At 39.8% G+C, this 1,153,433-nt stretch overlaps 6 protein-coding genes, 3 long non-coding RNA genes, 5 other non-coding genes and 4 pseudogenes across 28 annotated transcripts; 11 read left to right on the top strand and 7 right to left on the bottom strand.

Moving 5' to 3' along the window:
- Positions 1-68,008: 68,008 nt before the first annotated feature.
- Positions 68,009-68,330, top strand: Rpl36a-ps11 (ribosomal protein L36A, pseudogene 11; annotated as a pseudogene).
- Positions 68,331-75,053: 6,723 nt separating this feature from the next.
- Tiparp (TCDD-inducible poly(ADP-ribose) polymerase) lies at positions 75,054-101,699 on the bottom strand. Of its 2 annotated transcripts, none has more exons than NM_001107679.3 (6): positions 101,486-101,699; positions 97,872-98,832; positions 83,733-83,901; positions 82,377-82,537; positions 77,375-77,650; positions 75,054-77,068 (listed from the first exon to the last, which is right to left on the bottom strand). In NM_001107679.3, exons 2-6 carry the CDS (start codon positions 98,789-98,791, stop codon positions 76,621-76,623), a joined length of 1,974 nt encoding a protein of 657 aa, NP_001101149.2. In that variant the 5' UTR covers positions 98,792-98,832; positions 101,486-101,699; the 3' UTR covers positions 75,054-76,620. The 2 variants fall into 2 exon arrangements, with proteins under 2 accessions (NP_001101149.2, XP_038958213.1); XM_039102285.2 differs by lacking the exon at positions 101,486-101,699 and adding an exon at positions 100,999-101,451 and having other exon boundaries at positions 75,058-77,068.
- LOC102554278 (uncharacterized) lies at positions 100,441-205,880 on the top strand. Of its 10 annotated transcripts, none has more exons than XR_005500990.2 (7): positions 100,442-100,999; positions 105,724-105,899; positions 141,592-141,716; positions 148,687-148,808; positions 148,968-149,140; positions 162,345-162,543; positions 163,749-167,941. It is a non-coding gene; the product is annotated as an uncharacterized LOC102554278 (long non-coding RNA). The 10 variants fall into 10 exon arrangements; XR_010063821.1 differs by having other exon boundaries at positions 163,668-167,941; XR_010063820.1 differs by having other exon boundaries at positions 100,443-100,999; positions 162,345-167,941.
- On the bottom strand, positions 103,868-103,959 carry LOC120101210 (U6 spliceosomal RNA; annotated as a pseudogene).
- A 24,425-nt stretch (positions 205,881-230,305) lies between the features above and the next one.
- Ssr3 (signal sequence receptor subunit 3) lies at positions 230,306-250,367 on the top strand. The gene is given in 5 exon segments (NM_031120.3): positions 230,306-230,460; positions 231,442-231,568; positions 241,857-241,955; positions 246,840-246,971; positions 247,943-250,367. Coding segments are annotated over 5 exon segments (558 nt in total). The 5' UTR covers positions 230,306-230,327; the 3' UTR covers positions 248,010-250,367.
- A 1,464-nt stretch (positions 250,368-251,831) lies between these two features.
- On the bottom strand, positions 251,832-718,493 carry Kcnab1 (potassium voltage-gated channel subfamily A regulatory beta subunit 1). Of its 4 annotated transcripts, none has more exons than NM_017303.3 (14): positions 550,040-550,917; positions 366,742-366,785; positions 339,440-339,477; positions 336,115-336,194; positions 334,255-334,299; positions 331,754-331,798; positions 329,768-329,811; positions 304,775-304,861; positions 268,342-268,427; positions 267,773-267,893; positions 266,600-266,694; positions 259,533-259,653; positions 256,490-256,578; positions 251,832-253,554 (listed from the first exon to the last, which is right to left on the bottom strand). In NM_017303.3, exons 1-14 carry the CDS (start codon positions 550,258-550,260, stop codon positions 253,465-253,467), a joined length of 1,206 nt encoding a protein of 401 aa, NP_058999.1. In that variant the 5' UTR covers positions 550,261-550,917; the 3' UTR covers positions 251,832-253,464. The 4 variants fall into 4 exon arrangements, with proteins under 4 accessions (NP_058999.1, XP_017446287.1, XP_038958053.1 ...); XM_017590798.3 differs by lacking the exon at positions 550,040-550,917 and adding an exon at positions 718,048-718,493 and having other exon boundaries at positions 251,837-253,554; XM_039102125.2 differs by lacking the exon at positions 550,040-550,917 and adding an exon at positions 690,739-691,223 and having other exon boundaries at positions 251,837-253,554.
- Positions 275,974-304,595, bottom strand: LOC120100836 (uncharacterized). Its single transcript, XR_005500988.2, has 2 exons — positions 299,381-304,595; positions 275,974-299,007 (listed from the first exon to the last, which is right to left on the bottom strand). It is a non-coding gene; the product is annotated as an uncharacterized LOC120100836 (long non-coding RNA).
- On the top strand, positions 304,857-317,394 carry LOC134485622 (uncharacterized). The gene is made up of 2 exons (XR_010063824.1): positions 304,857-307,616; positions 315,493-317,394. It is a non-coding gene; the product is annotated as an uncharacterized LOC134485622 (long non-coding RNA).
- LOC120101165 (U6 spliceosomal RNA) lies at positions 455,666-455,768 on the top strand. The gene has a single exon (XR_005501562.1). It is a non-coding gene; the product is annotated as a U6 spliceosomal RNA (small nuclear RNA).
- Vom2r-ps74 (vomeronasal 2 receptor, pseudogene 74) lies at positions 763,143-764,035 on the bottom strand (annotated as a pseudogene).
- LOC120101291 (small nucleolar RNA SNORA17) lies at positions 767,485-767,615 on the top strand. Its single transcript, XR_005501666.1, has one exon. It is a non-coding gene; the product is annotated as a small nucleolar RNA SNORA17 (small nucleolar RNA).
- A 13,076-nt stretch (positions 767,616-780,691) lies between these two features.
- Positions 780,692-780,822, top strand: LOC120101314 (small nucleolar RNA SNORA17). The gene has a single exon (XR_005501686.1). It is a non-coding gene; the product is annotated as a small nucleolar RNA SNORA17 (small nucleolar RNA).
- A 48,729-nt stretch (positions 780,823-829,551) lies between these two features.
- Positions 829,552-829,680, top strand: LOC120101228 (small nucleolar RNA SNORD22). Its single transcript, XR_005501612.1, has one exon. It is a non-coding gene; the product is annotated as a small nucleolar RNA SNORD22 (small nucleolar RNA).
- A 22,531-nt stretch (positions 829,681-852,211) lies between these two features.
- Positions 852,212-852,340, top strand: LOC120101227 (small nucleolar RNA SNORD22). The gene has a single exon (XR_005501611.1). It is a non-coding gene; the product is annotated as a small nucleolar RNA SNORD22 (small nucleolar RNA).
- A 12,720-nt stretch (positions 852,341-865,060) lies between these two features.
- On the top strand, positions 865,061-900,808 carry Vom2r47 (vomeronasal 2 receptor, 47). Of its 2 annotated transcripts, XM_006232462.3 has the most exons (6): positions 865,061-865,296; positions 870,340-870,631; positions 873,246-874,106; positions 880,905-881,135; positions 899,096-899,219; positions 899,474-900,808. In XM_006232462.3, exons 1-6 carry the CDS (start codon positions 865,061-865,063, stop codon positions 900,454-900,456), a joined length of 2,727 nt encoding a protein of 908 aa, XP_006232524.2. In that variant the 3' UTR covers positions 900,457-900,808. The 2 variants fall into 2 exon arrangements, with proteins under 2 accessions (XP_006232524.2, NP_001092976.1); NM_001099506.1 differs by lacking the exon at positions 865,061-865,296 and having other exon boundaries at positions 870,356-870,631; positions 899,474-900,456.
- LOC691049 (hypothetical protein) lies at positions 908,102-908,644 on the top strand (annotated as a pseudogene).
- Positions 945,673-1,040,484, bottom strand: Tgap1l10 (GTPase activating protein testicular GAP1 like 10). Its single transcript, XM_063282810.1, has 41 exons — positions 1,040,324-1,040,484; positions 1,038,291-1,038,464; positions 1,035,279-1,035,428; positions 1,033,888-1,033,929; positions 1,033,209-1,033,290; positions 1,028,728-1,028,805; positions 1,027,069-1,027,132; positions 1,024,095-1,024,271; positions 1,021,797-1,021,975; positions 1,021,221-1,021,382; positions 1,020,152-1,020,261; positions 1,019,578-1,019,767; positions 1,017,921-1,018,179; positions 1,016,844-1,016,983; positions 1,015,451-1,015,609; positions 1,014,484-1,014,593; positions 1,012,370-1,012,556; positions 1,007,706-1,007,943; positions 1,001,607-1,001,746; positions 1,000,264-1,000,422; positions 998,472-998,581; positions 997,192-997,378; positions 995,537-995,717; positions 980,139-980,292; positions 977,133-977,282; positions 975,742-975,783; positions 975,059-975,140; positions 970,558-970,635; positions 968,898-968,961; positions 966,256-966,432; positions 961,970-962,148; positions 961,395-961,556; positions 960,326-960,435; positions 959,747-959,936; positions 958,084-958,342; positions 955,924-956,063; positions 954,589-954,747; positions 952,807-952,916; positions 951,531-951,717; positions 947,979-948,213; positions 945,673-945,916 (listed from the first exon to the last, which is right to left on the bottom strand). Exons 2-40 carry the CDS (start codon positions 1,038,428-1,038,430, stop codon positions 948,016-948,018), a joined length of 5,685 nt encoding a protein of 1,894 aa, XP_063138880.1. The 5' UTR covers positions 1,038,431-1,038,464; positions 1,040,324-1,040,484; the 3' UTR covers positions 945,673-945,916; positions 947,979-948,015.
- Positions 1,040,485-1,051,312: 10,828 nt separating this feature from the next.
- LOC134478905 (uncharacterized) lies at positions 1,051,313-1,142,808 on the bottom strand. The gene is given in 42 exon segments (XM_063282809.1): positions 1,051,313-1,051,572; positions 1,053,648-1,053,882; positions 1,055,357-1,055,543; positions 1,056,637-1,056,746; positions 1,058,429-1,058,587; positions 1,059,772-1,059,911; positions 1,065,854-1,066,091; positions 1,070,317-1,070,503; positions 1,072,430-1,072,539; positions 1,073,397-1,073,555; positions 1,074,791-1,074,930; positions 1,075,868-1,076,126; positions 1,077,525-1,077,714; positions 1,078,099-1,078,208; positions 1,079,168-1,079,329; positions 1,079,744-1,079,922; positions 1,082,050-1,082,226; positions 1,085,032-1,085,095; positions 1,086,691-1,086,768; positions 1,091,163-1,091,244; positions 1,091,840-1,091,881; positions 1,093,231-1,093,380; positions 1,096,266-1,096,438; positions 1,103,435-1,103,493; positions 1,111,535-1,111,769; positions 1,113,260-1,113,446; positions 1,114,518-1,114,627; positions 1,116,303-1,116,440; positions 1,117,620-1,117,759; positions 1,121,537-1,121,795; positions 1,123,202-1,123,391; positions 1,123,781-1,123,890; positions 1,124,849-1,125,010; positions 1,125,425-1,125,603; positions 1,125,982-1,126,164; positions 1,129,059-1,129,122; positions 1,131,130-1,131,207; positions 1,135,556-1,135,637; positions 1,136,210-1,136,251; positions 1,137,583-1,137,732; positions 1,140,601-1,140,774; positions 1,142,623-1,142,808. Coding segments are annotated over 40 exon segments (5,802 nt in total). The 5' UTR covers positions 1,140,741-1,140,774; positions 1,142,623-1,142,808; the 3' UTR covers positions 1,051,313-1,051,572; positions 1,053,648-1,053,684.
- Between the last annotated feature and the right edge of the window lie 10,625 nt (positions 1,142,809-1,153,433).

Raw genomic sequence — 1,153,433 nt, 5'->3', positions numbered from 1 at the left:
AGCATGGAGCGTATACTGGCGGAGCACGCCTGAGAGTTGTTGGTGTTCCCGACACAAAAACAAAGTGAATTAATACTTTTTGACTGTGGTATGCACGCACAATGGAATACTGTTAAACCGTTACAAACTAGCAAGCAGCAAGTTCTATTATTTGGAACAGCACGGGTAAACCTGTGAGTGATTATGTTAAGTGACACTAAGCCAGGCACAGAGGTGATTATGTTAAGTGACACTAAGCCAGGCACAGAGGGACAAGTTCCATATGATCTCACTTTAGATGCAGAGTCTTAAAGAGTTGAACGTGTTGAAATAGAGAGTAGATGCTGATTTCCAGACTCCGGCAGGGGAATGGTGTGCACAGTGACAGCCGGCAGAAAACAAAATACAAGTCTCCTAGGCTCTAGGAAGATGGCTGAGAGATCTGGGAAGTTTTGGTCCCTCTCCCCAGACCGTACACATGCACACAATGTCAGATTTACATGGTTTAGGGCCCCGAGGGTGGGGTGACATGGATCAGTTGATAGAATGCTTGCCTCAGCACCTAGTGAGCACTAAGCCTCAGTACCACATTAAACAGATATGACAGGAGAAGCCCATAATGTGCACTCCAGAAGTGGAGGCAGTCACCCTGGCTGCCTGGGACCTCGTCTGAAAAGAAAAGAAGAAATGTAAGCTTTTTAACATCTTCTGAGGCCATCTACGGATCCTAGGCTTACAACTTCTAAATCGGGGAAAAGACTGCAGACTTTAGGACCAGGTCAATCTGGCTTTGAATTCTAGTAATACCTCATGATATTATTTCTTCTCTGGCCTTTTATTAGGAGGTAGGTGACCTTGGAGCTGGAGATGTGGCTCTGTTGCTAGAGTCCTTGCCTAGTATATGTGGGATTTGTATAAGGCCCTGGGTTAGGTCCCAAGCATGGATGAGAACATAACAAAGCTAACCTAGAAAGCTGCCCTTTATTTTCTACCGAAACTTTTCTTTGTGGGTCAAGTTCTTAAACTCCGCCCCAGTTCTACAGGTTGGCGGCTGAGACACAAACAGGGGTTTTGCTTTTCCATCAAGCCATCACCTTTTAAACAAGATGGCCAAGGATAGTGTTTGAAGTGTCCAGGGTAAGATTCTAAGAACCGAGAACAGACCTGGGCACTCTTGAAGAGATGCTCTGTAATGTGCACGTACATTTTCCTGCCACTTGAAAACAAATCTCCAAATGTATGTAGATTGCTTTCTGTTGGGAAATGCTGTTTCTGCCTATCTCCAGGAGGAAGGAACATGCAAACTTTTAGATAAAAGCGCTCTTAAATGAATACCATAGCAAAGAAGCTAAATGCCGCATTCCCGATTTGTCCTTCCAGTGTAAAACTCCGGAATAACTCACCATCTAAGTCACACAGTTAAAGGCGGAGTGACTTACCAGCTTCCAGGAGGTGATGGCAAGGCATCTCTGTCATAATTTACAGTCTCCTCTTTCTACGGACAAAAACAAGTTATGTATGGTATTTATGTACATCTGTGTAGCTGGGCGTTTTCCAAACGCCTCTTGAAGAACATTATACAGGAAATTGATGCCACAGGGCAAGTATTCATTCTCTTCATCCTCTCTCACAAACACAAGTACAGACTCACTGTGGCTAGACTGACTTCCTGCAGTGTGCTGTTGCTTATTCGATTTTACACTAGAAGCAAGGGGTGGTGGGGGGTGTGTGTGGAGACAATAGATTCTCTGTTTCAATTTAGAGCATTCTGAAAAGACTCGGGGATGCATAAACAAATCGGCTCCCCTCGTGAGAGCAGCGAGGTATAGAATATGTTTCAGAAAAAAAAAATCACAGAACTCTCAGGCTAATGATTGCTCTTCATGCCTATTGATAGAAGTCCGTTTCTGTCACGGTAGACACAGACAGTATGTGCTCTCACTTTTAAATGGGAAAGGCTGCATGCTTTTGCCTCTGCAGTCTTGTGTGGAAGGAGAGTGTTTCTCTGTAATTAGTAGCAGTAGTCTTTGGTTAGTGGCCTCCTCCTCATCCACTTCTAATGCCTTTCTTCATCAGCCAACCAGATCCTTTATCTGGGACCCATGAGGTTATGGAAAAAGCAAATCTCCAGCCTGCAGCGTCAAACGTGGCTTAGGTCAAATGACTGCATGCGTTTCACTCTAGGCCTCACTCAGTTCCAGTCTGCAAGCTGTCGGGTGACTTTGGCATCACCTTCATCTAGATAAGAAACTAGTCTCTCATCAGTCTCAAACAGTCACCTCAAGTAATCCTGAACCCTTCCCTTCCCTTCAGCAAACTTGACTGAGTGCTGAATCCTGCCTACCCATGCCACATTCAGGCACTTCGAGAGCATCGGGTGTGTATTCAACCAAGAGGCCATGTTATTTCGGCCTTTCTGGTCAGCAAGGCACAGACACATAATCGGGTTATTGCAGGAGATAGGAACTTTTGAAGGGGTCGAGGAAAGCTGTAAGACTACAGAAATGCTTTGTGACTAGCTCAGGTTCCTAGAGAGCTACAAGAGGCAGCATGCTGCAGCAGCTTCTCAAGCCCCGGTGAAAGGAGTTCTGCTCATCTGGTCCTCTGGCCATCACCTCAGATTTGTTTATTTAACCTTGCTCCAAAGAATCCACTATGTTATTATTGCGATTCAGCTGCTCTCTAGCTCCATTTATTTTCCTTCCTCTCCCAACTTTCCCCCAGTTCGTGGTAGCATTGCGTTTTTGTACAGTTTGCCTCTGGCTCTGTTGCTCTCTGCCTGTAGCCTAACTTTTGTAAATCTATTCAAAAGGTCCAAGAAAGATGATATATTTCTGCCTACCATCCCCTCCCCAGGTGTGAGCATCTGTCTGGGGCTAAGTTGAGATCTGTGATTGTTCCTGAGATCTTAGAATCGAGCTAATTCCTAGCTTAGCCACAGCTCTAAGAGCATGATCCTTGAAAGATCCCTGAAACTCTGAAAAGTCCACCTGGGCGCTTTTCCTTTTCAGCAGTCGTGTCTCCTTGCTCAAAAATCAAAAACAAAAAGTGAACGTGACCTAGCTAGCACAGAGTGACAGGTCAGCCGGCATACGGTATACTCAGTGGTGACTTAGAAACAGAAAACATGAGAGAGCCGGAATGCCAAGTTCAAAGAGCAGCATGTGAAAACCAAGGCTGCAGAACTGACTAAGCCACGGAGAACATTACCTCATTTATCAAGAACTGGAAAGATTGTTATGTGCTCCAAGCGTATTTAAGGATAAGATGGTCTGGCAAACAATGGTGGTTCACAGAAAGAAGAACTCAAGTGCTGGAAAGGATGTCGTGGGCTACATATCCTAGTCTTTCAATTCATACTGAAAAATGTCCACTGAAGAGAACTGACCAATTTGCATAAGCAGTAGGAGATCCCGGACTTGTAGACAATGACAAGTATTACCAACTAGTACCTTTAGCTCCATAAAAAAAAAAATTATCTAAAGACAGAAGCGACATCATCCATGCTCAGAGAACTCTACTGGTTATCAGTAAACACTGTCAAAGGAAAAATCACAAAAGTGGGACAGAAAAATTGGAGTGGCCACACAAAACATTTTGTGTTTTCTATATATGGACAGGATACAGTGAGATATAACAGGAAAAACATCTAAGACTCCATCTCATTCGTCTCATCAAGCAGCTGTATTTGCTCATCACCCCTCCTGACCTAAGGTTTCAACGATCCGAAGAAAAGGTAGGCCAGAGGGCTATGTAGATTCCTTGTCCACAGGGTTTCTAGCCCTGGGAGAGACAGTGCCTATCTTTTAGGGTCAAGTTTAGTAGTCCATGAGGACCTGGTCAACTGAGTACTGTTCAACTGTATTAAGAATTAATAGCTCAGTCATTAACATACTTACTTTGAAAGTATGAGAACCTAAATTTGTTCTCAAGTGAAAGAAAAAAAAACTAAGAAAGGCTAGGTGTGGTGGTGTGTGCTTGTAATCCCAGAGCTCTTCGAGTTCTTTCTCTGATTCCTTCAACGGGGGTCCTATTCTCAGTTCAGTGGTTTGCTGCTGGCATTCGCCTCTGTATTTGCTGTATTCTGGCTGTGTCTCTCAGGAGCGATCTACATCCGGCTCCTGTCGGTCTGCACTTCTTTGCTTCATCCATCTTGTCTAATTGGGTGGCTGTATATGTATGGGCCACATGTGGGGCAGGCTCTGAATGGGTGTTCCTTCTGTGTCTGTTTTAATCTTTGCCTCTCTATTCCCTGCCAAGGGTATTCTTGTTCCCCTTTTAAAAAAGGAGTGAAGCATTCACATTTGCACAACAAGATTTCTTTTTTTGTCTCTGATGTGGGGAAGTTTCAAGAATAGAGGGCAAGCATAAGGGGAAGAGGAGATAACTGGGATTGGGGTGCATGATGTGGAGTTCACAAAAAACTAGTACTTTTTTTTTAAGTATTGAGAGTGGCATTATAGTATGTTCTCTTAGTCTTAAACTCTGACGGAAGTATAATTGAAAACAGACTACTAGTATACAAAAAGAAGGGTCTCCTGGTTGAAAGTCAAGCTCTTAGACAGCCAGTAAACCTGTAGGCCACCTGCGGGTCCACTGTAGATGGAGAGAGCCTAACAACTTCAGGGGATGTTGTTCTCACTGAGCCTTTGTGGGCAGGGCTCTCTGGAGCCATGGAGTGTACAAGTTGCCAAGTGCCCCCAGGAGCCCAAGCAAAGGAGTAGTCAGGTAATGTTAGCTGATGCTTCAGAGCACCATCTTCCTCAGAAGTCTGCTCCGGTCCTAGTGCTGATGCAACTCAGAACAACACGCTATTTAAAATAGGGAACAGATGCAAATATTACCTCAATTATGTATAGAAAATACTTTTATTTAAAATTACCATCACATCCAGCTGAAGTCAGCATCTGTGGGACACACCATGATACAGTGCAGCTTCCACAACAAAAACTGTCTGGACCTAAGTGTCAACTTCAGTGTAGGAACTAGTGGTGTGAGCTTTGAGGATGCTACCACCACGGTGTGTCTGTTGCCTCATTGAAAAAATGAGGACAAGAGCACCTCACCAAAGGGTTTCGATGAGAACTTGATGTGTCATAATTTAAAGTGCCTACAGCAGCACCTGACACATCGTAAGTACCAAAACACACTTATTATTGATATGTAATAAGTTTAAAAATTTAAAATAAAACAAAACACCATAATTTGGGTGGCTTATAAATAACAAACATTGCTAGCTCTGCTTATGGCCCACACTCTGCCATGTTCCTGACTTCATAATATTCTGCCTCGTGCCTAAGGCAATGGAGCCCGGTGATCATGGCCTTACACTTGAGGTTCGCACTTTGTTGTGTTGTGGGGAGGAGGGGAGGAGCTCCATATGACATCAAGCCCTGTCTGTCTTCCTCATTCTATGCAGCTAAAGGCTCGAGAGCTCTGTGTGCAAACGCAAGTCCACCACTGTCACCCATCGAACTTGAATATAGACTGCACCAGTGACTCTTCAGGGAACTTCAACGCTACGGACTAAGCCATGGAGCACACGGCTGTGAACTAAGGTTATGCCATTGGTCCCTTTTACTCTGAGGCTTCTAGATTCTTAGACTGAGTAGCTGCTGGCTTTCATGGCCCTCCTCCACTCTATAGATGACCATTGTAGGTCTATTAATTTAGAAATTGGCAGCCATTTTGGGAAGTCAGCCTTAGCTTCACTTTTATGATCCCATGTGTGAAAGAAAACATGTACTACTTATCTTTATAAGTCTGCCTTGTTTCTCTTGACGTAATGATCTCCCATTCCATCCATTTTCCTGTAAATCATTTTTCTAAATGATTTGGGATAAACTAAATCCATTAAACATAGATATCTATCAAACATGGATATGTGAGTATATCTATTAAGCACAGGTATATAAGTGGGTCTCTTAAACATGAGTATATACAAATAACTATTAAATGTGGGTACGTAAGTGCAACTATTAAATATAGGGTTTTTTTTTTTTTTCGGAGCTGGGGACCGAACCCAGGGCCTTGCGCTTGCTAGGCAAGCGCTCTACCACTGAGCTAAATCCCCAACCCCAAATATAGGTATTTAAGTGTATACATTAAGTGATTTTCCCCCCGTCGGGCACATGCCCACAACTGGTACAAAGAGACCACAAAAGTAAAGTTTCTTATTGCTTCTTTTACAGACTTTCTTTTTTTATTATTAAATATTTATTTATTTATTTATTTATTTATTATGTATATGGCCTTTTTCTGTAGATAAGTATGTTTTTCAGAAGAGGGAATTAGATCTCATAGTACTCCAGATATAGACAGTTATGAACTGCCATGTGGGTGCTGGGAATTGATCCCAGTACTTCTGGAAGAGCAGCCAGTACTCTTACCTCTGAGCCATTTCCATGCAACTATGCATAAGAAATATACTTACTCCTCTGGCCTCAGTAACTTTCCACCTGTGAGCTCCCATGAGGGAATGCAGACATTGTTAGCCCCAGTTTTCACAACTCCAAATCTATTTGATAAGATCTTGTTTTTCCTATTATGCTCCATTCACATTTGATTGATACTCCTTAGAAATCAGTCAGTAAGCCTGTCTGTACTCAGTCATGGAGGTCTGTTATATTAAATGGATGGCTGCCATTTTCATTGTCAGCGTGTCCTAGGCAGGACAGCAGACTGAGAAAGAAGAGCGCAAGGACCTGAATCAGAGTTATATGCTGACTTCTTCCTAGATTGACTGCTTCTTCTTTATCTTTTTTTTTTTATTTTTTAATCCTTCTTTATCTTGGTGTATTATACTAACACAGTGATTCACAGCTATGAGCTAAACAAAGCTGGAATCCAGTAAGCTGCAAGAATATGGAGAAGGTCTGGATTTAGTCCGAGGAGTGACTGGAGAAATGGAAGAATTGTTTGGAGACGTGAGCATAGTTAAGCCAAAGGCATGGCTGACAATTTCGGGCAGGCAGGTAAACTGAGAATTCAAGAGTAAGACATTACCTGTATATTTACCGTCAGGCCCAGTGATGCTGCCTTTAGATATGCCTCAGTTACAGTTGCGTAAGTTTAAAGTGATGCTCATATGAAATTATCCATTGTATTAGATATTCATTTGTAATGACAGAAACAATCCTCACTCATCAAAAGGAACGTGGTTACATTTATTAATTATAAATAATTACAAGTAAACATTTACAAGTAAATATGGTATATCCATGTGATGGAATTGTATGAAACTAGGAAAATGGCATGTCTATAAATGAAACATCACTGGCATATATACTATTAGGAGAAATGGAGACCAGGCACTACATACAGTGTATTGCATTATTTATAAAAGAGAAAATAAAGAGAAGCATGATTAGTTGCTTTTATTTTCTTAAATAAAACTACTCTGGGAAAATAATAAATAAAAGACAAAAAAGTGATTTCTTAGAGTCTGGAAGTCTGAGGCCAGAGTATGAATGTGGTTGAGTTCTGTGAGGGCTTAGCTCTCTGGGCCTTTCTCATTGGGCCTCTAGTCACATCTGTGGGAGGCCTTGCCGGTCGATACTATCACAGTTAGACTTGTGTGTCAGCATTTGGGCTTAGAGGGACATAAACATCCAAGCCATTGCCTGTCATCTGTAATGCAGGCCATTGTATTTGTTGTCATTGGTTTTTGTTTATCCGGCTAACTAAAACGAATAGTAATTAAAACCAAGAGAAAAATCATGTACTTACTGTTTGGCTTTTCATTCTCTAAGACAGGTAAGGCATACAATCTCTGATGTAATATGGTCTATTAGAGGGTTAGAAAGGAATCGTTCTTTTTGGTTTTAAAATAAACTCTAGGGCCCGGGGGGAGGGGCAGATACAGCTCAGGTGTGGACACATACACAAGACCCTGGGCTCAGTGCTCAGCAGCCTCCAAGTGAAAGGCACATTATAAAACAGATACAAGTTTAGTGTTTGGAGCATAAGCTGGATGGTCACCGAAGGACGCAAAGGAACACACCCATGTGGGGTTTCATTTCTTCTTTCAAAATCATAAATACGAACTGTTCTCACAAGTTGACAGTGCTTTATTTCACTTTGAGAATATATGAACACAGAGCTGATTTTCTTTAATTTGACTTATTAGAGTGGTAGCCACACAGCCGTACCCGGAAGGATATGCTCACGCCCTAACACAGTACCTTCATTTGTCTTTCTCATTGCTTTCTGCATAAAGCCTATTTACACAACTATTTTTGAATTGTAGTTTAAAATTTTAAGATGTCATTAGACCATAGCCATCTGACCTCTTTCCTTATCATAATGCACGTCCTTCTGAGAGAACTCTTATCTGTTTGGTAAATATTTGTCAAGGGATTCTTAGGTGACGAGCCCTATTGAGGATTCTGGAACAACGATGAACAAGACAGACAAGGCCCTAGCCTTCAAAGACCCTGATTCTAGTCTAGAATAAATACCTAAACCAGCACGTGAGAATAATTTCAGAAGTTTTATGGTGGATGGAACTCTTAGAAGGTCAGGGGAGGTCCCTTCTCTAAAGACATTTGAGCTGAGAGTAGATTAAGGAACAAAAGGCACGCAGTGAACTGAGGGCATCAGGGGTCAGCACATACAATGGCTGCAAGGAGAAAGGAGCTTAGTGTGTTTGAGGAAGCAAAAGGAGGTTGCTGGAGATGGACTCAGTGAGCAAAGGCCCAAGAAGTAGGCAAGAGTCACCTTAGGAGGCTTTTCTTGGACTTTGATTTTATTCTAATTATAGTCAGAGAGATTTGGGAGATTTTAAGCCAAGATGGCACGGGTTCTGCCCTAACTCTTATATAACTCCTAATGAAGAGTGAGTTACAGGGAGGCAAGATCATATGCAGAGACACTACATAGGAGGTAATTCCTGTTTTCAAATCAAATCAAAAAGAGAATCAAATCATGGCTTCGACTCGGACAATGGCAGATGAAATAGACATTAAATGGAAGGATTTTGGAAGTAGCATCTACAATCTGTAAATTGATCATGTACAGAGAATTCATGAATCCAGACTACAGTGATTTACGTCATCATAGTTGTTTGGGTTTTTTTGTTTTGTTTTGTTTTGTTTTGTTTTGTTTTACTGTTATTTATTCATTCTTTTAGTTAGGAAAATAGATACGTGGTGACATTATTTACTTAGTCTGGGAAAGTGTCTTAGTTACTATTCTATTGTCATGAAAGGGATATCATAACCAAGGCAACTTATAAAACAAAGTACTTATAATTTCAGAGAGTGAGTTCATGACCATCAAGACAGAGACCATGGCTGCAGGCAGGAATCCATGATGCTAAAGCAATAGTGGAAAGCTTACATCTGATCTACAAGCAGCAAGCAGAAACTGGGCTTGTCATGGGGTTTTTAAACCTTAAGTCTACCCCACCCCCATAACACACCTTCTCCAAGAAGGCCATATCTCCTAATCCTTCCCAAAACACCAACAAGGGACCAAGCATTCATATATGAGCCTATGGGGCCATTATCATTCGAACTACCACAGAAAGGATCATTATTTAGTGTAGAACTTGAAAAAAAATGCCCATGAAAACTTTGCTATGTCTGCTTGAAGTCTAACTTGGAATGCCAAGTATATCAGAAACACCGTTGGATGTTTTAACTCTGAAAGTCAGAGCAGCTATACCTGTGTATCTCTATACTCGGGGGGTGACTAATGCATAGTAATATTGGAAGCCATAGACTAGAAAACCACAACCCAGAGAGTAAACTGGAGGAGAGAAATAAATAGCTGGTTTATTGGCACTCCTGCTCTTAGAGGTCAGTTAGAGGTGAAAGGACACCTGTAAAAACTGAGGGGTTCCCTTACTAGGTTAGGAGGAAAATAAGACAGCATGATGTTACCAAAGTCCAGAGCACATGCTGATAAGAAAGCAGAAGTCTCCCATCTGCGCTGCAGGCTGTTATCAGGTCAGGAAGGCTAGAGAACAAAGGAAAAGCCGATGAATTTGATAACATCTAGGTTTTGGTGATTTGGTCATGATTGATTACAGTGGTGTTTTAGCAATTACCAGCAGAATGGAGTGGGTTGAAACTCAATGGATTCGTTGCAATTTCAGTAAAAACAAATATATTTTTTACAGGAGGGTTCTAAATTATACATTGAAGAGCAAAAGACAAAAATTTTTTTAAAAAAAGTCAAACTTCAATAATAACAATGGAGTATTTTATTTCGGACATCAAGATACTTATAAGTTACAGAAGGAATGGCATGTGGATGTATGGCCAGGGTACATGGCTGAGCTTTCAATGAAAGGCATGACTGCTTATGACATGGAAAGATTTGGATTCCCACTTCACAACATTCTTAAATACCAGTTCCACAAGGACTGAGAGTGTAAAAGGACAAGTGTTACACTTATCCTCTTTCTGAGAAAATGTCTCACTCTGTAGCCCTGGATGGTCTGGATGCTATATGGGCCAAACTGGCCTTGAATTCAGAGATCTGTCTCCCTCTGCCTCCAAAGTGGTGGGATCAAAGGTGTACCATCATGCTGGACCAATTTTTATACTTTTAGGTGAAAGTTTAATGATGTCAGGATAGGGAAGGGTGCCTCAAATAAGTTATGTAACACCCTAACCATGAAAGACATAAATTTGATTATATCAAAATTAAAAATATCTGTTTCCTAAAAGATACTATCAAGAAACTGAAAACTCAAAGGACAGACTTTGGTTGGAAGAGATGCTTACAACAACTAAAGCTAGCAGGGGATAAGTATCCAGAGTAGCTAATGATCTACGACATCAAAAGGCAAAAGGCTTGATAGGAAAGGCAAAGGTTATACAAAAGGAGTTTTAAATGGCAAACATACATGAAGACACGTTCAACATCTCAGTGATAAAAATGGAAATTAAAATGATTTGGGGTGTCAGCTGGCATGCATTTCATTGATGAAACAATAGTGTTAAGGCGTGCACACTGTCATTTGACATCGTAATGACACTTATTGATTTTGAATGTTTACCTGAATGAGCATACACATGCTACAGTGCACACGTAGGGGATCAGAGGCCAACTCCTGTCAGTTCTTTCCTTCCAATATGTGTGTCCCAAGGACTGAGCTCTGGTCATCAAGTCACCTGGTCACTAAGTTATTTCCCGAGCCAGAGACATAAACTCTTTAAAGTAATTCTGAGAATTCTAATGCACATATTAATTTGGAAAACAATTTAGTATTATCTAATGCAACTGGATAATCGCATAAAGCTCGCTTCAGCGAATTTATCTGTGTTATATACCCTAATAAAATATTCTCCATTTATAACCTCACTTTTATCACAATAAAAGAAATAGCATAGGAATGCAATAATCAGACAAATGAAGTTTAAAATTATAAGATGCTCTTTTTCATGTCATCTCCTAGGAGGTTTGTATTGTCAAGATGAATCAGAAAAGCTCCTTCATAGCCACTAGCTGTCAGAAATTCATTGGAATGGAAGGTGGACACAAGCTTTGTATTCTCTATGAGAAGCACGTGGCAACAGAAGTAGCCAGATGGCATAGGAGAAGAATGGAAGGGTTATATGGTCTGAATCAGTGGTGGGAAGGACAAGCAAGGTTTCCCATGAAGCAAGATGTCTTGACCCATGGCAGAGTGCATCTACTGTTGAGTAAGGGGCATTCTTAGATAGACCAAGGAGAACTGGAGAGAGGAAGTGCAAGTCTGTTCACAGATGCATTGTGTATTCCAGTCTGAGGGTTCTCAAATTGGCTATTGTAAAAACAACGACAAGAACAACCAAACAAACAAACAGAACACAAACGAGAGAAGGGTATTCCTAGACGGAAAGATACTCCTGTGCCTTGGCAGTTAGGGCCCAGACGAGCTAACAGGATCTGAAAACTTTCAATCTCTCAAAAAGAAGATGATGTCTGCCAATATGTTTTCAGAAAGCCCTCAGACAAAGAAGATAAGCGGCCCATGGCCAAAGCACCCGAGATCCAGCGGTTTGTCACTCCACGTGTCCTGCTATACAAACTCTGACAGACTGCTCTGAAGAAAACAGCATACTCAGGAAAACAAGGAGGACACTGCCAAAGAGAATGAAGAGAGCTAAAGAAAAATGGCAGGAACAGAGTACAAGAGATGTAAGCTGTCCTCACTGACAGCTTCTGCTTCTACATCTGAGTCTAGTCAAGCTAAGTCACTAAGAGGAACTAATAGGGGTTTGCAACCCCATAGGAAGAACAACAATACCAACCAACCAATCCCCACCAGAGCTCCCAGGGACTAAACCACCAACCAGTGAGTACACATGGACAGGCCCATGGCTCCAGCCACATATGTGGCAGAGGATGGCATTGCCCAGCATCAATGGGAAGAAAAGCCCTTGGTCTGCTGAAGGCTTGTTTTCCCAATGTAGGGTAATGCCAGGGCATTGAGGTTAGAGAGGTTGGTGGGAATGGGAGCATCCTGATAGAAGCAGGGGGAGGGGGAGGGGCTGTCGGAGAGGGAGTTAAGGGGATAACATTCGAAATGTAAATACATAAAGTATGCAAGAAAAATAAAATTATATAAAAAAGAGGAACAAATAAATCACCAATTTTTGAAAAACAATAATTTTTTATAATGCACTAAGTATACATGAATATAGTATTCATGTACAATACTATACATGTGTACAATAATATAGTTAAAAACAAAATCGAGGCCCATGCACGTACTGCAACAGCAAAGAAAACTAATTAATATGTCATTTAGAAATACCCTGTGTCAGACTCATCTTAGGGGACCACTGAGACACACAGAGAACCTCTTGGGAACAGACAGTTTGCACACACTAGAACTAGGGATTGAACTTTTTGTTCTGAGACTTCATGGCAAACTTCTCAGAAAGTCCTCAGAGGTAGATGCACACAGCCATCCGCCCCATCCCCACCTCTAGGTTTGGTTCTGGTGTTTCTGCTTGGAGCGACCTCTCAACTCCCTTTGTCCTGTGAGACTGGAACTTGCTTATATCCTATGCCATGCTTCTACTCCATGGCTTCTTAGAATGGACCGTCTCCACACTCAGCTTTTAGAGATTTGGGTCAATCTTTTCTCTTTCTCACCAAAAGAAGAAGAAGAAGGAGGAGGAGGAGGAGGAGGAGGAGGAGGAGGAGGAAGAGGAGGAGGAGGAGGAGGAGGAGGAGGAGGAGAAGAAGGAGAAGAAGAAGAAGAAGAAGAAGAAGAAGAAGAAGAAGAAGAAGAAGAAGAAGAAGAAGAAGAAGAAGAAGAAGAAGAAGAAGAAGAAGGAGAGGAAGGAGAGGAAGAGGAGGAGGAGGGGAGGGGAAGGGAAGGGAAGGGAAGGGAAGGGAAGGGAAGGGAAGGAAAGAGAAGAGAAGAGAAGAGAAGAGAAGAGAAGAGAAGAGAAGAGAAGAGAAGAGAAGAGAAAAGAAAAGAAAAACCCAGTTTTTTGAAAATCAGAGCTCTTGCCTTCCGGCCCCAAAGGATTTAAACAACTATTTTGAAATTCAAAACTCCAAGCAATGACCTCTTTGTTCCGTCTGCAGCAGACATTGCTTCTGTAAGACAGACCTTAGATTCCATCTATGCTTATCTCTTGCCAGAGTGAAAAACTTCTGAATTCCTAAAAAGGAAAGACAGATTTTAAAGCAATATCCTGCTTCCCTATAGCAGAGCATGGAATTATGCGCCCTTCGGAGTGCCAGTGCTTCCTAACGGTCCAGCTGCATTCCTCCACAGTTTCCCAATGAATTTTGAGTTCTAGCTACTATTGATTTCCCTACTTAGAATTCCCAAGGGCACCAGCCACTTGGCTGGAGAGCCTCATGTCTGTGTACTTACAGTCCCCTTCTGCCTGAAACATCCTTCCTTTCTGCCTGCCGCCTCACTTTAGGAGACTTCTGTTTCCAACTATACTGTGAGACTTCGGAAGCCATCTGGCTAAGGTAGCCTCCTCTGAGGTCTGAACTACGTTTCTTTGTCTCATTCATTCAGGTTGCTAGAGTCTGGTGACCTCAATCTCTGCCCTTTGTTTACCCAGATCTGGGGTTTGGGCAGCTCTTCCTGAAGTTGCTAACTTTTTTTTCTTTTTTAACCTCAGTGTTCCCATGGTGTCTGGTTAACCAGTGCCTTCTACTAAACTTGGTTGAAATTCTTCCGTGGTTTTTGTTTTACTGACTGATAGCTGTCCTTTGTTTAGACTATCTGGCCCATTCCTTCTCGGCCAAAGCATTTGTTTTTGTGCTTCAGGAGCACCTTGTAGAGGGCTCCTTTGAAGTATCTACATCAGCCTATCATTTCCTTAGATGAGTGTCTAACCACTGTGCTCTCAGCCTCTCAAAGGTACATACAGTTCATGCTCTGTGTCTCTTTATAACACCTGTGATGATCTTAATCAGTCCACAAGTGACCCTTGGACTTCAAGGTGGATTGAGGGATACATGGCTGCGTGGGTAGCCAATGAATAAAGCCTTTCTAATATATATACTCTGCAATAGCTGTATATCGTGGCCTCTAAAGCTTACAATGGCTCCTCTTTGTGGAATAAACACTAAGACCTCTCTAATCTGGCGCCTGCTTATCTTTGTGGTCCCCTCTCCCTTCAGCCCTTGTTGCCCAGTCACTCTGAATGGCTTAAAGCTCTCGCTAAACACTCGGTTCCTTTCTCCTCTTCTTTCTTGAGGAAACCTTTGCTCATATCTGAGTTCCACACTGCCCCATAGCTGCCGAGCTAGCTACTCCTTTATTTCCGTTCTCTCGGAACATCTTAGGTGCAGTAGACAGCAGTGCGTTGCCCTCAGCAACTGGGCTTTTCAGTCTGGCTACAGTGGGCAGCAAAGAACAATGGTATTAGGGGGGCATGTCTAGTCAATGGCCACTAACTTGTGGGGAAGTAGACCCTACCTGGGAGTAAGATTTTCATTTAATGACCCATATCTTCTCTAGGAAGAATTTTCTACTCATGCACATTGTCTGTGTTCAAACTACTACTTTTCTATCTTAATTCTATTTTTAATTATTTTATAAAATAATACATTTCCATAAGGCTTTATTGGCTACTAAGATAGCTTCCAGTTTTCTCTGTTCTAACAAATATGGCAGGTCATTTGTTTTTTAAATAGTGTATTTTCTTCTGAAGGGAGTTTCTTTTCTTTCTCTTCGAAAAAAGTTAAGTGTGAGTTAACTAAAAAAAAAAAAAAACAAAAACAAAAACTTTTTTTTTAAGTTGGTTCTCAGTGATGGGGGACCTAACTCCTCGGAATGATGTGGGCAGAGGGTCATAATCTTTTCAGAAGGCCAAATACATAACCTGAACTATTACCTTAATAACTTACAAATCGAAGTGCCGATGACCGTATCTCTCGGGTCTACACACGGAACTGTCATTGTCTCCAGCTTCTCCTGAGAACACAGAGAAGCCATAGCACAGATGAGCATCTGACCGCGGAGAGCAAGCATGTCTGAGGGATGGGTAAGATCCTGCTGAGGAGCAGGGGCTGGAGGGATACAAATGAAAACTTGAACCAAACTCACTGAAGCCACCCAAAGTTCTCTTCAGTATTTTTATATGGAAACTTCTGAGAAATACAGGAATGTCTTGGTGCGTGGAGCAGAAACAGCACATTGGTGATAATTTCTCTAAAGCTGACATCCCAAAACTGGACATTGTCTCCCTAATTGACCTTTATTTTGTACTTGTGTTTGGGATGTATTTGCAACTATGGTAAGATGTTCAGACCATTTCAATTCCTGTGGTGTTTCCTGACTTCCATAGTTTCAAATATCTATCTATAGGATTTCCATCAATTTAAACAAGAAGTGGGAAGGGAGAGACAGAGACAGAGGAGGGGAGTGTTGTGAGGTGACAAACTCCTCCTGTGTCCTCACGCATCAGTTTAGTAGAAGACATCTGAACTCCTTTATAAATTCCCAGGGCCTTACACGTGTTAGTTCACATTAGCCTCTGGCTTTCCTGAGTTCAAAGAGCACAGCCTAACTGCCCCAGAGATAGAAGGCATTTGCTTTTCACCTTCAATGGTGAAAAACCTACCCACCTACAACTCAGCACTTCGGAGATAGAAGCGGGAAGATCCAGAGTTCAAGGTCTTCCTTTGGTACATAAAGTGTTTAAAACCAGCCTGGGCTACAAAGGAATGTGTCACAGAATGAAAACAAATGATAATAAAAACATTTTTCTCTCACTTTAAGTTAGTATTCAAATTAATAATTTCATGGTGGCATTTTTGTCCACCTGTGTCATTTGTCTTTCTCTCCCTCTCCTGAGGACTTTCTTCATGCTCTTCCTGGCCTCTTCCTTTCCCTAGTGGGCTCCCCTCCTCCTTTCATGTCATATCCATTCCAATACTCTGTTTAAAAAAACAAATTAAGGGTTGGAGAGATGGCTCAGTGGTTAAGAGCACAAGAGCTTGCAGAGGTCCTGAGTTCAAATCCCAGCAACCACGTGGTGGCTCACAACCATCTGTAATGAGATGTGATGCCCTCTTCTGGTGTGTCTGAAGACAGCTACAGGGTACTTATATATAATAATAAATAAATAAATCTTTTTAAAAATTAAAAAAGAAACAAATTAAGAATTTAACTGCTATGACCTCACAGAATCGTTTTTATTTTATTAATTATGATTTGTATATTCTCTGACCTCTAAATCTATGTAGAACCTAAGTTGAACACATTTTATAATCGTTGTTGACATCAAGCTCTGAAATAAATCTCTCAAAAACATGCAAAGGCGACTGAGCTCAGTTGAACTGACCTACAGACCTGACTTTGTCACTGCCAATGACTGCCTTTCTTACAGCTCACTAAGCCTGTTTTTCATTTTTTTATTATTGTTGTTGTTGTTTAAGCCGGAGTCAAGAAATATTTACTTCAAGTAGGGATTCTAGACCTTCACATATGCCTTGGGTTCAGATTGGAGATAATAATAAAAAGACCCCTGCCTCCCAGCTCCTTAAGGTCTACCCACAGTTTAGCAGAAGAAAGGGCTTTCATACCCCCATGCTTCACTTTCTTTCTTCCAGGCCTTCCTCTAAAAGGACGATCTAAAAGAGCATGCAGCTGCTTAAAAACCGTCCCTCTATTTAGAAGTTCTCCTTAGGAGGCAGAGTAAATCTCAAGCCCCTGCCAGGGTTTGGCAGTTAGCATCTTTGCTTTCTGACAGTGTTTTGTGAGGAAGTGATGAGAGTGAAGACTTTATTACTACCGAAAAGGGAGGCAGAAGAGCTAAACTGATGTAACCGCCCCACCAGATGTCTCTGAGGAGAGTGGTGTTCAAAGGTAACAAGTGCTCTTCTCTGCTGGCTCATTGTTTTGAAGGGGAGACAGCGGTCCTTCATCAGAGCAGCCCATATTTGGCCATCTCAGCACTTGCAAAGTGATGTTAGACATCGGAAAATCAAACAGGGATGCTCAGTCAGGGCGGCTGGCCGCTGTCAGGAGAGCGGATCTCTCTTGCACTATTCTTTGCATGAATTCAAGTGGAGAATGTCTCACAGTGTTCAACCGATATGATAAATGACCCAGCAAGTCACGACACAATGCGCTGTATGTCTTGAGTACAAGCTGGGATCTGCCATTTAATTAGAATGCTGCTTAAAACAGGTGTAATGCTTGTTTGTCATAATTGTAACGCAGGTAAAGGAACCGTTTGCCTCCTTGCAATCATGTGCATTCGATTTTATACTCAGTAATGAATTAACTTTCATTCCGAAAACTCTTGCTGGAAGATTCGAATTCACAACTCTTCGTTTTATTTGTGCTTTTCAGTTTAAGATGGAGTCTCAAGATGTTGCCCTGGATGGTCTCCAACTCATATGGGAGCCAGGGATCTTCTGCTTCAGCCTCTCATGGAGCCAGAGTTACAGAGTTACACTGTGTGGTCAGTGGGGCTTCTAATTGAACATCCTAATTCTGGCCGGAACCACCACATTATTTTTAATTGAATAATGTCTACGAATGTCCGAGAAAATTAAAACCGAAACATTATACTGTCAAGTCACTTTCTGACCCTGCAGTCCATTTCCCCCACTGTGGTCTGGCAGAAAGAAAATTACTTAAATAACATCTACTGTTTAAGTAAGAGATTCTTTTTTTTTTTAAGATTATTTATTTTTAATGTATATGAGTACACGGTCACCGTCTTCAGACACACCAGAAGACAGCATAAGATCCCATTACAGATGGTTGTGAGTCACCATGTGGTAGCTGGGAATTGAACTCAGGATCTCTGGAAGAGCAGTCAGTGCTCTTAACCACTGAGTCATCCTCCAGCCCTAAGTAAGAGATTCTTAACTGGAGAGATATAGTCCTGAATGGGGGGGAAAAACTTCCTGATCATGTGATGTCTGTCTATGAAGGAAAGCAGATAAGAAACAAGTAGATAATTGGACAAACTCCCTGTAGATAATTCTACGTTCTAAGAAATCAAATGAGATGACGTGCTAGAGAGTGGCTGGCTAGTGAGAGCATAGCTACTTTAGGGGCCATGAAAGTGACAGAGGCCATTCAAATCCAACTGGGGAAGTGTTTCGCTGATCGGGCGAGCCATGTATTGGGATATAGAATTGAATGTTGAGGTGCAGAGGAGCAGTAGGTTAGAGCTGAAGATAGAACTCAATGATTCTCTGCAGTTCTGTTTTATAGACAATGTCCATGGGACGCCAGACTGGAGATGGGAGGCTGAGAAAAAAAAAGAGTAAAAATGAGTGTGATTGACGTGTAAGTGCATGCAGAGGTGTGGGGGGAGAGGAGAGTGGCAACTAGATGTGGGCTGCGGGACACTGCCGAGTGCAAAGTTCCAGGAGGGTAGGTGAAGTCACTGGAAGTCAAGTTGGAGGGGAGTAGTGGAGGCCAAGCGAATTGTAAAACACACCAGGAAAGGCCTCAAACGAGGTGCAAACATACAGAAAGCTGCAGTTCCTCAGATGCTAACCTTCCGGCACAGTGCATAGGAAGATGAAAATGATTTTATCTGAGTCAGCAAAGACAATGGCCAGGCAAATGAGAACTTGAGTCCATGGGGCATTCATAACAGGCGGCTGTCTCTGCACTGTGGAGGACCTGATTAAGCAGCGGGCAGGGATCAGCAATCGGGCTCTGTGCGGTGTCGGGTGTCTAAATTCTGGAACAGGTTTGGGAGAATGCATATCACACCTGTATTTATTCATTATTTTGAAAGCGTTGTTCAGTAGCATTGAGTCATCTCCTCATGATGTGTAGAACTTGAGGAGGGGCTGGGGGAGTCTTCTGTGCAAGTCTGGAATAGTTCTACTGAGATGTTGGTCTTACTTAGTCAATTAGGAAGCAGACACACATGAGTAGAAAAATCATCCATTCACAAGTGGAAAGGCATTTTCACAAAGAAAATGCCATTACAGATTTCCCTTCTAGTACTCTTTCGGTTTATGTGGGTAATGCATGTATACAGAGGTGTCTCCTGTTTGGGACAGCTGTCATGTTAGCATTTAGATAAGCCAAACAGGCCCCACTCTGGTGGCCTGAGAGGTAGGCTTCGGTTTTAGAGGTGCGTGCAGCTGTCCCAAATCCCAGTCCTACCATTTTTCAGACTGTGTGTTCCCGGACAAGTCAGCGAAGTCCACTTTCATCACCCATTAAACAACAGTGTCCAGCTGGTGGCGGGGCTGAAGAGGACGGACAGTGTCTGGGTGAGCAATGATGAGCCCAGAAGTAGGTTCTCAGTAGAGGTTGATCCCCTCTCTCCTTTCACCTTAGTGGCTTGTAGTAATAAGCCATGGTCCATTACAACTTCCTTGTGATCTTAATTCTGGCCCCAGCCACTACATAGCTTTACTTAAAATGCAGAAGTAGAAACCAAGAGGTTCAACTTTAAGGTCACTCTTCTGAGTCTTTCCGTGAACAGGCAGAGAAAGCTTGAATAATGTCTACGAATGTCTGAGTCTTCTCAACAGCCTCTGCCAGGGGACAACACTCTTTATAGGTCTGGTTAATTTCCTCGGCATTGCTGTGCTGCTAATAACCTCAGAGTTTAAATTCTAAAATATTCATTAAGAACAGAGAAATTGCCTATCAATTACTTGCGAGATTGCCCCGCTGCCTACAGTTCGGAGATTTCTCACAGAGCCACTGACACTTACTTCGTATACCCTACTAATTCAGAGGTAGATATGAAGCCCTTGCTGAGGAGCCAGCAGAGTGGACACTGAAATGGCCATGGTAATCGAGAGTGATGGGACGCAGTCCCTGCACGAACGCTCGCATAGACCAAGGTTATCCAGCTCTTCCCACTAGCAGAGAGGTGACTCTGCTACTGTACTACATTCCCAAGAGGCCTTCTACTCAGACAAAAAGGCAGTGTGCTAACAATTCCGGAACCATCTAAAAATAAGAACTAAAGGAGATCTTTTCCAAGAAAGCTTTCTCTCATGGAAGAATGAGACTCACCTTTGAGTTGAATATTTCAGATTACAAAATAATAGAGGCCTGAATTGCAATATGTTAGCTTCCCATGGAATGAGAAACCCTCCACCTTACTAGAGATGCGAGTGCATCTCAGCATCTGTACTTTCATTGCTTTTCCCTACGAATATTTATCTTGGAGCGCTTACCCATTCTGCATGTGCACAGCATTGTTTCCACTGCTAGTGTTCTTTGTTTATGTGTGTGATGTGTATGTGTGTGTATCACACCCACACACACACACACACACCACACACACACATATATACACACACGCACATGCACATCACACACACACATACACACACAAACACACACGCACATACACACATCACACACACATACACATCACACATCTCACACACACACATACACATCACACATCACACACACACACACACACACACACACACATATACACATGCACATGCCTGAGGCCAGAGATCAGGTTCAGTGTCTTCCTCGGTTTCTGTCCACCTGATATTTTTGAGACAGGACCTTTCACTGAACTTGGAACTGTTGTGGTTTGCCCTGAAGTTATCTGTATTTGATGCTAATTCCACTGCCCCAAGGATAGCTGCTTAGTCACATACTCAGGACTCAGGTGACTTCACCAGAACCTTTTCCTCATTGAATTTGTAAAGTACAGGTGAGAGGCAGGTAGAGGATAGAAGGAGGCCTGTCATTGGAGGAGAAGGAAGGATGGGTGGGAGAGAAGTTTGAAGGAAGAGGAGGAGACTAGATGAGAGAGGAAGAGACGGAGAGAGCAGAGAAGCCGTGGCAGGACAAGATGGCAGGTGATGTTAAGATTCTGCTCTGTGTATTTACAAGTTGTTATTAATGTTCTCAAGGGATGGATGGTACCGGGCTTTGTATGTTTAAGTGGGCAATTATATCTTATCAATTGGATCTAAGATTATTGTGTTGTGTGTTCTTTTATGTGAGGGTTTGAGTGTAGGAAAGTGTGCGGCTGGGATGTGTTTCCACCAAGATATCTAGCAGATATCTTGGGGCACCGAGGTGTAGACCCAGCGGGGTAAAAGACCAACCATACTTTTTTATTTTTATATTTTTACAACAACATGGAACTCATCCATCAGTTTAGTTACACTGCTGACTGACCCACAACACAGGGGACTACCTGTCTCCAGGACCCTAGCACCTGTCTTTTTAACACAAGTTATAGGACACTGAACTGGGGTTTTCATACTTGTGTGGTAGGTACTTTATAAACTGAGCCCTTTCCCTTCAAATTAAAGAGTCTCTGTAGTTCTGGGCTTTTCGGGGGTTAGTTTTTTTCTTTTATACAAATTTTATCATATATATATACATACATATACATATATATACATATATATATATATTATGTGTATTGTGTGTATACCACATGTGTGCCTGGTACCCATGCAAGTCAGAAGAGGGCATCAGATCCCCTGGAACTGGAGTTACAGATAGTTGTGAACTACCATGTGGGTGCTGGGAACTCGGTCCTCTGTAAGGGTAGTCAGTGGTCTTAATTGCTGAGCTATGTCTGGAACCCAATTTTTGTCTCTGATGACATTACTAACTCGATGTTCCGTGCTGTCCATTTCTCCATTAATGTCCTTGATATGTTAGTCAATTGTTTTAAATTCCTTGTCTGGTTATTCCAACATCTAGGTCATATCTAAATCTGGCTTTGGCGGATGCTTTCTATCTTCACAGTGTGTCTTTTCTTGCGTACACCTTGTAATCTCTGGCTAAACACCAGGTACCTGGTTGTACCTGTAACAGTTCTGAGGTAGAGCCGGCCTTCAGTGAGCGTTTCTACTAATCTGACTCACAGTAGAGCTTTGCTCAGAGCTTGTTGTACAAATTCCATTGATTCAGATATTCTAGTGCCCTGGTTTCTGAGTCCTCTTTTAGCTTTGGCTCTCTTTGCCCTTCACAAGTGTGTGGCTCTTACATTTCTTTCGTAACCCATTAAAGGATGGCTGTGAGGTAACAGAGTGTAGGGAAGGGGGAATCCTAGAGTTTTCTGACCCACCCTGAAGTGACCTGTATCCCAAGAGTTTGGCCTTCCAGCTCATCTACAGATAACAGCCAGTGACTTTGAAGATGATCAGATAGAAATTTCCCAAACTGAAACACAAAAGAATAAAGAACTAAAAACTCCAGAACATTTAAAAGATACAGATGGTATCAAAATGGATGAGGCATCTATAACTGGAACACTGGAAGAAAAGACAGAAAATTATGATCACCTATTTGAAATTGCTATTTTCACAGTAAGTGAGGTGTTATCTATTAGACATATAATTTTCAGCATAAAGCCAGTGGTGGCTTTAAAAAGAAGATCACCTTATGTGTGTATCAATTGTATGTATCTGATTGTGGAGTCTCTCATTCCTTTAGTTAGGAAAAGCTTAAAAGATGTTGGGCAGTGAAAGAGTTAAAGGATTATTTCAAGTCAGGGATGAGTAATCTTCCCAGAGTGTGGGGAGTTGAGAGTAAAAGATACAGGAAACAGCAATAATATAAGAATAAAACCACCTCCAGAAAGCAGGCAGATGGCGCGGAGTATTTTTTTACTATAAGATTTGTTTAATGCTGCACATTCCTACATGCCCTCATTAAATGGATATATATTTATCCCAGAGAACACAGTGTGACTGTTAATAGAACTATGACAGATAGTCTTATGTAGTATGAGTCACAGGAGTAGAAAATCATTCATTCACAAGGGTCTCATTCACCGAGAACCGAAACTTTCACAATGTGAGGTGTTTGTGGAATGACTGTGAGTACCACTAGGCCTTTTTTGTAAATTGATTTTTCCTAGCTGAGAATGTCCAGAAGTTGCCTATCAGTCATGTGCTGCTCTGTGACTCACCTAGCCTGACTTACAACATCTACCCAGCACAGTACTCAAGAAGCATTAAGTTCTTGAACATCTGTCATCAGGTCCAGAGGGTTTCAGGAACCCTTGAAACTACTAATGCAATGAACCCCAGCTTTCTGTTTAGCAAGTGGTAGCTTCCAAACAATTGATTAAGCTTCATTCCAAGCATACTTTGGCTTCATTAATTTCGAGCCTGCTTTCTTTCAACCATGTTTAGGAAGATGCTGTTCATTGGATCTTTTCCAAACACCCAATAGAATGACTTCGTGTACAGAAGTTTTAACTGCTGAGCATTAAAGGCTAGAGTCTAAACAGGAGCCCAGGATCTCACAAAGTCTTCTGTTTGCTTGCTGAAGGAACACAGCAGGGAATTTTCTATCTTAAGTGGCTAGGCACACCATGCTTCTGGAATGAGAAGTAAGCCCTAAAGTGTTCACAGCATGGCGCAACTGAATGGTTTCTATCTTCAAGAGATAAACTCGAGAAATTTTGTTTCCCTGGTTTCCAGAAACCTTTACAAGAAAACGTGATGAGGAGAAAAGGCAAGCCAGACAATTCTATAAGGCTTCTCAGGCCAAAGTCCCTTTCAGACATGAAACTGTTGGCAAGGTTCGCCTGTCATCTCACAAGGGAAGGAGACAGTGACAGCCAGAGTCCCTGAAGTGACAACAAAGGGTGGAAAAAGAAATCAGTGTGAAGTCAAATCTTACTTTCTGTCTCAAACTATGCAAGCAGCAGTCCACATAATTCTTGCTGCCACCCACCCCCAACCCTTTAAATACCCAAACTTTGATTTCCTTACCCGATCACGAAGAATCGAAGTGAATAACAGAAAACCTACAGTTCTGAGCATTTATTTTAAAGTACACATTGACTCACGTTATGGAGAGACAAAATAGCATCTGTAAACCTAATTTTAGGTTTTAAAAACATGTTTTAAGTTGTCTTTAATTCCACATAAATGTTAGGGGCTACTTATCTTTTAATACCTTGTAATATTAATTGGGTGGCAACCTTTGACCACTCTTGTGCTGATAAAAGAAGGTGAATTGTCTTACTCCAGAAAAAATAAACCCAAGACAGGCTTGCTAATCTCAGCACCATGGGGTCAGGGACACTTATTAGCCAGCACCTTTCATTTTCAGAAACCAGTTCAATGCCTTTTAGAGAAACTGCAGTGTCTACTCAGAACTGAAGTTCTCCTCTGGTGGAATCTCCTTCCAAGGGCACATAGGATTTTAGGTTATGGTTTCAAATGTGTCTGAGAACTGCTGTCCTCGCACGTTCGGTACTTGCTCTTCTATTGATCTCGCTCCTAAGAGAACCGAAGCCACCACCCTGATGTTGCCTGTGGTGAGATCCACGCAGAAGTGGTCCAATCCTTCCAGGCTCTGAGACACATTCATGTGCAGAGACCCCACTTTGCCTTTCAGTCTCAAGATCAGTTGGTTTATTGGGGTGGTGCTTACATAAAAAAAAAATGAAAGAGAACATCTGAATCTAACAGCTGCATAAAATTTGGACTCGTGTAAACTGGTCTGACATCACACATTGTGCATGTGAGTTCCATGAGTAGTCTGCATATGGAGCTAATACAGTAACATGCAGACAAAGTCCCTGTGGTTTACAGCATGATGAACTCCAGAACTGGGGGAATGAAGCCAGGAAGGTTACAGTACTTACTGAATGCAGCAGGCTTTGGATAATGCCTCATTCTCACTAAGCTACTTGGTTTCACTAGGGAGACACCAGACTCGGCATGACACCAGCAGTCAGCTTTATGCTGGGACTGTTGGTCCGCACGTGTCTGAAGAAGAGGGAGAGAGATCTTAGAGTTGCCTTCCTCCAATGGAAAATGCATTCGGGTGAGTAAAAGGGTTGAAGTAGAATTAAAGCCAGGCTTCTCCTCACAGACAGTGAGGAAAATGCAGGTAGGAGAACACACTGTCTCAATGCAGAGTCCTGGCAAGATCCAGCACTCCTTAGTTGGGGGCTGGAGTTATGCCCAGCCACGGTAGCATTGACCAATCAATAACACTCCACTGACCCACAGCTGTAAACAAGAGTCACACATGCTCTCTTTCTTCCCCTAAAGACAAGGACTACAAGCCTTCACAAATAGCTCTGCGCTGCTCTGTGACTATACATGTGGCCTAGAAAACAAAATATGTCCTTATTTAATTTTTTTCAAAGGAGAACCAAAGCCACTTAAATACCTCTGGGCCAATTAACCACAAACAGGAAGACAGCTTTTGGAAAGTAACCAGCAGCATCCTTCCCTCGGGCTTGAAGGGTCGGGTTGGGTCGCTTTCGCCACGATCACTGGCTCAGATCAAAGAGGACACGGCTGTGATCTAAATAAATTCATGTGATAGATTTACTTCAAGGTCAGTGAACTTTTACATCTCATAAGAGAATTATGACGTAGATCAATCACCTTAGATCACTGAGAGAATTTACCAGGAATTCAAGGCAGGAACCTGGAGGCAGGAATTGAAACAGAGGACATGAACTTCCCGGCTTGTTCTGCCTGTCTTTCGTGGCCTGCTTCCTTATACATAGCCCAGGGCGGCAATGCCTGCAGTGGGCGAGGCCCAACCATTGATCAAGAAAATGCCCCCAGGGGTTGGGGATTTAGCTCAGCGGTAGAGCGCTTGCCCCAGCTCCGAAAAAAAGAAAAAAAAAAAAAAAAAAAAAAAAAAAAAAAAAAAGAAAATGCCCCCAAAGATGGTGGAAATATTTTCTCAAAGTTCCCTCTTTCCATATGATTCTAGTTTACTCCAAGTTGACAAAAAAAAAAAATACAAAAACAACAAAAACAACTAACCAGCATAGTAGGAAAAGAAGAAAAATGTAAAGGAAACAGAAATAGGTAAATTCTCAGAGTATTACTGGAGGTTTTTTAGGGCAAAAGAATGGCCTACCCCATCAAGCTAGACTTGGGTACCCAAACTGATATGCTAATTAAAGAAGCAAGGAATGTGAAGGGAGAGAGAGTCACAGAAAAGGAGGCTTGTTCGATGAGACCACACCGGGAAAAGGAATAAATAAAAGGGGTCAGTGACCCCTGCTCCAGTTCATTTTGGGGATACTAGTGGGAAATTTAGGTTTAAATAGGGGGCAGAAGGGTATGCACAATTAAGCAGCTCGGTCGGGGTCTCATGTCACTTATCATTGACTCATCATGGTCTCAGTTAGATTTAACAAAAGTCCTGCAAGATACTCCAATAAATCATTAAACTATTATGTTTGAAAGAAAGTGACCCCCATAGGCCCATAGGGTATAGCACTATTAGGAGGTGTGGCCTCATTGTGTTGGAGTAGATGTGGCCTTGTTGAAGGAAATGTGTTGCTGTCAGGTGAGCTTGGAGGTCTCCTATGCCCACAGTATGCCCAGTGTGGCTTACAGTCTCTGCTGCCTGTGGATCAAGATGTAGCACTCTCAGCTCCTTCTCCAGCACTGTGTCTGCCTGCATGCTGCCATGCTTCCTGCCATGCCATGCTTCCCATCGTGATGATAATGGACTAAACCTCTGAACCTGTAAGCCAGCCTCAATTAAATATTGTCCTTTATAAGAGTTACGGTGGTCATGGTGTCTCCTCACAGCAATACAAACCCTAAGACAACTGCTAAGCTGCTAACCACAGAGGATGCAGCTTCACTTTAATGGGTAATTGTCCTAATTGTGGGGTCAAGGCATCTGTCCTGCCAGATTTTTGCTCTTCCTAAAATTTAGGGTGACTTAAGAGGGAAGTGAAGAATCACCACTTGTCTCTGTTTTCAGCCAAAGTACAGATTCAAAGCAAAAGCCAAGCCCAGGTTTTCTTTCTGCTTCCAGTTACACTGTGGACCAAGTGAGGGGTCGGTGCTTTTTAGCAGAAGTGGTTTCTAAGTGTTTCAAGGACAGAAAAGTAATAAACAGTGCCCTGTACTATTCCTGAACAAAAGGCATTCAACACTACCTAGCTACCTTATTTTTACTCCCATAGAAACATATCTTCATATTTTTCTTAAAAGAAATCATTGGAAAAAATATAATATGCTATATTTGGTCTTTTGAAACAGTATCTCATGTAGCTCAGACTGACTTCCAACTCCATGTTTGAACTTCTGATCCTCCCATTGCTTCTTCCCAAATTCTGGGATCACGGGCCTGCACCTAGTTTTCATGTTGCTGGGAGGCAAGCCGAGGACCTTGTACACACTAGGTAAACACTCTCCCAAGTGAGTTACATCCTCGGTCCAGTTCATAAACACTTGGACTAAAATATGCCTTCTCCGTGAAAATGAAGACTATGTGAATCGAGATTTAAGTAGGACGGGTGAAAAATCTCCAGTACACTCAAAAGCTAGCTTTAAACTTCCAAGTTCTGATGAACCAATGGCTCTCTGCCATCAGGACAGTCTAGAACAGCAGTTCTCGACCTCAGGGTCCTGACCCCCCACAGGGGTCACATATCACATATTTACATTATGACTCATAACAGCATTTATAAATAGCAGTTATGAGGTAGCAGCGCCATAAATTAAATCAAGCACAGTAGGGTGGAAGGTCACTATGGCATGAGGAAGTATATTGAAGGGTCCCAGCATTAGGAAGGAGGAGAACGTTCTAGAGGTTATTTGTCAAAGAACAGGAAGGGTATGTATGAGAAATTCCCATCTTCTAATCTCCTGGACCCACTGTGGAGCTTAGAGCCACTGTTACTAAAGTCAGAGAGTCTATTTTGGAGCTCTAGGCAGGTTCTAGAACCTTCTCTAATTTCCTGAACTGGAATTAAGCAAACTACACAGTTTTAATGAACTATGTGGCCATATCTACCTGTGCCAGGCACACGGTAGCCCTGCTGCCCACTGTTAGGTTTCCACACACTAAGTATATTTCATGTTTTTTCCACATTCTTTTCCAAACAAGGCAGCCCTGCCAATTTGTCCACAGGGCATTTAATCTCTAAACATCCGTTTCGTTCCTTTTTGCTTGAAAATGCCCCTTGTCACGTTCTCACAGATTGAGCAAGAGCTCTCTTAATGCCTATTAAATGTAAAGAAAAGGAAAGGGGGGAAATCCTGTAAGCTAATCTATATCTTCTTTGGTGATTGCCATCCTATAAGGTTTTCCTTTCTGAACCAGGGAATATAAAATGTCACCATTCTTAGCTGAAGGGGAAGGGGAAAAACAGACACACACACATGCAGGTGGATGGTGTGAAATTTAAGCAGATTTAGGAAAGGACTAATCCGCTCGAGCTCTCCCGGAGATGTGTTTTGACAGTTCTCCAGCAACTTCCTGTTTTGGTTGGCGCACTCCATGTTAATGAACCGGGCAGCAAACTGTAGCCCAAAGCGCACGCGCCTCCCGACTCCCCCCACCCCCACGCTTCTAGTTCAGCCAGTTACTTACTGTTCTGTGGCTCAGTTTCTCCATCTGGCTCTCGGTGGCTGGGGACAATGACACCTAACTCAGTGGGTTACTATTGAGACACCGAAATAATTAATACAGATGTGATTTAGGGAACTGCTGAGGCATGCTACAGGGGGAACTTGTACAAACCATTTAATTCCTGTCTCACCTGTAAAGTGGGGCTCTGAGAGTCCCTCCCTTGTTAAGATGGTCAGAGTCCAATCCCTGTTAAGAAGGTCATTGGATACATTAGCATATGTAAATGCTTAGGATAATTCTTAGCTTTAAATGCTTTCAGTGGTTTCTATGGACCAGATAGTAAAATGCTGCTTATTTTCCAGGTGCTCTTCACTATACAGTAATATAAATACAGATATTCGACACTCGCCATTACTGAGTGCTGTATAAAAGCCCTGAGATCAATATTATATACAAATATAAACTAGGGGGGATGGTTATCAATTCTTCAGAAAGAAGGAGCAGGGTAGTGTTACAGCCCTTCTTCTAACAGCAAACACGATTGTCTTCAACACCATGCAGAATAGCAAAGAAATGTAACCCAGACATAAAGGAATATGTTAAACATGTCTGATTCCAGTACTTGTTCATTCTTGCCCTTGGTAGACAATTTTAGAATTACTAATAAGCATTTAGTATAATAACCAAGTCAATGAGATAATAATAACACAAAGCCAAAATCATTACTGTTATTACTTAAGAAATGACTGTGGGCTACATTTTGGTTCAAATATTTTTAAAGATTTATTTATTTATTTTAGGCATATGAGTACATTGTCACTGTCCCCAGACACACCAGAAGAGGGCATCAGATCCCATTACAGATGGTTGTGAGCCACCATGTGGTTGCTGGGAATTGAACTCAGGACCTCTGGAAGAACAGTCAGTGCTCTTAACCGCTGAGCCATCTCTCCAGCCCGCTCCTTGATTTAGATTTTTTTTTTTAAACAGTCTATTAATTGTTTTTCTTGTTTCTGCTTTAAGGCAGACTCTCACTATGCAGCCCAAATAGCTTTTAAATTGTAATTCTCCTACTTTAGACTTGTGTCTCATTCCCAACTTACTTAACTATTTATTGATTAAAACACAGATGAACTTGTGAATTTTAGTTTATTCTTTGGGATATAATATTATACTTTTATTATTTATTTTGTTGCTCAATTTCTGACTACTCGAAGCTTTTGGGTTGACATATCATGGTATTCTGCTGGCAACCTCGGATGAAGATGTAGAACCCTTAGCTTCTACTGCACCATGCCTGCCTGGATGCTGTCATGCTCCTGCCTCAATGATAATGGACTGAACCTCTGAACCTGTAAGCCAGCCCCAATTAAATGTTGTCCTTATAAGAGTTGCGATTGTCATGGTGTCTGTTCACAGCAGTAAAACCCTAACTAAGACACATATGAAATAAAACATTTTATAACATATTAATATTAATTTTTAAAGAATTTCTTTTACCTTGAAGAAAATTACCAGAAGATTTTCAGATTTATTTTTTAGTTCTACTATCTCAGTCTTAAAATCAGATAGGTCTCTTGCCTAGCAAGCACAAGGCCCTGGGTTCAGTCCTCAGCTCCAAGAAAAAAACAAAAAACAAAAAAAAAAAATCAGATAGGTCTCTAAAAATTCCTGGTTTCTTTAGTTAGTTAATAATATTTAGAAATAAACATACATGAGTGGGAATTAGATACATTCCTTTTCTCTCTAATCCCACTCAGTGGGGGGCTATGATAGGTGGATGATTGATAGATAGATTGAAAGGTTGGTGTGTCGATAGATAGTCATTTGTATACAACTATAAACATATCTTGCTATAACTATCTGAACATGTATCTTAGTCTATTCCTCTGTTACTACATCCCACAGATGGGGTGATCTATAATGAGCTCATGGTTTTATAGAGTCCAGAATCAAAGCCTTTACCCTGTGAGGGTCTTCTTGCTGCATTACAACTTGGCGGAAGAGAGAAAGGTTTATGTAGACAGGTCATGTGCCTCTGTGCATGTGTGCATATGTGTGTGTGTGTGTGCGTGTGTGTGTGCATGTATGTGTGTGTGCACACGCGTGATCACACACATGCACGTGCATGTACATTCTCAGGAACTCACTTCTGAGAGAACAAACCCATTCTTTCTTTTTTTTTTTTATTAACGAGTATTTCTTATTTACATTTCGAGTGTTATTCCCTTTCTGCGCAAATATCCCCCTAATCCCTCCCCTTCCCCTTCTTTATGGGTGTTCCCCTCCCCATCCTCCCCTCATTGCCGCCCTACCCCCAACAATCTAGTTCACTGGGGGTTCAGTCTTAGCAGGACCCAAGGCTTCCCCTTCCACTGGTGCTCTTACTAGGATATTCACTGCTACCTATGAGGTCAGAGTCCAGGGTCAGTCCATGTATAGTCTTTAGGTAGTGGCTTAGTCCCTGGAAGCTCTAGTTGCTTGGCATTGTTGTTCATAAGGGATCTCGAGCCCCTTCAAGCTCTTCCAGTTCTTTCTCTGATTCCTTCAACGGGGGTCCTATTCTCAGTTCAGTGGTTTGCTGCTGGCATTCGCCTCTGTGTTTGCTGTATTCTGGCTGTGTCTCTCAGGAGCGATCTACATCCGGCTCCTGTCGGCCTGCACTTCTTTGCTTCATCCATCTTGTCTAATTGGAGGCTGTATATGTATGGGCCACATGTGGGGCAGGCTCTGAATGGGTGTTCCTTCTGTGTCTGTTTTAATCTTTGCCTCTCTATTCCCTGCCAAGGGTATTCTTTTTCCTCATTTAAAGAAGGAGTGAAGCATTCACATTTTGATCATCCGTCTTGAGTTTCATTTGTTCTAGGCATCTAGGGTAATTCAAGCATTTGGGCTAATAGCCACTTATCAATGAGTGCATACCATGTGTGTTTTTCTGTGATTGGGTTAGCTCACTCAGGATGATATTTTCCAGTTCCAACCATTTGCCTACGAATTTCATAAAGTCATTGTTTTGTTTTTTTTTTAAAGGTTTAATTTATTTTACATATATGAGTACACTGTAGCTGTCGTCGGACACACCAGAAGAGGGCATCAGGTCTCATTACAGATGGTTGTGAGCCACCATGTGGTTGCTGGGAATTGAACTCAGGACCTCTGGAAGAGCAGTCAGTGCTCTTAACCGCTGAGCCATCTCTCCAGCCCCGTCATTGTTTTTGATAGCTGAGTAATATTCCATTGTGTAGATGTACCACATTTTCTGTATCCATTCCTCTGTTGAAGGGCATCTGGGTTCTTTCCAGCTTCTGGCTATTATAAATAAGGCTGCGATGAACATAGTGGAGCACGTGCCTTTTTTATATGTTGGGGCATCTTTTGGGTATATGCCCAAGAGAGGTATAGCTGGATCCTCAGGCAGTTCAATGTCCAATTTTCTGAGGAACCTCCAGACTGATTTCCAGAATGGTTGTACCAGTCTGCAATCCCACCAACAATGGAGGAGTGTTCCTCTTTCTCCGCATCCTCGCCAGCATCTGCTGTCACCTGAGTTTTTGATCTTAGCCATTCTCACTGGTGTGAGGTGAAATCTCAGGGTTGTTTTGATTTGCATTTCCCTTATGTCTAAAGATGTTGAACATTTCTTTAGGTGTTTCTCAGCCATTCGGCATTCCTCAGCTGTGAATTCTTTGTTTAGCTCTGAACTCCATTTTTTAATAGGGTTATTTGTCTCCCTGCGGTCTAACTTCTTGAGTTCTTTGCATATTTTGGATATAAGGCCTCTATCTGTTGTAGGATTGGTAAAGATCTTTTCCCAATCTGTTGGTTGCCGTTTTGTCCTAACCACAGTGTCCTTTGCCTTACAGAAGCTTTGCAGTTTTATGAGATCCCATTTGTTGATTCTTGATCTTAGAGCATAAGCCATTGGTGTTTTGTTCAGGAAATTTTTTCCAGTGCCCATGTGTTCCAGATGCTTCCCTAGTTTTTCTTCTATTAGTTTGAGTGTATCTGGTTTGATGTGGAGGTCCTTGATCCACTTGGACTTAAGCTTTGTACAGGGTGATAAGCATGAATCGATCTGCATTCTTCTACATGTTGACCTCCAGTTGAACCAGCACCATTTGCTGAAAATGCTATTTTTTTTCCATTTGATGGCTTTGGCTCCTTTGTCAAAAATCAAGTGCCCATAGGTGTGTGGGTTCATTTCTGGGTCTTCAATTCTGTTCCATTGGTCTATCTGTCTGTCTGTGTACCAATACCATGCAGTTGAACAAACCCATTCTTGCAACCATGAATTAATCTATGAGTGAGAGCCAAACCTTTATTTCCTAATGATCTCTTAAAAGTACAGCGTCTTAACATTTGCAGTGTGTTCCAACACATGGACTTTGGATGGAACTTTCAAACTGCAGCAATCTCCATTTGAAATTTACTTTTAAAACTGAAAACATGAATCAATATTGATCCCTCTGAAGGGTTTCCCACAGGAGTCGTTCTAAGTTCCTCTGTTTTGTTTTAACCTCTTTTCCAACAGTGAGAAACCTAGCAGCTTTTATCTGTAATACAAACATACTTTTTTAAAAATTCAATCCAAGAGTAGAACTCATGCCAGAATTCCTAACCCTCCCCTTATGTGAAACAGCTCAAGTACAGTGTTTCTGCTCAGGACTTCAGTTTTACACTAAGTCAAGGCAACATTTTCTAAGTTGCCTTGGAAACTTTGGTTGGTTCCTTTCTTCTTGGTCTCTTTCTGTGCGGTTATAATTTTCATTGCTAGTATAGTAAAATGCAATTGTTACAATACAAATCCCAGACTTTTGCTCCGTAAGTTAACCAGTAAACTGTCAATAGTTCGACCTCTAAGACAGTCCACTAGTAAACTTTTGTTATGGAGAGCTATCTTTTGCACTTTGTGGTGTTTAGAAGTAGCATGACTGATCTCTACCCATAAATCTTTATAACACCTCCTACCATCCCTGACCCCCAGTCAGAGCAACTCGAAGAGTTTTTCGATATTGTCAAATGTCTCCTAGTATCATGGTGGCTCTTATTCACAAACAGTGGCCTAACCAAGTCTGTGCATATCACATTCTCCTGTTTTAAGAAGCTTTTTGAGTCTAGTTTTACATTTAGCTTCAGGATCCAAGAGGAAACTTTTTTATTCTCCTTTTGAGACAGGATTTCCTGTAGCTTGGATAGCCTCAAACTCATTATGTAGCTGAGGACAACCTTAAACTTCTTATTCTCCTGCCTCTACTCTCCAGATTCTAAAATTATAAGTGTAAGCCACCATATCTGGCTTATGTAGTGCTTGGAACTAAACCCAGGACATGGTGTATGCTAGGCAAGCACTTGACCATCTGAGTCAGCACCACCCCCAGCTCCATCACAAATTTCGTAGTCAGTGTACAATATAAACTAGGTGTTTGCTTTTGGATTTGTTTTCTTTTGCATGTTGAATGCTATGGTCTGAATGTCTGTGACGAACCCAAAATCCAGATTTTGAAGTCCTAACCTGCAAGGTGATGGTTTTACAGGTAAGTATTGAGAATGATTAGGGCTCTCAATGGACCCTAGGTAATTTCTTGGTCTTCAGCCATGTAGTGAAAAGATGACTGTCAAAAACTGTCACCACATACTAAATCTGCCAGCACCTTGCTCTTCCCAGACTCCAGAACTGTGGCCAGTAAATGTCTGCTGTTTATAAGTCACCTGCTCTACGATACTTTATTAGAGCAGTACAGATGAGCAAAGACATGGGCATTCAGTTGTCCCACCAGCACTACCATGAACATTCAGTTAGCAAAAAAACCAAAGCAATCACCCGAACACACAGACAAGCAAAAGAAACCTTTAAAAAAGCCAGTAATGTCTGCGTGGGTTTATTTTTGCTTTTCCTTTTCTGCTTTATTTTTAATCTATCCTTTATCTATTAATTGCAGCATTACAGTAATGCTTAAAATTGGGTAACATGTGGGACGGTTACTCATGTACTCAGTGGGTAAGAGTGCTTGCCGCTCTTTCAGAAGACTCAAGTTCAGTCCCCAGCACCAATATTGGGCAGCCATCACTTATAACTCTTTTTTTTTTTTTTTTTTTGGTTCGTTTTTTTTTTCCAGAGCTGGGGACCGAACCCAGGGTCTTGCACTTCCTAGGCAAGCGCTCTCCCACTGAGCTAAATCCCCAACCCCTCACTTATAACTCTTACTCCAGGGAATCCAGTGTCCTCTTCTGGCCCCCCAGGCCTATGCGTGTGCACACACACGCGTACACGCGTGCACACACACACACCACTAAATTTTTTTAAATGGGATAACATGAGTTTTTGAGTATTCCTTTTAGTAATGTAATATCCTTTACCTTTATAGATACAAATTTAAACCACCTATCCACAATAGCCATACAAGAAGCTGTTGAGCCTGGTCAGCTGAGTCCAATCCCTGGGATCCTCAGAGCAGACGGGGAGAATTGAATTCAGCAAACTGTCTTCTGACTTCCACATGTGCACGGTAGCACATGTCCGTCCCTCACACACACATATAGATAAATAGAGGAAGTGACAAAAATCTGCTGGAATTGTGCTTGAAATACCCCCGAATCGACACAGCAAACTCAGAAGAATTAAACAGTAACAATACGGAACCTTCTAGTCTACAGACACAGTATCTCTCTCTACTTGGTTGGCTCCTCTTAGGTTTTTTTCTGCAGCGTTCTGTACTTTTCAGGTCCTGGATGCCACATGAGCTTTCCCTAAGCCCCGAGGTGGAGGAGGGTGTGTGTGTGGGTGTGCGAGCATGTACCCGAACACTGTGTTAATGGTACTGTTTTTCAGACTTTGAATTCTAACTGTTCAGTGTTAGTGTATAGGAGTACCTTTGATTGGTGTGAATTGACTGTACCCTGAGACTTTATTAGACTTATTTATCAGTTCTTAGAGCTCTTGCGTAGGTTGCTTGGGATTACTTTATATAGATAGTTATGTTATTTATGATAGTTATGCTATTCGTGTGTAGAGACATTTATTCTATATTTTGTCCTATTATAATGACTTACTAGTATTTCCACGGTAATAGCAGAGCATATCCTTATAATAGTCACCACTTGGGAGAAAAATGTTCAGTCCTTTAACACTGTTTCGTTTGAGCTCTATAAGCTTTTTTTTTTTTTTCCCGTAGGTCAGGTGATTTTTTTAAAAAAAAATTACAAATGCATATGAAATCTTGTCAAGTGCATTTTTTTTCTTTTTCTTTTTCTTTTTCTTCTTTTTTTTTTTTCTCAGAGCTGGGGACCGAACCCAGGGCCTTGCGCTTGCTAGGCAAGCGCTCTACCACTGAGCTAAATCCCCAACCCTTGTCAAGTGCATTTTATACACTTATTTTTATTATTACCATTACTGTAGCTTGAGATGGGGTCTTATGTAGCCCAGGCTGGCCTTGAACTCTGTGTTTGAGAGGGTTGCTTGGATCTTTCTACTACTGTGGTGCCCAGGCTGTTGTCTTTAATTGGCCAACATCCTGCTGTACTTCTGAAGTCGACCAGATTGCCCACTGCTTACATCAGTGCCATGTAGTCATGCTGTGTTATACTTTGCATATTTTATACACTCTGTTTTAACAAGGACTTTTTTCCTATCGATAGCCATGAGGGATATTTGTCTGTAGTTTTCTCTTCTTGTGTTTTTGTCTGGCTTTGCTTTAAAAACCAAATATTGGCGTCAGGAATCCCAGCATTCAGGAGGCAGCAAAAGAAGAATTGTGATTTGGGGGCCAGTGGAGGCTACCCCAATCCGAGGGTAGGGTGGGTTTAGGAGAGGACTGAAGGGGCTGAGCTTGAACTGCTACAATGAAGCAATCCCTCTGCCTTAGCCTTCCAGGTAGCTAGAATTGAACTTGTGTCACCCTATACTCACTTGCCCATCATTAAAATGAGGGCAACGCTAGTCTCAGAATGCACTGTGAAGCTTCCTTCTCTTCTATTTCTGAAACAATTGTGTTAGGTCATTTGGAGCATTTGTTATTAAATGTTTGGTAGAATTCAGAAGGTAAACCATTAACACTACTATATGCTGATGATCTTTTGTATTTTGTTTTTGTTTTTGTTTTGTTTCGCTTTCCTTGGTTTTTTTGTTTTTTGGTAGGGATCTTGTGTACCCTAGGCTGGCTTTGAACTCCTTGTGTAAATCCAAGAAGAACAAAGAAGACTCCTCCTGCCTCCACCTCCCATGTTTAGGACACATCCCCCACTGCACCTGGTTTTCTGAGGCTCTGGTGATTGATCATAGGACTTAAAACATGGTAGGCAAGCACCCCATCAACTGAGTTATACTCTCAGCCCCTGGAAGGCAGTTTTAAAGAGTAAATTAAATTTCTCTCATGAATGTAGGATTTTTCAGGTTATCTATCTGGTTGTTTTTGTTTTGTTTTGTGAGTTTCTATAATTTTAGTCTCTTAAAATGTCCATTTCTTCTAAGTTGTCAAATGTATAAGCATAGAGTCATTCACCATGCATCCATGTATCTGGTTAATGTCTGTGGATAATGAGATGATACTGTTTCCTTTATCTCTGATATTAATAATTATGACCTTTTTCCTTTTATTCTTGGTGAACTTGGTTAGAGGTATAACAATTTTTTTATCAATCTTGTTAATTTTTTTGTTTCAATGATTTTAAAATTTTTTCCATTTCATTGATATTTTAAAAATATTTGTTGTTCTTTCCATCAGCCTTTGTATAGCTTGGATGTACTTGGGGTTTGGTTTTGTTATTTTTCTATTCATCCAAGATGGAAGCTTGGGTCACTGTTTGAAAACCTTCTGACATCCTGGCATGCTAAATTCCTCTCTAAGCGCAACACTGCCTATGTTCCCCAAGTTTTGATACACTGTCTTTTATTTTCTTTTGACCAAAAGTATTTTGAAATATAGCGGTTTAATTTCTAAATAGTTGAATGGTTTTCCAAATAACTTCCTCCTTGTGGTTTCCCTTTAATTCTGGTACTAGAGAATATACCTTGTATGGCTTCTTCCCTTTCAAGTTTGTTGAAAATTATTTTGTACCCAGAACATGGTGTAATGTGATGTTTGTCCCTGTGCGTTTGAAGAAAGATCCTATTTTCCAGTGGTTCTACAACTACCAGTCGATCAGCCACAGAGACTAACTTTGCGCCTCTCCTGTTGGTTGCTGGAACAGGAGTGCTGAGGAGTTAGGATAGTTTTCCAGCTTTGTCTCCCGTCCCACCTCTTCTTTTTTTTTTTTTTTTTTTTTTGTTCTTTTTTTTCCCCGGAGCTGGGGACCGAACCCAGGGCCTTGCGCTTCCTAGGCAAGCGCTCTACCACTGAGCTAAATCCCCAACCCCTGTCCCACCTCTTCTTAGCACACATGAGGAAGCCTGGCTTCCGGGCTCTGCTTGCAACTTTACTGATTGTGGGTTTTCCTTCTTTGTTTCAGAACTGAACCCATCAGTATTATGGTTTTTAAATCCCTCCTAATATTCCTTGTTCTGTAGCCGTCCTGACCTTGCCTTGACTAGTTTTGAATATTACATTTTTTCTTCATCCTTTGACTGGTACCTTCTCAGTGAAAGGGAGTTTATTTCTTCCATCTGTCTTCTTTTTTCGCTTTGCTTCTATTGTTAAGTATTTTTTCTATAAGTTCCTTTTATAGTTTTTTTATTAAGTACTCCCTTGTCTTTTGTGGTTGCTTTTTAAAATACCCTTCCCTAGGGTCAGTATACATTTTTAGCTAATGTTTATCTGCCTTGAAACATTATAGTACTTACTATTGGATAAGAACCCAGCCACAATAAATTCTTAAAAATCCCCCCCCCATTTTATCCTGAGATAGTCCATTTGGACAATAGAATGTCAGGTTTTGCCTTAGAATATGGTATTTTTTTTTCTCTGATTGCTTTCTCACTGCCATGGGTTTTAATGATTTTCAATACTATGCATAGGCATGTACTGTGGTTTGAATATACTCTCCCAAAATCTTGGAAACTTGAAACATGTTTCCCGAAATTCACATGTTAGTGGTATTCAGACGTAGCACCTTTGAGAAGTAATTAAGGCTAGGTAAGGTGGAGAATGCAAAGCCCCATTAAAGGCATTTATAAGGACCAGAAAAGAGGTCTGAAGTAGCATCCTTTCCCTGTCTCATCATGGGATAACTGCTGCCATGTTAAACATCACAAAGCACCACAGTCTTGAATTTCTTCAGATTAGCCAGGTAAATTTCCATTCTTCATAAATTACCCAGCCTCTGGTACTTTGTTATTGCAACAGACAAAGAAGTATGACTCTCTCTCTCTCTCTCTCTCTCTCTCTCTCTCTGTCTCTCTCTCTCTGTGTGTGTGTATGTGTGTGTGTGTGTGTGTGTGTGTGTGTGTGCATTAAGTTACATGACAATCTCATTGTGATTTGTGAGATTCAAGTGCCTGGGAGGCTATGCTGTACCAGTCTTTTGTGTTTCAAACTCAGTAACTACTAATGATTATTTCCATGACTATGTCTATGTCGTAGTAACCACTGAGTCATCTCTCTAGCTCTTCCACTTGTTTATTTATTATATGAGTACACTGACACACCAGAAGAGGACATCAGATCTCATTATAGATAGTTGTGAGCCACCATGTAGTTGCTGGGATTTGAACTCAGGACCTCTGGAAGAGCAGTCAGTGCTCTTAACTGCTGAGCCATCTCTCCAGCCCCTCCCCCTTGACCCTTAAATCTTCTTATCTCGCTGCTGAAATGACCTGCTTGGTCTTGGATATGACCTACATTTTACTCGAGCATATTTTATGAACTAGCTGTACTTAAAATTCTCTGCCATTTCAAATTAGTCTTGTAAGTCTAGTCTTCAACTCCTCACAGAAACATCTGTTGGAATTCTTTACAGTATTTAAAAAGAAAAAAATCCCAGTGAAAAATGAAAGTGCCTGAGTATGGGGTAGAAATCTTTTAAGACATATCGATGAGGGCATAAACTCCTCCCATCATCATTTTCCCAAGCCAGGGGCACTGTGGGCATGGGGAGAGCACATCGGGTATTGCTCCTGACCCTGTTGCTTTCTCATCCCCAGGAGTCCAGGCAGCAGAGCAGCCTCCATTGCTCCAGGTCCAAGCAGACAATCATCCATGAAGTCTTCAGAGCTCCTCCAGCACCAGGCTAGCCCATGACTCCAGACTTGAGAGTACTCTTTGGTGTGAGCCTGGACCCATGGACCACAGTTGCATGCCGACTTCCTAAGCCGCAGCACCAGGGAAGCCCCCCAGATCTAAAACGAGAGCTAGTCCTGCTCAGCAGACTGAGGGCTGAGAGGAGTCTGTACGGCGGCCGCACAGACCCAGGCTCTGCGTGCAGGGCTTCCTCTTCACCAGTCTGACCTCAGGCTTAAGGCCAGTGCCCTAGATCTAGCGTCTGTGGCCGGCCTCCATGAAGACTTGTTTAGCTGCCTCTATGAGCACAGGTGACCCTGGCTGGATTCAGTGACCCTACTACCTGAGATGCCCTAGACACGGGCAACTTTTGGATGACTCCTCTAGACTGAGGCTCCAGACTGATTGGCTCCTACACACTAACGGCACAGGCCTGTTCCTGCAGACTCAAGCTCAAGGCCTATCTGGTGCCAGGCTGACCTCCATGTAGGCAAGGTTCAGGCAAGTTCCTAGGACCCGAGTACCATATCAGTATTCACAGACCGAGGCTTCACAGCCTAAGCACGGCCTGTTACAGTGAGGGCCAGGCTCTAGGCCCCATCCCAGTCATTTAGCCCATATGCTCCACCCAGCCCAGGAGGGGAGCAGTCCCCACCCCCACCCTAGTCCCCTGTTTTTTCTTTACCCAGTAAATAGTGGTCAATATTTGTGTGAACAGGAAGATTCGTTTCAGCTGCCCCGAACAACGAAGTGAGGCAGAAGGCAGCTCTATTCCTTTATTTGTTCTCTTGTTCAATGAAATATCCTGAGCTGCTCTGGTAGGAGAGTCTGTCTCGAATCAAAAATGGTTTGCCCAAATCACAACAGGAAATGGCTCTTGTTACATCCCAGCTTGCGCTGGCTCCTATTGGGCAAGCAGAGCATCCTCTCTGTACTCCTTTAGTTACAGATCCAGCAGGTAGCCGTCCTAAGAGGTCCTGATACCTCACAGGTCTTTGTCTTTGGAATGTCTATTCTGAAAATTGTCTCAAGAAGGATGAGGGTTTTTTTTTTTTTTTTTTTTTTTGGTTTTGATTTTTTGTTTTTTGAAAGGAAAGGCACAGTAAGCTGGAGTCCTGTCTCTAAATGTAGCTAATTTCTATTTAATTGGCCAGTAACTGCATTTAAAATAAACACCAGTTGGTAATCAAAAACAGGAGGATAAAGGCTGAGCAATTGTGTAAGCAAGATAGAATTACTGAGCCAAAACAAAGTTGGAGGGAAGTGCAGAGACATACACTTCAGAGAAAACACCGGAGAGGAGGGACAGACCTCGGAAAGATGGGCAGCGGCTACTACTGTTGGAGGAATGGACCCTAATCACCAACTGATCTCCAGGAAAAAGCATTCATTCCTTTATTAAATAAACAACACCCATATAGGGCAGTTTTAAAACCATCAAGCAAAATGAGCTAGGCACACCCTGGTGTATCCCCAGTGACAGAGAGAGAGATTGCATGGAGGTCCAGAAAATTCTTTGCTCCCCACTTGCTAAGGGCTGGTTGCTGGGTGTATAGGCTTGTAGACAAGTGAGATTACTTCCCTCCAGGGCCAGAATATGCCATGGCAGAGCAGAGAGGGGTATGTTTGTCCTCTGTGCTCTATGTACCACCCAAGATGCACAAATGTGAGCACAGGCCCTTGCCTATGGCTGTTCTGTTTGGCATTGAGAGAAGGGGAGAGGAGAAAGGAAGGGAAGGGTGACAATGTCTTGGGAAGGACACGAGCAAGTTCTTCAACTCAAATCTCCATCATTTTAGGTTACACTCAAAACCCAGAACTTTGTCTGTCCTATCTCTAAAAGGCACACTGTTTGTTTCCTTCCTAATTAGCATAGTTTTCCCCCTTGGACACTAGGGTTAATTTTTTTTCCCCCCACAGACAAAATTCACATCCCTGCTTCCTGTTTGGTTCATTTGGAAACAGTACTTATTCATCAAAGGGACTAAGCCCTGGGAGGTTGAATTCGAAGAGGGTCACAGTAAGTAGGTACTTCTCATCAAATCAGCTGCCCAGGGATGCTAAAGAGCTTTTTAAAAGGGGGAACTAATAAGGCCGTTCAGCATCTACTGGCTTCCAGAGCCTCAGCTAAATTAGTCCTAGCATACAATCACCCTGTAAGGTAAAATAATGATTCCTGGTATTTTGAAAGCAATCAGTGATCCACGAAGAGGGAGTTAATGTCCCCCCAGAACCAAGATTAAAACCGACACATTGAGTGAGATTCCACTCCCTTCCTGTGATCGAAGGCCAGCTTGTTTGTTTCCAAGCAGGACCTTGGGTGAAGCACACTTGGTCTGAGAGTCCCGCAGCCACAGGAACGGCAGGTCCCACTCAGCTGAGTTTGCCAAGCGCAGTCTTTCTCTAAGGTGGAGGGAATGCAGGTTTGGCTGCTGAGGCTGTTGAGGTGTTTGCTAGTTACATATTCTTGTAAGTTGTCAGGAGTCAGCTTTGTCTACACCGCTTTTCCCTCACCGAACACACGCACACGCACACGCGAGCGCGCGCGCCCGAGAGAGAGAGAGAGAGAGAGAGAGAGAGAGAGAGAGAGAGAGAGAGAGAGAGAGAGCCATTCAAACCCCGTGAGGCCTGCCCTGGGCCACCCACACACTGGCACACTTGTGAACATGGAGGCCAGCTCACTCTACATTAGCTGTGGTGTGGATTCTGAGTCACATCGCACAGCCAGAGGAGCGAAAGACTAATTTACATAGACCCCAGTTCTCGAGTCCAAGCTGAAGATTGGTGTTAAGTTTTTCCTTTCAAGTGATTACTCGCCATACAACTGTGGGGAAAGCCTGGGCTATCACCAAGGAAAGCGACCTAATCTAGTGAGTTTGTAGTCCCTGGAAGAACATGGCTTCTTTCTGAGACCATCTCCCAGGAAAAGTAGATGGCTGTGGCCCCAGCCCCAACCCTATCTCATTCTATCCCACCCCTCCCCTCCTTCCTGAAATTTTAATTCAGAAAAGAAAGGAGCACCTCAGTTTCTGTGTATTGGGTGGGAAGTTGTAAAACAGAACACATTCAAAAACAAGGGTACACTGAGCCTGTCCATAGCGGGAACCATCAGCTACTGTGTTTGCTTACATACAGTAGTGTCCGGTCTCTTTTATCCCCCACAGGAAGTGCTTATTCATTCCATTAAAAATGACTGAGTGTTTTATTGACTAAAACCTGGGGGATGGAACTGTACGTAAACATATTTGGAAGGCCAATTTTAGCTGTGTTTATGTCTCGTGGATGGAATCCCTTTTAACGACATATTTTAGAGATGCAGAACAGCTCTGAAATTCAGACACTTGATGAACAACAACCGTAGAAGTGTCACAGCAACATTTGGACACTTTGAAGATGGTAGCAGGGACTTTAGTGGGGAGGCATGAGAGAAGAGATTTTTCCTAATTATGACATTTTAGTAGCTGGGTACAGACTTCAAAAGCCAGCACAGACAGAGTAAAATCATACTGTGGAGCTCCACCAGAAGGATTCAGCTGCCAGCCGTCACGATGTGGAGAGTTTGTCTTTTCATCTCCTAAGTAAAAATATCCCTCGATTCCCCCATTAGTAAGGGAGGGTGGGAACAGGCGTGAACACCGAGCATGCGCTCTGCAGGCGACTCTCCTTACGGACTCCGCGGTGTGATCCAGTGAGAGGTGCCCTCTGCCCAGGGCTCTAACTTCCCAGAGATCAACTTTTCACACAGCGGTCCAGGGAACAAAGGGTCTATTTCATCTGCCTATACCCACAGCCCCCTGGGTGGGGCAGGGGTTGCCATTCCAATGCCCATCACATGGCCTCTGGGGCATAAAAGCTTTTAAATAATTCTGATTTTGAATATCAAATTGACATGAAAAGTGCATTTAAGAAGAATAGGCACGATCCACACAGAAGAGCATGCTCTAGGCAAATAAGTTGGGCGGTCACTTGCTCCCTTACAGTCCTGGCTCTCAGCTTAGGCTGTGTGTGCATTGTGTTGTTTGCTCTAAAATCTTGATACCCTGTAGCATTCAATCAATCGCTGCACACCTCTCTCTCTCTCTCTCTCTCTCTCTCTCTCTCTCTCTCTCTCCTCTCTCTCTCTCATGTGCACGCCCGCGCACGTGTACACACACACACACACACACACACACACACACACACTCAAGAAAGTAGGATTTTGTCAACCTACAGTAATCTAGGCATCAGTATTCTTAAAGCTCTCCAAGTGCAATCAAGACTGTATGGTGGTTTAATACAGAGTTCAAGGCCTCTTTTAGTCTAGCTCCAGACTCTTTGATTTTTTCTTCCCTCATCCTATCTTAGCTTCTCTGAACCTTCCTTGTCAACCTCACAGTCACCAGTGACTCACTCCTGGCTCCTGGATCCAGGAACACTTTGTACACATCTTAACCAGAGCATCTTCTCACATTGCATTAAAGACACAAGCAAATAGGCCAGCCTGTGTGGACCCTTTATGCTGTCTGCAGGAAGCCCGAAGGATATTTGGCGGGGCAAGGGAATCTATTGATTGAATGTGCAAACGAATGAATGTCAGCCTTGCATAGTATTGCTGCCTTACCGTACTGAACCCAGAGTTTTAAAGCCAGCTCCCACTGGGAGATCAGAATCAATAATTTGGAGGTGGGAGGTCTCCACCTTGCCATTCAAGCTTGCTCTATAGATTGGCAGCATGCACATGATATGGAGACTCTTATATGTGCTTGACCTCTCATGCAATTCATATGCAGGTTACAACTTCAGTGATATTTTCCAGTAACTCCTAGAGGACTCCATAGCCAACCAACATTTGGAACCTGGTGTTCTTGGCTTCTGTTGAACACAGTAGACCCTGAGTGGCTGCCTCCAGTTTTTTTATTTCCCTCTTTTCCTAACCTACAAAGCCATTTCTGTTCCTTGCAACCAAAAGCATCCCTTCATATTCTGAACTTTCTACTATTATTCAGTCAGCTAATATTTGAAATCTTTACTAGGTTTTATGCTAATTAAGAGTATCGGATATATTTTCTCTTCTCTTCAGGAGATATATACCGTAAATATCATTCCTAGTTTGGAAGGTGAAGGAAGTGAAGTTTAGAACAACTAAACTGATCCATGCACGACATTAAAACCAGCAGGCATGTAGTAAAGTTTGAACTTGACCCCAGAGTCAGGATCTGTGGTCTATAGGACTCTAAAGCATATGTTCTTACTACTCCACATACTTCTTCATTACAATAGCCTTAGGTGTGTGTTAGAGTAGAAATCTCAGCTCGAATCTGGACAGACCACACCAAGCCAACATGGTTCCACGTGGAAAGGTTTACCAAGAGAAGAAGAGTAGAAAAGGAGAAGAGTAAAGACCAGCCATGAGCACATGGATGGAAGGTGGGAGGGGGATGGGGAGAAAAGGGACAAAGGGGAAGAACAAGAGGCAAGAGAGCAAAAAAGAATGAGGAGGGGGCAAGCAGCCCCTTTTATACTGCCAGGCACATATGGCTGTTACCAGGTAACTGTGGGGGTGGATCTTAGACAGAATGCCAACATTGTGGCTTTATTAGGATCACATTTCTCAAATAGTTGAACAGATCTCCTTCCTAGTCTTAAAAGTACTGAGGTTCCCAAAAAGCTTTCATTTACTTATATTCTGTCTATAGATGGATTAAAATTTGAAAGAGGGAGCTGGAAAGAGGGCTCAGCAGTTAAGAGCACTGACTGCTTTTCCAGAGGATCCTAGTTCAATTCCTAGCACCCACATGATGGTTCACAACCACCTGTAATTCCACTTCCAGGCATTCAATGCCCTCTCTGGTCTCCACAGGCTCTGCATTCATGTGTACATACCCACACACAGACACAGACACAGACACACACACACACACACACACACACACACACACACACACACACAGAGAGAGAGACAGAGAGAGAGACATACACATAATACAAAAACAAAGATAAATAATTTAAAAGTCAAATATTGAAACAGAAGCTTAAGATTCAATTTTCTTTAAGATATCTTTAATTTTATTATTTCATGCTAATGGAAGCAAGATTCTTCATTTAAAAACTGCATTTTCTCAACCAAAATAAAGTAGTGAAAAGAGAGACTTTATGCGTGCCGTGTGTGTGTGTGTGTGTGTGTGTATGTGTGTGTGTGTGTGTGTGTGTGTGTGTGTTGGCATGCAGTAGAAGTGCCTCATGCAGGGTTCCAGTAATATACATTACAAAAGACTCTGCCCAAATAGGCTAAGGCGAATAATTTCTATGGCTTCACCATGGACATTTTTTAATAGATTTGGCAGGGTTTTTTTGACAGTCTCCTTGTTGGGGTTGGGCTGTTTGGTTTTGTTTGTGTCACCAGTGTGTGCCAGTAGGGAACTCTATTAATAGTTTGGTCCTAACTTCCTTGATCTGTGCAAAGGTATTACCATTTTTTCTTAACTCATTGCTATTACATCACCAGTGCATGTGTCAACACAGCCCCAAGCATAAATGGCATTCTAAGGCTCTGCAAATAGTTTTGGTCTAATGGACCACCTCAAATGACCCGGAGCTCTCCTGGGATTTGCAAGGTGACATTCAACAACTGCTGCGGTAGACTGGTCATTTGAGGCTTCTTAAAGAACATACAAACACCCAATGATTTCTGTAGGCTCCCGTACAAGACAGGATTCTGTGTCAGAACACAGCCTGGCTCTGTACTGCAGTCAGTGCCACTTCTGACTCGGTGCTTTCGAAGCTCACCATTGCCAGCAGGCCCTTCAGAAGTCTTCAGGCCCTGAGAGCTTGTGAGGCCTCAGGACGGAGGGGAGGGCACGGGAAATGGCTTTCCCAGGTGTGTGCTGCTTCACAGACATCTTCCCAAAACCAGGAATCCACAACTACCCACGCCGTCCCCCTGTCCAGCACGTTAGGTAATCTAACAAGGTTCCAGGCTGGCACGCACTAGTTACGTGATCTGATTCTATTTATAATACTTAAAATGCTATCGACGAAATCATCTCCACTCAGCTTTTTTTTTCCTTGAGTTGATATTTTTTTTCTTTTTGACACTACTAATAAGAAAAGTTCTGAGGGGGCATGGAGACCCTCTCAAGCTGTCTTCCTCCAAGAGAGCAACTCTGGGCTGTCTTCCTGAGCCAGTCTCCTCTTTCAGAAAAGAACAAGCTCTATGACCTTGAACCAGAACATATGCCTTTATGGCTGGGATTTTCTTTGCTCTTGCTAAATGGAGAAAAATAAAGGTAGTTCGCTTGAATCCCCACGGTGGGAAAAATGCATTCAGCACTTGGATCTTGCTGGGCTCCTCCATGCCATAGACACTGCCCCTTGACTCCCTGTTGTACTGTGGAATTCCCCCTGGCACTACCCGAAGGGTTAAGAAAAACAAAAGCGCGGGGGGGGGGGGGGGGTGCGGATCCCGTCCTCTATTAGCGACAAAGCTTGGGGCTGACTCAAAGTAGAGGAAAGGCTGGTGCGCTGCCTAGTCTGTGTTTACTGAACTGCTCTCTCAGACACTCCCGGAGCAAGACACACATCCCCCTTCATCCACCTGAACTCGCTCTGAGAAATGATGCCTTCTGCTTTGCTACATGGTTTTGAGGAAGAAACAAACACTTTTAAAAAGAAGTTAAAACCTGAATGTGGTGGAGGAGGCCACTCAGATCAGAGAAATGGTTCTAAGTTCTAACCCTCTGCACTTCCCCCACCCCCAACCCCCTTCCCCCCAAATTCTGAACTTAAGATGTTCTTTCCTTCGGAGTCTGTTTTCGTTTTGTTTTGTTCAGTTCTGTTTTTAACAGAAAAACAACTGCATTATAGCTTCCCACCCTCACTTCTGTGGCGGAAGGCGTGGTCATAGCTCCTGGCCTCTTGGCCTCTGAATCTTCAGAGTGAATTTAACTGAGTCTGCTCTCCGGTCCACCGTGCACCGGGATAGGTAAGAGTCAAGAAACTAGACACAGTGGAGTCCACATTTCCCAGGCCTCCAAGCTGTTCGGATCCGAGTGCCACCCCTGGCTCTGCGTGCTTTGGAGCCTTGGTGTGGAGGAATGTGAAGTATTCTGGATACCCAGCCCTGCCCACGCTCAGCCTCTCTGCATCTTTTCACTTTCGCACGGAGTTTTTGATCACTATGTTCACTTTCATTATCATGTTGGAACACCCTTTCCTCCTCAGCACAATGTGGAATGTCTAAGCTGTACCTGAAGGAGAAATAGACCCATACTTAGAGGTAACCTCTGTTCTATCTATGCCGCCACGTGGTCATAAACATGGAAGGGTCCTGTCCCTCCTCTAGACCTCTAGGATGGCTAAATTTTCAGTGATTCACAATTTTGGATTCCTCCGTGTACTGGTGGTTTTGAGACAGCAGTGTATCCCATCCAAGATAGAGAGGCTTTTGTGAACCGCTGGAGCTGATGGCTTCTGGGTCCTTTTCAATCCTAACATTTGTTTTCTCTTTCCCTAAATGTACTTCCTCCTCTGCTCTCAGTAGCTTACCTTTAAACTGCTGAAGCCTCTGTGCCTTCTAGGTGGTCCCATGACTTCAGACCACTCTCCTCTCAAGGCCGAACAAAGTCTGGACGTTCCACACTGTAGAAGAGCTAGGCTGTGTGGTGATTCTAACAATGTCGTCTTTATTTAAAGGGGTGCAGTGGAGGGTCAGAAATCAGGCAGCCAATATCACATAACCACAGGTTGGGTCGGAGGTCATCTGTAGGCAGGCAGAGCGCAACATTCCCTGAGTGCCGTGTCCTACTAGACACACAAAGAGGTTTCTGCTGCCGGGAAAGAGCATTGCTGCCGAAGAGGTGGGGGATAAGACACGTCTAAGAGCGTTCTCGTGACCCACCGACACCCACACCATGAGTACTGAGAACCGATTTAGTTTCCTTCCTACTCCTATGACCACCGTTGACAAGCTCCCACCTTCGCGATGGGCTCCAGTGTTGGAGAATGTCAAGCACTCGGGGAATACAAATATTTACTTGTGTGGAAATATTTTATTGGTGCTGCCCATGAGCAAAGGCCAAAAAATGTGTTTTTTCTACATCCCATGATCTTGTTCTAATTCATACAGTGTAGATTTTTAAGAAAAAAGAGAAAAACAGAAGCAGTGCACACACACACACACACACACACACACACACACACACACACACACGAGGTGGGATGGGGGAACTGGCTGTGTGGTTGTAGAAAAAGAAGACAAATGTGAGTTGTTTGAGGGAAAACAACGTTCAAATGTAGGAGATGCTGAGCGCTCAGCAGGTGTAAATGAACATGAAGCACGACTTTAAAAAGACCCCTCCAATTTAGAAAGTAAACGTCAAGAAGAAGGCTCCATGCGGTGAGGAATTTGAAGTTATGGGCTGGCGAGATGGCTCAGCTGGAAAGGTGCTTGCTGCCAAGCCTAAAAACCTGAGTTCAATACCTGGGACCCACAAGGTAGAAGGAAAGAACCAATTGCCACAGTTGTCCTCTGATCTCCACATGTTAGCCATGGCACTCACTGCACCGCTGTCCCAAATAGATAAATAAATGTAATGAATTTGTTCAGTTAGATAAAAGTATTATTTCCTAGGATGTTTACTCTAGCCAATTGGTGAGGTCCGCCATTTACAACGCAAGCATTAACTTTCATGCCACCACTTGGGAGGCTAAGCCAGGTAGCTCTCTGTGAGGTGGAGGCCGGCTCTACTCTACACACACAGTGAGTTCCAAGCCAGTCAAAGTTAGTGGTGAGAACTCATCTTAAAAAGTCAAATACAAAATAAAATAACAAACCTGTAGCATTAAAAATATTATTGGCCAATAAGGTAAATATTGAAACCATAAATAGGATTTGAGAAAAAATTCTGAATCCTTAAGCCATGATACACACACACACACACACACACACACACACACACATATATATATATATATGTGTGTGTGTGTGTGTGTGTGTGTGTGTATATATATATATATATATATATATATATATGGAGGTTGATCAATATCTGGGAGAATGTGATGACTTCAAATCTTAGGCCAGCTGGTTCTGGTTTATGGAAATTTTCCCTCAAGTTTCATGCCTCACCATAAACAAAATATGACAATTGTGTTTCGTGGCGCTATTGTGTGAAAATGAACAATGTAGAATGTCATATTTCTAACTACAAGATAACCTTTAGTGAAGTGAATGACTATTTCCCATCTTTAAGAATCAGTAGAGGGCCGATGAGATGACTGAGTGGTGAAGTTGGTTGCTGCCAAGATCAATGACCTGAGATTGATTCCTGAAACTCACATGGTGGGATGAGAGAACCAACTTTCAAAAATTGTCCTCTGACCTCCATACTTGTGGTATGTCATGGCACGTGCACCCCTCCCCCAATGCCCACAAATAAATATGTGAAAATTTTTTTCAACGGGCCACTAGGGTTGGGGTGGTCTGTGGGTAAGGGTGTGTGGGTGCACACAACAAATGACTTGTAAAGTCTGGCAAGCCAGGGCTAGGAGATGTCAGTCAGTGGTCGTCTACTTGCATGGCACACAGGAGTCCCTGTGTTAGGTCCCAGAATAACAGACTGGCCAACTGACTGATAAGTCAATGATCTGAGAGTTTTGTAGCTGGTCATTGCTACTTTCTGGGTTCTTCTTTTTCCTATGTTTATCCCCCACCCACCCACCCTCCCATCCCTTGCCCATTTCACCTCCTAGATAGAAGAGAATCAAGGATAGAGGGGAGAGAGGAAGAGAGATGGGTGAATCTGATTTCTTTCCTTTTGTTTCCTCTTTGACCACAGCTACTAACAAGTCACAACAAACTGCCTAAACAACGATCAATCACCCATTCTGTCTCTCTGGGCTCTAGCATTTATATACCCTGGGAAAAGTTCCCAGAATTCCAATTGTAACAAGATTGCAGAAATTATGTGCAGCTGGCAAAACCGTGTCTCAGCTGAAACGTGAGTCAAATCATAGTTAGCTGCCTAGGACAGTCAAAACCAGCCCCCATCTCCCCATACCTGGGATTAAAACAAAAGCACATTTTTATAATAGTTTTGTGCTTTTAAAGAAACCAAAAGTCCAAAACATTTCCTTACATTTCCCGGCTTCTGTCTTAAGCCATTAATTATGTTGGGTATAGCAGGAAATTATAAACAGAGACATTTTCAATGAAACAAGCACTTTTCAGGTCAGAGGCCAAGGTTTCCAGGAGACCTTGCCTGCTCAGTTCTAATCTTCATCAGTTTTGATGGTATATACAGCCTTCCATTTCCTGTGGGAATATAAACAAATCCACATCCCCAACACAAAACTTTCTCTGGCTTTCATTACGATGTTGTGGTGGTTTGAATATTCTTGGTCCATGGGAAGTGACACTATTAGGAAGTGAGGCCATGGAAGGCCATTGGTGAAAGTGCAGCCTCAGATGTAGTTGATGACCCAGGGCTGAAGAGGTCATACAAACAAGTTGAGACTTGGCAATTTGAAGAGAGCCTATGAGAAGCTATTGGTAAAGCCTAGTTGCAGTGGAAGACCCCAGTGTATTGGAGATGCCAGCACCATGGGATGACCATTGTCTTAGTCAGGGTTTCTAGTCCTGCACATCATGACCAAGAAGCAAGTTGGGGAGGAAAGGATTCATCTAGCTTACATTTCCACATTGCTGCTCATCACCAAAGGAAGTCAGGACTGGAACTCAAGCAGGTTAGGAAGCAGGAGCTGATGCAGAGGCCATGGAGGGATGTTACTTAATGGCCTGCTCACCTTGCTTTCTTATAGAACCTGGGAATACAAGCCCAGGGATGGCACTGCCCACAATGGGCCCTCCCACCATTGATCACTAATTCAGAAAATGCCTTACAGCTGGATCTCATGGAGGCATTTCCTCAAGGGAGGCTCCTTTTTCTGTGATAACTCCTGCTTGAGTCAAGTTGACACACAAAACCACCAAGAACAGCAGTAGCAGTGGAGTGGAGTCAACCAGAGTCTAGAGTACTAAAGAGGGCAGAGCTGGAGAAGTGACCCAGCCCTTTGGAGGAGCCCAGAAGATCATGTGTGAAACCAGCTCAAGAGAAAGAATTGTGTTACAATCAACAAAAGTAAAGGAAGTTGAACATCAGACATGGAGATGCAAAGTTTGGCGGTTTCCCAGCTGGTTTTTGGTCTTGCTTTGGTTCAGTATTTCTTCACTATGATGTTTTGGTAATGTATATCCTGTGATGTTGGAAGTATGTGACCTGCTTTTTGATTTTGATTTTATACGGATTACAGTTAAGAAATTGCATAAATCTCAAAAGAGACTTTTTAGCTTCGGACTTTTAACATTATTGAGACTGATATATACTATGTAGACTTTTGAAGTTGCACTAAATGCATTTTGCATTATGTTTTGTCTAGGTATGGCCATCATAGAGTCACATGTTTGAACAAGACTATGGGTGCCAGGGATGGAATGTGGTGGTTTGAATAAGTTTGGCCCATGGAAAGTGACATTATTAGGAGATGTGGCCTTGGTGGAGTAGGTGTGGCCTTGGTGGAGGAAGTGTGTTATTGTGGGAGTGGGCTTTGAGGTCCTATGCTCAAACTTCACCCAGTATGCATGATAGTCTCTTCCTGACTGTCTGCAAAGGACAGTCTCCTTCTGGCTGCTTTTGGATCAAGATGTAGGACAATTAGCTCCTCCTAGAGCATCATGTCTGCCTGGATGCTGATATGCTTCCTACCATGATGATAATGGGCTGAACCTCTAAAACTGTAAGCCAGCCTCAGTGAAATATTGTCTTTTATAAGAGTTGCCTTGGGGCTGGAGAGATAGCTCAGCGGTTAAGAGCATTGGCTCATCTTCTAGAGGTCCTGAGTTTAGTTGGCTCACAACCATCTGTAATGGGATCCAATACCCTCTTCTAGTGTGTCTGAAGACAGCTACAGTGTACTCATATACATAAAATAAATAAATAAATCTTTAAAAAGAAAGTTGCCTTGGTCCTGGTGTTTCTTCATGACAATGGAATCCTAAGACAGATGTTAACACAGCCTTATAGTATATAAGCTGATTTAATTCCACAGTTTTTATATAACCCAGTGTCTCTCCATTGCTGTTGTTCTTTGACTGAAATGGCTTTGTAATTTTTGATGTGTGTCTCCAAGGTTGTTTCCCCACTGTAAGAAATTGCCTTGAATACTCTTTAGAACCTACACTCATTGGTCCAATGGCAACCCATGCCACATCGCCTGCACTTCCCTGGAAGCCAAGACCTTTTTTTCTGGTTTATATTTAGAAAGGCCATTCCTCTTAGAGATGCTTGTTCACAATTTTGTAGCAAATGACCATATTTCCCACAATTAAAGCACCAGGTGTTTTGAGAGTTGTTTGGTCACAGTCTCTTTCAAATAATCATATTTCCCAAAATTGATGTACTAGGCATTTTCAAATTCGAGACCTCTAGCTATACCTTGTCCCATTATATTAACGTAGTATATGTTAGAACCAGTATCAGTTGTATCTCTTTTAATTATCAATAGCTGCTGCCTGTACCTTTAATGGTCTAATAACATTTTTATATTTGGTATTTGCATTTTCAAACTCCAAGGTCTCTATCAACACCCACCTTGCATCAGGGTCTGATCTGATACCACTTTGTTCACAGCTGAGACTAATCTTTGTAAATCAACCAACCAATCAATCAATCAATCAATCAGTCAGTAAAGGCTTCTCCAGAGCCTTGTATAATCTTTGTAAATGAGATAGATACCCCCCATGCTCCTTGACTTTGTCTTAAGCTCTAATAGCCAATAAGAGACATTGTACTATAGCAATGTCATCCAATTGAATTTTATATAACAGAATGCTGCCCTTTACCCAGCAACTGATCCTTTACCCTATTCATTCCCCTCACTCTATTTCACTGTTCAATATTGGTGGCTTCCTCCCTCCACTGTGTTAACCAGCAACTGTGGACCAGCTTCTTGTATAACTGTCAACAGTCCCTTCCAGCCTTGGGGAATAAGTCCATTTTGAGCAGCCCAGTTATTTAGAATTTGTTTCACATAAGACAAGTGCATCCCATATGAAATCATGGCCTCTTTAAAATGCCTAGGATCTATCATTTCCATAGGATACCATCCTATCTCATCATAACCTGTTCCATACCACTGTACAACTACTGGGAAAGCTTGTAGTGATTTTGTAACCCCAGGATGCCACCTCTCTAGCTCTGGGTGCCGCTGGTTTGAGATTGATCCTTTCTTCAAAACTGGCTGTGTCATCAGATTGTCCTCTCACTTTTTTGGCTTCTCTCTGACCTGACCGCCCTCCAGCACAGTTTCCTTCCCTCTTTCTTCCTGCAGGAAATTCCCCCTCTCTTGCTCAGTCACTAGGACTGAGCTTGTGTTCTCTCTTTTCCAGGATGCCTCGATTCCCAAGTGCTTCCATCCCCACTCAAAACCTCCCCAGTTGCACAGCCACTCTCAAACCTTTCAGAAAAGAGGGAGCAGAGTGACCCCATTTGTTTTCCCAGTTCAGCTACGTTTTGTTTCTCAGGCCCTTCCATTTCTACCCACAATTTTTCCAACTGGTCAGCAAGTCTTTCAACCTTTTTTGAAACAAAACATATGAAGAGAGAAGGTAGAGATGGCTGAGAAGAAAAGGAGGGGAAGGGATAGGAGAGAGAGAGTAAAGGAAGAAAGAAAGAAAAACTGAGAGAGAGCTGGCGGTCATCCTTTATAATAGTTGTCTGTCATGTCCAACCTCTGACACAGCAAGACCATGTTTCTAACTACAAAGTTCAAATAGAGACCTGCGCAATTGAGTTTTAAAGGGTCTCGTGTTTTAAGCAAACTTATGATTTTGTCTTAGGCTGCATTCTTAGCTCTCTGAGGCTGCACAGGGGCCACAGGCAGCAGGTTGGATTCACAATCTTCAGAATCCAGAGTTTAAAGAACCTTTATCTTCTTTGTGGGAAATGTTGTGTATAGAAATCTTTCCTCTGCCAGGGAGTAATTTGGCCTATTTAAAGGATGCAGGTGTGTGGCAGCAGATGCCATGGAGAAGTGGGACATATTCAGATGGAGAAGAGATTGCCAAATGCCATGTCCAGGTAACCAATAAAGAGCCATGGCGTTCTTTTTCTCTCCACCAAGTGCTCAAAGGAGCGGGTTTTCAGAGCCGTGTCCTGGGAACTAAACTTGAATAAATTCTTTCTTTTCTATTCTTTAGTGAAAGAAATGTCAGGCCCTTCTATCACCTTGGAATCCTTGCAGCAAGCTTCCCTGGGAAGGGGAGCTGTGGAGTGAGTTGTCCCATTATTCTGAGTCTACAACAGAGAGGAATGTGAGAAAGCAGGTAGGAGAGGAAAGAAGGGCGGCGTCTCTTCATGGGTAGAGTTGCATATGTGGAGACCAGATTTGTTTGGGTAAAGGAGAAACAGGTGGATGCTAACTACCTGCCCTGAGTCACTGTTCTCAGCCTCTTGGCCTCTGCATGGTGTCTGTGTACAAGAGCCAAATGTGCATGTCATTAAGGATAATGACCATGCCGTAGTGTACATGCCAGAGACTGAGCATGACTAGAGATTCATCCTCTTGCATGAATACTGTCCACTATCCACTTTGATCACCTCCATGGCAGTGGTCTGAGCTTAGAGCCCAGTGCCCAGTGCACAGTGCACAGCCTCCCTCTCTGCCCCCAAGCTTCACCCTCAGGGTTTGTTTCCCCAGGCATATTAGACTATCCCTGAGCCAGCATGTGATCTGCAAATGTACCTTGATCTCAAGGAAGTAGCTGGGACTCTTCCCATAATCAGTACAATGGCCTAGAGCCATGGAGCCTGGAATAGCAAGGAAGCAGGCAGCCCCTGCCCACCCTAAGATTCCCAGAACAGGGTGACAGTGTCTAAAAGGCCCAGGAGATAGTCCAGCGCTGGTGTCTGCGTCCCAGCTTTGATGATGCCTTGCTCTCCCTGCCTGCAGTTCTAGCAGCTCACTACACTGCAGAGGAACCACAGGCCTGCCCATGACAGCCAGAACAGAGCAAAATGGGAGGGAGGGGACCCAGTGGAATGAATGAAAGTTCTCTGGTTGTAACATCCCACCCCAGCCCCACCCCAAAAGACATGTTGCAAAGGCCGCTTCACCTCTGCAGTCCCAAGGCTTAGGAGGACGAGGCAGAAGAATTACTGAGTCTGAGGCCACCCTGAGCTAACCTGGGCTACACAGACCATTCCAAGCTAGCCTGGGCTATACTGAGACCCTGGCTCAAACAAAACACCAGAAAGTGGGAAAAGGAAAGGGGGCTGGGGAGAAAGGAAAGAAGGGGAAAATTAAATAAAAAGAAAAGGGGGGAGGGGAGGGGACTGGGGAAGGGAAGGACTTTTCCTTGGCTTCCTTAGCTTCAGTCAAGCTTCTCTCTCCCTTCTACCTCCCTACTGTTGCGTTATGGGAAAAAGGGAAAGGAGCCCCATAGGCCAATAGTTTTCAGCAGGGGTCACTCTTTAAAGAGGCTCCTTCCTAACTGCCCCTGGCCTCTCCTGCCCTGACGGGAAAGGGAACATCTTGCTCTCCTTCCCAGCTGGATGGCTGCCTGGACTGTGGACATGCAATTCTCCCCTGTGCCTTCCCCCAAAGCAAGAAAGACAGCAGCTGGGGCATGGGAAGTGGCAAGAGAAATAGTTGGTCTTTGCTGTCTTGTCAGGATGCATCCAAAGGGCTGCCCATTAGCAGAGGAACCCGGGAGCAAGATGCAGGGCACCACCACTGCTGAAAGCATAAGAGGTCCACTGAGCCAGGGGATGAAGTGTCCTTCTACCCTGAAGCTTCACCCTGTTACAATTATGACATCTGGAAGAATCTCAAAGATGACTGGCCAGAGTAGGACTCTGACTGAGTCATGAGATCTTAGCATGGACAGATTGCAGTTTAGCATCTAAAGAAGCAAGAAGAGTAAAGGAAAAGAGAAAGACATTCACATGGTGTGTGTGGTTGTTACTGATGCTGGGAACAAGTCAAATTGGAGGGTAGCAACCAGACAAGTGGAAGTATTTCATACATATATGCCCCTGAGTCGCCACAAAACAGCAAACAGCTGTATAGTCATAAGCAGTGCGAGGCCTGTGGCGGCTTGGACCAGGTAAGATTCCATACCCTTTTTCCTCCCAGAGGTGCAGGCTTTGCTCCAAGCAATGTATCACATGGAAGATGCCCCTTGCCTGAGACTGACTCAGGCTTGCTCAAGACTTGCTCAGGCTTGTCTGAATGATGGCTAAATTAGTCCACCTAGGGCCTTTGTCTGAGTCCTCAGGGAAGGAAAGACCAAGAGGAAGAATGGAAAGAGCCACCATTTGACAAAACTGTGTGACACTGCCAGGTTAAAGCACTGATCTAAACTAAGCCACATTCATCTTAAGGCTCACTCTTTAGCCCAAAGAACAAACATTTTTCAAGAGGTGACAACAGTGCCCAAAGAGATGACAGTGACACCCAGGAAGGTGATGGCACAGGGTAGGAGGGTCTCATGGCAGGTGAGGGCAATTACTTCTCTTCTGGGAAGCCTCAGAACTGAGATCCTTTAGGACCAAAGCCTAGGAAGAATGTGTCACAGCCTCCTGCTTTCCCGGCAGGGGTAGGGAATGAGATACAAGGGCAGTTTGTCAGTTATCTAATACCAAATTGCTCCCAATTTACTGGCCTAAAAGAACAATAGTTATTTGTTCTCCTGCATGGTCTCTCAGAATGGGGTCAGCTTAACAAGATCATCCTAGGTAGGTATTTTGATGAGGGTGGTACGATGATGTCATCTAGGGGACTAGGGAACAGGTAGTTTGAGGACCCACTTCTCAGGAGAGTCACCCACACTATTCCTGGCCAGCTGGACGGTTGGTGTTGGCTCACATGGGCATGTATTTCTGTTGACTTCCTCTAGGACACGACACAGCTACACATTACCTGCTCACTTGAACTCGTGCTGATTTTAACCGAGCACATACGGATGTGTAGTTCTGGTTTCGGTTGACTTCCTAATCTGCTGGATTAAAAAAGCAAGTGTGTGGGGGATTGGCAGGACTTGGCTGGAGACAGTGACTTGGAGGCCAGCAAATATATCTGGTGATTTGACTTGCTCTTGCTAAGGCTGTGGCTGTGTCCCGGTTGTAGCAGCTGTCAACAGTGACAACGGCTGAGGTGCTCAGCACCTTACAAGCCAAGTCTTGTTCCACCCTGACTCTTTACAGTCAAGTCCTGTTGTTCTCTTCATTTTATAACTGAGAAATTTGGCTCTTCTCTTTTTTTTTTCCCCTCTCTCTCTTTCCCCTTCTGGTCTCTGTTGTCCTCAATAAACCTCTTCCACACTAAAAAACAAAACAAAACAAACAAACAAAAAAAAACTGAAAAATTTGAAGTTTAAGAGTGATGTCCAGTCACTTAGGAAAGAGTCCATGGGCCAATGAGACGGCCCAGCCACTGAGGACGCACAAGCCTGGCAACTGACTTCAATTCTTGGGACTTACTTGTATGCTATGGCATGCACGCCCACACATATTAAAGTGCACATGTACAAGCACACGTGTGCACACACACACACACACACACACACACACTAGTAGCAACAACAACAATTTTTTTTTTAAAGAAAGGGCTTTAGTATATGTCACTATTTAATAAAGCGGGTTAGTTGAGAGCTGTTGATGAATGCTTTCATCCAAAGAAGTTCACGAGGGACTCTTTAGCATTTCAGAGAGTAAGTGGCAAATTCTCATAGAACATCTGCCTTAGGCTGGGCACGGTAGTGCATGCATCTGATCTCAGAACTCAGGAGGCAGAGGCAGGTAGATCGCCATAGGTTTAAAGCTATCTTGGACTACATAGCAAGTTCCAGAGCAGCCAGGGCTACATACAGACCCTGTCTCAAACCAATCAACCAACAAACAAATCCCAAAAGTCTACCTTGTCCTATGAGCAGGCACAACAGCCCAGTAGCTTTGGTGTGCCATCCAGGAAGATTCTGTATTCTAGGCCTCAAAGGTCATCTGGGTGGTTCAGAAGAAGTTGTCTATTGGAACAGCTGTCTCTATGGGATGTTGTCAAAGTCCTGTGGGACTCAGGAGGGATGGTCTGTGACAGAAGGTGACAGCAGCCTCCTCTCAGGGTAATTGTTGATAATGGAACCTGGACACCTCCAAGGTGTGTGCCTGACTCCCACAGTACATTTTTCTCTAGCCAACTAGATGGCCTGGATGGAGAGACGCAGGCCTATGCCTACCTTGGGGTACCGCATGCCGCCACTGCCTCATCTCTGACTCCAGACCATAGAGACACATTCAAAGGAGTCTTTCTCTGAAGGAAAAAAAGAGGCATCATCTTTGGGCTTGAGGTCAGTACGGACCTCGTTTGCTCTCCCTCTGTCCCAGTTTCAATGTTTTCTTAGCCTTGACAAGCAAACAGATGGGGAAACCTTGGTGTGCTTTCTCCCACAGTGATGTTTTAGGAGATCTTTCTGGGTCCCACTCCCTCTCAGTGGGGGTGGCTATGGCACTAGGAAAGATAAATGTCTCTTAAGACTGTCGGGAACTGCTGAGATTATGTACTTTCCACAGACAGGGTATATGTGGTGTGTGTATATACGGCAGGGGACCAGAAGGGGTGTGGGTTCCTCATGTAAGATTTTCACAACCCAACGCATACCTCTCAAGGCCTGAAATGATGCTGAGATCATGTATGCCCCCTTCCAATGTCAGTGTCTCCAAGGAGCTCTGGAACATCACGGTTTTCTGGAATTCAGATCATGATGTGAAATGTTTCAATTTTGACCCTGACAGGCTCTAAGGCACCCATTGTTCTTTCTGGAATTTCATCGTTTTCTTGGAACCTAGACCCACAATGTAAAATGTTTCAGTTTTGACCCTTGGCAACTCTAAGGACTCCTTCATTCTTTCCAGCCTGGGAATGACCTTTGCCTCCATTCAGCCAGCTCTGAGCTGGAAGGAGAAGACGTCTACATATTGCCCTGTGGAAACTAGAACTGGCCTTGGATTCTCATCTTCTCTAGGAATGGAGGGCATGCTGTTATCTTTCAGAAAGACGGCTATTTCAGAGCTTACGGTGTACAAGGAAATTGGAAATCGGTGTTGAGTCCCTGTGCTTTTAAACAATCTTTCCACCATTAGTGACTCCCAGGAGGCAGGTATTCCATGCTCTTAGGACAACAGGAGAAAAGCTATGTGATAGCGAATTCAAAAGGGAGGGCATAGTATTTAGGATCATGCAATATTCCATGCCACCCAGAAGTCATCGTTTGTAAAGACAACACATAAGGCAGGAACCATTGTTCCTGGGAGGATCCTACAAAAATTAAGGAGGCCCAGAATCTCCTGAGGATAGGACTTGGCTTCCTCTACGTTTACCTGTTTGCTCCTCAGCAGACCTGATCTATGTGCTCCTTCACCCCCCTCCACCCTCCACAGCCCCGTCTCCTGCTACAGCAGCATGGGGTTGTTTGAAGTTGGGTTTCCTGTGGGAAGGGCTCTGGGTTCCACTCTTGACTCCAATGGTCACGAAGGTACTCATTTGGCCCCTATGAGTTTCATCTGTAATTGGATGCATTATCCTGTTTTGCTGGGTTTTTGTGAGTTTTAGAAAGCAGTGCATATAAAGGCCTGGCATGGAAAGTATTTTCTAATCTCTCAGTTAATAATAATTATTTTTACTGCTCTTTTTGGGGTTTTACATTTTTATCCTATTTTATTTATTTACTCCTTGAGTCAGGACTTTGCTTTGGACGCCTGGCTAGCCCTGTTACTCATGATATAGCAGGGTAGACTCAATCTTCAGGAAGCCTCTGCTGTATGATTGTCTGCATGGACTGCCACATCTGGCTTAATGATGACTCATAATAGTAAGCCGATAAAGGTGATAATTCTTATACCAGCTGAATTGAATAAAGGAACTACCAAAACATTTCATATGAATGCTCAGAGCCTTTCTGAAAACACTTATCTGCTTTCAAATATATATAAAGTATAAAAAAATAGTAGACTAACACACACACACACACACACACACACACACACACACACATACACACACTGCCTTAACTTTATGTAATTTTGCTCAATTTATTTGAGTGGTGAGGAATGTAATGACTCCTGTGTTGCCCATGTTTTATAATTTTTAAACCTCTTGGGAAATGATGCTATCTTTTACCAGAAAGGGAAAAAGCTTAACGGGAAATTGTAGATAGTGGTGGCTTTTACCCTGTCAACTTGCTGCCTGTTCAGAACTTATGTCATCTCAGTCCTTTAGGTCTGTGTGATATGTCCACAGGCGTGTCCATCGCCTGGACCAGTCAGCTCAGAACAGTTATGAAAACATGTCAATGACATTAGGGTCAACTTGAAGTCCTATAGTGTCCTTCCTTCTTCCTTCCTCCCGCCTTACTTCCCTCTGTCCCTCTGTCCCTCCCTCCCTCCATCCCTCCCTCCTCCCTCCCCTTCTTTCCTATTTCTTTTCTGAGACAGGGTCTCACTCACTATATAGCTTTGGCTGTCCCAGAATTGACTAAGTAGACCAGGCTGGCCTCCAGCTCACAGAGATCCGACCGCTTCTGCCTACCAAATGCGGGAATTAAAGCATTCCCTAATACACCTAGCTGACAGATGTGTTTTCAAAGAGAACAGCACCCGCTGGTGTGAGCCCAGGCTCCATAGAGCAGACAGAGGCCCCACCTGCCTCTTAGCCTCCCAGTGTGCAGGGATCCCTTCCAGTGGGGAAATATGGGGGTGACTGAAATCCTGCAGTTACCCTGAGTGAAAGGGCCTCCCCAGGGGAGCATGGAGGCATTTCACACTTCTTTTCTCCCAGCAGGACTTAGACACCTCAATTAGTTGCCAATCCTCTGTCAGCTAAGGCCTTAAATCTTTAATCTCGCTGAAGAACAAAACAACTCCAGTGAAAAAACTCACCCTCACCACCTCCGTGGGTTTGTTTATTCCTAACAGGACACCGAGTTGAAAACAGATCCTCCTGATAACAATGGCCCTGGTCCCGGCACACAGAATACCTTCCAACCCCTTAGTTAATGATCACTTCTGTTGTTGTTGCTTGGATTTTGTTGTTTCCTTTTGTTTGTTGTTGTTGTTCTCTGTTTTGGAGACAGGACCTCACAGCAGTGTGTGGTTTTGCAGATCTCACCTTTGGAATTTGCCAGGAAGCCTCTGAGAAGATTCCACAGGCAGTCAAGCACCTGGTCACAGGATGCAGTGCACTTGTAACTCGCTCCTCTGGGGCCTTCTAGGAGGGGCGCTTGGTTTCCCAGAGTTGGTCTACTTACTGCAAAACTATGCTAGAGCATTGCCTGTCAGCTGCCTGTCACTTACATTCCCACAGGGTCTCTTGCAGGCCCACTGACACCTCCTAAGAAGTCCATAATGTCTGGAAACATGCCTCAGGCTTTCAAAGCGCTAAGACTTATCTCCAAGGCCTTGCTGTTACTCTTGTTAATTTCCGATCATTGTGGGCACGTGACACCTTAGACCTTCCAGAATTGGGACACCTCACAGGGTTGAGAAGTTTAAAAGACTGCCCAATTTTAACAAACAACTAACTTGTTAATGAGAGGCAGGAGGGTAACAGAAAGAAAGACAGGAATGGTGGACAGTTGGCTGCTAGTCAGAAATTAGCAAGCTGCCCAGCTCCTCGTTGTTGTCAGTGAAACCAAAAACATTTCCTCTAGGATGTCTTGGGGGTGGTTATTGTTGTTTGTGTGTTTTTGAGACTGGGTTTCTAAGCCCCTCACCTTGCACCCCGCACCCCCATCCCCAGGCAGAAGGCCTTGTTTTCAGCATCTCCCTCTCCTATCTCTACCTGAATGCTGGGATTATAGCTGTGAGCCATTGACCATGTTTACACAGCAGTGGAAATGAAAGTAGGGCTTCACCTGAGCCACTGGCTGGACCTCATACCTTTCTTAGAGCATTTCTTCATTCCTCCTGAGACAGGATGTGTTATAAACGGTTTTTGTTTGTTAAATAGGGGGCAAGAAAGATGGCCAAGCAGTCAAGAGTTCTTGTTCCCATACAGGTCCCAGAGTTGAGACCCCAGGGCCCAGGTCATGGCACACAACTATAACTATGGAGCTGTAACTCCAATTTCAGGATCCAACATCCTCTTCTGGCCTTCTCAGGGCCTTGCATATGGCGCGTGCGCGTGCGCACGCACGCGCACACACACACACACACAAGAGTACATCTTAGATTCTTTTCTTATTTAAAAATAATAGTTTTCTGCCAATGTATGAAAAAGTTTTATAATGAGAATATCTGAATTTTTTTTTTTTTGTCACACTTTGCTATGTCAGTCTTCAAGACTCTGTTTGTCCTGCGCTTACACTGGGTTTTCCTATGAATTTTATTAGTATAATGAGACCATGGCTTTCCCTTGTCCTGGCTCTATTCATTATAAATCACCACATCAAAATATCTAGTATTTTCCCAAATGCAGAAAGACATCAGACAGATGGGATGCCTCTCGCTCAGTAGTTGGCAGACAACTATATAAATAAAACCCAGTGCGTCTTCCACTACTGAATGGTACCATAGCAGATACTTTTGTGGGGGTCGTGTGACTTCCACCTGAAGAAACTGGAAAAGTGTCCACAGTTACTGGCTGCTTAGAGCACCTCAGAAAGTAAATGCCTGCCGCAGGAAACGTTTCGTTCCTTCTGAACGAATGAAACCCTGGATAACTGCCCACATTTGCTAGGTGATTCTTCCCTTGAAAAGATTAAAATAAGGAGCGAGAGAAAAGAGCTCCTCTCCCTGGAATGTCTCTCTGGCTTCTCTTAGCCTGTGTGTGCCTTTCTACTGCCCGTGGTTAGTTACATGGTCCTGTGTTTACACATGGGTATCCTGAAAAGGCCGACCAGAGAGTTAGCTGCACCGGGGCTGGCCACCCATCTCAGTGCATTTATTTGTCCTTTCAACTGATAGAGACTTTCCAAACACTGATTCACATGCTTCCCTTGGAGATAGGCACACAATGTCAAATTCCTGCCTGTCGGAGATGAAACAGGCATGGGGTGGCACTTGGGGCGGGGGGCGGGGGGGAGGGGGAGGGGGAGGGGGTAGGTGGTGGTCCAGGGCCACACAGCAAGTATGTTAGTCACAGAGCCCAAAATCATCGGGCTAGGCTCAGTTTCCTCTGATCCCAAGACTAACTGTGCCTTGTCCTCTGGATAGCACAACCTAATGGCTGGTCTCCTAAGCTACGTTGGTACACACTTACTGAAAATATCATTGGCCAAACGCAGTGCCTGAGTTTCCCAAGGACTTTGGTTCTGTGTTGGACTAATTGAGAGCTAGTGATGGAAGCTTCAGAAGGGCAGGGAGTAAAGTGTTTCTTGGCTACTGTACCCCAGCGCCTCCACCTGTGCCTGGTATATACTAGAGACTCAGTAAACACTAGATGAATGGTAAATCTTCGCTCAATTCTGTTCATCAGTGGAACTCACAGCTGAGCCTTGTCTGCCTGACACCCTTTTGAGTCTTCAAGGGCATTGAAAAAGACTTTTGTGTCTGGGTGTGGTGACATACACCCATAATCCCAGCACTTGGGACCATGAGGCAGGAAGATTGCAAGTTCCAGGTCAGCCTGGGCTAAGCAGGGAATCTCTGTCTAGATAAATGAACACTCCACAAATGAAATGGAAAAGAAAACAGGCTTTTGATTGAGCCTCTCTGAAGAGAACACAGCTGACTGCTTCTAGAAGTCTCTATGTGCTACCCATAAGGACTCACACACAAGCACATGGAAACCAGATGCTTAGATCCTGCTCTCTCGGACAGAATAAAGCATCAGACCTCCTGATGACCCCACAGTCTTTGTTTGCTTGTTTGTTTTGACTGTTTGTTTTTAATACAGCTTCATCTCAGGGGTAGCAGTTAGCTAAGGCCAGCTGGCTGCTCATTGGTTCTAGACAGAAAAGTTACATAGGGTACAGCTCTGTCCCCATCTGTGCACTTACAGCACAAGCTGAGCGAAGCACAGATCCCTGTGAGCAGTCCGTCAAGCCTCTAAGTCAGGCTTGGAGACAGCTCCCTGGGTAGAGGGTTTGGTCATGGAAATGGTCTTGGGAGATTCTCTGGAGCTTATCGCAGTACACCAATCCCACTAGGCAGACTGTGCTCCCCTCAATCTTCCCCCTGCACTAATTAAGTTACTTAGGGAGACACTTCTTATTTCCCAAGTAGAATACTAAGGGCAAATAGTTGCATTCATAAATCTTTTAAAAGCTCAGTTTTACTTTGTTTTCTTTGGGGGAATGGGAGTTTCACCCTAGAGGCCAGACTGGCCTACAACTCACAGTAAGCTTCCTTCCTCAGGTTTCAAGAGTGCAATGACAGGCAGGGGCCACTACACGCAGCCACATGCTTGAAAATCCATAAGGAAGTGTGTTGGGGGATCTTAAGTGGGACAGAATTCCGGCATTGCTTCTTTTAAAAATCTAGTACCATTGAGTAACCACAAGTACACAGTCCATTTTTCTTTGAGATAAATGTTATAAAATGCCTGAAAACTATGTTATAAAAAAGTATCTGGAATCGTCCAGATCAGTTTTGGAAATGACATGTTGCCTGTCGAGTGTACCCCGTCTCCGCACTGTATTTTCTTTCCAAGTTTAGAGAAGACACTTGCTCAAGTGCCCAGGTCTGGAGCATCTAGAATTTTCTATCACTCTTCTGGAGAAGGCCTAATCCTTTCTCATTGTTAATGTTGGGGAGTTTCTAGCCAAAGAGCCTGGGCCCTACTAAAAATCATTGACAGACCCAGAGAAGCCCTTTGTAGCCAGCTGCCTCATGTCTGTCCCACACAAGATCACCCAGGGCCACTGCATTCTCTCACAGGCAGTTCACATGGGTCCCCAGGCTGCTGAGGTTAAAGATGGCAAAGGCCACTAAGAAATTCCCATGATCGTAAGCTTGAGCATGAATGCCCAACCAGGAAGGAGCAGTGAGCTGACAGACAAGCGTTAGAAGGACAGGCTATCGTTATGGAGATGACTCTTTGCTGGCTGTTCTTTTCCTTGATTTTCAAATGCAAGACTGACTTGAGAATCTCTCAATAGCAGAGTTTGGAAACAACCATGGAGCTCCTGTGGCTGCTACTCAGCCTCCAGAGCTGCTCTTTAACAGTGCATTACATAACCTTGAGAAAACACTATCACTTCCATTAAAGAACCAGGGAAAGGACCCTGATGGGGATAAATGAGCTTAAGGCTTGGCACTCACGGATAAAAGTCTACATCTAATTTCTACATAAGAAGTGAACGGCAGACCTCCGAGAAACATGTTCTCTGGCAATAAAAAGGAAGTTCCTTTATATATTTAATTAATTAAGATTGAGAAATATTTTCCAGTGGTAAAAGTTAGTTCCTGTCTCCTGTATCTTTCAGGATATGTATAATGTCTGGAATACTTAAATGACATTGTCATGTCTTCCTGGTGCCAGGCCAGGGAATGGGTGATACAACAGTCATTTACTGAAGTTTCCCACATGGCTGAATCCAATTAATTAGGCCTAGCCAAACCTGTCAGCCACACCCAGGACCCAGCTGAATAACCCTTAGGATTCAGGAACACCCCTTCAACAAACACTCAGTTGTTACTACTGGTATTCAGTGAATCACTTCGAATTTTTCCTGACAGAGCTTCCTCAACAGGGCACTCTAGACCAAAGTCAAAAGCCTCTGCTCTAGTGTTCATTTACAAATGTTCTTAACGCTATTTTACAAATGGTAATTTATACTTCACTTTGACCGTAGCCAAGGATAATGCAACTTATTTTTTTAGGCCAAAATCAAAGGACTGGATAGTGTCTTCCAGCCCTATCCGTTTCCCTGAAAGTTGATATAAATCATAATTTTCTCTCCAAAGCCTGTGAACTGTTAGCAGAGTGGGTCCTATGCTTTGTCTTGGAGAGACCTGCAGTATTCCAGAGCAAACTCATGACCTTGGCTATCAAAGGTACTATAAGTACTCTGAGCCTATTGTTTCCACCAAGGCACATTTATTGAATGCCAATTACTACCAGGTACTAGGTGGAAAATAGAGATGCCCACCATTTCTGATCTCCCAGGGTTACCTTCTAGTTGATGGCAGGTAGGGAAAGAAAATGAGAAAGAGAAACAAAGGAACTTCTGATAGCAAGTAATGGTAAAATAACTCAGAGGACTGGTGAGTTGCAGCCCAGTTCTTCAGCCTCGGTGAGACCTTGAGGTAGATCCAAAAAGTGTGGAGGAGCAGCATTTGAGTCAGCCTGATGGTAATATTATATATTCTCACATTCTGTCCTACTTCTCTATTTGATTTATTTATTTTTGAGACAGGGTCTTACTTTATAGCTTGGACTGGCCTAGTTCTCACTACGTAGACCAGGCTAGCCTCAAACTCGCAGAGGTCGGGGCTGAGGATTTAGCTCAGTGGTAGAGCGCTTACCTAGGAAGCGCAAGGCCCTGGGTTCGGTCCCCAGCTCCAAAAAAAGAACCAAAAAAAAAAAAAAAAAACAAAAAACAAAAAACAAAAAAACTCGCAGAGGTCTGCCTGCCTCTGCATCCTGAGTGCTAGGATTAAAAAGGAGCGCGTTACCATGCCCCACTCATACATCTCTATTTTAAAAGCAACTCTACAAAAATATACACACTCAAGAGGAGATGGTTAGGAGGCCATTGTCCCGTTTTGTTTTGTTTTGTTTTTCTTTGGAGAAGGGGAGGTATCTGGAGAGATGCTGACACACGGATTCAATCTCTAAGGCAAGTGATAGTATGTACCCAAACTTAAAATGTTTCATCCTTTGACTCAACAATCAAGTTCTGGGAACTTGGTCTGTCAATATACAACATGCTCAAGAAACTGGTGAAAGATACCACAGCAGTTTGTAGTTGACAGTTCTCGCAACAACCTGGAAGTCCATCAGAGAGAAGTAAGTCATGGAGAATTCATGCAACAGAACGTTTCACAGTCATTACGGAGAATGAAGCTGCACCAATACAAAGGGTGTATTTAATAAATCCCATCATCTGTTCGTCCCTTTCCTTTTCAGTGTGTATTGCTGAGGTGGGGATCACTGCCACCGGTCTCTTGTTTTCATCATTGCAGACGCTTCCGCTGCAAAGATGGTCAACGTACCTAAAACCTGAAGGACTTTCTGTAAGAAATGTGCCAAGCACCAGCCTCACCAAGTGACCCAGTATAAGAAGGGCAAGGATTCCCTGTATGCCCAAGGAAAGCAGCGCTACGACTGAAAGCAGGGTGGCTATGGTGGGCAGACAAAGCTATTTTTTCGAAAGGAGGCCAAAACCACAAAGAAGATTGTGCTCAGGCTTGAATGTGTTGAGCCCAACTGCAGATCCAAGAGGATGCTGGCCATTAAGAGATTGCAAGCATTTTGAAGTAGAAAGTGATAAGCAGAGAAAGGGCCAAGTGATCCAGTTCTAAAACTTGTGTTCTCTGACAGGAAAATACTGAAGCAGGAGAAAAATGACCTGCTAGAGAATAAAGTTATTGTTAATGATAAAATAAATAAATCAATCCCATCATCTCTGAAAATCATATGTATTCATCAATGTGATCCTCAGAAGGACCTTATGGGCTAGAGATAAAGTGTCACCTAAAAGGCTCAAATGTTCGATGCCTGCCTGCCAGCTGACAGGCTTTCAGGATGTGACAGGATCTTGAAGATTTGACCTAATCATTGTTTTAATCTATTGGTGAAGTCATAATTATACTATGAGAAGGTGGACACTGAGGAAGATGGGGCCTGACTGAAGGAAGTGGGCCAGCTGGGAACCTACTTCCTAGGAGAATTTGTTCTGGTGTCTTCCTGTCCTCCTCTCCACTTCCAGATCACAATGAGGCCAGTTAGTTTGCTTTTTCCCACACCTTCCTTCACAATGTTGGGCTTCACTACAGTCCTCCATAGCAACAAATTAAGCTCATTTTGAGCCCAAATCTCCGACACTGTAAACCAAAATAAACTTTTACTGCTTTCAAATTGTCTATGCAAGGTCATCAGTTTGCTTGTTTTGGGCACAGTGAGAAAAATGCCAACTATCTCAGGTATGTAAGAAATTGGTAACAGCTTTTGTCTCTACAAGGAAACTACATATTCTTTTCTGTTTTTCATTCTTGTGCGCATATCTGGCTATTCAGAAAAGATGTTTTAGAAATGGATCGCTGTGTTGGGAATTAGACATCTTTCAATTTGTGTGTATTTATGCCTGGTAGTTCTACCTCGAATGTAAATGTTATAGGTAGGCAAACACTCCTAATCAGTGCTCTAATCACTTGTGGGCTGACCTGGTGATGAACAGTTCTCAGCCAGGGCAGGGTAGAGGGATAAAATATAAGGAATGTTTCAGAACGTTTTCTCTTAGGATGACTGTCCTCCTTAGAAGATGGTAGACTTATCTCTAATTCAGTCAAAGATTTGAAAAGGCTACCCTGACTGGACAGGGAACTGAGAGGGGATGGGGAGTGGGTAGTTTTGAAAGGTATTTGCAGTCTGTCCTTGGGTTCTAAAAACAAACCTCTCCCAGCAGAAATGTCATCCCAGCTCTCACGAGTGCTCAACCTCTGGGACACTGTGTTGATAGACTGGTAAGTAATAGGATGGAAATCAAGTGATTTCAGCTGCCTGTATTCTGAGCTAACCCTGGTTTCCTACAGTACTGTGCCAGGGAAGGTCAGCCAAGAATACTCATGATCTGCTCATCATGAGAAAAGAAAACCTGTCTCATGTTAAATAAAGCATGTCTGCATATGTAAAAGTCTTATTTAAAAGAAAATTTGCCGTCAAGAACCTGAACTAGTTATGGAAATGACGTTCAGACTCTATTTTTAAGATGCATTAAATATGTATCTTCGTGGAGATGTGAGGAATTAATTTGCTTTGGGGCAAAATTTCCATTACTTCTGAAGTGGGTGTGGGAATTCATGCAGGGGCAGAGCTTGGGGAATTGGCAGAGTGGCTGAGGCTGCTGGGAGCAGAACTGCTCATTAGAAAAGGCCACGGGAACACCCCAAGAGCTGCTGCATGTGAAACTGAGTCAGAGAGCACAACCTGATCACGGAGTGCAGAACAACAGAAACTGCCAGTCATGAGCCTGGGACCACAGCTTTGCACTCTCTGTGTGAAACCAAAACGCCTTCAGTCTGCTGATCCTGAAGCTGGGTCAGGATGAAAGGCTTTGAACACTAGCTCAGGAGTCTTACCTCAGCCTCCCCTTGCAGCAGGAACCCTTCAGGGAGAAATCAGGAAGAACCCTCCAGGTGTCAGGCCTATCGTCTGTGCCCACAGAACCTGATCCCAGAGGAGGAACCTATTAAAACATGGGTCAGTACAGAAGGCTGAGCTAACTTCTGGACCAGAATTCTTGGTTCTCATAATGAGGCTTCTGGAAAGGCCTGTTTTTCTGGTCCCTGACAACAAACCCTTTAACATTCTAGGGGAGAGGGACTAGTTGACATAGGGTATGGGCACTAGACAGTGGAAGTGGGGGCAGGAAGAGAAAGGAGGGAGAGACAAGAATGGGGTAAAGGAGGGGAAATAGATTCTAGAACTCATGTGGTAACATCACCGACAAGAACACTTTAGAACCCAAGGCAGCAGATATGTCAGTGTCCTGGGAGGAATTCTGAATTTTTATTTCTCTTCTCTTTTCTGAAGTTCTTTGGAGTTCTTCAGCCTGCAATCAGATGACTTTCTTTGTGACATAAGGTTAAGGCTAAGGTGCTAGTATTAATGATTCAAGCTATTGACTATTTCTTCAATTGTCATAGAATCATAAAGGACCTTAGAAGTCTGTACTACTCGTTTTTCAGGTAGGAAAACTAGCGGCTGGTGACTTGGTTAAAGCTCACAAAATAATGGACTAGAATTCAAGCTGTTTTTCCAACAATGACATTAATTTCTCACTCACAATTCTATCCATGGCTTTGTATGCTCCATTCTCCTGTCCCACAGAGAAAATGTGTTGTTCTCAGGAATGACAGAGGAGACAGCAAAGCTTGTATGTAGGGCCCTGCAGAGCTTAATATGATTAAAGAAAACTTTGTTGCTTTAAGATGGTCTTTTTCTTCAGGTCGGACTGTTCGAATTCAATCTCATGACAATCCCTCTGCCTTAAACTTTCTCAGTGTTGGAATTACAGGTTCGAATTAACATTCTTGGCTTAAAGGAATTAGCAAATAGAGAAATAAAAATTGAACCAAATACGATAAAGGTTGTCTTCAGGGAAGCAATGCCTGCTAAGTACTATCTCATCAGCTAGGATGCCGTCTAGACTCAGTACTCAGTCACTGCAGGTAATACAAGGCACTTAATTAAACTGTCTAAACACATGGCACAATTTGACAATAAGTACTTGCAGTTTACCAGAATTTTCTGGTTTGGCAATTTATCCTGATCAAATGAATGACATTATTGTCACTCTGGCCACCTAGAGGTAAAAACAGAATTCAAAATTTGATGCTGTGCCTTGAATCACTTTATAAAGCACATTTCACAGCAAGGGTGAAACAGCTGATTCTACTGACTTAGGGACCCGTCATCCCTCCTTTCAGTGACACTTGGTGGATATATGTCACCCCAGTCATTATGTGATAGATACATAGCTGCCAATACATGGAATTCTTTATCTAGGAATTCCACAGCCATGGCTGTTTTCTTCCAACAGTTTTGGCTCACTAGACACCCCTAAAAAGGTATTATAGTTTAGGTATGAAGTACAGTTCCCCCTCATCTGATAACACTATTCTGGAAGGTTCCAGAAACTGTAGGAAGTAGGTCATAGCTAGAGGAAGTAGGTCACTGGGAAGGGCATCTTTGGGAAGGTCTCCTTTTCCCCACCCTCAGTTTCCAGCACTCACAGTGGCTCACAACCACCTTTTACTCTAGTTTCAGTGATCTGATGCTCTTCTGACTTCTGCAGGTAGTAGGCATGCTGTGGGGCACATGCATGCAGGCAAAGCACATCCATGTGCTCTTCTGCTTTTCTACTGTGAGTTTATACAAGGCCTTTGTCAGATGAGGCCTCCTGGGTCTTGGGCTACATACACTTTACATTTAGATTACCATGCCTCAGTATTGTATTAACAAGACATCACCCTACCTTAAGATCTTTGGTCACCTATGTAAAGCCCCTTAGCCTAGTAAGTAGCATGGTGACAGGTAACTAAAGCAGACTTGTTACTATTAATGGGGAAAATTTGATTGCATATCATCAACTAGATGCTGTTCTGCTTTACATTATCTAAATCTGCCCACAACCCAGTTACTAAAATCATATGACTTTCCTGAACAGACAGGCTTGTGACTAAGTGGCTGCTGACAAATGGCAGTGATTTAAAACAAAATTGGGTAACAATGATTCACAAAAACCTGCATTCCCACTCATCTAACACAACACATATACACCAACCTTTAAGACCGCAGAAGCTGTAGCTCTAGAAAAATACAGGTATGCTTCTAGAGCCATGGGTAGAAACATGCATTTAGAATGAATCCAGCTACTTTTCTAAGAGGCATTCCATATACCAGGTTCAATCAGCTTAAAAAAATCACTGAGAACAATGCTAGTTAAACTTAAAATTGCTATCTTACAGTTAGCAAGTTTAGAGAGTCGGATTTACGCTCTTGAATGAGAAACTGGGATGCTGGGGGGGACATGCAACTCAGCAGCACAGCACTTGCCTAGCATGCCCATGGGTTGTCAGCACCACAAAACAAAGACTCTAAAAACCTTTGATTGGAACTGACCTTTGTCAAAACTCCATCACTGCTGCTCAAAAACAAACTAATAAGTAAAATGTTTATTTCAGAGTACAATGTCATCATGCCATCAAGTACAGGGTACAGAACTCTTGCCACTTAGCTGTTAAATGTAGTACTTAATTGAACTGGGGAACTATTGCAAGTATAGACCTACCAAACAATCTGATACCAAGGACTTGAAAAGCATTAGAAGGGGTTTAGAGGCTCTTGAACACTTACTTTAATTGAGTCTGTAAGCTACTCAATTAAAATGATTTTAAGATTAAATATAGTTAAGGAGACACAATTAGTTATAAATAAGTTAAATAACCATGTTAATACAGGAGCCTACTAACCCAAATTAAATCGAAATCTAACCCTGCTTGCTTCTGCCCTTTCTTTGCTTGCTTGTAGCCCTATGATTACTCATGGCCCATCACTGAAAGGTCTCGTCTGTACTGTTAGCTGGTCTTATTTTTATGGCTTAAGTCACTCCTTGAGTATTTCTGAGGGGACTTAATGCCTACACAGAACTGTCAGAGAACTCTTTTTCTGAAACTAGCCTTACACAAAGATGTTTGTCAGCAATACTTCTTGAACATATGGTAAATTTTTAGTCAACAACTTTAAACATGGCAGAATTTCATACAGAATCTAACTGCATGTAAAAACCTAATAATTAACATGAAGTACAGAATGGCTAAAAGCTTTCAGAACTCAACTCTGCTCCATTAATTTGCCTGCAAATGAGTAAGCAGGCTGGACAAGTCTGTTTTAAAAAACTTAATACTGTCCTAAGAAAAAAATGTAACTATCCGGCTTTTAACCTTATAAGGAAATAGTATCAGTTATTTATATTTATATAATTTAAAAAAAGTAGAGTCTTAAAGAATATTTCTAGTGTTTAGATTTTTCTGAAGAAGCATTTCAGATGAAAGTACAGCCCAGAGTTAGAGTCCTAGCTACTAGGGAACCTGAGGCCAGAGAATCCAAAACTTAAGGTCATTCTGGACAACTAGTGAGACCCAGATTCAAAACAAAAGATAAAAAGAGAGCTTGCGATACAATCAGTGTTAGAGAGCTGGCTTGCCATATGAAGAGGCCTAGACTCCCTCCCTAGTACTGCACAAACAAAAATAAACAAGCAACAGTAAAAAAGGGTGGATGGTGCTAGGTGCACTGACTCATGCCTGTAATTACTGGACCTGACTGAGACAACAGATCTTCACAGTCTCTAGTCCAGCTGAGGTGCATACTGAGTCCAAAGACTGCCTAGACTACAAAGTGGGACCATGTCTTAAATACTCAACAGCAAAGCAACAAAAAGCCCATTTTCAGATAAGTGTACCAACTATTTAAAAAGTTGTAATTTGTCTGGGACTAGAACTTAATTTCAGGAGAGGTTGAGGCAGGAAGGAGGCCCTGGATTTTGAGGCCAGACTGCTCAAATATATGGGAAAACAAAGTCAAGTTTAAATTTAAATTCTAAGGGATCAAATATGTATAAAGAAAAAACTTTTAGGTCAGGTATGATGGCGCAAGCCTTTAATCCCAGCACTTAGGAGACAGAGGCAGGCAGATCTCTGAGGCCAGCCTGATACACAGTGAGTTCCAGGACAGCCAGCGTCTCTGTCTCTGTCTCTGTCTCTGTCTCTGTCTCTCTCTCTCTCTCTCACACACACACACACACACACACACACACACACACACACACACCTCAAAAAGAAAAAAAAATGCTTTACTAGTACAGTATTATACAATACTGAAATATTTCAAGGAGTTTGTAGACTCATCCCCTAGATGTTTCAACCATATTTTAAATGAAATGATATAAATTATAGTTGTGCTGATAGGAAGAAAGCCACTAAATGCTTTTCAGTATGTTTCAAACCCATAGAACCATTACAAAATTTAGACTGATCTATACATAACAGCTAATTCAGAACATAAATATTACAGGAACTTAAAGTCATTATCATGGTAGTACATACAACAGTCTGAGGTGTTCACATACATTCATCAGGATTTTCATTATGCTGAAGTGTCAAGTTTACAATTCCTTTTTATATTTCCTTCATACAACTGGAGGTAGCATTTTCAACTAGCTGGTTTTCTTTATAGCTATTTGCTGATGTAAGACTTGTCCTTTACTCCCAAATAAATTATCTGTGAATAAAAAGTCATTCTTTCCTTGTGATTTACGGTTCAAAACTAGGTACTGTACTTCCTTCAATTTCCAAGTGGAGGAGGATAAGCAACACATTCTGAACAGATACATTCAGATTCAATCACACTGCCTTCTAACGAATGAACCAAACCAATCATCCCACTCGTGCAGCCCATCAGCCAATCACCCAACACTTACACATCAACTAGTGATGCTGTTTAAATGGAAATAGAACAAAACAGAAGTTTTAAAGAATTAACTTTTATTTTTGCTTAGTTTTATTAAAAAAATAAATATGTCATAAAGCTTTTGTTTCCTTTAGGGAGAAAAAAAGGAACAAGTTCCATAAAATCAAACAAGCAATGGTAACATGTCTAACTTGAAAACGATTGGGGATCACTGGTTTACAAGTTATAACTGAATGAATGATTGCTACAGTTGCCCATTTCCTCCTGCCAATGGCAGCAAACAACAGGATCAACTGGAGCAAAATAAATAACTGTGTGGAAGCCCTGATAAGTGCTTAAACAGACCGATTCACTGAGACATCTGTACAGCTATATCTTGCTTTAAATAACAAAGAAGTTCCTGTAAAGTTTGGGTAAATGAGATAACCACAAACATACAAGGAGAGCTTGGTATCTGAAGGACTTCTGTGGTTTATTTTATCAACAACCACTTTTCACTTTACTCAGGCTTTTGCTTTGCTTACAAGTACTTACTACTGCTCTGAATTGAGGCAACAGAACATTCACCCAACAGTGCTTTTGCTGGGCCAGTGGCACAATTTCCAAGTCTGTGTTTCTATTAAAGTAAGTAGTGTAAGGTACAGAGTCAGCCAAGAAATCTAGTGCATCTGGCAAAGCAGGCATGGGGTGAGCTTGTTGTCTTTAACAATTCAACTCAGCAGATATGGCTAAGAGTCTGTTTTGTGCCAGGCACAGTTCTCAACCTCTCCACTTTGGTTGTAGATGTCTTCTATTATCTAATACCAGCCCAAGGGTAGGTCTGGAATCCCAAAAGAAATACTTTTAACCCTTAAGACTGGCTTTAACCAACCTAGGTGCCCAACTCTGAAACGATGGTAGGCAACAATGAAAGAGGCTGAGTTTTTCATGGCTAATTTTAACACATGTATCACACTTCACAACCAGGGAATTCTGCTGGTGACATTTTTTTCCCCAAATGGGTTCTTTATTATTATTTTACTTCCTCTGAACAGACCCTGAGTTCTCAGGAAAATTCTAGAGGTTTGAGTGGGTGATATATTTCAGTCCTGATCACAGAATGAAAATTTCTTCCCACCTATTAGAATTACACGAATGTATTCTACCCCAAAGTACAATACATAATGCTTTGGATAGGTAATAAGCATGGTAGTATCAGTTCCAGGTGGTTTTATCAATGTTAAGTAAACAGAATCCTCACTTTGCTCGCAGCCTCTATTTGTTTTGACCAAACTTCTACCAGACCCAAGCGACATTTAATTAGGCTAGTCAGTTTTTGATTTTTCTCCAAATACTTCTACTAATATTGCTGCTGACTATATGTACAAGTGTGAATGAAGAATATGCACTTTAGTCTTTTCCACACCAAGTACACTAATAATTAGTAAACAATTAAATAATAAGTGGCCATTTTAAAACCCCTTTTTTTTCTTTTAAAAAATTACTTTCTAGCACTTATTAAAAAATTGGGTCTGAAAAGTATCCAATTTCTGTCATATGCTGTTTCCCTCCCAGCCCCACCCAAACCTGCTACAAATGCTGGATTGAGTTCATATCAAATAACTTAGTAGTACCAAGATTTCAAATGGAAACAGTGTTACTGACTTCTTCATATTGGATAACAAAATAAGGGTAACTCTGGTCATCATTAAAAATGACAAAAATCTGAGGCTCAAAAAAATTATCCACACAAGAGTCATACAAGTCACTGGTGACACTGCCTGGGTTGACCGGAGGGGGCCTTCTCATGCCATGACTGCCCATTGTGTATCTGCCAGTTAACACTTTGGCCAAAAACATGAAATGGACTCCTTTGGAGGACTTCTTAGAAAAGTTATGAGAGTAGCTTGCCTTCTTCGCGAAGTAACTGCCTTGTCCAAACATTGTAGCATGCTTTCCACAGACACGAGGGTCAAAGTTGTGCTTGCAAATTCCATCTACCACATCTTGTGATGTTCCATGAAATAAGTGTCTCTCATTTATTATTCTGTCACGGCCAGACATTTTTCTATTCATATACTCTTTTTTCCTAGTGCAAAAAGTAGACAGGCATTTAGGAGGAAGACATATAGATTATATAAACATAAACAATGCATTCAAACTCCGCTTCATCGTTTCAAGGGTAAAGTTATATTAAGTTATAAAAGTAAAATGCTAAAAATCATGCTATAGTTTGTCATAATTTTAATAATACTATTTATATGTGTATTATGATTATATGTGTACTACTACATGGAAATATAAACATATTAAACTATGCAAGTGTTTACTGTGTGGTATATTTGACAATAGCTATATTAAGAAATACCCTTAAATTTTCATACCCCTGACTCACCTTTTATATTTCTCCCAAAGAAATTGGTTTTGGACTCTCAATATTTGTAAAATTCTGTATTTAAATTCAGGTACAGTTTTATGAAAAAGGTTGTAAATGATTCGATAACTTTTATCCTCTGCAGAAACAGGCACTTGGATGAAGTCCTGAGATGGATGCATATAAACCCATGTTTCAGGGTAAAAGTTTGCTGAAGTTACTCCATCTGGACAGATGATTTGTGATGAAGTTGCTTCAAGAGGCAGAGAAGCCTGAGTGGGAACCCCACCAAGTGTCCTGAAATGGAGAAAAACACTAAGTAAAGCATTCAAAAATTAGTACAGCTCATATTACTTAGTGCTTTGTAGTACTGTCCAATTTTAAACTGAACAGCTTAAATACTTACGTATTAATTTTATTTATTTACTTAAGAAAAGCAAAACATAAACCAAGTGTAGTAGTGCTTAGCTATGATACCAGGGCTCAGGAGAGAGAGGCAAGAGAAATACAACCTCAGCCTAGCCTGGGCAACTTTGTCTCAAAATAACTAAAAAAAGAAAGAAACAAACAAACACTCCATCAAATAAAAACAACAATATTCTTTTAGAGCAAACACATTAGCTTCTTTCTAGCTTCCTTCCTGTGGAGACAACTCTGAAATGTACTGCTTCAGAGCAAATAGTAAGGAGCAATTTTACAAGTGTCTTTACTTCTGAATCCTCCTAGAGTCCTCTTTTGTATATATAGTTTAAAACAGCTTTGTTTCAATGAAACAACAATAATTTGCCTGCTCCATTCAAACTTTGCTGACACTATGCAGAAAAATTAACATCACTATAGAACATGTAGGATAGTAAATAAGGTAGAACAGGTGTTAAATTGGAACTTCTGGGGTTCTATATAAAAAGTAACAAAAATCATGAAGCAGGCATTCACTTTTTAATACTACAATTAAAAAATTAAAAAATTATTCCAATTTTACAATTTTAGATGTGACTAAGATGAAACAAGGGGCCCACTGAGGGTAGGTGGGCTCAAGTAATAAAGTGATGACCTATGATGCTTAATGCACTGGGTTCAAGTTCCAGGCCCCTCCCCCAAATACAGCAAATGCCAGAGGGTGCACAATTTGTTTCATCTTTAAATTCAACTTTGTTACTTTTAAAGATGAATTTATATAAACAATAGGTTTTCTTTTTTCTGCCTGGTTCATATATTTAAATCATACTTTTTAGCTTTCTTTTAAAACAAGGAAAAGGGAAGAAGCAAAGAATAAGGAAATCCTGACCCTGAGACCCAGTTTCAATGTCAGGGTACTGTAACATTCACTCATCAGTACATGGTGGTCACAAGGAAGGAGCAATGTCTGCCAAGTAGATTTGGAAATTGACATTTTCAAAAGAGCTTTGTGACACAGAGGTTATAGTTGTATATGAACATTTGTCTTGTCTCTAAAGAGCATATCCTACCACCACTGTCTTAGTCACCCACTGAACACATACTATATATTTCATAGTGTCACTGTCACATGAACTGCAATATGGCTTGATTATCCCCTCCTCAAATAAACAAACAGTTCAGAGTAGTTAAGGATTTTGTCCTTATACAGCAGATGTATTTTTTTAATCCAGGCCTGCTTCTTTTCATTTCTACATTTCACAACTTACAATAAAATAAAGCTACTAAGTGTAGATACAAGCTGGTTTGTCTGACTTTTATGACAACTACTATTACAAGTATCACTACTACTACATTGGCATTATACATTTAAGAGGTGGTTTACTAAGAAACTAATGCTATGGAAACACAATTGTCTTTTCTAATCCCTGCCAGCTTCATGTAAGCAGCTATGCCTTCAATTCAATGTGCCCCAAAGTCCCTTTGTAAGTGAGTGGATTCAGGACTTAGCAAGTCCTCCCACCAGGAGCAGATTTAAGTAATTCCTCCAACTTTTACAACAAAAGACTCATATTTCTTGTGTTTTGGATCATTTTCCAAGAGCTGACAAATTCCTTTGGACACTTGGCACAGGTATATTTTCCTGTTACAATGGTTGTTTTTCACTGATATGTTTTTCTAAAGAAAAGCTCCACCACTTTAATCAGTCTCAAAAAGTCTTCTTAAAGTGTCATCCCTGTTCTGAGTAAATTACGGAAGAGATTCCAACTTTTAGCCCCCAACTCCTATCCTGCTTTGCAAAGGTAGGCACTAGCCTATCTGTTTTTCCATTATTGTTAGGGTTTGGCATTTCCAACAAAGTAAGATTCTTCCTAAACATTCTGCTGAGATTTATTTGTTATTTACCGGTGACATACAGAATAATGGGTTTCATTATGTTATAGATGTCTATAATGGTCTATCTTACAGGATTCAGAATAACACAGGAAATAAGCCTTTCTGCATTCTATAAAGATGTTCCCATGGCTGGTCTGAGTCTCAAGACTGAATAAAAAGGAAGATGCGAGCATTCTTTGCTTTCTGTTTTCTGACTGCAGATGTAACACGAACAGCCACCTCCCACAGCTTCTATCGTAACTTCCCTGCCACGATCAACTGTACCTTAAACCAAGAGTCACAACAGACTGCTCCTTCCTTACACTTTGCTTTTGTCAGGTATTTTGTTAAAGCAATGAGAAAAGTAAATAATTCACATGTATACCTTTGTACTTTGTTCATCCATTTCTGTTTACTGTCCCTCATCCTCCTTCCAGACTCCCTGTGCCACTTTCATGTCTATCTTACGATATATTGCACGATATATTGCTAAATCTAGATTCTACAGAAGACAAAGCATACAATAACTATCTGTGTGAATCTGGCTTATTTCCTTCAATATGAGCTCCAGGACTATCTACTTCCTTTCAGATGACTTATTTTTTCCTTTCTGGATGAATAAAATCCAGCATACATATAGCACACTTTCTCTATCTGTTGATGGATGATTCTATCTATACCAGTGCAACAATAAATACAAATATGCAGACATTCTAGATTCTATACATGGATAACACCGACTTGCATACATACATACTTTCATCAGGCTAACATTCTAACTTTACTGAAACATATATAAAGGCATGTGTGATGGTGGACTTTTATATTCCATGTCAAAAGCAAGTATGTATGCATGTGTTCTAGGCAATGTTAAAATATATTTTCTGAGAACACTGTTTCTATTCGGCTTATATAATCTCAATAACATACAGCTTATAGTTTTTCAGATTCCAACCTTATTCTCCTTGCTTCCCTTCACCATTTTGAAATGTTTCCTAAACCGATTTCACTACTGAAATAAAAATGGATTAATTTTATCCCTCCAGGGAAAGAGTCAAAGAAACTGTGTTTGGCATTCTTATAACCATGAGATGATTCATGCAATAGATGTCCTTTTAGCTTTGAGATACAGCCCTTCAAGCCCCTTAATTTGGTTTGTTGCTTATCCTACTTCAGCTCAGAATTCTAAAGAACAGGGTCTTTTTTATCAGTATCAGAAAAATTCTTTATACAATGGAATTTGCTGGAAATTTATGACCCACGTCTATTGTTTCCTTTGGTTCTCTGAATTTAATAGTTAAATGGAAAACACAAAACATTTTCTCTAGCTAAGATCATGACCTCTGGAATCTGCTTTTGGAACCAATGCCCTTCCTTCCTATTCCGTATTAGGAAGGAATATCCTATAGTTATAGACCAGAGAGCAGATAGGATGTTGTATTTAACTTTTCTGTCAATTTACTTTGTGCTTTTCACCTTCAAGCCCCTCCCTCTTCTCACTGATTTGCTTATCTCTCATTTTAGCCCTTTATTATCACTGTTTCAAACAGGAAGACTAAAACAATTTAAGTTTTAAGCAAATAATTATTTTCTTTCATTGCAAACTTGCATTCCATAAAAATGTCACTTATGCTTATATTATTTTTATATTTTATACTTTCAAAATGAGTATAAGGTATTTTTTAAAAAGGCATAATCTCTTACAGTATTTCTTTTCACTATTTAAAACTTTTTTCCAACAATGTAGCATTTGAATGAGGATTTTTATCCTTAGAGAGGAGCCACATCTTGCTTCTGTTAGCTCAGCATGCCAAGCTGCTGGTCTCGGTAATGAGTTCTACTGTCTCACCAGGAGGACAGTATGTTCCTAACTACTGGATGGAGACACTAGCTCCAGCTGTGCGAGTGAAATCCTAGCAGTAGCATTTTTATTACTTCTAATTAAAAAAAAAAAAAACAAAACCCTATATACTTGGAAGAAAACACAAGCCAATATAACTTTAAAACTGACCTTATTACAAATTGATTTTGAATTCTAATTCTTTGAGGGATTCTTTTTATTTTCAAGTTTTATGTCCTTGTTTACGATAGGGTCTTCCCCAACTAGTCTGCAATTTGGTATGTATCCCAGGCTGGCTTCAAACTTGAGGCCTTCTACCTTTATCACCTAATGCACCATGATTACAGCCTGAACAACCATGACCAGCAACTTGTTTTTAACAGTCTCATTTCAACCCCAGAACTAAATTCATTAAGAGTTTGCCATGCATGACTTGAAATAAAAATAGCAGAAATATGAAAACAGCATTATACTTTAAGGAACAGAATGGACCAACAGACACTAAGTTTAGTTATCACCTTCAAAACCAAATTCTAATACTGGTATATCTGGCCCTAAAGTAGTCTTGTAAGTTTGAAAACTCTCCTTAAAAGAAGCAAGCTCTGCTTCATTTCAAATACAAGTTACTTTAGTTATATAAATATGTTAACTATATCCCGTTTTTCAGCTCAAATCCGAATAAAAAACTCATGCTTTAGGATTGGGTGAATAGTAGTTAACTGAACTCAATTTCCTTAAGAACTAAATCTAAAGAATGCACAACTTCTCATTTTGGTAATAATAATCAAGATAATAAAAGAATGCACAATTTCACATTTTGGTAATAGTAACAAAGATAATCCCTTTAAATTTGGCATCTAGTAGTGCATGGAAAATAAAATGAAGAATAAAAAACAACTAGATACTTACTGTAAATATGGAATCAGTATGAAACAGGAACGAAAAAGGGGTCTCCGTTTTATTTCTCTCCGGAAGAATGAGTTGTGGAGGATGTAATGGTTGTTCCACATCATAAATCTAACTTCTTTCAGACCCCGAGAGTTGGCTTCTTCAATTAGTCGAACAACAGACTATGGAGAAGAAAACAAGGTAAATGAAAATCAAATTTATATGAAAAAAGTAACTGAAAGCAAAAAATAGTTCACTTCACTGCTAACATCAAAGGAATTTCAATAAATATAGTAAATCAAACTAATTCCTGTATTTAGGATTTCAGAGCCTTACAAGGAGAAAGACACTCCCTGTTCACAAGAGCACGACTATCTATCTGCCTTATGACACATGCGGCTCAGAAGTCCATTCTATCTTCAACCTTAATGATGTTCTAGACACTTTCTTGACTTACATTTGTTAAGGAAAATTTCAGAGAGGAATCAGAAGTTAATAGTACTCAAATATCAAAAGAAACTAAAAACAAAACAAAACAAATAAAACAAACAAACAAAAAATCCAGCCAAGTTCTAAGCCTAAAAACAGTAAAGGCACAGGACAGCCAAGCATTCCATTTAAACTGCCCTTACTCCATTTGGAAGGTAGACACCATCAATTCTTAAATGACAAAATCAGAATATGGTTTAATATTGTCTTTAATTAGGTCATTTTGTTTGGTAATGTCTTAAAAACATACATACTAAAACCTCTTTGTAATTTTACAAATGAAATTAACATATTGACAGATCAGTGGAATGAGAATTAATCTCTAACACTCATTTTCAATGTTTTACTGGATTCAGTTATAAGCAAGGCTTTACAACTGGTAAGTTCTTCTATATCATACCAGTGATGTATGTGCACATGACAAAATTCTAAAGAGATAATTTGCCTAACCATAGCTTAATAAAGAAACATATTCAAACATTTCTACTGTGGACTCAAGAATGATTCCTGTTCCACTTGGCTTCTAAAAATGGTACATTTAACATGATTAGATTTCTATAAGCACAGAAGGCAGATATAGCCAAAAGTCACCCCAGTTCTCATCAAAATTATTATAAAGATGGCACCAAGTCTGTTAAGTACATCATCTCTGTACTGTGAGATTCTGGTCCTTTAGTGGCATTCTATTATGGTCTTCAGATTAATGGAAAGAAATATACTTTTAGAAATATGAAGAGAAAGAAGTTTACCTGTACCAGCAAGACTTTTAAATTTACATCCTTAAGATGTCTGATTATAATATTCAGTTCTGCTTAGTCACTGTTGGAAAGGAAAAAGACCACAGGGAAAAAATGTAAATTTATTTAAAAGAAAAGAACATGTAAATACCTCAGGATACTCTCTCCATCCAAAGTGGTCTCTACAGAAGAATTTCCAAAATGTGTGGTAAATAGAGTTTGTACTACTACAAGGTGGTGTAGACAGCCTTCGTAGTTGGTCAAATTCAGTTGTTTCAAATACAGTCATGGCATTCAAATCTGCCCAAAAGTCTTGACCTCTAGAAAGACCCAAGAAAAAAAGACCTGCTAAATAAAAGTACCTAAATATCTTATTGGGCATTAAGAATATCTAATATAGCCTAATGTAGAATTGTCATAATTTGTTTTATTTGGTATAAAAGAACATTATTGGTTGCCTCCCCAACACACATTTCCTTTTTTTTTTTTTTTTTTTTTCTTTTTTTTTTTCGGAGCTGGGGACCGAACCCAGGGCCTTGACCAACACACATTTCCTAACAGGACCAACATTCCCAGGTTGTGTCCTTATGATATGATTAAAAAATTAGTAACAATAAACCATGACCATCACTGGCTGAAGCCGTCAATAAATATAACCCTAGGTTCTTCTCCCTGGGTAAGATAAGTCAAACACTGGCAATCTATCAGGGAGTCAGTATGAAGATTGAAACTGATAAAAATCAGGCAGAGAACCAAAAAACTTTTTGAAACATGGCTTTTTTTTTTCAGAAGCATCAGGTTACCTGTGCCAATGTAGATATACAATACTACCTGGTGAGGTAGGAAAAAAGATGACAGAAAAACAGCACCAGATGAAGCCAGTGCTACTGTCTGAACAAGCATCAATATTTCATTTCATTGTGTAAATGGGAAAATGTTAAAAAGCAGTTTGAATTATTATGAAGGTTAGCTATGATATTATTTTGTCATTTGTTATCTAGTCTATATTGCTAAATTAAACCTTTACAAACATCTCCATATTAGTCTTTTTCTCTTGAGACAGGATCTCATGCTGTCTAAGGGGCCTTGACTTGTTCTATAACTAAGGGCTACTCATTTCCTACTTTCCTTTCTCAAATGCTGAGATTATATGTGTTGTGCCACCATACTAGTTTATATCTTCATATTGTTGGGAGACAAGTCCACTATAAGGATCAAATTGACTTAAATCATTAATTGACAAAGGATGACCTAAATAAAACATTTCCTCTTTAATGAATCATTAGATCATGTTGAAACATCTAAACTATTAACTTTAAGAAACTAGTAAATGGGGGCTGGAGAGATGGCTCAGCGGTTAAGAGCACCCAACTGCTCTTCCAGAGGTCATGAGTTCAATTCCCAGCAACCACATGGTGGCTCACAACCATCTGTAAAGAGATCTGATGCCCTCTTCTGGTGTGTCTGAAGACAGCTACAGTGTACTTATATATAATAAATAAATAAATTAAAAAAAAAAAAAAAAAGAAACTAGTAAATGCCATTGTTCTCTGCCCTGCACAACTGAAAATTTCCCTAAGAAAATATTTTTTTAAATAAGATAATATAGGTATTTGTAACTAAGCTCCTGAATGTATATTCTCAGTCTTTCCATTCTCAGTGTAGATGTCTATCTAAGGGAGTATCTATAAAGCAGATCAAGTGAGCCTTTATATGTGAAATCAAGGATTAGAACAGATTTCCTTGTTATAAAATAAGATTTTGAGAAAGGTATTCATTATTAGTGATTTGTTAGCTAATCCAACTGTGCTTTTGGTACACTTGTTTCAAGGATTGTAAGTGAGTACTAAAAAACCCTCTCCAGTCAAATGTTTGAAAATTAAACTGGTTACACAAGTTAAACTATTTACTGTAGCTGTTCCTATTCCTATATTCCCTGTAATATACTAAGGACGACACTGTAGTACTATGAAAGAATGACAGAGTATAATTCCAAACCAACGAAGATGCTCTCCTTTTGCATTTATCTAACACCTCTCAAAGCACACACCCCTGGCAAATGCCAAGGAAAATCTATCACTTCTCTCTCCATCCCCATGGCATAATTTATGATCAAGTCCTACTCTTTGGGAAATAAAACAAAGCAAAACTAAAGTCACATACACAATTGAAGATTAAAAAAAAAGAAATAAAATAAAACAAAACAAAACAAAAAAACCACCTCTAACTTGTAAAAACTCCTTTAAAAGTTTCTAAGGATTCCAGAATCCCCAAGTAATTTCTTGTTTAAAAAGAATACTTACTACTAGGATTTGGTCTCAAAACAACATACAAGTTAAATTAAGCATGAAATGGGACTATAATAAAATGCAGTTGAAAAATAACATTTTGGGGAAAAAAATAACATGAACGTAGACGAGAGACTATTAGAGAAAAGTAAAGGTCTGAGAGGGGAGGTTTAAGCAGGACAAGCATTAAGGGATATATTTTCTCCAAGTTCATTATGAAATAATGAAACCCATTTATTCTGTATAATTAGGAACTTTAAAAAAATAAGGGACAAATCGCATTTGGACACTACCTCATTTAAAATTTATAACCAGTAATATTTAATTTAAAAGGAAAAATGTTCATAGGAGATTCTAAAAAAAGGAAAAAAACCCTGAAAATAGAAATCCTTATATGTTTAAGTTCAACTTCATATTAAGTGGCAGAAAGCAATTTTCATGTCACTTTATAAAGGAGAAATTTGATATTATAACTGGGGAGAGCTAGACATCTTTCTCTGAAAGACATTACAAGTTTTTAAACTTTAAGCTCATTTTTCAGCAACTGCTTCTCTCAGTAAGTTAACAAACCCTTTGTCACTCCTGCTTTTTTGCTGTTTAAATTTTATTGAAGACATCACTTCAGCAATTTCTGTATAAGCCTTTCTTACTAAACACACACACACACACACACACACACACACACACACACACACACACACCCCTTTTAATCCAAGAAGCATTTAAGAAAATACTTTACAGCAGTTTAAATATTACAAAATATCAACAAAATGAGCTAAATGCTTTATTCCTTAGAACATCTGAGCAGTTCAAATAGTTGTAGACCTTCTCAACAGTGTATAAGATATGAAGGGCCTGAGTATCATGTACAGGAAATAGAAGAGCAGATGTTAATCCAGGACCTTGGAGGATAGATGATAAAGAGGGAGAAAGCAGACAGGGATGCAGTAAATATAGGATGTGTGAAAACTGAGTAAGAGAAACAAAGCATAAGACTGAGGGGCTAGGGAGGTGTCATGATAAAAGCAGAGATTGATGAGAACCCTACAAGGCATAAGAGTTGAGAGGTGGCCAGAATACAAAGGAGATAGTCACTGTACTGTATAACCTCCTCATTAATCAGAGGGACAAAAACACATCCTGAGAACAGGTTATGGACTTACTACAAGAATAAAATTAGAAACCCTGTTACATGCTTTACTAACAAATATACCATCACACATACTTGTTCAAAGATCCAGATAGAAAACTAACTTGAAATTCTGGAAAAGGACACTATTCTCATAATTTTTAACAATGGTTCTCTTATTTCACAAATATCTCACATACTAATTAAGCCAGCATTTCCAGAAATATCTCACCAATGTATACCAGTACCCACCAATGTATACCAGTACCCACCAATGTATACCAGTACTCCTCACACACTATTTCGTGTGTGTGTGTGTGTGTGTGTGTGTGTGTGTGTGTGTACTAAAAAAGAGGTGGAAGAACAATCAAAACCACTATAGAAATTGGTGTTGAGTAAAATAAAAAATTACTACATTTCTTGCTCAGTTTTCTGTTTATGTATTATGCATTTGGGAACTCAGTATACAATTTAATAGTCTTGGATAATTTTTATTTGAGAGGCAGTTGAAATAGCTCTGGGGCAAAAACAAATGGTGCCAAGCCTGACATCCCCAGGATCCACATGGTAGAAGGAGAGAACTGACTCTAACATGCTGTCCTCTGACCTCCATAATTGTACCATAGCATAAGCCCTTCCCCCATGATACACAAAATAAATTAGATGCAATAAAGTATTTGAAACTATGAAGAAAAAATGACAATTAAAAATAATGTTAAATAGACAACTGACTGTGCTTGGGACATAAGATGAAAAAATCAAAATGCCACAGAAGATTAGTTTTGAGAGAATAACTCATTGCTATAGTGTGAAATGTGACAAAAGGATGGTCTGAGGATGAATAACAATCGAAATGTAAATAAGAAATACCCAAGTTAATAAAGATGGGAAGAAAAAAAAAAAGATGGTCTGAGTATAAGTCAAAAGTAGATGGCCTGGGCAAGGTGTGGTGGGCACACCTTTAGTTCCAGCACTCAGGAGACACAGTACAGAAGTGTCCAAGACACATCAAACAAGGATACACTGTGAGGTCTTGTCTTTAAAAAAATACCAAACAATGACCTGCCATTGCTGATAAAGGTATCAGGAGAGGCAATAAGGATTGCTTCAGAATGTGACATGTGAACTTAGTTACCAGACCACTACAAGGTAGCTTAATATGTGTAGAAGTTAACTAAGTAGGGCATGAGGATACAACGCAAGAAGCACATGCAGTTCATGTGGGAGGTCAGAGTGTATGTGTGTATGTGGGAGGTGATTAGAGATAAGACTGGTCTGGAGAGATTGGCTGGAGCCAGATAAGGAAGAGCTTTGTATGCTGGGTTAAGAGGTTAGGGCTTGATCCTATGGGCAGGATGACTTTCAACACGGCCTAGGGTTGCCTTTGATAAAGTTTACTCCAGTAAAGTGATTTATTTTCAGTAGAGGATGGATAAAGATGAAGGAAGAGTAAAGACTAACATTATTTTGTAATATATTAGCATAATTATTATCTATGTTTAACAATTACATGACAAATGTTGACAGACTATAGAGGCAATAAAAGGGGGCTGCTTTAGAAGTTAGGGTTAGGATCAAACTACATAAAGAACAATTACAGGTGGGTAAGAAAGCACAGAGTCCGTGATGGCCAGGTGTGGTAGAAGGACATACCAGCACTTAGAAGAAAGAGGCAAGAGAGGGTCAAGTCTGAGGACAGTATGCATTACACAGGAAGACTCTTTCAAAGTCCAGAATGTGTCCTTTGTCTCTGTGTTCTTGGATAATGATACCAATAAAAACTATAAGAGACAGAACATGTCTGAGTGGGAAGATGATATAAATAAAAATTAAAAGACTTTAGAAAAGTAAATTAAATATAAACTTTTCTGAACATTGCTCAGTCTTAATGAGATCTGCTAGACTTCGGAACTTTGGCTTTCTGCCTGTTAAAGAGTTAACCAGTCTTTTAATCCCAGTACTTGGGAAGCAGAGACAGGCAAATCTCTTGAGTTTAAGGCCAGCCTGGTCTACAAAGTGAGTTCCAGGACAGCCAGGGCTGTCAAACAAAGAAACCCTGTCTCAAAATACACCATAAATTAAATCTAAAAACAAACCACAAAAAAAGAGTTAAGCAGTTTCCACAAGGGTAAAGACTCACCCTAATCAGCTGAACTGAATATTCATTAGTAGCTCTCTTATATTATCATGTAAAATAAAACATTTTCTTAAACTGAGGGTCATAATGATAGAAGTAAAAGACTGAATGCTGCCTGGAGAGTATGTAGGGATCTCCTAGCTTAAGACAAGCTTGACAGATGGGAATGTTTGCTATTGCTGCTGAAGAAATTTCACAGGGACACAAAACGTAGCCGGTTTTTGATATATGGCTTTGATGTTTCCAGAACTCAGTTATGCTGGAGTATCTGCCAGCTTATGTACTCCCTTCAAGATGTTACAAGAAAATGAGAACCGAATACATGGTGCATAATATACCAATATATTTTGTGAACGTACTATAGTTATTAAACTTGAGAGGACTATGTACTTTATACCTTAAACTATGAGGTTGAACTTTTATGAAAATGAGTTAACATCCTCTTTGTTAAAAGTAAGCTTTCTTCCTTACTTCAAAGTAGATAAAATAAAATGTTTGCACAAATATTGGTTAATTTCAAAGTGAGAGGAGAAGACGGTGAGAGACTGATTCCAAGGTCTTAGTCATACCAGGCAAGCAAGCATCCATCCTACTACTCAGTTACATCTCTGATCTTTTTTTACTCTTTGAGACAGCCTAAGATGTGCTGGCCTTGAACTTGTAGTTCCCCTGCCAGATTACAGACATATAATACCAGGTCTAGGTAACAATTCTTTGAATCTGAGAGTATTTAAAGAGGGCCCATAGTTTTTTTTTTACAATAGAAGCACTATCACTGCCAATTATCATATTCTGTTATTAACTGTGATTTCTGCTATCATTGCCTCAAATAGTAGAGAGCTCCTGGAGAGAAAATAAAACATTTATTTTTCTTTCTTTTTTTTTTCCCCCGGAGCTGGGGACTGAACCCAGGGCCTTGCGCTTGCTAGGCAAGCGCTCTACCACTGAGCTAAATCCCCAACCCCAATAAAACATTTATAAATGCTGAAATTCCATGCAACATCTTTCAACTATTCACTAAACGCTTAAAATTATATACAATTTATATACCCAGATTCCTTTTGTATTTCTTTTTTTTTTTTTTTTGGTTCTTTTTTTTTGGAGCTGGGGACCGAACCCAGGGCCTTGCGCTTCCTAGGTAAGCGCTCTACCACTGAGCTAAATCCCCAGCCCCTCCTTTTGTATTTCAAAGTAGCTACATTACAGACATATTCATAAGACAAATTTCAGAGTTTATACTATTATCTATATGGATCTCAGTAGCTATGGAGAGATTAAAAACAAATGTTAGAGCTGGAGATGTGCTCAGTGGTTAAGAGCATTTGCTGTTCTTGTAGAGGACCTGGGTTTGATTCTGAGCACCCATGTGATGGTTTACAACTATCTGTATGTAACTCTTTCCAAAGGAATCACTTCTAACCTCTTTGGCATCAGGCATACACATGGTGCAATACATGGAGGAAAAATAACCTTTAATGTTGATTATGGACTAAATGTGTCCACTTTTAAAGAGGATGATGTAGCAGAGGCAGGATTACTCAGTAGAACTATTAACACAAAACCAGAATGATAGACATTCTAATGTTTCTAAATATTAAAAATTGTGGGTACGGGTAAGGGTATCTCCCTTTTAAGATATAATGCTTTTAAAAAGTGATCATTAAGCAAAATTTAGCCCATATGCGGAGCTCCCTTGAATGATCCTGGAACATAAGAAACATGTCTGAGAATGTCTGAGAAGGCAGGCAATTTTAAGTGGGACACCACATTTCTCTATATGCCAAACCTCATGCATGATTTTCATGTCAGACATTTAATGTGTAGTCTTGAAGTCTTCCTAGACGAGAACATAGAGGGATGAGACCGGGGAGATGGGAACGGAGACAAAGAGAGGTTGAAAGGAGAAAAGAGAGATAATTAAGTTTCCTAGACGGAAAAAAAATATTTCAAAGAATGTGGAGAACAGAACATGCAGTTAGTAAAGCTTATGCTAACGTTAGGCACCATTATTGTTAACATAGACTGCAGATGAAAGCAAGGAACATATATAATCATTTTCCAATACCATGTGAATAAGCCTAAAATCGCTTGTAAATAAAAAGTAGGGCCGGAGAGATGGCTCAACGGTTAAGAACACGACTGCTGCTCTTCCAGAGGTCCTGAACTCAATTCTCAGCAGCTACATGGTGGCTCAAAACCATCTGTAATGGGATCTGATGCCCTCTTCTGATATGCCTGAAGACAGCTACAGTGTACTCATATAAAGTAAATAGATCTTTTTTTTTTTTTAAAAGCATACTTGTTAAGATCTTATTGTCATTTATTCAGAGAACTGGGATTAAATTTTGTACTCTGAAGATGCCAGAAATGTCACACAGCCTTAATTTTGATCCAAGTTCAATCACATGTCCTGAGACAAGTAGAAGGCAACTCTAAGTGAAATATATTTAACTGTGGCCTAATAAGGAGGTGAAATTTAATTTCTATGAGAACACTTGGAAAAGGAAGCAGTTTAGTTTTTTTTAAAAAAATCATGCTTAGGGGTTAGGGATTTAGCTCAGTGGTAGGGCGCTTGCCTAGCAAGCGCAAGGCCCTGGGTTCAGTCCCCAGCTCCAAAAAAAAAAAAAAAAAAAAGAAAAAAGAAAAAAAAATCATGCTTAAAGTTCTATTTATAGCTTATATTGTCTTAAACTATATAGTTAAAGATTACTGAAATGTGTGAATATTCCCTTTGTTGAGTAAAATATTTTAAACATAGAAGATTCAAAGTGATCAATTAAAAATGTGTGCCATATATGTAAGGTACAAATTAATTCAATTTCTAAAAAATTGAAAATAGAACATACTTCTACATAAATATAAAATGCTTAATAATATATACACGTAAGACATATAAATGATAAAATATCCTTTAAATCACTTTAGAATAATCTCAAATTAGAACTCATTTATACATAAACAAGACACTATAAACATAGAGCATTAATAATGTCTAGAAAAATACAACATAGTAGTTAATTTATTTCTGATTTAATGTTTCAATTACAAATGACTCTTCAAAAATAATTATTCCAAATTTTATTAAGCCTTGTATTTTTTTCCCCAGCTACTCTAAATAACTTTAACTGGTAAATAAGAGAAACAGAAATAGATTCACTGATGGTTGTTTATGTACTGGCGCTAACAATCTAAAGTAAACAAGTGTTAGCAGACTCAAGTTTAATGTATACAAACTAATATTCAGAGAATCTACTACTGACAGCTCCTCATGCAAATTCTTGTGGGAGGGATGAGGAAGTTTTACAGAAAAGATAGTAGGAGGCTTTATACAACACTTCTGATATGACAGTATTTTGCTAATCCAAATTATCAAAAAGTAAATAAGAAAATTTTTTTCTTCCATTCTCCATTCATGAATGTCTTTTATTTTTAAAATTACGATGAGTATTTGGAAGGAAAACCCAGTATTTTTTTTGTCAGTACCTGGAAATAAAAGAGCTAAACCAGGTGACAGTCAGAAACCAAAGACCAACCACAACAGGAAATTATTTAGGGTATTCTGTACCCTTTGCTCTTTGGGAGATGAGCAGATCAGGCTGTAAGCAAGACCCTGAAAGCACATGTATCATTGGGAAGTTCATCCTTGGGTTCCCATCCTTGCCATTCTTTGATGACTGACTAAGCAGTGCTGGTAGAAACTTGGAGCAAAGGACTTATGGCTATTGCAAACAAGAAGAAACAGGGTAAGAATCTCATAAAATGAGAAAAATTTTTCTTAAAAAAAAAAAAATACAGCTAATGTGAGAGAAGTGCTGTTTCAACCAACATAAATAATACAAACTTTTCTTTAATTCTCAGAAGCAACTGCACTAAAGCACAGGACTTGGACTTGCACAAAGAATACAAATTTACTAAACTCTCATACAACTCAGAAATGGAAGATTACAATATACTGTTCACAATTTCTTGTGGTACAAATACTGGACCATGAGAAAGATAGCAGTCACCCTAACCATTCTCACTCTTTTAAAAGCTTATCCTGTGCAACGACCATGCAAGGGTTCTTTACTGGTCAAGTGGGTACTCAAGTTAGTCAACAGAATAAAGCAGAGAGAGACTGAAAAGACAGGCACATTTTATCCTGTGGAACAACAGAGAGGAATGCATAATTAACTTTCTGTGCTTGTCTTAGAAATAACTGGCTAGGTCACAAAGGAAAAATTTGAAGTTTTACATTTGATAACTAGAAGCTTTTTGATTGCATCAATTTCTAAACTTTGGTCTTTCTGATCACAGAATTGGTTATGTTTAGTTAAGCTTGCAATATCTTTTGTACAAATTGATAAAACTATAAAATACAAACTGAGATAAGCTCACTTATTTTACATAAAAATCTAATCTCAAATTTCACACAGTATTTTAAAATCTACCACTTGTAATTTCAAACTCTTTTATTACAAGTTGAGGCTTTCAGTTATTATTTCAGAGGCTGGGCATTCTATTATCTCTCAGATACAAAATTATAAAAGTGAAGCACTGGTTAGTTTTAAGAATTGTGTTTCTTTCAAAATTACCAGTGTCCATTTTAAGTTCACCTTTCACAAAACTGTGCCAGAATCAATTATAATGTAACTCAAAATAAGATTCTTTTTCCTTTGCAAAATGATATACACATGCATGCAGTTTTTTCTGCACAACTCACAAAGACTGGTAATTACTAAAGGTTGCTGATGTAGGTTGAAAGGACTTGACAACCTAATCTAAATACATTCCAGAACCAACCCCAGCAGACAAAGAATGCACAATCTGGTGGTCTCAAATCAGGGGTGGGTGGAATAATAAGAAATTAGCAGGCCACAGAAAACAGTTACAAGTTTACAATGGCTGGATTTTAGTAGCATTTCTTCAATCCTTAATGGTTTATACATGATATAAACTGCTTCACTCTGATAAGCATTCAAATTTGGGATGAGGATCACTAATCAGGAAAATAAAAAATTTACCTTTGCTTTACAATTGAATGAAAACCTTGAAATTCTAGTGTAACAAGAAAAACAAATAGATTTATAGGGAGACAGAAGAGTTAGTCAAAAGTATCTTGTATGCCTGTGTTTTTCTTTACACCTTCATGTCAGTAGTATTTCTTTTTGTGTTCGATAATAATTAAAAGCTTTGAATTCAACTGGATAATAAAATATATTATGTATCATGCAATTATATTCAGGAATTGCCAGAAAGTCTTATGAGCTCCCCCGACCCCCAACTGTCTGAATAGTTAGAAATCTTTGCTTTTTCCAAGGTTCATTTTCATTTACATCAGGAAAAGCCTGACCTCAACCTGAAGCCAGGTGACAGCTGCTTCAGAAGTAACCTACTTATTGATGAAAAGCCAGGAAAGTAAATGAATGACTGCTATTGATTCCCATGATAGCTCTACCCAGACCCACTAACTTCTCTAGATTAGTACAGATAGATGCCAATTAGTTTTATTTCATATGTAAATAGCAGCATAAAGAGGTAGGAAAAAACAAGTCATTGCATGGCTTTATCATAATAGCACAAGGCACCCATTTTGAAAGTCACTTCAAACAACTTCTTGCTTATGGAGCTCTCTCTTTCTCTTACACAGGAATTTTAAAAATAAATTCAAACTCATACAGCTGTGTATATTTAAGAAATACCAGAAAGTCACAAGGCACAGTTAAGTTTCAGCTGTTCTCTGTCCAGTGTTACCAAAAACACATAATAAGTTAGCTCATACACTATCTATCACAGCTGTATAGACCAGAACTAATTTGGCTAATTTAACTATTCTAGTCAAATTCAGTCAGGGGCTTGCTCTAGTGTAGATACTTCACCAAGTCATTATAAATGATAACATAAGCTCTCTATCATTTGTGCATTTCTCTTTGACTTCTTACACAGAGCTGCTTTGAGGTTATCTACTGGCATTATCCCTTGGATAGATTTTTGAAAAGGCTCATAAGAACTATTTCCAATAAAAATTCACAGCAGTCAAGATTATAACAACGTTTTAAGCAAGTAAAATTATATTATCCGTAAATACTAGGCAAACACACATACTAAACTCTGAGCTGTTATATAGCTAATGCCTATAATCACAGCATTTAGTAAATTATGGATTCACTGCCTAGATAGCAAGACCATGTTTCAAAATAAACAACAACAACAAAAAAAAACCCTGAGAAAATCTAACCATGAGTTCATCCCAATCCTCATTCAATGAATTGAGAAAAATAGGAATACTCGTTGATCATAATAATTTCACTAGCAAGTTAGCCCCAAAACCCAGTTTGTGGTTCCCTTCCATTCTGTCTTACTTTGAAATGAATGTAATGTGAAACTAATGGTGATCTTGGTTGCTAAAAAGATTTGCACTGCTTCCAGTTTCAATTATCAACAGCAGTATACCAATTAGCAAGGCTTCTTTGAAGCTGCTTAGTTCTGCCACTCAAAATCACCATCTACTAATGATGAGTATCTATATTGTTAAGAGATTATTTTCTCAATGAAAAATACAACACTTGGTGCTCTTGCTCTTAGTAATTTTTGAAGGCCTGGCCTATATACAAAAGAAGTCTACAAAATCAGATTTGGAGTCCAGACCCATAACTAATTAATTTCCAGTTATGTTGGCAATACACACCTATGATGTACAAAAGCAGGGAATGCAAACAATAGTGTATCCTAAATTAGTTACAATGGATCAAATAAACATTTACCATCCAAATATCATATACGTGTTTTTAGTATATAAGCATCATCTTAACTAAAGAGCTCAAAGGAAACTGTGAAAACGTCTGGTTCAATTTCCTGTCCAATTTCACTCCTGAAGACAAAATAAACAATGCATATCCAATTTTGATTAACTTAGGTGTTAAATCCTCATGGGTGCAAAGGAAAACAAAGAATTCTATCTGCATAGTTAGAAACTATGACCTGTCTCGGCTACAAACCCAGAACTATGAACAATTCTCAAAGTCCACAAAATGATATTATGATATAGTATGTATTGATGACTTAGTCATATAAACTACCCAAAACAAGTAGAACAAACAAATGCCATTCATCCAGTCTTTCTAAAGACTAAGACTGGGTCCAATATGAACGTATACACAGCTGAACACACACTTCCTGGTTATGTGCAATCTGCACAGATAGACCAGCTTTACAGGCCTGACCACAGAGATTAATAGCTTTAGCCAAATAATGTGGTAACCATGTGAACCTGGGCTGCTCCAGCTTGTTTGTGATTCTCTCAGCAAGGCTCAACATGCCGTTATCTGCATCTTGTTGCCAGGAAACACAACATCGGATTGGAATACAAGGAAAATCAGGTTGCAATGACCACAGGTCAACTCCCCGAAAGCCTAATTTTTGACAGTTATTTTCAATCTTATATTTCTTCATGTAGTTCACTGCTATTTTCATTTGTAATTAATAGTTCATATTTCCAGCTATGTTATCACTGCAGGACCACTTAAATTGTAGTAGTAGCAGCAATATCAATTATAATAGTAACTCACTCATACTTTTCCTCTCCTAACTGTCATATAAATATTAGTTTACATCATTAAGACTAATTTAGAAACCAAGCTCCTACTGTAAGTACTTTATAACTAATCCTATAGTTTATGCTAAAGGCTCTAAATTTGTCTACTTTTCAAGCAAAATTATCTTGTGAGATATAAATGCCCACTATGCTACTGACCAAAGAATTTTTGGTCCTTCTGGGACCAAAATGATTGTCTTGCCTTGCTTATGGTAACAAAATGTAATGTATAAGACAATGATTCTGACCAAGTTTATTTCTGACCAAGTCAAACAGAAACTAAATGTACCAAAATGTTCAAGTACTCAGTGAACCGAAATCTGCTTCATAAGTGAAGTGAGAGGAGAGGCTACTGCTCTGAAGTGTTTTGTAATCGGGAGATGGAAGGATTAGAGTGGCTTTGAGAATTCATAAACTTAATTACTTTTGACAGAACAATTAGAATTGCTAGCTCAGGGGCAATTGAGTTTTTTGACAATACCTTATTAAAACTATTTTTAAGAAAAGGGGCCTCTTGCAGAGGTCTAAGGTTCTGTTCTTAGCACCTCGTGGAGGCTCAAAACAGTTTGTAACCATTCCAGGGTATTCAACACCTACTTCAGGCCTCTGCAGCGCCTGGCCTGCAGGTGCACATACATTCGTGCAGGCAGAACACTCATACACATTCCAACACCTTGGAAAATCAAAATAGCATGTCTGTGTATGAATGAAGAATTTCTGAATTATTCATATAAAAAGTGTTTAGTAAAAAAACTCCAAATATTAGTTCCTATATTTAAAAAAAGCAGCTACCCAACACATAAAAGCTTTAAAACTAGATAAATTTAGTATTTAAGGTTTACCATGAATTTTCTTTTAAAGGCAAGGTAATTACAGTTAAAATAGTACTTGATTCATAACACTCAATGTATATACAACTTTCATTCATACACATACTAAACAGAATGACATTTAAATTGTTCAGATCATAAAATGTTCCTTTGTCTGGTTATGTAAAGAGACTACATTAAAATTCAAACACTATGAAAATCAGAATAGCATAAAAGCCATAAAAGAAAAACCAAAACAAAAAAAAACCTGGAACACTACTGAAAAAAACCACCACACCAAACTTTCAGCTTCATTAGCTCATGTAACAGTTTTTAAGTTACTATAATACGTACCCATACTTCATTCTCATTCTATCATTTTCTGGATTACAATAAAATCTTTCCAAGTGCTCCTGAGAATCATTGGAAACACTCTGCCACTTTTGAGTGGTTGTCCTTTTGATCTGCCAATGATAGGGCAATACGGTGTGATGTTTCAAACAATCCCTGCCATAAATGCAAGTGCCTTGCAGAAAGTCCATACAAATTTCAATTCCAGTCTCTTGGTGAGTATGGTACTGTAGCTGGTTTACAAGCTCAAACACAAGGTCAAGGGAAGCTTCCTCACTTTTGTCTTGGAAGAGCTCAGTACTCAACTTGTCACTGGTATCCAAAATGTATTGGATTGTAAAACTATTGTCTTGGAAAGCTCCTGGCACATAATCCATAACTTTATCTATGCAGTCAGGACTTGTAGGAACATCACCTGAAACAGGATGCAAAAGGTCAGTTTGGAAGTGTCCTGTTGTAGAATCTGCTACTGTGCCATTGATGGTTTCTGGTGGAAAACTGTGATCCTGGATTGGAACCACCTGTTCTGGAGCATCAGTAGAAGGATGAGCTTCTGGTAATTGGCCCTCAACATTTGTCCCATCAGGAATCAGGACAGGCATACTGTTTTCTGCTGGTGGGCATGCTGGGTTGATATCCAGAGGTTTTTTCACTATATGTTCATGTAAGCTGCTCTCATCTCCATTTTGGTCTCTGGCTCTAAAAACTCCGTCAAGCGACCCAGATTCTAGCAAAGTATTTAATATTGGCCTTAAGGATCTCAATGTTCCAGTTCCCAATCTTTTCTGTTCCTGCTTTTTCTTAAAACAAGTTTTCAATGGAGTGATCTTCTCAGAAATTCTCATTTGGCATGAAAAGTCATCAGGAGGAGAAGGAGGCTGTACTACACAGTCTGGCTCAGGGTCGGTGGTTTCCATGTCCATGATGTGGATTAGCTCCAATTGCGCCTCAGTATCTACAAATCCTACCAGGAAAGGAAGAAAGGTGATCATTTGAAAAGTGACAACTGAACCCATTCATTCATTAAAACATTTTGTGTTGATCTATGATTAACTATCTGTAATCACTGCTTGCATTATATTTAGCTCCTATGTCTTTTTTTCCCTTTATTACTGAGAAATGAAGACTTGAAAACTATGCTAAAATCTGCATAATAGTAGATAATAGTACATGAGAACGTATCTTTCAATTGTTATGCATTATTTGTGGAATATATATCCCACAATTTGATTTGATAATTGATACACACAGAGGGAGGGAGGGGGGGGAGAGGGAGAGGGAGAGAGAGCGAGCAGGTGCGCAAGCACAAGGCGTGATTCTACTGGGTTATAACTTTATTTTGTAAGGTATAACTGTCATTTCTAAATGATGAAGCAGGGAAACCACATCTCCGCTTAGCGTTGTGGTTCCCTTCACAGTTGTTTATGTATGATCTGTCACATGAGTTTGCAAAAACTAGTTTCTCTGGAAGGAAAGTTCATCAAAAGGATACAACTTTAAAAGTTAAAAAGTGAAATAACTAGTGTGTGTGTGTGTGTGTGTGTGTGTGTGTGTGTGTGTGTGTAGGAATAGACATAGAAGGTTTCAGGTTAATTGTGATACAAGAGAAAGCCAGAAGCCTGCTAATGTTTTTACATTCTGAAAGTTCTAGTATTTAAGTACCGAATGTTAAAGATTTACTTCTAATTTTTTTAAAAAAGATTTTCCTCTAACTGAAGGAATATCAGGACATGACTAATTTCAACAGCCTGCACTCTGCCTTAGAAACTTAACACAGCACGATTATGCAAAGGGTTTTAGTCCTTGCCTTTAGAAAAGTTACATTAACCCATTTTTTAAAAATCAAATGAAAGCATATTATAAACAAAAATACAAATATTAAAAAACAACAATTGTCAGAATCTGAATGAGCTACTAAAAGAAACCAAGAATTTTTTCTTGCAATAACCAGATCCTTTAAAAGGACTGAGATTTCCAGGTATTTACTGAGATTGTTCCAGATGAGAAAAGACAGTGATGAGCAATTAATGGTCTTTTTTCTTGTCTAATTGACTGAAAGAGCTCTTTGATGCAAGAACCTATGATTTAATCAAGTATGCATTAGGGGTCCAGTATGGTACCTAGCACAGTTCACCACTGAGGTTGTCTATATTTTGTGGCTGCATTACTGAAGAAAAGGCGCACATTAGATGCTTTGTTCTTGGTTGAAGGTCAAAACCAAAAATGATAAAAATTTCGTGCTTTAAAAAACAAATATAAAAATCTAGGAGGGATTTATAAGTCTATGTATACAAAAGTGCTTAATAATCAAAACTCAGAAAAACACAAAGCACGGAACAAAGGTGTTAGTCTAAGTACAAAAGATTTTTTTTTCTTTAAAAGAGTTCAGTATGAGCTGGCATTGTTAGGGAAAACCTCACGAAGGAGGGATCTGACATGAGACATAAATAACTGGAAAGCAGCCAAGCCAGGCGTTATTATTCATCATTCGGTGCTTTTGCCTCAAGGCTCAGTTGGCACAGATTGTGGTATTCCCTCTCCGTATCAAACCGGCCTGTGCCTTCCCCTACGCACGCACACCACCCCTCCTCCTATCACACCAATCCAGGCAAAATACTAAAGCAATTTTTATTTATATGTCTGCACACGCACATGCACGCACGCACACACACACTCGCACGCACACAACTTTTCCTCGTACTGCCCTCCACCAAACTCGGAAACTAAACTAGGAAGCAGAGGAGTGCGGAAGCCACCAGTTCCTCAATTAGTTTGCATAACAGAAAAATAAAGATTGGAAGGACGTTTCCTCCGGTCGCCCGCAGCGGGCAACCCAATCGCGCCACCCTTCACCTCGTGACGCCTGGGTCGTCTGGCACTACCGGCTGGTCACACCTTCCATGGAAACCGCCGGCTCCAAACAGCCTGCGGAGAGACGCCCGGGTCCGAGCGACGCCTCCTGCCGGCCGCGGTCTGCGCAGCCACGACCTCCCGCCGCGCCCGTTCCAACGGGCTCCGCACTTCGCCGTGAGGGTGAGCATCCCCGCCCTCACCTTGTCCTCAGGAACCCTGGCGCCCCCTCACTCCCGGCCCACCCTCCTCAGGACCCGACCTCCCCGCAGCCACTCACGGTGAGTCCACAATGAAATTTCCCTCGGCCCTGCCTCCCTCCGAGGACCGTCCAGGAGCTTGCGGGGCCGAGCCGCAACGGGCACTCCGGGTGGCGGGGAAGAGGAAGGGGGACCGGTGCGCACTCAAAGTTAACTCGAACACAGCCTGTAAACTTCTGGGCTGCAGCCCGGAACGCGCGCCGGCCGGAACTCTCCCGCAGCGCCGAGCCCTCCCGCGGGGGCTGCCCGGGCAGTAACCCCCCGAGGGGAGTCGCCGGCGGCCCCGCAAGCGGTGCGGCGCCAGTCCATCTATACACCTGCCCAACTCCGGGCGACCAGAGCTTAACCCAATCCCACCCCGCCACCAACGGACGCGAGCGCATTCGGCTCTCCCGGGCAGTCTATGGATCCGCCGCTGTCCCGGCGGGGACTCGGGGAGGCGAGGCCAGCGCCCGCCATCCCGCTGGGGTCCCTCCACCGCTCGCTGCCCACCCCGAGCCCTTTTACCTCAGGCAAGCTGCCCTCAGAACGCAGCACAGGCGCGGCGTGGAAGGTCCGGCTCTGCGCCAGCGGTCTGAGCCGAGGGCAAGTGCCGGTGTCTAGGGTTCGTGGGCGGCCGACTCGGCGAGCGGGGCACGGGCCATTCCGCGGACTTGGGCGCAGAAAGCCGCAACTGCTCTCCGGGTTCCAGCTCGCTCGCCTGTCAGCTCCAGCTCTGCTTTAAGTGGCTTCCGGTCTCCTCCTCCCGGCCGGCTCGTCTTGGGGGCGGAGCTTCAGCGCTGAGAGGGGGTGGGGTGGGGTGAGGGGGCCGGGCGATCAGTGGGTGCCGGGAAGCGGACCCGCCTCCCGTGCGCGTGCGCCTGACAGAGGGGCGCGCGGCGGCTCTGCGCTCCGGGATTGGGGGGGACGCGTCCACTGGAGAGCGGCTGAGGGTCCGGGAGGGTCGGCCCGTTTGCGAGGGCCCTGTGCGCGCCTGCGAGGAAAGGAGGCGCGTGCGGCGTGGGGCGGGCTCCACCTGCCTGCCGGCGGACGCAGGGTCACTGTGTTCCGCGGACAGCCCAGGCACGCGATGTGAGAGAGGATGTGAGACGGAACGGCCGGTTTCGGTGCGGTTGCCTTTGTTTATCTGCCTCCTTTCAAGACGCTTCCAAGTCCGGAGGGGAAGCGAGTGGCCGCCTCCGCCGCTGCCTCCTCGCGGGGTTGCGGGCCCCGCGCCATACGGGCGGGAAGGCTGCGCCCGCCCCGCCGCCTGTTCTCGGACACCGACTCAGCCTCCGCTAGGGGAAGCCAGTGTTAGGGTTTTGACAATAGAGATGCCTATGCGCGTGTTTTACAGCCCACGGACACCGTAGTGACTAATTCATTTAACAAGTCAGAGCACCTATTACGCGCCGAGCTTGTACTAGGTTTAGAACTACAACCTTCATCACTCAGGCCCCACGCCTGCCCTCGTAGAGACTTAGGGAACCGAGAGTTAACCTCAAAAATATACATGAAACTATCATCTGGATTGTAACTTCATGTATTCAATAGTTTTTTAAAAAGGGAATAAACATTATATTAAATTAGTATAATCTGAATTTCAGAAAAATTAAAAGATGTTATTCCAAAAAAGTGGAATTCTGGAAAAATATGCTAAAAAAGAGGATGTAGTTCCCAAATTTTATGGCACTACTAACCCAGATTAAGGATCACCTAGTAGTATTGTTTCAAATTGCATCAAGTCAAGGCCCTCAAACTAAAGTGGAAAGGTTGGGGCAGAATTCAGAAACAAGAACATAAGCAAAATGAAACTCTAGTTTAAAAAAATTATAAGATTGTAGTATTTCCAACTCTTAAAAATTGTACCAACTTCACCTGCTAACTTAAAATGATTATCAAAAATTTTTGCAAAAACAATGGTTTAAGTTTACAGTTTTATGTTGGGTTGCTTCCAAAGTTGATCCTGGGACACACACTTGCAGCCCTCATGTCTCAGGTCGGACATGCCATATTTGGGTTTAAATTTATCATTTTAGTGCTTATTTCTTGTCTCATCTATTTTGTTTGTTTGCTTTTCTTTCATGCTGTTTTGAAAATTCCATTCTAACAATTTTTATACGTTCTTTATACTTTGAGTAATGTTTCAATTACTGCTATGTACAAATCAGCCCCCCAAACATAGTTATTTAAAACCATAACTGATTTGTTCATGATGCTGGACTCTGCTTAGGAATTTCATCGGGACATAGTACCAGTAGCTCATCTGTATGGCATGATGGCTGGGCTTGGCTAGTCTAACTGAAATCACTTAGAACATGAGGTTGAAGCTAGCTAGTGTCTCAGGCAAAATAAGCAGACAGTAATGTGGAAAAGGCAAAGGTGGAAGCTAAGAATGCTAGAGAAAAAGAAGGCTTCTCCACCTGGCTGATTGAGGCTTCCTCATAAAATGATAATCTGAATTACAAGAGGGGGCATTCCAAGAGAACAAGCCTTAATATATGCAATCAATATGATTACTAATATGTCACTGACCCAAACAAATCACATGACCAAGTTCAACGTCTGGGAAGGATAACATCTTAATTCAATAAAGAGTTGATAATTAGAGGTAGTTTCAGAGCTAGTTTATTCTTTAAATATTGGTTTCTAGAAAACGGAAACTCATACTCTTTAAAAAGTTGGAGATGGAGGGCTGGAGAGATGGCTAAGTCAGTACTTAAGAGCACTTAATGCTGTGTTGGAGGACCTATGTGCAGTTCTCAGAAGCTAACAACGATTTCCAGGGGATCTGATGCCCTCTTCTGACCTCCATGGGTATTAGGCACAAACATGGTACACATACAGACATGTAGGCAAAATATCATACATATAAAATTAAGGACTTTTAAATTTGGAATATGAAACTTTGAAATTATACAATGCTTCATGAATTTTTATGCCATTCTTGCACAGGGCCCATGCTAATCTTTTCTTACTATATATGCTGCTGGTGTGAGCATGAATTCACACACATGACAGGAAGTACCAGACTGCACTCTGAGCTCCCTATCATAACTGACTGGCATTCTGGGCTATTCTAGGAAGGGTAAGATTATATTCCTTGAATGAGAAGAGGGGTGAATGGGGCCATGAAGTTCCTGATGAACTTTTCTCCTTTATTAAAAATATTTGGAGTCTTCTTATTTTTCTTGTCTTGAGGAAGAAGGGTGAAGGGTGAAGCCTGGCTGAAAAATTTATCTCCCTAGATCTTATGCAGTTATGCTTCCTGTAAGGAGACCGTTCCAGAAACTGCTCAATTGCTAGGAAAGCATTGCTTTTCCTAATACCTCACCGCCCTTCTCTTTTGACACATACATAGAAATAGTGTCTCAAAAATAAGAGGGCATAATGTGAGAAACATGAAGCCGGAAGCCATAGGCTGGGGATGCTTGGGAAGAAAGGAGGAGCCTGGGTCACTCATGATATTCTGAAGCTGCTCTGGCAGTCCTGAAATGGCTGCTTCTGTTCCCCAGATAAACCTGAATTTGTCTCCACTTCCACCTAGAATGTGTAGCTGAACATAGATTTAGCTAGTACATAAACTCACAAGTTACCTTCTACTGAATGTTCTTGCTCACGATTTACCAGTGAGATGGTAACTTGACTTAGTGTGTTAGAAGTACACAAAGAGCTGTTGCAAATTACTGTATCAACTCCTATACCATTTCTCCTAAATCCTGATATCTCAAATTACTATTAGAGTAAGAAATATTTATTAAAGGGAATAAGAAGTAGAAGGAAGAAGCAGTATCCAAACTTGATTCTCCCAAAGTCTCATTTTAACATTTTGATGGTCTCTGCCTTTTTTTCCAAGTACTTTTTTACCATTATGACACTAGTGCATATTTATATTATTTTACCTAATGTTGTACTATAAATAGCTTTCCAAGTTAGCACAAGTTAGCAAGGGTGTGGCTAAGTGAGACAACAAATACATATACTGTGGTGAGTAACAAAATATATACCCACAAGAATGGTTCTAAAATACACAGAAGGAAAATTACTTTTAAGTAAGTTGCTGACTATAACATGTTTTGGTTAACTGTTTCTTGGCACGGAACATGTCAATTCACTTTTTAAAAAAATAATAATTACTATTACTGTGTGTGCACAGCACAGTGTGTTTGTGTTGGGAGGTATGTGGGTGCAGACATGGCACGTGTGGGGTCAGTTCTCTCCTCCCACCTTTACATGGATTCTGGGGATCAAACCTATGTCCCCAGAATTTCAATGTGACTGCCATCTCACTGCCCTCAATTCATTTAAAAAAAAATTCAAGTCAGTTGGTTAAATATGAGTAAACATAGAGGGATACATATGGCATCTTAGTGAATGATTTCTAAAACTGGAAGGCATCCATGCGGCTGTGCTATATGTTATATGTTTGTATAGACCTTTTGTGATCATGTATTTTTATAAGCCATTTTTTAAATATGCGTAGAGGATAGAAAATTCTTAACTTCCAAGTATTCTTTTTAGTGCAAATTTTCATGACTCTTGTGTTCTTGATTAACCTCAGCCTATTGTTAGAGTACTCCTAATGCTAACGAATACACTTTAGCATGAGAACCAAGATATCTTTTGTGAAAGTCCAAGTGACTCAAAGAAACTAGTTTTCATTTTCATTAACAGTAAATGTTATCAAATGTCTAAATATCAGTACTCTGTTGCTTTCTGTTATTGCAATTATTCGTAATAGTTAATTTCCCAACATCCTTCTCCAGGAAAGATAATTACTTCTGGTTGCCACAGCACAGAGGAAACAATGACCAGCGTGACTAAGAGAGCTCCGTGAAAGACTTGAGATTTGAAAACCAGCTTTGTCCTTTGGTATCGCTAAGCTGAGATCACAGGAGAACACAGCTACGTGTTCAAATAGTGAACCAGGAGCCCCTTACCTGTGAGTGCTAAGTTCAAACTGTCATGTTTCCTACGCTCTGTGAATAATTAATGACTCAGATAGCTGAAGGTTTTTCCTGAATTCGTTTGGAACTGGACATTTTGAAGTCCTATTTTCCAAAGATGATAGGAGACCATTACCACATTTTTAAAAAACATTTCTTAGTTATAATCACTCTCTCTTGAATCTCACTTATTTTTGCCCCTGCCATAAGTGAGGCAACAAGTACTTATGTCTGGGAAACCAAGGGTAAAGATAAAGACCTAGGGGAAAGTTAAACACAGACTCTAAACACAGTGTGTGTTCAAATGCTTTGGCACGTTCACTCGCTCTTCTGGTTACCTCAGATGTACATCTGTAAATTGCCTGGTTATCTGCTGGCCTTTTAGCTTTTTAGGATTCAGACAGTCTGGTGAGTTCTTCATTCACTCCAGTCGTGGACCTGTTTAGTACTTTTTGCTGCATATGCGGAGAATGCTTTCTAATGTAGTTGGTTTGGGGTCTCTATGGGATGATTCCCCCAGAGAGGTCCCTGGATATTTTCCTGACCTCTTCTTCAATTGATTTAGAATAGCTTTTCAGGTACGTGTTGCTAGGCAGTACTTATGTGACGTACATGAAGATGGCTGCTACCCCCCCCCCCTTTTTTTTTTCAGTTCGTCATAGTGAAACTTTTGAAGCCACTCTTTGTCATTAGGAAAGCCTCCCACCGATTTTCTAGGCCTATTCCTGATCTCTGAGTCAGTCTCGGGACAGGCGGGGAGCTGTCATGGCAGCTCCCTAGGTACTGCTGTTCCAAGAGCTCTTCAACATTTGGAACACTTGAGAGCGGGAAGGAGGTGGGTTAATAAGATAAATAAGAAAACGACTGCATAAACTGTGGTAAGTAACATAATAGATATAAACAGGAACAGTGCTAAAAACCATAGAAGGCAAATTCTGTTATCAGAAGGGAAAATTACCAGCCTTAGACTTTTTGGACTATGTACTAGTAGTATTCCTTAAAACATTCAGAAATTAAGTTACTTCTACTTGAAGTTCATCTAAAGTTGAACAGGATCATAAAACAGGAAGCCTACTTCTAAAAGCTTTATGTCTGTATTTGAATTTCACCTGCAGGGGCCTGTAGAGGCCAGAAAAGGGAGTTGGACCCCCTGGCCTGGAGTTCCAGGTGGGTGTGAACCGCCTTCTGGATGGATGGTGGGAAATAAACCAGGTCCTCTGCAAGAGCAGCCCGAGTTCCTCTGCTGAGCCATCCCTCCAGCCACAGATGTTTAGAAAAGTGAGATCCTCAAATAAAACGAAAGGTCTGAATAAGCATGTACAGGAATAATTAGAATGAACAGCCTTCTACCTGTGGGAATTCATCCCAAGAGTGTAATGAAGGTGTGTGCACGGGTTTGATTACAAAATGAAAAAATTGGGGCTGGAGAGATGGCTCAGTGGTTAAGAGCACTGACTGCTCTTCCAGAGGTCCTGAGTTCAATTCCCAGCAACCACATGGTGGCTCACAACCATCTGTAATGGGATCTGATGCCCTCTTCTGGTGTGTCTGAAGACAGCTACAGTGTACTTATATATAATAAATAAATAAATCTTTAAAAAAAAATTAGTAGGTTTGAGTGGCTCATTTTCATCCAGTTCAGGATCCCACTCTTCATTTTTTTTGGAAATTTTTAGTGTTGTTTATTTCTGAAATTGGCTTCAACCCGTGCACCATCAATCATTCTTTAATATTTTTTGTTTTGTTTTTAATTTTATTTTTCTTGGATATTTTATGTATTTACATTTCAAATATTATCCTTTTTCCCCTCTCCCATATCCCCTCATCCCTCCCCCTGCTTCTATGAAGATGCTCCCACTCCCACTTCAACACCCTGGCATTCCCCTTCCCAGGACCAAGGGCTTTTCCTCCTATTGATGATGAACAGTGCCATCCTCTGCTACATATGTAGCTGGAACTATGGGGCCCATGCATGTGTACTCATTGGTTGGTGGTTTAGTCCTTGGGAGCTCAGAGAGTCTGGTTGGTTGATACTGTTGTTCTTGCTATGGGGTTGCAAACTCCTTCAGCTCCTTTAGTCCTTTCTGTAACTCCTCCATTGGGGCATTTCTGATCTTGTCAGGAGACATAGCAACCACAGCCTAGCATTCTTCGTAAGACTTTTATTTTCTATTTGAGACAGGCTCTAGCCTGTCAAACTCACTGTGCTGTCACTTAAGTGCTAGATTACAGGCATGGGCCACCACACCTTTCTCAAGACTTTTTATGTTTTTCAGTAACAAAATGTAGGGGTAAAGTTTATTGGACCCTGGTCGGCTATGTTACTCGGGCTCTTGTATTTAGCTTAAGTTTTCATTGATGTCCATACTCAGAATTGTGACTTTGGCAGATGAGAGAAAATTGCTCTGATGCCTACCATTTACTTTTCTCTGATTTTCCCACCAGGCAAATAGTGCCTAGCCCACAGGATTTCAACCTGACTGATTTTTGAGAATTACTCAAGCCACTTCACATATGAAGTATATATTATACATCTGTTTTTGATCGTTTCCCAAGGCTAGTCAAATCAGAATTTCTTAGATGAGGCCTGTGCACTGATGGGTACCATATTTGTCTTATCCTCCCTGGATCCTAGCAGAACACATGATATAGATCAGGTAGTCAGTAATGCCATTTATTTATTCAATGCATATTTTTGAGCATCTGCATTCCAGACTTATTTATTAATTTTGCACACCACGCTCTAGATATGTCTAAGTGTTATATGGTACAGAAGAAAACAAATTGCCAATTCATAGCAACACTCTAATTGGGGGAAGCAGGTTGTATTGGAGATGCTGAAAGCTGTAAAAATAAAATATGATAAGGGCAGAACAACCACTTCAGCAAACAAAAGCATGTGAATAATAATTATTCACAGTTACAATGATATAGGTTAAATTAGGACTGTCCTTGATAATCATGAGCTGGAGAGGTGGTTCAGTGGTTAAGAGCACTGGCTGCTCTTCCAGAGGTCCTGAGTTCAGTTCCCAGCAACCACATGGTGGCTCACAACCATCTGTGGTCGTATCTGATGCCCTCTTCTGGTGTGTCTGAAGATAGCTACAGTGTACGCACATAAATTAAATAAAAATTTTAAAAATGTACACTCATACTACATTCCTTTGTAAGTTTTTAGAGAGCTGTGGGAAAGGAAGTAAAATATTAGGGAAAGAAAAGTTATACGGTGAGCAGAAAACACACAAGCAGAAGCCTGAAGAAGATAAGAGGGAAGCAACAGGAACATTAGAGGAAACACTTCCCAGGGAAATAGTGCAGCACGTGTGGACCCTGAGAAGGAGGCAAGCCTGGTATATTAGCAGGAATCCGGGAGCCAGTTTGATTGGAGTAGAATAAACAAGGATACTGCTTAGTTCAGATCTTTAAAACAAAAGTCAATGTAATTTACACTTTAAAAAGAACACTCTGGCTTCTGTGTGGAGAAGAGCTTTTGTAGGATGCAAAGAATGGAAGCAAGATTAGTTAGTAGATGAGAGATTATGGTGGGCTGAACTTAGCATGGTAGCTATTGCTGGTTAGATTCTGGACCCATGCAGAATGGTACTGAGAGCGCTTGCTATTGAATTCGGGATATGAAAGAAATTGAAGACTCAGGAATGTAACCCATTTGTAACTTAAGCAACTAGAAGAACAGGGTTGTCATTTCACTGGGAGGAACGAGCTTTGGGAAACAAGAAGAAGGAAAAGTGTAGACCTGGCTATTGTTATTATACTAGATAACACTTGTAGAGGTGCTAGTAATCAATTAGATAATGAAGTCTAGCAGTTAGGAGAGAAGTTGGAGTTGTTTGCTATTGAAACCAAGAATGTCCTTAACTTCATTTTTCTTTATTTTACTGCATCGATTAGTGTGTGTGTGTGTGTGTGTGTGTGTGTGTGTGTGTGTGTCTGTCTGTCTGTCTGTCTGTCTGTCTGTCGTCTGTCTATGTGCAAAGACCAGAGGGTAACTTTTGGAATTGGCTCTCTGCTTCTACTTTATGAATGAATCCCAGGGATCAAACTCTGGCCATCAAGCTTGGCAGCAAGCAACTTTATCACTGAGTCATTTCCCTGATCTGAAAGTCTGTCTAAGTCTATATAGCAAACACACTTGTTTCTCCATTTGACATTGTTGTGACAAGCCTTTTCCTGGGAAGACACAGCACATACATCTTTTTACCCCACATAGAGAACCCAGGAAAGACCAAAGTCCAATTTGGTGAACCAATGTATTTTATTGGGATAATTTAGAGGAATATAGGTGAGGGGTCACTTAGAGGAGCAGAAATGACTCAAAGACAGCTGCATCACCAAAACCCACCCCAGCATGGGTGACAGCTCACATAAACTGGGAGTCTAGACTACATTCAGCAGCCTGCAGGCAGCTCCGACTGACTGTAGTGTCTTTTCCAGGTGCTTCAGTCTAAAACTCTTCCTGGCAGCTCTGCTGGTTTCTGTTCCTCCTAGGCAGCCAGTGGTGTTCATTTCAGAGAAGGGAGTTTTATTCTCAAACAGCCTTTAAGTAAGGCACTGCTCTCTTGGTTTGTCTACTCATTTTATAACGGATACAATGGGTTTGCTTCTTGGTGAGTACGAAGTTAGTAAGCACAACCAGGAAATAAAAAAGTGAAGACAGTGTTCTTGCAGCCAGTGAGGCGCACACTGGGGATATTTCCCAAAGTAGCTCCTCTCTGAACAAAGCAAGGGTTTTTTGTTTCATTTTGTTCTGTTCTGTTCTGTTTTTAAACAGGAGACACTCACATACATTCTTAGGGAGAAGACTCAGCATCATAGACTCAGTTGGAAGTCATGTGCTTTTAGACATTACATGCTCAAAAAAAAAAGCAGCAGATGGTAATTTTTGGGGGTCGAGCAGAGAATTAAGTATCATAGAAAGCTAAGTTGCTAAGTTTACTTTAATTCACCTAAAAAGGGCTAACTAAGTACAATGACTCAACAGTTTCTCTGATTCCTGGTTTCTCCTGAGGGCCCTACAAAGGGTGGTTTAAGAGGCACACTTAACTGTCAATTAAAGAAAAGAGACAACACCCTCACTCCAGACTTAGGTGATTGTTCTAAATGCTACCTGCTTCCTGCCTAACAATTTCTCCAGCAGAGGCAAACTGCCTTGAGCTAATGTACAGCTCCCATCACCCAGCTGTGACCTGGCAACCCCACACAAGGAAGCCTGCAGAATAAGAAGTGACTTTCAGGATGGTGAAGTGAAACAGGTGACATTCACAATGCTCTTCACAGGCTAAGGAAAACAACTAGCAAAGCCAAGCATACTAAAATGTGAAAAAATAGTACAAACTTATGCAACCTTATAGTAATGTAAGCTAAATATGTCTCTCAAATGAAAACGTACAGTATCAATTTGAATCCCTATTATTTATTGGCTTCTTGCCTATAGACATTAAAGATGCAGCTGTCTCTTATTTCCAAATGTTAAACAGATGGAAATTTAGTGTACCAGTGAAGCCTATACTGAGCCAAAGAAAATATTTGCAACATTATTCAGTGTGGGCATTATTTTGACTTCAGCAAGATTTTATTTTTGTTTTTTGGAGAGTTAGAGCTAATTAGAAGTCAAGATTCTAATTTTTTTCTCCCTCCACATTCAGGGAGTGTATTTACACTGAAACTGATAATCTTTTGGTTTGTAAGTTTTACTGAAGAATAGCGTTTCTTTGGTTAAAAATAACCTCTTGTTGAAATGAAATCTGTGTGACCATAAGAGAGATGGAAACCAAAACTGTTTTTTTTTTTTTTTTTTTTTTTTTTTTTGCTTCAAAGGGAAAAGCCAGGAAATTTTAGCTGCATCGACAGAACACTGGGTACAGACCTACTGGAAATAAGTGGGCTAGTTGTACAAAGTGACCCAGAAAAAAAAACAAAAACACATTGATTGACATAATTTATATTTATTTCACTTTGCCGAATGCCTCTATAAACAGTTTCTGAGCACACGTGTCTGAACAAATGAGACAAACCTCTGCCTTTGTATGGAATAGCATACATTACTCAAAGACACAAATCAACATGTAATTAAGTTTTTAGAAGTGTATTTGTGTGTGTATGTGTGTTTGTGTGAGTGTGTGTGTGTTTGTGTGAGTGTGTGTGTTTGTGTGTGTGTGTGTGTGTGTGTGTGTGTGTTTAAGACTGATGTGTGTGAGCATGGGCATATTGTGAAGGTCAGAGAGCAACTTTTGGAGAGTCAGTTCTTTCTTTCTGTTGTGTGTCCTGTAAATGGAACTCAGGTCATCAGGCTGACCTCGGTGTGTCACAGCTTACACAGCTGTTATTTTACACATTGAGCCGTCTGTCTGACTTTAGACTTACAAATTTTGAACATTGCTTGAGAGCGTTCCACGACTGAGACCATATCTAGACTGGAGAAGTGAGGGAAGATGTGCCTGGTCAAAAACCATGTGAATAAACTCTGATGACTAAATAGCAAATAGGCCAAAGGGCAATGGGTGGGAGTGGTTAATAGTGAGCAAGAGACAAATACAGAAATGACAAGTCGGAATGGTGAAGGTACGGCACACACAAGAGAGCCAGTGTGTCTGGAAACAGAAAATGAAAGGGGTGTGGTGGTGATGGGAGGTGGTTTGGTGGATATACACATTGAGACATAATTAAGGATTATAACACAAAATTAAAGTCAATGTGCTTCAATTAAAATAATGTGGGGTGGCAAGTGGGAGATGGTGGTGCATGCCTTTAATTTTAGGGGGCAGAGGCAGGCAGATCGCTGTGAGTTCGAGGCCAGACTACTCTGCTTCCACTTCCTGGATAGCCAGGGCTACACAAACCCTGTCTCCAAAAAAAGAAAGAAAGGAAGGAAGAAAGAAGGAGAGAGAGAGAGAGAGAGAGAGAGAGAGAGAGAGAGAGAGAGAGAGAGAGAGGTTCTTCCTGAGGACCAGGGTGTGATTCCCAGTACTGCCCTGGTCACTTACAACTGCTTGTATCACCAGCTCCAGAAGCTCTAATACCATCTGTGGCCTCTATGCACAGCAAGCATAGACATGTAGCCAGTACAGCCGTGTGTGTAATATAGTGAAATAATAAGTTCCAAAAATTAAAGAAAGAAAATGGTGTGATCATATTTTATTTTCCAAAGTCAGTCTGTAATCAGGGAGACAACAGTTGTGACAGCATGACTATGATCCCAGTACACAACGGGAGACAGAGGCAGGAGGATTGCCGAAAGTTTTAGGCCAGCTTGGGATACATAACAAGTTCCAGGCCAGGCTAGAACCCTGTCTCAAAAAAGCGGGGGGTTGTGGTGGCAGGGAACTGTTTCACTTTTGGTAATAAAAATTCAGTTTCAGTAATAAATAATTCAGGATAACATTCTTACAAAAAGAAAAGCATAGGATTGGGAGCAAAACTACTTTTTCATTCATTCATTCATTCATTTTGGGACATAGTACTGGTATGTATTACTGGTAAACTGGCTGTGAACTCATAGCCCAGGCTGGCCGTGGACTCACTGGAGTAGGAGGTCCTCCTGCCTCAGTTGTAGGTATTGTGCTCCATCACACGTGGTTCAGACTAAACGGTGTTTTACTTGCTGAGAGGTGACATGACAAGAACGAATCAGAGGGACAGGTCCGGACGAAGTCTACGAGGCATGAGCCCGTTTTGCTCAGAGATGCCCGGGATGCTGAACAGAACTGTGGCGGGACAGGTCACCGGCAAACTGGACGCGGCAAACTGAGCACACTGGGACAGTGTGAGTGACTGTGAAGTAGTGGTGATTTGTTACAAAGTATTTAATTTAAATGAAATCCATAAACATACAAAAATATTCCAAAAGTTGTGGCAAGTACCAAGGGAGAGAGCACACTTCGGGGCTGCTGTTTGCTGGTTGTTTGTTTGTTTCCTTTGAAATGGGGCTCAGGAGTGCATGTACAACCCAGGTTGGCCGCATATTCACCTCCTCTAGTGTCGGTCTCCTAAAGAACCGAGACTGCAGGCATTTACCACCACACCTAGCTGAGAAATGTGGACAGATGAATAGAATTGGAAAGTCATTTGGTTAACTGATAAAGAGCTTACTGGTTGGTTTTAGTAAGGGAAAGGCTAGAGGAGACTCACGATATTAGAGCGTATCTTCTGCCCCGCAAGGACTCCACTAGGGCATCACCAATGAAGTTCCAGGTTCAAAGGCCCGAGCCTTCCGGGGACATTTGTCATTCAAACAACTCATTCAGTGACTTTCAGGCTTGACAGCAAGACCTGGTTCAAAACAAATGCCAACCAAAATATCAACGTGATGCATTGCAAATAGTGGGGTTTCCTATAAAACTGAAAAATATTGGTATAACGAGAGATAAAAATAATGAAATGATTTTAGATTGAAAAGTATTAAAGGCAATGTTTTATCTACATGGTGAATATTTTAAAACATTACAATGATACTCGAGATAACTGGTGAAATAGGTGAAATAATATTATATATGACAGGAATATTAATTCCTTAAGCATAGTAGTTGTAAGAGAATTACTATCATTACTAAGACATAAAAGTTTTGTTTTTGAGACAGGCAGAGTCTCACTATGTAGCCCTGACTGACAGGCGTCAAACTCATAGAGGTGATCTCTCTCTTTTTCTTTCTCTTTCTTGCATTCATAATTCATTTATTTTTATTTTATTGAATTTTGTGGTGTGTGTGTGTGTGTGTGTGTGTGTGTGTGTGTGTGCGCACATGCATGAGCTTTCTCTTTAATTCCTCTATCATCTATTCATCTATGTATTTAGTTATTTGTGTATATGCGAATGTGCATTGTACCACAGCATGTGTATGAGGTCAGAGAACAGCTTGCAAGAGTTGTTACCTTTCCTCCCACCATGCAGGTCCTGAGAGTAGAGCTCAGGTGGTTAGGCTTTGTACCAAGCACCTCGCTCCACTACCTACCTAAATGCCTACCCTTTGCTCTTAAAAGACAGGAGTACATGCAGAAATATTTAGGGGATGAAGAACCATTTTATATAGAGTAAGATCACATGGCTCAGGTATACCCAAACACTTATACATACACAAATAGAGGCAAGCATTCCTCACTTTGAACAACTATAGAAAAGGTACAGTGCTAGGTGTGGCATAGCTACCTGTAACTCCAGGAGTTTGGGAAATAGGGGCAGGAGAATCAGTTTGAAGTCATTATCCGTAGCTACAATGTGAGCTCCAGACCAAACTGCCTCACATGAGATGGCTCGGCTGTAAGGGAGAGCACCAACTCCCACAAGTTGTCCTCTGACTTCCACATGAACAACACAGTATGTATACACACACATACAAACACACACAAACACACAAGTGAAAAAAAAAAGAAAAAAAGACAACTGGGAGCGGGGAATTGGAGATGAATATAGTCAAGAAACATTGTATACATACATGAAAGCATCAAAGAATAATACTATTCTTTAAAACATCATTGTCAAAATATTAACTCATTTATAAATGTAGGAAAATAAAGTAAAACTTTTTGTTTAATGTGGTATACTGTAATTTTAAAAAATTAGTAATGCTGTGCTGGAGAGACGGCTGAGCAGTAAAGAGCACTGGTTACTACTTTTCCAGATGTCCTGGGTTTGATTGCCAACACTTCCCATGTTAGCAACTATCAGTGGATCCAACTGCCTCTTCTGGTCTTCCCAGGCGCCCGGCACACACATGGTGCACAGATATACTTGCAGGCAAAACATCTACACACGTACTTAAAAATTTAAAAATAGAAACATTGAGTACTAAAAATTTTTTTCTTATAGAAAACATAGCAAGTGTAATTTGAACAGCCCTGCTTCTTCTGACCATAAAACTTAACTCAAAATTAGGATTATGACAATTTCTGGGAGCACAAAAAAGATGGGTGACTCATAGGTTAAGTTCTCTTTAAATTTTGAATATTTTGTGTGTGTGTGCACGCACGTATGAATGTTTAGCTTGGGGCTTGCAGCATGGTTGGTTTTCCTAGGCAGATGTGGGCATATGGAGGAGCCAACATGGCGTATCCTTAGATTTCAAAACTGGCTGAAGGGAGAATGTTATTTTTCCTTTTTGTGATAATGAATGTTATAGAATTATCACTCTAAAAAAGATACATTAAAAGTACTAACCATATGCATTTCGCAATGAGACCTTATTTAGAAATAGAGTTACAGGCGTTTGAAATGCATGTAGGTAGTGGAAATGAGGGTATAACATGACTTATTTCTATATGAAGATGGCCACATGCACAGGAGCAGGATGGCGTATGACGATGAAGTTTTGAGTTATGGAGCTGCAAGCAAGAGAAGTCACCAAAGGTTGTCCTATACCACCAGAACCTAGGAAAGGGGGAGAACAGACTCACCTATAGGATTCAGAAGAGGACTGGGCTTGCTAACGCCTTAGTGTGCATTTCTAGTCTCCAGAACTTAGAAAATAGATTTGTATTACTCAAGCCATCAGGTTTGTGGTAGATTGTTAAAGCTTTCCTAGAAGATTAATATAGTGAGATTGACCTATTTCCAAATTTCCTACTTTCTGCCCATGTCCTGCCCTTGTCTCCTCTGTGCTAAACTTATACTCTCTTAGAAACCTTGTGTGAACAAGTGGTTAGCCCAGAAGCAACAACAGAAAAAAAAAAGGAAGGAAGGAAGGAAGGAAGGAAGGAAAGAAAGAAAGAAAGAAAGAAAGGGAGAAAGAAAGGAAGAAAGAAAAGGCTCATTTTCCCCAACATGCTGGAGGAGACCACAATACACATTATCTCTTCCTGATGGTGTGTGACTGGTTTCTGCGTTTGCTGAATTCAGTTCATATGAGAGAAATCATTGCACATGAGATGGGTAACTTATTTGAAGAGGTGTGTGTTAGCTGTTTTTTTTTTTTTAAAATAAACAGAAGCCTATAAGGTATACCTGCACATTGCTCAGAAGAAAGCATTTCCCATAAAGTCTTCATAAAGGTGCCGAGGGACTATATAATGTGTTTCAATTCCCTAGCCCCTCCCAATTTCTCTACTGTTATATAATGTTTCCTTATTTCTCACCTAAAGGAAAGTCTTGGTGCAACAATTGTCCAGAAGACATAGATAGCTCCTGGAAGGATTGACTTCCTAATTCACTTAGCAAACCCTACAGAAAAAAGAGGTGTTGCTCAGGGCAGGAACAAAGGAACAGACCACTGGGCTTTCTGAAGTATTCAATGGTTCCTCAGTCTGACCTGGCAGGGCAATATATACTTTGTAGCTCAGATATATTACTTTGAAAAATTAACCTTTCAGAAAACTCCCAAGAGTTCAGGTTAAGGAATAAAGAGGCTTGAGGACTCTAAAATGAGAATAAAGCAGTTGTTGCCAGTGTAGGAGCATAGGGCTTATGTATGGAAGAGGGGTCATCGCTAAATCTTCTTTTTTATTGCAGTCAGTATGGATTGGAGGATAATAGGGTATGTTTAAAGGATATGTAGACTAGAGATACATATACAGGATTCTAAAGCTTTCTCTTGAGTCTTAATCCAATCTTCTGTAAGATAGCTTTATTTGGATGTTCTGTAGCTAAGAATCTCACCACATTTAGAACTTAGTTCATCCTCCTATCCCATCTCCCTCCACCAATTTTGTCTCCTTTTCTTCACACACACATATACACACATGCACACACACACACACACACAGACACACACACAGACACAGACACACACACAGACACAGACACACACACACACACACACACACACACACACACACACACACACAAGGTCTTCTCTGCTGATGCAAAACGCTCCCTCTCCAATCTGCCTCCATTCTTATATTCCTGAAACTGCCTGGCTGAGGCCTTCCGTGGCCCTGGGGATGCCCCTCCTAAGAGCCACTGTGTTCATTTCTCATCAGCATTCAACTTGCACACTTTGAGCTCATTCTTCTCTGCTCTTAGCTTCTGGTACATGACATATTCTGTTTTCCCTTCTATTTCTTTGTTCCTTCTCTGTTTTCTCATAGTCTCATCTTCATCCAGCCTCCAAAATATGAACTTGTTCTTACATTTCTTTAAATATTGTCAATACGTATTAATAATGTTGTTACTATGTATTAATAAGATGACAGCAGGCGCCAAGGTTCTAAGTATAAATACTAACTTTATGTGGCTGTCTTTTGCTTGCTATCTGTCAAGCATTTGAAACATGACATACCTGACCTTCAGTCAAAGTTTTCTGTGTTTTGTTTTGTTTAGTATTTATTCGCACATGATTGTGTGTGTGTGTGTGTGTGTGTGTGTGTGTGTGTGTATGCGACAGGCATATGCCGCTGTGTGTATTTGGAGGTCACAAGACAACGAGTGAATTGTCAGTTTTCTTCCTCCACCTTACTGAGGATGAAGATGTCTAGCTTCTATGTTTCTCCCTACTACAGGCTCACTGGCTCCAGTGCTTTCTATGGATTCTCTGCCTCTGCCTCCTGGCTGCCTACTTAGCAGTGTGGGGCTATAGATACACGCCACTGCATTTGGCTTGTACATGGGCTCCAGGGATTGGACTCTCCTGGCTTTCATAGCTAGTGCTTTTACCCACTGAGTTGTCTTCCTGGCCCTTTTTGCTTAGTCTTTGAGACTAGCTCACACTGTGGTGCCCAGGTTCTTGACCATCTAGGATATCAGGGGTATGTAACTATGACTGGCTGGTTCAACCAAACTCTTAAGTCACTTCAAGCTTCCCTGCCCGACCTGCTATTCCCAAAGATTTTCAGCTTAGTAAGTGATACTTTAGTTTTTTTCAAGCTAGAAAACTTTCCATTCCCTCACCCTGCACATCCAAAAAGCCTTGTAATTCCTATGGTTTTCTACACCAAATCTCAAATCTCTTTACTCCCCTTAAACCAACGTTACCACTTTGGTGGTAACTTGGATTCTGGCCATTGGTATCCAGACTGATCTCTCAGATGTACTTCTTGGGACTCTATCCCCAAACTCTGCCCCAAAATCTTTGCCAAGAAACAGGTAGAGAGCAGACTGTTAAGAATTTCTTAATGTGCCCACAAGAGCCTAGATTGCATTTTGCTGATCTCTCTCATCTCATCTCATTCTGTTTTCTCCACCCACAGAGCTTCAGCCTGTTGCCCTCTCAGTTTCTGGGACCAGCCCAACTCTTTCCCACCTCAAGACTTTGCATAACAGGTTCCTTTTTCCTTGAACACTCTCTGCCTACTGCTTTATGTGTATTCTCTCTGTTTGATTGCACTTGACATTTGCTACAATGTTTGGCACATAGAAGGCTCTTATAGGAAGTGAATATAGCTGGAACATTTAATAAACAGCCTAATGCTTTGCGAAGAGGACACAGAGGGACTTTATTAGTCAGGATTCTCTAGAGGAACAGAACTATAGAATATATATATATATATATATATTGTGTGTATATACATATTAGAATGAATATATACATTTATATGTTTATATATAGTAATCATATATTCATATGTGTACATATTCTAATAAATCTTATATATGATTACAGACTCTATGGACTGCTAGTCAAACAGGTCTAACTAGTCCAACAATAGCTGTCTACCAATAGAAGGACCGAGAATCTAGTAGTTTGTTCAGTCCATGAGCCTGAATGTCTTAGCTAATATTCAATACATACCAGAATCTCAAAGTAGGCTCTAATACCTGTGAAGGAATGGACTTGCCAGAGAGGCACAGAGTTCAAGATTTCTTCTTCCATGTCCTTTATATAGGCTGCCAACAAAGTGTGGCTCAGATTAGAGGTCCATCTCCTTGACTTAAAAGATAGGGATCAAAGGTAGCCTGACTAAGAGTAGGCCTTTCAATTTCAAATGATTTAATTAAGAAAAATCCACCACAGGGATTTTTACCTATATCCAGCCATTTGGGTTTTAGTTAATTCTGGATGTATTCAAGTGGGAAACCAAGAATAGCCATCAGAGGGACAATCCCCATGAGTCAGAAAATACTCTTTGGAACAACAGAATGATGTTTATATAGACACCTATGACTACTGCTTCTTTTGTCTTAAGAATTCTGCTGTATTCTGTTGCTAGATGATTCAATTCATTATACTTTTTCCAACTCAGTCTCGTGTTTCCAAAACCATTTGTCTGCTAAGCAAACTGCATTCCCTATGGAATAATTAGATTTCTATTTTTAGTCATATATAACACCTAATTAGACATCCATAACCCCTAAGTAGAGAATTGAAATCAACATATGTTGAAAAATGTAAGTCAAACGTAGAGCCAGGTAACAAGCATCATTAGAATTTTCACTGGGCTTCTTCTATATTTAAAACATCGTGGGGCTGGGGATTTAGCTCAGTGGTAGAGCGCTTACCTAGGAAGCGCAAGGCCCTGGGTTCGGTCCCCAGCTCCGAAAAAAAGAACTAAAAAAAAAAAAAAATATCGTACAAACCTACACCCCATATTTTTTCAAAGCTTTAACATACGTATCTTGTAAAGAAAATAATACACAAAATTTACCTTTTTCATGTAAGTCTCACGAACTTTTCATATCTAGTAACTGTAAGTGAATTAGCTTTTGTGGCAGAATAAGTTAGGAAATTATTTTGCCATAGTGGTATTTTGAAAAAAAAATGGTAAGTAGGGTTTTTGTTGTTGTTGTTGATGATGAGACATCCATGTAGCCGGAGCTAACCTTAAACTTGCTGGGAAGCAGGAGATGACCTCAGAATTTCTGATCCTCCTGTTTCTACCTCCAAACCACTGGGATTACAGGCACGCACTCACTTTGCACAATGCTGGGGATAGAACCCAGGATTTGTGCATGCAAGCTAGCACTCCACCAACTTTCTTCTTTCCTGCTCTTTTATTAAGACTTGTAATTGATCTCAGGGTCTACAACACGCTAGACATCAAACTATATCCTCTCTGGGAATAAAACTTTTTTTATTGGCACCGTTGGATAACCTTTTTATCCTGTGTTTATAAGACACTATAACATGACCTACGAGTCAAATCCAACTTCTCCACAGAAATCTCTGTTCTTATTCTGTACTTCTTAAATAATCGTAATCATTTTCAACAGCACACATTCCTGTCAAGAGAAATAGAAATAGGCTGCTGACAGAAATAGAAGTAATTTCTGTCAAGAGAAATAGAAATATATAAATATTTTATGTACATAAAATGAACACTCATTCCTGTACTTATAAATATCTGAAATAAATTAATGGTATTTTTCAGGCTGTTGCTTTGAGAATATTTCCTGAATGCAAATTATTCTGAATAAAGTCCGTGATTCTGTAGAGGTATTCAAAATAAAGAAGCAAATAATGTTACATAAGTTGTAAAGAGGAGGTGTGTTATACAGGTTTTGGGCAACTTAACACTGGAATTCAAGAAATTTCAATTCATAATTTTTCTAATAGGTGCAGAATCTTGTATTTTTATAGCTTTTGTGTGGGAAGCAATTTATTATTTTTTTTTTTTTTTGGTTCTTTTTTTCGGAGCTGGGGACCGAACCCAGGGCCTTGCGCTTCCTAGGTAAGCGCTCTACCACTGAGCTAAATCCCCAGCCCCGGGAAGCAATTTATAATGGAGTTGGTGGCAATTTTATTTTACTGACAAGTTCCTGACAGATCAAGCATTTTGGGTACATAAAATAATCTCAAAATGGTGGATCTAAATTTCACCCACCCGTCAAGATGTTCAAAATCACCCCCATCTTAAACCCTCAGAAGACTTTATAGACAAATAGTTTTCTCCACATTTTTGCCACAGATGGGATGAAACAATTATCCTGACCTTATTACTATTACACAGTGTCTGCAAATCCGTAAAGCAAAGCAGCAGGGTAGTTTTTCTCTATTAAATGCAAATAAAATATTTTACTGTGGAGATATATATATGTGTGTGTGTGTAAGATATGTATTAGTACTTATGCATATATACATATATAACTATTTTGAGATAACTATATGTCAAAGATATATATATATCTTACTACTATACACACACATATATTACTATATAGTAAAATATTTCAATATATCTCAAATATATTTATGTATGTTACCACAGTAAAGATACATATTTACATCATAAAACTTACTAACTAGCTATTTTTAAGAATAATTCAGTGTCACCAGTAACATTTACAATATTGTGCAACCATCACTCTTCCATCAACTGTTTCCAAACCTTTTTTCTCACTCCAGAGAGAAACTCCACGTAAACACAAATCTGTGAATTGGACTTTCCCCTCATTGCTGATCTCTTCTCTCACACCCCGTTCACCTCCAGCTTCTAGCATGGCATTATAGATATAGTATGTACATATATACATTATATTCATGGTATGTACATTATATACATTATATACACGGTGGATGTTTGCTATTTTGTTAGTGAGTAAAGTATTTAATAAATACTTATTTAACATGTTAAAAACTGCGATCATGTTTCTTCCACGGGAAAGATATGAGAGTTGCTCCATGTCCCCACTAACAGTGGTTGTTGCAAGCTTAAATTTTAGCCTGTTGAATGGATATGCTGTGGCTTTAATTCACACTCCCCCGAAGACTAATGTTATTGAGGCTCTCTTACAATGTTTACCATTGTGACAAAATGACTGAAAAAACTATTTAAAGAAGGATGTATTTGGCTCATGTAGGAAAGGATTCAGTCCCCACTTAACTGGCTCCTTACATAGGCAGCCTCTTAGCACTGGGAAGCAGAACATCATGGGGTAATGTCCTGCAGAGCAAATGGCTTATCTAATGGTGGCCATGGAACAGACTGGGACACTGAGATATCAGAGTCAAGCTATAACTCCTTACTTCCCCCAGCCAGGTCTCACTTTCCAATAAATGTCACCATATTATAAACGCATCAGTGAGTTATTATACTGATTAGGTCACAGCTTCCCAGGTCCAGTTATTTCCCCAAAGTTCATCAGGCGGCAAACAAGCCTCCAGCATATGAGTCTTTAGGAGGATACTGGATTCAAACCATAACAGTGTCTTTTCATTTGAATACTGATCACTCAGAGGGGTTGGGGATTTAGCTCAGTGGTAGAGCGCTTGCCTAGGAAGCGCAAGGCCCTGGGTTCGGTCCCCAGCTCCGAAAAAAAGAACCAAAAAAAAAAAAAACTGATCACTCAGATATCTTATTTTATAAAAATCATCTGCTCTGTGTTTTATTGAATTGTTTTATTTTATAATTAAGCTGACTGTGTAGCTGTTTTTAAAAATATGCTATGAGTATGTGTCATGTGCATAATTTGCAAATATTTCCTTCCCACTTTGTGGTTTTTCTGTTTATTTTTTTATATTTCTTTATTTATTTTCTTTTATGTACATTGAACACTGCCGCTCTCTTCAGACACACCAGAAGAGGGCATCGGATCCCATTACAGATGGTTGTGAGCCACCATGTGGGTGCTTGGAATTGAACTCAGGACCTCTGGAAGAGCAGTCAGTGCTCTTAACCACTGAGCCATTTCTCCAGCCCCCTGATTACTTTCTTTTTTTTTTTAATTTATTTAATACTTAATAATAATTCTTTGGTTTCCGGGCAAACATCCCCCTCCCCCCTCCCCTTCCTTATGGGTGTTCCCCTCCCAACCCTCCCCCCATTGCCGCCCTCCCCCCAACAGTCTAGTTTACTGGGGGTTCAGTCTTAGCAGGACCCAGGGCTTCCCCTTCCACTGGTGCTCTTACTAGGAGCATTGCTACCTATGAGGTCAGAGTCCAAGGTCAGTCCATGTATAGTCTTTAGGTAGTGGCTTAGTCCCTGGAAGCTCTGGTTGCTTGGCATTGTTGTACCTATGGGGTCTCGAGCCCCTTCAAGCTCTTCCAGTTCTTTCTCTGATTCCTTCAACGGGGGTCCTATTCTCAGTTCAGTGGTTTGCTGCTGGCATTCGCCTCTGTATTTGCTGTATTCTGGCTGTGTCTCTCAGGAGCGATCTACATCCGGCTCCTGTCGGTCTGCACTTCTTTGCTTCATCCATCTTGTCTAATTGGGTGGCTGTATATGTATGGGCCACATGTGGGGCAGGCTCTGAATGGGTGTTCCTTCTGTGTCTGTTTTAATCTTTGCCTCTCTCTTCCCTGCCAAGGGTATTCTTGTTCCCCTTTTAGAGAAGGAGTGAAGCATTCACATTTTGATCATCTGTCTTGAGTTTCATTTGTTCTAGGCATCTAGGGTAATTCAAGCATTTGGGCTAATAGCCACTTATCAGTGAGTGCATACCATGTATGTCTTTCTGTGATTGGGTTAGCTCACTCAGGATGATATTTTCCAGTTCCAACCATTTGCCTACGAATTTCATAAAGTCATTGTTTTTGATAGCTGAGTAATATTCCATTGTGTAGATGTACCACATTTTCTGTATCCATTCCTCTGTTGAAGGGCATCTGGGTTCTTTCCAGCTTCTGGCTATTATAAATAAGGCTGCGATGAACATAGTGGAGCACGTGTCTTTTTTATATGTTGGGGCATCTTTTGGGTATATGCCTAAGAGAGGTATAGCTGGATCCTCAGGCAGTTCAATGTCCAATTTTCTGAGGAACCTCCAGACTGATTTCCAGAATGGTTGTACCAGTCTGCAATCCCACCAACAATGGAGGAGTGTTCCTCTTTCTCCGCATCCTCGCCAGCATCTGCTGTCACCTGAGTTTTTGATCTTAGCCATTCTCACTGGTGTGAGGTGAAATCTCAGGGTTGTTTTGATTTGCATTTCCCTTATGATTAAAGATGTTGAACATTTCTTTAGGTGTTTCTCAGCCATTCGGCATTCCTCAGCTGTGAATTCTTTGTTTAGCTCTGAACCCCATTTTTTAATAGGGTTATTTGTCTCCCTTCGGTCTAACTTCTTGAGTTCTTTGTATATTTTGGATATAAGGCCTCTATCTGTTGTAGGATTGGTAAAGATCTTTTCCCACCCTGATTACTTTCTTAATCTGCTTAAGAATACACGATTTTCATTTTGATGAAGCTTTAGTAATTTGTCATTTTTTGTTCTAAGGACTCAGTCTATCTCAAGTTTCCTAAGTATCTCCCTGGTTTTCTTATGCAGTTTTTATAATTATAATACTCATTACAGACTTTTATAGATGTTTTATATCAAGTTGAAAAAATTCCCTTCTATTCTTGATTTGTAGAGAAGCTTTATCACAATTGAAATATTTATCAAATACTTTTTTTCTGTATTGACATGATTATTTGGAAAGATTATTCTGTAAATATGGTGAATTACATTGATCAGTGTTTGAATTTCAAATCAACCTTTGTTTCTAAGAAAGACTTCATATACCAACTTCTAAAAGTGTCCCCTGAACAGAATTTAATAATATAGGGTCTGCAGATGAATTTGCACAGTTGTTCATAAGGTACCTTAGTCAGTGGTTTTATTCCTGTAATATCATTATCAGTTTTGATGTTGGAGCAGTTGTTCCATCAAAGAATGGCTTGGGAAATACTTCTCTTCTAGTTTGTGAAGGAGTGTGCGTAGAACTGATACTTTTCTGAAATGTTTAATAAGAGTCACAACTAAAACTATTTGGGCTTAAAGTAAAGCCCAGATAAGGATTTCAACTTTTTAAATAAGTATTAGTAATTCATTTTTTGAGCCAGAGAACTGTCTTATTTAGTAAAAGCTTTTGCTGTGCAACCCTGAAGACACAGGTTCTATCCCCAGGATCCATGTAAAGCAGAGAGAGAGCCCATTCTAGTGTTGTCTTCTCACTTCCTTGTTCAGGTGCATGGAGCGCACACACACCTCCTCCCACCCCATCTCAATATACAGCATTGCCTGGCCTTGAACCTACTAAGTAGTTCAGGCTGGCCTTGAACTCACAGAGATCCATCCACCTGTGTCTGTCTCCTGAGTGCTAGGATTAGAATCATGTGCTACCATGCCTGGAAATAAATAATTTTAAATTTTTTGATTTTTTTCTTTTTCTGTGCCGGTGGCTACTTTTGTTTTATTTTAAGACAAGATCTTGTTGTCTAGACTAGGCTGGTCTTAGGTTGAAACCCTGCTTCAGAACTCCTGAGGGCTGTACTTACTGTGTACAGTAACACATTTGACCAATTTCAATGGATATGAAGCTAATAAGATTTTTTTTTCTTCTAGAGTCAAATTTGATTATTTATGTCTCTTAAGGAATTAATTCTTTTATTTATTTTTACTTACTTCCAAGACACAGCACCACCTAACTATTCATGAATTTAAATTTTAAAAAAATTAAACTTAATTCAAATTAAATTTAAAAATTTGCTCCTATTTCTTGAGACAGGGTCTCATTATGGAGCCCCGAGTGTCCTGGAACTCACTATATAGACCAGGCAGTCTTGAAGTCCGAGAGATTTGTTAGGTCCAAAGTGGTGCCCTAAATAGCAGTGCTGGTGACACGGTCCTGAACAGGAGGACTTTGCCTGGGTAAACAGGAGAGTTACTGAGTAAACAGAGGCCTAAAGGTGGGTTTCTGTTTACCGGGAACCTCACTGAAACCACCAGGAATCTTCCTTAATGCACTCCAAAGCTCATCTCCCATGGACAATGGCATCCAAACAGCCTACCTCAACGCAAAGATCTCACCGTGCTGATGTGTCTAAATGTTTGCTTTTCTACCACTTTGTTCTTCTCATTGCCCACTACCCCCAGAAGCTCACCTTGGCAGTTTGATGCCCAATAAACCTTTCTTTCTAATCATGGAGTAGTGTAGTTCAGTAGTCTCTCTGTGCCCTACCCCCTACTTACAGGAGTCACCTTTGCCTTTCCTCTTGAGTCCTAGGATTAAGATATGTGACTCCATGTTGAGTCATGCTTCTTTTTTGATTCGTACATTATTTAGAAACATGTGATAAAACTTGCAAAATTTCAGTAGTTTTCCAGCTATTTTATTGATTGCTAATTAAATTTCTTACGATCAAAGAATATAATTGAAATAATTTTGATTTTTGAAACTAGTTAAAGGTCCAGAATGAATTCTTCCTGATTTTATGTGTCTTACATACACTAGAGTCTCCTTTTTTTTTTTTCAAAAGTAGTGAAATTTTGAACTGTAATTGTTGATTTGCCTATTTTTCTTTGGAGTTCTTACATTAATTACTTCTTACTGCTGTAATAAAATGTCATGGTCAAAGGCAACCTAAGAAAGAAAAGGTTTCTGTGTCTTACAGATCCTGAGGAAGGATCCTCCCCATTATTGTTGGGGAGGTATGGCAGGAAGAAAGATGGTGGCAGGAAAATGAAAGCATAGACGATGAAGTGGGGTAAGGCCATAGACAAGTTCACTCTTGGTGACTGTGGTGGTTTGAATATGCCTAACCCAGGGAGTGGTACTATTTGGAGGTGTGACCTTGTTGGAGTAGGTGTGGCCTTGTTGGAATAGGTGTGCCACTATTGGGGTGGGCTTTAAGACCCTTGTTCCAGCTGCCTGGAAGTCAGTCTTCTCCTAGCAGGCTTCAGATGAAGGTGTAGAACTCCCAGAGCTGCCTGGATGCTGCCATGTTCTTGCCTTGACGATAATGGACTGAACTTCTGAACCTGTAAGCCAGCCCTAAGTAATTGTTGTTTTCATATAGTTGCTTTGGCCATGGTGTCTGTTCACAGCAGTAAAACCTTAACTAAGGCAGTGCCTTACTTTCACCAGCAACCCTGTCATATAATCTCTTCAAACAGGACCACCAACAGGGGACCAGATGTTTTAGTCCATAAGGTATGGGAGATATTTCTCATACAGTCAGTCCTGTTAAGCTTCATGTCATGGACTTTGATGCTTTGGTACTAGGTGTCATGAAGCATGCTCTGCCTTGGGTGGTTGAAAAATATCTTTAAGGTTTGTTTGAAAAGTGGGAATTTACCTAAAAGTTCCCCAGCTATTGTATGATAAAACCTCACTGGAGTTGCACCCTATTTCATTATTACTATTTATTCAGCAGTAACCTCAAAGAGAATACCTTTTTCCCCCTTTATAGTACTTATGGAACTCTGCTGTTGAAGATGCAGCTCTTACCCACCTGAGTCTAATCACACAGTGCCACTCCGTACAGCCCCTCTTGCAGGAAGTAGGCCTGCTGTGGAACTCATCTCGTTTATTGCCCTCTCTGAGTAGAGACGACACTGTTTGTGTGTGCTCAGTGACTGTCAACAATACTCATACATTTCTCTTAGACTAGGAATCTGTGTTGTAGACTCAGTTGCTCCAAAATGCTCAAAAACAGAAGGGGACATTCACAGGAGTTGAAGGAGGTGTAGTGGTGCATGGATATGGTCAAAATACATCGTATACAAGTATAGAGGATACGTAAAATATTATTTACAAACAATAGAGCAAAGCAGCAACTCTTAGAAGATACCACATAATCATAAATTGTATCTTACTCAAAGGAGAACTTCTTAAAAAGAACATATCCTTTGAAAAAAATACTCGATGACAGGTGGAGTGATGCATGCCTGTAATCCCAGGTAAACCACTCAAATCTCCCTACATCCGTTACAGATGGAAACAAAACCATCAAGAGTGTCTCTGTCCTATTTCTACTGAACATGACTTCTCAGTAGCTCGGTGCTTACACTGGGAACAAAACCTCTCAAAGCTTTTGATCCACTTCCCTCAAGGTTTATCTTACCCATAAGGAAAAGTCGGGATTTATTATAGCAAGATACAAGAGGGAAAAGGAAGCAGTCAAAAATAACATTAGCATGTAGCATTAAGCGCTTACAATACACCTATCGGTCAACAAGACTTACCAGGAGAACAAGCAACCCTGAAACCTGAGGCTTTCTAGCATACAGCAATGGCGGTTTGTTTCTGGCTCATATTACATATCCATTGCTTGCTGGCCTTAACTCTGCATTATTTTTTCCCTCTGGGACTTAAAGTAATGGAGCAATTACTGTCTGGAACATTGCTGGTCATTATGGTGTAGAGAACAAGGCAAACTGTGTACTGGCTCTTAGCTATTCCTTCTCAAAGTGCCATGAATCATTACAACAGGACTTCTATGGTTAAATCAAGTCTTAGCCATACCCACATGAGTGGGATTAAGAACTCTCCCCAAGAAGGGACTTCAAATATAACAGTTGACCCTACCATGTTAGACAAATATTTTCTCCTTGAATGTTCCTAACAGCCAGAAAATAGGCACTATAACTGTTCCATTTTACAGATGTTACCCGGCCCAAGTCAAAGGCTACCAAATGGCGGGGTGGGGGTGGGGGTGGGGGTGGGGGTGGGGACAGATTTAGCTTATCAAACTGGGTACTGCTCTGCTCTAGGCCACAGGAAGAGAAAAGGAGAGTGGAGATGTTTGAAAATGGCAGTAGCATGAGAAACAAAGATGAGAGACATTAAAAAGAATAACAAGTTGCATCCTGTGGCATGGTGCGGCATGGTCAGGCATGGTGATTAAAAGTAATGGTGCAGAGCAGTGTCTCTCTTCTTCCCAGCCCACCTCTTGCCTGCTCATCATGCTCTGTACTGCCCCAAGAAAGCCAGGCATTCCTTCCCCACATGCTAAAGCCCTCAGTCAATCTCTCAGTCTATGTTAACTGACTAACTTGTTTTGTGGAAAGAGAGGAATTACTACACCCATTTAGCCCTGATAATTTACCTAGCAAAGACATTTACCTTGATAATGCCAGACGTGTTATAAAATCCCAACAAATTGGTCACTTTCTGCTGTCTTCTGGGGGTGGGGGGAGGGTTATTTGTACTTTGTGTCTACTTTTAAAAACAAAACCAGTATCTAACACTTTCTGAAGCAATTCTTTGAAAAGGTGGATGTGGCTCATTATAACCTCAACATTGTAGGAAAAGATGGTCTCACTCTGTACCCTGGCTGGCCTGAAACTTGTTATGCAGAGCAGGCTGACCTAGAGCTCACAGAGAGCAGCCTGATTTCCCTCCAAAGTGCTGAGATTAAAAGGCACCACACCAGACTAGTTAATCTTTTCTGATTGTTTTGTTTGTGGCAATACTCTTCTACTTTTAAAATGCCAGTGTTTCTCCTTACAAGGTGTGAAAACACATAACTAGATCATGAAGGTCATGACCCTCCACAAGGTGTGAAAACACATAACTAGATCATGAAGGTCATGACCCTCCGGCCTGTGTTTTCCTGAGAATGGACCCTGAGCTTGTCCCAGCAGCCCAGGAGGATGCTGCAGCTACTGCACAAACCTCTGAGGAAAAAAGATGAGAGGCTGTGGGTGGGGCCCCCAGTCCCTCTTTTAGTAGGTGAAATGAAAATTTCTTTTCTTCCTGGATCCTGGTCATATCCTCCTACCTCTAGATTTGCTATATATTAAGCGTTATAGAAAGGCTTACATAATAAATGCTGTACAAGAAGAGATTGATTAAAAATACAATGTAGCTATTAAAAATTTATGAACACTGAACTAGAGCAATGGCTCAGTCAGGAGCCATCTTCAAAGATGCAGAAGTGCATCTTTGAAAAGTACTTGCTTAGAAAACACGTGGTCCCGGGTTCAGCTACCAGCTCCCACCACAAAGTTAGGTACAGCCACGGACCTGGAATCTCAGCACTACAGAGGTGGGGCTGGATAGGTTCCTGAAAATTGTTAGGCACCCAGTCTAGTCCAGGTTCTGTGAGAGTCTCTGTCTACCAGAAAATATAATTCTTAATAATTCCAGTAATAGGGAACATAATTCTGGAATGACTTTAGTGACAGAATAGGACCACTGCAGTCACCCCCAGTGGCTAGGAAAGACACACATTCAAAAAAGAGTTTGATCCGAAGTGCACACTTACACATACAAACTTATGATTGTAAGCAAGATCTTTTCTTGCTTATTTAGGCTTATTGTGTAGGACAAATGGAATACTTATATAATAAAAGTTTTACCTTTAGACTAAAGAAGAAACAGGACAGAGTGACCCTTTTCTATTCTGTGTCTCATTGGAGGCTTCAAGATTTCTTTCTCAGATCATTAAAATGAAAAACCCCAAGCCATCTTCGGTTTTGGAGAATCATGATGAATATATTATTAGAATCACACTGTGAGCTTCAGTCATCCTTCTTAGGGAAAGGTTTATGTGTAGGTAAGTAAGTGGTCCCTATAGTAATCCTGTAAACTGGGAAATAGCATGGAGAAAAATGCACATCAATCACTGTGGGGGTTTGATTAGGTATGGCCCCCATAGACTTGTATTTGAATGCTTGGCCCACAGGGAATGGCACTATTAGGAGCTATGGCCTTGTCTGAGTGGGTGTGGCCTGTTAGAGGAAGCATGTCACTGTGGGCGTAGGCTTTGAAGTCTCCTGTGCCTAAACTCTGCACAGTGTGGACTCAGAGCTTCCTCCTGGCTTCCTGCAGAAGACAGACTTTTCTTGGCTGCTTTCAGATCAAGATGTAGAACTCATGGCTCCTTCAGCACCAAGTCTGCCTGCACAATGCCATGTTTCCCACCATAATGATGATGGACTAAACCCCTGAAACTGTAAGCCAGCTCCAAGTAAATGTTTGCCTTTATAAGAGTTGCCTTGGTCATGGTGTCTCTTCACAGCCCAAACTAAGACAATTATGGTGTCTTAAGTTTCAAATTATAGAACATTTGCAGGGTGTTTGAAAAGTCAGAAGACATAAGAGAAACTCACATTATAAAATTATAGTATTCATACCTAAGAAACCAAACCTCCTTATTATGTTTGTTTTCAAGTCCACTTCAGATGATGATTAGCTGCGTTTTAGATGGATGGTGTGGTGGTGCACAACCTAATTCCAGCACTGTAGGAAAAAGACAGGCATGCCCTCCAGAGCTACACAGTGAGCGCCTGTTTCAGTCAGTCAGTCAGTCAGTCAGTCAGTCAGTCAGTCAAGCAAGCAAATAAAACAATATAAAACGATGGATTTAAAGGCTAATCTCAAAAAAGATAAAACATAACTTGACTTGTGTTTCCAGGGTTTTGGACATTCTTGTATTTTTTTTTTTTTTTTGGGTTCTTTTTTTTCGGAGCTGGGGACCGAACCCAGGGCCTTGCGCTTCCTAGGTAAGCGCTCTACCACTGAGCTAAATCCCCAGCCCCCATTCTTGTATTTTAATTGTCTTCTTTTTCAGATTAATAATTAGATCCATCCCAATGTATTTAGAGATCTACTGCTAAAAGGGAGGCAGGAGGTTAAAGAAAAAACACTCAGCATATTATTTCAAAATATGACTGAGATACTGTTTAAAACAAAGGTATGCTGTCCGTCCTTACACTATGAACACACTTGGTACTTTATCTTCCTCATCATCGGCAAAAACAGAAAAGATGGATTCATCTTTCCAGGACTTGGAGGAATGGCACAGGGGAGGAGCAGACGAGCCCTGCCCCTTTGCACTGAGAAGGAAGTTTGGTCTTAACATCAGGACCCTAATGAATTAAGGGCTCCCTGATAGATGAGAAGCGGCTGGGGACAGGAAGGGATACTTTGCCCTCCAGTACCTCCTGGAATAGCTTTCTTACTTTTTCCATATTGAGGTTGAGACAAACTTTCCAAGTAGATAGATACTGGGTTTCTTCAAGTAATTACCGGTTTACTTTCAGATGTTTTCCTCCCCTCAGAGGTAATAACTGGCAACTGCAAACACGAGCCGGGGATGAGGAAGGCGAGGAAAAGACCAGAGACGATAATAAAGTTGTCGATTGTGGGAGCCCAGACCAGAAAATATTCTGGCAACTGAACAGAACAGAAACCAAACTAGAGTGTGTATGTTTGTGTTTCTCCTTTTAGATCCTTTCATTCAGGCGCCATCTCCCTGGAGACTGGGGAAATGGTAGGAGTCCCCAGGAGCTCTGGCAGCTCTCTTTGCTGAGCTTCTAGAGAAGAGAGAAATACTAGATAAAGGAAATGCCTGTGGCCGCTTCCCAGGCAGGGGCCAGACTCAGGAGAATAAACGGAGAGATAAGACCCACCCCTGACCTAAATAAACTGGAGACATTTCCAGATGTTTTTCCCTCCCCATACTCTGGACCTCAGGCGACTACCTGGAAAAGACAGCTGCACATCGGTGGCCTCTCTAGTCCTGGCTCAGCTGGGAACCTCACGTGTTCTGTCACCTTGTTTGTAGCCAACCTCAAAGACCCCAGTCTTAAAGGGGGCATTTCCTGGGACACTGGCAGAAGTCCAGACAGTGGCTGGAGAGCTGGCGAGTTCCCCTCACAAGTACTTCAGAGACGCTATGCCCAGGTCTCAAACTCTACCTTTCTCCTTCTAACCATTCTGAAGGCACTGAAGGCAGAGAAGCCCATGTGGGTGAGAAGGCCAACTCCGTTATAACTCTCTCCCATGCCGCTCCTTTTCATCGCCAACGTGAAATAGTCTATCTGCGTTGCTTCTGCGAGCCTATTTATACCACCGCTTCTGAAGAAAGTGTGTTCTCTGTGGGTACAAACAAAATCCTGGTAAATAAACATTGGTAACATAGACCTTTAAGGCCTATTGTAGTTCTGGGAAATGTCACCTGTTTACCAAAGAAACATTTGTTGTGCATCTTGTGCTGAGGTTGGGTACACTGTATGGGTGTTCCGTAAGCTGGATCATCACATCTGGTTCTATGATTTGACATCACAGATTGATAGAGCAGGAAACACTGTTGAACCACAAAGGGAGAACGTTACTGTAATCTCTCCAGTTCTTCTTCTGGGGAACAACACAGAGGAAGCCTAAGTTTGGAGCTAATAGATCTTTAAGTAGCCTTTGTAAGCTTTGCTTGCTATTATTAATATTAAGTCACTATTTTAATAGACTATGGGCCTAGGGAATTTTATTGGTTTCTGGTTTAATGTAATTTCTTTGCTCTGCTTTTGTTATACTTATTTTTGAATTGATTTCTGTTCATGGCTATTGACCTGCTTTTCCTTTTGTGTTATAAAAGTGTATTAGAAAATAAATTATAGTAAAAAGAGAAAGGTCTGTGTTAAGGAAGAAATAGTTATTTGACCAGGAATTCGGGGTTTCCTTTGGTGTGCGCTTAGTCTTGTTACTAAAAGTTCAAGGAGCATTTTATTAGAGTTTGAGAGAAAAACAACAGGCAGGCAAGCTATACGTCTCTGCCATCATCAGGAGAAGATAGATGGATACAAGGAAGAGAGAAAGACATGGCTATAAAGCCAGGGTCCAAACAACAGGCAGATTCAGTGTCAGGCTAGTTTTATGTCCGTTTGACCCAAGCTAGAGTTATCTGGAAGGAGGGAACCTCAATTGAGAAAATGCCTCTGTAAGATCTGACTGTAAGGCGTTTTTTAGAATTACTGATCAATGGGGGAGGGTACAGCCCATTGCACTTGGCTATTCTGGTTCCAAGTCCCTTCTCTGTTTGTTTGTTTTAAGAGTTAAGATATATTTGTTTTATATATGTGAGTACATTCTTGCTCTCTTCAGACACACGAGAAGAAGGCATCCGATCCCATTACAGATGGTCGTGAGCCACTGTGTGGTTGGTTGGAATTGAACTCAGAGCCTCTGAAGGAGCAGTCAGTGCTCTTAACTGTTGAGCCATCTCTCCAGGCCCACTTCCCTGGTTTTTTTTTTTTTTTTTTTTTTTTTGGTTCTTTTTTTCGGAGCTGGGGACCGAACCCAGGGCCTTGCGCTTCCTAGGCAAGCGCTCTACCACTGAGCTAAATCCCCAACCCCTGTTTTTTTTTGTTTTTTGTTTTTTTTTTTAATTACTCTATGTGTTCTATGTGAAGTGGGCTGAATAAACCATAGGGAACAAGTAAGCAGCACCCCTCTATCGCTGCACTAGCTCCTGCCTCCAGGTTCTTGCCCTGTTTCGAGTTCCTGTCCTGGCCTCCTTCAGTGATGGACTACAGCATGGAGGGGTAAGCCCAATAAACCCTTTCCTCCCCAACTTGTCTTTTGGACATGGTATTTCCTTGCAGCAATAGAAACCCTGACTAAGACATTGAGCAATGGAGACTGGCAAGCAGCGGCATGGCGGAAGGGTCAGGTAGGCTTCGGCAACTGTGAAAATGTCTGAGGGGTCATGGAAAGAAATGGTTTATGGAGGATAGGTCTCCTGAGCCTAGGAGTAGGCTAGAAAGCTGAGAGGAATTGTCTGTAAAGCAGCCCTGCCGTGCAGGAGACACATGGCACACTATGATACTCACTATTGTATACACGCAGCCTGCCGTGCAGGAGACACATGGCACACTATGATACTCACTATTGTATACACGAAGCCCACCGTGCAGGAGACACATGGCATACTATGATACTCACTATTATATACACGTAGCCCTGCCGCCACCTGGGTCTGAACAGTGTGGTCTTTCCTTGGGTGTGTTCTGTTTGTCAGAGGACACTCAGGGCAAGAAACCCTTCTTTCTTGTTAGTCTGATGCTGCAGTCCCCAGGCCCCACCCTCCTACCACAGTTGTGACTTCTTACAAACACACAAAAGCAAGACAGTCTGTGGAGCTCGACTTGCTCTTCCATGGTGAACAACTCAAGCCACTTTCCACTTGTAACAGTTTTTATTTTGTCACTAAGATCTATAAACTATAGCAAATAGGTTATTACAGAATTGTCGTCTGTTTGGGTGTAGAGGCAACGGTGACGTTGTTGGAATGTTTCCAAATACTTACTCATGTGTTACAGGCTTCCACAGGCCAGCAGGCACCCGGACCCATTACACTTGGAATAGCTCATTACTAGAAAATGAAAAGAGAGGCAGAGTCAAGTGAATCCAGGGATCATTTCAGACTAGAAGAAGTTGGCCTTGGTCTGACTAAAACCAGGCAGTTCACAGGGCTTTTTACTACTTTTTTTTTTTTTCTTTTTGGAGCTGGGTACCGAACCCAGGGCCTTGCGTTTGCTAGGCAAGCGCTCTACCACTGAGCTAAATCCCCAACCCAACGGGGCTTTTTATTTAATTGATTGGTTGGTTGATTGACTGATTGATTGTGTAACTGGGGATTGAACCCAGAACCTTATGGTAGCTTAGTGTCAAGAAAAAAACATAGCTTTCAACTCAAAGGGTATTAAAGATAGTTTACACTAGAGGCAATTATCTGTCCCAATGATCTGGGAATACAGATGTAGGTTACAACAAATACTGTGGTTCAACATGTGTAACAGTTTCACTTTCTATAGTTATACAACAAAAGATAGTCATACATTAAGTTACTTTTCAAAACATTGCTGGGAACTTCTTGTAGGTAGGCTGTAGCAAGGCAGTGAGGCAGTGTGTTAGGGAGGGCAGGTATTCACTATGGCCTCAGACATTATCTGATGATATTCTTGGGGCTTGGATTGGGAGAAACTCCTGGTCTACTGATACATTCCAAAAGGCTTTTCATGATTATCACAAAGATGTTAATGTTGGAATGAGGGATGAGACAGCTTCATTCAGGGCAAGCTAGTGAAGGCCTCAGACTCAAGGGAACAAAATATCTACACACCAGATGAAACTAGTAGTCAACTCTGAAAACAGAGATTTATAATAAACGCTAAGCAGTCAGTGCTAAGCCCAAGAAACAGAGTCCAGAAACAGAAGTCCAAAGGGCCTCTCATTACAATGTCAGCCAATCTCTAGCCTTCATACTTGGGTCCTAGATCCTCCTGCTTGTAGCTTTGGATGGTGGTCATGATTAGGGGTAGGGTCTAGTGGCTTTTTCTTTAGTGTGCTTTCTCTGAGTCTGCACTCTTTTACCAGGTCCCTTGGTCAATCAGAACCCTCTGTCTGCATTAAAATCAACAACCAGGTTCACCCCAACTATGTGCTTAATTTACATATGGGCAGGACCAAATTGGCACATCCCCCAAAATATAAAAGAAGTTCATCTCCAACGCTTTACCCGGCAACCCATTTTTTGGGGGTGGGGGAGGGGCTTCCTTTTGTGGGGAGCTGCTGCTCTATTTCTCAAAAAACAAACAAACAAACAAAAACAACCCTGCTTGCTAACGCACACTCTGCTGTCCGTGCTCATCCCTTTCAAACAGACAACTAAAAACTCAACTCACCCACAAAACTTGTGATATTAGACATGGTGGTATTCAATGAAGGACTACTAAAACGGCTAAAAACTAACCTGAGATAATTTGACTCCAGATAATTTGTAACTCCTACTGTGCAGTCATAGAGTTCTAATATGTCACCTGGTTTGTAGAATCCTTACCATAGGTGTGGCTCTTTTCTGGACACTTCAGCTCAAACAAGGCAAGGATCACTGAGCTACTCCTCAGTTTTCTTTATACTTTTTAAGAATTTGAAACTGGGTCCCTTTGATTTGTCCAGACTGGCCTGAAACTTATTCTGGCCCTGGCAGGTTATTAACTTGCAATCCTCTTGTCTCAGATCCCTGAGTAGCTGGGACTGCAATCCTGGGCCGCCCGACCTGACTAGTTTTGTTTTTAGTAACCCTTAGATGCTCTTTTGTTTGTCCAACAGAAAGTCCTTGCTAAGTGAAAGGTACAGTACAAAATCCAGAAGGGGGTATGGATGGAAGTGAACAGGGTCAGCGTGATAAAAGATGAGTTAAGAACACACCAAGAAACTTATAACGGAAAATAGAAGAGAGTAAATATTACAAAGCTCTTGTTTGATGGATACCATGAACACCGCTTAAATACAATAGATAGTAGAAACAGTACTTGATCTGTTCCAGTCCCAAGCCACTTCCCTGGTTTTTAATGGCTAAGAATGTGCCCATGATCATGGTGGATGCTAACTCCTTGAATCAAAAAAAAGACTGCAGGATGGTTCATTAGCCAGGAATAACAGTGTCCTCCTGAGAAGGTATTTAACCCAGGCTAACATTGATCATCTGCAAAGTGGAAATTTCTGACTTTTCCTGGGCCCATTGTGAAGACTAGTAGGAGCAGGAGAATCTGTTATTCAGAATTTACAAGTGTAAACTGAGAAGCCTACATTTCTTTAGTTCACTGTTTGCCTGGGTTATCTCGGACTACGACCGGTCCAGTGAACACATTTGTCCGTTTCAACCAAGTAGAAAGTCTCCCTGGCTCTACACTGTGCTTAGAACGCTTCCAGAGTTAACTGGACTTGGGTCTTCTCACAGCCTTGTGCAAAATGAAAGATAAGCCATTGTCCCTGGGAATGGATGCAGGAGCTGGATATGAAAACAAAAGAAACTGCACACACTTTCCAAACTTAAAAGAATTTTCTGTGCATGTCAAAAAGTATTATTTGGGTTATGAACAAGCCAAGCAAAACAGGTAAGATTTTCCTGAAATTTATGATTCACTAAGGGGCATTAAAGTATTTGCATGAAAGGCTTATAAAATTGAGGTTTAACACAAAATAAAAAAAAAAAGTGCTGTTCAATGAAAAAAATTTTGCTCGAAAAGAGTTTACATTCAAGAGGAGAACACTGGAAATAGCAAATTAGTTAGATGTTTACCATGCAGATGTTGACCGCTATAACAGTCATGATGACTTGTCACAACAGAGGGAGTAAAGGGGACCTGGACTGTGAGAATGGGAAAGTTTGTATTTTAATAAGGGGGCTTCTTAAAGCCTTCCTCAGAAGTCACCATTAGGTAAATACACCAAGGAATGGAGAGGGTAAATCGGTGGTGCCTGGGGCATGAGTGAATGGGCAGAAGGAACATCATGTACCATGGAACTGGAGCAGGAGCATGTCTGGTGATTTTGAGATAGGTGAGCACACCGGATAGTTTTCTGTCAACTTGACATGATCTAAAGTCATCTGAGAGGAGGGAACCTCAAATGAGAACATAAGCCTCTGTAAGGTCCAGCTGTAGTACCTTAATTAGCGATCGATGGGGAGGGCCTAGCCCATTGTTGGTGGGTCTACTCCTGGGCTAGTGGTCCTGGGTTCTGTAAGAAAGCAGGCTGAGTAAGTCATGCTGAGCAGTTCAGCAAGCAGCATCCCTTCATGGTCTCTGAATCAGATTCTTGCTCTGTTTGAGTTCCTGTTCTGACTCTCTTCCATGATGAACAGTGATATGGAAGCATACGCCAAATGAAGCCTATAGGAACGCATTTTATTCTCCTGTTGTGATTGTTGTCTAGGGGCTTACAAAAGCCTTTCTCACCCGATTTGCGTGTGTGTGTGTGTGTGTGTGTGTGTGTGTGTGTGTGTGTGTGCATGTTTTATGTGTATATGTATATATGTGTGTGTACATGTGTGTATATACATATGTGCGCAGTGCATGCACGCACGCACACACACACACACACACACCATACAAACACACACACACACGTAAACCTAACTAGGACAGTGAGCATAGGGATAAGGATAGCTCAGCCAAGAGCAACTCTCCTTAGAAAATTGTATCCATCTTCCCTTCTTAGAGTAATGTGGGGTCAGACATATCTTGGTAGGAAAGCTAAATAAAGCTGACTTAAATCAATATTGGGCACGAGCAAGCATCATGAGAGCGAATCTATCCTTGAAGCCATGTGTCAGGAGGGAAAAAAATCCCCGTTTACCATCTCATGCATGCATAGCCTGTGCATATATGCTTAAAAGTATGCGATTTGTGGCTTTCACACGCACAGATCAAAGTTATATAACAGCCCATCTGTCAATCAGCATAAGGATATACACCATTCCCACCCCAGGAAATCAACTCCTCCAGACTGAGCTCATTAAAAGAACCGAAAAAAGAACTCCCAGCTTGAGCCACATGTTTGCTCAAGCCTGTGCTCATTCTGTGGAGTACTCTCGGCTTTTACTCATACTTTTAATAAATCTACACTTTTACTTCTGCTCTGTATGTCTGGTACAGTTTGTTGTTTGAACACAAAGAGCCTGGTCATCTCATCATGGAACACTCTGAAACCCTGTTACTGTAGTAACAGATTCTAGGAACAAAAGACTGTCCTGAGTGATTAAAGTACACTGGGTGAAGGCGAGTTCGGATGCAAGCAGGGTCGTAAAACACAAGGAAGAGCACATAAGCCTCTGGCTTTACGTGGAATAGCTTGTGTAGCCATGCTGGAATTCTGAATAGCAAAGCAACAATATTCTAACATGATTTAAGGGGATCACTCTGAACGTTAGATTAAGAATAGGCTTTGGAGGAAAAAGAGTGAGACCAAAGAGACCATTTAGGAGGCTAATGTTATTGTAGGAGGAGGTAACAGAAGCGAGGAAAAATAGCCAGACTCTACATGTTGAAAACAAAGTTAAGAACATGGACAAAAGAGGAGTGACCGCTGACTCCAACCATCTGTGTGGATTCTTCTCACTCTGTCCCTCATTCTGTGTGAACCTAGAAGTTTTCTGCATCAGGCCTTAGGACACAGGAAGTCCTCAAATAAACATTTCATGGATAAAGAACTAAGCACTTCCTCTTCAAGCAGAAGAGAAGACTTTGAGAGAATTGTTTTGGGGTGAAGATAGAGTTGGAGTTCAGCACTGGACCCATAGATTTACCATAATTCCTTCAGTGCCTAGCAGATGGATTTCAGGAGCTCAGTAAGGGAGGCCCTGCTACACATTTGGGAACCACCAGCGTCCAGAAAGCAGTTAGAGTCACAAGATGAGAAAGAAAGACAAAGGGAAATGAGAAGCGGGTCTACACTAAGCCCCTGTGCTCCTGCAGCATTTGGATGTTTCAGAGATGAAGCCTGGCATGATGGTAGTGACTGTAAGTCCGGTATACAGGAAGCTGGGGGAGGAGGATCAAGGTCAGCCTAGAAGGCGAAGCAAGTGGGCTGCAAAGCAAGAGCTTTCCTCAACAAACAACATCCACCCACCCCCACTTCCCACCCCCACAGATGATACAGAGTTAAAGAATCCTCAAAACCAATGGAGTGATTAGGAACAAGATAGAGACAGGAAAATCAAACATGATGTCCTGGAAGCAGATGTTGGACTCTGTTAGTGCAGCTCATGGACCAAATAAGACAGAATCTAAGAACTAACCGTTGCATTTATCAGTAGAGCAGGGTCCAGAGACTTTGACAGAGCAATTCGAAGAGGGGTAGGGCAGATCTTCTGGGTCACTGCTGTGGGAGCCAGAGAGGGAGAGTGCAAGTTACAGAAAACTCTTCCAGGAGTTTTGCTGTGATGGAAAAGAGGGAGAAGACAGAAGAGTAGAACCAAGACAGATGTGTTGTTTTGATTTTGGAGACTGATGAGGATGGCAGAGGCTGATGGGAAGAATCTGAGACAACTCCATGCAAAGCAAAGGAAGTTTGCTGGTTAGGCAAGCTTGAATGTGCGAAAAGTAAAGATCTAGGCCACAGTCAGAGGAGTTGGCTTTTGCTAATTTTTTTTTTCATAGTAACGAGAAAGCTGAGTTTAGATATACTTGGTTGGTAAGTGGTGGTTGAGTTGGTGGCATTTTGTTAAATTATTTTCTAATTGTTTCTGTTTTATCAGTGAAATAGGAAACAGCTACCAGTCTACCTTGGAGACAGTGGTTTGAAGAGTGAAGAAAGGAGTAGGTAGTATAGGAAAGTAAAATTGGATCATGAGTCTCAAGCAGTAACCTTGAGGGTTTCGACTGTTAATTTGTATCATGCTCTGTGGTTCACAGAATATTAGGTTCTTTGAAGTTAAGTCTACCTGAAGGAAGGGAAGGCAAAAATCATTGGTTCCAATTTAGAGATCAGGGAATTGGCAGTCTAAGAGATGCTACCACTTGCCAAATTTACATAATTGGTGCAACTTGCCCCAAATAGTCTAACACATGCTTAACTTATTTCACTCTGTGCTGCCCAGGAGCTGTCAGTAGTATAAGAACAGAAGATTACTGAGGATTAGACAACAGTGATCTCAGAATGCTTCAGACTACCCAAAAGTGCTAGAAAGGAGACAAGATTTTCAGGTGAAGAACAACAGGAAAGGTATGTTGGATCAGAAGAATTAAAAACTTGTAAGAAATTGTACTAGTAACAGAATTTTTACAATGTTCTCTCTCTCTCTCTCTCTCTCTCTCTCTCTCTCTCTTTCCCTCTCTCCCCCCTCCCTTAATCTCTCTCAGACTTCCAATCTCTAAATTTGAACCAATGATTTTCACCTTTTTAAAAGGTTTTACTTATTGAATGAATGTGAGCACACTGTCACTGTCTTCAGACACACAAGAAGAAGGCATCAGATCCCATTAAAGATGGTTATAAGCCACCATGTGGTTGCTGGGAATTGAACTTGGGACTTTGGCAAGAGCAATCTGTGCTCTTAACCATTGAGCCATCTCTCCAGCCCAACTTCTGCCTTTCAAATTAAGCAGAAATTCCTCAATTTGACAATGGAGAAGAACCGTAACAGGAATGTTTGTAGTGTATAGGCTGACTTCATTGATATAGGAAAGAGAGTGGGGTGGGGATAGGGGTAGAGGCAGGGGCAAGGGCAGGAAGACTAGATATCTAGATTTCTAGCTTATGTTGGATACAGAAGCTCTGAGAATTATAGCACATATCTCTTCATGGCATTAGCTGGCTCTCTCATGCATGTATATACTATACGTATGTATGTATGTATGTATGTATGTATGTATGTATGTCTTGCTATGTACCCTATGCTGATTTTGAACCCATAATCCTTTTGCCTTCACCTCTCAAATGCTGAAACTAGAGGACAGTGCAAGACATCTGGGAAGACAGCTGAAATCTGACATTCCATATAGATGTCTATGAGGCAAAGAAAGGCAATCTAGAGAGAGCACAGGCTGAAAGCAGATATCCATACAGAGATAAGAAGTGAAGATAGGGGAAAGATGGAGGGAGACAGACAGAGGGCTCAAGAGCAACATACTGAGGATATGCATGGAAGAATTGCAGCAACGATCTGAGGTGAATAAAGAAAAATTGTAGTTCCATGCTGGTCAAAGGACAAGACATAGGTGTTCTGTTAGTCAAAGAACTACAAAGAACAAACGACCATGAATCAATGGAAAAGATAGAGGTATTTTCTAGAGATAAAGTCTCCATATTTATTGATTTGCTATTTTTAATTTTTATTACCTTTTTATTTATTATTTTGTGTATGTAGGTACATGTCACTAAGAGCTCAAAGTACAACTATGCGGCAGTCAGTTCTCTTCCACTGTTTGGATCCTGGTCATTGACTCAGTTTGGCTGTTGGCAATTCTACCTGCTGAACCATTTTACCAGCCACAGACTTAACAATGTTTATTTGATATAAAAGTAACTTTTATCTGCCAAATGTTATTGTTGTCTCAGAGGTTTATTGCGGAATAAGCTCTCCCTTTCTAGCTCTTTCTGAACTCTGGCTGGCTGGCTCAACTCAGCTGTTCTGGCTCAAAAACTCCTCTCCAAGCTGACTGAGTCAAACTGGCTTCTCTTGGGTTCTGACTGAATTGCTCTGCTTGGCCTCAAACTAACTCTGGCGATCAATTCTAATCCTCTGGCTCCTTCTCATTCTCTGGCTTGTTTTGTCTTCAACTCCACTCTATCCCTTGAGAAACTGCCTCCCCTCCCATGTGTGTGTGTGTGTGTGTGTGTGTGTGTGTGTGTGTGTGTGTGTTTGTGTGCTGCTGTAAGACCCCTAACCCTCGGTTAGTGGTACTTACTTTGAGTCACCCCTGAATGAGACACCAAGATGCAGATCAATGCAAAAGCAAGAGGTTTATTTTCTGGTGTGTTGGGTCTACCTTTAATTAGTTCTTCAAGGTGAGTGACTAGAAGGTGACCCTGAATGGCTATTACAAGCAATTTTTATACTTCTTAGGGATACAGGTTACAACAGCAAAGTTATGAAAAGCTCGAAGTGAGTCTTAACTATTAGGAGACCCCCTACCCCCAAGCAAGACACAAGAAAGGAGATCAATGAAAACTTGAGAGGTTTATTTTTCAGGTGCATCCAATCAGCCCCTCATGGCAAGTGACTAGAGGGTGACCCCCGAATGGCTATAGCAAGCCATTTTTATACTTTTTAGGGGTACAGATTACATTAGCAAGGTTACAGTTTAAACTTATTGGCTAAGCATATTGATCTTTGAATCTATTGACTAGTAGTAAGCATATGACATGCATTCGAACTCTATCTGGAACCAGAGGGTCAAGTGACTATCGGTCGGTACATTCTGCAGTTTTTCAAGAATGTCCCTGTTCCTCCTGAGAACTGTGGGTGGAGAATGGAACTTGGCCTATCCTTGACCGGAGGCAGGAAGCTGGTACTTGGTCTAATCTTGACCTGAGGTCGTGGGTGTAGGCTGGAGAAAACCCCTAGTGTTCCTCAGTTATAGTTCAAACTTATTGGCTAAGCCTATTAACCTTTAAATCTATTAGATAGCAAGCATCAGTCAGTACATTCTGAGAATTTTCTGCTCAAGAATGTTTCCGTGGGTGGAGAATAGAACTTGGCCTAACCTCGACCAAAGGTGGTTGGGTATAAGGCTGACAAAAGCCCCTAGGGGTGCTTCACTGCTCTCTTAAGTGACCTCTCTTTCCTGTCCTCATGAGGGGTTGTGCATGTTGTAACTCTGACTCATTCTGTCAAATCTTTCTCTGATTCATAACTTTGTCTGCCCCTCAATTAGATGTCATGTCCCAACATGGCTACTTCCTTCTACAAATTGACTTTATCTCTATTGTTTGGGATTAAAGGTGTGTACTAAAGGCATGTTTGTATTCCAGCCAGAGGGATTAAAGGATTAGAAGATCTTTGATGTGATCCCTCACTAGAGTGGGTAGTTGCTTGATTAAAATTCCTCCACAATTCAGAATCTGAACATTATCCTAGCCTATGGACATAGACTAAATGAAGATACTCCTCATGGATCTTTTTTTTCTAGTATAAAACATAAACAACACATGGATATTGTTTGTGGTTAATGCTACAAAGAAAAATAGTTCATGCCAGTGAGTAGAGAATAACAGTAGGGCCCAGAGAGCCTTCTCTGAGATGGTAGCATTTAAATAGATTTAAAGAGGAAATGAGCGGGTTAGACAACTGTCAGGAAGCACATTCCAGGCAGAAAGGAAGCAAGAGCAAGGGTGGGTCTTGCATATCTCCACCGATGTACAATTACCTAGGTTACTGCCTGGAGAGCAAGTGGGCTTGACACTGGGGAGAGACAGGGACCAGACCACAAAAACCATGGCGGGTTACACTGATGTCAGTCTGATTGTGAAGGGCACACAGAGTTTGAAACCAGGCAGAGATACAGTGTTACTGCTGCTGCTTTAGAAGGACCCAGAGGGGGCTGGAGAGGTGGCTCAGAGGTTAAGAGCACTGACTGCTTTTCTAGAGGTCCTGAGTTCAATTCCCAGCAACCACATGGTGGCTTCACAACCATCTGAAATGGGATCCAGTGCCCTCTTCTGGTGTGTGTCTGACAGCTACAGTGTACTCTCATATAAATTAAATTAATCTTTAGAAGGACCCAGAGGCCTTGGAGGAGGAAGCACATCATGAGTAATCAGCCAGCAGGCGGGTCTCTGACTGAATTGAGAGACAGTGATCAGGAGTGGGAGGCATGTAGAAGGAAACAGTGAATGATGCTGGGGGAAATAAAGCTGTCAGAGAGTGAGACTCTGGGGACTCCATGGCAAGAAGAAGAGGTGGACTGTTTCAGGAAAGTATTCGGGGTCATTTAGAGGTGCCTTAATTTCAAATATTTTTTGTTTTGCTCCTGCAGATCCACATGGAATGAATGCTATGGAATGAGTTGTGAATATTGAAAGTGGGTTCTCTTGGGGGAAGAAACCTACTTTTGGGTTTTCAGTTTCTGACAGCAAGTAGGATGTCTGCAATCCTAGGTACATATCTAGAAAGGGCGGCCTCCTGCCTCACACAAAGTGTGGTTCTGTGAATATCACCTCACAGCATCTTCTTCCTCAGCCCCAACTCTGGGTCTGGAGCTGTGGGGTGCCTGCACTTGTTTTGCCTGCATCTTTATCAAGTTAGGTTGTCACACTAGGAAGGCTGGTCCTGCTGGCTACCCAGTCTGCCCAGTGGCATTGAGTCAGCAAGTCCTGCTAGGGTCATGTTAAGTCTCTTCTCACCAATTTCAGGCTCCTTGCTTATCAAGTTGAAGTGATCTTCTCATTTCAGGAGCCAGCTGGAATGACACTGCTTTTCTTTAAACACAAGAGCATCTCTTTCTTCTCATGGCTTTGATTACACTGTTCACTAAATCTTGTACCCGCATCGGTCCATGCCCTTGAAAACCTACCCAACATTCAAGACCCATTTCTAATACCACTCTCTCCACAGAAGTTTCCAGAAAGGTCTCCTCCTCAGAATCCCACTACAGCACACACTCTAGTGGCGTTTGCTAGATCCTGTTGGGGAACCTTGCTAATTAAGTAGACGTCTACTCTGACCAGATAGCTCCTCTGAGCTCAGTGCAAAATGGAAGGACTCCCTTAAGCAGCAGGGCTTCCCCTTCTCTGACCTTGTCTGGGGAACCCAACCCCCAAAACCCTCTACCTAGAGAAGATCAAGTAGTCCTTGGCAGACCTGCAAGTTCAACTTCCTCTCCACTCCTACCCTCCCTCTAATAAGAAGCTGTACACGAATGACTAGAATGCCTCTCCATGCAAAGGAGGCATTCCCAGTATGTTAAACTCTAGCCAAGGAAACCACCCTAAGAACAATCTTCAAAGGTTAATAGATACCCCTGGTTCACCCTGAATAAAGTGTGTGTGTATAAGAGGCCCTCGCCTACCCCCAGCACTCACTGCCAGCCAGACCAAGATCCTGCAGAACCCCATCCATTCCAGACTCCACTTTGTCCTTCCAGCTTAGAGTGCTGGACACCCTGAGAGGGAGGAAGGGAGGAAGTGGAGGACAGGGAACCACAGCTGGATGCCAACATGCATACCACAAGATTCTGTGTTGTGATTAACCTGTGTGCCTATCTGATTCTCTCCTCCCTCCTCCTGGTGCGCTAAACAAGAGCAAAATTCTCTCTCTCTCTCTCTCTTTCTCTCTCTCTCTCTCTCTCTCTCTCTCTCTCTCTCTCTCTCTCTCTCTCTGTATCATCTGGGGTGCTCAGTACAAAACTTTGAACATGCTAGGCAGTTAACAAACACTGAATTGGATTCCCTTCTTAGAAAAAAAAAGACAGAAAGAATTCTGAAGGAAATCTGTGGGAAGAGAGACTTGTAAGCAAGCATTTACAATGTTGGACTGTCCTACAGGGATAAACAGGAGGACGGCCAATGAGATATAAGCACAGTGGGCAGCAAATCACTGGCAGTGAGGAAGGCACTGGCCTAGAGCCAGGACCACAATGTCATTCCTCTACATGAGACCCTGATGCTTAAACCAGGGTCCTCCAGCCAGTAGAAGTTAGGCGTGCTGCACTCTCATTTGGGCCTATTCATATTCCTGTTCAAAGCTCTTCCAGATGCTTTGGGAGCCAGTCAGTTTTACATAGAAGCCGGGTGAGCACAGATCAACTGGCCTACTATATTCTCCAAGCCTCTTCCACCAAGGCAAGCTCTTCTTCTCTCCCCTTAGTTTATTTTGGACCATTTATCACCATGAAATTACCCCAAATCTGTGAACAGTACCTAACTGTCAGAATAAGTTGGTGCATAAATTCCTAATCTCCAAACAGCTATTTCAGCTGTTGGAGGCAAACAAACAAAGAAATCCTCCAAGGACTGATTTTAGCCGTCTGCTTCTAGATGAAGTACAGAATCAGCCTCGCAGGGGTTCAACACCACAGCCCTGGGAAACCTCAGTGGGTTGGGTTGTCAGTGGAGCCGGGATCTGAATTTTATTTTCAGGTGGAGGTTCATTTTAGCTCAAGATGGTCTCAGAACTGCTGTGTACTTAAGGATGACCTTGAACTGCTGTCTTCTGACCTCCCATGTCCTGTCCTAAATTTTAACTCACCTCCTAGTGTTTCCTATACAGTTTAGGACACTGTTGTAATTTCTCCCCTCATCTTGTAACGGACTCTATCTGAGGTGATAACACCTGATCACCTACTTTATGGTGGTAACTCCTGGTATTAATGATAACTGGAATCTTTAAACAGGGTAGTAACATCATTGGATACCTAATACCCTGAGAAGTTGGTGTTATTAGTGAGCCACCCATATTTTATAGAGGAAGGAACATTTCTTCCTCTGGCAAGGGACTTATTTAAGGTCTCACTGTCAATTAACAAACCAGGATTTGTACTTAGATTTCCTGAGTTCTGGTTCTGCCATGTGTTCAATGAAAAGTAAAGATCCCCCCACCCCATCCCCCACCCCACCCTCACCAAATAAGTAATAGTATGTGGGACTGGGTGGGACAGACAGTCTAAGAACAATTCCAGACAGTTCTAGCTTCTTATTGCTTGCTGTTACCTAAAAGAAATGAGGGCTCTACAAAGGCAGGCATTAACATTTTTATCTACAAGGTTTACAAGCTTTATAAAGATTGATTTAAACTATAAAACTTTATTTATAAAAGCACTCAAACAAATAAAATAAGAAAGAACAGGATAATCCAATTGCCCTAAAACCAGACTGTAATAACCCAACTCAACTAATGCAAAAGTATCTATTTATTCAATACCCAGATTCAACAACAATCATTTTACTATATTTGCTTTAGCTGGTGGCTTTCTCCCTCTCCCTCTGCTTCATCATTATCTTGCTGAAGCTTTTCCATTGAACTATTAAATCCCAGACATCATGTCCTCTCCTCCTTCCTACTCCTCGATGTGTCTTGTAAAAACATCTTTGTGTTAAAAGAACATGGCTTTGCAGACAAGACCTCCTTAAGTTACATTTCACTAGGAGCACAGCAGATGTGCCGAGGCACCCTGACCAGTCCGTGGTGAACTCTGGCACCAGATATAGATTTTCAATCATGCTGACTGACAAACACATTTGCGCTCCTGCCCAGCCCTTTGACACAGCCGAGTGTTGATTCAATCCAGTCGCAGTGTACCAGCTGCTGTCCGGGAGACACCTTGTCTGCTTTGACCTGTCAGGAAATGAAGAATGGAAGCAGCTTCTAGATCACAGGTAGGGCTGCTCCTAATCCCTCCTCCACAGTAAGGTGCAGGATATCTATTCCTGCTGCCATAAGTCCGAGGCACACTTGGAAGCCAGGTTTCTAGCATATGCCAGGCATTTTTGGTCATTACTTCGGTAACCCTATGTGTAATATCTGCTTCATGCTAGGGTGGTCACTGGTCACACTATGTGAGGACTCTGAATCTACCTCTACAGAAAGGAGGAGGATGTGAGGGCAGGACTCTCATTGTTCATCAATTCTGTCTTCCCCTGCATGCTGACAACCAACGTACCATACCTGGAAATCATAAGCAAGAGCCGTTTAACTTGGAATTAAACAGGTTTGTCTATAGGTTTTATCCTGTACTGCTTTAGGAAAAGCTATGTGTGCGCCTCCTCTGTCTTCCAGGCCAGCAGCTCTACCTTCCTGCCTATCCTAGCAACACATTCATCGAAGGCTCCAGAAGTTTAGATTGAGACTCTTTTGCATGCTTTCTGCGTACATGTTGCTCAGTATTAGACACCATGATTTTGGTTTAAGTCACCCTCAATGCTGTTTCTGGTAGACTGCAGCATGATAGGAACCTAAAATGCCTTGGGGGAAGCAGCAATAACCAAGCCCTGACACATATTCACACAAACATCTACTACTTTTTACTTTTAATTCAAGAAACAGGTACTTGGCTACTTAGTAGCTATGTGAGGGCCACGGTCTTTGGTTCTGCCACCAACATGCTGATATGTGAGACCTGTTGACTCATCTAATAAACTTCTCATGTTCCTCTTACATGTGGGTGACAGATAATCAGTACTGCAGTTAGTTTCCTGCTCAGAAGGGAACTGATGTCATTTGACCCCCACCTACATGCCCTAAATTGGAAACAAACTACAATTACTATTATCTATCTATGTCCTCATGATCCTGGAACCAATGCTTAAAAACATCAGTGGCTTCATTTATTATTTTTTTTGTGAACAACATTTTGGCTCAGATTCCTGTGTCTGACAAACAGCAGGTTCTGTCTGCTAAGTTTACGTTATTTGAGTTGGAGTGGAGACTGGATGAGGTCAAAGGAGGTGCTTAGGATGCAGAATTAAGGTAGCACTTTCAGAGCATGTAGCTATCAGACTCTACCCTCAGATAGACACGAAAGTGAGCACTTTCTTAATTTTCCCACCTTTGTCTCCAGCAGAGGGTGGCTTGGGGTCAGCTGAGGACAAAATTAATCACCATATGACTCTAGAGTGCTTCATAGCCTGAGTCTGGGAGATTCCAATACAGTACAGTTGGGGTGGGGTTCTGGCACTGCTTTATGTGCCCGTAACCACGCAAACATGCGGCTGGGTTTGGGAGTCATTGGTGTAGAGTTTAGTATATCACATTTGGAAGGTGATTGTTCTAGTGTAGTTTCTGTTGCTGTGATAAAACACTGACCAAAACAAACTTTGGGAAGGGAAGGGTTTTATGTGGCTTAAATGTTGATAGTCCCATCATCAGGAGAACCCACGGCAGGAACTGAAACAGGGACCATGAACAAGTACTGTTCACTGGTTTGCTCCGCTACTTTTTGGGTTTTTTTTTGTGTTTTTTTTTGTGTTTTTTTTTGTTCATTTGTTTTTTTTTTTTTTAAATAAACTTGAGTATTTCTTATATACATTTCGAGTGTTATTCCCTTTCCCGGGTTTCGGGCAAACATCCCCCTCCCCCTTCCCTTCTTTATGGGTGTTCCCCTCTCCATCCTCCCCCCATTGCCGCCCTCCCCCCAACAATCTAGTTCACTGGGGGTTCAGTCTTAGCAGGACCCAGGGCTTCCCCTTCCACTGGTGCTCTTACTAGGATATTCACTGCTACCTATGAGGTCAGAGTCCAGGGTCAGTCCATGTATAGTCTTTAGGTAGTGACTTAGTCCCTGGAAGCTCTGGTTGCTTGGCATTGTTGTTCATATGGGGTCTCGAGCCCCTTCAAGCTCTTCCAGTTCTTTCTCTGATTCCTTCAATGGGGGACCTATTCTCAGTTCAGTGGTTTGCTGCTGGCATTCGCCTCTGTGTTTGCTGTATTCTGGCTGTGTCTCTCAGGAGCGATCTACATCCGGCTCCTGTCGGCCTGCACTTCTTTGCTTCATCCATCTTGTCTAATTGGGTGGCTGTATATGTATGGGCCACATGTGGGGCAGGCTCTGAATGGGTGTTCCTTCTGTGTCTGTTTTAATCTTTGCCTCTCTCTTCCCTGCCAAGGGTATTCTTGTTCCCCTTTTAAAGAAGGAGTGAAGCATTCACATTTTGATCATCCCTCTTGAGTTTCATTTGTTCTAGGCATCTAGGGTAATTCAAGCATTTGGGCTAATAGCCACTTATCAATGAGTGCATACCATGTGTGTTTTTCTGTGATTGGGTTAGCTCACTCAGGATGATATTTTCCAGTTCCAACCATTTGCCTACGAATTTCATAAAGTCATTGTTTTTGATAGCTGAGTAATATTCCATTGTGTAGATGTACCACATTTTCTGTATCCATTCCTCTGTTGAAGGGCATCTGGGTTCTTTCCAGCTTCTGGCTATTATAAATAAGGCTGCAATGAACATAGTGGAGCATGTGTCTTTGTTATATGTTGGGGCATCTTTTGGGTATGTGCCCAAGAGAGGTATAGCTGGATCCTCAGGCAGTTCAATGTCCAATTTTCTGAGGAACCTCCAGACTGATTTCCAGAATGGTTGTACCAGTCTGCAATCCCACCAACAATGGAAGAGTGTTCCTCTTTCTCCGCATCCTCGCCAGCATCTGCTGTCACCTGAGTTTTTGATCTTAGCCATTCTCACTGGTGTGAGGTGAAATCTCAGGGTTGTTTTGATTTGCATTTCCCTTATGACTAAAGATGTTGAACATTTCTTTAGGTGTTTCTCAGCCATTCGGCATTCCTCAGCTGTGAATTCTTTGTTTAGCTCTGAACCCCATTTTTTAATAGGGTTATTTGTCTCCCTGCAGTCTAACTTCTTGAGTTCTTTGTATATTTTGGATATAAGGCCTCTATCTGTTGTAGGATTGGTAAAGATCTTTTCCCAATCTGTTGGTTGCCGTTTTGTCCTAACCACAGTGTCCTTTGCCTTACAGAAGCTTTGCAGTTTTATGAGATCCCATTTGTCGATTCTTGATCTTAGAGCATAAGCCATTGGTGTTTTGTTCAGGAAATTTTTTCCAGTGCCCATGTGTTCCAGATGCTTCCCTAGTTTTTCTTCTATTAGTTTGAGTGTGTCTGGCTTGATGTGGAGGTCCTTGATCCACTTGGACTTAAGCTTTGTACAGGGTGATAAGCATGGATCGATCTGCATTCTTCTACATGTTGCCCTCCAGTTGAACCAGCACCATTTGCTGAAAATGCTATCTTTTTTCCATTGGATGGTTTTGGCTCCTTTGTCAAAAATCAAGTGACCATAGGTGTGTGGGTTCATTTCTGGGTCTTCAATTCTATTCCATTGGTCTATCTGTCTGTCTCTGTACCAATACCATGCAGTTTTTATCACTATTGCTCTGTAATACTGCTTGAGTTCAGGGATAGTGATTCCCCCTGAAGTCCTTTTATTGTTGAGGATAGCTTTAGCTATCCTGGGTTTTTTGTTATTCCAGATGAATTTGCAAATTGTTCTGTCTAACTCTTTGAAGAATTGGATTGGTTTTTTTTTTTTTTTTGGTTCTTTTTTTCAGAGCTGGGGATCGAACCCAGGGCCTTGCGCTTCCTAGGCAAGCGCTCTACCACTGAGCTAAATCCCCAACCCCTGGATTGGTATTTTGATGGGGATTGCATTGAATCTGTAGATCGCTTTTGGCAAAATGGCCATTTTTACTATATTAATCCTGCCAATCCATGAGCATGGGAGATCTTTCCATCTTCTGAGGTCTTCTTCAATTTCCTTCTTCAGTGTCTTGAAGTTCTTATTGTACAGATCTTTTACTTGCTTTGTTAAAGTCACACCGAGGTACTTTATATTATTTGGGTCTATTATGAAGGGTGTCGTTTCCCTAATTTCTTTCTCGGCTTGTTTCTCTTTTGTGTAGAGGAAGGCTACTGATTTATTTGAGTTAATTTTATACCCAGCCACTTTGCTGAAGTTGTTTATCAGCTTTAGTAGTTCTCTGGTGGAACTTTTGGGATCACTTAAATATACTATCATATCATCTGCAAATAGTGATATTTTGACTTCTTCTTTTCCGATCTGTATCCCCTTGCCTCCTTTTGTTGTCTGATTGCTCTGGCTAGAACTTCAAGAACTCTATTGAATAAGTAGGGAGAGAGTGGGCAGCCTTGTCTAGTCCCTGATTTTAGTGGGATTGCTTCAAGTTTCTCTCCATTTAGTTTAATGTTAGCAACTGGTTTGCTGTATATGGCTTTTACTATGTTTAGGTATGGGCCTTGAATTCCTATTCTTTCCAGGACTTTTATCATGAAGGGGTGTTGAATTTTGTCATGCTTTCTCAGCATCTAATGAAATGATCATGTTGTTTTGTTCTTTCAGTTTGTTTATATAATGGATCACGTTGATGGTTTTCCGTATATTAAACCATCCCTGCATGCCTGGGATGAAGCCTACTTGATCATGGTGGATGATTGTTTTGATGTGCTCTTGGATTCAGTTTGCCAGAATTTTATTGAGTATTTTTGCCTCGATATTCATAAGGGAAATTGGTCTGAAGTTCTCTTTCTCTGTTGGGTCTTTGTGTGGTTTAGGTATAAGAGTAATTGTGGCTTCATAGAAGGAATTCGATAGTGCTCCATCTGTTTCAATTTTGTGGAATAGTTTGGATAATATTGGTATGAGGTCTTCTATGAAGGTTTGATAGAATTCTGCACTAAACCCGTCTGGACCTGGGCTCTTTTTGGTTGGGAGACCTTTAATGACTACTTCTATTTCCTTAGGAGTTATGGGGTTGTTTAATTGGTTTATCTGTTCCTGATTTAACTTCGGTACCTGGTATCTGTCTAGGAAATTGTCCATTTCCTGCAGATTTTTTCAATTTTTGTTGAATATAGGCTTTTATAGTAAGATCTGATGATTTTTTGAATTTCCTCTGAATCTGTAGTTATGTCTCCCTTTTCATTTCTGATTTTGTTAATTTGGACACACTCTCTGGGTCCTCTCGTTAGTCTGGCTAAGGGTTTATCTATCTTGTTGATTTTCTCAAAGAACCAACTTTTGGTTCTGTTGATTCTTTCTATGGTCCTTTTTGTTTCTACTTGGTTGATTTCAGCTCTGAGTTTGATTATTTCCTGCCTTCTACTCCTCCTGGGTGTATTTGCTTCTTTTTGTTCTAGAGCTTTTAGGTGTGCTGTCAAGCTGCTGACATATGCTCTTTCCTGTTTCTTTCTGCAGGCACTCAGCGCTATGAGTTTTCCTCTTAGCACAGCTTTCATTGTGTCCCATAAGTTTGAGTATGTTGTACCTTCATTTTCATTAAATTCTAAAAAGTTTTTAATTTCTTTCTTTATTTCTTCCTTGACCAGGTTATCATTGAGTAGAGCATTGTTCAATTTCCACGTATATGTGGGGATTCTTCCCTTATTGTTATTGAAGACCAGTTTTAGGCCGTGGTGGTCTGATAGCACGCATGGGATTATTTCTATCTTTCTGTACCTATTGAGGCCCGGTTTTTTGACCAATTATATGGTCAATTTTGGAGAAAGTACCATGAGGAGCTGAGAAGAAGTTATATCCTTTTGCTTAAGGTAGAATGTTCTATAAATATCTGTTACGTCCATTTGGCTCATGACTTCTCTTAGTCTGTCTACGTCTCTGTTTAGTTTCTGTTTCCATGATCTGTCCATTGATGAGAGTGGGGTGTTGAAATCTCCTACTATTATTGTGTGAGGTGCAATGTGTGTTTTGAGCTTTAGTAAGGTTTCTTTTACGTATGTAGGCGCCCTTGTATTTGTAGGCATAACTCTGCTACTTTTCTTAGAGAGCCCAGGCACACTTGTCTAGGAAAGATACCACCCACAGTAGGCTGGGCCTTCCTACTCCAGTGATCAATTAAGAGAATGTCTCACATACAATCCCACAGACCAGTCTGACCGAGGCAATTCATTAACTGAGGTAGCCTCTTCCCAGGTGACTCCGTTTTGTGTCAAGTTGACAAAACAAAAACAAAAACAAAAAACTACTACCCAGCATAGTAATTCACCATGGATTAGATATTTGAAGATTGAATTCTCTATACAGGATCATATTTACCTGTAAGTAAAAAAAAAAAAAAAAAAAACATGACTATTGACTAATACAGTTAGGGTTTTATTTTCTGAAGTCTGGATGTCCTTCACTGCCGATAACAGTCAAAACTTCCCTATTCTCTCAGGCTTCGTGGTCTTCACGTGACAGCTGTTTCTGGGGTTCATATACCTTCAAGAGCCTCAGAAAGCAGCAGAAGTGCGTGGTCAGCCATCTCTAGTCTCTGCTCCTTTGTATCAAGAATGGGAAAGTCTTGCCACAGCCCCCCTTTTTCCTACATGACCTCTCATAAACCTCACTGACTAAAAAATCACCTGCTGATTGGGAAAACAAGATGCAGGTTCAGTACAGTGGGCTTAGCCTGGTTCTTCTCAGGATGTTATAAGCATCAGGTTCCCTACAGGGCTCATTAAAAGAGATAACTGGGATCCACTCCCTAGACATGCCAATCTAGCAATCCTAGGTTAGGACCCAAGAATTCTTATTATGTGACATTCAAATTATGCGCTGCTACTGGTCTTAGGAAAACAATTTAAAAGCCACTGAGTTCCACTAATGTCTTTCACCAGAGTGGATTGGTAACATCTGGAGAGCATTTTGGGGGGGCAGGGGCCAGGGGGCAGGGATAGGTGGTAAGACAGCCTCATATAGCCCAGGCTGGCCTTGAACTCCTGTGTCTTCCAGCTTACCTCCTAAGTACTTGGGTAACAGATGTGCCACACAGCACCTGGTTTCTGGGGAGGGGGGGGTGGGAGACAGAGACAGAGAGAAGTAAATGTAGAGGCTTAAGGTCAATGTCTTCTATTGTTTTATTTCATTGTTTTAGTTTAAGATGGGGTCTTTTACTGACCCCAGAGCTCACCAGTCTGGCTAGACTGACTAGACTGGCCAGCCAAGAAGCACTATAGGGGCTCCTGTGACTCCTTGCACTAGGATTACAACAATGTGTGCTGGCAATGCAAGGGTGTGTGTGTGTGTGTGTGTGTGTGTGTGTGTGTGTGTGTGTATGTGTGTGTGTATGTGTGACAGTATGTAGACTCTTTCTACATAGCTCTGGCTGTCTTGAACTCACTGTGTAGACCAGGCTGCTCTCAAATTCACTGAGATCCTCTGTGCACCACCATGCCTACTTTCCTTTCTTTTTTAAAGAAAACGCTGGGAATCGGGATCGAATCCAGGTCCTCAAGCTTGCATAGCAAGCACTTAACAGACCAAGCCATCTCCCTAGCCCTGGGTGAGCACTTTTAAAAAGGTACAGATTCCCTGGGTCCTATCACTAGATGTTCTGGTTTAATTCTTTTATGGAGTTCAAGCATCTTATTGTCAAACATGATTTAGGTGTAGCAGGAAATGGGAGCCACTGGTTTCAGCAAACCACGCCCTTTATCCCCTGGGAGCTGGTGTTAGGCCTCTATTAGTAAGAAAAAGAAGGGAAGTAATAGACCCCAGATTCTGATGTGATATCCACACCTGTATGCATTTTTGGAACACTTGGGGATCTATAAGAATTCCCAGATACCCGGTACCTTCCTAGACTACTAATTCACTGTGGATGGCAGTGGGTCACGAATGACAGCTTTCAAAGTGCCCCAGGTGATTCTAAGATACAGACAAGTTTGGAGACCCCTGAGATAAGAGAAGATTGCCATGAAAATGATTACATTTAAAAGCAATTTTCAGGGGGAGGTGTGAAGGAATGTTATTAGGATAGAGAAGAAACCTGGTTTATTGAATTATAGCTTTTCGAGTATGTGAGAAAAATCCAGTAAGAACACTGTTGTCTCCCTGAACTGAAGAACAGCAAGGGGGAAATAGGATCGGTGGGGTCACAGCCCTTGGGTTAGATGCAAAGAAGAATTTCCCAGCTGCAAATTGTTGCAAAGAGATGTGGTGTGGTGGGGACTTAGTTGCACAATCCTGTTACTGAAGAGCTGTGAAAAGAAAAGAAAAGAAAAGAAAAGAAAAGAAAAGAAAAGAGAAGAAAAACCATAGATTTTCATGTGTTTAGAATGTTCTAATGCCATTCTTTATAAAGGCAGAGGTTCATGGAATGACATGTCTAGTTTTCTTTGAAATTTTCCTATTTTACCCCTCATCTCATTTCACATCTCATCTTAAAAGATAGACCTCTGCATTAACAATTCAGAGAAAACATGACCCCTGTCTGCCTATCTACTTGGATGGATAAAATATCTGACAGCTGGTAATAGGTTGAGATGTCTCTAGCACAGACTTCTTAGATCTCTAAAAGGCTATTTTGAGCTTCTAGAGGACACACACTGCCAAATAGAGAGGGGCATTCACATTTAATTTAAATAGGTTTCTGTGTTTGAAATGTTAATACCATATTAACAGTGATTCACCATGCTGTCTGAGCTCTGCAAAACACACACACACACACACACACACACACACACAAACACACACACGGAGCTATTTTCATGCCACATAGGAATAACATGTGCGCTTAAATATAACTGCATTTAAACTGTTTTCCTTTAAGCATGAAAATGATTACTGAAAATAGGACGTGTCCTCTGCATTCTTTCTTACTCTTCTGCAAGGCTGATTATACATTAACCCTGACCATACCCAATCACATTTACCAGTGACATGCACTGGCCCAAGTGCAAGGGTTTCAGCTGCAGAGGAAAAAGTAAAAGGCCATCAGCAGAGAAAATTACATAAGATTTAACCTGTATTAGTAGGTCTTGGGTAGAAGATTACCTGATGGATTTAAAGGCAAGAAAGAATTAGGAGTGTTTCCTATCATCAGTCCGGTGATTGACAAATTTTGCTGCACATCAGAACCATTATGGGGCATCTTAAACAATCTGATGTCCGAATTCTTGTCTATAGCACTTAAACCAGAATGACTGGGTGTGGAAGGCAGGCATCAGTACTTGGTTGTTTTGCTTCTTTGAGGTGGAGTTCAGGCCAGCCTTGAATTTGGAATATTCCTATCTCAGATTACAGTCATGAGCCACCGCCTCCGGCAGCATCAGTAGTTTTTAAAGATCCTCCGTCCTATATGGAGTCAAGTTTGAGAATCACTGTTTTAGTCACCCTATTATGGGATCTAGAATCTCATAGAAAATGCGTGGAAGCTTCTTATGCAAAAGTAAATATATCAACTAAGTAAAATTTTCTCCTTGCTGCATGCTTGGAATCTCAAACCATGACTTGACAATTTTTAAAGTTCATCTGTCAAAAAAGAAATATTAGTGGGCAGTGGCCATAGTCTCGATTCTGACCCAAGGGATTAAATGAAGGCAGTGACCATTCTTACGATTGTTAAGGTGAGAGCAGGTATCTGCTCCACCCTATAGATCCTAGTGTACTGGAATGCAAGCATCACTTTGTACAGTAGCCAGGCAATGAGATAACTTGGAGAAGATTGCAAGGTATGCAAAGCAAGGGGTCAGTTCCTAGCTCTGAGCTTGGTTTTAGACCTATACTGAGTACCCGGACATGTTACTACTGGGTGAGAAAAATAAACCTTTTATCATGGTAACTGAATTTAAGTCTAACAAAACTAATGGTTCTCAAATTTCATTATATATCACAAACACTTGGAGTGAGGAAAGCTGTCTGACTGGACAGCTATCAACCACATGCCTTGTAGCATTGGTGGCCTCCCAGCAGGAGGCCATAACTGCCCCAGGGCTGACAGGAACAGAGGCCAGATGGGAAATACTACTGCTGTCATCAGTTCCTGAGTTCCATGGGGCTGTCCAGAGAAGTCCATAGCAGCTATCCCTCAATGTGGTTAAGGAGAAGCACCAGTCACTGCTCAGTCGCTCCACAGTGTAACAAGCCACCACATAAGTAGTAACCCTCTTTCTCACTATTTTTGGAGAACTTTGGAAGTTCTCCCTTCTGCGTATTCCCTTCTCATGGTGGATTCTAGGTCCCAAGAAACTCCATTCTACTGCTTTATCGTGGGACAATAGGGTGAGCTGGCAATGTGGAGAACAGTTTGGAGGTAGCTTCCCCAGATACCTATAGCAACAGCAGCTAAAAGCACATGAAGAACTCCAGAGTGAGGCTAGGAGCCGACACTATGGAGAGCTGGGTCTACAAAGGGCTGCCTCAGCATGCAAAGGGCTGAGACCACTGAAGGTCAAGGGCTGCAGAGAGACTGCTTAAGAGCTGTGAGAACCAGCCAAAGAACAGTTCTGAAACAAAGAAATAGTTAGAAACGGTGGAGGTTTGGTCTTTTGCTGAACATTGTAATGCCAAGTGTGGGCCCCCAAGACCTGGTTGCCCCAGAGATTCCATGTAAACACAAATGACGCTATGTGACCTTGCCTCTAAGTTATTTCTGATTGGTAAATAAAGATGCCTACAGCCAATAGCTGGGCAGAAGGGACATAGGTGGGGCTCAGGATTCCTGGGCTTGGGGGGAGGAGAACCACAGGTGGGAGAAGTGAATAGAGAAGAAGCCGCCATAGGTTGGTTGAGTCATGAAAACGTGGCCCTGAGGGCTGGCCAATTGGATTTAAGAACAGCCCAGATGAAATATAGTAAGTAATAACTCAGGGTTATCATTAGGAAAGTAGATTCATATAATATAGAGGGTGGGTATCTGCCCAGCTCTTGTGCTGATTAAAGCTTATTGTATAAATATAAAGGTTGTGTGTGTCTTTTATTCAGGAACTAAATGGTCAAAGGCAGGGTAGAAACCCTGGATTGGGATGAAAAGATTTTACAACGGGTTGGGGATTTAGCTCAGTGGTAGAGTGCTTGCCTAGGAAGCGCAAGGCCCTGGGTTCGGTCCCCAGCTCTGGAAAAAAAAAAGTTTTTACAACAAGAAACCTGTTTGTTTTTAGTGAGAGACAGAAAGGTTGTGGATCTGGATGAAAGGAATATAGAGAACTGAAATTAATCACAATAAAATATGCGAGAAGAAAAACTATTTTCAACAAAAGGGAAAAAAGTTGCTAGGTTTGGCTACTAAGGTATTACACTGAGAGCTGAAAGTTCAGCCTCTCTAGGCTCAGAGCTCGTGTGTCAATGGGGGTGGGTGGACTTTTAAGAAGACTTGTACCATTTTGAGTTCTCTGTTTCCTGTCTGGGGTTCAAGCTGTGATATTTTGGCTGTTCTGGTCACCGTGTTTAGCACTTCCCATGATAGTGATAGATCTTATCTCTCTGGAACCAAACAAGCCCTTCCTTCTGTGAGTTTTCACCCTAGCAATAGAACAGTAACTAAGAGAGTGGGATGAGTATAATGGTAAATAAAGACAAGAACAGATGCAGAAAAAACAATAGGAGACCTGGAGCCTGCACGCATCGCTGCTACAGATGCAGTATGACGTGACCATTGGAAAACTTGTCTGGCTGCTCCTTGAAAAGGTGGAGTGATTTCAATACCCGGCAGGTCTCCTAATACATACCAAGAGAAACAAGAACACACAATGTTCACACAAAAATTTGTTCTATTGTTCATAAGTCAGAAATACAGTAGCCAACAACTAAGAATATACTTCAAGTGATGAGTAAGCAATCAAACACTCAACAGCATGAAAAGGGCATGCATATTCATACATAATACACTCAATAGCATGAAAAGGGCATGCATATTCATACATAATACACTCAATAACATGAAAAGGGCATGCATATTCATACATAATACACTCAATAACATGAAAAGGGCATGCATATTCATACATAATACACTCAATAACATGAAAAGGGCATGCATATTCATACATAATACACTCAATAACATGAAAAGGGCATGCATATTCATACATAATACACTCAATAACATGAAAAGGGCATGCATATTCATACATAATACACTCAATAACATGAAAAGGGCATGCATATTCATACATAATACACTCAATAACATGAAAAGGGCATGCATATTCATACCATAATATGATGAAATCTTGAACACATTACGGTGTGTAAGTTGGAAAAGCTGGGTCACAAGCCATGGTATGACATGCGATTCTACTTATATTAAGAGTCCAGAACATAAAACTCCATTGAGACAGAAAGTAGAATGGAACTGAGGGTAAGAGAAAGTGAAATGACTGTAGGAAGAACGCGGTGCAAAAAAAGAAAAAGGTTCTGAAATTATTGATCGTTACACCACTCTTAAATGCCTAAAAAACACTGGATTATGTGTTTTAAATGGTTGAATTTTACAGCATATGAGTTATGACTCGTAATAGTGTTAAGAACAAAACATGGCCTCTCCCCCTCTGGGTAAAAATGAAACAAGAAAGAAAAGTGTACCAAAGCGACATATATAATGGAAAGAGTGTGCAGCACAAAGGCACAGACCACAGGCCTCCATCCCTTTTCATTAACAGCAAAACCTAAAGGGTGAGGGCGCCTTTTCTCATTTGGCAGCCATGATTCTTTCCTTTTGACCTGACAGAGCAGACTGTTCATCTGAAGGGTCCATGACCCCACACAGGTGAAGGCTGCCTTTTTCTGGACTGCTTTGCTGGAAAAAAAAAATCTGATGAAAGTCTGCAGATCCCCAGTCACAGACAGGTCTGTGAAGCACCTCTCATTGAACTTTAGGAAATGCACTGGATATTTCCCGGAGGAACCCTGTAACGGACAGGGGATGGTGTTCTGATTTCCTGTCAGCTGGAGCCTCTGCTGGGCACTGTGTCCTTCCCTTACAGACTGAGGTGTGTATGAGGGAGAACAGAAAATACTCTTCAAGCTATTGCTGCTTGAAATTATCTTAATACCACGACACACAGACAAAACTAGTGCCAATTACAGACTCAATTCAAAACACTATCTGTGCAGAAAGGGAAGAGGCATTTGTTCTAATATATTGATGGAAAAGTTAAGGGTGTGGAGACAGGCAGATCTTTTGAGTTTGAGACCAGCCTGGTCTACAAAGTGAGTTCCGGGACAGCTGGGGCTGCGCAGAGAAACACTGTCTCAAAAGACCAGAAAATAAAAGCTTTATTTTATCATGAATGTGAGTGTATGTAAAGGGCATGTGTATGTATAGGTATAAATAGGGTATGCAGGGTATGTGTATTCAATGCTGCTGTCCCAGGAGGCAAGAGATAGCAGATGCCCTCGGAGATACAAACTATTGTGAGCTATCTGATGTAGGTGGGAACTGAACTCAGGTCCTATGGAAAAGTAGTTATGTGCCCTTAACCACTCAACTATCACTCTAGCCCCCTAATGTCATAGATCTTTTCCATAAATGTTGCAAAGAGTAGATTAAGCTTATACACTCATTAGCTTTATTCACTTTAGTTAACCATTCATACAATTACATCATAAGTAAATTCGGAATGAGTTAACTCACAACACAACTTTACTTGGATTCAGTCTAAAACCTAGGTTTTGAAACACACTTTGCCGAGGTGGTGTGCGGATAGGACCTGGCCTTCTCCTTTACTTGGCTCACTATGTTGCAGCTCTTAAATGGATGGACCGTTTAAATGTTCCTCGATTCTCCACAGACCAAATTTAATCCACTGACTTGACCTTCAAAACATGCAGGAGCCAGTCACAGTCATTGTTATTGGTAAGCCCATTAAAGAAAAATTTCTTTTGTTCTAGGGAATAGAATCTCTCTGGCCTGGGTGGAAACTTAGCATTGCAGTTGGGACAGATAGATTATCTGGCTGAGGGACCACCCTGAGGGAAGCAGGCGCACCTTAAGCTATGCAAAAGAGGTAGGCATTATAATTCATCTTTTGATGAGATAGTATACTTTTCCTTCCCTGAAAGAAGTCCTGCCCTCACACAGACCCTGCAGGCCACCATGAACTTGCTGTGAACTTTGGTGGGTCTGTCCACCTTTCTGAGTGCAACTTTCCTATTTCTGCTTTGATGTTGTTGTTTGAATGTTGGACAAAAACCCAAGGACATTTCTTGACACTTTCGGCTTCCTTACTGTTTTTCTAGAGTCCCTGTCTCAACCATGAGGCAAACTTCCTTGTTGGTAACTCAAAGAGCACAGAGTTCCCCGCTTCTCTTCTCCATTCTTTCTCTTCTTCCCTTCTGTTCTCCACTGTCTTCCTCCTGAGGAGATTTGCAAGGTTTACAGCTGCCCCCCCCCCCAAGGGGGCTTTTCTTTTAGTACTAATAAAACTGACCTGGAGTGTCTGCTAGACACTCTTACATTCTCTTATCAATGAGATTAAGAAGCCCAAGAGGGAGAATCCCAGTTTTCCTGGTGTTATTTGGACAACTAGTCATGGAACAACTCCAAGATAATCTTACTGTCTTAGTGGAGCCGGCCATGGGCCATTTGTATACGACCAAAACTTGTTCTTCCTCCTGTTCTCTCCAGGCACTGGCTGTATGACATGTGGTATAATTAAATTGTCTTTTCCATGTCACTGTTAGCTGCTAAGTAGATGTTTTCAAAAGACACCTTTGCTTCAGGGAAAGACTGCCTCATGTTTTTAAAGGGCCTTTGTCTTAGTTCCTCTTCTATTGCTGTAATAAAAATGTCACAACCAAAAGCAACTTGGGGGAGGGAATAGTTTATTTTAATTTACAGTTTATAATTCATCGCTGAGGAAAGTCAGTTTAGGAACCCAAGGCAGGAACCTAGAGGCAGGAGCCGAAGTAGAGGCCATGGAGGCTGCTTACTGGGCTGCTCCTTATGATTTGCTCAGCCTGCTTCTCTATACAATTTAGGACCACCTGCCCAGGGGCGCCACCAATCATAATGGGTTGGGCCCTCACACATCAATCACTAATCAAGAACGTGCCCTGCAGACTTGTCTACCTGCCAATCTGATGGAGGCACGCTCTCAACAGAGGTTTTACCAATCTGATGGAGGCACGCTCTCAACGGAGGTTTTACCAATCTGATGGAGGCACGCTCTCAACTGAGGTTTTACCAATCTGATGGAGGCACGCTCTCAACGGAGGTTTTACCAATCTGATGGAGGTATGCTCTCAACGGAGGTTTTACCAATCTGATGGAGGTATGCTCTCAACTGAGGTTTTACCAATCTGATGGAGGTATGCTCTCAACGGAGGTTTTACCAATCTGATGGAGGTATGCTCTCAACGGAGGTTTTACCAATCTGATGGAGGTATGCTCTCAACGGAGGTTTTACCAATCTGATGGAGGTATGCTCTCAACGGAGGTTTTACCAATCTGATGGAGGTATGCTCTCAACGGAGGTTTTACCAATCTGATGGAGGTATGCTCTCAACGGAGGTTTTACCAATCTGATGGAGGTATGCTCTCAACGGAGGTTTTACCAATCTGATGGAGGTATGCTCTCAACGGAGGTTTTACCAATCTGATGGAGGTATGCTCTCAACGGAGGTTTTACCAATCTGATGGAGGTATGCTCTCAACGGAGGTTTTACCAATCTGATGGAGGCACGCTCTCAACGGAGGTTTTATCTTTCCAAGTGGTCCGGCTTGTGTCAAGTTGTCAGGAAGCTGACCATCCCAACCTCTAGAGTAGTTAGGTTTTTTTGTTTTGTTTTGTTTTTTGTTTCAGATCAGGCCCTCCAGGGGAAGCAAAAGAAACTGGTCAGAATTGCTGAGTCATTCTGCCCTACCACTTTTAGCTTACCTAGAGTGCAGCCTGGTTATTTGGTATAGTAAATATTCTGCCGTATTTTAAAAATACAGTGTATAAAGTATGACCTCAGCTGAACATGCTCCAGTGCCCTCCTCTCCCCTGGAATGAAGACTCTTTCCTGTATGGTTGTCTGTTTGCTCAGACACACCACTGTGTGCTCACACAATAAACCCTTCATTCATTCTTTGACCTTCTGGCCTTGCACCCACTGAGATGCAAACCCATAGCATCAGGTTACACCAGCTCTCCACCCTGAATTGTCCTGGCAAGAACAAGTTTCAATAAAATTTTACAGAAAGTATCAACAAAAATTTATAAAAAGGATTAATTTATATTTTCAGTGACATTTAAATAGCAACTTGGGTGTTTTAGTCCTTTCATTTATTGGGTTCTTGGCCATTATCTGAAATTTAAGATTAATTTTAAAAAGCCATCATAATTATCTGTGCAAGATTAGCATGTATTGAACTCTTTTTTTACGTTCACTTAGCAATCTCATCAAGGAGAAATATTATTATTCCCATTTTTCTAGATAAGAGAGACTACTTGAGACCTATTTCCCAGGCTACATAGGAAGGAAACAACAACATGAAATTGAACCTAGCTATCTTTGCCTTTTTTGGTAGCAAGTAGCGCTCATATTTCAGTTTCTGGCATGTGAAAGGAGGTAGTGGTGAAAACCGTGTGAATTTGAGGTTAGCACACAGTTTTAGTGTATATTTGCTTCAGGACTCACAAGGTCCCCGTCCCCAACTCCCCCACCCCCTTCTGTTTTTGAGACAGTTTCTCTATGTAGCCTGAGCTGTCCTGCAACTCACTCTGTAAACCACGCTGGTCTCGAACTCAGAGATGTGCCTGTTTTTGCCTCCCAAGTGTTAGGACTAAAGGCATGTGCCACCACTGCCTGGTCATGTGCAAGTTTCTTAACTTCATTTATTTCATCTATGAATTTGGACTCATGGTACCAATGAAGGATAAGTAAGGAGATGGTGTTTAATATTCAGGCTTTAGAAATATGTTTGCTAAGGCCTGGAGGGAGATTCAGAGGTTGAGAGTGGTTGCTAATCTTCTCGTCCAGAGGATCTGGATTTGAGTTCTAGCATCCACGTGCTGGCTCACAACCATCTGTAAGTGCAGTTACAGGGGATATGACATCTGGCCGTTCAGACACTGGACACAGATGCAGTGCACAGAAAAACAGGTAGGCAAACCATCTCTACATATTAAAAATACATATTAAAAGTATAAGATTTGGTAAACATCACTAGAAAAGATTTGAATGAACTTATTAAAACACACACACACACACACACACACACACACACACACACACACACACACTTTCAGAAACAGAATTCAGAGGAGAGTGCATGCCCGTTGCTATGGGGAAGCCAGTAACAGGTATATACTGGGCTTTTCAGAAGCCAACAGACTTGCTCAAGAGAATGCTGTAGGAGTTGGGCAGAGGGGAGCAGCGTTGCAAACCAGTGAGGAGTGAAAATCATATTCTTTTGAAGTTACATTTTGTTCTTACCTCTCACAGGTTGGCTTGCTTATATATCCTCCAACCCTCCAAGTAGACCTTTTTCAGAACTTCATTGAACAAGTACCAGGATACTTGAAACTTCCTGGAATTGATTCATCCCATACATTGTGGTATTTTAGGTGCTAAATGAAAAAAATAAAAAGGCCTCCAACCCTTTTGCTGTAATTCAGACAGGCTTCTTTAGCAATCATAGGTAAGGAAGGGCAGCTGGGCAGTGTTAGGTGTAAGGGAATATTTGAGCCAAAGGCTAGCAGGGCTCATAGGTGAGGCAACAGTTCCAAGACCCTGGTTACCTCTGCAGGGGTCCGAAGGCCTCATGCTTCATGTCCCTACGATCATGTATGTGACCCTGGTATAAGCAGTCATTATTGACTCCTGTTCTTTTCTCTCTAAGGTACCTCAGAACATTGAATATTTTTGTAAAGCAACAATTTCATTGTGGAAGCAGAATTCATCTGGAAAATATTAGAAAAAAATAACTTGACATAAGTTTGCAGGTTGGATATGGCAGAATTCAGAGCATGTGTCTGATAAGGACTCTATCCATGGATTTGATAACTGCTAGACTTTGTGTCTTCTAGTTTATAAACAGTTTCTGATTTTGAGGAGGGTGGGGAAATATGATGTATAAGGTGCCAGGATTAAATGAACCTGTGAATGGTAAAGGCCTTAAAAAAGAGCAGCTTTGGCAAGGTAAAACTCTATTTTCCTGTCCTTCCTTCCTTCCTTCCTCCCTCCCTTCCTTCCTTTCTTTCCTTCTTTCTTTCTCTTTCTATTCCTTCCTTCTTTCTTTCTATTCCTTCTCTTCTTTCTTTTCCTTCTCTCTCTTTCTTTCTTTCTTTCTTTCTTTCTTTCTTTCTTTCTTTCTTTCTTTCTTTCTTTCTTAGTTTTTTTATATTCCCTAAGCTCCAGAACTTAGTATAAGGCCTAGCACCTAGTAAGTGCTACGAATCATTACTAAATGGAGCCAGCATGTGGGACAGATCTGATTGCCTAGGAGCAACAGATCCTTTTGTCTAACAAATAAGATGAATGGATTAGTCCATACAAGTCCTCTGCGGAGAAGAGCTGGTCCGGCAACAGGAAATGGCGCTTTGCTATTAGGCCTGATGACCTGAGTTCAGTCCCTGGGACCCACAGGGTAGAAAAAAACTGATTCTTTCAAATCTTCTGCTAACCTCACACATCATGGGTGTAGGCACACGCACAAGCATAAACACACACACACACACACACACACACACACACACTCCATTAATTAATTAGAGCAATTAATTAAAAATTTCAAAGGCCTTACCAGTCTTTTTTGAATAGAGCTAGTCAGCATCACTACACTATACAGCTAGTTAAGTATGTGTCCAGTTGGACTCAAGCCTTTTAGCATTCTCTAAAATGTAACTGAATTTTCTTCTGATTTGTCATTGGAAAAAACTCCCCAATCTAAAAGTTGTAGGATGAAAAGAGTAATATATTTGAATTCACAAACTAATAATTTCCTTAGGCTATGTATTCCATTAGGTATAATTTGCTTGTTTTTTGAATTCTTAGAGAAATGCAAATTAAACCCATAATGAACTCCTCTATCTGTTAGAATAGCAGTCCACCTCCCATCCCCCAATCTGAAAAGAAAAACGAAAAAGCAAAAACAAGAATTCCCAGTGCAGCAAGGACACAGAATCTTCCACAAGCCCTGAAGGGGACGGAATGTCGTGCAGCCATTTTGGAGATCACACCTACCATACAACCCAACTGTGTTACTTGGCCTTTCATCACCCGAACAAAATTCTTAAGCTAATTTACAAAAAAGAGAAGTTGTACTTCTTTTTTTTTTTTTTTTTTTTTTTTTTTTTTTGTTCTTTTTTTTTTTTTTTTTCGGAGCTGGGGACCGAACCCAGGGCCTTGCGCTTCCTAGGTAAGCGCTCTACCACTGAGCTAAATCCGCAGCCCCCTAGAAGTTGTACTTCTGTTTCTGAGTTTCCAGGTTCTGTTAACTGGCCTGATTGCCTTCAGACCTGTGGTGAGTCAGCAAGGGTGTAGGAGTATGTGGCAGAGAGCAAACTCGGAAAAATAAAGGACATCAAAAACACTGGGCTTCACAGTCCTTTCAAAGACATTCACTCCATGACCTAAAGACCTCCCACAAGGCCCCATTTCCTGAAGTCCCACCATCTCCCAATGGGGCTTGTCAGGAGCATAGCCTTGGGAGGGGGGCTTTGAAGATCAAAACTATAGAACCAGCAATTCCACTTGTGAGCATTTACCCATGGGAATAAAATTGTTTGTGCAAACACTTACTTATATGTGAATGTTTATAGCAGCCTTTCATTATTGACAAAAAACTAGAACTAACTCAGCTGTCCTTCGCTGGTATATAGATAAAAAAAATGTTTGGGATTCTACACAACTGAACATTACTCAGTAACACGTAAGAGTAGAGCCCTGGCACACAGTATCGCTGGCTCTCTCACATGCTTTATTTTACTGAAAGAAGGCATCCAGAAAGCTATATTTTGCATAGTGGAACATTCTGGAAAAACCATCCTGGGAACGGAAAACAGTTGACTGGCTGACAGGAGCTGGAGATAATTAGAGGGACTGAGTGTAAAAGGGCATGGGGAAGGGCTGTTATGGAGATGAATATACTCTACTGAGGTTGGGAGATTGCTTTCCTAACCATATGCACTTGTGAAAATTTATGGAACTTTATTCTAAAAAGAGCTAATTCTTGTAAGTAAAATTACCACAAAAAATATCGAATTTTAAGAATAAAACAAAACAATGACAACAAAATGAAAAGTTGGAAAAGCATTTAAAAGAAGCATTATTTTGTGTGTGTGTGTGTGTGTGTGTGTGTGTGTGAGAGAGAGAGAGAGAGAGAGAGAGAGAGAGAGAGAGAGAGAGAGAGGGTTTAGGGGTTAAGAGTATATAGTCCCAAGTTCTGGGAACTGAACTCATGTGACTGTAACTCTACTTCTGGGATCTGACACGCTCATCTGTCTCTGGATGTGTGCGCGAGCGCGCGGGCACACACACACACACACACACACACTAAAATAAATCTTTTTTTTAACACAGAGAGAGAGAGTGCACGCTACTAGTAGTGTTCATGCATTTGTTCAGCAATTTTACCACTGAAAATCTCAGAAAGCAATAAGCGAAGGGCGGAGAGTAGTTTTCTGTGTGAAGTCTGTCGGCAGCAAACATTATTAAAGGGAGAACAAAGTCTGGAACAACCTACATGTGTGTCTGCACTAAGGTGACCTACATGTGTGTCTGCACTAAGGTGACCTACATGTGTGTCTGCACTAAGGTGATCTACATGTGTGTCTGCACTAAGGTGATCTACATGTGTGTCTGCACTAAGGTGACCTACATGTGTCTGCACTAAGGTAACCTACATGTGTGTCTGCACTAAGGTGATCTACATGTGTGTCTGCACTAAGGTGACCTACATGTGTCTGCACTAAGGTAACCTACATGTGTGTCTGCACTAAGGTGACCTACATGTGTGTCTGCACTAAGGTGACCTACATGTGTGTCTGTACTAAGGTGACCTACATGTGTGTCTGCACTAAGGTGACCTACATGTGTCTGCACTAAGGTGACCTACATGTGTGTCTGCACTAAGGTAACCTACATGTGTGTCTGCACTAAGGTGACCTACATGTGTGTCTGCACTAAGGTGACCTACATGTGTCTGCACTAAGGTGACCTACATGTGTGTCTGCACTAAGGTGACCTACATGTGTGTCTGCACTAAGGTGACCTACATGTGTGTCTGCACTAAGGTGACCTACATGTGTCTGCACTAAGGTGACCTACATGTGTGTCTGCACTAAGGTGACCTACATGTGTCTGCACTAAGGTGACCTACATGTGTCTGCACTAAGGTGATCTACATGTGTGTCTGCACTAAGGTGACCTACATGTGTGTCTGCACTAAGGTGACCTACATGTGTCTGCACTAAGGTGACCTACATGTGTCTGCACTAAGGTGACCTACATGTGTCTGCACTAAGGTGACCTACATGTGTCTGCACTAAGGTGACCTACATGTGTGTCTGCACTAAGGTGACCTACATGTGTGTCTGCACTAAGGTGACCTACATGTGTGTCTGCACTAAGGTGACCTACATGTGTGTCTGCACTAAGGTGACCTACATGTGTGTCTGCACTAAGGTGACCTACATGTGTGTCTGCACTAAGGTGACCTACATGTGTGTCTGCACTAAGGTGATCTACATGTGTGTCTGCACTAAGGTGACCTACATGTGTCTGCACTAAGGTAACCTACATGTGTGTCTGCACTAAGGTGATCTACATGTGTGTCTGCACTAAGGTGACCTACATGTGTCTGCACTAAGGTAACCTACATGTGTGTCTGCACTAAGGTGACCTACATGTGTGTCTGCACTAAGGTGACCTACATGTGTGTCTGTACTAAGGTGACCTACATGTGTGTCTGCACTAAGGTGACCTACATGTGTCTGCACTAAGGTGACCTACATGTGTGTCTGCACTAAGGTAACCTACATGTGTGTCTGCACTAAGGTGACCTACATGTGTGTCTGCACTAAGGTGACCTACATGTGTCTGCACTAAGGTGACCTACATGTGTGTCTGCACTAAGGTGACCTACATGTGTCTGCACTAAGGTGACCTACATGTGTCTGCACTAAGGTGATCTACATGTGTGTCTGCACTAAGGTGACCTACATGTGTGTCTGCACTAAGGTGACCTACATGTGTCTGCACTAAGGTGATCTACATGTGTGTCTGCACTAAGGTGACCTACATGTGTCTGCACTAAGGTGACCTACATGTGTCTGCACTAAGGTGACCTACATGTGTGTCTGCACTAAGGTGACCTACATGTGTGTCTGCACTAAGGTAACCTACATGTGTGTCTGCACTAAGGTGACCTACATGTGTATCTGCACTAAGGTGACCTACATGTGTGTCTGCACTAAGGTGACCTACATGTGTGTCTGCACTAAGGTGACCTACATGTGTGTCTGCACTAAGGTGATCTACATGTGTGTCTGCACTAAGGTGATCTACATGTGTGTCTGCACTAAGGTGACCTACATGTGTCTGCACTAAGGTGACCTACATGTGTCTGCACTAAGGTGATCTACATGTGTGTCTGCACTAAGGTGACCTACATGTGTGTCTGCACTAAGGTGATCTACATGTGTGTCTGCACTAAGGTGACCTACATGTGTCTGCACTAAGGTAACCTACATGTGTGTCTGCACTAAGGTGACCTACATGTGTCTGCACTAAGGTGACCTACATGTGTGTCTGCACTAAGGTGACCTACATGTGTGTCTGCACTAAGGTAACCTACATGTGTGTCTGCACTAAGGTAACCTACATGTGTCTGCACTAAGGTGACCTACATGTGTGTCTGCACTAAGGTGACCTACATGTGTGTCTGCACTAAGGTGACCTACATGTGTCTGCACTAAGGTGACCTACATGTGTCTGCACTAAGGTGACCTACATGTGTGTCTGCACTAAGGTGACCTACATGTGTGTCTGCACTAAGGTGACCTACATGTGTGTCTGCACTAAGGTGACAGTCAGGACAAGTTCAGCTCATTAAGTGGAAGGTAGTATGACTTTGCAAAGTTAGTGAGGATGCTATTTTTGAGGCATTTTTAATAATAGAAAAAGGCTTAGGAATAATGTTGGGTAAAGAGAGGTATAAAAAGTCTATCCTTGGGGCTGGCTCAGGGGATAAGAGCTGTTACTGCTCTTGTAGAGGACCTGGGGTTCAGTTCCTTGCACCCTTGTGGCAGCGCACAAGCGACTGTAGCTTCCATTCTAGGGAACTAGCACCCTCTTCTGGCTTCAGCAGACTCCTGCACTCAGGCTGCAAATAACTCATGCAGGCAAATACACATGCATATTAAATGAATAAATAAGGAAATAAATACATATTTTTAAAAAATATAATCTCACTGTACTGAAGTATTTGATCGTAGAAAGTTTCAAGGCCCGCCGAAATGACTGCATGGTGGAAGGCACTTGGCGCGAAGCCAGGCAGCCTGAGTTCAATCACTGGAAGTCATGATGGAAAGAACCAACTCCAGTAAGTGATCTGCTGTCCTCCATGTGTGTGTCCTGGCACGTGCATACCCCTACAAGTGTCTCCCTTCCGGACACAAATACATGTATGTAAAAATGTCCACCCCCACCTCCTGGGAAAAGAAGTTTTATGAAGACAGTTTACTAACGTTCTGGTCACAATTATCTGTGATTTCTGGCTTTGTTTTCTATTCGTATTCACCTCTCTTTTTCTTAGATATATTTTAAAAAGTGATACTGTGAAAAAGTGAGCTAAGGCTAAGAAAATTCAGTGACTGCTCCATATCATCCCTTTGACTGTCCCACAGCAGTATATAATGATGACCAGCTCTGGAAACGTTGTTTCTGTACACTGTTGCTGTCTTCAGACACACCAGAAGAGGGCCTCAGATCCCACTGCAGATAGTTGTGAGCCACCATGTGGTTGCTGGGAATTGAGCTCAGGACCCCTGGAAGAGCAGACAGGGCTCTTAACCGCTGAGCCATCTCTCGAACTTCAAAGCTTTTTAATATGAAGTTTAAGGTCCTAATATTTCTTTTTATTTGCATGTGCCTGAGTGTATCACTTATATGTGAATGCCCTTGGAGGCCAGAGGGCATCAGATTCCCTGAAACTGTAGGTACCGGTGGTTGTGAGCCTCCTCATGTGGGTGCTGAGCACTGAATTCCTGTCCTTGTAGGAAGAGCAAATGATCTTAACCATCTTCCACTGTGCTATCTCCCAGCCCCAAATTTAAGGCTCTAAAGATGTGCTATCTAGTTGGGTGGTCATTGGCCATACGTGGCCATTTGAGCTGTCCCCACAGAGCCACAGAGCAGGATGACAGTGCAAATACATGCCAGATTTTTAAGATCAAGGAAAGAACAGGTAAAAACATGTTGTTTATCATTTGTATTGATTGCATTCAGAAATAACATGTATAATACATTACAAGGAATGTATTCTTAAGGTTATTTTAGCTTTTCCCCTTTTTACATTGTGCTTACTAGAGAATTTCAAGTTAAATCTGAGCAATAACGCTTTAAAATCTGTTCTCAATCCAGCCTTTGAGCCCTATTTTCTCCTCTGTGTCTGCACGTGAATAAACAGTATGGCCTTTTCCTTCTCCCTTTTCATCCTGCTCTGCTCTGCTCCTTGGGCTGCAGTACCGTTATCCACCTTAGTCCTTGTTAAGTGTTATTCACCATTTGAGCCCAGTGCTCTAATGGTACACTAATCAGGGGTCCTATTCAGCTGCAAGCTAAGGAAACCACATTAAGAATCTCGGCGGAATAGCCATTTCTCCTCCTGTATCCAAAGGTGAGGCAGTGCGGGCAGCAGCTCCCAGGCTCCTCTAATCTCTAACTAGTCTCTTCTCACCCTGCCTCACTGTGTTTGATGTTATAACCGTGTCACAGTCTCAAAATGGCTGCTTCACCTCCAGCCATTAATCTGCAGAGAGGAGAAAGGAAAGTGTTGCCGAGAAAGGGAGGCTGCTTAATGACCAGAAAACAGTTTTGTAGAAAATTTCACAAATTTTCCTTTGAACCTCTTTGGCTTGGATCCTGTCAAATGATGTCCCACTTTACAATAAAGAGGAGAAAATATAGTTCTTCTGGGTTTGCTGTTGTTTTTTGTTTTGTTCTGTTTTGTTTTGCTTCAAGGATGTAGTAGCAAGGCAAAGGGGTTTCTGAGTCATGGCTGTCTACCCTTCTTTGATTTCCTTAGTCAGAACTGATTTCCCTGGATGGTGCTACATATGCACGGAAGGGTGTTACTATTTTTACATTTCCTCTCCTAGCTGCAAAGGGACTTTCTTTCTCCTCCAGGCATCATTTTTCCTTCTGGCAAAGAACACAATAGTTTGGATTTTCTTAATTACTACTGCACTCCAGGTGGCCTCTGGAGCCTTCCCTTTATTTCACACCATGCCTGGATCTGAGGGCTTTGCAGAGGCTCAATATTTAGATGTGTGTGTGTGTGTGTGTGTGTGTGTGTGTGTGTGGCGGGGGGAAGTACTGGTTTCAGTATATATAAGGAAAATAGTGATATAAAAAAAATCAACAAGGACTCAGTTAAATGTCTACAAGTCATAGTTATATCCAACATATTGAATGTCCACCAAACGTTATTATAGACATACTATGGTAAGATCTGGCTTTCATAAATGGACATGATTACACAGAGAACATAATGAAGTAGCAATTACATGAATGACTCCTAGTTTTAGCAGAATTTTTTAGTGCCTCTCTGCATCTTTTCCAAGCAGACTATCACTTTAAATCTTTCGCAGTGCCTGAATTCTAAATTAATAAGCTGGCAAAGCCAGGTCGAAGCTGTTCTGGCCAACGCCCTATGGGTAGAAGTGGGCTGAAGTGGGCTGGTCCTCCTCTCCTCTCACGGCCTCTCTTAGATGTGAGTAAGGAAGGATTTAGCTCTTGTTACTGCAGGCAGCCAAGCCAGTGAAGAAGCAGAGGCCCACATTTTGGTCTACAAAGCAAAGATAGAAGAAAGAAAAATGACCAGGTCTGTGACATCCTTTGAATGTCCTGAGTCAACAATTCTGACATCTTTCCTTCTGGGTGTGCAGTTCTGTGTGCAAAGGAACCTTAGACTGCTCTCTCTTTATGATACATCATACATTCAAGGTGGCTCAGCAGCTAAGAGCTCTCACTGCCGCTCTTTATTCTTTGAAAAAATTTTTTTCATGCAAAACATATTTTGATCACATTTTCCTCCTCACCCAATTTCTCCCAGGTCCTTCCCACTTTCCTTCCCACCCAATTTTATGTTTTTTTTTTTAAAAACCTCTCTCATTCAAAAAACAAAGAAAAACAACACAACAAACACACACCAAACCCCTCCAGACAGACAAACAAACAAACAGACTAACAAAAATGTCCATACAAAGCAAAGCATGACAAAAATACCACTGAACTGGTTTTGTGCTGAACAACTTCTCCTGAGCCTGGGTCCTGCCCTAAAGTTTGATTAATATATCCAGTGAGAGTCCGTTGGAGAAAGCTGATTTTCCCTTTGCAGGAGATGATATCGGCTGCAGATAGTTCTGTGGGTAGGCGTGGGAGCCTGTGTCCACATCCCCTCTCAGGGCTATAGCCCTGTTCAGCTTTAACTTGTGTAAACCTTGTGTGTGCTGTCACAGTCTCTGGGAGTTCGTATGTGCGGCAGTGCTGCTATTGGGAAAATGCTGTTTCCCTGGAGCCATCCATCCCCTCTGACTCTTACAAGTTCTGTGCCTCCTCAGGAGAGCCTTCATAAAGATACACCATTTAGGGCCCGGTGCTCCAAAGTCTTCTCTGTACATTGTTTGGTTGTGGGTCTGTATGTTAACATTACTTACTGTGAGAAGAAGTCTCTCTGATGAGGGCTGAGGGAGGCACTGATCCACAGTACTATGCTATTAGGACCCATTTATTACTATGTCCGGTTGGCAAACTAACAGTGTTGAGGTTTTGCCTAGGCCCATGACCTATCTAGTCTCACATTACTTGCCACTTTTGCAATGTCGAGTAGGGGCTCCCTCTCAAGGAGTGGGTTAAATCCAATTAGAAAGTGGTTGGTTATTCCCATAACACTTCTGCCACTGTTGTACCAGTATAACTTGCAGACAGGTCACTCGGGATCTCAGGGTTTGTCCCTGGGCCAATGTTTATCTTTCTCCTTTGGTAGCCTGAAGACTACCTTCCAGGACTGTGAACACTACTCAGTAAGGGCGAAGCTTCTAGTTAGTCCCTGGCTTGGCTCCTCTGTGTTCAATGACACATGAAAGTGTTGTCTTCTGCAATGGTGCTTTACCATCAGTTTATGGAGAGCAGCGCTTGGCAACCACATGTGATGTTGGGGGTTTTCCATGCGGTTCCTTTGACTAATGACTCAACAAGATGTAACCCATCCAGACACTAAAGATTTTACTTGGTGGCATAAAATGTCTAGTTGGGGTATTGTCTCCTATGTTATTTGGTGACTCTATCGGATTCCTTTCATATATGTATGCATTTTAGGAAGCTTCCTCTGAAGTAGTTTCCATGTGGTTTTTCAAGTGGCCTTTAATGTTAGTTGTTCCTCCCCACATTCCCCCCTTATCCCTTCTCTTCCATCCCCCATCCTATTTAATCATCCTGTTTCAGTTTCCCTTCTGTCTCTCCATCACAGTATGTTCTTCTGTCACCAGCTGTGGACCAAGCACCCAAACACATGAGCCTGACTCAAAGCATGGCATGGCTCTAAAGGCTGGAATTACAAGATCATAAAATCATGCATTTGCAAGTTTTGTTTCTCCTGTGCTCCGCTGTTGGCTTCCTTCCTACTGTGTCTTCATAGGCCTTTCCTTGTGTCGGCCAGTTTTCAGAGGCTCACTGTATGTCCGAATTGCCTTTTCTTGTATGGTACTAGTTTGTAGTTGATTAAGGATCGCTCTAATGGCCTCATTTAAACTCAAATTACTTATTTAAAGGCCCTGACACATCCTGTACTAGGTACTAGGAGAGTAGGCCTTAACTAATGAATTCTGGAGGGAAGCAATTAATCCCCTAATACTTCAAACTGTTACCACAATGATAGCTCTCAGATTATGACCCACAGTTCCCGATTCCAGCTGTGCTTTCTTTATCAAGATGAAAGGAATACTGTCTGTCCTGCAATCTCAGCGTGGGTTACGAGAACTTTCAGCAATAATAAAGCTAGCATTTAGTAGGAAGTGGAGGTGGAGAGTCAGCAGCAGCAGAGCTGGGAGGTAGGAACCAGAGCATTCCAGTGTGACTCAGCTCTGTGAGAACCCAACTCTACAGAGTGGGAACTTTTATTATTCGGAAAATGTAACATCAATCCCATGGTAGACAGAGTTGCTGTTACTAGTAAAACAAAGGACAACAAACACCAGTGAAGATATGGGCAAAGAGGAAGCCTTATTTACCTATCCCCTAGAATGGGAGAAAATGTTTGCAAATCATATGTATGATAAGAAACTAAAGTCTGTCACATTATAAGAAATGACAAGAACAAGGAACCCAATTAAAATAAGGGCAAATTAGTTGAATAGACAATTAGCCAAAGAACCTTAACAAATGATCAACAAAAATGTGAAAATTATGCAAAGTAATATTCACAAGAGAAACACAAATCAAAACCACAATTAGACACCATCCACACCCATTTGGATAATCACTATCCAAAGAACAGAAAATGACTGATCTGTCGCTGACGCTGAAGAATTGTCATCTCTGTTTACTATTGGTAGGAATGTAAAAATGTGTAGCTTTTATGGAAAGCAGTCTGGGGGTTCTTCGAAACATTAAAATGGTACTACCAAGTGATTGGGCTATTTCGCTTCTGGGTGTACATTCAAAAGAACTCAAAGCAAGTCTCAAAGAGATATTTGCATTCACATAGTTGTCACACTAGCCAAGAGGTAGAAGCTACTCAAATGTTCATTGGCAGATGAATGCATAAAGATGTGGCACAGACATACAAAGGATGGGAAGGTGGCTCAAAAGGTAGGAGTGCTTTTTGTGCAAGCTTGACTTTAGTTTCAATCTCTAGCACCCAGGAAAAAGGTAAATATGGCTGTGTGTGCCTGAAACCCCAGAGCTGGGCACAGAAGAGCAGGAGAGCCTGGGCACTTGCTCTCTTGCCAGCCTAGCAAAATTGGTGGGCTTCAGGTTCAGTGAGACGCCTTGCTTTAAAATCTAAAGTGGAGAGGACCAGAGGGAGACACCTGAGGTCCTCCTCTGGCTTCTGTATGTGTGTTCCTGTACAAGTGAATAACTAACACACACACACACACACACACACACACACACACACAGACACCACACACAGACACCACACACACACACACACCACACACACACACACACACACACACACACACACACACACACGTGCGCACGCTCAATTTTAAAACATTTAAAAGTTAAGAGACTTCTATGTTGTTCATGACAATGTTATGCTTTTTTTAAGAAAAGGAAACGTGCCACGTGCTACAGGATGGGTAAACCTTGATTATATTATACTCAGAGGAATAATCGTCACAAAAGGACAGTGCTCAGGTTATGACGATGGCTCAGATGAAGGGGCTACAGTTGACAAAAATCACAGAGGTTGACACTTTACAGGTGGTGGTTAAAGGCTGTCAGGGGTCTATGGCTGGGGAACCCATATTTAGTAGGCATAGCATTTCCCGTTGTCACCGGGTAGGGAGTGGGGGGCTTGTACGTGTGGGACAAACACTCCCCTATTGAGCCTTGTCCAATCCAAGAGTGTCAGTTTTGTAAGATGAAAATTTTAGAAGGATCTTCTGGAAAACAATACATATGTGTGACTGTGCAAATATTGAAATGGGCACTTAAAAATACGTTGCTAAGTCTAATGCTATGTTCTTGACCCCAATACAAATCTTAAAGATTAGATCATGCAACTATGGTACGTTCTGGTTTACAAACACATATATTGTATTACTGGCAGTGCACAATGGAACTGTTAAAATACTACTGAGATTTACTGAGATTATGAAAAGTATTTTCCCTCTGCACTTTTCCCTTAAAGAATTTTAAGTGAAATTAGCAAGTTTATATATTGAATACGAGAACAGTGTCTGTATTAGTGTTCAAATGAAGGGATTGTGCTTTCCCATCAAGCGGGCAGCAGTCAATACTCAAGTGGATGAACTTTGGCAAACTGAGAGCTAGCAGCCGCCCTGGGGCTCCCTCCCCACTGAGCACAGATCCCTTAGTGCAAAGAGAGGCAGCCCTGCTTTTTCTCCGGAGTTGGCATCTTGCCTGCCCTCTCCCTTAGCAGAGTGTAGGCAAAGTTCTTGTGTTTTGTACTTTCTCCCAGCCCGGCAGGGAACAAAGCACGTCCTCCTGTCGCTGTTTTGAAAGCAGAGGCCCTGACCATGCACGGGAAAGTTCAGTCTTGGAACACTGGCTTGAGCAGTGTGCAGCCAAGTCATCCGTTCCGGTCCCCACCGTTTCTAAGCACAGGCAGTGCTGGCTGGTCCTGGCCCGCAGGCCCCTGGCCGTTGTTGAAGTGTTTCATCTCCAGTACGGAACCATTTGAGTTGATTAGAAACATCTCCTTTCCCTCCCATTCCCTGCCCAGAGCATGTACCCTTGACTCTGACAATAGTCTTGGAATTACTGCGTGATCAGCATGTCCCAGCGTCCCAGCCTGGGTGTTTCGTTTTGCTAGCCACTCTGGAAGGAGTTTCAGTGAGGTTGGCTGTGACCGGATCCCTGGCCCAGCACTGCTTCAGAAGGATTTTGCACTTGGCTTAAGTCTAGAACTTTCTGGAATGGTTTAATGATCGTTTTCCACTAATTTTTGCCTCCTACAGTTTTCCTTGTGTAGAGCTGAGGTTGCAACATGTGTCATTACATCCCACAAGGGAATGGTACAGGAAGTAGACCTAAACTACCATAAACCTTCCTTCCAGTCTTCCTTCACAGAAAACTCTAGACTCCACCCTGACAAGCCTGCCCTCAACCCCTGCTGCCAGCAAAGAGGTGTCAGTTAAGAGTCTGACAGGAGCTTGGTGTGGTAGCACACACTTTTAATGCCCCACTGGGGAAGCAGCAGATCTCTGAGTTTGAGGTCTACATATCAAATTCTAGAACAACAAGAACAACACAGTGAGCCCTGTGTCAGGGATCCTGTACAGGACGCTGTAGTTATTCTGTAGGCAAGAGCCCTCAGGAGTGAACTGCACCTCCCCCATCTCCTTGGATCTTGGGGAACCAATGATAACAGAATATCACAATCGAACACTTTTCTTGAATCACAAAGAGCTCTACAGAGTTTGGGAAATATTTGTTTTTTTCAGCTACAAAGGAGGGAGATAGATGAAGACACAGCAGATGAAACCCCTCTGTGGGAAAATATAAGTTCCTGCTTCTGTTCAGTTGTTTGTAGTCTCTTGATTAGACTCAGCATCCACTAATCTCTTTACTCCCATAATTACACAGTTACGGCTTGCCTGTATTAGTCATATGAATTACAGGGTTAATGTCAGATACGTTGTATAAAACTTAAGTATGGATTTGTGAAGTGGAAATTTCTGGCTTCTTTGGAAACTCAGTTGTGTCACGTGATGGTTTTTCTGGAAGCTGCCATGTGGGAAGATGTTTTGCTGAAGCAGATGCTTGAGAGGGCACTTGATGTTTGGAAAGAGTAAAACTAGAACCCAACAGGTGGTGAAAGAATGCTCTTGCATGGTGATACCATGCAGGGCTTTGCTGGTCTTCACTTCATCAAGAGAAATGCACCAAAGAATTTCTTGTGGCAGTCCATCTGATTCTTGTCACTTCCAATGACTCATGCAGATTTGGCGAAGCCTTGTGGTTTCTGCTGGATAGGGCTGCTGCTACTGTTTGGTGTTTGCTATTGGACTGGACTTCTGATATCCTGACAAGGACAATTGGAGTTACCCCAAATAATTACTTCTAAACAGGTCCATAACCCCCTTGTCCTATTAACCTACCCTACCTCTCTGGTCATTGGGCTACAAGGGAAGTTGATGTGTTCAAGAACTCTAAATAAAAAAGGCTTAGAGAAATCTAATCTTACAGATTTGTCTTAAGGTCATTTCGTTTGCTTTTATTGCTGTATGGTGATTAAAAGGAAAGATTGCCTGAAATAATTAGAACAATGGGGAATGGGAAAATAGCTCAGTCTATAATATTTGTTGTGCAATCATGAGTACCTGAGTTCAAATCCCAAGAACCCAAAAAGGCTGGGCATGGTGATGTCGGCATTCCAGGCCAGGGGAAATGGAGATAGGCTGAACCTTAGAGCTTGCTGGCCGGCCAGCCTGACGTAATTGGTTTTAGGTGCTAGTAAGACACTCTGCCTTAAAAATATGGTGGACAGGACAACTACTAAGGAGTAACACCTGAGACTGACCTCTGGCCTCCACACATGCATGAAGGAATGAACACACACACACACACACACACACACACACACACACACACACACACACACACACACACAAACAGAGGGGAGAGCAAATAGAAACTGTTGCTATGGTTGGTTCTGAAGGATTATGTGTAAGGAAAACAGATCCGTATCCACGTGCAGAAGAGATTTGTTTACTTTCACTTTCCTACCTCACTAGAAATTTCACAGGATGAAGTGAGGCAGTTCGAGTGTCAGCTGTTCTGGTTGCCTGCTGCCCAACCTTTTGTTGAAAGAGGAACTTGCCTGCTTTACACAGTATGAGTTAGTTGAGTATAGAGTTAGGCAGCTGAGGTTGACAGTGGTTTAATATATATATATATATATATATATTATATGTATAATATATTATATATATATATATAATTTTGGGAGGGGTACTGCCCCACCCCACTCACACTGGGTCATAGGGGAGTTGTACTAAGGAATAGAGCAAGCCAGTATATTATGGGAAGCAAGCTTTCATAGTAACCAAGGGCTGGGTGACCCTGGCTACTGATATAACTGGCTTGTTTAAATAATTTCATGGGTTTGCAGGGAAATAAAATGCCATTAGGCTGAGGACCATGTAACATGTAGTAGATTCAGTGGATAAGGGATCAAGGCAGAGAGGAGTGCTGTCCAGAGAGCAGGGCCATCTCTAGTAAGGGCACAGAAACTCCCAGTGAGGCTTTTGGGGATTCTGTGGTGCATCTAGACAACAGGGGATATTTTAGACCTTTGCACTATCAATATAAAAGAACAGGGAGCCATGGGTTATAGTCTAGACAGAGCCAAGTCCAAGAGTCACACCATACACACTATTCATCAAAATGGCACAGAAATTACATCAAGAAAGTCTGATCTCAAAGATACAAGTCTCTTGGGATGAATGCCAAGTTCCTAAGGAACCTGATCTTTGTCAAGAAGGTCGTAAAAGGACCTAGGGAGATGGTGCTGTGAGTGAAAGGTTCAGTGTGCAAGCATGAGGAAGAGAGTTTGGATCTCTAGGACCTACATTAAAGCCAAATGGGTTGGGTGGTTGTCTGTAATTCCAGTGCAAGGGGGGTAGAGACAAGGAATCCCCAGAGACAGCTGCTTATCCAGACTCACCAAGGTAGTGCTCCCTGGCTACAAGCGAGAGACCCTGCTTGCCTCAATATCTAAGGTTGGCAGTGATGGAGAAGACAGCTCTCATCAACTTTTCACATGTTTATGAACATATAAGTGTACCCACAAACATCTGAATATATGTGTTTGCAAATTTTTTTTTAAGGCACATAAAGGCCTGGAGGAGACACAAGCCAACAACTCCAAGATCCAAAGTCCCCTGAAGCCTAAGGGCCGTATGTCCAGGATCCCAAAGACTGTCAGCCATTACCTTTAGACATCTTGCCTACGTCTTCTCATCCCAAGCTCAGAACACATGCTCTAGCCTCCGCCACTAAGGGACTTAGATTTGTCCAGGAAAGGGCGAGAGCAAGACTCCATCGGACACCCAAGTTGGGGTGGATTTTTAAGAGAAAATTATTTAAGAGAAAATATTCGGGCTCAGGGTTTTTGAACTTTCAGTTCCGGATCACTTGGCTTTCTGGATTTGGACCTGCTGAGGCAGCATGTTTCGGTGGAAATATATGGCTAAGCAAAACTGCTTGTCCCATTCATGGTGGGAGAGAGTCCTGAGGTGGGGACCAAAGGGTCCCACCAACCCTTTGAATAAAGGTTTGTGATGGACTGAAGACACATTTAGGACCTATCCCTGAAAGTTTCCATCATCTCTCCATGATGTCAAGCTGGGACCAAGTCTTTAACACATGGGCCTTGGGGAAATGTTCAAGCTCCAGGCCGAAGCAGTTCCATGGCAGAGACTCTAGTCTGACAATGTGAAGACAGAAGGATGGGCATGATCACCTGTGCCAATGGGTGCCAATGGGGTTCTCCAAATAGGGTCAATAAACCTGAGGCAGCAAAGGAGGAAAGCCATGGTTTTTGCCTGTAATGACCTTGTTTTCTCTAGGCTGGAGTGAGAATGGGGCTTGGAAGTGTAAGGTGTAATGTGTGGCTCTGACTCTAAGCACAGGAGGAAATCAGAATATAGAGGCAATTAGCTGTATTAATCGAGCCACAAAGATTTCATTAAAAAAATATGTATGTGGAACTTGGCTGCATCATCAAGGGGGGTTTAGATGCAAAACTGGGGTAGCTGGGGAAGAACCAAAATTAAAAACAAGTTCCCACTTATGTTTAAGAGTGTCCAATTTTTTACTAAACATATACTTATTAAAATCAGATCAATATTAATAGTGAACTGTGGGTAGCATGTGGCTGGAGCCTGCTAACCATAGGTGATCTCTAATGTGGATGCAATTTTCAATAAAATGGAGTAACTGGTAATTTTAATTTCAACTTGTAATTTTAATTGCTATAAGCACCTTTAGGTATATAATATATATTATATATTTTAGTATATAATAACTTTAACATTATATCTAGCCATTCATTAATATATAACAACCTTAATATTATATCTATCCATCCATCAATCTATCATCTATCTATCTATCTATCTATCTATCTATCATGTGTCTGTATCTATCCTCTATCTATCATCTATTTATATCTTCCCATCTATCATTTATTTATCTATCTATCTATCATGTGTCTGTATCTATCCTCTATCTATCATCTATTTATATCTTCCCATCTATCATTTATTTATCTATCATCTATCTATCTATCTATCTATCTATCTATCTATCTATCTATCTAACTATCTATCTATCATTCAATCGTCCATCCATCCATCCATCCATCCATCCATCCGCTGATATTAAGAATTAAATGCAGGGTTAACACATTCTAGGAAGACATTTTTCCACAGATCTACAAGGTGGGTTTTTACCTTTTTTTTAGTAGTATTATTATTTTTGAGACGAGATCTTTTTAAGTACATCAAGCTAGTTTTTAATTCATTATAGAGCTTTGACAGACCTCTAACTTGTGATCCTGATCCCTCATTCTCTCCGGTAGCTGGGACTACATTTTAAAATGTACTAGAACCCTGAAGAAAGAGCATCTGAGGATACATCACAGTTCAGTGGCCTAACACTTGCTTAGCACAGTCCTGGGTTCAATCCCTTCTGCTCTACCATTCTCTGCTTAAATACAAAGAAAAAATAAGTGACTTTGGAGGCGCATAATTCCTGGAGGTCATTAGCCGGCTTATTCCCATAGCCCCATCCTACCCAGCTGGCTGGCTTTTCAGGGCTCATCCCCAAACTCTCCTGCTTGGAGCATGCTGAGAGCACCTCCATTTCTGCATTCCGGGAGCACTGGGGCTTGTTCTCTCCTGTGGAGCATTTGGTACTTAATGCTCCAGCCAACTGAGCTACCCAGAGTGTATGGCAGCCACAAAGAGAAAAATGAGCCTCTAAATTACTGAAGGAGCACTATGTTCTTTCCAGAACACGGTGGTCATTTTCCAGTTGTCCAGCATGAGTATGTACCCTTGAAGATATTTATCAGAGACTTGGTTCACCTCTTGTTCTTGGCAACCGCAGAGAAAGATGCCTGCCAGCATGCCCTCAGGTTTGTGCTAATTTTGTATCTCAAATAGCCTCTTCTGACAGTGAGGATAAAAGGGAAGTTCTTAGGCTCCAGGAAATTCACTATGACTTGAATCTTCTTCCTTAGTGAGTTGTTATATGAGAAATACATATCTATATGTATATATTTGTGTTGTTTGTTTGAGACAGGGTCTTTAGCTCTAGGCTGAAATCTAACTCCTTTTGTAGCTAAGGATAACCTTGAACTTCTGACTCTCCGATCTGAACTTCTGGAAGGTCGGGATTACAGGTGCACACCACCACACCCAGCTTATGCAACATTGCACATGGTGCTAAGAATAGAACCCAGGGTTCTATGCATGCGGAGCAAACACTCTATCAACTGACCTACGTTTCTTACCTCATTATTATTTGTTTGTGACACCAAATAGTTTAGCTGGTAAAATATAAAGAGACAAGAAAATGTACCATTTCTTCAGGAATCAACAGTAATAATAGCAAATGAAACAAAAGAAACTTATAGGCATAATTACTCCCAAATGATGGCAGCTAAACCTAAAAGGTCTAAGTTGTTTAAGATTTCTATGTCAAGAAATAAACTTGTCCTAGCATGAGTGGCTGTAGAGATGAGTCTGAAGGGTTCTAGCACAACAAAATTAATAACTTGTGGGCTAACATGCTTAACTATCACACATTAGCCTTTCCGGGAACTGTTTTCAGAATTTAAAGGCAGCTACAACCATTTTGTGATGACTCTCTGGATGGTGACTTGAGTCTCAGGAAATCCTGAACTATACCCTAGATCCATTGGAATAAAATTGTGTAGATCCTAGAAGTGATGATGAGTTTGACTGTCACCCTACTAAGAAAAGAAATATCTAAAGTCTGGTAATGAATCAACAAAGTATATAATGTCCTGGAACATTTGCAGATGCAACATCTCAGGTGTAATCTTTCCAACTAGAGATTACTTGGGAAATGTATTTAAAAATCACAAGACAAATAGACACTTACATGCTAAAGAAATTCTGGGCTCATCTTTGGATTGCAGTTTTCTTTGAATCCATGATTGCTTTTGACCATAATTTGTGCTTAAGCCCACTAAATTCTAAAACAAAGCTTTAGGAGATGTGGACCTTAGAGCGCGCGAGCGCGCGCGCACACACACACATTATAATTAGCAGATTCTCAGCATTGGCATAATGTGGGACTCGAGAGGCCCCTGCATTAGCATCTGGGCATGTTGGTGCCATAGCTTTCTCGCAAAGAAAGCATTTGGTCAGGGACACCCATCAGGCCCACTCCATCTAAGACTAGAAAGTACTTTGGTTTTCAATTTCTCTGTCACTCACAAAACGGTTCTCTGTAGAATGCAAGGCAGCTAGCTCTACAGAAGAATTATATGCACACCACTTGGGGCTTTACTTTGCTTTAGTCAATTGACTTTGCATAACTTTCCTTGTTCTACTGTCAAACTTTTTGCCATTTAATCTGAAAGGAAGGCACTATTTGCTTGGTCTGCAGAACCAGGCTAAAGTGAGTAGAACATTCATATCTGAAACACAATGAAGGTAATGCCAACAACTCGATAATCTAAATAAGTAATATTTTACTATAATCAAGAAGAGCCATGGCTTGTGAGCCAGTTGCCTAGTTTTGTAAATAAAGTTTTATTGGGACCAGGGTGAGAATTAGAGTGAGTCAATGAATAGTGACCTGTCATGCAAGTGTCATTATCTGCACTTTTCTAAGTGTTTTCATTATGCTTTTTAGCAGCAACTTCCTAAAAATAACTGTCCCAAGTTGTCCTAGATGAAGAGCATCAGTTGCTGTCTGCATAAGGTAGATGCCACTCCTTGGTGCTTCTTTCTTTCTCAAGTGTGAGAGCATCATCCTGTTTCTTCATCATCTTAACTCTGCACTCATAGCAGGCTTGAGCCCACAAGTGCTCATTTTTTTTGTTTATTTTTGTTATTATTGCTTTTTAAGATTTATATGTTTTGAAATATTCTTTCTCCCTCCCTTCTAATTATCAGAATAAATCTTACTAGGATGTTTACTTTTTAAACAAATCCACACTTTATCTGGGTTTGAAAGAATAAACAATCTGTATAAAGAGTGTGACCTGTGTCAGTCCCTTAGCCTGGAAGGAGTTCATTTTCTCCATCTGTCAAGTCTGGGACTCCCTCTGTTACACTCTGCCTTCTACTGCATAAGAAAGCACCATGCAATCACCCTTGCAAGCTACAGACTCAGTGTACATTCCACAAGTGAATGTGCACACACATGCATACACACACATATGGACACATGCATATGACACATACATGCACATATGCACACACAGTACACCCACAGCACACACATCACATATCACATATATACTCTATACATACCCCTTGTAAACATACACATACCACAGACACAAACACATGCACACAAACATACAAATATGTACAGAGACACACATATGCACACATGCGTGCCCACATACATACTGAGCTCATATACCACATTCACATACCACACATGTATACAAGCATACAAACATGTACAGTCACCATATAAACACACAGAAACACATGTATACATATGTGAAAATGCACAGATACACATGCATGCACAGATACATATGCATGCACAGAAACACATGCACACACTTACCAAACATGCGTGCACATGTATACTACTAAAATATGCACACATATACACAAATATATGCACACAAATGCACATACACACAGAGAGACATGCATACATACAAGTTCTTATACTCAACACTACACCATACACAAATATATACATACCATACCCATGCATACACACCCATACTCACTTAACACATCACATACAACATGCATACTCACATAACATGCACACTTGCATGTGTTGGTGTGTGCTTACAAACACATACACATTCATATACACTTACCCACACAAATACCAGATATACATGTATACATATCTGCACCACACATATATACACATCATGTATATATACACATACCACATCACATACACATAGTCATTCATACACACATGTGCATGCACACAACAAATACGTATATATATATATACACCCAATACAAATATCACACATGCATACACACAGTACCTATTTAAACACATGTGTGCCACACACCAAGACACATATACACATGTATGTATATATGTACATATACATACACTACACACTCATGCACACATATGCACACACACATATATACATGTGCACATACACCATATACATATACACCCTATACATGCACACAGATGCATGTACACGCACATGCACACAGCATACACATACATACAAACACTCACACATACCTTCCCCACCCTTCCCCTCATATTGACATATTCAGTCTCAAAATCAAAGTGTTAATCTTTTGAAAAGCACTGGCTTTAGGGTAAATCTCCTCATGCATATATTGGCTTGAAAATGGATACTTTGAATATAACATCATACCTAAAGAAGCTATCTTAGTTAGGGTCTTTTTGCTGTGAAGAGATACCATGGCTAAGGCAAATCTGATAAAGAAAAGCATTTAATTGGGGCTGGCTTACAGTTTCCGAGGTTTAGTTCATTATCTGTAGAAGTTTCTGGTTGTGTCATGTGATGCAGACTCACACGTGGTATTTTGCTGAGGCAAGACCTGTGGTGGGGGACATGTAATGTTGGAAAAGAGGATAAATAAGACTCATCAGACAGTGGGAGGACAGTTACATAGCTAACTTTGAAATGGATTCGCTGGACTCAGGGCTTCACCGATCTTCACTTCATTGAGAGAGGCAAGACAGAGAACTTGACCTGGCATCCCTACTGCTCCCACTGACTGGTGCAGACTCGCAGGAGGTCTGGCTGTTTCAGGTGAATCATGCCACTGCTGCTGATTGTGTTTGGTATCCTGGCACTACTGAATGGGACTGCTGGTACCCTGACAATGGAGATTGGAATTGCCTCGAAGAACGACTTCTAAACAGGTCCACATCTTCTTGTCCTGTTTGCCATCTTTTCTCCCACACCTTTGGGAGTGGGCTAGAAGGGAGATTGAAGCATTTGAGAACCCTTATTAAGCAGGTTTTGAAAAACCTAAGCCTACAATTATCATCACGGTGGGAAGCCTGGCAGTGTCCAAGCAGACATGGTGCTGCAGAAGGAGCTGAGAGCTCTAGGTTTTCATCCACAGGCAGCAGAAGAGAACTGTGTTTAACACTGGCCATAGTTTGAACACAGAAGACCTCCAAGCCCATCCCCACAGTGACATACTTCCACCAAGGCCACGCCTACTTCAAGAAAGCCACACCTCCTAACAGTGCCACTCCCTATGGGCCATGCATTCAAAGACATGAGTCTATGGGGCCATACCTATTCAAACTACCACAGATGCCCACATCAGAAAAGAACCCAACTTCCTGATCTTACTCTATGTGTATGTATGAAGTACATAAATAGATGTTCCATAAGTAATTTTGGATTAAAATTGCTTATTGACAGGACCAGTGAGGGGGCTCAGAGGACCAAAGTGCCTGTGGCATAAGCTTGAGGATCTAAGTTTGACTCCCAGAATCCACTTGAAAGTGGAAGGAGGAGGCAGAAAGGCCAAGCATACCACAAGAAAACCCACAGAATGAATAAACCTGGACTCATAAGGGCTCACTGAGATTTAAGCGACTGTCAGGAAGCCTGCATGGGTCTAACCTGGGCTCTCTGCGTATATGTTATAGCTTGGTGGTTTTGTAGGACTCCTAATGGAGGGAATAGGGACTGTTTCTGATGCTTTTGCCTGCTTTTGGGACCCTTGTCCTCTTACTCAGTAGCTTCATTCAGCCTCAACATGAGAGGAGGAGCCTAGTCTTGCAACTTGATGTGCCAAGTTTGATTGATATTCCTGGGAGGCCTGTCACTTTTCTGAGGGAAACAGGAGTGGGTGGGGAGGGAGATGGAGGGACTGGGAGGAGAGGAGGCAGGGGAAGCTGCATTGAGAATGGAGTATTTGCAAGAATAAATTAATAAAAACATTACTTGCTTTAAAAAAAAAAGGGCAGGAGAGAACCAACTCCACAAAGTTCTCCTCCATTCTCCACATGAGCGTCATGACACGTGGACACCCCCACATCATATCACACAATAATAATAAAAATAACGTTTTAAAAGTTACCTATGTTAAATTCCATCTCTAAAATGCTAACCTTTAAACAGGTAAGATTCGTCTTTTAATGTGGAAGCCTGCCTGCATTTCGACCATCTGCTTGAGTGACAGCACTTACTGCATGGAATTGACCTTGTGACCTGCATGCTATTTAGGTCAGCATGGCCAGCGAAGACCTCTTCCTCCTCCCTGCAAATGCTGTGACCAAAAGAAAGAAACCACCACAACAACAGGGGCCGAGGACAGAAAAGTATGAGAAGTTGAGACGGTTGTGGGTTCGAAAAGGCCTGCCTGGGAATCTCAGGTCATCTGAGCCCCCAGAGGTGAAATGGGTTTAAAACGATCAACATTCTGAGTGTGGGAAGGAGGTTCTTCCAGTCACCTTTTCCCCATTTCTTCCTCATGCTGGACATTCACTATGAATTTACAAGTAACTGTAAGAGTATCAAGTCCATAGAAACAGAGGTAGATTTTTTTCCTCAGTTGATTTCTGCCTTGCCCCACCCAGCTCCAGGGCTCCCTCCCTATCGAATGACCTTGACTGGGTTTTCAACACTTGGTTCTGATCACAGTATCTCTTCCCCAGGCCCCTGAGCTTACTGGAGTCCAAACCTCTTCGCTTGTGAGGTAGCCTCAAATCCCACTGTTCATATTTCAGCTTGACAGTCTTCGCCACGATGTTCATTTCATTTCTTTTCTTTTTTTTTTTTTTTTTTTGGTGTGGAGCTCTGATTTGCACAACATGAACAACCATCGGTGTACCTTATGGTTCTGACACACACATAGACCCATATATCACTACACCTGAAACAGTGTGTAACCTCTGCCCCTTCCACACACAAACACACACATTCTCTAAGCTAATTGGCATCATTCTTGGTCCTTGAGCACAGTACCCACCATCCTAAATTTTGCCTGCTCTTAAATGATTTATGAATACAGGTGTACAACTCTGGTCCTTCTTAATATAGGATATTAACCCTCCTCTTTCAATATCGGTACTTGGGGAACTCATCCATGAAATGTATATATTTCGTTCATCATTTACATTGTTCAGTAGCATGCTGCTGGATGAGTGTACCACCACATAGGAGTTGCTTTGTTTTTTCGTAATTTTTCTTACATGACTTTGAATTGAAGAGGGTGTGAATTAAACACACAACAACAACAACAACAACAACAACAGCCAGGAGGCCGTTTCCTGAGGCCTCAAGTGGATGCCTACCTGGTCTAGAGTCTGACCTCAGCAGCCTGGATTGGGAGACAGTTAAGAGGGACACAGAGACAAAGGAAAAAAAATCAGCACTATTTATTTATTTACTGTGAGAAATAAGACCATTATATTCAGGAGTTCACCTGAATTTCACATATTTCTAAAATGCTTCTTTAATATTTATATAGCCTTTCTTTCAAGGAACTGGGAATATATTTAAATAATAAGTTGCCATGGCACCTTGGTAAACAGATTGTTGGATTTAGAAGTGAAGAATTTTGGATGAACGAACTAAAGGTTCCCAAAATGGCTTTGTAAGGAAACACACCAGCTTTAACCTCATCTCTCTGCTTTCTTATTCCTCAAGCTTAGAGGCTGACAGTCTATTGGGCCAGGCTATGGACTCGAGAGCTAGAGGCCTTTGGTGTAAATACGTGCCCTGCCATCACCACTGGACCTCGGGCAAGTTTCAGTGCCCCCTCTGTGCCTCAGCTGTGCCACTTTAGAATGGGATAATAATAGTTAAATTAGCTGGCAGAGGCAGAGTGACCTGAGCAACGCTGTCATATAACAAGCAATTAAGAAGTGCCAGCTGCTAGCATTGTTTTGGGCCCTATAAATTATCACTTTCCTCATTCTCAGAAAATTAGATCACATTTAGGCATTACTAACTATTAAGGCTTCAGCTAAAACTCCAGCATGAAACATTCCTTGTGTTCCTGAGGGACAGAGCATTTCCAGAGGAGAGGCAGAGTTGGTGATTACCACTTATTTTTTTAATTGGTAACAAGGAAGAGACTAGAGAAACCAAAGTAAGTTTTACCTAAAGCATTTCAACATATTGGAATGCTTTAAATACGGATATTGTGTCAGAGGCATTGGTTTGCATCCTTGGCTTTGCAGCTACACCATTAAGAAGCAGAGCATGGAAGACATTGTAGACTTTGGAAGAAGCTGGAGCGGCTTCTACAATGTTGCTAAGGGAAGTTAAGAATCCATGGCTCCTAATTAAGATTAATTCAATGTATCATGCATAAATTGGATCCTAGTGAGAGCAAATGTAGTAAAATAATTAAAAATGAAACTATTTTCTCAGAACAGCAACAACAAACCAAAGGAAACAAAGCAACAACAACAAAACCCCAAAAGCCAGGGAGGCTGTATGCTCGCCGCTCACGTGTTTCTCTTCAGTGGCAGCTGGAGAGCAGAGATGGGAAATCAAAACCAAAACCTTTCATGTGGTTGGCTCAATCTGGGCAGGGCAAATGGGACACCTGTGAGTAACAGAAAAGGAAGTCTCTTCGGGGAATGGAAGATAAGTCACCCAGGGGCAGGGCAGCAAAACCAGCCTGGAAGGAAATGACACATACCAGCGAAGGCTTGCGATTTGAAGTTGGAGTACCGGGAATCAGAATCGTCAAGAATTAGATTCAGGGGGCTGGGGATTTAGCTCAGTGGTTAGAGCGCTTACCTAGGAAGCGCAAGGCCCTGTGTTCGGTCCCCAGCTCCGAAAAAAAGAACCAAAAAAAAAAAAAAAAAAAAAAAAAAGAATTAGATTCAGGAGAGACAAACTGTATTTCAATCACTTATGTCTTTAAGAAGATTCCTCTTTAAGAATAAGAAGTTTAGGGAGACTTCCTGTGAAGGTCAAATCCTAAGAAACTTCCTAGTGAGAGTTTATTTTAAACATGGAGCTAGGAAGTGGATCTTCTGGAGATCATAGTCTGGGCACCCCTCCTTCCTATCCCAAAACCTACCTACAATTGTTTTTGTTTACCCATATTGGGCTGTTTTTGAATTCTAACTTTAAAAAAATGAATGTTCGCTCTTGCTCTTGCCTTCCTGCCCCTGCTGTGTTCTCCCATTCCCCTCCCCCCTCTCCTTCCATGTGCCCATGGCCAGCCTCTACTCCTCTACTCTTTCTCTCTCTGCCTCTATCACCCTAACTCACCTCCCCATTCCCTGAAAAACAAACAAACTAAAAAACCAAACAAAAAAAACCCTCTGTTCTATACTAAAATAAAAAAAGAAATGGATGTTCAAAATAATTCTAATTTCTAGTTGAGTAGCAGTGGCCTCTGTGCATCCAAGAGAGCCCAGGCTGGGTGTGCCCCCAAATCCTGTTATCACAAGCTCTGGGAGATCCCTTAGGGGCTCCCACTTGCCTGTGGTATCTCTTCTTAGTGTGGGTAGTTTTGGGGGTTGGGGTGATTGGACATTTAAAAAGATCTGGTTTTGTATGTTTCAAGGCAGAGGTGGGAATATTGTAGAATCTCCTAGCCAATTCTGAAGCACTGGTCTTTAACTCCTCCCACCTCTAAGCTGGTGCCAGTCACTTCTCATGTTGCTATGGAATTGAAAGTATGCGGTTAATTCCCTCCACTGTGAACTTCTCCAGGGCAGGGGCCAAGCCTAGTCATTACTGCATATCTGGTTCATCACAATGAATAACACGAAGTTGGTGTCTAATAAATATTTATTGAATAAATAAAAGCTCAGATGGTTGGAATGATCCTCACTTCTAACATGAGAAAGAATCTGTTATTTTATAAGGCATAGCTTAGATAAAATCTCTCCTTTCCCTCGTGTCTTATTCATTCTTTTGACCCTTTTGGCTCAGGGTATCTTCGGCTCTAACTACTAGCAACCCCGACAGAAGACTGGTCTAGCAAACTGGACCACCAGTGGTGTCTCCCTCGGCGCTTGAAATGAGTCTCCCAGGGAATGAGCCAAGAGACCTCCAACTAAAGACCAGCTGCACAGTTTGGGAAGTGGAGTGGACACAGCAGATTTGTCGCTTGCACATCCGAGCCATGTGAAGTCTTTAAACGAGGGTACTCCCAGCTCCCACAGGCCCAGTGAGCCAAACTGTGTGAGCCAGCTGCTTTCACTTTGCTGAGAGGAAACTGCTTTTCAGTGTTCCAGTGTACTTACTTGGCCAGATTTCCCCTGGGATGGTAATGAGGACAGTGAACGTTGGCTGTTCACAAACCCTACTTATAAATGAGCGATTCTAAACTCTAGCCTCCAGGGCCAGACAGTCTGAGTGAAGCCTGCTGGGGAAGTCGGCAGGGATAGCTGTCCTCTGGGGCTAGAAACTGCAGCTAAAGCAGGAATCTGCGCCCAGTGTTGCCAGGCCTGGTTTTTCAAGGGATGCCAGACACGCAGATTATATGGGCATTTCCCCGATTAAGCAAAACAAAACAGATCCAACTGAGCAGGCAGATGGAGCCCTAAACCGTTAGGTTTTTTGAAGTCTGCAGTTCAATCAGGTGAAGGAGCCTGGAAGGAGCCTGTCACCCTGTGACTGGCAACAGAACATTCCCATCCCTGTACCCCACACCACGGCTCTCTGAAATGAACCTTTATTCATTTTTTTGGTTGATTTTATTTTGTTGTTTTGTTTTTGTGTTGGCTTTATCCTTAGCTAGAAATTTTGAAAATTTTATGAGAACAAGGACCACATAAAGGTGAAGTAGTTGGTGCACATGTGGAAGTGAACGAGTAGCATTTGCATCCTAATGCCCTTGCAGGCAGCCTGACTCTGTTCTAAATGCTAACATCTGTATGCATGTGACTATGGGTGGGAGCTTATGGACATAAACATGCATGAATGTTTATTTTTTAATCACTGATGATTAGTATCTGCTTTAAGAATATATTTTTGTCCTAGATTGGGTTTGAGTTTTGTATTTTTTTCCCTTCATCATAACCATGGGATAGAAAGCATCCTGTGCCCGGGGTTGCTTTGTTTTGAGTGTGGGGAAATGGGAATCCATTTCAGGCTTTGATCCCTGGACCAGAATATTTTCTGCCTCACACTGAGGTCACAGACAGGACATGGGAATAGAGCACATGCAGAGATCCTGCACCGGCCCACGCAAAGGCCATCTTTCAGGGTTTCTGGCATGACTGCTTTATACATACATTATATATATATTATATATATCATATATATATCATATATTATATTAAAAACTAGACAATACCATTTCTGCTCTGTTGTGTGTCTTGGTGCATGGAGAAGCTGGAGAATTATGCTGCAAAGTTGAACTATTAGTAATTTTGATGTGATTAAAGTGGAATTCCTTTTCTCAAAATTTCTGTGAATAGTGATTAAGTTTAATGTCTATGAAATACCTGGAAGAGGGACTAGAAAAAATGGCTCAGTGGGTTCTGAGCACTTACTGCTCTTAGAGAGGACCAAGAGTTTGGTTCCCAGCATCCAAGTTGGCCACTTACAACTGCCTGTAACTCCAGCTTCAGGGGATCTGACACCCTTTTGTAGCCTCCAGGGACACAGACAAACAGACAGACAGACATAATAAATGACCACTGGAAAAGTACCCTTCTAGAAATCAGAAAAGAACTCAAAAGCTAGTACCTAGTATTACTATCACCTTATACTATTAAGTCAATAGTATACTATTACTTCAAACTACATTTATGATTTAAATATTGATACTATGAGCAAGGCTTGGGCTCAGCAGTGTCAGCATTCCCTGTATGCCTCTTTGAAATGTGGGGACTCAAAGCTGCCCTAGATGTGCTGCATACTGTATTACAGTACCCCTGGTTCTGCACACACCTTGCCACTGTGGAGGGAGACACACTGCTTTACAACTCTATAACATACACTTCGTGCTTATGGCTTTTTATATTTTACAACGCCTCTAAATAGTGAGCCAAAACTTGAATTATTTTGCACTATGGATATAATATTCCATATATCTATGTTCCATCTGCACTCTTATTACTTGATACACATTTTTGAATCATCTTAATTGAGAAAAAAAAGACACTTAGTCGCCTTCTAAAAGTAAGATATGAAGAGATCCATAACTCCAGTTCTAGGAGACTGGAACCCTCTTCTGACCTTTATGTGCTTCAGGCACATATGTGGAACACACACACACACACACACACACACACACACACACACACACAGGCAAAACATTGATAGACATAAAAACAAAAATGAATAAAAATTTTGAAAATAAAAAACTCAATATCATGTGTCTTGTAAATTTTGCCATATCATTCCATTATCATAGAGTTGGACATAAATAAGAAATGGAAGTTTAAAATGTGCCCCTTATAAATCATTAAAGCCATCCTTGGTATCATTGTGGCTCTTTGAGGCCACTCTCTTGAGAAACTCAAATCAAATCAGGTGGTACTGAGTGATTTTGAGAAGTAGAAACGTGAACTGGGGTTGTAGCAGGTGAACCTAGCAGAATGCAGTAATAGAACATTGCTAAGAAAGGCCTCTAGGTCCCACACCCTGGCCTTCAAAATGAAGACTTTTTAATCAGTCTGTGTAATTACTATCTGGCTTTTTAATTTTGACCATGAAGATGGAGTCTACATGATGTCTTTGAAAATGTTTACGAGCCTTAGGTATGTGGCTTTCCTAGCATATACCTGGACCAGTTTCCAGTCTCCCTTTTACCTTTAAGTAAAATAAAACAAAATGTAGGTGTCGTTGCCATGGTGAGCGTGTTGGTAGTCAGAGGGCAGCTTTCAGAGGTTGGCTTCCACCTTTTATGACACTGAGGTGTGTCTCTCGTTTCTGCGGCTGTGCTAATGGTGTGTTCCAGCTGGTTGGACTGAGAGCTTCTGTGTGATTCTCCAGTCTCCGACTTCCCATGTAACAGTGGAAGTCAGGAGACTAGAGATGTGCACCGCTGCTTCTGCTTTCTATGCAGTAGATTCCAGTCAGCAAACTTGGGGCAGCGGCCTTGCTCAGCAAGTGCCTTTTTCACCATAAGCTCTCCTTCCTTCCTTTCTTCCTTTCTTTCTTTCTTCCTTCCTTCCTTCCTTCCTCTCTTTCTTCCTTCCTTCCTTTCTTTCTTTCTTTCTTCCTTTCTTTCTTTCTTTCTTTCTTCCTTTCTTTTTTTCTTTCTATACACCCAGCCACATTTAGTGAACAACCATTGCACTGCCAAACCTTGTGTTTAGCATGGAAAATGGGTTTTGAGGAAGACAATGATGTTACCCTAGCTGGGTCCTGGTCTAGTTAGCTCTTCTAATGCATTGAGATAAGCAGAGTAGAAAGTCACATGGGCAATGACCAAGCATTTCCCAGAACACCATGGAAGTGCAGAGTTAAATATTTGACCCTCCTGTGGGATCTAAGCAAGCCTTTTTTTTTTTTTGACAAGAGGGATTACATTTGAAAAGGCACCGACAAGCCTGTGGACACAAACAGGCGAATCTCCCCGTCTTATTCATAATGTGAAATAGGAAGATGTTTTTCTTATTAGGTCATTTAGAAGATAAACACTAAGGAATGTGTTTATATGTGAGAATCATATGTCTACATATTCAGAGATTTAGAGGGAGGCTGTGACAAGTAATAGATATGATTCTGTGCATTCCTGGTTACATTCCCAAAGGAAACATATGTATATGTCCACACACAAAATTATACACAAGTGTTCATAGTGTTTTATTAATAATAGTCAGAATTGGAAACATTTTCATATGAATGAACAAATAGACTATATTAGGCCTCCACAATGCACCATTATTTGGCAATAAAAAGAAATGAAATGTTAAAGTCAAATGTGATGGTGCCTAGCTGTAATTCCAGTACTGAGAAGGCAGAGGCTGGAGGATTGTTGCAAGTTCCAGGCCAAGCTTGTCTACATAGTGAGTTTTAAGGCCACCCAGGGATACATAGACTCTCTTTCAAAATAAAAAAAAAAACTAGGCAGCAAACAACCACACCCCAAACAAAAGCCAAACATAAACAATAAAAGAAAGGAAATATTACTATATGCTACAATATGGACGAACCTCGAAATGTTAGGTCAAGTGAGTCAGCGACAACAGGTACAATGTTGCATGATTCTATACATGTTAAATGTCTAGAGATTGTAACAGATGTGAAAGCCCGTGGGCTTCTATGAGAGGTTGGGGTGAGGATGAGAGTGTCAGTGGTTACTAGGTTTCTTTTTCTCTACTAAGGAAAATGTTCAAGGTTGGTTCTGATTTCTGTGGAAAATGTCATTAGCCAAAGTACTGGGAAGGAAAGCGTTTATTTCTGCTTCCAGATTATAGTCCATCATCTAAGGAAACCTAGGAAGGAACGTGAGGCAGAAACATCATCTTAGCTAGGGTTACTATTGCTGCGATGAAACCCCATGACCAAGGGAAACTCATGAAGCAAAGGGTTTATTTCATTCACAGTTCTGTATCACAGTTCACTATCAAAAGCAGTGACAGGAACTCAAGTGGGGCAGGAACCTGGAGGCAGGAGCTGATGCAGAGGCCATGGAGGGTTGCTGCTTACTGGCTTGCTCCCTATGACTTGTTCAGCCTGCTTTCTTATAGAACTCAAGACCTCCAGCCCAGGGATGGCACCACCCACATTAATCACTAGTTAGGATAATGCTTTCTGGCTTGCCTACAGGCCAAACTAATGGAGGAATTTCCTCAACTGAGGTTCCCTCCTCTCAGTTGATTTTAGATTGTGACAAGTTGACATAAAATTATACAGCACAAACATGGAGGCAGGAATTAAGCAGAGTCTGTAGGTGACTGCTGCTTGCTGGCTTGTTCATTTGCTTTCTCACATAGTCCATGCCGGTAGGCCAGGGATGGCACTACCCACTGTGGGCTGGGCTTTGCTATAATAATCAACAAAATGATCCATAGACATATCCCAGGCCAGTCTGGTGAAGGTGACTCTTCAGTTGAGGCTCTCTCTTCGCAGTTGTGTTAAGTTGACAACTGTGAATAGTTATCACAAAGATTTCCTGAAACTGGGCTGCATACATAGCTCAGTGGCAGGACACTAACATAAGCATTTACCATATGGGCTACATGTTTGAAATATAGAAATTTTGCTTTGCAATGCATGGAAATAATCAAAGTGTGGGATGGGGAAAGAAGTGTGTCACTTGCCCCAGCACTGCCTTGCACAAAGCCCTGGGGTGTAGAGAAAAGACAGCAAATTAGCAATGGCTAATTGTAATTCTGTAATTTTATGGGATGTGGGTTATATTGCAACAAAGCAACTTCCACACAGCGATGGAGAACAGTTTCAGAGCAGAATCTAGGCATGTTTCCAATTAATAATTCCAATTAATTCTTATAGTACTCAATGAGATAGGTACCATGGCAGGAAGGAATGCCCCAGTTTAAACTAACTGACTTTGGAAGCTCCCAGAGGAAACTACCCAGGCCACACAGCCAGTCGGCTGAACCCCTGGCTCTTGAACGCACACTTAATTTTATCCTGTGCTCTTTTGGTTACGAAACCATTAAGAGCTTTGGTTTTCAGTTTGAGATAAACCTGGGTTTTGATCTTGACCCCGATGCTTCCCAGTCAAGTGATCCTGGGCCAACTACTGAAGTTGGTTTTCTGATACGTCCAGCAGAGATGATTATAGTGCTTAGCTCATGGGATTGGTGTTTTGCACTGGGACTATCTATAGTAAGCTGTTATTAACTATGAAGTTCTTTTATGTCGTGTTATCACTGGGTTGAGAACTGAAAAGCACTATACAAACCAACACAGCAGGCAACCAAGTGCTGTAGCAACTTGAAGAGTCAGCTTATTATTTCTGTAAGGGCGGAATTTTGTTTCCTATATAGAAATGCCCCAGTCAACCAGTGCTCGGGCATGCTACCTCTTATATAATAACACAATTCAAAGTACAAAAAGAGTCAAAGTTTTAAATGAGGATAAAAGTATTTAGCACGTGGGCTCCATGTTTGAAATGTGGGAATTTGGCTTTGCAATGCATGAAAATAAGCTAAGTGTGGGATGGGAAAGAAATGTGTCACTTGCCCAGTACTGGCCTGCCAGGGCAGGGTGACCTCACACGAGAAGAAAAAGGCCAGTCATTTCCAAACTAATCTAATTTTAAATTTTTCGATTTTTCAAGTCTTTGTGTAGAGACATATTTATTCTTTGAAGAAGGAAAAACAAGACAAAACAAAGCCCAGCACCATCAGTGCTAAGGGAAACCATGTCAGTTCTGCTGGCGGATGCCGACTGCTCCCTGCCACTGGAGCTCATTTGGAAGGTAGGGAAGTTAGTCAAAGCCATTGTGGTTCTCTGGCTGCCCGGTGGTTTCTTTGAACACAGTTTGTGACTAGAATTTATTTTTTATGTTTTATTTTGGGCTTGGCACAGATTGCTGGGGTGTGATTCAGCTCCGTCTCTCATCTCTGATTACTTTCCTGCTAACTCAATGAACCTGCTCTGGGGTTTCTATACAGTGGGGAACCCACCACACCATTGGTTTGCCCGATCAGATCATCTTTGATTCCTCCTCTTCTCTCCCACAGCCAGTCGGTGGGAGCCCTCTGTAGGCTTCCTCTGAATTGCCTTTAGTCTCCTTGCTTCTCTTAAATCCTTTACCACAGACCAAGTTGCCTCCTCTATCGCCTGCTGGGGCCAATACCACAGCCTTCTAAATGTTCTCTTGGTTTCTGTCCTGTTCCACACAGCCAGTTCTCCAAAGAGCAACTTGAGGGAGATTTGTTTAAATGGCTAATCATTTCAGTCACCTTCCTAAAGGCTGACTTTAGGTTTTTTAAAAAACAAACAAACAAACAAACAAACAAACAAAAAACAAAACAAAAACCCAAACACAATTAATTAGAAGTTTCTCAAAGGGTCAATGGTTATTAATCATCAGGGAAGATGAAATGGAAGCTACAATGAGATTCTGCTATGCATCACAAAATGGCTCAAGCGTGACCAGTACTATATAGTGTGAGGAAGTGGATGAGCTAGAATTTCTATACGGTGCCAATGGATGGCAATCCATCATGAGTCTGGAAAGTTGGTTAGCAGTATATCTCAGTGTGTTCTTTCTGTCTTAGTCACTGTTTACTGCTGTGAAGACACACCATGACCAAGGAAACATGTAGAAGAAAGCACTTTATTAGGGGCTTGCTTACGGTTTCAGAGGGTAGTCTATGACCATCATGGCGGGGAGCATGGCAGCAGAGAGGAGCTTCAGCTGAGCTTACACCTTTACTATGAGCAGCAGGGAGAGAGAGACCAGGCTGGTGTGGCCTTTTGAAACCTCAAGTGCACTCCAGTCACACCTTCTCCAGCAATGCTACACATCCTAATCCTTCCTAAATAGTTCACTGGAAATTAAGCAAATATATAGGCCTTTGAAGATGATTCCCAGGCAAACCACTGATTAAAAAAAAATCCATACCTAGATAGATACCCAGAGTAGATGGCTCCTTGTATCCATGTGAAGATGTTGAAGTATTTACTGCTGTAGTTGCCAGAATGAATCTTAGGCCTCCCAGGCTTAAAACTGAGGTGAGCTGAAGTCTCATGCAATCACCAGGTTTATTCCAAGCATCAGACCATTTATACTCTGAGGGTTAAGAGGAGTCACCTGAGTGAAGTGTACAATCATAAGGACAAGCCTCCTGGGGCACGGCATGCTTTCCCACAGAGGTATATGCATATCAACAGCTGAAGTAAACTCACTCTTACTCACTACCCCTGGGAGGAGCATGCCAACACATCCCAGAACAATTCTGTATTACGGAGGAGCAGAGGTCGCAGAACTGCTCCATTTTTGGACTGTGTTCCGACCGACACTGAAGAATATTCCCACTCGTCTGGGGGACAGTTGAGTGCTGAAGTGTAGGATCAGCCCTCGGGAGACCCTGGAATCAATGTCTGAGTCGGGTCATGGTCCGTTTTCCTTTGCTTATGCCTAACTACTCTTCGCAGTCTTTTAGGACAAATAATTTCATTTTATTATTTTGTGTATGTGGCTATTTTACCCAAGTGTACATGTATTGTGTGGGTGCAGGGTGCAGGGAGGCTAGAAGAGGGTGTCAGATCTTCTGGGACTGGAGTTACAGACAGTTGTCAGCTGCCGTGTGGGTGGCAGGGATCGAACCTGAGTCCTCTGGGAGAGCAGGCAGTGCTTTTAACAACTGACCTCTTTCATTACTACATTTGGGTCCTTCACAACCTCTTCCACCATTTGAAAATTTGTTATTTCCTTATTACTAAGCGATTTCCTGACCTCCACCTCCACAAATATCAGTCTCATTAGATAGATCAGAGGAGTTTTTTAGTGTTAGTCACTGTACCTGCAGCACTCAGAACATGGCAACCAGAGGATTTAGATACTCGTTACATAAGGTTGGTAGCTCAACAGTAGAGCACTTTTCCAGCATGGGAGGCCCCAGGTTCAATTCCAACCGTGCAAAAACAAAAGTCACAACAAACCACAACCAGGTATTTCTTCTATAAATTGATATTACCTTCAAGTATTTAATGGAAGTTATACATTTGAGTGTTTATAAGTTAGGATGGTGTTCAAAGTATCTCAAATGGAAACACAGTTATCACGGTGCAACTATCTTTCTGGGCAGGTGTATTTACCATTCATCCACAGATTCTTCCTTTATTTACTCCATAAACAAGCAAATACTACAAGCAGAAAATTTATAAGTTAGCAAATAATGTCTAGGGATACCATGAGGGCTGATTGAAAATACAGGAGACAAAACTGTAATGACCGATGGTATCACAAAGCTGGCTAGAGCAGAGAAGGGGTCTTGCTCCCTGTGAGACTGAGAGAGGAGTGTGGAGGGAGTGCAGGCGACTATGGACTAGCAAACGGAAAGAGCTCTGCTGCATGGCTTCTACTGCCGTTAAATCAGAGTCAGGATCACGTGCTGAAGAGGAGAGAGGCACAAATACTCGAGGAAACTGAGGAATCCCACTGTTTACTCACTCTCAGTAATGTAGGGCTCAACTTCCTCAGCATGTGAGCAGCTGCCGGTCCGCCTGGGCTTTCAACTGCAGACCTTGCATTGACAGTTACATTACATTGCAGGCAGTGAGGGGCCCGGGCTTGTAGGCTGTGAATAAACTGTAAGTAGAATGGGAGCCTGGTGGAATCTGAGAGAGGAGAGGAGTGAGTGCCAAGAGTCTTTGCTCTTCATGCCTCTCTCCTCTTCAGCATGGATCCTGCCTCCTGATTTAGAGGCAGTAGAAGCCATCCAGGAGAGCCCTAAACTTTTCCATTTGCTCACCCTTAAAGTCACCTGCACTCCCCGCCTTTCTCAGTCCCACACACAGGATAAGACAGATGGGATAAAGTTGTCGTTACATTGTTAGCGTGCATCATAGATGGCCTTGAACAACAACTGGCAACCATGATGGGTGTGTTTTGTCTGCTTTATGCCATGGCTCTTTCCTTCTTTTCTTCCTTTCCCAGGTCTTTTTGTTCTAGCTCCACCCCCCACACCTTTTTCTTCTCCCTTCTCTTTCTTCTCTCTCTCTCTCTCTCTCTCTCTCTCTCTCTCTCTCTCTCTCTCTCCCACTCCATTCCTCCCTTCTCTCCCTCCCTCTTCCCTCCCTCCTCCCCCTTCCTCCCTTATCCCTCCCTCACTCACCCCTCTCTTACACACGCATGCACACACATGCGCGCGCACGCACACACACACACGCATGCATACACGCATACACATTATCCCTTCTCTGTTCAAATTACATGATCCTAAAGATACCATCAGTGCCAGTATCCTCCTTCCTGAGGATAGAGGCGAGTTCTGACTCTAGATCTCGCACTGGCCAATCCAACGAGCATCATCATCCAGTGAGCTCAAGTCAACCCAGCCCAAAGTCTCTTCTGAAGATTTTTGCAATTTAGGGCTGGCTTACAAAGTCATCCCTCACCTCCACACCAGAGGATGCCTAGCAAAGCCAAATCTCAAGGATGTACAGACCCCACCCTTGCCAGAATCAAACTGTTCTTTTGTTGTTGTTGGTTCTGTGTGGCCCTGGCTGTCCTGGAACTCACTCTGTAGACCAGACTGCCCTCAAACTTAGAGCTCTGCCTGCCTCTGCCTCTCGAGTGCTGGGATTAAAAGCATGCACCCACCACTAGCCAGATAGCCTGGCCTTAACAACTCATGTATACCTGTTTTGGTCTTCATTTCTTTTCTTCCTCTTCCTTGCTTCCTTTGCCCATTCCGGTCATTATGTAATGTTCCCCTGGCTTGAAATGTCTTTTTTACTTAGCCATTAAGATTATTTACAGAATGCCAGATCCTGCGGTTAGAATGTGGTGGCAGAGTGCTCGCCAGCTTCAGCGAATGGTATTAAAAAGACGTGGAGGCGAGAAAGTACACACCATGTTTAAGGATTAACAAATAATCTTATTTGGCTGGAGCTGAGGAAGAGTGGGAACAGAAATAACTACAAACCGATCTCATGGTGCGCTAATGGTGGGGCACACGAAATGAAAAGTGGTACGTGGATTTGTACTGGACACATTGCTTTAAAAAAATAAAAAATAAAAAATAAAAAGGACGGCAACGTGAACTGAATCACAGAGCAGCCATGTGGCAACTCCAGTGTGCTGTTCTCAAAGCAATTAGGTGCTTCAGAAAGAATGAGCACACCTCCAGCCTTCTGCATTATCAGCACAGAACTGAATGTGAAGGAACCATGGGCAGCCATCTCAAGGAAGATGTGAGGATGTGGATAGCTGGCCACAGACAGATTGAGTTGTACACAGTTGTTGAGCCTCGGGTTTATGGGTTTGGTGCAGTGGCTGCAGTGGCTGCAGTGGCTGCAGTGGCTGCAGTGGCTGCAGTGGGTGCTTCTTCCCTATTCCTTTGGCTTTTGGAGAAGAGCTTTCCCTCGTTGGTAGTCCCAGCTTTCACAGGAATATGATCTCTTGTCAAGAATGTACCGCAGTCAATGAGGCAGAGCATCATGAAGAGATTGAAGTGGAAGTGAGTGGCTTTGTGTTTAGAATAGACTAGATCTGAACCAATACTCTGACCTCAATGATAAAGGATGATAAAGGATGCCTCATAAAAGGCCAGAGGCAAATAGTGTGGCTTTGTAACCAGGTACTAGTGAAAGAGGCAGAGGGTGCTTTCTAAGCTTAAAGGTGTTGGAAGAAAAGTTTAAAGGTAGAATGTATTTGACATTAAAAACTACAAATTTCTTTAGATATCGTGTTGCCTGGATCAAATTTGAAATAAACTTAGGAAAAAAAACTGCACTAATATGAAATGCAGTCAATACTTATACAAGCAGCTTATGGAAGAGAAATTAAATTTAAAAAAAGTGGCAGAATAAAATTTCTGAGCAACTACATTAGGTCAGCTTGTGTTGGATCCTTTTCAGACATTCAGCTAAAAGAAACTTACAAGGTGGATAGACTTCTGGTAGACCCAGGGGAAGCTGAGAGTCAGGAGTGTATATGTGAGTTGAGTAAGACATCCCTTCCAGCACCACCTTAGCCAAAGAAATTTCTGAACCTGTTTCCTCTTCCAGACACTTCCGCCATTCTCTGCTGGCCAATACTCGGGGGAATCTGATCCCTTTTAGGGCAGCAGGTAAGTCCCAAGTAGCGTGTGACATGCTCTCCATGTGGGATCCATGGTGTGGTTGCAGTGATTGGTTTAGGATGCACACATGTTAAAGTCCAGCTACTGCAGTGAGAGAAAAATGGTCTCAGGGGCTTTGGGGACATGATTTCTCCTGATTAGAGAGCACCCTGCCCTTTCCTTTTACTTATGGCAAGATCTCAATATGTAGTCGAGAGTGGCTTTTAACTCATTGTATTGTTCAGGGTAGCCTCAAAGTCATAACCCTTCTGCCTGTGACTTCTGAGGGCTGCAATTACATGAACACCTCACCCTGACCTGCAGCTAGTGCCTTTCTTGCCTATTCATGCTTTTGTCACCCAAAAGAGTGATTGACATCTCCCAATTACATAGATTAGTGTAGAACCAAGAGCCCTCAAAAACAAAACAAAACAAAACAAAAACCAACCAACCAAACAAAAAAAACAAAAAAAAAAAAAACAAAAAAAAGTGAAATTCTCATTAAATTCACCACCCCCGACCAAATGGCTTTAAATGAAGGCTTCAGTTTTGGAGAGATGGTACCTTTCTTAGTGTTTAGTCCTGTGAAGACTGGGTATTCCATGCTCACAAAATAGCAGATGAAGACCAATGAAGCATAAGTGAAATTAATTGATTAACTCACATTTCATGGAGAAAGGTTCAGTTCTCTTAGCAAAGAAAGGTGTGAATATTTATTGAGATTGAGGCCCCATTAAAAAAAAACAGTACAGAAACAGAAAAGCTGCTGCTCCCCCCGAATGGAAACAAGCAAAGAGGAGATATTGTGTTAAGTGCAGCTATACTTTTCTGATTTTTGAGAAAATAAACTGCCATCACTTATAATTATTATTACATTTATTTATTTCTTTATCTTGTTGAGGGGGATGACTCTCACAGCTTGTGTATAGAGGTCAGAAAAGACAACTTGCAGGGGTCAGTTCTCTTCTTCCACTATGTGGGTTCTGGGGACCGATCTCATGTCCTCAGGCTTGGCATCCTAAGCATTTTGAATTGCTGAGCTACATTGATGGCCCTGCCACAGCCTTTACATATTTTTGAAATTATTTTTATTTAATATGTATGAATGTTTTGGCTGCATGTGTGTATGTGCACTGCATGATGCATGCCTGATAGGTGAGGAAGCCAGAAAAAAAGTGCTGGGTATTGCGATAAATATTAAATAATCCAGAACCTCTCCGTGGGGCCGCATGGTATTGCAGGGTACTTTTATCTCAGCAGCTTCATGCTGCCCCCAAGTACTCTCTGACCCAGGAGGTGCGCGGGATGTTCCAGCATGGCACCTTGTCACTCTGGTCCCTGGACTTAGTTCCAGCACCCGTGGGGCCATATGGAACTAACCATAATTTATCTCTGTTCAATCTCTCCCGGCGGCTCTCTGCTAGGCTCTCTGGTTCCAGCTACCCGGGTAAGACCAGGGCTCTAGAAGTCCAGCATGGGCTGGCCTATCGTGGCTCCCTGACACAGACTCTGCTCACACTCCCAGCAACTGGCCCCTGGAAGTTGAGGTATAAATTCTCAACTACCCGGTGAAATCCGTATTCAATAAACTGTAATGTACCAATCAGATTTATATGTTAAGTTCTCAATCCGCAAAATGTCTACGTAATAAACTCACAAACAATTGAGAAAGATATAAACTGCCCACCTAGATAAGATAAATTGACCTATAGAAATCCATCCCTTAAGAAATATTCATAAAATCCTGTATCTATGCAGGGGCTGTATGGCGAGGTTTAAGCCTGCCTCCATGTTGCTTCTCCTCTTCCAGGCCTCTCCCTTTCCTTCTAAAACATTGTTCCCACCTCCCTTCCTTCTGGTCCAATGACAGGTCTCCTTTTATCTTGTCTGCCTTCACCTGCAAGATGTCAGCCTATAGTTGGATGTCCTAGAATTGGAGTTTCAGCTTTCATGAGTGGGTGCTGGTAGTTGAACCCTGGTTCTCTGCAAGAGCAGCCAGTGTTCTTAACCACTGAGCAATCTCTCTTGCACCGTTTTAAATCTTTAAAAACATTTTGTTATTTAAGAAATTGTGTGTCTGTGTCTGTGTAAGGTCTGACATGTGTATGTATGAGAAACCTTGAAGCCAGAAAAGGGTGGTGGATTCCCAGGAGCTGGAGGTGCCGGAAGTTGTAAGCTGTACGAGGTAGGTGCTGGGGACTAATTCTGGTCTTCTCCAAGGACAGCAATTGTTCTTCACGGTTGAGGCATCTCTTTAGTCCTTGTCATGGCATTTAAAAAATAAAAGCAGTGGCTATAATTTATCATTTGGGGAAGCTTACTACATGTTGGGCACTAGATAAAGCATGCAGAACGATTTAGCTATGAATCCTGAGAAAATTACGTGATCCTCTTCAGTTCAAAAAGAAAATCCGAAGAACTCTGAGGTCTCACAGATACCAGGGGTGCGTCTCTAAGACCTCCTAACCAAGCACTGATAAGGCAGGAAGGCCTCTAAACACTTGAGACTTTGTTTTTGTTTGCTGGAATTTGGAATTTTATATAAAAAGCATGAATCATTGGGAAACACTTAATCTTAGCCTCCCTCACATCTTATTTTCAGATGAACATTCATTTTGTATTTATCTTGCAAGGGAGCAGGAAGCGCCATGGATTCGTATCGGTACTGAGAGCCTGCTTCCTTCCAGCTGTGGAGCCAGGATTCAGCCCACAGAGACTCTAATGTCTGGGCTCTGAACAGACCAAGAGGACTCAACTTGGAGAGCCATTTTACCAGTTAAAGCAATAGCTTCAAAATGTTCATATTTCTTAACCTTTGAATGAAATATTTTGACAAATTTGTAAAAAGCAGAAGAATAAATATGTTAAGATAACATTGAGAAATTAGAAGCCAATACATATGTTTTACTATAGGGACCTTACTAGTTAGGTTATAAAATGCAACTCCGGAGCTGGTCTTTATGCAACACTGATTATGTGATGCTATGTCAAGTGGGGAAACTGACATATAAAACCATTTATGAAGAAGTCAGGGGGAGGCACACTTAAAAGTTCTAAAAGAAGCAGACTTAAAAATACTAGGCATTGGTTAGAGAAATAGTGCAGAGGGTAAAGGTTCCTGACACTAAACCCGACCAAAGTTCACTTCCTCCACGGTGGAAAGAACCTACTGCTGCAAGATGTCGCTTGACTTCTACATACCCACCATGGCATGAACTCATTTGTACACGTCTGCATACCAATAGATAGGTAATTTAAAATTGTTTCAAATATCAATGGCTTGATGTTGCTATACTGAGTGATTTTTTTCAATTTATGTATATTTGTTGTATTTACATAGTAAATTCACTAATGAGCAGTACTTTTTTTTTTTTCTAATTAAAAGACAATGGTTTATTTTTACCAAGCTCATTCTCTGAGGGACTGGGAAAACCCAGACCAGATGGACCCTTTCCTCTGTGAGCAGAGAGGCACAAGATAATGGTGTGTAATGGGATCAGGTCAGGGAGGCCAGGACACTTGAGATTTCTAGATCTTTTGAATGGGGTGGAAATGACACTTCAAGGTCCGGGATTCATTTTTAAAAGTGATAATCTTGTAGTAATCCAATTGCTAAAATCGAATATAAAATGTCTCTGTGTTGACTTGTCATTTTGCTTAGGCTCAAGGATTTTACTCTGGATTTGATTCTGTTGACATGCCAGTCTAAGCCCAGATCACTCGGGGATTTCTGATGTAACTGGTATCAGTACTGATCATGATCACAGGAAACACAGCCCCATGTCCTGAGGATGGTAGTCATGGGGAGAGCTGTGTATCCTGGTCAACCTTCACAGAGCTCAGGAGTCTGTCCGGTTAGTATCCCCATCTCAGGATGAAGAAAGAGCCTGAGATGGGGTAGCATTGGCCTTCCATAGAGGTATGAGTAGTACTTTTAGAGTAGAAGTAAAATATTTTTAAAAAAATTGTTTTTAAAAAAGTATGAGTCTTGGAAGTCTTCATTTAGATAATAAAAAATGACTGGCAGATGGACAGGCTTCCACAGGCAGACAGGAAAACTAATTTTTTCAGTGCTCAAAACCAAACCTGAGGGAGAGCCGCACCCTGTCTGGCCTGGCCTGACAGTTTTTCTAGCACTAAATGAGGTCAAATATCTTGCCTCATGATGAGTTCATGTGGTCAGTACTTGATGTAGGGGCCACAGGCATGAGAGTTTTACTCAAAACTCATATACTTGTAAAGCTTCTGGCTAATTTTATATGTTTCTGGATCTTTAAACCCAGATATAGCCATGTCAGTGAAGAGCTCTCTAAAGCTCCTCACTGCTAAATAGCAGAAAAAAGCACCATTGTGGAAAATATTACAGAGCTCATCGTAATTCATTAAAATTCACTCTTCAGAGGGAATCTTTCTTGTTGTTTATAGTGCCCGATAGCTTTGCCTGGGTCTCTTCCAATCATCTATGGTTTTTATTCTTGTCTGCTCTAAGGTTCCTTTCTCTACATTTCTCTGAAAAGTATAGATACTCAATCTCATCTCTGCATGGCCTCTGCTCTCTCTACAGCTATACACCCTTCACTGTACGACCAGTTATTTGATTAGCTTTAGCTGTCTGCTGTCTAGGAGCCTCTCCCAAAAAGCCCCTAAAGGTGACATAGAGGTAGGTTCAATACAAAAGTCTTCAGCCACTTCCCTAGTGTGTCCTGTGTCCTGGGCTTGATCTTTAGCAAGGTGTAGACCAAAAGACATATTTTGAGGCTGAAGATTTAGCTCAGTAGTAGAATGAATGCTTGGTCAGCATGGGGCACTGGTTTGGTTCCCCAGCACCGAAAGTTTTACTAGCTTTTTATTTCTGAGAAACAGTGACCTCCATTTATAAGGACGGTGCCTTTAGAATGGCACCTTGCCCTTTGAGTGCCTTTGCATCTGTGTGTCTGGAAGTCTTTGTTCTGTCTTCAAATCACATACTGTCTTACTCTGAAAGTGCTTCCTCTGAAGGCATTTCACCATGATTTTAACAATTCATTAGTGCCATATGGGAAGCAGACAGCTGAAGAGTACAGTCACTCCATAGCACCCCAGCTGGCTCTACCTCATTGAGGGACCCTAAGTATAATGTTCATTCCCAAGATGAATGTATAAATGGATAATGTGATAACCTCAAATTATCTTTCCTAAGCAACCCTGCCTTTCCCGTAAATAAATGCTCTGGGCCTCATCTGGTTCGCATTACTTTGCACTGAGAATCAGCATGGTTTGTTGTGGTCTCATCAAGAGATCGGGTATGGGTCACGCCAGCCACATCTTCCTCTTTTCCATGTTTAACAGTCACTCTTCCTCTTAAGCAATGTTCTCTCAAGTGCACAAGCTTTGTTAAGTATTGTCATGTCCCCCAGCCCCTACCTTGTTGTGTTTGTACAGATGTTAGACCAATCATTTTGTCTTAACAAATGTTTTTGACTATCAGCTATGCAAGAAAAACTGTGCTAGGCACAGAGTAGCGCAAGATAAATAGAACAAGATCTTTAAGCGTAATCCTGTCTCCTTCAGCTGGCTTCCAGATCCGACCTGAGCGTCCAGCTACCAGGTATGATTGTGTGATTGCTTTGTGTGCGGAGCTCAGTGTCAAGAGCAACCAGGGGCATTTGTTGGTTAGTTTGTTTTTTAAAACATTTTAAAGAGGGGTGGTGTGTGTGTGTGTGTGTGTGTGCGCGCGCGCGCGGGCACACATTATCAAGGCACTCATGTAGAGGATGGAGGCCACAGAATAACTTGTCTGGAGTCAGTTCTCTTTCTCCACTATGTACAATTAAATGGTTGGCCATCAGGAATGGCACTATGTGAAAAGAATTAGGAGATGTGGCCTTGTTGGAGTAGGTATGACTTGTTGGAGGAAGTGTGTCACTGGGGGGTGAGCTTTGAGGCTTCAAAAGCCCAAGCCAGTCCCAGATTCTATCTCCTCCTGCTGCCGGCAGATCCAGATATAGAACTCTCAGCTACTTCTCTAGCACCATGTCTGCCGGAATGCCACCATGCTTCTTGCCATGATAACAATGGACTAAACCTCTGAAACTGTAAGCCAGCCCCGATTAAATGCTTTATTTTAAAATTGCTGCTGTGATCATGGTGTCTAGTCACAGCAATTGAATACTGACCAAGACAGGTGCTTTCCTTCCACAAATTTACTACTCAGCGTCGCATAACTATACTTAATAGTAAATCCACAGACCCAATGCCATCTGCTCATGGTCCATGGAGCAAAGACCAGGGAGATTCAGAGCAGTAGGCTTCATCACTCTCCACCAGGCATCACCATCTTGTGAAGTGGATGTCCTCCTAGTACTTGGCGCGCCTCGTTCAGAACTTTATTGGTCTGCCTTTGGTAAGTGTGGACATTCCATACTCAAAGAGGGCTGCACACGCACACTAACGGCCACTGAGCACGCAAAGTGTGCAGATGGCCAAGCGAGGGGAAGCCAGGGGTTTGACCATAGATGACAAATGGCTAATGTTGGGGTTTCCTAAAAGCCACAGTAGGGTGCTATGGACAAAGGGTACCTCTTAGAACTGGTAACACTGACTTAGACTTAGAAGCTATGAGCTAGTAAAACTGTAGCGAATCCAGCTTTTAGAATCTGGAGTTTGTTTTTTTTTTTTAAATGTTCTCTTTGAAAATAAACATCTGAACGTTCACAGAATTTTAATCGATTCAATCTTTTCTTCAAGGCGTTCGGCACGTATGAACCAGTGTCCTCAGCTCATGTGTAAGAGAATTATACAACGGGCTTTCTTAAAGTAACAAACAGCTGTTTCTTTTTAGGAAGGGAAAGTAAGTAGAATCTGATATGAGGTGGGTAGGATATAATACATTTTTAAATATTTAATAAGCTCATATTTATAAATTCACCCTGGATTTTAATTTTAAGTACCCTTTCTAAAACCAAGACAATTTTAGGCTAATTTACTTGAATAAATGGTAAACTGCAGGCCATATTAGATTAAATCTAATACCATCTAACTTTACAGCCAGGCTTTCTCCCTCACCCCTCTTTCTTTCTCCCGTTCTTTCTGTCTCGAGTAGAGGCCCAGGAGCCAAGTGGGAGCACTGAGGATTGCTGCAGCAGTGTTTCCTACCAGGCTGCATGCTATAACTGCTTGAGGAGCTTTACTTTGTCTTTTGACATCTGGGCTGCACCATGGCCGTTCTTCCTTGATGGTTCTGAGGTACAGCCCAAGCACTAGATGCTTCTTTAAAAACTATCCCCAGGTGATCGTAGAGATTGGTCAGTGCTGAAAACATCTAGGAGTAATTCCCATTTCCTGTTTGTTACACCTTTGAGCATATATCAGAAAATACACGATTAGCATATCAAAACATAGGTTCAGTGACATAAATGCTGAGGATGAAACATAACAGGAAGCTAGGCCTCCGCTCACCTCAAGAGAGATGCTGAGTAAACAGTCCCGGGAGGCATTTCGGTTAGAAACAAGTGTAGAAATTGTCCAATGGTCTTTCCAGTTCTGCTTCTAGGAATAACTCAAAATACCTTTCCATACTAGTCAAACTTTCACACAGTTGTGGGAATGCCCAAGTGCTATTCTATAATGGTAACTCTTTGTTGTTAAACAAAGTGGGACAAGTCCAAGTGCTATTTGCATAATACACGACACGTTCAGTGATTCCTTTTAAAGCTGGGGGTGAGTTGAGTGTGGCTGGGTGCTGGTGGATGAAGCCTAGGAGGAAGCTGCTTAGAGGTGTGGCCATAGGGACTGATGGGATTAGGCTCCTGGAATGGTGGTGAGGAGCAGAAACACTACAGACATAGAAGACTTTTACTAGGGAAAGATCAAGAGGAAGCCAGGCATGGTGACACAAGAGAGGAGGCTCTTCTGGCAAGTGCAGGGGGTTAAGTGCCTTGGGCAGGTGCATATCTTAGGGAATTTATGTGCTCTAGCTAGGCACAATACCTGCTTAAAGCAGTAGTGTGTGTGTGTGTGTGTGTGTGTGTGTGTGTGTGTGTGTGTGTTTCATAATACCATTGCATGGTTCTCAGACATGAACTTTGTAGATGACACTGCCATTTGAGAACCTTATGTTCCCTGGGAAGCCACAGGAGACAGAACACAGGGTAGGAGATATGATGGAGTCTGGAGAGGACTTGCAAGGCCAACTATAGACCCAACATTTCTTTGTGCTTTAACAGTGTGTGACAGTTCTCAGCAGGACAATAAAGAAAAAGAGCTCTGGGTAAACAACGCTTATGCCACATCATTCATCAGTCACTTGAAGGATTCAAAGTGGAAAATTCAAGATTGAGGAAGCACTAGGTTTTGTTGGGGAGTTAATTAATGAGTGAAATTCCTTGCGTATATTCTACGTCTAAAACGAAAGCAAACAAAGCCTCTTATTGATGTAAAAATGTATGTCTATAATAAAGAGAAAAACCATTCCACATATTTTAGTGAGTAAAAACACACCTCATGTTTTTACCACATTGACTTCCTAAAAACATGGCAGGCTCTCTCTTCCCTAGGTTGCAGTGACATAATTACAGAACCATGTATGAATTGACTTCCCACACTTGCCACTTTTATTTGGTCTTGTTCAATTTTTGCTTCCCTTCTTGTTTTATAATGGAGTAACTGGTACTTGTATAAATATATTCTGATTATTTTGAAATTTAAAAAAAGTAAGTATATATGAGGTAATCCCTTGAGTATTTGATTTTTTTTACAGGTCCCCTCCAGGGTGGTGGGGAGGGCAACCAACTGACAGTTTTGCAAGGACTTGAGCTTCCTCTCTGGGACTCAAGAGTTTCGTGATCAGACCGTCATAGTTCCAGGGTAGGGGTAAGGGAGGATAGTTTCTACTGTTTTCTCTCCTCCATAGTTCCTAACTCCTTTTTTGGTGATAAAGGGATTATTCTTATGTGGCTTGTGAGGCTGGCAGAAGGGATCATGTCTGTTCTATGTTCCAGGTTCATGGAGGGGAAACATGGTGAGAAAACTTGTTTGAGGAATACAATACAATTCTATTATCTCCCGATTATTCCTTTGATGCTGTTTTAGAGTTTCTGTTGCTGTGAAAAGACCCCATGACCAAGGCAATAACTATAAAGGAAGGCACTTAATTGGGGCTTGCTTACCAGTTCAGAAATTTAGTCCATTGCCATCATGGTGGGAAGCATGGCACACAGGTAGACATGGAGAGAGGTAACTGAGTGTTCTATGGCTGGATCAGGAGGCAGCAAGGAGAGAGAGAGAGAGAGAGAGAGAGAGAGAGAGAGAGAGAGAGAGACAGAGAGAGAGACAGAGAGAGAGACAGAGAGACAGAATAAGACAGAGAGACAGAGGAAGACTGGGCCTAGCTTGAGCACTAGAAACTTCAAAGCCCACCCCCAGTGATAACACTTCTTCCTGAAAGGCCATGCCTACTTCAAGTCCACACCTCTTAATTGTGCCACTCCCTATTATCCCCAGGAGGCCCTTTTCATTCAAACCATCACAGATGTCTTATCTTCAAATGTAGGTTGATCAACACTTGTTGATTTTCCAGCAACAAGTTTTCCTCATGCTTTTGTTCCTATGAGAAAGCTATTGCGACATCTCTTGGCTTGGGGACACCTTTATTTGCCCTGAACCTGGCATCTTAAGGCCTCTTGTTTTCCTAAGCCACACATGTCTTTCTTCCTTTCACCCCAAGATAATATAAACTAAGTCAAGCTCCTACTTCAATTTTCAGGCCAAAGAACTTCTTGGTTCAAGAATCTTGAACATCTACTGTGTACAAAAAGGGTGCCTCTCCCCATTTCTTGGGTGATATGAATATACATGTGTGATGTATGTTTTCATCTGTGTGGGATCATATGCATGCTTTGTGTGAGTGTGTGCGTGTGTGTAGGACAGAGTCTGATGTCAGGAATTATTCTTATTGAGTCAAAGTCAATCAAACCTATAACTAGTCTTAATAGCTTGCTCTGGGGTTCCCATATGTGGTGGTTTGAATGAGAATGTCCCCCACAGGCTCATATATTTAAATGCTTAGTCATCAGGGAGTAGCACTATTTGAAAAGGATTTGTAGGCGTGACCTTGTTGGGGGAAACATATCACTGGGGGTGGGCTTTGAGGTTTCAAAAGCCCATGCAAGGCCTACTGTCTCTCTCACCCCATAGAACAGGATTAGCTCTCAGCTCCTGCCCCAGTATCATGTGTGCTACTACATTCCCTGTCATGATGATAAATCTCTTGGTGGTGTGTTGCTGCTTCTGGCTGCTTCTGAGGACTTGGGCTGATTGGCAGATGTCAGCTAAGACAGACTCATGTGGGGTTTTGCTAAGTCAGAATCACATGCTGAGGCAGGTCCCATGGAGAACACATGATATTTGGAGGGAGTAAAAAGGACAGTGATTGGGGGATTGAGGGGAGGGCTTGGCTAGGCTTACTTATAGAGCTAGCTGTGCAATGCTTGTTGGTCTTGCATCTTCGCTGATCTTTGCTTCCTTGAAAGACAACAGCCAAGAACCCCTCCTGGTATCCTTCCAGGTCCCTCCTGTTGACTAGTGCCGAGGTTGAGGCCTGGCTGTCTTTGGTAGGTAATGCCACTGTTGCTGATTCTTGTTTTTATCCTGACTCTACTGAACTGGACTGCAGATATATCCATGAAGTGTTTTCGAGTGGATGGAGCTGCCCCTGCTAAACTGTGTACTGAACTGCTGATTTCCACACAACACAGATGGGAGAAAGAACCATTTCTAAACAGGTCCACCTCCCCCATATCCTTTTGTTCCACTGCCTCTAGTGATGGTTGGCTAAAAGGGAGGTTAAAGCATTTAAGAAGCATCATTTAAAATAGGTGTTGAAAAAATTAAAGTTACATGCCTTGGTCATGGTGACTCTTCACGGAAATAGGACAGTGATTAAGACACCTCTCTAGGCTAGAGTTACAGATGCATCCTATGTCTATATGATATTTACATGGGTTCCAGAGATCTGACCTCAAGGCCTCATGCTTGTGCAGCAAGAACTTTAACCCCTAAGTCTCCAAAGGGTGCTTTGTTGTTTACCTGGAAGTCTCTGCTTTCCCCTCAGCCCATGATATGCTTTGCTTAGGGCCAGTTTTAAAAACGCTCAACAGATGTCAGACTCGTTTGGGAGGATACAAAACACTTGCACAAGAGAAGGCTGAACTTAGAGTGTCAACTGCATTAAGTCCTGATACATGCTTGTTTATTTAATGAACAAAGGCAGATGTTTGAAACCTTTCTTCTAGTTGTTTTTCTGCGTTCGATATACTCTAACAAGTGCAGTACATGCTACATGCTGGGTGCAAAGCCCTGTATGAAACCCAAGGAGTGTAATGAACAGGTAAAGCAGGTTTATGTAACAACGGGCTGCAATCAACAGGCAGATGTGACAAGTGTATGTAAGGGAGTAAAGAGAATGCCAAAGGAGAAAACATCCAGAGGCATATGGAAGAGTTCAGAGTAGAGAGAAAAAGATGTGGACTGGACTCGGGCAGGGCTAGGGAACTGGGACAGAATAGTGGAGATGGCAAGGAAGCAAGATGATAGCGTGGCAGAGAAGGAAAAGAGTAGCCAGAATAGAAAGTTTGAAGGAGGGTAGGTAGCTGTGGGGAGGGAAGGGCCAGGAGGCTGGTGTGGGCTTTGAAATGTTTACCAGGTCCTTGTGAATAGAAACCGAGGGAGCCTGGAGGCCAGCATTGACTGTGATAAGCAACTACAGGTGCATGTGAGTGGAGCCATGTGTCCCTTGTGCCAGAGGGAAGAGAAATGACTCCTTTTGGGCATGGAAAACCTGTTTCACAAGTTCCTGAGGAATGCTGGATTTTATCTAACTGCCAGAAATCATTATATAGTCCAGCTTGAGCTCATTTCTGGATATATGGACTTCCTGAGACCTAATTGTAAGTTGTGGAAGGAAACTTAGAGAGCAGAGATAACACCAAAAAAACTTACAACACTCCACACTGATCCAATCTTAACACAGAAAGTTGCTCTACTCTAAGGCTGGCTTATCAGAAAATAGTGATGAGAAATTCTACAGGCCCTGAATCAATGTGAATTCTTCTTTCAAAGCAGATACTGTGGGTTCAGATTTTAGTTATTACGATTCTTTTTCATATATTTGTGTGTGTGTGTGTGTGTGTGTGTTTTGGAGGGTTGTGCTGCATGTGCATGTAGAGGTAAAGAACAACTTTTGACTTACTGGGAGTAAGTGACCAACTTCCATCATGTGGGTTTTGGGTATCAAATTCAGGTTAACAAGGTTGGCAGCACCTTCACCCACTGACCCAGATTATTCCCCAGTTTTTAAGAACTGACTACAGGTTACATGTGAGCCAGGCTCTGTACAATGTCGCATTTAAAAGAAACATGAATCTGTGTCCCGAGCTTTGAAGATTAGCACATATCTTTGCTCTTGGTGTGCTAAGGAGCCAGACTTGGCATCTTCCACAGACCATCCCAGGTGTCCTCCTTGGCATGGAGCCTTTTTCTTCTCTATTCACAGTGGCACCTAAGAAAACCGTTCCTGCTTTCTCCTGATCCATGTGGTTACCCCTCCAGATCTGCTCCTCTGTGCTCAGGATACTTCTGCGCTGCCAGCTCTTCCTTTGTCAGTTTTGGGTGCTGAAGAGCTCTTAGCGCAGGTTTACTCCTGATCATGCACCTACAGAATGGGGTCTATTGAGGGTTATGGGAAAGAATTCTTTCCCTGGGGCATAATGGGAAAAAGACTACTCTTTTGAACATTGCTGATAAATCAATTTTTTTCAACTTTTTTTCTACACACATTTCTAGGTAGAAAAAGTTCTTTCTGGGGAAAACTTAAGCAGTTGGGGACAACTGGGGCTCAAATTAGTATAGAATTGAGGATGAGTTCCCAAGGGCGTCTTGTTTTTCTAGGGTACAATCCATGTGAGATAACTATTTCAAATAAAGTGGGAATCCCTCAAATTCATAATTAAAAGGATTTACAGCAATCTAATCCTGCTTTTTTTCACCATAAAGTCTGGGATGTAATCTTTCACATTCAAGTTAATTTTTAGCTTCCTACTATCCCCTCTCTGAATGCGGAAGGTTATAGAATATATTACTCCTCTCCTTTACACTTGACCCCAGACCAGTCTGTGTGACTGTAGTCGGAGGGGAATTCACATACTTTAGCCTAATATACCCACTTCTAGGAATCAAAGCAAAGAAAGTAAGACACGTGGAATCTTCAAGAAAGCATTCCCCAAATCCTGCTTGGCATGGTGCTCTTCCTTCCCTACACAATAGACAATATTTATACAAATATTGCTGTGCTCATAGTGGGAAAAGGGTGAATGCCATCCAAATGTTCCCTAGACAAGAAATGGTTACACAAACTGATAAAAGCAAATGATAACATATTAAACATTTGTTAGCATCTGGATGGTAAAGTGGTATCTTAGGGTTTCTATTCCTGCACAAAAAATCATGACCAAGAAGCAAGTTGGGGAGGGAAGGGTTTATTCAGCTTACACTTCCACATTGCTATCCATCACCAAAGGAAGTCAGGACTGGGACTCAAGCAGGAGCTGATGCAGAGGCCATGGAGAGGGATGTTACTTACTGGCTTGCTTCCCCTGGCTTGCCCAGCTTGCTTTCTTATAGAACCCAGGACTACAAGCCTAGGGATGGCTCCACCCACAATGGGCCCTCTCACTCTTGATGACTAATTGAGAGAATTCTTTACAGTTGGATCTCATGGAGGCATTTCCTCAAGTGATGCTCCTTTCTCTGTGATAACTCTAGCTTGTGTCAAGTTGACACACAAAACCAGCCAGTACAACTGACCCCTTGTCAACCTGACACACAAGCATCACTATTAAGCCTCAACCCTTGGGGTTGGGGATTTAGCTCAGTGGTAGAGCGCTTGCCTAGCAAGCACAAGGCCCTGGGTTCGGTCCCCAGCTCTGAAAAAAAGAAAAAAAAAGCCTCAACCCTTACTTTCTTATTCATTCCCAAATTCTAAATAACTTAAAAGTCCCACAGTCTTTTCAAATTCTTACATACTAAAATTTCAATCCCTTTAAAATATCCAATCTCATTTAAAATTCAAAGTCTTTTTACAATTCAAAGTCTCTTAATTGTGAGCTCCACTGAAAAAATTTCTTCAAGGGGGAAAACTTTTCTTCAAGAGGGAAAAATATCAGGTCAAAGTCACAATCAAAAGCAAAATCAAACTCTAACCATCCAATATCTGGGATCCATTCAAAATTGATCTTCTGGACTCCTCCAAGCTTGGGTCACATCTCCAGCTCTGTCCTTTGTAGCACACACCTTGTCTTCTAGGCCCCAGATGCCTCTACTACATTGCTGCTGCTGCTCTTGGTCATATCCTTGTACTGGTATCTCCAAAACACTGATGTCTTCTGCTGCAACCAGACATCAAAAAAGCCTCTCACAGCTCTCTTCATGGTGTCAAGCCTCAACTCCTTCACCTGACCCTTCAGTCCTGGGCCATCAATTGCAACTGACGCTTCACCTTAACCAATGGCCTTCCATGGCCTCTCACAGTGCTCACTCTCCTGCTGCTCTTCATGACCCCTTCATGCCTTCAAAACCAGTATCACCTGGGTGACTCTTACACATTACCAAGTCCAGCTGCAGCATAGTACAACCTTGGTTATCTCTGGAACATAGCCTCCACACAGTCAGAAAACACTTCCCAGAAGATTTCACCTCAATGCTGGTCTCTTCTTAATCACCACTAATTTTGTAGCTTCAGCTGATCAGCATCAATAGTTCCAGTAATGCAAAAAAGGTTTCACTTTAGTAGTTCTGGTATCTTGTTAATCACAGCTGATTCTTCAGCCCCAGCTAACCAAAACCACAGAATCTTCACAATCAAAATAGCAACAGCCCTGATAAGAGTCTTTAATCTTCCCTCTGAAATTTCACAAACTAGGCCTCCATCTTCTGCACTGTTTTCAACATTTCAACAGTCTTCCCCAAAACATAGTCAAGTTGTTATAGGAATACCCCACTATTCCAATTTGGTACCAATTTGACTTAGTCAGGGTTTCTAGTCCTGCACAAAAAATCATGACCAAGAAGCAAGTTGGGAGGAAAGGGTTTATTCAGCTTACACTTCCACATGCTGTTCATCACCAAAGGAAGTCAGGACTGGAACTCAAGCAGGTCAGGAAGCAGGAGCTGATACAGAAGCCATGGAGGGACGTTACTTACTGGCTTGCTTCCCTTGGCTTGCTCAGCTTGCTTTCTTATAGAACCCAGGATCACCAGCCAGGGATGGCACCACCCACAATGGGCCCTCCCACCCTTGATGACTAATTGAGAGAATTCCTTACAGCTGGATCTCATGGAGGCATTTCCTCAAGTGAGGCTCCTTTCTCTGTGATAACTCTAGCTTGTGTCAAGTTGGCACACAGGACCAGCCAGTACAGGTGGTTTGAATAAGATGGCCCTCAACGGCTCACAGATTTGAACAGTTGGTCATCAGGAAGTGACACTATTTGAAATGATTAGGAGATATGGTCTTGTGGGAGGAAGTGTGTCAGTGCGGGTGGGCTTTGTATGGCTGTTTCCAACAGCCTACATAAGGTACACTGTCTCTCTTTTCCTGCAGATCCAGATGTAGAACTCTCAGCTGCTTCTCCTCACCATGTCTGCTGGATGCTGCCATGCTCCCTGACATGATGATAATAGCTTAACCTTTGACATTGTAGGTAAGTCACAATTAAAAATTTTTTTTAAATAGTTGCTTTGGTCATGGTGTCTCTTCATAGCAATAGAATATGCTGACCAAGACAAATATCAATCTTTAATGGTAAAATGCTTCTGTTTTAGTCTTAGAACCATGGATTAAAAACTGTATTTTGTTAACTTTGTAAAAATACACATAAAATTGTGTATATATGTGCCAATACGTATATACACAGGTCCCTTTGGGGGACCTTTACCTTTTTTGATTCATTTACCTTTTTTGATTTTATCTCGAATCTACATTGACTTCACCATCAGAAATGAAGGAATATTATTGTAAAATATATGAAAAAAGTAATGTTTTAAGATGGGGCAATGATGAACAGAACAGCTAGCGGCCGTCAGCATGGTTCACAGTGGGGTCTGTGGAGTAAGTTAAGGTGCACTCACAGGACGATTCCTACTGAGGACCACATTGCCCAGTTACTCCATTCTGGAGTCATGCCCTTCCATTCTCAGGATCCGGGTGCCTGTGGGGATATAACCTTTGACTTCTTATCTGTTTGGATGTGACTCTGCTATGCTTTCTTTTCCCCTTTCATGCCTGCCCTGAGAGGCAGCATGTCAAATCCACACCCAGCCAGGTCCGGTTCCCACATAGCAGATCTGCAGCTTTGGCTTCTTCCTTGGTAATTTTGTACAGGAGTCCCAGACAAACTACCATGCTCACCGTTAGGATCAAGAACTATGATTATAAAAGCTGTACTGTCTTATGACCAGCTTCCTTTCAGAAATGTATTCTTATGATTATTCATACCAGGGAGGAAGATGCCCACATGATCAAAAGGAAGAAGTCTAATATAAAGTCCTACAGATTCATCCTGGGACTCATCGGGGGTGGGGCTTCCTTAACTTATCTATGCCAGCATATCTCTCCATTCCTCCTTTTTTTCCTATTCTCCATTTCTTGTTTATTTGTTTGTTTGTTTTCCCTTAAGCTCCTTTGGGAAGGGCTTAAGCTCTGACCCCAAACACTTACCTTTTCTTGGTTCCCATAGGTCACTGGAAAGAAACTTTTGGCTTTTATAAGCTAAGCAAGTCTGGATTCTTGAAAGTTGCTGTCCTTAGAAGCTACATAATATTATATTAGACATATTTCCTATAATGTTTTACAGGCACTAAAAATTATATTTCAAAAGCATTCTAAATGGCAGACATGGGAAAGCCCCAGTAATATATGACCTCAATTATTTTCAGCATATAATAGCTAATCATAAAAAAATACCAAAAGGAAATCCATCAAAATATCATATCTGAATCATAAGATTATGGATGGTTTATGTATTATGGCTTCTAATTTTATAAATGGACATAATTATTTCATGATTAGAAAGTAATAAGAATTATTAAGGTAAATGCATAAATTATGATGCATTCATCTAAAAGATAATTTTGTAGTCATTGAAAATAGTGTTTTAGGATTTTTAGTGACATTGAAAAATGCTCACTTTGGAACTATTGGAAAGGTAATCAAAATAACATTTAACACTGGCTATGTGTACACAGCTAGTATACAGGAATGACTAAAGGAGTTATTTCAGAGTGTTAATAGAAGTCACCTGGGTTGATATCATGACCTTTTTTTAAAATTTTTTTATGTGCCTTTTCTAACATTAAGAATAAGGGTTCTTTTATAGCTGTAGTTGTATTTTACTCTTCAGAGAAACATAGCCAACAGGATATGCAGATATGTGGATGAATCAATTGCAACGATTCTTAATGTTATGTAAGGCTAGACATATAATAATAAGACTGAGGGCTAAGAAGTCCCTCTGTCTGCTGTCCTGCAGTTGGTTAGTGAAGCTGGTGGCATATCTTTGATCCAAGTCCAAAGGCCTGACGACATGTAGTGCCTATGTCTGAAGGCTGCAAAAAGATAGCTGTCCCCCAAAAGACGATGCAGTTGCCCTTCCTCAGCCTTTTGTTCTATTTGGACACTCAGCAGATTGGATGATGGCCGTCTGCATTGATGTGTGGACTTTTTAAAATTCAACTTATTGATTATAAAGCAAATGTCTCCCCTCTTATCTCCCAGTTCTCTTTCTCTCTCTCTCTCTCTCTCTCTCTCTCTCTCTCTCTCTCTCTCTCACACACACACACACACACACACACACACACATTTATATATGAATAATTAAGGAAGAATTCCTCAGAAAGGAAGGGATTAAACCTGAAAGTGAGGCAAGGGAAACATATTTACACAACATATTTTGAATCCAGAATCATCCACAGAGACATACCAAAAAGAATAATCTTTTTCTAGCTACTAGGAAACCCTTTAGCTCAAGCAAATTGACATGTAAAGTTAACAATCATGGAATTAAATAATACATTATTTAATTAAGAATAGTTGTCAACTCCCTGCCTCCTATCTCCTTGCTATAGGAAGTCAGACACTTTTCCATTTTGTTCCGATTAAAACCTGAAATCTCCTTTGTCTTTATTGAGGGCTGTAGTAGATGGAGCCACTCATCCTGGGAAGAAACTGCAGCCCTTTAAGCTTGCACTAGGTATGAATGTCTTTCTCCAGTGAAGCATCTTCACTTTATCTTCCAATTCTCTCTCTCTCTCTCTCTCTCTCTCTCTCTCTCTCTCTCTCTCTCTCTCTCACACACACACACACACACACACACACACACACACACACACTACACACCACACACACACACACACACACTTATATATGAATAATTAAGTAAGAATTCCTTAGGAAGGGAGGTATTAAAGCCTGGAAATGAGGCAAAGAGAAAATATTTACACAACATATTTTGATTTTAACCATATGTCTTGACAGCTGCTGCTACACGTACTTTTGTATTTAATCTTTCCCAAATCACCAGGAAGTAGGTGCAGCCTCTTTCCTCTGCAGACTAGAAAAATGGAGTCTTGGTTGAAATAATTTCTACAACTTCGTGAAACTAAGAAATACTTTAAGTGAAATTCGAATTGAGGCAGTTTTACTGAGAGGCCTGTGCAGTGTAGTTAACCAACTGTTGTAACAAACACCGGGACTTTGTTTTGCTTGGTTGGAACTGGTGAAACCATCGAAAAAGGTTTCATCTCATGCTTGAAGCGACCTTGGGAACCTGTATGGGAAGTGAGGCTCTGTAAAGGTAAGTGGCTTGTGGAAGACCACACAGCTATCATTGTGGCGGGCTAAATGGACAACTCCTGATTCTAAAGATCTACAGGCCTTAAGTGTGGGAGAGAGAAAGAAAACAGCCTAAGGACTATAGAATGGTCTAGCCACCAAGGGGGTGGCTAGAATTGTAATAAAAACTCTAGGTTAGTAAGACACAGGAACTCATGTTGCTCACAGGCAAAGGAAGATGCTATCAGAAGATAACTTGCATGAGGTTTATTTTCAATGCTATTTATTTCCTGGATACGAATAGCTCAGGTCACCAGCTCGGCATCTAGCTTCGTTCCTTAGGAACACTGGGGTCCTGTGGAGTCTACAGGAGCATGTGGACACAGTTACTTTATCATTTTAGATTTGCCTGGTTGGGGTTCATTCTCCTAACATGTCACGGCATGATTTGCAAACAGTGTACTGTGTCCCTTCACATACAGTAACACTGTATACTGTTCTTTAATCTGAAATTCCCTATTGGCGACTATGGATTTGGGACACTCTGAGCGAATCGCTATGCCAAATGAAATAGGCTCTGACATTAAACAAATCTCATTGAGGAATTTAGTCTTAGGTTTTTTATCCAACTGGACGTGGTTCTTAGATAACATCAACTGTGGTGGTTGAGTTGAGCTTTAAATGCGGACTCCTAAAAGACACTTTACAAATTATAACTGGCTTTTGTGTTATTGAAGCGATTCCAGTTATAGCCCATGACCTACTTTATCTAACATTTTGTTGCCATGGTGCTTGGGTTAAATATGTAACAAAAGAAAATTGATTTCCAGTATAAATCTTCTTAATTTTTATTGTGCCCCACAGTGCTGTATGAATGATGCATGCATGATAAGCCTCACGTTTAGAAGACTCCAGGGGGAGTTTCGAGAGTTTCGTATGATAGCCTTGGCTGGTGCTTATTACAATAATATATTTTCTGTTGATCTGGATCATTTTCTTAAAGGATATAGGGGGTTTCTGAACATCTGGGGGCAGACAGGAAAGAAGCTGTTCAGAAGACCCCAGATGAGGTTCCCACGTCACATGGGTCAGATCAATACTTCCTCAAAAGGAAATCAGTATTTGTACGGAAAGTACAGGCTTCAAGCATAGAGACAGATGCTTGCCCTCCAAACGTTTCGACACCTTGTTTTGGTTAAAAAAAAATCAATTTCTCAGTTAACTGTGTGTTTAGAGGTCTCCAGACCTTGGTTTTAACAAAGCAGCACCAGCAAAGCAACAACATCCAAAACCTTTGGGGGTTGAGTAGGTGAGTGGTTAGAGGACAGGGCCCATAAAGATGAAGGACTGACATTTCCCTGCATGCACTATCCACAGCAAGACATGTTTCTTTCTATTGCCCGTAGCTTTGCCATTACACCTTAGTTCCCTGCTACCTTTTAAAAGTCTCCTTCAGTCTCAGAGTTTCATGAGGCAGAAATAACTCTGACTCCTGCAGTGTTTGACCTTCAGGGGATTTCCTGTTGATCCTAATGATTTATCCATTTAGTCTATCTACCCTGTTTGAACACCTTAAGGGCAAGCCTTTTAGCTGTACTGATTACATCACTGTTTCATACTCTACACCTGGCATGATCACTTCCCTGAGGCTGTGGATCTTGTACGTATTTGATCACATCACCTTATTTTTAATTTTAGGGAGATGACCTATAAATTGAAAAACTGTGTTGAGCATAGTGCTCATCTGTGTACTCATGTGTATGGGGAACCTATGTATATTATTTGTGCTGATATTTTTCCAATACAATTTATTTCCAATTTCAATACTAGTGGTTTGATTCATTGCAAGGGACAGGGGTCTGTTTTAGGCCCACAGAGAGCTATAAGGAAGCCCCAAGGGTTGAGATTCCTTTACTCTCTCCTCCTCTAATTTCTAACTGTTGGGGGGTGATGGATTTTAACTTACAGCTCTTTCCAGTTTGCTTTCCTACTTCTATGAATCTCTCTGAACTGTTTCTTTCGGGGTATTACCTTCAAGTTTACTGAGACAGAGAATCCAGCATGGAAGAATCGAGCCTGCTTACCTATGTTTGCCTATGGGCTGGGCACAGGATTCTCCCAGTCTAAGGATGGATGTTTAGGATTGCAGTGTGACTTGACTCTGCATGTAATTAAGGTACAAGAAACTTGTCGGTGGCTGCTGGCTTAAAACTAGGCTCCCGGGGATAGGTGCTTGGAATCAGAGATCCCGCTGATACAAAAGTGGCCAAAATTCATCTCTGGTTTAACACTATGTATACTGGTGTCAGGTTTTGTAACTTGCTTTACCAGTTACTAGCTGTGGGAGCTGAGGTGAGTTATTGTACCAATCTATGCTGTCTTCATCTGGTGAATGTGGACAACACATACTGCACAAGGCTTCTGTAGGGTAAACATGAGTGCGAAGGAACTTGCATAGAGTTAAATGTTTAGCAAGGACTTAATACAGGTTGGTCCTTATAGCCATCCTAATTATGACTGACTGTTGCTTACCTGCAGAACCTTTCACATTGCAGCTTTTCAATATTTGCTGAGTTAATATATTAATGAATGATTAATCACACACTAGTGCTTGAAAAGTGTAATTTGGGTAAGTAAATCACTTCCCAGTTAATAAGTTAAAACATTAGGAAAAAAATCCCACCTACTTTCAAAATAAAAAAAAATTCCATAATGATACATTTCAAATGGTCTTTAAAACAGAAGAATATTTTTTCCCTTGCTTCAAAGTAGCCCTGGATAATTCATTTGTTATTCTTTATATGACCCTACACTTGATTCTCTACTGACTGGGAATCTTACAGTGTGTCTCCTTTAGCAAAATGTATTAATTACTAACTCGACAGACTTTCTTATGGGAATTTATCAGTAATGGAGGAGAGAAATCTATTATTCCTATCCTCAAGAGTGACAAGTATTACTGCTTAAATTTTTTCATCAGTTTGATAAAGGTAAAGTGTTATAAGAGAAATATAAAACCTGAGGCCTACAAGATTAGAGGTAGGCCGGTTCAGAATCAAGTCCATCTGGTTCCTTTATAAAGATGAGTTACATTGAAATAAAGTCTGTATCAGAGCTTTGTTTGACTAGAGTCTGTTGGCATCTCCTACTGGCATATCGCTTGTTCTGTTGGCCCATCGTGCCACAAACATATGCCCTGTCTCTAGATCAGGACGATTTAAAAAAACAAAACAAAACAAACAAACAACTGATAATTCAGGTACCAGAAAGCACCACTCCAGCACTCATGGGCAAGTACATGGCACCTGTCACCTTTATTTTTACCATCCAAAGCTTTCTCTGCTGGCAACATCAAATGCCTATCACATTTCTCTAAAAATAATAATAATAAAAAAATTCTCAATCCAAAAAAATAATAAAAATAACAAAATGTAGTGACAATTTTGGAGTGTTGGTTTCATTTTAATCCCAAGTGTGGAATATGGGACTGCTTCAGACTGTCCACAGCAGCTGGTCATCGTTTGCCTCGTGCTCTAGCAGGGATGTGACTTTGTCAGCTGCAGATGGTTTCTGTGATTGCGTGACACTTGGAATCATAGGGGACATTTAGAATTATATAAATGCCAGCACCCCAAGAGGCGTGGTTGGTTGTTGGTTAGTTGTTGCTGGATCGTTGACGGTCACGGTTTGTTACGTAGTTGTGTGCAAAGAAGAAACAACAAAAAGAAATTAGATCTCCTGACACCAAAGATCAAACTTGCCTCAACACCCCTAATCGGCAGGAAGTAGTCTAACCATAACCCCTATTGACCCCTTTCTGACCCTTGACTTTATTCAGGGAGCTCTTCCTTTCCTCTCTATCCTTTTTCCCCTCTCTTATCTAATGATAGAGGATTGTAAGGGTAGAAGAAAAAGGGTGGAGAAGAAAAATAATTCACAAAATAGCCAAAGGCAAGCTACAATAACTCCCCTATATTTTCTCTTATTGAACATGATTTTTCTTACATAATATATCCTGATTATGATTTTTCTTCCCTGTATTTCTCTCAGTTCCTCCCACCTCCCCCTCATCTGGATCCACTCCCTTTCTGCTTCTTATTAGAAAACAAGCAAACTTCTAAGGGATAATAATAAAATAAAATAAGGTAAAACAAAAACTAACACATCAGGATAGGACAAAACCAACAAGGAAAAGAGCCCAAGAAAAGGCACAAGAAACAGATATAGACACAAAGACATACATGTTCACACATTCAGGACTCCCATAAAACACTAAACTGGAAGCCAAAGTGTATAACCAATGGACCTGTGAGGTAAAAAGAGAGAAAAAATATACCCTCCCCCCAAAATGAAGCAGATCTTTTAATTTTCTGATTTTTAACTTTTATGTTCTTTTTATATCTTTGCTTTATAGCCATAAGGAAGCACAGTTACAAAGACAGGCTCCTAAATTTCTGTTCATGAGTTGGTTAGAGATGGAGAAAGGGACAAAACAAGTGCTTGTGAAACCTAGCCTTTTAACCAATGCAAAGGAATAAAATGGGTGTGGTTTGCTAAAGCAGGAAAATCTAGGGAGCAAAGAATGGAGAAAAGTTTTGTTTTCTATCATTCCCATTCACGCAGAGAAAAACCCAGCAGCAGCAGCAGGAGTGGACCCAGAGATTCTGAAGTGAGCACTTGCAGTTTGCTTGAAAATTCGCTAGATGGTTCTTATTTATTTACTTATTTCTTTGGTGATGAAATTGAGGACACTTGCTGTTGAGAATAGATGGACTTATATTTCAGGAAAACGTATTGAAGAATCTGTGTGGAGAACCAATTGAAAAAAAGACTGAAGATAAAAAGCACAGTGAGGATCCTTGCTCTGTAGATCAATGCCATTTAGATAAAGCAAAGGGAAAGTGCTATCTACAGACTGCTAAGAGGAAGCCGGAGGTTGAGGAAGTTTTGCCCTGTGCAGTGTAATGTTTACAGCATTGTAGTGAAGAAAAACACTTGCTGGGAAGGGATGTGGTTGTGTTTGTCTTTTGAAAGAAAAACGCAACCAGCTAGTCAGTTAAAATGGCATCTGTGCTAATATTGCCTTTCCGGCTTCAGAGGAGTCCTGCCAGAGGTCTTCAGTGTCATTTGGAACACTGGTGGAATGCTACTTTAAAAAGGTTCAAGCTGAAATAGAAAGAAACAAAATGGTAGAAATTTGTAAAGGCATGAGGCAAGTATTGAATGTTATCACCATTTGAAGATCATCATGGTTTTAGTGACTTCCTTATGTCTGTTTCTTGGGTGAATAGAGCCCATGCCCAAGAGACTAGGGCCTGTCTGTCACCTTCAGGTTCACCATTTGATGATGATGATGATGATGATGATGATGATGATGTAATAATAAAAAAACCAAACTTTAGGCCATGCAGATGGCTGAGAGGGTAAAGACACAAACCTGACAATTTGGTTCAATCTCTGGGACCCAGAAAGTAAAAGTAGAGAACTAACTTCCTCAAGCTGTGTTCTGACAACTTTGTGGCACGGCCTTCCAACCAACTAATCAATCAATTAATCATCAATCAATGAAACAATCATTCAATCAGTGTAATAAACTTAAAAAGAAATAAAAAGTGCACATATGAAATGAAATACCAATAAAGTTAGTTAGTTAAAACAGAGTACTGCTTGCACGGTTGCTCATGTCAGTTAACCAAGCCTGCCTCTGGAGACTGAGGCAGGTGAATTGGAAATCAGCTTTAGTTACCTGAGGTCCATAAATATACACTAAACTACAAATCCCGCCATTCCTTGTGGCGTTGAGAGCCACGTACCCTGAAGGATGCGGAAGTCTTGTCTACCTATCCAATCGTGTTTTGAGGCTTGTGAAGCGACGGCAGGCTGGCCAATCCTAAAGTAGCGTGCCCTGCGGAGACCCGCCTTCGCGTTGCGCTGACGGGTCGCGGGCGGATACGCGGCTGGGGCGGACGTAGACGCGGCCTTCTGAGTCTTCCCTGTCTCCCTGCTCCCATCCTCAAGTCTTTTGCTCCGCAATGGCTCCCAAAGGCGGCTCCAAGCAGCAGTCCGAGGAGGACCTGCTCCTTCAGGATTTCAGCCGCAACCTGTCCGCCAAATCGTCGGCGCTGTTCTTCGGGAATGCGTTCATCGTGTCTGCCATTCCCATCTGTGAGCCTCGGGCAGGCGGCGGGGACGTGGCGGGCGCGGTGGGGGAGGCCAGAGGCGGCGGGGAGGCCTAGTGTCGGGGCGGAGGGGGGGGGGGGGTGCGGCGGCGTCCTCGGGAACTCACTTGCCGCGGACTTCTGAGCCGGGCGCGGGTTCTGGCCGGGATTCGCTCATTGGTACACTGTCCTTCCCCTCACAACACTTTGACACTACGAGGTCTTTAGTGAGCCAGTGGGAGACCCACCAATAACCTTCACTGAATTAGCAACGTGACTCCCCTCATCCCTGAGCATCCTTTTGACGTGCAGAATGACAGGTTAGGCTGTGCTAGAGGTCCGCGGTCAGCCTTGTTTAGGATTTCAATAACTCCCAGAGAGCAACTCGAGACTTTGAATGAGAAACTGTCAACCTGAAGGCTAAGACTGTTTCCAAGCTCAGGTTTTCCGAGTTTCCCATCTCCTGACCCACGCTGCCACAATGTTGCTGGCCAATCACGTCCAAACGTATTTTGTTATTGTGGCCGTTTTAAAAGCTCAGCGTGCAGTGAATGTGGTGTGGAGCCCCCTGGTTCACTGGCCCGACCATGCATTGTTTTGATTTCAGAGCAGCCACGTCAGCAAGTTAACCAGTGATTTGGGACAGACAGTATTTGACTTAAAATGGCCTGTATTTTAACTTACTAGCATTCCATGAATGAAATCTTTATTCTTATTTGTGATCTCTCCCCTCTCAGTTTGTTCTCAAGTCAGAAGATGAAGAAATTTCTAGACTAGCAATGTCCCCACAACCTAACTTTCTGAACCGGGAAAGCCCTGAACTCTGGGACTAACCCAGTGTATTGGCTATCTCACCTCTAGTGAAGTTCCTCAGATACTGGGTAGGATTTACTGACTCTCATTTACCTGGTTTAGCTGGAGTTAACTCTGGCAGGCAGGTGTAAAGGGGTCGTAATGTGTTGTGTCCCTTCCTTTTGTCTTACCTCAGGGTTGTACTGGAGAATATGGCATATGGATCTTATCCAGTCTGCTGTTCTGTACAGCGTGATGACGTTAGTAAGCACTTACTTGGTAGCCTTTGCATACAAGAATGTAAAATTTGTTCTCAAGCACAAGTAAGTACCCTAACCCCAACCCCAACCTGCATATTTATGGGAGGGTGGCTTCTTAGAGGTGGTTTATATTTATTTATAAGCATTGGTTTGAAGTGTGTGTATACTTTGTGAAGAGAGCAATGCCTGGAGAGTTGATAACCTCTTGAGCCATGTGACTGACACGTCAGTGGAAATAGGTGTTGAGGGTGGAATATTTAATCCAAGTTTTTAATTGATGGTTTGATCAGAAAAGCAAATCTATTAAATAAACGAATGCTTCTGAAACCCAATGGATTTCTTTCTAGAAATTGCTCTAGACTGCCCATTTACTAATTTTGGAAGCAAAATAATTAAAAATTCTGGGACATTTTCAATGCCATTTACAATTTTTTTAATTTTGGAAGTCTGTTCATGTAGAAGACAACCATATTTCTTGAATTTCAAGATCATATATAGTAAGACAAATTATTTTAATAGCTTTTGGAGAAGAAAACTCAAGTTTTACCTCAGTGAATTTTTATATTTTAAGCACTTGTATCTGTGCTTTCCTAAAGGTGGAACAGGAGGGTGGATGGAGCAGGCTATTCTCTTGTTTATTCAGTAGGGCCTTTTAGGTTTGTTTCTTCTTTGAAGCTTTTTTTTTTTTTTAATGATTTACTTCTTATTTTTGAAGTGTGTTTAGGTGATTGTGGGTGTGGTTGGTGTCTCCCTGGCCTGAGGAGTCGAAGAGTGTGTTAGAGCCCTTGGAGCTGGAATTGCACAGAGTTCTGAGCCACCTGAACTCAGCTCTTTTGCAAGAGCAATGTGTACTCCTAACTATTGAGTCTTCTCTCCAGCTTTTAAAGGCAGTAGGGATTCTGAGCTTAACTATGTCTATTTACTTTTTAAATTATGGTTGGGGATTTAGCTCAGTGGTAGAGCGCTTGCCTAGCAAGCGCAAGGCCCTGGGTTCGGACCCCAGCTCTGAAAAAAAAAAAAAAAGGAAAAAAAAAAAGAAGTATACTTTTTAAATTATTTCTCACAGTATCTACATTTGATTAGAAATTAGTGTTCAGACTAATGTAGCAGTCTCCAGCTGGTCTCTTGAAACAAAAATGTAGGGTGTACTCTGGCATACCTTGTATAAAGCTCTTTGATGATACTTTTCTTTGCATTGTTTATATTTTATGGGATAAAAATCACACATATACATGCCAGACTGGAGTGGTGACTCATTGGTTAAGCTTACTGGCTGCTCTTCATAGGATTCAGTTTCTTTTTTTTTTTTTTTTTTTTTTTTTTTATTAACTTGAGTATTTCTTATATACATTTCGAGTGTTATTCCCTTTCCCGGTTTCCGGGCAAACATCCCCCTCCCCCCTCCCCTTCCTTATGGGTGTTCCCCTCCCAACCCTCCCACCATTGCCGCCCTCCCCCCATAGACTAGTTCACTGGGGGTTCAGTCTTAGCAGGACCCAGGGCTTCCCCTTCCACTGGTGCTCTTACTAGTATATTCATTGCTACCTATGGGGTCAGAGTCCAGGGTCAGTCCATGTATAGTCTTTAGGTAGTGGCTTAGTCCCTGGAGGCTCTGGTTGCTTGGCATTGTTGTACTTTTGGGGTCTCGAGCCCCTTCAAGCTCTTCCAGTTCTTTCTCTGATTCCTTCAAAAGGGGACCTATTCTCAGTTCAGTGGTTTGCTGCTGGCATTCGCCTCTGTATTTGCTGTATTCTGGCTGTGTCTCTCAGGAGCGATCTACATCCGGCTCCTGTCGGTCTGCACTTCTTTGCTTCATCCATCTAGTCCAATTGGGTGGCTGTATATGTATGGGCCAAATGTGGGACAGGCTCTGAATGGGTGTTCCTTCAGTCTCTGTTTTAATCTTTGCCTCTCCCTTCCCTGCCAAGGGTATTCTTTTTCCTCATTTAAAGAAGGAGTGAAGCATTCACATTTTGATCATCCGTCTTGAGTTTCGTTTGTTCTAGGGATCTAGGGTAATTCAAGCATTTGGGCTAATAGCCACTTATCAATGAGTGCATACCATGTATGTCTTTCTGTGATTGGGTTAGTTCACTCAGGATGATATTTTCCAGTTCCAACCATTTGCCTACGAATTTCATAAACTCGTTGTTTTTGATAGCTGAGTAATATTCCATTGTGTAGATGTACCACATTTTCTGTATCCATTCCTCTGTTGAAGGGCATCTGGGTTCTTTCCATTTTCTGGCTATTATAAATAAGGCTGCAATGAACATAGTGGAGCACGTGTCTCTTTTATATGTTGAGGCATCTTTTGGGTATATGCCCAAGAGAGGTATAGCTGGATCCTCAGGCAGTTCAATGTCCAATTTTCTGAGGAACCTCCAGACTGATTTCCAGAATGGTTTTACCAGTCTGCAATCCCACCAACAATGGAGGAGTGTTCCTCTTTCTCCACATCCTCGCCAGCATCTGCTGTCACCTGAGTTTTTGATCTTAGCCAATCGCACTGGTGTGAGGTGAAATCTCAGGGTTGTTTTGATTTGCATTTCCCTTATGACTAAAGATGTTGAACATTTCTTTAGGTGTTTCTCAGCCATTCGGCATTCCTCAGCTGTGAATTCTTTGTTTAGCTCTGAACCCCATTTTTTAATAGGGTTATTTGTTTCCCTGCGGTCTAACTTCTTGAGTTCTTTGTATATTTTGGATATAAGGCCTCTATCTGTTGTAGGGTTGGTAAAGATCTTTTCCCAATCTGTTGGTTGCCGTTTTGTCCTAACCACAGTGTCCTTTGCCTTACAGAAGCTTTGCAGTTTTATGAGATCCCATTTGTCAATTCTTGATCTTAGAGCATAAGCCATTGGTGTTTTGTTCAGGAAATTTTTTCCAGTGCCCATGTGTTCCAGATGCTTCCCTAGTTTTTCTTCTATTAGTTTGAGTGTGTCTGGTTTGATGTGGAGGTCCTTGATCCACTTGGACTTAAGCTTTGTACAGGGTGATAAGCATGGATCGATCTGCATTCTTCTACATGTTGCCCTCCAGTTGAACCAGCACCATTTGCTGAAAATGCTATCTTTTTTCCAATGGATGGTTTTGGCTCCTTTGTCAAAAATCAAGTGACCATAGGTGTGTGGGTTCATTTCTGGGTCTTCAATTCTATTCCATTGGTCTATCTGTCTGTCTCTGTACCAATACCATGCAGTTTTTATCACTATTGCTCTGTAATACTGCTTGAGTTCAGGGATAGTGATTCCCCCTGAAGTCCTTTTATTGTTGAGGATAGTTTTAGCTATCCTGGGTTTTTTGTTATTCCAGATGAATTTGCAGATTGTTCTGTCTAACTCTTTGAAGAATTGGATTGGTATTTTGATGGGGATTGCATTGAATCTGTAGATCGCTTTTGGTAAAATGGCCATTTTTACTATATTAATCCTGCCAATCCATGAGCATGGGAGATCTTTCCATCTTCTGAGGTCTTCTTCAATTTCTTTCTTCAGTGTCTTGAAGTTCTTATTGTACAGATCTTTTACTTGCTTGGTTAAAGTCACACCGAGGTACTTTATATTATTTGGGTCTATTATGAAGGGTGTCGTTTCCCTAATTTCTTTCTCGGCTTGTTTCTCTTTTGTATAGAGGAAGGCAACTGATTTATTTGAGTTAATTTTATACCCAGCCACTTTGCTGAAGTTGTTTATCAGCTTTAGTAGTTCTCTGGTGGAACTTTTGGGATCACTTAAATATACTATCATATCATCTGCAAATAGTGATATTTTGACCTCTTCTTTTCCGATCTGTATCCCTTTGATCTCCTTTTGTTGTCTGATTGCTCTGGCTAGAACTTCAAGAACTATATTGAATAAGTAGGGAGAGAGTGGGCAGCCTTGTCTAGTCCCTGATTTTAGTGGGATTGCTTCAAGTTTCTCTCCATTTAGTTTAATGTTAGCAACTGGTTTGCTGTATATGGCTTTTACTATGTTTAGGTATGGGCCTTGAATTCCTATTCTTTCCAGGACTTTTATCATGAAGGGGTGTTGAATTTTGTCAAATGCTTTCTCAGCATCTAATGAAATGATCATGTGGTTCTGTTCTTTCAGTTTGTTTATATAATGGATCACGTTGATGGTTTTCCGTATATTAAACCATCCCTGCATGCCTGGGATGAAGCCTACTTGATCATGGTGGATGATTGTTTTGATGTGCTCTTGAATTCGGTTTGCCAGAATTTTATTGAGTATTTTTGCGTCGATATTCATAAGGGAAATTGGTCTGAAGTTCTCTTTCTTTGTTGTGTCTTTGTGTGGTTTAGGTATAAGAGTAATTGTAGCTTCGTAGAAGGAATTTGGTAGGGCTCCATCTGTTTCAATTTTGTGGAATAGTTTGGATAATATTGGTATGAGGTCTTCTATGAAGGTTTGATAGAATTCTGCACTAAACCCATCTGGACCTGGGCTCTTTTTGGTTGGGAGACCTTTAATGACTGCTTCTATTTCCTTAGGAGTTATGGGGTTGTTTAACTGGTTTATCTGTTCCTGATTTAACTTTGATACCTGGTATCTATCTAGGAAATTGTCCATTTCCTGAAGATTTTCAAATTTTGTTGAATATAGGTTTTTATAGTAAGATCTGATGATTTTTTGAATTTCCTCTGAATCTGTAGTTATGTCTCCCTTTTCATTTCTGATTTTGTTAATTTGGACGCACTCTCTGTGTCCTCTCGTTAGTCTGGCTAAGGGTTTATCTATCTTGTTGATTTTCTCAAAGAACCAACTTTTGGTCCTGTTGATTCTTTCTATGGCCCTTTTTGTTTCTACTTGGTTGATTTCAGCTCTGAGTTTGATTATTTCCTGCCTTCTACTCCTCCTGGGTGTATTTGTTTCTTTTTGTTCTAGAGCTTTTAGGTGTGCTGTCAAGCTGCTGACATATGCTCTTTCCTGTTTCTTTCTGCAGGCACTCAGCGCTATGAGTTTTCCTCTTAGCACAGCTTTCATTGTGTCCCATAAGTTTGAGTATGTTGTATCCTCATTTTCATTAAATTCTAAAAAGTTTTTAATTTCTTTCTTTATTTCTTCCTTGACCAGGTTATCATTGAGTAGAGCATTGTTCAATTTCCACGTATATGTGGGCATTCTTCCCTTATTGTTATTGAAGACCAGTTTTAGGCCGTGGTGGTCTGATAGCACGCATGGGATTATTTCTATCTTTTTGTACCTGTTGAGGCCCGTTTTTTGACCAATTATATGGTCAATTTTGGAGAAAGTACCATGAGGAGCTGAGAAGAAGGTATATCCTTTTGCTTTAGGATAGAATGTTCTATAAATATCCGTTAAGTCCATTTGGCTCATGACTTCTCTTAGTCTGTCGACATCACTGTTTAATTTCTGTTTCCATGATCTGTCCATTGATGAGAGTGGGGTGTTAAAATCTCCCACTATTATTGTGTGAGGTGCAATGTGTGTTTTGAGCTTTAGTAAGGTTTCTTTTACGTATGTAGGTGCCCTTGTATTTGGGGCATAGATATTTAGGATTGAGAGTTCATCTTGGTGGATCTTTCCTTTGATGAATATGAAGTGTCCTTCCTTATCTTTTTTGATGACTTTTAGTTGGAAATTGATTTTATTTGATATTAGAATGGCTACTCCAGCTTGCTTCTTCTGACCATTTGCTTGGAAAGTTGTTTTCCAGCCTTTCACTCTGAGGTAGTGTCTATCTTTGTCTCTGAGGTGTGTTTCCTGTAGGCAGCAGAATGCAGGGTCCTCGTTGCGTATCCAGTTTGTTAATCTATGTCTTTTTATTGGGGAGTTGAGGCCATTGATATTGAGAGATATTAAGGAATAGTGATTATTGCTTCCCGTTATATTCATATTTGGATGAAAGGTTATGTTTGTGTGCTTTCATTCTCTTTGTTTTGTTGCCAAGAGGATTAGTTTCTTGCTTCTTCTAGGGTATAGCTTGCCTCCTTATGTTGGGCTTTACCATTTATTATCCTTTGTAGTGCTGGATTTGTAGAAAGATATTGTGTAAATTTGGTTTTGTCATGGAATATCTTGGTTTCTCCATCAATGTTAATTGAGAGTTTTGCTGGATACAGTAACCTGGGCTGGCATTTGTGTTCTCTTAGGGTCTGTATGACATCAGTCCAGGATCTTCTGGCCTTCATAGTTTCTGGCGAGAAGTCTGGTGTGATTCTGATAGGTCTCCCTTTATATGTTACTTGACCTTTTTCCCTTACTGCTTTTAATATTCTTTCTTTATTTTGTGCGTTTGGTGTTTTGACAATTATGTGACGGGAGGTGTTTCTTTTCTGGTCCAATCTATTTGGAGTTCTGTAGGCTTCTTGTATGCCTATGGGTATCTCTTTTTTTAGGTTAGGGAAGTTTTCTTCTATGATTTTGTTGAAGATATTTACTGGTCCTTTGAGCTGGGAGTCTTCACTCTCTTCTATACCTATTATCCTTAGGTTTGATCTTCTCATTGAGTCCTGGATTTCCTGTATGTTTTGGACCAGTAGCTTTTTCCGCTTTACATTATCTTTGACAGTTGAATCAATGATTTCTATGGAATCTTCTGCTCCTGAGATTCTCTCTTCCATCTCTTGTATTCTGTTGGTGAAGCTTGTATCTACAGCTCCTTGTCTCTTCTTTTGGTTTTCTATATCCAGGGTTGTTTCCATGTGTTCTTTCTTGATTGCTTCTATTTCCATTTTTAATTCCTTCATCTGTTTGATTGTGTTTTCCTGGAATTCTTTCAGGGATTTTTGCCATTCCTCTTTGTAGGCTTCTACTTGTTTATTAATGATTTCCTGTGTTTCCCTAAGTGTGTTCATGTCTTTCTTGAAGTCCTCCAGCATCATGATCAAATATGATTTTGAAACTAGATCTTGCTTTTCTGGTGTGTTTGGATATTCCATGTTTGTTTTGGTGGGAGAATTGGGCTCCGATGATGGCATGCAGTCTTGGTTTCTGTTGCTTGTGTTCCTGCGCTTGCCTCTCGCCATCAGATTATCTCTAGTGTTACTTTGTTCTGCTATTTCTGACAGTGGGTAGACTGACCTATAAGCCTGTGTGTCAGGAGTGCTGTAGACCTGTTTTCCTCTCTTTCCGTCAGTTATGGGGACAGTGTGTTCTGCTTTCGGGCGTGTAGTTTTTCCTCTCTACAGGTCTTCAGCTGTTCCTGTGGGCCTGTGTCTTGAGTTCACCAGGCAGCTTTCTTGCAGCAGAAAACTTGGTCTTACCTGTGGTCCCGAGGCTCAGGTTCGCTCGTGGGGTGCTGCCCAGGGGCTCTCCGCAGCGGCAGCAACCAGGAAGACCTGTGCCGCCCCTTCCGGGAGCCCCAGTGCACCAGCGTTCCAGATGGTCTTCGGCTCCCTCCTCTGGCGTCCGAGATGTGCGTGCAGGGAGCAGTCACCCCTGGCTTCCCAGGCTTGTCTGCCTCTCCGAAGGTTCAGCTCTCCCTCCCACGGGACCTGGGTGCAGAGAACTGTCCATCCGGTCTGTCTCTCTCAGGATCCGGCGGTGTCTCAGGCGCAGAAGTCCTGCCGCTCCTGGGCCCTCCCCCACGGGTGCCCAGAGGCCCCACACAGCCTCCTCCTGGGCCAGGGATGTGGGCAGGGGTGGGCAGCGTTGGTGGTCTCCTCCGCTCTGCAGCCTCAGGAGTGCCCACCCGACCAGGCGGCTGGGTCTCTCCCTCACCGGGTCCGGGAGCAGAGAGCCGCTGCGGGCCGGGATCCGCGGGTGTGGGACCTCCGGCAAACACAGACCGTGCGGGGTCCTAGAGAAATTCTCCTTCCGTGTGTCCCAAGCTCACCAGGCAGCCCTCCTGCAGCAGAAAACCCGGTCCTACCTGTGGTCCCGAGGCTCAGGTTCGCTCGTGGGGTGCTGCCCAGGGGCTCTCCGCAGCGGCAGCAACCAGGAAGACCCGTGCCGCCCCCTCCGGGAGCCCCAGCGCACCAGGGTTCCAGACGGTCCCCGGCTTCCTCCCCCGGCGTCCGAGATGTGCGCGCAGGGAGCAGTCCCCTCCGGTCCCCCAGGCCTGTCTGCCCCTCTGAAGGCCCAGCTCTCCCTCCCACGGGATCTGGGTGCAGAGAACCGTCCATCCGGTCTGCCTCCCCCACGGTCCGGCGGTGTCTCCGGCAGGGGCCCCGCCGCTCCCGGGCCCTCCCCCACGGGAGCCCAGAGGCCCCACACAGCTTCCTCCTGGGCCAGGGATGTGGGCAGGGGCGAGCAGCGCCGGTGGTCTCCTCCGCTCCGCAGCCCCAGGAGTGCCCACCCGACCAGGCGGTTGGGTCTCTCACTCACCGGGCCTGGGAGCAGAGAGCTGCCGCGGGCCGGAGGATTCAGTTTCAATTCCCAGTACCCACTTGGTAGCTCATAACTGTCTGTAACTCTAGTTTACACCTTCTGGTCTTGGGTACCCAGCATGCGGTGGGGCATAGGTGCAGGCAAAATATCAACATCATCATCATCACCACCATCATCTTTAAAGATCACATATCTTACCAAAAGTCTGGGAAGTGATATATTCCTCTTTATCTGTCATTTTTATTTTGTTAGCTATCTTAACAAATCATGGCCTTCTTTTTTCTCATACAGTAACACCAACAATCCTTTCAGGATCTTAGAATCCTTCCTTCGAGTCTAGCCTAAGTCTTCTTGCTGTCCTTGAGTGTATCTTGTGCCTACTTTCATCAGGACCTCTTGCTTTCTATTCTTATATGTCTGTTATTTCAAAACCTAGAAAACCTTTGCAGAGACTTCTACCTAACTTTGCTCATTCTTTGTTTGGTTGTCTTTCTGGTAGGCTCTTGTAATTGACAAGTAATTAGTAGTGTATTATGATTTCAGTCAGCAGGGTTTTATTTAAGAGATAAGCCAGGAATGGCCTGAGCTGCTTTCTTGCTGTCATTATAGGCATGCAAAGGCTTGGGCTTCATTGAAGTTCTGCTAGACCAGCAGACTCAGGTCATCTTTGTCATCTTTCTGCCTGGCAGGCTCTTTACTACTTGCTCTTTCAAGATTGAGCTCATTTGGTCCTCTGCTGTTCTGGACTATGTTCTTATGGGACATGGATGTCTATGGATAGAGAATCCATCAGAATAGAACCTTGTATGACTGTTCTTTATGATCCCCCTGCAGCTCAGCTACTGTCTCTGCTTACCTTGCATCTAGACTCTAGATTCTAGAGACTCTTGTGGTTGAATCAAGACAGAAACCTACTGCCACAAATGAATGATCTTGGGTGTTTTCTTGGAGTCCATCCTACTTTCCCCAGTTTTCCCCGGGTGTACTGACTAGAACTAAATACAGTCTCGTAGTGTGAGTCACTTAAACACAGTGACCAGGCTTCCTTCTGTTCTATGTTTTCTCCTATTGGAATGTCATATTGAATGCTCTTACTGTGGGGCTGGTAGGTACTCTCTATAAGTTTGCATGTTGTAGTTCCTTTCTCTTCTATAGGGTAGCTCTTACTTGTGAAAATATGCTTTGTTGAATATAAGTGTCTTAGTCTATGGGCTTTTTACATTTTATTATTTAAATTTACCTCTTTTACTAATAACCCTGTGATAAAATTCATTTGTAGTGTTTTTTGTTGTTTTGATCTGTATACTTTTTCTAAGACAAGGTATCACATAGCTGGGGCTGGCCTTGAACTCCTGATCTTGTTCTTCCACTTCCCGAATGCTGGGATTATAGGCATTTACTATCATACCAGCTGATGAGTATGCTTTTCACATACTCCTCCTACTCTAAGGTCTACAGATTCTGATCTGAGTTCTTGAGTTCTCATTCAAACCATTTCTGTCTTAGTGTTAACTCTAACCAATGGCTAATTTAACTAAAAATGTTATGGTCAGCCTCTGACCATGCGTTTACTATTTCTTTTAAATGAAATTGTCCTTTGGAATGGAGTTAAAAACAGTTTTAAGATAGTTTGTTATTTTTCATCATGTATTAAATCAAGTCTATTCTGCAGTTTACTTGGGATTGAAATTGGATCATTCATAAAACATCAACTTGTGAACTTCAGGAAAATAAAATGGAGTTAAGTTAGTGATTCCTAATTGAATTGTGCTAATAGTATTTGACTCTTGTACCCATATTAAACACTTCAGCTTAAAAGGAAAAAGCTCCCTTTTAAGCAGAAATCAAATCCCATAACTAAGAAACCACATCTTGAGAATTTCTTGAACTTCTCTTAGGTTTGTATAGCGTAATAAACTTGGAACTTTTTGTATAGTTGACTTTCTTGAAAATAAAGTATTATTTGGTTGACAATATAAAATGAGTACAGAGTGTTTTTTTGAGACTGATTTTCATCTCTAGAGCATGTGGAAACTTTCTGTGTTGTCTTTCAGAGTAGCACAGAAGAGGGAAGATGCTGTTTCCAAAGAAGTGACCCGCAAACTTTCTGAAGCTGATAATAGAAAGATGTCCCGGAAGGAGAAAGATGAAAGGTTTGGCGTGTGTGTGTGTGTGTGTCTGTCTGTCTGTCTGTGTGTCTGTGTGTCTGTGTGTACACGTACATATAAGTGTACACATTAGAGGCCAGAAGACATGTCAGGTATCAGAAGACATTTCAGGTTCAAGTATTAGTTCTTGTATCACTTTCCACTGTGTTCCTCTGAGGGTCTTGCTGTACTTGGAGCTACCTGGTTGGTGGCCTGCAACTTCTCATCTTCTGTTTTCTCAGAGCTGGAATTACAGGAGTGCAATACAGGGATTACAGGTGGGGCCATGCCTGCTTCTACATGGGTACTGGGTTCTTAATCTGTCTCCCTACCCCCACTTGACTCCTTATTTAAAGTGGTAAAGTCATAAACAATGGGAGGAAATCAGTTTTTAAATTCCCATTAAAGATGTTGGAATTGTGTAAATAGTAGCAATGGTGAGAGTGATGACTGACTTTTTTGAATTTTTGTTACCACTAGATTGGCTTTTTTTTTTTTTTTTTTTTAGCTATATCCAGTTGATTTATTCCAGAGAGTAACTACATGTAAAGTATCTACCACATAACTCCTGCATCTACAGCTCAGGAATCATTACTGGAGGGGAGAGAGAATCTAAGATCCAAGGGGACAGGAAGTTTGCTGTGAAATTCTAGTCTACTAAAAATGCCAGAGAAACTACACCCATGAAATTTCATTGGTGTGGGTGACCAGAACAAGGAAGGGACCAATAGGCAATCTAATGTAGAAGGGGAACACTCATGAGGCCCCAGCCCTGACAAAGAACTATAGGCAACTAAGGAATGCTGAGAGCAGGAAAGATAGTTTGTCTTCACCAGAGAAGCTCACACCAATTGGTTATTCAATATCAAATAGTGGGGACTGAAAACATACATACAGTAACGTACAAGGTGAACAGGTTGTGTTTATATAATTAGAAATGCACAAGACATATGCATCACTACCACCTGTTAAAGGTGAATTTGAAAGGGAGCACAGGGGTTGGGGATTTAGCTCAGTGGTAGAGCGCTTGCCTAGGAATCGCAAGGCCCTGGGTTCGGTCCCCAGCTCTGAAAAATAGAACCAAAAAAAAAAAAAAAAAAAAAAACTCTGAAAAAAAAAAAAAGAAAGGGAGCACAGAGGTATTCATGGACAGGGGCAAATGATGTAATTATAATCAGACAATGACAGAGAGTGAGATAGTAGGTGCTGTTGTGATCTCCATTTTACACCTAAGGAAGACAAGTATGAGAAGGCTTGGTAACTTGGCTGTTGATACACAGATCCTTTGTAATACAGATTGACTGACTTGGAAGCTTAGGCCAGTAACTGTTCTACTAGAATTTGAGGAAGCAACAGAGTTTGTATGTCATTTAACCCAAGTTTGTAGGGGTACAGAGTATTATGTTAACGTTTTTAGTAGTTTTGATATTGAGATTCCCCAGGGGTGTCTGGGGAATATGTGAATACTGGATGCACTGTCTGAGGGAAAGAAGGAACTGGATTTGTCCTTTGTTGCCTAACTCTGTGGTGTATGTTTGTTAACCACCTCCCCTGCCCCACAACACACACACACACACTATCTGCTCTTAGCCAATTTCCTAAACATTTCATGGGTATGAACCGCTTAAGCCCCGAATTGATCAAGTAAATCAGTGTGCAAGAGTTACCAGATTGGGCCAGGTATTGGTCTTGCAAGACTTCAATCCCAGAGGCAAACAAATCTATGAGTTGGGAGGCCACCCATGTGCACACAGTACATTCCAAGATACCTAGGGAAACAGAAACTCCGTCTCAGAAAACAAACAAAAAACCAAACAAAAAATAGTTACCAGGTGTTAATAGGTAGGATCTTAAGCTTCAGCACAGTGTTTTGTGGGAGAGTACTTTCACTGCATTTCCTCCAGGAAGAATTTGTGTGGGCCTTGTGAAGTAATAGAGTTTTTATAAGACTAGAAGTATTTAAAAGTAGTTTAAAGGAGGACTGTGGGATTACCTCTAGCATTGAGCACTGTACTTACTTGTGAGTCCAAGTGCTCAGGAAGCTCGTACGTGAGGTCATGGTGTTTTTGCTCTGATGGAAAGCACATGCAAGCCCTGCAGAGAAGAAGGCTTCCTGGCACTGACCCTTGGAAGAACTTTATCAAGTGGATCCAAATTTAAGGAACACCAAGTAACCTAATGAACAATGCTTCTATAGTGGTTTGGAAAAGAACTAAACATTAACAAAGGGATTATCTTTGAATACTTGATGAAAATAAGGATGTGGTATTAAAGTCATGGCAAGGAAGGCCTGTTGTAGGGAACAGTCATGGGTTTGGCTGCAAGCGGTTTTGTTGCATAATTTCGAGTAGGAATAAAAGTTGGAGAATCTAACCCTAAAACCACCTTTAAGTGTTAAATTTGGGTACATATCATAGTTACTTAAATTTCAGAGTACTTGATACAGCAGTCAATGCTTTGGAGATGGTCATATTGGAAGTGGCAAACGGGTCTCACCTGTGTGTCCACTGCAGGCTTACCCAGTGTGCTGTGTGCATTGGTTTTTGATCCTGGGACATGTCTCGGAATTTTTCTCTGTGGTGTTCAGGTGGTCATTACCAGTGAGTGAGTCCAAGGGGGAGCTGGGAGAGAGACATCTTTACTAATTAAAGAGACATCTTTGTTAACTTAGCTTTTTCAGAGTAGTCAGGTCGATGTATAAAGTGCAGATTATAAAATTCTTCTTGTTGACAATAGAAATGAGTGCTGTTAGTATTTCTCTCAAAAACAGTTTTACCCAGGTTTAGACTCCTGATTAATCTGGATAACAGATCAGAGACTCGTTAAGATTTGTAAGTTGCTTCCGAGAGATTTGATGTAAGCTAAGGTGAACAGTTTGTTGTTCTCTCCAAGCCCCATTTAGAATTGTTTTGGCATGTTTGTATCTTGCCATGCAGGGATGGAAATAAGCAATGGAGAGTTAGAGATTTGAACTCCAATTCAAACTCTGAAGTGTGACTGTTCTTCTTGATTTCCTGAAGCTCTTTTGACAGTATTATCTGCTTGTAGCAATTTCTGTTTGGTCTTCCCTTTTCTTCTGTGATAGTTGGCTGTCCCTGAAGAATGATTACTTGGGAAATAGTCTCCCAAGCTGAATTTTCTGCTAGTAAAGCTTTAGTAGAAGCTCTGGTAATGAATATATCTGGAATTTTTTAATTATTTTAAAATAACCAGTATGTGGTAAACTAGAAATGCTTCAGAGACATTTGCATGGTCCTGGCTTATGTTGCCCTTGTAACATGGGAGCTGGGGTATCATCATGGATCGGATGGTCAGGCTTTTCCTCTTACTTGTTTTGGAGGTGATTCTGTTTCAGGTCATGGCACAGAGAGAGTTAGGGAGACCTGCTCAGATGTCACAGGGATGATTTAATCAGCAGAATAAAAGCATGCCATAGCTTACTGGGTCTTATGCCAGAGTTAAAAATAGCTGTGTTGATTCTGAGTATTTTTTAGTATTAAGGTGCAGTGGATCTGTGCAGCTTACTGTGCCTGATTTTCTTGGAGCAGTGTAAGAGTGGTAAAAGTCTTCCCTCCAGTTTACATTTACTCTTCTTTGAAATCAGAATGTTGTTCACTATACTCTTAACATTCTTCCTGTTTATCAAAGAAGAATAAATTTATTAAGTAGGTGGTGGTTATAAAATCAAGATTTTTTTCATAGTGAAGATTGGGTGATAATATCCTTATTTTAGCTCCTATAGCCAAGCTTCTTGAGTTTGGATTAGAGCATGTGCTAAGTAGAAATGTCAATTATTAGTCTCTGTGATGGTGCATGGGTGGGCTCTGTATCATCTGATTTCAGAGTAGAATATCTTCCTGGGAGGACAAAGCATTTAGAGTTGTGACTTTTAATCTTTTTGATGATGACTTCATAGTGAAGCAAACTTTTACCTTTTATCAAGCATAATAATTTGTACATACATACAAATGCTTCTGGAAATGTAGCTACCGTATTGTCTATGGTAGATTCTCAACATTTTTTTTCTGTTGCATTAAAGAAAAGCTAATCAGTTAATTTCTTTAGGCATTTAATCAGTTTATTTGATTTTATTCCCTACCAATGGGGTATAATCTAAGTCTTTAAAAAAATGATTTTGCAAAGTTAATTAGCCAAATGGACTAAAATCTGTCTAAATCACGAGCGTTCTGAAACATTCTCTTGGCCTCTTGAATAAAAGGCAGATAAATATGGGAGCCTTTAAAACATTTAAAAGTAAAAATTTTATAGAAATTAAAAACATCTTTCTAAATTTATTCAAATTCAGTAAAGACAGCTAAAGATAGACCTGGTGAGGTTGTGACTGGCTGTGTTCTTGGCATTATCCCTTAGGGTGTGAAACTGAAGACGTAAGCCATGCTGAAGCCAGAGAAGCCTGGAAGAAGCCAGCCATTGAGACCTAGTTTTAAGTGCAGGTCTAGCTAAGGGGATCAACCTTTTCATGAGTGCATGATATGACATCATCTATAAATGTGTTAGGCTACATTTCTAGCAGTCCTGTGAGCTATGGCTGCTCTACAGGCCTCAGGTTGGATACTCCCTTTTTGGGACTTTTAAAGATGGTTATTTTAGGAGCCTACAAAATCATGTTAGCTGTAATTACTATCAGTCCCTTCTGCCAGAGCCTTGGCTGTTCGGGGAAACGGATGATAACACACCCAGTAACTGTTATTTAGCATCAACAAGAAAAACAGAATTCAGTGGGAAAAAAAGGAGATAATTTGTTCTAAATTGAATACTGCAAGTGCATTTTCACCCTTGAACACAAAACTTGTTTTTTAATGAACGAGAACTATCTGGTATGTCAAGGTTCTGGTCACATTTATAAACTTATTTGACTTGTATCTCTAGAATCCTGTGGAAGAAGAATGAAGTTGCCGATTATGAAGCTACAACATTCTCCATCTTCTATAACAACACTCTGTTCCTGGTTCTGGTTATTGTTGCCTCCTTCTTTATACTGAAGAACTTCAACCCCACAGTGTATCCTTGAGAAAGGTTTCAGAAATTATCCTACAATCAGTAGTTAGTTTTGTTTTCAAGCTGTCTGGTGTGCTGGTGGGATAAAAACCTTCCCAGTCAGTTGCAAACACTAACTGTAGGTACATGTCTGTGGACTTAGAGGTTAAGAGTTTCTGGCTTGACTTAGTATTTTTTAAATCTATAAATTGTAGTTTTATGGCAAATAATGGGTTATAAAGCAGTATTACACTGTCTGACTTGGTCTGCCTTCCTGTCTACAAGGAGCCAAAGTCAGAATAAATGTGCTGTCTTTTCTAGTTCTGTTATGCTCGTTATGCTGGCTTTGGGGTTAGGTGATAGCCAGGATAGTCATAAATGCACAATTTATAGTATCTTCATAGTGTTCAGGATGTTTTTAAATTGAACTTTGGCCAGGAGTCATTTGGTTTTTATTAAAGTAATTTTTTTTAATCAAAGGTGTTAGCCAGAAAAATACAGCCAGTCTTTTTAACAATCAGAGCGTATGGTGTAATAAGATGTCAGATACCTTCCACTTCACACTTCTGGGAATGCTGGTGGACCTTGCCAGACTGCCCCCAACATGGTTTGCTCAGTCTGTAGAGAGCCAGGAACTTTGAGAACCTCCTTGCCTTGTATATAGGCCGACTGTAGCGGCACTCTGGTTGTCTGAGGATCTCCCCTTTACAGTTTGTCTGCGTGTTGTTTGAGCGGTTCTTCTTATGAGGGTTAGATGGAGCTAGGATGTGTTCTTTGTTGTTATTTGTTCTAAGTTTGTCTCAAGCGTCTTTTCAGTATCGAAGCACATTGCTTGTGGATATTTTTCATGTTTTATAGCCTCCCGTGTTGTAAATTGTGTTTACAGACAGTCCAACTATATCTACATATCTGTGTCAGTAAGGAAAAGCTCTTTTATTGTTGAAAAACTAACTTATGGGGGGTCTCACTTTTTCCTTAACTTTAAATTCTTGCAGGAACTACATTCTGTCCATAAGTGCTTCATCTGGACTCATCGCCCTCTTGTCTACTGGCTCCAAATAGACTGTGTAGCTTGGCCCCCTGCCTTTGTATCTAGGGGTGGCCTGTGGTATATGGGAAAGCATCAGGGTGGCCAGGTTGGGAGACACATAACATGTTTTTATAGTCTGGAGTTTGAGGGTTTAAAAATGCAGTAGAATGTAATTCAGTGTTTGTTTATTGGCTCTTTTTGACAGATTGTTGAAATTGAATTGAATTGAAAGGGAAACTCAGAGTACCAGGGCATTTATTAAAAGGCAAGAAGTCTTGCAATGTGCTCTAATCACGAGGAGAAAATAACTTGTTTCCTACATCTGTCAGAGGTCATGGTAACCTGGACTGAGCTGTTATTATTTATAATAGGAGGAAGAAGTTAATAACTGGTTCTCTGTGTTCCAAGCACAATATTACAACTTTTTGAACTGTAAATCTTAGAGTGAATCCTCTTCCTAAGGGATTAAACAGAAGCCTCATTTTTTTTTTTTAAACAAGGCTCCAAATTTGTAATTTATAATAACTCAAAAACATAGCCTCTCCAGTTTGAGGGAGGGAAACTTGCGGAATCTTTTTTTTTTTTTTTTTTTTTTTAAAGAAAGGCAGCCAAGGTAGTGACCTAAAAATAGTCCCCAGACCTATGAGTGTTGGCCTGTGAGGCTAAAGCACACACTGTTCAGCTGTATGGCTTTGACCCTGGGTGGCCAGGGAGGTCAGCTTGACCCTGCCATGTTGGTTTGATGTGTGAAGTCACTGGGATCATTGTTTTTGTGACCAGGCTCTCAGCACCATGGGCAGAATATTAAGTGAGAGAGTATTTCTATCCTGATTATTGACACACGAGAGACCAAAAGAAATTTTGTGAACTTAGCCATGGAATTCTGTGAACTCTCTGAGGAATTTACAGTGGTTTAAAATGGTTGTCAGCATTTTTCCATGAGGATTTTAATAAATTCAGCCCCTTTTGCTCAAGGCTCCTTTCAATTGTGAAATGTTGATCGCATTAGATTTTTAGGGGTCTAGCTAAGAGTAGCCTCATGTGTGGTCATTCCCCCATGTTCTTCCCCCTTCTATTTTGTACGGTTCTGTCTTTGTGTGCTATGACTTCCCAGTTTGGAAATTGCTGTACTATGATCACTGATTACATATTCCGAGTTACTTGCTGTTTACCACACCCAGGAACTTTCTATAAATGGCACCTCAAAGGGAAGTATTACTAATATCTAGTTTCTGCTTATAAACTTAAGAGTAACATATGACTATTTCTAACTGTAATGATGTGCTTACGAGGAGTAGAGCTGTTCTGTGCTGGTAGATGTTCTGTGGTCTGTGCTGAGAACTTAGGGAACTCAGGAGGAGTGCACACCTCCTTACTGTCTGCCTTGAGAATCATTTATCTCCAAGTGGTCAGTTCTTTTCCTGTGATAACCTCGTTATCTGAGTGCCATTCCCAGGTAATGAGGAATGAGTAGGGAAATGAGTCAAAGCAAAGTACATTTTGGTAACACATAAGAGGTAGGCTGTTTTGTTGTTTCTTTTATTTTAATCAGTATTGCCTGGAAACTTTGTGTACTAGTGCATTTACCTAGTAAAATAATTTGATGCACCACCATCAAGTTCCCAGAGCTGGGCCAAACCTTCTATGTGGCTGCTGTGAATCTGCCACTAGGTGGCGGTGCCAGAGTAGATGGGGAGAAAATCACCATCATTATTTGGACAATTTGGTCAATTTCTAACTTAAAAGAAAAAAAAAAAAAGGAATGGTGAAATAGGGGTGCCAGCCTCAAATTTTTAATTTTAATTAGTAATCAAAAGTTTGTTGTGAGAGTGATTATGCAGTTTTCTTTTGTCTTGAATGTTTCCAATGACTGACTGTCTTTGTTTTTAACTCTCAAAATGTTTAGCTCTCTCTGTGCTACCAAATACATTTCTCTGTGTGAAGTCTGTAGCCGTATCATCAACTCCCTTAAGGAATCAGTGTGTCAGTCCTGTATGCTAAGTGTGGACCCTCTTCTCCACCTTGCACATGTTGCACATAGGATTACGAAGTTCAGTGAGACATAACAGTGATCCCGTGGCAGAGTTTGTACATAAAAGGACCCCATACATCATGCTGGTAAAATAGGACATTCAGAATGCACACACTTCTGTTTTTTCTCTTATGTGATAGGTAGATTCTTAATGTTAAGCATTTTTATTTTGTGATTTACTCCATTTGTAACTTAATAGTCTTGGATTTAAATTTACAATTTGCCCTGTTTGGTATTTTGTTTTAATTTGGAAAGGATAATTGGAAGTTAACTGAAATAATGGAAGTTGAATTTATACTCTGCATTTTTATGTAAAGTCTTGTTATTAATAAGTATGATTAAACTTTGTTTTTAAAAATGTGTTTTTTCTGTAATTCTTTATTGTGAACCATATAAATATTTATCACACGTTTTATATTAGACCTCTTCCCGACACATGTAAGCGCACTATTGAAGTCACTGGGCAGATGTCTGAGGCAGTGACGGGTACAGCAGAGCTACATTAGGGAGCAGTCAGGTCCCTGCAGTGTGCTGCCCTGTGCCTGCTGGGGTTCCTGCTTCATCCTGCTCCCATGCTGCTTTTCCTACCAGGCACGCATGCGTGTGCAGGTGTGAGGAAGCCAGTGTAGCCTTTAGTCCCCACCTAATTTTGGAGTCTTAGGGTAGCTAATAAGAGATTGGGAGGGTCTTTAATTTTTTTAATTTTATTGTGTGTGGGCAGGTATACGGACACATGCACAGTAGCTGAAGGTGGAGGAAACTGGGGTAGCAGAACACGTATCACATTGTGTTCATGAAGATCAGAGGAGTATTTTGTGGAGTAGGTTGTCTCCTTTAATTCAAAGAACCTTACACACGTTAGCCTAAAGCAACCCTATGAAGAAAACTGTGTTTTAAAGAGCTATGGACTAGCACCTAAGGTGTCTTGAGTTGCAGGCCTGGCTCTGTAATGAACTAGCCCGGTGTTTTGGGCAGGTTCCTTGTAATGCAGATAGGTGGCTTTGCAGCTGAGGCTCCGTGGAGCCCAGCTGTTGCTGTGCTTGAGTGATACTTGGCAGTCTGTGAGGTATCAGTTCCTTAGGAGGGAATCCAGGCACAGCGTTTGGAGTTTGTATTTGTCCTGCTTGAGACCATATGACTCTGGCAGTATGTTCTTTGCCAAGGAGTTCTAAAGAGAAAATTAGTAATGAAACCTTTTTCATAAGAGTAAGACTGAAGTGTCTACCTTGGTAGGTAAGTGTAAGCTGGCTGCGTCCACAGCTAACCAGTATTGCTTACATTAGGTTTAAATCCGCAGCTTCTGTCAAGTGGGTTTGCGAAGCTTTAACCTTACCATGCAGTTTTCCAAAATCCACCGAAAAGGAAAGAAGTTTGCAAAACAGTTTTTAGTTTTCTTGTCAAGTGCAGTCCAAACTGGCCACAGACTTAAGACCCCTATCCCCTCAGTTTCTCAAGTGCTACAATTACAGGTGTGTACCAGCACTCAAAAGTTTGTAGCACAAGTCTGTCTTTTTTTTTTTTTTTCTCCCCCTTTTTCTTTTTTGTTGGGATGGTTGTGATTGAGAGAGGGTCTAGTATAGCTCAAGCTGAATTCTGGTTCCTTAGGATTCTGCTTCCCCAGAGATGGGAGTATGGGTGTGTTCTTCCCCTCCTTGTTTTGCCTGTTTTGGTCACTGTGACTTCTGTTAACCATTCAGTGCAGTATAGCTTTCTGTATTGGTTTAGGTGATGATTCTTTATTTCATGGTGACATTTTATTTGTATTTTCTATATGGGAGAATGTTTAGATCTTAAAGCCTTAAAATGAAAGACCCAAAAGATGTACTATGAGATTGCAGATGCCTTTATTACTCTAAGCAAATGAATTGATTTTCATTTAGACAGCACTCCACTCATTTATACATACAGTTCAGTGGATTAAATTTACAATGAATAGTTGGAAAGTTAATTCAGCTCCATCATTAATCAGATACTCATGGGTGAAACTTCCAAGTTGCCTACTGGAGTCTAGGTAGTAACAATCATGATTCTTGGTATCTTTCACTGATAGTTTAAGATGTACAACATGGTTATGTGGTACATGACTGAAAATTATTTTAAGTTCATATATTTCTTGTGTAAATCTTAAAGTGATGAAGAACTTGCTAACTAGATGAAGTAGGATGTTGTTCATCTATAGATAGACAAATAGAGTTAGAAAATGACCCAACCTTTACAGAAAACAAAACAACAACAAAAACCCTTTGTGTTTTATCCTTATTTACAGATACCCACACAGTATAGTCTTACAGTTCTTCTCAAGTGGGATAGTGAGGGGAATTAACCTGTAGAGGCAGGGCTAAGTATATCTCAGATTCTGAGTGCAAAGCTAAGCCCCTTTATTCCATGCAAAGAACTTTCATGCATACGGTGTAGTGTGTGGTACATTTAGAATCAGGAGCTTCTTGAATATTTTGCTTTTTCTTTGGGCAAGTTAATTCATCTAGCATGTGCTGAGGAATGAGAAAAACATTTTTCTTTTTACATTGTCTATGATTTGTTTTCATGTTAATAACTCTTCAGAAAATACCAAGCATTGTATAATAATGTCCCAGTGGTAAACTGACACTTCCCTTTCTGGGTATTTATAGGTTTAATTACAAAACTGAGCATGTATGTATTTTTAAAGCTCAAACATTTAAACTTAACAGAAATTGTGCCTACAAGCAATTGAACGTATATGCAGGTTTTAATAGAAAGTAAAAAAATGAACACAACATTTTATTTAAAGCTGTTTCCATAGCACTATAACCCTTTTATAAATTAGCATTGTGTATCTAGTAAAGATTGGGGTGGTCATGCCTTTATAACTCTATGTAAATGGATATGTTAGAACCCTGAGAGACACCCCACTTAAATTGTACAGGGCCAGGCAACAACATAACTTTCAAGGTAGTGAAAGTAAATACCTAGAAGTTTTATTTGAATTACAGATGACATAAAACTTGCTAGTGTGAATATGAAATATTAAAAAAAAAGTAAATTAATTCTGTTTGTTCTCCCAAGCAAGACTAAAGAGTGAGGCTATCCTGTTTCCTATGCAGGTCATACACTGTATCTTGTGAATTTTGTTCTTTTGAAAAAAATATATATGTACAGCCTTCTGAAGATAATAGATTCCCCTACCCCAATATTCTTTCCATTGCAAAAACATGAGGTACACAGACCAATGCCAGGAGAGGGGACCAGTCCAAGATAAGAAAATAGAATGGATTTTCTGGCTTGTGAATTTTCAGATGTGTTCAGAATTCAGGGTGCACAGTGGTAGCAACAGCAGAGAGACCTCAGAGAATCCTGGGACACTAGAGGTTGAGCAGCAAGCTGCTAAGTGATTGAAAAGAGTGGCTGGTAAGGCCGTTCTGCACCGCCTACCCACCAGGATTTACTCATGCAGCTTAAGTGGCTCATGCATTGCCTTAGGATCTATAGTCCTTTTTGCTGTAGGGCTTGTTGCGCAATATGTTATCAATCTCATTTACCACATGTGATGTCATCTTAGGGAGGACCTGAGGGGAGGGAGAGAAGCACAAAGCATGGTGTTAGGTCGAGCATTTGTCTTATGTAGTCAACATTAAGCAGTCATTTATACTTGTGATATGCTTGCAAGCCATAGCTGAAATGAAGGTTCTCCAACCCCCGCCCCCCCTCAGTGGACAAGCTTCGAGTCAGGGAATGTGTTTGTTGACTCAAGAAGTGAAGACATAAGTCTCAGGAATACAGAGCAGCTTTATCCTGCAGAAATTCAATATAAGCAATCTATGTTTTAATTTTTCTAGCGGGTAATTATGCTGGCTGTCTTTAAAATAGTATGATCAGTATATATTTATTACATTTATCTAGCTAACACATTTTTACTTAGTATCTATCACTTTAATGTGAAAAATTAGTATAGAAAATTAAGGTACTTTTGAGGGTAGTACTAAGTCCTTCAGATCCTGTGAATATACACTTAAGTACACACACACACACACACACACACACACACGCACGCACACACACACACACACACACACACACACATACACACACACACACAAGTTGACAGCCATCATTCCTGTACTCGAATAGTCTCACATGGCTAGAAGTTGCAGCATTGGTTAGCACTGAGACTGGGAATAGATTTTCCAGCTGCTGCTTAGAACTGGTAAAGGATGTTTGCAGCTTAATAGGCCTCCCAGATAAATGCAACAGCATGTATGTCAACAGTGAAATGGAGTAGTACCAAGGACAGACTAGTGGAGATGGTTGGGACAAGGGAAAAGAAGCTGGAATGCTGGAATGTGTAGGGTAGCTTGAATGCCACGTTATAAGAAGTCAGACTTCATTCTCTAGGTTGTTGTGAAACCTAAGGCAGTGGTTCTCACCTTCCGATGCTGCATCCCTTTGCTTTAATTCCTCATGTGGTGACCCCCAACCATAAAGTTTTTTTTTTTTTTTACTATTTTGTAACTGTAATTTTGCTGTTATGAATTATAATGTAAATATCTGATATATAGGACATGTGATATGCAACCCCTTCGGGGGTTGTGACCCACAGGTTGAGAACTGCTACTCTAAGGACTTGCTTTCCCCCATCAGATACCAGGAAAGTTGAAGGATGAGTTGGGGGAGCCTGAAAGGTATCAGACGGTAAAAGTCACAGTCTAAGGGATAGTAAGACTTAACAAGGCCAGTGATAGTGGAATGGGAAAGGGGGACCTGGGGGTGGGGGTCAGTCTGAAGTAGGATGTGTGGTGGTGGGGGATCAGGGTGTGCACGTGGAACTCTGTAAAGCTGACTTGCATAGAGGCAGCTGCTCCTTCAGGGCGAGCGTTATACCATGAGACAAGGGACAAAGACTTGCTTTCTCCCTGGAATAGTCTGACTGTAGAGAGACTGGTGAGATGCAGTTAGGATGACCAGTTCTGAGGTTTGGGCCTCGCCCTTTGCTGCAGGGCTGCTGGCCGAGGTGACCCTGCCTCTACTCCAGGCTTGTCCTTAGCAGCCTGTGGGTTTGGCACAATAGGGCAGCTCCTGTGTCTGGGAAACTTGTGGTTCTGGTTGTTGTTTTTTTTTTCCCCTACCTGAAGTCAAAGGAGGAGTTTTGTTCTCCACTAGCTCTGGAGTGGCAGGTTCTAAATAGCTGAAGTTACTTGAGGACTAAATGCGATTGGAGTTCAAAAAGTGGATTTGGTGGAAATAAAATCCAGCAGGCTAGCCATGTGAAAGGAAAAATGCCACTGTCAAAACATGGATCAGCTAAAAACAGTGAAAATGAAAAAGCACTTGGATAAAATGTGAAATTCCAATCAATGTGTGTAGTGTTAAAGGAGCCATACTTCAGAGTTCTATGTGAAATCACTTCTGAAAACGCAGCAGATACTTTTCAGCGTCTTAAGCTGTTGTGCAGATTGAATGGGACTGTTCCAGTTGTACAGCCTTCCTGTTATGTTGCCTAAGGACTTGGTGGTGTAAGGGGAGGTTTGGCTAGGGATTTTTTTTGGGACTGGGGGTCATCGTGAAGGGCCTCCAGAACTAAGTTCTTGACAACGATGGAGGATTTTTGCAAGTTGGGTGGTGATTACTTTGGAGGTCAAGCATGGACCACTGCTAGTTTTGTGGGAGGGGAATCCTGAAGTGTTCTGGTGGCTGGAGATTAGAATACTGAGGTGGGGAGGAGGGAGAGATAGACAGAGCATGGTGGGGGTGGGGGGAACGTGTATACAAGAATGTGTATACACCTGTGCCACTGGCATATGTCATTGCTCATACTTACACACAGTCCTAGAGACCTTTCCTGTCTTTATGGTAGCCAGCATTCCACATTTTCTGTACATTTGCTGCCAATTCCAACAGTGTTTGGCCTCTCTAGATACCTAGTGTACTTTTCACCACATCCGGGGCTTCTATCACATCACGTCTAGACTGTTATGTGCTGGTGCTTGGAGTGAGGGAGAAGGGAAGTTTGGTAAGCCCTTGTGCTAGCAATGAGGCTTTCTGGGTAACATCCCTATTCTTTGCCTTTTGAGAAGAGAAATCCCATCCTGCTGCCGGCCAGAGCCTTGCTAGGGAGGGAATGCTTTGGGAATTAAAGTATTCTTTCCTCACCGCCCGGTAGTCTCCGGCAGCTATAACAACTTAGATCCGGGGTGCTGTTTCATTCCTGCCCCTGGCACGACTTCCTCTATAAACATCTCAGGCAGACAGTTACACATGAATTCATGCTTAGACCTATCAGTTGCGGTGTGACATTGGAGTGCACTGCCCCACACAGAGTGAACCACTGGGATTCGAGCGAGGAACTTGTTTGTTAAATAAGCAGAGGACAGCCCTGGTTCCATGTATAACGTAAGTGTGCTGTGCTTCTTACAGCGTTGTGTTTCCTGCTGCCTTGTCTAGGACACTGCCTGGAGACACACGGTGACAGTCCCTGGAGTTGGCTAGAGGGGCTGTAATACTTACCTGAATGGCACCAAGGTTTTCAATGAGTTGTTCAGGAGTGGATGATCCCAGCAGCACAGAGCTCACACCCTCGTTTCTCAGGCACCATGCTGGAAAGAGCAAAGCATTGGGTCAGGGTTATTGATATGCTTATAATTTGTGTGTGTGTGTGTGTGTGTGTGTGTGTGTGTGTGTGTGTGTGTGTGCATGCTTGTGTGTGCATGCGTGTACATGTGCATCTGTATGTAGGATAGAAGATACACTATTTTCTGGGCTTAAAAACTGAAGCAGCACCCTTCTTGTTCAGAAGTTTAATGGAGTCCATACATTTGAATAGTAGGTTTGTGGCTTTCTGGCTTTCTTGCATTTTGCTCCAACTACTAGAGTTCAACATAGTAATATATTGTTCATGAAAATACCCAACATTGCTCACCAAGTACTAATGTCTGGAATCTTGTTTCTGTCAGGCTCCCTTTCTGTCTTATACGTGGTATCACTTCCTCATCTGTCAACCCTTTGCACCGATTATCTCAGTTGCTTTTTTACTAACTCTCAGAGCCCCAGTCCTTCCTCTGCTTTAACAAATCCCATCCAAACTGAACCTCTGTTCTCTAATTGGGTCTAGTGGAGTAAACCTGGGACAACCATAGAATTTCATAGTCTGGCACCTCTTATGTCCCCTTTCCTTGCCATTTTGCCATCGGGCCTTAGCCAGTCTGACAAACCTCTTTGGTCCTTGATCATCCTTTCGTGTACCCTCCCAAGGTGCTGCTAGCTTTTCTTGTTTATTTGAGGCAGGGTTTCATGGAGCCAGGGTGCTGCTCTCCAACTTGCTATATGGCCTGAGATTTTCCTTCCTTTACCTCATGAGTGCTGGGATTACAGGCATGAACAACCGTGATCACACAGTCATTCTGCTGTTCTTGCTGAAACTGCAGAGTCTGCATTAAACATGCTCTTTAATTCTAAAGAAAGCATTAAGGTGTGTCGTAAGGTCCCTCAGGCATGTGCTGAGCCAGCTCTTCCTTCTTTACTCCCTCAGTGTGAGGGTGTTCACATCCTGCAGCCAGAGAGCAACCCTGGGAGTCTGTTCTACTCTGAGGCTTCAGGAGATCAACCGGGTCACTAGCCTGGGTACTAAGTGGCTTTACCCAATGAGCCATCTCTCCAAGCTTCATTTCCAGTTTTTTAGTACGGTTCACTGTAATTTTTTTTGAAGATTTTTTAAAAAATTTTTTATTGGGTATTTTATGTATTTATATTTCAAATATTATCCCCTTTCCCCTGCCCCTCCCCCTGCTTCTATGAAGACGCTCCCACTCCCTCCCACCCACCCACTCCCACCTCAACACCCTGGCATCCAGGCTTCTCCTATTGATGCCAGATAAGGCCATCCTCTGCTTCATGTGCAGCTGGAGCCACGGCTCCCTCCATGTGTACTCTTTGGTTGGTGGTTTAGTCCCTGGGAGATCTGGGGGCGTCTAGTTGGTTGATATTGTTGTTCTTCCTATGGTATTGCAAACCCCTTCTTGCTATAATTTTTAAACTTTTAACTTTAGTAGAGGCAAGCTATCAACAAATATTCTACTACTGTTTGCACAGACTTTACCACTGGCTGTTTATCTGTCTGGGTCAATGTATCCCATTTTGTTGTTGTTTTGTTGTTGTTGTTGTGTTTTGCTATTATTTGCTGCTGTTTCTTATTAGTATCCCCCCTCCTGGAATTAACACCTATTTTATTATTGCTTTCTCAGTTGACATGCTAATTCTAATAAATCATCTAGTGACATTTATATTCCTCATCGCATGTCCCTCACAGTATTGTTCGAAGCCTGGGTCAAAGAAGGTGAGACAATGAGTGTGAAGTACTCATAACATAGCGAGGCACCCGATCACCTGAAGTTTGAAGGCTTCTGTATTCAGTGTGGCAGTCATTAATCATGTGTGAGTACTGAGCCGCTGTTCAGGCTGAAGATGCCTCAGGAGTAAAATACATGTTGATTTTTGAAAACAGGTTGAAAAAGAGTATTTAAAAAGCCTAAGTAATTTTGTATATTATATATTGAAATGATAATTTGGGTGGTTTGTATTAAATAAAATGGATTATTAAAATGAGTTTCACTTCTATGTTTCATTTAAAGCCTTTTAAAAGTGTTTGTTTAGTTTGTATGAATGTATGCCATACGCCTTCAGGTGCCTGTGGAGGCCAGAAAAGGTATGTGGGTCCCCTGGAGTTAAACCACTGGACGTGAGTGTTGGGAATCAAACTCTGGTTCTCTGGAAGAGCAGAGAACACTCTTAACCACCAGCTCTCTCTCCAGCTCCTGCTTTTCTTTCTTAATATGGCCACTGGCAAATTTGAAAAGAACTAAGTAGTTCCCATTATGTTCTAATGGACAGTGCCAGTGCGTTTGTTTTTCGGGTGGCCGTGACCTTTCACGGACTACACAGCATGAGGAGAACAATTTTCACGGCTGTTGGAAAGGTTCCAGGGGAAGCTGCCCTTGCAGTGTCATCTTTCAGGGTGGCAGGAGCCAAGGGCCTCTGTGTAGCTCTGTTTCTCAGTCTCTCACCCACCCTGTCTTAGTACCAATGGGGGAGCCAGAAGAAGTGGGTGTCACTGTGTGTGACACAGTTTTAATTTATTTTTTATTAATTTTTAATATAATACATGTTTATCATTTCCCTCTGCCACAGGTCCTCCCAGGTCCTCCCTAGCTCTCTACCCATCCAACTTTGTTTTCTCTTTCTCCTTTCTCTCTCTCTCCCTGTTTTTCCCTCTTTCTCTCTTGTTCTCTCCACCTCTATGTGTGTTTTCACTGATATATTCTCATGACATTGTCTTATAAGGGAGAAAGGAAAGAAAAAATATTACAGCATATAGAAAATTCTGGGAAACCTTGAATAATTCTCTGTTGTGTGTACCAGCATTTGATGCTTCTGAGCTTAGCCTGTCCCTATGACAGGATGTGGATCAACCATAGAAAAGGTATGTGTTTTAGTAATATCAGCGAAAGCCTCCCCTTAGTCCAGAGCCAGTCTGTTATCCCCTCCCATTTCTTACCCACAGCCAGCTGAGGTAGTGTGCATCCCAGGCGTTCAGCAATTGGAGAGAGGTCTTTCAGCTTGTTTTGCTGTTTTCTCCCTTCTTCACTTACAATCCTTTCCTTCAACCACTGGTAGCACTGGAAATAATGATAACACAGATGTTAAATCAATAAAATATAAGAACCTCAAGTGAGGCTGGAGAGATGGCACTCATCAGTTAAAAGTGTTCACTGAGGGGCTGGGGATTTAGCTCAGTGGTAGAGCGCTTACCTAGGAAGCGCAAGGCCCTGGGTTCGGTCCCCAGCTCCGAAAAAAAGAACCAAAAAAAAAAAAAAAAAAAAAAAAAGTGTTCACTGCTCTCTCAGTGGACCTAAGTTAGATTTCCAGCACCAACATCAGGCAGTTCACAACCACCTGTAACTCTAGATCCAGGGGGGTCTAATGCCCTCTTCTGGTTTCCAAGGGCCACCTGCTCTCATGTGGCACGCATGTATACCCATGTACATGAACGTAGGCCCAGCTTTCCATTCAGAGCTGGCTGCCACATTCTCTGCCCCCCAAATCATATTTTTGCATTATTCTTGTAACGTTCCTTCCTTTTGCCTTATTCCATCCTGTGATGGTTTGCATATGCTTGACCAAGAGAGTGGCACTATTAGAAGGTGTGGCCTTGTTGGAGGAAGTGTGTCACTGTTGGGGTGGGTTTGGAGACCCTCCTCCTAGCTGCCTGAGGATGCTCAGTCTGTTCTGGCTTCTTTCAGATGAAAATGTAGAACTCAGCTCCTCCTGCACCATGCCTGTTTGGAGGCTGCCATGCTCTCGCCTTGATGATAATGGACTGAACCTCTGAACCTGTAAGCCAGCCCCAATTAAATGTCCCTTATAAAACTTGCATTGCTCATGATGTCTGTTGACAGCAATAAAACCCTAACTATGACACATCTCAAATCTCACTGTTATTTTAAAATATTTTACATATGTGTATGTGCATGTGTATGAGGATGGCCTTGGAGGCCATAAGAGGATGTTATGTCTGTAAGAGCTGGAGTTACAGGCAGTTGAGAGCCACCCAGCATGGGTTCTGGGAACTCAATAGAGGTCCTCTGTAAGAGTAGCAAGTGTTCTTAATTACTGAGCAGCCATCTTTCACTTTCTAATATAATGATACAATAATTATAACAATTGGGGTTGGGGATTTAGCTCAGTGGTAGAGCGCTTGTCTAGGGAGCGCAAGGCCCTGGGTTCGGTACCCAGCTCCGAAAAAAAGAAAAAATAATAATTATAACAATTACAATAATAATATTATTATGGGAACTTTGTGTTGACTTCCTCTTGTGGTTCCTTTTAATGTCACAAATTAGAATCAATAGAGTATTTGTTTAAAGGACAATCCAGGAAACTACTCTTAAGTGAGTTTCCTTTCCTAAGTATGAAAATCCATTCAAGGTTTTCCACTGCCCTTCTTTGCAGAAGGATTTGCTCTTAAGGGAGATGGGACTTACATCTCTGATGTACAAGGCTAGCCCTGACCAGCAGCAGCCCCGGGGAAGGACTTCTCTTCCTTGCAGCCGTGGATCTGCACGTTCCCAGAGGGAGCAGGAAGCTCCACATTGGCAGTTGGCTACAGCGACTCCTCCCGCACGATTTCAGTAGGCTGCTGGCTTTTGTTTTATTAAGTATTTTCTCATTGCCAAAGAAAAGGATAACCACATTATGTTTTATTGTGATTTTTGAAATAATTTTACAGATGTGAAATGCAGAAGGGCAAGGTGCCCCAGTTCTGTCTGCTCCTAGATATAAAAGGCTTATGGGCTGGCTCCTCGCTTGGGACTTTGCTTGGGGAAATGGCCAAGGCGTTCCCAGCTTCAGCCTTGAGAAGTCTCCGATTCTTCCAGAGGAAAGGCGCCTGAAGTGACATCTGCAGAGATGACAGCTGGTGCCGATGGTGATAGGTGGGTGGCTCTGAGCTACAAGCCATGACCAGGGCACTGCCTATGTCAGATATCCCTGCATAGCTGCAGATGCCTTGAGTAGGAGAATATCATCACCTTACTTCACTTTCATGATCTCTCAGGAGAAGCAATATCTCTGAATAGGTCTCAAACACAAAATGAGAAAGTAGTAGGCAAACGCTTTCCAACACTTTTAAAAAGTGAGTTCCTGAGATTTCAATATGTAGCAGGCATTAAGAATATTTGGTTTGTTTATTCTATTTTCGAAATATATGTAACAAATTCTTTTTCTTAAGATTGGTATATAATCCGTGTGTGTGTGTGTGTGTGATGCACCTACATCAACCATATTAGACTTGTAAAATAAGGAGGATTGGCCTGGAGAGATGGCTCAGAAGGTACACTGCTTGCTTCACAAGATGGAAGACTGGTGTTTGGATCCCCAGCACCGTGCAGAACCAGGGATAACGGGGATAACAGTATGTGTCTGTAACGGCAGCACTTCTGCAGTTTCATGAAAAGGGCGGCAGAGACAGGTGAATTCCAGAAACCCGTGCGCCCGCCAGCCTGACGTGTGTAGCAGTCAGCAACAAAAAAAGACACCCTTTCTTACACTATGGAAGGTGAAGCCTGACGTCTGAGTTTGTCTTCTGACCACTACATATGCACAGTGGGATGTGTGTGCCCACACGTATATAACATCAACATTTACTTATTGAATTCCTCTCCTCTGACTTTCAATACTGAAAATTTCACTGTTGGCTTATCAATGGAATATATAAGGAGCTAGAGTTTTAAGAAATATAGTGTTTTCACTACTTTTCTAAAACCAAAGGAAACAGGGTTTTTTTTTTTTTTATTAAAGCAACAGCTTTAATTTCTGTTCAAATAGAAACGTGCTAACAGTGGGAAGAGATGAAGTATAGTTAAATATTATTAAATATGAAAGTGACCCTGTATTTTGTAGGAAGGGTGGTGGCGAACATGGTTGCCACTCTGGATGGCACAGTGCTGTGGGTCTGTTGCTCCATAGTGCATCCCTTCACATGAGTTTCTCTGTGGATGTCTCTTGAGATACTTCTCGAACATCATGGTTATCCACCTTGGGCCATGTATTCACAGTGACCAGCAGAGAGTCCAGTACTGAGTAGATAGTAATATTTCCCAGGGTACTAACTAATTGTTAAGATTTGTTTGATCTCATGTTTAGGGTTATTACAATCATTCTTAATTTATTGAATCATGTGCCTAGGTTAGAGAGTATCAGTTTTTGTTTTAGAATCATCCACAAGTCATTTTCTAGGAACGTAAGTGTTTGGCAGCTGAGCGACCTTCCTGCTTTGATGATTTCATCACGTCATATTTGTAGCACGTTCTTTTTACCTAACGAAGTCATGTAATATGGCTGAATGATCAATGTTTTCTCTTTGGCTGCTGTTGTTGGTCTCACAGGTTGATTACTGTCTAACGTTGGTCATTCTTTTCTGGTCTGAAGCTGGCAAAGAAAAGATCTCTTTTCTTCTAGGACATATTCTCTTAAGGGTGTAGGCTTGTGGCTATCTGTTTTCCTGCTCTAACTTCATTGTCAAGATCCAAGTAGTGGAAGAAAATGGCACATTCATATTAGAGGTAAGTAGAGGAGACAGAGGACGAATACTGTCCAGTCCATAGACAGGTCTACTGAGCCCAGGCCCACTCTAGAATTGTCTTTGTGACAGTAGAGTTCTTAGAATGAGATTGTTCACATTGAGGTCTGGTAGTGGCAGCCAGAGAACTTGAAGCCCGTGTAAGAAATGTTGATGGAGTAAATAGAAGCACATACAACTCAGTAGTTGTATTAAGCTTTGTTCTTAAGGCTAGGATGTGAGGACCACAGGAGAGTGGAAACCCTTGGAAGCAGAGGAGAGTGTGCATTGCACTTGGGTGGGAGGTGCAGTAGCATGGGATTGTAGACACAAGGACAGAAAAGTAGACTTGACTTAGATTCCAAGAGGATTTGGGATTTATCCTGTAAGCAGTAACTGAGAAGTTATGATAGCATTTTAAAATGGGTTTTTAGAAGGACAACTGGCCACAAGGGTTGACTGTTGAGAAGAGGGAGGAAATGAAAGCATCCAAGTTCAGTCCTGCAGTAAACCTGGGAAGGGAAGAGGAAGACCTACATTAGGACTGTGCGTGGGTGGACCTGAGTGGCAGGGATGTGGTCTGGGGAATTTGGATGGAGCCTGGCTAGGTGGGGAGGATGAATAGGAAGAGGTAGCAATCTGACATCTGGATGGCTAGATCTTGGGCAGAGGCATTGCTGCTGTTAAGGAGGGTTAAATATGAGCAGAGGGTATGTGAGCGTAGATTCCATTAGGCTTGACAAATAGCCATGGGGCGTCTAGACTGGAAGCAGTGCTTTGCTTTCCAACAGAGCAGCCAGAGCTGATGGCAGTGTAAGAGGAATGGGGCCAACCAGAAGAGGTTGCCCAGAAAATTCCCCGGCTAATCTTGCTCACTGTAAGAGCCCTGGAGAGCCATTAAAAGAAGAAGAAGAAGAAAAAAAAAAAAAAGATTGACTTTTCACTTGTAGTTCAGTATAGCAGACACAAAATGTTAGCATTTCAGTGACGTAATAGCAGACAGTTCTGTGAGCTATTTTTAGGCTGTATTAAAAGTTGCCGCTGTATCTTTCCACTTGCCTTAATTTTTCTACTAGCTCTATAACTTAGTGTGGAGGGTGCTATGCTATTTGCTTCTTTCATCTTCATTTTTATTTTTCCCTTCGGTTGTTCTGCTTAAGTAGCTTTCCCCAGAGCAGACATGTTGCTCTGGAAACACTTGGTTGATAGAGCCGAGCCTGGAGAATTTGTGCCGCCTGCAGCCTTTCGCTCAGACAGGTTCTAAGTGGTTGCCGTTAACGTTCCAGTAGCACTTGATTTGACTGACTTCATGGAAGCCACTCAAACATTTACCCAGTTACTTTTGAGCTCAGCCACAGCCAAACATTTCGAATGTTCTCCCTAGCCACTTTCTGCTCTTGTTAGTATGTTTGTGGAAGTTTTCCATCAGTGTATGAGCTTTTTATCAAATAGTGACAGAGGCATACCGACCGGACACAGCACAGCTACAGTGTCCCTTTGAGGACCTGGGTGTGAAAGGAAACAGATGTCTTCAGGGAAAGATAATTCACTGACATCAGGAGGCCTGGGTTCTCATGGCAGCTTTATCTGTTGGAGTTTATGGTCTTAATGTTGTTTAATGTCCTCGGGCTTCATTTAATTCCTGCATCCAGCAAAGCCTGCCTCTTGCAGGATTATGCTGAGGACAAATAGCCCGCATATGTGAAGTGCTTTGAATTTTTTGGGAAGCCTGTGAAAGAGTACACAGATGGTCTTCCAGCTTAGAATTGTTTGACTTAGGGTTTTCTTACTGATATGCAAGAAGTGTATCAATACAATCTCCGTTTTTCACTTTCAGTACAATGTCCAACAGATTACATGCGATAGCCTACTCATCAGTATAAAAAGAATTGGTTTTAGATGATTTGGCTGTCTTTTATTTTTGTTTTTTCAAGATAAGGTTAGGCTAAGCTATGTTATTTATATGTTAGCCATATTAAATGCATTTTTGACAGGGCATTTTGAGTTTCTAATGTGTTTGTCTGGGTATTACCCCATCGTAAGTAGAAGAGTGTTTATACAGCAATTTTAGCTTAGCCACAACTATTGCTACCCATCTGTGTCTATGTCTCATGGTGAGGATAAAAGGAAGGAAAACAAAACTCATAGCTCACTGCTGGGCACATGGTAGATGCCAAGTAAAGACACAATTCTCAACATTCCTTTTGCTTACGGCCCTTTTTTTTCCCTTCCTCTTTGCCACATCCCTGCCTAAGATGCCTTTTTTCCTCATGGACTTGTTTAGTGTCTGTTCTGAATGACCTTCAGTTTTCAGGAACAAGATCTCATTAAATATTCTGAGATAACTGTGCTTTGATAATTAAAAAATGAGAACACTGTCATGTCAGCATGCTTTGGGGGCTATTTATATCTTGTGATTTTAGAGAACAAACACGCCAAAAGCTCAACTCTTATAGATGGAAAGGAGAGTAAAATCCTAGAGCCTTGAGAAGGTTCTAGCTAGGGAGGTGTTGGTGGTCAGCTGTCTCCTCCCATCGTGTCGTGTGCACCCCACCCCCAACTACACTGGGAAATGTCTGGGCTTGGCTTGGGTTCTGCTAGTTCACTGCAGGCTGGAGACTGGGTTGAGCATATACTTTCTCTTAAGATGACTTTGGCTTGTCTGAATTTTTAAGATTCCTGTATTCTTTCTCCCTAGATACTACAGAGTAATTTGTGATTCTAATGTTGTAAAACATTCTCTCAAGCTTTTAAAACACAGGCATCTTGTTGTCAATAAGGAAAGATGTTTGTAGTGCTCCCCACTGAGGTAACCATCAGGAAGGGGCCTAAGATGGGACTGAGCTATGAGAAGCGAACGTATCCCAAGTATGTGATACAACCAAACAAAAATGCCATTAGGAAACCTACCATGTGTACAACGCATGGCTAAAAAAGTAAAATAAAAGCCTCACTGGGCAGAGTGGAGGCTGGTGATGTCATGTTCTGTATCTGTCTCTGGAGCTCCCCCCCCCCCCTTTTTCCCCTGTCTCCAAAGGCGTGTAAGCCAATCTCAAGCTATACCTAGCTCATTTTGTTTACCTCAAATGGGTTAAGCCCTTACAGCTTAAGTATTGTTTTCTAAAGAACAGGAAAATTAAATCCTCTTACATAGAAAAGGGATTTTAAATTCTGTCACTTCTAGACAAGGAACAAAATGCCCTGTTAGCAGAAGAATAAGTAAGAGTGTAGGGGACTTGCATCTGCAAGTCAACTAGGTCATTGGACACGGTCTTCCCGTCCCCAGAGACTCTGTGCAGGCCGATTATGAGGAGCTGACTGATGCCTGGCCAGCAGCAGAGACCTCGGCAGGGCTGAGGGGGCCCTGCCAAGGTCATGGCTGGCCAGGGCCACAGTGTGCTCAAGCCGGGAAGCCCTGGGCTGCTGCCCTGCTCCTTCTAGTTCATCTTCTTCCTCCACTCCCACCTTCCCCACACACATCTTTTTCTAGAAGTTGAGGAAAATACCTTCAGTGAAGCTCTAGAACTTTCTGGCACCCCATTTCCATATTTTCCTGAAATAATTCCACAAGCAAGTGGAGACCATGTCATTGCACCAACCCCTGTAGGGAGAAAAAAAAAATCAGCAAGAATACACAATCAGAACCTTGTTTATGCCAAGTAGGACTAAAAGTGAGGGCGTATTTAAACAGCTCTGTCAGTCCTGGAGGAAAACTGACCAGATAAATGAGTTAATACCAGCATCCATCTTTCCATTACACTTAGGACTTACAAATTGTGCCTCGTTCTTTTAGAGACCAATTAAACATGCACTGTCTGTCCCTGGGAGTGAGTCGTAAGTGAACCTGGAAATGTGACTTGTTCATGATCTCTTTGTGGCCAGTTTATTGACCGAGAGATAAGAGCTTTTCCTTTCGAAGGAAGCCGGTACTCCACTTACCACTCCATTTCTGGTGCTACCAGGTACCCAGCACAGCCTAGCACAGAGCAGATGCCTGGTCCGTGATTGAATCAGTATCAGCTATTGTTGAGCGTGGATTGTTTTTAATCCAGCATTTTCCTATTATTTTTAGTAATCTCTAAAAACCGCTTTGGTATATAAACCTGAAAAAAAATGTGGCTTACTGATGTTTCTAATATCCAAAGTTCTTGTGTTTATATTGTTTATATATCCTCACCCCCAGGCACTGCTTTCATACAAACAAATTGTACCTGACTTGCTGTTGTTGAGTTTGTCCTGTCTTACCCAGCCTCGGGCACAGCACAAGAGACAGACGTGGATATCTATGTGATTGTGAACGCTTTCTCAGCCTGTTCATGGATGTACGTGTAGGCTAGAAGAAGCACTATGCAAACCGAGTTTATCTACTGGATCCTGATTGTGTGCATCTATGCAAATCAAGTTTATCCATGCCATCCTCTCTGTGTGAGCATTTTTTTGAACACCTGTTGGGCGTATATATTACAGTCAATTTACGACTCTGTGACTGTTATCCTAGTACTTTGTAGACTAACTGTGGACCTACCTGATCCTGCCACCATCTCTGAGATGCATAGCCCTTGTCATCTCTATCTTGTAGTAATTGGGGACATTTGGGAAGACATATTCCTAGCACCCCATGTCCCCAGCCGTTGATTGTCATATTGTGAAGAATGATCAGATGTGATTGTGAAGATTACCTATTTTATGGTAGAGCTCTGGCAGCTGGACCTCCACCTTTTCTCTCTGGAAAAGATGATACTCAGCTTGCTCACAGACAGGCGGGATCATGTTGAACTGCCGCGCGACAGAGTAGGCTTCCTAGGGGCAGAGGAAAGTGTAGCTAAGTTTATTCTGATGAGCATTGGAGCTTCGTTTTCACCGGGGATCTTCATTTCAGTGGGTTGAATAAGAAGCAAGGAGGTAAGTCAAATCCATGCCAAGTTATGGCCGTAAATATCACCAAGAGAGGCACCAAATGTGGGGAATACTCTATTCACATATCTCATTAGCTCTGAAATTCTCTCTGCCCTTTTGCCCGTGCTGAAACATGGCATTTCCCATTTGCAGATCTGGCCCTTGTGTTCTAAACTGCTGGGCTCCAGCCCTCACTCACAGCCATCTCCTTAAGGACAGGGCTGATGCTAGAATTCTAATGGCATGGTCTTGGGAGAAAAGTCTGCAGAAGATGCAGACTTAAACATGGTACCTGAACATGGTACATAATGGCAAGGTGCCCGGAAACCATAAAAAATGGACACTAGCTCACCATGATCTCCATCGCGCTCCACCTCGAGGTGCCCCAGTACATTGCCATGCCTTGGTTGATCACGTGCGTCATGGCTCGAACGATTTCTACAGAAGCGCAAAGAGTGTTTCATGAACTCAGCTACTTTACAGAGTTGTGTTTCCCCCTCGTCTTTCCAGAATTTAGAATTTTTCTTTTTTCTCCCCCCCCATCTTTATTAAATTGGGTATTTCTTATTTACATTTCAAATGTTATTCCCTTTCCCAGTTTCCAGGCCAGCTTCCCCTTAACTCCTCTCCCTCCCCTTCAGAATTTAGAATTTTAATGTGATCATTTGATTACTATAATTACTCTCCGCCCTGGTGACAACATTCACCATCAGTGGTTTGGAAGCTTGACAGTTCTCTTAGGTAAACTGACACTCATTTTCAGTTTTCAGAAATATTCAACAGTATTAAACATGTAATGACCATTGCAGGTTCTTCCTTTACTAGTATAGCATCCCTTGATGGTTCTTGTTCTGATAAACGAAGCTGAGTGGCTGGTTCACAAAGTGATCAGGGAGGGAAGGCATTTGTCATGACTGTAGAATGTCGAGTCACAGAGGATGAACGAACGGCCTGTTTCTTCTGCATGGTGGATTTGCAGAGCCGTTCCTTTCCCTCAATAGCCATTTAATAGAGATGACTCAATAACTCTAGCAGCAAGATAAACATATAAAGTGCAGAACAAACAGCTGAGGCCACAGGGGCTCAAAGCCCACTTTGACACACCCTGTCCTTGGCCACTTTGAACCCAACATTGTTCTAGGACACCCATGTAATTGATCTCACCAGGGCCTGCTGGTGGGCCCACCCAGTTTCCACATCTGCCTCTTTTCAGCTTAACATCACATTTCCTCTCCCCAGAGGGTGGAGCTCAGCTAGTCCTCTTGGCACCAGCCAGATGAGACATAGAACTAGGAGGCATGAGGAGTTTCAAGTTCAAGTTAGCAAAACCCTCCAAAGCTTACACAAAGCAGGTTAACCACACCCCTGGGATGCCAGATTCCTGGATGTATTTCAAAGGTCAAAGTCTTGGGCTGTTTTGTTCCCAGTAATACCTCAAGATTAAATGTCCTTTAGCAGGGAATTCTCAACGTAGAACTGGGGTAGATATGTTCTTTTCTCATTTTTCTTTTTTCTCCTTTCCCTGCCTCATCTCTTCCTCTCTTCCTTCGTGCTTGTTCTTTGAGGCAGAGTGTCACTGTGTTACTTGTCTGGATTGGAATTCACCTATGTAGGACAGGCTGTTCTTGAATTTGCAGCAATCCTCCAGTCTCTGACTCCCGAGTGCTATGATTACAACTGTATGCCACTGTTCCTGGCTTGGAGTAGATGTAGCCTTATTTGTATTTAAGTTGATAGCGGGTAGGATTTGGATCGAAGGAGCCAAGGTCAGGGTCTTACCATCTTCGTTATTTGGCTTACATGTATTGTTTTAAGGTTTCCTTGGTTGGTTTGTTTTGAATACAGGGAATGTTTTTATTCACTACCGTCTAACAAAGAATTTGGTTTATTAGCTAAACACTTCCTTTTCTTGTGATCATGTATCTTATCAAAGCACCTACCTGTAAGGTTTATTTATCCTTTGTTAAATAAATGTGATAAAAATGTAAGAAACCTTCCCTTCTTTAAAGAGTGTACAAATGGGGATGGTAAAGGTTTCTGGAAATTGAGGCCATTTTTTTTGCATCTTTGCCCTAAATTAGCCACCTGCACCATTGCAACAAGTTCCTTCCTGTCCCTTCCTGTTTCTCCCCAAGCTGGGAGCTCCTCCAGTCACTATGCTCTTTAGGTACCTGTTGCTTTGGGAGCTGGACATGCCGAGGTGTGCCAGATGTGTTGGTATCACTGAAGGTGTTCACAGAGAGCAAGATGAATTTGAAGGCCGTCTGTTCTCTACAGACAGGGTGAAGAAGACAGAGAGGCCCTGTGGCCAAGCTATGTGACGTTACAGAAGCCTGTACCAGAGCAGTTAAAGCGGAAATTGTGAGTCTTCCAAGACGCATTCATTTACTTGTTGAACACATTTGGTGTAAAATTCCTAGACTTGGGGAGTTTAGGATTCGGTGGCAAGGATGGAGAAATAAAGAAGTGATTATAAAATATGAATATTATAGAAAAACATGAGCAGATCCAGGTAGGAAATGAAAGAGAAGATCTACTGAGTTAGGGCTAGGAATGTCCCACTTCCTGTCATGTATTATGTTGAAGCATTGAAACAAGTTAACTGGACTAAGCCTGGGAGAATAGCATTGTAGGATGATAGACACATGTGCAGACCCTGCAGGCAGGACAGTGAATTCCAGGGAAAGGACGGCAGGTAGCAGAAGTCCAGCACGGAAGGGCAGGAGAGAGATAATGTTGCCAGAGGACAACGAACCAAACTGTATGGAAAAGGTGGGTTGTTGCCATTTTTAGGCGAGGGAATGAGAGACATCTCATTGCAGTTTGCTTCTCAGAAGGCCATCCCTGCCTGTGTTGTGAAGAATCAGTGGAAGAGGAAGCCCTGGAGTACAGGCCTCTGGGAACCATCTGTCATGTTGCAAGGGTGGCCTGCAGTTGGGTTTTGGTAATTAAGACTGAGTGTGCTACCTAGTGGGCAAGAAGGAATCAAGGTCTTCTCCCAGATATCTGACTGTTTGTAGCGAAGACAGAAATGGTAGAAAACCTTTGTTTGTTAGGAACTGGAGGGGATGTGGAGCTGAAGTGGCCGGATACTTGAGATAATGAGTGGCCGCTGCTGGACACTGGTGTGTGTGGACTGCTGCTTACTGTCTGCGCTAAGTCATAGCAGTGGACGTCTGAAGAGAAAAGGAGAGTTTTCCATTGCCAGCTTCTAGGCAGAGAGAGGACCCTGTGCAGTCAGCTGACTGACCAGGAGCCAGAGGGGAGGGACATTTTAGAGCCAAGAACAGAGGGTGCTTCAAGGAGGCCCACAGGGTGGAGCACAAGGTACGATCACGTCAGATGCTGCAGAAGTGTCTGCTAGAACACACACACACACACACACACACACACACACGCACGCACGCACGCACGCACGCACGCACGCACGCGCACGCGCACGCGCACGCACGCACACGCACGCACACGCACGCGCACGCACACACGCACGCACACGCACACATGCACACGCACGCACACACACGCACACACGCACACGCACACGCACGCACACACACACACACACACACACACGCACGTGCACGCACACGCACGCACACGTGCACGCACACACACGCACACGCACGCACACGCACACGCACACGCACGCACGCGCACGCGCACGCGCACGCGCACACGCACACGCACACGCACACACACACACACTATAGAGCACGATGAGAGCCATTTTAGTGTCACTGAAAGACCCAGGCCAGGCTGGCGTGACGGAAGAATGGAGGGCAGGCAGGTTTGGAGACAACCTGCACAACTCTTCCACCAGGTTTTCAAAGGAAAGAAGCACAGAAAGCACTAATCCAAGGAATGGCGGGAGAGTTATAGTCAAAGATGGAGAGCTGAGAGACTGTCTGGGTACCGCTCGGGATGACCTAGAAGATGGGTATCCCTGATGAGACCCTATGTGAGACTGGGAAGAGAGGAGAGAGAGGGAGGAGGCAGGTGCTTGGGGCTGGGAACACTCACCAAGGACCAGCCCAGCTGGGTTTGTGGAACTCAGTGGGAGACGGGGTCTTGTTTGATGTTATCTTCTCAATGGACAGTGACGGTGTAAAGGGTGTGGTGTGAGGTGTGGCAGAGGTGCACAGCCTTTACTTGCTGGCTACGCCTTCTTTCTGTTGTGTGTGGCTCTGAGGAGAGGGCAGGGAGGAAGGGGGGAAGGGGACACTGGGAGTTCTTGTCTGTGGAGGAGGTTATTTAAAAAGAAAATCCCCAGAATTTAGCTAACAAACAAGAAAGTCACCTTTTTGGTGACTCAGGTGGAATTTTACATGGTTTTTCGTAGTACTAACTTGTGGACACTAGAGGGCAGCATTGTTGAAAGAAAAAATCCTACCACATTTTACTTGTGAATTATGGAAATTCATTTTATTTATCTATTTTGACCTTGATAGAGAAATCTAAGTGTAAGATTTTAAAATAAAAGCGATTTTTATTGTTTGCTTATCTATTTATTTGTGTGTGTGTGTGCTTGTGCCATAGTAGCTGGTGGAGGTCATAGGTCAGTTCTCCCCTTCTACCATGGGCGTCCTGTGGAACGTGCAGTAAGCACCTTTATCTACTGAGCCATCTTGACAGCTCATGCATTTAAAGGTGTATAATATCAAAACATTGATTCTTAGTGGAGAAAGGACAATAGAATGAATATTTAAGGTGCTGTGTTCATACTCTGAGAAAGAACACTCTGGAAATGTGGTAAAGTCTGCCTCCCCAGGACTGATCCTGGTTCTCCCTGTCCAGATGTTTCTAGAAGCCTCAGCCCTTGCTGTTCTCAGCTCTGCCTGTACCCTAAAATCAACCCCACCCACCATCCCTAAGACCGAGCTCTTAAATACTGCCCATGCAGAATGCTACACTGAAGGTCTAATATGTTAGTCATGCTGAGGCCCTGGAGTGAGTATTTTAGAAACTTGGTCTAGTCTATTCTCATACATGGCCTGCAGTAAGAAGCCCTTAACTTGTACCTCTGGTCTCAAGGTGCGGTGTCTAGGCAACAGCTGTAGTAGCAGCCAGGAACTTATTACAAATCTAGAGTCCTAAGACTAATGGACTGCAAAATCATGTGGCCGAGTCTGTCTGCCCCCTGAGGTTGAGCACCACTCACTCTACGCTTCCCAAGCAAGCCATCTCAGCGTTGAAGTCCTCCATGCCCCTCTTCCACATTCTCCCAATCAATGCTTCATGCTTGCCTTAGTACTTATGTGAGGGGATAGGAAGATGAACACACGTGCACACCCATGCACACCCACGCACTGACATGGATCTGATCATGAGAATCTGATAGAGCTACCTGGTTCTGACTCTCAGCTTCCTTTAACGAGACTTTATGCTCCCTCCCCTCTTCTTCTCATTTTCTTCTTCCCTCCCTTTTCATTTTCTCCCTTCTGTCTCCGAATAGAGTCTATGTAGCTCAGCCTGGCCTAGAACTTGCTAGGTAGGTAGCCCAGGCTGGCTTCAAGTTTGTAGTCGTCCTGGCTCAGTTTTCTGAGTACATGGATTAATAGATATGCATCTGTAATTACAGATATGCCTGGCTTATGCATGTCTGTCTGTCTGTCTGTCTGTCTATCTATCTATCTATCTATCTATCTATCTACCTACCTACCTATCTACCTACCTACCTATCATCTATCTAAATGGCCACAAGATTTTGTTAGACCTTCCCAACCATTCTCAGGTTGAAATCAACCTTCTTTAACCTGATGTTTCTCCCTGGGGCTCCGAGGCCTCAGGGAGCTGACCTTAATAAATCCTTCAGGTCAGGCTTGCTCTCCAGGTATCTTATTTCCATCTGTAACACTAAGGGGCCATCTACCCTATATAATTTGTTTGAGAGCCTGTATGTAGATGATTTGAAGCACCAATGTTAGCTGCCCAGCCAGTGAGTGGAATGTGGCCTCAGTTCCTCCACAAAAGCCTGGCTCCCACAATTTAGTACGTTCTTCTTTCAATGATGTAGTTCATCTGTGTTTAAAATATGCATTTCATGCCAAAGGGATTGGTACAGATACTTGGAGTAAAAAGTTTTGGATGATAAATTTTTAATTTTGGAATCAGACCTCACATAAAGAACACAGCTTACAAACCCTGCCTCCATCACCTTCTACTGAATAAGAAATGGCCTGGATACCTTGAGAGTTATGAGCAGATAATAAGATCGTATGAACAATAAAGCATGAGGGATAAGGACATCAATGTGTAGCAATTAGTGTTTAGATCAAATGCTGTTACTCAAGTGAATCTGGGCATGAGCCAGAAGTCTGAGAGACTGCACTGCAGTTTCCTTTGGCTGGAGGTGAGGAAACAGAGTGGGAGGCCACCGTATTTGGGCAGGACTAGAAGCTTGCTTGCAAAGTGCTGGGAGAAAATCCAAACTTACTGTGCTCAGTACTAATTTTCTGTATATTTCCCAAGCTTTATGTAAATGTGTAATTTATTTTTGTAATGGAAAAAGAAAACTCATCAACTAGGAGAGGCTCCGTTTAAATACTCTGTGTTTAACTAAATGCTGCCATTTAGAACTAGAAAGTGTTTGAACATTGGCAGTGTTACATGCCTTGAGTTTTATGGTTTCAGAGGTGCTTCTTTTTTTAAAAAATATTATTTTATTTATTTATAATTCACTGTTGCCCCTCCCCTCCTTCCTGGTCCTCTTTCTCACAGTTCCTCATCCCATTCCTCTTCTCCCTTGTCTCTGAGAGGGTGCTCCACCCCCACCAGGCCTCAAATCTCTCTGGAGGATTAGGTACATCTTCTCCCACTGAGGCCAGCCCAGGTAGTCCTCTGCTGTATATGTGTGTGGGGTGGGGGTTGAGAGGGTTTGGAGCAGACTCTGTATGCTGTCTGGTTAGTGGCTCAGTTTCTGGGAGCTCACTGGGTTCCAGATTAGTTGAGACTGCTGGCCTTCCTGTGGGGTCATCCTCCCCTTCAGCTTCAATTCTTCCCTGAATTCAACCATAGGGGTCCCCGACTTCAGACCAATGGTTGGCTGTGAGTATCTGTATCTGTCTCAGTCAGCTGCTGGTAGGGCCTCTCAGAGGACAGCCATGCTAGGCTCCTGTCTGTAAGCACATCATAGCATCAGTGATAGTGTCAGGCCTTGGTCCGCCCCCCCCCCCCCCCATGAGATCTATCCCAAGTTGGGCCAGTCACTGGACCACACTTCTTTCAGTCTCTTTTCCATTTTTATCCCTGCAGTTCATTTAGACAGGAGGAATTCTGGGTCAGAAATTTTGACTGTGAGTTGGTAAAACTGTCCCTTCACTTAAGGCTCTGTCTATCTACTAGAAGTGGACTCTCCAAGTTCCCTCTCCCCAGTGTTTGGTCCCATATTGTCCTGGGAGTCTCTCACCTCCTGGGTCTCTGGTACTTTCTGGAGGGTCTCCCCATCTCCCACCCCTTGGGGCTGCATATTCTCATTAATTCTCCTGACCCTCTGGACTTCTTTCCTGTCCTCCCCACCCCCATCCCTGAGCTTGTTCCCCTTTTCCCTTCCCCCTCCCCTCTCCCACCCAGGTCTCTCTCCCTCTGTCAGAAGCACTTCTATAAGAGGCAAGGGTTCAATTTTTTTTTTCTGAAATTTTCAACTTTTTCTCAGAGTTATACCTCTTTATATATATGCATTATACATTATAGGCCAAGATGTGTGTCTGAGGGAGACTATGCATCTGAGGGAGTTTAAAGCCAAAAAACCAAGACGGGGTAATGGGTGAGGAGGAAGGAGAGGATACAGGCAGGAGAACAGGAATCATGAAAGAGGACAGAAAACTATGTGTTTCTATTTGTAACTGGTCTCAGGACTGTGCTTTATGTGCTGGATGTGTGAATTTAACTTTTTTATGTATGGAAGTAGCAAGAGTCATTTTGCATTCTAACATAATCCAGCATGAGTTAATCCTTTGAGGCAGTGGATGTGGAAGTCAGCGCTTTCTTTTTAATTCCATGGACTATTAGTGGAGTAGGAAGTAGGCCCAAGCAGCAGTCACTGGCTATAGCTGTTCCATCAACCTACTTAGAAAAATGAATTTTTAAAACAAGTGTTTTGGGAGAGGGATTTTATAGCCTGTAGTTTCCCTTCCATTTAAAACTACCTTAAGGGGTGACTAGGAGGGGCAATGAGCAGAATGTAAAGTGAAAAAGTTAAAAGTAAATTTAAAAAAATTAAAAAATTATTTAACAATATAGACATAGTGTACCTTTAAAAGTCTCACAGTCTTTAAATTTGAGTACCTTAAAATCTTACTTCTTTAAAAAATATACAAAGTCTTGGGGCTAGAGAAATGGCTCAGTGGTTAAAACCACTTGTTGCTCTTGTAGAAGACCCAGGTTCAGATCCCACCACTCATGTGGCAACTTCCAACTGTTGTTACTCTAGTCGTAGAGAGTCTGACGTCCTCCTCTGGCCTCTTCGGTTACCCCTCCCATAGATTAAAAAAAAAAACTACCTTAAATCATTATATTAAAGTGTTAATGCAAATGTAAGTTGTATTGCTATAAATAAAATAAAGTATGATTTTAAAGAAAAGAGGCAAGGCTTAGGGAGAGACTGACCCTTGCAGAAGTGGAAGAACTAGTTTTCATTAGAGTTGTTAGGAACACAGACAGAAAATGTAAATCTAGAACTGGACACAGTTTTAACTTCAAACCAGTTGTTTTTTTTTCTCTGTTTTCTTGTTAAACTCCAGAAGCCAATGCTTGTGGTTTCCTTGAGATTTCTCCTTGGATTTGTATGAGTTTATCATCTTCTGGACTGCAGAGATGCCTCTGCCCCTCAGCTCACAGCTTGGAACGAGAAGGCTGGCCTTTCTCACAGGATTGGAACCTGCTCAGAAGTAGAGCAAGGTGTGCCCAGCACCGGCCCCAACTACCAGCATAAGAGCTGTTGGTTGACCTAGGAGAATCTGGCTCCACCTTGCAGGGCACACACAGGATTCAGGAGACCCTAACCTTGGCCTCCTATCTAGACCTCGCTTCGGTGTAGAACAGACTGATAATAATTAAGCGGTGTGTAATCTTTGTAATGACTATTTAAGTCAGTAATATTTTACCCTCATTTTACCGATGCAGAACCAGGGATGCAGAAAAGCAAAGTCACTTTGGCAGGGTTCCAGTGTGCAGCCTTGATGTTCTGGAGGGGTGTGAGAGTGTGTGTGTGTGTGTGTGTGTGTGTGTGTGTGTGTGTGTGTGTCTATATATACACATGTATATATGGCCTTGACATGGCAAAATTCATTTATGACTCATATATAACTCATATACATAGATAACGGTAATTCCTATTATATGTATGCTTGTTTATTTATTTACGTATTTATTTATGGAGATAGGGTTCTTTATGTAGTTCTGGATGTCCCGACACTCCCTCTGTAAACCAGACTGACCTCCCATTCAGAAATCTACCTGTCTCTGCCTACTGTGTGTGCCGGGGTTGAAAGTGTGCACCACCACACCTGGTTTACTTTATATAAAACTATATATATACACATATATATTTTATATGTTAGTGTTTGAAGTGTACCTATACTTTTACTGTGACCCACCACAGGAGGTTAGGTGTGGATGTGGAATTTTCCTTTTATGGTGTTATGTCAGTGCTGAAATGTTTGGATTTCAAAACATTTCTGATTTTAAATGTTTGAATTAGAGAATTTTTTTTCTTGTGTCTTTCTGGGACAGGGGTTCTCTATGTAGCCCTGGCTGTCTTGGAACTCTTTCTGTGCATCTAACTCCCCAATTCTGGAATTAAAGCCATGTGCCACCACAGCTGCCTGATGGATTAGGGGTGTTTAACCTACCTCCTGGTAGGCCATCCCTGCTCTGTAATTATCACAGAAGTTCAAACTTAGTGAAATCCTAGGACCTTATATTCCTATTTGTGAAACTTGCGTCTAAGAAAAGCTCCTTGAAGAAAGATGCTACTTTCTTGTTCTTGTTCTCCCTTGCCCTTACCCTCTCCCCCTTTGTCCCTTCTCTCCCCATTCCCCTCCCCATCTTCCCTCCACATGCTCATGGCCGGCCTTTACTCCTCTCCTCTCCTGTTCTACTCTTCTTCTCTTCTCTTCTCTTCTACTCTTCTTCTCTCCTCTTCTCTCCTCTCCTCCTCCCTCCCTTCCCCTCCCCCTCTCTCTCCTCCCCTCTCCCCCTCTCTCATCTCTTCTTATCTCATCCTCTCATTAAACTGTTCCACATGAAAAAAAAAAAGAAGAAGAAAGATGCTGACTGTGCTGTGACGTCTCTGGACAGACACAGGTCTCCCTGGGAACTCTGCTCCTTCCTGGCATACCCTTCTCCAGAAGGAGGCTCTGTGAAGCTGTGGACGTCTAGTATTTCTTCCTTCTCTGGACACCTGCTCTTTAACCCTAGCAAGAAAGTGACTTCCCATTTTACTCCAGGGAACACTTGAGGCAAAGGCAGAGCTCACTAGCTTTTGTTCTTTTTTTTTTTAAAGAAGTTTTTATGCATATTTGTCTGCATATGTGTGATGTGTATGCATCACACAAGTGCCTGGTACCCTGCAGGACAGTAAAGAGCATCGAATCCCCTGGAACCACAGTTACTGTGCCATATCTCCCGTCACAAATCATGGCTTTCTTGTCTTTGAATTCTCCTCTTGACTGATGCTTCCCTGTAATAATGCTATGCTTGCATCTGCTCTTTCCAACTTCTCATCTAGACTTGTTTGCTGGTACTCTCCAAAAGTTACAATTTCCCCATCAATACAAGCTTAAATAGCTGACAATTTTCTAATAAAACCTGGTGATTTCAAGTTATTGACTATAATTTCCACATTTGCTTAACACTAACTGGTAGTAAGTAAAGAGTCATGTCTTGTCCCAATAGAAGGGAGAGAGTGTCCTTGATAAGGGTCAGGGGCAGGGCTGTTACTTAGGATGTCAAATTCTTTAGGATCAGTGAACAATGGAACAAATTCCAATTAATTAAAATTTGTTGGGAGCAAGGCAATGGATAAATAAAATGAAGGAGAGAAGCCTATGTGAACGTAAAGTCCTGGATGGTGAAGTTTTTCCTAGGTGAGTGGTCTATCTCTGGAGCCATGAGTTCTCTATTCTGTAGGTTAAGGGTGTTTCTCTACAAATCCTAGGATTTCCTCTAGCAGTGTTAATGAAGTCAACCTGTCATAAAAGAACTTCCATAGTTTGAACATCGCTGTGCTGGTTAGGGTTTTTGTTGACTTGAGACAAGCTAGGGTCTTCTGGGAAGAGGGAGTTTCAGTTGAGAAAACACCTGCATCAGTCACATTGTTCTGCAGAGAAATCTGTGAAGCCTTTTTTTTTTTTTTTTTTTTTTTTGGTGTGGAGGAACCAGCCTGCTGAGGACAGACCCATTCCTGGGCAAATGGTCCAGAGCTGTATAGGAAAGCAAACTGAACAAGCCAATAAGCCATGTTCCTCCATGGTCTCAGTTTCAGTTCCTGCCTCGAGGTTCCTGTCCTGCCTTTCCTCAGTGATGGATTGGAACCTCTTTCCTCCCCAAGTTGCTTTTGGTCATGATGTAATCCTAGCAGTAGGAAGAAAACTAGGACACCAGGCCTCCCCCTGATCTAGGGTGTCCCCTGACAAAAGGAAAGTATTGAAACATGAAAAGAGGTGGTTTTTCTTCTTCTAAAAATTTAAAGTTTTACACTTGTCATGCTTCTGACCTATAATTTATTTTAGTGTATGGATGGTATAAAACAAAGACCTAGTTTCATTTATTTCTTCTTACCACAAAAATAGTCATTTTCTCCTTTCTTTTGTTTCTTTTCAGTTTGAGACAAGGGAAGGATGATCTGGGAAGAGGGAACTTCAATTGTAAAAATGCCTCCATCAGGTTGGCCTATAGGCAAGTCTGTGGGGCATTTTTTTTTTTTTTGATTAGTGATTGATGTGGAGGGTCCAGCCCATGTTCAGTTACTGAGTAGTGTGACAGATGTCTATCTTTCTGACAGTGTGCTTTGTCATCTATAAATATGTCCTAGCTCTCCTGGGATTACATGTGGCCTCCAGACACAAGTTGGACAGGCCTAGTCCTTGTCTCACGGTTTCTTATTTATCTACTAGGCCATATTGCTATGAGTCAAGTTTTATGCTCACTAACGTCTGTGTCCGGCATGGGTTGAGTATCCCTCACTGGAATGTTTACATCTCGGTGTTTCAAACTGCACATTTTTGAATTGGGGGATTTGAGTCCACCATCCCAAAAGTTTTGGATTTTGGAGCATTATGGATTTCAGATGTCCAGATGAGGGGAGAGGGAGAGTCACCCTGCATTCTGCAGCTCGTTCCTCCTGTGAGGACTTACTGAGGCTTTATGGTGAGTGCTGAGACCTGGCAGGGCCCCTACAGCACTTACCTACCTCATTGCTGTGATCAGATATCTGACAACAAATATAAGGCAGGAATGGCTTACTTGGCTCATGATGAGAGGGGCCAGCCACCATCACATGAGAGGCATGGTGTTGGGAGCAGCTTGTGGCTGTGTTAACAATAGCTTGCCTGTGTATCTAGGCAGATTAGAAAGATTAGGGGACTGGAGCCTCAAGCATACCTCCTAGAGACCCAATTCCTCTAGGTAGGCCCCAACTTAAAAGGGTTCTGTGACTTCCTGCATGAGGGATATCAGCTGTGGACCACTTGTTGAAACACATGAGCCTGTGAGAGGCTTTGGCATCTAAAACATAACATCAGGTCCTTCTCTTCCACTTACCCATCTTCAGGAGTCATTTAGACTCTTCTTCGACCTTAGTTTTCTTATAAATGCTTAATTTGTTTATCATATTAATTTTGAATGGCAAATTTGGCTGGAATAGATCTAATGTAGTAGAATTGGCATTTAAGCCCTTAAGCCTTCCTGTTCATGGTCCTGGTATATATTTCCAGTCTGTCTTCTAAACCTGGCATCATCTTTATATGGTCAACTGCTCTCAGTCATTTCCCAAATAAGTCTACTGGGTTCTCTGGGTTCTCGGGCTCCCTTCTTTACCTGGGTCCTCTACCTCTGTCTCTGTCTCTGTTTATCTATCTTGTCTCTGTCTAATCATCTATATCTATATAGAAAGCTAGAAACTGATAGAGGAAAACAGCACTGAAAAGGGGCATAGAAGTTTATCAGGGAGGCTCATCTATTAAGTTTTGTTTCTCTAACACTAGCATTCTCTGCTGAGAGAATTAGTCTGTGTATATTAGAAGTCAAAAGACGCCATGGAAGGACTTGCCCCAGGGCGTGTTTGCCTGGATGGAAGGCTATCATTTCTTCTGGGGCTTCAGACACTGTGGCTCATGCTAGTGTATTGGTATATGCTCTCTTAAGTACCTCAAATCCTATCAGAAAATGTGGTCAAGATAATTTCTGACCTTATACATTCTCAAAGCTGGTATTCTCAGTCGCTTATCACTGAATAACAGTTAATTTGCTATGAACATCTGAGTTTGAATAACCTGACAGTTTTCCAAAGGAATGGACCAGAATGAATAATCTATAAAGGTATAAAGAAAGAAATAAGAAAGTTAAATGGCTATGTATGTTTATTTCACAGAACCAATCTATGATTATTTCAGAATAGCTATATGTCTCTATCTTTCTATCTCTTGTATATCAAGACCTTCTCTTGTATGTCTGTCTCTTGTATCTCCTCTTCGTGTATATCAGAAAAATGATATAAGGTCATTCTGGTGTTTCACAATAGCCATAATCAGCCACACAGAAACACATGGAAGTTATTAATTCACATTTAAGTATATTATTGAAAATATCTCAGGACGATGTTGTTAAGAATTACTAGGATTTTTCTTTTTAATTCTAACCTTTTTGAGCTTTGAGTTGTAGCTTTCCTTACTAAGAAATAAGGATATCTCTATCCTCTTGGTGTATTGATTAGGGGTTTTTATTCTATGAATATTCTATGTATATTCTATGGAAGTTAGGCTATCAAAAACTCAGTTGAATGTCTTTAAAACGAAAAGGTATTTATTCATGCTTGTCACTGGATGGTTCTTCTGTCAAGCTACCAAGGGCTAACCTTTACCTCAAGCTCCCTGCTCTCTTTAAGGTGTTCCTCTTGTGGCATTAATATACCCCCTATAGCATCCGAGGGTATTGTGCATGAACGTATTCAGCGTCACCCTTTGGCTCATGGTTCTACGTAAAACTCTGAGATGCCCTCTGAGTGGGCCGCTTCAGTGACATGAACTAATGACTTGGAAAAATGGGAATGGCAGGGAGATTGGCTCATAACCTACCCTGTAACTGAGGACCAGTCAGGGAAGAGGAGGCTTGCAAGTCAGTCTCAGGGACAGGGAATACACTGAATGAAAACCCGTATACCAAGAAGGCAGTGTGGCTACAGGGCAGATAATCAACAATTCCCACAAGCTTTGGATTGAGTATTATTGGACACTCCAGGCAGGTGGGTATCTAGGTCGCAGGGCAGCAGAGGAACACAGAGGGAGCTGACTTTATTGGTTGTTGGTTATATGCTAGACTATGTGCTGGGAGTTTCCTCAATATTACTGCATTTATGGGTTTCTTTTGTAGTTCTATGAGGTAATGTCTTGAAGATATTTCCTCTGAATTGAAATATTACCTCCAGGTAGAAGGAAGGAAGCTCAGAAGACTCTAGCAGCTAATAAACTACAAAGCTCAGGAAGTTCATGAAACTTGTATGGCTTAGGAAGCCCCAGTAGTTACAATACTGGTGACACCGTGGTCCAAGTCCATATAAGTAGCAAATGGTTGCTGGGGTGAAGGAGCCTCTTCAGCAGAGCTGCTTGCAAGTTGGAAAGAGAATTCCAGGGATTTAGCTGTCGTGAGTTGTCACTTATGATGGGATGTACTTTTCTGAGATGCAGCTGCTTTTGAATTACCCATGCTCCTGTGAGTAAATCACTACTTATGTTCCTGTTAGTGACCCAGTCAACTCACTGGTTCCCCAAGCTAGACTTGAGTGTCTTTGTTCTGCCATTAGTGTGTTATCTGGGGTAAATAGATGTCTCTTCACATTCCCCGAGGGACAGTCACACGGTGAGTGGTAGTGCCATAATCTCATTTTGTGTTTGAAGAAATCAAGGCACAGAAAGATGAAGGTTCATTTCTGCTAGTCGTACATTTTCCCTTTAACCTCCATGCTCAGAGACGTGAAGCGACACACCCTATCCGTGTCTCCTCCCTTGCATTTGTGTTTCATGCCCACCGTTTTGATTATATTCTTTGAGACACAGAGTGACAGCAAATATCTGAATCGACTGAAGAAATAGGCCCTTGGGCACGTCAGAAGGAGATGTATTGGGCAAAATACTTTTCCAAACATCCTTTGAGCTGCTGAAAATAAATTTAGCCATCTCCCCCAGTGCTGCATGACACTTAGTTCTATAATTGGCAACACCTGTCATTTCATTACCGCTAACTGGCTCAAGGCTTTAATGTCCGATGTTTTAAGTCATTTGAGTCATTTGAATGCCATCCTCATGGGTCAGACAGATGAGATGGAGGTAGAATCTTGACACATAGCTTCTTGTTCTGTTATCCTGTCTGGAGCCTTCTATTCCATAACTGTCTGTGCATCTGTTCTGGGGACAGGCTTTTAACTATATTTTAAAAGGCGAGCTATCCCGTGGATCAAAGAGTAAAGTAAACAACTTGGCAGAGATTGATCAGAGTGGGAAAAATATCAACCCTAATGAGATTTTTCTCCTGGCCAATCCAGTTTAATGATCCAAAGGAAGCAGTCTTTATTGTCCTTTTAATAGTCTAGGCTAGCTGTCTCTTTGGTCCTGCCGTGGGAGATGTCTGGAAGGAGAAGCTCTCTTCATCTTAATGACATTAAAAGCTTGCTTCCCTTACATCTCAGGCTGCCCCTGGCTGCCTCTGGTGCATTTTGGCTCTCCCATACTTATCTATGACTGCCAGGTATCTGGTAACCAAAAGGCAACTTTTAAATTTGCAGTGGTGGAGCAGAATAATTTTCTCAGCTTCTCATCAGTTAAACTGCCTGGTAAAGAAGAGTTGCTAACCATCTAATGTTTTTTAACAAAGCACTCACAGCTGTATCTGTGAAAACATGAGGCTGCACCCAGGACGGCTGGGAAGCTTGCGGTGGAGAAGCTCTTATGAGATTGGCCGGTGGTTTCAGTATGAAGGGGACAAAAGTTTCCCGCATCAGTGGCTTTGGTCTTCAACAAAGTATGTATTTAGAGGCAGGGCTTTGGAAAGTGACTGAGTCGGGAGTGCCCTGCCTTCGTCAATGGGTTAGTTCAGTCATGGATCAGAAATGGAATAGCTGGGGAGATGTTGAAGGTGAACCTGGCTGGAGGAAGCAGCTGTACAGTCTTTGAGTATAGAGTTTTGTTCTGGACTCTTCCTCTTGGTTCTCTCACCTCTTCCTGGCTACTACAGGAAGCTTTCTCCTTCCATGTCCTTCTGACGTGATGGGCTACAAGCTCTGAAACCGGGGACCCAAGCCAAGCCTTTCTCCTTTGAGATCGTTTCAGGTATTCCGTGATGAGAAGATGCCTAACATAGCTGGCCCCCGTGGGCCTGCCCTGCAGTGCCCTGTGCTGTGTTGCTTGCCCGGGTTCACCGTTCTACATAGTGTCTGCTTACATATAGACTTTCTTTGGGGCTTCCCTTCCTATTTGTGGGGGCCTTCTCCACCCCTCACTCAGTGATGTCAGTTTCTGTCATTGTAGCTCTCAGGATCCATTGCTAAGGGAGAGTATAGGGAAGGTTTTAATGATAAGGCAGTACTTCTGCTCCACAATCCACTAAAACAGCCAAAAACCCACTATTTAGACAGCTTGGGCTTGATCACAAACGTGTATGCAAGCTTTCTATTGCCATAATATAAATTTAAAACGATAATGTTTTTCTTTTTATAAACTCTTGAGTAAGATTGACACAGAGGAATAATGTCTCCTGTTTACTCTGGTTTGTTTACTCCACCCCCAACCCCTGCATTCGCTCTCCTGTGATGCACACAAACACTCCTTGCCCAGGGATCAGTTCGACTGAGTTTTTTACGTCCTGAACACGTGCACATCTCCATTCCAGATTTTGTGAGACTACTTTGCATTAATGTAAGGATCCTTTATCACCTGGGGTGTTAAAAATAATAGTTCATACTTAAGTAGCACTCACGGTGTTTCTGGCAATGTTCTAAACACTTTGCATATATTAAAGAATCAATTCTGGGAAAATTGAGAGGGGGCAGATTGGGGTACATGAAATTGTCAAAGAATAAATCATTTTTTTTAAAAAGTAATTTTTAAAAAATGTGTTTTTTCAATGAAGCCAAGCCCTTTTCATTGGTACAATAGTGAATCAGTTAGTGCCTCCCCCCAAAGGCTCTGGGGTGTATGACTGTAAACTTTGAGACGAGAGCGTTACTAGGGCACCCCACTTGCATGGAATTGCCAAGGGAAGTGTTTTCCTGGGTTCAGTTGCATAAGGATTCAGAAGTTAGTGCAGCCATGGGCAAGGAGGACTGACTAGGGCCCAGGCTATGTGTAGATCTTGATGTAGTGCATGTGGTCTTGGTTTTGTAGGCACACAGACCCGAACAGTGATGCCATCATGCATCCTTAGACAGAGAATCTGAAGGAGAGCCTGTGAGGCCAGTGTGCTGCAGGGTTGGATTCCTCTCAGGAAGGCCCCGTGAGGGTAGCCCATGAAGCTATGAGAGTGAAACCTAAGTTGCACTGGAAATCACAGGAGTGGGGAGATGCCAGGAATGTGGGATATCTGCAGAGGGAAGCTGCAGGCAATAAATAGAGTCAGAGAACACGTGGGCTGCAAATGCCAGGGCACGGGAGTGGGCTGTTGGAGCTCTTATCATACTACCATGTGTCCTAGATGCTGGACACAGATGTACAGAAGGTTTGTCCAATCGTTCTTTGTTATCCTCCTATTTCTCCTTCTTGGAAATGCTTAATCTATGCCATAGTCTGTTGGAAAAGTAATGTTAATCATCAATCATTAGTTAATGCTGTTAGAATTGATAATATTCATTTTAATTTTTAAGGAGTTCCTAGTTAAGAGACTACCTTGAATCTCAGTAAAGACTAACTTAGAATTTTGAAAGTGTTAGTCTAAGACACTGAGGACTCTGGGAATGAACTAAGTCCACATTACCTTATGAGATAGCTGTTAGCCGTTTGGAGCCAGTGTGAAATACTCTGGTTTCACTATGAATGTTCCCCATAGCCCACAGGCTTGTGTTTTGAGTATCTGTTCCCTAGCTGGTGGTAGCTGATCATGGAGTAAGGGATAAGACAACTAGGATTGACTCTGTTTCTAATCCCCAAGGCTGTGATTGGATTTTGACAGTCACAGTCATTTAATACTGACCACTTATAGTTATGGACACTCTTATCCTCTTTGAGTTGTTTCAGTCTTCTTTTTTTTTTTCAAAGTTATACATGTACATTGTTTAAAGAGTTAATGTTTAAAAGGATTATAACAAAAGCCTCAGTTTCTTGAACTTATTTTTTATATCCCAGAATGATATCTGATATATGATATTTCTTATAGATAGATGTTTCTCTGGTGTTAATTTCTGTATTTCTCAACTAGTTTTTGACTGTTTTTTTTTTTTTTTTTGAGACATTGCTTGTTGGCTTCCCCTCATATACCTCTATTATTTTAGATATTGCTAATTGTGGGGCACTGGACTGTGAGAGGAAGCCTGGTAAAGGCTAGAAGCCTCAGAGACCCTGAAGGGATGGTAGGAGCTTCACCTGCTCCTGGCGATAGGTCCCTGTCACATAGCTGCAGTTCCCCTCACAGAGTGATTTGTGGCTTTCAGCCAAGTAAGGGCAACGACCCAAGCCCTTCTACATGTAGACGAGGCATCCTTAACACCTTAGACCAAGACAATAGGAAAAGAGAAGTGATCACAGTTCTACATGCTAATGAGGTACCTAGAAGCCTGGAGGGATTAGCTGACTAACTTCCCTTCTGAGACATTCCTCCCTGCAAAAGGTATTTAATCTCAGGCCTGCCCTGAGAAGTGAGGTATGACTTTACACATTCCCTTTCCACCATGACATTAAACTATTTAGAACCATTGACTGTGTCTTTTAACCAAGATCTGTCACCAGGAGCCATGGAGAAGGACTTCACCTACAGAGCCAAAGCCTAATCTCTCTTTGAAGGCCTCTCTGTGCTCCTAGCCACAACCACCACCAAGCCCGCTGTCTTCAAGCTAAGGACAATGCCTCTGTTGGGAGTTTCATTGGAGGATTGTGCCACTAGATTTATTTCGGATTGGATCACAGAGTTATGACTTCTCAGGTAGTCATTATGTGGTACTGCACCAGGATCTGCTCAGTCTTGTTTTATCTTTACAGTACACCCTACTTTTATCATTTAAAATTTCCAGCAAGGTTATTATAGGCAGTTGGCATGAGTTAAATATTAACTATTTGTAGAGTATGTTGGCCCTATAAGAGAAGCAAGAACTGAATAACCTGTAAGGCCAAACAAAGATAACAAAAAAAGACAATTACAGGTTCATGTTTTTATGAATATAAGTACAAAAGTCTTAAATTAAACATCTTATCTGATCTAATAATATTTATTAAAAATAGTAAAAGTTGGAACAAGTAAAATTTAGATACGATGTATTGTGTTTTCATTTTTATGACTAAGTACTTGTTTCTACGCCTACCAAAGAGGTCTACTATGATTTCCCTCCTCTTGTTAACTAGCTCTTCATTAGCTGGCCTTGGAGGTATAGCTAAGTCTTAACTTTCTTTCAACATGGTGAAGTTTGTAAGGAATTCCATTACTTCCTGCTTTGTTGGCAACTTGCTCCCCAGAAGCCACATGTGTCCTACTGCACAGCCTTTATTCTGGCCCCTTCCCACAGGCATCTGGGAAAATCTCTTCCAGTGAGTTGAGTCCTGTGGCTTCCTTTCTGTGGTTTTGTTCCCTCATTTCCTTGAGCACATTTTCCAATAGTTTCTGAGAAACTGTGTTTGAGGGACAGAAAGTCCAAATGATTTATTTCTTCACCTGTGGTGGGCAAGTTACTTGTCATGTCCTAGTGTTCAAAGCTTTGTTGATCCTGCCTGCAATGTTGCTATTGAGTTTTGCCTAGGCAGTTCTGATCCTCCCAGTCATATGTGTTAAACCTCAGGGTATTTAGGATGCTTTCTCAATACCGGTCTTGCTGAGTCTCTCTGATATTGTGCTAGGTCTTCAGTGGGCATTTCCAGCCTGGAGAATTGTGATACTCAGATCCAGAAATGGTCATGATGGTCATGACAAATTCTCAGTTTTATTTTTTCTTTCTAGATAGCCTTGCTTTGAGAAGCTATTGGATCTCCTGGATAGAACATTAATAATCTTACATTTTCACTTCTCTTTTTGTATGTTTTTCTTCTTCACATTTTCTAGAACATTTCAACTAAATATTTAACATCTTTATTAACTAAAATAATCTTAGCCATTTTATTTTTAACTTCTAAGAACTTTTGTGAGTGTGTGTGTGTGTGTGTGTGTGTGTGTGTGTGTGTGTGTGTCTGTTCAGGTCCCCATGCAGGCCAGAAAAGCATGCTGGATGTACCATATGGGTGCTGGTGACTGAACTCTGGTCCTCTGTAAGACCAACAGTGTTCTTAGTTGCTGAACCATCTCTCTAGCCCCAGGTGGAGACCGTCTTGCATGGCAAGTGATCACAAGTCTTCTGTTCTTGTTTAAGAACAAAAATTTTGAAATTGTGTTTGAACAACGCTTTTCAATTAGTGTAATTCACTGTAGGCATAATTTATACGCTTGAAATTCTTTTGTTAATTTTTTCTTTAATGTTATTATTGTTAGAATTTTTCCTGGGATAATTACTTTTCTTCAAAGAAATATAGTTTCTTTTTTTTTTTTTCACGAAGATGATATGTAAGACTTGGTTGTTGCTGATTTGAATGTGAGTAATAGAATGGACTTGGAGTTTTAAGTATATATACATAGAATTTCTAGTTAGTGGACCTGGCTTCATTCATTAATGGGGAAGGGCAGGACCTTGACTGTAGACTTGTCCTCTTAATCTATCTTTTCTCTAGAATATGACATCTTTGAAGCATTGTTTCTCCTTAGTACCTTAAGCATTGTATCATGCGTACCGTTTACATTCTCTTCTGTGGGCATGCCAACCGACCAACCAACCAAGCAGTCAGACAGTCAACAAATCAGCTAACCAACAACAAACCAGCCAACCAGTCAACTAGCCAAACTAACCAACTAACCAACCAACCAACCAACCAATGAACGAACCAAAAACAGACCAACTAACCACTCACCCACCCACCTAAATGCATTCCTTTTCTACTTTAATGTATAGTGCTCCAGGTTTTCAGGTATCTGCAATTTTCATCACCAACAAAGTTTCTGTTTCTGCTCATTGTCTTCTGTTGGTTGGATCTTTATCTTTAGGATGATGTGTAAACATATACGTTGGTATTCTAAATGCAGTTTCCCCACTTTTTTGCAAGTAAGAAAGCCATAAATAAGGATTAAGTGGCTCTTGACTTCCATTTTCACTTGCTATGTGAGTTAGAGATCTCCACTAGGCTGATGATGGTAGACAATTCTTTGTCCATCTCACCTGACCTTTAGCAGCAGTCAATGCACTCCTCTATCAGATACCACACTCTTCTCACCTTCCTCTAAACTAGCTAATATTGGAGAACTTTAGAACTCAGTCCTTAGTCATTTCATTCTATGTCCATTTCTACTTATTTTACTCTAACTGTAATTGTATCTATCAAGTCTTAAGATGTTGAAACTCCATTCATATGCAGACAACTACCAAATCTACCTCTTTCCATGTCAGGCCTAGCTCCCAAGTGTCAGACTCAGGGTCCAACTTTAGCATCTCTATTTGACTATCAAATGAACATTCCCAACTCAGGATGATAAACCCAACCTTTCCCTATCCTATCAACATGTGGAATCTCCAAATCTGTTTAGAGCAGTGTTTCTCAACATGTGGGTTGTGACCTCCTTGGTAAACTTCTTATCTCCAAAGATATGTACATTACAATTCAGAACAGGAGCGAAATTACAATTGCGAAGTAGTAATGGGATACTTTCATGGTTGGGGGTCACCACATGAGGAAATGTATTAAAGGGTTGTAGCATTAGGAAGGTGAGAACTACCTAAAGTTTAGAGCATCTCTGTTCTCCCAGTGATTCAAGCCTAAACCTTACAGTCATTTATGTTCTACTCCTCTTGTCATATAAAGAACCCATCTTATTCTAATGTGGTCCAAGCTCAAACCTCATTGCATGTCACTGGCTAACACCCCATCTAACCATGAGCATCTCACCTAGGTTGTGGTGGCCATTTCTTAAGATTGTTCCCTGATGGTACATTTGCATCAACAATAATTCACAACAGTAATTCAGGTGGAGGGATCCTTTTGAAATGCAACCCACCTCATATTACTTCGTGATTGAAAATTCAGAGGGCTCAAGGGATGTGGCTCCATCATCTTTCTCTCATCCCTACATTTTCACTAGTTATTCTGCTGCAGCCCCCTGATGTCCTCAAACAAGACGGGCAGCTCTCATCCCAGGACCCTTATACTGTTCTTCAGGAAGAAACAATCTATCCCTCTCTCAGCTAATCATATGACCCCTTCAAGTCATACTCAAATCTCATCTCCCTGTGGTCATTAGCAGCTTTGTAAGCATTGCTGTCCTAATAACACGCTTGTTTTCTTTCTTCCAGAGTATTCCCCTTTGTCTGGCTACTTACTAAACTTTTTAATGCTATACTTCTTGCTTCTTACCTCCTCTCTTAGATTAAATGTGTCACACAGGGATGTGGCTTTCTTCTGTTTTGAATAGCTTATCTGTGCTTGGTGTGTATGAACAAGTGGAAAGCCGGCTTTGGACACAGGTGCTGTACTCTCTCCTATCTTCTGATTTGGGCTACTCTGAGTTTCATATGGTGACATTGTTTAAAATGTATCCTGTCAGTGTTTTGAGAAAAGCTCTGGTCAATTTTATTTTTCTCAGGAAGGGATTAAGGAAATGGAAAGGTAAAACAGAATTTCATCCTTCTTTTCTTAAGATTTTCTTTGTTTTAATAGTTCCATTTTCCCTTCTGTTTTGTTTTATGTGAATTCTTGTCATACTGTATTTTCTTTGTCTCATTATATGAAAACACTCCTCTATAGTTGGAGATTGAATTTGTTCTGTAACAATGCTTTTCCAGTCTCAAAACCAGCAATGTAACATGTTCCATATTTCCAAGTAAATAACAATGTTGGTGACACTTTCCACTGCTCTGCACAAATCCCTCCCATCTGCTGGTCCTTAAAACCCACAATCTGGTTTTCACATGAAAGTAACATATGGTCGTTTATGTTCGAATTTTTAAAAGTTCAAAAGTATCCTTGTTTAATTTTCAATATTTTTGTATGATTGGGTCAACTGAAGCCAGTCAGCCTCACAGCCTTCCTTTCTAAAAGTAAACCTTAGCACAGAGGTACATCAGAAAGGATGGGTATGTTTCAGCTTAAGGTTTTATGGCATATCATGTCCTCCAGGCCCTGAACATTGACAATTACTCCCTAGAGCCTTCAGATGCCTAAGGAGGGTCTTTGGGATGTAATGAGAGGGTACAAAGAATACCTACTTGCAATGTATACATTTTGGAAGGTAGCCAAACACCTAATTCTATAATTTATAGAAATTTGAATCTTAAGGCGCGTAGCACTTTTCTATACTCCAATTATATTGGATGTCATAGTATTTTATTTTGAAGTAAACATGTTTTCTGCAACTAATGGAAGGTCATTTAAGTCAGATAGTTTTAAAACATATGAAATATGTGGGCAAGCATGATTGGGATGCAATCACTCAGCCTTATATTTGCATAGTTGTTGGTCCTTTATTCTATCAGCCCCACTGAAATCTCATGCTCGTCCCATAGCTCTTCTGCCCATGGTTAGGCATTTCAAAGATAATTTTAAGTACTAAACACATTCTTTATAGGTTTCAATCAATAGTTAGAATTCTCTCTTTCCCCACCTGGAGCCTGAATAGCCTGAAACAATAGGATAGTTTAGGGTGTGGTGGGTTTCTCTATTTCTCTAGTCTTTGAACCCCTCCCATCATTGGCCCCAATTCTAGATGCCCTCTAAGAGGTTTCAGCTAACACAGAACACTTCACCTGGGCACTCTGCTGTCCACAGGAGGGCAGCACTCAGCTAGCTGTGCTATCAAGGCAGATAGTCAGTCTAACACTCCACTTGTAGATTTTCCAGGCAAAAGTCAGGTCCCAGGTCACTGTGTTCCTCAGCCATAGAAGGATGGAGGGACAGATTACTGGTTGAGACGATTGGATTTGGGATGGGCATCTCTGAGACCAGCTAGAAACCAAGGACAATGGAAACTTCCAGGCATCTATGAGGGTGACTCTAGCTAAGATTCCTAGCAGTAGGAGATATGGAGCCTGAACTGGTCATCTCCTGTAACCAGGCAAGATTCCAGTGGAGGAATTGGGACACCAACCTAGCCATAAAACTGTAGACCCACAATTTGTCCTGCCTATAAGATGTTCAGGGGTAAAACATGGCGGGAAGAGCCAACCAATGATTGGCCCTGTTTGAGACCCATGCCAGGGGAGGGAGCCTACCCCTGACACTATTAATGATATTCTACTATATTTTCAGACAGTAGCCTAGTATAACTGTTATCAGAGAAGCTTCACCCAGCAACTGAAGGAAACAGATGCAGAGACCCACAGACAAACATTAAGTGGAGCTTGAGGAATCCTGTGGAAGAAGGGGTGGAAGGATTCAAGGAGGCAGAGGGGTCAAGGTCACCACAAGAAACCCTACAGCATCAACTAACCTGGGTCATGGGTACTCACAGAGACTGAATCGTCAACCAGAGAGCTCACATGGGATGGGCCTAGGCCCTCTGCACATGTTACCTGTTGTACAGCTTGGTCTTTATGTGGGACCCCTAACAGCAGGAGCAGGGGCTGCATCTGACTCTTTTGCTGTCTTTGGATCCCTTCCCCCTAGCTGGGCTGCCTCATCTAGCATCAATAGAAGAAGATGCACTTGTCTTATTGCAACTTGATGTGCCTAGGCTGGTTGTATTTGTGGGAGGTCTCTCCTTTTCTGAGGAGAAGGGGAGGAGGGGTAGATGAGGGGACAGTGAAGTCAGAGAGGGGGACTGAGAGGAGAGGAGGGAGGGGAAGCTGCACTCAAGATGTAAATAACTTAGTCAGAAAAGAGAAAGAAAGAAAGAAAGAAGGAAAGAAAGGAAGGAAGGAAAGAAGGAAGGAAGGAAGGAAGGAAGGAAGCAAAGCAAAGCAACTCCAGGGGTCCTGAAAATTTCCAGAAAGAAACCCCTGCTGAGGTAGATGGAGCTCACAGCACAGGTTTCTCAGTATTACCCTTCTCAATGTTTCCCTTCTCTTGCTCTCTCAGTGTTCATATTCTTACACTAGAGTGAGCTTCAGATTCATGGAACTGAGTGGAGGGGCAAAAGGAAAACTCATTTTATAGACTGATTTCAGTTGTAGATGGAATCAGGATTTCACTGTCTCTCAGCTCCTCTGCAACAAATTGTACAACTGGAGAGGCTATGGGCTCTCAGCTCTTCACAGCACTTAGAGACCCACTAAGGTTATTTACTAAAGTCAAAGATATGGCCCCTGTGGGGAATGCCTGTCAGGTTTCACCCTGCAAGACTCACCTTAAAACTGAACAATAGGGGGGGCACAGTGGCTCTTCTCCATCCTTGGAGAGATCTGTGAAGTGTTTTTACTAAAAGTGCTTAACTCGATCTATGAGACCAGATCAGATATACTGATAGGGAGATGTTCTCCTAAACAAATTGCAGGAGATTTGCCTGTAGGTCAAGGTCACTAAAGCGAAAATGGGATGGAGAAATCATTTTAAATGAAAAGAGATTGACTAGCCACAACAGAACATCCTGTACAACACTGTAGGAATCTTCATTTTCCTTCTCTCTTTAGTGCCAGGGATAGAAACTGGGTCGAATGCATGCAAAGTCAAGTACTCCACACTCAGCTGCATCCCTATCACTCACTATGGGGGTTTTCAGCCAAATTGTGTTCCCAACTTCTTTTCAGAGAAAAACAAAACAAAAAACCCCCTACAAATCCATAAAGGGCACTGGAAGAAATAGGAGTGAGCCTTGAGTGTTAGATTATGGAAATGTGTTGGAAGGTCTTGCATATGCTGACTGTGTCATGGTCATATGAGGACTGCTTTTAATCAGGAGATAATGGAGAAAGTACTTATGGGTGAAATGTTCACTGAACGAGAGCAGACAGAACTTAAAGCAGTTGGAACATGAAGATGAAGAATATCAATTGCCCATTCTTCTGTTTTTCTGTAATTTTTAATTTTCTCAAAAAGTTGGAGGAAGAAAAGAAGTCATGGAACCAGCTTTGATTGTAGAAGTGCTTTGTCACCTCCTTCTGATATTTTGATTGTGTTTTAGGACCTAACTGAAACTCTGTCTTCATCTTATTCATATAAAATTCTAAAAGTAGAAGAGTATGTAACAATAAGCACCTTGAAATATTTATGAGCTATTTCCACTTAAACACAATTCTTTGTCACATGGTTGTTGGAAAGAGAATGTGACTTTCCCATTCTTCCTGTTTTATACATAAGAATCAGAGGAGGAGGTCTAACCAGCTCATCCCAGTCCACACACTGGCACCAAAGTCCTCTAATTGTATTTTCTCAGCGCACCTATAAATATCCAGGACTTTAACAAAACCACGTACTCCCTGGTTCTTTTTGTACAGAGTAAGGAGACTGTGAAGTACTCGCTCAACCCTACAGGTGGCTGTGCTTTCTCCATTAAACATGCATGCTGTGAAGCCCTCAGAGATGCTGCTGCTAAGAGCTGCTAAGTTCTGCAGCCCCGCCTATGCAGGTAGAGAGCTAGTGTGGGTGATGCCCGGCTCCAGGTCCTATGCATGCCCTTACAGATCTGCTGTGGAGCAACAAGGAACCTATAGGATTGGATTCCTCTGAGAGTCAGCCAACATGTCCTTAGAATATTGAGTTAAATCATGTCACATCTCTAGATGTCTTTCAGAGAGCTGACAGCTCACAGAAGGAAGTGCACGTGAGTCACCAATAAAATTCTAAGCAGCTGTCTTCATCTGACAGCTGGGGAGAGCAAAAGCATTCTCTCTCTCTCTCTCTCTCTCTCTCTCTCTCTCCCTGCCCCCTTCCTTCTCTCCTCATCACCCCACTTCTCCCTATCTTTGTAATGGAAAACAGTTTAAGGAAAAAAGTGGAGGCAAAACAGAAACAAAAACAAAAACACCCCCAAAACAACCAACCAAAAACCCCAAAAACCCAAAAAACAAAAAAACCCAAACCTGGTGGGGTCTACAACCTAGAGAAGACCTATGTCCCACTTTGTTTCTTTATCTGAGTCTACTAGTAGGGGCCGAATTCACAACTGATTGAAAATGGAGAGAAAAAAAAAAAGATAGAAATGGGAAAGAAAACACAGGAAGTTGTATAGAGGATATTTATGTTCTTTCCCAAGATCACCCATTCCCACCAGGATTTTATAAATTGGGAATTCAGTCTATAATTGGATTCCAACCAAAGCACTGTATAACTAAAAACTGGATTTTAGGAAGTGGTTTTCTTTAGAGTCAGCTCTATCGTGTGTGTGTGTGTGTGTGTGTGTGTGTGTGTGTGTGTGTGTATCCTACTGATATCCATATCAGTATCCTGTAATTCTTCTGACGCCCCTTTCTCAATCTAGGTTAACATTGCTAACCAGGACCCTGTTTCTGGCAGGTATGACCTTAGTGAACTGTGAGCAGACTTTCTTGGGCCTCTCCTAACTCTGGGGCATTTTTCACCAGGTCTTGGGGACTCCTTGTGAGGCAGTATGACAGTTTAGCATGGGAGCTTTGTACCTTAAACTCTGCTGCTTTACTTGATATCTTTCAATTCTCTGCAGGAAGTGAGAGAAACAAACAAGGAAATAAATGGGGGAAAAGAAGAAGCTTGTGAACATAGGCAGATTTTACCAACCATGATAGGATCAGTAACTACTGCAGAAGCAGCCAAGACATAGAGAGGAAGAACTGGTAACTTAGGGGATTCATAACACATCTCTGTGTTTTAATTTTTAAAGTTATTTTATGTACATGAGTGTTTTGTCTGCACATATATATGTGCATCTGGTACGTGTATAGCTGGCACTCACAGAGACCAGAACTCCCTGGAACTAGAGTGACCGATGGTTGTAAGCCACAACGTGAATGCTGGGAATTGAACAGAGTCTTCTGTGAGAGCAGCACACTCTTAACACACTGAGTTGTCTCTCTAGTCTCCCACATGTATTTTTGAAATATGTATATAAATGAAACATGAGAAGGCATAATAAAATCTTCAATTTGGCCCCTATACTGGCCTTGACCGTACATTGTATAAAACATGAACATAGTCCTTGTGCATCTGGTCAACTGGTGATCGGCAGTAATGGCCAGCTGGACTTGTCCCTGTTTTTGTTATTGTTGTTTTGTTTTTTTCAAACTCTAAGAGTATTATTAAACCAGGTACTTTCTGCTAGGTGATATTTTTCAAATCTCAGATCTGATCCCTTTTAACCACATCACTCTGGGGAATCCCAAAGTGGCAGAGAGAGACCAGCTCCTAGAACCTCTGTGTACCCTAAGATTTGGTAATCTGGGTCTTTCCACATGTTTCAATCCTCATTGTTTTAGCCGTCCCTACCAGTTCCCCATTTTCTCTTGTGCCTTGTTTTAATTGGTTTGATAAATTATGTGATCCAAGTATTATATTCATTTATTATTTATTTACATGTATGTGGTATCTAAAAGTGTGCATATGCATGTGTGTGAGGAGGGCATCTGGTATCCTGTTCTGCCAGTCTCCCTGTGTTGTTCTTTTGAGATAGGGTTTCTCACTGAACTCAATCTTCCTCAATTTGATCAGACTGCCCTGCTCCTGAGAACTGCCCGTCTCTTCTCCAAGAGAAGAATTACAGGCATGTGTGGCCATGCTTGGCTGATTTTTATGTGGTTGCTGGGGACTTGAACTCAGGTCCCTGTGCTTGTGTAGCGCCTGCTCTTATCCACAGAGCCATCTCCCCAACCCCCAACTTTCTTAGATATTGTCTGCACAGCGAGCAGGAATGTAACTTATAAGGGCAATATTTCTGTCAGGTTTATTAACTTCTACTTCTCCTAGGTGCTCAGAAAAGTGCTGGGCACATGGTGGGTAGTCAGCAAGTACCAAACTGAGGATGAGTTGATTTTTTTTTTTTTTTTTTGTAGATATCTTTGAAAATAGCTGCAGGCACAAGACCATCTTTTAGGCTGAGGCCTGGAAAATCTATGATTGAATTAACACAGAACAATATTCCAAGGAGAAAACAAATAGCTTATAAGAAAATTATATCACTTCCTCTGGCTTGATCCCTTCATGACCTCACAGACATTGTTTAGCCCTGTAGCTTGGCCTTCACTGGGTCTTCACCGTGCATAATTTCAAGGCCTTGGGCATCTCCCATAGTTACCTCTGAGAAGAAAGGTATATGTACATTATATGGTACATTCCACAAATAAGGCTTAAGCTGCTTTGCCTTGGCTCAGAGGAGGGAGGTCGTGAACCCACACTATTAGCTCATACCCATGGTGCTTTGCATTTTACCTCTATTTTCAAGTGAGGAGCTGAGCCTGAGCAGGGGCAGTAACCTGCCTGAGTGTGATTGCTGCCAAAGCCTGCATTTGAAGCTATCTGTTGAGTTCTGTCTTCCTGGCTGAAATACTGCTGCAGGGAGCAGACCCATCGCAGACTGCGGCATGAACCTGACCTTCACATTGCTGACTTCTCTTTTTTGGCTTTAGTTACTACTGTTCTGTAAGGATGAATTCAAAAGTAATCAATTAGTTCGTTTGGTGGGGAAATATTTTAAGATGGAATAACATTCATGCTGCAGTGTGGGTCTTGTTGGCTGCCTTGAGTCAGGTTTACAGTAAGAGTCAAGATCAAATGTGGAACAGGATGATGTAAAAAAAAAACCTATTTAATTTGGCCTGAAAACATAGTTTGACATAGATGCATTCAAAGTTGCAGACAAATCAAACAGACAAAAGAGGTCAGAACTGTTAAAGAAATTAGTGCATAAACAAACAAACAAACAAACAACAAAAACAACCCAAAACCGAAAACCAAAAACCAAAAAACAAAAAAAATTTCCACAAGGGACATAGAAAGATGTCTTGTTGGCAAGATCTCACCCATTGAAGCCTTGAGGGTATAAAGAGTGCAAACTTTTGAAAAGATGCCTGAAAAGAGAGAATAGCCAGGGATCTTTGAAGTAAGCAGGCTGCCCAGGGAAGTGTTTTTTTTTATTTTTGTTTTTTTGATTTTTGTTTTTTTGATTTTTGTTTTTTTGTTTTTTTCTTTTTCATTCAGCTTCAAAGTACTCAACCATGGTCTAAAGGGGCCTGTTTACTTTGCAGACTCGAGCAGAACTTGGGATAATACACATGAAATCGGCTTTTCAGGCACCAGGGACACAAGAATTACACGATTGCAAGATTTTTTAAAAAAGCCTGGGAGGCCATGTTTCTCTCTCTCTCTCTCTCTCTCTCTCTCTCTCTCTCTCTCTCTCTGTGTGTGTGTGTGTGTGTGTGTGTGCATGCACATCTGTGTAGGGAGTAAACTTCCTATAGGAAGCCTCTGAGAAGGCTATTCATGAAGTTAGAAGTGTGAAGTAGACTCCAGAGTGGGATTAGAGACACCAGAATAGGATGCCGGTTTAGAAGATTTGTAGTAAATGAGTGGATCCAGCTCAGGAGTGAGAATATGTGTATTCTGGGCAACACAGAGGTGGGCTGCTCAAGTGCACTGGGGCTCAGATGATGCCATACCCCTTGGGTGTTAGACATGGAGCTATGGACTTTAACACCTTCCTCCTGGATTTTTTTTCTTTCTTTCTTTCTTTTTTTTATTAACTTGAGTATTTCTTTTTTTTTTTTGAATGCTTCACTCCTCCTTTATTTTTTTATTTTTTTTAACATTCTTTTTTTTTTTTTTTATTAACTTGAGTGTTTCTTATTTACATTTCGAGTGTTATTCCCTTTCCCGGTTTCCAGGCAAACATCCCCCTAATCCCTCCCCCTCCCCTTCTTTATGGGTGTTCCCCTCCCCACCCTTCCCCCCATTGCCGCCCTCCCCCCAACAATCACGTTCACTGGGGGTTCAGACTTAGCAGGACCAAGGGCTTCCCCTTCCACTGGTGATCTTACTAGAATATTCATTGCTACCTATGAGGTCAGAGTCCACCTCCTGGATTTTGATCTTCATTTTATCCATTTCTTTTTCCTCCTTGCTTTTCTCTTGTCCCATATTTTGTGGTGGAAATGTTTGCTCTGGGCCATTGCACGTTGGAAGTATGTAATTGGTTTTTATTTTCACAGGGATTCACAGATTCTTATCTAAGAGACTGCCTGAAATCTCCATAGATACTTGGAAGTTTGGACTTTTAAGCAGAAATGGGACAGTTAAGACTTGGAGGATCCTTGAAGCTTGGCTAAAGGCTTTTGCATTGTTAAGATGTGAACCTCTTGGGAGACTGGTAGAATCTAAAACATTTCCCACAGGCTTGTACTTTAAACACTTTTGGCCAATTGGTAGCAATATTTGGGGAGGATGTGGAACTTTTAGGAAATCGAGCCTGTCTGTCAGAAGTCACTAGGGGCTGGAAGTCACGAGGCACAACTCTTAGAAGCTTGCAGCCTGGCTTCCAGTTCTGACCTGTCTCTGGTTCCTGGGATGTAGTATTGAGGAGTTACTGCTGCATGTTTCCTGTAATGCCTTCCCTGCAATGGTGGGCAAAATGACCCTGAATCTACAAGTAATGCTGCACCTCATAGAGCAACACAGACCATGCTGCCATTAGACTGGGAAGAGCTTTTACCTCTGTGGTTATACAGAATAGTTTTCCTGACATGTAGCTCTTGGGCATTTGAAATGTGTAAGTCCAAATTATGCTGTATACTGTGGATTTCAAAGACTTAGTATGGAAAGAGTAAAATATACATTTTTAAAATCGTTACGGGTTGAAATAGTAATTTTTTGTATGAGTAGTTAAAATAATATTATAACTAAACCTATCTGTTTCTTTTCTCTTTTTAATGTGGTTAATAAATTATTCAAATTGCATAAATGTCTTGATTTATATCTTTCTGGGACAACATTGTCATATGGCTTGCAGAGGATTTCTTCTTGCTGTTATTATGAATTAGGGGGTAGGTAGGGGTACCTTTCAGAGGCATGACATAATGCCTCTGAAATGAAATACAGTGAGAGTTAGGCCACTGATGAGCTGTAACTACACAATACATAATAAGTGTCAGGTGTTTAAGCTTTTGTTCTAAAACCTTTACTTTGGAAGATAAAACACCCAGGTTCAGTATTTTTAAACCAATAGCATATTGACAATCTAGGCTGTTTTCTGTGGCCTCTTGTGAGTTGTCATGAATATTCTCCATTTCCAAATAGCCATACATTCCCGCTTGCATTGTAGTGATAGTAAAGAAGGAAAAACCTACGAAAAATCCTTACAGAATCCACTGTTTGGTTAATGGTGGGGATTAGTGAAGCTAACTTCAGTCTTACCACTGTTATTTGAGATAAAGACATCTGGGCTGCTTTACGGCTGTGTCAGCCCACAAGAAAGGGAACATGAATGTAGTGAACAGTAATTAGTATAGGCATAATATTCAATGATTCAGGAATTCCAGATGATTAGTTTTGGCAATGAGCTCTACATGAAAGGACCTGATTTCAAGCATGTTTTTTAAATTAAAATTTTATTAAAATGTAATTTAACTTGAAAATCATCATACTTTGTCAATAAACCTTAAAAGTCTATATATTAAAGTGCCTCTTCTTTTTGCCATTAGTCACAAGTGGTCCACACTTTACAGTAGTGTTCAATGACTTTCTTCCTGGAGAAATTACCCTGCAATTGGCAATGGCAGAAAAACAACCCCAAATCCTCCTAGCGTGGGACAGAATGTCTCTGTCAACCCAATGCAGCGTGACTTAAGTTGCCTCAAACCTTTTCTTATAGACAGGAATTTGAAATGCATACTGACCTATGAAAGTGAGAGTGAATTAACATTCTGAGTTTTACAGAGACAAGGCGCTCTCAGTGATTCTAAAGAGGGATATATTGTCATAAGAAAGATGACATAGGATGTGGGGCTGATTTTTTTTTCTACGATTGGAAAACATGCCACCATTGGCAGATAATATAGCAGAGACAGATGGCACAGCAGCTGCTGTGAAAGAAAAATGCCTTACTACTAGGTGAACCATGAAAAATAATGAGGATGGAGGGAAAAGCGCGCACGCGCATGCGCTCCCCTCTGCTGTCACATCGTCCTGTCACCACAAAACGTAGAATTGTATTCTTTCAGGTGGCAGATTGCAAACGAAGTGCTTCACTTCTTTCCACTGACCGCACATTTGCAATTTACCACCATTCTCTTTTTAGAACTTGCTTTTTGTCTTTTGATTTTTGGCAAGAATGGCAGGAATGGGTAGCAATGGCTATAGAACACACGATGCCCATATATGGTGAAGAAGGTGCAACGGCTGATCTTTTCCTGGCTCAATTGGTTGAAATTTGATACGCAGAAATTGGCCGAAACTCATCCTGGTTTATTTTAGATACACCCTCAATTAACACCGATTCCTGGCATTTTAAACAGCTTGAAACGGAAATGTGGCTTTGAAGTACCCAAGTGCTCACACAGATCTCGACGCTCACAGAGTTGGTGGCTAGAAGCCATCCAGTGTTTCACGCTGGTTGCTTTAGTCTACTCCCTTGGACAATCAGTAACAGTGAGGGGCTATTGATGCCATGGCTGGGCTGTCTCATCAGAGAGCTGCTTCAGCCTCTCTAAAAGAATTGGCCTCTTCCTTGGTTTGGAAAGGAATGTTTGATGTGAATGAAGATCTACGAATGCTGAGGCTCTGGGGTTTTGATCCACGTGCAATTAACATCTTCTTTGGTCCTTACTTCTGGGTAACTAACAGCAAATACAAATGGGTCAAACTACGTCGTGATGTACTGAGATAATAAAGGCAGGCGAATGATATTAAAGATTTTTTCTACCATTATTTAAAGATATTGGCTGGATGAATACTTGAAGATGGTTTTGTCATTTTACCTGGAGGAGCTGAATAAGGGTTGTGGAGTTACACTGACAGATAGTTACCAGAAAGTTCCAAGGGTAATTTTGGTAATATACAGCCTGTCTCACAGGCATTTAGAAATGCTAGTCACCCTTCAAGGTAAGCCTCATTGTGTATGTATAACTTTTGCTTATGCGCAGGCATGCGGGATTTACAATCATTCCCAGCACGAATATTAACATGGAATCTAGAAACAACTCAGGTGTATCTGCCAATCCCTGCACCTTGAGGAAGTCATCTCGTCTCCCTACTTCATTTTTCTTTCTCTCTATTTTCCAGCGCTTGCCTCTGTTAAGAGTAAAGCAGAAAAGACTGTACGATCTGTGCTGCCCCCACCAGAATCCAACTCTGGTGTTTCTATTTGACCTGCAAATAAGTGATTATAAATCGCAAACAATTATAAGATATAAATTTATCAGAAAGCTAGAACAAGCTCCAAGAAGAGCCTGGTCACTAAACCCAAAGCAGAGAAACTTCAGAGGTTGGAAGCCTGGTGGGGGTAGTGTCTGGCTGGGCTGGCGGAGAGATGGAGGGACTACACTCCAGGACAAGTCGGTGACCGCTGCCAAGTGACCTACAGAGGTCTGTGTTACTGACTTACTCAGTAAGTAGGGAATACCCCTTGTTTAACACTCTTACTACAGAGACTCATTATGATGTAGCTTCCCAATTCACTTTGTGGAACGTTATTTGAAAATCTTAGGGAAAACGTAATTTTCTCTGATTTCAGGAGAGGTGATGCTTTCATTCCAGACCCTAGCAGGAGACAGCAATCTGTTCTTTTAAAAAATTCTTGGGGATTTCTTAACTAAGTTTCAACAAACCTTTGGTGTTTATGCAAGAGGCACTTAGCCTGTTAGCATCACTTTGCTGGAGAATTTCCTTCTTCCTTTATCTACACTCTGTATCTTTTTCATTTGGGAGACACTTATAACACAGCTTTCCTTTTGTAGATATAATGCAGCTTATACTTCCTGATTGAGGGGCTCTACTGTATTCCTAAAATTAGAGGTAAAGTAGGAGGCTGGATGGGTGGACAAACAAACTCAGCTGTCTGCTATCCTGTGTATGTACATGGTATAACTGTAAAAGACAACATTCCAAAGAGGAAAATAGCCACCAGGCACTTAGAATGAGAAACAATTAGCCTTTTACAACCCAGTATTTTATTTGGTAGTTTTGCTGACTAAATGGCTTTAGTGTTCTGTTTGGACGCATCTTTGTGAATTGTGTGACAGGCATAGTATCATTGAAATAAATATCTCTAATACTGTTTATGATCTGGTTATCAAGCAGCCTTTGTTTTGACAGAAATATATATCATATATGACACATATATGATATATAAACACAGATAATAATGTGTATATAGATAGATGTATGCATGTACAGTTTCTCTGTAGTAGGGAAAGATAAATGACAGTACAAATAGTCTCTCTAACATATGTTTGAAATGAGTGAGGAGCTACAAAATGCAACCTAGAAAAATTCCTAGGAACTTAGATCATTCGTATTTTCCTGAATTCCCATAACCCAACAGTAAGAATACATTTTCACAGAGCTTAATTTCTTACATTATAAACAGCGTTTCCAATTATCAAAGACAAATAAAAGACAAATTTGCCTTTAGTATAATTTTATGTGGATTACATTATTGGAATTATTAAAAGAAATTGATAGTTCAAATGCTGTAAAACTTAGAAACAAAGTCAAAATCCCCTTTTCATCTTGAAATATTTCTATCCTCAACTAACTGGAATTGTCTTTTCCACTTTTGTGTCCACAACCATCTTATTTCTCAGTCATCCCAGGTGGGATTGACAAATGGACACAAATGAAGAAAATTTGGCTTTAGGAGTGTTCTGAAAGCTTTGCTTTGTCCCACAGGGGAAAAGCTGTGGTCTTCTGTCAGAGGGCGTGGGGGGCACAGCTTGCTGAGAATGAAAACCAGTGTGCAAAGAAGAGCCTTATTAAGCAGTTTCCCCTGTCCAGTGCCCACTCACCCCTCTCAGCATTTATCATACAGGATTGGAAACTAATCAGAAAGCATCATTATAGAAATGGAAGTTTCTTAGAGGAGTGCCTTGGAAATGGTAGTTGTATTATAAACCCCTCTGATTAATGTAATCATTTTAGTTGACGAAATCATGAAAGTGAAATGAATCTGGAAGAAGTGAGGACCTAGCAACCAAGAAAAACTACCGAGAATAAAGGTAAAGGAGGAAGTTAGAAGGAGGAGGAGGAGGAAGAAGAGGAGGAAGGAGGGGGAGGGGGAGGAGGGGGGAGGGGAGGAGAAAAACTGTAGAGGTCTATTGGCTTTCAAGGTAAATACAGAAGCTAAAGGACATTGGAAAGGCTTTACTTTTTAAATTCTAGTTTATCTGAAATATGTCATTTATTACTGTAGTAGAGACAGTCTTCTAGGACCAGTAATTCTGTAGCCTCTTATTCTTACTAAATTCCTTTACTCACCTTCCATGGGGGTGTTGCTGTCTGGGCGATTTGCAAAGACCACGTCCACATATTCCAGTTGCAGCCTCTGGAGGGAGCCTTTCAGTCCTAGCAGCAGAAACAGAAAACAAAACACAGTGAAAGGCCCAAGAACTCAGAAGAGGACCACTATTAGAAAGGGCTTGAGTTTGGTTTCTTTCAAGAATTTACTTAAAAACAAACACTGAGTTAATTACAAAAATCCACTTGAACAGGGCACTGCAAGACCAGAGCAGTGATTGGTTGCCCACAGGAACACCAGTCTGAGTTACTTACATGTGACTAACCTTCGCAAGAGTTAAACCAGAGGAAAGATGATAGTAGCCTGTGTTTAGTGTAATAATGGAAAATGATGTTTGAGAAAGCTGGAGGGAAACCCACCAAATCCAAGAACCAAACAGCCTAGGGAACCACAGAGGTTCTCACCCTTCCTAATGCTGCGGCCTTCTAATACAGTTCCTCATGCTGTGGTGACCCCCGACCAGAAGATTATTTTTGTTGCTACTTCATAACTGTAATTTTGCTACTGTTATAAATTGTAATCTAAATATCTATGTTTTCTGATGGCCTTAGGGGACCCCTGTGAAAGGGTCACTTGGCCAATGACCTAGAAAGACCCACTACTTGGGAGGGGAGAGGAAGTTAGCACCTTAGACTTGAACCCAGTACCAACCTCACTAGGATGAAATTCAGTACTGAGTGGACCCCCTCCCCCATAGCCCTTTCTCCCAGGATAATGTTCATAGAGAATCTCTAGATCACCCCAGAGCTAGGTAAACATCCCTGACCTTGGTGAGATGAACCTGGGGTCCCACTTCCACAACTGCTAACTATGACCAGAACTGTACCAGTTCTATACCAGTTCTAAGGGTTGCAGCTTCAGGTATGACCTGACTATGACTACTTAGTACCAATCTTGTTAACCAAGGGTTGCCTCTGCTATTCGCCCTCAGTCTCCAGCAGCAAGTTCAAAGACATTTTATTTGCAACTCGCTTATGAAGGAAAGATGTCTAGAACTTTTACTTGGAACTCACAGCTGGGGCTGTAGATTCTTTCCAAGAATAGCATCAATCCAGAAGCCCAAATGTCACATGAAATTCCAATTTGCATCACTAGTGCCTGGCTGCAGTGGTGCCCAGCCAAGGGTAGATCACATCACCAGACAGGGCGTGGAAACATAGTTACATTGGTCTCAGCAAGCTGAGGGCTCCAGAAAGGGACCCAAACTTGGCTTTTTAAGTTGTGTCTCTTGTGGTAAGGGTAGAACCCTGTTGTTCCTGGCCACAGGCTCATGATTGTAGATGAGGCTTTTGGTTCTGAGGTTGGATTACCTCCTCTAGGCAGTCCCCAAATCTATCACATACAGCGTGCCAGTTGCAACAAACCTAAGCTAGGAATGCCATATGTCCCTAACAGAATAGCAGCACTGCTTTTGGATTTACTGGGACTAGTGTCCTCTAGTGTTGCAACAGTGGGCAATGATGAGGGGCTCCAGAACAAACAACCTGCTTAGAATTCCAGGCCAGGCACCATTGAAGTCAAAGAATGACAGCTGGAATAAATGCCTAATACTTCAGTGCATGGATTCTTTCAGATACTAACAAGCATCAAGAGCTTCCAGAGAGCTGTGAGGTGTCAGAAGCCGATGATGAGGTGATGGATATGCTTGGCCTCATGGACAAGAATTCAAAACAGCCATTTTATGGAAAGTAGTGAACTTCAAGAAAATACAAAGAAGCTGGGCATGATAACACATGTCTGTAATTCCAGCACTAGGGATGTTAAGGCAGGAGAATTGTAATTGAGAAGCTACTCTGAGTTAAATAATGAGGTCCAGTTCTATATAATAGTCAGCCAAGAATGGGAGAAATAGTCTTCCTCAGGGAAGAACATGTCAATCGGTTATCTAATATCAAATGGTCAGGCCTGAAAATGTACATATAAGTAACATTATGTAGGTTGTATTTATGATGTAAGTGTGTGTGTGTGTGTGTGTGTGTGTGTGTATCTGTATATTTCTCTCTGTGTGTGCCTGTGTATGTGTCTGTGCATCTGTGTGTCTGTGTGTATCTCTCTTTGTGTGTGTATGTATGCATGTGTGTGTATCTGTGTATATTTGTGTATGTCTATGTTTATGTATGTGTGTAATTTATGTGACAATTTAATAAGGAAAAAATAGAGATCACAAATTTGGAAGAAAGTATGGAACGGTATACAGCAGAGGGTTTGAAGAGAAGAAAGAGAAGGAGGAAATGCTGTAATTATAATCTCAAAAAATAAAAGACACACACATATGCACATATATAGATATATACATATATGCCAGAACTGGTCAGGGGTGGAAAATTCATTAGAAATAACCTACTGAGACATGATCCTTAAAAGCACAAGAGAAACTGGGCAGCAGGGGCGCATGCCTTTTTTCTAGCACTTGAGATGTAGAGGCGGACAGCTCCAGCCTGGTCTATAGAGTGAGTTCCAGGACAGCTAGGGCTACATATACAAAACCCACCTTGAAAATCAGAAACAAAAGCAAACAACAACCATAAGAACAACAAAATAAAATCTCTAGGGAACAATTGAGTAATCACCAGGAAACCTTGCTACAGAAAGTAAAATATTTTTTAAAAACTAGTAATTCCTGGAGCTGAAAAGCAGAACAGGTGCAGAGGGAACTGACAGCATCCATAGAGAATCCATTTAACAGAAGAGTCAGTGAGCTTGAAGTCAAGGTATTTGAATATATTCAGGAGGGAAAAAGTTGAAGAGGAATGAAGAAAGCTCATAGGATTTTAGAACACCATTAAAAGAATAGACACCCAGGTTTGGGGTTTCAATGAGCTTCTATAAGGCAAAGGACACTGTTGTTAGGACAAAATGGAAACCAACATTAGACTGCAGGGAGACAAATAACCCTATTAAAAAATGGGGTTCAGAGCTAAACAAAGAATTCACAGCTGAGGAATGCTGAATGGCTGAGAAACACCTAAAGAAATGTTCAACATCTTTAGTCATAAGGGAAATGCAAATCAAAACAACCCTGACATTTTACCTCACACCAGTGAGAATGGCTAAGGTCAAAAACTCAGGTGACAGCAGATGCTGGCGAGGATGTGGAGAAAGAGGAACACTCCTCCATTGTTGGTGGGATTGCAGACTGGTAAAACCATTCTGGAAATCAGTCTGGAGTTTCCTCAGAAAATTGGACATTGAACTGCCTGAGGATCCAGCTATACCTCTTTTGGGCATATACCCAAAAGATGCCCCAACATATAAAAAAGATACATGCTCCACTATGTTCATCGCAGCCTTATTTATAATAGCCAGAAGCTGGAAAGAACCCAGATGCCCTTCAACAGAGGAATGGATACAGAAAATGTGGTACATCTACACAATGGAATATTACTCAGCTATCAAAAACAACGGCTTTATGAAATTCGTAGGCAAATGGTTGGAACTGGAAAATATCATCCTGAGTGAGCTAACCCACTCACAGAAAGACATACATGGTATGCACTCATTGATAAGTGGCTATTAGCCCAAATGCTTGAATTACCCTAGATCCCTAGAACAAAGGAAACTCAAGACGGATGATCAAAATGTGAATGCTTCACTCCTTCTTTAAATGAGGAAAAAGAATACCCTTGGCAGGGAAGGGAGAGGCAAAGATTAAAACAGAGACTGGCGCAGCAGCTCTCTGCTCCCAGACCCGGTGAGAGAGAAACCCAACCGCCTGGTCAGGTGGGCACTCCTGAGGCTGCAGAGCGGAAGAGACCACCAACACTGCTCACCCCTGCCCACATCCCTGGCCCAAGAGGAAACTGTATAAGGCCTCTGGGCTCCCGTGGGGGAGGGCCCAGGAGCGGCAGGACCCCGCCGGACCCTGAAGGAAACAGACCGGATAAACAGTTCTCTGCATCCAAATCCCGTGGGAGGGAGAGCTAAACCTTCAGAGAGGCGGACAAGCCTGGGAAACCAGAAGAGACTGCTCCCTGCACACACATCTCGGACGCCAGAGGAAAAAGCCAAAGACCATCTGGAACCCTGGTGCACTGAAGCTCCCGGAAGGGGCGGCACAGGTCTTCCTGGTTGCTGCCGCTGCAGAGAGCCCGTGGGCAGCACCCCACGAGCGAACTTGAGCCTCGGGACCACAGGTAAGACCAACTTTTCTGCTGCAAGAAAGCTGCCTGGTGAACTCAAGACACAGGCCCACAGGAACAGCTGAAGACCTGTAGAGAGGAAAAACCACACGCCCGAAAGCAGAACACTCTGTCCCCATAACTGACTGAAAGAGAGGAAAACAGGTCTACAGCACTCCTGACACACAGGCTTATAGGACAGTCTAGCCACTGTCAGAAACAGCAGAACAAAGTAACACTAGAGATAATCTGATGGCGAGAGGCAAGCGCAGGAACCCAAGCAACAGAAACCAAGACTACATGCCATCATCGGAGCCCAATTCTCCCACCAAAACAAACATGGAATATCCAAACACACCAGAAAAGCAAGATCTAGTTTCAAAATCATATTTGATCATGATGCTGGAGGACTTCAAGAAAGACATGAACACACTTAGGGAAGCACAGGAAAACATTAATAAACAAGTAAAAGCCTACAGAGAGGAATCGCAAAAATCCCTGAAAGAATTCCAGGAAAACACAATCAAACAGTTGAAGGAATTAAAAATGGAAATAGAAGCAATCAAGAAAGAACACATGGAAACAACCCTGGATATAGAAAACCAAAAGAAGAGACAAGGAGCTGTAGATACAAGCTTCACCAACAGAATACAAGAGATGGAAGAGAGAATCTCAGGAGCAGAAGATTCCATAGAAATCATTGACTCAACTGTCAAAGATAATGTAAAGCGGAAAAAGCTACTGGTCCAAAACATACAGGAAATCCAGGACTCAATGAGAAGATCAAACCTAAGGATAATAGGTATAGAAGAGAGTGAAGACTCCCAGCTCAAAGGACCAGTAAATATCTTCAACAAAATCATAGAAGAAAACTTCCCTAACCTAAAAAAAGAGATACCCATAGACATACAGGAAGCCTACAGAACTCCAAATAGATTGGACCAGAAAAGAAACACCTCCCGTCACATAATTGTCAAAACACCAAACGCACAAAATAAAGAAAGAATATTAAAAGCAGTAAGGGAAAAAGGTCAAGTAACATATAAAGGGAGACCTATCAGAATCACACCAGACTTCTCGCCAGAAACTATGAAGGCCAGAAGATCCTGGACTGATGTCATACAGACACTAAGAGAACACAAATGCCAGCCCAGGTTACTGTATCCAGCAAAACTCTCAATTAACATTGATGGAGAAACCAAGATATTCCATGACAAAACCAAATTTACACAATATCTTTCTACAAATCCAGCACTACAAAGGATAATAAATGGTAAAGCCCAACATAAGGAGGCAAGCTATACCCTAGAAGAAGCAAGAAACTAATCGTCTTGGCAACAAAACAAAGAGAATGAAAGCACACAAACATAACCTCACATCCAAATATGAATATAACGGGAAGCAATAATCACTATTCCTTAATATCTCTCACTATCAATGGCCTCAACTCCCCAATAAAAAGACATAGATTAACAAACTGGATACGCAACGAGGACCCTGCATTCTGCTGCCTACAGGAAACACACCTCAGAGACAAAGACAGACACTACCTCAGAGTGAAAGGCTGGAAAACAACTTTCCAAGCAAATGGTCAGAAGAAGCAAGCTGGAGTAGCCATTCTAATATCAAATAAAATCAATTTCCAACTAAAAGTCATCAAAAAAGATAAGGAAGGACACTTCATATTCATCAAAGGAAAAATCAACCAAGATGAACTCTCAATCCTAAATATCTATGCCCCAAATACAAGGGCACCTACATACGTAAAAGAAACCTTACTAAAGCTCAAAACACACATTGCACCTCACACAATAATAGTGGGAGATTTCAACACCCCACTCTCATCAATGGACAGATCATGGAAACAGAAATTAAACAGTGATGTAGACAGACTAAGAGAAGTCATGAGCCAAATGGACTTAACGGATATTTATAGAACATTCTATCCTAAAGCAAAAGGATATACCTTCTTCTCAGCTCCTCATGGTACTTTCTCCAAAATTGACCATATAGTTGGTCAAAAAACGGGCCTCAACAGGTACAGAAAGATAGAAATAATCCCATGCGTGCTATCGGACCACCACGGCCTAAAACTGGTCTTCAATAACAATAAGGGAAGAATGCCCACATATACGTGGAAATTGAACAATGCTCTACTCAATGATAACCTGGTCAAGGAAGAAATAAAGAAAGAAATTAAAAACTTTTTAGAATTTAATGAAAATGAAGATACAACATACTCAAACTTATGGGACACAATGAAAGCTGTGCTAAGAGGAAAACTCATAGCGCTGAGTGCCTGCAGAAAGAAACAGGAAAGAGCATATGTCAGCAGCTTGACAGCACACCTAAAAGCTCTAGAACAAAAAGAAGCAAATACACCCAGGAGGAGTAGAAGGCAGGAAATAATCAAACTCAGAGCTGAAATCAACCAAGTAGAAACAAAAAGGACCATAGAAAGAATCAACAGAACCAAAAGTTGGTTCTTTGAGAAAATCAACAAGATAGATAAACCCTTAGCCAGACTAACGAGAGGACCCAGAGAGTGTGTCCAAATTAACAAAATCAGAAATGAAAAGGGAGACATAACTACAGATTCGGAGGAAATTCAAAAAATCATCAGATCTTACTATAAAAACCTATATTCAACAAAATTTGAAAATCTTCAGGAAATGGACAATTTCCTAGACAGATACCAGGTATCGAAGTTAAATCAGGAACAGATAAACCAGTTAAACAACCCCATAACTCCTAAGGAAATAGAAGCAGTCATTAAAGGTCTCCCAACCAAAAAGAGCCCAGGTCCAGACGGGTTTAGTGCAGAATTCTATCAAACCTTCATAGAAGACCTCATACCAATATTATCCAAACTATTCCACAAAATTGAAACAGATGGAGCCCTACCGAATTCCTTCTACGAAGCCACAATTACTCTTATACCTAAACCACACAAAGACACAACAAAGAAAGAGAACTTCAGACCAATTTCCCTTATGAATATCGACGCAAAAATACTCAATAAAATTCTGGCAAACCGAATTCAAGAGCACATCAAAACAATCATCCATCATGATCAAGTAGGCTTCATCCCAGGCATGCAGGGATGGTTTAATATACGGAAAACCATCAACGTGATCCATTATATAAACAAACTGAAAGAACAGAACCACATGATCATTTCATTAGATGCTGAGAAAGCATTTGACAAAATTCAACACCCCTTTATGATAAAAGTCCTGGAAAGAATAGGAATTCAAGGCCCATACCTAAACATAGTAAAAGCCATATACAGCAAACCAGTTGCTAACATTAAACTAAATGGAGAGAAACTTGAAGCAATCCCACTAAAATCAGGGACTAGACAAGGCTGCCCACTCTCTCCCTACTTATTCAATATAGTTCTTGAAGTTCTAGCCAGAGCAATCAGACAACAAAAGGAGATCAAAGGGATACAGATCAGAAAAGAAGAAGTCAAAATATCACTATTTGCAGATGACATGATAGTATATTTAAGTGATCCCAAAAGTTCCACCAGAGAACTACTAAAGCTGATAAACAACTTCAGCAAAGTGGCTGGGTATAAAATTAACTCAAATAAATCAGTTGCCTTCCTCTATACAAAAGAGAAACAAGCCGAGAAAGAAATTAGGGAAACGACACCCTTCATAATAGACCCAAATAATATAAAGTACCTCGGTGTGACTTTAACCAAGCAAGTAAAAGATCTGTACAATAAGAACTTCAAGACACTGAGGAAAGAAATTGAAGAAGACCTCAGAAGATGGAAAGATCTCCCATGCTCATGGATTGGCAGGATTAATATAGTAAAAATGGCCATTTTACCAAAAGCAATCTACAGATTCAATGCAATCCCCATCAAAATACCAATCCAATTCTTCAAAGAGTTAGACAGAACAATTTGCAAATTCATCTGGAATAACAAAAAACCCAGGATAGCTAAAGCTATCCTCAACAATAAAAGGACTTCAGGGGGAATCACTATCCCTGAACTCAAGCAGTATTACAGAGCAATAGTGATAAAAACTGCATGGTATTGGTACAGAGACAGACAGATAGACCAATGGAATAGAATTGAAGACCCAGAAATGAACCCACACACCTATGGTCACTTGATTTTTGACAAAGGAGCCAAAACCATCAAATGGAAAAAAGATAGCATTTTCAGCAAATGGTGCTGGTTCAACTGGAGGGCAACATGTAGAAGAATGCAGATCGATCCATGCTTATCACCCTGTACAAAGCTTAAGTCCAAGTGGATCAAGGACCTCCACATCAAACCAGACACACTCAAACTAATAGAAGAAAAACTAGGGAAGCATCTGGAACACATGGGCACTGGAAAAAAATTCCTGAACAAAACACCAATGGCTTATGCTCTAAGATCAAGAATCGACAAATGGGATCTCATAAAACTGCAAAGCTTCTGTAAGGCAAAGGACACTGTGGTTAGGACAAAACGGCAACCAACAGATTGGGAAAAGATCTTTACCAATCCTACAACAGATAGAGGCCTTATATCCAAAATATACAAAGAACTCAAGAAGTTAGACCGCAGGGAAACAAATAACCCTATTAAAAAATGGGGTTCAGAGCTAAACAAAGAATTCACAGCTGAGGAATGCCGAATGGCTGAGAAACACCTAAAGAAATGTTCAACATCTTTAGTCATAAGGGAAATGCAAATCAAAACAACCCTGAGATTTCACCTCACACCAGTGCGATTGGCTAAGATCAAAAACTCAGGTGACAGCAGATGCTGGCGAGGATGTGGAGAAAGAGGAACACTCCTCCATTGTTGGTGGGATTGCAGACTGGTAAAACCATTCTGGAAATCATTCTGGAGGTTCCTCAGAAAATTGGACATTGAACTGCCTGAGGATCCAGCTATACCTCTCTTGGGCATATACCCAAAAGATGCCTCAACATATAAAAGAAGACACGTGCTCCACTATGTTCATCGCAGCCTTATTTATAATAGCCAGAAAATGGAAAGAACCCAGATGCCCTTCAACAGAGGAATGGATACAGAAAATGTGGTACATCTACACAATGGAATATTACTCAGCTATCAAAAACAACGAGTTTATGAAATTCGTAGGCAAATGGTTGGAACTGGAAAATATCATCCTGAGTGAGCTAACCCAATCACAGAAAGACATACATGGTATGCACTCATTGATAAGTGGCTATTAGCCCAAATGCTTGAATTACCCTAGATCCCTAGAACAAAGGAAACTCAAGACGGATGATCAAAATGTGAATGCTTCACTCCTTCTTTAAATGAGGAAAAAGAATACCCTTGGCAGGGAAGGGAGAGGCAAAGATTAAAACAGAGACTGAACGAACACCCATTCAGAGCCTGCCCCACATGTGGCCCATACATATACAGCCACCCAATTAGACAAGATGGATGAAGCAAAGAAGTGCAGACCGACAGGAGCCGGATGTAGATCGCTCCTGAGAGACACAGCCAGAATACAGCAAATATAGAGGCGAATGCCAGCAGCAAACCACTGAACTGAGAATAGGTCCCCTATTGAAGGAATCAGAGAAAGAACTGGAAGAGCTTGAAGGGACTCGAGACCCCAAAAGTACAAGAATGCCAAGCAACCAGAGCTTCCAGGGACTAAGCCACTACCTAAAGACTATACATGGACTGACCCTGGACTCTGACCCCATAGGTAGCAATGAATATCCTAGTAAGAGCACCAGTGGAAGGGGAAGCCCTGGGTCCTGCTAAGACTGAACCCCCAGTGAACTAGTCTATGGGGGGAGGGCGGCAATGGGGGGAGGGTTGGGAGGGGAACACCCATAAGGAAGGGGAGGGGGGAGGGGGATGTTTGCCCGGAAACCGGGAAAGGGAATAACACTCGAAATGTATATAAGAAATACTCAAGTTAATAAAAAAAAAAAAAAAAAAAAAAAAAAAAAAACAGAGACTGAAGGAACACCCATTCAGAGCCTGCCCCACAGGTGGCCCATACATATACAGCCACCCAATTAGACAAGATGGATGAAGCAAAGAAGTGCAGACCGACAGGAGCCGGATGTAGATCGCTCCTGAGAGACACAGCCAGAATACAGCAAATACAGAGGCGAATGCCAGCAGCAAACCACTGAACTGAGAATAGGTCCCCCGTTGAAGGAATCAGAGAAAGAACTGGAAGAGCTTGAAGGTGCTCGAGACCCCAAAAGTACAACAATGTCAAGCAACCAGAGCTTCCAGGGACTAAGCCACTACCTAAAGACTATACATGGACTGACCCTGGACTCTGTCCCCATAGGTAGCAATGAATATCCTAGTAAGAGCACCAGTGGAAGGGGAAGCCCTGGGTCCTGCTAAGACTGAACCCCCAGTGAACTAGACTATGCGGGGAGGGTGGCAATGGGGGGAGGTTTGGGAGGGGAACACCCACAAGGAAGGGGAGGGGGGAGGGTGATGTCTGTCCGGAAACCGGGAAAGGGAATAACACTTGAAATGTATATAAGAAATACTCAAGATAATAAAAAAAAAAAAAAAAAAAAGAATAGACACCCAGGTTTGGGGTTTCAATGAGGGATGACTCCTCTCCCCTGCACAAGTGGCATCTATTCACACAGACACAAATACATATGCAGAAATTGTAAAAGAGATAAAACATATAAAAATATAATAACATGTTGAGAACATTGGGAGAAAAAGTGACAGTCCAGGGCTCAGGCCTGAACAGGACATCAACGCCTCCTCTCTAATGCCCCGGGATCATTGTAGACAGAAGGGTCGAAAGAATACAAGAGCCGGAGAGGCTGTGAAATGCTAGTTTCTGGGTGTGACACAACCAGCAGAACTGTGATTTCACAGCAGCCAAGCTGTCTCCACTGGACTTTTATAACACTGGGTTTGACATCAGTTAAACACGGATAAGGGAGGGGCTTGTGAACTTTTGGCTACTAGTGGACTCTGGGAGGGGCTCAGTCATTATATTTAGTTGTATGCCTGTATGCAACTCACAAAGGTCAGTTCCAAACTCATCATCACATGACTGCCTTAGTGAAACTCAGAGTGTCACAAAACAAAACGACCTGAATTTGAGAAAGAGACTTGCGGGTAGAGGGGAGATTGACAGAGGAAGATGGGAAAGGAGGAAGAGAGAGTAACCAGATGTATTATGCACTGTACGTGTATAAAATTGTCAAAGAACACATTTAATAAAAAGTGTAATAGAAACTAGTTTTATAGGAATAAACATGGTTCACGCATAATTTTGTGTATATTTATGGATATATATACATATACATGTATATATATATGATGGATGACTATATTAATATATTTCCTAAACCAGGTAACATAAAGCTTTCCAAACCTAGAGTGAGAACAAAATAACCAGATAGAGGAAAGTCAAAAGTTACCAGTTGGATGTGATTTAATCAAATCTACCACAAATTGACATGTTATGATCAGGTCTCAAAAGTTAAAACAGAGAGAATTGTGAAATTAGCAAGGGAAGAAGAGAGAAAGGAAGGAAGGAGGGAAGGAAGCAAACCCGAATACATGCTTCAATCGAGCCGACAGCTGACTTTCAGGAGAGAACTTACACCCTAGGAGAAATGGAATGGTGAAAGCAAGCGAAACCCGCGGACTACCACAGGTGTGCTCTGGAGCAGGGGCTGCCCGAGCCTGTTGCCTGCTGTAGATCCCTGGCCCTAAATGGACCTCCTTTCCTGGCCTTAGTGGGAGAGGATGCACCAAGTACCCAGTGACTTGATGTGTAGGGTTGGGGAGGGGTACTAGTGGAGGGTGTGATGGGAGGCTTAAGAGGAAGGTGGAATGGAGGGAGGGCTTGCATGAGGAGGTACTGGGAGGAGAGGAAGGGCTGGTATTAGGTTGTAAAGTGAATAACTGATGATGATGATGATGATGACGACGACGACGACGACGACGACTGATGTATTCAGCAAAGCAAACTTTCAGAAGAGGCGACAAAAGGGTATTTCCAAATTGAAGCTGAGTGGATTTGTTGCTACTTAAATTCACTCTAGAATAAGTCCTAAGGAAAATTCTTTAGCATGAGAGAACAAGATATGTTGAATAAAATACTGGAATATTTTGGAAACACTGAAAGTTAACAATAAGTTTCAGAAAGATGTAGTGTTTTCTAATACTTTAATTATGGTACTTCAAACATCTTTAGTATGAGGATTAAAAATAAAAAAATGACTACACTGCTATTTTAAGAAATAGGCAATATAAAAACCTAAAATGAAACATTAGAAATTAAAATATAGGAAAGAATACAGTGTATGTGTTGAGGTTTTCTTTCTTTTTTAATGCTTATGATCAAAATCAAATTGCTATGTTTTCAAAATAACTTGTACTGAACAATTTTTTATATTTAGTATTAACTACAAAGAGAAAATGTACAGCTACACCAAAACAAACAAACAAACAAAAAACCAAAGAATCAAACAACACTACTAGAGAAACTCACAACCACAAACACTTGAGAGAGGAAGAAATGAGGAGCTAAAACAATATAGAAAACAAGCGACATCATCATAAACCAATATAGAAAACACCCATCATGATGGGTGAGACCTTACCCATCAATAACTATCTTAAATATAACCGGATTGAATTCTGCAGTACAGACATACATAATGAAGAAAAGTATTTGGCCATTCTACATCTGATTAAGGATTGATATCTAGAATATTGAAGAGACTCAACTCAACAACAAATCATTATTATTATGACCACTATAATCTTCTTTCTCATGATTTGAGTATGAAATGGTAAATAGACTGAAATACACATTGCTTCCAATAAGTGAAGAAAATATGGAACTTATGTAAAAGTGTATTTTATAAGGTCATATATATTATATTCAGCCACTGAAACATTATATCTTATCATGACAGCATATATGGAAAGTAAAACATTGTTCTAAGTAAAATAAAATAGATATAAGAAAACAAATGCCAAGTAATTCACTTATAAACAGAATTTAAAAATGTTACGTTGGGGGCTTAGTAATAGGAAAAGAGGGTCCTTCTAAGTTTGGTGCTAGCACCCACATGACAGTTCGTGGCTGTCTGTAGCTGTACTTCCAGGAGAATCTCATGATCTTCTGGTCTCCTTGGACACTACAGGCACCTGGTGCACACACATACATGCAGACAAAACACTCATGCACACAAAATAAAAATAAATCTAAAAAATAGTAGAATAATATTTTTAGATGCTAGATATATATTATGGAATGGGAGATGGGGAAAGGTTGGTTAAAGATATTAAGTTAAATATGTAGAGGGAGTACTGCTACACAGTAGAGTAACGGTCAATAACAGAGTACCATATATTCCAACATTAGAATTTGAATGTTTCTAATAAAAGAAATGATAAAGTTGCTTATCTTGATTTGAATATTATCTCATGTATGTATGCACAAGGTATCCGCTAAATATGTGCAATTTTGGTAAAAGGTGGCTCTTCTGGAAGAGGAGGAAGGACTGCAGGCCTTGGAGAAGACAGGAACTCCACGAGGAAACCAACAGAGTCAACTAACTTGGACTTTTGGGGCTTTCAGAGTCTGAAATGACAACCAAAAACCATACATGGGCTAGACCTAGGCCTCTCTCTGCTCATATGTAGCAGATGTGCAGCTTGGTTTTCATGTGGGTCCCGAACAACTGGAGCAGGGCTATCCCCAAAGCTGTTGCCTGTACGTGGGATATGTTCTAGCTGGTGCCTTGTCTGGACTCAGTGGGAGAGAATGCACCTAGACTTGCAGAGACTAGTGCTAGGGCGGGGGGGGGACACTCAGGGGCCTCACCTGCTTAGAGGGGAAGGGGAGGGAGAAGGGAGGGGGCATGACCTGGAGGAGAGCAGTGACTGGGATGTAAAGTGAATAAGTTAAAAAAAAAAGAACAAGAAAATACTTTGGATGTAATGTGTGTTAGTTGATCCCAGGAGCCATTAAATCATATCAAAGACTGACTTTGCTTTGATAAAGAAAATCTCAGGCCTCTGGCCTCTCTCAAGATGACTAGCACCCTCAGTGGTAACTTGGGCAGCCCAGCAATGACCTGCCATGGTGACACTGTGGCAATAGCTGGAAGCCAAGTTTAAAATAAAAAGCAGCTTCTCTTCAAGGCTCTTTGTTCTTCTCTGTGTAAGTTAGGGGAAAAAAGGCTGCCTTAACTCCATTTAATAAATGTATGCCTTAACAGTAATATAAATAGGAGAGCAAATAAAGGCTATCTTCAGCACTAAGTCTATCAAAGTTTAGAAAGCCTAAAAGATGTGTCGCCAAGCTATATCCTTTTAAAGATCTCTCCTTTTTCCTTTATGACACTGGGTCTTGAACCTAGGGCCTTGTGGATGCTGGGCAAACAGTGTCTGTGACCAAGCTATATTTAGGCATTTTTTTACTTTTCATTATGAGAGAAGGTTCCTAGGTTGGCCTTGGATTAGAAGTCCTCCTGTGTTATCCCCGAAGGTTGTTGGGATTGCATGCCTGTACCAATGGGTCTGGCTTTATTTTTCTTTTATTTTGGAAAGAAACAAAATGCCAGAAGCCATAAGGATGTAAGATCTAGTGTAATAGAAAGAGCGGAACTCAGGAGATCTGGAAGCAAGGGCTATGTTTCAGTCCTAAAGTTTGTTCAGGAAAATTTAATTAATTTCACTAATATTAATACTTCCCCAAATAAACTGTATTATATATATTATTATGCAACCAAAAGGAGGGCAGCTTCAGGGAGCTGTTTCATCTCATTCCCAGGAGGCACAGCGGGTCCTTATCAGTCTCTTTAATCCCTGGGAAGACTGGAGGTTGTCTCCTTTTATTATAAGCATAAAATTAATTGCCTGGTAAATGAGGCTCTTATACATTTAAATTTGGCTCATTTAAATTTGATTTTCAAACTAGTTTATTGGATAGTCACAATTACTTTTCTGACAGAAAAATGGAATGCTGGAATACAGCCCAGGAAATATTTTCAATTTAAGATAGGAGATAGTGATTCTTGTTAAAAGCTTTGATGAGGAGTTCGGGGCAGACAGGCAGTTGAATAACTCTTCCTAACCTGGGTGATGCTCCTGGATGGGAAAGCACTAACTTACTCAAGAAGTAGCTTGGAAGAAATTCACCTTAAGAAGTATTATGATATGAACCACTTTGGGGAGGAAATTGTAAGTAGACAGGACATAGGACACAGACAACCACACACATAACAAGGTTTGGAAGCATTCTTGGTAATTAAACAAAATACTTTTTTTTGTGACTTAATTCTGCAACCCGCACGTGGGCTAACAAATTTACCATCTTCAGAACCGCCATGGCAGAGAACATTGTCTAAGGTGTTGGACAAAAATGTGATGTCAGAGGAGAGAGGTAAAGACGAGATGCCCCAAGGGAAACAGAGGCATTCCTTTGGCCCATACCTATGCTTATGCTCAGCCCTGGAAACAAGTGTTCTCCTCTCTGAAAATGTCCCTCACCTACTAGGTTCATTAGTGTAGGCAAGAGGAGGAGAAGCTAGAGTAACTTGGCCCCACTGTGGTTCATTTATCATTACATGTAACAAATCTCAGTTTGTCCCCAAAGTGTGCCAGATCCTAGGACCATAATGATATATGGATAGTCTTCAACCCCAAGGACCAAACATGTACACTGAGGGCATCTATAGGCCTGTGTTCTTTGTAAAGTCATAATGTTCATCTGTAACGATGGCATGACAGGTCCATCTCACTGTATTTGATATTTGGTCATTTTTTGCCTCTCTATTATTTCTCTGGAAGCTCTGTATCTTGATATTTTGGCAGAGATATAAATGTGTTCATCTGAGAGTAGGAGGAACTGTGTGCTGGGTCAAGTTAATGACCCCACTCTGATTGAGATTGTGTGTGTGTGTGTGTGTGTGTGTGTGTGTGTGTGTGTGTGTGTGTGTGTGACATTATATCTCCAATATGGGCCACTCTGAAAGTCTTCTGAAATTTCATAATCTATATGTTTGGAATTTTATTCTATGCAACACTTCAAAACATTGGCAAAGGATGCAGGAATGGTAGGGAGTTAAGAAGAGAAGATGAAGCCTATCTGGTCAGACTTTCATGTTAAACTGGTGGCTTTGCTTGCTAAGCAGATCTCATAGAGGCTGAAAGGGAGTTGTGAGGTCAGCAAGGAGATGACTGTAGCACATCAAGCTCAGAGTAAGCTGGCTGCCTGTGTTCAAACTCAGGACAGGTCTTATACATGGAAGTAATTAGACTGGACAGTTATGGATACAGGGTATGATGGCCTTACAAATCAACAATGACTCCTCGATTTATGGCCTAAGCCAGGTGATTACCAGGTGATTATTAACTAGGGTGGGGATTTCAGGGGGAAAACAAATTACAGGAAGTGTTATGGACTGGGCTCGGTCTGATTGGCACTTATTATACACATGGAAATCTGTCCAAAGAGGAAACTGTGCCAGGTCCGTCCTCCCTCCCTCCCTCCCTCCCTCCCTCCCTCCCTCCCTCCCTCCCTCCCTTCCTCCCTCCCTCCCTTCCTCACTCCTCTGGAATTCCACCCCTACCCCCATGCACACTTTTCTTCCCCCTTCTCCCCCACCTCCTCCCCTTCTTTCTTTCTTCCTGATTTCTTTAGCACTCTTTTTTTTTAAGAGTTTTTTTTTTAATGATTTATTTATGTATAAGTACACTGTAGCTGTCTTCAGACACACCAGAAGAGGGCATCTGATCCCATTACAGATGGTTGTGAGCCACCATGTGGTTGCTGGGAATTGAACTCAGGACCTCTGGAAGAGCAGCCAGTGCTCTCAACCACTGAGCCATCTCTCCAGCCCCTATTTAGCACTCTTGATTCCCCTGACTTAGTCTCATAAATGCTGGGGTCATAGAGTGCACTGTTCCTGGCTTACATGATCTTCACTTTTTCTTTATAATCATTCATGTGACTGGAAACCAAGTCAGGAATACCACTTTTTTTCTATTTTGATGCTTTAACCTTGGAGAAAGAAGAGCTCAACAAATGTCTCTTTAAAACTATTTAGAAATTTGTTAAAATAAACCTTCATTTAGCTAATATTTTACTGGGCGCTGGTTTGAACCAGATATTGTTTTAAATTTAAATAGGTATGCAAAAAATGCATCAATCCTGGCTCCAGCATAGCAGCTAGTCACAAGCTAAAGCCACAGTTGCAATGAGTACAGAAAGGATCGTAAGAAGTGAACCCTGAAGAAGCAGGAGACATGCTCCCATGCTGGCAAGTTTTCAAAAGTCTGCAGCATAACAAGGTATTTTCAAATGACTATTAGAAAATATATCTAAGTCTCTTTTTCTTTTAGATTCTTTTTCTTTTTTTAAAAAAAGACGTATTTGTTTATGTATCTGGGTATTTTGTCTGTATTAATATCTGCACACCAGAAAAGGACATCAGACTGCATGAGTCTACAATTATAGAGCTGCTATCTGGGTACTGGGAATTGAAGTCAGGAAGAGCAGCCAGTGCTTTTAACCATTGAGCCATTCTCTCGAGCCCCTTTATTTTATTTTATTTTATTTTATTTTATTTATTTATTTTTATTTTTTTGAGATACTGTTTCTCTGTGTAACTCTGTCTGCTGTAGAACTTGCTTTGTAGACTAGATTAGCCTTGAACTCAAAGACATGCCTTCCTCTGCTTCCCTAGTGCTAGGACTGAAGGTATGTGCGACCATGCCCAGCTTAGAACTAACATGCTTTCCAAAATAATGAGTTTACTGCAAACTTTAATCAGACAGGCATGGTTACATGTGCAGCAGTTGTTCAACTGATAATTAGTGTATTGAGTCTGCAAGAGCTAAATCTAAATATGCTGTTTTATTAAATTTACCCCTCATGTTCTTGCTTTTGTATGTATCTTGGAAAAATATTGCTTTAAGTAATGTCATGATTTCCCTACACAACTTCCAGTTTCATTTCTATTGTAGTCCTCTTGGTCACCCACTTTTTTTTCTTGGATATTTTTTATTTACATTTCAAATGTTACCCACTTTCCCTGTTTCCTGTCCATAAACCTACTATCCCATTCCACCTCCCCCTGCGTCTATGAGGGTGTTCTGTACCCACCCACTCAGTCCTACCTCCCTACCCTGACAATCCCCTACACTGGGGCATTGAGCCTTGGTAGGACCAAGGGCTTCTCCTCCCACTGATGCCCAACAAGGCCATCCTCTGCTACTTATGCAGCTGGAGCCATAGGTCTGTCCTTGTGTACTCTTTGGATAGTGGGTTAGTTCCTGGGAACTCTGGTTGGTTGGTATTGTTGTTTTTATGGGTTGCAAACCCCTTTAGCTCCTTTAATCCTTTCTCTAACTCCTCCATTGGGGACTCCATTCTCAGCTCAATGGTTGGCTGCGAGCATTTGTTTCTGCATTTGTCATGCTCTGGCAGAGCCTCTCAGGAGACAGCTATATCAACTTGCACTTCTTTGGCATTCATTAACAATGTTGTCTTGGTTTGATGGCTGTATATGGGCTGGATCCCCAGACAGGGCAGTCTCTGGATGACCTTTCCTTCAGTCTCTGCTCTAGACTTTGTCTCTGTACTTCCCCCTGTGAATATTTTTTCCCCCTTCTAAAAAGGACTGAAGCATCCACACTTTGGTGGTCCTTCTTCTTGAGCTTCATGTGGTCTATGGATTGTATCTTGGGTAATCTGAGCTTTTGGGTTAATATCAGTGAGTGCCTACCATATGTGTTTTTGTGTCTTTGGGTTACCCCACTCAGGATGATATTTTCTAGTTCCATCCATTTGCCTGTGAATTTCATGAAGTCATTGTTTTTAATAGCTGAGTAGTACTCCATTGTGTAAATGTACCACTTTTTCTGTATCCATTCCTCTGTTGAAGGACATCTGGGTTATTTCCAGCTTTTGGTTATTATAAATAAGGCTGCTATGAACATAGTGGAGCACGTGTTCTTATATATTGGGACATCTTTTGGGTATATGCTCAGGAGTGGTATAGCTGGGTCCTCAGGTAGTACTATGACCAACTTTCTGAGGAACCTCCAGACTGATTTCCAGAGTGGTTGTACCAGCTTGCAATCCTACCAACAATGGAGGAGTGTTCCTCTTTCTCCACATTCTCACCAGCATCTGTTGTCACCTGAGTTTTTGATCTTAGTCATTCTGACTGGTGTGAGGTGGAATTTCAGGGTTGTTTTTGATTTGCATTTCCCTGATGACTAAGGATGTTAAACATTTCTTTAGGTACTTCTTAGCCATTCGATATTCCTCAGCTGAGAATTCTTTGTTTAGCTCTGTACTCCATTTTTTTAAAAATAGGATTATTTGATTCTCTGGAGTCTAACTTCTTGAGTTCTTTGTATATGTTGGATATTGGCCCTCTATTGGTTGTAGGATTTTTTTTTTTCCGGAGCTGGGGACTAAACCCAGGGCCTTGGGCTTGCTAGGCAAGCGCTCTACCACTGAGCTAAATCCCCAACCCCCGGTTGTAGGATTGTTAAAGATCTTTTCCCAATCTGTTGGTTGCCATTTTGTCCTAATGACAGTGTCCTTTGCCTTAAAGAAGCTTTGCCAATTTATTCCATTTGTTGATTCTTGATCTTAGAGCATAAGACATTGGTGTTCTGTTCAGGAAATTTCCCCCAGTGCCCATGTGTTTGAGGCTTTTCCCCACTTTTCTCGTCTATTAGTTTGGGTGTATCTGGTTTTATGTGGAGGTCCTTGATCCACTTGGACTTGAGCTTTGTATAGGGCGATAAGAATGGATTGATTTGCATTCTTTACATGCTGACTGCCAGTTGAAAGAGCACCATTGGTTAATAGTTTTAAGTTTCAATACTTATAAATTATATCTAAATGTGTGTATATATAGTAAGCAGATGTGGTAGCTATTATAGTCTTTTCATCTATTGGCTTTGCCAAAAGTCTTATATTCATTTTTAAAATCAGTGAGTTAAAACATTTGATTATAGAGTGCAGTGTTATGTTGATAATTCAAAAAAATATAAATAGCTCTGCCTCAAAATAAAAAGAAAATTTATCCTTTAACTGAGAAATCACGGATGGTCATTCTTTAAAGGAGGGGGTTGAGTTTTAGTATTTGGTATTAACTAAAAAGTTTCAATCTGAGATTTTTGCCACCTATTTTCATCTTCTGAGCTGACAGCAATGGCTTGTGACTGTAAAATCTGTTGTTTTTTAAAACATTTTTATTGGTTATTTTATTTATTTGTATTTCAAATGTTATCCCCCTTCCCAGTTTCCCCTCTGCAAACACTCCATCCTACCCTCCTTCCCCCTGCTTCTATGAGGCAAACCACTTCTACCTCACTGCCCTAGCATTCAACCCAGATGTCCCTCAACAGAGGAATACATTTACACAATGGAGTACTAATCAGTTATTAAAAACAAAGATTATATGAAATTCACAGGCAAATAGATGGAATTAGAAAATATCATCCTGAGTGAGGTGACCCAATAACAAAAGAACATACTTGGTAGGTATTAGGATATTAGGATATTAGGATACTTAGTGGATATTAGGAAAAAAACCTCGGAATACCCATGATACAACTTAAAGACCAAATGAAGCTCAAGAAGAAGTATTGGATGCTTCAGTCCTACTTAGAAGGGGGAACAAAATAATCACTGAAGGTAGAGGTTGGGAGGGACTTGAGAGGAAGAAAGAAAGGGGAGGAGACTGTAAAATCTTAAGAGAAATGTACTTATTCTGACAATGTGACTGTGGTGGTTTGAATAAGAATGTCCCCCATAGGCTTATCAGTTTTAATGATCTCCAGAGAATGGCAGTATTTGAAAGGATTAGGAGGTGTGGCCTTATTGGAAGAAGTATGTCACTGGGGGTGTGGCTTTGAGGTTTCAGAACTCCATGTCAGAGTCAGTGTCTCTCTCTTGCAGATCTGGTTGTAGAACTCTCAGCTATTTCTCTAGCATGTCTGCCTGCATGCTGCCTTGCTTTCTAATATAATAATAATGGATTAAACCTTTCAAACTGTAAGCAAGCCCCAATCAAAGGCTGCATGTGGATGCCGGGAATTGAACTCTGGTCCTCTGAAAGAGCTCTTAACTACTGAGCCATCTCTCCAGCCTCCAAATGCTTATTTTATATGGGTGACCTTGGTCATGGTGTCTCTTCAGAGCAATAGAACATTGACTAAGACAGTGACTTATCAAACTATTCCCATTCCTTCATGTTAGGCACTCAATCTGTCAGATTCTAAGGCACAATTTGTATCTTAGTAAAATGGGTGTGGGATAGCTCAATGAATATAGAGAATTATAAAGCCATAAAGACCTTGGGACTCAAAAAGGATAAAATAAACATCTTAGCAAAATGTCTTCTTTCTTCTAGTAAAGATAAGGAGGAAATCATATTAACTGGGGCAATGTTGAAGACTTTGACTCATAGAGAAGGCTTTTCATACATTAAAAAAAAACCCATATTACACATGAGCCAAACTCATTTATACTCTGTAAAATAACTCAGGTGTCCAAGGTCAACTGGTCTTATCTTAGTCTTATTTTCTAACCTTGCTCCTTGAATTTAATGTGCATATGAATCACCAATGTTTAATAAGGCCACCTTTCTCAAGGGAATATACCAATGAAATCCAAGTATAATTATGTGTAAACTTCTTCCAACTGTATTTTTGGCTTAAGACTCTCATGGCGCTCCTCTTCTGCAGAATTCATTTAATTCTCTAATTTCAGCTTGCATACAAATGTCCTATGGGGGTAACGCCTACTTATTAGCCCTTGTCTTTGGCTGAAACTACAAACTTCAAAGGAACACCAATTATAACATAACAAGTGGTCTCAATCTCAAAACTGAATGTTTGTGTTCAAGTCTGCAACTGGGTCGGCTAAGATTTCGGCTGAACTGGTTACCATCCTGTGAGAATTTCTTAACCAAAAGAAAGTAGAAATTTAAGGTATTGCTATTAAGTTGAATGAGGCCTGAAGAAAAGTCACTGAAAAAGAATTCTGAAATCATATACACATACACTGTGAATCTTAAGACAGTGGAGATTTCATGAAGTTTCTCCATTTGTGTGTGTGTGTGTGTGTGTGTGTGTGTGTGTGTGTGTGTGTGTGCGTGTGTGTGTGTATTCATTGATTTTGTTTTTCTGAATTTTTTTCCCCAATGAATTAGATTAAAAAGAAACAAAATTGAGTATCACACTTCTCTGTTGGCCAGCTGGACTCCCTGGGCACCTGGGTTGTTGGATATTAACCAGCTCTGTGGTTGATGGCACATATACTGGTGATGGTAGAGAGGAATGGTGGTGGCTAGGAGGGCAGGCTGGGCTTGACTTCAGGATCCAATTGTATGCTAATCCTTAGCAGAATTTGTGTTTGGAAGAGAAAGTTGGAAGCTTTCCCTAGGGTAGGTGGTAGCCATTCATCATGGCAGCCTCAGTTTGTTACGAGCTTAGGACAGTGTCCTCCATAAAGCAGTTGTGTTTATAACACAATATTATGACAAAGTGACACTTGGCGTTCATTATGTGATGGACATTATGCTTTACATGAATTATTGAGTTTTTCTCCCCAGGTTGTAGTCCTATAATGTAGGAATACTTGGAATCTATGTTATGCTCAAGGAGACAGAGTATTAAGTAACTTGTAGGTTACTCAGTTCATAAGTAATAAATAGTAGAGACTTGAATGTTGATCGCAAAGCTCATGTACACAGAAATAAACTCCAAAAACTGAGAAATACAAACCTCAGGTACTTTAGAAACAGTGAAATGATATAATAAATATTATGGTTAAAAGTCTTATGTAAGGGAGGAAGTGAGAGAGGGAGAGAGGGAGAGAGAAGAGAGAAAGAGCTGCTTTCAAAATCTCCTTTTAAGGTTAAAATTAAATAATTGAGAGCTGGGGTGCTGGTGTGGTGTTAGCAGGTAAAGGCTCCTGATGTCAAGACTAATAAGTTTGCTTATTGGGACCACCGTCATGGAAGGCTAGAACTCCTGTAGATTTTACTCTGATTGTATAATATGCTCTACATTGGAACCCTGGCACACCACTCCTCCCTGCGCCCGCTAAAATAAAATATAATAAAAACAAAAATTGATTGAATATCAGAACTATCTTTTCCTATTACTAGTCCAATTGGGTGTTTCAGGATGAACTTTTTCTCTCCGCACCACCTGGGGAACATAGAAAATAAAAAAAGAGTAGTTTGGACTCACTAATAAATAAGTAAATAAAATAACTTCATTTGACATATTCTTATATGAAAATAATTTTGAAATGTACCTTATTGTTTGACTTAAAACTTCTTCTAGAGCCTACCCTATTTACAGAAAGATGATCACTTATACAATTCTTTCTTATAGCAATGAATTGTGTGTAAAATATTTTTTAGTTGAGAAAAAGGTCTAGGTTAATATCTACAACTTGATTATACTATTTTATATTTTCATATTCATATATGTTTAATCAAATCTCCCTTCCAATCCCTCTCCTCAATTCTTTCCCTTTCCCCTTCCAACTTCATGTGTTCGCTTTTCAAACCCATTAAATTCACTTAATGCTATCTGAATATGCTTGGGCCTACGGTTATCTCCTGGAGCATGGGTAGCCTTTCAGGGACTGCATCCTTGAAAACTGACTCTTCTGACCCTTGCAATCATCAATTGCAAGTAGCTCCTCAGCTAGGGATGGGACTTCATGAGCTCCTCTCCCATCCATGTTCGGGTGTTTGGCTGGCTTGATTTCAAGCAGGTCTTGAGTAGATAGTTACAGCCACTGGGACTTCATGTGTGCAAAGTCCCCATCATGTCCAGCAGATGTTTCACTGCAGATGTTTACTACTTCTGGATCTTAAAATCTTTCAGTCTTCTCATTCTCAATGACCCCTGAGCCACGGGAAGAGTGGCTATGATATAGATGGCCCATTTAGAGTGCATCCTGACCATGTAGGTCTCTATATTAATTGCCATTAAAAACTGGTAAGTATTGAGAGATGTGCCCATTTAAGTGGGTGTGCTGCCAGTCAGATGAGCATGTTTGGGGAGGATGCATACCAGACTGTCAAAATGGAGGAGAGAATGAAACAGGCAGTAGGGTGGCAGTGGTGATGATGGCTTTATTTTTATTTTTTAAGTTTTGATATTGTTGAGATTTCATGAATGAAATTATTTCCAAAGAAAGAGAAAGTCTCTGCCTTAATAATTAATCATAAATATAAAGATATAAAAATCTTGGAGTGTGTGTGTGTGTGTGTGTGTGTGTGTGTGTGTGTGTTACTAGATTGAACCTGAGCCATGCCCAACCCTTCTTGTCCTTGTTGGTTCCTAATTCTTCATGCATCTCTATATTCCCTGAGCTCCACCCCAAGAAGAATGTTGATTAATGGTTTGCTCTTTTCATAAATGACCTTTTTCTTCCCATATTTTTATTCTTTTCTCAAATATTACATCCTGGTAGCAGTTTCCCTCTCTCTCCTTCCTCCAACCTCTTTTCCCCACCCTACTGCCCCTCAGAAAAGAGCAGCCCTCTCAGGGATATTAGTCAAACACTGCATAACAAGCTACAGTAAGACTAGGCATATGCCATTACATCAAGGCTGGACAAGGCAACTCAGTAGGAGAAAAAGGTCCCACAAGTAGGCAAAAGAGTCAGGGAAAGCCCTGGCCCCCAATGTTAGGATTCCCATTAGAACACGAAGCTATTCATTCATAAATATAGGCAGAAAACATATGTGCTTTGAACCTATGTTACTGATACCTTACTTGAAACAGGGGCCCACAAACTAAAATAAACTGGAAACAGTAGCATTTACCTTCAATGATGTGCTTTCTTGACAATCCTCTTTCTGTTTCGGCTCTGCAACAAAACAGAGGTAGGTGACTTTGACTCGGGAATACTGTTTTATTTTCTAAAAATTGTTTCAAAATGCAGAACAATAATCATTCTTTCTTAGTTTACACTGCTAAGTTTTAAATCATCTTTTCAGCAACTTCTGTACCACTGGCTACAGAAGAGAGGAAGCTGGTCAGCGATACCCCATGTGTAGATAACTAAGAGATGTGGCCAGTATATTGATATTAGTCAGCTCTGGGCTAAGCTATCAACCAGCCATCGTATACACTTTCATTAGAGAACACAACACACAGCTCAATCTTCTAGGTTTGTCCCTAACCAATGGAGAGAAGAAAAACACTCTAAGCATAAGTTTATAGGTTTACTCTATGGTGACCACACCACTGATAGTAAATTTTTACATGAGGCAAATTTGAAGGCAACTGTTCATATTGAAAATAATTTAACAATGATAAAAAAAGCACAACAAACTTTTCTTAAACTAGCATCCAAGGGGACAGAACAAAGCCTTGATGACAGAGCTTCTGTCATTCTAGAAAAACCCTGAAGTCTGAACAAGTAGAAAGGATGTGGTGGTTGAGTTGTAAAGTACCAACGAAGCCTTCCTTCAGCTTTGGACAGCTTCTCTTAAAAACATGTAAGCCACCGTTCCCCCTTTTAAGGTACCCATTCTGAGTCTTTTACAAGTACCCCAGTCAGAATCAAATGCAGCTCTGTTGCATAGTGGCTCTTGCGTCTGGTCTCATTTCGTAATCATTTGTACCCTCAAGGCAAGGTATTAGGCACCACTGCAAACATAGGAATCAAGGACACCATGAGTCAAATGACAGAAACTGGATACCTACATTTCTTATAGGCTCAATATTATCTAAAAGGAGGACAATAGGACTAAAGATCTAAATTTCATCTTATGCCTTCTTATTATTAGCAAGCTCAAGGATCATAGCAGTATGGGCACGTGTGTATACATATGCATTGTGATTGGACTCTTCCTGAAGAACTAGCCTGGGCCTCCCATTTTAAAAGACAAACCAGTGGTAACAACAACAACGACAACAAGAAATAACACAAACTAAATTAAACAAACATACACAAGACTTCTGCCAATACTCCCTTGTTTATTACAGGGTGGTAAATGAGGTTTTGCATGTTTCTGGTTTGTTATTATTGTTAAGATCCCAATATCTCTAAGATTTCTCCAAGAAGCACCAGGTCAACCATTGCTCTGGTATAAGGACTAGCTTGTTGTTTTCTTACATGTTTGGTAAAAAACAGCCAGTTCCCTGGTTCTTGCTGAATAATGTAAACAACCAGTTCAAGCACGGACAGGCTGGTTCATAGAAGCCAGCTCAGCCTTCACATTTGTTCTGCATCAAGCGACACACAGAGGACTGCTCTTTCATTGTTCTACTGCTGAGTGACACGGGCATAGCTTCTGTTATTCCCCAATGAGACAGTCTTTTTGATCAGCTTTCTCAGAACCCTTTGCAGAGATGATCAGAAACTTGAACACTGAGGCAGACAAGGTATTTTTATCTTTGTGTTCTGTGGAAATCTTTTGAGTTTTGGCAGATTCGAGGAGATTTTCTTTTGTGATGCTTTATTTTCTTTTCCTGAATTTTGAACTCTCTTTTGGAAATGGTTCTAAGTTGGACACTGACAAATCCACATGAATCATTTAGTAACAAGAGACCACCTGCCATATGTTAAATTCCTGTGGGAATGTTCTGCTAAAATGTAGTTCTAAGATAATTACTATTTATTTAGCATTAGAAAAAAAACCCCATGGGCTAATCAATTTTAATGAGTTCACTGTGCATTGGTTGCTATAAAACAAACAAACGAAAAACAAAACAAATGAACAAAAAACAAGGAAAAAAATCAGGAATTGCCAGTCATTTCCTAGCTCATAGAAAATAAAAAAAATGAAAGGTATTTAACTTACTTTCCACCCCAGTAGAGTTTGGTTGTGATGACCAAGCTTGACCTCCTGTACATCAAACAGACAAAGAAATATAATGAATAATTTGTGGGGTTTTGATGGACTGAATCACGTTATGATTATAGCACCAGAAGGATTTGTGACAGTGCCTCACATTAAAAAGAAGACAGAGATGGAGTTCTAAATTCACAGTACTGAAATGTAAGAACAAGGGAAGCTGGAGAGTAATGACTTGAAGTCAGATCCTAGAACGGACTGAAGGGAACTAGGTTTTGCAGGAGACCCTGAAGGAGGCGGGCTGCCCAGCATGTTGGTAAATGGTGTTGCCATGAGTACTGAGTGGGAGGTGATCTTGGAGGTCAGAAATGGTGCCTGTGAACGTAGGTGACTTACAGGATGAGTTGCTTTGGTTGCTCAAAAGAGCAGCCACTAATTAACACTTATTTAGAACCTGGCATAATGTTGATTGCCTGTGAACCTTTCCTGGGAGGAAGCCTTCTCTCTGCCAAGGACCATGGGCCCAAGTGGCTCTGGGTTACAACCTTATGCAATCATCACATTCATAGGCAGTAAGAAATGACTGACTGCATAGAAATATGAATGATGAGATATAGCCTCATAGTCAGTAAACGTTTAAATCCTTTACCAAAGGTCCTATTGTGTTCCTTTAAAGGAATGAAATATGGAAATCACATCAGTAAACTTGCTTTTGGGACAGCAAGGGCAGCAAATGCAGCTTCTCATGTTGTGATCATGATGAGCTGTCCTTTGAGAACTACAGGAATTTAAACTTGTGAGGCAGAGAGAGCTCAGTACACTTCTGTTTAGAATAAAATATTTTGATATTCAAAATTTAGGATTATTTGCAATGGCAGGCATGTGTAATTCTGTCACCTGCAGAGACGGTGAGACCTCAAAGCTGTAGGGGCATACGTTAAGTCTACAGGTGTAGTTAATGATGACGAGTGGGGAATGGTGGGTTCAGTTCTGACAACTTGGTGGCCAAACGAAAAGTTTATTGAAAATGTCAGCAACCCCATCCCACCAATTCCCTGAAAAGTAATTTGAGTTATAGAAATGGATGGTCCTGAGCATCTCCAAAGCGGCTATGTACTTCTCAGATTAATGCATCTATCTTTTGCTATCCATGATGATTAATAACCTGCAAAGGGGAGCCCAGTTTTCTTCAGCCAGCACTTTGTATCTTCCAAAAATTTTCTTGAAATAGTATAAAAGATGAACAGGAGCCCTTTTGATTATCCAGATGAAATATTATGCTTAAGCTGTACATCATATCCAAACATGGAAGTCAGACTATACAGAACTGTCTGCCTACGAGGGTGTCCACATTAGCATCTGTGTGTAAGTAGCAAGCGACTGTTCCGAGTGGGGATTGATAATGTGAGTGTAACACAGGAAGACAGAATTTTCCCAAAGGTTTTGCCTTCCTCTCCCTTCCTCAGCATGGCACCTCATTAGCCATTTTAGTTAGGGCAATCGAGGCTCAGGGAAGTGAAATTACTTTCTCTGGACAATGCAGCTAGCAGGTGACAGCTCAAGGACCAGGAGCCAAGCCAGCTAGTTGAACTGCTTCTGGAAGCTCCGTGCCAGTATGGTATGGCTTGACTTCTCACCAGTCACCTCTTCCTCTCGGAGGCAAATGTGAATCCTATAAACTTCCCATAGCACAGTCATAGCTTGAGCTGTTATTCGCTAGGCTGAAAGGTAGCTGGTGAAATATTCACAGTTGTCTATTTTCCACAAGGTGTGTATGATGGGGTCTGCAGTTGAGGAGGATGGGTCAATGCTTGCTGAGGGAAAACAACTGCTTCTCCTTATGCAGGTATGGGGCAGTCTTCATCTAGCTGTTGGTCTTACTCTGATGTGTTGCATGACAGCCCCAAAATGCCACACAACCCTCATTACCACTTGATTTGGGTACAGAGTTTGTGGAAGGGATGTGTGAGCTCATTCCTTGAGTTTCGTAGAGCCCTGAAGGATAGCAGATACTTTTCTGAACACTCGGAAGTCAGAGCGCCTAGCATCCAGGACAGATATTGTCACCTGCACCCAGATGAGAAAGTTCTAGGCAATTGTGCCACAGGCTTTTTCATTTTAGCAAGAGAGTTGTTAATAAAATGAGTGCTGAACATACATCTGTGTCTAGATAGTTCCTGTCACTTGCTTTCTTCACTAATTACAAGTACAGCTAAAGCTATGAAAGTGCCATGTTTATTATGCACAAATAATCTCATGAGCAGTCAGTCCTGTTTTCTCTGTTCAACCACGTGATTCCCTGTAGTCAATGGCTGTGTGAAATTTGAAGCACAAATAATGAATTCTCTGGCATTTATTCCCAAACTACTGTAGATTATTTCTTTACCCAGTGTTGATTAATTTTTGGACAGTCTTTTGTTCTAGTACTATATGACTTTATTTTTTGCTTTTCTGATACAAATCAGTAAGTCTAAAAGGCAAACTAGCAGTTATGGTAGAAGTGGTACCTCCAGCCTTTCTTCTTGATGATGCTCCCCAGAATCACCTCAGCCCTGAAAGGGGAAACAGACAGTGTCTTAGGATGCAGTGTCTCAGAAAAGCAAGAGTCAACCCAATACCAGAGCCATCCCATTTTTGAACTCTCATCTCAGTGCCTACAGCTTCCCAAAATAGAAGCACACTCAGCTGGTGGTACAGTCTCCCCTGTTTCTGCTTATGCCCGCAGAATCCTGCTCCCAGGCATCCCAGAAGCACCTGCCAAATGCTGGCACTGGCAGGAGACCGCCTGTGGTCCTGACATAAGAAACAGAAGAGTCATCTGGCAGCTTGGTCCCTCATAAAAATATCCCATTTGGTGGTGTTCAATGAGAGTCAACACCACCTATTTCCATATTGTGCTGGAACAATTCAGTTGTGCCCAGAGGCTTCAGACTGTTTTAACAGAAAATCCTGGTTTCTCAGTTGATTTTGGTAAAAAAGAAAGAATCTACATGTGTATTCAGGTGTCCCCAAGTCCAGGATTACAGATGTAGTGGTCCATATGAAATGTCCTAGGGACTGAGTAATGTTTGTCATAGGACTAAGAGATAGGGAAAGAGTACAAAATACCTTTCCTGATCCTAAGGTTGGGTTGTAGAAAGGTGCACTGAAGACATCCTAAGAGTATCCCCACTTCCACTGCCCCAGGCAGATTCAACAAGATCGAGGAGATCAAAATGTTCTCTTATACCCCCCCCCCCCCCCAGTATGACACTAAGCATGAGAAGCAGTTGGGCGGCCAGAGATTGGAGCAGGGAAGTTAATGCAGTCAGTACTTTCTTCATTGCTGAGCAAGGTCTGGATGCCACTGCTAGCTTCAATTTGATGTAAACAAAAGTTTTTATTTGAGGGCACGACCTCCAAGGAATCATGATGCAGGCCAGCTATGGTAAACGCTCCAAATAGACAGACATAGGATGGTACTGGAATCTTTTCATTACTCTTTGTTTGGCTGATGTTACATGTGACCTTAGCTATTGGGACCCTACCTCAGTTCCACAGTGGCCATCAGTGAATAATGGTTCAAATGACTGTCCCTCAGAGTAGGAGTTGCTGTCACTATGTTCCCCTTCTCTGCTTTAGCCTGTTTGGTATTGAGTAAGATTCAACAGAGAAAACCCCCAGAGAAGAGGGCGTGCAGAAAGGAGCAAGGCTATAAAACTTCTACTTTCCTTTCTTGGATTCATTGTAAACAACATGGATATGGATGCTCAAGTCCTCTGATGATCCTTAAACATAGACATGTCTTTGAGAAGGAAGATACAAGGTAAGAAAAAGCTCTGAGATTATTTGGAGTTGACTGGGGAAGCCTCAGCTCTACTGTAACTGGCCTGAGAGAGGGCAGCTGGCCTGTACTTGTACTCCACCATGGATGTCTTCTTTTACTGATGGACGCTGGACACCCATGTTCATTCCAGAAGACCAGGGCTCCATACCTATTCTAAAATGTACTAGTTATGTTATGTGACATGTGCTTGGCTATCTGGCCTGACAGAATATCAGCTATGTGTTCTAATTTAGCAAGCTGTGTTTACAGTGCCAAGTCAACACTCAGGACCAAAGGAAGTCTCTAGAAGTTACTTGTCACTACCAGTAAGGTCTCCCTGCAGACTGCAGTCTTCAGAGTAGGCTCTGAAGTGCCCGCTTGAAAAAGTTGTTGATTTCTTGGCATCATTAAGGAATCACAACTTTCATTAATACCAGCATAGGGTTGAGGAAGAACATGCCTGCCGACACATGTACAAGAAGAGCAGCCCCTCCTTGCCAATGCACACCCCCTCTTTGTTCCACAGATGCCTTGTGAGGGACAGAGACTGGTTCTGACTTACTTCCCAGCAGCATAGACTTCTGCAGTGTCGAAGAGATTAACTCCACTCTCATAGGCAATTGTCATCAGCCGTTCAGCAACCTGCAAGGGGATACATGGGTCAGTCAGAAATGCCAGGCATCTTCCTATCTGGGAAGCAATGTTAAATCCTTTATCCTCCTTTCACTCAGAGATTACGTTAGCCACTTCTGTTTTTCTCAGCTGTTGTGAGTGACAGGAGAAAGAAGACAAGAGAAGAAAGCATAGGGCAGGTGATCCTTCCACCCTCAGACTGCGGAGCGGAGGCTGTAATCCCACTCCTGGGGGGTGTGTTTGATTGCCAGGGAGCGCTGAGGGGCTCAGATCTGTGTTTCCAACCCTGCTGGGAAGACCTTGTTTGAGAACGCCCTCAGTGACATCTAATCTGGCTGACAAAGTGGGTCATTTGTACCAAAGCCGACTCCGTCTCTCAACCCCTTTCTGCAAGCCAATAGTTTCTGGCAGTTGGATGACTCCTGACCTAAAAGCTTGTGACTTTCCTCAAGGCTGAGCCAACTGTGATGATGAATCACAGGCCAGGCAATCATGACTGTTGTGAGGCTCCTGCCACCCACAGTTGAGTGGAACAATAAGCATCATCTATGCTCTGCTGCTGAGTCAACACAGGGGAGGGAGCAAGCTCCTCTGTGCTCGGCTGGAATGGATCAGAGCTCCCCCTCCATCCTCTCCGCTGCTCTGCTCGGTGCAAGTGAGAAGTGTGCCAGGGGAGGGGAGGGCTACCTGCAACGGTCGGCTTGACGTACAGCTAGAGGAGGATGGTGGAAAACCGCAGTGGAGGAGTCCTTCTCCACTTTGCTTATTAGCTTGCTAGATGTTTGAAAATTTTTTGCACTTTGCACATAATGACAATTGATTTTCCATTATATTCTTTGATTGTGGGCTAAAGTTGCTTCACCAGCATTTCTAATCTAGACTGTTTCTGGTATTTTGAAAATTGGCCTCTCAAGACCATGGGTAGGCCAGTGGGCACATCCACTAGCATTACCCACAAGAAAGCAGTTACTGCCTTTTAATTTGATAATATTAAGACATTATTTTAAAGGAGAGCTGAAAAGTAAAGCAAATATAGTCTCCCTCATTCTGACTGTCCTGTTTTAGAGGACAGTAAAAATTATTATGGTATATCATATAGCCTATTGGTGGATTATTATTAGGAAAGTAACAGTTATATCTTATCTATGGAGAAGTTTCGAAATGGAGCAACTGAGAGTAGAAACCCTTCCCAATCACAGGATCTGAAGACCTCATGTGGAATAATGAGGAAAACACTGAATTAAGTCTAGAGACCGATTTTAGGCCTTGATCTGAAATGTCTTAGGAATGTCTTGCATTTGGTCCCTGGTCTGTAGCATTTTTTTTGTAGACTGCAGAATCCTTAAGAGGCGTGGCCTAGTGGTAGGAAATGGTAGGCTCCTGGCTCTCTTCTCTTTCTGGGGTTTCCTGTCCTCTAGTTCATACTTAGCCATAATGTACTGGCTTACTACCACATCAAAGTCAATAGAACCAAAAGAATATGGATTGGAAACCCTTCTTGCCTAAAAGTTGATTTCTTGAGGTTGTTTGCCACAGTAGTGGAATGTGAACCAGTTCTCGAATGTCCTCTTACTATATAAATAAATAAATGTGAGCAAATCATTTGACCTTTGCAGATTTCGGTTTCCTTATCTGAAAACTGCAAGAGATCCTATGAAGGGGTCTCCTTCTCCCTCATGGAGCCTGAGGGCATCATGGAAGTTGACCCCACTTCCTCAACAAGGGCCTAATGGCCTGTAAGCCACACGGCCAGGACAGGTCTTGTGAGAGACCTTCCTCTCACAATGAGAGATTCACACTAATGAGGTGCTACAGACGATTCTCAGGACACCTTTCCCTTCTTCATAGAATTTCTAGAAACAGATCTTCTGCCTTGCTTGTTTTGAGTCTTAAGTATTCATGCAGTTATTTCATTCTTGGTTTGGAAAGAGGAAGATGATACAGAGGGTTGTATAAAGTGGAGAGAATGGTTCTCTTCCTAAATATCGAATTGAATGCTCTCTTCTTGGATAAGCTAATGTGAGCAGGGTTTCTGCTATCTAAGCTGCCTCAACTCCATTACAGATGAAAAAGTATGGAATAAATCCCCCAATTTCGTGCTTTTGGAGCTAAATATGCTCTCATTACCTTTAAGAAGTTATTGCTCATATGAAAAACATATATCAAGTTTATTTTATTTGAAAGACATGTGCTCAAGTTCCTAAGTTTGTTAATATCCCTGATAAATCATGCTGATAAATCAATATTCAGCATGTTGAAAATCTTCAGGGATGGGGACTTCACACTCTCCTGATGTGGCATGGATAATCAGTACCTAGAACATTGTGCCTCTTTTTTACCGGCTTTGAGTTGAGTGAGAGCACCTGGAAGTCTGAGAGAAAGCTGAACCATCAGGGAGGTAAATTCATTGTTATTGGCTTATAGTTTTACCTCTAGAGAGGAGGTGGGATTGTGAGTGTGACTGGGTTTGGCCAGTCATCCTTGTTCCTCTTTGTGGACAGCTGTGCTGGAACCTTCTCACAGCTGCTCTCCAGAAGGACACTAGCTGTTGGGTATGCATCTGTGTAAGTGCCCCTGGAGCCACTCATGACAACTTTATTGTGCAATTTTGAGAATTGGAATTTTGAAATGGTTCATCCAAGAGGTCAGTCCTGCATGCCCAGTCATGGGCTCCCTACAGCAGAGAACAGACAGTATGAAGGGAAGATCAGAGACTTGGTGGGAAATAGATCTGCTCACAAGACTAACCATCACTGTCCTTTTCCTTCTACACAGTGCACCAGGAAGTGGCAGGTTGCGTTCAGGCTGGTGACTCTGGCTGCGAACTCAGCCTAATAGTGTCTGTGGCCTTTCTGTACTCCTTGTGAATATGCCTCTGTGCTACCCTCATACATCCCTACCTGATGCCAGTCATAATGTCTTTTGATGTGCACCTGGGTCCTCCTGTGGGGAGAAAGGACTTCTTTCCTTAGCTACTGGGAGTTTGGCTGTTGAAAGACCTTTTGCTGCCAGCCCCCTAAAACCATGCTTGGCTGGAATCATCCAGCCAGTTACCCAAGATCTGCTTCTAAACTAATTTTACCTAATGACTGGTCAGTACAATTAGACACACACAGAGACAGACAGACAGACAGACAGACAGACAGACAGACAGACACATGTAAATAAAAATCTAAGAAAAAGTGGTAGGAAGGAAAGACAATTCCTACTGCACATTTTCTTCCTTAGGACTGTAGAAGCTAAAAGCAGTTTACCTCATCTGAAATTTGACCTCCGAATGTCACCCATGTTCCTGGAAGAGAACAAATATTTGTGTGTTATTTGTAGCCATTTTTTTAAAAAAAAAGATTGTATATAATAAGAGCAGACTTTTGTATCAAGCAGATAGTTCACAATGTAATTAGATGAGGGCACATGCAGCCTATTGTCTAGCCTCTGCCCCTCCCCTGTCTACTTCCTACATATCCCAGAAAGGTACTATGACCCTTTGGGAGCAGAGTACCTCTTCAAGCCACCATGGATGCTTGCGGCAGGCAGCCCTGGCCTATGTGAGACTTTGTTTCTGCTATAGGACCAAATCCACAAGAGCCAGTGCTATGTAGCTCACAGTGCTATGTAGTTCCTCTCCTGCAGTTAAAGGCCCATTCTGACAGCAAGCACAGTGGGCAAGACCTTGACTTCTTGCCTTTGCCCCAACAAGAATTTGTTTTGTATTTTCTGTTACTTCTCAAGAGGACCTCCTCAGACATTCTGTGAGGCTCTGTTTACAAGGCCTGGGTGGTGACCTTTAATGTTGCTTCTCTGTCTGCTCTGCTCTGGGAAGTCTCTGTTGGTTTGCGGTGAAGGTAGAGGCAGGAGCCAAGGCAAGGACAGGGAAGGCAGAGGGAGGAGGATAAAGCTGGTAGCATGTGTAAAGCAAGACACTGAGCAGGAGCAAACCTATTTAGTCAATCCCTTCCTCATTCATTTCTTTGGGGGGAAACCTTAAGTATATCAATGACATCATACTCATGCACTTAGAGAGGCAATGCTATGGTTTCTGTCTTTAGCTCATAGTTAACAGTTATCTTGATCAATGCTCGAACGGAGACAAACTCAAGACAGTATGGTGGAGAGCATTCTACCCTAGGCCTGGGGGGAAAACATTCATGGAGGACTTCCTAGAGAAGGAGACACCTTGGTTGACTCTTACAGGAGTAAAGGGAATGAAGAGGTAAGGGATTTGGCATTTCAGATACAGAGAAGAGCTTGGAAAAGCTAGAAGGTGCTGATGAGCTAAGTATAGACCATCAGGCCACAGGGTGAAACAAGGGGAGAGAGGGAGATCTGCACATGAGTGGGTGCAGTTAGGGCATGGGCAAGGTTGGTGTGTACAGGGCATGAATGACGTGCTGCTGGCAGCGTATTCTTCATTCCTCTGTAATAGCCACAGCTTCCCCTACAGCACACCTTCTAGACGCCACACAGTATACTAAGACTTTTTCTTCAATCATCTGACAGGCTCAAAAAGGCAATTTTATTATCCGCATTTAGAGATGAGCAATCTCCCATTAGCCAACACCGAGTGAGAAACCCGAGCTCTCACAGACATGCTTGGCTTTGGGAAGGTTGTCCCTTTCAGTGTATCACGCTGCTGAATTAGACTCTCTCTAAGTTAGTGTGATACCCACGGATGTACGGTGACAGAATCACCCTTCGTCTTTCTTCTCCAAGACTGAAATAGAGGCAGTAAATACATGATCATCTGAGTGTGCTTCTCTCTGCAGAGGTTGCGAACGGCAGCCCGCAGCTGACCTCGGCTTGCAGGATCGCTCTGCTTCACTAGGATGCAATTAACCAACTTGGTAGTTAATAAATTTTGAATGAGCTACTGACATGTAAACACACAGGAATTGTTTTTTCTGAAAAAGTTTGGATTTTCAGCAACATTGACAACAAAGGACACTATTCTTTCTAGGTAGGTATGCCCCAAACTGAGAAAGGGGAGGGTACCTTTGTGAAAGACTATGCCAATTCATGAAAACCTCCCCTCCTGCCACCGCCTGTGTTTCCCCATGTATTCTTAACATTGAAGTATATTGGTTACTGCTTCATACCATATGTTTATTGTCATTTTTCTTACAGCAAAAATAAGAGGAGCATGAACTTGTACATAAAAAAAAATTAGTGTTTTAAGAAAAAAACTGACATAGCCTTTTTATCCCCCCAAAGAATATTCCAAACAAATGGAAAAAAAAATCCTATCCTGAGGCACCAAAATAAAAACAGCCGTGACTGTACACAAAAAAGATGCTCTTTGAAAAACTTAATGGCCTGAGGAAATGGCAGTGTTTGGTTCTGAATGGGAGTTAAATAAGTGAGATGCTGTGAAATGCAGCTCTGTATTGAGAGGAAAAAGAATGCTTCGCATCAAAAACCTTTCCACAGACTACATATTTCTAAGAGTCAGAGAACAAACATTTGAGAAGGTTGAACTAGCGGAGCTTGTGAGGTACGTGGATGAGACACTCAGCACTAGTTAAGTTACTGGAGCCACTTTCTATTGTCGCAAATGAGAAAGCAGGTATGGGTGACAGCACACTGTGGTACGGTGAGCGTTTGAAGGGGTCAAAGAACTTTTGGATGGGGGCTCATGAAAAGAAAAACATGAGGAATGGCTGTCTTGTGTGATGTGGGGAAGTCTCAGCTCATTTGGAAACTGAGTATACACTGGTCAAAGTCAGTGTTGCCTGAGGTGGGTGGGGTTGACAAGCCAAGGACCAAAGATGACATTATTTCATAGGAGGGCTATACCTGAGCCCCTCATTTAATTTTCTCATTCATTATAAATGGCTTTGGGCAAAGAACTAAAATGGCACAAACCAAGGGTTCAGTAACGCATCCCACAAATTAGCTATTCTTCTATCTCTTCAAGCAAAATTAGGTCAGCGCTTAATGAATTTGCTGGGTTGCTTGTGCTGTGCAGTGGAAGCAATTTTTTTTGTTTGCTTGTTTTTTTAATTGTTCCTGTCAGCAATGGGAGTAGACCCGTCTCTGCTGAGTCCTGGAGACTTCCCTGAGCCCGAGTTTCCTGCTGACCTTACAAATCATCTGTACTTGAACATCTTTCTACAGGAACATTCCTTGACTTACAAAAAGGTTATGGCCTGGTACATCTATCATGTGTTACAAATATCATAAGCCTAATGTTTCACATGCCTCATTTGCCAAGTATCCTAACTTAAGCAGCAGTCTAGTTCCCTTCATGGTAGGTTAGCTGACTGGAGGCTTCCCCACCTGCTACTGCCTAGCATAATGACAGTATTTAATGCAAATTCTGTCCCAGGGAAGGACCAAAATTCACATGCAAAATACAAAAGTTTCGGGGTTAGCCAGTTGTGGCAGTACTAGACTAGCATGCACAGGACCCTAGATTTCATCCCTAACGCCATAACAAAAATCAAAGTATGGTTTCTACCAAATGTATATTGCTGCTGTACCATCATATAATTATAACTTGCAAGTCAAGACACCATTATAGCAGAACCTATATTTGCCTATATTATGATTTCTTCCTCTCAGACTTGACAAACCTTGGGGAAGTCACTTACTGAGGAATAACAATCTATTTCTGGATGAGAATTATAGCCTAAAATTCATCGTCTGAGACAATGTTGTTCAAAACTGGATTCTGAAAAGTTCTCTGATTTCAAGTTTTATGCAAATAAACCAGCATCATTTAGCTCACTTTTATTATGTAGTTACCGATAGTATTGAAGACTGAATTCAACTCCGAAAGCCAGAAGTGTATGTACACCTCAGTGGAAGGCAAGGCTGGCCTACGCTTACGTACTGACAGTGATTCAACCACTACGTGATGACACTAGTCTTAGGAGCAGTTCTATTCCAAAAGGAATCAGAAAAACAAAACAAGACAAAGCAAAAACCAACAAGTGGTACAGGGCTTGTCCCTGACTCTGTTTCCTACCTGTGGATCCTGCCCCTAACTGGACTGCTTTGTCTGGCTTCAATGGGATAGGAAGTTTCTGGTTCTGCAATGACTTGATGTACCAGGTTGGGTTGGTACCCAGGAGAGGCCTCCCATTTCTGGGAGGAAAAGAGGGGATGGAAGGAGGGGCTGTTCGAGGTGGGGGTGTATGTGAGGATGGGAGGCTGTGATCTGGATGTAAAGTGGATAAATAAATAGAGAAAAAAAGAATGTCAGGCTGTATATATCACAGTTAAAGTCAGATAGCTGGAAGAACACTGTCATACAGAAGAAAAGATGTTAGGCCAAAGCAGCAATGAATTATGAAAAAATAGTGATAGTTAAATAATTTCATTTTCAAATGGCTTAAAATTATCAATATATAACAGTACATGCATGATGTATGCTTACATTATTGCTATAGTTTGGGAGTTTGGCCAGGTGCTGTTGGGAAGTGGTAGGAATTTTAAGAGGTAGATTCTATAGGAGGTCATAGGTCACTGGGGTAAGTAAGCCCTTGGCAACTCTCATGAGGAAGATGTTATGAAAGGACTAAGTTTGGCTCTTCTGTCTCTTGGTTCTTATTTGAGATAAGGTCACTTTTTCATTCAGGCACGTATTCCTGTCATGATGTGCTGCCACAAATTGACCTCATAGAGGCCAGGTCAAGCTCACTGCTCCCTCTACCTCCCACCACTTCCTGCTCCCACTAATCTTAGACTTTGCACCTTCACAACTCTGAGGTAAATGAGTAGTCAGTGTCATATATGCTATTAGAGTGATGGCAAGCTTATAAAGCTCTCTCTCTCTCTCTCTCTCTATATATATATATATATATATATATATATATATATATATATATATATAAAACTAAACAAAAAACCCAAAATCGCATTTCACTTTTGGAAAGTTAGCTATTATTACATTTGTGTTACTTTGTTCAAGGGGATTGCTTTCCCCCACACTTTCTTCACACATCTCGTACTCTCCAAATCCCTAGAATGAAAGTGGAGCCTTAGTAGATGGTTGGTCAACATTGGCTAGGTTGAACTGAATTGCTTGACTATCATTAGTCTTCAAAGTACTGGGTCAGTTTCCTACTAAGCATATGTACTTTGATTTATTGAGGAATGATGAATAATGTCCATTAGTGATTTATTAGTTCGTCTAGTTTCTAAGTGGTTGACATGCTTCCTACCATCCCTAGGTACAATAGCCATTTCCTTTCCTGGAGAAGGGCCCTATGATAATCCTTTCCCTTGCTGCAGGACGCCAGTGAGAGGGAGTGGTGACACTGTGGAAGATGTACCAACTATCACTGAAGAAAGGGATGCCACAGTTCTTGCTGAAGGATGATAGAGCAGCAGCCGTATAGTCAGGGGTCTCTGATTCTATGATTTCATGTTCTACTATATCATCTCCAAAAGAGCTAAGGTGGTTTTGCTATTTAATATGATTCTTTTAATGACAAGATGATGTGGGAAGAACTCTGTTCATTCATGAAGAGAAATACATTAATTCAAGAGTAAACAAAGTAAAGAACCCAGAAATTCTAGGCCTAGAAATGTGGACTGAGGAGAAGTCTCTAGTGATGGGTCTGGGACGTCTAGACAGGTAGTTAAGGTAAGGTTGAGGAATTCACTTCTTATACTTGTCACATTACACCAACTTAAGGGTATAGAATGGAGACACCCATTTCCTGAGGAAGCAATGTATTCAGGCAGGCCTGGGCTGGAGTCCTGAGTCTTCTACTCACTAGGAGGATAACAGCTGGTGCCAATAAACAAACAAACAAAATCAGCCCAGGTCTTTTAGAAGAATGCTGAAACATAAGAAAAGGTCTCTACCTCAGTGACACCATTAACTCCCCATCTTAGGTTAGCATTAGAATTTCCTAGAAGCGCCACTCCGAGATGAGATTTTGATTATTTGTATCTGAGCTGCATCCCAGTTACCTGTGTCTTTAACAAGTAGTCAAGAGGTCTGAATGTGGCATGTCCCACTGAGAAGCCCTACTGTGGCCACAGCAGAGATGCAGGCTTGTATTGCAGGACTGGGACACAGCTCAAGGCCACACCTCCTGCAAATGATGGAGGAACATCTCTCATAATCCCTCCTCATACTGCCTCGCATCTGTCAGCATTTTACCCAGAGCTTGGCCATTATTTTTGGATACAAGCTGCAGTCTCTCTCTCTCTCTCTCTCTCTCTCTCTCTCTCTCTCTCTCTCTCTCTCTCTCTCTCTCTCTCTCTCTCCTAGTATGTTGCTAATGAGCATCTGGCCAGAGTTAACAAATGTGGTATCAGCTAAGCCTTTTTATTTTGGTTACCTTTTCTTACAAGAACCAATAATACCACCCAGGCTCTCAGGGGGCGAGGCTGGCATCTTCTTACACCTGCACTTTACAAAAGAGCTTGAAATAGCAATAAAACTAGACAACGAAGTGGTGAAGGCCATGCGGAATTAAAGCGTGTCTCCAAGGTAGGTGAGGTGCAAGTAGTATTCCCATTTACAGTTAAAGAGTACACACACACACACACACACACACACACACACACACTTTTAATGACTAAACACCATTTAAATCCTTTGTCCACCACTTGGAATGTAGTAAGATGAGAAACTACAGTCAGATGAGAAAGAAGTCCTCAGTGTCTGCTACATGGATTCACTCTGTGTGTGTGTGTGTGTGTGTGTGTGTGTGTGTGTGTGTGCGCGCGCGCGCTTCCCTAGATCAGCGTTTCTCAATCTGTGGGTCTTGACCCTGATGGGAACTGAATGACTCTTTTATAGGGGTCACCTTAAGACCATCAGAAAACACAGATATTTATTTATATCATGATGCATAATAGCAACAAAATTACAGTTATAAAGTAGCAAATTATAGTATAGAAATTAAAATTATTTTCATAATTTTATAGTTGGGGGTGGGTCACCACAACATGAAGAACTGTAGTAAAGGGCTGCAGCATTAGGAAGGTTGAGAATCAATGGTCTAGACTCTTTTGGGTGCATCTTCAGCTCTAATCCATGTGGGAAAACTCAACGGTGTTTGGAAATACCACCTATTCTACATATGGGGAATTCTAGTGTCAGAGCAGTGACTTTCCAGGGCTCGTTAGTGGTAAGCTGTTTAAGCCGCACTGTCCAAAGTCCCATGCTGATTTTGGGTGATGTGCTTTGAGCCCTCTACCTACCCCATGCTCCATTCCAGCCGATTGTACATCTGCTGTTTGTAACATCATCCTGTTCACACCCTTCTGTCTGCCAAATGTCTCTCCAGTGGAAACCTTCACTGTGATAGGCTTTATACATCCTTCTTTTCTTTATTGTCCATCTGTGGATGAAGAATGCCATTTATCTGTTTCCATGCCTTCCAGTCACCTCCACACTTAGGCATTCTCTCAATTTCACCTCAATCAGGGTTTGTCTAAGGGTGTTGCTGTTCTGTAAGCAACACCCCAGTCTCATACACAGAAAAGGGACCCAACTCTTAGTTGGCACACTCATTAAAACTCAAGACCTGGTTGAAGGCTGACTAATGACAATGTATGATAGCTGTGGAAGGGTCTTGGGACAGATTGCTCAGGAATGGAACCTGTAGCAGAAGGGAGTCCTGGCTAGCAATGCATCTGTGGAGAGTGGCCTCTGACCTTCTGAGAATGTGTGCGCATTTGAGGTTCTGAGGGTTAAAGGGGTGGGGCAGACACAAGTTCTTTATGACCTTTATAACAAAGGATGTAAGAAATAAAAAGATTTTTGATTCTTAAAACAAATTAAAATATTTTAAATATCTTCTACCAAAATGTGACCTTCTACTAGGATAGTCAATGCTTTTATCTTGTGAGATTTTTGCACACTTGAATATAGTCTGTGCTCAAACACGTATTTTAGTTTCCGTTGGGGTCTATCCTGCTTTTTCACAGCAAATTAGTATGGCTAGAACTCTGAAAAATTACCAAGAATTTGAAAGCCAATGTGAGCTTCTGTACTGTTTCTTTTATCTCTGAACATTTTTGTTGAATTGTTGTTGTTACCTGATAGTTCAGAGAGGTGTTCTACCTCAAACAGAAATAATTTTGAAAACGTATTGTTTCTAACATAAAAAAAAAACAGTGTGAATTCATGTGGACACTAAGATCTGCTAAGAAATACATTTTAATTTCCTGAAAAGCAAGGAAAGTATCTAGGGAAAAATGAGAAGATAATAATTTAAAAAGTGATGAAAAATGTTTGCAACAGTCCTTTCAAGGTCCTACCCTGGGCCATGAATGACCAGATGTTCATGATATTAAATATTATTAAAAGGCAAATTTTGTATTCAGAGAGTAGGAATAGTGCAACATTCTTACTGAAGGTAGAATACAAATGTGCTTTTCCTAAGAAATTCTTAAGCTATAAAAGAATTAAAACAATATATACATATATATATACATATTTATGACAATTGATTGAAAACCTAAAATAATTCTCATTCTCTGCCATATTTAATTAGATTAATTCAGTTCCTATGTTCATTTGTAGATTCATCAACTTGCATATAAACATTACTTTACTTCATTGGTAATTATAAATACTTGCTGCTAATAATTTTACTTTAAAAATATATGTATAATCTTTTCTTAATAGAACATTTATAGCTTTACCAAGTTAAGGGTGGTATTTCTGCATCATCTATAGAATAACACACACTTTTTATGCAGACTCTTCTATTTCTATCAAAATAATAGAAACTTTTCCATTCTCAGTAATTGTGTGCAGAAGTTTAACACAACCTCAAGAACAAAGTGGAATAGTTCTAAATCATAAAACCAGGGGTAATCTATCTTTAATTTTGGATTCAATTTAGTACAGGTTCCATGTAATGTCTGATGGTCAACTTGATTATCTGCTTGATTAGGTCAAAGGACACTTAGGAGATTAGTGAAGGGCATTTCAGGGTGTGTCTATGATGGGTTTTCTGGAGATGTTTAGCATGTGCCATAGTGAGTGTACTGATCCTGTGATGAATTCATGTGAGGGTGTTATTGAGTGGTGATGAAAAGTATGAGGAGGGGTCTAGATGAAGGAAGCTCTGAGGGTGTGTTTTTGACTTCTTAAGCTTTCTGGTTTCCATGACATGAATTTCCCTCTTAGCCACCATGGTTTGATGCCTTTGAAACCGTGAGCCAAAATGCAACCTTCCTCAAGCTGTTTCTATTCGGCTTTTGGTTTCAGTGAGAAGAAGACTGATTAACAAAGAGCCATTGTCCTTCCAAATGATAGGCTGCATTGAAAAGTTTATGTCTGAGAAAAACACAGAATAGCTCCTGGAAACCTGGCCTCTAAAGTCAAGCTGCTGTTATAAGTATTAGCTTTCCCAACCAGGCTTCAGCATCAAGGCAATGATATTGTAATAGCACGGTCCTGATTATATGGTGATACAGTGAAATTTCCCATCATATGATATGGACAGCAATCCAGAAATTTAGGTAAACAGAAACCAAAGAACATAAACATTATAGTTTTATTTTAACAGCTTTCTATTGATCTCAAACACAGAATGTAGGCCTTCTTGGGACATTCTTTAACAAACTGCTAAGAAACTTTTCAGCCCCATGGACAGTATAAAACATGGGGTTGTCACATGTTCCTGGGGTGTCTTATAAATGAATCAAGAGTTGGAGAGAAGAGATTATCAATCAACGACAGAAATGTTCAACTAAATGTTTTGTTGCCTGCTCTTTTTATTGATTCATTGCTTGGAAATAAGTTCATCTGAATAAATCCATCATTATTTTAGTTAGTGGCCACATGTCCAAGTACACACCAGTAGAGTGTTCTAGAGGGAGCCTGGGAGGTCATCATGAATCCAGTGAACTGTCAAGGTAGGATAACACTAACATATGCTATCTTAAAGCAGCATAGTGTCATCTATTTCTTCTGATGGTCTTAGTGAATCTGACTGGGGGAAAGAGGGAGGTGTTCCCAGAAGGAGCACCGGAACAGAGAGCTACCTGATGATGCTCCATTTTTGGTAGTTTTGTGATTGTTCAAAAATCTCAGGAACAGAAGGTTTTGTCAGCACAGCTATGATGGATGGCTTCTTTTAAAACATAATCTACTAGTTCTTTGAGAATGTTAAGCAGTGTATTTTACCATATTCACCCTAAACTCTTCCCCATAACTCTTTGCAGATTCTCCCCACCCCCTGTCTTGTCCTCTTTACTGTTACTATTTCGTGTGTGTGTGTGTGTGTGTGTGTGTGTGTGTGTGTTGATTCTGATTTGTGCTGTCCATATACTTCCAGGACTGGTAGACCTGTCCACAGAGAGTTACAACTTTAAAGAAGACCAATACAGAGGTAGTTCCTCTGTTAGGAGTGAGGATTCATGAACCTTTTCCCACTCCATCTAGGATATTGGTTGACTTGATCTTGTACAGGTCTTGTGCAGTTGCTGTAAAGAAGAATGGCTTTCAAAGGTCAGGAGAGGTACTAACAGTCCCTTCCTCAGGACAGGGGCTTGTTTGTCTTGTTAATTACTGTCTCTAATAACATAACAATTCAGTTTTGTAAATTAACTGCTTCCTCAGTTAATAGGCAGCACATTATAGAACTATTTTTCTTATTTTATAACAACTCTTAAGGGCATATTTAAATTTTTTGGATATATGTCAAATTATATCCACAGACAATTCATTAATTCACTCTTGAGACTTAATTCATGCCTAAAATGGGTAATGATACCTACTCATTGTATAGCTGTGAGGATGAAGTGAGATGATGATTATGCCAACCAATATTTTTATTTTGAGAATATACTGTGTTGGTCACTGTGTATATATTCTATAGACATCATGTCTGTCAATCATGACCTCTCTGATCTGAGTTTGTTTGTTGACAAGTGCTGGGGTTGGTAACTAGGCCTGGGCTGTGATACTCTACAGCTCACACTGTAAGATCATTTCATCCATGCACAGCAGCACCCAGGCTATGACCAGGATTCACTTTCCTTCTTAGCTCCTAACAGAAACTGTTTGAACCAACAGAAGTCCTAGAGGAAGATACCACTTTAGAGACTGCAGTGAAAGCCCAACTCAGTAGAATATATCATCAGTTCTAAAGGAAATCCAACTGAGTAAAGCTCAGGAAAGTCATTATTTGTTATGGATTTTGAGGTGGAGCATTATAAATAGAAAAATATTAAAAAGACACTGCAATGTTCAAAGATTATTTTTTTAAACTGGAAGCAAAGGTAAATAAAAAATGAACACCTAGTTCCTTATTTGCTTCTCACACTGGTGAGCAGAAGGTTATATGCCCATTTTCTGGCTGGGTCTCTTGCATGCTGTGAGGGAAGCAAATTGCTTTCATATGTACCAAACTTCCTCATCTACTCAGCCAGTGATAAGCAAGTAACTCAGGCAAGTCAGGGTTGCTTCTCAGGCAAAACTTGGTTGGTGTCCCTTGTCCAGGTCAATGAATCTCAACTCCAGTCCAGGAAGTGGGACCACCTGGAGAACTGATGAAACACCCCTGCTAGGAAGGGATCATTGTTTAGACACTTGGAGAAAAGGCCCAGGTATAGTTAGTTGTTCTCTCTCTCTTTCCCTCCTTCCCTCTGTCTGTCTCTCTGTCTCTCTGTCTCTGTCTCTCTCTCTCTGCCTCACCCCCCATCTCCTTCTCTCTTCTCCAATATGTATGTGTTTGATAAAGCTTTCCATGTGGGTAGAATAGCAGCCACAGTCAACAACAGTTTTAAGTGATTATTTGGACATCATGGGAATGTACTCAATCCATTCATGAGAGAAACCACAGTCTAGGAAAAGAAATCATAATAAGGTGAAGAACCATTTAGCAGAGAGGGCAGAAGGTAGCTTTGACCCCAAGCTGGAGACTGTAATGCCTTGTAGGGCCTTTAGTTTGACCAAATAGTTACAGATTGTGGTGGTTTAAATGAGAATGCTGTAATAGGCTCATATGCTTGAATGTTTGGTTCACAGTTAGTGGAACAGTTTGGGAAGGATTAGGGTGAGGGGGTGTGGCCTTGTAGGAGGAGGTATATCACTGGCAGTAGGCTTTGAAGTTTCAAAAGCTCATGCCAGGCCCAGTGTTTCTCTCTGACTATTAAGTGCAGACCAGGATGTAGCTCTAAGATACTTCTTTAGCACCATACCTGCCTTCCTGCCACTATGCTCCCTATCATGATAATGGACTAACTAAAACTGCAAGCAAGTCCCCAATTGATTGTTTTCTTCTATAAATCATCTTGGTCATGGTGTCTCTTCACAGCAACAGAAAATAACTAAGACAATTCTACTCCTTTACATTCTCTCTGGTTCTTTGACCTTGATTTTACTAGTGAAAAAGTCTCAGTGGCAGTAAATGACTACAGTAAAAATAGCTTAGTAGAAAAAAAAGAAAGATAGGATTAAAAAATAAAAAAAGCATCAGCACTCTTGTTTTCTGGGACAGGATCGCACAGGCTGTTAGTTCCCTTATGATTTAGAAATTTCTCTTGCTCAGACCTCAGTCGCATGGGTTTAGTGGCCATTCATGACATCTTCCTGGCAAAACCCAAATGTGAATAGGTCAACTATCTGGCTTTTTGTTACCTATAACAAAGATACTGGATCTGTACTGGAAAATCATTCACAGGTTGTAAAAGTGGACCCATGGCCAGTCCTCCCTCTTTAGAAGTTGTTTGTCCTTAACACCTCTTCTTTGAATCTCCATAGAGAGCAGACACCTAGCTCTATAGGGAAAAAATGATGGTGACAAACTATAAATGCTTTCTATTTTCTACTACACAATCTACCAGCTTCCTGTAGCAAAAAGGATTGCTGATCTGCTTAACTCCCCACAAGCTTTCAGCTGCCCACAGCTCTGCTGGTCAACAAAGGCCCAGCTCTTCACCTATGGTGTGCATCTATATGCGCTGGTTCCTTCATCCTAAGGGGCTATTTGATCCAGCTACACACTGGCTTGTGCAATGGCTGGCCTCCTTTCTTACTCCATTTCTCTACTTATGAAAATGGTGACAACCTCAACCATCTCTATGAAAATTGTTTACCCTCAAATTCTTTCCTTAGAACCTGCTTCATGCACACAAGATGAACATACAGCACATAGTAGCACTCTCTGCTCCCACTAGGGACCTTTCTCTCCCAGGCCCATATCTCTAGCCTTCTTGGGATTCTATGCTTTGATTTTCTTCACAGATGCCACTCTAACAGTTACTAGTTATCTCCCATGTACTACTGTTGGTATCATTTGGGTGTCTTGAATGCTTCAGTGTTTGTTTCATGCTGATTTTTAAAAAAGTGTGTGTGTGTGTGTGTGTGTGTGTGTGTGTGTGTATACATGCATGTGTATCTGTGTATGCATGAATGCACTTACTAAGGTGTGTGTGGAAGTCAGAGGACAATTTTTTTTGGAAGTTAGTCTCTCCACTATGTGAATCTCAGGGATCAAAGTCAACTTGTCATGCTTGCATGACAAATGTTTTTATCCACCTGAGCCAACTTAACCACCATGATTTACTTTTATTATCATTTTCACACTTTCTATTTCCTCAGATTTGAGTTTTATTTGACTACTTTTATTTATCTTTGTCCTTCTTAAAGAACATAGCCAGAAACTAGTGTATGTTCCATTCGGTCTCCAGGACTTTGTAACTCCCTATTTTTTATAGTATTTTACATGTTTAAAGACATCCCAAGTACTCAAGCCTAATCATAAATGCAAACTAAGTTGATTCAGAAGGTTGTTCTTATATATACATATGTATAGGTACACAACTATAATAATAATGGACTCAGAAGGTTGATCTTATATATACATATGTATAGGTATATAACTATTATAAAGAAGAAAAAAGTCTTCAATTGGAGAGGGAGTGGAAAGGATAAAGAGAGTGGAAGGGAGAAAGAGGTGTGAAAATGCTGTAAATATAGTACTAATATATGGAATTATCAAAAATACTTTTAATTGAAAACATGCTTCCTTTCTCATTTCTTCTTCCCATTATTGATACTTTCATCAGGCCTTATTTCCCACACACTCTGACCTGTATTTTATACATGTTTACACATGTTCATGGTGTAGAGACACATGAGGCTAGGTCACAGGAACCACTTCACATGTCATCACATTTGAGTCTTCTACACAACTACAAAACTGAGACTGTTAGGCTCTGCAAGCTTGTCTCCACATTTGCTTTTCCTGCCCTTCCCACTTGCTGTCTGCCATTTGACTACCATGATTGGAATTAACTTTTTATAAATGCATCTGACCAAAGTGACTAATGGAAATAAGTCATTTTGACTGCTGATCATATAACAAAAACTTCAAATTTCATTGTATGGCTTCTGTGCATTCTGTACTTCCTGGTACTGCTTCTATGCATTCTGCACCCCCTGGTATGGTTTCTGTGCATTTTGTTTCTCCCGGTATAGCTTCTGTGCATTCTGTATTTCCTGGTATGGTTTCTGTGCATTCTATACTTCAAGATTGTATCTTATCGTTTTCTCTCCCATGATAGTTCCCTTTCTAGGTTTCTCTTCTTGCTGAAATTTATTACTTCACTTAGGAAGTATTTATAAAGCCCTCCCAAGTCCCTCCGAGCCTTTCCAGATGGTGAGATCAATGGCAAGAGTTAATTATGGCCTCTAATTTTTGGTGCCATAAGTGGGAAAAGAAGACACCTTCTCAAAAAGTTCCAGTGTCTTGTCAGGGCCTGAGGGCTATGTCATTTAGAGGATTGGGATGGAACATAAAAGAAGCCTCTGAACAAGACTTTATTGTCTGGAAAGCACCAATCCAGCCTAGAAAAGAGTGAGGACTGGGTAGCAAAAGCAACCAAAAGAAATAGCTGTGAGCTGGGACATGGTGGTACAGCCTGTGGTTCTAGTACCTGTAGCTAGTCAGGGGCTTGTGAGTTACACTGAGTTATGATCCCTGTCATAAACACACAAATACCTCCACTCCTAAATAACCCCAAAATGCCATCTGTGGTGGTCTGGATAGGTCTAGCCTCCATAGACTCATGTGTGTGGATGCTTAGACAATAGGAACTGGCACTATTAGGAGGAATGGCTTGTGTCACTAAGGGGTGGGCTGTGAGGTCTCTTATTTGCTCAAGCTGTGTCCATTAGGACACAGTCTTTTTCTGCTGTCTTTGGATCAAGATATAGAACTCTCAGCTCCTTCTCTAGCACCATGCCTGCCTGTATGCTGTTGTGTTTGCTGTCATGATAATGTAAACTTCAGAAACTGTAACCCAGCCCTAATTCAATATTTTCCTTTATAAGGGTTGCTGTGGTCATGGTGTCTCTTCACAGCAAGAAAATCCTAACTAAGGCACATATTTGTTTATCAGACTGACAGATTCTCGTTTATCACACCAAATATGGCAGTTCCCAGCAGTACTTGCTCCCTTCCATACCTCTGAGATAGGTGACTAATTCCTCATGTGCTCCGTGTCTGTATCTTGTACCCCTTTCTCTGTACTGTGACAGGATGGTTTTTAATTGCCCTTTTTCTCACTTTTTCCTTGTCCTGGCTCCTCTTGCCTCTAAGTCCTCTTCCTCCAGAGGCGTCTGTGGCTTTCTCCACCTTTGCACAGGGAGGCTTTGAATCCATTCTTATATTCCCAAGAACCGTCCTAGATCTCTGGGCACTGATCATGACTATGCATTCCCTAAATGAGCACTCACTGAGCATCTCCTCTGTTCGAGGCATGTAGATGGTCAAATCTCAAGCAAGTCAGACAGAAAGCATCACTGCCACTACACAGCATTTCAAAATGCAGGGGTGTCTTGTGGGAACAATAAAGCTGAGAGAACCAGGCCCTTTCAGTGTTGGCTGTGTAAGGACCTAGACCTGTGGCCTTTCATCCTACTTTCCTAGCACAGAATCTGTTCATTGGCCATTTGGTCCATGTGCATATGGAAGGACCAGCAGTGTCCTGGACACCCCCTCCCCCCAACCCCCTTGGCAGGATGCGCTCAGCTCACCCAGCCTTCCTCGGAGAGCGCTTAAGAAAAGATACCGGTGGCATTGGGAATCTCTCCTGAGTGAAAGCTGATAGCATGGTAGCGCCTACAGTGTATGAATGGGAGGTGAGGTCAGAGACCAAGCAGGAAAGTGAAGCCATGTCTGGAAAAACTTGTTAGAGTTCGGAGCGCCGGGTAAGCCTTTCATCCTCCCGCTCCTGCTCTTCAGCCGTACGCAGCCCCGTGGTTTGACTGTCAGCTCTAATTTAGCTTCTGCTCATTACCTCATCACCCACTTTCTATAATTACATGTTGGGCAGCTCTTTCTCTTCTCATTTTAATTAGTTGTTAAATATAAAATGAACATTAGCAGTATTTTCTGCCCCGCTCTCATGGACGTCCTCCTTTGCATGTTTTCATTATCCAGGTGTTAGGATGAGGTTTGTATTTGTAAATGAGCCACTAATCTCACAGATCCTTCAAGATGATCAGGAACACGTAAGAAAGAATATATCAAAAACCTGGAATGGTTAGAAGGCCCAGCAAGAGAGGTACTTGCCTTTAAGTTTGATGACCCGAGTTTGATTCCTGGGTCATACATGTTGGAAGGCAAGAACAGCCCCTGCACGCTGTCCTCAGACCTCCACATGCAGGCCAGAGCAGTTACCGCTCCCATGACTGTAACTTCAAAGGTTAAAACTACTGTACTAAAAATCCAGAGCTGGGGGCTGGAGAGATGGCTCAAGCATTTCAGAAAACTGACTGCTCTTTGAGAGGCTTGATTCCCAGCATCCACATGGCCACTTTCAACTGTCTCTAACTCTAGTTCTTGGGGACCTAATACCTTCTTCTGTTTCCATGAGCATTATACACACATGGCAAATAGAAATGTATGCAGCCACCATCCATCATGTAAAACAAAAATAACAGAAATCTTTAAAAATAAAAGTCAAGGGGCTGGAGAGATGGCTCAGTGGTTAAGAGCACCCGACTGCTCTTCCAGAGGTCCTGAGTTCAATTCCCAGCAACCACAACCGTCTGTAAAGAAAGAGATCTGATGCCCTCTTCTGGTGTGTCTGAAGACAGTTACAGTGTACTCATATATAGTAAATGAATAAATAAATCTTTTAAAAAAAGTCAAGAAAAAGTGTCCACTGGGCAAACTGAGGTAGCAAGAGATGAATGTAAATTGACTTACTAAACACTGAACAAGCTTCAGTTTGAAGAGGCAGTTGGAATTTAGATACTGGAGCTTGGTTTTCAACACCTTAAGAAAGGCATGTAAGCTGAATAAGACTAAAAAGGTTTAACTCTTCAAAGTGGTCCTGTGTTTATGGCAGCCAACCACTGCTTCATTTTTTAAGAAAAAGTCCCCTATATTTCTTCTTAGAATGAAGTTTTGTGGCTTTAAATCCTTTCTCAGTCCTTTTTAAAAAAGATTTATTTTATTTTTTAGATATATATGGCTGTGATTGGGTATGTGCTCATAAAGTGTAGGTTCCCATGTAGTTCAAATCTGCCTGGAACTACAAGCAGTGGTGAGCTGCCATGTGGGTTTATGGAACTGACGTATGTATTGTTAACCACTGATCATCTCTACAGATCTGATTATGGGGTACTGAGAATTGATCCAGTGCCTCATGCAAGCTAAGTAAACATTCTATCACAAAACCATATCTCCAGCTGGAGTAGGTCTTGGTTATCTGCAGGCCTTAAGGAATTGGTTCATGGAAGGATACCACAGCCAATGAGATATGAGGCTTGGAGCTATGACATCCATTTTCTCACTCTAAGGTCAGTCGAATAATGGAACATATATTACAGAACTCATAGTTTGACTTCTCAAATGTGCCAAACAAGTCTACTGTCTATACACACCTTGAGATTCTAGCATATGGCTTAGAAATTTCAGTATTTTTGGAAGCTGTTTTACATTACTTGGATTCAGGATTTTGCTCAAATGATTTGGAAAGTTTTTTGATGGATTCATACCCAGTAGACTGAGAGAGACCAGGGACTTTATTTCTGTCTTGTGTTGGGGCTCCTACAGCATATGAACACTGACCCATGGGGGTTGGGGATTTAGCTCAGTGGTAGAGCACTTGCCTAGCAAGCTCAAGGCCCTGGGTTCGGTCCCCAGCTCCAGAAAAAAAAAAAAAAAGGAACACTGACCCACAATGGGAAAGCTCAGCATTTATGCTGTTTTTCTAGAGATAGCTATCTGTGGCTGTCATTCTCTGAGCATCCTAGAAGCACAACCTCACTCTGCTATAAGATGGCACCCCAAATGATCTCCTCAGTAGTTTTCCTTTACTGTTAGAGGGACTCCAGTGTACTGCTGATCAAGATGATTGACTGGCATTTGAGTTCTGTCCTGAAAAAGGTTTTAAAGAAGAATCTCTCTATAAATGTAGAGGGAACACTGATATGAGCTGCATATATACGACACATGCTGTGACCATGATGCCTCTCAGTAGAGGAGCTATGAGGAAAGACATAGTATCTTCTAGGCAGTGTATCAACAAGGAAATGACAGGACATTATTCAAGGCATCTACAAAACCAAAATGTCTTTACTGGGTAGCATTCTGACTTCAAAGGCTCAAGGTGAAAATATGCCTTATCCTGGATAGAAACTGATTCCGGCTTTGGTTACATCCAGGGAGCTTTGAATAAGACTAGAAGGGTCTAACTCTTCATGGCTGTTGCTCACCCCAGTGCTGGAAAGAGATTCAAAGACTCATTTTATGTTCTAATAGTTTCTAGATTAAAGCCAACTGGTGCCAGAAATCATATTGAATCTGCCTATTGCCCATAAGACCTCTGTGTCTGATGCAACTATGCCTTGGTTTCTTTTCTGTTGCTATGATAAAATTCCATGACAACAGCAATGAAGGGAAGATGGGTTTATTTCAGCTCATAGCTCATGCTACAATCCATCATGGCTGGGAAGTCAAAGTAGCAGGAACCTGAGGCAACTAGTCATATGGACTCTGTAATCAGGAAGCAGAGTATGATTAGTAGTACTATGATTAGTAGTACTCATCTCTTTCTCTCTTCTCTCCCCCCCTCCTTACTCATCCCCCCTCTCCCTCTCTTATTGCACTCAGTCCAGTATTCTTACCCAGAGAAGGGTCCCAGCCACAGTTCAGATAGATCTTCCCGTATCAATGAACCAATCAAGATGATCTCTCTAAGAGGCTAACAAGGTACACAATTCCTACAGGTATGTACAGAGATTTGCCTCCTAGAGGATTCTAGATCCTTTAGACTTGACATTAACACTAACCATCATAAACTCATGTAGGAAGCAGAAGTGCAGGATGTAGAGACAAGACAGTGGTTGCTGACAGTGGCTGTGTGTACCTGCAGGCTGCATGTGGATGAGGCTGCTGAGGGAGAATGATGACTGAGGTAGATTGGATTGAGAGATGATGCCTGGGGCATTAGTAAAACACAGCTCTGAGTGTAGAGGAGTGGGTATCTCCGGAGATGACTAGATCCTGAGGGGTGTGGACTAAGGCACAATTTGATCTTACTGATTGATGTTAAATGGTTGATGAGTTAAGAAGCAGACCAATGGGAGGTGGTGGTACTGTGAAAGGTGGAACCTGGCAGGGGCATCGGGTCTTCAGAGTCATGCATTTGGGGTTGCATCTTGCCTTGGCCCTTTTGTTGTGGTTCCCTCTATTTCTCGTTTACCATGAGGTGAACACTCTTCCTCCATGCTCCTGTCGCTATTCTGATTCACCATGAGCCCAGAAACAATGGAGCCAGTGGCAGTATACTGAATCTGTGCAAGGAAGATTGAAGTAAATATTTCTCCAGGGCTGTTAGAAACCACTGGCTCTACCACTGGCTTTGGGCAGGACATAGTCTTTTCCTGAATCTATCTCCCTCTTTTGAAAGGAGCTGGTCTTTCCATAATGGTAAGCCATTTCTTTTCAGGAAAGCCATGTTTATAAATTGTTACTGGTTCTTCTAGTTGCTCAAATGTGGGTTCTGAATTTTTTTTCTTCTTGAGTTCTCTTCTAATTGCTGTATGGAATGTTGGCCTATTTTTGTCCCTCAATTGTGTCTTTGGTCCTAATGGACTCTTTCAAGCAAAGGCATGTGGCCAGCAACGATGCTTATTCAGAAGGATCAGGCGGTGAGCATTTCTTCACTTGATCTTAGCCAAAAGGCCAAGAAACGATTTTGTGAGCAATTCTTAAAAGCATTTTATCCATTAACTATTCATGGTAAATTCCACTTGGGTGGGGGCTGGGCAGACAGCTCAGTGGATAAAGTGTTTGCTGTGTAAACCCAATGACCAGAGTTCAACCTCCAGAACCTGTAAAAGGGCTGGGGGCAGGGCATGTGTGTTTATAATCCCAGCACTGGGGAATGGAGCTAGGTAGATCCCTAGGGGCTTGCTGGGCAGCTAGTGTAACCTACTTGTCAAGTTCCAAGTACCCCTGAAGAATGACACCAGAGATTGACTTCTGGCCTCCACACATGAGGCATATACATGCATATGTACTTGTGTGCACAAGTGCACCAACATCAACGAATACCCACACCTATACATATAAGTCCTATTCTGCAAAACTCAAAATGCCTACTAATTTTCCTGTGTATATATATTGTAGTTTTGTTAGAATTTTTCAGGAAGAGTGACAAGCCTAAAACTCTCTTGTGGATTTAATATTCCTACGCCACTTAGATTCTGTGGGTATTTTGGTCTTCTGATACTTCATTTTGTTTGCATTGTACAGAAAAATCTTTGAGGAAGGAAGTTGTACTTTTAAATGGTCTTGGAAGTATCTGGAAGCACTTTATAAATGCTTATGACCGTTGTCATAATAATGGGTGTGAAGGCTAGTCGGCAGTGGCTTTAGCGATTGGAATGGGAACTATGAGGGATGTCATAAAAATAATCCTAGCCATGTGAAGTGTTTAATGCCGTGTTCTCCCAGTGTCACAATATTTAAGCACAGCGAGAGCATCTCAAAAGCAGAGGGAGATGAGCCAGCAGTACATTCTGCACACATGCAGTGCATTACAAAGAAGCCCATTATGTCTGCTTGTAAGGTGCACTATAGAAGCTGGCTGTGGTTAGCCAGGGTAGGGCCCGTTGGAAAAAGCATCAGCTCACTAACCTACCCTAGTAGCCTCAAGTTGTGAGTGTTGCAGAAGCTCTGAGGTCATTCAACACTATATTTACTCATTTTCCATCAGTTTCTTTAGACACTACTAGGTCGGAATGGCTGGGGGGGGGGTTGTGTATTCAAAAATTGTCCCAGCTATTGCAATGCCCAAGTAGGATTCGCCTCTTCTCATCAAGACTGTTTCTTAGTTACATCATTGCTCCATTCTGCCCTTCTCTATATGTTCTTCATCTACCACAGTAAAGCCTTGCAGGCAAGAGGCTTCTGCATCCCAACAAAAAGTTATCTGAGGCCCCTTGATTGCTAGAAGTGTCAATGCCTGATTTCCAAAGTTTCAGTCAAACATGGGCTGTGACTGAGCTGACATCCAAACCTTGAGCAGTAAACCTGACTTCACCTGATCTGATGCTGTGAGTGGTGCTGCTGCTGGTGGTGGTGGCAGTGGTGGTGGTGGCAGTGGTTGTGGTGGTGGTGGTGGTGATGTGTGCAGGTAGGTGGAGGTAGGGGATAGGTGGATGGGGTATGTGTGAGTGGGGTGTGGCTGCGGAGCCTCACAATATCTGAGGCAGCTGTGTCACTCCTTTTGTGATTCTCTTTTGTCTTCCTACTTTACAGAGGCAGCACAAAAGCATCCGGAAGGGGCATCCTGTCATCAGGCTCTTCATCCTGTTTAGACTGAAGCCAGTCCAGCCTCCAGGACTGCCTTGCTTTCTCCTGATTTTCACATAATCTTATCACAAGCATTCAGGTTCAAAAATCTTGATCTATTGCTGTTAGATCCTATCCATTTCAAAGCTCGCTAAAAGCCCCATGGTTGATATAGGCTGAGTTCAGACAAACAAACAAAAACAAGCAGATAAATAGAAATGCAGTGCCATCTGCTCGCTAGGGTCATATTTAACATACTGGGGGCTGTGAAGTTTGTTTCAGTCTTTTGTTTGAATTTCTTTACTTTTTCTATCTTTTCTTTAAAAACTTTAAAGATATATTTACCTATTTGTGTGCAAACACACATGTGTATGTATACATTTATGTATGTATGCATGCATGTATGTGTGTATGTGTACATGTGTACGTCATGGTATACCTATGGAAGTCAGAGAACAACTTGTGGGAGCTGGTTCTCTCCTTCCACTGTGTGGATTCCAAGAATAAAACTTCAGTTGTTAGGCTTTGTGCCCAGTGCTTTTATTCACTGGGCCATTTTGCCACCCTCCTCCTTTTTCTTTCTTTGTTTCTTTCCCTTCCTTCCTTCCTTCCTTCCTTCCTTCCTTCCTTCCTTCCTTCTTTCTTTCTTTCTTTCTTTCTTTCTTTCTTTCTTTCTTTTTCTTTCTTTTTTTTGACACAAGGAGACAGGATCTCATGTAGCCCAGTCTGGCTCTAAAGTTTCTGAGTAGCAGAGGATTACCTTGAACATCTGTCCTTCTTGCCTATACTTCCCAAGTGCATTTGCCATTAACACCATGTTGTTGAGTTTCCTATGTGCTTAATGACTAAACCATTTTCTCCATAGATACCAACTCCAAGATAATTAATTGGTCAGGATTTTTTATATCATCATTCTAAATATACACATATGTGTTTGTGTGTATGTATGTGTGTGTGTGTGTGTGTGTGTGTGTGTGTGTGTTTCTTTTCTTCATCCCTCTTTCGTGTCCTCTTGCCAAAGTGGTGCTTCTGTGTCCATGTCTCATATTATATTTTCTTTTAGTGAGTGTATATATATATGCTTGTAGTGGGGAGGTATGTTTGCATGTGTGTGGGTAAACTTCCCTTTGCAGGCTCCAATATTTGTGTGTCTATGTTGAGGTTGGAGGTTAATCTTAAACATCTTCCTGGATTGCTCTCTACCTTGTGTATTGAGGCAGGATGTCATTTATATATATATAATTTCAAATGTTATCCCCTTTCCCCCTCTCCCATCCCTCGCTCCCCTACTTCTATGAAGATGCTCCCACCCACCCACTCCCCACCTCAACAACCTGGTATTCCCCTACACTGGGGAAATGAGCCTTCACAGGACCAAGGGCTTCTCCTCCTATTGATGCCAGACAATGCCATCCTCTGCTACATATGTGGCTGGAGCCCTGGGTCTCTCCATGTGTACTCTTTACACATGGTGGTTTAGTCCCTGGGAGCTCTGGGGAGGGGGAGGTCTGGTTGGTTGATATTGTTGTTCTTCTTATGGGGTTGTGAACCCCTTCAGCTCCTTCAGTCCTTTCTCTAACTCCTCCATTGTGGTCCCTGTGCTCAGTCTGATGGTTAGCTGCAAGCATTCTCATCTGTATCAGTAGGGCTCTGGCAAAGCCTCTCAGGGGACACCCATATCTGGATCCTGTCAGCAAGCACTTCTTGGATCCCAAAGCTTGCCATTTTGGCTAGTCTGGGTAGCCAGCTTGTTTCAGGGATTTCCTGTCTCTACTCCCTGAGGCTGGGATTGCAAGCAGGCTGCTATGTCCACATGGATTTTATGTGGGTTCTGAGGATATGAACTCATGCTTTTGTCACAAAGCCATCTTCCCAGCTGGCATTTTCTTAATTTACTCTATTTTAAATCATACACTACTAAGTAGTTCCTTTCTCTAGTGTATGATGATTTACCATAAGCACAGTCTTAACAAAACCTAGGGATGGTTAATTAATCCTTATTGACAGATGCTAAAATCACCTAGGAGATATCTCTGAGTGTATATGTCTGAATGTAAATGTGGCATTTCCAAACAGATTTACCAGAAGAGGAAGAACCACTCTTCATGTATGTGGTACCCTTCCATGGTCTGGGTTTCTCAGAATGTAAGACACACAAACTCTCCCTTCATCCCAGGTTGTTTGGGGCCATGCTGTTCTATCACGGTGACAGAAAGCAAACTAACACAGCTCCAGTCCTCATTTTTTCTGTGTTGCAATGGGTTGTTCCCTTCAAACTATGGACCAAAGTGGACCTTTTCTACAGTTAAGTTTCCTCTTGTCAGATATTTGGTTGCTTCAGGGATAAAAGTAACCAATACAGATTATTGGACTGAAAGTTGATATATGAAATCTGACCATTCAGTTGCTGACCTTCAGAACTGACTTAAAGGAAGAACGTTGAAGGTTTCGAAGCTGTAAGCTACAGAAGTGCTAGATGTCTGTCAGCCAAGAATAATGGACTATTCTGGGGGAGGGGATGCTAAGGGAAGTGTGAGCAAAACAAAAACCAAACAGATGAAGAAAACCTGACTATATTTCTCCAGTGTCCCAGAAACTTGAATAAGGCTGAATTAAAAAGTTATAGACTAGCCATGTGTAGTGGCACATGCCTTAAATCCTAGCTCATGGGAGGCAGAAGCAGCTAAGATCTCTGTGAGTTTGAGACATGCCTGGTCTAAGTAGTGAGTTCTAGGATAGTCAGAGGTATGTAGTTGTTCCCTGTTTTGAGAAAAGGAAAAGGAAAAGGGAAAGGGAAAGGGAAAGGAAATGGAAAGGAAAGGAAAGGAAAGGAAAAGGAAAAGGAAAAGAAAGTTATGGACTAAATTGTTGGGGAAAATTTCATGACATCATTATATCTAGTCATATCTACAGTGACAGAGAACAGAAAAATGTGAAAAATGTGCAGTTTAGCAAGGAAATGAATGTGAATGCATTTAAAGTTACAGGCAAAGTCAGCACTATTAAAGACAAGCCTTTAGCTCTTCCCCAGGACTAAAAACTCAGGGTATCCTGTGAAGGTTCCATCACATGAAAAGACAAATTCATTTGAAATGAGAGCCTGAGCTGAGAGTTCTACTGAAGGGATTTCCTACCCTAAACCAACTCTCTGGGAAAGTGTTTTTCCTGGTGCAGTTACTATGACATGCAGTGGCTATGGCTGTGTTAGACAAGGGTAAGATTGCATCTCTAACCCGCACAGAACTTGGCAGCACCCTCTAGATGCTGCTGGATTTTTGCAGACATGCAATATGCAGCACTTATAGGATTCTGGAGGCCTGCAACAAACTTCTAGGCTCTGAGATTGGCAACATGTGGTAGGTTTAGTTTCCCTCTAAGGAGAACCTTGGAGGCTTCTGCATGGAAGTTTCAGAGCTAGAACCTGGGATGTTGGTACCAGGGCGGAGGGTATGTGCTGTGAAAGGCTTCAAGCTGGTGTGTGAGATGCTACTCCTGTGCTAGGTGGTAGCACAAGAATGGCAGGACTGCCCAAGGCCACTGAGGTCCAGATGATTCTATCGTGCACCCCAGATGCTAGCTTTATGTAAGCATGTATTAGATTCCAGGCCAGACTTCTTAGACTACAGTGACAGAAGCGGCCCTTTCCCTGCCTGGGAGGAATTCTACTGAGACCACTGTCTGTGAATCTCTAGCTAACACCTCTAGGTGTCAGGATTTCTCATGGGGGAAACGAGTTTACAGGAAAGGGGGGTATTAGTGGGCATACATCCTGCTCCCCGCTGGCTTTCATACCTCTTGCCTGGGAATCAGATAGCCTGGCTCCTGCTGGGAATCACCCCTTTCCTCAAAGAGCTATAAAAAGAGATGCTCATTCCTGCTATGCTGCTTGTGTCTGTGTCTGGGACCTCAACCCCCTCAGAGCCCCAACCATGCAGTTGTCCGCCTGCCAGTCCAGGTGTTAATATTGAGGAAAACTTGTTTCTACCCATTTCAGTGTCCCTCTTGAACCTACAGCTTTCACTGTGGAGATGCGGGATGCAATGTTTTCCACGTTTTAGTCTTGCTTTGGCCCACCTTTTCCTTGCTCTGACATCATTTCTCTCTTCTGGAATGGAATCTTTATTCTGTGCTAAGGTATATTAGAAATATTAACTTTTTTCTTTTTTTTTCCTTATGAGGACACACAGTTAAGAGACTACATTGAATCTTACAAGGGACTTTGAACTTTTGAACAATGGTGGAATTGTTAAGATCGGGGGAGTCTAGCAGCTGAACTCACTTTGCATTGGGAGATGGCCACGGAAGAGGGGACATTGAGGAGGGGGGTGGAAGGCACAGGTAAAATTGATGTTTGGGGGTGTTAAATTGACCAGGTGTAAACTCATATTGATTAATCTTCAATGTCAACTGGACTAGATTGGGAGTCATGGGAGACTTCATCGGGTATGTTTGAGAGAACATTTCTAGAGAGGTTCAAGTGAAAAGCGAGCACCCACCCTGAACGTGTGTGAATGGAAGAAATTGAATTGAGCACGGTGTGAGGGGGAACGAGGGTGGGGTGGGGTGGGTGGTGGGGGTGGTGGACACCGGGACAGGATAGGGATGGGGTAAAAGGGATGAGATGACAGTGAGGACGGTGCAGAGGGTCCTCCATCTTGTATTTTTGCTGAGGCCATTTCAGGTTAAACTGGAATCTGATATCGTTGGTGGAAAGAAATCCCATGGAAAATTACCCGACTCTGTTCTAGGAACCAAAAGTCAGGACATCCTAGCTGACTTATCTTAGCTTTTGTTAAAACTGCTTGTTTGGCTCCTCTTCCAGCTAATGGCTGATCTTAGCCTCCTGCTTGTGTGGAAACCCCCTCCAGCTCGATAGCTGATTATGATTATTTTACCGTCTGTTCAAACTGCTTATTCTGTGAAGCTCCCCTGCTTCCCTCCCCCACAACTGATAAGGCGGTCTCTGCCCTTACAAAACAGAGTTCTGGATACTCAGGACCACATCTAGGTCCCTGAACCCCTGGATGGAGTCCCAGACTGCTGGAATATTTTTAACTGGCCATATACTGTGTCTGAAAGGGCATCTCTGGAAGCTCCTGGTAACATGAGCATAAATCTCTCTTCTTCCTGACTTCAGACACAGTGTGACAGGCTGTGTCACAGCATCACATCATGACAGGGAATAAGCATCCCCCCAAAGCATTCCCACCTCCATTTGGTTCAGTCCGGGATGTGCTGCCATGGGATAGACACATCCACAATTAAGATGGGTCTTCCCATATCGACTGGCCTAATCAAGATAATGCCTTACAGAAATGTCTAGAGGATCAGCTCCCATAGTATGATTCCATCCCTTGAAAACACTTTGTGGGGACATTATTTCAGTTTGCCCTCAAGAATTTAAAGCAGACTTTTAAAAGCAGATAAAACATATAGCAATATCAGAAAATAAGTGAGGAAATTAGTCAAAGGGAAAGTTAGGATAGATAGAAAAAGTTCAGGTAAACGGAAGGCAAGGTGACACGAGCATATACGTGTATATTTACATCTTGCACACCAGATAAGTAGGAGAGGTACATGGTCCTTGTCCTCTAAGACTACTTTCTGCTTGAGAACCACGAATATGATGGGTCCTTGGGCCTAGACAGGGAGATGCTCATGCTGGACAAGGAAAACATTCCTCACAGGGGAAATGGGGGCAAAGCTGGAGGTTCTCCTCCTGAGATAGAACCTTGACCTATGTCACAGCACTCTCTGCCATCTCCTTAGTCTTGAGCCTTCCCACTCACTGTTCCCATAATACCCCAAGAACTTACCAAGACCCAAGCACGAAACTCTGAGTCCTGATTTCCCAAGATTCCTAGAACAAAAAGAAAGCAACATATAACCACCACTTGCACAACAACACATATCTAACCCTGAACATTATCTTTCTTGACAAGAGCTGAGGCAGGGGAATGTCCACCAGTGCTTTGGGAAGTTTGTTCATCGTTATTTTGCTTTTCTTTGCTATTTCACTTTGAAACTGAGAAACTCAAAATCTCAGGCTTAGCCTAGGAACAAATTATACCCCACAAAATGAAGCTTTTCAATTTTAAATCATCTTTTTAGATTTGATTCTATGTTATGCTCTTTCCTTCTAGAATGTAAGTTTTTCCACAGCAGTGGAATTTACCTTTACACTAACCAACTGTCAATCATTCATCACAGACATGACACGGAGTAAGTACTTAATAAATGTTGACTTACTGACTGACTTCTAAAGTAAAATATTACTTTCATATGAACAGCCCATATAAAACTGTCTTTACTATGATACACTTTTATACCAGGTTGCATAAAATTATAACAGGAATTTCAGATAACCATTTAAAGGAGTCCTATTTTCTTCTTCAATTTTTTTCCACTTTCATCAGTCAAAGATCATCAAGTAAAAGGTACTTAGGTTTATAATTTGTGTAGAGTTAGAACCAGGAGTTCATTCATTTACCTATAATCTTTATGGAAATCCAGAATCAACCCATTTCTGTCCTCTCACTAATACTTTTTAGAGAAGACATAGAATTCTCAGCAAATGTGTCATAGAACCAGTGTGCAGATCAAACAGAGGAGGCAACGCTGGAATAATCACATCCTGGGGGGGGATTATCGCCTATTTTGACCACAGCTGTACAGTTCCCTCCCTGCTTTTGCTACAGAGTGACATACTGACCACCTTACCCATTTGCTCTCCCCACTGTGTCTGCTTTGGTTTCTCCAGAGTTCATAATCAGGACTTTCATTTTTGCACTGTGATTTTTTTCTCCTTATTTTTATTGTCTATAAAATGTCACCTAAGTGACACATGTAATCTTATAGCTAGTTAAGTACTTATCATAATGACCAAAGACTCACTGTCCCCTTAGTGTAACCTTAGAGTGACCTTAGGAAGATGCTTTCTGGGGTTTGATTTATTCATTAGTAGGTTGGGATGTTGGTGTCTGTGGCATTCATTTAGTATCATCTCTAAGTAGAAGAAATCCGAGTAACTATGATAATGTTATATGGAAAGCCAATACAGGGAGTTTGGTGCCTCCTGCCTGCTGACCTCTAATAGATATGGTGCTGAGTCTTCCCACATTAACTAGATATTTGCAGCTGGAAAGAAACTTCTATACAAATACATGTGAAAAAAGTTTTGAACTACTAGATAGGAAAAAAGTAATTGGGCATCTTTCAGGAAAATTTTTTCTTAATATGTTGTTCTTTGAGTTTTCAGAAATCATCAGGTGTACCATGGAAGGTCTTCTTTTGCAGTCAGAACATCTGCTTCTTTCCAAAGATGGGAATCTAGAGCAAAAATAGCTTAACAGGAAGAACAAAACCAACAACATCCATGATGAAGCAAAACAAATAAAATGTAAGTGAATACCTGAGTCTCCCAGGTAAGCCATCCAACGCCGATGAATAAGTAAATACTCAGTGAGAGGTTGCTAAGTTCCAGACAAGGTGGGACATAGAGAGGAACAAGGCACAGCTCTCTAGCTTGAAAGAACCCAGAGTCCCAAGGAGGAATGAGGTAGCGCCTAACATCCATCACAGTTCAGTGGTGTGTGACCTGTCACAGTAATCTTTGGGAACACCGGATGGGCATTCTGATCTTGTCATGAGGAAACAGATGTAAACACGACTTCCTGTAGAACTTTGACACCCTTGAGATATTGAGAATAATATGGCGGAGTAACAGCACAGGACAAACACAAAAGCAACAACCAACAATGCAAAGCAACACAAGGCAGCTTTAAGGCTAAGCCGGTACAGACAGAGTTCTCTGACCTAATCAAAAGAACAACGGTAAGTTGGTGTGACTGGATGCTTTCTAAGCAAGAGCTGCCCCATTTTCCCTGTGGCGTAAGATGACGAATGATCGGTCAGGATGGAAGACTGGACTAGAACCGTCAGCAAAACAAAGCCAAATAGCCAGCCCGTTCCCTTACCATTGCTGCTTACAGAGCGGGCAGCCGTCCTGAAAATCAGTGTCTTAGAAAACTGTGGAGTGAATGCAAAGTTCAATTACAGACAAGTGCTGAGTGATAAGAGGCCCTGCTTGGGTCTTGGTGCTTTTGTTTCTTTCAACTCTTTAGCTTCTATCACATTCCCTAAATATTTTTCTAGAGAACGGTTACTAAAGTTACGTGGCCATTTTAAAGTGCAAGGCATTTTCTCTACTTCAGAGGTTTCTGAATCATTCCACTGAATGCCCTTACAGTCTTTTCAAGAAGTGTACCACATAAATGAATCACTCTTGACACACGACCATGCTACTCACTTTGCAGATGGAGAAGACGGAAGAAACTGCCTATCATTTGGGGCACGAAACCCCAACACTCCAGCAGTCACACCAAGTGGCACAGCATTGTCTGAACCTGCCTATAGATGTGAGTCAGAAGTGTGGTAGTGGCCAGCTACTCTGACCCATTTAAACTCTGCTAGATGACAGAAGCCCAAATACTTGGCCCACATGAGTTGCCCGTGAGCCTTGAACATACATTTAGTTCTTTATGCATACGGCTACATCATTAAACAACCAAGTGTACCTATCACTCAGGTTGAATGTAACACATCGCCAGGATCCATTCTGCTACCCAGGGAGAATTTTCACAAGTACATCATAATCTTTTGTGACATTATGTATAAGGTTTCATTTCATTTCTTAATTCCTCAGAAGTCATGGGCGAGGGGACAGAGGGTGAATTAAAGTATGTTGGATTTCCAACTACCTTGAATCCCTTTCTCATTTGATCCAAAATAGCCTTGCAGCTCAGGCTTCCCTATTTTATCTGTGTCAGATACGCCAGAAGGAAGTCTCACCATGTTCATTTTTAGTATCTGTTCTTGTTCGATTCAAAAATAAAAGCTCTTCTTTCCCAGGTGAACCCGGGAATGCTCGGCTGCTAATATTAGAAATGAATGACATCAATATGGGGGCATGGGGCACTTAGTTCTGTCAGTCAAAGTTTTGGAAATCCTGAGTCTTAAAGCTTCAGCAAAATGATCTGGAAGAAGACTCTAGCTCGTGGAAAACTGGAAAGTTTGGTTTCTGCTTTCTTCTGGGAGGGAGCTGTCAGCTCAGGGAATACCAGTCAAGCTATTCTCTTGTAGCGGCTAATGCCCAGTACTGTTTTATGAGTTACCAGGCTCCTTTTGTTCCAAAGGCAATAATAGAATACCGTGAACTGAAATGAAGTATCCTCTTAGCACAGTGCTGTATGCCACACTTCTGCTTTGGTTCCTTTGCAAATGGAAGATGCTAAAAGCAGAAGATTAGCAGCCCAAAGTGTTGTTTTAAATTGCCTGCTTCTGGATGAGTATATCTTAGATATTATTCACAGTTTAAACTGCTAGGCAGAGAGGAGTAGCTGGCTAAAATATGCATCTTGCATTTGACCAAGAAAGAAGCATATTACGTCTGACAAAATCCCCAATGTAAAGGGTGTCGCAGCAGGAATGGACTGAAAGCATATGTAAGAGGCTCCAGGTGCTGTGTAGGTGGAGGACACAGTCAGGTTGGGTCTGACCTGGTTTTCATGTGGCCGGAACACTACACTGATGATGACATCATCTGCTATATCTATCATACCATCTTTCTGACCCCACCACACTACATAATGCGAAAATTGCTAAGCAGTCTGTCTTTTAAAAAATGTACATTTAACTTTCTTAAAACAAACAAACCAAAACCAAACCAACCAACCAAAGCAACAAACAAATCCCTATAAAACCAAACCAACAAAAATCTCAAAAGGAAACCACAGACAGCCCTCTCCCCAAACCTCAGAATCCAAACTATATTTATTTGTTAAGCCAGATGGTAATGAGGCTCCTATGGTGCATTTCTATAATGTGACTGTGACTACAGTTAGTGAATAGGAGACTACTTGGTGAGTGAATGGTAATTCTTGGGAGAACCACAAGCCACAAGAAGGATTTAGCCATGGATACTAATGACAGAAGGTAATGAATAACGTAGGACAGTGGCTCATGGTTATCTGTAAGGAGCAACAAAGATGGTTTTTTTTTTTCAAGATTCTGTAAAAATTAAGTCACTGTCAGCTCTAAATTCCAGCTAGATTGTTTTCTTGGAATGCACAAAAATCATCCATTCACCTGGATTTTTTGGAAAAAGTCTAGGTAAGTAGAGCAAAGGAATCTTTTCTATAATTAATAAGTTGAAAATAGATGAGTTCTTGGCACTCAGGAAGCAGGGGCAGGAGAGCCTCTGTGAGTGCAAGCAAGCTAAGTATATATAGTGAGACCTTGTCTTAAAAATAAAAGTGAGTAAGAAGATGTACCTCATTTTATATAATACCAGCCAGGAATGGAGCTTAGTTGAATCCGAGGTAAAGGAAACCTGTAGCTCTATCTTGAAAGCTATGTCTCCTGACAGTAGGAATGCACCCTTGTCATTAAATATCCCTGAAGCTGCGAACAGATCCTTTCTACGGTATCAGAAACTAAGGTCCCAGGGCATGTCTTCATTATTACCTATGAGCATGAGGCCTAACATTTTAAATGGCCTTGACTTTTTAAAACACCATTTGCATTATGGTATAGTATTTACCCTTTTACCCCTTTGTGGGTCTTTCTGGAAGATAATGGGAAGAGATACCCAAATGAGGAGATTAGGTTCTCCATAAGGTGGAAGAGAAAAGTACCTACTTTACTCTATAAATATGCCACCCTCCTTGAAAATATTCACAAAACTCTTTAAAAATCCACAATATAGAACCCTCTGCATTGCTCCTGGCTCCTTCAGGACAGCACATCACGTTTCTCTCCAGAGTAGTTGCTTTTCCTTGTTAAATAAAGTTCCTCTTAAACCATCTCTTGAGCAAATCCTTTCTTCTGAGAAGACAAGATTGGAAGAGAAACCTTTGCTTGGCATTAGCCTTGAACTAGGCTTGGGGGAAGTTGAGAGGCAGGTAGTTGCTGATCCATGGTACTTACATCATAAAGAAAGAGACATGATAAACAACTGATCATTTGATTATGTTATACTAAAATAGCTTTGGCCTGAGGATGTCACCATAATTTTAGCCCTTGCATAATGATCCTGAAGCTAAGTGGTATATAAGCTCACTGAAAGAGTAATGAAGTCAGGCAGTGGTAGAGCAAACCTTTAATCCCAGCACTCAGGGAGGCAGAGGCAGAGGTAAAGGCAGAGGCAGAGGCAGAGGCAGAGGCAGAGGCAGAGGCAGACAGATCTTTGTGAGTTCAAGGTCTACAAAGCTAGTTCCAGGACAGCCAAGGCAACACAAAGAAGCCCTGTCTCAAAAATCTAATAAAAGGGTAACTAAGTTAAGAACATAGTTTTGTGACAAATATCTGACTCATGGGCAATCACAAACTGCCAAAGTGTTAGGCTGTGCTTAGATAAAGAAAACAGAGCAGTCTTTTTTTTTTTTTTCATTCTTTTTTATTAACTTGAGTATTTCTTATATACATTTTGAGTGTTATTCCCTTTCCCGGTTTCCGGGCAAACATCCCCCTCCCCCCTCCCCTTCTTTAGGGGCGTTACCCTTCCCATCCTCCCCCCCTTGCCGCCCTCCCGCCAACAATCTAGTTCACTGGGGGTTCAGTCTTAGCAGGACCTAGGGCTTCTCCTTCCACTGGTGCTCTTACTAGGATATTTATTGCTACCTATGAGGTCAGAGTCCAGGGTCAGTCCATGTATAGTCATTAGGTAGTGGCTTAGTCCCTGGAAGCTCTGGTTGCTTGGCATTGTTGTTCATAAGGGGTCTCGAGCCCCTTCAAGCTCTTCCAGTTCTTTCTCTGATTCCTTCAACGGGGATCCTATTCTCAATTCAGTGGTTTGCTGCTGGCATACGCCTCTGTGTTTGCTGTATTCTGGCTGTGTCTCTCGGGAGAGATCTACATCCGGCTCCTGTCGGCCTGCACTTCTTTGCTTCATCCATCTTGTCTAATTGGATGACTGTATATGCATTGGCCACATGTGGGGCAGGCTCTGATGGGTGTTCCTTCTGTGTCTGTTTTAATCTTTGCTTCTCTATTCCCTGCCAAGGGTATTCTTGTTTCCCTTTTAAAGAAGGAGTGAAGCATTCACATTTGGATCATCCGTCTTGAGTTTCATTTGTTCTAGGCATCTAGGGTAATTCAAGCATTTGGGCTAATAGCCACTTATCAATGAGTGCATACCATGTGTGTTTTTCTGTGATTGGGTAACCTCACTCAGGATGATATTTTCCAGTTCCGACCAATTGCCTACGAATTTCATAAAGACATTGTTTTTGATAGCTGAGTAATATTCCATTGTGTAGATGTACCACATTTTCTGTATCCATTCCTCTGTTGAAGGGCATCTGGGTTCTTTCCAGCTTCTGGCTATTATAAATAAGGCTGCGATGAACATAGTGGAGCACGTGTCTTTTTTATATGTTGGGGCATCTTTTGGGTATATGCCTAAGAGAGGTATAGCTGGATCCTCAGGCAGTTCAATGTCCAATTTTCTGAGGAACCTCCAGACTGATTTCCAGAATGGTTGTACCAGTCTGCAATCCCACCAACAATGGAGGAGTGTTCCTCTTTCTCCACATCCTCGCCAGCATCTGCTGTCACCTGAGTTTTTGACCTTAGCCATTCTCACTGGTGTGAGGTAAAATGTCAGGGTTGTTTTGATTTGCATTTCCCTTATGACTAAAGATGTTGAACATTTCTTTAGGTGTTTCTCAGCCATTCGGCATTCCTCAGCTGTGAATTCTTTGTTTAGCTCTGAACCCCATTTTTTAATAGGGTTATTTGTCTCCCTGCGGTCTAACTTCTTGAGTTCTTTGTATATTTTGGATATAAGGCCTCTATCTGTTGTAGGATTGGTAAAGATCTTTTCCCAATCTGTTGGTTGCCGTTTTGTCCTAACCACAGTGTCCTTTGCCTTACAGAAGCTTTGCAGTTTTAAGAGATCCCATTTGTCGATTCTTGATCTTAGAGCATAAGCCATTGGTGTTTTGTTCAGGAATTTTTTTCCAGTGCCCATGTGTTCCAGATGCTTCCCTAGTTTTTCTTCTATTAGTTTGAGTGTATCTGGTTTGATGTGGAGGTCCTTGATCCACTTGGACTTAAGCTTTGTACAGGGTGATAAGCATGGATCGATCTGCATTCTTCTACATGTTGCCCTCCAGTTGAACCAGCACCATTTGCTGAAAATGCTATCTTTTTTCCATTGGATGGTTTTGGCTCCTTTGTCAAAAATCAAGTGCCCATAGGTATGTGGGTTCATTTCTGGGTCTTCAATTCTGTTCCATTGGTCTATCTGTCTGTCTCTGTACCAATACCATGCAGTTTTTATCACTATTGCTCTGTAATACTGCTTGAGTTCAGGATAGTGATTCCCCCTGAAGTCCTTTTATTGTTGAGGATAGCTTTAGCTATCCTGGGTTTTTTGTTATTCCAGATGAATTTGCAAATTGTTCTGTCTAACTCTTTGAAGAATTGGATTGGTATTTTGATGGGGATTGCATTGAATCTGTAGATTGCTTTTGGTAAAATGGCCATTTTTACTATATTAATCCTGCCAATCCATGAGCATGGGAGATCTTTCCATCTTCTGAGGACTTCTTCAATTTCTTTCTTCAGAGTCTTGAAGTTCTTATTGTACAAATCTTTTACTTGCTTGGTTAAAGTCACACCGAGGTACTTTATATTATTTGGGTCTATTATGAAGGGTGTCGTTTCCCTAATTTCTTTCTCTGCTTGTTTCTCTTTTGTGTAGAGGAAGGCTACTGATTTATTTGAGTTAATTTTATACCCAGCCACTTTGCTGAAGTTGTTTATCAGCTTTAGTAGTTCTCTGGTGGAACTTTTGGGATCACTTAAATATACTATCATATCATCTGCAAATAGTGATGTTTTGACTTCTTCTTTTCCAATCTGTATCCCCTTGACCTCCTTTTGTTGTCTGATTGCTCTGGCTAGAACTTCAAGAACTATATTGAATAAGTAGGGAGAGAGTGGGCAGCCTTGTCTAGTCCCTGATTTTAGTGCGATTGCTTCAAGTTTCTCTCCATTTAGTTTAATGTTAGCAACTGGTTTGCTGTATATGGCTTTTACTATGTTTAGGTATGGGCCTTGAATTCCTATTCTTTCCAGGACTTTTATCATGAAGGGGTGTTGAATTTTGTCCAATGCTTTCTCAGCGTCTAATGAAATGATCATGTGGTTTTGTTCTTTCAGTTTGTTTATATAATGGATCACGTTGATGGTTTTCCATATATTAAACCATCCCTGCATGCCTGGGATGAAGCCTATTTGATCATGGTGGATGATTGTTTTGATGTGCTCTTGAATTCGGTTTGCCAGAATTTTATTGAGTATTTTTGCGTTGATATTCATAAGGGAAATTGGTCTGAAGTTCTCTTTCTTTGTTGTGTCTTTGTGTGGTTTAGGTATAAGAGTAATTGTGGCTTCATAGAAGGAATTCGGTAGTGCTCCATCTGTTTCAATTTTGTGGAATAGTTTGGATAATATTGGTACGAGGTCTTCTATGAAGGTCTGATAGAATTCTGCACTAAACCCGTCTGGACCTGGGCTCTTTTTGGTTGGGAGACCTTTAATGACTGCTTCTATTTCCTTAGGAGTTATGGGGTTGTTTAACTGGTTTATCTGTTCCCGATTTAACTTCGGTACCTGGTATCTGTCTAGGAAATTGTCCATTTCCTGCAGATTTTCAAGTTTTGTTGAATATAGGCTTTTATAGTAAGATCTGATGATTTTTTGAATTTCCTCTGAATCTGTTGTTATGTCTGCCTTTTCATTTCTGATTTTGTTAATTTGGACACACTCTCTGTGTCCTCTCGTTAGTCTGGCTAAGGGTTTATCTATCTTGTTGATTTTCTCAAAGAACCAACTTTTTGTTCTGTTGATTCTTTCTATGGTCCTTTTTGTTTCTACTTGGTTGATTTCAGCTCTGAGTTTGATTATTTCCTGCCTTCTACTCCTCCTGGGTGTGTTTGCTTCTTTTTGTTCTAGAGCTTTTAGATGTGTTGTCAAGCTGCTGACATATGCTCTTTCCTGTTTCTTTCTGCAGGCACTCAGCGCTATGAGTTTTCCTCTTAGCACAGCTTTCATTGTGTCCCATAAGTTTGGGTATGTTGTACCTTCATTTTCATTAAATTCTAAAAAGTCTTTAATTTCTTTCTTTATTTCTTCCTTGACCAGGTTATCATTGAGTAGAGCATTGTTCAATTTCCACGTATATGTGGGCATTCTTCCCTTATTGTTATTGAAGACCAGTTTTAGGCCGTGGTGGTCCGATAGCACGCATGGGATTATTTCTATCTTTCTGTACCTGTTGAGGCCCGTTTTTTGACCAACTATATGGTCAATTTTGGAGAAAGTACCATGAGGAGCTGAGAAGAAGGTATATCCTTTTGCTTTAGGGTAGAATGTTCTATAAATATCTGTTAAGTCCATTTGGCTCATGACTTCTCTTAGTCTGTCTACGTCTCTGTTTAATTTCTGTTCCCATGATCTGTCCATTGATGAGAGTGGGGTGTTGAAGTCTCCTACTATTATTGTGTGAGGTGCAATGTGTGTTTTGAGCTTTAGTAAGGTTTCTTTGACGTATGTAGGTGCCCTTGTATTTGGGGCATAGATATTTAGGATTGAGAGTTCATCTTGGTGGATTTTTCCTTTGATGAATATGCAGTGTCCTTCCTTATCTTTTTTGATGACTTTTAGTTGGAAATTGATTTTATTTGATATTAGAATGGCTACTCCAGCTTGCTTCTTCTGACCATTTGCTTGGAAAGTTGTTTTCCAGCCTTCCACTCTGAGGTAGTGTCTGTCTTTGTATCTGACGTGTGTTTTCTCTAGGCAGCAGAATGCAGGGTCCTCGTTGCGTATCCAGTTTGTTAATCTATGTCTTTTTATTGGGGAGTTGAGGCCATTGATGTTGAGAGATATTAAGGAATAGTGATTATTGCTTCCTGTTATATTCATATTTGGATGTGAGGTTATGTTTGTGTGCTTTTCTTCTCTTTGTTTTGTTGCCGAGACGATTAGTTTCTTGCTTCTTCTAGGGTATAGCTTGCCTCCTTATTTTGGGCTTTACCATTTATTATCCTTTGTAGTGCTGGATTTGTAGAAAGATATTGTGTAAATTTGGTTTTGTCATGGAATATCTTGGTTTCTCCATCTATGTTAATTGAGAGTTTTGCAGGATACAGTAACCTGGGCTGGCATTTGTGTTCTCTTAGGGTCTGTATGACATCTGTCCAGGATCTTCTGGCTTTCATAATTTCTGGCGAAAAGTCTGGTGTAATTCTGATAGGTCTGCCTTTATATGTTACTTGACCTTTTTCCCTTACTGCTTTTAATATTCTTTCTTTGTTTTGTGCGCTTGGTGTTTTGACTATTATGTGACGGGAGGTGTTTCTTTTCTGGTCCAATCTATTTGGAGTTCTGTAGGCTTCTTGTATGCCTATAGGTATCTCTTTCTTTAGGTTAGGGAAGTTTTCTTCTATGATTTTGTTGAAGATATTTACTGGTCCTTTGAGCTAGGAGTCTTCACTCTCTTCTATACCTATTATCCTTAGGTTTGATCTTCTCATTGAGTCCTGGATTTCCTGTATGTTTTGGACTAGTAGCTTTTTCTGCTTTACATTATCTTTGACAGTTGAGTCAATGATTTCTATGGAATCTTCTGCTCCTGAGATTCTCTCTTCCATCTCTTGTATTCTGTTGGTGACGCTTGTATCTACAGCTCCTTGTCTCTTCTTTTGGTTTTCTATATCCAGGGTTGTTTCCATGTGTTCTTTCTTGATTGCTTCTATTTCCATTTTTAATTCCTTCAACTGTTTGATTGTGTTTTCCTGGAATTCTTTCAGGGATTTTTGTGACTCCTCTCTATGGGCTTCTACTTGTTTATTTATGATTTCCTGGAATTCTTTCAGGGATTTTTGTGACTCCTCTCTATGGGCTTCTACTTGTTTATTTATGATTTCCTGGAATTCTTTCAGGGATTTTTGCAATTCCTCTCTGTAGGCTTCTACTTGTTCTCTAAGGGAGTTCTTCACGTTTTTCTTGAAGTCCTCCAGCATCCTGATCAAATATGATTTTGAAACTAGATCTTGCTTTTCTGGTGTGTTTGGATATTCCGTGTTTGCTTTGGTGGGAGAATTGGGCTCCGATGATGCCATGTAGTCTTGGTTTCTGTTGCTTGGGTTCCTGTGCTTGCCTCTCGCCATCAGATTATTTCTAGTGTTACTTTGTTCTGCTATTTCTGACAGTGGCTAGACTATCCTAGAAGCCTGTGTGTCAGGAGTGCTGTAGACCAAAACAGAGCAGTCTTGATGTTAGCAGTGTGCCAACAAACTGTCCCTGGAACACTGTATCTTCTTTCTCAGTGATGCCTGTCCATATCGAAGCATAGAATTCTCTGAACTTTTCTGGTTTTGAGGACTGTTGGATTCATGACTTGTTCTCTGCTCACCTAAGCTCTGTAAACTATTTCTAAAATTCTTAACAATCATAATAGTAAATTTAAAAAGGTAGTAGGATCTTAATATAAGATTGTGGGGTAAAACCCATGAGTCCTCAGCACTACACAAAGGAGTATAGGCAACTAGGAAGTGCTGAGAGAGGGAGAAATAATCTTCCCCAGGAAGAACATATTGATTGTTATTCAATACCAAATGATCAGCCTGGAAAACATATATACAAGTAACATTATACAGACTTAAGATGGTGTGTGTGTGTGTGTGTGTGTGTGTGTGTGTGTGTGTGTGTGAATACAACAGCAATTAATGAAAACAGAGGTCATGAATTTGAAAGAGAATGGAGATGGGGTTGGAAGGAGGAAAGGGAGAAATGATGTAATTATAGTCTCAAAAACAAACAAACAAATGACTGTGAGTGGTGGAAGACTACCCGTTTGGAACAGTCAGGAAGAACTTTTTTTAGAGAAGTTGACATTTAAGTTTAGAGCCAAAGGAGTCAGAACAGGGAAGAGCACCGCATGCCCTCAGAATCTTCCTACTTCCTCAGTTAGGAGGCCAAAGAGCCCTTCCTCCCTCTCCTCCCCCTGCCCACTCCCACCGCCATGCCCCCCATTCCTACCTCAGACAGATATCTGCTGCTCAGATGCAGACTACAACATCTAGAACAGGAAAGAACCACATGCCTGCCCTCTGAATCCTCCTACCCACTTGGTTCAAAGCCCAAAGGGCCCAAGCCACTGACATCTCCAGACACACTCCACTGACACATCTACAGGGGGAGATACCTACTGCTCAAGTGTAGGCCACTTCAGTCAGAAGAACACATATTCACTGCTGAGCCAAGGGGACTGCTAGGGACCAGAAGTCTAGCTCTCAACAATGAAGACTCCTGCAGGACCAGAGGTTAAGCCAGATACTAGGAATACAGAACATAAAGAGCAGAAAGGCCAAAGAAGAAACAGAAACCAAGGAACAAAATACCCATTTAACTAAACAAGCTCAGAAATCATCTCCTATATATATATTCATCCCAAACCCAGGTACCCAGAATACCAATAGGGCATGCAGAGCTGTCCCCTGTTCTGAATCCTTTGGCTCTAAACTTAAATACACAATCAACAGCCAGGGCAACATGTCACTACCAGAGCCCAGCTATGTACTAAAGCACCCCCTGAGTATTCCAACACAGCTGAAGCATGAAAATGACCTTAAAACCAACCTTACAAAGATGATAGACGTCCTTAAAGAGGAAATGAATAAATCTCTTAGAGAAATCCAGGCAACAGAAATAATGGGAGGCACTGAGTAAATCCCTTAAAGAAAACAAACAGAATCCCAAACAAAATAAGACACCAAAACCAAAACTAAACAACTGGTTTAAGGGCATGAAGGAAACTGTTCAAGATCTGAAAATGGAAATAGAAGCAATAAAGAAAACACAAACTGAGGGAATCCTGGAGATGGCAGATTTAGGTAAGCAAATAGAAACCTCAGATATAAGCATCACCAACAGAATACGAGAGATGGAAGAGAGAATCTCAGGTGTAGAGATATGATAGAAGAAATGGATGTATGTATCAAAAGTGTTAATTTTAAAAAGCCCCTGACATAAAACATGTAGGGAATCTGGGAAACTATAAAAAGACCAAACCTAAGAATAATAGGAAGAGAAGAAGGATAAGATTCCCAGCTCAAAGGCCCAGAAAATATTTTCAACAAAATAGAAGAAAATTTTCCTTACCGAAAGTGAGGAGATGCCTATAAAAGTACAAGAAGCTTACAGAATACCAACTAGATTGGACCAGAAACAAAAGTCTCCCCACCACATTATATTCAAAACACTAAGCATAGATAACATATAGAACAAAGAAAGACTACAAACAAAGTTGCAAGGGAAAAAGGTCAAGAATCATAATTATAAGGCATACCTATTAGCATTGCACCTGACTCTAAAACAGAGACTCTAAAAGGCAGAAGGGCTGGACAGATGCCTGCAGACTTTAAAAGACCATAGATACCAGCTCAGACTACTATATGCAGCAAACTTTCATCTACCATAGATGGAGAAAACAGGATATTCCATGACAAAGTCAAATTTAAATAGTATCTACCCACAAATTCAGTCCTATAGAAGGTACTAGAAGCAAACTTCCAATACAAGGAGGTCAACTACACCCACAAAAACACAGGAAATAAATAACCTTACACCAGCAAAACCAAAAGAGGGGAAGAGCAGAAGCATGAGAGCACGTGCACATAACACTACCACCTTGACTACCAAAATGACAGGAATTAACAATCGTGGTCACTAATATCTCTCAATATCAATGGACTTAATTCTCCAATAAAAAGATATAGGCTAACAGAATGAACACAAAGTCAATCAATCTGCATATAAAAAATACCTCAACATAAAAGATCAACATTACTTCAGAAAAAAGGGTTGAAAAAGCACTTTCCAAGTAAATGGATCCGAGAAATAAACAGATATACCCATTCTAATATCGACTAAAATAGACTTCCAAACAAACTTAATCAAGAGACAAAGAAGGGCACTTCATACTCATGAAAGGAAAAAATCGACCAAGATGATGCCTCATATCTGAATGTGTCCCAAACACAAGGGTGCCCACATTTGTAAAAAAAAATCACTAAAGCTTTAAACACAAAAAGAACTCCATACACAGTGGGAGACTTCAATACCCCACCCTCACTAGTAGACAGGTCTTTCAGACAAAAGCTAAACAGAGAAATAATGGAGCTAACAGATGTTATGACTCAAATGGACCTAAAAGATATCTATAGATCAATTCACTCAAATAAAAAAGAATATATATTCTTCACAGTACCTCATAAAACTTCCTCTAAAATTGTTCACATACTGAGTCACCAAGCAAGTCTCAACAGATAGAGCAAAATTGAAATAACACCTTGTATTCTACCAGACAACTGCTGATTAAAGCTGGACTTCAACAACAACAGAAACAGCAGAAACAATAGAAAGCCTACAAACTCATGGAAACGGAAAAACTGAATGATCTCTGAATGATCTCTCTACTGAATGATCACTGTGTTAAGGCAGAAATAAAGAAAGAAATGAACAATTTCCTCAAATTCAATGAAAATGAATGTACAACACACCCAAACCTATGGGACACAATAAAAGCAGTGTTAAGAAGAAAGTTCATGGTAATGGGGGGAGGATGGGAAGGGGAACACCCATATAGAAAGGGAGGGGGAGGGGTTAGGGGGGATGTTGGCCTGGAAACCAGGAAAGGGAATAACAATTGTAATGTAAATAAGAAATACCCAATTTAATAAAGATGGAGAGAAAAAACAAAGAATAAAGTTCATAGCACTAAGTGCCTTCACAAAGAAACTGGAGATATCTTATATTTGCAACTTAACTGCATACCTGAAAGTTCTGGCATAGAAAGAAGCAAGCACACCCAAGAGGAGTAGATGGCAAGGAATATTTAAACTGAAGGCTGAAATCAATAAACTAGAAACAGAGAGAACAATACAAAAAAAAAAAAAAAAAACCCAAACAAACAATGAAGCAAAGAGTTGGCTCTTTGAGAAAATCAACAAGAAGACAACCACTTATCTAAGCTAACTACAAATCAGAGAGAAAATATCCACGTTAACAAAATCAGAGATAGAAAGGGGGACATAGTAACAGACACTGAAGAAACCCAAAGAATTATTAGGTCATAGCTAAAAAAACCTGTACTCCACAAAATTGAAAAAAACTAAAAGAAATGGGCAATTTCCCTGATAGATTTCACATACCAAAGTGAAATAAAGATGGTAAGCAATTTCAATAGCTTAATTAAATAGCAATAACTCCTAAGGAAATATAGTCAGTCATTAAAAGTCTCTGAACCAAAAAGTGAAGAGGGCCAGATAGTTCTAGCACAAAATTCTATCAGATTTTCAAAGAGCTAATACTAATATTCCTCAAATTATTGCACTAAATAGAAACACAAGGAACACTGCCAATTTTATTTTATGAGGCTACAGTTACCCTGATACCTAAACCACACAAAGATTCAGCAAAAAAAGAGAATTACAGGAGATTACAGAATATCATAAATATTGATACAGTCTGTATCCACATCAAAAAGACCATCCACCACTGCCAAATAGGCTTCATCCCAGAGATTCAGGGATAGTTCCACCTATAAAAATCTGTCAATGTAATGCAACAGATAAACAAACGTAGAGAAAAACAAGACAAAACAAAAAAAACAAACCCATGATCATCTCATTTGATGCAGAAAAAGCCTTTGACAAAATCCAGCATCTCTTCATGGTAAAAGTCTTGGAGAGAACAGGATACAAAGTACACACCTAAACATAATAAAGGCAATTTACAACAAGGCTATAGCCAACATCAAATTAAATGGAGAGAAACTCAGGGCAATTCCACTAAAAATCTGGAATAAGACAAAACTTTCCACTCTCTCCAATTCTATTTAATACAGGACCTGAAGTTCTAGCTAAAGCAATACAACAACTGAAGCCGATCAAGGGGATACAAATTAGGACGGAAGAACTGAGAGTATCATTATTTGCAGGTGATATGATTGTATACATAAACGACCCCATAAATTCTACCAGGAAACTCCTAAACACCTTCAGTGAAGTGGCTACCTACAAGATTAACTCAAACGATCAGTAGCCTTCTTACATACAAAGGACGAAAGGACAGAGAAAGAAAGCAGGAAACAATACCTTTGACAATAGCCACAAATAATATAAAATCTCTTCTGGGAACTCTGACTGAGGAAGTGAAAGACCTCTAAGATAAGAATTTCACATCTTTGAAGAAAGAAAATCAAGAAGCTATCAGAAGATGGAAAGATCTCCCATGCTCATGGATCAGTAGGCTTAACATAGTGAAAATAGCCATTTTTACTAAAATCAATATATAGATTCAACACAGTCCCCATCAAAATTCCAACACAATTCTTTACAGACCTTGAAAACCAATACTCAACTTCATATGGAAAAACAAAAAAATCAGGATAAGCTAAAACAATCCTGTATAATAAAAGAACTTTTGGAGGTGTCACTATCCCTGATTTCCAACTCTACTACAAAGCTGTAATAATAAAAAACCATATAATTTTTGCATAAAAACAGACAGGTCAATGGATTTAAATTGAAGACCCAGATGTAAATCAAAGACCTATGGACATCTGACTTTTGATACAGAAGCCAGAACTATACAATGGAAAAAAAGAAAGAATCTTCAAAAAATGATGCTGGTCTAACTGGATGTCTGCATGTAGATGAATGCAAATAGATCCACATTTAACACCTTGCATAAAATTCACCTAAGTGGACCAAAGACCTCAATATAAATCCAGACACACTGAACCTGATAGAAGAGAAAGTGAGGAGTAGTCATGACTGAATTGGCACAGAAGACAGCTTCTGAACAGAACACCAGTAGCAGAGGCACTAAGATTAACAGTCAATAAATGGTACCTCATGAAAATGAAAAATCTTTCGTATGGCAATGGACATCACCAAAATGATATACCAGCAGCCCACAGATTGGAAAACAATCTTTACCAACCCCACATCCAACAGAAGGCTGATACTCAAAATATATAAAGAACTCAAAAAACTAGATGTTATCAAGCCAAATAACCCAATTAAAAATGAGGTGCAGATCTAAACAGATAATTCTCAACAGAGGAATTTCAAGTGGCTGAGAAGTACTTAAAAATGTTTAACATTCTTAGTTATCAAAGAAATGTAAATCAAAAAGACTCTGAGATTCCATTTTGGCTAAGATCAAAAAATTCAAGTGACAGCTCATGTTAGCGAGGGTGTAGAGCAAGGGGAACACTCCTTCATTACTGGTGGGAGTGCAAACTTGTACAGTCACATTGGAAATCAGTTTCTTAGAAAATAGGTCTCTCTTTGAAAATTGGTTTCTCAGAAAACTGGATGTAGATTTCTTTTAAGATCCAGCTATACCACTCCTGGGCTATCCTTTGGGTACCCCACCAAAACCACAGGACACTTGCTCAACTAACTACATTCATAGCAGCAGGAACTGAACACAACCTAAATATCCCTCAATTGAAGACTAGGTAAAGAAAATGTGGTATACTTACAAATGGAGTATTATTCAGCTGTTAAAAACAATGTCATTATGGAATTTGCGGGCAAAGAGATAGAACTAGGAAAGACCATCCTGAGATAGGTAACCCAGACTGTGAAAGACAGATATGTCATGTGCTCACTTATAAGTTGATGTTAACTGTAAAGTATAGCATAGCCATGCTATAAATTACAGACCTAGAGAGGCTAAGTAACAAGAAGTGCTCGGGGCCAGGGAGGTAAATCTCCCTGAGAAGGGGAAATAGAATAGATATCACTGGGGGCTGGTCTGATTGGAAACATGAGGGATCAGGTTGGAGGAGGATGGAGAGAGTACTGGGAGAGACAATTGGAATCGGGTTATCTCTGCAACGAGCTAGAAGCATAGTACAATGGAAATTCCTAGGAATCTATGAGAGTGATCTACTTAAGACTCCCATTGATGGGGGATATGAATTGGCCATCTCCTTACCAGGCTAGACTTCCAATGGAGGGATTGGGACACCAACCCAGCCACAAAACCTCTGACATACAATGGCCCTGCTTATAAGATGCACTGTGGTAAAGGTGGCACAGAACTTTTGGGAGTGGCCAACCAACGACTGGACTACCTTAAGACCCAGGCCATGAGAGGGAACTTATCCCTGACATTGCCTGGAGGGCCAGGAACCAGAGACTTATATTGTAAGACCTAGAACAGAACCAAACAAGATTGATAAACAAAAGTCAATGAAATGATTCCTAACGATAGTTTGCTATACTGGTAAGATCTGTCATCAGAGAGACTTCATCTAGCAACTGATAGAAACAGATATAGGGACTCACAGTCAAGCATTAGACAGAACTTGAGGAAGTCTGAAGAAAAGAGAGAGGAAGGAATGTAGGAGCAAGAGGGGTCAAGACTATCACACACAAAATCAAAACAAAACAAAACAAAACCAAACCCCCCACAGAATCAACTTACCTGGGCTCCTACTGACTCACCGAGACTGAACTGATAATCAGGGAGCCTGTATGAGACTGATCTAGGCACTCTACATATATGTTATGGATGTGTAGCTTAGTGTTCTTATGGGATTCCTAACAGTGAGAACAGAGACTGTCTCTAACTCTTTTGTCTGCTTTTGAGACCCTTTTCCTCCCACTGGGTTTCTTTGTCCAGTCTTAATTGAGGGAAGTTGCCTAGTCTTATTGTAACTTCATATGTTGTGTTTGGTTGACATCTTTGGAAGGCCTGCCATTTTCTGAAAGGAAACAGAGAAAGAATAATGGAGGGTGAGAAGAGGGACTGGGAAGAGAGGAAGAGGGAAGGAAAACTATACTCAGGATATAATACATGTGAGAAGAATAAAGATAGTTAGAGCTAAAGGAACTTAACACACAAAGCAGGGATAGTACTCTAGGCAGAATGAACAGCACGTAGTTAGAGAAGAGGCATTGAAGAAGTAGACATCTAGGGCAGTAGAAGGAAGTAGAGGGAAGTGTGACTACAGATGTGTGAGGAGAGTAGGAGTCAGATGTAGCAGAGCCCTACAGATCATGGTGTGGGTTTTGGGTTTACTATGTATGAGCAACTCTTTAAAAATCATAAGCAGGAGAAAGAGGTCATAGGGAGGCATATGAGGGCTAGGAGACTGCTTAGGTGGCCCCAATGAGAAATGATGGTGCCTGGCAGACTTGCAGTGATGGAAAAAGGGAACCTGCAGGTGTTTGCAGGTGTCGTAGGACTGTTTGACTAAGTGCAATGGCGAAGAAGGAGGAGTAACTCCCAGGCTTCCAACTTGGACTGGGGAAAGAGGGGTGCTTTTCAATGAAGTAGGTCTTTTCACTTTAATGGTCTTTGTTGGAGAAATAGAATAGCTTTAACCTCCTCTAGGACACACGAGGATTAGAACACCTATGAGACATCCAAGCTTTTTCGGGAATTAGGAATAATTAGCACCATGAGCAGAGACAATGTTAAGGGAAACCACATTCCTGCAGAAAAAGGGATGGATGGGGCTTTTGGGGGATCCAATTCTGTAGACAGGGAAAGGAATGTATATTAGCAAAGGAAATGAGGAGAGGCAAGGGTGTTGGAGGACCAGGAGAGGGTCTATGCAGAAGGCCATCAGGAGACTGCCTCAATGCAGGTAAGTTGTCTGCTGTGCTGTAGGCTACCAAGAGATCAAGAGGGAGGGTGGAGAAATAGCCTTCAGTTTGAAACAGCATGGTGCCTGTTACTGGGCTCTAGCTAATAGGTGTTTCAATCCTCTTGGACTCTAGGGTGGTTAAAGGTGAGTACAGTGGTGAATCTGACAGAAGGCTGCCTCTATTTCTTACACCATTCACTTCTTCAACCCATTGATCCTCTTAGCGGTGTTCTGGCCTGGATGGACATTCGCCTAAGTATTCCAAACACCACAAATAAATTATATGTGAATTTAAGTTACTGTCTAGAATCATTAAGCGAGGTTGAAAATAGGACAGAGGAGGCAAAAAAAAAAAAAAGCAGTTTTGAGAAATAACGTGGGGCTGAAAAATTTAGCACTATGTTTCCATGGCCACCAGGAAGGAAGATTGGAGATGGGACATGGTAATTGTGTGGCTATCAACATACAAGCTCAGATGCTATGTGAAAGTAGGGCTTGCGAAATATCTATTCACATTTACTGAATAGACACGAGCTATATAGTATCTTGTTTTGTTTTGTTTTCACATCAGGAACACCCAAATCATCAGGAAAACTGGAAATAAATAACGTAGTCTTCAATGGCACTCTAGAGCTTCCACCTTGAAAGCACATAATTTTGGGGGTCAATAAACTGAATGGAAATGAATACATACTTTTTTTTGCCAAGTTATAGCTAGTAGCATTTCCTTCAATTATGAATATGACTGAGAAACCACAGAAGAACACATATAACCTGTGACTTTGCTACCCATGCAAACTAGAGGTAATTCCCTATCATACAGCTATTGCTTCAGCTCTCACAGTTGTGATGGATATCTCTCTGGGGCTGTCTTATGGGACTGGCCCTTGACCTGAGTGGAGTCTGCCCTAAAGAGTTCAGTGTCAAAATGAGCTGACTTGCAGGCACCCAGCCAGTGTCAGGGAACTGGGCAGAGCAGGGAGAACAATTTACCACATGTGGCCACAGGTGAGTGTATGCTTAGACTATAGTAGAAGAAAATAGTTTCCGATACCCTACCATGTGAGGGAGGCAGAGTCATTGGTCTCCTGAAAAGAGGTAATCCACATTTCCCTTCTAAATTTTATCTAGGATACGCTTTGCTAAGTAAATATCACCCACATATAGCATTTTTGGAGTTTGGAGAGGCTCTAAAGACTTTCATGTTTTTACCTAGTAGTGATGTTGTATTTCAAAAATGAAATTCCAAAGATGAAGTTAAAGCCTTCCCTGGTGTTGTCTCTATGAGAACTGTGACAGGTTTCTGTATAATGAGCTGCAGGGCTCTCAAAGGTCATAAAACTCAAAAAACATTTGAGCATGAGTCCCAGGTCCTATGTGTTTCTGTTTTACCAGGGCAAATTCTTCCTGGTAGAAAGAACTAAATAGGATGATAGACAAGGAAGGCTAAGGGAGAAGGATGGGGGTGATCTCTTAATATGTACTTAAAGGTAAATGCTGTCAGCCAGGGTGCACGTGTTTGTCTTCCCTGGTCCTTGATATCATCACAGAAAATAGTGTGCTCCCTCATGTTCTTTCTGTAGTCAGAAGGCCAAGGTGATGCCCAGTGCATCTACTGTATGCAAGGTCATTTCCCCTCCCAGACTGGAATCTAGAGCAGTGGCTGTGTCTGAATCATTTGTATTGTCATGTACACCACACCCAGTGCTGGGTGTATAGCGCTGTCAATTGGTTCCCGGAGTGAATATTCTAATATCTTCATTTTGCTATGGGTAAAGACAGTATTGTTACTCACTGTGACTCCTTTGTTAGCCAAGGAGGCCGTCGTTCATTGTAAAATACTGGGCAATTGAGTACAATTTTCTTCCTTACACAAGAGAAACCTTGGTCAGGGAACCTCTGGTGCCCCATCTGCTCCATGATGATAATAATAGATGCTCTCAGAGGGGGGTGGTGAAGGTTCAATATGAAGACCGCGCCTGGCACATGGGAGATGCTCAGAAAATGCAAGCTGTTACTAGACAAATGTGGATTTGATTTTGAGTTCTGCCTGATCGCTTTGAGCCTCACCATTCATGTGAAGTCTCCATCCTTGGTAAGGTAAGTCGCTTTTCCCACCTTAGAGGATCACAAGAGACACTTAAGCCTTTAATTATCCTTTCAACCTAGAGAGCTTAGGACTCCTTTCAGTTTACAAGAGGCCTGAGCCTGGCCAGGTACATTTTACCCACTTACACCCTTCTCCTTGGCTCCTTGTCCCTTCCCCCTCCCCCAGTTATTCTCACACCTATTCTAACAGAGGACACATGTCCGACCTGGTGCTCAAGTATTCAGTTTCAGAGCCTAAGATGCAGATAAAGGGGACCAATGACTAAGGTCTGTTGATGTTCAGCTGTGATCTTAGTTTGGTTTATCCATTCAACATTTTAAGCCAACTGAAGGTCATAGGTCAATGAGTGCTTCAAATTCAGAATGTCAAGCTATGCATCTAAAAAAAAGAGCCAGACCCCAGACCCCAGAGCTCTCTTTGTCTCCTTTCCCTTGACTTCTACATTCCACCAACTAGCAAATTCCAAAGAACTTTTTGCTGCGTCATCTCTCCTGGCTCCATGGGCACTTCCAGGTCAGATTCTGACTCTTCTAGGCTCTAGATTCTCTTTTGTTCTTTCTGTATTTCTCTCTGATTGGAGTGCTGATCATCTTATTTTTGTCTGAAATAATTTTTGTTCATGTCTTATCTTTTGTCATTTACAAAGTACTTTTTGTTGTAGGCACCAAACCTGACTTCCCTGGACCTTTTCCATAATGCTTAGTTAGAGAAGTATAAATGAATATTTCACTGAATGATCAATTAGTAGATTGAGAGGTCTTTCTCACTTCTGTGATGTAAACTACTGGAGCCAATTATTTCAGTCTTGATACTTTGGTGTTTAATTTACTAAAACTATTAAATATAGTGCAACAGAAAGAAATAAAAAGTAAAAGATTAAAAAGGAATAAATAAAACTGTCTTTCATGCAAACAACATAATTAGCTCTGTGGAGAAATTCTCAAATAATCTCCTAAACTCTCCTAGAACTATCAAGTGAATTTTACAAAATTTAAGGGTGTAGACTTAGCATATAAAGGTCAATTGTAGATGTCCCTCAACAGAGGAATAGATATAGAAAATGTGGCACATTTATAAAATAGAGTACTACTCAGATTAAAAACAACGACTTCATAAAATTCACAGGTAAATGGATGGAATTAGAAGATATCATCCTGAGTGAGTTAACCCAGTCACAAAAGAACACACATGGTATGCACTCACTGATAAGTGGATATTAGTCAAGAAACTTAGAATACCCACAATATAACTCACAGACCATATGAAACCCAAGAAGAAAGAAGATCAAATCAAAGTGTGGATGCTACAGTCTTACTCAGAAAGGGATAGAAAATAATCTTGGGAAGTAGAGGGAGAGAGGGATCTGGGAAGGAGAGAGGAGGGGGAGGGAAAACGGGGTGGGGGCAGTTTAGATAGGGGAGGAGATGGGGAAGAAGTACAGAGGGTCGGCAATTTGAAAGAAGGAGAGTAGCAGTGGGGAGGAGAGGGAAATGGGGGTAGCCACTAGAAAGTCCCAGATGCCAGGGACTCAAGAAGTTCCCAGAATCCAATAGGGAGGACATTAACTGAAATGCCCAGCAAAGGGGAGAGAGAACCTGTAGAGACCATATCCAGTGGCTAGGCACAGCCCCCAGTTGAAGGATGGGGATGGGCTCCCCCTGCCTCAAAATATTAATCCAGAATTCTTCCTGTCAAAAGGAAATACAGGGGCAAATTGTGGAGCAAAGACTGAAGGAAAGGTCATCTAGAAACTGTTCCACCCAGGGATCCATTCCTTCTGCAAACACCAAACTCAGGCACTATTGCTGATGCCAAGAAGCACTTGCTGACAGGAGCATGGTATAGCTGTTCCGAAAGGCTCTGCCAGAGCCCAACCAGTACAGATGTGGATACAAGCAGCCAAACATCGAATTGAGTGCAGGACCCCAATGGAGAAGTTGGGGCAAGGACTGAAGGAGCAGAAGGGGTTTGCAACCCCATAGGAAGAACAATAATATCAACCAACCAGGTGCCCCAAAGCTCCCAGGGACTAATCCACCAAAGAAAAGTATACATTGGGGACCCATGGCTCCAACCACATATGTAGCAGAGGATTGCCTTATTGGGCATCACTGGGAGGGGATCTCCTATGGAGACTTGATGACCCAGGGTAGGGGAAGGCTAGGGTGCTGAGGCTAGAGTGGGTGAGCAGGTGAGGGAGCACCCTCATAGAGGCAGGGGGAGGGGAAAGGAGATAGGAGGTTTGCAGAGGGGAAATTGGAAAGGGGGATAACACTTGAAATGTGAATAAATAAAATAACCAATAAAAATAATAAAGAGGAAGATGAAGAAAAAAAAGTCAATTGTAGATTGGTTAGATGGCTCAGTGGATAAAGGCACTTATGAAGCCTAAAGACCTCTGGGGTCTATAGTTCTCTGGGTAGAAAAGTAGCCAACAAATTGTTTTCTTATCCCCACTTGAGCAATAATACATGCACCCACATAAATAAATATAAAAAAGTTAAAAATCAATTAAATATTTAATAACTTATGACTGGAACTTGAAATTTAAAAACAATGCTACTTGCAATAATAGCCTTCCTCAAACAAGATATCAAAATGTAATTAGGATCTGTAAGCAAATATTGAAGAGAGAAGTAAAAGACCATAGTTATGATGAGCAAGATTCAATCATGTTAAGATGTCAGTCCCTCTCACTTTGATCTGTGATGTAAACCCAATCCCAATTTAAGTCCTAACAAAGTGTCTTATAAATATTAATGAGGTAGTTCTGAAATTGCCTTGGCAAGGTGAAGGAACTGAAACAGCCAGGACAATTTGAAAATGAAGAACAAATTTGGGGGGTTCTTAGTACCTGACTCCTGGGTGCAATAAAGCATTTAATAATCTAGGCAGTGGCATTGTCAAAAGGAATGAGTATATAAATTAAATAGAACAGAGAGGGCAAAAGAGGTACATACATGCAATAGCTTTTGACAAAGGTACAAAGCAATTCAATAAAAATAAAACTTTTCAGTAAATGGCACTGGAACAGATGGAACAATTGTCTTTATGCTAAAAAAATGATAGTCCTCACATTTTGTTCAATGACTTAAAATGGGTTATAGGCCTAAATGCAAAATGCAAAACTATAAAACTTCTAGAAGAAATGTCAGAGGAACTCTCGTGGTTTTGGATTTAATGGAGTTTGAGAATATGTGAACAAAAGGATAATCTCTCCAAATTTAGGAAGATTATATGTAATAAAAATTTAAATTCTTATTCTCTTACAAATACTGTTAAAAGGTTGGGAAGACAAGCTGCATCCTGGAAGAGAATACCTGCCAAAGGGCAATAAATAAAATAATTTAAGAATTGAATGGATAGGGCTCTCAAGAAGATATTTGGTGGTAGATAAACTTTTAGGAAGAAAATCAGCTCAGTGTTACTAAATACTAGGAAAAAAATAAAACCATAATTAGATGCATTAATATACTTATTAAACTACATAAGATAAAAATTAAAATGGTAAACACAAACACGTACTGCTAAGAGGGGCAAAGATGCAGAGCAAATGAACCCTCGATCCTGGCTAGGAAGAGAACAGAATGGATAGCCCACTTGAAAGGCAGCTTGATGTGTTCTTAGAAAGTCGAACAAACTCACACGAAGTGATTCAGCAATTCTATTCCTAGGTATTTACTTGAGTAAATTGAATACTTCTGTTCACACCCACAAAAATGTACTCAAATATTTATAGCAGTTCTACTCATAATCACCCTAAATTGGAAACCACCCAGATGTCCATCAACTAATGAATGGATAAACACATTAGACTTTCACATAATGAAACGCCACTTGGTAGAAAAGGGAGGGGAACAATTGATTCATGATTCACAGAATAATAGGGTTGTGCCTGAAATGCAGTTTGCTAAGTGATAAAAGCCAGGCTCAAAGGGCTACACATTGTATAATTCTGTTTTTTTGTTTTTTTTGTTTTTTTTTTTTTCGGAGCTGGGGACCGAACCCAGGGCCTTGCGCTTCCTAGGTAAGGGCTCTACCACTGAGCTAAATCCCCAGCCTCGTATAATTCTGTTTATACAATGTTCTAGCAAAGATGAAATTAGAGGAAGAGTAGTTAATGTTTGGAGGTGAGAAGAAAGGTAGAATACAAAGAAGGAATTATGGTGTGTGGGTTGGTCAAAATCTATACAATTTTAGAACACAATAAATGCTTAAACTGTTCAGCCATATAAAACACATCTTTTCTCAAGACGGAGGTGTGTACCTCAGAAAGTGTGTGTGTATGTGTGTGCGTGTGCATGTTGCAAGATTGTAAGAGCCAGAGGCTGGGGCAAGACTAGGGCTAAGCAGTATCCTCTGGACAGGATGTGGCTTTGTATTCATGAACTCACAGTGGCTGTGGTTTTCTGTGCAAGACTTGCATAAGATCAAGCCAGTCAGTAGTTCAGCGTGGATAGCAGAACACATGAGCTTTCACCCATAGCTGAGGTGCTTTTGACAGTTGATCTCCTCTTGGGGAAGGGAGAGTCAGTTTTCTTTAGGGGTGTAGTGTAGCAGTTGGTGTGGATGACCATGCCCCAGAGGATTGCCCACATTTGTGTATGTCTGTGCAGTAGCAGTTAGCCTTGGTGACTTTAAAGAAAGAAAGAAAAGGTCACAATGTTGGGCGAGGAAGATGAGGGAACCTAGGAGGAAATGGAGAGTGGAGGTGAATATGAAAGAAATGCATCGTATACATTCTTAAAGGATAAATAAAAATATTGTATCAAAACCCAGAGACCATAATCTCATTCTATTAATAGTTTAAAAGTATGTCAGGGTGCAAGGGTATTGGAGAGGAATTATTGTTGGAAATTAACCTAACTTTATCATGACGAATACTAAACTACACAGGATGAGGTAGGACCCACTGAGCTGCTTTTGAGTGGAAACAGGACAAAAAGTACCACACGCAAGCACAGCACTGGGTTTCTTTCCCACAGGACAGTGAGTTTGTAACTCTGAAATTAGGGTTGGCTGAGAAATGGAACCAAGACAATTTTCAACATCAGGTTGGAGAAACTAAATAAAAGTAGAAGAAAATCGAGGCTCTCTTAAAGCTAACATCCTCTCATTTCCATTCCATTTCATTTAAAACCACTCGCATGGGGCCGGAGCACTTTTATTTTCAAAACTCAGCATGCTGCTATTTATACATTAGCTCCTGGGCTCTGCTGGGAACCAACTTTAGGATGATGGGTGGTCATCGTCTCTGCAAAAATAAGAAAACCTGACCTGGCCGCTAGTGGAAACTGAGTGCAGATGGCTCATGGTGGCATTTTGAGACTTGGCAGTGGCCAGTGATTGGCCAGGTGGACTGCCTGTCATAGGTTACATTCATCAGGCTCCTCTTCCCTGGTCTTCCCATTCTTGGAATGTGTTTATTAAAACTGTTTCTCATTGTTCATCCTGTGATGGCCAGAAGCAGAGTGGTATCTGACCCAAGGGCAGGAAATAGTGGTGACTAGTGAGAACTGCTCTTCTGGATGGTTCTAGATGCCAAAGTATCCGTGCCAATCCCTACTTTAGCTGAATTAATGTTCTGCTATAGGTGCCCGAATGGAAAAAGGGAGAAGAGCAGCCTACATGGTAGCTCCAGAAGAATGTGCTGCTTACAACCTTCAGATTAAACTTCGCTGAAATCCTCTTGCAAACAAAAGCAAAGCAAAGCTACCTCTCTGTGGGCCAGATGCACAAATATGTTTTAAACACAAACTTCAGGCATTTCAAGTTATTAGTAAATGACAACCTTAAAATCCTGTGAAACAATCTTGCCTTCTGATTGATGAATAATCCACCTCAGGAAACTAAAGCAATGGATTTCAATTGGTTAAAATCACTGTCTGGACTCTCTTCAAGCTGGGACCTTAATTGATTCTAAACAAGATTCGGATGATAGGATCCCAGTATTGATGACTAAGTAGCTGCAGATTTGAGAATTCCTTGGTGTGTCGTCAAAGCCATTGATCTCCCCTCTGGTGTCATCATACCATAAGAAGGAAAATCACTGTAAAAAGTAGGCACAGTCTACAATGTGGCAGTGGAACATTTTGTTACTATAGTAAAAACTGCAATTATTTGGACTGCTATATGTGAAACTAGACAATATAATAAAATCTTGAATTACTTTGTATCACACAAGCCTTTGCCTTTTGAAGATGGAAAAGTACAGCCAGTCAAATGTATACTTGGTTTCATCTCCACTTAACTATTCTGTCTATGTTTAAACCCCACTTCTTAATAACAATATTGCACAGAGCACTTGCTGTGTACAGCTTTAGTCTATATTTTTATCCAAGGCACATATGTAAGTGCAAACAGTTTCACTGAGCAGGCACTGTGTATCCATTTTATACAGGAGAAGGAGATCTAAAAGTGTAGAGTCCAACATACCTGTTAAACACATAGTGGAGTTTTTCAGGGCCAGCCTAAGAATGAACTATTAACTCTTTGGCTGCTTCACATTCTCTGCCCACTTAAACTGACTGAGGCATGAGCTTTCCGCTAAGAAACTTGCAGCTCAGAATAACCCAATGACCCAGGGTTGGGTTCCTGCTTAGTTTGGCCAGTTATGGCAATCTAGAGAAGAGGGAAAAGACTTTGCTGCGGCCTGGTTAGGGCTGCATACACTTTCTTGCACCTGCCCCATGTTCTGCTCCACCTCTGCCTGTAGTTCTCTTCATTCTCTTCATGATTGATACCACCGCAGTGGTGGGAGTTACTGAACTGCTAATCATCTTGTTCTTTTCCTGATCAGCCCTCATCCAGAAACAACTGGGGCAAAAAAAAAAAAAAAAAAAAAAGGAAATTTACAACTTGAAATGGTTCAGAATTCATCAGAACTGATGTCATCCTGTTTTTGTACATGTGCTTTTGGAAAAAGAAATTAAATAAAGCTATTTGTGTGTTCTGCTGATTGGAGATGGGAAGCAGGAGGGCTGGAGGAGATCATGTTTATGACCTGTGGTGCATGGGCTCATGGGCCACAGAAGAGGAAGGGAACCTTGAAAGAAGTGAAAGCTGGCTCAGTAATGGTTTTCAGTGCAATTCAGGTCAATGAACCCCTCACAGCTGCCAGTAAACATAGAGTTTAGGACCCAAAATAAATGCAATAAAGTGCATCTGAAAGATGGGCATTCATTCCTTCACCGTATCCATATTTATTAAGTACCTGATAAAAGATAGGCACCAAATAGGCCAAATTTCTGACCCCATGAGGCTTATCCCCTAATTGGGGAAGTCCACAGCAAACTAGCAAACACACAAATAACTTTCATGAGTAATAGATATTCTGAAAATGTAAAAGAAGTTCAGTGGCAAAGGTAAGAGCTGAGCCCACATAAGGACACTTCTAGAGGAGATGACATTAGAGTGGTGCCCTGAAGGATAGGAAGGACCAACTTTGTAGAGCTCTTGAGAACTAGAGTTCTAGAGACAGCCTAACAAAGCCTAAAGGTGGCTTCAGAAGAAAAGTCATAGGTCTGGTGAAGTTAAAGGTGTGAATGGAGAGCCAGGCCAGATGGTACTAGAGAGGCAATCAGGATTGTAAGGCTGCTGGACTGACTTAAGTAAGTCCTTTTTACCGGAGTGGATGAGAATGGTCCAAATTGCTGCAGAGCCTATGCTAAGAGCAAATCAAACAAATCTGCAAAATCAGAGGTGAAAACTCTTCCTTAGAACGTTTAGAAAACACAGAGGAGTGGGCTGGGTATATATTTCAGACATGAACACTTGCCTGGCATGTGCAAGGTCCCAAGTTTGATTTCCGTCACTGTAATAAGCAAAATGATAAAGGCTCTGTGGTTGTTTGAGGCTAGATCACACATTCATACACAGGAGATTTTTCAGGTTTTGGGACTAGGGTCGCCTTGTTTCACAACAGTGTGTATTCAATTCTATGTGTGTTTCTTTCCCCAAATGCACAGCTGAGCTGTTTGTGGTATCTTTTGTTTTTGAGGCAGCATCTTTTCTGATAGTCCAGTATGGCCTTGAATTTGTGGTCTTCCAGACTCCATCTCTTGAGTGTTGGAATTATAGACCTGACCTATCGTGCTTTACAACTCTTTCTTTGGAGATATTTTCTTCTCCCTCTTTTGGCCTCAAGTAGGTACAGGTCCTAGCCTCCATCTATTCTACTTTTTCCTGCTGCAAGGAAAGTTAGAGAACAATTCATTCCTGTCAAATAAAAATGACCAGCATAAAAGAAAGCTAATTGAGATTGTGGAAGGGAAGAAACAAAATGGATTCCATCTCTAGGGTTCTCTGGAATGAGGAAGAGTACTTCTTTGGATTTGTATATGCTATTCTCATTCAAGACCCCTCTCTGAGGAAGACTTCCCCCAGGGGAGAACTTTCTATACTACTTGTACCTCTAAACTCTGCCCTTCTGATGCTGGCGCATACTGGCTGGTGAATCTGTCTCTACATGTTAGTGTACTTCCAGTAGCTAGGCAGACATTCTATTCCATTTATCTCTTCTTTGGGTTAGAGGACAATGCCAGCCTTCTGTCTCACTGACTGCAGTACTAGAAAGGATCATAAGAATCTCTTGTTTGACCACCAGAGGCTGATAAGTCCGTGGTTATTAGAAGTCCCTCTCTTTGCATCATCCTGTATTAGCTTTAGTTTTAACCATTTTTATAAGTTCTTATAACTTATAATTATTACACACACACACACACACACACACACACACACACACACACATACACACACACACAAAACTGTCTACCAATGTAAGATACATTTGTTGGTAAGTATCCCCTTTCAAAATGTAAATACACCTATGAGGACTGAGCCAATATATTTATGTAACAATCACACATTTCAATCATCTCGGCTGTACACAGTTCAAGTACCATGCTAAGATACTAAAAGCTATATGAAGACTACTTTTACCCTCTCACACATTGAATGAGGGCTGCATTTGCTTCTTGTTCCACTTTTGAAAACCTATCTAAAACAAAATGTCAGACCTGTAAATCAAGTTTAAGAATAAAGATATAGACTGTAGTAACTTATAGAAAAGGGAGAAAATTGAAGAGAGAATCATGAATTTTTATCAATATGATGATTTATTATGTAACCATTTTAAAGGTATTAAAGAGTATTTTACTAATGCTGAGGAAAAATGCTTTTATTGCTAGGTTAAATGGAAAAGCAAGCTATGAAAATTGTTACAGTATTATTATAGTCACTTGTTCAAAACAGGTTTTGAACATCCACCTTGTGCAAGGACTGGCAAAACAAAAGGAAAGATGGACATAAGTCATCACCCTCATGGCCCTCTAAAGCCTTGCTGAAATAGCAGCAAATGATTACCTTACATGGTGCTGTGTGTTACAGAGAAGTGTAGGGAGTGATGAGAATATTTGCTTTGCCAAATTGTCAATGTGTGTGAATGGTTGCAGTAATGACCTGACATAATGGCCAGGCCATGATTAAGGAGTTAAGTGTTTACTGTGAATAACAGAGAAAATATCTGGAGGCATCTGGAAGACTGCAGAGCAGAGAGAAAAAGGAAGTGGACTGGGGATGGTCAGCAGGCTGCACATGGCCAAGGCTATCTGTAAGAGGAGGAAGAACTGTGGAGAAATAGTGGAGGCAGAATGATAGCGGAGCAGTGACTGAATCCCTGAATCCTTGCCATTATGTAGAGAACAAAGGAACATCTCAGATGAGTGAAGCCTGAGGATGTGAGAAAGGCCAGTAGACTAGTATGGACCTTTGAAATGTGTAGTAAATGGTGTGAATTAGGACACAAGGTACCCGGGGGCTAGCAGGACTTTGATATGCTGATAGCTGCCACAGGTATCTGTCAGTGGAAAGCCATATGTCTCTTCTTTTCTACCTTTTGGTTTCATTGGCTTCTGAGGAATGCTGGTTGTTATCTAATCATCAGAAATCCTTCTATAGTCCAGTTTTAATTGAACCTAGACTGTCATTTTTTGATATATGAACTGACATTTGGGATTCAAGGAATTGGACCTGACATCACATTACATAACATAGTCTAGAGACTCCTAATGATGAAGCCCTTAAGAAGTGGGCTAATGTAATAAAAAGAGTGAATTTTTTTTAGTACTTGAAAGAATTAAACAACAGCCACCTATTTGTGGACACATCACTTATTCTCACTAAGTCTTCTTTTCTACATCTATAAACACATACCTTAGTTTTTAATAATAAAGTTACCAACTTAAAACTTGTTCCTGTCAAAAGCTTACTTCAAGAAAACTACTGCCCATTATGCAGTAAGCATCTAAAGATCCGTATTGTTATGTATTATTTAACAGGTATTAACTTGTATAACTTTCAAGATGTTTTTTAAAGGCTTTGAGACAATTTTGTAACCCATAGGACTAGTGTGCATATCTAGCATTGTGCTTGGCTCCAGTTTTGATTGCTATCTTTGTTTTTCTTAACTATAATAATGCATGCTATAGATGAATCATGGATAGATAAACAAATTGTGACAGGGCAAGACAGGGCATGAGTTCCTCTGTCTTATATTCTTACTGAGGCTATTTCAGATTTAACTAGAATTTGATCTCTTTGATGAAGAATCTTGTGGAAAATTACCCAACTCTATTCTAGGAATTCAAGGTCAATATGTCCCAGCTAATTGTTTTTCATAGCTTCTGTTAAACTTCTTGCTTGCACAAAACCCCACCTTGCAGCTGCTGAGATCAAAGGATGTGGGTTTTGCCCTTTAAAAACCCCTTACCCTGAATACTTGGTGCTACACGTGGGTCCTGACTACCTGAATATGACTCCAGCCAGCTGGAATAAAGACTTTCTATTGGCTATAAACTACGTCTGAGTTGATATCTTTGATGGGCTCCTCATAGCAAAATGATATGTCTCTCAACTAAGTTAAGACATCATACTTTCATCTGGGCAGACAGTGCTCAGAAGCCAGGCATTTCCTCCACAATTTCATAGACAAACCTGAAGTTTCCATACATGCAGATGCATTTCTTGACTTCAATATGTATCCAGACATGAATGGATATACTGTTTCCCTGAGTCAATACTGAATGGATCTAACTACTAGGGAGAACAACATCCACACTCAAAAGCACCAAAAATCCAACCCAACAGGTGATTTTTAGCAAATACATGACATACCAAACTCTCCTACTGAGGCTTCTGCCTTGTGTGTCTTTCTGTGGATACAACATAAAAGTAGATGTTGGGATAGCTCAGTACTGATTTTAACCAATGTTTACTAATGTTTCTAAATTCTTAGATCTCTTCTCCCTCTCCCCCTTACTCTTTCTCTTCCTCCTTTCTCCCCCCCCCCATCACACACATGCATACACACAGATACATAGATATAGAGACAGACAGATACACACACACACACACACACACACACACACACACACACACACACAATTTCCTTTTTTTGCTGGGCCTGGTGGTGCAGGCTTATGATTCCGGGTACTTAGAAGGCTGATTTAAAAGGTTTTCAATTGCAAGTTTAGGTCTAGTTAGGAGAATTTAGGTCCTGTTTCAAAAATAAAGCATAATAAAAGGGTTGAACATATAGGTTCCATAGCAAGTAGAACATTTGCCTAGTAACATATAAAGTCATAGGCTCAACCTCCAATAACAAACTCTAGTATACACAAAGGTTTATGAGTGATGTTTTGCTACAACAGATGGACAATGATATTAAGAAAGAGTCATTATAATCACTGGGCAAAGAACCTTAAACCTGGAAGTGGGATTTAGGCTCCATCTACTTAGAGACTTTCTCAGGGTTGACTCATATCATTGTTGAAGTCTATCTTACCTTTTACACACTCAAGTGTTCTATACTGGATATTAGATAACGTGGTCATCCTACTTTAATTCATTAAATAGCTATGTGTCTATGAGTCTCTCATTGGAAATAAAGCATTTCCCTTCTGAAGAAGGTAGGAAGAGAAAAGGAAGCCAAGAATCTCTGGGATCCCTCTTTTCTGATTATCGCTGACTTGCCCAGTCTGGTTATAACTCCAGAAGGGATGGGAGAATGAGAGATCATCAGATAGATGTGTGGGAGCCTCACACTGAGAGGTTATTTTTTGAGCCTCAGGATTCCCAAGAAAATTCTAAACCCTGGATAGATGCTTCACACCTTCAGGGCTTGGCTAGCAGGGCAACACCACAGGCAATCCTAATCCTTTCCCAGTCTGAGAGATTGCTACCCTTTCTTGCATCCTCTGATGCCATTTTTGGAAGAAAAACAGACAAGATAGATCCCAGATGAATAATTTGACTGTTTAAAGTAAAATGAGATAGAATTAACATTGAATGGGATATTTTAAAAAGTCTCTTCATCTTCCATAAGCAAGAAAGGACATTTTAGGGAAATATATGATCAGTTATAAGGGAAAAATGCCTTTCCCATCCCTTCACACTTACATTCTCAGGGCTGGAACAAGGTGAATCTGTGCAAATTGTTCAATGGTCATCAACAGACATCAAACCCTATTCTAGTATTCATATTAAATTACTTCCTGAAATAATATATCTAGTTATGCTGTCATAATAGAGAAGCTGAAAAACAAACAGAAAAGAATTTTTTTTTTTTGGTCGTTTGGGCTGTGGCTTGTCTCTCTGTGGCATAATATAAGCTAATATTATATTAATTAGCTAATATATCTCTAACACTATATGGAATTAGCTTTTCTTTAGGACATTTCCACAGCTATTGCCAAAGGCAAGCTAATAGATTACAGTAGTCTCTACTGATTTTTCTCATAAGGAAAGCCCAGAGTTCCAATATTTACCAGTTAAGCAAAGCCATATTTTGAATAAATAGATATCAGCTCCTCATCAGATCTGCAAAGAGATTAAAAATATAACTGGAACCCATTATTAAAATGACAGGTGTTTATTTAGTTGACTCTGGGAAGCTTGATGACAATGATATTGTTTCCTAATAAAATATTTTCAATGAAGATGCAGTTGGCTAAATGTGGTTTTATGAAGAGAGGTTGTATGAAGTTTGGGGAGAGATCTATTTCTTTTCTCTACATGGATAGAAGAATATAGTCTGTGACAAACATGTAAATGTACTACTCTATTTAGAGACACTGGATGCCTTAGTATTTAATTTTAGTCTCAAGGGTTTATGAAACATTATGATTATTGCCCTTTTTGCATGTTCCCATCTTCAGTACTACATTTTCTCGTTTTTTTTTTTCTTAAAAAAACACAACTTGCTTTTCCAAACAGTTTCCTAAGATGTAGACAATAAAGCTGGACGTCTATGGAGAGTCTTTGCTTTTTTTATTAATGAAATCCTACAAAGGACTCATTTCTTCTCTCTCCACCTTTACTCTTTTTTTTTTCTTTTTTAAAACAAATTTAGAGAGAAACATGGTTTTTAAATTGAATTTGGTTTATTTTGGAGAAAATTCTTTTTATGTCTTTGCTGCCTTTCTGAAAAAGAAGTTCAAATTCCACTGGATGGTGAAAATCTTTGGGTGGCAAAGAATTAGTTGTAGGGAATATAAATTCTAATCATCAGACACACAGAGTGGAAATCCAGACTGAGACCCACAAGGTGGCTTCCTGGGGACTAACTGAATGAACTTGGTCACTGGTGATGGATCAAAGCAGCCTTATTTTGACACAGATAAGCTTCGAATCTCTAAGGTATCCTTAGCTTGAGTTTCCTTGCCTTTCTACAGAAACAGGAAGAAAACAATCAAAACCCAATTCAGCAATTCATTAAGTACATTTTCAATAACAAAGGGTAGAGCTAGCATGGAGCCTCAATTGTAGAGCCTCTGATGAGTCTTCAGCTGGCTCGCCCAGGACTCATGGTTTTCTAGTACAAATTGCTTAAGACAAAACAAATATCCATAGACACCAAAGTGAGAGATACACAGGCTAGGAAATGAAAGGTAGCAACAGAAGGCTGTTTCTGAATTACATTCGTCTATATTCTATTTCACCTTGAGGATTTTTGTTTTTTACTTATTTACTGGAAGCACTCTGATTTGATTTAAGATGTTTATACTATAAGTAAAATGATAGCTGAGAGGTCTTCCCATCTGGAAACCTGGGGTTGGGTTACCTGTAAATAAGAATGACCCTTGCTAGGGCACTGTGTAGGGCACTGTGGGCCGTCCTCAGCAAGGATGTACTGAATAGGGTATGGGACTCACTAGTTGGCTTCTGTGGGCAATGAAGAAAATAAAGGAAGATAAGGCTCACTCTGTGACAGGTGAAGGAGATACAGCTAAGGAGAGGAGGAGCAGAGCTGTGGGTGGGGAGCTCTTATGGTGCTGAATACAGTCTTCTCAGAAGGACAGATGTGAGCTGAGAGATTCACCACGGGAAGAAGTGGGGTATGATAAGAGCCACAACTGAACAGGAAGGCACAGATGGTCAGTGGGTCTGAGGACAGCTCTGGATCCTGGAGAAAAGCTGCAAAGAGGGAATGAGGCTGGAGAGAGGCAGCTTGAACATCGTGTTTAATTTGAAATGTAACCTGTAGGTGATAAAGAGCTATCAGAGTATTAAGGCAGGATGAAATGTCATCCAATTTGCATTTTAGAAAGATACTGACAGCAGTGTGGAGGATGGAGTGGAGGAGGCTGCTATTGGAGGGAGAGAGTTCAATTAGGAGGTAATTGCAGTAGCTGCAATAAAAAAAAGTATTGGGGTCTAAAGTACTGCCTTCGATTGACAGGGACTTTCTATGGGGCCTGGATATAGAGGCTGTGATTTCTACAGACTGCTGAGCTTCACTGGGCTCCCAAAACACTGCCTGTATGCTTGGCCAATAAAGGAATTCCTCAGGAATTCAGACATTTTTAGCACGAATGTCCAGCGTCTGCAATCCTTCTTTCTCTTTGAATTATCACTGACAGATAGTTCATCTTCTTTCCCTGGAGGCATTAAAAGCAAATGAGCAGCTCTCATTTGGGAACCATGAAAGAATTAATTATGGATTCACCACCACTCTGAGGTGTTTAAAAACCATGACTAACACAGAGTCCCTAATGAGGAGGGTGGCCAAGAAGCATCTGCTGCCCCTGAGGGGTCAGGTGGGTAGTATAACAATGGTGCAGGTGACAGACCTGGAGGAAGGGGTGTGTTGGGAAGGCAATGATTATTTGGCAGAACTTCTGTGATGGTGGATTGCAGATGGCTTTTTTCTACCTTTTTTTTTTTTTTTTTTTTTTTTTTTGTGATGGAAAATTGTACCAGAGAGAAAAACCTGTTAAATTTTATTTTGTGTTCTGTTTGTACTAGACAGATTTGATTCAAACAGCTTCTGGCAACATTGGAAGGCTGGTTTTTTTTGGGGAGGGCACACACCCAGTTCACTATGAGCTTTCACTTCTTAAACAAGTTGGGCCTTTCACCTCAGCTTTTCTGGTCTCATGGGCTGTGTTGTCAGGCTTGGGCAAACCATGTTGTAACCAGTCTTTTGCTACTTTGTGAATTCTTTCTTCTACTCTTTCCCACCCCTTTTCTACCTTTCCAACCTCCTAACCCTAGATAAGAGAGAGAAAAAAAGAATAGAGATCCCGGAATAAATTCAGGAGTTAGGGCAATGTTATTGTTAGACTACCTCCTGCTGGTTAGGAGCATTGAGTTCAGTGGGGCAAGTTTAATCTTCCCTGTCTGATACCTAATTTCTTCTTTTTTGTTTCTTTTTTTGCACATGACTAATTAATAAACCGTGACCAACAGCAACCAACAACCAACAACCAATCAATAACCAACAACCCACAACCAATCAACAACCAACAACCAACAACCAATCAACAACCAACAACCAACAACCCACCAACAATGCACCATGCTTCTCAGGACCCTAGCATTTATATCCTTCTGAAAAGTTCCCAGAATTTCAAAACCATACAATCACAGAAACAATCAGCAGCAGGCAAAATCGTGTGCCTGAAACACATTCAGCTGCTGTGGAGTCTCTGAAGCAGCCCACATCCCATACCTGGGATTAAAAGGCAAATATTCTTATACTATTTCTGTGTTTTTAAAAGAAATCCAAATTCCAAAATTGTCACAACACCACACAAGTCTTTTTGGAAGTAACTTTGCCATTTCCTGTCAATGACAGATGTTTGCACTGCCATTTCCTTTCTCTAGTCTATATTTTGTCTTTATAGGAGGAATGGAAACTCTCTGAAGAAAACATCTTTTCTTAGGGAACTTCACATGATCCAAACTCTTCAGTCACACACATTCCAGCTGTGGCAAACACCTCTTTCTTACACTGTCATCTGTTCCCAGAAACAAAAGATGGAATTGTTTCTGCAAAGAATTTACTCTTATGTTTTCTAGGTGTGTGTGTGTGTGTGTGTGTGTGTGTGTGTGTGTGTAACCATTCCAGATGCCATACTCAAGGGTGACCAGAACCCATACTGACTGTAGAGTCATTGGCAACAAATAACCTTGGGGTGCTGCATGTATTTATTAGTAAAAGGGGGAAATTAAGGCTGATAGAAATTTTACAATTAGGAAAATAATCCTGTAAAGCATTAGTGTAAGCTAAGTAAGTCTACTCAGCTACAAATTCCCCCAGTTACGTATAGAGTTGATGTGAATGAATGAGGAGGCATTGACAAGGAAACATGGTAGCAAGAGACTATGGCCAGGGGAGGCAATGAAAAGACTATACCTGGATCCTGAATGGCCAGCATGAGCACTCAGTCCTGAAGCAGTACTCTGCTCAGTACTGTTGCTCAGTTCTAGGGTATAGTTGCCAAAATATGCCCATGGTATTGCAAGAAGAAAATGCCTGAAGCACACACATTTGTATTTTAAATCTCTTCTTCAAAATATTTCTACCTTTTGAGGATTTTTAAAATTAATAAAATATGAGCATAATAGATGAGTTATTTTTTAAAAATGCTTCTCAAAACATGCTTTGTTTTTCTAATTAAGGTACAAAATCAAAGGACTTCGACTACTGCATCTACTGTACAACAAGCACACCATGCACCAACATTCTTCTTGTTTTCCCCAAAGGGCTTCTAGTGAAAAGGCTGAAAATACACATATTACAAGCACTCATTGATCTATCTCCTGCCATCTACCCCCTGCCCAGGTCCTTATGTAAGAGTACAGTAAGGATACCCAAGGATGGGGACAGATACAAGAAAAGAACACACAGAAGGAAGGAGAATAGTCTCCATCTCACATTGTAGGAGAAGGGTCTTTGGGGGTTGTAACCATCATTCTTAAGCAGGCAAGGTTATTAATGCACCAGAGCAAAGGGTGTTTTAATGTCTTCCCAGAAGAAAAATGAGGACATCAGGAATCTTTGTGTCAGCTGTCAAGAGTCATCCCATTTTAGCTCCATAGGAGGCAGATACTATGCTAACAGCATGAGAAGGTAATTCCACTTCAGAAAGGTTGCTTAACTTCTCAGGTGCTATCTCTGAAGCCTTTCTTTCATTAGTATAGGCTGAAAATAAAGACTTTTGTGACATCAGCAGACTTAGGTCTGCACACTAAATATTTAGCTCGTTAATGGGTACATTCTTTACAGAGTTCTCGGGCCAAATTCTTTACACTCACCACCTCATTTACTCCCAGTAAAGAACAACTGTGAGTTGATAGCTTCTTTGCCTTATTAGAGGTGGATATTGAGACAGTTTTAGTAATGGATTTGGATTTCGTAGCTAGTAAGTGTCAGTGAGGATTCCACCCACCCTACTTTGTACAACACATTGTTCTTCAATACTTTGTGAAAGGCTACCTGTCTCCCATTTACAGACACCAAAACCTGGACACTATTGATGATTCCAAGAAGTGCTTGCAGACAGGAGCCTAGTATGGCTGTCCTCTGAGAGGCTCTGCCAGCACCTGACTAATACAGATGCAGATACTCACAACCAACCATTGAACTGAGCCTGGGAACCCAATGGAAGAGTTTTGGAAGGACTGAAGGAGCGGAAGGGTTTGCAGCCCCATAGGAAGAACAAAAATATCAACTAACTGGATCCCCCTCCCCCCAGAGCTCCCAGGGACTAAACCACCAACCAAAGAGTATACATGGATGGGTCCATGGCTCCAGATAAACATGTAGCAGAGGATTGTCTTATCTGGTATCAGTGTAGGGGGATGCTAGAGGGGTGAGGCAGGACTGGGTGGGTGGGAGCACCCTCTTAGAGGCAAAGGGGAGGGGGAATAGGATGGGGGTGTTGTAGAGGGGAGATTGGGAAGTAGGATGACATTTGATATGTAGATTAATAAAATAGCTAAAAAAGAAAAAAAAACCAAAAAATAGAAAGGACACCTCTCTCTGATTACACAGTACTGGTCTGAGAGCCAGCGTGTATTAGTTCTCTTGCCTTGAGGTACAGTGGTGATTACTACTTCTCATGTACAAGTCAATATATTTTAGTAAACATAATCAAATAGGAATCATCAGTCAAACCATCCCAAATGTTTTATGAGTCTTACTATATGTGTTTAGTTGTGCTATTACGTTGCCTTTCCTAATTAAGATGATAGAAATCTGAGCTGAAGTAACTGATTATTTAGATACCAGAGCTAATATAGAATCACCACCACTCTGAGACCTTCTATTCTCAATGTTGCTTGCTATTTGCTGTCCAATGTCACTTTTAAAATAATTGTCACTAGAAATGTTAATATATACCAAAACAGATAAGGCTAGCCCAGAAAACTTGAAGTAGTAGGGGCTGTATACTTTATTAAATTGTGAATTTGCCAGTTTTCTAGCATGTTCTTTGGTCTTATCGAATGAAGGGTGCAGAAATAAATAGGCTGAAATAGTCACTAGTTTGTCTGACTAGTAGTGGTAAGTTATGATTGGGCATTGTGTTGATGAGTTTCTGTCATCTAGCTACACTAATGTCATCTGGGAACCGGAACCTTCAATAGAGGGGTTGCTACCACTAGACTGGCCTGGTATATCCGTGTGGGGCATTCTATTGATTGGTGTTGGAGGGTCCAGCCCTCCAATGTGGTACAACTCCTGGACAGGTGGTTCTTTTTTTTTTTTTTTCTTTTTTTCGGAGCTGGGGACCGAACCCAGGGCCTTGTGCTTGCTAGGCAAGTGCTCTACCACTGAGCTAAATCCCCAACCCCGACAGGTGGTTCTTAATGGTAAAGGAAAGCATGCTAAGCAAGTCATGGAAAGCAAGCCAGTAATCAGTGCTGAGGGCTTGGCTGACCCAAGCCTTTCCCTGAGGCCCTGATAGTTAAAGATGGAACCAGGAACAAGACTGGCAGAGCCAGTAATAGTCTGAATCGGAGTCTTAGGGACTGCCTTCCCTTCTTTCCTGAGTGTTTGAGGCAATGATGTCTCTGCAGTCAGATGCCAGTCAGTTTATGTTCATGTGTTCATTCTGCATATATTTTCAGAACACACGTGTACAACTGGGAAAGTAACCTTTCTAACATGAAAATGATGCTTTGAGAATGTTTATTATAAATCTAAAACCTACTGTTATTTTTAGCGAAGAAAACACACACACACACACACACACACACACACACACACACACACACACCCCAGAAATTGCAATACCCACTTCAAGAATAATTCATTCACACGAATAGTCTTGCCAAATAATAGAGAATGATTTTGCTGGAACTGCAAGTTCCAGTATGGATGAAAATTTATTAAATATATAGAAGGATAAATAAGACATATCTTGATAAATGAACACTGGTCTGTGTTTGTTGAGCATATAATCACAATACACATGGGACTAAAGCATGCAAGTCCATTAGTCCAACACTGTGAACAAAGGAGTTTCAGGAAATGACTTTAGGAAGGTTCCACCTGTATCTGAGTGTTATATGAAACAGAATGACAAGGAACTAATGAGAAGTTGCCTTTAAAGCGGCCCACAAATCACTGTTCTTGGCTATTTAGGAATATTTCTATGTCTACAATGAGTTACTTTCAATAGCAGTGGATGATTGGCATCTAATTACTACCTCTCACTTCATTCTTTCTTGGATGTGAGAGCAGAATAAAGCTAGTAACCAGAAACAAGCACAGATTTCAGAATCTGTGGTAGAGGTGGAATGCTTGGGAGGGGCTTTAGGAGACAGCATGGAGATGAACAGATTAACGTCATCCACAGAAGGCAATCTGCTCAACCTTTCCACGTGCTTTGGCTGGAGACGTTCCTTTTCTCTCCCCCTCAGCCCCAGAGGCTGTCTTCCGCATGTTCAGATAAATAGGAAGTCAACACATGGCCGTGGAGGCACTGCTGCCCTTGCATACACCATCTGAGAAGAAGGTCCCTACTCTCCTCTCCTCCACCCAGAATCAACACGGTGTGATTATCTTCCAGCAGACACTCCTCCAGGGCTTTTTGTTCTCATCTTTACTCAACTTCCTCTGCCAGTTCCGGAACCCACCTTTGAAAATAGACTGCACTCTTAGTGGCCCATTTTAGTACATGGCAAAAACAACATGTCTTATTCTAGCTTCCTCGGTGACATTTAGCTTGCTTCTACCAGATTCTCAGAGAGGTAGTAAAGTTAATAAAAATAGAAAGTTTATTTCTACTTTGTTTCTTTCCTAGTGTAAGCCAAATTTTATCTTTTAAAAATTGTGTATTTGTATAGCACTGTCCCCTTAAAACCTACCATATTCATTCTCCTATTTGAAGTGGGCAGGGTGGGTTGTTGTCCCATGGGTGTCTCACTAATGCTTCCAAGGTCTATTGATGTGACAGAGTAGAGACTGAGGAGTCTAGAGTCAGTCTTACACTCTGGCCATCTGATTTGTAGTTAGGTGTTCTCACCCTAAGCCATAGAACCTCTTCAGCTGGAGAAAAGAAGGTGTAAGAATAAGAAACACCTCTGCCTTCCATGTCTTCCAAGTGCTGCCGTGGCAACCATTTTTAATTTGTGCAGATGAACATTTAATCACAAGGTTCTTAACTAGATCTTGCTACTTATTTTGAAAACTCTTCAATCCTCCTTAGTAAGAAGAAACGGGGCGTGTGTGTGTGTGTGTGTGTGTGTGTGTGTGTGTGTGTGTGTGTGTGTGTGTGTGTGTGTTGGGGGGAGGGTAGATAAGACCTTACCACTGTTACCCACGGCTATTGCAATCTAGTCACAAGCATTCATTGAGATGACGTGTCCTCTGCCCCACCATAGAGGAATACGCGCATATTGAGAAAGACTGTTCCATGGATTGAAAAGTCGGATAGACTGAAATAAGAGCTGGAAAGTGCTGAGCAGGGGAGAAGGAAATGCTAAGGAGTACAGAGAAGTGGCGAGGGTAGGGCTAGTAGAAGGCCTCACAGGAGAATGGAGAGCTAGCAAAAAGTGAGCAGTCATCAAGGAGGGTAAAGGGCATCCCAAGAGAAGAAGCTAAGACTAGCAAAGGGTGTCAGGGAGATAGAGGCATGGGATGGACTTAGCGGATAAAACCTTCAGGACAGCCAGAAAGTAATGTCTTATTACTTAATTTCACCTTGGCCTCTGGGTAAGTCTCCTTGGAGTCTGTATACAGACTTCATAATTCCATGTGGTGTGGCTTAGTCTGGAGACTCTGTTTTGAGGGGCATTTCTTCATATCTTTTCATTCTTTCCAATTCTGAATAGGCCTAGCAGTATCTGTTTTAAAAACATATTTTAACATAAACAGCTAAAATAAATGAGAACAAAATTTGTGCTCCCGGGGTTGGGGATTTAGCTCAGTGGTAGAGAGCTTGCCTAGGAAGCGCAAGGCCCTGAGTTCGGTCCCCAGCTCTGAAAAAAAAAATAAATAAAAATTTGTGCTCCCTCCTCTTTACCACCCCCTTTACCTGTATCATGACGTCTTTGTTTTACTTATCTATGGCTTTCATGTACAGAGGTTGTCTTATTCACATAAAAGACAACATCTCCTTTAACTAAGATGTCTTTAGAGGTAGAAAATATTACCACTATTTCCCATGAAATGGCAGAAGCTTAGAAAGCTGAGTCACTTGACAAATGGAGGTCTGGGAGCCTTGTCTTCTGTTACGTGGCTTCCTGCCTCACTAGCCACACTGCTTACACCATGTCTACATTCCCCTTTTGTTCTTGCTGTTATAATGTTCATTCCTTCTCTTTGCTGTTGAACTTCTGCCCCTCGGTCAGAGTCCAGACTAAAATACAAACCAATAATCATGCTCACAGACAGAATCAGCTCTGCCTGTTTCTGTGTCCAGAATCCAGCTTCTATCTCTGTTGTAAGGCCTGTGTTTTGCTGTGTGTTACTGCTGCTTGGTAATGGTGTCTGAGCAATCCAACTAGGTTTAGAACGTGGAGATGATAAAAGTGCATCAGTCTGAAGCCTTGAGAAGGATAACTGCTCAGTCAAGAATCAGAATCAAGATCTGGGAGAAGCTGGAAGCCAGAGCAGAGAGCTTAGGCTTGGAATGCTTATCTGTCAGTAAGGCAAAGGGTGGTTCTGATGCTCAGAGGGTAAGCAATGAGTTGAATAGCGCTTTTGCCATCCCTGAAAGGCTAATGTTATAAAATCTGAGTTTGGGATGGTGGCCGTAGTCTGTATTAACTCCCTACAGCTAGTGTGGGACTCTGGGTAGCTGAATTGCAGAAGTGAGATAAAATTGAATGTACACTCAGCCTAGACAGGACTTCAGACAAGATATGAATTCTGAGCCTAGACAGGACTTCAGACAAGATATGAATTCTCTGAAGTTTCCGAATCAGTTCAATATGGGTTGTGGCTTCTCTTAGTTCTCACAGAAGCACAGGAGAAGCCCAGGCTTAGGTGGGTTCAGCCGTGAATTCTATCAAGTGCTGGATGGAGAACTCACACCTGGCTGGTGCAAACCTCCAGAAACAGAAAGAGGAAGCATTCTCAGGGTATTTTTTTTTTCTCAACACAGCTCAATAATTATATTAGACAAGGACATTGTGAGAAAAGAAATTTGCTGCCAATGCCATTTATGAAAACAGATGCCAAGGTGAAAAGCAACATATTAAAAGTTAGGTCTAACAAAAAATGAGAAGGTTAATGTATCATGACTGCATTAGATTTCTGTCAGGAATGTCGGGATGCTTTTATATTAGATAACAAGGGGGAATATTCTATGACTGTATTAATAGCTGAAGTCTATGCTCAAACATAAATTTTTTAAAGTTAGCAATTTAGGAATATTTTCTCTTTTCAAAACGTATGTGTGTGTGTGTGTGTGTATGTGTGCATGCACGTGCACATGTACGCATGTCTGTGTACATATACAGAAGATAGCTCTCTCTGCCATGTGGAACCTAGGATCAAACTCAGGTCATCAAGTTTGGCATCGCGGGGCTTTAACCATTCAGCCATCTTACTGGTCCTCCATCTAGGAATACAGGGACTTCCCTAATAAGATAATGACACCTCCAAATTTATATCAGTACATGCGACTACATTCACAGATGGACTAGTTGAGCGTTCATAGTAAAGCTATATAGAGAAAGGTATATCGATCAGAAATGAGCTAATTCACTACCCAAAGACTATACATGAACTGACCCTGGGCTCCATCCTCATAGGTAGCAATGAATATCCTAGTAAGAGCACCAGTGGAAGGGGAAGCCCTTGGTCCTGCTAAGACTGAACCCCCAGTGAACGTGATTGTTGGGGGGAGGGCGGTAATGGGGGGAGGATGGGGAGGGGAACACCCATACAAGGGGAGGGGGAGGGGTTAGGGGGATGTTGGCCCAGAAACCGGGAAAGGGAATAACAATTGAAATGTAAATAAGAAATACTCAAGTTAATAAAGAAAAAAAAAGAAATGAGCTAATTAAACCATAAAATTAAGTGCAGAAGTCTTTCTAAAACAAGTGACTTATTGAATCAGTTTGGGCTGAAATACTTGTTTTGCAGTAGGACACAAATTTCTTTCTTTCTTTCTTCCTTTCTTTCTTTCTTTCTTTCTTTCTTTCTTTCTTTCTTTCTTTCTTTCTTTCTTTCTTTCTTTCGGTGTTTTGAGAGAGGGTATCATTATGTAGCCTTAGTTACTGGAACTCTATATAGAACAGGCTATACAGAGACTGGCTGTATTGAGCCCATAGAATTCTCCCCTGCCTGTCTTCCCACATGCTTCCACTAGAGGCACGCCTCCCCATGCCTGGCATATAAGGGAACATATTATAAGCAGGATTTTAAAAACTGTTCTTGGGGAGATTTTGTCCATTTATCCAACTATAAGACTGCTTCTCAGATGCTACTCTAGCTCCTGAAGACCCAGCAATGACAAGAACAAAAAAGAAGACATTTTCATTTTGGTTAGAGAAAGCAACAATAAGCAAGAAACCAAGTAAACATACCTTGTACAGACATGTAGTATGATAGACAGGCATGCTGTATGATGGCATTGTGGTCAATGATGGACCATATATACAATGTTGGTACCATAAAGTATAGAACATCATGACATCATCTAGTTTGGTTTGTATAAAAACTCTGATGCTTATACAATAAGCATACCTAACAATGCATTTCTAAGGAAATGCCCAAATGTTAGGTAGCACATGACTTTCATTTCAAGCGATAAAACAGAATGGGGCTGAAGAGTATTGAGAGGGAAAGATGACTTTAAAAGGTAGATAGAGAATTGTGGTAGGATTTTCCCCTAATAAATAAAGATTACAGGAAACCAATCACTGTGAGAGTAGGCGGGACTTCTGGGTCAGAAAGAGGAAGAGGGAGGCAGGAGACAGGAATGGCCCTTTTGGACATCTGGAGCAAGGAAAGCAGACAGAATGTGGGAAGCTAGAGAATGTCGGGTCTGAGATCCACCAGGATCTGCCACTCAAGGATTTGTAACATAGATTAGTTTACAAAATTAGGATGCTAGGTTCTGTGCCCAGCAATTGTGTTATCTGATAATTCTAAACTAAGATTGTGTGGTATTTTCCTTCACATGGTGACTCAACTGGGTTCTAGAGAGAAAGGTAACCTCAGCACGGGGTGGGCATGGCAACAGCCTGCTGGAGAACTTAGTCGTATGGACAGAGCACTTTCCAAGCTCTGGAAAGGGACAGCGTGGATGAGACAGGACCAGGCTAAAAGGAATAATATGGCCTAGGCCTGTTCACTGGGCTGAACACAGAGCCTGCTGGCCAGGTTTCACACTACAGGGAATTCTTTCTGAAGAGGTGTATATGAGTGGGCCGTGCTTGAGGGATTCATATTACACGTCAAGACCATTGCCCTTCTTTTCATTAATCTAACTGACCCAACTTCTTTGAAAATAGTGAGACCATCTCTCAATCACAAAGCACTTCAAAATGTGGTTTTACATCTAGTGATCATAAGACTTCTTTTTAAAAACAGAATTATTTTAATGACCTGTAAGATATCAGGGATTTACAAACCATAAAGTTTCTTTTGATGCTTGCTCTCATTTCCCATGTACTATCATCTCTTGGAAAGGGTGAATGCTGTTTGGGCTACTTTACTTTCAAGGAATTCTAGAGTAAAAAATAGCTTGCCCATTCAGTGTCTGTGGCAAGTCTGGACTCCTGTTAGAATCATCTTTAAATGTAGGGTCCCTTCCCTTGTGAACAGGACATGATGAAATCCCCTGTGGCAAGTCCTCCTGTCACATTTTGTAGAAACGCACAGCTTAAGAAGATGCAGTTTTGAGGACAGTTACTCAGCAATGACAAATAAATGAAACATTTCCTTGAATTGGGGAAGACTCTTAAAGCATCTCAATTTCCCCTCCTAGGGAGCCTCTCTTTTCTGAATTCTAAGTTTTTTGAAGCCATAAAACAGAAGAATCTGAAAACATGAAAGAAAAGTACTTCAGCCAATGGAGAGTCGACGATGATGTTGAATGAAAATCCTAACCCATATCAGGAACTTACTGATTAGATTTTTTTAAAAAGAATTATTTATTCATCTTACATGTATGAGTACACTGTAGCTGTCTTCAGACATACGAGAAGAGAGCGTCAGATCCCATTACAGATGGTTGTGAGCCACCATGTGGTTGCTGGGAATTGAACTCAGGACCTCTGGAAGAGCAGTCAGTGCTCTTAACCACAGAGCCATCTCTCCAGCCCCTGATCAGATTTTGGTGCGCCTGATCTGGATATGGTGTGTTCCTTACTGTACAGATGAGGAAGCCAGTCCTGAAGGGCTGAGCCTCAGAAACTTACACTCAACCCCTTCAACAGAGAATAACAGAGGTAGATTTCTGTCTGGAATAGACACACCAGAGGCTGTACTCAGCCCCTTCTTGATAGTCAACACTTGCTCTCAGAGGAGTGAGCCCCATTTTCTGTATTTAAGAAAGGGGGAGATATATTGTGTTCAAGGTAAAAAAAGACCTTTGGTGAATGTCAGGCACTGAAGCAGGTGTCTCAGCTACACAGCTTCTGACATTTAGATTGCTCTTCTTATAGAAAGGCTCAAGCTGGGGAGGAAGAAGAAGGCATATTCAGTCACTTTAGGGAGAGGTAGCAATGAAAAGTGGAATTTCCTGGCTGCTAAGTTCAAACATTCTCCTTGGGGTCTAACCCAATCAAATGCACTATTAATCCCAAACCCTTTCAATTGGAAAACATGTTGGTCTAGGAGATTCATGAATACCTTACAAATGAATCTGCTTCCCTCCCTACGATACTATTTCTCAAAACAACAAACGCACACTGCTGGAAAACAGCTGACAGCTCAGCGCTCCTGCCTATCCTTGCTTCTTAGGCACCTCGGATTCCTGTCACCTGTGTGGCCCTCAGACCTGAGTGGGCCCAGGGAACAGCTACATTAGCCCTTACCAGCTACCACTGATACCAAGGATGTGCTTACAGGCTTGGAGAACTAGGTGCCTTTGTATTCTCTTTATAGAAAGGGAAAGTGATCCTAAAGACTTTTTTTGGGGGGGTCGGAAAAGTATTCCAAGTTCCCCACCGGGTCATTATGGATGACTTTCCTTAAATTCCATTTGCAAGGTATCATGTGGTTTATTGCAGTTACGGTATGCTTATATAGAGTAGTTATCCCAGAACCTTTTCTAGCCAGATTTTCAGTTTTTTAGGACATATCCTCACTGTGGAAACTGTTCAGATCTGTTCTAGGTTGCAAGAAATCAGCCATAGATATGTAAATTACTGGGTGTGGCTATGTTCCAGTAATACTTAACAAAATCAGATAGATGGTGGGCCATTTTTGGATGACTGCCTACATGCAGCTTTCCAACGCCTGGCATAGAATAATTATTTCTCAACAGGAGCAACCCAGATCAAACACATCAGTATTGCCTAGGCAACTATTAGCAATGTTAATAATCAGATCTTGGAAATGATCAGAATCAGTGGCAGGCTTCCTGAATGCAGAATTCTGGATCCTAAGTGAGGCTTTTTTTCAAAACCACTGGGTCTAGGTTGGGGCTTGGGGTTTTGTCTTTTCTACGGGTTCCCAGATAACCGAACACTGCAAACCAGGGGCACACTTTGAGAATCACAGCTGTGAATAACCCCTTTCCTGTACATGGGATCTGGGAAGGGGTCTTGCGGTCTGAAGAGCACAAAGCAAAGAAAGGGGTGGTGGTGTGGTGGGGAGTCCTGCTTGTTTCTCTAGTTGACTCTTGCTGAGGGCAGGACAGTCCCGTAAGCAAAAGGAGCCAAGGTTGTGACCTGGTGAGGAGTTCTGGAGCTGGTGTGAGCAGAAAGCTCTGCAGGGAGGAAGACTTTCAGAGGACAGACTGTCCCCATTCTGTGTGGCTGCATTTGACTAAGATGATAACATTTGGCATCATTTAGGCAAAGGGAAAATGAAGAGCCCCTTTGAGCTACGTGAGTAGGGAATAAGGAGAATCTACAAAGATGGGATGAGCAGTACGAGATGGAGGGATGTCTGAGCCCCAGCTTTCCGGTGGTCTGGAGAATCATGTCCCTTCACAATCAGCTTACTACACATGTAGTTATGAAGCTATAGGCTTCAGTGGAATGGGTAGGGAAGCTACTAGAACTTTTCCAGGAGACAAGCCTGGGTTTTCTCACCTGCAAGTGCTTCCAACTCCATGGGGCTAGGAGAATTGGATTTTTTAGTCATTCCATGCCCTGATATGAAAAGACAGACTTGACAAAGCCACAGGCTGATGTCTAAACAACACAGAAGCCTTCCACTCTTGTGTGCTTGCCGGAGGAATTGTAAGCAGCTGGTGAGCAGAGGCTGGTGGGGGGAGGGTGGTCTTTTGAACAATGGATGAGCTGCCAGAGGATGTGAGGCAGGTGGTATGTGTTCTGGGGTTTTCTATAAGGAAGAGTGGAGATGGGCATCATTATTTCCATGACTACTTGCTCAAACAGCGTTCCAAACTTCACCTTGATTTACACTTTCCTTATCACATGCAATTCACACTTGCAACACAGAGGTACAGCCTTCAAAAGGACCATGTTAGAATTTTTCGAGGAAGCAAATTGAAGAGAGTCAGTGCAAGGTTGCAGAAGGCTGGGATGCACGGCTTTGGAACATCATTAGTGTCTCTAAGATGATATGTGGAGAAGGAGGGTGGTCTTAGTAATTGTTCTCTGTCCTCACTATGGGGCTCCTAGCTCTTTCCCAGCTGTGAATCTTTCCGAGGATCTAGAATCCGACTCTTGATTCCTCTTAAAGAATGTACAAGGTTGGAGAGATGGCTCAGTGCTTAAGGACACTTCCAGAGGCCCTGAGTTCAATTCCTAGCAACCACAAGAAAGGATTAAATACCGATAGAAGGCCTTACTTTCTGTGCTTCTTTTTTTCTGGCATGGCTGTGTTCTAATATTGGGCCTGGGATGTTTCTGTACCCATTTACATTGCTCCTTTTCAGGTCCTCAGCCTCATACCAATCATCTCTGGCCACACCTGTCTTGTTCAGCCAATATCCTACAACACATACAATGATTGTTTTGAGGAAGAAAGTCTGTAGTTCCATGGAGTTTATCAGAACTCCTGTAAAATAAAAGTCCAATTCAAATTCTCTAAGGTCAACAATGAGTAAGACTTGGCACAGAAGAGGAGTTGACCCTTTTATTCTCAAACATTTTTCTCTTGGGACATCTTCCATTTGTTCTAAGATGGGACATAGCTGCCATTACCTGGTGAGAGTGTCTAAGAGGATCTGGCCTCAGGAAATGATTTGGTAGATTTACTGAGGAGTGAGGTGACTCCACCCAATGCCCTATGCCTAATGTATAAATTAGTTCTAATTTGAGATCAGATGAATGAACTATTTGGATTACCCATTGATTGAAAGAAGTAAGACTGGGGATATTTTTTAAAGGGGTCTAAAGAATTAATTCACTATTTTGAAAGCAGAAAAACTACATGGAGAACATGAACATTCAATTTGCAAAATAAAACAAAATTCAGACTGCTCCTTTAATTTTACTGACATACTGGGTTAGTCATAGAGGAATCATTGATTATTAGAATGAAAAACAGAAGGGATCTAACTTACCAAATAGTTTTCAAAGTATACATTGCTACTTATATTTAAAATGTAATATTCTGGTCTAATCTAAGTATTTTTCTATGAAGTTTATTTTATCATGGTTTGTTGTTATTTTTATTTCCTTCACATAAGATGCCATGACTAATTTTGAATCATGCGTCTTAGAGAATTGGACAGGAATATAGAGCAGTCAGTGTTGTGGAGTAGATCATTAGAGCTAGACAGATCATTAGAATCACAAGAGGCACATTTACTGTCATTTTATCTCTGAACTTCCTTGAGCCATATAGCTCAAAATTGATGCCTGTCTCAAAGCCCAAGGTGTAGCCCTGAAGGCCATTAGTGGTTGATTGACCTTGACAGAAAAACCAGGTTCTTGTAAAAATGAGCACTATTAAGGGAATTCTACTTGCACACATTTACTAATACTAAACTACTGAGAAGGCTGCTTAAAGCTGTGAGGTAGAAGCAATCCCCTTTAGGCATTCTCCCATCTTTCCCTTTCCCCTGAGGTAAGGAAAACCTATTCCTTTCCAGTCTCTTGAAGGTTGGGGGCCGCTCCTCCCTCAGGTGCTAAGCTCTCCTGCCAGGAGAATAAATCCTGCTTGGGAAAACATCTGCTATCTCCTTCCCAGGCAGTGTTCATATAGTAGAAGTTTTCTGAGAACTCAACTTTAATCTAAATAAAGGAAGAGAAAGAATTTCTGGTGCTATGGTTGCTGTGCCAAAGTAAATAGGTAAAACAAGAAACCTGACATTTTCCACGCTGTATTCCTGGCACCCAGGGCTCTGCCTCCAGATTTACCTTCCTCTCTCTCTCTCTCCCTTCCAACCCCACTCCCTTCCACTGATTCTGTTGGACACCATACTCTTTCTTTTCCTCCCCAAACTTACTTAGAGTACAAATTTAAAACTTTTGCGCTCTGTTTTTCTTCTGTGCATTGCTTCAATAGCTAATTGTTTCTAGAATACCTTTAGCTTGAGACCTAGAATATTTTAAGACCTGATGGGAGGTTAGAGGCTATTGAGTCTGAAGCTCTTTTTTGTCCAGAGGCTGCAGAGGGAAGGGCATGGAGGCAAGGAGCTCACCCCAAAGGTGTCTTCTTTTTGGCTCCATGCATCAGACAGGGCCAAAGCAAATTCAGGGTTTCTACCATTTCCCCAAGAAGATTCCATAAGTCCTTCATTCTCCACTTTCAGCTAAAGTCAGGACAAAAAGTGTCTAACTTGACAGCCCTTTAAGCAGACTCTTCCCACAGGACACAGAGCCGTCTCTAACATGTAATGTTTCCTGAAGCAAATTTGCTCTGGGACTTGTCTATCCTGAAAGCAAACCACCCAAGTATTAAACACCCTTCAGAAGACATCTTGTCTAGTTGTCAGAACAGAAAATTTCAAAGCAGCCCCCCGGGGGTGACAGACTGTGGCTTTGCTGCCAGTGCCTGGAAACCTGGATGCCATCAAGTGGCAGAGCTGTGAGGTTTAAAACCAACTCAGGGGTGGCACAACTCTGCTGGAACCCCCATCTCTACCGATGCCTATTGAGCTGGCAACAGAATTGAGCTAAGAATAGATTTTTTTTTCTTTTTGGCTAGCATGTTGAAATCCGTAAACTGCTTTCTGTAGCACAGAAGCTGTTGGGGGCCTATTTGTTTTTATTTGAGCCAGGGCATACAGAAAGAGCTGAGATCTAACTTTGCCAATCATGGTGGGATATGGGGAGGTTAGATTCACAGTGACATTATTGAAAAGAAATAGGGGGGCTTGCAGGGTGACTATCCAAATTTTCCCAAGACTGAGGATTTTAACAATATGGAATGTTCAGTGTCAAACTGCAATAGTTTGAGGCTGGACAGAGTATCTGTTCACCCTTGCAGTAGACTGACATGGACCAAGTTATTGTGCTGAACAGCTCTGCCTTGATACAGAAGTTACATTTTCTTTAAAAAATTGAAGTGCAAAGCAATGTTGAAAAGCTACAAATACGTATTCCGGCTACCTTTAATGAGGTGAGTCTTGAAAGGTGCTGACTGTTCACTCCCTGCCTATAGCTGCTCTCTCTGTGAGTGTATCTGCACCTGAGAGTTTAACTATGCACCCAACGGAAGAGTCTGAGAAGGTATCACCTAAAGAGTGGCTCTTTACAGAGTCTCACTGGCAGCTAAACATCTGCCTGAAGAAACAAGCCAGTTCATATTGGAAGGCACCAAAAAGATTATCTAGGGACCCCTAGATACCTACCTTATGCCAATTCAGACAGGTATAAATCCCCAGAAGACAGCTATTTACCTGTCTTAAGCTAGGTGCTCCTTCTAACATACTCCCACACCAGGGCCTTGGGACCACTAAGGTTTTTGCTTCTTTGTTTGCCTGCTTTCACTCAGGCTTTACATCTATCATAGGCAGGCTGTTCTGCTCATCTTGGTCATTCAAGGAAACCTGGTGTGATAACCGCTGGCCAAGAGTGGAAAGTAGAACTGCAGTGTCTACTTAAGTACAACAACTTAGTGTCCAAGTCAAGAGACTATCAAGGCCTCATCTTATGATTCAGTGTTCAGAATCATTCATGGGGCCACATCAAGCATAAACTGCAACAACAGGCAAGCAAGCACACTTGTCACCAAGAATCAGATGAAAGGGCAACTAATTGGTGAAGGGTACTAACCAATTCCACAAGACAACTAGAAGTTTCAGGTTAAAAATGAAATCTGGCAAGCACAAAAGAAACAAAAATAAAACACAGGCTGAGGACACAGCCCAGCAGTAAAGCACTTGATTAGCATTGTTGAAGCTGTAAATTCCATCTCTAGCCTAGGAAAAAGAAAATACAGGCTCTAGCATTAGCTCTGTATTGCTTGTACACCCTGATTCAGTGGATCTGGAGGAAGCTTGTGCATGGATTCAGAGTTGGAATGCCAGGATATGAAAATGGGCAGGGGGTGGGGCCCTCACAAGCAAGCCTAGCTTGTATGTAAGGCCATGCAGCCACTGTAGTATAAGTCAAAATGCCTATGGTTATTTTCTATTCATCTCAGGCCCTTTCAGCCTGGCAGAGCTGCATTCTGCTTCCCTTCTGTCTTAGATATGTTCCTATTGTTGTGACAGGATCCCAAGATAAAGGCAACTTATAAACGAACATGTTTAGTTTGGGCTTATGTTTCAGAGGGTTAGTGTCTATGGTGGTGGATAAAAATATGGCATCAGGAATAGCTGAGAGCTGAGAGCTTGATCCATGAATTAGACAGAGAAGGGGCACATTGAAAATGGCAGAAGTCTTTTGGAACCTTAAAGCCCACTCTCAGTGGTGCATCACCTTCAACTTATTAAGGACAAATTTTCTAATCTTTCTCAAACATTTCCACCAACTGGGGATCAAGTAGTCAAACATATGAGCCTATGGGGGCCATTCTCTTTCAAGTTACACCACCCAGGTTAAGGAAGTAGAGATCTTTGATGGGACATTAGAGAAGTGAAGAAGGCTAGTGTCCAGTCCTTTAAGTCTTGGGATCTCATTGAGGTCAAATGCATGAATGAACTTATCAGCATTACTCAGGGTTCAGGACCTCTAGTGAGCAGGATGGAACCAGTGAGGGGCTAGTTAGACCCACTTCCTGCATTCCCTGCTACCTGAAACTTCTCCATATTCCTGACTAGATCCTTTCTTCTCAGAGTTTTCTATGCTTATGCTGAGGGCGCTCACTGTCTCCTCTGGGAAAACATCCATTAAGAACCCCAGCTGGTGATAAACACTGGCCCAGCTTGGGGGGGTGGTGGGCAATGACCTCAGTGCTTTTAGCTTCCCTCTCTTCACCCCATTGCTTAGCTCACTTTCTGATTCTGCTGAAATCCCCTCAGTTTGCTCACTGAGCCCCCCTTTAACATCACTATGTACTTTGGTAACTCTAATTTTGTCTTATCATCAAAAAAGGAAAAAATTTCTTCCTTTGCTGAAATTTCTATCCTATAATCAACCAGACCAGATGCCACCACTTGCCTGCAAAATTTCTCAGTTTCAGACTCAACATTAGACTCCTTTCCCCCCATACTCTAACAGCTGCATTTGTGACTTTCTGCCCCCTTAACTTTAACTCTACTGAAGGACATGATGTCTCCCTTAGAGGATTATGTCACTCAAGTGCAGTATGTCTACTGGTGCAATAGTGTATGATTAAGATGGGACTAAGCAACTGCTTTCAGATTGGATTTGAGGTCTATTTGCAGAAGGGAATTACGGCTGGTACTATAAACCTGGTTAAGGGAACGCATGTGACTGGAAAAGTCACAGGCCCTAAAAGAAAACCAATTACTGTTGTTTTGCTATGGTCTCAAACTCCCTTCTAAAATATGTTTATACTCAGGTCTCATGTCTTCATTAAAAATGTCCTCTTTTTGCAGTAGGTGGCAGTTAATTCAGAGACTCACAACTGGTCAAAGTGTAGAGAATAAGTATCTATGTTGTGCTCAGCCACAACAGAAACAGGTATATCATGCATACCCAGGGTTCAAGACTAAAAGGATATCTATAGCACTCACCACCAGGCTAATCTATGGGGTGGTGGTGAAAATATTTAAGAGCCAAAGTGTGGAAGAGTGTTGTTAAACAATGTTTTCTGGACAGGACATAGACATTACATTTATAACACACTGAGGCTGTGGTTACTTATCTGCATAAGAATCAAGCCTGTCATAGTTTTATTATGCAATGGGTGGGAGTTCATGAAGTACATACCTCACTAAGAGACCATGGGCAGTTAATGGTTGCCTAGGAGAGTGCATCATTTTCCTCAGTGGTATAACCCTTGATAAGCTGCCCATATTCCAGTAGATAACCTCTCCCCCATGCTCATCTGTAAGTCAACAGTGAGCACAATTTATATGTGTGTGTGTGTGTGTGTGTGTGTGTGTATAAATTGACAAAGAAGGAGGGGAGGTAGATTTATAGGCTGTAAACATTTTAAATGCACTTGAAGTTTTGTAGTATTCCTTTTGCATTTCTTTACTGTCTTTTTGTGAAATATTGAACTCTCTTTGGGACTAAGGGGCCTTGATTCTCACGTTCAAAAGCCTGCTCAGATTGTTCTTTCTCTAAAGGAACAATGAGATTAAGCTCCCCAGTTAAGGACCAGCTGTACCAGGGGTGATTAAATCTGTCTGGATTCCATGTGGCCGGTCTCTCAGGAAATTTCTGAAGCTTGTGTGGCTTTCTCTCCCACCCAGCTGTAATTGTTTTTCAGTAGATAAAAATTGCTCTGTAGATTTACCCTGCTCTGCTGGGATGAAGTAATGAGGAGAGACAGTTTCAGATGCTCAGGTGATTGAATCCTGAGTCTGGCTCAGAAAGTTCGGTGCTGCCTGTGTTTTCCAAGTCGAGAGTTTGTTAACTGGTCAGCTGGTCACCTATGTGATTAGCCAATTAAGCCTCTTCTACACTCTGCACACAGGCACCCATTGTGTATCTGTCATGTGTAGATGCCTGTATCTCTTTCTACCACTAGCCAAGGTGGCAGGAGGTAAATCTGAGAGGATTGCAATATAGGGGCTCACCAGGTCCTTGTTTCAAGTCTTTGTGGCAGTCACAGGGACTCCAAAGCTCTCTTTTTTCACAGGCTCAATTTGTCTCCTCATACTGAAGAATATGTAATCTAGTGACACTCACTTTAATTTACCTCAAGCCACCATGTTGTTGATTTTGAATATACCCTTTTTTTCTCCATTTGGAACACTCCTCTCTATCCACTTATACTCAACCCTAAAGCATATGACAGCTCACATTTCTGTTTGCCTCTCACAGGGGGACTCTAAGCCTTCACTTACACACAGTGCACCAGCATCAGCATTGCTAGGGATCTCCTTAGTGAGGCCAGTTCTCAAGATCTGAGCCCGCATCAGGATCTAGGGGATGGGGCTCAGTGTCTTCTTACCACAAATGCTCCTGGCAAATCTGTAGCTTTTGCAGATTTGAGAAGCACCATCTGAAAGTGAGGCTGGCAAACTGCCCTGTCAGGTAAACAATATTCTCACTTTGCAGCTGAGTTCCTCACTCAGGCACGGAGACATGGAGTTACATACCTAAAGTCACATTAGTTTACTACTGGATGCATTTCTTTCTTGGAATGATCTCTTTTTCTCTTTAGTAATTCCTTTGTTCTCTGCATTTCTCTGTGGCACTGCCCAGCATGCTGTATCCAATTTCCCTTTTCCATCATAGTATATATGAAGAGATGTAAATCTCTAACTGACCCAGGAGCAGTGAGATCTTCCAGGTCAGAGATAATGCGAGGGATTATTTTAACCCCATACCTGACTTGGGGCAGATGTTCTTGGAATACTTTTTTTAAAAATAAATTTAAAAAAAGTCCAATGCCAACTGTGATGCAGTAAAGTAGGTTTGGAATTGCCTTTGATGTCCTCCAAGAAATGAAGATGTAAAAATTCATCATGCCCATTTCATCACCTTCTGGTAGTTTCTGTGAGAAAAGCTGGAATAGCCTCTGCCTTTATTAAATGCAGGGTTAGAGGGGCTATAATTCATCTCAACACCCACTGACTATAATCAGTATTTATTATGTGTGAAATACTGTGAAAGCTGAGGGGCAGATTTAATTTGCTTTCACAAAAATTTATTAACATTGCAACAAAGTCAAGACCCCGCCTGTGCAGAGTGTGTGTGTGTGTGTGTGTGTGTGTGAGAGAGAGAGAGAGAGAGAGAGAGAGAGAGAGAGAGAGAGAGCGAACTTGGGTCCTCAATGCTCTTTTCAGATTTCATTTCTGTAACTTCTCAGAATATGGCAATGACCATGTGATTTCTTCTGAGTAGAAGTGTGTGTCAAGAAGTGAAAGAAGGGCTGTAGAGATGGCTCAGTAGTTAAGAGCACTGACTGCTCTTCCAGAGGTCCTGAGTTCAAATCTCAGCAACAACATGGTGGCTCACAACCATCTGTAATGGGATCTGATGCCCTCTTCTGGTGTGTCTGAAGACAGCTACAGTGTACATATATATAATAAATAAATCTTTAAAATAAAAAAAGTAGAAGAACAGGATCAGAAGGGTGGATAGTCCCAAGAGAAGAAATGACGTTCCGACCTACTTGGGTATTTCAGAAGGAAACCAGATAGAGGAAGATTGGGGCTGGAGGAAATAGCCAGAAACATTGAAGCTCTACTGTTTGACTTCACAGCAATCCTCTGCTAACCTCTGTTGCCCACACTACTTAGGCAAGGAAAAACTGAAGCTTAGGAAGTTAATAAATGTTCTCAAGGTCTTAGTATCCCGAAGTGGTAAGTTTAAAGTCTGTTTCTGCTTCCCTTTAGGTCACACTATCTGCCAAGCAATGTCCTTGATCACTGGAGGTGGGTGTGGGAGAGGAGCAAGTCAGGCAAGGACCCCTTAAATTCTGCCACCTAAGTTTTTCACCTTTTCAGCTCCCTGGCTGAGTTCTGTCCAGCAGAGCTTGCTGGATGGTTGAAGGAACAGCTGCTGTTCCTGAGCCCTCATCCAGCTTAGTGCCCAGGGTAGGAAAAACACCTCCTCTGGGGCTTAATCCTCTAATCCCAGGCTTTAGGCTTTACTATGCCAGTGCTAAAAAATATTTTGAGTCAACACTGTGTTTCAGAGTGCAGATGCTCCTCGACTCCCAGCACTGTCATGTTCTGATAAACTGTCTGAAGTGGCAAATGTGGTAAGTTAAATACTCATTCAGGCTCTTTATTGCTAACCGTTCTACTTCAGCAACCCTGTCCACTGCACAGCACAGGCTGCTCCCATTGCCTGAATGCACGTTAGGGCTGGCCTGCTTGCCCAGGATCATCTCCATTAGAGGGACTGGCCTACGACTTTCAGGTGACTGTACTCACAGACACATCCTAAACCTCTCAACATTTTATTTCTGAAAGGCCCTAAGTTGGTGGCTGTTTCTCCTTCAGGAAACTACAATTTCCCCAAATGCCAAAACACACTCTGATGAGCAAAACCTGGACTACAGGAAGATTTCTGGTGGCTAGATAAAAGCCACCATCCCCCAGGAATTTGTGAAACTGGTTCCCCATCTTCCAAAAGGAATCATTTCCCTTAGCTCTGGCAGAAGGGACATATGGCTACCTCTGGTGCCAAGCTCCTTCAGAAGCATCATAAGTATCACTTGTACATTCCAAAGTCCATCTAGCATCCTTAGCCCTCTACACCTCCTCCCCTACACTAAAGCCCCTCCAGTTCCTGGGCTTCTATTCCCCCAACTACTTATTACCCTTATAATCCTGCTATCATATAACTATGATCTTTCTCTCTGCGCTCTCTCTCTCTTCTTCCCCCAACCATGCTATGCTTTTATTTCTCCTATTTTCTATCCCATGCTATTCTCGCCTCCTTCACAGGTAGCCCTGGCCATGTCCACTCTCTAGCTCAGGTTCAGTCTACGTTTATTTTCTCTCTGCTCTGCTCTCCTGAAGATGCCTCTAGCTGTTCTCTCTCTCTCTCTCTCTCTCTCTCTCTCTCTCTCTCTCTCTCTCTCATATCTACAATAAAATCTTTCCCCTTAGCCATACCATAGCCATGGACTGGTCCATTTATCTATATCTACCAGGGCCAGGAATCTCCTTTCCAGAACTTCATACTAGAAAGCCCATGGCTTAGTTAGGGTTTGTACTGCTGTGAGGAGACATTGTGACCATGGCAGCTCTTATAAAGGAAAACATTTAATTTAGGCTGGCTTACAGGTTCAGAGTTTTAATCTATTGTCATCAAAGTAGGAAGCGTAGATAAGGTGCTGGGGAAGGAGTTGAGAATTCTACATCTGGATTGGCAGGCAACAGGAAGAGAGATTCACTGGGTTTGGCCTGAGCATTTGAGACCTCAAAGCCCATTCACAGTATTACACCTCTTCCAACAAGACCTCACCTCCTCTAATAGTGCCACTCTGCCACTCTCTGTGAGCCTATGGTGGCCATTTTCATTCAAACCACCACAGCCTAGAACTGTGGTTCATAGGCTCACAAAGCAAGAGAGTCTCAGTGGCCAGAGAAGACAACACTTGTCAATGGCCTCTTCCCTTTACCACCCAGAGGTGTAGGGTGTCATTTGAATCTTCAGACTTCACAAATGTACCAGCTTCCCCCAACAGAGAGGGAAAGTCTTACATGGGCCCCGCTTAGGGCCCAGGGCCCATCTTTATTCTGCAAAAGATCTGGTTTGGTTTTCTTTTTTGACAAACTGGAAGAAGGCTGTTGATTGTGTAAGCAGACTTATTACAAGCAAATTGAGGTAGGACCTTGGACAACCTTGGGCAGTTATCTCTTATATTGGTATATTAGGACCTTCTAATTCTCACTTTAATTTGGCATGCATAAAGGACAGGTATTTATTGTTCCTGGTACCAAATGTGAGTTCATTATTCTGAGGTCACACTACAAATAAAATGTCAGAGTTGGAGCTGTACCCCAACTGGCAAGGGTGGGGGTGGGGCACCCCATTTACTGTGTGGCTAGTCCAGGGAAACTCTATTTGCAAAAACAGACTAGCAAAGGGCAAATCTCTCTCCACAACACAGCAACAGACTGAATTGTGGGGCATCTTGGGACCTTGTGGTATGTCCTGGATGCAGCCTGCAGCTGAGTGGTCTGTCCAGATGTCAGGATTTCAGGGGCTCTGTACCTAGGAGGCCCTTCCCAGATTTGGCAGATAAAAAAGGAACACCTTGTTCAAATTGAATTTTAAATCAACAATGGATATATCTTAAAATCAGATTTGCATTTTATCTGAAGTTGGAACTTGGTGGGTGTCTTATTTTTATTACTGTGTTATCTCTTCCATAATAACTGCCAAGTCTGAGAGCCTTCCATTTTTACACTCGAAAATTAGATTTAAGTGCAAGACTCTAAAGATACATATAAATCAATTCCCCAAAGAGCATCAGTGAAACTCGGGGTTTGGGGTAGGAAAAAGGACTCTGTGGGTGGGGAAGTTTCACCTCCTAATTTTTTTTGAAGATTTATTTATTTTATGTATGAGTTCACTCTCTTCAGCTACACTAGAAGAGGGCATCAGATCACATTACTGTGGTTGTGAGCCACCATGTGATTGCATGGAATTGAACTCAGGACCTCTGGGAGAGCAGTCAGCGCTCTCATCTAAAATTTTTGCCTGTTAATTCTTTTTCCTTGTTGCATTTGGGATATAGGTAAGAACACCTCTCAGCTTTACATTTATAAATGAATTAATGACAGGATTCTTCTTCATCTCTGACATATTTATTCACAATCTGTGATCAAGGACAAAGGAAGTGGTGTGTGACGTCAACTTGACTGTGGCTGAAATCAACTAAAACCCAAACAGCTGGGCTCTCCTGTGAGGGATTTCCTCTCATGGATCCTTCCCTAAGTCTGGATCCTTTAAGGTCTGAAGACTCATTCCAAATCTGGGCCATGTTTTCTGGTGGCAGCCCACACAAAAGTACACAGAAAAAGGAAGCTCTTGCTTTTTGCCTGCTTACCCTTAGTGTTACTGTCAAATCCATCTATCCTGTTTCTGAGGCATTACTACACTGGTGTTGGAAACTCCTTTGGATTTCCAACATTGACTGAAAACTTACAGCTGTCTAAGGCTTCAGCACCAGATTAAGACTGGAGACACCAGTCTCATGGACTGGATCCTTGCTTTCCCATCAAAAGAAGGTCATTGTTGGACTATTCAGATGTATAAGGTTTTTTAATAAATCCACCTTTAAAAAAATATATATATATCTCCATTCTATTAGTTCTGTTCCTTTAGAGAGCCCCAACTAATGCAAATTGCAGTACCCTGAAAGGGAATGACTTCTTATAGGTTCATATTTAAATACATGGTCTCCAGTTGGTAGAACTGTTTGGGTGAAATTAGGTGGTATGGCCTTATTGGAAGATGTGTGTCATGGGGCAGCAGCCTTTGAGATTTAATGAGCCCACAGCATTACCAGTGTCCTTCTCTGTGCCTCATGCATTTCCTTCAAAATGTAAGCTCTCAGCTACTGCTCCAGCACACTGCCTGCTGCCGTGGTCTCACCATGATGGTCATGGAGTCGCCTGAAACTGTTGGCCCCCGATAAACAATATAGATCACAACGTCTCCTCACAGCAAATAGAAAAATTAACCAAGACAGGAGGTATTGCGGTATCTCTCACACCTTCACAATGGTGCTATGGCCGTTCCTATTGACACATCTTTTTTCGAGGACTATGAAAGGACTATGAAAATTTTGCTTAAAATTGCCAGATACGAAAACAACACCAGCTCTGTCCTTTAATTATCAGTTTGGTGTGTGTGTGTGTGTGTGTGTGTGTGTGTGTGTGTGTGTGTGTGTTAGGTGTCCAGGAAGACTGAGTTTTCATTTTCCAGATAACTTCTAAAAATAAAGGATCCATGGTAAAGCTGTCAGATGACTCTGATATGCCTCTATGGGGAGAGGAATTGTTAAATACATGCGAAAAGGCTTATGGGGACTGCAAAACGTATGTAATTTTCCCACTTAAATTCAAGAATCTAACCAGCCTGCACAGGTATTAGAAAAGCCGCTGATAAAATGGCGACTTTCTCTTCCTTTTCATGGTTTCTGGAAAAACTCTAGGGGCCAGGTCCTTGTTGTCTGCTGACTTTATGTGTTCTCTTAGGAGCCAAATAAAAGCACCTAGGGTCTGAGTTGTTGAACCTTCAGTGCAGCAATGCTTTCTGCTAAGACACAGTTTATAAAACTACAGGAGATTCCTGGTTGCTGCCGCTGCAGAGAGCCCCTGGGCAGCACCCCACGAGCGAACCTGAGCCTCGGGACCACAGGTAAGACCAAATTTTCTGCTGCAAGAAAGCTGCCTGGTGAACTCAAGACACAGGCCCACAGGAACAGCTGAAGACCTGTAGAGAGGAAAAACTACACGCCCGAAAGCAGAACACACTGTCCCCATAACTGACTGAAAGAGAGGAAAACAGGTCTACAGCACTCCTGACACACAGGCTTATAGGTCAGTCTAGCCACTGTCAGAAATAGCAGAACAAAGTAACACTAGAGATAATCTGATGGCGAGAGGCAAGCGCAGGAACCCAAGCAGCAGAAACCAAGACTGCATGCCATCATCGGAGCCCAATTCTCCCACCAAAACAAACATGGAATATCCAAACACACCAGAAAAGCAAGATCTAGTTTCAAAATCATATTTGATCATGATGCTGGAGGACTTCAAGAAAGACATAAACACACTTAGGGAAACACAGGAAATCATTAATAAACAAGTAGAAGCCTACAGAGAGGAATGGCAAAAATCCCTGAAAGAATTCCAGGACAACACAATCAAACAGATGAAGGAATTAAAAATGGAAATAGAAGCAATCAAGAAAGAGCACATGGAAACAACCCTGGATATAGAAAACCAAAAGAAGAGACAAGGAGCTGTAGATACAAGCTTCACCAACAGAATACAAGAGATGGAAGAGAGAATCTCAGGAGCAGAAGATTCCATAGAAATCATTGACTCAACTGTCAAAGATAATGTAAAGCGGAAAAAGCTACTGGTCCAAAACATACAGGAAATCCAGGACTCAATGAGAAGATCAAACCTAAGGATAATAGGTATAGAAGAGAGTGAAGACTCCCAGCTCAAAGGACCAGTAAATATCTTCAACAAAATCATAGAAGAAAACTTCCCTAACCTAAAAAAAGAGATACCCATAGGCATACAAGAAGCCTACAGAACTCCAAATAGATTGGACCAGAAAAGAAACACCTCCCGTCACATAATTGTCAAAACACCAAACGCACAAAATAAAGAAAGAATATTAAAAGCAGTAAGGGAAAAAGGTCAAGTAACATATAAAGGGAGACCTATCAGAATCACACCAGATTTCTCGCCAGAAACTATGAAGGCCAGAAGATCCTGGACTGATGTCATACAGACCCTAAGAGAACAAAAATGCCAGCCCAGGTTACTGTATCCAGCAAAACTCTCAATTAACATTGATGGAGAAACCAAGATATTCCATGACAAAACCAAATTTACACAATATCTTTCTACAAATCCAGCACTACAAAGGATAATAAATGGTAAAGCCCAACATAAGGAGGCAAGCTATACCCTAGAAGAAGAAAGAAACTAATCGTCTTGGCAACAAAACAAAGAGAATGAAAGCACACAAACATAACCTCACATCCAAATATGAATATAAAGGGAAACAATAATCACTATTCCTTAATATCTCTCAATATCAATGGCCTCAACTCCCCAATAAAAAGACATAGATTAACAAACTGGATACGCAACGAGGACCCTGCATTCTGCTGCCTACAGGAAACACACCTCAGAGACAAAGACAGACACTACCTCAGAGTGAAAGGCTGGAAAACAACTTTCCAAGCAAATGGTCAGAAGAAGCAAGCTGGAGTAGCCATTCTAATATCAAATAAAATCAATTTCCAACTAAAAGTCATCAAAAAAGATAAGGAAGGACACTTCATATTCATCAAAGGAAAAATCCACCAAGATGAACTCTCAATCCTAAATATCTATGCCCCAAATACAAGGGCACCTACATACGTAAAAGAAACCTTACTAAAGCTCAAAACACACATTGCACCTCACACAATAATAGTGGGAGATTTTAACACCCCACTCTCATCAATGGACAGATCATGGAAACAGAAAATAAACAGTGATGTCGACAGACTAAGAGAAGTCATGAGCCAAATGGACTTAACGGATATTTATAGAACATTCTATCCTAAAGCAAAAGGATATACCTTCTTCTCAGCTCCTCATGGTACTTTCTCCAAAATTGACCATATAATTGGTCAAAAAACGGGCCTCAACAGGTACAAAAAGATAGAAATAATCCCATGCGTGCTATCGGACCACCACGGCCTAAAACTGGTCTTCAATAACAATAAGGGAAGAATGCCCACATATACGTGGAAATTGAACAATGCTCTACTCAATGATAACCTGGTCAAGGAAGAAATAAAGAAAGAAATTAAAAACTTTTTAGAATTTAATGAAAATGAAGATACAACATACTCAAACTTATGGGACACAATGAAAGCTGTGCTAAGAGGAAAACTCATAGCGTTGAGTGCCTGCAGAAAGAAACAGGAAAGAGCATATGTCAGCAGCTTGACAGCACACCTAAAAGCTCTAGAACAAAAAGAAGCAAATACACCCAGGAGGAGTAGAAGGCAGGAAATAATCAAACTCAGAGCTGAAATCAACCAAGTAGAAACAAAAAGGACCATAGAAAGAATCAACAGGACCAAAAGTTGGTTCTTTGAGAAAATCAACAAGATAGATAAACCCTTAGCCAGACTAACGAGAGGACACAGAGAGTGCGTCCAAATTAACAAAATCAGAAATGAAAAGGGAGACATAACCACAGATTCAGAGGAAATTCAAAAAATCATCAGATCTTACTATAAAAACCTATATTCAACAAAATTTGAAAATCTTCAGGAAATGGACAATTTCCGAGACAGATACCAGGTATCAAAGTTAAATCAGGAACAGATAAACCAGTTAAACAACCCCATAACTCCTAAGGAAATAGAAGCAGTCATTAAAGGTCTCCCAACCAAAAAGAGCCCAGGTCCAGACGGGTTTAGTGCAGAATTCTATCAAACCTTCATAGAAGACCTCATACCAATATTATCCAAACTATTCCACAAAATTGAAACAGATGGAGCCCTACCGAATTCCTTCTACGAAGCCACAATTACTCTTATACCTAAACCACACAAAGACACAACAAAGAAAGAGAACTTCAGACCAATTTCCCTTATGAATATCGACGCAAAAATACTCAATAAAATTCTGGCAAACCGAATTCAAGAGCACATCAAAACAATCATCCACCATGATCAAGTAGGCTTCATCCCAGGCATGCAGGGATGGTTTAATATACGGAAAACCATCAACGTGATCCATTATATAAACAAACTGAAAGAACAGAACCACATGATCATTTCATTAGATGCTGAGAAAGCATTTGACAAAATTCAACACCCCTTCATGATAAAAGTCCTGGAAAGAATAGGAATTCAAGGCCCATACCTAAACATAGTAAAAGCCATATACAGCAAACCAGTTGCTAACATTAAACTAAATGGAGAGAAACTTGAAGCAATCCCACTAAAATCAGGGACTAGACAAGGCTGCCCACTCTCTCCCTACTTATTCAATATAGTTCTTGAAGTTCTAGCCAGAGCAATCAGACAACAAAAGGAGATCAAAGGGATACAGATCGGAAAAGAAGAGGTCAAAATATCACTATTTGCAGATGATATGATAGTATATTTAAGTGATCCCAAAAGTTCCACCAGAGAACTACTAAAGCTGATAAACAACTTCAGCAAAGTGGCTGGGTATAAAATTAACTCAAATAAATCAGTTGCCTTCCTCTATACAAAAGAGAAACAAGCCGAGAAAGAAATTAGGGAAACGACACCCTTCATAATAGACCCAAATAATATAAAGTACCTCGGTGTGACTTTAACCAAGCAAGTAAAAGATCTGTACAATAAGAACTTCAAGACACTGAAGAAAGAAATTGAAGAAGACCTCAGAAGATGGAAAGATCTCCCATGCTCATGGATTGGCAGGATTAATATAGTAAAAATGGCCATTTTACCTAAAGCAATCTACAGATTCAATGCAATCCCCATCAAAATACCAATCCAATTCTTCAAAGAGTTAGACAGAACAATTTGCAAATTCATCTGGAATAACAAAAAACCCAGGATAGCTAAAGCTATCCTCAACAATAAAAGGACTTCAGGGGGAATCACTATCCCTGAACTCAAGCAGTATTACAGAGCAATAGTGATAAAAACTGCATGGTATTGGTACAGAGACAGACAGATAGACCAATAGAAAAGAATTGAAGACCCAGAAATGAACCCACACACCTATGGTCACTTGATTTTTGACAAAGGAGCCAAAACCATCCAATGGAAAAAAGATAGCATTTTCAGCAAATGGTGCTGGTTCAACTGGAGGGCAACATGTAGAAGAATGCAGATCGATCCATCCTTATCACCCTGTACAAAGCTTAAGTCCAAGTGGATCAAGGACCTCCACATCAAACCAGACACACTCAAACTAATAGAAGAAAAACTAGGGAAGCATCTGGAACACATGGGCACTGGAAAAAATTTCCTGAACAAAACACCAATGGCTTATGCTCTAAGATCAAGAATTGACAAATGGGATCTCATAAAACTGCAAAGCTTCTGTAAGGCAAAGGACACTGTGGTTAGGACAAAACGGCAACCAACAGATTGGGAAAAGATCTTTACCAACCCTACAACAGATAGAGGCCTTATATCCAAAATATACAAAGAACTCAAGAAGTTAGACCGCAGGGAAACAAATAACCCTATTAAAAAATGGGGTTCAGAGCTAAACAAAGAATTCACAGCTGAGGAATGCCGAATGGCTGAGAAACACCTAAAGAAATGTTCAACATCTTTAGTCATAAGGGAAATGCAAATCAAAACAACCCTGAGATTTCACCTCACACCAGTGCGATTGGCTAAGATCAAAAACTCAGGTGACAGCAGATGCTGGCGAGGATGTGGAGAAAGAGGAACACTCCTCCATTGTTGGTGGGATTGCAGACTGGTAAAACCATTCTGGAAATCAGTCTGGAGGTTCCTCAGAAAATTGGACATTGAACTGCCTGAGGATCCAGCTATACCTCTCTTGGGCATATACCCAAAAGATGCCTCAACATATAAAAGAGACACGTGCTCCACTATGTTCATCGCAGCCTTATTTATAATAGCCAGAAACTGGAAAGAACCCAGATGCCCTTCAACAGAGGAATGGATACAGAAAATGTGGTACATCTACACAATGGAATATTACTCAGCTATCAAAAACAACGAGTTTATGAAATTCGTAGGCAAATGGTTGGAACTGGAAAATATCATCCTGAGTGAACTAACCCAATCACAGAAAGACATACATGGTATGCACTCATTGATAAGTGGCTATTAGCCCAAATGCTTGAATTACCCTAGATCCCTAGAACAAACGAAACTCAAGATGGATGATCAAAATGTGAATGCTTCACTCCTTCTTTAAATGAGGAAAAAGAATACCCTTGGCAGGGAAGGGAGAGGCAAAGATTAAAACAGAGACTGAAGGAACACCCATTCAGAGCCTGTCCCACATTTGGCCCATACATATACAGCCACCCAATTGGACAAGATGGATGAAGCAAAGAAGTGCAGACCGACAGGAGCCGGATGTAGATCGCTCCTGAGAGACACAGCCAGAATACAGCAAATACAGAGGCGAATGCCAGCAGCAAACCACTGAACTGAGAATAGGTCCCCTATTGAAGGAATCAGAGAAAGAACTGGAAGAGCTTGAAGGGGCTCGAGACCCCAAAAGTACAACAATGCCAAGCAACCAGAGCTTCCAGGGACTAAGCCACTACCTAAAGACTATACATGGACTGACCCTGGACTCTGACCCCATAGGTAGCAATGAATATACTAGTAAGAGCACCAGTGGAAGGGGAAGCCCTGGGTCCTGCTAAGACTGAACCCCCAGTGAACTAGTCTATGGGGGGAGGGCGGCAATGGTGGGAGGGTTGGGAGGGGAACACCCATAAGGAAGGGGAGGGGGGAGGGGGATGTTTGCCCGGAAACCGGGAAAGGGAATAACACTCGAAATGTATATAAGAAATACTCAAGTTAATAAAAAAAAAAAAGAAATTTGTAACAAAAAAAAAACAAAAAAAAAAAAACAAAAAACAAAACAAAACAAAAACAAAAAAAAAAAAAAAAAAAAAACTGGATACGCAACGAGGACCCTGCTTTCTGCTGCCTACAGGAAACACACCTCAGAGACAAAGACAGACACTACCTCAGAGTGAAAGGCTGGAAAACAACTTTCCAAGCAAATGGTCAGAAGAAGCAAGCTGGAGTAGCCATTCTAATATCAAATAAAATCAATTTCCAACTAAAAGTCATCAAAAAAGATAAGGAAGGACACTTCATATTCATCAAAGGAAAAATCAACCAAGATGAACTCTCAATCCTAAATATCTATGCCCCAAATACAAGAGCACCTACAGTAAAAGAAACCTTACTAAAGCTCAAAACACACATTGCACCTCACACAATAATAGTGGGAGATTTCAACACCCCACTCTCATCAATGGACAGATCATGGAAACAGAAATTAAACAGTGATGTAGACAGACTAAGAGAAGTCATGAGCCAAATGGACTTAACGGATATTTATAGAACATTCTATCCTAAAGCAAAAGGATATACCTTCTTCTCAGCTCCTCATGGTACTTTCTCCAAAATTGACCATATAATTGGTCAAAAAAACGGGCCTCAACAGGTACAGAAAGATAGAAATAATCCCATGCGTGCTATCGGACCACCACGGCCTAAAACTGGTCTTCAATAACAATAAGGGAAGAATGCCCACATATACGTGGAAATTGAACAATGCTCTACTCAATGATAACCTGGTCAAGGAAGAAATAAAGAAAGAAATTAAAAACTTTTTAGAATTTAATGAAAATGAAGATACAACATACTCAAACTTATGGGACACAATGAAAGCTGTGCTAAGAGGAAAACTCATAGCGCTGAGTGCCTGCAGAAAGAAACAGGAAAGAGCATATGTCAGCAGCTTGACAGCACACCTAAAAACTCTAGAACAAAAAGAAGCAAATACACCCAGGAGGAGTAGAAGGCAGGAAATAATCAAACTCAGAGCTGAAATCAACCAAGTAGAAACAAAAAGGGCCATAGAAAGAATCAACAGAACCAAAAGTTGGTTCTTTGAGAAAATCAACAAGATAGATAAACCCTTAGCCAGACTAATGAGAGGACACAGAGAGTGTGTCCAAATTAACAAAATCAGAAATGAAAAGGGAGACATAACTACAGATTCGGAGGAAATTCAAAAAATCATCAGATCTTACTATAAAAACCTATATTCAACAAAATTTGAAAATCTTCAGGAAATGGACAATTTCCTAGACAGATACCAGGTATCGAAGTTAAATCAGGAACAGATAAACCAGTTAAACAACCCCATAACTCCTAAGGAAATAGAAGCAGTCATTAAAGGTCTCCCAACCAAAAAGAGCCCAGGTCCAGACGGGTTTAGTGCAGAATTCTATCAAACCTTCATAGAAGACCTCATACCAATATTATCCAAACTATTCCACAAAATTGAAACAGATGGAGCACTACCGAATTCCTTCTACGAAGCCACAATTACTCTTATACCTAAACCACACAAAGACACAACAAAGAAAGAGAACTTCAGACCAATTTCCCTTATGAATATCGACGCAAAAATACTCAATAAAATTCTGGCAAACCGAATTCAAGAGCACATCAAAACAATCATCCACCATGATCAAGTAGGCTTCATCCCAGGCATGCAGGGATGGTTTAATATACGGAAAACCATCAACGTGATCCATTATATAAACAAACTGAAAGAACAGAACCACATGATCATTTCATTAGATGCTGAGAAAGCATTTGACAAAATTCAACACCCCTTCATGATAAAAGTCCTGGAAAGAATAGGAATTCAAGGCCCATACCTAAACATAGTAAAAGACATATACAGCAAACCAGTTGCTAACATTAAACTAAATGGAGAGAAACTTGAAGCAATCCCACTAAAATCAGGGACTAGACAAGGCTGCCCACTCTCTCCCTACTTATTCAATATAGTTCTTGAAGTTCTAGCCAGAGCAATCAGACAACAAAAGGAGATCAAGGGGATACAGATTGGAAAAGAAGAGGTCAAAATATCACTATTTGCAGATGACATGATAGTATATTTAAGTGATCCTAAAAGTTCCACCAGAGAACTACTAAAGCTGATAAACAACTTCAGCAAAGTGGCTGGGTATAAAATTAACTCAAATAAATCAGTTGCCTTCCTCTATACAAAAGAGAAACAAGCCAAGAAAGAAATTAGGGAAACGACACCCTTCATAATAGACCCAAATAATATAAAGTACCTCGGTGTGACTTTAACCAAGCAAGTAAAAGATCTGTACAATAAGAACTTCAAGACACTGAGGAAAGAAATTGAAGAAGACCTCAGAAGATGGAAAGATCTCCCATGCTCATGGATTGGCAGGATTAATATAGTAAAAATGGCCATTTTACCAAAAGCAATCTACAGATTCAATGCAATCCCCATCAAAATACCAATCCAATTCTTCAAAGAGTTAGACAGAACAATTTGCAAATTCATCTGGAATAACAAAAAACCCAGGATAGCTAAAGCTATCCTCAACAATAAAAGGACTTCAGGGGGAATCACTATCCCTGAACTCAAGCAGTATTACAGAGCAATAGTGATAAAAACTGCATGGTATTGGTACAGAGACAGACAGATAGACCAATGGAATAGAATTGAAGACCCAGAAATGAACCCACACACCTATGGTCACTTGATTTTTGACAAAGGAGCCAAAACCATCCAATGGAAAAAAGATAGCATTTTCAGCAAATGGTGCTGGTTCAACTGGAGGGCAACATGTAGAAGAATGCAGATCGATCCATGCCTATCACCCTGTACAAAGCTTAAGTCCAAGTGGATCAAGGACCTCCACATCAAACCAGACACACTCAAACTAATAGAAGAAAAACTAGGGAAGCATCTGGAACACATGGGCACTGGAAAAAATTTCCTGAACAAAACACCAATGGCTTATGCTCTAAGATCAAGAATCGACAAATGGGATCTCATAAAACTGCAAAGCTTCTGTAAGGCAAAGGACACTGTGGTTAGGACAAAACGGCAACCAACAGATTGGGAAAAGATCTTTACCAATCCTACAACAGATAGAGGCCTTATATCCAAAATATACAAAGAACTCAAGAAGTTAGACCGCAGGGAAACAAATAACCCTATTAAAAAATGGGGTTCAGAGCTAAACAAAGAATTCACAGCTGAGGAATGCCGAATGGCTGAGAAACACCTAAAGAAATGTTCAACATCTTTAGTCATAAGGGAAATGCAAATCAAAACAACCCTGAGATTTCACCTCACACCAGTGAGAATGGCTAAGATCAAAAACTCTGGTGACAGCAGATGCTGGCGAGGATGTGGAGAAAGAGGAACACTCCTCCATTGTTGGTGGGATTGCAGACTGGTAAAACCATTCTGGAAATCAGTCTGGAGGTTCCTCAGAAAATTGGACATTGAACTGCCTGAGGATCCAGCTATACCTCTCTTGGGCATATACCCAAAAGATGCCTCAACATATAAAAGAGACACGTGCTCCACTATGTTCATCGCAGCCTTATTTATAATAGCCAGAAACTGGAAAGAACCCAGATGCCCTTCAACAGAGGAATGGATACAGAAAATGTGGTACATCTACACAATGGAATATTACTCAGCTATCAAAAACAACGAGTTTATGAAATTCGTAGGCAAATGGTTGGAACTGGAAAATATCATCCTGAGTGAACTAACCCAATCACAGAAAGACATACATGGTATGCACTCATTGATAAGTGGCTATTAGCCCAAATGCTTGAATTACCCTAGATCCCTAGAACAAACGAAACTCAAGATGGATGATCAAAATGTGAATGCTTCACTCCTTCTTTAAATGAGGAAAAAGAATACCCTTGGCAGGGAAGGGAGAGGCAAAGATTAAAACAGAGACTGAAGGAACACCCATTCAGAGCCTGTCCCACATTTGGCCCATACATATACAGCCACCCAATTGGACAAGATGGATGAAGCAAAGAAGTGCAGACCGACAGGAGCCGGATGTAGATCGCTCCTGAGAGACACAGCCAGAATACAGCAAATACAGAGGCGAATGCCAGCAGCAAACCACTGAACTGAGAATAGGTCCCCTATTGAAGGAATCAGAGAAAGAACTGGAAGAGCTTGAAGGGGCTCGAGACCCCAAAAGTACAACAATGCCAAGCAACCAGAGCTTCCAGGGACTAAGCCACTACCTAAAGACTATACATGGACTGACCCTGGACTCTGACCCCATAGGTAGCAATGAATATACTAGTAAGAGCACCAGTGGAAGGGGAAGCCCTGGGTCCTGCTAAGACTGAACCCCCAGTGAACTAGTCTATGGGGGGAGGGCGGCAATGGTGGGAGGGTTGGGAGGGGAACACCCATAAGGAAGGGGAGGGGGGAGGGGGATGTTTGCCCGGAAACCGGGAAAGGGAATAACACTCGAAATGTATATAAGAAATACTCAAGTTAATAAAAAAAAAAAAGAAATTTGTAACAAAAAAAAAACAAAAAAAAAAAAACAAAAAACAAAACAAAACAAAAACAAAAAAAAAAAAAAAAAAAAACTGGATACGCAACGAGGACCCTGCTTTCTGCTGCCTACAGGAAACACACCTCAGAGACAAAGACAGACACTACCTCAGAGTGAAAGGCTGGAAAACAACTTTCCAAGCAAATGGTCAGAAGAAGCAAGCTGGAGTAGCCATTCTAATATCAAATAAAATCAATTTCCAACTAAAAGTCATCAAAAAAGATAAGGAAGGACACTTCATATTCATCAAAGGAAAAATCAACCAAGATGAACTCTCAATCCTAAATATCTATGCCCCAAATACAAGAGCACCTACAGTAAAAGAAACCTTACTAAAGCTCAAAACACACATTGCACCTCACACAATAATAGTGGGAGATTTCAACACCCCACTCTCATCAATGGACAGATCATGGAAACAGAAATTAAACAGTGATGTAGACAGACTAAGAGAAGTCATGAGCCAAATGGACTTAACGGATATTTATAGAACATTCTATCCTAAAGCAAAAGGATATACCTTCTTCTCAGCTCCTCATGGTACTTTCTCCAAAATTGACCATATAATTGGTCAAAAAAACGGGCCTCAACAGGTACAGAAAGATAGAAATAATCCCATGCGTGCTATCGGACCACCACGGCCTAAAACTGGTCTTCAATAACAATAAGGGAAGAATGCCCACATATACGTGGAAATTGAACAATGCTCTACTCAATGATAACCTGGTCAAGGAAGAAATAAAGAAAGAAATTAAAAACTTTTTAGAATTTAATGAAAATGAAGATACAACATACTCAAACTTATGGGACACAATGAAAGCTGTGCTAAGAGGAAAACTCATAGCGCTGAGTGCCTGCAGAAAGAAACAGGAAAGAGCATATGTCAGCAGCTTGACAGCACACCTAAAAACTCTAGAACAAAAAGAAGCAAATACACCCAGGAGGAGTAGAAGGCAGGAAATAATCAAACTCAGAGCTGAAATCAACCAAGTAGAAACAAAAAGGGCCATAGAAAGAATCAACAGAACCAAAAGTTGGTTCTTTGAGAAAATCAACAAGATAGATAAACCCTTAGCCAGACTAATGAGAGGACACAGAGAGTGTGTCCAAATTAACAAAATCAGAAATGAAAAGGGAGACATAACTACAGATTCGGAGGAAATTCAAAAAATCATCAGATCTTACTATAAAAACCTATATTCAACAAAATTTGAAAATCTTCAGGAAATGGACAATTTCCTAGACAGATACCAGGTATCGAAGTTAAATCAGGAACAGATAAACCAGTTAAACAACCCCATAACTCCTAAGGAAATAGAAGCAGTCATTAAAGGTCTCCCAACCAAAAAGAGCCCAGGTCCAGACGGGTTTAGTGCAGAATTCTATCAAACCTTCATAGAAGACCTCATACCAATATTATCCAAACTATTCCACAAAATTGAAACAGATGGAGCACTACCGAATTCCTTCTACGAAGCCACAATTACTCTTATACCTAAACCACACAAAGACACAACAAAGAAAGAGAACTTCAGACCAATTTCCCTTATGAATATCGACGCAAAAATACTCAATAAAATTCTGGCAAACCGAATTCAAGAGCACATCAAAACAATCATCCACCATGATCAAGTAGGCTTCATCCCAGGCATGCAGGGATGGTTTAATATACGGAAAACCATCAACGTGATCCATTATATAAACAAACTGAAAGAACAGAACCACATGATCATTTCATTAGATGCTGAGAAAGCATTTGACAAAATTCAACACCCCTTCATGATAAAAGTCCTGGAAAGAATAGGAATTCAAGGCCCATACCTAAACATAGTAAAAGCCATATACAGCAAACCAGTTGCTAACATTAAACTAAATGGAGAGAAACTTGAAGCAATCCCACTAAAATCAGGGACTAGACAAGGCTGCCCACTCTCTCCCTACTTATTCAATATAGTTCTTGAAGTTCTAGCCAGAGCAATCAGACAACAAAAGGAGATCAAGGGGATACAGATTGGAAAAGAAGAGGTCAAAATATCACTATTTGCAGATGACATGATAGTATATTTAAGTGATCCTAAAAGTTCCACCAGAGAACTACTAAAGCTGATAAACAACTTCAGCAAAGTGGCTGGGTATAAAATTAACTCAAATAAATCAGTTGCCTTCCTCTATACAAAAGAGAAACAAGCCAAGAAAGAAATTAGGGAAACGACACCCTTCATAATAGACCCAAATAATATAAAGTACCTCGGTGTGACTTTAACCAAGCAAGTAAAAGATCTGTACAATAAGAACTTCAAGACACTGAGGAAAGAAATTGAAGAAGACCTCAGAAGATGGAAAGATCTCCCATGCTCATGGATTGGCAGGATTAATATAGTAAAAATGGCCATTTTACCAAAAGCAATCTACAGATTCAATGCAATCCCCATCAAAATACCAATCCAATTCTTCAAAGAGTTAGACAGAACAATTTGCAAATTCATCTGGAATAACAAAAAACCCAGGATAGCTAAAGCTATCCTCAACAATAAAAGGACTTCAGGGGGAATCACTATCCCTGAACTCAAGCAGTATTACAGAGCAATAGTGATAAAAACTGCATGGTATTGGTACAGAGACAGACAGATAGACCAATGGAATAGAATTGAAGACCCAGAAATGAACCCACACACCTATGGTCACTTGATTTTTGACAAAGGAGCCAAAACCATCCAATGGAAAAAAGATAGCATTTTCAGCAAATGGTGCTGGTTCAACTGGAGGGCAACATGTAGAAGAATGCAGATCGATCCATGCCTATCACCCTGTACAAAGCTTAAGTCCAAGTGGATCAAGGACCTCCACATCAAACCAGACACACTCAAACTAATAGAAGAAAAACTAGGGAAGCATCTGGAACACATGGGCACTGGAAAAAATTTCCTGAACAAAACACCAATGGCTTATGCTCTAAGATCAAGAATCGACAAATGGGATCTCATAAAACTGCAAAGCTTCTGTAAGGCAAAGGACACTGTGGTTAGGACAAAACGGCAACCAACAGATTGGGAAAAGATCTTTACCAATCCTACAACAGATAGAGGCCTTATATCCAAAATATACAAAGAACTCAAGAAGTTAGACCGCAGGGAAACAAATAACCCTATTAAAAAATGGGGTTCAGAGCTAAACAAAGAATTCACAGCTGAGGAATGCCGAATGGCTGAGAAACACCTAAAGAAATGTTCAACATCTTTAGTCATAAGGGAAATGCAAATCAAAACAACCCTGAGATTTCACCTCACACCAGTGAGAATGGCTAAGATCAAAAACTCTGGTGACAGCAGATGCTGGCGAGGATGTGGAGAAAGAGGAACACTCCTCCATTGTTGGTGGGATTGCAGACTGGTACAACCATTCTGGAAATCAGTCTGGAGGTTCCTCAGAAAATTGGACATTGAACTGCCTGAGGATCCAGCTATACCTCTCTTGGGCATATACCCAAAAGGTGCCTCAACATATAAAAGAGACACGTGCTCCACTATGTTCATCGCAGCCTTATTTATAATAGCCAGAAACTGGAAAGAACCCAGATGCCCTTCAACAGAGGAATGGATACAGAAAATGTGGTACATCTACACAATGGAATATTACTCAGCTATCAAAAACAACGAGTTTATGAAATTCGTAGGCAAATGGTTGGAACTGGAAAATATCATCCTGAGTGAGCTAACCCAATCACAGAAAGATATACATGGTATGCACTCATTGATAAGTGGCTATTAGCCCAAATGCTTGAATTACCCTAGATCCCTAGAACAAACGAAACTCAAGACGGATGATCAAAATGTGAATGCTTCACTCCTTCTTTAAATGAGGAAAAAGAATACCCTTGGCAGGGAAGGGAGAGGCAAAGATTAAAACAGAGACTGAAGGAACACCCATTCAGAGCCTGCCCCACATGTGGCCCATACATATACAGCCACCCAATTAGACAAGATGGATGAAGCAAAGAAGTGCAGACTGACAGGAGCCGGATGTAGATCGCTCCTGAGAGACACAGCTAGAATACAGCAAATATAGAGGCGAATGCCAGCAGCAAACCACTGAACTGAGAATAGGTCCCCTATTGAAGGAATCAGAGAAAGAACTGGAGGAGCTTGAAGGGGCTCGAGACCCCAAAAGTACAACAATGCCAGGCAACCAGAGCTTCCAGGGTCTAAGCCACTACCTAAAGACTATACATGGACTGACCCTGGACTCTGACCCCATAGGTAGCAATGAATATCCTAGTAAGAGCACCAGTGGAAGGGGAAGCCCTGGGTCCTGCTAAGACTGAACCCCCAGTGAACTAGTCTATGGGGGGAGGGCTGCAATGGGGGGAGGGTTGGGAGGGGAACATCCATAAGGAAGGGGAGGGGGGAGGGGGATGTTTGCCCGGAAACCGGGAAAGGGAATAACACTCGAAATGTATATAAGAAATACTCAAGTTAATAAAAAAAAAAATTAAAAAAAAATAAAACTACAGGAGAGGCTGCTTCTGTTTGAGTGTCACGAAGATGCGGTTAAGATGCAGAGGTGCAGGATTCCCTTCCTGGCTGGGTAACAATTCAGATCATGACTGTTAGCTTTGTCTCAGCTGGGGAAGTAGCAGTCTGTGGTGCTGGCTGGAGTGGTGTTTCTGCCAGGTAAAGGGGTGGAGAGGCTGGGAATGCTTCTGATTTGGTCTTTCATAAATGATCTCGGAGGAAACTATGGCTCATGAGGCTAGGAGCCTTGGGAGATCTGAAACTCCGTGGTTCATTTCCAAGGTTTGAAGCCCTTTTCTGGGTATTAGGGGCACAGCGGTGAACCAGATCTCCAGTGTGCCTACATTAAGGAGTGATCACTTGTTCAGAGGAACAGACAGACAACTGTTCAGGACTAAGCCCATAATTACTCTTTTCTCTCTCCAATACTGTTTTTGTTTCTGTTTTTTGTTTTGTTTGTTTGTTTGTTTTAGTATTTTTGAATAACCCGCTAAAGTTCATCCTCTTTTCATGTTTCCATTTGTTTTGAGTACCATGAGACAGAGAGTATGGAAAAAGACTAGAAAACAAACATATACACAGATACAGGCATATTTGTTATTTTCAGTGTTTAAAACTTTATATATAAGTTTTACTTTTTTGAGGGTCAAGAGCTTCCATTTTTTTTTCTTTCACTTTTGCCTTTAGGTCAAATGTACAGCTAAATATTTAGTGTCCAGTGGTGAGAAAGAGGTAAGAATTGAACATTTCCCCTCTTCCTTTCACTGTGTGAACAGTGAGTCTGTTACAGGGAGTGGATACGCTGGACTCTATCTCCTGTTTCTTAGGTAATTAAAAAGTAAAAAAAAAACCGTATGTGCCCCTCCTTAGGCCTTGGGCAGAGACATGACATATTGATCTCCAAAAATCAGAATATTTCATATTTCGGGGTTTCAAAAGTTTGAAATGAGAGTATAAAATTTCTGATCTCCTAAGACTCCAGGGTTTGATACATTTGGACATAAAGGCCCACTTCCCAGTGTCTTGTCAAGTGAATCCAGCTTGGCCTGATAGTAAACAAGTCAGCAGTCTACCCTTTCTGGAAAGCTGATTTACCTGAAGACATTCTAATGAGATGGGAAGGAATAATTATCCCCTTAATGAAATAGTATAGTACCCTTCCCAGCGGCCATTCCTTGTGGACGTGGCAACACGGTTAAGCCTGTCATATTTTCTGAATTCGAACTCAGAAAAATGATTTGCCCTTTCTCTTTCAAATTTCTATATTTTTCTTTCAGTTATTGGCCAAAAAGCTAAACGCACTTTCCTTGACTCTCCGGGCTTTCCCTTCTCTGTAGCCACCACCCCCATTGTCCTATGCAACTGCTTGTGGATTTCCATTGCTAAGCAAACCTGCTTCTTTGGACCCTGACTGAAAAAAGCCTGGCTCTCTTTTTTCTACTTCCCCCTTCACAGCGGCTGCCAAGATTTCCAGCTTGCCTGCCTTGTTGTTTTTCTTTCAAATACTAATAATATCTTAAAGCTTTCTTCTGAGTCCATTTTGCATCTCTTTCATTAACAAGACTAAGAACCCAAAAAACGGGAACTCCAATTTCCCAGTAACAAGCCCACCCCTCTAAGCTGTAGAGTGCTTACCTTTTAGGCATTCACACCCTGTACAAAGAATTTATTTCTGCAATTTTTTGAATCTTGTTTGCCAGGGTTACTTCATCCATCTGTATTCATTGAGATTGTGTGAGGTTATAAACTCCTGGAAGTTGGGACCTTGTCTATTTAGATTTATTTTGTAAAGACCAAAACCAGAGTCAAATGCTTTGTAAGATAATGAGCAATAGAGAACAGAAATTCAAAATGAAAGAACCCAGGCCCATTCTCATAGAAGGATTTGATTTGTTCTTGTCTAATGCCTTCCTTAAATTATCACAGACTGAAAAATGTAATAAAATGGCCCAGCAGGAACTCGGACTAAAAGGTAAATTAAGACAAAATATTTGAGTATGAAAAGCATGCAATCTCTGTGATTAGAGCTACAAAAAAATAAAGGACATAAAAATAAACACAGGAAGGGGTTATCCTGCTATGAGGACATGCCTCAATACTGTTAATATCATGTGAGGCTAAAGGAAGTTCAAGGGCAACCAGCATTTTCTTTAGGTCAGAAGGAGATGAGCTGATTTTCTTTCAAGCAGAGAACAGACACTAGCTGATATGGATACTATGTAACAGGCCCTGTACACATTAACCATCCCAACTACCTTGTGAGGTTACTACTACAAGCATACTATCCACTTCCCATCAACACAGCATATATCCCAGGCTGAGCATGAAGAGTATATGAAGAAAAGCTCATGGTTTGGGAGATTGAAGGTTCAAGATCAGGTGGCAACATTGGTTCAGCCTCTGGTGAGGGTCTCTTTAGATGTATTCCATCAAGGTGGAGGCCGTCATGGCAGATGGCAGAAGCCCATGAGAGAAGGAATGGGCATTTGGCAAGAAGCTGAAGAGTGATTCAGGGGTTAGGCTTGCTCTTTTTATAACAACTCACTCTCTTGAGAACTAACCAGGCAGGTCCCTTGAGAATTACTGTAACCATAACCTGATCTAGAGCAATGCTCCAGTGACCTAACGAAGCCAATCAGAGCCTGCCTCTTAATGTCTCCCTACTTCCATACCACCATGGTGAGGACCAAACCTCTAATCTATGAACACAGGGAGAATAAACCAGTTATCTCAAAATTACGTGTGCACAGTGGAGCCAGACTTCAAATCAAGGCTGTGTTAGGTCCAGGTCCCATTCTTCTTTATCACAGGGCAGAGCCCTGGAACAATGGACACTCATGAAGACCCTCAACTTCCCAGCGCAGGACAGTCCTCAGGGACCAAGGTTGTGTTTCACTTCTGGGGAGAACAATTCATGCCTCATCAAGAATGCACTGTACTTGATGTACAGTTTTGATGTTACCTATTCTTTATGTCACCTCTTCCTTTCCACCATGTCAAGTCTTTGACATGACAGTCAGTATGGCAGTCAGCATGAAGGTATTCTAAGTGAAAAACACATTTCCAGCTGTTTTCTCTCCAGATGTTTGATAGCGGTTTCCTCTGAATCAAAATATTAATTCCAGGAGGAAAGGAGAGGTTCAGGAGACTCAGACAATAAACAAAATGTCACTTATTTGGAAAGCAGAAACTTCAAGATTCTCAAAGGCCCCTCCCCAGCTTTGTAGAAGGCATGAAGGATTGTCTTCCGAGACTGACCAGCACAACCGAGAGAGGAGATTCCTAGACCAGTGGAGCTGCCTATAAGCTGTGCAGAGAGCTCTAAGGCAGTGGCTTCCATGAGTCATCACCCATGTTGGGGTGGGTCTTTTGGTCATCCAGTTGTTTTTAATCATCTCTATTCCTGTAAGTAGTCCCTGAATAAAAACTCTTTGGTTCACTAGGAGGAACTTGGGTACAATTGTTGTTTTGTTATGTTATGAGTTCAGTTTCTTGGTAATTCTGCTCTGGAGTGAGGCACTTGAATGTGTGTGTGTGTGTGTGTGTGTGTGTGTGTATGCAGATGTGTGTGCACATGTGCATATGTGTGTATATGTGCATATGTGTATGTATGTGTGTGCACTAGTGTGTGTATGTGCGTGTGTGTGGTGTCTCCCCAGAAAAACTTCCTCACATGACAGGATAATTGATAGAGTTTTAAACAACTCTTTCTGAGTACTTCCTAAAATGTACCATTATGAGATAATTCTCATTTGATACTATCAAATAATTTGGTTGGTTCCATACTTAGATGAGGCCTGAGGGGAGAATTTTTAACATGAAAAATAGGCTCATCTTAGCTAGAATTAGGCAACTTACTCTGGTATTAAATACACACTGTATATTGTAGATCTTACTTGCTTAGACAGGGAGAGTTTGTATACTTCCAAACTACATGTTTACATTTTTTTTTTTTTTGAGGAGGGGTGGCTTCTTAACACAGGCTCTCTCCACATAGCACTGGATATTCTGGAACTCACCATGTAAACCAGACTGGACTCAAACTCACAGAGATCTGCTTGTCTCTGCCTCCCAAATGCTGGGATTAAAGGTGTGTGCCACCACACCCAGCTGTGTTTAGAATTTTAATCTTACAAGTCAGTTGTCACAGAACAAAGTATCCTGCATTGATAATTCTATTCAGTCTTTGTCCTGCCATTCTGCTGGTTTTCCTTGGAATTTTAAGAAATTAGTGATTGCATAAGGACTGGCAGACTTTGAAGGAGTGTTAAGTGATGTATGGAATAAAAAGGATGATAAGTTAATTACCAAGCACTAAATTATTACACTAGATTTACAAGTTCTTAGCTGTCTTAGTAGTAGAAACAGAAACAGTAGAGTTTAGAATCAGAGCCAGCTCTCGGCATTCTAATTTGTCTTGGAGACGGTTAATGGTGAAGCTTTCTACCATCCCTGTACTGCTGTGTGTGCACCCCAGCTAGAAGAAGTGGGACTGTTGAAGTATGAAATTTGCAAATATCTTAACACTTTTTTTCTACATTAAGCAATATGCTTGATCAGATCTAATTGGGTTATTTATAAATGAGTATGACAATGACGCTAGATGAAAATGCTTGCAATTTATAACATAATTAGCTTTGGCTGGACATGCATTAAGAGTGGCCTAAACAAAAGAATGGATACATATTCAAAATACTAAAACTTTCAAAATTGAACTTGACAAGGCATAATCGCTGGTATAAAATAAAGTAAGAATAAAATTCTATGGTATTTCAGTAAGTTATTTTTATTACATAAACTTACCCAATATATAATTGAGCTATTAATTTTAAAAGTGGTCTTGGACTAAGCTTAATTTCTTTAAGACAATGCAATGGTTTATGTGACTTTAATATAATTGCCCTTGGGAACCATTTATTCTCAATGTGCTGATGCTGAAATGAGTTTGCTTTCCCTACCGTTAACATGGCAGCAGAGTAGAAAATGCCTGCACTGTTTTCTTACATGGGCAAGGAATTTGTTTCTACAGACAATGTCTAAGAACATTCTGAGAACTTAGATGGATTCCTCAGGACTGCCTGCTGCTTTTCCTTTAATTGTTGTTTAGTTCTTGATAGATTTACCAACTATAACATCAGTCTACTATTCAAATTTGTGTGTGAGAATAAAATTCTAAATAATGTTTTTCCCTGGAGCCTACAGATACATGGATAAACACATGATGTAGAGGATAATTCTTTCTTGTATTTTACATAATAACATACTAAGCAACAAAAAACCCAACAGATCTTCTTTCTAGTTAGCTTTGTGTCCTGCATGGGCCCTGAACCCTATGTTTACTCCTCTCTCCGTTCTGTGGACTATTATTACAAATGACGCTGCTACGCTACAGAGGAGGAAGTGGAGCTGTAGCAAGAGGGTCACATAACTACAAAGGGTTTAAACCCAGGGACAGTGTCTTTGCAATTTATCCTTTTATATTCAGAAGCTATTATTTTCAATGGTCTTATTGAAGTTTCATTGATTGGAAAATACTATCCTGAGATCACATGAAGGATGAGTGGAGCCTGCTGTACATCTGGAAAGATTTGTTTTTTTTCTTTTTGTCACATATCCTTTGCTCCCAGTCAATATTTCCAAGGTAAACATATTCAATTCTCCTAAAACCATTTCCTATCCCACTCAAATGGTTTTTCTACATTCTCACCTTCTTCTCCCCACAAATATCGTATTTACACTTCAAATATTTATTTTTCTTCTGTGTCACATGCAATCACTCCTATGCTGTGATTTTCCCCATTAATTATTCTTTGCCTCTATTCCCTATTTGCTTATTAATTCATTTCAATGAACATTTGCAAGCCAATGGGGAAGTTTTTCTTTTATTCCGACATGAGACAGGAAAGAAGTCAAGAAGGATTGCAAATTTTTGTATGCTGTCAATAATTCAGACGAAGAAACCTTAAGAAAGGCTGGGTGAGAATGTTAGCTAGGAGTTTGGCTTAGGACATACAAAATCTGAGGTTCAAGTAGTAGAGATGGCAAGCAGGTAGCTGCACCCCAAACCTAGAACCTCAGAGTAACAGGAGGCAGATATAATGGTGTGCACGCTTACTTACAAAACTGAGAATATTTAATGGATAATATACCTACGGTTTTATGGATTAAAAACACTGTTTTGCTGAGCATTTTGTCCTGTGATAAAAATAGCATTGTATGTTCGGATGATTGTAAAGGAATCAAACATTTATTCTTAAGATAGCCATCCTTTTAAACCTCTCTCGCATACCTTGGCATAGTTATACTGATGGCTCCTTACAGACAAGGAGAGTGAGGCTTCAGTGGGTAAAGTGCCTGCTCAGCCTCACCCTCAGTCCACGGAGATCAGAGTCAAGCTCAGATTTTGTAGGGCTCCTCAGCCCCTAACATAACACTCCCAGTTCCAGCTTCCTGCAGCCGCGAAAGCACGGGGATTACTTATCTGTGAGTTGTCTCAGGATGCTCCCCCAGAATATGCTCTGCAGTGACCCAGTCCACACTGCATAGCCTGAGGAGTGGCTTCTATCTCATCCGATCAGTTACAGATGAATTCCGCAGTGCACTTCCGTAGTGCACGGCCATTTTCTCAGTGTAACATAAGCAAGCCATGCACAGCGCTCCGGTGTCCTCACTCATTTTTCTAGCCCTTGGTTCCTGACTTAAGTCACCAATCCTTCTGCTCTGGGGGCAAGATTTGAGATGTCAAACAGGAGGAAAAACATTGCTTATTCACGGGACTGCAGCTTAAAACATCCTTTTGATAAATGTTGGCCGTGGGTTATGGGAGAGTCTGGCGAGAGCCTGAGGTTACTACAATTCCCTTAGAAGAGATGAGAAACTGGCAACTGTTAGAGGGAAAAGGCATGGACTCTTTAGAAAGACAGATGAGCAGCCACTGGCAACTTTTGGCAATGCAGAGGGACACACACACACACACACACACACACACACACACACAGACTCAAACAGTTGATTTGGAAAATAGGAGGCATGAAAGTAATAGATGCTTCCCTTCATGGTGGAAATGGGAGATTGTTTATCTAAAAATAGTTTTGTCAAGCCATACAAAACAGTTACTATTTTGTGCACTGTAGGAAGGGCTGTTTTAAACTATACTTTGTCTACAGTGTCTCCATTTTTTTTTTTATTAATAGGTTTTGTAAGGATCTAAAGCAATCAAAGTGAGCTTTCTTGCTTTTTACCTATCAGCCTTCCTGGCAGGTATTTCAAATACCAACTCATTTAATGCTTGATGAAACCGTATTCTATCTGCGGGGACCTGAGATGTGTTTGGTCACACAGGTGGAAAAAGCAGGCTATAAAATTCTGACTGAGAGTCAGCTCAGCCTCTCCCTTTCAAACTAATAGGGAAAAAAAGAGAGAGAGAATGAAACAAAATAACATAACCACCCAAACCAAAGCAAAACCAACAGGAACAGTAGCGAAAACTATGCTTAACAAAAGAAACCTCACTGGCTAACTGATGCGATTTTACTGTGCTGGGAAAATCTTGAGCATTTCCTAAGAGTCTCTAGCTGCCATAAGAGGTCAAAGTTCTGCAGTTCTGTAGCTGTGCAGCCTCTCCCTCCTTGCTGTCCCCGCTCTGGCGACAGCATGTCTGCATGTCTGTTGTTCTTTACTTCTGACATCCAGGCTTCTTCCTTTCCCGACCTGCAACTAGTATTCTTGGATGACAGTTGGTTGATAATGGAACATAAATGGTACTAATCGTAGACCACAACTTCAGCTTGGTGGTGGTGGTTTATGTGGAGAAATGATGTATCAAGGGTACTTCTTAATCTGGCTCAAAGTTTCTAATCCTTTAAGATGAACCCATTTCTGGAGAGGTCTCTTGTAATGGAAAGTGTCAAGGGCTCTATCTGTGTTGTTTGATGAGGTAGCTGTTAGCTTTTGGCTGTTACTCACCTGGAGTATGGCCACTGAAACTGAGGCATAGGTCTGCAGTACTGTTGACCGTTAGTTATTTTAGCTCAAATACATACCCAGGTTAGGCAAGTTTGCAAACAACCTGGAAACATGTGAGCTCTTTCTCTAATATGCGAAATCTAAATATAGATTAGGAATTTTTGCTTAAAAATTGCTGTATTTACTTAGATTTCAGAGATTTAGTATAGAAGACTAATACCTGAGATAAAATACTTCAGCAACTTTAATGCTTCTCCATTAATATCTAGGAATCTTGTGGGATAGGGTGACATACTAAAATGATACACGTACAGGAAGTTAAATAAAATATATTACTGTGGTTGTTTGAATAAGAATGGCCCTGTAGGTTTTTATTTGAATATTTGGTTCCTAGTTGGTAGAATGATTTTGGAAAGGATTAGGAGGTGTGGCCTTGCTGGAGAAGGTGTGTTATTTGGGGGTGGACTTTGAGATTTTCAAAGATCCACCTCAGGCATAGTCTCTCTCTGCCTCCAACTTTTAAATAAGACACAAACACTTGACTACTGCTCTAGTGCCAGCCTGGGGTCATGTTTCCCACCATGATGATCGTGGACTCACCCTTTCAAACTGAAAGGAAATGCCTCATTACATGCTTTATTTTATAAGTTGCCTTGGTCATGGTGTCTCTTCACTCAGTAGAAAAGTAAATGAGAATGAGTAAAAATTAATTTCAGTTGTTGGTTTTGCTTTTTTTAAATACAGCTATTTGTAGGTTTTAGATTACATATGCAGCATCAGTGTATGCTATCGGAAAGTACTGCTTTTATACTTGTTATGGTTTATTATAAACTCTTAATAAAATGTATATAATATTCCAAGCATCAGATAGGCTTTGTTGATTTTTTAACATATGAGTTTGCATAAAAATGTTAAATCAGTTATATGCAAACTAGTCACTACATTTCTTAAATATTATATTGTTGTATAAAGAGGAAGAAAGGAAATTCTTGAATGTCTCATAAGAAAAATTATGTTTTCCTCAGTTGAAAAATTAGAACTGCTACTATGCCCATTTTTCTACTTCAAAGGACATAGCTAAAGGCAGCATGATTCCATTCTTCACCCTGCAAAGGCATCCACGTGGGAATGACGTCAGTACTGAGATGCAGCAAAGATCTCTCTGAGCTTGGTAAGTGGGCCCATAGTCAGAACAAGGTTTTCTGTGGGTGGATGGAGGTTATGTACTATGATGTTCTCATACATACATTCATATTTCATTATGATTCTCCCATAGACTGTTTGTTTTTTCCACTTCACTACCTCAAGTAAAACACCCACAACATCACAACACTCTAGAGGCACCCTGCCAATTGAGTGGGAAGTTCAAGGAACTCCCTGTTGCTGTCACTTGGAAAGACAGAGCCAACATGATAGAGGATTCCTTTGGGATCCATTCCTTTGGGATCCTCTCCTATATGCTGGTTCCAGCTCTGTAGCATTTCATCACTGTTGGAGGACTGAAAGAAAAACTATTCTTCCATCCATCTTCTACTAACATGGTAAAAGACAGTTATCTAAAATACTACCACAGTCGGGACTGGAAACTTCTGTAGAAACCTGAAATGTGCTTTGTGCAGTGGTAAGAAAGTCTCTAGTTAATTGCAGATTCCACTTGCTGTGCATTCCATTGTGTTCCTTGCTCAGAGAAGCCAGAGAGGGAGCTTTAAGCATTTCTAAATTTGAAAATTAGGAGCTTCTTGAGGTTACAAGAAACTTAGTGTGAGAAAATTGGAAAGGGTAGGTTTAATTGGTACCTGCCTGATATGTCATCCATCCCCTGTGTGTGACTCTATTGTTCCACCAGCAAGTTGGGAAGATGATCCCTGACCCTGGCACAAACAAAGGAATAGTATAAACTAACCTTTAAATGAGTTCTTAAGGCTTGTAGCGTTTTCAAAATTGAAAATAGAATCAGTTATTTTTTTTAAATCACTGATTAAAGCCTAATGTGTTTCTGTTGGAAACTGGTTGTGCAGAGTGAAAAGGTTTCCATTTATTCTTTGATAAGTGATAAAGTAAGACAGATCACCATGTCCGACTAAGTGAGCCCTGACTGGAGCCATGGTTTCTGTAGATGATGTTCTGAGTGTTTGAGAGGAAATCCTGATGTGGAGGGGAAAGACAAAATTTCAGAGCCTGGGCGTGAAATTCAAGTCCGTCAAATAGGTTTGAATGTGAAGTTTGAAGACCATGGATACTATATTGAATACCAAATGAATTTTGATTAAGAAGGCTACTTACATTGATATTAGGCGTGAAAATAATCATGTTTCAGTGTTTAAATATGCTTTGATTTTGTTTTACATTTATACTAATCCTTGCTCAGAGTTTCAATGAACAATGACTTTTTAGACAGGTCAATATGCAGGCTAATTATGTTGGAAGGGAGCATGTGTAAAGTGAATGTGAAGAGGAAACTGGCCAGGCAGAGGGATGCTCTGTCTCCTGATCTGGAACTGTTTCCCTAGGACCTGCAATGACTACTCTGTTAATTATCCAAAGTGGAGTTAGAATCTCAAGATGTGGCAAATAAATTATGTAAATTAAAATAATGGATTCTTTGGTGAGCTGCTTTGTCCTTTGTAAAATATGTAGCTATGTCCAATTTTAAAAAAATTCTGTGCTTGTTTGAGCAGCAAATATACAAAAATTGGAATGATACAGAGAAGATTAGCATAGCCCCTGTACAAGGATGACATGCAAATTCATGAAGCATTCCATATTTTTAAGAAACTTTATTAAAGTTCAAAATCTACATTGCGCCACACACAATAATAATAGGAGACTTCAACACACCACTCTCAGCAATGGACAGACATGGAAACAGAAACTAAACAGAGACACCGTGAAACTAACAGAAATTATGAACCAAATGGATTTAACAGATGTCTATAGAATATTTCATCCTAAAACAAAAGAATATACTTTCTTCTCAGCACCTCAAGGTACCTGCTCCAAAGCTAACCATATAATTGGTCACACAAAAGATACAAGGACATTAAAATAATGCCACGCATCCTATCAGATCACCACAGACTAAGGCTGGTCCTAAATAACAAAAATACCACAGAAAGCCCACATATACATGGAAGCTGAACAATGCTCTGCTCAATGATAACCTGGTCAAGGAAGCAATAAAGAAAGAAGTTGAAGAAATTTTTAGAATTTAATGAAAATAAAGGCACAACATACCCAAATTTATGGGACACAATGAAGGCAGTGCTAAGAGGAAAACTTATAGCTCTGAGTGCCTCCAAAAAGAAATTGAAGAGAGCGTACACTAACAGCTTGACAGCACACCTGAAAGCTCTAGAACAAAAAGAAGCAAATTCACCCAAGAGGAGTAGAAATCAGGAAATAATCAAACTCAGAGCTGAAATCAACCAAGTAGAAACAAAAAGAACTATACAAAGAATCAACAAAATCAAGAGCTGGTTCTTTGAGAAAATCAACAAATTAAATAAACCATTAGTCAGACTAACCAGAGGGCACAGAGACATTATCGAAATTAGCAAAATCAGAAATGAAAACGGAGACATAACAAAGGAAACTGAGCAAATTCAAAAAATTATCAGATCCTACTATAAAAGCCTATACTCAACAAAACTGGAAAACCTGGAGGAAATTGACAATTTTCTAAACAGATACCAGATACCAAAGTTAAATCAGGAACAAATAAATCATCTAAACAGTCACATAGCTCCTAAAGAAATAGAAGCAGTCATTAAAAGTCTCCCAACCAAAAAGAGCCCAGGACCAGGTGGGTTTAATGCAGAATTCTCTCAGAACTTCAAAAAAGACCTAGTACCAATATTCTCCAAACGATTCCACAAAATAGAAACAGAAGGAGCGCTACCCAATTCCTTCTATGAAGCCACAATTATGCTTATACCTAAACTACACAAAGACTCAACAAAGAAAGAGAACTTCAGACCAATTTCCCTTATGAATATTGACATAAAAATACTCAATAAAATTCTTGCAAATGGAATCCAAGAACACATCAAAATGATCATCCATCATGACCAAGTAGGCTTCATTCCAGGGATGCAGGGATGGTTCAATATATGGAAATCCATCAACATAATTCATTATGTAAACAAACTCAAAGAGACAAAAACCACATGATCATCTTGTTAGATGCTGAGAAAGCACTTGACAAAATTCAACACTCCTTCATTTTAAAAGTCTTGGAAAGATCAGGAATTCAAGTCCCATACCTAAACCTAGTAAAAATAATATACAGCAAACCAGTATTGAACATTAAACTAAATGGAGAGAAACCTGAAGTAATCCCACTAAAATCAGGGACTAGACAAGACTGCCCACTTTCTCCCTATCAATTCAATATAGTTCTTGAAGTCCTAGCCAGAACAATCAGACAAGGTCAAAGGGATACAAAATAGAAAGAAAGAAGTCAAAATATCACTATTTGCAGATGATATGATAGTATATTTAAGTGATCCCAAAAGTTCCACCAGAGACCTCCTAAACCTGATAAACAACTTCAAAAAAGTGGCTGGATATAAAAGTAACTAAACAAATCAGTAGTCTTCCTTTACTCAAAGAATAAACAGGCTGAGAACAAAATTAGAGAAATGACACCCTTCACAATATCCACCAACAATATAAAATACCTTTGTTTGACTCTAACCAAGCAAGTGAAAGATCTGTATGACAAGATCCTCAAGTCTCTGAAGGAAGAAATTGAAGAAGATCTCACAAGATGGAAAGATCTCCCATGCTCATGGATTGGCAGGAAGTGCTTGCTGACAGGGGCCAGATATGGGTGTTTCCTGAGAGGCTCTCCCAGAGCCCTACTAATACAGATGAGGATGGTTGCAGCTAATCACTGGACTGAAAAGACAGAAAAGACAGAAGAAACTGAAGGGGTTGAAAACCCCCATAGGAAGAACAATAATATCAACCAACCAGAGCTCAGCAGAACTTCCAAGAACTAAACCAACAACCAATGAGTATACATGGAGGGACCCATGTGTCTAGCCACATGTGTAGTAGAGGATGTCCTTGTCCAGCATCAATAGGAGGAAAAGCCCTTGTTCCTGTGAAGACTCATTTCCCCAATGTAGGGTAATGCCAAGGAATTGAGTTTGGAGTGGGTGGGTAGGAATGGGAGCATCTGAATAGAAGCAGGGAGAGGGGGGAGGGGGATGAAAGAGGGGAGAAAAGGGATAACATTTGAAATGTAAATACATAAAATAGAGAAATGAAATTAAAAAATGCTGGTACAAGTTGTAATGAACTCTTAAGTATATTAAACAAATAGCTTTTTAGAATCCATCTGTAAGATACATTATTAATCTACAGACTGAAATGTAAGTTTCTATACATCTAACTCGATAGATCCTGAATATCTATCCATGTCCTTGGTACCATTCAAATGCATGGCACCAAGGCAGCAGTTGGGGATGCCTTTGATCTCTCTCATTGGCATTGTAACTGACTATTAACTGAGCATAGATTATTGAATGCATAAGGTCAGAAATTTTATGGGTTGGATAATTGAATACAAAATATGTCCAGTCAAGTTAGGTACAATACACAGTGTCATACTTTTGTTCTCCTAGAATCAAGGAGGGACAATTTTTATATTTTCCTGGAACTCATCTAATTTTTGTTTGGGGTGAAGATATTCTTGGTTATAATGAATTGATAAGGTTATTTCAGTTTTCTTTAGAGACAAAGATGCCCCTTTGGGCAAACAAAAGAAACCCGAAGAACAGTAAGCTTTTTATTCTATCTTTTATCTTCCTTCTAATCCTTCTGTGGTTTATCACCATTCTTAGTATATTAAGGAAGTGATGGTTGATGTTCGTCAGTGACTCCACAGTAGGAAGCCTCTAACAAAGCTTCCCAGAACTGTCCTTTGTATTATCTCTTCCCTCTGAACATGGCTGAACTCAGTGACTTGCTCTGAGCTGATAGAGTTGAGCAGACATGTGTCACATGAGACTGTGTCACAGAGGATTGGCTTCCTTCTTTGCTGACCCTCCCTTTTCCGTTTAACAGGAGCAAGCCTTCATGTTGTGCACATCTCCAAAGACAGGCTCGCACAGCAGGAACTGATGAACAACTCTGGCCAAGAGCCAGAGACAAGCCAAGGCATGCCTACATCCTAGTGAGCTTGGAAATGGGTCTTCCCTGGCTAAATCGTGAGATGGAACGGCTCAGGTCAGTATCTCGACTGCAGCTTTCTGATGATACCTGAGCCACAGTCAATACCTTCTTGGACTTCTAATCCCCAGAGATGGTGCCACAACAAATACAGCTTAAGCTGTTAGACTTGGAGAGACTTGTCTCACAGCAATGTACAATTAGTACAACTTCTAACACCAGTGATAACAGATTCACTTTTCTGAAAGCATCAGGAGACTGAGATCTGGTTCTACTGCCTCCTTCTATGTCTGATGCCCAGCATGCTGCTTGGCAAATTCAGAAACCCAAACAGATTTTGGGAATGGAAGAAGGAAGGAAAACAATAACAAGAAAGAGGAAGAGTGAAAGGCTGGCACCAGTAAAGAAATGGAGACTTGAGTTGCAGGTTACCTGACAGAACTGAGAATTAAGTCAACTGTCCTAGACTTATAGTCACTCAAATGATTTTACTTCCTGTCTTAGGGAATCTATTGATGTGATAAAACAGGATGACCAAAGGCACCAAGTGGAAGAAAGAGTTTATTTTTTCTTTAAACTCTCAGGTCTCACTCGATCATTGAGAACATTCAGACAGGACCCAAAGCAGGAAGTGATAGAGAAACCATGAAGAAACTCTGCTTGCTGGTCTGCTCTTCATCACTTGCTCAGTTTGTGTTTTCATAGGACTTGGGGGCAGCAGCACTCACCATGGGTTGAGCGTTAATCAAGATTGTCCAGCAGATTTACCCACAACACTATCTTATGAAGTCATTTTCACAATTGAGATTCCCCTTCTCAAATAAATCTGGCTTGAATCAAGCTGACATAAATCTAACCAACATGTTTCTATTTCTGACATAATTTTATACTTGGTGAATTGCTTAACATGCTCTTAGCAGAGTTCTCCTCTCAGATACGTGCTAGAACCTTTGTTGAACGTGGGAGTGTAGAATGCCCATTCTGTTAGGTGGCTGGGCCTGGCTGGCCATGTGTGTTTCTGGAAGGGAGGCTCAGCTCCGTGATCAGCTCCTGGCAGCCTACACATTGCCTTGATCATGGGGCCTACTTCCCACTGCTGAGGATGCCTGAGGCAGAAGCAGGTCAGCATGGTAGAAACAGCAGGGCTTTGTGAGTGTCAGCTGGTTGGGGGGAGTGCGGAGGGGATGCTACTTCCAAGAAAAGGTGTACCCTCTGTGCAGAGCTTTCCTTCTGATGTTGGGGAACATTTCCCTCTCTGTCCAAGAAGCCAGGAACATCAGGAGAATGTGGAATAGATACACAGATGCTCACTTGCAGACTTGGAGAGGAAGCACTTTGGGAGGAGATAATAACTTTTGAAGAATTGGTGTTCTGATTTAAGACTCCAGACAGCAGTCTTTAGAGCAGGGCAAGGAGAGGCCTGAGGGAAATAGGAGAGCTTGACATTGATGTGAGTCTAAGAGGATCCATAGATGAGGAGTAACTGGTCAGTGCTCTCACAGATCTGTATGCGGAGGGGAGGCTGATGCGAACAGTCAGGCAACAGTGTCTCCTCTATCTCTTACTGCAGCCACCTGTTCTCTAGCCTTCACCCTGGGTTTTCAGTCTGGTAGAGCCTCCTGGTATGGCCTTACTGTGGCACAGAGACCACAAGTCGGCACCCAGTTGTATGAGGGTAGCCAGAATCTAAGGATACTCCACTGGTGAAATGTGTTACAAGAACAGAACTGACAGACTCAAGGCTTAATGGGAACAACAGTAGCTCAGCCCCAACTTGCCCCTGCACCATGGGAATCCTCCAGAAAGATGTATTGTCCTAGAGGAAGGGGGGGGCACTGAACTGAAGTTTCACAGGAGCTCAGACACAGAGGCATGAAGAACATGGCAGGTCTCGCTCAGCTCAGCTGGTGCAGTGAGGTACTTAGCTACATCAGGGCCCTTCATTTGCCAGGAAGGCAAGTAGGGGAGGTGTGGGGAGAGAGGTACTTCTCTAATAACCAAAACCCGAGTCCCCTCTACCTTCAAAGGGCTAGGGACATTCTGTATATGACTCAAAGGTTTGCTCTACCATCTAGGCCCCAAATGAGGCTTTAAAATTGAAGGGGACCCAGGGATGATGAGCAATAGCACAGTGAGGAAGCGTTAAGTTGGAGCTAGACTAGAGCTTTAATTAACATCAGGTGGCTGCCAAGAACTTTGGCTCAGCCAGGCGTGCAAGAGAGACTGCAAGCCTGTGTCTGTTCATAAGTCTCCAACTCTCTGCCCGTTCCCAGGAAACCTGCATGAGCTTCCTTCTGCTGCCACAGAGCTGTCCTGTTGCTCTGCTGACTTCTTTCTCTGACTGACAGGACACAAGTCACATCAGTGTAGCAAAAGGCAACAGAAACATTGCTGGGTCTGTGACGAGAATTCTCAAAGGGCCCCAGAGGCTTTTCCATGTCTCTTTTTCTCTTTTTGTTCCTTCTGAATGGTCAGAACAGGTTCTTCCCTCACTGTACTATCTTTTCAGGTTTGATATTTGCTCACCAACAGCTTGCTATGAACTCTGTGCATATCGCTCATAGACTGGTGCTGGGCCTCGAACTCAGGACCTTGAGCTTGTTACGTGAGCGCTCTACTCTTGAGCTACATCCCCAACCCCTCAGATGTTTATAAAGTTTTTGCAATTATGATTTAATTATAAAACTTTTCCTTTCCTTTCCCCCTTCAAACCTTCTCATATACTTCTCCTGACTCTCTTTCAGTCATGGCCTCTTTTATTATTTACTAATTGTTATTGTATGGATATTATATGCATATGTGTATACCTATTCATAAATATAACCTGTTCAGTATGTATAATATTAATTGTATATGTAATGGTCTGACCATTTGGGGCTGGGCATCCAATTGGTATGCTTTTTCCTGGGGAAGACCACATCTACTCCAAGCTTTTCTCAGTTGCCTATAGTTCTTTGAATAGAGTTGAGGTCCCATAAAATTTTCTGTATCCACTCTGGCATGCTCACTAGTATCACCCTTGATCAGCTCATGTTTAGGAGGTCATGTTGGTGAGGCTTTCTGGGTGTAGTTTCCGACATTACTGTGAGACAGAATCTCCCAGCAAACATCCCGATTCTCTGCCTCTTTCTGCCCCATCTCGTTCTAGTCCTGAGCACCCACAGCTCTTCACACTGGGTAGGGCAGAGCCTGCTTCTGTGGGCTTCCCCTCTAGGATACCCAGTGCCAGGCCAGGGCATATACAGAACATTTGAAGTAAAAGCTGGGCGGGGGGTTGCCTAGTGAGAGTCTCTGATATTCTTTATTAGAAGATCCCTGGGAAGCAAACAGGAATTTGAACAGGGATTTTTGGGTTGAGCACTGATGGAGTTATAGCTTTAATGGGATACTTTATGGGCAGTCTTTCCAGTGCGGTGCTGGCAAGAGCTAGGAAGGTGGCTCTTGTGCAGTTCTCACTGCGCAACTATCACAGGCACACAGTTTCCAGATGTCTCTTTGTTTCTTTTTCTTGCCCACAAGTTAGCTGAGACAGACAAATGTGATAGCTCCCATATACTGGCTGCCACCTATCTTATTCAATGTCACATGATACAGTGTTAAATTTAGGACACAGGAAAAAAGCACATCACAAAGGCTTTTTGAGCCTCTGTTTCCTCTGTAAAACAAGCAAGCAGCAGCTATGAGCAGCAAAAGACCAGGAGAGTTTATCAGTTGCTACTGGTAATGTTCCGTGTAAGCCAACAGCAGAAGTTGGTGAAACCATTCACCTCCAGGGGCCTCACACATAGGCAGGGGCCTAGCTGGTCCAGGGAAGAACGTTGGATGGAAAGCTTCCTTCCAAGTACTAAGGTTTGGACTGAGAATTTGCAAGTGGATAGACTCATCAATAACGAGTAGGAAGGCAGGAAGCTCCTTTCCTGTCACGCACAGGAGGCCCAGTCCTATCTCCATGTTTCTGGGGAATCACATCCACAACAGTTCAACAACAGTGCAGTTTAGTCTGAGGACAACTCATTGGTTTTGTGAGACTAGACCCTTCCTCTGCTATGATCCTTAGAGTCAGGTACAAATGACATCACTACCACCCAAAACACACAGGCTAGAAACACAAGCAGAGCCAGCTTCTCAATGTCTCGCACCCAGTTTTTACCCAAAGGTAAGGCAGCTCCACCTCCACCGTGCATCCATGTCAACTGCTGCTCAACTCTCCTGTCACTGCTCTAATTGGAGAACCCACAGCTCTTGCCTGGATGGCTCTAGAAGCCCCTTCTCTGGTCTCTTTCTTCCTCTCTAGAAGCAGTTCTCCCATCTGTAGCCCGTGTACTCTTTGTTGTCTGAATTCCTCCACCCTTGATGAATTGTTCAGTTTAGGCCCAAGTTAGACATATTAGCATCAATCCCCACCCCAACCCCAAGTTCTTTTTGCAACTTTCTATCTCAATCTCATTTGGGGCTTTCTCCCTTGGAGCTCTTATTATCGCCTCTTCCATTTATTTTATCATTGTGTTTGTTTTTGTTGGTTTGTACCCAGGACAAGGAGGTTCTGTGTGTCCTATTCCCTCTACCTCCACAGTGTCTGGAACATTGCCTGATCTTTGCTAGATGATCCTGATATAGTTGCATTAAAAAACTAAAAAGTAAAGGACAAGGACCCGAACCACCATCCCTGTGTGCTATTCCAGGACTCTTCCTGTGAGATCCTTAACACACACATGTAAACAGTCTCCCTTGGAAATCTCCCTGAAACATAAGCTAGTTTAAAGTATGCAAGGGTAATGTGAGTGCTGAGAAAAATCACAAGTTTGATGAGCTGGAAAATAATGCTTGAAACACAAATGTTACTCAGAAATCCCCCAATTAGTTGTCATGGGAACCCATGAAACAATTTGAGGGATGGAAGTTTCTAGACTCTTTAAGTGGAAGTTCAACAGGTCTTCTCACAGAAGCAATACAATGGTATGACAAATACATTTCTGTATTTTGCAAGCTAACTGGAGAAGGAATCTCTTAGAAAATTACACAAGCCTGATCCTCCCAAGTTTCTGGCTGGGACCCAGTTTTTCATCAACAGTGAAACAGTGCAACAGAGACAGAGGCATCTTCAGAGTCTGAGGGTAAAAGCCTTTCAGCCAGAGTCCCCAACTCAGCTGCCAGGGCCAATTCCCAGGAGCTGGAATTGCATTTCAGCCAAGTTAGAAGTGTCTAGTACTTATCTCGGCAGGGCCCACAGTCGTAGGTACTTGGACACTTGGTCCGCAGTTGATGGTGCTAATTGGGAGCTTTGGGGGGTGTGTGGCCTTGTTGGAGGAAGTACTGTGCTGGAGGTGTGCTCACTCGAAGCTCCCTCTGCTTCCTGCTGCAGCTGGCTTGCCTCAGCTTTGACATCATGGACCGATCCCTCTGGAACACCAAGCCCATCTATAAACTCATCTAAAAATTTCCTTGCTCAGAGTGCTTTATCAGAGTAATAGAAAAGTAATTAGTATAGTATTTTTGACAAATAGCCTAGTATTGCCATGTAATCAAATGTACTCTGAAAAGAAAATATAATTTAAGTCCTCTCACCTCTCTTTTCTTCCCTGCCCTGCATTCCCTTCTGCTCCTTCTTTCCCTCCTCCCTGCCCCCCGCTCCTGCCTTCTGTCTTTCTGTCTCTGTGTCTTTCTCTGAAAGAAAGCTGAGTTGGTTCACTCACAAGTCAGTTTACTGGCATGTTTTAAGATAGGGGCATGCTGACGTGGACAGAAACAGAACCAGATGTCTGAAAAACAGCTGCTGAAAGTTCATCTGCTCAGTTATGCAGGACAGTCAGAAGAAAAAAAAGGCACATGTTTTCATAATGTTAATCAATTCAGCATTTTACCCTAGACTATTTCACATTTGGCTACTTAATTTTTGATGACTGTTGAAGCTAGCTTTGGTTGATCACCTGTTATGAACACAATAATTTACATGCATTATTTAATCCTCTCCGCAGTGCTGAGATTCATGACAGCTGTTTTCATAAAATAAAACCAGTGTTCATGGTGGCAGAGTGCTTATGAGCCATGCTTACAGTCTGGGCTTAAACTGTGACAAGCTAGGGATTTCCTGGCCTTTTCTGGTTTGGGCCATTCTCTCCAGCCATTTACAACTTCTTCTTATTGGTCTGGAGTCAGGATGGTCTTGTTAATCTATGTCACCTTATACTTAAATATGGCAAAATTTGTCAAAGATTGCATACATTCCAGCAAACTTTACATGCGAAGGATATTGTTCCCTCTAAGTTTTCTTCCTATTTTTCTTTTTTTTTTTTTATTAACTTGAGTGTTTCTTATTTACATTTCGAGTGTTATTCCCTTTCCCGGTTTCCAGGCAAACATCCCCCTTCCCCCTCCCCTTCTTTATGGGTGTTCCCCTCCCCACCCTCCCCCCCATTACTGCCCTCCCCCCAACAATCACGTTCACTGGGGGTTCAGTCTTAGCAGGACCAAGGGCTTCCCCTTCCACTGGTGATCTTACTAGAATATTCATTGCTACCTATGAGGTCAGAGTCCAGGGTCAGTCCATGTATAGTCTTTAGGTAGTGGCTTAGTCCCTGGAAGCTCTGGTTGATTGGCATTGTTGTTCATAAGGGGTATCGAGCTCCTTCAAGCTCTTCGAGTTCTTTCTCTGATTCCTTCAACAGGGGTCCCATTCTCAGTTCAGTGGTTTGCTGCTGGCATTCGCCCCTGTATTTGCTGTATTCTGGCTGTGTCTCTCAGGAGCGATATACATCCGGCTCCTGTCGGCCTGCACTTCTTTGCTGCATTCATCTTGTCTAATTGGATGGCTGTATATGTATGAGCCACATGTGGGGCAGGCTCTGAATGGGTGTTCCTTCTGTGTCTGTTTTAATCTTTGCCTCTCTATTCCCTGCCAAGGGTATTCTTGTTCCCCTTTTAAAGAAGGAGTGAAGCATTCACATTTTGATCATCTGTCTTGAGTTTCATTTGTTCCTGGCATCTAGGGTAATTCAAGCATTTGGGCTAATAGCCACTTATCAGTGAGTGCATACCATGTATGTCTTTCTGTGTTTGGGTTAGCTCACTCAGGATGATATTTTCCAGTTCCAACCATTTGCCTACGAATTTCATAAAGTCATTGTTTTTGATAGCTGAGTAATATTCCATTGTGCAGATGTACCACATTTTCTGTATCCATTCCTCTGTTGAAGGGCATCTGGGTTCTTTCCAGCTTCTGGCTATTATAAATAAGGCTGCAATGAACATAGTGGAGCACGTGTCTTTTTTATATGTTGGGGCATCTTTTGGGTATATGCCCAAGAGAGGTATAGCTGGATCCTCAGGCAGTTCAATGTCCAATTTTCTGAGGATCCTCCAGACTGATTTCCAGAATGGTTGTACCAGTTTGCAATCCCACCAAAAATGGAGGAGTGTTCCTCTTTCTCCACATCCTCGCCAGCATCTGTTGTCCCCTGAGTTTTTGATCTTAGCCATTCTCACTGGTGTGAGGTGAAATCTCAGGGTTGTTTTGATTTGCATTTCCCTTATGACTAAAGATGTTGAACATTTCTTTAGGTGTTTCTCCGCCATTCGGCATTCCTCAGCTGTGAATTCTTTGTTTAGCTCTGAGCCCCATTTTTTAATAGGGTTATTTGTTTCCCTGCAGTCTAACTTCTTGAGTTCTTTGTATATTTTGGATATAAGGCCTCTATCTGTTGTAGGATTGGTAAAGATCTTTTCCCAATCTGTTGGTTGCCGTTTTGTCCTAACCACAGTGTCCTTTGCCTTACAGAAGCTTTGCAGTTTTATGAGATCCCATTTGTCGATTCTTGATCTTAGAGCATAAGCCATTGGTGTTTTGTTCAGGAAATTTTTTCCAGTGCCCATGTGTTCCAGATGCTTCTCTAGTTTTTCTTCTATTAGTTTGAGTGTGTCTGGTTTGATGTGGAGGTCCTTGATCCACTTGGACTTAAGCTTTGTACAGGGTGATAAGCATGGATCGATCTGCATTCTTCTACATGTTGACCTCCAGTTGAACCAGCACCATTTGCTGAAAATGCTATCTTTTTTCCATTGGATGGTTTTGGCTCCTTTGTCAAAAATCAAGTGACCATAGGTGTGTGGGTTCATTTCTGGGTCTTCAATTCTATTCCATTGGTCTATCTGTCTGTCTCTGTACCAATACCATGCAGTTTTTATCACTATTGCTCTGTAATACTGCTTGAGATCAGGGATAGTGATTCCTCCTGAAGTCCTTTTATTGTTGAGGATAGCTTTAGCTATCCTGGGTTTTTTGTTATTCCAGATGAATTTGCAAATTGTTTTGTCTAACTCTTTGAAGAATTGGATTGGTATTTTGATGGGGATTGCATTGAATCTGTAGATCGCTTTTGGTAAAACAGCCATTTTTACTATATTAATCCTGCCAATCCATGAGCATGGGAGATCTTTCCATCTTCTGAGGTCTTCTTCAATTTCTTTCCTCAGTGTCTTGAAGTTCTTATTGTACAGATCTTTTACTTGCTTTGTTAAAGTCACTCCGAGGTACTTTATATTATTTGGGTCTATTATGAAGGGTGTCGTTTCCCTAATTTCTTTCTCGGCTTGTTTCTCTTTTGTATAGAGGAAGGCAACTGATTTATTTGAGTTAATTTTATACCCAGCCACTTTGCTGAAGTTGTTTATCAGCTTTAGTAGTTCTCTGGTGGAACTTTTGGGATCACTTAAATATACTATCATATCATCTGCAAATAGTGATATTTTGACTTCTTCTTTTCCGATCTGTATCCCCTTGACCTCCTTTTGTTGTCTGATTGCTCTGGCTAGAACTTCAAGAACTATATTGAATAAGTAGGGAGAGAGTGGGCAGCCTTGTCTAGTCCCTGATTTTAGTGGGATTGCTTCAAGTTTCTCTCCATTTAGTTTAATGTTAGCAACTGGTTTGCTGTATATGGCTTTTACTATGTTCAGGTATGGGCCTTGAATTCCTATTCTTTCCAGGACTTTTATCATGAAGGTCTTCCTATTTTTCTATTAGAAAAGTAATGATAGAGCACTTACAGCATGTTTGCTCACTATTTCCCTTTATGCTTCTATCAGACTTCTTTGCCAGTAACTACTCCAGATGATATATTTAATTATATGAGCATGGATTATTAGACCAAGATTGACAAGACTATCCTGCTAGTGTTTCAAATAACACTTAACGGTGGTCATTTAACCTAAAGCCCTTCCATTTTCCCTTCAGAACATGGTAGCTGAACAAACCGGATTTCTTTAGATTCCATAGTGAGAACTTGTTGCCTGACACAAGGCATTACTTTTGTTGTGTCTGCCTTACTTTTTCTCACATGCACACTGGTCTCTCTCATTTACTGTCATGAATTAAAATTATGATTGCTAGAAAAATTCAACACTGAACTTTCAAAGAACCCTGGTAAATACTTCTTCCCTCATAATCTTGCTAGCTGTCCCCAACCACCAAAGCCCCAGTCACTGTCTCTCTGTCTCTCTACTTTCCTCAGTTTTCAGCAATTAAAGATCACTGCTCTGCTCCCTCACAGGGCTGACCTTCCTTCCCTGCTTACAGTAGACTTTGCCCATAGAAACGGAGTAATACAAGCAATTTTCACATTCCCACTGCCCTGGTGCCAGGTTCTCAGTGGGATACCTTCAAGATAATACCCTCTTCTCCTGCAGCCTTCAATAAAATGTTAGTTAATAAGACAGATACCAATCCACAAATCTATCCTTTACTTTAAATTCTAACATGGGTTAGCTTTTGCAAACTTGGTTTAATATTGTACAAAACATTGGCTACTTCATTATTTCTAATTGTACTAGTGACTTACAGAATTAGGATTTCAATAAAAAGTAATTACATTTCAATAAAACCATTTGAGATAATCTTGTTCCTAAGATAACAATGCCAGCAAACATTATCTGTGTAGACTGAGGTTTTCTTCTTCATCATTAGGAAAAGGAGAGTTACAAAGCCTCCTGGATCTAACCCATGACCTGCTGAACACAGCCTGCAGCTAGAGATAAATGAATGAAACAGATCTTCTTGTTTATGTTTATCCTTCTCACTCTAGAAATAAAACCAAACCAAATCAAAACAAAAATTTCCTAAGCAGTGAGTGTATTGCCTATTACAGAGAAGCTGTCCTAGAGTCAACCTGATTTATTCTTCATGTTGAGAATGTGAGCTCTGGGAAGAAGCGCTCTTCTTCCTATTTGGCAGCATGCACCACTATGTGTATGACCATGAGGGACTTTCACTTTCCTGAAGATGGAAAACCAGAGTCTTTTAGTCTCTGAGCATAAACTTAAACTGTATTTTCCTGTGTTCTACAGAACTCTCCCACTTTCTCTCTTCATTTCCACTTACTTCTTTTAGTTTGTATTTTTCAATGTATATCCATGGATTCTCTTGCTCAGAATCTTTCAGAAGCATCTCAGATCTGCTGAAGCAGGGTCTTTGAAATTAACCTTTCAACTGTTTTGAAAGGGTTAATGTCCTCCCATAGGTTTTCTGGCTTAAGAGTTTGGTGTTTAAGAGTCCTTAGAAAAGACTTATTTAAATGGCCCCATCTTCTATCAGCTGCTGATGAGCAGGCTATGGCATACTTGTATGTACGGCATTGATGTTAGCAGGGTGGGTGGCACGCATCTGAGCATGTGGGTACAGGTAGTTATCGGAAGCATCCAGACGAGGAAAAGGTTTAGGTTGGAACAGAGCATAGTGGAAAAGAATGGGGTTGTGTGTTTGTGCTTTGCCACAGGATAAATTTCCCACTCTTAGAAGAACTTACAAGACCTAGCTTGGTTTTATTAAAGGAGAATGGTCTTTCTCTTTGCCATCCCAACAGACGGATCTTTAGGAAGTTCAAAGAAATTGCTGGGGCAGGAATCTCTGTGACCAGGACAGTTTTGTTCAAGGTTCAAAGAATGGAAAGGCAGAGGGATTGAATTCCACACAGGGTTTCTTCCAGTTGTTTTAACAGAAGAGACAAAATGGTTATCAAAGTTTAGATAAATAATAATGTAGATGTCTTAGGGTTTTATTGTTGTGAAGACACACCATGACCAAGGCAACTCTTATAAAAGCAAATATTTAACTGAGGTTGGCTTACAGTTTCAGAGGTGCAGTCTATTGTCCTCATGTCAGGAAGCATGGTTGCCTACAGGCAGACATTGTGCCCAAGGAGCCTAGAGTTCCACATCTTGATTCGAAAGCAGCTAGGAGGAGACTGTGTTCTGCAGGCAGCCAGGAGGAGGGTCTCTTCTGTACTGGGTTAAATTAGAGCATTAGGAGACCTGAAAGCCTGCCTACACAGTGACACACTTTCTCCAACAAGGCCATACCTATTCCAATAAGACCATACTTCCTCATAGTGCCACTTCTCATGGGCCATGAATATTCGAACCACCATACCAGGCTAACAAATTTAAAGATAACCATTAAAGATATAGAAGATGAATGCTGTAAGTAATACTATAGTGAGGAAAGGCAGTCAACCCATGCTCTACTCTGAAGGGAGAAATGGGAATAATAGGTCAGGAGTGGAAGGGAAAGATAGAGAAAAGAGTCATGGGAAGCATAATTCATACCACAGATGTTTTAAAAGGCCACATGGAAGCACTTTTTAAAGATTATTTAATTATTTTATATGTGTGGTTATGTTGTCTATATTTATGTCTATACACTAAAGGTGTGTCTGGTGTCAGCTTAGACCAGAGAGGTTATTGGGTCCCCCGAAACAGCTACCAACTGATGTGTGCTACCATGGGTGTTGGGAATCAAACCTGGGTCCCCTGAAAGAGCAGCCAGTATTCTTAACTGCTGACCTATCTATTCAGCTCCATGGAAACCTATTTTATCATCTAGTCAATCACACACACACACACACACACACACACACACACACACACACACACACAGAGAGAGAGAGAGAGAGAGAGAGAGAGAGAGAGAGAGAGAGAGAGAGAATTTAAATAAAGTTACTCCACATGGAGGATAATATTACTTCTAGAATATATAGTTTGCTAAATAAAAAGAACAGTGCCAGATGTGGAATACCAGTGTCTTCTTGAATTATTGTCTAGAAGGTTCTTGGATCCTAACAATATGAGGAAAACTATTGTGACTGCTCTTGGTGATCCACCACCAGCAGTTGATGGTGGATCCTATTGCTAAAGACACCACAGACTTTGGTTACAGGACTTTGCTAACTCAAGTTTGTGCTAACCTGGCAGTTTCCTCCCTGCTGGCTTGCTTTCACAGTACTAGAAACTGCTATGGAGGCTATCGGGGCAACTTTGTAAACCATAATAATGACTGGCCTGGGAAGACACACCCACCAGTGTATCAGTGGCACATTATTATGGGAATAACCAAATGCTCTCTGATTGGCACTTATCCATAGGAGAAAACTCATCTTGGCACTGTAAATCTGACCAAGAACTCACGGTTGGGGAGTTCATAAGCACAAGGATCAACCTACTACTAGTTTGATAAATGAACATAGTTCAAACTGTGTTCTAAATACATATCACTACACTTCTAAAATAGCATAACTCTTATTCTTCATCAGAGAAGTTTGTGCAATGGGTAGCAGTTAAAAACTAAAAACTGATAAAAGAGATACAAGACAGAATCAATGTCTATGCAGTGTTTGGCAATAAGTGGGACATCTATATCACACCTCTTATTCCAAGCTCAGGGAACATCATGGTAGAGCAGAGAGAACAATTCTAAGAGCCAGAGGTTGAGAATGACTGGGGTGAAATAATAGCTTCTGAACACAAGACCATTGCATTCATGAACTCATGGCAGTTATGGCTGCCCGTGCAAGATCAAGCTAGTCAGCATTTCAGCATGAAAGGGAGTGGGGAACACAGCCCCCATTCCTACCTAAGAAGCAATAGACAATTGATAATTACTAGAAGTAGAGAATCAGTTTTCTTTAGGGGTGTTTTTTCCCCACAGCTATTGGTAGCATGAGTTATATCTAGTGGGTTATATAAACAAAATAACATGAAGTTGGGAGGGAGCTTTGTTGGGGGATCTAGGAAGAGTGTACTGAGTGAACATTTCTAAAGAATATGCAGGAAGTTCTAAATTCACAACGAGGAAGGCAAACTGAAAAAGAGGTTGGTGTAGAGAGAATATTTTGTGTATTGTATGAGTTCATCACCTGCCAATTAAAAATCCTATAGCCTATGACTTAGGCAGGAAATAGAAGTGGGACATCTGGGAGAAGTAAAAATTCTGGGATAGATCCAGAGGCAAGAACTGGGAAGATGTGAGGAGCTGAGTGTGTGATACATGAGCACAGGTAACCAGCCATGTGGCAAAATGTAGGTTAAAATAGTTGGGTTATATTAGTTATGATCTAGACAGAGTAGGGCCTAGCTATATGACTAAGGTATTTGTAAATACCTTGATATTTCAAAATATATTTTGATTTTGAGTCTTATATCTGGGAGCATGGGGCTAAGAAGAAGAATTGAGACCTAACTTCAACAGGTTGGGACCGGGTACTGACTTGATTCTTTGTGGTAATGCAGAGGTCTATTTTGATTATATTACAAAGAAGACTATGTGCAAACCTCACTGAATCTAATGGTTCATCCTCAGAATTGTACAGTCCCAAGAGGGATGCTGTTGATGCCCCTTAGGGTGATGGGCCCACCTCAAAGAGCTGAACTTGGAAACTGATACCCTGTGGATCTCCCTGAAACCCTTGAATCATTCCAGGCCATCCCAGTGGTCCCCTGTCTTGGGCATTTATTAAGAACACTGGCACTTTAAAACACCTCAAGGCAGTTAAATATGAATCTCTGGGTGCTAGACTCTGAGCACAGCTACTTAACAAAGCTCCTAGGTTCTGCTGCTAGGCCAACTGACTTGGAACTAGGAATTAAATGGGTGACACAGAGACTCTGGGGGAGAACTTAGTGACATGCAGAATCCTTAGAGAACCTCACCAATGAATAGAGGTTGCCAGGTTATAATACTATAAGGCAAGTAGTGGTATTCATCAAAGATGGGGCCTTGGGGACAGTGACATATGGCTGAACGTCTTTGCATGAGATGTCATTCTAAGAACTTTGCTTCCTTTGTGCTTTCCTTGGGTAAAAATCACAGTAGAGGAAGAATATAAGTGATAAGCTTTCTGATTAATTATTTCAATTCCTTTTCAGTATGCCAAGACTACCCTGACCATCTGCCTGTGGTAGAGGTGCTGCAGAGGGGAGATGTAGAAACAAGGAGCCTGGGGCTCTCCCATGCATTCTTCTTGAAGTTTGTGGATGAGTTGGGGATAGGATATAACTGAGAGGCTTGTAGTAAGGCCCGATGATGTGCACTGGGAAACATGGTGGGGAGGGGGTGACTTTGGAATCCAGTCTAAACTTAAATGGACATCTGAAAGGTCTATGTATTTCAACCCATCATCTGGATTCATTTTATGTTTTCCTTTATTTGAGGGCACATGTTTGACTGCTGAGTTTTGCTCGTATAAATTATTCTGTAGGCTTGGTACTCTAAACTGCCTACTATATATGTTTTAGTTTGTTTGTTCATTCATTAGTTCCTTCCTTCCCCCCCTCCCTCCCTCCCTCCCGCCCGCCCGCCTGCCTGCCTGCCTGCCTGCCTGCCTGCCTGCCTGCCTTTCTTTCGATGCTGAGAAAATATCCAACAAAGCAACTCAGGGAAAGCTAGGTTATTTTGGCTCATAGTTTAGAAAGAAATGCAGTCTACTTTGTAGAAAACCCTGCTGCATAAATATAGGAGCATGAGATGGCTGTTTATATTGTGAATGCTGGACTTGGGCAGTGTTTTCCTTTCAATTCAGATGGGGACCTAAGCACATGGAATTGTCATGATTGCCTCCTCAGTTAAATCTGCCTGGAAAGTTCCACAGACATGCCTGGAAGTGTCTCCTAGGTAATTCTAAATCCAGTCTAGTTGACAATGAAGATCAACTATCACTGTATCACCAATAAACACTTAATCTTGTAAGACAGAGTTGTTGTAGGAAATATTCCTAAGTATATTTCAGACGATTAAACTTACCATAAAGTATGTAATGTAAATGTAAAAACAAAATTTAGATATTGTAGACTACTGCATTATGTTGTATGTAACATTCCTAAGTGTATTTCAGATGACTAAACTTACCATAAAAGTATGTAATGTAAATGTAAAAACAAAATTTAGATACTTTAGACTACTGCATTTTTCAAAAAATGGAGAAGTTCATGCTTTTTCATCTTTTCTGTTTTAATCATGGAACAAAGAGATCTCTATTCATGCAGCATGGAGGGTAGTAGATATGGGAAACCTGAAAAGTGTCTAGTAAAATATCCCATTCTTACGAAACGGGAGATGCAACTACCTTGGCAACAAAGCTGATCAGAATTGATTAGCAAGACAGGTCAGGGCAGGAATCCAAATTATAAAATCCATTTCCTCTCTGAACATTCACAAACTTGACCTATGAGTTGAGATCCTCACAGAATTACTGAAAATGCAGGTGGAAAGTCCACCTACAAAATCTTTGCCTTGGAGGTTACCTAAGATCCCTTTGTGTGATCTGGGCAGGAAATGGCCATGACAGTGGTGCTAGAATGGGGGAGGAAAGGGAAAGATGAAAAGGGTGACAAACCTTGTGATGTGGCCCACAGATGTGTGTGTGTGTGTGTGTGTGTGTGTGTGTGTGTGTGTGTGTGTGTGTGTTTAGGGGATGGAATCAGTAAGTTCATCTGCTACAGTGCCATTTGGTTGCATCTCTTATAGAACCTGGCATTTCACATGCTTGGGAAGGTGGTGTATCGCTGCAGATGGTGCATTTGGTGGTCTCAAGGCCTGCTTCTGTCATAGATTGGTCCACCCATGAGTCCCTGTAACCCCACAAGATCCCAAGAGTAATACAAATGCAGAACTGGGACTCAGTGAGCAAGTGATTGCTATGTCTCCTCCCAGCCAGTACTCTTCTAGGGGTTCCAAACAGAACCACAAGAATTGGAAAATGGAGCAAGTCAGAGAGAAAGATGGAATTTGATTTCTTTTCTGTAATGCTTACCTGGAAATTAGTGTACTCTGGAATGTTTAGTGAAAAGAAAGAAAAAGGGGATGGCAAAGTCTAAAGGGCTTGGTGTCTCATGGGCAAGTGTCAGTTGTCTCTCCACCTAGAGAAGAGAGTGCTGTGCACGCGTGTAAATCCTATAAGCACACAACAACCCAGAGACCTTATCGCCTTTTGCCTCCTGATAATTATTGGCCAGATTCTTGGCTTCTCCATGTAGCTGAGATGAGGGGGAAGCACATCTAGATGGATTGAGGTCTCTGAAGGCCGCAGCATTTGCCACTTAGTGCTGTACTATGTTGATGCTTGTATCTCTCTTCTACCAGACTACAACCCCCCCCCCCATCAGAGTCAGACCTGCTATGTGTCCAAGCTGCAGTATTTAGAACAGAGAAACAGGTACTATTTGAAGTGAAGGAAGATAAAGGAAGAACATCTCTCTCAAACATGGTGCTGCTATGGTTTCAGGCACTCCAGTCTATAGGTGCATTTAATTCTCATAGTTGCTAGTTCCCTTTCACACCCAAGGCTGATCACTTAGTGAAGTTACTAGTGACAAACACTAAGCAGAGAGGACAGTGTTTGAACTTACATCAGTCTAACGCCACGACTATTCCCTCTGCACTCAGCATACTTCCTGGAAAGTCCCGGGATAGGGAGAGAAGTACCAACTGTCACAGTGTGAAGGGGTGTACAATTGGCCTGACAAGGGGCCTTCACTAGTGGAGATCAGTGTCCCCTCATTGTCTCTAGGCAAAGTGACCTCTGGTTCCCCAGACAGTGAGGGAAAATAGAGAAAAGGAAGAAAGATAGAAGGAGGGTGAAAGAAGAAAAGGACAGAGAAGAGCGAAGAGCAAGAAGGTGGAGAAGACAGAAAGTGAATATGATCAAATGACTCAGGATTGACTTCTGTGCAAATGGTCTAGTCCCTCTCAGCAACAGATCTAAGTGGTCAACTGTCTCCTTCTCAAAATGCCATCTTCTTAGGTCTATGTATCCCTATCCACGTCCCAAGAGAACCATTTATTTCCAACTTATATCACTTATATATAAGGACAATTTCTTTCTTGAGGAGGTTTTGATCTTTTAAAGTAGAAATAAATAATTTAAGCAATTTCCATGCATATAAATTCCAGGTGTGGTATATTATTTTGATTCTGCTAAGATTGGTAGCAAAGACAAAATAAAAAAGGTTATAATAATAGATGTAATTTATGACACCAATTTTCACTTGCTTACAAATTCTGGGTACCAGAGAACTGTGATGTATCAATTCATCAGACACCCAAACTGTTTCACTTAACCAGTCTTTCTAGGGCCTCTCTTTATCTCTCTTCCCTACTCTTCTTCCCCTTCATTCTATCTTCCTCCAATCATTTCTTCCCCCTTTCCTCTTCCTTTCCCCCTTTTTTGTTCCTTTTTTCTTTCCTTCTTTCTTCCTCTCCTCTTGGCTAGCTCTCTCAAGAGAAATCCCTTGTTTCTGAGAAGAATATTTTCAGAGAGAAGAGGATTAAGCTGTAACTCTCTTAGAACTGCAAATAATATCTCCCAATTTATCCCTGGAAATTTACTAGAGTGGCATATACACAAATGAGTTAGTCTACTTTTCATCATTCTGAATAAAGAAAGCCAGATTTCCTTAATCCATTCCATCAGAACTGATAGAATTTATGAATCAGCATTAAACTCCCACTACTTTTCAAGGTTTTATCATAGTTAGGGCCTTATAGAGTTAGCTTAACATAACTTGGGGTGATGGGTGCTTAGTAGTTAAGAGCACTGGCTGGTATCCCAGAGAACATAGATTCAATTCCTAACACATGGCTGCTCACAACCATCTACAGCTCCAGAGGATCTAACACCCCTTTTTGGTCTCCAAGGGTACCAGACATGTATGTGCTATACAAACATACATGCAGGCAAAATATTTCCATAAATAAATAAATAAATAAATAAATAAATAAATAAATAAATAAATAATTTTTGTTGTTATTTTCCACAAAATAAAAAAAATCAAATCAATGCCAGCCAAGATTGTTAAGACAGTGTGGTTAGAAATATTGTTACTTTTAAATACATTTTAGATATCAAAGATTAGTTAAAGAATCACACTTCCTTAGAGTATAAATAATGTTTTCTCATGTTATACTCTCAGGTAGGTAATGCCAAGTCTGATTCATAAACATGACATCTGAGGAAAATGTAGATGCACACTATTGGCCAAAGGGTCTTCAAACTATTGCTTTCACATCTGCATAACGCAGGAAGCAGATTAGAGCAGTGCCACAACACCTTGTTTTGACAGGCAGAACTCTGTCTTTTTAAATGAAATTTGTGTTAATTTCTTTCCCATTCAATTCTGATCAATTCTGACTCACTGTCCACTGTTATATGATAGACTCACATTCAATGACAGTAACAGAAGAATGAAAGCTCTTTGTAGAACTATCTAGATGGCCTGTTGCCAATGACATGATTCCAAACCTGGAAACTCTGAAAAGGTTTTTTATTTTTATTTTTTTGCAGTAATGCCTTATCTGGGGGCCTCAAAAAATGTCTTCACATTAATAGACTAATCACCTATTTTTAAAACTGATGTTGAGTCTTTTAGTATGTATGAGGCAGTAAGTTAGAGGCAGTAAGTTAGAGACAGACAGCAGGAAAGCCTTCAGCCTCCAGGAGGAAATCATAGTTTAGGGTAGATCAGATATGTACTTTTTATAAAGTAGCATGTGTGCCAAATGGTAGATGGTCTGTGTAAGCCATGCTTTGGGTGGACGCAGAAGGGATATAAACCCACAGCAGGTTCTTGAAGCTGAGTTTTCCAGGCCATAGAAGACCCAGGGAAGGGGCATCCTGGGTTGATGTAAAAATCTTCTCACTCCAGCTACCAGGTTTGCTGCCTGTTGTCATATCTCCCTGTCATGATGAATTCTTCTCTGGAGCCATAAGCCAAAATAAACTCTTTGTGCCTTAGTCATGGCAACAGAGAAGTAACTCACACACTGACCATGTTCTTGAAGTAGATATTAGAACCATTTTCATTCTCTGTTTACCAGATGTCCTGAGTAGAACAGGCTTCCTTGGACACATGCTTCTGCTGTGACGTCATGTACCAGCACAGTTCAAGGCAATGGACTGAAACTATGACTCAAAGTCAAAGGAAACCTTTCCTCTTTTTAGGTTATTTCTCTTAGGTACTTAGTCACAATGGTAGAAATATGACTAACACATCAGGGGAATCTAGGAAACCAAACAGATCAGATGTCACCAGAACCAAGCAAGATCCTGGAGGGCTCTGTCCATCATCAAGGGCATTGAGACATTAGCCTTCAAGCAAGGACACCTTTGGGATTTATTTTGGGGGAGCAACTTGGCAGGCTCTACTCTGCATTCAAGACAGAGGGCAATGGTAGAATCAAAGAAACAATTAGGAGTCCAGAAAGGTCCTGAAATGAGCAAGTCTGGACAAAGAAGATTCAGATGGGATCCAAGGTTCAAGTCTACAGGTTCATATTGTACTGTAAAGTCAAATGTACTTTACAGGAAGTTTTTATGGAGGCAGAAGGTACAAAAACAGGGTGATAGAGTCTTATGAATGAGGCTAAAATATGAAGCTAGGAACCATGATTTCATACTGCATAGTTGGAGGAAAAACTTAAAAAAGATATTCAAAGGAAAATTAGGGATTAAACTCACATTTAGTTTCTGGGCACTGAGCTCCACAGCCTCATTAGCTTTCTCTGACTTAACTTCACTACACTCATGACATGTTCACACTGTTTGCTGTCTTTACCTGCAGAGATGTAGGAATAGAAGCTCGGATCTCACAACTTACAACTAGCACCAGGGGAAATTGACTCTGAAACTCATGCTGCAAGTAGGGACCCATAGGAAGAAAGCCCTTCCAGGATGAATCTCTCATCCAGGAAGTTTTGGTGGGCAAGAAGCCCATAGGATTCTTTCAACTCATTATGTCATCAGTGTATGTTATAGCTCACATGGTGAACTACAGAACAGCAGAGCATGTCCTTCTTCAGCTCAGCATGGACTATGAACTCAGGCAATCTTGAGGAGCATGGAGAGAATTTCTAGGTTGTTCCTGGATACAGGTTAGAATCTTTCTCTCTTATGACCTCTAAGGCCTCGGTATGATGACTTTTAGAACCCAAGACTACTTAAAGAATTTGATTCCTTCTGCCAAAACGTGATCCATAGGAGCATGAGTAAAACAATTTGCCAGATGTTAGGATTTCAATATTACAAAATGATTTGGGTATTGGATGTTGGATTTCTTATCCTTATTTCGCTGAAATTAGGCATTAGCAAACACACAAGGAAAATGTTCACTAACTTCTGTCATCAACATTTCTTAATATAAAACCCAATTAACACCACAAAAATAAAGAAAACACTTTTACTTTAAAAATAATATAAATGCTCCCACTTATGTAAAATCATGTATGTGCCTATATACTAAAATATTTTCAAATTGTATTAAGAAAGGATGAAATAAAATTTTAAATGTTGGATGAGTAGCTTTAAAAAGTAGCTTCTGAAATGGGCATTGTGCTTATGCCTATAATAAAAAAAAATTAGGCCAAGGCAGGAAGACTCTAAGGACAGCTTGGACTATGAGTCAAGTTCAAGGTGAGCTGAGGATTTATAGTGGACCCTGTCTTAAAATCAAACCCAAAACCCAAAACAAAAGATGCTCCAACATATAACATGGACACATGCTCCACTATGTTCATAGCAACCTTATTTATAATAGCCAAAAACTGGAAAGAACCCAGATGCCCTTCAACAGAGGAATGGATAAAGAAAATGTGGTACATCTACACAATGGAGTACTACTCAGCTATCAAAAACAATGACTTCATGAAATTCTTAGGCAAATGAAATTCTACTCATTCTGAGTTGGGTAACCCAATCATGAAAACCAAGATATGCTAAACGGACCTGGTCAAAGAGCTCCCTGCACCCAAATCCGATGAGAGTAAGAACTAGACTTTCAGAGGGGCAGACACACCTGGGAAACCAGAGGAGACAACTCTCTGCACACATTTCTGACTCTAGAGGAAAATGCCTAGCACCATCTGGGCCCCCGGTTCACAGGGACCCAGGAGAAGGAGGGGCAGAACCTTCTGGTTGCTGCCCTCATGGAGAGCTGAAACTCAGGCCCAAGGAGCAACTTCAGGCCCGAGACCAGAAGTAAGACCAACTTTTTTGCTCCAAGGAACCTGCCTGGTGGACTCAGGACACACAAAGGCAAAATTCCTCTGGACCAGACATTTCTGGTTTCTAGCTGGCACCCAAACCTCGTTGATCCCGGCCCACAGCTCCCTGCTCCCAAACCCAGTGGGAGAGAGAGCTGATCGCCTAGACGTGTGGGCAATCCTGAGACTGCAGGGCAGGAGAGACTGCCATTTCTGCCCACCTTTACCCACATCCCTGGCCCAAGAGGAAACTGTATAGGGCCTCTGGGCAAAGGAAGATAGGGACAGTCAAGCTACAGGAGTCCTGTGGTCCAGACAATCCCTGGATCTGAATGGACCCAGTCAAATAGCTACCTGCACCCAAATCCTGTGGGAAGGAGAACTAGAACTACAGAAGGGCAGACACATCTGGGAAACCAGAGGAGAAGACTCTCTACCCAAATTTCTGACTCCAGAGGAAAATGCCTAGCACCATCTGGGCCCCCTGCCCACAGGGACCCAGGAGAAGTAGGGCAGGCCCTTCTGGTTCCCGCCCACAGGGACAGCTGAAAGCCAGTGGACAGGAATGGCTACACACCTGAAAGCAGAAAACTCTGTTCCCATAATTGGCTGAAAGAAAACAGGAAAACAGGTCTACAGCACTCCTGACACACAGGCCTACAGGACGGTCAAGCCACTGTCAGAAATAGCAAAACAAGATAACATCAGAGACAACCTGATTGTGAGAGGCAAGCGCAGGAACCCAAGCAACAGAAACCAAGACTACATGGCATCATCATAGCCCAATTCTCCCACCAAAGCAAATACTGAATATCCAAATACACCAGAAAAGTAAGATCTAGATTTAAAATCACATTTGATCATGATGGTGGAGGACTTTAAAAAAGACATAAAGAACTCCCTTAGAGAAATGCAGGAAAACACAAGTAAACAAGTAGAAACTCTTACAGAGGAAACACAAATATCACTGAAAGAATTCCAGGAAAACACAACCAAACAGATGAAGGGATGGGAAATGGAAATAGAAGCAATACAGAAAGCACAAAGGGAGACAACCCTGGATATAGAAAACCAGAGGAAGAGACAAGGAGCCATAGATACAAGCATCACCAACAGAATACAAGAGATAGAAGAGGGAATCTTAGGAGCAGAAGTTTCCATAGAAAGGATTGACACAACTGTCAAAGATACTGTGAAATGGAAAAAGCTACTGACCCAAAATATACAGGAAATCCAGGACTCAATGAGAAGATCAAACCTAAGGATAATAGGTAAAGAAGAGAGTGAAGACTCCCAGCTCAAAGGACCAGTAAATATCTTCAACAAAATCATAGAAGAAAACTTCCCTAACCTAAAGAAAGAGATGCCCATAATTATACAAGAAGCCTACAGAACTCCAAATAGATTGGACCAGAAAAGAAACTCCTCCCGTCACATAATAGTCAAAACACCAAACGCACAAAATAAAGAAAGAATATTAAAAGCAGTAAGGGATAAAGGTCAAGTAAAATATAAAGGCAGACCTATCAGAATTACATCAGACTTCTCACCAGAGACTATGAAAGCCAGAAGATTCTGGACAGATGTCATACAGACCCTAAGAGAACACAAATGCCAGCCCAGGTTACTATATCCAGCAAAACTCTCAGTTAACATAGATGGAGAAACCAAGATATTCCATGACAAAACCAAATTTACACAATATCTTTCTATAAATCCAGCCCTACAAAGGATAATAATTGGTAAAGCCCAACACAAGGAGGCAAGCTACACCCTAGGAAAAGCAAGAAATGAATCATTTTGCAACAAAATAAAGAGAAGACGAGCACAAAAACATAATCTCACATCCAAATAGGAAAATAACAGGAAGTAACAATCACTATTCCTTAATATCTCTCAACATCAATGGACTCAATTCCCCCCCAAAAAAGACACAGATTAACAAACTGGATATGCAATGAGGACCCAACATTTTGCTGCCTACAGGAAACACACCTCAGAGACAAAGACAGACACTACCTCAGAGTAAGAGGCTGGAAAACAACTTTCCAAGCAAATGGTCTAAAGAAGCAAGCTGGAGTAGCCATTCTAATATCGAATAAAATCGATTTTCAACCAAAAGTCATCAAAAAAGATAAGGAAGTACACTTCATATTCATCAAAGGAAAAATCTGCCAAGATGAACTCTCAATCCTAAATATCTATACTCCAAATACAAGGGCACCTACATACATAAAAGAAACCTTACTAAAGCTCAAAGCACACATTGCACCTCACACAATAATAGTAGGAGATTTCAACATCCCACTCTCATCAATTGACAGATCATAGAAACAGAAATTAAACAGACATAGATAGACTAACAGAAGTTATGAACAAATGGACTTAACAGATATTTATAGAACAGTCTATCCTAAAACAAAAGAATATACATTCTCACCACCTCATTGTACTTTCTCCAGAATTGACCATATAATCGGGCACAAATCAGGCCTCAACAGATACAGAAAGATAGACATAATCCCATGCGTCCTATCAGACTACCACGGGCTGGTCTTCAATAACAATAAGGAAAGAGTGCCCACACATACAAGGAGGTTGTACAATGCTCTATTGAATTATAACCTGGCCAAGGAAGAAATAAAGAAAGAAATAAAGACGTCTTAGAATTTAATGAAAATGAAGGTACAACCTACCCAAACTTATGGGACACAATGAAAGCTGGGCTAAGAAGAAAATTCAGCTCTGAGTGCCTGCAGAAAGAAACAGGAGAGAGCATATGTGAGCAGCTTGACAGCACACCTAAAAGCTCTAGAACAAAAGGAAGTAAATACACCCAGGAGGAGTAGAAGGCAGGAAATAATCAAACTCAAAGCTGAAATCAACCAAGTAGAAACAAAAAGGAGTATACAAAGAATCAACAGAACCAAAAGCTGATTCTTTGAGAAATCAACAAAACAGATAAACCCTTAGCCAGACTAACCAGACTAGCCAGACTAACACACTCTCTGTGTCCAAATTAACAAAATCAGAAATGAAAAGGGAGACATAACAACAGAATCAGAGGAAATTCAATAAATCATCAGATCCTACTACAAAACCCTATATTCAATAAAACTTGAAAATCTGCAGGAAATGGACAATTTCCTAGACAGATAGCAGGTACCGAAGGTAAATCAGGAATAGATAAACCATTTAAACAACCCCATAACTCCTAAAGAAATAGAAGCCATCATTAAAAGTCTCCCAACCAAAAAGAACCCAGGTTCAGATGTGTTCAGTGCAGAATTCTATCAGACCTTCATAGAAGACCTCATACCAATACTTTCCAAAATCTTCTACAAGATTGAAACAGATGGAGCATTACTGAATTCCTTCTACGAAGCCACAATTACTCTTATACCTAAACCACACAAAGACACAACAAAGAAAGAGAACTTCAGACCAATTTCCCTTATGAATATCAACGCAAAAATACTCAATAAAATTCTGGCAAACCGAATTCAAGAGCACATCAAAACAATCATCCACCATGATCAAGTAGGCTTCATCCCAGGCATGCAGGGATGGTTTAATATACGGAAAACCATCAACGTGATCCATCATATAAACAAACTGAAAGAACAAAACCACATGATCAGTTCATTAGATGCTGAGAAAGCATTGGACAAAATTCAACACCCCTTCATGTTAAAAGTCCTGGAAAGAATAGGAATTCAAGGCCCATACCTAAACATAGTAAAAGTCATATACAGCAAACCAGTTGCTAACATTAAACTAAATGGAGAGAAACTTGAAGCAATCCCACTAAAATCAGGGATTAGACAAGGCTGCCCACTCTCTCCCTACTTATTCAATAGAGTTCTTGAAGTTCTAGCCAGAGCAATCAGACAACAAAAGGAGATCAAGGGGATACAGATCGGAAAAGAAGAAGTCAAAATATCAGTATTTGCAGATGATATGATAGTATATTTAAGTGATCCCAAAAGTTCCACCAGAGAACTACTAAAGCTGGTAAACAACTTCAGCAAAGTGGCTGGGTATAAAATTAACTCAAATAAATCAGTAGTCTTCCTCTACACAAAAGAGAAACAAGCCGAGAAAGAAATTAGGGAAATGACACCCTTCATTATAGACCCAAATAATATAAAGTACCTCGGTGTGACTTTAACCAAGCAAGTAAAAGATCTGTACAATAAGGACTTCAAGACTCTGAAGAAAGAAATTGAAGAAGACCTCAGAAGATGGAAACATTCTCCATGCTCATGGATTGGCAGGATTAATGTAGTAAAAATGGCCATTTTACCAAAAGCGATCTACAGATTCAATGCAATCCCCATCAAAATACCAATCCAATTCTTCATAGAGTTAGACCAGAACAATTTGCAAATTCATCTGGAACAACAAAAAACCCAGGACAGCTAAAACTATCCTCAACAATAAAAGGACTTCCGGTGGAATCACTATCCCTGAACCGAAGCAGTATTACACAGCAATAGTGATGAAAAGTGTATGGTATTGGTACAGAGACAGACAGATAGACCAGTGGAACAGAATTGAAAACCCAGAAATGAACCAACACATCTATGGTCACTTGATTTTTTGACAAAGGAGCCAAAACCATCCAATTGAAAAAAGATTGCATTTTTCTTCTTTTTTTCTATCTTTCTTTTTTTTTTTTTTATTAACTTGAGTATTTCTTATTTACATTTCGAGTATTATTCCCTTTCCAGGTTTCCGGGCCAACCTCCCCCTAACCCCTCCCCCTCTCCTTCTTTATGGGTGTTCCCCTCCCCATCCTCCCCCCATTGCTGCCCTCTCCCCAACAATCACGTTCACTGGGGGTTCAGTCTTAGCAGGACCAAGGGCTTCCCCTTCCACTGGTGATCTTACTAGGATATTCATTGCTACCTCTGAGGTCAGAGTCCAGGGTCAGTCCATGTATAGTCTTTAGGTAGTGGCTTAGTCCCTGGAAGTCTGGTTGCTTGGCATTGTTGTTCATATCGGGTCTTGAGCTCCTTCAAGCTCTTCCAGTTCTTTCTCTGATTCCTTCAATGGGGTCCTATTCTCAGTTCAGTGGTTTGCTGAACAGAGGCATTCACCTCTGTATTTGCTATATTCTGGATGTGTCTCTCAGGAGAGATCTACATCCAGCTCCTGTAGGCCTGCACTTCTTTGCTTCATCCATCTTGTCTAATTGGGTGGCTGTATATGTATGGGCCACATGTGGGGCAGGCTCTGAATGGGTGTTCCTTCTGTCTCTGTTTTAATCTTTTCCTCTCTATTCCCTGCCAAGGGTATTCTTGTTCCCCTTTTAAAGAAGGAGTGAAGCATTCGCATTTTGATCATCCATCTTGAGTTTCATGTGTTGTATGCATCTAGGGTAATTCAAGCATTTGGGCTAATAGCCACTTATCAATGTGGGCATACCATGTGTGTTTTTCTGTGATTGGGTTACCTCACTCAGGATGGTATTTTCCATTTCCAACCATTTGCCTATGAATTTCATAAAGGCATTGTTTTTGATAGTTGAGTAATATTCCATTGTGTAGATGTACCACATTTTCTGTATCCATTCCTCTGTTGAAGGGCATCTGGGTTCTTTCCAGCTTCTGGCTATTATAAATAAGGCTGCGATGAACATAGTGGAGCACGTGTCTTTTTTATATGTTGGGGCATCTTTTGGGTATATGCCCAAGAGAGGTATAGCTGGATCCTCAGGTAGTTCAATGTCAAATTTTCTGAGGAACCTCCAGATTGATTACCAGAATGGTTGTACCAGTCTGCAATCCCACCAACAATGGAAGAGTGTTCCTCTTTCTCCACATCCTCGCCAGCATTTGTTGTCACCTGAGTTTTTGATCTTAGCCATTCTCACTGGTGTGAGGTAAAATCTCAGGGTTGTTTTGATTTGCATTTCCCTTATGACTAAAGATGTTGAACATTTCTTTAGGTGTTTCTCAGTCATTCGGCATTCCTGAGCTGTGAATTCTTTGTTTAGCTCTGAACCCCATTTTTTAATAGGGTTATTTGTCTCCCTGTGGTCTAAATTCTTAAGTTATTTGTATATTTTGGATATAAAGCCTCTATCCATTGTAGGATTGGTAAAGATCTTTTCCCAATCTGTTGGTTGCCGTTTTGTCCTAACCACAGTGTCCTTTGCCTTACAGAAGCTTTGCAGTTTTATGAGATCCCATTTGTCAATTCTTGATCTCAGAGCACAAGACATTGGTGTTTTGTTCAGGAAATTTTTTCCAGTGCCCATGTGTTTGAGATGCTGCCCTAGTTTTTCTCCTATTAGTTTGAGTGTATCTGGTTTGATGTGGAAGTCCTTGATCCACTTGGACTTAAGCTTTGTACAGGGTGATAAGAATGGATTGATCTGCATTCTTCTATATGTTGACCTCCAGTTAAACCAGCACCATTTGCTAAAAATGCTATCTTTTTAGCTATCTTTTTAGCATTTTCAGCAAATGGTGCTGGTTCAACTGGAGGTCAACATGTAGAAGAATGCAAATTGATCCATGCTTATCACCCTGTACGAACACATGGGCACTCGAAAAAATTTCCTGAACAAAACACCAATGGCTCATGCTCTAAGATCAACAATCAACAAATGGGATCTCATAAAACTACAAAGCTTCTGTAAGGCAAAGGACACGGTGGTTAGGACAAAACGGCAACCAACAGATTGGGAAAAGATCTTTACCAATCCTACAATGGATAGAGGGCTTATATCTAAAATATACAAAGAACTCAAGAAGTTAGACCGCAGGGAGTCAAATAACCCTATTATAAATGGGGTTCAGAGCTAAACAAAGAATTCACAGCTGCAGAATGTCGAATGGCTGAGAAACACCTAAAGAAATGTTCAACATCTTTAGTCATAAGGGAAATGCAAATCAAAACAACCCTGAGATTTCACCTCACACCAGTGAGAATGGCTAAGATCAAAAACTCTGGTGACAGCAGATGCTGGCGAGGATGTGGAGAAAGAGGAACACTCCTCCATTGTTGGTGGGATTGCAAACTGGTACAACCATTCTGGAAATCAGTCTGGAGGTTCCTCAGAAAATTGGATATTGTACTACCTGATGACCCAGCTATACCTCTCTTGGGCATATACCCAAAAGATGCCCCAACATATAAAAAAGACACGTGCTCCACTATGTTCATAGCAGCCTTATTTATAATAGCCAGAAGCTGGAAAAAACCCAGATGCCCTTCAACAGAGGAATGGATACAGAAAATATGGTAGATCTACACAATTGAATACTACTCAGGTATCAAAAACAATGCCTTTATGAAGTTCATAGGCAAATGGATGGAACTGGAAAATATCATCCTAAGTGAGGTAACCCAATCACAGAAAAACACGCATGGTATGTACTCATTGGTAAGTTGATATTAGCCCAAATGCTTGAATTGCCCTAGATGCACAGAACACATGAAACTCAAGAGGGATGACCCAAATGCGAATGCTTCACTCCTTCTTTAAAAGGGGAACAAGAATACCCTTGGCAGGGGATAGGGAGGCAAAGATTAAAACAGAGCCAGAAGGAACACCCATTCAGAGCCTGCCCCACATTGTCCCATACATATATAGCCACCCAATTAGATAAGATGGATGAAGGAAAGAAGTGCAGGCTGACAGGAACTGGATGTAGATCTCTCCTGAGAGACACAGTCAGAATACAGCAACTATATAGGCGAATGCCAGCAGCAAACCACTGAACTGAGAATAGGACCCCCGTTGAAGGAATCAGAGAAAGGACCGAAAGAGCTTCAGGGTCTTGAGACCCCATATAAACAACAATGCCAACCAACCAGAACTTCCAGGGACTAAGCCACCACCCAAAGACTATACATGGTCTGACCCTGGGCTCCAACTGCATAGGTAGCAATGAATAGCCTAGTAAGGGCAGCAGTGGAAGGGGCAGCCCTTGGTCCTGCCAAGTCTGAACCCCAAGTGAACGTGATTTTTGGGGGGAAGGCGGTAATGGGGGGAGGATGGGAAGGGGAACACCCATATAGAAGTGAAGGTGGAGGAGTTAGGGGGATGTTGGCCCAGAAACCGGGAAATGGAATAACAATTGAAATGTAAATAAGAAATACCCAAGTTAATAAAGATGGAGAAAAAAAATCATGCTGACAAGAGCCTGATATAGCTGTCTCCTGAGCCAGAGCATGACAAATACAGAGGCAGACACTCACAGCCTACCATTGATCTTAGAACAGGATCCCCATTGGAGGATTTAGAAAGGATTAAAGGAGGTGAAGGGGTTTGCAGCTCCATAAGATCAACAATAGCAACCAACCAGAGCATTCAGGGACTCAACCACCATCTAAAGAGTACACCTTGACAGACCTATGGTTCCAGCTATATAGGTAGCAGAGGATGGCCTTGTTGGAATCAGTGGGAGGAGAGGCCTTTGGTCCTGCCAAGGCTCAATACCTCAGTGTAGCAGCATGTCAGGACAGGAAAGTTAGAAGGGGTGGGTTGGTGGGGGAATACCCTCATAGAAGCAGGTGGTTGAGGATGGGATAGGGGGTTTAAATGATGGGAAACCGGGAAAGGGGATAACTTTTAAAATGTAAATAAGAAATATCCATTAAACAATGAAAAAAAAAAGAGAAATAAACCTTTTCATCTTCCTCAAAAAAAAATTAACTGCTGTGTTACTTCTTCATTTTTCCTTGAGATGCTAGCATATTCTTCCCAAGCCGGCATAAACTTGGGTCCAGTGAGTGAGAACCACAGATCTGTACTACTACCACTTCTAATTTTTTTCATTGTCTTCACTTAACTCATCTTTTGCTGCTTCTGAGTTCCATTCCCAAGCAGATCAGCACTCTATCATGAGAAGATCAAAAGAGTAAATAATGCTGTTCCGTGATTGTAAATGTACTGATTAGGAGACATTTGTTTCCAAAACTAAGTCAAGCCGGTACAGGGAAACCTAGCAGCTGGTTTCCTATGACTGAGTGCTGACATAGAGATATTGTCTCTCTTTAGCAGAGCTTAGGGCCAGATCCACATCCCCTGCAGTAACACCTTTTTGTTTAAGGTGAGGGCTACACACAGGAAGAGTGTCTGTCTCCTTGTCCTGAACATAGCTTATTTTTAAAATCTCTTTCTGTGTGTTCATTTGTTATTCTATATATTCTTGTTTGTGTGAATGCCTGTGTGTGGACATGAGGAGACCAAAGGTGGACATTGGCTGTCTTTATTAATTACTCTCTATGTCAGTTTTTGAGATAAAAATCTTTCACTGAACTCAGAACTCATTTATTTGGTTAGGCTACAGGCCAATGAGCTTCATGTATGTGATGGTCAATGTTGACTGGAGACTTGATAGGATTTGGAGTCACCAAAGAGGCAAACTTCCAGAAACATTTGTTAGAAATTATTTAATTATGATAATTGAGTTTAGAAGACTCACCTTAACTATGGACATCAGTACTCCATGCAACTGAGCCCTCGGACTTCATAAAAAGAGGGTCTTAGATGAGAATGGATAGTTATCCTTCTCCGATCTCTGAGTATGGATGGCGCTTCAAGCTCCCATTGCTTTGATTTTCCTACTATGAGGACTGTGTTCTTGGCCTGGGAGTCAACATCAATCCTTTATTGTGTTTTTGGTGATAGTTGTTGTTGTTGTTGATGTTGTTGTTGTTGGAGTATTTCGTCACAGCCACAGGAAAAACAGTTAACACAGGAGACTGGGAGGAGTGGGGCTGTTGTGGTTCTTAGACCTTTGGAACTGTTTTATGGTTGGAGCACAAAGGAGTTGGTATTTTAGATTAAAAAGAAAAAAGCCCTGGTGTGCTGAAAGCAAAACAGTGGGCCATTCTGGGGCTTTGGGACAAGAATTTTGAGAAAAAGGAAGGCAGTGGAAACCCAGCTCCTGAAGTTTCTGAAGAGAACAAAGATGTCATCGAGTACTGCAGTAGGGGTCATTTGTATGATATTTTAGTCAAGAGTTGAGCTTCATTCTATTGTGTCCTGACGACTCAAAAGAAGTTTGGTGAAGGAAATTTCAAGCATTCAGACTGTGGGTGCTACTTTTTGTTATATTTGTCCAGGTCTACAGTGAGGAACGGCAAATAGTTTAGCAAAATGTACTTATGTGATGAGGGCAAGAGCTTGATCATATTAAATATTGCAGTCAAGACATGTACTAAAAGAGGCTGAGGTGTTGAAAGAGAAACATCTGCCTCTAAACTTGGACAATGGAGAACATGCCTTGAAAAGGCTACACCCATTGAAGGTTCCAACTTGTGAAAACCTAGATTCATTTAGCTTGAACCCAGAGAAAAACTGAAAGGGGTATCAACGTGCAACCAGGAAACGTTTCAACAGGGTCAACATAAAGAAGGCAACACAGTTGTGACCCAAGAAGGCCAGGCTACTCCTCAAGCTTTTGAAGTACTTAGCAGGACTATTTTGTGGTACTGGCCTTGCAGTTGAAATATTGACAGGATCATGGATTCTTTCTCCACAGGTGTTTTTCGCAGAGTACAATAACAAGGGAAGTAAATAAGATAAGAGATCTGCCTATCTCTGTCCCCACTCCAGTGTCAGGGTTACATAGCCATATCAGCATATGTCACTTCTTATACAGTTGATGCAGATCTCAACATAGATCCTGTGCTTATGAGGTGTTTTACCAACTAACCCATCTCTCCAGGCCTTTTTAAAAAAATCAGTTCTAATACATGGTAAGGGGTGTACTATAGGAGAAGAATAGAAATATTAATAGTAACGTAGAAACAGAAATGCTGGAACTTTTCTGCAAGAGTGCAAAGGGCCTGGAGGCTTTGTTAAGTCCCTGGGAGAACTGAAATAAGCTGAGGCTTAACCAAAAAGCATCTGAAAGCTGCCCCAATTTTCACAAATGGGAAAGCTGAGCCCTAGATGTTTGACACTGGGAAGGCTGATGTTGATTCCTGGGCAGATATGTCCTTGGTAGAGAAAAAGAGTTGACAAGAGCCATCACATGGACTTGCTAATATGGCACAAAGAGCTAGACCCATTTTTACTGTGTCTTCTTTTATTATGAAAGCAGATGGGATGGATTGTACATACTAAAGTTTATTTTAAGGCTTTTGAAATCTTCCTGTAGGATGCATTTTCAGAAAATTTAAACTAATTATATTTGAGGAAAAGTAGGTGGAATGCTATGATTTTAAACTCTCTTTAAACTAAATTTCACTCTCATTCAGGATTTCTTTCTTTTTCCTTGGAAGTGCCAAGGTGAGAACCCAGGGCCTTGTGTGTTTTAGGTAAATACTCTGACACTTGGGTTGTACACCAAGACCCGCATCTTATTCTTTTTGTATACCTTCCCTCTGGAGTTAACCATAAGCTCTAAGTTTATGTGGGTGCTCCTGTTGAGTGAGGGTTTTGCGTCTTAATCTATTGTGATCTAGATCTTGAAGTGTGGGATTGTCTGAAGACAAAAGCAAGTCACCACCAAGTCCACATCTGTTGACAATCTCTCCCCAGATCCTTCTAGGATCTTCTGTTATGGTTCTCTTCCATGGTGTTACCACTTACTACAGTCAGATGGCTTCATCTTGGCTAACTCTGAACTTTACTTGGGAATCTCAGAGATCTTAGCTGCTCTTCCTCACTTCTCCATGACAAATCAAATTAACCAACCAACCAACCAACCAACCAAACAAACAAACAAACAAACAAAACACAAAACAAAAACTTTTTGTGGTTCTTTTGGTCATGGTTACTGAGAGATATCTTGAATCCATCTTCATTGTACTACTAACCTCATCCTGACTTCATGGCTTGGCATATAAAGTCCCTCTTCAAGGCAGTACTCTCCCTGAACTCTGGCCAGGCAGCAGATTCCTAGATGTTATATTAATAGATGTTTAAAGAAAAAGAGAAGTCCTTCATAACTTCTTTTATTTGACCATGATTGTAGACAGAGGACCAAGTTTTACTTCCCACTTTGTTAATGTTCATGCTTGTCTCCCACTTTGCTCTCAATTTTGCTGCTGGGAGTAGCATTACAAGTTGATACTTGGAGTATCAACTACATAATATGTGGTAAACAACAGGAATGATGGGAACAACAGGCTGATCACAAGGAATTTCAAATCATTGCACAGCATATTGACTTCCATCCTTTAGATCGACAATGTCATGCTGTTCACCATTACACCTCTGATTCTTTGTTCCTGTTAGGTATAGTTATTAGAAATTTTAAGTTGACTGACGGAAATGAAGTAGTGACCTAAAAATAAAGAAGGTTCAGCCAAGTAAAATTTGCTTAAACTTCACCAACCATCCTACCCAGAAAACAGGTCACTGTAGATAGGTAGAATTTTTTAATGTCCTAATGCAGGGTGACCAGACATCATGGACTATTATATTATAGAAATGTTATATCAAATCTCTCCATTCCAATAAGGCAAAGACTGCCCAAAGAGCCCATGGAACCAAGTGAACTTGTAGCTGAATGAACAACTTACTTATACAGTATTGAGTTATAGATCAATTTCTCCCTGCTACAGAACATGCTTTTTTTCTGAACTCTGTTTAGCAATATTATTAATGACTGCTACAGAACATGCTTTTGTTCTGAACTCTGTTTAGCAATATTATTAATGACTCTTCTGTGAATAGGAAAAGTGATTATTTGGTTTCTTGGTGACCTACAGCCTGGTTGCAACAATGGGATGAGACTAATGTGACAAAATTTAGCCCAATAGTAATTTGAATTTGCTCTATTTAGTAAATTAATGTCATAAGTATAGGAGGAAGAGACCTGATTAAATAATAGGCTACCGTATAGGACGAGACATAACTGTAAGAAGCAAGTGAGGTACTGAGTAGACATGTATATTTATATGAGCATAGCCATATCAAAGTCTCCAAAGCCTCAGGTCCATGAGAAAATGGAAAAGCACCACCCCCTCTCAGGGTGGAGCTTCCTTTGACTCTTGTGTGGATGCTGATAATATATACAGGAAATGTCCATCATAGCTTTTATTACTATAGATTTCTCCCTCTGGATATTTATGGCCTGAAGACTGCTGCCATACAGAGGTTGCACCTACTAAGTTTACAACTAAACTACTACTATCTTCTTGTTCGGCTGTATATAATAACCCTGCCTCCTTGTTTATCTGTGTGTAATAATCAAGACTCCCTGTTCAACTATATATAATAAACACATTAGGCTTCTGGGATGTAGCAACTTCTCCGTCAGAGATCCAGTCCACTCAATTTTAGCATTTCTGTGTGTTCATATGTGTGTCTTTTCTTGTTGCCCCAGTCAAGGCAATCCCTGGAGCCATGCAGGATGTGGCACACAGCCATTGGAAAAGCTAGTAGGTTTGGTCTTAGTGATGGAAAATCAATGTTCATCAGAGGTACTCATCAATGTAGCGTGTCTTAGAAACCACGATGTGCTCAGTCCAACCTCTAAGCTTCTGTAACTCCACCCATAAAGTACTTTGCAGAATTCCCTTTGGTTCTAGATCATGTTCTATTTTACGGCATTTCAAGCCACTTACATTCTTCTTCTTCAGTGATCCTGTATTTCTTATTCCTGTCTGCTGTTTTTCACAGACCATGTATGTTCCCTGTCAGGATGTAGGGAGGAGTTGTCTGTTGGACAGAGGTTTTGGTCAGAGTACGGGGGGAAGTAAGAGGCTGAGATAAAAGTTATTTAGAAAGGAGGAAAGGAATGCTAGGTGTGGACCATAGAGGGAGATGTCCAAGCTACGGGAGAGTGGAGAAGCTAGGACTAGGGAGAGAAGCGGGAGTGACCAGAAGCCTGCAGTGTGTGACGACTGCTTTTTAACAGTCGTCATTAGAAACAGCGTTGGCCTTGCCTGTCCCCCTCGATTCCAGGAACGGGCTGACTCATTCCTCTCTATATCAACTTGTACCCTGAATAGTTCTCCTTTTCATTCCACAGAGCCCTTATTTTTAATTATTCATTCATATTTCTTTTCTTCATACATGACATGAATAATGAGTTGTGGGCTACTCCTGTGGGAGTCCAGGCTTTAGCCCATGTCTTTAAATCTCTACAATGATAGACATATGTCGCACATGTAAATTAATAATACAACTTGATAAATACAGATTAAAAGTAACACTTCTCAAAGCATCTCAAAGTGTTTACACAAGTATCAAAGCATCTTGAATTATCACATGATGTAATTATCTTCCTTAAAAAATATATACTGTTGAGTATAAATGTTCATGTTCTGAGTTGTGTCTGCTCACAGGTAAGGCATTTGGATCCCATGGCTCTACCACCTACACTCCTAACCCATATGCAGATTTTGTGAATTTTAAGTCTCCTACTGTGAAGGAAATGAAGTACTTGACATCAGCACAAAACCCATCCCCAAGCTAACAACCACAGACACGGAGTAAGGGGAGAAGCACAGGATGGAAGATTTCACACTGAGTCGCTGACAAGCTTGTTGTGAATAAAGGCAGGTTCTTATAAATTTCAATTCTCACATAAAATCATCATGATTTTACCTCTCCCAAAAGTTCAGTATGGATGTGCCAGTTAAGAAATGGTCCCTTAAAGCCCTTGGTCTTGCGAAGGTTGGACCCCCAGTGCAGGGGAATATGGGGGAAGGCAATAAGGGGGAATACCCGTATGGGGGAGGGGAGGGGAGAGAATGGGGGCTTATGGACAGAAAACCAGGAAGGGGAATAACCTTTGAAATGTAAGTAAAGAAATATATAATAAAAAATTAAAAAAGAGAAAGAAATGGTCCCTTGAGCTAAACATAATAAAAAAAAATTTACAACCTGATTTTCTGTTTTGTCCCTCAAACCATCAGTACCTGAACAGAAGAGAAAGTGGTCTGTAGTAATAGTCACTGCTGTATATAATGTGTTCGATTTCTAAGGCTTTCTCCATGTGCTCCAAATATGTACCATTTCAGTGGGTATCATCTACAATCAATTACATTAGCAATGTTTGTTTTCTTTTTTTTCTTTTTCTTTTTCTTCTTTTTTTCGGAGCTGGGGACCGAACCCAGGGCCTTGCGCTTGCTAGGCAAGAGCTCTACCACTGAGCTAAATCCCCAACCCACAATGTTTGTTTTCTATAGAAGGTACGTAAGTGTCTCATCAATTCTAGCAACTCTAAATACAATAAGCTTTAAATAAATTTAAATTAATGGGATGCTGTTCTGTAACACTTTAATATGAATCTTTACTTGGCTATATGTAATATTTATAACAACTATGCATACATATTTTTAGCTAACAAAAGATTTTATAAATAATGATGGGTAAATAAACCCGATCAAAATAAAAACCTTCCACTCTCTCCTTCCTTTTTCATTTTTCCTTCCCTTCCTCTTTCTCTATTCCACTTTCTTTCCTCTCCCCTTCTCTATTTCTCTATTCTCTATTTCTCTCTCTTTCTCTCTCTCTCTCTCTCTCTCTCTCTCTCTCTCTCTCTCTGTTTGTTGGTAGGGTATCACATGTCGCTCAGGCTACCCTAGAATTTACCATATATACCAGGCCTGCCACAGATTTCTGACTATCCTCCTTCTCAGTTTCCTGAGGATGGCAGGCTTCTGCCACCCCACTCAGTTTCATTGTTTTGCAAATCATTAATATAGGAGTCACAATATGAGAAACGCTCTGCACTGTTAACACAATTGACTTTATTTATTTATTTATTTTACACATATCTGTTCAGAATTTCCCTGATGCTGAACGCTGCTCAGGACACGGAGGTATAACATAAAAGAGCTGACAACAAATGTGCTTAAGGACTTTAGTTTTAGTGAAAAACAGAAAAGCAAACAAATGAAAAATCCCTAAATGGTTGCACACATATAGGAGATTATACCACGAAGAATTATTTAATATAAAGAAAATAAATGAGAGATAGAATGATGGCCATTTTAAAAGTATTTCCTGTTAAGATCACAAGGAGGAAGTGTGGTGTGTCTGTGTGTGTGTGTGTGTATTTGTGTGTGTATGTGTGTGTGTGTGTGTGTGTGTGTGTCCATGCATGCTTTAAATGATTTAACTTCCTTCTCATTGGATGGAATATTTCAGTGACTATTTTTTGACATTTTTAGTTAGTATACAAATGACAGGTTTCATTGACATTTTCATGCATATATATCATTGCATTTTGCTCATGTTTTCCCATAGCTTCTCCATCCCCTATATTTCTCATTTTTATACTCTTCTTCCTAAATAGATCATCATATTTGAGCATGAGACTGGAGTGAGGAGAGGAGTCATGCAAACTGCTGAGATAGCACGAAAAGGCGAAGGTCGGAGCACGCGTGCAGTGTTTGGAATGCTGGACATCAGTTATGAGGTGACTGGAGACAGCAGCAATAAGAATTTGGGTTGGAGAACTTGTTAGAACCCATCTTTGTTAGAATTTTGGGCGTTCATCATAGTATGGTGGGAAGTCGTTGGAGGTCTGAGCAGCAGAGTAACATCCGAAGACTTGTGTTTTGTGAGTCACTGTTGTTCCTGAGGGAGAAGGAGCAGGGAGAAGAGCCAGATACTTGTGGATGGACTAGATTCATGGGTACCAGATTCTTTGGAATTGTTTGCAGGGGAAAGTGTCTCCTGGTCAATAAATCTGCTAGCTTGAGCTAGTCTCCTCCCTACAGGGAGGATTGCCCACCTGAGAAGTGAGCAATGACAAAAATGTCTGGTGTCAGTAAGTGAGGTCTGTATGCTTGGCTTCCAGTTCTTCATGTTCTTCTCTGGGTGGTACTTGAAATATGGCACTGCTTATGGATTTGCTCATTGAGAGTAGGCTACCAGGTTAAGGGATTTTTTTGTTAATTGTCCTGCAATTTTTTTTCTTAGGAACCAAGTTCAGGAAAGTCATAATCTATTGAGTGTGTGTTAGGTCTTCTCATTCCCTGTTTGCAAAGAAGATGGGCAGAAAGTCGCAAAGAAGATGGGCAGAAAGTCGTGTCTGTGAACCTTGGGTTCCTATCCTATAGCTGTACTTGTTCATCTTCCAACATGATGTTGTCCAAGCAAGACATACATGGTAAGCTGAGGTTAAACAGGAAGTCACATGTTCCCTAGGCTTCTCAGTGCTTGGTAAGTCTATTCCCAACCTGGTGATCTCATGACTGCTTACAATGTGATTGATGGTGGCAAAGTGATCAATCCCCATCTCTGTAATGGCCACAAGAGCTCATGACAAAATGCCAGAAAGAATGTAATAAAAACAATAGGAATAAGAACTCACTGAAGGCACTGAAGAGCAGCTCTCTGAAGACTAGCTCTCTGAAGACTATCAGAGAGACTCTGCTCTAGCTTCTCAGTGTGCCTATAAGGATATAAGGCCCTATGTGTTCTTAACTAGGAACATTACTGACAGTTGAGTTTGCAGCTGAAATCGTATAAAGCCTTCTTCTGGGACACACAAAAGGGGACCAAATTGGGACTAAAAGTGGCAGATTCCTCAATTCTGGTGTTGTTTCTCATAATGCATTGTACTAGGGCCATCTATCAGGCCAAGCAATGGTCATCCATATGGGATTCCCTGGTGATAAGAAAAAAACCAATGCCAGCATTTTGATCCTCCTGAGTAATAAAAACTTTGTTTCTGGCCCATGAAATAGTGATAAATCAAATTTACTGGCCCATCACTAGAGTAAATAAAATTATAGACCCTAACAGAGAGAGTCATAATTTTAAAAAATAGAAAATTACCCTGGATGGATTTACCATTGGTACAACATAGACTCAGTTGTCATGTGAAGTAATTACAGTTTTGATAGAAAACTTGTAGAGTATCTGGCTTAAAGAACCAAAGGACAGAGCTTGGAATAATCACCTCACTTAATATCCAGAGGAATAAATCACAGAAATGAGAGAGCCAAATGAAGAGTTATTGAATCTGTATATGAATTTTATACTTAACAGTGTTGGCCTCTGAACTATGTTTTTATAAGGCAGAATTCATGTGGCCTAGGCAAGACTAAATGTATAAAAACGAGACTTCAATAGCTACCCAGCTCACAGTTTGTGCTTTGAATTCAAACAATGTAATCATATTCTACAAAAATAAAAAGCTCTTTGGAGGAATATAATAGCATTCAGGATCTTTACAGAGTAATATTTAGTGTTCAGAATCTAAAATTATTTAAGATTTATTTTAAGAAAGTATGCGACCCATTCTCAGGAGAAACAAAACACACACACACACACACACACACACACACACACACACACACACACACCCTAACAGTACAACATGACTCTGAGTTGCCTAATGTGATAGAACTAGATGACAAATATTTCTTTTGGGGGTGGAGGATGAAGTGGCTGTTCTGTTGCCATAGTTAGCCTGGTATTTGCTATGAATCCCCCTCTGGTTTCAGGCTCACAGTACCTTCCTGCTTTAGCCTCCCAGGAGCCAGCAGTGCAGGTGTGAGTCAGCACACCTAGCTTAAAAGACAAAGACTTGGAGGCAACGATCACAATTCTGCTTAATGATAGGTAAGAAATCACATATACAATAAAGGTAAATATTAGAAATCTCAGAGAAAAACAGAAACTTTTATTTTTCATACCCAAACTCCTACTCTACCTCTCACTCATACTACCTCTTCCCACCTTTCCCATCCTCTTTTTCTTTTTTTACTTCTTAGTTATTAACACCAATACCTGTAAACAACTCTAAATTATGATTTTCTGAGTGTACCATAGTGCCTTTATCTCTAAGCCTTATTGGAACATAAAGTTTTTGATTACCTATTACCATCCAGATTCTGTTCAATCATTGTTTTGTTTTATTACAGCTTGCTTTCCATATATAATAGTTAAAACATCAACTCAAGTGAAGTCAATTCGCCAAGAAGAGTCATATAAAACAAACAATTAGGAAGAGCGGATGTTGGGAGAATGTTTTTGTAAGATGTTTCTTTGTTCTTTCTCATCTGCCTAAGGCATTCTCTGATTGGTTTGATAAAGAGCTAAAGGGCCAATAACTAAGCAGGAGAGGATAGGCGAGACATATGGCAAAGATAGGAACTCTGGGAAATACTCAAGAGTATTTCCAGTGAGACGTGGAAAAAGTAGATGCTGGTATTTAGGAGGTAAGCCACATGGCAGGACATAGATTAATATGAGTGGATTGATTTAAGTTATAAGAGCTAGTTGGAAACAAGCCTAAGCAAAGGCCTTAAGCATTCATATTAATAAAAAGTTTCTGTCATTAATGGGCAGCTGGTGGCTCAGAGACAATCCAGAGATATGTGGGAAAAAAAGAAAAATAAAAACTGAAAGACATATTCATCTTGACAGTTACATAAAACACAACAAAGAGACATAAAAAAGGGGAGTAAAGAAGCCACCGTGACACCTCTACAAGCTCATAACTCCAGAAAGCACTGGTAATGAGATAGGTGAAGTCTAGCAACATCTCAGGGCCTTCCTTTTTAAAATGATCAATGACCACACAGAGGAATAAGCAGATGAATGAAGTCAATTCAAAATCTTAATAATGTTAGCAAAGTGGATGTAAAAATCAGAAATATGGAGGGGAAATTCAAGACCATGGCAGAAATATTCATTCAGGAAATTAAGATTGTGAAAAGAATCACGATTCCCTGCTCCAGTTGTTGGGAGACCCTGCATGAAGATCAAGCTGCTCACCTGCTACATTCAGGAGGCCTAGGTCCAGCCCTGGCTTACAGTTTTTGTTGGTGATTACTTCTCTGGGAACACTGAAGGGACCAGACCCTGTGAGAGAGAGACCCAACCGCCTGGTCAGGTGGGCACTCCTGAGGCTGCAGAGCGGAAGAGACCACCAATACTGCTCACCCCTGCCCACATCCATGGCCCAAGAGGAAACTGTATAAGGCCTCTGGGCTCCCGTGGGGGAGGGCCCAGGAGCGGCAGGACCCCTGCCAGAGACACCGCCGGACCCTGAAGGAAACAGACCGGATAAACAGTTCTCTGCACCCAAATCCCATGGGAGGGAGAGCTAAACCTTCAGAGAGGCAGACAAGCCTGGGAAACCAGAAGAGACTGATCTCTGTACATACATCTCGGACGCCAGAGGAAAACACCAAAGGCCATCTGGAACCCTGGTGCACTGAAGCTCCCGGAAGAGGCGGCACAGGTATTCCTGGTTGCTGCGGCTGCAGAGAGCCCGTGGGCAGCACCCCACGAGCGAACTTGAGCCTCGGGACCACAGGTAAGACCAACTTTTCTGCTGCAAGAAAGCTGCCTGGTGAACTCAAGACACAGGCCCACAGGAACAGCTGAAGACCTGTAGAGAGGAAAAACTACACGCCCGAAAGGAGAACACTCTGTTCCCATAACTGGCTGAAAGAAAACAGGAAAACAGGTCTACAGCACTCCTGACACACAGGCTTATAGGACAGTCTAGCCACTGTCAGAAATAGCAGAACAAAGTAACACTAGAGATAATCTGATGGCGAGAGGCAAGCGCAGGAACCCAAGCAACAGAAACCAAGACTACTTGGCATCATCGGAGCCCAATTCTCCCACCAAAACAAACATGGAATATCCAAACACACCAGAAAAGCAAGATCTAGTTTCAAAATCATATTTGATCATGATGCTGGAGGACTTCAAGAAAGATGTGAAGAACTCCCTTAGGGAAACACAGGAAAACATTAATAAACAAGTAGAAGCCTACAGAGAGGAATCACAAAAATCCCTGAAAGAATTCCAGGAAAACACAATCAAACAGTTGAAGGAATTAAAAATGGAAATAGAAGCAATCAAGAAAGAACACATGGAAACAACCCTGGATATAGAAAACCAAAAGAAGAGACAAGGAGCTGTAGATACAAGCTTCACCAACAGAATACAAGACATGGAAGAGAGAATATCAGGAGCAGAAGATTCCATAGAAATCATTGACTCAACTGTCAAAGATAATGTAAAGCGGAAAAAGCTACTGGTCCAAAACATACAGGAAATCCAGGACTCGATGAGAAGATCAAACCTAAGGATAATAGGTATAGAAGAGAGTGAAGACTCCCAGCTCAAAGGACCAGTAAATATCTTCAACAAAATCATAGAAGAAAACGTCCCTAATCTAAAAAAAGAGATACCCATAGGCATACAAGAAGCCTACAGAACTCCAAATAGATTGGACCAGAAAAGAAACACCTCCCGTCACATAATAGTCAAAACACCAAACGCACAAAATAAAGAAAGAATATTAAAAGCAGTAAGGGGAAAAGGTCAAGTAACATATAAAGGCAGACCTATCAGAATCACACCAGACTTCTCACCAGAAACTATGAAGGCCAGAAGATCCTGGACTGATGTCATACAGACCCTAAGAGAACACAAATGCCAGCCCAGGTTACTGTATCCTGCAAAACTCTCAATTAACATAGATGGAGAAACCAAGATATTCCATGACAAAACCAAATTTACACAATATCTTTCTACAAATCCAGCACTACAAAGGATAATAAAGGGTAAAGCCCAACATAAGGAGGCAAGCTATACCCTAGAAGAAGCAGGAAACTAATCGTCTTGGCAACGAAACAAAGAGAATGAAAGCACACAAACATAACCTCACATCCAAATATGAATATAACGGGAAGCAATAATCACTATTCCTTAATATCTCTCAACATCAATGGCCTCAACTCCCCAATAAAAAGACATAGATTAACAAACTGGATACGCAACGAGGACCCTGCATTCTGCTGCCTACAGGAAACACACCTCAGAGACAAAGACAGACATTACCTCAGAGTGAAAGGCTGGAAAACAATTTTCCAAGCAAATGGTCAGAAGAAGCAAGCTGGAGTAGCCATTCTAATATCAAATAAAATCAATTTTCAATTAAAAGTCATCAAAAAAGATAAGGAAGGACACTTCATATTCATCAAAGGAAAAATCCACCAAGATGAACTCTCAATCCTAAATATCTATGCCCCAAATACAAGGGCACCTACATACATAAAAGAAACCTTACTAAAGCTCAAAACACACATTGCACCTCATACAATAATAGTGGGAGATTTCAACACCCCACTCTCATCAATGGACAGATCATGGAAACAGAAATTGAACAGAGATGTAGACAGACTAAGAGAAGTCATGAGCCAAATGGACTTAACGGATATTTATAGAACATTCTATCTAAAGCAAAAGGATATACCTTCTTCTCAGCTCCTCATGGTACTTTCTCCAAAATTGACCATATAATTGGTCAAAAAACGGGCCTCAACAGGTACAGAAAGATAGAAATAATCCCATGCGTGCTATCGGACCACCACGGCCTAAAACTGGTCTTCAATAACAATAAGGGAAGAATGCCCACATATATGTGGAAATTGAACAATGCTCTACTCAAGGATGACCTGGTCAAGGAAGAAATAAAGAAAGAAATTAAAAACTTTTTAGAATTTAATGAAAATGAAGATACAACATACCCAAACTTATGGGACACAATGAAAGCTGTGCTAAGAGGAAAACTCATAGCGCTGAGTGCCTGCAGAAAGAAACAGGAAAGAGCATATATCAGCAGCTTGACAGCACACCTAAAAGCTCTAGAACAAAAAGAAGCACATACACCCAGGAGGAGTAGAAGGCAGGAAATAATCAAACTCAGAGCGGAAATCAACCAAGTAGAAACAAAAAGGACCATAGAAAGAATCAACAGAACCAAAAGTTGGTTCTTTGAGAAAATCAACAAGATAGATAAACCCTTAGCCAGACTAACGAGAGGACACAGAGAGTGCGTCCAAATTAACAAAATCAGAAATGAAAAGGGAGACATAACAACAGATTCAGAGGAAATTCAAAAAATCATCAGATCTTACTATAAAAACCTATATTCAACAAAACTTGAAAATCTTCAGGAAATGGACAATTTCCTAGACAGATACCAGGTATCGAAGTTAAATCAGGAACAGATAAACCAGTTAAACAACCCCATAACTCCTAAGGAAATAGAAGCAGTCATTAAAGGTCTCCCAACCAAAAAGAGCCCAGGTCCAGACGGGTTTAGTGCAGAATTCTACCAAACCTTCATAGAAGACCTCATACGAATATTATCCAAACTATTCCACAAAATTGAAACAGATGGATCACTACCGAATACCTTCTACGAAGCCACAATTACTCTTATACCTAAACCACACAAAGACACAACAAAGAAAGAGAACTTCAGACCAATTTCCCTTATGAATATCGATGCAAAAATACTCAACAAAATTCTGGCAAACCGAATCCAAGAGCACATCAAAACAATCATCCACCATGACCAAGTAGGCTTCATCCCAGGCATGCAGGGATGGTTTAATATACGGAAAACCATCAACGTGATCCATTATATAAACAAACTGAAAGAATAAAACCACATGATCATTTCATTAGACGCTGAGAAAGCATTTGACAAAATTCAACACCCCTTCATGATAAAAGTCCTGGAGAGAATAGGAATTCAAGGCCCATACCTGAACATAGTAAAAGACATATACAGCAAACCAGTTGCTAACATTAAACTAAATGGAGAGAAATTCGAAGCAATCCCACTAAAATCAGGGATTAGACAAGGCTGCCCACTCTCTCCCTACTTATTCAATATAGTTCTTGAAGTTCTAGCCACAGCAATCAGACAACAAAAGGTGGTCAAGGGGATACTGATCGGAAAAGAAGAAGTCAAAATATCACTGTTTGCAGATGATATGATAGTGTATTTAAGTGATCCCAAAAGTTCCACCAGAGAACTACTAAAGCTGATAAACAACTTCAGCAAAGTGGCTGGGTATAAAATTAACTCAAATAAATCAGTTGCCTTCCTCTATACAAAAGAGAAACAAGCCGAGAAAGAAATTAGGGAACGACACCCTTCATAATAGACCCAAATAATATAAAGTACCTCGGTGTGACTTTAACCAAGCAAGTAAAAGATCTGTACAATAAGAACTTCAAGACACTGAAGAAGCAAATTGAAGAAGACCTCAGAAGATGGAAAGATCTCCCATGCTCATGGATTGGCAGGATTAATATAGTAAAAATGGCCATTTTACCAAAAGCAATCTACAGATTCAATGCAATCCCCATCAAAATACCAATCCAATTCTTCAAAGAGTTAGACAGAACAATTTGCAAATTCATCTGGAATAACAAAAAACCCAGGATAGCTAAAGCTATCCTCAACAATAAAAGGACTTCAGGGGGAATCACTATCCCTGAACTCAAGCAGTATTACAGAGCAATAGTGATAAAAACTGCATGGTATTGGTACAGAGACAGACAGATAGACCAATGGAATAGAATTGAAGACCCAGAAATGAACCCACACACCTATGGTCACTTGATTTTTGACAAAGGAGCCAAAACCATCCAATGGAAAAAAGATAGCATTTTCAGCAAATGGTGCTGGTTCAACTGGAGGGCAACATGTAGAAGAATGCAGATCGATCCATGCTTATCACCCTGTACAAAGCTTAAGTCCAAGTGGATCAAGGACCTCCACATCAAACCAGACACACTCAAACTAATAGAAGAAAAACTAGGGAAGCATCTGGAATACATGGGCACTGGAAAAAATTTCCTAAACAAAACACCAATGGCTTACGCTCTAAGATCAAGAATCAACAAATGTGATCTTATAAAACTACAAAGCTTCTGTAAGGCAAAGGACACGGTGGTTAGGACAAAACGGCAACCAACAGATTGGGAAAAGATCTTTACCAATCCTACAACAGATAGAGGCCTTATATCCAAAATATACAAAGAACTCAAGAAGTTAGACCACAGGGAAACAAATAACCCTATTAAAAAATGGGGTTCAGAGCTAAACAAAGAATTCACAGCTGAGGAATGCCGAATGGCTGAGAAACACCTAAAGAAATGTTCAACATCTTTAGTCATAAGGGAAATGCAAATCAAAACAACCCTGAGATTTCACCTCACACCAGTGAGAATGGCTAAGATCAAAAACTCAGGTGACAGCAGATGCTGGCGAGGATGTGGAGAAAGAGGAACACTCCTCCATTGTTGGTGGGATTGCAGACTGGTAAAACCATTCTGGAAATCAGTCTGGAGAATCCTCAGAATATTGGACATTGAACTGCCTGAGGATCCAGCTATACCTCTCTTGGGCATATACCCAAAAGATGCCCCAACATATAAAAGAGACACGTGCTCCACTATGTTCATCGCAGCCTTATTTATAATAGCCAGAAACTGGAAAGAACCCAGATGCCCTCCAACAGAGGAATGGATACAGAAAATGTGGTACATCTACACAATGGAATATTACTCAGCTATCAAAAACAACGACTTTATGAAATTCGTAGGCAAATGGTTGGAACTGGAAAATATCATCCTGAGTGAGCTAACCCAATCACAGAAAGACATACATGGTATGCACTCATTGATAAGTGGCTATTAGCCCAAATGCTTGAATTACCCTAGATCCCTAGAACAAACGAAACTCAAGACGGATGATCAAAATGTGAATGCTTCACTCCTTCTTTAAATGAGGAAAAAGAATACCCTTGGCAGGGAAGGGAGAGGCAAAGATTAAAACAGAGACTGAAGGACACCCATTCAGAGCCTGCCCCACATGTGGCCCATACATATACAGCCACCCAATTAGACAAGATGGATGAAGCAAAGAAGTGCAGACCGACAGGAGCCGGATGTAGATCGCTCCTGAGAGACACAGCCAGAATACAGCAAATACAGAGGCGAATGCCAGCAGCAAACCACTGAACTGAGAATAGGTCCCCTATTGAAGGAATCAGAGAAAGAACTGGAAGAGCTTGAAGGGGCTCGAGACCCCAAATGTACAACAATGTCAAGCAACCAGAGCTTCCAGGGACTAAGCCCCTACCTAAATACTATACATGGACTGACCCTTGACTCTGACCCCATAGGTAGCAATGAATATCCTAGTAAGAGCACCAGTGGAAGGGGAAGCCCTGGGTCCTGCTAAGACTGAACCCCCAGTGAACTAGACTGGTGGGGGGAGGGCGGCAATGGGGGGAGGGTTGGGAGGGGAACACCCATAACGAAGGGGAGGGGGGACGGGGATGTTTGCCCGGATACCGGGAAAGGGAATAACACTTGAAATGTATATAAGAAATACTCAAGTTAATAAAAAAAATATAGAGAAAAAAATAAAATACAAATCTTATAAAAAAAAAGAATCACACGAAATGCTCAAAATAGAATAAATCAAAAAGAAGAAAGAAAAGAAAGAATAGAATATCAGAGTAGATAACAAGGAAATACATTCCCACACAAGTAAAGAAAAATTGAGCATGACCAAAGCTTTGAAGAACTTTGTTTGGAATAGTGAATCCTCTCAATAAAATTATACTAGAATTTTTCAAAAATTGACACCAAAAAATTTCACCCAACTGTCTTTTTCTAACATATGATCCAAAACAGAAATCAACAAAGAAATTTCAAAGGTAAACAACACCATAGACACTTATCAGAAATCTATAGAACATTTTATCCAACAGGTCTGAAATGCACATGATTCTCAGAAGCTCATGGACATTTCCCTAAAATAAATTACACTGTAGGACAAAAAACAAGTTTTAATAAATATAAAATAATAGAAACAATTTCGAGTTTAAATCAGCCACAAAAGAGACTACATGAATATTCAGAGAGTAAATAATCACTCTTGAGTGAATGGTGGGACTGAAGAAACAAGGGAGGAGCTTCTAAAATTCTTAGGATCAAATGAAAGTTACAGCAAGATTATTAGAATGTATTAATAAATATTATAGGTACTAACATTAAAACAAATCAGAGGGATTGGAAAAATGAGGATAAACCAAACTCCAAAGATATAGATGGCCAGAAATAATAAAAACCAAAGCTGATGTGAGGGAATAGAAACTGAAAGATCAACGCATAGATTCAATCAATGAGCTGTTAGTTTGAAAACATAATCATGACTGATGAAGTCCTAGCAAAATTAAGGAGAGGAAGGGAGAGAAGACCCAAATTCAGGACATTGGAAGTGAAAGAGGAATTGTTGCAATAAGTTCTAATGAAATCTAGACAGTCATTAAAAAGCACTTAGAAAACTTATATTCCAGAAATGGATTTATTCCTAGGTACATATGACCCACCCAACCTGAATCAAGAAGCTATGAACACATCCATAACAACTAACGAGAGTGAAGCAGTAATAACAAATCTTTCCACAAAGGAAATCCCAGGACTAGACAGATTCATTCATATTGAATCTCATCAAATCTTTAAGGGAGAGCTCATGTCACTACTTCTCAAATTCTTCTACAAAACCGAAGGGAAAGAAGACTAAATTTGTTCTATAAAGCCATTATTAATGCAATACTAAAACTGAATAAGTACCACCATCACCAACAAGAAGAAAAATATAGACCAATTTCCTTTGAGACAATAGATGTAAACATTTTCAAAAAAGTACTTGAAAATCAACTTCAAGAAGCTCATACATCATGGCCAAGTTGGCTTTATTCTTCAGAGATACAAAGTTAGTTTAACATACATAAATTAATACATGCAGTATGACTTGTCAATAGATTCAAGGACTGGACATACACAATAAATATAAAAGAGGTCCTTGACAAATTCAACATTCCTATGATAAAACTAAGGATAGAAAGAAGTGTTATCTCAATAAAGGCTATATATGACAAAACTCAAAACTGAAAGCATTTACTAAAAAATCTGAAATGGGACAAGGGTGCCCACTCTTTTTGCTACTAGTCTTAAAGTAGTCAAAATCTTCTCTGGAACAATAAGAGAAGAGAAAGAAATGAAAGAAACAGGACAGCAGGAAGTCAAAGCATCTTTATTTACAGATCACATGAACCTATACGTAAAAATGTCTAGAAACCACCAGAAGGTTCTTAGACATGATTTACACCTTTAGTAAGGTAGTGAAATACAAAACCAACACAAGAAAATCAGAAGCCTTTCTACATATTAATAGAGGATTTGCTGAGAGAATGAGGAAAATAATCACTCATAATCACTTCAAAATGTAAAATAAAGTATGTAGAAATAAACCTAATGAAAGAGAGAAACTTCATAACAAAAACTTTAAAATATTGAATAAGGAACCAAAGACAACACTCTAAGAAAAGACTTTACACACTCGCAGATTGGTAGAATTAACATTGTATATATTATAAGAGCAACATCACCAAAATTCAATGCAATTCCTGAAGTAGAAATTTAAGGGTTCTTTGCAAAGTTTGTTGTGTTAAAATGTGTTTTTCTGGGGCAAACGCATGTAAGAGTGTTTTTCTGAAGTGTACACAGGGGAAAGACAAAGGCAGAGTAGTGGAGGAATGTTTTGCTGAAGCAGACACAGGAGATAGGATGTTCTGCTAAAGCAAGCACATGAAAGGACACGTGATGAAAGATTCTTCACTAACAATACACATGAATTGGTCTGCCTTACATTGTGTGGTTGAGCTGCATTTAATGGGACTCCATAGAGAGAAATGCACCAAAAAACTTCTGGTGGTGTTTCACAGTTTCTTGTCACTTCCAAGGCTGATTGGCAGAACGATATCAGCCAAAACAGGCACATGTGCTGAGGCAAGCACCATGGAGGACACATGATGTTTGGAGGGCATATAAAAGGCCTTGACTGACAGTGACAGAGGCTGAGCTAGGCTTCCTTATAGAGCTAGCTGTGTAATACTTGTGAGTCTTCACTTTGCTGAGAGAGGCATAGCCAAGAACTTTTTGACAACCTTCCTGGTCCCTTCTGCTAACTCCTGCCAAGGGCGAGGCCTGGCTATCTCTACTAGGTAGTACCACTACTGCTGATTTATGTTTGCTATCCTGACTCTAGCAACCTGGACTGCTAATATTTCCATGAAGTGTTTATGAGTGGATTGAGATGCTGCTATTAATGTATGAATTAAACTGCCAATTTCCACACAACACAGATAAGAGTTGCTCCAAAGAACCACTTCTAAACAGGTCCATTATCTCTTACCCTTTCTTTTCCATTACCTCTGGTAGGTGTGGTGGGTTAAAATAGAGTTTAAAGCCTTAAAGAACCTTCATTAAAAGTAAGCTTTGAAAAAATTGAAGTTACAAATTCCCACAAAATTTTTAACTACTTTCCTCCCCAAACTAAATAAATAGTTCTAAAATTTAAATGAAAATACAGAAGACCCCCCTATCCCCAACTAGCCAAAACAATTCTAAAATGAAAGTACTGTTATATCTCACAGCAATAGTAACAGCACTGTATAATAATGCACAAAACCAGATGCACAGACCACTGGAGTAGAGCAGAGGACCCAGAAATGAACAGAGACAGGAAGAGTCATATATTCTTCAACAAGAACGCTGCTTTAAAATGTCTATTAGACAAGAGGGAGAGCCTTTACAACAAACGGCGCTAGGAACGTTGGATGTCCACTTGAAGATGGATGAACCTAGATCCACATGTCTCAGCCTCTAAAAAATGAATTCAAAGTGAACCAAAGATGGGGGATGTGTAGGTAAAACACACCAAGATACAGAGAGAGACAAAACTTTCTGGGAATGATCCCAACAGTACAAGCAATAGTCTGGCAAGTTTCTGTATAGTAGAAGAACCAATCAGCAAAGGGAACAGACTTCATAATAATAAAATGACTTTGCAACTATGTATCAGAAGGGGATAATATCTAGAATATGTAAAGAACTACAAAATCAAATGCTTAAAATTAATCTAGCCAGTAAATGGGCTAATTATAGAAATAAATTTCTAAATAAGAAATACAAATACCCAGTAAGTATTGAAAAAGTGTTCAACATCCTTAGTGAAGATTGGGGTTGGGGAGTAGATACAAGGAAAATTTTGACATTCCTTCTCACCAGTATGAAAAGTAGCTAACAAGAAAACAATAAATGTGAATATGGGGAAAGAGTAACTCTGTTTCTCTCTCTCTCTCTCTCTCTCTCTCTCTCTCTCTCTCTCTCTCTCTGTGTGTGTGTGTGTTTGTATGTGTGTGTGTGTGACAGAGAGAGAGAGAGAGAGAGAGACAGAGACAGAGAGACAGAGACAGAGACAGAGAGACAGAGACAGAAGCAGAGAGAGAATGAGAGAGAGTGTGTGTTCAGGGGCTCTTGGAGGCCAGAACTATTGTATTACCCTAGAGTTAGAATTACAGAGAATTGTGAGGCATCTGACTTAGGTGCTGGAAACCAAATTTGTGTCCTTTGGAAGAGCAGTATGTACTATTAATTGCTGGGGCAGCTTTCTCTTCAGGTCCTAAAGAACAAAGATTCTTATATACTACTGGTAGTAATATAAATCATTGCAGCTCTATGCAAATCAGTATTTAGGTTCCTAAAAAAACTAAAAATAGAACTCCTTAACTCATACTACTTCTGGGTATATAATGAAAGGACTTTAGTTTAACATATCACAGAGGGTTTTACACATCCATGTTTACTGTTCTAGCCACAGTAGAACCAGTCAAGATTGTTATAGTTAACTGTCAACTTGACATTAACCTAGAGACACCAGGAATTGACAAACTTCCCATATCATATTGGCCTGAGGCTATGTTTCTAAGGTATTTTCTTAATGACTAACCAATATAGGAGGACCCAACTCATGCAGGTGGAGTCATGGAAAGAGAGCTGAGGAAGCCAGGGGAAAGCTGAATATGCAAATTATCTCCAGGATTCCTGGCTCTACTCATGTTTCAGTTCCTGCCCTGACTTCTCTTGATGATGGATCTGTAAGATAAAATAAATCCTTTCACTTTTGTTTTAGGGTTTTACGGCTGTGAACAGGTATCATAACCAAGGCAAGTCTTAGCAAAAACATTTACTTGGGGTTGGCTTACAGGTTCAAAGGTTCAGTCTGTTATCATCAAGGCAGGAATATGGAAGCATCCAGGCAGGCATGATACAGGAGGAACTGAGGATCATACATCTTCATCTGAAGGCTGCTAGTGGAAGACTCATTTTCAGGTAGCTAGGGTGAGGGTCTCAAGTTCATACTCACAGTGACAAACCTACTCCAACAAGGCACACCTCAAAATAGTGCCATTCCCTGGACCAAGCATATACAAACCATCACACTTTGGTCATGATGTTTATTACAGCAATAGATAGCAAACTTAGACACTCATCAACAGATGAATGGATTTTAAAAAGTAAAACATATGCAATAAAATTTTATTTGGCCATAGATAAAAATGAAATTATGACTTATCGGAACATGGATGGAACTGAAAATCATTATGTAAATTAAGATAAGACAGAGTCAAAAAGACAAATATTGCATTGTTGAGTGTTTTCTCTCATATACAGGAGAGGGAGGGGGAAGGAGGGACTGAGAGAGAGAGAGAGAGAGAGAGAGAGAGAGAGAGAGAGAGAACCATGATAGGAGGGGTGAAACAAGAGCTCAAAGTAATACATGCAATAAAGCAAAAGGGGGACGAAGGCGGCCAGGAAGATGAAGACAAGGAGAATAGGGAGGGTTGTGGAAGAGGAGGAAAACTAAGAACAGAGCATAATGACAGATATACATGAAAACACCACAATAGACCCACTATTTTGTATGCTTATATAAGAATAATTTAAAATACATTTTGTAATGTTTGAATTTTTATAAAGATAATGTATCATAATTATTGTATAATTCTATAATTGGGGATGAAGATGTGGCTCAGTGAGAGCACTTCCTGCTTTTTGGTATGCACCTGGGTTCAGTTGCCAGTGCATACATGCTGGCTTACAGCAACGGTTATTCTAGTTCTAGGGTATCTGAAGCCCTCCTGTGGTGTCTGTAACCACCAGCCATGCATGTCACTGACATCCACATGTATATAATACATATATACATACATACATACAGGGAAAACACTCCTATACATAATAAATATGTCTTTGAATAGGTTAATGAAAGATTTCATAATATCTATGAAAGAACTTATTTATAACCCGAATGATATGAGTATCTGCAAGCAGGCCTACATATTACAAAGTTCCTACAGTCTATGGGAAGTAGAAACAAATATTAACTCAAACTGCCAGAGATGAGAATATACAATACATCCAAAATTTTTAAAAAAAATTTAAAAAATACCAAAGACAGTAGCAAGCAAAACCAAAGGAAGAACAAACACAAGATAAACAGAAGTACTTTCCAAATATTAATTTGGCATGGTTCATAATTACAACAAGTGTCAACAGACTAAACACTAAATGTCAGACATTGCTAAAATGAGTTTTTAAGAAGATCCAAAATAGGCTATCTTTGAGATTTTACTTGACATGTAAAGACAGGTAGAAAGTAAGTGGATGGGAAAAGCTATACCAGCCAGATACTGTGGACTTTAAAACCAAGAGGCATATCAGAAATAAGGCCATGATTATAAGTAACTAGGAAGACAGACAACTACAAACATATTCATGGAATTAATAGACCTTCAAAATGCATTAAACGATGTAAAGAAAGAGAGAGATGGAAAATTCCACTTTTACCAACTGATAGAACCAGGCAAATATAAGTCAGTGAAAACATCATAGTTTGCTTTGAAAATGGCCAGTTAGAATGTCCAACTGGCCCAAGTGTCTGTGCCAATGGTCTAGGGCAACTTTGGAATTTTTCATATGGAAATAAGTGTGTTAGACCAAATTAAACATGTTTGTCATGGTACCAATCACACTTCCAGTCTCTGTCTTGGAAAATGTGTCACTGAGGAGGAGTTTATTGAAGAAGTAGTGAGGTCATATTTTTCCACTATGAGGACTTTGTTTTCCACCATTACCCACCTTCTACACCAAGACCGTGTGTTGCCCCGCTATAGGCCTGAGATAGCTCTAGATTTGACAGTGTCTTATGACAAAACCAAGACTCCCTAAACAGAGAAAATGGTCAAAAGCTGGGTCTATATGATGTTGTCTTCCAGAAATTTTAGACAGGATATAATGAGAAAATGAAGCTGTTCAGTGGGTTTGAGGTGAAAAGATGTGTAGAGATTCATTCCATGGCAAAGAGTCCTGAGTTTGAATAAGTAGACCCAGTGTGACAGCAAAAACACAGGAAAGAGGAGACAAGCAAGCAAATGAGAGATGCAGAAGCAGGCAGATGCTTGGAGAACGTTGAGTATGATTGGACACGCACCAGAGAGATGAAACAGTCCCCATTTCTGACTGCAGTAGAGAACTGGCTGTGCTGTGGTTATTTGCTCCAAAGTTTCCAGAGACCGTTGCGTTATTTATGGTACTTCATTGTATAGCCTTAGCATGGACCCACAACTTGCATGATGCAATGTGAGATGGCTTTTGTGCAGTCAGCAAGCTTTCTTAGGTCGGAGTTACCAATAAAATATATGAACCGTTTAGTAATTACCAAGTTTCAGAGTTGGCATTATAATTAAACCTTGATAGTGTATCCATTTTAGTCTTTCATATTTTACTGAAATTTTACATTTTTTAATGCCAGAACTGATACTTTAAAAAATAAAACACCAGTTAACATATAAAATTCTTTTAGGAAATATGAACTAATATCAGAGGAAAGTCAAAGAAATATTTAAATTTAATTTTATTCATATCTTATTAGGTATATAAATCATGTTTCCTTTGACATACATCTTTTCATGTATTTCACCACTGAACGCAACTATATATAAAGAGATACAGTGATTTATAAATATGAAAGGATTCCACATACTGACTTATTACAGTAATTATGACTTTTATACAAATCTTGAGTGTTTAGGTAGTGGAGTCGGACTATGATAAACTGAATTTGGATCTCTGATTTTCCATTTACATGCTTAAGAGGTTTTGGAATTTTTATGGGCCTCACTGCTCTACCTCTTTTTTTTTTTTCTAGTTTTTTTGAACTAGGGAGCAGTGGGAGTAGGGTGGGGGTTAAGCAGTGGTATGGAGCCACCTGTCCCTACTCTGCCGTGTTTTCCCTCCCCCAGGTAGAACTACTGCTCTTTCAGAGTCATGTGGCCAGTTCCAAGGAGTAAAGGCCTTTTCCTCCAATAAATCATTATACTACAGAACTTAACAGGGATGTGACTTGGAACCCATAGTAGTATCTGAGTACATATTGTCAACTATGATCTCTTTTTTTTTTTTTTTCCGGAGCTGGGGACCGAACCCAGGGCCTTGCGCTTCCTAGGCAAGTGCTCTACCACTGACTGCTCTACCTCTTATGTGAGGGTTAAATGAGACAATGTTTGTAAAGTATTGTAAAAGTTTCTCATTCTAAGTGAAATGTGCTCAATAAGAACATAGGATCCCCTGAGACCACGTTCTGGGTTGCAGAAGGACCTGAAGTAAATCTCAGAAAGGCAGAGAATCTAGCATAACAAATGCCAGTGTCTATCATTAGGATAGAGCACCACAGGAAGGTAAACATGACTCAGAATAGGGGAAAGTTAGCTGGTGAAACCCCAGAAAACAGAGTGGCCTCTGACTAACCTCTAGTTCCTATTCAAAACAAGTCCTGAACTTATAGGAGGGAGGGAGGAAGGGAAGGGAGGGGAAGGGAGGGGGAAGAGAGAGGGAGTGTGGGAGGATGCAGGGAAGAGGGAGGAAGGGGAAAAAGGGAGGGGAGGAAGAGGTAGGCACAACCCTGTGGTTTCAGTCTTATCAGAAAATCAGTAGTTAGTTGTTTCCACTGAGAAATGAATGCCTGTACAAACAAAGCTTTTTCCTGATTACCTGATTACCATGACCACTAAAGTCTCACTGATTCATGGGTAACCGACCCATTGGCAATACATTCCTGGGGCTGGATGGAAACTAGACCACAATGTCTTAAAGGAATTACTTTGGTAGCTGCTATGCTTCCTAATTCAAATGAACTGTAATATAGACCAATTTGGAAAATGCAGCTTGGCCTATCACAGGCTTGAGAGAGCCAAATGGTTGCCAAGGACAGGGTGAACTTGAAATATTTAAATAAAAGCACATGTCTATTCATTCAGCTTGAAAAGAAGCTGATGTAGCAGCATCTAGATGACGCTTGCAGTTTTTTTCCTATTAATTCTGACTCATATTTATGGAAGTACGACTCATTCTTCCTAGATTTTCAGAAAACATTTGGTTGTCCCATGAAAATTTGAAAAATACAAAATAAATTGCTCTAATCTTGACCATTGTCCTATGTGACTCTTGGAATTCTGAAGTAGTACAATACATAAGAGGAGGTATTAAAAAATGGAACAAAAACCTCCCAAAGCACTCCACATATTTAAACACAGGAACTTTGCCCCCATGGTGCCTGATTCTAAGCTGTTTCTACAATGGCCCTCTCTCTGGTTGTTCTAAACGTAAGATGGGGCAGAGGCAGCCTCAGCTAGATATGCAAATTTCTGTTATTATGGAAGTGCAGAATGCTTGTCCTGGACCAGAAGTCAAGTGCTGCTCAAGCTGCAATAACAGGAGCCCAATATGGAGGCCCATGTGCTGCTCCTGATGCATTTCTCTCAACATTCCACAATAAAGCTGTTACCATGGCAACTGGACCTTCAACCACACAAAAGAAACACCTCAAATTCTTTCTTAAGAATGCAACAGATCGAACATGCACAAGGGATTTGTTTAAAAACTACTCTCCTAGTGCTATTTTTAATGTCTGACAGATTTAGGATCCTAAATCAGAGTCAATGTACAGGCAAACAAAGATGAACTGAGTGTATAAACAGTTAAGAGATATATACCCTTTACCATTTATCTGTTGCATGTGTATGTTTGTTGTTTATCTGTTGCATGTGTATGCTTGTTTATATGTGGTATGTGTGTATTGCATATTTGCACATGTATGTATGTGCATAGTTGAACATGACAGGGTGCATGCATGTATATGTGCATTTTTACACATGTGTGTACATATTTGGACATGTGTGGGTGCATGTCTGTGCAGGCATATGTATGTATAGGTGGAGGTTCAAAATTCAGCTTACTCTAGGATCCCTTGTCTATGCCTTCCGTGTGTAGAGTTACTGGTAGCTACCACATCTGCTGTGCTTTGACATGGATTCTAGGGAGTAGCACTGAGCCATCTCCCCGGTTCCCTTTACAGTTTTCAAAGGCTTGAAGTTCTACTGTAATGACGTAAGTAAATATGAATCTATATAAGTGGGATCGAGATGTTTAGTGAATGTGTTATTTCCATCCTAGAATAACACAATGGAGCAGAAGTCTTTCAGTTTCACATGAGGGATGCTTGCAGTCCACTCCAGTCACTGGTCCTTAGCATCTGACATGTCACCCAAAGCAAGGCAACAGATGATTTATACAACTTAGACTCACAGGAGGAGAAAGAACTAACTTACGGTACGAATGCCCAATTCAGTTTTAAATATTAAAACTTAGGAAGCAAATAGTGGAAAGTAAGTCTACAACTATGTCAAGAGATGGGCCAATTACAGTATCCAGCACAGGCCAAGGAAAGATTCACCTTCTTGGAAAAAATAGCGTAAGTAAGGGTTCCCTCTGATGCCATGCAGCATCGTCTGTTAATGAAAGAAGAGTCTGTCTTATGCTCTCAGTAGGATCCCCTATCAGCCAAACTCAGGTGTGTGCGCTTAGTTACGCCTCCTCCTGCTAGCAAGGCAGTCAATCTGTGATCCCAGCATTCAGGAAACTGAGGTGGAAGCTACAGGCGTCTTTCTTTTCCTGTTGCTGAGATAAAAGTATTCCCGGGAAAGCAATGTAAGGGAGAAGGGTTTTGTTAGCGTGCAGTTCCCGGTTACAGTCTGTCATGGATGCAGCAGACACAGGGCCCGGAGGGAGCTAGCCGAGAAGCAGAAACCCAGGGATGCATGTGTATGGCTCTGCTCTCCTTTTCCTTCCTCCAGTCCAGAGTCGGAGTCAGGGAACATCTTGCCAGCCTTCTCACATCATCAATTTAACAAGATAATCTCTATATGCATGCCCGCAGGTCCACCCACCTTCCAGCTGATTCTAGGTTCTGTCAGGCGGCACCACTAACTATCACGGTAGGAGACCCTGTCTGATAGGCAAACTGATAAACTTTAATGATAAAGCTTCAAGTCCTGTCATCAGCTGAGGAAACGGGCTCCGCGGGTAGTGCTGAAACTCTGGGAGCACAGGAAGTCAACAACCTGCCTGTCCCTTAATAGTACATTTCCAGAGGGAGTTCTCCTGGGAACCAGTGGTTCAGTTAAGTACTAAGGCTTTGCACTAGGGAGTGAAGAGGCAAGGATTTGAATGCTTTTGTGATGACTGCAAAGTGTCATTCTTAGGCCCAAGGTTTTCATTGGCCTATCTAATAATACCAGCAGGCTTCATGTTCACAAATTTAGCTAGCTTTAAATAGATAATATTCAAAGTTTAAAAAACCCCAAACCCACATCTGTCTTGAATGCACACTAACTTTTCCTCTTGTGTCTATTCCCTGAGCAGCTATTTACAGGACACTGCTTTGTACTGGGCAGGACGACAGATGATTTGGGGACAGTATACAGGAGGATGTGCATAGGTTCTGTGTAAATGCTGTGTGCTGTTTCATACAAGAGATCAAAGTGGTTTAAAAGGATCCTCAAACCAGCTTCTCACAGGCTATGGGGTCAACTGTCTGCATTTTGAGTGCAGTTGCCTCATTGATTCAACCTATTTCAGACCAATAAAATGCAGTTAGAAAAATGGAGGAAGGGAAGATAACAAAACCATTTTTTTCCCCTCATGTAAGGACTTTCTGAGGAGGATGAGCTAGAAGAACCTGCTCCCCTCAGCTAGACCCCATGCCTGGGGCTGTTAGTGTGCAAAGGATTTGTTCACCTCCCACTCCACCATAGATACTTGCTATTCAGTAGAAAAAAACATTTATGGAGGAGAACTGGCCTGGAGTAGGAAGCCTGCCTGATGAATTTCTGAAGGCAGTTTTGACTCTATCTGATTTTCTCCTTGCATTGACTTTGACACATGGCCCTCCTGTAAGATAGATCTCCACTGTTTTAAATTCTAGTACATGTTAGAAAATCTTGACTTTCTAGAACCAGATTTCTTGCTTCCCTTAAAATACCAACTTAAGAGACTGGAATTTTAAATGAAACCCGAGGGGGTTTGAGGGGAAGTCTAGCTTGTAAATATAGTGAGGCCAAAATGTTGATTTGTATTCTGGGTATTTGGAACTTGGAGTGTGTTTGACAGTAAAACACTGATATGAATGGTCTAAATGCTATGTGGATTCCCAGAAAAGCACATGTAAATATGCATTGTGAAGTGTTTACTTTTGCAAAGAAAAATTAGAAGGCAAAAGGGGGGAAGTACAGAGTAGAAAGTATAGTTCTGTGCCCAAGAGTCTGGGAGCTAGTCTGACTGGATAAACAGTGGCACACACCAACTTTTGGTGATGACACACTCATCTGTCTGCCTTAGTTCACCCCTCTGTAAAATGAACAAACAGGGTTCCTTCAGAAGTTTGCAAGAGGATATGATTGGCTAGAATTACACACTGACCCAGTCAGCACCTTTGCTCTCCTCTAGTCTGAGGCTGTCTGTGCCAAGAGGTAGATGGTGGCGTGAGGTGCTAAGTATGGGAGACCTTCCTTCAGATTTTGAAAATCCCACTGAGCCGGCATCATGAGAGTCAGGGCAGAGAAAAGTACGAGGTCCTTCAGCTACATTCTTGGAGTCTCCCCTCTGCCACGAGGCCTTGTATGCTGAGCAGTTCTTCTGATCCTCTATTCTCTTTCTGTATTTCCTCCAGGATCTGTCATGGGGAACTGGAAGCTCAGTGGTGGTGGGCTGGCATCATCTCAGTGAGGTGCTATGAGGAGGTGGTACTGTTATCAGTGAGGCTTGGTACAAAGTAGTTGGGTCATTGAAGCATTGCCCTGGACCCTAAGGATGGGTTAATGTTGTCTGTTGAAGCTGTTTAGTTCTCCAGAGAGTGGTGGTTTTTTTTTTTTTTTAACTTTATATGTGTGTCAATTTTTGGCTTACATGTATGTGTATCACGCGCATGACTAGGAGCCATGGAGATCAGAAGAGGGCATCAGAGCTCCTAGAATGGGATTAAAGATGTTCGTGAGTCATATGTAGGAGCTATGGACTAAAACCTGGTTCTCTTTAAGAGCAGAAAGTGCTTTTTTAACAGCTGAGCCATCTCTCCAGCTCCAAGAGTGCTTTATGTGAACTCCACATGATTGTCTTATCTGCACTCAGCCATTTCCCTATCTAGTTCTGGCTCAGCCAAAGGGATCTCACCAAAGACTGAACAGATGGAGCTGCTGGATCTTGGAATGATGGCCTCCAAAACTGTGCACTAAATAAAGCGTTTTGTCACTTCCAAAGAAGGTATCCCCCGATCTAGTATGCTTGAGGGAAAGAGAACACAGTTTTAAACCTTTTCTAACACACTAAATACATATCAAGTGCTTGTGCCATTCATCTATCCGTTCATTTTCTCAAGATGATTTTAAGTTCTGAGAAGTAAGAAATACATAAACCTTTACATCGTGTTTGAGGAAAAACCATAGAACTCCATGGGTTCACAGGTCAGATCAGGTAGCACAAATCTCTTCCACTAAGGATAGACTTAATTATCTTCAGTTATTCAGCCAAGGCTTTTGCATGTTCCTGGGGCTGGGACCCAGTGCCTACACCTGGAGTCCACAGAGGACTCTCAGGAGAAGTGTGAAGAAGGGAAATGGTAGAAATAGGAAACCTGAAGGTAGATGTTATTTACCTGATTTATTGGTTCTACCATTGACCATTGGTTTGGCCCATGAATGAGTCATCAATAACTTAGGGCTTTGGTTTTCTTGCCTGTAAAGTAGCCCTAGGGCAACAAAGTAGCAAACATGGTAGACCTGAGTTGTGTTTTGTTTGGGTTACACAGATGTGGGTTCTCCTCCTTTGCACTTTCATCTAAACTATGACAAAGCAAAGGCATATTAAAATCCAAGAGTATTCACATAAAAATGCAGCAGATACCTTTGTATGCTTACTGTGTGACACACTTTGTGTAGGCTCTGGGGTTACATTTTAAAACACAACTATATAAAAATGCCATATGGAGTTGATTCTTGTATATGTTCTTGTAGGTTCCTAGGTTTTCTTGAAAATCTGGAAGCTCTGACAGCATGGGGGTCCGCATTTCAACAAGGTGACAGTGCCTGAAGAGCTGCTTGCTTCAGCCTGGTAGGTGAAACCTTTCTTTACAGGTCATCAGGCCCATCACAGACATTCGTATTATCTGCCTGGGCCCTGTGGACATCTGAGTGTGTGCTATTTGGACTGAGTGTTTTGTCAATTATCCACTCCATTTCAGACCCAAGTTCCCAAGATCCTTGATTCTGAGAGTATATGCAAGGCTGGGGATGTAGTGCTAGCTGGACTCACCCTGAATACATGGACCTTGTTCAGGGCCTGTGAAATAGGTGAGTGAACCAATCAATGAACAATACAATCAATGCCTGGGAGAAGCTGCAACATAAAAGGAATGCTGACTATTTTCAGCTGTATTACAAAACCACTACCTGTGGGTGTATCTCAAAGGGATACGGCTTCTACCCTCTCTTTTAGCTCCTCATCTCTCACTGAACTAGATTCTTCTGGAAACACTGAGCACAACCTCGACTTCCCTTGTGTCCCTCCTTTGCCTGCTTTCTGTAACTGCTCTCCTAGTAGCCTTCTCATTCTTCAGATACAGATTAGTTTTGTAAATAACCAGGGCTACCTACGTCTTCGGTATCTTAAATATTTAATTTCCTATGTGAAACATTAGTTATGCAATCGGAAGGAGTTTGCATGGGCTTTAATGAGATTCTAGAATTTCACGAGATTTTTTTATGCTGCCATCTATTTGTTACCACCATCACCACTCTACCCAGAAAATCCCAGAAGGCCCTTGGGTGTGGTGGTTGAAGATATCAACTCTGATGGGAAGTGGCTTTGTGAAAAACGCGTGGCTAAGAAATACTAAAATGTCTTATTATTTTTGTGTGAGAGAGAGGTTGCACCAAGTCACCTGTCTTGTGGCCATTCCTTCTGTCTTTCTTTTTCTCTTTCTTCCTCTTCCCTTAGGTGGGTCTGCAAGTGAGTCATCTTTTTGAGTCATTTCCTTTAAAAGTGGCAAGGTTAATGGCACTGAGACAGTAAGGAAAGAAGACAGACCAGAGATCTGTAGCTGCATGTACTAATGGATACACACATGCTCACACCCACAATGTACACACAGCATTCCGTTACTCCAGTGAAATGCAATTAAAAGGATGTTTTTCCATGTAACATTTATTTTAATCTAAAGGCTGAAGCATAGTAGCCAAGTTTCCCCTGAAGCAAAATTTCATAACCAAGTTATAAATGCTTGAAAATAGCAAGTCACAATGGAAACCCTGTCACGCTCTTAATTATACCGTCAGCAGATGCAATGTTAAAATATACATATAAATGTTCCTTTTACAATCCTATGATTAGTCATGTAGATAGAATTAACTTCTAACATCTGACCTACCTTTTGCAACTCTGAGAGGAATAATTATTCTAGGTTCCAGATCAAAATAGGTTCTTTTCAGTCAAGAGCCTAGAAATATTAATACCTCGCTGCCGCTGAAACCATACCCAATGCTGGGAGAGTGGTAAAAATAACCATGTCAGCGGCTCACCTGTGCTGAGGCATGATATGTATGCTCTGCGCCCTGTTCCAGCTGGTTCCCGTCTGAGCACATGCAACCATCAAAGCTCCCGAGAGGAGCTCCTTACAGACTTTCCTGCACTTTCTCCTACATCTCCTCTCTCCATCTCTCTGCTCTGTGCCCTGGGTGTTCACTTCTTTGGACCTTACCTTCAGGCTCTCAAAGTCTCTGGTTTTCTTAGGATCTCACAGTAGGATGAGAAGGGAGGCTTGGTGGTGCTATTCTCCCGGTTTTATTTCTTGGGACCCTAGGGTTGTATGCAGTTTCACAGCTCTATGCTCTAACCCACTTGGACAGCCACTGCATTCTCTTTAGCTTCCAAACCTTGCTGCCCCTCCTCATTGCTGAAGATATGGTGGTTCCTTGCTATCCCCAGGGTGTTTACCAACCTAACTGGAGTGCCTGTAGCATTGTGTGCACTCTGCCCATTGATGCCTTCTTAAATTCCTCCTATTATTTGAGTGGGCCATTTATGTTCTGGATCCTGAATAATTTAGTACAATCATTTCCATTTTATTGATTGAAATATATTGAAGCCCTGATATGCAATGTGACTTGTACAGGATCACAGGTTAATACATAGCAGAGCCAGGATATAAACTAAGATCTTACTTCAGAGCAGGTCTTAACTATCATGGTGTACAGCATTTCCTCGCGTTGTTTTATGCAGGATATCTGCAGTGCACCCAGTCTTCCAGCCCAGGTCGGCAGCCTGACTTTACCACTCGTGGCTGGATGATGCTGCTTTCCTGGAGCCTTACGGTTCTCTGGGCTTTGGCTTCATCATCTATAAACTATAAAAAATGTTCTCTTCCACTTACTGCTCAGGTATCTTTTAAAAATAAAACTGAGGGGTTGGGGATTTAGCTCAGTGGTAGAGCACTTGCCTAGCAAGCGCAAGGCCGTGGGTTCGGTCCCCAGCTCCGAAAAATAAACAAAAAACAAAACTGAGACAATTAAACTGACATGAATGTTATGTAAATATAAGTTATTTATGGTGAGTATACTGTTTCTAATAGTATTAATATGCACATCTCTCTTTCTCCCCTCCTTCCCTCTCTCTGCCTCTCACTTTCTCTCTGCACACACACACACACACACACACACACACACACACACACACACTCACACACACATATGCACTTTTTTCAACATTGGCTCATGTATTCGTATGCTACTGAGATAGAAATGTGGTGTGTGTGTAACAACATTTCTGCCTTTAACTTCACTCAGTGTATACAATTTTCTCTGTAAGAAATGCTCATATCTTTAGAGGCTAAGGGAACACACACACATGAGTTATATTGTGTAAAAAAATTTTTTAAGTCCCACCTGAAAGAACAGGAACTTTTTTCTTCTCTTGGCCCATGTTTATGCTACTGAGATAGACACGTGCTGAGAAGAAAATCAAATGAAAGCTTCTATTGGTTGGTGAGAAGCAAGATCCTCCTCTTTCCCATCAGGTTGGAGGTTAGTGAGTATTTGATGATATTCTGGACTCCAGTTCTCAGAATGAACCTCAGTGCTTGATCTACAAAGCCTCAGGCCTTAAAGAATTCCAGGGCCTCCAGAGAGCAGACCTGTGGGGGTGATATGAGGTGGGATCTCGGGGAAGCTACAGGAATTTGGAGAGCACTACTTTGCCAAGAAGAGGCAACATGGAGCCTGACAGTGTCCTGCCTGCCGCCCACATGTTCTGAGAACTGAGAGACTCCTCCCGCACAGACAAGGCTGGCTACCACAGCCCCCAGAGGGAAAAGCAGTCACTCCCATGCACCCCAGATATACTCCTCACCTTCGTCTGCCCATAGTTCTGACTCACTGTCTGATATTGGCAAGATCATTTAATTATGTAGTGACTCAGTTTTCCTATTGACAAAGCATGTATCATCTTCCTGCCTGGTGCTCACACGATTCTAGATCATGTTGTTGGGGAATCTATCTCCAAATGTAGCTAAGAACAGTGAAGGGAAATTAACTTTTTTGTACCTTGACCTAGAATCAAGGATGTATGCATCACATGTACTTACGTTCTGCTTTAAATCAGAAAACAGATATTAGATGTCTTTGACATTCAAGATTCTGGCTCAGGGAATGTTCCCTCTCCTCTTTGGTCCTTCTGCATGTGTGACCTCATAAGTGGGTGGGTAGGGAGACAATGAAGTATATGGTTATCAGACTGGCATCTAGTCAGGCAGGAGGGTATTGGATGTGTTACCTCCCTGAGCCTCAGTTTACTTATCTATACACAGATAATAGCACCGACTTCAATGGGAGTTTTAAAGGAGACAAATACACTTAGCCATATGCCTTGTATATCATTCATATATATATTTCCTTTGCATTTTTTATGTATGACTTACCAGAGCCTATAAATTGACTAACATCTTTCTTTTTATACTTCCACTTTCAGCTCTTCTCCCAAGTGCCCATTATGTGACAGGTTCTCAGTAATTATTGATCAAGAGGAAGAAGATGGATCCTTGCCATACAGGATGTTACTTCTGAGCCAGCACATAAGACAGATGCTTACCAGGTAGCTGGTAGCGGCTGACTGATGAATGGCACACAGAGGGCTGAGAGAGGGAATGCTTCTAAGCAGATTGAAAGGAAGGCTGCCTTGGAAAGTGCTGCTTCCAGCTGAAACGATGCTGCTGTCCACAGAGCAGGGCTCAATCATGATGCCCCCACAGAGCAAGGCTCAGTCACAAATACCACTCCAACCTGGTCACTCAGAGTTAGAACTTTGACTTTCTCATGGTGATAGGTGGATACAGTAGGTCCTTTCTGCAGCTGCAACCAAGTAACTGGACTTCAGTGGCTCTACAAGCCCTTCAGTTCACCTCACATCACTGCAGAAGCCTGGCTTTTTTTTTTTTTTTTTGGTTCTTTTTTTCGGAGCTGGGGACCGAACCCAGGGCCTTGCGCTTCCTAGGCAAGCGCTCTACCACTGAGCTAAATCCCCAACCCCAAGCCTGGCATTTTTGAATCAGTTTCACCTGGCTAAAGTCAGGGACATGGTTAGAGCAGCAGGGCTGGACGCCGAGGAGGCTTTGGCGGAGAAACACTTCCTGGTCTTATTATTTGTCAGCACTGTCCTCTGCCACACTCAGCCTCCAGCTCGCTCTTCAGACCCAGCTATGAACATCCTTCCATCTGTCTGCTGTCACTCTGTCCTTAGAATTTCTCTCTACTTCACTCTCAAGAGGGAGCTTTTGTGGTTGCACTCAGTTGTGCCTGGATAATCCAGGATAATCTCCTCACTTCAGGATCTGCAAGTAAACCCCACTGCAAATCTCATGAGCACACATTCCATCGCAAGGGTTAGGACCTGCATGTCCTTGGCGAGCATTTTTGCACTTCAGGGAGCAACCAGTAAAAAGAGGAAGGAGGCCATGTCTTTTTGTTTTTTGTTGGTTTGTTTGTTTGTTTTTTTGTTTTTTTGGAGCTGGGGACTGAACCCAAGGCCTTGTGCTTTCTAGGCAAGTGCTCTACCACTGAACTAAATCCCCAACCTCAGGAGGCCATGTCTTATAAACCTCTTTTTATTTCCCCCAGTCCCTTCTAGCATTGAATTCATGGACTACCTTAAGAAATTAGCAAGACACAGACCCTTCTCACACTGAATGTAATGCACTAATCATAATTTGCTTACATTTTTCCATTGAGCTTCATTTCTGTGTATGTATCTGAGCTACTGTGTGTTACTAGTACTGTGGAAGTGTAAGGCCTACAGTATTTTTTTAAGAAGTAGAAAAGTAGATCAGAAAGAACCAGGATGAAATATAGAAGAAAAGGGACAGGGAAAGAAATGCAAATGAGCTTTTTAAACAGGAGCTTAGGGCTAGTTCTGCCTGAGCCAGGCCTATGGCCATTTCTAATAAATGGAATTGAAGAGCTATATGAAGAAGGGGACTTTGAGTTGTAGTGGGCAGTGGCTGACATGTTCTTTAGATGAGCAATTTTTACACACTTCAGGGAGAGGGCTGAGTGATGAGCTTATAACAATCTATCTTCTAAAATTATTATTTTAACTAAACTACATATGTGTATGTACTTCTGTATAGGTCAGAGGAGGAAGTTGAACCCCTTGGAGCTGGAGTTACAGGTAGTGGTGAACTACCTAATAGGGGTGCTGAGGACTAAAGTTTGGTTCCTTGCAATAGCAGCAAGCATTCCTAACTACTCTTCATGGTAGAATTTGGCCTTCAAATGAGCATAGAATTAATCTTATTAGGAGACATTTGCTATGTCCACAGTTGGCTTTTGTACATAACCTTTGGGGAGATTTTATTGATTTTAGCCTATTAAAATCCCCTTCCTTGTGTTTAGAAAAGTGTTTGATTTTTGTCCTTTTGAAGATCCCTAGGAACATATCTCCTTGAAGGTAAAAACAAAGCCTTATTTTTAATCTTAAGTTTAATATGCAAATTTCTTACCAGAGGAGGTATAACTCTGCTATATAGATGTGGTGTCAATATTTGTCACCTACTTGCTCAGGGGTGGCACTCACACTATCAGCTTTCACAAGAAACAACATACCACTGCTTTGGTGTGTGGCACTAAGTTGCACTAAGCTCCACCCCTTCTAATAACATCATTACCAAAGTTACTAATTCTTTTCCAGGAGTGGGGCAGAGTAGTTTAATATACTAGACAGCAGCAGAAATATAAGTAGCATAAATAAAATGTGCCACAAATGCGCTGTCCCAGCGCTGACTTCTGTCTCTGTGAGGAGACAGGATCTTGCCTTCTAAGTAGAATACTGTCACCAAGGTACAGAGCCTCAGACCCCACTGCTATACCCAGTTACATTTTAAACCCTTAAAAGGGATGAAGCATACTTGATTAATGCAGCTATAGAAAGATGTAGGAGTAAAACAAATAAACAAACAAAGAAAACAACAACAACAACAACAACAACAACAAAATCATAGCCCCTTGCTCTACCCCTGGGGCATAGGATATTATTCTAAGGGACACTTTTGTCTCCTGTGGTGGTTTGAATAGAAATAGCCCTCAGAGGCTTAAATATTTGAATGCTTGGTCACTGGGGTCATTGGGCAATACTTGAGGGAGATTAGCAGGTATCGTCTTTTTAGAGGAAGTATGTCTCTAGGGGTGGGTTTTGGTGTTTCAGTAGCCCAGGAGAGGCCCATTGACTCTCTCTTCCTGCTACCTGGGGATCCTGATGTAGAACTTTCAACTTCTCCAGCACCATGATGTCTGCTTGAGTGCTGTCATGCTTCCCGCCATGATGACAATTGACTAACCCTCTGAAGCCATAAGCAACCCTAATTAAATGCTTTAGCTTTATAAGGGTTGTCATGGTTATGGTGTCTTTCATAGAAATAATGACTAAGATACCTTCTTTCTCTTTATTTCAGAACAGCCATCATTCTGGGCCCCCTTCCCTCCGTCATATCAATGTTGAAGAGTTTAAAGTGATTTCCATTACACCTAGTGGAGCTGAATTTCTCATCTGAGAGTTTGGGTATCCCTGTAGGTTGCCTATGCTCAGCTCTCCACATACCTGTGCCTCTGCATGAGCCAAGCCAACTCACATGGCTCACCTTTCTCACAGGCTTACTCATCTATTACCTATATTCAATAGTAAGACACAAGCTACACCCGACTCCCTTGCTAGTTGGGCCAGAGCTGGTCTATCCCTTTCCTATGCCTCATCAACATACTCTTGCCATAACTCTTTGGGATATAAACTTCAATTGGTTTTATTTTCTGCTCACTGCTTTCAACTCCTTTGAACCAGTCCCACCTGTTTTCCCCTGAGTGCGAACTTCCACTGAGGCTGTGTTGGGGTCAAGTCCATAAGCGTTGAATTACTTTATTCTTAAAACACTTTCTAAGACTCAGCTATGTTCTTTAAAATGCCAACCTCATATTTAATTTACAACTCTCTCCTTCATCTGTAGTAGGCTACTCTAGGCCTCACACTCAGCATATAAGAGTGGGAGAAAAGGAGAAATGTCTGGACCTGAGACACAGCTTTCTTTTTCTTTGCACATTTTTCTAGTGTTGGTCCAAGTAAGCAAGAGATAAAGAAAAATCTCTTCACTGCTCTTCTGGTGGTGTCTGGGTCCTACCTACTGGTCTGGCTTGATTTCTTAAAGCTGAGCAGATAGATGATGGTAAGCAGTTCTCAGGGGATGGGATGTTTTATAACTCAAGTCTATGGGCTCTTACTCCTAGTAATGCATGTGGTCCTGCATCAGGCAGAAGACTGAAAACTGTACTTTCTTTTTGGTACTCAGTGTATAGGGTCTATTAACCCCAATGGATCACACTTTACATATACTTTATATCCTTGCCCCAGGTCACTCCAGCCATCTTTCTCTTGACACTTTATCCCTACTGGAATTTGTCATGGGCTTCAAAACTGCCAAGATGACATTCTGTCAGTATCTGCATTTGAACATGGTGGAACATTACAGAAAGTTTATAATAAGTGTCTCAGAGTTCCCTTCTTGGGTCTGATGAGGACAGAAATAATTTATTCACTTAGGGAGATTGCCAGAGGGGAAAGACCACTATACTGCAAGGAAAACACACTTTCTTTCCACTAAGCCTTACATACTAATTGGGAAGGACAATTTATGGTATGGACTGGTTTGGCTATGGTCTTCTCTGGGATGAGTTAGGTACCTAGGTACTGTCTAATCAATAGGAAACACTACATTAAGCATTCACTTTTCTCTCTGGTTCCTAATGTTATGAATCCCCAGACTTCTACTTTCACTGACTGGCAACTCTTAACCAACAGATTGCTCAAAAAGATGTCACTAATAGTAGGAAATCCTTTGTAAGCTGAGAAAATATAATTGATATTTCATTGGTGCTGACCATGTGGACTGGATGAGCTGGACTTTATAGTCTATAACGTTTAACTAAGTATTTCAAAACTATTAAAGTGCTATTCTATCATCATGTCTAAACTTGAAGTGTTATAGAGCACGTTTAGAAGTCATTCTCTAGAGGTCTCCTCTTTGCTCTGGTGTGGAGGGAAGTACCCCATTCACTTATTTAAGTAAGCAATGCAGGAATCTACTTTATTTTATCATACACTGTCTCCACTGGCAACCCTACAGTGATGCTGAAAATGCAACAGATAATAACTACTTATTTTCCACTTGTATGGGGTACAAGGAGATAACTCTTTGCTCCAGCAATCTGTGACATCTGCTGCTGTCACTTAACTAGGGTGTGGTGAGGTTCTGTGGTTAGAAGAACTGTTGCTCTACTGCACAGGGCTGTGCCTGAGGATGCTTAGTTGTGATTTTCAAAAGTTCAAATGATCCTGAGTTTGACGAATTCAGATTTGAGAAATTCAATCCTAAGTTTGAGAAATTCAGAGTTCTTTTGTCAGGAAAATAGCTATACTATAAGATATCATTTTTTTAAAGCTGATTTTGGAGCTGAGGATGTAACTCAGTCAATAAGGTGCTTTCCATGGTAGTGTGAGAACTGAAGTTTGCATCCTTAAGTGAGTGTAGTAGTCTATGTGTAATCCCAATGGCTAGCAGTTGGAGGTAGGGGACCTCCAGGTAAGCTGGATATCTAGACTAACCAAATTGTGAGCCTTGGGTACAGACAGATATTGCTTTCACAAATAAAGTAAAAAGAAATTGAAGAAAACACCTTACTTCAGCCTCTGGCTTCAACACATAAATGCACACACATATATATGTGCCTATAAATATTCATATATATGTGGGCATGCTTACATATGTGCTGAATAACATACACACACATGCACACACACTCACACACACATGCACACACACATACAGAGAGAGAGAGAGAGAGAGAGAGAGAGAGAGAGAGAGAGAGAGAGAGAACAGAGAAGAGAGCATTGATTTAATATTTATAGGAAAGATCCAGGAATAATCAGATAGTGCAAGTGTGTGTGTGTGTGTGTGTGTGTGTGTGTGTGTGTGTGTGTGAAATCACTCAGCAAACCAGGCTGACCTCAAACTCAGATCTGCCTGCCTCTGTCTTCTGAGTGCTGGAATTAAAGGCATAAGCCACTACAGCCTAGCTACAACACCAATTCTTAATTTGTTTTGATTAAATTTTTATTTTTGAAATTCATATGGATTGCTTTATCCTTACAAGAAAAAAATAATAAACTCCCAGTAAAAGACAAAATAACAAAATGAAAGTGAATGATGATATTAATAAATTCTCAGTATAGGTCAACATGTCACTGATTGATTTTGATAGTCCAGAGGTTGTAAATGCTAATGCTCTGCCACTTGAAAACAAAACCATTCACTTAACAATAGTTACTCAGAAGGTCATATCCACAAGAATGCAGACATTGACTATAAGATACTTGTTAGTTTCACATACATGTGTGGTTTATTTGTCTATTCATGTTTTTGCATATGTATGGGCACACATCTAGGTAGGTGCCCATGCTCATGTGTGCATGCATAAAGAAGCCCAAGGTTGATGTTAGGAATGATCTTCATCTACTCTTCTAGCTTATTTATTAAAGCAGGGTTTCCTTGTCAAATCCAGAGCTAGCTGATATGATAGTCTGGCTATCCAACTTACTCTGGGGATCCCCTTCTTTGTTCTCTGAAGTTTCAGAGGATCTGAACTCACCCTTCACACTCATGTAGCCAGGGCTTAAGGAGTAAGCAATCCCCCTAGCCTGGTCATAAGATGTTTTCTAACTTTAACTTGATAAATTAAAAATGTCAAAATAAGTGCTTGACTCTTAGCAACCCATAAAAGAGACTTTATCATCACATACATTTTACTGATGAAAGGCTTGCTCAGCATTAATAAGTATAAGTGGCACTCTGGATCCAAAGCCAACTATTCTAATGAATAACCACAGATTAGAAGCTCTATTTGTAAGAAAAACTCAATGTCATGATGAACTTGCCTGCCATTTCTCCCCACTTCCACCCATCCTTGCAGTTCAAGCCACTTCAAACACCACATGTTCTCTCACACATGTAGATTTTAGCTTTGAACCTTTTGTGTGTTTTTACTGGAGTGCAGGAGAATGTCCGAAAACTAGAATAGGGCCACTGACGGTGGAAGCATTAAGGGAAATGGGAATTGTACCATAGGAGTAAAATGAAAGGATAGAGGAAGAATATTCGAGACAGAAAGGTGTGCCAAGTGGGATGACAGGGATGGAGAAACAGGGGACAGAGAAAAGGTTTACTATGATGTTTCTGAAAAATACTGTATGGAAATACATGATCTTGAAACACAAGTAAAAATCACCATAAGAGAGGATAATAGAACATATGTGTTTTGAGAGAAGCTAGGTCCTAAAACATTAAGTGGGGATGGGGTGGGGGCAAAGAGAGGGGAGAAAGGGGAGAGGGAGGAGGGTTAACCAAAATTAATGTTATATAAAGAAACCTTATGAAAACCTACTAGTTTGTAAGCTAATACCATTAAAAAGGCATTTGAGTAGAATTATCCTGAGTGTATGAACAATGCTGCTCCCCCAAAACAAGGGTTATTAAATCAAAATCTCAGTATTAACCATGGGTCACCTATGTATGACCTATTGGTCAACAAGTCTCCAGAAGCACCCAAAACAATACATGCTATTGACATTGCTCTTGGTCGCCTAGTAGATGTTAAGATCCTGTTGCTATAAACATTACACATTTTGATTATAGGGCACAGAGAAACAACTTTGAACTGATAAATTCCTTGCTGGATAGCTTTCCTAGTGCTGTAAGTTACTACGCAGGGGTAGAAAAGACATCATATATAGTGCTGGCCTGTGGGCCTTCATGCTAGAGGCTTTTCAAGGAGATCTCTGGTCTGGCTAGATTTGACAGTTCATACAAAGGGGGAGAGAACTTGGGCAGGGAGGGGAAACTGATTCCATAGCCTCTGCTGCTGGTCCTCTGCTGCTGCTGCCCCTTTGGTTGCTTCAGGAAGTCAGGTTGGGTTGAGCCAGCAGGAGACTGACTAGCCAGCGAGGGGTACAGGGGAGCTTCTGGAGCTAATTTCAGAACAGCAGATCTCTTCCCCAAGCAGCGGTGTTACAGCTCTTAGGACAGAAGCTCAAGGACAATGGAATAATTCCTGCACACCTTTAATCCTTCTAAATAGGATACTTATATACAGTTTTGGGATGGGTCATAGTCTGACAGCAGGTACTTCCTATTGGTTTGGCCTGAGAGCTTGGGAAGACCTCATCTATATATTTGGGGGCGTGGGCCTGCTTCTACGTGACTGATCTGTCTTGAACCTTTGTGACTTGTGGTCATGTCCTCACCTGTGAAGGAGAGACTTGGGGCCTGGAGCATTGCCCTATGTGACTGATCTGTCTCAAATCTCTCTACAGTGGTCTGTGGGGGGCTGTAGCTATGTGAGAGGGTCCTGATCTCCTGGGAGATTAGGAAGCTCTTTCCATCCCTTAGTGTCCCCAGGGCTTTGACTTAACTCCACTGGGAATCAGGATACCTTCCATAGCCCACCACCCCACACTGGCCCCTGTATGTTATAACATTGACCTATGAAGAAAGATGTGCTCATTGGAGCAATAGTAGCAAGGCTGTTTATAGGGGTAAACAATCATTCTCTTGAGATTTGTGACTTGCTCCATAGGATGGAATTCATATCTGGTACTGTTAAATAGTTACAACCCTTAGTTAAGGAGATCGTAGACCCTAGGGAGGAATCTACTGCCATTGTTTTGTGATGTCATGTTGTCAAACTCCCTTCTGAAAATCTGTGCTTCTACACATAAGCACAGATGAGGCCATCTCTCAACTTTGGCCATAGATAGTTCTTTCTGCAGTGAGCAACAGTAAAGATGAAGACTAATAACTTCTCAAAAGCTGAGAATAAGTGACAGAGATATTTGTATCAACCCACTTCCTCCCAAGACCCAGGGACCATCATGGAAGAGTGGGTGGATTGAGTATAAGAACCGGGTGATGGTGAAGATGCTGTGAAAAGCCATCTTCTGGACATGACATGACTGTAGCACACATGAGCTAACTCCAGGAATGGTTCCCTCACAAGACATACACATGACCAAGTCAGATAAAAATCCCACCCTGGATGGAAGATGGTCTACAAGGTCATATCTACTAGCTTACTAATAGCTAAGGAGCTGTTAGTAGATGATAGATATTGAGGGTGTGGGGAGTCAATTTTCTTTGTGTAGTAGCCACTGGAAGATTGCCCATTCCCTGCTGGATGACCCATGGGCACATGGAAAGCACTAACTGGATTTAGTTGCTTAAAAGTAATGAAATTTAAAAAATTTTTAAAGAACGACATGAACTTGGGGAGTTCTGGGAATAACTGGAAGGGGTGAGCTGGGATGCAATCAAGATAAATTGAATACGTTTGTGAAATTTCAAACAGTAAAAATGTTTAAAGTATTTCTGTACATTCTCTTGAAACCACGCCTTGCCTGACCTTCTTTCTTCTGCACTATTTATCTTCACGACAAATAATGTCTCCTGATATGCTAAGCACTGATTTGTTTGGTTTCCTTTCTTCCTATTCTAATTTCTAAGCTTTCAAAGGCAAAGGCTCTGTTTTTGTCCATGTCCTTATCATCAGTACCCAGAACAGTACCTGGCACTGAGCTGGTGCCCAGGGAGTGTTTGTTAATGAATCAGCTCTTTTGAACCCACTGGTCTTAGTAGTCCAAATTCACGCACATGATGCTCTTTTGGGGAGTTTCTATTCTGCAGAATTCCTACTGATTTGGAGTATTAACATATAGGTATAAAAACAAGTTGTAAAAGCAAGAGCATAGCCGATTCTCAACCTCCTGCTGCACTGAGATGGGACTTCTGGATTTAGGTTTCGCACAGTTGCTCCTTCTTTGGCCCAGAGATGAATGAATGAGTGGAGTCACCTTGGTTTCTCTTTCTCAGAGCTGAGGTAAGGGCTCTAAAATGAACACTGAGCCTTACTTTTCTCTTTAGGGTCTAATCTGCACTACAAACTTAACTTCCGTTTTAATAAAATTCTTCCACGTTTTAAGTGAAGACATCAATTCATCTTTTGCAAAAAGAAATGCCCTGGTTAGGAGAGATTTGTTACCAAGAAAATAGTTTCTAATCCTGTGGCAGTAGAAAACAAAAATGAAATGATAAAAAAAATCCAAATTAGAGAAGCTCCCTATTTTCATCAAAATAACTTCTGTTCTGCAATCAAATCAGTAGTCTCTGCCTGGCTAAGTCTGGAGATTCAGCTCTGTACTACGAAGCATATGTCATTGTACTGCTTGGCTGGTTTCCCATCTTGAAATGATGCCTGGATTCTCAGTCTAGCTCTCCTTCCCCTTCTTGCAAAGTGCATGCAAAGAAAGAATTCTGGGCTAAAATCTCAGGTATTGAAAGCACTACACCTGTTAACACTTTTTTTTTGTGTGTGTGAATAATGCTAATTTAAATCTAAAGGACACCCCATCCCTAATTCTTCCAAGCTCAAAGGAAATTTATCCTTAATAGAATACTGAGATCTCAATTGTGGCGTGAGGTTTCAGAGACATTTTATGCAGATCACGCTGAAATTCTGCCTTTAGAGGGTATAGTGAAGAGCCTGTGGTCTGCATAAAATGTCTCCGAAACCTCACTCCACAATGAGCTTATGTGCTGGGAATCGAAAAACCATACTCTCTTCAAATAAGAATGCATTCTACTTTCTTGCGCCCTCTCAGACTGGAGTCTTCAACAGTGCCACCTTACCAGCCCCAGAGTAACTCAACCAGATCCTTCTCTGTAGATTCATCTTAGAAGAAAATGGAGATCTGTCAGGGCTGGAATAGTGGGCCTGAAACTGGGATCTCAAGTGGCCCCAGTGACTGGGCTCTGGGAGGGACTCAGTCTACCAGGCAGCTAAAGTCATCAAGAGGAGGACAGAGTGACTAGATATGCCCACAGAAGCTTCAGTCACTTCCATTGTACAGGGGGCTCTGATCACCACTAAAAGTCCTTTGCCACAAAGGTGAGTTTTACAAGTTCTACACCATCTTTAGGGATTAGTAATTACAAAGCTATAACCATTGTTTATTAAAATACACATTGTCCTCAAAGCATAGTTTTCTAGCTGATATTTTCTATGACTTGGCACATCGTTGCTCAGGGAGTACAGCTTTACAAACCACTTTGCTTTTAGTACCCCGATTTGTAAAGGATAAAGTGATAACTCTATTTTATGAATTCCTATTCTTAGCAGAAGACCAACGAGAAACAAAGGCTCAAGCAGTGTGTGCACAATCACTCCCTCAGGACCCTTCTCATTGCTGCGCTTTCTCTATCAGAACAGGACTGAATGGGCGGCAAATGTTTCTTGAGGACATTTGCATTCTTCAGTGTCAGCACTAGACACTGTATGAGCATTCTTAACCCCTCGCTCTGCTTGCTGCTTCACCTTCTTTACCTTGCAAGTCATGTAATTTTGAGAGACACATTAGATTATGTCCTGGAACAAGCTGGATACAGGTTAATATGACAGAAACTAGGCACAGCTATTAGGGTCTGTCTAGTCATTATAGCAGAATAATCTGGTAGAAAGGAAGGACAGCCCATGCTGTTCAGCAGCCAAGGTCCATAAACAGGATTTCTAGCCTTGAAGGGAAGAATGGTAAACATAAATGTGAAGAGGGAAGATCTCATGACCATTAAGACTGTCTTGGATGCCAGGAAGGTTCTACTGTAATACACAGAAACCGTTGAAGCTTATGGAAGCTGAATTATTCAACTATCCAGCAAACCTTTTTTGATCCCTTACAATTTACCTGGTAGTCATGTGCAGCCTGGGAATGATTAAAACAGGCATAGTATGAAAAAAAATACATACTAAAATTTAGGACTTATTGCAAAGACCTTTTCTCCCTGTCCTCTTGCACCATTCTATGCAAATGTGATATCAATGATAATTATAGTTAACAACTGCTATGTTCCAAGCATTGTTCATGCAATCTTCAAAACAACCAGAAGCTATGAAAAGCTGTTTTGCCAGATCCACTTTAAGGTCCTGATAGCAAAGACAAGGCTGATTAAATGGGTACAATGGTATTCTTTTGCAACATGCAAACCATTAACTTTTCCTAATACACAGACGGAGGGGAAACAGCAGCCAGGATATAAAGTAAATAAAGAAATTAATTTGAAAAATTCATGTGTACAGACACATGCATTCAATCTTAATAGTGGGCTTATATATATATATATATATATATATATATATGATGAATAATTATTAAAACCACTTTGAAAATGTTATTTCATGAGCAAGGTATAAATTTGATGGCTAAATTTTGAAGATGCACTCAATTCTTTCTTGATAATAGCCTGAACCGACAGAGATAAAAATCCAAAAGCCCCACACAGTGGCTGAGTTTTCTATCCGCCTGTAGTTTGTAGAATGAGCTCTGAAATTCTCGACACACGTCACACACTGTGACCTCTGGTCCTAAGTCCACCCTGCTTTCTGATATTGTAGAGAAATACCTGGGTGTCCCACAACCTCACGCCAGCAGGGAGAAACAAAACCCGGGCTGACAATGCAGTGTGCCACTCTTTTTTTTTTCTTTCTTTCTTTTTTTCGGAGCTGGGGACCGAACCCAGGGCCTTGAGCTTGCTAGGCAAGTGCTCTACCACTGAGCTAAATCCCCATACCACTGAGCTAAATCCCCAACCCCGCAGTGTGCCACTCTTAGCTATCCTAAGTGATGCGCATAAGCATGCGTGCTGGCCAGTGAGAGACAGTAATCCCAGAAGGAGACTGAACTGAGAGGTGAAACCAAAAGCCCAGTATTGCAGACTGCACAGTAGATCACTTAATTATGGATTTTGCCCTGACTTCTATTATTAATGATGGGCATAATTCTATTGGTGGCATACTTTCAGACTTTTCTCAAGCCTAAAGACAATGCTGATTAAATTCATTCAAATCCCTGGCATAAATGTTTACTCGAGACAATCAGCATAAAGTAAAACTGTATTGGCAAATAGTGTTATTTATATAACAGAAAACCCTGCCGTTAAGGTATTTCCATCTCAAAACAATAGTAGACACAGCTAGTATCTAAACAGGAATACTAAACAAGCAAAATTACAGACCACTACTCTTAAATGTTTGTGTTTCTAAAACTAATTGTTAAAATAAGACCAAGTAATGTGATTAGTCATATCACCACAGGGCAGAACTGCTTTCCTGCTAAGAAACGAGACAGAAGGATGCTTATCAAACTCACACATTTGCTTCCCTAGTGGCCACCACTGACTTAGAATCAGGCTGAGTCATTAGTGGGGTGACCATGCATCTTCAGTCTCTTTGTTTTTATTTTATTTTTGTTTTGTTTTGTTTTCTGCTGTCAACAGTAATCAGTGTCATTGTCAGCACATTAAGCACAGGTTAGACATCAGATTCTGTTGACAATACTTTAGAATACACCAAGACTAGGTCTTGTTGTTCCTTCTATCCACAGGGTACTGCCTGAGCATCTTTAGGTATCCTCTTTACTCTACACGTATCACCATTCTGCCCTTTTAGAGAAAGTGGTAACGGGTTAAAAATGAGTAGTTATGTACCACGAGAAGGGCTCTATGGCAAAGCTCATCGATTTCTATTTTACCATCATTTCTGCTGTCGTTACATTCTAACCCCTGCTTTGCCTCCTAGCTCTGGCTTACAGGGTGGCAGCACAACTGATCAGCAGCGGGGTCCAAGGGGCCATGAGACTGAAGGATGCTTACCGAACTCACATTTGCTCATTTCCCTTTCACTCAGGTCTTGTGTTTCTTTTAGCCACCAGGAAAAAAATATTTGTCTACAAGAGACTAACACAAAACAAGCTTGAATTTTAACACTTGATTTCTTTAATTTCTGAGCTTGCTTCTTAACTCAATTTGATTTATAGCCATTTCTACTTCTCCCCAGTCAAGATGCAATCTGGCACTGTTAGCCCTCATTCCAAAAGAAGAGCTAGAGGTTTAAATAGTTTGGCATCAGCAGTCTAATCTTCAGAGCCTAATATTCTAGGAAGTGAGAGGATACTAGGGGGTCTTTGGAAGGTTATATAAAGAACCAAAATGGATACAGAAACTGTGGTACATTTACACAATGGAGTATTCACCTATTAAAAATAATGACTTCATGAAATTCTTAGGCAGGTGGATGGAACTAGAAAATATCATCCTGAGTGAGGTAACCCAGTCACAAAAGCACACAAATGGTATACACTCACTGATACTAGTCCCAAAGCTCAAGTTACAATTCACAAACCACATGAAACTCAAGAAGGAAGACCAAAGTGTCGATGCTTTAGACCTTCTTAGAAGGGGGAAAATACTCACAGGAGAAAATATGGAGACAAAATGTGGAGCAGAGACTGAGGGAAAGGCCATCTAGAGACTGCCTCACCTGGGTGATCCAACCTATATACAGTCACCAAACCCAGACAATATTTCGGATGCCAAGAAGTGCATGCTGACAGGAGCCTGATATAGCTGTCTCCTGCGAGGCTGTGCCAGAGCCTGACAAATACAGAGGAGGATGCTCACAGCCAACCATTGGACTGAGAATGGGGGCCCCAATGGAGGAGGTAGAGAGAGGACTGAAGGAGCTGAAGGGGTTTGCAACCTCATAAGAAGAACAACAATGTCAACCACCAGACCCTCCAGAGACTAAAACACCAACCAAAAAATATACATAGAGGGCCCCATGTCTCCATCCACATATGTAGCAGAGGATGGACTTGTTGGGCACCAAGGGGAGGAGAGGCCCTTGGTCCTGGGAAGGCTTGATGTCCCTGTGTAGGGGAATGCTAGGGTGGGAGGTGGGAGGGAGTGGGTGGGTGAGTGGGTGAGGGAGCACCCTCATAGAAGCAGGAGGAGGGACAATGGGATAGCAGGTTTCTGGAGGGGAAACAGGGAAAGGACAAAACATTTAAAATGCAAATGAAAATATCCAGTGAAAGAAAAAATATAAAAAAATAAGCCTTGAAAAAAAAATCCAAAAAACAAAACAAACAAAAAGAAAAACAAAGAACCAAAACCCACCTCTGTGCATGAGTGTTCTAGTTTCATCCCATTGCTATGATCCGCCACTGACCAATAGCAGCTTGTGGAGGAAAGGGTTTACCTCATCTTACACTTCCAGGTCAGAGTCCACCTCTGAAGGAAGTCAAGGTTAGTATCCAAGGCAAGAACCTGAAGCAGCGACCGTGCAGGAAGGCCGTGTGCTGGCTCAGTCTCTGGCTCTTTCCCGGGCGAGTGTTAGCTAGCTTTCACATAGGACCCAGGACCACTTTGTCCAGGTGAAACCCATAGTGGGATGCCCCCAACCCTTATTAATTAGCAATCAAGACAGTCTCTCTTACAGATCTTCTGACAGGCTAACCTACTCTAGGTGATTTCCCAAATGAAGTGCCCCATGTCAGATAACTCTAGGCTGTGTCAAGTAAACAATCAAAAGCTAACCAGGACAGTCTGCCAAGACAGAGCTTCACAGAGGAAACTACATCAGGGTGAAGACGTTTGGAGATTTCTGCCAGAATATGTCAGGGTTTGATTAATAAGAAAAGCTGTTTTGTGATGAAAATAAAATAACCTAGTGCCTTCAAGTGAATAACATAAAGGCTCAGAGAAAGATTGCACATCCTGGTAAGAAACTCCTTCCCTCCTCCACAGCATGGGCCTGACAGCACTAACAAGGCGGGAACAGCAGGAATGTCACGGAAAGGTGAGGTAGTTCTGCGATGTGAGGTGCACAGGGCTCCACGGATACAGCAGGAGAAAGAATCACTGCTGTTATATACGCCCCGGACCCCAGACGCTAGAAAGGAGGGAGCACATCATACATCACTGGTTACAGTCAGGAGACCCACAGGCAGACACTGGTTTGATTCAGCTTGATCTTTATGGCTATCATATTGGTTTTCTATTAATATTGCCTAGATTTTAGGGAGGGCATAAAAGAGTCACACCAAAATCCAGCAACAGATGCTAGAATAGTAATTATCAAAGCCTGAGCTGTTGAAAATTTATTATACCAGGTTTACACGGTATAAATGGGGCTTTCATTTCTGATTCAGAGCTAAAACTGTAAACCCTCTTTACTCTGGAATTTCAATGATCCCATTGCTCTTTTGCTGTCTTGTCTCACAAATCTTACACTCTAGAGATCATGATTGGAAAGGAGTGCTGTTCCTACAGGATCCCCTTAGCTCTGCTTTTTTACATACATGTTCACATAATCTGAGGCAGGCTATAGGATGATTGGCTGTGAAGAATATCTCTGCCCTAGTCACTGAACCCATGAATCTATTTTCTTCTCTGATAAAGGGACTTTATAGGCATAATGAAGCCAGCGGTCTTTCGATGGAAATATTATCCTGGATTGCCAAGATTGCCCTGCTGTTACCAGATAAAATCTGGTAAGAGTGAAGAAAAGGGTCAAAGTCAGAAAAGACGTAAAGATTGAAGCAGAACTTGGAGTGTTATGCTTTAAGAGGGAGGAAGACTTCACAGGCCACGGAATGGAGATGACTTCTCCAAGTAGAAGAGGGAAGGGAATCCTTTCTACACTGAAGCCTGCAGAGGAACACAGTCCTGCTGACTTTTGTGTTCCGATTTCTCACTTCTACGTGAAAGAAAAAAAAATACATGGTGCTTTAAGGCACTAGATTTATGGTAATTTATTACAATACAAAACTTAAGTGCATAAAATTTCTCTATTTGCTTTTTTAAACATTAGTTTATTTGGTGTGTGTGTGTGTCTGTGTGCTTGAGGAGGTTAAAGGATGACTCGAACCTTTCCTGTCACCATGTGGGTCATGGGGATCAGACACAGGTCAACAGGCATGGTGGCAAGTACATTTACCCTCTGTGCCATCTCAGCCACTACAGTTTTGCTTAATAGCCCTTGTATCTCTTTAATTCACTTCTTGTTCTAAAATACCACTGGAGAAGTAGATATTTTAACAACTATCTGGCACAAAATCAAACTTTCAGACAACACTCTCGGACTTAGGAGCTATCCTGAGAGTTTATGAGAAGCTGGGCCTCCTGGTTTTCAGAGGACTACCTCCAGAAAAATTGTATTTGAGTTAAAGCAAAAAGTAAGGATCCATGTAATTTTTGAGTCAGTGGTTGTGTCCGACTCATACACATATCCCCACTCCCTCATTGTATTTGGATTTCACAATAATCGTCGTTTATCTTTTCTTCTTTAAAATGGAACAAATATATTTTGCATCACGATGAGGGCCCTCGGGAATAAGACTACTATGATTTCCTCCAGCACTTCCAGTTTTGTAAGTAAATACAAACACTAGAATGCAGAAACGCTTGTGCAAACAGGGATGGGAATCAGTATATTATCGAGTCAGAAGGTCTGGTTGCATTAAATGCCCCAGAGGAACACTGTGCTGGTTCTGGAGCTGAGGGAGAAGCAGCATTCATTAAAGCCACAATACTTCTGCAGTTGATTTTTCATAATGAGCCTGTTGTAGCCTCAGCCCACAGATATTAAATAAAAAAAGTCCAGTAACATGAAAAGCTAGATGAAAACGGAAACCATTTTCAAAGGAAGTGAGAGTTGGGTACTTATTATAATGTGCTTCTTGGGCGCTTTCATTATAACAGGGCTCTGAGAAAGCACATGGGCCTACAAGTAGATGCTAGCTCACCACGGAAGCTGTGTCCCTTGTGGTACACAGTCCCGAGAGATGTTAATGACCAATACAGAAAACTTTTCTTCCTGATTAATAGTATTAATATATAGTTGCCTTTATATCTATGTACCTAAAATATGCTCCAGCACCCAAGAGGCCTGGAGAGATGGCTCAGTGGTTAAGAGCTCTGTCTGCTCTTCCAGAGGACCTGGGTTCAATTCCTACCACTCACGTGTCAGCTCACAACTGTTTGCAACTCACGTTCCAGGAGATTTGACACTCGCATGCAGATATACATGCAGTTAAAACACCAATGCATATAAAATATACAATAAATAAAAAATTATTTTTAAATAAAGTACCTGAGAAAATAAAAGAATACTACAAATCATTAGTTTTTCTATCTAAATCCTCAGATGTTTTTGAAATTTCTGTATTAAACCATTTCCTATTTCTCTATTTCTTCAATTGGCACCATAATAACCTTTAGAGGTGATGATCTTATAGTCTTCAGTTTGTCATAGCATAGATCCCTTTACTCTAAAAAGTTAGAATACTTTTGAATGTTTCATATTACATTTTCAAATATTAGCTAAAATGCCCATTTCTCCTCTTTCAATTAACAGTCCTGATCAAGAAATGAAAGCAAAGGTCCAGAGAAGTTTCTGGATGGAGTAATCTTGTTATCTGCTGTCCAGATGTACCCAACATTGAATGGCTTAGGGAGGAGGTGGTCATCCTGTGATAGGTTTAAATGTTATTAGCACAGTTGGGAATTATAAAATGAGATCGAGGAGGAAAGGAGAGGGCTAGAACCACTCCGGAAATTAGTAAGCTGAGTTGTGGTAATGGTTTTCAAGTGCCGGAACCCTCAGGAGGCAGGAAATTACAGCTAGCTCATTTTCCTTTCATTGGAGAACAGGCACAGAAGATTCCAATGTAGCTTTTAAAGAGGGAACATACCAGAAGGTCTGTTGTATAACCCTGAAGCATATCGAGTCTTGCATAGTGCAGCAGTAGCGCAGTCAGGCCACCTAAACAGGAACAAGAACCAAATGGGAAAGTCTCTTCTTCTCTTTTTCCTAAATGGGAAAGTGTCTGCAGGAGGCTGATCCTCTGTGCACCATTGTGTGTCTCCCTGGTTATCTTACCATTAGCCTTCTGTCTTTATTTCCCTTCCTGACCAGACTGTAGGGTCCCGATAAAAGACAAGAGATCTAAAAATGTTCACCCTTTCCTTTACCCTGAGGACTTAAGAGATTAATGAATGATCTGATTCTGAGAAAGACAAACCAAACTTTTCATGGTTGCCGTGAAAGGAGATTACACAATATTTCTTCAGAGGCCTTTATAAGTAGTTGCTGCATGGAACAAATTGGAAAAAGCAGGGCAGATTTCTCACAAGGGCTGGACCAGATGGCCCGTGCACGTGCTCTCAGAGTCCTCCCTAACTGTCAGTTCCACCAAATAAAAATCACTGCTGGGCTTCTGGTTTGCTTTCCAATCTGGGGAACAGCAAACCAGCCTGTGATGATGTTTAAATATATTTCAAATCTCGCTTTCAGGCAAACTTTGTGGAGCTGTCTCCAGTAACATGGACGGTGGCAGTCTCCAGTAGCTACGTGAGTATTTCTCCTAGCACTGACATGTGGCCCTGTTTGTTCACCTGACCATGACTTAGTGAATCTCCTTCTCAGGCATTGGTATTTTTAGATGCCGTGACGGTATCCGCACTATCATCTGGATGTTAAATCATGTCCGAGTTTAGGATATACAAGCTTATAGATTTGATGTCATGGCACTTTGGGTTCCTTTGCTTCTTCTCAATGTTAAAAAAATGGGCCAAGACCCAGAAGTTGAAAAATAAAAGCTAAAGGTCCACCAAGGACCATGTTCTTGGAGTCAGGAGGCTTGAGTTTGGCCTTATTCATCCCCCTTATTTCCTGGGTAACTTGAGAAATGGTGTTCTACATAAAGCAATGTTGCTGTACAAGTTAGGATCTGAGATTCCCTCAGCAAGTTCCAGGGACAAAGCATTTACAGAGTGATCAGTCTGTCTATATTAATAGCTTTCAGATTGAAAATATCTGCAGTATATTCAGGTTCATCATAAATTGGCCTCAATACTCTACTTTCTAATTCTAATTAGGATTTCTAATTCTAAACTGGTGACAGAACTATTTCTTACACATGAAACATAATTAGTTTCTGATATGAAATCATTTTTATCATGTCTAATTAGTATTCGTCTCAATGGCTTTGACAGTCTTTAAAGTATTTATTTACAAATGTGAGAAGGTGAGAGGACAGATTTCCAAGAATCAATTCTCTTCCTCCTCTATGGGTTCCAGGTGAAGCCAATTGTTAGGTTTTTATTAGTTCTTGCTGGCCCAGCTTTGAAATTCCTAATGGATACTTGTGAACCAATGTTTCTGAAGTCTATTATTCTCATAAAAGTATTTTTTCCTTGCTTAATAGTTTTTGAGACATACTCAAAGAAGCCAAGTTTCCCCTATTTTGATCAAATTTATGTGCCCCAAATCTCATATTACCCACTTCTAAATCTACCAAAGAAAAACTGTTAGTTTGATGAAGTGAGTTTGAAAATCAAAGTGAATCTTGGGAATTTGATTTCTCTTTCAAATTTGATAGGATCCTTTTTTCCTCTCAGAACATCTACCCCATTCTCATAAGTTGAGAAGTTTGCAGAATGCTGACAGGAACCGGATATAGATCTCTCCTGAGAGACACAGCCAGAACATGTCAAATACAGAGGCAAATGCCAGCAGCAAACCACTGAACTGAGAACGGGACCCCTGTTGGAGGAATCAGAGAAAGGACTGAAAGTGAAGGGGCATACAACCCCATATGAACAACAATGCCAACCAACCAGAGCTTCCAGGGACTAAACCACTGCCCAAAGACTATACATGGACTGACCCTGGGCTCCAACTGCATAGGTAGCAGTGAATAGCCTGCTTGGGGCACCAGTAGAAAAGGAAGACCTTGGTCCTGCCAAGGCTGGATCTCCAGTGTAGGGGATTGTTGGGGGGGGGCAGTAATGGGGGTGGGTGGGGAGGGGAAACACCCATATAAAAGGGGAAGGAGAGAGGTTAGGGTGCTGATAGACAGGAAACAGGGAAAGGGAATAACATTTGAAATGTAAATAATAAATACCCAATTTAATACAAATTGAAGAAAAAAATGTTTGCAGAAATGAAAAACAGAAGAGCTTCTACAACATGATGATGCTTCCAAGGAGAGTCACTGAGTGAACTGGGGATTAAAGACTCCACAAGGAGCAACCAAGGGAATAAGATAGTTCTGCAGACTCCATGAATCAGTTCCTGCACATACACAAGTGCTTAGGCCTGGGCAAGAGCACATATATGCATAGCTGTATTCGCCTACCCTATACTTATAGAGCCAGGGAGCTCGGACGTTTGCCTGACAACATCCGGGGGCCCCCTTCCCTCCTACCATTTTCTCACCATCCCATGGATGCCAGACTTCTGGCTGCTGTCTTGCAGAGGTGGAATAAAGTCTGTGAGATTGACTCAGCCACTTCTTCTTAGGAAGGTTCCTCCACCTCCCCATTCTCACCATTTGGCTTCGAGGCAGAGAGGAAAACCCACATCCAAGGGTGTTAGTGCAAATCATAATGGCATTCACCAAATTTTCTCTAATTAAAAGTGTGGCATTTTAAATAACCAGGCTACTCCCTTCTCTGGACTAAGCTCAACTATTTCTATCTGAAGCACAACTACAGAGCTGGCTCTCCTGCATCTTTTCAGCACACCATTTTCTCCCATTTTCCTCCAATGAATACAACACACACACACACACACACACACACACACACACACACACACACACACTGTGCCTTTTATGCAATCAGTTGATAAGATTGATCTTTTGTTTGAATTGCTTCAATTTAAAATCCACCCACTCTTTGTGGGAGGTACTGAACGATGGATGCAACGTGTGCTTAGAGATGAGACTCTAAGGAGTAGCACAGAAGCAGCATCTGGGATAGGATCTGTGCCTTTTCTGTGCAGTTTTTCATTTTGCTAAGATCAAGACTGCCATGAAATTCAATGCACATTCTTTTACTTCAGATCCAAACTCCTACATCTTGGGAGAACTGCCAGTGTAATTGTTGCCTAATTGAACAGATACTGTTCAAACTCCTTGGCGGGTCATCCACTGCTGATGATCACCCTATGTCTTGATGTCTTACTCTATACCCCTAAGATATCACAACATAACCCCCCTGTGGCCGCAAGATTCTTTCTCCCCACTTCTCTGAAAAAAGTCCTCCCAGGGGAGAAAAGGCCATTTCTAAAAGGCAACATTCTGTCAGTTTCCAATAATATAATAGTCTTAAAGAATAAAATTAGAGATGGATGGCAGATTGGTGACTCCCAAGCACTAGTAACTGGAGAGGAAACAATGGGCTTAAAGCAACATCAGGAAGAGGCCTTGCAACTGGGGAAACACTGATCCCACAGTGTGATGAAACCACATAGACACATCCACATGAACACATGCATGGCTGGTGAAACTGGAAACAATTCTATTTTACAAATCAATTTTCAAGGTTTGAAACCATCGTATTATTATGCTACCACCAGAAATTTAATGGGGCACGGATATTGTCTGTATGCTTAAAACATTCCTGAGCGTCTATAATTATTCTTAAAAGTTTAGTGGTAAGTTGCAGCTAGCTACAGACAGAAAAAAATTGAAGGTTTTAATGGAATGCAAAGATTATTTTTCAGGGGTGAAATGTTTTTGCAAAGAAGACTTTGAAATATTGCAAAGCCTATCTTCAGCTTCACATACAGTAGTGGCAAGGCACATTTATGTAACTGTACAGTGGGCGGTTCTATTGTTATGGCTCAAATTTTCTTAATAAAATTGAGTCCATCAAATATGTAAATTATTAGAACTAAAGCAATAGCTTCAGAAGAGGAAGAGGGGTTTGATAAATACAAATATGTGTTATATAATGACAGGAACTCCAAACCACACCAAGCAGCAGCAGCGGTAGCCTTCTAAGAAGTTCCCTTCAAACAGAACAACTCCCAAACAAACAGAAAAAAATAGAAAGTCAGCAAGGAAACCTAGCTTAACCTCTGATTGATTAGCTCTGTGTGGGTTGAAAGGTTCATATGCGTAGGTTCATCTGTCACTTGGAGATTTACCATATATGCAGAATTTCCACCAAACTCTCATGCAGTGGTGAATGCACACCTAAACCATAGGAAAAACGAAACCAAAGTAACTGTCATGCATTACCAAAGCACAGAACCGTCTTAGATATAGACATCCCAGGAGTAAATGTAAGGAAGAATCTTGTTGCTCAGCTAACGGAAACATTCGAACAGCAGCATGTTCCCATAAAAACCTTGAAAAAACTAGCCACATGATATAAGATTCATCCACAGTTATGGTGTGACCATAACTACATTTACAAAATTTAGAAGATTGTACAAATATATTAATGGTTCCTCGATTCCTAGTTTTATGAGCTCTTGACCTATGGTTGGTATTCTTGGCCTTAAGAATTGAGACTTTAACGTCGCAATCACTATAGAAGCAGAAAGAAGGTCATTTATTTCTCAAGGTTATAAGCAGATCTTCAACTGTCAGGGAGCACCGGCCCCTTACAGCAAGGCTGAACCTGAAAGGATAGCTGTAGGCAGTGAGTGGGAGATGTGGGCAGTTACATGGCCAAGATGAAGTCACTCCATATAGACAAATGGCAGCTTCAAATAGAAATATCACCTTAGCCCTATGAGAGTGTGTCATAACAGAAAATTCCAACAGCTACTTGCTGATTATGGTACCTAGCTGATTAAGCTAGTTCCTATGCTTTGTTGGTTTCTGCATTTGAGCGTCCAGTTCTGGTATAGAGAAGATTTGCAATAAATTACTACTGACTAAATGAATACTGCTTCACTCCACGAAATTTCTATGACAGTTTTTGTTTAGTAGACACCAGATTCTGAGCGAATCAATGAACAAAATTCCTGGATTCCCCCTTCCCCCCGAAGGAGTTCTTGGCTATTCCTAAAGGCTCTAATGTGAAACCATCTACAAGAATAAGTACATTATGATCGTAAGTAATCAGTAACTTACTGTTCTCGTTTGTCCCCCAGTCATGTACCCAGATAATGTAAATAAGCCAATCACCTTCCTCATTACACAAAATCACTTACTAATTATTCTTAACAATCACTCCATGTACTCGTAATTATATTCTAGATGAAACAATGTGACAAAAACATAATTCAGGCAACAAAAGTATTCCCACTATTTTGGGTAAGCACATAGTCATTGCCTATTTCCTCTATAACCTAAGAAAGCTTGGCCTGTATACGGCATTACCTCATAATCTCTCTCATGCATATCACTCTGAGTAGAATTTAAAAGGGGGAGGCTGGATTCACACACACATAAAGCACCTGTCCTAGCTGGAGTGGTTGTGAATGAGGAGTGGAAAAGAACCATTTTGTTTAGTTACCACAAACTCAAGAGTGCTGAAGAGCCCAGATGATTGTCAGGAAAGAGCTGTGCTTGGCTTCAAGGGATGAGAGACGTGCAAATGAGTGCTCTCCACACTGACCTTCTGGGGAACGAGACAGTTACAGTCCAATGCAAGTTCAACTGTGTTGACAGGAAAGCTTAGCTTAACCCCTGACTGCAGAAGCCCAGAAAGACAAAACTGTTCCATGGCAATCCCCTCCGATATAACTATGAAGGTGTGACCACCGACAGTAGGGGTGTGACTTAAACTTCTGCCTTACAGGAAATCTGTTCACTGTTCTGCCTTAAATTCTGCAGGTCCTGATTGGAGCCACCCGACCCCGGTGTGCCTTGCTCTTGGACTCTGTCCTGGAGGCAACAACTCATCTCCCCCAGCAGCTTAGCTATTGGCTCAGCAGCACCCTCCATACACAGGACTAAGGCCATTTCTGTCTCACACAGCAGCTACACAGAAACTGCCAGAGCAGTAGAGACTGGGGGCTGTCTCATTTGGAGAAGTCATTGTATGGGGTCCCCAGTCCATCAGGAAAGGAGAGTAGAATGCTCACAGTGCTGACACTTCAGGGGAGAAGATCACAGTCAGGGGGTTTATTTGGTGGTTTGTCCTCACCCTGCAGTTGTGGCTCAGAGCTACTGCTATGGCTGGCTTCCTCCCACTTTGTTCACAGGTTTTCTTTCTCAGTGGCTTGACACCATCAGAAGGACAAGACTCGCTGTTACCATGGAAGGCTTCCATTAACTCCGCAGATGAACTTTCATCAAGGGCAACTTTTATAGAGAAGTTTCAATGCTTACTTCACACAGACAGCACAGGTCTTAAACATACAGTATTTTAATTGTCCTGAGTTCGTCTTATCCTAAACTCTGGTCCCTAGCAAATGAGGGAAAGAATAAAAGAAAGCAGTGAACAGTTCCACCTGCAAATGAGAATAGCCAAAGATCTCGGAGGATGTCAGCGCCTGCTCTTCTCTGGATCCCTAAACACTTAGGAGAAGTGCAGGGGAACTACAGAGCGCAGGTCCAGAGTGCTGGTGCCAAGCAAACAATGAAGTGGCAGGAATTGCGTTATGGAATGGTGAACTGTTTTTACTACAGGAAGATTTCTGTCTATGAAAACAAGACTTCCTTGTGATACAGGAAACAGGAACGCAGACACCCCTGGGCATTGAAAAGCTGGTCCTCTGTATTTAAGTCGCACTCACACTTCATTCACTTCAGGCAGTAATTTAGATTTAAATACAGCAGTGCTCACTCTGTAATTTACCATTATAGGTGTTTCTTGCTACCCCAAACCTTCCTTAAAGGCTGGGCTTAGCATGCTGCCTTGGTCTCTCAAAGGTAAGAAAGAGTGAGGTGTGGGATGGGAAACTGTCCTGAAAAGCATATGCGTAGATCTACACATCAAGCCGGACAAACACTTCTGCTCTTGACAAACTGTCCTGGTAGGAAAGAGTTTCAAGCTCCTCCATGTGTTTTCTCCGCTGTCTGGAATTCATTAAGGTCCTAAGGTGTTCATAACACTTAGAATATACAAAATGGGCCACATCTTAAAAATCGCACACAAGCATGCACAGCAGCTGGGACTTTTTCACCCTTCCCCCTACAAAAGGCTAATTTAAAAGCAAACACCTGAGAATTCTAAATTAAGCAAACCAGCGCTGAGTTAAGTCACTTCAAACACGAAGAAACTGGCTGACCGAACCTTCAAAGAACACAGAAACCCCGGGCAGAGGGACCTCATACCTATATTTCATGCCAGTCTGCTTTGCAGTGGACTCTTTGAGAGAAATGTGATGCTGAGGGGTGAAGGTCCCCAGGCTGCGAGCGATGATAGCGACAGTGCGGAATTTGGCCCGGGCTGCGTTCACCACATTGGGGGCGGTGGAGCTCTGCTTGCTCAGAAGTCGGTCCTCACCATTTCGACTCTTCAAATTGTGCTCTGTGCAGGCTATGGAGACTTGCATTGCTTCCCCGGACAGCGCAAGGTCCTCTCAGAACCCCACAGCACAGGCGGTCGGCAGAGGGTGAGCAGTTGGAGGGGATTTCGGCTGTCTTTTAACCCCTCTTGCCCCCCTTCCTGGATGCCTTCGGAGGAGTCCCAGCAGCTGACTTCAGAACCCACACACAGTGGCAGGAGAGGCTGAGGTGTAGGACAGAGTCCCTGGGACCCAAAGAAGTAAACAGCCAAGCTGGAAGTTGTCTCAGCAGCTGGAGCGCATATCAGCGTCCCCAATCTTCCCAGGTTGTGATCTCGGCTGATTAAACAGCCAGATCCATGTGGTCAGGAGGCTGGTGCAGAAGCCTAGAGCTGAGCATTCATGGTGACTGCACACAGCCCTGCCTGGAGCCAGTCCGAGGTGCCTGAATGCAGAGGGCTGGTTTCTGGGCGCTGGCTCAAAGCAACGCAGGCATACCGCAAGACGCGCTGCCAGCACCCTCTGGATCACAGGCAGGAGGCTCAACTGGAGAGGAGCATCCCAAGAAGCAGCTAACAGCAAGCAGGGCCCCGCGGACCCGTGGTCTCCATCCACTCTGCCTGTCAACTACCTCCCTCCGGAACTTCGGAGGATGCGGAGGTGGAGGCTTCTCAAGACCCCTCCCCACTCATCCTCGGACAAAAGCTGGGTCTCCGGAGCCAGCACTTACTTGGTTAGCGACTGCATAGAATTGCTGGGAGGTCCCTTTAAGGAGCGCCTTGCCTTTGTGTGCAGTGGGAAGGAAAGATCACTGTGACCACTCCTTACTGGAACAGTACCGGGAGGGTTGATCCGTCAGGGGGCTCTGCCTAGATGCCACCAAATCTTGCTGCAGCACAAGAGTTGAGACGGGGGAAGGCTGAGTGGGGTGCTCCCAGAACAGCACGCTACTGATTAACACGTGAATACTCTTTTGACTTGCTGGAACACAGCTTGGAATTCTGCTATTAGCCCTGTCAGGGTTCATATCGCCTCTGCATGTTATTTCTTATGCAGATAAGTTAGAAGTTTCCTGAAAAGCCACAGTGCAGTCTAGTTGCAGTGGGGTCTGCTAACTTACTGCAAATTTATTTAAAATACCAGAGACATCTGGAATGCTGCAGGGAGCATGGGTCCTTCACACTGGAGGGGACAGGCAGGGGTGGGTGCAATGGGGGAGAAACAGGTCAACATTAAGGCCCAGAAGGTTCAGAAAAGTAGCAGGATCCAAATATACCATTCTTAAGAGTGGTACCCACACTGGGTACACCAGAACGAAGGAATGAATTTCAGGAGCCCAGAGAATATTCTTCATTTTGATCCATTACCCACATTTCAGGGGAGTTTCTCTTAGTCTGCTCCTGGGAAGCATGACAACGTCCAGAGTTTCAGGAGGAAGCCATGAAAACTCAGGCAGACCTCCTAGAGGTATGAGACTCCCCTGTGGCAGGGACAATGGGTCTGATTTGATTAGCAGAAGTTCAGGAAGCATGTGCAGGGATGACATTCCCTGCCTGTATAAATTAATAAATAAAACAGTGGTCTGACCACTCCTGTCCAAGTAAATAAAGTTGCAGGAATGAAATCCTCAAGGGGACTCTATGCTTGTGTTGAGATCCACTGGAGACATTAATCTTAACATCTTCGAACTTTATGGAATTGCATCCTTGACCCTCCATATTTTTCACTCTTTCCTTTAGAGAATCAATCAGTTAATTAATAGAGGATGTTTAGGGAGAGAGGGAGGGTGGAAGGGTTAAGTGGGTACCTTCTTTCCATCCAGGTGGGAATACTGGGACATACCTTTCTTTAATCTTTGGAATAAACAGTAGGCAGAGAGGAAAGAGAACATAGGAACCTTTATTTTTGCACACTAAGCCAGCTCACCGGAGATGATCAACGTGAATTGGGAAAGCAGTCAAAATGAGAAGAGGAAGAAGTGGGAGGAATCAAAAGAAACAGCTTTTAGAAAAGGAAAGGGGAAGAAAAAAAAAAAAAAACCAAACCAGCAGGCTGAGAGCAATGGGGTCAGGTGATCTCTTTCAGACCGAGGAGGGGTCAGGAACCAGGGATTTCAACTTGGCAACTGGCTGTGGGGGAGGGAAGGTGGGCAGGGGTTCAGCTGAGAATGCTGCTTTATAGGAAGGACTAAAAGGCCTGGACATGTTAATGTGGCGTTTAGCTTTGTTATAGGACTAGCAGAAAAAAGCCAAAGAACACAGTCTAACCTAGGTCAGGGAAACGGTTACCTGAACAAGACACACAAGGCAAAGAATTTCTGACTCCAACAGGATCACACAGAGTGCTTGCTTGGTCTATGGCAGGTACTCACTCTATAAATAATTGAAAGGTGGTGAGGAAATAAAGAGGGAGAGAGGAAGGTAGGTTGGATGGGGAGATGTCATTTCCTGGATAACTCCACTCTTTAAAAACAACCACTAAAGCAGATTCTGTGCATCCACTTTGAAGTTCAGCCAATGTACTGAAAAGGAGTAAATGATAGCCCCACATCTTCTTCTGCTCCTTTCGAGTGTAGTCCAGTGTCCCAGCCTTTGGGACATACCTCATAGAGAATCAAAGATCTGGGGCCAGAGGATGCCCACAGTGCAAGTCTCTTTCTTGCTGACCACAGTGAGCCTTTCATCTCTGACAGGCAAGGAGCAGTCCCATGGTTTCCCCAGACACCCTCACCCTTCTCAGCATTAAGGGAGCAGTCACTTTCAGGAGCCTGGAAATTAGATCACAGTTGGCTGTACAGTGCCCATTCTTAATAAGTTTGCTAACAGGCCACATGCTAATTAGGCTGGGGAAATTAGACTTGGAATGTGTGTCCCTTCACTGTCACACAAAAGGAGTCAGAGGAATTCCCACTGTGAGAATTTCAGGCTTAAATAGACACACAAACGTGCATAGGAATACATTTACATAGACACACACATGTATACATGTATAGATACAGCTATGGGCTAGATTATCTCATCCCAAACTTCATGAATTGAGGCTCCGGTCTCTCCCCACTGTGTCAGAATGTGCCTGTGTTTGGAGACAGTCTTTAAAGACATAATAAGTATAATGAGGCCATAAGTATGAGCACTAACTTAATATGACATATGCCCTTATAATAAGGACCAGGGCCAGGCATTAGAAGACACAGAGCAGAGTCCTCAGAAGAGGCCAAGCTTACTACTTTGATCTCAGACTTTCAGTCTGTAGAACTAAGAGAAAATATTTTTCTCTTGTAGCTATTCAACTTCTAGTACCTTGTTGTGTAAGGCTGAATTAATACAGGCAGAAAATATAATTTATATCTATAATATTGTTCATAAGAAACTATTGAAGCTTACTAACGTACAAGCTTCTAAAGGTCATTATTAGTCACGATAAATGTCATTAGATATATTCCACACATCCCAAGCTGTTATTAATGTTCTACAGGAAGGTGGTGAGTTCCAGCCCAGCCTGAGTGACACAGCACAACTCTGCCATAAAACCCAAAAGACAGACAATGATTTACAGATCTGTTTTCTGGGAAGGGGTGCTGAAACATGCCCTGGAGAAAGGCTCACATACAATCCCTTTATTCCTCTTCATAAAATCATACAAAGTTCTATGTGGTTACTCTTTTGCTTTTACTAGCATACATTAAATATAAAAAAAGTTAAGTGTCATCATAAGTGTATGTGACATAGTGTGATAGCACTTACCTCCAAATACCCTGCCACTCTCCCACTCCCCACCCTTTCTGCTTTCATGTTGTATAAAGAGTCTCCATTGGAGACTTGTAGACACATTTAGTCATTCCCTTTGTGTCTACTGATCTCCTAAGCTTACTGATTTTCCTTCCAAGAGCTAGCTCAGGATCCCTAAGACAGGAGTCAGCACCTGCAGAGACATCCTGAAGCAGTGAAGAGAGCACCACTCCAGTAGATGAAACTCAGTCAGGACACTTCACCTGTAACTTAGGAGTAACCTGCAGCTTTCTCTCACTCCTTTCCCTCAGCTGAAGCATTTGCAGATGAGGTGCGCGCGCGCGCGCGCGCGCGTGTGTGTGTGTGTGTGTGTGTGTGTGTGTGTGTGTGTGACTTTATTATGAAGACCTCTGTGTTTTGTTCTATAGATGACTCTGTCCCTAGCCCTCCTTTGAATACAGCTTACAAAGAAACCATACTGCCATCATGAGTGCTAGACATAAATTTAATTTAGAAAATCTAAATATCAACTTAAAAAATTTCCCAATTACCCAGAAAAAAATGGTTTAGTCAATTTCTTCCCAGTGAAGTCAGACCATTTTTTTTTTACTGGTTTTGCTTACAACTTATGGTTTCTATTCCATTTGAAAGCATAGCCAGCAGGAGCCAGGAAACAGTCTATCATGCAGCTAGGCAAAATTGAGAGTTATCCAACACAAAAAAGAATCTGCTAATATCAGAAGCATTTTAAACATGCACATGTACAGATGGCAGGCTGCTTCCTGTGCCTATAATTTATTACTTATTACATTCTCACGATTTTAACTTGCCACGAGAATGACCACGATGCAATATGTACATCGGCACAGCTTTTACAATGGCAAATAAATCAAGGATTAGACATACAAATGGCTTTTCTGATGAGAAGAAATGTCTAAGTGTCTATCCTTCAGCTTTCCTAGAAGAGCATACTTACAAAGAACCCAGCAGGACACTCAGGGCAAATCCATATTCACACGCCAGACTCTATTCCAGAAACAAAGCCCAGGGAACCAAAGGATGGACCAAGCTTTAGTCCTGGGAACAAAGCAAGGGCTTGAACATGAGTGCTAAGTATTCTGTTACTGTACTATATTCCCTAGCTGGCAATGAATACTTAAACTACATCCATAGCAGCTGGCAATTATTTCCTAAATCCAGAATATTCTGAAATATATGAGCCACAAATTCTAATATTTTCCATAAATGTTCAGACAGAAAACATGTGCTCCAGTATTATATAGACAGAGTTGTGGTGAAATGGGAAATTCACAATTCAGCTGATTGTGTTCTGCCATTTCATGGTAGGTGATTTCTCAAGGTTTTCAGGGAAACAGAAATAAAAGAAAACAGGAACTTGTAGTCTGCCTGCCTTTATGAATGTTGCTTTTCTTCCAAATAGTTATTCATTACCATAATTTCTACTATTGGTTATATTAGCATCAGACAATCTGAAATATGGGCTGTGTTTTTTGTTAAAAGATTTTCTTGAGAAATTTAATTCACAGAGAAATTATTTTCAAAAATAGAGTTATTATATATAATACAATCCACAATAAAGTCAACCAAATGGCACATTGCTATTTCATGTATTACACAGTGCTTAATTAATTATGCCATAAGGCATATGGTTAATTTTCAAGTAATTAAAAGTGTTTTTAGTTTTAGACTCCCTCTCCACAAAAGCCATATTTTATAAACTTAAAATGAAAATATAAAGGGAGTAAACTGTTTAGAACAATGTTCTAAAATGTGCCCACATTTAGACTTTAAGCTTCTGATCTAATGCTCAGAGTTGTCAGTTCCCACACCTTTCTTCTATCATGTTTGTGTTTTTGGAAGCAGCACGTTTAAAAGCACACCCAGCTTCTGTCTTTCCCCACTAGTTGCTGGCGCTAACTCTCAAAGTGTTTGAGGCACAATTGTGAGCAATGGTGAGCACAGCATCCCAACAACCTGGCCTGCAGCAAGAAAAGTTAACAATTTAGAGAGAGAAAAACTACGTCGGATAATTGATGAACTATAATTTCTAGATAGGGTATTATAAACCTTTAATCCCATGTCAATTTATATCTGAAATATTGCAAGCTGAATGAAGGAGGAAAGGGAAGAAAAAGATGATGCAGTTATATATATGTATATATATATATACATATATATTCTAGGTATTGTAGTAAAGGCTTTCATGCCTCTTCTCTTAGTTCAGAGGAAAGAGAAAATAAGATACTGTTAGTCACTTCAATCAACTGAACATTAAATGTTGTTGAGGTGATTACATGAGCATTCATAATCCATCTGGCAAAGCTGTAATGGGAGGTAGAGTATTGGCCAGAAAGTGCTTAGCTCTAGATTTGATCCTGAAGTCTACTTATACACACAAAATGATAACCATCTGAAGTACATAATATGCAGTTCTACCTTTTAAAACCTACAAAGAACTGGATCCTGAAGAGCCTCTCACAGAAAGACATCTTTACAAGATGAAGTTGAAAACAATTCAACCTCCAAAATGTAACTGAGACAAAGCCACTGGTTCGATTTAAGTTTGTTCCTCTGCTTAGAACAAGAAAAGCTATTATTATATATATATATATATATATATATATATATATATATATATCTTTTTGTCTCATACTAGTATTATATTTTGTGAAGAGTCTACTGATCAGTTTTTATTCTATTCATTTTTTTGAAATGGAATTCTCATAAGACAAGAAGATTCAAGATTTTATGGGATCATTTTCTATTTAATTTTGCTCCTTTGGCAGACTGAGAAAGATTAATGCAGGGGACCCGTTAAGTCCTTCTTGAAAGGGGAAAAAATATCCATAGGAGGGGATATGGAAGCAAAGTTTAGAGCAGTGACTGAAGGAACAGCTATGCAGAGCCTGTCCCACATATGGCCCATATATATACAGCCACCAAAACTAGATAAGATTGATGAAGCTAAAAAGTGCATGCTGAAAGGGACCGGATATAGATCTCTCCTAAGAGACACATCCAGAGCATGTCCAATACAGAGGTCAATGCTAGCAGAAAATCACCGAACTGAGAATAGGACCCCCTTTGGGGGAATTAGAGAAAGGACTGAAAGAGATAAGGGGCTTGCAACCCCATAAGAACAACAATGCCAACCAACCAGAGCTTCCAGGGACTAAACCACTACCCAACGACTATACATGGACTGACCCAGGGCTCCAACTGCGTATGTAGCAGAAAATAGCCTTGTTGGGACACCAGTGGAAGAGGAAGCCCTTGGTCCTGCCAAGGTTGGACCCCCAGTGTAGGGGAATGGGGGGGTCAGTAAGGGAGGTAGATGGGGGAAACACCCATATGGGGGAGGGGGTGGGGATGTTGGTGTATGGATAGGAAACCGGGAAGGGAATACTATTTGAAATGTAAGTAAAGAAATATATCTAATAAAAAAGAAAATAAAAAAATAAATACAATTTAAGCACAAAAAAAAGAAAGAAAGAAAATGAAAGTCATCCTGAGTACATAGTTGCTGGTCTTCTCTCACCTCAAGGACAATATCAATGACAAAAACAGAAAAACAAGTACCTCTTTGACCTTACTCATATCCATTACACTCTCTCTCTCTCTCTCTCTCTCTCTCTCTCTCTCTCTCTCTCTTCCTTCCTTTCTTTCTTTTTTCCTTTCTCTCTCTCTCTCTCTTCCTGTCCTTCCTTTCCTTTCTGCTTTTTTGTCTTTGTCTTTGTCTTTCTTTCTCTCCCTCTCTCTCCTTTCTTTCTTTCTTTCTTTCTTTCTTTCTTTCTTTCTTTCTTTCTCTCTCTCTCTCTCTCTCTCTCTCTCTCTCTCTCTCTTTCTTCCTTCCTTCCTTCCTTCCTTCCTTCCTCCCTCCCCCCTCTCCCCCCACCCCTCTCTCTTGGGCATGCACACACTGTTGGATAAGTTCATAACAATATACCTAATAGTGAGCGTATGAAACCCAATGTTGAGCTCCACGGCCTCACAATAGCTACTATAACTGCAGAGGTTCAGCGAGATGCAAAGTCTTTGGGTCTGGCTAATCTCACTGTGTAATGCTTTTTATTGGAAACTTCATTACAATAAAATTTTAATGTAAAAAATGGTAATATGGGAAGACATGTTAGTAGAGATTGAAGCTGAGACAACCATTATGAAAAACAATATAAAATTACCTTGACAAGTCATAATGTGAAAAACATAGGCGCCAAAGAATGACATTGAAAATTTTGCAGTGCTCTATATATGGCCATAGTCTTTGCAGCATTATTGACAAAAGCCAAAATACATAAGCAACCTAAGTTAAGATTAAGACGTAAAGAAGCTATGGAAAAACACCTACCATGGAATATCATCAAGTCTGAAATACTAATATTTGCAAGAATATGGGTAAAACTAGAGAGCTTTACGCTTGATTAAATAAGCAAGATGCATAAAGACACATACTAGGATTTCAATTTTGTGTGGATGTAAAATCAGCCAAGCTCCTAAAGGTGCGACAAGAGAAGAGCTTGCGTCCTGACTTCCAACAGGGCGAAATGGAGGGATCAGAGGAAAAAGAGAAAAAAGTAAAGGAAAGAAGGAAGGAAGGAAGGAAGAAAGGAAGAAAGGAAGAAAGAATGGATGGGCCTAGATGAGGTGAGAGCTGTGCTAACTAGCATAGCCATAGTGATGAATGTATATCTTGGTATGTACATGCATCAAATTATTGTTATATATATTAAATTCATAGTTTATTAATTTGTCAATTATACTGCAATAAAACTGAAGAAAAGGAAACAAATAACTCACCCACTATTATGAAACTTATTTCCCTCTGAGACTGAATTACCACCAAGATCTCCAAACTCATGTTGAACAAGCTAGTGAACCACTTATATACTTACATTGAAAACAAGTTCCTACCTTAAAGAGAAAATAACCTCTCACTTATGTTCAATCAAGTATATTTTCTGAGGTTTTTCACAATGCCTATATACTACTTTTTGTAAGCAAAATGAAGTAAAAATTTCAAGTTATTTTTCTATCATGTAATTATGCCAAGTTTTTGCAGGAAATTTTGGAATATATAGATAGATTCTCTCAAGTTTACATAAGTCCTAGTCAGAGCACCGAGTGAGACAGGTATGGGAAGAAAGGGGGAATAGCATTCATTAAGGAGACTTACAATCATCCTGGTCAACATTTCTTAGTTTGGTATTTTCTGTTTTCACGCACAGGTTTGTGTTGTTATTAATACTTCTGTTATTGTTGGACATAGCTGAGCATCTTTCAAGGTTTGTATCAGTTTCTTCACGCTATCATCTTTATTTGTTCTTTTGTTTCTCTTTGGATTTCTTTTAAATTTAAATTATTTTATTTATTAACATTCTAGCCATTGCCTCCCCCTCAGCCCCCCCTCCCATAGTTCCTCCTCCCCTTCCTCCTCCCCCTTGCCTCTGAGGGGTGCTCCTCCACCAGGCCGCCTCCTTCCCTGGGCCTCAAGTCTCTTGAGGATTAAGCACATCTTCTCCCACTGAGGCCAGACCAGACAGATCTCTGCTAACATGTGCCAGGGTCCTCAGACTGGCCAGTGTTTGCTCCTGGTCGGTGGCTTAGCCTCTGGGAGCTCCCCGGGGTCTGGGTTAGTGAAGGCTCATTTTTTTATGTATTACCTTTTCTATTTGTTATTGTCATCATTGATTATTATTATTTGCTACTCAGCTGACTGGCTGTATGTGCTGCTGAGACAAGAAGGTGGCAGATTCGGCATCCCTGTATGTGGCTTCCTAGCTGCGAGTATGCAGGCATGCATGACCAGCTGGCTAGTGTGAATCAGATCAAATGCAGCTGATATGTTCTTTACCGGAAAAGGGAGAGACCCATGTAGGCCGGGGCATTTAAATAAACCATAGTGGTGTCCAAAATCTCTAGGCGATGAGAACAGAAAAGAACAACATGGGGATGTTGAAAGTCTTGCTGGGGGTGTGCAATGCACTTGTTACACACTGTCATTGGAAAGGATTTCTATAACATACAGTGTAAAACAAAGTCTATATACCTCAAGTGTCAGTAGAGGACAGTCTGGAATAAAAGGAAGACTACACTTTCTCAGAGCACACAAGTGAGCATGGAGAAAAGTTCTTCAGGGCTTTTGGTGAGGTTGGGAGTGTAAGCTGAATTTCAGGCAAGTAAGACTGGAAACTATGTTTGAGGCAAGAAGGCAGTGGAAGATGGTTTGCCATAAGGTACAACCTGCTGAAGAGATTACGATGCTTCTCCTAATAGAAGCAGGATGGAGAAATGCTCACTAGGCATGGTGACGTGATAAGAAAGTTGGGAATATATATAGTAGGAGCTTATTTTTGATAGAAGCGAAAATGTTACCAGTAGTTACCCATAGGTGGTAGGATTATAGGTAATTTTTGTTTCTTTTATTTTGCTCATAAATGATGTTCTGCTGTGAGCACATATTACTTTTGTATTATGGAACACAAAAAGCGATGCCCAGAAAGCAAGAAACGATGCTAGAAATAATGATGAACCATAAGGACACATATCCTGTAGGGAAGAGCAGTGACTGTTTGCTTCACAGCATTTGGGGTAAACAGCACTAGTCAGACTCAGTTTAACAAACAAAGCTCCAGGTATAAATTATCTAGAATTCAACCACTGAGTTTTGTTAACTGACGAGAGAAATAACTTCATAAGCCAGATGACTATTTATTTGATTCTTCATCGAGCTGGTAGGGATTCCTGCTGGCAGTCTGATCCATTGAGGACAGCAGTAAATATGGAGCATTAAAATTATTTTCGTAACAGAGATTTAATGGCACTCTTCACTATTTGGCCTCTGCTATAGCTGGAAAAGAACCTGCAGGAACCCACAGTTAGTCAAATCAATGTGAGCTCAGTTCCCTTGGAAAGCAGGACATGCCTTGCTCTAACACAGCTGTTCAGAGATGTGAGTTATAAATTTCTCTAAACTGAAGAAATCAGACAGAGACAAAACTGGGTGTCTCCTATACAGAAGCTGAATCACAATGCTACCATTTCTGAGACATCTGTAATAATTACATGTTTTCTTCAGTACTCTGCTTCCATGGTTTTGTTTATTTTTCTTAGCAACTTCTATGCGGTTTTGTAGTCATAACATAAGGTGGGGTTAACGTAACCTGGTGTTTTGTGTAGTTGTTAGGATCCCTGCAAAGCAATAGGATTGAGGAAGGCATTGGGAGAGCAGAAGGAATTTGAGCTGAGATAAAATAAGACTTGAAAAAAAACCCCTGAAGCTTTGACTTAATCTGATGAGTGAACTTAATGGGGAGGTAGTCGGCTATTATTGCTAGAGCTATGACAAATGGCGCACGCTTGGTGAGGTAAACTGTGGCTTAAACAGTAGGTGCTTATTCTCATAGTTCCAGAGGCCAAGAAGTGGAAAATCAAGGAGTTAGCAGAGCAGACTCCCTCCAAAGGCTCTTCTAGCGTCTGGTATCAGTCAACTCTTCTCAGGACTGCGTCCCTCTAACGTCTGTGACTGCTTCACCACAGTACTTTCTATGTATTGTGGGCCGTTGTCATTTAATTTAGGCTTCCTTGAGTAAAAGTATCTCAAGATCATTATTTAAGTTACATCCTCAAAGACTTTTCCTTTCAAGTAAAGGCTTGAAACACTGAGATGTAGTTATGTCTTTCGAGGACCTAAGATGTGGCTGTCAGTTTGCAGAAAACATGGTTAAGGAAGAGAGAGGATGGGGAAAGAAGACATGAGACAAAAGCAGCAAGAAGCTAGACTTTCTTTCTGGTCTGAAGAAAATGGAAAGTGTAAGCAAGTCGCTCACAATCATACAGAGAGACATGGCCTGGCCTGGAGCACAGAGGGTAGCAGCTCAAAGGTGACAGTGTTTTCTATAAAGACCTAGCAGAAAAGGAAAGACAAAGCTAAGTCCCCACAGGTCAAAGAGGGATAGCGAGTACTGCTCATGCCACATGCAGAGGTTCTCTGACTGAGGACAGGAATGCTGACAGAGTCACCCATATGAAAGTATCTACAACCGAGGTGAGGACGTATTGCAGCTTTCCTAAGGGCAGCATTTTATCCTGGGGTGAGAAGATGGCACACGGACTATTTGGGAGGTAGGATTTCCACTAAGACTAGTAAGACGACCACAAAGCAGATCGGAGGAAAGCTGTGAGACATGCAAGTGGTGGAGGAAATAGCAGTGACTGAAAAATGCCCAGGGAAGGGGTGTTTGCCTTTGTTTCATTCCTGTCCTAATCAACAATACTTTCACACGAATGCCTTTCTTCTTTTTCTTTTTGTTTTTGCTTGTTTTTTATTTTATTAGATTTTTTTAAATTTACATTTTAAATGTTATCCCCTTTCCCAGTTTCCCCTCCAGAAACGTGCTATCCCATCCCCCATTCCTGCTTCTATGAAGGGGCTCCCTCAAACACCCACCCACTCCTTCCCACCTCTCTGCCCTGGCATTCCCCTACACTGGGGCATCAAGCCTTGGCAGAACCAAAGGCCTCTCCAGCCATTGAAGCTCAACAAGGGATCCTCTGCTACATATGCAGATAGAGCCATAGGTCCATCCCTATGTCCACTTAGGATGGTGGTTTACTCCCAGGGAGCTCTGGGGGGTCTGGGTGGTTGATATTGTTGTTCTTGTGGGGTTGCAAACCCCTTCAGCTACTTGAGTTCTTTCTCTAGCTTCTCCATTGGGGATCCTGTTCTCAGTTCAATGGGTATCTGAGAGTATCCGCCTCTGTATCTCTCATGCTCTGGCAGAGCCTCTCAGGAGACAGCTATATCAGGCTCCTGTCAGCATGCACTTCTTGGCCTCAGCAATATTGTCTGGGTTTGGTGGCTGTATATGGGATGGATCACCCAGGAGGGACAGGCTCTGGATGGCCTTTCCTTCAGTCTCTGCTTCACATGATGATGTCTCTATATTTCCTCCTGTGAGTTATTTTGTTCCCTCTTCTAAGAAGTACTGAAGACTTCGGTCTTCCTTCTTGAGTTTCATGTAGTTTGTGAATTGTATCTTGAATGTTCCAAGCTTTTGGGCTAATATCCATTTAGTCAGTGAGTGCATACCATGTGTGTTGTTTTGTGATTGGGTTACTTCACTCAGGATGATTATTTTCAAGTTTCATCCATTTGCCTAAGAATTTCATGAAGTTATTGCTTTTAATAGCTGAAATACACAATTGCATTATATAAATGGACCACATTTTCTATACCCATTCCTCTGTTGAAGGACATCTGAGTTCTTTCCAGCTTCTGGCTACTATAAATAAGGCTGCTATGAACATAGTGGAGCATGTGTCTTTGTTATATGTTGGAGCATCTTTTGGGTGTATACCTAGGAGGGGTATAGCTGGATCCTCAGGTAGTACTATGTCTAATTTTCTGAGGAACCTCTGGACTGATTTTCAGAGTGGTTGTACCAGCTTGCTATCCCACCAACAATGGAGGAGTGTTCCTCTTTCTCCACACCCTTGCCAGTATCTGTTGTCACCTGAGTTTTTGATCTTAGCCATTCTGACTGGTATAAGGTAGAATCTCAGGGTTGTTTTGATTTGCATTTCTCTGGTGACTAAGGATGTTGAGCATTTTTTTAGGTGCTTCTCAGTCATTTGTTATTCCTCAGATGAAAACTCATGTTTAGCTCTGTAGCCCATTTATTTTATTTTATTTTTTTTATTAACTTGAGTATTTCCTATATACATTTCGAGTGTTATTCCCTTTCCCGGTTTCCGGGCAAACATCCCCCTAATCCCTCCCCCTCCCCTTCTCTATGGGTGTTCCCCTCCCCATCATCCCCCCATTGCCGCCCTCCCCCCAACAATCACGTTCACTGGGGGTTCAGTCTTAGCAGGACCCAGGGCTTCCCCTTCCACTGGTGCTCTTACTAGGATATTCATTGCTACCTATGAGGTCAGAGTCCAGGGTCAGTCCATGTATAGTCTTTAGGTAGTGGCTTAGTCCCTGGAAGCTCTGGTTGCTTGGCATTGTTGTACATATGGGGTCTCGAGCCCCTTCAAGCTCTTCCAGTTCTTTCTCTGATTCCTTCAACGGAGGTCCTATTCTCAGTTCAGTGGTTTGCTGCTGGCATTTGCCTCTGTATTTGCTGTATTCTGGCTGTGTCTCTCAGGAGCGATCTACATCCGGCTCCTGTCGGCCTGCACTTCTTTGTTTCATCCATCTTGTCTAATTGGATGGCTGTATATGTATGTGTAGCCCATTTTTTAAAAGGGTTGTTTGATTCTCTGGAGCTTAACTTCTTGAGTTCTTTCTGTGTATTGGATATTAGCCTTCTATCAGATATAGGATTGGTAAAGATCTTTCCCCAATCTGTTGGTTGTTGTTTTGTCCTATTGACTGTGTCCTTTGCCCTACAGAAGCTTTGCAATTTTATGATGTCCCATTTGTCAATTCTTGATTTTAGAGCATAAGCCATTGGTGTTCTATTCAGGAAATGTTCCCCTGTGCCCATGTGTTCAAGGCTCTTACCCACTTTCTCTTCTATTAGTTTCAGTGTATCTGGTTTTACTTGGAAGTCTTTGATCCACTTGGATTTGTACAATGTAATAAGAATGAATTGATTTGCATTCTTCTACATGCTGACAGTCAACTGAACCAGGACCGTTTGTTGAAAATGTTGTCTTTTTTCCACTGGATGGTTTTAGATCCTTTGTCAAAGATCAAGTGACCATAGGTGTGTGGGTTCATTTCTTGGTTTTCAATTCTATTCCATTGATCTACCTGCCTGTCTTTGGACCAATACCATGCAGTTTTTTTTTTTAAATCACTATTGCTCTGTAATACAGCTGGAAGTTAGGGATTGTGATTCCCCCAGAAGTTCTTTTATTGTTGAGGATAGTTTTGGTTCTCCTGGGTTTTTTGTTATTCCAAATGAATTTGCAAATTGTTCTTTCTAACTCTGTAAAGAATTGGCATGGGATTTTGATAGGGATTGCATTGAATCTATGGACTGCTTTCAGTAAGATGACCATTTTTACTATATTAATCCCGCCAATCCATGAGCACAGAGATCTTTTCATCTTCTGGGATCTTCAATTTCTTTCTTCAGAGGCTTGAAGTTCTTGTCATACAGGTTGTCACTTGCTTGCTTAGAGTCACAAAGAGGTATTTTATATTATTTGTGACTATTGTGAAGGGTGTTGTTTCCCTTTCTTTCTCAGCCTGTTTATCCTTTGAGTAGAGGAAGGCTACTGATTTGTGAGTTAATTTTATATCCAACCACTTTGGTGAAGGTGTTCATCAGGATTAGGAGTTCTCTAGTGGAATTTTTGGAGTTACTTCAGTATACTCTCATATCATCTGCAAACAGTGATATTTTGACTTCTTGCTTTCCAATTTGTATCCCTTTGACCTTTTGTTATTGGATTGCTCTGGGTAGGATTTTGAGTGCTATATTGAATAGGTAGGGAGGGAGTGGGCAGCCTTGTCTACTCCCTGATTTTAGTGGGATTGCTTCAAGTTTCTCTTCATTTAGTTTGATGTTGGCTACTGGTTTGCTGTATGTTGCTTTTTACTATGTTTAGGTATGGGCCTTGAATTCCTGATCTTTCCAAGACTTTTATCATGAAAGGATGTTGAATTTTGTCAAATGCTTTCTCAGAGTCTATTGAGATGATCATGTGGTTCTTTCTTTGAGTTTGTTTATAAAGTGGATTACATTGATGGATTTCCATATATTAAACAATCTCTGCATCGCTGGGATGAAGCCTACTTGATCATGATGGATGATCGTTTTGATGTGTTCTTGGATTTGGTTTGCAAGAATCTTATTGAATATTTTTGTATCTATATTTATAAGTGAAATTGGTCTGAAGTTCTCTTTGTTTGGTCTTTGTGTGGTTTAGGTATAAATGTAATTGTGGTTTCATAGAATGAATTGGGTAGTGTTCCTTCTGTTTCTATTTTTTGGAATGGTTTGGAGAGTATTGGTATTAGGTCTTCTATGAAGGTCTGATAGAATTCTGCACTAAACTCATCTGGTCCTGGGCTTTTTTGTTTTGTTTTGTTTTGTTAGGGGACTTTTAATGACTGCTTCTATTTTTAGGAGTTATGGGACTGTTTACATAGTTTATCTGATCCTGGTTTAACTTTGGTACCTGATATCGGTCTAGAAATTTGTCCAATTCATCCAGATTTTCCAGATCTGTTGAGTTTTTGAATTTCCTCAGTTTCTGTTGTTATGTCTCCGTTTCCATTTCTGATTTTGTTAATTTGGATAATATCTCTGTGCTCTCTTGTTAGTCTCACTAATGGTTTATCTATCTTGTTGATTTTCTCAAAGAACCAGCTCCTGGTTTTGTTAATTCTTTGTATAGTTCTTTTTGTTTCTACTTGGTTGATTTGAGCCCTGAGTTTGATTATTTCCTGCTGTCTACTCCTCTTGGGTGTATTTGCTTCTTTTTGTTCTAAAGCTTTCAGGTGTGCTGTCAAGCTGCTAGTGTATGCTCCCTCCAGTTTCTTTTTGGAGGCACTGAGAGCTAGGAGTTTTCCCTTTAGCACTGCTCTCATTGTGTCCCATAAGTTTGGGTATGTTGTGCTTTCATTTTCATTACGTGGAAAAGTGTGCGAGAAAGTTTGAAGTTGTGTACAAGGGACACGAAGAAGACAGGGTACTGGTAACTGCTAAAAAGAAACCTCATTGTTTTTGCCAGTACAAAAGAAAAGATGCTGTGAAGGCAAGACCTCACCCATCAAAGACTCCAACTTGTGAATGTAAAAACTTTCTAGAGAGAAGAAAGCCTGAGCTGAGAACTGAGACGGCCAGAGAAGGGATTCTCTACTTTTCAAAAGGAAAAACCATGGAAAGGGATTCAGATTCAGACACCCAGACATGCAGAGTTCTACAGCCCTCGTCTGAGGGGGACAAGCTCCATCTCAAGGAGCACTTGGCAGCATCATCATTCAGTACTGCTTTCGCAGGCATGAAAGATGCAACACTGAGGCGGTCGTGGAGTCTTGCTCTAGGATTCCAGCCAACCTTTAATGTTAACCCATGTGGGAAAGTGTTGGTGTCCCTGCAAGGTGTTTACTGAGAGGTCATAGCATGGAGCCATGGAGATAAAGTCTGTGTTGTAACAGAAACAAATTTAGTTAGCGTTCTCTAGAGGAAACCAAGAAGATGAATATATATATATATATACATATATATATATATATAACATAAATATATTTAGAGTTTATATGATAGTCTAAAATAGTAACAACATAATCACACCTGAGAGCTGAGAACCAGCAGTAACTTTTCCTTGAGGCTGAATGTCTCAATAGATAGTCCTTCAAATGCAGACTCTCACTGGGAGGCAATAATAGTTACTCATTTATAAGATGTGTTGCCCACTAGTCCTGTTCTGGTTCCAGGATCCCAGAAGATTTCACTGGCTCCTACTCTACTTTGAAAGTTTAGAAACACTGGATCTTCAACAGCAACAGAAGATCACCCTACAGACCAGAGAAAAGGTCAGGTAAGGAAACATGAGATTGTTTTCCTTCTGATATGGCAATGTTATCTGGGGGTGCTAGCAGAAGGTGCCACCACAATCAGATGAACCTTACCACATCAAGCAAAGCAGTCAGGACAGTTTTTCAAATGAGTCTCTCTATCCAGGTGGGTCTGATTTGTGGTAAGTTGACAATGAACCATAATAAAGACTTAAAGATGTGGGGGGTACCAGCGTCATAGAGCATCTGACAAGGTAAGGTGCTGATACGTAATGGAGCTGGGTTAAGAGAGAATCTGTGTACAGCTCCAGCTTAGGTGAGATAACTACTATCCAGGCCCCACCCTTATTGAGTATTGACAGTGAATAGTTGGTGCGGGGAGCAAGGGGGCTAATCATTCTATTTTGCAGATGTGCCCATTGGTTGGTTCTAATGTTCTAGTATATGGATGTTTCGGCATACCTGTGCATATATGGGCAACACTAGCTAGATTTGTGAGAATTTGGGGGAAATTATGTTTTCAGAGATACAGGAAGAGTTGGAGAAGATACTGGGAGGTAGATATGATTGTATTTTGCTGTATACATGCTTGAAATCCTCAATTCCCCAAAATAAAGAAGATTGGAAGAGGACATTTGTCAGGGTGAGGGAGTGGAATGTTGCAGTTAGGTGCTTCTGGAGGAAGTGAGTGACTGAAAGTGAGTCCTGATGCTTTTTCACTTTCTGGTGAATCCCTGCTTTCTGACTTGAGATGCAATTGTTACCAGCCAGCTCCTGTTGATATGACTTACGTACCACATCTTCCTACCACAATGACAGAATTGCTCTGGCCTCTACCATGGACAGATAAACTCTCCCTCACATCAACTAGCAGAGTAGCTAATAAAACATTCAGGAACATGATGTAACTAGCATCATTTGGAATAACAGAGTAGGTGCTTTTTGTGTGAGACAGGGCACTTTGCCATCCTTATTCAATACTGTAAAGGTCTGCAATCAGGAAAGTAAACAGAAATTAAGGACACATGCTAGAAAGACAATAAAACCCCCCTTTAATCAAAACCGGCATGACTACGTTTAGAAAATCCAGATGTGCATTTAAAAGTTACTAGAAAAGCCAGGCAGATGACTCAGACCTATATTCCTACTACTCACGAGGCTGAGGCCCAAGGATTGCATGAGCTTGTGACTAGCTAGCTAGGGTTATATAGCAAGACCTATTTCAAAACAAAACAGAGTTTAAAAAATGAAAACCCATTAGAGCTATCCACATGTGGAGGCGCTTGCCTATAATCACAGACTTGGCAAGTACAGGTAGGAGGTATGCGTTTGAGACCAGTCTAAGCTGCATAATGCATTTCACACCAAGATCTGTCCCAAACCAGAGCAAAACAAAGCAATATATATATTTCTAAAGCTAATAAACAAGTTTAAGAAGGCCCCAGAGTATGAAGTCAGCATTTAAAATCATTTTTCATACACTAGCTTGAGTGATTGAGAAACAAAATAAAAAAAAAATGCTAGTCATAGCAAAATCAAAAAGGACAAAATACTTAGATAGAAATTTAACAAATTTAGGTCCTGTACGCAACACTACAAGACACAGCTGTGTACTTAAAGAAATATGAACAGCGTTTGCGTCTGTGGGTTAGAAAAGTTACTATTGTCAAGATGGGGATCTCTTTAACCTGATCTAGGAATTCAGTGCAGTATCTGTGCAGTCCCAGAAGACTTTATTGTAAAAACTAACAACATGGTTCTAAAACTTGTATGGAAACACAATAATAACAACCAAACTTAAATGGACAGCTTGAAAAGAATGAAGTTATTATTAAGGAAACTTACCACATATTTATAGTAATGAGGAAAGTGTGGTTTTGCAAATGACAAGCACATACAGAAAGGAGAAGGAAAGGAGGCTGAAAGTCTGCCCTGTGCTTTCCCACCAACTGACATGACAGCAGTGCCAGGACCCTTCAACTGAGGAGGGAATCATTTCTGAAAAAAAAATACTATGTGAAAATGTCACAATGAAATTTATTATTGTATGTAATAAATCTATCCTAATACTAAAAATAGAAAAAATGGTACTGGGACAACTAGATATATCCATGCATCAGAAACAAAAACAATCAATAAATAGAAGTCAGGTCCTTGCCTCGAATACCACACTGAAAAGAACTCGCAAATTCATAGTCGTAGAATGACATTTACCACTCAAAAACATATTTTTGTTGTGCTACAATATCTAAGGTACAGCCTATAAAAGAAACAAAAAGAGAAATGGATTTCTTAAAAGTAACTGTTTTACCTCAAAACACATCACTATGTAAATTAAAAGATAAACTGAAAATGGGTAAAAAAAGCTTGAAATGATTGTTGTGATGAGGGTCTGCATATACAATACTTAAAGAACACTAAGAAACTTCCAAAAAATGATACAACCAGACTGAAAAAGTGGGTCAAAGATCCAACTGTTTTAATAGAGATGTTACTAAAGAAAATAAATGGCTGAGAAATAAAAGTCCTGAGAAGAGGCTGAGTCTTGCCAGTTCCGAGGACATAAATGAAACCCACTATGGGACAGCCCTCCACACTCAATAGAGCAGCTATCATACAAAAATTAGGATGTAGATAAAGGAGAAGCCTTGGCTTACTGATAAGAATGCAGAATGATATAATCATCCTAGAAAGTAGCTTGGCAACCTCCTTTCACATGTAACAAAAGGTATCATATGTCCAAGGAATTTCACTTGTATGTGTGAGGAACATGTACATGACTGTTCCTAATGGTATTAGTTAGAACAAACACCAATAAATTTTCAAAACAACCATCACATTGTAAGTCAGTAGAAATGCTGACTTACAAAGCTTATGGAATTTGATTCAACTATAAAAATTATTATGTTGTTGACACCTTCTATGTGAATTATCACCAGAAACTCATACTAAAGCATTTAGATAAAACACTGTGCATTACATTATTCACACATGGTACAATGGCAATTCAGTGGTAGACTGCATAGGTAATCATGGTTCCCTAACATTATAATGGAGATGAAAAATTCATATTACTTAGTGACATCATAGCTATGATAATGTTTTAATAGGGAATGATGTGTTTTTTGCAATGTTGGTATAAACAACTTTCTGTGGGTTCAGTCATAAAAATGTATTGCCCAGGGATGGTACATGCTTGCCCAGCATTCATGAGGTTCTGGGTCTGATCTGCAGCAAAGAAGTAACGAATATTAGTAACAGTAACAATAAAGTATAGCACAGTGATGTAGAGTGCAGGATGACAGTAAACAACTGTTAGTGATATATATGTATATACACATATATTGTATTTTATCATTATCCAAAGTGTATTCCTTTTGCTTACAAAATGCTGACTTGCAAGTCTGTGTGTGTTATGCTGATAGCGGCCTTGTACTCTGATGTTACCCCATCTACTGGTTATGAAGGGCTGGGCGACTGAAGTTTGCCATTTAGTCTATATTCATACACTCTACAATGACCACACAAAATTGTCTCCCAACCATGACTCTCAGAACATATTGAGAATAAACTGTCATGACTGTCATTTCACACTTACGACAGGCACAGAGAAGGAACACTTACAGAGACAGAAATGAGGGGTTGGGGATTTAGCTCAGTGGTAGAGCACTTGCCTAGCAACCGCAAGGCCCTGGGTTCGGTCCCCAGCTCCGAAAAAAAGAAAAAAAAAAACAGAGACAGAAATGAGATTAGTGGTTGCCTAGGGCTGGAAATATAAATAGAGTTTAATGGAAAATGGACATAGAATTTTTGAGGTTATGGGAAAGCTATAAAACTAAAATGGAATCCATTTATGGTTGTACAATTCCATAATTTACTAACATCATTGATTTGTACATTTGTTATATGACATGTAAATTATGCTTCCATAAAACTGCTTAATACTCTACGGGAAACAAAATATGACTTTGTTGTGAAAGGTTTGTTTTTTCGCAGCCCACAGAACAAAGATTGGAAATCAGATTAAAGATTTATTTCCATAGCAGACAAAGGTAAAGAGTATGGGAAGCCTCTGAGAGGAGTTTCATGGAAGGAGGAGAGATCAATGTGCTTTGTTGTTAGAAGAGTTTTTCAGAAGGGCCAAGGTATTTTCCATCACAAAGCTGAGCTGCTAGAATCTGCACCTCGGCTGGGAATTCACCGGCTTCCAGAGGAGGGTCAAGAATGGCGGGCAGGAGCCATGAAGCAATGGCTGCAGACGAGTAGAGTGCATTGTAACTGACATGAACAGGGACTACAGAGGGAATCTCCGAAATGAGCAAACAGAACAAAACAAAACAAAAACAGAAACAGAAAACCCTGCCTTAAGTTGTGCTAAGTTCTTTTTTGCAGTGATAAAAAGTCTGACTAGGCAGCAGCTCTCTGCCCCCAGACCCTGTGAGAGAGAGACCCAACCGCCTGGTCAGGTGGGCACTCCTGAGGCTGCAGAGCGGAAGAGACCACCAACACTGCTCACCCCTGCCCACATCCCTGGCCCAAGAGGAAACTGTATAAGGCCTCTGGGCTCCCGTGGGGGAGGGCCCAGGAGCGGCAGGACCCCTGCCTGAGACACTGCCAGAACCTGAGGGAAACAGACCGGATAAACAGTTCTCTGCACCCAAATCCCGTGGGAGGGAGAGCTAAACCTTCAGAGAGGCAGACAAGCCTGGGAAACCAGAAGAGACTGCTCTCTGCACACACATCTCGGACGCCAGAGGAAAAAGCCAAAGACCATCTGGAACCCTGGTGCACTGAAGCTCCCGGAAACGGCGGCACAGGTCTTCCTGGTTGCTGCCGCTGCAGAGAGCCCCTGGGCAGCACCCCACAAGCGAACTTGAGCCTCGGGCCCACAGGTAAGACCAACTTTTCTGCTGCAAGAAAGCTGCCTGGTGAACTCAAGACACAGGCCCACAGGAACAGCTGAAGAGCTGTAGAGAGGAAAAACTACACGCCCGAAAGCAGAACACTCTGTCCCCATAACTGACTGAAAGAGAGGAAAACAGGTCTACAGCACTCCTGACACACAGGCTTATAGGACAGTCTAGCCACTGTCAGAAATAGCAGAACAAAGTAACACTAGAGATAATCTGATGGTGAGAGGCAAGCGCAGGAACCCAAGCAACAGAAACCAAGACTACATGGCACCATCGGAGCCCAATTCTCCCATCAAAACAAACATGGAATATCCAAACACACCAGAAAAGCAAGATCTAGTTTCAAAATCATATTTGATCATGATGCTGGAGGACTTCAAGAAAGACATGAAGAACTCCCTTAGAGAACAAGTAGAAGCCTACAGAGAGGAATCGCAAAAATGCCTGAAAGAATCGCAAAAATCCCTGAAAGAATTCCAGGAAAACATAAATAAACAAGTAGAAGCCCATAGAGAGGAGACACAAAAATCCCTGAAAGAATTCCAGGAAAACATAAATAAACAAGTAGAAGCCCATAGAGAGGAGACACAAAAATCCCTGAAAGAATTCCAGGAAAACACAATCAAACAGTTGAAGGAATTAAAAATGGAAATAGAATCAATCAAGAAAGAACACATGGAAACAACCCTGGATATAGAAAACCAAAAGAAGAGACAAGGAGTTATAGATACAAGCTTCACCAACAGAATACAAGAGATGGAAGAGAGAATCTCAGGAGCAGAAGATTCCATAGAAATCATTGACTCAACTGTCAAAGATAATGTAAAGCGGAAAAAGCTACTGGTCCAAAACATACAGGAAATCCAGGACTCAATGAGAAGATCAAACCTAAGGATAATAGGTATAGAAGAGAGTGAAGACTCCCAGCTCAAAGGACCAGTAAATATCTTCAACAAAATCATAGAAGAAAACTTCCCTAACCTAAAAAAAGAGATACCCATAGACATACAAGAAGCCTACAGAACTCCAAATAGATTGGACCAGAAAAGAAACACCTCCCGTCACATAATTGTCAAAACACCAAACGCACAAAATAAAGAAAGAATATTAAAAGCAGTAAGGGAAAAGGGTCAAGTAACATATAAAGGCAGACCTATCAGAATCACACCAGACTTCTCGCCAGAAACTATGAAGGCCAGAAGATCCTGGACTGATGTCATACAGACCCTAAGAGAACACAAATGCCAGCCCAGGTTACTGTATCCAGCAAAACTCTCAATTAACATTGATGGAGAAACCAAGATATTCCATGACAAAACCAAATTTACACAATATCTTTCTACAAATCCAGCACTACAAAGGATAATAAATGGTAAAGCCCAACATAAGGAGGCAAGCTATACCCTAGAAGAAGCAAGAAACTAATCGTCTTGGCAACAAAACAAAGAGAATGAAAGCACACAAACATAACCTCACATCCAAATATGAATATAACGGGAAGCAATAATCACTATTCCTTAATATCTCTCAATATCAATGGCCTCAACTCCCCAATAAAAAGACATAGATTAACAAACTGGATACGCAACGAGGACCCTGCATTCTGCTGCCTACAGGAAACACACCTCAGAGACAAAGACAAACACTACCTCAGAATGAAAGGCTGGAAAACAACTTTCCAAGCAAATGGTCAGAAGAAGCAAGCTGGAGTAGCCATTCTAATATCAAATAAAATCAATTTCCAACTAAAAGGCATCAAAAAAGATAAGGAAGGACACTTCATATTCATCAAAGGAAAAATCCACCAAGATGAACTCTCAATCCTAAATATCTATGCCCCAAATACAAGGGCACCTACATACGTAAAAGAAACCTTACTAAAGCTCAAAACACACATTGCACCTCACACAATAATAGTGGGAGATTTCAACACCCCACTCTCATCAATGGACAGATCATGGAAACAGAAATTAAACAGTGATGTCGACAGACTAAGAGAAGTCATGAGCCAAATGGACTTAACGGATATTTATAGAACATTCTATCCTAAAGCAAAAGGATATACCTTCTTCTCAGCTCCTCATGGTACTTTCTCCAAAATTGACCATATAATTGGTCAAAAAACGGGCCTCAACAGGTACAGAAAGATAGAAATAATCCCATGCGTGCTATCGGACCACCACGGCCTAAAACTGGTCGTCAATAACAATAAGGGAAGAATGCCCACATATATGTGGAAATTGAACAATGCTCTACTCAATGATAACCTGGTCAAGGAAGAAATAAAGAAAGAAATTAAAAACTTTTTAGAATTTAATGAAAATGAAGATACAACATACCCAAACTTATGGGACACAATGAAAGCTGTGCTAAGAGGAAAACTCATAGCGCTGAGTGCCTGCAGAAAGAAACAGGAAAGAGCATATGTCAGCAGCTTGACAGCACACCTAAAAGCTCTAGAACAAAAAGAAGCACATACACCCAGGAGGAGTAGAAGGCAGGAAATAATCAAACTCAGAGCTGAAATCAACCAAGTAGAAACAAAAAGGACCATAGAAAGAATCAACAGAACCAAAAGTTGGTTCTTTGAGAAAATCAAAAAGATAGATAAACCCTTAGCCAGACTAACGAGAGGACACAGAGAGTGCGTCCAAATTAACAAAATCAGAAATGAAAAGGGAGACATAACTACAGATTCAGAGGAAATTCAAAAAATCATCAGATCTTACTATAAAAACCTATATTCAACAAAACTTGAAAATCTTCAGGAAATGGACAATTTCCTAGACAGATACCAGGTATCGAAGTTAAATCAGGAACAGATAAACCAGTTAAACAACCCCATAACTCCTAAGGAAATAGAAGCAGTCATTAAAGGTCTCCCAACCAAAAAAGCCCAGGTCCAGACGGGTTTAGTGCAGAATTCTATCAAACCTTCATAGAAGACCTCATACCAATATTATCCAAACTATTCCACAAAATTGAAACAGATGGAGCACCACCGAATTCCTTCTACGAAGCCACAATTACTCTTATACCTAAACCACACAAAGACACAACAAAGAAAGAGAACTTCAGACCAATTTCCCTTATGAATATCGACGCAAAAATTCTCAATAAAATTCTGGCAAACCGAATTCAAGAGCACATCAAAACAATCATCCTCCATGATCAAGTAGGCTTCATCCCAGGCATGCAGGGATGGTTTAATATACGGAAAACCATCAACGTGATCCATTATATAAACAAACTGAAAGAACAGAACCACATGATCATTTCATTAGATGCTGAGAAAGCATTTGACAAAATTCAACACCCCTTCATGATAAAAGTCCTGGAAAGAATAGGAATTCAAGGCCCATACCTAAACATAGTAAAAGCCATATACAGCAAACCAGTTGCTAACATTAAACTAAATGGAGAGAAACTTGAAGCAATCCCACTAAAATCAGGGACTAGACAAGGCTGCCCACTCTCTCCCTACTTATTCAATATAGTTCTTGAAGTTCTAGCCAGAGCAATCAGACAACAAAAGGAGATCAAGGGGATACAGATCGGAAAAGAAGAGGTCAAAATATCACTATTTGCAGATGACATGATAGTATATTTAAGTGATCCCAAAAGTTCCACCAGTGAACTACTAAATCTGATAAACAACTTCAGCAAAGTGGCTGGGTATAAAATTAACTCAAATAAATCAGTTGCCTTCCTCTATACAAAAGAGAAACAAGCCGAGAGAGAAATTAGGGAAACGACACCCTTCATAATAGACCCAAATAATATAAAGTACCTCGGTGTGACTTTAACCAAGCAAGTAAAAGATCTGTACAATAAGAACTTCAAGACACTGAGGAAAGAAATTGAAGAAGACCTCAGAAGATGGAAAGATCTCCCATGCTCATGGATTGGCAGGATTAATATAGTAAAAATGGCCATTTTACCAAAAGCAATCTACAGATTCAATGCAATCCCCATCAAAATACCAATCCATTTCTTCAAAGAGTTAGACAGAACAATTTGCAAATTCATCTGGAATAACAAAAAACCCAGGATAGCTAAAGCTATCCTCAACAATAAAAGGACTTCAGGGGGAATCACTATCCCTGAACTCAAGCAGTATTACAGAGCAATAGTGATAAAAACTGCATGGTATTGGTACAGAGACAGACAGATAGACCAATGGAATAGAATTGAAGACCCAGAAATGAACCCGCACACCTATGGTAACTTGATTTTTGACAAAGGAGCCAAAACCATCCAATGGAAAAAAGATAGCATTTTCAGCAAATGGTGCTGGTTCAACTGGAGGGCAACATGTTGAAGAATGCAGATCGATCCATCCTTATCACCCTGTACAAAGCTTAAGTCCAAGTGGATCAAGGACCTCCACATCAAACAAGACACACTCAAACTAATAGAAGAAAAACTAGGGAAGCATCTGGAACACATGGGCACTGGAAAAAATTTCGTGAACAAAACACCAATGGCTTATGCTCTAAGATCAAGAATCGACAAATGGGATCTCATAAAACTGCAAAGCTTCTGTAAGGCAAAGGACACTGTGGTTAGGACAAAACGGCAACCAACAGATTGGGAAAAGATCTTTACCAATCCTACAACAGATAGAGGCCTTATATCCAAAATATACAAAGAACTCAAGAAGTTAGACCGCAGGGAAACAAATAACCCTATTAAAAAATGGGGTTCAGAGCTAAACAAAGAATTCACAGCTGAGGAATGCCGAATGGCTGAGAAACACCTAAAGAAATGTTCAACATCTTTAGTCATAAGGGAAATGCAAATCAAAACAACCCTGAGATTTCACCTCACACCAGTGAGAATGGCTAAGATCAAAAACTCAGGTGACAGCAGATACTGGCGAGGATGTGGAGAAATAGGAACACTCCTCCATTGTTGGTGGGATTGCAGACTGGTAAAACCATTCTGGATGTCAGTCTAGAGGTTCTTCAGAAAATTGGACATTGAACTGCCTGAGGATCCAGCTATACCTCTCTTGGGCATATACCCAAAAGATGCCTCAACATATAAAAGAGACACGTGTTCCACTATGTTCATCGCAGCCTTATTTATAATAGCCAGAAAATGGAAAGAACCCAGATGCCCTTCAACAGAGGAATGGATACAGAAAATGTGGTACATCTACACAATGGAATATTACTCAGCTATCAAAAACAACGAGTTTATGAAATTCGTAGGCAAATGGTTGGAACTGGAAAATATCATCCTGAGTGAGCTAACCCAATCACAGAAAGACATACATGGTATGCACTCATTGATAAGTGGCTATTAGCCCAAATGCTTGAATTACCCTAGATCCCTAGAACAAACCAAACTCAAGACGGATGATCAAAATGTGAATGCTTCACTCCTTCTTTAAATGAGGAAAAAGAATACCCTTGGCAGGGAAGGGAGAGGCAAAGATTAAAACAGAGACTGAAGGAACACCCATTCAGAGCCTGCCCCACATGTGGCCCATACATATACAGCCACCCAATTAGACAAGATGGATGAAGCAAAGAAGTGCAGACCGACAGGAGCCGGATGTAGATCGCTCCTGAGAGACACAGCCAGAATACAGCAAATACAGAGGCGAATGCCAGCAGCAAACCACTGAACTGAGAATAGGTCCCCCGTTGAAGGAATCAGAGAAAGAACTGCAAGAGCTTGAAGGGACTCGAGACCCCAAAAGTACAACAATGCCAAGCAACCAGAGCTTCCAGGGTCTAAGCCACTACCTAAATAGTATACATGGACTGACCCTGGACTCTGACCCCATAGGTAGCAATGAATATCCTAGTAAGAGCACCAGTGGAAGGGGAAGCCCTGGGTCCTGCTAAGACTGAACCCCCAGTGAACTAGACTATGGGGGGAGGGCGGCAATGGGGGGAGGGTTGGGAGGGGAAAACCCATAAGGAAGGGGAGGGGGGAGGGGGATGTTTGCCCGGAAACCGGGAAAGGGAATAACACTTGAAATGTATATAAGAAATACTCAAGTTAATAAAAAAAAAAAAAGTCTGACTAGCACACCCAAAGCTTCTACTTTGGTAGAGTGTGATTCTTTTTAACAGCAGGATTAGGGCTATTCGTTTATTTGGGTCTGTGGCTTAAAGCAAGAGGAGGACCTTTAAAAAAAACACAAACAAACAAACAAAACCTCTCCTTTTGCCACTAATTATCTCCTGTTTTGGGGGTACTGTGACCTTTGACCTCATACTGCCCAGGCTGCCAGCTAGGACCAACATTCTCTGTTCCCTAGTAGAGCATTTTTCTGGGTCTGTGGGAGTGCCACTTTGTCAGATCAGGCATCTCTTGCGTGGACAAGGTGCCAGACCAAACAGCTGGCACTCTGTCACTAGGTCTTATGTTTTCACCCCCATCTTCATGTAATCCCTGGGAAGAAGGAAGATGCTGGTCCCGTCTATCCTCCAGTTGCTGGATCCCAATGGTGCTTTCTCTGGGCTTTTCCTTGTCTGATCCCACCACTCTGGCCTAAAGCATGCTCACACAGTGCTGCCTCACACAGCACCAGGGCTGTGGTAGCAGCCTCCACGTGGAGAAGAGAGAGAGGGTATTTGGATTCTTAATGTTTCTGGCTTGGGACTTTTCATTTTCACTGCGTAGGAGGAAGTTATTAAATGCTACTTTAGGTAAATGAGAAAAATATGTTCCTTGCAGCAAGCGACTAGCTGATTTTAATTTCCCTGTAATCATTTTTAATCGTTAACTGTCTTCTGAAATTCAAAAGGTTGCTGTGTGGAGGAGGGAGGACATTCGGGGGTATTGTTACACAGGAGAGAAACGGGACCGAAGAGAACTGGCAGCTGTCAGGAGGCTGCATAATAAGGACTTGGTGGTAACGTGTGTTGCTCAACAGTGCGTCAGGCTGCCTACCTGCAGATTTGGTGAGCTCACTGCCCTGGGCATATTTAAATCACTGTTACAGGACTAGATGTTAAAATCAAACATGGAATTCTGGAGAATTTGCTTCTTTTAGTGGTAGCTGGACCCTTGCAGGTAAAGGGAGACACCAAAGTCCTAAGGTGGCATGGATCTGCTCTCTTGGGCTCTCCAGCCCTGTCTTCTGAAACAGCATTCTGTGGTTTAAGTTAGAGAGATCCTATTTCCCATCCTGCTATACCCACGTGGCCTACTCTAGTCAGTGAGAGCAATCCATTTCCCAGATTATGGTAAGTGGCTCAGGCTTGGTCATATGGTTCAGTAATAACGAATCTGATATCTTTTACTGGAAAAGAGAAATGCGTGCTCTATTGGACTTGAGTTTAGACTAAAGCCATCAGGCACTATAGTAAGAAGGATCTGCTTGGGGATGAATGGAAGTCATTAGGGTGACCACATATTCTAGGATACAATATTCTCCCTCAGGGGGAAGGGGCTGTCTTCATTCTGCCATTCTGATGCTGCAGTGAATTGGGTTCCACGTCTACTGATTTCAGGGCTTTAGGCCTGAACTTGTCACTTTTTAACGAGGACATAATTAGCTTTTGATATCTCCCATTCAAATTCCCAGAGAGAGTGTTGAATGTGGTTTTGTACTTATATATCACAAGCAGCTGGCCAGGATGAGATCGGGTAATCACAAGTTGAAGGCTACCTAGACTACACCCTCTAGGACAGCTGAGGCTACATAGTATGACCTGTCATATAAATGATACAACAGTTCCTGTATGAGAAGAATCTGATCATGAATCTGTAGCCCTCATGCTTGACCTTGGAAGGAGCATGTTTGTGTCAGCCACCAGTTGTGAACGTAGTTCCTTGTTAACATGGCCAGGTGAAGAACTGTTGAGCTCACTTTAGTGAGAATGAGGAGCACAGAAGGACAGGGGGCCTCTTCAGACTTCTTGATGCAGAAGCTGTCCTCAGAATGGGGCTCTGAATCCCAAGCAAGCAAGCAATCCTAGTCCCCTTCACAGAATGATGTCCAGTTTCTATTTAGGGTTTATTTAAAAGTTCCCTTTTGATCATCCTGTATGGATTTATATTAGACTAAGATTGATGGACTAAGATTGCTGAAGAATATGGCCGAGAAGAAAGCCTCATACACACTCTACTACCCATCTCCTTCAGAGGATTAAAGCATCTTATTATTTATTATTTATTTAAAAAATTATTAGTATAAGTGCAAAATGTCCTATATAGATTCATGTATTTAAGCACATGATTGCCAGATCCTGGTTCTGCTTTGGGAGATTATGGAGACTTGTAGGACATAAAAGTCTAGTTGGAAGGTATAGGCTACTAATGGTCATAATCCAACTCTGGCACCATCATACATAGATAGCACTCTGCTTTCTGACCAAATGGAGCAAGCACATTCCAACAGCCACAGGCAAAGCTTCTGTTTCTTCCCCTCTTCCCCCCTCCCCCATGATGGAGTGTATCACTTGTAACCATGAACCAAAAAAGCTTTGTTTCCTTTCAGTTGCTTCTGCTAGGTACTTTGTGTAATAGAAATGAAAGTAATTAATACAGAAAATTGATGTTAGGAGCTGCATCATTTCTGCAAGAGACCTGAATGTGTGGTTTATGGACTTTTGGAACTGGTTTATGGACTTTTGGAACTGGTTTATGGAAAGTATTTAGAAGACATTGAAGCCATGGCCTATGGGAGCCCTGGAATGCTATCAGCAGAAGTTAATGGGCCACTCACATGGGAGTTTGGAACAGCAGAATGATGACAGAAAGAACCATTCTTCTGGAGACATGTCTCATGGAACCCATGCTAACCTCAAACTTGCTAAATAGTTAAGGATTCATTTACACTCACGGTTTTCCTGCCTCTACCTCCCGATGGGATTACAGGTGTGCACTGCCATAAAAAATTAGAAATCTAGACTTTAATAAAGATTACTCTTTGAGATTTTAGAGCAGAACATGGGCAATCAGGATTTGGCTAGAGGTCATCATTTTGCATTACATCCCAATAATGAATATGCCTATATTCTGACTGTTTGGAATTAAACTACTCTTTGGGGTTTTTTTTTTGTTTTGTTTTGTTTTGTTTTTTGAGGAGGAAGAGGAAGAGGAAAATTTAAGACAATATAATATCCAAGCTACTGCATGACTACTGATTACTGCTTGCTGCCTTTATCTGGGTTGACAATGAGAATTGTGGGTCAAAAGCAGAGATTTACATGATGGTGAGCAAAGGAGCTTGGGCATCTTAAGACATTTCAGACAAGGCGAATGCTATAAACAATAGGCAGTTGAGCACCAGTATAGAGACACCATGAACCAACTCTGCAGTGGGACACGAGGAAAAGTGCCTTGAGGACAGGACCACATCTCTCCAAGCTCTAGGAAACAAGACTGAAACTGAAAACGCACTCAAGTTTTTAATTTAGAAAGTGAGACCTGAGCTTAAACTCAGGAGTCAGAGGTAGGTGGAGCTCTAAAAGTTTGAGGGCAGCTTTGTCATTACAGTGAATTCCAGGCCAGCCAAGATGATATAGGGAGACCTTATTTTACAAAAACAAAGGAGAGGATGTGACAGGATCCTGAGAAGATTGTGTTATCAGAATGCCTTAGGAAATGTTCTACATGACTCAGCCATGAGGATGCTTGGCGACAAAAGAAAAGGTTGCTGAAACAAAAGGGGGTAAACACCTCAAGTCGTGTATGCTGAAGGCGTCAAGGTAGTTGAAGTGGTGTTACCAAAGTCCATTGGAACTCAGAGATGCCAACCACATCCTGTAGACAAATGTGGAGCCAGACGTTTAACGCCTGCCCTGCAGTGTTATAGTTTCTCTGGTTCATTCTTTACTTCCTATCCTCTTGTTCCTCCTATTTTTTTTACAGATGGAAGTTTTCTTCTGTGTGTAACTTCAGTTTTGATTTTATAGGGGTTCATAGCTAAGAGTTTGCCTTGAGTTTCAGTAGTGACTTTGGACTTTGCACTGTTGAAAAGAGTTGGAACTGTTAAAACATATTGAATTGCATATGTTTTCTTATTAGGAGATGGTCAGAAGTTTATGGAACCAATGGCAAAACATTATGATTTAAAATTACAATTCATACCACCCTTCAGCCTTGGCTCATGCATTAAATATCCAACTGTTCGCAGATGATGGCACTGTTTGGGGGAGCCTGTGGCTCCATTAGTAGATGAAGCTTAGTAGAAGTAAGTTATTAGAGGCCATCTTTGAGGGCTCTAGCTCACTTGTTTCCACTGACTCTACTTCTTGACCTGTTAATATGAACAACTACCACAATCTCCCACAAAGGCCATGTCCCTTTAAAACCTGAGTCAAAGTAAACCTCCCTTTAGTTAAGTTGTTTCTGGTTGTATTTTGTTACAGCAGTGAGAAAAGTGACTGATAGAAATACAGACACCAAAACTGAGGTGCTGGGTATGTTTGCTATGGCAACATCAAGGTTCAACGAGAGAAAGCGTCAGGGGATATGGTTCTCATGGGAAATTCAATGCAGAAATGATTGGCATACAGTACTGGGAACATCCCTGAAAGGAGATATAAGCATCCTAATCCACAAAGGGTGGTTCTGTTCCTGAGGTCTGTCACTACTCATCTGAAAGAAGCAATTAGAAAGAATATCTAGCAGAGTGTTGACATCCAGGGACTCTGTCATTAGAGTCTGCCTTAGTTAGGATTTTACTGCCATGAACAGATACCATGACCAAAGCAATTCTTATAAGGACAACATTTAATTGGGGCTGGCTTACATGTTGAGAAGTTCAGTCCATTATCATCAAGATGGGAGTGTGGCAGCATCCTGGCAGGCATCATGCAGGAGGAACTGAGAGTTCTACATCTTTATCTCAAAGCCTGTAGGAGAGGACAGGCTTCCAGGCAGTTAGGTGAGGGTCTTAAAGCCCAAGCTTACAGTGAGCCACTTCCTCCAACAAGGCCACACCTCCAAATGGTACTATGTCCTAGGTCAAGCATATTTAAACCTCCACAGAGCCACAAGACAGAATATGTACTCTTCAACAGGAAGGGGAAAGGAAGGAGCTTAGAGAATCCATATTTTCACTGTATTCCCAGTACCCTCCTATCTCCTGCCAACTGACTCAAGCCACTTGAGAGTCAAAGGCCTCAGGAAGACAGGGCATCCACCTGGACACAGAAAGCTGTGTAAAGAAGGGAAGGTCTTGAGTGAGAAACACTTCATTAAAGAATGTGCATGAGACTCTGAAAAAGGTGACCAGTCTTGAATGACCAATTTAAAATGGTGCTAGTGAGCTGCTGGTAGGGCCTCTCAGAGGACAGCCATGCTAGGCTCCTATTTGAAAGTACAACATCGCATCAGTAATAGTGTCAGGGGCTGGTCTGTATGTACCAGAGTATTGCCTTGTTTGGCCTCAGTAAGAGAGGATGTATCTAATCCTATAGAGACTTGATCCCCTAGGGAAGGGGGATGCCCAGAGGTGGCACCCTCACAGAGATAAGGAGAGGGGTGAAAAACTCAGAAGGGGGGATTGTGAGGAGGCAGCATTTTAGATATAAATAAATAGAATAATTTAAAAATTATACAAATAAAACAATGATACCAGTAAAAATGGGGGACATCCAATTAATTCCTTTAGGCATTTGTATCTGGACAGGACACTCATTCTTTCAGTGAACATACAGCCTTCCATTTAGCCAAAGTACGGAGAGATTCTGTATTTGAGAAGAATGTGAAAAACATCAGGAATGAAATCCCAGACTTCTGAAAGCATTGCCTCCATTTCATATTCAAACAGGGCTACAAGTGATTCTGGAAAGATAAACCTTTGTCACTTGCTAACTTAAACTCACTCTACTAAAACTTAAAGACACCCAGATTTCCTGAAATTATTCAAACTCAACAGTCTAGATGATGTTTCTTTTTCTAGGGAGCATGTAACAGGGAAGAGAAATCTCATTAGTCTTCCATTTAAGCAAATTTGTACCACCAGCTTCCACACTTTGAGGTGTGGGGATAGTAAGAAAGTAAACACTAGGGATCCCCTTTCTCTTGAGCAGCTTGAAAACTAATGAGAGAGAAAAGTGCAAAGGTAGTCACTCACAGCACAAGGTAGAATGAGATACATGATGCAGGAGAACTGGGAAGTCTAAGGAAGGGAGTGCCTGGGAGATTTTCATTATCACTGAAGCAGGATTAGGGAAGTCTGTGTGGAAGAGAGATGCCCTGGTGAACCTTGAAACATAAGCATCATATTCTGAGAGACACCAGAGCCCACGGTCAGATAAGACTAAAGTAATCAAACTCAGAATAGAGCCTGACAGAGATGCATGCAGAAGTCAGAAATGCTGGGCAAAAGCAGAACATGGCAGGCGGTAAGGGAGCAGCTGACTGGCCCAGTGAATGTTTAAGACTGCGATGGATCAGGAAGAAAGCTTTGGGTTAAGTCATAGAGAGTCTTAAATGCCAGCTTCATTCAGTTCAGGAGGCAAAGGGTCTCTGGTAGGTTCCATGTCTGGGTGGGACATAGATCACCTTTATAAAAATTTTGACTACCACTGGTCCATAGCAATTCTACCTCGTACCTCAAGTCTGTGCCCACTTTGTTTCCATGACAGTGATATGTGTGGCACATTTGTCCCTAATGTGCCACATTAAATCACTTCAATCTAATGATATTAATAGCCTCAAACTGTAAATATAATCTGGCTCATGGAACCCATATGGATAATGGAAAGTTCAAAACTAACAATTTCAAATGAAGCAGCTAGAATGAAGGGTTTTGTGGGAACAAAATAGCCTATAAATAGTAGGGCAGGACAGATAAGCCACGCGCTGAAAAAGCCCTTCAACTAATGGGCTGAATGCGCCATCAATCAGCCAGAGCAGAGAGGGGGCTGAGTGTCACCCACATAGTCAGTTGAGCAGGGAAAAGGGAGAGAACCTGCTAATTAATCCTCACATCCAGCTGCTGTAACAAGGCTCACTGTGGTTTCTATTTTATCCGGGCAATTGGTATTAAAAATGACAAGAAAAGAATCTGTCTGCTTGCTTTACAAACTATTACCTTACTCCAGAGGCCCAGTCAGAAAATGCTATTGGGTTTTGCTGTTTCAGAAGGCTGGGAGGATGGAAGGCGGGGAAACAGGCTATCACTTCCTAAATCACCTTTGACCCAGATGTGAGTCCATAACCTTCCTTCTACATGGTCCACAATAAGATCTCATGAAAACTGGGAATGAACTGCAAATAAGCCAAGAGAAGAGCTTGGACTCAGTCCACATGATGGAGCGGTGGACTCTGACGCTACTTAGAGAGCTCTGGGGACTCTTTCTGCCTTATATGGTTAGCTAGGCAAAATCCAAACAAATCCACTCCCCACCACCCTGAGAGAATAGGTTCAGCCTTCAGCAAGACATTTGTATGAAGTGGACAAACCCATCCCTTAGTGACTGACCTTGAAGAACCTCCCAAGGGTCCAGTTCTGGCTACTTCATGTATGTTCTGCTGAGAGTAAGCAGCATGAAAAGGCTTAGTTGCCTCTAATATCCCAAATAAATTATTCATGTAAGTCCCTTGTGATGGTTTGTATGTGCTTGGCCCAGGGTGTGGCACTATTAGAAGGTGTAGTTCTGTTGGAGTAGGTGTAGCCTTGTTTCAGTAGATGTGTGGCTATAGGTGTGGGCTTTAAGACCCTCTTCCTAGCTGCCTGAAAGTCAGTATTCTACTGGCAGCCTTCAGATGAAGATGTAGAACTCTCAGCTCCTCCTGCACCACGGCTGTCTGGATGCTGCCATGCTCCCACCTTGATGATAACAGACTGAACTTCTGAACCTGTAAGCCAGCCCCAGTTAAATGTTGTCCTTATAAGAGTTGCCCTGGTCATAGTGTCTGTTCACAGCAGTAAAACCCTAACTAAGACATCCCTCATTACTATTTATTCACTTGTTTTTAATATTTTGTTTCTCAATGAAACCATAGTGAATATTTTCTAAAATTTATAGACCTCCTTGTAGTAAGTAAAAACTTCAGTTCTTTGATGTAAAGGGTATTGATTTTTTTCCTTAGCAACCCCTAGAAGCAGAGACAAGGGATAGTTCTCCTTTTCTTTCTTTTTTCGTTGTTGTTTGTAAAGCTATTCAATAAAACCTTCCTCAACAACCCACATCCCTGCTCTACCCCACAGTCAGGGCATTGAGTTCATTTCCCACTCTCATCTTATTGATACATCACATTCTCTCCAAAAAGGTAATCCTGTGGCTGGGAAAAGAGCCTTTATGGTTAAGAAAGACCCATGGTTCCTAAACTTGACCGGGTACCATCGTCACCATTGACAGATGATTGGTCTCTGTCCTGAGAATTTGTGCTTCAGTTTGTCTGAAGTGGCTTCTAATTAATACTGTATATTTTTGGAAGTTCTCAATTTTGAATCATGTTGATTTATACATGAACAGTGGGGCTGAGATGTTTCTTTTTTCTTTTTTTCTTTTTCTTTTTTTCAGAGCTGGGGACCGAACCCAGGACCTTGTGCTTGCTAGGCAAGTGCTCTACCGCTGAGCTAAATCCCCAACCCCGGGGGCTGAGATGTTTCATGATTTACCCTTCAGTGCAGAGAAGAAACCAAGACACCTGTCAAACACATGGCTACCCAGAAGAAAGAGACTAAAGCCAGGGTTCTTTCAGGAAGCAATGCGATGAGAGTGACTGATGCTTAAGAACCTACAGACTCTTCTGTGTTGGAAGCCTAGATTGACTTCAGAGAGCTAGGTAAGGTGTGCAGGCCACCCCAGTTCTGGCTTCACACTGGCTAACATCTTCCTGGTTAATAGTAACAGCCTCTCCCTATTACTGACAAACACACTGAACCCAGGCACAGAAGACTGTGGGGCAAAGATCACCAGCCCCAGCACCCAGAGCAGCCTGTGTGGAGGATGCAGTTACCCTGGGGCACTGCAGGGGACAGCATTTGTGGTCAGCAATGCCTTTTATTTCAGTTCAGTATTATGGAAAATACCCCTTTCTTTGAGATAATATTGTAAAGCAAAGTAAATACTGGTGGGGGCCAAGGAAAGAGAACTTTTACTTTTAAGGGCAGTCCAAATGAAAGAGCAGGATTGCCTCCAGAAACAAAGAAAACAAATTGCCCACTTTTGGGCTGCTACCTCAAATTGAAATGAAATATATAGACTGTAATATAGGTCTGACACAGCTACTTCTCATTCATAGGATTTTAATTAAAATTTCTGTCCATTAGGCCAAAACTAATACCACATGGTATCATCAAAATGCTCAATGGTCTGTTAATTTGGGCTTTGCTTGGTTACACCTTACGAGATGTGAATTGCTCCCAGAACATTTTTAAACTGATCTTTTTAAAAATTTTAAATTATGTGTGCATTTGTATGTGGGCGTGTTCATATGAGTGAAAGTATGTACAAAGTCCAGATACCTCTGAAGCTGGAATTACAGATGAGTGTGAACTATTTGATATGTATGCTGGAAGCTGAACTCAGGTCTATAAGCACTACACACTCTTAACCCCTAAGGTCTCTCCCCAACCATTCCTGTACTGTTTTGATTCTCCCTAGTGGGTGATCTAAACACTGGTTATCTTAGGAAGGCATGTCAACTGCCCTTACCTGAACATGGAGGCAGAATCATTGATGAATGTGCTGTTTTGTTCCTGTAGCCCAATAGGCACAACACAGAAACTCAGCAGGCAATGTGAACTGATAACCGTCACGTCTGTCCTACCACACCCTCTCATTCTAACAAATGCATTAAGACTGGAGTCTTCCTTGACCTTTGGGAATTAGATAGAGAAGATGTATAAATGAGATATCTTGGACACTCAGCTTTCCCTAGCCACCTAAGCCATGGCTGTCCCCACCTCCTGTATATCTGAAATAAGCTCAGGCATTTCCAGTCTGTGTGCCAGTCCTGGGGAGCAGTTACTTTGAAGGCAGCTCAGTAATGTCATATATTGATAGAAAAGAAAATACAGCACATATCGTCTTAATGCTGCATCTCAACCCAAGGGTGTAAATAGCTTAAAACAGAGACCAAGCCAAATCCATTTGCCATGCCTGTCTCCCACAGACTTAGGCAGAATTTAAAGCTCCAAAGGAATAAACAACACAAGAACAAAATTGTTGGTTTATCAAATATACACAGTGTTGCTCTGCTTTCTGCCTAGCGGGCAAACAAAGGGAGAGGAAATACTACTTACTATCAAGTAAGAGACAAGACACCGCTTTCCATGGAGTCACTGAACTGGTCTGAGTGACAGTTTAACGTCTGTGTCAGAAAACAGAAAGAACCATATATGCAACACGCAGTGCCTGGCCTCTGTTTCTAGCATATAAGATGCCTAGGCCATGTCCTAGGCTCTGTGCCCTTGAATACTTGGCCTGAAAAGGGATGCCTCTCATCTGCCATCTCTAATGATGACATCCCTTTCCACAGCCCTGATCATCACACCTAGCAAAAATCCCTCACCTCCCCAGAAAGTTATCAGATCAGGTCAGGATAGAGGCACAGGAGGGGTCAAGAAAGGATGTCACAGGGTTCTTCCTAGGCCCTGCTTGAAAAATATATGTCTTGTCTGGAAGGACACGTTCGAAAATTTCAGGCTTCTCTGTGGAACTGTGAAAGGTACCCTGGTTCCTGGTTGAGCAGAGGCTTGAAACCCCGGTGACCCTGAAGGAGATGGTAGGTGTTTCACCTGACTCCCAGGAAACCAGGCCCAGTTACTAGCTGCAGCCCTCCAGAGATTTATAGCCATCAGTCACATAAGGGCAAAGCCCCAAGATCCTCCACAGGTACAGGACTTGACCACAGGTCACATAGGCTCAAGACAGATTTCCAACATAATAAGGTACCTAAAGGCCTGGAGGCTTAGCTAATGAATTTCCCTTCCCAGACACTCTTCCCTGCAAAAGGTATTTAATCTCAGGCCCACCCTGAGAAGTGAGGTATGGTTTTACTCATCCACTTTCCACCATGACAATAAATGTCTTAAAACCCTGGATTGTCTCTTCATCGGGATCCACCATGCGGAGCCACAGAGAAGGATCATCTAATCTAAAAAAAGAAGGTCTCCTTGCACTCCTAGCCATCACCACCACCAAGCCTGAAGCCCACCACCATCAAGCCAAGGACTATTCTGAGGGACCAGCTGGAGCTCCCTCCTTTCCCCCCTCAGCCCTGGGCTAAATCCAGCCCGTGGGCCCCCACTCTGTTCTCAGCTCTTCTGCAGCATCCCAGTGCACTTGGATCCCCGAGAGCCTGAGGACCTGACATCCCTGGCCTTCTTGTAGGCCCAGGGGCCCTCGAGCCAGCTCTGGCAGGGTCCAGGGTCCCAGACTGTGCTTCCCCAATTCCAGAGCAGTGTCCCTGGGCTGCCCCACAGTCTGACACCCAGCGCCCTGGGGCTGTGGCCTCGGGTGAGCATGGTCACCTTCCTGCTTCCTGCCTACTGAACAGCCCAGCTCTGTGGAGGCCAGAATGCAGGACCCCATAATCCTACACTTCTGACTGTTAGCTGCATATTTGTATCTTCAAACACAAGAATGATCTTTTAGTTAGTTTAAAACTGCTCACTGAGCAGACTGGAATCCCTTTCTTCTTATGTTTTCCCTGAGGCCTCCCATTCACTAGAAACGACTCTTTCTAGACTAGCTAAGGACAAAAGGCTGATAGCCATCGACTTTCCTCACTCTGGATAGCTACACATCTTAGGGTTCCCAAATCTTTCATACATTGTCTCTACTCTGATCCTTTTCACTGTGTATGACTCTGTAATAACTTTAGGTTGAGTAGAAAGCTGTCCTGCTCTTATGCTGTAACTCAGTCTGCTCATCCACAGATGTCCTTTCATTATCCTTGTTTTAGCAATGGAGATAGTTAGGCAGTGACTACCCTTGCCTTTAACTGACTTTAACTAAGGACATTGGGTTAAACCTTTTATTTAGACTTAGAGCACATTTCATATAAGAGTTGCTTAGAGTCTTCTCACAAAACCAAGTTGGACTTATAAACATACTTAGTTATTCCTTTTGGGAGGACTAGGAGGCATGTGTGAGTAACAGTCTCACTGTGTAGGTGAGAGTAACTTTGATTTACAATCCTGCCTCAGCCTCCCGAGTGCTAGGATAACAGATGTGATCCAGCATCATACCTGCTTTAAGTATTGTTTTGATTTTAATGTAGAATGGAGTATGTTATTAATCAGCGATTCAAACTTTTCTACAAGTTGGATATCCAGTTTGGGGTTCTATTTTCCATAAAGTTGCTCTTTTTGGTACCTTGTAGCTCTTGGGCTATTCATCAAAGAATGGTGTGAAATAAGAAGGGGGAATAAAAAACCTGTGCCAGTAAATAAAATGCTTACATGTGTCAACTGAGATTTTTATTGACATTGTCACCCATTCATCCTTGGGTATTTTGGCTCATCTGGCCAAGTAGGCAGTAATTCCCTTCCCACATCATCTCCCAAGCTTACTCACTCATGTCTGAGGCTATCCTTTAAGATGCAAACCCATGGCTATAGTCAGAGAGTCCAAGTTATCAGTTCTCCTGTGAAACAGTCCTATGCATTTGGGATAAACGGTAGAATTGTTTCTCACTTACGGCAATAACTGCACATCCAAATGTTGTACCACATACTTGGGGACACCACATTTTCAGAGTGGGTGCATAAAAAGAGCATGTTGACTGAATAAGTAATAATCGTGGAACTATGGGTTCTGGAACAAAGGACCATATGGTGAATAATGGGTGAGGGAGGAGGACAGGAAGGGGAGATATAAAGTAATGAGTTTTCTCTTTTTTTGAACACAAATTGGTCTCAGGAGAAACTGTAAAAATTGGGCTTTGAGATGAAATGGATTCTGACAAATTCCAATGTTCATGTACTCCTTGAACTTAGCTCTTATCCACCCTTGTTTAAGAGGTCCCTGCTAATCTAGAGCAGCAGTTTGCCTATGCCCTAGATTCTATCCGTTCTCCATTCTCAATGTCTTTCTGCTTGCTTATTGTCAAGTGTGTCCGTTTCTCTCTCAGAACATCATCAGTTCTAACAGCACTCAGATGTGCTACAGAGCTTCTGGTTTCAGACAAAAGATCTCCCAGATCCAACATCCTTGTAGACAACACACCATTCACTCCTAGATAGTAAGAGTCCCATGAAGGTTGCTAAGCAATTCGCACTCCTAGCTTTTGTCAAGGCAGTCAGTGTCCTTTATTTTGCCAAATTTGTGGTTGGTTTTCAGCGCATCTTATTAAGAGCATAGTAAAACATATTCTCCACAAGACTCTGCTCCTCTCTCCATGTGATTCTCATGTGATGGTTGGTGAGTCCCGAAAATTTGTCAATGGACAGGGAATGGACATCATAGGTAGTCTTTCAAAACTTGTAAGGTACATGGATTGTTTAAAGTATGATAGACAACTGGGTGGCCTTTAGCATGCTTTCTTTTCTTTTCTTTTCTTTTCTTTTCTTTTCTTTTCTTTTCTCTTTTTTTCTTCTCTTTTCTTTTATTGAATATTTCCTTATTTACATTTCAGATGTTATACCTTTTCCCAGTTTCCCCTCTGGAAACCCCATATCCCCTCCACCTCCCACTGCTTCTATGAGGGTGCTCCCCCACCCACCCACACTCTCCCTCCTGCCTCCTTGCCCTGGCATTCCTCTACACTGGGGCATTGAGCCTTCACAGGACCAAGAGCCTCTACTCCCATTGATGCCCAACAAGGCCATCCTCTGCTACATACATAAATGGAGCCATGGTTTCCTTTATGTGTATTCTTTGGATGGTGGTTTAGTCCCTGGGAGCTCTGGGTGGGCCTGGTTGATTGATATTGCTGTTCTTCCTATGGGGTTGCAAACCCCTTCAACTCCTTCAGTACTTTCTCTAGCTCCTTCATTGGGGACCTCATTCTTGGTGCAATGGTTGGCTGCGAGCATCTACATCTGCATTTGTCAGGCTCTGGCAGAGTCTCTCAGGAGACAGCTATATCAGGCTCCTGTCAGCATGCACTTCTTGGCATCCTCAATAGTGTCTGAGTTTGATGACTGTATGTGGGATGGATCCCATGGTGGGGCAGTCTCTAGATGGCCTTTCCTTTAGTCTTTTCTCCACACCTTGTCTCCATATTTTCTCTTGTGAGTATTTTGTTCCCCCTTCTAAGAAGGACTGAAGCATCTGAACTTTGGTCTTCCTTCTTGAGTTTCATGTTGTCTGTGAATTGTATCTTGGGTATTCCGAGCTTTTGGGCTAATATTGACTTATCAGTTTGTGCATACCATGTGTGTTGTTTTGTAATTGGGTTACCTCACTTAGGATGATATTTTCAAATTCCATCCATTTGCCTAAGAATTTCATGAAGTGATTGTTTTTAATATCTGAGTAGTACTCCATTGTGTAGATGTACCATATATTCTGTATCCATTCCTCTGTTGAGGGACATCTGGGTTCTTTCCAGCTTCTGACTATTATAAATAAGGCTTGATTGCTTTTTCTCTTCTTTGAATTTGTAAAGTTCACTCTGGTCAGGCACTGTACATTTATTCTTATGTCCCCTTCTATAAATCTTTGCATCAGCAATGGCCTAGAACATCTGCATTAATTAATCCATTCAAATGGTATATATATCCCTTTATTTCTCATGATACTGTCTTTTTTCTATATGGTATTTGTTGTTCTTAATATTATAATGTGTGTTTTGATTCCAAGGCTTCATTGCACTTGCTGACATAAACCAAGTTTCTATTCAGCGCTTCCAAGAATTCATGATGATCTAGAAGACTCCCACAGAATCCACATTTAACAAGATTCTGATCCAAAGAGGCCACAGATAACAAGGGGTTCTAATCCTGTCTGAGGGCCTGTCCTCTTCATTTGGCCACTAGGGATGTAAATGATGTGTTTTCAGAGACAAGGAGGAAGAATTTCTCTTAGGTGAGAATTCTTTCACATGGTACTTCACCTGTCTTAACCAGGTAAAAATGAAACAACCTATTGATTAAACTGGCTTAGTCATATAGATGTCCTAAGACTGCAAAGGATTGTGTGTCTGAGAATACTACTTTGTCTCCATGAATCTCCATTGGAATATTTATGAAACTTGAGTCTGTGTAGTTACAGATTCTCTCTGATATTCCTCACAGAGCCCCTGAACTATGCTGCATACTTAGACACCTTGAATAATAACATGAAATAAGAGAGAATTTCTAAAGAACAGAAGCCTTTGCTATAAAAGGTAGTTTCATTATCAACTCCCAGAATTAGGTAACAACTTCCCAAGACACCACATTGCCAGATAACAAAAGGTACTTCAAGGAGCCAAATCCTGAAGAACTGCCAGGGAGTTCTACGCAACTGCCCATAGGCAATTGTGCTGGTAAATGTTGAGAATATGGCTTGGAACTGCACCAAAAATTTACATAGAATAAAAAGAAGCCACCCTAACAAAAATTAAAGCATAAATATCACAATTGATAAGTTTTACAAGTGCTCAAAACTTGAACACAGAAAACAGAGTGTTATTGTTCCATTGCTGACAATCTGACAAATCAAATGTCACGCCTTTTAAAAAATGCTCAACAGAGAAATCAATGCTGAGGAAGGGAAGTCTCCTCAAGATGGCAAAGATAATGTGAAGGAGGCGGATAAAGGAACAAGAAAAATTGCTATCACCTTTTCTATCCAGAAAATATTTCTTAGACACAGTACTTTGTTAGGAACTGGAGACAAATTTATTTGAAAACCTCACTTTTCCTCAAGGATCTGGGAACCATGACTAGACAATGGCTTTGTTTCTGTTACTTGTCACACAGAGGGTACTGTGTTCCAGTGTGCTGGGTCAAAAACCAGAGCAGTTTTTCAGAGGGTATGATACAGAAAATAGGTACAGAAGATCGATCAAGTGTGCCAGACACTGACAAGCAAAAGCACTGTCCACCACAGAGAACTGTGTGTGAACACATCGGTTGTGTTGTTTTGTAACAGTGTTTGGCTTTTTTGTCAAGAGCAGGCATGAATGTGGGTTGTCTTGCTGAATACTTTAGCCAACAGAATGCCATTTGAAGACCTGGTTGCTAGGTCTTAACTTAGACATCCATCACAAGCCTTTCCATACCATTGTGATTGAAGCCCATGAAAATGCCATGTGAACGAGTCCAGGATAGTTTTTTGGATCATGGCTAATCACAGAAAGCACAGCCATTCTAAGCCAGTCCATCTCCCAGACACTCTGCCAGCTGATTACAGCTACAGAACCTAATGCAGCCAAGATCAGCCTGACCTGGGCATGAGCAGAAATGTTTCTCCTAATCAGACACACAGTCATGAGCAATCACAACTGGTTGTTGTTTTAAGCCCTGAGTTTTGGAACAGTTTATCCTGCACCAACAGACAACTGCAGAAGCTCATTCCCTTTTGAGTTTGTCCCGGGGAAGCTCTCCTGCCTTAAATGAGCTCTGCAGATGGGCTCAAACAAAACACTGCAGAGATAAAAAGAAAAACAATTCTCCTGTCAATGCTTATTTGTGAATGTCTCACTGTCATCGCCTCCCTTGTGTCTTCCTGATCAAATACAGCAAGTGAAGCACAATTATCTTACAAGAATAACCATGCAGAGGAGCGTGCTGCAAGAAGAGAGTACATTTTTAGATAGTGCTCCTTTTACTCACCTAAACAATCTACAAGAGATCGGGATGCTCATAAATGAGAACATAAAATGCTGGGCTTTGATCACAGTCTATGCTCGCTTTTAGTTTAGGAGCTGCTTTTTGGTTGTCTCCCAAGCTTCCTCTCTTGCTTCTGACTTGAGTGCACATATACAAAAAAAAAATCTTATGATAGCAGTAAGTTAAGTGCAAAACACTCATCAAGACAGTTTAACCATCTCAGTGGCCAACTTCTTGGGACAACTTTAAAGGATTCAGGCACACTTCATGTTCCTTTATGTGTGTATCTTACTGGCTCATTCGTCCTTCATTCTTATAGATATCAGAAAATAACAATGTTCCTTTTAAAGAAGAGAATGTTAAGGTCCTTTGTAAGCCTATTGTTGACCAATGTTGATTGAAATAAATCATATCTCATGACTCCATGTGAATGAGGAGCCTGGCAAAGACAAAATATAACATCATGAACCTAGTAAGTTTCTTTATTCTGTCCAGTGTGGTAAATGGCCTTCTAATATCTGATTCAAAAATAGTGGGAAGGATACAGAACATTTAATTCAATGACCCTGAAGAAGACACAGTATACCTCTAGGCAAGGTTGCAAAGATAGTAAGATGTGACCATGCTCAGTTCTTATTAAAAGAATCAAGAAAGTTTTTGCTCTGTTTTTGTCTTTTAACTTTTAAATGTCACATTGCCACAACATCTGATTTTGCTTCTCCCAAATGCTATAATAAAGAGTCTCTTAAGAAACAAAATAAAACAAACAAACAAAAACTGAAGCACATACCAGGGTGGGAGGGTTGGTAGCCAGCAGGCCTAGGTGTAGGTACCTGGGGTGGGTGGACTGTGTATGTTTCTACTTCGGTTTGGTTCCAAAAAACATCTGCTTATGCACATACTCACATAATATATTCTAAAAGGTTCCACAGAAAGGAGTATACACTAATGAGTGCATGTAAAACTAATAAAAAGCAAAAGGAGTTAGGAATTACATAAATGCCAATTTTCTGGTTCTGAGGTTGTACAATGCCATGTATGACATAATGATCCTGGTTGAAGACATATGAGGTTTCTTTAGATTATGACTTTCTAATTATAAGTTCCAATTACATGGAACTCTGGAATTAAAAGAGTAAGGTTAGCTTAACAATTCAATTCCATAAATTCCAAAAAGCAAGGATAACATTAATAAAATTTAAAAACATTCAAATATAATATATTGTATAAAATAAGTAGTTTTGTAGATTTCAGAAGTCATATTCAAAAACTGATAAGGAATGTCAAGAAGCAATCTCTTGAGCCATAGAATCATCAGAACATCGGGGATTATAGCAATTGGTTTCTCTGAGCATAAAGGAGGGGCAAAGGCTGCTGAAAAGGGACCCTGATAACAGCTTCATGTTCAGAGACTCCCTGTACTCTGTCTTCATGGTTCTGCTACTACCTCTACAAACTCATTTCTAGGAACTGAATGAGGTTGCTGGGAACCATAAAGCAAAGGAGACCTATGATGCCTCCTAGAGCAGAAAATGAGGTCCCAACCAAAGCAGCAAAACTAAGTCAACAGGTTGGTTGGTGTGAACCAAGATGATTCTGCTCCATTTGTACCCTCTGAACTCTCAGACATTCAACAGTCAATCCTGTGCCATCCAGCAACAACAGAAACACCCGGGACAATGCAACTAACCCATGAGGAAGTGCATGGAAATATGTTGACACTGGGAATGTATTTATTAGACTCAGCCAGGAAAGCAAAGGCTCACCACTGGACTTTGACCTTAGGTGAATATGGAAGAGACAGCAGCTAAGCACACGGAAATGGCCTTCGGAAAAGGTTTTTCTCAGTCTCATGGAACAGTGAGGCCAAGGTGAGAAGACTAAGCATAGCTCTGAATTTCCTCACAAAAGGCTCTGGACAGGTCATCCTTCAACAAAGATCCAAAATGTTATGTGCATGCTTCAAGCATCTAACTAAAGTCTAGTTTCCAACTCTTAAATATGTGTGGGTGTATGTGTGTGTGTGTTCAAGTTCTTTTTGTTGAGCATCTAGAGAAAGTCTTGAACATGTAAAATAAATAAATAAATAAATAAATAAATAAATAAATAAATAAATCACAGAAGTGGGTGTTACATGAAGGTCATCGAGGCTGTACACAAAACAGAAGGAAGAGAACAAGAGAAGAAATGTAGAATAGCTAGAGAACACAAGGTCTCTCCTTGAAGCAAAGGGGACACCAGACAGAGAAGAGAGAAGGTGTAGCAAAGAAAGAAAAAGAAATGTAAACAAAATAATTTAAGAACATTTTTCCATAACTGAAGACTTGAATTTGCAATTTAAAAGGATGCAGCCTGGGTACAGCCCAGAGAAAGCTCAGCACAATGGGTCCTCAGCCCATACCACACGACCTCAGCATGGAATTCAGAGGAGGGGAGACAGAGGGACAAGTTTCTGGGGATTTAAAAAATAACATTAGCAACATGCCAAGTACAATATTATACATGTAAACACAAATGTACCTGTTGTATATCAGAATTCCTTCATGGTTCTTTATGGCAGCCTTGGGAGATAGAATAATACAGAAAAATGTCTTCAAATTCTGATGGTAAATATGTACATGTAAGGGGAAAATAAAGACATTTTCAGAATCACAAGGTTTAACACATTCATGTTTTAAGTAGCTTTTATAAGGCACTGGGTATTTTATTTTTATTAAAATGAGTAAATAAACCAAGAAGAATGAAAGGTGACAGAGAGACAGAGACAGACAGACAGAGACAGAGAAAGTTCAGTAGGCTGGGTATTGAGGCTTTCTCCCTGGGGTTGGGAATGGAGACTTGAGTAAGGTGGCAGCCTCAGTGAGAGCAGGACTATATAGAACTCAAGAATGGACCCGCGGATCCCGGCCTGCAGAAGCTCTCTGCTCCCAGACCCCGTGAGAGAGAGACCCAACCGCCTGATCAGGTGGGCACTCCTGAGGCTGCAGAGCGGAAGAGACCACCAACACTGCTCACCCCTGCCCACATCCCTGGCCCAAGAGGAAACTGTATAAGGCCTCTGGGCTCCCGTGGGGGAGGGCCCAGGAGCGGCAGGACCCCTGCCTGAGACACCACCTGAACCTGAAGGAAACAGACCGGATAAACAGTTCTCTGCACCCAAATCCCGTGGGAGGGAGAGCTAAACCTTCAGAGAGGCAGACAAGCCTGGGAAACCAGAAGAGACTGCTCCCTGCACACACATCTCGGACACCAGAGGAAAAAGCCAAAGACCATCTGGAACCCTGGTGCACTGAAGCTCCCGGAAACGGCGGCACAGGTCTTCCTGGTTGCTGCCGCTGCAGAGAGCCCGTGGGCAGCACCCCATGAGCAAATTGAGCCTCGGGACCACAGGTAAGACCAACTTTTCTGCTGCAAGAAAGCTGCCTGGTGAACTCAAGACACAGGCCCACAGGAACAGCTGAAGACCTGTAGAGAGGAAAAACTACACGCCCCAAAGCAGAACACTCTGTCCCCATAACTGACTGAAAGAGAGGAAAACAGGTCTACAGCACTCCTGACACACAGGCTTATAGGACAGTCTAGCCACTGTCAGAAATAGCAGAACAAAGTAACACTAGAGATAATCTGATGGCGAGAGGCAAGCGCAGGAACCCAAGCAACAGAAACCAAGACTACATGGCACCATCGGAGCCCAATTCTCCCATCAAAACAAACATGGAATATCCAAACACACCAGAAAAGCAAGATCTATTTTCAAAATCATATTTGATCATGATGCTGGAGGACATCAAGAAAGACATGAAGAACTCCCTTAGAGAACAAGATTCCTACAGAGAGGAATCGCAAAAATGCCTGAAAGAATTCCAGGAAAACATAAATAAACAAGTAGAAACCCATAGAGAGGAGACACAAAAATCCCTGAAAGAGTTCCAGGAAAACACAATCAAACAGTTGAAGGAATTAAAAATGGAAATAGAAGCAATCAAGAAAGAACACATGGAAACAACCCTGGATATAGAAAACCAAAAGAAGAGACAAGGAGCTATAGATACAAGCTTCACCAACAGAATACAAGAGATGGAAGAGAGAATCTCAGGAGCAGAAGATTCCATAGAAATCATTGACTCAACTGTCAAAGATAATGTAAAGCAGAAAAAGCTACTGGTCCAAAACATACAGGAAATCCAGGACTCAATGAGAAGATCAAACCTAAGGATAATAGGTATAGAAGAGAGTGAAGACTCCCAGCTCAAAGGACCAGTAAATATCTTCAACAAAATCATAGAAGAAAACTTCCCTAACCTAAAAAAAGAGATACCCATAGACATACAAGAAGCCTACAGAACTCCAAATAGATTGGACCAGAAAAGAAACACCTCCGGTCAACATAATAGTCAAAACACCAAATGCACAAAATAAAGAAAGAATATTAAAAGCAGTAAGGGGAAAAGGTCAAGTAACATATAAAGGCAGACCTATCAGAATCACACCAGACTTCTCGCCAGAAACTATGAAGGCCAGAAGATCCTGGACTGATGTCATACAGACCCTAAGAGAACACAAATGCCAGCCCAGGTTACTGTATCCAGCAAAACTCTCAATTAACATTGATGGAGAAACCAAGATATTCCATGACAAAACCAAATTTACACAATATCTTTCTACAAATCCAGCACTACAAAGGATAATAAATGGTAAAGCCCAACATAAGGAGGCAAGCTATACCCTAGAAGAGGCAAGAAACTAATCGTCTTGGCAACAAAACAAAGAGAATGAAAGCACACAAACATAACCTCACATCCAAATATGAATATAACGGGAAGCAATAATCACTATTCCTTAATATCTCTCAATATCAATGGCCTCAACTCCCCAATAAAAAGACATAGATTAACAAACTGGATACGCAACGAGGACCCTGCATTCTGCTGCCTACAGGAAACACACCTCAGAGACAAAGACAGACACTACCTCAGAGTGAAAGGCTGGAAAACAACTTTCCAAGCAAATGGTCAGAAGAAGCAAGCTGGAGTAGCCATTCTAATATCAAATAAAATCAATTTCCAACTAAAATTCATCAAAAAAGATAAGGAAGGACACTTCATATTCATCAAAGGAAAAATCCACCAAGATGAACTCTCAATCCTAAATATTTATGCCCCAAATACAAGGGCACCTACATACGTAAAAGAAACCTTACTAAAGCTCAAAACACACATTGCACCTCACACAATAATAGTGGGAGATTTCAACACCCCACTCTCATCAATGGACAGATCATGGAAACAGAAATTAAACAGTGATGTCGACAGACTAAGAGAAGTCATGAGCCAAATGGACTTAACGGATATTTATAGAACATTCTATCCTAAAGCAAAAGGATATACCTTCTTCTCAGCTCCTCATGGTACTTTCTCCAAAATTGACCATATAATTGGTCAAAAAACGGGCCTCAACAGGTACAGAAAGATAGAAATAATCCCATGCGTGCTATCGGACCACCACGGCCTAAAACTGGTCTTCAATAACAATAAGGGAAGAATGCCCACATATACGTGGAAATTGAACAATGCTCTACTCAATGATAACCTGGTCAAGGAAGAAATAAAGAAAGAAATTAAAAACTTTTTAGAATTTAATGAAAATGAAGGTACAACATACCCAAACTTATGGGACACAATGAAAGCTGTGCTAAGAGGAAAACTCATAGCGCTGAGTGCCTGCAGAAAGAAACAGGAAAGAGCATATGTCAGCAGCTTGACAGCACACCTAAAAGCTCTAGAACAAAAAGAAGCAAATACACCCAGGAGGAGTAGAAGGCAGGAAATAATCAAACTTAGAGCTGAAATCAACCAAGTAGAAACAAAAAGGACCATAGAAAGAATCAACAGAACAAAAAGTTGGTTCTTTGAGAAAATCAACAAGATAGATAAACCCTTAGCCAGACTAACGAGAGGACACAGAGAGTGCGTCCAAATTAACAAAATCAGAAATGAAAAGGGAGACATAACTACAGATTCAGAGGAAATTCAAAAAATCATCAGATCTTACTATAAAAACCTATATTCAACAAAACTTGAAAATCTTCAGGAAATGGACAATTTCCTAGACAGATACCAGGTACCGAAGTTAAATCAGGAACAGATAAACCAGTTAAACAACCCCATAACTCCTAAGGAAATAGAAGCAGTCATTAAAGGTCTCCCAACCAAAAAGAGCCCAGGTCCAGACGGGTTTAGTGCAGAATTCTATCAAACCTTCATAGAAGACCTCATACCAATATTATCCAAACTATTCCACAAAATTGAAACAGATGGAGCACTACCGAATTCCTTCTACGAAGCCACAATTACTCTTATACCTAAACCACACAAAGACACAACAAAGAAAGAGAACTTCAGACCAATTTCCCTCATGAATATCGACGCAAAAATACTCAATAAAGTTCTGGCAAACCGAATTCAAGAGCACATCAAAACAATCATCCACCATGATCAAGTAGGGCTTCATCCCAGGCATGCAGGGATGGTTTAATATACGGAACACCATCAACGTGATCCATTATATAAACAAACTGAAAGAACAGAACCACATGATCATTTCATTAGATGCTGAGAAAGCATTTGACAAAATTCAACACCCCTTCATGATAAAAGTCCTGGAAAGAATAGGAATTCAAGGCCCATACCTAAACATAGTAAAAGCCATATACAGCAAACCAATTGCTAACATTAAACTAAATGGAGAGAAACTTGAAGCAATCCCACTAAAATCAGGGACTAGACAAGGCTGCCCACTCTCTCCCTACTTATTCAATATAGTTCTTGAAGTTCTAGCCAGAGCAATCAGACAACAAAAGGAGATCAAGGGGATACAGATCGGAAAAGAAGAGGTCAAAATATCACTATTTGCAGATGACATGATAGTATATTTAAGTGATCCCAAAAGTTCCACCAGAGAACTACTAAAGCTGATAAACAACTTCAGCAAAGTGGCTGGGTATAAAATTAACTCAAATAAGTCAGTTGCCTTCCTCTATACAAAAGAGAAACAAGCCGAGAAAGAAATTAGGGAAACGACACCCTTCATAATAGACCCAAATAATATAAAGTACCTCGGTGTGACTTTAACCAAGCAAGTAAAAGATCTGTACAATAAGAACTTCAAGACACTGAGGAAAGAAATTGAAGAAGACCTCAGAAGATGGAAAGATCTCCCATGCTCATGGATTGGCAGGATTAATATAGTAAAAATGGCCATTTTACCAAAAGCAATCTACAGATTCAATGCAATCCCCATCAAAATACCAATCCAATTCTTCAAAGAGTTAGACAGAACAATTTGCAAATTCATCTGGAATAACAAAAAACCCAGGATAGCTAAAGCTATCCTCAACAATAAAAGGACTTCAGGGGGAATCACTATCCCTGAACTCAAGCAGTATTACAGAGCAATAGTGATAAAAACTGCATGGTATTGGTACAGACAGACAGATAGACCAATGGAATAGAATTGAAGACCCAGAAATGAATCCACACACCTATGGTCACTTGATTTTTGACAAAGGAGCCAAAACCATCCAATGCAAAAAAGATAGCATTTTCAGCAAATGGTGCTGGTTCAACTGGAGGGCAACATGTAGAAGAATGCAGATCGATCCATCCTTATCACCCTGTACAAAGCTTAAGTCCAAGTGGATCAAGGACCTCCACATCAAACCAGACACACTCAAACTAATAGAAGAAAAACTAGGGAAGCATCTGGAACACATGGGCACTGGAAAAAATTTCCTGAACAAAACACCAATGGCTTATGCTCTAAGATCAAGAATCGAGAAATGGGATCTCATAAAACTGCAAAGCTTCTGTAAGGCAAAGGACACTGTGGTTAGGACAAAACGGCAACCAACAGATTGGGAAAAGATCTTTACCAATCCTACAACAGATAGAGGCCTTATATCCAAAATATACAAAGAACTCAAGAAGTTAGATCGCAGGGAGACAAATAACCCTATTAAAAAATGGGGTTCAGAGCTAAACAAAGAATTCACAGCTGAGGAATGCCGAATGGCTGAGAAACACCTAAAGAAATGTTCAACATCTTTAGTCATAAGGGAAATGCAAATCAAAACAACCCTGAGATTTCACCTCACACCAGTGAGAATGGCTAAGATCAAAAACTCAGGTGACAGCAGATGCTGGCGAGGATGTGGAGAAAGAGGAACACTCCTCCATTGTTGGTGGGATTGCAGACTGGTACAACCATTCTGGAAATCAGTCTGGAGGTTCCTCAGAAAATTGGACATTGAACTGCCTGAGGATCCAGCTATACCTCTCTTGGGCATATACCCAAAAGATTCCTCAACATACAAAAGAGACACGTGCTCCACTATGTTCATCGCAGCCTTATTTATAATAGCCAGAAACTGGAAAGAACCCAGATGCCCTTCAACAGAGGAATGGATACAGAAAATGTGGTACATCTACACAATGGAATATTACTCAGCTATCAAAAACAACGAGTTTATGAAATTCGTAGGCAAATGGTTGGAACTGGAACATATCATCCTGAGTGAGCTAACCCATTCACAGAAAGACATTCATGGTATGCACTCATTGATAAGTGGCTATTAGCCCAAATGCTTGAATTACCCTAGATCCCTAGAACAAACGAAACTCAAGACGGATGATCAAAATGTGAATGCTTCACTCCTTCTTTAAATGAGGAAAAAGAATACCCTTGGCAGGTAAGGGAGAGGCAAAGATTAAAACAGAGACTGAAGGAACACCCATTCAGAGCCTGCCCCACTTGTGACCCATACATATACAGCCACCCAATTAGAGAAGATGGATGAAGCAAAGAAGTGCAGGCCTACAGGAACCGGATGTAGATCGCTCCTGAGAGACACAGCCAGAATACAGCAAATACAGAGGCAAATGCCAGCAGCAAACCACTGAACTGAGAATAGGTCCCCCGTTGAAGGAATCAGAGAAAGAACTGGAAGATCTTGAAGGGGCTCGAGACCCCAAAAGTACAACAATGTCAAGCAACCAGAGCTTCCAGGGACTAAGCCACTACCTAAAGACTATACATGGACTGACCCTGGACTCTGACCCCATAGGTAGCAATGAATATCCTAGTAAGAGCACCAGTGGAAGGGGAAGCCCTGGGTCCTGCTAAGACTGAACCCCCAGTGAACTAGACTATGGGGGGAGGGCGGCAATGGGGGGAGGGTTGGGAGCGGAACACCCATAAGGAAGGGGAGGGGGGAGGGGGATGTTTGCCCGTAAACCGGGAAAGGGAAACACTTGAAATGTATATAAGAAATACTCAAGTTAATAAAAAAAAAAAAGAACTCAAGAATGACCATCTTCTAGCTTCCCTGCTCCCTCAGTAGGGTATTTTCCCAGAAATAAATGAAGAAAGACCAATAAACCAGAGAGCAAGGCGATTAAACTCAAACGTGTCCAAGTACCCTGGGAGTCCTTGGATGCCATCTATGTGACCTTGAGAGCTATCAGCTCCCTGGGGATAACAGAGGCCATCATGTCTGTCTTCAAAGACAAAGATGAAACTGAGAGATTCCTTGATGATCTTACTGAGATGCTACTGGAGGTCATGGAAAGAATTTGCAATGAGTGTCAAGAATATTCACTAAAATTGAAAAGTCAAGTTCAGGACAAAGCAAGAGGAATGGGCACACAATCATGGTGCACTATGTAGTTGATGTTAATGGAAGTCAATTTTTCATTGCGAACCTGTTTCCCTTTGCAGAGGACGTTTATTAGAACATCAGATGGTCATGGGTTGTGCTGCCTGTAGGAGGCCAGAAGGGCTGAGGTACCAACTAATGCTCCCCAGAGTATTCAACAAATGGCAGGCAGAAGCTGACTTAGAAATAACCAGTTTCCTTTAGCCATCATGGGCCATGACACTGAGTGCCCCACGCCATTCTTTGTGGTCACTCACTGAATTAAGCTGCAGTTACCCATCATGGTAACTACTTGATAACTTACCCTTTGTTATTGCCTTTGCTTTACGTTATCTTTTCCTTACCCTTCCACTGGTGCTGCTTGCTTCTCCCATATAAACCATTCTAGCTGAAGCCTTGTTCTGGTTACTCCTGGGAAAGCTTTCTATTAGAATTTTCAGCTATGAGGAAAATTTGCCTAAACATAGTGTCAGCACTGAATATATACTGAACAAAATTTGGAGTCATATAATACAATGAAAACAGGAGTGGAAGAGAGGGATGTGATCTGACCAGACAGAGTTCGTCTTTATTTATGAGGGTAGTTGTAGCAGGAGTTTTAGCTGCCCTCTTAATGTTCCTGGCCAGTTGCACCCATGCACCTGCCCAGGAGCTATCTTGAATCTGAAAATAGAAAACACACACACACACACACACACACACACACACACACACACACACACACACACACACTCCAGTTATTCTTGAAATGCCTCTGTTAACTCAATGACTGTGCACAACTAATTCTTCCCCTGCTACCCCAGGCCCAGTCAGGGAAGTGGCCAGAGGCCACATATCCAGAAACTCACATGGCTAGTTGGCTTTATCTCTTCCACTACTTTGTCTTCTTCTCTTCTCTTATCCTTCACCCAATTCTCTCTGTGTCCTATCTGCAACTCTCAGTGTCCCCGCCCCATTGGCTCAGCCATTTTTTGACAGATCAAAGTATGGTGCAAGGGGAAGGGGGTAATAACCTGCAGCGTCAATAAACAATAAACACAGATTCCTGATCAAAGTATCAGAACCACTCATTACAGGTAGTGAATCCATGTGTCATCTAAAAACAGAGATCTAGACACTCCAGAAAGAAAACATAATGAACCAAAAGTGTTTGCCTCTAAAAGGGTAAGAGAGTGCACAGGAATAGTGTGTGTTGCTATATAGGCCCTTCAGTGTTATTTGATACTTATTGAGTACCCTTACTTTTAGTAGGCGGATGACTTCTAATAGCATGCCCAAGATAGATGCACAATCACCTAATAGCATACACAGGAGTGATCATAAGCACTGATGAAAGAATAAAAGGGAGTGAATGAAAAGAAATGTTAATAATAAAGAAGCTCTTGCTACCTCTTGCACTTTCTCTTACTCTCTTACCCCTTTGTCCCTTCTCTCCCCGTTTCCCTTCCCCCTTTTCTCATGGCTAGCGCCTCTATTCTACTCTACTCCTCTCCTCTCCTCTCCCCTCTCTCTCTCTCTCTCTCTCTCTCTCTCTCTCTCTCTCTCTCTCTCTCTCTCTCCTCTACTACCCTCTTAACTCCCCTTCCTATGCCCTGAATAAACTATTCTATTCTAAAAAAAAAAAAAAAAACCAAAACAATAAAGAGTACTAAGGAGACTATCTTATTTCTCAGAGAAATAGCAAACTGTGCTCTGATGGATACTGCTTTTCTTCAGCTTCACTAGAACTCCGTAACTCTAATGCTGTGCTAAATGCTAAACTCAGAAATGAGTTTAGTAAACCTTGGAGTCATGAAACACATCTGTTGTAGAACATATTTCCAAACAATGAAATGCATCCACAGTTACTCACTAAAGGTGTAAATGACTTCGTTAGCTTTTCTTATTTCCCTTCTTCCTCAACATGATTGTTTTTCCACGTAATTTTAAAACTACTCAAGTTCCCCTGTACATGAGGCTGTGCTTTGCCATTACCCTTTATAAAAATCACTCTTGTCCAATTTCCGAGTATCTTTTGTAGCCCATGCTTTCAAAGAACACAAAAAGATGAACAAGGCCGATAGACTGCCTTTGAGAACATATATCTGGAGGAAGAAACTAAAAATGAATGAATTAATCAACATCAAAGATCCCACCCACATCCACCCCTGCCCTACCCCTGCTTGTGATGATGTGCCAAGGAGCTACTTGACAGAATGTGACCTAAGGACTCAGACAGGGAACACAAGACACCCTCTCTGGAGTAACTTTCCCAAATGCCTAGCACTGGGAGCCAAGGCCAGGCAGCATTTCTATCTCCATAGAAGGGACAGGGGACAAAAGATAGTTTCTTAGGAAGAGACACTGGAGGAGCTGGGAAACTGGCCTACTCTACAGCATCACTAAGGGTAGACTCTACCAGACGTCTTCTGGTGTAAGAGTACACACTACCTTTGAGTCTATCTTTTTACTTTTATATTTTACATGAAAGGCAAGGACAAAGAACTTAATGTCTCCACAACAACCACAGATAAGCAAGAAAGAGCAGAAAGCTCACACAGCTGCATAAAACATGAAATGTTCCACTGCAATGGAGTGTGGAGTCTACCAGAAAAATATGTTAGGTAAGTTCTCTAGACTTGTCACAAGAAACTGTGCTGATCAAAATGCCTATTTCTCAATTATCATAAATCTGAACTAGGAGTAATAACCAATATTTTTCTTAAAAATATTAAAACTGAAGGAACCTTAAATTTTCCCTGCTCCTCCTTTTGCTCTTACTCCCCTTCTTCCTCCTCCTCCTCCTCTTTTTCTTTCTCTTCTTCTTAGACTTTCTCTGTGTAGCCCTGGCTGTGTTGGAAGGCACTCTGTAGACTACGTTGGCCTTGAACTCAAAGATCCACCTGTATTTGCCTCCTAAGTGCTGGGATTAAAGGTACACCACCACTGCCTGGCAAATTCTTCTAATTACATAATTTATTACCTGCCTTAAATCCCTCTGGTATGTGAAATCACAGTTCTGCTGTAGACACTTTTCACAGGAACAGTCTTGTTGCCTGGTAGCAGGCTTATAGCTTGAGCATTCATGCATAATTTCCTACCTCAGCGTATTGCTCATTTGTCACAATTTTAGATTGCACACAAGGATGTACCATGAACTGAATCGATGGCATAGATTATCACTTTTTCTGCAATCGACAACTACAAACTTATGAGTAACCACAAACTTTGAGTCCAAGCAATAGAAGGGAAGGAGGCCAACTGCAATAAGCATATTATGAATCTTAAAGGCCCAAAATCTCATTACCTTCACCCTCATTCAAGACTGAGACCAAAAACATTTTCCCCCTAGGTTTTACTATTTGTCATGTGAAGTCTCAAGGAGCACCTCAAAGATCCATCCGAGACCATAGAAAGTGATCCTGTTTATAAGCCCAAAGCAGGTTGACCTGATGCTGCTTGTATTCTAATGCTAATACTGGTTCCTCAAAACCTGGTTGCCCCAGAGACAACAGAGTCCACAGAGACCCAAGTGATGCTACATGACTTTGTCCCTAAGTTATTTCTGATTGGTCAATAAAGATGCCAATAGCCAATAGCTAGGCAGAAGAGACATAGGCAGTGTTTAGGGTTCCCAGGCTTGGGGTTGAGAAAAACCATGAGAGAAGAAGGTGGAGGGAGGAGAAGCTGCAATGGGTTGCATGAATCATGAGGGCTGCCCAATTGGAATTAAGGAAAGCTCAGATAAAATACAGTGAGTAATAACTCAGTTATTGCTAGGAAAGTAGATTCTAATAACTTAGAATGTCGATATCTGCCCAGCTCTTGTGCTGATTAAGGCTTATTGTAAATATAGAAGGTGTGTGTCTTTTATCTGTGAACTAAATGTTTAGAGGTGGGTTAGAAATCCTGGTTTGGGATTAAAAATTTCCTCAGGGTAAGACCCCTGAGTTTACCTTTGCCCATTCTCAGCCTCAGCTCATCTTATCATCATTCTTGGTGGCTTCCATTTTTCCAAGACTCTCATTCATTCGCTCAGTAATCACTCATTTCCTTATACTACAAATCATCCTGTCTCAGTCAGTTATTCTAAGAAATAAAGACATAACTCAAAGGCCTCAGCCTTTTAGATACTTGTATTGTGACAGAAATAAAAAAACAAAAACAAAACAAAAAAAAAACAAAAACAAAACAGGAAATGTGACCAGCTATGCAAAAAGTTTTTATAAACCAAGTGGGTAAGAACTCCAGGCCGGCTTATTGGCTGCACATGTGTGAAGGCTCCAAGGAGTAATGAGAATATGGACAGTAGAGATGCATGTGGTATGTTTCCAACTGTTGGCACTGTTTTGACAAGTTACAAAACAGAAGTGTGTGTGTGTGTGTGTGTGTGTGTGTGTGTGTGTGTATGTGTGTGTGTGTGTGTGTGTAATAAGCATGTAGTACTATTCTCCTAATGCTAATAGTCATTTCCTAGTTGGCAAAAATAAGACCAAATTCTAGTCTTTATTTAAATTTTTATAAAATTTCTGGTTGCTCTACTTTAAACATTTATAGTTTATGTGATAAAAAGTAAACATTATGAAAAGTTCCGTTGGTCTTAGGGATAGGAAAATACAAACTCATAGAAAAAAAGTTCATTTTCCTAGTTTGGTGCATTGAGTCAACCTCACTTAGACTCTTACATTAAAAAACAAAAGACATTTCAGAGAGAGTGATGATAGCTTTGCTGTTATCTATGAAAATAAATTATCTTATACTAATGTAAAGAAAGTGATTGATCCCATCACAAGCTAAAGCAAACTTGTTTCCATGCTGTCTTTTATTTTCTGGCTGTTTGGAGCACAGTCTGAACACTGCTGCAATATAAACTATTTCAACTCAGCTTTGGCTGGATCCTACTCCAGTCTTTGCAATAGTTAGGGACTTCTCAGGGTTCTGCTGTGCCTATTAAAATCTAAAGCCACTAAGGAGCCAAGCACATCTATCACAAAACAAGAAGAGTACGATCTTGGAATAGGCATGTAGTTCTGGAAAATGAACCTTTCTAGTTTCAGTAAGGATTGTGCCAGCAACTGGACACTACGGATATGCTTTAAGTCGTCAGTGCACCCCAAACCACATGTACTGAAGGCTTCTCTGCCTTACCAGCAGTGTTAAGGATGTGGGGCTTCAGGAAATTGTTTGGATCATGGGTTCAAAACTTAATACTGGTAGTGGTGGAAATTTTGGAATTTTGGTGTCAATTGGGGGAAGTAGTTTAAGAGGGTGTACTTGTGAAGGCTGGCCACATCTTGTCCCTGCCCTCCCTTGCATCCTGGCTGCTGAGGTGAAACGATTTGCGTCACATCCTCTTCTTTGATAATCTTCTCACCACAGATACAGAAATAGTAGAGTCAAGTGTTCATGAACTGAAACCTCAGAAAGTATGTTCTACTCCTTTAAACATGTCTTTTCATCTCAAGTATGTTTTTGTAGAGCCAGAGTGCTGTTTAACATGGTGCCAGAGCATGGGCAGAGGCCACGTCAGAGACCAGCCAGTGGTATGATGGCTAACCAGGAGGAGATTGGGGGCCATGGTAAGAAAGGGAGGAACTGAAGACCCAGCTCAGGAAGAAGTTTTCAGTAAAGGCAGGACTCAAAGCTTGCCACCATTGGTTAGAGGGCACATTTTCTTTTCATCAACTTCGCAGTTTTGTAGCACTCGCATAGATTATAGAATTCTGCTTCAGAACCTGCCAGGTTCTTACATCTATGCTGTTTCTGAAATGAGGTTTCTGGGCTCTGTTCCCAGAGACCACAAATGCACGTCTGCCTTGGAGCTTTGGAGTTTGTGATTTTTGCAGACAGGTGATACAGTCACTTTCAGGGAGCCGAGAGGAGGAGGCCTGCATTGTCATTATATACCTCAGAAGCACCACATCAAAGTAGCTGAGGTGCTGCCAGCATAAAGCACTCAGGAGCCACTACTGGCTCTCTGGCTTAGTGATGCGTTTTTCAGCACAAGGAGTCCTGGTACAAGGGACACTTCCCATTTTTATCCTAGTTGATCATGAGAATTATAATTGCTACTGTTTCTGTTGTTATTACTTTAAATATAGGTCCCAGTTCCTACTCTGATTCAGTATGTCTGGATATATGGGATGGAATCATCAAACCGACATTTCAATCATCTCCAACCAAAAGTTTTAGAACTACTGGGTTTGAAGATTGCTAGACAGCAGCCCTGAAGCTAATACATGTATATACTGCTTTGTCACTAAGTGATGATGTCAGTAAGGGCTAAGGACTGACTTCAGCTTGGAGAGGGGTTCTGAGGAAGGGGTGCCTGGGAGTGGTGAAAAAAACAACTTGAAGTCGAATCATGGTTACAAGCTGATGACCTGTGTTCTGCTTGAGATAGCTTTTTCTTTCAATTCTAAAACACTCTCTGGATAGCTCATTTCTTGCAGATCAAAAGGCCAGTCTTTTATTTACATATCAATTCAGTTATTACCCCAGGTTCCCATGACCCCCAGGCCCCTGATTCTCAGAAAAAGACAGAACGTCTTTATATGTAACATGGTAAACGAATTCAGAGATCTGCCTGCCTTTGGAAGCATAGACAATGAGCTAGTTGGGTAGGATCCTGTTCTGAAATTACCATCTCCACCACACCATAGCTCTGTCCTAGACTGACCTTGAACTCAAGAATCTGCTTGCCTTTTTATCTTCCTTCCTTTGTCTTTTTCTGACAAGCTCTCATAGCACAGTTACCTCTGTTCTTTTAGGTCTGTGAAGCTCCTTATACAATTCATATTGCATTCTTATATTTTGCATAGTTGAGAAATCATATATTCTTGAACTCATGTTTTCAGAGTTCTTTTCCACAATCTTAAGAGCTGTCCTATATGTGCCCTAGCCTCTGGACTTGTGCTATCTACGATTATCATGGAGTCATTAACCTCAGCAGAGAGGACATTCTCCAATAACCTTGCCAGGGAGAATGTTTCCTGATAATCTTTGGTGAATATCTTCCAAAGGAGGAAAATGAGGACACATGCGCGTGCGCGCGTGCACGCGCGCACACACACACACACACACACACACACACACACACACACACACCTCACACTAAGCATCCATTAACATTCCTGGAAGCCTACTCCCTGTTGGGTCTGTTCCAGGGACAGAAACCATGTCATACTGTCCTTTACATGGTCAAGCAGGATTCAGCAAATAAGCCCCTGCCCCAATTCTTACCTGTTGAGACTTTATTGTAACCTGTAGAAGTAGGCAGTAATTTCTACTTTGACAAGAAAGTTAAGTACCTATCTTGCAGAGAATTCAAGGTCTACCTTTGGCAGACATAGACTCAGAACACCTAAACACTCCATATTGGTCAGGTAGATTTTCCTACCACCTAGATGACAGTGAGTAATCTGCACCTCTCACAAGCTTTCAGAGTAAAGAAATGAAAGATTTTACATTAATATTTCTTTAAGGTCAACCATATTTTCACAGGCTCCAAGCAAGCTCATCAAAACTGCCAAATACACAAACCTTCAGTATCAGGGCTTGAAATGCCCTGAGTAAGGCTGTCTCTCTCTGGAGCTTAGTCTGGATAGAATGAGAAGTGAAAAGCAATTCGTAAAACTGCATGGCTAGGGGACCTTGTCAAGCATTGTGTAGTACCATAGGATGAGACACACAGGAGGTAAACACTGACACCAGGATGTGAACAGAAGAGACAGGGGTCACAAAACATGAACTGGGAGGAAGAGCTTCTGTATAGACTTTTTGTTTGTGAACAAAACAAGGTTGCTGGGTGTTAATGCTTTTGACGTGTAAGCTAAGCAACTGGTTTATAGAACGTGAATGGTGAACACAAGTAAATGCTTTTTGTGTTTATGAACTCAGCTGTTGCACTTCCCTGTAGCAAATAGGATTTCTTAGGAATGATTTAAATGTTACAGGCTGGTATGTCAAAATAAAATACTTAGCCATGGAATGAGCCCTGTTACCTGCGGGCAGACACATGGCAATGTAAATACACTGTTCTTCCTCTCTGCTCTCCTGGCATTAAATACATTAAAAAAAAAAAAAAAGGAAGCTGCTGTTTGGGGCTAAGATACTGTACTAGACTCCAAAAGATCAGGCTAAAATCAAAATGAAGTCAGTTCAAGCTGCAACTAAGCAGTTTATCTGGCTTCAGGAATCAGAATTAGAGAGACAAGTTTGGCTAAGGTTAGTTCCAATTGCTAAGATAAGGGTCCTTCTGCCTTTATTCGTGGGGTAGGGGACAGTAGGATTCTATACTAACCAATCAGTGAAAATCCTAATGTTCCTTCTCACTGTTTCTACCTTACAAGGAAAGAAATCTTGAAGCTGAGTGTGATGGCCCACAGCTTTAGTACCAGGACTCAGTAGACAGAAGCATGGGGATATCAAGTTTCAGGTCACTGAATTCCAAGACAACTGTGGCCAGATAAAGAAGACCTATTCCCAAGAACCAAAAACAAGGCAAAGTAACTACAGAGTGATCAATTTGCTTTTTGTTTTGTTTCCTTTTTTTTCCCAATCAATTTGTTTATATAAAATCAACCCCCCTCTGCTCAGTAATTGGAATAATTTCACATTTTATGGATGAAATTTGTGAAGATAAACCTGGTAAAGACCCTTGACCTAAATTATTATAATTTTCCCCTTTGGCAAAATATTAACATGAATAACTGAAAAACTACAAATTTTTGGATCTGTGATTTTGGAGAAGAAAAAAAAATGATCACCTCCACCTCACTGTCAGCTTGAGGTCCGGCCCCTACCCCAACTCCAGAGAACTACTACTGCTTAGGTACAGGTCACAGCAGTCATCGACACACCTGCTAGCTGAGCTGCTCCACTCCCATTCCACCACTGCCCCTGCGCCCCCATGTCCCTCACTACCCACCCTGCAACCTGGCCTCTGCCACCAACTCCTTCATGAAGACTTCAGTTGCTCACGTTCTGGCCACATCCATCAAAAGAACAGTGACTTCCTTTTACACCAAAGGCCAGACTAGTTACCATAAGTCTAGCACCAATCTTGACAGACTCCCTATTGGATCAGAGATCATGCCATCTCCCTAGAAATTCAGGCCACAAAGAACTGAAGACCAAAGAGCAAACAGAAACCAACCAAAAAAACAAAACATCCATTGAACAAAGACAAACTCAGAAATCAGGACCTATATCTATAATCACCCCAACCCCAGATGCCTCAATGCCAGTATAAGGACACAGTCAACAACAGCAAGGGAAATATGGGCTAACCAGAGCATAGCTATCCTAGGATAGATTTTCTGAAGCACAAAAAAATGACCTTAAAACAAACTTTATGAAGATAATAGAGGTTCTTAAAAGGAAAATGCAAAAAATCTCTTAAAGAAATGTAGGAAAAGAAAAAAAAAAGAGGGAATCAATAAATCCCTTAAAGATTGCCAAGAAAGCCAAGGAAAAACAAACAAATTGTTCAAGACCTGAAAACGGAAATAGAAGCAAAAAGGCAAACACAAACTGAAGAAATTCTGGGAATGGAAAATCAAGGTAAATGAACAGGAACTACAGATATAAGCATCACCAACAGAATACAAAGGATGAAAGAGAAAATCTAAAACATTGAACATATGATAGAAAATAGATTCATCAGTCAAAGAAAATGTTAAATCTAAAAAATTTCTAACACAAAATGTCCAGGAACTCTGGGACACTATGAAGAGACCAAACTCAAGAAAAATAAGAATAGAAGACTAAGCAGAAAAAGCGAACTAATATCAAGATGAAGATGATGATGAAGAAGAAGAATCCTAGCTTAAAAGCACAAAAAATATATTTAACAAAATCATAGAAGAAAAATTCCCTAACCTTAAAAAGAAATGCCTATAAAGCAACATGAAGCTTACAAAACATCAAATAGATTGGACAAGAAAAAAAAGTCCCCCCTTTACACACATAGTAATCAAAATATTGAACGTACAGAACAAAGAAATACTATTAAAAACTGCAAGGGAAAAAAGCCAAGTAACATATAAAGGCAGACCGATTAGAACTACATCTGACTTATTAATAGAAACTCTAAAAGCCAAAAGGGTCTGAACAGATGTCTTGCAGAATCTAATAGACCATAGATGCCAGCCCAGACTACTCTAACCAGCAAAACACCAAGGAGTAGTTAATTACACCCATGAAAATATCAGGAGTAAATAAGCTTATACCAGCAAAACTCAAAGGAAAGAAATACACACCAACACCAACAGCACCTACCACACCAACAACAAAATAACAGGAATTAACAATCATTTGTTGTTAATACCTCTTAATACCTATGGCCTCCACTGCCTAATTAAAAGACAGAGGCTAACAGAATGGATATGAAAACATGACTCATCTTTCTACTGCGTATGAGAAACCTCTCAACATACCTCAACATTCTGAGATAGACATTATTTCAGAATAAAGTGTTCAAAAAAGATTTCACAAGCACATAAAGCCAAGAAGTCAGCTGGTGTAGTTATTCTAATATCTAACAAAATAGGCTTTCAATCAAAATTAATCCAAAGAGATGGAGAAAGGTATTTCATACAAATGAAAGGAAAAATACACAAAAATGACATCTCAGTTCTGAACATCTGGGCTCCAAATGCAAGAGCACCCACATTTGTTTAAAAAAAAATGACTAAAGCTTAAATCACACGCCAAACTTCAGACATTGTTAGTGGGAGACTTCAATGTCTACTCTCACCAAAGGACAGGTCACCCAGACCAAAACTAAAGAGACAAATAATGGAGCTAATCAAGTTTATGCGCTATAGACCTAAGAATAATCTACAGAAAATTTCACACACACACACACACACACACACACACACACACACACACACACACACACACACAAATATACTTTCTTCTCAGCACCTCAAGGAACATTCTTCAAAATGGACCACATACTCGATAACAAAGCAAGACTCAATGGATACAAGAAATTTGAAATAATCATTGTATCCCATCAGTCTACCAAAATAGTTAAGTTAGAAATCAATAGCAGAGACAACAGAAAGCCTACCTGAAAACTCATGGAAACTGAATAACTCTCCACAAAGGGTCAAGGCATCAAAAGGAAAGAATAGAAGCAGAAGGAACACTGTCAAACTCATTTTATGAGATCATGGTGAGACTGATAACCAAACAACACAAAAATACAACAAAGAATATTACAAACCAGTTTCCCTCATAAACATTGATGCAAAAATACTCAATAAAACACTCACAAATGGACTACAAGAGCGCACCAAAAATATCATCCACCATGATCAAATTGTCTCCATCCCACATATGTAAGGATGGTTCAACATATGAAAATCTGTCAATGTAATCAATCATATAAACAAACCGAAAGAAAAGAAAAAATATGATCGTCTCATTAGATGTTGAAAAGCCTTTGACAAAATGTAAAACCCTTTCATGATAGAAGTCTTAGAGAAGTAGGGAATACAAGGGACACACCTAAACATAATAAAAGCAATTTACAGCAAGGCTATAGACAACATAAAATTAAATGGAGAATCAATTCTACTAAAATCAGGAGAGAAGGCCATCTGCTCTCTCCATATCATGCAATGTAGTACTTGAAGTTCTAGATAGAGCAATATGATAAAGGAAATAAACAGAATACAATCTGGAATGGAAGAAGTCAAAGTATGGCTATTTGCAGATAATGTGATAGTATACATAAGCAAAATTATACCAGGAACTTGTACAGCTGATGACTACCTTCAGTGAAGTAACTGATTAACAGATTAACTAAAAAAAGTAGCCTTCATATACACACATATAATAAATAGACAGACAGAAATCAGTGAAAAACACCCTTTACAATAGACACAAATAATGTAAGATATCTTCAGATAACTGTAGCCAAGCAAGTGAAAGACCTGAATGACAAAAGCTTTATGAAGAAGGAGAGTGAAAAAGATGTCAGAAAATGAAAAGATCTCCCATGCCCAGGATCAGTAAAATTAACAGAGTTAAAATGGTCATCTTCTCAAAAGCAATCTACAGATTCAACACAATCTCCAATCAAAATTCCAGCACATTCTTTATAGAACTTGAAAGAACAATACTCAACTTTATGTGGAAAAACAAACAAAAAACAAAAAACAAAAATACCCCCCAAAAAACCAAAACCAAACCAAACAAAAAAACCCAAAAAACCAAAAAACCCAGAATAGCTAAAACAACCTTATTCAATAAAAGAACTTCCAGAGGTATCATGATCTCTGGTCTCAAGCTGCACTACAGCTATAGTAATAAAAATCATCAGCTCTGCCTAAATCCAATTTTAGTTACCCTATAGTAGTGTGTACAGAAACCAGTACAGATCATGTGACAGGAGCAAACTACACAACCAGTGTGGACAGCCTCAATTCATGACTCAGACCCCAGGGCTTAGCTCTGTATAGATTCCATATTCTATTTCCTTCTACTCCCATCCCTCCCCCACACCTTTCTTTCTTTTGTCTTCAAACTTCAGATCTGCTCCTCCACCCCCAATCAGTTCATCTAGATTAGCCATTCTGCTTACAGTTAGCTGTGACTCCTACACTTATGTTCAGGATGCCTCTAGAGTACTTAAGGAGATTGCCCCAGTCGTTTCCATTCCTTCACCCGTTGAGGAAGTTCCTCCCAACTACAGGGTCTTTCCCATGGGTACCATACTTACTTCCCTGACCGAATCATATTCCATCCCTTAAGCACGTTCTCCAGCTGCCCTCCAGGGTATCTGACTTGCTTTCTATTTGCTTGTGTGTTCTTTTCACTCTTCTTTGCTGGTATTCACTCTGTGGAGCCCCAGCCTCATGCTTAGGGCATTTCTATTCTTCCACATTCATCCAGTCACAGAACGGTGCTATCACTATAAACTAACATAGCCCTAGCTTCCTCAAACCCACAATTATACCCAATGGCTGGCCTAGGTTCATCGGAGTAATGGAGGGAAGGGAGTTGGGGTGAGTCTCATTTTCACATACAGGAGAGAAGCAGCTTCCTGTGACTTCAGTTTCTTATTGATAGGAATCAGTGGAATGCTGAGCATAGGATGGGCCAGGGGTAGTCTTGGCATATATACTTGGATGGCTAGTGGCTATTTCTGATTTTACAAGTCCAGCTTAAAATACTGCCTCCCAACTCTGCTTTCCCACAATCTTTCAGTGACCTCTTGCTTCAAATTGTGGAGATGCCTTCCTCCCCTTTCCTACTCTGTTAACTAGTGGTCTTTTCATTCTCATATTTATATTCTGTTCCAGTAACAAATCCCAGTCTATAAATAGGTATTATGTCCACAACATCCCAGACTTCAGAGATATGTTCTCCTTGTCTTCAGAACAGAACCTTAAAGATATAATTTATTGTAAGCACATGGATCTATTGAGTCATCCAACAATGTCTCTGTAAAATCTGTCCAGTGCATTAAATGATTTGTTGAACTGAACTTTGAATAGTGAGAGTTCACTATGGTTGACAAAATAGTAAGTCAAATACATGAGGGAAACAGTTATGTTGTGTGTGTGTGGTAATATGTATGTTGCAGGTTTTGTTTGCAATACACTGTTATATAAAACTATATCGATCAAATAACTCAGCTCATAAAATATGGAATTATTACCAAGTTACCTGCTTAGAATAACAGAAAAATAAACCAACAGCAACTAATTATTTCACAACAGAGGTTATTTTTGTGTTAGACAAATAAATTCTTCTCTTAAGCAAATAAAAGAAGCAAAGTGAAATCAAATAATATAGAAAACAAATATAACAATGAAGAAAGCATCTATGGATCCAAAGAGTCATAAGGATGCTTCCCGCCCTCAGGAAGAGTGTCCTTGGATTCTGTGGCTTGTTTGATCAGCTATCATTATGAAACCTTTTGCTTTCTTAATATGCTGCATTAACCAGGGAAGGACAGTAAACAGGAAAATTACTCAGAGTAGCATTTGGCAGCATGCCAACACCACACTGGAGGCTTTTAGTTTCTACCACTTAAGTCTCTATAAGCTAGCAACATAAAAAGAAAGAGCTAGGGAAGAAAACCGTATAAAAAAATTTTCCCAATTCTACAGTAGCCTTTGGAGTCCAGGTCTATACAGGCCCCTGGGCATTCAGGAAATGATTAAATGATTGAAATGTTTGAAATGTTTCTAAAATGACTTTTTCCTGCTGGCTTTGGACATTTTATAAGTAACACCATTATGTACATATCAAAAGCAACACCATTATGCATCCATTTTCTCCAGAAAGAATTGTAGCACTTGAAAAGGGTTTTCCTCTCCCCACTTCACATCCAAACCGTCAGCAATCCCATGTTTGCACTTTCAGAAGTTTATCGCTTCCTGTGTCCGGGACCCAACCCTCATCCTATTTTCTGCAGCAGTGGCCCTACCACATTCTCACTTTCCTTCAATCTATTCCCACAGAGCTGAGAACTGGTCATTTTAAAACATAAGGAACCTATGGGGCTGGAGAAATGGATCAGTAGATATGAAAGCTTTCTCATGGAACCCAGGGTTGATTCTCAGCATCCACAGGGCATCTCACAACCATCTGTAAATACACTTTTTAGACAATTCAGATGCCCTCTTTTGACCTCTGCAGGCATTGCATGTAGGCAAAAATATCAATAAACAGTATAAAAACAAGGTAAATCTCAAAAATAAAATAAAAGATGAAGCACTCATGACACGCCCATACCTTGCAGGTGGCACGCACAGTGCTGGCTGATTGGACATGTATTTTCAATTCCATTGTCTCCTTTGGGCTCACCAAATCCCAAGCAAAGAAATTGTAAATTAGTACAGAAACCCACAAAGTTTCCTTTGTACTGGGAAAAGTACAAAGGGAAGAAAAATCATTAAGTCCTGGAGGCTCAGAAGCAGGAAAAATGTGACAACTGACTAGTCCTAAGCTGTCTAGAGAGGAGCCGAGAGTCTGATTGACGCTATGAGCCTAAAAGACTGATCGATGCTGGCAGGCGGTATGAAGGAAGAAGGTAAACAGGAGGATAAATCGAGGGCACCGTCTGAATAGCTGAAGAGGTCCCTTACAACCAAATTAAAATATAGGTGCTGAGATGAAATGCCCCACAGTGGGAGAGGGAACTTGTAGAACCCATTTCCAGTAGAAAGACAGGGCATCAAATGGAGGGATGGGGTTGCCATCCCATAGTCAAAAAACCTGGAAAGAACCCAGATGCCCTTCAACAGAGGAATGGATACAAAAAATGTGGTATATCTACACAATGGAATACTACTCAGCTATCAAAAACAATGACTTTATGAAATTCATAGGCAAATGGATAGAACTGGAAAATATCATCCTGAGTGAGGTAACCCAACCACAGAAAAACACACATGGTATGCACTCATTGATAAGTGGCTATTAACCCAAATGCTTGAATTACCCTAGATGCACAGAACACATGAAACTCAAGAAGGATGACCAAAATGCAGATGCTTCACTCCTTCTTTAAAGGGGAACAAGAATACCCTTGGGAGGGGATAGGGAGGCAAAGTTTAGAACAGAAGCTGAAGGAACGTCCATTCAGGACCTGCCCCACATGTGGCCCATACATATACAGCCACCAAACTAGATTAGATGGATGAAGCAAAGAAGTGCAAGCTGACAAGAACAGGATGTAGATCTCTCCTGAGAGACACAGACAGAATATGGTAAATACATAGGTGAATGCCAGCAGCAAACCACTGAGCTGAGAACAGGACCCCCATTCAAGGAATCAGAGAAAGGACTGGAAGAGCTTGAAGGGGCTCGAGACCCCATAGGACAAACAATGCCAACCAGCCAGAACTTCCAAGGACTAAGCCACTACCCAAAGACTATACATGGACTGACCCTGGACTCTGACCTCATAGGTAGCAATGAATATCCTAGTAAGAGCACCAGTGGAAGGGGAAGCCCTGGGTCCTGCTAAGACTGAACCCCCAGTGAACGTGATTGTTGGAGGGAGGGCGGTAATCGGGGGAGGATGGGGAGGGAACACCCATATAGAAGGGTTAGGGGTATGTTTGCCCGGAAACCGGGAAAGGGAATAACATTCTAAATGTAAATAAAAATACTCAAGTTAATAAAGAAAAAAAGGAAAAAAAAAGAAGGGGAGGGGGAGGAGTTAGGGGCATGTTGGCCTGGAAACTGGGAAAGGGAATAATATTTGAAATGTAAATAAGAAATACCCAATTTAATAAAGATGGGAAAAAAATTCTGATCCAGAATTGTTCCTGTCTGAAAGAACTGCAGGAACAAAAATGGAGAAGAGTGTGAGGAAAAGGGGTTCCAGTGACTGGCTCAAATTGGGATCCAGCTCAAGGGGAGGCTCCAACTCTATTACTGATGCTGTGGTAGGCTTACAAACAGGAGCCTAGCATGGCTGCCCTCTGAGAGGCCCAACAAGCAGCTGAAAGGATCAGAGGCAGATACTAGCACCCAAACAAAGGAGAGAAGTCAGGTATCAGAAGTCCTAACTAACCCGGATCTCCATCTCTCAGACTGAGCCACCAACCAGGCAGCATACACCAGCTGATATGAAGCCCCTGACATACACACAGCAGAGGACCGCCAGGCCAAGGCTGGCCTCAGTGAGAGAAAGTGCACCTAACCCTCGAGAGACTTGAGGCTCCAGGGAGTGAGGAGGTCTGGTAGGATGAGGTTAGGGACATCTTCTAGAAGACAGGGGGTGGGGAAGGAGGAGGTATGGGATGAGGAACAATCAGAGGGCAGACTGGGAGGGGGCTAATGTGTGAACTATAAAAAAATATTAAATAATGCTGCTGCTGCTGCTGCTGCTGCTGCTGCTGCTGCTGCTGGTGGTGGTGGTGGTGATGATGATGATGATGATAAAGAAGATGAAGGAAACCAAAGTAGCAATGCACTTCAGTTATGAGATTTCTAAAATGAAGAGAAAACAAAGCTAAAGAGGACAGGGCCAGCTGGGAACTCAGGGAAACATGCAGGAAAGAAGAGCGTGAGCTCCCTGGATGAGAGGCCTCCATGCAAGCCGCAAAAATAGATGCACACTGCATGCACCACAGAGCTTCAGTTTACTAAAGCCAAGGGGGAACCTTTTTAATAAAAAAAAATGTTTGTTGCAGCTTCATGCATTTATGTCATGAATTATTGCCACTCTTCCCTCCCATTCCCTTCTCACCTTCCTCTCCTATTGGAACCTTCTCACTATGTACCTGTCCCACTCTCACGTGTTGTTTTTGTGTGGCCTGCTAGAGTTTCTTGCCTGAAAAAGAAAAGTGGGTAGGAGGCCCTTTACTGGAGCAAGGGTGACTTATCAGAGATTGTACCATTATAAAGAATAATGCCCCTGCCCCAACAACCTTTAACTGCCTGTAGTCTCTCCAGAAGGGATTGGGCCTCATGCCTCCTCCCCAACCTTGATGAAATGTTGACGGGCACAGGCCTTGTGCAGAGAGCTGTGGCGAGTTCATTAGTGCAAAGCCTTCGTCATATCCAGGTCTATCCTTTGCTGTACATCTCCCCGTCCTCTGGCTCTAGTATATTTAATGTTTCCTTTTCTGGGAATGATCTTAAAGAGCTTCCAGAAGGAAAAAAATCAAAGCCAAATTTCATACACAGGACAAAGACTTTGAAACATCTCTAGATAGGTCAACACCAACATAGGGAGAAACAACTTCAAAAATCCTGGAGGCAAATTATTTCCAGCCTAAACACAGAAGCAAACTACATCTAAAATCCAGAGAGAAAGTAAAGAGACATCTAAAGATAAAATTTCAAAAAGTTTACTTTCTGGGCCCCCTAACCTTACCTTTTTCAAGGAAACTACTGGAAAATATGACATAAAGAGAGGGATTAAGCCAACCAAGATAGGAAAGAAGAAACTATCCACCAAGGTGAGAGCAAGCATTTGAGATGAGATACAGGCTGAGGCTACTCACCCAGACCAGAGCGAGTCAGCAGACTACAGGATAGCTTCTCTAAGCATAAGCACTTGATGGCATGCCTGATCTCAATGATATTTTCAGGGAATATTTAGACAGCTAAGGACTCTTGAGGCAAGTAAGAGAAAATACTTTTAATTTTAAACAAAGCATTTTTTTAAAGTTTTATTTATTTTATGCGTACACTGTAGCTGTTTTCATGCGCACCAGAAGAGGGCGTCCAATCCTATTACAGATGGTTGTGAGCCACCATGTGGTTGCTGGGAATTGAACTCAGGATCTCTGGAAGAGCAGTCAGTGCTCTTAACCACTGAGCCATCTCTCCAGCCCCCAACAAAGCATTTATTAATTCTAGGAAAACAAAAGTTTATAGGAAAGAAAAATACCCACATATATTATAAGTAATCCCACGTCTGCTGTGGTCATTTCTCCAATCAAACTGCAAAAAACGCAGAATCAGGCACATGGAAAGGTATACCTGTGAGCCAGGGCAGGTGGGAAGAAAGATGGCCTACCCCAAGCCAGAGCCCAAGGTAGCAGCTGAAACTCCAACTGTGGAGGCAGTTTTCTCTAGAGTAGAATTTTTTCCTCTTTTGGAAATGGTCTATTTCCTCCAATAGAGCCACAGAATGTAAACTTTCTGACTGAAGTATGGATGGATGTAGACCAGTTTTTTTTTTTCTTTTTGTGACAGGATGTTGTGTGGTAGCATAGGCTGTCCTTGAATTAATGACTCTGCTTCTCAAGTGCTAGGATTGTAGGTGTCTATGACCTCTGATTGTACTGGCTCGTATTAACCTTTTTTATTTGCCACAGTAGATACAGTAGATATTCTAAGAGTAGATATTCCCTGTATACAGAGAAGGTGGCACAGCACCTGCGATGTTCCCAAACCAAGACGCTCAAAACCTAACTTCCTTTGCTGATGACCCTTCCCCACAGTCTTTTTTTATTTCATTGTCCCTCTGACTTCCCTGATGACATACAGATGTGTCTGTTTATTTGTCTCTTCACCTGCCTGCGGTCTAGCTTCTCCTCCCAAGTGTGGTTTTCACAAGTGGACCATTTCTACAAGTTGCCGTACACACAATGACACAGTGTTTTGTGAACTCTGTGTTGATAATGTTAAAAAGGCAATGACAATTTAAGTGAATGCATAGCTTAAATTTGATTAAAAAAAACAGACAAGTCTTGAAACTATATATAACTTTATCCCTAGAACTTAACTTTAAATTCTGTGGTTGAGGAAACTAAGAGTAAGAAGGGTGGAGATCATCCATGATCCAGCCCAGGAGGTTGACGGATGGACTAAAAAAGCAGGACTAAGCTCCCTGATGGGCCAGGACTTCCTTATGCCAGAGGTCTGGCTCCCAGGGATTCTCTCAGATAGTCTGTTATGTTTATTAAGCATTCTGTAATGTCTGAGTTACGAGAAGTGCCAGTACTCAGAGAGGAGTTGCAGGGTACTCTGGTGAAACTTCACAGTTTATGGGCAAAGATACATTACAGTTCCCAAAGACCGAAGAACTCATTTTGAAAGCTTTACCACACAGGAATGGTAAATGTTTGAGTAGATAAATATATCTTCCTCGACTTAAACATATAGCACATTCATATCAAAGCATGACACTACTCATGCCTATGCCTACACACACACACACACACACACACACACACACACACACATCTGAAAAGCAGATTTAATTTGAAGCAGGCATCTTCCTTCCCCACAGAAGGGCTTCTGTGACCATGGGTATAAGACTTGTTTTTGTCCTATGTTAATGTGCACGTCAGTGCTTTCTAGGAACTGTCCTTGTAGTTTGGTAGTTTGGTGATGTCAGGCTCATGTTAAAAATATAGGTCTGTGGTCTTACCCTTTCTGACTGAGCATCCAACATGATCTCTTAAACATGATTAATTCATTCCTTAAAATGTTGTAAATACTGACTAAAACATTTTCCCAGATTACACCAATGATCACTGTTTTGAATGTAAGAATCTTCCTATACAATAAAATGATTTGTGTTAAAAAACCAAAACAAGTAACAACTAATATTTTTAACTTATAAATTGCAGACTAGAAAAATCTTATCACTCTAACAAAGCCCTCTAACACAGTTTGTCTTTACTGATAATCAACCTTGTAAAATTAAAGCCAAGAGTCGTTATAGCCCAAACCAGAAGGCTTTGACACATTTCTGATTGGATCAATCCTCTCTTCATCTCTCAAGGTCTCTCTAATTTAAGCTCACAATGCCCTCCTGTGCTTCTCAGCCCAATTCCTGTCACATTAAGGAAAATTTCACACCATTTTGCTCCTCCACCGAGTATATTCCAAAATGAAAACAATATCATATATCCATAAATATGTAAAATAATCCAGACTTACTGTTTGATTTTTTTCTTTGTCTATGCTTAACAGAGATCAAGCTACTCTCTCAGACGATCCAGGCCTGAGGCCTCTTAAAATCTACCCCAAATAGTGGGAGAACCCGCTATTAAGGTCACAATATATACCATGTCCGGATAGCTCCCCAGGCTTGGTGCAAAATGGAGGACTTTGTTTCTCAAAAGGGGTTTCCTTTCTCAGCCTGACCTTGTTTGGAGAGTGTCTTTGAACACAGATGTCTGACTGTATCTGGAGGGCATCCCTTCACAGAGCTTCCTGAAAAGCCTGCAGGACTCAAAATATAAGTACTGCTCTTTTCTCAGGCCCATATCATAACTAGGTACTGAGTTATGATCGATCACCACCACCACCTAACCCTATGAGCCCTTCATATAGCCTACCCCTGGAACAATAAAATGAGTTCTCTCTCTGAAGTCATCTCTAGGAAGTTCTTTTCTCCATATTCATGGCCATCTGAACCCTGATCACTGCTTCTGTTCCCTTCACCACGTGGGCCTCGGCCCATGAGAAAAAGGGAGGCCCACACTGAATCCCAGAAGAGAGGAAATTGAAGTATTTTCAGTAGGAAATCCCTAGACTCCATGATGTTGGAGTGGATCTCCTCTGGCTAAGCCCTGGTTTCTGCAGACAAATGGGTCTAAAACTCCCTCTTAATCATGACTTGCTGGTAAAGCTCTGAATAGAACTGGTACCCTGGAAGGATGCTACTGAGCAGGATAAAATTGACCACTATGAATGTTAATGAGGACCCTGTGTCTGTGTGAGAGACAAGATTTACCTGGAATCGCAATGACCCAAGTTGATGCTCCAGTTGATGTCTATGACATCATGGCCCCAAGAACATCGCCTAACTTCTTTAGGTCTTATTGTCTTTTCATAGAATTAGACTAAGGAATTATTTATCTTCATTATTCCCTCTTCAAAGAATGCTGCATTATTACCTATAGGACAAACAAGCTATAACAAATATATGCATATGAATATATATGTACATGTGAGATATATATACATATGTGTTGTATGTATACATTCCCATAGAAGGTTAAAAGCATTGTGAGAAAATGCAATTTTCACTGAAATAAAAATCTTTCCTGGTATCTCAGGGCTGTCACTTTGCTGTAGCCCTTGTATTGATATTGTCTAAATATCACTTTTCTTTTCTCTGTCAGACTTTTAGAGCTTACTAAATACTTCCCAGAACAATATCCCTTGTCATGTTTCTTGAAGTTAGATATACTATTGCAAATGACCAGTCTTTTCAGCACTAAGCCAAAACAGACACATGTAAAGAACAAAAAAGGTTTGCTTCCTTTTAATTAATTACTTATCCTTAGAGCGATGGCCTATACCTGCTCCCTTGAAGACCTAGTGAATAACTCTTTTAGGTAACAGTGCCACAAAGCAGCACTCAGAATCTAGAAATCATTATTATCGAATAGGAAAGCTCAAAAGTACTTGGCAAGCCCCAAAGCTTTCTATTTGTGTTTGATTCATTCTTTATGTGCTTTTATTTCTCCGCAGTCTCACCCAGCTCCAAGCTCTACAGTTTTCTCTTAAATAAATAAATGTTCATTCCTTATGTGTCTACTGCATCATCCTTCATGGTTTGATTTGCCCCAAAGTCAAAATGCTGGAGATCATTGTGGCCAGAACTAATCAGGACTGGCAAGGCTATAACGGAGCTTACACAATACAGAGGAATAGGGCCATGCAGGTGGGGCTTGGCTCTGGGGCATTCTCTGAATTTAGAATAAAAGGGGTATTTTAAACATAGATGATTGCTTACAAGCTTTGGGAATAAATTTTATTATGACTGGAGTCCCTTCAGGTAACTGCAGGTTCACAGCATTTCGAAGATTCAGCTGTATTTCCAATAGAATATTGTGACCGGACTGTTCCAGAATCTCCACTCTGGAAGGAGCAGACAGGTTAAATGGTGAGCTCTCTTTGACAGCAACGAAAACCACTCAGGCAGTGTGATGCTGGTGTGTTTCCAAGCTGAGGACGGCTCCCTGATCTGTATGTGTCTGATCCTCAGTCAGAAAAAAGGCTGCTGGGTTTGGGTTCACAGCAAGCTGTGGCAACAATTCAATGATTTAGAGGAGAACAGAAAACCTTCCGAAGTGGATGCCCATATCAGAAGACAGTCTTTTTGCTCAGACTTGTTTCCGGAAAATCATTTTTGAAAGAGGAAGTGAAAAGTGTATGCGTATGGGTCACTACAGTGTCCTGACCATATGCACCCAAACCTGATGTGACACAGGTTTAAACCATGTGAACACTGATTTGGTTGTTTGTGGCTAACATAGGTGGGATAGAAAGGGCAAGTTGATGTAACCAAATTAATGGCGCAGTGACTAAAAGCAGATACACTCTCTCTTTGCAGGCCCCATTGATGCCTTCTTTCCCTAAGCATCCTCCCCATGACTGTTAGACTTGCAGGACTGCAGCAGCTTTACCCTGGGTTTGTTTGAAAACCTGCTTTCATGCTTCAGCAATTCCCTGGCCTTGACACAAATTCTATCTCTATAGCTTGTATCACTGTCAACAAATGGTCATGATTATCCTGTTTTGTTTCCATCTTGGTTGAAAGAAAAATAAACCCCAGACTTAATTGCATTTGAGTCACAGGCATTTTATGTAAAACAGAAAACCACTGTGTGTTGGGGATGCTGATAGGAGGAGTTCAGGTGTGGGGTCTGGCCTCACACTGTGCTGCCACCTTCCTTCTGGCTAACTGCAGCAATTCTCTCAGTGTCTGTGACATCCAAGCTTCTCGTTTACTTGGCATAGATTATAATACTTGAAATTCTATGGGAAAATAAGCAAAAACTCAGGCTGTCCCCCAATTATTTACTACCAAATACTACTGCCTTTTCTAACTACTCTGTCTTGCTCTTGTACTAAATGATACTTCTAAATTAGTACTAAATTAGTACTAAATGATACTTCTAAATAAATTTATTGTTTATGTGTCTACTTTTCACAGAAAACCTAAGATCCCTGAATACAAAGATATCTGTCTTATTTCCAAACATTACCTCAGTACCTAGAAATGTTCATGAAATATTTAGACTCTCAGAAAATATTTGATGAATAAAGATATGTGAACAAACTCCAGGCTCCTAAGGATGCTGGGGATCGCAGCACAGCATGTCTGTCCAGCAAGCACTCAAGAGCAGCCTCCGATAGCCAGTAGCTCTTATTATCCAGGACTTCCTGTAATTTTTCATTCTTTATCTACTCTCCTTTCTACAGACATTAGTAAGTCTAATGCCTTATCTACCACCATGCAAAGCCTTGATTATCATGAACTGACCAAGTTTTCAATTCTGAGTAAATTCAGCTTCAGACTAAATTAAACATGTACATTTTATATCAGGGACTTGACTAAATTAAGAACTTCAAAATAACTAGAAGCCTTTTTAAAGTTCTCCAAGGGCAAGGAGCTTTCAAATGTATAGCCAATGCTAACATGCAGATTATTTTTACCATGGTCAGAAGCAAAATCTCAAAAATGTTTCTAGTTTCATCATATGGAATTGTCATTGGTATAAATCCAAATGATCATGTGTCAGCAATTCCATTTAATTCGATTTATTGTCTCATTGAACAACTGCTAAGAAATCCTAAGCCTTTGCTCTTCCAAAGAGAAATGCAATCTTGTTGCCTCTTCTGGACCAACCTCCCTTGACCACCTATTCTGTTTGAACCCTGAGTCCAGCATCCGCAGACCATATTCATTTTCATCCCACCCTCTTGCCCAATTCCTCACTTCCTCCTTTCATGTTTGCCCAATATTATCAGTCTTAGTCACTATTCTATTGTTGTGAAGAGACACCATGACCATGGTAACTCTATAAAAGAAAGCATTTAATTGGGATTTGTTTACAGTTTTGGAGGGTTGGTCCCTTATCATCATGGTGGGAAGTGTGGTGGCAGGCGAGCATGTTGCTAGAGAAGTAGCTGGGAGTTTTACATCCTGATCCACAGGCAGCAGGCTGTAGAAACCTCAGAGCAGGCTTTTGAAACCTCAAAACCTACTCCCAGGGACACACCTCCTTCTAAAAGGCCACACCTCCCAATCCTTTCTAAACAGCTCACCATCTGGGAATTAAGCATGTAAATCCAAAGTGAGCCTATGGATCCTATTTTCATTCAGACTGCCATATTATAAGTGGATTTTCCTTAATAAGCTATGCATTTCCTCACCTTACAGCTTTTAATAAATCTGCTGTGTCTACATGAAATTTTCTTTCTATCTCCATTACTTGCAAAATGTATGCTTGTTTTTTTAATATCAAACTTCAAGGGAACATTGACCCTAAACTTTACCCTTCTTTCCTTTATGCCCAGTTCTCCATCAGGAATCATCTTGGCCATCTCTTGGCCATCTTCTAACCTCTACATCAACTCCACTTTAGCATTCAACGTGACATATTTGTTATACTATGTGGTACAAAGTAAGTATTCTCATTCCTATGGTTGTTCCAGATACATGGTAGTTGGTCATTGTATCACTTACATTTTGCATTAATGTGGTGAAATACCTGACGCCCCTAGCACCATCACCCCCCAAAATTCAACCAACCAACCAACCAACCAACCAACCAACCAACCAACCAACCACCAACCAACATTAAGGGAGGAAGGCCTTGATTTGTTCTACGAGGGGATACAGTCCATAATGATGGAGAAACTATGGTGGCAGGCATGTGAGGTGGTTGGTCACTTTGTTCCCACAGTCAAGAATTAGAGATGAGACCAAGAATAGAGATATGTTGATTAACCTCAAGATTCACCACCAAAGACCCTCACTTCTTCCAGAAGTCTCTGCCTACTAGAGGTTCCACAATTCTATGAAATAGTGTCACCAGACGGAGATCAGATATACACATGAGCCTACAGCAAGTATTTCACATTCAAACCACATTCCATGCTTGACCCATCCTTAAACTCAAGCCATTTAATTATACAAACTGTATTTATTCCAATTTCAAAAGTCCACATATACTCTTAAATATTCCCAACACCACTCAAAATTTCAGTCTTCTAAGGCAAACTCTTAAATGTGAGTTGTGTTAAAGCAAAATAAATAAAGAACAACAACAAAACATGTTAAAGGCTTTTAGCATACAATAGTGCAATATCATAAAGTGAAAAGGCAAGACCTAAACCCAGTCCACACACCAAATACAATTCAGCTCCACAAATACATTCAGCTCCACGTCCAGCACCTTGAATTCTTAATATTATTATCTCAGTCTCAACTGTCTTGGCCACATGATTATTTAGTCCTGATCATGACCTGTAGATGGCTTTCTAGAATGTAAACATTCCTTAGTATAAAAGATAATAGAATGTTTTTTTTTAATCCCACCTTGGCCATTTGCTGCACTTCATAGAGGAGGAAAAAATTATATTAATACATATGAAATCATTGTTTTCCCCTGTCAAATATCTAACTGGTAAGTAAGGAGTAAGGCCAGAGGCAGACAGACTTCTATAAACTCCCAAACAAGTTCCAGCATATTTAATATTGATACATCCATCCCAAGTTCTCCATGTGAGAAATATACATTTTTAGCCTTTATTTCTGATACCCACTGGAAAATATAACCGGATTTGAGCTTTTGGAAGTTAGAGTTTGGTTTCAATTTATCTGTGAAAGCTTCATACATCATTTTAATCTTTTGCCATTTCAGAATATGGCAGGGTGAGCTCTGTGTCTAGCCAGATGCAACTGGCCTAACAGTTCGTTAAACACTGTCTTGCCCTGATGTATTTGGCAGACAGACAACCTCCTGCCCAAGCCCAATCATTGTTTTCTTTTGTTTTTTTAAGTAAAAAAAGGAAACACATCTATTTTTGCCAGAGATGTAGACATAATATATTTTTAAAATGAAGCAACATAAAGAGGTTTTGGCATATAAAAATTAATAAACATGTTTATCACTTATCTAACCCTACCATGATACATTTAGTTGTTCTTCACATTAAAAGCTTCCATAAATTATGATAGTCTCAAAACTAAAACATTTATTACAACAGAAAGAAGTAGTTCACAGTGTGGTAAGTTTAAGTATCTATCTTCCCAAAGCAAACTATTTGTAGTATTGAATGTTTCTCAGGAGAAAAAAATAGGAGATGGGAGAAAACTGTAAGAAGAACAAACACACTTGTATTTGATAACATTTTAAAGACATCTTTCACCCTCAAAACGACTGGAAAGTACTAGAATTCACACCCTGCGTCCAGTGTGGGATGGATAAGCCAATGGTCTCATCATATCTTCTTACCATATGAATAGTAAAGACAGCAAAAACATACTATCTCAACTTTTAGACAGTGTTGAGAAGTATACGTCATTTTATACAATCCACTCAAATTTAAACTGTTCTTCTTATACAACACCCACTGTGTAGCCTAAGGTATCTGAATTTGCATGTTAAGAAGGGAAGAAATATAACTGAAATAATTCTTGCCAGGAAATACTACGCATGAAACTTCTGTCATTCAAAATTAAAATGGACATGCTCAGCTATGGTAATTCCTGATATTTTGCTTCTCAGGTGACAACCTACAGACAATTAATTCATCAGAATACTAAAACTTTCATGTAATAATGACTGGATGAGAACAGGTTTCTTATTTACTACATCAAGCATAAAACATATTTATATTCCTATTCAATGCAAACCCTTAGCTCAATTTTTGGCTAAATGAGAATATAGTACATTCTTTTTTTTTAGGTTGGTTAATTCTATTTTTATTATTTACCAAAACAGATTTCATCTTTGAGTTTGATTGTTTTCTGCCGTCTACTCCTCTTGGGTGTATTTGCTTCTTTGGGTTCTTGAGATTTTATGTGTGCTGTCAAGCTGCTAGTGTGTGCTCTCTTCAGTTTCTTTTTGGAGAAACTCAGAGCTATGAGTTTTTGTCTTATTACTGCTTTCAATGTACCCCATAAGTTTGGGTATGTTGTGCCTTCATTTTCATTAAATTCTAAAAAGTCCTTAATTTCCTTTTTAGTTCTTCTTTGACCAAGTTATCACTGAGTAGATGATTGTTCAGCTACCGTGTGTATGTGGGCTTTCTGTCCTTTACGTTGTGATTGAAGACCAGCCATAGTCTGTGGTGGTCTGATAGAATGCATGGGATTATGTCAATCTTCTTGTATCTGTTGAGGTCTGTTTTGCGACTGGTTATACAGCCAATTTTGGAGTAGGTACCATGAGGTGCTGAGAAGAAGGTATATTCTTCTGTTTTAGGATGTAATGTTCTATAGAATATTTGGTTCATACCTTCTGTAAGTTTCACTGTGTCTCTGTTTAGTTTCTGTTTCCATGATCTGTCCACTGATGAGAGTGGGATATTGAAGTCTCCCACTATTATTGTGTTTGGTACAATGTGTGTTTTGAGCTTTAGTGAAGTTTCTTTAATGAATGTGAGTGCCCTTGCATTTGGAGCATAGATGTTCAGAATTGAGAGTTAATCTTGGTAGATTTTTCCTTTGATGAGTATGAAGTGTCCTTCCTTATCTTTTTTGATAGCTTTTGGTTGAAAGTTGATTTTATTTGATATTTGAATGGCTACACCAGCTTGTTTCTTAGGACCATTTGCTTGGACAATTTTTTCCAGCCTTTTACTCTGAGTAGTGTATGTCTTTGTCACTGAGGTGTGCTGTCTGTAAGCAGCAAAATGACGGGTCCTGTTCATGTATCCAGTCTGCTAGTCTATGTCTTTTTATTGGGGAATTGAGTCCATTGATGTTGAGACATTAAGGAATAGTGATTGTTGTTTCCTGTTTTTTTTTTTTTTGTTGTTGTTGTTGTTGTTAGAGGTGGAATTATGTTTGTGTGGCTATCATCTTTTTGGGTTTGTTGAAAGAAGATTACTTGTTTTGCTTTTTCTAGGGTGTAGTTTTCCTTCTTGTGTTGGAGTTTTCCATCTATTATCCTTCGTAAGGTTGGATTTGTGGAAAAATATTATGTGAATTTGCTTTTGTCATGGAATAGTTTAGTTTCTCCATCTATTGTAATTGAGAGTTTTGATGGATATAGTAGCCTGGGCTAGCATCTGTGTTCTCTTAGGGTCTGTTTAACATCTGCCCAGGATCTTCTAGCTTTTGTTGTCTCTGTCAAGAAGTCTGGTGTAATTCTGACAGGTCTGCCTTTATTTGTCACTTGAACTTTTTCCCTTACTGCTTTTAATATTCTTTGTTTTGTACATTTGGTATTTTGAGTATTATGTGACAGGAGGAATTTCTTTTCTGGTCCAGTCTATTTTGAGTTCTGTAGGCTTCTCATATGTTTATGGGTATCTCTTTCTTTAGGTTAGGGAAGTTGTTTTTTTTCTATAACTTTGTTGAAGATATTTACTGGCCTTTTAAGTTGGGAATCTTTGCTCTCTTCTATACCTGTTATCCTTAGGTTTGGTCTTCTCATTGTGTTCTGGATTTCCTGGATGTTTTGGGTTAGGAGCATTTTGCCTTTTCTTTGACTATTGTGTCAATGTTTTCTATGGTATCTTCTGCCCCTGAGATTCTTTCTCTTGTATTCTATTGGTGATGTTTGCATCTAAGAGTTGTGATCTCTTTCTTAGATTTTCTATCCAGGGATGTCTATCTTTGTGATTTCTTTATTGTTTCTATTTCCATTTTTATATCCTGGATAGTTTTCTTCAATTTCTTCACCTGTTTGTGTTTTCCTATAACTCTTTAAGGGATTTTTGTGTTTCCACTTTAAGGGCTTCCACTTGTTTACTTGTGTTGTCCTATATTTCTTTAAGGGAGTTATTTATGTCCTTCTTAAAGTCCTTTATCATCATCATGAGATGTGATTTTAAATCCAAATCTTGTTTTTCCAGTGTGTTGGTGCACCCAGGACTTGCTGTGGTGGGAGAACTGGGCTCTGATGATGCCAAGTAGCCTTGTTTTTTGTTGCTTATGTTCTTATTCTTGCCTCTTGTCATCTGCTTATCTCTAATGTTAGTTGGTCTTGCTCTCTCCGACTGGAGCTTGTCCCTCCTGTGGGCATGTGAGCCTGTGATTTTAGGAGTGAGAGCACTGCTTGGAGAGCAGTTCCCTCTGGGCAGGCTTTGGATCTGGAGGGCTGTGGGACAGCCTTAGTTCTGTGTGTAGATGGAGCCTAGAAGGCCCAATCATTGCTCCTTAAGAGATCTTTCTTCACAATAAATTCTAGAAGTCAGTGTGTCCTGTGCTGCCTGGTGGTAGATGGAAAGTTTCACCCATCTGACCACTGTCTGTTATTATATGCCCAGGTCCCCAGGTGTAGATAGTAACCCTTCTCAGCTTCTGTTTCTTTTTAGTCATCTCTAATACTGGCCTAGGGCTCATGGGGTACCAACTGTCGATTGTGGGATGACTAAATATGAAACATCATCTCTCATGTGCCTGAGCCCAGCACTGGGACTCTTTCCCCTGGAGAGGTGAAAGAGTTTCAGGTCTTCTGGAGAGGTCAGAGAATGGAAACTTTTTTTTTTTTTTCGGAGCTGTGGACCGAACCCAGGGCCTTGCGCTTGCGCTTGCTAGGCAAGCGCTCTACCACTGAGCTAAATCCCCAACCCTGAGAATGGAAAGTATTGATGAGCAAGAGGTCCTATGCTCACACTTGAGTGTGAAGAATGTATTAGGTATGGAACCATGGAACCCTAACAGTCTCTGTTTTTATGTCAACTTCTCTCCTATTTCTACATCCAGGGAACTAATTACCACTAACATTTGAAACTAGCAATATTCCTGCATCTCTGGCTAGAGGACATAATGTTTCCTTTCAAGGATTCCTCCCATCTCAGTAGAGGGCTGCATCTGCATGATTGGATGCCTGAAATGAGTCAAAGCTTCTCATGTAGCCATGACAACCAGTGACACTCTCTGACCTGTTTTTTTTTTTTTCTCCATTTTTTTTCTCCATTTTTTTTTAAATCTGAGAGCCCAAACTCTTCCTGGTTTCAAGCCCAGATTCTCCTTAAAGCATCTTCCTGTGAACAGCTCTTGCTAGACCTGCTATGTCTCAGGTGAGAGACTGATAAGAACTGTGTACCTTCCATATGTTCATGTGCAAAATGTCTCCAAGTTTCCTGGAGACATTCATTTCCTTTGAGTAATTACTGCAGAATTCTGAGAAGCCTACAAGTAGGTGAGTGTCTGGGCCCTGAGTAGGGAAAGCTAACACTTCTACCATACATCTTCGAGCTTGATCTTCGTGGGGCGTGATGCAATAGCAAAGAAAAAAATGCCACTTGAATTGTCTTTAGCCTTTGCCACTTAATTGATCATCTTATATGTGGACAGTGGCACAGCATTGGAAATAACTAGGCTGGGGGAAAGCAATGATTTTAGAATTAATTCAATCATTTTAGAGCTGGAAGACATCAATATCTCTGTCAATGTCCATGAGAGAAAACAGTTGATTTCCCACTGCACTGTGTATCTAAAAAAAATGTAGTTCTCCATATTATAAACATTAGTAGTCATTGTAGATGATTACTATAGAATTGTTAAAAAAAAAGAACTGAAAGAAATGATTTACTGGAACACATCAGGCACTGAACGAACCGTGAAGACAATTTCTAATCAGCAATTCATTTGATGACTCTTTGCTTGCACTCCTCTTTGATTTGGAGTCCTCAGAACAAGATGTTAAGAAGTACAAATTGAGAGCTGATAGAAATATTACATTGTAATGTAGCACATAAGCTTGACAAGCTGTGTTTGATCTCTAGATTCCACAGGACATGGCCCTCACACATGAACCTGGGTCCCCTGGAAGAACAGCAAGTGCTCTCATCTGCTGAGGCCCCTCTCAAGAGACAATTACTGTTTCTGTTTGTTTTTGTGAGACAAGGTTTCTCTAAGTAACAGCCTTGGCTGTCCTGCAAGGTCATTGTAGACCAGGCTCTCTAGACTCATAGAAATCCACCTGCATCTGCCTCCTGGGTGCAGAGATTAAAGGTATACGTCATCACACCCTAAAGTTATTTTTAAATGAAAATGGAAGCAGTGCAATATGATTCCAAAAGAGACTACAGAGCAGACACAGGAGCCTGCCCGAGGTTGCTGGCTGTGCATAAATGGCCTAAAAGGATTGCAATGTGTGTAATGGATCACATTCGCAGAAATAACTTTTGTTCTCTGATCTCCTACTCAGTCCTATCATTTAAGACAGTCTCTGGTCTTGCTTTGGCAATGGGTGACATGCCAATTGAGTGAAGAAGAATTGCTGTCAACATGACTCTTGACACACAAGATGATGCTTGATGATTGGCTTGCTGTGATGCTAGGGATTAAACTGAGGACCTTGCTCATGTTAAGCAAGTTCTCCACCACTGAGTTATAAGTCCAGCTAATAATTGTCTTTCACAAATGCACATGTTCTGTAAGTATTTGGCTACTTATAGAATCCAACTTGTCCTTTCTAGCCGTCTAACATTTAAGAATGCAAACAGAACACCAGAGAATTATCTACATTTTCCATACCAAGTATACAGCCCAAGAGTCTAACCGAAAGCAGTGTGAAAAATAAGGATAAAGTAAAGTGACTTTGCAGAGTAAAAACAAATTTTAAAATAATGCAAGGGAGAGCCAAAGTATTCCTGTTGAACAAACCACACATACAGTCAGTTTATCAGCAAGATTCAGATTAGAACTTGGTCCATTTCAACTCAAAACCCCAATGCACGTCAATGGTTGCCTACCAACCAGCCACAGTACATGCAGAAAACCAAATCATCAGTGAAATAACTACTAATCTTTTTAAGATATTCAAGAATTTTCTCTTATGTGGAAAACAGATTATACTTGTAAAAACTTAGTTCACCTTGATTTCCACCAATGCCCCAATCACTTACCTTTTTGACATTCCTGAATAGGTTTATTCAGCAGTGAATGGCATGGACAAGATGATGAAGATGTTTGACCTGAATAAAAGTAACCTTTGAGATGTGTTGAGCAGGCTCAGAGAAATACTGTTGTTGCGTTAAGGATATTGGCCAGCATCCACAAACATTTCCATCTGCTAAATCTCCAGACATTTTGTGTTTAGTTTACACTTGTGATGCAGTATAGGTTGTTTACAAACCCACATTACAGAAAAAACCAAAATGCATGTGGTTTACATTTCGTATGAAGCATCAAAATCATAACGAATGCCACCGATGTTGGGAAATACTTGGACAGCCTTTTCTCCTCTGAAGACTCTGCTTGTATAATGAAGTTGATTACATGGATGGAGACTTATTAATTACTATAAATATTTTGCATAAAAGGAGACATTTAAGTATCCTTTCTCCATTTTGGATGATTTTGTTGGCCTCAGTGATATTTTTAGTATACAGCATTTGTTAATAACAAGATTTTTTTCATGCATGCATATAGAGTGTTTTGATCATATCCACCCTTACTCATTCCCTAAATCCTCCCAGGTTTACCCTCTCAGCTTTCATCCATCCCATCCTCAGATCCTCTACTTTTTAAATAACCCACTGAATAAAATTTGTGCTGCTCAGGTACTAATAGGTGTGGTTCGATCTACCAGAGCAACAACAACTGACCAGTGGCCTCATTTTTGAAGAAAATGGATTCTATTTCAACAGGCGTCAATTAATAACAACTTCTTATCTAGGGGAGGGAGCTCTTGACTTCCTATCTACCATGCTGGAAAGTTGGTTAGCTTGGCTCTTATATGGCAGTCAACCACAGATGTGGTGAATTTACTGGTTTATTTTTCTGCCATGCCCAGAGGACATTGGTCCTTTCAAACCTTTAGAGTGCTATCTTTCAAGATTGTTCTTGAGTTATGGGGGTAAAGGGATCTCATATAAATGCTCCATTTATATAAGGTTGATCAATACACAGATATGTATTCTCTGTACTTTGACAATTCTAAGTTTCAGCATCAATTGCAGTCCAAAGAAATTTCTCTAATGATGTCTGAGAGCTTCTAATCTATGGATGTAGAGATATGCATTTAGAGGGCACTTTAATGTACATTTATCAAAATGCTAGTAGAAGGTTCACTCCTGGAGTTTATGAGCTCCCTAGGCATGGATTTCTGGCTAGATTTATAGTAGCAGGCACATATACATCTCATCTTAAGGAAAGGGCCTTAAATCCAATCAGGAAGCAGTTAATTGCTCCCATAATATTGGGGCCATTATTATACCCATGGGTATATCTTGCATAGATGCTCATTGTAACTCACAGCATTCACAGCTCAGTAAGGCAATGGATGACTTTTCTCCCCCAGAAACCAGCATAGCATTTTCATTACCAGGAATTATGGCTAGCAAGGAGGAGTCTTCCCAGTCAGTACCAACTTAATTTCTCCATGTGTGATTTTTTTTAATCAATAGGGTCTTACCATCAAGTTCTGGTGGGCAACCAAGAGAAATAGTAATATCCTTTATTGTTTGACGGGTCCCTGGGACAACTGTGATCAACAACGTGAGAGGAAGCATCGCATTCCTGACATTTAGCCTTTTATTTCTGATATGATATTTTCCCATGTGCTATTGCACTGTCTGGAATGTCCACCCCATCCAAACACCAATTTAACTCCACCATTCCTTCCAAAAGCATTCCCTGACACTTTCTCATCTTCCTACCAAAGCAGAGACAGTGTCTTCTCTGGATATGCTATACATTGATTATGACACCACCTGTACTGCCTTACTTCATGATTTCTTTAATTTTTTTAAGTTTTAAAACATAGTCTTGTTCTTTACTTAGCAATGAACACATGAATAAAGGTGCACTACACCCATTAAAGCAAGGGTAGAAGAATATCTGCCTGTTATGCAATTTCTATTATACTATACATATAAAATGAATATCCCATAACTGATATTTCTCAATAATTCCACTTCTACTGTTTCTCACTTCTAATTGGAATCCATGAGCTTATCAAGATTGTGGTATGACTTATGTAAACAATGAGTTTTTACAAGGTAAGAGTTCTGGGTAATTAGTGACCCTTGTGTTACCCAGGTGGGTGGTCAGGGCAAGGGTTTCTCTCACAACAGGCTTACATGGGCATTAGCACTTTGTTCTGGTTGCTCAGCATGACATTCAACTCATGATCGGCATGGGAAACGCATTTTTTCCATCCATATTAACATAAACCTTATAATACAGTCAAAGCACAACACAGGAACACCCCACCCTCCTGCTTCAAGCTACCGGAGATTTTCTTAGCCAAGACTGTTAATGACTCAGACAGGGCATTCAGAAATTTAAAAGCTCATAATGAACATGCTTTCTGCTCTCCCCTCCCACCCTTCCTCCTAGTCTCACAAGGCGTTGTTATTTTTAACTCCACATTGCTTCAGCTGCACTTCAGAGAAAGCCAAGCTGAGACAGAGGTGCAGCTCTGTTCATAGGGAGGAAGGCATGGCAGAGAGAAGAAAAGGTTGTGACAAAAAAAATTGGGAGACATTGCAAGAGGGGTTAGAAGCATTTCTCAGAAAAGTAGGACTAGATTCTACCCTCAGCAATAAGGGATTGTGGTTAGCAACTCACTTCCAAACCTCTGGTGTGGTAGTTTGAATGAGAATGGTCTCCACAGGCTTATAGATTTGAATACCTGGTCACTAGGGAGTGACACTATTTGAAATAATTAGAAGGTGTGTTACTAGGGATCGCCGGCCATGAGGTTTCAAAACTGGGGGTAGGCTTTGAGGTTTCAAAAAACCCATTCCAAGCCCAGATTTTTCTCTCTCTTCCTGCTGCCTGCAGATCCTGATATAGAAGTCTCAGCTTCTTCCTCAGTCCTATGTTTGCCTTGATGAGGCCATGCTTCCCCCCATGATGATAATAGAGTAAACTTCTGAAACTGTAAGCCAGCTTCAGTTGAATGCTTTCTTTTATAAGAGTTGCCATGGCCATGTGCCTCTTCATAGCAATAGAACACTTACCCAGACAGGGTGTGGGGGACAAGGAAGAGGGATTAGGATGACGATACTACTACTGCTGACCACAGAACTAGACAATGATGTTGTAGAGACAGTATAAGGATATAAGATTTTACCAGTTGAACCTAAAGTTTCTCTTTGAGTCCAATGTGTGTTTTGATCTAAACAAAGCCTCCAAGGTTTTATACTAATTTTGCCTCCATACTTTAATGAACAACTGTTAATCTGTATTATTTTAGGACATTTATACTAAAGAAGAAAATGCATGACCCAAAGTAACTAAGCTGATTAAGTTTCTTTTTGTTGTTGTTGTTGTTGGGGATGGGGGGGAGCTCTTCTTAGTAATAAATTTCAGCTTCATATCATTCAGGTAAATTTACCAGATTTGCTCTCATTCTTTTCATGCCTAGCAGAGATGATTCCAGAACTCAAATGTGATTAAAGTAAAACTGAATTATACTGCAAATGTCACCCTGGAGCTGTGCAATGTGAGCAATGAAGCCCAGAAATTCATCTAGGACTTTTCCTCTTTGGTTTTGTCATGTAGCTTATTTCCTGTGGTCATAGCTAACAGTAGATCATATTTCAGCATCAAATTATACTATATTCAATTATTTACATTTAATTATATTTCTGGTGTGTGGTCTGTGGTATGTAATCTATCTATCTATATCTATATATCTGTCTATCTCTATTAATCTATATCTATAGATAGATAGAGATATATGAAGAGAGAGAGAGAGAGAGAGAGAGAGATGAAATGGGTTCCCAATAGATCCCAACAGAAAACAGATGATACACACAAGTTCAAACAGTTTTATTTGCAAAGGTATAGAGAAATTATTTGGCTCTATGTTGCAGCATCCCAGGGTAAGTAGCAATAGTGAGTAGAGTGGTCATCAGAACCAGGTAAGGAGACAGCTCTAGTGAGAAGAATAGTAGAAGTCCATTGTCAAATGACAATACCATTTGGTAAGAAGAATGGTTTAGTCTGATTTGGTTTCCTAAAAGGGTAGATCACAAACCCCAACCTCATCTGCATAGCCTACTGCTGGGGTCTCTACTGACCACAGAAAGCACAGGATTTCAGATCCTGCAGGTCAGCCTCCTGGAGCCAAATAGCAGGGTAGAGCAGAGATATCCAAACCAGGGAAACAAACATAAGACAGCTGCCTTAAAATGGTTCTTTTTTTTTCAAAATCTTAACACTTTACCTCACCTAAACCAAAAATAAATTTGATTTAAGCTTTCTAATTGCTTGTGCTTTCCAAAACCAGACAGCTCAGGTTCTGCCAACCTCTTCCACGTTAGTTAAGTCCTTTGCTTTATAAACACATTTCTTATACTTTTCCCAATAAATAAAACAGAAAAGATTAAACTTCTAAATTATCAGAGCACAGCATTGTTACACACACACACACACACACACACACACAGTACTTAGGAGACCTTACAGCTACATTTTCTTTCCATCTATTCACATTTACTGAATAGCATTATCCTGTAATACATCTGAGATAAACATGCAAATGTAATGTATTTTCTAGTAATACATCTGAAATACACAGAGGTGCAAATATAAGCACTAACAAACAAATCTTCCCTATGTTGGCTTTTCCAAACAATGGCATTTAATTAATTTTTGTTTAGTTCAGAAAGATGTCTGTATAGATCGTAGAAGTATCTTGTCTGATAGGAGGTTCGCAAATGCTTCTAGGCTCTTTCTTTTCATAGTTTGGCTCCTTGTGGTTCCCTTTGTGGAAGAGGACAGTTGGTAGAACCCAAGCTTTACCCTAGGATACTACTACACTCACGGGAGAAATCATCTCCATGTGCCATGACCACAGTTAAATTCTGAGTTCACTCTAATTGAACAGGCTTAAATCACTCTAGAATCAAGAGCTGGTGCCAGAGAAATGTAACATGTTTGACTTGAGTCAAGCAGAGCTTATTCTATGGGTTAAATGTGAGGCCAATTTTACTCTAATAGTACGGCAGTGGAGAATGGAAAAATCCCCAAGGACAATCTGGGGATTATTAATAAAGGAAAGTGGGGAGTGAATGCCAGAAAGGAAATCATTTTAAAATATATTTATATATAGATTACTTAGAAATGAAAAAGACAGAGTAACAGACTCTCCGAACAGGCTGGGTCATGTTCTAGATGGTTTTCTAAGGAGTAACAGAATGAGGAGTATTGTCTTGGGTGACTCTGTCTGGAGGGATCAAAGAGGTTTCTTCACACATCAGGATGTTCACTGTGAATACTGGACCTGGAAAGTCCCAGACCCAGACTGCAAAGATAGCAGGAACAACTTTATCTAATGGTAAAGAGTCTACGCCTTAATCTTTAAGTTACTAAAGAATTTAGCCCAAGTGACAAGATAGAATCCATTTTATAAATTATAAACCCACTTTATAAACATAGATGTAAGAGACTAGGAGTTTGACAGATTCACTCATAGGCAGCCAAATAGGGAGTGGGTTCAAGGCTAGGTTACAGAGGTGGTAAATGTTCAAGGTGGCCAGAATCTTCCCTACTCTCACGACTTGAGACAAAAACCTGAAGCTAAAAACAGGATTTTTGGGCTTTTTCTTCTGCCAGTACCCCAACTCCCCACCCACTTCCCACCACTAATAGATTGGATGAACAGGTGCAGGTCAGGTGACATCAGGACATTCATACATAACAGTTGTGGGACTGTGTTTACTCACACTGACAAAAATTAAATTAGGGGAGGAAGACCCTTCAGAGACTTTAAAAATCTCAGCCCTTGAGAAGAGACTAGATTTTTCAGCTTCTAGTGTGCTCCCTCTGATTTGTGGAGGGTCTTTCTCTCTGTGTGTCTGCTGCATGTGTATGTTTCCTCATGCCCAATGAAAGCAGTCAAACGCTGATTCTGTGTGCTTCTATTGGCCATGTTCCACGTTTCTCCATTGCTACCTGTCAAGATCAGAACTTTTCCTGCAGTTTGATTCTGTAACTGGCAGGGAAAATGATGCAGATCAAGACCCCTAGATGGTAACAGAAGGACAATCTAGGTAAAAACAGGCAATGTAGGGAAAAGAGCTTAAAGGAGGTCTGAATGTAACAGTTAACATTTCTCCTTAGAGGCTGCTGGATTCAGAGGTAAGAGAGAGTGTCTAAGAGGAGAAGAGAGGATGCAATTGGAGAGAAAACTAAGGTACTGGAATCACTTGGATTTGAATATCACTTGGGCTTGACGGAAAATGCTTATTGGGGAGACAAGAGTCAAGACTGACTTCAAGTTTACCAGGGTGTTAAAAGGCTGTTCTATCCATCCCAGGTGTTTCTATTTTCAATGCGCATATTTTATATTCACCCTTTTATTTAAGTTTTATTATATAACTAAATATCTATTATAATTGAAGCTTCCACTGGCTTAATTTACACATGCAAAGAAAAGTAGAATAATTGCAGTTAAAATATTTTGTCTTGCAGGAAAATAAAAATTCATGTACAGGTGGATTTTAAAATATTTTTATTATCTTAGTGATGAATATAGGCATAAAATGAATGTTAAGTCAATCAAAAAATTATGTTTAAGCAACAAGCTTGAAATTTTGCCTTCTCTTTGGATACAGTCCTATGTTTATCCTGAGATGACAAATGGAAGAAGAATGAATTATAAAAATTACGTAGACCTGTGATTACTAATAGTCTATTCACTTCCGAGGTGTTTAGTTCTGGTGTTGTACACATTGTCTATTTCACAGAAATGACTTCTCTTTTCCTTTAAAGTCAAGAAAATCAATTGACACAGCCTCAGTGAACTCACTCCAGTCACCCTACTCGGCTTCCTCTGTTTTGATATTTAAATGGATAAGGGTAAGGAATTAATGTCATCTCTAGATAGGGAGAAGTGTGACATTTTTATGCACCACCTCTGAAACTACATAAAATACGTGAATTTTTAAAGAAGAACCAACTAATCTGTGAGTAATGGCCAATGAAAATAGATCGCCTACCCAGTAAATAAATAGATATTACCCTAAATGAAATGAGTCACAAAGGGTGGTGATGATGATGAGGGAGGGAGGCCATACAATAATCAGGGGAAGAAAAAATTTCAATCACTATTCAGGAGTAGTTAGCACCTAATATAATACAGAAAATAGGATGTTTGGGAAGCATCAACATTTACGAAACAATACCCACAGGAAAAGAAGTTACTGCAGAGATCAATGGTTTCAGTCTTCCTGCTTAACTAAATGAGTGCTCTTCTGACTCTAGAGGACATTTTGTTTTTACTATAAACTCCTGTTCTCACCCTTTGCTCATATCTTAAATATTGAAATAGACTCAATTGAAGTGCAAGTTGTATCTACCTGAAATTTCACTTATGGAAAACAAAAGACTCTCCGTAGCCAGCTATAGCACTCAGGAGTGTGGGCACCACACCTCACTTGGGCAGCACTGGAGAACTGGCCCTAGTGGCATGATGTGGGAGAGATGGCCCACCCCTCACCAGAGCAAAGCAGCAGAGCTGGCCATGGTGGCTGGTGGCACTGGTGCAGAAAGCTGGTGGTCTGACCAACTCAGCTTTTGCCAAAGTCCAGATCTAGGACTCTGACTTGGCTCACTAGCACATGAAAGGGCTAGACCTGTAAGTCCAAAGCTGTGGTATCACCATGACACAGAGCAACAACAGGACATCCGAGAGAAGTCCTAGTGAGGATCCAGTATTGACAGTATAGCAGAAGCAGAGGGTTCGAACCAGACCAATGACTCATTGCAATGAACATTTGCAAATAAAGCTGTTTGGGTAAAAGAGTATACTGTGTTTCCCACTGTCACACACTACAGCCTCCACAGATAGACTTTGTTTTATTTATTTTTACCTTTTTACATTTTTTTCTTTTGGGAGGGAGAGCTGCAAGGGCAGAGGGTGGATATGAAGGGTCAGGGAGATGAATTGGATTGGGGAGCATGATGTGAAATCCACAAAGAATTTGAAAGAGCTCTTTGAAAGTATGGAGAATGTGCACAAATAGTGACTGTGGGGCGAGCATCTGAGCATGTTCTGAAATATAGGCAAAGAGGATCTGAAGAACCAAAGCAAATGCTTCCTGTGAAAGAAGGTTTCCGAAAGGACGGAGGAGAGATTTGAGAATGCGTTTGGCATAGCATTCTGTAATAGAATAAAAAGAGCCTGTATTTAATAAGAGAAATCTGGTTAGAAAATGTTCTGATTTCTGAATTTAAGATTGCATAATTGATAGTGAATAATCTTCCAATCTTCCGCTTTACAGAACAACAACAACAACAACAACAACAACAACAACAACAACAAAACACGATTTAAAGGAACCGTCTATAACTCAAGAATAAAATAAGTGCATTTGTACTGACTTACACTTTCAAAGAATGCTTCTGCGAACTCTAAAGCTAGTGTGCTTACAGTTATTATCAAAAGCATTATTGTCATTCACAATTTGTAGTTGAAATAGATGGATCACGAGAAGCCTGAGCATTCTGACAGCTGAGGTTTAAATACCCAACGCGATTTTACTCTAGATCTTAGTTCAGAAAGGAATTCTTTTGATCAAAAGAAATGGATGACATTTCTTTTCTTTTTGTTTCCTTCCCTCGTATTCCCTATGATATGACATCCTTGTCTAGCCTGCTGTCCTCTCAGGACTTGAACTCACAGAGATCTGCCTGACCCTACCTCCCAAGTGCTGAGATTAAAGGCTTGAAGTACCACTGCCTACCCTATGGATGACATTTCTACACTGTATAAATTAGTATTCAGAGCAGAGCCAGTAAATGTTCTTATTCAAATTAGAGAGTAAGCATTTCCAGGGTCTGTCAAAACTTTTCAACTCTGTCACTACAGTGGAAAAGTAGGCATAGATAGGACAGTCATATATGGCCATGAATATCTAATTACAACTACCTGGGATGTCAGATTGGCCCTAGCAGACATAATTTTCTATCTCAGATTACAGAATGTGTAAAAATAAAAAGATGGCCATTTTGTATGTGGGCTTGTCACCACACCGATATGAAAACGTATGAAGAATATTAAAATTTCAACTTATTTCAAATATGTATAAAGATAAAAACTAAAAATAAAATATTAACAATTTAAAATTAGCATAAAGGACCATCACTCACTGATCAAGTAAAGGTTATTCCTGCAATTTAAAGCCTAATTATTAAAAATCTACTACTGTAATAGTATAAATAAAACAAGTAAACCATAGTCTAGTAGAACTTCAGAAGTTTTGTCAGAATTTAACTTTCATTCCAGTCTCTATAAAATAAACATACTCCCTTTGTCCCTTGAAAGTAATCTTCCTTTTAAAACATTAAAAATATTTGTATTAATTCTTGGAGACTTTCAGGCAGTGTATTTTGAACATATTCACTTCTATCACTCCCCTTTACACCCTCTCCAACACCCCATCAATTCCCACCCAACTTTGAGATTATTCCCTTCTTATTTTTCCTTCTTCATTCTCTACTGAGCTCAGCTTGAATTGTCCAGGTAGTCCTGGGCCTGAGCCTCGTCTGACTCTCCATCTGTTAGCCAACATCAAATGCTAACAACTCCTCAGCCAGTGGTGATTACTTATCCACATTCTTCCCTCTATGCTGGGGTTTTGTCTAGCTCGAGTTTACATAGAACTTGTGCCTGTTGTCATTGTAACAATGAGGTCACATGTGCATCTGCTCTGTTATGTCTGGAAGACAGTTTCCTTGCTGTCACCCATCCTCTTTGGCTCTTACAATCTATCTGTCCCCTCCTCCACAAAAACTCCTAAGCTTTGTGTGGGGAGAGGTATTATGATGCTTATATCCAATTTAGGTCTGAGCACTCCAGAGTCATTTTTTTACCTGCACATTGGGCAGTGTGTATCCCTGTACTAATTGTCATCTGCTAAAATTAGAAGGTTCTCTAATAAAGGTTGAACGAGTCTCTGAGCAATGGATATAAATATAAACCATTGGGAATCACTTTAGTAATATGTCCAGTTAGCAAAATAATAGTATTGGGTTCTTTGCTAGTGTCTATGACATATACAACAACAGGTTCCTGGCTCCTTTATAGTGCTGAAGCTCTGAGTGATATATGTTGTTATACTTTGTTTTTCAAAAATAGAGTGCTATATATACATTGAGTGAACCCTAATATAAACTTGTACTTTGGGACAAAGCATCAGAGCAGATGCTTTGAGAAGAGCAAATTTATCACTTCTACTAAGAATGCAGCCAGTGCGGAGCATTACTGTGTAAGGTAGGGGGTGCGGGGTAATGTGGATTTTTTTCTCAATTTGGCTGAAATTCTAAAATTTCTTTAAAAGTCTATTTTTGATTAAATGAAGAATATAAATTTTATCCTTTGGATACATTTATCTAACATGGTATCTGTATAAATGTAGAGAGATATGTAAATAAGAAGAGAAGGGGATATAAGGAAGGACAATATTTGTAGAAATATTTGAATGACTGGAAGACTTACAATTTAGTGAAAACTACAAACTCACACAATCAGGAATAGCAATAAACTCTAAACCCGAGGGATGTGATAATGGTGTGCCAAGGTATATGTAACCAAGTGGATTACAATCTGTAATAAGGAGACTATGCTAAAAGACAGCCCGGAGCAGGGAACAAGCATACGAACTAAGACAATGGAAGTCTGAAAGCACGCAGAAGGAAAAGGTGCGCAGTGTGAAGAAGGCATCAGCAGATGTTCTGTCAAGTGCATGCTCAGTTAATGCAGCCATTTTATTTTTTACTGCAGTACGCAATAAAATGTTTGAAATGAACAGTAAATCACCAAATATTTCAGTTATTTTATATAAAATAAAAAGTCAACAGTGAAACATGAAAGCCTAACTCAGACACAATAGGAAATAAAATCACTTTAGATTTTAAGTAGAGGACATAATTCATAATAATTAGATCTGTACCAGCATTAGGAACGGTCATTATCAGAAGACACACGTGGAAACCTTGTTCTTTACAAGGGAGTGACAAGTGTCAGGAATGGTGACTATACTATAGGCAAAAGGAGGGGAGAGTCTTTGTATCTATCTAAAAGGCAACTGACATGTTAAAATAAGAGTAATTACCATACACTCTGGCCTTTATAGTACAAATAGAAGTGAAATAACCTCAGATTGATTCTGAGACCTTTCTCCATTTACAATGATTCTGTGTTTTAAAATTTGACTCATTAAAAGACTGGAATAGTAACTAACAATTACCTTCTTACATTTGACACTTGTAGAAAACTACCTATTATCAGTGGACACACTTTTTGTTTTGTAAAAAATATCTTTTTCATGATGGATCATATTTTAGCATAAAATTTCTATAAACTTTAAAAATTCAAGACACAAAGTATGTTCTCAAATCCCAGTAGGATTAAATTGCTAATGGGAAGTGCTCTAACTTTTCTCATAACTTGTGTAAGATTGTTAATGGCAATTTGCAACTACCAATACTCATTAGAAAGTGACTACATAAAGAAGTTGCTATATTTGACTGTGAGACACTGCATACTCTCCAATCGGTTGCTGGATTAAGTCTCTCTGGTCTCTTTGATGATGATTATTCTAGGCTTCAGTCACAGCACCTCTTGCAGGCATGGCAAACTGAATGTTGGCAGGTTTTGTGAATGGGGTGGTGTTCAAATCCCTCTATTTGAGTCCTTGCCTGGTTGCAAAGGATGTCTGGTTAGATTCCATGTCCCCAATTACTACGAGTCTTCTCTAGTGTCACCTTTGCTGATTCCATGGAGTTTCCATTGCACTAGATTTCTACCTTATTCTCAGAATGCACTCCTCCACACACCAATTCCAGTGATCTTTCCCAGTATTCTCCCCTCCAATCCCCTACTTGATCCCTCCTTTCCCTATCACCACCCACCCCCAATCCACCCTTGAAATCTATTCTATTTTCCCTTCCCAGGTAGATCCCTTGTCTCCACTTAAGCCCTCCTTGTTACTTACTCTCCCTGAGTCTGTAGATGGGAGCATGATTACCTTTACTTCATAGCTAATATTCACTTATAAGTGAGTACATACTATGTTTGTCTTTCTAGGTCTGAGTTACCTCACTCAGGATGATGTTTTCTAGTTTTTCATCTATTTGCCAGCAAATTTCAAAGATGCAGAGTCCTATAGCCAAATATTAGGCAGATTTTGGGGAGTCCTGTGAAAGAGGGGGAGGAAGGATTGGAGGAGCCAGAGGGATCATGGACATCATAAGAAGATGGCTTACAGAACAACTGAGACTCAAGTGTGCTCACAGAAATCACAGAGCCTATATGGCTTTGACCTAAGTCCACTGCACATATGTTATGGTTGTGTAGCTGGGTGTTCTTGTGGGATTCCTAAATGTAGGAGTGGAGGCTGTCTCTGCCTGTTTTGCCTGCCTTTGGGACCCTTTTCTTCCTATTGGGTTGCCTCCTCCAGCCTTGTTATGAGAATATGTGCCTGATCTTACTGTAGTTTGTTATGCTATATTTGGTTGATGTCCTTGGATGTCTGCCTTTTTCTGAGAGGAGATGAAGTGGACATGGATCTTGGGAAAAGGGGAGATGTGAGGAGAGAGAGTGGAAGGAGGGGACATTGCAGTCAATGTAATATGTGAGAGAAAAAACCAAAACAATGAAGTTTTTCATGTCTCCTTCATGAAGAAGGAGAAGGAAGAGGGTGGGGGAGGAGGAAAGCAGGAGAATGATGATGATGATTGATATAAAAAGTTGCTATAGATTCCCTAGGATGAACTCATACTACATGCAGCAGCCTGAATAAACATCAGAATCATTAATCTGAATCAAAGACGTTAAAATCCTCCCCTAAAGAAGATACACTGTGTAATTGCAGTTACACATAAAGTTTTAGGTAATGCATCATCATTTATAGTGACTGAAAGCTCCTGGTGGTTAACTGCGGATGTAGGAATGGGCCTGATAAAGATATTCCAGAGGTATGATTCTCTAATGACAAAGCTTTCAGTTTTAGTCAGGCAGGGGAGAGACTCTTGGAGAGTCAGAGTTTTGCATTGCATCTCATTTACATCAAGGTCTTGAGACTTACCTCAGATGGAATTGGGATTGTACCTTCAGTCTTTTTCCATAGGAAGAACATTAAACAAGCAAGAGATGAAATGCAAATCAGGGAAAGCACAAACGCAACAAAAGCAAATGTTATTAACAGCTGGCAACTCTTGAAATGGCATTTTAAAATCTCATTACCTTTATCCCTCAACAGGTATAAGGACTCAGGTTTATTAGTCAACCTCTGACTGATTCTGAGACCTTTCTCCATTTACAATGATGCCATTTTGTGTTTTAAAATTTGACTCATTAAAAACATAAAATCCATGTTTATGGATTTTACTCACAGGAGCAGCCAGTGTGAAAAAGACCCAAGGCTGTTGTTTTGAAGAGTAAATTGGTCCTGGGATGAAAGATTGTTTTCATTCCCAGATTAGAAAGGTAGGGTATCTGGTGACAGATCCTGCTGACCCCTGCTGGAGTGCTGACATTGAAGGCGATAGAATGCCTGTAAGGCTGCTGGTGGTCTTGGCAGCCCTTGCTTGACCAGCAGATGCCTTGCGGCATTTACTTCACGCTTCTGATCCGATGCTTAAAGGCTTCTCATCTATGATCTAACCTAAATGTGATTCCATCTCTTCAAACTCCTACAAAGGCAGAGATCCTCAATTCAGGGTCCCTCTCCTATGTTTTGAAGGGCTCACATGTTTATATTACCTCAATGTTATATATTTTTATTATCAAAATGCACCTTGAAAGTGCATTTCTGTCTCCTAGACATTACCTTAGTAGGCCTTCATGTTAACCCTAGGAAGTCAGTGGGTTCATCAGTATTGTCTGGTGAGCTGGCAGACATGTAGCTGCTCCAGGAATATTGGTTATTTAATTTAATTTCACTTTGTATTTTATAAGTAACCACCTGTATTTAGAAATGGACTAAATTGATTCTTTTTTTGTACTTTTAAAGTTTCATGTGCTTTTTGAACTGTCGTGAGGACACATTGACTTCTATAAAAGAAGGATGAGTTATATTTGGACCTAAGTATTTTTATGCCTAATACAGAATAAAAGAAAATGCACAGTATTCTGGTCCTGGTGGTAAGAGAGAGAGAGTGGATGGCAAATTGGGGGTTGTGGGGAAGAGGTATGAGTGGAAGAAAAGGACTCTTGGCACAGTCAAGGGTCAGCTGACAATGGGACATCTGAGAAAGGTATCCTTAGGTGACTCACTAAACAAGTCTTGTGTTTATTTCCATAAACTAAAATGGCTATGACATTACTATGCAATATAATCTATGACAGCACCAGGGTGTAGACATGAAGCCCATCATTATGCTCCTCATAATTGTGCTTTGAGAAATTGCCTGAGAAATCCAGCAAAAACAGTTGTGGCACCAAGGGAATTTCATGGCATGATCCTCCTGAAGCTTTTTGATTAATGAAGCTTACAACTTAGATGCCAATTTCAATTATTCTCTGGTACACTTGTACTAACAGTTTGAAAGTTATTGTTTTAAGGTTGGTTTGGCTTAACATTTGATCAAATGCTACACCTTTCCAAAAGGCTCCTTCAATTTAGCATTATTATCAGAACACGATAAAAAAAAAGCCTACATGATTGTACCCCCTATTCATTCTATGTCAACCCATATATATGCCTTGGTACATATTCAATCCATATTGAAGGCCATATTATTTATACATTTTGACAACCGGTATTTTCCTAACCTGTGCTTGAAAGATGTATATCACATGCTGTAGTCAAATTTTAATCAACAAGTACTAAATAGCTTTTCTTTCCCTGAATTTCATGAACATATGTATTTAACCACATTTTTATATTATGATTATAGTGTTTAAATACTGGCCACTTAATTTGATTGCTCGAAACAGGAGAGTAATAAAGCACATGTTTGTGTGGCAGTGAGTGTTTCTAGAGATAAGTAGATCATCAGGAGTTTGAACAAATTAACTCTGGAATTCACTGATGGATTGAGAGGTGGTAGAAGTAGACGGTAGTAGGGTCTCATTGGAACTATTAGGGCTCTAGAGCCATACCTTTGACCCTACCCTTCCTCTGTCTTTCTCTCTGCTTCCTAACTACAATGAGATGAGAAGCTTGGCTGCTCTATGCTCTTTTTGCCATGATGTACTCCTCCCATAGCCCAAGAGCACCCGACCTGGTGACCATCAAATGATATCTTTGAAACCAGAAGACAAAGTGAGTCTTTCCTCTTTAAACTGTTTCTCTCCAATGTTAGTCACAGCAAGGAAATAATAGGTAAACTAGAAATCTAGTGCCAGTGGGGAAGGGGAAGAGAAAATTAGTAGGAGAAGAAGCGTTTCATGAGCCAGTCATGAGCCAGGAAATCTTGAGAGCTTACCCTTTCCAATCCTCACTTAAGAAAACATTGTTTGGTTCTGTGACCTAGCACACACCAAGGGCACTATCAGTGTTTTCTCCTTGATTGAAGGGCATGGCTCTTCTGTAGTCTGTGTGTGGAGATGGTGTTTACTTGTGCACATTCTCTCTGGGATGATGTAGGGTGAAGTAAGGCTGTGTGTCTTGTGTGGTTGCCTAGATCAAATTGATAGCTCTCTACATAAAAACGGGTTTTACGAGCTACATAAGACTTCACATAGCTCTTGACTCTTCAGTTCTGTGATCTCTCTAGCTGAATACCAATAATTTCATCTTGACCAAACATACGGTTTATATGTTCATAAGTCAAGCTGAGAAATGTGACACATTGCCAGATTAGAAAAGTAGGGTACCTGGTGACAGATCCTGCTGACCCCTGCTGGAGTGTTGACATTGGACACGAGAGCACAGTTCTGCACTGAGAAGGACCTCACTGCAGGTAACATCACAGTGGTGGGCTCTTGTGTAAGAGGAGGCAATCATGTCACAAGACAAAGAGCTAAAAGGACTAGAGTTCTATAAGTATTATGTCTATCCCTCACAAAATGATGCTCCATGTGACCCAAAGAGCACCCATGAGGCTCTGTCTCTTAAATTAAGGTCCCATCACTGCCCCACCAGAGATCACATTAATCTATTGGAAATAAACCACATGCAAGCCATAGCAGTCATACCTTCCTCTGCATGCAAGAAGCTCTCTGCAGAGGTCACAGTCTAGCTGATGTTCCCCAAATTCTCTAAAAATAGAAAATTAAGTCTACCCGAAGGCAAATAGCTTGTCTCAGGCATCAGAATCATAGAAGAATAAAACAAAAATTATAACTGAGACTTCATTGAAGTTCATTTATCAACTACACAGTGTTAAATATTTTTAAAAGAAAACATCATGAGCTGAAGGAGATGGCTTAGAGGTGAAGAACTCTGGCTGCCTTTCCGTAGGACCTGGGTTTGGTTTCCAGCACTCATATGATGGCTCATCACTACCTGTAACTGCATTTCCTCAACCTCCATGGGCACTTCCACACATGGTATACAAATGAACTTGCAGGCAGAACACTCATATGTATGGACTATTAAAGTAAAGAAAATGTCAGAGAAGTGTGGAGCACACTGCTCAGTGTGTTAGATGTATGTTTATATTAGCTGTAGAGGCACATGGGGAAACTCTGAAGGATCATACCACAACCGAATGATGAAAACATGGTTAGTGGAAACTTTCTGGACTAAATTGTACATTTTTTTGTCTGAACTTGTATTTATGATTTAAAGACAGAAGATGTGGCTACTTCATTTGCATAAAATGTCAACTGAATATAGTGCCTGAAACCTATAATCCCAGTGCTCAGGACTCTGAGGCAGGTGGATGATCCTGAATTCAAGGCTAGCCAAGTGAGTTTCAGGACAGCTTACATTGTAGAGTGAGACTCTGATTTAAAACCAAAAACAAACAGGAAGAAGAAGAGGGGGAGAAGGAGGAAAAAATAAACAAGGAAAAAAATCAAGTCTTTGTAGAATATTCGGTAACATGAAGTTTTTCTTAAAGTAGATTATGGAACAATGATATGTATTTCTAAATATATGTAGATATTTATAGTAAGTGTGCTAGGTACTAAGTAGAAATTCACTAACGTGTAAAGAAGAATTCCAAGGTGAATGAATTTTTAGATCATTTTAATTATTTACCTTTTCATCTTTATCCAAACTTTCTCTGAACACACACACACACACACACACACACACACACACACAGAGGCAGCAAGTAATACAATGGGGACTAAATAATGCCCTGATCAGACCCTTGACTTGGAGAACTGGGGGAAGATTTATCCAAGTAGGTTATTCCAAGTAGGTTGTTAACCTTGAGATGACTAAAGTATTAACAGAAATTCACTAAAAATATGGAAGAATTCTCCAAGTGAACAGATGCGGAGGACCATGGATCAAGACAGAATGAATAATTTGTCCAAAAAGTGCTAGGTAGAGCAACATGAGCTATGGCCTGCAAAGCAGTGGAGCAAGACAGAATTAATGTCATGTCCAAAGAAAAATGCCAGGTAGGGTGACATAAGCTATGGCATGCAAAGCCAGGAGTACCAGAATATCAGACGAGGGTCCAATGACAAGGAGTGTATGCTCTAGTTCCATAGCTGCAAGCCAGGGAAATTGTGATGGATTTTTAGTAAGGCAGTAACATGTTTTAGGGGATGACAGAATTCAATTATGACTTAGGCTTTCTATTGCTGTGACAGAACACTATGACCAAAGCGACACAGAGATGAAAGAGTTTGTTTCATATTACAGCTTGTTGTTCATCACTCAGGGGAATAATCGGGGCAAGAACTCAAAGCAGGATGATGGAGGCAAGAGCTTAAGTGGAGTGCATGGACGAGTCCTGCTCACTGGCTTGCATAGTTCGCTCAGCCTGCTTTCTTACTTATACAAGAAATGGAAGGCGGGGCCCTTCCACATAAATCAATAAAAAGAAAATGAAGAGGAAGAGGAGGAGGAGGGAAAGGAGGAGGAGGGAGGGAGAAGAGGAAGAGGGAAAGGAAGAAGAGGAATGAGAAGACCTACAGATTTGCTTACAGGCTAAGCCTTATGCTATGGAGGCATTTTTCTCTATTGAGATTATCTATTCCCAGATATGTGTCAAGTAGACAAAAAGAATTTCAAAGATGACAAAAATGAATGAGGGTTCACCATAGGAAGACAAATGCGGTTAATAGATAAAGTGGGAAAGAGAAGCCTGGACTCATCTTCAGTAGACCTAGGCCTTAATTTTATTCAAGTGACTTACTGTTTGTGTGAACTTGAACAATATTAATTTGCAGGAGATCTTCCCAAATGACCAGCTTTCATCAATATTGATTGGAGTTTGAGCCTGAAGTATGAGATGTAAACCGAGAGGAGCACTGTGCCCACAAATGGGAGAGCAGTGTCCATGACTAGGATAGGCCATGGGGCAAGAGAAGAAAACCAGGAGGGAAATGATAAACTTCATTAGAGTTCCCAGTTTTGCTTAGAGCTGACCTTATTTGCCTTCAGGTGGGTGGAAGTAAAGAGAATATATTTTGGTCATGCTAGGCTGAAAAGGTGGACAGCTTTATTTCTCATGATTTATGAAGACAGTTTTTAAAATCTCACCAACTTTTTTTTAAAAGACCTGTGTCCTTGAATCTATCTCCTCCTGCTTGCTCTAAGCAGTCCCTCCATCAGTTATCCCTTCTTGCCAACCCTCCATCCCTGCTGTCAATTTCCCACTTGCCTTAGAACATTCTTTAATAGTTGATCCCTTAAAGAGAACACTGCCTCCCCAAGACTGCTATTCTGCACCGAGTGCTGTTGTTTTTCTGTATTGCCTCACAGTCACACTGAGATCCAAACCAGGACTGGACAGAACATTAGATCCTCTCTTGGGGTTGGGAATGTGGGAGCTGAATCTGTAAGAGCCTGACCAGGCCAAGCCTGTCAAAGTCAAAACTAAGCTGGCAACAACCAACATCAGAACAAAGGCAGCTTCAGGATGGAGTCAGAATTGAGCAAATGGAAGGAAAGAGCCATATATTCCAACATCTGACTTAATCATTTCTCTATATTATTTAAACAATTGAAAGACATGAATCTTTTAGAGACAATGCATAAGTAAATTACCTATCACTCACATAGTAATGGCAGTGTAAAAACTGACAGTAGCCTACTTATATATAGAATTTGCTAAGTACTACAACTTGCGTATGATCACATATAAGTTCTTATTTACAGCTCACACCATTTTTTGAAGTAAGAAGTGTTATTATCTCCCCACCTTTTTTTTTTTTACAGATTAAGGGACTGTGCATCTTTAAATTATATAATTAGTTCAAAGCCGCATGTTCAGTAAGGAGCAGAAGTCTTGGCCAGGTCTAGGCAATAAGATGTAATGACTTTTCTCTGTCAGCATCTTCAAAGAACTGGGAAGTGAGATATGCTTATTACCGTATAGTACTGAAGGAAAGTGAGTAGAGGAGGTGAAGTGATTGCCTGAGGTTTCAAGTCAGGAAACAGTGGAGCCAGGAGTGGATGGGAGAAGCTGGCATCTGAGGCTGGGATAGACAAGAACAGGAATCTTAGAAGGAAGCAAAATCATGCTCATTATTTAGCACTGTCCACAGACAGCTGGACACAGGCTCATCCATGATGAGTTCAATGCTAAGGGTCCTCAGGCAGCACACCCCTGCACTACACCATCACTGTTTTAAATGTTATGGTTAGAGCTTTTGACCGCCCTGTTCTGAAACAGAGGGAAGTCCTTCAGTGAGTGTGACAATAGAAAGAGGGTTCTGGGGCTGGGCTCTGATGGCACCATTCTCTTCAATCTCTGCTGGGCCCTTTAGCAGCATCCAACATTCACGTGGGGTTGAGGACGTTGCCTGTGGTAAATATTTTAATAATACCAAAAAGTAATAAGGAATACAAATCACTATCTTTCTATGCACATTTTAATGCACAGTTCTTGAATTTCTTCCTTTGTAAAACCTTTCGCCTTACTTACCATTCTTTCACATACTCTAATGCCTAGCCCTTTTCTACTGATGTATATTGAGCAGCAGATTCAATGCAATCTAAATTAAGTTCAATAGTTTTACTCCTGGGTAGATCCTACTACTCCTGCCTTCGTCTTCCAGTTTACAGCAAGCCAACTTACAGACTCATCAAGTCTTGGAGGCGTCTTTGAATCTTTCAAGTTGTTCCTCTGCTGCTTAGTGGTTACTGGAGAAAGGGTTGAAGGAGTGTCAACTCCAGATACCTCAAACATGAGGAGTGCAGGAGTTGGCTACTACTCCCCTCCCAACCTGGGGCCATAAAGCCAGCTCCCCCACCATAAACCCTAGTAATTATTTATTATCCTGACAGTTATCAAGCTTCTGTTGTAAAAGTATAAAAAGTAAAAAAGGTATAGTTTGTCTTTTACCCGCTCTAGGTCCGGCATCTCAGTGCCCCAAGATATCTACTAGATATCTTGGCGGAAACACATCCCAACTCCTCATCGGTCCAGTGTTTCCTGCCGCCACACACTTTGCTACACTCAAACCGTCACATAAAAGAACACCCAACACAATAATCTTTGGCCCAATTGGTAAGATATAATTGCCCACTTAAACATACAAAGCCCAGTACCATCCATCCCTTATGAACATTCGTAACAACCTGTAAAGGTACAGCGTGCAATCTTAATGTCACCCGCCATATTATCCTGCCATGGCTCCTCTCCTCCTCCTGTCTCTTCCTTTCTGTTCTAGTTCCTCCCCTTCCTTCAAACTCCTCTCCTGCCCACCTTCCTTCTCCTCCAATGACAGGCCTCCTTCTATCCTGTACCTGCCCCTCACCTGTACTTTATGGATTCAATGGGGAGAAGGTTCTGGTGAAGTCACCTGATTCCTGAGTACAAGACTAGACAGCTGTCCTTGCGGCAGTGGAATTAGCATCAAAATACAGATAACTTCAGGGCAAACCACAACAAGCTTCACTCCTTGTTTGGCCTCAAAAGATTTCCTCCCCTCATCCCTCATCTCACACACACACACACACACACACACACACACACACACACACACACACACACACACACACTGGACCCTACAGTCTCTGAGAATGTAGATAAAGAATCTTCCAGCATGCCTTCCAACCTTGGCCAATGGTACACAGCTACACAAACCTTGCACCAGAGACCCTGTCCACCTCCCCATGGGTACAAGTACACCTCCCCACACCAGGTGTGTTCATCGCTCATGCACTCATGGATGACTGTGGTCCTGCACTGCCTTCACCTGCAAACGGCTAGGCTTCTCTCCCTCCAGTCTAGCTAGTGCCCAACAGGCCTGGCTACCAGAATGGGGTGGTAGCTAAGTAGTAATAAAGTTTAATAAGTTAACCTCTGGATATGAGAGATTCAGCTGTTCCTTATGTCCCTATTCCTACCAGCTCCTTCATTCATACCTTATCTCTCCATGACAATTTCTGGGTAAGCTTACTGAGTGTCCTTGCCCCTGATCTACGTGTTTTCTTACCAACCTAATATTCCTTCATAATGAAAAGATTCCCATGGAGCTTCATTGGAGGAAATTTTACATGATTTCATTTCCCATGTGAGCAAGGACCTTACCCTGGTATTCGAAATCCCCCTAAATATGTTATTTTCTTCTCATATTGGCTTTCTTAATTTCACCAAACACATTTATCACTTCTCCTCTCTAAACCTTGTTTCCCCTGCTTAGAATTCCTCTCTTGAGCTTACCCATCTGTTGTAGGTTGAACTATCTTATGTCCTAATTGAAATGTTGAAGACCTAATCCCTTGTATCTCAAACGGGTAATTGTCTTTGCATACATGGCCTTTTAAGAGGCAATTAAGTTAAAATGAGGTCATTCAACTGGGACCTTATCTGAGATTACTGACATCCTAGTAATAAATTATAATGCCACAAACACAAACAGTGAGGGACATTCTTATGTAGACACAGAGAAAAATGTTTATTAGCTAAACCATCAGGCCTCAGAAATAGCCTAAACTATTGATACCTTAATTTTGGAATGGCAGCATCCAAGACTGTGAAAATGAATTTCTGGTGGGCAAGCCACAATGTCTGTGCTACTTTGTGTCTATGAGTGTGTGTGTGTGCGTGCGTGTGTGTGTGTGTGTGTGTGTGTGTGTGTGTGTGTGTGTGTGTGCGTGTGCGTGCGCGCCCGTGCTGGCCCTGGGAAACTTCAGTGTCATCTTCAAAGCCATTTCTGTTTCCATTTGAAATCTATTGATCTGTCTCCTCAGGACTCACATCACACTCTTATTGTTTATTTTCTTACTTGGACTCTTATGTCTTCTGCCTTGACCCATGTTACACTATACTTTAGTAATCCCCATAGTCATCCCTGTTCAGGGACTTGCAAATGTTAGACATTTAAAGCCTCAGTCCTTATCTTTTACTGCTTCCCAATTACATGCATCAGGAAGATGTACATCAAAAACACAGTTACTGAAGCATCCATGCTTTGGTCTTCCTTCTTGAGCTTCATGTGGTCTGTGGATTGTATCTTGGGTATTCAAGCTTTTGGGCTAATAGCTACTTATCAGTAAGTGCATACCATATCTGTTCTTTTCTGACTGGATTCAGGATGATGTTTTCTAGTTTTATCTATTTGCCTAAGAATTTCATGAAGTCATTGTTTTTAATAGCTGAGTAGTAATCCATTGTGTAAATGTGCTACATTTTCTGTATCCATTTTTCTGTTGAAGGGCATCTGGGTTCTTTCCAGCTTCTGGCTATTATAAATGAGGCTGCTATGAACATAGTGAACCATGTGTCCTTGTTATATGTTGGAGCATCTTTTGGGTATAGGCCCAGGAATGGTATAGCTGGGTTCTCAGGTACTACTATATCCAATTTTCTGAGGAACTGCTAGAGTGATATTTTGGCCTTAGAAGTGGGAACAAAATACTCAAGGGAAGAAATACAGAGACAAAGTGTGGAACAGAGACGGAAGGAAAGGCCATCCAGAGACTGCCCTACCTGGGAATTCATTCCATATACAGATACCAAACCCAGACACTATTGCTGATGCCAAAACGTGCTTGCTGACAGGAGCCTGATATACCTGCGTCCTGAGGAGCTCTGCCAGAGCCTGACAAATACAGAGGCAGATGTTCACAGCCAACCATTGGACTGAGCATGGGATCCCTAATGGAGGAATTAAAGAAAAGACTGAAAGAGCTGAAGGGGTTTGCAACCCCATAAGAAGAACAACAATATCAACCAATTAGACCCCCCTTCCCACCCCAGAACTCCCAGGGACTAAATCACCAATCAAAGAGTACACATGGAGGGATCCATGGCTCCAGCTGCATATGTAGCAGAGGATGGCTTTTTTGAACATCAGTGGGGGGAGAGGCCCTTGATCCAGAGAAGGCATGATGTTCTAGTGTAGGGAGAAGTCAGGGTGTAAAGGTGGGAGTGGGTGGGTGGAGGAGCACCCCTATAGAAGCAGAGGGAGGGAGAATGGGATAGGGGGTTTCCAGAGGGGAAACCAGGAAAGGGGATAACATTTGAAATGTAAATAAATAAAATATCCAATAAAAAAAAGAAAACTAAACACGGTTACTACCATGAATGGAAAGAAACCTTTTTCTTGTCTGCAATGATAAAATTTTCAAGAGGATTCTAGTACTTGAAGCAATTTGATCTCCTGAATAAAAATAGTTTTGAGCTGCATCACTGACAGAGCATTCCTGTCTCATAACCTTGTATCTTTATTGTCTGGGATTACTGCCCTAGCCAAGTGGCCAGATATATATATATGTATATATATATATATATATATATATATATATATATATATATGTATATATATATATATGGATGTGGGAAAGGAGATCAAGCTGATAGCCTTTTGTCATCTGTAACACACAGGACTTCTGCCTGAGCCACAGGTGATTGGCTCACTTGGCCCAAAACACATGGGCCCTTCCCCATAAAGGAATAAGAGAAATTGGGAAGAAAAACTCCAGCAATGAGACCTGAACCAAGGAGCAGCAAAGAATGTTTTGATACAACTTGTCTTTTATTTTATTTTATAAGGGCTATGTTCCCACTTTCTGAAATGGATAATCAAAGCGGAGTACAATTTTTCCATTAATTCTATTTATGTTTATTTTTTACTAGTGTGTCACACAGACAGTAAAAGCCTAGTAAGTATTCCCTGAATTTCAATGGCTTCTAAAAAGTAAAGCCTTTGATAACGTTGAGGGTTCTCATCTGATCCTAGAAAGTAGTAGGTCATCATAATATTTGCTTAAAATAATAACACAAGACACAAAACTTTTTGTTGGTTTGTTTTGTTTGAGATAGGGTCTTGCTATGTATACTAAGCTGGGCTCAAACTTAAAAGTTTCAGCCTCTCTTTGTATTCTTGAGAGTGCTGGAATTTCAGATGTGTGCCACCATGTACAGCTATGAGATGTAAATTTATTTAGTAAAACAAATTCTGTGGCTACTATATATTAATCTCCATAGGCACTCAAAAATGACTTTAGATAGTCTCTAAAACTGAATATACAAATCCTCTTCCAGGTAGAGAGAATGGTCACTAAGGGTTTTTCTTCTTTTCTGTGGTGGTTATATAAGATGTCTCCCCATAAATCTGGGGGACATTTGACTACTGGGTGTCTAATGGGTAACCCTGACTAGGGAAGGTTAGAACGTGTGGCCTTACTGGAGGAACTGTGTGACTGGGGTTGGCCTTTTAAAAGCCCTGGCTATTCCCAGCTCAGTCTCTGCTTTCTGCTTATGATTTGAGAAGTGAGTTCTGAGCTATTTCTGCCAGCATGCTTGCTGCTTGCTGCAACAGTTCCTAGTCATGGTAGTGATGGACACTTACCTTCTGGAATTATGAGTCCCAAATAAACCCCTTCTTTTATAAGTTGCCTTTGTCATGGTGTTTTATCACAGCAATGTAAAAGTAAATAAGACTTCCCTATCACCTGTTCCCATTAAACAATGAGATGTGTGTAGAAAGGAGAGAGCTAAGTTGCGTTCACTTTAGACATCCAACCATTATAGGGCATAACTATATGCTTGTCTGCGAAGAATTTGTAGAGCTACACTCTCCTGTTTCCTGATTTCTTGTGTTTTACATTGGTATTGAGAACAATGATGCGCACCTTCTCCTCTATCTCTAGTTGAAAACCATTGGTATATTCCCTGGTATCCTTTGTATAAGCATAAAATCTCAGAAGACTCTCTTTCCTTCAGAGATAGTCCTGAAGGTTAAAAGCTTAAGCCCACCTCCAGCAGCTCCCTTCTGTTGCTCATCCACTCTGTATTTAGGAGGCACTTAACCATCTGTAATGAACAGACCCAAAGAAGAATATGGCAGGCATGTAAGCTATTGACTTCTTCTTGATATATATAGTGCACAGGGAATATTGAAGATACCAAGCAAGGGCCCATTTCACTCACTGACAGGTAATGAAGCTGGCCACTCTCTATTCAGACAGCTTTCTTTTGTTGGATTTCATAGATCCTGCTAACTACTTCCCTTCTGACCACTCTTCACACAGCTGAAGAGTTCCTCCTGCTGAATTCACACCGAGAATTGGGCTGCTAAAAGTACTTCCTCCTCATAACCCCCACAGGAAGTCACTGCCAGCTCTATAATGTTTTTAAATCCTACCCAGGAACAATCCTCTAAAAAAAATCAATTATTACTTGAAAGGAACAAAGAGAGAATACATAGTGCTTAACTCCTAAAATTATGTTCTGTAAAATTGGGGAAAAGGGGATTAGACTTGAATGGTGTCTTTGTTCACAAATGTATAATGTACTAGTCAGAGTTATGAAGGTAGGGGAGATGAGAGGAGAGAATAAGAAATTGGTCCACTGGTTCATATGATTATGGAGTCTAAAATGTACCATAATCTGTGCTTTCTAAGATGGAGACCCAGGAAAGCTCATAATATGGTTGTAGTCCAAGTTGAATGCCTGGGAATTAGAAGAATCCATGGTATAAATCTTGGTCTACGGGCATTCAAACAGTATTTTTGATGAACAGTCTTGCAGAGATAGTGAATTTGGTCTACTCAGTCCCTCAAGTGATTGAATGAAGTGCTCCATACTACAAAGTGCAATCTTTTTCCAGTCCACCAATTCAAATGTCAGTCTCCTTGGGAACACCTTCTTAGACAAATTGAAGGTAATATTTAGTCATATGTTTAAGCATCTTATGATCATGTCACGTTATCACATACAATTCAGGACTACATGCCAACTTCTTGTCTTTTTGGGTTACATAAATTGTGGTACTAGAAGAGAACTTAAGACTTCTTATTTAAAGATGGGGAAACTGAGGTTGTCATACAAATCTACAAGGCCTGTCTCGGAGTCTCAAAAACAATTTTTGGAACTGGAAATAACCACAAGAGAAACTATGCTATTTTTTGTTTCACTGACCATTGGGAAAGTAATTGTTCAGGTTTCTGAGACCACTGATTGCCCATTTCTACTCTATTTAACATTATCAATGAATAGTTAAACAGGAGCACAGAGTCACAGTGATTTCCTACTTTCACTCCTGTTCTCTTCTTTGCATTTCCTAACTACATCTCTTGTCACTCATGCTCACACCTCAGAAATGCTTTGGCTAACTCACTGAACTCACTGTCACTTGATGACAGCTCAGTTGCATCCCTAAAGCAATCAAGGATGAGATCTGAAGCCATGGCTGATATTCCTTAAGAAAACACTGAGTTCCTTTCTATAGGACAGATTTTGTGGAAGGGTCTTGAACTTGACAGTAGTGGGTGACATATCAGGCATTCAATTATTTTTTCTTCAGGCTTTTTGTCTCCAGACAAAGCCTGAATCAGGCATTAGTCAGGTCATTTGAATGACCTCTATGAGTATTTTCCTGCAAGCAAAGTGTTGACAGGTCACCAGTAACTAATAAACAACTCGTTTCTGAAATAAACTGCCCGAAAATGACAAGGAGTCTCTATGCTATGGATTGGATGCTATGGTGTGGATCAGAGTGCTTCTGTAGCTGAAAAGGTTTCAGGTACTCTGCTTTTTCATGGCTAGTAAAATCAAGAGTATCCCCAACCTCTGAAGTTGCCTCAAGAATGTTCCAATGTCTAATATCTTTGTGCCTATGGTTCTCAACTTGTTGTCTTGTTCCTTCTTTGACTCCACAAACACTGTCCCAGGTGTCCTTGAATTGGTTACTTTAGCAACAACTTCCTCTTGATCTCAGACCTCAAAATAAGTGACCAACATTGAGGTTGTACTCAATTCTCACTTAAGAAATTGTACCTGTTTCCCTGGGTGGTGGGAATGCACACCTTTAATCCCAGCGCTTGGGAGGGAAAGGCAGGAAGTTCTCTGCGTTCAAGGCTGTCCTGGTCTACCAATTGAGTTCCAGAACAGCCACGGTTACATAGAGAACTCCTGTCTTGAAAAACCAAAACCAAAATTAAAATTTAAAAAAAAAGTATTAGAATTAAGTAACAGAACTATGACGAATAACTCCTTTATGAAATTCTATTGATCTTCTGTCATTCTCCACAAGAGGGAATTAGAGTGGTTTTCATAATAGTCACATGATTCCACTTCTGTTGAATTCAGATAGCAGGAAATTCACCAGGCTGTGTGTGAATACACTGGGAAACATATGTTTACCTTGTTCCTAGGTCATAGATCTTTCCTAGGCTTCCTTTGTTGTTGGTGCTGGTGTTGTTGGTATTGGTGGTGGTGTGGCAGTGTTGGTGTATTACAATGCTGTAATGAGCATTAATTGCCAAGGAATAGAACATCCAACTCATTACATCCAAGTTGAATATGTTTGGGAAATGAGAAAATGACTTACAAAAGCTCTCCTTGCCTAAAAACACATTTTCAAATGCATTCACCATCATAGAAACTCGCTGTCAGATTGAGGATTTATAAAGGTCTTGGTCTATGGTTTACAGATTAGAATCTAGTATTATGTTGGGCATTTGGTCGTCAATTTTAAAACAAATTTTCAGCTTTCTGTGGATATAAAGAAAATGGAGAGCCTTGCAATAGACTTTCAGAGTACTAGAATACATGCACACTCAATTCTCCTTTGTTGGTCTATTAGCATCAAGTGTTATGCAGACATGAAGAACTGTCTTTAGGGAGGACATATTTCACATTCTTGCTCTTTATTAGTCCTAGTGATGCAAATTTTTCTTAAAATAATACTGCTGCTAAATGAAAAAGATAAATCTTTTTCCTCTTTGCTAAACCAATTTTCCTCAGGAAAATTCTTTCAAGAATTCTACTTTATATTCCATGATAACTCATCCATGACCAAAGAACCACTGGGGAGAGCCTTACATTTAAAATGAAGTTATGTGCATTAGGGTTGTTGGAAACGTTATTATTCAATGGTATTTATAAAAAGAATAAATAGTGGAAGAGACTGGTCTTGTAAGAGTTACCTAGAAAGGTCTAAATGATAGAAATGGAAACCAATGTGTGTGTGTGTGTGTGTGTGTGTGTGTGTGTGTGTGTGTGTGTATGTGTGTGTGTGTGTGTGTGTGTGTCTTTGTGTGGGTGTGCATGTGTGTGTAGTTTCTGATTATTATCTAAGGGCAAATTTTTACCCTTCTGTAGCTCACAAGGTAAACACAACACAAAATGCAAAAACACAGAAGGCCTAGAGTAATCTTTGAGCTATGACTCGGTGTCTTATAAGCCTACGTTTTCTCAGCTCACCCACAGACAACAGGGTACCACCCAATTTGGAAACTCACCCAACTAATCAGAAAACACATTTTGAACCTTCTAGTAGCAAGAAGGGAGAAACCAGAGAGAAGAAGTCAGGACGAACAGTCTGAGGCAAGTGGAGAAGGGATTAATCTTAAAAGGAACTTGAGGCAGAGGCTGAAAAGACCATATGGAAAAACCCAAATATTCCACGAGGCACAAACAGCTAAAGAGGGGAAATCCATACAGTACAATGACTTTTCTTTTACTCACGCTGATTCCCAGGCTTCCTGCCAACTTCTTAAAGAGGGAAATACATCATTATTTGTAGCATGTTAGACTTATATTATTGGCTGTTGTTATAAATGGCCTTTATTATATAAAGTAAGTTGAAGCAATTAGTTATTTTGTCAGGAAGGAAGTTACTGGGAGTTATACATGATCCCCATTATCTTTCCTGTTCTCTACTTCCTGACCTCATCATGGGATCACTTCTACAGACATGACGCAGTTTCTCAGAAAGGCCCGGAAATATAAAGCCAAAGAGATATGGACTAACCTCTCTAAAACTGTGAGGCGAAATGAACATGTCCTTCCTTAGGTGATTTACATCAGGTACTTTGTTACAGCAGCACTGAAGTGGGTGGTATAGCCTTTCATTTAATCACTATGAAATGAGATCTTAAGTGGTCAGGCCCCAAACTATCAGATTTTTCACAGAAATGCTGGAACTAGACAAGAGTGTCCCTGTCTCTTGCCTACCTTGTCTGACTATTCCTCATGCATCCCTTTACAGCATAACATTCTATAACCTCGATTATATCTATACCTAACATTAATTTCTTCTAACTTTTTTCTTCGGTTATAAACTGGTTCTTTTAAGCAAACACCCTACTTTAGGAATGATGCTTTTTTTCTATTTGATGTCATTGCACAAAACATTATTGCTATTTGGAAAGTAAAAAGATTCATTTTCTGTTTTGCTAGGCTAAGAGATATCTTAAATAAATAAATATCTTAAAAGTTTAGTGATATTAAATGTGTAAATTTTTTACTAGAAATATACTTTAAATTTTCTTTAAAAATTTATTTATTTTATTCTGTGTGTGCATGTTTGCCTGCAGGTACCTATGTGCTTCATGTGTGTTCCTGCTGCTTGTGGAAATTAGAAGAGGGTGTCAGATCCCCTGGAAATGAAGTTGAGGATAGTTGTGAGCCACCATGTGGGTGCTGTGCTGGAAACTGAAACTTGGACCTCTTTGTAAATTCAACAAGTCCTCTTAATAGCTAACCCAACACTTCAGTGTCCTCATACCAGGAAATAGTCCTCTAAAAACCATGGGTCTTAGATCTAACACTTGGCATTATATGATTAAGAGTATGCTTTAGGAAGTGAAAGTGCCTCCAACCCAGTAGATACATAAAACAAACTGACAAATACTTTTTAAAAGCCATGCCAAATGTCTCTCTAGATTTGGCGATAGAAAATACTCAACACACCAAAGATTTATGTGAGAAGTCATATTGTCAACTTGACAGAATCTAGGCTTACTTAGGAGACAAACTGTTGGGCATGTCTGTGAATAAGTCTCTAGGCTGTTAATTGAAGTGGGAAACCCCCCTCTAAATAAGATATGGCTGGAGTCTTGGAACTGAGTTTAAAAAGAAAAAGCAAGGTGAGTACTGGCTTTATCACTGTTTTCTACATGGGACAGAGTGCAGCCAGCCGGCTCATGCTCTTATTGTCATGAGCTTTCTACATTGATAGACTGTACTTTAATTTTTTTTTTTGGTTCTTTTTTTCGGAGCTGGGGACCGAACCCAGGGCCTTGCGCTTCCGAGGCAAGCGCTCTACCACTGAGCTAAATCCCCAACCCCATAAATTGTTAACCAAAGTAAACCCTCCCTCCCTTAAGTTACTTTTGTCACAGCGATGAGAAGAGTAACCAGTAGACTCACTACAATGCTTTTCTCTGTGAATGAAAATCAGAGCTCCTCTATAGATCGTGTGTGTGTGTGTGTGTGTGTGTGTGTGTGTGTGTGTGTTATACATTTATTTTTCTTCTCCAGGGTAAGTAAACAGTTCATATCCCAGGACCCATGCTATATGCCAGAAAAACAAAATGAAGAAGGTATCTTCCCTCTGGGAATCTTCAAGGTGAGTAAAAATGATAGTTGTACACACAGTTTAATACAGAGGCACATGGAGAAGACAGAGCCAGTGGGTCACTGGGACAAAGGATCAATTCTTCACAAGAGGGCTACCTCATTTGTTGCATTGGATCCTGCCCTGTTTATACATGAAAGGATCCAAAGATCGATGGGACTACTGTAGGGAATGCTCTTGTGACTTTCACGACATTCATCTTTGTTTTCCTGCTTCCTTTGTCCAGTTACATCTGGATCGTCAGGCCATTGAACAAACTGTCAAGAGGCAACAAGCTGCTCACTGTGCTTCGCAAATTAATTCACAGTATTTAGATATTTGACTCTGAAAGGCAATGCTTCCTGCAGCCAAAGGTGGGGACTCAGCTAAAGCTAAGAAGGAGAATATGCAAGACTTGGCAGGCTGAGTGCCTAGCATCAACTTTATTGTTGGCATTCATCAACATCCAGCGCCTCCGTCGGAAGATAGGGTAACAAGCAATGAATCACCCTGCACATCATCAAGGTTGCATACACACTAAATGAATCTTCATGCTGTGGCGTTTGTACAACATTTGGCCTTGATTGATAATTCTGTACAAACTTTGCCATCGCTGCAAAGGGTAATGAATTGGCAAGATCAAAGCTCAATTAAAAGTGCTTCTTCCCCTAAGAATCTATATTCAACCTGAAGTTATGGCTGGAAATGGGCCAAAGCAAATAAAGGTAGGAGCCATGAATCTCTTCCCCTAATCACAAAATTAAGCTGGTGTCAGAAAGGTGCTTATTGTGGGGAAATAAATCACTAGGTCAAAATGATGCTTCTTGATGACTTGAACAATAGCTGGATATGCGGAATAATATACAGCAGAGTATTTTGGCTGAACACATCCTGACATCTTTCTTAGAAGCCTGATTTACAAGTCACTAAATCAACCCCATTGTTAGATAATAATTGGATACTTTTAGATCACAGCTCCCACACCTCTACCCCACGGCTCGCATTGATTGACACCTAAAAGTCCCACTCCTGATTCAAGATAAACGACTGTGGTTTTGTCTTTTTTTTTCCAAGTGACATTGTTCACATGGAAACTTTCAAAAAAAAAAACTTCATAAAACATAGACTACTCTAAGGATTTTTGAGCCTCAGTTGCTTGCCTGTGTTGGTGGTGAAGGTATTCTACATGTTTCCTGCTATCACATAGCCACTGGCCTCGTGTGGACACTTTTTACTGATGCTTGTGAGGAAGCTGCAACTTTACGTTAATTTCAGGGTAATTAACCTGAAAAGCCAAGGTTCTAGGCAGCTACCTTACAGCCCAGTGTGAATTGTATTTTAAAGATACTGTTGCATAAGGTAAATATCAACTTACATATTAAAAGCAGTATTTCTGAACCACTTAGTTGTTGACTTTTTGAATTGCAATCGGCTATTGATTTTATTAACCCTGTGAATTCCACAACTAACTTTTCAGGATCAATATCTTTGGTTTTCCAATTTATGTCTGTTAAGCAGGTTAGTTGACTGAATAACTGACAGAGCTAAAATAGGCAGAAACATAAGATTTGTACCATTCCCAGAAATAAGCAGCTCTGATGGACGTGCTACCTTTCCCTGTCTTCATTGCTAAAATAAATCCATTCTAAGGACATCTTAAATACTCGTTCCATTCAACTTGGCCTTGGGCAATGTTGAGCAAGCCACTGAGTGATTTCCAGTGATGAAATCACTTAAGTATAAGCTTTTCAAAGGCTAGTGTCTTAACAGTCTCCATCAGGCACCCTAGGCAATACCGTGTGATCTTGTGAATTCTTAGAATGTTTCCATATCTCAACTAAAAATTTCAAAACTGCTCATATGAATAGCTTCTTAAATATAGACGGTTAACGCTTAAGTTATTTTTATAGATTAAGCTAAGATACTGTGTCAGTGTCAGTAATTCTCACTCACTTTCATTGGGCTAAGGTGTACATTTTGCAGCTGATTAAGTCAACAGCCATCCACCTTATGAAAAGTGTCACCTTTGCTTATGTGGGCCCACTGTAGGGGTTATGCAGAACTGGTATGTGACTAGAATGCAAACATGCTGGAAGTGTATATATGGCTGCTTAGATCAAAAAAGAAAATACATACAAACAAAATTGAACTTAGCATAGCATGGAGTTACTGGGAAAGGAAGAGCTCTGGTGACAGGAGCCGATCTCAAGTGTATGCAGAGGCCAGAGCCCAGGAAACCACTTTTTTTCCTGAGATCAGTCTTCTGGGGTTGGCCTGGGTGGGAGTTGGGGTGTGGGTATGCATAAACAAATTATTTCATCTTTCAAATGGAAGATTTTTGGGGCCCAAATGAATGGGTCCCTAAGACTGTTGTAGAGTAGGCAACACAAACAGGCTGCAGGGGTTTTGGGGGTGGAAGGTAGACGCGGAAAGGTAAGGGATGGTACTGATGAAGGAAATGGAGCTGACCCATGGGCCTCAGGACACACTCCAGTGATGAAGGCTGTACTCACTCAACTTCAATGCCGGGAAGCATAGTCTCGGGCCATCTCCACATAGGTCTTAGCTACTTAAAGTAATGCATCAGAAGTTACTGAGTTACTGAACTATGACAATGAGATAATTGCCTCAGGATTATAGTCATCTAAGGAACTGCTTTAAAGTCAGAAAAGGAAGAAGACTTGATGGTTCCAGGGCTCATCCTTTTTCTCTATCTGATATTTCCTTATGAATGAGCGAGAGTGAACACGATTAAGAGCCTCTGTGGAAGTAGTTTAGAGGCAGTAAGAGCCGGAGTGATTGCAGCTGCTGTGCAGCTTGGCCCTTCTGCCTGCCTCAGGATGTTGCCAGGGCAAACATCCATGCGTAATTAGATCCATGCGTATCTCCCATTGAAACAATCAATTGATGTGTATGTGGAAATGAAAGCCAGAGGTCAGGGACCAAAGTTAGACCAGGAAATGTCCTGCTCATTTGGCTCCCAGCATCAGCCCTGCCTTCCTCCCCTTGCCATGCTACTGCTTTAGTCACGCCTCACCTAGATTGCAAGAATAGCTTTCCTATGCCCATTCCCTACGCACAATCCTCTTGGGCATCTCTTGTTAGGAAGTCAGTTTGATCTTCTTATTCCTTGCCTGAAATCCCTCAACAGTTCCTGATCAGTTTCTGAAACCTCCAATAAAATTGCCTTCTTGTTAACCTCGTCAGCCATTAATTCCCTCACAAGGAAACCTCTGCTGGGTGAGCCTGAGAAAACCCAGCCACAGAACAGCCTTAAAGTGCAGAGCTAGAGAGCAAGAAGGAAGCGGGTGGGGCTGGGGGTTTGGAGGCTCCGCTACCGAGGAATGAAAGCTTCTGAGTTCCCCTGGGGGCTCTTGGAACGTCCTGAGAGAAGTCCCATCATGGCCTTCATTGAGAGCTCAGCTGTCCAGGTTGGTACTCAAAACAACTTTGTTTATTTGAACAACTTTATTATACCAAGAACAAAACACTGATCAAAAGCCCTTGTTCAAACTCTTATCTGGACTTAGCAAACTATCCATGAGACCATTAGGCTAGCTGCCTAGCATCTTCAGACTTCAGAAAATTCCCTTGTAAACTAAAGGGTGGAAGTTTCTCCATTTGTCTCATATCCCTCCGAATTCTAGAGTTCTGTGTCATTACTCTTTGCCCAGAAAGAATGTGTGTGTGTGTGTGTGTGTGTGTGTGTGTGTGTGTGTGTGTGTGAGAGAGAGAGAGAGAGAGAGAGAGAGAGAGAGAGAGAGAGAGAGAGAGAGAGAGGACAACTTGCAGGAGTCAGGTCTCATCAGGATTGGTGGCTGGTATCTTTACCCGTTAATCCATCTTGCTATTCCCGTTTTCCACTTTTTAAAACCCCATATTAAGGGTTGCCTGGTCTCCTTTTTTGTCTATGTCTTTTTTTATAACTATGTGGTGAACCATTTGGGTGAAGTGTGTAGATCTTATCATAACATAAAAATTCAATCATGACACCTCTTTAAAAAAAAAAAGAATGTTTGTAAAGGGAGCCCAACCTTGACTAGACAGAAGACAAAAATAGTATTTGAATTAACTTCCTTTACTAAGTAGTTGACAGACTTAACTATATTTATTGGAGATTGGGGCTAACCACCTTATAAATAAACCACTTTATGAGTTTTTAATGTGTCCTATATTAAAAATGCATTGCTTTCCATGGTAAATTAAATATATTTTAAAGTCAATATTTTCCTTCTTACTTTTGGTTAAATGAGATAAGATTTCTGCATATTTCACAGTGTGATTAAGTAGAAAAAAAATCACTTGGGAAATTATCTAATAAAGGAAAATATCTGCTTGCACATAAGAAGTTGAAGAATGTTGGCACAAAAAGAATCAGACCCAAAGCTCAACGGCATGAACTTTGGAAAGTGCAGATACTGGAGTTCCAGGTGACAGATCACTGACGAGAATCTCTTTATAGCTGTGAGTTCACTACTGTTCCAGCTCATTCCACACCTGCCTCTCCAGACTTGATCATGAGGAAATGTGGCAGGCAAATATAGTCTGCTTCACCATAATCTCTTCCTCTTTCCTCCAAATGAGAACATTCTGCTTTTCTGTTTGTCAGCGATCTGGGAATCTCGAGCAGCAGCTGCGGGAACTCATTCATGGCTACCAGCTCTTGGAATGACATGTACTCACTCGTGGCTACGATGGCTCCAGGGAATGTTAAGTGGTCGCTGGTTCAGGAGGAATGGGAAACTCAATCAAATCAAAGGAATGGACGGAAAGGTAGTACTTCCGGGGAAAGCAATTTTTCTCCTGAAAGCAAATCAACTCAGATTGCCACAAATGACCCTCTGGAGACTCATTCTTGTGCTCTGTCCAGATGGAGGTCACAGACAGCAAAGGGCAGCTCTTTTAACACTGAGGGCCATAAGCTTAAAAGGTGCAGAGCTTAGGCTTCCAAACTGAGAAGCTTATAGATCTAAGCCTTGATTCAGAGGCCTATGGCTCCAAGCTTTTAAAGCCTGGAGGCTCATTGATCCAGGAGCTCCAGGCACAGGCTTATTGCTGTGGGCACTGACATCCAGCACCTGGCTAGAGTTCAGGAGCCTGGGGATTGGGAATGTAGCTTTTAGTTCTTAGCAGATCTCTTTTTCCCCCCTTTTCTTTTACTGGATATTTTCTTTATTTACATTTCAAATGTTATCCCCTTTCCCAGTTTTCCCTCCAGAAACCCCCATCCCATTCTCCCACCCCCTGCCTCCATGAGGGTGCTCCCCCACCCACCCACTTTTCCCTCCTGCCTCCCTGCCCTGGCATCCCCCTACACTGCGACATGGAGCCTTCATAGGACCAAGGGCCTCTCCTCCCTTTGATGCCCGACCAAGCCCACCCTCTTAGCAGATCTCTTGGACAATTCCTGTAAGTGGGGTTTGCTGTGCTTGTAGCTCTGCCTCCTTTCGTCTCCCAAAAGCCTCTTATTCATCAGTTTGTTGCTGGTCTGCTTCATGCTTTCTTTCTCCACAAGTCTTCCATCTTTTATGGTCTTAGCATCTTGCAGATTCTGCCCTGATCTCTCTCTCTTTTTCCCTAGAACACTATAGTTTCCCTCCAGTGTTTCAATTGAGAGCTTTGAGTATTGTGGCCCTTAGCTTCTGATGGCTCTGGAACTCTTTGCCTCCTCTTGCTCTTAGAGTACTGAGTTTTGGGTTTTGGAACCCTTGGCTCCTGTTGAATCTCTGGAACTCTTCATCTGGTTTTTTAGGCTACAGTCACTGTTATGGCTGGGAAGTCCGGGATTTCACCTGCTATTTGTCAAACTATCTCAGCACTTCTCTCCATGTAAAGACCCCTGGGAAGACTTGGGGATGAGGCTTAATGTTGTGACATTGCAGGTGATACACAAGAGAACCCTCCTAGACCAACATGACAAGACTGAGATAACTTTCTTATATAACTCAATGGAACACGCATGCTCAAACAGCATACAATTATCTCTCTAGAGTACAATTGGCTCGTGCACACAGTTCTATCTATCACAAATTTTACATAGGTATCAATTACAAACATCACTTACATGCCAATTTTTGCTTTTTGCTGAGTTACTAGGGAGGTCCTCCATTTTATTCTGAAAGAGTAGATGCAGGATATGCTGACTCATTTCGAGTCTTGCTGGGATCAAGAGTAGAGTCAAGGCTAGTGCAAGCTGCCTGGATCAGTTGCGTTTAAAGCAAGGCCCCATGAAGCAGAAAGAGAAGTAGGTCATATCTACACTCAAACTAAAGGTGCATATGCCACTGGATTTTTGGTTCAGGAAGCCGGTTAAGATTTTTTTCACAATGTGGGTCAGTTTATGTCTGATAGAGATGGCCTCTGCTACTTAAGGTCTGTGACCATAAACTGTCTAGTCCATTCCCATCTTGTTCTAGTCACTGTATGCTCTTTTTCTTCTCTAGCACCTCTTTTGGGAGGCTGCCTGTATTACAATTTGTCTGCATTGCCTATCCACAACTCTAGTAAGACTTCTCTTAGACTTCCGTCGGAGTTGTCTTTTAAGTTCTTTTAGTAATGAGATGAAGAACTACAAAATATGGTAGCACATAGCATCCAACATGGGGCTCCCAAAGTTTCCATAGCAACCACATATACATTCATTTCTTCAGTTCTTAAAATTTAATGACTCGTTAAACTTATTTATTTCAATCATTATCATTATACTTAACATAAAGTAATACATGTGCATCTGGCAACTGAGAATAGAAGGGGGACAAAACCACTTTTCTGCAATGTCAAAATAACAGCTGATATTTGGCTATCTTTCATTCTATTCTTTTTCATGTATAAAAATTTAAGTGTACCCATTCATAAGCATAATTTCTATGTATTTTAATTTCAGAAGTAATATAAGGGCCAGTACTAAATATTTGATTAATACTGAACACTTCATACATACATACATATACATTCCAAAGAAATCAGAATGTGCTAAATAAAAATAAAACAAACCAATGTAAATTAGAGTTTAGAACTTAGAAAGGCAAATCCATAGTAAAGATTAGCAACCAGATTCCAAAGCAAAGGAAGTACTACTTCTCTAATGGCCAAAACAAGACTGGCTACATGTATCACTTTCCTTCACTTCAGAGAGAAGCAGAGAAAATTTGTTTCTTCAGGCAAAATACTCCTATGTTATAAAAATTATATAAAATATAAGCAAACTGTTTTCCTCAATTATAGTCAGGGGCTGTGCTGATTTAAGCTTCTAGCTACAATGTTTTTTCTGCATGTTCCCAGAGAGAAGGAAGTTTGAAGAAGCTCCCGAATGGACAGTAGTCAGAAGAATCCTGTACCCAATGGTTTCCTTCACTCTTCAAAGTCCTTGGTCCATCAGAGTCCAGGGACAGAGTAGACACCTCTCTCCTCCATTGTTTGGAGGGTGTCTGAACCATAGACTCTGGTTTTCTCTTTCCTTTCCTGCTTATTCCCACAGATGCCCAGGCTGCTTCTGTCTTACTCTCTTAACACTGGAGGACTTTCCCTCCTTTTCTCTTATCCTTTGCCTTTTTGCTTATCCCATGGCTTTATATCCTCACAATAGACTTCAAGATTTATATCTTAATAACTTGGATATAAATCTCTAGCCCATGAATTTCAGACTCAATTCTATTTGACATTTCCCTGAGCTAGTGAACACGCTTTTTAACTGAACATGTCTAAAAACAGCTCCTACAATTCCTCCCTCCAGACCTGTGTCTTTCAGCTTTATATATCCAATTTAAGACACTTGACTCTCCCAGTTGCCCACCCAAGAAGTTTGAAGTCATTCAATTTATTTGCAAATCCTCCTGGCAACTTTTAAAATAGACCAGAATACAACTACTTTTTATCATTCCCACTCTGGTCAAGTTGTAATTGTTTCATTCTGTGGTTAAAATTTTTTAAAAAAGTCTCCTTTGGGCTCATGTGTTTGAACACTTTGTCTCCTGTTAGTGGGCCTGGAAGGTTGCTGAACCTTTAGAAAGTGGAGCCTTGATGGAAAGAAGTAGAACACTGGAGAGCTTTCCTAGCCTTACCCTGGTGTCTGTTTGCTCTTTGTGTGTGTTTCCTGGATGATGTTGAACATAAACAGTAGTTTTCTGCTCCATGCTTTGGGGACCTCCTCCCATGCTTTCCCATCATTATGGACTCAGGAACTGTAAGCTAAAAATCCGAAGTCCTTTTGCTTAAGTTGCTTTTGGTTCTAGTATTTTATTGCAGCAACAGGAAAGTAACTATATATCCATATTTTATTTCAGTCTACTTTGTGTCTTAACATTTAGGTAAACCTACTAAAAATAGTGCAAGTCATGATCAGTACTCACAGACATTCCCATTCCACTCAGAATAGAAGCACATGTCTTTAAAATAACCTATAAAATCCTTCAGTCTGACTCATCCAATAAGTAATCAACAGCTCAAAGAAAGATCTAGTCTCTGGCCCTCAACCCCTACAAGTTAAATCTCTAAGCCTTAGAATGTCTTACCGTACGAAGGTATTGCTATTTACCTGGAGTCCTATCCATGTTGTGCTATCAATTATCTCTATTTAGTTATGATGGGAACCTTGAACTACCTGCTGTCAGCTCTACCTCCACAAAGGCTAGAAACTAAAGTCAGACACACAGGAAGTTATCATGTCTTCAAGGCACAACTACAATAAAAATTTCTGAAAGAAACAATTTAAACAAGTTTTATTGGTTAGGAGTACCCCATGAATATTATATACATCATTGCAGGGAGGAATAAACAATTTTCAGAGGGCTACTAAGAGAGAAAAGTTTGAAACACCATGTCTATGTACCTTTCTTCCAAGCTAATTTAAATTTTCTATTGTTATGATAAAGTATGACCATGAATATAATGGATTTGTTGAGTTCTGTGTGTCCTTCTTGTGAATAATCTGAGCCCAGGGGATGTCTGAACATGGCATGCGTCTCGTTCTCCTCTTAATGTCATATGCTGGTATTCCAATGTTTGTTCATTTGTTCATTCATTCATTCATACATTCTATTCTTATATTTTTGGCAGCTTTGATGTTTCTTCCTTAGAGACTCTTCCGTATAGCTATAGGACTTTACCCCCAAAGCTCATACAATCAATTTTCTCTTGCTTTGGGCATTTGTTCAAATTTTATCTTTTCAGTGAGGTATTCTCTGGATGTACTGGTAAAAATTATAGCTGGCCACTGAACATGTGCTTATCTTTCATGTGTGTTCTGCTGCAGAAGATTTAGTCCACTGGAACTATTAGGTATTTTATTAATCATTTTGTTATCTGCCCTGCCCTCACTAGAATGAAAAACTCAAGAATTGGATAATGAAACCTGTGTGCTTATTGCTGTTTCTCCAAACACAAGGTGAGCGCTCAGTGAATGTCTGTTGGATGAAAAAATGAACTTGTGTTTTTTTTATGAAAAAGGTTATTTAGATGGTGAAGAAAAAAAAGATACTGTATCGCAATTACAGATAAAGCAAAGTAACTTCATAAGAATAATTTCACCAGTATATATTATACAATACATATTCATATTATGTGAACATGTTTTTCAGTCTCCTGGGTTATTTACTAAATCAAGCAAAATTGTCATTAGATAAAGCAGAGGAAGTATCTAGTTCATAGCATCCCAGAACAAACAAGTGATAGACATAGTGTTGGGAGTGAAAGGCCTTGGAGAGGAGCTGCTTATGTAGAAGGCTGTGCAGAAAATAATGGAATTCTTTCCACTCTCAGTGAGACTCCTTTAGTATCCTTTGGATGAAACGTTGAACACGTAAAGGCATTATTTTTCCAGTGCATTGCCTAGTCCTGGTAACAATGAGAATTCTGCACAGTTAAATGAAGAGTGGGGCTAGACTCAGGGGAGAAAACCCATAGGTCTGATTATATCACTGAAGCTCACTCTGCAGCTGCTAATCATCAGATAAACACCTCAATTGTAGAACAGAGGTTTAGTGGAAAACTCTAGTACATAGGAAGAGCAGTAAGATTTAACTAGAACTCACAGTCATCAGCTAGCGCACTAGAGAAAACTGCTTGTATAGCTATCTGTGAACTCAACTGATGAATCAGTCAGGAATCCCAGACAAGAGTCATACTTGTTCACAGATTTTTTGGAGATGATACTTCTTGTTAAACTGAGATGTGACCCTATTTTTAGTAATGGAAAATATGAAGAAAAAAATAAACTCACAAATGAATATTCAGTGGGACTGATGGGGAAGGGCTTGGGGGAGGGGAGATAAAGGGTGATAGAGGAGAGGCTCCCAGCTCCAGCATCAGTGTATAATAGACATCAGGTGATCATCAGCTAGAACCTCATTCAGCAAGCATCACATTTGAGTAGAAAGAATATGTGGAATGAAAGTCTTGAACACCTCTCTCTAGACAAGGCATTCTTGGACCCTACAGTGGATGAGGTTGGACAGTGATAGCACTTTCTTCTCTAGAGTGAGAAGTTTGTATTGGTTGGGGGTCTCCAGAGAAACACTGCCATCAAGAGATCTATAGATGCATATATAGACTGATGATGAGAAATTTATTTTCATGGTTACAGAAGCCAAGGGATGAAGGAGAATCAATGGAATTTCTTAGGAGTGCTAAGTCCAAATACCGAAGAACCAAATAGCTATTGTTGTAGATGTTCAAGTCTACAAGCAGTGAGGCAGAAGTAGCTGTCTTCAGTGTGTGGGAAGGTTCACGTTTTTGTTCTATTTAGGTTTACAATTTACTGGATGATGATCAACACATTAGAGAGAGCAACCTTCTTTTCAAAAGTCAATATCACCCTCAAAGAAATCTTCTTAGGCATATTCAAAATAATGCTCAACCAAAATCTGCACGGATAGTGAATCCCTATGAGGACAATGCCCCAGATGGTTTTAGTAAAGAAAGGACAGAAATGGCAAGAAGACTGTGGCTGGGTAGTATGACCGAATAGTTCCTGCACCGGAGACTATGGCATATTTGTCTTCCAGTAAACAACAGAATCTTATTTGTTACTTTCTTAATTAACAACTCATTTATTCAACCAATATTTATTGGTTTCTATACTTAATGTTAGCTTCTGAAAAGTGCAACAATCAGCCCTACAGATGAAATTATACTCTAGTGGGAGAGGTATACAACCCAGAAATAAACAAGGAGGACGGCTAAGAGGGAGGAAAGAAGGCTCTGATTTAATGAATCTCATAAACAAGTTCTGGTGACAGTTAAGCTCAGAGAAATATCCCAGGTGCTGGTCTTATACAATGGTCACTTCAGGAGCAATCTTAGCTGCTTCAGAGCCCTAAGAGCTTCCAGTTTTAGAGTGCTGTGTGATTCCAAAAGCTGTGTGGCTCACTGAAGGGTTGGAGCCCTTTGAAATCTGAAGAGCATGGTCAACGAGCTGCACATTCCATGCCCACACTGCACAAGTGTCAAAGCTTCCGTCACACTCAAATTAAGAGGAACATTATGGAGGGAAAAAATGATGAACAGTAATTGAGCCAGGGGGTTGGGGATTTAGCTTAGTGGTAGAGCGCTTACCTAGGGAGCGCAATGCCCTGGGTTCGGTCCCCAGCTCCAAAAAAAAAAAAAAAAAAAAAAAAAAAAAAGAACCAAATAATTGAGCCAGGATCACTTGCCTAGAAGCATTCCAGGACCCCTGTCTCCTGGGTTCCTGTTTCTCCTCTAGGAGAGCTCTGGTATCTCCAGCTAGAATCTATTCTTTTCCATTCTAGACAGCTCTCTTTGTCTTCTGCTTTATCCTTTAGGGTTGTTTCCTGGCTCCACTCATTTGTGGGCCTGTTCAGAAAGCCTGCATAACCTTGAGGTAACTGTGTAACTGTGTTTGACAGTCCTTACCTTAAGGCCCTCCATGTCCTGTTAGTGTTTCCCCTGCCCCGTTTCCTGAACTGTCTGGTGCCTCTTCTCCATACACAGACCACCAGCACCACCTCTCTGAGGAGGATGTACTGTAGTAGATGAAGCAGATGGCTGAATTCATTTGACTTCATTTGCCTAAGGTCAGTATTGACTTTAAAGACATTTCGGCTTTAGTTCTAAGTTCCAGATGAAAACATGACAGACCTCCTCTGGCAACAGTGGTCTTTACCACATGACAGTAGCCTAACTAGCAGGCTTGCAGAGAGACAGTGATTTGTAGCATCATGGAGTCATCTCTGAACCAGTACAGCTCAATGGTCTCTGCACTATAGTTAATTTTCACTGAACTGCAGTGGCCTGAAAACAGACCCAACAGACAGGACAACACAATAGTGTGTAGTCTAACACCAGATCCTTTCAAGTAGAATGTAAAAGTTCCACCAGAAGCATTCCTAGGTTGCTTTACAGAATCGGAATGCAGATGGTAGGATAAAATAGGCCATTGATGTACATTTTACTGAAGTTGGTAACTGTCGTAATTTCTGTCAATTTGACACACATCTAGACATACCTAAGAAGAAAGATTTGCCTCCACAGACTGGCTTATGGGAATGTCTGAGGAACATGTTCTTGATTGGTGACTGATGTGGGCAAGTCCAGCCCACTAGCAGTGTCATGCCAGGGCAGGTGCGTGTACACTGTAAAAGATAACTGGGTAACACAAGAGAGTGAGCGAGTAAGCAGTATTCCTCCATGACCTCTGCTTTAGATCCTGCCTCAGCTTCACTCCATGACGGACAGTAACCTGTAAGCCAAATAAATCCTTTTCTTCCCATGTTTCTTTTGTTTCTATTCTTTTTTTTTTCGGAGCTGGGGACCGAACCCAGGGCCTTGTGCTTGCTAGGCAAGCGCTCTACCACTGAGCCAAATCCCCAACCCCCCATGTTTCTTTTGATCAGTGTTTTTTAAGTTACATATGGCAAACTATGATAGTACTTGTTCAGGACTATATACAGGAATACAGACTCTGTAGGAACTATTGAAGGACAGAAGGCCATGTAACTTACTCTCAAAAGTTTGAGAAAACAAATAAGGCAGAGGATGTGGGACCGTGAACAGTGTTTAAAACAAATAGAGCAATAACATTTGTGTTAAGAGCAAAGGGCTACAAGTACTTCTCTATTATTCTTGCATGTTTTCTGTAGTTTGAAGTTACTTTCAAATAAAAAGATCAAAGCAAACAGAACCAAAATGACCTGAGACCGACACACACAGCAAAATATTCTCCAAAGGAATGCCGTTATCATGGTTGATCCTTATTGTTAACTTGTTTTGAGCTGTAATCACCTTAGAACACACCATTGGGTGTGTTAGAGAGAATTTCCAGAGAGGCTTAACTGAAGAAGGCATACTAGCACTGTGAATGGGCATCGTTCCATGGACTGAACCAAAGGGAAGAAAGGTGCAGGCTAAGTATTTGTGTCTCCCTGCTTCCTGACACTGGATGCCACATGACCAACTGCTTCATGTTCCTGCTCCACAGCCTTAACTGAGTGTTCATGTGCCATGATAGACCATATTCATAGTCTGTCAGCAAAAATAAACCCATTCTTTCTTAAGATTCTTTCATCAGATATTTTTGTTATGTCAGTAAAATTGAAGTAACAAATATAGGTTGGAATGAAAGGTCTGCTTTCACCCCTACGTCAGCTACACTTAGGAGTTGGTACCATAGACTATTTGCTCTGTAAAACACGCAACTGATCGTTTTGCAAAATAACAATAGCAGATCTACTCTAGGGGCTATGACCTCCTTGACCACAGGCTTTTTTGAAAAGGACTTCAGTACCAATGATGAAATTTCCAGCTGTTGAGCAGGCCACACACACAATCAGACTGTGTGTGGTTAGTTATCTCATAACAGCTATGCATACCACCGTTATAGCAGTTGGCATCTCTTATATATTAGGTCACTATTATAGTATGCATGATCCAGATCTGGGTAACAATACTAATGTCATTTTCTCCCTGAAGCCTAAATAGCATCTTCTGGCACCATGAAAGCTACATACCAAGGAAAAGGTATCCTGGTTTGTTTGAAATTGATTTCTTTGTTTTCTGCAGTCAAAATGCATTATGGCGTTGTAATAGTTTAAATGAAAATGGCCACCATAGGCTCATATATGTGAATGCTTAGTCATTAGGGAGTAGTACTACTTGAGAAGGATTAGGAGGCGTGGCTTTGTTGGATAGCATGTGTTACTCTGAGGTTTCAAAAGCCCAAGCCAGATCCCATGTCTCTCTTTCTGCTTCCTTGAGGATCCAGATGTAGAACTCTTAGCTACTTCTTCAGTACCATGTCTGCCTGGATGCTACCAGGCTTCCTGCCATGATTGATGATAATGGACTAAACCTCTGAAAGTGTGAGCAATTCCCAACTAAATGCTTTCTTTTATAGGAGTTGCCATGGTCATGGTGCCCCTTAAAAATGATAGAACAATGACTAAGGCAGATGTCTTCATTAAGAGTGTCATTGTAGCTATGGTGAGTAACCAAGGACAATGAGGATAATCTATATTGGTTTGGAAACATTTGGGGCCTATCTAACAAAAAACTTGTTAAGGAATTAATTATCTCATGTCTTACACTATGAATTTTATTAATAGGCCATATCTTTAGGGGAGCAGCACTTTGCAGAATAGGTTTCTTTAATTTTATAAAGATATGTTTACTGAATACTAAGTATCTGTAATGTTTTTCATACTTTTTTGTTGTTAATAACCCATGGTTCCTTCCTCTCCTTCATGTGCTCCACTTGAGCCTTTAACTACCAGATTACTCCTTCTTCTTTTATACCATACTTAGTCTACTATTCCTCCAACTATATTTTTAATTGGGTTATAAGAGACTAGGCTTCCATGGGGCTTCTCATATACCTTCCTTTTGGTTAACCCTCTACCTGCGTATCTTGATTTTTTTCATGTACTCCTGTCCTTCTTCCTGCATAAGCTTTCCCATGCCCAGTATCACTTGCATACTTCTTTTCATGTGTAACCAACCTTCCTTTAACATGGCCCTTCCCCAAAGTCCTTTCCCAGCATCCAGACTTGTGCTCCAGTTTAATACACAGAGGGAGAACACGTTGCATTTGTCTTTCTGCACCTGAGACACCTTATTCAGTGTTTTCTTTCTGCTGATGCTGTTGTTGCTGCTTCATCCATTTACCTGCAAATTTCAGGATTTCACCTTTCTTTACAGGTGAGTAATATGCCATTGTGTTTATGTGCCTCATTTCTCTTATTCATCCATCTGCGGATAGATATATTGATTTCATTTCTAAACTATTGTAGTGTGTCAATGGAGTAGAATCAGCCGTTGTTAGTTTGCTAAATGACGATGCTCTCAAATTGCCTTCTTAATATTTATGGTTACACTTATAAACCCGGACCTTTTTCAGTCTCGGACAGAGAAGCGTCTTTTGGTAGAAAATAACAGTCAATGCAGAGATGAATAATTAGTTAAAGTGGCAAGAATAAGAGACAGGATGTTTAATCTGCATGGGATATCTCTAGCATCTCTGCCAAGTTTCAAAGAACATTGTGGAAGAGAAGGCAGAAAGAATGGAAAAGACAGAGACTGGGAAAGAGTGCTGGGAAAGGCTTTTCCACATGCTATTGCACTCGTGAACTCACAGCAGCCATGGCTGTCTGCGCAAGACCTGCATAAGATCAAGCCAGTCAAACCCCAGCTTAGCTGGAGGAAGAGCTCTCAAGACCTTACTCCTTACTGAGATAGCTGCTCAGAGAGGCAAAACCATTCTTTTTTGAGCTGTTTTGTTTTGTGTTTTCTTTTGTTTTGTTTTGTTTTTTTTTTACCACTAAGAAGGTGTTTCATGATCCAGTGCTTGGCTCCATATGCACGCCCATGTGGGAGCACTAATTGGACTCAGGGAGTAATAGAAAAAGAGAAGAAAGGTGGGGGAGGGAGATGAAAATGGGAGAGGATGCGTTGAAGGAAATAGAGGGAGTTGAAAGATATAAATTCAGGGAGTGGGTGTGATGCTATTGTATTGTTTATGTGTATGGAATTCCCAAGAATCAAAAATTTTAAAAATTAGAATAAAACTTTTAACTGTGTTAGGCTATCATAGACCTGCTATTGTATCTGGGCTTTTTAGAAACCCAGGAATATGCCAGACATAATCTGTTGCTTTTTTTTCCTCACTATGAAAAATGTCCTGGTGACACAATCAGGTAACTCTATTGATTCTGAAGGAAACAGCCTGCTAGCTTCATTACAAGGCATGAAAAAAGCCTCCTTTTCTTTGTGAAATAGCGCACTCTACTGACATTCACAAGCACTGCAGGGAAATTTAGAAGTTTTTTGGGGCGGGGAGGCAGTGGATATAATCTTTTGGTCGCTCTGTGGTCAAGAAAATCAGGTTTCAAAATTCAACGACCTCCATAAGAGAAAACACGATTCGTGTAACTCAGTCCTATTCTTAAGCCTTGAATCTCTGATATTTTCATCAAGGCGACCTTTACCCTAGAAAATCACAGTGGACATTTCAAAACAAACTGGAATTTCAGCTCTCAATATTCCAAGCTGCAATCATGCTCAGTTTCTGGAGCATTTCTTATTTAAAGCGACACTGCCAAACCGTATTTGTTTTAGAATGTCTGTTCCACTCTCTAGGCAATAAGCGGGCTGTTCAGCACAGCACTTTGCTCTGTCTTTCAGGTCCACTACCAGCAGCCTATTCGCATTTTAAATCACATACATTCTGAGCCTCATCCATCTCAGTGCCATCTCTAGCCCTCCAGAAATGTTGCAGGAGAGACACAGCCTGAGGCTCAGGGAAATCAGCACAGGCCCCAGGACTGACCCAAATTAGACCGGCCTAAAATAAATCATGTCAGCGTGTCTTAATATGACTCCTGCACAAGCAGCATTTTCTAGGCTATTGTTTTTTAGACATGGCCATAGCTACTTTAAGCAGGTCGGAATGTGCCAAGCATCCCAGAGAAAGAACAGGTTATGGGAACACGTAAAGAAATGTATGCAATATGGGGGTACTGGGAGAAGAATGGTAAGTTCTATTTTAATACGAAATAATGGTCTTTGTACCCAGGACCTCAGCCCCGTAATCTTGTGGAAAGCAGAACGGATTACCTTCCTGGTGCCTTCTATAAGCCCTCAATGAGGATGTTATTTTCCCATAAGGGTTTGTTCCTTTTGTTTTATAGACTAGGAGGTTACATGAGAATCAGAAATGGGGAGAGACTGAGCCTGTGTGTAAATCCTGTGTGAGGCTATTATAGTGTCCTTATGTATGGCAGAGCACTCCCCCTACCCCTGAGAGGTGTTTAGAGTGAAAAGTGCTTCCCACTGCTCTTTAGAATGTTTATTTTGAGGTCAGTGAAGACCAACAGCCAACAAATACCCTCAAACTCGAACATATCAGATAAAAGGTCCTTGCTCGGTGAGGTGGCCCTGACTTCACTTCCCCTTTCTTCAGCCCCCTTTGGTCACGGGGTGTGCGGTCAGTGTCAAACACTATGCATGTTTTCACCTTGGGGGCTGCCTATCAACATAGACCTCGTGTTTCTTATCCTCTCTTCTTGTTTTTAGGCCAAAACTGTTTCCATCTGCCTTCCTGTTTCCATCTTCCTGTTTCCATCTGCCTTCTAAAAACTTTGTGTAGTTCCCCTTAGCTGACTCAGTGTGAAGAATTCTCTGAGATGTCTCCAGTCTGACAATCCTGTCAGACACTGGGGAAACTAGCAGGGGAGGAACTTGAGCTGCTGGGAGTTTGGGTCACGTTCATCTTATTTCCTCTTAAATATTTTTATTCTAAGCACATTAGTCAAGGCACTAAAAGCATAGTATTGATAATAGGTACCATCGTATTACAACCATTTGGAGAACAAGTTAGCTCAAAGTTTAATTTGACTGAATGATAATTCACGTGTTAAGCGAAGACATGACAAAAAAAATAGCACTTTCTCAGTGTTTTCTAAAGATCTACTGCAATAAAGAAGCAATGAATTTGTAAATGCCAATGAGGGAGAAATAGCAAGTGAGCTCAGGTTTGTGTAAGATTTACTTTGTTACTTTGTTGTATAAGCTTTAATAATTATGGCGTTACTACTCTCTGTCCATTTTTAAAAGAGAATTAACACATGTCTCTTTTCATCCTTTCAAGTCAAGGCAGAAGCAGTGACTGAAGTTTATAGTCCCATTACATAGGAGGCAGGATTTTTTTTTTTACCATGAATTTGAATCTGAAGACAATAGAGAGTCTCCAATCCCACTTGGAGTAATGTGAGAGGCCCTGTCTACTTGCCAACAATAAACATAAATACGGAAATTCCCCACCTCTCGAGTTTAAACAGAATTAACTAGTCAGCATTGGAACAAACGCCATGATAGGCTCACAGAAATATCTAAGAGGGAGCCCAGTGTTTGCAAATGTGTGACCTGCTGCTGTGATGTGGAGTTAGTCTGCTTTTCAGATGGTGAATTTGGGACTCAGCAAAGATAATCAGATAACCTTAATGTCTAATACGAAAGAAAATAAGGAGCTAAAGCACTGTTCATGTTCTGATTAGATGTTCTGATTTGCTCTTTGATATTTTTAATGATTCCCAACTTCTGACTGGATGCTCCTCAACTAAGAACACAAACGTTTTGCAGGATTATAAAACAGAGAAGCTCTAATCCTCATTCTCATGGTGGGGTTAGAATAATTTCGATAAGAAATACACACACTCAACTAGCTTATATAAAGAAAAGATCAGCCCGTGCTGTGAGAGAGAAGGGAAAACCTAAGTGTCAGGATCACCAAGGCAATGGGGTTGAATATGAATCTTCGGGGTGAAACACTGAGCAGAGGCAGAGGCTCAGTGGTTCAGGGAGGGGAGCGGAGGGTCAGTGTGCAGAGGGATAGGACAGGAGCAGGAGCTGAGCAGAGCCTGGAAAGGCAGACAGAGTGGAATGGTGCATCTGCAGGAGCTGTGTGTGTGTATGTATGTGTTTGTGCATGTACGTGTGTGTGAGTGTGCATGTGCATGCATGTGTGTGAGTGTGCATATACGTGTGATTGTGTGATGTATGATAGGAGCTGGAAGCACAAGAAAGCACTGGACTGTGACTTAATGGGCAGGAGACTAGTCCTCGCGGTGTTGCTGGCTGGAAATGTCACTTGAATCAATAGTAAACCTCTCCCAACCTTGATTTCAGTTTCAAGAGATGGGAAGAGATTATCTCCAAAGTTTGCCCCATATCTAAGCAGGATCCCCTGTCTCGTCCCTTTTTTCATTACCGTCTCCCTACCTTTAGTACAAGGCTATTGACACATTGTACCATTGGCTAGAAATCAACACTGTTTTTATTCTGCTTTGTATCTAAGAAGCCCAAACAAGCTTTGCCATTGGGAACAAGGGGATGGATGTGGAAAGGGAGCAAGGGAAAGAGGGAAGGACTGAGGGAGGGATGTGGAGAGACTGAGTTTGTATGATTACTATTTGAAACTGACCAATACACTTTGGATTAAACCCATACTGTTTCTCCCTTTGCTTCGGCTGACCTATCATTTGCAGTGCGGCCATCTAATAACATTAGGGTTCCATAGGCAAGGGTTCCAGAACCCTCAGGGCTGTGCTTGGTGTAGGATGCTGTTGAGGACACCATTCATTAGACACAAAGCACCTCAGGAATGTCACTCTCCACACTTCTGATTAGGAAGCAGGAGCTGCCATTGAGAAGGTGGCCTGTCTCCTCCTCCAGAAACTATAAAGGCTCCACTTCTGTCTTTGGGATTTGATGCTGTTGGAAGTCCAGAACCAGATTAAGGTCAATGTTTTACAGCTCTTCTGACCTGTCTGAAGCGTGTCCTCTCCCTTTGCTGAGTCTTTCTGTTCTTTTAGTCTTTCTTGGGCTGATATTTTTCTTCCTATTTTAAATTAATTTTTACCTTCTTGGATTGTATGCATTTGGCCTCCTTAAATATCTCTGAAAACATGGCTTAAAATAAATATAGATGAATAACCTGTACAGCTGAAAGGATGACTCTTGGGACCCATAGTCAGCAAACCACAGGCCACTGGCAAAATCCATTACATCCCTGTTTTTTGCATGACCCATAAGCTAAAAATGTTTTTTTAATGACATAAGAGAAAATATGAAGAATATCTGTGATGTGCTAAAATCGTATAAAATTTAAGTTTCTTTGCCAATAGTTATGTTGAGATATATGTCTAGTATTTTATGCATCATTTTATGTATGTATGTATGTATGTATGTATGTATGTATGTATGTATGTACGTATGCATGTATTTATTTATAGAGACAGAGTATTTCGTTTTGTTTTGGGTTTTTTTTTGTTTGTTTTCACAACAAAGTTTCTCTCTGTAACCTTGGCATTCCTAAAGCTTGATTTGTAGTCAAGACTGGCTTCAAGTTCACAGAGCTCCATCTGCTTCTTCCTCCCAAGGGATGGGACTAAAAGCATGCACTACCACTGTTAAGCTTATTTATGTATTATTTATGGCTACTCTCCCCTACCACAGGAGAAGTAGGATGTATAACCAAGGCAAACCAGGCCCTCAAGCTTAAGATATGTACTCCATAACAGGAAGCTTGCTGACTTCTGGGTTAGCATCCTCCTGCCATTATGAGGACAAATCAATTCCTTAAAACTAGTAATCTGTGGCTCCTTAACAGTCTGGGTGTGTCTTGAGCGATGTTCAAACCTGCTCTTCAGTATACTTTGTTTAATATTGACTCAGCTGTGTGTTTACTGCCTTTCTCAGAATTAATGTAACAGAAGTGGATAATGCAGAGCCTCTTAGAAATGAAGACTTCAGAGAATTCTAGGCTGAAAGAAGGACCCGCATGCCAACTTGATACTCTGTTCTCAGACACTTCCCTCCCGTTTCTTTTCAGTTTATATGTGTGTTTGCATATTTACTGATGTACCCCCCTTTGCTGGTCAAGTTTAGTTAGAAATTGTAGCAAGTCTCTATGGGAACACAACAGAACACACCCTCGCAGATGGTAGCAGGACCTCAACAGCTGGCCCTAGACTGGAGGCTGCAATGGCATTGCCCAATTTAGGAAGAAGAGAGCAGCCTTCCTAACTCTCAGACTGCAGGGCTCCGAGGATCATCGTGGGAATCTGCCCTGCACACTGCAATGGTGCAGCATTTCCTTGCCTTTTGTTTCTGAGAATGATCTCTCATGATGTCAGCTGCTGGGCTTTCATCTTTGCCCACCCCCAAGGCTGACAAACAGATGCTATAGGGGAACTGGGAAGAAAACGTGAATGGAATGTTTGTCTACTGTGTGTTAGGCATCCAATACATCATCTCAAGATCGATATCTCAGTTCTCAAACTGGCAGAGATGAGATATGACTTCTCTTCTGCTTAATGCCAAGGTTTTACCCCTTCCTACTACATATGAAATGGAATGATATCTTTCAAGATGAAGGGACAAAGTCAAACAAGGATCTCTTCACACAGTCATTGTCCTTTCCCACACTTTTTACTCTGGGTGGAAATGTCATAATAAGTAAAAGTCTGGACATCACCATGCCTCAACCATCTATATAAGAAATGAAGGGAAAAGCCAAGTTGAAGAGGAACCAAGTGTCATTGTCCTCTTCCCTAAAATTCCCTCTCTGACAGTTAAACTAAATTTCTAAGTAAGGTTAATTAATTGGTGTCTTGAAAGAAGAAATGAGGCACTGTTGAAATTGGGGGGAGTGCAGTGAAGCATGCATTGGGAGATTTGTCATTAAAGAGCAAATTCATCATGATTCAAAGTCTTGACTGGTTCACAGAGTCACTAATAAGTTTAACTTTGCTTTCCTTTCCTCAAAATCATAAAATGTAGTAAAAGGTCCTTGGATATCCCATTTCTTAGAAGAGTGTGATCTAGGATTATAGGCGTCTGCCCAAGAACCTTGTCTACACAAGGGCTCAAATCCACAAAAGTCCATCCATCCCTCTTCTACACCAGCCCTTCATTATATAAGCCATCTGTGTAGAACACATTGCTCTCCAGAGAGAAGCCACAGTATTGCAAATTGCTTTATTAATAAAATTAGCTAGCAAATGAGAGCAGCGGCTACTCTACTAAAATAGATTAGAGTTGGACAATGAAACCATTGGGGATAATTTGTACATGGAAAAAACTCACCCCGAGAATGCCAACTTTTGATGTTCACTAGAACAAGCATCCTTACAGAGGCTAAGCTCACTCACTTTTTGCTTTCAGTTGCCCTGTCCTTCCAAGTGATTTGTAATCAGCCTGCAGACTCTGGAAGAGGAAGGCCTTGTGTATAGGCTCAGCAGCCTCTGGCTGACTTACAGATGGCCAGGACGAATTACTTTAAAAACAAATGATGCATTCTCAGAGCACTTGATAAATACTCACTCCACTTCATACCAAGAGAGAAAAATAACCTCTGTCTTTCATTAACAAATTGAATGCCCAGCGCAGAATAGGGGATTCATCTTAGATTGTGTTGGTAAAAAGCTCTGTCATTTCAAGGAGAACTCAAACTAGTTTGTTACCCCACATGATCTAATGAAGGTGACAGTGGAAGCCTGTGCACCATTGGAAAGCATTCGGCTCAACTTGATAAACTGCCCTAAGAAGACTGGAGTCCACATTCTTCATTTCAAGATGTCCAATCACCTGAATCCTCACATCCAAAGCTATTTCTACTGGCAGCACATAGACTTCCTTTCATGGGGGATTGCAGGGACTTCACAAGTGTGCTTGACTTTCTTTTGCGTAACCCTTTAAGCAAAGAGAAAGACAATTTAAAGCAAACCAAAGCAGACAAAAGAACTCGGAAGGAAGTCCCATTGCATCTGTTCTCCTCTTCCTTTTAATATCTTGTCATGCTATTTCAATCTATATTCTTTACAATTTCTGGTTGGATTTTATTGCAATGAACAGTACCTGTATGCCATGCCTGTCTTCGCCTTGGTGGTTTCCTGCAATGAAACTCCATGGATGCGTAGAAACCTCTCCAGGCATTTCCATTCTGTAGCCCCACTTGGTTTAACAGGCCAGCAGGCTCCGTGAGGCTGAGTCTTGGTCACTGTTAGGTGCCGTCGGCATTTTAAAGCTGATTCACTGGATTTGGGCAGACCCAGCTTTGGACTGGGGATGTCTGCACAGGCAGGTTTATAAAGATGCATGGTTCTAAAGCCCAGAGACACAACGTTCACAGCTCTTAGCTTTAAGACTGCCCGAGACTAACTCAGGCTATCTAGATTTGGTTGGTCCCTAAAAGGAGTCAGCTTCTTTCTTTAGATCTCCCTTCTTATTCTTTTAATCTGAGCAGGCACCCATGTCCCCCAGAAAGGTTCTTGGTTGTGTGCCTCTGCCAAGGCTTGGGCAGAAAAGAGACTGATGGGAGCCAACAGCCTTTCTCTTTTTAAAAGTCTCAGAGTCAAACGTAAGACAACTATGTATTGGCTCTAGGGAAAAATAAGGTCATGTTTTCCCATGTCTTTCTATTTAGGTTCAAGAAATATTTTGGTAGGATACCAGCCAGATCTGTTACCATAAAGTCTTGGGAATGATTTATAAATGCATCAGTATTCCTCTGTAAATCTTCAAATACTTTATAAACAAATAATTTTTTATATTAGTGGCAGGAGTCATTTGGGTGAAATGCCCATTAACTCTTTCTTTTTCAGTCGTTTCTGTCAAGTGATAAGAAAAAAAATCAATGAAGCGTAGATAAGAAACAGAAGACTCATGCAAATACGGACAAGGATGTTTTTTTAAAAAGCCTAGGAGGAAGGATAGAGATTTCAATAGATGGAGCAACTGGATACTTCTAAGGATAACTGAACAACAAAACAAAACCAGAGAAAGAAGGCATGTAAATCTGGACTGGAGAGATGGCCCAGCAGTGGAAAGAGCTTACTCTCTTACAGGGGACCCAGGTTTGGTTGCTAGTATCACACTGGGAGGTTCACAACCACTTGAAATCCCAGCTCCAAGGGAGTCTGACGCCACAGGCCCACGCACTCATGTTCACACGCCTGTACAGATATACACACATAATAATTTTTAAAGCAAAGGTAAGTGAATCCCAGCCTTAAGTCTTACATTTATATAAGCATTAACTCAAAATGAATCATGAACCAAAAGTACGTTTGAATGTAAAAAAGCAGGAGAAAATTATTTTTTCCACGCACTTATTTATCATTCCTTTGTATCTCTGTGTGCATGCAAGCGCAGGTGTAAGGACAGCTGGCAAGAGTTGGTGCTCTCCAACTTGTTTGCTGTAGGGGTCAAACTTAGCTCTTAGGTTCTGGCAGCACGCACCATCTTTCTGGTCCAACAGGAGGAAATCTTTAGTTGAGTGAAGAATTCTTAGATTTGTCACCAAAATCACAATCCAAGGAAAGAAGATCACTCAAAGTCGATTGGCTCAGCATGAAAAATAATTACTCTGGGCCTGCACGGTGACACAGCAACAGGGACATGTTTGTAAGCCTGATGACCTGATTTTGATTCCCCGGAACCCACAAAGGGGAAGGGGAGAACCAACTCCACAAACTACTGTCTGATGTCTGCACTCAGACTGTGGTAGATGCTGTGTTATAGCCAGTCCATACCACACTCCACCATGCCATGCACAAAACACTAAACAAGAAAATCAACTATGTGCTTTTGACTTCTTCCCTCAGCTCTGTGCACCTCCCATGGTATCCAGCACTCTTTATTCTGTTTTCCCGGGGTTAGAAACCTACAGCTTCAAATCCCTCACTGAAAGGTATCTCCAAGGCTTCTAGTTCTTAGCTACTGTAAATAACTGACCTAGGCAGGAAAGAATTCAGTCAGTCCTTCCCTTTGCTCTGAACCTCCTGGCCGATCATGCCTTTGACTCATTGGATATTGCATCCACGAATATGGGAAATAGAGTTGTTGATTTCTACTGGGAACACAGAGTTCAGCTTGAGGATGTGTTTTTGGTTGAGTTTGGTGTGCTGGATCATTTTATGTCAACTCGACACAAGCTGAAGTTATTTGAGAAGGAACCTCAATGAAGAAAATGCCTCCATAAGATCTGGCTATATGCAAGCCTTTAGGGCATTTTCTCAATTAATGATTAAGTGGGGAGGGTGCAGCCTATTGTGGGTGGTGCTAGCCTGGGTCTGGTGGTCCTGAGTTCTATAAGAAAGCAGGCTGAGCAAATCGTGAGCGCAAGCCAATAAGCAGCACCTTTGCATGGGCTCTGTGTCAGCTCCTGCCTCCAGGTTCCTGCTCTGTGTGAGTTCCTGTCCTGACCTTCCATCAGGAAGAGCAACACAGAAATGTATGTCAAATAAACTATTTCTGCCCCAACTTGCTTTTTAGATTTTTTTTTTTGTATTTCCTAGCAGCAATTAAAACCCTAAGACATTTGGTGATGACCCTGGCCTGACATGGTGTTTCTAACAAGATTTCCATATCTACCATTGGGTTTTGTTGCAGAAATAACAGCTTTGAAGATCTCTCTCTAGCTTGGCTTGAACTGTGTGGCCGTTTCCAGTGTGAGTCCTGCGCAGGATCAGCTGAGCTGCTTTCAGCACCCGAGAGACTCTTCTATGCTGCTCTGTTAATATTAAAGATCTTCAGGCTTCCTCTCTTAAGAGAGGCCATTCGATTTCTTCTCCTTTTGCTTCTACTTCCAGGAAGATATTCTGGGCCCGCAGTGCCTCAGGCTTTCTGGTTTCACTTGAGGAAAACTGACAAACCCACCCTGCCCCTTGGGCCCCTGGCTTCTGGACATCACTGTGTTCTTTCTGAGGCAGCACTGTATATACCAAACCCTCCATCATTCAGAGCATTTCCAGTGCCTCTGATGAGGGAACTTTCTTCGGTAGCTGTCAGTCACCAGAAATCTCTTTTATCTATGTTTCTGATGGAAAAGATCTCTATGTCAAGGCATGTACAGCTGACAACTGTAGCATCATAGGCCTTCAGATCTGCTGACTGGCTGTAGTAGCCTACAGTAGGGCATATAGTAAGAAAAGCTTTTCACTGTAACTTATTGCCAAAATGAGGAACGTTGTTAATTTGCAAGTGATCATTGAAGACGCCAAGCTGGAGTTCAAACCTTTTTTTTTTAAAGGAGATTATAAGGCATTACAGAGGTATTTTTGAGATGGTTCAGTGTGGATCTGGCACTTTTTTTCCCTTTACTTTTAGTGGAGGCAAATCAGAAATACTGAAGGAAAAGAAAAGAACTAGGAATATTTTGTTTATGATATGACTCAAAAGTGCCTAGCCCTCTGCACTTTACTACTGTGGGAAGCACAGAGTTCCGAAGTGCCATTTAAGAGTGTTAGGAACCCCTTTCTGCATGTACCCATCTTCACTGTCTAGTCAGTCAGCACTTCAAGGGGAGACTGATATCTACCACAAGTGTGTTACATCCATACACATAGTTAGCAATGGTTTGCTCACCTTAATTGTGAGCTCTATTCAGTCTAGCCCCTTTCTTGTCTTAGAAGTCAAAGCTCTGGATTCCAGGGAGAAATAAAAGATCACAAAATCCTGAAAGACCAAGAAAGAAACCACATGGTAGGACAAAATTTCAGAGACGTTGGGATTCTCACGCAAAGTTGCCTCTCTGTTTCCATCACATAACGACGAGCACTGTTCACATTTAACTGTGGGGCTATAAATGTGGTTCCTGCTCTAGTGGGAGCACTAGAGGCAGTGGAAGTCTCCCTCAAAGAAGAATTACAGGTAAAATGGGGAAAGGGGGTTGTTCCTAGAACAAGGAGTTTGTACCTCTTTTCTGTTTCATCCCCGCACTACATTGATCAAACCAGAACCTCCATTAAGTTGCCTGGACTCGTCCTCCCTTCCACCTGCCTCTCAAACACTCCATCTGGCACCCACGCCATGGGGTAATCTGGGACTCTAGGGTTGACTGCAAAACCCAGCAAGACCTGTACAAATGCCTGAATACCATCAGAGAGCATCTCCTAAGTCTACGGAAGATTTCTATTAGGTTCAGAAGATGAAGTTATTCCTAGCCAAGCTGAGACCACTCTGATACTCCATTCAGAAACCAATATCAAGTGGCCCCAAGACTAAAAACCAAGCACTAGTCAGCTGGTCCACAACCTGACAAATTGGGGTAATAGCAAATAATAATCTAAACAACTACTTTCAACAAAGGGGAGTCTAGATATCCACATCAAGAAATGCCACCAAAGACCTAATTCCAGGTGTGTGAATAAGCTAAATCAGTTTATGTATTTAAATATCCAAGGCTTACTTGTGTGTGTGTGTGTGTGTGTGTGTGTGTGTGTGTGTGTGTGTGTTATTTTTTGAGACAGTTTTCATTGCTGAACTAGAACTAACTAATTCTGATAGGTTGGCTGGTCAGCATATCCTAGGGATCTTGCTCCCGTCTCTACCTCCTCAGTGCTAGAATACAAGCATACCTCATGCTCTTGCAACAAGCACTTTATTAACTATGTCCCCAGTCCCCAGGCTGACTCTTGAAATGTCCTTTTACTGTATCATAATTATAAATGTTTAGCTACTGAACATAACATTGTTCCAAGGCAATAGTACATGAAAATAAATCAGCTGAAAAGTCCCAGGTCTGCTATGAATGAGAAATAGGTAATTCCCTTTGCCAGATTCTGATGAAATGCTCTATTGGGTGGGACATTTACAAAATCTAAATAAAAGTGGTATGCCATCAACATTTTGGAAAACTGAGTTCTAAATGTTTGGCTTCTCTGAAATCTCTAAGGGTTCCTCCAGATAAAATCTGTGGTGACTCCAGGACCTGGCACTCTTCTAGACAGAGTCATGTTATTACACAGAGGAAGGACTGAGTTAGTTTATGAGTGACTTTCTCTAATTTTGCTGGGTGGAATACAGTCAAGAATCAACTGATCTATCTGTCTGTCTATCTATCTGTCTATCTATCTGTCTATCTATCTATCTATCTATCTATCATCTATCTATCTATCTATCTATCTATCTATCTATCTATCTATCTATCTATCAGCTCTACCTTTTTTCTTTTTTTTCTATTTTTATTCTTCAAGGCAGAGTTTCTCTGTGTATCCCTGGCTGTTCTGAACTCACTTTATAGACCAGGCTGGGCTACAAACTCAGACATCCACCTGCCTTTGCTTTCTGAGATTAAAAGTGGGTATCACTATTCCTGGCCTAATAGTCTTTCTTTAACATAATTTAAGCATGTCTGACTTCCTTGTTTCCTATTCCTCACCCAAGTAAAGTCAGAATATTAGATGCAAAGAGCCATTAGGGCCAGGCATTCTAATATCTGCAAGAAAAGTCACCATCTTAAAAAAAAAAAAAAAGGCAACAGAGGAGTGGGGGTTGGGGAGGTAGTGCAGAAACCAAAATCCAAAGTTCCAGTAACAAATGCTTCTACTTATTTCCAAGGCATATCCCATACAGTTTAAACAAGCCCAGGGTACTTTTAATCCTTTTAAAATAGTAATATATTACAATAAAAATCATCTAACATAAAATACATTGTCTTAAATTAAATGGTTTAGTGGCTATAGTGTATTGACAATGTTCTATAGCCACTCCTCTATCTTCCAGAAAACCTCTTCCACTCATCTGAAGTAAAGTGTCACAGATGATAATCAGCTTCTTCTATTTACTCTCAAAACTCCAGAAAACACCACAATCTTCAGTGTGCCAGGGTAGATTTACTTGTTTTGATATTTTGTCCAAATAGAATCATAGGTGGTCTGACAATTTGCATCTGGTTTCTTTTACTTACCTGAGTGCTCTGGAGGTCCACCTATGTTATTACTCATCCTATTAAGAAAATTAAGCTAATCACAGAGAGACCGATATAGATACACAACACGACATGAGAGTAGAAGTAAAACTGTCTAAGGGGACTATCCAAGTCATGAGGAATAATATGTTAGACATACAATATGCATATGTGCAAACCCATAGAAACATCAATGAACTAAAATTAAAATGTTTTAGAAAATAGCTAGGGGCAGAATTATAGGGTGATCTGAGAAATCTACATTTAACCTGAGAAACTGCCACACTGTTTTTCATGAGGAACAAACCATTTTACATTCAAGACTCAAACAAGGTTTCAAATCTCAGTGCAACTCTGGCAGCAGCTCTTTGTGTGGTACGCATTTCAAGTGTAAATGAAGGACTGGTTCCTGTGGTTTCCATGTAATTATTACCGGAGCAAACAGATTTTCTTTTTCCTTTACTTGAGTAGCTTTTAAAGAAAAATGCTCTAGTTCTTCTGTCACTTTTTAATTTGTGTGCTTGTTGATGAATTATTAGACTTCTTTATATACTCTTTATTAGAGTCTTAACAGGTATACTTTTTTTTAGCACTTTTTCACATCCTGTAGGTTGTCACTTTGCATTTAAAAAGCTTGCTTTGCTTGTTGTTTTGCTCTTTTATGGTTTAGTCATATACATAACAAATTTTAGTCCTTCTAACCACACCCTCCAACACGTCCACACCCCTGCCACCAAGCACTTGTCTTAACTCCCTCTTCCTGATGGAACCATCTTCTCATCAAGTCTCTTTATATTTTCCTCTTTACCCCCACCCTCTATGTATTATCCACTGGTAATTTATTAATGGTGACATCACAAAATAGTGACACCTCTTCCTCCAGTCATCATCATCTATGAATATACTCTTGGGAGGGATTGGGCCACATAAGCCCTATCCTCTTCCACAATGAACTGTGAAGGGCACAGGTTTGTTCCTGTCTTTGGCAGCTAACCACATCTGTAAGGAGTGCAAAAGCATATCATTATGCCATGCATAAGAAAATACTTTTCTGCAGAAGTCTTCAGGAAACCCCAGATCTTATAATTTCCTTGCTCCCTCTTCCATGACAGGGGCACTTTAACATAGCACAGTCATCAACAACCACTATGATACACTAGAATTTTCAAATTATCTTTACTATTTTAAGTTTTGGTTACTGGAAAATGACTTTGGAAAATGTCTTATTTTGCCTCAATGTCAGATGAATAGAGTCTTGTTTTCTCTTTTTAGAAGTATCATCCACTCATCTTCCCAAGCTTTTTTCCAGTTAGCACTAGTTTGGTGCCATAGCCTAAGGGGGTCAAGTTTGCTTTAGCTGTGTCTCTTTCAATGATCATTCTATCTAACCTGCATCCCACTTGTTTGCACAGCACAAAACTCTGTGCACCTCCATTAAAACCTTGTTGCAATGGTGCATTTTGTACGATATTTTATTCTTATATTTTCTTTGTTCACTGTACTTTTCCAAAATGAATCATTTCATATTTCTATAGAGCTTACTGCACATTTCTAATGTCACACCAATTTATTACTATAGTCTTGGGCCACTGAAAACACTCTAAAGTTGTTTGGACAAGAGGTCTTCCTGAGTAATCCTTGTGATTTTAAAACTAGACTATGATAATGTTGAAATCTTTTTAGTGAATTGATTTTCTAGCTTGATTACTAGAGATTCTTTTACTATTACACATATACTAATGTAAGAATATTGGAGGCGTCTTGAATTGAACTGCTCCCACAGTCCTTTGTACCCAAATCCTGTGGGAGAAAGAGCTAGACTCTCAGAAGTACAGACAATCCTGAGAGCTCAGGGGAGACCTCCACTTCTGCTCATATTCCTGACCCAAGATGAACCTGTTTAGTGCCCTCTGGGCACAGGGCCCAAGGAGCAGACAGGGTCAGGACCTTTCCAGTTTCTGCCTTAGCCCAGAACTGAAAGCCACACCCAAGAGCAAAGGTAAGACCAACTCTTCTGTTCCAAGAGACCTGTCAGGAGGCTTTAGGACATTCCAACCCAGCAGTATCTCTCTGTTCCCAGATCCAGCTGAAAGGAAACTGGTCTACAGGAGTGCTGACACACAGATTACAGGACGGTCAAACCACTGTCAGAGACAGCAAGACAAGCTAACACCAGAGACAACCTGATGGTGAGAGGCAAGCACAGGAGCCTAAGCAACAAAAACCAAGACTACTCAGCATCATCAGAACCCAGTTCTCCCACCAAAATAAACACTAAATATCCCAACACACAAGAAAAACAAGATTTGGATTTAAAATCACATGGCATGATGATGATGATAGAGAACTTTAAGAAGGACATAAATAACTCCCTTAAAGAAATACAGGACAACACAGGTAAACAAGTTGAAGGCCTTAAAGAGGAAACAGAAAAATCCCTTAAAGAATTATAGGAAAACACAACCAAACACATGAAGGAATTGAACAAAACCATTCAGGATTTAAAAATGGAAATAGAAACAATAAAGAAAGCACAAAGGGAGACAACCCTGGAGATAGAAAACCTAGGAAAGAGATCAGGAGTCATAGACGCAGCTATCACCAACAGAATACCAATAGAAGAGAGAATCTCAGGGGCACAAGATACCATAGAAAACATCGACACAACCATCAAAGATAATGTAAAATACAAGTCGCTCCTAAGCCAAAACATCCAGGAAATCCAGGATACAGTGAAAAGATCAAACCTAAGGATAGTAGGTATAGAAGAGAGTAAAGACTCCCAACTTAAAAGGCCATTAAATATCTTCAACAAAATAATAGGAGAAAACTTCCCTAACCTAAAGAAAGAGATGCCCGTAAACATAGAAGAAGCCTACAAAATTTCAAGTAGATTGGATCAGAAAAGAAATTCCTCGCATCACATAATAGTTAAAACACCGAATGCACAAAACAAAGGAAGAGTATTAAAAGCAGTAAGGGAAAAAGGCCAAGTAACATATAAAGGCAGACCTATAAGAGACCAAACTTCTCACCAGAGACTATGAAAGCCAGAAGATCCTTGGTACATGTCATACAGACCCTATGAGAACACAAATGCCAGCCCAGGATAAGATATCCAGCAAAACTCTCAATTAATATAGATGGAGAAACCAGGATATTCCAAGACAAAACAAAATTTACACAATATATTTCTACAAATCCAGCCCTACAAAGGATAATAAATGGAAAACTCCAACACAAGGAGGGAAACTATACCCTAGAAAAAGCAAGAAAGTAATCTGCTTGCAACAAAACAAAAAGAAGAGAGACACACAAACATAATTCCACCTCTAACAATAAAAATAACAGGAAACAACAATCAATATTCTTTAATATCTCTCAACAACAACGGACTCAATTCCCCAATAAAAAGACATAGACTAAAAGCCTGGATGCATAAAGAGGACCCAGCATTTTGTGGCATACAGGAAACACACCTCAGAGACAAAGACAGAAACCTCAGAGTAAAAGGCTAGAAAAAAAATTTCCAAGCAAATGGTCCAAAAAACCAAGCGGGAGTATCCATTCTAATATGGAATAAAATCAGCTTTCAATCAAAAGTTATCAAAAAAGATAAGGAAAAAATCATATTCATCAAAGGAAAAAATGAACTTTCAATCCTAAATATCGGTGCTCCAAATGCAAGGGCACCTACATACATAAAAGAAACCTTACTAAAGCTCAAGCACACATTGCACCTCACACAATAGTAGGAGACTTCAACACCCCACTCTCATCAACGGACAGATCATGGAAACAGAAACTAAACAGAGACATAGAGAAACTAACAGAAGTCATGAAACAAATGGATTTAACAAATATTTACAAACATTTCATCCTAAAACAAAATAATATACCTTCTTCTTACCACCTCATGGTACCTTCTCCAAGTTGACCATATAATCATTCACAACACAGGCCTCAACAGATACAAGAAGACTGAAATAATTCCATGCATCCTGTTAGATCACCATGGACAAAGGCTGGTCTTCAATAACAACAAAAACCACAAAAAGCCCACATAACATGGAAGTTGAACAACACTCCACTCAATGATAACTTGGTCAAGGAAGAAATAAAGAAAGAAATTAAAGACTGTTTAGAATTTACTGAAAATGAAGGCAGAACATACCCAAACTTATGGGACACAAGGAAAGCAGTGCTAAGAGGAAAACTCATAGCTCTGAGTGCCTCCAAAAAGAAACTGGAGACAGCATACATTAGCAGCTTGACAGCAGACCTAAAATTTCTAGAACAGAAACAAGCAAATACAGCCAAGAGGAGTAGAAGGCAGCAAATAATCAAATTCAGGGCTGAAATCAACCAAGAAGAAAGAGAAAGGACTATACAAAGAATCAACAAAACCAGCCTGGTTCTTTGGAAAAATCAACAAGATAGATAAACCCTTAGATAAACTAACCAGAGGGCACAGAAAGTATATCCAAATTAACAAAATCAGAAATGAAAAGGGAGACATAACAACAGAATCTGAGGAAATTCTAAAAATAATCAGATCCTACTACAAAAGCCTATATTCAACAAAACTAGAAAATCTGGAGGAAATGGACAATTTTCTAGACAGATACCAGGTACCGAAGTTAAATCAGGATCAGATAAACCATCTAAACAGTCCCATAACTCCTAACAAAATAGAAGCAGTTATTAAATGCTCCAAACCAAAAAAAAGCCCAGGATCAGATGGGTTTCGTAAAGAATTCTATCAGACTTTCATAGAAGACTTCATATTAATACTGTTCAAAACATTTCATAAATTAGAATCAGAAGAAACACTACCCAATTCCTTCTATGAAACCACAATTATACTTATACCTAAACCACACAAAGACCCAACAAAGAAAGAGAACTTCAGGCCAATTTCCTTTATGAATATTGACACAAAAATACTCAATAAAATTCTTACAAACTGAATCCAAGAACACATGAAAGCAATCATCCAACATGATCAAGTAGGCTTCAGGGATGCAGGGAAGGTTCAATATACAGATATCTATCAATGTAATCCACTATATAAATAAACTCAAAGAAAAAAAACCTACATGATCATTTCATTGGATGCTGAGAAAGCATTTGACAAAATTCAACAACCTTTCATGATAAAAGTCTTGGAAAGATCAGGAATTCAAGGCCCATACCTAAACATAGTAAAAGCAATATACAGAAAACAAGAGCCAACATTAAATTAAATGGCGAGAGAGTCAAAACAATCCCACTAAAATCAGAGACTAGACAAGGCTGCGCATTCTCTCCCTTCTTCTTCAATATAGTACTCGAAGTCCTAGTCAGAACAATCAGACAACAAAAGGATGTCAAAGGATACAAATTGGAAGGGAACAAGTCAAAATATCACTATTGGCAGATGATATGATAGTATATTTAAGTGATCCTAAAAGTTCCACCAGAGAACTACTAAAGTTGATAAACAACTTCAGCAAAGTGGCTGGGTATAAAATTAACTCAAATAAATCAGTAGCCTTCCTCTACTCAAAGCATAAACAATCTGAGAAAGAAATTAGGGAAATGACACCCTCCACAATAGTCCCAAATAACATAAAATACCTCGGTGTGACTCCAACCAAGCAAGTGAAAGATCTGTATGACAAGAACTTCAAGTCTCTGAAGAAAGAAATTGAAGAAGAGCTCAGAAGACGGAAATATCTCCCATGCTCATGGATTGGCAGGATTAATATAGTAAAAATGGCCATTTTACCAAAAGCAAGCTACAGATTCAATGCAATCCCTATCAAAATTCCAACTCAATTCTTCATAGACTTAGAAAGAGCAATTTGCAAATTCATTTGAAATAACAAAAAACCCAGGATAGCAGAAACTATCCTCAACAATAAAAGTCCTTCTGGGGGAATCACCATCCCTGATCTCAAGCAGTATTATAGAGAAGTAGTCATAAAAACTGTATGGTATTAGCACGGAGACAGGCGGGTCGATCAATAGAATAGAATTGAAGACCCAGAAATGAACCCACATACCTATGGTCACTTGATCTTGACAAAGAAGCTAAAACCATCCAGTAGAAAAAAAGATAGCATTTCCCACAAATTGTGCTTGTTCAATTGGAGGTCAGCATGTAGAAGAATGTAAATCGATACATTCTTAAATGTACAAAGCTTAAGTCCAAGTTTATCAAGGACCTCCACATCAAACCAGGTACTCTCAAACTAAGAGAGGAAAAAGTGGGGAAGAGTCTTGATCACATGGGCACTGGAGAAAGTTTCCTGAACAAAACACCAATGGCTTATGCTCTAAGATCAAGAATCTACAAATGGGACCTCATAAAACTGCAAAGTTTCTGTAAGGCAGAGGATACTGTCATTAGGACAAAATGGCAACCAATAGATTGGGAAAAGATCTTTACCAATCCTACATTGAATAGAGGGCTAATATCCCAAATATACAAAGAACTCAAGAAGTTAGATTCCATAGAATCAAATAACCCTATTAAAAATGGGGTACAGAGCTAAACAAAGAATTCTCAGCTGAGGAATATCGAATGGCTGAGAAGTACCTAAAGAAATGTTCAACATCTGTAGTCATCAAGGAAGTCCAAATCTAAACAATCCTGAGATTCCACCTCATACCAATAAGAAAGGCTAAGATCAAATACTCAGGTGAAAACAGATGCTGGTGAGGATGTGGAGAATGAGGAACACTCCTCCATTGTTGGTGGGGTTGCAAATCACTTTGGAAATCAATCAGTCAGTTCTTCAGAAGATTGGACACTGTACTACCTGAGGACCCAGCTATACCTCTCCTGGGCATAAACCCCCAAAATGCTCCAACATACAACAAAGACACATGCTTCACTCTGTGCATAGCAGCCTTATTTATAATATTCTGAAAGTGGAAAGAACCCAGATATCCTACAATAGAGGAATGGATACAGAAAATGTGGTACATTTATTTACACAATGGAGTACTACTCTCCTATTAAAAACAATGACTACATGAAATTCTTAGGAAAATGGATGCAGCTAGAAAATATCATCCTGAGTGAGGTAACCCAATCACATAAAATCACACATGGTATGCACTCAGTGAAAAGTGGCTATTAGCTTAAAAGCTCAAATTACCCAAGATACAATCCACAGACTACATGAAGGTCAAGAAGAAGGATGACCAAAGTGTGGATGCTTCAGTCCTTCTTAAAAGAGGGAACAAAAATATTTATAGGAGTGGATATGGAGACAAAGTTTGGAGTAGAGACTGGTGATCCAGCCCATATATATACAGCCAACAAAACTAGATAATATCTATGAAGCCAAGAAATACATGATGACAGGAGCCTGATATAGCTGTCTCCTGAGTGGCTCAGCCAAAGCATGACAAATACAGAGGCAAATGACAGCAGCAAACCATTGAAGTGAGAATGGGGTCCCTGTTGGAGGCATTAGAGAAAGGCTTAAAGGAGTTGAAGTGGCCTGCAACCCCATAAGAACAACAATACCAACCAACCAGAGTTCCCAGGGCCTACAACACTATCCAAAGACTACATGGACTGACCCATATCTTCAGTTGCATATGTAGCAGAGGATGGCCTTGTTGGGCACCAATGGGAGGAGAAGCCATTGGGCCTGCCAAGGCTGGACCCCCAGCACTGGGGAATGTCATGGGGTGGGGGAAGCCTGGAATGGGAGGTTGTTGGGGATGGGGAACACTCTTATAGGATAAGGGGGAGGGGGATGCAATAGGGGCCTTATGGCTGGGAAAACAGTTAAGGGAATAACATTTGAAATGTAAATAAAAAATATCCAAAAAAAAAAAAAAAAAGAAAGAAAACAGAGTTACCAATAAATGAGGGGGAAAAAAAGAACATTGGAATATATATTTGTTTGTTTTTTCTTCTTTCTCTCTTTCTTTTTTTCTTATTAGTTCTGAAGACAAGTATCATGGGAAACATATTTAACTGAAAATACTTTAAAACACATGCAAACTTAATGCTTTCTATCATTACATGGAGTGTAAAATACTACAAACAGGTTTAATCATTTAATGTTTTGCTGAACAAGTAACTGTTATTTGGATAGTCTCATCATTCAAATTACTAAGCTTCCAGACAGAGGTTGTCTTTAGCACATCTTGCTTGTAGATTGTTTATACTGATTAACAGCTATTTAGCCTTAGGGAAAATTAAATAGTGTAACAGTCCTCCCCCTTTAACAGTTTATTTCATACTTAACATCCATATTCATTGTAATAAATGAAATGTGAATATTAAGCTACGAAATGCACTTTTTTTAGTAAAAATTGTAAAGAGAGATTTGTACTAAAACAAGGTCCTTTAAACATAAACTGAAATTGTCTTAAGCAATTATTCTGAGTCCTCACCATTCTATACACACACACACATTCACACACACACATTCACAAATACATACACACATTCACAAATACATACACACATTCACAAATACATACACACATTCACAGACACACACACATTCACAGACTCATACACATTCACAAACACATACACACATTCACAAACACACACATTCACAAACACACACACATACACACACATTCACAAATACACACACCCATTCACAAACACACACACACATTCACAAATACATACACACATTCACAAATACATACACACATTCACAGACACACACACATTCACAGACTCATACACATTCACAAACACATACACACATTCACAAACACACACATTCACAAACACACACACATACACACACATTCACAAATACACACACCCATTCACAAACACACACACACATTCACAAACACATACACACATTCACAAACACACACATTCACAAACACACACACACACACACATTCATACACACACCCATTCACAAACACACACACATTCACAAACACATACACACATTCACAAACACACACACATTCACAGACACACACACATTGACAGACACACACATTGACAGACACACACACATTCACAAACACACACACATACACACACATTCACAGATACACACACATACACACACATTCACAGACACACACATTCACAAACACACACACATTCACAAACACATACACACATTCACAAACACACACATTCACAAACACACACACATACACACACATTCACACACACACACCCATTCACAAACACACACACATTCACAAACACACACACATACACACATTCACACACACACACCCATTCACAAACACACACACACACATTCACAGACACACACACATTCACAGACACACACACATTCACAGACACACACATTGACAGACACACACACATTCACAAACACACACACATATACACACACACATTCACAGACACACACACATTCACAGACACACACACATTCACAGACACACACATTGACAGACACACACACATTCACAAACACACACACATTGACAGACACACACATTGACAGACACACACACATTCACAAACACACACACATACACACACATTCACAGATACACACACATACACACACATTCACAGACACACACATTCACAAACACACACACATTCACAAACACATACACACATTCACAAACACACACACATTCACAGACACACACACATTGACAGACACACACATTGACAGACACACACACATTCACAAACACACACACATACACACACATTCACAGATACACACACATACACACACATTCACAGACACACACATTCACAAACACACACACATTCACAAACACATACACACATTCACAAACTCACACATTCACAAACACACACACATTCACAAACACACACACATACACACACATTCACACACACACCCATTCACAAACACACACATTCACAAACACACACACATACACACACATTCACACACACACCCATTCACAAACACACACACACATTCACAGACACACACACATTCACAGACACACACACATTCACAGACACACACATTGACAGACACACACACATTCACAAACACACACACATATACACACACATTCACAGATACACACACACATTCACAGACACACACATTCACAAACACACACACATTCACAAACACATACACACATTCACAAACACACACACATTCACAAACACACATTCACAGACACACACACATTCACAGACACACACATACACATTCACAAACACACACACACATACACACACTCACACACACGTTGATTCAAAGTAGTGAGTCAGACAGGAATGACTTGTGTCCTTAAGGATATAGAGTTTTACTAAATGATATTACATGCAAAAACAACACTGTATCGTGTTTCTGGCAACTGGAAGGCTGGTTTGACTGCCACCAAGCATCCTGCAGGTTATATCATTTAAAAAGACATAGTAAGTGTCACTTGGGTGGACATACTAGCAAAGATGCTTCTTTTACAAGCCCACGCCTTGATGGTTCTGAAATAACAGACTGAATCAACAGGTCACCTGGCTCTGTACCCATGCTATCTGACTTATGTTTCCATGTGCCTGATCCTGTCTCATGAGATGCCAGCCTGTGTGTCTGGTGCCAGAGGCTGTGGCTGTTGCCATGGGAAGGAAGGAGCTGCTTCATTACCAACATGACCTCTGAAAATCCAAAGGAGGAAGAAGGGAACATGAGATACAACCCTCATATGATCCTTAGGGCTGCGTGGAACTGAGAAACTCGGAAAAGCAATGTCCATGGACGGACATAGAAGAATGTTTACTTCATCAGTGTCCCATGTCCCTGCCAACCTGGTATCATATCACCTTCTACAGTTTTCTGAAGTGTCATCAGCCTTCTCAGCAAAACAGGAAAGTTGAAATACAAGAAGGGAGGCCCAAAGAGACTGACCTACCATGAGCCCAAGGAAAGGTCAGGTCAAAGGTCAGGCTTTAATGAAAGGAATACCATTTAAAATAGAGGGTAATAGAGATATCTATCTCCTTGTTACAGGGAATTGCAAAATTCATGTTGTTTGCTTGAACCATTACCCTGTGCTAGAGACTGGCTCACTGCGACATGTCCATTTCTCTTTTTCCCTAAGCCTTCATTTAGACTACAAGTCCCAGCATCCTATTCAGCTAGGTGTGGTCATGTGGCCCACTATAACTTTTCCTCACAAATAACATTTACAGGCCCAGTATCTTCCATGTGATTTTTCTTCCTTTCTTCCTCTGTCTGATAGATTGATGCCAATGCTCAAGCCATCTAAAAAAAAAAAAAGGTAAAAAATGACAGAGCTCTTACCTCAGTTCCATCCATGTGAACCTTCAGACTCATGACTGTGCTTCAAAATTAAAACACTCCCATATCAGGTGACTAATATGTCAGAATTTAGCAGCTAGGGATAGCTTTATGATTAGTAGCTTCATTAGGTAAAACATATTTGTGTACAGCCCTGTGATCAATACTGGGAGACCTTCCTCAATCAGGGACCGGAGCCACAAGTCTGGACAGAAGCTCAGTTTAAATTTCTGGCAACTAAAGATATGTTTGGCAACTTTCCCTTTGCATTTAGACTATAATGTGTGTTCCTATACACAAAACTCTTAACTTCTCTTAGTGTAGAGTGGAGATTCTTCCCAAAGACTGCAAGATTGAGGCTTGACAGCATTTAATATATCTGGAAGGCTGTTATGTAAGGAATATAGCTTCAGCTATTATTTCCAAAGGTACATGAGCAAGTGTTCCTCATCCCCCTGTGGTGCCTCCTTTCCATGAAACAAAAGCATAGAAGCCAACATAAAGAGTTTCTGTCAAGGCAACAGGCTCTGGCTTGTGACAAGAACTGAGAGGCCAGTATGGTTGTTTCCATCTACCCTTCGTGGAATTCAGATGGATAGACCTGGCCAAGCATTACCTCAAATACAATTAATGAAATCAAGTTCAATTCATCTAGCAGGAGATGCCACTTCAGTGTCTCTGTATAGATCCTTTGATAAACACGTCATGTAGGGGGGAAAAAAAACAAAAAAACGAAGCCGGAAGAAGACATGATAAAGTTTGTGGCACACTCCACTGATCCAGTTTTTTGATTGTCCATGTGAGTGATTTCTTCCTCATCTGGCTCTTTGCTAAACATGTGTGGGGCAAGATGCAAGAACCTCAAACCCGAGGGGAATGCATGACTCCACATCCATTTATGTATTCAGAAACACCACCAAGATTTAAACCTAGGCCTTTCTACTCCATATCAGAAGGGAATTAGCCACAGCTTATAGAAAGAGGACACGGCAGATGACCATGTGATTTATTGCACATAGAACAGATTTACTCCCCCACCCCGATACTTTCCATTGCCAAAGTCAATACCTGTACTTGATACCCATCACCTTCTGTTTTAGCTGTGTATACCCCCAAGTTCAGATACAATCACTCCTGACAGGAACCCAGATCCCTCCTCTTAATTCTATAGTATGCCCTTCTCTTCTAGAGTATAGTATAAATGTTATTTCTCATTCATACATGAAGATATTTTAGTAATTCATCTTTGTGTCACCTTGCATAGACAGTATGCTCAATCCAACTGGCACATATTATCCACTGATCTCATGATTCATACTTGAGATTATCTTCTTGCATAACTTTCTTTCATAATCTCAGGTCTTTGACAAATGCAGCCAGAATCTTCTAAGCTCTGGGATCATTTGGCTGAAACTAAGTCTATCAAAACTCATCTTAAGAACTGCCTGTGCCCAACACATGAAACTCAAGAAGGATGACCAAAATGTGAACGCTTCACTCCTTCTTTAAAAGGGGAACAAGAATACCCTTGGCAGGGAATAGGGAGGCAAAGTTTAGAACAGAGGCAGAAGGAACACCCATTCAGAGCCTGCCCCACATGTGGTCCATACATATACAGCCAGCCAATTAGACAAGATGGATGAAGCAAAGAAGTGCAGGCAGACAGGAGCCGGATGTAAATCTCTCCTGAGAGACACAGCCAGAATACAGCAAATACAGAGGCGAATGCCAGCAGCAAACCACTGAACTGAGAACGGGAATCTTAGAAAGGACTGAAAGAGCTTGAAGGGGCTTGAGACCCCATATGAACAACAATGCCAAGCAACCAGAGCTTCCAGGGACTAAGCCACTACCTAAAGACTATACATGGACTGACCCTGGACTCTGACCTCATACGTAGCAATGAATAGCCTAGTAAGAGCACCAGTGGAAGGGGAAGCCCTTGGTCCTGCAAAGACTGAACCCCAAAGTAAACGTGATTGTTGGGGGGAGGGCGGTAATGGGGGGAGGATGGAGAGGGGAACACCCATAGAGAAGGGGAAGGGAAGGGGTTAGGGGGATGTTGACCTGGAAACCGGGAAGGGGAATAACAATTGAAATGTTAATAAGAAATATTCAAGTTAATAAAGATTGAAAAAAAAAAAGAACTGCCTGTGCCAGGAATCTTGTCCTGCCTTCTGGAAACCTGTGGAGGTGAACAAATTCTGGGAATTTAAGTAGTTCTGGTAAGAGTGAGAGCAACATTAGGATGCAGCTTAGTAGACCACTGTTCCGGATCATAAGGAGTATGAGTTACAGAGGTGAAATCCATATCAGAGTACAGGAACTAAATATTCACCTACGTGTTTGTGTGGTGAATACTGAACTACTCCAGTAATTTCTACTTAATCAGTTCAGGATTGGAATGCTAGTACTGCTGGTATCTAAGATCCTCTTTGTATTCTAACCTCAATTTACTTTTTCCTCAGGAGGATGGTGCTCTCCTCAATACCTGATGGAATCTTAATTGAGCAAAGCAGGTTACTCAGCACCTAGGTACTGGGTGAAGGACACATTCTTGCCAGACACCTTTAGAGTCACTAACTCTTAGTCCTCTTTGTAAGACTTAACCACGTAGACCATGCATAATGTGGGTTATGGCTCAGTTCCCAGCAAAGCATGAAATGAAAAACAAAATGCATTCTTCTTTACTTTGAAGAAATAAAAGAATTTTCTTTTAATTCGCTCGTCTTACCACACTCACTTTCAATGGTAGTCATCTTCTTTTCAAAAGAATGATACTTTAAATTCATCTGTTGAAATTTTTGTATGCATAAACCTTGTATCTTGATCATATTCACCTTTATCCACTTTCCTCTAATACCCTTCAGGATGCTCCCAATGTCGTGACCTCCTTTTCAAAGTTATTTAGTTAGTTTTAAATCCTGAGTCTAATTAGAGCTGCCTGTGTGCACATAAGGTGCAGGGCTATGTACTGGGGCATGGGCTCACAAGTGGCCACAGCTCCAAATAAAAGTGACTCTCCTTCCCCCAGCAACCATCAATTAGATCCTCAATTTGGGTCTGAGGATTTCCTTATCCCTCCTTGATGGCTTGGTCTTTGCAGGTCTTGTGAGTTCACATGTGTAGCAACCATATCATAGCCATAGGGCAGCACAGAACTCCTCCCAGTTCTATAGGTCTTGCATTCTTTCTGTCCCCTCTTATGGTCTGCTTCTGGAGGCTCGGTGGTGGTGATAAGGGGGAGGGTTGATGCTGAGGTCTCGCCTGCAGCTGAGCACTTGCAGTTCCTCAGCACTTTGACTGGTCATTGACTGTCTGCACTAACTACTGCCCACCGCAGTATGAAGCTGCTATGACATCGATGCACATGATGCTGTTTGGTTTTCGTCAACTTGATACAATCTAGAGTCATTTGAAGAAGAAACCTCCACTGAGAAAAGCCTCAATTAGATTAGTCCATGGGAGCGTTTCTTGATTAATGATAGATATAGGGGTGCCCAGGCCATTAAGGGTAGTGACACAACTGAGCTGATGATCCTGGGAGATATGAGAGCGGTAGATGAACATGACTGTGAGGAACAAGCTAGTAAGCAGAATTCCTCCATGAACTTTGATTCAGTTCTTGTCTAAAGTTCCAGCCTTCTATTTTGGCCAATTCTTGACAATGGACTGAAACCTGTAAGCCAAATAAATCTTCCCTCTCTAACTTACTTTTGTTCAGTTTTTTATTACAGCAACAGAAAGCAAGCCAGAACATAAAAATGTAAACATTTAGAAAGCAGCTTAAAATTGTGACCTTTTAGAAAAACAGCATCAGTAGATTTTCCCCTAGGGCCTATGGTTTACATAATCATGGGTTCTGACCATGTTTCTTTCCTGTGCAGCAGCCTAAAATGTAATCAAGAAAGAAATTGGTTGCTCTCTGTCTTTATTACAGGTTTATTACTATGATAAAACTCCAAGGCAACCAATAAAAACAATATTTAATTTGAAGCTTGCAGTTTCAAGGACTTATAGTCCATGATGATAGAGCAAGGACATGGCAGCAGGTACAGTTAAAAGCTTATATCTTGACCCAAAATTAGGAGGCAGAGAGAAACAGGCTCAGAAGGGCATAGGTCTTTTGAAACACCAAAGCTTGCCCTAGTGGTACACCTCCTCCAACAAGGCCACACCTCTTAATCCTTCCCAAACAGTTCCATCAACCGGGGATCCAAGTATTCAAATATATGAACCTCCAGAACCATTCTCATTCAAACTATTACACCGTATAAAACATCTCGCCATTTTTGGGCCAGTGACCTACATATGTGAACAGATAGTGTCACATATGGGATCTGGTGCTGCATAAGACTATTAATATCTTTCTCCCCTAACAAATAAAAGCACCTTCCAACATTATGAAAGTTATCCAGCAAACAAAAAGTTTCTTAGTTAGTTCAAGATTAATTTCTGTATTCTGCATCTGACATGTGTGCTGCATTCAGCACTAGGGTCATACCATGTAATTATGGTGGGTAGCCAAAATCCAAAAGTGAATAGCCTTTACTGGGACTAACTGACCAATGACTCATGGCAGGGTCCTTGTCACTTAGATTTATCTTTGATAATGTCTCTAAGAACATTTCTTGAATATGAGGTATCTCTGTTCAGCCAAAAGGCGAGATATAGGTGGAGGTGTCATTTCCCTAATTGGGACTGGGCTGGGAGAAAGATAAAAGGTGAGACTTCTGGGTCCCAGGAGGAAGAGAAGAGGACAAGGGGGAGGAGTCAGAGCAGGCAGTGGAGCAGAGGAAGCACTAGACATGTAGGTCTCTGGACACATGTAGTTTGTAGCCTCCGCCATGGGTGAAGGACAAGGAGGATGGGGCAGGATATTCTTTGTCCAGCCATTGTGTTATCTGGATAGTTTTAAAATATTAAAATTGTCTAGAGTTTTCCATCTGCAGCAACTAAGGTGGGCAGGAGCAAAAGCACAGCAGGAGGTAGTCATCGGCGAGGTTGAGGAGACTCTGGCTGAGCTTTCGAGAAAGAGCTAGCCTGTTTTTAAAATTACTAGTAACATCTTTAATTAGCTTACAAATTAGTAGGATTTTATGTGACTTGTTCCTACATTTTCCCTATCTATCTATCTATCTATCTATCTATCTATCTATCTATCTATCTATCTATCTGGTATATCATAGTGCATGTTTTGGTTAACCCACCCACTATCCCTCTTTTCCTTTCCCCCAGTCCTCTGCCCTAGCCACCTATTTCTACTCAAACCTTTAGCTTCTCATATGCCGGTCCTGTTCTTTCATAGCACATGTGTTCTATTATCCCCCTTAATATATTTTTACTAGGTTTGCAAGATCACAGGTTCCCATGGAGCTTGTTCATACACGCTTTATATTAGTTAACTCTTCCTCAGTTCTCTCTTCCCTGTTTATCACTCTACTACCTGCTTGAACCCTTTTGCCCCAACATTTCCCCTATCTCTGTCTGTCTGTCTGTCTGTCCGTCCGTCCGTCCATCCATCCATCTATCTATCTATCTATCTATCTATCTATCTATCTATCTATCTATCTATCTATCTATCTGGTGTATCATGGTGCATGTGTGATTGGCAGAGGACAACAAGTCAGAGTCAGTCCTTTTTCCTCCACGAGGGTCCCAGGGACTTAATTCAGGTCATTAGTTTTGATAGCAAGTGACTTTATCCACTGAGCCATCTCTCCAGTCCATAAAGTCACCGAGTTTTGAATTTCAACAAATTGTTAGGTATGTTAATTAACTTTTTGAGTTTCTATTTCTTTGACCACAAAAAGAGCAAGAAGTTGTGTTCCTTTTCTGAATTTTTCTTTATCTTATTGCTCTGAGACAGCATCTCCCATTGAACCGGATTCTTACTTTTTCTAGGCTAGACTGGCCAGTGAGCTCTCAGCATTTGCCTTTGTTCCCCTTTGTGTCTATGTTGCATGAATACTGGGGTTACATGCATGCATGCACAGTCATGCAGACATTTACATGAGTGCTGGTATTGAATTCAAGCCCTCATGCTTGCAAAGCAAGCATTATTAGTCACTGGGTGATCTCCACGCCTATACTTTTTTTGTTTTTTTTGAAACAATTCTCTCACTGAATTCTGAACAGTTCAGTTAGGCTGGACTGTCCAACAAGGTCAAATTCTCCTGTTTCCATCTATCTAGAGGTGAGGAAGTGCTTCTGGATCAGCATAATTATGTGTGGGTGCTTAGGACCCTAACTCAGGTTCTCATGCTTGTGTGTTAAACACTGTACCACTATCTCTTAGCTCTCTTGCTTACATTTATCTATTTTTAAAGCATTAGGCAAAGGCCAAAGATTCCTTCTGGGTTCAGAAAATTTATTTTAAAACACTAAATAAAATTTAAAAAGTCATGTCCACAATTACATGGTGTTCTAGTTGGTTTCTCTGTTGCTATGGTAAAACCCTTGACCAAAATTGACTTGTAGAGACTTTTTTGGCTTATACTTTCACATCATAAACTATCATGGTGGGAAGCTAGACCAGGAGCTGAAAGCAGATACTTTGGAGGCAGGAACAAAAGCAGAACCATGAAGGAGCATAACTTACTGCCTTCTTCCTCATGGTTTGCTCAGTCAGTTGGCTTTCTTATACATCCCAGGACCACCTGCCTAGGGGTGACACTGCTCAGCATGGCACCTACTACAATGAACTGGGCCTGGCCACATCACTCAACAATGAAGAAAATGTCTCATTGTCTTGGCCACATGCCAGTCTGCTGGAGACAATTCTTCAGCTGAGGTTCCCCTCTTCCCTGGTGACCCAAGCTATTGTCAACCTGACAAAACCAAGTAAACAAGCAATTACACAAAAACAAGTAACATGTAAGGGAGCAAAGAGGAAAAGCCAAGTTTTGCCTCTAACTCCAGAGCTCTGGTCCCTACTCTATTCTCATTTGGTAGGCAAGTAACGAGCTGCCACGGATGATAAATATATCCAATATCACTGCCATTAGGCAGCTCTGAAATGGACGATCAGTCAATATGAAGCAAATTTTATTAGGTTGTTTTACTGTATAATCCCATGTACACACAGCCCAGAACAGGGAACAGGGCTACTCTTACATCTTCATTCTCTGTCCTGCTTCCTATATCTGCTTAGTAAATAAATATACCAGGAATCTTGAGCCCTGCCTCCACTTTAATGCTTTCCTGTAATCAGTTCCTTTGAAATGCAGGTTGTTGTGGGATCCATGTATAAAACAACCCAGCCTGAGCTAGAATGAACTTGCTATACAATATTTTAAGTCCGCTTTCCCAGGCAGGGGAATCAGAGTCAAAGTACACTAAGTCCTTACTGATGCCCATCAAATTCTTCTCAACCACAGTCTGTGGCATCTTCACACTCCCCTCAACACATTGCATGTTCTGCTGTATAAACAACATTTCACAGAGGCATAACATTTCAAGTATTTTAATTAAAGGTTAGGGACATTTATCATCTACATATAAAGTCTAAAGTAGAAATATCAGGAGATCCAAACTATTTGATGAAAACACATTTCAAATCCATAAAGCCTTCTCATAACTTCCTGACAGCTAATCCAAACAGCTGGGTAGCTCAGGGATTTGCATCCCAATGTGAGCATTAAAATGTGAAATGTTGCCTAATTAATCATTGTTTAGGAGACTCATCAGAATGGGGGCTTCCCATACTGGGAGTTACAAAAGCAGAGAGCTATACAAAGTAGGAGATCTTCAGCAAATTCATCTAAGTTAGGATTGAGCTAGGTGACAAGTGCGATTTGCATGCTCTAGTCCCCTGTACAACCCCCCCTCCCCGAGTAAAATCATATTGCAAATAAAGGATGGATCTTCCGTTCTGGCGGTGTTCAATAGACAAGACCATCATGATTTCAACACACTCTCTAAGCAGGTGTCAATTAACAGTTAAATGGTATTGCCCTGAGGATTAGAATAATCTCAAATCGTGTTTTAGGCAGTCTTGTCTGACAGCAGGGCCGTGATTATTTAAGTAGAGCAGTGGAGAGCAGATTTTCTGCCCCAAATTTCTCACTAAACCTCATTAGCTTAACCAGTACTTCACTCTGACTTGGTAAATGCTGCCTCAGTGTCAGATGACAGCAGGGAGTTTGTGGTCTTGTATTATACTCCTTATGGAAAGTAGCAGGTTTAGCATAAGTCAAGGAATATGTTAGGGAAAGAAACCATTATCATGTATTTCCCTTGTCACTTGACTTCCCCCAGAGGCCCTGTAACAACAGTTTTATAGACATGCAAGATATACAATGATTTGGGATATGGGTTGTGAAAGGAGATAAATTTCTAGCAAGCACAAGCTCCCTCAAGCCTTTCTTAAATGAGACTGCCCCTTCCTCAAGCTCCCAGCACTACCCCTTTTCTTCCCCACTACTCCCCATCCCCCACAGTTGCAGGCATCAGTCTATTCAAGAGCACAGACAGGTCACCCTGGCAGTGAACACTGCATCTAATTCCCAGACATTTCTAGAAGCTTTATTTCACCCTTCTTGTTTTAAGTGCTGACTTTTCAATAGTGGCTTACATTTGGAAACATTTATTTTATTACTGTTTTGGGAAAAAGGAAATGTAAATGTGTCAAGACATTTTGAATTGTGCTGTCCAAGTTTCTAGAGTATACACACTACTTAATTCAACTGCTTTAGACGTTTCCAGAGTATATGTACTATTTAATTCAACTGCTTTAGAGGTTTCCTTTTTGAATTAGAAATATAACAATGGAAGCTGGGGAAAAGGGCCCAGGGGATAAGAACATTTGTTCTGAAAATGTTCAGAACTGAGTTCAAACCCCAGCATCCATTGTGAAAAAGTCAGGCGAGCCGTATGTGCTGTAACCCTAGCATTTTGGGGCAAAGACAGGCAGATCCTGAGAGTTCCTCGTTCATCCAGTCTAGTCAAAATGACAAGCTTCTGAAAGAGTGAGAGATTCTGTCTCAATGAAGGAAGGGGGAGAGTTGACAGAAAAGGAAAACTGATGTTTTGCTCTGGCCTCCCTGCATATCTGCACACTCATGTACATAAAGTACACATACTAAACACACTCACCACACACACACACACACACAGACACACAAACACACACCACACACATTTACACAACATACGCAAAGAAAATCACATACACTCATATCAAGTTTAGACAATACTTATCACAGATATGCAACCCACCCCATATCACCCCATGTACAGTCACACACACACAACACACACAGAAACACACACACACACACACATCATACCACACATACACACTCAGAAGTTTCTAAGAGCATAGTGGATATTTTCATATAGTATGCTGTAGTCTTAACAAAAGACATATTTTGGCTATTTCATTAATTTTTTCTATTGAAATTTTATTATCATTTAATAAATACTATTCTGGGGATTATTTAACATAGCATTCCGTGTAAAATTATCTCTATTTCCTAAGAGGTTTCTTAATACAACTTATAGGAAATAAGCACACTTGGGTTTCAGGACTCCAGACATTGCGCTCAGGTTGCCTTACTGTGGTGTGTTTAATAAAACTCTCCTTCCTTATTGATATGTGAAGCCCAGGTCGAGGAAAGAACAGAAAGGAAATCTTCAGGAAATTGCTTTACATTTACATCTTTTTAAAAAGTAGCCCTTTCTCCGTGTGTTAGCTGTCTCAACTGTTGAGTATGTGATTGTCAACAGAACAAGCTCAGCGCCCCTCTTGAACCTCTGACTGAACCTTCCTTCATCCAGCAAGTTAACACTATTCAACTATCCAGTTTCAAAACAGCTCAAAAAGCTCTCTCCCCATGCCCCACTTCCAAGGGAAGGGAAATGCAGGTACACTGCAATAATAATATTTCGTTCTTTGGGGAAGAAACCTTTTTTTTTTAACAATCTCCGAATTCCTTTGATATTCTTTTTTCTCTAGAGAAAAGAATTTGACTCTCCTCCCGTAAGCTCATTATTGGCTTTCCAAAGGATGCTTTCCCGGTCTCAATCCAGAGAGCTTTGTTTATTATTGCACCAAGTTCCTGCCTTTTGTTCTGCAAGTTCTGAAGTGCCAAGCGTCTCTGAGGCCGTGAGAGCCGCCGCTAAGATTTCACAGCCCGGTAAGGAACACCTGCTCTCCAGATCCCACCCGGGATGATGGCCCGATCGGCCGGATCGCAGCGAGCTCACCTGTGCGGCATCCCGGTGGTGTGTGCAGTAGTGTGCTCGCTCGACAGCTCGCAGAGCCTTAGGTACCAGTTCATCTCCACCTCCCGCAGCAGGGCCAGCTGCCTTGCCCTGAGCTGGCTTTGCCCTGAGGGGCTGAGGCTGCTGTCTTTGACATTTTCGGGGGCTTTCTTGGGAGATCTGTCTTTCCCCCCTGAAGAAAGGCCAGACTGCTTTCTAAACTTGCTGTTGTCTTCGGAGATCTGACTCCCTGCAGCGCCAGTACGGGCTGCCAGCATCCTGGAAGTTCCTGTCTGCCTGCCTGGGAAGACGCTAAGCGACTGTCATCAAAGTAATTTGAATTGATTTCTGCTGCTGTCTCCCTCCGCTGCCCTGCCTTCCCGCCCCCCACCTTAACCTTATCCTGCTGCGGACCTGTAACTGAGCCTGCTGCACTTGGAATGAAAGGCTATCTACCTCTAAAGTTTCCTGGCGGAGGAAAGGCGGCTACTACCTGTCACTTGGAATATGGAAATTCAAGTCTCCAAAACTTTGTAATTCTGAAGTTTATGAAGTATATCTGCTTTAAAGATAGGAATATGACTTCATTCAACAATGGCAACTTTACCTTAGACAATAAGATTTGGGTAAATTATATTCCATTGCCACATTAGAGTTACTTTTTTTTTTTTTTTAAATAAAAGCCCTCTCGAGACTCATCAGCCTCTTTTGCAGCCTTTTTGAAAGTTTCAATGTGAATTTCTTCTAGTAAGAATAACACTCTCAATGCATGAGACAGGTTACCTAACCTTCTGGCTAAGCTGTAGTGTGAAATACTGGATGATTTTCACATTCTATTAGGAGCAGAAGGCTCTCTGAATGTCAACGAACCATAAAAGACACCAGATGCTTTTTTGATTCCTTTTGTAAGAACAGTAAACCTACCAGAGCTGATTCCAATAATTGACTATTGAGTTTTTTATAATTCATGGAAAACCTAAAAATCATTTTATAACTGGATTTGCAGCTAGAGTTGAAGTGGAGTCAGAGGAAGGAATAGGGATGTTTATGTGTACATATGTATTTGTATGTGGCTGTGCCTATGTATGTTAAGTGCACATGAAAACGAGCTCTGAAGAAAGAAGGATTTAGTTAATGCATTTTTGATTAAGACACATGGATAGAACCCAAGCTTTCTTAAGGATATATAACCTGTGTTTTGTCTCGCAGGATCCATGCTATCCATGATACCACTACTCACTCAAGATTCCCATGACTGAGTTATTTGATATTATAAACCCCTGGCTCCCCTAATCATCCTAAGTCCCTCCTATCTATCCCCTATCCCTGTGTCTGCTCTATGTGGGTCTGGGAATATCTGTGAATTTTCCTGTTTATGACAAGACCACTGGTTAAAATCATACAGGTATATCAAGTTCTTATGCATTCTGAGAAGGCCAGTGAGGAAAGGAATAAAGAGATCGGGGAACAGTAGCTCTTCAGAAGCCTGCCAACATTTCCGAGAACCCTTAACAGTTGTTAGTTGATCAAAGTCAAGAATTAGATGATAGCAGTCATATTATGTATAGGGAAATGACATTCATGCTGAATCTAGGCTTAGAAACGAGCAATAACCCATACGGAGCTCAAAACACTTATCAGAGGCCAAGGAATCAGCTGAGATCAGCTACCAGAATCAGTCCCGCCTCCACCAGGACTTCCAGCACCAACAGACTGCAATCTTTTTGGTGCCTTCCATTGACTTTACCTCTTTGATCATTCAAGAGTATGAGAGTATCCATTGCAGCTAGGCTTTCTGCTGTGCAGACTTTACAGACAAACTTCCTACTTAGACGTTCTTAGACTTAAGTCAAATATGGACTCTACACTAGTCACAATAGCCAGGATAAAACCAGCATAGATACCCACCAACGAGAAAATGGAATGAATTTTTGTTATAGTTACACAATAGAGTTTTATTCATCTATGAAAATATTAAAATTATGTCATCTACAGGAAAAAGATGGAACTAGAGATTATTTTAACAAAATGACCCAGAAAGGCAAATATCATATTTTCTCCCACATTTATAATCTATTTATCTATGTATCTAGCTATACACACGCACACATAAGACATGAATGTGGAAAAGGTTACAAGAGAGTAACTGAGATAAAGATAAAAAATGTGGTTTTATACACAGAATTTAGTATATATATGTGTGTGTGTGTCTATATACATATAAATACTTATATAAATATGTATGTATTACTTAATTCTTTAATACTTTAGTTTTCCTATCTATAAAATAGATAAACATATTATTACAGTTTTCATATGTGAATCTCAAAGCTCTCCACTTCTTTTACATTTCTTTCTGAAGAGTAGAATGTTTTTTCCTACTCATGGTTCTAGGGCTCTGACTGCTTTCATTTGTAACATATGAACAAGTAAGAATAGTATATGACATCTATGGTTAGATTGGAATGGCCATGAGGTTTCTACTCATGTATAGGGCAGTTCACTTTGGGAGATTTCCACTATCTTTGGGGAATGTGACTACCGGATATTGCCATCCAAGTGACTTCCCAGACAGCATTAGCTGCTTATTGAATGATCCAGCTAGGATATTCCTCATAGCTGCCTACTGTACAAGACATCTCCAAGTCATCTCTGCATGCTCACACGCCCTGCTCAGAGTCAAATTGCCAAGGTTGTGACAGAAACTACTCTTTGCCTTATTATGACCGTTAAGTTTGTGGTTATTTATGAATAATATTTTTATTAGAAACCTTTGATAAAACATGTGTGCAAAACTTTGAATGTTGACTATGTATTAAATGCAACAGATATCAGCATCAACTTTACTGCAGCAAGATTACAGAACTAAAATGCAGACTTCCTGTGTATTCTCTCCTTTCAAACATTTAAAACTAAGTATCAAGGTAAATACTAAGTACTCAATGTTGTGTCATATGTTAAGTAGTCGCCAAGGATACAGGCATAGTGTACTGAATTGTTGTTTTAAAAATTTCTCACAAAGGTCATCCAGAGACTACCCCACCTGAGGATCCATCCCATATGCAGACACCAAACCCAGTCACTATTGCTGATGCCAAGAAGTGCTTGCTGACAGGAGCCAGGTATGGGTGTCTCCTGAGAGGCTCTGCTAGAGCCCTACTGATATAGATGAGATGGTTGCATCTAACCATTGGACTGAACAAGGAGACTCCAATGGAAGAGTTAGAGAAAAGACTGAAGGAGCTGAAGGTGTTTGCAACACCATAGGAAGAACAACAATATCAACCAACCAGACCCTACCAGAGTTCCCAGGGACTAAACCACCAACCAATGAGTACACATGGAGGAACCCATGACTCTAGCCACATATGTAGCAGAGGGTGGCATTGTCCAGAATTAATAGGAAGAAAAGCCCTTGGTCCTATAAAGGCTCATTTCCCCAATGTAGTGTAATGCCAGGGCGTTGAGGTTGGAGTGGGTGGGTGGGAGTGGAAACATCCTCACAGATGTAGGGGGAGGGGGAAGGGGTACGGGAGAGGGAGGAAAGGGGATAATATTTGAAATGTAAATACATAAAATATCCAAGAAAAATAAAATTAAAAAAATTCTTACATCATCTTAAATTTATCCAATATAATTGAAGTCACAAGGGGTTTGACATCATCCTTCTACATACAGCAGCTAGGAAGGAATTTTATATGGTTCCTTTTTCTCTCTGAACCAGTTTCTTCAGCCCATCTCACCCACTACATAACGTTTGATTGCTTCACAGTCTTTTACCTATGATCTTGCGAAATAACTCTAAAATAAGATATAAAAATTGTAAACATCTCAATTTCATGCCTATTATATTTTATAATATAGGAATTGAATAATCGTGACAATTAATTATTGTACATAATACTTCAAACTGGATTTGATATATTTTGATACCTTGGTGCCTAATATAAAAAGCAAACTAATTTCACTATATACAAAACTACATTATAGTATACCAGATCACATGTTATTTCATATTATATATTTTATTACTCTTTGAGATTTCATACATGCATGATATATGATTGTATTGTAATTTTAATTGTAATTGTATTCTCTTAGGCCAACATTCCTCCTCTTAACTCCTTCTAGATCCATCCTCACCCTTCCAACTCCCCTTCCAATTTCCTTTCTTCTTTTTCTAATCTAACTGAGCCTAACTTGTGCTGCTCACGTGAATCAGCGGGAGACTAATCACTGACGTGTAATCAAACTACCCGGAACCATACCTCTAAAGAAGACAGATGATCTGTCTGCTAGAAGCCAACAATTGTCCAGAGCTCCTCAGCTAGGTGTAGGGGCGTTTGAACCTCCCTGGAAATGCTGGAAAGTCAACTAGCTTGACCTTTACAGGGCTTGTGTAGGAAGCCACAGCTGCTATGGGTTCATGTCCTACCTAGAAGGCACTGTTTCCTCTGGAGCTCTGGATCTTACGCTCTTTCCACCCTATCCCCATCTCCACCCTCACTTCTGTAATATTTTCCAGTTTCTGGGAAGGATTGTGATATAGATATCCTATTTATGACGGAGCACTCTGAAGACACATATTCTCTGGACTTCATATGGTGTGAGTTTTCTATATGATTGCTGTCTGGTACATGAAGCTTCTCTGATGAGGACTGAGAGTTGTCCTGAACAAAGGGTAGAGTACATATTTAGAGAGCAGTTTGACACTATGTCCATTTATCAAAATAATAGGAGTAGATTTACCCCTTTGATTTATGAGCTCTCCAGCCACTGTTTTTTGGTCAAATTGAGAGTACAAGGCATCTGTTTCCTCTTACTGATCAGGTTTTAACATCAATCATAAAGTGATTGGTGCCACTGCTGTACCCATGGATACCTTGTCATGCCAGTCTTTATTGCACCTTACAGGGTTTACAGCTGGGGAAGAGTGTTGATGACTTTTGTCCCCAGAAGCCTACATTGTACTTTCTGGTATTAAGAGAGCTGGACAATAAGAAGGATCCATTCCAGTTGGTAACCACTTGATTTCTCTATGTCCTGGTGTTATATGAGTGATACTATCTCTTAAGTTGTCTGTCAGAGGCATCCTCGACACCCTCAAAACAAAACAAGTTATTACCATTGGTCTTAGTTACAGACCAAAACTTGACAGAAAATCCCTATTGTTGACACTATATATTTTTTTTTAAAAAATACAAATTCATATTTTTCTCTGGCTTCATAATGAAAAAAATCAAATAACAATTCACATTTCTAATATATTATTATCACCCCTCACACACTATCTGGTAAAAAGAAATAAATCTGTTTCTCATCCCTCCTCAAGATAGAGGAATGGCATATTTAATAAGATGTAAACCTAACAAGTATTGTGAGTATACTTTTGACTTATATTTTCTAATAATTATATTAGCTCATTAGATCACATTGCCTCAAAGGAACCTTATTAGTAAAAACCATAAATACTATTAATGACAAAATAAATGGTAAAAGTAAATCAACAGTTGTCTACTATAAATGGAGACAAAGAAATCACTTAATTCTGCAAAAGCAAATGGGATTTAATGAAATCATCCAGAGGTAGATGAATCTCAGCTCTATCTTATGTAAACCTTGACAAGTTATTTATTTTAAGTCTCTGTCTTAGTTAGGATTCCTATTTCTGTGTTGAAACACCATGACCAAAAGCATCCTGGGGAGGAAAGGGTTTGTTTATTTGGCTCACATATCCTGAAATACAGTCCAACAAAGGAATGCAAAGCAAGACCACAAACCTAGCCAGAACCTGGAGGCAGGAGCTGCTACAGAAGCTATGGAGGGGTGCTGCCTACTTGCTTGCTCCTCAGGGCTTGCTCAGTCTATTTTCTTATAATATCCAAGGCCACTAGTCCAGGGATGGTACCACCAACAATGGGCCAGGCCATTCCACATCAATCACATTAAGAAAATGTTCTAGAGACTTGCCTACAGCCTGGTCTTATGGAGGCATTTTCTCAGCTGAGGTTCTCCCCTCTCAGATGACTCTAGCTTGGGTCAAGTTGACATAAAACTAGCCAGCACAGTTCCAATGCCTACAAAAGAAAAAAATATGGCTTATACTATTTCTATAAGAATTATGAATACTTCAGATAAAACAATTGAGACCTAGTAGGGCATCAATAAATGATCTTGTCATTTATTATTGTATTATTTCCATTTCAAGACCTAGAGTGATTTTTAGATGTGGCAGAACATCCACATATGCTTTTTTGTAACATTGAAGTATTTGGCCCATTTTTTTTCATAGTCTGATTAATAAAAGTCGCTTTGTGTGATTGCCAGTTCTCGTGATGTTCAGGTCATATCACCAGGGAGCTCTTGATTCTGCAATGCCTGTTACCTAATTTAGGACACACTCTCTGGGGGCTGATCAGAAACAGAAAGACTGGAAATCTAGCCACTTCCCTATGAAATATAGGCTGCCTAAATGCTGCGGCTACTTAGGGCACAAGTTAGGAACTTAAGGAGACTGATTCAGTAGGATCACTGACTACAGAACTGCCTACAGAGCCTCCATCTTTTCTAGAAAAGCCAGGAAACATTCTAGGCTTTCAGCTGCTGTAAGGAACAGAGCTCATTAGCTTTCTTTTCTCACCTTCACATAAATTGAGTGTTCTTTATTTAGAATATTTGGGAACAGAGTATTTTTTTATTTCAGATTTTAGAATATTTACATACAGATAATAAGATAACTTGGAGGTGAGATTAAAGTATAACATTTGTATATGCCTCATATACATTTTATTAAAAATTCTTTGAAGATAGTTTTGTATAATATTTTTAGTATGGCTGCATTTTGACCATGTTATAAATGGGATTCCTCACTCCCCACCTTTTTTGCAATCATACCAACTTCAAAAAGCTTCACATTTTGGAATATTTTAGCTTTGGGGGTTAGATTTCAGATTAAGGATTCTCAACCTTCATTGTAAAACACAGTTTTGGGTTCTCACAATGTGGTCCAAGGAACAGGTAGCTGCCCAGGCAACACCTGGGAGCTTATTAGAAACAGAATCGCCAGTATTACTGAGTAGGGCCTGTATTTTAATAAGCCCCCTCAGGTATTGCATTTGAACACTCAAGTTTGAGAAACAGGAGTCTGCATATCTTAGGAAGCTGGAGAGTTTGAAGAGGTTGAACAGAATGGCAAATGCATAATTCAGAAATAGTAGCGAGAAAACTGAGATCTCAAGAAGTAGGTAACTTTCCCAGGTCTACCACTACAAAATGGATTCCAAAAATTTATGCATTGTAATTAATATCCCACATTTTTATGTAAGAAATACATATTCTTCAGATGTGAATTAAATAGCAGTTAAAGAATAAATATGGGCAAATCCTGTGGGGGAGAGAGCTGAACTCCCAGAAGTGCAGACAATCCTGAGACCTCAGGGAAGATAGCCACTTCTGCCTACATTCCTGGCCCAAGAGGAACCTGCATAGTGGCCTCTGGCTACAGGAATATAGAACAGCAGGAATATAGAACAATCAGCAGCAGGAACCTGTTGGTCTCCGCCTGCACCCAGAACTGAACTGGTCTCACAGCTCCCTGCATCCAAATCCCATCGGGGAGAGAGCTGGACTCTCGGAAGTGTGGACACTCCTGAGAACTCAGAGGAGACAACAACTTTCTGCCCACATTCCTGACCCAAGAAGAAACCACCTAGTGCTATCTGTGCCCTCTGGGCACAGGGACCTAGGAACAGTCAGGGGCAGGACCCTTTGGGCTTCTGCTTGAGCCCAGAGCTGAAAGCCAGTTGCCAGGAACACCCACACACCTGAGAGCAGAGGTAAGACCAACTTTTCTGTTCTAAGTAACTCACCTGGAGGTTTCAGGTCACACAAACTCAGGAGTAGGTCTCTGTTCCCAGATGCAGCTGAAAGAAAACAGGCCTACAGGAGGGTCAAGCTACTTTCAGAGACAGCAAGACAAGCTAACACCAGAGATAACCTGATCTGGTGAGAGGCAAGCACAGGAACCTAAGCAACAGAAACCAAGACTACTTGGCTTCATCAGAGTCCAGTTCTCCCACCAAAGCAAATACTGGATATCTAAACACACTGGAAAAGCAAGCTTTGGATTTAAAATCACATCTTATGATGATGATAGAGGACTTTAAGAAGTACATAAATAACCTCCTTAAAGAAATACAGGATAACACAAGTAAACACGTTGAAGCCCTTAATGAGGAAAGACAAAAATCCCTTAATGAATTATAGGAAAACATAACCAAACAGGTGAAGGAATTGAACAAAACCGCACCCAGGATTTAAAGATGAAAATAGAAACAATAAAGAAAGCACAGCGGGAGACAACCCTGGAGATAGAAATCCCAGGAAAGAGATCAGGAGTCATAGATGCAAGCATCACCAACAGAATACAAGAGGTAGAAGAGAGAATCTCAGGGGCACAGAAAACATCGACACAACCATCAAAGATAATATAAAAGAAAAAAAAGCTCCTAGCCCAAAACATCCAGGATATCCAATACACAATGAAAAGATCAAGCCTAAGGATAATAGGTATAGAAGAGAGTGAAGAACCCAACTTAAAGGCCATTAAATATCTTCAACAAAATTATAGAAGAAAACTTCCCTAACTTAAAGAGAGAGATGCCCATATAAACATAGACAAAGCTGACAGCACTCCAAATAGATTGGACAAGAAAAGAAATTCCTCCCATCACATAATTGTCAAAACACGAAATGCACAAAACAAAGAAAGAATAGTAAAAGCAGTAGAGGAAAAAGGTCAAGTGACATATAAAGGCAGACCTATCAGAATTACATAAGACTTCACACCAGAGACTTGTGAAAGCCAGAAGATCTTGTGCAGATGTCATCAGACCCTAAGAGAACACAAATGTCAGCCCAGGCTACAATATCCAGCAAAACTCTCAATTAACATAGATGGAGAAACCAAGATATTCCATGACAAAACCAAATTTACACAATGTCTTTCTAGAAATTCAGTCTGAAGCAGGATAATAGATGGAAAACTCCAACACAATGAGGGAAACTATACCCTAGAAAAAGCACTAAAATAATCTCCTTGCAACACAACCAAAAGGAGAGAGACACACAGACATAGTTGTACTGCTGACAACAAAAATAACAGGAAGCAGCAATCACTATTCCTTAGTATCTCTTAACATCAATGGACTCAACCCAATTTCCAAGCAGATTGTACAAAGAAACCAGCTGGAGCTGCCATTCTAATATCAAATCAAATTGACTTTCAACCAAGAGTTATCAAAACAGGCAAGGAAGGACACGTCATACTCATCAAAGGAAAAATCCACCAAGATGAACCCTCAATCCTAAATATCTATGCTCCATATGCAAGGGTACCTCCAGCCATAAAAGAAACCTTACTAAAGCTCAAAACACACATTGCACCTCACATAATAATAGCAGGAGATTTCAACACCCACTCTCATCAATGGACAGATCATGGAAACAGAAATTAGACAGAGACATAGAGAAACTAACAGAGGTTGTGAATCAAATGTATTTAACAGAAATTTATAGAACATTTCATCCTAAAACAAAAGAATATACCTTCTTCTCATGCTACCTTCTCCAAAACTGAGTCATAAAACAGACCTCAACAGATAGAAGAAGATTGAAGTAATCCCATGCATCCTATCAGATCACTACAAATTAAGGCTGCTGTTCAATAACAACAAAAATGACAGAAAGTCCACATATACATGGAAGTTGAATAATGCTCTGCTCAATGATAACTTGGTCAAGGAAGAAATAAAGAAAGAAATTAAAGACTGTTTAGAATTTAATCAAAATGAAGGCACAACATTCCCAAACTTATGGGACATAATGAAAGCAATGCTAAAAGGAACACTCATAACTCATATCTCTCAGTGCCTCCAAAAAGAAACTGGAGAGAGCATACATTAGCAGCAGACCTAAAACTTCTAGAACAGAAACAAGCAAATACAGCTGAGAGGAGTAGAAGGCAGGAAATAATCAAACTCAGGGCTGAAATCAACCAAATAGAAACAAAGAGGACTATATAAAGAATCAACAAAACTGGGAGCTGGTTCTTTGAGAAAATCAACAAGATAGATAAACCCTTAGACGGACTAACCAGAGCACACAGAGGCAATATCTAAATTAATGAAATCAGAAATGAAAAGGGAGACATAACAACACAATCTGAGGAAATTCATCTGATTCTACTATAAAAGCCTATATTCAACAAAACTGGAAAATCTGGAGAACATGGACAATTTTCTAGACAAATGCCAGGTACCAACATTAAATCAGGATCAGATAAACCATCCAAACAACCGCATAACTCCTAAAGAAATAGAAGCAGTTATTAAAAGTCTCTCATCCAAAAGGAGCTAAGGACCAGAGAGGTTTAGTGCAGAATATTATCAGACCTCATACCAATACTGTCCAAACTATTCCGCAAAATAGAAACAGAAGGAACACTACCCAATTCCTTTATGAAGCCACACTTATGCTTATATTTAAACCACACAAAGACCCAAAAAAGAACAAGAACTTCAGACCAATTTCCCTTATGAATATTGATACAAAAAATACACAATAAAATTTCCACAAACTGAATCCAAGAACACATCAAAACGATCATCCATCATCATCGAGTAGGCTTCATCCCAGGAATGCAGGGATGGTTCAATATAGGAAAATCTATCAACATATTCCACTATAAAAACAAACTGAAAAAACAAAAAACAAAAATCCTACACGATCATTTCATTAGATGCTGAGAAAACATTTGACAAAATTCAACGACCCATAATGATACAAGTCCTGGGAAGATCAGGAATTCAATGTCCATACCTAAGCATAGTAAAAGCAATATACAGCAAACCAGTAGTTAACATTAAAGTAAATGGAGAAAAACTTGAAGCAATCCCACTAAAATCAGGGACTAGACAAGGCTGCCCACTCTCTCCCTACTTATTCAATATAGTATTTGAAGTCCTAGCCAGAGCAATCAGACAATAAAAGGAGGTCAAAGGATACAAATTGGAAAGAAAGAAATAAAAATGTCACTATTTGCAGATGATAAGATAGTATACTTTAGTGAACCCAAAGGTTCCACCAGAGAACTACTAAACCTGATAAACAACTTCAGCAAAGTGGCTGGGTACAAAATTAACTCAAACAAATCAGTAACCTTCCTTTATTCAAAGGATAAACAGGCTGAGAAAGAAATTAGGCAAATGACACTCTTCTCAACAATCGCAAATAACATGAAATACCTCGGTGTGCTCTAATCAAGCAAGTGAAAGATTTGTATGACAAGAAGTTCAAGTCTCTGAAGAAAGAAAATGAAGAAGATCTGAGAAGATGGAAAGACCTCCCATGCTCATGGATTGGCAGAATTAATATAGTAAAGATGGCCATTTTACCAAAAGCAATCTACAGACTTCATGCAATCCTCATCAAAATTCCAACTCAATTCTTTATAGAGTTAGAAAGAGCAATTTGCAAATTCATTTGGAATAACAAAAAATGCAGGATAGCAAAAACTATCCTCAACAATAAAAGATCTTCTGGGGGAATCACCATCCCTGACCTCAAGCAGTATTACAGAGCAATAGTGACAAAAAACTGTATGGTATTGGTATAGACACAGGCAGGTAGATCAATGGAATAGAATTGAATAGCCAGAAATGAACCACACATCTATGATCACTTGATCTTTGAAAAAGTAGCTAAAACCATCCAATAGATAAAAGATAGCATTTTCAACAAATGGAGGTGGTTCAACTGGTGATCAGTATGTAGAAGAATGCAAATCGACCCATTCTTATCATCCTGTACAAAGTTTAAGTAGCAGGGGATCAGGACCTCTACATCAAACCAGATACACTCAAACTAATAGAAGAAAAAGTGGGGAAGAGTTTGGATTACATGGGCACTGGGGAAATTTTCCTGAACAAAACACCAATGGCTTATACTCTAAGATCAAGAATCTACAAATGGGACCTCATAAAACTGCAAAGCTTCCGTAAGGCAAAGGACACTCTTGTTAGGACAAAATGGCAACCAACAGATTGGGAAAAGATCTTTACTAATCCTACAGCTGATAGAGGGGTAATATCCAAAATACACAAAGAACTCAAGAAGTTAGACTCCAGAGAGCCAAATAACCATATTGAAAAGTGGGGTACAGCGCTAAACAAAGAATTCTCAGCTGAAGAATATCGAATGGCTGAGAAGCACCTAAAGATGTGTTCAATATCCTTAGTCATCAGGGAAATGCAAATCAAAACAATCCTGAGATTCCACCTCACACCAGCCGGAATGGTTAAGATCAAAACTCAGGTAACAACAGATGCTGGTGAGGATGTAGAGAAAGAGGAGCACTCCTCCATTTTTGGTGGGTTTGCAAGCTGGTACAACCTCTCTGGAAATCAGTTAGGAGGTTCCTCAGAAAATTAGACATTCTACTACCTGAGGACCCAGCTATACCTCTCATGGGCATATCCCCAAAAGTGCTCCAACGTATAACAAAGACACATGCTTCACTATGTTCATAGCAGCCTTATTTATAATATCAGAAACTGGAAGAAAACCCAGATGCCCATCAATAGAGGAATGGATACAGAAAATGTGGTACATCTACACAAAGGAATACTATTTAGCTATCAAAAACAATGACTTCATGAAATTCATAGGCAAATGGATTGATCTAGAAAGTATTATCCTGAGTGAGGTTACTCAATCACAGAAAAACACACATTGTGTGCACTCACTGATAAGTGGATATTAGCCCAAAGGCTAGAATTACCCAAGATACAATCCACAGACCACATGAAGCTCAAGAAGGACTACCAAAGTGTGAATGCTTCACTCTTTCTTAAAAGTGGGAACAAAAATATTCATAAAGGTGATATGGAGGCAAAGTTTGGAGCAGAGAGTGAAGGAATGACCATTTAGAGCCTGCCCCACATGCCTATACAGTCCATATGTATACAAAACTAGATAAGTTTGATGAAGCTAAGAAGTGCATGCTGAAAGAGACTGGATCTAGATCTCTCCTGAGAGACACAACCAGAACATGTCAAATACAGAGGTCAATGCTAGCAGCAAACCATTGAACTGAGAATGGGATCCCCCGTTGGAGAAATTAGAGAAAGGATTGAAAGAGCTGAAGGGGCTTGCAACCCTGTAAGAACAATAATACCAACCAACCAGAGCGCCCAGTGTCTAAACCACTACCCAAAGACTATACATGGACTGACCCATGACTCCAGCTGCTTATGTAGCAGAGGAAAGCCTTTTTGGGCACCAGTGGAGGAGAAGCCCTTGGTCCAGACAAGGCTGTACCCCCAGTGTAGGGGAATGTGGGGTGAGGCAGGAAGGGAGGGTGCAGACACAGGGATTAGGCTAAACAAAGGCTGCAGATGTTCCCTGATAGTGGCTTTTATTTTCCCTAAAGAGTAACAGTTGGAGTTTGCTTCAGCTCTGAGGTTGAAGAAGTCATTGTGTAGGCTTCATACCTGTCTCTGGCTGGAAACAAGTTGCATATGCAGAACACTTTAAAGAGAATAAAAGGTCGCTTGGACGTTGTCCTAGGTATGGGAACACATAAAGGAGTGTGAGGAACATAGGAATTACTGTGATCAAAAAGAGGAGAACAGAAAGCTGAGAGCTTTCAAAGAGCTGTGAAAAAAATTTTTTTTTCCTAACAAGGACTATAGTGACAGAAACTTGGCCATCTTTAGACACACAGTGAGGCAGGAAAGAAGCAAGGGAATAAGAAGCCAGCATTTGTCCTCTGATTCTTCTGCTACTTTCACTCAGGTAAATGCAGTTGTAGTACAAAGGAAAGGGACATGGGTTATACTGTCTGAAGAGGTCAAAAAGACCAGGGCACAGAAAAACCATAGTCAGGGAGTTGATCTACAGCAGCAATACTAACCAGCAGGAGGAGCATGTTCAAAATTGACCACTGCTTGGGGATCGAAGATGGCTCAGTTGGTGAAATATTTGCTGTATAAGCATGAGGGCCTGAGTTTAAAATCCTAACGCATGTTCTAGAAAGCCATTTAAAATCCGGTGGTATGCACCTGTAACCCTAGAAACAGAGGAGAGGACTGGAAGATCCATAGACCTTGCTAGCCAGTCACTGCAGCTCAATTAGAGCGCTCTATGCTCAGTGAGAGAACCAGTCTAAAAGAAATAATGTTTTCACCAAGGAGGGCAACTACTGTCAGCCTCTGTGCATACACCACCTCTCACAGGTATACACATATATGTGTGCACACACATGTGCATGCATATGTACTTATACTAATACACAGACACACAGACACACAGACACACAGACACACAGACACACAGACACACAGACACACACACACACACACACACACACACACACCTACACATAAATGGCCACTCTTTCCAATGTGATGAAAGAAAGCTGCCCAAGAGAAAATCCTGAGGTTAGAGGCCACGAGTTGAGAGTAGCATTTATGAGCTGGAGAGAAAGCTCAGTTATTAAAGGCTAATTTCACAACCACAAAATATAAGAGAGTGGCATTAGGTGAGTATACATTATTATCTCCAGTCCTAAAGATGCAAGTGCAGAGAATCTGGAGAGTTTGGTGGGCCACCTACAAGCCAACAGAAAAATAAAAGAACAAAGAGCAAGTGCAAGATTCAGAGACCTCTCTTGTTTACACATTCAGGAGTCCCATAAATGTCCTAAACTGAAATCTGTAATATATATGTTGAGAATTTGGTCCACATCTGTTCAGGCCTCGTGTTTGCCATTTGAGTTTCAGTGAGATCATATGAGCTTTGCTCAGTTGTTTGAAGGGCCTTGTTCTCCTGATGTCCTCTGTCTCCTATGTCTCCTTGATTCCTTTGCCTCCTCTTCCATGGGGTTCTCTGAGCTCTGTGGGGAGGGATCTGATGGCGACATTTCATTTAGAACTGTGTGTTACAAGATCTCTCTCTATATATGTGTAGTCTGGCTGTGCATCTCTGTATTTGTTTCTATCTGCTACAGGAAGAAGCCTCTCTGATGATGGCTGAATAAGGCACCTATCTGTGAGTGTAGCCATATATCATTAGAGGTCATCATATTGTTACCTTTTTATTGGTAATTTTATTTATTAACATTTTAAATGTTGTCTCCCTTCCCAGTAGTGTTTTATCCTAGGTCTCTGAGTTATCTACTTTCTGGTTCTTGGTCACCTAAGCAGTGTCAGGTATGGATCCATTTGATGGAGTGAGTCTTACATCAAATCAGACATTGGTTGGCTACTCGCATAAGGTTTATGCAAATATTACCCTAGTATATTTTGCAGACAGGGCAGATTGTAGATCAAAGGTTTTGTCGTTGTGTTGGTATTTGCATTTCTCTTTTGGTAGCAGAGTATCTTCCTATGCCAAAGATACAAGAACATGGGGGTGAAGGCTTTATGTAGGCACCAGCTTGATTTCTCTACATTCAATAAGTTGTGTAAGTGTTCTCTTAAGCAACGGTGCCTTGCTGTCAATTTGGCAAGAACAACCTATTGTCTTGGGAATAGCTTGAGTTGTTTGGAAATTTCCTTGGAACCTTTATGACCAACAACTCAACCAGTTGAAAACCAGTCCTGTTACTAGAAGTTTCCTTGGTGATGAGTAATAGCCAGTTGGGGTTCTGCCTTCCTCATTATTTGGAGACTTCATTAGGATTGCCTTCATATATCATAGGAAGTTTCCAGTGTACTAGGTTTTCCTATAACCCCTCAATGGCCTTCAATTGTAGCTGTTGTGCTCCTCATTCTATCTCCCCATCTCTTCCCACTTGGTCCTCTTGTTCTTGGTGTCCCCCCACTCCAGTCCACCCATAAAATCTATTCCATTTTCCCCTTCCAGAGAGAGCCATGTGCCTCCTCTAGTCCATTCCTCTATGCCTAACCTCTCTGACTCTATGGATTGTAGCTTGGTTATCATTTATTTAATGGCTAAAATCCAGATATGGGTGAATACAAACTATAATTATCTTTCTGGGTCTGGGTTACCTCACTCAGGATGATTTTTTTCTAGTTCCATCCATTTACTGTGTAACTTCTTGTGTTGATAAAACACTGTAGTGTGTAGTTCCTACTGTGCCCTCCTGCCCCCTTTAAGCTCCTGGAAGACTAAGATACCAGCCCTGTCCAGGTTCCCTCTTATCCATGGATGAAAGGTATACACACATATTTTCCATATTTTCTTATTTTTGATATGCTTTAGCTCTATGGTTGGGCTCTTCTATGCCTTCCTTGGCTATCACGCCATTCTCTTCACTCCTAGCTCAGCACCTTAAATCTGCTTTGTTCCTCTGGGCCCTGGTCACACTAGTGGCAATATTACCTAGGGCTTTGTACCAAGACCATTGTAAATAGATCCCTTGCATGCTACTGCACAAGGACTGAGCACATATACCAAACAGAACCTCATTTAAGACCTTCTACAGGGTTGATGCGGAGGCTGGGAGAGTGCAGGAATGGCAGGAAAAGGAGAAGAGAGGAGGATCATTCTCAAAACCATCTTGCAAAATGGACCTGTTGTTGCTATTTCAGCTGGGGACGCTGAGGGTTCCAGGTTTTCTGTAGCTTGTGAGGGATCATTTAATAGCTGAGCTAGAATCAATGATTTGGTTTCTTTGCCTCCAAACTTTCTTGCCCTCTGAAAAGTCAACTGTGCTTGGTCTCTATTTCAAATAAAGAGTGAAAGGCTGAAGAGGGACCTTAATTTGTTGCTCCAGGTAGACTCTGCCTGAGACACACTGGAAGTTGGCCTTTCTGTGATCTGTGCATGCAGTTGTGACCTTTGGAGAAAATAGCACACCTGATAAGAAATGCAGGGTACTACCATAGACTCTTGATTTCAAATGCCTCCTTCAGATAATATAGCTGGGATGGGGAGAAAGAGAAAACAAAGAGGAGTTTCACAGTCAAAATAAGATGCTGCTGACAGTTCTTCTTGGGATATCTGATGAGAACAGAGTCAAGCATTTCATTCTCTTTGCTTCTGACAGAATAATTTTGGTGGTCACTTCAGAAGCATGAGAAAAAATTCTTCTGGGGACTATGTAACATTCGGATTAATCTGAAAGAAAATCCTACCATCTTCTTGTGAAGAGTGTGTAACATGTACGGGAATAAACTCAGGTAAACTACATAATGCTCACTGTCATTCTAAGGCCTGAAGCTTTCCTAGGTCTGGTGGGTATAGGCACAGTTATTAAGTAAGAAAAAGGCAGGCAAACAGGGGGAGAGTACTCATTTTAGGTTATATACAATTTTGTCTTCTAATAATGTTCTTGGTAGTGTGACTCCTTTACACACAAGTACTGTGTACACACATCTCTGAACAATGTAGCTGGCAACTGTGAACCCCTAATTGTATTTGGTGACATTCACAGAAATCTTTGGACAATTGGATAATTTTTCTCCTCCACCAATCAAACTTAGACAATTTCCTTTCAAGAATATTCCCAACATATGCAGTATGAAGAATAAAGGCAGACTGGGTTCTCTAAGTGAACTTTTCATGAGAATCCCTACTATATTGTTACTTTCTATAATTGATATACACATATTTAAAAGTTAAATGATGGGAAGGGACACCATAACAAAAATGGTTATGTGACCTAATTTATCAAAGTAGCCACTCAAACTACCACCTCCTTAGTAAGCAACCCTTCCTTCCTTTAGACACTACAGCAAAATACAGGCAGTAACTAACCAAAGACCATTAGGTATCATCACTCCTGTGGCTGCTGCTCTATTGCAACGCATTATCATCTTCTCTATTGTTTTAATTAAGTAAGAAATTTTGCTGCTTTTGCAAATATGTGTGAACTTTCTATTTTAGTTCCAGGAACTAAGAATCAAGAAACATTATAACTGCCATTAACAGAGACACAATACATTGTTTCTCTAACTCCAGGAACAGAATATCTCTGTTTCTGTTATTACTAAAAAGTTTACACTTATAGAGAACTATTTATGTGACAGCATTTTGTCAATTATGTAATGTATCTTATTTAAAGATATAACAACTCTACAGAGTACCTAGCCCAATTAACCTATATCTTATAAATGAATAAATAGAGCATTGGGAAGTTTGACTAATTTAATTGATATAAAACATCAGTTTTATGCCTCCTTATAAACCGGAATGGAGTCATTTACTCATCATTATACGAGAAGAAAGGGTGAACAGCTTTCTAGCTGACTGTTATGTGCTCCACATCTTGCTAGGCACTATGTTTTCTTATCACCTCTTCCTTATGACAAGCTTGATTTCTACAAGATATCCCTTTTCTATAAGAGTTGGAAAACCAGAGAAATTAACCAACCCCTAGTTGATGGTTAAGTAATGATGGTTAAGTTATTTTCTTATTCTACTTGGACATCCCATTGATTTTTTCACACCTGTAGGATTTTTTTGGTAATTCTATGGTCTAACCTATTCTATCTCAAGCACCTTCTGCTTTCCCTTCAGCCTTATCCTCCTGACACTATTCCAATGTTGTTAGTAGAGTCCCTTTGGGCTACTTAGATAGAAACTGTGAATAGTCAAGAAGTATTTATTTTAGTGTTGGAAGTTTGGGGCTATTGAGTGTCAAAACCTTATAGGATTTGCTGACATGGGTAGAGTTTTAAAGCTCCAGTTCCTGACAAATAGGGGCTTATGGTGCCATGTGTTACAACACAGAGACTTATATATGGGTCTACATGCTTAGATATGGGACACAGCTCTGGGATTTGATTGTCAGGGACCCAGAACTCAGCATCTAGTAAAATTCCATTCTCTAGCAGTGATCAGTGGCAGCAGCATTCCCCAGCAGTTTACCCTGGCTACTGCTACAGTTGCCAAGCCTTGGGTTGTCAGGACCATTGGTCTTTACCCAGGCCAATAACAGTGTAACCCTTAACAGTGTGACTGGAGGCTCTACTCACATCTTCAGCTTTTCATATCCATTTGCTTTTTATGATGATGGCTTTCTTCCACTTCTGTTCCCCAGTGCCTATGACCTGGTCACCAGTGATGGTTTTTAGCATCTCAGAGCTACTGATGTCACCATTGGTGCTATCAAATGGTCTCGATGACACTGCCATTGTCTCTTCATTGTGTGTCTCATCATGCTCCTAATCAAAGTCTCAAGTAGTCAAGGAAAAAGAGCATTCAAGGAAAGTCTTTTAACAACGACTATTGCAACATCCAAGCAGCAATGAAGGGTATATCCAAACTTACTTGAAAAGTGAATCTAATGGCATAGTTAATACAGTGTGAAGAAGGCTTGACATGTATATGTGGTCACTGCAACTTTTACTAATTAACACACAACTTTTTCAAATACTAATCAAGCTGAGTGTCGGTTCAACATTTTTATCTCCTACTAGAATGGCCCATCAACTTCTGCTTCTAGCATCTGGTCCAAAGGAACTTTTCCACATTCCAACTACAAAACAAAGGCCTAGGAACCACATGCAGGATTAGAACAGGAATGGTTTCAGTTCTTGGTACCCATTTCTCTCTTTGTTTTCCTGTTATTGTGATAAAATACCCCTAGGAAAGCAAAACAAGGGAGAAAGGGTTTATTTAAGTCTTCAGTCTAAAGATATAGCCATAATGGTGAAGAAGTCAAGGCTCAGGAGCTTGAAGCAGCTGATGATATCACAGCTGCAGTAAGGAAAGTGAAAGTCATGTGTACTTTTCAGCTGCCTTTATCCATTTACGTAGTTCAGGATGCCAGACAAACTGGCACCATCCATAGTGGCAGGTCTTCACACCTTAATAAATGTAGTCAAGATAATCCTTCACAAAAATGCCTAGAAGGTCATGTCCCAAATATGAATTTAGTGATTCAATTCTGAATTCTGCTAAGTTAATAATTAACCATTACCATTTTTCTTCCTCCTTTCTCTCTGTCTCTGTGTCTCTGTGTCTGTATCTGTGTCTGTGTCTGTCTGTCCCCCCCTCTCTGTTTGTGTATATCTCAGTGTATAGTCCTGCTGTCCTCAAATAAATAGATATTCTGCCTTGACTTTCTAAACATTCTGAGATTATAAGATATACACTATTATGCCTAGGTATGATTTGTTCTTAGTCAAAGTAAAATAATAGCTAACTTGGGCATGATTTAACACTGTAACCTGTAAACCTGTAAACTTGATATCCTGAGATCATAAGAGAAATGCATGGATAAATTACATAAATGTTTATCATATCATACAGCAGGCTAGAGTGAAGTCATGGAGAGTCTGATTAGGGAGTTCACTTTGTAAATATCAGTGTGTGTTGTAGCTTTTTATACATAAAAGATCAAACAGATATTTTTCCTTAAATTGATAGTTAGGGATTGAACTTGGTAACAAAGTGGATTAGAGAGAAAGGTGAGAAAGTGGATTCAGCATTAGTAATTATCAGTTCCCTAAGACATAGAACAAATCCTGATGGCTTGGACAGGACTGGTGGAAGAGAAAAAGTATGAATCTGGAAATGCAGAGGGAAGGTGCTGAACAGCTGGACTCTGATGCTCCAATGGCCACACAACAGCCACTGTCTGTACTTGGTAATGTGGCGTTGACCACTGAAGTGTGTGCACTTGAAAGATTACAGCATGTGTGAGCCGCAGATTGTGTGGGCTAGTTTTAGATTTCAGAGGCCACATTAGGAATGTAGAAATGAATACATAAATAGTTGTCTATGTTCTGCTTTAATAGTGTTCATTTTTCCATTTGACTGAAGAGTTCTTAGAGAGAGACCAAAGAAACGTTCACCCTGGAGTCAGAAGCCATCACAGAACAAGTAAGAGCTTTAATCTTGAGCACATGAAGCTGAAAAGGCATTAAAGGATCACAGATGCTAAAAGGAGAGAGAAAATGAGAAGCATAATAATTTCTGATCTCTCCATTAACATTTGAGTAAAAGTGTTTGTTATTTGCTGAAGAACAGGCTTGTCTTGCTGCCTTAATGAATTCATAATCACTTAGAATTTCAGATAAGCTCTTTCCCCTCTTTTCAAGCTGAATTGTACTGAGAGTGAAGTCATTGTCTCTAATCTAATCCAGCCTCAAAGGTTGCTGGAATGAACTTCATTCTGTACAACCACTGATCTCTATGTGTATTATATTGGTACTTTAGGCTCACCTGTGTCCTGAGCAGTTAAGAAATACAGTCCTTGGGGTGTATGCTGAAGAGTGGCATAGCTGTGACATGAACTAGATTTACCTTTTGCTATTTGGGAATTCATTATTGATTTCCATGGTGACGGAGCCACTTTGCAATCCTACCAACAGTGAATGAGAGTTTCCCTTCTCAAAAAATAATTGAAAAAAAATTAAAAGTAAAAGAGAAACAGGTGTTGGGATAGAAGAGCCAGGCTATTTGTGGGAACACTGTGAAAGATTTTACTACAGAGAAGTGATCAGCTGATGGTCTGTGCAGGCATTTTATATTGATAACCTGCAAGTGAATGATGTACTCCCTATTCACCACTATAATAAAAATGGTTTTGGCCTAATAGACTTTTGGGAGTGGACTTTGACTCTATATTTTTTCCCCAACATAACATTTTTACTGATTCTCTTGAGTTTCATATCATGTACTCCATCCCATTCCATTCCGGTTGGTTCCATGTTCACCTCCTCACCCTTGTGGCCTGTCTCCCAAAAAGTAAAAATAAAGATAAGAATAAAAACAAGTCCAATTTGTGTATTTGTGTTACCTATAAACTCACTGGAGCATGGTCAAACTCTCAGTGGCCTGCCCCTTGAATAGAACTGAGTCCTTCCCCTTCCAGCAACAGCCTACCAACAACATGCCATCAATGTGGAGAGCTATTCTTCAGCACCCCCTTCACATTTTTAAATGTGACTTCCTGTCTAGGGTGTTATGATTTTTTGAGGGGAGGTTGTCACAGAAGCCTTCCATGTTCCACCCTCTCAACTGTGTGTCTGCAGTCACTGACATCTCAGCAAAGTCAGCCTTCTTGTTCTTCACAATCAGTGAGAGAATGGAGCATGGGCCTCCATACGGTTTTTGGCTATAGCACAGATCACAAAATGGCCTCCCTGCTGCAATAGGACCAAGGATCCAGAAAAGGATCCTCTTTAGATCATGCCTGGCTCCCAGACACCAACATGGCCTCAGGCTGCAACTTAGATCACAGACTCCCAGATGGACTTTAGTCATGATATGTGCCACATATCTGAACAGGGCCCATTTGTCTCTTCTGCCTCATTCTTGTTCAGCCTAACAAAACTCTAAATGCATTTTGACACTAATATTTCTAGGGAGTCTCATAAAGACTGTCCAGAGAGACTGATACCGAGTAGATTTTGGAGGAAAACAGATATAGTCTTGTAGGTTTAAATTAGAAGCATGTTCTTAAATCACAGATGTGCCCACTCTACATATGTTATCAAAGTTTTAGTCTGTAATTGAGATCTGAGTAGACAAATAAATGATACTTCCAGCGATAGGGAGAGTTGTCTTCAGATTATAAGTATACTTTTGAAAAACTGCATTGAAAAGACAGAGCTGTGTGGTTCGTGGGACTCAAGGACTACTTCATTAAAAGTCAAACCTTAATTGACAGCCACAGTAAAATCATCAAATCTGTATACTTCTTTAGGGTAAGAGGAACCTTACCCTATTGCTTCATCCCTGCTGTGTATATACTATTTTTCTACATTTTATAGACAAAGAATAAGCTTTTATATACTGCTATATTGCTTGTGGGCCATGCTAACCCAATGGCAATTTCGGCATAGGTGAATTTACTAAACACTTTAATGCAGTATGGTGGCACAGGCCTTTAATCCTAGCACTTGAAAGACAAAGCTAGTGGATTTCTGTGAGTTTGAGGCCAGCCTGGTCTACACAGTGCATTTTTTTTCCTTTTCTTTTTTCCGGAGCTGGGGACCGAACCCAGGGCCTTGCGCTTGCTAGGCAAGCACTCTACCACTGAGCTAAATCCCCAACCCCTTACACAGTGCATTTCAAACAAGACCCTGTATCAAAAAAAAAAAGTGAAACAAAAATGACACGAAGGAAAACAAATAAAAACAAAGATTTTAACAAGACTATACTCCAGCATAGGACAAACTTATCACTCTGTCGCTGGCCTGTGTCCTCTTCTACTCCTCTGGGAGACTCCAGCCATGAAGCCTTTCTTCAAAGTACAGTTTTGCAGCCTGTTCTGCCTTATATCACCTGGACTTTGTGCTTTTAAAATATTTTGTTCATTATTCCTATTATGTATTGCTTTCCATTTGCAACTTTCCACTTTAGTCATTTTTTATGTGCTTTAGGCCAACTTAACTCAAAAGCAGTGTTTGTGCATGTGTGTTCTGAAGAATCCAGTTTCCAGTGATAAAACCTGTATAGCATGTACTTTATTATTCAAAATGTTTATACTAGAGCCTGGAGAGATGGCTTCTAAAGGCAACTGCACTCACACATACGTGTTCTCTCTCTCTCTCTCTCTCTCTCTCTCTCTCTCTCTCTCTCTGTAATATAAATAAATCTTAAAATTAAAAAAAATCTTATGAAGGAAGAAGGGCTGGTGAAGGACACATAACAGCCCTCTGTAAGAAGTGCTTTCTCAAGAGGAAACAAAGCACAGGCTGAGCACTTAGGAGAAAGGAAGTCTCATAAGAGACTATTATACAAAACATGATTAACGGAGCCAAGAAGTGAACCATCCCACTTCACAGGACTACTCTCATTTGATGACATTTTGGCCAGTTGATTTTCTGTGATGTAGGGACTATGCTATACTCCTTGAAGTGTTTAGAAATATTCCTGAACTTTAGCTCCAGATACTAACAATTTTTTAAAAATTTTATTCTTTTATTACTAAACATTGTCAATGGGTACAGGGATAAGAACCCTGAGCTAGAGGAAAGTGGTCATGGCTTGTCTAATATACAAATAGAGTCTTTAAAAACTATTAATACAATTTATTTATTTATTTATTTATTTATTTATTTATTTATTTATTTATTTTTATTGTGCGTGGTGGGGATGTCCATGTGTCCTGGCATGTATATGGAGGTCAAAACACGGTTTATTGCAGTTGGTTTTCTCTTTCCAGTATGTGATACCCTGACATTGAACTCATGTCATCAGGCTTGGCAAGAGGTGACTCTATCCACTGAGCTATCTGTCCTACCTGTGTTTTCCTGCAGCAATCTCTGTGCTACCTTGTCACCTCCTGATACAGCCTTAGTACATGAAACAAAATTTGAAATGCAAGTCTTTTGATGCTGTGCTGGCCAGTAATCCTCATGAATTACACTGCTTGAACTGAATACCAAAGTGGAAGGCAGAATTCACCCCAGTGTCACCAAGACCACATATAGTTACATGGGTTAGACACCACACAATTCCATTGGGTGTTGTGCACACAAACTACAATGGGAAAACAAGTCCTGACGCTGTACAGTGATACAGCCTGGGGTGTTACTAGGTGTTAGACATTTGTCCCCTGTCTGTGAGAGAGCATCTTAGGAGGATAAAGTAATGAACTAGCAAGCAGACTACTCAACAATATGCAGGAAGTTATGGGTCGTTATTTCAGTTTTAATAGGCAGTGTCCAGATAGTATTAAATCCTTCACAGTTAAGCAGATTTTAAATCTGAGAGCTCTTTGTTACAATTTTTCTTTTTAATATTTCCATGCTTTTGCAAAGACTCTGCATATCTTTCAAATCTAAAGAAGATATGCAGCCAATTAGGGTGAGTTTGAATTTCTAAAACGTGTGTCTCCCTTTAGCATGTTCCTGAGATTCTGATTCTACTGTCTAGTTATTGATTGGACACAAAAGTAATGTTCCTTGTTTCTTGCTCCAGACTGCTGTGAGTACTGACAAAATGAGATTAGAGTGTGCATACATGTTGCAAATAAAAAGCCACAATACAGGGGTTATTCAAATGCACACACAACAGTGCAATTTGGACTGTCTGAAGATTTGAGACCATCTCTGGAGATGTTGGGGATGTCTTTCTTATACTCCCTTTCACATTTTAAAAGACCCTTTAACCAATGTGCTGGTGAGTGCTACTGTTCTCATGATACACACTCACTATGCCTGGGGATCATTAAGGCCCTCTCGCTGACCGGGAAAGTGAACTAAGTTTAATGTCTAGAAAAGAACATGGGATATTATGGGAGCCTTTTCAAAGTTTCACAAGAGAGTTGCTTAAGGTTACCTGTTCTAACTAGAAAAGAAAATATATGATCATTTTGAAGTGTTTATTAAAAAGAAGAAGATGACCACTATTTGTTACCTTCTCAAAACAAGGCTATGGACACATATCTGCCATTCTTTTCCTAACTACAGAGGATGCTGGATATTGATGAAACCACATCATATACCTCACACTGTGTTCTTATGCTACTGAAAAGCAAAGTCATTTAGAAACCTAAAAACATTTTAACAGTAATATAATATCCCTGTAAAAGAAGGTTCTATAATTGACGAAGTATTATCTCCTCAGCTATTGATTTTTTCTTGTCTGTTCTACCATTATTTAGACATCTAAATAGAACTATGAAATTTAAAATTTGAATTTTCTCCAAGACCATGGCTACAAATTAAAAACAAATCAGTTTAAAATACTGACATTGGTGAATAGGGATGGGTAAGATAGGAGACTGTATTCTCAATATTCTCCTGTCCTGGAGAAAAATCATGGTTTCTACTTACTGCTCCAAAAGAATTATATCAATTCATCTGCCTTTAGTAACACAAGAATGTACCACTCATCAAAGGTTTTATATTAAACGTATTTACTCTTCTAATTTGCATACATAAGCAGAAATTATGCGTTCATTCTCCTTGCAGCAAGGAAGGCAGGAGTCCAAAACAAGCAACATTAATTTGAAGAATTTAAATTCTAAACTTTGAGTTAAAAAACAAAACAAACAAACGAATAAACAACAAAACCAGTGCTTGAAAATGAAAAGAAACAGCAACTTGGAAGATCAATTCCCTGCTTGTACAGAGCTGCGCCTTTAGAGAGGTGGAAGATTAGCATGCTAAAGATCAAGATGTGGGAAGTCCTTCAGGAGCACAAATCTGAACCTCCTACTGGAGGGCACAGAGACCTCCTGAGGGTGCAAATGAGTCCTCTCTGTGCTGGCAAGGGCTTGCCAGTTACAAGGATACAAGAAAGGAAGCTCACACAAGTGTGCAAGGACAGCTGCTATAGACTCAGCCTGGCAGAGCCCAGGACCACCTGGGCAGGTACAGAAGAGTCCTTACTACGTGGCCGGCAGTATGGTTAGCTAAAAAGTAGCAACTTCCACAAATACTCCTGAGGAGTGAAGAAGGTATTAGAGAGTAAGAAAACAGGAACTGTTACTTTTATGAGTATTTTGAACATTTTAAGAATGCAAGGACATGCATGGATTTGAATTTCCATAATGCAATTAATTATCGGTATTGTATAGTTTTTAATGTTGAAATAAAACAATGTAGCATTCAAAAAAAAGGTATTTGGTTGCCTTTCAATGGCTTCTGAGAGACACTGCAATTTGAGTTGAAGCTGGCTCAGCTGCAGAATCAAAGGCTCACTGTTGGCTAAGGACAAGTTGGTTGCAGCAATATCCAAATTAAGGTGTGTGTGTGTGTGTGTGTGTGTGTGTGTGTGTGTGTGTGTGATGTGTGTGTGTGTGTGTCCTTGATAGAATCCTTGAAAATTACTAAAATATGTAACATCTGCATTGAAATTGCTCTGATACTCAGGGTTGTGAAGGGGTATTAAGCAGCTTTTCTTACGTGACTCTATGTCGTGCATTACTGAATCTCACTGCTTGAACAAATGATGTCTCTGCTGAGAGAGCTGCCTTTCCATTGCTGCTCCAGGGACAAGCTCTCCTCAGCCAATTCAATAAATAATGTATGAAAGACTTAGACTCTTCTGGAAAAGTCAACTAGGCTCAGAGTCATTCCGGATTACTTTACGTAGAACACAAAGCCAACTAAAGAAACCCTATAGCTTGGACCTTGTAGATGGTTCAATTATAGCCAGTGGAAAGGCTTGGTGTTTTCACTGGCAAATATTCCTTATTTGTGGTAGCCATCAACCCTTTGTTTAGTGTCCTCTGGACCCCGAACGACTCCACAGTTCAACTCTAAATTATAGCTTAGTAGATCTCAGGTCCAATGAAATCTACTAAGCTATAATTTTATTCCAGTGTTCTTCTTTTAGGGGATTCAGGTGCAGATGATCACCTGGTCAAAGCCACAGTAAAATCCATGACCAGGTAGAATTAGAACTCAGGACTTCCAGGCTTCAGTCTAAACTTCTTCACAGAAACTCTGTCCTCTTCCCCTAACCTCTCTTGGTGGGTAGAAGGAGAAGTGTCCCTAGCAAAGGGAAAGGGCATCTTGGTTGCGTGTACCCTGTAACATCATGGTTTTGTGGGACTCCTCAGTCTGGTAGATGTTAACTATCCTCTAGATGCTCAGGTAATTCATAGAACATAGTTGGTAATGCATCTTTTCTCATTAAACAATTGACTCATTTAAAAGAAAAACTTTTTGATCCATCTCCAGATTAGTAGCTAAATTACGAAGCAACAAAATGAGTCCATTTAATCAAGATCTATTCTACTGTCTCCTTTTGAAGTAACCCAAGGATAAATAAATAGGAAGTCTTATTTATTTAGTATAATAGAAGGCTAGCCTTTAACGGCTAAGCCATCTCTCAAGCCTATATTAATCTCTCAATAGACACTTCATGATGACAGTAATAGGAGAAACAATAAAGTTTTGTAGTTTATTTTTTCAGTCTGAAAGATAGATGTTTTCTAAATAGCATAAACCCTAAGAAATTATTTGTCCTCAAGCTACTAACTCAACCCTTAAAAGGGATGAGGGGGTTCATTACTAAATGTGAAAGTGTGTGTGTGTGTGTGTGTGTGTTTCTGTATGCCCCAGTTCCTGAGTAATGACACAGAGGCTTATTTATTTATGAACAAATACTGAGGCCTTAGGCTTTTTCCCAGCTAGCTCATAACTCAGTTAACCCATTTATACTATTTTATGTCTGCTACATGGCTGGTGACCCCTTCTCAGTTTCATACATTCGATTTTTTCCAGGTCTCAGCAGTGAATTTCCCACACTTGTCAATTTCCCAGCATTCCTCTTGCTTTTTGTCTCTGCCAGATGTTTCACCTTCTATTCTCTTCTGCCTTGCTATAGGCTATTCAGCTTTTTATTGACAGGTGACGCTCTTACACACTGTACACAAGACTATGACTACATAAATGTTTTTACAACCTGCTTATTAAAATACCAATGGCTTTCAGAATAGATTTCCACATGTGGTACAAATATTTTATATGAAGATCTAGGATTGTGTCCACTAATTGACATGCATTTTGGTGGTTTTGATATTCTGGAGGAATAAACTAGCTCCTTTTTAAATGATTTATAGAATCTCCCAAATTACCACACTGTACAGTGCATTAATCTGAAATCCCAGAAACTGGTTACTTCCCCTGTGTGAAACAGCAGGGTGTGCTTAAAGTCATGGAGCTAATTATACTTAGGGTTGAAAATAGAGCCCATAACTCCTGACTCCCAGAATTTGTGCGGACAATCTCTCCACAAAGTTATTATTTCAATCATCAATGTCTATGAGTTTTCATTACAGGAAGCTTTAAGCAAGACTATTTCTAATAAGTGATTGCGCCTTCTAACTAGACACCTTTAGTTTGTGCATTGTGTAATTTCACAATCTATAGGTTTTGTCAATGACTTTCTTCCTGGTCCTTAAGATGCCACAGTCACAGAGTAGAGAACTTAGGTTACAACATCAGATAGGACAAGAGTCTGAAATTTTATTCTGCTATCTGCAATACTAGTAAATTATTTGAGATGCCTAAGTCTTTGGAGCCTCTATTTTCTGTTTTCCTTCAAAACTTTATAATTTTTATAAATTTTAGGTAAGACACAAAACTGATACCATTACAGTTTCCTGAAATGTTTTACAAGATATAACACACACACACACACACACACACACACACACACACACACACACACACTTTTTTTTTTTATTAACTTGAGTATTTCTTATATACATTTCGAGTGTTATTCCCTTTCCCGGTTTCCGGGCAAACATCCCCCTCCCCCCTCCCCTTCCTTATGGGTGTTCCCCTCCCAACCCTCCCCCCATTGCCGCCCTCCCCCCAACAGTCTAGTTCACTGGGGGTTCAGTCTTAGCAGGACCCAGGGCTTCCCCTTCCACTGGTGCTCTTACTAGGATATTCATTGCTACCTATGGGGTCAGAGTCCAGGGTCAGTCCATGTATAGTCTTTAGGTAGTGGCTTAGTCCCTGGAAGCTCTGGTTGCTTGGCATTGTTGTACTTTTGGGGTCTCGAGCCCCTTCAAGCTCTTCCAGTTCTTTCTCTGATTCCTTCAATAGGGGACCTATTCTCAGTTCAGTGGTTTGCTGCTGGCATTCGCCTCTGTATTTGCTGTATTCTGGCTGTGTCTCTCAGGAGCGATCTACATCCGGCTCCTGTCGGTCTGCACTTCTTTGCTTCATCCATCTTGTCTAATAGGGTGGCTGTATATGTATGGGCCAAATGTGGGGCAGGCTCTGAATGGGTGTTCCTTCAGTCTCTGTTTTAATCTTTGCCTCTCCCTTCCCTGCCAAGGGTATTCTTTTTCCTCATTTAAAGAAGGAGTGAAGCATTCACATTTTGATCATCTGTCTTGAGTTTCGTTTGTTCTAGGGATCTAGGGTAATTCAAGCATTTGGGCTAATAGCCACTTATCAATGAGTGCATACCATGTATGTCTTTCTGTGATTGGGTTAGCTCACTCAGGATGATATTTTCCAGTTCCAACCATTTGCCTACGAATTTCATAGACTCGTTGTTTTTGATAGCTGAGTAATATTCCATTGTGTAGATGTACCACATTTTCTGTATCCATTCCTCTGTTGAAGGGCATCTGGGTTCTTTCCATTTTCTGGCTATTATAAATAAGGCTGCGATGAACATAGTGGAGCACGTGTCTCTTTTATATGTTGAGGCATCTTCTGGGTATATGCCCAAGAGAGGTATAGCTGGATCCTCAGGCAGTTCAATGTCCAATATTCTGAGGAACCTCCAGACTGATTTCCAGAATGGTTTTACCAGTCTGCAATCCCACCAACAATGGAGGAGTGTTCCTCTTTCTCCACATCCTCGCCAGCATCTGCTGTCACCTGAGTTTTTGATCTTAGCCAATCGCACTGGTGTGAGGTGAAATCTCAGGGTTGTTTTGATTTGCATTTCCCTTATGACTAAAGATGTTGAACATTTCTTTAGGTGTTTCTCAGCCATTCGGCATTCCTCAGCTGTGAATTCTTTGTTTAGCTCTGAACCCCATTTTTTAATAGGGTTATTTGTTTCCCTGCAGTCTAACTTCTTGAGTTCTTTGTATATTTTGGATATAAGGCCTCTATCTGTTGTAGGATTGGTAAAGATCTTTTCCCAATCTGTTGGTTGCCGTTTTGTCCTAACCACAGTGTCCTTTGCCTTACAGAAGCTTTGCAGTTTTATGAGATCCCATTTGTTGATTCTTGATCTTAGAGCATAAGCCATTGGTGTTTTGTTCAGGAAATTTTTTCCAGTGCCCATGTGTTCCAGATGCTTCCCTAGTTTTTCTTCTATTAGTTTGAGCACACACACACACTTTAAAAAAAAGTACAAGAGGAAAATTTTTTAAACAGCTTCCTGAATCAACTGAAAGCCAAAAATGACTAAGTCAAAAGGTTTCAATTTTATGTTAACATCCAATGAGAAGTTGAATGTTGAAAATAATGTTTTTTCTCTTTCCCCTCCCATCCTACCAGATTCTAAAGATTGATTCCAAGAAAACTTACAAAACATAGACATAAACGTTTAAAATGTAATTTGATTACAGTCTCTCAAACAATACCCCAGTCTTACCCTTCTTATATAGTTCTGAAAACTATTTTACAAGTGCTCCGTTCACAATTTTATTTCACCAAGACAATTTAAACAGAGACCCTGGCTTGTAACATTGAATGATCTCTGAAATTTTAACATCAACTGTCATGTTCTGTGTACAACAAGAACTAATCATTATTTACTAACAACTCTATCACTAATCAATCACTTCCAGTAAATTTCTTTTTTTATTAACTTGAGTAATTCTTATTTACATTTCGAATGTCCAGTAAATTTCTTAACAATAGTTTGATATCTAAAGAATACATAGCAATTCCACAGTAATTTGTTTACTGATCGCCATCCACCCTGCCATAAGAGACCTCTTTTGTTCCTGTCAGATCATCCCATTGTTTCCATGCAGGGGTGGTTATCCCTCCTGAAGACCACATGCCCTTTGGGGTCCTCCCAATACCATGCAAGTTCTTTGTAGGAAATGGCTGCAGACCAAATCTCACAGTAAGTTAAGTTTCAAATAACTATGGAAATCGTAGTAACTAGTTTTCACATTTCTTTAAAAGCAGTGTGAATTGCATTGGTTTCAATTGGCAATAACTGACTTTGAGACATAAGCGCGTGACAATTTTAAAGTCTTAAATAGGAAACAAATATCAAACAAGGATTGTGGAAAAAGACCATTTTCAGAGCTGTGAAGGGATTATTAGCATCTCTAACCTATACCTCAGGCACAGGATTTTTTTTTTCAGGATTGCAAAGGACAAAGAATATATTTTTTCTTTTTCTTTTTTAAAGGAAACTTAATAGAAAGAGCCTCACTACAAACCATTATGTTTACAGTCCAATTTTGAAAAGAAACCAGATTTATTGTTAAGATAGGACTTGTTAAATTTTTCTTTTACCCCTAAAGCAGAGACTCCTTCACCACCACCTGCCTTCAGCATTGGACCCAGACTCCCAAAGGGGCTGCTATAGCCTTAAAATTTCTTTGAAGTATCCAATGAATCTTGAAATGCCATGAATTTTGCACTACTTGGTATTTGCTTACTTAAACTTTTTATTGATTATTTGTGAGTTTCCCATCATGTACCTCAGTCCCTACCTCCCTTTCTCCTCATACCAGTCTTTCATTCTTGCAGTCTCCCCCCATTACACACACACACACACACACACACACACACACACACACACACACACACGTCCCAGAGTCTATGCCCCTCTCCACACATCTTCACTTGCAAATGTTCACTGCCATGAGTCATTGGTCTGGTTCAAAGTCTCTGGCTTCTGTGAAACCATCAATATTGGATCCTCACCAGTACTCCTTCTGGTTGTCCTGTTTTCCCTGTGTCATGGAGACCTTGAAGGCTTGGAACAGCAGAGCTGGCCCTGTCCTGAGTGTCAGTGACTAACAGATGATATAGATTTGGGGTCAACTCAGAGCCTGGATCAGAGCTTGAGTGCTGCTGAGCTAGTCAGGGGCAGGCTCTCCTTTATATGTACCAGCAGGGTGAGCTCTCCAGTACTGCTGCAGCTGGGCCACCCAGTGCCACCACTGGCAGGAGTCAGAGTCACTTCTCCTGCTCTTATGCCCTTAGCTGGCTCACCTAACCCAGGCCTGCAGAGCCATCTCCACTGTGCTGCCCAGGCAAGGTGTAGGGCCCACTTTCCCAAGTGCTGCTGCCTTCAAGGGGCTGAGCCGGCTTTCCACTCTCATGCCCTTGGGGCTGACTTACCCATGCCTTCACCATTAAGTTCTGCTCCACTGTGCTGCCCAGGTAGATTGCAGGACCAGATCTCCCAAGTGCTATAGCCAGTGAAGGTGCAGGGCTAGCTATCCTGCTCTTATACCCTCAGGGCTAGCTCTCCTGATTTAAAGTTGTGAAGAATAAGTCTGTGTGTGCGTGGGTGGGGGGGTGGTTATCACCCCTCTAACCAGGTCATCTCATGGCAGACATGAAGCCTGGACGGCTTGTTCTTGCCTCCAGGCTGGCTCATCTACAATCCCATTGCTAAGGCCAGCTCTACTGTGCTGCTCAGGAGAGGTGCAGGACCCATTTTCCTGAGTGCTGCTGTTCTCATGATGCTGGGGATGGTGGGATGAGGGGTGGGGCTGGGGATATCACCCCTGCACCCATGCCACCTCATGGCAGATGAGTAGATATGCCCACTCTCTCATGCAATCACCTCCAGGGTTGGCTCACATGCATCTCCATAACCAGGGCCAGCTCTTCTGTGCCATTCAGGTGAGGAGCCTTCATTTCCTTATTCAAAATTATAATAATCAGTGCCAACTTTAGTAAGGTTAAGCCAAGCCCCAAAGGTAGTTACATAGATTTGGAGAGATTCTCTTAACATTAGCAGAGAATGGCCTTGTCGGGCATCAGTGGGAGGAGAGGCCCTTGGTCCTGTCAAGGCTCAATGCCCCAGTGTCGGGGAATGTCAGGGTGGAGAGGTGGGAGGGTGTGGGTGGGTGGGTGAGGGGGCACCCTCATAGAAGCAGGGGGAGGGTGGAGATGGGTTACTGGGTTTCTGGAGGGGAAACAGAGAAAGGTGATAACATTTAAAATGTAAATAAATAAAATAATAACAAAGACAGCTACAGTGTACTCATATACATAAATAAATCTTAAAAAAAAAAAGAGTTGAATCCTGTAAAGCAAGCACACTATGGCTAAGGAATGCAAAGTTGGTTCAAAACTAGAGATGAAAGCATTGTGGTCTTATTTTTCTTTGTGGCTGAATAAACCTCCCCCCCCCCACACACACATGCACATGCACACACACATACACACACAAGAAGATTACCAGTTTTCTGGCCTATATAAATCAATGATTGTATCAATTTATCAAATACTTATTAAGTATCATCTATATGCAGATACTGTCCAGATGTAGGGGATGCAACCGTGAGCCTGAGTTCTAACACCTTGTCCTCCTTTGGTTCACTCTCTTGGAAGAGGATATAAGCAACAGACACATAAGAATACTCACAAGTTGACAGGATTTCCAGTGTTGCTGGTGCTGTGACAGAAATTGCAGAGCGGTATGTTGAACACTTGGAGTACAGAAGTTTGTGATTTGCTGTGAAGTCTGACAGGAGGCCTGTGAGTGTTTGGAGTCACTATCTCCTCTTCTCCTTTGTATGTTGGTCATGAACCATGTTCCACACAGCTTCTCACAGTTTTTACCTGTGAGTCTGCTCAACTGACCATAATTTTCTCTGCATTGCCTTATAACTGAGTGGCACATGACACTTATTACTGTTAATAGTTACCATCAGCCCAGCACTGTGCCACTATGTCAACATCTCACTGTAAACTTCTCTTAACTATGTAAGCACCTATATACATAACAATGAGGAAATGAGCCCGGAGAAAGAAGTCCCAGACAATAATTGACCAGACCAATGTATTTTGTTATAACCATCTTTTATCGGTGAACAACTTAGGATGCTTCATTGAATATGCAGAGTTGTTTCCCTGGCTAGAAAGTGAATGTTCAGGATAAGACTCCCATCTTCATTCTCATACAACCTTTATTCATATCTATCTTCTTACGCACAGTAAGAACTTGGCAATTCCAATTCTTGCCATTCAAAGTCTTGAAGGGACCACTGGAGTCACCTGGCAGCAGCACTTGGGAAAGTGGGCCCTACACCTTGCCTGGGCAGCACAGTGGAGACGGCTCTGCAGGCCTGGGTTAGGTGAGCCAGCTAAGGGCATAAGAGCAGGAGAAGTGACTCTGACTCCTGCCAGTGGTGGCACTGGGTGGCCCAGCTGCAGCAGTACTGGAGAGCTCACCCTGCTGGTACATATAAAGGAGAGCCTGCCCCTGACTAGCTCAGCAGCACTCAAGCTCTGATCCAGGCTCTGAGTTGACCCCAAATCTATATCATCTGTTAGTCACTGACACTCAGGACAGGGCCAGCTCTGCTGTTCCAAGCCTTCAAGGTCTCCATGACACAGGGAAAACAGGACAACCAGAAGGAGTACTGGTGAGGATCCAATATTGATGGTTTCACAGAAGCCAGAGACTTTGAACCAGACCAATGACTCATGGCAGTGAACATTTGCAAGTGAAGATGTGTGGAGAGGGGCATAGACTCTGGGACGTGTGTGTGTGTGTGTGTGTGTGTGTGTGTGTGTGTGTGTGTATGTGTGTGTGTATGTGTGTATGTGTGTGTATGTGTGTGTGTATGTGTGTGTTTGTGTGTGTGTTATTTTTGGGGGAAACTGCAAGTGTAGAGGACTGATATGAGGTGATAGGAGGATGAGCATGACTGAGGTGCATGATGGGAAACTCACAAAGAATCAATAAAATAGGGAACATGCTATTATTAAGTTGTTCAGGATTTTAAAATCCAGAGTCTCTATCACTCTGCCTTTTAAATATGTTAACACAGTAAGGCAAACTGTAGGCAAACATTTTTCCAGCATACATTTTAACAAGGGTTCAACCTCTTCTCTAGCCCACCATCCACCAGAGATAGTGGAAAAGAAAACTTATTAGGACATGGGAGAAGTAGACCTGCTTAGAAATACTTCTTTGGGGACTAGTTCAATCTTCCTTGTCAGGATACCAGCCATTCAGTTCTTTAGCAAACACCAAATAACAATTAGCAGCTGCAGTCCAGTTGTTTCAGCAGACACCACACAGGAACCAGTAAGGGCGATTTAATCCAGAAGAAAGTGCAAGGCTCACCAACCAGCCCAAGGCTGCACAAGTGGCAAGAAGTTTCAGGAACCTCATGAGAAGTCCTTTGGTGAGTTTATTCAAGTGGAGCTCTGCAGCACAGTGTGAGCTGAACCAACACATGCATGTCGTTAGCAAAGAATAGCAAGCTACAGTAAGACAAACCAATGCTCTAGCACCCACGATGGGTGGGGTCATATGTATATTCCTTCATCATACATCCTTTTACCTGTGTCCTAGAGCAAAATATGCTTTCCGCTGTGTTTACTTCAGCAAAACATTCTTTCACATATCTTCTTCATCAAAATCTTCTTTTACCTGTGTGCCTCAGCAAAACGTCATTTGATATAACTGACTTTCCAAAGAAACCAGAAGTTCCTACTTCAGCCATGTCTATACTAAGCTCTGAATGAGAGGTATGGAAGACAAGTACAGTTTAAAATCAAACCAAATCAACTTTATGAAGAAAAGTTCTCTTTTCCACAGTTCATGGCTCAGAATCTTTAGAAACCAATGGGCAGTTTTGAAATATAGGTAAGAAATAATGTAGAGCATTTATCTAACCTTTACAAGACACAGTGAGTGGCAAGGCACCCATGAACAAGCTCTCATTATGCTGTTAAATCACTGTATAGTTATCCATACAAACATATATCAGGCAACTATAGGACATTGAAAGGAATAAGATTCACTCATGGAATGGTAGCACTTCCTAACATACTTCTCACTGATTACAACAGAGTGTCATCTGAGTCCTGTCGTGTGCTTGGTGCTAAGTGGGAATGTTCTTCTCCACTGATTCCCAACATCCTAAAGGAGTTCAAGTGTCACATCCTTGGCCTTTGTTACTGCTTCACTCTCAAGGGAAAGGGGAGCATCACATCTGAATCCAGACACTTTCTCCATCATTTTCTGAGAACCAGAGGTAGGAGTTTTCCTTGTTCCTCAAGATCTAAGTTTCTCCTAAGAATCTCCTCACATAGGGAGACCAAATGTCCCAGTCCTACGTTGCCTGCATATAGCTGGGTAGTAAGTCTATGTATTTCTTGGAATCAGATTTAAGAACACTTCTGACTCTCACCCTGAGAGTCAAATAAGCTGTACCATGAACTTAGTATCTTGCATAATAAAGATGTGCTGCTGGTCCTTTTTTACTCTGTGACTTGTGTTCTAATGTATTATAAACCTGGGAAGAACTGGAAGAAGTGTGTGTGTGTGTGTGTGTGTGTGTGTGTGTGTGTGTATGTGTGTGCGTACGTGTACTACCAGTGATTGTAGCATTTCATAGGCAGCAAACTGAGAAATCCCATAATCTTATACCCCAAATTTGGCAAAGGTATGGATTGGAGGAACACAAAATACTGATTCAGAGGTTAATTTAGGGCCAAAACTGCTGCTATGAGCACTGAATGCCATGGGTGTGGAGAGTATTTTGGTCTTTCTGCTTTGTAGAGCCTCATGTTAGGCCAGTTTTCCTAGCAACAGCCTAGGCCTAGATGGAAGATTCTCAGCTGACAAAATGCTATATTTACTTTGATAAACAATTGTGGTCTGTGGTGGTTTGACTCATAGACCTGAGACTTTGTTTCTAGAAGCATGGCACTTTTGATTCCATAATGGTATTTACACCATAGCTACTACTTTTAAAAAATAAAACTTGTGTGTGTGTGTGTGTGTGTGTGTGTGTGTGTGTGTGTGTGTGTGTGTGCGTGTGTGTACACCAGTGTGAGAGTTTGCATGGCACTGCACACAGGTGCAAGTTAGAGGACAACTTGGAGAAGTCAATTCTTTCCCTCCATCGCTTGGGCCCTAGGGATTGAATTCAGGCCATCAGGTTTGGCAACAAACACATTTAATCATTGATCCATCTTACCAGCCCACAATATATATAGCTTCTGTCTCCTGAAACAGGGTATCACTATGTGGTCCTGGCTGACCTGGAACTCACTAAGTATATATACCAGGATGGATTTAAACTCGCAGAGATTCACATGCCTCTATGATAGAGCTTCTTAAACTGTGTTGAGACATCATTTCGTCATGTAACTGAATGTGAGAGTTCAAAAATTGGCAACAGTATAAGTTTTCTGAATGAGCAGCAATCAAAACTTAATAAAGACATGTACTAAACCCAGGAGTTTCTAACAGGGTCTGTGCTTCACCACACACCTTGGCTGCATCTTGACTTTGCACAAACAGCATACACATTTGCAGTGCATATGCTTTCTTGTTTCAAAACACCTACAAAGACAGTTTGAAATGCCCCTGCTCAAATTTCAGACTATCACAGGTTAAAACTTGCAGTGTTCTTATTATACATCAAATGTTTTTTGTTCTTATAGAAACATAATGGTTTAGTAATGGTAGACAAATACTTAAAATTCTTCAACCAATAATTCTTCATCATGTGGATGTCAACATTAATATATCATTGGACTGTATTATATTAGGATATTTGGTTTTTAAAAAATTGTTACTTGCATTCCTGACTTCATATCATAAAATATTAAATGGAATTTGTCTTGTAATTAGAACAAAATTTCTAACGATTTCTGAAACATCCTTCTGCCATTTCAAGCAATGTACTTCTATGAGGGAATTTTGGCAATTATTAGTTTTGGCAATTATAAAATCAAAATATCAATCTAAAAACTCTGGAAGATTTAGTCTCAAATAATCAGATGAGATTTAATTATTTATGTAAAAATAAACAAGTGCATCTATCTTACTGATTTGGCTGCATTTGTTTTTAAAATGGTGAAATTAAATTAAGAATTTTCAAAATGTATTCAGTTATGATTTATTACTATAACTGTTTAAGTTGTATACCTATTTTATAGACCTATAGAATTGTGTGATATAAGAACTTCCCTGGTAAAAATAGTTTAGCAGTGGACAATATGTAAGACACCCTGGTTTACAGTATTATCTCACTCACGGAAAGCAGGACCATGTTTGAAAATGCTTTAATATAGCCATAACCATGGACATAAGTACAAGTGGATGCCAGTATGACTTAGAAACTTTAAAATGAGCAAACAGTAATTATGTGCAGTTCCCTCTGTGTCTTGATTACAAATGACCCAAGACACTCCTGAGTTCAATAGCTACCTGACACCATCCGGTGATATTCAGAAAGCATTTATTCATTACCTATCATGTGTCAGGTCCTCTCCTGGGAATAAGAAACAGAGATGAAGAATGCAGAACGGCCTGGGTTTAGAGTGCTCTTCCAAAGAATGTTGCAATATGAGATGGTAAACATTAGTATCAGAGGCACCATAGCCATAGCAGTTCCCAGGGATGTACCCAATGCCAACGTCTTTGAGAAATGTTGGCAAGAAAGCTTCTATGCAGAAGAGACGCATGCTATGCTCTTTTAGGGAAGTTTACTGAAAAAGATGGAATGTCCCAGGAATTAGAGGCAACTATTTCTCAGAGATGATGAGTTCAGGGAATTGTATAATCTGAGGGATGGAAAATCACAAAGGGTGAGAGAGGAGTCTAAAGAAAAGATAAACAGAGAACAAAAGCAGGGCGAGCAGCAGCCTTGCAGGAATTTAACAATGAAGTGGCAAAGTCAGATAAGAGCCCAAGATGACTCTTGCTGCAGAGCAAGCTGTCCAGTGTACACAGCATGGTAAAGACAAATGGACCATACAAAGATGGCTGCCATCATTTGTAAGTGTGCTGATGGCTTAAGAGAGGAGCCACAGAATTTGCTATTTCACCTTAGTAGATAGTATCTGAGAGAATATATCATTCACCAGGCACTGTCCTTAACACTGAAGATGCATTATGAAGCAGTGGAAATATGGAAAGAAATAAGAGGTGGAGTAGAGTTCAATATCAAAAAAGAAGACAGGGTAAGTGACAAGTTCTGTGGTTACAAGTTGCAGATAGACTAACTGGTGAATAATGGAGAAAGGACTGTTCTAAGAGCCATATTGGAGTGGTCAACTATCTAGTTTACTATATGTGTAGGGGTGTTGGGGTGTGGGAAAGGGAAATGGTGTTTGCTGGATTCTGATTTCAGTGATTATGTGTACCAGAAGCACAGTTAACTATCAGGAAACAGGAGAGCTTACTACCCCAACTGGAACTTCAAATCCCTGAAACTCATGGGCCTCGGATGGACAGGCACAAGATGCAACTATCTTCTATTAATTGGAATAGCCGTAAAATTCTTTCTACTGTAAAAAAAAGTATAATTAACTAACAGTTAATTATTGAATGTTGAGTATTTACTAGATTCATACTCAGAGAGCTAAAGCAGCATTTCATAGCAAAGAAAGAAACTACTGATCTCATAGTATATTTTCTTAACTCCTTGTTTTTAGCCAGTATGCTCTGTTGTTTCCTACAAGTCCTAAGATTAAGACTCCAAAGACATATGTCACGATCTCTCCAGTCAAGAACATGACTAAGAATACTAGCCTCCTGATCAATATTTAAACACTATGGAATGATTTACTTTAAAAGTCTGATAACGAAGTGAGTGTTGTTGTACTTTAAGGAAGCCTTGTGATTAATCTTAAATTAGCAGGCACAAATATAGGCATCACAGAGGAAAGCCTCAAAAGAAAAGATAGGAATCAATGTTGCCATCTTGGGGAGGTATTTCAGGTAGGTGTTGTTGGGTTTTTTATTTTTTTTTCAACTTGACATAAGCTAAAGTCATCTGGGAAGAAGGAATCTCAATTGAGAAGATGTTTCCACCAGATTGGCCTATAGGCAAGACTATGGTTATTTTTTTTTTTTTTGGATTAATGATTGCTGTGTGAGGGCTCACCTCATTACGGGTAGTGATATCCCTGTGCAGGTGGGACTAGTTTGTATAAAAAGCAGGCTAACCAAGCCAAGAGGAGTAATTCAGTCCACATCATTCCCTCCATGGGGTCTGCTTTAGTTCCTGCCTGAAGGTTCCTGCCTTCAGTTCTGGCCACGACTTTCCTTCATGATGGACTGGAAGCAATAAGCTGAAATAAACCCTTTCCATCCCAACTTGATTTTAGTCCAGGTGTTTATCAGAGCAATGATAGCAAACTGAGACAGCGGCATGAGAAGGACATGCACTGGTTTAACTAAGTTGTTTTGCACATCAGATCTTTAAGTGACTCAAAGATATTCTGCAGTTGTTTTACAAGCCACTGTGTATGAATCACAAGGGATACGTGTCTGGGCTAGCTGCACTCATTTAGAAACAGGAAGGGGACCATATCTTATACACACCACTTCCTTAAAACCCCATCAAGACAGCTGACTTCCAAAGCAGCATTTAAAAAAGAATTATGACATAAGCAGAAGCAAAAATAGGTCTAAACCCCAAAATGTATTTGTTAGTTTTTCTATACAGGGTCTCACTATATAGTTCAGAGTAATCTAGAATTCGCCAACCTCTCTCAACTTCAAAAGAGCTAGGATTATCAGGCTGCACTACCACATCTAGCTTAAAGATTTGGATTTTCCTTTTCATTTGTTTTTCAATTATTAGTGAAACAACCTTGAGATTATTTTCCATGTATACAGATTATCAGCTTAAATCATGTCCTTTTTAGATAGCATTTCCAAGAGCAGTAAAAGCCAGTTTACAATGAGATCATTTTTGGAAGTGCTGGTCAATGCTTACACATCAGATATCTTTTGAACATAGGCTTTAAATGTGCAGCTGCCAACTGTCAAAATACATCAGCAATTCTGATGTGGTCATGCTCAACCTGCCATGCTGTTGAGAGCTCTGGTCCTGGCCCAAGCCATTTCTCTCTCCTGCTTACATGATTAGCCTTCCCAACTTCAAATCACTTCCACTCTTTCCGTCTCGTTATCCACAAAGCAGCTCTGTCCTAAAGGATTGCTTTACAGCATCTCATTGAGCGAGTAGATCTCAATTTCTCTACCTATTCTGCCTTCAGGGGTTTGGGGTTAGTTTTTGGATGGTAGTTAAATTAATTACCACTCTTTGCTACTAAAAATCTATTTAGTCAGCAGAAATGCACTATATAGTATATCAAAGATAGGGATATCACAAAACGTAAGCGACTTGGCTCACTGCATGAATCAGGATCCCACAGCAAATACCAGATTATTTAATGAGAAGGAAACTTAAACAGAGAAAACTGACATGAGTTGGCAAAGTGAAAGCATGTGCCACAGGATGGTGACGCACCTGCAGCTAAGAAGCTGTTGTACAGTCGGGTCTGAACGTAGAAGACGAAAGGGATGTGTTTTGTTAGCTTTTCCCAGGGAAATGCAAGTAAACATTCATTACTCCATAGCAGGCCACAGTATGAATCCACCAAGGTCCAATTTGGTGAGGTCAAGGGATTTATTGAACTTCCTTATGGAATATAGGTAAGGGATTAACTCACAGGCGTGTGCGTGAATCCCAGACAGCTGCATCACTAGAAAGTCCCACTCCATCATGAATGGGCACTTGATGGAATCTGCACCATGAAGTCCCCTTTTCAAGTTTAACCTTCACTTCCCATTGCGTCTCTGAAGATCACTTGGAGCTGAATGAGGAGAGTTTCCGTTGAAGTCTTCAGATCCTCTTCTTCCTCTACCTCCTGAAGAGTGCCCTCAGTTCCATTACCATTCCATAGACCTGGCTAGCCCTTGTATTGTTCTGCTCTGGTTGCCATAGGTATAAGAGACAAAGTCCAAGATGATGTGATACTGGTGGGAAAATCTGCCATACAACAAACAATATGGGTACTTCATGACGTCTATCATGGGAGAGTCGCTGCAGATGAGAGGGTGAGCTATGGCACTTATAACCTTTCTTTTCACCTGCAATCCCCAGGGTCTTCTCATTAGCAAAACCTACCAGCAGCTATAAGGAAAGGCAGTTTGTAATGAAGCTCACAAATACCATTGTGCAGAGACAGAAGGGTGAGAATGGCCAAGTAAAAAAACCTAGCGGCCAAGAAGTGCATGCTGACAGGAGCCTGACATAGCTGTCTCCTGAGAGGCTTTGCCAGAGTCTGACAAATACTGAGGCAGATGCTTGAAGCCAATGGTTGAACTGAGAGTGTGTGTTGTGTTGTGTGTGTGTGTGTGTGTGTGTGTGTGTGTGTGTGTGTACCCAATGGAGGAATTAGAGAAAGGACTAAAGGGGCTGAAGGGGTTTGCAACCGCATAAGAACAACAATATCAACCAACCAGATCCCCCCAGAGCTCCCAGGAACTAAACCACCATCCTAAGAGAATACAGGGATGGACCTATGGCTCCATCTGCATATATAGCAGAGGATGGCCTTGTCGGGCATCAGTGGGAGAGGCCCTTGGTCCTGTCAAGACTTGATGTCCTAGTGTAGGGGAATGTCAGGGCAGGAAGGTGGGAGGGAGTGGGTAGGGGACCACCGTTACAGAAGCAGGAGGACATAGCAGCGGGTTTCTGGAGAGGAAAGTGGGAAAGGGAATAACATTTGAAATGTAAATAAAAAATTCCAATAAAAGAAAAAAATGTCAACCCCCCCCCAAAAAGACAAAAACAAAAACAAAGAAAGAAAAAACAAAAGCCTAGCAGCATCCTGAGTCACTGCTTACGGTGGACCATTCAGGAGAGGAGCCTGCCTCCTCTCACCTCCCATCCTCAGCACATCCTGTGCTTTAGAAGCCAATCTTTTCCTCCCTGTCTCTCATTGATACAATCCTCCCATGCTGTGCAGGGTCATGGGTCAGCTACACCAATAAATATTCATCCATCCATCTGGAGATTGATCAGCAAGATACAGTTTAGGTGTTAGAGTTACAAAGATAGAGACAGATGGTGGATACAGCTCAAGTTTCTTTCACAAAATAAGTTGTAATATAGTGATAATGACAACAATGGAAGAGGACAAGGGAGAAAAGAAGAGAAAGAACATAAAAGTGGGGAACGATGCTTTCTTTGTGCAAAACTTCCAAGCTCTCAAGGTAGGGTGGGGTGGATGGAGGAATGGATAAGTAAAATATTGTTGAGATATTAAAGGGACAATCAGACAATTTGGCTTCTACTGGAAGAATGTGGGCAAGAAGGGACCAGGTGGCAGCTATTGAAGACAGAATCAGTTTGAAAGGTTTTCCACTTTGCTCTCTGTTGCTGTGAAAAGAAAGCCTGACAAAAGCCTTGGAGAGGAAAGGGTTTACCTGATCTATGCCTTCAGGTCACAATCCACCCTTGAGAAAAATCAGGACAGGAGCTTAAGGTGGGAAATTGAAGCAGAAATGACAGAGGGACACTGTCCGCTCTCAGCCTCGGACCACCTGCTCAGGGATGGTTCCACCTATACTGCTCCCCCTCCAATCAATCAGAAATCTAGACATTTTCTCACAGATATTGCCGCATGCTACTCTGATCTAGCCAGTCCCCAGTTGAGCCTTCAGAAGACTCTCCTAAAACAATAGGGGCTAAGGAAGAAAGTAAGTTTTGTTACTATGCTACTGAGCCTTTTCTTATCACTTCTGATAAGTCCTATCTGTCATATCCTACTCTACTGCTTATCTTACGTGTCTGCTCTAAAGACCCAATGAAATATTCTAATGGAAATATTTCTAATTTCAATTATGCCCTATTATGTTACCTTCTAAATGGTAGCTTTACAGACTAAGACTTTATTCACTACATTAAAAGTACATTGTGAAACTCAAGACAGATGATCAAAATGTGAATGCTTCACGCCTTCTTTAAAAGGGGAACAAGAATACCCTTGGCAGAGAAGAAAGAGGCAAAGATTAAAACAGAGACTGAAGGAACACCCATTCAGAGCCTGCCCCACATGTGGCCCATACATATACAGCCACCCAATTAGACAAGATGGATGAAGCAAAGAAGACAGGAGCCGGATGTAGATCGCTCCTGAGAGACACAGCCAGAATACAGCAAATACAGAGGCGAATGCCAGCAGCAAACCACTGAACTGAGAATAGGACCCCCGTTGAAGGAATCAGAGAAAGAACTGGAAGAGCTTGAAGGGGCTCGAGACCCCATATGTACAACAATGCCAAGCAACCAGAGCTTCCAGGGACTAAGCCACTACCTAAAGACTATACGTGGACTGACCCTGGACTCTGACCTCATAGGTAGCAATGAATATCCTAGTAAGAGCACCAGTGGAAGGGGAAGCCCTGGGTCCTGCTAAGACTGAACCCCCAGTGAACTAGACTGTTGGGGGGAGGGCGGCAATGGGGGGAGGGTTGGGAGGGGAACACCCATAAGGAAGGGGAGGGGGGAGGGGGATGTTTGCCCGGAAACCGGGAAAGGGAATAACACTCGAAATGTATATAAGAAATACTCAAGTTAATAATAATAAAAAAAAGTACATTGTGAAAGGCCTAATCCCACAGCATAAGCAGCTGCTCCAGAAGCAATGCAAAAGGAAGACTGAGCCAGGTTGTCATCCGGCTTTGCTGGCCACGGGGAGCTCACAGCTCTGCTCATCCAGAACAGTCGACGCTGAGGTGTTGTTAAGCTCACTGCTCACAGAGGCTGAGGTCAGCTGGGTGCTCCTGTCAACAGTGGGGACTCCTCCACCAACAGTTTCATCCATGTTCCTATTTGACCTAAGCAAGACAATGAAGCACTTGGGATGAAATAGACAGCCTAACAAGCCATAGTTGGATGCTTAAATAGCAAATATTTCCACAATCACTTTTAATTTACCTTTGGTGCTTAAGTAAGCAGGAACAAAAGAGATCCAGACAATGAAAAAGACCAGCATCCCAAAAGTGATACATTTCCCTTCATAATAGTTATCTGGCAGCTAGCAAGCCACAAAGGTTTAAGAAAACACAGCAGAGCCAGAAGGATATCAATCCTAGAAACTCTATAGAACCTTCATTGCATTCAAAGATGATCTTTACATTCTGAGGTTCAATGTTCTTGACCATCCTTGGAGGCTTCAGTATCAAGTAAGTTGTGCATACATCAATCTCCCCTACAATACAGATCAGCACAATGAGTTATTGATAAATGGGATGCATGGATATAAGCCAGGTTTTGGATTTGGAAATCCTGTAGGCAAAAAAGAGTGAAGTAGTCTTTCCAAGAATGGAAGCCAGACAAAGGCAAAAGCCCAGTGCCAGAGTGACCTGGCGGGCCATGCAGGTCCAATTGCATGGCTTGTCTATGAACAGCATGGATGAGAGCACTGTGATAACCAAAGACATCTGAGGAAGCTGAGCTCCCAGTCAGTGGCTTTCACCAGTGGAGTGTGTCTGTGGATCACGTACACAACAGTGACTGCCAAGACCACAAGTGCACAAATATGGAAAGGATGACGAGGGTGAACGCCAGGGCCTCCTCACAAGTGAGGAACTTCGTTACATGGATGACATTCCACTTGACTGACATTGACAAAGTGCAGATATCTCTAAAGATTGAGAGTTACATTTAATTTTAGGAATTTAGCCTTTCTTCTCCATTTCAGCCTTTTATGAGTTGGTCTTTTACACTACCATGCTTCTTTTTCTTCTCCATAAAGCTTAAAACAATCTTCAATGAGATGAATAACTACTAAGGTAAAAACAGTCAACAAGATTTTGATTTGCACAATGTTGTTTAAATCCCTGTCTTTTAATATTTCATTCAATATCTCCTCATAGTAAAAAAATATTATAGTAAAAATATATAGTAAAAAATAATATAGCATTTAGATATTTCCAACTCTATATGCAAATCTGAGTGGGTAGAGAGGATAAGGTAAGAAGGGAAACAAATCTAGCAACCATCTTCTCTGAGGCCAAGAAGGGGAGTCAGTCTGGATGCTTTAGAGTCTAAAAGAAAGCATTGGTGAACATGAAAACACTACTTGGCTGCGTTTATGTTAGTCAATGAAATGAATTTATGTTAATAGTCATTCAAGGGTTCAGGGAAAGACTGGACTCCCCTTTTATCATGCTGTACTGACTTCTGTGGCTGGAATTCTATGCAGACCTGACACTAGGGAGTTGCTTTGGTTACAGTACTCGTTTTTCCCACAATGTTTTAAAAGAATCAATTGCTCTTGAGGGCCGTTTGTCAATAGACAAGTGCAACTGTCCTCTTTTAGCAGAAAGTAGAAATAAAAATTAACCTGTGCCAATAAAACCCACAACCCAAGCCTCCAACTGCACAGGCTGTCATAGAAGTCACCAGCAGCGGCTGCACTGTGTGTGCGCTTTCCGTGTGTAGATCATTAAGATATTCAGGTAAGTTTTCCCCAGCTATAGTTAGTATTTATAAAGACTTTATGAGTTTATTCATATTTCATATTTCACAAATGTCACCAATTATCATCCTTTTTAGTTTCATGTGTGTAGGTCTTCCCCAACTTTAGCTGCTTTGGAAATGAGAGTTCATACTGTAGCTTATTTCACATCTCACAGAATGTTCAATAATTTGATGAGTTTTCATGATTTTTCATACACTATTTACAAACAATTTATCAAAAGAACTTCCAATGACGTATTGGCCAACATGTGTTTAATCTTGACTTCATATCACCAAAATATGTCCACCTCCAAATGGATTTTCTGACTCATCCATCTGCACATAGCAGACATATGATTCCCTGTGACAAATCTGCTTACTGGTGCCCAGAGGACATGCTTCTGCACACACGAAACAGTGAAGCTAGCAATAAAAAAAAATCAATGGATGAGACAAAGTCCTAAAGTGTCTTCAACCCTGTGAATCTAAGAAAGTTCTGATTTGGAGTTCCGTGAGACTTCCTGAAGTACAAGTACCCAGTGAACCTTGGATAATGGAATATATAGAAGCACTCCTCAGGAGAGTCTAGAAAGAAATTTTACCAAACTAGGCTCTTTGCCCATGACACTCTGGAGATGAGAGCATTTGATAAATCTTTTCCTCTGGGGAAACCTATCTCCCCTAAAATCATCTTGAAAACGTGAAAGATATTATTTTCAGTGGAGTAGAGATATTTAAACAATGGTTTATTCCTGTCATTTTATTAAAGTCAAACACATGCCACAAATGGCTAATAGAAATGAAGAAAAAGAGCAAAAGACCTTAGGGAAAATTGGGAAAATGTAGGGGAAGTAGAGAGGTGTAGCACGTGGATATTTTCTAGTTAAATGAATTTACAGTAGTAAATACAGGTATCCATTTACATTTTGAATTTATCTTAATTAATTTATTCATTTACTGTGTGTGCATGCATGAGCTGTATTGTGCACGGGGCATTCATGTGAGTGCGCACTTGTATATGTGCACGCAGAGGCCAGAGCAAGACCTTATGTGTTTTCTTTTTAATGCTGTCCACCTTGTTGTCTTGATGTAAGGCTCTCCCACTGGACCTGAAACTCATTATTTTGGCCAGGAAGCTCTCAGCATCTACATCTACATGTCTCTGCCTTTCCTCCAATGTTGGGGTTACAGGAATATATAGCCACATTTGACTTTTTATGTGGGCATAGAATATTAGGTCCTCAGGTCTCACATTTTCAGGAAAAGTACTTTTTATCCACAAAGCCATCTTCCCAGACATCCATATTTTTATATTAGATGCCTAGAGGTGTGTTTTAAAAATTGGAAGTGTAGCAATCATAAATTTGTTTATGTCTAAATTGGAGGGTGTGTTCTTATTTCAAAGAGGGGTAGGATGTCTTCTCTGGGTTATGCTTGGTGACACATACCTGCAATCCTAGAATGTGGAAGGCTAAAGAGGAGACTGTAAATTTGAAATTAGCCTGGCCCTTATATCTATCTCTAACTCTATCTCTATCATATGAGCTTATATCTCAAAAACAAACAGAAAAGCAAACCAAAATATGAGCCTATGTAATCATCCATAATTAATAAACATATACTGCTGATGTATTAGTAGATGCTCACAAAGTTTGCATTCAACTACAGTGGTGGCCTGTGTAAGAAAACCATGAACTCCCTCTGATGGGGCAGAATACAGAAATTTTTTCCCAGAAAGTTTCCTTCCAGAAAGAACTGTGGAAACAATGATAAGGCAATGCATTTGAAACAAGGACATGAAGAGAATGCCTGGTGTGTTCACTTTAGCTGTGTGGGAAAGGGAAAGACCTAGGAGAAATATTCTGGGTCCTTTCACATGACCAATGATAACAATAACACCAAGTATATTCCTTTCCTGTACTTGCATTTTCTTAAGCTAACTCTAAAGTCACTCAATGTATTGTCTGCTTATGTAACACAAATGAGAAATGCTTTTCTAGCATTGGTCTTGACCCCAAAAGCCTTGATCACCTAACTCAGATCTTTGGCATTTCCTCCTGTCTCTGGAGACTTAATCTCCCTGACTTGGGTGGAACCAACTATATTTGAAGCAACTCCAAAATACAAATATAACACTAATTCTAGAGAGAAGTTAAGAAAAAGTAAGCGTGGTGATACTGTATTGAAATATAAAAATAGAAAATTGCCAAGTTTCAACTGTTTTCTATTATTTTAATTAGAAAAAGGATTCCAAAACATTTGGCAGTGACGCTTTATTCTCTTTTTCCATGTAAAACATGAGCACCCATGCTCAAATTGGCTTGCAGATTCAAAAGAAAAAATGTCAAGATCTATTCATGCAGTAGTTCACCATGCAGGGAGTAGGTTCAAAGTCACGGAAGATATTACATATTTCAGGTTAAGCAGCTCTGACCTTTCTGGAATGATAGATGGTTCACAGATCTGTATTGTTCTATACAGTAACCCCTGGCTACATGAGACTGCTGAGTCCATACAGCTAATATAACTCAGGGACTGGATTTCAGTTTTTGTTGTTAACTGTTAATTATTTTCATTTTTTAAAAAAAACTGCCCCTAGAAGCATTGGAGGCGTGGCTGCTGTTCACATATATGCCAGTAGGTGGCAGAAAAGAGAGAGGCTAGGTCTATGCTCAGTGTTCTAAATTGTGAACCTCTGAATGATTAGTAGCCTAACATTCCCTGAAAGAAAGAAAGCCTGAAATGACCACCAGTCAGGCATAGCACAGGCCTGGGGGTGGTCAGAGTGCATCAGTGGGGTATAGCACTCCTGAGACCATACCTGAGACCACCCAAACAGTCAAGATTCTTCATGCACCACTAAGAGAACCAAGTAAGTGATGGAGAAATGGAAGAGAAAGAGAAACAGAAGGATGTGTGCATAATGAAGAAAGACAGAACTGGAAACCTGACGGTAGCGAGGAACAGCTGACGTGAGTAGCTGGTGATGCCACCTGGGATCATGGTGGGGTCCTGGCCTCTGCTGCAACATTTGTGTCCATGGCCCTGCCATAGCAGGAGTCTCTTACCTCTAAAGGTCAGGTGGCACTCCCTGGTCTGGGTTGTTGTCCCAGGACTTGTTGATATCTGGGGCTGTGCAGAACTGCTCATACCCCTCACATGGATAGGATAGTTGGCTTTAGGGGCATGAGAACAGGAGAGCTGACACTCCTCACCCGCCCCAGCTGCTGTACATAGGAGAGCTTGCCTTGTACCTCAGCTGCATCAGCACTCAGGAGAGTGGGGCCAACACCTTGTCTGGGCAGCAAAGCAGAGCTGTCCCTGGATGTGGGAGTTGTAGGTGAGCAGGTCCGAGGGCATAAGTGCCACAGAGCCAGCCCTGCCTCTTGTCTTCTAGGTAGCAGTGCAGTCAAGAGAGAGAAGCCCTCCTCACTTCCCTTGTCCTTCACTATCTATGGCAGGAAGGAGAGCTTATCTAAGAGTCATGAGAGTGGGAGAACTGTGCCTGTCCTTCATGGGCTGTAACACTTGCCTGGGCAACAAGGTAGAGATGGCCCTGGTTGTGGGGTATGGGTGAGCTGGCCATGAGTGTGAGAGAGCAGGAGAGCTGGAGGGCTGGTGGGCTGACCAGCTCAGATTCCTTTGATACCTCAGTTATCAGATCCAAGGTTTTGAATGGACCCACACCAATATCTACCCCATTGATGAACTGCTAGAGTGGATGAAGGGGCCAGTCCTAAAGATCTCCACAACACAGGGCAACAACAGCATATTCAAGAGGAGTCCCAGTGAGGTTCCATATAGAGTAGCAGAAGCCAGAAACCTCATACCAGACTAACGAGTCACTGCAGTAACACTTGCAAGCAAAGAAATGTGTACAAAAAGGTACACTGTGTGACACACTGTGATACTGCCGCATCCACATGAGAAGAGAGAGTGGGTATGAGAGGAGGAGACGAGTGGGATTGCGGTACATGATGTGAGGTTCACAAAGAACCAAGAAAAAGCTGAAAAAAAATTTTTGTCATTTAATGTATTCTGATTATAGTTTCCTCCCCCTCTACTCCTCCCCAGTTTCTTCCCACCTCCCTTCAAATCCATATCTATCTCCTTTCTCTCTTGTTAGAAAGCAAACAGCTTTCCAGGGAATTAATAAAACAAAACAGAATAAAATGAGACAGACTAAAAACGAACACATTGGAATAGAACAAAACAAAACACACAAGGAAAAGAGTCCAAGAAAAAGTGCAATAAGCAGATGTAGATGCAGAGATCCACTCATTCTCACACTCAGGAATCCTATAAAAATACTAAACTGGAAGATATGTTATGTAGACTATGTAGGTAGTGTGTGTGTGTGTGTGTGTGTGTGTGTGTGTTTATAATAAAAACAAGTTTTTTAAAAAGTCCTGACAGGACATCATTAAACAATGAATCTGTAAGTTGTGGTTGAGTTTACGTTCTGTTGGCATCTACTGTTGGGCATGCAGTCTACCCATAAGAGTAGTTTGCTTTCCCAGTGAAATTCCCTTAGAGAAAACTAAATTTTTTTTTTTTGCAAGTGGTTATTGAGTTAAGATAGCTTCTGGGATTGGGATGGGGACATGTGTCCACTTAGGTCTTGGGCTTATCTAGTTTCAGGTTCTTGACCACTGGAACAGTGTCAGGCATGGGCTCCATCTCATGGAGTGGGCCTTAGATTTCCTCAGAGAATGGCTGGTCACTCGCACAGTGTGACTACTGCATCAGCATACCATGCAGGCAGGTTTCCATTGTAGATAGAAGTGGTTATAACTGGGTTGGTTTTTACCTTTCTCCTTGGGTAGCATGCAGAATACCTTTAAGTACCAGTAGGGTGGAGACTCTAGTCAGGCTCCAGCACAATGTTGCCATACTTAACTGAGATTACATAGGTGTTTCTTCAGCAAGAGGGCCTTACCATCAGCTGGAAAGGACAAGAAACAGCCTTGGCAATTGCCTAGTTTATCTGAAGGTTTCCCTTCAGCTAATAATTCAATTTGATGTAACCTATTTCTGGCACTGGATGCTTCACTTGCTAGCAAAAAATGTCTAGTTGGGATTTTATTTCCCCTGTTACTATCCTGATTCCATTTAGGTTCCGTATATATGTATTTGTTTGAAGATTCTGCTGCGGCAGTAAATTCTTTTAATGAACTCTCAAATGGCTTTTACTGTTAGCTGTCTCCTCTGCATTCCTTTACCTCCCCTTTACCCCTCCCCCCATTTAAACCCCCATTCCACCTCCACCCTGCTCCCGTCCTCACATAATTATGTACTTTATTTTTTCTTCCTTGGGAGATCTTTCCTTCCCTGTTAGTGCCTAACTGCTGTGATTGTAGGACTTTTTAGCAATGCACAGTAAAGGATTAAAAACCAACATTTACAAGTAAGCAAATAGATTACCAGATTTGTCTTACTGTATCTGGGTTACCTGACCCCGAATGATTTCCTAACTCCATCCATTTACCTGTGGATTTCATAATTTTATTTTTAACAGCTGTGTGATATTCTTTTGTGTCAATGTACGACATTTTCCTGAGTCATTTATATGACAATGTACATCTAGACTGTTTCCAATTTCTGGCTGTTAATGATAGAGCAGCAATGAACACAACCGAGAAAGTTTCTCTGTAGTCTTTTTTTTTTTCTACCAACGAGTTGAAGGCTACTCCTTACTTTCTCTTCTAGTAGATTCAGTATATTTAGTTTTAGTTGAGGTTTCTTGTACATGTGAAGCTGAGTTTGTGTAGGGTGTTAAGTATGGATATATTTGAACTCTTCTATGTGCAGCCATCAAGTTTGACCAGCACCAATTGTTGAAGATGCTTTCTTTTTTTCAATGTGTATTTCTGGCTTAGAAAACACACACACACACACACACACACACACACACACACACACACACACACACACACAAATCAGGTGTCCTTTGAGTGGCTTTATGTTTGGATCTTCAGTTTGATTCCTTTGAATAACACGTCAGTTTTTGTACCAATAATGCTGTTTTTATTACCATAGGTCTGTAGGACAATTGGAGGTCAGTGATGGTGATAATTCCAATAATTTTTTTTTTCCGGAGCTGGGGACCGAACCCAGGGCCTTGCGCTTCCTAGGCAAGCGCTCTACCACTGAGCTAAATCCCCAACCCCTTCCAATAACTTTTATTATTCAGGATTGGTTTAGCTATCCTGTTGTTGTTGTTGTTGTGCATATCCATCTGAAAATTGTCCTTTCAAGGTCTGTGAAGAATTCTGTTGCAATTTTGATGGGGATTATATTGAATGTGTCGATTGCTTTTAGAAGAGTAGCCATTTTTACTATATTAATCCTACTACTTTATGAGCTTGGGAGACCTTTTTGTGTTCTGTTATCTTCTTCAATTTCTTTCTTCAGTGATTTAAAGTTTGTGTTATATAACTTCTTCATTTGCTTCATCAGAGGTACCCCCAAGATATCTTATATTTTTTGAGGCAATTGCAAAATATATTGCCTCCCTGATTTCTTTCTCAGTTTGTCATTTGTATATAGGAAAGCTACTAATTTTTGTCAGTTAATTTTGTATCCAGCTACTAATAAAGTATTTATTTGCTGTAGGAGTTCCACAGTGAAAATTTTTAGAATGTTTTTGTATACCATCCTACCATCTGCAAACAACAGTACTTTGAATTCTTCCTTTCTGATTCTGCTAAGTGTGGCCACTGAGCATTTTTGGTAAAATATGATTTTGCATATTTATTGCTGACATTTAGAGATGGGAATGGAGTGGGAGGCAAAAAAGGGGTCCATGGGAAGGGAAGAAAGCAAGATGATCCACCAGAATCAGCTTAGTCTTCTAGGAATCGGGAGGACTAGTTAGGGGAGGCCATAAAAAGTAGTCTGCTAACAAAGCTTAAAGTGAGAGTATGGGAATTAGAATTGGAGAAGAGAAGGGAGAGGTGATGATTCACAATTAATCTACCTGCTTCCCTGGCCAGAGTCAGAAGTTATGCTTCTTTTCATTTTTATTTATTCATTGTTTTTGTGTGTGTTTGGGAGCTGGGCTCAAACTTGGGTTTCATTCCTGCTTTGCAAGCACTCTCCCACTGAGCTATCCCCAATCCTGATTTAATTAGTTTACACCTTGGTGATATTTGTAGTTAAGGGCTACATGATTGTGGTCTGAGAACATGATGGCTCCCTATGAGAACAAAGAGAACTCTTGAAGATTGACAGAGCAGATGAAACAGAAAAAGGGACTGCAGCAGAGGATTTGGGCATCCCAGTAACATACAATGCTGTTTTAGCTTTCAGTCTTAATATATTAAGCACTACTTCAGGATGGTCCAAGAAAGGCTGACATGTAGGGTGTGTGTGTGTGTGTGTGTGTGTGTGTGTGTGTGTGTGTGTGTGTGATTCTGTGTGTACACTTTATTATTTTTAAATTTTATTTATTTATATTTCAAATGTTATCCGCTTTCCCAGTTTCCCCACTGCAAACCCCCTATTTTACCCTCATTTAACCTGCTTCTATGAGAGTGCCCCCCCCACCACTCCTGCCTCACTGCCCTTGCATTCCTCTACATTGGGGTATCAAACCTTCACAGGACCAAGGGCCTCCTCTCCAATTGATGCCGGATAAGCTCCTTAGGTTCTTCCCCTAACTCCTCCAATTGGGGTCCCTGTGATCAGTCTGATGGTTGGCTTTGAGCATCTGCATCTGTATTGGTCAGCATCTGGCAGAGTCTCTCAGGAGACAGCTGTATCAGGCACCTCTCAGCAAGCACTCCTTGGTATCAGCAATAGTGTCTGGGTTTGGTGTCTGCATGTGGGATGGATCCCCAGGTGGGGCAGTCTCTGGATGGCCTGTCCTTCAGTCCTCACTCAGCTCTTTTTCCCCATATTTCCTTTAGACAGGAGCAATTCCGGGTTAAAATTTTGGAAATGGTTGGGTGGCTCCATCTCAACCTGGGAGCCATGCCTAACCTCTGGATATGGTCTTGACAGGTTCTCCTTCCTCTATGTGGGATATTTCAGCTAATGTCATCCCCAGGATGTCCTGGGAGGCTCTTGCTTTCCTGGCATCTGGAACTTTCTGGTGGTTACTCCCAGCTCCCCATCCCCCATTGCTACACACCTTCGTTCAATTTCCTGATCCTCTATTCATTTCCTCCATTTCCTCTCATACCTGATTCTGCCCCCCTTTTCCTCCTCTTCCTCCTCTGTTCCTCCAAAGTCCTCCCACCCTTTATTTCCCTTGATTATTTTGTCCCCTCTTCTAAGTAGGACTGAAGCATCCATTCTTTGGTCTTCCTTCTTCTTGAACTTCATGTGGTCTGTGGATTGTATTGTGGGTATTCCAAGCCCTTTGCCTAATATCCACTTAACATTGAGTACATACCATTTGTGTCCTTTTGTGACTGAGTTACCTAACTCAGGATATTTTCTAGATCCATCTATTTGCCTGCAAATTTCATGAGATCCTTGTTTTTAATAGTTGAGTAGTACTTCATTGTATAAATGTACCACATTTTCTGTATCAATTCCTCTGTTGAGGGACATCTGGGTTGTTTCTAATTTCTGGCTATTATAAATAAGGCTGCTGTGAATATAGTGGAACATGTGTCCTTGTTGTATGTTGGAGCATCATTTGGGTGTATGCCCTGGAGTGGTATAGCTGGGTCCTCAGGTAATATAATGTCCAATTTTCTGAGGAAATTCCAGTCTCCTTTCTAGAGAGTAGTACAAGCTTGCAATCCCACCAACAATGGAGGAATGTTCTCTTTCTCCACATTCTCACCAGCATCTGTTGTCCCCTGACATTTTTATCTTAGCTATTCTAATGTGTGAGATGGAATCTCAGGGTTGTTTTGATTTGTATTTCCCTGATGGCTAAGGATGTTGAACATTTCTTTAGGTGCTTCTTGGCCATTCACATTTCCTCAGTTGAGAATTCTCTGTTTAGTTATGTTCCCCATTTTTAATAGGGTTATTTGCTTCTCTGGAGTATAATTCTTGAGTTTTTTTGTGTATATTGGATATAAGCCCTCTATTGGATATAGGATTGGTAAAGTTCTCTCAATCTGTTGGTTGCTGTTTTGTCCTATTGACAATGTCCTTTGCCTTACAGAAGCTTTGCAATTTTATGAGGCCCCATTTGTCTATTCTTGGTCTTAGAGCATAAGCCACTACTGTTCTGTTCAGAAAATATTCCCCTTTGTCTTCTACTAGATTCAGTGTATCTGGTTTTATGTGGAGGTCCTTGATCCACTTTTGTAAGTCTGTATAAACCTAGGTGTGCTTATTCATGGAAAGATTAACAAAACTAATTGATGAAAAATATCTTGTTGATACCTGGCACACTCAAAAAAATTTCAGTTCCTTTTTACACTTAGATGGTTTTCCTAAAAGCCTTGGAAGATTGGGGGATTTCAAACTTTAGTGTAAGTAGGCATAATAAAGTAGTGGTACAACACTTTTTTCTGTTCTATCCTCCTATGCCAAAAAAAGTCCTGAAACAAAACATGTCCCTGGCTATACCTGTACATTTTCATTGTTTACATCTTCTGTTTAATTCTTTCAATCTGAGATTTACCAGGTGGATTAAATTTCCTACTATAGTCTATCATTTTACTGTGACTTCATAAGTTACTTAATGCTATATGTTAATGTAATTATTTTGTAGTTTTATTTCCATTGAGTTAATATTTAACAACAACAATAATAATATAATAATAACAACAACAATAATAATTTAGTTGTTTGGTCCATGATAGTGTTCTTAATTTCTAGCTACTGATGGTGGGTTTTGATTGGCTATTTTCAACATCCGTTTTTCATTTTCCTTCTCTTTCTGTCTCCCACACCATCTTTCTCACTCACTGTAAAACAGGCTGCATTTGTGCTCCTTCTGCTTTAGCTTTCAGACCTGGACTGTAGCTTTTCAGCAGCATGACTTGCTGTTTTCTAGCACTCCTCTAGGTATTGTTTGCACATTGTGTACCAGGAGGCAGTCATTCGCTCACCTACCACTTCCACTGTGAAGAGCTGCAGATTTGTATATCAAAGGCAGCTCAGTGCTAGAGTTCTCACTAGCGTGTGGAAATTACTTATCTAGCATGGTTTAGATGTCCAGACTGTAAAGGGACAGTAGAAAGGAATGTTGGAATAATGGCAAATAAGTAGTAATAATTAAAATGGCAGTAGTCCTGTTTAGAATAAGATCTTTACATAAAAATGATCTATACCTATTTAAAATCTGGACTTCAATTAACTCCTCAGAAAATTTTAAAAATAAAACTTTAGAGCCCACAATGCCCATAATGCAACCCACAGAACATATGGAGTATAAAAGGAAGGAAAGCCAGGGTGTGGATGCTTCAGTCCTGCATTGAGGGGGACACAGGATGATTGTGGGAGGTGGAGGGAAAGGGGAACAGGGAGGGAGAAAGGAGGTGCAGGAAATAAGGGTGGCAGCATCAGGATCTGGAGGAGATAAAAGAGAGGTACAAAAGGTCAGGAAATGGAACAAAAATATGTAGCAAGGGGAAATGAAGAACAGGGGATAGCCACTGAAGGATCCCACACACCAGGGAAATGTGAGGCTCCCAGGACCCAATGGAGACGACTTTAGCCAAAATGCTTAGAGAAGGGGGAGATAATCTCTACAGAGACCTCCTCCAGCAGATCGGCACAGCCCCCTGTTGAGGGATGGGGACACCCACCCATCTCAAAATTTTTAACCCAGAAATGTTCCTGTCCAAAAGAACAGGGACAAAAAATAGAACAGAGACTGAAGGAAGAGCCAACCAGGGACTGCCCCACCTGGGTACCCATCATGTCTGCAGACACCAAAGCTAGCACTGTTGCCATGATCAAGAGGAATTCAGGCCAACAACTGACCAATGCAGATGTGGATGTTTGGCGCCAACCATCATCAGGTGGAGCTTAGGGAACCTGGTGGGAGGAGCTGGCAGAAGGACTGGAGGAGCAGAGGGGAATTGCAGCCCCTTTGGAAGAACAACACAGGCTGGTTGGTCACCCAGTTCTCCCAGAGTCTAGACCACCCCTAGGAGTGTACCTGGAGGAATCCATGACTCCTGATACATATGCAGCAGAGGATGGCCTTGTCTAACAGCATTGGGTGAGGAGGTCCTTGGTCCCAGGAAGGCATAGAGGATGCTGAAACAGTGGGGGCAGGAGAGTGTGGATGGGTGAGGGAGTACTCTCATACAGACAAAGGGGAGGGTGGAGGGTGGGTGTGGGATGGGGGGCTAGCAGAGGAGTACCTGGGATGCAGGATATCATTTGAGATGTAAACTAATGGAATGATTACTAAGAAAATAAAAAATAAAAAAAATCTTTAGGTTGTAAGTCTTAACTGTTGTTTATTTAACAGTCCAGTATAGAGCTTTTAAATGATGTCTTCAAACATTTAAAAATGCATATGCATATGTACACATATGTACAATACCCTGGTAACTAGGTTTCCTATCTCAACTTATGAACCTATGAGTTCCTCTCCTCCTATTCATTTTCCTGAAATAAATGAGAAGAAAACAGGGGGAAAATATAAGGCCCTAGGGTAACTACACTTGTTGCTTTGAGAGTCACCACATATCCTATGGAAAGACAGTGTGAGTTTAGAAAACAAAACAAAACAGAAATATTCCACACATGTTCCATGACATCAAAATCACAAAGAGCCCATGCTTGTCAGAAACTTCAAGTATTTGTGGACAGAGAAACAAGCATTAAATTCAAGAAAAGCTGTCTCAGGAATTCTTTTTTCAAACCTAGATATACAGGACATTTCTTGAATCTGAAAATAGTTTTTTAGAAAATAAGAGAGAGGTCCATGGGGAACAGATCAAACCATTCTGAAACAAAGGATTGTTTCTTCCCACACCAAAGTAGAATCAATATGTATATGGCAATAAGAAGCTATCATTTTGAGAGTGGGGAGGTGGTGGGGTAAATTGCTAAAGAAAAGGAAGGTAAAAAGGTGATTTATTATATTTTTATGAAAATTTGTAAAAATTAAAATTAAAAATAAATTCAAGAACACAGCACTTACTATATAGGGACAGAAGAGTAAGTCTCACAGTAACACCGAGAATGATGTCACTTCAGTGGAAATTGAAGGTTCATAAAGAAGGAGGGGAGTTCAACACGCATCCTTTTTGGTACTGAGAAAATAGTAAAGAAATGGGAGGAGGATTAAGAATGCTTCAAAAGATTATTCAATTCTCCCTTACTACAAATCATTCTATGAAAAACAAAAACAAAAACAAAAACAAACAACCGCAAACCAAAACCAAACCAAGCGAAAACAAAACCAACCTCCCTACCCTGAAAAAATTCCCAAAACTATTTTTCTTTATACCAGAAGAGGGCATCTTAAGATAGAGATGTTAGAAGCCAATAAAAACCTTCATCCTTTTTCAGTAAAAATTATCACAGTAAAAATTAAGTTGATGCTGCTATACAAGTCTACTATAGGAAGAAAACAGAGTCAAAAATCGAAACATTCTAGAAAATGAAATTCTCCTTAATTTTAACGTCTTCAATACAAATTTAAAACTTGAAGGTTCTAGATAGAGCTTGGTGACAGGGCACTTGCCTAGCATTTACAGCATACTAAGAAGGGGAAGAATGCAACGAAAATTTAAAATTATGGGATATAGAAGGAAATTTATATCTACCTATGTTTACACTGAGAAAAGCAAAAAGATAGAGAACAAACAATCTGCCATTGAATCTCAAAGATCTAGGAAAGCAATAACAAACGAACTAAAAAATTAAGGTAAAGGAAGACATAATAAAAATCACAACAAAAATAAATAAGGGACCAAAGATAAAACTGTTTAATTGATATGGGCCAAGCTCTTGATTACAATTGTTTTCTCTGCCAGTTCAAGAGTTAAAAGGCAGGGACACAGGTGGCAGCAGGGAAATCTCAAACACCTCAGACATAACCAGCAGATGAAGAAAGGGATGGAGGGCACATAAACCAGACACGCAGAGAAGAAACCTGCTGCAAAGCAGAGGGGTGACTTGGAAAGCAAAATAATCCAAATATTTATTTATTTATTTATTTATTTATTTATTTATTTATTCATTCATTCATAGCCTCTCAAGAGTCTTCTTTCCTTATATAGGGTCGCTCAGTCTGAAGAGAGCCAGGGTGGCTGGTGGGTTCACACTGTTGTGTATCATGCCCTGAGCAGGCCTTGAACTTGTTGAGCCTGGCTGGAGACAAAAGCCAGCAATAACTTTGTTATAAACTGTTCTTATGAACCTGCTATATAGACCAATATTCGGTGACAGAGAGAAACTGACAGATTCCCCAGCACATACAGTTTATTGAGATTTAATCAAAAGAAGGTAAAGGAAGAAAGGAAGTATGGAAACCTCAATGGACCTATAATAAAACCGAATCAGCAATACGTTTTGTTGTTCTTAAATATTTTTTTAAAAATTCCCTAGATGTAAACCTGTGCATTGCCAACCAGAAGATTTTTGACAATGACTTTAACAGCATTTTTTTTTTTTTGAAGATAGGCTTCTGTAACAGTGCCGAGAAACTTAAACCAACCTTTACAGTAAGCAGGGCTATTATCAGAAAGAAAAAAAGTATTGCTCGTGATGATGTGGAGAAATCAGAACACTTCATGTGAATATTGTGTGAACACATCAATACTTTACAGAGACAATATGGATGCAGATTATTACTCCATGTTGATAAATGCCAAGAGAAGTGACTCCAATGGTCAATAAGAAATTTTAAGCAAAAGAAGAGAGAGAAACAGAGACAGAGACGGTGAAAGATATTACATCCATATCTTGAAATAAAACAACATATTGTTTGGGCTCAAAAAAGTCACCCAGTTGTCATTAAAAATAAATGGCCCTGTCCTTTTTCACATGGGCTGAGATGATCCAAGGAAAGCTATGGCATACACAGCTTGTTTGACATTGTTTGTGATTCTTAGCTGAGATGTATCCAGATAGGTATTTTTCAGATCTTCCAGTTTCTCCTTTCTAGTGTAGAGCTGATCAAACATGTCAAACAATCTGTCTTCTTTACCAGTCATAGTTACTCTGCAGGAATATGAGAATTGGGTCGGACACAGTTAAAAGCTGAGATGATCCAAGGGAAATCGATAGCATTCACAGTGTTTTTACTATTAATGACAACTGGTTGACTTTTTTGAGCCCAAACAAGTATGTTGTTTTAGTTCAAGATAAGGGCGTAATTCAATGGTAAAGATATCATTTGAATCCTTGCTCTGGCATACATCATAAATGAATTCTAGTATAAATGGTCCTTGATATTGCAAGTCCAGTGGTTCCACCAAAATAGGGAAAATACTCAGGCTTTGCAATGAGAGCAGAGTTAACCCAGACTTCACTGGCTATCCATGTCCTGTCAGTTATGTTATGATGAACCACTTCCAGCACAAAGGGGCTGAGATGAATGTCAGTTGCATAAAGCACAATGACTTTGCAGAGGAACTCTTTACTGCATTAGCAGCATTTTGCATTTATTATTGGAGTAGACTTTTGGAGAGGTTTCAGAGAAAGCAATGCAAAGGTTAAAAGTTTCCATTTTCCCCCTAAAGGACTTTACTGCATATTTTCCATAATCGACATCAGTTGCAATAGCACTTACCCAGATCCAAACAAATTGAAGTTTTGAGTTTTCACCATGGCCTCAAACTGAATCTTTTCACTGTTTACTACACTGCAACTATATGATAGAAGCTGGAATTTGTCTCTAAGAGCCGAGCAGGAGAAGTATATTTCACCTACAACTGAAAATATTCACAGTTATTGGAAGCCAAGACCCAAGTCTTAAATGGCACAACTTTAGAATATATTCACTGAGAGGAAGTGAACTGGGCTGTGCTCACTTTTTTTCATCCATCCATCCATCCATCCATCCATCCATCCATCCATCCATCAACAATGACTTTCCATTCCCCCAAATCAGTGGGGGTAGTGGTGTTTGATTGCCCTATCAATGCAAAGGACCATCAGGCTACCAGTTATTAAGGTGAGGACACTTGATGCTCTAGTCTTCATGGGTGGGCCATATCCCTGACAGGAATGTTGTTTTCTCTTATCTGGACTCTTCCTCAGCTTTAGCTCTCATATGCAAAGGTGATAGAATGAGTTGTGCTCTCAGTCTACTTGGCACCAGCTTCTCTCACCTGTGCTCTCTGTTTCTGCCACCATCACATTTCCCATTACTTTTCATCTTTTTCCTCTTCTTCTCTTGATTTCCAAGATTTTGAGTATGTAAAACTTAGCTGGAGATGGACGACAGAAAGTGTTACTCCAACCTTGTATTTAAGCAGTATTCTTCACTATGTCACTAAACACCCATTTTATATGAGCATATTAAAGAAAAGGAGGAGTAGTTTTTAATCTCAGAGTTCATTGATCTTTGTATGTATTTCCTATCTTTGGAACCATACACATGGAGATCAATTGATCCCATATTCCTAATTGTTTTAAATGCATCTTGGCGGTAATTAACCCTCCATGTTTTTGACTGTAGTTTAGAGAATGCTACTACTTTATGCAAACTAATATTGCTAATAGATCACTTCAAGTAGGATCATTTATAACACCAAAGCTCCAAGGCTGTTGATGCACTCACAGAACTAGACTATGTCTGCGTTTCTCAGTCCTTCCCTTTTGTTCTATTCTTATACTGTCAGCTAAAGTTACTCTTCTTTAGAACTACATGACCAGCAACATCATAGAGAACATGTTTAAGAAAGAAATGTGGCTTTCTCTAGAGGCATTAAAGGAATAACTGTGTGTCACATGTGAGTTGGTTGGTGACAGAGATGACAGAGGCTATGTCTATGTTCAGTGTTCTGACCTGTGAACATCTGAATAATTAGTAGCCTAAAACTTCATAAAAAATGAGCCCAGTCAGATGCCAGGCAGGCCAGGGCAGGGAGCAAGTCAGCAACAAGAAGAACCCTACCTGGGACCCGGGGCACCAGGCAGGAATAAGCCAGATACGTATGATATCCCCCACTACTACATAGAGCCATATGGGAAAGCTTGGACAAGTAGCAAGCCCAAGACAACCACCAGCCCAGTGCCATGGGACCCAGACTCAGCTATCTTGAGATGACCATAAGTCCAGTGGAATGCAGACTTGGTGGGGGTGGACAGACCATCCCTGAGGTGATCCCTGTCAAGTGCCATAATGCACAGGCGGGGCATAGAATTCCTGAGAACACCCCTGAATCAACCGCAGACACTCAGGGACCACTAAGAGGGGGCAAATAAGTGGTAGAGAAATGGAAGAGAAAGAGAAGCAGAAGGATATGGGCACAACAAAGGGAGGCAGAACTGGAGACTTGAGGGTAGTGAGAAACAGCCTGATATGAATATGTGAAGTATCTGGGGTGGTGGGATTTTGGTCTGTGCTGCTACCAAGGCCCATGTGTGGGTCTATGGCTTTGGAGCAGCAGGAATGTACCAAAGGGCAGGTGGATATCCCAGGTTAGGCCTGCCACCTAGAGGCATGTTAATATCTGAAGGCTGTGCTGAACTGGCCCCACCCCTGGCTTAGGAATCATGGGAGAGCTGGCCCCAGGAGTATGAGAGCAGGAGAGCTGGTCATGTACCTCACCCACTGCAGCAATCAGTAGAGCAGAGCAAGCCCCTCATCTTGCTAGGGTAGCACAGTAGAGCTGGCTCTGAATGTGGGGACTAGGAGTAAGTCAACCCTGAGGGCATGAGCATTTGGAGAGTTAGCCCTGCCTTTTGTCTGCTGTGCAGTGGTGGTAACAGGGAAAAGGGAGAGATACCCTTCTCCCCTTCTTCATCCCTTACCACCTATAGCAGGTGGGAGAGGCGGACCATGAGAGTAGGAGAACTGCCTTTGCCCCTCAAGAGAGCAGGCCCTATATCTTGCCTGGGCAACAGGGTAGATCTTGCCCTAGTTATGGGGAGGTGTTGAGGATGAGCCAGCCCCAAAGGTATGAGAGGTTGAGAACCATTCAAGCCTCCCACCTGCTGGTGAGAACAATCCAGTGAGAAGGCTTTGCACCTTACCTGGGCAGCACAGTAGAGCTGACCCTGATGGAATAGGCACAGATGAGCTAGTACCAAGGACATGAAAATGGGAGAGCTGGTTCTGCCCTTGCTGATTGTAGCATTGGATGGGCCAGCTAGAGCAAAGTAGGAGAGGTTGTCCTGGAAGCATGGGTGAAGGAAAGCTGGCAGGCTAACCAGCTCAGATACCTTGCAGGCTCAGATCCAAGGCCTTGAATTGGCCCATCCCAACATCTATGCCATTGATGAAGATGAACTGTTGGAAAGCATGAAGGGACCAAGTCTACAGTTCCAACACTACCAGACATTCACCACATAGGACAACAACAGGTTATCCAAGAGGAGTCCCAGAGAGGTTCTAATACTGATAGCAGAGTAGAAGTCAGAGGCCTCGTGCCAGATGAATGAGTCATTGCAATGAACATTTGCAAGCAAAGTGTGGATGAAAGGATATATTATGGGACACACTATGGTACACTACAGCTTCTAAAATACTTTTTGTTTTTGTTGGCGGAGGGTGGGTGGTGGTGGTTGCAAGGGTAGAAGGTGGGTAGTGGGAGAGGGGTAGATGAGTGGGATTGGTATTCATGATGCAAAGTTCACAAAGAACTGATAAAAAAATCTTTTAAAAGAAAGAACTGTGTTTCTGAAGCAAAGACAACTTATTTCAATGACTTGTTAAAGAATTCATCCATTTGTGGACAGAATAACTAATGTTTGAAAAGGACATATGGAAACCTAATATTTTATAAGCTTCATAAACATATTTACCTACCATACACTCATATAGTTTATATTATATAAAAGTATTTAATTGGTGTTATCCTATTCAGGGGAGTATGCTTATCCCTGAAGCCATAGATTGCTAAATAAAAAGCACAGGGCCAGCTATGGGATATTTCCCCTGAAATTGTGGGTTAGATGTTCCAGAAACTCTCAACAATATAGGCTATTGCCATTACTCTTTGTTGCCCCCAAAACTTGATGGTAAGCCCCAATTAATGAAGATCACAGACACAGACACAGACACAGACACAGACACAGATACAGACACACATACACACACACACACACACACACACACACACACACACACTGGAATTAGAATGTGGAGAATTCAAGTTTTGCTACTGACCACAAAGCTTCTTTCCTGCTGTCTAACTTTCATGCTGCTGTGTTAAGTAAGTCTTACTCAACTACGAACCTTGTGAAATGTGATAATGTCTGGCATGGCAAGATATACCTATGGCTGGAACAATGGTATGAATGTTATAGAATTATACCTTTCTGATTTGGATTTAAACCCTGCTCCGAAGGAAGAAAAACATTTGGCACTGTAAATCTGACCAAGAATCAATGGTTGGGGATTTTATAGGTCCCAAGGGTGAACCTACTAGTATTATTCTATGAAATAGACATACATCCAACTTTCCTCTCAATTCCTATTTCTACCCATAAATACATGGAGCTCTGAGATGTCAGCAGTGAAGTCTCTTTGAACAGCCACAAATGAGACATCTATATTACAACTACCTTGGTTCAGTTGTCATCACAGAGAGGGAGCAGCAAGACCAAGAGGTCATAAAGGGCTGGAACAAACCTGTGTCTTTTGGACCATGACAGGACTGGTGAACTCATGTCCTCACAGAGACCACAATTAATTACACAAGGTCGACACGCTATCAATCCAGTGAACATCTTAGCATGGAAGGGGACGGTCTTCATGAGTTCCCATTCCTAATGAGATGTGGATGGCTGATGGCTTTGGGTAAGAAAGAATCAGCTTTCTTTAGGAGTGTGGCTCCTGGTAGGTTGACCCCATACCCATGAGTACATGGACAGAATATATTGGGCTCCATGAGTTAATCATTCAATCAAACAATCAAACAAACAGCAAAGAAGTACATGATTTTGGGGGAAGGTAGAGAGGTAGAAGTAGATATGGAAGAAGTTAGGAGGAGAAATGGCATTGAATATGATTAAAATATGATGTATAAAATTCTGAATAAAAGCATTTTTTAAAATGTAGCCATATAAGACCTTGTTACTTGTGTCTAGAGAGATGGTTCTGTAGTTTAGGGCACTTGTTATTCTTGTAGATGATCTGGGTTCAATTCTCAGCACCTATATAATAGTTCACAACCACCCATAAATTCAATTACAAGGGATCCATCAGGCATACATGTGGTGCCCACATATGTGTCTAGGCTAACCTTTATACACATAAAGTAAACTAAATAAATCTTTTCAGAAAAATGTAATGTTGCTGTAAAACAAACAGACAAAATCACAAACCCCAAAATTTATCTTGATATTTGAACCTCTTGGACCTTGGCTTCTAAAGTTAATAATTGAGATAATATAGATGGTTGTTCAATTCATTAATGAGATAACAAATACAATAGTATCATCTAGAACATTTATTTTGCTTTCGTTTTAGATTTATTGAAATACCTGTGCTAGTATATGTGTCTAAGTGTCCTTAGTCCATATGTGATCTCTCATTATTATTTAATAAAAGACAGGATTTTTGGGACTAGAATTTTGGGTAAACTATACCAAATCTACACCTAAGGTACAAGCCGAGTCACCTACCCTTTCCTTTGTTTCTGTTTCTTTCTATTTTTTATTCCTTCTAAATTTGCACTTTCAGTTCCACAGGAGATACCATGCAGGCCTGAGCATGTGGTTTGGTGGTGCAGCTTTTGCCTAGTGTGAGCAAATCCCTAGACTTTATCCTCAGTACTACAGGTGAACAGACAAAATGCAAGGTATATTCCCTTACCACTACTTTACTGCCACTAAAACTTTGATAATCATTCTCATAAATATGCCTTGACACGATGCCAGTGCCAGAAAAACACACATGGTATGTACTTATTGATAAGTGGCTATTAGTCCAAATGCTTGAATTACCCTAGATGTGCAGAACACATGAAACTCAAGAAGGATGGCCAAAATGCGAATGCTTCACTCCTTCTTTAAAAGGGGAACAAGAATACCCTTGGCAGGGAATAGAGAGGCAAAGTTTAGAACAGAGGCAGAAGGAACACCCATTCAGAGCCTGCCCCACATGTGGCCCATACATATATAGCCATCAAACTAGGTGAGATGGATGAAGCAAAGAAGTGCAGGCTGACAGGAACCGGATGTAGATCTCTCCTGAGAGACACACCGAGAATACAGCAAATACAGAGGCGAATGCCAGCAGCAATCCACTGAACTGAGAACAGGACCCCTGTTGAGGGAATCAGAGAAAGAACTGGAAGAGCTTGAAGGAGCTCAAGACCCCATATGAACAACAATGCCAGAGCTTCCAGGGACCAAGTCTCTACCCAAAGACTATACCTGGACTGACCCTGGGCTCCAACCTCATAGGTAGCAATGAATAGCCTAGTAAGAGCCAGTGGAAGGGGAAGCCCTTGGTCCTGCCAAGACTGAACCCCCAGTGAACGTGATTGTTGGGGGGAGGATGGGGAAGGGAACACCCATATAGAAGGGCAAGGGGAGAGGTTAGGGGGATGTTGGCCCAGAAACCAGGAAAGGGAATAACAATCAAAATGTAAATAAGAAATACCCAAGTTAATAAAGATGAAAAAAAATGCCAGTGCCTTGCATGAGATAACCACTTCGTGTGAGTTGTTAAGCATGACTCAGAGGCCACCAAAATAACAGATCATCGCCATTACTCTTGGTTGCACAGCAGAGCTTGCTAAGTACCGATTGCTGGAGACCACATTCTTTGGTTGAAGAACATAGAAAAATCAACCTGAAATTAAACTAAAAGCTTCCTCCCCAAATACCTTCCATAGTATCAGAAGGTGTTATGTAGTCTCCTTGAGGAAAACTTCACACTTTTATATAGTTGTGATTCTTATGAGCTACAATACCAACTTTCTAGGCCAGATGTGCCGATTGGTGCAATTGTATCCTGACTGTTGCTGGAGGAAGTCATCTGCTTTCTGAGTGAACTTGACACCCATTCCTCAGGAGGGAACTTATTCCTGCTACTGAAAATTAAGTAAAAATCTATGGAAGGGAAGATTATAGACTCTAGGGAAAATCCACTACTACTGATTTGCCTTCTAAATTTTTATGTTTTTCCCCATAGATTAGTACTACTCTCAGTGTTGATCAGAGAAGATTCTGTTTGCCATAGATGGTTAATTTAGAGACACATAAACTGCTAACTGGTTAAAATGCTGAAGATAAGTGACTTTTGAATTTTGAGCCTATATGAAACATCTTTTCTACTACTCTAAGGCTCAGGGAACACTGAGGGAAAGGGAGTAGAGAAAAATATAAGTTCAGGAAGAGAGGGAAGAGTGCTGTAAAGTACTGCCTTCTGCATACAACTTAGATGCAGTGCCCAGGAACTCACAGAAGTAGTAGTTACCTGTGCAAGACTGAACTAAAAACATTCTATAATGAATAGGGGCGCGATTATAAGGCCGCATCACTCCCTGAGAAGCTATAAGCACTTACTGGAGAGGGAAGAGGAATACTCCTCAATGGTGTATCTACTGGTAAATTATTCTTGCTTAAGTAAGCAATCCCTCATCCATGATCACTCAAACAAGCTCAGTTAAATGTAGTGGAACACACACACACACACACACACACACACACACACACACACACACACACACTCCCACAAAGCAGACCTGTGAAAAAGGAAGAGTTGGAGAAAAGGTAGAAGATCATAGAGGATAATGGAAAGTATATGATCAAAGTGATGCAAAATTGTGACAAATATTATAAGCATCGAATGACTTATCTTTAGAAACAATTATAGAAAATTTTAATGTTTTTCTATAATTCATTCTTTATGATATCAGCTATTTTATGTATAAATGTGTCATTCTGTCTAAATTTAAAAGAATTTGTAAAGGTATAAAAATTAGTAGCTCCAAATTGTATCCATCTTATAAGATTTTATTTTAGTATGTTAGCGTGATTATTTGGGTCATAACCCCAAAATCCAGTCTGTATTCATAGCTTACTGTTTAACTGAGGGCTGTTGCCCATTTACTCACAGCTGGTTTTGCCTTCACATATGACCCTGTAAGTAACACAACTAACTCTGACTAAAAAATATCTAGCTCTATCAAATGTCTTATTTGCCTCCATTTTCTAAACTGTGGGTGGTTCACATAGTCTCCCCTCATATTTTTAAGGTGTTACCAACAAGACTTAGTGACTAGTTCGATTCTCAAAGGTTTCTCTCCCTCGATGCTCTTCAGAGTTTGGCTTCATCTAATAAAATGTCTCCCTGGGTGAGTGCCCTCTCTTCAGTGCTAACAGCACGAGAGTCCTTCCTGAGCTCCCAGGCTTAGTTCACAACCTTCCTGGAATGCCTCAGAAGAATGCCTCATGCATGCTTGGCCTCCCTTTATTACCAGAAGGCAGCTGTTTCTGAGCAATTACCCATTAGTTGCTAAGGATACCCCTTGGCAATGCTATGTTTATCATTCACAGAGATTTTTGATCTAATCCTCTGAGGAAATTCTGTGTTTGAGACTATAAAATCATGAACATACATTATTTTAAGCTATAAGTATATTTCAAACTTCACAGTTCACACTTATAAATTGCTCCTCATTTCTCATTCTTCCTCTAGGTCATGAATTAGGTTCAGATTGAGGAGGTTTCTGATCTGTGCAGCAGCATCTGGTCCTCCGTTTAGGAACCTTCAGAAAACTGGTGTTATATCAGGGTTTCAGTGATTGCCTCCTCCAAGTATCATGGAATTCATCAAAGAGAAAGCAGACCATAAAAATCCCATCTCTGTGCTCTCACAGGGAGGGTCTTCTGAATGCACACTGATGGATAAATTTTCAGTTCCTCATTTTTCAACACACCTCAAGTAACTGTTTTCATTTAGTTCTCTTTAAAAATGAGTAGCATGAATTCATTTGGCTAATGCAGGCGGAGGTACAGATCCAAAGCCAGTGATCCATTTTAGACCTTGTGGAAAGGAGACCAGTAAGGTCCAGGAGGTAAGATTATTGCTCACGTCTTCACTAGTTAGCTTTCCCTTCCTTTTCTGAGACCCTTGACCTCTGACCACATAGCAGTGCTATTTGGCAACATCTTGAAAGTACTAGGGGAGACTATGTGAGCCTTTCCCAGAACTCCAAAGGCCCTATTTAAATCAGAAATTCTCTGGGTATGGGTGAGTCTTTCCAAGTGTCAGATTCAATAGTACCTCTATTGAATAGTTATACTGTCAGAGTGTTGAATAGTACCTGTATTAAATAATAATACTGTCAGAGGAGGTAGTGACAAGTTGTTTTGTCTGTAAAGGTAAGTTTTCTTTCTCTGACAGAGATTTCTAAGTGCCATTTCCACAGAGCTTTGATGTAGGAGAAAGCAACCCGACAAATATTAAAAATGGCCCTAGGTGTCTAATCACATTTGTCTCCATCAAGGTTCCTGGATTAGAAATGGTGACTGGATATATTTCCTACTTACCACTGTTAAATATAATAAAAGAACAGTAGTCATCAGTCCAGAAAGGAAACTGAACACAATCCTGTCTTAGTTAAGATTATCATATGGTTTCATCATATCAGATGAACCTCCATGACCAAAAGCTGCTTGGGAGAAAAGGGTTTATTTTGATCCCACTCTCATAACATAGTTTTTCCTCAAAAGCAGTGAGGACAGGAGACCAAGCAGGGAAGAAACCTAGAAGCATGACCTAATATAGAGGTCATAGAGGCTTACTGGCTTGCTCAGCTTGCTTCTTATTTATTTATTTATTTATTTATTTATTTATTTATTTATTTATTTTTTCTTTTATTGGATACTTTTAAAATTTACATTTCAAATGTTATCCCCTTTCTCAGTTTCCCTTCCAGAAACCCCCTATCACATCTCCCCTCTCCCCCTGCTTCTATGAGGGTGCTCCCCTACTTACCCACCCTCTCCCTCCCACCTTCCTGTCCTGACATTCCCCTACACTGGGACAACAAGCCTTGACAGGACCAAGGGCCTCTCCTCTCATTGATTGATGCCTGAAAAGGCCATCCTCTGCTACATATGCGGCTGGAGCCACAGGTCCAACCCTGTGTATTCTTAGGACAGTAGTTTAGGCCTTGGGAGCTCTGGGGGGTCTGGTTGGTTGGTATTGTCGTTTTTTTTATGGGGTTGAAAACCCCTTCAGCTCCTTCAGTCTTTTCTCTAACACTTCCAATGGGGACCCCATTCTCAGTTCAATGGTTGGCTGCAAGCATCCACCTCTGTTTTGTGAGACCCTGGTAAAGCCTCTCAGGAGACAGATATATCAGGTTCCTGTCAGCATGCACTTCTTGGAATCCTTAATATTATCTGGGTTTGGTGGCTGCATATGGGATAGATCCCCAGGTGGGAGTCTCTGGATAGTCTTTCCTTTAGTCTCTGCTCCAAACTTTGTCTCCATATTTCCTCCTGTGAGTATTTTTGTGCCCCCTTCTAAGAAGGACTGAAGCATCCACACATTGGTCTTTCTTCTTCCTGAGCTTTACGTGGTCTGTAGATTATATCTTGGGTAATCTGAGCTTTTGGACTAATATCCACTTATTAGTGAATGCATACCATGTGTGTTCTTTTGTGATTGGGTTACCTCACTCAGGATGATATTTTCTAGTTCCATCCATTTGCTTAAGAATTTTATGAAGTCATTGTTTTTAATAGCTGAGTAAATGTACCACATTTTCTGTATCCATTCCTCTGTTGAAGGGCATCTGGGTTCTTTCCAGCTTCTGGCTATCATAAATAAGGCTGCTATGAACAGAGTGGAACAGGTGTCCTTGTTATATGTGGGAACATCTTTCTTAAGTAAGGAAGGCACACCAGCTGCCCTTCTTGTTGGTCCTACCTACAATGAACGAGCCTCCGCCATCCACCAATCACTGGTTAAGAAAAGGCCTTACAGTCTGATCTTATGCAGGCATTTTCTCAGTTGAGGATTCCTCCTCTCTGAGGACTCTAGCTTATATCACACCGACATGAAACCAGCCGATTATAATCCCCTTCTGGTACAAGGTCTATTAGACTCAAAGAGGCTCAAAGTCAAAACTAGTCCTTGAGGTGGGAGGGCACCTTAAAGGGAAGAAAAGTGTTCACTTTGAAATCTGTGGGTGCTTCACTGAGAGTGGGAATAAGAGATATATAGGGAAAAGAGAAAGAGATGGCTGTCATGAGAAGATGGCAGGGAAAACTGGAAGAGCCTTCTCAGATTGTAGCCTTTAGAACACCTCCCTGAACAAATGCCCCCTACCCCACTACCCACAGAAATCTGCAGATCAATCTCCAGGGCAAAGAGCAATTTGACTTTAACAACCTTTAACGGTATGAGGAAAGGCTCCATGTCATGGGGTTTAGTTCAGTGTAACAGACATGACAGGGAGCATGGAGGAGTCAATAACCATGACTTCAGAATTGTCAAGTCATAGCACTGACTGCTTCTTAATTTTTTCTCCTAGAGGAGCTACAGGGAGGCATGGCCTGATTCTGCCTCGAAGGGCAGGCCCATGTTCTAGCATATACTAACATGCTTTATCCTTCAGTTCCCTAGTACTCTTCTAAGAACAGGGGCAGACCCTGTCATTTTTTCTTTACCTCTAAGCAAAGAAAAGCCAGAGTCTACAGAGGCTTTCATGTCATCAAAGGGCTGTAGGAGAATTTCAGACGCCAAGCACACTGATGAACTCCTGTGGGTGCTGCCGAGAAGCCAGGCTACCGTGGCTGTTGGACTGAACACACTCTGGACCCCAGCTTGTCAAATGGTTCATGGTCACTCCTTCAGTGTTAAGATCATTTGGAATCCTAATTCGTACCTATCCCATGAAAGGACATGGATATATTCATCTCCCTAATCTTTACATTTCATAGGCAGACTGGCCGTATCAGTAGGAAATAAAACACCTAATTATTTGTATTGAAATTATTTTAAGTTATATTAATAATTTCAAAGTAGGATTTGACTATTTATACCTTGTCTCTTGCCTTAAGCTTCCCCTAAGCCTTTAAAAAGTGTTAAAAATGCTCCCTAGGGCAGCATCCTGTAGTCAGCTTTTTTTTTTCTTTTCTTTTTTTCAGAGCTGGGGACCAAACCCAGGGCCTTGCGCTTACTAGGCAAGCGCTCTACCACTGAGCTAAATCCCCAACCCCCATAGTCAGCTTTTGTAACCTACAACATACACTATATTCCAGCTGGGCAATGATTGCTTCCTCTAATATATGAAGTGTGTACTAGTTCCTCCAAAAACTAATTACTGCCTATAGTTTGAACTTTGTTACATAGAATTATCTTATTTGTATGTTGGTTTACAGAGGAATGGAAAAATGGAAAAATGGCACTTTTTTTTATAAGCATATTGTTGTGAAATTCAAATTATTGATGGGAGGCCATGAGAGCCTTGAGTAGATTTCTGGATATTTAATATTCCAGTACACACTTTTCGTTATACAAGAGTCCCACCCCCCACTCGTGTCTAAATAGAGGCAGCTCTCAGTTATATCCAAGATGAAAGAAACTCAGACGCTGCAGGCATAGTTTTAAGTACTTGCTTTGCTGAATTGAGAAAGCGACGGGTTGCCACCCCTTTTACTGCATCTATTTTCAGGGAAACAATTTGACATCCTAATTAATCTCCTGCTGTGAATTTAGCTGGCTTGAAAGAAAGCCATGGTTTAGCCTATAGGCCCCAGAGTGTCCTCTTCCTTTTCAAGTACAGCACATTACATGCAGCAGTGTGCTGTGGCTATATGGAAATTGTGACGATTAATATGGGTTATGGTTTGAGTATTTGGTCCTCATAGGGTCTTGTGTTGACCCTTCTGGTGACTGTAAACCTTACAAAGTGGGGTCTAGATGGCAGAAGTAGATCCTGAAGGGCAAAACCCAGTTCCCACTGACATATACCCCGCTCCCTAGAACCCTTGTCCGTGCTCTACTTCCTGTTTAGATGAAGTAAGGAATCCCCTCTGCTAGTCTCCTACTAGTGATGCTCTGTGCCCATGCTCATAGAGCCATGTGACCTAGGGCCGAACCCACCCAAACTAGAGCCAGAAGAAATCTGGAAGTCTTTCTTTCAGATATTTGTTCAGTTATAAAAAAGCAGCTGACAAAGCACGTAAGTGACTAAAAAGTAAAGTAAGGGAAAATGGCCAGATTTAGTGGCAATCTAAAACAAAAACAACGTGTTTATCTGCCTGCCTATTCTAGTCAATTCTACACCAAAAAATGGCTGTGTCAAAAAATATTTTTTTTGCAGCTATAGCATACAATTTACATTCCACTAACTCTTTAAGGTATATACTTCACTTTTGGCTTAGTATATTGATAGAATTGTGCACCCACCATCGTACTCCATGTTTAAAGTATTTCCCCCTTCTCATAAAGAAATCCCATTTCCCAGTCCTCCCTCACCCTAAACTCCAGGCAGCCACTCAATCTACCTTCCGTTCCTGTTCATTTGCCCTCTCTTGGCATTGCACTTAGTAAGATCATCTAACGTGGATGCTTTCCATTTAGCTCTTACCACATAAATTATGTATTAAAGTTTATCCATGCTGTAGGATATATTAGCACTTCATTACAATATCTTAATTAATATTTATACACCCCAAATTTTATACAATTAAAAACTGGTCTAGTGAGATTTATTATCTGTGAGGGTCTGTAGCCATCACCTTGGACTAACTTTGGCTGTTTTTGTGTACTGCAACAACAACAACAACAACACAACAACAAAACAAAAAACTTCAATGCATTCTGATTACATACTCATTCTACTCCAGCACCATCCCCAGACCCACATAATTACTAATTTGCTTTTCTGTCATTAAATATTTTCTTTTTATGGATGTCTGTATCAATGAAATCAAACAATATGTGACACCTTTTCGTATGTTCATCCTTCTTACTTGTCTGTTTGGTGTTGCCTCATAATACTGTGTGGGAACATGAACGACACCCTGGTTCCTGGTTGAGGACGTTTGAGATCCCGGTGACCCTGAAGGGACAGTAGGCAGTTTGCCTGACTCCCAGGAAACCAGGCCTGTCACTAGCCTGCAGCCCTCCATAGATTTGTGTCCATCAGACACATAAGAGCAATGCCCCAAGTCCCTCCACAGTTAGAGGATGTGACCACTGGTCACATAAGCTCAAGGCAGATCTCCATAACAATGAGATACCTGAATCCTGGAGGCCTACCCAATCACCTTTCCTTCCCAGACACTCCTCCCTGCAAAAGGTATTTAATCCCAGGCCCACTCTGAGAAGTGGGGTACTATGGCAATAAATGCCTTAAAACCACAGACTGATTGTTTTCAACAGGATCCCCTGTGGGGAGCCACAGAGAAGGTCTTAGCCTACAGAGCCGCCATCTAAACTCCTGTAGAAGGCCTCCCTGCACTTCCAGCTACCTTTACCACCAAGCCTGCAGCCAGCCACTGCCAAACCACTGACTTTCCCTGCGGGACTAGTTGGAGCTCCCCTTTTCCCTCTCGTCCCCGGGCTGGATCCAGCCCACCTGTCTCCCACTCTGTTCTCAGTTCTTCTGTGGCATCCCAGTAGCGTCTGGATGCCCAAGAGCCTGAGAACCTGAAGGCCTGGCCTCCTTGCAGGCCCGGGACACACGAGCCAGCTCCGACTGTGTTCCTCAGACCGTGTTTCCCCACACCCCCAAGAGGAGTGTCCAGCAACTTCCCACAGCCAAACACTGGTAAGTATGGTCAACGTCCCACATTCTGCCTCCCTGAGAGGCCTGAACCTTGTGACAGAGCGGACACAGGACCACTAACCTACAATACTGCTTTGTATAAATTCACTACATTTATTTACCTATTCATAGCTGATATTGCATTTGGACTTTTTCCATCCTGGCTACTACGAGACGTCCTACTATAAACATTCTATAAGAATGTGTAGATGGGTGTGTGTTGGGTTCAGAATGGAAGCCAAGAAAGTTCACTTTTGGTATGGAAGCTTAATAAAAGCTTTATTTTCTGAGTGATCAGGGAGTTGGCCAGTTCAGGATCTGAATGCAACCCTGAAAGGAGATTGTACGACATTTGTATAGGATGGGAACACAAAGCCAGGGGGACCGGGTGGGTTGTTGCACTGACTAATCATATTTTAACACAAGGGGTTAAGCAAGGAAGTTAACAATGGTGACTGGGCCTTATCTGGGTCACCTGGTCCCTGGACCCTTGATTCGGATTGTGCAAACAGGTCCTCTCCTGGACTTTGGTTCAGAATTTTAGAAAAATAAGGAAATATTGGAATGGGCAAGTTAGATGTAGAATTAAGTCAAGACAAGAAACACATTTATGGCTGTGGGCCCTAGTTAGATTACAGGATAACGGCGACTTCCCTCTTTGCATCCATCCCTTACTGGTTAAGTGACAAACGTGAACCATCTGAAGAAATAGGAACTCAGTTTTGAACATGCCAGCAAAGAACTTATTCCAGAGATGGCTGGACTCAGGAAACTACCTCTTAACCTGTGTTCTCAGTTCTTTTGACAAATACCAAGGAGCACAACTGATAGATCATGTGTGATGGTCGTCCTTGAAGTTTGAGGAACTCCTTCAAAGTTTCCTGAAGTGTCTAGACCTTTTCTTCACACCTACAAGCAAGGTAGAGTTTTTAACATCAGCAGTGCTTTGCAAATACTTAGTATTTCCTTGTTTTGTGAGAGCCTTGCCAGTGCTTATATTTTTGTCTGCCTCCCCTTGTGCTTGGGTTTGCTTTTCCCTAATGCAATTAATTTCAAAGAAAACCATACTGTGTGCATACTTTAAGATACTGTGAAATGTTTAACTTTCAAGTTTAGGTTCATGGTCTTTTTAGAGTGGAATTTTGTGTATGAAATAAAAACCGAAACCTAATGTTTTGGGTATTTTTCCCTTTAAAGATAATCAACTATTCTGGAAGCATTACTTTTGAAAATACTATTCTTCCCCAATTAAACTATTGTGGCAGCTTTGAAAAAACTAACGTCAATTTAAGGATTTGTTACCTCAGTTCATCCCATCAACCAATATGTTCGAGTCATTTTGTCTTCATTACAGTAGTGTTGCAGAGATTGGGATTGGCGTGTGTACTCACAAACATGGAAGCAGTGAGCATAGGGTCTACATGGGTCTGTACCATGTCCCCTGAGTACATACTATAGCTTTCAGTTTAGTATGTTTATGGGACTCCTGAGTGTGATAGCAAGTGGGTCTTTGATTCTTATGCCTGCTCTTGGGGCTCTTTTCCTTTTGATAAATTGCCTTGTGAAACTTTGATGTGATAGGCTTTGTTTGGTCTCACAATTTTAAAAATATGTTATGCTATATTATCTTTTAGAAGCCTGTTCTTTGTTCTTTTGAAATCACGTTAATGGTCCTTTCTTATTTCCATGTGAGTCTTAAGATTTGTTTGCTACTTTTGAAGAGAAAACACTGGGGATTTTGCTAAGTTTTATTATGTTGAATTATAGATCATTTGGAGAGTAGCTGATACCTTAGTAATATTAAGTTCATGTCTCAGATGACCTGGGTCATTTTCAGGAGATCTGTATCTATTTTGGGAGTAAATCCATCCAAACCAGGTCTTACAAGGTTTGTCTTTATCTCTGTGTATGCAACGGTGCAGCTTCTTTTACAGCAGCCCTTCCCTTGACACCATAGGACATGTCAGTGGCCATACACGCCCTCTGTAGGCTCCTACACGTGCACTCAACAGTTCCTTGTATGAGGAGTTAGCTTCTTGTGTTTCCTCTGATGCTCCTCATTTCCTTAGATCTAGGCTGACTTTTCACTCCCCTGATAAACTCCTGCAATCGACGTAAGTTGCGTCTCATCCTACTGCTAGGGTGAACTTTATGTTATTTGATGAAAGTCACACACAAGACGTCACTCAGGAGTTAGCTCTCCCCTTCCACCACGTGGGTTTGGGGATTCATCTCTAGTGGTTGGGCTTGGGATGACAGGCACCTTTGTCTATCGAACCATATCACTGGCCTGTGTACTTTTTTCAGCCACTAAATTTCTGGGAATTTTTTGCCATGACGAGGATTAAAGTAGTGATGGGCTAGAAGGAACTGAGCATCCAACAACAACAAAAATCTAGTTGGAAATAACCTGATTATCCAGAAACAGAGATGAACTGGAATCAACCTAAAGTTCCATGGGATAAAAATCAGTTATACTGTCCCTTGTCCCACACGCGACCTCTTGCCGGCAAGAAACACGCGGGTACATAGAAATCCTTGCTATATCCAAACTTTTATTTTAATCTTAAGGAGAAGCCTCGGCGTGCCAACATGGTGCGCTTATATACACCCTAGCGTGGCGCATCCGCACCTGATTGGTTGTTTACCCATGATCTCATCAGGCACACCCCTGAGTGGGCAAAGACCTGGCACGAAGGCACTCTTGCACATGCGCACAGTTAACTTCCTGAAAGGGAGTCGGCTGGCGGGGCGAAGGCTAGCGCCATCTTGTAATGGCGGAGGCTGTTCTGGCCTTCCACGTGGGGCGCAGTGGAAACCAGCGCCATCTAGTGGTGGCGAATGTTATTGTGGCCCTCTACAGTCCCTGGTAAATTTTAAAAGAACACACACACACACACACACACACACACACACACACACACACACACGTGCACACAGAGTTTGATCTTTTATTCTTTTTAAAAAAACATGCATAAAACCGATATGACATGCCACCCACCAGTCACTAAGTCACATAATGAGAATGCTTCGTATTTTTCTTTTAATTCATTTTGATCTCTTTTTCTTTTGCAGTGAGCCTAAGGCTATTTTATTTTCATGGCAGTAAAGATGAAAAAAAGCCAGCAAAAGAAGGTTACTCTGGTAAGCTAAGAAGAAAATGTGGGGAAGTTATTTAAATTTTTAAGAGCTTGAATAAACTATTGATTTCTTAATTTCTAATTTCTATGCATGTGTGTTCCCTTGTGCAATTTCCTCAGCAATTCTTCAAGAAAATTTCTCTCTTATGATCTGGCTGAAAAACGAGCACTCACACTTTCTGACTCACATTTTCACAGCCCCTATACACACTATATATCATGTTAGAACCTATGCTACGGAGGTGGATATTTGTGTGCCCCCGGATACCAAGAAATCATTTTTAGCCTTGTGATATTAACAAAATTAAGTGAAATAAATAGAAAATAAAGCCACATACTGAGCTTGTCTGCTTACCTCATAGGAGAGTCATGGGTAGCACTTCATAAAATCAAAAGCTTTGGTCTAGCTTGCTGTGTTTATACACATTAGAATTCCAGCTATGCATTCAAAACTTAGCAGTTAACAGCAATAAGAGCTGTGATGGTGGAATTAACTGTAAAGACATTTGCTTACATTCCAACTTGCTTCACTCATAGCTATCAACCCTTGCAAACGTTGTATGCTGTAAAGGCATTCTTACTACTGTTTATAGCTTTATTCACTTCAAAAAAGATACTCAACTTTCTCAGGTCACAAAGTTCCTTCCTAACTCTGATGGCTTTTCTGCAAAGCAACCTGTCTATGTATGAGTCAACATCCCTGGTGCCCTCTTTGTTTTTAACAAAACATAAAAGACTTCATTATTAGCTCCCTTTCTTCCACTGGGAATTTCCAGTAGGAAGGAAAACATTGTCAATTATTGCTATCTGACACTAAAATCAGAAGTAATATTTACTTTTTATTTAGTTTTCTGGTTTTGCTTTTGGGTTTGTATTTATTTATAGTCTCAGCACGAGGTTGGATAGCTTCCTTTTAGAAGAAAGTGGTATCTTCTTGGTGTTCCAGACCTAATTTCTAGAATGTGTCTTATGTACAGCCATGATGCACTGAACGATATCATGACTCCAGTGTGCACTGAGGTCCATGCAATAAATGCTATATTGCTTTAGCTTCTGCTGGTTCCAGTTCTGCAGCTGGCTGTCCTAGTAGAGTTGAAATGATGTTGAGGAGGGAAATTTGATTCTGCTCCTGAAAGTAATGGCTGCATAAGAAAATATGGCTAAATTATTATACTCAACTGTTCAAACACATATCAGTCGTAGGAACTAAGATATTTATCCTATTCACTGTCATATTCCCTCAATAAAATCTCATTAAATAAACAAATGAAAATGCTGTCATCGAACCATGTCAAACCAAATGAAGACCTTTTGAAATCCCTTTTATAGGAGGTATTTTTGGGATAAAGGAAAATTTAAATTTAGAGAGAACATAGCTGTATTAGTTACTGTTATATTGCTGTGATGTGACACACTGACCATGGCAACTCATCAAAGAAAACATTTAATTGGAGGCTTGCTTACAGTTTCAGAGTGTGAGTCCAAGGACATCTTGATGCAGGCATGGCAGCAGGCAAGCATGGGGCTGGAGCAGTGGCAGAGAGCTTATATCTGATCTGCAACTTTCAGGGAGAGAGAGAAGGAGAGAGAGAGAGAGAGAGAGAGAGAGAGAGAGAGAGAGAGAGAGAGAGAGAGAGAGAGAGAGAGTCTGCTGGTGGTGTGGGTTATTGAAAGCTCAATGCACAATCCCAGTGACACACTTCCTCGGCCAATGCCATATTTCCTAATCCTTGCCATTACAGTTCCAATAACTTGGTCCATTCTTCCCCCGCCTCAGATTTTATTCTTGGATCTATCATTATCACTGTTAATTTAGAAAAGGCTTTTTGCTCTTTTTTTTTTAAACCCAGTCTCTGGTAAATGAAATTAAAACCACAATCTGAATCAAATCTATGATACAATTCAACAAAGTATGACCTTGAGTTTTAAATGCTGAGTGTTACTTTGATCACTGTCTGATTTTTCTTTCCTTTTTTTCACTATACTTTTAAAAAAATTATTTTCTTGGATAATTTATGTATTTACATTTCAAATGTTATCCCCTTTCACCCCTTCTCCCGTGCTCCCTCCCCACTTCCCTTGCTTATATGGGGATGCTCCCTTTCCCACCTCAACATCCTGGCATTACCCTACATTGGGGAAATGAGTCTTCAAAGGAACAAGGGCTTTTCCTCCTATTGATGCTGGACAATGCCATCCTCTGTTACAAATGTGGCTGGAATCATGGGTTCCTCCATGTGTACTCATTGATTGGTGGTTTAGTACCTGGGAGCTCTGGTGGGGTCTCCTTGGTTGATAATGTTGTTCTTCCTATGGGGTTGCAAACCCCTTCAGCTACTTCATTCCTTTCTCTAACTCCTCCATTGGGATCCCCTTGTTCAGTCCAATAGTTAGCTGCAAGCATCCTCATCTGTATCAGAAGGGTTCTTGCAGAGCCTCTCAGGAGATGTCCATATCTGGCTCCTGTCAGCAAGCACTTCTTGGCATCAGCAATGGTGACTGGGTTTGGTGGCTGCATATGGGAGGGATCCCCATGTAAGGTGTGATATCCTTAGCCTGGCAGGCTGGGGAGACTATGAAAACTCCCACCAAAGGCAGAAGCTGACTTTGAGTGATAGAGCTGAGCAGAAACATCTGCCTTGACTATAGCTGTGAACTTTGAGGTGCCAGAGTTAACAAGCTGCAGCCTTGATTTGTGCTGGAGTTAATGAACTGCAAAGATATGGAAACTCAGATTTATTGTTCTGGGAGTGGGTTTTGTGGTTTCTACTTTTTATATACACTGTGCTGAATATTAAACCTTGAGGCTTGATCAGAATAATGTCTTGGCTCCATGCTTCTCTTGCCCCCTGCCCTTTTCATTTCCAGCCCTCCTTTCAGGTGAGTCCTGCCCGACCTTAAACCCCTGGAGGGCTACAGTGGGGCAGTCTATGGATGAACTTTTCTTCAGTCCCTGCTCCACTCTTTGTCCCTGTATTTCATCCCATGAATATTTTGTTTTCCCCTCTAAGGAAGAATGAAGCATCAAAGTTTTGCTCTTCCTTCTTCTTGAGCTCATATGATCTGTGAATTTTTTCTTAGGTATTCCAAAACTTTGGTTTAATATTCATTTCCAGTGAGTGTATACCATGTGTGTTCTATTGTGACTGGGTTACCTCACTCAGGATGATAATTTCTAGTTCCATCTATTTGCCTAAGAATTTCATATAGTCATTGTTTTTAATAGTTGAGACGTACTCCATTGTGCAAATGTACCACATTTTCTGTAACCATTCCTCTGTTGAAGGACATATGGGTTCTTTCCAGCTTCTGGATATTATATAAATAATGCTGCTATGAACATAATGGAGTATGTGTCATTGTTATATGTTGGAGCATCATTTGGGTGTATACCCAGGAGTGGTATAGCTGGGTCCTCAGGTAGTTCAATGTCCAATATATGAGGAACAGCCAGACTAATTTCCAGAGTGCTTGTACCAGTTTGCAATCCCACCAACAATGGAGGAGTGTTCTCTTTCTCTACATCCTCACCAGCATCTTCTGTCACCTGAGTTTTTGATCTTAGCCATCTTACTGGTATGAGGTAGTATTGATTTGCACTTCCCTGATGACTAATGATGTTGAACATTTCTTTAGGTACTTCTCAGCCATTCAATATTCCTCTGTTGAGAATTTTTTTATAGATCTGTACCCCAATATTTAATAGGGTTATTTGATTCTCTGGAGTCTAACTTCTTGAGTTCCTTATATACATTGGATATTAGCCATCTATCGGATGGTAGAGATTGGTAAAGATCTTTCCCCAATCTGTTGGTTGCCATTTTGTACTAATGACAGTGTCCTTTGCCTTACAGAAGCTTTGCAGTTTTATGAGGTTCCATTTGTCAATTCTTGATGTTAGAGCATAAGCCACTGGTATTCTGTTGAGAAAATTTTCCACAGTGCCTATGTGTTCAAGACTCTTCCCCACTTTTCCTTCTCTTACTTTCAGTGTATCTGGTTTGATGTGGAGGCCCTTGATTCACTTGGACATAAGCTTTGTACAGGGAGATAATAATGGATCAATTTGCATTCTTCTACACGCTGACTTCCAGTTGAACCAGCATCATTTGTTGAAAATGCTGTCTTTCTTCCTTTGGATGGTTTTAGCTTCTTTGTCAAAGATCAAGTGACCATAGATGTGTGGGTTCATTTCTGGGTCTTCATTTCTATTCCACTGACCTATTTGCCTGTCTCTATACCAAAACCATACAGCTTTTAACACTACTGCTCTGTAATACTGCTTGAGGTCAGGGATGGTGATTCCCCCAGAAGTTTGTTTATTGTTGAGTATAGCTTTCGCTACCCTGTTTTTTATTATTATTCCAAGTGAATTTGCAAATTGCTCTTTTTATCTCTATGAGGAAATGACTAGGAATTCTGATGGGGATTGCACTGAATCTGTAGATTGCTTTTCGCAAAATGGTCATTTTTACTATATTAATCCTGCCAATCCGTGACCATGGGAGGTCTTTTCATCTTCTGAGATCTTCTATTTCTTTCTTCAGAGACTTGAAGTTCTTGTCATACAGATCTTTCACTTGCTTGGTTAAAGTCACACCAAGGTATTTTATGTTATTTGGGACTATTGTGAAGGGTGTCATTTCCCTAATTTCTTTCTCAGCCTGTTTATTGTTTGAGTAGAGGAAGGCTACTGATTTGTTTGAGTTAATTTTATACCCTGACACGTTGCTGAAGTTGTTTATCAGGTTTAGTAGTTCTCTGGTGTAACTTTTGGGGTCACTTAAGTATACTATCATGTCATCTGCAAATAGTGATATTTTGACTTCTTCCCTTCCAATTTGTATCCCTTTAACCTCCTTTCGTTGTCTGATTGCTCTGGCTAGGACTTCGAGTATTGAATAAGTATACTATAATATACTATACCAGATAATACTATATTGAATAAGTAGGGAGAAAGTGTTCAGCCTTGTCTAGTCCCTGATTTTAGTGTGATTGCTAAATTTCTCTCCATTTAGTTTGTTGTTAGCGACTGGTTTGCTGTATCTTGCTTTTACTGTGTTTAGGTATGGGCCTTGAATTCCTGATCTTTCCAGGACTTTTATCATGAAGGGGTGCTGAATTTTGTCAAATGCTTTCTCAGCATGTAATGAAATGTTCATGTGGTTTTTATTTTTGAGTTTGTTTATGTAGTGGATTATGTTGATGGATTTCCATATTATTGAACCATCCCTGCATCTGGGATGAAGCCTACTTGATCATGATGGATTATCATTTTGATGTGCTCTTGGATTTGGTTTGCAATAATTTTATTGAGTATTTTTGCATCAATATTCATAAGGGAAATTGGTCTGAAGTTCTCTTTCTTTCTTGGGTCTTTGTGTGGTTTAGGTATAAGAGTAATTGTAGCTTCATAGAAGGAATTCGGTAGTGCTCCATCTGTTTCTATTTTGTGGAATAGTTTGGACCGTAATGGTATGAGGTCTTCTATGAAGGTCTGATAGAATTCTGCACTAAATACATCTGGTCCTGAGTTCTTTTTGGTAGGGAGACTTTTAATAATTGCTTCTATTTCTTTAGGAGTTAACTTTGGTATCTGGTATTTGTCTAGAAAATTGTCCATTTTCCTGCCAGAATTCAGGCATCCTGCCATGCTTAAGGGGTCCTCTGCTGGAACAGGAGAAAATCTTGTAAAGGCATTTTATGTTCTCCAGCCATCTTAATTTAAGAATCTTATTGCTCCAAATCCTAGTGATAACGTTTCCTAATGGGATAATAGGAAGGGCAAGACCACAGCCAAGGGATGTTCCATCTATTTAAAATGAGAGATCAGTTGAAAGAAAGAACCACGATCGACAATGCTGCTGAACATGCTTTTAGCAATGAAGTAATTATCTAGAGCAGTGGTTCTCAACCTGTGGGTCTTGATTCCTTTCAGGTTAATGGCCTTTTCATAGGATCATTTCCATTGCCTAAGACCATTGGAAACACAGATATTTACACTTACAATTCATAACAGTAGCAAAAAATAAGTTATGAAGTAGCAATGAAGATAATTTTATGGTGGGGTCACCACAACATGAGGAGCTGTACTAAGTGGTTTTAGTATTAGGAAGATTGAGAACCACTGATTTAGGGTATATTTCCTAAGGTGGGCACATGGAGGATGCTGCAACTAGAGATGAAAATATATCTCTGGTTGGCAGTACAACTTACTAGTATTATCCATATGATAGTAGTTTTACATTTATGCAAGATATGAAAGCAAGTAGGCAATGGTGGCTAGCACCAACCTTCTGGAACATCTCGGAGGTCAGGCGATGTGTTGCACACCTAGATTCCCTGCAAGGAGCCCATGGAAGGCTAGTGTGAAGTGTTCAAGGAGAAGCCTAAGTGGAAGTGGAAACGAAAACATGCTGGAAATGCCGAAATCATGTGGCAACTGCTGAGGAAAGCTGTGGGCATAAAGTAAAGCTGGACCAAGTAAGAAGCTGCATCTGTTATAGGCAAAGGAAAACAAGAGGCGGCCCAAGGATATTTGGCTCTGTGACGGTGCCATTATGTATGTCAGATGGTGGGCACAGAGGTGCAGAATTTACTGTTTGCTTCGCTGTGTTTTGATTTTTCCTGGCCTATATTTGTACACTCTCCTCCCCTCTCCCCTTTGGAATGGGACTATTTACTCCAGTTGGTTTATAGTAGAAGTATATTACTCATTTTTGATCCTACAGGGCCTCATGGGGGAAAGATTAGCTTGTATATCATGAGATTTTTGAGCAGTGTTAAGACTGCTAAACACTATTGGGATTTCTGAAACTGGAATAGATGTATTTACACCATGAAATTGCTATGAGCCTATGGGGCCAAGGGGAGAATGCTGGCCATAGCGCAAATGGAAACTGTTTCCTGCAACACCATACATCTGAACAGTTGGTCCCCTAGATGGTGGTGCAACTTTGTGGACTGTAGAACTTTCATAAGACAGAGACTTATACAAAGAAATAAATCTCTGAAAACAGGCCTCTAGTTTTGATAGACAAAACTTCTGCATCTCTCTCTGCTTCTGGACTATAAGCACAGTGTGATCAGACCTCACACTCCTACCATGATACTTTCCCCAATATTATAGACTGTATCCTATCTAACACTAAGCCAAAATAAACCTTTTCTTCCTTAAGTTGCTGCTTGTCAGGTAGCTTTTTTTTTAAACAATAACAAGAAGAATTACTGCTACAGTGATGACCTATTACACACCCAGAACAAATTCAGCTTTAAGTTAAGCCCCTGTAAAGGAGTTAAACCTAGTTGCTCACTATGCATAAAACTATGACATGGTGGGTATTAAAGTAGATGTCAGACAGACATTAAGGGAGTACTGAGGATGGCAAAGGTTACTTTTCTTATAAAGTTTGGGCATACAAAAAGGGAAAAGAAAAAGTTTACAAAATGGGATATTGTCTCATTCAAGAGGAAACTCTTGAATGACTAGTGCTCATTTAACTGGCAGAGAACATAGAAATCTGATTCCATATACACCCAGAAATATAATTGAAAACTCGAAGGTGAGACCATGCATGTTATGCTTATAAAATAGCCACCATGCTCTGATGGTGTGGGACTAGCTTGGAAAACAGAAGGCAAGAAGTTGGGCTGGAGATGAGCATGACTTATAATGTTGATATCAGTCATAGACAGAGAAGGTGGTCGTGAGAGACTTTTTTTTGGCTATTGACATAATTTATTTTTTAATCAAAAGTGTTCCGTCTCAAACAGCAGATCACAGGGCACTCTAGTTTTGACCAGTTGACACCTCACTGATTAGCACTCTGCCTCTGAGCGGTGCTTGCAGCTCACTCACAGGCTTTCTGAGGCTGACAGTTTTTCTGATAAGGTCATTGTGGCATAGATGAGACAGCATATATATGTATCTAGCAACAGAACAGAATAACTCAGCATATGGAACAACTTCTCTTTGTAGCTGTTTCCATATTCCCACCACTATACATTACATAATTCAATTGCCATCCTCTGTTCAAGCACCTGTCCTCATGGCTGGAGGATGATGAACTGCTTAATGGGAGGAGACACGCTTATTCTCAAGTAGCTCTCAAGATAAGCTTGGTGGAGAGTAGGCATTTAACACAAGCGTGCACATGTACACGCAAACACTCATGCACACATGCACTCTTGCATGTTTTTTGTTGTATTTTGAGACAGGGTCTCAGTTTGTAGCTGAGGCTGCCCTTTAATGTGGTCCTCCTGCTTCTCTCTGTCAAATGCTGGGAGAACAAGTATGTGTCAACATACCTGGTTCCAGGATTCTGAGTGTGGCAACTTACTGTTATTTTTTCCCATCTTTATTAACTTGAGTATTTCTTATTTACATTTCAATTGTTATTCCCCTTCCCGGTTTCCAGGCCAACATCCCCCTAACAGTACCCCTCCCCTTCTTTATGAGTGTTCCCCTCCCCATCCTCCCCCCATTACTGCCCTTCCCCCAACAATCACGTTCACTGGGGATTCAGTCTTGGCAGGACCCAGGGCTTCCCCTTCCACTGGTGATCTTACTAGGATATTCATTGCTACCTATGGGGTCAGAGTCCAGGGTCAGTCCATGTATAGTCTTTAGGTAGTGGCTTAGTCCCTGGAAGCTCTGGTTGCTTGGCATTGTTGTACATATGGGGTCTCGAGCCCCTTCAAGTTCTTTCAGTCCTTTCTCTGATTCCTTCAACGGGGGTCCTGTTCTCAGTTCAGTGGTTTGCTGCTGGCATTCACTTATGTATTTGCTGTATTCTGGCTGTGTCTCTCGGGAGAGATCTACATCTGGTTCCTGTCAGTCTGCACTTCTTTGCTTCATCCATCTTGTCTAGTTTGGTGGCTGTATATGTACGGGCCACATGTGGGGCAGGCTCTGAATGGGTGTTCCTTCTGCCTCTGTTCTAAACTTTGCCTCTCTATTCCCTGCCAAGGGTATTCTTGTTCCCCTTTTAAAGAAGGAGTGAAGCATTCGTATTTTGGTCATCCTTCTTGAGTTTCATGTGTTCTGCGCATCTAGGGTAATTCAAGCATTTGGGCTAATATCAACTTATCAATGTGTGCATACCCTGTGTGTGTTTCTGTGATTGGGTTACCTCACTCAGGATGATATTTTCCAGTTCCATCCATTTGCCTATAAATTTCATAAAGTCATTGTTTTTGATAGCTGAGTAATATTCCATTGTGTAGATGTACCACATTTTCTGTATCCATTCCTTTGTTGAAGGGCGTCTGGGTTCTTTCCAGCTTCTGACTATTATAAATAAGGCTGCTATGAACATAGTGGAGCATGTGTCTTTGTTATATGTTGGAGCATCTTTTGGGTATATGCCCAATAGAGGTATAGCTGGGTCCTCAGGTAGTTCAATGTCCAATTTTCTGAGGAACCTCTAGACTGATTTCCAGAATGGTTGTACCAGTCTGCAATCCCATCAACAATGGAGGAGTGTTCCTCTTTCTCCACATCCTCGCCAGCATGAGAGACTTTTCAAGGCATAGTAACAGGGATGTGAGTTAGCTAATCACCCTGTACTTGCAGTCAGGGACAGCTAACAGAACTCTTAGTCTGCCCCTAGTGACTCATTTACTCCAATAACCTTCTATGTCCTAAAGTTTCTCCAACTTTATAAAGAGCACCACAAGCTGTGGACCAAGAACTAAGGATACATGGGACTATGGGAAAAACTTCTCACTGACAACACAATGTTCTGCCCTTGATCCCCATAGGTTCACAGCCATTTCCAAGTGTAAAATATAACTATCCACATTTTCCTGTAGGGCAGCAAAACACTATAGCTACTCAGTGACTTACTAGATTGACCTTTTTGGAATTGCTGCTGCATGATTCTTTTGTTTTATACAAACAACAAATGTGTAATAGAAAACTTTGAATTTTTTCTTTTCTTTTCTTTTTCTTTTTTTTTAAATTCTTGCCCAGGAAATCCTTTTGCACATAGCATGTGACTATACATTTGAGTTTCGCTTGCCCTTCGAAAGTGTCAAAAATACTATTGAGGTATAATAGTATGTTGAAAATTTTAAATTTAGTGCAGTCAGTTTATATATTTTGGTTCAAAACTTGATTAACTCTGACTGGCAACTATGGCTGTCTTATAATGCCTTCAGTCTCTGAGTGGTGGCAGATGAATCCTTGAATGTTTAGTGTCTACAGGGAGAAGTTGGATGTGTATAACTTAAGAAAGTTCTTGATGGTTAGAAGGCTATTGGAGGTTACTTTTGAGAGCTAGGGGAAATACAGACATAGCACAATTCCTCGAATCCTTGGGTAGCCTGAGACTGTCCTCATTTCTTCATTTCTTCAGGATTCCCACTTTCATGTAAGCTTGCCAAATAAATGAGACACTTGAATGACACAGACACTCAGAAAATCGCTGCTGTTAGCCAGAAGGAGTGTGGTGGCACAGTGTGAGGCCAGACTCCACATGCCTGAACTCCTTTCATCAGCATCCCCTACACATAGTGGTTTTCTGTTTTCCATAAAAAGCATGCGACTCAAATGATTGCTTGTCCAGAGGCTTATTTTCCTTTCAACCCAGATGAAAACAAAACAGAAAAATCATAACCAATTGTTGACAATGACACAAGCTTTAGAGATATAATTAGTATTAAGGACAGGGAACTGACATTTGCTGAGGCATGAAAGCAGGTTTTGAGACAAACCCAAGGTAAAGATGCTCCTGTACTCCTGCAAGTCTAACAGATGCTAGGAAGATGCTAAGGGAAAGATGACATTACACAGAGTCTACTAATACAGTGTACACTTTCTCTTATTCATTGTGTCATTAGTTTGGTGATACCATTTGTGTTGCTAGAATAGTCTGGTCATAATATTCCACAAAAACACATTTGACCTTGGGTTTGAGAAACTGCAGTTACTTGGAATGAAAGTTTGTTTACAAGCTCCCATGTTGGAGATGATCCTTTCTTATATTCAGAAAATTTCCAATAACCAAGCCCTGACTGCATAGAACTCTTCCTCTGGCTGTATAAACTCCATTATAGCTGTTAATCATAATTAGTTATGGGCACAATGATCCCAGGAACTTTGACTTTGGGGCAAATAAAATAATGGCAAACTATGCAGTAGTGACATAGGAAAAATCATTAAAGACCAAAGTATAAAGCTTAGAGCTTAGGGGAAACTGCATAGAAATAAAAGCATGCAAAGAATGATTTCTGTGCTAGCTAATTTTTATGTCAGCTTGGCACAGGCTAGAATCATCTGAGAGGAGAGACCCCAGTTGGGAAATGCCTCCATAGGACTGGGCTGTGAACAAAACTGTAGAATATTTTTAAAATTTGTGATTGATGTGGATGGGACCACCATGGGCTGGTGGTTCTGGGTTCTATAAGAAAGCAGGCTAATCAAGCCATGAGATGCAAACCAGTAAGCAGCATCCCTCCATAGTCTCTGCATCCGTTCCTGCCTCTAGGTTCCTGTTCAAGTTCCTGTACTGATTTCTTTCAGTTATGGACTATGGATGTAGAAGCATAAGTCAAATAAACCAACTAGATCTATAAGGTCATAGGGTTTCATCAGAGCAACGATGACCCTAATTAAGACAATTTCCAAACAAATAAAAAGCTTTGGGTTGACAAGTATTTTGAGCTTTTTAAATTTGATATTACGTAGTGGTTTCTATACTCTGAGCACTGCCTTGTAGCATTTTTGCTGTATTAAATTACTTAATAGGTCTTGTGGGAACAAGAAGTCATCACTCTATAGATCTGTTACTAAATCAATAGAAAAATCTTTTTGAAAAGTATTTACATGAGTTTATTTTCACTTAGTGCTAAATGACTGGCCATTTGCAAAAATAAATCTAGCTTCAGGAAAAATGATGAGATATTATTCTCAGAGATCTGAGATTTTACTAGGAGAAAAGAAAAGGCAATCTTTGGTCTATGTCAATACACATTTTTCAGTAAAATCTGTGACAATTTCAAGAGACCAGAAAAGATTTTATCTCTGATTTTAGCACAAATTGGTTGTTTTGGGATTTTGTTTTAGTTTGTTTTCACTATTTCCTTGAGTCAGTTTTTTTATTAGAAACAGAATTGGTATATGTCCTATCAAAAATGGATTTCTTAAGGTTGCTTCAAGGCTTTGGTCCAGTATGTACTCAGTTACTGTGACCCATGATGAATCTTTTCTTTGTGACATAGACTTAGGGTTCTCCTTAGCACTTTCAGAGGTTAATTCTCAATAGCATTCTTCCAGGGAAAGGCCGGTTTAATAAGGGTCCTTCTTGAACCCAGTTTGTCTGCTATATGTGGCTTTTGCACTTGGTGCTCTTGCTTTCACTTCAACGGTAATAGGTCTGGATGAGACACAAGCTCAGTAGCTGACACAGAAACCATCTGGACATTCAGTGGTAGAGTCTTGGGAGCCAGAAGACAACATAATCCTGTCAGGCAGAACACAGGTCCACCTCACTTTCTGTTGCAGAAGCTGAAATTAAACATCAGAATTGTCTTCTTTAGACTTTGACAGGCACCATGCCCTGCATTTGTTCTCTCTTTCTCTGGAAAGGCAACAGATAGATGCTGAGAGCAGACAGGGCTGGTAATAGTGACCTGTGATTTATAGGGGTAAATACTACTGAAGGAACAAAACTTAATTATCTGGAGTTGGCCAGAATGCCTGTTGAGAAACTCAGAACTCTTTTAACTTTAAAGTATATATATACACATATATATTTGGCAATTAATTCCTGTTGGCAGCAGCAGGTACTTAAGTAAGGGATTAATTCTTAGAGTTCCATCTCTCTTGCCCCACAACCTTGCCTCTCCCTGGCCAGACTAGAGGGAGGCTTGGAACTTTAACTCTTTGTGAACTGGGAAAAGAAAGACTAAAGGAGCTGAAGGGGATTACAACCCCATAAGAAGAACTACAATAACAACTAACAAGACTACCTGGAGCTCCCAGGAAGTAAATCACCACTAAAGAGTATACATGGTGGGGTGCATGGCTCCATGGGGTGCACGTAGCAGAGGATTGCCTTATCTGACATCAACGAGAGGGGAGGCCCTTGGTCCTGTGGAGACTTGATGCCCACCCCAGTGTAAGGGGATTCTAGAGGGTGGGACAGGAGTGGGTGGGTGGGTGGGTGGGTTGGGGAGCATTGAGGCAAAGAGGAGGGGGAGATGACATGGGGAGCTTGTTGAGGGGAAACCTGGAAGGGGCACATTTGAAATGTAAATAAATTAAATAACCAAAAAAAAAGAATTTTGAAGATACATTCTGAAAAAGAAAAACAGTCATGCTCAAGAAAGAAAAACTTTTATAGACCAACATAGATTCATACACACACACACACACACACACACACACACACACACACACACACACACACACACACACACACACACACACAGGCACGCACGCATCAATGTGAACTAATGTGAACTTTGAACATAACTGGCATTTGTTGGCTTCCATCTGCCTATTTTCAGTCAAGCCTCAGTGGCATTTCAAATAGTTTCTAGCCTATGTCCTCTGTGATCATGGGCAAGCCTGGTGACAGATCAACCTGCTGACCTTTCCATCTCTCCAGCCTACTTAGTAGTGGTTCTGTCTGTCCCACCATAAACCACATCTAATATGATAAAGATGGATGGAGGAAGAAGGAAAGTAACTTCTTTCCTTCATGTTGCCCTAGGAGCAGGCACAGGGACTTCAGTAAATCTCTTGGATAAGACTGTGTTCCAGGCTGAATTCTCTACCCTGGGGTGGGGTCACTCGCAAATGGACCAGAAAGAAGGAATACTCACTGGCTACCACTATGTTGCCCTCTTCTAGCCACTGTGAGTTCTACAGTCTGTGAGTACCCTAGTGGGGACTAGGGTACATCTTACTACCATTAGTTCATTAACAATATTGAATTAGAGATGCACAAAACACAGTGACATTGTTTGTATAGTAACCCATAGCGACAATAGTTTGAGAGGAAGAGGTAAACAACGAACAGCCAAACAGCCAAACAAATATATCTTTATGTTATCAAGTAAATAAGAAAGACAATGAAATAAGTAATATGACTGTAGAGAAAGGTCTTGAGAAAGGAAAATAGGCTTTTTTATAGCTAACCATCTGGCTTTATATGCATGAAAGTTTAATAATGTTATAACTCCTAATACAATGTAGTTCTTCTTTACTTACTATTTTTTAAAATTTTTTATTAGATATATTTCTTTACTTACATTTCAAATGTTATTCCTCTTTCTGGTTTCCTGTCCATAAGCCCCCATTCACTCCCCTCCCAATCCCCCATGCAGCTATTTCCCCTATACATAACCACTTATTGGCCTCCACCCCAATATTTCCCTGAACTAGAGGTCTAACCTTGGCAGGATGAAGGGCATCCCCTTCCACTGGTGCCCCAACAAGGCTATTCTCTGCTACATATGCAGTTGGAGCTCTGGGTCAGTCCATGGAAGCTCTGGTTGGTTGGCACTGTTATTTTTATGGTGTTGCAAGCTCCTTCAACTCTTTCAATACTTCCTCTAATTCCCCCCAAGGGGGACCTATTCTCAGTTTGGTGGTTTGCTGTTAGCATTGATCTCTGTATTGGACATGCTTTGGATGTGTCTCTCAGGAGAGATCTATATCTGGTCCCTTTCAGCATGGATGTTTTAACTTCATCAATCTTGTCTAGTTTTGGTGAGCTGTATATATATGGACCACATGTGGGGAAGGCTCTGTATGGCCATTCCTTGAGTCACTACTCTAAACTTTGCGGTCATATCCCCTCCTATGGATATTTTCCCCCTTTTAAGAAGGAGTGGGAGCATCTGCAATTTGATCATCCTTTTTCTTGAGCTTCCTGTGGTCTGTAGATTGCATGTTGGGTAATTTGAGCTTTTTGGCTAATATCCACTTATCAATGAGTGCATACCAAATGTGTTTTTCTGTGATTGAGTAACCTCACTCAGGATGATGTTTTCTAGTTCATTCCATTTGCCTGTGAATTTCATGAAGTCATTGTTTTTGATAGCTAAGTAGTACTCCATTGTGTAGATGTACCACATTTTCTGTATCCATTCCTCTGTTGAAGGGCATCTGGGTTCTTTCCAGCTTCTAGCTATTATAAATAGGACTTCTATGAACATATTGGAGCATGTGTCTTTGTTGTATGTTGGGGCATCGTTTGAGTATATGCCCAAGAGAGGTATAGCTGGGTCCTCAAGTAGTGGAATGTCCAAATTTCTGGGGAACCTCCAGACTGATTTCCAGAATGGTTGTACCAGTTTGCAATCCCACCTCAATGGAGGAGTGTTCCTCTTTCTCCACATCCTTTTGAGAATCTGCAGTCACCTGAGTTTTTTGTCTTAGCCATTCTGCCTGGTGTGAGGTGGAATGTCAGGGTTGTTTTGATTTGCCTTTCCCTGATGACTAAGGATGTCAAACATTTCTTTAGTTGCCTTTGGCCATTTGATAATCCTCAGCTTAGAACATTTTTTCAGCCTTGTACCCCATTTTTAATAGGGTTATTTGGCTCTCTGGAATCTATCTTCTAGAGTTCTTTGTATATTTTGGATATTAGTCCTCTATCAGATGTAGAATTGGTAAAGATCCTTTCCCAATCTGTTGGTTGCTGTTTTGTCCTAACGACAGTGTCTTTTGCCTTACAGAAGCTTTGCAGATTTATGAGGTCCCATTTGTTGATTCTTGATTTTAGAGCATGAGTCATTGGTGTTTTGTTCAGGAAAATTTCCCCAGTGCCCATGTGTTCGAGACTCTTCCCCACTTTTTCTTCTATTAGTTTGAGTATATCTGGTTTGATGTGGAGGTGTTTGATCCACTTGGAAATAAGCTTTGTACATGGTGATAAGAATGGATTGATTTGCATTCTTCTACCTGCTGACTTCCTGTTGGACCAGCACCATTTGTTGAAAATGCTATCTTTCTTCCATTGGGTGGTTTTAGCTCCTTTGTCAAAAATCAAGTGACCATAGGTGTGTGGGTTCAATTCTAGGTCTTCAATTCTGTTCCACTGATCTATCTGCCTGTCTCTGCACCAATACCGTACAGTTAGGTTTTTTTTTTATGACTATTGCTCTGTAATACTGCTTGAAGTCAAGGATGGTGATTCCCCCAGAAGTTCTTTTATTGTTGAGTATAATTTTCATTATCCTGCGTTTTTGTTATTCCAAATGAATTTGAAAATTGCTCTTTCTATCTCTATAAAGAATTGAGTAGGAATTTTGATGGGGATTGCATTGAATCTGTATGTTGCTTTTGGCAAAATGTCCATCTTTACTATATTAATCCTGCCAATCAAAGAACACGGAATATATTTCTATCTTCTGATCTTCCTCAGTTTCTTTCTTCAGAGACTTGAAGTTCTTGTCATACAGATCTTTCACTTGTTTGGTTAAGGTCACACCAAGATATTCTATATCATTTGGGACTATTGTGAAGGGTGTCATTTCCTTAATTTTTTTCTCAGCCTGTTTATCCTTTGAGTAGAAGAAGGCTACTGATTTGTTTGAGTTAATGTTATACCTCAACACTATGCTGAAGTTGTTTATCAGGTTAAGTAGTTCTCTGGTGGAACTTTTGTGGTCACTTAAGTACACTATCATATCATCTGCAAATAGTGATATTTTGATTTCTTTCCTTCCAATTTGTATCCCTTTGACCTCCTTTCACTGTCTGATTTCTCCAGCTAGGACTTCGAGTACTATATTGGATACGTATGGAGAGAGTGAGCAGTCTTTTCTAGTCCCTGATTTTAGTGGAATTGCTTCACGTATCTCTCCATTTAGTTTGATGTTAGCTACTGGTTTGCTGTATATGCTTTTACTATGTTTAGATATGGACCTTGAATTCCTGATCTTTCTAGGACTTTTATCATGAAGGGTTGTTGAATTTTGTCAAATTCTTTCTCAGCATCTAATGAAATTATCATGTGTTCTTATATTTGAATTTGTTTATTTAGTGGATTACATTGATGGATTTTTGTATATTAAACTATCCCTGCATCTCTTGGATGAAACCTACTTGATCATGATGAATGATTGTTTTGGATTCAATTTGCAAGAATTTTTTGAGTATTTTCAGGTCAATAATCATAAGAGAAATTGGTCTGAAATTCTCTTTCTTCGTTTTGTCTTTGTGTGGTTTTGGAATAAGAATAATTGTGGCTTCATAGAGGGAATTTTGTAGTGCTCTGTGTGTTTCAATTTTGTGGAGTAGTTTTGATAGTATTGGTATGAGGTCTTCTATGAAGGTCTGATAGAATTCTGCACTGAACCTGTCTGGACCTGGGCTCCTTATGGTTGGGAGACTTTTAATAACTGCTTCTATTTATTTAGGAGTTATGGGAGAGTTTACATGGTTTACTTGTTCCTGATTTAACTTTGGTACATGGTATCTAGAAAATTGTTTATTTCCTCCAGATTTTCCAGTTTTGCTGAATATAGGCTTTTGTAGTAGGGTCTGATTTTTATTTCATTTCTTCAGATTCTGTTGTTATGTCTCCCTTTTCATTTCTGATTTTGTTAATTTGGATACACTCTCTGTGGCCTCTGGTTAGTCTGGCTAAGGGTTTATCTATCTTGTTGATTTTTTCAAAGAACCAGCTCCTTGTTTTGTTGATACTGTGTATAGTCCTATTTTTTTCCTACTTCGTTGATTTCAGTTCTGAGTTTGATTATTTCCTGCTTTCTACTCCTCTTGGATTTATTTATTTCTTTTTGTTCTAGAGCTTTTGAGTGTGCTGTCAAACTGCTGACATATGCTCTCTCCTGTTTCTTTTTGCAGGCACTCAGAGCTATGAGTTTTCTTCTTAGTACTGTTTCGTTGTGTCCCATAAGTTTGGGAATTTTGTATCTTCATTTTCATTAAATTCTAAGAAGTCTTTAATTTCTTTCTTTATTTCTTCCTTGACCAAGTTGTCATTGAGTAGAACATTGTTCAACTTCCATGTATATGTGGACTTTCCTTCATTGCTGATGTTATTGAAGACCAGTCTTAGTGCGCGGTGATCTGATAGGATGTATGGGATTATTTCTATCTTCCTGTATCTGTTGAGGCCTGTTTTGTGACCTAGTCAATTTTGGAGAAGGTTCCATGAGGTGCTGAGGAGAAGGTATATCCTTTTGTTTTCAGATGGAATGTTCTATAAATATATGTTAAATCCATTTGGTTCATAATTTCTATTAGTTTCTCTATGTCTCTGTTTAGTTTTTGTTTCCATGATCTGTCCATTGATGAAAATGTGGTGTTGAAATCTCCTACTATTATTGTGTGAGGTGTAATGTGTTCTTTGAGCTTTAGTAAGATTTCTTTTATGTATGTAGGTGCCCTTGTATTTGGAGCATAGATATTTAGGATTGAGAGTTCATCTTGGTGGATTTTTCCTTTGATGAATATGGAGTGTTCTTCCTTAACTTTTTTGATGTCTTTTGGTTGAAAATCGATTTTATTCAATATTAGAATGGCTATTCCAGCTTGCTTCTTCAGATCATTTGCTAGGAAATTTGTTTTCCAGCTTTTCACTCTGAGGTAGTGTCTGTTTTTGTGTTTCCTGTGGCAGCAGAATGCAGGGTCCTCATTGTGAATCCAGTTTGTAAATCTGTGTCTTTTTATTGGGGAGTTGAGTCCATTGATGTTGACAGATATTAAGGAATAGTGATTGTTGCTTCCTGTTATATTCGTATTAGGATGTGAGATTATGTTTTGTGCTTTTGTTCTCTTTGTTTTGTTGCCAAGACTCTTAGTTTCTTGCTTTTTCTAGGGTCTACCTTGCCTCCTTATGTTGGGCTTTTCCATTTATTATCCTTTGTAGGGCTGGATTTGTAGAAATATATTGTGTATATTTGGTTTTGTCATGGAATATCTTGGTTTCTCCGTCTATGTTAATTGAGAGTTTTGCTGGATGCAGTAACCTTGGCTGGCATTTGTGTTCTCTTAGGGTCTGTATGACATCTGTCCAGGATCTTCTGACTTTCATAGTCTCTGAAGTTTGATGTGATTCTGATAGGTCTGCCTTTATATGTCACTTGACCTTTTTCCCTTACTGCTTTTAATTTTCTTTCTTTATTTTGTGCGTTTGGTGTTTTGACTATTATGTGACGGGAGGAGTTTCTTTTCTTTTTTTTTTATTTTTTTTTTATTTTATTTTTTTTATTTATTTATTTTTTATTTATTTATTTTTTTTTTTATTAACTTGAGTATTTCTTATATACATTTCGAGTGTTATTCCCTTTCCCGGTTTCCGGGCAAACATCCCCCTCCCCCCTCCCCTTCCTTATGGGTGTTCCCCTCCCAACCCTCCCCCCATTGCCGCCCTCCCCCCATAGACTAGTTCACTGGGGGTTCAGTCTTAGCAGGACCCAGGGCTTCCCCTTCCACTGGTGCTCTTACTAGGATATTCATTGCTACCTATGGGGTCAGAGTCCAGGGTCAGTCCATGTATAGTCTTTAGGTAGTGGCTTAGTCCCTGGAAGCTCTGGTTGCTTGGCATTGTTGTACTTTTGGGGTCTCGAGTCCCTTCAAGCTCTTCCAGTTCTTTCTCTGATTCCTTCAATAGGGGACCTATTCTCAGTTCAGTGGTTTGCTGCTGGCATTCGCCTCTATATTTGCTGTATTCTGGCTGTGTCTCTCAGGAGCGATCTACATCCAGCTCCTGTCGGTCTGCACTTCTTTGCTTCATCCATCTTGTCTAATTGGGTGGCTGTATATGTATGGGCCACATGTGGGGCAGGCTCTGAATGGGTGTTCGTTCAGTCTCTGTTTTAATCTTTGCCTCTCCCTTCCCTGCCAAGGGTATTCTTTTTCCTCATTTAAAGAAGGAGTGAAGCATTCACATTTTGATCATCCGTCTTGAGTTTCGTTTGTTCTAGGCATCTAGGGTAATTCAAGCATTTGGGCTAATAGCCACTTATCAATGAGTGCATACCATGTATGTCTTTCTGTGATTGGGTTAGCTCACTCAGGATGATATTTTCCAGTTCCAACCATTTGCCTACGAATTTCATAAACTCGTTGTTTTTGATAGCTGAGTAATATTCCATTGTGTAGATGTACCACATTTTCTGTATCCATTCCTCTGTTGAAGGGCATCTGGGTTCTTTCCATTTTCTGGCTATTATAAATAAGGCTGCGATGAACATAGTGGAGCACGTGTCTCTTTTATATGTTGAGGCATCTTTTGGGTATATGCCCAAGAGAGGTATAGCTGGATCCTCAGGCAGTTCAATGTCCAATTTTCTGAGGAACCTCCAGACTGATTTCCAGAATGGTTTTACCAGTCTGCAATCCCACCAACAATGGAGGAGTGTTCCTCTTTCTCCACATCCTCGCCAGCATCTGCTGTCACCTGAGTTTTTGATCTTAGCCAATCGCACTGGTGTGAGGTGAAATCTCAGGGTTGTTTTGATTTGCATTTCCCTTATGACTAAAGATGTTGAACATTTCTTTAGGTGTTTCCCAGCCATTCGGCATTCCTCAGCTGTGAATTCTTTGTTTAGCTCTGAACCCCATTTTTTAATAGGGTTATTTGTTTCCCTGCGGTCTAACTTCTTGAGTTCTTTGTATATTTTGGATATAAGGCCTCTATCTGTTGTAGGATTGGTAAAGATCTTTTCCCAATCTGTTGGTTGCCGTTTTGTCCTAACCACAGTGTCCTTTGCCTTACAGAAGCTTTGCAGTTTTATGAGATCCCATTTGTCGATTCTTGATCTTAGAGCATAAGCCATTGGTGTTTTGTTCAGGAAATTTTTTCCAGTGCCCATGTGTTCCAGATGCTTCCCTAGTTTTTCTTCTATTAGTTTGAGTGTGTCTGGTTTGATGTGGAGGTCCTTGATCCACTTGGACTTAAGCTTTGTACAGGGTGATAAGCATGGATCGATCTGCATTCTTCTACATGTTGCCCTCCAGTTGAACCAGCACCATTTGCTGAAAATGCTATCTTTTTTCCATTGGATGGTTTTGGCTCCTTTGTCAAAAATCAAGTGACCATAGGTGTGTGGGTTCATTTCTGGGTCTTCAATTCTATTCCATTGGTCTATCTGTCTGTCTCTGTACCAATACCATGCAGTTTTTATCACTATTGCTCTGTAATACTGCTTGAGTTCAGGGATAGTGATTCCCCCTGAAGTCCTTTTATTGTTGAGGATAGCTTTAGCTATCCTGGGTTTTTTGTTATTCCAGATGAATTTGCAAATTGTTCTGTCTAACTCTTTGAAGAATTGGATTGGTATTTTGATGGGGATTGCATTGAATCTGTAGATTGCTTTTGGTAAAATGGCCATTTTTACTATATTAATCCTGCCAATCCATGAGCATGGGAGATCTTTCCATCTTCTGAGGTCTTCTTCAATTTCTTTCCTCAGTGTCTTGAAGTTCTTATTGTACAGATCTTTTACTTGCTTGGTTAAAGTCACACTGAGGTACTTTATATTATTTGGGTCTATTATGAAGGGTGTCGTTACCCTAATTTCTTTCTCGGCTTGTTTCTCTTTTGTATAGAGGAAGGCAACTGATTTATTTGAGTTAATTTTATACCCAGCCACTTTGCTGAAGTTGTTTATCAGCTTTAGTAGTTCTCTGGTGGAACTTTTGGGATCACTTAAATATACTATCATGTCATCTGCAAATAGTGATATTTTGACCTCTTCTTTTCAGATCTGTATCCCTTTGATCTCCTTTTGTTGTCTGATTGCTCTGGCTAGAACTTCAAGAACTATATTGAATAAGTAGGGAGAGAGTGGGCAGCCTTGTCTAGTCCCTGATTTTAGTGGGATTGCTTCAAGTTTCTCTCCATTTAGTTTAATGTTAGCAACTGGTTTGCTGTATATGGCTTTTACTATGTTTAGGTATGGGCCTTGAATTCCTATTCTTTCCAGGACTTTTATCATGAAGGGGTGTTGAATTTTGTCAAATGCTTTCTCAGCATCTAATGAAATGATCATGTGGTTCTGTTCTTTCAGTTTGTTTATATAATGGATCACGTTGATGGTTTTCCGTATATTAAACCATCCCTGCATGCCTGGGATGAAGCCTACTTGATCATGATGGATGATTGTTTTGATGTGCTCTTGAATTATTTTTGCCAGAATTTTATTGAGTATTTTTGCGTCGATATTCATAAGGGAAATTGGTCTGAAGTTCTCTTTCTTTGTTGTGTCTTTGTGTGGTTTAGGTATAAGAGTAATTGTGGCTTCGTAGAAGGAATTCGGTAGGGCTCCATCTGTTTCAATTTTGTGGAATAGTTTGGATAATATTGGTATGAGGTCTTCTATGAAGGTTTGATAGAATTCTGCACTAAACCCGTCTGGACCTGGGCTCTTTTTGGTTGGGAGACCTTTAATGACTGCTTCTATTTCCTTAGGAGTTATGGGGTTGTTTAACTGGTTTATCTGTTCCTGATTTAACTTCGATACCTGGTATCTCTCTAGGAAATTGTCCATTTCCTGAAGATTTTCAAATTTTGTTGAATATAGGTTTTTATAGTAAGATCTGATGATTTTTTGAATTTCCTCTGAATCTGTAGTTATGTCTCCCTTTTCATTTCTGATTTTGTTAATTTGGACACACTCTCTGTGTCCTCTCGTTAGTCTGGCTAAGGGTTTATCTATCTTGTTGATTTTCTCAAAGAACCAACTTTTGGTTTTGTTGATTCTTTCTATGGTCCTTTTTGTTTCTACTTGGTTGATTTCAGCTCTGAGTTTGATTATTTCCTGCCTTCTACTCCTCCTGGGTGTATTTGCTTCTTTTTGTTCTAGAGCTTTTAGGTGTGCTGTCAAGCTGCTGACATATGCTCTTTCCTGTTTCTTTCTGCAGGCACTCAGCGCTATGAGTTTTCCTCTTAGCACAGCTTTCATTTTGTCCCACAAGTGAGTATGTTGTATCTTCATTTTCATTAAATTCTAAAAAGTTTTTAATTTCTTTCTTTATTTCTTCCTTGACCAGGTTATCATTGAGTAGAGCATTGTTCAATTTCCACGTATATGTGGGCATTCTTCCCTTATTGTTATTGAAGACCAGTTTTAGGCCGTGGTGATCCGATAGCACGCATGGGATTATTTCTATCTTTCTGTACCTGTTGAGGCCCGTTTTTTCACCAATTATATGGTCAATTTTGGAGAAAGTACCATGAGGAGCTGAGAAGAAGGTATATCCTTTTGCTTTAGGATAGAATGTTCTATAAATATCCGTTAAGTCCATTTGGCTCATGACTTCTCTTAGTCTGTCTACATCACTGTTTAATTTCTGTTTCCATGATCTGTCCATTGATGAGAGTGGGGTGTTGAAATCTCCCACTATTATTGTGTGAGGTGCAATGTGTGTTTTGAGCTTTAGTAAGGTTTCTTTTACGTATGTAGGTGCCCTTGTATTTGGGGCATAGATATTTAGGATTGAGAGTTCATCTTGGTGGATTTTTCCTTTGATGAATATGAAGTGTCCTTCCTTATCTTTTTTGATGACTTTTAGTTGGAAATTGATTTTATTTGATATTAGAATGGCTACTCCAGCTTGCTTCTTCTGACCATTTGCTTGGAAAGTTGTTTTCCAGCCTTTCACTCTGAGGTAGTGTCTGTCTTTGTGTCTGAGGTGTGTTTCCTGTAGGCAGCAGAATGCAGGGTCCTCGTTGCGTATCCAGTTTGTTAATCTATGTCTTTTTATTGGGGAGTTGAGGCCATTGATATTGAGAGATATTAAGGAATAGTGATTATTGCTTCCCGTTATATTCATATTTGGATGTGAGGTTATGTTTGTGTGCTTTCATTCTCTTTGTTTTGTTGCCAAGACGATTAGTTTCTTGCTTCTTCTAGGGTATAGCTTGCCTCCTTATGTTGGGCTTTACCATTTATTATCCTTTGTAGTGCTGGATTTGTAGAAAGATATTGTGTAAATTTGGTTTTGTCATGGAATATCTTGGTTTCTCCATCAATGTTAATTGAGAGTTTTGCTGGATACAGTAACCTGGGCTGGCATTTGTGTTCTCTTAGTGTCTGTATGACATCAGTCCAGGATCTTCTGGCCTTCATAGTTTCTGGCGAGAAGTCTGGTGTGATTCTGATAGGTCTCCCTTTATATGTTACTTGACCTTTTTCCCTTACTGCTTTTAATATTCTTTCTTTATTTTGTGCGTTTGGTGTTTTGACAATTATGTGACGGGAGGTGTTTATTTTCTGGTCCAATCTATTTGGAGTTCTGTAGGCTTCTTGTATGCCTATAGGTATCTCTTTCTTTAGGTTAGGGAAGTTTTCTTCTATGATTTTGTTGAAGATATTTACTGGTCCTTTGAGCTGGGAGTCTTCACTCTCTTCTATACCTATTATCCTTAGGTTTGATCTTCTCATTGAGTCCTGGATTTCCTGTATGTTTTGGACCAGTAGCTTTTTCCGCTTTACATTATCTTTGACAGTTGAGTCAATGATTTCTATGGAATCTTCTGCTCCTGAGATTCTCTCTTCCATCTCTTGTATTCTGTTGGTGAAGCTTGTATCTACAGCTCCTTGTCTCTTCTTTTGGTTTTCTATATCCAGGGTTGTTTCCATGTGTTCTTTCTTGATTGCTTCTATTTCCATTTTTAATTCCTTCAACTGTTTGATTGTGTTTTCCTGGAATTCTTTCAGGGATTTTTGCGATTCCTCTCTGTAGGCTTTTACTTGTTTATTAATGTTTTCCTGTGCTTCCCTAAGTGTGTTCATGTCTTTCTTGAAGTCCTCCAGCATCATGATCAAATATGATTTTGAAACTAGATCTTGCTTTTCTGGTGTGTTTGGATATTCCATGTTTGTTTTGGTGGGAGAATTGGGCTCCGATGATGGCATGTAGTCTTGGTTTCTGTTGCTTGGGTTCCTGCGCTTGCCTCTCGCCATCAGATTATCTCTAGTGTTACTTTGTTCTGCTGTTTCTGACAGTGGCTAGACTGTCCTATAAGCCTGTGTGTCAGGAGTGCTGTAGACCTGTTTTCCTCTCTTTCAGTCAGTTATGGGGACAGAGTGTTCTGCTTTCGGGCGTGTGGTTTTTCCTCTCTACAGGTCTTCAGCTGTTCCTGTGGGCCTGTGTCTTGAGTTCACCAGGCAGCTTTCTTGCAGCAGAAAAGTTGGTCTTACCTGTGGTCCCGAGGCTCAAGTTCGCTCGTGGGGTGCTGCCCACGGGCTCTCTGCAGCGGCAGCAACCAGGAAGACCTGTGCCGCCCCTTCCTGGAGCTTCAGTGCACCAGGGTTCCAGATGGTCTTTGGCTTTTTCCTCTGGCGTCCGAGATGTGTGTGCAGGGAGCAGTCTCTTCTGGTTTCCCAGGCTTGTCCGCCTCTCTGAAGGTTTAGCTCTCCCTCCCACGGGATTTGGGTGCAGAGAACTGTTTATCCGGTCTGTTTCCTTCAGGGTCCGGCGGGGTCCTGCCGCTCCTGGGCCCTCCCCCACGGGAGCCCAGAGGCCTTATACAGTTTCCTCTTGGGCCAGGGATGTGGGCAGGGGTGAGCAGTGTTGGTGGTCTCTTCCGCTCTGCAGCCTCAGGAGTGCCCACCTGACCAGGCGGTTGGGTTTCTCTCTCACCGGGTCTGGGAGCAGAGCAGGAGTTTCTTTTCTGGTCCAATCTATTTGGAGTTCTGTAGGCTTCTTGTATGTTTATGGGCATCTCTTCCTTTAGGTTAGGGAAGTTTTCTTTTATAATTTTGTTGAATATATTTACTGGCCCTTTATGTTGGGAGTCTTACTTTCTTCTCTACCTATTTTCCTTAGGTTTGATCTTCTCATTGAGTCCTGGATTTCTTGTATGTTTTGGGCTAGGAGCTTTCTGTGTTTTACATTACCTTTGACAGTTGTCTCGATGTTTTCAATGGTATCTTCTGCCCCTGAGATTCTCTCTTCTCTCTCTTGTATTCTGTTTGTGATGCTTGTATCTCAGGCTCCTTGTCTCTTCCTTTGGTTTTCCATATCCAGGGTTGTCCCCCTTTGTGCTTTTCTTATTATTTCTATTTCCATTTTCAATTCATTCACCTATTTGGTTGTGTTTTCCTGTAATTCTTTCAGGGATTTTTGTGTTTCCTCTCTAAGGGCTTCTACTTGTTTACTTGTGTTTTCCTGCATTTCTTTGAGGGAGCTTTTTATGTCTTTCTTAAAGTCCTCCATCACTATCATAAAATGTCATTTTAAATCTAAATCTTGCTTTTCTTGTGTGTTTTGATGTTGAGTATTTTCTTTGGAGGAGAACTGGGCACAGATGATGCCAAGTAGTCTTGGTCTCTGTTGCTTCTTTTCCTGCACTTGCCTCTAGTCATTGGGTCGTCTCTTGTGTTTGCTTGTCTTGCTGTTTGTGAGAATGACTTTACCCTGATGTAGGCCTCTGTGTCAGCACTCCTGTAGAACTGTTTTCCTGTTTTCTTTCAGCCTCTCCTGAAAACAGGTGCTCTAATTTCAGGTGTGTCAGTGCTCCTTAAGATTGTCTTTCAGCTCTAGGAGCAGGCAGGAATCAGAGGGTCCTGCCCCTGATTGCTTGTGTAGGTCCTTGCACCCAGCAGGCACAGAAGGCACTATGCAATTCACCCTTGTGTCTGAACTGTGGGCACGGGGTGTTCTCCTCTGACTTCTCAGGAGTATCCACACTTCTAAGGATCCAACTCTCTCCTCCATAGGATTTGGGTGCAGGGAGATGTTTAACTGGTTCAGTTCAGTCCTGGGCACAGACCAGAACCGTGGGTACAGGCGGCTGTATTTTCCTATATCCCTGTGTCCAGAGGCACTGTGCAGTTTCCCCTTGGACCAGGGATGTGAGCGGATGTGTTCTAAGGTGGCAGTTTGTCCTGCGGTCTCGGGATGTCTGCACTCCTTGGTGGTCCGCTCTCTTCCCCATGGGATTTGGGTCGGGATTATTTTCTTTTTCTTTTTGCAAGCTCAGAGATTTGTACCCCCCCTTTTTTTCCTCACTCCCTTTCCCCTGCATTTTGCCCATGGTTTAAGGGTAGGAAGTCCTTCCTGGCCTTTGCTGAGGTGCCCATCTCTGTGGGTCTTCTGTGGATGGGGGGATGCTGAAAAAAAGTGCTGCTCCTTTGGGACAGCTCCTGCAGAAGTGTTTCATGAAAGCTGCAGACTGTGGTAGGAAAGATGTCACTACTCTGCATATTTCCTGAGGGCCAGCTCCCACTGAGGTAGGAAAGGCAGTGCACTCTGTGAACAGCTCCTTGTAACTCCTTTGACAGATGGAGACTGAGGAGATGTCTAGGTGCTGCCATTTTGACAAGAGTTGCCATTTTGAACAGCTCCTGTGGGACATTTTACTTAGGTGGCCACAGGCTGACGCAGAAAAGAGGGTCTGGCTGCAGCTTTGCCTGCTTTTGTGGGCCAGTGGTTTTTGTGGTGCACCACTAAGGGACTACAGTGACAGCATTTATTAGGTTCTTTAAACGTGTAGCATAAATCAGATTGCTTCTTAGGTGTCTAGTGGTCAGCTCAGGACTGTCCTGTTGTATTTTCACTGGTTCCCAGTCTTCAGGGTTTCATGATTGCCCTCTCTTTTGGGTTTTTCCACATTCTGTGGGTTTCCCTCTTTTTGAAAAGCCTCCTTGCTGATATTCATTATGACTTCAGAGGGAATAATATTCAGTTATATGAATCTTATTTCCAAACTCTACTTGCATGCTACCAGCAAAATATTGATGTAGTCATGAGGTGATTATGATTTAAAGTGACCATGTTCTATGTTATGAAGAGTAGGTTGAGGAGGAGAAAGAATGAGATAGGGCTTTTTGGTTTAATTTGTGTCAGAGAGCAGGATGGTGTCAGGTACAGAAGATTGGATCAAGAATCTTCTGTAAGTACTAACATAGGCCTGCTGATATGGTGAGTTAAAGGAGGGAAGGAGAAGAACACTTGGAGAGGGGACTGTAGTTCTTGCTCAAGGATATGAATGCATGATGGTAATATTTTCTGTCATCCACACGGTGGTGCTATTTACCACAATGCATGAAGGTGCTTATTTCCCATGACACAGAAAACTAACAGAAAAAGAAATTAACTTCGGAAAACCTTAACCACTTCAATTGTTAAGTTGAATAGCTGCTCCAGGAACTTTATACATCTGGGCTTCAAGGATCAGTCAACAGTTAAAAGCAGTTTTAAAATGGTTTTGTTAGCAAGCTCTTTCTTTTTATGATGACATAATGACTCAAATGACAAAAGAAAGAAAGGCTCCAGTGTGCTGTTGAGTTGCTGCCAAAAACTGCTCTGAATAGTTTTCTTGATTATGATTTCTTACGTTAATGCACCAGATTACAACAAACAAAAGGTTCCACAGTATCTGTTCCAAGTAAGTCAATCCAAGAAGCCACAGAAAGTAAGCACACTCTTTCTGGGTGTATGAAGCATCTCTATAAATGACTCTTAAAGTCTGTAAATGCTTTTCTCATCAATATAGTAGATTTTAATATTTTGTGTCCTTTGTTTACTGAATAGAACAATGATGATTTAACCAAACAAATAATCACTTTGCGAAAAAGTAATTGAGTTTGCTTTATTCACTTGATATTATGACTTGGCCATCATTCTGTATTTTATGATCTGAGTTATTTTATGAACATACATTGTGATCTGTTAATATGCAACAATACATTAAAATAATATCAACAATACATTTTATTCCCCAAATTAATTCCCTCACTTAATTGTTTCAATTTGGTGACAATTCTAATGAATTTTCTGAATCAACAATTTGCTTTTAAATCAATAAGTTTGTCATTGAGTACTTTATAGATTTATATACGTGCAAATTACTTAAATATTGAAATTCTGTACTGAAGATATTGAGCGCAGATCCCTAAAGTATTGAGTGGGTGAGCACAATCCCAATTTGTATGATTTTACATCTGATGCCTAAAGAAAATAGTGGTCCTGTAATGAAATAAAAATGTGACTGTATGTATTTGGTGAAGTTTGGGAAAGGGAAGGAATGAGCTTCCATGTTGCCAGATAATGGATTTCAGGAAGATTGTGAAAGAGCAGAAGCTGGAGAGCAGGATCACAGTTTGAGGCTTGTTCAGTCAGAAATGATGAATAGCAATCCAGTAGAGATGATGGTCAGGCTATGGGTGTGTGATCCTGGAGTTGAGGAAGAGACCTGGATTAGAGATGGAAATTGGGGGGATGTCACCACTTATGTTACTGACTATGGAACATTGTAAATATGGGTGGAAGAAGAGACAAGCTCTGCTTGGAGCTGGGAGAGAGTTAAGAGCAAGTAAATAGGAGTTAAAATGAACAGCCAGGGAGACAGGAGCAAAGGTGGGGACCATGTGCCCTAGAGGACAGAGGAGGATTGGACTTGCAGGAGGAGATAAGACATGTGTGTTGCCTGTAGGAAAGACTCCATGGACAGAGAAAATGGTCCTAGAAGAGAGGTAAAGAATGTTGGGGCAATTTCCATAAGCACCCTAGGATGGATGAGGTCTAGTCATAGCACAAGGACCAAACTTCAGTAGAATAGTTTGTCCAGAGTAATGGATAAGAAGGAAGGTGGAATGAGTTTCATTCCTATGCAGAGCGAAAAACAGCTTTCCAAAAATAATTTCTCCCATTAAATCAGAAGTCATGTAGTTGCTAAGAGTAAGGATAAGCTACCTATCTGTATGTTGTTGTAAAAATATATTAATAAAAATGTATTGTTGGTCTTTTACCCCGCTAGGTCCGCACTTCAGTGTCCCAAGATATCTGCTAGATATCTTGGCAGAAGCACATCCCAGCCACACACTTTCCTACACTCAAACCCTCACATAAAAGAACACACAACACAATAATCTTAGATCCAATTGGCAAGATATAATTGCCCACTTAAACATACAATGCCCGGTACTATCCATCCCTTGAGAACATTAATAACAACCTGTAAATACACAGAGCCGAATCTTAATGTCACCTGCCATATTATCCTGCCAAGGCTTCTCTGCCTCTCTCTCCCTCCTGTCTCTTCCTCTCTCCCTTAGTCTCCTCCTCTTTCTTCAAACTTCTCTCCCACCCATCCTTCATTACAGGCCTCCTTCTATCCTGTACCTGCCCCTCACGTGTACTTTACAAATTCAATGGAGAGGTGGTTCTGGTGAACTCACCTGAGTCCTGAGTACAAGACTAGGCAGCTGTCCTTGGGGCAGTGGAATTAGCATCAAAATAAAGTAACTTCAGGGCAAACCACAACAGCTGTAGGAATGGATTTTGAGGTCATAAGAGAGGAAATGCATGCAAATGGATGGGTAAAACTGTGAGTTCTACACAGTGCTGTATCATAATTTTTTCCTCCATCTTTATTAAATTGGGTATTTCTTATACATTTCAATTGTTATTCCCTTTCCCGGTTTCCAGCCAACATCCCCCTAACCCCTACCCCTTCCCTTCTATATGGGTGTGCCCCTCCCCATTCCCCCATTACCGCCCTCCGCCCAACAATCATGTTCACTGGGGGTTTGTCTTGGCAGGACCAAGGGCTTCCCCTTCCACTGGTGCTCTTACTAGGATATTCATTGCTACCTATGCAGTTGGAGCCCAGGGTCAGTCCATGTCTAGTCTTTGGGTAGTGGCTTAGTCCCTGGAAGCTCTGGTTGGTTGGCATTGTTGTTCATATGGGGTCTCAAGGCCCTTCAAGCTCATTCAGACCTTTCTCTAAATATTTCAGTGGGGGTCCTGTTTGAAGTTCCATGGTTTGCTGCTGGCATTCGCCTATGTATTTGCCATATTCTGGCTGTATCTCTCAGGAGAGATCTATATCCAGTTCTTGTCAGCCTGAACTTCTTTGCTTCATCCATCTTATCTAGTTTGGTGGCTGTATATGTATGGGTCACATGTGAGGCAGGCACTGAAATGGCTTTCCTTCAGTCTCTGTTCTATTCTTTGCCTCCCTATTCCCTGCCAAGGGTATTCTTGTTCCTCTTTTGAAGAAGGAGTGAAGCATTCACATTTTGGTCATCCTTCTTGAGTTTCATGTGTTCTGTGCATCTAGGGTAATTCAAGCACTTGGGCTAATATCCACTTATCAATGAATGCATACCATGTGTGTTTTTCTGTGATTGGGTTACCTCACTCAGGATCATATTTTCCAGTTCCATCCATTTGCCTATGAATTTCATAGTCATTGTATTTGATAGCTGAGTAATATTCCATTGTGTAGATGTACCATATTTTCTGTATCTATTCCTTTGTTCAAGGGTATCTGGGTTCTCTCCAGCTTCTGGCTATTATAAATAAGGTTGCTATGAACACTGTGGAACATTTGGCGCAGAAATGTTGGTCTTACCTCTGGTCTCGGGCTTGAAGTCGCTCCTCAGAGCTGGATTTCAGCTCTCCATGAGGGCAGCAACCAGAACGGCATGCTCCCCCTTCTCTCCGGACCCTGTGCACAGGGGGCCCAGATGGCACTATGTGTTTTCCTCTAGAGTCAGAAATGTGGGCAGAGAGTAGTCTCCTCTGGCTTCCCCAGCATGTCTGCCCCTCTGAAGCTCTAGCTCTCCCTCCCACGGGATTTGGGTGCAGGGAGTTGTTTGATCGGGTCCTTTCAGATAAGGGCGGTATCTGGACTGCAGCATTGAGTGAACTTATCTGCCCACTGCCCCAATACAGTTTCCTCTTGGGCCAGGGAAATGGGCAAAGGTGGGCAGTACTGGTGGTCTCTTCTGCCCTGCAGGCTCAGGAGTGCCTACCTGTCTGGGCGATGAGCTCTCTCTCCCACGGGGTTTGGCAGCAGGGAACTGTGGGCCGGGATCAGTGAGGTTCGTGCTGTTTCATAATTTTAAAGTGAGTTTACACACACTAGTTGTTTGTATTCAGCTATTCCATAAGCAGGCTGATTCAGATGGTGAGGCAGAGCTAACTCTCTCACATCCTTCATACTCAAGCCAAGTCTGGTCCTTTATGTCACCATCATGGCATTATAGTAAGTTCTTCCTGTTAATACTCTTACCAAAGGGAAAAATATAATTGTTTAGCTCAAGTATCCATTTAGTTGTATTGTCAACTCTAAGATAGGTTCATTTCCCCATAGTGTGAATTGTTCCACTGTACTAAGCAGAAGAGGTGAGTCTTATAAAGAGAGGAAGCAAAGAGAAGCAGAACAAAAGGTAGATTGTTTTTTCTTTAAGTCACTTTGGTTTTGTTGTTGCTAGTCGGGTTTTTAACTGTGTTGCCACAAATTTAGAATTCAGTGGTCTAAAACTTGCAATCTTCCTATACTGTCTACCTAGTCCTTGGACTAACTGCGAGGTATCACACTCAGCTTCTAAGTCACTTTTGTTATAAGGTAGAGACACTGAGAAATAAATTATTAGTTATCATTAGGTTGCTGTGTGTTCATGAGAGAGGGGACAGAGAGAAGGGCAGGGGAGAGAGAAAACTATTGCTGTGCCTATTTAAACTGACTTGTTTGGGAAATGTAGCTGTTATCTCTCTAATTCTAACTCCTGAGATCAGATAACCCAGCCAAATTTAACTTGATTCATGGAACTCTAACATGACTGGCTCAACTTTGTTTCAGTCTTGCCTCTTATAGTCTAGGAAAGGATTTTATCCACAATTAGTAAATTTTACTAGCACCACAAGGGCATACATGAGAAGAGCATACTTGCATTTCTATGTATCTTAGTACAAGAACTGACTCATTCAGTGGCCAACTGCTTCAGTCTGATGTGGCTTTGGGTGCAGAATACAAACCCATGTCTCTGAAATCCTCTTTTCTTGGGAACACTGAATCATGAGTCAAATGTGCAGCGCTTTGACTCTAGTAAGGCAGGGTGGTGAACCCAGTGGGGCTGGCTGGAGGAAAAGAGGAAGTTTTGTTCCAGAAGGAACTGTCTGAGGGATCATTTGTGTGCATAGAAAAGGAAGAATTGTCACTTTGATTAAAAAGGAAGCAAGGTGGTTTATCTGTTTTCCAGGTCTGAGGAAAGGGATGGTGTGCGTTAAAGGAACTGAAATTAAAGATTTGATTATCCAGGCCAGTGGTACAGCAAACGTGAGAATTCATGCAACGAAGCCTGTTGATTTTTTATGGGTTTTTATCATGTGAGCAGTATCTGGCACTTGACTTTTTTTATTATTATTTTTTTATTAACTTGAGTATTTCTCATATACATTTCGAGTGTTATTCCCTTTCCCGGTTTCCGGGCAAACATCCCCCTCCCCCCTCCCCTTCCTTATGGGTGTTCCCCTCCCAACCCTCCCCCCATTGCCGCCCTCCCCCCATAGACTAGTTCACTGGGGGTTCAGTCTTAGCAGGACCCAGGGCTTCCCCTTCCACTGGTGCTCTTACTAGGATATTCATTGCTACCTATGAGGTAAGAGTCCAGGGTCAGCCCATGTATAGTCTTTAGGTAGTGGCTTAGTCCCTGGAAGCTCTGGTTGCTTGGCATTGTTGTACATATGGGGTCTCGAGCCCCTTCAAGCTCTTCCAGTTCTTTCTCTGATTCCTTCAACGGGGGTCCTATTCTCAGTTCAGTGGTTTGCTGCTGGCATTCGCCTCTGTATTTGCTGTATTCTGGCTGTGTCTCTCAGGAGCGATCTACATCCGGCTCCTGTCGGTCTGCACTTCTTTGCTTCATCCATCTTGTCTAATTGGGTGGCTGTATATGTATGGGCCACATGTGGGGCAGGCTCTGAATGGGTGTTCCTTCAGTCTCGGTTTTAATCTTTGCCTCTCTCTTCCCTGCCAAGGGTATTCTTGTTCCCCTTTTAAAGAAGGCGTGAAACATTCACATTTTGATCATCCGTCTTGAGTTTCATTTGTTCTAGGCATCTAGGCTAATTCAAGCATTTGGGCTAATAGCCACTTATCAATGAGTGCATACCATGTATGTCTTTCTGTGATTGGGTTAGCTCACTCAGAATGATATTTTCCAGTTCCAACCATTTGTCTACGAATTTCATAAAGCCGTTGTTTTTGATAGCTGAGTAATATTCCATTGTGTAGATGTACCACATTTTCTGTATCCATTCCTCTGTTGAAGGGCATCTGGGTTCTTTCCAGCTTCTGGCTATTATAAATAAGGCTGCGATGAACATAGTGGAGCACGTGTCTTTATTATATGTTGGGGCATCTTTTGGGAATATGCCCAAAAGTGGTATAGCTGGATCCTCAGGCAGTTCAATGTCCAATTTTCTGAGGAACCTCCAGACTGATTTCCAGAATGGTTGTACCAGTCTGCAATCCCACCAACAATGGAGGAGTGTTCCTCTTTCTCCGCATCCTTGCCAGCATCTGCTGTCACCTGAGTTTTTGATCTTAGCCATTCTCACTGGTGTGAGGTGAAATCTCAGGGTTGTTTTGATTTGCATTTCCCTTATGACTAAAGATGTTGAACATTTCTTTAGGTGTTTCTCAGCCATTCGGCATTCCTCAGCTGTGAATTCTTTGTTTAGCTCTGAACCCCATTTTTTAATAGGGTTATTTGTCTCCCTGCGGTCTAACTTCTTGAGTTCTTTGTATATTTTGGATATAAGGCCTCTATCTGTTGTAGGATTGGTAAAGATCTTTTCCCAATCTGTTGGTTGCCGTTTTGTCCTAACCACAGTGTCCTTTGCCTTACAGAAGCTTTGCAGTTTTATGAGATCCCATTTGTTGATTCTTGATCTTAGAGCATATCCATTGGTGTTTTGTTCAGGAAATTTTTTCCAGTGCCCATGTGTTCCAGATGCTTCCCTAGTTTTTATTCTATTAGTTTGAGTGTGTCTGGTTTGATGTGGAGGTCCTTGATCCACTTGGACTTAAGCTTTGTACAGGGTGATAAGCATGGATCGATCTGCATTCTTCTACATGTTGCCCTCCAGTTGAACCAGCACCACTTGCTGAAAATGCTATCTTTTTTCCATTGGATGGTTTTGGCTCCTTTGTCAAAAATCAAGTGACCATAGGTGTGTGGGTTCATTTCTGGGTCTTCAATTCTATTCCATTGGTCTATCTGTCTGTCTCTGTACCAATACCATGCAGTTTTTATCACTATTGCTCTGTAATACTGCTTGAGTTCAGGGATAGTGATTCCCCCTAAAGTCCTTTTATTGTTGAGGATAGCTTTAGCTATCCTGGGTTTTTTGTTATTCCAGATGAATTTGCAAATTGTTCTGTCTAACTCTTTGAAGAATTGGATTGATATTTTGATGGGGATTGCATTGAATCTGTAGATCGCTTTTGGTAAAATGGCCATTTTTACTATATTGATCCTGCCAATCCATGAGCATGGGAGATCTTTCCATCTTCTAAGGTCTTCTTCAATTTCTTTCTTCAGTGTCTTGAAGTTCTTATTGTACAGATCTTTTACTTGCTTGGTTAAAGTAACACCGAGGTACTTTATATTATTTGGGTCTATTATGAAGGGTGTCGTTTCCCTAATTTCTTTCTCGGCTTGTTTCTCTTTTGTATAGAGGAAGGCTACTGATTTATTTGAGTTAATTTTATACCCAGCCACTTTGCTGAAGTTGTTTATCAGCTTTAGTAGTTCTCTGGTGGAACTTTTGGGATCGCTTAAATATACTATCATATCATCTGCAAATAGTGATATTTTGACTTCTTCTTTTCCAATCTGTATCCCCTTGACCTCCTTTTGTTGTCTGATTGCTCTGGCTAGAACTTCAAGAACTATATTGAATAAGTAGGGAGAGAGTGGGCAGCCTTGTCTAGTCCCTGATTTTAGTGGGATTGCTTCAAGTTTCTCTCCATTTAGTTTAATGTTAGCAACTGGTTTGCTGTATATGGCTTTTACTATGTTTAGGTATGGGCCTTGAATTCCTATTCTTTCCAGGACTTTTATGATGAAGGGGTGTTGTATTTTGTCAAATGCTTTCTCAGCATCTAATGAAATGATCATGTGGTTTTGTTCTTTCAGTTTGTTTATATAATGGATCACGTTGATGGTTTTCCGTATATTAAACCATCCCTGCATGCCTGGGATGAAGCCTACTTGATCATGGTGGATGATTGTTTTGATGTGCTCTTGAATTCGGTTTGCCAGAATTTTATTGAGTATTTTTGCGTCGATATTCATAAGGGAAAGTGGTCTGAAGTTCTCTTTCGTTGTTGGGTCTTTGTGTGGTTTAGGTATAAGAGTAATTGTGGCTTCATAGAAGGAATTCGGTAGTGCTCCATCTGTTTCAATTTTGTGGAATAGTTTGGATAATATTGGTATGAGGTCTTCTATGAAGGTCTGATAGAATTCTGCACTAAACCTGTCTGGACCTGGGCTCTTTTTGGTTGGGCGACCTTTAATGACTGCTTCTATTTCCTTAGGAGTTATGGGGTTGTTTAACTGGTTTATCTGTTCCTGATTTAACTTCGGTACCTGATATCTGTCTAGGAAATTGTCCATTTCCTGCAGATTTTCAAGTTTTGTTGAATATAGGCTTTTATAGTAAGATCTGATGATTTTTTGAATTTCCTCTGAATCTGTAGTTATGTCTCCCTTTTCATTTCTGATTTTGTTAATTTGGACACACTCTCTGTGTCCTCTCGTTAGTCTGGCTAAAGGTTTATCTGTCTTGTTGATTTTCTCAAAGAACCAACTTTTTGTTCTGTTGATTCTTTCTATGGTCCTTTTTGTTTCTACTTGGTTGATTTCAGTTCTGAGTTTGATTATTTCCTGCCTTCTACTCCTCCTGGGTGTATTTGCTTCTTTTTGTTCTAGAGCTTTTAGGTGTGCTGTCAAGCTGCTGACATATGCTCTTTCCTGTTTCTTTCTGCTGGCACTCAGCGCTATGAGTTTTCCTCTTAGCACAGCTTTCATTGTGTCCCATAAGTTTGGGTATGTTGTACCTTCATTTTCATTAAATTCTAAAAAGTCTTTAATTTCTTTCTTTATTTCTTCCTTGACCAGGTTATCATTGTGTAGAGCATTGTTCAATTTCCACGTATATGTGGGCATTCTTCCCTTATTGTTATTGAAGACCAGTTTTAGGCCGTGTTGGTCTGATAGCACGCATGGGATTATTTCTATCTTTCTGTACCTGTTGAGGCCCGTTTTTTGACCAATTATATGGTCAATTTTGGAGAAAGTACTGTGAGGTGCTGAGAAGAAGGTATATCCTTTTGCTTTAGGATAGAATGTTCTATAAATATCCGTTAAGTCCATTTGGCTCATGACTTCTCTTAGTCTGTCTACGTCTCTGTTTAATTTCTGTTTCCATGATCTGTCCATTGATGAGAGTGGGGTGTTGAAATCTCCTACTATTATTGTATGAGGTGCAATGTGTGTTTTGAGCTTTAGTAAGGTTTCTTTTACGTATGTAGGTGCCCTTGTATTTGGGGCATAGATATTTAGGATTGAGAGTTCATCTTGGTGGATTTTTCCTTTGATGAATATGAAGTGTCCTTCCTTATCTTTTTTGATGACTTTTAGTTGAAAATTGATTTTATTTGATATTATAATGGAAACTCCAGCTTGCTTCTTCCGACCATTTGCTTGGAAAGTTGTTTTCCAGCCTTTCACTCTGAGGTAGTGTCTGTCTTTGTCTCTGAGGTGTGTTTCCTGTAGGCAGCAGAATGCAGGGTCCTCGTTGCATATCCAGTTTGTTAATCTATGTCTCTTTATTGGGGAGTTGAGGCCATTGATGTTGAGAGATATTAAGGAATAGTGATTATTGCTTCTTGTCGTATTCATATTTGGATGTGAGGTTATGTTTGTGTGCTTTTCTTCTCTTTGTTTTGTTGCCAAGACGATTAGTTTCTTGCTTCTTCTAGGGTATAGCTTGCCTCCTTATGTTGGGCTTTACCATTTATTATCCTTTGTAGTGCTGGATTTGTAGAAAAATATTGTGTAAATTTGGTTTTGTCATGGAATATCTTGGTTTCTTCATCTATGTTAATTGAGAGTTTTGCAGGATACAGTAACCTGGGCTGGCATTTGTGTTCTCTTAGGGTCTGTATGACATCAGTCCAGGATCTTCTGGCCTTCATAGTTTCTGGCGAAAAGTCTGGTGTGATTCTGATAGGTCTGCCTTTATATGTTACTTGACCTTTTTCCCTTACTGCTTTTAATATTCTTTCTTTATTTTGTGCGTTTGGTGTTTTGACAATTATGTGACAGGAGGTGTTTCTTTTCTGGTCCAATCTATTTGGAGTTCTGTAGGCTTCTTGTATGTCTATGGGTATCTCTTTTTTTAGGTTAGGGAAGTTTTCTTCTATGATTTTGTTGAAGATATTTACTGGTCCTTTGAGCTGGGAGTCTTCACTCTCTTCTATACCTATTATCCTTAGGTTTGATCTTCTCATTGAGTCCTGGATTTCCTGTATGTTTTGGACTAGTAGCTTTTCTGCTTTACATTATCTTTGACAGTTGAGTCAATTATTTCTATGGAATCTTCTGCTCCTGAGATTCTCTCTTCCATCTCCTGTATTCTGTTGGTGAAGCTTGTATCTACAGCTCCTTGTCTCTTCTTTTGATTTTCTATATCCAGGGTTGTTTCCATGTGTTCTTTCTTGATTGCTTCTATTTCCATTTTTAATTCCTTCAACTGTTTGATTGTGTTTTCATGGAATTCTTTCAGGGATTTTTGTGACTCCTCTCTATGGGCTTCTACTTGTTTAGTTATGATTTCCTGGAATTCTTTCAGGGATTTTTGTGACTCCTCTCTATGGGCTTCTACTTGTTTAATTATGTTTTCCTGGAATTCTTTCAGGCATTTTTATGATTCCTCTCTGTAGGCTTCTACTTGTTCTCTAAGGGAGTTCTTCACGTCTTTCTTGAAGTCCTCCAGCATCCTGATCAAATATGATTTTGAAACTAGATCTTGCTTTTCTGGTGTGTTTGGATATTCCATGTTTGTTTTGGTGGGAGAATTGGGCTCCGATGGTGCCATGTAGTCTTGGTTTCTGTTGCTTGGGTTCCTGCGCTTGCCTCTCGCCATCAGATTATCTCTAGTGTTACTTTGTTCTGCTATTTCTGACAGTGGCTAGACTGTCCTATATGCCTGTGTGTCAGGAGTGCTGTAGACCTGTTTTCCTGTTTTCTTTCAGCCTGTCATGGCGACAGAGTGTTCTGGTTTCGGGTGTGTAGTTTTCCCTCTCTACAGGTCTTCAGCTGTTCCTGTGGGCCTGTGTCTTGAGTTCACCAGACAGGTCACTTGCAGCAGAAAAGTTGGTCTTACCTGTGGTCCCGAGGCTCAAGTTTCCTCGTGGGGTGCTGCCCAAGAGCCCTCCGTGGCAGCAGCAACCAGGAAGATCTGTGCCGCCGTTTCCGGGAGCTTCAGTGCACCAGGGTTCCAGATGGCGTTTGGTGTTTTCCTCTGGCGTCCGAGATGTGTATGCAGAGTGCAGTCTCTTCTGGTTTCCCAGGCGTGTCTGCCTCTCTGAGGGTTTAGCTCTCCCTCCCACGGGATTTGGGTGCAGAGAACTGTTTATCTGGTCTGTTCCTTCAGGTTTCGGTGGTGTCTCAGGCACAGGGGTCCTGCCGCTCCTGGGCCCTCCCCCACGGGAACCCCGAGGCCTTATACAGTTTCCTCTTTGGCCAGGGATGTGGGCAGGGGTGGGCAGTGTTGGTGGTCTCTTCCGCTCTGCAGCCTCAGGAGTGCCCACCTGACCAGGCGGTGAGGTCTCTCTCCCACGGGATCTGGGAGCAGAGAGCTACTGCGGGCTGGGATCCGCGGGTGTGGGACTCCTGGTAAACACAGGAAGTGCCCCGTCCTAGAGGAATTCTGCCTCTGTGTGTCCCAAGTTCACCAGGCAGGTCTCTTGCATCAGAAAAGTTGGTCTTACCTTTGGTCCCGAGGCTCAAGTTTGCTCGCAGGTTGCTGCCCTCGAGCTCTCCCCGGCGGCAGCAACCAGGAAGATCTCGGATCTGGCACTTGAAATGGAATGGTTTGTCTCTTCAGTACTGCTGGAGCAGATTATATTCATTTCATTGCAAGAGACTACATTTATCTCCTTCCCCCCTCCCATACCTCCTCCCTCCTCTCCTGAGACCACTTTTTAAGAAATCTTTGTAATTCCACGTTTACCTTCCTTGCTTAACTCAGTGTTAATCTGATCCTTCTACTGTTATTTGTGCTGTGTCCTTTTTGTTCTGGTAATAAATGCTTTTTATGCCAAAAAAAAAAAAAAAAAAAAAAAGGACAGGGTGATAGCTGCATGGATGAAGTAGGAAGACCAGAGTTTGTATCTTTAAAACTCATTAAAAACCATATGAGTGTGGTATAACTCCACGTTTTGTAATTTCAGAACATGCTGGGCAGCTAGACTAGCTCATGTCCTAAGCTTGGTTAATACAAAAGATAGGAAATGACTCTGAATGACTCCCATTGACAGCCTTGGGTTTTCACAAGCATTTTCACATATGCACCCATGTACCCCCACAATAGAATCATGTGTATGCATAAATTCACATCACAGACATTTGCAAAAATAAATAAGAATGGTAGAAATGATCCAGAGAAGAATTCTCATAATCAGTTGAAGTGGAAAGTGTCTCTTACACCAGGACTTTTCGGAAGCTTTGATAATATCCCCTTGTACTGAAAAACCTGTGACTCTTGGTAAGAGGACCAATAGCGACTCTAGAAGCTGGCAGCAACTTGGTGATACCTCTGGAATGCACCATGACAATGCAGCCATGCTTGTCCCAATCCTTTTGGCTTTCCCAAAGTTTACTGCATCACCCAGGGGTCTGAAAAAAATCACAACATCTGAAGCTCAAACACAAACCAATGAACTTATTGTTCCTGGGAGCAGAGCCCAGACACCTTTGTTCAGAAACAGCTTAAATCACTGTAAGGATCTGGCACGTTCAGGAGCAGAATTCTGACTTATGCTGGCACTGCAGAATTGTTAAGCTGTTAAGCTCCCTTCCTCACTCAGCTCCACAAACATTCTGATTGTCTACCATACCACTGGCTCTTCTCTACTGTTGCCATTCAGTGCTCTGATGTCATATTAATCATTGCTCTGGCTATGTTAAGAAATAAAACCAACCAACCATCCAACCAACCAACCAACCAACCAACCAACCAACCAACCGACCGACCAGTCAAGAGCCTTGAGAAGACTAGCTTAAGAGGGAGAGAGTTTGAGGCACACAGTTTCTGAGGGTTTAATTCATGGATACTTGGCTCCACTGTTTTGGTTCCTGTGATGAAAGAAAAAATCATGCTCAATAATCAGCTCACCTCACAGCTGCTAGGACACACTTGGGCAGAGAGAGGATGTGTCCATCTTTCTTGGCATGCTGTAGGGTGTCATAGGTAGGTTTCCAAGGAATCTAGGAAAGTAGAAGGGACGGTAACAAGATAACTAAAGACTGATGGTTGTACAATCAGACTAGATTGGGGAGTTTACAAATGAGACCATTTTCTATACTCCTAGAGAGAATGTTGAAAAGCAATAATTTGTCCTAAAAATTGGCAAATGGCAAAACCAGCCGGAAAAAATATCAGTCCCTAAATAAGGGTAGGTAAAATAAATGATTCGGCACTTACCTTAGACTTTTTATGTTCATAGCATATTTGATCTTGTTACAGTTTGCCTCATTCTGTTCTATTGCTTACACTCAAAATTTGAAATTAGTTGCTCATCAGTTTGCATTGGTTGACAGGGAAGACATGTTGATTTTCCTAAATGATCCTGGTTTCTGTGTAATTGATTCACCTCCTTGTACATCCTTGTCTGGGATCTAAAATTGTGACAAATGACCAATATGTTGAGGTAGGAAATTGTGCATGAATGCTCAAGCTATAAGCCTGCTACCAGGCAACAAGGCTGTTCCTGTGAAAAATGTCTACAGTAGAACTGTGATTTCACATCACATACTAGAGAGATTTGAAGCAGGTAAGAGACTGTGATTAGAAGAATTTAAGGTTCTGTCAGTTTTAATATTTTTAAGAAAAATGCAGAATGTGACTGTTAGTTCAGTTTTATAATAACTGAGAAATAGGCGTTTTGATCATTATTATTTCTTGGAGAGACACTGATGAGCCCGAAGAACTTACCTAATTGTATATTTTCCACCATGCTGAGTACATACTGCATGGCAGTGGATTTCATCATGTTTTACACAGCCCTGTGATCTTTCTGCTCTAAGTTCTTCTTTTTTGCCTTTCATGTAAAATACAAAGGTAAAAAGTAGATTCATAAAACTGCAAAGCTTCTGTAAGGCAAAGGATCCTGTTCTTAGGACAAAATGGCAACCAACAGATTGGGAAGAGATCTTTACCAATCCTACAACTGATAGAGGGCTTATATCCAAAATATACAAAGAACTCAAGAAGGTAGACCTTAGGGAGACAAATAACCCTATTAAAAATGGGGTTCAGAGCTAAACAAAGAATTCACAGCTGAGGAATGCCGAATGGCTGAGAAACACCTAACAAAATGTTCAACATCTTTAGTCGTAAGGGAAATGCAAATCAAAACAACCTTGAGATTTCACCTCACACCAGTGAGAATGGCTAAGATCAAAAACTCAGGTGATAGCAAATGCTGGCAAGGATGTGGAGAAAGAGGAACACTCCTCCATTGTTGGTGGGATTGCAGACTGGTAAAACCATTCTGGAAATCAGTCTAGAGGTTCCTCAGAAAATTGGACATTGAACTACCTGAGGACCCAGCTATACCTCTCTTGGGCATATACCCAAAAGATGCCCCAACATATAACAAAGACACGTGCTCCACTATGTTCATAGCAGCCATATTTATAATAGCCAGAAGCTGGAAAGAACCAAGATGCCCTTCAACAGAGGAATGGATACAGAAAATGTGGTACATCTACACAATGGAATATTACTCAGCTATCAAAAACAATGACTTTATGAAATTCAGAGGCAAATGGATGGAACTGGAAAATATCATCCTGAGTGAGCTAACCCAATCACAGAAAGACATACATGGTATGCACTCATTGATAAGTGGCTATTAGCCCAAATACTCAAGTTACCCTAGATGCACCGAACACATGAAACTCAAGAAGGATGACCAAAATGCGAATGCTTCACTCCTTCTTTAAAAGGCAAACAAGAATACCCTTGGGAGGGGATAGGGAGGTATAGTTTAGAACAGAGGCAGAAGGAACACCCATTTAGAGCCTGCCTCACATGTGGCCCATACATATACAGCCACCAAAGTAGATAAGATGGATGAAGCAAAGAAGTGCAGGCTGACAGGAAGCAGATGTAAATCTCTACTGAGAGACACACCCAGAATCCAGCAAATACATAGACGAATGCCATCATTAAACTTTTGAACTTAGAACGTGACCCCCGTTGAAGGAATTAGAGAAAGGTCTGAAAGAGCTTGAAGGTGCTTGAGTCCCCATATGAACAACAATGCCAACCAACCAGTGCTTCCAGGGATTAAGCCACTACCCAAAGACTATACCTGGACTGACCCTGGGCTCCAACGTCATAGGTAGCAATGAATAGCCTAGTAAGAGCACCAGTGGATGGGGAAGCCCTTGGTCCTGCCAAGACTGAATTGCCAGTGAATGTGATTTTTGGGGAACCGGCGGTAATTGGGGAGGTTGGGGAGGGGAACACCCATAGAGAAGGGGAGAGGGAGCGGTTGGGGGATTTTGGCTGGAATCCAGTAAAGGGAATAACAATGGAAATGCAAATAAGAAATACCCAAGTTAATAGAGATTAAAAAAAAAGATTCCACCGTTGAGTATTCTCTGTTTAGCTCTGTACCCCATTCTTTTTGTAAATTTATTATTGGATATATTTCCTTATTTTCATTTCAAATATTATTCCCTTTCCTGGTTTCCTGTCCATATTTTTAATTGGATTATTTGTTGTGTTGGTATCTAATTTCTTGAGTTTTTTCTTTTTTTGTATTTTGAATATTATTCCTCTGTTAGGTGTAGGGTTCACTTTTAGTGATCATCAGCTATGCTTGCAGACAGGAACTTAGCAAAACCATCATCTGAGATGCCTCATCCAGAAGCTCATGGAAACAGATGCAGAGACTCACAACCAAACATAAGGTGTAGCTCAGGGAGTCTTGCAGAATAGTGGGGGATAAATTGATCAAGCAGGAGGGGTTAAGGACACCACAAGAAGACCTACAGAGTCAACTCACCTGGGCCCATGGGAGCTCACAGAGACTGAACCACCCAACAAAGAGCATACAAGGGCTGGACCAACAAGGTCTCACACACATTTGTAGCAAAAGTGCAGCTTGGTCTTCATGTGGGTCTCCTAACAATTGGAACAGAGTCTGTCCCTGACTCTGTTGTCCGCCATTGGATTCCCTTCCCCTACCTGGATTGCCTGGTTAGGCCTCAGTGAGAAAGGAGGTGTTTAGTCCTATTGGGTCTAGATGTCGAGGGTGAGGTAGAACCCAAGGGGGCATCCCCTTCTCTGAGGAGAAGGGGCGATGGTAATGAGGGGTTATAAGGGCAGGGCTGGGAGAGGAAGTGGGAGGGGAGTTGTGATTGGGTTGTAATGTGAATAAAAATACAAATTATGAAACAAAAACAAGGAAAATAAATGAGTTTTGGTGAGGAGGGGGTATGTAAAACCTTGGACGTTGTGATTCACAAAGAACTGCATATCTCTGTCTCTTGTCTCTAGCCCTAATGTGAACTTTGAACATAACTGGCATTTGTTGGCTTCCATCTGTCTATTTTCAGATAAGCCTCAGTGGCATTTCAAATAGTTTCTAGCCTATGTCCTCTGTGATCATAGGCAAGCCTGGTGACATAGCGACCTCCTGACCTTTCCATCTCTCCAGCCTACTTAGTAGTGGTTCTGTCTGTCCCACCATAACCCACATCTAATATGATAAAGATGGATGGGGGAAGAAGGAAAGTAACTTCTTTCCTTCATGTTGCCCTAGGAGCAGGCACAGGGACTTCAGTAAATCTCTTGGATAAGACTGTGTTCCAGGCTGAATTCTCTACCCTGGGGTGGGGTCACTTGTAAATGGACCAGAAAGAAGGAATACTCACTGGCTACCACTATTTTGCCCTCTTCTAGCCACTGTGAGTTCTACAGTCTGTGATTACCCTAGCGGGGACTAGGGTACATCTTACTACCATTAGTTCATTAACAATATTGAATTAGAGATGCACAAAACACAGTGACATTGTTTGTATAGTAACCCATAGCGACAATAGTTTGAGAGGAAGAGGTAAACAACCAACAGATGAACAGCCAAACAAATATATCTTTATTTTTTTCCTTTTCTTTTTTTGGAGCTGGGGACCGAACCCAGGGCTTTGTGCTTGCTAGGCAAGCGATCTATCACTGAGCTAAATCCCCAACCCCAAAATATATCTTTATGTTATTAACTAAATTAGAAAGACAATGAAATAAGTAATATGACTGTAGAGAAAGGTCTTGAGAAAGGAAAATAGGCTTTTTTAAAAAAAATAGCTAACCGTCTGGCTTTATATGCATTATAGTTTAATAATGTTATAACTCCTAATACAATGTAGTTCTTATTTACTTACTATTTCTTTAAATTTTTATTAGATATATTTCTTTACTTACATTTTAAGCGCTATTCCCCTTCCCGGTTTCCTGTTCATAAGCCCTCATTCCTTCCCTTCCCACTCCCCCATGCAGCTATTCCCCCTATACATGCCCCTTATTGGCCCCCACCCTCATATTTCCCTGAACTAGAGGTCTAACCTTGGTAGGACTAAGGGCATCCCCTTACACTGGTGCCCCAACAAGGCTATTCTCTGCTACATATGCAGTTGGAGCTCTGGGTCAGTCCATGGAAACTCTGGTTGGTTGGCATTGTTGTTCTTATGGTGTTGCAACCTCCTTCAACTCTTTCAATACTTCCTCAAATTCCCAGTTTGGTGGTTTGCTGCTAGGATTGACCTCTCTGGTCATACTCTGGATGTGTCTCTCAGGAGAGATCTATATCCGGTCCCTTTCAGCATGCATGTTTTGGCTTCATCAATCTTATCTAGTTTTGGTGGCTGTATATATATGGACCACATGTGGGGCAGGCTCTGAATGGCCATTCCTTGAGTCACTACTCTAAGCTTTGCTGTCATATCCCCTCCAATGGATATTTTTTCCCTTTTAAGAAGAAGTGGGAGCATCTGAATTTTGGTCATCCTACTTCTTGAACTTCCTGTGGTCTGTGGATTGCATCTTAGGATATTTGAGCTTTTTGGCTAATATCCACTTATCAGTGAATGCATACCAAGTGTGTATTTCTGTGTTGAGTAACCTCACTCAGGATATTTTCTAGTTCATTCCATTTGCCTATGAATTTCATGAAGTCATTGTTTTGATAGCTGAGTAGTACTCATTTGTGTAGATTTACCACATTTTCTGTATCCATTCCTCTGTTGAAGGGCATCTGGGTTCTTTTCAGCTTCTTGCTATTATAAATAAGACTGCTACAAACATAGTGGAGCATGTGTCTTTGTTGTATGTTGGAGCATCTTTGAGTCTATGCTCAAGAAAGGTATAGCTGGGTCCTCAGATAGTGAAATGTCCAATTTTCTCGGGAACCTCCAGACTGATATACAGAGTGGTTGTACCAGTTTGCAATCCCACCTCAGTGGAGGAGTGTTCCTCTTTCTCCACATCCTTACCAGCATCTGCTGTCACCTGAGTTTTTGTCTTAGCCATTCTGATTACTATGCCGTGGAATGTCAGGGTTGTTTTGATTTGCATTTCCCTGATGACTAAGGATGTCAAACATTTCTTTAGTTGCCTTTGGCCATTTGATAATCCTCAGCTTAGAATATTTTTTCAGCTTTGTACCCCAATTTTAATAGGGTTATTTGGCTCTCTGGAGCCTAACTTCTAGAGTTCTTTTTATATTTTGGATATTAGCCCTCTATCAGATGTAGGATTGGTAAAGTTCCTTTCCCAATATGTTGGTTGCTGTTTTGTCCTAATGACAGTGTCTTTTGCCATACAGAAACTTTGCAGATTTATGAGGTCCCATTTGTCAACTCTTGATTTTAGAGCATGAGTCATTGGTGTTTTTTTCAGGAAAATTTCCCCAGTGCCCATGTGTTTTGGGGCTTCCCCACTTTTTCTTCTATTAGTTTGAGTATATCTGGTTTGATTTGGAGGTCCTTGATCCACTTGGAAATAAGCTTTGTACATGGTGATAAGAATGGATTGATTTGCATTCTTCTACCTGCTGACTTCCTGTTGAACCAGCGGCATTTGTTGAAAATGCTATCTTTCTTCCATTGGGTGGTTTTAGCTCCTTTGTCAAAAATCAAGTGATGGTAGGTGTATGGGTTCATTTCTGGGTCTTCAATTCTATTCCACTGGTCTATCGGTCTGTCTCTGTACCAGTTTTTATCACTATTGCTCTGTAATACTGCTTGAAGTTAGGGATTGTGATTCCTGGGAAGTATTTTTATTGTTGAGTATAACTTTCACTATCCTGGGATTTTGTTATTCCAAATGAATTTGCAATTTGCTCTTTCTCTCTCTATAAAAAATTGAGTAGGAATTTTTATTGGGAATGCATTGAATCTGTAGATTGCTTTTGTCAAAATGGCCATCTTTACTATATTAATCCTGCCAATCCATGAGTAAGGAAGATATTTCTATCTTCTGAGATCTTCCTCAATTTCTTTCTTCAGAGACTTGAAGTTCTTGTCATACAGATCTTTCACTTGTTTGGTTAAGGTCACACCAAGATAATCTATAGCATTTGGTACTATTGTGAATGGTGTCATTTCCTTAAATTTTTTTCTCAGCCTGTTTATCCTTTGAGTAGAAGAAGGCTACTGATTTGTTTGAGTTAATGTTATACCCCAACACCATGCTGAAGTTGTTTATCAGGTTAAGTAGTTCTCTGGTAGAACTTTTGTGGTCACTTAAGTACACTATCATATCATCTGCAAATAGTGATATTTTGATTTCTTTCCTTCCAATTTGTATTCCTTTGACCTCCTTTCGCTGTCTGATTGCTCCGGCTAGGACTTCAAGTACTATATTGGATAAGTACGGAGAGAGTGGGCAGCCTTTTCTAGTCCCCGATTTTAGTGGGATTGCTTCATGTTTCTCTCCATTTAGTTTGAGGTTAGCTAGTGGTTTGCGGTATCTTGCTTTTACTATGTTTAGATATGGGCCTTGAATTCCTGATCTTTCTAGGACTTTTATCATGAAGGGTTGTTGAATTTTGTCAAATTCTTTTTCAGCATCTAATGAAATTATCATGTATTCTTATATTTGAGTTTGTTTATTTAGTGGATTACATTGATGGATTTTCGTATATTAAACTATCCCTGCATCTCTTGGAAGAAGCCTACTTGATCACGATGAATGATTGTTTTGGTGTGTTCTTGGATTCAGTTTGCAAGAATTTTATTGAATATTTTCAGGTCAATAATCATAAGAGAAATTGGTCTGAAATTCTCTTTCTTTGTTTTGTCTTTGTGTGGTTTTGGAATAAGAATAATTGTGGCTTCATAGAGGGAATTTTGTAGTGCTCTGTGTGTTTCAATTTTGTGGAGTAGTTTTGATAGTATTGGTATGAGGTCTTCTATGAAGGTCTGATAGAATTCTGCACTGAACCCATATGGACCTGGGCTCTTTTTGGTTAGGAGACTTTTAATAACTGCTTCTATTTATTTAGGAGTTATGGGGCTGTTTACATGGTTTATTTGTTCCTGATTTAACTCTGGTACATGGTATCTGTGTAGAAAATTGTTCGTTTCCTCCAAATATTCTAGTTTTGTTGAATATACACTTTTGTAGTAGGATCTGATGTTTTTTTTTTAAATTTCTTCAGATTCTGTTGTTATGTTTCTGTTTTCATTTCTGAGTTTGTTAATTTGGATACACTCTCTGTGTCCTCTGGTTAGTCTGGCTAAGGGTTTATCTATCTTGTTGATTTTCTCAAAGAATCAGCTCCTTGTTTCATTGATATTTTGTATAGTCCTATTTTTTTCCTACTTGCTTGATTCCTGCTCTGAGTTTGATTATTTCCTGCTTTCTACTCCTCTCAGATTTATTTATTTCCTTTTGTTCTAGAGTTTTTGAGTGTGCTGTCAAGCTGCTGGCATATGTTCTTTCCTGTTTCTTTTTGCAGGCACTCAGAGCTGTGAGTTTTCCTCTTAGTACTGTTTTCATTGTGTCCCATAGGTTTGGGAATTTTGTATCTTCATTTTCATTAAATTCTAAGTCTTTATTTCTTTCTTTATTTCTTCCTTGATGAAGGTGTCATTGAGTAGAGCATTGTTCAACTTCCATGTATATGCGGACTTTACTCCATTGCTGTTGTTATTGAAGACCAGTCTTAGTGCGCAGTGATCTGATAGGATGTAAGGGATTATTTTAATCTACCTGTATCTGTTGAGGCCTGTTTTGTGACCTAGTCAATTTTGGAGAAGTTTCTATGAGGTGCTGAGAAGAAGGTGTATCCTTTTGTTTTCAGATGGAATGTTCTATAAATATATGTTAAATCCATTTGGTTCATAATTTTTATTAGTTTCTCTATGTCTCTGTTTAGTTTCTGTTTCCATGATCTGTCCATTGATGAGAGTTTGATGTTAAAATCTCCTACCTTTATTGTGTGAGGTACAATGTGTTTTTGAGCTTTAGTAAGGTTTCTTTTATAAATGTAGCTGCCCTTGCTTTTGGAGCATAGATATTTAGGATTGAGTGTTCATCTTGGTGGATTTTTCCTTTGATGATATGAAGTGTCCTTTCTTACCTTTTTTAATGACTTTTGGTTGAAAGTCAATTTTATTTGATATTAGATGGCAACTCCAGCTTGTTTTTTCAGGTCATTTGCTTGGAAAGTTGTTTTCCAGCCACTTACTCTGAAGTAGTATCCGTCTTTGTCTCTGAGGTGTGTTTTCTGCATGCAGCAAAATGCTGGGTCCTCTTTACATATCTAGTCTGTTAGTCTATGTCTTTTTATTGGGGAATTGAGCCCATTGATTGTGAGAGATATTAAGGAATAGTGATTGTCGCTTCCTGTTATTATTGTTGTTAGAGGCGGAATTATGTTTGTTTGTCTCTCTTTTGGTTTCATTGCAAGGAAATTATATTCTTGCTTCCTGTACCGTGTAGTTTCACTTCTTGTGTTGGTGTTTTCCATCTATCATCCTTTGTAGTGTTGGATTTGTAGAAAGATATTGCGTAAATTTGGTTTTGTCATGGAATATCTTGGTCTCTCCATCTATGTCAGTTGAAAGTTTTGCTGTATACTGTAACTTGGGCTGGCATTTGTGTTCTCTTAGGGTCTGTATGACATCTGTCTAGGATCTTCTGGCTTACATAGAATCTGAAGAGAAGTCTGGTGTAATTCTTATTGATCTGCCTTTATATGTCACTTGACCTTTTCCCCTTACTGCTTTTAATGTTCTTTCTTTGTTTCTTGTATTTGTTGTTTTAACTATTATGTGACAGGAGGAATATCTCTTCTGTTCCAATCTATTTGGAGTTCTGTAGGCTTCTTGTATGTTTATGGGCATCTCCTTCTTTAGGATAGGGAAGTTTTTTTCTATAATTTTGTTGAATATATTTACTGGCCCTTTAAGTTGGGAGTCTTCACTTTCTTCTATACCTATTTTCCTTAGGTTTGATCATCTCATTGTGCCCTGGATTTCTTGTATGTTTTGGGCTAGGAGCTTTCTGTGTTTTACATTATCTTTGACAGTAGTCTCGATGTTTTCTATGGTATCTTCTGTCCCTGAGATTCTCTCTTCTCTTGTATTCTGTTGGTGATGCTTGTATCTCAGGCTCCTTGTCTCTTCCTTTGGTTTTCTATATCCAGGGTTGTCCCCCTTTGTGCTTTACTTATTGTTTCTATTTCCATTTTCAATTCATTCACCTATTTGCTTGTGTTTTCCTGTAATTCTTTTCAGGGTTTTTTGTGTTTCCTCTCTAAGGACTTCTACTTGTTTACTTGTGTTTTCCTTCATTTCTGTAAGGGAGTTCTTTATGTCTTTCTTAAAGTCCTCCATCATTTTCAAAATGTATTTTAAATCTTCATCTTGCTTTTCTGGTGTGTTTGGATATTGAGTATTTTCTTTGGTGGGAGAACTGGGCGCTGATGATGCCAAGTAGTCTTGGTCTCTGTTGCTTAGTTTCCTGCACTTGCCTATAGCCATTCGATAGTCTGTCTTGTTTGCTTGTCTTGCTGTTTCTGAGATTGACTTGACACTGCTGTAGGCCTCTGTGTCAGCACTCGTGTAGAACCGTTTTCCTGTTTTCTTTCGGCCTTTCCTGAGAACAGGTGCTCTAAATACAGGTGTGTTAGTGCTCCTTGAGATTGCCTTTCAGCTCTAGGAGCAGGCAGGAATCAAAGGGTCCTGCCCCTGATTGCTTGTGTAGGTCCTTGTACCCAGCGGGCACAGAAGACACTATGCAATTCACCCTTGTGTCTGAACTGTGGGTACAGGGTGTTCTCCTCTGACTTCTCAGTAGTATCCACACTTCTAAGGGTCCAGCTCTCTCCCCACTGGGATGTGGGGGCAGGAAGCTATTTGGCTGGTTCAGTTCAGTCCTGGGCACAGACCAGAACCGTGGGTACAGGCGGCTGTATGTTCCTATATCCCTGTGTCCAGAGGCACTGTGCAGTTTCCACTTGGACCAGGGATGTGGGCCAAGGTGTTCAGAGGTGGCAGTTTGTCCTGTGGTCTCGGGATGTCTGCACTCCTTGATGGTCTGCTCTTTTCCCCATGGGATTTGGGTCGGGATTTATTTTTTTCTTTTTCTTTTTGGAAGCTCAGAATTTGTACCCTCCCTTTTTTTTTTAACCTCACTCCCTTTCTCCTCCATTTTGCCCATGGTTTAAGGGTAGGAATTCCTTCCTGGCCTTTGCTGAGGTGCCCATTTTTGTGTGTCTGCTGTGGACGGGGAGATGTTGGAAAAAAGTTGTTGCTCCTTTGGGACAGCTCCTGCAGAAGTGTTTCATGAAAGCTGCAGACTGTGGTAGGAAAGATGTCACTACTCTGCATATTTCCTGAGGGCCAGCTCCCACTGAGGTAGGAAAGGCAGTGCACTCTGTGAACAGCTCCTTGTAACTCCTTTGACAGATGGAGACTGAGATATCTAGGTGCTGCCATTTTGACAAGAGTTGCCATTTTGGACAGCTCCTGTGGGACATTTTACTTAGGTGGCTACAGGCTGAGGCAGAAAGGAAGGCCTGGCTGTGGCTTTGCCTGCTTTTGTGGGCCAGTGACTTTTGTGGTGCACCACTAAGGGACTACAGTGACAGCATTTATTAGGTTCTTTAAACCGTGTAGCATAAATCAGATTGCTTCTTAGCTGTCCAGTGGTCAGCTCAGGACTGTCCTGTTGTATTTTCACTGGTTCCCAGCCTTCCGGATTTAATGATTGTCCTCTCTTTTGTGTCTTTCCACATTCTGTGGGTTTCCCTCTTTTTGAGAAGCCTCTTTACTGATATTCATTGCAACTTCTGAGGGAATAAAATTCAGTTATATGAATCTTATTTCCAAACTCTGCTTACATGCTACCAGCAAAATATTGATGTAGTCATGAGGTGATTATGATTTAAAGTGACCATGTTCTATGTTATGAAGAGTAGGTTGAGGAGGAGAAAGAATGAGATAGGGCTTTTTGGTTTAATTTGTGTCAGAGAGCAGGATGGTGTCAGGTACAGAAGATTGGATCAAGAAACTTCTATAAGTACTAACATAAGACTGCGGATATGCTGAATGCAAGAAGGGAGGGAGAAGGACATCTGGAGAGAGGCATGTAGTTCTTGCGCAAGGAAATGAATGCATGATGGTAATATTTACCATGATCCACATGGTGGTGCTATTTACCACAAATGCATGATGGTGCTTATTTCCCATTACACAGAAAACTAACAGAAAAAGAAATTCACTTCGGAAAACCTTAACCATTTCAATTGTCAAATTGAATAGCTGCTCCAGGAACTTTATACATCTGGGCTTCAAAGATCAGTCAACAATTAAAAGCAGTTTTAAGATGGTTTTGTTAGCAAGCTCTTTCTTTGTATGATGTTATAAGGACTTAAATGACAAGAAAGAAAGGCTCCAGTGTGCTGTTGAGATGCTGCCAAAAACTACTCTGAATAGTGTTCTTGATTATGACTTTCCCACGTTAATGCACCAGATTACAATAAGCAAAAGCTTTCACAGTAACTGATCGAAGTAAGCCAATCCAAGAAGCCACAGAAACTAAGCACACTCTTTCTCAGTGTAGGAAGCATCTTTTTAAATGACTCTTAAAGTCTCTAAATGCTTTTCTCATCATTATAGTAGATTTTAATATGTTGTGTCCTTTGTTTACTGAATAGAACAATAATGATTTAACCAAACAATCATTTTGTGAAAAAATAATTGAGCTTGCTTTATTAACTTGATATTATGACTTGGCCATAATTCTATATTTTATAATCTGAGTCATTTTATGAACATACACTGTGATATGTTAATATGCAGCAATGTATTAAAACAATATCAGCAATACATTTTATTCCCCAAATTACTTCCCTCACTTATTTGTTTCACTCTGGTGACAATTCTAATGAATTTCTAAATCATTAATTTGCCTTTAAATCAATAAGGTTGTCATTGAGTACTTTATAGATTCATATACTTGCAAATTACTTAAATATTGAAATTCTGTACTGAAGATATTGAGCGCAGATCCCTAAAGTATTGAGTGGGTGAGCACAATCCCAATTTGTATGATTTTACATCTGATGCCTAAAGAAAATAGTGGTCCTTGAATGAAATAAAAATGTGACTGTATGTATTTGGTGAAGTTTGGGAAAGGGAAGGAATGAGCGTCCATGTTGCCAGATAATGGATTTCAGGAAGATTGTGAAAGAGCAGAAGCTGGAGAGCAGGATCACAGTTTGAGGCTTGTTCAGTCAGAAATGATGCATAGCAATCTAGTAGAGATGATGGTCAGGCTATGGGTGCGTGATCCTGGAGTTGAGGAAGAGATCTGGATTAGAGATGAAAATTGGGGAGATGTCCCCACTTATGTTACTGACTATGGAACATTGTAAATATGGGTGGAAGAAGAGACAAGCTCTGCTTGGAGCTGGGAGAGAGTTAAGAGCAAGTAAACAGGAGTTAAAATGAACAGCCAGGGAGACAGGAGCAAAGGTGGGGACCATGTGCCCTAGAAGACAGAGGAGGATAGGACTTGCAGGAGGAGATCAGACATGTGTGTTGCCTGTAGGAAAGACTCCATGGACAGAGAAACTGGTCCTAGAAGAGAGGTAAAGAATGTTGGGGCAGTTTCCATAAGCACCCTAGGATGGATGAGGTCTAGTCATAGCACAAGGACCAAACTTCAGTAGAACAGTTTGTCCAGAGTAATGGATAAGCAGGAAGGTGAAAGAGTTTCATTCCTATGCAGAGAGAAAAGCAGCTTTCCCCAAATAATTTCTGCCATGAAATCACAAGTCATGTCAGTGCTAATAGTAAGGATGAGCTAGCTATTTGTGGGAATGGATTTTGAGGTCATAAGATAGGAAATTCATGCAAATGGATGGGTAAAACTGTGAGTTCTACACAGTACTGTTTCATAATTTTAAAGTGAGTTTACACGCACTAGTTGTTTGTATTCAGCTATTCCATAAGCAGGCTGAGTTAGATGGTGAGGCAGAGCTAACTCTCTCACATCCTTCATACTCAAGGTAAGTCTAGTCCTTTTCTCTTTGTCACCATCATGGCATTGTAGTAAGTTCTTCCTGTTAATACTCTTACCAAAGGGAAAAATATAATTGTTTAGCTCACGTATCCATTTAGTTGTATTGTCAACTCTAAGATAGGTTCATTTCCCCATAGTGTGAATTGTTCCACTGTACTAAGCAGAAGAGGTGAGTCTTATAAAGAGAGGAAGCAAAGAGAAGCAGAACAAAAGGTAGGTTGTTTTTTCTTTAAGTCACTTTGATTTTTGTTGTTGCTGGTTGGGTTTTTACTGTGTTGCCACAAATTTAGAATTCAGTGGTCTAAAACTTGCAATCTTCCTATACTGTCTACCTAGTCCTTGGACTAACTGCGAGGTATCACACTCAGCTTCTAAGTCACTTTTGTTATAAGGTAGAGACACTGAGAAATAAATTATTAGTTATCATTAGGTTGCTGTGTGTTCATGAGAGAGGGGACAGAGAGAAGGGCAGGGGAGAGAGAAAACTATTGCTGTGCCTATTTAAACTGACTTGTTTGGGAAATGTAGCTGTTATCTCTCTAATTCTAACTCCTGAGATCAGATAACCCAGCCAAATTTAACTTGATTCATGGAACTCTAACATGACTGGCTCAACTTTGTTTCAGTCTTGCCTCTTATAGTCTAGGAAAGGATTTTATCCACAATTAGTAAATTTTACTAGCACCACAAGGGCATACATGAGAAGAGCATACTTGCATTTCTATGTATCTTAGTACAAGAACTGACTCATTCAGTGGCCAACTGCTTCAGTCTGATGTGGCTTTGGGTGCAGAATACAAACCCATGTCTCTGAAATCCTCTTTTCTTGGGAACACTGAATCATGAGTCAAATGTGCAGCGCTTTGACTCTAGTAAGACAGGGTGGTGAACCCAGTGGGGCTGGCTGGAGGAAAAGAGGAAGTTTTGTTCCAGAAGGAACTGTCTGAGGGATCATTTGTGTGCATAGAAAAGGAAGAATTGTCACTTTGATTAAAAAGGAAACAAGGTGGTTTATCTGTTTTCCAGGTCTGAGGAAAGGGATGGTGTGCGTTAAAGGAACTGAAATTAAAGATTTGATTATCCAGGCCAATGGTACAGCAAACTTGGGAATTCATGGAATGAAGCCTGTTGATTTTTTATGGGTTTTTATTATCTGAGCAGTATCTGGCACTTGAAATGGAATGGTTGGTCTCTTCTGTACTGCTGGAACAGATTATGTTCATTTCATTACAAGAGACTACATTTATCTCCTTCCCCCCTCCCATACCTCCTCCCTCCTGTCCTGGGACCACTTTTTAAGAAATCTTTGTAATTCCAAGTTTACCTTCCTTGCTTACCTCATTGTTAAACTGATCCTTCCACTTGTTATTTGTGCTGTGTCCTTTTTGTTCTGGTAATAAATGCTTTTTATGTCAAAAAAAAAAAAAAAGACAGGGTGATAGCTGCATGGATGAAGTAGGAGGACCAGAGTTGTATCTTTAAAACTCATTAAAAACCATGTGAGTGTGGTATAACTCCACGTTTTGTAATTTCAGGACATGCTGGGCAGCTAGACTAGCTCATGTCCTAAGCTTGGTTAATACAAAAGATAGGAAATGACTCTGAATGACTCCCATTGTCCGCCTTGGGTTTTCACAAGCTTTTTCACATATGCACCCATGTACGCCCCACAACAGAATCATGTGTATACATAAATTCACATCACAGACATATGCAAAAATAAATAAGAATGATAGAAATGATACAGAGAATAATTCTCATAATCAGTTGAAGTGGAAAGTGTCTCTTACACCAGGATTTTTCGGAAGCTTTGATAATATCCCCTTGTACTGAAAAACCTGTGACTCTTGGTAAGAGGACCAATAGCGACTCTAGAAGCTGGCAGCAACTTGGTGATACCTCTGGAATGCACCATGACAATGCAGACATGCTTGTCCCAATCCTTTTGGCTTCCCCAAAGTTTACTGCATCACCCAGGGGTCTGAAAAAATCACAACATCTGAAGCTCAAACACAAACCAATGAACTTATTGTTCCTGGGAGCAGAGCCCAGACACCTTTGTTCAGAAACAGCTTAGATCACTGTAAGGATCTGGCAGGTTCAGGAGCAGAATTCTATGACTTATGCTGGCACTGCAGAATTGTTAAGCTGTTAAGCTCCCTTCCTTACTCAGCTCCACAAACATTCTGATTGTCTACCATACCACTGGCTGTCCTCTACTATTGCCATCCAGTGCTCTGATGTCATATTAATCATTGCTCTGGCTATGTTAAGAAATAAAACCAACCAACCATCCAACCAACCAACCAACCAACCAACCAACCGACCAACCAGTCAAGAGCCTTGAGAAGACTAGCTTAAGAGGGGGAGATCTTGGGGCATACAGTTTCTGGTGGTTTAATTCATGGATACTTTGGCTCCACTGTTTCGGTGCCTGTGATGAAAGAGCAAATCATGCTTAATAATCTGCTCACCTCCCAGCTGCTAGGACACAGTGTGGCAGAGAGAGGATGTGTCCATCTTTCTTGGCATGCTGTAGGGTGTCATAGGTAGGTTTCCAAGGAGTCTAGAAAAGTAGAAGGGACAGTAATGATATAACTAAAGACTCATGGTTGTCTAAGCAGACTAGAATGGGGAGTTTACAAAGAAGACCATATCTATGCTCCTAGAGAGAATGTTGAAAAGCAATAATTTGTCCTAAAAATTGGCAAATGGCCAAACCAATCAGTAAAATATCAGTCCCCAAATAAGGGTTGTTTGTCCGTATATTAAACCATCCCTGCATGCCTGGGATGAAGCCTACTTGATCATGGTGGATGATTGTTTTGATGTGCTCTTGGATTCGGTTTGCCAGAATTTTATTGAGTATTTTTGCGTCAATGTTCATAAGGGAAATTGGTCTGAAGTTCTCTTTCTTTATTGGGTCTTTGTGCGGTTTAGGTATAAGAGTAATTGTGGCTTCATAGAAGGAATTCGGTAGTGATCCATCTGTTTCAATTTTTGGAATAGTTTGGATAGTATTGGTATAAGGTCTTTTATGAGGGTCTGATAGAATTCTGCACTGAACCCATCTGGACCTGGGCTCTTTTTGGTTGGGAGACCTTTAATGACTACTTCTATTTCGTTAGGAGTTATGGGGTTGTTTAACTGGTTTATCTGTTCCTGATTTAACTTCAGTACCTGGTATCTGTCTAGGAAATTGTCCATTTCCTGCAGATTTACAAGTTTTTTTGAATATAGGCTTTTGTAGTAGGATCTAATGATTTTTTGAATATCCTCTGATTCTGTAGTTATGTCTCACTTTTCATTTCTGATTTTGTTAATTTGGACACACTCTCTGTGTCCTCTCGTTAGTCTGGCTAAGGGTTTATCTATCTTGTTGATTTTCTCAAAGAACCAACTTTTCATTCTGTTGATTCTTTCTATGGTCCTTTTTGTTTCTACTTGGTTGATTTCAGCTCTGAGTTTGATTATTTCCTGCCTTCTACTCCTCCTGGGTGTATTTGCTTCTTTTTGTTCTAGAGCTTTTAGGTGTGCTGTCAAGCTGCTGATATATGCTCTCTCCTGTTTCTTTCTGCAGGCACTCAGGGCTATGAGTTTTTCTCTTAGCACAGCTTTCATTGTGTCCCATAAGTTTGGGTATGTTGTACTTTCATTTTCATTAATTTCTAAGAAGTCTTTAATTTCTTTCATTATTTCTTCCTTGACCAGGTTATCGTTGAGTAAAGCATTATTCAACTTCCAAGTATATGTGGTTGTTCTTCCTTTATTGGTATTGAATATCAGCTTTATTTCGTGGTGGTCTGATAGGACGCATGGGATTATTTTTATCTTTCTGTATCTGTTGAGGCCTGTTTTATGAGTGATTATATCGTCAATTTTGGAGAAAGTACCATAAGGTGGTTAGAAGAATGTATATCCTTTTGTTTTAGGGTAGAATGTTCTATAAATATCTGTTAAGTCCATTTGGTTCATGACTTCTCTTAGTCTGTCTATGTATCTGTAAACTTTTGTTTCCATGATCTGTCCATTGATGAGAGTGGGGTGTTGAAATCTCCTACTATTATTGTGTGAGGTGCAATGTTGCTCATGGGTGGCTGCTTTTGAGCTCTCTGTGAGGGCGGCAACCAGGAGGGCCTATGCTGCCTTTTCCTGGAGCCCCCATGCACCGGGGTCCCAGATGGTGTTAGGTGTTTTCCTCTGGAGTCAGAAATGTGGGCAGAGTGTAGTCTCTTCTTGTTTTCCAGGCGTGTCTGCCCCTCTGAAGGTTTAGCTCTCCCTCCCATGGGATTTGGGTGCAGAGAATTGTTGACTGGGTTCCTTCAGGTCTGGGCAGTATCTGGACTGCAGGGGACCTACCGCTTGAGTTTCATCAAACATATATGTTTTAACATGAGAAGGTTATGTAGGGAACAGAGGAAGCCTGGAAAGTCCTGAGATGAATGAATATTTTAAAATGAGCAAGGTCATATTGAGGATGCCAAGGCCTTGGAATCATGGGACAATAGTCGAAGCAATTGTCCAGGCTCAGAAGAAATGACAACCTTTCCTCAGGAGGCCAAGTATGTGTGTTTATGGGCAATGTCTGTGTTTGCAGAGACTAGTACCTGCAGCTTCACCTTGTGCATATTTATAGCCTGAGACTGCTCACCAGGAGACTTCGTACAAGATTAGATTTCCTAACCCCGTGCTATAGCTAATAATCATACTGATGCCTCAGGTTGCAGAGGTGGTGATACAGGACTCAACCTGACTGAAGCTTCACTGTATATACATGTGTCTGGGTGTCTGTCTCATCTTCCTTCTCTTACCAACACTTGTTAGGGAGCTAGGAACCAAGTCACGAAGGACAACACACACCAGCCATGCTTTTCATACACAAAACCCAACTGAGCAAATATGTTGCTAATATTCAAGGGATGAACCAGAAAAGTTCTCCTGACTATAGCAGTACAGTAGGAAATGTACCATGACACAGAAAGAACATGTATGAGGAAGTCAGTTACTTAAATGTACAGGGAAAAAGTCCATCCATTTATGTACCAGTAGTTACATAAAATATTGTAATATGGAGAGGGGAGAGAGAGTAATATTTTTAAATGAAATTTCCTTCTTAAAAAATCTTTCTCCCAAAATTACACAGAACTGTTTTTATTTCATGGTATCTTGCCTATGCTCATCAAGAGCAAAGGCAAAGGGCCAAGCAATGCTAACGAAAGAGACAGTAGCCATCCATGGGCCAGCCGTGCCTCCAGCACTAAATACTATGATGTCTCATTAAATCATTATCTTTCTTCACACACACAGAGTAATCTCAGGCTTTACTTTTTATTGGATGTTTTATGTATTTACATTTCAAATGTTATGCCCTCCCCTTCTTCCTGTTTCTTTGAAGATGCTCCCACTCCCACCCACCCACTTCCACCTGAATACCCTGATGTTCCCCTACACTGGGGAAATAAACCTTAACAAGACCAAAGGCTTCTATTCTTGTTGATTCCAGACAACGCCGTCCTCTGTTCCATATGTGGCTGGAGTCATGGGTCCCTCCATGTGTACGCATTGGTTGGTGGTTTAGTCGCTGGAAGCTCTGGTGGGTCTGGTTGATTGATATTGTTGTTATTCCTAAGGGGTTGCAAACCCCTTCATCTCCTCCAGTCCTTTCTCAAACTTCTCCACTGGGATCCCTATACTTAGTCCCATGGTTAGTTGTAAGCATCTTCATCTGTATCAGTAAGGCTCTGGCAGAGCTTCTCAGGAGACGTCCACATCAGGCTCCTATCAGCAAGCACTTCTTGGCATCAGCAATAGTGACTGGGTTTGTTAACTGTATATGGAATGGATCCCCAGGTGGGGCAGTCTCTAGATGACCTTTCCTTCAGTCCCTGTTCCACTCTTCGTCCTTGAATTTCCTCCTGTGATTATTTTGTCCCCCCTTTTAAGAAGGACTAAAGCATCCAGATTTTGAACTTCTTTTCTTTTTGAGCTTCATATAGACTGTGAATTGTTTCTTAGGTATTCTGAGCTCTTGGGCTAATATACACTTCACAATAATCACAAATAATATGAAATACTTTGGTGTGACACTAACCAAGCAAGTAAAAGATCTGTATGACAAGAACTTCAAGTGTTTGAAGAAAGAAATCAAAGAAAATCTCAGAAAATGGAAAGATATCCCATGCTCATGGGTTGGCAGGATTAATATAGTAAAAATGGCCAGCTTTCTGAAAGCAATCTATAAATTTACTGCAATCCCCATCAAAATTCCAACTCACTTCTTCAGAGATTTAGAAAAAACAATTTGTAAATTCATTTGGAATAACAAAAAACCCAGGAAAGGAAAAACTATTCTCAACAATGAAAGAAATTCTGGGGGAATCTCCATTCCTGACCTCACGGTGTATTACAGATCAATCATGTTAAAAACTGCATGGTATTGATACACAGACAGGAAGGTAGATCAGTGGAATAAAATTGAAGACCCAGAAATGAACCCGCACATGTATGGTAACTTGATCTTTTGCAAAAAAGCTAAAACCGTCCAGTGGAAAAAAATACAGTCTTTTCAACAAATGGCGTTGGTTCAACTGGAGGTCAGCATGTGGAAGAATGTAAATTGACCCATTCTTATCTCCTTGTACAAAGCTCAAATTCAAGTGGATCAAAGACCTCCAAATAAGACCAGATACACTGAAACTAATAGAGGAGAAAATGGGGAAGCGCCTCAAACAGAACACATAGTCACAGGGGAAATTAGGCTCTAAGATCATGAATTGATAAAAGGGACCTCATAAAATTGCAGGGTTTATGTAAGGCAAAGGCCACTGTCAGGTTTTGTACTTAAAATTCTGTCTATAAATATTGAAAATTAATACCACAAAGAAGACTATCAACCTCTAGAGGAGTAGTAATTTATGTATATAAAAGCAACAGTATTCCAATAATTTTAACATTTATTATTTAACCTGAAAACTTATTAAAAAGATAAAGAAATTATGCATCAACTTGTTTCAAACTGGCTTTTCTTGAAGGTCTTTCACATATCCAATAATGAGTGAAACAGTGAAGAAAATAACGGAGTCCAGGTAGGATTTCTATGGCTAGCTCACCTACTTTATTCCTATGCCAAAACTTCCCTATCCTGGACTTCTAAAGAGGAACATTTGGTTGAAGTAGTTATGCCATTACATTGTTTCATTCAACACACCCATTGAACGAACATAAGAAGGACTTTGAGATAGACTTCAAAGTATAAAAATAGCTTTTTAAGGTAAATGAACATAAATGTGCTCTTCAACATAAATTCAATCCTGATACACTTGCCAGCCACAGAGCTGAAGCTATGGAGCTGATGTTGCAATGAACATCTTAACCTTCTGAAACCAGGAATGTTATTGAATGACACACATGTTAGAAGTCACATCTGGAGCACTTGTTTCTCCTACATCGTGCTCTGAGCAGAAAATATATGCAACCTCCAAAGCCAAATTAGATGCGACCTGAATGCCTACCCTGACATTAGAAATTCTTTTTGAGCCTTGGCTTGGTGTCAGCCAGCAATTTCTGGTCATGATTTTCCCTGTGATGAAATAAGGAATGCCATTACTTGATCCAACTATCAATTCATATACTTTAAGCTTACAGTTGATCACTGATATGTATAGTTTAATTCCATTCAAACTGTTGTGTGTGGTATTGGGACATCCTACCTATCATTCATTCTTAATGTATGCTATTCAATGGAATGTTTGATTGCATATCGCCTACTTCCCAGTGATTTTATTTATTTATTTATTTATTTATTTATTTATTTATTTATTCTTATTCCTAACATCTAAGTGATCAATTTGGGTTATAAACTATGTTCCAGGACTCACAAAACCAATTTCCATAGCAAAGACTTTAATAACATATGTTCAAGCACTAAAAAAATGTGAACCAGGGTATACAGATACAATCTTCACACAAAACCCGGAAATTCTTGAAAAGCTGTTGAACTAACAGTCCAACTTGTGCTATGTTCATAGAATTGAGAAAGAAGTCTGTCCCCTTGAGTTCTCACAACACCCACACCTTTGTGTGCAGATGTTTCATTACTTAGCTTCTTTCACTGACATTTCTCACTTATTGCTTTAAAAAGAATATATCCTCAGGATCATTAAAAATTGGATAAAAATAGTTTTAAAGTATTTTCATTATGCATTTTACTGACTTGGAAATCACACACAATATCATTTTTATGCACACATTTTAAAGAGAAGGTCAGCCAGGTTGTACCACCCCCATTTAGTCCCAGCACTCAGGAAGCAGAAGTAGGAGGATCCCTGTGAGTTTCAAGCCAGTTTCCTTTAGAAAGTGTGTTCCAGGTCGGTCATGGCTGCCAGTGAAGTTCTGCCTCAGAAAAAAATCTGGGAAAAAATAAGAGAAGCGGAGAGAAAGCAAAAGAAAAATTAGAAAAGAGTTTTGTTAGCAATTCTATCCTAGACACATTTATAATTAAGCCTTACGTTTGAATTTTCAGGTTATTTCAGCCCCTATATTTGGGTTTTAGGTTGTTTACAACTAATAACTATCTGTTTGCCATGTTAAACACCTTTCTATTTAGTGACTTAAAAGAACACAGACTTACTCTTTTATATTACTAAAATCTATAAGAATAACTTAGGTTCACTGAGTTAAGGTCAAAGTGCTGGTTGTGCTGTTTCCTATAATTTATGGAGTCACTTCTTTGGCTTCAATAGGTGGCTCAAGTTCAGCAGTCCTACTTATTTGAGTTATCTCTTGTATAGTAGCTTTATTTCTATTCCCTATAAAGACACCTGTGAAGATATCACTGGGCCCTCCAAAATTATCAAGGATCAGTTTCCCGGGTGTCCTCCATCCCCACGGACACTTATAAACTTTCTGCCTCCTTGTCTATATAAGTCCCAGAGCACTAAGGAGAGAGATTTGATGGAAACCTCCTAGTTAGGACTAAATGTTCCAAAGTCACTCATCTCTCCACATTGTCCAGTTGTGAGTCACTGTATGTATTCCCATATACTTTGAGGAAGAAACTTCTCAGAATGAGACACTGATGTATGGGTTCAGCAGGGTATCATTTAGAAATCAATTTATAGCTACATTTCTTTCACAGAGCAATTGACTCTTCCCTACATCCCTGACTTATTTACTCTCAGGTTCCTGACAACATGGGTTACATCTCACAGAGTAGACCTTAAAATCCACCATAGAGTGATTAGTTACTCTCACAATGTTTTTACCACAGTAGCACCACAATATCTTGCAGGAAGGCCACTATCGTAAGAGAAGAGTAACTACATTGGTGCTTACCTTTCTCATCTTGTAGTACACAGAGTGTCTTCTAGTGCCAGTGAAGGCTTGAGTTAGTCACCAGCATGACTATTTGAATTCAATGAGATATGTATTACCTACCTGACTCGCCTTGGTATGGTCACTGGGTTGCCAGATAGGCAGTGATTTAGATATTGACTTTCGGAAAAAAAGAAATGGAAATGGTTTATAAGAGGAGGCTGAGAGGGTTCACAGAAATGAGAAATAGATCCACTGCAAGGTTAGGCAGGGCCTCCATTCAATCCACCACACCCTGTAGACCTCTTCTAGTTTGGTTCTCTACTGTGGTAGTAAACACCAAGATAGAAAACAACTTGGAAGGAAAGGGTTGCTTTGGCTTATAGATTACAAATCATTACTGTAGTATTAATATTACTGATAAACCAAAGTCGGAATCTGAAAGTAAGGAAAGCAGAAATCACAGGGAAATACTGCTTACCAGATTGCTCTCCCTTAACTTCTCGGCTACCTATCTTATTTAACCAGATGCCCTGGTTTAAGGATGATATCCTCCATAGTTGACTGGACTCTACCATATCAATTATCCATCAAGATATGACCATAAGACAATCTGATGGAAGCAAGAAATTGATTGAAATTCCCTCTTCCCAGGTGATTATGGTTTGTGTCAAGTTGGCAAAATTTACCCAAAATACACACTGTCTGTGGTGGCCATAACTCTTTTACCATAATATGTTTCTTGTAATGAAGCTCCTCCCTTGTCTTAAAAGTGAAGGCTCTCTTCCTCTGACTTCTTCATCATGATGTCTCCAGCATGACATTTTCCCTGTGTACTGTTCTTTCTCCTCAAGGGCTGATTATTGCCTCCAAGTTACAAGATCCTCTCTCCTAATGAAACTCATTTCTTTCTTTTTTATTTGATTTTTAAAATTACATTTCAAATGTTATTCCCTTTCCCAGTTTCCTGGACATAAACCTCCATCCTATCCCCCTCTCCTTCTTCTATAAGGGTGTTCCCCCTTCCCAACCACCCCCCCTTTCCTCCCGCTGATATTCCCCTACATTGGGGCTCCAGCCTTGGCAGGACCAAGGGCTTCTTCCTCCATTGGTGCCCAACAAGGTCATCCTCTGCTACCTAGGCAGTTGGAGCTCAGGGTCCGTCCATGTGTAGTCTTTGGGTAGTGGTTTAGTCCCTGGGAGTTCTGGTTTGTTGGTATTGTTGTTCTTATGGGGTTGCAAGCCCCTTCAACTCATGGAGCTCATTTCTAAAGTGTAATTTTGTGTTAGCTACTTCTCAAACAAACCGTTCCTCAAATCTCTATCTCTCTCTTTCTTTATTCCTTTCTTTCTCTCTTTCTTTCTTCCTTTCTTTCTCTCTTTCTTTCTTCCTTTCTTTCTCTCTCTCTCTTTCTTTCTTTCTTTCTTTCTTTCTTTCTTTCTTTCTTTCTTTCTTTCTTTCTTTCTTTTTTTGTGATATGACATTTTTTCCCCTAAATCTCTTTTATATCTGGGTATACAGCCATCTTCCATTCTCAAATGGAATGCAAGGCTGCTTGTCAAAGGAAGTCTGTTGAGAGAAGGCAAATTCTGAAAAAAAAGTTTTACATAATAGGGACTGACTTAGAGCAGTGTTGATTTCCTAACTGATTCAGAGAGCTCTGCATAGGAAACAAGATAAAGTTTCCTGTGTCCATGTACACACTGTCATGGCACAAGCATTTTAGTGAAATCCTAACATTAATTGGTATTCAGAGTCACTGAATCCAGAAAAGCTGAAGAACTGATGTTTGGAAAGGTAAAGGCATGCAATGTCTGATAAGCTGTGACTGGCCACTGACTGTGACCCAGTATGAGTTTACCATGGTGGATATGAAGCTCTCTAAACTCAAAAAACCCCAACAGAGTTTGTCTGCAGTATGCTTGGGGCATGAGCATCTCCTAAATTCATATATTTGAATCATATTCTTTGTCTGTATTGATAAGAGTGTGGTGGGTTCAAGTGCGTGCGTGCGTGTGTGCGTACGTGTGTGTTTTGCTTACGGGGAAATATAAAACCACAAGTCTGGACATAATCTGTCACTATTCCTTAGGGGATCCTTACTATTGCCAGTGCCCTTAGAGATCTGAAAGGATGAAGCAGAGCAAGGGACAATGGAGGAACATGTAGTCATTTTGCCAGAACCAGGATATTGTGTGTGTTCACATGCAATTAAACACCATAGCTATTTATACCAGCATCCATATTACTTCATTTGCCTGAGTCAGGGATTCTTAAACCTAAGTTAAAAATACTGTGAGAGAAAAAAATCTCACCTTAATAGGCAATAAGGCAACTCTCCCACTGCTAGCTCTGGCTATTGTGTTGGTAGTATGCCATTGAGTTTGAGACTTTAAAAGATTTGTCCACAATCAGAGAATTCCTGATTTGTTAGGACCCTCAGTGTCCAAACACAAAAGCAACTGCCCCTTACAGAAAAGGGTATTTGGTATAGAGAGCTCTGCCATGAGATTCCAAGGAGCCTGGGATCCCAAGAAAGGAAGATATAGCCAGCTGGTGAAGAGACTCCAGGTAGACTCTAGGCTCTTAGACTTCACCCATGTCCTTTCTTTTCCTGGATCTAAACAGGGACATGGGCTTTGGTGCCTTTATCTCAGCATGCCTTTACCATGTGAGCTCATGTGTACTCATTGAGGAAATGGAAAAAAAGCGAAACAGTCACCTGAGGTGGTGAGGCATTGAGCACCCATCGATGTGCATTTCACAAGACCCCTCCCTATGAGAATACAGAGGTAGCCTTTTGTCACCTTTGCTTGATCTTTGTTGACTTCTATGGATTTGGAGGATGCAATTACTATAACTCTGATAGAAATATGCCAATATTCTGAAGGTTCCCAAACTGTATTCCAGATGCTCCTGCACAAATCAGAAGCCTCCTCAACCTGAATCGGACCTAGAGCAAGACAAAGAAATAAAGAGACTATTTAAAATACTAGTTTTAAAATAACTGTAACTTAAAATATGTTCATAATATTTTGGTCTCAAGAATAGCATTTCCTAAGAGGATTAGGACAAGTCACTGTGGGTAATAAACACATCTTTGCCAACATGTATCCTTGGCAACCAAAGGGTAATTGCTCAGAAACAGCTGCCTTCTGGTAAGAAAGAGAGGCCAAGCATCATTCTGAGGCATTCCAGAAAGGCTGTGGACTAAGCCTGGAAATTTTTGGAGTGATTCTCATGCTGTTACCACTGAGGAATGGTCACTAACCCAGTGAGACATTTTATTAGACAAAACCAAACTTGGAAGAGCATTTAAGGAGACTGCTCTCTGAAAATCAGGCTATTAACTAAGTATGGTCAGCAACATCTTGCAAATGTAAGGGAGATTATGTGAGGCACCCACACTTTGGAAAATGTAGAATCTAGACTACATTTATGTGGGGAATGAAGGTGACTTAGGAAGGCGGAGCCAGCTGTGGGGAAATAAGCTTGGGTTCATAGTTCACCAGTGAGTTAAAAGTAAAATCCTTTCTTTGGGAAAATCTGGAGTCAGTGGAGATGGACTATGCTTAGATAACCACTAAGAAATCTTACAATGAGGATGAGGTGGAGGTAGTCAATGTGCATCATCGTGAGGTGTAGCCAGGGTGACTGGTGACCTTAAGGATATCATGTGAAAAACAGAATATATTAGGGTTATAAGGAGAGAGAGAGAGAGAGAGAGAGAGAGAGAGAGAGAGAGAGAGAGAGAGAGAGAATTGTTTTTAAAATGCAAAGGGATTTCTTTCACTAGCATATTCTTATTCATTATAGAAATAGAAACGATGTTTTCATATTCAATGAGATAATATAAAGAAATATATTTTCTTACAGTTTTCCATTCAGTTGTTTCTGTACCTGGAAGACAAAGCTTGGACTTGCCCTTGCTTATTTTGATACTTTGCAATAAAGCATGATACATTTCCCTTTCTTTGGGGTAAAGAAGACCATGGAGTTGGCTACAGTGAGACTTGAAGCTGACTGTGACAAATAAGAGGGGATAGTTTCACAAATTAAAATAACTTTCAAATTTAAGCCAATGATTCTGCCATTATTTATTATTGCAAAACATATAGGATATTCAGTTGTCTCCTCTCAGAGGACTGTTCAGCTCCTATTCCAGATCCACAAATTGTAAGTGATTGTGATATCTGTTTACAACATGAAATTATATAGCAAGGAGCCGCAAGCTGGTCACTGGCTTAGGCACATACATACTCTTACACTTCATCAAGGAACATCCTTAAATCCTGTGTAATTTCAACACTTTATCTACAAACTCAAAGTTTTATTATCCTCAGAATTATCCATATCCAAATGGATAGCAGAAAGAAATGCTTGATTCTCCAATTAACTTTATTTTTATGGGTTGAATCAAGTGCTCAAAATAAAGACCAGAATGTGACATGCAGGCTGCTTCGCAAGTTTAATCTGACTGGATACGTAGATAGTGAAAACCACTCCATGGTTATTGGAGGACTATTTCCTGTTCACTACAGAACCATCCCCAAAATTGACCCTGATGAGGAGCCAGAATCAGCCATGTGCGAGGGGTAAGCCTTTATTAAATCTTTTTTTCTTTTCATATTAATTTCGGTAGCCATAGAAGAGTGGTTAACATGGAGTCTGGATTCAAGTTAAAGTTCTTTCATTCTGGTTTTATTTTACTTCATCTCAGTTATAGGGGGGAGTTTTTACGTAATTGTAACTCAGAAAGTTGCTTCTCAGAAGATTCTCTTGGACCGGCAGCAGCAGTATCTAAAAGCTTGTTAGACATATAGAACCAGGAATTGCATACCTCCTTAGCAGAAGAAAACTTACACGTTCAGACCTCTGCTGCTGTGTGTGAACACTGAGATCTGAGAAGCAGAGGTGCTGCAGCGTCACTGTTCATTGTTACAAGATAAAGCTCAAGTGCGCAGTCCGGGAACTCTGCCTCGTGTCTGAGGAAAGGCTCGTGATAGGATTCTGACCTGTAGGAAAATCTGTCCCTACTGCTGTGTCCTGAGAGATACCATATCAAAAAACTGGAATTACTGATACTCAAATATAGCAATTGTTGTGAAAAATAGTTGTGATAGAACAAATATCTGGGAATATAGAGATATAGAGATAAAATTAGAGATATTGATAGATATAGGTACACATATCTTACATAGAGAGAGAATGAGATGTTTAGATATGGAAAGAATGTCAAAAATTAAAGGAAAAAACCCTGTCACCTACAATTGCCATCAAAACTCAGCATTCTTTATTTTTTATATCCACTTTTGCATAAGAAGAAGAAGCTCATGATTTAAATAGGATGAAGTTAGCCCTGGCACTATTTATATTGGACAATTTACCTAATATGGCAGGCTTTCCCGTGATGCTGTGAGGTCATTATAGCTGTAGGGGAACATTTAAATATTATTGCAGTTTCTTTCATCATTAAATATATACCAATCCCAACTCTTTTCCTTTTATACCATTTTATGCTCCATATTTGAGTAATTATTGAAAGGAGCAATCTTCAGTATGCTTGCTGACAAAGCGAGGCTTGCCTTGAGTCCCTAATTAACACTTTCTTTGTCTCTCTAAACAGGTTCCATTCTTACAATGGCACGGGAAGTTGTGAATAATGACTCTGCTGTCACAGCAGCAGATCACTTAGTCACAGCTGTCCCCTCTTTACCATAATGCCCCACATGAGATTTTCATGATTCAATTTACTTGACTTAGTCTCCAGTTTTTCCTTGAGCCTTGGAAGATTATTTTCTACAAAAGTTCAGATGGAAAATCCAATAAGTAATAATTTAAGTAATACTGTTATACTTCTTGGATTGCAGAGATAGACCTCAACATTTGCCCTAGCTTGTCAGTGAACTACAAAGTAGACTAGGTTACCCTTGAAATTGTAAAATTTCTCCTCATTCTGCACTATGGGTGCTGTGTTTACAAGTATGTGCCATCATATCCTAGGTTTTCAAAATTTTCAATATAGATTCTTTGCCTCATAGGAATAATTCTGTGGGGCTTGAGAGATGAAATTTACTTTAAATTAGATCCATCCTAGCTTACAAACACTACACAGAGTGCAACCTGTTCAGGCGCTCTCACCCGAGGAGAATTTGCATTACATGAAGGAAGTATAAGCTACTTGGAGAACAATGAGAACACTAGCTTCTCTTTCAGAGGACGCCGTTCAATTCCCTGTACCCACATGGCAACTCACAATTGTCTGTAGCACTCTCACACAGCCAGACATGAAGAATAGCACCGAAGCGTACAAAATAAATTATAAAAAAGAACTAATTTTATATGCCCTATGATAGAAATAATGTGAAAAGTAAAACTATTCTTTGGAAAAACTAATTTTATTACTATCGTTATTTAGAGATCTGCCTAATTTTTACAGTTAGGATTTGAGTGGATACCCCTTAGTTTTATATTTTTAAAATATACTTCTTTAAAATTATTCCATATAATTCATTTTTATTATTAACAATCCGCAGTCGCCCTATTTGTACCCAAACTCATTGTTCTCCAAGTAGTTTATACTTTCTTTATGTAATGCAAATTCTCCTAGGGTGAGAGCACCTGAAACAAGCCGCGCTCTATGTAGTATTCGGAAGCTAGGATGATCCAATTTAAAGTAAATTTCAGTGTGCCATCATTTACTATAACAAGAACTGCTTCAGGAACTCAATACAGGTTTGGAGAAATTTCATTCTGAAATCAACAACTTTTGCAAGATACTAGTTTCTGGTAACCATTGGGTAAATTGTATAAAAGAGGAAAATTTGTATTATTCTGAAAATATTGCAATGGAATAATACAAAGAAATGAGTGTCTTATATGTTGCTTTGGTTAAGGCACACAGAAGTTAAATTTATAATTTATGTTTGAAGAAAAAATGATACACTATTTAATAATACTATGGTCATCATAATAGAAACCATTGAATGAACAACACTCTTCCCAAATCTCACCTATTTACATTGAGACATTTTCCTTGTTAATCTTTAAGGGTCCCATCCCTTGTGTGCAGTTTTAGTAAGATGCCTACTGCCCATTTCATTGCCTGGTCCATTCACACTACTATATCATTTCTTGAATCAAGGATTTTTCTTTCTTTCTTTCTTTCTTTCTTTCTTTCTTTCTTTCTTTCTTTCTTTCTTTCTTTCTTTTTTCCTCCATCTTTATTAACTTGGGTATTTCTTATTTACATTTCAATTGTTATTCCCTTTCCCGGTTTCCGGGCCAACATCCCCCTAACTCCTTCCTCTCCCCTTCTATATGGGTGTTCCCCTCCCCATCCAACCCCCATTACCACCCTCCCCCCAACAACTACGTTCATTGGGGGTTCAATCTTGGCAGGACCAAGGGCTTCCCCTTCCACTGGTGCTCTAGGCTATTCATTGCTATGGATGCAGTTGGAGTCCAGGGTCAGTCCAAAGATGTATAATCTTTGGGTAGTGGCTTAGTCCCTGGAAGCTCTGATTGGTTGGCATTGTTGTTCACATGGGGTCTCAAGCTCCTTCAAGCTCTTTCAGTCCTTTCTCTTTAATCAAGGATTTTTAATAATAGAAAATATTCCCCCACACCTGATAAACCACAGCTGGATGCTCAGGATTATTCCAGTTTTTCTAATACTGTAAATAACTTAGTTTGGGGAAAATAGCCTTATTCCTTTGGGAAGAACTAATTAAAACTCTAGTTAATTTAAGGATAGAGTTACAGGCTCAAAGCAGGTGGATATTTTTCTAGCTCTTGAAATGAAATTCTATCTTACTTTAAAGGATACTGCTGTACTTATTTTGAAGTATGATGTCATCAGTGTGAACTTGGAAACTAAGTAACAGTATGGTAAAGCCTGTTGTGTTCTAGTCTCTTCTGTTTTTTTTCTTCACTTTAATTGTGTTATGTTCCACACACTGTCTTCATAAATACTTATCTCTTCAGACCTTGAATGTTGTTAAAGTTGGAATGACTTTCTACAGTTGTAGTAACCTCTCGCCAGCGTCTGTCTGCAACCTTGTCCCCAACGTCTCTGTAATCCTGCAAGTCTTGGTGTAGCTGTTATAGTCTTGGCTGCATACTCTTTGAATTTCATTGCTCATAATCTAACCCCATCACTGTTTGTTTTAATAATGTTGCTTGATTTATTTTTCCCTACATAGATTAACATTTTCTTGGTTAAAAAATTGAAAATAGGATCTTCTTTATTGCAATATCTACCTCTATCTCTATTATCTATCTATCTATCTATCTATCTATCTATCTATCTATCTATCCATCCATCATCTGTCTATCTATCTATCTATCTATCTATCTAGCTAGCTAGCTAGCTATCTATCTCTCTGTCTCTCTCTCTATCTCACCAGAGGAACTCAACAGCTGCATACTAAATGAAAAGCAAATCTAAAGCAAAGCACAAATAAATTAGACCACTCTGAGTAGATGTCTCATTTGGTAGGACCTGTTTGAGAGTTTCAAACAAAACAATTTGGTGTGTTGTCCTTCTACAACGCGAGTGCTCAGAGGCAGGGATAAGAAAATCACTAGGGCTTCCTGGCAGGTTGGGTTAGCCACATCAGGATCCAGGATCAATGAGGAACCATATTTCCGACAATAAGGTGGGGAGTGACTGAAGAAGAGTGACTTGTCATTGACATGTATTCTTCACACATAACAGAATGTGCATTTACACAGAGACAGGAAGGAAAATTCCAAATTATGAATAGTAAATATTCATAAGTATTTTTAGGTATAAGCTAAAGTATTATTAAAGTGAAGATGTAAAATTAAAATAGTACAGCTAGCTATAGAGCATAACAAGAAAACAGTTACTCACATAACTACTTTGCATAATTTTTGTTAAAATACAGTTAGAATTCAGGTGAAAAAGAGGACAGGAAGAGGAAGTTTTGGTATGGTTTCATGTAGAAGGCCTTGAAAACAATATGGTGATAGGTTATAGGGACAAATGTTTACTTTTTAATGGATGTTGATAAAAAATAGGAGGCTCATATTTATCTTTTTACATGAGGACAGCAAGAAGACAACTTCAGTTAAACATCTCTCAGTAAAATGCATGCAGCAATTGGATCATTGTATACAGAAATTTGCATGCTGTTTTTAATAACTTCTGCCACATGTATTTAATGTATTAAAACTATTTTATCATTATATTTAATGTTCAGAAGAAAGTAAGCCAGAAGGATCATGTCCCTAGGGACCTCCAACTAAATGAGAGAGCCTGTTCAAAGGGATAGTTACGTGTGTTTGGCGAAGAGAATTATGACTAGAAGAATATTTTTTGAAAAAACCTAGAATTTTAAAAACACTGTAGCATGTAAAAGATACATAGGTGCCAAAAATAAAACAAACACTTACCAAGACTGAATATGACTAATACTTTAATCTTTAAGATTGTCCTGTCATTTATAAAAAATTGACAGGTTCAGACAACTGAGATAACTTCTGTTGCTTTAGCAAAAAGCTATAATCACTCAGCTGAAGCTCCCTTCCTGGAAAGCTCCCCATTTCCCTCACCTCCTCAATGATCCCCCACCCCCAGTGGTCAGTGTCTCACCAAGGCTTTTCCTTTCCAGGTTTAATTTCCGGGGTTTCCGCTGGATGAAAACCATGATTCACACCATCAAGGAGATTAATGAGAGGAAGGACATTTTGCCCAACCACACTCTGGGCTACCAGATTTTTGACACCTGTTTCTCCATCTCGAAAACAGTGGAGTCAACTTTCGTGTTTCTTACAGGACAGGAAGAATATAAACCCAATTTTAGAAACAGCTCTGGAAAATATCTAGCAGGAATTATTGGATCAGGGGGATCATCTTTGTCAGTTGCTTCTTCAAGAATTCTGGAGGTGTATTACATGAGTCAGGTATCTCGGAATCGTGTGCTATGTACTTAGAAAGAAATATGAACGCTGTGCCAGGAGTTGTGGCACAGGCCTTTAGTACTAGAACTTGGGAGGTAGAGGAAGGTGGATGTCTATGTGGTCAAGGCCAGCCTGGTCTAATAGTAGGTTCCAAGAAAGTCAGGGCTGCTGTTGCACATAGAAATCCTGTCTTAAAAAACCCAAAAGAAAAAAAGAGAGAGAAATACAAATGGCATGTATAAATTATTACAAATAACACTGAGGTTCAGAGATCCTGAACTAAGCTACAGAGACAAAATAGAGGCTGGATTTTCCCAGTTACTCTGTTCAACCAAGCCGTAGCAGTGTACACCACAGTCTATTTAGACATTGCTCAAGATTGCTCAGTCTCCTAGAGAATCCGGCTTGCCTGAATGACCTATGAGGCAGTGACGTGGATATTAACATCCTACTGGTCACTGTGCTCCTTGTACTGTGTAGAGCACAGTAGAGGTCATCTGTAAATACTTGGTGGTGGATTGGTGGCTGGAATAAGGCACAGGTTTTTCTTTGGGTCTCTGTTGATGCTCGTGAGTCATTAACAAAATCATCACACTAACATGCTAAAATGGACCTGGGAATTTTACCTTAGGAAAAATTAAAAGATCTAGAAATATTCCAATGACTATGTCATTAAAGCGTCAAATGTATTAATAGGAATGGTGAGAGAGCTTATTGGTGATACTGAAATAATAGGAATATTTTACTCATCTCTCTCTCTCTCTCCCTCCTCCCTCCCTCCCCCTCTCTGTCCTTTTTTCTTTTCTTTTCCCTTCCTTCCTCCCTCCCTCCCTCCCTCCCTTCCTTCCTTCCTTCCTTCCTTCCTTCCTTCCTTCCTTCCTTCCCTTCCTCCTTTCTTTCTTTCCTTTTTCTTTCTGTTTTGATACTTGGGATAAAATTGAGTGAGTGGCCTTTTGTAGACAAAGGATACATTAATGATCCACAACCCCAATCTAACAAGGTATTTAATTGGGGGGTTTTCAAATGTGAGTGTGGGGAGACTACAAAAGTACTGTGAAAAAGAATACAAGGAAAGGTGGGTGACTTGGCATTTATCTTAGTGTTGGACTTTATGTAGTTCCTCCAAATTGCAGTTGGTATGAGCTCTATCTTCCAGTAAACTCTAGTGAACTCAAGCATAGCCTAGGGACTTTAGATATACTTCTTCATAATGTCTTTTAAAGCAAATCTAGGAAAAAAGATTAGGACAAATATTCTCTTTATGACTTTAATATCAAGAAACCAAATAGTACAGGTTATCATGATATTAATTTTCTTGTGGGGGAAACAAGAACTGTGGAAGTCCAAGTAACAAGATCTTATATGATAAATAATTTATGAAACTTTAAAAATCTGATATTCCTTCTGTAAGAGATTCATTCCTACATAATATATTGCATGTATCTGCTATGGTGAGAAAGAAGAATACAAAGAAAAATACAAGAATAGTAAAAAGAACAGAGGAATAGAGAACTCAGGAATAATACACTATTAACGAAGGAATCAACTGGAGCTAGGGAGTTATAGAACATTACTGGAATTGATGCCTTAATAAGTGAGACTGGATTGTGGAGAAGGTAACATGGTTTGGGGAGCAAGTCACCAACACAGAGAGTACATTGCAACATGGATACATGAAAGATTCTCAGAAAATGTGCCTTTCCATGCTTAGGTATCCCTAAATGCTAAGTGCGAATGAAGATTACTGACCAAGTGAAGATGATATGGTTTTCCATTTATCTTACTATGTACATTAAAAAGAGAGTTTCTATTAACTTTGTAAGACAACAGTGTTTATGCCTTTGATTAGAGTAGTCCATATTATCATATCTCTCAAGTCAAGTTTTAGATACTACATACTCAGAAGACCTGACATCAAGAAACGAAAATTAGAGAAGAAAGAACAGTACAGAAGTAGGAAATAAGAGGTGAGACCAGGAGAGCACACAGGAGACAAACTTCTACTACTGAGCAGACTGAACTTGAACTCAGTCCATCATTACTGCACATGAGATGCTAAAGCTAATGAAGAGTCTGGATATCCTGACTCAGGGGAATGACTAACGTCCAGCAGGATGAAGGCAAATATAAGTTACCTTCCTGTCACTGCTGTGGTCTCACCCATGAAAACTAGTGATATTCAGTTTCTTCATCTTGACAATTGGCAGTCCTGATACCTTAGTGTCAATAAGGCAACCAAAGTGTTGCCGAATAGTCCCAATCTCCAACAAGTGGAAGATCCAGTAGAAAGTCATTGTCTAGAGAAGGATGAGAGGGCCATGGGAGAACTGCTAAGCTCTCTCCTCAATATTTTGAAGATGTCACTTAAGATTTGGCTCTTGAGGGTGCTAGAGAGATAGCTCAACGATTAAGAGCACTGGTTGCTTTTCCAAAGTTCAATTCCCAGCAACCACATGGTGGCTCACAACCATCTGTGATTGGATCTGATGCCCTCTTCTGGCGTGTCAAGGACAGTGTGGTCATAAACATAAGATAAGTAAATAAATCTTGATAAACAAACAAACAAAAAAAGATTTGACTCTTACTTTCTAGTAATTATAACTATTCTTAATTTTAGGTGGGCTATACTTCTTCCTCCTCAATTCTTAGTGACCATTTCCGGTTTCCAACTTTTTATCGCACAATACCCAGTGATAAAATCCAGACTGAGGCCATGGTGAATCTTATCAAACACTTTGGTTGGGTCTGGGTAGGTGCTATTGCAGCTGATGATGATTATGGAAAATATGGAATAAAATCCTTTAAGGAAAAACTGGAGAGGTCCAACCTCTGCGTTGCTTTCTCTGAAACCATTCCAAAAGTCTACTCCAATGAGAAAATGCAAAAAGCTATTAATGCAGTAAAGAGTTCCACTGCAAAAGTCGTTGTGCTTTATGCAACTGACATTGACCTCAGACCCTTTGTGCTGGAAGTGGTTCATCATAACATAACCGACAGGACATGGATAGCCAGTGAAGCCTGGATTACCTCAGCTCTCATTGCAAAGCCTGAGTATTTTCCCTATTTCGGTGGAACCATTGGATTTGCAATCCCGAGAAGTGTTATACCTGGATTAAAAGAATTTCTTTATGATGTACACCCTAGCAAGGATCCAAATGATGTCTTGACCATTGAATTCTGGCAAACTGCTTTTAACTGTACCTGGCCCAACAGTAGTGTGCCTTACAATGTGGACTACAGAGGGAATATGACTGGTAAAGAAGACAGATTTTATGCCATGTCTGATCGGCTATGCACTGGAGAGGAGAAGCTGGAGGATCTGAAAAATACTTATCTGGATACATCCCAGCTAAGAATCACAAACAATGTTAAACAAGCCGTGTATCTTTTGGCTCATGCCCTGGATCGTTTAAGCAGATGTGATGTACCGCAACCAGATGTAAAATGCTCACAAATACCTAACTTTGACCCCTTCGAAGTAAGTTATTTGACGCTATGATATAGCATGAGAAAAAAAAAAAAAACCAAGGTTTTATTGCCAATGGCTCATTGAAACTGCTCATTTGCTTCCATATAATTTCACATCAACAATACTTGCCTGGATGACTTGCTTGTTCATTTTAACTGCTCATTTGTTACCAAATTATTAGATCTTTTGTCAATGATAACAAACCTGTGTCACACACACACACACACACACACACTCAAACACACACTGCCTTTTAAAAAATAGGCAGTCTTTCTTCATAAAAATGAAATTTAAAATTATCTAGTAGTAAAGCATGAGGTAGTGACTCTGGTTACTTCCTTTGGTCTCTTCAACTTGCAAACTAAGATAACAACTTGGGTTCAAAAACTTCATGTTAGGCAAAGGCATGTATGTCTCTCCAGCTCACGATGACTTTGGACATTGTATATAATGTCCATTACACTCAAGAAATTTTATCTTAACCATTAGTCTCATGTATCTTGAAAATACTCGAATAAGAGATAAGGTCTTCATATGATAAGTAGGAGCCAAACCAAAGGATGTATGCCCAGAGCTAAAAATTGCAGGGGTTATCTGAGAGATTCACATCCACAGTTCTCATCCCTCACCTACTGCCAAACAATTTCAATGTTGGTACCCAGTAAGCTGAGTAACCTTGGAGTGGTCTCACCTAAGATGTCCTGCTTACTTCTGTCCTTGACTTTTTTTTAACTGGAAATATAGAACTTGAACATCTTTGCTCTGGACCTGTCAGCCCCGCAGCAAGTCTCCCTTGCCTGATCATTATTACTTTACTCTTCTATAACATGATGTTAAATGGCTACAGTGGCAGGGACCATTGCATTTCCATTTCATTTTAATGCTGGTCTACACGCCATTTCCTGGCTGTACTTAGTTTCCCAGCTAACCCAATTCAATCCCCAACCCCACCCCATTACCTTCCAATATGTGACTATGTGACTATTCTTTTTTTTTTTTTTATTAACTTGAGTATTTCTTATATACATTTCGAGTGTTATTCCCTTTCCCGGTTTCCGGGCAAAAATCCTCCTAACCCTTCCCCCTCCCCTTCCTTATGGGTATTCCCCTCCCAACCCTCCCCCCATTGCCGCCCTCCCCCCAACAGTCTAGTTCACTGGGGGTTCAGTCTTAGCAGGACCCAGGGCTTCCCCTTCCACTGGTGCTCTTACTAAGATATTCATTGCTACCTATGAGGTCAGAGTCCAGGGTCAGTCCATGTATAGTCTTTAGGTAGTGGCTTAGTCCCTGGAAGCTCTGGTTGTTTGGCATTGTTGTACATATGGGGTCTCCAGCCCCTTCAAGCTCTTCCAGTTCTTTCTCTGATTCCTTCAACGGGGGTTCTATTCTCAGTTCAGTGGTTTGCTGCTGGCATTCACCTCTGTATTTGCTGTATTCTGGCTGTGTCTCTCAGGAGCGATCTACATCCGGCTCCTGTCGGTCTGCACTTCTTTGCTTCATCCATCTTGTCTAATTGGGTGGCTGTATATGTATGGGCCACATGTGGGGCAGGCTCTGAATGGGTGTTACTTCAGTCTCTGTTTTAATCTTTGCCTCTCTCTTCCCTGCCAAGGGTATTCTTGTTCCCCTTTTAAAGAAGGCGTGAAACATTCACATTTTGATCATCCGTCTTGAGTTTCATTTGTTCTAGGCATCTAGGGTAATTCAAGCATTTGGGCTAATAGCCACTTATCAATGAGTGCATACCATGTATGTCTTTCTGTGATTGGGTTAGCTCACTCAGGATAATATTTTCCAGTTCCAACCATTTGCCTACGAATTTCATAAAGCCGTTGTTTTTGATAGCTGAGTAATATTCCATTGTGTAGATGTACCACATTTTCTGTATCCATTCCTCTGTTGAAGGGCATCTGGGTTCTTTCCAGCTTCTGGCTATTATAAATAAGGCTGCGATGAACATAGTGGAGCATGTATCTTTTTTATATGTTGGGGCATCTTTTGGGTATATGCCCAAAAGAGGTATAGCTGGATCCTCAGGCAGTTCAATGTCCAATTTTCTGAGGAACCTCCAGACTGATTTCCAGAATGGTTGTACCAGTCTGCAATCCCACCAACAATGGAGGAGTGTTCCTCTTTCTCCACATCCTCGCCAGCATCTGCTGTCACCTGAGTTTTTGATCTTAGCCATTCTCACTGGTGTGTGGTGAAATCTCAAGCCTGTGTGTCAGGAGTGCTGTAGACCTGTTTTCCTCTCTTTCAGTCAGTTATGGGGACAGAGTGTTCTGCTTTCGGGTGTGTAGTTTTTCCTCTCTACAGGTCTTCAGCTGTTCCTGTGGGCCTGTGTCTTGAGTTCACCAGGCAGCTTTCTTGCAGCAGAAAAATTGGTCTTACCTGTGGTCCCGAGGCTCAAGTTCGCTCGCGGGGTGCTGCCCACGGGCTCTTTGTGGCGGCAGCAACCAGGAAGACCTGTGCTGCCCCTTCTGGGAGCTTATGCAGCCTCCCTCAGGGTTGTTTTGATTTGCATTTCCCTTATGACTAAAGATGTTGAACATTTCTTTAGGTGTTTCTCAGCCATTCGGCATTCCTCAGCTGTGAATTGTTTGTTTAGCTCTGAACCCCATTTTTTAATAGGGTTATTTGTCTCCCTGTGGTCTAACTTCTTGAGTTCTTTGTATATTTTGGATATAAGGCCTCTATCTGTTGTAGGATTGGTAGAGATCTTTTCCCAATCTGTTGGTTGCTGTTTTGTCCTAACCACAGTGTCCTTTGCCTTACAGAAGCTCATCATAAATGCTAGAGACTAAGTCAATAAGCAACATTCTTCTGTAGTGAAGCCTGTATGTTCTTAACCTGATTTCCATCAACTATGGGTTGGGACCTGGAAATGTAAACCAAATAACTCTCTTCCCCCAGATTGCTTCAGTCATGGTATTTTTCACAGCAACAAAACAAAACTAGAACAACAGGTGTTCCCTGGTACCAAGAAAGCTGTAAATAATACACATTGATAAATTAAGTATCCTTTTGATATCAAAAATATGATTTGACTAGAAGTCCTTTGAATATTTCTGTCACAATAAAGAATACTCTTCAATACTGAATAACGATCCTATAGCTTATCTGAACATTGAAATGATAACTTTAAATTTGCTCAGTGGGACAATTATGGTAGGTGGAAAGACTTTAAAGATAGGCTAGTGATCACATAGTGTCTACATCAAATCAATAGTTCATATCAGGGATTTTTCTTCTCCACATAGCACTGTATGTCAACAAGTTAAAACAATTTAAGTCCTTATACTAGAAAAGAATATATAAACAAGAAAGTCTGGTAAAAGTATCAACTTAAAGTTTTTAAAAGAAACGAAAATGAAGACACAGTCTTTACTTATGTTTCAAGCTTATCCTGCCGATAGACAAGGCTAGAAAACCTTTGGAGTTCTTTTATTTACTTGGACATTTCTAAAGTCCTTTGCATTTTTTTGTCTTCCTATTTTACTTCTGCTCCTTTTCCTTCTCCAGAGTCAAGTTTACATTATGTTCCTTGCATCAGTTTGTGGGATTAGATACATGCCTAATAACCATCTTGCATTCCTAAATTCTTAAGAAATATATGATCATAGATAACTGTGTCCTACCATCCTATAATGACTAAGAAGTGAAACTGTGGGAAAGCTGATCTAGGGAAGGGGCAGAGTGTAGATGTCCAGAGTGTGGAAGTCTTTGACCATTAATTTGTTTGACTCTTTTGGTAAGGAAGGTATAAAGACTATTTCATGGACTTGGCAATAAGAGTTAATTTTTCATGATTTCTGACACAGATTTTCATGATAATAGAGAATAACAGACAGGAAAAGAGGCTAAGGAAAAATACAATGCCAGGTGAAAAAAAATAGGAGTGAATGGTGATTGAAACACTTTCTTAGTATATTTAGTTAGCATGTTTTGTTTTAGATATATAGTTTTTAATCCCCACTACAAAGACTAGAAAGAATAATTATCTTCTCTTTACAAATCAGGCAAATAATCTTTGTTAACTGTGTGCCTTGATCATGATCATAATATTTAGCATAATCAAGAGACTTAAGATTTTAGACTCAATCACATGGGCTCCTTCTACCAGCTTCTGCAGTCTTGTTGGTCTGTGGAGAGCCTGTGACCACATTCGGTCCTTTGGTTGAGAAATACAAGTGCAGCATGCGGTATAGATGAAGATTAACAATATGGCCTGCGTGGTGGATTATGTTTATGCTAAAGAAAACATGCTCTTACCTACCTAAAGTTAATGAGGTAAGGTGTTAGTTAGACAAAGGCTGTTTTCACATAGCATTCTCCATAATATCTATCTTTAATTCTAATATATTTCCTAATTAATGTATTTATTCACCTTATAGCTTGATCACAGCCCCATCTGTCATCTCCACCCAGTCCCACTTCACAGTCCTTCTACATTTCCCCATCTCCTTTTCCTCAGAAAATAGGAATCCCGCCTTGCATACCAACCTGTCCTGTTACATTATGTCAAAGCAGGAATAAGTTCATCATCTTCCACTGAGGTTAGACAAGGCATCCTAACTTCGGAAAGAGATCCAATCATAGGCAATGGAATCAGAGACAGCATCCACTTGAATTCTTAAGGGACTGACATGAATCTACACATCTGACACTTGTGTGTGGAGGGGTTAGGTCTATCCCCTGCATGTTCTCTGGTTAGTGTTTTAGTCTCTGTGAGGCACCATGAGCCAAGGTTATTTGACTTTGTGGGTATTTTCATGGTGTCCTTGATCCCTCTGACTCCTTCAGTCCTTTTCCTCACTCTTCCACAAGATTCCATGAGCTCTGCCTATTGTTTGACTGTGGACTTTGTTTCTTTTTCCATAGCTGCTGGATGAGGCCTCTCAGAACACAGTTCTGCTAGGTTCCTTCTGCAAGAAAACAGAGTATCATTCATAGTGTCAGGGGCTGGATCTCTCTTTTGATGTGGGTCTCAAATTGGGTCAGTCATTGGTTGCCAATTTCCTTGATCTCTGCTCTATCTTTATTCCTGCATTTCTTGTAGGCAGGATGAATTTTGGGTGGAAAGTTTTGTAGGTAGGTTGGTGGCAACTTTTCCCCATGGCAAGTCCTACGTGGCTACAAGAGGTAGGTTTTCAAGGCTCAATATCCCCAGCTGGCAGAGGTCTCAGCTTGGGTCACCCCATAGACTCTTTGAAGCCTACTCTTTTTTAGAGATTCCCCCACCCCTGATTTCCATTTTCTTTCTGAATCTTCTCCCCTCCCCACTCCCAATCCCAATCCCTGTTCCCCTCCCTACCCTTTACTACTCAGTTCACTCCCTCCAATTATTTCAGTGGTCTGATTTATTTCCCCTTCTGAGTGAGATTCAAGCATCTTCCCTTGGTTTTTCTTTGTTAATAGAAATATTGGGTCTGTGAATTGTAGCCTGTTTATCCTATACTTTAATGTTAACATCTACTTTTTAATGAGTACATACCATGCATGTCACTCTGGATCTGGCTGCATAGTCCAACTAAAGTGGACTCTTTCTGAAAAACGAAGAATTTCTAATTTCATAAGTCAATCAGCCATTACTTCCCCTAGGGTCTTTCAACATTCTTTCTACAAGAGCAACTCTTATGTGACAAAGCTTTACCTGTGGAGACTCAACACATACATCTACTTATCCCAGATAGGGAGCCCCAAACAGGCCACAGTTCAGATACCACCATAATCTAACTTAGTAAACCACTGAGTTTTATTGAGGATAATTAAAGGCAGATGGATGAGGGGTTACTTAAAGGAGCAGAAGTGACTCTAAGACAGCTGTATCTCCAAGGCCACCCCAGCTGGGTGTCAGTATACAAAAACGGAACCTGGAGCACAGCCTTTGAGCAGCTCAAAAGTGTGTCCTTCCCAAGTTGGTATAAATAACTTCCAGGCTACTCAGCTGGTTTTTGTTTCTTGCTAGCAGGTGGTCTGTTCTCAAGAATCTTTGCCACTTGCCTGAGTCTTCTTTTCACTTTAACATAGTCTGAGAACGACTCTCAGTTTTTCTTGTTTACTCTGTCAGTTTCAGGGACTTCCTGTTGCTATTTTGAGTTGTTTACCTTACCACTTAAAGCACTATCCTGAAAGGATGAAACGTTTCAATTTGGGAGAAAACTGTAACACAATAGCAACGTAAATTCTAATTTAAATTTTAGTACCTGATTGTCCAGTCTCTCTACTAGTTTGAAATTTTCAAAAGAAGGCAATAGTTGTGGACTTCTTTATCTTTTCAGAGGGAAAGTGGGGTAAAGGGTAAGGGGAATGAAAATATTTTAAATCTTCTCCTGTCTCTTGGTATGGCTATATTATACTGCTAAATATTAGCATAAGCTTAATATAAGTCTAACAAAAACATACAATTTTTATCCAGTGGCCAAAGTTAAGGAAAAAATAGGTAAAATAGAATTATACAAATTATTTAATCCGGCATGTCTAACATTGCATTTACTCTGTTGTCATATTTTAATGTGTTATAATATTAAAATAATAATGGGAGAGTATTAATTAGGTAGTTTCCATTCCTTTTACATCTTTATATTCCAGTTTGAATATTATAAGCACAGCACATCTCGATTTACCCAAACATGTTTTATGTTTGAATTGACATCAATGATGGGTAGATATCAGAGTGGTCAACAAAAACAGAGGTGGCAAAAAAAAATTACCGTGAATTACATATGACAAATCTTTATTTCCTAAGTAATTAAATACTTACAAATTGCTCCTTAGTTTCACTTTTTTCTTCCTCTTCCTTATTAGCTAATGATTTATATTATGAGAATGGAATTTACTACCCATGATGGACGCAAAATAGAACTTGATAGAAGTGGAGACGTGAAAAATGGATATTATGATATTCTCAATTGGCAAATGGATGATGCTGGAGAAATTGCCTTTGTCAAGTTTGGAGAATACAAATTCACAAGTTCTAAATATGAACTTGTCCTTTCAAAGAACTCAACATTATTCTGGAACACTGAATCTTCAGAGGTTAGTTTGTTCAGCAAATGTTTTGTTTATATATATAGAGAAAAGTGTATTTTTCAGGCACTAAATAAATACAAAACGCTTGAAATTTTTGCTATATTCAAAACCAATTTCCTTAGTGTAGCATGTTTTTCCATGTTTTTTATTTAGAATTTACAGAATCCATATTATACTAAAATACATGAGAACTTTAATTTAGTAGTGGATCAATATTTTGAAAATGTTTCAGTAGAATATAGTAGTTTTTATTTTTTGCATTAAAATTGGGGTTATAAGTTTTCATGGTTTTTGCATTTTAATTATTTAATAAGAATTTATTCAATCTATCAAATCTTTCTATTTTTTTACTTTTTTTTACATCCCAACTGTAGTAACCCTCCACCATCTCCTCAACCCATCCCCCACCTCATATCTACCCCACCTTCATCAACTCCTTCTTCCTTTCTATTCAGAACAGGCCAAGCCTCCCATGGATCTATCAACTAAATATAGCAAATGAAGACTAAACACCTCCCCTTGTATTAAGGCTGTACAATGCCACCAACTCAGTATTAGGAAAAGAGTTCCAAGAGTCAGAAACATCCTAGCTCCTTCTGTTAATATCACAGATAGACCCAACTATATAACCATCAGAGATTTGCAGAGGGCCTAGGTCAGTCTCATGCAGGCTCCCTGGTTGTTGGTTCAGTCTCTGTGAAATCCTAGGTTAATTGATTCTGTGGGTTTTCTCATGGTGTCCTTGACCTTTCTGTCTCCTACAATCCTTTCTCTCTCCCTCTTCTACATGATTTCCCAATTCTACCTAATATTTGGCTGTGAGTCTCTGCATCTGTTTCCATCAGTTGTTGGATGAAGGTTCTCTAATTAAAATGGGACCAGACACCAATTTGAGTGTAGCAGAATATCCTTAGGCATTTTTTTCATTGACTTTCCCCCCTAGTTGTCTTTGATTCTATCCTAGGTGTCTGGGCCATCCAGCCTCTGGATCCTAGCCATTCTGATAGCGTCAGGTGTGGCCCTTTTCTTGCTGCATGAGTCTTAAACTCTTAGGCTGAGCCAGTCAGTGGTTGGTCATTCCCACAATTTCTGTGCAGTCATTCACTGAACACATCTTGCAGGCAAGACAAATTGCTCGTGAAAGGTTATGTGGCTGGGTTGGTATCCTAATCCCTCTGCTAGAAGTCTTACAGGAGATGGCCAGTTAAGGCTCTGCACTCCACTTTGCTACGAGTCTTAGCTACAGTCACTTTCTTATACTCCTGTGAGCTGCCATTGCACTGTGTTTCTAGCTCATCCCATATATGGCCTCAAATTCCCCTTGTCTCTCCTGTTTTTCTCACCCTCCATCCTCCTCCCTACTTCATCCCTCCTGTTCCCATCCCCATGTCCTCCACCAATAATGTCTTCTACTTTTCCTTCCCAGGGAGATTCATACATAACCCCTTGAGCTCTTCTTGTTTCTTAGCTTCTTTGAGTCTGTGGATTGTAGCATTGTTATCATTTACTTTACAGCTAATATGTATTTACAAGTGAGTACATTCCATGTTTGTTTTTTTTCTGGGTACAGGTTTCCACAGTCAGGATGATTTTTTCCAGTTCTATCCATTTGTCTGCCAATTTCATTATGCCATTGTTTTCATGGGCTGAATAATATGTTGTGTAAATGTACCACATTTTATTTATCTGTTCTGTGGTTTAGGGACATCCAGTTTCTGGCCATTTAAAACAAAAGCTGCTGTGAATATAGTTGAGCAGCATCCTTTGGGTATACGTCTGGGACTGATATAGCTGGATCTTCAGGTAGATTAGTTCCCAACTTCCTGGGAAACTGCCATGTTGATTTTCAAAGTAGTTGTACAAGTTTTCACTCCCTCTAGGAATGGAAGATTGTTTCACATTCTTGCCAATATGAGCTGTCTCTGTGTTTTTGAGGTTATTCATTCTGATGGGTAAGGTGGATCTAAAAATTTTGACTTGCTTTACACTGATAGCTAAAGATGTTGAACATTCTTTAAGTTTTTATTTGCTATTTGAAATTCCTCTGTTGAGAATTCTCTGTTTAGATTTGTACCCCAATTTAATTGGACTATTAGGTATGGCGATGTCTAGTTTCTTGAGTTCCTTATGTATTTTGAAAAACAGCTCTCTGTCAGATGTGAGATTGGTCAAGATCTTTTCTCATTCTGTAGGCTGCAGCTTGTCTGAATGACAGCATTCTTTGTCATACAGGAACTTTTTGGTTTCATGAAGTCCCAGTTATTAATTGTCAGTTTTAGTGCCTGTCCTATTGGTGTTCTATTCAGAAAGTTGTGGCCTGTGTTAATGTATTTTGTGACTATTCCCCATTTTTCTTTCTATCAGGGTTAGTGTATCTGAATCAATGTTGAGGACTTCGATACAACAGGACTTCAGTTTTGTGTATTATGATAGATATGAACCTATTTGCATTCGTCTACTTGCTGACATCCAGTTAGACAGCCACTGTTTGTTGAGGATGCTTTTTTTTCAATTGTACATTTTGGTTTCTTTGTTAAAAATCAGGTCCATAAGCATGTGGATTTAATTCTAGTTCTTAGATTCAATGACATTTATTGACCTGTCTGTTGCTATCCCAATACCAGGTGGTTTTCATTATTATAGCTTGGTGGAAGAGCTTGAAATTAGGGGTGAGGATACCTCCAGAAGTTCTTTCATTGCACAGAAAGGACTGTAAAGAATTGTATTGGAAAACTGATGGGAATTGCATTGAATCTGTACATTGCTTTTGGTAAGATAGATATTTTTGCCATGTTATACTTAGGTCATGGATTCCTCTGATCCATGAGAATGGGAAAACTTTCCATCTTCTCATATCTTCTTGAATTTCTTTCCTCAAAGACTTGAAATTCTTGTTTTATAGGCCTTTCAGTTGATTAGCATTCCCACAAGATATTTTATATTGATTGCATCTATTATAAAGGGCAGTGTTTCCTGATTTCTTTCTCAGCCCTATTGTCAGTTCTTTAGAAGAGAACTAGTAATTTTTTTTGAGTTACTCTTATATCCAGCAATGTTGCAGAAAACATTTATCAGCTAAAGGAGTTCTCTGGTAGAATATTTGTGGTCACTTATGTATACTATCATATCATTTCCAAATAGTGATACTTTGACGTCCCTCTTTCTAATTTGTAGTCCCTTGATCTCCTTTAGTTGTGTTATTGCTTTAGCTAGAACTTCAAGTCCTGTATGAATATATATATATATATATATATATATATATATATATATATATATATATATAGAGAGAGAGAGAGAGAGAGAGAGAGAATTAAGAACCTTGTTTCAATCCTGATTTTAGTGGACGGTTTTGAATTTCTGTACATGTAGTTTGATGTTGGTTGCTGGCTTTCTGGATATTGCATTTATTATGTTTAGGTATGTCTCTTTGTCACTGATCTCTCCAAGACTTTTATTATGATGGGGTGTTGAGTTTTGCCCTAAGTTTTTTCAGCATCTAATGAAATGATCATGTCGATTTTTTCTTTCCCTTTATTTATATAGTTGATTACATTAACAGATTTTCATAAGTTAAAACGTCCCTGTATCTCTAGATTGAAACCTGGCTGATCATGGTGGATAATCTTTTTATGGAAACATGGATTCTATGTATCATTTTTGCATCAGTGCTCAAGAGGCATATTGGTCTGTGTTTCTCTTTGTTGAGTCTTGCGGTGGTTTTGTTATCAGGGTGATTGTGGCCTCATAAAATGAATTTAGCAATGTTCCTTCTGTTTTTGTTTTGTGGAATAATTTGAGGAATATTAACATTAGCTCTATTTTGAAAGTCTGGCAGAATTTTCTACTAAAACCTACTAGCCCTAAAGTAAATTTTTTTGATTGGTTAGAAGATTTTAACCACTGCATCTATATCCTTAGAGTTTTGGGGTCTTTTAAACTTTCTAAGTTGATTTTATTTAACTTTAGCAAGTGATAATTATAAAATAATACTTTTCCGATTTCTTTACATTTTCCAACTTTGTGGAATACAGATTTTTAAAAAAAGACCAAATCCTTTTTTAAATTTCCTTAGTATCTGTTGTTATGTCCCCCATTTCATTTCTTTCCATTCATTTCATTTCATTTTCTATTTGATACTTTTTATTTATATTTCAAATGTTATACTCTTTTCCCCACACAACCACCTACCACTTCCCACCCCCCTGCCCTGATTTCCCCTATAATTCAGTGGTCCAACCTTGAGATCTTCTTCAATTTCTTTCTTCAGAGACTTGAAGTTCTTGCCATACAGAACTTTCACTTGCTTGGTTAGAGTCAGACCAAGGTATGTTATATTTTTTGTGACTATTGTGAAGAGTGTCATTTCCCTAATTTCTTTCTCAGCCTGTTTATCCTTTGAGTAGAGGAAGGCTACTGATTTGTTTGAGTTAATTTTATACCCAGCCACTTTGATGAAGTTGTTGCAGGCTCTGTAGTTCTCTGGTGGAATTTTTGGGGGTCACTTAAGTACACTATCATATCCTCTGCAAATAGTGATTTTTGACTTCTTCTTTTCCAATTTTAATCCCTTTAACCTCCTTTTGTTTCCTGATTGCGCTGGTTAGGACTTTGAGTACTATATGGAATAAGTAGGAAGAAAGTGGGCAGCCTTGTCTAGTTCCTGATTTTAGTGTGATGTCTTCAAGTTTCTCTCCATTTAGTTTGATGTTGGGTACTGATTTGCTGTATATTGATTTTATTATGTTTAGGCATGGGCCTTGAATTTCTAATATTTCCAAGACTTTTACTCCTTTTTTTTTTTTTTTGAGCTGGGGACCGAACCCAGGGCCTTGTGCTTGCTAGGCAAGCATTCTACCACTGAGCTAAATCCCCAACTCCCAAGACTTTTAACATAAAGGAGCGTTGAATTTTGTCAAATGTTTTCTTGGCATCTAATGAGATGATCATGTGTTCTTTTTCTTTGAATTTGTTTATATAGCACATTACATTCATGGATTCCCATATACTGAACCATACCTGCATCCTCGGGATGAAGGCTATTTGATCATGATGGATAATCATTTTGATGTGTTCTTGGTTTCAGTTTGCAAGAGTTTGACTGAGTATTTTTGTATCAATATTCATAAGAGAAATTGATCTGAAGTTCTCTTTCTTTGTTTCTAAAATCAGGGTACTAGTCTTCGTTTCCTTTAGGTATAAGCATAATTGTGGCTTCATAGAATTCAGTTGTGTTCCTTTTGTTTCTATTTTGTTGAATATTTTGGAGAATATTGGTTGTAGGTCTTCTATGAAGGTCTAATAGAATTCTCCACTAAGCCATGTTGTCCTGGGCTCTTTTTGGTTGGAAGACTTTTAATAACTGCTTTTATTTCTTTTTTTAAAATTTTTTTTATTAACTTGAGTATTTCTTATACACATTTCAAGTGTTATTCCCTTTCCCGGTTTCCGGGCAAACATCCCCCTCCCCCCTCCCCTTCCTTATGGGTGTTCCCCTCCCAACCCTCCCCGCATTGCCGCCCTCCCCCCATAGTCTAGTTCACTGGGGGTTCAGTCTTAGCAGGACCCAGGGCTTCCCCTTCCACTGGTGCTCTTACTAGGATATTCATTGCTACCTATGGGGTCAGAGTCCAGGGTCAGTCCATGTATAGTCTTTAGGTAGTGGCTTAGTCCCTGGAAGCTCTGGTTGCTTGACATTGTTGTACTTTTGGGGTCTCGAGCCCCTTCAAGCTCTTCCAGTTCTTTCTCTGATTCCTTCAACGGGGGACCTATTCTCAGTTCAGTGGTTTGCTGCTGGCATTCGCCCCTGTATTTGCTGTATTCTGGCTGTGTCTCTCAGGAGCGATCTACATCCGGCTCCTGTCGGTCTGCACTTCTTTGCTTCATCCATCTTGTCTAATTGGGTGGCTGTATATGTATGGGCCACATGTGGGGCAGGCTCTGAATGGGTGTTCCTTCAGTCTCTGTTTTAATCTTTGCCTCTCCCTTCCCTGCCAAGGGTATTCTTTTTCCTCATTTAAAGAAGGAGTGAAGCATTCACATTTTGATCATCCGTCTTGAGTTTCGTTTGTTCTAGGGATCTAGGGTAATTCAAGCATTTGGGCTAATAGCCACTTATCAATGAGTGCATACCATGTATGTCTTTCTGTGATTGGGTTAGCTCACTCAGGATGATATTTTCCAGTTCCAACCATTTGCCTACGAATTTCATAAACTCGTTGTTTTTGATAGCTGAGTAATATTCCATTGTGTAGATGTACCACATTTTCTGTATCCATTCCTCTGTTGAAGGGCATCTGGGTTCTTTCCATTTTCTGGCTATTATAAATAAGGCTGCGATGAACATAGTGGAGCACGTGTCTCTTTTATATGTTGAGGCATCTTTTGGGTATATGCCCAAGAGAGGTATAGCTGGATCCTCAGGCAGTTCAATGTCCAATTTTCTGAGGAACCTCCAGACTGATTTCCAGAATGGTTTTACCAGTCTGCAATCCCACCAACAATGGAGGAGTGTTCCTATTTCTCCACATCCTCGCCAGCATCTGCTGTCACCTGAGTTTTTGATCTTAGCCAATCGCACTGGTGTGAGGTGAAATCTCAGGGTTGTTTTGATTTGCATTTCCCTTATGACTAAAGATGTTGAACATTTCTTTAGGTGTTTCTCAGCCATTTGGCATTCCTCAGCTGTGAATTCTTTGTTTAGCTCTGAACCCCATTTTTAATAGGGTTATTTGTTTCCCTGCGGTCTAACTTCTTGAGTTCTTTGTATATTTTGGATATAAGGCCTCTATCTGTTGTAGGATTGGTAAAGATCTTTTCCCAATCTGTTGGTTGCCGTTTTGTCTTAACCACAGTGTCCTTTGCCTTACAGAAGCTTTGCAGTTTTATGAGATCCCATTTTTCGATTCTTGATCTTAGAGCATAAGCCATTGGTGTTTTGTTCAGGAAATTTTTTCCAGTGCCCATGTGTTCCAGATGCTTCCCTAGTTTTTCTTCTATTAGTTTGAGTGTGTCTGGTTTGATGTGGAGGTCCTTGATCCACTTGGACTTAAGCTTTGTACAGGGTGATAAGCATGGATCGATCTGCATTCTTCTACATGTTGCCCTCCAGTTGAACCAGCACCATTTGCTGAAAATGCTATCTTTTTTCCATTGGATGGTTTTGGCTCCTTTGTCAAAAATCAAGTGACCATAGGTGTGTGGGTTCATTTGTGGGTCGTCAATTCTATTCCATTGGTCTATCTGTCTGTCTCTGTACCAATACCATGCAGTTTTTATCACTATTGCTCTGTAATACTGCTTGAGTTCAGGGATAGTGATTCCCCCTGAAGTCCTCTTATTGTTGAGGATAGCTTTAGCTATCCTGGGTTTTTTGTTATTCCAGATGAATTTGCAAATTGTTCTGTCTAACTCTTTGAAGAATTGGATTGGTATTTTGATGGGGATTGCATTGAATCTGTAGATCGCTTTTGGTAAAATGGCCATTTTTACTAAATTAATCCTGCCAATCCATGAGCATGGGAGATCTTTCCATCTTCTGAGGTCTTCTTCAATTTCTTTCCTCAGTGTCTTGAAGTTCTTATTGTACAGATCTTTTACTTGCTTGGTTAAAGTCACACTGAGGTACTTTATATTATTTGGGTCTATTATGAAGGGTGTCGTTTCCCTAATTTCTTTCTCGGCTTGTTTCTCTTTTGTATAGAGGAAGGCAACTGATTTATTTGAGTTAATTTTATACCCAGCCACTTTCCTGAAGTTGTTTATCAGCTTTAGTAGTTCTCTGGTGGAACTTTTGGGAACACTTAAATATACTATCATGTCATCTGCAAATAGTGATATTTTTACCTCTTCTGTTCCTGATTTAACTTCGGTACCTGGTATCTGTCTAGGAAATTGTCCATTTCCTGCAGATTTTCAAGTTTTGTTGAATATAGGTTTTTATAGTAAGATCTGATGATTTTTTGAATTTCCTCTGAATCTGTAGTTATGTCTCCCTTTTCATTTCTGATTTTGTTAATTTGGACGCACTCTTTGTGGCCTCTCGTTAGTCTGGCTAAGGGTTTATCTATCTTGTTGATTTTCTCAAAGAACCAACTTTTGGTTCTGTTGATTCTTTCTATGGTCCTTTTTGTTTCTACTTGGTTGATTTCCGCTCTGAGTTTGATTATTTCCTGCCTTCTACTCCTCCTGGGTGTATGTGCTTCTTTTTGTTCTAGAGCTTTTAGGTGTGCTGTCAAGCTGCTGACATATGCTCTTTCCTGTTTCTTTCTGCTGGCACTCAGCGCTATGAGTTTTCCTCTTAGCACAGCTTTCATTGTGTCCCATAAGTTTGAGTATGTTGTATCTTAATTTTCATTAAATTCTCAAAAGTCTTTAATTTCTTTCTTTATTTCTTCCTTGACCAGGTTATCATTGACTAGAGCATTGTTCAATTTCCAAGTATATGTGGGCATTCTTCCTTGATTGTTATTGAAGACCAGTTTTAGACCGTGGTGGTCCGATAGCACGCATGGGATTATTTCTATCTTTCTGTACCTGTTGAGGCCCATTTTTTGAAAATTATATGGTCGATTTTGGAGAGAGTACCATGAGGAGCTGAGAAGAAGGTATATCCTTTTGCTTTAGGATAGAATGTTCTATAAATATCCGTTAAGTCCATTTGGCTCATGACTTCTCTTAGTCTGTCTACATCTCTGTTCAATTTCTGTTTCCATGATCTGTCCATTGATGAGAGTGGGGTGTTGAAATCTCCCACTATTATTGTGTGAGGTGCAATGTGTGTTTTGAGCTTTAGTAAGGTTTCTTTTACATATGTAGGTGCCCTTGTATTTGGGGCATAGATATTTAGGATTGAGAGTTCATCTTGGTGGATTTTTCCTTTGATGAGTATGAAGTGTCCTTCCTTATCTTTTTTGATGACTTTTAATTGAAAATTGATTTTATTTGATATTAGAATGGCTACTCCAGCTTGCTTCTTCTGACCATTTGCTTGGAAAATTGTTTTCCAGCTTTTCACCCTGAGGTAATGTCTGTCTTTGTCTCTGAGGTGTGTTTCCTGTAGGCAGCAGAATGCAGGGTCCTCGTTGCGTATCCAGTTTGTTAATCTATGTCTTATTATTGGGGAGTTGAGGCCGTTGATGTTGAGAGATATTAAGGAATAGTGATTATTGCTTCCCGTTATATTCATATTTGGATGTGAGGTTATGTTTGTGTGCTTTCATTCTCTTTGTTTTGTTGCCAAGACGATTAGTTTCTTGCTTCTTCTAGGTTATAGCTTGCCTCCTTATGTTGGGCTTTACCATTTATTATCCTTTGTAGTGCTGGATTTGTAGAAAGATATTGTGTAAATTTGGTTTTGTCATGGAATATCTTGGTTTCTTCATCTATGTTAATTGAGAGTTTTGCAGGATACAGTACCCTGGGCTGGCATTTGTGTTTTCTTAGGGTCTGTATGACATCTGTCCAGGATCTTCTGGCCTTCATAATTTCTGGCAAGAAGTCTGGTGTGATTCTGATAGGTCTGCCTTTATATGTTACTTGACCTTTTTCCCTTACTGCTTTTAATATTCTTTCTTTATTTTGTGCGTTTGGTGTTTTGACTATTATGTGACAGGAGGTGTTTCTTTTCTGGTCCAATCTATTTGGAGTTCTGTAGGCTTCTTGTATGCCTATGGGTATCTCTTTTTTTTAGATTAGGGAAGTTTTCTTCTATGATTTTGTTGAAGGTATTTACTGGTCCTTTGACTGGGAGTCTTCACTCTCTTCTATACCTATTATCCTTAGGTTTGATCTTCTCATTGAGTCCTGGATTTCCTGTATGTTTTGGACCAGTAGCTTTTTCCGCTTTACATTATCTTTGACAGTTGAGTCAATGATTTCTATGGAATCTTCTGCTCCTGAGATTCTCTCTTCCATCTCTTGTATTCTGTTGGTGAAGCTTGTATCTACAGCTCCTTGTCTCTTCTTTTGGTTTTCTATATCCAGGGTTGTTTCCATGTGTTCTTTCTTGATTGCTTCTATTTCCATTTTTAATTCCTTCAACTGTTTGATTGTGTTTTCCTGGAATTCTTTCAGGGATTTTTGCGATTCCTCTCTGTAGGCTTCTACTTGTTTATTAATGTTTTCCTGTGTTTCCCTAAGGGAGTTCTTCACGTCTTTCTTGAAGTCCTCCAGCATCATGATCAAATATGATTTTGAAACTAGATCTTGCTTTTCTGGTGTGTTTGGATATTCCATGTTTGTTTTGGTGGGAGAATTGGGCTCCGATGATGCCAAGTAGTCTTGGTTTCTGTTGCTTGGGTTCCTGCGCTTGCCTCTCGCCATCAGATTATCTCTAGTGTTACTTTGTTCTGCTATTTCTGACAGTGGCTAGACTGTCCTATAAGCCTGTGTGTCAGGAGTGCTGTAGACCTGTTTTCCTCTCTTTCAGTCAGTTATGGGGACAGAGTGTTCTGCTTTCGGGCGTGTAGTTTTTCCTCTCTACAGGTCTTCAGCTGTTCCTGTGGGCCTGTGTCTTGAGTTCACCAGGCAGCTTTCTTGCAGCAGAAAAGTTGGTCTTACCTGTGGTCCCGAGGCTCAGGTTCGCTCGTGGGGTGCTGCCCACGGGCTCTCTGCGGCGGCAGCAACCAGGAATACCTGTGCCGCCCCTTCCGGGAGCTTCAGTGCACCAGGGTTCCAGATTGCCTTTGGCGTTTTCCTCTGGCGTCCGAGCTGTATGTACAGAGAGCAGTCTCTTCTGGTTTCCCAGGCTTGTCTGCCTCTCTGAAGGTTTAGCTCTCCCTCCCACGGGATTTGGGTGCAGAGAACTGTTTATCCGGTCTGTTTCCTTCAGGTTCTGGCGGTGTCTCAGGCAGGGGTCCTGCCGCTCCTGGGCCCTCCCCCACGGGAGCCCAGAGGCCTTATACAGTTTCCTCTTGGGCCAGGGATGTGGGCAGGGGTGAGCAGTGTTGGTGGTCTCTTCTGCTCTGCAGCCTCAGGAGTGCCCACCTGACCAGGCGGTTGGGTCTCTCTCTCACAGGGTCTGGGAGCAGAGCTTGCTTTTATTTCATTAGGAGTTATGTGACTGTTATGATGGTTTATCTGATCCTGATTTAACTTTGGTACATGGTATCTGTCTAGAAAATTGTACATTTCATCCAGATTTTCCCGTTTTGTTGAATATGGGCTTTTGTAGTAGATCGTATGATTTTTTGAATTTCCTCAGATTCTTTTGTTATGTCTCCATTTTCCTTTCTGATTTTGTAAATTTGGATATTGTCTCTATGCCCTCTGGTTAGTTTGACTAAGGGTTAATATACGTTGTTGATTTTCTCAAAGAAACAGCTCCTGGTTTAGCTGTTTATATAGTTCTTTTTGTTTCTACTTGCTTGATTTCAGTCCTGAGTTTAAGTATTTCCTGATTTCTACTTCTCTTGGGTGCATTTGCTCTTCTTTGTTCTAGAGCTTTTAGGTGTGCCATCAAGCTGATAGTGTATGCTCTCTCCTGTTTCTTTTTGGAGGCACTCAGAGCTATGAGTTTTCCTCCTAACATTGCTTTCATTGTTTCCCATAAGTTTGGCTATGTTGTGCCTTCATTTTCATTAAATTCTAAAGTCTTCAATTTCTTTCTTTATTTCTTTTTTGACCATGTTATCATTGAGTAGAGTGTTGTTCAGCTTTCATGTGTATGTGGGCTTTCTTTTGTTTTTGTTGTTATTGAAGACCAGCCTTATTCTGTGGTGATCTGGTAGGATGCATGAGATTATTTTAATCTTTTTGTAACTGTTGAGGCCTGTTCTGTGACCAATTTTATGATCAGTTTTGGAGAAGGTACCATGAGGTGCTGAGAAGAAGGTATATATATTTTTTGTTTTAGGGTGAAATGTTCTATAAATATGTTAGATCCATTTAGTTCATATCTTCTGTAAGTTTCTATGTGTCTATGTTAAGTTTTTGTTTCTATGATTTGTCCAGTGATGATAATTGGGTGTTAAAGTCTCCCACTATTACTATGTGAGGTACAATGTGTGCTTTGAGCTTTAGTAAGGTTTTTTTTTTTTAAATGGATGTAGTTGCCCTTGCATTTGGAGCATAGATATTTAGGACTGAGAGTTCATCTTGGTGGATTTTTCCTTTGATGAATATGAAGTGTTCTTCTTTATCTTTTTGATAACTTTTGGTTGAAAGTTGATTTTATTTGATATTAGCATGGTTACTCCAGCTTCATTTTTGGAACTATTTGCTTGGAAAATTGTTTTCTAGTTTTTTACTTTGAGATAGTGTCTGTTTTTGTCATTGAGGTATGATTGCTATAATTAGGAAAAGGCTAGGTCCTCTGCCTTTTCATTGGGGGAATTGAGTCCATTGATGTTAAGAACTATTAAGGAATAGTGATTATTATTTCCTGTTCTTTTGTTGTTGTTACAGGTGTAATTATGTTTATGTGGCTCTCTTCTTTTGGCTTTGTCATAAGAAGATTACTTTCTTGCTTTTTCTGGGGTGTAGTATTCCTCCTTATGTTGGAGTTTTCCATCTATTATCCTTTGTAGTGCTGGATTTGTGGAAAGATATTGTGTAAATTCGGTTTTGTCATGGAATATCTTGGTTTCTCAATCTATGTTAATTGAGAGTTTTGCTGGATATAGTAGCTTGCGCAGGCATTTGAGTTCTCATAGGGTCTGTATGACATCTGCCCAGGATCTTCTGACTTTCATAGTCTCTGGTAAGAAGTCTGTTGTAATTCTGATAGGTCTGCCTTTATATGTTACTTGAACTTTTCCCCTTACCGCTTTTAATATTCTTTCTTTTTAGTGTATTTGGTGTATTGCCTATTATGTGATGGGAGGAATTTCTTTTCTGGTCCAATCTATTTGGAGTTCTATAAACTTTTTGTATGTTGATGGGCATTTCTTTCTTTAAGTTAGGGAAGTTTTCTTCTGTGACATTGTTGAAGATATTTACTAGCCCTGTAAATTGGGAATCTTTGCTGACTTCTATACCTATTATCCTTATGTTTGATCTTCTCATTGTGTCCTGGATTTCCTGGATGTTTTGGCTTTGGAGTTGTTTTTTGCATTTCACATTTTCCTTGACTATTTTGTCAATGTTTTGTATGTTATCTTCTGTCCTTGAGATTCTTTCTTCTATCGCTTGTTTTCTATTGGTGATGCTTGCATTTATGACTCCTGATCTCTTTCCTAGGTTTTCTATCTCCAGGGTTGTTTCCCTTTGTGATTTCTTTATTGTTTCTATTTCCATTTTCAAATCCTGGATGGTTTTGTTCAATTCCTGTTTGCTTGTGTTTTCCTGTAATTCTTTAAGGGATTTTTGTGTTTCCTTTTTAAGGGCTTCTATTTGTTTTCCTGTGTTGTCCTGTATTTCTTTAAGGGAATTATTTCTGTCCTTCTTAAATTCCTCTATCATTATCAGGAGATGTGACTTTAAATCCATATCTTTTTTTTCCCAGTGTGTTGGAATATTTAGTACTTGCTTCGGTTGGAGAACTGGGTTCTGATGATGTCAAGTAGTCTTGCTTTCTGTTGCTGATGTTCCTGCCCTGGCCTCTTGCCATCAGGTTGTCTCTGGTGTTTGTTTATCATGCTGTCTCTGTCAATGGGTCTTCCTCTATGCCTGTTTGTCAGTACTAGTGGTGACCAGCTTTCTCCCAGTGGGATCTGGGTACAGAGAGCTGCGTCCCAGGGTTAGCTCAGGTCCAGGAGGAAAGTGGAAGGATCCTTTCCCAGACTGCTCATGAGTTCCTGTGTCTAGAGGCCTCCAGGCATATTCCTCTTGGGCCAGGAATGTGGGCAGAAATGGTGGTCTCACCTGTGCTCTCAGTATTGTTTGCTAGTTTGAGTCCTGCTCTCTTCCCAGGTATCTGGGTACAGAGAGTTGTGGGCTGAGTCAGCTCTGGGCACATGCAGAAACCACAAGGATCCCGTTCCAGACTGCTCCTGGGTGTCTCTGTCCTGAAGGTCCCAGATGGGTCTCTTTGAACAGAATAGGTGGCCTTACCTCTGCTGTCAGGTGTGTTAGCACTCTGGTAACTGGCTTTCAGTTCTGGGTCTGGCAGAGACTAGAAGGATCCTGTCCCAGAGTCCTCATTGGTTCCTGTGTCCAGATGGCTCCAGGCAGGTTCCTCTTGGTCCAGGAATGTGAGCAGAAGTGGTGGTCTCCCCTGTGTTCTCAGAATTGTTCACACTTCTGAGAGTCCTATGCTCTCTCCAGGGGATCTGGGTACAGAGAGTTGTGGAACCAGGTTAGCTCTGGGCACATGCAGAACCCAGAAGGCTCCTGTCCCAGACTGCTACTGGGTTCCTGTGTCCTGAAGGTCCCAGGTGTGTCCCTGGGAGCAGAAGTGGTGGTCTTACCTCTGCTCTCAGCCCTGTCAGTACTCCTGGCCACTGGCTTTTAGCTCTGGGCACAGGCAGAGATTAGAAGAATCCTTTCCTTGACTGCTCCTAGGTTCCTGTGTCCAGAGGGCTCCAGGCAGGTTCCTCTTGGGTGAGGAATGTAAGCAGAAATGGTGGTCTTCCCTGTGGTATCAGGATTTTCTGCACTTCTTGCCCCACTTTTCATTTTTTTTGTAATTTGTATATTCTCTCTGCCTTATAGTGAGTTTAGGTAAAGGTTTGTCTTTCTTGTTGATTTACTCATTGAACTAACTCTTTGTTTCATTGATTTTTTGTATTGTTGTCTTTGTTTCTATTTTATTGATATCAGTCCAGAGTTTGATTATTTTCTGCCATTTACTCCTCCTGTGTGAATGCCCTTGTATTTGGAGTGTCAATGTTCAGAATGGTTTTCATATAATGGACTATATTGACTTCCCTAGAATGAAGCCTACTTCATCACGGTGGATGATGTTTTTGATGGGTTGCTGGATTTGGTTCCCAAGTATTTTATTGAGTAATTTTTCATCATTGTTCATATGAGAAATTGGTTTGAAGCTCATTTTCTTTATCAAGTTTCTGTGTGGTTTAAGTATCAAGGTAACCGTGGCTTCATAGAATGTGTTTGGCATTGTGCCTTCATTCTCTATTTTGTGGAAGAATTTGAAGAGTATTGGCATTAACTTTTATTTGAAATTCTGATAGAATTCCACACTAGAATTCTGGCCCCAGGGTTATTTTGTTGCTGTTGTTGGGAGACTTTTCATGTCTGTTTCTATTTCTTTAAGGGTTATATGGCTGTTTACGTTGTTTACCTGATCTTGATTTTACATTACAAATAGTATCTGTCTAGAAAACCTTTAACTTCATTAAGATTTTCCAATTTTGTAGAATACAGGCTTTTGGAGTAAGACCTAATGATTCTTTGAATTTCCTCATTGTCTGTTGTTATGTCTTCTTTTTTAATTTCTGATTTTGTTTATTTGGACACTGTCTCTTTGTCTAGTTTTTGGCAAGTTTGGTAAAGGGTTTGTCAATCTTGTCGATTTTCTTAAAAAAACAGCTCTTCGTTTTGTTGATTCTTTGTATTGATTTCTTTGTTTCTACCTGGCTGATTTCAGCCCTGATATTGATAATTTTCTGCCTTGTACATCTCTTTGCTTTGCTTGCTTCTTTCTTTTCTAGAACTTTAAGGTATACTTTTAAATTGCTGGTATGAGACTTTTCTAATTTCTTTATGGAGCCATGTAGTGCTATGAACTTTCCTCTTATCACTACTTACATTGTATCCCATTAATTTAGGTATGTTGAGCCTTCCTTCTCATTGAATTCTAAAAGTCTTTAGTTTCTTCCTCTATTTCTTTTCTGACCCTGAGATCATTGAGTAGAGAGTTATTCAATTTCCATGAGTGTTTAGGCTTTCTGGCATTTCTGTTGTTGAAGCCCAGCTTTATTTCATGGTGATCTGATAAGACACAAACAGTTACTTTAACTTTCTTCTATATGTTGATGTTTGCTTTGTGACTGACTATATAATCAAGTTTGGATCAAGTTGCTGAGAATAATATATATTCTTTTGTATTCTATACTCTATAAATGTCTGTTAGGTTCATTTGATTCATAATGTCTGTTAGTTTCATTATTTTTCTGTTTAGTTTTTGTCTGGATGACTTGTGAATTGCTAAACGTGTGGTGTTGAAGTCTCCCACTTTTAATGTATGGGGTTGGATGTGCGATTTAAGCTTTAGCAATGTTTCCACACAATTATGGGTGTCCTTGTGTTTGGGCAAGATATTTAGAATTGAGCCATCATCGTATTTCCTTTAATTAATATGAAGTACCCTTCCCCTTCTCTTTTTTATTAATTTAGGTTGAAAGTCTATTTAATTAGGTATTGATGGAACATGCTTTTATGTTTGTTTGCTTGGAAAACTTCTTTTTAGGCCTTTACTCTGAGGTAATGGTTATCTTTATTGCTGAAGTGTGTTTTTTGTGTGCAGCAGAATGATGGATCCTGTTTTTGTGTCCACTTTGTTAGCCTGTGTCTTTTTATTGGGGAATTGACTCTATTGGTGTAAGAGATATTAATGACTAGTGATAGGTAATTTCTGTTATTTTGCTGTTGGTATTTTGTGTGTGTGTGTGTGTGTGTGTGTGTGTGTGTGTGTGTGTGTGTGTGTATACTTTGTTTTTGTTTTTGCTAGTATGGAATTTTTTATTCTGGTTTACTTGGATGTGGTTATCCTTCTTATGTTGGAGTATATTATTTGAGTTTGGATTGTTCTTGAAATATCATGTTTTCTCCATCAATAATAAGGGTAGTATATGTTCAGGTGCTGATTTCCGACCTTATATATGTTGGATGGATGCTTTTCCTTTACATTCTGTTTCTTTTCTGACCATTTGGCTTGAGTAGCTTGTGGATGTGGTGATCAGAGTGTCTTTATATCTAATAGTGATTGTGTCTCCACTGAGATTTTGGTGGCCCATATAACCTCTGGGGTTTTCTGTTTTAAATTCCTGTTGCCTCTGGAGTTCTGGGAACTGGATGACCTCTGGGATTCTGGATACTGATGTGGCCTTTTGGGTTCTTGGTACCTTGGTTTCTGAGTTTCCCAATACTATCATGCATCTGGTAGGGTGAGAAACTTCTGCCAAGATTTATGGTCAGGATGTGGAGTTTGGGGACAGGGCAAATTAGAGTTATAGTTATATAATTATTTTGTTTATATTAATTCAAACAAACTTAAAGTTTATCAATAGCAGCAAAATGTGTTTTATGCCTTTAGTGGTTTATGATTTTGAAGGCTTAATTTTCTATGTTTTTGTTTCATTTGGTTTATTATTTCTTTGCTTTTTTGTTTTGTTTTGTTTAGTTCTCTGGTTTTATTTTTGTTCTTTTTTGAGATGTCACTATACCTGGCTCACAAAACATATTTTTAAAGGTACTGAAGACAATTATCTATCCAGGTTAATATGTAAATGCTCAGCTCATTCTGGATTTCAAGGAACACATGTGTTTAGAGTTAAAAACTTAAGGAGGTTTCTACTAAAATTTCTAAATATGGCTAGCAAGAAAACATCCCAAATTATGCCTTCTCTACATTATATTTTACCTTCATAGTTTACATGTAACAAACTACTTATTTTTCTTCCTTTTTGCTAGCCACTTAGGATAGTTGTCTAAGTATGATAAAAATACTTTTGGATGTCTTCGATGAAAAGAAATATCTTTCAGAAGCTGAAGATGATTATTGTGGTCTTAGGTCTCATCAAACCAGGAACAGACTGAGCAAAAGTATCTGATCCACAGCACTTCAAGTCATATAGTTAGGTCTTGATCACCATGATGACAAAGAATTGTCATTACAGTTAGTTCAGCATTTATAGAGTCAATCACAAGATTGCTCTTTAGCAAAAGTTCTTTCTGCAATCTCCATATTGCCATATGTTATTTGCTTTCTATGCTTAGTATCCTGGGCTCACTGCCTTTATAAATATAATACGCATCTCCAGGTAAATACAAACTAGAACTTTCTCCATTTCACAATGGTAAAGTCTCAAGGGCTTGTTTTAATGGAATGTCTTTGTCTTTCCTAGCTTCCAGATTCATTCTGTACCAAATTATGTCCTCCAGGGACACGGAAGGGGATTCGCCAGGGGAAACCCACATGTTGCTTTGATTGCATCCCATGTGCTGATGGATATGTGTCAGAGAAACCAGGTAGAAATGGTCACTTCTTTTTAGTAGTAATTCAATTAGATTAAACATTTACTGTTAAACTAAAAACAACTCCTAATCTATCACAGAATCTGTAGGCATCAAAGCCATCTTTCCAGTACTAAATATAAGATATTATATCTATTTTATAACAGATTTCTACTAAATATTGCTCAGGTTTTTAACTTCCCTTGACTGTTTATAGCTAAAAATGACAACTGGTTCCTTTGAAGTGAATTCTCTGTTTTTCTCATTAGGCCAAAGGGAATGTGATCCATGCAGTGAAGATGACTGGTCCAATGCAGAGAAGAGCAAGTGTGTACCAAAGCTTGTGGAATTTCTCTCTTATGAGGAGGCCCTGGGGTTCACCCTCGTCATCCTTTCCATATTTGGGGCACTTGTGGTCATGGCAGTAACCGTTGTGTATGTAATCCACAGACACACTCCATTGGTGAAAGCCAATGACCGGGAGCTGAGCTTCTTCATTCAGATGTCTCTGGTTATCACAGTGCTGTCATCTATGCTGTTCATAGGCAAACCATGCAACTGGTCCTGCATGGCCCGCCAGGTCACTCTGGCATTGGGCTTTTGCCTTTGTCTGTCTTCCATTCTTGGAAAGACTATTTCACTGTTTTTTGCCTACAGGATTTCCAAATCTAAAACCCGGCTTATATCCATGCATCCTATTTTTCGTAAGCTCATTGTGTTAATCTGTGTTGTAGGGGAGATTGGTGTATGCACAGCTTACTTGGTGTTGGAGCCTCCAAGGATGTTCAAGAACATTGAACCTCAGAATGTAAAGATCATCTTTGAATGCAATGAAGGTTCTATAGAGTTTCTTTACTCTATATTTGGGTTTAATGTCCTTCTGGCTCTGCTGTGTTTTCTCACAACCTTTGTGGCTCGCCAGCTGCCAGATAACTATTACGAAGGGAAATGTATCACTTTTGGGATGCTGGTCTTTTTCATTGTTTGGATCTCTTTTGTCCCTGCTTACTTGAGCACCAAAGGCAAATTCAAAGTGGCTGTGGAAATATTTGCCATTTTGGCATCCAGCTATGGCTTGTTGGGCTGTGTATTTCTTCCCAAGTGTTTCATTATTTTGCTGAGGCCAAAGAGGAACACGGATGAAACTGTTGGTGGAAGAGTCCCAACTCTTGACAAGAGCATCCAGTTGACCTCAGCTTCTGTGAGTAGTGAGCTTAACAACACCGCAGAGTCGATTGTTCTGGATGAGTAGAGCTGTGAGATCCAAGTGACCAGCAAAACTGTCTGATCTGACACAAGATTTTTTTTTCATTTCTACTCCTGATTAACAATGGGTTCTATAGCAAAATGTCAATTACACCCCTGTATGTAAAAGAACTGTTTTCTTGTGCAACTCTTAGAGTATAATTTTTATCTAAAATAGACTCAAGTTACCAGTTGGCAATTAAGTACATGCACATTATTATACAAGAGGCCTATTATACTTAAAATAAAAATATCTTCTTGTGAAAATGGTTGTCTAATTTATAGTGGTATTTTATTCTTTGTAATCAATGACTTACTAAATACTAAACTATATCTTGCGACATTAAAGATATATTGTCTTTGGCAAAACATTCTATGTAGACACGTTTTCTTATAAAAGAACCTCAGAATTTGGGGGCATGTGAAATTCCTTGCTTTGTATGAAACCTGGCTTAGACATTTCACTGGGCATTGGGAGCAGATTAGAATTAATTTCAGTGCATTGCATCAAAATTTTGGGGTTGCTGTTTTCAGAAGTAATGTGAAGATTGGTCACATGACAAACAAAATGGTAAAACATCTTTCTTAGGGCTGAGCAAATATAGGCAGGATAGACTATTTGTTTCTATTGTTCTATTTTGTTTGAGTTACTTAAATGCATAAGACTAAGTTCATGTTACTTAATTTTTTGGCTAATTCTATGGTAGTTAATTCTTGAAGGAAATTCCCAATAAGAAACAAATATGCTAACAGAAGGGGTTCATCTCAGATGAACCTCCTAAAAACATCCCTAGTCTCATTTCTTTTATGCTTCTCACTTCCTGATGGCTCTCCATCTTCAATGGAAACAACAGCTGAAATATCCAGACATTAAAAGACGCTCCAAACTGCTTCCTGTTTTCCACAGTTTCTCCCTTCATACCCAAAACCATTTCACACAACACAGATCCACTTCTATAACTCTCAAACACTCCTGTCATTTACCTATTTCCTAGTTTTTTCTCTAGTTGTAGTTAAAAAACAGTAACCAAAGGCAACTTTGGGTGGATGGGACTTATTTCATATGCAAACCCCTGGACACACTCCATCACTGAGGAGTAGGAAGCTCAGGGCAGGAACTCACAGTATGAAGTACTATAGAGGTCACAAAGGAGCTCTGTTTACTGGCTTGCTTATACTTGCTCAGCTTGCTTTCTTAAATAACCCAGGACCACATGCTCAGGGTACCACCACCCATAGTGGACTGGACCCTCCCACATTAATCATGAAAATGCCCCACAGATATGGCCACGTGCCAATTTGCTTAAAGAAATTCATCAAAGTTCTCTCTTATGAGTGACTATTTTATGTCATGTTGGTAAAACTAACCAGTAAAGTTGGTTCCACATTGTTCATATTTTAATAGTCTAACAATATTCAACCATGCACACATAAATTCTTGAGAGCTTAGGGTGTACCAGATTTGTTATCCTGCACAGGAGATGTTCAAAGAAAAGACACTGTCCTTACACTTCCTGTCTCTTACATTATTTTAGCATAATAAACAATAAATTAAAAATTACTCTAGGTGTGATACAGCTATGAATATAGTAAGGTATACAAAAGATCCACTGCCAAGAAAGGCTTTGTGGATGATATGATGAACAGATTCCTAACAGAAAGGAAGGACTAGACACATGACAGAAGGCTGAGATGACACAAGTGTTCTACCTTGCTTAGTGCTTCTAGCACCATAAATACCAGCAGTGACAACCTTTTCTTATTATTTTTTAATGCTATTCCTCTGTCTCTTTCTATATCTCTGGACATTTTCTGCATTTTACTAGGATGGTGTTCTCTCATTTTCTGGCACCATCACTATATTTGGAATTGTTTTGTGAAACTCACTTAAGTTTGTCTGTCTATTCATCTGTCTATCTTTATGATCTTATCACCTAAAACATACCTTGCACAAAAATGATGCTCCATATTTTAATGGATTAAGAAAAGGTATGAAAATGACCAACCACTCACTTCTCAAAGTTCAGATGCAATGTGTCAAAAGAAAATGTGGATGAAAGTTTTGGTATTGACAGAGCAGCAAGGGTGGATAAGGTGGAAGGCATCTTTGAGGAAACACTACATTTCCAAGATAGTGCGATCAGCAAGAATATCACATGGGAAGGCTGATGGAGACTGGGACTGGAAAAAAGTAGGCATTAAGTTGAAATAGAGGAAATTTTGAGAAGATTTTTCACATCATTCAAGTATTTTCCCATCAAATTTTTCTTTGAAATTGGGGATAGTTTCTCTTTCCTTCTCAACCTTCATTCTCCTCCCATTGATAGCCATTGAGAACAGGATGTGTGTAAGCATCTAAGATCAAAATATGTTACCATTAAGATAGAATCATTAACCATGTCTGCAAAATTCTTTATGAGATTCAGCTTTTAACATTTCAGAAGATTATAATTCTCCCCTGACACTTTTGGAAACATATTTGGATACAAATGTCACAATATAAAAGTTGGTATAAACTGCATATATTTCTGTAGAATAACTGATGGAACAAATATGCTGTAAATCTCAGCTCTTCACAGACAAGCATCTCATGCTAGCCCTCTATGTGTGCCACTGGCCAAGGGCCTTTCCTGGCTGGGTCCCTCCAGGCAGCTACCGAGGATGTAGCTCTTTTCTATCTGCCTAGTTTCTGTCTCCTCACTGTGCCCTACGACTTCAGAGGCTTTATGATGGTTAATGCTCTCAACTTGACAGAATCTAGGATAATCCCTGGGCATACCTGTAGCAGATTATTTTTACTGCACTTATTGAGATGAGAGGTTCCATTCACCACAGATCGTAGCACTACCTGATGGGGATCTCAGACCATATGAAATGGGAAGAGTGAATATGATAAAAACCAGCATTACTTTATAGGTTTTTACATTACAATCTTATTTCAAGTGCATTTTTGGCTCCTCATTGCTAATACCTTTGATCCTGTTCATATGTAACTACCAAGCATGTTCCCCAGTAGATGTTATTCTGTGCCATCACCCTGAGTATGGCGTTTAATACTTTTAGAGAATAGAATATATTTAAATAATTTTTCTCTTTCCTTTTCTGCTTCTAAACCCTCTCATGTATCCCTCCACCTTTTCATTTTTTGAAATCCATGGAACCTTTTAAAAATTATTTTTACATTAACATTTGCATATATCCATGTGTGTGTGTGTCTGTGTGTGTGTGTGTGTGTGTGTGTGTGTGTGTGTGTGTGACACATAGATAAGTCAGCTAATTCTGTATAATGTTACCTATATGTATGTTTTCAGGGCTGTACATTTGATACTGGCTAAATAACAGTTATGTTTTTTTTCTGTGAAAGATTATTTCTGTTCTTTCTCTGAGCGTAGTTTCCTGGAGATGGTTTTTGACATACACTTCAAAGTAAAGCCTAGCATATTATTTGTGCCATTACACTTACTCATTGGTTCTGTTATTCTGTTATTGTTTTGGAGTATTGTACTTCAAGTATAGCTATGGCTACTTGAAAGTGAGCCAGGCTGTCTGCAGCTAGAAGTTGTTTGACATGCACAGTTCCGTTCCCGATATTATCAACAGTTTTTCACACACTTGAGTACAGCCTAAGACCATTCTATAGATCACTGTATTGCTCAGGAGGAAGAAAAGTTTTATAGAAATATAAAACTTAAATTCCTGTGGTAAAGCTTTACTAATTTCCATGGCTCTGAGGAACTTGAGTCTTTTGACATAACTATTCTTATGTCAATATTACACATTCACTTTGGACTTCATCCACTCCCTACTCAAGCCTAGGGAGAAAAAGCAAAATAGAGGTTCTTCTGATACTGACATTCAAATCTAAAATGTCTTGGGACTTGGACACCATACTGGAGAAGATGGGAAAGAGAAAATCAGATCAAATTCATATTCAAAAATGACTATGCTGATTTAGAGATATTTTATGTTGCTAGCAATGGAAATGAAGGATTTATAAACTGGAAATTGGGGGAGGTGCTTTGTATTTCTTGGACTGTAAAATATTAAATTATTTCATCCTTCATCTTAAGGATTTTTTAGTCACTTAAGTGTCGACTTGAATTATTCTCACCCATATGCAATTTCAGACACACATGAACACGCAAACATAAAAACACACACACCCCTATCTAGGTGTATAGATTGTGGCAAGAAGAGCTTTGAGAGAAAGTTTCTTATTATTCTCAGAATGAACACAGCATAGTATCTTTTTTAAGTAGAAATAAATTCATATATCTTGTATGTTGTAATTATCTTAATATTAGTTATTATTTGTTATCTCTTATTGAAATTAATTCATAATTTACATTTATTACCAGTACATATACATGGACAAAACAAAGAATACTTCCAAGGTTTGTGGAACATTGGGATTTTGGAACATATCCTCCTGTAAATTCTTATTTTAAAATACACACTGAGTGTGAGCTTCACTAAGTTGGGTTTTTCCTTAGTTCAGATTTTGTATTTCTTTGACTGTAAAATATTAAATTATTTCAACCTTAATTTTAAGGTTATTTGTTTATTCCAGTTAATTTACATGCTGTGAATTACTGTGGACCATCTGTATCATATTTTACATATGTAACACTAGGAAGTCACTATACTTCTTTTGCATTTCTGCTTTAGTACAAAATCTATATAAGAAAATGAAGTTAATCTCCAGTAGGTTATAAAACATTGCTGTTTATAAACAAAGAGAAAAATCTCTCTTAAAATATTCAAGTATCTGTTAGAAGAAAAAACAAACCATCAAGCCATCATTAACATTCATGTAGAAGCCTACACCCTCCCTTCTATCTAATTTAAGGAGACATAAAAAATAGCATTCTAAATGGGCTTTTAAAAGCCTCTTATACAAATCAAAAGTGACTTAGAAACTACCTGTCAAGATATACCTAAAGGTACAATAATGGCACACACACGTTCAGATAACCAACAGCTGTGTATTTCCACTTAGGCCTCACTCAACAGTGTTGAAAGAATGCCTAATACTAGAAATCTACACAAGCGTTCAGGGCTAATGAGATCTGGAAAAGAATATACTATCACCTCTTTGCTAGACCTACATAATGCCTTACTGTATATTAAATGTAATCCTTATACCCATAGATAAGTGTACCTCTCATCTAAGAAGGTTGTCCTTAGAGCAAGTGGAAGCAATAAAAAAAATTGGACACAACACAGAGATCAATCTATTGTAAGAACCTCAAACCCAATGCATATCTATATCTATATCTGTATCTGTATCTGTATCTATATCTAATACACACAGACACATATATGTATATATATGTATATATGTGTGTATATATATATACATATAATGTGTGTGTGTCTGTGTGTGTATGTAATTATAATCATATATAATAAAACATGTAAATATATAAATTTTCTTTATACATTGCTCTATTGCTGGACAACTAGGTTGGCTTCATTTGTTATTGTTAACAATGATTAAAAAAAAAAGACTAATATTCAAGGCTCTGTGGTATGTTGACTTGGAGTATTTTGAATAAATATCCAGGAGTGGCATATGGTTGGTTAGTATGTTATTATTTTTGGATAGGCCTCATCATGATTCGCGTAGCTGCAGAACTCCAACCAACAGCCTACTTAGTCTATTTCTATGCCATTCTTTGTTGTTTTCTTTTCTAATGACTTTCATTCTGATTGGGCTAATGAAATTTCCTCTTTTTTTTTATAGGCAAACACTTGTTATGTAAATGTTTAATTTTAACATTTAAATTAATTAAATTGGTCTTGATTCAATTTTAATATTTGTCCTTTGACCTCTTTATTAATTAATTTATTTTTTATTTATGTACTTTACATCCTTCTCACTGCCCCCATTCTGCTCACCACCTCCCACAATCCTTCCTCTGTCTTCTCTCCATTTTGTTCTGAGTAGGTGGGGGTTTCCTTTAAGAGATTTATTCATTTCCTCTTTAAAGGCCTCTATTAACTTCATAAGATTGGAGTTAGGGTCTTTTTCTTGTGGCTTGCTTGTGTTAGAATATCCAGGACTTGCTGTCATATTGCTCTTGCTCTTGTTGATGGTGTTCTTTTGAGGACTTTTACCATCTGGATGGTTTTGGTCTCTGTATGATCTTCTTATAGTAAGAATTGGGAGTGGTTGAACCTCAGTGGTTCTGGTGTGGCAGGCCTCTGATGGGTATCATTGGCCTGTATGGTTCTAGTACTCTAGTACTCTATGCTTCAGGATGCACATGTCTGGTGAAGGTGGGAGGAAATACGGCAGGAGAATGGATGTCTCACTTGGATGGCAGGCTGCTCAGGGAAGCTTGGCTAGGCCTAGAGGGCTCAGAGGGCTGCTCAGTTGGGTGAAGAAAGGGAAGCTTAACTGTATGACTCAGAAGTCTGATGGAGGTGGAGAAGAGGTAGTGTGAGAATGAACTAATGACATTTCAATGTAGTTTTAAATTATAATTTTCTTTCCACTAGCGGAGGTGGATTTTTTTTATATTTATTGGCAATTTGTTTCATTTTTTGGACTGTGCCTCTCAAGTAATTCAACCCATTTGTTGGCTGTGTTGTTTGATTTCTTATTTTATATTTTAGTTCTGTTCATACTTTACAAATCATTCTTCTGTCAAGTATCACGTTTTCCTTCAGCCTCTATTCTAAACTTTGCCTCCCTATTCCCTCCCAAGGGTATACTTGTTCCCCTTTTAAAGAAGGAGTCAAACATTAGCATTTTGGTCATCCTTCTTGAGTTTCATGTGTTTGGTGCATCTAGGGTAATTCGAGCATTGGGCTAAGACCCACAAAGCCTGCCCCACATGTGGCCCATACATACTTTATAACCCAGAATGCAGATTATGTGCTCAGGGAAATAAAATTTACCACCCATGATGGAAGCCAAATAGAGCTTGATAGATATGGAGATACAGAAAATGGTATTATGATATCCTCAATTGGCATGTGGATAATGCTGGAGAAATCTTTTTCAAGGATGGAGAATACAAATTCACAAATTCAAAATATGAAATTCTTCTTTCAAAGAACTAAATGTTATTTTGGAACACTAAATCCTCAAGGGCTATTTGGTCTGACATTTTTGTTTTTGAATTTGGGTTTTTTTTATATTTTTTATTCACATTTCAAATGTTATGACCTTTTATGGTTTCCTGTTTATATACTCACTAGCCCATACTCACTCCCACTTTTTCTATGCATGTGTCTCCTCCCTTTCCTGCTCCCCCACCCTTATACTCCCCTACACTGGAGGTTTCAGCTTTGGCAGGACCAATGGCTTCTCCTCCCATTGGTGCCCAACAGCAATCCTCAGCTGCATATGCAGATGGAGCCATGGATTTGTCCATGTGTACTCTTTGGGTGGCAGTTTAGTCTCTGAGAGCTCTGGTTGGTTGATCTCACTGTTCTTATGGGGTTGCAAATCACTTCAGCTTCTTCAATCCTTTCCTTAACTCTACTGATGGAGACCCATGTTCTCAGTTCAATGGTGGGCTGATAGCATTTGCCTCTGTATTTGTGATGCTCTAGCAGGGCCTCTCAGGAGACAGCTATATAAGGCTCCAGTCAGCACGCACTTCTTGGTATCAGCAATATTATTTGGGTTAAGTAGCTGTATGTATATGGGCTGGATCTGCAAGTTGTTGTTCACAGGCAAATCATGCAACTGGACCTGCATGGCCCTCCGGGTCACTCTGGCACTGGAATTTTGCCTTTGTCTGTCTTCCATTCTTGGAAAGACTATTTCCACTCTATTTTGCTTGCAGGTTTACAAATCCAAAACCTGGCTTATATCCATGCACCCCATTTTCCATAAACCCATTGTGCTGATTTCTGTTGTAGGGGAGATTGGTGTATACACAGCTTATTTGATGCTGAAGCCTCTGAGGATGTTCAACGACATTGAACCTCAGAAGGTAAAGAGCATCTTTGAATGCAATGAAGGTTCTGTAGAGTTTCTGTGCTCCATTTTTGAGTTTGATGTCCTTCTGGCACTGCTGTGTTTCCTTGCAGCCTTTGTGGCTCACCAGCTGCCATATAACTATTATGAAGGGAAATGTATCACTTTTGGAATGCTGGTCTTTTTCGTTGCCTGGATATATTTTGTCCCTGCTTACTTGAGCACCAAAGGCAAATTCAAAGTGACTGTGGAAATATTTATTACTTTCATGCTGTGATTTACTGTCAATCATCTGTATCACGTTTTGCATTTCTGTTATATTAATACAATAGACACTTCTGTGATATGAAGTCTATGAAAGAAAATAAATTTCTTTTCCAGCAGGTTTTTAATCATTGATATTTATGAAGGAGATAGAAACCATCTCTAAAAATACTTGTGTATAGCAAAAAGAAAAAAAGAAAAAAATGAGGCCATTATGATCATTCATACATAAGTCTGCAACATCCCCAATATCTCTACTTTAAAGAAACATCATGAAAAAATAACATTCAAAATGTGTTTTCAGAAGCCTTTTATATGAGTTAAAAATAGAAACTACACATCAAGATATCCCTAAATTTGCAATAATGGCATTCACATGTTGGTTGTAGTCAACAGCTGTCTATTTTGATTAAAGTTTCACCCAACAGAGTGAAAGGATACCTGGTACTAGAAATCTAACCAATTTTCAGGGCTAGTGAAATCATGAACCTTAAGAAGGAATGAATATACTACCACCTCTTTACTAGACCTGCCTAATGCCTTACTGTATTCTAGAACTTATCCTCGTAACCACAGACTAATACAAACTAATTTGCTGGTAGGGCCTCTCAGAGCACAACCATGCCAGGCTCCTGTCAGTAAACACATCATAGCATCAGTAATAATGTCAGGCCTTGGTGCCTCCCCCTGAGATAAAGCCCAATTTGAGCTGGTCACTAGACTAAGTTTCCTTCAGCCCTTTCTCTCTTTTTGTCTCTGAACTTCTTTTAGATAGGAACAATTCTGGGTTAGAATATTTGACTGTGAGTTGGTAATTCCATCCCTCCACTTGAGGCCTTTTCTATCTCCTGGAGGTAGACTCTCTGAGTTTGCTCTCCCTACTGTTGGGCATTTTGGCTAAGGTCACTAACACTGAATCTTAAGAGTCTTTCACCTCCTGAGTCTCTTATACTTTCTAGAAGGACCCTCTACTCAAAACTTCAACCTTACATCGATTACAAAGATTTCTACCAATGTGGTCCTATGGCTACAAAATGTTTTGTTCAAAAATATTTAGCAATCTACCCCATCTACTTCCTCATATTCAAATTTAAGACCATTCCCAAATTATCCCTTAAAATTTCAACTTATGAAGCTTGTAAAGTAATGTGACCAGATATCCAAACTCAAGCAATTAGTCTGATGACTCTCCATGGCTTCTTCTTCTTGATGATTAGGGCTAACAAGAATTTCTTAAATGGGTGAGAAAGGATAGCAAAATTAGAAAATTGGTTCGATTTAAGAAAGCTAGCTTTAGCATCTGCTGTCCAGTCTTTGTATATTTAGAAGTCTCAGGGCTTTACTGAAGTTCTAACTCTGTTGAAAGAGGAGATAGTCTGGAATCAGCTGCGATCACTGAAGATTTTTGGGCAGCATCGGGAAGCAGGCTAACAAGCAGGTCAGTTCAGCATCTCTGGGGATCAAACTTGCCAAAGCTGTACATTCTGGGATCTGTGAATCTCACAATGTTTTACAAACATTAAGACTTTCATTTGAATTGTGCAGAGTGCACAGATCTATTAAGGATGGAATTGTCTTCTTTGTTTCAGCAGGTGAAAGTAACTGCCATTTTATCAGTTAATTTTATCAATAAGCAAATATAATAAGTCTTCATTCATGCCATATGAAGGAAGGCATGAAAATCTTAGGTATTCAATAACCAGTAAGGTTTAATATATCATTTTACCTGATATGTTGGATAGATACATTTTTGTGTCTAAGTCAGTTACTGAACTGTTACTATGTTGAATAATCAACAAAAATTTTATCTATATTATTTGATTTTTCTAAGATTTTTTTGGTATCTTCAAGTGCTCTTCCCTGGTCATATTGATCCATATCACTTTGGAAGATATCCAGAATCTATTCTCCTTTCCTCTCAATACAAATACAGAATCTTTCCCCCAAATATCATGTCCTTGTTCAAATTCATTAGGGGTATAGCTTGACCTCTCTCCCAGAGTAACTTTAACATAACCAGCAAACTTATAACCACACTAATTTTGATAATAAAAAAAGAAAAGCAATCAGAACAAATGGTACCTGTTGAGACAGTGCTTCTACTATCTCCTGACCCAACCTTCATGAGATCAAAGAAAAAATTGTCTATACATCTGTATAAACTTGAATCCTCTCTAATATGGGAATTGATATCTCTGTGGGTAAATAATGTACTATGTCCCTTCTCCATATATAATTCTCAAGGCCTAAGTTTTTACTGTCTGAGATAACCTAGGCTCTTTACTTCCTAATTTTAACCTTTTTATTTAAAGATTGAAAACATCAATATTAATATATCTCTGTATATAATTTTAATTGAACTCCTTTCTACTTACTGTATAAACCTATTTATACACTCTAATTTTTAACATACTAGGCTGACAATCCCAAAATCCTTTGGATGTCAACCACATTCAAAGATACTGAGAAATTGTCCTGACAAGACTTGTTCATATCTTTAAAATGTTTGTTCACTCATTTTCCCTAACTTCTCTTGTCTGTGGAGCTTGATACCTGTTGTGGTAACCATCTGGGACTCTACCCCTCATCTTAAGCTCTTTGTATCAGTTTTGAACCTAAGGAAGAAATCTCCATGTGACTCAGGCAAAATCTCTATATTTATACATCCTTATTCTTTATTTATCTGTTGGCTGGGACAGGCAGTTTTATTGTCTATTTCTCACAGCCTCGCTGCTAGCATTCAGAGAAGCCATCAGCCTGTTAGCACAGCAGGAGTTCCCAGTATTTCTAAGCAGAGGCTCTCCCTATCAGTCTGCTATTTTTCTTTGTTTTATTTTTGCATGGTAGAGCCACTTGCCCTGTCTTGGCTTGCTGAAAAACAGTCGTCCACCATTCCAGACTTAGATCATATGTGTATAGTAACTGAGAATTTCTTAAATTAATAGTGAAATCTTTCCCCACATTGTATTCCATGTTACCTGTAGATTTTGCTGTTTGCTTTGTGTTCTGGGTCTGTTGCATGTGCACGCTCACCCAGGGGATGACTAGTATCCAAGCATAGAATACACACACACAGACACACACAGACACACACAGACATACAGACACACAGACACACAGACACACAGACACACACACACACATACACACACATACACACACATAAACACACACACATTCTTAAAATGCCTTTGCTAACTCAATGACTGGGCACCCCCAATTCTTCTTCTTCTGCCACTCCATGCCAGTTGAGGAAATAGCCAAAGACCCCTTACCCAGAAACTCACATGGCTGGTGGGCTTTATCCCCTACACCATTACATACCCTTTTCCCCTCTCGATCCCTGTTATCTCTGTGTGTCCTACCGACACAACTCTCATTCTCCTTCCCAGTGCTCAGTCATAGACTATTAGCTTCTATGTTGACAGATAAAATACTATTGGGAACCAAGAAATTCAGCATCAATAAATGCATATTCCAGATCAAAACATTAGAACCATACTCTACATCAAGTGGCTAAGATTAGGGAACAGCCTCATATCAGGAAGGTTCCACTTGCCCTATTACAGGTCCAGAGTGAGGGAAGGATGAAGTTGTCAGGTGTGTAGAGCACGGTAGCTGACACTGACAGACTAGGAAGCAGGAGCCACAGCGTTGCTAAGAAGTGCGTAGAAAGGGCATATACCCAAAAGATGCCCCAACATATAAAAAAGACACGTGCTCCACTATGTTCATCGCAGCCTTATTTATAATAGCCAGAAGCTGGAAAGAACCCAGATGCCCTTCAACAGAGGAATGGATTCAGAAAATGTGGTACATCTACACAATGGAATATTACTCAGCTATCAAAAACAACGGCTTTATGAAATTCGTAGGCAAATGGTTGGAACTGGAAAATATCATCCTGAGTGAGCTAACCCAATCACAGAAAGACATACATGGTATGCACTCACTGATAAGTGGCTATTAGCCCAAATGCTTGAATTACCCTAGATGCCTAGAACAAATGAAACTCAAGACAGATGATCAAAATGTGAATGCTTCACTCCTTCTTTAAAAGGGGAACAAGAATACCCTTGGCAGGGAAGAGAGAGGCAAAGATTAAAACATAGACTGAAGGAACACCCATTCAGAGCCTGCCCCACATGTGGCCCATACATATACAGTCACCCAATTAGACAAGATGGATGAAGCAAAGAAGTGCAGACCTATAGGAGCAGGATGTAGATCGCTCCTGAGAGAAACAGCCAGAATACAGCAAATACAGAGGCGAATGCCAGCAGCAAACCACTGAACTGTGAATAGGACCCCCGTTGAAGGAATCAGAGAAAGAACTGGAAGAGCTTGAAGGGGCTCGAGACTCCATATGTACAACAATGCCAAGCAACCAGAGCTTCCAGGGACTAAGCCACTACCTAAAGACTATACATGGACTGACCCTGGGCTCTGACCTCATAGATAGCAATTAATATCCTAGTAAGAGCACCAGTGGAAGGGGAAGCCCTTGGTCCTGCTAAGACTGAACCCCCAGTGAACTAGACTGTTGGGGGGAGGGCGGCAATGGGGGGAGGGTTGGAAGGGGAACACCCATAAGGAAGGGGAGGGGGGAGGGGGGAGGGGGATAACACTCGAAATGTATATAAGAAATACTCAAGTTAATAAAAAAAAAAAAGAAGACGTGCGTAGAAAGGGGAAGCCCCAATATAGGTCAAGGGCAGATTTTACCAGTTAAGACTAATCCTGGAATTAATAACGTTCATGTTGAGGTCAATGGGTTTATCAATCTCTGCAGTAATCTATTTGTTCTGTGTGGCTATAGGACTGAAATTCCATGGGTATGTATAATATCCACAGCTGCATGCTTCCAGAAGGGTTATTGAGGATGTCTTGTTGGTATGAAATCAAATCCTTCATCCATATCAACCCCAGTAGTGTGGATGCTTCTCAAATTCGCTATACACATAGGGCAGGTCTCCTTAAGCATTAGTCACCCAGAGAATTCAGTATAGGATGTCCCACTGGGGCTTGGGAGAAGGGCAGAAGAGCACCTTCCCAGTCCATGCTATGTAAAACCAAATGCAGACAGCTGAGGCAGCTGTAACCACACAAGGAATGATAGTGAAGTAAAAACAGTTTTTTTAAAAATATGTTTTATTTATTTAATGTATGACTGTTTTGCTGCATATACATCCGCCTGCCTGAAGAAGGCATCAGATTTCCATATAGAGAGTTGAGCCATCATGTGGTTGCTGGGAATTGAACTCAGGACCTCTGGAAGAGCAGTCACTATCCTTAACTGCTGAGCCATGTCACCATCCCCCATAAAAACAGTTCTTAAGGTACATTACATCAATTGTCCAGAACTGATGACAACAACATAAACTTAGGAAAGAAAAAGTGTTGACATATTTAAGAGACATTTTTGTGCTATGCATAAGGCTGTAATTCTGTAGAAGAAACTACTATCTTCCTCCCTCTGTCTCTCTCTCCCTGTATCCATTCTCTCTTGATTTTCTTCTTTCCCTTTTACTATAATTTTCTGTGGTGCACGATTTCATCATTTTTCTTACTTCATTATATTAGTTAAATTTGCTGTGTTTCTATTTGTTATTCTCCTTCAAAATGTATTAAATTGTCTACAAATTTTTTCAATGTTGGGATTGTTTGTTGTCTATTTTCCTTGGTGTCCCTTTGTTTTTGTTTTTGTTTTTTAAAAGATTTTTACTTATTTTACATATGTGAGCACACTGTAGAGTGAGTACACTGTAGCTATCTTTAGATACACCTGAAGAAGGTTTCAGATACCATTACAGATGGTTATGAGCCACCATGTGGTTGCTGGGAATTGAACTCAGGACCTCTGGAAGAGCAGTAAGAGTTCTTTTTTTTTTTTTTTTGGATTTGTTTTTTTTTACAGTCTTTTTTTTTATTATTAACTTGAGTATTTCTTATATACATTTCTTTTTTTTTGTGCCCCATAAATATTTTTTTATTAAATTGAGTATTTCTTTTTTTTTAAGTTAAATATTATTTAGCTTATATTTAATGTATATTAGATTATTGTGATATATTACTTATAATTTGCTTGAATGTATAATTAATACATTCAATGTATTAATGAATTAATTAATTCATTTAATTTTGAAGATTTATTTTTTATTTTTTTTTATTAACTTGAGTATTTCTTATATACATTTCGAGTGTTTTTCCCTTTCCCGGTTTCCGGGCAAACATCCCCCTCCCCCCTCCCCTTCCTTATGGGTGTTCCCCTCCCAACCCTCCCCCCATTGCCGCCCTCCCCCCATAGACTAGTTCACTGGGGGTTCAGTCTTAGCAGGACCCAGGGCTTCCCCTTCCACTGGTGCTCTCACTAGGATATTCATTGCTACCTATGGGGTCAGAGTCCAGGGTCAGTCCATGTATAGTCTTTAGGTAGTGGCTTAGTCCCTGGAAGCTCTGGTTGCTTGGCATTGTTGTACTTTTGGGGTCTCGAGCCCCTTCAAGCTCTTTCAGTTCTTTCTCTGATTCCTTCAATAGGGGACCTATTCTCAGTTCAGTGGTTTGCTGCTGGCATTCGCCACTGTATTTGCTGTATTCTGGCTGTGTCTCTCAGGAGCGATCTACATCCGGCTCCTGTCGGTCTGCACTTCTTTGCTTCATCCATCTTGTCTAATTGGGTGGCTGTACATGTATGGGCCACATGTGGGGCAGGCTCTGAATGGGTGTTCCTTCAGTCTCTGTTTTAATCTTTGCCTCTCCCTTCCCTGCCAAGGGTATTCTTTTTCCTCATTTAAAGAAGGAGTGAAGCATTCACATTTTGATCATCCGTCTTGAGTTTCGTTTGTTCTAGGGATCTAGGGTAATTCAAGCATTTGGGCTAATAGCCACTTATCAATGAGTGCATACCACGTATGTCTTTCTGTGAATGGGTTAGCTCACTCAGGATGATATTTTCCAGTTCCAACCATTTGCCTACGAATTTCATAAACTCGTTGTTTTTGATAGCTGAGTAATATTCCATTGTGTAGATGTACCACATTTTCTGAATCCATTCCTCTGTTGAAGGGCATCTGGGTTCTTTCCAGTTTCTGGCTATTATAAATAAGGCTGCGATGAACATAGTGGAGCACGTGTCTCTTCTGTATGTTGAGGAATCTTTTGGGTATATGCCCAAGAGAGGTATAGCTGGATCCTCAGGCAGTTCAATGTCCAATTTTCTGAGGAACCTCCAGACTGATTTCCAGAATGGTTTTACCAGTCTGCAATCCCACCAACAATGGAGGAGTGTTCCTCTTTCTCCACATCCTCGCCAGCATCTGCTGTCACCTGAGTTTTTGATCTTAGCCATTCTCACTGGTGTGAGGTAAAATCTCAGGGTTGTTTTGATTTGCATTTCCCTTATGACTAAAGATGTTGAACATTTCTTTAGGTGTTTCTCAGCCATTCGGCATTCCTCAGCTGTGAATTCTTTGTTTAGCTCTGAACCCCATTTTTTAATAGGGTTATTTGTTTCCCTGCGGTCTAACTTCTTGAGTTCTTTGTATATTTTGGATATAAGGCCTCTATCTGTTGTAGGATTGGTAAAGATCTTTTCCCAATCTGTTGGTTGCCGTTTTGTCCTAACCACAGTGTCCTTTGCCTTACAGAAGCTTTGCAGTTTTATGAGATCCCATTTGTCGATTCTTGATCTTAGAGCGTAAGCCATTGGTGTTTTGTTCAGGAAATTTTTTCCAGTGCCCATGTGTTCCAGATGCTTCCCTAGTTTTTCTTCTATTAGTTTGAGTGTGTCTGGTTTGATGTGGAGGTCCTTGATCCACTTGGACTTAAGCTTTGTACAGGGTGATAAGCATGGATCGATCTGCATTCTTCTACATGTTGCCCTCCAGTTGAACCAGCACCATTTGCTGAAAATGCTATCTTTTTTCCATTGGATGGTTTTGGCTCCTTTGTCAAAAATCAAGTGACCATAGGTGTGTGGGTTCATTTCTGGGTCTTCAATTCTATTCCATTGGTCTATCTGTCTGTCTCTGTACCAATACCATGCAGTTTTTTATCACTATTGCTCTGTAATACTGCTTGAGTTCAGGGATAGTGATTCCCCCTGACGTCCTTTTATTGTTGAGGATAGCTTTAGCTATCCTGGGTTTTTTGTTATTCCAGATGAATTTGCAAATTGTTCTGTCTAACTCTTTGAAGAATTGGATTGGTATTTTGATGGGGATTGCATTGAATCTGTAGATTGCTTTTGGTAAAATGGCCATTTTTACTATATTAATCCTGCCAATCCATGAGCATGGAAGATCTTTCCATCTTCTGAGGTCTTCTTCAATTTCTTTCCTCAGTGTCTTGAAGTTCTTATTGTACAGATCTTTTACTTGCTTGGTTAAAGTCACACCGAGGTACTTTATATTATTTGGGTCTATTATGAAGGGTGTCGTTTCCCTAATTTCTTTCTCGGCTTGTTTCTCTTTTGTATAGAGGAAGGCAACTGATTTATTTGAGTTAATTTTATACCCAGCCACTTTGCTGAAGTTGTTTATCAGCTTTAGTAGTTCTCTGGTGGAACTTTTGGGATCACTTAAATATATTATCATGTCATCTGCAAATAGTGATATTTTGACCTCTTCTTTTCCGATCTGTATCCCTGTGATCTCCTTTTGTTGTCTGATTGCTCTGGCTAGAACTTCAAGAACTATATTGAATAAGTAGGGAGAGAGTAGGCAGCCTTGTCTAGTCCCTGATTTTAGTGGGATTGCTTCAAGTTTCTCTCCATTTAGTTTAATGTTAGCAACTGGTTTGCTGTATATGGCTTTTACTATGTTTAGGTATGGGCCTTGAATTCTTATTCTTTCCAGGACTTTTATCATGAAGGGGTGTTGAATTTTGTCAAATGCTTTCTCAGCATCTAATGAAATGATCATGTGGTTCTGTTCTTTCAGTTTGTTTATATAATGGATCACGTTGATGGTTTTCCGTATATTAAACCATCCCTGCATGCCTGGGATGAAGCCTACTTGATCATGGTGGATGATTGTTTTGATGTGCTCTTGGATTCGGTTTGCCAGAATTTTATTGAGTACTTTTGCGTCGATATTCATAAGGGAAATTGGTCTGAAGTTCTCTTTCTTTGTTGTGTCTTTGTGGGGTTTAGGTATAAGAGTAATTGTGGCTTCGTAGAAGGAATTCGGTAGTGCTCCATCTGTTTCAATTTTGTGGAAGAGTTTGGATAATATTGGTATGAGGTCTTCTATGAAGGTTTGATAGAATTCTGCACTAAACCCGTCTGGACCTGGGCTCTTTTTGGTTGGGAGACCTTTAATGACTGCTTCTATTTCCTTAGGAGTTATGGGGTTGTTTAACTGGTTTATCTGTTCCTGATTTAACTTCGATACCTGGTATCTGTCTAGGAAATTGTCCATTTCCTGAAGATTTTCAAGTTTTGTTGAATATAGGTTTTTATAGTAAGATCTGATGATTTTTTGAATTTCCTCTGAATCTGTAGTTATGTCTCCCTTTTCATTTCTGATTTTGTTAATTTGGACGCACTCTCTGTGTCCTCTCGTTAGTCTGGCTAAGGGTTTATCTATCTTGTTGATTTTCTCAAAGAACCAGCTTTTGGTTCTGTTGATTCTTTCTATGGTCGTTTTTGTTTCTACTTGGTTGATTTCAGCTCTGAGTTTGATTATTTCCTGCCTTCTACTCCTCCTGGGTGTATTTGCTTCTTTTTGTTCTAGAGCTTTTAGGTGTGCTGTCAACCTGCTGACATATGCTCTTTCCTGTTTCTTTCTGCAGGCACTCAGCGCTATGAGTTTTCCTCTTAGCACAGCTTTCATTGTGTCCCATAAGTTTGGGTATGTTGTACCTTCATTTTCATTAAATTCTAAAAAGTTTTTAATTTCTTTATTTCTTCCTTGACCAGGTTATCATTGAGTAGAGCATTGTTCAATTTCCACGTATATGTGGCATTCTTCCCTTATTGTTATTGAAGACCAGTTTTAGGCCGTGGTGGTCCGATAGCACGCATGGGATTATTTCTATCTTTCTGTACCTGTTGAGGCCCGTTTTTTGACCAATTATATGGTCAATTTTGGAGAAAGTACCATGAGGAGCTGAGAAGAAGGTATATCCTTTTGCTTTAGGATACAATGTTCTATAAATATCCGTTAAGTCCATTTGGCTCATGACTTCTCTTAGTCTGTCGACATCACTGTTTAATTTCTGTTTCCAAGATCTGTCCATTGATGAGAGTGGGGTGTTGAAATCTCCCACTATTATTGTGTGAGGTGCAATATGTGTTTTGAGCTTTAGTAAGGTTTCTTTTACGTATGTAGGTGCCCTTGTATTTGGGGCATAGATATTTAGGATTGAGAGTTCATCTTGGTGGATTTTTCCTTTGATGAATATGAAGTGTCCTTCCTTATCTTTTTTGATGACTTTTAGTTGGAAATTGATTTTATTTGATATTAGAATGGCTACTCCAGCTTGCTTCTTCTGACCATTTGCTTGGAAAGTTGTTTTCCAGCCTTTCACTCTGAGGTAGTGTCTGTCTTTGTCTCTGAGGTGTGTTTCCTGTAGGCAGCAGAATGCAGGGTCCTCGTTGCGTATCCAGTTTGTTAATCTATGTCTTTTTATTGGGGAGTTGAGGCCATTGATATTGAGAGATATTAAGGAATAGTGATTATTGCTTCTTGTTATATTCATATTTGGATGTAAGGTTATGTTTGTGTGCTTTCATTCTCTTTGTTTTGTTGCCAAGACGATTAGTTTCTTGCTTCTTCTAGGGTATAGCTTGCCTCCTTATGTTGGGCTTTACCCTTTATTATCCTTTGTAGTGCTGGATTTGTAGAAAAATATTGTGTAAATTTGGTTTTGTCATGGAATATCTTGGTTTCTCCATCAATGTTAATTGAGAGTTTTGCTGGATACAGTAACCTGGGCTGGCATTTGTGTTCTCTTAGGGTCTGTATGACATCAGTCCAGGATCTTCTGGCCTTCATAGTTTCTGGCGAGAAGTCTGGTGTGATTCTGATAGGTCTCCCTTTATATGTTACTTGACCTTTTTCCCTTACTGCTTTTAATATTCTTTCTTTATTTTGTGCGTTTGGTGTTTTGACAATTATGTGACGGGAGGTGTTTCTTTTCTGGTCCAATCTATTTGGAGTTCTGTAGGCTTCTTGTATATCTATGGGTATCTCTTTTTTTAGGTTAGGGAAGTTTTCTTCTATGATTTTGTTGAAGTTATTTACTGGTCCTTTGAGCTGGGAGTCTTCACTCTCTTCTATACCTATTATCCTTAGGTTTGATCTTCTCATTGAGTCCTGGATTTCCTGTATGTTTTGGACCAGTAGCTTTTTCCGCTTTACATTATCCTTGACAGTTGAGTCAATGATCTCTATGGAATCTTCTGCTCCTGAGATTCTCTCTTCCATCTCTTGTATTCTGTTGGTGAAGCTTGTATCTACAGCTCCTTGTCTCTTCTTTTGGTTTTGTATATCCAGGGCTGTTTCCCTGTGTTCTTTCTTGATTGCTTCTATTTCCATCCTCAATTCCTTCAACTGTTTGATTGTGTTTTCCTGGAATTCTTTCAGGGATTTTTGTGTCTCCTCTCTATGGGCTTCTGCTTGTTTATTTATGTTTTCCTGGAATTCTTTCAGGCATTTTTGCGATTCCTCTCTGTAGGCTTCTACTTGTTCTCTAAGGGAGTTCTTCACGTCTTTCTTGAAGTCCTCCAGCATCATGATCAAAAATGATTTTGAAACTAGATCTTGCTTTTCTGTTGTGTTTGGATATTCCATGTTTGTTTTGATGGGAGAATTTGCTCCGATGGTGCCATGTAGTCTTGGTTTCTGTTGCTTGGGTTCCTGCGCTTGCCTCTCGCCATCAGATCATCTCTAGTGTTACTTTGTTCTGCTATTTCTGACAGTGGCTAGACTGACCTATAAGCCTGTGTGTCAGGAGTGCTGTAGACCTGTTTTCCTCTCTTTCAGTCAGTTATGGGGACAGAGTGTTCTGCTTTCGGGCGTGTAGTTTTTCCTCTCTACAGGTCTTCAGCTGTTCCTGTGGGCCTGTGTCTTGAGTTCACCAGGCAGCTTTCTTGCAGCAGAAAATTTGGTCTTACCTGTGGTCCTGAGGCTCATGTTCGCTCGTGGGGTGCTGCCCAGGGGCTCTCTGCAGTGGCAGCAACCAGGAAGACCTGTGCCGCCCCTTCCGGGAGCTTCAGTGCACCAGGGTTCCAGATGGTCTTTGGCTTTTTCCTCTGGCGTCCGAGATGTGTGTGCAGGGAGCAGTCTCTTCTGGTTTCCCAGGCTTGTCTGCCTCTCTGAAGGTTTAGCTCTCCCTCCCATGGGATTTGGGTGCAGAGAACTGTTTATCCGGTCTGTTTCCTTCAGGGTCCGGTGGTGTCTCAGGCAGGGGTCCTGCCGCTCCTTGGCCCTCCCCCATGGGAGCCCAGAGGCCTTATACAGTTTCCCTTTGGGCCAGGGATGTGGGCAGGGGTGAGCAGTGTTGGTGGTCTCTTCTGCTCTGCAGCCTCAGAAGTGCCCACCTGACCAGGCGGTTGGGTCTCTCTCTCACCGGGTCTGGGAGCAGAGAGCTGCTGCGGGCCGGGATCCGCGGGTGTGGGACTTCCGGTAAACACAGAATGTGCCTGGTCCTAGAGGAATTCTGCTTCCGTGTGTCCCAAGCTCACCAGGCAGCTTTCTTGCAGCAGAAATGTTGGTCTTACCTGTGGTCCTGAGGCTCAGGTTCGCTCGTGGGGTGCTGCCCAGGGGCTCTCTGCAGGGGCAGCAACCAGGAAGACCTGTGCCGCCCCTTCCGGGAGCTTCAGTGCACCAGGGTTCCAGATGGTCTTTGGCTTTTTCCTCTGGCGTCTGAGATGTGTGTGCAGGGAGCAGTCTCTTCTGGTTTCCCAGGCTTGTCTGCCTCTCTGAAGGTTTAGCTCTCCCTCCCACGGGATTTGGGTGCAGAGAACTGTTTATCCGGTCTGTTTCCCTCAGGTTCCGGCGGTAACTTTCTGTTTTGAAGCTGTTTTATTACTGGATTTTGTTGTTATATTCTTTTTGCAGTTCTTTGGTTTTTATTCAAATTAATTCTTATTTCTATTTTCCTCCTATATCTTCTCACTCTTTTCCTTTATTTCATCTAACCTTATTTTCTTTTTTCCACTTTCTATTCCTTTATCTTTTCAAAAAATATTTATTTTATTTTATTTTTCTTTGATATTTTATGTATTTACATTTCAAATGTTGTCCCCTTTCCACCCTCTCCCGTATGTTTTCCCCTTCCTCCTGGTTCTATGGGGATGCTCCCCATTTTTATTTTTATACAGTATTCTGCCTGCATGTATGTCTGGCAGCCTGAAGGGACACCAGATCTCATATAAATGGTTAGGATCCACCATGTGATTGCTGGGAATTGAACTCAGGAAACCTGGGAGAGAAGTAAGTATTCTTAGACTCTGAGCTATCTCTCCAGGCCCCTACTTACTTTTTATATCTTAGCCCTTTGAAGTTTTCACGCCTGCTCTAAATATTACTTTTAATTTATAGCATATTTCTTAGTTGCCTTCCTGCTTTTAGTTTAATGGCTAGCAATGATAGATCACTAGGCTGCAGTCAATGTCATGCATTATTTCTAGACCTGTCCTGGATTTATTTTATTGCTGTTACAACAGTGTGAATTCTCCTTACTGAGTGGTACTGGGAACAAAGTCTTCATCAGTAGCCTTGTCAATGAAAGGATTTTGAAATAAACTCAGAAGACACATTTGAACACAACACAAAAATTATGAGAGAAGTCTGTGGGAAATGGTATGGAAAGCTGACTTCCTAGCTCAAAGTAGGTAATTACACTTTTAGCTGACATATAATTTGCATAAAGTTGTACAATTCCTTGAAGACCATGTACCCCTAATACCTCCCAGGGATGTTTATATACTTGATGGTTGCTAGGGGAAAGAGGCTTACTTTTCAGTAGTCAATCAGTGGTAAGTTATCCATGCTTCCACAAACTCTCACATATCCTGTATCCTGTAAACAGCCCTAATAATACTCATCCTCTCTCTCTCTCTCTCTCTCTCTCTCTCTCTCTCTCTCTTTCTCAGAGACAGAAAAGATATCAAAATAGAAAAGGAGATAAGATAAACAGGTGAATATGATTGGGCAGACATAAAAACATCAAAGTGAAACATATTATATGCACATAATAGTAAAATATCTGTTTAACTTAAATGAAATGAGATAAAATGTGGTGATTCAATAATTTAAATTAACAGAAAAAAAATCTCTTGGGCATTGGCAACACAACCCTTTAACCCAGTCACTTGGGCAAAGATAAGTGGAAAAATGGAGTGTTCCAGAAGAAGATTAGATAATAGAGTTCATTTACGTACATCCACGCAAGGGACTCAGATACCTTTAGTTCTTTTGAACACTTCCAATGGGTGAGTAGACAAACTCCCTACAAAAATCAAAATATAATCATTATTCGTACACAATACATTGTCATTCAATTTGGAATCACAGTCCCCAAAGTCAGATAACAACCAAGTTTTCATTTCTCACTATGCAGCCTTAATGCCAGAAATGATTCAATTAGAGAAAAAAGCAGGATTTCCTTCAAAACCCTGTTTTGTGATCTTAGGACCACAAGACCTTTCCTCAGATCCCATGTACAGAAGAATAGTTATTCACTAATGGTTCTGAAAAAGGTCTGGGCATGTTTACACCAGGTCAAATGCATTCAGAATTCCTATTCAAAATGTTGGTAGTCAAAGAGTGGCAAATATCAGAATCACCAGGATACATCCTTAAACAGAGTACATGACTCCAGCTCTACAATGTCAGAATAATTAGGTCTAGGTTTGGACTAGGACTTTTGCTTTCCTTATAGGTTCTATGATGACGGAAAGCTGCAGATTCAGGTCCAAAATGACCCACTATATGTTCTTTCAAAGAATTCTCATTGGAATATGGCCATATCTAATAATTTATGCATCTATAGCAGTTTCTTGCTACATGGTGGCATTAGAGATTCAACAGAGACCACATGTGTTAGAAAGCTGAAAGTATACATCAAACAAGACTATTGATCGCTGTCATCTCCCCACCTATAAATACAATCTAATTGGGAAAAAATATGTGCCTTCTTACTATGGAGTTTAGGGATAAATTATAATTATAATACTATATGTAACGGGGAAATTTTCTATTCTTTTCTGGATATAAACAAAAGTGTCTTCAGAATCCTCTTTTCCTTACAGACATAAGAACACAAGAATTAGTGCCCCAAGCATGTAAACACAACCTAAATTGGGATCAGAAGTGTGGCTTTGGGCATAGAGGCAGGATTTCCCTGGTCAGTTCAGGTTTGAGACCTAGATAGTTAGTGAAATTTGCAGGTACCTAGGATTAGATAGACCACATACTATAATGTCAATGGACATATGCAAAGCTAGTTTCTAGCAGTTTGTATATTCAGTAATAAAATAGAAAGGAATTCAACAGATTAACTTTTAAGTCAAGATGCTAAGATTCTTACAAATTGACATGTTACCAATAAAAATATTTTAATATAAGTTTATGTGAGGTGTATATAAATATGATTGCAGGTGTCCAGGAGACCAGAAGCATTGAGTCCACATAAAGGTGGACCTACAGACGATTATGAGCTGCACAAATGTGTGCTGAATCAAAGTTGGGTTCTGATTGTTCAAACCACATCAGGTAAATTCTGTTTATTTGCTGATGCCTTGGCATGACCATTGCTGCATCACCAGTAAGAGAGGAGGAGTGCTAAAGCACTGTCTGACAGGCAGATAACCTTAAAGAGGAAAAGAGCCAACCTCTTCCCAATACTTTTAATGTTCTGCATAGGACGTGTGTCCCACTGTAATATGATCTTACCAAACTGGTTCAGTCATTTGTTACTAGCCATATTAATTACCCAGTCTCAAAAGAAATTAGAAGTATTTCTCTGGAGGCCATGTATGTTTATGGACTATTGATCTATGTGGGCAGAGATTAGTACTTGCAGCTTCTACTTTGCACATATTTATAGCCTGAGACTGCTCACTAAAAGACACTTCTTACAAGACTGGATTTCCCCACTCATGTTATAGCTAGTAAGGATGGCTCAGGTTGCAGAGGTAGTGGTACAAGACTCAACATGACCTCAGTTTTACTCTATATACATGTGTCTGTGTGTCTTTCTTTTCTTCTTTCTCTCACCAATACTAGCCAGTTTTCCAGGATCCAAGTCATGATGGAAAACACACACCAGTCACACTTTTCAGAGACAAGACCCAACTGAACAATATTGAATAAAGGGAGGAACCACAAAATTTCTCCTGTTTACATAAGTACAGTAGAAAATGAACCATGATGCAGAAAGTGCATGTATGAGGACAGGAAAAGTCAGCTACACGAGCAAAGCATATATATATATATAATGTATATGTTTATATATATATATATTTGTACATATATATGTATATATATATATATAGAGAGAGAGAAAGTGAGAGAGAGAGAGAGAGAGAGAGAGAGAGAGAGAGAGAGAGAGAAATAGAGACAGAGAGAAAAGGGGAATTTTTAAAATATTTCTCCTTTACTTTAAAAACTGTTCTCCCAAAATTTCAGACATTTTTCATTTGATTGTATCTTCCTTATATTCATTAAATGTAAACTGTGAAAAACAAAGGACCAAACAATCCAAACTCAAGAGACAATGATCATGAATGGGCCAGCTGTGTCTCCAGAACCAAATTCTTTAAAGTCTAGTTAAGTCATTAAATTTCTTCTCATACCCAGAGTAATCAAAATTTAGTACTTTAAATACTCTCTGTAAGTATTATAGTACTAAAAAGAAGACTATCACCATCTAGGGAAGTAGTTTTATGTATATAAAAGTACACATATTCCAATCTTGTTTACATTTATTATTTAAACTGAAAACTTCTTAAACAGATAAAGAAATTGTGCATCTGTTGGCTATCAATTTGTTTCACGATGTTCTTTCTCACATACAGTTTAAATGTGTAAAACAGTGATGAAAATTATAATGAAGTACAATTTAAATTATTATGGTTATTTCATCAACTTTATTGTTATGCCAAAACTCCCTTACATTGAATTTCTTTCCAAAGAGGAGGGTTTGGTTGAAGGTAGTCATGACATAATATTGTTTAATTCAACACACCCATTGAGGGAACATAAGCAGGATTTTGAGATAGACTTCAAAATATATGCATAGCTTTTTAAGATGAATGAAGCTGTGCTCTTCAAAATAAGTGCAAGGCTTCCACACTGGCCAGCCTCAGCTGGAGCCTGAGAACTGAAGCAATGGAGCAGGTATGAGAATGGACATCTGAGCCTTCTGGAACCAGGAATATTATTCAATGATTATGGCCATGGATGAAACACATGTTAGAAGTCACATCTGGAACACAGAGTATAACCTGTTTCTCCTACACTGTACTAGTGACAGCAAGTATATGCGATTCCAAAAGCCAAATTAGATGAGAAATAATCTCACCCTGACATTATAAATTCCTTCTGAGCCTTGGGTTCCTGTCAGCCAGCAATTTCTCAACATCTTTTTCCCTGTAATGAAGATAAGGAATGCCATTACTAGATCCAACTATCAATTCATATACTTTGAATTCACTGGGGAACACTGATGCGTATAGTTTAACTCCAAACAAATTTTGCGTGCGGTAATAAGACTTACTACATATTATTTTTTTAAATTCATGTTATTCAACAGAAAACTTGATCACATATCACCTCTATCCTAGTAATTTTATTTATTTATTTATTTATTTTATTTTATTTTTAACAGCTAAGAGATCATCTTGGTGTAGAAACTGTATCTAAGGATAAACAAAACAATTACTATACCAGAGATTCTAATACGATATGTATACTAGTACAAATACTGCAAAAAGGTGAAGAAGAGGTCTAAACATACCATCTTCAGACATGTAAAAACACAAGAAAGTCTGAAAAACTGTTGAAGTAACAGTTCATCATGTGCAATGTTCAGAGACTTTAGAGAAAAGTCATTCCTGTCAATAGCCAAACCTTTTCTTATCATGATGTTTCATTACTTAGTTTTTTGATGGCATTTCTCACTTACTTTGCTAAAAATAATATATCTTTAGGAACATGAAAATTGAATAAAAATTAGTTTTAAGGTATTTCATTTCCATGATGTGCTTTTCTGACTTGGCAAGAGCCTACAGATCATGTTCATACATACCTTTTTTAAGAAAAAGATTAGCCACATTTCTTTCCAGCACTCAGAAAACAGAAGTGGGAGAATCTCTGTGAGTTTATCAAGTGAGTTTCACACTGAGACCTGGATTTTAAATGAAAGAGATAGGAAGTCACAATTCAGGGCCAGCCTGAGCCACAGAGTGCGTTCCAGAACAGCCAGGGCTACACAAAGAAATTCTGTCTCAAAAACCAAATGGAACCAACCAAACAAACAAAAAAAAAAAGAAAGAAAAAATAGTAAAAGTAAGAGAAGAGTTTGATCAGCAATCATTTCCTTGAAACATTTATAATTATCCTCTACTTTAGAATTTCCTGGTTATTTCAGCACAATACTCACATTTTATGTCATTTGCCATTCATTACTGCCTTACTATTTGCCACTATAAAAATTTCCATATTTACTTTATATCTACTTCCTATTAGGGGTTTGAAAAGCATAAGTGGAACTCTGCTTCACTGAGTTAAGGCAGGAGTGCTAGCTGAGCTGTTCCTAGAAGCTGTGAGGATTCACTTCTTTGGTTTCACTTAGTCGCTGGAACCCGAACACCACTCCATTTCTGCTCATTTAGGTTGTGTTCTGTGAAGTAGCCCTGTCTCTTACTCTCTACAGACACTTGTGAAGATATCACTGGGCCCTCCAAAACGGTCAAGGCACTGTTTCCCTGGTGTCTCCCATCCCCACTGGCTCTTACAATCTTTTCCTGCATTGTCTACATTCTTCCCATATCCTTAAGGAGAGAGATGAAGTAGAAACCTCCCATCCAAAATCTCTCAGTTTCTTCACATTGTCCAGTTGTGGGTCAGTGTATGAGTTCCTGTGTATTTTCAAGAGGGAGCTTCTCTGAGTCACAGATTGATCTATGGGTATAGCAATCTCCTTAGAAATCATTTTATACATACATTCCTTTAGCAGAACAGTTGACCTTCCCCTATCTACCCATATATTCTAGACCACACAAGCACTGTGAGACATTGCTTCCATTGAATGGTATAGACCATAAATACTACCATAGAGTGTTTGATTACTCCCAAAATATTTGGTCCACTGTTGCACTAGAGTATCATGTAGGCGGTCATCACCAGTGCAGATGGGAGTGTTTGTAACTGGGTTAGTGTTTACTCCTATCCTCTGTTTAGTGTACACAGTACATTCAATTACAGCTAAGTGATAATTCTGGAGTAGAAACCTCATGTAAAGACACACAAAATGATTGCTATACTAGAGATTCTTATATATTATGTGCACAATTCAGTGAGGGATAAATGCTCTAGTTAGACACCAGTTTGACTTTTTAGTACTCAATGAAATATGTCTGAACTATCTGACACCCAGCTTTGATTGGGTACTGAAATTTCCAGGAAAAGAATAATTTAGATATTGGCATTTGAAAAAAATAAACTGAAATGGACTATAAGAGGAGGCTGAGGGTATTTGAAAGAAGGAGGAAAGCTGCATATTCTGCAAGATTAGCCAAAGGCTTCATTCAATCCACCATATCCTGTTGTCCTGTTATAATGTTCTTCCCTGTTGTAGTAGTAAACACTATGATAAAGGGCAAATGGAAGAAAATGGTTTATTCGACTTACATGTTACAGGTTGTCATTGAGAAAAGCCAAAGTAGCAATAGGAAAATATAGAATAAGTCAGAAATCACAGTGAATGGTTCCCACTAGCTTACTCTCCATGAATTGCTCAGCTACCTGTCTCTCTCTGTTTTTTAATGGTTTGCCTTTTCTTTTTTCTTTTTTTCTTTTCTCCATCTTTATTAAATTGGGTGTTTCTTATTTACAATTCAATTGTTATTACCTTTCACTATTTGTAGATGATATAATAGTATACTTAAGTGACCCAAAAAGTTACACCAGAGAACTACTTAACATGATAAACAACTTCAGCACTGTGTCTGGGGATAGAATTAACTCAAACAAATCAGTAGCCTTCTTCTGCTCAAAGGATAAAGAGGCTGAGAAAGAAATTATTGAAATGACAGCCTTCACAATAGTTCCAAATAATATAAAGTACCTTGCTGTGACTTTCATCAAACAAGTGAAAGATCTGTATTACAAGAACTTTAAGTCTCTGAAGAATGAAATTAAAGAAGATTTCAGAAGATGAACAGACCTTCCATGCTCATGGATTAATATAGTAAAAATGTCCATTTTTCAAAAAACAATCTACAGATTCAGCAAAATCTAGCAAAATTCCAACAAAATTCTTCATAGAGTTAGAAAGAGCAATTTGCAAATATGTTTGGAATAAGAAAACAAAAACAAACAAACACAAAAACCCAGAATAATGAAAACTATGCTCAGTAATAAAAGAACTTCTGGGGGAATAACATTCCCTGACCTCAAGCAGTATTACAGAGCAATAGTGATAAACACCATATCTTATTTGTACAGAGACAGGCAGGCATATAAGTGGAATAGAACTGAAGACCCACAAATGAACCTACAAACCTATGGTCACTTGATCTTTGACAAGGGAGCTAAAAGCATCCAATGGAAAGAAGATGGCATTTTCAGCAAATGGTGCTGGTTCAACTGGAGGTCACCATATAGAAGAATCCAAAATAATCCATAGTTATTGCTCTGTATAAAGCTTAAGTCCAAGTGGATCAAGGAGCCACACATCAAACCAGATACACTCAAACTAATAGAAGAAAAAATGTGAAAGAATCTTGACCACGTGGGCACTGTGGAAAATTTCCTGAACAAAATTTCCTGTCTTATGGTCCAAGACCAAGAATCAATAAATGGGACCTCATAAAACTGCAAAGCTTCTGTTCAGCAAAGGACACTGTCATTAGGACAAAAGGGCAAGCAACACATTGGGAAAAGATCTTTACCAATCCTATATCTGATAGAGGGCTAATATCCAAAATATACAAGACCTCAAGAAGGTAAACTGCAGATAGTCAAATAAACCTATTAAAATTGGGGTACAGAGCTAAACAAAAAAAATTTTAGCTGAGGAATATCGAATGGCTGAGAAGTCCTTAAAGAAATGCTCAACATCCTTAGTCATCAGGGAAATGCTAATCAACTCAACACTGAGATTCCACCTCACACCAATCAGAATAGTTAGGATTAAAATCTAATGTAACAACAGGTGCTGGCAAGTGTGTAGAGAAAGAGGAACACGCCTCCATTGTTGGAGGGATTGCAAAGTCATACAAACACTCTGGAAATCAGTCTGGAGTTTCATCAGAAAATTAGACACTACACTACCTGGCAACCCAGATACACTTCTCCTGGGCAAATACCCAGAAGATGCTCCAACATACAACAAAGACACATGATCTCCTGTGTTCATGGCAGCCTTATTTATAATAGCCAGAAGCTGGAAAAATCCTGGATACCTTTCAACAGAGGAACGGATACACAAAAGTGGTATATCCACACAATTGTGTATTACGTATCAAAAACAATGGCTTCTTGAAATTCATAGGCAAATGGATTGAAATAGATAATATTATCCTGACTGAAGTAACCAAATCACAGAAAAATATACATGGTATGCACTCACTGATAAGTATATATTGGCCCAAAAGCTGGATTGCCCAAGATACAATCCACCGACCACATGAAGGTCAAGAATGACCAAAATTCAGATGCTTCAGTCCTTCTCAAAAGGGGGAACAAAAATATTCATAGGAGGGGATATGGAAGCAAAGTTTGGAGAAGCCATTCAGACCCTGCCCCACATGTGGCATATATATATATATATATATATATATATATATACACACACACACACACACACACACACACACACACACACACACACACACACACATACATACAAATACTGCTACCAGGACTAGATAAGATTGATGATGCTAAGAAGTGCATGTTGACAGGAACTGGATATAGATGTCTCTCTTTTTTTTTTTTACATTTTTTTTTATTAACTTGAGTATTTCTTATATACATTTCGAGTGTTATTCTCTTTCCCGGTATCCGGGCAAACATCCCCCTCCCCTCTCCCATTCCTTATGGGTGTTCCCCTCCCAACCCTCCCCCCATTGCCACCCTCCCCCCACCAGTCTAGTTCACTGGGGGTTCAGTCTTAGCAGGACCCAGGGCTTCCCCTTCCACTGGTGCTCTTACTAGAATATTCATTGCTACCTATGAGGTCAGAGTCCAGGGTCAGTCCATGTATAGTCTTTAGGTAGTGGCTTAGTCCCTGGAAGCTCTGGTTGCTTGGCATTGTTGTACATATGGGGTCTCCAGCCCCTTCAAGCTCTTCCAGTTCTTTCTCTGATTCCTTCAACAGGGGTCCTATTCTCAGTTCAGTGGTTTGCTGCTGGCATTCACCTCTGTATTTGCTGTATTCTGGCTGTGTCTCTCAGGAGCGATCTACATCCGGCTCCTGTCGGTCTGCACTTCTTTGCTTCATCCATCTTGTCTAATTGGGTGGCTGTATATGTATGGGCCACATGTGGGGCAGGCTCTGAATGGGTGTTCCTTCAGTCTCTGTTTTAATCTTTGCCTCTCTCTTCCCTGCCAAGGGTATTCTTGTTCCCCTTTTAAAGAAGGAGTGAAGCATTCACATTTTGATCATCCGTCTTGAGTTTCATTTGTTCTAGGCAGATATAGATGTCTCTTAAGAGACACAGCCAGAGAATATCAAATATAGAGGTGAATGCTAGCATCAAACCACTGAACAGTGAATGAGACCCCTGTTGGAGGAATGAGAAAAAGTATTGAAAGAGCTAAAGGGGCTTGCATCCCCATAAGAACAACAATGCCAACCAACAGAGCTGCCAGGGACTAAACCACTACCCAAAGTTTATGGCTCGAATTGCGTATGTAGCAGAGGATGGCCCTGTAGGTCACCAAAGAAAGGAGAAGCCTTTGCTTCTTCCCAGGTTGGGCCCCCAGTACATGAGAATGTCAGGGACATGGGGCGGGGACAGGGATGGATGGGGAGGGGAACACCCTTATAGAAAAAGGGAAGGAGAATTGGACAGGGGGCTCATGTCTGGGAAACCAGGAAAGGGAATAACATTTGAAATGTAAATAAAAATTTATCCATTCAAGAAAACATTAATCAAGAAAGTTCTATTTTTTTTTGTGTGTATGTCAGCTTTACCTCTAAAACTTGGTAGAATTCACTGCTGAATATAGTAGGCCTGGTATTTCCCTGTTTTTCTGCCTGTTGTGAGGAAATCATCAGATCTTACTTCATTTGATTACACAATTGTAGCAGCTTTTTCAAGGAACAGCATACATCCAATTTGGCCTTGTTTCTATTATTATCTATTCAGATTACTATACCACAATTCAGATTTTATACAAATAGCCTAGGAACCATGTCAAACATGTAGTCAAAATGTAAATCTTCATTGGAATTCATAGAAAAACACTCTTCCCTACCATAAATCAAAGAAAACACAAACCCCAAGATCAGTACTCTGAGTTCCAGCTTCTTTCAGACTTTGATTCAATTAGTATAGCCAAAATTAAGACTTCTGAGCTGTACAAGCTACGCCACTTTGATCTTCCCCAGTTTCTACACTGTTGAGACATCTGTCTGAACTGTTACCAAACAGTGATTTCATGATTAATTTGTTTGTTTCCCAAAACCCAATTGTAATCTATAGAAGGATACATTGGAATGGTCCACATTTCCCTTGAATAACACAATGTGGGCTGAAACTGTCTCATTTCTAATTGGCACTAACTTGATGGAGGAACAACTTGTATATCATATTCAAATAAAGTCAAAGCATATTCTTCAGTGTCTATTGCCCAAATCTCTGCACAGAGTATAAAGAATGATCACAGAAATATTCACAATGTACTTTAGAGAGAAATCTAGGTAGGGAATCTACAGAATAAAATGGGACTCATGAAGAGGTGAAGCTAGATTACAGATATTTAAACTGAGAACATGAATCCTTTCTAGAAGCATGGTTAATAGAATACCTTTTATTCTTGGTTCTCAGGGAGGAAAAGTTTAGCTTCAAAGACAAAGGCAAAATGATGTCACTCTAGAAAAGGAAAGAGCAAATGGAGCAATTTGGCAAGCCAGGTAGTACAGCAGACACCTATATGATGCCAGCTTCCTGACACTCTTTGACAAGCTGGTCAGCCTTCCATGCTTAAGTAGCCTCTTTTGTGACATCAAGATAGCATTATTTTCTAGCTCTTGACATAGCTGAAATGAGATGTGGTCTGTAAAATGCATCACATGATATTGACTACAAACATTATCAATAAATATCTTAAAATATGTAAAAACGATTTTTAAAAAATATAAAATTATTCAAACTATTCAAATTTGGAGGACATCAAAAGGAGAAAGAGAAATAATTTATGAAGAGGGGCTCAAATTCAGGCTTCATCAGGCACAACATAAGGAGGGAAGCTACACCCTAGAAAAAGAAAGAAACAAAACAAAACAAGGAGAAGAAAAGCACACAAACATAGCCTCACATCCAAATATGAATGTAACAGGAAGCAATAAACACTATTCCTTAATATCTCTCAACATCAATGGTCTCAACTCCCCAATAAAAAGACATAGATTAACAAACTGGATACACAATGAGGACCCTGCATTCTGCTGCCTACAAGAAACACACCTCAGAGACAAAGACAGACACTACCTCAGAGTAAAAGGCTGGAAAACAACTTTCCAAGCAAATGGTTGGAAGAAGCAAGCTGGAGTAGCCATTCTAATATCGAATAAAATCAATTTTCAACTAAAAGTCATCAAAAAAGATAAGGAAGGACACTTCATATTCATCAAAGGAAAAATCCACCAAGATGAACTCTCAATCCTAAATATCTATGCCCCAAATACAAGGGCACCTACATACGTAAAAGAAACCTTACTAAAGCTCAAAACACACATTGCACCTCACACAATAATAGTAGGAGATTTCAACACCCCACTCTCATCAATGGACAGGTCATGGAAACAGAAATTAAACAGAGACATAGACAGACTAAGAGACGTCATGAACCAAATGGACTTAACAGATATTTATAGAACATTCTATCCTAAAGCAAAAGGATATACATTCATCTCAGCACCTCATGGTACTTTCTCCAAAATTGACCATATAGTTGGTCAAAAAACAGGCCTCAACAGATACATAAAGATAGAAATAATCCCATATGTTCTATCAGGCCACCACGGCCTAAAGCTGGTCTTCAATAACAATAAGGGAAGAACGCCCACATATACATGGAAGTTGAACGATGCTCTACTAAACAATAACCTGGTCAAGGAAGAAATAAAGAAAGAAATTAAAGACTTCTTAGAATTTAATGAAAATGAAGGTACAACATACCCAAACTTATGGGACACAATGAAAGCTGTGCTAAGAGGAAAACTCATAGCGCTGAGTGCCTGCAGAAAGAAACAGGAAAGAGCATATGTCAGCAGCTTGACAGCACACCTAAAAGCTCTAGATCAAAAAGAAGCAAATACACCCAGGAGGAGTAGAAGGCAGGAAATAATCAAACTCAGAGCTGAAATCAACCAAGTAGAAACAAAAAGGACCATAGAAAGAATTAACAGAACCAAAAGTTGGTTCTTTGAGAAAATCAACAAGATAGATAAACCCTTAGCCAGACTAACGAGAGGACACAGAGAGTGTGTCCAAATTAACAAAATCAGAAATGAAAAGGGAGACATAACTACAGATTCAGAGGAAATTCAAAAAATCATCAGATCCTACTCCAAAAGCCTATATTTCAGCAAAACTTGAAAATCTGCAGGAAATGGACAATTTCCTAGACAGATACCAGGTACAGAAGTTAAATCAGGAACAGATAAACCATTTAAACAACCCCATAGAAATGCAAATCAAAACAACCCTGAGATTTCACCTCACACCACTGAGAATGGCTAAGATCAAAAACTCAGGTGACAGCAAATGCTGGTGAGGATGTGGAGAAAGAGGAACACTCCTCCATTGTTGGTGGGATTGCAGACTGGTACAACCATTCTGGAAATCAGTCTGGAGGTTCCTCAGAAAATTGGACATTGAACTACCTGAGGACACAACTATACCTCTGTTGGGCCCCAACATATAAAAAAGACATATGCTCCAATATATTCATAGCAGCATTATTTATAATAGCCAGAAGCTGGAAAGAACCCAGATGCCCTTCAACAGAGGAATGGATACAGAAAATGTGGTACATCTACACAATGGAATATTACTCAGCTATCAAAAACAAAGACTTTATGAAATTCATAGGCAAATGGTTGGAACTGGAAAATATCATCCTGAGTGAGATAACCCAGTCACAGAAAAACACACATGGTATGCACTCATTGATAAGTGGCTCAAATGCTTGAATTACCCTAGATGCATAGAACACATGAAACTCAAGACGGATGATCAAAATGTGAATGCTTCACTCTTTCTTTAAAAGGGGAACAAGAATTCCCTTGGCAGGGAATAGAGAGGCAAAGGTTAAAACAGAGGCAGAAGGAAACACCCATTCAGAGCCTGCCCCAAATGTGGCCCATACATATACAGCCATCCAATTAGACAAGATGGATGAAGCAAAGAAGTGCAGGCCGACAGAAGCCGGATATAGATCGCTCCTGAGAGACACAGCCAGAATACAGCAAATACAGAGGCGAATGCCAGCAGCAAACCACTGAACTGAGAACTGGACCCCTGTTGAAGGAATCAGAGAAAGAACTGGAAGAGCTTGAAGGGGCTGGAGACCCCATATGTACAACAATGCCAAGCAACCAGAGCTTCCAGGGACTAAGCCACTACCCAAAGACTATACATGGACTGACCCTGGACTCTAACCTCATAGGTGGCAATGAATATTCTAGTAAGATCACCAGTGGAAGGGAAGCCCTTGGTCCTGCTAAGACTGAACCCCTAGTGATCGTGATTGTTGGGGAGAGGGCGGCAATAGAGGAAGGATGGGGAGGGGAACACCCATAAAGAAGGGGAGGGGGAGGGGCTAGGGGGATGTTGGCATGGAAACCGGGAAAGGGAATAACATTTGAAATGTAAATAAGAAATTCTCAAGTTAATAAAGAAAAAAAAACCAAAAAACAACCCCATAACTCCTAACAAAATAGAAGGAGTCATTAAAGGTCTCCCAACCAAAAAGAGCCCAAGTCCAGATGGGTTTTGTGCAGAATTCTATCAGATCTTCATAGAAGACCTCATACCAATACTATCCAAACTATTCCACAAAATTGAAACAGATGGAGCACTACCGAATTCCTTCTATGAAGCCACAATTACTCTTATACCAAAACCACACAAAGACCCGACAAAGAAAGAGAACTTTAGACCAATTTCCCTTATGAATATTGATGCAAAAATAATTTTCACTCAAACTGGCCAGATATTTTTGAAGGTTTGCAGAAACCTTTCTCCTGTTTATGATAATTCATTCTTCTCCTCACATGATTACTGTCTTTCATTAAGGAATTGGTAGAGAACATTCCTAACATAAATACCTTTTCAAGACATTGGTGAATTGAATTACTTCACATAGTCTGAACGAATCAAGACAGACCATTTCCAAATAATATTAGTCAATCATGAGTATCACATTTGTTATTGAAATTACCTTTATGGTGAGAAATTATGGAATGGAAAACTCTGAATCAATGTGAAATTTTCTTCTCGTTTCCAGCAGAGAATACTGAACTACATACAGCAGTTAGTTGACCAACTACTGAAGTCTGAGGACTCTGTGCAGTCAGGCTGACAGAATGTTATGATGTATTACTAGAGATGGCATGTTTTGACAATGTGACACATGCATTTCATTTTCTTTTCCTTCTACCCTTTGGTTTTAAAGCATATATATATGTATATATTTTACATATATATTCATATTTCATAAATAGAAACACTGAGAGATATACAGATTAATCAATGGATGGGTAGATGGTCGATATCTGCATTTTGAAGGAATACTTTGAAAAACATTTTGTAATATATATTCACCCTGAAGATTCTTGCTACCTAGTTTATTGAATCAATCAAAGGTCAACAAGAAAAATTCAGTATTCAGATACCATGAACTCTGTGACCCTTAATATCTAACAGAGACAAAACTCACAAGTTACTTTAAAGATAAATCTGCTTAAGTAAGATAAATTCAGAATGCTGAAAGTCAGTCAACACTGAGGTCTACAATAAAGAATACATATTTATGAGTGTATAGAAACGTTTTTGTAGTAAACCCTAGAGACTCAAAGCATGGAGAATGAACCAACCTTGGAGACAATGTGTAAATCTCATAATTAACACAGTATATGTTATGTACATTATCCTCATAAAACGATCATGTAATCTTTTTTTTTACGATCATGAAATCTAAAAAGGTTTATGATTTTAAAACAAAAGAATTTGAGTGATAGTATCAAATTATGCCTTCTGCAAACTGCATTTCAACTGATGTGTGTAGTTACACAGAACTAATGAAGATAGCACAAGTCTATCAAACTACAACTTTTTCATGGAGATTGTCTGCTACGTAATTCTAACTGTAAGGAAATACATTGTAGTGCAAGTAATAAAAGAAATACAGAATCAAATCTCTGTTCTAGAATGTCCTCTACTTTATTGAGGGTGAGTTTTTCTTCCTACCACAGGCATCTCCCATTTTCTACTCAGATATTCTCCATTCTGTACCAGACAGCCTCGTTCATTCAATGTCTTTTTCTTTTTTTTCTCTGCTCTGAACACTTCCATATGCTGCTGAACATTTTTTCTCCAAATAACATACTTTCCAGTAATAATGGAGTGATTACCGTGTTTGTAGGTTTTTTTTTACTGTGCCCTACTCATATGATTTAAAATTTCATGTATATATTTCCTATATGAATATCACTATGCCCAAATCATGTTTTATCTTTCAAGAACTATGTACAATGACACCAAATTATACTTAGAAATACTTTAAGATCCCTAAAAACCAAAGTGTGAACAAGAAACAGCAGTCAGTGCTGGTCATCAAACATTCCAAAAATAACATAAAGGTACTTTACACAATGTACCAACCTAGTTTCATGATAAAGAAAATTAGAAGGAAATGAGCATGTTTTTAGCTTCATTCCTCCCTAATCAAAATTGATGTTAAAACATTGAGAGAAGTTTTAAGGAACATAATGTACATATTGGAAATAATAACACTGTTGAAAATCAGAGCATTCATAGATTTTAGCTTGAAGTCTGACAAGTTTATAACAAAATTTTTTGGTCATCATCTGCAAAACAATTAGATAGTCAGGAATATAATCCTTCCTTATTTCTCAGATATTGAAAATTTGCAGAAAACACTGTCCTGGAAGCTCAGAGCATACCTCTCCTCACGTGATTACTTTGAAGTTTTAGGAACTGGTATTGAACATTGCTACCATGAGTACTTTCCATGAACCCACTTTTGAGTTAAGTTAGTTCACATGATCTGGAGGAGTCAAGACAGAAAATGTCTTTATTTCAGTATACTACAGTGAGAATCAAATTAGTTATTATAAACATGCCTTTACACTGTAGCCAGGATTGGAGAAAGTATTACTAATTGTAAAATTATCGCTTTATTTCCTAGGAAAAAAAAACAAACTGTTTTTGCAGGTGGTAGACCAAACACTTATGTACTTTTTTTGTCTGATTGCTCTGCTGAGCCTTCGAGTACTATATTTGAATAAGTAGGGAGAGAGTGGGAAGCCTTGTCTAGTCCCTGGTTTTAGTGTGATTGTTTCAACTTTCTGTCCATTTATTTTGAAGGTGCCTACTGGTTTGCTCGATATTGCCTTTGTTATGTTTAGGACATTCTGTATTGGGAGAACTGTGTTCTGATGATTCCAAGTAGCCTTGGTTTCTGTTGTTTTCAATCTTGTGCTTGCCTCTTTCCCCCTGGTTATCTCTAGTGCTACCTGCCCATTGCTGTCTGTGACTGGAGCCTGTCTCTACTATGATCCTGGTTGTGACAGAACTCCCCAGAGTTCAGCTGTTTCTGTGATTCTGTGAGTCTCGCATCCTGTGATCCTGAGGTCCTGAGATCCTGGGTGTGTCAGAGCTCTTTGGAGTCAAGTATTCTCACAGTGCTGCAAGACTAGGTGAGGATCCAGATCCCTGGGTTTACTCCAGTCAGTGGAGCAACTTGGAAGTAACCCATTTCTCTGGCTGGGCAGGGTTCTGTGTTTCCTTGAGTTCTGTGTGGTCATAGTTATGCTGTGTATTGGGAAAAATGTTATGACCTCAAATGTAATGTTGAGTTCATCAGAGCTCCAGTGGTACTGGTTGTGTGAAATCTCCTGGGAGTCGAGCTTCCTTTGTGATCCTGGGATCCTGAGGTCCTGTGAATTTCAGAGCCTCTGGGAGTTGGGTTTCCTCTGGGAGTTGTAATAATGGATGCAGAGCCAGAGTGCCAGGTGTGCTCTGTGTCCAGGTTCAAGCCATTTTCAGCTGTTCCACTGGCTGGGCCGGGTTCCTATGTCTCTAGATCCTGGGGGATCCAGTTGCTCCAGGTGTTGACTTACATGTTTTGGCCTCTCCTGTCATCCTGTCCATTTCACAGCACCTGTGAGTCAGGCTTCCTCTGGGTGTTGGACAGGGTGCAGAGCCAACACACAATGTGTGCTCATTGCCAGTTTATTCACAATATTTAGGATATGGAAACAGTGTAAATGTTTTTACATTGATGAATAAATAAAGAAAATTGTGATATATATATATATACATATATATATATATATACTGTACAAGCCCATTCAATTGGTAAAAACCTGAAATGACACTTGAAAGTAAATTGATAGAGCTATAAATATCATAATTGTTTTAAGTTGGTATACTAAACTGATAAAGAGAAATACTGAAAAATCACTCCCATCTATGATTGTTAACTTCAAATTTTACATGCAAATATAAAAGAAGGAAAACTGAAGAAGTCAAAAAATCAAAGGGACTATTTCATATTGCCTAGAGATTCTAGAGAGGGAAACAGCAAAAGAAATGATAAGAAGCATAAAATTTATGTTCCTCTCTTATTTACAGAAATTAAAAATAGTACAAATATGTACGCATAATTCAACACACTTATACACACATGCACACACACACACACAAACACACTCACACATGTGCTATGACACTTTGACTAAAAATGTCCCCACAAAAGTTCATAGACTGTCTACATTGGCACCGAAACTTGACATAAAAAAATAAACATTCAGTTTTATTTTTTCTGTTGCTTTGATACTGTTCAAGAGACTCTCATAACAATGTAGGCTGTTGCCCTCGGATGTTTTCTAGAGTGTTAAAGACTTTACCTATTGCTGGAGACGCAATGCACCTCAGATATAGAACTCGGATTATCCAACATGGGTTTGACCTGAACACCACCTTCATCATTATGATATTTTATAATCCTGGAAGTTTTTATTCATGCTTGTAATGAAAACAACCAACAGTTTTACAAAGTTGGAACTGAATTTTGGTCTGAAATATCTCATGTTGAATTATGTATATGTCTACAAGATTCTCTGATTCTGTCTATGACCCAGTGCTGAGGAACCTCGTCAGCATAGGGAGGGTCCTTAGTGAAAATGGTAACAGTGCTGATTCAGGAATTACTTGGGGCTAGAAGTAGATGCAAGCTACTATTTCAGGGACTCTGTTTATTGAAGATTCTCATCATTCTTTATTTTCTTCTCCTTTCTCACCATTCCTTAAGCTTCTCCTCAATAATCATTCTTCCTTCTCCCCTCTCATGCTTTGAAATTTCTCCCAACTAGAGAGCCGTAACCCTGACTTTTATGGAGCAAACTTACATCATCAAGGCTTTGCTCACTGTTAATAATCATCAAAAATTCTTAAATTTACATAAATTCTTTAATCTCAGATCAAGAGTCCCAAACCCTGTGTCCTTAGAGCAGAAAATAATCAGCAGACAGGAGAATATTTCCTTATAGGTTTGCACAGCTTGTTCTTCATAGGTCGCTGGGTACAGCTCTTACAGTTTCCTGGTACAGCAGACAGCATTGGTAGTAACTATTTTCACTGGAAGAATAGAAAATTGACAAACTACTAAAATTAACTTACAAAGTTTTAACTATCATGTTGACCTCTTAATCTTAAGGCACAGGTCATATTTTACATTCGTGAATTTCCAATTAATTTTTAAGTGTAATTTATCACTTCCACATTGAACAACATCTGCTTCTGTACCCAGCAAATCCTACTCAAGTGATTCCAAATGCTGATGGGCTGAGGCGCATTCCTCCTACCTCCTCAATGCTTTATATACTCAAGTGAAAGACACATACAAACAGTCTTTGTTTTTATATGCTTTTATCATCTCAATGGCGAGACCACTTCCTAACCTCCAAGTGCCTAAACTGTCCCCCTCTGATATTCCCACGTTATTACTTGCTGAAGTCTATATTCCTCTTTGTTGCCCTGGACCCCATTGGGCAGCCGTCCAGGGCCGGCTTTTACACTGGCTTTTCCATGTCAGCTGCTTCTCTGTCCTGAACCACTCTCCTTTGCTTCTGTCCTGGTGAATCTCCATGCCTCCTTCCTCCCTGGTTCTTTTTTCAAGCATCCTAAAACTGCTGCCTCTGTCTACCCCGCCTAGACACTCGTTATCACCATCTTTATTAAACAATCAGAACCAACTGAGACAGGTCCCTCATTCATAATTTCAGTACACTACAATAAGCATTAGAATAAAACTGCTTCAATAACAATTTGCATATTGTCTGAGAACAATTTCCCCAAAATCTGAAAGATAATCATGTTAAGGTACTAGGAGCATAGAAAACATCAAGTAGACACAGAATAATCAAAGAATAACTGAAGAGAGAATTAAAAAAAATACTTTATGAAGGAAAATGACCAAGGCACATATAAAGCTGACTTCATTAGAGGAACACCTGACGTTTCAATTCATATTCTAAAATACAGTTGGGCCTGGATCAACCTCCTCCATGTTATCAAAGAATACAGATGCTATCCTAGACTTTATTACTCAGCCAAAGTATCATTCATATCAGCCAAAAAGGAGAAACATTACACAGCGTAGTAACCAGTAAGCCATTTCTCATCAACAATCTTGTTCTACAAAAGGAAAACAGCAGTCTGAAGATAAGGTATATATTGAAGAGAACAAAAATGATAAATAACCCTGTAGTCATTCATCAAAAAAGGGGGAAAAGTATATGGCAACAAAATTACAAGGCCCTTTATATACTGCTCATTAATAACTCTAAGCATTAACTTTCTCAAACCAATAATATAGACACTATCAGCTTGGATTAAAAAAAGTTTCCATCTTTTTCCCACATCGAAAAAATACACTTGTTTTCGATACAATTGCATACACTTGTTACAATGCAATAGCCTACATTTCTTTGTGTACGTTTCAGGTCCCATTTAGTTTTACATGTTCCTTGGTGTTGTAATTGTTCAGTTAAAGTTTTGGAAGTCATGTTGGGGAGGCTATATGGGTGAGGTCAAGGGCTCATGTTAGAAGACTGCGAGGAAAGTGGGAAAAAAATCAATTCTATAATATTTTTTGTCCTAATAACATCAAAAGTGTTATAAAATTTATTCAGCTTTAAATGATAGAATCAAAAGGGTATTATACGGCAATCTAGGTTTTTCATTTTATAAATCTTACTGATTCATGAGTATGGGGAAATATTTCCATTATCTGATATCTCCTCAATTTATAAGATATTTTTGTTCTTGTTTTTGGTTGTATACTTTGTTTTTTTCTGTTCTTTTTTTTTGGTTTGTTTTTTTATTAAAATAGAAATTTACTTCTTCATTAGAATTTCCACAAGACACTTAATATTTTGAAGTTAACTGTGATGATGGGGTTTCATTGATTTACATTAGAGCAAGTTTGTGATTTTTTTAAGAAGAAATGGTCACTTTGTGGGTTAATTATTTATGTTGTTACATGTCAAGTTTATAAGATATATGAATATTTTTTGGAATATTTAGGCTCACGTATGTTTACTATCATCTGATCTTCAAAAGAGAACTTTGACTACTTCAGTACTAATGTGTGTTCCCCTGACATCATTCAGGTGTAATATTTTCCTACTTGTTTACAAATGCTGTAGGAAAAAAGAGTCCATTGTGTATGACCTTAGATGTGCAGAGCAAGCCATTGGTTCCATAATAGTTGATAAGTACCTAGAGGATGGGCAGCACTCTCTGTAAGGAAACTCTAGGTGATAGAATGATTATCATCCTTGCAGAAATAAGACTGTCACTGCTAAATGTTCTTCACTTAACTCAGTATAGAAAGCATTCTCTTCTTACTTGAAATTTCAACTATTAATATTTCAGACTACAATCAATTATGGCTAATTTCAGATGTGGAAAGAAGAAAAATAAGTAGCCACAAAGGAGGAATTGCATATTTCTATTTCATTCATAATTTCCTAGGAAAATGAATTTATTTTGTAAAAGAGGAGTGAAAATATGTGACTTGGACAGGGCAAAGAACCTGAACAGATGATCCTAAAGAGAATTAACCAGTCATAAAGTGTTGCTCTATAAAGCGGTACTTAGGAATATCATTTATTTCTGAGAAAACACATGAAAGACCCAGAACTATGTTCAATGCTATGGTAAATAAATTACATTGAAGTCTAATAAAGAGCAGTTGTTTACAACTGAGGTGTTAGTGCCCCTTATTGCACCTATTCTGATATCTGAATCTGGTTCTTGGCATATTTCATAGGTGTTCAAGATGGGTACAACTATCAGTTTCTTCCCTAACATTTCATCCTGCATACTGCTTTATGTACCTTAGAACTGTGACGTAAAGAAAGAAGTTTCTAAGACATATCCAGACAGAATCAGTTGATTGCTGAGACATCCCTGTAAGATTTATTTGGCAACAGGCACTCAAGCCCCCATATCTCACAGAATCCAAGTGCTACCTAAAGCTTCCATATTTTGGGAAAAGTCCCATGAAATACTTTAGCAATTGAAAGAATTTCTCTCAAAAGTATTGAAATCATGGCTGGTGCAAGAAATCTAGACAGATTTACGGAGCTCCTGATGTAATAAACCTTAATATATATATAGCATAAATTTACTAAGTCACCAAGTTCTTTACAGCATTCTAAATATTAGTCTTACATCCACCAATAGGTGGGGCCATCATCCATCATCAAAGAAGTTTCTTAGTACAAAAATGAAGAACATTACAGAAAACAAAAATGTACACACCGAAGAGAGAAGTGCATAGTGGAGTACCTAACACTTGTGAATATATGTACATTATAGCTAAACTCTCCATAGCTCAGGGAACATTGTAGAAAAGGGGTTACAAAGACTACACAGGCCAGCATACTTGAAAGTCTGTTTTGAAATTGCCTTTCATAAAAAAGGGTGCAAAACCACAATGACAGCAGTACCAAGAAGTATTGAGACAATGGTCAAAATTTGATGTGTCAAAAATGATCGGCAGCTAATATGATTGCCAGAATAGTAATTTTTCCAGAAACGATCTGCATGTGGATTATCTAATACACACTGAACATCCTGGAAATCATGTTCACACACACAAGAGAATGGACTCAAGATGTATTATTATTTTTAAAGATATATATATATATATATATACATAAATAAATATATAAAACAATATTGAGATAATTTAAATTTCAGGGACTGAAGGGAGAAAAGTCAGCCTACAGTGCTATAATTCAATTTTCAATAAACATTTTAAAATAATAATAGTAATCAATGAAAACATTACAAACATATAAGAATGGTGGTTCAGGAGGTATCTATAAAGAGTAATTATGGAAATTATCAATTACTTTATTGGAGGTTTCTTCTGACACTTCCATATTTCTAATTTGTATTGGAGACCATTTCATGATAGACAATTTTTGAATAAAAATATTTCATGATGAGGTCACAGATATAACAAATGTACTGTATTCTTCTGTCCATTTCTGAGTGTATGTAATGAATATAGATGTGTGTGTGAGTGCATGTATGTGTGTGTATATGTATGCCTATATGTTTGTGTGTGTGTAAAAATATACAGAGCACATCACTAGTGATGAATTTACAGCTTTGAGCTTATTGAAATTTAAGAGCTTACAGTATTTGCCTTTCTCTCTCTCTCTCTCTCTCTCTCTCTCTCTCTCTCTCTCTCTCCCTCTCCCTCTCCCTCTCCCTCTCCCTCTCCCTCTCCCTCTCCCTCTCCCTCTCCTTCTCCCTCTCCTCTCCCTCTCCTCCTCTCCCTCTTTTTCTCTTTCACTACAGGTCTTTTTGATCATTACTAAAAAACATGTCCGGAATATCTGAGCAAAAATTCTTGTTAATTACAGTCTCCAATTCTGATTTCCATCCTTGTAGAATCTTCTGGTCTAGAGATGCTGGTGCTACAATACCCAGTTTTGTTTGTTTGTTACAGTATGTTTTGATGACCCAAATTCATGTCCCAAAGGCTGTATCTCAATTGTTAAGTCGCGTGTGTTTTCAGGTCATTTTGTATATTCTAAAAACCATGATCCACCTCTAATTTCATCAAGTGTGATGATTAATTTTTATTGTTACTAGAATTTTATTTAGAACTTTGTATCACACTGGATTCTAGTCATAACGCTGAGGGGTTTTTAATGTCATTAGCTTCTGGCAATACTTTGGTAACTGAGGTGGGAAAACTAGTACTAGAAATGGGCTGTAGACTGAAAAATGCTACATCCCAAAGATTATGGAGAATTATAATCAAGGCACATTGCAGTGTAACCATAACACAATTTAATAACATTTATTATAATAGAAAACAATGTATAATATACAACATAAAATAACTTAAATGAGGGAAAACTATTTGTAACTAATATGGTGAAATAAAAGCAGAAGTAGGCTCTTGAAATAATATCTTCTGCTACGATTTAGTAGGAAGTAGACAGGAACATGAAAATAGAATGATCTTAGAATGTCTTCCAGTCATCCTCTACCACTTATAGGTGGTAGTTGTTCTGTTCTTTCCTGCTAAATGAAACAAACAAGTCATTGTTAGAAAAATATACTCAAATAATAGACTCATGTCACTTCAGATAAATGCAAATCAAAACAACACTGAGTTTCCACCTCATACTACTCAGAATGGGTAAGATAAAAATTTCAGGTGACAGCATGTGCTGGCCAGGATGTGGAGAAAGAGGAATACCCCTTGATTTTTGATGACATTGCAAACTGGTACAACCACTCTTGATATCAGTCTGGAGGTTTCTCAAAAATTGGACATTCCACTACCTGAGGACCCAGCTATAACTCTCCTGGGCATATACCCAAAAGATGTTCCAACATACAACAAAGACACGTGCTCCACTATGTTCATAGTAGCCTTATTTATAATAGCCAGGAGAAGGAAAAAACCCAGATGCCATTGAAACAGTGGAATGGATTAAAAACTGTGGTACATCTACACCATGGAGTACTGCTACTCAGCTATCAAAAACTATGACTTTATGAAATTTCTAAGCAAATGGAATGAACTAGGAAATATCATACCGAGTGAGGTAAATGAATCACAGAAAAACACACTAGGTATTTTCTCATGTTTAAGTGGATATTAGTCAAAAAGCTTGAATTACCCAAGGTGCAATCCAGAGACCATAGGAATCTTAAGTAGAAGGATGACCAAAATATGTATTCCACTCCTTCTTAAAAGGGGTAAAAATATCCTTAGGAGGGGATATGGAAGCAAAGTTTGAGCAGCAACTCAAGGAATGGTCATTCAGAGCCTGCCTCTCATGTGGCCCATTTATATACATCCACGAAAAGTAGATAATATTGTCACAGCTAAAAAAAATGCATGCAGAAAAGGACTGGATACAGATCTCTTCTGAGAGACATATCCAGAGCATGTCCAATACCGAGGTCAATGTTTGCAGTAAACCACTGAACTGAGAACAGGACCCCCTTGGGTGGAATTAGAGGGAGTATAGAAAGAATTGAGAGTGCTTGCAACACCATAAAAACAACTTTGCCAACCAAGCATGCTTTCAGGGACTAAACAACCCCCGAAAGACTATACATGGACTGACTCAGGGCTCCAACTGTATATGTAGCAGAGAAGAGCCTTATTGGGTCACCAGTGGAAGGGAAGTGCTTGGTGCTGTCAAGGTTTGACCCCAGTGCAGGTGAATATGGGGTTGACAGAAAGATGAATGTGTAGGGGGAATACCTGTATGGGGGAGGGTTAGGGGAGGGCTTGGGGGATTATGTACAGGAAATAGCGAAGGGGCATGACATTTGTAATGTAAGTAAAGAAATATATCTAATAAAAAATTTTAAAAAACTTTGCAAGACATCCCTTTGTACACTTTAAGTAATGAATATTTTGAATTGTTATTTGGATTGTAGCATTAAAAATAGTATAATTAAAAATATGAAGCACAATTAAAATAAAAGAGTAATATTTCAATATGTTTTCTTAAATCTATACAAAGAATTACTTGAGTTATCAATGGATATGAATTTGAGTGTCACTAACTAATGATCACGAGTGTTTTAGCCTCTATCATTCTTCACATATCTTTTTAAGTGGATCCTCTTCAATTTAATATTTATACCATTGCTAAAAATTTGGCAAGATTGTCTCTCATAGGAATTTAAAAAAATTATTACTTTTACAGTAGGATAGCTAAGCATGTTGACAGTGGTACAGGGCTTAAACATGCAGAATGTTTTAATGGATACATGAATCAAATAAATATTTCTACATGATTTCATCCAAAATAACATTTTCATATGAATGATATATCCTATGAATTATGGAACATGGGAAAAAAGTCAATATTGTGGGATTCTTATAGGGTAAATAGTTTATCATACATAACTGTATGTATATAGATGCACATAAGTAAATGTGTATATAAATATATAACATATATTTAAGCATAATTTAATGAAATTTTTGTTCAAAACATTTCCCGTATTCTAATATAATTTTGTGACCTCTTTGCTCCTTTGAGATTTACAAATATATGAAATCACAGAATGATATTGTCCTTCCATTCCCTTGATGTCTAAATAAATCTTTTCATACCTGAAGGACCATGCCTGTAGAGCAACATACAAAATATTTAAATTTTATCATTGCCACAGGCTTTCCTATTGTGTCCACCTATGATTTCATCCATAGCAGTTGATTTGCCAGAAGAATTTATGAAATCTGCAGATATCTTTAATCCATCAGACCTTTTGTCAATGTGGATGCAATATTTATTATCATTTTCAAATATTTGAATATAATTGTCAATCATAATTTGCATAAGAGATATCTGTAATACACAAGGCAAATTCAGGAGTGTCATTTCACAGAGTTTACAAAATGGAAACTTAAAATGAAATCCAAAATTATGAGAAAAATAACAGTTGCCACAAACAGATAGGAACCCATGAAATGAACTCTCTGAAATGGGTTCTCTATGTTCTTGGCATTTTACTAAAACTTGTTAACGTTTCATGTAGATTGCAAGGAATAGAAGGACTACTCAACAAAGCAACATTTCAGAACTGACATGGTGCTAAATACTGTGAGTGAATCAAATTGATGACAGTGGTTTGTTGAGTTTTTTGGAGGAGCAGTGTGTGTGGTTTTGTTGTGATGAATTGAAAGGGATGCCACTCTAATTCCAGGCATGGCAATACACACTTGGTGACAAATTTCTGCTGCTTTAAGTCCTTTGGCCCTGCTGGTGGAAGTATGCCACTGCTTAGAATTTGGGTCACAAAATGCTGGTGACTATTCTCAATGATCTTTCCCTGCTACAGTTTTGCTGCCCAAGATAAGAGCCATCAGGTCTCAGCTTCCCCTTTGGTTGTTGTTCCTGTCTGCAGCCATGCTCCTCTGTCATGCCATTGAAGGTCTCTACTCCCTCTGCATTTCCAAGTCCCAAAGAAACACTTACTTCAGTAAGTTTCTTAGGTCATGTTGCTTTATTTTTATTGTTTTATATTTATTTATTTCCATTTCATACATCATCACCTTTCTTATTTTCCCTGCCACAAACCGTGTATGTCCACCCCCTGCTTCTATGACAGTGGTCCTCTTTCGCCCACCCACTCCTGCCTTGACACCCAGCATTTCTAGACTCTGGGTCATCCAGACTACACAGGACTAAGGGGCTCCTTCCCCAGTGATGCCCAATAAGGCAATCTTCACTACATATCCAGCTGGAGCCATGCGTTCCACCAAGTGCACTCTTTACTTGTTTTAGCTCCTGGTGTTTTACTAGGCAATAGAAAGGTGACTGAGAGAAGGAGTTGGTGAGAAGAGGAGTTTTTTTTTCTTTTTTTTTTCGGAACTGGGGACTGAACCCAGGGCCTTGTGCTTGCTAGGCAAGCGAACTACCACTGAGCTAAATCCCCAACCGCCGAGAGAAGAGGAGTCTTAATTTGAAACTTCCTCCATCAGATTGACCTGTTGTATGGGGAAGACTGAAGAATATTGTCCTGATTAACCTTGGAATTCGTAAGGTCGAGATCTCCAGGATGGTGCGGCCCTTAAGCTATTAGTCAGAAAAAGAACGTTGTGAGATACAAAGTGGGAGGGAGAACTAGTACTAAGCTTCTACTTCAGTTCTTGCCTCCAGATTCCTACCCTGCTTCATTTTGCGCCAAGACATTTCTCAGTACTTAAATGGTAACTGCAAGTCTATCCCAGAGTGTAACCTGTCTTGCAAAATTGTTTTTCATCAGTGTTTTGTCACAGCATTAGTAGGAAATTATGACATTTCCTACATTGATCAAAACTGATAAGTTACTTTTGTTCTGAGATCCTGACTTAGGTTTAATCAACTCTATTCATCACATATGTTTCTTCCCAGGATGCACCTAAGTTTATGATTGTGCAGTCTTGCACATGATAGGAAAGAAATCGTTCTTAGGAAAATCACAGTCAGTGGATTGTCTAATTTTATATGCCGATGGTACAGAATAGTTTTACTTCCTTGTTTTCATACTTGAGCATGCAGAATTGTATATTTGAAAAGAATTGTCCATAAAGGAGCAATATTTAATATCTACTAAGAGTGACTAATACTATTTATTGCTACATTTGGACAGAACATGCAATTTAATACAGACTTGCATTTTAGGTTTCCAGTAGCTTGGTAATTGGAATTTAACTAACAATGTTATGTGTCTATCTAAGCCAAGTAGAGTCCTGGGTGAGAATCCTATTCAAACTGTGAGATAGGCTATCCTCCTCCATCATGTGTAATCTCACTGTATTCTTTCCTGTGGACCTAATCCCTGAGAACTCCTAGTTAAAATTTACTGTGCTTTCTTTCATTTTTTACTTTTTTATTGCCTTTCTTCCTTTTTAAATTAATGTATTCATTATTTAATCTCTGTAAATTTTTCATAATACTATAAAGTAACTCTCATTTCATTTTTCAATCCTTTTATATCTCCATTGGTATCAACACCCCTCCAAAAATTTCAAAGATTACAATTAAATATAGTCTTAAATTTAAAGTCAAAATTAAAAAAATCAAATGAAAATTTGAGAACATCTGTAAAAATGCACTGTGTGAGATGTGTTTTGCCATTAGGTGTTACACATTATACCCTTTTGGCCAAACAGGCTTACTTGCAAATGTACATTGAAATAAGTCACTTGGTCTGGTTCAAGTCCTCTGGATTTTGCTACACCATCATTACTGGAACTCCCCAGAAATGCCTGTCCTTCTATAACCTGGTTTCTTGTTGTTGCCTTTAATTGTTGTGATCCTTCAGCTTTGAATCTGCAGGACCTCCCTGCTTCATATGCTCCAGCAGCAGGATCTAGGCACCCCTACATATATGTAGCAGATGTGCAGTTTGATCTCAGGTAGTTCCCCTACTTAGTGTTGCGGGAACTGGCTGTCACTCTGTTGTCTACCACTGGATTGCTTTCTTTTAGCTGAACTGCTTTGTCTGCCTTCAGTTGGCATAGATGCACTTATTCCTGTTGTGAATTGTTGTATGAGAGTGAGTTGGTGTCCATGGAAGTTCTACACTACAGAGTTAAAGGAGAATGGAGGGAGGAAGTGATTGTGAGGATGGGTCTTGGATGAAAGGACTGCAATCAGGTTATAGAGTAAAGAAATTAGTGAAAAATATTAATGTGTATGGGTTTATATAAAATTAACAGCTACAGTAGATCTGGGGAACATGAAAGTGTACCTGAAATATGGCAGTGTTAAAATAATGGAAAGCATACAAAATAACACACACCATTTTTTTTTCTTTTCTTTTTTTCCAGAGCTGGGGACCGAACCCAGGGTCTAGCAAGTGCTCTACCACTGAGCTAAATCCCCAACCCCTCACACACCATTTCTTGGACTACCATTCTAAGTGCAGCATATGGCTGTCTAAAACATTAATATCTAAAATCAATATTTAAGGAGAAAGAAATGATTCACTTACTTTATTCTATATCAACAATCTCCCTTCCCACACTTCCTGAAATAGATCAAATTATATTCCTCTCCACTCTAGAAGAATGCAATCCTAAGGTTTCCTTTTGCAGTTATGATCTTTATAAAGGGTTCTAAATTCCTGTATCACAATTAGAATTTTGTTTCCATAGGCAAAAATCAGATCCCTTTACCTTTCTTGAGACAACTTTCCCAAATAATGAGTTGCTAGAAGTCCAACCCCATAGGACATGCGGAGCAAGGCGGATCGATAACCTTTTAGTATCTAGCTTATTCATGGGTGAGTCTTTTATTATCACTAATAGACAAATGAGATATTTCAGTAGTATAAAGTTTGGTTCTGGGATCTGTTGTAGAAGGCTAAACAACAAAAAGGAGAATTTTCTGTTAGATCCTCTTAAGAGTAATGTTAGTTACAAAACTAACTACAAAAAAACACAAGGTAAACATTTTGTAGACCAACTCAAGTTTAATCAGAAATCAAAGATGTAAGAATATATAACTAGTGTATTACATAAAATATTTTTAACAGCTGATTTTTCTGAATATAATCAAGGGAAAATTTTTTAAAATATGTATGAATTTCTGTATACTAGATGTAAGACTGCTACCTAGAGAAGCTAGAGAAATGTGTCAGGATCCCTGGTATTAAAAGAATGAATATTGTTGCAGACTATGTGTGTTCTACGTGTGAAAACAGCCAGTATTATTGAACAGCAAAACATCTTTCCAGCCACCATGAAGACAAATTTAATATCTAATGTAGAATGAATCCAGGTAACACCCTTGTGACACTCTAGAATATAAGGAGCAGAAAATACACTAGGGACCCTACACAATGCAGTTATAAAAGCTTCTTTTACAGTCAAGGAAGAGATGTAGAGGTCCTATGCAATGGGAGCTCAGTGTGCCTCTTAAATACGAAATCTTCCTATGGATTATCGCACAGGAGAATAATTCAAAGAAGTCAGTGATGTACCTGACTTAAACTTCTCTAGGTAGTTGTAGTTGAGAAAGAAGAACTCAGTTATAGCTTCATGTTCTAATCAATGACATACTTAACAAGTGAAATATTCACAATAGCATGGCAATAATACTATGAAGCATGTATCCCACAGGTATTATACACACATACTTCTTTTAATGTCTCACACAGGAACTAAACCAATACTCTATGCTGATGTGCACACGATGTGTTACATAGGCTGTCTTCTAAACCATAAGAGTATTAAAGGAGAGGACTCCCATGTGGGATTACAGACATGATTCAACACTCTAGCTTGAGGAATGCACATTTTTAAAAACTGACAATACAAGTATGAGCTAAGTAAACCTCTTGGCATGGGATATCATTCCAGCTTATAATCCTGTAAACACAAGGCTATGAATCTTACAAAAGCACTGCTTCTATGTTTGTGCTGATCCCCACATGCTTAACTGTATCATTACCTTTGAATGGCACTAATTTTTCCAGCCAGAGTTCCTTCATCTGGGATGGTAAGCCAATTTTCATATAAATTGGAAGTCAGGAGGCTTCCATCTATATTTGAAATAAAGTCCTTTTTTTAATGGAAATAAAAAAAGGAATGGTTAATGTACATTTGAGAAAGTACTTGAAAAACTGTTTTGTTTAAAATTAGCAGTTTAGACCAGTGATTCTCAACTTGTGTGTCAAAATCCTTTTGGGGGTCACCTATCATATATCTTCCATATCAGTTATTCTATCCTTTTTTTATAATTAATATCGTAGCAAATTTTTAATTAGGAACAGCAACAAAATCATGTACTGGTTAGGAATAACCAACTCATGAGGAAAGGTAGTACTGTAGTAGGATTAGTATGGCTGAAAATCACTGGTTGAGACCCTATTTCCAGAAAAATTTCCCAAACTTTCATCTCCCCAGAATCTTGGCTCAAAAGTGGAACTTATATGCAGGATCTTGTGTTTTCCTACCTATGACTTGAATCAAAGAAGCAGAGTCCTAGGTGCTATAGCAATGAAACAAACCTATTTTCCTTTCAAATTGCCTCTCCTGACTTCTAGTCCACAGCACTACTTGCAATCATAGATCTACACTCCCCTTCCCAATCCAAAGCTCTCTCTGCCTTGACAGAAATCAGCTCCCATGTGGTACATCAAGACAGCAGCCAATCATACCTGCCCTCTGATAGGCTCCATCTAGCATCTGACTGTAATAGGGCAGGAGGAGCCAGAGCCAATCATTGCATCTTATGGATTAATGAGGGACTTATATGGAAGAAATGGGGGAAGGTTTCAATGCCATGACATGAATGAGACAGGAACTCCATAAGAAGAGATAAAGAATGGGAGAATCCCCGGTGTTCTTGTAACTGTAAATTGATTTGAATGCACAAGGCTACATTCAGTCACTGATCTTAATTGTCTACCCAGGATGTGATCCCAAGTTTCTGACAATGAGAACCAGAGACACTTGGCAATCTCAAGGGCCAAGGAGCAAACATTTGGTACCTTTGCTTAATGTTATTAAGCATGGTTAATCCCAGAGCATTATCTTTTCTCTTGGTGTCTGGACCATAGCTACACAGGGTTCTGAAATATGAACTCAGATCACGGCTAAAACAAAAATAAAACAATGATATTTCCTCTAGTGTCACTGTAGCTCACTGGCAATTTAAGAGCGTAGACAAGTTAAGTGTCAGTTAGGCTAATTCTTGACTATTTGACTTGGAAGTTGAATGTCAATATCTGGCAAAAGTAAAAGTGCTGGTTTATTTTTGATTGAGAAGCTTAACAATTTCATGTATCTACTGGACATGGAACAATATCCAAATTCTTTATCCTTTTGTACATCACTGGTGGACTAGACATTTTGAACTGTTATATATGAGGGATATGTCTTGGTAATACTTAAGACATGTATTTTGTTAAACACACTTTTATCACTGCTATTACATGTTCAGCTAATACATCACATGGTATTGTCAGAGGTGAAATCAGTTTGGACATTTGTAACGCCAAACTAAACCCCCTTTGATATATGAGGAAGTTCACTCTCAGCAGAAGCTGGTCACCGTTGTCTTTGTGATGATTCTTTGGGTTTGTCAGCTTTTAACTGTCATGCCTCTTATCAGGAGGTCATGTGTCCATCGTTCCAGGAAATAGACATTGCCATGTAAACTCTAGGACAGAAAGCATGTATGCATCTCTAGAGGGATGTTTAATGTTGGAGATGTAAAACCCTTCCCTACCTTTAAGACTGAAGCTACAACCAACACACATTCTTCATTCCATTTAATACATAGTTCTGTGTCAATCTTGTCCCTCAGGGAACAGTGTGAATTTTCAGACATAGTTTTGAATAAATGATCAGAACTTTGTCCTTTTTCTGCAATTATAGACATCATATCCTGTGTGGGATTAGGATAAGTTTCTATCATTAGATATTCACATATCTGAATCAAAATAAGTCATTTATTGTGAACCTCAGTTATGGTAGTTTTGGATACAGAGTTATAACTGAGACACTGAACCTTTCCTTGTCCCCCAATTTGAAACATCATGGTTTAGACTCTGTTCCCCAAAGCATTTTGGTGAATAGTCCTCTATTACAGTTTGTTTCCTCCTATTATATTTCTCAAGCATGCCATCCTTTGTAACTATATGGATATTGCCCTTTCAGAGTTCAAATTACTAATTTACTTCCTGTCTCTCATGGCCCCTATTATGAATCCTTCTTTTTGCATTTTTATGAAAGATTTTTTCACCATATTTCTGAGACTTTTATTTCCTTTTTCTGTGACTTCTTATTTTTCAACATGTCTCAAGTGCTGCCACATTTAAGAACCCAAGTATATGTCTACCGTTCTTCCATAATTTTACTCTGCAAAAATGACTATCATGTAGAGATTTGTTCCACATATTCTCTATTTTCAATTGATTACATGACCAAATTATAGTTACTAGAAAATTCTGCTCTAAAATACTTAAGAAATGGCAGTGATCCTCATGTGTATGACAAGATAAATATGTTCACCTGAAGAATAATTTCTAAGCACAATTTTATTGCTAAAGTAGATGCTGGACTGTAAATATTTATTTCCTTAAGATGTTTACTATCTCATTTAAAATAGGTTGAGCCATGTTAGCTGGCATTTATACATAGTCCACTAGGATAAAGGATGTTAATATGTAGCAAAACCAATGTGTATATGTAATTGCTTGACAATGTAAAGGTCTATTGATATTTTTATTTATAAAAGATTGAGTAATCTCAGAGGCGATATTAAGGGAGACTCCAGAATAATATGTACTCATAAAGAGGCTGGATGACTTTACCATGGGGTAATCTGAAGGACACTTCCATAAACCCATATCCTTCAACAAGCTTTTAGGTTTGTGTCTTTGATACACTCAGTGTAAAATGGGAATACTTTACCTTTCAATTAAGTGATTCGAAATTCAGTGGAACTTATTTCTATTTTAAAATGATTTACCCTCAGGGATAAGCTATCTAAACATTCCTCAGTTTGATCGAATAACTTACTTAGAACAAAGGTGTTGTAGAAACCCAAAATGATACTCACAATTATTGGGGTAGGCAGCTTATTGTCTTCAAAAATACTCGTAAGAGGTTGGCCGAACAAACTTTTCTTCGTAGATCGCAGTCGATTTGGAGACACTACTGATGGAATGGTATGGACTTTGCGTTCATGTTTCCCTGAACCTAAAAAAGAAAGGAAATCATCGTAACCCCTTTTCATTTATAGCCCCCAATTCAGAAAGAGATACCTGTTAAAGTACTAGAAACATAGAAAACATCAAGTCGATACAGAATAATCAAAGACTAAGAGAATAAAGAAATAAAGAAATAAAAATATAAAAATATAAAAGGAACAGACCAAGTCACACATACAGCTGGCTGCATTTGACTAACACCTGAAATTTCAATGAACATTTTAAAATATAGATGAGCCTGGCTCAACATTCAACATGTTATCAAAGAATACAGATACTATCCTAGGCTTTATTACTGAGTAAACGTGGCATTCCTATCAACACAAGAGGAGAAACTTTACATAGTATAATCACCAGTAAACCATTTCTCTTCAGCAGTCTTGGTCTACAAAAGGGAAACAGCAGTCTGAATTTATGGTCTATGTACTCAAGAAGAGAGAAATGATAAATAAAACTGTAGTCTTCAACAAAAGAGGGGAAAAAGTATACAGCAACAAGAAAATAACAAAGACCCATAAATAAAGGAAAGCATACACTGTCTCACAGCAGTAATATACAGACTCTCAGTCGGATAAGAAAACTGGTTCCATCTTTGGTCTTTATCCAAAAAACACACTTCTATTGGATACAGTTGCATACATTTTCTTATTGTGCAATTGCCTAAATTTCGCTCTGTAGGTTCTGGGTCCCATTCTCCTCTTCATGTTCATTGGTGTTGTCCTTGTTCAGCTAATGTTTTGGAAGCCATGTTGGGGAGATTTTATGGATGAGGTTAAGGGAACATGGCAGAAGACTGGGAGGAAAGTGGATAAAAAATTCCCGTTCTGTAATATTGTTTCTCATACTAACATCCAACTCTTATAAATTTTATCAAGCTTTAAAAGGATAGAAGAAAAATGGTCTTATAAGATGGTCTAGGTATTTCACTTTATATATCTTACTGATTCATGAGCATGGGGGAATCTTCCCATTATCTGATAACTCTTCAATTTATAAGATTTTTTGTTCTTTTGGGTTGTATTTTTTGTTCTTTAGTTTTTTGTGCTTCTAATCATAAAAGTCTTTTACTCCTTGCTCAGAATTTCCTCAAGTAACTTTATACTTTGGAAATTTACTGGGGAGATGGTGTTTCATTGATTTAGGTATCAGGAAATTTGTGATTTTTATAAAGAAGGAAACTCAACTTGTGTGTTAATTTCCGGTGTAACTACTGGTTGAAAGAGTTTATAAGGTATTTGAGTATTCTTATGGAATATTACTCTTTTATTTTTACTACATATAATCTTAAAAAGAAATACTTAGACTTCTTCATTTGTGTGTCCCCTTGGCCTCCCTCGATTGTAGTGCTTATCTGCTTGTTTACAAATGTATGAAACAGAGGACATTGAGTTTGCTCAAAGATGAGCACAACAAACCAATGGTTGTGCAATAGTTGATAAATTACTAGATGGGGGCATACAGTACGTAGTTTTGTGTGTGTGTATGTGTGTGTGTGTTTGTGTGTGTTTGTGTTTGTGTGTTTGTGTTTGTGTGTTTGTGTGTTTGTGTGTCTCTGTGTGTGTATGCTTTCTTATGTGCTTGTGAGTATGTAAAATACATGCAGAAATCATTACTGGCGATATATTTAGAGTTTAGGGCTTATTTACTTTTGAGATGAGCCTCCATTATTGGTCTTTGGAAGGGAGTGTTGACAAAGGGTCTCTTTTGATCATTACTGTACAACATGAGAGGAATATCTGTCCAAAAAGCTTCTGTTAATTATTGTGTCCAACTGCCATCTGCTTTCAGGTAGAAGCTTTTGGTCAACCTCTAACATAAACTTGGGAGCAGTGGGAAGAGGTACTTAAATTAGGAGGCAAATTCTAACAGTAGGATAATTCCTAGAATGCATAGGTGAAATGTTCCTTCACATGCTTCAGTAAATCCTACGTTGCTGTTTGTTACAAATCACATTTTCAGTGCTCAATGATTCTAACTGTAAGTTATGGTAGTAGAACAAGTATACACACCTAGAGGGCCTTCACAGGGAAGAGGGGCAGCTGGACTTCCTGGCCGTGCATGGTAGCCAGGAGTGCATGTCCTCCCAGCGGGGCATCTGCTCAGTCCACGTTCGGTTTTCTTCACGTTTCTGATATTTGCTGCAGTGTTCAGGGAACATGAGGACTTTGCTCCGGGAGGATGAGATAGGGAAGTTTCATACGGCACTGCAACCACATCCTCTCCAAAAATTTTTGGACAGTTTTCGATCATAAATGTTACCAGAGAAATCTGTGTTAAAAGAGGGCAAACACAAGGTGTCTCTCTTAGTTTGCCTGGTTGCAAATCACATTTCCCTTATTAGTCTTGGAGAAAAAAAGTGCAGTTCAAAATTCTGAGATAAAGTTAGCTGTTAGAAACTCTAGGGGGCTGGCTTTGTCATAAATTTAAAAGATTGTGAGATCAAATGTACAAGTGTGGTCATCACAGTGCAATGTTATATAAGTGGATGATTTCCAGGTTCTATATTGTGATGGCCAGTATGTGATGCATACTGTCCACTGAAATAGCTTTGGTTCCATTTGATACATCCACGTGTGAGCATGATTGTGAGAATGCTCCTAGAAAGGCAGAACTATGGAGGGAAATGCGGGCCCCATCTTACTGAAAGTTCCCATGGGCTGCCTAAAAAGCCAGAGACAGTCAAACCCGTCTGAGCAGTTACATTCCCATGTCTCAGTACAGTGCAATGGTAACAGCTGCATCAATATCTCACTCTCAGTGTCGTTTCTTCATATATCCTTAATTACTTAATCTTGAAACAGCGATGACTTAGTGGAGAAGTAATGGTAACTTCTTGATCTTATGGTTCATTATATTGGGAGGTATTTCAAATAAGATCTTCTTGGAGGAAATGGGATAATTATGGATCTTCAATTGCAGGTACTTAGGGACCCTAACTTTTACTCCTGATCTTTGATTCTACACAATATGAGGAATTTTATTGTTTCTTAGTTGGGCTCTTTACAACATGATCCTTAGAGGTCCAAGGACAATTGGTTAATTAATAATGAATCAGAAACTCAAATGCTTAGGAATCAATATAACCATTCGATCACTATATTATATACATTTTGATATTTCATTATAGTATTGGGAAGGTGGCTAACAGAGAACAGTATACTCAATCACTTCTCTAAACCAATCATAACCAGCATCCAGAGCCCAAGGGTATATTTACTCACATTAATCATGAGTCCTAATGACCAAATCTGATTAAAACAATTCAAATTCCATTGTCTTTGTTCTGTTGGGGAAACCACCTTGAAAGCTAGTAGAATTTCACACATTCTACACTGATTATATCAGAATTAAGTCTGCTTTGCTGACCCAATATCCAGAATTGTTACTTTTTGTATCATTTCACAGCATTTGTTTTCACTGAGTGAGTCTAGGATATTCTAAATGACGACTAAAGACTGAGTCACTGAGCTCAAATACCCATTTGTGTTTTAGGTAAATTTCACCAATGATTCCTTCCCGGCAGAAGAACTCCATTCAAACCTGTACATACTTTACAAAATCAAACAATACCAAAGTCAAAACAATCAACCACCACAACAAAATAACCCAGATGCTCAGGATAATAGTGTTTTCCCTTTTATATTGTAAAGGCTTATCAAAGCTAGGCATTACCTTTTTGGCAATGTCTTTTGTCCTTCCATTATTGCAGGAGCTGGGCATGAATAAGAGGCATGGGGCTATCCCAACAGATAGATGGTAAGAAGACATTTCAGTAACAGGAGAATTACTTTTAATTTCATATAATATTTGAAAAAATTGCCTCAGAAGCGCAGCATTTGCAGGTGGCAGTTTATCTAAAAGACTGAACATAGAGAGAGTTATTTTTAAACAAGTACACTCAATTTCTCAATATGAATGAAGGGAACAGAGTAATAGAGTCGATTGCTTGATGCTCTGAAAATAAGATGAAAGAATTTTTACTCAATTATTCCTTGAAATATTTATCCAAATCAGAAAAAAAAAACAATTCTAATTAGAATGTGAAGATAAGATAATAAGCCTGGGCTACTGTAATTCCCTCGGTAACACACACTTCTCTTTTGAATGTGTCTTTTGTGTTTGTGAACAATTGAAACTTTTTCCTGTCTCTCAAAGTGTTTAGTAAATATTTCTGTGTCTATTATCTCTAATGTGTAAGCAAATATTACTTCTATTTTGTTGATGTTGTTCACAGAGTTTGCCAACAATTACCTCTGCACTGCAGCTAATTTCTCTTCCTCATCAACTTTTTTCGTTACAGCAATCCACTCATCATACAGTTTTGAGGTCATCAGACTTCCTTCGATCTTTTTTAGGAAGTCCTTAAAAGGAGAGGAAAATTATTTCATGGAAAAAAATTAATCATGGAAATTATTCAAAATGCATTCAACTGTAAATTTCACATTAATTCTAACTTCCTTCACAGCTCTGCTAATTTCCCGTACTTAGAACGTTCCACGATATATTGGTTCAGTGAGTTTCATCTATTCAAACTAGAAACCCAAGAGTATATTTTCAGATTTACTTGGACTATAGAAACAACTTTCCTTAGCTCAACATTCCTCTAGTGGACAGCTGAGCAAGCCAGCATAAATAGGCAACCAATATTTCAGCTTGAAAACTATTTTAAATGGGAGAAACATACAATTATGGTAACCACAACAAAAGCAACCATAGAAACTATTATCTGATTTCTGAGGAGCAGAAAGCCAGGTCTGGTACTGGAAGCATGGAATAACATGTGGCCAGGGTTCTTACAGAATGCCCTGTCCATATTTCATTACAAAAGTGTGACTCCTAACTCTATTTAAATTTTTAACGAATATTCACACATAATACAGCCCTTGTCCATCAAAAAAGTTGTCTTTGCAATAGTTGGAGACTGTGACCAAAAACTACAGCTGTTTAAGGCACAATGAACAAAATATCCTGTGGCTCTGAGCCACAGTTTATAAACATACATACTAAGTCCTGAACTGGGGCTCTGGGCATTGGTTAAGAGAGTCACAAAGATTGTTTACCAGAGGATAAGGACATTTGCTTTGAGATTGGGTCTACTAGAAATGAGGGGAGGGCTCACATTTGATAACCAAAAAATAGCATAGCTTAAATAATTTCTGAACAAACATCATCCATATTTTTAACATTAACACAGGAGACTTTGAGCTTACCATATTTCTCTCCTGCGTATCTATTGTCACTCAAGTGAATACAAAGAGAAGAGCACTAATTCCATAGACTCAGGATTCCTGAGGGTGGATGATGGAGGGACTTTCCCTACCTTAAAGATCCACGAAACTACGTGCACTGATTGCTTGTTCATGTCCACCTCTTCTTCTGAATCCAATTTGTCTTTTATTGTTTGGCACAATGTTATACTCGGACGTAATAGAAAGACACCCTCCGTTGTGGGCCCTTCCCTTTTTAGTAGGGACAGCATGTCCTGAGAAGATGATACGGAAATATCTGTCAGACTTTGTGCAGCACAGAGCATTATTGGCTCCGTGAGAACCAGACAAATGGTATGCACAGGTGCAGTTCAAGTACTTGCATGGACACACAGGACCTCAGCTGGTTTGGTGCCTCAATCTTTTGTTGTAAACATCCAACCCTAATGGTAATCCTTAAAGTTCAGGCAACGTTGCTTTTCATCACATTTTACAAAATTGTTAAGGGATTGAATCCAACATTTCTAATACATCATTCCTGAATAACCCTCTCTCATCCTCCTATTTTAAAACCAATGTTTTGGGACACAATTTTTACTCCACATGGTCATAGAAGTGAAGGGGTCAGGTATTTTAGAAGCAAGATTTTTGTCTTAAGAGAGCCAGGGAAGAACCATATGAGACATACCAGAATTGCCGACGGCAGGTTGCCATCCTGACAAATGGAACCGAGTTCTCTTCCAAACAGTTTTCCTCCATTGTTAAGATTTTGGGTGGTGCATATTTGGTCTGGGTGGGGCACAGAGATGCTGTGCCACCACGATGATGTAGAAGTTCTTTGTTTCTTAAGAGTCTTTTCCTTCATATCTGATCAGGAGTTGAGATCGTTACATGGGATAGTATAATTTATACAGATCTTTTACAAAACTAATTTCAATGACAAAATGTCCCTATTTTAATAGGTTAATAATTCTGTTGTGTTTATGCAGCCTTCTTCCTGTATAACCTACACTGTTATTAATCTTAGTGATGTCTCTAAGACATGGTCTAAAGTTCTCTAGGTGGAATTCCCACAAGATGATGCTGTCTCACTCCACAGTGCATCATGAAATACTAGAAACCTTGGTTGAACAAGCTCCCTGAAATATGTATAGAGTATTGCTTCAGTAGTCACATCCATTTTCGTTGATGCCCTGCCTTTATTCACATTTAAAATTTTTCTGTTTTCTAATGTCTTTTTATCCTTCGTTTTTTGTTCAGCATTTTCATGAACCATTGTTAAGTTTATTTTAGCAGCAGTATGTCCCCCCCATGAGAAAATATGTATGACTATATATTTTAGTGTAAGAATACAACTGAAATTCTAGTTTCTTTTTCCTTTCTGAGTTTTCTGTTAGAATATTGATCCATAATAAAATTTTAAATATGTTACTTAAAACAAATAAATTAAAAGAAAACAAATGAGTAATATAACACAGTATAAAATAGCCTTCATTACTGTAGAACATATTGTCTTCCTGGCTATCTAATTCAAAATCAGGAGGGCAGAAATCACAAGTAATATTATATAGACTGACAAATATATGTTTTTTTAAATTTATTTAATATTTTTTTATTAACTTGAGTATTTCTTATATACATTTCAAGTGTTATTCCCTTTCCCGGTTTCCGGGCAAACATCCCCCTCCCCCCTCCCTTTCCTTATGGGTGTTCCCCTCCCAACCCTCCCCCCATTGCCGCCCTCCCCCCATAGTCTAGTTCACTGGGGGTTCAGTCTTAGCAGGAGCCAGGGCTTCCCCTTCCACTGGTGCTCTTACTAGGATATTCATTGCTACCTATGGGGTCAGAGTCCAGGGTCAGTCCATGTATAGTATTTAGGTAGTGGCTTAGTCCCTGGAAGCTCTGGTTGCTTGACATTGTTGTACTTTTGGGGTCTCGAGCCCCTTCAAGCTCTTCCAGTTCTTTCTCTGATTCCTTCAACGGGGGACCTATTCTCAGTTCAGTGGTTTGCTGCTGGCATTCACCTCTGTATTTGCTGTATTCTGGCTGTGTCTCTCAGGAGCGATCTACATCCGGCTCCTGTCGGCCTGCACTTCTTTGCTTCATCCATCTTGTCTAATTGGGTGGCTGTATATGTATGGGCCACATGTGGGGCAGGCTCCGAATGGGTGTTCCTTCAGTCTCTGTTTTAATCTTTGCCTCTCCCTTCCCTGCCAAGGGTATTCTTTTTCCTCATTTAAAGAAGGAGTGAAGCATTCACATTTTGATCATCCGTCTTGAGTTTCGTTTGTTCTAGAGATCTAGGGTAATTCAAGCATTTGGGCTAAAAGTCACTTATCAATGAGTGCATACCATGTATGTCTTTCTGTGATTGGGTTAGCTCACTCAGGATGATATTTTCCAGTTCCAACCACTTGACTACGAATTTCATAAACTCGTTGTTTTTGATAGCTGAGTAATATTCCATTGTGTAGATGTACCACATTTTCTGTATCCATTCCTCTGTTGAAGGGCATCTGGGTTCTTTCCATTTTCTGGCTATTATAAATAAGGCTGCGATGAACATAGTGGAGCACGTGTCTCTTTTATATGTTGAGGCATCTTTTGGGTATATGCCCAAGAGAGGTATAGCTGGATCCTCAGGCAGTTCAATGTCCAATTTTCTGAGGAACCTCCAGACTGATTTCCAGAATGGTTTTACCAGTCTGCAATCCCACCAACAATGGAGGAGTGTTCCTCCTTCTCCACATCCTCGCCAGCATCTGCTGTCACCTGAGTTTTTGATCTTAGCCATTCTCACTGGTGTGAGGTGAAATCTCAGGGTTGTTTTGATTTGCATTTCCCTTATGACTAAAGATGTTGAACATTTCTTTAGGTGTTTCTCAGCCATTCAGCATTCCTCAGCTGTGAATTCTTTGTTTAGCTCTGAACCCCATTTTTTAATAGGGTTATTTGTTTCCCTGCGGTCTAACTTCTTGAGTTCTTTGTATATTTTGGATATAAGGCCTCTATCTGTTGTAGGATTGGTAAAGATCTTTTCCCAATCTCTTGGTTGCCGTTTTGTCCTAACCACCGTGTCCTTTGCCTTACAGAAGCTTTGCAGTTTTATGAGATCCCATTTGTCGATTCTTGATCTTAGAGCATAAGCCATTGGTGTTTTGTTCAGGAAATTTTTTCCAGTGCCCATGTGTTCCAGATGCTTCTCTAGTTTTTCTTCTATTAGTTTGAGTGTGTCTGGTTTGATGTGGAGGTCCTTGATCCACTTGGACTTAAGCTTTGTACAGGGTGATAAGGATGGATCGATCTGCATTCTTCTACATGTTGACCTCCAGTTGAACCAGCACCATTTGCTGAAAATGCTATCTTTTTTCCATTGGATGGTTTTGGCCCCTTTGTCAAAAATCAAGTGACCATAGGTGTGTGGGTTCATTTCTGGGTCTTCAATTCTATTCCATTGGTCTATCTGTCTGTCTCTGTACCAATACCATGCAGTTTTTATCACTATTGCTCTGTAATACTGCTTGAGTTCAGGGATAGTGATTCCCCCTGAAGTCCTGACAAATATATCTTAATCAGTGTGTGTGTGTGTGTGTGTGTGTGTGTGTGTGTGTGTGTGTGTGTGTGAGAGTGTGTGTGTGTGTGTGTGTACTTATATATATATATGTATACAAAAACGCTTTTCAAAATTTTTGACTCAGAATTTTTTCTGTTTAAAAGAAATGCAGGGACAGAAATGGGAGCAGAGACTGAAGGAAAGGCCCTCTTGAACTTCCCTAAACTTCTGGTCCATCCTATGTATAGACAGTAAACCATGATAATCTTGCTGATGAAAAGATATGCTTGGAGGCAGGAAACTGACGTGGCTGTCCTCTGAGAGGATCTTTCAACATCTGACTGAGACAGATGCAGATACTTACAGGCAACTATCAGACTGAACCCTGTTTCCCCATTGGACGAATTAGGGGAAGGAATGAACAACCCCATAAGAGGGAGAATAATATTAATTTTCTTGGCCTCAGAGCTCCCTGGTTCTTAGCTAATAACCCAAGGGAATACATTGCCAGTCTGTGGCCCCTGCTGCATATGTAGCAGATCTTGTCTTGTCTGTCCTCAGGGGGAAGGGATGTCCTGGCTCTTGTGACGGCTTGATGACACAGAAAAGGGGAGAATATATGGGTGAGGTGGGAATAGGAAGGTTGGTGGGGTAGCACCCTCTAAGAGGCAAAGGGACAGAGGTATGAGGTTGGTTTTCATAGGGGTGGACCAGGAAGGGAAGAATATTTCAAAAGTAAATAGAATAATTAAGAAAAAAAGACAAAATTTAAAAGAAATCAAGTGTGAAAGTGGGAGGTTTCCAAGAAAAGAGAGTGAGGAGAAATTATAAAAGAATTCTATCCTTTGAAAAGTATTTTAAAAAAATTCAAAATGCCCAGTCTATCAATTTTAGCATCATTTTGACTCCAGATATAGGAATAAAGGGTATTTTTATAGAATTTGAAGTGAGATTAGAGAGTTAGCTAAAAGCCTAAATTAATTTCTATTCAACCCTGCAATAGAATATCTTTAATCCCATAAGTCTACTTTTATTATGTAGCTTTCATTGCAATAGTTTGTCAAAATGCAGTTTATAAGGTAATTTGGGTCTATATCATACAATCACTTGATGGGCAACATATCAGGATCCATGGCTTAGACCTGCAATTCTCATAGGAAAAAAATGTATACACACAGTGCTTGATATACCAATTTATGGTGCCTGGAAAAAAAAGGAAACATTCTCCCTATAACCAAGCCTTGTCTTCACATCAGAATTTAGAGTTCTGTTCATATGGACCTGGAACATATTTTTTAGTTTTTATTTTGTTTAGTACAGTGAACCACTCCCAGGAAAGGAAATGATATTATGCTGTGATATTTATGACAATTTAAAATGGGAACTAAGAAAAGCCACCCAAAATAAGATGTCAGACTCACTTTTTTGGCTTCTGGCTGAGTTTCTGGGCCTTAAGATGAATTGCCCCTGTGCATCAGCGTTTAGATATTTCATGATCAGCCCAGGTAGGGAAGGGAAAGCAGTAAAGTTTCTTAAGTCCCGTGAAGTGAAGTTCTTTTGAATATTTATCATTATAATGTCATGTGGATAATCATTTCCTATGAGAAAAAAAACATGAATTATAACCAATGCAAGTGAATATGGGCAAACTTTCTGATACAATTTCGAATGCTTTGCTGTATTTCTCCTCTTCATATTTCTCCTCTTACTCCTAGTCCTCTTCCTTCTTCTTCTGGATAATGTAGACTGTGCACACTAGAACCCTAGAACCCTTACAGAGACACTATAATTAAGTAAGCTGAGAACTCTAAATTCAATGACGAGAAAAATTTCAGTGTGCCACTTTCTTTACAGAATATAGACCTAGCAGTGCAATGTATTAGAGGGACTTTTGTTCTATTCTGCTCTAAAAGTTTGAAGACATACCTGTTGGAGTACTAATATCAACAAACTTTTTACATCATTTGAATCCTACTTCACTTGTCAAGCTTAATATTAAGCAATTTAAAGATTTCACACTGTATACATAAAATACATATGAGCAATAATTTTCTTCACAAAGATAATTCTTTTTTAATTTAATTTTATTTTATTTTATTTTTATTATTAACTTGAGTATTTCTTATATACATTTCGAGTGTTATTCCCTTTCCCAGTTTCCGGGCTAACATCCCCCTCCCCCCTCCCCTTTCTTATCGGTGTTCCCCTCCCCACCCTCCCCCTATTGTCCCCCTCCCCCCATCAGTCTAGTTCACTGGGGGTTCAGTCTTGGCAGGACCCAGGGCTTCCCCTTCCACTGGTGCTCTTACTAGAATATTCATTGCTACCTATGAGGTCAGAGTCCAGGGTCAGTCCATGTATAGTCTTTAGGTAGTGGCTTAGTCCCTGGAAGCTCTGGTTGCTTGGCATTGTTGTACATATGGGGTCTCGAGCCCCTTCAAGCTCTTCCAGTTCTTTCTCTGATTCCTTCAACGGGGGTCCTATTCTCAGTTCAGTGGTTTGCTGCTGGTATTCGCCTCTGTATTTGCTGTATTCTGGCTGTGTCTCTCAGGAGCGATCAACATCCGGCTCCTGTCGGTCTGCACTTCTTTGCTTCATCCATCTTGTCTAATTGGATGGCTGTATATGCATGGGCCACATGTGGGGCAGACTCTGAATGGGTGTTCCTTCAGTCTCTGTTTTAATCTTTGCCTCTCTCTTCCCTGCCAAGGATATTCTTGTTCCCCTTTTAAAGAAGGAGTGAACCATTCACATTTTGATCATCTGTCTTGAGTTTCATTTGTTCTAGGCATTTAGGGTAATTCAAGCATTTGGGCTAATAGCCACTTATCAGTGAGTGCATACCATGTGTGTTTTTGTGTGATTGGGTTACCTCACTCAGGATGATATTTTCCAGTTCCCTCCATTTGCCTATGAATTTCATAAAGTCATTGTTTTAGATAGCTGAGTAATATTCCTCTGTGGAAGGGCATCTGCGTTGTTTCCAGTTTCTGGCAATTATAAATAAGGCTGCTATGAACATAGTGGAGCATGTGTCTTTGTTGTATGTTGGGGCATCTTTTGGGTATGTGCCCAAGAGAGGTATAGCTGGGTCCTCAGGTAGTTCAATGTCCAATTTTCTGAATAAACTCCAGACTGATTTCCAGAATGGTTGTGCTCTTAAATCTGCCAAAATTTATGTCACTTGAAGGAACATCTTCTTTACGAGTTAGAACTTCACATTTTCAGGACTTTGAAAAGACTAGGTTTGCATGCACACTTGGTGATCTCAGTTTTTTAATTCTTATTCAATCATTTCTGATAATTCTATTAACATTATTTATTTGGCAATAATCTTGTATTGAAATAAAAGAAGGCAATAAATGGAGTAGCTGAGTTTAAGTCAGGTTGTCTCCAGAAATCAGAATATGATCTCACATTCAGTTACAGAATTACTTGTCCTATGAGATGTCAACTGAATACTTTACATGGATTCAGAGAAATGGCTACATTTATACTATTCATTACAAAACAATCTATATAATTTGGAATAAATAGAAAAAAATTGAAGATATAACATTTCAGATTTAAACTTGTTTCTGTGTGTAAGTCTTTTGCTCACATAAATACCTGTTTACTATGTTGCACTTGGTGTTTGTGCAGGTCAGATGTGAGAATTAGATCCCATGAAACTTGAGTTATAGACAGTTGTGAGCTACCATGTGAGTTATGGAAATCCTTGAGATATCTCTCTAGGTAGGAGGATATTCTGTAATGATCACCAAATGATTTTTTTAATTGTTTTCTCCAGAAAGAAGATGCCTAAAGTTTTGTTTTGTTGGACTTTCAAGGAAAATTCAGTTTTACAAAAAGAAAAGCACAGAAAAATTCCTGTCATTGTCAGACTGTTGCTTATAAGATGTTATCTTTTGTCTGAAGGTCATGTTAGTTATTAATAATGATTTAAATGAATGACATTTTGTTTAAGTCATTTTGTTTTAGTGTTTAAGTATAAGACAAAGCATGGACACATTGAGAATTCACCAAACTCAGCTAGTCCCTCTTTAGATTACCCTGTTATTACCTTGGAGTACTCTTGGAGCTTCCCCAGGGCGAGAACAGAACCACAGTTGATAATCTTCAATGCTCTGGAAGGCAAGAAGAAGCAACCATCACAAATAAGCTGACATGGGAGACTTGAAGAGTCTAGCAATTTCCTTTACTTTTCATATCTAGCTCTGTAGCAGGGAAATTATTTAGACCAGTATTAATGATATATCTTCTGAACACAGGTTTGAGCAAACAGGATTGATTTCAGGAGAAAACCTTTGGGTACTTGCCTTTCCTCCTGGATGGAGCCTTGATCTACTGATCCACTATAAAATAAGAAGTTGCATTCAGCTATTAGCACTAACCAAGACGAATATCATTATGTAATATCTCACATCTGGGCATACTGAGCAAGGAATATTTAACTTCAACTTAACATGAGCACACAACCTAGTGCTCACAGATGCATATATTCACAGTGACTATGATGACTTTAGCAACGGAACATTTGAAAGATATGATAAATTAGATAACAGTGAACAAAATACTCAAAAACAGAGAGTCTTTGAGGGTACCTAGAAGGGAAAACTGCTTTTGGCTTTCAATGTGAGATGTCCTGTCTCTGGAGATGAAGGACCTAGGTCTATTCTGGAAAATAGATGCAATGCTGGAAAGAAGGTCTGGAACGTATTCACTGCAAAAGTGTTATGGATCCATTTGAAACCATCATCGGAATAGAACTTTCTGTTGAATTATTGAGCACCACCCAGGAGTGGCTCTAACCAGAATTGTTAATTTTATTTTCTTTTAGACTCCTATTTAAAACCAATGACATTGCCCCATATAGATTGTAAGTATTATACTGGAGACAAAAAACATACCAGCAGACACACGACCAAATACCCATCCATGCCCCAACATACACAGAGAGGTGATAATGAAACAGAAAGAGAAAAAGTGTGAGACAGAGTGGAAGGAAGGGAGAGGGAGTGGAGCATAGAGACAGAGACAGAGCATCATGGAGATTCTCATTTTACAAACTCACAGAAAGTGATAGACACGTACACACAAACCCATCGCAACACTCATACATACACAGTTAAACAGAGATAATCATGCACACTCTAAAATAGAAAAACAAAGATATATACACATATGGATGCAAAAAGAATATAGAAAAACAGATGCATTCATTAAAGACTTATTCAAAGTTAAAAATAAACACACCAGAACATGTACGCTTACACCTCCATACAGAGAGATAAAAACAAGAAGAAATGGGCAAGATGAGAGAGTATAGTCTAATTTAAAAAAAAAGAAAGAAAAAGAGAAGCAAAGACGAAAGAAAACTCTTCCCAGTAACATTGGTATCCGTTAAATTATGTGTGAGCATATGACAAGTTAATCACAATTTATTTTAAATTTTATTATCTAGTGAATCTAAACATATAGCCCAAATCATTAGGCTATTAGTTCATTAAATCACATAAAACTAGACAGGAATTCAAGAAAAAATGTCACTCAAAGGACTATTATTATGTCTTCGATAACTTCAGGTTAAAAAGGTAGCATTTGTCAAATATGATATATCAATGTATAGTGATCTTATTTCTGCTGTATATACACATTTCCACATATGTGAATCTCAAAAGCAAAATTCCATTTTAACTCAAAGTAGACTGAAAGTAACTTACATGTTTTCTCATCATTGGCAGTAACTTGCTGATTATGTCATTGACTGTATCGAAGTTTGTTGCTGTTACATATAGAGGCTATAGAATGTGCAGAGAGAAAAAAATGCTTTAAAACAATGTGGAAGCTCATGTACAAATTTACTATGATCTAATCTTTGTTGATAACTTATACTCTGTAACGACTCCTCTAACATGTAACTTATTTTCTTCCCATAAGTCTGGAAGACACTCAGTATAACATATTTATCTGAAAATTGAGAGCTTGGGTACTGAGAAATCAAACATGACTGTCACAGGTTGTGTAAGATAAAGGGTGACTGAGATGCCATGCGTGTTAGTGCTAAGCATCCCGATTTTTCTTTAATTATGGCATAAGGTAGTCATGGAGGGCTCTTAAAAGGAGAGAAGAGACATTTGCTACCTCCCAATTGGACTTCCAGCATTAGACCCTACTTCCATGAGCTGCATGTGCACAGCTCTAGGGAAATGAGGATGAGAAGCAGCACAATTATTTTTATAACAATTCAAATTAGTGAGCACTCTTCTCATATCAGGGTTGTAAATAGTAAAATGGTATACAGATACTCTATATCTGTACACTCTTGTTGAAATCTTTTAGGATGTTAGACCTAGATATCCAAAATATATATTTTACAGAGAAGACTCCATTTCTTAACACACCCATGTATAAGGAAGGGTCCTGGACTATTAGCTCTCTACTGCCTCTCATATTTAGAATCTGCTCCAAAAGCCTAGGAAGACAGCAAGAAGGAAATAGCATGAAATCAAAGTGTAGTAGTCTGAGAAAACAACACTGATGTACTGGAAATCTATACATTACCAGACAGTGAGTAGATAAGTATATTTTTATGAAGTTAGTTTCTATATTGTCAGATATCTGTGATAAGGATTTTAAGTTTCTAGGAAAGAGTCCCTTCAATAAGAAACACAGCACAGGTCTCTCTCCCTATCCCTAACCATAACCTTGAACAGAGACCGAAGGAAATCACTTCACAAGCCATCTCTTTCCCAGAGATTTTATATGTTATTTTTTTTATTATTCTTTATTAATCAACTGCTTGGCATAAACTCTTACTTTGAAAATGAGGAGAGTTTGTGTATGTGTGTGTGAGCCTCTGCATGTGCATGTGCTTGTGTGTGTGTGTGTGTGTGTGTGTGTGTGTGTGTTTGTGTGTGTGTGTGTGATAGTTTGTTTATGTGTTTGTTTGTGTGGTTCTGAAGACTCATCGAAGACCCTAATGTTACAGGTCAGCTTAGTAGAATTTTATGAAAAGGACACCTTACCCTAACTCATTTTGCATGTAGTTAAACAGAGGGTAACAATTATGCAAAAGCATCTTTGAATATGAAAAAAAAGCTCGGATCTTGTAGTTGTAATGTAACATGAAATTAACCAATTTAAGGTTTTGTTCATAATGTAAAATTAATCATCTATGGATGAAAATGTAGATCAGGGATCAGAAATCATACATAATAGAAGGAAATAAACACATGTAAGTTTCCTTCTTACACCAACATGGCTCAATGAAATATGTGCATCCATTCAAACCATATACACACAGGAACATAGACACATATACACACATGCACACAGTTAGACGCAAATACAGTTAGACACAAACACCCACACACACAAACACACAATGTGAGCATAGCACATTAAGGAAAAGTAAAGCTTCTGTTTTTCTGTTGAATATCTGAAATATCCATGTAATTATAAGACAAAAAGTTTTATTATAAAGAATTCCACACATGCCATAGGGTAACTATTTGTATAGGACTTTAATTCACATTATGGTAAAAAATTTTGTTTTCAGACCATTAGAAACATATCAATGTTTAATAATGATTGAAAAGATGTGTACATTTCTTCCTGACGGTGATTTTGTTTACAAAACAGACTTCAAGACAAAGAAACTTTTCAATATAATATTTTTAAAATTAACATTTTTAAAGCGTGCATATGAAAATACAATGGGAAGTTTTATAATACATGTTTAAATAATTCTTGACTCATGATGAACCACAAAAATGTGAGGCATTCTTATATCATTCTTATATCATTACAATAGTTCAAATGTTTCTTCTCTGAGGAATAAAATGTTTTAATTGTTCAAAAATAAATAAAAATATAGCTAATTTAATAAATTTGACTATACATTCAGTTAGAAATAATAACTGTAAACATTGAAATTGCATATTAATAGAATAAATGTTCAAGAATTTGGTGATACTATTATTAACAAGGTATGAAATTCAAAACACATTACTTAAAGTCATGTAGGCATGTAGTAAAATACTGTCCCCCAGTCTTGGCATATGCATTGACTCAGGAGGACAATGCAGTTCTTTTCTAAACAATACTAAGCCCTAAAGAAAATATTTTATACATTGATAATCATTGCACTCAAGAGAAGATAAGAACACGATTGGGGAAAAATTGGAGGGTATCATGATACTGTGCAGGTGATTTGGCATTTCTATACTTATATGAAATTACCTAATAAAGATAATTTTAAAATTGTCTACATCGATATACCTTAAAATATAAGCAGTGTGGGAAAGTACATTGAATATTAAGAGTAAGATAAAAGGAAAAATTTGGAGGAAATATACAAACATGAAAATAGTAAAAACATTTTCCTAATTTATCCATAGAAGATCTTTACAGGTGTATCTTAAGTATAATGAAATACATGGATAATTCAAAAAATTTCAAACTATTAAAAGAAAAGGCTGAACTATTAACAGAAAATCAAAAAACCAATAAGAAATTTGCATATATGTTAATATTTATAATACATATAATATAAAAATGAAGTATTATGTATTTCTAAATACTCACTAGAGAACATGGAGAAAGAAAATAATGGAGGATATTGAAGAAAGGTAGAAGAGTGTTTTGATGATTTGATAATGTCTCTTGAAGGACAAGAAGGAAATATCATAACAGGAATGCAAGCTAAAAGTAAATATTACTAATATTCTGAACTACACAAAAGGTTTTCAGTAATTATGGTAGGATAAAATATTAAAGCATAGAGTCATAGGAGAAAATTAGTAAAACTGTTCATTTCATAGGAATTGTATCTAAGTCACAGGAGTGTTGAAAGACATTAGGAATATTGTTCATGTCCTATGCTGAGGGTTTGCCACAGCTGAAGTCAACAGCAGAGGCAAGAGAACATTTCCCTATGGGTCGTTCTGCTCTTCTCTGTCCTGAGGACACAAATGGTCAGCCACGTTAGTGCTTGTTCCCTGATTTATGTCACAGAATTGAAATTTATTTTATATTATATTTAATTACTGTTTTGTATAACGTAGACCTGGTAAATAGAAGAAATTGCTTGGTGATCTAAACCAGCTTCATTGTTTTCACCTTGGTAAGTGTAGTGTAGTATCCACAGTGACGTGTTAGAACACTGGCTTTAGGTCCATTTTATACCCATTAGCATTTATGAAAGACAGAGATGGTGATCACTAAGCCACAGTCTTTTCTGCTTTACAGTAGGAAATGTCTTCAATGCTCTACCTGCTGCATAATAGTGAAATATTTGATCTGCACTAAAACAATACTGGAAAGTAGGCAATAATTTAAGCATTAAGAAAATAGACAATTATTTAAAAGACACTTAAGTTTAACTCAGTGATAGAACTACTGAATAGTATGTGTGAAGTTGTGAGTTTTATCCTAAACACTGTACACAAAGATGAACACAGACACACGTAAACACCACACACACACACACACACACACACACACACACACACACACACACACACACACACCACTGTTAAATTTATCAGGGTAATTTGTGAACAGAAGTTATGTGTAAAGATGCCCTCCTGACTAGATATTCAAATGAATATGAGAATAAAAGGCCACACTTTTGTAGCTGATATTCAAGTGCAGGTGTGAGGGTGCACAGTCAGGGACATAGAGAAGTAGCACAGGATGAAGATTAGGAGCTAAAATATCACTGAGCGATTCGGTAAGGAGAGGAACTCTAAATCTTTATGATAATCTTACATAACAAGACTGGGTTACTAGTCATAAATATTTTAAAATATATAAGGAATAGTGGAAAAAACACAAAAGGCTATATATAAGCAATAAGGCCTCAGGAGGGGGCAGTTTAATTGTAGTAATAATACCTCATGGGAATGATTTGCTGTTGAAACTACTTTATTCAATTTTCACTGATTTAACAAAAATTATTTCCTGTTTTCAGACGGCTAGTACATGAATCAGTTTTGTTTCATGTTGTTATCTACATGTCACATATGAGAGTCCTATGTGTGCATGGAATACAGATACAATATCCACACACTAATGCCTACATTCTCTACCTGTCCCTCCCTCGTCACTTCCACTCTCCCCATCAATGCACTTCTTATGTCTCCATCGTCCATTACTTTACAAACTGTCTCTCTCCTAATCATGAACCTGGAATATTAGTTTTCATATGTATTCACATACAGTGTCACAGTATGCAATGTCCTCAGTGGATATCTGCAGGGATAGATCTGTTTTGTTCTGCTTCTTCGCATCACGAATGGATCTGTCAAATGCAATAAAACATATAGTACAGCAAAATTAATTAGTAGCTTATTTCAAGCTAATCCCTATTAATGGTGTTTTCAGAATCATCTTAACTTTCAATACAAGAAAATAAGTTCAGCAAAGTTCATTATTTGACTGGTGAATTCTCAAAAATGTTTCAGAAACAACATGGTCAGGTAATAATAGTACATTGACCTAAATAATATAGCCAGTCCTGAAAATGATGTATCTGAAACAAACAGAATAGTAGAAATCTGCTTTACCTCAAATGAGGAAGCAGCCGATGGTTTGAATATGCATACTAGAGTGACATCTACTTAGGGAAACTTAAAGTTAAGACTTGAGAGTAGTGTTTACTCTAATACAAAGAATAAATAATACATGACGAACTTGCCCAAAATTAAATAAAATAAGCAATGGACAGGAGAATATGAAGCATTATCCATTCATCATCTAATTAACAGCTGATTTCGAGACAGACTATGAAATATATACACATATATATATATATATATATATACTTTTTTTAAACAAAACAAAAACACATACTGCCATTCCTATATCACCAAGAAATTAAAATATGAACATAAGTAAAATACCTTTGTAGAAAGAAGTACCACCAAATGGTCTCTTCCATGGAACTGTAAAGTTGAAAAAATTAGAGTTGTGATAAATGGTAAGATTTCTAAAGTTATTATGTATAAAAATATGTTGTTTGTGGCAATTAATTATGGTATAGATGTATTTGGTAGTCTCCAAATGACTCCACTTCTTCACGACCCATCTTTTTGGAGTGGAATTGCTGTCATTTGACACTTTACCATTCCTAAATATAATACTTATCGTATTCTATAAGGGAGAAACACTAAGCATTAAATCACCATCTTTAGAATTTTTACCAGAGGAGTAGAAAATATTCAGATAACAACCAAAGGTGATCTTCTCTTTTGTCAGAGTCTATGACAAATGCTTTTCCATGTAAAGAGCAAACCCATAGAGCTTAGAATTCTCATAAAACGTTTGTTTATGCTATCTGAGTCAACTGTGTGATGACACTAAGAGTTTGGGCAGAAGAATGAAAAGGGCTCAAATTTGGGGTGTGCATGAACTTTTCATGTAGAAAAGAAATTTGAATTTCAGTGTATGCTTGTGTAGAGCAGAAGGCATATGCTACATACTCCCTTTGATTTCCACAACTGCACTCAAGATAATATAAATATGCCATGAGCACATCTTCTTATGAAAATTAAGAATGCAAATTTGAAATTTTCCTTAACTCTGCAAATTATACCTGACTCTGATGGTCTAATGCCACTAGTCCTTTTTAATTGACTGTAGACAACAGTGATAATCTGCTACACGGAAATTTAAATACTTGTGTATTGCATGAGTAATTTTTCATCATTCAACTTAATACAAATTTTAAGAAAATGTGTGTGTAGAAAGTATATGTCACATTTTAATATAATATACTAAACTATATATGTGTGCACTTTTAAAACACAGATAAAATCAGATCATTCTGAGGAGAAGAATGTCTAGGATATAGTAACACCTTGTCCTGTCAACATTTTTCTTAGAAGACAATGCACTTTTGTCCTGCCCCACAGCTCTTGTGGAGTCTTGATGAACATCAGAAATCAGAACAGAAATCACGTACCTACATGTAGAAATGTATATGGTGAAGAGGATAGAAAATCTAGGGTCATCATAGAAGTGGGAAAGTTGAGATATCCTCCTATATACACACACAATAAAATTGATTTTCATTTTGCAAACATTTTGTGATGATGAAAATCTTTGGTGAAAGAAGTTACTAGATACACATTCTTCAATGGTCACCAATAGCCATAGCCTGATTGTTGTTTTTTAATTGGGGAATTTTAGAATGAGTTCTCATTCACTGGGAAGTGAATTACACACCATTAATTCAACCCAGAAATTCTGAAACAATCCTCTTGTGATCACCGGTCCGAAATTTAGTACTTACCAAAAGGTGACAACAGCATTTCCCATAGGCCAATACAGGTAAATGGACTTGGAAGCAGGGCTGTTGTCTGTCCTGAATATGTCCACTTCATTACCAAGCCACAGGTAAGTCAATGGAATGACATGCTTTACTTTAAACTTCTTCTTATTCCTAAAAAGAGAATCAAATATCTCCGTTAGTTTAATTTGCATGGTAGTTGGAATTGTGGTAAGACCCAGTTCTGCCAGCCCCAGAGCAAAGGAGGACACATCCATTTCTATATCCAGGCAGAGCTTCATTTTTAGAAAGTGACCTATTTCAATATTTCTTACCTGGATTTAGTTAAGTAACAACCATTTTGCTTTGCTTTTTCTCATAATACACAAAGAAAATTATTTCAAGACTTTTATTTTTATTAATTACATGTAACAAGTTTTCTAGAATAAAATCAAAATTATTGTTTGACTTACAAAATCCATTTTCTCTTGTGCATCTCCCTGTACTAAATGAATCACTTACCTCTTTCCAGTTGCTCCTTTAGGAAACCCACAAAGTATATATCGCACAAGTAACCAAAAACACGATTCTTTCTACCAATAATTTTTCCAATTAATCAGAAGAATGTATTCCTATCAAACATACTGGCATTTTTAGAAGTATTTTTAACAAACAATCATCTATGAGGTATAAATTTTCTTCTTTTTTCATTCCTTTTATGGATAATTTGCTCTTGAGAATTCTCCATAAAAATACAGTGTGTTTAATGATTTTTTCCTCAATTTTCCTTTCCATTCTATCTCCTGACAGATCTCCAACCCACATTCAAGGATTTTTTTGGAATGTTTTAATGATGGACATAATATAATCTGGTGTGTTTGCTGTGTAAACCCAGGTATTAAACTTACCTTCGAATACTCGTGTTCTAGTATGTGGCTACACAACTGAATTATAAATGACTCCCTCTCTAATTCTGGGGACAGAATATCACAAGAATAAGCCATGCTCCAAAGATTCCTGTATATAATCCTTTAATATTGGAAACATGTGAAGACTAATTGCACTACAAAAAAAGATTCCTCATGTATTCTGATGTTACATGCTATAGTCAAAATACACGCTATCATGTAACATGTAACATGTAACTTCAAGATATACATACACACAAGTCTCAGTAATACGAGACAGTTATATCTATTATTTACGTTCACCATTGAAAACATCTAAATGTATATATATATATACCTATATAAAAATCAAAATTTCCAAGAAATCCTTGAACCTAAAACTTCTCATTCCATGGTCTGTTAAGAGATAAGCTTCTTTGAAAATGGAAATCATGACAATCATTTCTTATAAGCTTGATAACCTTCTTTAGATAATATGAATGTGAATCTAAATATAGTTTTAATTACTATGGCAACCCGACAGAAGGGACCCTATAAACTGCCTTTAAGAAACCAACAATTGCTGTTTCCTTTATTCTCACAACACAAAATGAAGTTGACTTCCTTCCAGCAACTCCACTTATATGGCAAATGATCAGTTTTTTTTCACTTTTCAGATAAGTTGATAGCTATATTTTAAAATAAAGTGTGAAGATTTTCCAGTGTGGAATGTAGGGAGCTGTGTAGAGAATCAAGAAAGATGGACAGATTGATAGACAGCCAGTCAATTCTCTTATATTCAGCCTGCCTCAATAAGTCACTAACTATTTTCTTTGAAGGAGCTTACATGACTGATCAGGGTTGCAGGAAAAATGTACCCAGTTGGTGTATTTATAATGTACAGAAGAACTCTCACCTGAATCTTTTATTTTCTCACAATCTGTGAAATGGATCTTCTGGAAAATAATTCACTGATTCTCAGAAAATTACAACCCCTACCCCCCAAAATGTTATAGACTATTTCATTGATGTCTGCTAATTTTATGTACTTATGAGAACAGCACTTAAAATATTAAAGTGATAATGTCAGCAGCAACATCACACCTTCTAGAATAATAGAAGGCTATGATCATGACCAGTGGAGATTATATATGATGTGGTCCCAGAAAACCCCTCTATGGCCATAAATTGCAATATAACCATGTACACAGCTTCATTCAATCACCTCACTTTTCTCTAGTGTCTGCAGAAAAACCAAGCAAGACTTAGTACCAGCAGTTTCCTATTTTAGTGGAGGGATAGGAGTTGCTTCCTGTCTCTTCATGCTAATGTGGAAGCTATGAGGTCAGGAGACTTACATGTGTAGCCCCTTATGACCAACCGTCTTGCTTCTATACTGTATTTGTAAACACCAAGCAAGAAGGCTCCTGCTTATCATGGATTTATTATTTTATTTAGAGAAATGCGTCCCTGTATATTTCACGAGTCTCTCATAATGACTTGTAATCCTCATAAGTTAGTTTTAAAAATGCTAGAACTGTGGACACATGCTAGCATAACAGTCTCCTTGGTAGCTTGTTGCTAATCTTTTGCCAGATTAAAACAACAGAGTAATACCTTAATTCATTTTTTAAATGTGCCCAAGTAATGTGTCAAAAAAAATGCAATTACGTAGGGTTAGTCAACTAAGCATCAACCCTACTCAAGAAGTAAAGGCCACTAAGGAAATTTGAGAGTAAGAGAGCACCCCACCCCTAGGAAAATCACATAGTTGCTTATCTAATGCCAAATATACCTTCCTGAAAACACAAATACACACAGTATTATACTGACTGAGCATGCTATATTTAAATACTTAGAAACTATACATTTATATGTGTATATACATATCTATTATATATGTGTATCCTAAGTTAGCTTCTATATGAAATAATGTGTAAGAACAAGTAATAAAAAACACAAAGCCATGATTTTAAAAGAGAAGAAGGAGGGATCTATGGAAGGACATGGAAGAGGAAAAGGAAAGAGAGCAGTGAAGTAATTATAATCTCAAAAATAATGGCTAGTTTAAATAGTTTTGTACATTAAATCTTTTCCCATGTGTGGCCTCTTATAGTAAGGAATGCATGATGCTTTTACTTACAGTTTACTGGATATAACCAAAACATCAGTGAAGAGGGTGAGATATCGTTTATTTCTTTTCCAGCCTCTTCGGAGAACCACGGCCCCTTGGCAAACTACGGCTCGATTTTCTTCTCCCACATCTTCCTCAATCATTTCCATGTTGGAAAAAAATGCTCCTCATACAGAACTCCACCTAGCAGAGAAAGTATTCAGTGGATAAGTTATAAGACCAGTATTCATACTCTATTTCAAAGGGTAAATGGTGTTAAAATACAGACTCAATTTTCCAAGCATGATTCTGTTGAGGTATAGACAGATTTAAAATGTAACAGAAAATATGTCATGTATGAAGAAAACTATTGGGAACATATTGAAGAACTGGGATCTTTTCAGAAGTGGGAATCTTTTCTGAAGAGTCATGGGGTAGTTTGAAGAATTGTAAATGGAAGGATCTAGAGAAATAGTTCTCAAACTGTAAATGCTGCAACACTTTAATGTGGATCCTAATGTTGTGGTAATAACATCCAAATAAGTTACTACACTGCTAATGTATAACCAAAAATTTGAAATTGTTTTGAGTACTAATGTAGATGTAGGTTATGACAGATATCAGATATGGTACTCTGAGAAAATGCCATAACTAAATCTTTGTTAGCTATCATAGTAGATGTGAAGAAATAATCAGGTTATCTAGATGATTTAGTTAGGTCTCTGGGAGGGACTCAGAAGTGCCAGGCTTGGTCCAGCTCAAGTACAGTAAAGAAAGATTCCTGATGGTAACAAACAGATAGATAAAAATAAACAACAAAAAGAAGAAGAACAACAACAACAATAACAAAAATGAAAAAGAAAATAAGCATTCGTCAAAAAATTGTGAAATTGTCTTGTCTAACAAAGGTACATATTTCCCTTGTGGCCAAAGGGACATCTGACTCTCCATTGACTTGTTCTTATAGGATATCAGTTCCCATTCTGACCTTCTTTATTCCTGAAGGGGCTAAACATACTTTATATAAATTTAAAATCCCCATCTGCGTTTCTGTTCTTTTCCAACATCCTGTCCCCGTCCTCATCATACTAACTCCTAATACGTGCGAGAAACCCCCTCCTCTCTGTGAGTCCTTTTTCCTGACCAACCTATCTCCTTCTTTATCTTCTGATTGTATTCCTTCTCTTTTCCTAGACTTGATCATATCAAACCTGTTTCTTTTTTCTATATCCTGAAAAAATTCCGGATGCCTCTGAACATTTTCCTCTCTTAACCATAACAATATTGCTGCTCTAATAATGCAGTGGCTTCTGCTTTGGTGGTTCCTTTACTTTCCCTGCTCATTCAGTTTGGATATTTAAAATACGAAGTTACTCAAGTGACAGTAATTCATCCCACAATATGTAATATAATATATGTATATTACATCTTTCAAAGAATTTGTGCAGAAATGTCCTAGCTTCCATTTTTAAGGGACTTAAGACAAACATGAATCAAAGCCTCAAACACAGAACACCTATGGTTGCCATCACACACATCAAGCAATAATGATAGATATGTTTAAATATAGTATTACCTCAGTTTCATGATGAACAAAATTGAAAGTAAATGAGCATGTCATGAAAGCTGTGCATTTCTAATCTGAGTCAATGTTAAATTTGAGATTTAGATTCCAATGAATACAAGGTGTGATGGAAAAAATAACAATTTCATGAAAAGCAGAGAATTCTTAGATTTTGGGTTAGATTTACCAGTTTCTTAAGATCATTATCTGAAGTCATGGTGGGTAATGTACATGGGTTGAGAATAAAGTAATCCTCATTTCTAACTTGTACAGTTTTTAAAAATTTACCCAAATTATTCTCCTCTGTAACTCAAATATACCCCTCTCCATGTGATAACTTTGTTTCTGTAGAAGTTTGGTGTTGACTATTGCTACAATGATTACCTTTTCAAGAAACCACTTTAGGTGAGAGTTATTTCACATGATCTGGAAGAATCAAGACAGAACACTTCCTGATACCATAAGTCTATCATGAGAATCAAATTATATAAATACATACCTTTTTAGATGAGCCTGCAATGAAGAATTCATCGAACAATGTGAATTTTCCTTCGCCTCTCTGCCTCTAAACACCAAACCGGTGACTGCAGTGGCTAGAAAGCAACTGTAGTCTGAGGATTCTGTAGTTGTCAGGCTGAAGAACCATTGTGATGTCAATATTCTATGGCTCATGCCATCTGGCAGAGTGACATGTGCATTCCATTTCTCTCCCTCTAGCTTTAAAACATGGAATACACAAGTGGAACCACCAGTATTTGTAATGAATAACATTTTCACAATTATAAGTATACATATATATGTAGACATAGCTACATCTATAGTTAAAAGCCTTTAACGTCCCAGAGAATTAGAGTCAAAGATAGACAGCAGTTAATGGCAGTCCTTATAGATATAGATGAGAGAGGATACAGATACATGGATGGATACATAGATAGACATGTGTATGATAAGAGGAATATTGTGAAATGCATGTGAATCCTAGAAGATTGTCAAGTCTTATTTTTCAACAAAAGGCTCCTTATGAAAAAGGTAGCATGGAGACGACATTAACACTGTGAACCTTAGACCTGAATAGACACAAAATATCAAAGAATTTTAATTGGAATGTGCTTTACTGACAGAGAGTCTGAAACCTTCACACAGTTCTGTGAAGCCAGACAGCTTTGAAGGATACAGAGGAGGACACACAATTATTAATATGCAGTAAATTTTATAGAGTGTAGCCTAGAGACAAAGAATTGTGATTGAAACAACCTGAGAGATACTCTATAAATCTCAGACTCAATCTCCCATCTAAATATCCATAGCATTCCAAACCTTTCTGTCTTGTTCTACAGGATGGAAACTCTCTAAACGTTCTAGAGTATTATTCCTTATGAAGGCGAACTTTATTCTGGCCCCGCTAGTTTTAATTTTTCTCATGATTTTCTCCCTTTTCTCATGGACAGACTTGGTCACATAAAGTTGTTTTTCTCTCTGCCCTGAGCTCTGTATATTGCACTCTCTCATCTATAATCAAAGCCTGCCCTCTATTATTATATAGACTATTCGTTTGATGGTTTGTCTACTGTGTCCTGCAACACAGTTTGAATATTTAAAATATACATTTACTTAACAGAAGGAAATTTTGATTAAATCGTATATTACCCCTTTCAAGAAATTTGGAGAGACACCATTACTTTTACTTAAAAAGCCTTTAACGTTCCTGAGAATTAGAATCAAAGGGAGACAGCATTTAATGGCAGTCCTTATATTTATTCAAGAATAATGTAAAGATATGGTTAAAATATTAGGAAAATGCAGTTCCTCATTAAATAAAATTGAAAGCAAATAATGAATGGAGTGTTGTACCTATTTTATCAGTATTCTGTTAAATTTTGTTGAAAACAATTTGCAGAATACCAGAATTCTTCTACTGTGGGTTGAGGTTACAAATAAAAAATCTTTGCAATCATGGTGCGTTATCAACTTTTTTGGGCATAAAATAATTCTCACTCTTAAACTGGTCAGATATTTTTAAAGGTTTGCAGAAACTTTTCTCCTGTTTATGGAAATGCATCCTTCTCCTCACATGATAACTCTCTATCATTAAGGAATTGGTAGAGAACATTCCTAACATAAATAGTTTTCCAAGACACTGGTGATTTGAATTACTTCACATAGTCTGAACAAATCAAGACAGACCACTTCCAAATAATATAAGTCAATTATGAGTATCACATTTGTTATTGAAATTACCTTTATGGTGAGATAATATGGAATGGAGAACTCTGATTCAATGTAAAATTTTCTTCTCATTCCCAGCATACAATATTGAACTACATACAGCAGTTAGTTGACAAACTACTGAAGTCTGCGGACTCTGTAGCAGTCAGGCTGACAGAATGTTATGGTGTATTAGAAGAGATGGCATGTTTTGACAATGTGACCCATGCATTTCATTTTCTTTTCCTTCTACCCTTTGGTTTTAAAGCATGTGTGTGTGTGTGTGTGTGTGTGTGTGTTTGTTTGTTTATGTGTGTGTATGTATATATTTTACATATATATTCATATTTCATAAATAGAAACACTGAGATAGATATACAGATTGATAGATGGATGGGTAGATGGTAGATATCTGCATTTTGAAGGAATACTTTGAAAAATATTTTGTAATATATATTCACCCCGAAAATTCTTACTACCTAGTTCATTGAATCAATCAAAGGTCAACAAGAAAAATTCAGTATTCAGATACCATGAACTCTGTGGGCCTTAATATCTAACAGAGACAAAACTCACAATTACTTTAAAGATAAATGTGCTTAAGTGAGATAAATTCAGAATGCTGAAAGTCAGACAACACTGAGATCTACAATAAAGAATAGATAATTATGAGTGTATAGTTACATTTTTATAGTAAATCCTAGAGACTCAAAGCATGGAGAATGAACCAACCTGGGAGATAATGTGTAAATGTCATAATTAAAACAGTATACGTTATGTACATTATCCTCATAAAACGATCATGTAATCTTAGAAGGTTTATGATTTTAAAACAAAGGAATTTGAGTGATAGTGTCAAATTATACCTTTTGCAAACTGTATTTCAACTGATGTGTGTAGTTACACAGAACTAATGAAGATAGCACAAGTCTATCAAACTACAATTTTTTTCATGGAGATTGTCTGCTACGTAATTCTAACTGTAAGGAAATACATTGTAGTGCAAGTAATAAAAGAAATACAGAATCAAATCTATGTTCTCGAATGTCCTCTACTTTATTGAGGGTGTGTTTTTCTTCCTACCACAGGCGTCTCCCATTTTCTACTCAGATGTTCCCCATTCTGCACCAGTCAGCCTCGTTCATACACAGTCTTTTTCTCTTTCTCTGCTCTGAACGCTTCCATATGCTGCTGAACATTTTTCTCCAAATAACATACTTTCCAGTAATAATGGAGTGATTACTATTTTTGTAGGTTTTTTTTACTGTGCCCTACTCATATGATTTAAAATTTCATGTATACTTTTCCTATATGAATATCACTCTGACCAAATCATGTTTTATCTTTCAAGAACTATGTACAATGACACCAAAATTTTCATAGACATACTTTAAGATCCCTAGAAATCAAAGTGTGACGGAGAAACAGCAGTCAGTGGTGGTCACCAAACATTTCAAAAATAACATAAAGTTACTTTATAAAATGTACCAGTTTCATGATAGTTTCATGAACTAGTTTCATGATAAAGAAAATTAGAAATAAATGAGCATATTTTTAGCTTCATTCCTTCCTAATGAAAATCGATGTTAAAACATTGAGAGAAGTTTTAAAGAACATAATGTATATATTGGAAATAATAACACTGTTGAAAATCAGAGCGTTCATAGATTTTAGCTTGAAGCCAGACAAGTTTAAAACAAAATGTTGTGGTCATCATCATCGTCTGCAAAACAATTAGATAGTCAGGAATATAATACTTTCTTATTTCTTGGATATTGAAAATTTGCATAAAACATTGTCCTGGCAGTTCAGAGCATACCTCTACTCACGTGACAACTTTGAAGTTTTAGGAATTGGTATTGAACATTGCTACCATGAGTACTTTCCATGAACCCACTTTTGAGTTAAAAGTTAGTTCACATGATCTGGAGGAATCAAGACAAAAATGTCTTTATTTCAATACACTACTGTGAGAATCAAGTTAGTTATTATAAACATGCCTTTACACTGGAGCCAGGATTGGAGAAAGTATTACTAATTGTAAAATGATCGCTTTATTTCCTAGGACAAAAAACAAAGTGCTTTTGCAGATGGTAGACCAAACACTAAGGTACATTTTTGTCTGATTGCTCTGCTAAGACTTCGAGTAGTATATTTGAATAAGTAGGGAGAGAGTGGGAAGCCTTGTCTAGTCCCTGGTTTTAGTGTGATTGTTTCAACTTTCTGTCCATTTATTTTGAAGGTGCCTACTGGTTTGCTCGATATTGCCTTTGTTATGTTTAGGACATTCTGTATTGGGAGAACTGTGTTCTGATGATTCCAAGTAGCCTTGGTTTCTGTTGTTTTCAATCTTGTGCTTGCCTCTTTCCCCCTGGTTATCTCTAGTGCTACCTGCCCATTGCTGTCTGTGACTGGAGCCTGTCTCTACTATGATACTGGTTGTGACAGAACTCCCCAGAGTTCAGCTGTTTCTGTGATTCTGTGAGTCTTGCAACCTGTGATCCTGAGGTCCTGAGATCCTGGGTGTGTTAGAGCTCCTTGGAGTCAAGTATTCTCACAGTGTTGCAAGACTAGGTGAGGATCCAGATCCCTGGGTTTACTCCAGTCAGTGGAGCAACTTGAAAGTAACCCGTTTCTCTGGCTGGGCACAGATCTGTGTTTCTTTGAGTTCTGTGTGGTCATAGTTATGCTGTGTATTGGGAAAAATGTTGTGACCTCAAATGTAATGTTGAGTTCATCAGAGCTCCAGTGGTACTGGTTGTGTGAAATCTCCTGGCGTCAAGCTTCCTTTGTGATCCTGGGATCCTGAGATCCTGTGAATTTCAGAGCCTCTGGGAGTTGAGTTTCCTCTGGGTGTTGTAATAGTGGATGCAGAGACAGCGTGCCAGGTGTGCTCTGTGTCCAGGTTCAGGCCATGTTCAGCTGTTCCACTGGCTGGGCCAGGTTCCTATGTCTCTAGATCCTGGGGGATCCAGTTCCTTCAGGTGTTGGATTACATGTTTTGGCCTCTCCTGTCATCCTGTTCATTTCACAGCACCTGTGAGTCAGGCTTCCTCTGGGTGTAGGACAGGGTGCAGAGCCAGCACACAATGTATGCTCATTGCCAGTTTATTCACAATATTTAAGATATGGAAACAGTGTGAATGTTTTTAAATTGATGAATAAATAAACAAAATTGTGATATATATATATATATATATATATATATATATATATATATATATATATACTGTACAAGCCCATTCAATCGTTAAAAACCGGAAATGACACTTGAAAGTAAATTGATAGACCTATAAATATCATAATTGTTTTAAGTTGGTATACCAAACTGATAAAGGCAAATACTGAAAATTCCCTCTCATCTATGATTGTTAACTTCAAATTTTACATGCAAACATACAGGAAGGAAAACTGAAGAAGTCAAAAATAAAAGGGACCATTTCATATCGCGTAGAGATCCTAGAGAGGGAAACAGCAAGAGAAGTGATAAGAAGCATAAAAATTATGTTCCTCTATTATTTACAGAAATAAAAAATAGTACAAATATGTGTACATAATTATAGACACACATACACACACACAAACACATGCACACGCAAACACACTCACATGTGTGCTATGACACTTTGACTAAAAATGTCCCCACAAAAGCTCATAGACTGTCTACAATGGCACCAAAACTTGGCATAAAAAAATAAACATTCAGTTTTATTTTTTCTGTTGCTTTGGTACTGTTAATGAGACTCTCAAAACAATGTAGGCCATTGCCCTCGGATGTTTTCTAGAGTGTTAAAGACTTTACCTATTGCTGGAGACACAATGCACCTCAGATATAGAACTCGGATTATCCAACATGGATTTGACCTGAACACCACCTTCATCATTATGATATTTTATAATCCTGGAAGTTTTTATACATGCTTGTAATGAAAGCAACCAATAGGTTTACAAAATTGTAAGTGAATTTTGGTCTGAAATATTATGTTGAATTATGCGTATGTCTACAAAATTCTCTGATTCTGTCTATGACCCAGTGCTGAGGAACCTCGTCAGCATAGGGAGGGTCCTTAGTGGGAATGGTAACAGTGCTGATTCAGGAATCACTTGGGGCCAGAAGTAGATGCAAGCTACTATTTCAGGGATTCTGTTTATTGAAGATTCTCATCATTTTTTATTTTCTTCTCCTTTCTCACCATTCCTTAAGCTTCTCAATAATCATTCTTTCTTCTCCCCTTTCATGCTCTTAAATTTTCCCAACTAGAGAGCTGTAACCCTGTCTTTTATTGAGCAAACGTACATCATCAAGGCTTTGCTCACTGTTAATAATCATCAAAACTCCTCAAATTTACATAAATTCTTTTAATCTCAGATCAAGAGTCCCAAACCCTGTGTCCTTAGAGCAGAAAATAATCAGCAAACAGGAGAATATTTCCTTATAGGTTTGCACAGTCCGTTCTTCATAGGTCGCTGGGTACAGCTCTTACAGTTTCCTGGTACAGCAGACAGCATTGGTAGTAACTATTTTCACTGGAAGAATAGAAAAGTGACAAACTACTAAAATTAAAATAATCGCTTACAAAGTTTTAACTATCATGTTGACCTCTTAGTCTTAAGGCACAGGTCATATTTTACATTCGTGAATTTCCAATTTATTTTTAAGAGTAAGTTATTACTTCCATATTGAACAACATCTGTTTCTGCAACCAGCAAATACTACTCAAGTGATTCCAAATGCTGATGGGCTGAGGTGCATTTCTCCTACCTCCCCAATGCTTTATATACTCAAGTGAAAGACACATACAAACAGTCTTTGTTTTTATATGCCTTTTTCATCTCAATGGCGAGACCACTTCCTAACCTACAAGTGCCTAAACTGTCCCCCTCTGATATTCCCACATTATTACTTGCTGAAGTCTATATTCCTCTTTGTTGCCCTGGACCCCATTGGGCAGCCGTCCAGGGCCGGCTTTTACACTGGCTTGTCCGTGTCAGCTGCTTCTCTGTCCTGAACCACTCTCCTTTGTTTTTGTCCTGGTGAATCTCCATGCCTCCTTCCTCCCTGGTCCTTTTATCAAGCATTCTAAAACTGCTGCCTCTGTCTGCACCGCCTAGACACTCGTTATCAAAATCTTTATTAACTCATCAGAACCATCTGAGACAGGTCCCTCATTCAGAATTTCAGGACACTACAATAAGCATGAGAATAAACCTGCCTCAATAACAATTTGCATATGGTTTGTCTGAGAACATTTTCCCCAAAATCAGAAAGGTAAACATGTTAAAATAATAGGAGCATAGAAAACATCAAGTAGAGACAGAATAATCAAAGAATAACTGAAGAGAGAATTAAAAAAACAATACTTTATGAAGGAAAATGACCAAGTCACTTATAAAGCTGACTTCATTCGAGCAACACCTGACATTTCAATTCACATTCTAAAATACATTTGGGCCTGGATCAACCTCCTCCATGTTATCAAAGAATACAGATGCTTCCTAGACTTTATTACTCAGCCAAAGTATCATTCATATCAGCCAAAAAGGAGAAACATTACACAGCGTAGTAACCAGTAAGCCATTTCTCATCAACAATCTTGTTCTACAAAAGGAAAACAGCAGTCGGAAGATAAGGTATATATTGAAGAGAACAAAAATGATAAAAACCCTGTAGTCATTCATCAAAAAAGGGGGGAAAGTATATGGCAACAAAATTACAAGGACCTTTATATACTGCTCATTAATAACTCTAAGCATTAACTCTCTCAAACCAATAATATAGACACTACCAGTTTGGATTAAAAAAAGTTTCCATCACGTTTTCCCACATCGAAAAAATACACTTGTTTTCGATACAATTGCATACACTTGTTACAATGCAATAGCCTACATTTCTTTGTGTACGATTCAGGTACCATTAATTTTTACATGTTCCTTGTTGTAGAAGTTGTTCAGTTAAAGTTTTGGCAGTCATGTTGGAGAGGCTTTATGGGTGAGTTCAAGGGCTCATGTTAGAAGACTGCAAGGAAAGTGGGAAAAAATCAATTCTATAATATTTTTTGTCCTAATAAAATCAAAAGTTTTATACAATTTATTCAGCTTTAAATGATAGAATCAAAAGGGTATTATATGGCAATCTAGGTTTTTCATTTTATAAATCTTACTGATTCATGAGCATGGGGAAATATTTCCATTATCTGATATCTCTTCAATTTATAAGATATTTTTGTTGTTGTTTTTGGTTTTATACTTTGTTTTTTTTCTGTTCTTTTTTTTGTTTGTTTTTTTATTAAAATAGAAATTTACTTAGAATTTCTACCAGACACTTAATATTTTGAAGTTAACTGTGATGATGGGGTTTCATTGATTTACATTACAGCAAGTTTGTGATTTTTTTTAAGAAGAAATAGTCACTTTGTGGGTAAATTATTTATGTTGTTACATGTCGAGTTTATAAGATATATGAATATTTTTATGGAATATTTAGGCACATTATGTTTACTATCATCTGATCTTCATAAGAGAACTTTGACTACTTCAATACTAATGTGTGTCCCCCTGACATCATTCAGGTGTAATATTTTCCTATTTGTTTACAAATGCTGTAGGAAAAAAGAGTCCATTGTGTATGACCTTAGATGTGCAGAGCAAGCCATTGGTTCCATAATAGTTGACAAGTACCTAGAGGATGGGCAGCAGACTCTGTAAGGAAACTCTAGGTGATAGAATGATTATCATCCTTGCCCAAATAAGACTGTCACTGCTAAATGTTCTTCACTTAACTCAGTATAGAAAGCATTCTCTTCTTACTTGAAATTTCAGCTATTAACATTTCAGACTACAATCAATTATGGCTAATTTCAGATGTGGAAAGAAGAAAAAAAAGTAGCCACAAATGAAGGAATTGCATATTTCTATTTCATTCATAATTTCCTAGGAAAATGAATTTATCTTGTAAAAGAGGAGTGAAAATATGTGACTTGGACAAGGCAAAGGACCTGAACATATGATCCTAAAGAGAATTAACAAGGTATAAAATGTTGATCTATAGCGGTACTTAGGAATATCATTTATTTCTGAGAAAACAAATGAAAGACCCAGAACTATGTTCAATGCTGTGGTAAAGAAATTACATTGAAGTCTAATCAAAGTGCAATTGTTTACAATTGAGGTGTAGTGCCCCTTATTGCACCTATTCTGATATCTGATACTGGTTCTTGGCATATTTCATAGGTGTTCAAGATGGGTACAACTATCAGTTTCTTCCCTAACATTTCATCCTGCATACTGCTTTATGTACCTTAGAACTGTGACGTAAAGAAAGAAGTTTCTAAGACATATCCACACAGAATCAGTTTATTGCTGAGACATCCCTGTAAGATTTATTTGGCAACAGGCACTCAAGCCCCCATATCTGACAGGAATCCAAGTACTATCTAAAACATCCATATTTTGGGAAAAGTCCCATGAAATACTTTAGCAAATGAAAGAATTTCTCTCAAAAGTATTAAAATCATGGCTGGTGCAAGAAATCTAGACAGATTTACGGAGCTCCTGATGTAATAAATCTTAATATATATCGCATAAATTTACTAAGTCACCAAGTTCTTTACAGCATTCTAAATATTACTCTTACATCCACCAATAGGTGGGGCCATCATCCATCATCAAAGAAGTTTCTTAGTACAAAAATGAAGAACATTACAGAAAACAAAAATGCACACACTGAAGAGAGAAGTGCATAGTGGAGTACCTAACACTTGTGAATATATGTACATTATAGCTAAACTCTCCATAGCTCAGGGAACATTGTAGAAAAGGGGTTACAAAGACTGGACAGGGCAGCATACTTGAAAGTCTGTTTTGAAATTGCCTTTCATAAAAAAGGGTGCAAAACCACAATGACAGCAGTACCAAGAAGTATTGAGACAATGGTCAAAATTTGATGTGTCAAAAATGATCGGCAGCTAATATGATTGCCAGAATAGTAATTTTTCCAGAAACGATCTGCATGTGGATTATCTAATACACACTGAACATCATGGAAAACATGTTCACACACACAAGAAAATGGACTCAACATGTATTCATATTTTCAAAGATACATATATACATAAATAAATATATAAAACAATATTGAAATAATTTAAATTTCAGGGACTGAAGGGAGAAAAGTCAGCCTACAGTGCTATAGTTGAACTTTCAATAAACATTTTAAAATAATAATAGTAATCAATGATAATATTATAAACATATAAGAATGGTGGTTCAGGAGGTATCTATAAAGAGTAATTATGGAAATTATCAATTACTTAATTGGAGGTTTCTTCTGAGACTTCCATATTTCTAATTTGTATTACAGACCATTTCATGATAGACAATTTTTGAATAAAAATATTCCATGATGAGGTCACAGATATAACAAATGTACTGTATACTTCTGTCCATTTCTGAGTGTATGTAATGCATATAGATATGTGTGTGTAGTGCATGTATGTGTGTGTATATGTATGCCTATATGTTTGTGTGTGTGTAAAACATATACAGAGCACATCACTAGTGATGAATTTACGGCTTTGAGCTTATTGAAATTTAAGAGCCTCCAGTATTTGCCTTTCTCTCTATCCTCCCTCTCTCTCTCTCTCTCTCTCTCTCTCTCTCTCTCTCTCTCTCTCTCTCTCTGTTCCCCTATCCCTCTCCCACTCCCACTCCCTCTCCTTCTCCGTTTCCCTCTCCCTCTCCGTCTTCCTCTTCCTCTCCCTCTCCCTCTCTCCCTCTTTTTCTCTTTCATCACAGGTCTTTTTGATCATTACTGAAAAACATGTCCGGAATATCTGGGCAAAAATTTCTTGTTAATTACTGTCTCCAATTCTGATTTCCATCCTTGTAGAAGCTTCTGGTCTAGAGATGCTGGTGCTACAATACCCAGTTTTGTTTGTTTTTTTACAGTATGTTTTGATGACCCAAATTCATGTCCCAAAGGCTGTATCTCAATTGCTAAGTCGCGTATTTTTTCAGGTCATTTTGTATATTCTAAAAACCATGATCCACCTCTAATTTCATCAAGTGTGGTGATTAATTTTTATTGTTACTAGAATTTTATTTAGAACTTTGTATCACACTGGATTCTAGTCATAACGCTGAGGGGTTTTTAATGTCATTAGCTTCTGGCAATACTTTGGTAACTGAGGTGGGAAAACTAGTACTAGAAATGGGCTGCAGACTGAAAAATGCTATATCCGAAAGATTATGGAGAATTATAATCAAGGCACATTGCAGTGTAAGAATAACACAATTTAATAACATTTATTATAATAGAAAACAATGTATAATATACAACATAAAATAACTTAAATGAGGGAAAACTATTTGTAACTAATATGGTGAAATAAAAGCAGAAGTAGGATCTTGAAATAATATCTTCTGCTACGATTTAGTAGGAGGTAGACAAGAACATGAAAATAGAATGATCTTAGAATGTCTTCCAGTCATCCTCTACCACTTATAGGTGGTAGTTGTTCTGTTCTTTCCTGCTAAATGAAACAAAAAATGTCATTGTTAGAAAAATATTCTCAGATGATAGATTCATGCAGTTCAGATAAATGCAAATCAAAACAACACTGAGATTCCACCTCACACTACTCAGAATGGCTAAGATAAAAATTTCAGGTGACAGCATATGCTGGACAGGATGTGGAGAAAGAGGAACGCCCCTCGAGTTTTGGTGGGATTGCAAACTGGTACAACCACTCTGGAAATCAGTCTGGAGGTTTCTCAAAAATTGGACATTCCACAACCTGAGGACCCAGCTATAGCTCTCCTGCGCATATACCCAAAAGATCTTCCAACATACAACAAAGATACATGCTCCACTATGTTCATAACAGCCATATTTATAATAGCCAGGAGAAGGAAAAAACCCAGATGCCATTGAAACAGTGGAATGGATTCAAAAACTGTGGTACATCTACACCATGGAGTACTACTACTTAGCTATCAAAAACTATGACTTCATGAAATTCCTAAGCAAATGGAATGAACTAGGAAATATCATACCAAGTGAGGTAAATGACTCACAGAAAAACACACTAGGTATTTTCTCATGGATAAGTGGATATTAGTCAAAAAGCTTGAATTACCCAAGATGCAATCCACTGACCACAGGAATCTTAAGTAGAAGAATGACCAATATATGTATGCTTCCACTCCTTCTTAACAGGGGTAAAAATATCCTTAAGAGGGGATATGGAAGCAAAGTTTTGAGCAGCAACTCAAGGAATGGTCATTCAGAGCCTGCCTCTCATGTGGCCCATTTATATACATCCACGAAAAGTAGATAATATTGTCACAGCTGAAAAAAATGCATGCAGAAAAGAACTGGATACAGATCTCTTCTGAGAGACATATCCAGAGCATGTCTAATACCGAGGTCAATGTTTGCAGTAAACCACTGAACTGAGAACAGGACCCCCTTGGGTAGAATTAGAGGGAGTATAAAAGAATTGAGAGAGCTTGCAACACCATAAAAACAACTTTGCCAACCAAGCATGCTTTCAGGGACTAAACAACCTCCGAAAGTCTATACATGGACTGACTCAGGGCTCCAACTGCATATGTAGCAGAGAAGAGCCTTATTGGGTCACCATTGGAAGGGAAGCGCTTGGTGCTGCCAAGGTTGGACCCCAATCCAGGGGAATATGGGGTTGACAGAAAGGGGGATGTGTAGGGGGAATACCTGTATGGGGGAGGGTTAGGGGAGGGCTTGGGGGATTATGGACAGGAAATAGGGAAGGGGAATAACATTTGTAATGTAAGTAAAGAAATATATCTAATAAAAATTTTAAAAAAGTTTGCAAGACGTCCCTTTGTGCACTTTAAGTAATGAATATTTTGAATTGTGATTTGGAATGTATCATTAAAAAATAGTATAAATTAAAAAAGAATATGAAGCACGATTAAAATAAAAGAGTAATATTTCAATATGTTTTCTTAAATCTATACAAAGAATTACTTGAGTTATCAATGGATATGAATTTGAGTGTCACTAACTAATGATCACGAGTGTTTTAGCCTCTATCATTCTTCACATATCTTTTTAAGTGGATCCTCTTCAATTTAATATTTATACCAATGCTAAAAATTTGGCAAGATTGTCTCTCATAGGAATTTAAAAAAAATTAGTACTTTTACAGTAGGATAGCTAAGCATGTTGACAGTGGTACAGGGCTTACACATGCAGAATGTTTTAATGGATACATGAATCAAATAATTGTTTCTACATGATCTCATCCAAAATAATATTTTCATATGAATGATATATCCTATGAATTAGGAAACATGGGGAAAAAGACAATATTGTTGCTTTCTTATGGTGGTAAATAGTTTATTATACTTAACTCTATGTATATAGATGCACATAATTATATGAGTATATAAATATATATAGCATATATTTAAGCATAATTTAATGAAATTTTTGTTTAAAACATTTCCCATATTCTAATATAATTTTGTGACCTCTTTGATCCTTTGAGAATTACAAATATATGAAATCACAGAATGATATTGTCCTTCCATTCCCTTGATGTCTAAATAAATCTTTTCATACCTGAAGGACCATTCCTATAGAGCAACATATGAAATATTTAAATTTTATCATTGCAACAGGTTTTTCTATTGTGTCCACCTATGATTTCATTCATAGTAGTTGATTTGCCAGAAGAATTAATGAAATCCGCAGATGTCTTTAATCCATCAGACCTTTTGTCCATGTGGATGCAATATTTATTATCATTTTCAAATATATGAATATAATTGTCAATCATAATTTGCACAAGAGATATCTGTAATACACAAGACAAATTCAAGAGTGTCATTTCACAGAGTTTACAAAATGGAAACTTAAAAATGAAATCCAAAATTATGAGAAAAATAACAGTTGCCACAAACGGATAGGAACCCATGAAATGAAGTTTCTGAAATGGGTGCTCTATGTTCTTGGCATTTTACTAAAACTTGTTAAAGTTTCATGTAGATTGCAAGGAATAGAAGGCTACTCCACCAAAGCAACATCTCAGAACTGACATGGTGCTAAATACTGTGAGTGAATCAAATTGATGACAGTGGTTTCTTGAGTTTTATGGAGGAGCGGTGTGTAAAGTATTCATAATAGTATAAAGTAATTCTCATTTCATTTATCAATCCTTTTATATCGCCATTGGTATCAACCTCCCTCCATAAATTTCAAAAATTACAATCAAATAAAGTCTAAAATTTAAAGTCAAAATTTAAAAAATCAAACTAAAATTTGAGAACATCTGTAAAAATGCACTGTGTGAGATGTGTTTTGCCATTAGGTGTTACACATTATACCCTTTTGGCCAAACAGGTTTACTTGCAAATGTGCATTGAAATAAGTCACTTGGTCTGGTTCAAGTCCTCTGGATTTTGCTACACCATCATTACTGGAACTCCCCAGAAATGCCTGTCCTTCTATAACCTGGTATCTTGTTGTTGCCTTTAATTGTTGTGATCTTTCAGCTTTGAATCTGCAGGAACTCCCTGCTTCATATGGTCCAGCAGCAAGATCTAGGCACCCCTACGTATATGTAGCAGATGTGCGGTTTGATCTCAGGTAGTTCCCTTAATTAGTGTGCAGGGATTGGCTGTCCCTCTCTTGTCTACCACTGGATTGGCTTCTTTTAGCTGGATTGCGTTGTCTGGCTTCAGTTGGCATAGATGCACTTATTCCTGTTGTGAATTGTTGTATGAGAGTGAGTTGGTGTCCATGGAAGTTCTACACTACAGAGTTAAAGGAGAATGGATGGAAGACGTGGTTGTGAAGATGGGCCTTGGATGAAAGGACTGCAATCAGGTTATAGAGTAAAGAAATTAGTGAAAAATATTAATGTGTATGGGTTTATATAAAATTAACAGCTACAGTAGATCTGGGGAACATGAAAGTGTACCTGAAATATGGCAGTGTTAAAATAATGGAAAGCATACAAGATAACACACAACATTTCTTGGACTACCATTCTAAGTGCAGCATATGGCTGTGTAAAACATTAATATCTAAAATCAATATCTAAGAAGAAAGAAGGAAAAACAAAAGAAAGAAATGATTCACTTACTTTATTCTATATCAACAATCTCCCTTCCCACACTTCCTGAAATAGATCAAAATATATTCCTCTCCACTCTAGAAGAATGCAATCCTAAGGTTTCCTTTTGCAGTTATGATCTTTATCAAGGGTTCCAAATTCCTGTATCACAATTAGAATTTTGTTTCCATAGGCAAAAATAAGATCCCTTTACCTTTCTTGAGACAACTTTCCCAAATAATGAATTGCTAGAAGTCCAACCCCATAGGACATGCGGAGCAAGGCGGATCGATAACCTTTTAGTATCTAGCTTATTCATGGGCGAGTCTTTTATTATCACTAATAGACAAATGAGATATTTCAGTAGTATAAAGTTTGGTTCTGGGATCTGTTGTAGAAGGCTAAACAACGAAAACGAGAATGTTATGTTGGATCAGCTTTGGAGTAATGTTAGTTACAAAATGAACTACAAAAAAAAAACACAAGGTAAACATTTTGTAGACCAACTCAAGTTTAATCAGAAATCAAAGATATAAGAATGTATAACTAGAGTATTACATAACATATTTTCTACAGCTGATTTTTCTGAATATAATCATGGGAAACTTTTTAAAAATATGTATGAATTTCTGTATACTAGAAGTAAGACTGCTACCTAGAGAAGCTAGAGAAATGTGTCAGGATCCCTGGTATTAAGAGAATGAATATTGTTGCAGACTATGTGTGTTCTACGTGTGAAAACATCCAGTAATATTTAACAGCAAAACATCTTTCCAGCCACCATGATACAAATTTAATGTGTAATGTAGTATGAATCGAGGTAACACCCTTCTGACACTCTAGAATATAAGGAGCAGAAAACACACTAGGGACCCTACACAATGCAGTTATGAAAGCTTCTTTTACAGTCAAGGGAGAGATGTAGAGGTCCTATGCAATGGGAGCTCAATGCTCCTCTTAAATAGGAAATCTTCCTATGGATCATCGCACAGGAGAATAATTCAAAGAAGTTAGTGATGTACCTGACTTAAACTTCTCTAGGTGGTTGTAGTTGAGAAAGAAGAACTCAGTTATAGCTTCATGTTCTAATCAATGACATACTTAACAAGTGAAATATTCACAATAGCATGGCAATAATGCTATGAAGCATGTATCCCACAGGTATTATACACACATACTTCTTTTAATGTGTCTCACACAGGAACTAAAACCATACTCTATGCTGATGTGCACACAATGTGTTACATAGGCTGTCTTCTAAACCATAAGAGTATTAAAGGAGAGGACTCCCAAGTGGGGTTACAGACATGATTCAACACTCTAGCTTGAGAAATGCACATTTTTAAAAACTGAAAATACAAGAATGAGCTATGTAAACCTCTTGGCATGGGACATCATTCCAGCTTATAATCCTGTAAACACAAGCCTATGAATCTTACAAAAGCACTGCTTCTATATATGTGCAGTTCCCCACATGCTTAACTGTATCATTACCTTTGAATAGCACTAATTTTTCCAGCCAGGGTTCGTTCATCTGGGATGGTGAGCCAATTTTCATATAAACTGGAAGTCAGGAGGCTTCCTTCTATATTTGAAATAAAGTCCTTTTTTAATGGAAATAAAAAAAGGAATGGTTAATGTACATTTGAGAAAGTAGTTGAAAAACTTTTTTGTTTAAAATTAGCAGCTTAGACCAGTGATTCTCAACTTGTGTGTCAAAATCCTTTTGGGGGTCATATATCTTCCATATCAGTAATTCTATCCATTTTTTATAATTAATATTATATCAAATTTTTAATTAGGAACAGCAACAAAATCATGTACTGGTTAGGAATAACCAACTCATGAGGAAAGTTGTTACTGTAGTAGTATTAGTATGGCTGAAAGTCACTGGTTGAGACCCTACTTCCAGAAAAATTTCCCAAACTTTCATCTCCCCACAATCTTGGCTCAAAAGTGGAACCTATATGCAGGATCTTGTGTTTTCCTACCTATGACTTGAAACAAAGAAGCAGAGTCCTAGTTGCTATAGCAATGAAACAAACCTATTTTCCTTTCAAATTGCCTCTCCTGACTTCTAGTCCACAGCACTACTTGCCATCATAGATCTACACTCTACTTCCCAATCCAAAGCTCTCTCTGCCTTGACAGAAATCAGCTCCCATGTGGTACATCCAGACAGCTGCCATCATAACTGCCCTCTGATAGGCTCCATCTAGCATCTGAATGTAATAGGGCAGGAGGAGCCACAGCCAATCATAATCTTATAATTAATCCATAATTAGTCTTATGGATTAATGAGGGACTTGTATGGAAGAAATGGGGGAAGGATTCAATGCCATGCCATGAATGAGACAGGAACTCCATAAGAAGAGATAAAGAACGGGAGAATCCCCGGTGTTCATGTAGCTGTAAATTGCTTTGAATTCACAAGGCTACATTCAGTCACTGATCTTAATTGTCTACCCAGGATGTGATCCCAAGTTTCTGACAATGAGAACCAGAGACACTTGGCAATCTCAAGGGCCAAGGAGCAATCATTTGGTACCTTTGCTTAATGTTATTAAGCATGGTTGATCCCAGAGCATTAACTTTTCTCTTGGTGTCTGGGCCATAGCTACACAGGGTTCTGAAATATGAACTCAGATCACGGCTAAAACAAAAATAAAAGAATGATATTTGCTCTAGTGTCACTGCAGCTCACTGGCAAGTTGAGAGCATAGACAAGTTAAGTGTTGCTTAGGCTAATACTTGACTATTTGACTGGGAAGTTGAATGTCAATATCTGGCAAAACTGAAATAGCTCGTTTATTTGTGATTGAGAAGCTTAAAAATTTCATGTATCTGCTGGACATAGAGCAATATCCAAAGTCTTATCCTTTTGTACGTCAGTGGTGGACTAACATTTTAAACTTTTATCTATGAGGGATATGTCTTGGTAATACTTAAGGCATGTATTTTGTAAAACACACTTTTATCACTACTATTACATGTTCAGCTAATACATCACATGGTATTGTCAGAGGTGAAATCAGTTTGGACATTTGTAACGCCAAACTAAACCCCCTTTGATATATGGGGAAGTTCACTCTCAGCAGAAGCTGGTCACCGCTGTCTTTGTGAAGATTCTATGGGTTTGTCAGCTTTTATCCTCCATGCCTCTTATCAGGAGGTCATGTGTCCATTGTTCCAGGAAACAGACATTGCCATGTAAACTCAAGGACAGAAAACATGTATGCATCTCTAGAGGGATGTTTAATGTTGGAGATGTAAGACCCTTCCCTACCTTTAAGACTGAAGCTACAACCAACACACATTCTTCATTCCACTTAATACATATTTCTGTGTCAATCTTGTCCCTCAGGGAACACTGTGAATTTTCAGATATAGTTTTGAATAAATGATCAGAACTTTGTCCTTTTTCTGCAATTATAGACATCATATCCTGTGTGGGGTAAGGATAAGTTTGTATTATTAGATATACACACATCTGAATCCAAATAAGTCATTTATTGTGAACCTCGGTTATGGCAGTTTTGGATACAGAGTTATAACTGAGACACTGAACCTTACCTTGTCTCCCAATTTGAAACATCATGGTGTAGACTCTGTTCCCCAAAGCATTTTGGTGAATGGTCCGCTATTACAGTTTGTTTCCTCCTATTAATATATTTCTCAAGCATGCCATCCTAAGTAACTATATGGATATTGTCCTTTAAGAGTTCAAATTACTATGTGACTTCCTGTCTCTCATGGCCCCTATTATGAATCCTACTTTTTGCATTTTTGCAAAAGATTTTTTTCACCATATTTCTGAGACTTTTATTTCCTTTTTCTGTGACTTCTTATTTTTCAACATGTCTCAAGTGCTGCCACATTTAAGAACCCAAGTATATGTCTACCGTTCTTCCATAATTTTACTATGCAAAAATGACTATCCTGTAGAGATTTGTTCCATATATTCTCTATTTTCAATTGATTACATGACCAAAAATATGGTTACTAGATAATTCTGCTCTAAAATACTTAAGAAATGGGCAGTGATCCTCATGTGTGTGACAAGATAAATATGTTCACCTGAAGAATAATTTCCAAGCACAATTATATTGCTAAAGTAGATGCTGGACTATAAATATTTATTTCCTTAAGATGTTTACTATCTCATTTAAAATAGGTTGAGCCATGTTAGCTGACATTTATACATAGTCCACTAGGATAAAGGATGTTAATATGTAGCAAAACCAATGTGTATATGTAATTGCTTGACAATGTAAAGGTCTATTGATATTTTATTTAAAAAAGATTGAGTAATCCCAGAGGCGATGATATTAAGGGAGACTCCAGATTAAATTGGACTCATAAAGAGGCTGGATGACTTTACAGTTGGGTAATCTGAAGGACACTTCCATAAACACATATCCTTCAACAAGCTTTTATGTTTGTGCCTTTGATACAGTCAGTGTAAAATGGGAATTCTATATCTTTCAATTAAGTGATTCGAACTTCAGTGGAACTTATTTCTATTTTAAAATGATCTACCCTCATTGATAAGTTATCTAAACATTCCTCAGTTTGATCGAATAAATTACTTAGAACAAAGGCGTTGTAGAAACCCAAAATTATACTCACAATTATTGGGGTAGGCAGCTTATTCCCTTCAAAAATACTTGTAAGAGGTTGACCAAAGAAACTTTTCTTCGTAGATCGTAGTCGATTTGGAGACAGCACAGTTGGAATGGTATGTACATTGCGTTCATGTTTCTCTGAACCTAAGAAAGAAGGGAAATCATTGTAACCCCGTTTCATTTATAGCCCTCAATTCAGAAAGAGATACCTGTTAAAGTACTAGAAACATAGAAAACATCAAGTCGACAAAGAATATTCAAAGACTAATGGAATAAAGAAATAAAATACAATAATCTAAAAGGAAAAGACCAAGTCACACATAAAGCTGACTGCATATGACTAACACCTGAATTTTCAATGGACATTTTAAAATATAGATGAGCCTGGCTCAACATTCAACATGTTGTCAAAGAATACAGATACTATCCTAGGCTTTATTACTGAGTAAACGTGACATTCCTATCAACACAAGAGGAGAAACTTTACATAGTATAACCACCAGTAAACCACTTCTCTTCAGCAGTCTTGGTCTACAAAAGGGAAACAGCAGTCTGAATTTATGGTCTATGTACTCAAGAAGAGAGAAATGATAAATAAAACTGTAGTCTTCAACAAAAGAGGGGAAAAAGTATACAGCAACAAGAAAATAACAAAGACCCATGAATAAAGGAAAGCATACACTGTCTCACAGCAGTAATATACAGACTATCAGTTCACATAAGAAAACTGGTTCCACTCCTCCATTGTTGGTGGGATTGCAGACTGGTAAAACCATTCTGGAAATCAGTCTGGAGGTTCCTCAGAAAATTGGACATTGAACTGCCTGATGATCCAGCTATACCTCTCTTGGGCATATACCCAAAAGATGCCTCAACATATAAAAGAGACACGTGCTCCACTATGTTAATCGCAGCCTTATTTATAATAGCCAGAAGCTGGAAAGAACCCAGATGCCCTTCAACAGAGGAATGGATACAGAAAATGTGGTACATCTACACAATGGAATATTACTCAGCTATCAAAAACAACGAGTTTATGAAATTCGTAGGCAAATGGTTGGAACTGGAAAATATCATCCTGAGTGAGCTAACCCAATCACAGAAAGACATACATGGTATGCACTCATTGATAAGTGGCTATTAGCCCAAATGCTTGAATTACCCTAGATCCCTAGAACAAACGAAACTCAAGACGGATGATCAAAAAGTGAATGCTTCACTCCTTCTTTAAATGAGGAAAAAGAATACCCTTGGCAGGGAAGGGAGAGGCAAAGATTAAAACAGAGACTGAAGGAACACCCATTCAGAGCCTGCCCCACATGTGGCCCATACATATACAGCCACCCAATTAGACAAGATGGATGAAGCAAAGAAGTGCAGACCGACAGGAGCCGGATGTAGATCGCTCCTGAGAGACACAGCCAGAATACAGCAAATATAGAGGCGAATGCCAGCAGCAAACCACTGAACTGAGAATAGGTCCCCTATTGAAGGAATCAGAGAAAGAACTGGAAGAGCTTGAAGGGGCTCGAGACCCCAAAAGTACAACAATGCCAAGCAACCAGAGCTTCCAGGGACTAAGCCACTACCTAAATACTATACATGGACTGACCCTGGACTCTGACCCCATAGGTAGCAATGAATATCCTAGTAAGAGCACCAGTGGAAGGGGAAGCCCTGGGTCCTGCTAAGACTGAACCCACAGTGAACTAGTCTATGGGGGGAGGGCGGCAATGGGGGGAGGGTTGGGAGGGGAACACCCATAAGGAAGGGGAGGGGGGAGGGGGATGTTTGCCCGGAAACCGGGAAAGGGAATAACACTCGAAATGTATATAAGAAATACTCAAGTTAATAAAAAAAAAAAAAAAAAAAGAAAAAAAAAAAAAAAGAAAACTGGTTCCATCTTTAGCCTTTATCCAAAAAACACACTTCTATTGGATACAGTTGCATACACTTTTTAGGGTGCAATTGCCTATATTTCGCTCTGTAGGTTCCGGGTCCCATTCACATCTTCATGTTCATTGGTGTTGTCCTTGTTCAGTTAATGTTTTGGAAGCCATTTGGGGAGATTTTATGCATGAGGTCAAGGGAACATGGCAGAAGACTGGGAGGAAAGTGATAAAATATTCCCGTTCTGTAATATTGTTTCTCCTACTAACATCAAACTCTTATAAATTTTATCAGACTTTAAAAGGATAGAAGCAAAATGCTCTTATAAGATAGTCTAGGTATTTCACTTTATTTATCTTACTGATTCATGAGCATGGGGAAATCTTTCCATTATATGACAACTCTTCAATTTATAAGATTTTTTGTTGATTTGGGTTGTATTTTTTGTTCTGTAGTTTTTTGTGTTTCTAATCATATGAGTCTTTATCTCCTTGCTCAGAATTTCCTCAAGTAACTTAATACTTTGTAAATTTACTGTGGGAGATGGTGTTTCATTGATTTAGGTGTCAGAAAATTTGTGATTTTTATAAAGAAGGAAACTCACCTTGTGTGTTAATTTCCAGTGTAACTACTGGTTGAAAGAGTTTACAAGGTATTTGGGTATTCTTATGGAATATTACTATCTTATGTTTACTAACATATAATCTTCAAAAGAGATACTTTGATTTCTTCATTTCTTCTGTGTGTCCCCTTGGCCTCCCTCGATTGTAGTATTTATCTGCTTGTTTCCAAATGTATGAAACAGAGGACATTGAGTTTGCTCAAAGATGAGCACAACAAACCACTGGTTGTGTAATAGTTGATAAGCTACTAGATGGGGGGGCAGCACACACTGTAAGGAAATTCTGGGTGATAGGCTCATTGTCCTTGGAGAAAGAAGGCTGTCACTGCTGAATGTTCTTCACTTAACTCAGTATGAAAAGCATTTCCTTATTGCTTGAAACTTCAACTTTTAACATTTCAGAATATAATCAATTAAGGCTATCTGCAGGTGTGGAATAAAGAAAACTAAAGTAATCAAAAATCAAGGAACTTTATATTTATATTTCATATATTTTGTATTGTACTAGGAAAATGAAATTATCTTGTTGTAGATGAGTGAAAATGTGTGACCTGGACAAGTCAAAGGACCTGCAGGGATGATCCTAAAGAGAAATAACAACGTATACAATGTTGACCTATAAAAAGGTAGTAAGGAATAATACTTTTTTCTGAGAAACCAAACGAAAGACCAAGAACTATGTTCAATTTTGTAGTAAAGAAAATACATTAAAGTCCAATCAAAGAACAGTTATTTTGAACTGAGCTATTAGTGTCACTTATTGCACCTATTCTGATATCTTGCCACATGTTTACTTCATACTTTATCTGGGTTACAGATGGGTGCAACTATCAATTGCTTCCCTAACATGCCCAACTGCATACTGTTTCTTTTACCTTCCAACTTTGATTTAAATCTAGAGTTTTCTAAGACACATCAAGCTAGAATGACTTCTGAGACATCCCTGTAAGATTTATTTGGCAACTGGCACTCAAACCCCCAACCTCGACAGAAATATAATTGCTAACTAAAGCCTCAGTATTTGGTGGAAAGTCACATTAAATATTTTAACAATTGGAAAACTTTCCCTCAAAATAGTTGAAACCATGGCTGGTGTTAGATATACAGTTAGATTTGTGTAGCTAGTCTCTTTATGAACGTTAAATTTTATCACATTAATTCACTAATTCTGCCACGTTCTTTACAGTTTTCTAAATAGTAATCTTATCTCCTCAAATAAGTGGGGCCTTCATCCCTCATCAAAGAAGCCTCTCTGTACAGAAGATGGAAATCTAGACACAATGAAGAGATAAGTGCTTTGTGGAAAACCCACCACCAATATATGCTTTAGAGCTCAGGGAACATTGTAGAAGGGAGGTTACAAATACTGTAAGAGACAGCCTTCTTTAAAGCCTGATTTGACATAGCACCTCATAAAAATAGGTGCAAAATCACAATAGTAACAATATCAATGGAATATTAAGGCAATGGTCAAATTTTGATATTTAAAAAGTTATAGGCAGCTAATGATGACTGACAGAATATTAATTTTCCAGAAATGGCCTTTATATGTATTGTCTAATACACATTGTATAACATGGAATCCATATTCACAAAACAGAACAAAATGGACTCAAGTTTTATTCATATCTTTAAAGATGCAAATATATATAAAATAATATTGAAAGTGCAGTGACTATGATGGACTTGAGGGAGCAAAGTCAGGCTACTGTGCTATAATCCAATTTTCAATAAAAATTTAAAATAATAATAGCAATAAGATAAAAATGTTTGAACTTATATTTATGGGAGTTCAGGAAGGACCAAGAAAGAGTAAATATGGAAATTTTCAATTACTTTACTGAAGATTTTCTTTAAGATTTTCACATATCAAGTTTGTATTAAAGACCCTTTTGTGATAGACAAACCACGAATAAAAAATATTTTATGTTGAGGTCTCATGTTAGGAAGAGAGATACAACAAATATGCTGGATGTTTCTGTGCATTTCTGCGTGTATGCAATACATGTAGTTTTGTGTGTGTGTTGGTGTGTGTGTTTGTGTTTGTGTGTTTGTGTGTGTGTTCCTATGTGTTTGTGAGTATATAAAATACATGCAGAAATCATCACTGTTGATATATTTAGAGTTTAGGGCTTATTTACTTTTGAGATGATTCTCCATTTTTGGTCTTTGGAGGGGAGCATTGACAAAGGGTCTCTCTTGATCATTAATGTACAACATGACAGGAATATCTGTCCAAAAAGCTTCAGTTAATTACTGTGTCCAACAGCCATCTGCTTTCAGGAAGAAGCTTTTTGTCTAAAGATGCTTGTGCTACAATAACCACTTTTGTTTTGTTTTTCAATGTAAATTTTGACGACCCAAATTCATGACACAAAGACCATATCTCAATTACTGTAGACACTGGACTACCTTTTCAGGTCCTTTTGTATATTGTAAAAACCATGATCAACTTCTAATTTCATCATATGTGATGATTAATTTTGATTGTTAATGGAATTTTATTTAGAACTTTCTATAGCACGGGGTTGTAGGAAAAACTTGGAGGGATTATTAAATGTCATTAGCTTCTGGCAGTTCTTGGTGACTGAAGTGTGACAATTAGACTATAACTGTGCTGTAGAGGCAGAGTCGGGAAAATGCAATTTTCCAAAATGCAATTATTAATACAATCTAATAACCTTTGTTATAACAGCAAATGCTGTGTAATATACAGCATAAAATATGTATAATTAGTGAAAATTATTTGTGACTAATATGGTGAAATATAAAACTGAAGTAGGCTCTTATAACATTTCTTCTGTTCTGATTAATTGGGAGGTAAAATGGAACATTCAAATAGAATAACCTTAACTTTTTTAAGTCATCCTCTACCATTTATACATTTTTGTTGTTCTGTGTTGTCCTACTTAATGAAAAAAAATGACATTGCTACACAAACATTCTCAGATGATAGATTCACCTCACTTAAGATAAGAGTAATATTTTGATATACTTTCTTAACTCTATAGAAAGAACTACTTTAGTTAACAATGAATTTCAATTTGCATGGTATTACCTGTTAATCAGGTGTGTTCTAGCCTCGTAATCATACATCACATAGGTTTTGTAGTGGATCCTGTGCAATTTAATATTTATACAAACGCCAAGCTTTTGGCAAGATGTTTCTCTTTGGAAATTAAACAAATATAAGTATTTTTGCACTAGGATAACAAAGCCTGTTGACATGGGCACAGGGCTTAATCTTGCAGAACGCTTAAAGGATTTTAAATCAAATCATTGTTTCGAAAGTATCCTACCAAAAGTAATGATATCATATACAAGATATCTATAACTTAAGGACAATGGGAAGATGGGGGAATATAGCAGACAAAATTGTAGGATTCTCTCAATAAAGATGTGTCATTCATACTTGTATGTATCCAGATACATGTAAATATATGTGCATACACACACACATATATATATTCATATATATGTATAGATGAACCCATTTAATTCTAATTTAAATAAAGTATGCTCAACAATGTTTGCCCATACTCTATAATCATTATGAAACCCATTCTTTTGATGACTTAATAAATCTCTTACCTGTAGAACTTCCTTTCTGTAGAGCAGCATTTGAAATATTTACTTTTTCATCATTACTGCAGGTTTTCCCATTGTGTCCAGCTGTGACATTTTTCATAATAGGAGATTTGCCCTCAGAGAGGATTAAATCTTTATACATCTTTAAATCATCAGACTTTCTGTTAATATGTTTTGAAAATAGATTATCATTTCCAAATATTTCAAGATAGTGGTCTATCATGATTTTGATAACAGATATCTGTAACACAAAAAGACAGAAACAAGATTGTCTTTTTACATAGATTACAAAATTGAAATTTAAAAATGAAATCCAAAACTATGAGGAAAATTACACTTGCCACAAACAGATAGGAACCCATGAAATGAAGTCTCTGAAATGAAGACACTTATTTCTTTGCATTTTACTAAAATTTGTTAAAATGTCATACATATTTCAAATTATAGAAGAACTACTAAATCGAAGCAACTTTTAAGACCTGAAATGCTGTCAAAAACTGTGAGTGAATCAAATTAAGGACTGTTTGTTATTTGTGTGTGTGTGTGTGGGTGGGGATTAGGTAGTTTTATTGAGATGTTTTGAATGGGATGCCCCTCTAGTTCTATGCATTACAATACCCTCTTTTTGACACCTTCCTGGTGTCTTGGTCTTCCTGGTGGAAGGATGCCATTGTTTAGAATTTGTAGTTACAAAAGCTGGTGCCCATTTTCAATGTATATTCTCTGTTTCATGTTTATTTCCCATGATAAGAGCCATCAGGTCTCAACTTCCTGTTCCCTTGTCTTTCATTTCTGCTGCCATGCTGCTCCATCATGACACTGAGGGACTGTCCTCCCTCTACATCTTTAAGTGCCAAGTAAACAATTACTCCAATAATTTGCCTTTGTCATGCTGTTACATTTTTATTTGTCATTTTATTAATTTACATTTCAAATGTTATCTCCCCTCACAGTTTCCCCTCTGCAGTCTCTATCTCCAGCACCTGCTCCTCTGAGTGCTACCTCAAGTGCCCACCCATTCCTGCCTCAACCCCTAACTTTCCCCTACCCTGGGTCATCAAGACACCACAGGACTATGAGGCTCCCCTCCTAGTGATGCCCAGTAAGGCACTCCCCTGCTACATATCAAACTGGAGACATGGTTCCCCTATGTGAATTCTTTGGTTGGTGATTGAGCTCCTGGTGTTTTATTAAAGACAAAGAAAGGTGACTGAGAGGAGATGTGGATAAGAAGAGGGAGTCTTAACTAGAAAATTCCCCCATCAGATTGACCTATTGTATAAGGAAGTCTAAGGTATATTGTCCTGATTAACGTTGGAATTTGTAGGGCCCAGATCTCCAGGATGGTGCCACCCTTGAGTTATTAGCCAGAAAAACAAGATATGAGATACAAGGAAGGCGACAGAACTCCTACTAGGTTTCTGCTTCAGTTCTTGCCTCCTTGCTCCATTTTGGTCCCTGACATTTCTCAGGATTTAACTGGTAACTGTAAGTATACCATGGAGTTTAACCTGTCTTGCATAAGTTGCTTTTCATCAGTGTTTTGTCACAGTAGTAAATTATGACACTTCCTAAATTGAACAACATGGATAAGTTTCTTTTCTTCTCAGATGATGGCTTAGAATAAGTCAACTCTGCTCATATCATATGTTTCTTTCTATCCAGGATGAACATAAGTTTGTGTTTGAGTAGTGCTGAACACGATAGGAAAGAAACGTTTCTTTAAAAAAATCACAGTCAGGGGGCTGGAGAGATGGCTCAGCGGTTAAGAGCACCCGACTGCTCTTCCAGAGGTCATGAGTTCAATTCCCAGCAACCACATGGTGGCTCACAACCATCTGTAAAGAGATCCGATGCCCTCTTCTGGTGGATCTGAAGACAGCTACAGTGTACTTATATATAATAAATAAATAAATCTTAAAAAAAAAATCACAGTCAGAAAATTGTCTTATTTTATATGCAGATTGTACAAATAGTTTTGTCTCTTTGTTTTACATACTTAACCAAGCCAAAGAATATACTGGAAAGAATTTCCATAAAGGAAGAATAATTAATAGCTATTAAGAGTGAAAAAATATATTTGTTGCTTCATTTCGACTGAATATGCAGTTTGATGTAGTCTTGGATTTTAGGTTCCCAGTACCTTGGTAATTAGAAATCAACTAAAAATGGTATGTTTCTAGTCCAAGTCTAGGTGAGTCCTGGCCCAAAATCGTATTCAAGCTGTCCCTTGGGCTATCCTCCTCCATCATGATTAACATCACAATATCTTCCCTCTTGTGTACCTAATACCTGGAAGCTACTAGTTAAAATATAGGGACTGAACCACTACCCACACCTTATAAATGGACTCACCCAGGGCTCTAACTGCCTATGTAGCAGAGAATAGCCTTGTTGGGGGACCAGTGGAAGGGGAAGCCCTTCGTTTTGCCAAGGTTGGTTCCTCTACTGCCCTGTAATGTTGGGGTGGGGCGCTATAATGTAGGTGGATGGAGGGGGAATACCTGGATGGGGAGCTGTAAGGGAAGGGGGTTTATGGACAGGAAATGGGGAAGGAAGTAACATTTGAAATGTAAATAAAGAAATATTTCTAATTAGAACATGAGGAAAATTTCAAAAATACAAAGAAAAAAGATAGCATCTTCAATAAATGGTGCTGGTTTAACTGGCTCTCTGTACATAGAAATGTGAAAATAGACCCTTGAAGTGAAAAGAAATAAAATAAAATAAATTGTACCCTGCTTTCTGTCATTTTTTACATTTTCTTTGCCTTTTATCCTTTTCAAATTATATGTCCTATATTGATTCTCTGTAAATTTATAATCATGCTACCAAGTAACTCTTATTTCATTTATCAATCCTTCTATGTATCTCTTGGAAAAAATCTCCTCTCCCAAAATTTCAAAAAATAAATTAAATAAAATTTTAAATTTAAATTAAAAATAAAAAAGTCAAACTAAAATTTAGAACAGTTTTAAAAATGGACTGTGTGAGATGTTCTGTGCCATACTGGGTCACACATTATACACTTTTGTCCAAACATATTTGCTTGCAAATGTACATCAAAATAACTCTTTGGTCTGATTTTGCTACACGATGAATACTAGAGCCTCCCAAAGATGCACCTCCTTCTCTATCCTTGTACTTTGGTATAGCCTTTAATCATAGTGATCCTTCAGCTTTGAATCTGCCAGGTCTCCCCTTCATATGCTCCAGCTCAGGATCTAGGCCTCCTACATATATGTAGCAGATGGGCAGCTTGATCTTCAGGCAGGTCTCCTAACAATAGGTGTATGGGCTGGCTTTGACTCTATAATCTACTACTCGATTGTTTCCTTTTATTTTTTCTCCATCTTTATTAACTTGGGTATTTCTTATTTACATTTTGATTGTTATTCCCTTTCCTGGTCTCCTGGCTAACTTATCTCTAATTGCTCCCCCTCCCCATCTGTATGGGTATTCCCCTTCCCATCCTCCCAACATTACTGCCCTCCCCATAACAATCCCATTCACTGGGGGTTCAATCTTGGCAGGACCCAGGGCTTCCCCTTCCACTGGTGCTCTTTCTAGGCTATTCATTGCTACCTATGAGGTCAGAGTCCAGGGTCAGTCCATGTATAGACTTTGGATAGTGGCTTAGTCCCTAGAAACTTTGGTTTGTTTGCATTGTTGTTCATTTGGGGTCTCAAGTCCCTTCAAGCTCTTTCAGTCCTTTCTCTGAATCCTGGGCTGATTTGTATGAATTTCAGTGAGAGGAGATGCAGTTATTCCTGGTGTGAATTGATGTAGGGGAGTGTCCATGGAGGGTCTACACTACTGAGGTAAAAAAGAAAGGAGAGAAAAAACATGTTGTGAAGATGGGACTTTGAGGAAGAGACTGCAATCAGGAAAGAGAGTAAATAAATTAGTGAAAAATATTAATGTATATGTGTTTATGAGAAAATTAACAGCTATAGTAGTAAACCCGAGGAACATAAAAATTTACTTGAAATAGTCTAGTGCTAAAGTAATGGAAAATAAACAAAATAACATACAGGAATTATTCATCATTACATATGTATATCCTATACATGTATATACGCATACACATACACATACACACACATAAACATACACATACACCTACACACACATAAACATACACATACACATATACATATATAAATACATGTACATGTGCAAGTACAATTACATGGATACGTACACACACACCCACATATATTTAACGATGTAATGTTGTGAATATTTAATAATATAATCATCTCTCCACAATGAAACACAACTATCAACTTAGGGCTACAATGGAAAAAAAGCAAACAAAACCTATGTAATCAAGATTTTTTGTAAACTTCAATGTCTACTTCTTGGACTACTATTATACGTGCAGATTGCAGTTGGCTAAAACATCAATATCTAAAATCAATATCTAAAAGGAAAGAAGGAACAGACAAAAGAAAAAGAGAAATTATTCATTTTCTTTAAACTACATTACCAGTCTTCCTTCCTAAATCTTCCTCAAAGAGATCAATACATATTCCACTCCACTCCACTCCAGAAGAATGCAATCCTAGCGGTTCCTGTTAGAGAAATGATCGCTCTAACGTATTCCCAATTACAGGATTATAATTCTAATTTTGTTCCCAAAGGCAAAAGTCAGATCCCCTTACCTTTCTTGAGGCAGAATTCCCATAGAGTGCGTCACTTGAAGCCTGACCACATAGCACAGACGGAGCTATGCGGTGAGATAACGTGTAAGACTCCAAATTATTCATCGAAGAGTCTTTTATCATAACTAATACACAAATGACATATTGTAGTAGAAGGAAGTTGGGTTCAGGGATCTGTCGTGTAAGTCTAAACCAAGAAAAGGAGAAATTTATGCTCGATCATCTTAAAAGTAATGTAAGTTACAAATCTAACTACAAAGTCAGAACAGGATAAATGTTTTCTAGACCAACTCCTAACAATCAGAATTCTAAACAAGTAAGAATTTAGAGGTAGTGTATTATATAAAATATTTTCTGCAACTCAATTTTCTGTAGAGAACCATGGGAAATATTTTTAAAATTCTTTATGAATTTCTGTGGACTAGATGTATGAGTGCTACCCTACAGAAACCAGAGGAAGGTGCCTCGATCACTGGATCCAGAATGAATGAAGATTGTTGCAAACCATATATGTTGTGTGTTTGAAAATATCTAGTGTACTTATAGCGACCCATCTTTCCGGGCACAACGGGGACATATTTAATATCTAATGTATTATGAATCCATATAACACTCTTGTGAGACTTGTTGAACATAAGGAACAGAAATCACACTAGTGAATCTACAGAATGCCCTGCTATGAGAATGAATGAAGGTTGTTGCTCACCATGTGTGTTCTGTCTATGAAAACATCTAGTGTTACTAAACAGCAACCCATCTATCCAACCACCATGGAGGGGAGACACATTTTATTTCTAATGTATTGTGAATCCATGTAACAGCCTTTAGACACTCTCAAACATACGTAGAAGGAAGCACACTAGTGCCCTACACGATGTAGTTACAAAAGCTTCTGCTACAGGCAAGGCAAAGGTGCAGGGCTCCTTTCTATGAATTATCACACAGGAAAATGTTTCAGAGAAGTCAAAATTATATGTGACTCAGACTTCACTAGTTAGCTATTGTTGAGGAAGAAGAATTCAGTAATAGGTTCATGTTCCAATCAATGACATATTTAAAATGTGAAATAATAACAAAAACATGGTAGTAATTTTAGGATGCAAAGAATCCACAGGTATTTTTTTCTTTATTAACTTGAGTATTTCTTATTTACATTTGGATTGTTATTCCCTTTCCTGGTTTCCAGGCCAACATGCCCCTAACCCCTCCCCATCCCCTTCTTTTTTTTTTTTTTATTAACTTGAGCATTTCTTATTTACATTTCGAGTGTTATTCCCTTTCCCGGTTTCCCGGCCAACATCCCCCTAACCCCTCCCCTTCCCCTTCTTTATGGGTGTCCCCCTACCCATTCTCCTCCCATTACAACCCTCCCCCCAACAGTCACGTTCACTGGGGGTTCAGCCTTAGCAGGTCCAAGGCTTCCCCTTTCAATGGTGCTCTTACTAGGCTACTCATTGCTACCTATGAGGTCAGAGCCCAGGGTCATTCAATGTACAGTCTTTGGGTAGTGGCTTAGTCCCTGGAAGCTCTAGTTGGTTGGCATTTTTGTTCATAAGGGGTCTCGTGCCCCTTCAAGCTCTTCCAGTTCTTTCTCTGATTCCTTCAACGGGGTCCTGTTCTCAGTTCATTGGTTTGCTGCTGGCATTCACCTATGTATTTGCTGTATTCTGGCTGTATCTCTCAGGAGAGATCTATATCGGATTCCTGTTGGCCTGCACTTCTATGCTTCATCCATCTTGTCTAATTGGGTGGCTGTGTATGTATGGGTCACATGACATACAGGTATTATAAACACATACTTCTTTTAATTTGTCTCACACAGGAAGTAAACCAATACTCTAGGCTGACCTGCATACAATTTCTTACATAGGCTTACTTTTTAACCATGATGGTAATAAAGGAGGAGACTCTCAGGTGAGATTACTGATATGATTCAACATACTAGCTTGAGAAATTAACATGTTTAAAAAGTGACAATATATGTCTGAGCTAATGAAACCTCTTGGCATGGGAGAATATTCCAGCTTAGAATCCTGTAAACACAAGCCTATGTACCTTACAAAAACACTGCTTCTATATTGGTGCAGTTCCCCATGAGCTTACTCTATCATTACCTTTGGATGGCAGCAATTCGTCCAACCAGAGTTCCTTCATCCATGATGGTAAGCCAATTTTCATATAAATCAGAAGTAAGTAAGCTTCCTTTAATGTTACTAATGAAGTCCTTTTTCAATGAAAATAAAGCAAAAAAGTAATGTTCGATGTAATTTTGTTTAAAATTAGCAGTTTTGACCAGTGATTTTCAACTTGGGTGTCATAATCATTTGGGGGCCACATATCATGTATCTTCTATAGAAGATAGTCTCTCCATTTTCTTTACAATTCGCATCATTAGCAAAACTTTAATTATGAATGAAGCATTATGAAATAATGGTTAAGAGTCACAAAACCATGAGGAAATATATTAGTGTTTCTGGATTAGAAAGGCTGAGAATCACTGGTTGAGGGCATACTTCCGTAAAAGTTTCCCAAATTGTCATCTCCCCAGAATCTTAGCTCAAAGTGGAACCTATATGCACAATCTTGTGTTTTCTTACCTACAACTAGAATCAAAGAAGCAGAGTCCTAGTTGTTATAGCAATGAAACAAAACTACTGTCCTTTCAAATTGCCTCTCCTGGCTTCTAGTCCACACCACTACTTGCAACCAGAGTTCGATACTCTACTTCCAAGCCCAAAGACCTCTGCCTTGAAAAAAGCCAGCTCCTATGTGGAACATCCAAACAGGGAACTAGCAAAAGTGCTCTCTGAAAGGCTCCACCCAGCATCTGACTGAAATAAGATATGAGGAGCCACAGCCAGTCATTGGATCTTATGGATCAATCAATGACTTCCATGGAAGAAATGGGGGAAGGATTCCATGCCCTGAAGGACATAGGAACTCCTTAGCAAAAGCGACAGAGGTCATGTGTCATGTGTCCATAGATTTATGGAAACAGTCATCTCGTAATCTCAAGGACAGAAAGCACATATGCATCTCTAAAGGGATGCTTAATGTTGGTGATATAAAAACCTTCCTTACCTTTAATACAGACGCTATAACTAGCACGTCTTCTTCATGCCAGGTTATGTGTTCTTCATTTTCAATCCTGTCCCTCAGGGACCAGTGTGAAATTTCAGATACCGTATTAAATATATGATCAGAATCTTGTCCTTTCTCTGCAATTATGGAAAACATATCCTGTGTGGGATAAGGATAAGCTTGTTATTATTAGAGGTCCACACTTCTGAAGAACAGATATGTCATTTATTGTAAACCTGAGCAAAGACAGTTTTGGATGCAGAGCTATAAATGAGAGCAATGAACAAGTCATTGAAGTTTTTTTGTTTGAGCTAATGTACACATTTTCTTCCCTAATCCATTTTTTCCACAAGATGAAATATTACGGTTTTGTTTGGACTTCTGTTCCCCAAAGCATTTTGGTGAATGTTCCTCCAATACTTTTTGTTTCCTTCTATGTATATCTTTCTCAAGCATACCATTCTAAGTAACTCTTGGAATATTTCCCTTTCAGAGAACAAATCACCTTCATTTCCTTTCTGTCCTGGCCTCTATTATGAATTGTACCTTTGTGTTTTTAAGAAAGATTTTTCAATATACATCTACAATTTGTATTTTCTTTTTCTGTGACCTCTTATTTTTATCTATGTCTAAAGATGCTGTCACATTTAAGAACTAAAGCATATGTCATTCTTTATTCCATAATTTACTCTGTAAAATGACTACCATACATAAATTTACCCCATGTTTTCAATAGATTACATGATAAAAAGCATGGTATTCAGAATATTCTGCTTTAAATTACCAAACAATTGGGCAGGAATGCTCATGTATCTGACACGATAGATTTGTTCACACACAGCATAAATTTCTAGCATAGCTATAGTGCTATAATAGATGATGGACAGTAAATATTTATTTCCAAAGAAGTTTAGTAACTAGTTTAAAATAGATTAAGGCATGTTAGGAGGCATTTAAATATACTCTACTAGGATAAAAATGCTAATATATAGCAAAAACTAATCCATTGATAATGCAAAGTAAAAGTCTAGAGATAATTTTAATTATAAAAGACTGAGTAATCTCATAGCAATGATATTAAGGGAATGACCTAGAGTAACATGGAGTCATAAAATCGCTGGAAGACTTTACAGGTGGGTAGTCAGTGGGGCACTTTCATAGGCCCATTTCTTTCCACAAGCTCGTGGGGTTGGATCTTGGTTGCAATCACTGGAAAACATGGAAATACTATTTCTTTTCTTTTTTTAAATTTCTTTCCATTACATGATTCAAAGTTAGGGGAATTTATTTTATTTGAAAATGATCTTACCCTCAAGGATAAGCTATCTAAACATTCATCAGTTTGTTTGAATAACTTACTGAGAACAAAGGTGCTGGGCAAAATGATACTCACAAATATTGGAGTAGGCAGCTTTTTGCCTTCAAAAATACTCTCAAGAGATTTGCCAAACAAACATTTCTTTGTTGCTTGTGGTAGAATAAGAAAAGGTGCTGCTTGGTTGGTATATACATTGCCTCCATTTTTCTCTGAACCTAAGAAAGAAGGGATTTCATTGTTTTAACTGAAATGATTAAGCCCTCATGTAGTCCTGGCATACCCTTTTCATTGTATTGCCTGCATGCCTTATGCGATACCACAAACACAGAGAAAATAACTAATTAATATTAAAACATTTATAATGATCTTGCTTGTTAGGCACTGGATATGTAGTTGTATATGTCCCATACTTATGGGATAAACATCAATTTCTTGTGTTTGCCTTGAAAGCTATGCAAACAAATATTAGAATCAAACAGTCATATAGTACCAATCTATATTTTCATCATTTGTGTAACTCTCTGACTGCCATCGACAACTGTAACTTAATACCAGTATCTGTACTTCCCAACACAATTTGCCTAAGTACAGTTGTGTTACAACCCTTGGCTTTCTCCACTGATCTGTGAGCTCAAATCTCAGATCATAGTGTCTATGTCAACCATAAGAGTATATTACGCTGTAGTTTCAGATTTTCATAAGAGACTAGCATAGTGGCACATGCCTATATTCCCCGACCTCAGGAAGCAGAGCCAAGAGGATCTCTGTAAATATGAGGTCATTCTGGTACACAAAGCATCTTCCATGACAGCCAGAGCTGTTCCATAGAGAAAACCCAATTTGCTGTTGAGTTTCTATTTTCTTTAGGAATCTATGTTAAGACTCAATATATCACTGCAAGTATCATTTCTTTACATATCCTTAATTACTTAATCTCATTTCAGGGATCAACCTCTAACATAAACTAAGGGCCAGTGGAAAGACATACTTAAATTAGGAGGCAAATTCTAACAGTAGGATAATTCCTAGAATGCATAGGTGATATTTCCTTCCCATGCTCCAGCAAATCCTACGTTGCTGTTTGTTACAAATCACATTTCAGCGCTCAATGATTCTAACTGTAAGTTATGGTAGTAGAACAAGTGGACACACCTAGAGGGCCTTCACAGGGAAGAGGGGCAGCTGGACTTCCTGGCCGTGCATGGTAGCCAGGAGTGCATGTCCTCTCAGCGGGGCAGCTGCTCAGTCCACGTTCGGTTTTCTTCACGTTTCTGATATTTGCTGCAGTGTTCAGGGAACATGAGGACTTGGCTCCGGGAGGATGAGATAGGGAAGTTTCATACGGCACTGCAACCACATCCTCTCCAAAAATTTTTGGACAGTTTTCGATCATAAATGTTACCAGAGAAATCTGTGTTAAAAGAGGGCGAATAAAGAGTGTCTCTGTTAGTTTCCTGGCTGCAAATCACATTTTCCCTATTAGTCTTGGAGGAAAAAAATGTGCAGTCCAAAATTCTGAGATAAAGTTAGCTGTTAGAAAGTATAGGGGCTGGCTTTGTCATAAATTTAAAAGATTGTGAGATCAAATGTACAAGTGTGGTCATCACAGTGCAATGTTATATAAGAGGATGATTTCCAGGTTCTATATTGTGATGGCCAGTATGTGATACATACTGTCCACTGAAATAGCTTTGGTTCCATTTGATACATCCACGTGTGAGCATGATTGTAAGAATGCTCCTAGAAAGGCAGAACTATGGAGGGAAATGCGGGCCCCATCTTACTGAAAGTTCCCATGGGCTGCCTAAAAAGCCAGAGACAGTCAAACCCGTCTGAGCAGTTACATTCCCATGTCTCAGTACAGCGCAATGGTAACAGCTGCATCAATATCTCACTCTCAGTGTCATTTCTTCATATATCCTTAATTACTTAATCTTGAAACAGCGATGTCTTAGTGGAGAAGTAATGGTAACTTCTTGATCTTATGGTTCATTATATTGGGAGGTATTTCAAATAAGTTCTTCTTGGAGGAAATGGGATAATTATGGATCTTCAATTGCAGGTACTTAGGGACCCTAACTTTTACTCCTGATCTTTGATTCTACACAATATGAGGAATATTATTGTTTCTTAGTTGGGCTCTGTATAACATGATCCTTAGAGGTCCAAGGACAATTGGTTAATTAATAATGAATCAGAAACTCAAATGCTTAGGAATCAATATAACCATTCGATCACTATATTATATACATTTTGATATTTCATTATAGTATTGGGAAGGTGGCTAACAGAGAACAGTAATCACTTCTCTAAACCAATCATAACCAGCATCCAGAGCCCAAGGGTATATTTAATCACATTAATCAGGAGTCATAATGACCATATCTGATTAAAGCAATCCAAATTGAATTGTCTCTGTTTTGTTGGGGAAACCACCTTGAACGCTAGTAGAATGTCACACATTCTACACTGATTCTATCAGAATTAAGTCTGTTTTGCTGACCCAATATCCAGAACTGTTACTTTTTGTATCATTTCACAGCATTTTATTTCACTGGGTGATTGTAGGATATTCTAAATGACCACTAAAGACTGAGTCACTGAGCTCAAATACCCATTTGTGTTTTAGGTAAAATTCACCAATGATTCCTTCCCTGCAGAAGAACTCCCCTCAAAGCAGTACTTACTTTACAAAATGAAACAATACCAAAATCAAAACAATCAACCACCACAACAAAATAACCCAGATGCTCAGGATAATAGTGTTTTCCCTTTTTTATTGTAAAGGCTTACCAAAGCTAGGCATTACCTTTTTGGCAATGTCTTTTGTCCTTCCATTATTCCAGGAGCTGGGCATGAATAAGAGGCATGGGGCTATCCCAACAGATAGATGGTGAGAAGACATTTCAGTAACAGGAGAATTACTTTTAATTTCATATAATATTTGAAAAAATTGCCTCAGAAGCGCAGCATTTGCAGGTGGCAGTTTATCTAAAAGACTGAACATAGAGAGAGTTATTTTTAAACAAGTATACTCAATTTCTCAATATGAATGAAGGGAACAGAGTAATAGAGTCGATTGCTTGATGCTCTGAAAATAAGATGAAAGAATTTTTACTCAATTATTCCTTGAAATATTTATCCAAATCAGAAAAAAAATTCTAATTAGAATGTGAAGATAAGATAATAAGCCTGGGCTACTGTAATTCCCTCGGTAACACACACTTCTCTTTTGAATGTGTCTTTTGTGTTTGTGAACAATTGAAACGTTTTCCTGTCTCTCAATGTGTTTAGTAAATATTTCTGTGTCTATTATCTCTAATGTGTAAGCAAATATTACTTCTATTTTGTTGATGTTGTTCACAGAGTTTGCCAACAATTACCTCTGCACTGCAGCTAATTTCTCTTCCTCATCAACTTTTTTCGTTACAGCAATCCACTCATCATACAGTTTTGAGGTCATCAGACTTCCTTCGATGTTTTTTAGGAAGTCCTTAAAAAGAGAGGAAAATTATTTCATGGAAAAAAATTAATCATGGAAATTATTCAAAATGCATTTAACTGTAAATTTCACATTAATTCTAACTTCCTTCACAGCTCTGCTAATTTCCCGTACTTAGAACGTTCCACGATATATTGGTTCAGTGAGTTTCATCTATTCAAACTAGAAACCCAAGAGTATATTTTCAGATTTACTTGGACTATAGAAACAACTTTCCTTAGCTCAACATTCCTCTAGTGGACAGCTGAGCAAGCCAGCACAAATAGGCAACCAATATTTCAGCTTGAAAACTATTTCAAATGAGAGAAACATACAATTATGGTAACCACAACAAAAGCAACCATAGAAACTATTATCTGATTTCTGAGGAGCAGAAAGCCAGGTCTGGTACTGGAAGCATGGAATAACATGTGGCCAGGGTTCTTACAGAATGCCCTGTCCATATTTCATTACAAAAGTGTGACTCCTAACTCTATTTAAATTTTTAACGAATATTCACAGATAATACAGCCCTTGTCCATCAAAAAAGTTGTCTTTGCAATGGTTGGAGACTGTGACCAAAAACTACAGCTGTTTAAGGCACAATGAACAAAATATCCTGTGGCTCTGAGCCACAGTTTATAAACATACATACTAAGTCCTGAACTGGGGCTCTGTGCATTGGTTAAGAGAGTCACAAAGATTGTTTACCAGAGGATAAGGACATTTGCTTTGAGATTGGGTCTACTAGAAATGAGGGGAGGGCTCACATTTGATAACCAAAAAATTGCATAGCTTAAACAATTTCTGAACAAACATCATCCACATTATTAACGTTAACACAGGAGACTTTGAGCTTACCATATTTCTCTCCTGCGTATCTATTGTCACTCAAGGGAATACAAAGAGAAGAGCACTAATTCCATAGACTCAGGATTCCTGAGGGTGGATGATGGAGGGACTTTCCCTACCTTAAAGATCCACGAAACTATGTGCACTGATTGCTTGTTCATGTCCACCTCTTCTTCTGAATCCAATTTGTCTTTTATTGTTTGGCACAATGTTATACTCGGACGTACTAGAAAGACACCCTCCGTTGTGGGCCCTTCCCTTTTTAGTAGGGACAGCATGTCCTGAGAAGTAGATACGGAAATATCTGTCAGACTTTGTGCAGCACAGAGCATTATTGGCTCCGTGAGAACCAGACAAATGGTATGCACAGGTGCAGTTCAAGTACTTGCATGGACACACAGGACCTCAAGCTGGTTTGGTGCCTCAATCTTTTGTTGTAAACATCCAACCCTAATGGTAATCCTTAAAGTTCAGGCAACGTTGCTTTTCATCACATTTTACAAAATTGTTAAGGGATTAAATCCAACATTTCTAATACATCATTCCTGAATAACCCTCTCTCATCTTCCTATTTTAAAACCAATGTTTTGGGACACAATTTTTACTCCACATGGTCATAGAAGTGAAGGGGTCAGGTATTTTAGAAGCAAGATTTTTGTCTTAAGAGAGCCAGGGAAGAACCATATGAGACATACCAGAATTGCTGACGGCAGGTTGCCATCCTGACAAATGGAACTGAGTTCTCTTCCAAACAGTTTTCCTCCATTGTTAAGATTTTGGGTGGTGCATATTTGGTCTGGGTGAGGCACACAGATGCTGTGCCACCACGATGATGTAGAAGTTCTTTGTTTCTTAAGAGTCTTTTCCTTCATATCTGATCAGGAGTTGAGATCGTTACATGGGATAGTATAATTTATACAAATCTTTTACAAAACTAATTTCAATGACAAAATGTCCCTATTTTAATAGGTTAATAATTCTGTTGTGTTTATGCAGCCTTCTTCCTGTATAACCTACACTGTTATTAATCTTAGTGATGTCTCTAAGACATGGTCTAAAGTTCTCTAGGTGGAATTCCCACAAGATGATGCTGTCTCACTCCACAGTGCATCATGAAATACTAGAAACCTTGGTTGAACAAGCTCCCTGAAATATGTATAGAGTATTGCTTCAGTAGTCACATCCATTTTTGTTGATGCCCTGCCTTTATTCACATTTAAAAATTTACTGTTTTCTAATGTCTTTTTATCCTTCGTTTTTTATTCAGCATTTTCATGAACCATTGTTAAGTTTATTTTAGCAGCAGTATGTGCCCCCCCATGAGAAAATATGTATGACTATATATTTTAGTGTAAGAATACAGCTGAAATTCTAGTTTCTTTATCCTTTCTGAGTTTTCTGTTAGAATATTGATCCATAATAAAATTTTAAATATGTTACTTAAAACAAATAAATTAAAAGAAAACAAATGAGTAATATAACACAGTATAAAACAGCCTTCATTACTGTAGAACATATTGTCTTCCTGGCTATCTAATTCAAAATCAGGAGGGCAGAAATCACAAATAATATTATATAGACTGACAAATATATCTCAATCAGTGTGTGTGTGTGTGCGTGAGTGTGTGTGTGTGTGTGAGTGAGTGTGTGTGTGTGTGTGTGTGTGTGTGTGTACTTATATATATATGTATACCAAAACGCTTTTCAAAATTTTTGACTCAGAATTTTTTCTGTCTAAAAGAAATGCAGGGACAGAAATGGGAGCAGAGACTGAAGGAAAGGCCCTCTTGAACTTCCCTAAACTTCTGGTCCATCCTATGTATAGACAGTAAACCATGATAATCTTGCTGATGAAAAGATATGCTTGGAGGCAGGAAACTGACGTGGCTGTCCTCTGAGAGGATCTTTCAACATCTGACTGAGACAGATGCAGATACTTACAGGCAACTATCAGACTGAACCCTGTTTCCCCATTGGACGAATTAGGGGAAGGAATGAACAACCCCATAAGAGGGAGAATAATATTAATTTTCTTGGCCTCAGAGCTCCCTGGTTCTTAGCTAATAACCCAAGGGAATACATTGCCAGTCTGTGGCCCCTGCTGCATATGTAGCAGATCTTGTCTTGTCTGTCCTCAGGGGGAAGGGATGTCCTGGCTCTTGTGACGGCTTGATGACACAGAAAAGGGGAGGATATATGGGTGAGGTGGGAATAGGAAGGTTGGTGGGGTAGCACCCTCTAAGAGGCAAAGGGACAGAGGTATGAGGTTGGTTTTCATAGGGGTGGACCAGGAAGGGAAGAATATTTCAAAGGTAAATTGAATAATTAAGAAAAAAGGACAAAATTTAAAAGAAATCAAGTGTGAAAGTGGGAGGTTTCCAAGAAAAGAGAGTGAGGAGAAATTATAAAAGAATTCTATCCTTTGAAAAGTATTTTAAAAAAATTCAAAATGCCCAGTCTATCAATTTTAGCATCATTTTGACTCCAGATATAGGTATAAAGGGTATTTTTATAGAATTTGAAGTGAGATTAGAGAGTTAGCTAAAAGCCTAAATTAATTTCTATTCAACCCTGCAACAGAATATCTTTAATCCCATAAGTCTACTTTTATTATGTAGCTTTGCAATAGTTTGTCAAAATGCAGTTTATAAGGTAATTTGGGTCTATATCATACAATCACTTGATGGGCAACATATCAGGATCCATGGCTTAGACCTGCAATTCTCATAGGAAAAAAATGTATACACACAGTGCTTGCTATACCAATTTATGGTGCCTGGAAAAAAATGAAACATTCTCCCTATAACCAAGCCTTGTCTTCACATCAGAATTTAGAGTTCTGTTCATATGGACCTGGAACATATTTTTTAGTTTTTATTTTGTTTAGTACAGTGACCCACTCCCAGGAAAGGAAATGATATTATGTCGTGATGTTTATGACAATTTAAAATGGGAACTAAGAAAAGCCACCCAAAATAAGATGTCAGACTCACTTTTTTGGCTTCTGGCTGAGTTTCTGGGCCTTAAGATGAATTGCCCCTGTGCATCAGCGTTTAGATATTTCATGATCAGCCCAGGTAGGGAAGGGAAAGCAGTAAAGTTTCTTAAGTCCCGTGAAGTGAAGTTCTTTTGAATATTTATCATTATAATGTCATGTGGATACTCATTTCCTTTGAGAAAAAAACATGAATTATAACCAATGCAAGTGAATATTGGCAAACTTTCTGATACAATTTCGAATGCTTTGCTGTATTTCTCCTCTTCATATTTCTCCTCTTACTCCTAGTCCTCTTCCTTCTTCTTCTGGATAATGTAGACTGTGCACACTAGAACCCTAGAACCCTTACAGAGATTAAGTAAGCTGAGAACTCTAAAATCAATGACGAGAAAAATTTCAGTGTGCCACTTTCTTTACAGAATATAGACCTAGCAGTGCAATGTATTAGAGGGACTTTTGTTCTATTCTGCTCTAAAAGTTTGAAGACATACCTGTTGGAGTACTAATATCAACAAACTTTTTACATCATTTGAATCCTACTTCACTTGTCAAGCTTAATATTAAGCAATTTAAAGATTTCACACTGTGTACATAAAATACATATGAGCACTAATTTTCTTCACAAAGATAATTCTTATATCCTATACTAGCTACTTAAAAGCACAATGAAAAGCCTAGATCAAAAAGGAGAGAACCAACAAAAGAGAAGAGGACAGCCGGAAATAATATCAGGTCTGAAATCAATTAGAAACAGATTCCATAAAACCAAGATTTGGTTCTTTGAGAAAATCACAAGACACATTAACTTAAAGTGACTAAAAGTCTCAGAAATCATATGCAGATTTCCAAAATCATAAATGAGAAGAGAGATAAAACAGAAATTGCGGAAAATAAAAAAAAAGCATTAGGATTTAGTACAATGATTATACTTGACAAAACATAAAAATCTGGCCTGAATGAGAGAGTATGCTCTTTTTATTTTTTCCTTTTTTCTTTTTTTTCTTTATTAACTTGAGTATTTCTTATTTACATATCGATTGCTATTCCCTTTACTTTTTTCTGGGCCAACATCCCACTAACCCCTTCCCTTCCCCTTTTATATGAGTGTTCCCCTCCCCATCCTCCCACCATTACTGCCCTCCCCCCAACAATCACGTTCAATGTGGATTCAGTCTTAGCAGGACCAAGGGTTTCCCCTGCCACTGGTGCTCTTACTAGGCTATTCATTGCTACCTATGAGGTTGGAGCACAGAGTCAGTCCATGTATAGTCTTTGGGTAGTGGCTTAGTCCTTGGAAGCTCTGGTTGCTTGGCCTTGTTGTTCATATGGGGTCTCGAGCCCTTTCATGCTCTTCTAGTCCTTTCTCTAATTCCTTCAACGGGGGTCCCGTTCTCACTTCACTGGCTTGCTGCTGACATTTGCCTATGTATTTGCTGTACTTTGGCTGTGTCTCACAGGAGAGATCTACACCCGGTTCCTGTCGGTCTGCACTTCTTTGCTTCATCTGTCTTGTCTAATTGGGTGGCTGTATATGTATGGGATACATGTGGGGCAGGCTCTGAATGGGTGTTCCTTCCTCCTCTGTTCTAAACTTTGCCTCACTATTCCCTGCCAAGGGTATTTTTGTTCCCCTTTCAAAGTTGGAGTGAAGCATTCACATTTTGAACATTCGTCTTGAGTTTCATGTGTTCTGTGCATTTAGGGCAATTCAAGCATTTGGGCTAATAACCACTTATCAGTGAGTGCATACCATGTGTGTTTTTGTGTGATTGGGTTACCTCACTCAGGATGATATTTTCCAGTTCCCTCCATTTGCCTATGAATTTCATAAAGTCATTGTTTTAGATAGCTGAGTAATATTCCTCTGTGGAAGGGCATCTGCGTTGTTTCCAGTTTCTGGCAATTATAAATAAGGCTGCTATGAACATAGTGGAGCATGTGTCTTTGTTGTATGTTGGGGCATCTTTTGGGTATGTGCCCAAGAGAGGTATAGCTGGGTCCTCAGGTAGTTCAATGTCCAATTTTCTGAATAAACTCCAGACTGATTTCCAGAATGGTTGTGCTCTTAAATCTGCCAAAATTTATGTCACTTGAAGGAACATCTTCTTTACGAGTTAGAACTTCACATTTTCAGGATTTTGAAAAGACTAGGTTTGCATGCACACTTGGTGATCTCAGTTTTTTAATTCCTATTCAATCATTTCTGATAATTCTATTAACATTATTTATTTGGCAATAATCTTGTATTGAAATAAAAGAAGGCAATAAATGGAGTAGCTGAGTTTAAGTCAGGTTGTCTCCAGAAATAAGAATATGATCTCACATTCAGTTACAGAATTACTTGTCCTATGAGATGTCAACTGAATACTTTACATGGATTCAGAGAAATGGCTACATTTATACTATTCATTACAAAACAATCTATATAATTTGGAATAAATAGAAAAAAATTGAAGATATAACATTTCAGATTTAAACTTGTTTCTGTGTGTAAGTCTTTTGCTCACATAAATACCTGTTTACTATGTTGCACTTGGTGTGTGTGCAGGTCAGATGTGAGAATTAGATCCCATGAAACTTGAGTTATAGACAGTTGTGAGCTACCATGTGAGTTATGGAAATCCTTGAGATATCTCTCTAGGTAGGAGGATATTCTGTAATGATCACCAAATGATTTTTTTAATTGTTTTCTCCAGAAAGAAGATGCCTAAAGTTTTGTTTTGTTGGACTTTCAAGGAAAATTCAGTTTTACAAAAAGAAAAGCACAGAAAAATTCCTGTCATTGTCAGACTGTTGCTTATAAGATGTTATCTTTTGTCTGAAGGTCATATTAGTTATTAATAATGATTTAAATGAATGACATTTTGTTTAAGTCATTTTGTTTTAGTGTTTAAGTATAAGACAAAGCATGGACACATTGAGAATTCACCAAACTCAGCTAGTCCCTCTTTAGATTACCCTGTTATTACCTTGGAGTACTCTTGGAGCTTCCCCAGGGCGAGAACAGAACCACAGTTGATAATCTTCAATGCTCTGGAAGGCAAGAAGAAGCAACCATCACAAATAAGCTGACATGGGAGACTTGAAGAGTCTAGCAATTTCCTTTACTTTTCATATCTAGCTCTGTAGCAGGGAAATTATTTAGACCAGTATTAATGATATATCTTCTGAACACAGGTTTGAGCAAACAGGATTGATTTCAGGAGAAAACCTTTGGGTACTTGCCTTTCCTCCTGGATGGAGCCTTGATCTACTGATCCACTATAAAATAAGAAGTTGCATTCAGCTATTAGCACTAACCAAGACAAATATCATTATGTAATTTCTCACATCTGGGCATACTGAGCAAGGAATATTTAACTTCAACTTAACATGAGCACACAACCTAGTGCTCACAGATGCATATATTCACAGTGACTATGATGACTTTAGCAACGGAACATTTGAAAGATATGATAAATTAGATAACAGTGAACAAAATACTCAAAAACAGAGAGTCTTTGATGGTACCTAGAAGGGAAAACTGCTTTTGGCTTTCAATGTGAGATGTCCTGTCTGTGGAGATGAAGGACATAGGTCTATTCTGGAAAATAGATGCAATGCTGGAAAGAAGGTCTGGAACGTATTCACTGCAAAAGTGTTATGGATCCATTTGAAACCATCATCGGAATAGAACTTTCTGTTAAATTATTGAGCACCACCCAGGAGTGGCTCTAACCAGAATTGTTAATTTTATTTTCTTTTAGACTCCTATTTAAAACCAATGACATTGCCCCATATAGATTGTAAGTATTATACTGGAGACAAAAAACATACCAGCAGACACACCACCAAATACCCATCCATGCCCCAACATACACAGAGAGGTGATAATGAAACAGAAAGAGAAAAAGTGTGAGACAGAGTGGAAGGAAGGGAGAGGGAGTGGAGCATAGAGACAGAGACAGAGCATCATGGAGATTCTCATTTTACAAACTCACAGAAAGTGATAGACACGTACACACAAACCCATCGCAACACTCATACATACACAGTTAAACAGAGATACTCATGCACATTCTAAAATAGAAAAACAAAGATATATACACATATGGATGCAAAAAGAATATAGAAAAACAGATGCATTCATTAAAGACTTATTCAAAGTTAAAAATAAACACACCAGAACATGTACGCTTACACCTCCATACAGAGAGATAAAAACAAGAAGAAATGGGCAAGATGAGAGAGTATAGTCTAATTTAAAAAAAAGAAAGAAAAAGAGAAGCAAAGACGAAAGAAAACTCTTCCCAGTAACATTGGTATCCGTTAAATTATGTGTGAGCATATGACAAGTTAATCACAATTTATTTTAAATTTTATTATCTAGTGAATCTAAACATATAGCCCAAATCATTAGGCTATTAGTTCATTAAATCACATAAAACTAGACAGGAATTCAAGAAAAAATGTCACTCAAAGGACTATTATTATGTCTTCGATAACTTCAGGTTAAAAAGGTAGCATTTGTCAAATATGATATATCAATGTATAGTGATCTTATTTCTGCTGTATATACACATTTCCACATATGTGAATCTCAAAAGCAAAATTCCATTTTAACTCAAAGTAGACTGAAAGTAACTTACATGTTTTCTCATCATTGGCAGTAACTTGCTGATTATGTCATTGACTGTATCGAAGTTTGTTGCTGTTACATATAGAGGCTATAGAATGTGCAGAGAGAAAAAATGCTTTAAAACAATGTGGAAGCTCATGTACAAATTTACTATGATCTAATCTTTGTTGATAACTTATACTCTGTAACGACTCCTCTAACATGTAACTTATTTTCTTCCCATAAGTCTGGAAGACACTGAGGATAACATATTTATCTTAAAATTGAAATCTTGGGTACTGAGAAATCAAACATGACTGTCACAGGTTGTGTAAGATAAAGGGTGACTGAGATGCCATGCGTGCTAGTGCTAAGCATCCCGATTTTTCTTTAATTATGGCATAAGGTAGTCATGGAGGGCTCTTAAAAGGAGAGAAGAGACATTTGCTACCTCCCAATTGGACTTCCAGCATTAGACCCTACTTCTATGAGCTGCATGTGCACAGCTCTAGGGAAATGAGGATGAGAAGCAGCACAATTATTTTTATAACAATTCAAATTAGTGAGCACTCTTCTCATATCAGGGTTGTAAATAGTAAATGGTATACAGATACTCTATATCTGTACACTCTTGTTGAAATCTTTTAGGATGTTAGACCTAGATATCCAAAATATATATTTTACAGAGAAGACTCCATTTCTTAACACACCCATGTATAAGGAAGGGTCCTGTACTATTAGCTCTCTACTGCCTCTCATATTTAGAATCTGCTCCAAAAGCCTAGGATGACAGCAAGAAGGAAATAGCATGAAATCAAAGTGTAGTAGTCTGAGAAAACAACACTGATGTACTGGAAATCTATACATTACCAGACAGTGAGTAGATAAGTATATTTTTATGAAGTTAGTTTCTATATTGTCAGATATCTGTGATAAGGATTTTAAGTTTCTAGGAAAGAGTCCCTTCAATAAGAAACACAGCACAGGTCTCTCTCCCTATCCCTAACCATAACCTTGAACAGAGACCGAAGGAAATCACTTCACAAGCCATCTCTTTCCCAGAGATTTTATATGTTATTTTTTTTATTATTCTTTATTAATCAACTGCTTGGCATAAACTCTTACTTTGAAAATGAGGAGAGTTTGTGTATGTGTGTGTGAGCCTCTGCATGTGCATGTGCTTGTGTGTGTGTGTGTGTGTGTGTGTGTGTGTGTGTGTGTGTTAGTTTGTTTATGTGTTTGTTTGTGTGGTTCTGAAGACTCATCGAAGACCCTAATGTTACAGGTCAGCTTAGTAGAATTTTATGAAAAGGACACCTTACCCTAACTCATTTTGCATGTAGTTAAACAGAGGGTAACAATTATGCAAAAGCATCTTTGAATATGAAAAAAAAGCTCGGATCTTGTAGTTGTAATGTAACATGAAATTAACCAATTTAAGGTTTTGTTCATAATGTAAAATTAATCATCTATGGATGAAAATGTAGATCAGGGATCAGAAATCATACATAATAGAAGGAAATAAACACATGTAAGTTTCCTTCTTACACCAACATGGCTCAATGAAATATGTGCATCCATTCAAACCATATACACACAGGAACATAGACACATATACACACATGCACACAGTTAGACGCAAATACAGTTAGACACAAACACCCACACACACAAACACACAATGTGAGCATAGCACATTAAGGAAAAGTAAAGCTTCTGTTTTTCTGTTGAATATCTGAAATATCCATGTAATTATAAGACAAAAAGTTTTATTATAAAGAATTCCACACATGCCATAGGGTAACTATTTGTATAGGACTTTAATTCACATTATGGTAAAAAATTTTGTTTTCAGACCATTAGAAACATATCAATGTTTAATAATGATTGAAAAGATGTGTACATTTCTTCCTGACGGTGATTTTGTTTACAAAACAGACTTCAAGACAAAGAAACTTTTCAATATAATATTTTTAAAATTAACATTTTTAAAGCGTGCATATGAAAATACAATGGGAAGTTTTATAATACATGTTTAAATAATTCTTGACTCATGATGAACCACAAAAATGTGAGGCATTCTTATATCATTCTTATATCATTACAATAGTTCAAATGTTTCTTCTCTGAGGAATAAAATGTTTTAATTGTTCAAAAATAAATAAAAATATAGATAATTTAATAAATTTGACTATACATTCAGTTAGAAATAATAACTGTAAACATTGAAATTGCATATTAATAGAATAAATGTTCAAGAATTTGGTGATACTATTATTAACAAGGTATGAAATTCAAAACACATTACTTAAAGTCATGTAGGCATGTAGTAAAATACTGTCCCCCAGTCTTGGCATATGCATTGACTCAGGAGGACAATGCAGTTCTTTTCTAAACAATACTAAGCCCTAAAGAAAATATTTTATACATTGATAATCATTGCACTCAAGAGAAGATAAGAACACGATTGGGGAAAAATTGGAGGGTATCATGATACTGTGCAGGTGATTTGGCATTTCTATACTTATATGAAATTACCTAATAAAGATAATTTTAAAATTGTCTACATCGATATACCTTAAAATATAAGCAGTGTGGGAAAGTACATTGAATATTAAGAGTAAGATAAAAGGAAAAATTTGGAGGAAATATACAAACATGAAAATAGTAAAAACATTTTCCTAATTTATCCATAGAAGATCTTTACAGGTGTATCTTAAGTATAATGAAATACATGGATAATTCAAAAAATTTCAAACTATTAAAAGAAAAGGCTGAACTATTAACAGAAAATCAAAAAACCAATAAGAAATTTGCATATATGTTACTATTTATAATACATATAATATAAAAATGAAGTATTATGTATTTCTAAATACTCACTAGAGAACATGGAGAAAGAAAATAATGGAGGATATTGAAGAAAGGTAGAAGAGTGTTTTGATGATTTGATAATGTCTCTTGAAGGACAAGAAGGAAATATCATAACAGGAATGCAAGCTAAAAGTAAATATTACTAATATTCTGAACTACACAAAAGGTTTTCAGTAATTATGGTAGGATAAAATATTAAAGCATAGAGTCATAGGAGAAAATTAGTAAAAATGTTCATTTCATAGGAATTGTATCTAAGTCACAGGAGTGTTGAAAGACATTAGGAATATTGTTCATGTCCTATGCTGAGGGTTTGCCACAGCTGAAGTCAACAGCAGAGGCAAGAGAACATTTCCCTATGGGTCGTTCTGCTCTTCTCTGTCCTGAGGACACAAATGGTCAGCCACGTTAGTGCTTGTTCCCTGATTTATGTCACAGAATTGAAATTTATTTTATATTATATTTAATTACTGTTTTGTATAACGTAGACCTGGTAAATAGAAGAAATTGCTTGGTGATCTAAACCAGCTTCATTGTTTTCACCTTGGTAAGTGTAGTGTAGTATCCACAGTGACGTGTTAGAACACTGGCTTTAGGTCCATTTTATACCCATTAGCATTTATGAAAGACAGAGATGGTGATCACTAAGCCACAGTCTTTTCTGCTTTACAGTAGGAAATGTCTTCAATGCTCTACCTGCTGCATAATAGTGAAATATTTGATCTGCACTAAAACAATACTGGAAAGTAGGCAATAATTTAAGCATTAAGAAAATAGACAATTATTTAAAAGACACTTAAGTTTAACTCAGTGATAGAACTACTGAATAGTATGTGTGAAGTTGTGAGTTTTATCCTAAACACTGTACACAAAGATGAACACAGACACACGTAAACACCACACACACACACACACACACACACACACACACACACACACACACACACCACTGTTAAATTTATCAGGGTAATTTGTGAACAGAAGTTATGTGTAAAGATGCCCTCCTGACTAGATATTCAAATGAATATGAGAATAAAAGGCCACACTTTTGTAGCTGATATTCAAGTGCAGGTGTGAGGGTGCACAGTCAGGGACATAGAGAAGTAGCACAGGATGAAGATTAGGAGCTAAAATATCACTGAGCGATTCGGTAAGGAGAGGAACTCTAAATCTTTATGATAATCTTACATAACAAGACTGGGTTACTAGTCATAAATATTTTAAAATATATAAGGAATAGTGGAAAAAACACAAAAGGCTATATATAAGCAATAAGGCCTCAGGAGGGGGCAGTTTAATTGTAGTAATAATACCTCATGGGAATGATTTGCTGTTGAAACTACTTTATTCAATTTTCACTGATTTAACAAAAATTATTTCCTGTTTTCAGACGGCTAGTACATGAATCAGTTTTGTTTCATGTTGTTATCTACATGTCACATATGAGAGTCCTATGTGTGCATGGAATACAGATACAATATCCACACACTAATGCCTACATTCTCTACCTGTCCCTCCCTCGTCACTTCCACTCTCCCCATCAATGCACTTCTTATGTCTCCATCGTCCATTACTTTACAAACTGTCTCTCTCCTAATCATGAACCTGGAATATTAGTTTTCATATGTATTCACATACAGTGTCACAGTATGCAATGTCCTCAGTGGATATCTGCAGGGATAGATCTGTTTTGTTCTGCTTCTTCGCATCACGAATGGATCTGTCAAATGCAATAAAACATATAGTACAGCAAAATTAATTAGTAGCTTATTTCAAGCTAATCCCTATTAATGGTGTTTTCAGAATCATCTTAACTTTCAATACAAGAAAATAAGTTCAGCAAAGTTCATTATTTGACTGGTGAATTCTCAAAAATGTTTCAGAAACAACATGGTCAGGTAATAATAGTACATTGACCTAAATAATATAGCCAGTCCTGAAAATGATGTATCTGAAACAAACAGAATAGTAGAAATCTGCTTTACCTCAAATGAGGAAGCAGCCGATGGTTTGAATATGCATACTAGAGTGACATCTACTTAGGGAAACTTAAAGTTAAGACTTGAGAGTAGTGTTTACTCTAATACAAAGAATAAATAATACATGACGAACTTGCCCAAAATTAAATAAAATAAGCAATGGACAGGAGAATATGAAGCATTATCCATTCATCATCTAATTAACAGCTGATTTCGAGACAGACTATGAAATATATACATATATATATATATATATATACTTTTTTTAAACAAAACAAAAACACATACTGGCATTCCTATATCACCAAGGAATTAAAATATGAACATAAGTAAAATACCTTTGTAGAAAGAAGTACCACCAAATGGTCTCTTCCATGGAACTGTAAAGTTGAAAAAATTAGAGTTGTGATAAGTGGTAAGATTTCTAAGGTTATTATGTATAAAAATATGTTGTTTGTGGCAATTAATTATGGTATAGATGTATTTGGTAGTCTCCAAATGACTCCACTTCTTCACGACCCATCTTTTTGGAGTGGAATTGCTGTCATTTGACACTTTACCATTCCTAAATATAATACTTATCGTATTCTATAAGGGAGAAACACTAAGCATTAAATCACCATCTTTAGAATTTTTACCAGAGGAGTAGAAAATATTCAGATAACAACCAAAGGTGATCTTCTCTTTTGTCAGAGTCTATGACAAATGCTTTTCCATGTAAAGAGCAAACCCATAGAGCTTAGAATTCTCATAAAACGTTTGTTTATGCTATCTGAGTCAACTGTGTGATGACACTAAGAGTTTGGGCAGAAGAATGAAAAGGGCTCAAATTTGGGGTGTGCATGAACTTTTCATGTAGAAAAGAAATTTGAATTTCAGTGTATGCTTGTGTAGAGCAGAAGGCATATGCTACACACTCCCTTTGATTTCCACAACTGCACTCAAGATAATATAAATATGCCATGAGCACATCTTCTTATGAAAATTAAGAATGCAAATTTGAAATTTTCCTTAACTCTGCAAATTATACCTGACTCTGATGGTCTAATGCCACTAGTCCTTTTTAATTGACTGTAGACAACAGTGATAATCTGCTACACGGAAATTTAAATACTTGTGTATTGCATGAGTAATTTTTCATCATTCAACTTAATACAAATTTTAAGAAAATGTGTGTGTAGAAAGTATATGTCACATTTTAATATAATATACTAAACTATATATGTGTGCACTTTTAAAACACAGATAAAATCAGATCATTCTGAGGAGAAGAATGTCTAGGATATAGTAACACCTTGTCCTGTCAACATTTTTCTTAGAAGACAATGCACTTTTGTCCTGCCCCACAGCTCTTGTGGAGTCTTGATGAACATCAGAAATCAGAACAGAAATCACGTACCTACATGTAGAAATGTATATGGTGAAGAGGATAGAAAATCTAGGGTCATCATAGAAGTGGGAAAGTTGAGATATCCTCCTATATACACACACAATAAAATTGATTTTCATTTTGCAAACATTTTGTGATGATGAAAATCTTTGGTGAAAGAAGTTACTAGATACACATTCTTCAATGGTCACCAATAGCCATAGCCTGATTGTTGTTTTTTAATTGGGGAATTTTAGAATGAGTACTCATTCACTGGGAAGTGAATTACACACCATTAATTCAACCCAGAAATTCTGAAACAATCCTCTTGTGATCACCGGTCCGAAATTTAGTACTTACCAAAAGGTGACAACAGCATTTCCCATAGGCCAATACAGGTAAATGGACTTGGAAGCAGGGCTGTTGTCTGTCCTGAATATGTCCACTTCATTACCAAGCCACAGGTAAGTCAATGGAATGACATGCTTTACTTTAAACTTCTTCTTATTCCTAAAAAGAGAATCAAATATCTCCGTTAGTTTAATTTGCATGGTAGTTGGAATTGTGGTAAGACCCAGTTCTGCCAGCCCCAGAGCAGAGGAGGACACATCCATTTCTATATCCAGGCAGAGCTTCATTTTTAGAAAGTGACCTATTTCAATATTTCTTACCTGGATTTAGTTAAGTAACAACCATTTTGCTTTGCTTTTTCTCATAATACACAAAGAAAATTATTTCAAGACTTTTATTTTTATTAATTACATGTAACAAGTTTTCTAGAATAAAATCAAAATTATTGTTTGACTTACAAAATCCATTTTCTCTTGTGCATCTCCCTGTACTAAATGAATCACTTACCTCTTTCCAGTTGCTCCTTTAGGAAACCCACAAAGTATATATCGCACAAGTAACCAAAAACACGATTCTTTCTACCAATAATTTTTCCAATTAATCAGAAGAATGTATTCCTATCAAACATACTGGCATTTTTAGAAGTATTTTTAACAAACAATCATCTATGAGGTATAAATTTTCTTCTTTTTTCATTCCTTTTATGGATAATTTGCTCTTGAGAATTCTCCATAAAAATACAGTGTGTTTAATGATTTTTTCCTCAATTTTCCTTTCCATTCTATCTCCTGACAGATCTCCAACCCACATTCAAGGATTTTTTTGGAATGTTTTAATGATGGACATAATATAATCTGGTGTGTTTGCTGTGTAAACCCAGGTATTAAACTTACCTTCGAATACTCGTGTTCTAGTATGTGGCTACAAAACTGAATTATAAATGACTCCCTCTCTAATTCTGGGGACAGAATATCACAAGAATAAGCCATGCTCCAAAGATTCCTGTATATAATCCTTTAATATTGGAAACATGTGAAGACTAATTGCACTACAAAAAAAGATTCCTCATGTATTCTGATGTTACATGCTATAGTCAAAATACACGCTATCATGTAACATGTAACATGTAACTTCAAGATATACATACACACAAGTCTCAGTAATACGAGACAGTTATATCTATTATTTACGTTCACCATTGAAAACATCTAAATGTATATATATATATATATATACCTATATAAAAATCAAAATTTCCAAGAAATCCTTGAACCTAAAACTTCTCATTCCATGGTCTGTTAAGAGATAAGCTTCTTTGAAAATGGAAATCATGACAATCATTTCTTATAAGCTTGATAACCTTCTTTAGATAATATGAATGTGAATCTAAATATAGTTTTAATTACTATGGCAACCCGACAGAAGGGACCCTATAAACTGCCTTTAAGAAACCAACAATTGCTGTTTCCTTTATTCTCACAACACAAAATGAAGTTGACTTCCTTCCAGCAACTCCACTTATATGGCAAATGATCAGTTTTTTTTCACTTTTCAGATAAGTTGATAGCTATATTTTAAAATAAAGTGTGAAGATTTTCCAGTGTGGAATGTAGGGAGCTGTGTAGAGAATCAAGAAAGATGGACAGATTGATAGACAGCCAGTCAATTCTCTTATATTCAGCCTGCCTCAATAAGTCACTAACTATTTTCTTTGAAGGAGCTTACATGACTGATCAGGGTTGCAGGAAAAATGTACCCAGTTGGTGTATTTATAATGTACAGAAGAACTCTCACCTGAATCTTTTATTTTCTCACAATCTGTGAAATGGATCTTCTGGAAAATAATTCACTGATTCTCAGAAAATTACAACCCCTACCCCCCCAAAATGTTATAGACTATTTCATTGATGTCTGATAATTTTATGTACTTATGAGAACAGCACTTAAAATATTAAAGTGATAATGTCAGCAGCAACATCACACCTTCTAGAATAATAGAAGGCTATGATCATGACCAGTGGAGATTATATATGATGTGGTCCCAGAAAACCCCTCTATGGCCATAAATTGCAATATAACCATGTACACAGCTTCATTCAATCACCTCACTTTTCTCTAGTGTCTGCAGAAAAACCAAGCAAGACTTAGTACCAGCAGTTTCCTATTTTAGTGGAGGGATAGGAGTTGCTTCCTGTCTCTTCATTTTATGTGGAAGCTATGAGGTCAGGAGACTTACATGTGTAGCCCCTTATGACCAACCGTCTTGCTTCTATACTGTATTTGTTAACACCAAGCAAGAAGGCTCCTGCTTATCATGGATTTATTATTTTATTTAGAGAAATGCGTCCCTGTATATTTCACGAGTCTCTCATAATGACTTGTAATCCTCATAAGTTAGTTTTAAAAATGCTAGAACTGTGGACACATGCTAGCATAACAGTCTCCTTGGTAGCTTGTTGCTAATCTTTTGCCAGATTAAAACAACAGAGTAATACCTTAATTCATTTTTTAAATGTGCCCAAGTAATGTGTCAAAAAAATTGCAATTACGTAGGGTTAGTCAACTAAGCATCAACCCTACTCAAGAAGTAAAGGCCACTAAGGAAATTTGAGAGTAAGAGAGCACCCCACCCCTAGGAAAATCACATAGTTGCTTATCTAATGCCAAATATACCTTCCTGAAAACACAAATACACACAGTATTATACTGACTGAGCATGCTATATTTAAATACTTAGAAACTATACATTTATATGTGTATATACATATCTATTATATATGTGTATCCTAAGTTAGCTTCTATATGAAATAATGTGTAAGAACAAGTAATAAAAAACACAAAGCCATGATTTTAAAAGAGAAGAAGGAGGGATCTATGGAAGGACATGGAAGAGGAAAAGGAAAGAGAGCAGTGAAGTAATTATAATCTCAAAAATAATGGCTAGTTTAAATAGTTTTGTACATTAAATCTTTTCCCATGTGTGGCCTCTTATAGTAAGGAATGCATGATGCTTTTACTTACAGTTTACTGGATATAACCAAAACATCAGTGAAGAGGGTGAGATATCGTTTATTTCTTTTCCAGCCTCTTCGGAGAACCACGGCCCCTTGGCAAACTACGGCTCGATTTTCTTCTCCCACATCTTCCTCAATCATTTCCATGTTGGAAAAAAATGCTCCTCATACAGAACTCCACCTAGCAGAGAAAGTATTCAGTGGATAAGTTATAAGACCAGTATTCATACTCTATTTCAAAGGGTAAATGGTGTTAAAATACAGACTCAATTTTCCAAGCATGATTCTGTTGAGGTATAGACAGATTTAAAATGTAACAGAAAATATGTCATGTATGAAGAAAACTATTGGGAACATATTGAAGAACTGGGATCTTTTCAGAAGTGGGAATCTTTTCTGAAGAGTCATGGGGTAGTTTGAAGAATTGTAAATGGAAGGATCTAGAGAAATAGTTCTCAAACTGTAAATGCTGCAACACTTTAATGTGGATCCTAATGTTGTGGTAATAACATCCAAATAAGTTACTACACTGCTAATGTATAACCAAAAATTTGAAATTGTTTTGAGTACTAATGTAGATGTAGGTTATGACAGATATCAGATATGGTACTCTGAGAAAATGCCATAACTAAATCTTTGTTAGCTATCATAGTAGATGTGAAGAAATAATCAGGTTATCTAGATGATTTAGTTAGGTCTCTGGGAGGGACTCAGAAGTGCCAGGCTTGGTCCAGCTCAAGATACAGTAAAGAAAGATTCCTGATGGTAACAAACAGATAGATAAAAATAAACAACAAAAAGAAGAAGAACAACAACAACAATAACAAAAATGAAAAAGAAAATAAGCATTCGTCAAAAAATTGTGAAATTGTCTTGTCTAACAAAGGTACATATTTCCCTTGTGGCAAAAGGGACATCTGACTCTCCATTGACTTGTTCTTATAGGATATCAGTTCCCATTCTGACCTTCTTTATTCCTGAAGGGGCTAAACATACTTTATATAAATTTAAAATCCCCATCTGCGTTTCTGTTCTTTTCCAACATCCTGTCCCCGTCCTCATCATACTAACTCCTAATACGTGCGAGAACCCCCCTCCTCTCTGTGAGTCCTTTTTCCTGACCAACCTATCTCCTTCTTTATCTTCTGATTGTATTCCTTCTCTTTTCCTAGACTTGATCATATCAAACCTGTTTCTTTTCTCTATATCCTGAAATATTCCGGATGCCTCTGAACATTTTCCTCTCTTAACCATAACAATATTGCTGCTCTAATAATGCAGTGGCTTCTGCTTTGGTGTTTCCTTTACTTTCCCTGCTCATTCAGTTTGGATATTTAAAATACGAAGTTACTCAAGTGACAGTAATTCATCCCACAATATGTAATATAATATATGTATATTACATCTTTCAAAGAATTTGTGCAGAAATGTCCTAGCTTCCATTTTTAAGGGACTTAAGACAAACATGAATCAAAGCCTCAAACACAGAACACCTATGGTTGCCATCACACACATCAAGCAATAATGATAGATATGTTTAAATATAGTATTACCTCAGTTTCATGATGAACAAAATTGAAAGTAAATGAGCATGTCATGAAAGCTGTGCATTTCTAATCTGAGTCAATGTTAAATTTGAGATTTAGATTCCAATGAATACAAGGTGTGATGGAAAAAATAACAATTTCATGAAAAGCAGAGAATTCTTAGATTTTGGGTTAGATTTACCAGTTTCTTAAGATCATTATCTGAAGTCATGGTGGGTAATGTACATGGGTTGAGAATAAAGTAATCCTCATTTCTAACTTGTACAGTTTTTAAAAATTTACCCAAATTATTCTCCTCTGTAACTCAAATATACCCCTCTCCATGTGATAACTTTGTTTCTGTAGAAGTTTGGTGTTGACTATTGCTACAATGATTACCTTTTCAAGAAACCACTTTAGGTGAGAGTTATTTCACATGATCTGGAAGAATCAAGACAGAACACTTCCTGATACCATAAGTCTATCATGAGAATCAAATTATATAAATACATACCTTTTTAGATGAGCCTGCAATGAAGAATTCATCGAACAATGTGAATTTTCCTTCGCCTCTCTGCCTCTAAACACCAAACCGGTGACTGCAGTGGCTAGAAAGCAACTGTAGTCTGAGGATTCTGTAGTTGTCAGGCTGAAGAACCATTGTGATGTCAATATTCTATGGCTCATGCCATCTGGCAGAGTGACATGTGCATTCCATTTCTCTCCCTCTAGCTTTAAAACATGGAATACACAAGTGGAACCACCAGTATTTGTAATGAATAACATTTTCACAATTATAAGTATACATATATATGTAGACATAGCTACATCTATAGTTAAAAGCCTTTAACGTCCCAGAGAATTAGAGTCAAAGATAGACAGCAGTTAATGGCAGTCCTTATAGATATAGATGAGAGAGGATACAGATACATGGATGGATACATAGATAGACATGTGTATGATAAGAGGAATATTGTGAAATGCATGTGAATCCTAGAAGATTGTCAAGTCTTATTTTTCAACAAAAGGCTCCTTATGAAAAAGGTAGCATGGAGACGACATTAACACTGTGAACCTTAGACCTGAATAGACACAAAATATCAAAGAATTTTAATTGGAATGTGCTTTACTGACAGAGAGTCTGAAACCTTCACACAGTTCTGTGAAGCCAGACAGCTTTGAAGGATACAGAGGAGGACACACAATTATTAATATGCAGTAAATTTTATAGAGTGTAGCCTAGAGACAAAGAATTGTGATTGAAACAACCTGAGAGATACTCTATAAATCTCAGACTCAATCTCCCATCTAAATATCCATAGCATTCCAAACCTTTCTGTCTTGTTCTACAGGATGGAAACTCTCTAAACGTTCTAGAGTATTATTCCTTATGAAGGCGAACTTTATTCTGGCCCCGCTAGTTTTAATTTTTCTCATGATTTTCTCCCTTTTCTCATGGACAGACTTGGTCACATAAAGTTGTTTTTCTCTCTGCCCTGAGCTCTGTATATTGCACTCTCTCATCTATAATCAAAGCCTGCCCTCTATTATTATATAGACTATTCGTTTGATGGTTTGTCTACTGTGTCCTGCAACACAGTTTGAATATTTAAAATATACATTTACTTAACAGAAGGAAATTTTGATTAAATCGTATATTACCCCTTTCAAGAAATTTGGAGAGACACCATTACTTTTACTTAAAAAGCCTTTATCGTCCCTGAGAATTAGAATCAAAGGGAGACAGCATTTAATGGCAGTCCTTATATTTATTCAAGAATAATGTAAAGATATGGTTAAAATATTAGGAAAATGCAGTTCCTCATTAAATAAAATTGAAAGCAAATAATGAATGGAGTGTTGTACCTATTTTATCAGTATTCTGTTAAATTTTGTTGAAAACAATTTGCAGAATACCAGAATTCTTCTACTGTGGGTTGAGGTTACAAATAAAAAATCTTTGCAATCATGGTGCGTTATCAACTTGTTTGGGCATAAAATAATTCTCACTCTTAAACTGGTCAGATATTTTTAAAGGTTTGCAGAAACTTTTCTCCTGTTTATGGAAATGCATCCTTCTCCTCACATGATAACTCTCTATCATTAAGGAATTGGTAGAGAACATTCCTAACATAAATAGTTTTCCAAGACACTGGTGATTTGAATTACTTCACATAGTCTGAACAAATCAAGACAGACCACTTCCAAATAATATAAGTCAATTATGAGTATCACATTTGTTATTGAAATTACCTTTATGGTGAGATAATATGGAATGGAGAACTCTGATTCAATGTAAAATTTTCTTCTCATTCCCAGCATACAATATTGAACTACATACAGCAGTTAGTTGACAAACTACTGAAGTCTGCGGACTCTGTAGCAGTCAGGCTGACAGAATGTTATGGTGTATTAGAAGAGATGGCATGTTTTGACAATGTGACCCATGCATTTCATTTTCTTTTCCTTCTACCCTTTGGTTTTAAAGCATGTGTGTGTGTGTGTGTGTGTGTGTGTGTGTGTGTGTGTGTGTGTGTGTTTGTTTGTTTATGTGTGTGTATGTATATATTTTACATATATATTCATATTTCATAAATAGAAACACTGAGATAGATATACAGATTGATAGATGGATGGGTAGATGGTAGATATCTGCATTTTGAAGGAATACTTTGAAAAATATTTTGTAATATATATTCACCCCGAAAATTCTTACTACCTAGTTCATTGAATCAATCAAAGGTCAACAAGAAAAATTCAGTATTCAGATACCATGAACTCTGTGGGCCTTAATATCTAACAGAGACAAAACTCACAATTACTTTAAAGATAAATGTGCTTAAGTGAGATAAATTCAGAATGCTGAAAGTCAGACAACACTGAGATCTACAATAAAGAATAGATAATTATGAGTGTATAGTTACATTTTTATAGTAAATCCTAGAGACTCAAAGCATGGAGAATGAACCAACCTGGGAGATAATGTGTAAATGTCATAATTAAAACAGTATACGTTATGTACATTATCCTCATAAAACGATCATGTAATCTTAGAAGGTTTATGATTTTAAAACAAAGGAATTTGAGTGATAGTGTCAAATTATACCTTTTGCAAACTGTATTTCAACTGATGTGTGTAGTTACACAGAACTAATGAAGATAGCACAAGTCTATCAAACTACAATTTTTTTCATGGATATTGTCTGCTACGTAATTCTAACTGTAAGGAAATACATTGTAGTGCAAGTAATAAAAGAAATACAGAATCAAATCTATGTTCTCGAATGTCCTCTACTTTATTGAGGGTGTGTTTTTCTTCCTACCACAGGCGTCTCCCATTTTCTACTCAGATGTTCCCCATTCTGCACCAGTCAGCCTCGTTCATACACAGTCTTTTTCTCTTTCTCTGCTCTGAACGCTTCCATATGCTGCTGAACATTTTTCTCCAAATAACATACTTTCCAGTAATAATGGAGTGATTACTATTTTTGTAGGTTTTTTTTACTGTGCCCTACTCATATGATTTAAAATTTCATGTATACTTTTCCTATATGAATATCACTCTGACCAAATCATGTTTTATCTTTCAAGAACTATGTACAATGACACCAAAATTTTCATAGACATACTTTAAGATCCCTAGAAATCAAAGTGTGACGGAGAAACAGCAGTCAGTGGTGGTCACCAAACATTTCAAAAATAACATAAAGTTACTTTATAAAATGTACCAGTTTCATGATAGTTTCATGAACTAGTTTCATGATAAAGAAAATTAGAAATAAATGAGCATATTTTTAGCTTCATTCCTTCCTAATGAAAATCGATGTTAAAACATTGAGAGAAGTTTTAAAGAACATAATGTATATATTGGAAATAATAACACTGTTGAAAATCAGAGCGTTCATAGATTTTAGCTTGAAGCCAGACAAGTTTAAAACAAAATGTTGTGGTCATCATCATCGTCTGCAAAACAATTAGATAGTCAGGAATATAATACTTTCTTATTTCTTGGATATTGAAAATTTGCATAAAACATTGTCCTGGCAGTTCAGAGCATACCTCTACTCACGTGACAACTTTGAAGTTTTAGGAATTGGTATTGAACATTGCTACCATGAGTACTTTCCATGAACCCACTTTTGAGTTAAAAGTTAGTTCACATGATCTGGAGGAATCAAGACAAAAATGTCTTTATTTCAATACACTACTGTGAGAATCAAGTTAGTTATTATAAACATGCCTTTACACTGGAGCCAGGATTGGAGAAAGTATTACTAATTGTAAAATGATCGCTTTATTTCCTAGGACAAAAAACAAAGTGCTTTTGCAGATGGTAGACCAAACACTAAGGTACATTTTTGTCTGATTGCTCTGCTAAGACTTCGAGTAGTATATTTGAATAAGTAGGGAGAGAGTGGGAAGCCTTGTCTAGTCCCTGGTTTTAGTGTGATTGTTTCAACTTTCTGTCCATTTATTTTGAAGGTGCCTACTGGTTTGCTCGATATTGCCTTTGTTATGTTTAGGACATTCTGTATTGGGAGAACTGTGTTCTGATGATTCCAAGTAGCCTTGGTTTCTGTTGTTTTCAATCTTGTGCTTGCCTCTTTCCCCCTGGTTATCTCTAGTGCTACCTGCCCATTGCTGTCTGTGACTGGAGCCTGTCTCTACTATGATACTGGTTGTGACAGAACTCCCGAGAGTTCAGCTGTTTCTGTGATTCTGTGAGTCTTGCAACCTGTGATCCTGAGGTCCTGAGATCCTGGGTGTGTTAGAGCTCCTTGGAGTCAAGTATTCTCACAGTGTTGCAAGACTAGGTGAGGATCCAGATCCCTGGGTTTACTCCAGTCAGTGGAGCAACTTGAAAGTAACCCGTTTCTCTGGCTGGGCACAGATCTGTGTTTCTTTGAGTTCTGTGTGGTCATAGTTATGCTGTGTATTGGGAAAAATGTTGTGACCTCAAATGTAATGTTGAGTTCATCAGAGCTCCAGTGGTACTGGTTGTGTGAAATCTCCTGGCGTCAAGCTTCCTTTGTGATCCTGGGATCCTGAGATCCTGTGAATTTCAGAGCCTCTGGGAGTTGGGTTTCCTCTGGGTGTTGTAATAGTGGATGCAGAGACAGCGTGCCAGGTGTGCTCTGTGTCCAGGTTCAGGCCATGTTCAGCTGTTCCACTGGCTGGGCCAGGTTCCTATGTCTCTAGATCCTGGGGGATCCAGTTCCTTCAGGTGTTGGATTACATGTTTTGGCCTCTCCTGTCATCCTGTTCATTTCACAGCACCTGTGAGTCAGGCTTCCTCTGGGTGTAGGACAGGGTGCAGAGCCAGCACACAATGTATGCTCATTGCCAGTTTATTCACAATATTTAAGATATGGAAACAGTGTGAATGTTTTTAAATTGATGAATAAATAAACAAAATTGTGATATATATATATATATATATATATATATATATATATATATATATATATACTGTACAAGCCCATTCAATCGTTAAAAACCGGAAATGACACTTGAAAGTAAATTGATAGACCTATAAATATCATAATTGTTTTAAGTTGGTATACCAAACTGATAAAGGCAAATACTGAAAATTCCCTCTCATCTATGATTGTTAACTTCAAATTTTACATGCAAACATACAGGAAGGAAAACTGAAGAAGTCAAAAATAAAAGGGACCATTTCATATCGCGTAGAGATCCTAGAGAGGGAAACAGCAAGAGAAGTGATAAGAAGCATAAAAATTATGTTCCTCTATTATTTACAGAAATAAAAAATAGTACAAATATGTGTACATAATTATAGACACACATACACACACACAAACACATGCACACGCAAACACACTCACATGTGTGCTATGACACTTTGACTAAAAATGTCCCCACAAAAGCTCATAGACTGTCTACAATGGCACCAAAACTTGGCATAAAAAAATAAACATTCAGTTTTATTTTTTCTGTTGCTTTGGTACTGTTCATGAGACTCTCAAAACAATGTAGGCCATTGCCCTCGGATGTTTTCTAGAGTGTTAAAGACTTTACCTATTGCTGGAGACACAATGCACCTCAGATATAGAACTCGGATTATCCAACATGGATTTGACCTGAACACCACCTTCATCATTATGATATTTTATAATCCTGGAAGTTTTTATACATGCTTGTAATGAAAGCAACCAATAGGTTTACAAAATTGTAAGTGAATTTTGGTCTGAAATATTATGTTGAATTATGCGTATGTCTACAAAATTCTCTGATTCTGTCTATGACCCAGTGCTGAGGAACCTCGTCAGCATAGGGAGGGTCCTTAGTGGGAATGGTAACAGTGCTGATTCAGGAATCACTTGGGGCCAGAAGTAGATGCAAGCTACTATTTCAGGGATTCTGTTTATTGAAGATTCTCATCATTTTTTATTTTCTTCTCCTTTCTCACCATTCCTTAAGCTTCTCAATAATCATTCTTCTCCCCTTTCATGCTCTTAAATTTTCCCAACTAGAGAGCTGTAACCCTGTCTTTTATTGAGCAAACGTACATCATCAAGGCTTTGCTCACTGTTAATAATCATCAAAACTCCTCAAATTTACATAAATTCTTTTAATCTCAGATCAAGAGTCCCAAACCCTGTGTCCTTAGAGCAGAAAATAATCAGCAAACAGGAGAATATTTCCTTATAGGTTTGCACAGTCCGTTCTTCATAGGTCGCTGGGTACAGCTCTTACAGTTTCCTGGTACAGCAGACAGCATTGGTAGTAACTATTTTCACTGGAAGAATAGAAAAGTGACAAACTACTAAAATTAAAATAATCGCTTACAAAGTTTTAACTATCATGTTGACCTCTTAGTCTTAAGGCACAGGTCATATTTTACATTCGTGAATTTCCAATTTATTTTTAAGAGTAAGTTATTACTTCCATATTGAACAACATCTGTTTCTGCAACCAGCAAATACTACTCAAGTGATTCCAAATGCTGATGGGCTGAGGTGCATTTCTCCTACCTCCCCAATGCTTTATATACTCAAGTGAAAGACACATACAAACAGTCTTTGTTTTTATATGCCTTTTTCATCTCAATGGCGAGACCACTTCCTAACCTACAAGTGCCTAAACTGTCCCCCTCTGATATTCCCACGTTATTACTTGCTGAAGTCTATATTCCTCTTTGTTGCCCTGGACCCCATTGGGCAGCCGTCCAGGGCCGGCTTTTACACTGGCTTTTCCGTGTCAGCTGCTTCTCTGTCCTGAACCACTCTCCTTTGTTTTTGTCCTGGTGAATCTCCATGCCTCCTTCCTCCCTGGTCCTTTTATCAAGCATTCTAAAACTGCTGCCTCTGTCTGCACCGCCTAGACACTCGTTATCAAAATCTTTATTAACTCATCAGAACCATCTGAGACAGGTCCCTCATTCAGAATTTCAGGACACTACAATAAGCATGAGAATAAACCTGCCTCAATAACAATTTGCATATGGTTTGTCTGAGAACATTTTCCCCAAAATCAGAAAGGTAAACATGTTAAAATAATAGGAGCATAGAAAACATCAAGTAGAGACAGAATAATCAAAGAATAACTGAAGAGAGAATTAAAAAAACAATACTTTATGAAGGAAAATGACCAAGTCACTTATAAAGCTGACTTCATTCGAGCAACACCTGACATTTCAATTCACATTCTAAAATACATTTGGGCCTGGATCAACCTCCTCCATGTTATCAAAGAATACAGATGCTTCCTAGACTTTATTACTCAGCCAAAGTATCATTCATATCAGCCAAAAAGGAGAAACATTACACAGCGTAGTAACCAGTAAGCCATTTCTCATCAACAATCTTGTTCTACAAAAGGAAAACAGCAGTCGGAAGATAAGGTATATATTGAAGAGAACAAAAATGATAAAAACCCTGTAGTCATTCATCAAAAAAGGGGGGAAAGTATATGGCAACAAAATTACAAGGACCTTTATATACTGCTCATTAATAACTCTAAGCATTAACTCTCTCAAACCAATAATATAGACACTACCAGTTTGGATTAAAAAAAGTTTCCATCACGTTTTCCCACATCGAAAAAATACACTTGTTTTCGATACAATTGCATACACTTGTTACAATGCAATAGCCTACATTTCTTTGTGTACGATTCAGGTACCATTAATTTTTACATGTTCCTTGTTGTAGAAGTTGTTCAGTTAAAGTTTTGGCAGTCATGTTGGAGAGGCTTTATGGGTGAGTTCAAGGGCTCATGTTAGAAGACTGCAAGGAAAGTGGGAAAAAATCAATTCTATAATATTTTTTGTCCTAATAAAATCAAAAGTTTTATACAATTTATTCAGCTTTAAATGATAGAATCAAAAGGGTATTATATGGCAATCTAGGTTTTTCATTTTATAAATCTTACTGATTCATGAGCATGGGGAAATATTTCCATTATCTGATACCTCTTCAATTTATAAGATATTTTTGTTGTTGTTTTTGGTTTTATACTTTGTTTTTTTTCTGTTCTTTTTTTTGTTTGTTTTTTTATTAAAATAGAAATTTACTTAGAATTTCTACCAGACACTTAATATTTTGAAGTTAACTGTGATGATGGGGTTTCATTGATTTACATTACAGCAAGTTTGTGATTTTTTTTAAGAAGAAATAGTCACTTTGTGGGTAAATTATTTATGTTGTTACATGTCGAGTTTATAAGATATATGAATATTTTTATGGAATATTTAGGCACATTATGTTTACTATCATCTGATCTTCATAAGAGAACTTTGACTACTTCAATACTAATGTGTGTCCCCCTGACATCATTCAGGTGTAATATTTTCCTATTTGTTTACAAATGCTGTAGGAAAAAAGAGTCCATTGTGTATGACCTTAGATGTGCAGAGCAAGCCATTGGTTCCATAATAGTTGACAAGTACCTAGAGGATGGGCAGCAGACTCTGTAAGGAAACTCTAGGTGATAGAATGATTATCATCCTTGCCCAAATAAGACTGTCACTGCTAAATGTTCTTCACTTAACTCAGTATAGAAAGCATTCTCTTCTTACTTGAAATTTCAGCTATTAACATTTCAGACTACAATCAATTATGGCTAATTTCAGATGTGGAAAGAAGAAAAAAAGTAGCCACAAATGAAGGAATTGCATATTTCTATTTCATTCATAATTTCCTAGGAAAATGAATTTATCTTGTAAAAGAGGAGTGAAAATATGTGACTTGGACAAGGCAAAGGACCTGAACATATGATCCTAAAGAGAATTAACAAGGTATAAAATGTTGATCTATAGCGGTACTTAGGAATATCATTTATTTCTGAGAAAACAAATGAAAGACCCAGAACTATGTTCAATGCTGTGGTAAAGAAATTACATTGAAGTCTAATCAAAGTGCAATTGTTTACAATTGAGGTGTAGTGCCCCTTATTGCACCTATTCTGATATCTGATACTGGTTCTTGGCATATTTCATAGGTGTTCAAGATGGGTACAACTATCAGTTTCTTCCCTAACATTTCATCCTGCATACTGCTTTATGTACCTTAGAACTGTGACGTAAAGAAAGAAGTTTCTAAGACATATCCACACAGAATCAGTTTATTGCTGAGACATCCCTGTAAGATTTATTTGGCAACAGGCACTCAAGCCCCCATATCTGACAGGAATCCAAGTACTATCTAAAACATCCATATTTTGGGAAAAGTCCCATGAAATACTTTAGCAAATGAAAGAATTTCTCTCAAAAGTATTAAAATCATGGCTGGTGCAAGAAATCTAGACAGATTTACGGAGCTCCTGATGTAATAAATCTTAATATATATCGCATAAATTTACTAAGTCACCAAGTTCTTTACAGCATTCTAAATATTACTCTTACATCCACCAATAGGTGGGGCCATCATCCATCATCAAAGAAGTTTCTTAGTACAAAAATGAAGAACATTACAGAAAACAAAAATGCACACACTGAAGAGAGAAGTGCATAGTGGAGTACCTAACACTTGTGAATATATGTACATTATAGCTAAACTCTCCATAGCTCAGGGAACATTGTAGAAAAGGGGTTACAAAGACTGGACAGGGCAGCATACTTGAAAGTCTGTTTTGAAATTGCCTTTCATAAAAAAGGGTGCAAAACCACAATGACAGCAGTACCAAGAAGTATTGAGACAATGGTCAAAATTTGATGTGTCAAAAATGATCGGCAGCTAATATGATTGCCAGAATAGTAATTTTTCCAGAAACGATCTGCATGTGGATTATCTAATACACACTGAACATCATGGAAAACATGTTCACACACACAAGAAAATGGACTCAAGATGTATTCATATTTTCAAAGATACATATATACATAAATAAATATATAAAACAATATTGAAATAATTTAAATTTCAGGGACTGAAGGGAGAAAAGTCAGCCTACAGTGCTATAGTTGAACTTTCAATAAACATTTTAAAATAATAATAGTAATCAATGATAATATTATAAACATATAAGAATGGTGGTTCAGGAGGTATCTATAAAGAGTAATTATGGAAATTATCAATTACTTAATTGGAGGTTTCTTCTGAGACTTCCATATTTCTAATTTGTATTACAGACCATTTCATGATAGACAATTTTTGAATAAAAATATTCCATGATGAGGTCACAGATATAACAAATGTACTGTATACTTCTGTCCATTTCTGAGTGTATGTAATGCATATAGATATGTGTGTGTAGTGCATGTATGTGTGTGTATATGTATGCCTATATGTTTGTGTGTGTGTAAAACATATACAGAGCACATCACTAGTGATGAATTTACGGCTTTGAGCTTATTGAAATTTAAGAGCCTCCAGTATTTGCCTTTCTCTCTATCCTCCCTCTCTCTCTCTCTCTCTCTCTCTCTCTCTCTCTCTCTCTCTCTCTCTCTGTTCCCCTATCCCTCTCCCACTCCCACTCCCTCTCCTTCTCCGTTTCCCTCTCCCTCTCCGTCTTCCTCTTCCTCTCCCTCTCCCTCTCTCCCTCTTTTTCTCTTTCATCACAGGTCTTTTTGATCATTACTGAAAAACATGTCCGGAATATCTGGGCAAAAATTTCTTGTTAATTACTGTCTCCAATTCTGATTTCCATCCTTGTAGAAGCTTCTGGTCTAGAGATGCTGGTGCTACAATACCCAGTTTTGTTTGTTTTTTTACAGTATGTTTTGATGACCCAAATTCATGTCCCAAAGGCTGTATCTCAATTGCTAAGTCGCGTATTTTTTCAGGTCATTTTGTATATTCTAAAAACCATGATCCACCTCTAATTTCATCAAGTGTGGTGATTAATTTTTATTGTTACTAGAATTTTATTTAGAACTTTGTATCACACTGGATTCTAGTCATAACGCTGAGGGGTTTTTAATGTCATTAGCTTCTGGCAATACTTTGGTAACTGAGGTGGGAAAACTAGTACTAGAAATGGGCTGCAGACTGAAAAATGCTATATCCGAAAGATTATGGAGAATTATAATCAAGGCACATTGCAGTGTAAGAATAACACAATTTAATAACATTTATTATAATAGAAAACAATGTATAATATACAACATAAAATAACTTAAATGAGGGAAAACTATTTGTAACTAATATGGTGAAATAAAAGCAGAAGTAGGATCTTGAAATAATATCTTCTGCTACGATTTAGTAGGAGGTAGACAAGAACATGAAAATAGAATGATCTTAGAATGTCTTCCAGTCATCCTCTACCACTTATAGGTGGTAGTTGTTCTGTTCTTTCCTGCTAAATGAAACAAAAAATGTCATTGTTAGAAAAATATTCTCAGATGATAGATTCATGCAGTTCAGATAAATGCAAATCAAAACAACACTGAGATTCCACCTCACACTACTCAGAATGGCTAAGATAAAAATTTCAGGTGACAGCATATGCTGGACAGGATGTGGAGAAAGAGGAACGCCCCTCGATTTTTGGTGGGATTGCAAACTGGTACAACCACTCTGGAAATCAGTCTGGAGGTTTCTCAAAAATTGGACATTCCACTACCTGAGGACCCAGCTATAGCTCTCCTGCGCATATACCCAAAAGATCTTCCAACATACAACAAAGATACATGCTCCACTATGTTCATAACAGCCATATTTATAATAGCCAGGAGAAGGAAAAAACCCAGATGCCATTGAAACAGTGGAATGGATTCAAAAACTGTGGTACATCTACACCATGGAGTACTACTACTTAGCTATCAAAAACTATGACTTCATGAAATTCCTAAGCAAATGGAATGAACTAGGAAATATCATACCAAGTGAGGTAAATGACTCACAGAAAAACACACTAGGTATTTTCTCATGGATAAGTGGATATTAGTCAAAAAGCTTGAATTACCCAAGATGCAATCCACTGACCACAGGAATCTTAAGTAGAAGAATGACCAATATATGTATGCTTCCACTCCTTCTTAACAGGGGTAAAAATATCCTTAAGAGGGGATATGGAAGCAAAGTTTTGAGCAGCAACTCAAGGAATGGTCATTCAGAGCCTGCCTCTCATGTGGCCCATTTATATACATCCACGAAAAGTAGATAATATTGTCACAGCTGAAAAAAATGCATGCAGAAAAGAACTGGATACAGATCTCTTCTGAGAGACATATCCAGAGCATGTCTAATACCGAGGTCAATGTTTGCAGTAAACCACTGAACTGAGAACAGGACCCCCTTGGGTAGAATTAGAGGGAGTATAAAAGAATTGAGAGAGCTTGCAACACCATAAAAACAACTTTGCCAACCAAGCATGCTTTCAGGGACTAAACAACCTCCGAAAGTCTATACATGGACTGACTCAGGGCTCCAACTGCATATGTAGCAGAGAAGAGCCTTATTGGGTCACCATTGGAAGGGAAGCGCTTGGTGCTGCCAAGGTTGGACCCCAATCCAGGGGAATATGGGGTTGACAGAAAGGGGGATGTGTAGGGGGAATACCTGTATGGGGGAGGGTTAGGGGAGGGCTTGGGGGATTATGGACAGGAAATAGGGAAGGGGAATAACATTTGTAATGTAAGTAAAGAAATATATCTAATAAAAATTTTAAAAAAGTTTGCAAGACGTCCCTTTGTGCACTTTAAGTAATGAATATTTTGAATTGTGATTTGGAATGTATCATTAAAAAATAGTATAAATTAAAAAAGAATATGAAGCACGATTAAAATAAAAGAGTAATATTTCAATATGTTTTCTTAAATCTATACAAAGAATTACTTGAGTTATCAATGGATATGAATTTGAGTGTCACTAACTAATGATCACGAGTGTTTTAGCCTCTATCATTCTTCACATATCTTTTTAAGTGGATCCTCTTCAATTTAATATTTATACCAATGCTAAAAATTTGGCAAGATTGTCTCTCATAGGAATTTAAAAAAAATTAGTACTTTTACAGTAGGATAGCTAAGCATGTTGACAGTGGTACAGGGCTTACACATGCAGAATGTTTTAATGGATACATGAATCAAATAATTGTTTCTACATGATCTCATCCAAAATAATATTTTCATATGAATGATATATCCTATGAATTAGGAAACATGGGGAAAAAGACAATATTGTTGCTTTCTTATGGTGGTAAATAGTTTATTATACTTAACTCTATGTATATAGATGCACATAATTATATGAGTATATAAATATATATAGCATATATTTAAGCATAATTTAATGAAATTTTTGTTTAAAACATTTCCCATATTCTAATATAATTTTGTGACCTCTTTGATCCTTTGAGAATTACAAATATATGAAATCACAGAATGATATTGTCCTTCCATTCCCTTGATGTCTAAATAAATCTTTTCATACCTGAAGGACCATTCCTATAGAGCAACATATGAAATATTTAAATTTTATCATTGCAACAGGTTTTTCTATTGTGTCCACCTATGATTTCATTCATAGTAGTTGATTTGCCAGAAGAATTAATGAAATCCGCAGATGTCTTTAATCCATCAGACCTTTTGTCCATGTGGATGCAATATTTATTATCATTTTCAAATATATGAATATAATTGTCAATCATAATTTGCACAAGAGATATCTGTAATACACAAGACAAATTCAAGAGTGTCATTTCACAGAGTTTACAAAATGGAAACTTAAAAATGAAATCCAAAATTATGAGAAAAATAACAGTTGCCACAAACGGATAGGAACCCATGAAATGAAGTTTCTGAAATGGGTGCTCTATGTTCTTGGCATTTTACTAAAACTTGTTAAAGTTTCATGTAGATTGCAAGGAATAGAAGGCTACTCCACCAAAGCAACATCTCAGAACTGACATGGTGCTAAATACTGTGAGTGAATCAAATTGATGACAGTGGTTTCTTGAGTTTTATGGAGGAGCGGTGTGTAAAGTATTCATAATAGTATAAAGTAATTCTCATTTCATTTATAAATCCTTTTATATCGCCATTGGTATCAACCTCCCTCCATAAATTTCAAAAATTACAATCAAATAAAGTCTAAAATTTAAAGTCAAAATTTAAAAAATCAAACTAAAATTTGAGAACATCTGTAAAAATGCACTGTGTGAGATGTGTTTTGCCATTAGGTGTTACACATTATACCCTTTTGGCCAAACAGGTTTACTTGCAAATGTGCATTGAAATAAGTCACTTGGTCTGGTTCAAGTCCTCTGGATTTTGCTACACCATCATTACTGGAACTCCCCAGAAATGCCTGTCCTTCTATAACCTGGTATCTTGTTGTTGCCTTTAATTGTTGTGATCTTTCAGCTTTGAATCTGCAGGAACTCCCTGCTTCATATGGTCCAGCAGCAAGATCTAGGCACCCCTACGTATATGTAGCAGATGTGCGGTTTGATCTCAGGTAGTTCCCTTAATTAGTGTGCAGGGATTGGCTGTCCCTCTCTTGTCTACCACTGGATTGGCTTCTTTTAGCTGGATTGCGTTGTCTGGCTTCAGTTGGCATAGATGCACTTATTCCTGTTGTGAATTGTTGTATGAGAGTGAGTTGGTGTCCATGGAAGTTCTACACTACAGAGTTAAAGGAGAATGGATGGAAGACGTGGTTGTGAAGATGGGCCTTGGATGAAAGGACTGCAATCAGGTTATAGAGTAAAGAAATTAGTGAAAAATATTAATGTGTATGGGTTTATATAAAATTAACAGCTACAGTAGATCTGGGGAACATGAAAGTGTACCTGAAATATGGCAGTGTTAAAATAATGGAAAGCATACAAGATAACACACAACATTTCTTGGACTACCATTCTAAGTGCAGCATATGGCTGTGTAAAACATTAATATCTAAAATCAATATCTAAGAAGAAAGAAGGAAAGACAAAAGAAAGAAATGATTCACTTACTTTATTCTATATCAACAATCTCCCTTCCCACACTTCCTGAAATAGATCAAAATATATTCCTCTCCACTCTAGAAGAATGCAATCCTAAGGTTTCCTTTTGCAGTTATGATCTTTATCAAGGGTTCCAAATTCCTGTATCACAATTAGAATTTTGTTTCCATAGGCAAAAATAAGATCCCTTTACCTTTCTTGAGACAACTTTCCCAAATAATGAATTGCTAGAAGTCCAACCCCATAGGACATGCGGAGCAAGGCGGATCGATAACCTTTTAGTATCTAGCTTATTCATGGGCGAGTCTTTTATTATCACTAATAGACAAATGAGATATTTCAGTAGTATAAAGTTTGGTTCTGGGATCTGTTGTAGAAGGCTAAACAACGAAAACGAGAATGTTATGTTGGATCAGCTTTGGAGTAATGTTAGTTACAAAATGAACTACAAAAAAAAAACACAAGGTAAACATTTTGTAGACCAACTCAAGTTTAATCAGAAATCAAAGATATAAGAATGTATAACTAGAGTATTACATAACATATTTTCTACAGCTGATTTTTCTGAATATAATCATGGGAAACTTTTTAAAAATATGTATGAATTTCTGTATACTAGAAGTAAGACTGCTACCTAGAGAAGCTAGAGAAATGTGTCAGGATCCCTGGTATTAAGAGAATGAATATTGTTGCAGACTATGTGTGTTCTACGTGTGAAAACATCCAGTAATATTTAACAGCAAAACATCTTTCCAGCCACCATGATACAAATTTAATGTGTAATGTAGTATGAATCGAGGTAACACCCTTCTGACACTCTAGAATATAAGGAGCAGAAAACACACTAGGGACCCTACACAATGCAGTTATGAAAGCTTCTTTTACAGTCAAGGGAGAGATGTAGAGGTCCTATGCAATGGGAGCTCAATGCTCCTCTTAAATAGGAAATCTTCCTATGGATCATCGCACAGGCGAATAATTCAAAGAAGTTAGTGATGTACCTGACTTAAACTTCTCTAGGTGGTTGTAGTTGAGAAAGAAGAACTCAGTTATAGCTTCATGTTCTAATCAATGACATACTTAACAAGTGAAATATTCACAATAGCATGGCAATAATGCTATGAAGCATGTATCCCACAGGTATTATACACACATACTTCTTTTAATGTGTCTCACACAGGAACTAAAACCATACTCTATGCTGATGTGCACACAATGTGTTACATAGGCTGTCTTCTAAACCATAAGAGTATTAAAGGAGAGGACTCCCAAGTGGGGTTACAGACATGATTCAACACTCTAGCTTGAGAAATGCACATTTTTAAAAACTGAAAATACAAGAATGAGCTATGTAAACCTCTTGGCATGGGATATCATTCCAGCTTATAATCCTGTAAACACAAGCCTATGAATCTTACAAAAGCACTGCTTCTATATATGTGCAGTTCCCCACATGCTTAACTGTATCATTACCTTTGAATAGCACTAATTTTTCCAGCCAGGGTTCGTTCATCTGGGATGGTGAGCCAATTTTCATATAAACTGGAAGTCAGGAGGCTTCCTTCTATATTTGAAATAAAGTCCTTTTTTAATGGAAATAAAAAAAGGAATGGTTAATGTACATTTGAGAAAGTAGTTGAAAAACTTTTTTGTTTAAAATTAGCAGCTTAGACCAGTGATTCTCAACTTGTGTGTCAAAATCCTTTTGGGGGTCATATATCTTCCATATCAGTAATTCTATCCATTTTTTATAATTAATATTATATCAAATTTTTAATTAGGAACAGCAACAAAATCATGTACTGGTTAGGAATAACCAACTCATGAGGATAGGTGTTACTGTAGTAGTATTAGTATGGCTGAAAGTCACTGGTTGAGACCCTACTTCCAGAAAAATTTCCCAAACTTTCATCTCCCCACAATCTTGGCTCAAAAGTGGAACCTATATGCAGGATCTTGTGTTTTCCTACCTATGACTTGAAACAAAGAAGCAGAGTCCTAGTTGCTATAGCAATGAAACAAACCTATTTTCCTTTCAAATTGCCTCTCCTGACTTCTAGTCCACAGCACTACTTGCCATCATAGATCTACACTCTACTTCCCAATCCAAAGCTCTCTCTGCCTTGACAGAAATCAGCTCCCATGTGGTACATCCAGACAGCTGCCATCATAACTGCCCTCTGATAGGCTCCATCTAGCATCTGACTGTAATAGGGTAGGAGGAGCCACAGCCAATCATAATCTTATAATTAATCCATAATTAGTCTTATGGATTAATGAGGGACTTGTATGGAAGAAATGGGGGAAGGATTCAATGCCATGCCATGAATGAGACAGGAACTCCATAAGAAGAGATAAAGAACGGGAGAATCCCCGGTGTTCATGTAGCTGTAAATTGCTTTGAATTCACAAGGCTACATTCAGTCACTGATCTTAATTGTCTACCCAGGATGTGATCCCAAGTTTCTGACAATGAGAACCAGAGACACTTGGCAATCTCAAGGGCCAAGGAGCAATCATTTGGTACCTTTGCTTAATGTTATTAAGCATGGTTGATCCCAGAGCATTAACTTTTCTCTTGGTGTCTGGGCCATAGCTACACAGGGTTCTGAAATATGAACTCAGATCACGGCTAAAACAAAAATAAAAGAATGATATTTGCTCTAGTGTCACTGCAGCTCACTGGCAAGTTGAGAGCATAGACAAGTTAAGTGTTGCTTAGGCTAATACTTGACTATTTGACTGGGAAGTTGAATGTCAATATCTGGCAAAACTGAAATAGCTCGTTTATTTGTGATTGAGAAGCTTAAAAATTTCATGTATCTGCTGGACATAGAGCAATATCCAAAGTCTTATCCTTTTGTACGTCAGTGGTGGACTAACATTTTAAACTTTTATCTATGAGGGATATGTCTTGGTAATACTTAAGGCATGTATTTTGTAAAACACACTTTTATCACTACTATTACATGTTCAGCTAATACATCACATGGTATTGTCAGAGGTGAAATCAGTTTGGACATTTGTAACGCCAAACTAAACCCCCTTTGATATATGGGGAAGTTCACTCTCAGCAGAAGCTGGTCACCGCTGTCTTTGTGAAGATTCTATGGGTTTGTCAGCTTTTATCCTCCATGCCTCTTATCAGGAGGTCATGTGTCCATTGTTCCAGGAAACAGACATTGCCATGTAAACTCTAGGACAGAAAACATGTATGCATCTCTAGAGGGATGTTTAATGTTGGAGATGTAAAACCCTTCCCTACCTTTAAGACTGAAGCTACAACCAACACACATTCTTCATTCCACTTAATACATATTTCTGTGTCAATCTTGTCCCTCAGGGAACACTGTGAATTTTCAGATATAGTTTTGAATAAATGATCAGAACTTTGTCCTTTTTCTGCAATTATAGACATCATATCCTGTGTGGGGTAAGGATAAGTTTGTATTATTAGATATACACACATCTGAATCCAAATAAGTCATTTATTGTGAACCTCGGTTATGGCAGTTTTGGATACAGAGTTATAACTGAGACACTGAACCTTACCTTGTCTCCCAATTTGAAACATCATGGTGTAGACTCTGTTCCCCAAAGCATTTTGGTGAATGGTCCACTATTACAGTTTGTTTCCTCCTATTAATATATTTCTCAAGCATGCCATCCTAAGTAACTATATGGATATTGTCCTTTAAGAGTTCAAATTACTATGTGACTTCCTGTCTCTCATGGCCCCTATTATGAATCCTACTTTTTGCATTTTTGCAAAAGATTTTTTTCACCATATTTCTGAGACTTTTATTTCCTTTTTCTGTGACTTCTTATTTTTCAACATGTCTCAAGTGCTGCCACATTTAAGAACCCAAGTATATGTCTACCGTTCTTCCATAATTTTACTATGCAAAAATGACTATCCTGTAGAGATTTGTTCCATATATTCTCTATTTTCAATTGATTACATGACCAAAAATATGGTTACTAGATAATTCTGCTCTAAAATACTTAAGAAATGGGCAGTGATCCTCATTTGTGTGACAAGATAAATATGTTCACCTGAAGAATAATTTCCAAGCACAATTATATTGCTAAAGTAGATGCTGGACTATAAATATTTATTTCCTTAAGATGTTTACTATCTCATTTAAAATAGGTTGAGCCATGTTAGCTGACATTTATACATAGTCCACTAGGATAAAGGATGTTAATATGTAGCAAAACCAATGTGTATATGTAATTGCTTGACAATGTAAAGGTCTATTGATATTTTATTTAAAAAAGATTGAGTAATCCCAGAGGCGATGATATTAAGGGAGACTCCAGATTAAATTGGACTCATAAAGAGGCTGGATGACTTTACAGTTGGGTAATCTGAAGGACACTTCCATAAACACATATCCTTCAACAAGCTTTTATGTTTGTGCCTTTGATACAGTCAGTGTAAAATGGGAATTCTATATCTTTCAATTAAGTGATTCGAACTTCAGTGGAACTTATTTCTATTTTAAAATGATCTACCCTCATTGATAAGTTATCTAAACATTCCTCAGTTTGATCGAATAAATTACTTAGAACAAAGGCGTTGTAGAAACCCAAAATTATACTCACAATTATTGGGGTAGGCAGCTTATTCCCTTCAAAAATACTTGTAAGAGGTTGACCAAAGAAACTTTTCTTCGTAGATCGTAGTCGATTTGGAGACAGCACAGTTGGAATGGTATGTACATTGCGTTCATGTTTCTCTGAACCTAAGAAAGAAGGGAAATCATTGTAACCCCGTTTCATTTATAGCCCTCAATTCAGAAAGAGATACCTGTTAAAGTACTAGAAACATAGAAAACATCAAGTCGACAAAGAATATTCAAAGACTAATGGAATAAAGAAATAAAATACAATAATCTAAAAGGAAAAGACCAAGTCACACATAAAGCTGACTGCATATGACTAACACCTGAATTTTCAATGGACATTTTAAAATATAGATGAGCCTGGCTCAACATTCAACATGTTGTCAAAGAATACAGATACTATCCTAGGCTTTATTACTGAGTAAACGTGACATTCCTATCAACACAAGAGGAGAAACTTTACATAGTATAACCACCAGTAAACCACTTCTCTTCAGCAGTCTTGGTCTACAAAAGGGAAACAGCAGTCTGAATTTATGGTCTATGTACTCAAGAAGAGAGAAATGATAAATAAAACTGTAGTCTTCAACAAAAGAGGGGAAAAAGTATACAGCAACAAGAAAATAACAAAGACCCATGAATAAAGGAAAGCATACACTGTCTCACAGCAGTAATATACAGACTATCAGTTCACATAAGAAAACTGGTTCCACTCCTCCATTGATGGTGGGATTGCAGACTGGTAAAACCATTCTGGAAATCAGTCTGGAGGTTCCTCAGAAAATTGGACATTGAACTGCCTGATGATCCAGCTATACCTCTCTTGGGCATATACCCAAAAGATGCCTCAACATATAAAAGAGACACGTGCTCCACTATGTTAATCGCAGCCTTATTTATAATAGCCAGAAGCTGGAAAGAACCCAGATGCCCTTCAACAGAGGAATGGATAGAGAAAATGTGGTACATCTACACAATGGAATATTACTCAGCTATCAAAAACAACGAGTTTATGAAATTCGTAGGCAAATGGTTGGAACTGGAAAATATCATCCTGAGTGAGCTAACCCAATCACAGAAAGACATACATGGTATGCACTCATTGATAAGTGGCTATTAGCCCAAATGCTTGAATTACTCTAGATCCCTAGAACAAACGAAACTCAAGACGGATGATCAAAAAGTGAATGCTTCACTCCTTCTTTAAATGAGGAAAAAGAATACCCTTGGCAGGGAAGGGAGAGGCAAAGATTAAAACAGAGACTGAAGGAACACCCATTCAGAGCCTGCCCCACATGTGGCCCATACATATACAGCCACCCAATTAGACAAGATGGATGAAGCAAAGAAGTGCAGACCGACAGGAGCCGGATGTAGATCGCTCCTGAGAGACACAGCCAGAATACAGCAAATATAGAGGCGAATGCCAGCAGCAAACCACTGAACTGAGAATAGGTCCCCTATTGAAGGAATCAGAGAAAGAACTGGAAGAGCTTGAAGGGGCTCGAGACCCCAAAAGTACAACAATGCCAAGCAACCAGAGCTTCCAGGGACTAAGCCACTACCTAAATACTATACATGGACTGACCCTGGACTCTGACCCCATAGGTAGCAATGAATATCCTAGTAAGAGCACCAGTGGAAGGGGAAGCCCTGGGTCCTGCTAAGACTGAACCCACAGTGAACTAGTCTATGGGGGGAGGGCGGCAATGGGGGGAGGGTTGGGAGGGGAACACCCATAAGGAAGGGGAGGGGGGAGGGGGATGTTTGCCCGGAAACCGGGAAAGGGAATAACACTCGAAATGTATATAAGAAATACTCAAGTTAATAAAAAAAAAAAAAAAAAAGAAAAAAAAAAAAAAGAAAACTGGTTCCATCATTGGCCTTTATTCAAAAAACACACTTCTATTGGATACAGTTGCATACACTTTTTAGGGTGCAATTGCCTATATTTCGCTCTGTAGGTTCCGGGTCCCATTCACCTCTACATGTTCATTGGTGTTGTCCTTGTTCAGTTAATGTTTTGGAAGCCATTTGGGGAGATTTTATGCATGAGGTCAAGGGAACATGGCAGAAGACTGGGAGGAAAGTGGATAAAAAAATCCTTTCTGTAATATTGTTTCTCCTACTAACATCAAACTCTTATAAATTTTATCAGACTTTAAAAGGATAGAAGCAAAATGCTCTTATAAGATAGTCTAGGTATTTCACTTTATTTATCTTACTGATTCATGAGCATGGGGAAATCTTTCCATTATATGACAACTCTTCAATTTATAAGATTTTTTGTTGATTTGGGTTGTATTTTTTGTTCTGTAGTTTTTTGTGTTTCTAATCATATGAGTCTTTATCTCCTTGCTCAGAATTTCCTCAAGTAACTTAATACTTTGTAAATTTACTGTGGGAGATGGTGTTTCATTGATTTAGGTGTCAGAAAATTTGTGATTTTTATAAAGAAGGAAACTCACCTTGTGTGTTAATTTCCAGTGTAACTACTGGTTGAAAGAGTTTACAAGGTATTTGGGTATTCTTATGGAATATTACTATCTTATGTTTACTAACATATAATCTTCAAAAGAGATACTTTGATTTCTTCATTTCTTCTGTGTGTCCCCTTGGCCTCCCTCGATTGTAGTATTTATCTGCTTGTTTCCAAATGTATGAAACAGAGGACATTGAGTTTGCTCAAAGATGAGCACAACAAACCACTGGTTGTGTAATAGTTGATAAGCTACTAGATGGGGGGGCAGCACACACTGTAAGGAAATTCTGGGTGATAGGCTCATTGTCCTTGGAGAAAGAAGGCTGTCACTGCTGAATGTTCTTCACTTAACTCAGTATGAAAAGCATTTCCTTATTGCTTGAAACTTCAACTTTTAACATTTCAGAATATAATCAATTAAGGCTATCTGCAGGTGTGGAATAAAGAAAACTAAAGTAATCAAAAATCAAGGAATTTTATATTTATATTTCATATATTTTGTATTGTACTAGGAAAATGAAATTATCTTGTTGTAGATGAGTGAAAATGTGTGACCTGGACAAGTCAAAGGACCTGCAGGGATGATCCTAAAGAGAAATAACAACGTATACAATGTTGACCTATAAAAAGGTAGTAAGGAATAATACTTTTTTCTGAGAAACCAAACGAAAGACCAAGAACTATGTTCAATTTTGTAGTAAAGAAAATACATTAAAGTCCAATCAAAGAACAGTTATTTTGAACTGAGCTATTAGTGTCACTTATTGCACCTATTCTGATATCTTGCCACATGTTTACTTCATACTTTATCTGGGTTACAGATGGGTGCAACTATCAATTGCTTCCCTAACATGCCCAACTGCATACTGTTTCTTTTACCTTCCAACTTTGATTTAAATCTAGAGTTTTCTAAGACACATCAAGCTAGAATGACTTCTGAGACATCCCTGTAAGATTTATTTGGCAACTGGCACTCAAACCCCCAACCTCGACAGAAATATAATTGCTAACTAAAGCCTCAGTATTTGGTGGAAAGTCACATTAAATATTTTAACAATTGGAAAACTTTCCCTCAAAATAGTTGAAACCATGGCTGGTGTTAGATATACAGTTAGATTTGTGTAGCTAGTCTCTTTATGAACGTTAAATTTTATCACATTAATTCACTAATTCTGCCACGTTCTTTACAGTTTTCTAAATAGTAATCTTATCTCCTCAAATAAGTGGGGCCTTCATCCCTCATCAAAGAAGCCTCTCTGTACAGAAGATGGAAATCTAGACACAATGAAGAGATAAGTGCTTTGTGGAAAACCCACCACCAATATATGCTTTAGAGCTCAGGGAACATTGTAGAAGGGAGGTTACAAATACTGTAAGAGACAGCCTTCTTTAAAGCCTGATTTGACATAGCACCTCATAAAAATAGGTGCAAAATCACAATAGTAACAATATCAATGGAATATTAAGGCAATGGTCAAATTTTGATATTTAAAAAGTTATAGGCAGCTAATGATGACTGACAGAATATTAATTTTCCAGAAATGGCCTTTATATGTATTGTCTAATACACATTGTATAACATGGAATCCATATTCACAAAACAGAACAAAATGGACTCAAGTTTTATTCATATCTTTAAAGATGCAAATATATATAAAATAATATTGAAAGTGCAGTGACTATGATGGACTTGAGGGAGCAAAGTCAGGCTACTGTGCTATAATCCAATTTTCAATAAAAATTTAAAATAATAATAGCAATAAGATAAAAATGTTTGAACTTATATTTATGGGAGTTCAGGAAGGACCAAGAAAGAGTAAATATGGAAATTTTCAATTACTTTACTGAAGATTTTCTTTAAGATTTTCACATATCAAGTTTGTATTAAAGACCCTTTTGTGATAGACAAACCACGAATAAAAAATATTTTATGTTGAGGTCTCATGTTAGGAAGAGAGATACAACAAATATGCTGGATGTTTCTGTGCATTTCTGCGTGTATGCAATACATGTAGTTTTGTGTGTGTGTTGGTGTGTGTGTTTGTGTTTGTGTGTTTGTGTGTGTGTTCCTATGTGTTTGTGAGTATATAAAATACATGCAGAAATCATCACTGTTGATATATTTAGAGTTTAGGGCTTATTTACTTTTGAGATGATTCTCCATTTTTGGTCTTTGGAGGGGAGCATTGACAAAGGGTCTCTCTTGATCATTAATGTACAACATGACAGGAATATCTGTCCAATCAGTTAATTACTGTGTCCAACAGCCATCTGCTTTCAGGAAGAAGCTTTTTGTCTAAAGATGCTTGTGCTACAATAACCACTTTTGTTTTGTTTTTCAATGTAAATTTTGACGACCCAAATTCATGACACAAAGACCATATCTCAATTACTGTAGACACTGGACTACCTTTTCAGGTCCTTTTGTATATTGTAAAAACCATGATCAACTTCTAATTTCATCATATGTGATGATTAATTTTGATTGTTAATGGAATTTTATTTAGAACTTTCTATAGCACGGGGTTGTAGGAAAAACTTGGAGGGATTATTAAATGTCATTAGCTTCTGGCAGTTCTTGGTGACTGAAGTGTGACAATTAGACTATAACTGTGCTGTAGAGGCAGAGTCGGGAAAATGCAATTATTAATACAATCTAATAACCTTTGTTATAACAGCAAATGCTGTGTAATATACAGCATAAAATATGTATAATTAGTGAAAATTATTTGTGACTAATATGGTGAAATATAAAACTGAAGTAGGCTCTTATAACATTTCTTCTGTTCTGATTAATTGGGAGGTAAAATGGAACATTCAAATAGAATAACCTTAACTTTTTTAAGTCATCCTCTACCATTTATACATTTTTGTTGTTCTGTGTTGTCCTACTTAATGAAAAAAAATATGACATTGCTACACAAACATTCTCAGATGATAGATTCACCTCACTTAAGATAAGAGTAATATTTTGATATACTTTCTTAACTCTATAGAAAGAACTACTTGAGTTAACAATGAATTACAATTTGCATGGTATTACCTGTTAATCAGGTGTGTTCTAGCCTCGTAATCATACATCACATAGGTTTTGTAGTGGATCCTGTGCAATTTAATATTTATACAAACGCCAAGCTTTTGGCAAGATGTTTCTCTTTGGAAATTAAACAAATATAAGTATTTTTGCATTAGGATAACAAAGCCTGTTGACATGGGCACAGGGCTTAATCTTGCAGAACGCTTAAAGGATTTTAAATCAAATCATTGTTTCGAAAGTATCCTATCAAAAGTAATGATATCATATACAAGATATCTATAACTTAAGGACAATGGGAAGATGGGGGAATATAGCAGACAAAATTGTAGGATTCTCTCAATAAAGATGTGTCATTCATACTTGTATGTATCCAGATACATGTAAATATATGTGCATACACACACACACACATATATATATTCATATATATGTATAGATGAACCTATTTAATTCTAATTTAAATAAAGTATGCTCAACAATGTTTGCCCATACTCTATAATCATTATGAAACCCATTCTTTTGATGACTTAATAAATCTCTTACCTGTAGAACTTCCTTTCTGTAGAGCAGCATTTGAAATATTTACTTTTTCATCATTACTGCAGGTTTTCCCATTGTGTCCAGCTGTGACATTTTTCATAATAGGAGATTTGCCCTCAGAGAGGATTAAATCTTTATACATCTTTAAATCATCAGACTTTCTGTTAATATGTTTTGAAAATAGATTATCATTTCCAAATATTTCAAGATAGTGGTCTATCATGATTTTGATAACAGATATCTGTAACACAAAAAGACAGAAACAAGATTGTCTTTTTACATAGATTACAAAATTGAAATTTAAAAATGAAATCCAAAACTATGAGGAAAATTACACTTGCCACAAACAGATAGGAACCCATGAAATGAAGTCTCTGAAATGAAGACACTTATTTCTTTGCATTTTACTAAAATTTGTTAAAATGTCATACATATTTCAAATTATAGAAGAACTACTAAATCGAAGCAACTTTTAAGACCTGAAATGCTGTCAAAAACTGTGAGTGAATCAAATTAAGGACTGTTTGTTATTTGTGTGTGTGTGTGTGGGTGGGGATTAGGTAGTTTTATTGAGATGTTTTGAATGGGATGCCCCTCTAGTTCTATGCATTACAATACCCTCTTTTTGACACCTTCCTGGTGCCTTGGTCTTCCTGGTGGAAGGATGCCATTGTTTAGAATTTGTAGTTACAAAAGCTGGTGCCCATTTTCAATGTATATTCTCTGTTTCATGTTTATTTCCCATGATAAGAGCCATCAGGTCTCAACTTCCTGTTCCCTTGTCTTTCATTTCTGCTGCCATGCTGCTCCATCATGACACTGAGGGACTGTCCTCCCTCTACATCTTTAAGTGCCAAGTAAACAATTACTCCAATAATTTGCCTTTGTCATGCTGTTACATTTTTATTTGTCATTTTATTAATTTACATTTCAAATGTTATCTCCCCTCACAGTTTCCCCTCTGCAGTCTCTATCTCCAGCACCTGCTCCTCTGAGTGCTACCTCAAGTGTCCACCCATTCCTGCCTCAACCCCTAACTTTCCCCTACCCTGGGTCATCAAGACACCACAGGACTATGAGGCTCCCCTCCCAGTGATGCCCAGTAAGGCACTCCCCTGCTACATATCAAACTGGAGACATGGTTCCCCTATGTGAATTCTTTGGTTGGTGATTGAGCTCCTGGTGTTTTATTAAAGACAAAGAAAGGTGACTGAGAGGAGATGTGGATAAGAAGAGGGAGTCTTAACTAGAAAATTCCCCCATCAGATTGACCTATTGTATAAGGAAGTCTAAGGTATATTGTCCTGATTAACGTTGGAATTTGTAGGGCCCAGATCTCCAGGATGGTGCCACCCTTGAGTTATTAGCCAGAAAAACAAGATATGAGATACAAGGAAGGCGACAGAACTCCTACTAGGCTTCTGCTTCAGTTCTTGCCTCCTTGCTCCATTTTGGTCCCTGACATTTCTCAGTATTTAACTGGTAACTGTAAGTATACCATGGAGTTTAACCTGTCTTGCATAAGTTGCTTTTCATCAGTGTTTTGTCACAGTAGTAAATTATGACACTTCCTAAATTGAACAACATGGATAAGTTTCTTTTCTTCTGAGATGATGGCTTAGAATAAGTCAACTCTGCTCATACCATATGTTTCTTTCTATCCAGGATGAACATAAGTTTGTGTTTGAGTAGTGCTGAACACGATAGGAAAGAAACGTTTCTTTAAAAAATCACAGTCAGAAAATTGTCTTATTTTATATGCAGATTGTACAAATAGTTTTGTCTCTTTGTTTTACATACTTAACCAAGCCAAAGAATATACTGGAAAGAATTTCCATAAAGGAAGAATAATTAATAGCTATTAAGAGTGAAAAAATATATTTGTTGCTTCATTTCGACTGAATATGCAGTTTGATGTAGTCTTGGATTTTAGGTTCCCAGTACCTTGGTAATTAGAAATCAACTAAAAATGGTATGTTTCTAGTCCAAGTCTAGGTGAGTCCTGGCCCAAAATCCTATTCAAGCTGTCCCTTGGGCTATCCTCCTCCATCATGATTAACATCACAATATCTTCCCTCTTGTGTACCTAATACCTGGAAGCTACTAGTTAAAATATAGGGACTGAACCACTACCCAAACCTTATAAATGGACTCACACAGGGCTCTAACTGCCTATGTAGCAGAGAATAGCCTTGTTGGGGGACCAGTGGAAGGGGAAGCCCTTCGTTTTGCCAAGGTTGGTTCCTCTACTGCCCTGTAATGTTGGGGTGGGGCGCTATAATGTAGGTGGATGGAGGGGGAATACCTGGACGGGGAGCTGTAAGGGAAGGGGGTTTATGGACAGGAAATGGGGAAGGAAGTAACATTTGAAATGTAAATAAAGAAATATTTCTAATTAGAACATGAGGAAAATTTCAAAAATACAAAGAAAAAAGATAGCATCTTCAATAAATGGTGCTGGTTTAACTGGCTCTCTGTACATAGAAATGTGAAAATAGACCCTTGAAGTGAAAAGAAATAAAATAAAATAAAGTGTACCCTGCTTTCTGTCATTTTTTACATTTTCTTTGCCTTTTATCCTTTTCAAATTATATGTCCTATATTGATTCTCTGTAAATTTATAATCATGCTACCAAGTAACTCTTATTTCATTTATCAATCCTTCTATGTATCTCTTGGAAAAAATCTCCTCTCCCAAAATTTCAAAAAATAAATTAAATAAAATTTTAAATTTAAATTAAAAATAAAAAAGTCAAACTAAAATTTAGAACAGTTTTAAAAATGGACTGTGTGAGATGTTCTGTGCCATACTGGGTCACACATTATACACTTTTGTCCAAACATATTTGCTTGCAAATGTACATCAAAATAACTCTTTGGTCTGATTTTGCTACACGATGAATACTAGAGCCTCCCAAAGATGCACCTCCTTCTCTATCCTTGTACTTTGGTATAGCCTTTAATCATAGTGATCCTCCAGCTTTGAATCTGCCAGGTCTCCCCTTCATATGCTCCAGCTCAGGATCTAGGCCTCCTACATATATGTAGCAGATGGGCAGCTTGATCTTCAGGCAGGTCTCCTAACAATAGGTGTATGGGCTGGCTTTGACTCTATAATCTACTACTCGATTGTTTCCTTTTATTTTTTCTCCATCTTTATTAACTTGGGTATTTCTTATTTACATTTTGATTGTTATTCCCTTTCCTGGTCTCCTGGCTAACTTATCTCTAATTGCTCCCCCTCCCCATCTGTATGGGTATTCCCCTTCCCATCCTCCCAACATTACTGCCCTCCCCATAACAATCCCATTCACTGGGGGTTCAATCTTGGCAGGACCCAGGGCTTCCCCTTCCACTGGTGCTCTTTCTAGGCTATTCATTGCTACCTATGAGGTCAGAGTCCAGGGTCAGTCCATGTATAGACTTTGGATAGTGGCTTAGTCCCTAGAAACTTTGGTTTGTTTGCATTGTTGTTCATTTGGGGTCTCAAGTCCCTTCAAGCTCTTTCAGTCCTTTCTCTGAATCCTGGGCTGATTTGTATGAATTTCAGTGAGAGGAGATGCAGTTATTCCTGGTGTGAATTGATGTAGGGGAGTGTCCATGGAGGGTCTTCACTACTGAGGTAAAAAAGAATGGAGAGAAAAAACATGTTGTGAAGATGGGACTTTGAGGAAGAGACTGCAATCAGGAAAGAGAGTAAATAAATTAGTGAAAAATATTAATGTATATGTGTTTATGAGAAAATTAACAGCTATAGTAGTAAACCCGAGGAACATAAAAATTTACTTGAAATAGTCTAGTGCTAAAGTAATGGAAAATAAACAAAATATCATACAGGAATTATTCATCATTACATATGTATATCCTATACATGTATATACGCATACACATACACATACACACACATAAACATACACATACACCTACACACATAAACATACACATACACATATACATATATAAATACATGTACATGTGCAAGTACAATTACATGGATACGTACACACACACCCACATATATTTAACGATGTAATGTTGTGAATATTTAATAATATAATCATCTCTCCACAATGAAACACAACTATCAACTTAGGGCTACAATGGAAAAAAAGCAAACAAAACCTATGTAATCAAGATTTTTTGTAAACTTCAATGTCTACTTCTTGGACTACTATTATACGTGCAGATTGCAGTTGGCTAAAACATCAATATCTAAAATCAATATCTAAAAGGAAAGAAGGAACAGACAAAAGAAAAAGAGAAATTATTCATTTTCTTTAAACTACATTAACAGTCTTCCTTCCTAAATCTTCCTCAAAGAGATCAATACATATTCCACTCCACTCCACTCCAGAAGAATGCAATCCTAGCGGTTCCTGTTAGAGAAATGATCTCTCTAACGTATTCCCAATTACAGGATTATAATTCTAATTTTGTTCCCAAAGGCAAAAGTCAGATCCCCTTACCTTTCTTGAGGCAGAATTCCCATAGAGTGCGTCACTTGAAGCCTGACCACATAGCACAGACGGAGCTATGCGGTGAGATAACGTGTAAGACTCCAAATTATTCATCGAAGAGTCTTTTATCATAACTAATACACAAATGACATATTGTAGTAGAAGGAAGTTGGGTTCAGGGATCTGTCGTGTAAGTCTAAACCAAGAAAAGGAGAAATTTATGCTCGATCATCTTAAAAGTAATGTAAGTTACAAATCTAACTACAAAGTCAGAACAGGATAAATGTTTTCTAGACCAACTCCTAACAATCAGAATTCTAAACAAGTAAGAATTTAGAGGTAGTGTATTATATAAAATATTTTCTGCAACTCAATTTTCTGTAGAGAACCATGGGAAATATTTTTAAAATTCTTTATGAATTTCTGTGGACTAGATGTATGAGTGCTACCCTACAGAAACCAGAGGAAGGTGCCTCGATCACTGGATCCAGAATGAATGAAGATTGTTGCAAACCATATATGTTGTGTGTTTGAAAATATCTAGTGTACTTATAGCGACCCATCTTTCCGGGCACAACGGGGACATATTTAATATCTAATGTATTATGAATCCATATAACACTCTTGTGAGACTTGTTGAACATAAGGAACAAAAATCACACTAGTGAATCTACAGAATGCCCTGCTATGAGAATGAATGAAGGTTGTTGCTCACCATGTGTGTTCTGTCTATGAAAACATCTAGTGTTACTAAACAGCAACCCATCTATCCAACCACCATGGAGGGGAGACACATTTCATTTCTAATGTATTGTGAATCCATGTAACAGCCTTTAGACACTCTCAAACATACGTAGAAGGAAGCACACTAGTGCCCTACACGATGTAGTTACAAAAGCTTCTGCTACAGGCAAGGCAAAGGTGCAGGGCTCCTTTCTATGAATTATCACACAGGAAAATGTTTCAGAGAAGTCAAAATTATATGTGACTCAGACTTCACTAGTTAGCTATTGTTGAGGAAGAAGAATTCAGTAATAGGTTCATGTTCCAATCAATGACATATTTAAAATGTGAAATAATAACAAAAACATGGTAGTAATTTTAGGATGCAAAGAATCCACAGGTATTTTTTTCTTTATTAACTTGAGTATTTCTTATTTACATTTGGATTGTTATTCCCTTTCCTGGTTTCCAGGCCAACATGCCCCTAACCCCTCCCCATCCCCTTCTTTTTTTTTTTTTATTAACTTGAGCATTTCTTATTTACATTTCGAGTGTTATTCCCTTTCCCGGTTTCCCGGCCAACATCCCCCTAATCCCTCCCCTTCCCCTTCTTTATGGGTGTCCCCCTACCCATTCTCCTCCCATTACAACCCTCCCCCCAACAGTCACGTTCACTGGGGGTTCAGCCTTAGCAGGTCCAAGGCTTCCCCTTTCAATGGTGCTCTTACTAGGCTACTCATTGCTACCTATGAGGTCAGAGCCCAGGGTCATTCAATGTACAGTCTTTGGGTAGTGGCTTAGTCCCTGGAAGCTCTAGTTGGTTGGCATTTTTGTTCATAAGGGGTCTCGTGCCCCTTCAAGCTCTTCCAGTTCTTTCTCTGATTCCTTCAACGGGGTCCTGTTCTCAGTTCATTGGTTTGCTGCTGGCATTCACCTATGTATTTGCTGTATTCTGGCTGTATCTCTCAGGAGAGATCTATATCGGATTCCTGTTGGCCTGCACTTCTATGCTTCATCCATCTTGTCTAATTGGGTGGCTGTGTATGTATGGGTCACATGACATACAGGTATTATAAACACATACTTCTTTTAATTTGTCTCACACAGGAAGTAAACCAATACTCTAGGCTGACCTGCATACAATTTCTTACATAGGCTTACTTTTTAACCATGATGGTAATAAAGGAGGAGACTCTCAGGTGAGATTACTGATATGATTCAACATACTAGCTTGAGAAATTAACATGTTTAAAAAGTGACAATATATGTCTGAGCTAACGAAACCTCTTGGCATGGGAGAATATTCCAGCTTAGAATCCTGTAAACACAAGCCTATGTACCTTACAAAAACACTGCTTCTATATTGGTGCAGTTCCCCATGAGCTTACTCTATCATTACCTTTGGATGGCAGCAATTCGTCCAACCAGAGTTCCTTCATCCATGATGGTAAGCCAATTTTCATATAAATCAGAAGTAAGTAAGCTTCCTTTAATGTTACTAATGAAGTCCTTTTTTAATGAAAATAAAGCAAAAAAGTAATGTTCGATGTAATTTTGTTTAAAATTAGCAGTTTTGACCAGTGATTTTCAACTTGGGTGTCATAATCATTTGGGGGCCACATATCATGTATCTTCTATAGAAGATAGTCTCTCCATTTTCTTTACAATTCGCATCATTAGCAAAACTTTAATTATGAATGAAGCATTATGAAATAATGGTTAAGAGTCACAAAACCATGAGGAAATATATTAGTGTTTCTGGATTAGAAAGGCTGAGAATCATTGGTTGAGGGCATACTTCCGTAAAAGTTTCCCAAATTGTCATCTCCCCAGAATCTTAGCTCAAAGTGGAACCTATATGCACAATCTTGTGTTTTCTTACCTACAACTAGAATCAAAGAAGCAGAGTCCTAGTTGTTATAGCAATGAAACAAAATTACTGTCCTTTCAAATTGCCTCTCCTGGCTTCTAGTCCACACCACTACTTGCAACCAGAGTTCGATACTCTACTTCCAAGCCCAAAGACCTCTGCCTTGAAAAAAGCCAGCTCCTATGTGGAACATCCAAACAGGGAACTAGCAAAAGTGCTCTCTGAAAGGCTCCACCCAGCATCTGACTGAAATAAGATATGAGGAGCCATAGCCAGTCATTGGATCTTATGGATCAATCAATGACTTCCATGGAAGAAATGGGGGAAGGATTCCATGCCCTGAAGGACATAGGAACTCCTTAGCAAAAGCGACAGAGGTCATGTGTCATGTGTCCATAGATTTATGGAAACAGTCATCTCGTAATCTCAAGGACAGAAAGCACATATGCATCTCTAAAGGGATGCTTAATGTTGGTGATATAAAAACCTTCCTTACCTTTAATACAGACGCTATAACTAGCACGTCTTCTTCATGCCAGGTTATGTGTTCTTCATTTTCAATCCTGTCCCTCAGGGACCAGTGTGAAATTTCAGATACCGTATTAAATATATGATCAGAATCTTGTCCTTTCTCTGCAATTATGGAAAACATATCCTGTGTGGGATAAGGATAAGCTTGTTATTATTAGAGGTCCACACTTCTGAAGAACAGATATGTCATTTATTGTAAACCTGAGCAAAGACAGTTTTGGATGCAGAGCTATAAATGAGAGCAATGAACAAGTCATTGAAGTTTTTTTGTTTGAGCTAATGTATACATTTTCTTCCCTAATCCATTTTTTCCACAAGATGAAATATTACGGTTTTGTTTGGACTTCTGTTCCCCAAAGCATTTTGGTGAATGTTCCTCCAATACTTTTTGTTTCCTTCTATGTATATCTTTCTCAAGCATACCATTCTAAGTAACTCTTGGAATATTTCCCTTTCAGAGAACAAATCACCTTCATTTCCTTTCTGTCCTGGCCTCTATTATGAATTGTACCTTTGTGTTTTTAAGAAAGATTTTTCAATATACATCTACAATTTGTATTTTCTTTTTCTGTGACCTCTTATTTTTATCTATGTCTAAAGATGCTGTCACATTTAAGAACTAAAGCATATGTCATTATTTATTCCATAATTTACTCTGTAAAATGACTACCATACATAAATTTACCCCATGTTTTCAATAGATTACATGATAAAAAGCATGGTATTCAGAATATTCTGCTTTAAATTACCAAACAATTGGGCAGGAATGCTCATGTATCTGACACAATAGATTTGTTCACACACAGCATAAATTTCTAGCATAGCTATAGTGCTATAATAGATGATGGACAGTAAATATTTATTTCCAAAGAAGTTTAGTAACTAGTTTAAAATAGATTAAGGCATGTTAGGAGGCATTTAAATATACTCTACTAGGATAAAAAATGCTAATATATAGCAAAAACTAATCCATTGATAATGCAAAGTAAAAGTCTAGAGATAATTTTAATTATAAAAGACTGAGTAATCTCATAGCAATGATATTAAGGGAATGACCTAGAGTAACATGCAGTCATAAAATCGCTGGAAGACTTTACAGGTGGGTAGTCAGTGGGGCACTTTCATAGGCCCATTTCTTTCCACAAGCTCGTGGGGTTGGATCTTGGTTGCAATCACTGGAAAACATGGAAATACTATTTCTTTTCTTTTTTTAAATTTCTTTCCATTACATGATTCAAAGTTAGGGGAATTTATTTTATTTGAAAATGATCTTACCCTCAAGGATAAGCTATCTAAACATTCATCAGTTTGTTTGAATAACTTACTGAGAACAAAGGTGCTGGGCAAAATGATACTCACAAATATTGGAGTAGGCAGCTTTTTGCCTTCAAAAATACTCTCAAGAGATTTGCCAAACAAACATTTCTTTGTTGCTTGTGGTAGAATAAGAAAAGGTGCTGCTTGGTTGGTATATACATTGCCTCCATTTTTCTCTGAACCTAAGAAAGAAGGGATTTCATTGTTTTAACTGAAATGATTAAGCCCTCATGTAGTCCTGGCATACCCTTTTCATTGTATTGCCTGCATGCCTTATGCGATACCACAAACACAGAGAAAATAACTAATTAATATTAAAACATTTATAATGATCTTGCTTGTTAGGCACTGGATATGTAGTTGTATATGTCCCATACTTATGGGATAAACATCAATTTCTTGTGTTTGCCTTGAAAGCTATGCAAACAAATATTAGAATCAAACAGTCATATAGTACCAATCTATATTTTCATCATTTGTGTAACTCTCTGACTGCCATTGACAACTGTAACTTAATACCAGTATCTGTACTTCCCAACACAATTTGCCTAAGTACAGTTGTGTTACAACCCTTGGCTTTCTCCACTGATCTGTGAACTCAAATCTCAGATCATAGTGTCTATGTCAACCATAAGAGTATATTACGCTGTATTTTCAGATTTTCATAAGAGACTAGCATAGTGGCACATGCCTATATTCCCCGACCTCAGGAAGCAGAGCCAAGAGGATCTCTGTAAATTTGAGGTCATTCTGGTACACAAAGCATCTTCCATGACAGCCAGAGCTGTTCCATAGAGAAAACCCAATTTGCTGTTGAGTTTCTATTTTCTTTAGGAATCTATGTTAAGACTCAATATATCACTGCAAGTATCATTTCTTTACATATCCTTAATTACTTAATCTCATTTCAGGGATAAACCTCTAACATAAACTAAGGGCCAGTGGAAAGACATACTTAAATTAGGAGGCAAATTCTAAAGTAGGATAATTCCTAGAATGCATAGGTGATATTTCCTTCCCATGCTCCAGCAAATCCTACGTTGCTGTTTGTTACAAATCACATTTTCAGTGCTCAATGATTCTAACTGTAAGTTATGGTAGTAGAACAAGTGTACACACCTAGAAGGCCTTCACAGGGAAGAGGGGCAGCTGGACTTCCTGGCCGTGCATAGTCCCCAGGAGTGCAGGTCCTCTCAGCGGGGCAGCTGCTCAGTCCACGTTCGGTTTTCTTCACGTTTCTGATATTTGCTGCAGTGTTCAGGGAACATGAGGACTTGGCTCCGGGAGGATGAGATAGGGAAGTTTCATACGGCACTGCAACCACATCCTCTCCAAAAATTTTTGGACAGTTTTCGATCATAAATGTTACCAGAGAAATCTGTGTTAAAAGAGGGCGAATAAAGAGTGTCTCTGTTAGTTTCCTGGCTGCAAATCACATTTTCCCTATTAATCTTGGAGGAAAAAAATGTGCAGTCCAAAATTCTGAGATAAAGTTAGCTGTTAGAAAGTATAGGGGCTGGCTTTGTCATAAATTTAAAAGATTGTGAGATCAAATATACAAGTGTGGTCATCACAGTGCAATGTTATATAAGAGGATGATTTCCAGGTTCTATATTGTGATGGCCAGTATGTGATGCATACTGTCCACTGAAATAGCTTTGGTTCCATTTGATACATCCACGTGTGAGCATGATTGTAAGAATGCTCCTAGAAAGGCAGAACTATGGAGGGAAATGCGGGCCCCATCTTACTGAAAGTTCCCATGGGCTGCCTAAAAAGCCAGAGACAGTCAAACCCGTCTGAGCAGTTACATTCCCATGTCTCAGTACAGCGCAATGGTAACAGCTGCATCAATATCTCACTCTCAGTGTCGTTTCTTCATATATCCTTAATTACTTAATCTTGAAACAGCGATGACTTAGTGGAGAAGTAATGGTAACTTCTTGATCTTATGGTTCATTATATTGGGAGGTATTTCAAATAAGTTCTTCTTGGAGGAAATGGGATAATTATGGATCTTCAATTGCAGGTACTTAGGGACCCTAAGTTTTACTCCTGATCTTTGATTCTACACAATATGAGGAATATTATTGTTTCTTAGTTGGGCTCTGTATAACATGATCCTTAGAGGTCCAAGGACAATTGGTTAATTAATAATGAATCAGAAACTCAAATGCTTAGGAATCAATATAACCATTCGATCACTATATTATATACATTTTGATATTTCATTATAGTATTGGGAAGGTGGCTAACAGAGAACAGTAATCACTTCTCTAAACCAATCATAACCAGCATCCAGAGCCCAAGGGTATATTTAATCACATTAATCAGGAGTCATAATGACCATATCTGATTAAAGCAATCCAAATTGAATTGTCTCTGTTTTGTTGGGGAAACCACCTTGAACGCTAGTAGAATGTCACACATTCTACACTGATTCTATCAGAATTAAGTCTGTTTTGCTGACCCAATATCCAGAACTGTTACTTTTTGTATCATTTCACAGCATTTTATTTCACTGGGTGATTGTAGGATATTCTAAATGACCACTAAAGACTGAGTCACTGAGCTCAAATACCCATTTGTGTTTTAGGTAAAATTCACCAATGATTCCTTCCCTGCAGAAGAACTCCCCTCAAAGCAGTACTTACTTTACAAAATGAAACAATACCAAAATCAAAACAATCAACCACCACAACAAAATAACCCAGATGCTCAGGATAATAGTGTTTTCCCTTTTTTATTGTAAAGGCTTACCAAAGCTAGGCATTACCTTTTTGGCAATGTCTTTTGTCCTTCCATTATTCCAGGAGCTGGGCATGAATAAGAGGCATGGGGCTATCCCAACAGATAGATGGTGAGAAGACATTTCAGTAACAGGAGAATTACTTTTAATTTCATATAATATTTGAAAAAATTGCCTCAGAAGCGCAGCATTTGCAGGTGGCAGTTTATCTAAAAGACTGAACATAGAGAGAGTTATTTTTAAACAAGTATACTCAATTTCTCAATATGAATGAAGGGAACAGAGTAATAGAGTCGATTGCTTGATGCTCTGAAAATAAGATGAAAGAATTTTTACTCAATTATTCCTTGAAATATTTATCCAAATCAGAAAAAAAATTCTAATTAGAATGTGAAGATAAGATAATAAGCCTGGGCTACTGTAATTCCCTCGGTAACACACACTTCTCTTTTGAATGTGTCTTTTGTGTTTGTGAACAATTGAAACGTTTTCCTGTCTCTCAATGTGTTTAGTAAATATTTCTGTGTCTATTATCTCTAATGTGTAAGCAAATATTACTTCTATTTTGTTGATGTTGTTCACAGAGTTTGCCAACAATTACCTCTGCACTGCAGCTAATTTCTCTTCCTCATCAACTTTTTTCGTTACAGCAATCCACTCATCATACAGTTTTGAGGTCATCAGACTTCCTTCGATGTTTTTTAGGAAGTCCTTAAAAAGAGAGGAAAATTATTTCATGGAAAAAAATTAATCATGGAAATTATTCAAAATGCATTTAACTGTAAATTTCACATTAATTCTAACTTCCTTCACAGCTCTGCTAATTTCCCGTACTTAGAACGTTCCACGATATATTGGTTCAGTGAGTTTCATCTATTCAAACTAGAAACCCAAGAGTATATTTTCAGATTTACTTGGACTATAGAAACAACTTTCCTTAGCTCAACATTCCTCTAGTGGACAGCTGAGCAAGCCAGCACAAATAGGCAACCAATATTTCAGCTTGAAAACTATTTCAAATGAGAGAAACATACAATTATGGTAACCACAACAAAAGCAACCATAGAAACTATTATCTGATTTCTGAGGAGCAGAAAGCCAGGTCTGGTACTGGAAGCATGGAATAACATGTGGCCAGGGTTCTTACAGAATGCCCTGTCCATATTTCATTACAAAAGTGTGACTCCTAACTCTATTTAAATTTTTAACGAATATTCACAGATAATACAGCCCTTGTCCATCAAAAAAGTTGTCTTTGCAATGGTTGGAGACTGTGACCAAAAACTACAGCTGTTTAAGGCACAATGAACAAAATATCCTGTGGCTCTGAGCCACAGTTTATAAACATACATACTAAGTCCTGAACTGGGGCTCTGTGCATTGGTTAAGAGAGTCACAAAGATTGTTTACCAGAGGATAAGGACATTTGCTTTGAGATTGGGTCTACTAGAAATGAGGGGAGGGCTCACATTTGATAACCAAAAAATTGCATAGCTTAAACAATTTCTGAACAAACATCATCCACATTATTAACGTTAACACAGGAGACTTTGAGCTTACCATATTTCTCTCCTGCGTATCTATTGTCACTCAAGGGAATACAAAGAGAAGAGCACTAATTCCATAGACTCAGGATTCCTGAGGGTGGATGATGGAGGGACTTTCCCTACCTTAAAGATCCACGAAACTATGTGCACTGATTGCTTGTTCATGTCCACCTCTTCTTCTGAATCCAATTTGTCTTTTATTGTTTGGCACAATGTTATACTCGGACGTACTAGAAAGACACCCTCCGTTGTGGGCCCTTCCCTTTTTAGTAGGGACAGCATGTCCTGAGAAGTAGATACGGAAATATCTGTCAGACTTTGTGCAGCACAGAGCATTATTGGCTCCGTGAGAACCAGACAAATGGTATGCACAGGTGCAGTTCAAGTACTTGCATGGACACACAGGACCTCAAGCTGGTTTGGTGCCTCAATCTTTTGTTGTAAACATCCAACCCTAATGGTAATCCTTAAAGTTCAGGCAACGTTGCTTTTCATCACATTTTACAAAATTGTTAAGGGATTAAATCCAACATTTCTAATACATCATTCCTGAATAACCCTCTCTCATCTTCCTATTTTAAAACCAATGTTTTGGGACACAATTTTTACTCCACATGGTCATAGAAGTGAAGGGGTCAGGTATTTTAGAAGCAAGATTTTTGTCTTAAGAGAGCCAGGGAAGAACCATATGAGACATACCAGAATTGCTGACGGCAGGTTGCCATCCTGACAAATGGAACTGAGTTCTCTTCCAAACAGTTTTCCTCCATTGTTAAGATTTTGGGTGGTGCATATTTGGTCTGGGTGAGGCACACAGATGCTGTGCCACCACGATGATGTAGAAGTTCTTTGTTTCTTAAGAGTCTTTTCCTTCATATCTGATCAGGAGTTGAGATCGTTACATGGGATAGTATAATTTATACAAATCTTTTACAAAACTAATTTCAATGACAAAATGTCCCTATTTTAATAGGTTAATAATTCTGTTGTGTTTATGCAGCCTTCTTCCTGTATAACCTACACTGTTATTAATCTTAGTGATGTCTCTAAGACATGGTCTAAAGTTCTCTAGGTGGAATTCCCACAAGATGATGCTGTCTCACTCCACAGTGCATCATGAAATACTAGAAACCTTGGTTGAACAAGCTCCCTGAAATATGTATAGAGTATTGCTTCAGTAGTCACATCCATTTTTGTTGATGCCCTGCCTTTATTCACATTTAAAAATTTACTGTTTTCTAATGTCTTTTTATCCTTCGTTTTTTATTCAGCATTTTCATGAACCATTGTTAAGTTTATTTTAGCAGCAGTATGTGCCCCCCCATGAGAAAATATGTATGACTATATATTTTAGTGTAAGAATACAGCTGAAATTCTAGTTTCTTTATCCTTTCTGAGTTTTCTGTTAGAATATTGATCCATAATAAAATTTTAAATATGTTACTTAAAACAAATAAATTAAAAGAAAACAAATGAGTAATATAACACAGTATAAAACAGCCTTCATTACTGTAGAACATATTGTCTTCCTGGCTATCTAATTCAAAATCAGGAGGGCAGAAATCACAAATAATATTATATAGACTGACAAATATATCTCAATCAGTGTGTGTGTGTGTGCGTGAGTGTGTGTGTGTGTGTGAGTGAGTGTGTGTGTGTGTGTGTGTGTGTGTGTGTGTGTGTACTTATATATATATGTATACCAAAACGCTTTTCAAAATTTTTGACTCAGAATTTTTTCTGTCTAAAAGAAATGCAGGGACAGAAATGGGAGCAGAGACTGAAGGAAAGGCCCTCTTGAACTTCCCTAAACTTCTGGTCCATCCTATGTATAGACAGTAAACCATGATAATCTTGCTGATGAAAAGATATGCTTGGAGGCAGGAAACTGACGTGGCTGTCCTCTGAGAGGATCTTTCAACATCTGACTGAGACAGATGCAGATACTTACAGGCAACTATCAGACTGAACCCTGTTTCCCCATTGGACGAATTAGGGGAAGGAATGAACAACCCCATAAGAGGGAGAATAATATTAATTTTCTTGGCCTCAGAGCTCCCTGGTTCTTAGCTAATAACCCAAGGGAATACATTGCCAGTCTGTGGCCCCTGCTGCATATGTAGCAGATCTTGTCTTGTCTGTCCTCAGGGGGAAGGGATGTCCTGGCTCTTGTGACGGCTTGATGACACAGAAAAGGGGAGGATATATGGGTGAGGTGGGAATAGGAAGGTTGGTGGGGTAGCACCCTCTAAGAGGCAAAGGGACAGAGGTATGAGGTTGGTTTTCATAGGGGTGGACCAGGAAGGGAAGAATATTTCAAAGGTAAATTGAATAATTAAGAAAAAAAGGACAAAATTTAAAAGAAATCAAGTGTGAAAGTGGGAGGTTTCCAAGAAAAGAGAGTGAGGAGAAATTATAAAAGAATTCTATCCTTTGAAAAGTATTTTAAAAAAATTCAAAATGCCCAGTCTATCAATTTTAGCATCATTTTGACTCCAGATATAGGTATAAAGGGTATTTTTATAGAATTTGAAGTGAGATTAGAGAGTTAGCTAAAAGCCTAAATTAATTTCTATTCAACCCTGCAACAGAATATCTTTAATCCCATAAGTCTACTTTTATTATGTAGCTTTGCAATAGTTTGTCAAAATGCAGTTTATAAGGTAATTTGGGTCTATATCATACAATCACTTGATGGGCAACATATCAGGATCCATGGCTTAGACCTGCAATTCTCATAGGAAAAAAATGTATACACACAGTGCTTGCTATACCAATTTATGGTGCCTGGAAAAAAAATGAAACATTCTCCCTATAACCAAGCCTTGTCTTCACATCAGAATTTAGAGTTCTGTTCATATGGACCTGGAACATATTTTTTAGTTTTTATTTTGTTTAGTACAGTGACCCACTCCCAGGAAAGGAAATGATATTATGCCGTGATGTTTATGACAATTTAAAATGGGAACTAAGAAAAGCCACCCAAAATAAGATGTCAGACTCACTTTTTTGGCTTCTGGCTGAGTTTCTGGGCCTTAAGATGAATTGCCCCTGTGCATCAGCGTTTAGATATTTCATGATCAGCCCAGGTAGGGAAGGGAAAGCAGTAAAGTTTCTTAAGTCCCGTGAAGTGAAGTTCTTTTGAATATTTATCATTATAATGTCATGTGGATACTCATTTCCTTTGAGAAAAAAACATGAATTATAACCAATGCAAGTGAATATTGGCAAACTTTCTGATACAATTTCAAATGCTTTGCTGTATTTCTCCTCTTCATATTTCTCCTCTTACTCCTAGTCCTCTTCCTTCTTCTTCTGGATAATGTAGACTGTGCACACTAGAACCCTAGAACCCTTACAGAGACACTATAATTAAGTAAGCTGAGAACTCTAAAATCAATGACGAGAAAAATTTCAGTGTGCCACTTTCTTTACAGAATATAGACCTAGCAGTGCAATGTATTAGAGGGACTTTTGTTCTATTCTGCTCTAAAAGTTTGAAGACATACCTGTTGGAGTACTAATATCAACAAACTTTTTACATCATTTGAATCCTACTTCACTTGTCAAGCTTAATATTAAGCAATTTAAAGATTTCACACTGTGTACATAAAATACATATGAGCACTAATTTTCTTCACAAAGATAATTCTTATATCCTATACTAGCTACTTAAAAGCACAATGAAAAGCCTAGATCAAAAAGGAGAGAACCAACAAAAGAGAAGAGGACAGCCGGAAATAATATCAGGTCTGAAATCAATTAGAAACAGATTCCATAAAACCAAGATTTGGTTCTTTGAGAAAATCACAAGACACATTAACTTAAAGTGACTAAAAGTCTCAGAAATCATATGCAGATTTCCAAAATCATAAATGAGAAGAGAGATAAAACAGAAATTGCGGAAAATAAAAAAAAAGCATTAGGATTTAGTACAATGATTATACTTGACAAAACATAAAAATCTGGCCTGAATGAGAGAGTATGCTCTTTTTATTTTTTCCTTTTTTCTTTTTTTTCTTTATTAACTTGAGTATTTCTTATTTACATATCGATTGCTATTCCCTTTACTTTTTTCTGGGCCAACATCCCACTAACCCCTTCCCTTCCCCTTTTATATGAGTGTTCCCCTCCCCATCCTCCCACCATTACTGCCCTCCCCCCAACAATCACGTTCAATGTGGATTCAGTCTTAGCAGGACCAAGGGTTTCCCCTGCCACTGGTGCTCTTACTAGGCTATTCATTGCTACCTATGAGGTTGGAGCACAGAGTCAGTCCATGTATAGTCTTTGGGTAGTGGCTTAGTCCTTGGAAGCTCTGGTTGCTTGGCCTTGTTGTTCATATGGGGTCTCGAGCCCTTTCATGCTCTTCTAGTCCTTTCTCTAATTCCTTCAACGGGGGTCCCGTTCTTACTTCACTGGCTTGCTGCTGACATTTGCCTATGTATTTGCTGTACTTTGGCTGTGTCTCACAGGAGAGATCTACACCCGGTTCCTGTCGGTCTGCACTTCTTTGCTTCATCTGTCTTGTCTAATTGGGTGGCTGTATATGTATGGGATACATGTGGGGCAGGCTCTGAATGGGTGTTCCTTCCTCCTCTGTTCTAAACTTTGCCTCACTATTCCCTGCCAAGGGTATTTTTGTTCCCCTTTCAAAGTTGGAGTGAAGCATTCACATTTTGAACATTCGTCTTGAGTTTCATGTGTTCTGTGCATTTAGGGCAATTCAAGCATTTGGGCTAATAACCACTTATCAGTGAGTGCATACCATGTGTGTTTTTGTGTGATTGGGTTACCTCACTCAGGATGATATTTTCCAGTTCCCTCCATTTGCCTATGAATTTCATAAAGTCATTGTTTTAGATAGCTGAGTAATATTCCTCTGTGGAAGGGCATCTGCGTTGTTTCCAGTTTCTGGCAATTATAAATAAGGCTGCTATGAACATAGTGGAGCATGTGTCTTTGTTGTATGTTGGGGCATCTTTTCGGTATGTGCCCAAGAGAGGTATAGCTGGGTCCTCAGGTAGTTCAATGTCCAATTTTCTGAATAAACTCCAGACTGATTTCCAGAATGGTTGTGCTCTTAAATCTGCCAAAATTTATGTCACTTGAAGGAACATCTTCTTTACGAGTTAGAACTTCACATTTTCAGGATTTTGAAAAGACTAGGTTTGCATGCACACTTGGTGATCTCAGTTTTTTAATTCCTATTCAATCATTTCTGATAATTCTATTAACATTATTTATTTGGCAATAATCTTGTATTGAAATAAAAGAAGGCAATAAATGGAGTAGCTGAGTTTAAGTCAGGTTGTCTCCAGAAATCAGAATATGATCTCACATTCAGTTACAGAATTACTTGTCCTATGAGATGTCAACTGAATACTTTACATGGATTCAGAGAAATGGCTACATTTATACTATTCATTACAAAACAATCTATATAATTTGGAATAAATAGAAAAAAATTGAAGATATAACATTTCAGATTTAAACTTGTTTCTGTGTGTAAGTCTTTTGCTCACATAAATACCTGTTTACTATGTTGCACTTGGTGTGTGTGCAGGTCAGATGTGAGAATTAGATCCCATGAAACTTGAGTTATAGACAGTTGTGAGCTACCATGTGAGTTATGGAAATCCTTGAGATATCTCTCTAGGTAGGAGGATATTCTGTAATGATCACCAAATGATTTTTTTAATTGTTTTCTCCAGAAAGAAGATGCCTAAAGTTTTGTTTTGTTGGCCTTTGAAGGAAAATTCAGTTTTACAAAAAGAAAAGCACAGAAAAATTCCTGTCATTGTCAGACTGTTGCTTATAAGATGTTATCTTTTGTCTGAAGGTCATATTAGTTATTAATAATGATTTAAATGAATGACATTTTGTTTAAGTCATTTTGTTTTAGTGTTTAAGTATAAGACAAAGCATGGACACATTGAGAATTCACCAAACTCAGCTAGTCCCTCTTTAGATTACCCTGTTATTACCTTGGAGTACTCTTGGAGCTTCCCCAGGGCGAGAACAGAACCACAGTTGATAATCTTCAATGCTCTGGAAGGCAAGAAGAAGCAACCATCACAAATAAGCTGACATGGGAGACTTGAAGAGTCTAGCAATTTCCTTTACTTTTCATATCTAGCTCTGTAGCAGGGAAATTATTTAGACCAGTATTAATGATATATCTTCTGAACACAGGTTTGAGCAAACAGGATTGATTTCAGGAGAAAACCTTTGGGTACTTGCCTTTCCTCCTGGATGGAGCCTTGATCTACTGATCCACTATAAAATAAGAAGTTGCATTCAGCTATTAGCACTAACCAAGACAAATATCATTATGTAATTTCTCACATCTGGGCATACTGAGCAAGGAATATTTAACTTCAACTTAACATGAGCACACAACCTAGTGCTCACAGATGCATATATTCACAGTGACTATGATGACTTTAGCAACGGAACATTTGAAAGATATGATAAATTAGATAACAGTGAACAAAATACTCAAAAACAGAGAGTCTTTGAGGGTACCTAGAAGGGAAAACTGCTTTTGGCTTTCAATGTGAGATGTCCTGTCTGTGGAGATGAAGGACATAGGTCTATTCTGGAAAATAGATGCAATGCTGGAAAGAAGGTCTGGAACGTATTCACTGCAAAAGTGTTATGGATCCATTTGAAACCATCATCGGAATAGAACTTTCTGTTAAATTATTGAGCACCACCCAGGAGTGGCTCTAACCAGAATTGTTAATTTTATTTTCTTTTAGACTCCTATTTAAAACCAATGACATTGCCCCATATAGATTGTAAGTATTATACTGGAGACAAAAAACATACCAGCAGACACACCACCAAATACCCATCCATGCCCCAACATACACAGAGAGGTGATAATGAAACAGAAAGAGAAAAAGTGTGAGACAGAGTGGAAGGAAGGGAGAGGGAGTGGAGCATAGAGACAGAGACAGAGCATCATGGAGATTCTCATTTTACAAACTCACAGAAAGTGATAGACACGTACACACAAACCCATCGCAACACTCATACATACACAGTTAAACAGAGATACTCATGCACATTCTAAAATAGAAAAACAAAGATATATACACATATGGATGCAAAAAGAATATAGAAAAACAGATGCATTCATTAAAGACTTATTCAAAGTTAAAAATAAACACACCAGAACATGTACGCTTACACCTCCATACAGAGAGATAAAAACAAGAAGAAATGGGCAAGATGAGAGAGTATAGTCTAATTTAAAAAAAAGAAAGAAAAAGAGAAGCAAAGACGAAAGAAAACTCTTCCCAGTAACATTGGTATCCGTTAAATTATGTGTGAGCATATGACAAGTTAATCACAATTTATTTTAAATTTTATTATCTAGTGAATCTAAACATATAGCCCAAATCATTAGGCTATTAGTTCATTAAATCACATAAAACTAGACAGGAATTCAAGAAAAAATGTCACTCAAAGGACTATTATTATGTCTTCGATAACTTCAGGTTAAAAAGGTAGCATTTGTCAAATATGATATATCAATGTATAGTGATCTTATTTCTGCTGTATATACACATTTCCACATATGTGAATCTCAAAAGCAAAATTCCATTTTAACTCAAAGTAGACTGAAAGTAACTTACATGTTTTCTCATCATTGGCAGTAACTTGCTGATTATGTCATTGACTGTATCGAAGTTTGTTGCTGTTACATACAGAGGCTATAGAATGTGCAGAGAGAAAAAATGCTTTAAAACAATGTGGAAGCTCATGTACAAATTTACTATGATCTAATCTTTGTTGATAACTTATACTCTGTAACGACTCCTCTAACATGTAACTTATTTTCTTCCCATAAGTCTGGAAGACACTCAGTATAACATATTTATCTGAAAATTGAAAGCTTGGGTACTGAGAAATCAAACATGACTGTCACAGGTTGTGTAAGATAAAGGGTGACTGAGATGCCATGCGTGCTAGTGCTAAGCATCCCGATTTTTCTTTAATTATGGCAGAAGGTAGTCAGGGAGGGCTCTTAAAAGGAGAGAAGAGACATTTGCTTCCTCCCAATTGGACTTCCAGCATTAGACCCTACTTCCATGAGCTGCATGTGCACAGCTCTAGGGAAATGAGGATGAGAAGCAGCACAATTATTTTTATAACAATTCAAATTAGTGAGCACTCTTCTCATATCAGGGTTGTAAATAGTAAAATGGTATACAGATACTCTATATCTGTACACTCTTGTTGAAATCTTTTAGGATGTTAGACCTAGATATCCAAAATATATATTTTACAGAGAAGACTCCATTTCTTAACACACCCATGTATAAGGAAGGGTCCTGTACTATTAGCTCTCTACTGCCTCTCATATTTAGAATCTGCTCCAAAAGCCTAGGATGACAGCAAGAAGGAAATAGCATGAAATCAAAGTGTAGTAGTCTGAGAAAACAACACTGATGTACTGGAAATCTATACATAACCAGACAGTGAGTAGATAAGTATATTTTTATGAAGTTAGTTTCTATATTGTCAGATATCTGTGATAAGGATTTTAAGTTTCTAGGAAAGAGTCCCTTCAGTAAGAAACACAGCACAGGTCTCTCTCCCTATCCCTAACCATAACCTTGAACAGAGACCGAAGGAAATCACTTCACAAGCCATCTCTTTCCCAGAGATTTTATATGTTATTTTTTTTATTATTCTTTATTAATCAACTGCTTGGCATAAACTCTTACTTTGAAAATGAGGAGAGTTTGTGTATGTGTGTGTGAGCCTCTGCATGTGCATGTGCTTGTGTGTGTGTGTGTGTGTGTGTGTGTGTGTGTGTGTGTGTTAGTTTGTTTATGTGTTTGTGTGGTTCTGAAGACTCATCGAAGACCCTAATGTTACAGGTCAGCTTAGTAGAATTTTATGAAAAGGACACCTTACCCTAACTCATTTTGCATGTAGTTAAACAGAGGGTAACAATTATGCAAAAGCATCTTTGAATATGAAAAAAAAGCTCGGATCTTGTAGTTGTAATGTAACATGAAATTAACCAATTTAAGGTTTTGTTCATAATGTAAAATTAATCATCTATGGATGAAAATGTAGATCAGGGATCAGAAATCATACATAATAGAAGGAAATAAACACATGTAAGTTTCCTTCTTACACCAACATGGCTCAATGAAATATGTGCATCCATTCAAACCATATACACACAGGAACATAGACACATATACACACATGCACACAGTTAGACGCAAATACAGTTAGACACAAACACCCACACACACAAACACACAATGTGAGCATAGCACATTAAGGAAAAGTAAAGCTTCTGTTTTTCTGTTGAATATCTGAAATATCCATGTAATTATAAGATAAAAAGTTTTATTATAAAGAATTCCACACATGCCATAGGGTAACTATTTGTATAGGACTTTAATTCACATTATGGTAAAAAATTTTGTTTTCAGACCATTAGAAACATATCAATATTTAATAATGATTGAAAAGATGTGTACATTTCTTCCTGACGGTGATTTTGTTTACAAAACAGACTTCAAGACAAAGAAACTTTTCAATATAATATTTTTAAAATTAACATTTTTAAAGCGTGCATATGAAAATACAATGGGAAGTTTTATAATACATGTTTAAATAATTCTTGACTCATGATGAACCACAAAAATGTGAGGCATTCTTATATCATTCTTATATCATTACAATAGTTCAAATGTTTCTTCTCTGAGGAATAAAATGTTTTAATTGTTCAAAAATAAATAAAAATATAGCTAATTTAATAAATTTGACTATACATTCAGTTAGAAATAATAACTGTAAACATTGAAATTGCATATTAATAGAATAAATGTTCAAGAATTTGGTGATACTATTATTAACAAGGTATGAAATTCAAAACACATTACTTAAAGTCATGTAGGCATGTAGTAAAATACTGTCCCCCAGTCTTGGCATATGCATTGACTCAGGAGGACAATGCAGTTCTATTCTAAACAATACTAAGCCCTAAAGAAAATATTTTATACATTGATAATCATTGCACTCAAGAGAAGATAAGAACACGATTGGGGAAAAATTGGAGGGTATCATGATACTGTGCAGGTGATTTGGCATTTCTATACTTATATGAAATTACCTAATAAAGATAATTTTAAAATTGTCTACATCGATATACCTTAAAATATAAGCAGTGTGGGAAAGTACATTGAATATTAAGAGTAAGATAAAAGGAAAAATTTGGAGGAAATATACAAACATGAAAATAGTAAAAACATTTTCCTAATTTATCCATAGAAGATCTTTACAGGTGTATCTTAAGTATAATGAAATACATGGATAATTCAAAAAATTTCAAACTATTAAAAGAAAAGGCTGAACTATTAACAGAAAATCAAAAAACCAATAAGAAATTTGCATATATGTTAATATTTATAATACATATAATATAAAAATGAAGTATTATGTATTTCTAAATACTCACTAGAGAACATGGAGAAAGAAAATAATGGAGGATATTGAAGAAAGGTAGAAGAGTGTTTTGATGATTTGATAATGTCTCTTGAAGGACAAGAAGGAAATATCATAACAGGAATGCAAGCTAAAAGTAAATATTACTAATATTCTGAACTACACAAAAGGTTTTCAGTAATTATGGTAGGATAAAATATTAAAGCATAGAGTCATAGGAGAAAATTAGTAAAAATGTTCATTTCATAGGAATTGTATCTAAGTCACAGGAGTGTTGAAAGACATTAGGAATATTGTTCATGTCCTATGCTGAGGGTTTGCCACAGCTGAAGTCAACAGCAGAGGCAAGAGAACATTTCCCTATGGGTCGTTCTGCTCTTCTCTGTCCTGAGGACACAAATGGTCAGCCACGTTAGTGCTTGTTCCCTGATTTATGTCACAGAATTGAAATTTATTTTATATTATATTTAATTACTGTTTTGTATAACGTAGACCTGGTAAGAAGAAGAAATTGCTTGGTGATCTAAACCAGCTTCATTGTTTTCACCTTGGTAAGTGTAGTGTAGTATCCACAGTGACGTGTTAGAACACTGGCTTTAGGTCCATTTTATACCCATTAGCATTTATGAAAGACAGAGATGGTGATCACTAAGCTACAGTCTTTTCTGCTTTACAGTAGGAAATGTCTTCAATGCTCTACCTGCTGCATAATAGTGAAATATTTGATCTGCACTAAAACAATACTGGAAAGTAGGCAATAATTTAAGCATTAAGAAAATAGACAATTATTTAAAAGACACTTAAGTTTAACTCAGTGATAGAACTACTGAATAGTATGTGTGAAGTTGTGAGTTTTATCCTAAACACTGTACACAAAGATGAACACAGACACACATAAACACCACACACACACACACACACACACACACACACACACACACACACCACTGTTAAATTTATCAGGGTAATTTGTGAACAGAAGTTATGTGTAAAGATGCCCTCCTGACTAGATATTCAAATGATTATGAGAATAAAAGGCCACACTTTTGTAGCTGATATTCAAGTGCAGGTGTGAGGGTGCACAGTCAGGGACATAGAGAAGTAGCACAGGATGAAGATTAGGAGCTAAAATATCACTGAGCGATTCGGTAAGGAGAGGAACTCTAAATCTTTATGATAATCTTACATAACAAGACTGGGTTACTAGTCATAAATATTTTAAAATATATAAGGAATAGTGGAAAAAACACAAAAGGCTATATATAAGCAATAAGGCCTCAGGAGGGGGCAGTTTAATTGTAGTAATAATACCTCATGGGAATGATTTGCTGTTGAAACTACTTTATTCAATTTTCACTGATTTAACAAAAATTATTTCCTGTTTTCAGACGGCTAGTACATGAATCAGTTTTGTTTCATGTTGTTATCTACATGTCACATATGAGAGTCCTATGTGTGCATGGAATACAGATACAATATCCACACACTAATGCCTACATTCTCTACCTGTCCCTCCCTCGTCACTTCCACTCTCCCCATCAATGCACTTCTTATGTCTCCATCGTCCATTACTTTACAAACTGTCTCTCTCCTAATCATGAACCTGGAATATTAGTTTTCATATGTATTCACATACAGTGTCACAGTATGCAATGTCCTCAGTGGATATCTGCAGGGATAGATCTGTTTTGTTCTGCTTCTTCGCATCACGAATGGATCTGTCAAATGCAATAAAACATATAGTACAGCAAAATTAATTAGTAGCTTATTTCAAGCTAATCCCTATTAATGGTGTTTTCAGAATCATCTTAACTTTCAATACAAGAAAATAAGTTCAGCAAAGTTCATTATTTGACTGGTGAATTCTCAAAAATGTTTCAGAAACAACATGGTCAGGTAATAATAGTACATTGACCTAAATAATATAGCCAGTCCTGAAAATGATGTATCTGAAACAAACAGAATAGTAGAAATCTGCTTTACCTCAAATGAGGAAGCAGCCGATGGTTTGAATATGCATACTAGAGTGACATCTACTTAGGGAAACTTAAAGTTAAGACTTGAGAGTAGTGTTTACTCTAATACAAAGAATAAATAATACATGACGAACTTGCCCAAAATTAAATAAAATAAGCAATGGACAGGAGAATATGAAGCATTATCCATTCATCATCTAATTAACAGCTGATTTCGAGACAGACTATGAAATATATACATATATATATATATATATACTTTTTTTAAACAAAACAAAAACACATACTGGCATTCCTATATCACCAAGGAATTAAAATATGAACATAAGTAAAATACCTTTGTAGAAAGAAGTACCACCAAATGGTCTCTTCCATGGAACTGTAAAGTTGAAAAAATTAGAGTTGTGATAAGTGGTAAGATTTCTAAGGTTATTATGTATAAAAATATGTTGTTTGTGGCAATTAATTATGGTATAGATGTATTTGGTAGTCTCCAAATGACTCCACTTCTTCACGACCCATCTTTTTGGAGTGGAATTGCTGTCATTTGACACTTTACCATTCCTAAATATAATACTTATCGTATTCTATAAGGGAGAAACACTAAGCATTAAATCACCATCTTTAGAATTTTTACCAGAGGAGTAGAAAATATTCAGATAACAACCAAAGGTGATCTTCTCTTTTGTCAGAGTCTATGACAAATGCTTTTCCATGTAAAGAGCAAACCCATAGAGCTTAGAATTCTCATAAAACGTTTGTTTATGCTATCTGAGTCAACTGTGTGATGACACTAAGAGTTTGGGCAGAAGAATGAAAAGGGCTCAAATTTGGGGTGTGCATGAACTTTTCATGTAGAAAAGAAATTTGAATTTCAGTGTATGCTTGTGTAGAGCAGAAGGCATATGCTACACACTCCCTTTGATTTCCACAACTGCACTCAAGATAATATAAATATGCCATGAGCACATCTTCTTATGAAAATTAAGAATGCAAATTTGAAATTTTCCTTAACTCTGCAAATTATACCTGACTCTGATGGTCTAATGCCACTAGTCCTTTTTAATTGACTGTAGACAACAGTGATAATCTGCTACACGGAAATTTAAATACTTGTGTATTGCATGAGTAATTTTTCATCATTCAACTTAATACAAATTTTAAGAAAATGTGTGTGTAGAAAGTATATGTCACATTTTAATATAATATACTAAACTATATATGTGTGCACTTTTAAAACACAGATAAAATCAGATCATTCTGAGGAGAAGAATGTCTAGGATATAGTAACACCTTGTCCTGTCAACATTTTTCTTAGAAGACAATGCACTTTTGTCCTGCCCCACAGCTCTTGTGGAGTCTTGATGAACATCAGAAATCAGAACAGAAATCACGTACCTACATGTAGAAATGTATATGGTGAAGAGGATAGAAAATCTAGGGTCATCATAGAAGTGGGAAAGTTGAGATATCCTCCTATATACACACACAATAAAATTGATTTTCATTTTGCAAACATTTTGTGATGATGAAAATCTTTGGTGAAAGAAGTTACTAGATACACATTCTTCAATGGTCACCAATAGCCATAGCCTGATTGTTGTTTTTTAATTGGGGAATTTTAGAATGAGTTCTCATTCACTGGGAAGTGAATTACACACCATTAATTCAACCCAGAAATTCTGAAACAATCCTCTTGTGATCACCGGTCCGAAATTTAGTACTTACCAAAAGGTGACAACAGCATTTCCCATAGGCCAATACAGGTAAATGGACTTGGAAGCAGGGCTGTTGTCTGTCCTGAATATGTCCACTTCATTACCAAGCCACAGGTAAGTCAATGGAATGACATGCTTTACTTTAAACTTCTTCTTATTCCTAAAAAGAGAATCAAATATCTCCGTTAGTTTAATTTGCATGGTAGTTGGAATTGTGGTAAGACCCAGTTCTGCCAGCCCCAGAGCAAAGGAGGACACATCCATTTCTATATCCAGGCAGAGCTTCATTTTTAGAAAGTGACCTATTTCAATATTTCTTACCTGGATTTAGTTAAGTAACAACCATTTTGCTTTGCTTTTTCTCATAATACACAAAGAAAATTATTTCAAGACTTTTATTTTTATTAATTACATGTAACAAGTTTTCTAGAATAAAATCAAAATTATTGTTTGACTTACAAAATCCATTTTCTCTTGTGCATCTCCCTGTACTAAATGAATCACTTACCTCTTTCCAGTTGCTCCTTTAGGAAACCCACAAAGTATATATCGCACAAGTAACCAAAAACACGATTCTTTCTACCAATAATTTTTCCAATTAATCAGAAGAATGTATTCCTATCAAACATACTGGCATTTTTAGAAGTATTTTTAACAAACAATCATCTATGAGGTATAAATTTTCTTCTTTTTTCATTCCTTTTATGGATAATTTGCTCTTGAGAATTCTCCATAAAAATACAGTGTGTTTAATGATTTTTTCCTCAATTTTCCTTTCCATTCTATCTCCTGACAGATCTCCAACCCACATTCAAGGATTTTTTTGGAATGTTTTAATGATGGACATAATATAATCTGGTGTGTTTGCTGTGTAAACCCAGGTATTAAACTTACCTTCGAATACTCGTGTTCTAGTATGTGGCTACACAACTGAATTATAAATGACTCCCTCTCTAATTCTGGGGACAGAATATCACAAGAATAAGCCATGCTCCAAAGATTCCTGTATATAATCCTTTAATATTGGAAACATGTGAAGACTAATTGCACTACAAAAAAAGATTCCTCATGTATTCTGATGTTACATGCTATAGTCAAAATACACGCTATCATGTAACATGTAACATGTAACTTCAAGATATACATACACACAAGTCTCAGTAATACGAGACAGTTATATCTATTATTTACATTCACCATTGAAAACATCTAAATGTATATATATATATATATATGTATATATATATATATATATATACCTATATAAAAATCAAAATTTCCAAGAAATCCTTGAACCTAAAACTTCTCATCCCATGGTCTGTTAAGAGATAAGCTTCTTTGAAAATGGAAATCATGACAATCATTTCTTATAAGCTTGATAACCTTCTTTAGATAATATGAATGTGAATCTAAATATAGTTTTAATTACTATGGCAACCCGACAGAAGGGACCCTATAAACTGCCTTTAAGAAACCAACAATTGCTGTTTCCTTTATTCTCACAACACAAAATGAAGTTGACTTCCTTCCAGCAACTCCACTTATATGGCAAATGATCAGTTTTTTTTTCACTTTTCAGATAAGTTGATAGCTATATTTTAAAATAAAGTGTGAAGATTTTCCAGTGTGGAATGTAGGGAGCTGTGTAGAGAATCAAGAAAGATGGACAGATTGATAGACAGCCAGTCAATTCTCTTATATTCAGCCTGCCTCAATAAGTCACTAACTATTTTCTTTGAAGGAGCTTACATGACTGATCAGGGTTGCAGGAAAAATGTACCCAGTTGGTGTATTTATAATGTACAGAAGAACTCTCACCTGAATCTTTTATTTTCTCACAATCTGTGAAATGGATCTTCTGGAAAATAATTCACTGATTCTCAGAAAATTACAACCCCTACCCCCCCAAAATGTTATAGACTATTTCATTGATGTCTGATAATTTTATGTACTTATGAGAACAGCACTTAAAATATTAAAGTGATAATGTCAGCAGCAACATCACACCTTCTAGAATAATAGAAGGCTATGATCATGACCAGTGGAGATTATATATGATGTGGTTCCAGAAAACCCCTCTATGGCCATAAATTGCAATATAACCATGTACACAGCTTCATTCAATCACCTCACTTTTCTCTAGTGTCTGCAGAAAAACCAAGCAAGACTTAGTACCAGCAGTTTCCTATTTTAGTGGAGGGATAGGAGTTGCTTCCTGTCTCTTCATGCTAATGTGGAAGCTATGAGGTCAGGAGACTTACATGTGTAGCCCCTTATGACCAACCGTCTTGCTTCTATACTGTATTTGTAAACACCAAGCAAGAAGGCTCCTGCTTATCATGGATTTATTATTTTATTTAGAGAAATGCGTCCCTGTATATTTCACGAGTCTCTCATAATGACTTGTAATCCTCATAAGTTAGTTTTAAAAATGCTAGAACTGTGGACACATGCTAGCATAACAGTCTCCTTGGTAGCTTGTTGCTAATCTTTTGCCAGATTAAAACAACAGAGTAATACCTTAATTCATTTTTTAAATGTGCCCAAGTAATGTGTCAAAAAAATTGCAATTACGTAGGGTTAGTCAACTAAGCATCAACCCTACTCAAGAAGTAAAGGCCACTAAGGAAATTTGAGAGTAAGAGAGCACCCACCCCTAGGAAAATCACATAGTTGCTTATCTAATGCCAAATATACCTTCCTGAAAACACAAATACACACAGTATTATACTGACTGAGCATGCTATATTTAAATACTTAGAAACTATACATTTATATGTGTATATACATATCTATTATATATGTGTATCCTAAGTTAGCTTCTATATGAAATAATGTGTAAGAACAAGTAATAAAAAACACAAAGCCATGATTTTAAAAGAGAAGAAGGAGGGATCTATGGAAGGACATGGAAGAGGAAAAGGAAAGAGAGCAGTGAAGTAATTATAATCTCAAAAATAATGGCTAGTTTAAATAGTTTTGTACATTAAATCTTTTCCCATGTGTGGCCTCTTATAGTAAGGAATGCATGATGCTTTTACTTACAGTTTACTGGATATAACCAAAACATCAGTGAAGAGGGTGAGATATCGTTTATTTCTTTTCCAGCCTCTTCGGAGAACCGCGGCCCCTTGGCAAACTACGGCTCGATTTTCTTCTCCCACATCTTCCTCAATCATTTCCATGTTGGAAAAAATGCTCCTCATACAGAACTCCACCTAGCAGAGAAAGTATTCAGTGGATAAGTTATAAGACCAGTATTCATACTCTATTTCAAAGGGTAAATGGTGTTAAAATACAGACTCAATTTTCCAAGCATGATTCTGTTGAGGTATAGACAGATTTAAAATGTAACACAAAATATGTCATGTATGAAGAAAACTATTGGGAACATATTGAAGAACTGGGATCTTTTCAGAAGTGGGAATCTTTTCTGAAGAGTCATGGGGTAGTTTGAAGAATTGTAAATGGAAGGATCTAGAGAAATAGTTCTCAAACTGTAAATGCTGCAACACTTTAATGTGGATCCTAATGTTGTGGTAATAACATCCAAATAAGTTACTACACTGCTAATGTATAACCAAAAATTTGAAATTGTTTTGAGTACTAATGTAGATGTAGGTTATGACAGATATCAGATATGGTACTCTGAGAAAATGCCATAACTAAATCTTTGTTAGCTAACATAGTAGATGTGAAGAAATAATCAGGTTATCTAGATGATTTAGTTAGGTCTCTGGGAGGGACTCAGAAGTGCCAGGCTTGGTCCAGCTCAAGTACAGTAAAGAAAGATTCCTGATGGTAACAAACAGATAGATAAAAATAAACAACAAAAAGAAGAAGAACAACAACAACAATAACAAAAATGAAAAAGAAAATAAGCATTCGTCAAAAAATTGTAAAATTGTCTTGTCTAACAAAGGTACATATTTCCCTTGTGGCAAAAGGGACATCTGACTCTCCATTGACTTGTTCTTATAGGATATCAGTTCCCATTCTGACCTTCTTTATTCCTGAAGGGGCTAAAAATACTTTATATAAATTTAAAATCCCCATCTGCGTTTCTGTTCTTTTCCAACATCCTGTCCCCGTCCTCATCATACTAACTCCTAATACGTGCGAGAACCCCCCTCCTCTCTGAGAGTCCTTTTTCCTGACCAACCTATCTCCTTCTTTATCTTCTGATTGTATTCCTTCTCTTTTCCTAGACTTGATCATATCAAACCTGTTTCTTTTCTCTATATCCTGAAATATTCCGGATGCCTCTGAACATTTTCCACTCTTAACCATAACAATATTGCTGCTCTAATAATGCAGTGGCTTCTGCTTTGGTGGTTCCTTTACTTTCCCTGCTCATTCAGTTTGGATATTTAAAATATGAAGTTACTCAAGTGACAGTAATTCATCCCAGAATATGTAATATAATATATGTATATTACATCTTTCAAAGAATTTGTGCAGAAATGTCCTAGCTTCCATTTTTAAGGGACTTAAGACAAACATGAATCAAAGCCTCAAACACAGAACACCTATGGTTGCCATCACACACATCAAGCAATAATGATAGATATGTTTAAATATAGTATTACCTCAGTTTCATGATGAACAAAATTGAAAGTAAATGACCATGTCATGAAAGCTGTGCATTTCTAATCTGAGTCAATGTTAAATTTGAGATTTAGATTCCAATGAATACAAGGTGTGATGGAAAAAATAACAATTTCATGAAAAGCAGAGAATTCTTAGATTTTGGGTTAGATTTACCAGTTTCTTAAGATCATTATCTGAAGTCATGGTGGGTAATGTACATGGGTTGAGAATAAAGTAATCCTCATTTCTAACTTGTACAGTTTTTAAAAATTTACCCAAATTATTCTCCTCTGTAACTCAAATATACCCCTCTCCATGTGATAACTTTGTTTCTGTAGAAGTTTGGTGTTGACTATTGCTACAATGATTACCTTTTCAAGAAACCACTTTAGGTGAGAGTTATTTCACATGATCTGGAAGAATCAAGACAGAACACTTCTTGATACCATAAGTCTATCATGAGAATCAAATTATATAAATACATACCTTTTTAGATGAGCCTGCAATGAAGAATTCATCGAACAATGTGAATTTTCCTTCGCCTCTCTGCCTCTAAACACCAAACCGGTGACTGCAGTGGCTAGAAAGCAACTGTAGTCTGAGGATTCTGTAGTTGTCAGGCTGAAGAACCATTGTGATGTCAATATTCTATGGCTCATGCCATCCGGCAGAGTGACATGTGCATTCCATTTCTCTCCCTCTAGCTTTAAAACATGGAATACACAAGTGGAACCACCAGTATTTGTAATGAATAACATTTTCACAACTATAAGTATACATATATATGTAGACATAGCTACATCTATAGTTAAAAGCCTTTAACGTCCCTGAGAATTAGAGTCAAAGATAGACAGCAGTTAATGGCAGTCCTTATAGATATAGATGAGAGAGGATACAGATACATGGATGGATACATAGATAGACATGTGTATGATAAGAGGAATATTGTGAAATGCATGTGAATCCTAGAAGATTGTCAAGTCTTATTTTTCAACAAAAGGCTCCTTATGAAAAAGGTAGCATGGAGACGACATTAACACTGTGAACCTTAGACCTGAATAGACACAAAATATCAAAGAATTTTAATTGGAATGTGCTTTACTGACAGAGAGTCTGAAACCTTCACACAGTTCTGTGAAGCCAGACAGCTTTGAAGGATACAGAGGAGGACACACAATTATTAATATGCAGTAAATTTTATAGAGTGTAGCCTAGAGACAAAGAATTGTGATTGAAACAACCTGAGAGATACTCTATAAATCTCAGACTCAATCTCCCATCTAAATATCCATAGCATTCCAAACCTTTCTGTCTTGTTCTACAGGATGGAAACTCTCTAAACGTTCTAGAGTATTATTCCTTATGAAGGCGAACTTTATTCTGGCCCCGCTAGTTTTAATTTTTCTCATGATTTTCTCCCTTTTCTCATGGACAGACTTGGTCACATAAAGTTGTTTTTCTCTCTGCCCTGAGCTCTGTATATTGCACTCTCTCATCTATAATCAAAGCCTGCCCTCTATTATTATATAGACTATTCGTTTGATGGTTTGTCTACTGTGTCCTGCAACACAGTTTGAATATTTAAAATATACATTTACTTAACAGAAGGAAATTTTGATTAAATCGTATATTACCCCTTTCAAGAAATTTGGAGAGACACCATTACTTTTACTTAAAAAGCCTTTAACGTTCCTGAGAATTAGAATCAAAGGGAGACAGCATTTAATGGCAGTCCTTATATTTATTCAAGAATAATGTAAAGATATGGTTAAAATATTAGGAAAATGCAGTTCCTCATTAAATAAAATTGAAAGCAAATAATGAATGGAGTGTTGTACCTATTTTATCAGTATTCTGTTTAATTTTGTTGAAAACAATTTGCAGAATACCAGAATTCTTCTACTGTGGGTTGAGGTTACAAATAAAAAATCTTTGCAATCATGGTGCGTTATCAACTTGTTTGGGCATAAAATAATTCTCACTCTTAAACTGGTCAGATATTTTTAAAGGTTTGCAGAAACTTTTCTCCTGTTTATGGAAATGCATCCTTCTCCTCACATGATAACTCTCTATCATTAAGGAATTGGTAGAGAACATTCCTAACATAGTTTTCCAAGACACTGGTGATTTGAATTACTTCACATAGTCTGAACAAATCAAGACAGACCACTTCCAAATAATATAAGTCAATTATGAGTATCACATTTGTTATTGAAATTACCTTTATGGTGAGATAATATGGAATGGAGAACTCTGATTCAATGTAAAATTTTCTTCTCGTTCCCAGCATACAATATTGAACTACATACAGCAGTTAGTTGACAAACTACTGAAGTCTGCGGACTCTGTAGCAGTCAGGCTGACAGAATGTTATGGTGTATTAGAAGAGATGGCATGTTTTGACAATGTGACCCATGCATTTCATTTTCTTTTCCTTCTACCCTTTGGTTTTAAAGCATGTGTGTGTGTGTGTGTGTGTGTGTGTGTGTGTGTTTGTTTGTTTATGTGTGTGTATGTATATATTTTACATATATATTCATATTTCATAAATAGAAACACTGAGATAGATATACAGATTGATAGATGGATGGGTAGATGGTAGATATCTGCATTTTGAAGGAATACTTTGACAAATATTTTGTAATATATATTCACCCCGAAAATTCTTACTACCTAGTTCATTGAATCAATCAAAGGTCAACAAGAAAAATTCAGTATTCAGATACCATGAACTCTGTGGGCCTTAATATCTAACAGAGACAAAACTCACAATTACTTTAAAGATAAATGTGCTTAAGTGAGATAAATTCAGAATGCTGAAAGTCAGACAACACTGAGATCTACAATAAAGAATAGATAATTATGAGTGTATAGTTACATTTTTATAGTAAATCCTAGAGACTCAAAGCATGGAGAATGAACCAACCTGGGAGATAATGTGTAAATGTCATAATTAAAACAGTATACGTTATGTACATTATCCTCATAAAACGATCATGTAATCTTAGAAGGTTTATGATTTTAAAACAAAGGAATTTGAGTGATAGTGTCAAATTATACCTTTTGCAAACTGTATTTCAACTGATGTGTGTAGTTACACAGAACTAATGAAGATAGCACAAGTCTATCAAACTACAATTTTTTTCATGGAGATTGTCTGCTACGTAATTCTAACTGTAAGGAAATACATTGTAGTGCAAGTAATAAAAGAAATACAGAATCAAATCTATGTTCTCGAATGTCCTCTACTTTATTGAGGGTGTGTTTTTCTTCCTACCACAGGCGTCTCCCATTTTCTACTCAGATGTTCCCCATTCTGCACCAGTCAGCCTCGTTCATACACAGTCTTTTTCTCTTTCTCTGCTCTGAACGCTTCCATATGCTGCTGAACATTTTTCTCCAAATAACATACTTTCCAGTAATAATGGAGTGATTACTATTTTTGTAGGTTTTTTTTACTGTGCCCTACTCATATGATTTAAAATTTCATGTATACTTTTCCTATATGAATATCACTCTGACCAAATCATGTTTTATCTTTCAAGAACTATGTACAATGACACCAAAATTTTCATAGACATACTTTAAGATCCCTAGAAATCAAAGTGTGACGGAGAAACAGCAGTCAGTGGTGGTCACCAAACATTTCAAAAATAACATAAAGTTACTTTATAAAATGTACCAGTTTCATGATAGTTTCATGAACTAGTTTCATGATAAAGAAAATTAGAAATAAATGAGCATATTTTTAGCTTCATTCCTTCCTAATGAAAATCGATGTTAAAACATTGAGAGAAGTTTTAAAGAACATAATGTATATATTGGAAATAATAACACTGTTGAAAATCAGAGCGTTCATAGATTTTAGCTTGAAGCCAGACAAGTTTAAAACAAAATATTGTGGTCATCATCATCGTCTGCAAAACAATTAGATAGTCAGGAATATAATACTTTCTTATTTCTTGGATATTGAAAATTTGCATAAAACATTGTCCTGGCAGTTCAGAGCATACCTCTACTCACGTGACAACTTTGAAGTTTTAGGAATTGGTATTGAACATTGCTACCATGAGTACTTTCCATGAACCCACTTTTGAGTTAAAAGTTAGTTCACATGATCTGGAGGAATCAAGACAAAAATGTCTTTATTTCAATACACTACTGTGAGAATCAAGTTAGTTATTATAAACATGCCTTTACACTGGAGCCAGGATTGGAGAAAGTATTACTAATTGTAAAATGATCGCTTTATTTCCTAGGACAAAAAACAAAGTGCTTTTGCACATGGTAGACCAAACACTAAGGTACATTTTTGTCTGATTGCTCTGCTGAGACTTCGAGTACTATATTTGAATAAGTAGGGAGAGAGTGAGAAGCCTTGTCTAGTCCCTGGTTTTAGTGTGATTGTTTCAACTTTCTGTCCATTTATTTTGAAGGTGCCTACTGGTTTGCTCGATATTGCCTTTGTTATGTTTAGGACATTCTGTATTGGGAGAACTGTGTTCTGATGATTCCAAGTAGCCTTGGTTTCTGTTGTTTTCAATCTTGTGCTTGCCTCTTTCCCCCTGGTTATCTCTAGTGCTACCTGCCCATTGCTGTCTGTGACTGGAGCCTGTCTCTACTATGATCCTGGTTGTGTCAGAACTCCCCAGAGTTCAGCTGTTTCTGTGATTCTGTGAGTCTCGCATCCTGTGATCCTGAGGTCCTGAGATCCTGGGTGTGTCAGAGCTCCTTGGAGTCAAGTATTCTCACAGTGTTGCAAGACTAGGTGAGGATCCAGATCCCTGGGTTTACTCCAGTCAGTGGAGCAACTTGAAAGTAACCCGTTTCTCTGTCTGGGCACGGTTCTGTGTTTCTTTGAGTTCTGTGTGGTCATAGTTATGCTGTGTATTGGGAAAACTGTTATGACCTCAAATGTAATGTTGAGTTCATCAGAGCTCCAGTGGTACTGGTTGTGTGAGATCTCCTGGCGTCAAGCTTCCTTTGTGATCCTGGGATCCTGAGGTCCTGTGAATTTCAGAGCCTCTGGGAGTTGGGTTCCCTCTGGGAGTTGTAATAGTGGATGCAGAGCCAGATGCCAGGTGTGCTCTGTGTCCAGGTTCAAGCCATGTTCAGCTGTTCCACTGGCTGGGCCAGGTTCCTATGTCTCTAGATCCTGGGGGATCCAGTTCCTCCAGGTGTTGACTTACATGTTTTGGCCTCTCCTGTCATCCTGTCCATTTCACAGCACCTGTGAGTCAGGCTTCGTCTGGGTGTAGGACAGTGTGCAGAGCCAACACACAATGTGTGCTCATTGCCAGTTTATTCACAATATTTAAGATATGGAAACAGTGTAAATGTTTTTAAATTGATGAATAAATAAACAAAATTGTGAGATATATATATTATATATATATATACATACACACATATATATATATAATATATATATATATATATATTATATATATATACTGTACAAGCCCATTCAATCCTTAAAAACCGGAAATGACACTTGAAAGTAAATTGATAGACCTATAAATATCGTAATTGTTTTAAGTTGGTATACCAAACTGATAAAGGCAAATACTGAAAATTCCCTCTCATCTATGATTGTTAACTTCAAATTTTACATGCAAACATACAGGAAGGAAAACTGAAGAAGTCAAAAATAAAAGGGACCATTTCATATCGCGTAGAGATCCTAGAGAGGGAAACAGCAAGAGAAGTGATAAGAAGCATAAAAATTATGTTCCTCTATTATTTACAGAAATAAAAAATAGTACAAATATGTGTACATAATTACAGACACACATACACACACACAAACACATGCACACGCAAACACACTCACATGTGTGCTATGACACTTTGACTAAAAATGTCCCCACAAAAGCTCATAGACTGTCTACAATGGCACCAAAACTTGGCATAAAAAAATAAACATTCAGTTTTATTTTTTCTGTTGCTTTGGTACTGTTCATGAGACTCTCAAAACAATGTAGGCCATTGCCCTCGGATGTTTTCTAGAGTGTTAAAGACTTTACCTATTGCTGGAGACACAATGCACCTCAGATATAGAACTCGGATTATCCAACATGGATTTGACCTGAACACCACCTTCATCATTATGATATTTTATAATCCTGGAAGTTTTTATACATGCTTGTAATGAAAGCAACCAATAGGTTTACAAAATTGTAAGTGAATTTTGGTCTGAAATATTATGTTGAATTATGCGTATGTCTACAAAATTCTCTGATTCTGTCTATGACCCAGTGCTGAGGAACCTCGTCAGCATAGGGAGGGTCCTTAGTGGGAATGGTAACAGTGCTGATTCAGGAATCACTTGGGGCCAGAAGTAGATGCAAGCTACTATTTCAGGGATTCTGTTTATTGAAGATTCTCATCATTTTTTATTTTCTTCTCCTTTCTCACCATTCCTTAAGCTTCTCAATAATCATTCTTCCTTCTCCCCTTTCATGCTCTTAAATTTTCCCAACTAGAGAGCTGTAACCCTGTCTTTTATTGAGCAAACGTACATCATCAAGGCTTTGCTCACTGTTAATAATCATCAAAACTCCTCAAATTTACATAAATTCTTTTAATCTCAGATCAAGAGTCCCAAACCCTGTGTCCTTAGAGCAGAAAATAATCAGCAAACAGGAGAATATTTCCTTATAGGTTTGCACAGCCCGTTCTTCATAGGTCGCTGTGTACAGCTCTTACACTTTCCTGGTACAGCAGACAGCATTGGTAGTAACTATTTTCACTGGAAGAATAGAAAAGTGACAAACTACTAAAATTAAAATAATCGCTTACAAAGTTTTAACTATCATGTTGACCTCTTAATCTTAAGGCACAGGTCATATTTTACATTCGTGAATTTCCAATTTATTTATAGGAGTAAGTTATCACTTCCATATTGAACAACATCTGTTTCTGCAACCAGCAAATACTACTCAAGTGATTCCAAATGCTGATGGGCTGAGGTGCATTCCTCCTACCACCCCAATGCTTTATATTCTCAAGTGAAAGACACATACAAACAGTCTTTGTTTCTATATGCCTTTTTCATCTCAATGGCGAGACCACTTCCTAACCTACAAGTGCCTAAACTGTCCCCCTCTGATATTCCCACGTTATTACTTGCTGAAGTCTATATTCCTCTTTGTTGCCCTGGACCCCATTGGGCAGCCGTCCAGGGCCGGCTTTTACACTGGCTTTTCCATGTCAGCTGCTTCTCTGTCCTGAACCACTCTCCTTTGCTTCTGTCCTGGTGAATCTCCATGCCTCCTTCCTCCCTGGTCCTTTTTTTTTTTTTTTTTTTTTTGGTTCTTTTTTTTTTTCGGAGCTGGGGACCGAACCCAGGGCCTTGCGCTTCCTAGGCAAGCGCTGTACCACTGAGATAAATCCCTAACCCCCTCCCTGGTCCTTTTATCAAGCATCCTAAAACTGCTGCCTCTGTCTGCACCACCTAGACCCTCGTTATCAAAATCTTTATTAACTCATCAGAACCATCTGAGACAGGTCCCTCATTCATAATTTCAGGACACTACAATAAGCATGAGAATAAACCTGCCTCAATAACATTTTGCATATGGTTTGTCTCAGAACAATTTCCCCAAAATCAGAAAGGTAAACATGAAACAGAAAGGTAGACTTTATTACTCAGCCAAAGTATCATTCATATCAGTCAAAAAGGAGAAACATTACACAGCATAGTAACCAGTAAGCCATTTTTCATCAACAATCTTGTTCTACAAAAGGAAAACAGCAGTCGGAAGATAAGGTATATATTGTAGAGAAAAAAAATGATAGATAACCCTGTAGTCATTCATCCAAAAAGGGGGAAAAGTATATGGCAACAAAATTACAAGGACCTTTATATACTGCTCATTAATAACTCTAAGCATTAACTCTCTCAAACCAATAATATAGACACTACCAGTTTGGATTTAAAACAGTTTCCATCTTTTTCCCACATCCATAAAATACACTTGTTTTCGATACAATTGCATACACTTGTTACAATGCAATAGCCTACATTTCTTTGTGTACGTTTCAGGTCCCATTAATTTTTACATGTTCCTCGTTGTAGAAGTTGTTCAGTTAAAGTTTTGGCAGTCATGTTGGGGAGGCTTTATGGGTGAGTTCAAGGGCTCATGTTAGAAGACTGCAAAGAAAGTGGGAAAAAATCAATTCTATAATATTTTTGTCCTAATAAAATCAAAAGTTTTATACAATTTATTCAGCTTTAAATGATAGAATCAACAGGGTATTATACGGCAATCTAGGTTTTTCATTTTATAAATCTTACTGATTCATGAGCATGGGGAAATATTTCCATTATCTGATATCTCTTCAATTTATAAGATATTTTTGTTGTTGTTTTTGGTTTTATACTTTGTTTTTTTTCTGTTCTTTTTTTTGTTTGTTTTTTTATTAAAATAGAAATTTACTTAGAATTTCTACCAGACACTTAATATTTTGAAGTTAACTGTGATGATGGGGTTTCATTGATTTACATTACAGCAAGTTTGTGATTTTTTAAAGAAGAAATAGTCACTTTGTGGGTAAATTATTTATGTTGCTACATGTCGAGTTTATAAGATATATGAATATTTTTATGGAATATTTAGGCTCACTTATGTTTACTATCATCTGATCTTCATAAGAGAACTTTGACTACTTCAGTACTAATGTGTGTTCCCCTGACATCATTCAGGTGTAATATTTTCCTACTTGTTTACAAATGCTGTAGGAAAAAAGAGTCCATTGTGTATGACCTTAGATGTGCAGAGCAAGCCATTGGTTCCATAATAGTTGACAAGTACCTAGAGGATGGGCAGCAGACTCTGTAAGGAAACTCTAGGTGATAGAATGATTATCATCCTTGCCCAAATAAGACTGTCACTGCTAAATGTTCTTCACTTAACTCAGTATAGAAAGCATTCTCTTCTTACTTGAAATTTCAGCTATTAACATTTCAGACTACAATCAATTATGGCTAATTTCAGATGTGGAAAGAAGAAAAAAAAGTAGCCACAAATGAAGGAATTGCATATTTCTATTTCATTCATAATTTCCTAGGAAAATGAATTTATCTTGTAAAAGAGGAGTGAAAATATGTGACTTGGACAGGGCAAAGAACCTGAACATATGATCCTAAAGAGAATTAACAAGGTATAAAGTGTTGATCTATAGCGGTACTTAGGAATATCATTTATTTCTGAGAAAACAAATGAAAGACCCAGAACTATGTTCAATGCTGTGGTAAAGAAATTACATTGAAGTCTAATCAAAGTGCAGTTGTTTACAACTGAGGTGTAGTGCCCCTTATTGCACCTATTCTGATATCTAATACTGGTTCTTGGCATATTTCATAGGTGTTCAAGATGGGTACATCTATCAGTTTCTTCCCTAACATTTCATCCTGCATACTGCTTTATGTACCTTAGAACTGTGAAGTAAAGAAAGAAGTTTCTAAGACATATCCACACAGAATCAGTTGATTTCTGAGACATCCCTGTAAGATTTATTTGGCAACAGGCACTCAAGCCCCCATATCTGACAGGAATCCAAGTACTATCTAAAACATCCATATTTTGGGAAAAGTCCCATGAAATACTTTAGCAAATGAAAGAATTTCTCTCAAAAGTATTGAAATCATGGCTGGTGCAAGAAATCTAGACAGATTTACGGAGCTCCTGATGTAATAAATCTTAATATATATCGCATAAATTTACTAAGTCACCAAGTTCTTTACAGCATTCTAAATATTAGTCTTACATCCACCAATAGGTGGGGCCATCATACATCATCAAAGAAGTTTCTTAGTACAAAAATGAAGAACATTACAGAAAACAAAAATGTACACACTGAAGAGATACGTGCATAGTGGAATACCTAACACTTGTGAATATATGTATATTATAGCTAAACTCTCCATAGCTCAGGGAACATTGTAGAAAAGGGGTTACAAAGACTGGACATGCCAGCATACTTGAAAGTCTGTTTTGAAATTGCCTTTCATAAAAAAGGGTGCAAAACCACAATGACAGCAGTACCAAGAAGTATTGAGACAATGGTCAAAATTTGATGTGTCAAAAATGATCGGCAGCTAATATGATTGCCAGAATAGTAATTTTTCCAGAAATGATCTGCATGTGGATTATCTAATACACACTGAACATCATGGAAAACATGTTCACACACACAAGAAAATGGACTCAAGATGTATTCATATTTTTAAAGATACATATATACATAAATAAATATATAAAACAATATTGAGATAATTTAAATTTCAGGGACTGAAGGGAGAAAAGTCAGCCTACAGTGCTATAGTTGAACTTTCAATAAACATTTTAAAATAATAATAGTAATCAATGATAATATTATAAACATATAAGAATGGTGGTTCAGGAGGTATCTATAAAGAGTAATTATGGAAATTATCAATTACTTTATTGGAGGTTTCTTCTGACACTTCCATATTTCTAATTTGTATTACAGACCATTACATGATAGACAATTTTTGAATAAAAATATTTCATGATGAGGTCACAGATATAACAAATGTACTGTATTCTTCTGTCCATTTCTGAGTGTATGTAATGCATATAGATATGTGTGTGTAGTGCATGTATGTGTGTATATGTATGCCTATATGTTTGTGTGTGTGTAAAACATATACAGAGCACATCACTAGTGATGAATTTACAGCTTTGAGCTTATTGAAATTTAAGAGACTCCAGTATTTGCCTTTCTCTCTATCCTCTCTCTCTCTCTCTCTCTTTCTCTCTCTCTCTCTCTCTCTCCCTCTCTCTCTCTGTTTCCCTCTCCCTCCTCCACTCCGACTCCCTCTCCTTCTCCGTTTCCCTCTCCCTCTCCCTCTCCCTCTCTCCCTCTTTTTCTCTTTCATCACAGGTCTTTTTGATCATTACTGAAAAATATGTCCGGAATATCTGGGCAAAAATTTCTTGTTAATTACTGTCTCCAATTCTGATTTCCATCCTTGTAGAAGCTTCTGGTATAGAGATGCTGGTGGTACAATACCCAGTTTTGTTTGTTTTTTACAGTATGTTTTGATGACCCAAATTCATGTCCCAAAGGCTGTATCTCAATTGCTAAGTCGCGTATTTTTTCAGGTCATTTTGTATATTCTAAAAACCATGATCCACCTCTAATTTCATCAAGTGTGATGATTAATTTTTATTGTTACTAGAATTTTATTTAGAACTTTGTATCACACTGGATTCTAGTCATAACGCTGAGGGGTTTTTAATGTCATTAGCTTCTGGCAATACTTTGGTAACTGAGGTGGGAAAACTAGTACTAGAAATGGGCTGTAGACTGAAAAATTGCTATATCCGAAAGATTATGGAGAATTATAATCAAGGCACATTGCAGTGTAACCATAACACAATTTAATAACATTTATTATAATAGAAAACAATGTATAATATACACAATGAAATAACTTAAATGAGGGAAAACTATTTGTAACTAATATGGTGAAATAAAAGCAGAAGTAGGATCTTGAAATAATATCTTCTGCTACAATTTAGTAGGAGGTAGACAAGAACATGAAAATAGAATGATCTTAGAATGTCTTCCAGTCATCCTCTACCACTTATAGGTGGTAGTTGTTCTGTTCAATCCTGCTAAATGAAACAAAAAATGTCATTGTTAGAAAAATATTCTCAGATGATAGATTCATGCACTTCAGATAAATGCAAATCAAAACAACACTGAGATTCCACCTCACACTACTCAGAATGGCTAAGATAAAAATTTCAGGTGACAGCATATGCTGGACAGGATGTGGAGAAAGAGGAACGCCCCTCGATTTTTGGTGGGATTGCAAACTGGTACAACCACTCTGGAAATCAGTCTGGAGGTTTCTCAAGAATTGGACATTCCACTACCTGAGGACCCAGCTATAACTCTCCTGGGCATATACCCAAAAGATCTTCCAACATACAACAAAGATACATGCTCCACTATGTTCATAACAGCCATATTTATAATAGCCAGGAGAAGGAAAAAACCCAGATGCCATTGAAACAGTGGAATGGATTCAAAAACTGTGGTACATCTACACCATGGAGTACTACTACTCAGCTATCAAAAACTATGACTTCATGAAATTCCTAAGCAAATGGAATGAACTAGGAAATATCATACCGAGTGAGGTAAATGAATCACAGAAAAACACACTAGGTATTTTCTCATGGATAAGTGGATATTAGTCAAAAAGCTTGAATTACCCAAGATGCAATCCACAGACCACAGGAATCTTAAGTAGAAGAATGACCAAAATATGTATGCTTCCACTCCTTCTTAACAGGGGTAAAAATATTTTTAAGAGGGGATATGGAAGCAAAGTTTTGAGCATCAACTCAAGGAATGGTCATTCAGAGCCTGCCTCTCATGTGGCCCATATATATACAGCCACCAAAACTAGAGATAATATTGTCACAGCTAAAAAACAATGCATGCAGAAAAGGACTGGATACAGATCTCTTCTGAGAGACATATCCAGAGCATGTCCAATACCGAGGTCAATGTTTGCAGTAAACCACTGAACTGAGAACAGGACCCCTTGGGTGGAATTAGAGGGAGTATAGAAAGAATTGAGAGAGCTTGCAACACCATAAAAACAACTTTGCCAACCAAGCATGCTTTCAGGGACTAAACAACCCCCGAAAGTCTATACATGGACTGACTCAGGGCTACAACTGCATATGTAGCAGAGAAGAGCCTTATTGGGTCACCATTGGAAGGGAAGCGCTTGGTGCTGCCAAGGTTGGACCCCAATACAGGGGAATATGGGGTTGAGAGAAAGGGGGATGTGTAGGGGGAATACCTGTATGGGGGAGGGTTAGGGGAGGGCTTGGGGGATTATGGACAGGAAATAGGGAAGGGGAATAACATTTGTAATGTAAGTAAAGAAATATATCTAATAAAAATTTTAAAAAACTTTGCAAGCCGTCCCTTTGTGCACTTTAAATAATGAATATTTTGAATTGTGATTTGGATTGTATCATTAAAAAATAGTATAAATTAAAAAAGAATATGAAGCACGATTAAAATAAAAGTAATATTTCAATATGTTTTCTTAAATCTATACAAAGAATTACTTGAGTTATCAATGGATATGAATTTGAGTGTCACTAACTAATGATCAGGAGTGTTTTAGCCTCTATCATTCTTCACATATCTTTTTAAGTGGATCCTCTTCAATTTAATATTTATACCAATGCTAAAAATTTGGCAAGATTCTCTCTCATAGGAATTTAAAAAAAATTAGTACTTTTACAGTAGGATAGCTAAGCATGTTGACAGTGGTACAGGACTTACTCATGCAGAATGTTTTAATGGATACATGAATCAAATAATTGTTTCCACATGATCTCATCCAAAATAATATTTTCATATGAATGATACATCCTATGAATTAGGAAACATGGGAAAAAAGACAATATTGTGGCTTTCTTATGGTGGTAAATAGTTTATTGTACTTAACTGTATGTATATAGATGCACATAATTATATGAGTATATAAATATATATAGCATATATTTAAGCATAATTTAATGAAATTTTTGTTTAAAACATTTCCCATATTCTAATATAATTTTGTGACCTCTTTGCTCCTTTGAGAATTACAAATATATGAAATCACAGAATGATATTGTCCTTCCATTCCCTTGATGTCTAAATAAATCTTTTCATACCTGAAGGACCATTCTTATAGAGCAACATATGAAATATTTAAATTTTATCATTGCAACAGGTTTTTCTATTGTGTCCACCTATGATTTCATTCATAGTAGTTGATTTGCCAGAAGAATTTATGAAATCTTCAGATGTCTTTAATCCATCAGACCTTTTGTCTATGTGGATGCAATATTTATTATCATTTTCAAATATTTGAATATAATTGTCAATCATAATTTGCACAAGAGATATCTGTAATACACAAGACAAATTCAAGAGTGTCATTTCACAGAGTTTACAAAATGGAAACTTAAAAATGAAATCCAAAATTATGAGAAAAATAACAGTTGCCACAAACGGATAGGAACCCATGAAATGAAGTTTCTGAAATGGGTGCTCTATGTTCTTGGCATTTTACTAAAACTTGTTAACGTTTCATGTAGATTGCAAGGAATAGAAGGCTACTCCACCAAAGCAACATTTCAGAACTGACATGGTGCTAAATACTGTGAGTGAATCAAATTGATGACAGTGGTTTCTTGAGTTTTTTGGAGGAGCTGTGTGTAAAGTATTCATAATAGTATAAAGTAATTCTCATTTCATTTATCAATCCTTTTATATCTCCATTGGTATCAACCTCCCTCCATAAATTTCAAAAATTACAATTAAATAAAGTCTAAAATTTAAAGTCAAAATTTAAAAAATCAAACTAAAATTTGAGAACATCTGTAAAAATGCACTGTGTGAGATGTGTTTTGCCATTAGGTGTTACACATTATACCCTTTTGGCCAAACAGGTTTACTTGCAAATGTGCATTGAAGTAAGTCACTTGGTCTGGTTCAAGTCCTCTGGATTTTGCTACACCATCATTACTGGAACTCCCCAGAAATGCCTGTCCTTCTATAACCTGGTATCTTGTTGTTGCCTTTAATTGTTGTGATCTTTCAGCTTTGAATCTGCAGGACCCCCCTGCTTCATATGGTCCAGCAGCAGGATCTAGGCACCCCTACGTATATGTAGCAGATGTGCAGTTTGATCTCAGGTAGTTCCCTTAATTAGTGTGCAGGGATTGGCTGTCCCTCTCTTGTCTACCACTGGATTGGCTTCTTTTAGCTGGATTGCGTTGTCTGGCTTCAGTTGGCATAGATGCACTTATTCCTGTTGTGAATTGTTGTATGAGAGTGAGTTGGTGTCCATGGAAGTTCTACACTACAGAGTTAAAGGAGAATGGATGGAAGACGTGGTTGTGAAGATGGGCCTTGGATGAAAGGACTGCAATCAGGTTATAGAGTAAAGAAATTAGTGAAAAATATTAATGTGTATGGGTTTATATAAAATTAACAGCTACAGTAGATCTGGGGATCCTGAAAGTGTACCTGAAATATGGTAGTGTTAAAATAATGGAAAGCATACAAAATAACACACACCATTTCTTGGACTACCATTCTAAGTGCAGCATATGGCTGTCTAAAACATTAATACCTAAAATCAAAGAAAGAAGAATCAAAGAATATCTAAGAAGAAAGAAGGAAAAAACAAAAGAAAGAAATGACTTACTTTATTCTATATCAACAATCTCCCTTCCCACACTTCCTGAAATAGATCAAAATATATTCCTCTCCACTCTAGAAGAATGCAATCCTAAGGTTTCCTTTTGCAGTTATGATCTTTATAAAGGGTTCCAAATTCCTGTATCACAATTAGAATTTTGTTTCCATAGGCAAAAATCAGATCCCTTTACCTTTCTTGAGACAACTTTCCCAAATAATGAGTTGCTAGAAGTCCAACCCCATAGGACATGCGAAGCAAGGCGGATCAATAACCTTTTAGTATCTAGCTTATTCATGGGCGAGTCTTTTATTATCACTAATAGACAAATGAGATATTTCAGTAGTATAAAGTTTGGTTCTGGGATCTGTTGTAGAAGGCTAAACAACGAAAAGGAGAATGTTATGTTAGATCAGCTTAGGAGTAATGTTAGTTACAAAACTAACTACAAAAAAACACAAGGTAAACATTTTGTAGACCAACTCAAGTTTAATCAGAAATCAAAGATGTAAGAATGTATAACTAGAGTATTATATAAAATATTTTCTACAGCTGATTTTTCTGAATATAATCAAGGGAAACTTTTTTAAAATATGTATGAATTTCTGTATACTAGATGAGCTAGAGAACTGTGTCAGGATACCTGGTATTAAAAGAATGAATATTGTTGCAGACTATGTGTGTTTTACGTGTGAAAACAGCCAGTATTATTGAACAGCAAAACATCTTTCCAGCCACCATGAAGACAAATTTAATATCTAATGTAGTATGAATCCAGGTAACACCCTTGTGACACTCTAGAATATAAGGAGCAGAAAACACACTAGGGACCCTACACAATGCAGTTATGAAAGCTTCTTTTACAGTCAAGGAAGAGATGTAGAGGTCCTATGCAATGGGAGCTCAATGCGCCTCTTAAATACGAAATCTTCCTATGGATCATCGCACAGGAGAATAATTCAAAGAAGTCAGTGATGTACCTGACTTAAACTTCTCTAGGTGGTTGTAGTTGAGAAAGAAGAACTCAGTTATAGCTTCATGTTCTAATCAATGACATCCTTAACAAGTGAAATATTCACAATAGCATGGCAATAATGCTATGAAGCATGTATCCCACATGTATTATACGCAATACTTCTTTTAATATGTCTTACCCAATAACTAAACCCATACTCTATGCTGATGTGCACACAATGTGTTACATAGGCTGTCTTCTAAACCATAAGAGTATTAAAGGAGAGGACTCCCATGTGGGATTACAGACATGATTCAACACTCTAGCTTGAGAAATGCACATTCTTAAAAACTGACAATACAAGTATGAGATAAGTAAACCTCTTGGCATGGGATATCATTCCAGCCTGTAATCCTGTAAACACAAGGCTATGAATCTTACAAAAGCACTGCTTCTATGTTTGTGCAGATCCCCACATGCTTAACTGTATCATTACCTTTGAATGGCACTAATTTTTCCAGCCAGAGTTCCTTCATCTGGGATGGTGAGCCAATTTTCATATAAATTGGAAGTCAGGAGGCTTCCGTCTATATTTGAAATAAAGTCCTTTTTTAATGGAAATAAAAAAAGGAATGGTTAATGTACATTTTAGAAAGTACTTGAAAAACTTTTTTTGTTTAAAATTAGCAGTTTAGACCAGTGATTCTCAACTTGTGTGTCAAAATCCTTTTGGGGGTCACCTATAATATATCTTCCATATCAGTTATTCTATCCATTTTTTATAATTAATATCGTAGCAAATTTTTAATTAGGAACAGCAACAAAATCATGTACTGGTTAGTAATAACCAACTCATGAGGAAAGGTGTTACTGTAGTAGTATTAGTATGGCTGAAAGTCACTGGTTGAGACCCTATTTCCAGAAAAATTTCCCAAACTTTCATCTCCCCAGAATCTTGGCTCAAAAGTGGAACTTATATGCAGGATCTTGTGTTTTCCTACCTATGACTTGAATCAAAGAAGCAGAGTCCTAGGTGCTATAGCGATGAAACAAACCTATTTTCCTTTCAAATTGCCTCTCCTGACTTCTAGTCCACAGCACTACTTGCCATCATAGATCTACACTCTACTTCCCAATCCTAAAGCTCTCTCTGCCTTGACAGAAATCAGCTCCCATGTGGTACATCCAGACAGCAGCCAATCATACCTGCCCTCTGATAGGCTCCATCCAGCATCTGACTATAATAGGGTAGGAGGAGCCAGAGCCAATCATTGCATCTTATGGATTAATGAGGGACTTGTATGGAAGAAATGGGGGAAGGATTCAATGCCATGACATGAATGAGACAGGAACTCCATAAGAAGAGATAAAGAATGGGAGAATCCCAGGTGTTCTTGTAGCTGTAAATTGATTTGAATGCACAAGGCTACATTCAGTCACTGATCTTAATTGTCTACCCAGGATGTGATCCCAAGTTTCTGACAATGAGAACCAGAGACACTTGGCAATCTCAAGGGCCAAGGAGCAAACATTTGGTACCTTTGCTTAATGTTATTAAGCATGGTTAATCCCAGAGCATTATCTTTTCTCTTGGTGTCTGGGCCATAGCTACACAGGGTTCTGAAATATGAACTCAGATCACGGCTAAAACAAAAATAAAACAATGATATTTCCTCTAGTGTCACTGTAGCTCACTGGCAATTTAAGAGCTTAGACAAGTTAAGTGTCAGTTAGGCTAATTCTTGACCATTTGACTTGGAAGTTGAATGTCAATATCTGGCAAAAGTGAAAGTGCTGGTTTATTTTTGATTGAGAAGCTTAACAATTTCATGTATCTACTGGACATGGAACAATATCCAAATTCTTTATCCTTTTGTACATCAGTGGTGGACTAGACATTTTGAACTGTTATATATGAGGGATATGTCTTGGTAATAATTAAGACATGTATTTTGTTAAACACACTTTTATCACTGCTATTACATGTTCAGCTAATATATCACACGGTATTGTCAGAGTTGAAATCAGTTTGGACATTTGTAACGCCAAACTAAACCCCCTTTGATATATGAGGAAGTTCACTCTCAGCAGAAGCTGGTCACCGTTGTCTTTGTGATGATTCTGTGGGTTTGTCAGCTTTTAACTGCCATGCCTCTTATCAGGAGGTCATGTGTCCATTGTTCCAGGAAACAGACATTGCCATATAAACTCTAGGACAGAAAACATGTGTGCATCTCTAGAGGGATGTTTAATGTTGGAGATGTAAGACTGAGACTACAACCAACACACATTCTTCATTCCACTTAATGCATATTTCTGTGTCAATCTTGTCCCTCAGGGAACACTGTGAATTTTCAGATATAGTTTTGAATAAATGATCAGAACTTTGTCCTTTTTCTGCAATTATAGACATCATATCCTGTGTGGGATAAGGATAAGTTTGTATTATTAAATATACACACATCTGAATCCAAATAAGTCATTTATTGGGAACCTCGGTTATGGCAGTTTTGGATACAGAGTTATAAGTGAGACACTGAACCTTTCCTTGTCTCCCAATTTGAAACATCATGGTGTAGACTCTGTGCCCCAAAGCATTTTAGTGAATGGTCCTCTATTACAGTTTGTTACCTCCTATTAATGTATTTCTCAAGCATGCCATCCTAAGTAACTATATGGATACTGTCCTTTAAGAGTTCAAATTACTATGTTACTTCCTGTCTGTCATGGCCCCTATTATGAATCCTACTTTTTGCATTTTTACGAAAGATTTTTTCACCATTTTTCTGAGACTTTTATTTCCTTTTTCTGTGACTTCTTATTTTTCAACATGTCTCAAGTGCTGCCACATTTAAGAACCCAAATATGTCTACCATTCTTCCATAATTTTACTCTGCAAAAATGACTATCATGTAGAGATTTGTTCCATATATTCTCTAATTTCAATTGATTACGTGACCAAAAATATGGTTACTAGATAATTCTGCTCTAAAATACTTAAGAAATGGGCAGTGATCCTCATGTGTGTGACAAGATAAATATGTTCACCTGAAGAATAATTTCCAAGCACAATTATATTGCTAAAGTAGATGCTGGACTATAAATATTTATTTCCTTAAGATGTTTACTATCTCATTTAAAATAGGTTGAGCCATATTATTGCATTTATACATCGTCCACTATGATTAGTATGTTAATATGTAACAAAACCAATGTGTATATGTAATTGCTTGATAATGTAAGTGTCTGTTGATATTTTTATTTATAAAAGATTGAGTAATCACAGAGGCAATGATATTAAGGGAGACTCCAGATTAATATGGAGTCATAAAGAAGCTCGATGACTTTACCATTGGGTAATCTGAAGGACACTTCCATAAACACATATCCTTCAACAAGCTTTTTGGTTTGTGTCTTTGATACAGTCAGTGTAAAATGGGAATACTATATCTTTCAATTAAGTGATTCGAATTTCAATGGAACTTATTTCTATTTTAAAATGATTTACCCTCAGGGATAAGCTATCTAAACATTCCTCAGTTTGATCGAATAACTTACTTAGAGCAAAGGTGTTGTAGAAACCCAAAATGATACTCACAATTATTGGGGTAGGCAGCTTATTGCCTTCAAAAATACTTGTAAGAGGTTGACCAAAGAAACTTTTCTTCCTAGATCGTAGTCGATTTGGAGACAGCACAGTTGGAATGGTATGTACATTGCATTCATGTTTCTCTGAACCTAAGAAAGAAGGGAAATCATTGTAATCCCTTTTCATTTATAGCCCTCAATTCAGAAAGAGATACCTGTTAAAGTACTAGAAACATGGAAAACATCAACTCGACAAAGAATATTCAAAGACTAACGGAATAAAGAAATAAAATACAAAAATCTAAAAGGAACAGACCAAGTCACACATAAAGTTGACTGCATATGACTAACACCTGGATTTTCAATGGACATTTTAAAATATAGATGAGCCTGGCTCAACCTTCAACATATTGTCAAAGAATACAGATACTATCCTAGGCTTTATTACTGAGTAAACGTGACATTCCTATCAACACAAGAGGAGAAACTTTACATAGTATAACCACCAGTAAACCACTTTTCTTCAGCAGTCTTGGTCTACAAAAGGGAAACAGCAGTCTGAATTTATGGTCTATGTACTCAAGAAGAGAGAAATGATAAATAAAACTGTAGTCTTCAACAAAAGAGGGGAAAAAGTATACAGCAACAAGAAAATAACAAAGACCCATGAATAAAGGAAAGCATACACTGTCTCACAGCAGTAATATACAGACTATCAGTCGGATAAGAAAACTGGTTCCATCTTTGGCCTTTATCCAAAAAACACACTTCTATTGGATACAGTTGCATACACTTTTTAGGGTGCAATTGCCTATATTTCGCTCTGTAGGTTCCGGGTCCCATTCACATCTTCATGTTCATTGGTGTTGTCCTTGTTCAGTTAATGTTTTGGAAGCCATTTGGGGAGATTTTATGCATGAGGTCAAGGGAACATGGCAGAAGACTGGGAGGAAAGTGATAAAATATTCCCGTTCTGTAATATTGTCTCTCCTACTAACATCAAACTCTTATAAATTGTATCAAACTTTAAAAGGATAGAAGCAAAATGCTCTTATAAGTTAGTCTAGGTATTTCACTTTATTTATCTTACTGATTCATGAGCATGGGGAAATCTTTCCATTATCTGATGACTCTTCAATTTATAAGATTTTTTTGTTGTTTTGGGTTGTATTATATGTTCTTTAGTTTTTTGTGTTTCTAATCATAAAAGTCTTTAATTCCTTGCTCAGAATTTCCTCAAGTAACTTAACACTTTGGAAATTTACTGTGGGAGATTGTGTTTCATTGATTTAGGTGTCAGGAAATTTGTGATTTTTATAAAGAAGGAAACTCACCTTGTGTGTTAATTTCCGGTGTAACTACATGTTGAAAGAGTTTACAAGGAATTTGAGTATTCTTATGGAATATTACTCTCTTATGCTTACTACCATATAATCCTCAAAAAGAGATACTTTGACTTCTTCATTTCTTATGTGTGTCTCTTTGGCCTCCCTCGATTGTAGTGTTTATCTGCTTGTTTACAAATGTATGAAACAGAGGACATTGAGTTTGCTCAAAGATGAGCACAACAAACCACTGGTTCTGTAATAGTTGATAAGTTACTAGATGGGGGGCAGCACACACTGTAAGGAAATTCTGGGTGATAGGCTCATTGTCCTTGCAGAAAGAAGGCTGTCACTCCTGAATGTTCTTCATTTAACGCAGTAAGAAAAGCATTTCCTTATTGCTTGAAATTTCAACTTTTAACATTTCAGAATATAATCAATTAAGGCTAATTGCAGGTGTGGAATAAAGAAAACTAAAGTAATCAAAAATCAAGGAATTTTATATTTATATTTCATATATTTGGTATTGTACTAGGAAAATGAAATTATCTTGTTGTAGAAGAGTGAAAATGTGTGACCTGGACAAGTCAAAGGACCTGCACGGATGATCCTAAAGAGAAATAACAACGCATACAATGTTGAACTTCAAAAATGTACTAAGGAATAATACTTTTTTCTGAGAAACCAAACGAAAGACCAAGAACTATGTTCAATTCTGTAGTAAAGAAAATACATTAAAGTCTAATCAAAGAACAGTTATTTTGAACTGAGCTATTAGTGTCACTTATTGCACCTATTCTGATATCTTGCCACATGTTTACTTCATACTTTATCGGGGTTACAGTTCGGTACAACTATCAGTTGCTTCCCTAACATGCCAACCTGCATACTGTTTCTTTTACCTTCCAACTTTGATTTAAATCTAGAGTTTATCTAAGACACATCAAGCTTGAATGACTTCTGAGACATCCCTGTAAGATTTGTTTGGCAACTGGTACTCAAACCCCCAACCTTGACAGAAATATAATTGCTAACGAAAGCATCAGTATTTGGTGGAAAGTCACATTAAATATTTTAACAATTGGAAAACTTTCTCTCAAAATAGTTGAAACCATGGCTGGTGTTAGAAATCCAGTCAGATTTGTGTAGCTAGTCTCTTTATGAACTTTAAATTTTATCACATTAATTCACTAATTCTGCCATGTTCTTTACAGTTTTCTAGATATTAATCTTATCTCGTCAAATAAGTGGGGCCTTCATTCCTCATCAAAGACCTCTCTGTACAGAAGATGGAAACCATTACAGAAAACGAAATCTAGACACAATGAAGAGATAGGTGCATTGTGAAAAGCCACCACGAGTATTTGCTTTAGAGCTCAGGGAACATTGTAGAAGGGAGGTTACAATCACTGTGAGAGACAGCCTTCTTGAAAGTCTGTTTTGACATAGCCTCTCATAAAAGTAGGTGAAAAACAACAATAATAACCATATCAATGGAATATTAAGGCAATGGTCAAATTTTGATATGTCAAAAGTTATAGGCAGCTAATGATGACTGAGAGTATATTAAATTTCCAGAAAAGGCCTTCATATGTATTGTCTAATACACAATGTATAGCATGGAATCCATATTAACAAAACAGAACAAAATGGACTCATGTTTTATTCATATCTTTAAAGATGCAAATATATATAAAACAATATTGAAAGTGCAGTGACAATGATGGACTTGAGGGAGCAAAGTCAGGCTACTGTGCTATAATCCAATTTTCAATAAAAATTTAAAATAATAATAGTAATTAGATAAAAATGTTTGAACTTATATTTATTGGAGTTCAGGAAGGACCAAGAAAGTGTAAATTTTGAAATTTTCAATTACTTTACTGAAGGTTTTCTCTAAGACTTTCACATATCAAATTTATATTAAAGACCCTTTTGTGATAGACAAACCACATATAAAGAATATTTCATGTTGAGGTCTCAAGTTATGAAGAGAGATACAACAAATATGCTGGATGCTTCTGTGCATTTCTGAGTGTATGTAATACAGTATGTAGTTTTGTGTGTGTGTGTGTGTGTTTGTGTGTGTGTGTGTGTGTTTGTGTTTGTGTGTTTGTCTGTGTGTATGTGTTTGTGTGTGTGTGTGTGTGTGTGTGTTCCTATGTGCTTGTGGGTATATAAAATACATGCAGAAATCATCACTGGCGATATATTTAGATTTTAGGGCTTATTTACTTTTGAGATGAACCTCCATTACTGGTCTTTGGAGGGGAGCATTGACAAAGGGTCTCTTTTGATCATTACTATACAACATGATAGGAATATCTGTCCAAAAAGCTTCTGTTAATTACTGTGTCCAACTGCCATCTACTTTCAGGTAGAAGCTTTTGGTCAACCTCTAACATAAACTCAGGAGCAGTAGAAAGAGGTACTTAAATTAGGAGGCAAATTCTAACAGTAGGATAATTCCTAGAATGCATAGGTGAAATGTTCCTTCACATGCTCCAGTAAATCCTACGTTGCTGTTTGTTACAAATCACATTTTCAGTGCTCAATGATTCTAACTGTAAGTTATGGTAGTAGAACAAGTAAGTATACACACCTAGAGGGCCTTCACAGGGAAGAGGGGCAGCTGGACTTCCTGGCCGTGCATACTCCCCAGGAGTGCATGTCCTCCCAGTGGGGCAGCTGCTCAGTCCACGTTCGGTTTTCTTCACGTTTCTGACATTTGCTGCAGTGTTCGGGGAACATGAGGACTTGGCTCCGGGAGGATGAGATAGGGAAGTTTCATGCGACACTGCAACCACATCCTCTCCAAAAATTTTTGGACAGTTTTCGATCATAAATGTTACCAGAGAAATCTGTGTTAAAAGAGGGCGAACACAGAGTGTCTCTGCTAGTTTGCCTGGCTGCAAAACACATTTTCCTTATTAGTCTTGGAGAAAAAAAATGTGCAGTTCAAAATTCTGAGATAAAGTTAGCTGTTAGAAACTATAGGGGCTGGCTTTGTCATAAATTTAAAAGATTGTGAGATCAAATGTACAAGTGTGGTCATCACAGTGCAATGTTATATAAGAGGATGATTTCCAGGTTCTATATTGTGATGGCCAGTATGTGATGCATACTGTCCACTGAAATAGCTTTGGTTCCATTTGATACATCCACGTGTGAGCATGATTGTGAGAATGCTCCTAGAAAGGCAGAACTATGGAGGGAAATGCGGGCCCCATCTTACTGAAAGTTCCCATGGGCTGCCTAAAAAGCCAGAGACAGTCAAACCCGTCTGAGCAGTTACATTCCCATGTCTCAGTACAGCGCAATGGTAACAGCTGCATCAATATCTCACTGTAAGTGTCATTTCTTCATATATCCTTAATTACTTAATCTTGAAACAGCGATGACTTAGTGGAGAAGTAATGGTAACTTCTTGATCTTATGGTTCATTATATTGGGAGGTATTTCAAATAAGTTCTTCTTGGAGGAAATGGGATAATTATGGATCTTCAATTGAAGGTACTTAGGGACCCTAACTTTTCCTCCTGATCTTTGATTCTACACAATATGAGGAATATTATTGTTTCTTACTTGGACTGTTTTACAACATGATCCTTAGAGGTCCAAGGACAATTGGTTAATTAATAATGAATCAGAAACTCAAATGCTTAGGAATCAATATAACCATTCGATCACTATATTATATACATTTTGATATTTCATTATAGTATTGGAAAGGTGGCTAACAGAGAAGAGTATACTCAATCACTTCTCTAAACCAATCATAACCAGCATCCAGAGCCCAAGGGTATATTTACTCACATTAATCAGGAGTCCTAATGACCATATCTGATTAAAGCAATCCAAATTGCATTGTCTTTGTTTTGTTCGGGAAACCACCTTGAAAGCTAGTAGAATTTCACACATTCTACACTGATTCTATCAGAATTAAGTCTGTTTTGCTGACCCAATATCCAGAATTGTTACTTTTTGTATCATTTCACAGCATTTTATTTCACTGGGTGATTGTAGGATATTCTAAATGACCACTAAAGACTGAGTCTCTGAGCTCAAATACCCATTTGTGTTTTAGGTAAAATTCACCAATGATTCCTTACCCGCAGAAGAACTCCGTTCAAAGCTGTACTTACTTTACAAAATGAAACAATACCAAAATCAAAACAATCAACCACCACAACAAAATAACCCAGATTCTCAGGATAATAGTGTTTTCCCTTTTATATTGTAAAGGCTTATCAAAGCTAGGCATTACCTTTTTGGCAATGTCTTTTGTCCTTCCATTATTCCAGGAGCTGGGCATGAATAAGAGGCATGGGGCTATCCCAACAGATAGATGGTAAGAAGACATTTCAGTAACAGGAGAATTACTTTTAATTTCATATAATATTTGAAAAAATTGCCTCAGAAGCACAGCATTTGCAGGTGGCAGTTTATCTAAAAGACTGAACATAGAGAGAGTTATTTTTAAACATGTACACTCAATTTCTCAATATGAATGAAGGGAACAGAATAATAGAATTGATTGCTCGATCCTCTGAAAATAAGATGAAAGAATTTTTACTCAATTATTGCTTGAAATATTTATCAAATTCAGAAAAAAAGACAAATCTAATTAGAATGTGAAGGTAAGATAATAAGCCTTGGCTACTGTAATTCCGCCGGTAACACACACTACCCTTTTGAAAGTGTCTTTTGTGTTTGTGAACAATTGAAACGTTTTGCCTATTGTCAATGTTTTTAGTAAATATTTCTATGATCTATTATCTCTAATGTGTAAGCAAATATTACTTCTATTTTGTTGATGTTGTTCACAGCGTTTGCCAACAATTACCTCTGCACTGCAGCTAATTTCTCTTCCTCATCAACTTTTTTCGTTATAGCAATCCACTCATCATACAGGTTTGAAGTCATCAGACTTCCTTCGATGTTTTTTAGGAAGTCCTTGAGAAGAGAGGACAATTATTTCATGGAAAAAAATTAATCACGGAAATTATTCAAGATGCATTCAACTGTAAATTTCACATTAATTCTAACTTTCTTCACAGCTCTCGGAATTTCCCCTACTTAGAATGTTCCACGATATATTGGTTCAGTGAGTTTCATCTATTCAAACTAGAAATCAAAGAGTAGATTTTCAGATTTAATTGGAATATAGAAACAACTTTCCTTAGCTCAACATTCCTCTAGTGGACAGCTGAGCAAGCTAGCACAAATAGGCAACCAATATTTCAGCTTGAAAACTATTTTCAATGAGAGAAACATACAATTATGGTAACCACAACAAAAGCAACCATAGAAGCTATTATCTGATTTCTGAGGAGCAGAAAGCCAGGTCTGGTACTGGAAGCATGGAATAACATGTGGTCAGGGTTCTTACAGAATGCCCTGTCCATATTTCATTACAAAAGTGTGACTCCTAACTCTATTTAAATTTTTAATGCATATTCACAGATAATACAGCCCTTGTCCATCAAAAAAGTTCTCTTTCCAATGTTTGGAGACTGACCAAAAACTACAGCTGTTTAAGGCCCAATGAACAAAATATCCTGTGGCTCTGAGCCACAGTTTATAAACATACATACTAAGTCCTGAACTGGGGCTCTGTGCATTGGTTAAGAGAGTCAACAAAGATTGTTTACCAGAGGATAAGGACATTTCCTTAGAGATTGGGTCTACTAGAAATGAGGGGAGGGCTCACATTTGATAACCTAAAAATAGCATAGCTTAAATAATTTCTAAACAAACATCATCCACATTATGAACACAAACACAGGAGACTTTGAGCTTACCATATTTCTCTCCTGCGTATCTATTGTCACTCAAGGGAATACAAAGAGAAGAGCACTAATCCCATAGACTCAGGATTCCTGAGGGTGGATGATGGAGGGACTTTCCCTACCTTAGAGATCCACGAAACTACGTGCACTGATTGCTTGTTCATGTCCACATCTTCTTCTGAATCCAATTTGTTTTTTATTGTTTGGCACAATGTTATACTCGGACGTACTAGAAAGACACCCTCGGTTGTGGGCCCTTCCCTTTTTAGTAGGGACAGCATGTCCTGAGAAGATGATACGGAAATATCTGTCAGACTTTGTGCAGCACAGACCATTATTGGCTCCGTGAGAACCAGACAAATGGTATGCACAGGTGCAGTTCAAATACTTGCATGGACACACGGGACCTCAAGCTGGTTTGGTGCCTCAATCTTTTGTTGTAAACATCCAACCCTAATGCTAATCCTTAAAGTTCAGGCAACATTGCTTTTCATCACATTTTACAAAGTTGTTAAGGGATTAAATCCAACATTTCCAATAGATCATTCCTGAATAACCCTCTCTCATCTTCCTATTTTAAAACCAATGATTTGGGACACAACTTTTACTCTACATGGTCATAGAAGTGAAGGGGTCAGGTATTTAAGAAGCAGGATTTTTGTCTTAAGAGAGCCAGAGAAGAACAATATGAGACATACCAGAATGGCCGAGGGCAGGTTGCCATCCTGACAAATGGAACTGAGTTCTCTTCCAAACAGTTTTCCTCCATTGTTAACTTTTTGGGTGGTGCATATTTGGTCTGGGCGAGGCACACAGATGTTGTTCCACCACGATGATGTAGAAGTTCTTTGTTTCTTTAGAGTCTTTTCCTTCATATCTGATCAGGAATTGAGATCATTACATAGGATAATACAATTTATAAAGATCTTTTACAAAACTAATTTCAATTACAAAATGTCCCTATTTATTTTAATAATTCTGTTGTGTTTATGCAGCCTTCTTCCCACACACAGTGCTTGATATACCAATTTATGGTGCCTGGAAAAAAATGAAATGTTCTCCCTATAACCAAGCCTAGTCTTTACATCAGAATTTAGAGTTCTGTTCATATGGACCTGGAACATATTTTTTAGTTTTTATTTTGTTTAGTACAGTGACCCACTCCCAGGAAAGGAAATGATAGTATGCTGCGATATTTATGACAATTTAAAATGGGAACTAAGAAAAGCCACCCGAAAGAAGATGGCAGACTCACTTTTTTGCTGTTGGCTTCTGGCTGAGTTTCTGGGCCTTAAGATGAATTGCCCCTGTGCATCAGCGTTTAGATATTTCATGATCAGCCCAGGTAGAGAAGGGAAAGCGGCAAAGTTTCTTAAGTCCCGTGAACTGAAGTTCTTTTGAATATTTATCATTATAATGTCATGTGGATACTCATTTCCTTTGAGAAAAAAAAACATGAATTGTAACCAATGTAAGTGAATATGGGCAAACTTCCTGATACTATTTCGAATGCTTTGCTGTATTTCTCCTCTTCATATTTCTCCTCTTACTCCTAGTCCTCTTCCTTCTTCTTCTGGATAATGTAGACTGTGCACACTAGAACCCTAGAACCCTTACAGAGACAGTATAATTAAGTAAGCTGAGAATTCTAAAAACAATGATGAGAAAAATTTCAGTGTGCCACTTTCTTTACAGAATATAGACCTAGCAGTGCAATGTATTAGAGGGACTTTTGTTCTATTCTGCTCTAAAAGTTTGAAGACATGCCTGTTGGAGTATAAATGTGATGTTCTAACACATAAAGAAGATGTTCCTTCAAGTGACATAAATTTTGGCAGATTTAAGAGCACAACCATTCTGGAAATCAGTCTGGAGTTTATTCAGAAAATTGGACAGGACCAATTTTCTGAGGACCCAGCTTTACCTCTCTTGGGCACATACCCAAAAAATTCCCCAACATATAAAAAAGACACGTGCTCCACTATGTTCATAGCAGCCTTTTTTAGAATACCCAGAACCTGGAAACAACACAGATGCCCTTCCACGGAGGAATATTACTCAGCTATCGAAAACAATGACTTTATGAAATTCATAGGCAATGGAGGGAACTGGAAATTATCATCCTGAGTGAGGTAACCCAATCACACAAAAACACACATTGTATGAACTCACTGATAAGTGGTTATTAGCTCAAATGCTTGAATTGCCCTAGATGCACAGAACACATGAAACTCAAGACGGATGATCAAAATGCGAATGCTTCACTCCTTCTTTGAAAGGGGAACAAAAATACCCTTCGCAGGGAATAGGGAGGCAAAGATTAAAACAGAGGCAGAAGGAACACCCATTCAGAGCCTACCCCACATGTGGCCCATACATATACAGTCACCCAATTAGACAAGATGCATGAAGCAATGTAGTGCAGACTGACAGTAACTGGATGTAGATCTCTCCTGAGAGACAAAGCCAAAATACAGCAAATACGTAGGCAAATGTCAGCAGCAAACCACTGAACTGAGAACGGGACCCCCGTTGAAGGAATCAGAGAAAGAACTGGAATAGCTTGAAAGGGCTCGAGACCCCATATGAACCACAATGACAATCGAACAGAGCTTCCAAGGACTAGGCCACTAACAAAAGACTATACATGGACTGAACCTGGGCTCCAACCTCATAGATAGCAATGAATAGCCTAGTAAGAGCACCAGTGGTGGGAAAGCCCTGGGTCCTGCTAAGACTGAACCCATAGTGAACGTGATTGTTGGGGGGAGGGCAGTAATGGGGGAGGAAGGGGAGGGGAACACTCATACAGAAGGGGAGGAGAAGAGGTTAGTGGGATGTTGGCCCAGAAAAAAAGGAAAGGGAATAGCAATCGATATGTAAATAAGAAATACTCAGGTTAATAAAGAAAAAAAAGAAAAAAGAAAAAAAAAAGAGCATACTCTCCCATTCAGGCCGGATTTTTATGTTTTGTCAAGTATAATCGTTGTACTAAATCCTAATGATTTTTTTTAATTTCTGCAATTTCTCTTTATCTCTCTTCTCATTTATGATTTTGGAAATCTGCATATGATTTCTGAGACTTTTAGTCACTTTAAGTTTATGTGTCTTGTGATTTTCTCAAAGAACCAAATCTTGGTTTTATGGAATCTGTTTCTAATTGATTTCAGACCTGATATTATTTCCGGCTGTCTTCTTCTCTTTGGTTGGTTCTCTCCTTTTTATTCTAGGCTTTTCATTGTGCTTTTAAGTTGCTAGTATAGGACATAAGAATTATTTTTGTGGGGTTGGGGATTTAGCTCAGCGGTAGAGCGCTTGCCTAGCGAGCGCAAGGCCCTGGGTTCGGTCCCCAGCTCCAGAAAAAAAAAAAAGAATTATTTTTGTGAAGAAAATTAGTGCTCATATGTATTTTATGTATACAGTGTGAAATCTTTAAATTGCTTAATATTAAGCTTGACAAGTAAAGTAGGATTCTAATGATGTAAAAAGACCATCTAATGATGTTGAAAAGACCAGGTTTGCAAGCACACTTGGTGATCTCAGATTTTTAATTCTTATTCAAACTTTTCTGATAATTCTATTAACATTATTTATTTGGCAATAATCTTGTGTTGAAATAAAAGAAGGCAATATATAGAGTAGCTGAGGTTAAGTCAGGCTGTCTCCAGAAATCAGATTATGATCTCACATTCAGTTACAGAATTACTTGTCCTATGAGATGTCAACTGAATATTTTACACGGATTCAGAGAAATGGCTACATTTATACTATAAATTACAAAACAATCTATATAATTTGGAATAAATAGAAAAATTGAAGATATTACATTTTAGATTTAAACTAGTTTCTGTGTGTAAGCCCTTTGCTCACATAAATACCTGTTTACAATGTTGCACTTGGTGTGTATGCAGGTCAGATGTGGGAATTAAATCCCCTGAAACTGGAGTTATAGACGGTTGTGAGCTACCATGTGAGTGATGGAAATCTTTGAGATATCTCACTAGCTAGGAGGATTTTCTGTAATGATCACCTAATGATTTTTTAAATTGTTTTCTCCAGAAAGAAGATGCCTAAAGTTTTGTTTTGTTGGCTTTTGAAGGAAAATTCAGTTTTACAAAAAGAAAAGCACAGAAAAATTCCTGTCATTGTCAGACTGTTGCTTATGAGATGTTATCTTGTGTCTGAAGGTCATATTAGTTATTAATTATGATTTAAATGAATGACATTTTGTTTAGGTCATTTTGTTGTAGTGTTTAAGTACAAGACAAAATATGGACACATTGAGAATTCACCAAACTCAGCTAGTCCCTTTTTAGATTACCCTGTTATTACCTTGGAGTGCTCTTGGAGCTTCCCCAGGGTGAGGACAGAACAACAGCTGATATTCTTCAATGTCCTGGAAGGCAAAAAGAAGCAACCATCACAAATAAGCTGACACCGGAGACTTGAAGAGTCTAGCAATTTCCTTTACTTTTCATGTCTAGCTCTCTAGCAGGGAAATTATTTAGACCAGTATTAATGATATGTCTTCTGAACACAGGTTTGAGCAAACAGGACTGATTTCAGGAGAAAACCTTTGGTTACTTGCCTTTCCTCCTGGATGGAGCCTTGATCTACTGATCCACAGTAAAATAAGAAGTTGCATGAATCAGAGAAATCAGAGAAAGAACTGGAAGAGCTTGAAGGTGCTCGAGACCCCAAAAGTACAACAATGTCAAGCAATCAGAGCTTCCAGGGACTAAGCCACTACCTAAAGACTATACATGGACTGACCCTGGACTCTGACCCCATAGGTAGCAATGAATATCCTAGTAAGAGCACCAGTGGAAGGGGAAGCCCTGGGTCCTGCTAAGACTGAACCCCCAGTGAACTAGACTATGGGGGGAGGGCGGCAATGGGGGGAGGGTTGGGAGGGGAACACCCATAAGGAAGGGGAGGGGGGAGGGGGATGTTTGCCCGGAAACCGGGAAAGGGAATAACACTTGAAATGTATATAAGAAATACTCAAGTTAATAAAAAAAAAAGAAGTTGCATTCAGCCATTAGTACTAAACAAGACAACTATTATTATGTAATTTCTTACATCTGTACATACTGAGCAAGGAATATTCAACTTCAACTTAACATGAGCACACAACCTAGTGCTCACAGATGCATATATTCATGGTGATTATGATGACTTTAGCAAAGGAACGTTTGAAAGATATGATAACTTAGACAACAGTGAACAAAATTGTCAAAAACAGAGAGTCTTTGAGAGTACCTAGAAGGGAAAACTGCTTTTAGTTTTCAATGTGAGATGTCCTGTCTGTGGAGACGAAGGACATGGGTCTATTCTGGAAAATAGATGCAATGCTGGAAAGAAGGTCTAGAACGTATTCCCTGCACAAAGTGTTGTGTATCTATTTGAAACAATCATCGGAATAGAACATTCTGTTGAATGATTGAGCACCACCCAGGAGTGGCTCTAACCAGAATTGTTAATTTTATTTTCTTTTAGACTCCTATTTAAAACCAATGACATTGCCCCATATAGATTTTAAGTATTATACTGGAGACAAAAATCATACAAGCAGACACACCACCAACTACCCATCCACACCCCAACATACACAGAGAGGTGATAATGAAGCAGAAAGAGAAAAAGTGTGAGAGAGAGAGTGGGAGCAAGGGAGAGGGAGTGGATCATAGAGACAGAGACAGAGCATAATGTAGATTCTCATTTTACAAACTCACAGAAAGTGATAGACACGTACACACAAACCCATCGCATCACTCACACATACACAGTTAAACAGAGAAACACATGCACATTTCAAAATAGAAAAACAAAGATATATACACATATGTATGCAGAAAGAATATAAAAAAACAGATGCATTCATTAAAGACTTATTCAAAGTTAAAAATAAACACACCGGAACATGTATGCTGACACCTTCAGACGGAGAGATAAAAACAAGAAGAGATGGGCAAGACGACAGAATTATATACCAAATAGGGAGCATAGTCTAATTTAAAAAAAAAGAAAGAAAAAGAGAAGCAAAGACGAAAGAAAACTCTTCTCTGTAACATTGGTATCTGTTAAATTAGGTGTGAGCATATGAGAAATTACTCACCATTTAGTATAAATTTTATTATCTAGTGAACCTAAACATATAGCTCAAAGCATTAGGCTATGAGTTCATTAAATCACAGAAAACTAGACACGAATTTAAGAAAAAATGTCACTCAAAGGACTATTATTATGTCTTCGATACCTTCAGGTTAAAAAGGTAGCATTTGTCAAATATGATATATCAATGTATAGTGATCATATTTCTGCTGTATATACACATTTTCACATATGTGAATCTCAAAAGCAAAATTCCATTTTAACTCAAAATAGACTGAAAGTAACTTACATGTTTTCTCATCATTGGCAGTAACTTGCTGATTATGTCATTGACTGTATCGAAGTTTGTTGCTGTTACATATAGAGGCTATATAATGTACAGAGAGAAAAAATGCTTTAAAATAACGTGAAAGCCTATGTAGAAATTTACTATGATCTAATCATTGTTGATAACTTATACTCTGTAACGACTCCTCTCACATGTAACTTATTTTCTTCCCATAAGTCTGGAAGACACTCAGGATAACATATTTATCTTAAAATTGAGAGCTTGGGTACTGAGAAATCAAACATGACTGTCACAGGTTGTGTAAGATAAAGAGTGACTGAGATGCCATGCGTGCTAGTGCTAAGCATCCCGATTTTTCTTTAATTATGGCATAAGGTAGTCAGGGAGGGCTCTTAAAAGGAGAGAAGAGACACTTGCTACCTCCCAATTGGACTTCCATCATTAGACCTTACTTCCATGAGCTGCATGTGCACAGCTCTAGGGAAAAGAGGATGAGAAGCAGCACAATTATTTTTATAACAATTCAAATTAGTGAGCACTCTTCTCATATCAGGGTTGTAAATAGTAAAATGGTATACAGATACTCTATATCTGTACACTCTTGTTGAAGTCTTTTAGGATGTTAGATCTAGAAATGCAAAATATATATTTTACAAACAAGACTCCATTTCTTAACACACCCATGTAAAACCAAGGGTCTTGTACTATTAGCTCTCTACTGCCTCTCATATTTAGAATCTGCTCCAAAACCTAGGATGACAGCAAGAAGGAAATAGCATGAAATCAAAGTGTAGTAGTCTGAGAAAAAAACACTGATGTACTGGAAATCTATACATAACCAGACAGTGAGTAGATAAGTATATTTTTATGAAGTTAGTTTCTATATTGTCAGATATCTGTGATAAGGATTTTGAGTGTCTAGGAAAGAGTCCCTTCAATAAGAAACACAGCACAGTTTCTCTCTCCTTATCCCTAACCATAACCTTGAACAGAGACCGAAGGAAACCACTTCACAAGCCATCTCTTTCCCAGAGATTTTATATGTTATTTTTTTATTATTTTTTATTAATCAACTGCTTGGCATAACCTATTACTTTGAAAATTATGAGTGTTTGTGTATGTGTGTGTGAGCCTCTGCATGTGCATGTGCTTTTGTGTGTGTGTGTGTGTGTGTGTGTTAGTTTGTTAATGTGTTTGTTTGTGTGGTTCTGATTCATCGAAGACCCTAATGTTACATGTCATTTTAGTAGAAGTTTATGAAAAGGACACCTTACCCTAACTCACTTTGCATCTAGTTAGGCAGGAAGTAACAATTATGAAAAAGCATCTTAGAATATGTAAAAAACAGCTCGGATCTTGTAGTTGTAATGTAACATGAAAGTAAACAATTTAAGGTTTTGTTCAGAATGTAAAATTAATCATCTATGGATGAAAATGTAGATCAGGGATCAGAAATCATAAATAATAGAAGGAAATAAACACATGTAAGTTTCCTTCTTACACCAACATGGCTCAATGAAATATGTGCATCCATTCAAACCATATACACACAGGAACTCAGACACATATACACACATGCAAACATTTAGACACAAATACAGTTAGACACAAACACCCACACACACAAACACACAATGTGAGCATAGCACATTAAGGAAAAGTAAAGCTTCTGATATTTTGTTGAATATCTGAAATATCTGTGTAATTTTAAGATGAAAAGTTTTATTATAAAGAATTCCACACATGACATAGGGTAACTATTTGTATAGGACTTTAATTCAAATTATGGTAAAAAAATTTGTTTTCAGACCATTAGAAACATATCAATGTTTAATAATGATTGCAAAGACGTGTACATTTCTTCCTGATGGTGATTTTGTTTACAAAACAGACTTCAAAACAAAGAAACTTTTCAATATAATGTTTGTATAATTAACATTTTAAAAGCATGAAGATGAAAATATAATGGGAAGTTTTATAATACGTGTTTAAATAATTCTTGACTCATGATGAACCACAGAAATGTAAGGCATTCTTAGATCATCAACCTTACAATAGTTCAAATGTTCCTTCTCTGAGGAATAAAATGTTTTAATTGTCAAAAGTAAATAAAAATATAGGTAATATAAATATATTTGACTATACATTCAGTTAGAAATAATAACTGTAAATATTGAAATTACATATTAATAGTCAAAATGTTCAAGAGTTTGGTGATACTATTATTAACAAGGTATGAAATTCAAAGTCATGTAGACATGTAGTAAAATACTGTCCCCAAGTCCTGCCATATGCATTGACTCAAGAGGACAATGCAGTTCTTTTCTAAACAATACTAAGGCCAAAAGAAAATATTTTATACATTGATAATCATTGCACTCAAGAGAAGGTAAGAACATGATTGGGGTGGTATAGTGCAGGTGATTTGGCATTTCTATACTTATATGAAATTATCAAATAAAGATATTTCTAAAATCATCTACATCAATATACCTTAAAATATAAGCAGTGTGGGAAACTACATTGAATATTAAGACTAAGATAAAAGGAAAAAATTGGCGGAAAAATCCAAACATGAAAATAGTAAAAACATTTTCCTAATTCATCCATAGAAAATCTTTACAGGTGTATCTTAAGTATAATGAAATACATTGATAATTCAAAGAATTTCAAACTATTAAAAGAAAAGGCTGAACTATTAACAGAAAATCAAAGAAAACCAATAAGAAATATGCATATATGTTAATATTTATAATACATATACATGAAGTATTATATATTTCTAAATACTCAGTAGAGAACATGAAAAAGAAAATAATGGAGGATATTGAAGAAAGGTAGAAGAGTGTTTTGATGATTTGATAATGTCTCTTGAAGGACAAGAAGGAAATATCATAACAGGAATGCAAGCTAAAAGTAAATATTAGTAATATTCTGAACTACACAAAAGGTTTCCAGTAATTATGGTAGGATAAAATATTAAAGCATAGAGTCATAGGAGAAAATTAGTAAAAATGTTCATTTCATAGGAATTGTATCTAAGTCACAGAAGTGTTGAAAGACATTAGGAATATTGTTCATGTCCTATGCTGAGGGTTTGCCACAGCTGAAGTCAACAGCAGAGGCAAGAGAACATTTCCCTATGGGTCGTTCTGCTCTTCTCTGTCCTGAGGACACAAATGGTCTGCCAACTTAGTGCTTGTTCCCTGATTTATGTCACAGAATCGAAATTTATTTTATATTATATTTAATTACTGTTTTGTATAACGTAGACCTGGTAAGAAGAAGAAATTGCTTGGTGATCTAAACTATCTTCATTGTTTTCACCTTGGTAAGTCTAGTGTAGCATCCACAGTGACGTGTTAGAACACTGGCTGTAGGTCAGTTTTATACCCATTAGCATTTATGAAAGACAGAGATGGTGATCACTAAGCTTCAGTCTTTTCTGCTTTACAGTAGGAAATGTCTTCAATGCTCTACTTGCTGCACAATACTGAAATATTTCATCTGCACTAAAACCAATACTGGAAAGTAGGCAATAATTTAAGCATTAAGAAAATAGACAATTATTTAAAAGACACTTAAGTTTAACTCAGTGATAGAACTACTGAATAGTATGTGTGAAGTTGTGAGTTTTATCCTAAACACTGTACACAAAGATGAACACAGACACACGTAAACACCACACAACACACACACACACACACACACACACACACACACACACACACACACCACTGTTAAATTTATAAGGGTAATTTGTGAACAGAAGTTATGTGTAAAGATACCCTCCTGACTAGATATTCAAATGAATATGAGAATAAAAGGCCACACTTTTGTAGCTGATATTCAAGTGCAGGTGTGAGGGTGCACAGTCAGGGACATAGAGGAGGAGCACACGATGAAGTTTAGGAGCTAAAATATCACTGAGCGATTCGGTAAGGAGAGGAACTCTAAATCTTTATGATAATCTTACATAACAAGACTGGGTTACTAGTCATAAATATTTTAAAATATATAAGGAATAGTGGAAACAACACAAAAGGCTATATATAAGCAATAAAGACTCAGGAGGGGGCAGTTTAATTGTAGTAATAATACCTCATGGGAATGATTTGCTGTTAAAACTACTTTATTCAATTTTCACTGATTTAACAAAAATTATTTCCTGTTTTCAGACCACGAGTACATGAATCAGTGTTCTTTCATGTTGTTATCTACATGTCACATATGAGAGTCCTATGTGTGCATGGAATAAAGATACAATATCCACACACTAATGCCTACATTCTCTACCTGTCCCTCCCTCGTCACTTCCACTCTCCCCATCAATGCACTTCTTATGTCTCCATTGTCCATTACTTTACAAACTGTCTCTCTCCTAATCATGAACCCGGAATATTAGTTTTCATATGTATTCACATACAGTGTCACAGTGTGCAATGTCCTCAGTGGATATCTGCAGGGATAGATCTGTTTTGTTCTGCTTCTTTGCATCACGAATGGATCTGTCAAATGCAATAAAACATATAGTACAGCAAAATTAATTAGTAGCTTATTTCAAGCTAATCCCTGTTAATGGTGTTTTTCAGAATCATCTTAACAAGAAAATAAGTTCAGCAAAGTTCATTATTTGACTGGTGAATTCTCAAAAATGTTTCAGTAACAACAACATGGTAATAGTACATTGATCTAAATAATATAGCCAGTCCTGAAAATGATGTATCTGAAACAAACAGAGTGGTAGAAATCTGCTTTACCTCAAATGAGGAAGCAGCCGATGGTTTGAATATGCATACTAGAGTGACATCTACTTAGGGAAACTTAAAGTTAAGACTTGAGAGTAGTGTTTCCTCCTATACAAAGAATAAATAATACATGAGGAACTTCCCCAAAATTAAATAAAATAAGCAATGGAAAGGAGAATATGAAGCCTTATGCATTCATCATCCTATTAACAGCTGATTTCGAGACAGACTATGAAATATATACATACATATACTTTTTTTTAAACAAAACTAAACCCATACTACCATTCCTATATCACCAAGGCATTAAAATACGAACATAAGTAAAATACCTTTGTAGAAAGAAGTACCACCAAATGGTCTCTTCCATGGAACTGTAAAGTTGAAAAAATTAGAGTTGTGATAAGTGGTAAGATTTCTAAGGTTATTATGTATAAAAATATGTTGTTTGTGGCAATTAATTATGGTATAGATGTATTTGGTAGTCTCCAAATGACTCCACTTCTTAACGACCCATCTTTTTAGAATGGAATTGCTGTCATTTGATACTTTACCATTCCTAAATATAATACTTACCATATTCTATAAGGGAGAAACACTAAGCATTAAATCACCATCTTTAGAATTTTTTCCAGAGGAGTAGAAAATATTCAGAGAACAACCAAAGGTGATCTTCTCTTTTGTCAGAGTCTATGACAAATGCTTTTCCATGTAAAGAGCAAACCCATAGAGCTTAGAATTCTCATAATATGTTTGTTTATGCTATCTGAGTCAACTGTGTGATGACACTAAGAGTTTGGACAGAAGAATGAAAAGGGTTTAAATTTGGGGTGTGCATGTACTTTTCATGTAGAAAAGAAATTTGAGTTTCAGTGTATGCTTGTCTAGAGCAGAAGGTATATGGTACACAATCCCTTTGATTCCCACAACTGCACTTAAGATAATATCAATATGCCATGAGCACATCTTCTCTTGAAAATTAAGAATGCAAATTTGAAATTTTCCTTAACTCTGCAAACTATACCTGACTCTGACGGTCTAATGACGCTAGTCCTTTTTAATTAACTATAGACGATAGTGATAATCTGCTACACGGAAATTTAAATACTTGTGTGTTGCATGAGTAATTTTTCATCATTCAATTAATACAAATAGAAAGTATATGTCACATTTCAAGATAATATACTATACTACACATGTGTGCACTTTTAAAACACAGATAAAATCAGATCATTTTGGGGAGAAGAATGTCTAGGATATAGTAACACCTTGTCCTGTCAACATTTTTCTTAGAAGACAATGCACTTTTGTCCTGCCCCACAGCTCTTGTGGAGTCTTGATGAACATCAGAAATCAGAACAGAAATCACGTACCTACATGTAGAAATGTATATGGTGAAGAGGATAGAAAATCTAGGGTCATCATAGAAGTGGGAAAGTTGAGTTGGCCTCCTATATACACACAGAAGAAAATTGATTCTCGTTTTGCAAACATTTTGGGATGATGAAAATCTTTGGTGAAAGAAGTTACTAGATACACATTCTTCAATGGTCACCAATAGCCATAGCCTGATTGTTGTTTTTTAATTGGGGAATTTTAGAATGAGTATACTCATTCACTGGGAAGTGAATTACACACCATTAATTCGACCCAGAAATTCTGAAGCAATCCTCTTGTGATCACCAGTCAGAAATCTAGTTCTTACCAAAAGGTGACAACAGCATTTCCCATAGGCCAATATAGGTAAATGGACTTGGAAGCAGGACTGTTGTCTGTCCTGAATATGTCCACTTCATCACCAAGCCACAGGTAAGTCAATGGAATGACATGTTTTACTTTAAACTTCTTCTTATTCCTAAAAAGAGAATCAAATATCTTCGTTAGTTTAATTTGCATGGTAGTTGGAATTGTGGTAAGACCCAGTTCTGCCAGCCCCAGAGCAAAGGAGGACATATCCATTTCTATATCCAGGCAGAGCTTCATTTTTAGAAAGTGAACTATTTCAATATTTCTTACCTGGATTTAGTTAAGTAACAACCATTTTGCTTTGCTTTTTCTCATAATACACAAAGAAAATTATTTCAAGACTTTTATTTTTATTAATTACATGTAACAAGTTTTCTAGAATAAAATCAAAACTATTGTTTGACTTACAAAACTCCATTTTCTCTTGTGCATCTCCCTGTACTAAATGAATCACTTACCTCTTTCCAGTTGTCCTTTAGGAAACCCACAAAGTACATATCGCACAAGTAACCAAAAACATGATTCTTTCTACCAATAATTTTTCCAATTAATCAGAAGCATGTATTCCTATCAAACATACTGGTAATTTTAGAAGTATTTTTAACAAACAATCATCTTTGAGGTATAAATTTTCTTCTTTTTTCATTCCTTTTATGGATAATTTGCTCTTGCGAATTCTCCATAAAAATACAGAGTGTTTAATGATTTTTTCCTCAATTTTCCTTTCCTTTCTATCTCCTGACAGCTCTCCAACCCACATTCAAGGATTTTTTTGGAATTTTAATGATGGACACAATATAATCTGGTGTGTTTGCTGTGTAAACCCAGGTATTAAACTTTCCTTCGAATACTCGTGTTCTAATATGTGGCTCCACAACTGAATTATAAATGACTCCCTCTCTAATTCTGGGGACAGAATATCACAAGAATAAGCCATGCTCCAAATAATCCTGTATATATTCCTTTAATATTGGAAACATGTGAAGACTAATTGCACTACAAAAAAAGTTTCCTCATGTAATCTGATGTTACATGCTATAGTCAAAATACACGCTATCATGTAACATGTAACATGTAACTTCAAGATATACACACACAAACGTCTCAGTAATATGAGACAGTTATATCTATTATTTACATTCACCATTGAAAACATCTAAATGTATATATATATATGTATATATATATATATACCTATATAAAAATCAAAATTTCCAAGAAATCCTTGAACCTAAAACTTCTCATTCCATGGTCTGTTAAGAGATAAGCTTTTTTGAAAATGGAAATCATGACAATCATTTCTTATAAGCTTGATAACCTTCTTTCTATAATATGAATGTGAATCTAAAAATAGTTTTAATTACTATGGCAACCCGACAGAAGGGACCCTATAAACTGGCTTTAAGAAACCAACCATTGCTGTTTCCTTTATTCTCACAACACAAAATGAAGTTGACTTCCTTCCAGCAACTCCACTTATATGACAAATGATCAGCTTTTTTTCACTTTTCAGATAAGTTGATAGCTATATTTTAAAATAAAGTGTGAAGATTTTCCAGTGTGGAAAGTAGGGAGCTGTGTAGAGAATCAGGAAAGATGGACAGATTGATAGACAGCCAGTCAATTCTCTTATATTCAGCCTGCCTCAATAAGTCACTATTTTCTTTGAAGGAGCTTACATGACTGATCAGGGTTGCAAGAAAAATGTACCCAGTTGGTGTATTTATAATGTACAGAAGAACTCTCACCTGAATCTTTTATTTTTCTCACAATCTGTGAAATGGATCTTCTGGAAATTAATTCACTGATTCTCAGAAAATTACAACCCCTACCCCCCAAAATGTTATAGACTATTTCATTGATGTCTGATAATTTTATGTACTTATGAGAACAGCACTTAAAATATTAAAGTGATAATGTCAGCAGCAACATCACACCTTCTAGAATAATAGAAGGCTATGATCATGACCAGTGGAGATTGTATATGATGTGGTCCCAGAAAACCCCTCTATGGCCATAAATTGCAATATAACCATGTACACAGCTTCATTCAATCAGCTCACTTTTCTCTAGTGTCTGCAGAAAAACCAAGCAAGACTTAGTACCAGCAGTTTCCTATTTTAGTGGAGGGATAGGAGTTGCTTCCTGTCTCTTCATGCTAATGTGGATGCTATGAAGTCAGGAGACTTACATGTGTAGCCCCTTATGACCAACCGTCTTGCTTCTATACTGTATTTGTAAACACCAAGCAAGAAGGCTCCTGCTTATCATGGATTTATTATTTTATTTAGAGAAATGCGTCCCTGTATATTTCACGAGTCTCTCATAATGACTTGTAATCCTCATAAGTTAGTTTTAAAAATGCTAGAACTGTGGACACATGCTAGCATAACAGTCTCCTTGGTAGCTTGTTGCTAATCTTTTGCCAGAATCAAACAACAGAGTAATAACTTAATTCATTTTTTAAATGTGCCCAAGTAATGTGTCAAAAAAATTGCAATTATGTAGGGTTAGTCAACTAAGCATCAACCCTACTCAAAGAAGTAAAGGCCACTAAGGAAATTTGAGAGTAAGAGAGCACCCCACCCCTAGGAAAATCACATAGTTGCTTATCTAATGCCAAATATACCCTCCTGAAAACACAAATACACACAATATTATACTGACTGAGCATGCTATATTTAAATACGTAGAAACTATACATTTATATGTGTATATACATATCTATTATATATGTGTATCTTAAGTTAGCTTCCATATGAAATAATGTGTAAGAACAAGTAATAAAAAACACAAAGCCATGATTTTAAAAGAGAAGAAGGAGGGATCTATGGAAGGACATGGAAGACGAAAAGGAAAGAGAGCAGTGAAGTAATTGTAACCTCAAAAATAATGGCTAGTTTAAATAGTTTTGTACATTAAATCTTTTCCCATGTGTGGCCTCTTATTGTAAGGAATGCATGATGCTTATACTTACAGTTTACTGGATATAACCAAAACATCAGTGAAGAGGGTGAGATATCGTTTATTTCTTTTCCAGCCTCTTCGGAGAACCGCGGCCCCTTGGCAAACTACGGCTCGATTTTTTTCTCCCACATCTTCCTCAATCATTTCCATGTTGGAAAAAATTGCTCCTCATACAGAACTCCACCTAGCAGGGAAAGCATTCAGTGGATAAGTTATAAGACCAGTATTCATACTCTATTTCAAAGGGTAAATGGTGTTAAAATACAGACTCAATTTTCCAAGCATGATTCTGTTGAGGTATAGACAGATTTAAAATGAAACAGAAAATATGTCATGTATGAAGGAAACTATTGGGAACATATTGAAGAACTGGGATCTTTTCAGAAGTGGGAATCTTTTCTGAAGAGTCATGGGGATAGTTTGAAGAAGTGTAAATGGAAGGATCTAGAGAAATAGTCCTCAGACTGTAAATGCTGCAACACTTTAATGTGGATCCTAAAGTTGTGGTGATATCATCCAACTAAGTTACTACACTGCTAATGTATAACCAAAAATTTGAAATTGTTTTGAGTACTAATGTAGATACATGATATGACAGATATCAGATATGCTACTCTGAGAAAATGCCATAACTAAATCTTTGTTAGCTAACATAGTAGATGTGAAGAAATAATCAGGTTATCTAGATGATTTAGTTAGGTCTCTGGGAGGGACTCAGAAGTGCCAGGCTTGGTCCAGCTCAAGATACAGTAAAGAAAGATTCCTGATGGTAACAAACAAATAGATAAAAACAAACAACAAAAAGAAGAAGAACAACAACAATAACAAAAATGAAAAAGAAAATAAGCATTCGTCAAAAATTTGTGAAATTGTCTTGTCTAACAAAGTTACATATTTCCCTTGTGGCAAAAGTGACATCTGACTCTCCATTGACTCGTTCTTATAGGATATCAGATCCCATTCTTACCTTCTTTATTCCTGAAGGGGCTAAACATACTTTATAGAAATTTAAAATCCCCATCTGGGTTTCTGTTCTTTTCCAACATCCTGTCCCCGTCCTCATCATACTAACTCCTAATACGTGCGAGAACCCCCCTCCTCTCTGTGAGTCCTTTTTCCTGACCAACCTATCTCCTTCTTTCTCTTCTGATTGTATTCCTTCTCTTTTCCTTGACTTGATCATATCAAACCTGTTTCTTTTCTCTATATCCTGAAATATTCCGGATGCCTCTGAACATTTTCCTCTCTTAACCATAATGAAATTGCTGCTCTAATAATGCAGTGGCTTCTGCTTTGGTGGTTCCTTTACTTTCCCTGCTCATTCAGTTTGGATATTTAAAATACGAAGTTACTCAAGTGACAGTAATTCATCCCACAATATGTAATATAATATATGTATATTACATCTTTCAAAGAATTTGTGCAGAAATGTCCTAGCTTTCATTTTTAAGGGACTTAAGACAAACATGAATCAAAGCCTCAAACACAGAACAGCCATCACACACATCAAGCAATAATGATAGATATGTTTAAATATAGTATTACCTCAGTTTCATGATGAACAAAATTGAAAGTAAATGACCATGTCATGAAAGCTGTGCATTTCTAATCTGAGTCAATGTTAAATTTGAGATTTAGATTCCAATGAATACAAGGTGTGATGGAAAAAATAACAATTTCATGAAAACCAGAGAATTCTTAGATTGTGGGTTAAATTTACCAGTTTCTTAAGAACATTATCTGAAGTCATGGTGGGTAATGTACATGGGTTGAGAATAAAGTAATCCTCATTTCTAACTTGTACAGTTTTTAAAAATTTACCCAAACTATTCTCCTCTGTAACTCAAATATACCCCTCTCCATGTGATAACTTTGTTTCTGTAGAAGTTTGGTGTTGACTATTGCTACAGTGATTACCTTTTTAAGAAACCATTTTAGGTGAGAGTTATTTCACATGATCTGGAAGAATCAAGACAGAACACTTCCTGATACCATAAGTCTATCATGAGAATCAAATTATATAAATACATACCTTTTTAGATGAGCCTGCAATGAAGAATTCATCGAACAATGTGAATTTTTCCTTGCCTCTCTGCCTCTAAACACCAAACCGGTGACTGCAGTGGCTAGAAAGCAACTGAAGTCTGAGGATTCTGTAGTTGTCAGGCTGAAGAACCATTGTGATGTCAATATTCTATGGCTCATGCCATCTGGCAAAGTGACATGTGCATTCCATTTCTCTCCCTGTAGCTTTAAAACATGGAATACACAAGTGGAACCACCAGTATTTGTAATGAATAACATTTTCACAACTATAAGTATACATATAGATGTAGACATAGCTACATCTATAGTTAAAAGCCTTTAATGTCCCTGAGAATTAGAGTCAAAGAGAGACAGCAGTTAATGGCAGTCCTTATAGATATAGATGAGAGAGAATACAGATACATGGATGGATACATAGATAGACATGTGTATGATAAGAGGAATATTGTGAAATTGCATGTGAATCCTAGAAGATTGTCAATTCTTATTTTTCAACAAAAGGCTCCTTATGAAAAAGGTAGCATGGAGACGACATTAACACTGTGAACCTTAGAGCTGAATAGACACAAAATCACAAGGAATTTCAATTGGAATGTGCTTTACTGACAGAGAATCTGAAACCTTCACACAGTTCTGTGAAGCCAGACAGCTTTGAAGGGTACAGAGGAGGACACACAATTATTAATATGCAGTAAATTTTATAGAGTGTAGCCTAGAGACAAAGAATTGTGATGGAAACAACCTGAGAGATACTCTATAAATCTCAGACTCAATCTCCCATCTAAATATCCACAGCATTCCAAACCTTTCTGTCTTGTTCTACAGGATGGAAACTCTCTAAACGTTCTAGAGTATTATTCCTTATGAAGGCGAACTTTATTCTGGCCCTGCTAGTTTCAGTTTTTCTCATGATCTTCTCCCTTTTCTCATGGACAGACTTGGTCACATACAGTTGATTTTCTCTCTGCCCTGAGCTCTGTAGATTGCACTCTCTCATCTATAATAAAGCCTGCCCTCTATTAATATACTGACTCCTCGTTTGATGGTGTCTCTTCTGTGTCCTGCAACACAGTTTGAATATTTAAAAAACACATTTACTAACAGAAGGAAATTTTGATTAAATCGTATATTACCTCTTTCAAGAAATGTGGAGAGACACCATTATTTTACTTAAAAAGACTTTAAGGTCCCTGAGAATTAGAGTCAAAGAGAGACAGCAGTTAATGTCAGTCCTTATATTTGTTCAACAATAATGTAAAGATATGGTTGAAATATTAGGAAAAATTCAGTTCCTCATTAAATAAAATTGAAAGCAAATAATGAATGGAGTGTTGTACCTATTTTATCAGAATTCTGTTAAATTTTGTTGAAAACAATTTGCAGAAAACAAGAATTCTTCTACTGTGGGTTGAGGTTACAAAAAAAACCTTTGCAATCATGGTGCATTAACAACTTGTTTGAGCATAAGATGATTCTCACTCTTAAACTGGTCAGATATTTTTAAAGGTTTGCAGAAACTTTTCTCCTGTTCATGATAATGCATTCTTCTCCTCACATGATAATTGTCTATCATTAAGGAATTGGTAGAGAACATTCCTAACATAAATAGCTTTCCAAGACACTGGATTTGAATTACTTCACATAGTCTGAAGAAATCAAGACAGACCACTTCCAAATAATATAAGTCAATTATGAGTATCACATTTGTTATTGAAATTACCTTTATGGTGAGATAATATGAAATGGAGAACTCTGAATAAATGTAAAATTTTCTTCTCGTTTCTAGCAGACAATATTGAACTACATACAGCAGTTAGTTGACCAACTACTGAAGTCTGAGGACTCTGTAGCAGTCAGGCTGACAGAATGTTATGATGTATTAATAGAGATGGCATGTTTTGACAATGTGACACATGCATTTCATTTTCTTTTCCATCTACCCTTTGGATTTAAAACATATATATATATATATATATATATATATGTGTGTGTGTGTGTGTGTGTGTGTGTGTTTGTGTGTGTAGGTATATATTTTAAATATATATTCATATTTCATAAATAGAAACACTGAGATAGATATACAGATTGATAGATGGATGGTTAGATGGTAGATATCTGCATTTTGAAGGAATACTTTGAAAAACATTTTGTAATATATATTCACCCTGAAGATTCTTACTACCTAGTTCATTGAATCAGTCAAAAGTCAACAAGAAAAATTCAGTATTCAGATACCATGAACTCTGTGGCCCTTAATATCTAACAGAGACAAAACTCACAAGTTACTTTAAAGATAAATGTGCTTAAGTGAGATAAATTCAGAATGCTGAAAGTCAGACAACACTGAAGTCTACAATAAAGAACACATATTTATGAGTGAATAGTAACATTTTTGTAGTAAACTCTAGAGACTCAAAGCATGGAGAATGAACCAACCTGGGAGAGAATGTGTAACTCTCATAATTAACACAGTATTCGTTATGTACATTGTCCTCATAAAACGATCATGTAATCTTAGAAGGTTTATGATTTTAAAGCAAAGGAATTTGAGTGATAGTATCAAATTATGCCTTTTGCAAACTGTACTTCAACTGATGTGTGTAGTTTCACAAAACTAATGAAGACAGCACAAGTCTATCAAACTACAACTTTTTTCATGGAGATTGTCTGCTACGTAATTCTAACTGTAAGAAAATACATTATAGTGCAAGTAATAAAAGAAATACAGAATCAAATCTATGTTCTAGGATGTCCTCTACTTTATTGAGGGTGTATTTTTCTTCCTACCACAGGCACCACCCATTTTCTACTCAGATATTCTCCATTCTGCACCAGACAGCCAAGTTCATATAAAGTCTTTTTCTCTTTTTTCTCTACTCTGAACACTTCCATATGCTGCTGAATATTTTTTCTCCAAATAACATACTTTCCAGTAATAATGGAGTGATTACTGTTTTTGTAGGTTTTTTTACTGTGCCCTACTCATATGATTTAAAATTTCATGTATATATTTCCTATATGAATATCACTCTGCCAAAGTCATGTTTTATCTTTCAAGAACTATGTACAATGACACCAAAATTTACTTAGACATACTTTAAGATCCCTAGAAACCAAAGTGTGAACGAGAAATAACAGTCAGTGGTGGTCACCAAACATTTCAAAAAATAACATAAAGTTACTTTACAAAATGTGCCACCCTAGTTTCATGATAAAGAAAATTAGAAGTAAATGAGCATATTTTTAGCTTCATTCCTTCCTCATTAAAATCGATGTTAAAACATTGAGAGAAGTTTTAAGGAACATAATGTATATATTGGAAATAATAACACTGTTGAAAATCAGAGCGTTCATAGATTTTAGCTTGAAGTCTGACAAGTTTACAACAAATTTTGTGGTCATCGTCATCGTCTGCAAAACAATTAGATAGTCAGGAATATAATCCTTTCTTATTTCTTGGATATTGAAAATTTGCAGAAAACATTCTCCTGGAAGTTCAGAGCATAACTCTCCTCACGTGACAACTTTGAAGTTTAAGGAATTGGTATTGAACATTGCTACCATGAGTACTTTCCATGAACCCACTTTTCAGTTAAAAGTTAGTTCACACGATCTGGAGGAATCAAGACAGAAAATGTCTTTATTTCAATAGACTACTGTGAGAATCAAAGTAGTTATTATAAACATGCCTTTACACTGGAGCCAGGATTGGAGAACATATTACTAATTGTAAAATTATCGCTTTATTTCTTAGGACAAAAAACAAACTGCTTTTGCAGATGGTAGACCAAACACTAAGGTACTTTTTTTGTCAGATTGCTCTGCTAAGACTTCGAAAAGTATATTTGAATAAGTAGGGAGAGAGTGGGAAGCCTTGTCTAGTCCCTGGTTTTAGTGTGATTTCTTCAACTTTCTATCCATTTATTTTAAAGGTGCCTACTGGTTTGCTCGATATTGCCTTTGTTATGTTTAGGACATTCTGTATTGGGAGAACTGTGTTCTGATGATTCCAAGTAGCCTTGGTTTCTGTTGTTTTCAGTCTTGTGCTTGCCTCTTGCCCTCTGGTTATCTCTAGTGCTACCTGCCCATTGCTGTCTGTGACTGGAGCCTGTCTCTCCTATGATCCTGGTTGTGACAGAACTCCCCAGAATTCAGCTGTTTCTGTGATTCTGTGAGTCTCGCATCCTGTTATCCTGAGGTCCTGAGATCCTGTGTGTGTTAGAGCTCCTTGGAGTCAAGTATTCTCACAGTGTTGAAAGAGTAGAAGAGGATCCAGATCCCTGGGTTTATTCCAGTCAGTGGAGCAACTTGGAAGTAACCTGTTTCTCTGGCTGGACACGGTTCTGTGTTTCCTTGATTTCTGTGTGGTCATAGCTATGCTGTGTATTGGGAAAACTGTTATGACCTGAAACGTAATCTGGAGTTCATCAGAGCTCCAGTGGTACTGGTTGTGTGAGATCTCCTGTCAGTCAAGCTTCCTTTGTGATCCAGGGATCCTGAGGTCCTGTGAATTTCAGAGCCTCTGGGAGTTGGGTTTCCTCTGGGTGTTGTAATAGTGGATGCAGAGCCAGCATGCCAGGTGTGCTCTGTGTCCAGGCTCAGGCCATGTTCAGCTGTTCCACTGGCTGGGCCGGGTTCCCATGTCTCTAGTTCCTGGGGGATCCAGTTCCTCCAGGTGTTGGATAACATGTTTTGGCCTCTCCTGTCATCCTGTCCATTTCACAGCACCTGTGAGTCCGGCTTCCTCTGGGTGTTGGACAGGGTGCAGAGCCAGCACACAATGTGTGCTCATTGCGAGTTTATTCACAATATTTAGGATATGGAAACAGTGTAAATGTTTTTAAATTGGTGAATAAATAAACAAAATTGTGATATATATATATATGTATATATATATATATATATATATATATATATATATATATATATATATACTGTACAAGCCCATTCAATTGTTAAAAACCTGAAATGACACTTGAAAGTAAATTGATAGACCTATAAATATCGTAATTGTTTTAAGTTGGTATACCAAACTGATAAAGGCAAATACTGAAAATTCCCTCTCATCTATGACTGTTAACTTCAAATTTTACATGCAAACATAAAAGAAGGAAAACTGAAGTCAAAAATAAAAGGGGCCATTTCATATCGCGTAGTGATTCTAGAGAGGGAAACAGCAAGAGAAGTGATAAGAAGCATAAAAATTATGTTCCTCTCTTATTTACAGAAATTAAAAATAGTACAAATATGTGTACATAATTACAGACACACATACACACACACACACAGACACATGCACACGCAAACACACTCATACGTGTGCTATGTCACTTTGACTAAAAATGTCCCCACAAAAGCTCATAGACTGTCTACAATAGCACCAAAGCTTGGCATAAAAAAATAAACATTCAGTTTTATTTTTTCTGTTGCTTTGATACTGTTCAAGAGACTCTCAATACAATGTAGGCTATTGCCCTCGGATGTTTTCTAGAGTGTTAAAGAGTTTACCTATTGCTGGAGCTCCAATGCACCTCAGATATAGGACTCGGATTATCCAACATGGATTTGACCTGAACACCAGCTTCATCATTATGATATTTTATAATCCTGGAAGTTTTTATTCAGGCTTGTAATGAAAGCAACCAACAGGTTTACAAAGTTGTAGCTCAATTTTGGTCTGAAATATCTTATGTTGAATTATGCGTATGTCTACAAAATTCTCTGATTCTACCTATGACCCAGTGGTGAGGAACCTTGTCAGCATAGGGAGGGTCCTTAGTGGGAATGGTAACAGTGCTGATTCAGGAATAACTTTGGACCAGCAGTAGATGGAAGCTACTTTTTCAGGGACTCTGTTTCTTGAAGATTCTCATCATTCTTTTTTTTCTTCTCCTTTCTCACCATTCTTTAGGCTTCTCCTCAATAATCATTCTTCCTTTTCCCCTCTCATGCTTTTAACTTTCTCCCAACTAGCGAGCCGTAACCCTGTCTTTTATTGAGCAAACTTACATCATCAAGGCTTTGCTCACTGTTAATAATCATCAAAAATTCTCAAATTTACATAAATTCTTTTAATTGCAGATCAAGAGTCCCAAACCCTGTGTCCTTAGAGCAGAAAATAATCACCAAACAGGAGAATATTTCCTTATAGGTTTGCACAGCTTGTTCTCCATAGGTAGCTGGGTACAGCTCTTACAGTTTCCTGGTACAGCAGACAGCATTGGTAGTAACTATTTTCACTGGAAGAATAGAAAAGTGGCAATCTACTAAAATTAAAATAATCGCTTACAAAGTTTTAACTATCATGTTGACCCCTTCATCTTAAGGCTCACTTCATATTTTACATTCGTGAATTTCCAATTTATTTTTAAGAGTAAGTTATCACTTCCACATTGAACAACATCTGATTCTGTACCCAGCAAATCCTACTCAAGTGATTCCAAAAGCTGATGGGCTGAGGCGCATTCCTCCTACCACCCCAATGCTTTATATCTCAAGTGAAAGACACATACAAACAGTCTTTGTTTTTATATGCCTTTGTCATCACAATGGCGAGACCACTTCCTAACCTACAAGTGCCTAAACTGTCCCCCTCTGATATTCCCACGTTATTACTTCCCAAAGTCTATATTCCTCTTTGTTGCCCTGGACCCCATTGGGCAGCCGTCCAGGGCCGGCTTTTACACTGGCTTTTCCGTGTCAGCTGCTTCTCTGTCCTGAACCACTCTCCTTTGCTTTTGTCCTGGTGAATCTCCATGCCTCCTTCCTCCCTGGTCCTTTTATCAAGCATCCTAAAACTGCTGCCTCTCTCTGCACCGCCTAGACACTCGTTATCACCATCTTTATTAACCAATCAGAACCATCTGAGACAGGGTCCCTCATTCATAATTTCAGGACACTACAATAAGCATGAGAATAAAAGTGCTTCAATAACAATTTGCATATGTTTTGTCTGATAACAATTTCCCCAAAATCAGAAAGATAAACATGTTAAAGTACTAGGAGCATAGAAAACATCAAGAAGAGAAGAATAATCAAAGAATAACTGAAGAGAGAATTAAAAAAACAATACTTTATGAAGGAAAATGACCAAGTCACATATAAAGCTGACTTCATTAGAACAACACCTGATGTTTCTATTCACACTCTAAAATACAGTTGTGTCTGGATCAACATCCTCCATGTTATCAAAGAATACAGATGCTACCCTCGATTTTATTACTCAGCCAAAGTATCATTCATATCAGCCAAAAAGGAGAAACATTACACAGCTCAGTCACCAGTAAGGCATTTCTCATCAACAATCTTGTTCTACAAAAGGAAAACAGCAGTCTGAAGATAACGTATATATTGAAGAGAAGAAAAATGATAAATCACCATGTAGTCATTCATCAAAAAAGGGGGGAAAGTATATGGCAACAAAATAACCAAGATCTTTATATACTTCTCATTAATAACTCTAAGCATTAACTCTCTCAAACCAATAATATACACACGATCAGTTTGGATTAAAAAAAGTTTCCAACTTAATCCTATATCCAAAAAATACACTTGTTTTTAGATAAAACTGCATACACTTGTTACAATGCAATTGCCTACATTTCTTTGTGTAGGTTTCAGGTCCCTTTAGTTTTTCATGGTCCTTGGTGTTGTAGTTGTTCAGTTAAAGCTTTGGAAGTCATGTTGTGGAGGCTTTATGGGTGAGGTCAAGGGATCATGTTAGAAGACTGCGAGGAAAGTGGGAAAAATCAATTCTATAATACTTTTTGTCCTAATAACATCAAAAATGTTATAAAATTTTTCAGCTTTAAATGATAGAATCAAAATGGTATTATATGGCAATCTAGGTTTTTCACTTTATAAATCTTACTGATTCATGAGCATGGGGAAATATTTCCATTATCTGATATCTCTTCAATTTATAAGGTATTTTTGTTGTTGTTTTAGGTTGTATTCTTTGCTTTCTTTCTGTTCATTTTTTGGTTTGTTTTCTATTAAAATAGAAATTTACTTCTTCATTAGAATTTCCACCAGACACTTAATATTTTGAAGTTAACTGTGAATGATGGGGTTTCATTGATTTACATTACAGCAAGTCTGTGTTTTTTTAAGAAGAAATAGTCACTTTGTGCATTAATTATTTATGTTGTTACATGTCGAGTTTATAAGATATATGAATATTTTTATGGAATATTTAGGCTCACTTATGTTTACTATCATCTGATCTTCAAAAGAGAACTTTGACTACTTCAGTACTAATGTGTGTCCCCCTGACATCATTCAGGAGTAATAGTTTCCTACTTGTTTACAAATGCTGTAGGAAACAAGAGTCCATTGTGTATGAACTTATATATGCAGAGCAAGCCATTGGTTCCATAATAGTTCTAAGTACCTAGAGGATGGGCAGCACACTCTGTAAGGAAACTCTATGTGATAGAATGATTATCATTCTTGCCCAGATAAGACTGTTAATGCTAAAGGTTCTTCACTTAATTCAGTATAGAAAGCATTCTCTTCTTACTTGAAATTTCAGCTATTAACATTTCAGACTACAATCAATTATGGCTAATTTCAGATGTGGAAAGAAGAAAAATAAGTAGCCACAAATGAAGGAATTGCATATTTCTATTTCATTCATAATTTCCTAGGAAAATGAATTTATCTTGTAAAAGAGGAGTGAAAATATGACTTGGACAAGGCAAAGGACCTGAACGGATGATCCAAAAGAGAAATAACAAGGCATAAAGTGTTGATCTATAAAGCGGTACTTAGGAATATCAATTTTTTTTTGAGAAAACAAATGGAAGACCCAGAACTATGTTCAATGCTGAGGTAAAGAAATTACATTTCAGTCTAATCAAAGTGCAGTTGTTTACAACTGAGGTGTTAGTGCCACTTATTGCACCTATTCTCATACCTGATACTGGTTATTGGCATATTTCATAGGTGTTCAAGATGGGTACAACTATTAGTTACTTCCCTAACACTTCGACCTGCATACTGCTTTATGTACCTTAGAACTGTGACTTAAAGAAAGAGGTTTCTCTTGAAAAAATCCCACTAAAATCAGGGACTAGACAACGCTGCCCACTCTCTCCCTACTTATTCAATATAGTTCTTGAAGTTCTAGCCAGAGCAATCAGACAACAAAAGGAGGTCAAGGGAATACAGATCGGAAAAGAAGAAGTCAAAATATCACTATTTGCAGATGATATGATAGTATATTTAAGTGATCCCCAAAGTTCCACCAGAGAACTACTAAAGCTGATAGACAACTTCAGCAAAGTGGCTGGGTATAAAATTAACTCAAATAAATCAGTAGCCTTCCTCTACACAAAAGAGAAACAAGCCGAGAAAGAAATTAGGGAAACGACACCCTTCATAATAGACCCAAATAATATAAAGTACCTCAGTGTGACTTTAACCAAGCAATAAAAGATCTGTACAATAAGAACTTCAAGCCTCTGAAGAAAGAAATTGAAGAAGACCTCAGAGGATGGAAAGATCTCCCATGCTCATGGATTGGCAGGATTAATATAGTAAAAATGGCCATTCTACCAAAAGCGATCTACAGATTCAATGCAATCCCCATCAAAATACCAATCCAATTCTTCAAAGAGTTAGACAGACCAATTTGCAAATTCATCTGGAATAACAAAAAACCCAGGATAGCTAAAGCTATCCTCAACAATAAAAGGATTTCAGGGGGAATCACTATCCCTGAACTCAAGCAGTATTACAGAGCAATAGTGATAAAAACTGCATGGTATTGGTACAGAGACAGACAGATAGACCAATGGAACAGAATCGAAGACCCAGAAATGAACCCACACACCTATGGGCACTTGATTTTTGACAAAGAAGCCAAAACCATCAAATGGAAAAAAGATAGCATTTTCAGCAAATGGTGCTGGTTCAACTGGAGGTCAACATGTAGAAGAATGCAGATCGATCCATGCTTATCTACTGTACAAAGCTTAATTCCAAGTGGATCAAGGACCTCCACATCAAACCAGACACACTCAAACTAATAGAAGAAAAACTAGGGAAGCATCTGGAACACATGGGCACTAGAAAAAATTTCCTAAACAAAACACCAATGGCTTATGCTCTAAGATCAAGAATCGACAAATGGGATCTCATAAAACTGCAAAGCTTCTGTAAGGCAAAGGACACTGTGGTTAGGACAAAATGGCAACCCACAGATTGGGAAAAGATCTTTACCAATCCTACAACAGACAGAGGCCTTTTATCCAAAATATACAAAGAACTCAAGAAGTTAGACCGCAGGGAGACAAATAACCCTATTAAAATATGGGGTTCAGAGCTAAACAAAGAATTCACAGCTAAGGAATGCCAAATGGCTGAGAAACACCTAAAGAAATGTTCAACATCTTTAGTCATAAGGGAAATGCAAATCAAAACAACCCTGAGATTTCACCTCACACCAGTGAGAATGGCTAAGATCAAAAACTCAGGTGACAGCAAATGCTGGCGAGGATGCGGAGAAAGAGGAACACTCCTCCATTGTTGGTGGGATTGCAGACTGGTACAACCATTCTGGAAATCAGTCTGGAGGTTCCTCAGAAAATTGGACATTGAACTGCCTGAGGATCCAGCTATACCTCTCTTGGGCATATACCCAAAAGATGCCCCAACATATAACAAAGACACGTGCTCCACTATGTTCATCGCAGCCTTATTTATAATAGCTAGAAGCTGGAAAGAACCCAGATGCCCTTCAACAGAGGAATGGATACAGAAAATGTGGTATATCTACACAATGGAATATTACTC

The sequence above is a fragment of the Rattus norvegicus genome, chromosome 2 (assembly GCF_036323735.1).
Source record: "Rattus norvegicus strain BN/NHsdMcwi chromosome 2, GRCr8, whole genome shotgun sequence".
Classification (NCBI taxonomy): domain Eukaryota; kingdom Metazoa; phylum Chordata; class Mammalia; order Rodentia; family Muridae; genus Rattus; species Rattus norvegicus.
Note: the sequence above shows the minus strand (reverse complement) of the source record. Positions and strands in the feature narration are given on the sequence as shown.

Excerpts from the sequence above, each read along its gene's own strand:
- Tiparp (NM_001107679.3), bottom strand. The coding sequence starts at position 98,791 with ATGGACATGGAAACCACCGACCCTGAGCCAGACTGTGTAGTACAGCCT. Across the intron at positions 83,902-97,871 it reads AGAATGAGAATGAAGTATGG|AGGTCAAGACTTTTGGGCAG; the intron begins GTACGTATTATA and ends GGGTCTTTCTAG. Across the intron at positions 77,651-82,376 it reads ATACTGATTCCATATTTACA|GACACTTGGTGGGGTTCCCA; the intron begins GTAAGTATCTAG and ends TCTCCATTTCAG.
- Kcnab1 (XM_017590798.3), bottom strand. The coding sequence starts at position 718,322 with ATGCTGGCAGCCCGTACTGGCGCTGCAGGGAGTCAGATCTCCGAAGAC. Across the intron at positions 304,862-329,767 it reads AAGAAAGCACATCATTGAAG|GACTGAAAGGCTCCCTCCAG; the intron begins GTAAATGCTACT and ends TTCTGCTGCTAG. Across the intron at positions 268,428-304,774 it reads CAGCAACACCCCCATGGAAG|AAATCGTTCGAGCCATGACG; the intron begins GTGAGTAAAGGA and ends GCGCTTCTGTAG.
- Vom2r47 (XM_006232462.3), top strand. The coding sequence starts at position 865,061 with ATGGATAGCAGAAAGAAATGCTTGATTCTCCAATTAACTTTATTTTTA. Across the intron at positions 865,297-870,339 it reads GAATCAGCCATGTGCGAGGG|GTTTAATTTCCGGGGTTTCC; the intron begins GTAAGCCTTTAT and ends TTTCCTTTCCAG. Across the intron at positions 881,136-899,095 it reads GGAACACTGAATCTTCAGAG|CTTCCAGATTCATTCTGTAC; the intron begins GTTAGTTTGTTC and ends TGTCTTTCCTAG.
- Tgap1l10 (XM_063282810.1), bottom strand. The coding sequence starts at position 1,038,430 with ATGGAAATGATTGAGGAAGATGTGGGAGAAGAAAATCGAGCCGTAGTT. Across the intron at positions 1,021,976-1,024,094 it reads CTCAGCCAGAAGCCAAAAAA|ATATGAAGGAAAAGACTCTT; the intron begins GTGAGTCTGACA and ends ACTCCTGATCAG. Across the intron at positions 1,012,557-1,014,483 it reads CGAATTGCTGCCATCCAAAG|ACTTACACGACAGATCCCTG; the intron begins GTAATGATAGAG and ends TTCTTGGTTTAG.